This window comes from Schistocerca nitens, chromosome 2 (genome assembly GCF_023898315.1).
Source record: "Schistocerca nitens isolate TAMUIC-IGC-003100 chromosome 2, iqSchNite1.1, whole genome shotgun sequence".
Lineage (NCBI taxonomy): Eukaryota > Metazoa > Arthropoda > Insecta > Orthoptera > Acrididae > Schistocerca > Schistocerca nitens.
This window is the reverse complement of record NC_064615.1, coordinates 795604325-796757757: the sequence shown is the minus strand read 5'-3', so window position 1 is coordinate 796757757 and position 1153433 is coordinate 795604325. Positions and strand designations below refer to the sequence as shown.

Here is a 1153433-nt window from a genome sequence, read left to right as displayed (position 1 = left end):
ACCTCTCCGGACCGTTTGTGTCCAGTGCCCTCTGCCTTCGGCTCCGTCTGGATTACTGAAGATCTTCTCTAGTCATGTCTCTTAGCAGTAGAGGATGCGCTACAAAAACAAACTTGTGCCAAGACTAATGAAGACGCTGAGTAACGTTTACTTAAAAAAATGAAAAAAATGATATTAGCAAACCGAACTCTTATGCTTCTCCACCACAGAGACGCAACACCAGGACGCGTTGTGAATACTGGCCGGTATCAGGCGAGCCTAGAACGGATGTGAAACGTTATAACTATTTCACGACTCGCAGCTATTACGTCTGCAACTAACAATTCAAAATGCTTCGGCGTTCTAAAAGTCTCCAGTAGCGTAAAATTTCAGTGTGTGATATCAAGCCGGCCGGTGTGGCCGAGCGGTTCTAGGCGCTTCAGTCTGGAACCGTGCGACCGCTATAGTCGCAGGTTCGAATCCTGCCTCGGGCATGGATGTGTGTGATGTCCTTACGTTAGTTAGGTTTAAATAGTTCTAAGTTCTAGGGGACTGATGACCTTAGATGTTAAGTCCTATAGCGCTCAGAGCCATTTTTTTGTGATATCAAAAATAAAAATAAATAATTACAATAAAAAGCATATTTATTACTGCAGAGATATGACGGTAGTTTTGGAAGGTGGTGGTGTTTTCTCTAAATTTTCCTCTCTGATCTCAGTTCTCCCATTTAGAACCAAGTGTAACTGTCTCTTATTATTTAATTTTGCCTGTGTGTTATTAATTCTTGTTTTCAAACTTTGATTTTCTCTATCATTTTGCCAATAAATAAACATATACACACATTTCCTCAATTAATATTGCTACTAATACATATTTTTACGATTACTTATCATGCCGATTAGGCTGTTAATAGAATTATTAACTTGCTGGGCCACAATTTCGTTAACAAAAAGCACACATAACATATTCGTAAAACGTTAAATAGTGATAAAGAAATAAATAAATTTATCAGTACAGCATGCTAGAAGTTCGTAAATAAATTTGTCAAAAACAACTGAAAATATGAATATCGAAAGTATTATCATGTATCTGAAAGTTGCCTGCGAAGTTGTGCCAGGTAACCGAAAGTTGGTAGGTGTGTTTCTGCATCTGAAAGATGATGTCTATTTACTATTTTCGCCAGCCGCATAAGAGTGGCGTTAGTAGCGCCGCTGTGAGCAAGCAAATCAGGTTTGCTTTAAATACATGCTGTAACGGTCGTGAGCGTCAGTTAACTTTGAGATTGGACGTGAAAAGTTGATTTTAGTCAGGAAAGCCTTTAAGGCGACAAAGACACAGCTATCAACATCTAACTGAGTTTGAAAGAGGTCGAATAGGGCTATGAGAAGCTGCATGTTCTTTCTGCGATATTGCAGGAAGGCTTGGTAGGAATGTAGCCACTGTACATGATTGCTGGCAGCGGCGGTCACGAGAATGTACAGTCGGAAGAAGACCTGGCTACACACGACCACGTGGTACTGCCAAGAGAGAAAACCATCGTGTTCGGCATATGGCCCTACCTCATCGCACTGCATCTGCAGCAGCAATTTTAGCAGCAGTTGGCACCACAGTGACGCAATGAACTATTACAAATCTATTACTTCAAGGACGACTCTGAGCCAGAATCCCGATAGCGTGCATTCCACTGATCCCAAACTACTGCCAAGCGAGAGCACACTTGAGGGCAGGTTGAAGGTCTGATGAAAGCTGTTTCTTCCCCGGTGGCACGATAGCCATGCGTTGGTTAGGAGAAGACCAGTTAAGGGCTTGCAGCCGACCTGTCAGGGTGCTAGACATACTGGACCTACACCTCGCGATTTCTTATGACAGCAGGAGCACTCTCGAGGCTGTACCACACACCCTGATTGCAAATTTGTACGTCAGTCTGGCGATTCGATCTACTGTGCTGCCATTCATGAACAGCATTCCATGTTTTTGTTCCAACAGGATAAGGCTCGCCTACATACCACTGTTGTAGCTGAACGTGGCCTACGGAGTGTCGACATGATGCCTTGGACTGCTCCATCACCAGATCTGTCTCTGATCGAGCACGTGTGGCACACCATCGGAAGACAGCTCCCGCGTAATCCACGTCCAACAATAACCCTTCCTGCACTGATCGACGAAGTGCAACACGCATGGAATTCTACCCCACAAACTGACATCCATCAGCTGTACAGCACAATGCATTCACGTTTGCCTGCTTGCATTCAATATTCTGGCTGTTACACCAGTTATTAACATACCAGCATTTCATGTTTGCAGTGGCTGATCTCGCGCTTACATTAACATGTGATCTTGCAATGTTTGTCACTTCAATATGTTATTTAGACGAATGTATTCCCGAAATTTCAGTACTCTCTATTGAATAAGTTTTGGTGTTGCGATTTTTTTTTCCGTCCGTCTATGTACAAACATCATACAGACTTTACTCTCTCACTTAAGTGCACAGTAGGAGATGGGTACCTGTTATAAAGTGATAACATTAGCTTGTTTAGTTACCAAATGTATCTTTTATTGTTTAGTGGGGTGTGGTCTATTTTCACAGCACCTAGCAGATTAAAACTATGCTGCGTCCCTTTCATCTACGATAGATACGAAATAGTTCTTGCAGTTACCAAGTGAAGCCATTTGGTCACACCTAAGAAAGATGCGTCAACTGAACTTGACGACTCAGTTGCAGACATACAAAACGTGCGACTTCTCGTCGCTAAACGAAGCAATCAAACGAACACTTTCCTTAAAGATATGTGTGACTTGTACTTCTTAGGCTTCATTTGTGAAATTAAGGCTATGTATTCGAGGTGAACAATTTTTCCACACAATGAAACTTAATAATACAGCTACAGCAGCTCAGCGTCTCAACTCCAGTATAGAAAAAAAAATTCAAAACACTGCATATTTTACTCTCTGATAGTAAATGCATTATCGCAATAGATTTACTGACACTGAAATATCCAGTGAATGATCAGATATCCGGTGTCCTAAACGCAGTGTGGTTTGAAACAACTGGAAGTCATTCCACACACCCTCAAATACGCAGTCTCGAAGTAATCTACTTTTCTTACTTTTTTTGACTTTTACTTACTTTCTTTAACGGATTTCATTTTTAATTGCCATCGAGACTTATTAGTTCTCACGCAAGCAAGAGATGTAGATAAGGTTCATAACATTCTCAATTGGGTTTCTGTTTTTCTTTTAAGTAGCAAAGTTGAATGCGATTTTCACCACTTCAAAATTACAGAATATTTAACATTTCCAGTTATTTCTTACAGTATCCAACCTTTATATGCACTTGACACGCTATTTAACAGGTATTCATCACCACAGCGAAATTAAAACAGAAGTCAGATTACAGTTTCAATAACACACCAATTATTAAGAACAAATCCATGACATTCGACAAATCATTACATCCCCAGTGAGAAAAACTTGCACTTTAAAAATCGTACTAGATCGCTGACGCCGGTATGCTGTTCATTGTGGCCCTGGCGATAATTATTCCTTCTTGCTGGTTTCATTGGAATGTTAGGATATTACGCTTACGTAGGCTAGGAGTGCGATGCAGCTACTCTCGTTCAATAATTGTTATATAAACAACGAATCAAGAAAGGGAATTTTAGTTCGTTTTTTAAACATTTCCTGTTACTATTTAAATAAATATATTCTGTTTACCCAATAGTATTTATTTTACAGTGTTTCAATAACCACATAGGTAACATACATACTAAACATTTCCTGTTACTATTTAAATAAATATATTCTGTTTACCCAATAGTATTTATTTTACAGTGTTTCAATAACCACATAGGTAACATACATACTTAAAATTTTGTATTAAGCATTTGATTATTACTGACATAGAAAATATGTTTACAAATGCCATGTGTGTCTATGTCGGATTGCAGACCCGAAGATGACAGCAAAATGCTGCTTAAACCGGTCCTACATTCAAAATAAATACTTAATTGCGATCTTGGCTCTGAAGTATTTCTTAAAATATAAGCTTAGGCTTCTGTGGACATTGTCACAGTAAACGAAAACACCCTGAAGAAGGTCATTTGCAACAGTGACCGAAACGTCGGTAGCTTTATATATTGACAATCCGGTCACAAATGCAGAAAAATTTAATTGACTATTTCTTAAAATACTAGAATTTACAGATCGCCCCCTGATCTAGACGTCTGTAACATACAACAATTAAATTTACTTTAAAGAAATCCCGTATGATGACAAGCCGTAGTGTTAGTCGCCAGCTGTGTGCCAGACCGTAACCTAAACCCAAAACCTTGGCCTTCTTGTAAAATCTTATTTTCGACTGAGCTATCCAGATAACACACGAAACCTTATCGCCAAACATCTACTCTAGTTCTGTAACTTCACAAAGTTCTTTCCTCGTATGTTGCGAGACTAGTACTAGGGGGAGGAAGAATATTTCGAAGAGATGTCTTAGCCACAGTCTAGAAGATTTCTTCCAGAATAAATATTTTGCTCTGTAGCCAACTATGCGTTGTTTTGAAGCTTCATAGCAGAGATGTCTGATCCAGGATTGTGCGTCTCCCCTGATGGGCCGGTCGATAGGAGCATAACCCGCAGAAAGCGACATTCTGGGTTCGAGTTCTGGTGCGACAAAAAGTTTTCATCTGCTAGGAAGTTACAGTATGATTTAGTGGTGATTGATAAATATAGCTGTTCAATAGTGTTGTAAGATACTTTATTTCGTCACCCGCTCCCCCCCCCCCCCATTTCCCCTCTCATGACGTTAATAGAGGCTACCCCCCTCAACTCATAACCTGGTTACGCTGTTGTGTGAACGGTAACGTTAGGTGTGCTTCTACAATGCTTTCTTCCATGTAATAGCAACCTAACTCTCTCATCCCAAATACTTTAAAGAATCAAACTCTGTTTCAAGAGAAGCTTGTTTCTCACGTATTTCAATGTTTAAGATATATCTCCTGTACTGTGTGTCTTATGATGGTATAATTTTGCAGCTACGTTCAGTGGTACATGTGGATTTTGTCTGAAATGTGTGTTGCGTGTAGAAGCACTAATAAAGAAATAATTATGCCTGATCCTAAAGTTTTACTGCATTCATAGAGAAGGTGTAGCGAGTGATATTGTGGGCCATGACAGCGAGAATCTAAATTGTTTGAAATTATGTGTAAAGTTTGTTGGAAGTCACCAGGTGCTCTCTTTGTCAAATACTGGATGAATACAGTCGTGGTAATCTGTGTGCTGCGAATTACGGGCCGCGCGGTTTGACGCGCCATGTAAGGGATTTTCGAGTCCTCCCTCGGGCATGGGTATATGTGTTTTGTTCTTAGCGTAAGTTAGTTTAAGTAGTGTGTAGGGACCGATGACTAAAGCAGTTTGGTCCCTTAGGAATACACACACATTTGAATTTGCGAGTTATGCTGCTTCTACAAAATGCACAATTTTTAACTTTAATACCAGATTTGTCATGTTAAACCTTTAACTTGAGATTATACCTCTTAATCTGAGTGCTTCGGTTGTCATTTTTGAACACTTGAGCCACTTTTCGCATGACCTCTACTCTTTGTGATGTTGTCATCATTTTCTGTTGTTACCTATTTTTCTGCTTCCATCTGGTATCCCAGTGGGCGAATTTTAATTTAAGGATTTGTGTTTACTGTTTCTGGTTTTACAAAGGCGTTTTTTAAAAATTTATCAAGAATATCCTTTTATTTTTAAATATTTTAATTTGCTTGTTGCTATGAAGTGTTTTACCTGAGTTATTTTTTGGTGCCAGAAGGCATATTTCTTAAATATCTAGAGTGTAAGATTGCATTAGTAGTATTCGCTGACCTATGGATGGCCACTCATGCAGAGTGAAATGAGACGTCATGATGACATTACATCGGCTGGTCCCGGCGGAGGTTCGAGTCCTCCCTCGGGCATGGGTGTGCGTGTTTGTCGTTATGATAATTTAGTTTAAGTCGTGTGTAAGGTTAGGGACTGATGACCTTAGCAGTTAAGTCCCATAAGATTTCACACACATTTGAACATTCGAACATGACATTAGATCTGTTTATCTATTCCAGCCCTCGGCCATGTACATCAGGGACAGTTTGCCTCTCAAGCGAAACAATAGACGTCTGGCATTGCTGACAGCGCAAAGAGAGGGACCGAGCTTGGTGTCACTCGAATGCGCTATCAGCGACGTCTCCAGCCGCGACGGTGGTGACAGCGAGGCAGCGTCGGCCGTGGTCTCTCCAGCGAGCGGACAGCTCTCTGTCCGGCGGCAGCCCTCTCGTGACTCAGGACTCCCTATCCTGTCACGTGGTAAAAACAGTGAACCCCACTCTGCATTCTAGGATGTCGCTCCTGGTGTCACATGCTCATGGTGTAGGCTGTGATACTGAGGTGAGTATCTTTAGGTTCACGAATGGCTGAGTAATTGTATTTTGCAGACTATATTAGTTTAGGGCTTCAGGCAGATACTCTTAACACTTCTGTGGAGCCATATACTGCGCCCAGCTGGCTCTGCTTCCCAACACCTGTCGGTCGTGTTTTGTTTCGCAACACACAACACCCTTGCCTGCCTGTGGCTGTCTCTGTTGCAACTCATTTCCACTCTGATGTACTTTTTGACCGAATACGGTCGATGCGCTATAGTGGCATGTATTTGCTACTCCATTTTACTTGTTGTACATGGCCGTTGATGGCGGTTCCTTTTGGTTAAAGAAATTAAAATAAACCTTTACTAGTACCGTCATGAGATGGTTTTCAGGCTTCAACTTTTAACTGGCCGTTGACGGTGAATGTTTACTTGAAATTATTTTTCTTATCCTCAGCAGGCCTCGCCTATATTCCAATCTGGCATTTTGTCCGCAAATAGATTTTTCTAAATTATCTATCATTTGCCAGTAGTCTTGACCGTTTTTGAAAGATTGGAATTCTATGTTTTTTAATATTATCATGATGCATAAAGCTGTTATTAAGCTTGTATTTGTCTGTGCTGCTAAAACAACAGTAACCGACTGACCTTCTAAATTACTTTATGGGTGGTGAATAATATTTATTTATTCTATCTTACAAGGTGCTTCCACAAGAACCATACGATCTTACAAATTAGGTGTTGCTAAAATTTGATGTACTGTTTTGCCCCAGCATCTTACACCTCACCCTACAAGCTTCCTATCGCTTCAGTATGTAACATTCATAATAAATTCCATGTTGGCTCTGGAAGCCGTTAGATAGGCAAACTGCAACTGGAATCAATGACTGTTTCAGCAGTTTAGTAACGTAGATAATGCGACCGTTGAAAAATTGGTGCTATGAAAACAAAGGAGGAGGATTAGTTTAACATCCCGTCGATAGTGTCGTCATTAGAGACGGAAGTGGCTTTATGAATCGGCTCTAGGAGCGGTTTTACATAACTGTTCACATTTCCAGCTTTCCAAGCTGGACTTTTTAAATAGAAAACAGTAGTAGTGTATAATGAATTAGTACGATACAACGAGCTGACAGAGGTGTACAACTGTGGAGAGGACATCCCTGAAGAAGAGTGGGAGCGATACAGTGCGAAAGTTGTCTAGGTTGCCGGAGGGTTGGGGAGGAGCGGGGACGGAGGATTCGAGTGCCGAGAGACGATTTCATACAAAAATAAATAATGTAATTCCTTATGTTAATAAAACGTATTTAAAAACACGATTTAAAATAACCAAAACAGTAAGTACATCACAAATTCATCGGTTTCAAACATGCACATAAAACTTCAATTCAGACAGGTGAGGAGAAATGGCCTAAATATTGTTTACTGTTTTTGCATCACATAGATACGCTTGCAACGCATCAGGGTAATAGACCCTTCTAAAACAGTTCATTCAGTGCCTCGTCATCAAGTCAGAGTATGTTTCAGATCCAAAAAGTATGAGAACATTTATGTTAAGCGATTTTATTTTCTTCTGTTAGATATCATACAACGAAATAAAAGGAAACTGACTGAAAGCTGAAAAATTTCTACAGTAAATGTGAAACCAATTATAAAGCACAAGAAAGAAAAATGAAATTATATGAATGTACCTCTCTATCAATCAACAGATTTTAAAAGAGGACATAAGTGGAGTCAGGTGGCTATAGTAACGTCCTCTTACCGTAATGTTTCACAGTGTAGCTACAGATTATGGACTGCTAATGGGTAGCAATTCCACGACGGAAAACAAATCTGTGCCCACGACTCGTCACAAATTTAGAACATTGTAGCTGATGCTCGTCGCCACCGTTGCTACAGCATAGTAAAAAAATGACACTAACTGTTTCAGAGAATATTTTACGTTTCGTTGGGTCCGCAGTATAGTATACGTCATTATAACACATGATGAATATGAAATACCCGTAACTAGCTGCAGTATGGTGATATATTTAATATTTTACGCGACAGGCCTATTTTGGCTTAATTGTCATTATGAAGTAATCTGTGGAAAATAACACTGGTAAGATTATCTAGATGTAAATTGTGGCTGTTTTATGTTTACATTTGCATTAGTTCTTACATCTGGTTGGAAGTGACGACTATATTGCATCTGTAGTAATCTTTTTCTGTGAATCTGTGATAGGTACAATTTTTGTTTTGTTTTGCAGCTACAAAACTAAAAAAAAATGCGTTTTGACAGGAAGTTTGACAGTTCTTTACTACGTTACTCAGCATATACAGCTTACTAGGGACGACGTTACATTTTGTACTCCACATGACTATTTCTTTTCATATTGTATAGCATTCTATAGTATTTATGTTTAAAGTCTGTGTGTTTATTTAGAATTTCGTACAGATATTTTCTTGTGTGAATATATATTTTGAGCTCTTTTACAATGTTCGTAGTAAGTTCCTTGGTTTTGAGGTGTTGAGTTTTCAGATATAAATAGATGCTTGACATATTACCGTCACTGCTTCTATTTACATCTGAAAACTCAATACTAGAAAGCCGAAAAAAGTGAAACTGCATTAGAAATATCATACAGAATATCGAAAGTACTTACTATGAACATTCTCTAAGAACTGGAAATATACAGGGTGGACCATTTTAATCCATAACGGGGAATAACTGAACAGAGAAGAGATACAGAAAAATGTTTTACATAGAAGTTGTAGGTAGCAAAGAGGGTCACACACTGCTACTAATGTCTGTGGCATTGAACGCGATTTTCAAAGTGATTTTGAGGTTAAAGTGATTTTTTAAAAACTGGGAACCATAATATTTAAGATTTGAAAACAACGGAAACTTTTACATATAAAATGACCCATTATTCGGGATCATGGTATGGTTCAATGAAGGTCAAATAAGCAAATATGTTATTAGTTGTAAAAGAGGTTAACTCGGAATAGAGGAGGGATACAGCAAAATAGAAAGTTAGACACAAACTGGAAGCGGCATCATGAGGAATGAGAGGTGAGGGGACTCATTCACCGACTTTTAAATCAACGATCTACGTTTTCTAATGTTTTCTGTCTTCCATATGCCAAAATAACATTTAAACATTATGATGTATTTATTTTTGGCTATCAGCACGTTCATTAAAACTTAATGTTCAAATAGGTTTTCCGTCTTTCCAAATCTGAAGCCACATATAGGAGTTTCCTTGAAACAAAACTCAACCTTCGAATAACTTTCGATAATTACCTTAAAGATCGTGTTTATTGGTAATTATACGTGACCTCTTATGATCCAGTTTGTATCTAACATTGAATTTGCTGTATCTCTCCTCTATTCTGAGTTAATACCTACTACAGTTAAAAATATATTTGCTTATTTGACCGTCACTGAGACTTGCCACGACGCTAAATAATGTATCATTTTCCTAAAATTTGCCGCTCATTTCCAACACAAAATCAATTATTAGAGTTCCCTTCTAAGAAATCCCTTTAACCTCCAAATCACCTTGGAAAATCATGTTCATGTCACGCTCATTAGTAGCAATGCGTAACCTCCTTTAGCGCCTACAACTTCTATCCAAAACATTTTGCTGTATCTTATCTCTATACCGAGTTATTTCCCATTATGGAATAAAAAGGTGCACGCTGTATATCCATACAAGAAAACATTCACACGAAATTATAAATAAACATGCAGGCTTTGAACATAAATACCATCTCGAAAACTCTAATGACATAATAGAAGCCGGCCTGAGTGGCCGAGAAGTTCTAGGCGCTATAGTCTGGAACCGCGCGACCGCTACGGCGCAGGTTTGAATCCTGCCTCAGGCATGGATGTGTGTGATGTCCTTAGGTTAGTTAGGTTTAAGTAGTTCTACGTTCTAGGGGACTGATGACCTCAGAAGTTAAGTCCCATAGTGCTCATAGCCATTTGAACCATTTTGAACATAATGGAATACGAGAAGGAATAGCCATATGGAAAACAAAAGATACCCAGACCATGCACAAAATTCAAACGAAAATAGAAACAATGAAATGTAACACATTTGGTGAACTGTATATACACTGTAAACATATAGCATCGTATTAAATAATTGTCAAAATGTCTATCAAAATGTATTTTTTAAGTATTGTAGCTACAAAAAAAGTTTTATACTTACGATGAATTGACAGAAAAAATTACTATAGATGCATTATGGTCGTCAATTCAAACTAGGTTAACATAGAATAGCCACCATTTACATGTAGGTAATATTACCAGTAATATTTTTGTAGGTCATTTGGTAATGGCAATTAAGCTGATACATGTCTATCGTGTAAAATATTAACTGGATTACCTTATTACAGCTACTTTTGGAGCTTTCATTTTTCATCATGTCTTACGTTTCTGAGAACGTTGCAAATGGGACAATCAGCATTTTCTTTGCGTACTGTACGGTACACGGCTTTACATAGCCTCATTTCATGTAGAGATATATGCACTTTTAAACCAGGACAGTGCGGCACGTTCTGATGATCAGGAAGTGAACTACAGCAAATCTCCATTCCTTGATGACCAAATACTGTTTTTTCCAAATACTACAGGGTAATTCATAATAACCTCCAGAGTTTGAGAAGGCAACTACATGAAAACTTCAAGAGGTCCAAAAAATTATATACCAATTAATAACCTCTCACGTTTCAGTTCGTAATACGGGCGGTGATATAGGTGCACAGTCCCATGCCAAGAAAGTCTTAACTTGTAGACAGATCACCCGTTCCGTACTGTCGCATCGAATTAGTCCGTCCCTGCAGATAGGCAACACAGTGAACAGATTTCCAAAGTGGACTGCTGTCGCACCTTACCAGAAAATTCGTGTTAGCATTTTCAGTTCTTTGATGCACGTATCGATGTTCGCCCATCATAATCGGTGCCCGTATTGAGCACCTGTAACACGATCTTAAAACTTGGAGTGGTGCTGCTTCCTCTGGTATGTCTGTATGTCTTTTTTTTCATATAATCGTATTTTGAACTCCAGAGGTACTTGTACTTTTGAATAACTCTGTACTTTAGCCAACAGGTGGTTTCTAACTGGCTAGCGGTGTGAAGTAAGTATCGATAGGGCGCCTTGACTGAGAAGTTCCGCATATAATTGCCATTTGCACAACCACTTAACGATAGCCGCTACTTTTTGCAATCTCCTCACCGCATGCTACTCGCGCCAGATAAAAGTCGCGCAGAATGGCTCAGCTGTCTCGCATAAAACAGAATCTCTCGCATCGCCACATTACGAGAGCGCAGACACAGAGTCGGGTTTGCAGCCTGTTGCTGCTCATTTGCCGGCGGCGCTGCCCCCCGCTCCCTTCCGCCCCTGCCGTGCCGCCGCCACCGCCCCCGCTGCCACTCACTGGCGAGCCTCTCTTTCATCCTGCGACCGAGAGCAAAATCCCGGCGCGAGTTGGCGGACTGGGACAACGAGCTAACGGCAGGATTAGGCGGCGCCACGCTAGCGGCCACCGCCGCACTCGCCGCCGCCTGCCGCTAGGATTACGACCCGCGGCCCACACAGCCACAGCAGACGGCGCATCGGTTGAGTGCTCGGACTTTTCCTTTTTCCTCCTGCCGACTACGAGCTCTTAGCTCTGCTGCTTTGAGCTGCTTCCAACGAGTTGTTCAGACACTGTGCGCGTTTACGAGGACTTCCTGGCTCCACTGGGAGACTAAAATGTATCGTCTTTCGTCTACACTGCTACCAACTGTGATTGATGCGATGCGACGGAGAGAGATGTGTAATATAATTATAATTTATTGATGAAGCAAGGATCTACTTCTGTTCATAGATGGGTAGTCTTTTTTCCCTAAATGCCGTCACTTCAGTTTAAAATACAATTCTAGAATGGTTACTGACAACTAGTCAGAATACCAGTAACTGCTACGTTCAAGCATTAGTACAGGTTTTCAAATCACTAACACAATTACGGGTGATCTAAGTTTCCACAAAGCAAATTTATTGTCCACATTTGTTACAGTTTTCTGCTGACCAAATGTTCAAATGTGTGTGGATTCCTAAGGGACCAAACTGCTGAGGTCATCGGTCCCTAGAACTTACACACTACTTGAACTAACTTGCGCTGAGAACATCATACACACACATGCCCGAGAGAGGATTTGAACCTCAAACTGCGCGGCCACTCCGCGCGGCTTTCGCTGATCAACCCAAGCATTTTTGCAGCTATAAATGACAGGTCGCGAGCACCCAATGGTGAATAGGAACGCATCATAAATTTAATAAATTAATGACCTAGTTGGGAAACACCAGACTGTATTGACAGCTACAATTTACATTATAATACCCGTACTCAAGGCTAGATAACCAACACACCACTCTATTGTCCTGTAGGTCACTTATATAGGGAATTCAAATAACGATTCCACTGCTGAGGCACACACCGAAATAATCTGTCTAAGCTGAACCCGAATAATTTCAAGTTCAGTGACTGTGCCAGAAACTATGTCGAAAACTACACAAAATTTATGAGAGTCCACACGGAAGGCGAAATAGTTTTAAGCACTAAGTCGCGGCTAAGCCACCACTCTGTTGGACAGTTAGCCTGACTGAGACAGACTGACCACCACAGACAGACAACGAGAAATCTTGCCGCAGACCTTTTAAAGTCTCTGCCACCCCTTCCAAAAATTAATCTGTTCTCTAGCTCTCAGCGTCTACTACCCACGAAAAGTGCACCCAGTGACGTCACGAAGTCCCTCTTGTGGTCAAAAGCATAAATTTATAACTTTTTATAATGTAATGTAAATTCCAGTTATGCCATTAGCTGCGCCAAAATGCCACACGTGGTCCGCGCTTTGTCAGAAACCAAGCGGACGGTCCTGCTAGTGACCAAGTGGCCCTATGGCCATAACGGCATTCTACTTCAAAAACATAATTTCTAAGTATCATAGTTTCCTCATAAATTAGAGTTTAATTATTCACAGTTTGAGCCTTCAACGGCGAAAATTGTTTATGCTCTTGGCATCTTTGTGATACAGTCCAAACTAATGGTATATTATTTTCATTATGTGTTCTATGCTCTTTTCATTGCTGTATGTAGGATTTACGTATCATTAACTAATATAACCTATCGGAAAACTGCTAAATTAACATCAGACAATAAAAGGACTTAATAAAAGTAATACTCTTACAATCTAAATAATGTATGCTGAATTTAATCGATTTCCAGTTAGACTGATTACCTCATATTACTTATTGAGATATCGATCATATGGTTATCTCAGTCGATGCGGCTCATTGGAAGGCGCAATTTGATTGGTCAGCCTCTTTGGTGGCGTGATAACATTAAAAAAGCTATAAATTATCAAGTGCATATGCTAAAAGTAAATCATCCCTGTAACTTCATTTATATATCATACTCAAGTGATATCCCTTTATCGTTAGATGCGTAATTAAATCCTCTTCCATATTACACCTCTTCTGTTTCTGTACATAGCATCATTTGCGCTGCACATGAGCAGATGATTACAAAGCAAATAAGACTTTTCAACGGCCACTGAATGCTGACGCCACGGGATCGCCAAAAACCCACACGTGGTCCGCGCTTCGTCAGAAACCACGAGGACGGACCTGCTAGTGACCATGTGGCCCTGTGGTCATAACGCCAGAGCAGAAGACTCACTCAGCCAGTGGCCAGAAGTAGCAGAAGTAGCTTGCGTGCCCCCTTCCATCGCACGTCCCGTCGGTGTGTAACTCGAACGGCGTGCTTGACCAAATTGCGTTCCAGTAAGTCTACACAGACATGCCTTTGCCCTTTACATGGTGCAGTTACAGGATCACGGTAAAGACAAAACTGTAAAACATGTTCGTTTCTCATTATTTATTCATTAATCTGAAGAGCTCGGGTTGTAAGTACCACGGTATTCGTCGACGTAATCGACGTCCCGACCAAGCGCTAGTGCAGCAGCACTTGGCACTAGAAAAACTGATGTGAAGTGATAATTTGTGTAGTAATAGTGCCGTGACGAACACATACAGTCACAGGAGCGCCGGGATGGATTCGAATTTCCCATCTTCGGAGTCCAGCGACACGACTGGGTGACACACAGCGCGGTTGTTCCTGCACCGTCCGAGGCGGAAGGAGGCGCCCAGCTGCCGCGGAGTCTGGGGGCCCCGACTAGACAGAAAAGCAGATGCCAGGACGGCCGGCGTGCTCGTGGCTGCAGATGGGCGAGGGGCGAGCGGCACGGGTTTTACCTGATGGTTGGCTTCGAAGTATTCTCGAACGCGTGGGTCTCCAAAACGACATTTATGTACCGAGTGGCTGTAATTAAAGCGCAGTTTCTCATAAGGGACCAGCGAGTGCTGCAATTATTATATGGCAGCGAAACTCGACAGATATTCTAATGCGTTGATGCGGAACCGATTTACGGTGAAAAAGAAAAATAGTTCCAATTTTCGCCACCAGGTGCAAATCTGGTGCTGTGAAGGCACGAACGACATCCAAAAGTGTTTCCACTTATAATGAATAAGTAATGCGACGGGGGCAGGAAAGATCTAGGAAGTGAAAAAGGCATAATGTTAAATTTATTATTAACCGACGCTTACGTAATTTAATCAATATGAGTACCAGAGAGTCAACGAGGTACTGTACAGCGACAGATTTGAACTTAGCAGCCAAAATTGGAACTCATTTTCTCCAGAGTAAACTAGGTCTTCAGTAACCATTAACCTATCTACCAGGTTTCGCTGCCATATGAGAATTACAGCCCACACTGGTTCTCTGTGAGTAGCTGCACTTTAATTATAACCAGCCGGTACGTAGGCTGACCATTCCGGGTATTGTGGTGACAGTGTAGTGTAGTTACATGTTCACCGCTCGTTTCGAGAAATTTTAAGCAGTAAGTCATGTTACTTCGCACCGAGAGATATACACAAGTCAAAAATAGTTTGTCATAAAAAAAATGGTTCAGATGGCTCTGAGCACTATGGGACTTAACTTCTAAGGTCATAAGTCCCCTAGAACGTAGAACTACTTAAACCTAACTAACCTAAGGACATCACACACATCCATGCCCGAGGCAGGATTCGAACCTGCGACCGTAGCGGTCGCGCGGCTAGTTTGGCGTCATCCCAGTTCCCAGAACTCCTGAAGATAGACGTTGACTGTGGATATTGTATCACAGACACAGTCCCTTTGACAGTTCAGATATGTCACTAAACCCGCCCAAAGATGTAAACAACCATGCATGAGCAGCGCCTATTAAACGGAGGGGGTCCGATGGCCGGTCAGTTCCAGTCATTCCACCAGGAACGAGGTATATGGCTCGTGTTGTCTGTAGCACAACAATCCCTAGACGATCAATACCACGGTGTGATCGCGTCCGCATTCTCACTTTGTGCCAGGAAGGGCTCTCAAGAAGGGAAGTGTCAAGGCGTCTCGGAGTGTACCAAAGCGATGTTGTTCGGACATGGAGGAGAGACAGGAACTGTCGATGACATGAATCGCTCAGGCCGCGAAAGGGCTACTATTGCAGTGGATGACCGCTACCTATGGATTATGGCTCGGAGGAACCCTGACAGCAACACCACCATGTTGAATAATTCTTTTAGTTCAGCCACAGGACGTCGTGTTACGACTCAAACTGTGCGCTATAGGCTGAATGATGCGCAACTTCTCTCCCGACGTGCATGGCGAATTCCATGTTTGCAACCACGACACCATGCAGCGCTGTACAGATGGGCCCAACAACGTGCCGAATGGACCGCTCAGGATTGGCATCACGTTACTCATAAGGGTCCAGTGAGTACTGTAATTATTGTATTAACTCAACCAGACAATCGTCGGAGATGTGTTTGGAGGCAACCCTGTCAGTCTGAACGCCTTAGACATACTGTCCAGCGGGTGCAGCAAGGTGGAGGTTCCCTGCTGTTTTGGGGTGGCATTATGTGGGGCCGATGTACACCGCTGGTGGTCATGGAAGGCGTCGTAACGGCTGTACGATACGTGAATGACATCCTCCGACCGGTAGTGCAACCATATCGACAGATATTCGCGAGGCATTAGTCTTCATGGACGACAATTCGCACCCCCATCGTGCACATCTTGTGAATAACTTCCTTCCGAATAACGACAACGCTCGACTGGAGTGGCCAGCATATTCTCCAGACATGAACCCTATCGAACATGCCTGGGATAGATTGAAAAGGACCCACCAACCACTCTGAGGGATCTACGCCGAAGTGGAGTGGGACAATCTGAACCAACAGTACCTTGATGAACTTGTGGATAATATGCCACGACGAATACAGGCATACATCAGTGCAAGAGGATGTGCTACTGGGTATTAGAGGTACCGGTGTGTACAGCAATCTGGACCACCACCTCTGAAGGTCTCGCTTTATGGTGGTACAACATGCAATGTCTGGTTTTCATGAGCAATAAAAAGGGCGGAAATGATGTTTATGTTGATCTATATTCCAATTTTCTGTACAGGTTCTGGAACTCTCGGAACCGGGGTGAGGCAAAATTTTTTTGATGTGTGTATTATTGTCTGTTAACTGAACTGTAATCCAACGCCATCGAACCACAATCATACTATCTTCCTACCATTCCACTCCCGAACAGCGCGCGGGAGAAACGAACACCTAAACCTTTCTGTTCGAGCTCTGATTTCTCTTATTTTATTTTGATGATCATTCCTACCTATGTAGGTTGGGCTCAACAAAATATTTTCGCATTCGGAAGAGAAAGTTGGTGACTGAAATTTCGTAAATAGATCTCGCCGCGACGAAAAACGTCTTTGCTTTAATGACTTCCATCCCAACTCGCGTATCATATCTGCCACACTCTCTCCCCTATTACGTGATAATACAAAGCGAGCTGCCCTTTTTTGCACCCTTTCGATGTCCTCCGTCAATCCCACCTGGTAAGGATCCCACACCGCGCAGCAATATTCTAACGGAGGACGAACGAGTGTAGTGTAAGCTGTCTCTTTAGTGGACTCGTTGCATCTTCTAAGTGTCCTGCCAATGAAACGCAACCTTTGGCTCGCCTTCCCCACAATATTATCTATGTGGTATTTCCAACTGAAGTTGTTCGTAATTTTAACACCCAGGTACTTAGTTGAATTGACAGACTTGAGAATTGTACTAATTATCGAGTAATCGAATTCCAACGGATTTCTTTTGGAACTCATGTGGATCACCTCACACTTTTCGTTATTTAGCGTCAACTGCCACCTGCCACACCATACAACAATCTTTTCTAAATCGCTTTGCAACTGATACTGGTCTTCGGATGACCTTACTAGACGGTAAATTACAGCATCATCTGCGAACAACCTAAGAGAACTGCTCAGATTGTCACCCAGGTCGTTTATATAGATCAGGAACAGCAGAGGTCCCAGGACGCTTCCCTGGGGAACGCCTGATATCACTTCAGTTTTGCTCGATGATTTGCCGTCTATTACTACGAACTGCGACCTTCCTGACAGGAAATCACGAATCCAGTCGCACAACTGAGACGATACCCCATAGGCCCGCAGCTTGATTAGGAGTCGCTTGTGAGGAACGGTGTCAAAAGCTTTCCGGAAATCTAGAAATACGGAATCAACTTGAGATCCCCTGCCGATAGCGGCCATTACTTCGTGCGAATAAAGAGTTAGCTGCGTTGCACAAGAACGATGTTTTCTGAAACCATGCTGATTACGTATCAATAGATCGTTCCCTTCGAGGTGATTCATAATGTTTGAATGCAGTATATGCTCCAAAACCCTACTGCAAACCGACGTCAATGATATAGGTCTGTAGTTCGATGGATTACTCCTACTACCCATCTTAAACACTGGTGCGACCTGCGCAATTTTCCAATCTGTAGGTACAGATGAACCATGGACCTTGCCGTTGGTGGGGAGGCTTGCGTGCCTCAGCGATACAGATGGCCGTACCGTAGGTGCAACCACAACGGAGGGGTATCTGTTGAGAGGCCAGACAAACATGTGGTTCCTGAAGAGGGGCAGCAGCCTTTTCAGTAGTTGCAGGGGCAACAGTCTGGATGATGGACTGATCTGGCCTTGTAACATTAACCAAAACGACCTTGCTGTGCTGGTACTGCGAACGGCTGAAAGCAAGGGGAAACTACAGCCGTAATTTTTCCCGAGGAAATGCAGCTTCACTGTATGATTAAATGATGATGGCGTCCTCTTGGGTAAAATATTCCGGAGGTAAAATAGTCCCCCATTCGGATCTCCGGGCGGGGACTACTCAAGAGGACGTCGTTATCAGGAGAAAGAAAACTGGTGGAGCGTGGAATGTCGGATCCCTTAATCGGGCAGGTAGGTTAGAAAATTTAAAAAGGGAAATGGATAGGTTAAAGTTAGATATAGTGGGAATTAGTGAAGTCCCGTGGCAGGAGGAACAAGACTTTTGGTCAGGTGAATACAGGGTTATAAATACAAAATCAAATAGGGGTAATGCAGGAGTAGGTTTAATAATGAATAAAAAAATAGGAGTGCGGGTTAGCTACTACAAACAGCATAGTGAACGCATTATTGTGGCCAAGATAGACACAAGGCCCATGCCTACTACAGTAGTACAAGTTTATATGCCAACTAGCTCTGCATATGATGAAGAAATAGATGAAATGTATGACGAGATAAAAGAAATTATTCAGGTAGTGAAGGGAGACGAAAATTTAATAGTCATGGGTGACTGGAATTCGTCAGTAGGAAAAGGGAGAGAAGAAAACATAGTAGGGGAATATGGATTGGGGGGAAGAAATGAAAGAGGAAACCGCCTTGTAGAATTTTGCACAGAGCATGACTTAATCATAGCTAACACTTGGTTCAAGAATCATAAAAGAAGGTTGTATACCTGGAAGAATCCTGGAGATACTAAAAGGTATCAGATAGATTATATAATGGTAAGACAGAGATTTAGGAACCGGGTTTTAAATTGTAAGACATTTCCAGGGGCAGATGTGGATTCTGACCACAATCTATTGGTTATGAACTGCAGATTGAAACTGAAGAAACTGCAAAAAGGTGAGAATTTAAGGAGATGGGACCTGGATAAACTGAAAGAACCAGAGGTTGTAGAGAGTTTCAGGGAGAGCATAAGGGAACAATTCACAGGAATGGGGGAAAGAAATACAGTAGAAGAAGAATGGGTAGCTTTGAGGGATGAAGTAGTGAAGGCAGCAGAGGATCAAGTAGGTAAAAAGACGAGGGCTAATAGAAATCCTTGGGTAACAGAATATATATTGAATTTAATTGATGAAAGGAGAAAATATAAAAATGCAGTAAATGAAGCAGGCAATAGGGAATACAAACGTATCAAAAATGTGATCGACAGAAAGTGCAAAATGGCTAAGCAGGGATGGCTAGAGGACAAATGTAAGGATGTAGAGGCTTGTCTCACTAGGGGTATGATAGATACTGGCTACAGGAAAATTAAAGAGACCTTTGGAGAGAAGAGAACCACTTGTATTAATATCAAGAGCTCAGATGGCAACCCAGTTCTAAGCAAAGAAGGGAAGGCACAAAGGTGGAAGGAGTATATATAGGGTCTATACAAGGGCGATGTACTTGAGGACAACATTATGGAAATGGAAGAGGATGTAGATGAAGATGAAATGGGAGATAAAATACTGCGTGAAGAGTTTGACAGAGCACTGAAAGACCTGAGTCGAAACAAGGCCCCGGGAGTAGACAACATTCCATTAGAACTACTGATGGCCTTGGGAGAGCCAGTCCTGACAAAACTCTACCATCTGGTGAGCAAGATGTATGAGACAGGCGAAATACCCACAGACTTCAAGAAGAATATAATAATTCCAATACCAAAGAAAGCAGGTGTTGACAGATGTGAAAATTACCGAACTATCAGATTAATAAGTCACAGCTGCAAAATACTAACACGAATTCTTTACAGACGAATGGAAAAACTGGTAGAAGCGGACCTCGGGGAAGATCAGTTTGGATTCCGTAGAAATGTTGGAACACGTGAGGCAATACTAACCTTACGACTTATCTTAGAAGAAAGATTAAGAAAAGGCAAACCTACGTTTCTAGCATTTGTAGACTTAGAGAAAGCTTTTGACAACGTTAACTGGAATACTCTCTTTCAAATCCTGAAGGTGGCAGGGGTAAAATACAGGGAGCGAAAGGCTATTTACAATTTGTACAGAAACCAGATGGCAGTTATAAGAGTCGAGGGGCATGAAAGGGAAGCAGTGGTTGGGAAAGGAGTGAGACAGGGTTGTAGCCTCTCCCCAATGTTATTCAATCTGTATATTGAGCAAGCAGTAAAGGAAACAAAAGAAAAATTCGGAGTAGGTATTAAAATTCATGGAGAAGAAGTAAAAACTTTGAGTTTCGCCGATGACATTGTAATTCTGTCAGAGACAGCAAAGGACTTGGAAGAGCAGTTGAACGGAATGGACAGTGTCTTGAAAGGAGGATATAAGATGAACATCAACAAAAGCAAAACGAGGATAATGGAATGTAGTCAAATTAAGTCGGGTGATGCTGAGGGGATTAGATTATGAAATGAGACACTTAAAGTAGTAAAGGAGTTTTGCTATTTAGGGAGTAAAATAACTGATGATGATGGTCGAAGTAGAGAGGATATAAAATGTAGACTGGCAATGGCAAGGAAAGCGTTTCTGAAGAAGAGAAATTTGTTAACATCGAGTATAGATTTAAGTGTCAGGAAGTTGTTTCTGAAAGTATTTGTATGGAGTGTAGCCATGTATGGAAGTGAAACATGGACGATAACCAGTTTGGACAAGAAGAGAATAGAAGCTTTCGAAATGTGGTGCTACAGAAGAATGCTGAAGATAAGGTGGGTAGATCACGTAACTAATGAGGAGGTATTGAATAGGATTGGGGAGAAGAGAAGTTTGTGGCACAACTTGACTAGAAGAAGGGATCGGTTGGTAGGACATGTTTTGAGGCATCAAGGGATCACAAATTTAGCACTGGAATGCATCGTGGAGGGTAAAAATCGTAGAGGGAGACCAAGAGATGAATACACTAAGCAGATTCAGAAGGATGTAGGTTGCAGTAGGTACTGGGAGATGAAGAAGCTTGCACAGGATAGAGTAGCATGGAGAGCTGCATCAAACCAGTCTCAGGACTGAAGACCACAACAACAACAGGTACAGATCTATCGGTGAGCGAGCGGTTGTATATGATTGCTAAGTAGGGAGCTATTGTATCAGCTTAATCTGAAAGGAGCTTAATCGGTATACAATCTCGACCTGAAAAGTTGCCCGTATCAAGCGATTTGAGTTGCTTCGCTACCCCTAAGGTATCTACTTCTAAGAAACTCATGCTAGCAGCTGTTCGTGTCAAATTCTGGAATATTCCATTCGTCTTCCCTGGTGAAGGAATTTCGGAAAACTGCGTTCAACAACTCCGCTTTAGCGGCACAGTCGTCGGTAACAGTACCATCGGCACTGCGCAGCGAAGGTATTGACTGCGTCTTGCCGCTTGTGTACTTTACATACGACCAGAATTTCTTCGGATTTTCTACCAAATTTCGAGACAATGTTTCACTGCGGAACCGATTAAAGGCATCTCACATTGAAGTCCGTGCCAAATTTCGCACGTCTGTAAATTTTAGCCAATCTTCGGGATTTCGCGTTCTTCTGAACTTCGCATGCTTTTTCCGTTGCCTCTGCAACAGCGTTCGGACCTGTTTAGTGTACCATGGGGGATCAGTTCCATCTCTTACCAATTTATGAGGTATGAATCTCTCAGTTGCTGTTGCTACTATATCTTTGAATTTGAGCCACATCTCGTCTACATTTGCATAGTCAGTTCGGAAGGAATGGAGATTGTCTCTTAGGAAGGCTTCTAGTGACACTTTATCCGCTTTTTTTAAATAAAAAAATATTTTGCGTTTGTTTCTGGTGGATTTGGAAGAAACGCTATTGAGCCTAGCTACAACGACCATGTGATCACTAATCCCTGTATCAGTCATGATGCTCTCTATTAGCTCTGGATTGTTTGTGGCTAAGAGGTCAAGTGTGTTTTCGCAACCATTTACAATTCGCATAGGTTCGTGGACTAACTGCTCGAAATAATTTTCGGAGAAAGCATTTAGGACAATCTCGGAAGATGTTTTCTGCCTACCACCGGTTTTGAAAAGTATTTTTGCCAACATATCGATGGAAGGTTGAAGTCACCACCAACTATAACCGTATGAGTGTTTCTCTGAACTGTTCAGCAACTATATCATCGGAGTCTGGGGGTCAGCAGAAGGAGCCAATTATTAACTTAACTTAGTTCGGCTGTTAAGTATAACCTCCACCCATACCAATTCGCACAGAGTATCTACTTCGACTTCATTACAAGATAAACCACTACTGACAGACAGAAACACTCCACCACCAATTCTACCTAATCTCCACCGAGCGAGGTGGCGCAGTGGTTAGCACACTGGACTCGCATTCGGGAGGACGACGGTTCATTCCCGTCTCCGGCCATCCTGATTTAGGTTTTCCGTGATTTCCCTAAATCATTTCAGGCAAATGCCGGGACGGTTCCTTTGAAAGGGCACGGCCGATTTCCTTCCCAATCCTTCCCTAACCCGAGCTTGCGCTCCGTCTCTAATGACCTCGTTGTCGACGGGACGTTAAACACTAACCACCACCCATCTACCTAATCTATCTTTCCTGAACACCGCCTGATACTTCGTAACAAATTCTGCAGAACTTATTTCAGGCTTTAGCCAGCTTTTTGTACCTATAACGATTTCAGCTTCTGTGCTTTCTATTAGCGCTTTCCCAGCACAACTACAACAATTTACAACTACAATTCCGACTGTTCCTTGATCCAAGCACGCCCTGTATTTGCCATGCACGCTTTGAGATTGCAGCCCACCCCGTACTTTCCCGAGGGCTTCTAACCTAAAGAACCGCCTATTCCACGCCACACAGCCTCCGCTACCCGTGTAGCCGCCAGCTGAGTGTAGTGAACTCCTGACCTATTCAGCGGAACCCGAAACCCCACCACCCTATGGCGCAAGTCAAGGAATCTGCAGCCAACACGGTCGCAAAACCGTCTGAGCCTCTGATTCAGACCCTCCACCCGGCTCTGCACCAAAGGTCCGCAGTCGGTTCTGTCAAGGATGCTGCAGATGGTGAGCTCTGCCTTCATCTCGTAAGCAAGACCGGCAGACATCACGAAATCAGATAGCAGCTGGAATACAGAGAGAATTTCCTCAGATCCAAAGCGACACACGGCATTAGTGCCGACATGTGCCACCACCTGCAGCTGGCTGCACCCTGTGCTCTTCATGGCATCCGGAAGGACCCTTTCCACATCAGGAATGACTCCACCCGGAATGCACACAGAGTGCACGCTGGATTTCTTCCCCTCCTTAGCCGCCATATCCCTAAGGGGCCCCATTACGCGCCTAACATTGGAGCTCCCAACTACCAATAAGCCCACCCTCTGTGATTGCCCGGACCTTGAAGGCTGAGAATCATCCTCTGAAAAAGGGCAGGCAGCTGCATCTGGCTCAGCCAAAGACAGTACCTGAAACCTATTTGTCAGACGCACCAGGCAGGCTTTCTGATCAGCCTCCGGGGACGTCTTTCGCTGCCTGCCACGCCTTGGAACGACCTTCCAATTAACCACAGGCGAGGGTTCAGCCCCACTGCGGGCAGCAACCGGAGCAACCACAGTGGCAGACCGATCTGGGGACAGACGGGACGAGGTTGACATCCCCGTGATACCCAAGTCCGGCTCCCCACAGTGGTGCCCATTGGCAACAGCTTCAAGCTGCGCGACGGAAGTCAGTGCCGCCTGCAGCTGTGAGCGAAGGAATGCCAACTCAGCCCTCATCCGAACACAGCAATCACAGTCCCTGTTCATTCTAATCGATGTTGAACAACAGTTACTGAAACACGAGTCCGTGCCTAGATAACGCAAGGAAAACACGCAAAGAATGTATGAACAAACTTGTACAAATACCTAACGACTGCACTACAATCTGCCTGAATTTACGATTACAGTAACTAAAACTCGAAATTACACCTCCTATACGAAACTATGTGGCAACGGCCTTGCCGCAGTGGCTACACCGGTTCCCGTGAGATCACCGAAGTTAAGCGCTGTCGGGCGTGGCCGGCGCTTGGATGGGTCACCATCCCGCCGCCATGTGCTGTTGCCATTTTTCGGGGTGCACTCAGCCTCGTGATGCCAATTGAGGAGCTACTCGACCGATTAGTAGCGGCTTCGGTCAAAGAATACCGTCCTAACGGTCGGGAGTGCGGTGTGCTGACCACACGCCCCTCCTTATCCGCATCCTCCTCGGAAGATGACACGGCGGCCGGACGGTCCCGGAAGGGCCACTTGTGGCCTAAAGACGGAGCTTTTTTTTTTTTATACGAAACTATGTAACAAACAAGTGAGCTGGGAGTATACGACTTGCTGCCGGCAGCTGCTTATTCAACGGCGGCAGGGAGCACACTGGCTGTGACCAACCGACACTGGCCGTTCAAACCAAAAACAGAAGACAAACGACTACGTGAATTTACACTATTCAGGTACTAAAGCGCGATGCTACAACTCTCAAATACTATAATACGCAAGAAATTTATAAATTAAACAATGCAAGTACCCAAAAACACGCAAAGAAATTAAGAATTAAACTCTGTAACAAATAAGTGCGCTAGGAGTATACGACTTGCTGCTGGCAGCTGCTTATTCAACGGCGGCAGGGAGCACACATGAGACTTCAGGGACTTCGAAGCAGGACGTACAGACGTTCATGATGCAGGCAGTCAGGGAAGGAAGCGAGTGTCAACCAATGATCTCGTTAAGCAAATGTATCAGGTAATTCGAGAAGAAAACGGCAATTTAGAAACAGAAGATGAATGTTGTCGTCAGACGTTGTCCTTATGAGATCATCCGGTCGTACATCGCAGCTGCAACAAATACGCTCCTGCCGCGTTTACGATGGGAAGCTCTTGATCAGCCACCATACAGCCAGGACTTGGCTCCATCTGACTTTCATCTCATCGCTCATGCGAACCGCTGGCTATGAGGATAAAGAACGGGGTGCAACCAGTGTAGAGAAGTGGCGGAAAACACAGGCGGCTGTCCTTTATGAGGAGGCTATTGTTTTGTACAACGATACGACACATGTCTAAGTCGTAGTGGCGACTATGTAGAAAAGTACCTATCGGCTGCAGCTAAATGTGACAAATAATTCATTTTTTATTTACATTGTGGTTTCCATTTTGAACCGAATGCACCTTAAAAAAATATCCCTCATGTCTCATTGTCCCTATGTCATAATAAGCCTGCAGGGTACGTCTTGATATTTTCTGTAGAAAAAATGCTTAAAATCATAAGCAATGGCTCAACATGAGTGGTCCCGAATGTTCCAGTAAACTCTGTTAGCACAGGCTTTTGTACGTTGTAAAAGGTATTCCAGTATCTCACAAGCAAAACTAATATAAATAAGCTATAGGCGCGAAACATGTGATTGGATTCAGCAATTCCTAGCAGATAGAATTCATCGCGTTTTTCTTAACGGGACGAAATCCGTTGAGTTAGAAGTAATTTCGGGAGTGCCACAGGGGGTGGTGTTATAGGGGCGTTACAGTGTTAAATGTACATAAATAATGTAGTGGGTAAACTCAGAATCTCCAAGAGGATGTTAACAGACGATCCTGCTGTCTATAGGACGGCTGCAACAACAGAAGACGGCGACAAACTGAGAATCGCCGTGGAGGATCCATGATCGGTGCAGGCACCGGAACGTATTACGTAGGAGGCCCATTACTGTTTGATCACGCAATTTGCAATAAATTCCTGTGAACAGTAACGACCGTTAAGTAGATATAAGTAACCACCCAGAGCGACCATATAAAACTAGTTGTATGAGGAACCGATAGCAGGCTGGGATTAGTTTGAAGACACTTGCTCATCCACCCTTACCAGACTGGACTAATAGAAGAGACAGAAAAGTTCCAACAAAGAGCGACGCATTTCGTAAAGGTATCGTTTACTGACAGCAAGATCGTTACAGAGAACCTCAACAAACTCCAGTGGCACAAGCTACAAAATCCGCGTTATGTATTACGAGAAGATTTAATTTTGATGTTTCGAGAACGTACGTTCGAAGAACAGCCGGGCAACATACTACTTCCTTCCCCAAAGCTCTCGCGAAGTGACCACAACAAGACAATCAGAGCCATTTACGGAAGCTGATCTGCAGTCGTTCTAGCGACGAACCATTCGCGAATGTACCATGGCAGGGGATTGGTGATAGCGGTACGAGAAGTGTACTTCGCCACAAACTTAAGGTACATTTAGGAGTGTAGTTGTGGATCGCTGTGAATGTAGCAATGTGGTACTTTCTTCCCACACTCAGCGCAGCCTCTAGGTGACAGATTCTAACGTTATTAATCTGTGAATTATTTTACTTGCTTCAGAGGCTGAGTTGATAATACACTACTGAAAGATTAATCTTTCGTCTCGCTATCTCCTTGTTTAGCTACAGACTAGAGCAAAGGTTTCCAAATTTTTCCTGCGATGGAAATCTTTATGAATCCTGGTTCTTTGATGGGACATTTGTTTGTTTTAAAGGTTAATAAATTTTTTAAAAATGAGGTAAACTTGTTTTATTCAGTGATCAGTTTTTAAAAATAATTAGTAAAGTCAAAAGATCGAAAAAACCGCCATCTTATTAACAGTTTTTCGTGGAGCAGTTATTCGCTTCAAGCGGAACACGCAGTCTGGGAAACCCTGTACTAGGTTAAGGACCTCGAGTCCAGAAAAATCGCTGTCGGCTTATTTAACCACGATGGTCAACAATGAATGTATGTCAGGGGTCACAGTTGTCTAGCTTGAAGCATCAGGTACAACGATTCCAAACGAGTAAGCCACACGATAAGGTAGTACTGTAGCTGTGTTATAATGTACAACAGTGCGGGCTATCTAGGGGATCCAGTACAAATGGTAAACGGAGCAGTAACCATAGCATTTCGTAATTTATTTTATTTTCCTTCCACGACAACGAATACAGGTGAATAATGAATAAATTATATATAATGGAACTGTTCCACCTTTTGTTCGCACCTTTGATGTATGTATAGAGTTACAATTATGCAGTTCAACTGACTGTACTCGCTCAAACACTTAGTTTGCAAATGCACCGTCGTCGCTCGAGGCACATACCTTACTCAATCTGGCTGTACCCGGAGAACATCTGGGAGTCGTGTTCGGATGTGAAGGGTGCAAAAACCAGGGAGAATGACAGCCTGAGTCAGGCCTGAGTCAGGCATTTTTAGATAACTACTGGTAAGAAAGAAATCTTGGTTGAAGCCCCGGTCTGACTGATTTTCAGTTGTCACCACTTATTCAGTAACACTGCAGGTTTACCATATGTGAACTGTTTGCACTGATATGTCATGTCATTGCATATTCATTGATTTTACCCCTACTGATAAGATAATTTCATTTCAGTGCACGTAATTCATTTCAGTCTATCGACGCACTACAATACACCAAGGAACTTGCTAGACCATTGCTGTTAAGTTGCAACAAACTAACAATAGTTTTCAGTCCAGCAGGATAAATATAGCACCACCACTTGTTTTATGGCACAATTATTCTAGAATTTAAACTTCCACGGCAGGAAATGTCGCACTTATTAAAACGTTTGGGGCTGATATGTTGTTGTCAAACGAATTTCTTGTAGAAACTCAAACATTCATCCCTTCTGCGGAGGACCTCTTCAAGGATATTATACCTTTCAAGCAAGTCAGATTCACACCCTCGTTTTCTATCGACTGCAGTAAATTTTCGTTTTCGCACGCTCTTGCGCAGAGGCGCGACATCGAATGTTTTCAAACTTCAACCGCAGTCGGGAGTTGTTATTGCTGTCGTCCGTTATTGTTACTGCCCATCGAAGGGACTATTCATGTTGGTGTGTAGAATGTATGAGTCTGACGACATATCACCTGACTTTCGGAAAAGCATCATTCACACAATTCCGAAGACGGCAAGAGCTGACAAGTGCGAGAATTACCGCACAAAAAAATCAAGACACGTTCATAGATTTGTCGACCTGGAAAAAGCGTTCTACAATGTAAAATGGTGCAAGATGTTCCAAATTCTGAGAAAAGTAGAGGTAAGCTATAGGGAGAGACGGGTCATATACAATATGTACAACAGCCAAGAGGGAATAATAAGAGTGGACGACCAAGAACGAAGTGCTCGTATTGAAAAAAAAATGGCGTAACAAAAGGATGTAGGCTTTCGCCCCTACTGTTCAATTTGTACATCGAGGAATCAATGATGGAAATAAAAGAAAGGTTCAGGAGCGGAATTAAAATTCAAGGTGAAAGAATATCAATGATACGATTCGCTGATGACATTGCTAACCCGAGTGAAAGTGCAGAAGAATTACATAATCTGCTGAACGGAATGAATACTCTAATGAGTACAGAGTATAGATTGAGGGTAATGGGAAGTAGTGCAAATGAGAACAGCGAGAAACTTAACATCAGGATTGATGGTCACACAGCAGATGAAGTTAAGGAATTCTGCTACCTAGGCAGTAAAATAACCAATGACGGATGGAGCAAGGAGGACATCAAAAGCAGGCTAGCAATGGAAAAAAGGACATTCCCGGCCAAAAGAAGTCTGATAATGTCAAATGTCGGCCTTAATTTGAGGAAGAAATTTCTGAGAATGTACATCTGGGTACAGCATTGTATGGTAGTAAAACATGGACTGTGTGAAAACCGGAACAGAAGAGAATCGAAGCATTTGAGACGTGGTGCTACAGATGAATGTTGAAAATTAGATGGACTGATAAGGTAAGGAATGAGGGGGCTCCGCGCAGAATGGGAGAAGAAAGGAATATATGGAAAACACTGATAAGGAGCACAGGATGATAGGACATCCGTTAAGATATGAAGGAATGACTTCCATGGTACTGTAGAGGGCAAAAACTGTAGAGGAAGACAGAGATTGGAATACATCCAGCGAATAATTGAGGATGTAGGTTTCAATTGCTACTCTGAGATAAAGAGGTTAGCACAGGAGAGGAATTCGTGGCTGGCCGCATCAAATCAGTCAGGATAGTGAGGATAAAAAAAATTATTTCCAAGGATGCTTAAAAATTACAATATCCACATTACGGGTACTTGATTGCCATCTTCAGATATGATTCATCCGCTAACTTTAGACCAGCATATAGTTTAACTTCTTACGTGTGAACTCTGCGTATTCTCCTATTGGGATAGAATTATGCAATCATAGCACGCAAAGAATTGTCGTTACGAAGCGGTAGGGAAGTACTAGCACGATGTAGATTATGTACACTATTTTACAAAAATGTGCAGGGTGCGTCAAAAAAATGTATACACACTTTGAAGCGTCATAGAAAATTTATTTCCCGTTCTACAATGTTAAATTTCTGGAATTGGAAAGCTTAAAGTCCAATTGGAAAAATAAATGTACTTTGCAAATGTGATTAATGTTCAAACTGGTGGCCTTCAGCATCAATACATTTCTGAGTACGAGTCACCACTAATTCCGTACATTGTACCAAAGTGTCCAATGAGATTTCTGCGCACATCGCCTGAATCTCATTCCAAAGTGTGTCCAGGTTACTTGTTTTACGTTTGTACACCTCATCTTTTACTGTGCCCCATAAGAAGAAATCCAGTGGCGTGAGGTCTAGAGAGCGTGCAGGAAATTCGATTGGTCCCCTGCACCCTATCCACTGGCCCGGCACGTTGTGATCCAGGTATGCCCGTACGTCCCTATGGTAGTGCGGTGGGGCGCCATCTTGTTGGAAATATGGAAATAAAACTCATTATTACCGTATAATGCACGAATGGCAGGGAATATGGAGTCAGCAAGCATTGTTACGTACGTTTCTTCAGTAACAGTACCTTCAAAGCGGAAAGGCCCGAGTCCCCTTGCAGACAAACCACACCACACATCTACACCAGGCAAATTCACAACCTTTTCAACTGTAATGTGAAGATTATCTTCAGCCCAGTACACACAATTGTGCTTATTGACAGTTCCATTGAGTTTGAATTGGGCTTCATCTGACCAAATTATGCTACCCATAATTCTCGGTTCACGTCTCACCATCTCCTGAACCCATTCACAAAATTCTAACCTCCGATCTGGATCGTCGTCACTTAGCTGTTGCACCAGCCTTGGAATGTACACACGAAACTTGCCTTTCTTCAGAATGCGTAGCACACTACTAGCACTTACATTACTCTCACGTGCCGCTTGCCTTGAAGATTTTTGAGGCGAACGCTGAAACAGTTCCATGATCGCAGTTGTGGAATCATCACTTGTAGCTGTATGAGGTCGCCCTGATCGGCCTTTATGCACATCAAACACTGTTCCATGAATTCTGAATTTGTCTCGTAGACGTGTAATTGTTAACCTTGAAGGTGGTTCTGTACCATACTCACTTCTCCACTGTCTTCGAACCGCAGCTACATTCTCAAACTTCTAGTACCATTTAATTATCTGCTTCCGCGCTTCAAAGCTCAAACGCACGTCCGCCATGTTGCAGTTACTTCCTTGCCACTGCTGCCACCTGTTGAAGAAACATAACATTACTTTCTCACAGATATTTAACCTTGTAGAACGGGAAATAAATTGTCTATGGCAGTTCAAAGTGTGTATACATTTTTTTGCCGCACCCTTTATAGTATAAAAGCCATCTCTCAGGCTCCTAAGCCCTGAATCAGACATACTTCATAGACGAAGCTCTTGAACAGCATAAGTTTACAATATGGAACATATTAGGTATCGTTCACATTCTCGCCACTTTGCTCTCACACATGACAGTTATATTATGTGAGCTGGCTGAAATCAGGCTGTAGGCTGTAGAGCAGCGTAGTAAGCTGCTGCCAGCCCGCCCCATTCGGGGGGAATTGAAAATCAATAAAGAAAAAACAAAAAACAAAAAATAAATCAGGCGTAACTCCTTAGCATGAAGAAACCGATGACAGCTCACACTTCACACTTGGCAGGAGATTCTATTGTTCCAGGCACACTTTGCTCTCAGAACTAAGAAATGCGACCTGATGCGATCGAGGCCATACTAATGAAACTGCGAAACACATCTGTGCAAAGCTTCATCGGACTGTCACTGTCGTTTTAATTTCGCGATTGACATGACCTTAGCAGAAAATCGTCGTACAATGTTCAGGTATCAACCAATAACGGAACTGTTAGTAAAAGCAATGTGAGACCTGACAGGATGAACAGATGAAACTTTTAGTCCTACACATCCATGTTTTACTCACAAGGTATTTTAAATCATGTGGTGACTCTTCATCATTGCAGATGAAACAAATCACAATCCAGCAGACAGTCCACTGAGAGGTGAGCGAATTCTCGAACAAAGGAGCTCAGGGCGGCATTAGGCAAGACGTAGTTGTTTTGATATCTTGGAGCAGCCTTAAGCAATCGTCATTTCAAAACGCTACAAAGTGGCACTGACTAGGATGCAAGCTCAAATTTTTAGTCGGGCCAGATAAGGAGACAAACTTCTGTTTGCACCAGCAGACCTTCCAATAATTTTGCGACCGTGGAACTCATTGCCAGTTTCGGCTGAACTGTGCTACAAGCTCCACAGTACTCAGATTTGCACCTCTCTGAGCCTACGAGGTGTGGACTGCATGGCCATCACTTTCTAGGCTCGTGTGCCATCGTCAGAGCTCGACTACAGTGGTTATCCTTGACTGGTTCACAGAGCGGGACGGCGCAGTGGTCATGACAATGAACTCGCCTTCTAGAGGGTAACGATGAAAATCCGTGCCCGTCCTCTGGCCATCTAATTTTAGCTTTACGATCATTTCCCTGAATAGCCCCAGGCGAATTCCGAGATGGTTCCCTCGAAATGGCACATCTGATTTCGTTCCCCATCCTTGAAACGTTAAGTTTGTGCTCCGTCTTTAACGACCGCGATGTGGTTCAGGTTTAACAAGCGGGACACGCAGGCTCTTGTTCATCGTCGGCGAAAGTGCGTAACGAATGGTGCTGGTAATGTGTAACAGCAACAGTATGTAGCTGAAACAGTGCTCTATTTAATCTCGTTATTGTTTCTGTTCCCGTTATAGTTTCCATAAAAACATATGGCAGTTGTTAGTTTCGCTACAAACCTCGTTGTTTTACTTATTCAGAAAAATTAAGGTGTTAAGGTTTCATGTCATTTCCCGTTATTATAATAAGAGGTGTCTTGAATAAGTAATACAACACTTTTTTTCTGAAAGCAGGTTTATTTCATTACACCATATCATCCCCCCTTTTCTGGCCCTAATTTTTCAACATAATCTCCATTCAATGCAACGGCCTTACGCCACCATACTGGGAAGACAAGTATGCTCGCAAGGAACCATTCTACTGGCCGACGTCAGAGCCGACGCCTTGCTGCATCAATAACCTCTCGATCATCCACGAAGTGCTTCCTACGGAGTGCATCCTTCACTGGGCCAAACAGACGTCAGTCGGAAGGTGCGAGTATCTGGTTGTAGGGCAGATGAGGAAAAACGGTCCAATGAAGTATTGTGAGCTCCTCTCAGGTGTGAAAACTTATGTGAGGCCTTGTTTTGTCATGGAGAAGGAGAAGTTCGTTTGCATTTTTGTGGTGACGAACATGCTGAAGTTGTTTCTTGAATTTCTTGAGGGTAGCACAATACACTTCAGAATTGACGGCTTCACGTTGGACCATAAGGGAGAACATAAAACAGAATAACCCATTCAGAGTCTCAGAAGACAGTCGCCAGGACTTTACCGACTGTGGGTGAAGTTTCGAACAGTTTCTTCGGAGGAGAGGGCAGATTTCTTTTCACGCCCTCTCCTGCACCACGAACGCCGCTCCGACATATGGCTATCCTACCAACTATGAATCCATTGTACCCTATCCTGTCTCCCCCTCCTAAGGGCTCCCTTCTGCTCCTCTCACCATACTACATCTCCTCTTTTTCCCCTTCCCTGTCGCCCCGCCCACTTTTCCTTTCAGATCCATAGACCCCAAAACACCAACAAGCCCTCTCTTCGTGTCCCCACAGCCATCCCTGTCTCGTCACCAACTCTTAACAATCCTCAGTCTTCGTCACCACCACTATCCTAACTCCTTTCATACCCGTCCTTTTTATCTGCAATCTACCATCTCAGGGCAGATCCTTTTCCAGTTTTAGTGAAAGTGTACACTGCTCCATTTTTAATGGTCAGTGTATTTTCTGTCGTTTTCAGTGTTTTCAAGTGTTTTTTCAAGTGTTTAGTGTCTTTAAAGTGTTTTCTTGAGTGTTTTTAACTGTGATATCTGTTCACATTTTGGATAACTATTTTTAAACTATTTTTAATCTGTTTTTTGTTGTAGCATCTATCTTACTGGTTGAAGAATGGCTGGATTTTACCGCTGCCTGCCCAACCCCCGTCCACTCACAGGGGTGAGGGGAGAGGAAATAACAGTAAGAGATTAAAAAAAAAAAGAGAGAGATGATCTTTCGCAGATCTCTCTCAGTCATGGCGCTAACATCGTGTAAATCCGAAGGTTAAGGTACTTTACCTTTGCCTTCCACCATAAGATTCGTAGTTATTTTATTTTATGTCCATAATTCTAAAAATGTTTATGGTTTGCAAATATTGTTTCTATTTTTAAACTTAAAAACAAATAATAGTTGAATACGGTAGCTACCTTGTTTTTCCGGTTAAGGTAATTGTGTCACGTCTGTAAAATATCTGTGTCTGCAGATAATTTAAGACCACGAAACAATTTACAAAAGGAATAACTATAAACCACTTTATACAAAATAAGTTGTTCATGGAACCATCTAGAACTTTAACTAAGTAAAGCCAATAGCAATACACAGTGTATAATGCGCCTCTTATTTCAAACTCCTGGACGTAGGTGGTAACAAAAAATCACTTTATAGCCGAATACAACTTCCATTGAGGCTGTTCCTTTTCCCTCTTGGTAGCTCGCTGTTTCAATTGGTACACTTGACCTTCGGTCAAGATGACAAATTACAGCTCGTATTTTCGTGTCATTAGCAATTGAAGACATTGACCGAACACTGATACGCAGTTCTTTGAGCATCTAAAACATTTATAGCTCTTACTTGTAACATTTGTCATTGCGTCCAGCAATGTGATTGGCATCACAGGCACTTATAGTTCAAAGCAAGCGTCTCTCTCCTATTACCAGCTAATGACAAGACTCTTCCGAGACGGAACTGGACGTCAGAAGCATGTTGGAGACGCCTCACATTAAAACCAATACGCCAGAAAAGCGCAGTGTCAGATTCGATAAATGACCTAATCAGCATGCATTTCTAGAAATCGGCCTATTCAGAGGTAAATGGCACAATCTTGACAGGAATAGCCGTTAGGTAATGAAGGATAAACTGTCAGTCATTATGAAAGCGAGTTTGGAAGGCAAATATGCCTTCCTGCGACAATACATGTGTTTAGCCTTCATTTACCTTTTTTCATGTAGCGTAAGGAGAATCTTTAAAGTAGCTTTATTGATTTCTTCCATCTTATTCAATTACATAATTATTAGACAGGGTGTCTACACCTAAATCTCTTATTTTCAGTTTGGTCCCAACAAAAAATTTAAATTTCTTCCCGTAACAAAAAGAAGATTTATGTTACGTTAAAAACATATGAGCATCAGTACATATGATGACGCGAAGAATATGAATATCTGAATTCAGTTTCCATCCAGGTCCGCTGCAGCATGTCCGGAGGTATGGTACCGATGACTCCCACAATCCATGTAGGCAGGCATTGAAGTTCCCGCACTGTAGTGGTGAGCACGGTGTCCTTCATGCAGCCCCAACGGCGCGACGCCAGAAGAATGTAGAGGTCAATTCCCGGTTCCATCTCGTCCAGTCCAGTGTACTGGAAATGTTACATTCAGAGTTGTTTTGAACATCCAACGACTAGAGATCTGGAGCACCATTTTGTTGAAACCAAAGATTTGGTTGCAGATCTTCAGGCTGGGAAAAAGGAAACATCTCGGTGTGTAGCTACGCCTTTCCTGTGACAGTCTCCTCAACGAATTATCTTGTCACACATGAAGCTGCAGCAAACTTCACTTTCAGGCTGTCTGACACCTTTCTCCTGATACTGCTTGGGTTCTGTCATCCCCAAATGCGAACGTTATGCTTATGTACAGTTCCCGAGACATAGTATGTGGGCTCGTCAGAAAACGTTAAACTTCACAGGAAAGCACGGTTTTGATCGATTATGTTAAGCCAACAACATCGACGTTGCTTGTCAGCGGGGTTTATGGCCCGCAGTATGGCATCTTTTACGAATACAAACGCAACTGCATTTTGAGGATCTTACGAATAGTTGCATTTTGCATATGAAGTTCCCGTGAAGCCTGACGAATTGATTTGTGTGGACGTCGCTTGTACACCTGGCGGAGATTGTAGACTTGTTCTTCAGTATCCAGAAACTGCCTATGCCACGCTTTTATCCTCTTGGCGTCTGTTCCTACTTTCTTGTAAACAGAACGAAAATGCCTTTTCACCATAACAATGCATTCGAAATCTGCCCACCAAAGCACACTTTATGCCTTCTCTAGAACTGAAGTCATTTTCGCTGGAACGGACGACGATGAAATAATGAAAACCCGTTAAACCTTAAAAAAAAAGGAGCAGCTTCAGCTCTTTGTGCATTCAACGGAAATGTCGTACCTGCAGCAAAGTAAGACAGGGCAGTTTGGTGTAGACATTAAGTACTCAGTTTCAGTTGCCCTTTGCCATACAATTGAAAATCAATGTTCCGCGTTTAAGCGTGAAGAAATTTCTTCTGATTTTTAGTATTTTCCTCGTAAAACATTAAATGTTTTCGGCTATCTAACAAAATTTTATTGGTATTCATCGGAATACGTACTTTACCACTTTAGACAAGAAGCTTCTAAAGAGATCTGCGACCACAAATGGTAATACACTTGTCGTGACAGCCATAATAATTTTATTTATCACCTTACGACCTGTTTCTGGAGAGCCCCATCGTCAGGTCTGTTACAATCTGTACAAAGTACGTTGACGCTTTCTACATCCCTCCTTCCGTAACAGTGTTGGACACGGGCACTGATAATGTTCCAAAACGCAGTAGGAAGCATCAAGTTCCCTCGTATTTAATTTTAAAAATTTGAGGGCGGACTCTGCCGAAACATGTTATGAGAGATGAATAAAATTATTTTGGCGATCAAGAGAACTGTATTCCCATTTAGATTAATATTTATGTATATTCAAAGTCTAAGAAGATTCCATCGTAAAAAGCAGAAACCATAAATCTCATAATAAATGCAATCAAATTGGCTAACATAGACAACACGTAATAACACTGGGGATCACCTTAATAGAAGTTCATTCCTCTACTTGTATTCAGCGGACTAAATATTTTCTACACAAATAATTGCGTATCTAAACGCTAGCGTCGTAAATTATTACGAAGCTGACCCGGCTTCTCGGCACCTGCAGAGGTAGATGCAAAATATTTTGACGTGGCTATAGCCCGAGGTAGTTATTTTGTGTTGGCAATTTTTCGCAAGTTGCCTTAAGAGAGCATGACTTCAAACAGTTATGGAGAGAGTTATCTCACTTTTCCTCTTTCACCAACGTACACTTCGAACCATTCATCTTCTCTTCAAATTACTCGAAGTGAGGCAGTGTCTGTCACTTACTACGATGATAAAAATGCGAAAAAGTTAGGATAAATATATTCTAAAATGAATGTAATCGGCAAATACTAGAGTTATGTGTAGCTCGCATCTTATCTGTATCCTTTGTGCAAATCTCAAGTTATGGCTAAGTGAGGTCATTATGTTTTGCCAATTAAAATGCGATACATTTCATATATTGTAGACGACGTTTATACTGGCACGGCCAAAAAGGTTGTGCATCAATCAAAACAAATTATAATCTATTCTGAAATTGTACAAGTGTGTTTAAGATCTGTTTATGTAGACTCTTTAGTTACGGAATCGTCCAGATTCTGAGACGAAGTCATAAAATTTGCAAAAGCTGATTGTCTTTTTACTGTACGCTGACGGTTGCAGAGGTAGTCTTTTATTCATTCAGGACTGTAGTAATCGAAGACAGCTACAGTGAATAATCTACGTCGTTCTATGTGTCTATTTTAAAGTACTTTCATTAACACATGCTGTAAATTCCGTTCTAAGCTGTTGATTTTCAGGCTATAGTCTTCGCCGGAGTAAGATTCGTATTGGCACGGTTAAAAACTGGGTACTACAAGTGGTGATTAACTTGTAAATATCCAACCAGTTCACTGCTGTAGCTAAGTACTGATAAAATTTTGCAGTAATGTGCTTCTCCTTGAATTTGTGGAAACGCCAGAACAACCGTACCATTATGATATAGCAACTCTAGTAGAAATACCAAAGCTGCACCCTCCTCTCGACACTGCCCCCCCCCCCCCTTTTCCCTTAACTGAAATTTTTCTCCAAAGACTTAATGAATGTTGTAATGTTGTAAGTAGTATTGATAAACTCATAGGAACATGACTATAGGCACTGCGAAACTACTTAGATCTGATACAAAAACTTCATAAATTAACGTTAGTACAAAGAAGGAAACTGCGAGGAGGTCATGGGTCACAGAAGAAAAACTTCAGTTGATCGAGGGAAGAAAAAGTAAAAAAAAAAAAAAGTTAAGGGAAATTCAGGAATACAGAAAAACAAATCACTCATGAATGAAATAAATTGGAAGTCCAAGTAAGCTAAGACGAAACGGCTGCATGAAAAAGTGAAGAAATTAAAAAAGAAATGATTTTCGGAAGCAGTGGCTCAGCATATAGAAAAGCAAAACAACATTCGGTGAAATTAAAAGCAAGGGTGATAACATTAAGAGTGCAACAGTAATTCCACTGTTAAATGCAGAGGAGAGAGCGAACAGTTGGAAAGAGCAAACTGAAGGCCTCTATGAGGGGGAAGATTTGTCTGATGTGATAGCAGAAGACAGAAGAGAAGAAGAGGCGATATGTCGATGTAGAGGAGATGGGGGATCCAGTATTAGAATCAGAATTTTAGAGAGCTTTGGAGGACTTAAAATCAAATAAGACACAAGGGATACACAACATTCCTTCAGAATTTCTAAAATCATTGGGGGAAGTAATAACAAAACGACAGCTCACGTTGATGTGTAGAATGTATGAGTCTAGCGACATGCCATCTGACTTTCGAAAAAATATCATCCACACAATTCCGAAGACTGCAAGAGTCGACAAGTGCGAGAATTATAGCACAATAAGCTTAGTAGCATCCAAGTTTCTTACAAGAATAATATACAGAAGAATGGAAAAGAAAACGGAAACGTAGGCTTCCGCGGCCATTTTCACAGCCAATAAAGTTTTTCTGGTTCAAAACGGTTCAAATGGCTCTGAGAACTATGGGACTTAACATCTGTGGTCATCAGTCCCCTAGAACTTAGAACTACACTCCTGGAAATTGAAATAAGAACACCGTGAATTCATTGTCCCAGGAAGGGGAAACTTTATTGACACATTCCTGGGGTCAGATACATCACATGATCACACTGACAGAACCACAGGCACATAGACACAGGCAACAGAGCATGCACAATGTCGGCACTAGTACAGTGTATATCCACCTTTCGCAGCAATGCAGGCTGCTATTCTCCCATGGAGACGATCGTAGAGATGCTGGATGTAGTCCTGTGGAACGGCTTGCCATGCCATTTCCACCTGGCGCCTCAGTTGGACCAGCGTTCGTGCTGGACGTGCCGACCGCGTGAGACGACGCTTCATCCAGTCCCAAACATGCTCAATGGGGGACAGATCCGGAGATCTTGCTGGCCAGGGTAGTTGACTTACACCTTCTAGAGCACGTTGGGTGGCACGGGATACATGCGGACGTGCATTGTCCTGTTGGAACAGCAAGTTCCCTTGCCGGTCTAGGAATGGTAGAACGATGGGTTCGATGACGGTTTGGATGTACCGTGCACTATTCAGTGTCCCCTCGACGATCACCAGTGGTGTACGGCCAGTGTAGGAGATCGCTCCCCACACCATGATGCCGGGTGTTGGCCCTGTGTGCCTCGGTCGTATGCAGTCCTGATTGTGGCGCTCACCTGCACGGCGCCAAACACGCATACGACCATCATTGGCACCAAGGCAGAAGCGACTCTCATCGCTGAAGACGACACGTCTCCATTCGTCCCTCCATTCACGCCTGTCGCGACACCACTGGAGGCGGGCTGCACGATGTTGGGGCGTGAGCGGAAGACTGCCTAACGGTGTGCGGGACCGTAGCCCAGCTTCATGGAGACGGTTGCGAATGGTCCTCGCCGATACCCCAGGAGCAACAGTGTCCCTAATTTGCTGGGAAGTGGCGGTGCGGTCCCCTACGGCACTGCGTAGGATCCTACGGTCTTGGCGTGCATCCGTGCGTCGCTGCGGTCCGGTCCCAGGTCGACGGGCACGTGCACCTTCCGCCGACCACTGGCGACAACATCGATGTACTGTGGAGACCTCACGCCCCACGTGTTGAGCAATTCGGCGGTACGTCCACCCGGCCTCCCGCATGCCCACTATACGCCCTCGCTCAAAGTCCGTCAACTGCACATACGGTTCACGTCCACGCTGTCGCGGCATGCTACCAGTGTTAAAGACTGCGATGGAGCTCCGTATGCCACGGCAAACTGGCTGACACTGACGGCGGCGGTGCACAAATGCTGCGCAGCTAGCGCCATTCGACGGCCAACACCGCGGTTCCTGGTGTGTCCGCTGTGCCGTGCGTGTGATCATTGCTTGTACAGCCCTCTCGCAGTGTCCGGAGCAAGTATGGTGGGTCTGACACACCGGTGTCAATGTGTTCTTTTTTCCATTTCCAGGAGTGTACTTAAACCTAACTAACTTAAGGACATCACACACATCCATGCCCGAGGCAGGATTCGAACCTGCAACCGTAGCAGTCTCGCGGTTCCGGACTGAGCGCCTAGAACCGCTAGACCACCGCGGCCGGCAAAGTTTTTCTGGGTTTGTGGCCGCACTGTCAATATGTAAACCAGCCGACGTATCGGTCACTGTTGCAAATGACCTTCTTCAGGGTGTTTTTGTTTACTGCCGAATGAGAAAAATTTGTTCCTTATATAACTGCAGACATGGGTTCTATCTAATTCTGATAGGCTATTAAGAATGGAGGAGAGGGATGTTAGAAGTTCTTTATTTGTGTCTTTGTTATTTGTTTTCATTGGTGGAAACCCTACGTTTTGATTGGTGTTTGCATTACTGCTTGTTGTAGGTGTAAATCGCCTATCACAAGCAGTAAATCACCTGTCACATCTAGTAACGCAAACACCAATCAAAACGTCGGGTTTCCACCAAAGAAAACAAATAATAAAAACACCAGTAAAGGACTACTGACATCCCTCTCCTCCATCCGTAACAGCCTATCAGAATTAGACAACACCCAAGTCTGCAGGTACATAAGGAACAAAGTTTTCTCATTCAGCAGTAAACAAAAACACCCTGAAAAAGGTCACTTGCAACAGTGACCCAAACGTCGGTTCATTTACATATTGACAGTGCAGTCACAAACCCAGAAAAACTTTGACAATAGAAAAGAAAACTGAGGACGTGTTAGGTGACGATCAGTCTGGCTTTAGTAAAGGTGAAGGCACCAGAGATGCTGACGTGGCGGTTGATAATGAAAGTAAAGAAAATCGAGACACGTTCATAGGATTTGTTGACCTGGAAAAAGCGTTCGATAATGTAAAATGCTGCAAGATGTTCGAAATTCTTTGAAAAATACGGATAAGCTATAGGGAGAGACGGATAATATACAATATGTACAAGAGTAACAAGAATGGACGATCAAGAACGAGGTGCTCGTATTAAAAAGGATGTAAGACGGGGATGTAGTCTTTCGCCTTTATTGTTTAATCTGAACATCGAAGAAGCAATGATGGAAATACAAGCAAGGTTCAGGAGTGGAATTAAAATTCAAGATGAAAGCATGTCAGTGATACTTATCACTGATGACATTGCCATCCTGAGTCAAGAAGAATCACATGATCTGCTGAATGGAATCAAAGGTTTAATGAGTACAGAATGTGGACTGAGGGGAAATCGAAGAAAGACGAAAGTAAGTAGCAGAAATGCGAACAGCGAGAAACTTAACATCAGGATTGGTCGTCACGAAGTTTATGAAGTTAAGGGACTCTGCTATCCAGGCAGCGAAGTAACCAATGATGGATGGAGCAAGGAGGACATCAAAAGCAGGCTAACACTGGCGAAAAGGGTATTCCTGGAGCACAGCGTTTGGAGCACAGCATTGTGTGGTAGTGAAACATGGACTGTTGGAAAACCGGAACAGAATAGAATCTAAGCATTTGAGATGTTGTACTACAGACGAATGTTGAAAACTACGTGGACTGATAAAGTGAGGAATAAGGAGGTTCTGCGCAGAATCGGAGAGGAAAGGAATATGTGGAAAACACTGACAAGGAGAAGGGACAGGGTGGTAGGACATCTGTTAAGACATTAGGGAATGACTTCCTGCCATACCTTGATAGACGTGACGGCACCAGCAGTCGATCATATGTTCGCCCTGAAGGTGGCCCCTGCGATGGGCTGAAAGCGGTCGGCACTAAATAAATAAAAAACGCGATTAAGACTGTTTTCTTAATACTAAGTTAATTTATATTAATCGCTGTTAATCCATAACCATGTCGTCCAAACATATTAGAGGGAGCTGTAGAAAGCAAAAACTGTAGACGAACATGGAGGTTGGAATACATCTAGGTTGTAAGTGCTACTCTGGGATGAAGTAGTTGGCATGGGAGAGGAATTCGGGGCGGGCCGCATCAAACCAGTCAGAAGAATGTCGACTCAAAAAAAAAAAAAAAAAAAAAAAAAAAAAAAAAAAAAAAAAAAAGCAGTGATTAATCAAGAAAGGTGAGAAACAGACATAACGATTAACCTCCCGTAATATTACGAGTGTCGTTTCAATATTCCTGCAGACTGCGTATATGTCACCGTTGTGGCGTGATTAAGTTGAAATTCATGTTATTTCTGAGCGAGGCTTTTAGGGGTGACGGTCGTATATTTGTTTGCTGGTTCACCTGGCTATTTCGTGAGTAATGAAGTTTTAATGCTGAAGCGAAAGCCAAGTCAGGTCGGATTACAAGTAGTGACCAGCGTTCCTACGCCAAAATCGAATCCCTGCATGGAAAGAACCCAACGGAAATTTACAGTGATTTGAGAGAGGTATGTGGAAATAGTATAGGAGATCGTAGCACGGTATCTCGGTTGTCTGCTCATTTCCATGAAGTTCGGATAGGCACTGAGGACAACCCAAGAAATGGAAGGCCATCATTTGTAAAAGACTACACCTCTCAGATTATTGTTCATGACATTTTCAGAGAGGATCGACGAGAAACTTGAAGGGAAATTGTATATGAGGCCAGAATGTCCGTCACTTCATTTTACAGAATCATAACTGAAAAGTTAAAGATGAGAAAAGCTGTTGCCTGGCGAGGGAAGAGCAGAAAGCAAGTCGCAAAAGAATCGCTGAAGAATTGCTTCAACGTTATCGCAGAAGATCAGTTTCTGAAAAGGTTTGTTGCACTTGATGAAAGCCGGATACAAGATTTTGAGGCAGAACTGAAGTCTCAGTCATCACAATGGAAAAGTTCCGATTCTCCACGACCGAAAATATTCCGCTGCCAACAGACAAAGGTGAAACTGATGATCTTTGAGTAGGAGACGAACGGAGACATAACTACAAGCAGAGTGCACCAGGCAACGTCTGTAACAGGTGCGTACTTTAATCCCTTTTTGCAAAATGTTTCAGGGAATTCGTCACAGAAGGCGTGACATGCTTGCAACTGATGTCCCATTTTGCACGACGATGCAAGACCGCATATTGTCCTACCAGTGAGAGAAACATCCGACAACCCTACAGTCCTGATATGAGCACATCACTGATTTGTTTCGTTTTATTCCCATTGACCATTCCACAGATTACGTAAAAGGTAAGATATTGTACACAAATCCGTGGAAAACATTTCGATACAACTGATGAAGCATGCAGTATGGTTAGCCAAGTAAGCAGATGCCCTATCCGCAATACAGAGACTTCAATCTCGTCAGTTATTCCTAACCTCTTATTTTACGTCTGAACTTTCAAAGAACTGGAAATTTGTTTCAAACTAAGGTCGACGGGGCGGAGAAATGCTAAGCTTCTAAGTCAATGTAGTCAAAAATTCATTTACGTTGCTTTTTATGCGTTTTTTGGCCTTATGACAACTAAAAAGCGATGTCACTCTTGTTTGTTATGGTGTTTTTGGCCTTAGAACAATTAAACATCGTCTTCTCCTGTACGACGTGGACGGCCTTGGCCTGGTGGACGGGCTTACGAAAAAGTGCCACAACTGTTGAATGCCAAACTTGTGTGGTCATGCACAATGCACAGTACGCTTGATTTGACCTGCAATTCACACCATTCATCTGTCATTTGTAGTCGAACCTATTTTCGTTATGACGTTTACAAGGCCATCTAGTGGCAAAATTTTTGTTAATTTTTTTTCCAGAACGTTTCTTCCTTCTTTGATAATACTCCGTTCAAATTTGACGTCATTCTGAGCTGGGGTTTGCGGGCTTTCAAAACAACTAAGCTCCCTCCAACTCAGAGTTGCAATATTAAAAGTTTTGGCCGGTTTCATTGTCTAGGGGCTGGGAAACGTAGTTGCCGCATTACAGGCCAAATACTGCCGAGTCAACAATATACAATATGAATAGACACACGAATCGAATGGTCGAAGTTCCTATCACTCGGCAATAGCGAATTTTGAACGTAACATAGACGTTTACAAATGAAAGATTACAAAAAATAAAATCTGCAGGTACTATCTTAACATCTTTAAATGATGGGTACGACAGTATAAGTCCTTTTGAAAATGCGGTATATTTCTGCAAAACAGTTATTGGTGTCGATGGTCCAGGAATTAAATAAAATATAAGTTAATCAAAATATCCACGGGTGTGCTGCCGGTCTATAGTGTCCAACGGGCACAATATTTCGGCGATCATACATGTCGCCATCATCAGGTGAACTGACGGACTGAGCTCCTGTGAACGTGCCGGCACGGAGATCCGTACGCTAAGGCTGCTCAGAGGGAACTGGGTTCGGTCGCGGCGGCGGACGGTTTAAATACCCTCCGCCCACGGCGCGCTCCCTCCGCCGTCCGCGCCCCGCGCCACGGTCGCGCGGTGGAACAGATTGCGACGGCGTCTGAGATGACGTCGGTGTGATGGATCTGTCCGCCGTGGTCGTCACAACTACACGTTTGCTCGATGTACTCTTGATTAACCCGATCGCTGGTTCCCAAGCCTTGCTAAGATTATAGCCACAGTCGCGGTTTATGAGGTCGTCATTGGTGCGAATTTCGATGGCCTCTCTAACAACGCTGTCCCAGTATCTCGACGTCTGTACCAGAATCCTCGTGCGGTCATACTCCATGGCGTGATTTTCCGACAAACAATGTTCAGCGACCGCCGATTTGCTCGGATACATCAGTCGAGTGTGCCTCTGGTGTTCACGGCATCGATCCTCGACTGTACGCATCGTCTGACCAATATACGACTTGCCACATTGACACGGAATCTGGTACACGCCGGCCTTCCTCAAACCGAGGTCATCCTTGGCGCTCCCCACCAATGCACGAGTTTTATTTGGAGGACAAAACACAGTTCCGATCCGGTATTTCTTCAGAATGCGGGCGATTTTCCCCGAGAGTGCGCCTGTGTATGGAATAAATGCAGTGCCTACCTCCTCCCTCGTGACTTCATCCATCTCAACAGGTTGTGCTGCAGTGGTTGGGCGGAGAGCACGTTGAATCTGCCACTCTGAGTACCCATTTTTTCGAAAAACTGTTCTCAGATGTTCCAATTCCTGGGGTAAACTCTCTGCGTCAGAGATAGTGCGCGCCCTATGTACTAGAGTTTTAAGTACCCCATTCCTCTGTGAAGGGTGGTGGCAGCTGTCTGCGTGCAAATACAGATCAGTGTGCGTAGTCTTCCGATACACCCCATGACCTAGGGTGCCGTCAGCCCTTCTCTTGACCAAGACGTCAAGGAAAGGTAATTTACCCTCCGTTTCAGTCTCCATAGTGAATTTGATGTTGGGGTGTATGGAGTTTAGATGTGTAAGGAAGTCAAGGAGTTTATCCATACCATGTGGCCAGATGACGAACGTGTCGTCCACGTAACGGAAAAAGCAAGTAGGTTTCCATACGGATGACGACAGGGCTTCCTCCTCGAAGTTCTCCATGTACAAATTCGCTACCACCGGTGAGAGTGGGCTACCCATGGCGACTCCCTCCGTTTGTTCGTATGTCGGCAAGTCGGCGGTCGCTGAACATTGTTTGTCGGAAAATCACGCCATGGAGTATGACCGCACGAGGATTCTGGTACAGACGTCGAGATACTGGGACAGCGTTGTTAGAGAGGCCATCGAAATTCGCACCAATGACGACCTCATAAACCGCGACTGTGGCTATAATCTTAGCAAGGCTTGGGAACCAGCGATCGGGTTAATCAAGAGTACATCGAGCAAACGTGTAGTTGTGACGACCACGGCGGACAGAGCCATCACACCGACGTCATCTCAGACGCCGTCGCAATCTGTTCCACCGCGCGACCGTGGCGCGGGGCGCGGACGGCGGAGGGAGCGCACCGCGGGCGGAGGGTATTTAAATCGTCCGCCGCCGCGACCGAACCCAGTTCCCTCTGAGCAGCCTTAGCGTACGGATCTCCGTGCCGGCACGTTCACAGGAGCTCAGTCCGTCAGTTCACCTGATGATGGCGACATGTATGATCGCCGAAATATTGTGCCCGTTGGACACTATAGACCGGCAGCACACCCGTGGATATTTTGATTATCAAATACGCCGGGAGAAACTCAAGAATCACAAAATATAAGTTGAATAACAGGGAAACAAAAGATTCCTACAGCACGTAATTAGTTATGAACAACAACACAGCTCGCGAGATATTCACTTCAAATGCACACTACATCTTCACTGTAGAAGCCACGGGAGTCCCACAAGTGCACAAGTCTGCACTACGAAATATTTCTATCTCTCGCGACCACGCGTAAACTGCTCCACTCCAAGTCTCTCCAGCCAGTGTACGTCCGTCGCGGCGTCCAGCACCTCCCGTGTGTTCTGACCCGTACCGTCCCGAACTGCCTCCTGCTCAGAACTACCCCGTGTCCACTCCAGAAACTCGCTTCCATTCACGAGCGCTGTGATTGGCTAGAGCGCTCGCGCCATGTCTTCATTTCAACGCACAGTCACATAATGCAACATATTCGAAACACTGGATTTACATTTAAATACTTGAAATTAAATAAATATTCCTACGGCTGGACCATAAACACGCTCAACACACATTATTAAATACATAAACAATTAAATAAACATATATCAAAAGAAAAGAAGCAAAAGGGAGGCCAGGAGCCTAATGTCTCTGTGATTTCTAAAACACAGTAGATAATTGACCAGATTCTTTATGAATAGCATATATCGGCTATTAACAAAGACATAGATGAATCAATATATTTATAAGCATGATGCTACCGTTTTTTTAGTGTAACTGTGGAGTACTTATGGCCTGACGCGATCTATACTAATGGGCCACTTTGACCTCCAATAACTCATGTACTATTTAAGTTGCATGCCTGTAATTCATATCAATTTAGGTTTACACTAATAGCTGTCTAAAGGCATATAGATCGACGAAATCGGATGAACTGTTTAGATTTTGTAAATTCGTTGCTGTGTGTTAGTTGTATAATTTATCGTTAGATACTAAACTTTAAACTAATAAATATATTGAAAATCTGATTACGCCATCAGAATCGTGTGCAAACAATGGTAATGTACATGTTTCTTTTTGAGGTATCATGATTCATCTGGCTACTATTAATTTCTATACGAACTGTGAAATGTCTGCTATTATGGTTCACAAAGTCCGCCATCTTTGGCACTCCCGGCATAGACATCTCCTTCGATAAAAAGCGCCGTCCTCGTCACAATGTCGACATGGAATTCCCAGCCACGTGGCCGGTGAACCACGTACTCCAGCCACCTCTCTTGCTCAGCTAACGTTTGGCACCATGTGTTTGCTGCCGGGCCGCGGCTTTAACGAGCATCCTGTGCGACCACGCCAATTTATAATATTTTCTGGGCGCCACAATTCGCCTGTTACCTCACAGGTTCTTCTTTTAAAACGTTTTGGAACTGGAAATTTAATTATAATCACTCTGTTCTTGGAAAAGCTGGAGATGTATTCCAGCTAGATTTTATCATGATCAAACAGTGATTCAGAAATCTGGTATTGGATTGTAGGGCATACACTGGACAATATATAGACTCAGATCACAATTTAGTAAAGATGATGAGTATGCTGAAGTTTAAGAGAATTGTCTGAAAAAATCACTGTGGAAGGAAACGGGTGCTGCACTGCGAGAGTATCACCGACTGAAAAATCTGAGGAGAGGCCCGGTGTCATTAAATGGTTTAAAGAAGATGATAAGGAAATTCGAATACACGGGTGAGCTTGGTGTGGAAACTGGAAGAGAAAGGTGTGCTGTCGCAATGTAAGTTATTGAAGACCCTGCTGTTGCTGTAAGTGGACATGCAGTATGTGCCCTGTGTACTTCCAGTGCCCGTGCAGTGTCACGAGAATTATTTACCACATGGCCAACAGTAGGGAAACTTCTGCGGTCTATTTTACACTGGTACCAGTACGAGATCTAGACGGTGCAGCAACTGATACCTAATAATCCACAGCAACGATTTGAATTTGCTCTTCGGTTTCTAGAAGGGTGGAACGAGGCACGAGTGAATAAACAGAAATGTCGAATATGGCGTAGTGTTATAACGCGTCCTGAGCACGAAGAGCCATTCACTCACCGTCTGTGACTGTGGTGTGGATTCGTAGCACCTTCGTTCTTTGTCCGCTCTTCTTTGAGAGAACACACAAGGAGGGTCTGCCAGGTGTACGCTGCGCGTTATCGGGACCATTTTGTACAGCTGTGATTCCTGCTTTGGAAGAACGCAGCTGTGTAAAAACAGCACTGTTTTCATGCAAGATGGGGAAACACCTCAGGTCACTCCGCCAATGGAAGATCTGCTTAATGCAACCTTCCACGAACGTGTGATCTCAAGTTATGGTCTACAAGAATCCATGTGCCTTTTGGATCTGGTGATATCTAAAAGAATGCGTTTACCAAGAACACATTCGGTTTCTAACTAGTCTGAAGGCCAGGATACATGAAAACGTTGCTCAGGTTCCACCGGAAATGTTACCACCAGCTGTTGATCATGTCGTTTTAAGAATCAGTATCTCGTCTACGTCTTCGGTCCCCTTACTGAACAAACTGTGTGGGCGAAGGTTAATTATAAAATCAATACTATGTCTTTCTTACTCGTCTGACCTCTTCTGTCCAAGTCACGTTCATAATCCGCTACATGCGAAAACATTTCTTTACATCTTTCATGCATTCACAGCGCAACATTTGCTTCTGGTGGCCACAATTGGAACTAATAGCCGGCCGATGTGGCCGAGCGGTTCTAGGCGCCTCAGTCTGGAACCGAGCGACCGCTACGGTCGCAGGTTCGAATCCTGCCTCGGGCATGGATGTGTGTGATGTCCTTAGGTTACTTAGGTTTAATTAGTTCTAAGTTCTAGGCCACTGATGACCTCAGAAGTTAAGTCGCATAGTGCTCAGAGCCATTTGAACTATTTTTGGAACTAATATTTTTTTCCACCTTAAATCGGTTCCGTATTAATGCATTAGAATATCTACCAAATTTCGCTGCCATACGATAACCGCAGCCCACAATGGGTCTCTGTCACTAGCTGCACTTTGATTATAACTACCCTGTATATTCGTCACAAATTTGGTATTAATTTTTAAATGAAAATATTTTTCAGATTTTCGATTTATTTCACTTCATCCTGGAGAATATCAGTTAGGATATATGTCTGTAAGTAACATTAGCATGATTCTATTTCAGTAAATGTGTGCAATGTATTTTTGTTTTTATGACACGTTCTACATCCTTCGCTATACTCGTACAATGGGTTTACGGAACAGTAGGTACAATTATCTACATTATCTACCTTGATTATTTCACTATTTAAATTGATGCAAAGTTCTTACTTATTAACATCTACGTTGGCACAGACAGCCATTCCGACACGTGAATGAGAGAGATTGCCGGCCGCGGTGGTCTCGCGGTTCTAGGCGCGCAGTCAGGAACCGTGCGACTGCTACGGTCGCAGGTTCGAATCCTGCCTCGGGCATGGATGTGTGTGATGTCCTTAGGTTAGTTAGGTTTAAGTAGTTCTAAGTTCTAGGGGACTGATGACCACAGCAGTTGAGTCCCATAGTGCTCAGAGCCATTTGAACCATTTTTTTGAGAGAGATTAGAGCGTCGCTCAGACCGGAACTCGGAAACTGTGAGGCGGTTCGCGCAGCTAGCATCGCAGCTGGGTAGCGCGCAGTCTGCGCCGTTACGACCGCCGTAAAAACAAACGAATTAATAAAAGGTGTCTACAGCGTAACAGCATTGTCTTCAGGCGGCGCCACTTTCCACCCACACAAAGCTTTCTCCCCCACCCCTCACCTTCTCTCTCTCTCTCTCTCTCTCTCTCTCTCTTGCTTCCCTCAGCGCACTGCCTTTCTAACTTCCACTTCGCCAATTCCCGTGGCTGGAAAAAAAGGGACTGCAAAAACGAAGGGAAAAAAGAAGATTCCTAGGTCTGCGGCGAGCTGCGTTAAGCCCGCAATCTCCTGAGCTGCGGCCCGGCTAAACTTCCCTTATCTGGGAAGCTAGAGGTCATGTGGCGATGGGACGGTGTGGGTTGGGAGGGGAAAAGGGCGGGGAGGGGAGAGAGGTTGGAAGGGGGAGGCAAGACAGGGTTAGGAAGGGCAACAGAACGCTGAGGGAACGGTGGAAATGAGTAGGATGAAGAAACTTCGGGGAGAATATTCTCATTTGCTCTAAGAGTCGGCCATATGATGAACACAAAGCTGAGGGTTCCATTAGAGAACTAGGTAATATGAAGCAGTAATTATCTATTGGAGAGTCTTTCAAGAAAGAGCTCTTACGTTACCCTTAGATAATCGTTTTTGGTATGTAATTATTAAAACTGACATGTCCTAGCTACACTTCATCAACTGAAGTCACAATGCGCTACCTAAATTACGAAAGTACACTGTATTCTAAAAACCGTTGAGTATGCTTCATAAGTGCTCAGTATTTCAGGAAAATCTTGGGTATTAATAACCGCTTCAGCTGTATTTGGTCCTTTTTTACTGTATCAGTACCGGTTTCGTAGCTCTAAAAGCCACATCTTCAGGTGAATATATGATTAAAACATTAGATCGGAAAAGCACGGAATCTTTTTTCCCAACATTCGTCGTCCGTCCAAACAAAACACCGCTAAAAGACGGTATGTCATGGATTAAAAACTGCCAAATTCCAATATAATGGATGGTTCCAAATCAAATCGTACCGTAGTTATGGCTTCTCCGATCCATATGGAAACGCGCACAGGGACGCGGCCGCGTGCTCTGTCACACCGTATTGGAATCAAAACAGTTTCCAGAATGAATTGTCCAGGATGTTTCATATCAGCGAACACTCCGCTGCAGAGTGAAAATCTCATTCTGGAAATATCCCCCAGGCTGTGGCTAAGCCATGTCTCCGCAATATCCTTTCTTTCAGGAGTGCTAGTTCTACAAGGTTCGCAGGAGAGCTTCTGTAAAGTTTGGAAGGTAGGAGACGAGGTACTGACAGAAGTAAAGCTGTGAGGACGGGGCGTGAGTCGTGCTTGGGTAGCTCAGTTGGTAGAGCACTTGCCCGTGAAAGGCAAAGGCCCCGAGTTCGAGTCTCGGTCCGGCACACAGTTTTAATCTGCCAGGAAGTTTGTATCAAAACAGTTTGATTGCGGTAGTAAAGGACCAAGTACAGCTCAAGCGGTTATTTATATCCAAGATGAATACTCATAGCAGTGGTTGCTCCACCTACAAGGTTGCCTGTATTGGGAGAAAATACTTCAGGTACCTCATGGTAAAATTTTGTACATCATGGGTGCAGTGGCGGAGAATTACAGTTGTTTGAATATTAACTTATACCTGGAAGAAAATTACCAAAATGATAACCAACTCGAAAATAGGTCACTGAAATTATCTACTGACAAAAAGAAAAAAATAACCTAAAACATTCTGTATTAATTTTAAAAAAAGTCAGCAGTGGATTTCAACTCAGTTTTAGACTTTTTAGTGGCTGGTGGCAAGTTATGGGAATTGCGTGTTGCTGAATAATGGAAACAGTTCTGGTCCAAAGACTGACTTTAAATCATAGTGCAGATCGTTCTTATTCCCAGTAATGATTTCGTGTACTGAGCTCTTGGAATGAAGAAGACATATTATTTATGAAAACTTTCATTAAGGAATAATTAGATTGGGAAGCAGTTTCCTGATCATATCTCTATGGGACGTCCTTGAATTCAAGGCACAAAAAATTCAAATTACACGCTTTTGAACTCGGAAACTTTACATTGGCTTGATGTGCTACCACACGAAATAGCCCCGTTTGACATTATGGAATGAAAGGAAGCACGATAACCCACATTTCATTTTTATATATCAGCCATATCTAACAACGTCCGCAAGGGATGTTTGTATAGGTCGGTCAGCAGCTCCTCTCAACTATATTTAGTATCAGGTTACCTTCCATTAAGAACGTGGGTGCATTCGGTGACTGTGATCTAATTTATAAATGATAGAGCACAGGAAGCAGTTGTCCTTTTTTTAGGTTGTATTTGGCAAATCCAGATTTCGGCAAGTGCCTAGCCATTATCAATGCAGTATTTTCTAGTCTCGGTGCTTGTCCGTTTCCCCGTTGTTCGGCCGTCAGTCACAGCTCTTTGAATACTACTCAAGTAGTATTGCTTAAATTTTGAATAAAGTGTCATCAGAAATGACGGCATAAGAATTGGCGGCTTAAGAAATCACTCCTGTTCGGCCAAAGGCCTTGTCAAAGATGGCGGAGAAACGGTCAGAGGTTCAGAGCACTCACTTATCCTTGGGGTGGGAAAATGTCATCAAAATGCGGAATAACCAGCAATGAGCAACGGCATGAGCCAATGGAACGCAATGAAAATCATTGCATTAAAAACACATAGTGTGTATTCACTGGATATGTGACCTGTATTTGAAAAAGTATCATGACGGTCTCCCCATTAGTAAAAGATTACGGACTAGGCCTCCATTCGGCCTTCGGGAGAGGACAGCCAAGGGGGAGGTGACCATGAGAAAAAAACTGAATAACCAATAAAAGGGTAACGTTTAACGAGTCGGGTCGTGGAATATCAGAAGTTTTAAGAGAAAGGGAAGCTGGAAAATCTGAAAATGGAAATATTAATGCTCAATCTAGATATAGTGTGTGTCACTGAACTGAAATGGAAAAAAAGGCAAGAATTTCTGATCAGATGAGTAGAGAGTAATATCTACAGCAGCAGAAATGGTATAATGGGAGTAGAATAGCAAGATACGGTAGAGAATGAGTTGCTGTGAACAGTTCAGTGACAGCATCGACAGCAAACCAATACCAACAACAATAGTTCAGGTGCATATGCCGGCGTCCCAAGCAGAAGTTGAAGACCTAGGGAAAATATACGAGGATATTGAATGGGTAATTCAGTACATAAAGCGAGAGTAAGATTTAATAGTCAAGGGACATTCGAACGTGATTGTAGGAGAACGAGTAGAAGAAAGTGTTAAAGAAGGATATGGGCTTGGTAGCAGGAGTGAGAGAGGAGAAAGACTGAGTTCTGTAATAAATTTCAGCAAGTAACAGTGAAAACTCAGTTAAAGAATCACAAGAGGTATGAGTGTACCTGGAAAAGGTCGGGAGACATTGCAAGATTCTAGTTAGATTATATCATGGTCAAGCAGAGGTTCCGAAATAAAACGCTGGATTGTAAAGAATGCCTAGGAACAGGTACAGACTCCGACCACAATTTAATAATGATGAGGGGTAGAATGAAATTCAAGAGAATCTCTGAAAGAATCAGTGTGGAACGAAGCGGGACACTGAAGTACTGAGGAATGATGTGACTCGTTTGAAGTTCGCTAAGGATGTGAATACTGCGGCAATCTATGCGACAACAGGCACTTCAGTTAAGGAGAACGGCTATAAAAAAGGAAATCACAGATGGTGGACAGACAAACATAGATACAATGTACGTAACTGGGAAGGAACTAAGGGTAACAGGAGAAGTAGTACAGATGATAGATGGAAGAAGGAAGTACAAAAATGTTAAGATAATTCAGTAATACAGAAATACGAGGCACATAAGAATGAAACAAATAGGAAGTGCAGTGAAGCTAAGGATAAATGACTGCGCGAGAACTGTGAAGGAATCGGAAAAGATATGATTAACGGAATGACTGATTTAGCACATAGAAAAGTCCGAACAACCTTTGGCGAAATTATAAGCAAGGGTTGTAATATTAAGAGTGCAGTGAGAATTCCACTGTTAAATGCAGAGGAGATAGCGGATGGCTGGAAAGGGTATACTGAACGCCTCTGTCAGGAGGAAGACTTGTCTGATGACTTGACAGAAGAAGAAACAGGGGCGACATGGAAGAGATACACCATCTCCTCCCAGTATCAGAATCGAAATTTAAAAGAGCTTTGGAAGACTTAAGATCGAGTAAGTCAGAAGGGATAGAGAACATTCCATCGGAATATCTAAAATCATTGAGAAAAGTGGAAATAAAAGACTATTCATGCTGATGTGTAGAATGTATGACAATGGCGATATACCATCTGATTTTCGTAAAAACATCATCCACACAATTCCGATCATAGCAAGAACCGACGAGTGCGAGAATTATCGCAAAATCAGCTTAACAGAGCATGCATCCAAGTTACTGACGAGAATAATATAGAGAGGAAAGTAAAAGAAAATTGAGAATCTGTTAGATGACGATCACTTTGACTTTAGGAAAGGTAAAGGCACGAGAGAGGCAATTGTGACGTTGAGGTTAATAATGGAAGTAAGACTAAAGGAAAATTAAGACACGTTCATAGGATTTGTCGACCTGGAAAAAGCGTTCGACAATGTAAACTGATGCAAGATGTTCGAAATTCTGAAAAAGTAGGGCTAAGCTATACGGAGAGACGGGTCATATACAATATGTACAACAGCCAAGAGGGAATAATAAGAGTGGACGACCAAGAACGAAGTCCTCGTATTAAAAAGGGTGTAAGACAAGGATGTGGCCTTTCGCCCTTACTGTTCAATCTATACATTAAGGAATCAGTGATGGAAATAAAAGAAATCTTCAGGAGTGGGATTAAAATTCAATGTGAAAGGATACAATGATCCGATTCGTTGATGACATTGCTATCTTGAGCGAAAGTGAAGAAGAATTACTTCATCTGCTGAGCGGAATGAACTATCTAATGAGTACAGAATATGGACCGAAAGTAAATAAAGAAGAACGCTATAGCCACCGGACTGAAAGTAAATCGAAAAAATTAATGAGAAGTAGAAGAAACGAGAACAGCGAGAAACTTAATAACAACATTGTAGATCACAAAGTAGATGAACTTAAGGAATACTGCCACCTAAGTAGCAAAATAACCCTTGATGGACGGAGCAATGAAGATATACAAAGCAGACTATCACTGGAAAAAGGGTTTCTCTGCCCAAGAGATGTCTGTTAGTGTCAAACATAAGCCTTAATTTGAGGAAGAAATTTCTGAGAATATACGTCTGAAGCACAGCATTGTGTGGTCGGGAAAACGGAAGAGAAGCGAAGCGAAGAATTTAAGATGTTGTGCTACAGAAGCACATTGAAAATTAGTTGGAGTGATAAGGTAAAGAATGAGGAGGTTCTCCGCAGAATCGGCGAGAAAAGGAATAAACAGAAAACACGGAGAAGAATGAGGGGTAAAATGGTAGGACATCTGTTAAGACTTCAGGGAATAACTTCCATGGTACTAGACAGAGTTCTAGAGGGCGAAAACTGTAGAGGAAGGCAATATATCCAGCAAACAACTGAGCACTTAGGTTGCAATTGCTACTCCACCATGAAAACGCACGGAAGAAGAATTCGTGGCAGGTGGCATCATAACAGTCACATGACTGACAACTTAAAAAAAAAAAGAGGAAAAACAAAAACAGTGTCACATATGCAGAAAACATTGCTTATCTGCTGAATTATTCATTATTGTCGTATTTCCTATGGGAGACAATTATGAAGCAGTCAGTATGATCATCATATATAATACACTCCATCCCAAAATATGATAAAGTTGATTCCCAAAAGTGGTACCCTGTAGCCTGCGTCCCAGGCACCCGACACACAGTGATGTACTGCTGGTTGCCGCCCTTCCCATACGCCAGTAACCCAGATGCCAGAGACCAAACCTACAGCTGTAAACCCACTGCTGAGAAAGAAAAATCTGTAAACAAAAAAGTAATAGGCCAAACGCTAGAAAATCAGAAGGCTGTGCCTGTGACCAAAGTTGTGGCAAGTTCACAAAAAAGAAAGGAATTTGAGGAGACTGATTCGGATTCCGACATCTCTTTCATGAGTGAAGATAGTATGAATAATGTAAATCTCTTTGAAGAATTCACACTAAATCCTATTATAATGACAAATCCAGCAGATGTTGGAGAACGAGGTCCTATGTTGGCTAAATTTCCAGAAGGAAGTAGGAATTTATACAGCTACAGATATGTCTGCCCCATACGAAATGTACTGGAAAATGGCTTAGAAGTGATGTCTCTAAAGCCTGTATACATAAACAAAATAGTTTTTCAGTTAAATGAAAAAGACTTTTCGCTTATTAAAAGGTGTGATGTGGTAGGGAGACTGCAAAATCCTCAAGGTGTTACTGAGACGGGAACAATAAACGAGGAATCTGCTTTGTGCAGTCCTATTGATGTTCATGAAAAAAATATGACACTGGGGTTTTCCTTTGTGTATCTCTTCTTTGTGTGTTAATGTCATTATATTAAGTATAACTGTAAACGGTTTCTAGTCATAGCTAGGTGACTTAATAGTATTAAAAACAGGAAAAACTAATAATAAAATTTCTATAGTTCTTTCTGAAGTATGTTTCATGCCATATATTTCCTATTTTCCTAGAAATATCCCCTTCGCAGAAAAACCCCAGTTATACATATGTATTGTCTTCAAGGTACATAACAATATCACATGTATATCATATTCTGGACGAACCACATCATGTTTAAGAATATCAGTCTAAAAATGATACATTGTTTTTATTTTTTCTGTTCTACATTTGTAATTATAAAATATTACGTACAGTATAATTTCAAAGCAGCTTATATTCACCAACATTTAAAATTTTTTCCCCACAATTACTCTTTTTCTTTAAAAAATACAGACGAATTTTGTGATTTTGTAACATATTTAAGTTACCTGACAGTTGTTCAACGAAATGGAATACGGAACACCAAAGGAAGGCGAATGATTAATCTCAGGGCTTGCGGGTATGCAAAAATGGTTGTAGCCAACCAAATACACAGAAGGAACTACCAAACACCGCGGACAGAAAAAACAAACAAAACAACCACAAGATAATTATTAGATAGGCGGGTAGGTCCGAACGACAGCTAATAACAGATAATATGGATTTACTAGAATCAGCTGGCCAGCTGCCTTACAGAAAAAGATATCTTTTCCACAGATGCATGTTGAATTTATAAGGGGCAGTCAAATGAAAACCGAACACGTGGCGAAAAGAGACCATGGAATGGTTCTACTCAAAATTCATCACACGTTATGAAATTTATCCCACTGAGAGACAAAACTATCAACTCCTGTTTCGTGGAAAGCAATCAACTGCTGACGGATGTACAACAGCACCCACTCCTGCAATTCCTCGTGCTACTGAAACCGACGTCCACGCGCTTGTCTTTCTTCAGGTCCCCAAAGAAGTGAAACTCACTCCGTGAAATATCTAGGACGAACAGAGAATGCTGTAATGTTTCCCAACCAAATCTCTGAAGCGTAGACTTCGTCCGATTGTCAGTGCGCGGGCGGGCGTTATTGTGCTGCAGGATAATTACGTACGACAGCATTCCCAGACGTTTTGCCTGTATGGTGCGTCGCAGTTCCTGAAAAGTGTCTTCGTAAAGCTGCACACTGGTTGTGGTTGAACGCTGTCGGATGGAATCATCCTGTTGCACGATGGACAGCCCCCACTCTACCAAGCGGACGAAGGCTGCTTCAACGATTTGCTTCGGGAACACTGCAACACCCTCTGACCAACACGGATCTTTAATCGTGTAATTTTCACTTGTTTGGCGATATGAATAAATATATGCTTGCCCATCGGTTTCAGTCGGACGAGGAAGTGCAAGAAAGGGTGTGATTGTGATCCGTCAGCGGCCGACCACGTTCTAAGAAGCAGGAATTGATTGTCTCGTCTTCCAGTGAGATAAATGTCTTATCGCGTGTGGTGATTACTTTTTGAAAAGAACAGTTTCATGGTCCCACTGTAATAGGTATTCGGTTTTAATTTGACTGCCTCTTATAATCCCGAGACTAGACGTCAGTGGTACATCTCTCTCCGTTAGCACCTTTGGTTGCTGCCTGAGTGAATTTAAGAAAAATATACTGCAGTTCTAGTGACATAATGTAATAAAACACATTGTTCCTTCGTAAACCGAACACTACCTTTCTTACTTCCTTTCTTCCTTCTTTACATTCTTCTTTATACGGTGTTTTGCTTGTCCTTTTTGTCTAGGGTAAGGTGTCTCAAAACTGATACAGATAGAACTTTCCAAATAATGATACACGCAGTCTATGCATAAGAGAACCAAACCTATCACGAATGTTCCTGCTGCTAGTTATGGCTCGCATCTCGTGGTCGTGCGGTAGCGTTCTCGCTCCCCACGCCCGGGTTCCCGGGTTCGATTCCCGGCGGGGTCAGGGATTTTCTCTGCCTCGTGATGGCTGGGTGTTGTGTGCTGTCCTTAGGTTAGTTAGGTTTAAGTAGTTCTAAGTTCTAGGGGACTTATGACCACAGCAGTTGAGTCCCATAGTGCTCAGAGCCATTTGAACCATTTTTTGCTAGTTATGCTGAACGTTTAGGAATAGTTAGCCATAGTTTGTTTTTCCATCAGAAACGTCTTCATTTTGGCTGTAAAATATAATATTGAGAAACAACACTTCCAACCTGCAGATAAATGTGTGCACGGCTGTAGACAATTTGCCACACTTGCTGAAGTATTGACTTTGTACCCACCAAATCTGCGTTACACACACAGAAATCTTTGATGTATCTGCTGAATTATTCGTTATTTTCATATTTGTTGTATGGAGATAATTATTAAACAGTCAGTATAATCCTTAAATATGTTACACTCCATTCCGAAATATGATACAATACTGGTTGTGGTTGAACGCTGTCGGATGGAATCATCCTCTTGCACGATGGACAGCCCCCACACTACCAAGCGGACGAAGGTTGCTTCAACGATTTGCTTCGGGAACACTGCAACACCCTCTGTACAACACGGATCTTTAATCGTGTAATTTTCACTTGTTTGGCGATATGAATAAATATATGCTTACGTCTCAGGAACTGGACACTCAGCGATGTATCGCGGGTTGTCGCCCTTCCCATACCCTAGTTACCGAACCACCAGAGACCAAACCTCCAGCAATATATATGAAGATGGTATCTGTTCTTTCGGACCAGGCAGCTCGTTAGAATGAAATTACAATGAAATGAATACCCTTAGCTGCTAACAGGCGTTGATATAAGTCAACGGGGAAAGTTCAAAATGAGTGCCCCGGTCGGGACTCGAACCCGGGATCTCCTGCTTACGTGGAAGACGCTCTATCCATCTTATTTATTTTTTTTGTTTTTTCTACTTTATTTTTTTTTCGAACTGCGAAAAAATGACAGGAGTGAGGTTTTTTATTTATTTTTGAGGAAGGTAGGAGAAAGAGAAACCTTTATTATTCACAAAACAATCATGGTACATCCTTACACATTATAACTGTCCTGAAAGGAACCTCGCTGCCGTCCTACCATGCAGCATGAAACAACAACAAAGTTTGACCACCTCCGGCACCCCAAAGAAAAGTATTTATAGATATGAAAACAAAATATGAAGTACATCCCATTCTACATCTACATCTACATTTATACTCCGCAAGCCACCCAACGGTGTGTGGTGGAGGGCACTTTACGTGCCACTGTCATTACCTCCCTTTTCTGTTCCAGTCGCGTATGGTTCGCGGGAAGAACGACTGTCTGAAAGCCTCCGTGCGCGCTCGAATCTCTCTAATTTTACATTCATGATCTACTCGGGAGGTATAAGTAGGGGGAAGCAATATATTCGATACCTCATCCAGAAACGCATCCTCTCGAAACCTGGCGAGCAAGCTACACCGCGATGCAGAGCGCCTCTCTTGCAGAGTCTGCCACCTGAGTTTGCTAAACATCTCCGTAACGCTATCACGGTTACCAAATAACCCTGTGACGAAACGCGCCGCTCTTCTTTGGATCTTCTCTATCTCCTCCGTCAACCCGATCTGGTACGGATCCCACACTGTTGAGCAATACTCAAGTATAGGTCGCACGAGTGTTTTGTAAGCCACTTCCTTTGTTGATGGACTACATTTTCTAAGGACTCACCCAATGAATCTCAACCTGGTACCCGCCTTACCAACAATTAATTTTATATGATCGGTTATATGGTCAGTTGCCACTCCATGCACCAAGTGCCTATCCGCTGCAGATCCTCCTGCATTTCGCTACAATTTTCTAATGCTGCAACTTCTCTGTATACTACAGCATCATCCGCGAAAAGCCGCATGGAACTTCCGACACTATCTACTAGGTCATTTATATATATTGTGAAAATCGATGCTCCCATAACATTCCCCTGTGGCACGCCAGAGGTTACTTTAACGTTTGTAGACGTCTTTCCATTGATAACAACATGCTGTGTTCTGTTTGATAAAAACTCTTCAATCCAGCCACACAGCTGGTCTGATATTCCGTAGGCTCTTACTTTATTTATCAGGCGACAGTGCGGAACTGTATCGAACGCCTTCCGGAAGTCAAGGAAAATAGCATCTACCTGGGAGCTAACTGTGCAAGTGTTAGTTCTTCCTAGGTCGCATACTCGCATAGTTGTCCTTAGCTGATCACTTTACTCGGTCGATTTGACAACGACAGCACCGCCGCTCATCTTTGCGCACCCGGCCTACCACAAGTGTATGGCGGGTCCGCAAAAACCGTTCCTAGGAAATTGACATAACAATCCTTGTACTTTTGTAGCCGTAACAATTTCGTGTGTCCATCTTGCAAGTATTGCCAGTAATCGAGTACGTTCAGTAAGTTCAGACGTGTGTCTCTATAGATGTAATGGACCGTCATACCAGTGATCCACGCCACTGTTTTCGTCTTATGACGCAGAAAATACGTTTCCTCTGGAAAAAATACTATGTCAGAAGATACTGCTGTATAGATAGTGCGCCGCATGAACGCTATTATCTTCCTTGCGAGAGTCCAGACAGCCAGTGCCTCGCCGCAGACCAGCCGATGGTCGTCCGTATCCAGCACGCCACATTGATGACGCATGGGCGAATCCGCGAAATGTATTGCTTACTTTTTATCATTCGTATGCTATTTTCGGTTCACTACAATGTACCATGTTGATCTGACTTGTAGGTACGTGGGGGTGGTGTACCGTGCGCCACACCACGTGCCAATTAAGGGCTGGATGTTTCCGTTCCACCCTATTCCGGGCGATCTGTCGAAGAAGCAGATGGTACGCGTCCTTCGATGTCGACTGTCGGGACGTCGGTAAACGCTCTCGAACGCAACTGTTCCACGATGAACGTGCACACATACGTTAACGGGGGCGATATATGGCCACCACTGCCCGCATCTCGTGGTCGTGCGGTAGCGTTCTCGCTTCCCACGCCCGGGTTCCCGGGTTCGATTCCCGGCGGGGTCAGGGATTTTCTCTGCCTCGTGATGGCTGGGTGTTGTGTGCTGTCCTTAGGTTAGTTAGGTTTAAGTAGTTCTAAGTTCTAGGGGACTGATGACCATAGATGTTAAGTCCCATAGTGCTCAGAGCCATTTGGCCACCACTAACTGGAGGAAGATGCGATGTTGGTACTAGTTCTTCGATGATCGTCCTCGCAAGAGAGTAATTCCTGTTGCGCCACTGTTTGAGCATTGTATTAATATACATGTTATGCGCATTCTCGTGCGTGTTCACTAAACCAACACCCCCCTCTCGCCCTGGGAGGGTAAGCGTGTGGTACTGTACGTTAAAGAGCTGTCCCAGGCTTACATAGTACCCAAAAGCCGCCTGAGTCCTCATAGCCATCGTGCGCGTCACAGGGATAAGGTGTGTCAGGTGGCACATCGTGGGCGCGAGATAAAGGTCGACTAGTAACACTCGCTGCAGAATATCCATCGACCGTAGGGCTTTTAGTCGTACTGCCGTGCGGACTCTGAGTAACAGCCGTCGGTAGTTGCCGCAGCCGTTCCCGCCGTGTCCTTACGGAAAGTGGTAACCAAACAGCGGAGGGATTGCACCGCAGGTAAGGGTCCTTCCGTTCCTGGTTCTGGCCCACGCCCCACATGCATGAATTGTGATTTTCGGAAGTTGACCTCGCTGCTAGCTGCCATCCCATACGTCTGTAGCCAATCTAGTGCTGATTGAGTCTCCCCCTCATTCCGTACGAGGAACACAATGTCATCCGCGTATGCTCTGCATTTGAATGATAAATGCCGTAGGGAGATCCCGGTAAGACGGCGGCGAAGGCCTGCGAGGCACGGTTCTAAGGCAATCGCATATAGGAGGATCGACAAGGGGCAACCCTGTCTGACTGATCATAAGATCTTAAAATACTCTGTTCTTCCTCCGTTGATCACCATCGCTGATCTGGCGCCGTGCAAGACCCGCATCACAGCAGTGGTCAGTAATGGCGAGACACCCATCCTGTACATCACCGCCTCGAGGTACACATGATCCACGCGATCAAAAGCATGATCGAAATCTACGGCAACCATGGCCCCCCGGAGGCGGCATGCAGCCGCGAGGGCGACAACGTCACTATAGTCTCCCAAGGCTGTGTGGATATTACTGATGCCTCCAAGATAAGTCTGATCGGCATGTATTCGATTCTCCAGCGACGTGTTGGTACGACTGCCCAGTATGCGCATGAAGATCTTGTAGTCACTATTAAGGAGGGTCAAGGGGCGATAATCACAAGGCCGTTTGCCACCACGGGGCTTGGGTATCGGTATCATGAGCCCTTCCGTGAATTTAATGTGAACCGGTACTTCTTGCTGCATAGCCACATCGGTGTCATAATGGTCACAAAGGCACTGTAAAATTCCAACGGCAATTCGTCTGGACCTGGGGACTTGTTGCAGGCACCTCGTGTAATCGCTTCCTCCAGCTCTTCACACGTTATTTCAGATAACACATCCGCTTCCCCGTTCACACTCGTCGCGTCTGGGATCTCTTCCAGGACGTTACCTAGCTCCCTCTTACCCTCACCGTTCCTCGCATAGAATCTGCTAAAATGATCCGTAAACGCCTGTGCTATGCGCCTTTGTGTTGAACGTCTTCTTCGTCTTTCCTTTATCACACAATGCATCGAGGGAACCTCGTCGCGCAGGCAATCCTGCGACCTCGCGCGTATCATCGTGCCCACCATCCTCAGCGTCGCAAGTTGTACCAGGTTCGCCTTGACTCGGTGGACGGACGTCTGGAGTTCTGGTGTAGGTGGTTGAGCTAACAGTTCCCGGAGAACCGTAAAGTAAAACTCAGTGGTCGTGCGCTGCCACTGAGAAACCTCCTTCCCGTAACCTATTAACGTCCTCCGTAAAGCTGGCTTCGCGCACTCGATCCATCACTGTAGGACAGAACCGAAAGAATTTCTTCGACGGAGGCATCCATGCTACATGTCCTCCACCATGTGTCGGCATTCTGCATCACGCAGATGGGAGACGTTCATCTTCCAGTTACCCCTCCGTCTCCATACCTGCTGTCTATCAAGGTTAACCGTACAAATGTATGCCTCGTGGTCTGTAAACACTGTCGGTCATATTTCTACGTCCACCGTCGACATCGCTAACGCCCTTGAAACGTAGATCTGATCCAAACGGCGCGCGGAGTGGCTCGTGAAAAATGTATATCCTCGTTGGTTGCGATGCTTCAGGTCCCATGTATCAACTAATTCCATACCATTGACCAGCTTCCGAAGTTCTTGGCTAGGAGTATAGTTAGGATGTTGGTTCTCTCTGTCGAGCACACAATTAAAATCTCCGCCGAGTTGCAAGCATCGTATCGTCCCTGGAACAACGGTGTAACCTCACGGGCGTAAAATTCTGCTCTGTCCCTTCTCTTATCCGAGTCTGACGGTGCGTATACATTGATCAAACGTATTCCACCCATGGTCACGGCCATACCACAGGTAGAAGGCAAATACTCTACTTCGTCTGCACGTATCCCTTCCTTTAATAGTATCGCTGTGCCAACGCCTCTCTCGTCACACGGGGAACAGTAAATGTCGTAACCACAAAAGTCCAAGGGGGGAAGTAACCGAACTTCCTGTAATAGTGCTATGTCTAAATCTGCAGCCTTTATCATGTCACTGAGCGTCTTGATTTTTACCGGTGTCCCAATGCTATTGATGTTAACAAACCCTATCCGATAAGCTTGTTGCATGGCTGTCAACGCAGACAGGGCACCTTACGATCGCTAATTCTTCCGTACACGGGCTGCTTTCTTTCTTAAGTCTCCCGCCGTCCCCTCATATGGTCTGCCTTTTTTCCGTGCACTCTTCCGGTCTTACACCGGGAGAGTGTGTGGGAGCAGTTCCTCCGGCATCATCTGTTCCCCACGGGAGTGGGTTTTCTCACCAGTCCCCTAGCGTCCCATCGTTGTAGTGCGTTGTAGGCGCCGTAGCCTCCTCAGTAGCCTGTTCCCATGGATCGAACTCATTCGCTGTTTCTGGAGCATCGTCAGCGGAAGGTCGTGTCGCCTCCCGTTGGCCACCCTTGCATCCACGCTAGGCAGTTCTTCTGTATCCATGGTCGTCTGCTCTGTACCCTAAAACGTCTTAGAATTGCCTGCTAGATCAGATTGGTCATTCTCCACCATGAGGCGGCGTTTCTTCCGGCGTTTTGGTGATCGCTGTTTTCGTTGCCGGGCCTGGGAATCAGAGTTCAGCATGGTCTCCGGCTGTTCGTGGGGGACGTCGGAATCGTGCGCCGTCGTATTATCGACGTCTGCAAGTGCCTTATCTGAAGGGGCCGCAAGCGGCACCAAAGAGAGGGCGTCGTGTGACTGCTCCAGGCGGTCCAGCGCAACGTCGTCCTTCCGTGGCTCGTTACCATCTGTCTCTGTCTGTGTGTTCTGGTACACTTCTGTCTCGTGGCCCACGTCAACGCGTAATGCGGCGACATAAGTGGCTCTGAGCACTAAGGGACTTAACATCTGTGGTCATCAGTCCCCTAGAACTTAGAACTACTTAAACCTAACTAACCTAAGTACATCACACACATCCACGCTCAAGGCAGGATTCGAACCTGCGACCGGATCGGTCACGCGGTTCCAGACTGAAGCGCCTAGAACAGCACGGCCACACCGGCCGGCGGCGACATAAGTCATGGGGAGCACAGTCAGATGCTCGGATGCGATGTGAGGGGTGGATCATCCCGTGGTGGCAGCTCTAACAATCTTCGTTGAGCACACCCAGAACGGACGTGTCCCTCCTTCCCACACCCTGAGCAGTCCTTGGTTGTCCGTCGTAGACGACAATCGCCCTACAACCAGCGATGTACATGTATGACGGAACATGTTTTCGGAGTTCGATCTGTATTTGTCTGACGCCATTATGGACAGGATACGTCTTGAAACTCACCCATTTTTCAGCCACGTCGTATAGGACCGTTCCGTAAGGAAGCAGGCCGTCTGTCACCAATTCTTCTGCCACTTCGAATGGAAGCTCAAAGACGAGGATCGTTCGGAGTCCCATGCCGGCGTGTTTAACTGTTACCGCTCCAACATTCCCGTCCGAATGGCAGAAACGAAGTCCTTGTCGGTGTCGGAGTAGTAATCCGTCACATGCAGCTTCATTTATGAGCTTGACATAGACCACGCTGCTGACTATAGGTAAGTGTATTCCAACTAGAACGTCAGCTTCGATTTTCACCTCGTCCCGTAAATAACGTTCGATCTTGTAAACCTTCGGTCGAGCATATTCGCTGAAAAAACTAAATTTCAGTGTCGATTTGCGGAACGACAAGGCCATGATATATACCGCGGCACACCGATACACTCAACGTAAACACCTCTCGCGCAGACGTGCAGCAGGGACGTAAACACCGTCCGAACCGCTGCGTCGCTGAAGGCTGAGTTCGGACATGCCGAAAGAACAGCTACCATCTTCATATATACAGGGTGGTCCATTGATCGTGACCGGGCCAAATATCTCCGAAATAAGCGTCAAACGAAAAAAACTACAAAGAACGAAACTTGTCTAGCTTGAAGGGGGAAACCAGATGGCGCTATGGTTGGCCTGCAGGATGGCGCTGCCATAGGTCAAAGGGATATCAACAGCATTTCTTTGAATAGGAACCCCCATTTTTTATTACATATTCGTGCAGTACGTAAAGAAATATGAATGCTTTAGTTGGACCACTTTTTTCGCTTTGTGATAGATGGCGCTGTAATAGTCACAAACATATGGCTCACAATTTTAGACGAACTTTTGGTAACAGGTAGGTTTTTTAAATTAAAATACAGAACGTTTTTTTATTTCGGCTCTTCCAGTGTGATACATATACCTTGTGAACTTAACATTTCTGAGAACGCATGCTGTTACAGCGTGATTACCTGTAAATACCACATTAATGCAATAAATGCTCAAAATGATGTCCGTCAACCTCAATGCATTTGGCAATACGTGTAACGACATTCCTCTCAACAGCGAGTTGTTCACCTTCCGTAATGTTCGCACATGCATTGACAATGCGCTGACGCATGTTGTCAGACGTTGTCGGTGGATCAAGATAGCAAATATCCTTCAGCTTTCCCCACACAAAGAAATCGGGGGACGTCAGATCCGGTGAACGTGAAGGCCATAGTATGGTGCTTCGACGACCAGTCCACCAGACATGAAATATGCTATTAATACCGTTTCAACCGGCCGAGAGCTATGTGCCGGACATCCATCATGTTGGAAGTACATCGCCATTCTGTCATGCAGTGAAAAGTCGCTTATGTTCCACTTGTTGCAGCCATCGTGGATTTTCCGTTGCCCAATAGTGCATATTAGGCTGGTTTACGTTTACGCTGTTGGTGAATGACGCTTCGTCGCTAAATAGAACGCGTGCAAAATATCTGTCATCGTCCAGTTATCTCTCTTGTGCCCAGTGGCAGAACTGTACACGACGTTCAAAGTCGTCGCCATGCAATTCCTGATTCATAGAAATATGGTACGGGTGCAATCGATGTTGATGTAGCATTTCAACACCGACATTTTTGAGGTTCCCGATCTCGCGCAATTTGTCTGCTACTGATGTGCGGATTAGCCGAGACAGCAGCTAAAACATCTACTTGGGCATCATCATTTGTTGCAGGTCCTGGTTGACGTTTCACATGTGGCTGAACACTTCCTGTTTCCTTAAATAACGTAACTATACGGAGAACGGTCCGGATACTTGGATAATGTCCAGGATACCGAGCAGCATGCATAGCACACGCTCGTTGGGCATTTTGATCACAATAGCCATACATCAACACGATACCGACCTTTTCCGCAGTTGGTAAACGGTCCATTTTAGCACGGGTAATGTATCACGAAGCAAATACCGTCCGCACTGGCGGAATGTTACGTGATACCACGTAATTATACGTTTGTGACTATTACAGCGCCATCTATCATAAAACGAAAAAAGTGGTCCAACTAAGACATTCATATTTATTTACGTACTACACGAATTTGTAATAAAAATGGGGGTTCCTATTTTTTAAATACGCATTTTATATCCGTTTGACCTATGGCAGCGCCATCTAGCGAGCCAACCATAGCGCCATCTGGTTTCCCCCTTCAGGCTAGACGAGTTTCGTTCCTCGTAGTTTTTTCCTTTGACGCTTATTTCGTGAGATATTTGGCCCGGTCACTATCAATGGACCACTCTGCATATACAATACTGGCCATTAAAATTGCTACACCACGAAGATGACGTGTTACAGACGCGAAATTTAACCGACAGGAAGAAGATGTTGTGATATGCAAATGATTAGCTTTTCAGAGCATTCACACAAGGTTGGCACCCGTGGCGACACCTACAACGTGCTAACATGAAAGAAATTACCAACCGATTTCTGATACACAAACAGCAGTTGACCGGCGTTGCCTGATGAAACGTTGTTGTGATGCCTCGTGTAAGGAGGAGAAATGCGTACCATCACGTTTCCGACTTTGGGGGGAAAGTCGGATTGTAGCCTATCGCAATTGCTGTTTATCGTATCGCGACATTGGTGCTCGCGTTGCTCGAGATCCAATGACTGTTGGTAAAATATGGAATCGGTGTGTTCAGGAGGGTAATAAGGAATGCCGTGCTGCATCCCAACGGCCTCGTATAACTAGCAGTCGAGATGACAGGCATCTTATCCGCATGGCTGTAACCGTGTAACGGATCGTGCAGTCAGGTCTCGATCCCTGAGTCAACAGATGTGGACGTTAGCAAGACAACAACCATCTGCGCGAACTGTTCGACGACGTTTGCAGCAACATGGACTCTCAGCTCGGAGACCAGGGCTGCGGTTACCCTTGACGCTGCATCACAGACGGGAGCGCTTGCGATGGTGTACTCAACGACGAACCTGAGTGGACGAATGGCAAAACGTCATTTTTTCGGATGAATACAGGTTCTGTTTACAGCATCATGATGGTCGCATCCGTGTTTGGCGACATCGCGGTGAACGCACTTTGGAAGCGTGCATTCGTCATCGCCATACTGACGTATCACCCGCCGTGATGGTATCGGGTGCCATTGGTTACACGTCTCGGTCACCTCTTGTTCGCACTGACGGCACTTTGAACAGTGGACGTTACATTTCAGATGTGTTACGACCTGTGGCTCTACCCTTCACTCGATCCCTGCGAAACCCTACATTTCTGCAGGATAATGCACGACCACACATTGCAGGTCCTACACGGGCCTTTCTGTATACAGAAAATGTTCCAACGCTGCCCTGGCCAGCACATTCTCTAGATCTCTCACCAATTGAAAACGTCTGGTCAATGGTGGCCGAGTAGCTGGCTCGGCACAATACGCCAGTCACTACTCTTGATGAACTGTGGTATAGTGTTGAATCTGCATGGGCAGCTGTACCTATACACGCCATCCAAGCTCTGTTTGACTCAATGGCCAGTCTTAGCAAGGCCGTCATTACGGCCAGAGATGGTGGTTCTGGGTGCTGATTTCTCAGGTTCTATGCACCCAAATTGCGTGAAAGTGCAATCACATGTCAGTTCTGGTATAATATATTTCTCCAATGAATACCCGTTTATCATCTGCATTTCTTCTTGGTGTAGCAATTTTAATGGCCAGTAATGTAGTTAAGGCTCACCGGCCATTTGAACATCTTCTGTGCGGATGAACAAACAGTGCGAGAACTCTTACGGGAATCGGCAGTAAAGCAGCGGGTAATGAGTATGATGGGCAGGGGCACTATGGATGTAGTGCGGGACAATAAGTTGCGAATGTGAGTCTCACGGGAGGCGTGCCAGAGATACGTCCCTGCAGTCGCAATATCTTCTGTGTCCTCGGTAGCTCCGATGGATAGCCGGCACGGTAACTCAGTGTGTTCGGTCGGAGGATTAGCTGCCCTCTGTAATAAAAAAACTGAGTTAATGAATCACCGATGAACTGCAATGGGCGTCTTGCGACGTCTGTCCCGAGCAGACACAACGAACGAAAACGAACAAAATGAGATTTAAAAAAAAAGAAATAAAAAGAAAGATGGATAGAGCGTCTGCAATGTAAGCAGGAGTTCCTGGGTTCGAGTCCCGGTCGGGGCACACATTTTGAACTGTCCCCGTTGACTTATATTAGCGCCTGTGTGCAGTTAAGGATTTTCATTTCATTGTAACTTCTAGCAATAAACTCGTTGCTGTAAAAGAAACTCTTGTAGGCCAAATGTAGGAGAGTCAGAAGGCTGTATTTGTGTCCAATGCTGAGGTCAGTACACAAAAGAGAAAGGAAGCTGAGGAGACTAATCCTGATTCCGACGTCAGTTTCATGAGTGAAGATTTTATCAGGGAAACAAAAACAACATTGATCAAACCCGCTGCTGCCTACACCGAAAATGAATTTATTATGTGGTACGAGATAGTATGAATAATGTTAATTTCTTTGAAGAATTCACACTAAATCCTATTACAATGACAATTACAGCACATATTGGAGGACGAGTTCCTATGTTGGCTAAATTCGAGAAGGAAGGAGGAATTCATACAGCCATAGATATGTCTGCACCATACAAAAAATAGTGGTAAATGGCTTAGAAGTGATGTCTCTAAGGTCTGTACATATAAACAAAATAGTTTTTCAGTTAAATGAAAAACACTTTTCACTTATTAAAAGGTGTGATGTGATAGGGAGACTGCTAAATCCTCAAGGTATTACTGGGACGGGAAGCACTGAACGAGGAATCTGCTTTGTGCAGTCCTGTTGATGTTCATGAAAACATATGATACTGATTTTCCTTTGTGTATCCCTTCTTTGTGTAGTAATGCCATTATATTAAGTATAATTGCCTAGCCATAGCTAGGTGACTTAATAGTATTAAAAATAGGAAAAACTAATAACAAATATCTGTAGCTCTCGCTGACATACGTTTCATGCAAAAAATGTCTTAATTTTCTAGAAATATCCATCCACAGAGAAATCCACGTTACGCATATGCGTCGTTTTGTGTAATCTCCAACTAATTTTTAAGAAATCAATCTTCTATCATCATTGCACATAAAAATACCAGATGTGTGTCATATTTTGGACGAGTCGTATCGTAGTTAAGGATTTCACTACAAAAATCATACTTCTGTTTTTTATAGTCCACATTTGTAAATTAAAAAAATAAATACAACGTAATTCCAGAGCAATTTATACTCACTATCATTTACATTTTTTTTACTAACAGTTTCTCTTTTTCTTTCTAAATACAGACGCACCAATTAAGATTTTTTCCTAACAGTTACTCTTTTTCTCTTAAAAATACAGACGAATTTTGTGGTTTTGTGTCCTATTTGGGTTACTTTATCTTATTTTGTGTGTTCTTTTAATAGTTAAGTAGAGGGACTAAGTAATATACACCTTCTACGGAGACTTTACCGCCGCTCTGATGGCGAACTTTGTGGAGTGTTGTTATTGACATAGCCTCCGATAGACCTGTAATTTGACTTGATGGTGTATTGTGACTTACATCCCGGGTAGTCTTAGTTAAATACGTTCAGACTGCCAATATGCTTGCTTTCGTGCCTAATTAGCTGAATATTTTTAGCTGAGAGATATTTTTTTCCTCTACTTACAGGCCAGATCACGTTAGCCTCGGGCTGGTATGTTGCCTCATTTTGTGGTAACTGTTGATATTTGTCAGCTTCTTTGTTCGATCTCATAAGTGTATTTAAGCAAACCATATCGTTATCCAGCTTAATTGAGTCTTATCTCTATCGTGTGTCACGCATCGGGTATCAAAGCTGACACTTGCTGGCTGGCGCCCAACATACACATACTCGAAAAGTATTCATGTGGTGCATGACTTTATGTTTAGATTTATAGACTGTTGAATATTGTCGGAATGAAATACAGCAGGGACATGGCCGTGTTTGTTAATCAGTGAAATTAATCACAGAAAAGGAGAATACGGTAAAGAAACATAGATTTCTATTTACATAAACATAATTAAACACTCAGAAGGAAAGACAGATAGTTTAAGATTCGTTTGCAATACTGAAAATGAACATGGAATTTTATAGTTAGTATTTAGTAAGCCCTTCTTTCCTCTTTATGATCTCTTGCATCCTCATTGGGACTAATTTCACCAGAGATGCTGCCGTTTGCGTTGGAATTTTACGTCAGTCCTCTAGTAGATCGTTCATTAGATCATTTTTATTGGATATCCGATGATTTGTCGATTACATTCCACAAATTCTCTCTTGAATTAACGCCTGGGGTTTATGGTATCGGCATGCAGCCTTGACTATAGAGCTATATGTTTTGGTTCGTTAGCTAGAGTGCAAATTTAATCATCAAAATGACACATATTATTCACACATAGATATGTTTTTAGGATTTTTACGTAAACTTAGTGGTCCACAATGCCATCAATAAAACGAAAACCCCACACCATTCGCACTCAAGCTGTCCCAGAAAAGAACTGAGCTTCCTCCTTATTTACCTGAAGCTGTCATATTTCTCGTGAACTTTTTCTCTTTTATCCACACGGTTACTCGTCCATTTCACTTAAACAACTCAAATCGGTAAATAAAACCCTCTTTCAAAAATCAAACCTATCGGATTTGTGTTCTCTTTGCAAATGAACATGTTTGCTTTGATAATTTTACTGATGGTTTCTATGGGCTGTTAAGCCTCAATGCCCTACTGTATAAGGCACATCTCTTATAGTCTGTGCTGAAACACACTGGACTTTATGCATCTGAACTTCGGTAGCAAGTTTTGTAGCGTTTACGTTTAAATTCGCTTAACTTCTGTAACTGGCTGTCCTTTTCTCAATTGGGATGGAGCTGCAGGAGGATCAAAAAAATGGTTCAAACGGCTCTGAGCACTATGGGACTTAACATCTGAGGTCATCAGTCCCCTAGAACTTAGAACTACTTAAACCTAACTAACCTAAGGACAACACACACATTCATGCCCGAGGCAGGATTCGAACCTGCGACCGTAGCGGTCGCGCGGCTCCAGACTGTAGCGCCTAGAACCGCTCGGCCACTCCGGCCGGCTAACCTGTATATAAGTTTTCACTGTAGTGGTAAGTCTGCCAATGTTTCCTACGACTTCTTGATATGAATTTCCTTTTATAAACAACCTGACGAAGGTTTCTGTTGTAATTTTTTGACGTTTTCAACTGATACTCCTTAATACCGGGTAACAGCTTTGAAACCAGGGAGGGAGGTATCCACTATGGTGGAGGAAACATAACTGCATCATGAATGGGAGAGGGGCGTGCGCCAGTGCAACAGCACACCTAGAATCTTGTTTGCTACACGAATACTTGTCTGACGTCAGTTAGGGAATGATTTTAAACACAGTGGATTTGTTCACAATTTAAGCAACATAAGAACTCAAATAGCGTTTTATTTCTAAAAATAAATCTTGTTGTTGTTGTTGTGGTCTTCAGTCCTGAGACTGGTTTGATGCAGCTCTCCATGCTACTCTATCCTGTGCAAGCTTCTTCATCTCCCAGTACCTACTGCAGTCTACATCCCTCTGAATATGCTTAGTGTATTCATCTCTTGGTTTCCCTCTACGATTTTTACCCTTCACGCTGCCCTCCAATACTAAATTGGTGCAATAAGGGTCATTGCAAATTTTGGTGATAAACATCTTAGTAAATTAGCTTACTACGCCTATTTTCACTCATTGCTTTCATATGGCATCATATTTTGGGGTAATTCATCACTGAGGAATAAAGTATTTATTGCACAAAAGCGTGTAATCAGAATAATAGCTGGAGTCCACCCAAGATCATCCTGCAGACATTTATTTAAGGATCTAGGGATATTCACAGTAGCTTCTCAGTATATATACTCTCTTATGAAATTTGTTATTAACAACCAAACCCAATTCAAAAGTAATAGCAGTGTGCATAACTACAATACTAGGAGAAAGAATGATCTTCACTATTCAAGATTAAATCTAACTTTGGCACAGAAAGGGGTGAATTATACTGGCACTAAAGTCTTTGGCCACTTACCAAATAGTATCAAAAGTCTGACAGATAACCAAAAAGTATTTAAGAAGAAATTAAAAGAATTTCTGAATGACCTTCTACTCCATAGAGGAATTTTTAGATTTAAATTAAGGAAAAAAAAATAAAAAAATAAAAATAAAAAAATAAAGAAAAACAAAAAACACAAAAAATTAAGTTGTTATATTAACTTAAGTATGTTGTTAAATTAACCTAATTATGTCATGTATTGGAAAATTCGACTCGTTCCACATCATTACGAAATATCGTATTCATGATCCATGGAACTTGTATTAATCTAATCTAATCTAATCTAATCTAATACCTTGATGCCTCAGAACATGCCCTACCAACCGATTCCTTCTTCTAGTCAAGTTGTGCCACAAACTCCTCATCTCCCCAATCCTATTCAGTACCTCCTCAAGGTCAGCTTCTACCAGTTTTTCCATTCGTCTGTAAAGAATTCGCGTTAGTATTTTGCAGCCGTGACTTATTAAACTGATAGTTCGATAATTTTCACATCTGTCAACGCCTGGGATTGGAATTATTATATTCTTCTTGAAGTCTGAGGGTATTTCGCATGTCTGATACATTTTGCTCACCAGATGGTAGAGTTTTGTCTGGACCGGCTCTCCCAAGGCTGTCAGTCGTTCTAATGGAATGTTGTTTACTCCCGGGGCCTTGTTTCGACTTAGGTCTTTCAGTGCCCTATCAAACTCTTCACGCAGTATCATATCTCCCATTTCATCTTCATCTACATCCTCTTCCATTTCTATAACAATTCCCTCAAGTACATCTCCCTTGTATAGACCCTCTATAAACTCCTTCCACCTTTCTGCTTTCCCTTCTTTGGTTAGAACTGGGTTTCCATCTGAGCTCTTGATATTCATGCAAGTGGTTCTCTTTTCTCCAAAGGTCTCTTTAATTTTCATGTAGGCAGTATATATCTTACCCCTAGTGAGATAAGCCTCTACATCCTTACATTTGTCCTCTAGCCATGCCTGCTTAGCCATTTTGCACTTCCTCTCGATCTCATTTTTGAGACGTTTGTATTCCTTCTTGCCTGCTTCATTTACTGCATTTTTATATTTTCTCCTTTCATCAATTAAGTTCAATATTTCTTCTGTCACCCAAGGATTTCTACTAGCCCACGTCTTTTTACCTACTTGATCCTCTGCTGCCTTCACTACTTCATCCCTCAAAGCTACCCATTCTTCTTCTACAGTATTTCTTTCCCCCATTCTTGTCAATTGTTCCCTTCTGCTCTCCCTGAAACTGTGTACAACCTCTGGTTCTTTCAGTTTATCCAGGTCCCATCTCCTTAAATTCCCACCAGATGTTATTGTTCGTTTCTTGGCTATCTTGTATGGCTGTGCTTGTTATATTCTTTGTGCTGAGGTCGGACGAATAATTTTTGGGATCACAGTACGTCCCGTCTCGTTTCGGTTAACACTGTGGAGTATACAGACATACATGTCATTATATGGGAGGAATGTTTGAATATGCACCACATGTGAGGGCATTTACATATGTCAGCGTATTTAATTCAATAAATCTAGGATATGCGAATATCGGTAAACGTGAGTAGGTTCTAATGTATACTGACAACTGACCAATTATGGAAATATAATGACTTTACTTCATCACTCTGAATGACTGGACTAGGGTAGTTCACTGGCGTTAATAAGTCACTTTTTAGGAGGAAAAATTTATGGGTTCAAAACAACAGCAGTGATTTTTCTGCACCGTAGTTGATGAACATGATTTGATGTCACAAATTATTGAGAATGCGCAGTATTTCATGTTTTCAGGCAAAATAATTAAAATGTGTGCAATTTAAATCATACCCACTCAATTTGTTTTTCAGTACGATTCTTCTCGGGACTAGTGGGAAGACGCTTTTTTAATGTTTTTCTACGTACGTCCTGAAGTGATTGCCCATATGGTATGATACGCGATGGCAGCGTCTCCGACGCATGACGCAACGTTTGGAAACACTAAGGACATCATCTCGGTGTATTCGCAAAAATCGCGCGACACTACAACTGCAGAAAAATCGCAACAGGCGCTTGCCAAAAGTTCAGTGAAAGGATGCAATTGTGATATGGGCTTATACGACAGACGCCATCGGTGTGTTAAAAAAATTACAAATGTGGCGCTAGCGTCGCATCCTTGTAGCATCAGTATCAGCCCCAACATCGCGTCACGATGCCCTTCGACCGTTCGGATAATTTTTGAAATTATAAATTATTACGGCAATAAACAAACACGATCAAATTCCCTGGAGACCACAGTACTTCAATGATTCCTATTTTATTAGAAGAAAAAAGGGGATGGAAGGGAGTTCGATTTTGATTGAAGGACTCCCCCTCCCATCCCCCTTCCTCTCCCCTTCCTCTCCCCTCCCTCCCCCCTTCACACTCTTGGATCACTTCGCCACGTGTCGACAGTGGTATTCAATATGACGTGAAGAGCTCTAATATGACAATGGCCAAAAAGGGCCGATGGATGCTGAGTCAGCAATTATGGTCAGAAATGTCCTTGCCTTCTGCTACCTCGTGTAGGAGACTAGTATGACCCTTTCTTGACTACTCCTCGAGTGTTTGGGATACATACTAGGTGGGATTGAAAGAAGACGTTGAAACCAAAGACAGACTACTTTTTAACGCTGTTAAAAAAGCGTTGGAGTCTGTGGCTTCTAGACCCCTCTTGAAATGGTTCGTAGAATGTATTCAGTGAGTTGGCATCACCAAGTTCTTTCCTCATTCTATGCTACAGAACCTAAGATAAGGAAGTGTGACTATTCGCCAAAGTATAGGGAAAGAAACAGACAGCAACTTCACTGAAAAACGATTTCCTGTTGATGTTATTTTCTCTTTACTTGCGACCAAATTTGTGCACTGAGAGGGGACAACATTTTACACTTGAATACAGAAAAAAAGTTCATATTTTGTGTACTTTTAAAACAGTATTGGTACCACCTTCAAAAAGTATGAACGGAGAAGCACGGAAAATAACTTTCGGTGTCCATAGCCAGACGCACTATATGCAACGCACGCTTGTTTAAACAGACATGTTTCCCCAGACGCGTGTTGCTTCTCCAAGTCCTTCATAGAGAAATTCCATAAACACTTGTTTACGGATTATTCCGTTGCTTCTTGGTAGAGCAGTTCCATATTTAATTATGAATAACAAGTAAAAATTTTTGTTCTACTGATATGTGGTTATATGTAACTAGTTCTCAGGTTACTGCGCCACCTGCAGGAAACAACTGACTAGCGTACGCAAGAGACACTTGTTATTAGGTAATGAAACATTATAAGCAAAGATACAATCAAATGAAACGTCCGATTGAACAATTATACAGGACTGTGCTTAAACTGACACACAATATTTTTAGCGCAACGCAATCTGACTTTCAAAAATCCCACTAACATTAACCTATACCTTTCAAAGATCACTTACCTCACCAAAAATCTTCGTTACTCGAACTACTGCAATACAGCGAGCGCCACTACTGCCAGCTAAATAAAAGATTCAAACTACTGAAGGCACTAACTACTGATAGGCATAGTTAGCAAATGAAAGATTTTGATAGAGAACAAACAATGTATTTACCTTAATAGTCATCAAAAGTAATAATATATGTAAGAGTTCATAACATCCATTCTTACAAATATCAAAACTCCGCCATTTCTCTCCCCACATCCACCACTGCTGGCGGCTCACCTCCAACTGCGCAACGCTACGCGCTGTTCACATCCAGCTGCCGCTGCCCAACACTACAATGGCAGACAACAATGCAAACTAGCCACAGACTGCACACAGCACAGCCAGTGATTTTCATACAGAGCGCTACGTAGCGTTGCCAATAAGAAAACAGAAACAGCCTACTTACACAGCCCCCATGCTCCCCACAAAAAATTTTACAAATTGTTTTGGGCAGTGGCCAATAACGATTTGATAAATTTTTTCATAATTACAATAACAAAGAAATCAAAGGCACACACTTATTGATACAATGTTGGTCAAAAGCTAAAATTTTCTCACAGTCCATAAAGACAGTCCTGATCATTCATCACAGTAACATTGCAGTGTTTTTCTCAAAGCCTGAGCAGTAAAAGAAAATGCACACGGAAGTAGTGGATTTCCATGCAATCTTGAAGAAGTAGTGTTGTCCTTTCAACGGAAAGACAGTGCCGACTCTTGACATGCAGACAGGTATTGGTCCACAACAGAGCAAACCCACAGCAGAGTCAGTCGAAATTTTGAAGAGTATTGGTAGGTAGGTCATCACAGAGCAGACCCACTGCAGTCCTGGTAGACATTACAGTATTGGTGGGCCACCAGAGGTGCAGACCCACTGCAGTCCTTGTAGAAATAATGGTATTGGTGAGTCAGCAAAGGGGTAGACCCACTGTAGTCCTTGTAGAAATGGCCAGCAGCCATCTGTTGTGACTGTGCAGGTGCACAATCACCATTGAAGAGTCTTGCGGATAATATAGCAAGTCCATAACCACCACTTGTGCACTCACAAAGTTTTTGGAATTGTCCTTAGAACCAGAAATGCTGTCATCCAGTCCCTTGCTGAATTATTAACACACGTGCAAACACTAACAGTCCCTACTTGTCACATATTGTCCATATACTATGACCAACAGAAACGTGTGCAGTGAAATGTAACTTACAAGTTAATAATATGATGAACTGGTGTCAATTACAATTTTATAACATAAGAATACAATTACAGAGGTACAAAATACATCATTAAAGAACATAACAATACAGATAACATTTGTAGTACAGACTTTACAAAAGAATCGAAATAACATATACATCAGTGTTACAGGAATTATGACATGAGTACATACATAAAAGATCAGAATAACTTCCGAAACATCAACTTCACACATGAGCATTAAAACAGAACAGAGTAAGTAATGTTTAAACATCTTTACAAAGTAAATAACATAGTATTAGAAAAATTCTACAACATAACAACATCAGCTAAACACATAAAGACAGGAAAAACACAAATACACAAGGGAACACAAACACATAGTGGGATAACACAAGGAAATGACAGGGTTTCTTTTACTGCAGTATTTTGCAAACAAAACTTTCTTTACTTCTCGGAGATCTCCCTTCGTTCTTCATTATTCCCAAAAGGTCCTATCTATACCTGCTTTCTGTACTTTTGACGTATAACTTCTCAATGCATTTCTTCCAATTCATCGCAACTCATTCTCTTATATAGTCTACCCCATCTTAAGCTAACTTAAATCTACTGAGCTCAGATGCTAAACTAAGGGACGAGGCAATGCAGCAGTACAAAACAATTAACACAAACAGCAATGACAAAATATTCAAATTGGCCAAGCAAGCAGCAATATTACAAATAATATTACGCAATGAGCAGCAAACAAGAAAAATAAATCAGTAGTAAACTGGCTTAGCAGAGCAACACAAAGTCAAATTCAGTAACACTATGCCTGGCAAACAGCAGCAGCAGCAAATGAAATAACTTATATCTAAACATGACATAGCTCAAGCAGAAAAAAATATTACACTAAAGATGGCCATGTCTAATACCTATGTCACATCTTAATACTAGAGTGATGCATCACAATTTATTCTATAAAAGAAATTACCAAGTCATTAAAAAAAGTATTTATGCAATTCCTGTGAAGGGAAATTTCTACTTGTGCTCTCTTTTCTAAGAAAGTTTATCAGAAACGTATTCTTTACTGGGTCTGTAGACAGAAAATAGTGATATGAGTACATCTATTAAATTTTATAATAACCAATGCTGCAGTGCAGCTAGAAACTAGATATTAAAGAAAATGAGCAAATATGTACAAAGGAAGGCATGAAACATCATTCATTAGCCATATGGCATTTCATAAGGTAGTACAGAAAATCTCTCAACTAGAAAGACAGTAGTCATAATCAGGTGTATAGACATAAAATATTTCTCGTCATTTCATTAGACTTTTCAGTAAATATAATAAATTAAGAGCGCCACAGTGTTATCATATGTTTTCAAGTTTGAGCGTGTCGTATTTGCGATGCTTTCGACAAAGAAATGTCAATAGCGAGGATAATGGCCTCTTTTTTTTTTGCACCTAATGGCTTTCTTTTGTCAGACGACTACCTCTCAGCTGGGCGTCCAAAACGCATTACGTCGAGGTCACTTACCTTTCTTACTGAAATATTTACGACAGCAGTTTGCACTACAGTGACAGTCTCATATAAAAATTCCACAAGTCGAGAATTTGTGTTGCAAATCTCTAGAAACAAAATCCTATAAATATAAGCGTCCAAAAAAAATATTCGTCAGCATTGTGATACAGTCACGCATTTACACACATTTCATAACTCTTAAAGTACGATTCTTGGTTTCCAACATACTTCTTCACAAGTCAGAGTCCCTAACCACTACTCATTATTCCTTACCTTATTACACATATACATATTCGTCGACACTTCTTCAATCTTTCATCATAATAAATAAGTAGCATAATCAAATTCCTCATATAGCATCAGTTTATTCATCATAAACATACCTCAACAGCATAATACACATCGTCGTCGTAAAAATAACATCATAACACCTCAGTCAAATCTCAAAATCGTCGTAGCTTCCTCCAATAATTTCAAAACCTAAAAAAAATTCGCTGCTCATTTCAATAGTGTCATCTACCTCAAACGTACTTTAAAATCATGATCCCATACCAAATACATCATTCAAAGGTCTCATAGTATCACAGTGGTTCCGAAAAATATATGAACAGTTCACAAAGGACAGACAAAATACAATTTCATAAGTGTGAAGTTATCCATCTGTGTAATTACATAAACATCTGTCACTGATGTAGTAAAATAAATTTTTGTCTCTCCCAGTTAAATGATCAGATAGCTGTGTAATTTATGTGTTAGAGAAATATGGTACCGATGTGTAAAGTTGTATAAGCAAATACCATATTAGCTAGGGCTCCTTGTGCTTGCCAAACACATGGTACACAAAGTAGGCGTGTACCCCCCTGAGGATTAATGTAATTATACCCTCAGGTGTTACAGATTACAGCAGTGGAATGAAATGTATCACGGGAAACCTTTGTATCATTGTACTTGAAATATCTTTAAAAATAAATGATTTAAGTGCAAAATTAATCACTCAAATACGTGTCCTGTAGCGCTAAATGTGCGTCTTGTTGCAACATAATCTCTGTGGAAGTGTCGTAGTTATCGTCCTCTGAAAGCTAAGCTCTGCAGAAGTCAATGTACTTACCTCATGATAAACAAATGTGAAATGCTTTGCGTATAGATATCTTAGTTATTACGCTTATTGCCGTGATGAAGAATGTACTGTGCTGTAACGTATTGTTGTGCTACGGAAAAGGCTGTCTCATTGTAGCTATACCACAAAAGTTACTACTGAAACATGTTTTACTTTCCAGAATAATACAGAAAAACTGTGCAGAAATAAAACAGCAACACTGCAAAAGCAACATTGTATATTGTCACTCATTAGTAGCGTCGTGATAAAATCGTGTAGCTGTCACATAAACTAACCACTGTGTCATCTGGTATCTCACAGAAAGTACTTTAAATCCAGAATGTACTTTCAAGTAAACCAAAATGTTGCATTAAAATCTCGTTAGCAGTACTGGTATATGTTCTAAGTATGTAAGCCTTATAGTCGTTACGTAATCGTGCAACTAACAAGCAAGACTGTACACACACAATAACACTGTGACGTCTGTTCACTATAACAATGCATTCGTAATTTCTGTTTCAATAAGTTCTCTTGGTTCTTGACGGGATATTTAACTTCAAACATTGTTGCATGTTAACAGATTCTAAGTCTGACAAGCATACTAGTAATGTAAAGTGAAGTGTTTTATGGCAAAGACAGTTAAAAAGCAGATTACCTCTCAATAAGCGGTTTTACATGTGAAGTGTGGTGTAATCCTTTACTCTTCATAGTATTCAGAGTTTGAACTTGAATGCAATTATCATGCGGTATACGTCGTTAAAGAATACTGGAATTTTTCTCAAGGTTAGCGTCTATGTTATTTTTCTCTGAGCCAGCCGGCGCTCGTGGCTGCCTGCGGTGCGAGTCATTGTCTGTCTCTTTGTTGGCGCGCGTCGTTATTGGGATTAGGAGACCAAGCTTCTGCAAATTCACGTTGTCGAAAGTGCCCTGCTCTGTTTGAATCCCGCCACTTCTGATGAAATTCAGGTCTGTCGTTATGATTATCTCGTCTATCGTCATGTCGGTAGATTTCATAATTTCTTTCTTGTCGGTCATGTGGTGGAGAACTTATCCCTGAATCGTAACTGCGCGCTGGTCCGTTGCGTCTAAAGTTATTCTGTCTCCCTTGATAATAATTGTTTTTGTTCCCGTATTGTCTGTTTTTATGGTAATCTCTGTCATATTCACTACTACGGAAATGCGATCTTTCTCGGTAACTATTATTACTCTGCCAGTGGTTGTCATATGGGTTGTGTCTGTTTTGGTCACGATTTGCGTTGTAAGAATAGACTTGTCCGGTCCAGTTATTGTTTCTGTCGTCACGGGATTGTGACGGATGTGACCTGTAGTGATTGTTTTCCTGTTTTCGCATCCCGCGACTGTCTGTGTCAATTTCTAATTCTTGTAAGAGTCCCTGAAAAGCTTCAACGTCGTCTTTGCAACGTCCTGCCAAAATAATATTTCGTAAATGTTCAGGTAATTTGATTAAGCAAATGCGTATGAGTTCTGAGGGGCGTTATGGGTTTGACAGGTACTGATTCTTGTGCAACATGTCTTCATAATATTTCACGAGACTGGAAAATTCAGAATGTTCGAAATGTTTCATCATTATGATGCTATGTTTTACTCGGTCTTGTGTAGCTTGAGACCAATATGCTGAGAGGAAGGCATGATAAAAATCTCCTTCACTGTGACAATCGTGAATGACCGATCGCATTCTTACAGCTGGTTAATTCTCCAAGTAGCCACACATAAATTCTAACCTGTCCTCCAATGACCAGTTGGGAGGAAAACAATGAGAGAATTGATGGAGCCACGCTTGTGGATGTATGTCGTTGGCAGAATTCTTAAACGTTTTGAATTTACGTGTAGTAATGAACAGCTTATAGTCAAAATCATCATGTCGGCGATTCGCATGTCGGTCATTGTTACGTCGTTTCGGCGGTTCCATCTCAAAATTCGGTGTGCCTTGCCAATTTCTTTCATAATTTCCGAAGTGTCCTGTGTTATTATTTTATGGCTGTTCCGTATTTCTAAGTCCCTCTTCCCGTGTTGGAGCGCGAGTGTCCTCTGAAATACGTAATTCTTGTATTATCTGTGTCAGCTGATCTTGTACTTTCCGGATTTCTCTTTGGTGTTGCGTATTAATTTGATTCTGATTTTGTTTGAATTTCCTAGCTTGTTCGCACTCTTCTGTGTCATTAAAGACTACCGGTTTTGTGTCATTCAGATTATCATCTACCTTCGTAGATTCAGCTGATCCGAAAGTTCAACTACTTTCTCTGATAATGAACTAATTTCCTCCATGTGTCTTTCTACGGTGTCCTTTAAGTTTTCCTGAGTTTTTGCAAGTTGGGTAACCGAATCGGTAGATGCAACTGAGTCAATTTTAGCTTGCAAGGTCTCATGATTTTCATGAACAATAATTTGCAGTTCTTTTATGGCTGCTTCGTGATTCTGTAATGCATTTTCATGCCGCGAAAAAATAGGTTGAAAATGCTCACAAATTTGTGTTTTTACGTCGTTACAGACTTTTTGACATTTCGATTCGATTTTATGTAACTCAGTAGTTAAATCTTCACGTGTTTGTTCAAGCGTGGTGTGAAGATTTTGTTCCATTGCGTCTAACTGTTGCTGTGTTTGTCTCTGGTGTTGTTCCATTGTGTCTAACTTTTGAAGATTTTGTTCCATTGTGTCTAACTTTTGAAGATTTTGTTCCATTGTGTCTAACTGTTGCTGTGTTTGTCTCTGGTGTTGTTCCATTGTGTCTAACTTTTGAAGCTTTTGTCCCATTTGTTGCATTAATTGTAATAACAATGCACTGGTGTCTGAAACATGTTCCTCAGTGCTTTTCGGCAGTGAATTTGCACCGGCAACATTCACATTTCGACAAGCGGAAAATGTGTCTTGACTCATTTGAGAAAACGGTGAGAACCCAAAACCTGAGTCTACAGTATTTGCAATATTGTGTTCTGTCATTCCCGATTCCTGAGGCGAGCTGTTGCCGACCGATCGATCGATAATGCTTCCCTGTTCACTACCTGTTTCACTGTCTACACCATTATTTGACGCCCACTCCATTTCCCTATGCACAGTTACCAAATTACTACTTTGAATGTCTGTTAATTCATTACATGGTGGCGCTAACACACTGCTTTCGTCTTCACTGTCATTTCTCAGTTTACTTTGGAGCCTAGTATTACGTTTTTCACACGCCATTATTGTCACAATATTTCACACAACAACACAGATAAGCACAATTTGAAGAGCAAAAATAAGAGAACACATTAACATAGCATTGAAAATAATATCTAGTTAATTGCAGCTGCGAAATACTTGGTGCAAATCTACATGCGTGCCACACCTGCTTTACTGTACAACAATGAAAGACTGCAATTACAAAGGAAATTCTCTATAATTACGCGCTAGCAATAAACAAAAGCTACACTAATTACACAAACTACAAGAAAAAAATCAGAAGATTCCAGTGAGGTATCCTAGGCTAAGGATCGACATATGAAACGTCCGATTGAAGAATTATACAGGACTGTGCTTAAACTGACACACAATATTTTTAGCGCAACGCAATCTGACTTTCAAAAATCCCTACAAAAGAGTGGCCCTGACTAACATTAACCTATACCTTTCACAGATCACTTACCTCACCAAAAATCTTCGTTACTCGAACTACTGCAATACAGCGAGCGCCACTACTGCCAGCTAAATAAAAGATTCAAACTACTGAAGGCACTAACTACTGATAGGCATAGTTAGCAAATGAAAGATTTTGATAGAGAACAAACAATGTATTTACCTTAATAGTCATCAAAAGTCATAATATACACTCCTGGAAATTGAAATAAGAACACCGTGAATTCATTGTCCCAGGAAGGGAAAACATTATTGACACATTCCTGGGGTCAGATACATCACATGATCACACTGACAGAACCACAGGCACATAGATACAGGCAACAGAGCATGCACAATGTCGGCACTAGTACAGTGTATATCCACCTTTCGCAGCAATGCAGGCTGCTATTCTCCCATGGAGACGATCGTAGAGATGCTGGATGTAGTCCTGTGGAACGGCTTGCCATGCCATTTCCACCTGGCGCCTCAGTTGGACCAGCGTTCGTGCTGGACGTGCAGACCGCGTGAGACGACGCTTCATCCAGTCCCAAACATGCTCAATGGGGGACAGATCCGGAGATCTTGCTGGCCAGGGTAGTTGACTTACACCTTCTAGAGCACGTTGGGTGGCACGGGATACATGCGGACGTGCATTGTCCTGTTGGAACAGCAAGTTCCCTTGCCGGTCTAGGAATGGTAGAACGATGGGTTCGATGACGGTTTGGATGTACCGTGCACTATTCAGTGTCCCCTCGACGATCACCAGTGGTGTACGGCCAGTGTAGGAGATCGCTCCCCACACCATGATGCCGGGTGTTGGCCCTGTGTGCCTCGGTCGTATGCAGTCCTGATTGTGGCGCTCACCTGCACGGCGCCAAACACGCATACGACCATCATTGGCACCAAGGCAGAAGCGACTCTCATCGCTGAAGACGACACGTCTCCATTCGTCCCTCCATTCACGCCTGTCGCGACACCACTGGAGGCGGGCTGCACGATGTTGGGGCGTGAGCGGAAGACGGCCTAACGGTGTGCGGGACCGTAGCCCAGCTTCATGGAGACGGTTGCGAATGGTCCTCGCCGATACCCCAGGAGCAACAGTGTCCCTAATTTGCTGGGAAGTGGCGGTGCGGTCCCCTACGGCACTGCGTAGGATCCTACGGTCTTGGCGTGCATCCGTGCGTCGCTGCGGTCCGGTCCCAGGTCGACGGGCACGTGCACCTTCCGCCGACCACTGGCGACAACATCGATGTACTGTGGAGACCTCACGCCCCACGTGTTGAGCAATTCGGCGGTACGTCCACCCGGCCTCCCGCATGCCCACTATACGCCCTCGCTCAAAGTCCGTCAACTGCACATACGGTTCACGTCCACGCTGTCGCGGCATGCTACCAGTGTTGAAGACTGCGATGGAGCTCCTTATGCCACGGCAAACTGGCTGACACTGACGGCGGCGGTGCACAAATGCTGCGCAGCTAGCGCCATTCGACGGCCAACACCGCGGTTCCTGGTGTGTCCGCTGTGCCGTGCGTGTGATCATTGCTTGTACAGCCCTGTCGCAGTGTCCGGAGCAAGTATGGTGGGTCTGACACACCGGTGTCAATGTGTTCTTTTTTCCATTTCCAGGAGTGTATGTAAGAGTTCATAACATCCATTCTTACAAATATCAAAACTCCGCCATTTCACTCCCCACATCCACCACTGCTGGCGGCTCACCTCCAACTGCGCAACGCTACGCGCTGTTCACATCCAGCTGCCGCTGCCCAACACTACAATGGCAGACAACAATGGAAACTAGCCACAGACTGCACACAGCACAGCCAGTGATTTTCATACAGAGCGCTACGTAACGTTGCCAATAAGAAAACATAAACAGCCTACTTACAAAATTTGCATAATATGTTGTGCACCAAACTTGGTTTTTAATGTTGAAATTACGCTTTACACAATGGACATTACTAAGTGCGATAAATAATTAAACTACACAATATTACAGTAGTAGAGGTTGCATGGTTCTAATGCTAAAGTGCGTGAGATTTTGACAATGGCTAAGAATCTGTCAAACTGAGCACTAGTCAGTTAGTTGTGCAACAAACATGTTTTGTATTTTAAACTACAGTTTATGCGATGGGCACACAGTTCATGCTTCAAATACACAATATTATGGTATTGTAAGTTATACTGTTGTAATGTGGAAGTATCCGATGCGAAATTGTTATCAGAATGCGAGAAACCTGATGAAGCTTATCTAATACGTTACACGGATGCTGTCAATTGTGCTTAAACCGGTGAGATAGTTCGCATTATTACAGCACTGTTTTTCTAATTACGCTAAGCGCTTTTTAATTCGCCCGCGTGTGCAGAATCGCTGTTTTGAGCTAGGGACATTAGGTGAAAAATGATTGATTTAGCCTGGATCAGTGGCCACTTTTATAGCCATTCGAGCAATTGTCTTACTACAGCAATGTTTGGGAGGTTTCTAAAGCGCGTCTGTTCTATATTTTACACGTGTAAGAACCAGTTCAAAATTTGCAGCAGGGTAGAGAAATGGATAAAACTCTTTTTATCCAAAAACCTTCTTCCGTTGTCAGGAATCGATGGCTTAAGTTCGTGCTAAAGATAGCAAGCAAAATTCATCCTTACGTAAACTGAATGTGCGGAAACAGTTAAAGGTGATTAAAATAAAAAAAAGCATGTGCTACTACGATAAAATTGAAAACTCGCTTTCAAAACTCTAACTTCATTTGGATTTTACGTGTTTCTCTCTTCTTTTTTTACTTGCGCCACTTCTTTGTTTCAAATTACGTGCAAAAAACACGTTTTTATGGGAGGTTTTTGAAGCACGGCACTTATATGTTTCAGACATGTGCGAATCGGTTCAAATTTTGTAAGAAAGTAGACAAATACATGTAATTAATGGTCGCCTTGATGTTTTGTGAATGATATATCCGTTGCCACGATTTGAGCAACATGGTTTGTAAAACAGTTAAAAAACCTCTACCGTATCAGTCATCGCCAGTCGACAAAAATCTACGTCGGTTGCCAAGCTACGTCGATCTAATGTCACAATGATGGCAGGCTAAATGTTAGATCGGCCTCGTAAGCTGACATACGGCCGGCAGACCTGTGTGCTGACCACATGCCCCTCCATATCCCCATCAAGCGACGGCTGTGCGGTGAGGTTGACACGGCGGCCGGTCGGTACCGTTGGGACTTCATGGCCTGTCCGGGTGGAGTTTAGTTTTTAAACGCTGGGTAACAGAATTAAAAATGCTCCTGTCACAGCTCACAAAAACGATTGGACAGAGTTCGGTATTCAAATGTAGGGAACTAGCTTTTTGATTTATCTGGCAGCTTAAAAAACATTTAAATCAAAACATGTTGACATATTCGCGCTTTTTTACGAATTAACTCTACTTCCGCAGCACAGTGAGCCATCAGCCGCTAAGTGTTGGCAGACCTGCATCTTGGAATTTATTTATTTATTTTTTTTTCTTTTTGCTTCAGTCCCTTATCCTGTGCCAAAAAGAAAAGCCAGAAGATTCGCAAGCCACAGTAAACTCTGTACTGTATAATATCATATGGCTTACGAACATACATGTAATAGCTAAAAGAAGTTATAGGAGATAAAATTTATGGGGTGGATTTGTCCCTTGGGGGGGGGGGGCGTCGGATGACACCATGTATCATGATACTTCTCTTGACACGATGCTTTTTATTACATGACAAGTAAAAAAGTGCGAATATGTCAAGATTGAATATAACATTTCTGTGCTTCACGTTACTATTGTGTATGACATTTGCATAAGACACGAGTTCTAGATTGCGGTCAAGTACTCATAATACACCTGGAGCTGTAAACGTGTTATGGCTTCCGTGCTGAAGTGGTTGCGAAGTAGAACGCCTCTACACATGGCACTCCACCTCTCTTGTAAGTGTTACCGAAGGAACGAATACATTTCAACAGTGAGTTATTCACAAACGAGTGGAATAGTGAAAACTCGCTTTATTGATGACGAAAGCTACCCAACGAAAATTTTATAGAATCCTGAGAGGAACATATCTTTTTTTGCCTAATACATAGTATTCAGCAACGATGTCATTTTAATAGTTACTTTAAATACTGCCCATCATTAATTATACAGCTGCGAGGTAACATTCCTTATGAGTGGAACAATTTTATATTGATTGGTAATTAAATCATACACAATTATGTGACCACCTGTTAGAAACCTTAATAACCACCTTTTGCAACGCGGACTACTGCGAGACGTCCAAGACAAGTTCCATGACATTCTGGAAGGTACAGCAGAGGTGTGGAGGCATGCCACGGCCAGCTGCGCTAGATTTATCTGTCGTGGATCCATGGCGAGAACAGCTCAATCGATCTGCCTTTTCCTGGGCAGAGGGCTGCGATTCCTGTGTGGGCGATGAAAGGAACTTTTGTGATTCTAGAGGAACTCTACCTACGTTCTTTACTAACCGACGGCTGCATCTTTGTGGTTAAACGACCCATTATAGTGTACATGTTGCGTACAGGCAGTGCATTGAGTATATTGCTAAACTAAAAAATTACGCAAGGAGTATCCGTGGTTGTAGTGCGGCGTATTGTGGTTATTGTGTGATGGTTCACGGGGCGTGCGAATGCATTCTCTACAGGCGAGAACCATTATGATGGTGTTAACTACACACCGTGAAAAGGACTGATTTGTATATTCTATTTTTTGTACGTTTTATTTCAATTATTACGCCTTGAATGTGGCTGATTTGGTTTATGCGATATGCACAAAGAAAGTTACCTCGTTATTGAGTTCTGTGAGATCGATTCGGTATTTTATTTTAGAGTATATTGACTTGAGGTATATGCGTAGATAGATAGTAGGGGCGAGTCTATGATGGGAGCAGCCGTTGACCATATTTACATAAGTGCTATGTGAGTGATCTTAACTAAGTCTGAGAGTTGTCTTAATTTCCTGCCGATAGTTGCAGGAGCTATAACGCTATATTTTTTTTTCCTTTTCCTGTCTAAGGCCCAGGGCCAGGTATAGTAATTATTATCATGACTGCACAATTTTCATTGAATTCTGTTTCATTATGTTGAAGACATTTCAAGTTAAATTCTTTTTTGAGTCCTGCTTCACAGAAACAAATTAAGTTCTGTTTAGTTGTTAATGTTCTGTGTCAAGAAGGTTTTAAATTTATTAAAGTAGTTGCTAAACTGTGCCCATGCCTGCACAGTCCACAGCCTGAAACCCACTCCATCCAAATCTGCTCTGTAAAACAAATGCTCAATTTTCATCATGAACTTTATGGGGAAAAACATAGTGACAATACATAGTCATAGACGTACACTTCCATAACTTTGCATATAGTTATTCTGTTTTATTAAGAAGCGATATTCTTCAGGAATGTGAATTCCGTTAAAAACGAGCCCTTGTAGGAAATTGAATGACGTCTCGCTCACAGACATAGCAGAAGGGCGATTTAACCCGTAGTAGACGTCAGTGCCTGCCAAGCTGTCTGAGGAGTCTTCTCAAAGTTCTGAAACTGGGCACAGTTACGGTGACTGTAAAAAGTAGAGCTTCTCTTGGCAGTCGACTTCTTTTGAGTACCAACGTTTTAAATGACGTTCAAAGCAAGCACTCGAACTCGGTAGTTGGGTCTTCTACAGGCAATACATGTGTTCCATGATTAATATAATCACACTCAAGGCCACATGAAACTACAAGGGTGTGTTAAATACGTAATGTTTTTCGGAAAGTGGGTTGGCTTTATTAAGGATTCCAATTCTCCACTCTTTGGACTTCAAAAATCTGTTTTTCAACGCAATCTTCATTCAGTGCGACGACCTTACGCCACCTTACTGGGAGGGCCTGTATGTGCGCATCGTGTCTCTCTATTGGTCGACGTCGAAACCAACTTCTTACTGCATAGTTAACCTCCTGATCATCCACGGGCTGCTTTCCGCGGAATGCATCCTTAATTGAGACAGATGGGTGTCGGAAGGTGCAAAACCGAGCGGTAGTGTGGTTGAGGAAGATGAATCCATTGAAATGGTGCTCAGACTTGTGTGAGGCCTCGTGTTGTTATGGAGAAGGGGTAGTTCGTTTACATTTCTCTAGCGACTAACACGGTGAAGTCATTTCTTCAATTTCCTAGGGTAGCACAATACACTTCATAGTTGACCGTTACACCACGATGCAAGACATCAAAGAGAATAACCCCTTCACAGCCCCAGAAGAATGTCACCAAGACTATACCGGCTGAAGCTACGGCTTAGAACTTTCACTTCGGAGGAGAGGTCATGCGGCGCCACTCCATCATTTGCCGTTTTGTCTCCGATTCGGAAGTGATGAACCCATGTTTAATCACCTGAGACGATGTTCGCCAAATAATCAGCCTCAAAACGCGCAAGCAAATTCCTCACATGTGGTCCTTCGTTCCTCTTTATGGTCTTTTGTTAGGCAGCGATAAACGCAGCGGGCACAAAGCTTTTGTACCTCAAGTGGTGGACGAGTATTTCAGTACTACCTGAGGAGACGTCCAGTTGAGCTGCGAAGTGTTTTATTGTGATCTGTCGATCACATCGAATAAGAATTAAATGGCTCTGAGCACTATGGGACTTAACTTCTGAGGTCATCAGTCCCCTAGAACTTAGAACTACTTAAACCTAACTAACCTAAGGACATCACACACATCCATGCCCGAGGGAGGATTCGAACCTGCGGCCGTAGCGGTCGCGCGGTTCCAGACTGAAGCGGCTAGAACCGCTCGGCCACATTGGCCGGCTATCGAATAAGAGTGTCCACAAGTTCCAACATTGCAGGTGGCACAACTGTGAGCGCTAGCGGTATGCGGGAGATCGCACAGGTTCTGCGCGACCTTGTTGCGATGATGGTAGACGCCTCGCCCATCGGCTCACCGTGCTTTTGTTCATTTCTAATTCTCCGCAGACATTCTACAAGCGCCTATGAATATCTGCGATGATCTGGTTTTCGTCGAGAAAAAACTCGATGACAGCTTTCTGCTCGGAACGCTCCTCCGATACGGACGCCATTTTGAAGGCTGCGCATAGATCACAATTTGATAATGATGGAGAGCATGCTGAAGCCTTCAAGACTAGTCAGGAAGAATCAACGAGCAAAGAAGTGGGATACGAAAGTAATAAGGAATGAAGAGATACGCTCTATGTTCTCTGAGGCTTTAGAAACTTCGATAGTGATTAGCTCAGTAGACAGTACAGTTGAAGAAGAATGGACTTTTACGACGAAAGAAGGAAATACAAAAATGTTCAGAGAAATTCAGGAACACAAGTTACTTAGGAATGAAATAAATAGGAAGTGCAGGGACTAAGGCGACATGTGAATGTGAAAAATATGAAGAAACAGAAAAATAAATGGTTGCCGGAAGGACTGACTCAGTCAAAATAGCGTTCGGTGAAATTAAAACCAGGGATGGTAACATTAAGAGTGCAATCGGAATTTTACTATTAAATGATGAGAAAAGAGCGTGTAGATGGAAAGACTACATTGAGGACCTCTATGAGGTAGGGCACTCGTCTGATGACATGTTAGAAGAAGAAACAGAAGTCAATAGCGAAGGGATAGAGGATGCAGTATTAGAATCAGACTTTAGAAGAGTTTTGTAAGACTTACAATCAAATAAGGCAGAAGGGACAGATAACGTTCTATCAGAATTTCTAAAATCATTGGAAGAAGTGGCAACAAAATATTATTCACGTTAGTGTGTAGAATATATGAGACTGGCTGTGTACCATCTGACTTTCGGAAAAATATCGTTTGGCACAATTCTCAATACTGCAAGAGCCAACAAGCGCGAGACTTACCGTACAATCATTAACAGCTCATGCATCCGTGTTGGTGATAAGAATAATAAACAGAAAAATGAAAGCTGAGGATGTGTTACATGACGATCAGTTTGGCTTTAGGACAGGTAAAGATACCAGAAAGGCAGTTCCCACGTTTCGATTGATAATGGAAGCAAGATTGGAGAAAAATGAAGACACGATCATAGGATACCTGGAAAAAGCGTTCGACAATGTAAAATGGTTCAAGATGTTCGAAATCGTGAGAAGGACTAAGCACAGGGAAAGACGAGTAATATAAAAAATGTACAAGAATCAAGAGGGATCAAGTGGAAAATGAAGAACGAAATGCACGGATTAAAATTGTGGAAGACCTCCGGGGATATAATCTGTTGCCCCTAATTTTCGTGTCGAAGAAGCAGTGATGGAAAAGTTTCAAGAGTGGGATTAAAATTGAAGGTAAAAGTATATCAGTGTTAAGATTCGTTGGCGACAGTGCTATCTTCAGCGAATGAGACGAACAATTGCAGGATCTGTTGATGGAACGAACAGTCTAATAAGTATAGAATATGGATTGACGAAATTAATGAGTAGTAGTAGAAATGAGAACAGCGAGAATCTTCTCATCATAAATGCAGACCATGAAGTAGAAGAAATTGAGGAATTCCGCTCCCTAGGCAACAAAATATTCCATGACAGAAGGAGTAAGAAGGACATGAAAAGCAGACTATCACTATCAAAAAAGGGCATTCCTGGCCGAGAGAAGTCTGTTAGTATCAAAGATAGACCTTGACTTGAGGAAGAAATTTCTGAGAATATACGTTTGGGAGACAGAATTGTATGGTAATCGGACAGGGACTGTGGGAAACCCGGAACAGAAGAGAATCGAAGCATTTGAGATGTGGTGCTACAGAAGAATGTTAAAGATTGGGTGGACTGATGAGGTAAGGAATGAGGAGGTTCTCTGCAGAATCGGAGAGGAAAGGAATATATGGAAAACACTGACAAGAAGAAGGAACAGGAGAATGGGATATCTGTTAAGACATCATAGCATAGCTTCCAAGGCACTAGATGGAGCTGTAGAGGCTAAAAATTGTAGAGAAAGAGAGAGATTGGGACACATACAGCAAGAGAACGTAAGAGGAATTCATGGCGATGTGCATCGGGTGATACCGCCTGTCGGAACTTCGTGATATTATGGGGGCTGAAGCGGATGTATTCCACGATGTCCAACAATTAATTTCCGCATGTTTTCAACCGAAACTAGCAGAGAAAAAAATTTGTGGCATCACAAGGCACGCGACATGTTGCATTAGTTTACCTGAGTCCTTAACGCCTGAAAATTTCGTAAAGGGTTACCGCTTTTGTTGAACTAAACACGCTTGTTGTAAGTTAGTCACGACACTCAGATACGTCAGAATTAAGATGGTACTTACTACCGAATCCGAACCATAATCGCCACTAAGCCGCCTCTAATGTAATCTTCGACATTTCCCCGCCGAGTACCATTCATTAGACAGAACCTCACCTTTAATTTTCATGTTTGATTTCGATATTTATCTAAGGGCCATGATTTCTAGTGTGTGCTTTTACGGTATGGACGGGTGGATATCTACTGGCGTATTGATCATTGATTCTCTTCAGTAACAGTACTTTTGCCAATTATTTCAGTGGTTTCTAATTTCTTAAAAGTGTGAATCATTTTGTATATCATGGATCTCTATGACATGATATAACTATCTGTGTCTGTGCCTCATGTTCTGAAATCTAATATGATCACTGCGATCATGGGAGAGGCCATAGCTAAATAGGCCTGCAGTAGGAAAATAATTTGATGCCATAGACATCGGACAGGACCAACGGCGTTGCCGCGGTGGTAACGCCGGTTCCCGTCAGATCACCAAAGTTAATCGATGTCGGGTTTGGCTAGCACGGATGGATGACGGTCCGAGTCTGTCAAACGCTGTTGACAAGAGGGATGCACTCAACCGATGTGGGGCCAACTGAAGAGCTACTTGATCGAGAAGTAGCGGCTTCGGACACGAAAACTGACAACGCCCGGGAGAGCGGTGTGCTGATCACACTGTGTTCTGAGGGCTGAGGATGACACGGCGGTCTGTCGGTACTTTAAGCCTTCCGAGGGCTGTTCGGACGAGGGGAGAGAGAGAGAGAGAGAGAGAGAGAGAGAGGCAGTGATCATGGAAGCAAGACGTTTAAAGCCACGACTTGTCCGCAAGTCTTTTTTCAGAAGCTTATCACGACATTGGCTCATTGTGATGTGGACAGGATGCCTTTAGGAAACCCGTCAGGCGCGTTTTCGCTGAGGCGGCATTTCCAGTGGGCACCTCTGTAGAATTGGCTGTGAGGCCGGCGCCGAGTGGCGGCAGCGAGTGTGACCACGGCTTTAATGGCCGGCGGAACGAGTGGCCCAGTAATTAAATTGCGCCGCGCCACGCCACGCGGCGCTCCATTCGCGGATTAGCGGCAGGCTGGGCAGCGGGCAGCGGGCAGCAGGGCCAGGGATTTCATTAGAGCGCCCTTTAGGGCCGCCGCGAGCGTTCCACAGCCCACGCACCTCGGCGCCGTTATTGGTCGTTGACGTCGGGGCAACGTCCGCTCATGACTTCCCAGAATGCCTACAAAGCGGTATCATATTCTACGTAGACATTCTTCAAACGGCTCTGTCATTAGACCTATGTCTCTTTCTCACTCTCTCACATACACACAACCTACACCCTTACAGCTACGCACGTAATGTGGTTCCCTTGTACCTATCTGTCATGCTATCTATTTCTTACTCCGTGGTCTAGGGGTAACGTATCTGATTATTAATCATAACGTCCTCGGTCCCATGTTAGAAACCCGCCACCACTTAAATTTTGATTAATTGTCAAGGTTGGCGGCCGAAGACTTCCGGCTTAAGAAGTCAACCTCATTCTGCTAACGGCCTTGTCAAAGAGGGCGGAGGAGCGGCAGAGGTTCAGGGCATTCTCTTGTCCTTGGGGAGGGAGGAGGGGGGAATGCCCTCAAAGGCTGGAGAATTAGCAATTATCAACGGCATGAGGATGCAGAAGGCAATGGAAAGCCCTGCATTAAAGGAAATAACGTGTATCCACAGAATATTTCACCTGTAATTGAAAAAGAAGTGTCACGATAATCTCTCCATTGCCAAAAAAATTCCGGAATAATCCTCCGTTCGGATCTCCGGGAGGAAACTGCCTTGGGAGAGGTGACCAAGGGAAAAAGACGGAATAGCCAACGAAAGAATAACATTCTACGAGTCGGGGCGTGGAATGTCACAATCTTGAAAGTAATAGGGAAGCTAAAAAATATAAAGAGGGAAATGCAAAGGCTTAATCTAGATAAAGTAGGGGTAACAGAAGTGGAATGGCAGGAAAGCAAGGATTTCAGGTCAGATAAGTGTAGGGTAATACCAGAAGCAGCGGAAAATGGTAGGATTCGTTATGAACAGGAAGGTAGAGCAGCGAGTGTGTTGCTGTGAACAGTTCAGTGATAGGTTTGTTCTCATCTGAATCGACAGCAAACCAACACCGACAACGGTAGTTCAGGTATACATGACGTCGCAAGCTGAAGATGCTGAAGATGAAGAGACAGAGAAAGTATATGAGAGTAGTGAAAGGGTAATACAGTACGTAAAGAAAGATGAAAATCTCATAGTCGTGAAATGCAGTTGTAGAGGAAGTAGAAGAAAAGGTCATAGGAGAATATGGGCTAGGGACAAGGAATGAGAGAGGAGAAAGACTAATTGAGTACTGCAATAATTTCAGCTAGTAGTAGCGAATACTCTGTTCGAGATTCACAAGAGGGGGAAGAACTCTTGGAAAAGGCCGGGTGGTACAGGACAGAGATTCCAAAATCAGATACTAGACTGTAAAGCATACCCAGAAGCAGATATAGACTCAGATCACAATGGTAGTAGTGATGAAGAGTAGGCTGAAGTTTAAGAGATTAGTCAGAAAGAATCAATATCAAAGAAGTGGGATACGCAAGTACTAAGTAATAACGCGATACCCTTGAAGTTCGCTAATACTATAGATACAGCAATAAGGAATAACTCAGTATGCACTACATTTTAAGAGGAATGGACGTTCCTAAAAAGGACAGTCATAGAAGTTGAAAATAAATACTTAGGTGCAAAGAAGGTAACTGCGAAGAATCCATGCCTAACAGAATAAATACTTCAATTGATCGATGAAATAAGGAAGTACAAAAAAGTGTTTAGGGAAATTCAGGAATACAGAAATACAGTCACACAGGAACGAAATAAATATGAAGTGCATGGAAGCTTAGACGAAATGGCTGAATGAAAAACGTGAAGAAATCGAAAAAGAAATGATTGTCGGATGGACTGACTCAGCACATAAGAAAGTCAAAACAACCTCCGGTGAAATAAAAAGTAAGGGTGGTAACATAAAGAGTGAATCGGGAATTCCACTGTTAAATGCAGAGGAGAGATCGGGTAGGTAAAAGTACATTGAAGGCTGAAAGGTGGCTACACTGAGCCACAGCGACAGAGATCGCTAGAGAGCATTGTTCCGCCGCCTCCACGGGAAGTGATTATTGGGATGTCGTAGTGGGCAGTGCTTGTCGAGGACTCGTGGTAGTCAGTTCGTGTTCAGATGTGCTAGTAGGGAGTGCTTGCTGAGATGTGATGCTGAAAGGTTCTTGTTGAGATGTGGTAATAGCGAGTCGGTGTGGAGATATATTGTAATTATGAGAGTGATTTTGGTCAATATATGAAGGTAACGAAACTTGATTTATTTTTCATTATTTCCATGTTTTAAATAATGTGTCATTACAGGTTCAGTCAACAAAGCATCTGGCTTGTGTTCTTGGATTAGAGTGTAATTGTGGTTCTCTTGAGTAATTATGGTATTTGTATTTTCTTTAATTAATTCAGTATAAATGGTATTTGAAATTCTTGTCTTTTGAAGAAGAACCGTGCCAGATGTGTACGTTGAGTCACACTCCCACACACAGAACAGTGATACTTGTGCTTTGGTTTCGTAGGTTTTATAGTTGCTGGGGACTTAATTAATTAATTAATTAATTGTGTTAATGAAAATTTCCATTTCATTCCTTGTTGTTGTTCTAAGCAGTCAGATTGCGTAATAATAACAGTCAGGGCCAACCGTTACGAGACTTCGTAATCGGACAGACAGCTACTAAAGCAAAAATTAAAATTATTTGCATTTCATAGAATTAAGCCCCCATGCACGTGGCGACCACTGCTTCGGATCGTCCCTTGGAATCTTCTGATTGTAAAAATAGTAGACAGTAGCATTGTTGTAGTAACTTGTAGTTTAGTAATTATAGTCTGTTTTGCATGAGTAGATTTGGTAATTGTCATTCTTATAATGGTATTTTTTCTCTGAATTTGATTTGTTGTCTTGTATACGCGTTTGACGATTTAGTGCAATTATTTCAATTGTTCGTTAATCGTGTTTGAGGGAAACATTTCGAGTGAATGGTATTGTTGATGATAAAGAGTCATTGTGTGTAATTTTCGTACAGTGACGAGTTTTGTTTGTTTTGTAAATGATTACGCGATCAATGAAAAAGGCAAAAATGATGAATAGTGAGAATGATGAAATTGTTGACATGGCGAACTCGCCAACACAAGAGAACAGTATGTTGAATAATGAAGTGGAAAACAATGTAATAAGTCGGGAAAATAGTCCGGAACCAATTCAAAACTTTTCACAATTAGAAAATTTTCAGAATTCGAGACTAACGACAGAAGATTCTGGAATAGTATCGAACACAGATGGCTATACAGCTATGACGAAGGAAACTGGTTTTGCGAGAAATGATAGGGGCGAAAAGAATTTCGAACCAGATCAAATGGAGCAGTTGATGGGGATAATATTAAATTTGGGATCTGAATTAAAAACACAGATGGGAACAATGGAAACACGGATGGGAACTTTGGGATCTGAATTAAAAAATGATATGGGAACAATGGAAACACAGTTTAGATCTGAATTAAAAACACAGATGGAAACAATGGAAACACGGTTAGATTCACGAATAGGGACTTGCTTTAAAAATATGAAAGATGAATTAAAGAGAGAAATCAGAGAAGAAGTACAACCAATTTTGAATACTCACAATAGTAGATTAGTTGCAGTAGAGATTAGACAAAGGGAACAGGATAGAGAACAGGAAGAAAGAGATCGCGTGATAGTACAAAAATTTTCAGAGTTAAATTTACAACGTGCACACGATAAGGAAGAGATATTTGAGAGAATCGAGGAATCCGTACCAAATGACAGAATAAATAACCTAACACAACAATATGAACAGTTAACTACCAAATGTGTCAACACTGAAACCCGAGTCGCGACACTTACGGAAGACGTAGGTAAACAGAGAGAAAAAATAGGTGACTTATCGGAAAGAGTTGAGGAAATTTCAGATAAATTGACAAATCTTAGTTTACATGGGGACAGAGATTCGGATGATACAGCTCCATTACCATTTGCAGAAACCGAAGAGTCCCAGAACATAAATAAGCATGTTGAAAATCAGGGAAAGTTTAATGAACGCGTTAAAAGGGAAGTAGAGGCATTACGAAAGCAAGTCAAACAAATCGAAGGTGAAATTGTAGGAAAAGACAGCAAAAGAAATTTAGAATCACAGGTAGCAGAGGGGTTTGAAGAAAGTAATTTGTTTCATTTACGGGATGCAACAAGAGAGCGCCAGGCGCGCGAACTTGACAATAATCGACATTGGGACTGGGACAGACGCGGTAGGTCTTTGTCGCCACGAGGCGAAAACTTTGACTATAAACACTTTTTGACTGTTCGGAAATTTAAGATCTTCCGCAATTCTAAGAATGACATACATCCATGTGCATGGTTAGATCAATTTATGTATGCACTCCCACCAAATTGGCCACTAAGTCACAAACTGGAATTTATGTGTGGATATTTAGAAAACGAACCGGCGACGCGGATGCGTGCACTCATTAGAGATTGTAATAATCTGAATGATTTTTATCATGCATTTCTATCGGCATATTGGTCCGAAAACACGCAAGACAGAGTCAAACACAGTCTTATTATGCAGCGTAATTTCAAACAGTCTGAATTCCGCACGCCAGCAGAATATTTTGAAGACATGATTCGAAAGAATCAGTTCCTTTCCAACCCCTACAGCCCGACTGAATTAATTCGCATTTGTTTAACTAAGCTGCCACAATCCATAAGACAAATTGCTTTAGCCGGAAGATGTAAAGACGACATTGAGACTTTTAAGACTTTGCTACAAGAACTTGAGTATGACAACGACGACGGGACTTCTTGTAATTTCTTCAGTAGCAGTAATTACAATACATTTTCAGAGAAAAGGGATAGTGATCGGAACGGACGTTATTTGGGTAACTTTGAGAATGACAGACGTAACAGACAGGACAATAGATACCAGCCTTATGACAATAACAGACGTTCTAACAGAAATTACACAGACAATTATAATAACGGTAATTCCTACCGGAATGATCAACCATACGGAAACAGTAATCGGTATCATCAAGATAGAAATTATTCATACAATAACAGAAATTCTTACTACAGAAATAACCAGGGTAGTAGATCTAACAATAATTTCAGAAGTGACAGTCGAAATTATACAAGAAGTAGTTATGCAGACAGACAGGAAAACAGAAATTTTAATAACAGACACAACCAAGAATTTGCATCTAACAGACAGGAAGGACCTAATTGGCATCCTCCACGTGACAGAACTTCAGAGAGACAAATGCAATTAGTAGAAATTGATCCGCGAAATGACGCGAATAATCAAAGACGTGACGCAAGCAATCGACAATGACTAGCAGCTTCGGCTTCTGGCAGCAATATAGACGGTTCGGAAAGTAATGACACTACGACTTTACACTACGTACGCCTGGAAGACATGAGAGACATTTTGCTAGATGAAAAGGAAAATAATGTAGACGCATTTTTACATCCTGTTATTGAAGTATGTGTGGGTAAGAATAAGTTCACTGCAGTTTTAGATTCTGGGAGCCCATTGAACGTCATTAGTGAATCAGTTTTTCGTATATGTGAAAGAATTATTGCCTGTCCTGTGTTACCTATTTCTAAAACTACAATTCGAGGAGCGATTTCTGGAAAAGGTGTGGAAGTTAAACAACAGACCAACCTAAATTTTATTTGTCAAGGATACGAATTGTCTGCTAATTTTATTATTGTTCCATTACTCAGTACACAGATTATATTAGGTATGGAGTTTCTTAACACACATAAGGCAATTTTGAACTTTAAAGAAGGAAGTGTGAATTTGACTGTTGCCGGAATGCCGAAATGTTTGAAATTTTTCGAGTGTTTAGCAAGATCTGAATCAGATACAAAATGTTTAAGGTTTCTTACTTCTGATGCTTTCGTTGAGCATTATGACGACAGTGTGTTTATTCATGACAATGACAATAGATACAGAGACGCGATGGAGGATATAATTAGTAGCGAAGAATTAATTAATGAAAAGGTTAAGAAAGCTGAAGTGCCAGATGACGTTGCAAAAGAAGAGCTGCACCACATTTTGACTTCACATGCTACAGTGTTTAGTCATCACACAGGAACTATACAAGGCTTACAATATTTATTTAAAGTAAAAGAACACACACCATTTCGCGGGAAAACGTACGCTATTCCTTTGGCTTACAGAGACAAGGTTAAGAATGAACTTCAATACATGTTAGATCAGGGCATTATTGAGCCAGCAGTCAGCCCTTATACCAGCCCATTACATGTCGTGCTTAAAAAGGATGGGTCAATTCGTTTGGTTCTGGATTCCAGACAGATAAATAATATTATTATTCCTGAAACTGACCGTCCACAAAATTTAGATGAACTTCTTCAACATTTCCATGGAATTAAAGTTTTATCCACGATTGATATGCGCGCAAGTTTTTGGCAAATAGAACTCCACCCTGATTGTAGAAAATATACTGCTTTTTTAGCCTTTGGTAACTGTTACCAGTTTCGGAAATTACCGTTTGGACTTACTGTATCTTCAGCAGCATTCATTCGTAGTTTAAATGAAATTTTACCTGTTTATCTTCGTGACAATATTACTTCTTATGTTGACGACATTCTTATTGCTAAACGTTCTTGGAGTGAGCATAACAAAATTTTGGATTCATTATTACGTATTTTTGCACGAGTTGGCATGACAGTGAACTTGGAAAAATCAGAATTTGGTCGTTCTCAGGTGAAATTTCTCGGTCACATTATTTCTACAGAAGGTATTCTTCCCGATCCAGAGAAACTAGATGCTATTCGTAATTATGCTGTTCCTACCACAAAACGTGATGTTCGTAGTTTCCTTGGTGTTTGTAATTTTCTTAGACGTTTTGTTAGATTGGACAATTTGGCCACACCTCGTTTATGTGAACTATCTGGAAAAAATTCTAATTGGTGTTGGGATGAGGAAGCTCAGTCAGAATTTGAACAACTTCGTGATGCTTTAGTTGCTGCTCCACTTCTTTCACATCCGGATTTATCTAAAGATTTTTGTTTGGCGACGGACTCATCATACAAAGGCCTAGGTGCACATTTATTTCAAGAGATAGAAGAAGACGGCGTTGTAGTACAGAAAACTGTTGCCTTTGGAAGCCGTGTTCTCTCTAAATCAGAGAAGAATTATTCGATTACGGAACTTGAAGCTTTGGCTGTTGTATGGGCCTTCACAAAATTTCGCACATTTTTGTTTGGCAGACATACTAAGGTTTACACCGATCATCGAGCTCTGGAATTTCTTATGTCGACAAAATTAACTCACGGCAGATTGTCACGATGGGCGTTGTACCTACAGGAATTTGATTTTAGTATTGTTTACATACAGGGATCTTCAAATATTGTTGCTGATGCTTTATCACGTGCACCTATGGGTTTGAAACAAAGAGCTGAAGAGGACTGCAAAGAAAACCATTATTGTTTGATGTATATTCAAGGTGTTGCGTTTGAGAACTTTATTTCGTCTTCGCTCCAGGACATCGCTAAGGAGCAAAACAAGGATCCAATCTGGAAGGACATTAAGGAGAAGTGGAGGAGAAAGGAAAGCGTAGCGATCAGACAATATTATTTAGTTCGCAATGATATTCTTTTCAAACGAAAATCGGTCGACAACTCTGTTTGGTTAGTTTGTATTCCTGATGAGTGGGTCAATAAATTGATTTGGTACACACATTTTAGTTATGCGCACTTTGGTCCCAGAAAATGCTTTCATAAATTACGAGAAAATTGCTACTTCAGTAATATGGAAAAACGTATTCGATCCGTTCTGGCCAAATGCAAATTATGTCAAAAGGCTAAGCCGCCAACGATATCTCACAGAGCACCGTTGTTTCCTATCATTCCAGCGAAATTAAAGGACATAGCTGCAGTCGATTTGTTCGGTCCAGTGGTTCATTCTACTAATGGTTTTGCGTACATTTTCGTAGCAGTGGAATTGACATCAAAATGTGTGTGTTTTACACCTTTACGCAAAGCAACAGCTCGTTCAGTATCTAATGCTTTCATCAAACATTTTCTTAAAGAAGTTGGTCATGTTGATAAGGTTATATCAGATAATGGATCACAGTTTCGCTCTAAAATTTGGCTTCGTACTCTACGGCGTCGGAAAATTAAACCAATCTTCATTTCACTTTTTCACCCTCAGTCTAATGCTTCAGAGAGATGGATGAAGGAAATCAATAAATTGTGCCGTCTTTATTGTCATCAGAATCACAGAACTTGGGATCAGTATCTTCATATTTTTCAAAACATTCTGAATGAACTTCCTAATGACTCAACTTCTTTACCGCCTCTATTGATATTAAAAAATAAAGTACCAACAAATCGCATTTCTGAAATCGTTCCTTTTCCGCCTTCACGGAAACTGCGGCATTCTGAAGTTGTCAACCTGGCTCTACAAAATATTGCATCTGCAGCTGCTAGAAGAGAGAAATCAGCTAAGCGTCCTGGTCGTTTAAAAACTTTGTCAGTTGGTCAGAAGGTGTTAATTAAGTCTCATCGTTTGTCTCACAAAGGAAAAGGATTGTGTCGCAAATTTTTTCTGCTTTATAACGGTCCATATAGAGTTCGCAAAATTATTCATGATAACACTGTTGAAGTAGAAACTCTTAAATCACGACGCTCTAAAGGAATACATCATATATCGAACGTAAAAATTTTTGTGGAATGACATACTTTAGAGAAACTAACAGCTACATGTAAACATGCGGAGAATACAAGGATACCGCGCCGTGTTCCGGCGGCGGCGCGTACTCAAAGCAACAGTCAGTCTGCGCGCCGCACGGGGCAGTCGTTGACCGCAAACAATCACTTTCTACGTCACGCGCCTACAGCTGATCGAGCGCTCAGTGCGAATGCACTGACAGACGTAAACAAATACACAGTCTAATTTCTCGGATTAAATTCAGTATAAAGCTATGGTGACCTCATAAATTATGTTATTAACGTTCACTATTTTTCAGGATACGGTTGTATAAAGTATTTAAGACCTTCAGGTAAATTCTGTGCGTGTCCGACATTAAGACGACTTGCTTTGGAGAAAATTTTCAGGCAGAATGTCATTTCGAAGAAGAAAGTAATAGACAAAAAAAGGTAACGGTTAATTGAGTTTATTTTTCAGGTAACATAATTCCACTTAGGTACGTACTTTAGACGTAATTTGCTGCTCGCGATTACGTGATTCATACTTTGTGCTAATTTCATGTTCTATGAATTTACTAGTGAAGCGACGTGCTTGCGCACATTAACTCATTTCTAAAATGATTGACTAATGAACAGGGTTGTTATTTGTATATATTATGCATCGCTTGGCTGCTATGCTTTTTCACTGATGTCATATTTTTTAATTATGTGCCTGCTGTGCTTATTTATTTAAATTATAATTGTCACCTGATTAATTGTGCTGATGTGGTTAGATATGTAAGTTATACTTTGTGATTTATCTGCTTGCGCCTTCATGGGTACTTATTAAGATTACATATGAACATTTATTTGCTTATGTCGATGTGATGCTAATGACCTGTTTATTGTGTAAGGCATGTTTGCTGCTGTGCGTATGGATTGCATATTTACACGTTTCTGTTTTGTTGTCATAACTACTCTTCAATTTAGAATATAGAAATGCTGATATACTGTGTACGTACATAGAGTTTAGGTCACACTATTGTATTAATTATAGATTGTTCGCTTGGCCGAGCCTCGTTGTAAGAATTGTGCTGCATCCACTTGTTGACATTCTGTTCTCTACTGGTATATTTACTCGCTATTGCATGTTTTGCTTACGCTCAGTGCCTTATATTTTTAAGATAAGAAAATGAACTGCTAGAATTCGACGAACGACATTAGTACAAGAAACTTCATAGAAGTCACATGAGCTGAGGTTTAGGGAAGCTGTATAAATTTATGTTACTAGGAAGGAAGCTAACGACATGACATACCAAAACTAGGTTTAGACCATTGACAGTATTACACTGCATTTTCGTGAGCAATTGAAATAGGAAGTGCCACTTGACACAAAAAATACTCCACATGTTTGCTTCTGCTATGATTCTTGAAGTGGTGTACACACTGTGAAATATTATGATCATTCACAATCCGTAATCGTACTTAATTACTGAGAGTTATTCGAACTAAGTCTGTTAGAGGTCATGTATGCATTTCTTTTATTTAATGATGGACAAGGAACCAAGATGTATCTTATAATTTATAATGAGTAGAAAATTTGGGTCAGATGGATTACACAGAGGTTGTGTGTGGACACTGTGTCTTCGGATTGCATGGGATGCTGAATTGAAGTTGCACTAGGATTTTGTCTGTACTTGTTCGAGGAGACTGACTAGAGGAAAGAGTTGTTATGGAAGTGAAATGATATTGGTGCTGAGGTTTATATGTATAGACGTATTATTGAGGTATTGAGATTATGTGAAGTTGATGATTATTCGAGTTTTGTGGACAAGAGGTAAGGTAAATGAGGTATTATTGAAGTTAAGTGATGATTATTGGAGTTTTGGTGGATAAGAGGTAAAGTAAGTGAGGAGCATATTTTTTTTTTTTTTTTTGTTGGTCCATATGGAACAAGGAGGATGAAGATGGCAGACTAGAACACTCAAGTAGAAAGAAGATTGCCTACACACACACTTTGTCAAATCGCTAAGCAGTATATACTTTTTTTTTGAGAGAGGAAGTATTTGCATATATTGGCTCACTGACAGTTGTTCAGCAACAGTACATTTTGATCTGGCTTGGCAAACATTGGTCTTGACATGATGACTATGACATTGACTAACTATTATTGACTGTTATACATTGCTGCCACTACTACTTCATACACATGATGAACATAAAATTTTGACAGAATTGCATTTACACAGTTAACACTATTCAATTACACAGTAGCACTAATGTGGATGAAAGATGAGTGAGTGTGTTTTGTGTGTTTTCCTTTTATAATCCCAGAGAAGTGATCCCAACCTATCTCCTAAATATTATTTCACTTGTTTGTTGTGGCTTGCACTGACACCCATAAATATTATAGGTTAACTGTTATTGTGTGCTGTAATAGTTAATGTGACAATTACCTGATATCATTTGTGTGTTTATTATGATTTGTATGTTTAGTGTAAGAGCATTGATAATAATTTGTTAAAGAAATTGTATGTGCATTCAAACTATTATTCATGACTGAACTGTCTCAGTAGTTATGGTGAATAGTATGGACTGTTACTTGCACTTTTTCTACATGATTGGTGCTACAAGGATATGTTTAATTTCTGCTGATGAACTGTGTGATCAGTGATTGTAAAAAAATTATGGACTGTTACTTGTACTTTCTCTACATGATTGGTGCCACTAGGACATGTTTAATTTCTGCTTATAAACTCTGATGAACAGTGTGATCAGTGATACTAGATTTTATGGAACTGCTTCTGCTGAGAAATGTGACTTGTTGCTGTGTGTACCTGCTCAACATTGCTGGGTACCACTGATGGACTGCTCCTACTGAAATGATGTTGCTTCTTGCTGTCTGCACCTGATCAACATTGCTGGTGCCACTGATGGATTGCTTCTACTGAAATGAAGTCACCTCTTGCTGTGTGCACCTGATCAACATTGCTGGTGCCACTAATGGACTGCTTCTACTGAAATGGTGTTACTTGTTGGTGTCTGCACCTACTCAACATTGCTGGGTGCCACTGATGGATTGCTTCTACTGAAATGAAGTCACCTGTTGTTGTGTGCACCTGCTCAACATTGCGGGTGCCACTGATGGACTGCTTCTATTGAAAAAAATGTTACTTATTGGTATTTGCACCTGTTGACCATTGCTGGGTGCTACTGCTGGAACTGTCAACTGCTTATTCTTGGGCTATGGAAAGCGTTTATGTGAATATTTGTATAAACTGATTTTTTGTGTATTACTGTTTGTGGAAAGCTATGAGACTCTTACCTGCACATATTCGTCATTGCTGACGCTATTGATTGAATTGTTTAACCACATAATACTTGTGTAAACTATTATGTAAAGTCACATGTATGAAAGAATTTGTATTGCTTACTGTATTCTATATAATAGGTTATTGAAAGGTCAGTGCAAAGCCAAAATTTTATCTAGTTATATGATATTTACGTATTAATATTATCTTTTATTTTTGTCTATATTTTTTTGACGAATTTGGTGGTATTTTCACCACCAATGCTGGCAAAAATACCATCAAATTCTAGCCGTGGAGGAAGGGCATATGAAAGGTGGCTACACTGAGCCACAGTGACAGAGATCGCTAGAGAGCATTGTTCCGCCGCCTCCACGGGAAGTGATTATTGGGATGTCGTAGTGGGCAGTGCTTGTCGAGGACTCGTGGTAGTCAGTTCGTGTTCAGATGTGCTAGTAGGGAGTGCTTGCTGAGATGTGATGCTGAAAGGTTCTTGTTGAGATGTGGTAATAGCGAGTCGGTGTGGAGATATATTGTAATTATGAGAGTGATTTTGGTCAATATATGAAGGTAACGAAACTTGATTTATTTTTCATTATTTCCATGTTTTAAATAATGTGTCATTACAGGTTCAGTCAACAAAGCATCTGGCTTGTGTTCTTGGATTAGAGTGTAATTGTGGTTCTCTTGAGTAATTATGGTATTTGTATTTTCTTTAATTAATTCAGTATAAATGGTATTTGAAATTCTTGTCTTTTGAAGAAGAACCGTGCCAGATGTGTACGTTGAGTCACACTCCCACACACAGAACAGTGATACTTGTGCTTTGGTTTCGTAGGTTTTATAGTTGCTGGGGACTTAATTAATTAATTAATTAATTGTGTTAATGAAAATTTCCATTTCATTCCTTGTTGTTGTTCTAAGCAGTCAGATTGCGTAATAATAACAGTCAGGGCCAACCGTTACGAGACTTCGTAATCGGACAGACAGCTACTAAAGCAAAAATTAAAATTATTTGCATTTCATAGAATTAAGCCCCCATGCAAGGCTTCTGTGAGTGGGATTTGTCTGATCTGATAGAAGAAGAAACAGGAGTCTATTTAGAACAGATAGGGGATCCAGTATTAGAATCAGAATTTAGGAGAACTTTGAAGGACTTACGAATGAATAACGCAGAAGGGATACTACTTTTCAATTTATACTTCGAAGAAGTAGTGATGGAAAATAAAGTTTCAAGAGTGGGACTAAAACTCAAGGTGAAATTATATCAAAGTTTTGATTCTCTAATGACATTGCTATCCTCAGAGAATGTGAAGAACAATTACAGGATATGTTGAATGGAAAAAAACAGTATAATAAGTATATAATATGGATTGACGAAAGTAATGAGAAGTAGCAGGAATGAGAACAGCGAGGAGGTTAACATCAGGACTGATGGGCACGAAATAGGTGAATTTAAGAAATTCTGGTACCTAGGCAGCAAAATAACCCATGAAGGACGGAGCAAGGAGGACATCAAAAGCAGACTAGCACTGGCTAAAAGGGCATTCCTGGCCCAGAGAAGTCTACTAGTATCAAAATAGACCTTAACTTGAAGAAATTTCTGAGGATATATCTTTGGAGCACAGCACCGTATGGTAACGAAACACGGACTGTGGGAAAACCGGAAACGCAGAGAATCGAGGCATTTGAGATGTGGTGCTACAGAAGAATGATGAAAAATAGGTGGACTGGTGAGGTAAGGAATGAAGACCCTCTGCGCTGAATCGGAGAGGAAAGAAATATATGAAAACACTGACATGAAGAAGAGAAATGATGATGGGAAACCTGTTAAGAAATTTTGGGATTACTTCCTTGGTACTAGAGGGAGCTGTAGAAGGTAAAAATTGTAGAGGAAGACAGAGATTACAAGACAGGGATTAGAGTACATCCAGGACGTGGGCTGCAAGTGCTGCTCTGAGATGAAGAGGTTGGCACAGGAGAGGAATTCGTGGCGGCTTGCAGAAACCAGTCAGAAACATATTCCATCTTAAACTGTAGAACTGTACGCCAATTTTCCCTGGTTAGATAACGTCGGTAGATTAGGGTCACGCAATTCGCAGACGCGTCCAGTTGAAATATTTCCTCTCGGCCAATAAGCCAGGCAAAATGTCACAAATTAAAATCTGATCTTTGTGTCATGTTACTTTATTTGCCGTTGTTACAGCGAATCACCACCTAAATATAGCCTAAGGAGACAAAAACTGGATATGAACGATTACAAATCGTTTCAAAACACCTAAAAAGTGTTTTCACTTCGTTTTTATTCTTACTTTCTGCCACCAAACAACGGAGAAGCCTGCCAAAATTATAGTGACCCGGTTCTCACCTTACAAGACTATCGTGAAATAACATCTGAATCGGTCCAAAAAGTTTTCTTTTCCGGCGCTGGCACGTCGGCCTGGAACGTTACAGCAGGGCTGTGAGACGACGTCAGCCAATAGTACGCTAACTAGGACGACACCACGACAGGAGTGGCCCCGATACGAAGAGAATATGAGCGCCGCTCCGCGTAGCCGCGCCCGCACAAGACGAGCCGTCCTCCAAAAGCTTTAGCCGTAACTGATGAACAGTTGTGTTTTGCTTGCAATGAAGTTGTATATACCGAAGGACATTGATTATTTGCATGTCGCCAATTGCTTGCGACACCTCTTTGTGAAAAAGCAAGGGTAAGTATTGTCAATTTAACTTACTCTTATAAACTCCATTAATGAGATTTTCTTGAATTGTTGTGTAGCTGTCCGAGAAAACAGCTTCCTAGGTACCTTATATTAGAAGAGTGGACAGGATACGACACTTTTAGAGGGAAAGTTAAACAAACCTTGAAGTATACTTGATCTTCCGTTAGTCACTTTTTAGCAGTTTAAGGTTAGTGATACGTTTTTTCATTGGAGTGTGCAATAAGGATAAAATGTGGTGGCTTTATAACATCTTGTAGCTCTTTAATCGGTGAGCATGCTGAATATTATCTCACATGTACGTGTGAAATTTGTTGTTAACCATCAGTCACAATTCGGAAACAACGGATACATTCATAAATATAATTTAATAATAAAATTTAAAAAGGGAAACGGATAGGTTAAAGTTAGATATAGTGGGAATTAGTGAAGTTCTATGGCAGGAGGAACAAGACTTCTCGTCAGGTGAATACAGGGAGGATGTTTAATAATGAATAAAAAACAGGAGAGCTGGTAAGCTACAACGAACAGTGTAGTGAACGCATTATTGTAGCCAAGATACACACGAAGCCCACTCATACCACAGTAGTACGATTTTATATGCCAACTAGCTACGCAGATGATGAAGAAATCTATGATGCGGTAAAAGTAATCATTCCGATAGTGAAAGGAGACGAAAATTTAATAGTCACGGGGGACTGGAATTCGATAGTAGGAAGAGAAAGAGAAGGAAAAGTACTAGGAGAATATGGAAGGGGGATAAGGAATGAAAGAGGAAGCCGCCTGGTCAAATTTTGCACTGAGCGTAACTTAAACTTGGTTTAAGAATCATGAAAGAAGGTTGTATACATGGAAGAGGCCTGGAGAAACTGGAAGGTTTCAAATAGATTATATAATGGTAAAACGGAGAATTAGGAACCAGGATTTAAATTGTAAGACATTTTCAGATGCAGATGTGGACTCTGACCACAATTTATTGGTTACGAACTGTAGATCAAAACTGAAGAAACTGCAAAAAGGTGGGAATTTAAGGAGATGCGACCTGGATAAACTGAAAGACACAGAGGTTGTAGAGAGTTTCAGAGAGAGCATTAGGTAACGATTGACAAGAACGAAGGAAAGAAATACAGTAGAAGAAGAATGGGTAGCTTTGATAGACCTAAGACCTAAATCGAAACAAGGCCCCGGGAGTAGATAACATTCCATTATAACTAGTGATAGCCTTGGGAGAGCAAGCCATGATAAAACTCTTCCACCTGGTGAACAAGATGTATGAGACAGGCGAAATATCCTCAGACTTCAAGAAGAATGTAATAATTCGAGTCCAAAAGAAAGCAGGCGTTGACAGGTGTGAAAATTACCGAACTGTCAGTTTAATAAGTCACGGCTGCAAAATGATAACATGAATTCTTTACAGACGAATGGAAAAACTGGTAGAAGCCGACCTTGGGGAAGATCAGTTGAGATTCCGTAGAAATGTCGGAACACGCGAGTCAATATTGACCCTACGATATATCTTAGAAGGTAGATTAAGGAAAGGCAAACCTACGTGTCTAGCATTTGTAGATTTAGAGAAAGCTTTTGACAATGTTGACTGAATTACTCTCGTTCAAATTCTAAGGGGTAGGGATCAAATACAGGGAACTAAACGCTATTTACAATTTGTGGAGATACCAGACGGCAGTTATAAGAGTCCAGGGCCATGAAAGGGAAGCAGTGGTTGGGAATGGAGTGGGAGGGTTTTAGGCTATCCCCAATGTTATTCAATCTGTATATTGAGCAAATCAACGAAAGGATAATGTTCTACGAGTCGGGGCGTAGAATGTCAGAAGCTTGAACGTGGTAGGGAAACTAGAAAATCTGAAAAGGGAAATGCAAAGGCTCAATCTAGATATAGTAGGGGTCAGTGAAGTGAAGTGGAAGGAAGACAAGGATTTCTGGTCAGATGAGTATCGGGTAATATCAACAGCAGCAGAAAATGCTATAACAGTTGTAGGATTCGTTATGATTAGGAAGGTAGGGCAGAGAGTGTGTTACTGTGAACAGTTCAGTGACCAGGTTATTCTAATCAGAATCGACAGCAGACCAACACCGACAACGATAGTTCAGGTATACAAGCCGACGTCGCAAGCTGAAGATGAACAGATAGAGAACGTGTATGAGGATATTGAAAGGGTAATGTAGTATGTAAAGGGGGACGAAAATCTAATAGTCATGGGTGACTGGAATGCAGTTGTAGGGGAAGGAGTAGAAGAAAAGGTTACAGGAGAATATGGGCTTGGGACAAGGAATGAAAGAGGAGAAAGACTAATTGAGTTCTGTAACAAGTTTCAGCTAGTAATAGCGAATACCCTGTTCAAGAATCACAAGAGGAGGAGGTATACTTGGAAAAGGCCGGGAGATACGGGAAGATTTCAATTAGATTACATCATGGTCAGACAGAGATTCCGAAATCAGATACTGGACTGTAAGGCGTACCCAGGAGCAGATATAGACTCAGATCACAATATAGTAGTGATGAAGCGTAGGCTGAAGTTCAAGACATTAGTCAGGAAGTATCAATACGCAAAGAAGTGGGATACGGAAGTACTAAGGAATGACGAGATACGTTTGAAGTTCTCTAACGCTATAGATACAGCAATAAGGAATAGCGCAGAAGGCAGTACAGTTGAAGAGGAATGGACATCTCTAACAAGGGCTATTACAGAAGTTGGGAAGGAAAACATAGGTACAAAGAAGGTAGCTGCGAAGAAACCATGAGTAACAGAAGAAATAATTCAGTTGATTGATGAAATGAGGAAGTACAAACATGTTCCGGGAATATCAGGAATACAGAAATACAAGTCGCTGAGGAATGAAATAGATAGGAAGTGCAGGGAAGCTAAGACGAAATGGCTGCAGGAAAAATGTGAAGACATCGAAAGAGATATGATTGTCGGTAGGACAGACTCAGCATACAGGAAAGTCAAAACAACCTTTGGTGACATTAAAAGCAACGGTGGTAACATTAAGAGTGCAACGGGAATCCCACTGTTAAATGCCGAGGAGAGAGCAGATAGGTGGAAAGAATACATTGAAAGCCTCTATGAGGGTGAAGATTTGTCTGATGTGATAGAAGAAGAAACAGAAGTCGATTTAGAAGAGATAGGGGATCCAGTATTAGAATCGGAATTTAAAAGAGCTTTGGAGAACTTACGGTCCAATAAGGCAGAAGGGATAGATAACATTCCATCAGAGTTTCTAAAATCATTGGGGGAAGTGGCAACAAAACGACTATTCACGTTGGTGTGTAGAATATATGAGTCTGGCGACATACCATCTGACTTTCGGAAAAGCATTATCCACACAATTCCGAAGACGGAAAGAGCTGACAAGTGCGAGAATTATCGCACAATCAGCTTAACAGCTCATGCATCGAAGCTGCTTACAAGAATAATATACAGAAGAATGGAAAAGAAAATTGAGAATGCGCTAGGTGACGATCAGTTTGGCTTTAGGAAAGGTAAAGGGACGAGAGAGGCAATTCTGACGTTACGGCTAATAATGGAAGCAAGGCTAAAGAAAAATCAAGACACTTTCATAGGATTTGTCGACCTGGAAAAAGCGTTCGCCAATATAAAATGGTGCAAGCTGTTCGAGATTCTGAAAAAAGTAAGGGTAAGCTATAGGGAGAGACGGGTCATATACAATATGTACAACAACCAAGTGGGAATAATAAGGGTGGGCGATCAAGAACGAAGTGCTCGTATTAAGAAGGGTGTAAGACAAGGCTGTAGCCTTTCGCCCCTACTCTTCAATCTGTACATCGAGGAAGCAATGATGGAAATAAAAGAACGGTTCAGGAGTGGAATTAAAATACAAGGTGAAAGGATATCAATGATACGATTCGCTGATGACATTGCTATCCTGAGTGAAAGTGAAGAAGAATTAAATGATCTGCTGAACGGAATGATCAGTCTAATGAGTACACAGTATGATTTGAGAGTAAATCGGAGAAATACGAAGGTAATGAGAAGTAGTAGAAATGAGAACAGCGAGAAACTTAACATCAGGATTGATGGTCACGAAGTCAGTGAAGTTAAGGAATTCTGCTACCTAGGCAGTAAATGACGGACGCAGCAAGGAGGACATCAAAAGCAGACTCGCTATGGCAAAAAAGGCATTTCTGGCCAAGAGAAGTCTACTAATATCAAATACCGGCCTTAAATTGAGGAAGAAATTTCTGAGGATGTACGTCTGGAGTACAGCATTGTATGGTAGTGAAACATGGACTGTGGGAAAACCGGAACAGAAGAGAATCGAAGCATTTGAGATGTGGTGCTATAGACGAATGTTGAAAATTAGGTGGACTGATAAGGTAAGGAATGAGGAGGTTCTACGCAGAATCGGAGAGGAAAGGAATATGTGGAAAACACTGATAAGGAGAAGGGACAGGATGATAGGACATCTGCTAAGACATGAGGGAATGACTTCCATGGTACTAGAGGGAGCTGTAGAGGGCAAAAACTGTAGAGGAAGACAGAGATTGGAATACGTCAAGCAAATAATTGAGAACGTAGGTTGCAAGTGCTACTCTGAGATGAAGAGGTTGGCACAGGAGAGGAATTCGTGGCGGGCCGCATTAAACCAATGAGTAGACTGATGACAAAAAAAAAAAAAAAAAAAAAAAAAATATTGAGCTACCAGTAAAGGAAACAAAAGAAAAATTTGGAGTAGGAAAAAGAATCCATGGAGAAGAAAAAAAAAATTGAGGTTTGCCGATGACATTGTAATTCTGTTAGCAAAGGACCTGGAAGAGCAGTCGAACGGAATGGACAGTGTCTTAAAAGGAGGATATAAGATGAACATCAACAAAAGCAAAACGAGGATAATGAAATGTAGTCGAATTAAGTCAGTTGATGCTGAGGGAGTTAGATTAGGATCTGAGACACTTAAAGTAGGAGATGAGTTTTGATATTTAGAGAGGAAAATAACTGATGATGGCCGAAGTAGAGAAGTTTTAAGATGTAGACTGGCAATCGAAAGGAAAGCGTTTCTGAAGAAGAGAAATCTGTTAACATCGAGTATAGATTTAAGTGTCAGGAAGTCTTTTCTGAAAGTATTAGTATGGAGAGTGGTCATGTATGGAAGTGAAACATGGACGATAAATAGTTAGGACAAGAAGAGAATAGAAACTTTCGAAATGTGATGCTACAGAAGAATGCTGAAGATTAGATGGGTAGATCACGTAACTAATGAAGAGGTACTCAGTAGAGTTGAGGAGAAGAGGAATTGGGCCACAGCTTGATTAGAAGAAGGGATCGGTTGGTAGGACACGTTCTGAAGCATCAAGGGATCACGAATTTAGTATTGAAGGGACGAGTGGAGGGTAAAAATCATAGAGGGAGACCAAGTCATGAGTACACTAAGCAGATCTAGAAGGTTGTAGGTTGCAGTAGTTACTCGGAGATGAAGAAGCTTGCACAGGATAGAGTAGCATGGAGAGCTGCATTAAACCAGTCGCTGGACTGAAGACCACAACAACAACAACAACAACAACAACAACAACATGTTATCTGGTTGACAACTACGTTATACTTTTACATTGTAGTTTTCTGTTTGAGGAGAGCAAGACGATTTAAACCATGGTGTGATAACATGTATTCTATGTAATTTTTCATTCTGATGAAGATTGCCATAGCGAAATCGAAACTGTGGTCAATTGACAAAATTTTGTGAAACCGAAGTGGCTTTATATACGTCCTATAATTACATGCAGCCCTTTTTTTAACAGCCTATGTAATTAAAGGCTTTTGCAATCGCTATGTTCGTTTTTTGTTGCCCTGTGTACCTTCCGACATGTATCTTTCTTTTTTCTTTTTTTTTGAGTCATCCCGCCACACATGCTTCTCCTCTGCCAACCTCTTCATCTAGGCACTTGTAATCTGCGTCCTCAATTATTTGCAGAATGTATTAGGATATCTGTCTTCCTCTCCAGTTATTGCCCTCTACAGCTCCCTTTAGTACCCTGATGCCTTAACAGATGTCCTGTGAATTCTTCTTGTCAGTGTTTTCCATACTTCCTTTTCACATCCGATTCCACGAAGAGTATCCTCATTCCTTACATTACTTACTGACTCTGCTCATGTGCTATATCAGCTGTCGGTATGACTATTTATTGTACCGAACTGAATGTACTGTATTCTTTCAGAAGCTGGCTGCTGTGGCCGAGCGGTCCTTGGCGCTTCAATCCGGAACCGCGCGACCGCTACGGTCTTTAACGAAATTGATGAATTGAAATTTCGTTAAAGAATAATAATAAATTTTATTACTTTTCTTTTGCTTTTACTTTTAAGTTAATTTTCTTTACCTTACTTTCCTTTCGTGCGAACTTTGTTGTAGAACCTCTCTCTTATTTTCGTGTGGTAATAAAAAATTCACTTTCAAAAGAATTACGTACATTTAAACAAAATATTACGTGAACTCACATTAACTGGTTACGAATATTTAGTTGAGAATTGAGTCCTTTAGATCATTCGGCCTTGGCACACACTTTCTAGATGCAGTGGGTTTTTTGTTAAATATTTACTAAATTTTATCCCGGCACTAGCCATAGAACACAAGATTATCTCTATTAGCAGAAAATGGTTTAATTATTGCCAAGCCGAAATTTATCACTGATCAAACCTACTTCGCTACACATTTAAGTTATTTGAAAGAACCAAACTGTTTAAATTTCAATGTTAACTAACATAAACTATCCGCCTACGAATGCACAAACGTATAATTAATTCAAATTTTATCAGCCTCAGGATCACTGTAAAAGAAGAACAATTTCTTAATTCACTGTTGATTTTTATGTATCTTTTCCCGATTTACGGGTTTGGTAATTTTTTTAAATGTGCCGCCGCTGCTAATTGTTGGTCGCGGCACAGCCCAGCAACACCGCTAAAAAATGCTGAAAATTCTTTAAAGAAATTTTATAGATGACATGGGCAAGCTAATTTACATTAATAATTCACACTTTTGATAAATTCTGATATATTTAGATCAAACAATAATTCAACTTACATTAATTCGTAACGCCTCGTCTAATGGCGGCTAAGTCTAGACAGAGACAAAAGAAGTCTACCCACTCGTAAAAAACCTTTTCACAGTGTCCTACCGCATTGACTTCTACACAGAGAAGACCAAAGAATACATAGTGTATCGTGCTTATATAGTATTGCTGACTATTAACATTTCTTTGTAATTTGACGATATTATTCTCCTCTGGCAAAATTTCATATCTTTGTTATCGCAAATACTGACACATTTTACAATCACATAATAAATACAGAAAAATTACTATCCTAAATACAGAGAAATATTACAACAAAAAATATTACGATAACAACAAATGTCTTTTACACAAAATTCAGTAATATTTTTGTTCAATAATTGCGGTATATACAACTTGCCCAGAGCGGCGTATATGGTACAAATAAACTCTTGTTCTTTAATAACGTGAGTTTGCCAGGGAACGTTACATTGCCCCCTGGCAGCATTTGGCAAAGAGTTTTTATACTTTGACACAATGGTGCCAGTAACGTTCTTTACAATTCTGTATTTTTTACGGAATGGCTCTTTTATTTAGTCCCAGGGTTATATATGTTCATGGCTCCCCCATTTGGGCGTAGGCAGACAGGAAACCTGGGCAAAACTGTGCCGGAGCCCAGCCATCCCAGTTGGTTCATGGTCAATATTGTCTCTTTAACAGTTATTCATTTGAATTAAATTAGCAGTTTGTCACAAACGGTTACCCAATATCACAATCACATACAGTTCAACGGAAGTTTTTTGTGTGTGATATTATTATTCTTGTGATACACTACAAGGTCACTTGTCATAGGATATATCACTTAGGGTTGTTTTTTTTTCTTAAATCACTTTTCATGATGGTTCCACTACCTACGTGTTACAAACTCATCTCTTGTACATGTTAGTGTTCATTTCATCCTATCAGTTTACGGACACACATAGTAAATGTTCAATGTTTATCAAAATGGAGTCATTGACATGTTATTCAGTTTATGTGAACATTTCAAAAAAAAGGTCAATAATGCTGTATTTGGTGAGCGGTGCGGAGTGATTGTTGAGCGGCGCTCGGCGCGGCGTGTTGACTCCGTGTAGGTCACCGCCCCCGGCGTTGACAGCTACGGCGCGGTGGGGCGTGGCTGTCCGGTCTGCTACGGGCTGCTGCGGCCGCTGCATAGCTGATGTAGCCGGATGCGCGTTGGATATCAGCTCGCCCGTGCGACGTCTTCTTGCAGTGCTCCAGGAAACATGCAACAAGTTCACAAACAGTGTACTATCCTTATAGGCATTTTTCCTGCTGTGGGAAAGAACGCACACAGTTATTGGCAGTTATTATTCAGTAGGCCTTCACTAGTCTGGTTTGCACAATGTTTCGTTGTCACAGTAACACGTTTTATGGGCACACAATATTTTTCACCATGTCATGACTTGTCATTAGTCACACGCAAGTTTTCACCTTAGGACAAAATGTATCTCTGTAGTCAATGCGCTTTCCTAGCGTCCCTTGACACACAAAGAGTTAAAGTTTGACACTAACTTGATCCACCGTCCGTTATCGGCTCACTGTTCGTGTCGTGCTAGTTCCTTGTCCACTTGCACACACGGCGATGATACACAACTACTCCGTGACGTATTGCTGCAGGTTTAACAGTCACTGTCTGTCTCTGCCGCACAATACTGCACTTTTGTTTAAGTTCCTTTATCTTTATTTACAATGTCCGCTGTGCAATTTTTTGTAACAGCACATTCGTAACTCTTTACCAAAGTGTGTGATATTTGCGTACATGGTAACAAATATTAAAAATTTGTATTAGTTTGCCCAAAAGTCATCTATATTCGTGTTCAAGTAGATTTTATTTGTGCATTCCAGCCGGATTCAGGCATATTGTTCAATAACTCCTTTGAACTCATGTCACACTTTACTATCAACGTCCTACGTAACTACAGTGTAGTTTCTGTAGGCAAAAATTGACTTGGAGTGTATTAGGCTAGCTCCCTTTTTTTACTGATTGAATCTGCACATGCTTCAATTGAAGCTTCTTTGTGCGTAACTTTGCTTTACCTAAATTTGCAACAAGTTTGCCTCCCGTGGTGCCCTCGGGTCACTACTGGGTGCATTATTCTCTCTGATAACATTGGTGAGATAATAATGTTCTCAGGGCCTCATATTACTGATATTATTCTGGGTTCGAATCTGTCAATCTGACAGCTACACATATATACATACATACACATAATAGAAAAGATTGTGCCAAGAAATATTTGAAATTTGACACACATATAGAAAATTATGCAGTACACTAACTAATCATTACTAAAATGTCCTCTTCACTGAACTCTGTCACAGCTTAACACTACAAATAATTGCACTAATCAGATTATCTGTGCAGACATTTAGAGCATGTTTTAGATAACACAAATTAAAAGAGTACATAACACAAATATCCATACACATGAGAAAGGCAATCATATTCTTATAACTAAACACTTCTACACTAGTACATTATCTCTAGAGATCACACATCATTAATGTTCATTATTTACAAAAGAATGGTGTCCACATAGGACTATTAGTCTTTTACTGTAGGAATACTTTTACATCCTTACGCGGATACAGTCCCCGTACTCTCCCTGAGTGGGGATCTGCTAAGAGATAGCTACACTCATGTGGCACACTTACTACTCTAAAAGGTCCATTGTACACCAATTGCCACTTGCTATTCTGTTTCAAGGATGCCGAGGACTTAGGATGATTGCGTAAGAGTACCAAGTCCCCAACACTAAATTTTTGGTTATTCGTCACATGTCGATTATATTTTTCTTTCCTTTTCTGAGCGCACCTGGTAAGGTTGCACCCTGCTTTTCTTATCTTCTCTTCCTTAGGCTCAGGAATGACTGGGACCTTAGGCAAAGGTGCCAGCCACTCGTTCAGAATATTATTATTCATTATAATCTCGTTTGGTGGGTACCCCGTAGAAGCATGCGGGGTTGCGTTGTGAATTTCTACAAACTTAGGTATCAGATCTGGCCATCTTGTGTGCTTATATGCAATGTATAACCTGAAAAATTTATTTAACTCTCCAAATGTTCTCTCTACTAAACTTTCTTGTGGGTGAAAGCGGGAAATTAGTATATGCTTTATATCTTGTTCATGTAAATAGTTTTTCCAGGTATGGCCTGTAAAATAGGAAGCATTATCCGATATTATCGCTTCAGGCTTACCCACTTGTGTAAAATATTCTTTCCCTAACCACTTAACTATTCCACGAGCAGTGGCTGATTTAAGGCAGTATATTTTTAAGTATTTAGAGAAAAGGTCATACACCGCTAAAATGTACTTCAATCCACCCCTGGCTCGTGGGTAGGGTCCTGCTATGTCTATAGATACTAACTGAAGTGGCCGATGAGGCACTATAGGATGCAGTTCAAACCTTGTGGACTTATTTTGAAACTTAGCTTTTTGGCACAGAGGACAAGTCCTGATAATGGTGCGAGTCTGCTGGCTTATCCCCTTAAAATAACAGAATTTGGACAAAATCCTTATTGTTTTGCCTATCCCAGCGTGACCCCATGCTAAATGCGTGTGCCACACTACAGCTGGGATAGCCTGTTGCGGTATACACACGACTCCATGGTCATTTGACACACCTGTTTTATAATACAGAATATTATCTACTATTTTGAAATTCTGAACACTTTTAAGATTGGTTCCTTCTTTAATTTTGCTAATGATATCTCGCCATATCGGATCAGTTTCCTGCAATATAGACATATTCTTACACATATGTAAAAAGTCCCTCCTATGTACCTTATCTTGTACTAAGAGTATTCGATATTCCTCCGATTGTTCCAAAATATTTGACATTGAGGATTGTCCTAGTGGAAGCCTCGACAAGGCGTCTGCTACAACATTATCTTGTCCTTTTAGGTACATAATTTTAATTTTATATTCCTGTAATGCTAACCTCCATCTTAGCAAGCGGGTATGGTATAATTTGCAAGTCATTAAATAGCTCAGAGCCTGGTGGTCACTGAATACTTTGACCTCTTTACCACAGATGTAATAGTTAAATTTCTTTACCGCCCAAACCACTGCAAGAGCCTCTAATTCGGTAGCGGAATATGCTCTCTCGCAGCTGTTTAGTGTGCGGCTGGCAAATCCGATTACATTGATTGTTGTGGGGTCGTTGCTTCTGTCCCACTGAAATAAACACGCGCCCAGACCGTATGAACACGAATCTGTCGCTATACAAAAATCTTTTGTCATGTCTGGGTGTCGCAGTATGTTTGCATTCACCAAGGCATTTTTGATAGCGTCAAATGCGCGTTGACATTCTTCTGTCCACACCCAGTGCGCATTTTTGCGCAACAGGCTCAATAAAGATTCGTTATTCATTAATTGGTTTGGAACAAACCGTCTAAAAAAAGATGCTAGACCTATAAACGCTTTGAGTTGTCTCTTAGTTCTCGGACTAGGAAACCCACGAATTGCATCAAGTTTTTTGCTGTCAGGTTTGATGCCTTGTGGTGTTATTATGTGACCCAGAAATTTAATCTGATTACGTCCAAATTTGGATTTATCAAGATTCGCTGTTACTTCCGCTTGCTTAAACCTTTCTAAGACTTTACTCAGTAGTTCTACGTGCTCCTTCCAGGTGGCAGTGGCAATCACCAGATCGTCTACATACACTGTTACCCTTTGCAGCAAATCCGGACCCAAAACCGCGTCGAGGGCTGTTATGAAAATTCCTGCACTTACATTTAAGCCGAAAGGTAGTACCCTAAATTGGTAGCTCCTTCCCCCAAATATAAATGCAGTATATTTCCTCGACTCGGGTGTGAGCAGGATTTGCCAGAATGAACTTCTCATATCAATAGATGTCAAATATTGCACTCCATGGAATTTTTGAATTTGCTCATCAAGGTTTTCCGGATGAGTCCTGACAGGTACAATAATTTCGTTTATGTCTCTAGCATCTAGTACTAACCGTACCTGTCCGTCTGCTTTTGCTACCGCCACCAAAGGACTACTATAAGGGGACAAAGACGGTTCTATTATTCCCCACTCGATCAGTTTTCTTATTTCTTTAGCTACTACTTCCTTCTTGGACCAAGGAATGGAGTATGAAGCTCGACAGTAAGTTTTGTGAGGTTTCACCTCGATATTGTACTGATATCCCTTAACAATTCCTGGTCGTTCAGAAAATACATCTGCATAATTAAATAATAACTGTACCAAATCCTGCTGTTGCATAGAGTTCAAATTTTCGGACTGTGATACTTTGTTCACTAATGCGTCCACATTTGCTTTTAATTGATCACTTTGTACGTCAGGATAATAGAGATTCTGTCCTAGACAATGATTGTCTAAATGTAGTATCCACTGATTCCTACATTTTATGTTAATAGCATTACAATTAGGTACAGGTACCTCTTCAGATCTGAGCATGGACAATTCTATTCTCCTACCAGCATTCATCAAACTTAATTTTCCCCGAGAAAGGTCGATTATTGCGTCCCTTTCTCTCAAAAAATCTACCCCCAAAATGCAGGCTACCTTTAAACCATTTACTACCAGGAATGAGCTCGCTATGGCTTCTTCCCCTAAATACATCTCTACCCGCACTTGGAGTTTAATTATTTGTCGCTGTGCACTTATGGCTCCAGTGACTTTACAATTATTCACGGGAAAAGTCAGCATACGCCTTTCTTTCCCCAGTACTTTGAATAAGTCCATACTCATGACACTAACAGTAGAACCTGTATCTACGATTGCTTGCACATCAATATTGTTAATTTTGATCTCTATTATCGCTTGTACTTTGTCTTTGTGCTCCTTTATGCACGTGGATGGTTCAGTTATTAATTCATCTCCCATCTGTACCCCGTCATTATACCTAAGGATACAGATTCCCGATGTTTTGTTCTGTGTCGGGCTGCTCTCACTCCAAACCTCAGCCGACGATGGAGAGCGTATCTCGGCTGAATCTAGTTTGTTGGATTATTGCTGGTGGATGGGTGTGGCTGCTCTGTGTCACTGACCTCCACTATGTGTAAGTTGTGTTGCGCCGGCCGCCACGGTTGCGCAATTGGCGCATTTTGTGGTGGCGGTCGGTTATTGTCATATCTTTCACTGTTTTGCCGGTCCGGACTGGGCCTCTGGTTCTGTGGCCAAGTTCGGTTTGCATCATTATAAGTATTAGTGTTGCACGGCCCCCTGGCATTTTTCCATCTACTATTGCTTGGTGGGCCTGTTTCATACCGGTCATCGTACCTCCTTTTCCGGTCATTATTCACCGGCGGACTATTGCCGTTCCGGTCTCTACCTCTATTCCCGTTTTGTACATAATCTTGTCTCCTATTGTTACCTCCGCCGTTTCCATTACTTGGTGGAGGTGTGTTATTTCGACCATTTCTGTAACCGTTTCCGTTACTTCTAGCCTGTTCAGAGGCTGCCTTAACGTCCTCCTGAATCAGGTCAATTGAGTCCAGAACAGACAAGAAATGTTCCATATCGTTTTCGGGCACGTGTATAAGTTTTTCCTTTACGTGTATCGGCAAGTGTGATTTCAAAAGCCTGATCAAATCCCGGGATGAAATCTGCTCGTCCCAATAACGGGTCTTATTAATGTACTTCTCAAAATATTTTCGCAGATTGCCTAGTCGTGGAGAATACGGCTCTGGATTATATACCTCCTTCCGTAATCTCTCCTGAATACATGTTGACCAATATTTGGCCAAGAATGCCTTTTCAAATTGCTCATATGTATCACAACTGTCAGCTGCTTCGGTTGCCCATAATGCAGCGTCTCCTTGTATGTAAGACGTAACGAACTGTATTTTCTGTGTATGACTCCAAACGCTAGGCAAAATGTTTCTAAATCCCTTGATAAACACTACAGGGTGAACAGATTTCTTCTCCGTTGTAAAGATCTGAAACTGTCGGTTCCTAATCAGGCTTTCTTCAATCACTACTTTGGAATGACATTTATTTGTTTCGCTTACACTGGGTGCCTGTTCTGTCTCGCAGTCGCAATTTTTTACTGCTATATTTATGTGCCTATCATTGTTGGACCTGGCTGGCGTGACACACAGCTGCGCATCGTCATGCCGCAAGCTACCTTCCATCTCGGCAAGACGACGGTTGACACTCCGCTGCCACAGCGGAATGTCAGTGTGCACCGCCTTTTTAAGGTCCTGCACATCCGCACTCGAGCCCACATCCTTGGCTTCAATTGCGGCGTGCACCTTCTCGTCTATTTCCTTTATAAATTTACGTTCTACTTTGTGCACCTGTTCGGACACTTTGTTCTCAATTACTTGAGTTGTGTCAATTTCTAATTGTTCGACCCTGTTAGTCAGGACACTGATTTCCTCTACGATATTGGCGTTAGCCACTTGAATACTATCTACTCTTTCGCTTAATTCTTGCACCGTTGTGGGTATGGTTTCATATTTTTGTTTCAAACTAACAATCTCACTTTGCATAACTTCTAAAGTTCGCATCAACTGCAAGTCCCTCTCATGCAGGTGTCGGTCACGCTCTGCTTGTTTAGCATCACGTTCTTTATCGCGTTCTGCTTGCATACATGCAAATTCAGCTACCAATCTCTGGTCACGCTCTGCTTGCATATGTACAAATTCAGCTTGGAAATTGAGCATGCGCTCGAACATAACTCTTAATGATTGCACTTCTGACATCTCACCACTCTCTGGTCCGTGTCCAGTGCTTGCGGATGGCACAGTATTTCCGCTATCAACTGAATCACTGGGTGGCAGTGGCAACATTTCTTGCCCTTCTGCCCCCAGATTCTCACATTGTACTTCCTGAACTACGTCACTAACATTACTTTGTGTCCCACTTTCTAACTCGGTATCACTACTTACTAACTGTTGTTCATTATCCATGTTGATATCTTTCTTACTACGCAATCTAACCATAGTAAACAAAAGAAATAAAATCTGAACTAAATATCCTAACACTCAGGTTTCACTGACATAATCACACAAGAAATGGTCATTTATTGAGACATACTTACTATATACTACAATGACTAACTACTCAAATGTCCTGTTATTTTAAAACAAAGCACTAACAACAAGCACACCACTAATGATCCGAGAACACTGCACTGAGGCTACCTTACTACCCACAGGACAACTACACTGTAGCTTTACCTTTTGGTGATCTATCTTGGGTGCAGCTGCCCCCTGATATTGTGGTAGGTAATTAATTTTTCGCTATAATGAGCTCTCTTCTTCAGCTTGCCTCTGGGTATATAGTGTTCTCATGCAAAAAATCATACACAGGTATTACCACACAATATTGGTTATGCAATACATACAATACATGGAAAAATTATTAAATGTTCTCCAACAAAGTTCGACTATAATAATTCCCTAGTTATCTCATGGGTATTTAGTGGCCACTGCATATTCGAGCCCCACGTTGGGCGCCAATTTAACGAAATTGATGAATTGGAATTTCGTTAAAGAATAATAATAAATTTTATTACTTTTCTTTTGCTTTTACTTTTAAGTTAATTTTCTTTACCTTACTTTCCTTTCGTGCGAACTTTGTTGTAGAACCTCTCTCTTATTTTCGTGTGGTAATAAAAAATTCACTTTCAAAAGAATTACGTACATTTAAACAAAATATTACGTGAACTCACATTAACTGGTTACGAATATTTAGTTGAGAATTGAGTCCTTTAGATCATTCGGCCTTGGCACACACTTTCTAGATGCAGTGGGTTTTTTGTTAAATATTTACTAAATTTTATCCCGGCACTAGCCATAGAACACAAGATTATCTCTATTAGCAGAAAATGGTTTAATTATTGCCAAGCCGAAATTTATCACTGATCAAACCTACTTCGCTACACATTTAAGTTATTTGAAAGAACCAAACTGTTTAAATTTCAATGTTAACTAACATAAACTATCCGCCTACGAATGCACAAACGTATAATTAATTCAAATTTTATCAGCCTCAGGATCACTGTAAAAGAAGAACAATTTCTTAATTCACTGTTGATTTTTATGTATCTTTTCCCGATTTACGGGTTTGGTAATTTTTTTAAATGTGCCGCCGCTGCTAATTGTTGGTCGCGGCACAGCCCAGCAACACCGCTAAAAAATGCTGAAAATTCTTTAAAGAAATTTTATAGATGACATGGGCAAGCTAATTTACATTAATAATTCACACTTTTGATAAATTCTGATATATTTAGATCAAACAATAATTCAACTTACATTAATTCGTAACGCCTCGTCTAATGGCGGCTAAGTCTAGACAGAGACAAAAGAAGTCTACCCACTCGTAAAAAACCTTTTCACAGTGTCCTACCGCATTGACTTCTACACAGAGAAGACCAAAGAATACATAGTGTATCGTGCTTATATAGTATTGCTGACTATTAACATTTCTTTGTAATTTGACGATATTATTCTCCTCTGGCAAAATTTCATATCTTTGTTATCGCAAATACTGACACATTTTACAATCACATAATAAATACAGAAAAATTACTATCCTAAATACAGAGAAATATTACAACAAAAATATTACGATAACAACAAATGTCTTTTACACAAAATTCAGTAATATTTTTGTTCAATAATTACGGTATATACAACTTGCCCAGAGCGGCGTATATGGTACAAATAAACTCTTGTTCTTTAATAACGTGAGTTTGCCAGGGAACGTTACAGGTCGCAGGTTCGAATCCTACCTCGGGCATGGACGTGTGATGTCCTTAGGTTAGTTAGGTTTAAGTAGTTCTGTTCTAGGGGACTGATGACCTCAGATGTTAAGTCCCATAGTGCTCAGAGCCATTTGAACCATTTTCTCATTTTCTTCGTCTTTCTTCGATTTACCCTCAGTCCATATTCTGTACTCATTAGGCTGTTCATTCCCATTCAGAACATCATGTAATTCTTCACTTTCACTCAGGATATCAACATCATCAGCGAATCGTATCATTTATATATTTTCACCTTAAATTATAAATCCACCCAAGTTGAGAAGCCGAACAAAGAAATTAGCGTTGCTGACATGAAACACGGTTGCAAAATACCGCGCGTTAATAAATCTGAAAAGTCGGGTAATGTTTAATTACGCAAAGGCAGCGCCAACAATTATCTGACCATAATCCTGGACGATGTCACTTCAGTGTGTCCGTTTCAGTTATCACAACACAAAGCATGCATACCAACAGTTCGGCACGTCCACCCATGTGGTAGCAAGCAGGAAAGCAGAGCGTGTCCACCATTCATAAGGCAAGCGAGCCCTCTCCGATACACCACGCCAAGCAACACGATTGACTGGATAATCTCAGAACTTAAGCGATTTGCTTAAGACATGCATCACGGTTCTCAGCCGAAAATGAAGATACTCTAGACGACAGAAGAGTGATTATAGCTTCTTTGAGAACTGCAAGTGTTAAACGACACATGTATGAACAAACAGGAAAAGTGTCTATGCAAGAAAGTTCCCATGTGGTGCTTGATATCTGCGGTCATACACGTGTTTCATATTACATGAGATATTTGAAACACAAGCGGACTTTAGATTACACCATTGAGCTTAAGACCAACGTCTATAGCAGACTGCTTTCAGTAGATAATAGGTAACACAAGATTATTTAGTTTCACTTTTTAGCTTTTGTCTTGCGCCAAGCAGCCAACTTATATGTAGAGATAATTTAAAATTGTCATAATTATTATTACAGTATGTTGTTTGCAAAAATATTTTGGTATTGGATGTGGATACGTGCGTCGACAGTGCATCTGACGGGTGATTCTGTGATTCTGTGTCGTTGATAGAGCCGTCACAATGGGTGGTATCAGATGAACAATGTCCGCAAGTTCACATATGAGGACAGCCTTTAAGATAGTGTCGTCTCGGACGTCCAAAGAAAAAAATGTTCTACGTGCTCCTCCAGAAGCGCATGTAGGAGACTGGACGATATGCAGTGTGTGCAGATGTTTGCGAAAATGTCTCTTCTAGGTGCCTAGAGTCTGGATGCGGATGTGATTTTGTTAATCAACTAACTCTAGGATCCAAACTCTACCACTTGAAGAAAGATGTCGTACCACTAGGCACTGTTCTAAAATTCCGATTCTCAGTTGAATCTGCAAGAGATGTGGATACATCAACCTCATTAAACAGAAATTACGTGTCATGCGTAGTTGTGCATATCGCGATAAACAACTTGTATTTGACGAGTACCGCGTACCGATATCTGTTGTAGATCCACCTGAGAATGAGCAATGCTGAAAACTGGAAGTGTTTGATAAAATACTGTTTTACAATACAGTCTAGTAGAATGATACGTTTCTTCAAATTTACTTATGACGTGTTTCCCCTCATAAAATGTCGGTAGCAACTACTGCATTCCAAATTGTTAAACTGATGTTAAATAGAGATTTTATTCAAAAAGGAACTGACATTTTGAAGGATTTTTTTCTTTTTGCTCCATCTAACCGATTCTCAATTCCCTTTTTCATTCTTCTGTATATTATTATTGTTTCTAATGGTTTGATTATCTAATTGTCTCATACATCCGCAAATGAAGTGCAGCGTCGTTTATCACTTTATTACATCAATTTTTAATGTACATAAACAGGAGCGAACTAGGTAATTACACCATTTACTCCGCTTTTTTAATTAACAGTATGTTTCTTCTAAAAATTTTAAGTATCGTTACCACTGCACCGTTTAACTTTTCAGTCTACCCCACGTCATTATATCTGACGCAGGAACAATCAAGCGCCAAGCCGAAATCCGGTTAGTCAGCCAAGAAAAATTGCCAAATAATACATATATTTTCGTCCTCTTTTCACTAGTTGAAATTTATCTATCAGTTCTATTTATAAACTGGATCCTGGTTTGGCAACACGTCTCGTTCGGAAACTGTGGAGTCTGCTAAGTTCATGCAACGATTACGAAGTTAGCTCGTCTTTGCGCATATGCTACTAGGCATTACCAGCGGCTTTCTGACGAAACCCGCTGCCCCTCAGAGCGGACTTGGCTGCTCATTTAATCACTTTAACCGCGTTAGCGTTCGTCTGTTTGCTTCGATCCGCAGGCCTGCTGTTTGGCAAGCTACCCGCTGTGTGTGTTAAGAGAATTACGACTGAGGCCTTCCTCACAGTAGTAGATTTATCTGTTTGCACAGCGCGTAATGAAAATGGATGAAGTGCAACATTTACACTCCTCTGAATTTGGCCCGCAGCAAACAAAATGAGCATCAGAATGTTTATCAGTGTCCGAAGGTTTCAAGGCATTTATTTCATTACATGTTTGTTTTCTCATTCGTTGCGTTACATTTTTATTCAAAAAGAATACGACATTAAAAATAAATTTAAAGTGTTGTCGACAAACTGAAGGGTTATGCGACGAGAAAAATAGAGTAATTTTGACTATAAATGTATGCTATTCTATGCGACATTAAATCACTGCAGGTTTCACTATGTACTGTTCAAGACCTACGGTGTTTAACATTATTTTTGGCGCTTGAGACACTGGTAAATAGTTTGCTTTACAGAAGATGTTCACTCAGTGCCGTCTGAATAGAAAATCTAATTGCAGTACCACGAAGTACTTCGTATTTGAACCCCCTTTGTTTGGCACAGCAAGTTATGTACATTCTCCGGTCAACGTCTATAATTCTTCTGAGAAAATATACCTGTAAGGTATCAGATAGTACCGTCCGAAGCGGAAATGAAAGCATTCAGAGAATTTGTTAGGATATGACTTATTTTTTTTTTTTCAAATTGCTAATGTATTCGAGCAATAATGTAAAAGCTTCATTCGATGGTGCAATGGCTTCATTGATTATAATAACCATGCGAGAAACTCCCGTAAACCGAAGCACATATTTATATTCTGTGCATAATAAACTGACTTTAAACTGACACTAGTCATTGAAATGTAGGTGAATGAGTTAACTGGCTAGGTCCTACTAATCTACATAAACTACAGTCACAATAACGCTGTAGGACGTGTTCATTTAAGTTAATACAGAGTACCCAGCGAGAAAGAGACGAAGATGTATGTTGTAAGTGCAGGCTGGGAAAAAATTGTCCTTAAAGTACTATGTTTAGAGCAATGTTATTACATACAAATAATCATGACCTGAATCCATGTTGCTGCCTGCATAATGTAAATAACATGTACCACATATTTTTGTTGTTGTTGGGCACACACTCTTATTTATATGAAATTATTCTATCTTACTTCTATATATGTTTTTGTATATTGTAGTACAACACCTATGTGATCACAGGCCAAAAAAACAGAGTATGACTTGTGTCTATCTGCAGTAACGACAGTTCTATATGTGTATTGCTTGAATTGTGGTCCTTTCTTGTCTCACCAGGCTCACTACTTAATATCTGCTTTCTACGCCATTATAGATAGCTGTTTGTGAATAATTAGACCTCAAGGCTTCAGTATTCTGCTTGGGAGGGTTTGTGATTTGTTGGGTTCTACTGAACCTAAACACTACGAGTTTTGTTCTTTTTTATTGTCCCGGATGCATGTATCCCGGTGCCTCCCTCAAAACAGCAGCAGTGAGCCTGTGCGCCTGTCACGTCTGCTGCAGGTAAGCGTCACAACAAAAACCTAATAAACTATTACAGAGTAAACACCTACATTTTCGTATTATGCATGCAATAATAAGAGCGTGTAAAGGGGATTGAGATAATTAAATATATTTTTCAATTTTACTAAAGTTCAGTGTTTTGATCATTACTGTTCTTAAAGGTCACTCACTGATGTAGTTAATTTTAAGTATGAAAAGATAATTATTTACGATCTATTATATGGTTCCGACGTAAGAGTCATCTAGTGACTGTAACACACTATACAAATGTTATCTTTGCAGTAATACCTGTCAGTTGTACCTTATACGCCATTTAAAGTGGATTCTCACTCTTCAGAATATGTCCAGCATATGTAAACAGATGTGCTATTATGTATAGTGTTTGTGTTACGTAACAAGCATCTGTTTGCGATATGTATATGGACATGACCTTTTGCACAAGATGATTTATATTTTTAAATATTTTAGCGATGTTAATATATTTTATAATGTGCTGATTTTTATCCGCTTGGCATATTGTGCCTGAGTTTCAGTGTAAAATGAACATGTTTTACTAGAAACCTTTTAAGGTACGTAAAGGTGCAGGTTCACTTCCAGATTTTATATTACCAAACTAAAAAGTTTTCTCAAATGTTACATCTTAACTTATGAGACGTATTTCATATATACGCTCTTTCTTCCAGATCTGAAGACGACATCAAAGTCTGTTGAAACTGGTTGTCTTAAATTTTAAAAAAAATGCATATTTGCTGTTGAATTTTTTATTTAAATTAAAACTAATCGCCCTTCAGTACCCACAAAGTGACAAAATTCAATTAAACTGTTCACTTGCCTTACACCAATGATGCTTCTCGGATTGAGTCACCCGAGTACGTCCAACGAACTTACAGACAGAGCGAATTTTCCATTGATTATCGCAGTAATATTCAAGATTTTGTGATCAACTCTCCTTCATGTTATCGCTACCAAGAGCGATAGCTTGAAGGGTGAGACCTTCGGAATTCAGTTTCAGTAAAATGACGAGTCCAGTTATAAATAAGACAATAAGGATAAGATATTGTCCGTTTCTTTTCTTCTTCCTAGGATTTCGTCTGTCGTAGGTCGGAGGGGTGGTTCTGTTCGTCTGCCTTCGTACTTATAGAGCGGCGTTGTCGTTGATGACTCGCAAATAGCCAGAAACGACCTGTTGTCGGGTATCTGTTTTTAAATATGCTGTATGTACCCTGTCTAACTGAATCTTCTCAAATCCCACCTTATATCTAAGGCCAAACTTAAGACTTAGATTTTAAATTAAAACTGAAACAAAATCTTACTTTGATAACGTATTGCTGTTGTAGATACTTCTATGAAATGTTTTGTCATATATTCTCATAATGTCTGTAATGTTCTCTCCTTGTCCAGAAAGTTATTATTTTCTGTTCAGCTGTTTTGGTTTGTTCTTTTATCGTGCCGAAGTTTTATTTTCATTTTTTTCAGTGCTCTCCTACTGCCCTCTCGTTCAACGTGAGGTATTCCGTTCCAAGTAGCAGCTCAGGCAAAAATACAGTCGTAGGATGCTTGATTTGTTTTTGGAATCTCCGGGACTCCTTTTTGTTTTAAAAAAATTGTTTTATTGTGTTTGCCAAAACGAAAATGCTTAATCTTACTTCATTGGATGTGCTGTCCACTTCTTTTAACTATATCTTCTTTTAAGTGCTTTTCTTATCAAACTTCCACATGACGTTACTATGTATTATACTCCATTGTTTGAAATCACTTGTATACGAATTTTTCGCCAAATATCTGCAGATGATTTTCAGATTTTTTTCACGAAAGCTAGTTTTTCTTTCTTTCTTTTTTTTAACCAAATTGGATCATTCCTCATTTTTTCCAGACGTGCAACGTCTCCAGTAACCTCTTTGTTACTTAGATCCTAATTTTTCCTCGTTTTTCCTGAATCTTTATGTAACGATGTGTTATCTCACTTCACTTCTATATGAAAGCCTGACTAAACTTCAAATTCTATAAATTCCGGTCTTCTGTTTCATGCTGCTCGCTATGACATCCGTCTATCTTCCTTTCATTGCACTGCACTGACGTCTACTGTATCTAAACTGAGCCTTTGCAGTTCTATTTTCAGCATTTCTAGGTTCTTTACCATAGACATTTGGCATTTCACACTCTGACTCGCAGACTTTTACCCTCTTATGGATTATTTAATTTTTTTCACATACTCATCCTCCCCCCCTTTCACTCACCTCCAGAAGATACGAATGGAGGTTCCCCCCCCCCCCCCCGCCCCCCTGCACTTATGCAAAGACTTAAATTTTCCCAGAAAAAAGTTCAGTGGTTTCATATCAGGCGAACATGTTGATCAGCTGATAACGTCCTCACATCCTGTTCAGCGACCAGTAATTCAGGCTACAAGTTTCCCATGCATCGGTTACTTCATCGATAAAAACAATTCTATGAGAAAGAGATATAGTCATGATTCATTGTCTGAAACCAGTTACAGAATCCCATCTATCTTCTGCCATCTCGCTGGTTAACCTGCCAGAGAAATGACGACGTCTATGGAAGCAATTTACGTGAAAAATGCGAACCTTGTTAAAACGACTTATTTATTAGGCATCCGCTGTTCCTGTGAAGCTTACATGTGAGTTTTGAGCAAAAGGTAACAGAACATATATTTTGTTTGCCGCAGTCATTGCAGGATTCTCTCTTGCCTTTGGTGGATTATTACAATGCATTATAAAAGCAATGTTCGGCATATTCACCGATTTGTTAAGCTTGTTGGACACGGTTATTGAGGACATCTTGTACGTACAACAGATCTTCTCTCTTCACGTTCATTTTCCATTCTCGGTAAAGCAGTAAACTGATTTCTTTAGTTTACTGAAATAATTTCTTTTTTCAAAGTAGCTAGAACTTGATACGGGGGAACTTACGGATCGGACGAAGATACTGGAATGAATTGTCCTTGTTGCTTATGGTGAAACCATCGTATTATTAGTTTGCAGTAGTGTATGGAAGCTACGAAAACAAAATGCGATGTCCAAATTGATATTTGCACCTCCCTCTTGTTGCATATAAGTCTAGTGGTTAAAACATTGCGCTGCCATAGGAGAAGAGGAAATCGGTGGAAGCTTGTGACGGACGTGGAAGAATTATGGGCAAATGTTAAACACATTGTAAATCACGCATTGGACAAGTATGTGCCGAAAAAGTGGGTTACGGATGGAAAAGACCCACCGTGGTTTAACAGCGCAATTCGGAGAATGTTTAGGAAGCAAAGGCAGTTGCACTCGCGGTACAAGAAAGATCAGGAGAATGAGGACAGGCAAAAGTTAGTAGAGATTCGTGCTGCTGTAAAAAGAGCGATGCGCGAAGCATTCAACCACTACCACCGTCATACCTTAGCAAAAGATATTGCTGAAAACCCAAGGATATTCTGGTCTTAACGTAAAATCGGTAAGCGGGTCGAAGGCTTCCATCCAGTCACTCACTGTTCAGTCTGGCCTGGCAACGGAAGACAGCAAAACGAAAGCTGAAATTTTAAATTTAGCATTTGAGAAATCTTTCACGCAGGAGGATCGTACAAACATACCGACGTTTGAGTCTCGTACAGATTCCCGTATGGAGGACATAGTGATAGACATCCCTGGGGTTGTGAAGCAGCTGAATGGGTTGAAAATAAATAAATCGCCAGGTCCTGATGGGATTCCCATTAGGTTTTACAGAGAGTACTCTACTGCATTGGCTCCTTACTTAGCTCGCATTTATCGCGAATCTCTTGCACAACGTAAAGTCCCCAGCGACTGGAAAAAAGCGCAGGTGACGCCTGTATATAAGAAGGGTAGAAGGACGGATCCTCAAAATTACAGACCAGTATCCTTAACATCGGTTTGTTCCAGGATTCTCGAACATATTCTCAGTTCGAATATAATGAATTTCCTTGAGACAGAGAAGTTGCTGTCCATGCATCAGCACGGTTTTAGACAACATCGCTCCTGCGAAACGCAACTCGCCCTTTTTTCACATAATATCTTGCGAACCATGGATGAAGGGTATTAGACGGATGCCATATTCCTTGACTTCCGGAAAGCGTTTGACTCGGTGCCCGACTGCCGACTCCTAACTAAGGTATTAGCATATGGGATTGGTTCCCAAGTATGTGAGTGGCTCGAAGACTTCTTAAGTAATAGAACCCAGTACGTTGTCCTCGATGGTGAGTGTTCATCGGAGGTGAGGGTATCATCTGGAGTGCCCCAGGGAAGTGTGGTAGGTCCGCTGTTGTTTTCTATCTACATAAATGATCTTTTGGATAGGGTGGATAGCAATGTGCGGCTGTTTGCTGATGATGCTGTGGTGTACGGGAAGATGTCGTCGTTGAGTGACTGTAGGAGGATACAAGATGACTTGAACAGGATTTGTGATTGGTGTAAATAATGGCAGCTAACTCTAAATATAGATAAATGTAAATTAATGCAGATGAATAGGAAAAACAATCCTGTAATGTTTGAATACTCCATTAGCAGTGTAGCGCTTGACACAGTCACGTCGATTAAATATTTGGGCGTAACATTGCAGAGCGATATGAAGTGGGACAAGCATGTAATGGCAGTTGTGGGGTAGGCGGATAGTCGTCTTCGGTTCATTGGTAGAATTTTGGCAAGATGTGGTTCATCTGTAAAGGAGACCGCTTGTAAAACGCTAATACGACCTATTCTTGAGTACTGCTCAAGCGTTTGGGATCCCTATCAGGTCGGATTGAGGGAGGACAAGAGGCGGGCTGCTAGATTTGTTACTGGTAGGTTTGATCATCACGCGAGTGTTACGGAAATGCTTCCGGAACTCGGGTGGGAGTCTCTAGAGGAAAGGAGGCGTTCTTTTCGTGAATCGCTACTGAGGAAATTTAGAGAACCAACATTTGAGGCTGACTGCAGTACAATTTTACTGCCACCAACTTACATTTCGCGGAAAGACCACAAAGATAAGATAAGAGAGATTAGGGCTCGTGCAGAGGCATATAGGCAGTCATTTTTCCCTCGTTATGTTTGGGAGTGGAACAGGGAGAGAAGATGCTAGTTGTAGTACGAGGTACCCTCCGCCAGGCACCGTATGGTGCATTGCGGAGTATGTATGTAGATGTAGATGAACTACACAGGGAGACTAGAAATCTATATTTCTTCAGTATCGCTTTAATGTCTACTTTTCAGTGGTGCAACACTCTGTTTCCTCCCGACATAAAGTGATGCATTTGTTTTATTAAGGTACGAAATCCTGGACTCCCGACAAAATAGCCTTCGCTTTTATGTGAAAAAGAGATACATTCGAAGTTCTGAATACTGTAACTATTCCGGAACTACTAACCGAAGACTGAAACACGGTGGACTCTTTGAGATCTATGATACCTGTAACAGATTGAGTATTGTTATATTTTAAAAATAATAGTTAATGCCAGTATCTTTGTAACTAATTTAGGTATGAGAACAGTCTATACGTTTAATGAAAGCTAAAATGAAAATAACATTATGAAATCTTAAACTGTTCCGAAAATGTTTGAGGTGAACAGGTTAGTCGAGTTAGTGGGGGAGAGGTAAGGAGAGAGAGAGAGAGAGAGACAGAGAGAGAGAGAGAGAGAGAAGAAAATATCAAGAAGCCCGCCCTCCGGTGGGCGTGGACTGTTAGGTTACTACGAAAGTAGAAGAAAATTCCAACTTCCAGACAGAAGGGTAGTGATAATATCCTTTATTACAGGGAAGGTTAACGTCTAACATTGAGTCGACATCGAAGCTAGGAGTCGGAGCACCTTACGGATCGGACGAGGAAACTGGAATGAATTGTCCTTGTTTCTTATGGTGAAACCATCGTATTATTAGTTTGCAGTAGTTTATGGAAGCTACGAAAACAAAATGCGATGTCCAAATTGATATTTGCACCTCCTTCTTGCTGCATATAAGTCCAGTGGTTAAAACATTGCGCTGGGCACACCATAGGAGAAGAGGAAATCGGTGGAAGCTTGTGACGGACATCATTTGAAATGTAGAAACGATACGATTATATCTGACTAAACAACGTGCACAGATCATTCGTTTGTGGCAACAGAAAATGCAAAAAGTGAATAGGTTCCTGGCTTCAAAAACATTACAATAGTATCACGGAATATATGTGGAACTACAGTGGATAGACATGTGAACGCACATCATCTCATACATACAACATTTTGTAGACCAAAGCCAAGCCTGCATTTCCTTGAAGTCTTCGTCTTCGGTAGTATAATTCGATCGTAATGCTACTGGATGAGACGTGTAGTACTAAAACGCTATGCTATTTTTCTGTATGTCGTATGCTTTATTATTCCATTAGTCTTTCGCAGCTTGTTGCTCCTTTACACTGTATCTTTCTAGAAATATGGACAAATAGGGCATGCAGCTGCTTTAGTACAAATCCAGTATAAGAGAAGTTCCAACCGATGTATTTGTAATGAAATACTAACTGGAAGTTTCGTTTTCCTGGTATCTAAATAGTGTTGCAGAGTGACACAAAACTAAATGATATCTTTGGTTTCAATACAAAAGGTGCACCAACTAATGTGTTCGCCCCTAATATTTCATGAATAGCTCAAGATACGAAAAGAACTTCAGAGAAGTTATTTCACACGTATTTTTCTGTACAATTAATATTCTTAACTATTTTGTCTACCTCGAAACAACGACAGGTTACCACTCTTGCACTGCCCCCTTTTTTTATGAAATAACGTTCTTCTGTTAAGTATTTGCGAGATGCTTTGAAAACAGGACACTGTCTTTTATTTACAATAAAATTGCCAAAAAATAGTCGGTGAATGTTCTAGACGTTACAGAATATGCGCAGGTGCCAGGCACGGTATTCTATCTTTACTTTACACTGAAAATGAAAGTACACAATATTGGCAGAGTCAGCCCAAATATTTAGCAAAACTTTGCCTTTACTTTTGTTTCACTACAGGATTATCCAAGTGCTTGTTTCAGTATTTTCTCTCCATGATCGGTGCTTGTTTCAGTATTTTCTCTCCATGATCGGTCCAGTCTCGTGAAGAATTACATAGTTTTATCTATAAAAGGAAACATGGGTGTTTTACTGTCTATGTAGAACACAACTAGGAGGTTTAACTGTACCTCAAGACACTCGCCTCTTAGGGTAACGTTTGTCATAAAGCTTACTTTTTATGTATTTGAGGCATCAAACATATATACAAATATCTTCAGTTGAACACACAATTTAATTTGCAGAAACAGATGACAGTACAGGAAATGTCTTTATTGCAGTAAGATAACAGCATCTGTATAGTTATGATAAATTTATGAGGGTTCCGAATAAATGCTGTAAGAATATTCCAGTGTTTTTAATGTTCACACATCGCAGACGATGTCTCTGTGTTTCATTTCTTAAGGGACCCGCCCACAACACATTTGGCTTCTCGTACACCTAACAGTCGCATCACCGGCCTCCCTGGTGGCGTTATCTGCTTTATTTATAGGCGCCCTAACGACGTCGCGGGTGTTGATGATTCAGTTATTTGCCAAGCCAGCTGGAGGGTCGCGCCTTAAAAAGTCCCCCTGCCTACCCTCCGGAATGGTGGGGGAGCGTTCTGCGCCGTTGGTGGGTGAAGGATTGCTCTCTGCCTAAGGGAAGCACCGTTGCTTCCTCGTAACGACTGAAAATATTTTACGCATCCCCAGCAGGAGAGCTAGTTTTGAACGTGTTGTTTTATTCCCTGGTAATTGCGTTTGCTCTTTTTAAGAAACGTAACCATTACCCATTACACTTAAACAAATTATTTTTCTTGGAATATTAAAAGGACTTAGAGGAAAATATTTGCACATTCTTTGGTCTTAGTCGGGTTGCAATAAATATACCCTTGGCACTTCAGGTAGTTACACACAGAGGTGACGAAAGCTATGAGATATCTCCTAATATCGCGTCAGACGTCCTTTCTCCTGGCGTAATGCAGCAAATCGACTTGGCATGGACTCAAAATATCGTTGGAAGTCCCCTGCAGAAATATTGAGCCATGCTATCTCCACCACCTATAGCCCTCCATAATTGCGAAAGTGTATCCGGTGCACGAGTCTGTGCATAACTGACCTCTCGATTAGGTCCATAAATGTCCGATGAAATGTAGGAGATGTGGGTAGCCAAATCATTCGCTCGAATTGTGGAGAATGTTCTGCAAACCAACCGCGAACAATTCTGGTCCGCTGACATGGCGCATTGTCATACAGAAAAATTCCATGTTTGTCTGGGAACACGAAGTCCTTGAATGGCTGCAAAATGGTCTCCATGTAGTCGAACATAACCATTTCCAGTCAATCATCGTTTCAGCTGGTCCAGAGAACCCAGTCCATTCCATGTAAACACAGCTCACACAATTCTGAAGACACCACCAGCTTCCACAGTGCCCTGTTGACAACTTAGCTCCATGGGTGCGAAGGATCTGCGCCAAACTCGAACCCTACCATCAGCTCATACCAACAGAAATCGGGACAGACCTGACCAGGCAAAGGTATCTAACTGTCAAGGTTCCAACCAACATGGTCACGAACCCAGGAGAGGCGCTGTAGACAATGTCGTACTGGCACTCACATTGGTTGTCTGCTGCAAAAGCCCATTAATGCCAAATTTCAGCACCCTGTCCTAACGGACATGTTCTACGTCCGTCACCATGGAATATCTACCGTTATTTCATGCACTGTTGTTTATCAGCACTGACAACTCTACGCAAACGTCCCTGGTCTCGGTCGTTTTTTGAAGGCCGTCGGCCATCGCGTTGTCCTTAGCCAGAAGTAAAGAATAAAAAATGGTATTTTCGGTACACTCTCGACACTGTGGATCTGGGAAGGTTGAATTCCCTTACGATTTCCGAAATGGAATGTCCCGTGCGTCTAGCTCCAACTACCATTCGGTGTTGAAAGTCTGTTAATTCTCGTCGTGCGGCCATTATCACATCGGAAACCTTTTCACATGAGTCACCTGAGTACAGCGTATTGCCCCTTTATATCTCGTGTACGCGATACAAGCGCCATCTGTATTTGTGCATTCGCTATCCCATGACTTTTGTACTCAGTGTATGCAGCACTGGTTGTAACGAATAGAAGACGATCTTCGGGCTACACAGAAAGGTACCAAAGAGTGGAGTCGCTATTCAGAATCGAAGGGTAAGCACGCCACACACGAATTTAGCACCTTTCCTAGAGTTAAGCTTTAAACCAGTGTAGGGGCTATGTCGAGTACAGTACAAGGAATTAGCTAGGGGAAAAATTAAAGCGCTTCAGACTGCAACAATACAGTGATGAGCATTTAATTGACGTCTGAGACATCTTTCCTAATTAACTTTCCTCGAATACCCTACGAAATACATCGGAAATTGACAGTGATGTACAGTCGTGCTCAAAAGTATCCGAACGACCTGAATTGCATTTCGCATGACTCGCATGCAACCCGCATAACACAGCTGTCTAGCAGGTTCTCTAATCGCTCCTTGGTACAGTCGTTTGAATATTTAAAATGGTTCCAACAAGTCACCAGCAGAAAACACTGCTCTGTATCGCAATAACTCTAGATGTAAGGTAATAGCACGATACTAGAAATATCAGGGAACACCTTACCACAGATAAGACTGTGCTTAAGGCTTATAAGCTCACATTTATTGCAATAAATGATATACCTGAAATGTTACCACTCTCATTATTACGTCAGATAGGTAATGCACGTAGAAAGTTTGTCGTATTCATGATTTCCTCTTCAAAGTAACATACCGTACTTGTTATTTAACACAAAATGACATTAAAAATTTAAGTTATTCACGAGCAGGTAGTTGAGAATATGTATGAAATTCAAATGACACGACGAACCGTCTCGTTCTGCGTATGGATTCAAACCCAGGTCATGAAGACTAAGATTTCGTGACTGACGGAAACTAACAGTCATTCCTCACTAGGCATACAGAGAGTGATATACCTAGCTTTTAGACAGTATCAGTTAGCAAATATCAACTTTAAATACATAATGTAAACATTTTTAGCGGACGCGAATTCCTACGCAGTATCTATTGCCCTATTAACGAACTACGAGAGATGTTCTTCACAAGTAACTTACTTGAAATGCCGTAAGGTAAAGCTTTGTGTTGGACAGGGATTCGAACCCAGAACCTAATCGGATTGTTATCGAAGCACAATCAAGTGTGACATATCGGATTTTCTCGGCAGTAGGTAGATGTTTTAACTGCAATGACGAGACGAAACATTAGTTTTTTCCTTCATAGGACTCCAACCCGACACCTATCGCTGTTATATTCCCGCGAAAACGAACGTTAAATATGGTTTTGTTACACCAGTAGCGACATGTGAGCATTTCTGAACTAGAAATAATATGACGAAGAGTTCAGTGGTGACTGGGAGTCGAACTACACACATCGCGTTGTTGACTACACACAAAGAGACGTTAGCTAACGAATTTATCTCCACCAGCAGCTCGGAATAACACCCTTGAAATTACAGTGATCTCTCAAATAGTTCTGTATCTCACTGGGAGTCAAAAATGTCAGATATCGTTGGTGTTGGCAACGAATGAAAATGCATTAAAAATCAAAAATATTATCCACCAGCAGAAAGATGTTCTCATGCAAGAGCTTGATTATACATAATGAAAACTTTAGTGCCACACCAGGATTCGAACCCATTCACGCGCAATATGTGGAGATGTTGAGGAATCTGCAGTTTTGAAAAAACAACCAACTGTATTCGAGCTGTATTGTCACGAAGGGATGAAACTCCGCGTTAAGGGTGGTCTGAGTTGCATTCCCAGTTCAGAACCAATTTTATCGACATACAGAAGTTCAAATAAAAGATGGGATAAGTGTCCTGTGATCCTACATAGCGTTTGTTTCGTCACTAGAAGTAAGTAACTACTATAAGAAAGGTTACTGGTGATAAGAGTTCCCACATTTCCCCACTCCTGACTTTATTGTAGTTCAACCTAACATCTACTTGGATGATACCATGTTTAATGTGAATTTCAGATCACAATGCCATTACACCTTCCTCACTTGGCGTAGCCAGAAGAGAATAGAATCTGACTGTCCCTATTAAAAGTCAGCGGCAGAGGTTAGGATCGAACCCAGACCATTGTCATAGGAATCTATCATCAATCCATCAGACCAGCAAATCCTCTTCTGTAAGACTCATTTTTCTATCATAACACCACTGCGACACACTCGATGAGAATTCTGACACACAGGTTCCCTGTAGTCGTCTGCAGCATGTTCAGTACATTCATTTACTTGGTTGACCGAATCACCATGTTGCCAAATCTCAGTTACAGTGCCAGCAGGAAGAAAACGAGCCGATGTTATCCTACAGCGGGCTGGGAACTGACCATAGCTGGCGTCTCAAAGACGCGGCTGCTACGGCTTGGAATACGTAATGCGTCTGATTCGCATTTCTATAACTAGGTTTAGGGACTGGAGCGTAGTTACTAATAATACTCAGAACTGACTGCAAACTAAGAAACATAAATAAGTAACTCTCATAGTTGTTTTTATATTTATTTCTAACTGTACTCAAAACTAAGAAACTCATTCAAGGACGTTTTCGTGCCACGCCGGTAGTCGAGCACACTAAACAAATAAATATAAAAAAAGAATGTGTGTGTGTGTTTGTGTGTGTTTGTGTGTGTGTGTGTGTGTGTGTGTGTGTGTGTGTGTGTTTGAGAGAGAGAGAGAGAGAGAGAGGGAAGAGAGAGAGAGACAGAGATAAAAATAAAAGAGAATGAGAGAGAAGGTAATAAATTGTTCTAAAGAAATTGAATACCGGTATGTAAAGAAATCTTTGATTAAAATGACAGGTTCCACATAAATTCTAGCTCAGAGTGACACCAGTTTAAGTAACCAAATGTAGCGAAGAGTGTTTGCCAGTGCTCTTTCTCACCGGAAAATATGCAATTCACTCATTGGGCTCTATAAGTACACTGTAACAGTAATTTCTGTGTGTAATATTGAAGCTAGACTGTATATCCTTGTCTTCCTTGAGTGGGCATCGGAAGGCGTTTACACACGCGTATACGAGGGTAATCCCAAAAGTAAGGTCTCCTAAGGGACACGCAAGTGCCAACGCAGGCACAAACGAGAGATCCTTAATTTTAATGCCAAGCAGAAACCACAGTTGTAGCTGCATCGTAGCAAAGTGATAAAGAGCAAGACTACGCCTGCGAACGTCTCAGGTTCAATCCCTCGTCAGGCCCACGATTTTTATGTGTTATTTTACGCAAATTTCCCCTCGGGCAGTGTTTGTTGATGTGAAAAATGTCGTGTTGCACTGTGGTCCGAAAGCCACGTTAAACTGTAGGTTCCCCTATTAACTGGCTAGGAAAATCAACTCAAAAGTTGGAGGAAAGCAACGGCATACCACCTCCAACAAGACCGTGCCTATTAAAGCACTGTGGTGTTCAAACCACTCTTCCGACTGATGGCTGCTTTACATTCTGTGGCTTCCAAAGTTAATGATCTTCGGGTTATTAACATTTTTGTGCTTTCATGCTGTACCTTTGATACCAGTAAACGTGAGTAACCGGCCGAGCACTGTCACTGTTCAAGGTGTCTAGGTGGTAGACGACGATGCTGTCGACTCCAGTTATAATCTTGGTCATGGCTTTGTTTCAGTCGAATACCTGTTGAGACTTTCTGCTTATTTCAAGATATACTTTTATACACTTGCTACGCATCCAAATTGATATCTGATAGAGCTGTATTTAGCAACATGAATCAGATATGTTTTCCGTGCAATATATCGGGCAACACGTCAGTGCAGCGAGATTTTGTTTGTGTTGCGCATGGCGCAAGAAATATTTGTGTTTTGCGTGCGTCTGTGATAGGTTTCACCCCACTGAATGCGAGCAAGCTCACGCATAGACTGTCAGTAACTGGAATTACGCAATAATACACTTAAAAGGTAATTTTTGCATTATGTATCCCAATGAAAATAACTGTAAACAGGTTATATGCCTTCTTGCTTATTATTCGCGCTTCTCGATGCTTTCTTCAAAAATAAATATAAAAATAAAAAGAGAGTGAGAGAGAGAGAGACAGAGAGAAAAAACAGAAATGTATTTCAAATGTCAGCTCGGTGACGCCATGTTCGTCTCGTGATGTAAAGCAAGGATAGTTGATAGGTAATATGTCGTTGTAATAGTGATATGTATGGCTACAGGGTTCAAATGATTCAAATGGCTGTGAGCACTATGGGACTCAACATCTGAGGTCATCAGTCCCCTAGAACTTAGAACTACTTAAACCTAACTAACCTAAGGACGTCACACACATCCACGTCCGAGGCAGGATTCGAACCTGCGACCGTAGCGTTCGCGTGGTTCCAAACTGAAGCGCCTAGAACCGCTCGGCCACACCGGCCGGCATGGCTACAGGGTTCTTTCTTTTCTCTCTGCTAGTAGCCAGAACAGAATTCAGTAACAAAGTGGTAAGATCACCTATGCAGTGTGCCAATTAAACACTCAGCCTTTCTTGGTTATTTTGTTAATCGCCTGTAATACAGTAAACATCCTTGATTACTGATATGTTATTACTACCATTTTTATTGTTATTCGTCACCCCACAACAGCTTTCGTATCACTCACTGCTGCCGATGCACGTAACGAGTGGATCAGGATGAATGGAATGTGGGATGTTTCGTCACGGAGAATATACACATTTATCTCGGCGTCTTTTGTTTAGGGTAAAACGAAAATCTCAATAAGAGAAGACGACAACGGGATGCCGGTGATGCAGGCAATAACACCCAACTATTTCTGTCGACTTAACACCATGACGACAGACAAATTGGCGTCTCACTGTATTTTGATTATGATTCGTTAACCCTCTTGCGCCCTCGTTTTAATACCTCGTGGGAGCAGGCACAATATTTTGCTTTTTGAACACCGAACAATAACACACAAAGATAGTAAGATGGAAGGATACAAAGAAACAATCAGACTCATGGGTTTGGATCCAGTTTATCACTAGAAGACTAAACAAGAGGGAAACATTACGAAAGCACTGAATGTGCTGGTTAGTATACATTGTTTGTATAAATCTGAAGATGAAAAACCGCAGATCTGCACAGTGCCTGCAACTGCACTTTAGTTTCTTACATCTACATCTATATCTACATTTATACTCCGCAAGCCACCCAACGGTGTGTGGCGGAGGGCATTTTACGTGCCACTGTCATTGCCTCCCTTTTCTGTTCCAGTCGCGTATGGTTCGCGGGAAGAACGACTGTCTGAAAGCCTCCGTGCGTCCTCGAATCTCTCTAATTTTACATTCGTGATCTCCTCGGGAGGTATAAGTAGGGGGAAGCAATATATTCGATACCTCATCCAGAAACGCACCCTCTCGAAACCTGGCGAGCAAGCTACACCCCGATGCAGAGCGCCTCTCTTGCAGAGTCTGCCACTTCAGTTTATTAAACATCTCCGTAACGCTATCACGGTTACCAAATAACCCTGTGACGAAACGCGCCGCTCTTCTTTGGATCTTCTCTATCTCCTCCGTCAACCCGATCTGGTACGGATCCCACACTGATGAGCAATACTCAAGTATAGGTCGAACGAGTGTTTTGTAAGCCACCTCCTTTGTTGATGGACTACATTTTCTAAGCACTCTCCCAATTAATTTTATATGATAATTCCACTTCAAATCGTTCCGCACGCATACTCCCAGATATTTTACAGAAGTAACTGCTACCAGTGTTTGTTCCGCTATCATATAATCATACAATAAAGGATCCTTCTTTCTATGTATTCGCAATACATTACATTTGTCTATGTTAAGATCAGTTGCCACTCCCTGCACCAAGTGCCTATCCGCTGCAGATCTTCCTGCATTTCGCTACAATTTTCTAATGCTGCAACTTCTCTGTATACTACAGCATCATCCGCGAAAAGCCGCATGGAACTTCCGACACTATCTACTAGGTCATTTATATATATTGTGAAAAGCAAGGGTCCCATAACACTCCCCTGTGGCACGCCAGAGGTTACTTTAACATCTGTAGACGTCTCTCCATTGATAACAACATGCTGTGTTCTGTTTGCTAAAAACTCTTCAATCCAGCCACACAGCTGGTCTGATATTCCGTAGGCTCTTACTTTGTTTATCAGGCGACAGTGTGGAACTGTATCGAACGCCTTCCGGAAGCCGAGGAAAATAGCATCTACCTGGGAGCCTGTATCTAATATTTTCTGGGTCTCATGAACAAATAAAGCGAGTTGGGTCTCACACGATCGCTGTTTCCGGAATCCATGTTGATTCCTACGGAGTAGATTCTGTGTTTCCAAAAACGACATGATACGTGAGCAAAAAACATGTAATTGGCATAATTTTAGTTTCTTCTCTTCTGAATTTTCAAATGAATTGATTATTACGTGGTACGGAATAATTAGTTAACTGTGTTTCTTACAGCTTCCATTCACACCAAAATTTTTCTACATTCTCGTACAATTCATGTTCAACTTGTATGATCACAAGACTGCACATAGATGCAATCGATTTCGAGGTGCAAAGTGTTTGTTATCATACTTTTCGTGCCGGCTGTAGTGGCCGAGCGGTTCTAGGCGCTACAGTCTGGAGGTGCGCGACCGCTACGGTCGCAGGTTCGAATCCTGCCTCGGGCATGGATGTGTGTGACGTCCTTAGGTTAGTTAGGTTTAAGTAGTTCTAAGTTCTAGGGGACTGATGACCTCAGAAGATAAGTTCCATAGTGCTCAGAGCCATTTGAAGCATTTTTTACTTTTCTTGACAGGCGCGCAAAGTTGATTTCCAAAGACTTTATTGTACTGAAATAGTCTTTTGTAACAAAGTAACAAGTTAAGTGTTTTATTCGTTTATATTTTGGGGGAAACTGTAATCGTTTTGGAAGGTTACACACCTGAATGTTTCACACAACTGGTAGGAGAAAACACTGCATATTAACCAAGTCCCGTGCATAATCTCCTATCCTTCTATGACACGAGCACATGATTCTCCTCCCCTAACGCTACAGAGCTACTCCTAGCACAGCTGAGAATAGGCAACATCGTCACAAATATTTGGCAACACTGTGACAGTGCAGTCACTTCCGTGTATGGTACTGAATTGACTCGCTAAATTTACTTGATATTCCCTTTCCATTTAAATGATTTGTGCTATGTGATCCTCATGTATGTAAGACAACTTATTGGCTAAGGAAATGCTATTCTTCATATATGTGACAACTTTTATTATCTCTCACAATGTATTATGAAGCTGAGCGACCAACACCATGATGAGAGTGGCGTGCTGGCAGCAGTGTGTCCATAGCCCCGTGGTACCGCCCATGTCTTGTGACGCAACAGTTCAAGGAGTTGTCAGTTCTAACCGTGGTAGGGGCAGCATGTGCGAGCTTTTTTTCTGATTTATTTTATGGGGCTGCGAATTTCCAGAAAAAATTCTGTAACGAAATCAGGAGAAAACCCTTACACATCAAATCCTCTTGGTAGCTCGACACAGTAAGTTGTGTTAATGGTCATAGATCTCGGCTTTTTGACTGCCAAGCTGCTTCACAATACGAGCGTCTCTGAAGAAATTCGAATCGACCATCAACGATACGAAATTCAATACTGTTCTTCACTTAAGACACACATGCGAGGGCGATAAGTATGAAGAAAAGGAACCTCTTGCTTACTACAGGGCCTCTATGCTAAATTTCCACAGCAGAAATTATGCAGACATTTGCTAACATCGGCTCTAGCAACTTACTTTTTCTCTGGGTAGCTTCAAATATGGGCAACTTTGTCGCCTTAAATCAAATTGAATATTTTAAATATCACTTTTGAACAGCGTTCACTTCTCCATTATTTAATGTATGGACCTCAAAACAAGAAATTTACCTTAGTAGGTATAGAGCAGGTTCTGAAGGGTATTGGCACAATGTTTCGCATCCATTTACCACAGGGAATCAAAGAAAGAAACTAAACACATTACATTGCATTTGCTCTCTGTGCCTTGACTAACACATATGAATCCATGACAAAAACAAATTATTTGAAGAATCTCCTGTGAAAGGAAAAAGAACAGAATGTGTCACTTTAATCATAGCGCACTGAATCAGAAACAATGAAATTAATTCTGTGCCACATTGATGTATTGCATACTAGTGTAATAAAATATTCATCAAATAAAAACGGTTTTGTGCCTCCATTGCTATTGAGTGTGAAACACAAATCGTAGAAATTAAAGCTTTTACACCGTCGAGAGTGGGGAGTGTAGCAGGCATTGTCGGCAGAGGGCGAGGCAGTGCAGTGCCTCAGCCCCCGCCGGTAGGCTGTAGATGGGCCTAAAGAACTCAGATGCATGCTGTGTTCAGAGGCAGATGGTCGGACAAGAAATCTATCGCTAAAATATTGTTGAACCAAACTGTTATTACCAATGTGGCAGAAAGCGAAATATATTGTAGATTCGCTTGAATTATACTCATAGCTTCAGCACCGAGAGGAAAGGGGCGATAAAAACTTTGTCGACGTGTGATTTTAGTTAGCAGACGTTGTATTAGCTAGTCTCGCTTTTTACCTCAAGAATATGAGCGTAGACAAAAGTGATGTACTCTGACTGCAGTCAGGGGTTCCTCCGGGAAATGTAGCAGTCTACAATGTTGCCAGATCGAGCATATTGCTGAACATAGAATTCAGAGGGGAGCACGACTGTATAGTCAACCTTACGTGAACGACTCGGCAGTCAGTTTTTTTCTCTAAGACTGTATCTACAACACATATTGCACTCTTAAGAACCAGAAGAATTCAAAAAACAAAATTAGTTTATAAGAGCAAAAATTAACTATAACGTTCGAAGTATTCATAGTATTGTATACGTCTGTGTAAACGCCTTCCAATGCCCACTCAAGGAAGACAAGGATACACAGTCTAGCTTCAATATTATAAATACGCCTCAGTTTGTGAATGAACTAAGTCTTAGACTGATAATCATTTTGAATATTTATCAGTACTGTACCCATTGGTGTTAAACTAGTTTTCAACCAATGATTCCCACAGCTACAGGAACACAACTTGTGACACCTCTTAGACAAAATACTTATGCAGTGCTATCAGACGAAAAGATCAACCTGAAACAAACTGTGAGAAGTTTGTTTTACAACCTTCGTACCTGGATAAAGACCTATTCCTATTTGATATATCTGTGAACGTTGCTGTGTAAGACGATTTAAGAAGAAACTAAATTCCTTCATCTACACCAATGTTTAAAGAAATCGTCTTAACGGCACTAAATCGTGGTTTGTGAATCGTTTACCAGCCGTAATCTGCCGCATTTTGCTGGCTGGAAGGAAAAAAGCTTACTGACAAATTTCACAGAAGGAAATGGGGGACGAAATGTCTCCCATTGGAAGGGCATGATGTTTAATTTAAATGATAACAAAATCAGGTGAAACGAACAATGAGGTTGTCAGTATAAGCACATTACTGTTGTCAGTATGATGTTGCACCACCCAGGGCCTGTAATGATAAAGGGCCCGTTTCGGTTAGGCATATTGTTTACAGAAGTGGAAGAGAGAGTACCACTAAATTCTACAATCCGTATGCATTGCATACACACAGAAATTACTATTACAGTGTACTTATGGAGCCCAATGAGTGAATTGCATATTTTCCGGTGAAAATGAGCACTGGCAAACAGTCTTCGCTACATTAGGTTACTTAAACTGGTGTCACTCTGAGCTAGAATTTATGGTCAGCGACTAATTGTAAGCACAATCAGTCGGATGCGGGTTTTGCAACTGTGAAATACTTTCCTACATTATAGAAGCGAATATTAAATTTGAACTAATATTGCGATAATTTTGGACTTGGATAGCTTAGAAAGAAAACATTTTGTAAGTAGGCTGTTTAGGTTTTTTTATTAGTAACGCCACCTCTGTATGAAAATCACCGGCTGTGCCGTGTGCAGTCTGTGGCTGCTTTGCATTGTTGTAATACTCAACCATTGTAGTGTTAGGCAGCTGGCTGTGAACAGCGCGTAGCGTTGGGCAGTTGGAGGTGTGCCGCCAGCAGTGGTGGATGTGGGGAGAGAGATGGCGCAGTTTTGTAATTTGTCATGATATCAAGGTAAATACATTGTTTGTTCTCTATTAATATCTTTCATTTGCTAACTATCCCTATCAGTAGTTAGTGCCTTCCATAGTTTGAATCTTTTATTTAGCTGGCAGTAGTGGCGCTCGCTGTATTGCAGTAGCTTGAGCAGCGAAGATTTTTGTGAGGTAAGTGATTTGTGAAAGAGATAGTTTAATGTTAGTCAGGGCCATTCTCTTCTAGAGATTTTGAAAGTCAGATTGCGTTGCGCTAAAAAAAAAAATATTGTGTGTCAGGTTAAGCACAGTCGTGTAAAATTGTTAAAAGGGGACGTTTCATATGTCGACCCTTAGCCGAGGATACCTCACTGGAATCTTCTGACTTTTTCTTATAGTTTGTGTAATTAGTGTAGCTTTTGTTTATTGCTAGCGCGTAATTGTAGAGAGAATTTCCATTGTAGTTGTAGTTTTTCATTGTTGTACAGTAAAACAGTTGTGGCATGCATGTAGATTTGCACTAAGTATTTCGCAGCTGCAATTAACTAGATATTATTTTCAGTGTTATGTTAATGTGTTTTCTTATTTTTGCTCTTCAAATTGTGTTTTTCTGTGTTGTCGTGTGAAATACTGTGACAATAATGGCGTGTGAAAAACGTAACACTAGGCTCCAAAGCAAACTGAGAAATAATAGTGACGACGAGCGTAGTTTGCCAGCACCACTGTGTAATGAATTAACAGACGTTCAAAGTAGTAATTTGGTAATTGTGCATAGGGAAATGGAGCGGGTTGCAAACAATGGTGTAGACAGCGAAACAATTAGAGAACAGGGAAGCATTATCGATCGATCGGTCGGCAATAGCTCGGCTCAGGAATCCGAAATGACGCGACACGATCTCGCAAATACTGTAGATTCAGGTTTTGGATCCTCACCGTTTTCTCAAATAAGTCAAGACACATTTTCTGCTTGTCAAAATGTGAATGTTTCCGGTGCAAATTCACTGCCGAAAAGCACTGAGGAACATGTTCCAGACACCAGTGCATTGTTATTACAATTAATACAACAAATGGGACAAACACAACAAAAGCTTCAAAAGTTAGACACAATGGAACAAAATCTTCGAAAGTTAGACACAGTGGAACAAAATCTCAAAAAGTTAGACACCACACTTGAACAAACACGTGAGGATTTAACTAATGAGTTACATCACATTGAATCGAAATGTCAAAAAGTCTGTAATGACGTAAAAACACAAATTTGTGAGCATTTCCAACCTATTTTTTCGCGTCATGAAAATGCACTACAGAATCACGAAGCAGCCATAAAAGAACTGCAAACTACTGTTCATGAAAATCATGAGACCTTGCAAGCTAAATTTGACTCAGTTGCATCTACCGATTCGGTTATGCAACTTGCAAAAACTCAGGAAAACTTGAAGGACACAGTAGATTCGATTTCAACACAAATGGACACTCTGAAACTTGGTTCAGAAAAACACACTGAGGAAATGTGTTCACTATCGGAGAAAGTAGGCGAACTTTCGGATCAGGTCACTAACTTATCTACAAAGGTAGATGATGATCTGAATGGCACAAGACCTGTAGCCTTCACTGACACAGAAGAGTATGAACAAATTAGAAAATTCAAACAAAATCAAAATCAAATCAATACACAGTACAAAAGAGAAATCCGCGAAGTACAAGATCAGCTGACACAGGTAATACAAGAATTACGTATTTCAGAGGACACTCGCGCCCCAACACGGGAAGAGGGACTTAGAAATACGGAACAGCCACAAAATAATAACACAGGGCATTTCGGAAGTTATGAAAGAAACTGGCAATGCGCACCGAATTTTGAGATGGAACGGCCGACACGACCTAACAATGAGCGATATGCGACTCGCCGACATGATGACTTTGACTATAAGCTGTTCATTACTACACGTAAATTCAAAACGTTTAAGAATTCTGCCAACGACATTCATCCACAAGCGTGGCTCGATCAATTCTCTCATTGTTTTCCCCCCAACTGGTCATTAGAACACAGATTAGAATTTATGTGTGGCTATTTAGAGAATGAACCAGCTGTAAGAATGCGTTCGGTCATTCACGATTGTCATAGTGAAGGAGAATTTTACCATGCCTTCCTCTCAGCATATTGGTCTCAAACCACACAAGACCGAGTAAAACATGGCATCATAATGATGAAACATTTCGAACAATCTGAATTCTCCAGTCTTGTGAAATATTTTGAAGACATGTTGCACAAGAATCAGTACCTGTCAAACCCATACAGCCCCTCAGAACTCATCCGCATTTGCTTAATCAAACTGCCTGAACATTTGCGACACATTATTTTGGCAGGACGTTGCAAAGACGACATTGAAGCATTTCAAGGACTCTTACAAGAACTGGAAATTGACACTGACAATCGCGGAACGCACGAGCACAACAATTACAGATCACATCCGTCGCAATTCCGCGATGAAAGAAATAATAACTGGACGCGACAAGGCTATTCTCACAACACAAATCGTGACCGAAACAGACACCACCCGTATAACAACCGTTGGCAGAGTAGTAATAATTACAGGGAAAGATCACCTCTCCGCGGTAATGACTATCACAGAGACAATCAGAGAAACAGACAATATGGGAACCAAAACAATTATTATTACGAGGGACAGAATAACTTTAGACGCAACGGTCCAGCGCGCAGTTACGATTCAGGGAGAAATTCTCCACCACTTAACCGACAAGAAAGAAACCACAGAAACTACCGACATGACGACAGACGATGTGATCGTAACGACAGACCTGAATTGCATCAGAACTGGCGGGATTTAAGCAGGGCAGGGCCGTCTCGTCACGGTGAATTTGTAGAAGTTCGGTCTGCTAATCCGAATAACGACGCGCGCCAGCAAAGAAACAGACAATGACTCGCACAGCAGGCAGCCGCGTGCGCCCGCTGGCTCCGAGAAAAATAACACAGACGCTAACCTTGAGAAAAGATTTAGCATTCTTTACCGACGTATACCGCATGATAATTACGTTCAAGTTGAAACTCTGAGTACTAGGAAGAGTAAAGGTTTACACCACATTTCACATGTAAAACCGTTTATTGAAAGATAATCTGCTTTTTTTTTTAATGCAACATTTTGGTTTACTTGAAAATACATTCTGGATTTAAAGTACTTTCAGTGAGATACCAGACGACACAGTGGTTAGTTTATGTGACAACTACACGGTTTTATCACGACGCTACTAATGAGTGACAATTTACAATGTTGCTTTTGCGGTGTATATGTTTTATATCTGCACAGTTTTCTGAATTCTTCTGGAAAGTAAAACAGGTTTTAGTAGTAACTTTTGTGGTATAGCTACAATGAGACAGCCTTTTTCGTAGCACAACAATACGTTACAGTACAGTACTTTCTTTATCACTACAATAAGCGTAATAACTACGATATCTATACGCAAAGCATTTCACTTTTGTTTATCATGAGGTAAGTACATTGACTTTAGCAGAACTTTGCTTACAGAGGACGATAACTACGACAGTTTCATAGAATTATCTTACAACATGACGCACAGTTTAGCGCTACAGGACACGTATTTGAGTGATTAATTTTATACTTAAAACATTTATTTTTAAAGATTTTTTTTTTACAAAGAAAGTTTTCCGAGATACATTTCATTCCATTGCTGTAATTTGTAACACCTGAGGGTATAATTACATTTATCCTCAGGGGGGTACACGCTTACTTTGTGTACCATGTGTGTGGCAACCACAAGGAACCCTAGCTGATATGGTATTTGCTTATACAACTTTACACATCGGTACCATATTTCTCTAACACACAAATTACACAGCTATCTGATCATTTGACAGAGAAATAAACATTCTTTTTACTACGTCAGTGACAGATGTTTACGCAATTACACAGTTGGGTAACTTCACACTTATGAAATTGTATTTTGTATGTACCTTGTGAACTCTTCATATTTTTTTCAGAACCATTGTGATACTATGAGAGCTTTGAATGATGTATTTGGTAAGGGAGCATGATTTTTAAAGTACGTTTGAGGTAAATGGTACTACTGACATGAGCAGAGAATTTTTTTAGGTTTTGAAATTATTGCAGAAAGCTACGACGTTTTTGAGATTTGACTGAGGTGTTATGATGTTATTTTGACGACGACGATGTGTTTTGTGCTGCTGAGGTATGTTTATGGTCAAGAAGCTGATGCTATATGAGGAATTTGATTATGCTACGTATTTCATGTAATGAAATATTAAAGAAGCGTCGACGAATATATATATGTATAATAAGGTAAGGAGTAATGAGTAACGGTTAGGAACTCTGCCTTGTGAAGACGTATGTTGGAAACCGAGAATCGTACTTTTAGAATTATGAAATGTGTGTAAATGCGTGAATGTATCACAATGCCGACGAAAATTTTTTGGACACTGTTATATTCATAGGATTTTGTTTTTACAGATTTGCAACGCTAATTCTTGACCTGTGAAATATTTAAGACTGCCATTGTAGTGGAAACTGCTGTCGTAAATATTTCCGTACGAAAGTTAAGTGACCACCTGCACGTAATGCGTCGCGGGCACCCACCTGGGCGACAGCCGCCCGAACAAAAAAAAAAAAGGGGCCATTAGCCTTCCAGCGGCACAGGTAGAAGAAAAAGCCATTAGGGGAGGCCATTATAATTGCTATTGACGTTCCTTTGTAGAAAGCATCGCAAAAACGACACGGTCGAACTTGAAAACGATGAGAAACATTTCACGGCTATTGTCGTGTTAATTGAGAGAAATGCCATATGGCTAGTGAATGACGTTTCACGCCTTGCTTTGCCCATTTTGTTTAATATCTAGTTTCTAGCTGCACTGCAGCACTGGTTAAAATAAAATTTTATAGATGTACTAATTTAAATATTTTCTGTCTACAGATCTATTAAATAATAATTTTGTAATCCACATTCTAAAAAAAAAAAAAAAAAAAAAAGGAGCACTTGGAAAGGAAAGAACAATAAGAAGGGACTAGTAACAGTAACTGCACACATAATTTTCTTTTCAAGTATATGGTAATATTTTTTTTACAATACGTTGTTGTGGTGCACCACTTTAATTACTTAGACATTAAGATGTGATTATACATTTCCCTTATCTGCATTGTTATCTTTAGTCTACTATTTTTTCTGCTTGAGCTATGTCATGTTTAGGTATAAGTTGCTGCTGTTTGCCAGGCATAGTGTTATTGAATTTGACTTTGTATTATTCTGTTAAGCCAGTTTTACTAATGATTTCTTGTTATTATTTGTTGCACATTACCTTAGATTAGTTGTAATATTACAATTGCTTTGCTAATTTCTAAAATGCTGCTTCCTTTGCAAATCTGCAATTTTTGTCATTGCTGTTTGCGTTTATTGTTTTATGTGATGCTGCATTGCCTCGTCCCTTAGTTTAGCATCTGAGCTCAGTAGATTTAAGTTAGCGTAAGAGGGGTAGACTATATAAGAAACAGATTTGGCAAAAATGAGTATTGTGCACTTAGAACTAACTATTTTGAAAGAAATATGGTTGGAACACAGAAAAGAGGTACAGATAGGACTTTTTGGGAATAATGATGAATGAAGGGAGATCTCCAAGAACAAAAAAGGTTTTGTTCGCAAAATACTGCAGTACCAAAAGTTACACTGAAAACGAACCCTGTCCTTTCCTTTTGTGTTATCTCACTATGTGTTTGTGTACTCTTTTATATTTGTGTTTTTCCTGTCTTTATGTGTTTAGCTAATAAGATTTATGCTGTATAATTTTTCAAATACTATGTTATTTACTTTGTAAAGATGTTTAGACATTTATCTGTTCTGTTTTAATGCTCATGTGTGATGTTGATGTTCCAAAAGTTATTCTGATCTTTATGTATGTACTTATGTCATTATTTTTGTAACACTGATGTATATGTTTATTTCTATTCTTTTGTAAAGCCCCTATTACCGCAACTGTTATTTGTATTGTTATGTTCTTGAATGATGTGTTTTGTATCTTTGTTATTGTGTTCTTATGTTATAAAATTGTAATTGACACCAGGTCATCAAATTAAGCAACTTGTAAGTTACATTTCACTGCACACGTTTTTGTTGGTCATAGTATATGGACAATATGTGACAAGTAGGGACTGTTAGTGTTTGCACGTGTGTTAATAATTCAGCAAGGGACTGGATAACAGCATTGCTTGTTCTAAGGACAATTCCAACAACTTTGTGAGTGCACAAGTGGTGGTTATGGACTTGTTATATTATCCGCAAGACTCTTCAATGGTGATTGTGTACCTGCACAGTCACAACAGATGGCTGCTGGCCATCTCTACAAGGACTGCAGTGGGTCTGCACCTTTGATGACTCACCAATACCATTATTTCTACAAGGACTGCAGTGGGTCTGCACCTCTGGTGGCCCACCAATACCGTAATCTCTACCAGGACTACAGTGGGTCTGCTCTGTGATGACCTACCCACCAATACTCTTCAAAACTTCGACTGACTCCGCTGTGGGTTTGCTCTGTTGTGGCCCATTACCTGTCAGCATGTCAAGAGTCAGCACTCTTTCTGTTGGAAGGACAACACGACTTCTTCAAGACTGCATGGAAATCCACTACTTCTGTGTGCAATTTCTTTTACTAATGAGACTTTGTGAAAAAAAAACTGTAATTACTATTATGATGAATGATCAGAACTATCTTTATGGACTGTGAGAAAATTTTAGCTTTTGACCAATATTGTATCAATAAGTGTGTGCATTTGATTTCTTTGTTACTGTAATTACGATTATGAAAAATTTTAACAAATATGTATTGGCCAGTGCCCAACAAAATTTGTAAAATTTTTTGTGGGGAGCATGGGGGCTATGTAAGTAGGCTGTTTAGGTTTTTTTATTAGTAACGCCACCTCTGTATGAAAATCACCGGCTGTGCCGTGTGCAGTCTGTGGCTGCTTTGCATTGTTGTAATACTCAACCATTGTAGTGTTAGGCAGCTGGCTGTGAACAGCGCGTAGCGTTGGGCAGTTGGAGGTGTGCCGCCAGCAGTGGTGGATGTGGGGAGAGAGATGGCGCAGTTTTGTAATTTGTCATGATATCAAGGTAAATACATTGTTTGTTCTCTATTAATATCTTTCATTTGCTAACTATCCCTATCAGTAGTTAGTGCCTTCCATAGTTTGAATCTTTTATTTAGCTGGCAGTAGTGGCGCTCGCTGTATTGCAGTAGCTTGAGCAGCGAAGATTTTTGTGAGGTAAGTGATTTGTGAAAGAGATAGTTTAATGTTAGTCAGGGCCATTCTCTTCTAGAGATTTTGAAAGTCAGATTGCGTTGCGCTAAAAAAAAAAAAAATATTGTGTGTCAGGTTAAGCACAGTTGTAAAAAATTGTTAAAAGGGGAAGTTTCAATTTCTGTTTATTGCAAAGGAAAACAATTGATTTTCTAAAACATACTCTGTCGTACACAACTTGAAATAGGTCACGTCGACCAATTCATATGGAGGAACTGACAGCGACGTATATCGGAAGGCAGTAAGAGCCCTTGGCTTTTGGTTTGGCAGTATTCAACAGCCATTTCTAGGCGCAAGTAAATGAAGAAAGGCAGCGCGTTTTTGTTATCAAGTAACGTATTCATCAATTACTTTAGTTTTAATGAGAATCTACGAGTATTTGCTGATGTTTGATATTGACATGAAAAGAATTCCGTAAACAGGGAAAGAACCTGTTCTTCACCAACTGCTTCAATAATCACCAAATGGACTTAAATAATCTTGAAGCTCATGGGTTCCAGCAGCGGTATGAAGAAAATAATAGTAATAATGACGGTAATAATCGAATTATCCGGTAACTTCACACTTCACAGTAGATTTTCTGGAACTAAGAAATTTCCTGAATTAGTGAAAATTTTAAAATGGCTTCAGATCGAGGCTATGATGCCTAGAAGAGTCTTTACATCCTGCTGGCGTGAGAATAGCATAATCTCCGCTTCAGAAGATTGCTTCTACTTAACCACTTAATAGACTCGCAATTTTTTTACCGTGATTAATTTTGTAAGCTAAGCACATCATCAGTTACAGCACACTCTTGGGGCTGGGAAATGTGGCCACAATGGTCTGGTGGAACTAACTATCACAAGTGAAATGCATGGGTTCAGGCATTTACTTTTAAGAGGCACAAACAGATATACTTTACCTCGGGTAACCTCAACAGAAAGACGTTACAATCCAGAATCCGCATTAAACATCACGTTCCTTCATTCCCAACTGGATAAAGCCGGTTTACTTTGGGAAATGACATAGGCGGTGGTCATGGTAAACAGAAATACTGTCGCCAGTAAACTTACTTGGATTAGAAAATTTTTTTTTATGAACGGATAGCCAATTAAAGGAACAGAGCAACTATTTTACTAGTACTTGATTGAACTAGAGACGTTGAAAAATTTGGTGCTGGACTGTGATTCGAATTTGTATCTCCTCTTTCGAGGATCTGAATCTCTCGGAACAGTATAGATCAATCATTTCGTTCCTTTTTCCAAGACTGCAATTTCTGGTCAAGCACGCACACATCTTACTGTTGGTGAGTAAGCAACAGAAAATTAAGTTATATTCGTGGATGATAAAGAAGAACGATAGGAGTGAGGTTCGATTGTCACTCAGGCACAAAAATTTGTATCCTTATTTTAGATTCAAACATCTAGCAGCTGGTAAGAAAAACCGATGAGTAACATTTGATTTTACTAAGTTAACAATCATATTACTTGTTGGGTTCGTATCACCGTCACAGAACTTCACATCATGCGCTTCATCTTTAAATGCTTACAGACTTCGTTATTTCTGAATGGAGGTATGTCATACATCTTTCGTGGTTAGTTAACAGGGATGAAAGGGTTTTGATAGGCGTCCCGGTTTATTACAAAAACTGTCGTCTTTTATTTTCAAGTTTAGATTTGGTTACTGATATTGGCGAAAATTTCGGTAATTCATGACTCTTCACGGCTAGTCAGCAATATAATATTAGATTACATTAGATTAATACTTGTTCCATCGATCATGAACATGAAATTTCGTAATGATGTGGAACCTGTCATTTTAATCAAAGATTTCTTTACATACCGGTATTCAATTTCTTTAGAACAATTTATTACCTTCTCTCTCATTCTCTTTTATTTTTATCTCTGTCTCTCTCTCTCTTCCCTCTCCCTCTCTCTCTCTCTCTCTCTCTCTCTCTCTCTCTCTCTCTCTCACACACACACACACACACACACACATTCTTTTTTTATTTTTATTTGTTTAGTGTTGCTGGACTATCGGCGTGGCACGAAAACGTCCGTGAATGAGTTTCTTAGTTTTGTCTTGTGACAGCCAGAGCGAGAGCACCAGCAGCAGCGAGTACTGTTTGTATAAAGCGTTTATTTTGCATTTTGTTTACGACCTTCCACTAAGGAAGGGATTCTATTAGTGTTTATCTGCTCTGCATAGTAACTAACAGTTCTTGATAAAACTTTACGTAGTTTTCGTGTTAGATTTCTTAGTGTTTTCTTGATCGTTTAGAACAGAAAGCGCCCTAAAACCGTCTTTCGTTTGTTTCGCGGCCGTTAGCCACTAGTCACTTGAATCAGCAGTTGTCTTGTGACAGCCAGAGCGAGAGCACCAGCAGCAGCGAGTACTGTTTGTATAAAGCGTTTATTTTGCATTTTGTTTACGACCTTCCACTAAGGGAGGGATTCTATTTGTGTAATATAGCACCAGCAGCAGCGAGTACTGTTTGTATAAAGCGTTTATTTTGCATTTTGTTTACGACCTTCCACTAAGGAAGGGATTCTATTTGTGTTTATCTGCTCTGCATAGAAACTAACAGTTCTTGATCGTTAGGAGAGAAATTTATTTTGTACTTATTTGCTGCGCTTAGCTTTTAAATAGTTTTTCTGGGAAAACCTAGCGTAGTTTTCGCGTCTCGTATTTCAGTGAGTGTTTCTTGATTATCAGAGCAGCTCATCAAAAGATTATCTTGGGAATTTGTCACCGTATAGAGTAGGGTAAACATAGTCATGTGTAGGGACTGTGGTTGTTGTGAGCGGACGCAAGGAGAATTGGCCACTCTTCGGGGGCAGGTGGAGGCTTTGTCTGTTAGGCTCATCGAGCTCGAGGCGCAGGCGTCGGCTCGTAGTGGCGTTGGGGCAACTGTGGTGAGACCTATGCCTACTTCGGTGGCCTTGGAATCACATGGAACCCCTGATGTCGCTGCGTCTTCCGGCAGTGAGCATCTTACCGGTCAGCCATCACTCCAGGGTGAATGGCGGACAGTGGTGGGCTCGCGCGTGCCTGGCCGAAAGGCGAAGGTGGGATCTGGCCGCGTGGCAGCTGCCTTACCCCTTTCCAACAGGTACGGGGTGCTTCCTAGTGGTGATGACATCGTTTCCGAGCCACCACAGGATGCCTCGCCTGTTGGGCCAGTGGCCGATTCTCCGGCAAGGTCCCGACAGTCACAGAGGGCGGGCCTATTAGTTATAGGGAGCTCCAACGTTAGGCGGGTTATGGAGCCCCTCAGGAAAATAGCGGGTAGGTCGGGGAAGAATGCCAGTGTGCACTCGGTGTGCTTGCCGGGGGGTCTCGTCCGTAATGTGGAGGAGGCCCTTCCGACAGCTATTGAACGCACTGGGTGTGACCGGCTGCAGATAGTAGCACATGTCGGAACGAATGACGCCTGCCGCTTGGGTTCTGAGGCCATCCTTGGTTCCTTCCGGCGGCTGGCTGATTTGGTGAAGACAACCAGCATCGCACGCGGAGTGCAAGCTGAGCTTAATATCTGCAGCATAGTGCCCAGAGTCGATCGCGGTCCTCTGGTTTGGAGCCGTGTGGAGGGTCTAAACCAGAGGCTCAGACGACTCTGCGACTATAATGGTTGCAAATTCATCGACCTCCGTTATTGGGTGGAGAACTGTAGGGCCCCCCTAGACAGGTCAGGCGTGCACTACACACCGGAAGCAGCTACTAGGGTAGCAGAGTACGTGTGGCGTGCACACGGGGGTTTTTTAGGTTAGAGGGACCCCCCCTTGGGCGAAACGATAAAATACCTGACGGCTTAGCAGAGAGAACATCAGCATCGTTGATAAAGAACGTCCGTCCTCAGAGACCAAAAACAGGAAAAGTTAACGTAATATTGGTAAACTGCAGGAGTATCCAGGGCAAGGTTCCTGAATTAGTATCGCTTATTGAAGGAAATAGTGCGCATATAGTATTAGGAACGGAAAGTTGGTTAAAACCGGAAGTGAACAGTAACGAAATCCTAGACACAGAATGGAATATATACCGCAAGGATAGGATAAACGCCAATGGTGGAGGAGTATTTATAGCAGTAAAGAATTCAATAATATCCAGTGAAGTTATTAGCGAATGCGAATGTGAAATAATCTGGGTTAAGTAAAGTATCAAAGGTGGGTCAGATATGATAGTCGGATGCTTCTATAGACCACCTGCATCAGCAACCGTAGTAGTTGAGCGCCTCAGAGAGAACCTGCAGAACGTCGTGAAGAAGTTTCGTGATCATACTATTGTAATAGGGGGAGACTTCAATCTACCAGGTATAGAATGGGATAGTCACACAATCAGAACTGGAGCCAGGGACAGAGACTCTTGTGACATTATCCTGACTGCCTTGTCCGAGAATTACTTCGAGCAGATAGTTAGAGAACCAACTCGTGAAGCTAACGTTTTAGACCTCATAGCAACAAATAGACCGGAACTTTTCGACTCCGTGAATGTAGAAGAGGGTATCAGTGATCATAAGTCAGTGGTTGCATCAATGACTACAAGTGTAATAAGAAATGCCAAGAAAGGAAGGAAAATATATTTGCTTAACAAGAGTGATAGGGCACAAATCGCAGAATATCTGAGTGACCACCATCAAACGTTCATTTCTGAGGAAGAGGATGTGGAACAAAAATGGAAAAAATTCAGAAACATCGTCCAGTACGCCTTAGATAAGTTCGTACCGACTAAGGTCCAAAGCGAGGGGAAAGATCCACCGTGGTATAACAATCATGTACGAAAGGTACTACGGAAACAAAGAAAGCTTCATCATAGGTTTAAGAGTAGTCGAATCATAGCTGATAAGGAAAAGCTGAACGAAGCGAAAAAGAGCGTAAAGAGAGCAATGAGAGAAGCATTCAACGAATTCGAACATAAAACATTGGCAAACAATCTAAACAAGAACCCTAAAAAGTTTTGGTCATATGTAAAATCGGTAAGCGGATCTAAATCCCCTATTCAGTCACTCGTTGACCACGATGGCACCGAAACAGAGGACGACCGAAGAAAGGCAGAAATACTGAATTCAGTGTTCCGAAACTGTTTCACTGCGGAAAATCGTAACACGGTCCCTGACTTCAGCCGCCGCACGGACGCCAAAATGGAAAATATTGAAATAAACGATATCGGAATTGAAAAACAACTGCTATCACTTAGTAGCGGAAAAGCATCCGGACCAGACGAGATACCCGTAAGATTCTACAGTGATTATGCTAAAGAACTTGCCCCCTTTCTATCAGCAATTTATCGTAGATCTCTGGAAGAACGTAAAGTACCTAGCGACTGGAAGAAAGCGCAGGTCGTTCCCATTTTCAAGAAGGGTCATAAATCAGATGCGAATAATTATAGGCCTATTTCGCTTACGTCAATCTGTTGTAGAATAATGGAACATGTTTTATGTTCTCGTATTATGACGTTCTTAGATAATACAAATCTCCTTCATCATAACCAACATGGATTCCGCAAACAGAGATCATGTGAAACTCAGCTCGCCCTATTTGTCCAAGAAATTCACAGTGCCGTAGACACTGGCGAGCAGATTGATGCCGTATTCCTGGACTTCAGGAAGGCATTTGATACGGTTCCGCACTTACGTTTAGTGAAAAAAATACGAGCTTACGGAATATCGGACCAGGTTTGTGATTGGATTCAGGATTTCCTAGAAGAAAGAACACAACATGTCATTCTTAACGGTTCAAAATCTGCAGATGTAGAGGTAATTTCGGGAGTACCGCAAGGAAGCGTGATAGGACCTTTATTGTTTACAATATACATAAATGACTTAGTTGACAACATCGGTAGCTCCGTGAGGCTATTTGCAGATGACACGGTTGTCTACAAGAAAGTAGCAACATCAGAAGACTCGTACGTACTCCAGGAAGACCTGCAGAGGATTAATGAATGGTGCGACAGCTGGCAGCTTTCCCTAAACGTAGATAAATGTAATATAATGCGCATACATAGGGGCAGAAATCCATTCCAGTACGATTATGCCATAGGTGGTAAATCATTGGAAGCGGTAACGACCGTAAAATACTTAGGAGTTACTATCCGGAGCGATCTGAAGTGGAATGATCACATAAAACAAATAGTGGGAAAAGCAGGCGCCAGGTTGAGATTCATAGGAAGAATTCTAAGAAAATGTGACTCATCGACGAAAGAAGTAGCTTACAAAACGCTTGTTCGTCCGATTCTTGAGTATTGCTCATCAGTATGGGACCCTTACCAGGTTGGATTAATAGAAGAGATAGACATGATCCAGCGAAAAGCAGCGCGATTCGTCATGGGGACATTTAGTCAGCGCGAGAGCGTTACGGAGATGCTGAACAAGCTCCAGTGGCGGACACTTCAAGAAAGGCGTTACGCAATACGGAGAGGTTTATTATCGAAATTACGAGAGAGCACATTCCGGGAAGAGATGGGCAACATATTACTACCGCCCACATATATCTCGCGTAATGATCACAACGAAAAGATCCGAGAAATTAGAGCAAATACGGAGACTTACAAGCAGTCGTTCTTCCCACGCACAATTCGTGAATGGAACAGGGAAGGGGGGATCAGATAGTGGTACAATAAGTACCCTCCGCCACACACCGTAAGGTGGCTCGCGGAGTATAGATGTAGATGTAGATGTAGATGTATGAGAGTTACTGATTTATGTTCCTTAGTTTGCAGTCAGTTCTGAGTAATATTAGTAACTACGCTCCAGTCCCTAAACCTAGTTACAGAAATGCGAATCAGACGCATTACGTATTCCAAGCCGTAGCAGCCGCGTCTTTGAGACGCCAGCTGTGGTCAGTTCCCAGCCCGCTGTATGATGACATCGGCTCGTCTTCTTCCTGATGGTACTGTAACTGAGATTTGGCAACAAGGCAAGGTCTGTTTGGCAACTCTGTGATCGACAAGTTACTTCCTGGTGTGCACGGAATTAAGCCTCAAAGTTCACTTAATTTTTCCTGTAATTTCCATTGAATAATCTGAGTTATTATCGCTTGAGGTCTAAGAAAAGACTGTAAATTTACTGTTTTCAGCCCAGGAAAGTCGTTGCATGTGGAAATCGCAACTAATCTAGTCCTTTAATTAGCGGTTTACGAGTTCTAGCCACTATTGGCCTTGTAACTCAAAGACACAACACATACGCCTTCGCCAGCTGTGTGGGTACGTGCTGACCTGTGAAAAAGCGTCTGGTATGCTTCGCGGTTCCAATCTCGCAGACTGTTAGGTTTCTTTCCCCTCTGTGAAAGAGCTAAAAGCAGTCAGAACAAACATCGATAAGGAAATCGCAAGAAAATTCTTTCAGCTCATAGTGAAATCGTGAAAAACTTACAATGCTGCACGACAGGTAACGCCTCTTTCCGCTGCTGGCAAGCAAATTTTAGGGTCTAGGAATACGTAACTTTATTTATGAAATGCCACATTTGCATACCTGTTGAGTATGACACAGCATACCAATTAAACACAGACCCAATCGAAATCTAAGTGAGTAGTATTTTACTAATTCGTGCTGATAGAGACACGCTTGTGTATAGATACTCAGTTTTATTAAAACAGACTTTCGTCGTAAGGTTATCGTGGGTAGTTTTATTTCATTTCTTATTGTACAGTGCACAATTTTCCTAAGGTTTCTTTTAGTGTTGTTAAATCAATACTAAACATCAGAGAGAAATTAATCGTCATCGATATATGCGAATTCTCTGATGTTGTCTATAACAGTCTGACAATGCACATGCAGTTTATTGATTACATGCATGTAGAAAACTTGTTCTGAGTTAAAACTGTCAAACAAGGTTTGAAGAAGAATAAAATGCCACTACCAGACGACAGCTAATGTAGAAAATACTTTTCTGACTATTCTGGCATGACGAGCTCTCCCCACACATAATGCAAAAGCTTTGAGGAGCATGTGTTGCCTGGCCATCTATTAAACCTGAAAAGAACAAAATGTCGCAGAACGTTACACCTTTTACCACATGGGACTATTTTGGGTTGAGAAGTGAAGGGATTTATGTTCAAAGTACCATTAAATTGATAACTACAGCAGACAGCAGAATTGAGTTTTAAAAGATATAGAGCGAATGTAGTAGAACTCACGACACCTTATTTGCAGTGCGCGACACTTACCATTACGCTACTAGCTGTCATGTAGCTGCAGCACCTCAAGAAGAAAAGTTCCTCCACAACTTCCGCATTCCAAAGTGCTGTGAGATAATGCATATGGCCGGATCTAGACTTCTGAGAGACAGACAGTTGCAGCTTTGCTTTTGCACTGCACGACGGTTTTGACAAACTGATAGCGCAATAGAGTAGCTCAAGTGGAAATGAACACTTCCTATTTAAATTTCTGCATCCTACACTGTTGGCAGTTATGTTTACGTGGCAGTTACGAGATTTTATTTGCACTGGGTAGCCGAGGCAGCTAGTTCATGGCGATTCGGTCAAGCAAGTAAATGAATGTACTGAACATGCTGCAATCCACTACAGGGAACCTGTGTGAGCCGGCCGGAGTAGCCGAGCGGTTCTAGGCGCTGCAGTCTGGAGGTGCGCGACCGCTACGGTCGCAGGTTCGAATTCTGCCTCGGGCATGGATGTGTGTGATGTCCTTAGGTTAGTTAGGTTTAAGTAGTTCGAAGTTCTAGGGGACTGATGACCACAGAAGTTAAGTCCCATAGTGCTCAGAACCATTTTTTGAACCTGTGTGTCAGAATTCTCATCGAGTGTACCGCAGTGGTGTTATGGTAGAAAACTGTATCTCAGAGAAGATTCCTATGACAATGGTCTGGGTTCGATCCTAATTTCTGCCGCTGATTTTTAATAGGAACAGTCAGATTCTATTCTCTTCTGGCTACGCCAAGTGAAGAAGGTATAATGGCATTGGGGTCTGAAATTCACATTAGACATGGTATTCCTTCTCTACCAAGTAGACTTTAGGTTGAACTACAATAAAGTCAGGAGTGGCGAAATGTGGGAACTACTATCACCAATAACCTTTCTTATTTTTAATAGGAACAGTCAGATTCTATTCTCTTCTGGCTACGCCAAGTGAAGAAGGTATAATGGCATTGGGGTCTGAAATTCACATTAGACATGGTATTCCTTCTCTACCGTAGGATCACAGGACACTTATCCCATCTTTTATTTAAGCTTCTGTATGTCGATAAAACTGGTTCTGAACTGGGAATGCAACTCAGTCCGCCCTTAACGCGGAATTTCATCCCTTCGTGACAATACAGATCGACTACAAATTGTTGTTTTTTCAAAACTGCAGATTCCTCAACATCTCCACATATTGCGCGTGAATGGGTTCGAATCCTGGTGTGCCACTAAAGTTTTCATTATGTATAATCAAGCTCTTGCATGAGAACATCTTTGTGCTGGTGGATAATATTTTTGGTTTTTAATGCATTTTCATTCGTTGTCAACACCAACGATATCTGACGTTTTTGACTCCCAGTCAGACACAGAACTATTTGAGTGATCACTGAAATTTCAAGGGTGTTATTCCGAGCTGCTGGTGGAGAAAAATTCGTTAGCTAACGTCTCTTTGTGTGTAGTCAACAATGCGATGTGTGTAGTTCGATTCCCAGTCAGCACTGAACTCTTCGTCATATTATTTCTAGTTCAGAAATGCTCACATGTCGCTGCTGGTGTAACAAAATCATATTTAACGTTAGTTTTCTGTAGAATAAAACAGCGATAGGTGCCGGAATTGGAGTCATATGAAGGAAAAAATTAATGTTTCGTCTCGTCATTGCAGTTAAAAATCTAGCTACTTCCGAGAAAATCCGACATGTCACACTTGATTGTGCTTCGATGACATTCAGATTAGGTTCTGGGTTCGAATTCCTGTCCAACACAAATCTTTACCTTACGGCATTTCAAGTAAGTTACTTGTGAAGAACATCTCTCGTAGTTCGTTAATAGGGCAATAGATACTGGGTAGGAATTCGCGTCCGCTAAAAATGTTTACATTATGTAATTTAAAGTTGATATTTACTAACTGATACTGTCTAAAAGCTAGGTATATCTCTCTCTGTATGCCTAGTGAGGAATGACTGTTAGTTTCCGTCAGTCACGAAATCTTAGTCTTCATGACCTGGGTTTGAATCCATACGCAGAACGAGACGGTTCGTCGTGTCATTTGAAGTTCATACATATTCTCAACTACCTGCTCGTGAATAACTTAAATTTTTAATGTCATTTTGTGTTAAATAACAAGTACGGTATGTTACTTTGAAGAGGAAATCATGAATACGACAAACTTTCTACGTGCATTACCTATCTGACGTAATAATGAGAGTGGTAACATTTCAGGTACATCATTTATTGCAATAAATGTGAGCTAATAAGCCTTAAGCACAGTCTTATCTGTGATAAGGTGTTCCCTGATATTTCTAGTATCGTGCTATTACTTTACATCTAGAGTTATTGCGATACAGAGCAGTGTTTTCTAGTGGTGACTTGTTGGAACCATTTTAAATATTCAAACGACTGTACCAAGGAGCGATTAGAGGACCTGCTAGACAGCTGTGTTATGCGGGTTGCATGCGAGTCATGCGAAATGCAATTCTGGTCGTTCGGATACTTTTGAGCATGACTGTACCACTTGGATGGTATGCTACTTACCTGCACGAATTGATCTGGCACACATCAGGGAGACAGGCACGGTGATTGATTTGACGAAGATGAGTAGTATTAGGCAGCTGATTTCAGCTTACAGACACCTGTGATTACTACTGTTTAGCGTGTTTAGCGCCGCGAAGAGAGAGTGTGAACAACTTCTATTGGTATTTTCTCTGGTAATGACACTGAGTGAAGTCAAAACATCAGGAAACAAAGCTATATCACTTGGGAATAAGTGAAACATTTATAAGAAAATAACAAACATCGCCCGCGAAATTTGACTGTAGTTTTTCTCTCCCTCTCGTTGTTGATTGTTTTGTTGCGCTGAGTTAAAGTCTGGGAACAGAGTAGCTGGGAAGGAACGTGAGAAGCTTAAGGTAGGAAGTGTTTACAAAGTTTTATCGGAGGGTATATTATTAGATATTAAGCTTAATTAGAGTACGTGAAATATGTGAATTTGAGAAACATTCCCGTCGGCCAGTAATAAATTTACACGACCAGGTACGATCTAACGCGATTCACGTCAATATTCATTGTTTGTGTGGGTTACTACCTCAAAAAGGTGGATGAATCTTCAATGATCAATAGCATGAAGATGCAGAAGGCTACGTAAACCACCCCACTAAAGACACAAAACGTTTATCCACGGGCTTGTGATCTGACACAAAACGTTTATGCACGGGCTTGTGATCTGTAATTGAAAATGGTCTTAATGTGACACTGTTGATGGTGATCCGTCCTTCACATGGGGACCTCAAGCTCGGATTCGAGAAGAGTACGCCATAAAAAACCAAAATTAACTGGATTGCGTTCCTTCCGTGGCAATAACAAGCCTAGCATGGTCAGACGACAATTGATCATGCTGAGCTTGTTATTGACACGGAAGGTACGGTATCCACTTAATTTTGACCTGCTGCATGCGATCCTGTTCATTGCACGTGAAAACGGTTGTGACAGGCCTGAAGATGACGCCATTTGCTGTCGAAAGTGGTAGCTTGTTTTGAAAAGCATAAGTGTCGTTGGATTCAAATACAGCTGCTGGTATTTTATCATTATTCAAGTTGACTTACTTAAAATCAAAGGTACTGTAGAACTTGATCAACATATACTGTGCGATAAAGTCCTCCGATGAAGTCACAGGAGTGGTATATACAGTAGACTTCGTAGTAGCAAACAGAAAATCGTCAACATATGTACGATCTGATCACATTAGAGTCCATGGAATCAATTTGGGGGGGGGGGGGGGGGGGCTTATGGGCGCTCAACATCGAGGTCATCAGCGATCAATTTGGGAATTTGACGTTTAGTTGGTGCGATACATTTGTATCAGAATGTACTGGACTTGAATCGTTTTGCAGCCATGTTATCTGGTTAACCCGTAGTAACACCTTTTCTATAAGGTAGGAAGTACTTCTCTGAGAGAAATGAGTTGGGTCAGATCGGTCCTGATAGACTCCCAATGGTAAGATTAGAAATCAAACCAGTCAGTACGTTCACACTGAACCTGTGTTGGTTACTACTAACAACATTTTGCAAGAAGACTTCCGTATTCCCAAATGTGGATATTGTGCAGTTTCATAGTCCCGTGTCGAGTGAACGTTTATTCATCAGTAAACAGCACCAAAGTTGGCAACTGTTGCTACAGTATGAAGTGCTGCAAGTAACGTTGACCAACTGCACACGTCTTGGGTAGTCCTCCAAAGCTATTGACAGGACACACTGCTACTGGTACGAATGTAGATCTAGTTCACAAATAACTCTCGTTAACACTCACTGATGGCTAAATACTTTACGACCACCTGCTTAACATCGAGTTGGTCCGCGTTTGCAAGTGAGTACAGCAGCGATTCTCCATAACGCGGATTCGACAAGCTCTCGGTAGTTTTTCGAAGGTATGTCAAACCAAATTACTACGTACTTAGCACGAAATTATCCTAATTTACTGGCTGATGGTTTGTACGTGAAGAGCTTCCGGCCGATATCGTCCCACATGTGTTACTTCGGGTTCAGATTAGGCGAATCTGGTGACTAGGAGATCAATGTGAGTTCAGTGTCATGCTCCTCAAACAACTGTTGTACTATGCTGGAACTGTGACAGGGACATGTACCCTGTGTGATGGAAGGTAAATGATCCGCATTAATGTTTACGTAGTCCACAGCTGTCACTGTGCCGTCAGTTACTACCACAGTTCCAATGGAAGCCAAGGTAATTGTTCTCCACAGCATACTACTGCTCCCACAGGCCCGAGTTCATGTAGCAGTGCACGTTTCGTGCAGCCGTTGGACGGTATGACGGCGCATTCTCACCACTACCTTCGACTTCTTGTAACAAGAAACGTAAATCATCTGACCAGGCAACGCATGTCCATTGATCCACGGCCCAGTCGCGATGATCTCGTTACCACTGCAATCGTAGCTGACGCGATCGTTCATTGGAAATGAGAACACTTAGGGGTCGTCTTTTGCGGTGCTCCATGTTCAACAATGTACTGTGAACGGCGTGCTCTGAAACATTTGTGGCACCACCAGAACTTTAGTCTGTCATCATTTCTTTGACAGATTACTGCTTATTCTGTTTTACATAGAGGACAAACCTCCCACCCTCACCTCGACGACCAACACCTTGTTGTCCACTCTTGCTCTCACCGCTAATTAATCTCTTTATGTAAAGTTTAGAAGGTAAGAGACGAGGTACTGGCAGAAGTAAAGCTGTGAGGACGGGCCGTGAGTCGTGCTTGTGTAGCTCAGTTAGTAGAGCACTTGCCCGCGAAAGGCAAAGGTCCCGAGTTCGAGTCTCGGTCCGGCACACAGTTTTAATCTGCCAGGAAGTTTCCTATCCATACTTGGTCACGGGTGCAGCGTGCGAACAGCTGACTAGCTCCTCGGTTTACAAGACTTCCTTTCGCAGGAGCAGAACCGTAACAATCTGACCTTCGTCAAAGATGATTCTTTTAGTAGTAGTAGTACTAGTAGTGCTGGAATGGTTACCTATTCGTCACTGCTTCGCTTGTATACCTTTCTTACGCGTAAAGTGTCTGCAACGCCACTAGGAGGCCTTCAGCCTCGAGGTGGCCACTGTTTACAACGTTTTGGCTCCTCAGTGATATGGCCACGCTTGAACCAAATGACGGTTTCCTTATTCTCGGTAACCTAGTTTAACATTTTATTCTTTGAGGCACAGTTGAATGAAATACGTTGCTTTGGATGTTCAATCTTGTAGCATTTCCTAGCCAAAACGATAATGTACTCGTTCCATAAGTCCTCGAAGACGCCTAGTAATTACGTGACGTCCTTGGAAAGCGCTGGTGTTTAGAAAATGTTCTTGAAGACGTTACATTTAGGTCCTTTGCCAACCTCTTCTTCCGTAAAATTTTAATTGCTGATATGACAGCCCAAGCAGTAGTCGGATTAGAATGAATTACATGATGCTAAAGAATTGTATTACAAGTGTGTGTGACAGGGCGGCTTTCAACGCTTAATAATGATGGTATAACAGTTCGTTCTCTGCTTCACGGACGTTAATAGGACGGCAATGTAACAACATCCTTGCCGCCAGTGTCCGCAGTTGTCGTTGGTAGAATTCTCGCTTAGTCGTAAATCTTACGTACTTTTCCACAAGTAAATCTGCAGCACCAAAAATAAAACGACTTCAAATAAATTTCTCAGCAGAACTACATGAACTTGCTTTCCGCGTAGACGATCTGTATTTCAGTTCTATCTTTTCCTCAAGATGCAATGGAAATACATGGAATACAATTCGATAGCTTTTAGCGAAAAATTGGCTCCCAGAGAACCCAACGAGCGTAAAATCCAACACTTAAAACAGATGGATATAAATTACTGTAACTTAAGTCCCATCATTAATAAAATAAAGAAAAAACGACTGTCAATACTTTGTAGAAAGTGTTGCAACGACTCAAAGCTGCCAGCCTTTGTACGCTACAGTTGTAATTATTGCCCTGATTTTGATGAGAAAATGGCTGTACTTGTTAATTTGCAACCAGGAATGTTTGCAGTACACCCCTTTGATGTTGAAACAGAAGGGCAGTAGGAAAATTTAAGATTGCCATTTTATTCCATTTTTTACCGTTGTTCGTTGCCCTCTGAAATTATCAATGTTCTACACCAAAAATTGTTCTGTCTGCGGACAATCGCTATCCTTTCAGCGTAAATTCAGCTGGAAATACTAATTCAATACTAATGGATGGGTACCAAGGAACTATCAGTGAACGTTGACTAGCGGGAATTTCGGGATGGACTGGACCAGGGTTTACAAACCTTCATTCAGATTTTTGTTACAGTTTTATTGAACATCAAATTTAAAATTTTACTCGTTGTAAAAATGGTCCCCAAACGATTTTACAATATTAAGAAATCCAGACAGAGGTTTTGCGTGCCGTAAGTTAAGAAAAAATCAGTTAACATCCAAGGCACTTAAATCACAATGAAAACAAATGCAGGTGGTTAGTTAACCACCTGCATTTATAATATTACTTTAATTTTCGACAAGAACCAGGAAAAGAATTGCATCATAAAAGAACTGGCCTTAAGGCTTCATCCTGTTAAAGAACAAAGCAATACCTAAATATGCGATAGCAAGGCGGAGCAAATTCAAATTCACTAACAGTTACCAGTACATTAATAATGCATTGCCATTAATGAGCAGAATAATAAGATCGTCGATACAGCTCGAACAAAGAAGTTTTAACTGACTGGAAAAACAAGGTAAATAGTGGCGCCAACACAAGTACACAAACTATTGGCCAAGTTATTAATGGATCTCTTCATACATTAGGTTTAGCGGACTCTCGAGGCACTTGGACTCTAGTGGCTGATGCAAAAATACCTGAGAAATATGCGATACGTAACTTATCTTCTATCCCAGAACTGCCGGACGATATGGCGTATCTTAGCTACAGGTTCGCGACCAAATACAGGACCACGGAACCTCTAGCACGGCACAGCTCGTCCGCATCGTAGTCAAATTCTGTTCGGCCGGCCACGAAAGATCAAGCAGGAAAGGAAATGCATAAAGGTTGGTCATGCGATGCTTAGCCACTAGCCCGGGCTAGGACTAATGTAATTGTGAGGTGGCTACATGACACACAAACCACAGATCACTACATTGTAACAAAAAGGTTAAAGCTAACGAACAAGGATCATATATAACAAACAAGAACCGACTAGACAATTTATCATATAATTCAGCACTTTCGGCCACCTGACCCACTGACTTATAACTGATCACAAATACAAACCGAAACCTGAGAAGCAATATGTGCTTACATTGAGCAAAACCATATTATAATTAATAACAAAGCCTACTTCGGCGCTAAGGCGAACGGAATACATTAAATATAACGTCATGTGAGACGACTTGACCTGGTACAGTACAATACAAAAAAAAGATTCAAAACCAAACTTTAAAACACTTAAATGACCGGATTTTATTATTATCCTGACTAATTGCAGATCCTCACGAATGCCAAGATTTATGTACTTGGAGTAATTGATAGCATACAGCGCTTAATCTGTTATATTAAATGCTACACACGACAATTTCCCACAAGGGGAGAGACCAGAGTCGGATATTTTAAGCTTCTGAGAAGGAGGAACAGATTAACAATCATCCCGGTACACAAAATAGCCTGCAACAGACTAAAACAAGACTTTAGGAAAAAAGTTTAACAAACAAATTTGTAAACTATAGTATCTAAATGGCAGCATATGATAAGCAGAAATTTAATGTCGTGACAAATTGCTTGAAGTAATTGCTCGGAAACAGGCTAACGGAACAGTTATTTCATTTACCAATCGCAACATACAACTAACGGTCTATTAAAAATGGTGCTATTATGTTAGAGACAAGTCCACTGCGGTTGTACCTACTGATGCGAGAACATGTGTCACTAGAAACAGAAGCAGTCGCCATCACATAAAAGTGTGACTTCGGCTCCATATGTGGCAATCATATTGAAATCAACAGAAATCTTTCAGTGACGTAAAGTGCCAATCGCACAAACTACCCTGCTGGACTCGGGGACAAACCATGCACGTAAGAAAAGAATCAGTAACTACAGAGCCTCAATGGCTCAACTTCCCCTATCAAAACTTCTCTCGCCCCGCTCATTTGCGGGAGGGAGAAGCTAGGCGAATCAGTTTTTGACCTGGCTAATATGTACCTGAGTGGTTTTATCGATACCAAGGCTACGCACCAATAGGTTTACTTAACTGCATCAATATCCTACACTGCTTCACAAAACGCGGACGCAATTTAACGGAAGGTTGTGTTTTCCCTTTTATGCCAGAATCAAAGTTTAGGACGAAAACTAAATCACCTTCCTTAATTCTACAGGGATGCCTGCCCCGATTGCCTGCGCTGAGCTAGGTCAATATTTCGTTTAGCTCTACTCCAGTTGTGCTGGGAGAGTTTCTTCGAGAGACCATAAATTAGATAGTAGAGAGTTGAGAGGGTATGCCAGCATTAGGGACGCACGAGTCGCCTTATTCGCCTCACGCTGGGCCGAATTAAAAACAAAGTTAAGCCACGGTATTGAAGTATCCCACTATCTTTGTGCCTTGGCATGAAAAATGATTAACGCATACTTCAGATTCCTATTAACTCTCTCCGCGAACGAGGGCTGGGGACAATAGACGATGGTGTTGGTACACCGAACAGCATTGCGAAAACAAAATCTCCTAAATTTTCAAAATGTAATGGCACTCACCAAGGATGTATAGAGACTAAACACGGAGAAAATGCTCGTTAAATACCGGATAAGCAATGCAGCAGTAGCTCCGCGACGGGGAATCAAACAGGAAAAACGCGTGAACGTATCGACCACGATCACAGAGCTGTTCCCATTCTTGGTACAAGGCAGAGGACCGACAAAATCAAGCCGGCTGGTGTGGCCGAGCGGTTCTAGGCGCTACAGTCGGGAACCACGCTAACGCTACGGTCGCAGGTTCAAATCCTACCTTGGGCATAGATGTGTGTGATGTCCTTAGGTTGGTTAGGTTTAAGTAGTTCTAAGTTCTAGGGGACTGATGATCTCAGATGTTCAGTCCCATAGTGCCCAGAGCCATTTGAACCATTTTCGATATAATCTATGTAAAGCTCGTCCATGGGTGGACTGGAGTAAACCTTTTCATGAACTGGCATTAGGTTAGGCACATTTACACTCATCACACATCGCTGCTCACCTCTTAGTAGGAAAAATAGCTGGGTAATAATCTTGCGTCTGCTTTAGATCGGAGAATAACTCAGAGACCTCGCTTAGTACTGCTCCCACACACGCGCACTATTGGTATCATCCCCTTCCTCACGATGGCTACGCTCCCCAAACATGCGACAGAGGGCGTCGGCAATTTGGTTCTCGGTATCCTTAATGTGCCTGACGATAAACCTGAAGGCAGATGTTTGGACCGTCCCGCGGGAGATCCTCCCGGTCTTCCAAGGCCTCCACAAAACTCAGTACCAGATTATCGATGGCCAATTGGAACTCCTATGCTCAGCATAAAATTTAAATTTCTCTAATACGAATAGAACAGCGAGAGCTTTCCATTCGTAAACAGAGTATTTGGGTTCCGTGGGGGATAGCTAATCCTTTCGAAGCATAGGCTAAGGAACGACGCTGGCCCTAATCTTCTTGTAAGAGGACAGCAACAACACTCGAGTTGGATGCATCAGGCGGAATAGCTAAACTGGTGGACTGCTAGGCTTGCTGGTTCTCGCCCCAGACAAAAAACATCTCCCTTTTTACGTAAATTATTAAGGGGGCAGCCAATTAGGCGAAATTGGGAACAAATGTTCGAAAGAAAGCGTCCATGCCAATAAACCATACTACTCCTTTCTTGCTCCTGGGAGGAGGGAACCTGTGCAAATGGTGGGTACATTCCTGATCAAACCCTGAGTCCTTCGGTAGACAGTAAATGCCCAAAAAATGAAATCTGCGAACAAACTGAATCGACCTTAGACGAATTAACTGTGAGCCCTGCCTCCCTAAGGTGGTAAAAAAACTCTCAGAGATACTCCAGGCGTTCATCGAAGGTGGCACCATAAACATATATATCATCAAAGTACTTACAGATGCATTTAAATTGGGGAGGTCTTGTCCGATTTCTTACGATCACCACGCGCACGAGAATCTAAATCATTAAGTCTGTCACATTTCAGCAGCAAGTCTTAGCCCTTCGGTAGTGCCAACTAGCCCGTTTCATTCTTGCAAGGAAGCAGATTCTCTAAAACATTACGCGCCATCTTCCGGCTTCAGTCCCTCCAGGACATTCTGAATTACTTCCCCATCCGCGAGCTGAAATTTTGCGGGTCCACTGAAGTACCAACGCGTTCGATGTAATTATATAAATTTTCTTGCAGCGATTGTACCCGCCAAAGGTGCTTCTGATCTTGCTCACTCTTAATTCGAGATGTCACTTTAAGCTGAGTGACACGTCTCCTTAAATTTCATAGAGAATCCTGATTCTGGAAGCCTTCGGCAAACAGTCTACTCAACTAGCTCCGAGATAAGGCATACAGCAGCTGGATAACGAAACCTAATGCGTTAGCATGATATTCAAATGGCTCTCAGCACTATGGAACTTAGCATCTGAGGTCATCAGTCCCCCAAAACTTAGAACTACTTAAACCTAACTAACCTAAGGACATCACACACATCAATGCCCGAGGCAGGATTCGAACCTGCCACCGTTGCGGTCACGCGGTTCCAGACTGAAGCGCCTAGAACCGCTTGGCCACACCGGCCGGCCCATGATATTCAAAACGAACAGTTAGCCATAAGAAAAATCCTGCTTGACTCAGATGTTCAATAGAAAACTCAGTAATATCTTGCAAAAACTTCATGATGGGATTAAGTAACCTAGCGAATCTTCCAATAATCGGTGTCTTCCCAACCTCTTGTCCTTCCTTAGCAGTGCCTTGTGGGATATGCCCCCAGCAGGACTCTGACCATCTAACACACATAGCACTTCATCTAACTCCAGAACACTCACTCTGACTTGCATTTCTTGAACCTGCTTAAAAAAAACGTTCATTAAAAAAAGTGTATAATTTTTGTAAATGCTTTATATAATGTGTTAGTTCTACTGATATGAATCCTGTACTTTATACATGTAACGAGAGTGAATATTGCCGGAAAAAATAGGTAAGTTTTCTTTAAAAATAGGTACGTTTTCTTGAAAGTAAGGACAATACCACAAACCAGAGTCAACATAGGAATCTCACAATCTTGGTGTGATTGCAGTAAGCAGGTTTAAGTGGATGTCGGCTGCAACAATCCTGCTGAGATCAAGGGGCAACAATGTGATCAGGAGTTACTGGACAGCTTACTTTGATTAGTTGATGCTTTAATGCGTAGTACTTACTCCTCTTAGTGTTTATTGTATTCCAGGGGACAAAATATTCCTTCATTTTCGTCGATTGATACTCGTATTGATGTCTTTATTCTTATATTGTTTTTATTCAACTTCTGTTTGTTGACATTGCTTCGGTTTAGATTGAATCTTCGATGAAGCTCTCTTTGATTTCGCAAAACCCCCCTCCCATCCCTGTTGAAGCAATTTGCTTTCTCTTTTTTTGGGGATTATAAATCTTCTACTTGGTTACACGCTCCAGGATTTCCTTGCTTGTACCAAACTTTTCGTTTCAGATTTGTGCTTACACTCTCCTCCTATAATAAGTTTTATTACTGACATTCAGTAAATGGCCATAAAACCAGGTCAATAGAAATGTGAATCTGTTGGTCAAAGTTAATCCTTGCAGTGTATGTCCTTTTGACCTGCTTGTGTAGCATAATGTGCAGTACTCTATCTTACAAGACAGGGATGTGTGCCACACCACAACTAAAGAATGTTGGCTCAATGCGGGGATGGTTTTTAAGGTGGTTTCCCAAGATTGCGTAATTACATTCCGAACTGTTTCCCCATCGCTGCCTCATAAAATTTGATAATCAAAAGTGACAGATGAAGTGTACAGTCCGGAGCCGTTTGCAGCATTAAGAGTTTTAAAAGCTGTTGTTGTAATTGCTCGTTCAGATTCCATAACATACAGAATCAAGCGGTCGGAGATCTGGTACGTACTGTTCAAAAACGACGGACACCAGCCTATAGCTTCACCTCTATGCCCTGTCTCACACTTTTCATACAGCAAGTGCAACAACATCAGCAGGATTAATAAAAGGTCAAAATTGCCACTGGGTTTTGAACACAGAATAAAGAAAGCTGAATGTGTCACACCCCACCGATGATGTGTATTCACTAACATTTCGGAAGCACTGTTTATATTTTTCACTAATTGTTTATAGCAAAACATCTAGGCCACGCAGTGCTCTTGGATAGGGAATACTCGAAACTGGAGTAAGAAAACTGATATACAATACTTCACCAATGTTGTGTACGACTATACGCAAATCTACTTGTTTACTAAAGAGTGTCGATGAGGAAACAACGTCTAGAAATAACAAGGTGTCTCTCCTAAGAGACATCAGCCGCATTTTACCTTACCATTTAGATACTACTTAGAATTTCGTTTTTGCAGTATATAGTTGGAGTCAGGGCATACAAATACTGGAGGGAAATTCTTCCTTAAGCAACGCATCTGTGACTTGCATAAGCTGGAATTCCACTTACTAAACACGGAAATAAGAAGAATTATACCATTCACAAGATGGCAAACAAATACTACTCATCATGTCTTTAATGCTACGCCCTACATCAACGGAAAGCGTCGCTTTGTTTCCAGTTACAAACAAAATTATTTTTAAAGGGAAATTTTGCATGTCCATCTCATGGAGCGACGCCAAATTAGTCTAGGGTAGGGATCGGAAAGTAATTTTAGATGGGAGTCCGGATACTTCTGAAAATTTTTATCGAGGTCCAGACGGAAAACCTCATAATCGTTAGTATTTTTTTTATTTTCATTTTCACTCACAAAATAATATGAAATACGACAGATAGGTATACATGTATTCAAAAAATCCAGAAAAAAGTCCATACGGAAAACCTCATATTCGTTAGTATTTTTTAATTTTCATTTTCACTCACAAAATAATATGAAATACGACAGATAGGTATACTTGTATTCAAAAAAATCCAGAAAAAAGTCCATACTCTATTCTAATTTTTTTATTTTAATTTTCATTCTCAATCCAATACAAAATAAAATATATAGGCATATTGGTATTCAAAATCCAGAAAGAACGTATATGCATTACTATTTTTTATTTCAATTTTCCCTCACAAAATATGAAATACAATCGATAGGCATATTTGTATTGCAAATCAGTGGGAGACATTATATTTGCGGTCTTGTGCCAGTTTCTTAAAGTTAGGTTCACATGGGGAGCTGCTTATGCTAACAGTGTCTGCAAGGTGGTCGGCCATAAATCTTGAACGATACTTGTTCTTCAAATAATCCATTTTTGAAAATGAAATTTCACAAATATATGATGAGGAAGGCATATGGGTATTTTTTTGCAGTTTTCACATTTTTTCGGGACATATTTAATCCCAAAATTCTTCAGCGGATGCAGTTTTACATGTTCTCAATACAATCTTTCCTGCAAGTAAAGGCTTCGAAAAGACAAACTTCTCAGCCAAATACGTCCATTCTGCCGCCGGAGAATCTTCAAAAGGCGGTTTTAAGACTCGCGACAGTTTCTCTATCACTGAAAAGCCATGGAATCTTGCTGCAAATTCCTTCTTAAGATCCGACATGAAAATTTCTGAGATGTATTTTTCAGAATTCTTTCTAAATTCAAAATTTGCTGGAAAGTGAAAAATTCTTGACTTTCACTATCAGATTTATGGTTTTAAGGATCCTTCTCGGAACAAAAGTAAGTTATAAGCCTCGATGATTACGAAACGCTCCTTACGGGATCCCTAAAAGTACTGACGAAGTGGCGATAAAATTTGTGTACTTTATTTATGTTCGTTCTGTGTAAAAATACCGACGCCCGGCACACAGCACATGCTGGCGCACCACAAAGGAGCTACTTCCATGTCAAAGTGTATGATGTCGCTCACCACAGGAGCCGCTCCGCAAAGGAGCTGTACTGCAAAGGAGGCGCTTCGTTGTCACAGATCGCCGCCGCCGACTGCATTTGCCGGAAGAGCCACAGAGTAGCTGTAAGCTGTCGTTCGAGTTACGTGAATGAATATGCCTTCTCCGATTTAATAGAAGTTTTAGAAGCTGCCAGAGTCTGTAATCGATTTATAACATTTCCTTTTTTTATTAAATAAGAATCTCATGTTGCATTCGTGTATTCAGAGCCTTATTGTGGATCGGCATAACATGCTGCGCCGGCCGGCCAGCTTGCTCCCTTCCGTCTCCGATCTTCAGAGCACTCTTCTGCGCTGCACAGTATAGCAACTATGTACTTAATCTGCCTATAACTAACCATTTAGAATTCTAATTATTCAGAAGTTAATTGAGCGTTACTAGAAAAAATTATAAGGCTGACGCTCAAACGAATTGTTCTCTACAGAACAATACTTTTTTAAATAATCTGAGTACGTAATTTATACTTCGAAAATAATTTTGGCGGGCCATTTTTTGACCTTGCACTGTCCGGACATGGACCACGGTCCGTCAGTTGCCGACCGCTGGTCTAGGGTGACGTTTGTTTTATCGATCTCTATTAAGAGAGAAGAAAATGGTTCAAATGGCTCTGAGTACTATGGGACTTAACTGCTGAGGTCATCAGTCCCAGAAAACTTAGAACTGCTTAAACCTAACTAACCTAAGGACATCACACACATCCATGCCCGCGGCAGGATTCGAACCTGCTACCGTAGCGGTCGCGCGGCTCCAGACTGTAGCGCCTAGAACCGCTTGGCCACTTCGGTCGGCTAAGAGAGAAGGAAAATGAATAGTCCAGAGAAGACGGCACCGCCTTGGCCCACAATGACTGCTACCTCCATGCAGCAACGCTGCTCAGTCGCTGCTGGATTACTGGTTATTCTTCGTGTTTTACTGTCACTGTTGACACTTATCGATAAAAAAAATATCGCACTAAGCCAATTTGGGACTGCTCCATCGAAAAGGCACGCAAAATTCCGCTTTAAATCTCATTTTGTTTGTGAAGGGAAATAAACAGACGCTGTCTGTCAACATTGGGCGTCACATGAATCGTGTGATGAACTGTATTTGTTTGGACTGACCCAGCTGAACACCAGAGGAAATGTGCCTGACGACTCTTACGAGAGACACCCGCATATGCGGGGTAAACGTTAATAAAAACGACAAACTGCAGGGAGAGATTCCTTACTGAAAATAGAGGAAAAAAGTTCCGACGATTATGCGTCCGGAAATGCATCTTTGCCACGATAGATGACGCTGACGAATGAAAGTTCGTCTGACCACTTACCGTGAGTTCTTTGTGTGTTGCAGGCCATGTGATAGACGCAGCGTTTTATAAGTAGCTGAAAGTCTGGTATTCATTTCGAGAATAAGCCGAGATGGTACTCGTACGGCCAAGATGTTTGTGTACGGTCAAGCAGATGGAAACGGTCGAAAGGGAGCACGGCTATACCAATACAAGTACCCTCACAGACACCGACCGTATCACACATTTCAACCTCTTTTTGGGCGTTTGTATGATCATGGGTCCTTTCAGACAAACAAACGTGCAATGAAGTTGCGGAGTGCGCATGCAGCAGATCTGGAGGGCCGGATTCTACAGGATAAGGTGATGAATCCTAGTACAAGCTGCAGGCGAGTGGCCCGCCAACATGGTGTAAGCCGAAGTACGATTATGTGTATCCTGCAAGACAACTGCTGTATCCCTATCAGCTGCAACGAGTTGGAAATCTGTTGTGATGAGGATGAGGTGCAGATCTGTACTGTGTTCTGGGCCGATGTGTTCTCGTTGCATGCACACCGTGCATTTCTGGGACACATGTTCATAGGATCTTTCTTCCTCCATTTCCAGTCTGGGATCAGTCCCTGCAATTTGTCGGCTAGGCGAGAGGTGTTCAATGAATTCGAAAGTAAAGTTCTATGTACTGACTTGGCAGAAAATCCTAAGAAATTTTGGTCTTACGTCAAAGCGGTAGGTGGATCAAAACAAAATGTCCAGACACCGTGACCAAAATGGTACTGAAACAGAGGATGACAGACTAAAGGTCGAAATACTAAATGTCTTTTCCCAGAGCTGTTTCACAGAGGAAGACTGTACTGTAGTTCCTTCTCTAGACTGTCGCACAGATGACAAAATGGTAGATATCGAAAGAGATGACAGTGGGATGAAAAAATAAAATTGCTCAAAAGAGGAAAGGGGATACCAGTTCGATTTTACACAGAGTACGCGAAGGAACTTGCTCCCCTTCTTGCAGCGGTGTGCCGTAGGTATCTAGAGGAGTGCATAATTCCAAAAGATTGGAAACGGGCACAGGTAATCCCTGTTTTCAAGAAGGGACGTCGAACAGATGTGCAGAACTATAGACCTATATCTCTAACGTCGATCAGTTGTAGAATTTTGGAACACGTATTATGCTCGAGTATAATGACTTTTCTGGAGACTAGAAATCTACTCTGTATGAATAAGCATGGGTTTCGAAAAAGACGATCGTGTGAAACCCAGCTCGCGCTATTCGTCCACGAGACTCAGAGGGCCATAGACACGGGTTCCCTGGTAGATGCCGTGTTTCTTGACTTCCGCAAGGCGTTCGATACAGTTCCCTACAGTCGTTTAATGAACAAAGTAAGAGCATGTGGACTATCAGACCAATTATATGACTGGATTGAAGAGTTCCTAGATAACAGAACGCAGCATGTCATACTCCATGGAGAGAAGTCTTCCGAAGTAATAGTGATTTCAGGTGTGCCGCAGGGGAGTGTCGTAGGACCGTTGCTATTCACAGTATGTATAAATGACCTTGTGGATAACGTCAGAAGTTCGCTGAGGCTTTTTGCGGATGATGCTGTAGTATATCGAGAGGTTGTAACAATGGAAAATTGTACTGAAATGCAGGAGGATCTGCAACGAATTGACGCATGGTCCAGGGAATGGCAATTGAATCTCAATGTAAACAAGTGTAATGTGGGTACGAATACATAGAAAGAAAGATCCTTTTTTATTTAGCTACAATATAGCAGGTCAGCAACTAGAAGCAGTTAATTCCATAAATTATCTGGGAGTAGGCATTAGGAGTGATTTAAAATGGAATGACCATATAAAATTAATCGTCGGTAAAGCACATGCCAGACTGAGATTCATTGGAAGAAACCTAAGGAAATGCAATCCGAAAACAAAGGAAGTAGGTTACAGTACACTTGTTCACCCACTGCTTGAATACTGCTCACCGATGTGGGATCCATACGAGATAGGGTCGATAGAAGAGATAGAGAGGATCCAACGGAGAGCAGCGTGCTTCGTTACAGGATCATTTAGTAATCGCGAAAGCGTCGCGGAGATGATAGATAAACTCCAGTGGCAGACTCTGCAGGAGAGACGCTCAGTAGCTGGTACGGGCTTTTGTTGAAGTTTCGAGAACATACCTTCACCGAGGAGTCACGCAGTATATTGCTCCCTCCTACGTATATCACGCGAAGAGACCATGAGAATAAAATCAGAGAGATTAGAGCCCACACAGAGGCATACCGACAATCTTTCTTTCCACGAACAATACGAGACTGGAATAGAAGGGAGAACCGATAGAGGTACTCAAAGTACCGTCCGCCACACACCGTCAGGTGGCTTGTGGAGTATGGATGTAGAAGTAGATGTAGTTATTAACGTTCACTCTGCATAAATAAAATATTTAGCACACAATTGAAAAACACAGCACGTATGTGGACTGTAGAAAGCTTATACCAGACCTCAGCTGTCACTTTTCACGAATGACCTGAAAGACCCTTTTCAAAACTCCCCTGCTATGCCCGTAAAAATGTCGGACACCGAAATTAGGGGCAGAGCGAAAAGCGCCGTGAGGTGCTATATTGTTTTTTTTGCTTTCTGGGAATGGTGGTGAGGGTGGGTACAGCCGTATTAAGAGGCAGTGCTGGCCGCGGTGGCTGGCAGCTGCAAGTGGGGTGGCGCGGTGTGGTGCGCCGGGCTGCCTACCACAGAGCACATTAGGCGCGCGCCGCTGGACATCGGCCGCACAGCACGCTTGGCGGGGCAGCCGACCGGCTCACCGCAGGCGCAGAGGCACAGCGCGGGCTTTATTTTCGCTCCGCTCCGCGGACGCTTAAGGCCGTCCAGAGGCACAGCTTTATGGCCTTCTTTTAGCATTGGACTTCGTAGAATCTGTGTGCCGCTCTGAGCTAATGAAAAAGTTAAGTTACAAGGAATGAAAGCAATCGTGAAGGCTCTTTTCTCTGAGAAATGTAGGGAACGAAGCAGAAATGGAAGTTAACAAACCCCAGATGTGACTGAGGAATGAATGTGGAAGAGATCACTTTTTTAAAATTTTGATCAAGTGTTTAATTAACGATCATGTAAGTTAAGAGCTATCCACAGTGAAAGTGTGGAAGAATTGACAAACTGCCTATTGGCTTCTGCCTCGGGTTGTTCGGCCGACGTTCATCTAATGATTTTTCTGACGTACGTACGTCAGAAAAATCATTAGATGAACGTCGGCCGAACAACCCGAGACAGAAGCCAATAGGCAGTTTGTCAACAAGTGGCCACGAAACCCTTAACAATTTTGTGGAAGAATTGTAGGAAATGTCTAAAGAGGACACACTATGGATTGAGAGTAAGCTGACGAAAGATGAAAGCAATCTACGGGCTCGCAAAATAGATGATATTAAGGAATTCTACTACCCAGGAAGCAAAATAGCACTTGACAGGCGAAGTAAAAAGAACATAAAACAGACTAGCACAGGCAAAGAATGTATTCCTAGTGAAAATAAGTGTACTGGTATCAAACACGTGCTTCAGTTTGATGAGGAAAGTTCGAAGAATGTGTGTTCGGAGCATGTCATTGTGTGGAAGTGAACCATAGTCTGTTGGAAAAGCCGGCCGGGGTGGCCGAGAAGTTCTAGGCGCTACAGTCTGGAACCGCGCTACCGCCTCGGGCATGGATGTGTGTAATGTCCTTAGGTTAGTTAGGTTTAAGTAGTTCTAAGTTATAGGGGACTGATGACCTTAGAAGTTAAGTCCCATAGTGCTCAGAGCCATTTGAACCATCTGTTGGAAAACCAGAAAAGACAATCAAACAGTTTGAGATGCGGTGCTATAGAAGGATGTTTACTATTAGACGGGCTAATAAGAAACAAGGAGCTTCTCTCCAGAACCTGCGAAGAGACAAAATTATGGAAAACACTAGCAAGAAGAAGGGACAGGACAGCATCAAAGAAAAATTATAGTAATTATGAAAACTCATGCCTGCTCAGAAGAATGGTGCCCTAATTTGAAAAAATGACCATACATGTTTTATTTTTTATTTCTGACGCTGTCTCGTTTTCAGAAACATCTGTGTCGACGGAACTTGCTTCAGTTCAATTGCTTGAAACCTAAAATAGCAAATAGTGCAGTTAATCAAATGAAGGTTAAAAATTCAGCCTGTTGTGAAACTATGTATTTTCTACTGTGCGCTCTTAAGACAACACAGAGCTTTATGCTGCATAATAGCCGTGTGTTAGCAGCACCTGAATGTGTTACTGATTTTTGTTCCTCTTATTGCTGTACGTGCTGGGGGAACTGGTGGTGCGCATAAAGCATCTCTATAGCTGTCGTCACACAAAGCCTGAAATATCGAATAACCTCTGAATGTTTACTTCGGCCAGCATCTGTCGCAAAATGTACCGCGCTACTTCCCTGCTTTTATGCCTCCTACTGCCACTAGTAACACAAATAACTCAGAACTTTGTGCTCTGTAATGTATTCAGGGCAACAGGCGGCTGATACGCGTAACAAAGTGGCATAACAAGTAAGGGTCCCAGCGCACGCGCCGTCTGTGATAACGACCTGTTGCGTCCGACCGCTGCCCTGCCGGTCCACTTCCTGTTCCAAGGATCACAACTTTCCATGCTGCTCCAAATAGCAGAGTCCACTTCTCAAGTGGTATGTACGTATGTTCTGAATCCAGCAGGTGTCTTGAGCACCCAACCACCTTGAATTTGATGTATTTTTATTGTGCACATCTAAGCCATACCCGTTTTTTGGTGCTCCTCTCAATATGGTCTCGTAGACTGTCAAACTGCCTTGAATGGCCTCTAGGGATCCGTGACTGTGGCTCGTAGGCTTAGTGTGTATCTCATTGATCCTGAATTTAAACTGATGCTCAAAGAGTTAAATCCATGATCGCGTGACACAGTATTTCATACCGCTGGATTATATGAAAGATTTCAGGAAAGGCTAGGTGCTCTTCCTCAGCCTTTGGAGCAAGCTCTAATGAGCTAAGAGTGGTCAATAATCTTCTTGTCTGCTTCACTTCAACGGAAGCATATTGGTCGTCAGAAATCAGCACCAGTTTAAGAGAAACATGAACGACGAACTCTTGTAGTGACTACTTAAAAGCTTAGTTATACATGGTCATAATCTTCTGTATTATTCTAAATGGAGAATATTTGCAAAACCTTAGCCGAAAGAGTATTTGCTTTCGAAATGGAACTTCCACAGCTACATTATCTTATTTTAATTTTACTTCTTCACATCCTTTCTCTGTGACTGTCACGCTGTTAAATTACTGCTTGTCGTATGCTGTCACTTATAAGTCACATTTTACCGTCCGCAAGCGTTCGTTCTTGTGATCAGTCACGTAATGACTGACGTAATCACCTTTGCTCGTAGACAAAAATTTCCAGTACCGCAATGACTTTGCATTTTGACCATCAATTGGCCTTATGCGTGCAGGGCCTTGACAAAATGGCGACGAAGAAAGAAAAGAGTTTTGGGCGTTGGAATATGCTACGCGTGTATCTGTTACTACAGGAAGTGTTGACCCCCACTATGCGAGAGTATGAGGCACTGAAAATAATAATGAAATTGTGGCACATGAGTGAGCTTTACTGGAAATTGATGCTTTTTGTGTAGTATCAGACGAACATAAATAGGCCATTTTTCTTCTGTGAGAACGACAATTACCTCTTACTTTACATATTGAATTTGCGGTTGTTTTCACAACTAATGGCTGAGTCCAGGAATTTCATCTTTCAACAGAGGGCACACCTTCAATGGAGCATCGGTTTTCACCGCTACCGAAACAGTGAACTTCCGCATAGCTGGATTGAGTGCACTGGTGAAGATGATGATGTCGCTCTTTTCCCTTTTGCCCCAGGCCGGTTGACCTATTTTTTTTTTAATCTTATGGGACTTAACTGCTAAGGTCATCAGTCCCTAAGCCTACACACTACTTAACCTAAATTATCCTAAGGACAAACACACACCCATGCCCGAGGGAGGACTCGAACGTCAGTCGGCTAATCCCGCGCGGCGGCTGACCTAATGCCTTATGAACTTTTCGTTGGGAGGTATATTTAGTACCCTGTTAACTTACCTCCCCATCCCCCCCCCCCCATCCCCTGTCAATAACGCTGGAACAGATCAGAGAACGTACAAGTGCTGCTGTGATGCCCACTGACAGGATGTTGCTACTTGAGATGTGGAATGGTCGACCGCCTGGAGGTGTGCCGTGTGACCAGAGGGGCACTCATAAGACATTTGTAGAGTGCAAAATGCTAACTTGCGTTTACGGTCCAGTTCATGCGTCAGTCATATTTGCACATGCAATACTTTGGAAAATATAGAGCTTCGAAAACGAATGAATGTATATTCCGAACGTCACCACTATCAGTAGCGTGTAACATTATGCCGACAATTTTCACGTTAGATCCATATAATTACAACCGAATAAAATGACGTTTGTGTCATACGCGTTTCGCCTCTGTTTTTCGAAATAAATCGTCAGTGGCTCAGATTGGTGGTACTGTTCTACATGAGATCTTGTTCATTAGCACAGCAATAAGAAACATTCACTCATTGTCCCAGTTTTAGAGCTGTTTTTAAGTGTTGTTTCTGTTATTGCTTTTGATGTAAAGTAACTGTATTATGGAGCCTCGGACGTGTTTTCTAACATGAAAATAATCAACATCATAATATTCGCAGCCGAGGACGACATAACAACAACAGTTAAAGTCGTTACTACAGCTTTGTCTGGCGTTTCCTGTCGACTAGTACGACAATTCTAAATACTGTGTTTCTGGCCTAAGATAAAATCATAGAACAAAATCTCACATACGATAGTAAGTTTACTTCAGAAGCGATAGTACAAATAACTAGTAAGAACAGCTCTAAAATCTCAAAATCTGGGTTAATTTCTTAGTGCTATGCTAATTTTGAACACTATTTGTAAAGCAGCTTCTACAAACTTTGCGCTTAGGGTGTTTTTCAAAAAATAATGGCGAAGATCGTATCATCATCAGTGTTCTGCCAAAAGCCAGGTTTTAACATGGTAGTTCTCCAGGCTGTCCGGTCTTCTGCCATCCTCTTCAGGTCTGCATAATTTCCTCTTCCTTTTATGTCGTCTATCATCTTGTATCTCCTTCTTCCTCTCAGTCTTCTCCCACAAACCAATCCTTCCAAAGCATCTACTAGCAAGCACTCCCTTCTCAATGAATGTCCCAACCAGTTCTTTTTCCTTTGTCTTACAACCTTCAGCAGACATCTTCTCTCACCAACCCTTTCCAATACTCTTTCATTACTCACTCTTTCCATCCAGCTTATTCCCTCCATTCTCCTCCACATCCACATCTCAAATGCTTCTAAGCTTTTTTCATCCTCTCGTCTCAGCGTCCATGTTTCTGCCTCATACAGTGCCACACTCCAGACAAAACATTTGCCAAGCCTTTTCCTTAATCCTTTATCTAATTTGCCACATAAGAGTCTCCTCTTTCTGTTGAATGCCTCCTTCGCTATGGCAATTCGAGTTTTAACCTCCTGGTGACAACTCAAGCCAAGATCGTATGTAAAGGAAAAAAAAAACTCGCTTTATTCATTGGCATTAGACGGACCTAACGCGAAAATTATCAACATAATGTAATAGATGAACGTAAGAAGAAGTTGGAGGTTAGGTAGTTGGACACTTCAGTCTCCAAACCTAATTCGTAATCAGAATGGAACCAGAAGCTTTGCATTTTTCCTTGTTTTTGAGTATATATTTAACTTGCTATTCATAGTATATGTTCGGTAATTCAGTGTGTTAGTACCATAATACAAATCTAAAGGTGCATGTATCGGTGCTAGGATTCTTTTTTTCTTTCGGGTATTGGTTCTTTTATCTCTTGTAATGACTTCTTAATGTCATGATCCCAAGTTGCTCCGTGGGTCGGATTCCATGTTGAACCGTAGGTCGCCTCTTAACTAGTTAGTAAGTCAGCCGCAGTGTCGAAAGAATGCAACAGTACACTACCACGAATAAGACTATGCTAAAAATTTAAGCACTGGGATGTTCAAAGAAATGTTCAGGATGAGAAGAGTTTCGATTTTACTAAATCCATACTGCAAGCATTCTACCTGATATCACCAATATAAAGCTTTCGCGTTAAATAAACACGCTCTCTTACCATAAAATGGTACAAACAGAAATCTCAGCGCGACGAAATGATCAAAGTAAATCAAGAGTTGATTTTTTTATATTATGGAACTACCTTTACATTCTACTGCAGACCGTAGGCTGTTGTGGTATTTCCCAACGGATTACAACTTTGTTTAGAACCAGGAATCGTAATCGGGCAGCTGTTTTTCGCACAAAATACTGCTGTCCAAGTACGACTCACTGTCTCCTACTTTCTAAACTGACTTAAAGTTCTTCTGCATACCTTACTGAGTCAGCAACCCCAGGAAAAAAATAGTGAAAAATGTCTCAGAAAACGACCACACCTATTGTCCAAATATATGGTATACGCAGGGCTTTGCCGGGAATGAACGTGACAGAAGTGGGAACTCAAGATGGCATTTAGGGAAAAAAAGTGTTTTTGGCGCAGGTCGGGAGAGACATGAGCCTTTCTGTTAGTATAGTTCCCACATAGCGATTGCCTATGTTCCCGGAATGAATCATTCACTTCATGAATTTCTCACGAAAGGCAGGCGTCCAGTTTCTAACCCAACACACAGTTTTAATATATCAGTAAGAGTCAAGCCTGCGTACAAGCTGCTACAGAGTTAAGACTGTTTCTGGCACAAACTCCAGGCTATGGCTTAGCCGTTCTACTGCAAAACCTTCCTCCTGTGAGTACTACTCCAGCAAGAAGTGAGTGCGTGAAAAGTCCAAGAGCGGTACTCACAGGTTTTGCTACTAGATTAGCTTCGACACACAGATATGTTTTGACTGCAACTTCTTAAAGTTGCCCACGCACAAATTCACATAATTCAAATGCAACTTGCCTTTTTATGCAAAAATGAGGAAATAGTGAGTATATTTCCACGTTTTGTGTCCAGGTTTATCTTCTATGTCAGCGACGAAGCCCCCCTATGGTCAGATACTTCCAGTCCGCGATCCACAATCATAGAACAGAGCTCCTCCCATGTAATTTTTTTTTTAATCATCTGTCTTCTGACTGATTTTATGCGGCGTACCACCAATTCCTCTCGTATGCCAAACTCTTCATCTAAGAGTAGCACTTGTAATGTACGTCCTCAATTATTTGCTGGATGTATTCTAATTTTCCTCTGCAGTTTTTGCCCTCTACAGCTTCCTCTAGCTCTTTGGAAGTCATTCTATGGTGTCTTAACAGACGTCATCCTGTCCCTTCTTCTTGTCAGCGTTTCCCACATATCCCTTTCCTCCCCGATTCTGCAAAGACCTTTCTCACTCCTTACATTATCAGTTCACCTAATTTTCAACACTGGTCTGTAGCACCACATCTCAAATGTTTCGATTCTCTTTTGTTCCAATTTTCTCGTATCCCATGCTTTACTACCATACCAAGCTGTACTCCAAACGTACATTCTCAGAAATTTCTTCCTCAAATTAAGGTCTATGTTGGATACTAGTAGACTTCTCTTGGCCATGAATGCCCTTTTTTCCAGTACTAGTCTGCTTTCGATGTCCTCCTTGCTCCGTCCGACATTGGTTGTTTTGCTGCCTAGGTAGTAGAATTCCTTAACTTCATCTACTTCGTGACAATCATCCTAGTGTTAAGTCACTCACTGTTCTCATTTCTGCTACTTCTCACTTCTTTCGTGTTTCTTCAATTTACTTACAGTCCATACTCTGTACTCATTATACCGTTCATTTCATTCAGGAGATACAGTAATTCCTCTTCACTTTCACTCACGATAGCAATGACATCAGCGAATCGTATCATTGATTGTTTAATGTTGCATTTCAGAGGAATGAGTCTGTGTGTCCCTTTTTAATTACCTTTTATTACGTGAAACGCATCTGAAATTTTCCAAGAGTGTAAATAAATATGGGATTTTCTTGAGGCTCCTCAAAACATGAAACAGGTACTAAATTTTTAGTGCCCTAGGATTTAATAAATCTTAACAGCTTCACAGGATCGTTTTAGGAATCTCATTTTATACTCGTATATGCGTCGTTACTATTTAAATCGTATTTGTTAGATTCTGTTCACTAAAAAGGTATCTTGTGATAGATCTATTATAGTTAGAATGTTCCTCTTAGAATTTTAATCTAGAAAAAATTACAGCTGATGTGTTTCGTAAGATACGTAGTTCTTTGATACACGTCAGCTCTTTTATCACGAAATGTCTCAGAATTTTTACGTGTCATGCATTAACGGTGTCTGCTTCCGGCATAGATGCGCACGACAACAGCATATGATCAACCGACAACCTTCATCGTTTGGGAGATGCTCGTTCTCAGCTTCCTGACCATAACAATGTGCCCTTTGTCAAAGTCTATTTTGTCAATAGGTTTTCAACATATAACGTCATTACACTTCGCTTATGTACAGTCGTGCTCAAAAGTATCCGAACGACCTGAATTGCATTTCGCCTGATTCGCATGCAACCCACATAACCCAGCTGTGTAGCAGGTCCTCTAATCGCTCCTTGGTACAGTCGTTTGACTATTGAAAATGGTTCCAACAAGCCACCACTAGAAAACACTGCTCTGTATCGCAATTTCTCAAGATGTAAAGTAATACTACGATACTATAAATATCAGGGAACACCTTATCACAGATAAGAACTTTACTTAAGGCTTGTAAGCTCACATTTATTACAATAAATGACATACCTGAAATGTTACCACTCTCATTATTACGTCAGATAGGTAATTCACGTAGTAAGTTCGTCGTATTCATGATTTCAAAGTAACATACCGTACTTATTATTTAACACAAAATGACATTAAAAATTTAAGTTATTCACGAGCAGCTAGTTGAGAATATGTATGAATTTCAAATGACACGACGAACCGTCTCGTTCTGCATATGGATTCAAACCCAGGTCATGCAGACTAAGCAAAGATTTCGTGACTGACGGAAACTAACAGTCATTCCAGATTAGGCATACAGAGAGTGATATACCTCGATTTTAGACAGTATCAGTTAGCAAATATCAACTTTAAATTACATAACGTAAACATTTTTAACGTACGCGAATTCCTACCCAGCAACTATTGTCCCTGTTAACAAAGTAAGAGAGATGTTAAATATTGCTTCTTCACAAGTAACGTACTTGAAATGCCGTGAGGTAAAGCTTTGTGTTGATCAGGGATTCGAACCCAGAACCTACTCGGATAGATATCGAAGCACAATCAACTGTGACATATCGCATTTTATCAGCAGTAGCTAGATGTTTTAACCGAAATGACGAGACGAAACATTAATTTTTTCCTTCCCAGGACTGGAACCCATCACCTATCGCTGTTATATTCTAGAGAAAACGAACGTTAAATATGGGATTGTTGCACCAGCAACGACATGTGAGCATGTTTGAACTAGAAATAATATGACGAAGAGTTCAGCAGCAACTCAGAATAACATCTTGAACTTACAGTGATCTCGCAAATAGTTCTGTCTCACTGGGAGTCAAAAACGTCAAATATCGTTAGTGCTGACAACGATTGAAAATACATTAAAATCGAAAATATTATCCACCAGCAGATAGGTGTTCTCATGATAGATCTTGATAATACATAATGAAATCTTTAGTGCCGGGCCAGGATTCGAACCCATTCACGCGCAATATGTGGACATGTTGAGGAATCTGCAGTTTTGAACAAACAACAAATTGTAGACGAGCTGTTTTGTCACGAAGGGATCAAATTCCGCGTTAAGGGAGGTCTGAGTTGCATTCCCAGTTCAGAACCAATTTTATCGACATACAGAAGCTCAGAGAAAAGATGGAATATGTTTACTGTGAGCCTACGTAGCGTTTGTTTCGTCACTAGAAGTAAGTAACTAGTATAAGAAAGGTTACTGGTGATAGAGTTTCTACATGTCGGCACTCCAGACTTTATTGTGGCTCAACCTAACGTCTACTTGGTAGAGAAGGAATGTCATTTTTAATGTGAATTTCAGACAACCATGCCATTATATCTTCTTCACTTGGTGTAGCCAGAAGAGAATGGAATCTGTCTCTCCCCATCTAAAATCACTGACCGAAGTTGGAATCGAACCCAGACCATAGATATATGAACCTATCATCAGCCCAACAGACCACCAAATCCTCTTCTCAGTGGCTCATTTTTCTAACATAACGCCGTTGTGCCACACTGGCTGAGAATTCTGACACATAGGCTCCCTGTATCAATTTGCAGCATGTTCAGTAAATTCATTTACTTGGTTGACCGAATCACCATGAACTAGCTGCCTCGGCTACCCAGTGCATACATTCAACTTTATTTGTAATCACCAAAATAAAATCATATAACTGCCACCAACACAGAACTGCCAACAGTGTAGGATGCAGAAATTTAAATAGGAAGTGTTCCTTTCCACTTGAGCTACTCTATTGCGCTATTTGTTTGTTGAAAACGTCGTGCAGTGCAAAAGAACCACTGACTGTTTGTCTGAGTTTGTTTGTCTCTCATAAGTGTTGACCTGGCCATATGCATTATCCCACTGCGCTGTGGAATGCAAAAGTTCTGGACGAATTGTTGTTGACTTCTGGAGCTATTATAACTACGTGTCAGTTAGTTGCGCAATGGTAAGTATCGCGCACGGTAGGTAAGATGTCGCGAGTTCGAGTTCATTCACTACTATATTTTTTAAAACGCAATTCTGCTGTCTGCTAAAGTTATCAATCTAATGGAAATTGTAACATAATTCCCTTCACTTCTCAACCCAAAATAGTCGTACGTGGAAAAAGGACTAAGTTCTGCGACATTTTGTTCATTTCAGGTTTAACAAACAGCCAGACAGTAGATGCATCTCGAAACTTTTGTATTATGTATGCATCGTGCCAAAATACGTCGGAAAAGTATTTTCTACATTAGCTGTCGTCTGGTAGTGGCATTTTATTCTTCTTCAAACCTTGCTTGAGAGCTTTAACTCAGAACAAGTTTTCTACATGCATGTAATCAATAAACCGCATGTGCATTTTCAGACTGTTATAGATAAGATCAGAGAATTCGCATATATCGTTGATGGTTAATTTCTCTCTCATGTTTACCATTGTTTTAACAACACTGAAGGGAACCTTACGACAATTATGAACTGTATTATAAAAAATGAAATAAAACTACCCACGGTAACCTTACGACGAAAGTCTGTTTTAATAAAACTATCTGTACACAAGCGTGCCTCTATCGCCACGAATTGGTAAAATACTACTCACTTAGATTTTGATTGGGTCTGTGTTTAATTGGTATGCTGTGTCATACTCAAGATGTATGCAAATGTGGCATTTCATAAATAAAGTTATGTATTCCTAGAAACCCAACTTGTTCTGAGTTAAAGCTCTCAAACAAGGTTTGAAGAAGAATAAAATGCCACTACCAGTCAGCAGCGGAAAGGGCCGTTACCTGTTGTGCAGCATTGTAAGATTTTCACGATGAGCCGAAAGTATTTTCTTGAGATTTCCTTAGCGATGTTTGATCTGACTGCTTGTAGCTCTTTCACAGAAGGGATAAAAACGCTACACTCAGTGAGACTGGAAGCATAACAGAGGCTTTTTCACAGGTCAGCACGTTACCACAGAGCTGGCGAAGAAGTATGTGTCTTTGCTTCCTCTTGCGAGACCAATAGTGGCTAGAACTCGTAAACCGCTATTTGAAGGACGAGATTAGTTGCGATTTCCACGTGCAACGACTTTCCTGGGCTGAAAACCGTAAACTTACAATCTTTTGTTACACCTCAAGCGATAATAACTCAGATTATTCCATGGAAATGACAGGTAAAATCAAGTGAACTCGTCGATCACAGAGTTGCCAAACATACATTGCCTTGTTGCCAAATCTCAGTTACAATACCAGTAGGAAGAAGACGAACAATTGTGATCTTACTGCGGGCTGGGAAGTGACCATAGCTGTTGTCTCCAAGTCGCGGCTGCTACGGCCTGGAATACGTAATGCGTCTAATTCGCATTTCTGTAACTAGGTTTAGGGACTGGAGGGTAGTTACTAATAACACTCAGAACTGACTGCAAACTAAGCATCATAAATCAGTAACTCTCATGGTTGTTTTTATATTTCTTTCGTAAGTGTACCCAAAACTAAGAAACTCATTCACAGACGTTTTCGTGCCTCGCCGATAGTCGAGCACAACAAACAAATAAAAATAAAAGAGGAATGTGTATGTGTGTGTGTGTGTGTGTGTGTGTGTGTGTGTGTGACACAGAAAGAGAGAGAGAGAGATAAAAATCAAAAAGAATGGGAGAGAGTAAAAAATTGTAAAGAAATTTAATCATGGTGTGTAAAGAAATCCTTCACTAAAATGACACGTTCCACATCATTACGAAATATCGTATTCATGATCTATGAAACAAGAATTAATCTAATGTAATGTAATGTAATCATATCATATTGATGACTAGCCATGAAGAGTCATGAATTACCGAAGTTTTTGCCAATACCAGTAACCAAATCTAAACTTGAAAATAAAAGACGACAATTTTTGTAATAAACGGAGACTTCTGTCAAGATCCTTTCGTCCCTGTTAATTAACCACGAAAGATGTCTGATATACCTCTATTCTGAAGTAACAAAGTGTGCATGCATTTAAAGATGAAGTGCATGATGTGAAGTTCTGTGACGGAAATACGAACCCAACACGTAATCGGATTGTTAACTAAGTTAAATCAAATGTTTCGTATCTGTTTTTCTTACCAGCTGCTAGGTGTTTGACCTAAATAAGGATACAAACTTCTGTGCCTAATGACTGGGTGTTGTGTGATGTCCTTAGGTTAGTTAGGTTTAAGTAGTTCTAAGTTTTAGGGGACTGATGACCATAGATGTTAATTCCCATAGTGCTCAGAGCCATTTGAATCATTTTTTGTGCCTAAGCGACAATCGAACTGCACACCTACCGTGCATCCACGAATATAGCTTAAGTATCAGTTCCTTACTCACCAATAGTAAGATGTGTGCGTGTTTGACCAGAAATAACGACAGCTGTAGCGATTGTTGGCAACACATGAACAGACATGAAAAATGTTCGTTAATTTTCACTAACAGGCCGGTGTCCACGTGATAGGGCTTGAAATATTCATAATTTCATTATGGATCAGGATTCAGACCCACATACTTACCTTTGGAGGAGACCTAGAGAAGATTGCAATCTTGAGAAAAGGAACGAAATGATTGAACTATACTGTTCCGAGAGATTCAGATCCTCGAAAGAGAAGATACGAATTCGAATCACAGTCCAGCACCAAATTTTTCAACGTCTCTAGTTGAGTCAAGTACAAGTAAAATAAGAGCCCTGTTCCTCTAAATGGCTATCGGTTAATCAAATAAAATAAAATTTTCTAATGTAAGAATGTTTACTGGGGACTGTATTTCTGTTTACCATGACTTCCGATATGTCATTTCCCAACGTAAACCGGCTCTGCTCAGTTGGTAACGAAGGAACGTGATGTTTAATGCGGATTCTGGATTATAACGTCTTTCTCTTGATGTTACCAGGGGTAGCTAGTCTCGCGTTTTACCTCAAGACTACTGTCGTAGTCAAGAATAAAGTACTAAGACTGAAGTCAAGACTTCCTATGGGAATTGTCGCAGTCTACAATGTTGCCAGATCGAGCATATTGCCGGACATAGGATTCTGAGAGGAGCACGACTGTTTTGCCTACCTTACGTGAACGACTCGGCGGTCAATTTTTTGCTCTAAGACTATATCTACAACACATATTGCACACTGAAAACCCAAAAGAATTAAAAAACAGAAGTAGTTTATGAGAGCAACGTTAACTATAGCGTTCGAAGTATTCATAGTATTGTATACGTGTGTGTAAACGCCTTCCAATGCCCACTCAAGGAAGACAAGGACACACAGCCTAGCTTCAATATTATAAATTCGCCTCAGTTTGCGAATGAACTCAGACTTAGGTTAGTAATCATTTTGAATATTTAGCAGTACTCCACCCATTGGTGTTAAACCTGTGTTCAACCAATGATTCCCACAGCTACAGGAACACTACTTGTGATACCTCATAGACAAAATACTTACGCAGTGCTATCTGACGAAAAGATCAACCTGACAAAAACTGTGGGAAATTTGTTTTACAACCTTCGTACCTGGATAATGAGATTTTTCCTATTTGAGACGTCTGTGAACATTGCTGCTTGAGACGATTTAAGATGAAACTAAATTCCTTCAACTACGACAATGTTTAAAGAAATCGTCTTAACGGCACTAAATCGTGGTTTGTGAATCATTTACCGGCCGTACTCTCCCGCATTTCACTAGTTGGAAGGCAAAAAGCTGACTGACAAATTTCACAGAAGGAAAAGGGGGACGAAATGTCTCCAACTATAAGGTCATGTTGTTTTATTTAAATGATTACAAAATTAGGTAAAACGAACAGTCAGGTTGTCAGTATAAGCACATTGCCATTGTCAGAGTGATATTGCACTGCCCAGGGCCTGTAATGATAAAGGGCCCGTTCAGGTCAGGCATATTGTATACAAAAGTGGAAAAGAGAGCACCACTAAATTCTAATCCGTATATGCATGGCATGCACACAGAAATTACTGTTACACTGTACTTATGGAGCCCAATGAGTGAATTGCGTATTTAACGGTGAGAAAGAGCACTGGCAAAGTCTTTGCTACATTAGGTTACTTAAACTGGTGTCACTCTGAGCTAGGATTTATGGTCAGCGACTAAGTGTAAGATCAATGACTCGGATGCGAGTTTTCCAACTGTGAAATACTTTCCTACATTATAGAAGCGAATATTAAATTTGAACTAATATTGCGAAAATTTTGTACTTGGATAGCTTAGAATGAAATATTTCTGTTCATTGCAAAGGAAAACAATTGATTTTCTAAAACATTGTCTGTCATACACAACTTGAAACATGTCATGTCGACCAAATCATATGGAAGAACTGACAGCGGCGTATATCGGAAGGCAGTAAGATCTCTTGCCTTTTGGTTTGGCAGTACTCGATAGCCATTTCTAGGCGCAAGTAAACGAAGAAAGCCAGCGCGTTTTTTGTTATCAAGTAAACTCTTCATCAATTACTTTAGTTTTAACGTAATCTACGAGTAATTATGATGTTTTATATTAACATGAAAAGGATTTAATAGACCGGGACAGAACTTCACATCAAGCACTTCATCTTTAAATGCATGCACACTTCGTTACTTCAGAATAGAGGTATATCAGACATCTTTCGTGGTTAATTAACAGGGACGAAAGGATCTTGACAGAAGTCTCGATTTGTTACAAAAATTGTCGTTCTTTATTTTCAAGTTTAGATTTCGCTTCTATAATGTAGGAAAGCATTTCAAAGTTTCAAAACCCGCATCCGACTCATTGACCTTATACTTAGTCGCTGACCATAAATTCTAGCTCAGAGTGACACCAGTTGAAGTAACCTAATGTAGCGAAGACTGTTTGCCAGTGCTCTTTCTCACCGGAAAATACGCAATTCACTCATTGGGCTCCATAAGTACACTGTAAGAGTAATTTCTGTGTGTATGCAATGCATACTGATTAGAATTTAGTAGTGCTCTCTCTTCCACTTCTGTATGCATTATGGCTGACCTAAACGGACCCTTTATCATTACAGGCCCTGGGCAGTGCAACATCATACTGACAACAGTAATGAGCTTATACTGACAACCTGACTGTTCATTTTACCTGATTTTGTAATCATTTAAATAAAACAACATGACCTTCCAGTGGGAGACATTTTGTCCCCCTTTTCCTTCTGTGAAATTAGGCAGTAAGCTTTTTGCCTTCCAACCAGTGAAATGCGGGAGAGTACGGCCGGTAAATGATTCACAAACCACGATTTAGTGCCGTTAAGACGATTTATTTAAATGTCACAAGACTGCACATAGGTGCAGTTGATTTCGATGTGCAAAGTGTTTGTTATCTTACTTTTGTGACAGGTGGGCATAAGTGATTTCCAAAGACTTTTTATTGTACTGAAATAATCTTTTGTCACAAAGTAACAAGGTAAATGTTTTATTCGTAGATATTTTGTAGGAATCTGTAACTGTGATGGAAGATTATACACCTGAATGTTTGACACAACTGGTAGGAGAAAACGCTTCATATTAACCAAACCCCGCGCCTCCTCTACATATCCTCCTATGACACGAGCACGGGATTCTCCTCGCATGCCGCTACAGAGCTGTTCCTAGCACAGCTGAGAATTGGCAACATCGTCACAAACATTAGGTAACACTGTGACAGTGCAATCACTTCCGCGTATGGTACTGAATTGACTCGCTAAATTCAGTTGATATTCCCTTTCCATTTGAATGACTCGTGCTATAGAAGCCTCATGTAAACTAAGACTTGAGACAGAAAATTCAATTTTTTGCCTAAAGAAATGCTATTCTTCACATAAGTGATAACTTTTATTATCTTTCACGATGCGTTATGAGGCTGAGCGACCAATACCATGATGAGAGTGGCGTACAGGTAGCAGTGTGTCCGTAGCCCGGTGGTACCGCCGGTGTCTCGGGTCATAACGGCTCAATCAGTCGTCAGTTCTAACCGTGGTAGGTGCCAGCGTATGCGAGCTTTTTTTTTCTGATGTATTTTATAGAACTGCGAATTTCCAGAAAAGATTCTGTATCGAAATCGGAAGAAAACCTTTACACATCAAATCCTCTTGGTAGCTCGACTCAGTAAGTTGGGTTAATGGTCATAGATCTTGGCTTTCTGACAGCCAAGCTGCTTCGCAATACCAGCGTCTCTGAAGAAATTCGAATCGACCACCAGCGATACGAATTTCAATATTGTTCTTCACTTAAGACTCACATGCCAGGGTGACAAGTATGAAGGAAATAAACCTCTTGATTACTATAGCGCATCTATGCTAAATTTCCACAGTAGCAATTAGGAACTCCCTGCAGACATTTGCTAACAGCGGCTCTAGCAACGTACTTTTTCTCTGGGTAGCTTCAAATATGGGCAATTTTGTCGCCTTAGATCCAATTGAATATTTTAAATATCACTTGTGAACAGCGTTCACTTCTCCATTAATTAAGGTACAGATCTAAAAACAAGCAATTTGCCTGAATAGCTATAGAGCAGGTTATGATAGGTATTGAGACAATCTTTTGCATCCATTTACCATAGAGAATCAAAGAAAGAAATCAAACACATTACATTGCATTTACTCTCTGTGTCTTGACTAACACATATGAATCCATGACAATAATAAATTATTTGAGGAACCTCCCATGAAAGGAAAAAGAACAGAATGTGACGCTTTAATTGTAGTGCACTGAATCAGAAACAATGAAATTAATTCTGTGCCACATTGACGTATGGCATTCTAGTGTAATAAAATAATCATGAAACAAAAACGGTTTTGTGCCTCCTTTGCTGTCAAGAGTGAAACACAAATCGTAGACAGATTTTATGGGTCACCACTCAACAACATTAAAGCATTTTACATGGTCGAGAGTGCGGAGTGGAGCAGATGTTGTCGGCAGAAGGCGAGACAATGCATTGCCTCAGCCCCCTCCGGTAGGCAGTAAACGGGTCCCAGAGAACTCAGACGCATGCGGTGTTCAGAGGCAGATGGTCGGCAAAGAAATCTTTCGCTAAAACATTGTTGGACAAAACTGTTATTAACAGTGTCACAGAAAGCGAAATCTATTTTAGATTTGCTTGAATTACACTCATAGCTTCAGAGGAAAGGGGCGATAAAAACTTTGTCCACGTGTGCTTTTAGTTAGCAGACGTCGTATTAGCAAGTCTCGCGTTTTACCTCAAGACTACTGTCGTAGTCAAGAATAAAGTACTAAGACTGAAGTCAAGACTTCCTATGGGAATTGTCGCAGTCTACAATGTTGCCAGATCGAGCATATTGCCGGACATAGGATTCTGAGAGGAGCACGACTGTTTTGCCTACCTTACGTGAACGACTTGGCGGTCAATTTTTTGCTCTAAGACTATATCTACAACACATATTGCACACTGAAAACCCAGAAGAATTAAAAAACAGAAGTAGTTTATGAGAGCAACGTTAACTATAGCGTTCGAAGTATTCATAGTATTGTATACGTGTGTGTAAACGCCTTCCAATGCCCGCTCAAGGAAGACAAGGACACACAGCCTAGCTTCAATATTATAAATTCGCCTCAGTTTGCGAATGAACTCAGACTTAGGTTAGTAATCATTTTGAATATTTAGCAGTACTCCACCCATTGGTGTTAAACCTGTGTTCAACCAATGATTCCCACAGCTACAGGAACACTACTTGTGATACCTCATAGACAAAATACTTACGCAGTGCTATCTGACGAAAAGATCAACCTGACAAAAACTGTGGGAAATTTGTTTTACAACCTTCGTACCTGGATAATGAGATTTTTCCTATTTGAGACGTCTGTGAACATTGCTGCTTGAGACGATTTAAGATGAAACTAAATTCCTTCAACTACGACAATGTTTAAAGAAATCGTCTTAACGGCACTAAATCGTGGTTTGTGAATCATTTACCGGCCGTACTCTCCCGCATTTCACTAGTTGGAAGGCAAAAAGCTGACTGACAAATTTCACAGAAGGAAAAGGGGGACGAAATGTCTCCAACTATAAGGTCATGTTGTTTTATTTAAATGATTACAAAATTAGGTAAAACGAACAGTCAGGTTGTCAGTATAAGCACATTGCCATTGTCAGAGTGATATTGCACTGCCCAGGGCCTGTAATGATAAAGGGCCCGTTCAGGTCAGGCATATTGTATACAAAAGTGGAAAAGAGAGCACCACTAAATTCTAATCCGTATATGCATGGCATGCACACAGAAATTACTGTTACACTGTACTTATGGAGCCCAATGAGTGAATTGCGTATTTAACGGTGAGAAAGAGCACTGGCAAAGTCTTTGCTACATTAGGTTACTTAAACTGGTGTCACTCTGAGCTAGGATTTATGGTCAGCGACTAAGTGTAAGATCAATGACTCGGATGCGAGTTTTCCAACAGTGAAATACTTTCCTACATTATAGAAGCGAATATTAAATTTGAACTAATATTGCGAAAATTTTGTACTTGGATAGCTTAGAATGAAATATTTCTGTTCATTGCAAAGGAAAACAATTGATTTTCTAAAACATTGTCTGTCATACACAACTTGAAACATGTCATGTCGACCAAATCATATGGAAGAACTGACAGCGGCGTATATCGGAAGGCAATAAGATCTCTTGCCTTTTGGTTTGGCAGTACTCGATAGCCATTTCTAGGCGCAAGTAAACGAAGAAAGCCAGCGCGTTTTTTGTTATCAAGTAAACTCTTCATCAATTACTTTAGTTTTAACGTAATCTACGAGTAATTATGATGTTTTATATTAACATGAAAAGGATTTAATAGACCGGGACAGAACTTCACATCAAGCACTTCATCTTTAAATGCATGCACACTTCGTTACTTCAGAATAGAGGTATATCAGACATCTTTCGTGGTTAATTAACAGGGACGAAAGGATCTTGACAGAAGTCTCGATTTGTTACAAAAATTGTCGTTCTTTATTTTCAAGTTTAGATTTGGTTACTGGTATTGGCAAAAACTTCGGTAATTCATGACTCTTCATGGCTAGTCAACAATATGATCTGATTACATTACATTACATTAGATTAATTCTTGTTTCATAGATCATGAATACGATATTTCGTAATGATGTGGAACGTGTCATTTTAGTGAAGGATTTCTTTACACACCATGATTAAATTTCTTTACAATTTTTTACTCTCTCCCATTCTTTTTGATTTTTATCTCTCTCTCTCTCTTTCTGTGTCACACACACACACACACACACACACACACACACACATACACATTCCTCTTTTATTTTTATTTGTTTGTTGTGCTCGACTATCGGCGAGGCACGAAAACGTCTGTGAATGAGTTTCTTAGTTTTGGGTACACTTACGAAAGAAATATAAAAACAACCATGAGAGTTACTGATTTATGATGCTTAGTTTGCAGTCAGTTCTGAGTGTTATTAGTAACTACCCTCCAGTCCCTAAACCTAGTTACAGAAATGCGAATTAGACGCATTACGTATTCCAGGCCGTAGCAGCCGCGACTTGGAGACAACAGCTATGGTCACTTCCCAGCCCGCAGTAAGATCACAATTGTTCGTCTTCTTCCTACTGGTATTGTAACTGAGATTTGGCAACAAGGCAATGTATGTTTGGCAACTCTGTGATCGACGAGTTCACTTGATTTTACCTGTCATTTCCATGGAATAATCTGAGTTATTATCGCTTGAGGTGTAACAAAAGATTGTAAGTTTACGGTTTTCAGCCCAGGAAAGTCGTTGCACGTGGAAATCGCAACTAATCTCGTCCTTCAAATAGCGGTTTACGAGTTCTAGCCACTATTGGTCTCGCAAGAGGAAGCAAAGACACATACTTCTTCGCCAGCTCTGTGGTAACGTGCTGACCTGTGAAAAAGCCTCTGTTATGCTTCCAGTCTCACTGAGTGTAGCGTTTTTATCCCTTCTGTGAAAGAGCTACAAGCAGTCAGATCAAACATCGCTAAGGAAATCTCAAGAAAATACTTTCGGCTCATCGTGAAAATCTTACAATGCTGCACAACAGGTAACGGCCCTTTCCGCTGCTGACTGGTAGTGGCATTTTATTCTTCTTCAAACCTTGTTTGAGAGCTTTAACTCAGAACAAGTTGGGTTTCTAGGAATACATAACTTTATTTATGAAATGCCACATTTGCATACATCTTGAGTATGACACAGCATACCAATTAAACACAGACCCAATCAAAATCTAAGTGAGTAGTATTTTACCAATTCGTGGCGATAGAGGCACGCTTGTGTACAGATAGTTTTATTAAAACAGACTTTCGTCGTAAGGTTACCGTGGGTAGTTTTATTTCATTTTTTATAATACAGTTCATAATTGTCGTAAGGTTCCCTTCAGTGTTGTTAAAACAATGGTAAACATGAGAGAGAAATTAACCATCAACGATATATGCGAATTCTCTGATCTTATCTATAACAGTCTGAAAATGCACATGCGGTTTATTGATTACATGCATGTAGAAAACTTGTTCTGAGTTAAAGCTCTCAAGCAAGGTTTGAAGAAGAATAAAATGCCACTACCAGACGACAGCTAATGTAGAAAATACTTTTCCGACGTATTTTGGCACGATGCATACATAATACAAAAGTTTCGAGATGCATCTACTGTCTGGCTGTTTGTTAAACCTGAAATGAACAAAATGTCGCAGAACTTAGTCCTTTTTCCACGTACGACTATTTTGGGTTGAGAAGTGAAGGGAATTATGTTACAATTTCCATTAGATTGATAACTTTAGCAGACAGCAGAATTGCGTTTTAAAAAATATAGTAGTGAATGAACTCGAACTCGCGACATCTTACCTACCGTGCGCGATACTTACCATTGCGCAACTAACTGACACGTAGTTATAATAGCTCCAGAAGTCAACAACAATTCGTCCAGAACTTTTGCATTCCACAGCGCAGTGGGATAATGCATATGGCCAGGTCAACACTTATGAGAGACAAACAAACTCAGACAAACAGTCAGTGGTTCTTTTGCACTGCACGACGTTTTCAACAAACAAATAGCGCAATAGAGTAGCTCAAGTGGAAAGGAACACTTCCTATTTAAATTTCTGCATCCTACACTGTTGGCAGTTCTGTGTTGGTGGCAGTTATATGATTTTATTTTGGTGATTACAAATAAAGTTGAATGTATGCACTGGGTAGCCGAGGCAGCTAGTTCATGGTGATTCGGTCAACCAAGTAAATGAATTTACTGAACATGCTGCAAATTGATACAGGGAGCCTATGTGTCAGAATTCTCAGCCAGTGTGGCACAACGGCGTTATGTTAGAAAAATGAGCCACTGAGAAGAGGATTTGGTGGTCTGTTGGGCTGATGATAGGTTCATATATCTATGGTCTGGGTTCGATTCCAACTTCGGTCAGTGATTTTAGATGGGGAGAGACAGATTCCATTCTCTTCTGGCTACACCAAGTGAAGAAGATATAATGGCATGGTTGTCTGAAATTCACATTAAAAATGACATTCCTTCTCTACCAAGTAGACGTTAGGTTGAGCCACAATAAAGTCTGGAGTGCCGACATGTAGAAACTCTATCACCAGTAACCTTTCTTATACTAGTTACTTACTTCTAGTGACGAAACAAACGCTACGTAGGCTCACAGTAAACATATTCCATCTTTTCTCTGAGCTTCTGTATGTCGATAAAATTGGTTCTGAACTGGGAATGCAACTCAGACCTCCCTTAACGCGGAATTTGATCCCTTCGTGACAAAACAGCTCGTCTACAATTTGTTGTTTGTTCAAAACTGCAGATTCCTCAACATGTCCACATATTGCGCGTGAATGGGTTCGAATCCTGGCCCGGCACTAAAGATTTCATTATGTATTATCAAGATCTATCATGAGAACACCTATCTGCTGGTGGATAATATTTTCGATTTTAATGTATTTTCAATCGTTGTCAGCACTAACGATATTTGACGTTTTTGACTCCCAGTGAGACAGAACTATTTGCGAGATCACTGTAAGTTCAAGATGTTATTCTGAGTTGCTGCTGAACTCTTCGTCATATTATTTCTAGTTCAAACATGCTCACATGTCGTTGCTGGTGCAACAATCCCATATTTAACGTTCGTTTTCTCTAGAATATAACAGCGATAGGTGATGGGTTCCAGTCCTGGGAAGGAAAAAATTAATGTTTCGTCTCGTCATTTCGGTTAAAACATCTAGCTACTGCTGATAAAATGCGATATGTCACAGTTGATTGTGCTTCGATATCTATCCGAGTAGGTTCTGGGTTCGAATCCCTGATCAACACAAAGCTTTACCTCACGGCATTTCAAGTACGTTACTTGTGAAGAAGCAATATTTAACATCTCTCTTACTTTGTTAACAGGGACAATAGTTGCTGGGTAGGAATTCGCGTACGTTAAAAATGTTTACGTTATGTAATTTAAAGTTGATATTTGCTAACTGATACTGTCTAAAATCGAGGTATATCACTCTCTGTATGCCTAATCTGGAATGACTGTTAGTTTCCGTCAGTCACGAAATCTTTGCTTAGTCTGCATGACCTGGGTTTGAATCCATATGCAGAACGAGACGGTTCGTCGTGTCATTTGAAATTCATACATATTCTCAACTAGCTGCTCGTGAATAACTTAAATTTTTAATGTCATTTTGTGTTAAATAATAAGTACGGTATGTTACTTTGAAATCATGAATACGACGAACTTACTACGTGAATTACCTATCTGACGTAATAATGAGAGTGGTAACATTTCAGGTATGTCATTTATTGTAATAAATGTGAGCTTACAAGCCTTAAGTAAAGTTCTTATCTGTGATAAGGTGTTCCCTGATATTTATAGTATCGTAGTATTACTTTACATCTTGAGAAATTGCGATACAGAGCAGTGTTTTCTAGTGGTGGCTTGTTGGAACCATTTTCAATAGTCAAACGACTGTACCAAGGAGCGATTAGAGGACCTGCTACACAGCTGGGTTATGTGGGTTGCATGCGAATCAGGCGAAATGCAATTCAGGTCGTTCGGATACTTTTGAGCACGACTGTACATAAGCGAAGTGTAATGACGTTATATGTTGAAAACCTATTGACAAAATAGACTTTGACAAAGGGCACATTGTTATGGTCAGGAAGCTGAGAACGAGCATCTCCCAAACGATGAAGGTTGTCGGTTGATCATATGCTGTTGTCGTGCGCATCTATGCCGGAAGCAGACACCGTTAATGCATGACACGTAAAAATTCTGAGACATTTCGTGATAAAAGAGCTGACGTGTATCAAAGAACTACGTATCTTACGAAACACATCAGCTGTAATTTTTTCTAGATTAAAATTCTAAGAGGAACATTCTAACTATAATAGATCTATCACAAGATACCTTTTTAGTGAACAGAATCTAACAAATACGATTTAAATAGTAACGACGCATATACGAGTATAAAATGAGATTCCTAAAACGATCCTGTGAAGCTGTTAAGATTTATTAAATCCTAGGGCACTAAAAATTTAGTACCTGTTTCATGTTTTGAGGAGCCTCAAGAAAATCCCATATTTATTTACACTCTTGGAAAATTTCAGATGCGTTTCACGTAATAAAAGGTAATTAAAAAGGGACACACAGACTCATTCCTCTGAAATGCAACATTAAACAATCAATGATACGATTCGCTGATGTCATTGCTATCGTGAGTGAAAGTGAAGAGGAATTACTGTATCTCCTGAATGAAATGAACGGTATAATGAGTACAGAGTATGGACTGTAAGTAAATTGAAGAAACACGAAAGAAGTGAGAAGTAGCAGAAATGAGAACAGTGAGTGACTTAACACTAGGATGATTGTCACGAAGTAGATGAAGTTAAGGAATTCTACTACCTAGGCAGCAAAACAACCAATGTCGGACGGAGCAAGGAGGACATCGAAAGCAGACTAGTACTGGAAAAAAGGGCATTCATGGCCAAGAGAAGTCTACTAGTATCCAACATAGACCTTAATTTGAGGAAGAAATTTCTGAGAATGTACGTTTGGAGTACAGCTTGGTATGGTAGTAAAGCATGGGATACGAGAAAATTGGAACAAAAGAGAATCGAAACATTTGAGATGTGGTGCTACAGACCAGTGTTGAAAATTAGGTGAACTGATAATGTAAGGAGTGAGAAAGGTCTTTGCAGAATCGGGGAGGAAAGGGATATGTGGGAAACGCTGACAAGAAGAAGGGACAGGATGACGTCTGTTAAGACACCATAGAATGACTTCCAAAGAGCTAGAGGAAGCTGTAGAGGGCAAAAACTGCAGAGGAAAATTAGAATACATCCAGCAAATAATTGAGGACGTACATTACAAGTGCTACTCTTAGATGAAGAGTTTGGCATACGAGAGGAATTGGTGGTACGCCGCATAAAATCAGTCAGAAGACAGATGATTAAAAAAAAAATTACATGGGAGGAGCTCTGTTCTATGATTGTGGATCGCGGACTGGAAGTATCTGACCATAGGGGGGCTTCGTCGCTGACATAGAAGATAAACCTGGACACAAAACGTGGAAATATACTCACTATTTCCTCATTTTTGCATAAAAAGGCAAGTTGCATTTGAATTATGTGAATTTGTGCGTGGGCAACTTTAAGAAGTTGCAGTCAAAACATATCTGTGTGTCGAAGCTAATCTAGTAGCAAAACCTGTGAGTACCGCTCTTGGACTTTTCACGCACTCACTTCTTGCTGGAGTAGTACTCACAGGAGGAAGGTTTTGCAGTAGAACGGCTAAGCCATAGCCTGGAGTTTGTGCCAGAAACAGTCTTAACTCTGTAGCAGCTTGTACGCAGGCTTGACTCTTACTGATATATTAAAACTGTGTGTTGGGTTAGAAACTGGACGCCTGCCTTTCGTGAGAAATTCATGAAGTGAATGATTCATTCCGGGAACATAGGCAATCGCTATGTGGGAACTATACTAACAGAAAGGCTCATGTCTCTCCCGACCTGCGCCAAAAACACTTTTTTTCCCTAAATGCCATCTTGAGTTCCCACTTCTGTCACGTTCATTCCCGGCAAAGCCCTGCGTATACCATATATTTGGACAATAGGTGTGGTCGTTTTCTGAGACATTTTTCACTATTTTTTTCCTGGGGTTGCTGACTCAGTAAGGTATGCAGAAGAACTTTAAGTCAGTTTAGAAAGTAGGAGACAGTGAGTCGTACTTGGACAGCAGTATTTTGTGCGAAAAACAGCTGCCCGATTACGATTCCTGGTTCTAAACAAAGTTGTAATCCGTTGGGAAATACCACAACAGCCTACGGTCTGCAGTAGAATGTAAAGGTAGTTCCATAATATAAAAAAATCAACTCTTGATTTACTTTGATCATTTCGTCGCGCTGAGATTTCTGTTTGTACCATTTTATGGTAAGAGAGCGTGTTTATTTAACGCGAAAGCTTTATATTGGTGATATCAGGTAGAATGCTTGCAGTATGGATTTAGTAAAATCGAAACTCTTCTCATCCTGAACATTTCTTTGAACATCCCAGTGCTTAAATTTTTAGCATAGTCTTATTCGTGGTAGTGTACTGTTGCATTCTTTCGACACTGCGGCTGACTTACTAACTAGTTAAGAGGCGACCTACGGTTCAACATGGAATCCGACCCACGGAGCAACTTGGGATCATGACATTAAGAAGTCATTACAAGAGATAAAAGAACCAATACCCGAAAGAAAAAAAGAATCCTAGCACCGATACATGCACCTTTAGATTTGTATTATGGTACTAACACACTGAATTACCGAACATATACTATGAATAGCAAGTTAAATATATACTCAAAAACAAGGAAAAATGCAAAGCTTCTGGTTCCATTCTGATTACGAATTAGGTTTGGAGACTGAAGTGTCCAACTACCTAACCTCCAACTTCTTCTTACGTTCATCTATTACATTATGTTGATAATTTTCGCGTTAGGTCCGTCTAATGCCAATGAATAAAGCGAGTTTTTTTTTTTCCTTTACATACGATCTTGGCTTGAGTTGTCACCAGGAGGTTAAAACTCGAATTGCCATAGCGAAGGAGGCATTCAACAGAAAGAGGAGACTCTTATGTGGCAAATTAGATAAAGGATTAAGGAAAAGGCTTGGCAAATGTTTTGTCTGGAGTGTGGCACTGTATGAGGCAGAAACATGGACGCTGAGACGAGAGGATGAAAAAAGCTTAGAAGCATTTGAGATGTGGATGTGGAGGAGAATGGAGGGAATAAGCTGGATGGAAAGAGTGAGTAATGAAAGAGTATTGGAAAGGGTTGGTGAGAGAAGATGTCTGCTGAAGGTTGTAAGACAAAGGAAAAAGAACTGGTTGGGACATTCATTGAGAAGGGAGTGCTTGCTAGTAGATGCTTTGGAAGGATTGGTTTGTGGGAGAAGACTGAGAGGAAGAAGGAGATACAAGATGATAGACGACATAAAAGGAAGAGGAAATTATGCAGACCTGAAGAGGATGGCAGAAGACCGGACAGCCTGGAGAACTACCATGTTAAAACCTGGCTTTTGGCAGAACACTGATGATGATACGATCTTCGCCATTATTTTTTGAAAAACACCCTAAGCGCAAAGTTTGTAGAAGCTGCTTTACAAATAGTGTTCAAAATTAGCATAGCACTAAGAAATTAACCCAGATTTTGAGATTTTAGAGCTGTTCTTACTAGTTATTTGTACTATCGCTTCTGAAGTAAACTTACTATCGTATGTGAGATTTTGTTCTATCATTTTATCTTAGGCCAGAAACACAGTATTTAGAATTGTCGTACTAGTCGACAGGAAACGCCAGACAAAGCTGTAGTAACGACTTTAACTGTTGTTGTTATGTCGTCCTCGGCTGCGAATATTATGATGTTGATTATTTTCATGTTAGAAAACACGTCCGAGGCTCCATAATACGAAAGAATAGAACGAAAGTTCACATACCACAGTTACTTTACATCAAAAGCAATAACAGAAACAACACTTAAAAACAGCTCTAAAACTGGGACAATGAGTGAATGTTTCTTATTGCTGTGCTAATGAACAAGATCTCATGTAGAACAGTACCACCAATCTGAGCCACTGACGATTTATTTCGAAAAACAGAGGCGAAACGCGTATGACACAAACGTCATTTTATTCGGTTGTAATTATATGGATCTAACGTGAAAATTGTCGGCATAATGTTACACGCTACTGATAGTGGTGACGTTCGGAATATACATTCATTCGTTTTCGAAGCTCTATATTTTCCAAAGTATTGCATGTGCAAATATGACTTGTGAAGAAGCAATATTTAACATCTCTCTTACTTTGTTAACAGGGACAATAGTTGCTGGGTAGGAATTCGCGTACGTTAAAAATGTTTACGTTATGTAATTTAAAGTTGATATTTGCTAACTGATACTGTCTAAAATCGAGGTATATCACTCTCTGTATGCCTAATCTGGAATGACTGTTAGTTTCCGTCAGTCACGAAATCTTTGCTTAGTCTGCATGACCTGGGTTTGAATCCATATGCAGAACGAGACGGTTCGTCGTGTCATTTGAAATTCATACATATTCTCATCACTAACCACTTCACGTGGCTGCAACGTCACCAGGTGGCGCTCAGTCTTGCAATAGGGAATGGCCATAATGTTTTGTTGCATTTAAAATGCTACTGTCAAAGATTCTCTTGTCCTTTCTTATCAGTTGCAGACAGGCTGCAACCTCTCAGGTGCAACTTCTCAGTCCCCCGTTTGACTGTGGCGTCTATCACTGACCCTTCGCAGGCTAAGAATCGCAGTAATCTTTTCACTGTTCATTGTAAACTTGAGCACTGAGCGCGACACTTCGACAACACCTCTGACAAACGACTATCAGCTTCCAGAAGGGAGATGAGCCCAACTGCCATCTTAAGAAGATATGGTAATCAACAGCGGAAAACGCTCCAATTGGAGCAACAGAAACGCCAATATGGTCCTGTTTATTAAAAGACTGACTGAAAAGTTGGTTCAAAATGGCTCTGAGCACTATGGGACACAACATCTGAGGTCATCAGTCCCCTAGAACTTAGAACTACTTAAACCTAAACAACCTAATGACATAATACACATCCATGCCCGAGACAGGATTCGAACCTGCGACCGTAGCGGTATCACGGTTCCAGACTGTAGCGCATAGAACCGCTCGGCCACACCGGCCGGCTGAGAAGCTGGGTACCGACACCCCTCTTTCTATTTTCCTCAGCATCTTTAAGAATTATCCCAAAAATTTTGGCATGCGAACACATTCGCAGTCTTTTTAACATGCAATTCATTTCTACTCCCACAAGGTCCCTCAATTGTAACCCGCTTACACCCACTAGTCCATTGCTGTAAGTCGCTCGTACCCATCCATTACCAATTGCCCATTTTCGTTCGCTCATTCAGTGCAACTCATTGTCATCATCTCTTTGTGTGTCTCTTTCTGTCACTGTTCCCTGTCTTACAGCCACAGTCTTATTCGTTCTGTCCTACTACTACTATTCCTATTTTTATTGTCTCCTCTCACTATCACTGTCTCACTCTTTCTTTCTATTACTGCTACTATCTCATTCAGTCCTTTCCACTGCTGCTGTCTTTCCGTCATTGTCACTGTTATAGACTCTATCTTGTCTCTTCTTACCATTGGCTCTTATCCACTTTCACTTTCTCACCCTCTTTACTTATTATGAAATGGGACAGCCGGTACCCTATCTCTCTCAACGTCTTTTAAAGTGTGGTCTACGCTGTAAGGCGTGGGCTAGGGGTAGCGTCTTTGATTCATAACCAAAACGTCGTTGCTCCTGGGTTTTAAACCCACCACCGCTTAATTTTTGATTAATAATCAGCACTGGCGGCCGAAGACTACCGGCATAAGAAGTCAACCTCATTCTGCAAACGGCCTTGTCAAAGAGGGCGGAGGAGCGGACAGATGTTCAGAGTACTCTCTTGTCCTTGGGGTGCGAAACTGCCCCTAAAGGTGGAAGAACCAGCAATGATCAAAGGCATGAAAATGCAGAAGGCAACGGAAACCACTACATTAAAGACACATAACGTGTGTCCACAGGATGACTTCTCCATTGACAAAAGATTCCAGAATAGCCCCTCATTCGGATCTCCGGGAAGGGATCGGGAGGTGATAATGAGAAGAATATTCAATAACCAAAGAAAGGATAACGTTCTACGAGTCGGGGCGTGGAATGTCAGAAGTTCGAACGTGGTAAGGAAGCTAGAAAATGTAAAAAGGGAAATGAAAATGCTCAGTCGAGACACATTAGGTGTCAGTAAAGTGAAATAGAAAGAAGATAATGATTTTTGGTCAGATGAGTATAGGGTAATATCAACAGCAGCAGAAAATAGTACACTGCTGGCCACCGTAAATGCAACACCAAGAAAGACAAGAGGTAGCACAACACAATTTATTTTGTAGATAACATGTTGACCAAGTATCAAATGATTACGTTTACAGACGTCTGTGACATGTGGTTCCTGCCAGAATCAGTAGCCAGAGTAGCCGCCATTGTTGGAGATCACCGCTGCCACACGTCTCGGCATTGAGTCAAAGAGACGTTGGATGTGTTCCTGGGGTACAGCAGCCCAAGCAGCTTCCACACGTTGCCAAAGATCATCTGGTGTGGCAGCTGGGGATGTAATCTGGGTCACTCGTTGAGCAACCATGTTTTCTATCGGCGAAAGATCCGAAGAGCGAGCCGGCCAGGGAAGCAATTCAATCTGGTTATTAACGAAGAACCTTTGGACAATGCGTGCCACGTGTGGTCGCGCATTATCCTGTTGAAATATGGCTGTGGCCGAGCCCTGAAGGTAAGGAAGGACAACTGGCCCCAGCACCTCGGATATGTAGCGCCGGCTATTTAAAGTACCGGCAATGCGTACTAGAGGCGTGAGAGAGTAATATCCAATACCGCCCCATACCATAATACCCGGTGCAAGACCAGTGTGGCGGTGCATAATGCAGCTGTCCAGCATCCTCTCTCCACGCTGTCTCCACACTCGAATCCGACCATCGTGGTGCTGCAGACAGAAGCGTGCCTCGTCAGTAAAGACAACGTCATTCCATTCTGTCGTCCACATCCGTCTGTCATCACACCATTGGCGACGGAGACGTCTGTGGTTCTGCGTCAATGGTAGACGAAGCAATGGACGTCATGCGGACAGACCACTCTGCTGTAAACGGCGTCGAATGGTACGCGCAGACGCTGGATGATGCGTTACAGACGCAATGTGCTGTGCTATGGTTCGGGATGTCACTGAGCGATCCGTCACTGCCATGCGCACAATTTGCCTATCAGCACGCGCAGTGGTGCACCGAGGTGAATGCGATCGACCACGTCGGTCCGTCGTACCCTCCTGCATCCAACGGTCACATATCCGCATTACAATTGTTTGGTTTCGTCCAACACGACTAGCGATTTCTCTGTATGATAAACCACAATCTCGGTAAGCCACTATCCTTCCTCTGTCGAACTCGGATACTTGATCAAAAGATGTTCGCTGTTGTCTACGAGGCATAACTGATCGTCTTGTGAAACAACCACAAGGTAAACACACGTGCCGAACGTACACTCGTCGAAATCGCCAAGCCTTAAATGGCGCTATGAGGTGGCGCCACAGGCGCGCGTGATGTGCGTCTGCGCTGAAATTCTAATCAGTTGCATATCTCATCGCTGCAAACCCATGGTGTAAATTTTACTTGATTCGGATGCTTCCTTCAGGGTGTTGCATTTACGGTGGCCAGCAGTGTATAAGGGGAGTAGGATTCGTTGTGAATAGAAAGATAGGGCAAAGAGCTTGTTTCAGTGAACAGTTCAGTAATTGGGTTGTTCTTATCAGAATCGGCATCAAAACAACACGACAACGATAATTTAGGTACACATGTCGACGTCGAAAGCTGAATATGAAGAGATAGAGAAAGTATATGATGTAACTGAAAAGTACGAGAAGGGAGATGAAAATCTATATTGGTCATGACGGACTGGAAAGCGGCTGTAGGAGAAAGAGTAGAATAAAGGTTACAGGAGAATATGGGCTTGGGACAAGGAAGGAGAGAGGAGAAAGAGTAATTGAGTTCTGCAATAAATTTCAGCTACCAACAGCGATTACTCTTTTCAAGAATTACGAAGGAGGAGATAAACTTGGAAAATGCCGGGTGATACGGGGAGATTGCAGTTAAATTACGTCATAGTCAGACAGAGATTCAGAAATGGTGTACAGTAAGGCGTATCCAGGAAAAGATATATTCAGATCACAATGTAATAGTGATGAAGAGTATGCTGAAGTTTAAGAGATTAGTCAGTGAAAATCAATTCGGAAAGAAGTGGGTTACGGAAGTTCTAAAAAGCTATAGATACAGAAATAAGGAATAACATGGTAGGCAGTGCAGTTGAAGAGGAGTGGACATCTCTAAAAAGGGCAATCACAGAAGCTGGAAAGGAACACATTGGCACAAAGAATATAGTTGCAAAGAAGAAATACTTCGGTTGATCGATGGAAGAAGGAAGTACAAAATTTTTTAGAGAAATTCAGGACTACAAAAACACAAGTGGCTGAGGAATGAAATAAATACGAAGTGTACAGATTTTAAGACGAAATAGCTGCAAGAAAAATGTGAAGAAATATAAAAAGAAATGATACTCGGAAGAACTAACTCAGAAGATAGGAAAGTCAAAAAGTGAAATTAAAACCAAGGTTGGTAATATTAAGAGTGTAACCGGAATTCCTTTGTTAAATGCAGAGAAGAGAGCTGATAGGCGGAAAGAGTACATTGAAGGCCTCTAAGAGGCGGAAGACTTCTAATAGAAGAAGAAAGAGGAGTCGCTTTAGATGGGATAGGGGCCCATTATTATAATCGGAATTTAAGAGAGCTTTGGAGGACTTAAGATCAAGGCAGAAGGGATAGATGACATTCCATCAGAACGAGGACGTTGAGACATGTTACTTAGGCTCAGAGCAAAAGTAAATGTCGTACTGCAGAAGAAAGGTATGTGCCGATACCAAGGCAAGAGTAAAAAAACATGATGGGAAATAAATCCAGGAAACCCTAAGGTTGTCTTGAGAGGAGAAGTTGAGTTTCAGAGGGAGACTACGTCTCTAGTTAATGCAGTAGGCTCGCTTTTGAGAGGAGTAAGGTTCAAATCACGCCTGACCAAAACGCGCTTAAGACAAATCCTGGTACGGCCAGCGAGATCACCAGATCTCTCCCGTCTTCAAGACCCTCCACCCATCTCAGCATTTTGACGATATAATCCTCCAATTAGACACAATTTGGCGCGATATCTCTCTTACATGAGTGCTAGAGGTGAACCAGCGTGTTATTGAGTTGCTCAATTTGTGACGCTCTTTCTCTTGAATAAATCATCCAATTTTTCTGAAATTGCAGTGGTCTGTTTGTACAAAACGTCTATCGATTACCGTGCAATTCGGATTATTATTATTACTATTATTATAAATTTTGATTGCATACATGATGACAGGGTATAAGTGCAAACAGACATCATAAGCTTTATGACCTGATCTACATCTACATGGATACTCTGCAAATCACATTTAAGTGCCTGGCAGAGGGTTCATCGAACCGCCTTCACAATTCTCTATTGTTCCAATCTCGTATAGAACGAGCACCTATATCCTTCCGTACAAGCTCTGATTGCCCTTATTTTATCGTGCTGATCGTTTCTCCCTATGTAGGTCGGTGTCAAAATATTTTCGCATTCGGAGGAGAAAGTTGGTGATTGCAGTTTCATGAGAAGATTTCGCCCCAACGAAAAACACCTTTGTTTTAATGATGTCCACCCCAAATCCTGTATCATTTCAGTGACACGCTCTCACCTATTTCGCAATAATACAATATGCACAAGGAACAAGAAGGAATAATAAGAGTGTAAGACCTAGAACGAAGTGCTTGGATTAAATGATTTACGACAGGGAAATAGTATTTGCCCCTGCTGTTCAATCTATACATCGAAAAAGCAATGACGCAAATGAGAGAAAGGTTCAAGAGTTGGATCAAAATTCAAAGCGAAAGGATATCAATGATAAGATTCACTGATGACATTACTATCTTCAGTGAAAGTGAAGAAGAATTACAGAACCAGTTCAATGGAGTGAACAGTCTAAAGTGTACAAAAATCTACTATTATCAAACATAGGTCTTAACCTGAGGAAGAAATTTCCAAGAATGGACGTTTGGATCACCCTGCCCCAGGAAATCCTGGGCCTAATCTCAATGAGGAATCGCCTCAGGAGACAATGGCAGCGCACCAAGCGTCCGTACTTCAAACGGCACATTAACAGGCTACAGGGCATCATACACGATAAAATACAAACACATAGAACACAACAGTGGAACCAAAAACTCGAAGGGCTGGACACCACACGACCTGGCGTGTGGCAACTAGCCCGACACTTCACCAGGGAGAAAATATACACCCCAACGCTTCAAGGGCCTGACGGACCTGCATACTCAGCGGAAGAGAAAGCAGAATTAATGGCCCGAACACTCGCAGCGTCATTCACACTGAACCTGGTACCATCAGATCCAGTGTTCACACTTGCTACTGACCAAGAGGTTACACGCATTCTAGCCCAACCATCGCGCGACGACATCCCACATGCTAGCACAGCCGAAGTCTCCCGGGCTATAATTCATTCCGCTGCTAGGAAAGCCCCTGGTCATGATGGCATTCAAAACCGTGTCCTCCAGGAGTTCACGGATAAAGCAACTGAGTACCTAACACACATAACGAATGTCATACTAAAACACCAACACTTCCCCGCCTTTTGGAAGACGGCCAAGGTCCTGATGTTCAGGAAGCCGGGGAAAGACCACAGCCTCCCACAAAATTACCGACCCATCAGCCTTCTGAGCTCACTCAGTTGTTGAGAAGGTGATTCTCAAACGCATCACTAGGCTCTGCATAACAAATGACATCCTGAGACCGGAGCAATTCGGATTCAGGAATCACCACTCCACAACACAACAACTCCTACGGGTCGTTGAACATATAACATATGGCTTCAACATAAACAAAGCTACAGGGGCAGTGTTCCTGGACATCGAAAAGGCTTTCGACCGTCTATGGCACAACGGCCTCATCCGCAAACTCAGCGACGCGGGATTCCCCGACGGGCTGCTGCGTCTAATACACTCATACCTCACAGACAGGAGTTTCAACACTGACGTGCAGGGAAAACAATCAACACGACACGGTATACACGCGGGAGTACCCCAGGGAAGCATCCTAGGGCTCCTACTGTTTAACCTCTACATAAACGATCTCCCAACCACACACAACACAACGATGGCAATGTACGCGGATGACACAGCCATCCTTGCGCAAGATTGGAAACCATCAAACATTACGTCACGCCTACAGACTGCACTCAGAGTGGCTGAGCCTTGATTGGAGAAATGGCTTGTTAGAGTAAACGTCGACAAGTGCGAAGCCGTTCTGTTCACTAGAAGACCGAAGCAACTGCGCAAACACCGCCACTGCAGACCAATAACTCTACATGCACGTCCAATACGTTTCCCCGAGAAAGTCAAATACCTCGGTGTCTGGCTGGACCGGAAATTACTCTGGGGGGACCACATACAACACATGAGCAACCGAGCCAGCGCGAGGCTCAAACAGCTCTATCCTATGCTCAACAGGCGTAGCACACTGAACAGAAGGGTGTCGAGGTCCATGTACATGACACTTATCCGACCCCTGATGACGTACGCAGCTCCTGTCTGGGGATACGCTGCGCCTACACGCCTGCGCCGTCTGCAGCTCATACAAAACACTCAAACTCATAAGCAATGCTCCACGATACACACGCATCGCGGACCTTCACCGGGAATACCGACTTGAGACTCTCACGGAGGTAATCCACAAACTCACCACAAGACTATACAGAAACTCCAGACATTCGCAGAATCCGTTTATTCTGAATCTGGGGAACTACGACCACAACCATAGAGGGAAACATAAAAGACAAAAAGACATACTTGTAAGGACATAACATCGATGGCCAAGCATACGTAAACATAACGGTACAGGCGAGCCCCTGTTAATCAGACGCCCTTACTGGATATCCAGCTGAAATACACTGCCGAATAACTGGCACCACACAGGGACGCCGTACCGTACACTGCATGCAAACAAGCTCCACACATCCCCCACACAGTGAGATGATCTATGGCCGATCTCCCACTACTGTATAACGATCTTGATTGTTCCAGGAATGTAGCAGCTGCAGCAACTGGGACACATCGCCATCGCTTGCCACGGGACGCCGTACCGTACACTGCATGCAAACAAGCTCCACACATCCCCCACACAGTGAGATGATCTATGGCCGATCTCCCACTACTGTATAACGATCTTGATTGTTCCAGGAATGTAGCAGCTGCAGCAACTGGGACACATCGCCATCGCTTGCCACGGTAATGATGCATGATACCCATACTAACAAATCCAACCTTGCATGAACTATCGCAGCTAGTAAGCCACTACTACTCTTACTACCCATCCCACTGTCGCAGAGGTTTTTTTCCCACGGCACGAGCCATGGCACTTTTTTCCCTCTGCTCTTCAAATCGCTACCCTCACTCGCGTTTCGTCCACTATCTATCACCTGATGGACCGTGTTAATGCGTAGTCTTACCCAGACGCTCGGACAACATCACAGCCCAGCATCCTGTGATCCACTTACTAGATAACTAACATGTTTACGGAGGTGACAGTAGAACTTTTGGTTTGGTCACCACGTTGGTGCGGGCGTGGAGGGGCCCCATCTCTTAAAACAGTACTGTATGGCAGTGAAACATGGACAGTGGGAAAACCGGAACAGAATAAAATCGAAGTCTTTTAGACGTGGTGCTAGTGGAGACTGCTGAAAATTGGGTGGACGGATAAGGTAAGGAATGAGGAGGTTCTCCACAGAACCGGCGAGGAAAGGAGCTTAATAAACCACTAATATGAAAAGTTAAATAAAAGAGGGAACAGGAAATAAACCGATTAATATCAAAGATTGGGAGAAGGATTTATTGTCACTGCGCTCCCATGAAGGGAATCTCGTTTTTAGAAAGGTACCAGGAGCTATTTCGATTGGAGTTAGGCACGTAGCAAACGCTGCTAAAGATTGCGATGTAAATGAACACCAGAGGGATATGTCATATGGGGTGATATGCCCAACTGTTTCCCCTGTGACAGCAAAATCGACAACTTCAACATACATTCGATCTGGAGTGAAAAACCTTGCAGAATATGAAACTGAAGAACCAAAACGCCTGGCTTTACAGCAACTTACGAGGCGTGTACTATTGAAATAATGGTCATAACAGAACCTTTAAATAGAAAATGAAAAGAAAAAGCGAGAAAAAAATGCAGGGAAAAAATCTAGTCAAACAGATTATTGGTATCAAACATAAGTATCGTATCCTTTCCATTCCTTTCTCTTTTATCTGAAATAAATAAATAAAAACACAATTTGTGCATTTTTCTTGCTCTCTCGCAATTACGTAATTTTCAGTTACAATAACATGGCTTATACGACGCTTGGTGGATGTGAATAGCACACAGTTAAGCGAAGAAGAAAACACCTAAATAAATCTGACCATTTGATGCCGCATCTTTCAATGCTTTCCAGCTGTCTGTCTCATTTTCGTTGTCATCTTCTTCTGCATCTTTCCTGTCCTTCAAACAATAGTGAAACAAATCTTTGTGGTCCTTACATCTACACCTACAGCTACATGGGTACTCTGCAAATCACACTTAAGTGCTTGGGAGAGGGTTCATCGAACGACCTTCACAATTATCTATTATTCCAATCTCGTATAGCGCGCGGGAAGAATGAACAACTATATCTTTCCGTACGAGCTCTGATGTGCCTTATTTTTTCGTGGTGATCGTTCCTCCCTATGTAGGCCGGTGTCAACAAAATATTTCCGCATTCGGAGGAGAAAGTTGGTGATTGGAATTTCGTGAGAAAATTCCGTCGCAACGAAAAACGCCATTCTTTTAATGATGTCCACCCCAAATCCTGTATCATTTCTGTGACACCCTCTCCCATCTTTCGCGATAATACAAAACGTGCTGCATTTCTTTGAACTTATCCGATGTACTCCTTCAGTCCTATCTGGTAAGCATGCCACACTGCGCAGCAGTATTCTAAAAGAGGACGGACAAGCGTAGTGTAGGCAGTGTCCTTAATAGGTCTGTTACATTTTCTAAGTGTCCTGCCAATAAAACGCAGTCTTTGGTTAGCCTTCCCCACAACATTTCCTATGTGTTCCTTCCAATTTAAGTTGTTCGTAATTGTAACACCTAGGTATTTAGTTGAATTTAAAGCTTTTAGATTAGATTGATTTATCGTGTAACCGAAGTTTAGCGAGTTCCTTATAGCACTCATGTGGATGACATCACACTTTTCGTTATTTAGGGGCAACTGACAATTTTCGCGCCATTCAGATATATTTTCTAAACGGTTTTGCAGTTTGTTTTGATCTTCTGATGACTTTATTAGTCGATAAACGACAGCGTCATCAGCAAACAAGCGAAGACGGCTATTCAGATCGTCTCCCAAATCGTTTATATAGGTAAAGAACAGCAAAGGACCTGTAACACTATCTTGGTGAACGCCAGAAATCACTTCTGTTTTACTCGATGACTTTCTTTCAATTACTACGAACTGTGACCTCTCTGACACGAAATCACAAATCCGGTCACATAACTGAGACGATATTCCATAAGCACTCAATTTCACTGAAAGACGCTTGTGTGGTACAGTGTCAAAAGCCTTCCGGAAATGTAGAAATACGGCATCGATCTGAAATCCCTTGTCAATAGCACTCAGCACTTCATATGAACAAAGAGGTAGTTGTGTTTCACAGGAACGATGTTTTCTAAACCCATGTTGACTGTGTGCCAATAGACCTTTTTTTCTTCGAGGTAATTCATATTGTTAGAACACAACATATGTTCCAAAATCCTGTTGCATATCGACGTTAACGATGTTGTTGTTGTTGTGGTCTTCAGTCCTGAGACTGGTTTGATGCAGCTCTCCATGCTACTCTATCCTGTGCAAACTTCTTCATCTCCCAGTACCTACTGCAACCTACATCCTACTGAATCTGCTTAGTGTATTGATCTCTTGGTCTCCCTATACGATTTTTACCCTCCACACTGCCCTCCAATGCTAAATATGTGATCCCTTGATGCCTCAAAACATGTCCTACCAACCGATCCCTTCTTCTAGTCAAGTTGTGCCACAAACTTCTCTTCTCCCCAATCCTATTCAATACCTCCTCATTAGTTACGTGATCTACCCACCTTATCTTCAGCATTCTTCTGTAGCACCACATTTCGAAAGCTTCTATTCTCTTCTTGTCCAAACTGGTTATCGTCCATGTTTCACTTCCATACATGGCTACACTCCATACAAATACTTTCAGAAACGACTTCCTGACACTTAAATCTATACTCGATGTTAACAAATTTCTCTTCTTCAGAAACGATTTCCTTGCCATTGCAAGTCTACATTTTATATCCTCTCTACTTCGACCATCATCAGTTATTTTACTCCCTAAATAGCAAAACTCCTTTACTACTTTAAGTGTCTCATTTCCTAATCTAATCCCCTCAGCATTACCCGATTTAATTTGACTACATTCCATTATCCTCGTTTTGCTTTTGTTGATGTTCATCTTATATCCTCCTTTCAAGACACTGTCCATTCCGTTCAACTGCTCTTCCAAGTCCTTTGCTGTCTCTGACAGAATTACAATGTCATCGGCGAACCTCAAAGTCTTTACTTCTTCTCCATGAATTTTAATACCTACTCCGAATTTTTCTTTTGTTTCCTTTACTGCTTGCTCAATATACAGATGGAATAACATCGGGGAGAGGCTACAACCCTGTCTCACTCCTTTCCCAACCACTGCTTCCCTTTCATGCCCCTCGACTCTTATAACTGCCATCCGGTTTCTGTACAAATTGTAAATAGCCTTTCGCTCCCTGTATTTTACCCCTGCCACCTTCAGAATTTGAAAGAGAGTATTCCAGTTAACGTTGTCAAAAGCCTTCTCTAAGTCTACAAATGCTAGAAACGTAGGTTTGCCTTTTCTTAATCTTTCTTCTAAGATAAGTCGTAAGGTTAGTATTGCCTCACGTGTTCCAACATTTCTACGGAATCCAAACTGATCTTCCCCGAGGTCCGCTTCTACCAGTTTTTCCATTCGTCTGTAAAGAACTCGCGTTAGTATTTTACAGCTGTGACTTATTAAACTGACAGTTCGGTAATTTTCACATCTGTCAACACCTGCTTTCTTTGGGATTGGAATTATTATATTCTTCTTGAAGTCTGTGGGTATTTCGCCTGTCTCATACATCTTGCTCACCAGATGGTAGAGTTTTGTCATGACTGGCTCTCCCAAGGCCATCAGTAGTTCTAATGGAATGTTGTCTACTCCCGGGGCCTTGTTTCGACTCAGGTCTTTCAGTGCTCTGTCAAACTCTTCACGCAGTATCTTATCTCCCATTTCATCTTCATCTACATCCTCTTCCATTTCCATAATATTGTCCTCAAGTACATCGCCCTTGTATAAACCCTCTATATACTCCTTCCACCTTTCTGCCTTCCCTTCTTTGCTTAGAACTGGGTTGCCATCTGAGCTCTTGATATTCATACAAGTGGTTCTCTTCTCTCCAAAGGTCTCTTTAATTTTCCTGTAGGCAGTATCTATCTTACCCCTAGTGAGACAAGCCTCTACATCCTTACATTTGTCCTGTATCCATCCCTGCTTAGCCATTTTGCACTTCCTGTGGATCTCATTTTTGAGACGTTTGTATTCCCTTTTGCCTGCTTCATTTACTGCATTTTTATATTTTCTCCTTTCATCAATTAAATTCAATATTTCTTCTGTTACCCAAGGATTTCTATTAGCCCTCGTCTTTTTACCTACTTGATCCTCTGCTGCCTTCACTACTTCATCCCTCAGAGCTACCCATTCTTCTTCTACTGTATTTCTTTCCCCCATTCCTGACAATTGTTCCCTTATGCTCTCCCTGAAACTCTCTACAACCTCTGGTTCTTTCAGTTTATCCAGGTCCCATCTCCTTAAATTCCCACCTTTTCGCAGTTTCTTCAGTTTCAATCTGCAGTTCATAACCAATAGATTGTGGTCAGAATCCACATCTGCCCCTGGAAATGTCTTACAATTTAAAACCTGGTTCCTAAATCTCTGTCTTACCATTATATAATCTATCTGATACCCATTAGTATCTCCAGGATTCTTCCAGGTATACAACCTTCTTTTATGATTCTTGAACCAAGTGTTAGCTATGATTAAGTTATGCTCTGTGCAAAATTCTACAAGGCGGCTTCCTCTTTCATTTCTTCCCCCCAATCCATATTCACCTACTATGTTTCCTTCTCTCCCTTTTCCTACTGACGAATTCCAGTCACCCATGACTATTAAATTTTCGTTTCCCTTCACTACCTGAATAATTTCTTTTATCGCGTCATACATTTCATCTATTTCTTCATCATCTGCAGAGCTAGTTGGCATATAAACTTGTACTACTGTAGTAGGCATGGGCTTTGTGTCTATCTTGGCCACAATAATGCGTTCACTATACTGTTTGTAGTAGCTAACCCGCACTCCTATTTTTTATTCATTATTAAACCTACTCCTGCATTACCCCTATTTGATTTTGTATTTATAACCCTGTAATCACCTGACCAAAAGTCTTGTCCCTCCTGCCACCGAACTTCACTAATTCCCACTATATCTAACTTTAACCTATCCATTTCCATTTTTAAATTTTCTAACCTACCTGCCCGATTAAGGGATCTGACATTCCACTCTCCGATCCGTAGAATGCCAGTTTTCTTTCTCCTGATAACGACGTCCTCTTGAGTAGTCCCCGCCCGGAGATCCGAATGGGGGACTATTTTACCTCCGGAATATTTTACCCAAGAGGACGCCATCATCATTTAATCATACAGTAAAGATGCATGTCCTCGGGAAAAATTACGGCTGTAGTTTCCCCTTGCTTTCAGCCGTTCGCAGTACCAGCACAGCAAGGCCGTTTTGGTTAATGTTACAAGGCCAGATCAGTCAATCATCCAGACTGTTGCCCCTGCAACTACTGAAAAGGCTGCTGCCCCTCTTCAGGAACCACATGTTTGTCTGGCCTCTCAACAGATACCCCTCCGTTGTGGTTGCACCTACGGTACGGCCATCTGTATCGCTGAGGCACGCAAGCCTCCCCACCAACGGCAAGGTCCATGGTTCATGGGGGAAGACGTTAACGATATGGGGCTGTAATTTAGTGGATTACTCCTACTACCTTTATTGGTGTAACTTGTGCAACTTTCCAGTCTTTGGGTACGGATCTTTCGTCGAGCGAACGGCTGTGTCTGATTGTTAACTATGGAGCTAATGCATAAGCATACTCCTGAAGGAACCTAATTGGTATACAATCTGGACCAGAAGACTTGCCTTTATGAAGTGACTCAAGTTGCTTCACTACTCCGAGGATATTTGCTTCTACGTTACTCATGTTGGCAGCTGTTCTCGATTCGAATTCTGGAATATTTACTTCGTCTTCTTTTGTGAAGGCATTTCGGAAGGCTGTGTTCAGTAACTCTGTTTTGGCAGCACTGTCTTCGATAGTATCTCCACTGCTATCGCACAGAGAAGGCATTGATTGTTTCTTGCCGCTAACATACTTCACATACGACGAGAATCTCTTTCGATTTTCTGCCAGGTTTCGAGGAAAGTTTCGTTGTGGAAACTGTTATAAGTATCTCACACTGAAGTCCGCGCTAAATTTCGAGCGCCTGTAAAAGATCTCCAATCTTGGGGATTTTGCGTCTGTTTAAATTTGGTACGTCTGTTTCGTTGTTTCTGCAACAGTGTTCTAACCCGTTTTGTGTACAAAGGAGGATCAGCTCAGACGTTTTTTAATTTATTTGGTATAAATCTCTCAATTACTGCCAATACAATTTCTTTGAATCCAAGCCACATCTGGTCTACACTTATATTATTAATTTGGAATGAGTGGAGATTGTCTCTCAGGAAGGCGCAAGTGAATTTTTATCTGCTTTTTTGAATAGGTATTTTTTTCGCTTATTTTTCCAGGATTTGGGGATTACAATATTCAGTCTCGCTAATGCCACCTCTGTGTTCACTAATCCCTGAATCGGTTTAGATGCTCGTTATTAACTTAGGATTATTTGTTGCTAAGAGGTCAAGCGTGTTTTCACAACCGTTTTCTATTCGCGTGGGCTCATGAACTAACTGCTCGAAACAATTTTCAGAGAATGCGTTTAGCACAATTTTGGATGATATTTTCTGCGTACCTCCGGATATAAACATGTATTTTCGCCAACATATCGAGGGTAAATTAATTTCACCACCAACTATTATCGCATGAGTCGCGTACGTGTTTGAAATCGAACTCAAGTTTTCTTTGAATCTTTCAGCAACTGTATCATCTGAACTGGGAGGTCGGTAAAAGGATCCAATTATTATTTTATTGCGGTTGCCAACAATGACCTCTGCTCATACTAACTCACAGGAAGTATCTACTTCAATTTCGCGACAAGTTACTACTAACAGCAACAAACACGCCACCGCCAACCGTGTTAAGCCCATCCTTTCGGAACACCGTTAGGTTCTTCGCAAAAAATTCGGCTCAGCTTATATCCGGCTTTAGTCAGCTTTCAGTGTCTATAACGATTTGAGCATCAGTGCTTTCTACTGTATTTGCGCTTGGAGCCCTGGTACTGTCCCAACACAGCTACTACAATTTACAACTGTTATAACAATGGTTCCTGTATCTACGCTCTTCCTGTTTTCAGTCAGCACCCTTTGCGACTGAAGCCCTTCTTGTGTTTTCCCGAGATCCTCTAACCTAAAGAAACCGCGTAGTCCACGCCACACAGCCCCTGCTACCGGTGTAGCCGCCTCCTGCGTATAGTGGACACCTGACCTATTCAGCGGAACCCCAGACACAACCATCGTTTGGCGCAAGTCGAGGAATCTACAGCCATGATGGTTTATGTGTGGTTGTAACTGCGCCGTCAAGTGGACTACATTTTTCAGCATAGACAAACCGTTTTGTGTCAACATTTCGACGTCTGACCTGTTGCCAGGAGGGAAATGAGCTTTAGTGACTTGCCACGTGTACTTAGAGGTACTACCTACCCTAAAAACATACGACTTTTAACAGCTATGATTATTAGTGTGTAAAAGACGTAAATACCAATGTAATGTTGTTCAGTACACTATTCTCGGTCAAGAATAGGGATATCTGCACATATACCCTGTTAAAACGTGTATAAGGAAACTAGAGAACTGATGGTTTCAGAGGAAGATACTGAAACGGGCGAGTTTACGATTGACGACATAATTCTACAGAGCGGGTAGTTGACTGTTAACCTGTTCAAAATTTACTACGGGAGTCTCAGCCATTAGATACATCTGAACATTGGGTGCTTAAGGACCCAGCCACTACGCTTAATGTAATTTGTCAAAGAACTGAATCAGCATGGAATGACGTACTGATTTCTAAGTTTACTTCATCTGGATGTTCAGCTGACTTACAGCTGATGTTGCTCTCAGAAATAATAGCTGTGCACCCTGTTTACCTAAAAATCGCACACAAATTTGGTCATGTATTCTGCCTAAGGTACTGTATACGTGCAATAAGTAAATTTTCTATATTTTCCATCCTTCCTTGTGCTGCAGTTTTAATAGCTAGCAGGGTAGCTCTACACTATTGGCCATTAAAATTACTACACCAAGAAGAAATGCGGATGATAAACGGGTATTCATTGGACAAATATATTATACTAGAACCGACATGTGATTACATTTGCACAAAATTTGGGTGCATGCATCCTAGGAAATCAGTACCCAGACAACCACCACTGGCCGTAATAACGGCCTTGATACACCTGGTCATTGAATCAAACAGAGCTTGGATGGCGTGTACAGGTACAGCTGCCCATGCAGCTTCAACACGATACCACAGTTCATCAAGAGTAGTGAGTGGCGTATTGTGACGAGCCAGTTGCTCTGCCACCATTGACCAGGCGTTTTCAATTGGTGAGAGATCTGGAGAATGTGCTGGCCAGGCACCAGTCGAACATTTTCTGTATCCAGAAAGGCCCGTACAGGACCTGCAACATGCCGTCGTGCATTATCCTGCTGAAATGTAGGGTTACGCAGGGATCGAATGAAGAGTAGAGCTACGAGTCGTAACACATCTGAAATGTAACGTGCACTGTTCAAAGTGCCGTCAATGCAAATAAGAGGTGACCGAAACGTCTAACCACTGGCACCCTATACCATCAAGCCGGGTGATATCCTAGTATGGCGATGACAAATACACACTTGCAATGTGCGTTCACCGCGATGTCTCCAAACACGGATGCGACCATCATGACGCTGTAAACAGAAACTGGATTCATCCGAAAAAATGACGTTTTGCCATTCGTGCACCAAGGTTCGTCGTTGAGTACACCATCGCAGGCGCTCATGTCTGCGATGCAGCGTCAAGAGTAATCGCAGCCATGGTCTCCGAGCTGATAGTCCATGCTGCTGCTAACTTCGTCGAACTGTTCGTGCAGATGGTTGTTGTCTTGCAAACGTCCCCATCTGTTGAGTCAGGGATCGAGACGTGGCTGCACGATCAGTTACAGCCATGCGGATAAGATGCCTGTCACGATACGATAAACCGCAATCGCGATAGGCTACAATCCGACCTTTATCAAAGTCGGAAACGTGATGGTACGCATTTCTCCTTCTTACACGAGGCATCACAACAACGTTTCACCAGGCAACGCCGGTCAACTGCTGTTTGTGTATGAGAAATCGGTTGGTAACTTTCCTCATGTCAGCACGTTGTAGGTGTGTGAATGCTCTGAAACGCTAATGATTTGCATATCACAGCATGTTCTTCCTGTCGGTTAAATTTCGCGTCTGTAGCACGTCGTCTTAGTGGTCTAGCAATTTTAATGGCCAGTAGTGTAGTTTCTGTTGAATATGTCTTAATAAATTTCCTTCCACCTTTTCTCTGAAGGAGCGTAGTTGGTGATAAGTTATTCGAACGGGTGGAGCCTGTAAACCTCGCGGCTCGGTGGATCTGTAGGTGCAGCGACCGTCGCCTGGCCGTTTAACTTGGCTGCTGGCCACTGGCTCGGCAGGCAGGCGCCTACATCCGCCAGCCGCCAGCTGTGTGAGACGTCGCGAGGACGCGAGCCCGCGGCCATTGCCGACAGACTGCGCGAGATTGATCACCCGGCTCCGCCTTCCCTTCACTTGAGCCGCGGCACGGCGCGTTCACCCCGTCTTCCGTCCCTGTTGGCATCTGCTGCGTCAATACCTGGCTCGCCCTCCTCACAGCATGCATGAGGCTAGATTGCTCTTCACGCCCCGGCGCACACGGGACGGGATATTCACGTCGCGCTACCGCGCCACATTCTCAGGTACAGCGGCCCTCACGTTACGCGTTTCTCCACGGCAGACGTGGGGCAGCCACATGGCTTTCTCTATTCAGCGTAATAATTTGAAGGCGAGGAAGCTAAAAGCGACAAAAAACCTGTTTATTCACCTGACCAACCACAACACAGCAATAATAGACAAGACTTAAAAATTGAGCAAAATGATATGAATAGTTTAAAATGCCACATAAAGTCGCGTCGAAGACCTGCGACCATTACGAGGATAACCGAGCGCGTCCTTCTCATCTGGAATTGCCTTTTTGCCCTTCATCAGAACATCAGAGAAAAATGTTAAGTTATGCATCAGTGATACGATGGCTACCACTTGACGCAATAATATGCTTTATATTTTCTGTGATTATTATCAGAGCGTTCGCAACTCGTGGTCTCGAAAAGAGGTATAATGTCAAGTCACAGGCCCCTTATTAAATTCCACTAAAAGTTCCAATTTGTATTTGAAACTACATAATCAGTAAGCTAAACTATTTTAATTATTGTGTATTTGTTGAAAGTTCAGAGACTTCTGCAAGATATCTGCAAGCATACTGCATAACACCGCGTTGGTCTACACAAACTGTAATAACATATGACAATTTACAGTATGATTGTGCTATGTAGGCGCCGGCCGCGGTGGTCTAGCGGTTCTGGCGCTGCAGTCCGGAACCGCGGGACTGCTACGGTCGCAGGTTCGAATCCTGCCTCGGGCATGGGTGTGTGTGATGTCCTTAGGTTAGTTAGGTTTAAGTAGTTCTAAGTTCTAGGGGACTTATGACCTAAGATGTTGAGTCCCATAGTGCTCAGAGCCATTGGAATTGCTATGTAGGCCGTAGGTAAAACGTTCATATTGCTATCGTTATGTCCCCCTAAGGCGTTACGTAGATTACAAATAATTAATTCGCAACAACACAACTTCATCAGAAACGCATTTACAGGAGTGCTTAAAACATGGTCTCTTAGGCATACTTCAAAAGCCACTTTCCTGAAATACATGTAAATGTAATACTACGTCAGCATATGATTAAAATCGCAGCTAACGGTTAATGCTCTCAACCGAACTTCCGAGAAACCGCTAGGTAATTGGCGGCAGTCTATAACAGCCAACGACAAGTTAGAAAAATAAGTGCGTTAAGTTCATTTTAGAAGCACTCACATTACTTACCCGACGCACAGTGAAACTTTAACAGTGAATGAACTGTCAATGACCGTAAGTTATGGTGATCTTGAGAGTAGCCTAGGAACGAAAAGTTAGACTGTAATGTTTTCTGGGAAAATCGACCACTTCAGACTGCTACCAACAACATGTTTGTATATTTACTTGTCCAATCTTTATACTTCTTGATTACATGGTACTGGTAATTTAGCATCCTACGTAACTCAAGTTATCAAATTGTTCCACCAGCTTACAACAAAATTTTGTTATTTTCTTCCTTCATTGATTTATAAATATCATATTGGAGGAGGACGGGGATGAGAAGTATCCATAATCTTTGCAAAGGTACTACCTTATGTCTGTCTCAACTTATCTAACTTAAAAAAAAAAGAAAAAAAAAAGAAAAGTTAGCGTTCTCGCTTCCCGAGCACGGGGTTCCGGGTTCAATTCCCGGCGAAGTACGGGATTTTTCACCTGCCCCGAGATGACTGGGTGTATTGTTTCGTCTTCAAAATCATCATTCCTCCCCATCACGGTCGGAGGAAGGCAACGGCAAACCATCTCCATAAGGACCTTGTCTAATACGGCGGTGCGGGTCTCCCGCATCATTCCCCTACGCTCTGTCAAGAAGCATGTGACTTCATTTCATTATAAAACTACATAACATTATAATCCGAAGAATCGCCTTAAAAATTCTTACTCAGTGGACTCTTGTTTTTCTCAAAAGACTGGGTTAATGTGTCTTGCCACGAATTCCTCTAGCACTTACAACCTACGTCCTCAACTATTTGCTGGACGTGTTCCAATCTCGGCCTCCCTCTTACTCTCTACAGCTCCCTCTAGCACAATGGAAGTTATTTCCTGATGTCTTAACAGATATCCTACCATCCTTTTCCTTTTTCTTGTCAATGTTTTCCGTATATCCCTTTCCTCGCCGCTTCTCCGGAGAACCTTCTCATTCCCTACCTAATCAATCCATCTAATTTTCAACGTTTTCTGTAGCACCACACGTACTTCGATTCTTTTCCTTCCCGGTTTTTCTACTGCCCACGTTTCACTACTACAGAATGCTGGGCTCCAAACGTACATTCTCAGAAATTTCGTCCTCAAATAAAGGTCTTTGTTTGGTACTATTAGACTTCCTTGGCCAGCAATGTTCTCTTTTCCAGTGTTAGTCTGCTTTTTATGTCCACCTTGCTCCGTCCGCCCTGTGTTATTCTGATGCCTAGGTAGCAAAATTCCTTAACTTCAACGACTTCGTGATGACCTTCCCCGATGTTAAGTTTATTGCCGTTTTCATTTTTGCCACTTCTCTTTACTTTCGTCTTTCATCGATTTACTTTCGATCGTTATTCCATACTCATTAGACTGTTCATTCCATTCAACACATCCTGTAATTCTTCTTCACTTTCACTGGATATAGTGATGTCAACATTGATATTTTTTCACTTTTAATTTCAATCCCATTCTTGGAGATTTCTGTTGTTTCTGCCTTTGCTTCTTCGATGTATAGATTGAACACCTGAGGTAAAAGTACCGCTGAACTTATACCATCCGAATCCGATGGATTACCTTCAAAAGTGTCACATGCCATCATTCCATGAGACAAGACTGAGGGGTTTGGAATTTAATCCGGTGAGACGGTCCGTAGTCGATTGCAGAGAGTCTTGTCGCCAGCCAGCGATGCATTGCTCGCCGCGAGGTGGCGAACGTGCAGCGCCGAGGCTTGGAGGAATGGGCGGACTACTAGAGACAGTTGTGGAAGGGCGAGTAAATGTGGTGGTTTACCACCGAGCGAATAGTGGTGCTTAGTCGAAGGTGGATTTTCGGCTATCACGAGGTGGTGTGGCGCCGAAGTATACTTTAAAACTTCTAGTAAACAACAGTGGAAATCGAGGGACGTTGTAACGTGTTAGTAAGCCGGCCTGTACGGGCTTACATGGAGAGGCGGCACATGGCGTGAAGGAACTTCCTCGCTGGAGAGGGCCGAGTTCGACATTGTAAACCTACTCGGCGGAGGGATAGGTGACTCGCTAAAAGTGGAATACGGTCAGTACTAATTGAATTTTGTTGGTGTCACATTTGGAAGGCTTTGTGCGACGATGGAAAGTTACCCACTGTGAATGAACAGAATTCAGCTTTACTTCGGCATGTTATGGAAATTTCTTGTACCAACCTATAATCAGAGTGTTCGGGATACTGCAGAAGGTCACAGTTGGCGTAATGTGAGGTTTGGGGGCGTGTTGTGTTTTTTTATAACAGCCTTCGTAATTGACAATATGTTTCGGACATAGCTATTTATTTGATGTAAAATATTTTAATAAACTGTTGTGAATTTAAAATTGCTGCCTCTGAATCTTGTTCGTACGCACTCCCGAGTTTGAACGTAATTTTGTCCCTTTCTGTTGTGTTTGTTCCTGGGTTGTCTTAAATTTGTTCAAGTTTTCATGCCCTATTTTGTGCATCAAAAGAGGGACAGTCACCAGGACATTGGTGCTAAGTCTGGTGATCAGTAACTTTGCGTCACTGTCTCTCCTCCCTTCTCCGGCCGAATGCTGACGCTGAAAATTATTTTCACCATTAAGAGCTAAGTGAGACTGCACAGGCGTCCGTTAGCGACCTCGGCTACGGAGTCGGGCAAACAATTCACTTGTCTGCTACACGTTCCTATAAGATTTACCAAGTTTCACTGCGATACTATAATTACAGCCCCGGGCGAGTAGCTATACTTTAATTATAACAACTCGGTATGTCAATAATATTCTGACTGCTGACCTTAATAGCACACACAATATGTTAAGACAATCCTCAAACATCTCATTGCCGGTATTGTAACACCGATTATCATGCTCAAATTCTAAGTATATTGGAAAATTAAGACTATAGCAAATCCCACGTAAGACATAATACCACCTAGTAGCCGGCCGGTGTGACCGTGCGGTTCTAGACGCTACAGTCTGGAACCGAGCGACCGCTACGGTCGCAGGTTCGAATCCTGCCTCGGGCATGGATGTTTGTGATGTCCTTAGGTTAGTTAGGTTTAATTAGTTCTAAGTTCTAGGCGACTGATGACCTCAGAAGTTAAGTCGCATAGTGCTCAGAGCCATTTGAACCACCTAGTATCGTTTTTGGCACATCGCGTGGTAAGGAAAGTAAAGAAGCGGAACAGAGACTAATGACGAAACATTCTAGCTACGATACGGGCCGCAAATGGAGAACTCCACTTACATAAGCAAATTTAACAAAGGGCGGACTGTTAAGCCCTGGCGCCTGTGAACACAGAAGCTGGTCAGCTGTTTGCATGCCAATGTCGTGAGCATCTGTGAAATGTTGTACCGTGTCTAAAAGCAGTGTCGATTTTCCCTGCCTCCAGAGATTTCTTTCAAGTCCTGTGTCACGCTCGTCCAGCGAGAGGGGGGGACGGAGCGGGTCATGGACCCGAGCGGTGCCACGGCCGAGCTGGCGACAACTGTGGATGGCGCGCCGGTAGGAGTCAGCTGCAGCGATCGAAACTAGCACCACCTTCCGGAAGAAAGCGACATGACTGTGACGTCGCAAGCACAGCACAGCACCACAGGCGTCGTTAAGTCTACAGCCCACTGTAGAGACGACGTGTAGCCCAGCGACTGACGCTCCAAGTGGTTTGTGGGATTAAAGGGACCAGACTGCTAAGGTCATCGGTCGACGCTCCAAGAAATCGCAGCGGTGGCGTCGCCACAGAAGTGATATGTGCCGGCATCACAGCAGAGCGGCAGTTCCAAGACACCTCGATTACCGAGAAGATCGCCTTCTACTTCTATGCTTCGGGCCGCATCGTCTGCTTCTAGCGAGCTCACACCAGCCCGTCTTCAGTGGGACATTCTAGTGCGACAGGACCTGTTACTATCCAGCCTTAGCCTCTGGAATAGTAGTTGAGCTAGTCGATTTGTACAAAGTTGAGTGTTCGTGTGTCACAAATCATTATCAGTGTTTCAGTTTTCTCCTCGTTCTCGTCTTATAGTGTTTCCCTCACCACACTATAAATAACTGAGGGAGGCGACAGGTAAAGTCTCGTTCTATGGTTGTATCTTAAGTACGATACAACAATGTCCACCGTCGCTGCCAGCGGCGCAGTATGGGAAGCGGAGGGCTCTGGCGGTGGCCGAGGATGGAGGCACGGACTGCGCTCGGAGATGGGCATTTTGTGGTGGTACAGCACTTTTTTTTAGTTATTAGTCTTCAGACTGGTTTGATTCCGCCCGCCACGAATTCCTCCCCTGTGCCAACCTCTTCATCTCAGAGTAGCACTTGCAACCTAAGTACTCAATTTTTTCCCCCTCTAGTATCATGATGACTTAACAGATGTCCTATCATCCTGTCGATTATCCTAGTCAGTGTTTTGCACATATTCCTTTCCTCTCCGATTCTGCGAAGAACACCACCATTCGTTACCTTATCAGTCCATTTAATTTTCAACATTCGTCTGCAGCATCACATCTCAAATGCTTCGATTCTCTCCTGTTCAGGTTTTCCACAGTCCATGTTTCACTGCCATACAACACTGTACTCCAGACGTACATTCCCAGTAATTTATTCCTGAAATTAAGGCCTATGTTTCATACTAGTAGAGTTTCTTGGCCAAGAATGCCCTTTTTGCCAGTGCTGCTTTTTAGGTCCTCCTTGGTCCGTCCGTCATTGGTTATTTTGTTGCCCAGATAGCAGAAGTCATTAACTTCATCTACCTCGTGACCATCAATCACGATGTTAAGTTTCTCGCTGTTCCCATTTCTGCAACTTCTCATTACTTTCGTTGTGCTTCGATTTAATCTCAGTCCATAGTCTGTACTCTTTTGACTGTTCACTCCACTCAGGCGATCATGTAATTCTTCTTCAGTTTCACTCAGGATAGCAATATCATCAGCGAATCGTGTCATCGATATACTTTTACCTTGAATTTTAATTCCACTCCTGAACCTTTCTTTTCTTACCATCGTTACTTCTTCGATGTAGAGACTGAATAGTAGGGGTGAAAAACTACATCCCTGTCTTACACTTTTTTAAGCTGAGCACTTCATTCCCCGTCCACTCTTATTACTCCCTCCTGGCTCTTAAGTGTATTCTATATTACCCATCTCTCTGTGAACCTTACCAATATTTTTCTCAGAATTTCGAACATCTTGCACCATTTCATATTGTCGAAGCTATTTCCAGGTCGACAGATCCTATGAATGTGTCTTGATTTTTCCTTGGTCTTGCTTCCAGTATCAACCGCGACGTCAGAATTGATTGTTTGGTGCCTTTAACTTTCATAAAGCCAAACTGATCATCATCTAACACATCCTCAAATTTCTTTTCCATTTTTCTGTATATTATTCTTGTCAGCAACTTGGATGCATGAGCTGTTAAGCTGATTATGCGATAATTCTCGTATTTCTCATCTCTTGCAATCTTCGGAATTGTGTGGATGATATTTTTCCGAAAGTCAGATGGTATGTCGCCAGGCTCATATATTCAACACACCAAAGTGAATGGTCGTTTTGTTGCCACTTCCCCAATGATGTTATAAATTCTGATGGACTGTTATCTACCTCTTCTGCCTTATTTAATCTTAAGTCCACAAAAGCTCTATTAAATTCTGACCCTAATAATGAATCCTCTATCCCTTCTAAATCTATTCCTGTTTCTTTTTCTAACACATCAGACAAATCTTTCCCTTATAGAGGCCTTCAGTCTACTCTTTTCACCTACCTGCTCTTTCCTCTGCATTTAACAGTGAAATTTCCGTTGCACTCTTATTGCTACTAACCTTGCTTTTAATTTCACAGAAGGCTGTTTTGACTTTCCTACATGCTGAGTCAGTTCTTCCGAAAATTATTTGTTCTTCGACTTCTTCACATTTTTCATGCAGCCATTTAATCTTAGCTTCCCTGCACTTCCTATTTATTTATTTCCTCAGCGACTTGTTTTTCTGTAGTCCTGATTTTCTCTGAACATTTTTGTACTTCTTTCTATCGTCGATCAACTGAAGTATTTATTCTGCTACCCATGGTTTAGTTTCTTTGTACCTATGTTCTTCTTTCCTACTTTTGTGATGGCCCTTTTTAGAGATGTCCATTCCTCTTCAGCTGTACTGCCTACTGCTGTGTATAGAGAATTAGCATACTAGTCGGATAGATGGCAGATTTCAGTTGCTGGAGTGACACGAAACAGCGAGTAGCAGACTGTAGAGGAGGACACAGATTGGAATACATGCAGCAAATAACTGAGGAAGTAGGTAGCAAGTGCTTCTCTGAGATGAAGAGCTTAGCACAGAAGAGGAATTCGTGGCGGGCCGCATCAAACCAGTCAGAAGACTGATGGAAAAAAAAGCCTTCGATGTCGAGAGAGAACTCAGTTGTTGGAACTGGTTGCTAGTTGATTTACCGTACTCACGCTTCTCGCTGCTACTGATATTGCCATATATGTTAAATGATTATCATATCACATTCCTTAAGAGACCCCTCCGATAGCAAGATAGCAAGAGCATCCGAGTGACGTGTTGCTGAGAAATTCATCCTTAGAGGAATGTTTGCTACGTGTGGACGTACAAAATCACTACGTTCTATCCGTTCGGCCCCTCTATGTCTTTATTATCAACTTAACTAGAGTTGAATCCATAAATTTCATGCTGATTCAGTGCGACCCTTGCGCGTACGATGAGTGGCGATATTGGTTGCATAAAGGTAGTACATTTCATCACGATTGCCCCAATAATCTCACTAAGCAATCAAGATCCATTTACGGGGTCCCGGGTTCGATTCCCGCCGGGGTCAGGGATTTTAACCTGTCTCGAGACGACTAGGTGTTTGTGTTGTCCTGATCATTTTATCATCATTCAGGAAAGTGGCGAGATTGAACTGAGCAAAGGTTAGGAATTTGTACGGGCGCTGATAACCGCGCCGTTGAGCGCCCCACAAACCAATCATCATCATCAAGATCCATTTAATATGGTGAAAGGGGAAACTCCCTTGGAGGGGAGTAGAATCTATCAAAGAGTTGAAGCCACACTTTCGATCGCCAGCCTGGGTTTAAGCAGATGCTAGTAGCAGGAGTCGCTTTCTCCTCCGCTCCCATTAATGATATCAGCCGCGAAAAGGATGGGTCCCTTTTAGAATTTATTACTGGGAAGGTATCTGCGTTCAGTGTTTGTTCTGTGGAATAATTCTTCACATAGCTGCAGCGGGGGTAAACGTAATCGAAATGTGATCGTTAGCTTATACTTCTATCTTCGATGCTTAAGAGCAAACATCAGTCATCAGAGTAGGTTGCTCTCCTTATCGGTCCGTGATTCCCCCATTTAGATTCTGATGCTGCCATCAGAAACCCTTGTTACGATTTATGAACACGGTTTTAGAAAGCATCTCTCATGTTCATGCGAAATTCAGCTTGCTCTTTACTCACATGATATTCTGCGAACTGTGGATTAAGGGGAACAGGCAGGCATATTTCTTGACTTGTTGTTGTTGTTGTTGTTGTCTTCAGTCCTGAGACTGGTTTGATGCAGCTCTCCATGCTACTCTATCCTGTGCAAGCTTCTTCATCTCCCAGTACTTACTGCAACCTACATCCTTCTGAATCTGCTTAGTGTATTCATCTCTTGGTCTCCCTCAACGATTTTTACCCTCCATGCTGCCCTCCAATGCTAAATTTGTGATCCCTCGATGCCACAGAACATGTCCTACCAAATGGTCCCTTCTTCTTGTCAAGTTGTGCCACAAACTCCTCTTCTCCCCAATTCTATTCAATAGCTCCTCATTAATTATGTGATCTACCCATCTAATCTTCAGCATTCTTTTGTAGACCACATTTCGAAAGCTTCTATTCTGCTCTTGTCCTAACTATTTATCGTTCATGTTTCACTTCCATACATGGATATACTCCATACAAATACTTTCAGAAACGACTTCCTGACACTTAAATATATACTCGATGTTAACAAATTTCTCTTCTTCAGAAACGCTTTACTTGCCATTGCGACTCTACATTTTATATCCTCTCTACTTCGACCATCTTCAGTTAATTTGCTCCCCAAATAGCAAAACTCCTTTACTACTTTAAGTGTCTCATTTCCTAATCTAATTCCCTCAGCATCACCCGACTTAATTCGACTACATTCCATTATCCTCGTTTTGCTTTTGTTGATGTTCATCTTATATCCTCCTTTCAAGACACTGTCCATTCCGTTCAACTGCTCTTCCAAGTCCTTTGCTGTCTCTGACAGAAGAATTACAATGTCATCGGCGAACCTCAACGTTTTTATTTCTTCTCCATGGACTTAAATACTTACTCCGAATTCTTCTTTTGTTTCCTTTACTGCTTGCTCAATATACAGATTGAATAACTTCGGGGACAGGCTACAACCCTGTCTCACTCCTTTCCCAACCACTGCTTCCCTTTCATGCCCCTCGACTCTTATAACTGCCATCTGGTTTCTGTACAAATTGTAAATAGCCTTTCGCTCCCTGTATTTTACCCCTGCCACCTTTAGAATTTGAAAGAGAGTATTCCAGTCAACATTGTAAAAAAACTTTCTCTAAGTCTACAAATGCTAGAAATGTAGGTTTGCCTTTCCTTAATCTATTTTCTAAGATAAGTTGTAGGGTCAGTATTGCCTCACGTGTTCCAACATTTCTGCGGAATCCAAACTGATCTTCGCCGAGGTCGGCTTCTACCAGTTTTTCCATTCGTCTGTAAAGAATTCGCAATAGTATTTTGCAGCTGTGACTTATTAAACTGATAGTTCGGTAATTTTCACATCTGTCAACACCTGCTTTCTTTGAGATTGGAATTATTACATTCTTCTTGAAGTCTGAGGGTATTTCGCCTGTCTCATACATCTTGCTCACCAGATGGTAGAGTTTTGTCAGGACTTGCTCTCTTAAGGTCGTCAGTAGTTCCAATGGAATGTTGTCTACGCCCGGGACCTCGTTTCGACTCAGGTCTTTCAGTGCTCTGTCAAAATCTTCACGCAGTATAATATCTCCCATTTCATCTTCATCTACATCCTCTTCCATTTCCATAATATTGTCCTCAAGTACATCGTCCTTGTATAGACCCTCTATATACTCCTTCCGCCTTTCTGCTTTCTCTTCTTTGCTTAGAACTGGGTTTCCATATGAGTTCTTGATATTCATACAAGTGGCTCTCTTTTCTCCAAAGGTCTCTTTAATTTTCCTGTAGGCAGTATCTATCTTACCTCTAGTGATATAAGCCTCTAAATCCTTACATTTGTCCTGTATCCATCCCTGCTTAGCCATTTTTCACTTCCTGTGAATCTCATTTTTGAGACGTTTGTATTCCGTTTTGCCTGCTTCATTTACTGCGTTTTTATATTTTCTCCTTTCATCAAATCAGTTCAGAATTTCTTCTGTTACCCAAGGATTTCTACTAGCCCTCGTCTTTTTACCTACTTGATCGTCTGCTGCCTTCACTACTTCATCCCTCAGAGCTACCCATTCTTCTTCTACTGTATTTCTTTCCCCCATTCCTGTCAATTGTTCCCTTATGCTCCCCCTGAAACTCTGTATAACCTCTGGTGGCTCAAATGGCTCTGAGCGCTATGGGACTCAACTTCTGAGGTCATTAGTCCCCTAGAACTTAGAACTAGTTAAACATAACTAACCTAAGCACATCAGACACATCCATGCCCGAGGCAGGATTCGAACCTGCGATCGTAGCGGTCTCGCGGTTCCAGACTGCAGCACCTAGGACCGCAAGGCCACTTCGGCCGGCACAACATCTGGTTTAGTTTATCCAGGTATCATCTCCTTAAATTCCCACCTTTTTGCAGTTTCTTCAGTTTTAATCTACAGTTCATAACCAATGGATTGTGGTCAGAGTCCACATCTGCCCCTGGAAATGCCTTACAATTTAAAACCTGGTTCCTAAATCTCTGTCTTACCATTATATAATCTATCTGATACCTTCTAGTATCTCCAGGATTCTTCCGTGTATACAACCTTGTTTTATGATTCTTGAACCAGGTGTTAGCTACGATTAATTTATGCTCTGTGCAAAATTCTACCAGACGGCTTCCTCCTTCATTTCTCTCCCCCAATCAATATTCACCCACTATGTTTCCTTGTCTTCCTTTTCCTACTCTCGAATTCCAGTCACCCATGACTATTAAATTTTCGTCTCCCTTCACTACCTGAATAATTTCTTTTATCTCATCATACATTTCATCAATTTCTTCATCATCTGCAGAGCTAGTTGGCATATAAACTTGTACTACTGTAGTAGGCATGGGCTTCGTGTCTATCTTGGCCACAATAATGCGTCCACTATGCTGTTGGTAGTAGCTTACCCGCACTCCTATTTTTTTATGCATTATTAAACCTACTCCTCCATTACCCCTATTTGATTTTGTATTTATAACTCTGTATTCACCTGACCAAAAGTCTTGTTCCTCCTGCCACCGAACTTCACTAATTCCCACTATATCTAACTTTAAACTATCCATTCTCTTTTTAAGTTTTCTAGCCTACCTGCCCGATTAAGGGATCTGACATTCCACGCTCCGATCCGTAGAACGCCAGTTTTCTTTCTCCTGATAACGACATCCTCTTGAGTAGTCCCCGCCCGGAGATCTGAATGGGGGACTATTTTACCTCCGGAATATTTTACCCAAGAGGACGCCATCATCATTTAACCATACAGTAAAGCTGCATGCCCTCGGGAAATATTACGGCTGTAGTTTCCCCTTGCTTTCAGCCGTTCGCAGTACCAGCACAGCAAGGCCGTTTTGGTTAGTGTTACAAGGCCAGATCAGTCAATCGTCCAGACTGTTGCCCCTGCAACTACTGAAAAGGCTGCTGCCCCTCTTCAGGAACCACTCGTTTGTTGGCCTCTCAACAGATATCCCTCCGTTGTGGTTGCACCTACGGTACTGCCATCTGTATCGCTGAGGCACGCAAGCCTCCCCACCAACGGCAAGGTCCATGGTTCATTTCTTGACTTACGAAAAGCATTTTCCACCGTGCCCCATTGCAGAATGTTAAGGAAGGTATGGGGATATGGAATAGATTTCCACGTAAGTGAGCGGTTACATACTTCTTAAGTACTGAACCCAGTACGTTGTCCTCGATGGTAAATGTTCATCAGTGAGAAGGGTATCGTTAGGAGTGCCACAGCGAAGAGTGACAGGATCGCTATTATTTTCTTTGTACATAAATGATCTGGCGGACTCTTTGGGCAACAATCTGTGGCTGTTTGCTAGTGATGGTGTGCTGTAAGAGAAGGGGTTGTAAGAGGGTTCTGTAAGAGGGTACAAAATGACTTGCGCGAAATTTCCAGTTGGTTTGATGAATGCCAGCGAGCTCTAAATGTAGAAAAATGTTAGTTAATGCGATTGAGTAGTAAAAACAAATCCATAACATCATAAAACAGCATTAGTAAGTACTGCTTGGCACAGTCACGTCTATTAAATACCTAGATGTAACATTACAAAGCGATATGAAATGGAATGAGTGTGTGAGGATTGTGGTGGGGAAGGTTTAATGAGAGAATTTTGGGAAAGTGTGGTCTATCTGTAAAGGGGATCGCATGTAGTGCGATGAATTCTCGAGCACTACTCGAATGTTTGGAATCCGCACAAGATCGCACCAGAGGAAGGCATTAAAGAAACTCAGAGGATGGCTGTTATATTTGCATCGTTAGGTTCGAACGGCATGGAAATTTTATTAAGATACGTCCGGAACACAAATGGGAATCCCTGGAGGGCAAGCGACGTTCAAGGAATACTACTGAGAATATATAGAAAAGCGGAATTTCAAGCTGACTACAGATCGATTCTTCTGTTGCCAACATATATTTCGCGTAAGGACCAAGAAGATACAACAAATTAATGGTCATAGTTACAAATGTTGTTGGGGCGATCACTGTTTATATATTTTTTTGAGAAAGTCAAGATCGCTTGATTTTAAGACCGTTATACCAGTTACTAATTTCGACAGAATCGTGCTGTCGTCTTCATATTGGCATTACACTTTGCGTATATGTTCACATACCTGTGTCGTCGACATTTTGAGGACAAAGTGTAAATACATTTAAAAAAAAAAGCTCGACATTGTTTGTCATTTATAAAACAGAGTGCTCCGAGATTGATCGTCAAATGAATAAAAGGTAGAAGTACAACATCCATAGCACCAATAGAGTTAAAACTACACGCCATGTCGACGACCTCACGTGGATTCCACATATACCCAAAGTTAATGCCAATCTGAACATGACAGCACGATTCTGTCGAAACTAGTAATTGGAAAAAAGGTCTTAAAATCAAATGGTCTTGGCTTTCACAAAAAATGTATGCAAATCTTTCGGAAACACACAGATGTCTGCTTTTCCCTCGCTCTATTTACGACTGGAACAGCAAAGAAATTGACTAGTAGTGGTACAGATCACACTCCGCCACTCCCCGTATGGCAGTGGGTGGCTTGTGGAGTACGTACGTAGATGTAGATGCAAATGTAGAACCGAAGGGAGAACACTTGACCAGCTGAACATATCGAGCTGAGTGTGACATACTTCCAGTCTTACAGTGACCCTCCATCATAGGTCGTCCAGTAGACCAATCTCTAATGCCAATCCATGTTCGTTAACACAGCCATGTTCATCCACGTACGCAACAGCATCTATTCTGAAACACGTGTTCTTCTTATAGGTGTTACAGTCGGATTGCAGCACCTTTTCATTGTATACAATAGTTTTGTCCAACACTACTTATGTAACAAAAATATGAACTTTCGAGCCGATTTCTTTGCGTTTCCCAAGCTATTACTACATTATGGAACTGAATTTGTTCGACGCTACGTTTCTGCGGGCCTAGCAGTTAGTATCAACGCGATATCGGTTGGGAATGTTAAACTTACTAGCGCCATTGACTCTATTCTGGAAAAGTCATTTCCACAATGACCAGTAACAATGGAAAATCAATACTATACTGTACAAGAATTAGGTGCCGTCATGATCAGTGATATGAGGAACCCTATTTCACTGCTTCAGCGTATACCATAACATCCATTGCAATGGTTCACAACGCTGGGTTTCGAAATAATGGCTGGACGGAACACAGTACTCGCTGGCAAACATGTGAAGTTGTAGATGTCTTTTACGTCACGTCTGCTGAAATTCTTTGGGAATTTTATACCGACTTGTATTATTCGTAACATGACACTTCGTAAATATTTGCTGTCCATCTCACGTAAACATTTATAGAATGGTCAAAAGTACAAAAGTACACGTCATAATTCTACAAAAGTCCTTTAACAGCGGTTGCACTTTCAAACGTGACGTAAGAGTAATAAATAAAAAACTGAACTACGTCTCGGTTGCATAACGATGAGGAAGAAGGAAGGAAGGAAGGAAGGAAGGAAGGAAGAAATATCATTGTTTGACGTCCCGTCGAGGACGGGGAGCAAAATTTTGGGTCGGGGAAGGATGGCAAAGGAAATGAACCGATTGAAAAGAAAACCGGAAATCTGTCCTTTTGAAAGGAACCGTTCGGGCATTTGTCTTTGATGGTTTATGGAAACCACAAAGACACCGAAATCTAGAGGGCCGGTCAGGTATACGACTATAAACGCGGATGCTCCTACGCGGACGGTATGAGAAAGAAAATCATATCGGCATGTGCTTTAAACAATTTAGAGAATGCACACAAAACTTAAATTAGAACGGTCAGATAGGGATTTTAAACTCATTTTGCCGAGTACGAATCCACTGTTTCAGGTTGCTGCAGTCAGAGTAATATTTCTTCTAGAAGCTGACCGGAAGTTCACAAAGGTACAAAGGTACGTTACCACTGTGGACTGCATCATTAAAATGCCACAACTTCCCAATCCCACCACCCTGTACTTTCACCACACAAGCCAGTGTATGAAAACCATCTTGTCTATTTATTCCTTTTGATCAGAACAACAAACTTAATAAAAGAATATTATTTGCAGTGAATGATTTGAAACAATGGGCTCTGAATGCCTTTACGTGGCAGAAAACAGCCCGATGAACTTGTATTCTGCCCAATTTCTGTTCTCAGCTGAATGTTGATGTAACGATGGCAGTTGCGTTATGAGATTTTTTCTGAGAGGACACCACCAACGTGGGGAAAAACTACAGAATGTCTTACCGCGTAGTTAGACTTCTGGCTACTGACAATGAGTGCGTAAAGAGCACAGAAGATGTATCTGGTTCTGGGAAAGTATGAGTGTACCGTGAATTTGCATTACATTTGGTAATTAGAAACCTTAACAGGTAAAGTTGATGCAGTCCTTTTGGTTGAAGTTATATGTCGTACTGTGAGCCGAACTATCGAGTTTTGCAAACAATGCCCTTACCAACTGAACATCCTGACCCAGCTCAAAGCTAGTCCCTGCGAGGATTTCTTTCTGCTTCCCAAATTTTACAGCAGCACACCAGCATGACATTGTGAAAATGCACTGCTACGAGAAATGATTATAATATGGCCCAAACAGCAAAAGAGTGGTTTACAGATATAATCTATCACGTTAAAATAATACACAGTCGTTTTTCCGGGATGGCTAGTTCGGGGAAATGTGCACTAGGGCATCTATTGAAGTTTGGAAATGTAGCGTAGCTGTACCGGCAAAATGAAGCTTTGCATCGTGTAGTGGGGCGTAGGTGAGACTGTTGCTTGGGGCCGGGAAAGATTTGGTTGGGAGTCCCGATACAGCACACTGTTGAAGTTTCATTACACCATATGATTGGCTGTGAAGATTCATTCTGAACATCCAAAGACCTCAAACAGCATAAAGAAAACGTCTATAGCGATGGAGAAACGGCTGTGCAAGTTAACTGCATTGCGCCAGAAGCGCTCTATGTGAGTCTCTGGAGAGACTACTTTTAAACGAGGCTGCACGAAAGGAGATATTGAACGGCACACTGTTAATTACAAACGAGTTTCCTTTGATGTGCGGCGCCTCGTCCCAGTGCTGATCGCCTAGCATTAATTAAAGTGGCGAGCCATGTTGGAGTCACTAGGGCGGTTGGTGTGCAAATAGGTGCGACTCTGCAATTCCGGCCAAAGAGGTGAGGCGTCACACGGCAAACATCACACCAGTTTCATTAGCAAAGCTAACGCTAGCTTCTGCAGTAACGCCAGTGATCGCTAGATTCTAATAAACACAGTAAAAGCCAAAAAATTTGTTTGCCATATTCAGCAAGTTGAGATAAGTTCTATAGTCACTTATCAGCGACGGTAGTTGTAGACATACGAGAAGAATCAAAATAACTGTGAAACTCTCCATTAATGGTGGGAAACACTTGTGAAAGCAAAGAAAACTACTGGAATTCATACTCAGTCGTTCTATGAGTCTCTAGAAAGGTGGTTTCAATGTGCAAAATTGTTCATGAATGTAGAACGAGAACTGAGCATCACAAAAAAATGCTATATACTTATTTGGTCGCACCATAGAATAGATTTTGAATACTTTTCAGATACTAGCTTCTACATTGCCTGTTCAGATGATGAAGTGGTATCATAAAAGGTATGTAAAACTGTAGTCTCGATTTGAAGTCTTCAATTGTTTATCTCCCTTTAATTGCTTGTATAGTTTAAGGGTAGATGGAAGCAAGAGCAGACCACCCCAGTAACATCACGTCTTTGGTAGTCAGACGAAACGTCAGTTTGAGGACAATTTTTCGTATTTATCAAATGAAGACATAAGGTTTATATACGCAATCATCTTCGGCACTCTATTCTTAATTGTCTGTCTTGAACGTGCATTACTGTAAAAATTCAAAACATGACCGTTTTCAGTTAACTACCATCATCAGACCTGTTAAAATAAAGTGGATGAAACACTTATGTAACAATATTATTTTCAGCTGGATGAAGGTCAATACCACACAAAAAAATCTAAGAGTACATAAAAATTATAACATGGCTGACAGCCACAACATACCATTAAGAGTATTGTGATAGGATTACCGGCGTCAGATGTTTTGTGCACTACGTACATGAATAAGTGTTAACCATAACTAGAGGACGTCCTATTCTTATGTAAACTCGAGCCATAGCCGGTAGAGGGAGGTACTGATAGGATAACACACGTGCCCAGAAACATGGATTCAATAGTTTAAAAGAGGATATTCATTGTCATTAAATAAAATCGTTTCACATGCCTAAAATGTGTGTCTACAGTAAAACTTGGCAGAGAACGCATTTTGTAGCAGCAAAATTCGTACTACCAGAATAAAATCTGTAAAAGTGCTAGACCTTTCTTTTTCGGCGCTTGTGGGAGGTGATCCACTCTCGATGCCGCCGGTAGCCACCGAAACCACATTCTTAAACCTATTGTAGGAGATGGATATTCCCATACGTAATGGGCGGCAGCCGCATTTGTTGCTTAATGAAATGAGTGAATTTAACAGAATGCCTTTTTAGATTTATTGAGGATTTAGTAGTGTGAACAGTGTTGCACGGCGCAATAACTCGCTGTGGGCACAGATATCTTTGTCTGTGATATGGGGCTGCCTGCGTTCATTGACCACCGACCGCATCGAGAACAGGCCTCTTCTCGTAAGCACCGCCACAGGAAAACGAATCATTCCAGACAGAGGCAGCGAGGTGGCTCCTGCTAGATTGTCCTCTGATTGCCCTATCGACCTTCGATACTCTTAATGAAACTGTTACTGTTTCACCCAGTCGTTTTTTACTCAACAACTTGTATTATTTACTTTTTGATGCTAAAATGTTGTAATATGATTTCAAGTGTAGATTTTGTTGCTATATGTTGTACTATGTTTTACGTTTTGCTATTAGACACATACTTTAGGCATGTTAAACGATTTGTCTCGATAACGATCGATACCCTAAACTGCTGAATCTGTGATGCGGGACACTAGTGTTATCGCATCACTAGCGTTGTCTAAAGGCTATAGCCCGTTTTTACAAAAGGACATATTGAATTACAGCACATATTTTATGTAAGGCTCACACTTAAGCCATGTGAAACCATTTTAATTAATATCTTTGAACATCCTATTTAAACTGTCGAATGTGTGCTAGCCACTTACGTTATTCATCAGGAGCGCCCTCTACTGGCTATAGCTCGTGTTTGCGTAAGTATAGGACGCCCTCAGGCTATCGCTAGCACATGCTCATATCGTTCTGTGTGCCGAGCATTTGACCTTGGTAGCCGCATCAGAATACTCTTAATGGTACGTTGTGGCTGGGAGCCACATTTTAAATGTGTTCTTCGATTTTTTTGTGCAGACCTGGCCTACAGCTAGTCGAACCTGTTATTGTTACGTCACTGTTTTCCGTTTTGTTTTAACAGATCTGATGAGGGCATTAAGCAATAAAGGATCACACTGAATTGTGCAACGATGTGCTATCAAGACGGACAATTAAATAAAATTTTACATCTGCTTTACTCATGACCAGGTAAATGAGAAAGGTAGGAGCCTACGAACCGCCAGCTTTTTTCATGGATGATCTCTATTGGATGAACTTCATTAGAAAATGTGGCTACGTTATTCATTTTGAATCTAAATGTAACACATTTACAATATTGACTGTCAAACACAGTGATGTAAAGTGTATCGTCGATGGATTCTAGGACAGCGGAAGGCGTGGCGTTGAGTGACGAATCATGTCGGAGTATTTCCGTACCGTAAACATGTACAGATGTGGGGACTGCCAGGACAGCGTTACTTCCCATGGTTCTCACTCATCAAGACGAAGTGCCTTGGCAGGTGTCTGTCTTCACTGGTTTGGTACTACCTTAATTAATGAAATAACTTTTCAAAACACATTCACGCAAAAACTGCTCTAGTCCCCGTTATGTAGTTTGTGACAAATTTTAATACATTGCCCGAAAAAAAGTGACGGTACAAGAAGGCAGTCGGATGGCAATGTGACTTCGTATACATACATACACTCCACCAGCGGGTACATTAATGACTATATTTTCAAATTTTCTGTGTCGAGTAGAACGTCCACCAACGTTCCTTAGTGATATTTCTAATTTATCGCATGTCGCAGGCTATATAAGACGCACAAACATCTTCAGATGTGTGACCACTGCGAAGCAGATGTGGATGTCACGTACTTGTGTGAAACAGCGTTATCAGCACGTGACAGAGTTAGAAACTGGCCACAGTATGGTAATCCATTTGGACGGGTGGTCAAATCGTGCAGTATCCAGATCTGTGGGGCATTCAGATATCACAGTGGCCCGATTCTGGACTGCATGTGAACGTGTAGGACAGCCATACTCGTCAGGCTTCCGGTCGCCCACGTCTGACCACCACAATGGGGGATAGCCGTATGGTGCACCAAGCACATCGCAACCGTTTCACATACACGCCAGCCATCCGAACTTACTGCAGCATTCTGCGTCATCCCGCTCCATCGGTCGGAGACTAGCAGCAGCTGGACTAGGGAATTTACTGTCACATGCGTAGGTTGCCGTTAACACCGTAGCACAGACAGCTGCCTCTGGAGTGGTGCTGTGACTGTGGAGCGTTGCTGCAACGTCTTCCAATGAATCAACTATGTAACGATTGAATTCACGACATCCAGTGATTTATGGCGATTTTTATTGACCAATTACTTAACCAGCCGATGTCCCTTGGCCACGATAGATCAACAGAGACTGAACTGGCCCCTTCCCAATGCAATCAGTGCTTGCATGAAGGCCTGAGCGAGTGCAGCATCACGGTGATACGTGGGCTCAATCTGCCAAGACATTTGTAAATATGACTCGATTTTGTAATCACTGAAACAGCATCATCACACACCCTCTCAAACCGTGACGTTTGACATCGTATCCCCCTTCCCTTATGAGTGCTTCACCTTCTGTCAGATAGTGTGGATATATCTTTTCCCCCAGAATGTGACAGCTCTTATACTGGAAAATCGGACAAAACCGAATGACACAGTGTAAATAATCCAATTGTTGAGTACAACGAACTGAATCAGTACTACCACGAATCACGACGTCCGGTTGCAAACAAATGTGTGTCAGTACGAAATAGCTGTAAAGCTGTTCTTTGTCTCAGGTAGAAAAAGAAAAAAAGAGTACCTGCATCGAACAAAAAGCTAAGCGAGTGAAACTGACTGTGGCACTTCAGTTCAGAACCGCGCGACTGGTACGGTCGCAGGTTCGAATCCTGCCTTTGTTAGGTTTAAGTACTTCTAAGTTCTAGGGGACTGATGACCTCAGATGTTACGTACCATAGTGCTTAGACATTTGCACCATTTTTTGTTGACCCATGTCTGCTAACGCAGGAACACATCAAAACAAACAATTTCCCAAAGCGTTATATAAAAATGCAAAGTTATTATAATAACATTAACTGGGAAAGTTAGAGTGGTTGATAAGTCATGTAATTAGGAAAGTTTTCTTGCAACAGTCGCATTGGCACCGTACAGTTGTGTTATGTAAAGTTTGCAGGTGTATTCCTTTAGTGGCAATAACGGTAATCGCTCTATGTGCAGTATACTCTTGTATCTAACCTACTTTTATCGAATACAAGGAAAGTGTTGGATTACAAAAGCCTATTTCTAAATCATATGCTACTTTATTAAAATTTATTACCGTTTTCGGCTTTGCAGCTGTCATTAGTTGTAATAATTACCTAAGTGTATAGTCAATCACTATTTTACTAGGCTCTCATGACTGTGCAGAAACCCCGAGTATATTACTCTTTATTATCTTACACACGTGTTCTTTGCAAGGAATTCTAATAATACGTTGAAGCTGATAGCAGTATGACCTCACAATTGTCCAATGTGAAATCTGTTAAAGTTTTATTTTGTCTTTGACATACGGAAAGCATTTGCTTCATGACTGTTATTTCGAAAATTTATTTGTTAATTCCTTGTACTGGTTACAGAAATGTGCATATACAGGGTGAGTCACCTAACATTACCGCTGGATATATTTCGTAAACCACATCAAATACTGACGAATCGATTCCACAGACCGAACGTGAGGAGAGGGGCTAGTGTAATTGGTTAATACAAACCATAAAAAAATGCACGGAAGTATGTTTTTTAACACAAACCTACGTTTTTTTAAATGGAACCCCGTTAGTTTTGTTAGCACATCTGAACATATAAACAAATACGTAATCAGTGCCGTTTGTTGCATTGTAAAATGTTAATTACATCCGGAGATATTGTAACCTAAAGTTGACGCTTGAGTACCACTCCTCCGCTGTTCGATCGTGTGTATCGGAGAGCACCGAATTACGTAGGGATCCAAAGGGAACGGTGATGGACCTTAGGTACAGGAGAGACTGGAACAGCACATAACGTCCACATACTAACACCTTTTTATTGGTCTTTTTCACTGACGCACATGTACATTACCATGAGGGGTGAGGTACACGTACACACGTGGTTTCCATTTTCAATTAAGGAGTGGAATAGAATGTGTCCCGACATGTCAGGCCAATAGATGTTCAATGTGGTGGCCATCATTTGCTGCACACAATTGCAATCTCTGGCGTAATGAGTGTCGTACACGCCGCAGTACATCTGGTGTAATGTCGCCGCAGGCTGCCACAATACGTTGTTTCATATCCTCTGGGGTTGTAGGCACATCACGGTACACATTCTCCTTTAACGTACCCCACAGAAAGAAGTCCAGAGGTGTAAGATCAAGAGAACGGTCCAGACTGCAGCGCCTAGAACCGCACGGCCACTTCGGCCGGCCCAGGAGAACGGGCTGGCCAATTTATGCGTCCTCCACGTCCTATGAAACGCCCGTCGAACATCCTGTCAAGGGTCAGCCTATTGTTAATTGCGGAATGTGCAGGTGCACCATCATGCTGATACCACATACGTCGACGCGTTTCCAGTGGGACATTTTCGAGCAACGTTAGCAGATCATTCTGTAGAAACGCGATGTATGTTGCAGTGCTCTCCGATACACACGATCGAACAGCGGAGGAGTGGTACTCAAGCGCCAACTTTAGGTTACAATATCTCCAGATGTAATTAACATTTTACAATGCAAACAACGGCACTGACTACGTATTTGTTTATATGTTCACATGTGGTAATAAAACTAACGTGGTTCCATTTAAAAAACGTAGGTTTGTGTTAAAAAACGTGCATTTTTGTATGGTTTGTATTAAACAATTACACTGGCCCCTCTCCTCACGTTCGGTCTGTGGAATCGGATCGTCAGTATTTGATGTAGTTTACGAAATATATCCAGCGGTAACGTTAGGTGACTCACCCTGTATAATATCACCAAACAGTTGTCCCAGAAAAGCTTCAACGAAAGTAAGCCAGTGAAGTCGAAAGAGGGTGAACTGTTGACGAACAGCCAGAAGCAGCTAAAGCGATGGAAGAAATATTTTAGTGAGGTGTTCAACGACCCTGATCCATCAAGAAGAACAAGAGCAGGAGGAACTATCCAACAAGAAACGCCTGTACTGAAAATCAATACTCACCCTCCCAGCAAGAGCGAAATTATCAAGGCTCTTAAAAGCTGCAAGAATAACAAGGCACGTGGTGTAGATAGTGTGGTGGCGGAACTTTGAAAAATCCTTTGATAGGGTGCAGCGTGAAGCCATCTGGAAAGCAATGCAGAGTTACGGAGTACCTCCAAACATCATCAGCATCATGAAGATGATGTACAGAGAATATATTTGCCAGGTGAAACATGATGGAAATTTCTCAGAACCATTCATTTTAAATTCTAGAGTAATGCAGGATTGTTTGCTTTCACCAATGCTGTTTTTGCTGACATTGGATGATGTCATGAAGAAGGTAACCTGAGAGAAAGGGAGAGGTATACAGTAGACTCTATATGATCGCCTAGAGGACCTGGACTTTGCGGACGACATCTGCCTTCTGTCCCACACTTTCAAGGATACGAGTGAGAAGCTTAAGGAATTGGAAACAGAAGCTCAAAGAGTTGGATTAAAAATAAACATGGCTAAGACTGTGCTTAGGATGAACAGTAGGAACAAGAATGCACTAGCCGTGACACAAGAGGAGATTGAGCAAGTGGAGAGCTTTTGTTATCTTGGAAGTATCGTTTCCAAAAATTGAGGGCGACAGAAGACGTCGAAAGTAGGATCAAAGAAGCAAAAGGGGCCTTTGCCCAGCTGCGACCAGTGTGGACATCTCGTGAAATATTGTTGAGGGTAAAGCTAAAAATCTTTGACTCAAATGTAAACTCTGTTCTCTTTTACGGGTGTGAGACGTGGAAGGTGACAGCACAAATTAAAACAAGAGTACAAACTTTCACCAATAAATGTTTGAGGACTATACTCAGAGTACGCTGGCCGAATGTTATCTCAAACCGAGAACTATGGCAACGCATCCAACAACGGAAAGCCGAGATAACCGTAAAAGAAAGGAAATGGAGATGGATTGGACACACCCTGAGAAGAGGCGTGCAACATATTCCAAAGCAGGCTTTAGAATGGAACCGACTAGGTGCAAGGAGGAGAGGCAGACCGAGGTCGACCTGGCGCAGGACTGTTGAAGCTGAGGTGGCAGCCGTTGGCCACTCCTTGAGTAACATCAAGAAGATGGCAACGAACAGGGTCAGATGGAGAGATCTAATATGTGCCCTATGCTCCACGTCGGAGTAAAAGGAATTAAGTAAGTAAGTATAGAGAAGGCAGCAGAAGAGTTAGTAAATGATATTTTCCAAAGAATTTTAAGCGTTTCTCTGAAAATGGACTTTCCCTAAATTCTGGAAGATTACAGTACGTTCAGTTCTGTACGATAAATAGTCGCACCAACAACTGATATAGCACATGAGCAGGAGTTAGTAAGTAGAATGTTTCTTATTTTCGCATATACATGTTCCTTAAAACTTGAATTTAAAGAAAAATATTACTGAGCTTCTCAAATGGTTAATTTGAGTTACCTTTGTTCCTCGTATAATTGCTAATCTTCGAAATAATCCTACCAATCTCCTGGCATATTTTACATATTTCCACTCACTAATGCCATACGGAATAATTTTCTGGGATAATTCATCAATTACAAAGAAATTATTCATCGCAAAAAAGCGAACAGTAAGAACGATATGGGTGTTCAACCACGGACGTCAGGTAGGTACCTCTTCAAAGAGCTAGGCGTTTTATCTGCGCCGTATCAGAACATAGTTTCGCTGATGAAACTCGTCATAAGTAATCCATCACAATTTGAGAAGAACACTGATGTATATACCTAAAACACTGGAGGAAAAAGTGTTCTTTGTTAGCCATTGTTAAAGCTGTCACTGGCTAAGAAAAGAGTTCAATGCGCAGGAATAACAATTTTTAATCATTCGCCCAATAACATAAAATTGTCTGACGGGTAATGAAGTAAGGTTTTAGATCTAATGTAAAATCATTTCTTCTGTCCTCCTATTAAAAGCTGGTAGAAAGAAGAAAAGGAAAGAATAAAAGAACAACTAGTTTTTAAGTGTAGTTGCATCAGATCAAGAGGAATAAAATGATAATGTGTTCATTAAGGTTAACACTAATCATGCATACATTTCCTGTAAATTTACTCGTTCCGCATCATTTGGATAAAAGAATCGTTCAGATGACCTGTGGAACATGTAACTAACTAACTAACTGACAATGTGAGAGCACGTGAGCGCCACGACATCTGCAACAAGCCGACGCCTCGGGTTCACTGTTATTAGTCACACTGCATACAGTACCGACTTGGCTCCATCCATTTCCAAAACTTAAAGAACACCATCGAGGACTTTACTTTGATAACGAAGAAGCAGTGCAAGCAGAGGTGAGGTAGTGGCTCTGGCAACAAAGTCAAACATTCCATAGCGACGGTATCAACAAATTGTTCTCTAGCTGGGAGAAATGTGTTCGTCGCCAGTGTGACTAAGTTGAGGAATAAATAAACACGTACACATGAAGAATAAAGATGTAGAGCGTTAAAAAGTTTGTTTTATTTAAAAAAGCTTTAAGAGTTATAAAAAAATATCGGAGTACATCGTTGTACATAATACTTTGAGCACGCAAGGGTTTATGAAGTCCTCCAAAACTGTAGCCTCGATGAAAAAGATGCTGGGAGTTGCTGATATGATTGTGGCTGAGCTGGCTTTGATGGGCTGGGTGAGTTGGAACAACTGTCTGAAAGAGGAAAACAATAGAAGAATGAACTTGGTGATTTTGTGGAGGGGACAGAATTGACCGGAAATGACACTGAGGAATATGACAGTGACGTTACATTGTTGAGAGCGGACGGCCGAATAAGATACGCATTCTGATGTACGTTGCAGTGACACTTAAGTGAGCAGTGTCGCAGAAATGTCATTGCACCTACATGATTTTTGTGGTACTGTACGAAATTAACCTAATACGTTTATCACAATAATATTTTTGTTTAGTGCAAATGACAAAGTATCTAGTTGTTTTCACCTGTTACATGTATGTTACGGATTTCTGGCGAACGCTGAAGTCTACAATTCGCGCGACATGACTTAACTCGTCACCGGATACAATATCCAAACGGCCGAATTTCAGAGCAAAAAGAACTCTGGAGCAGGAGCATATTTACAGCGTCGATTTTGATCTCACAATAACATGAAAGAATCAATGTTCAGTGTTATGGATGCCTTTTAAAAGTGTTTTCTGTCTCTTCGTGGTCACTTTAGAATCAAATCTTTCTTTATGATCTCAGTTAAGACATTTTACTACAGTCTTATAATTCACAGTACTTGGTTGGTGAAATTAAGCCCAGCTGAATTGTTTGTAAAAAATTATTAATCACTGAATGACGCTCATTATCTTACAGATCTACGAAGATAATTACGTATTTCAGCTGTAACTATAATAGAATTTCAGTCAACTGATTATATGTATATGGAAAAGTTCTCTTTATAACTTTGAGAAATACTGAAAGTCAGAAGTATATCTTTGGATTTACAGTATTTCGACGAAGGGTATTTACAAATACATATGTTCGTGTTTCAAGGATCGTCAAGAGCGTGAACCTATACGCTGACGATATGCACACACTCTGAATAACTGGGAATTATCATATCATATCTTAATGTTGAAAATTATTAAGTACAATTGTAATAGCATAGACACCAACGATTCACCAATTTTTTTGAGTGCCTGTTTAAATAACACACGTAGAAATTTAATAACTGAGTTTTACGACAGTTTCTAACAGTGTCTATTTTACCACATCCTCCCTCAAATGTAGCGAACTTGCAGGTTTTGACGAAATCAATGACACAGAGTGGAATTGAATACTGGATTAGACGAATGTGGCGGATGTGGGACGGCATACGGTTGGAACATTCTGAACTACATTCCTTATAAAAGATCCATAAACAAAAAGGGACTAGTTTCAAGCCGGCCAGAGTGGCCGAGCTGTTCGAGGTGCTACAGTTTGGAACCGCGCGACCGGTACGGACGCAGGCTCGAATCCTGCCTCGGGCATGGATATGTGTGATGTCCTTAGGTTAGTTAGGTTTAAGTAGTTCTAAGTTCTAGGGGACTGATGACCTCATAAGTTAAGTCCCATAGTGCTCAGAGCCATTTGAACCATTTGACTAGTTTCACCACAACGTCAGATATCAAAATAAAAGAACAATAAGAACGTCTGTGTTCTTCTGTGCTTCCACACTGCATACAGTAACACCAAGTTCGTTCTTTGGTTTCCTAGTAAGATAGTGTATTAAGGGTCCGACATTTCTCTGTGATGTCCTGTGAGTTGTTTCATTAGTCTGTAGTTACACTTAGTACTTATTTGTCAACGCAGTAACTGCCCATTTGTAATACAATTGCATGTACCTTGTGAAATCACCCTCCTCATGTGCGCGCAAACGAAGCTTCAAGCGCCTTGTAACGTGCATGGATGAGCTCCTCTTTCCCTTTGATGTACCGACAGTGGACTGCGTCCCCCGATACTCGGTGGGCCGCAGTGGGGTGCAGTTAGCCGCCCACTGAGAGCGCACCACCCTCCTCTGAGCCGTTCAGCGGGTGGTGGCGCGACGGTTGCAGAGAGCAGCTTGCGAAGGTAAACAGTTTGTGTCACACTGTTCTTGCGCGTCTGGATTCCGCGACCTGTGGGAACCAGCGAACCGTGATCTACATCTACATATGCAGGGTATGGACAAAAACACTGTGAGAGATGTACGCGTGAATATAAATGCAGCTGCTAGCCAATCCTGCAGGTTGCGCTGTTGCTTGTGTTGCGCTGTTGCTTGTGTCATTCGTGGTCGGAACAGTGTTACGTGTAGTTATGAATGCATTATGTCAGAGCTAGGTGAATTTGAACGTTGGCAAATTGTTGGTGCTCGTATAGTGGATGTTTCCGTAACCAAGGGAGCCGAAGTGTTTGGTGTTGCAAGATGCACTGTATCGAGGATTTTTACCGCATACAGAGAAAGCGAACGAAAGTGTGTGTTGAGTAGTTGTGACGGACGGTCATTGAAGGGAATTGTGACGAAAAGTCACAGCAGAACTGAATGTCGCACAAGCGAACTCTGTCAGCACCAAAACAACACAAAGTGTGATCCATTGGCAGAGAACTGTAGGGTGAGCTGGAATTCCAAAACCGCTCATCAGTGATGCAAATGCCCGTAACAGGGGGACGTGGTGCCGAAGCTCTAAAACCTGGATTATGCCGCAAAGAAAGAATATCATTTGGTCGGACGAGCCTTGTTTCACACCGTTTCCAACCTCTGGCTGAGTTTACGTTGCATTAGTGAAAACTGACAAGGATTCAGTGACGATATGAGCACTCATATCAGGGTATTCCGTGGGCTTCATGAGTACTCTGCAGGCTCGCATTACTGACAAGGTTTATCTGACGATTTTGGTTTACCAGGTGCACAACGTGGTACAATGCTTAAGACAGAAGGGTCGCTGTTCACACAGCTCGCGAAGGGCTGGTTTTATGAGCGCAGAGCGTATACTGACACTAAACAAGTCAACTAGCAGCGTCAGTATACGCTCTGCTTCAAGACTGCTTGTATCGCAGTCAAATGATATTCGACACTTTCTCTGAGTTGTCAAGGCTGTGCGCCTGGTTGGTTAGAAAGGCGTTGGAGCTTGTGGTATGTAACTCATATGATCAGATCTCATTTTCTGTAACGCTGAGACGTGTTGAGTGTGCTGTTCACTTATGTTTTGTACTTTTTTGTAACAGATGTCTGAAGATGGCTGTAATCCTAAACGCATAACATGTTCTAATAAAAGAGTCAATTGAACATCTCATGACTTTATCGCGATTGTACAGCATTGGTTGCCAGTTATTAACATAAAAATGATCGCAGGCCTCAGACGGTATTTTATGTCCTTTATATCATTATTGAATTTATTCGCTCGCTTATGTAATTAATTTGTAAAGTAAGAAAACGTAAGTAAACATATTTAAAGGCCACACGAGGCAGTAAATAAACAAGCAGACCCAGAGAAATCAGCAGCGAGACTGACGCTGCACTGAGCGCCGTAGGAACCCAAACGGAGGTGTGTCGGGGCACATGTCCTCCAGTCCTTCGTCACAGGAAAGGGCATCTATTTACTTCGAGGCTCTATGCCCACTACTTACCCTAAGTGATCTTTCCATTTCATGTCTCTACTAATCGTTGCACCCAGTTATTGTTTAGATTTCTCCAATTCTATGATTCATTGGTATTCCTTTTGGGATGTTCAGAGTTTTACATTTGTGAACATTGAAAGCAAGTTACGAACCATTTCAACACTCTCAAATGCTACCAAGATCTGTCTAGGTATCTGAGCAACATTTTCAGACAGAACTGTATCATCTCTGAAAAGTCTGCTGTACTATTAATGTGTCCTGCAATGACATTATTATATAACATGAACCAGGAGAGCCTCAAAACACATCCCAAGGGCCTACCGAAGTTATTTCTAAAATTTTCGATCACTCCCCATCCAATATAACACACTGCATCCTCTCTATCAAGTAATCCTCAATCCCGTCTCAAACATCGAGCGTACTCTCAGTAATAATAGAGCAGGAATTGAGTTAAATGGTTTTCGGAAGTCATGAAGTACTGCATCTATCTGGGTTCCCTTGATCGATGGCTTTTAGAATCTCATGCAAGGCGCTAGTTGTGTTGCATGTGATAAACATTTTAGAATCCATTCTGGTTGGCACGAAGGAGGTCATTCCGTTCACGGTTTCTCATTACATTTGAGCACAGAATATGTTCTAAAATTTTACGAAAAATGGATGTCAAAAATATTGGATAGTAATTTTGTGGATCAGTTCTGTTGCTCTCCTTATAAACGAGTGTGAACTGTGCTTGCTTCTATCCACTGTGTACTGTCCTTTTATTCAAGGGCTCTACGATGTATTACAGTGAAAAGAGAGGCTAACTCGGCCGCAAATGCAATGCAGAATCTGGCTGGAATTCCATCGGTTCCTAGAGATTTGTTCAGTTTTAGAGATTTCGCCTGTTTCTCAGCATCACTGACACTAATATCTATTAAAACTGTCTTCATAGTGGGAAGAGAATCAAATTGGGACTGTATACGTGAATTTTACATTGTAATACTGCTCAGACACTATTCAGATCAATCTAGTCGTATTCCTTCACCTCATTGCCATGTCGTACAACAGACGTATGCCCCATATTGAGTGTGGAACAACAGCAGCTACTAACACCTTAAATTTGACACACTGTTCCCAACCAGAATAGCAATGCTGATTGAATAAAACGCTATTATTGAAGCTATCCTAGTTATGCTAAAATGCATTTCCTCATATAATTTCGCTGGATCATTATTCCTATCATAATTTATTGTGTACATAAAAACGACTAGGCCACAAATTGATTGTTTTACAAGGTCAACGGTTCACAAAATTTTGTGAAATATCTGGGTCAAAACTACCCTGCGTCCACCGGCTGCGAATCCGATTCAAAAAGTGTTCACCTGAGTCCACCAGCCGCGAGATTAGGTGTAGTGATACAGAGGATGCATAGTACCACAAAGAACTTTGCGTTTAAAACAAGGCAGCAAAGATTTCGGCTCGCGGACCGTGCCCGGGAACGGATGCCAAAGTGATCAGCCTCGCTGCAGAATTCCCCCACCGCCACTCCACGACGTCTGAGGGCATGGAGGGTGAAGAAAGTGCAGTCGCACTGCGTAAGACTTATATTTCACATTTATCAACAACATATGTCAAAAACAAAACAAATTTTCAGTATTATTTTTGATGCGCTGAAGACATAATATATGTAAAACTACCCGCTTACGGTTAGATGAGAACTATTTCACAGACTATGAACTTAGAACACTTAACCTAACTAACCTAAGGACATCACACGTATCCATACCCGATGCAGGATTCGAACCTGCGACCGTAGCGGTCGCGCGGTTCCAGGCTGAAGCGACTAGAAGCGCTCGGCCACAGGGCCGTCCTGGCGTACAAGAATTTGTCATTAAAATAGGAGTTAAATTGCAAGTCAACCAGTTACATCCAGACACGCATAGGGGTGCTTTCAGATGAAACGGCAAACTGTGTCAGAAACAGCTCGACAACAGGTGTAAGATTGACAGTGTCGTCGAAACGTTTATGAGACTGTCCTTGTAATTCATCGAGCCTCGTGATTTGATTAACTGTAGTGAGCTTAAGGAACAGGTCTGTGTTTGTCAGAATGGGTCCCTTCTATAACGCAATTTTCTTTTTAAATGAGCAGTGTGCATTCAAGTCTACTTAGAATGTGAGGTCTGGAATCCATTCTTGATGTTTTAATTGTCGTTCGTGCACTCCATTTTCTTTCATAAATTCTACAATAGTGAGTTTTAAACCGTTCTGTGCATGCTCCTTAACTTAACCAACGTACTTTGCAGTATTACATAAAGTCTTCATACTTTTCGTTCAGTGCCCGTCTGTCAATCGTTGTAATTTTTTGTTCTTTTATTGTCAACTAAATATTTATACTGTTTTTCCGTGGTATTGTAATATAGTTTAGTAGCAAATTTGCAGTATTCGTCGCTTATGCGATTGCGTAATAGATATTGAGAATTCTGAAAGTGGCTTTAGAAAAGAATTTGAAAATTGGTAAAACCCAAAGTCTACCCACGACCTACCGCTTGGACTGCCTCACACTGACTACCACGTCGCTATGCATTCAGAGAACACACACACTATGTCCAAACATACCAACATCTTACATAGCGACTACGCGGGCTGAATGGCACGAACAAATGTTGTAGTGGAAACTTTTTAAAATACCATATCTCCTAAACGACTCGCACTAGAATCCTGCATTAAACAACCTTGACATTCTAATTTACCCAATTTTTTTAATGTCAGTAGGCACTGTTTCATTTAAAAAAGTAAATGTTTGCAAAACATACTCTTTCTAAGTGTTATTACAATATTTTGATTGGCTAACTATACGAGCGCCTGACTACCAATGCATTGTGTGAAAACCGCACAGCAGTAGCCCTTTCCATTTCCGCAATATTTGCGGTACAAGCTTTAGACGAGTCACCATGTATGTGTATTATATGTATTAAAAATATATAGTCATTCCAATGTTCATTATGGTATTGCGTAAAAATGTGAAGTACGTCGGTCAAGTACTATTCGTGATATTTGGTAACAATTTTACCTCCTTAGATGGCTTTCTATGTATATTTATGGTGTTCTATATATATTTATATACCATATATACTTAAAAATATGTAACCTATGTCAGTCCGAATGTTTATTAGAGTATTGTGTAAACATGTGAGGTAAATTGGTTGAGAACGTTTGGGAATTTTGGTAACAGATTTAAACGACGACTTGTCTTCGTATAGTAATATACTGTAGATCATGGCTAAAATAGAAATTAAACTTTGGAGATGACTTGGACGGAGACATTCTCATTGCCTGAATGATTTGAGTTAATGTAATATCTTCTTTAAAAACTGTGACATGCGCGTTTAATGCAGGACCGTGATTCGTGGCCATTTTTTGGCGGACTCCGGTGGTTCTCAGAGGCGCTATGCCTGCTATAGCATTGACTGTCAGCGCGTCTCGCTGGGCAGCGTTCCAGCCAGCCACGTACAAACCTCTGTTATGGTCGGCGTTCGAAACCTTTTTGAGAATTACCACAACACCTGGCATTAATCTTGTTGTCCGCTTAGTTACGTTCCATTGTAACTTGAGCATAATTAGAGTCCACACACGTGACTCGAGAGTGCTTTATCACTTTTCCCATGAGTGTTAACCTGACGCTACGTAAACACCTCGCATTAAAGAAAAGGAACAATGATCGACTGTTTTGTTGCACACATTCTGTGAAGGCTTGACATTAAAACAGCTTAGAATAAAAGTTATAAAATGGCTAAGGAATACTCTTTATACCGATCCACTAAGTTTATGTGGTATAAGGGAGATGGTGGTGGTGGTGGGTAGTGTTTAACGTCCCGTCGACAACGAGGTCATTAGAGACGGAGCGCAAGCTCGGATTAGGGAAGGATTGGGAAGGAAATCGGCCGTGCCCTTTCAAAGGAACCATCCCGGCATTTGCCTGAAATGATTTAGGGAAATCACGGAAAACCTAAATCAGGATGGCCGGAGACGGGATTGAACCGTCGTCCTCCCGAATGCGAGTCCAGTGTGCTAACCACTGCGCCACCTCGCTCGGTATAAGGGAGAAAATGTAAGTAGCTTAACCTCGATTATTTTCACCTCGAGCTTGCACCGTCGTTCATGGCAAGGCTCTAGTGCAGGGGTTTGACTGCTTTCCTCCGATCTGTTATGCAGTGTCAAGTGTATATCTGTGTCGTGTTGATACAGTGAAGATTTGAGTGTGTGTTGTTATAGGTGAAGAGAGGGAGAGGTTGAAAAACGGTGCAGACACATAGTCCACTCCTCTCTAAAACCACCAAAGGGGACTACGAGCTTAAAGTCCCAATCCGATGGACGGATCACCGTGAACAGTGACATGATGTCACAACATGATACATTATGGATGGAGACATTTATGACTTAATCTAGGACAGTGACGCAAAGATTGACGATTAGGAACTATACGATACCACACCTCCTTCGCCAACAGTCAGTAACGGCCACGAACGTTCTTGTTTAACTTCAGTGATATGACGGCAACCGGTGTCTCCGATGCGGCGAGATCGTCAACCCTTCACTCACGAGGTGACTCTCCTGTAACGTATACGAAGAGGTCGGGTCTGCGGGACCCACATGATAAAAACTGAGATTTAAGGCCCAGATCGTTTGAAATTTTTAATTTCAGTTATTTAACATTTATTTTACAATTATTAAAGTGCTGTTTAAATATTCCTTGTTGATTTTTGTTGCATTAAATAAATTCTGCAGTATTTCACTTTTTATCAAACAAATTCACAAACTTTTATGAATTTTTTTGCGTAGTATTCGCAAAAAACTATTACAGAAATGAATTACATTGTGATATATATATATATATATATATATATATATAGCAGAAAATGTTCACATAAAACTAAATTCCAGGTTTAAACTTGCACACGAAAGTTGTATTCGATAGGTACGTAAAGAAAGTCTGCAAAATTGACATTCAATGCTGGGTCTACTTTCCTTTATTAGCACTTTGGCCACATTTTATTTTAACTAATACATTTACGTATTTAATTAGTGAAACAGAAAGGTCCCCATTACAACTGTCCTGGAGTTCTTCCTCTGAGTGATCCTCCACTAGCAGAACTATGATCAGTGGCTATTACGAAATCGTCTTTCTCGTCTATTTCTTGATCTATATCGATGACAAATTCACTCATCCACCGACTAACAATTCCACCAAATACAGAATCGTTACAACTGACATATCCCTGCGAACACATCTCGCACCATATTAGGAGGCCCTAACACATGTCAATAATACGTGTAAGCAGCATACAAACAAGACGATAATGCACTCGACAAGAAAACAGTGTAAGGTTGGTGATTTAAGGAGGGTAAGGGGGGAGAGGGTACGGGAGAATTCCGCCGGAACTGATCACGGAGAACGAATTCGAAAATTTTCGTGCGGTCTACGAGACCACACCGCGTGAGTTAAGGGTTGATCTCTACGATGTAGCACCAAATCGAAAAATGTGAAATGGTTGAAGATTGTTGTACTACAGTTAAAGTCATAAAATCTCTGCCTATCGCGAAGAAAATATTACTTGCTCACATTTTTGTTTTTGTCAGAGAACTGTAAAATTTGCAAAAAGTTTTTAAAATTATGAACATTAGGGTCCATGTACACTGCCATTCCATGTTTTTTAAATTTGGTTTGTATATCGACGTGTTCTTCGAATTGTCATACCTCTTGGCGGTTTGTCAAATATGGTTCGAGGGGGAGTTATCACACAGCTATTTGTAAATGCCATATCTTTGACAACAATATCGTCTTTTTATATTATATGTGGCGCTACGTTTACCGTACAACAGACGCACCAAAGCTTCAAACCTTGCTAAATCTGCAATGACCAAATATCAAATTATTTATTTACTATTTTCTAATGGAAGCGAGACTGAAGAAAAGTCAAGACACGTTCATAGGATTTGTCGAACTGGATAACTTTTGGACAATATAAAACAGCAGAAGATGTTCCAAATTCTGAGAAAAATAGGAATAAGCTACAGGGGAATACGGGTGACATACAATATGAACCAGGAAGGAACAATAAGACTGGAAGAAGTGCATGGAGGATGAAAATTCTGGTTGAAAGGATATCAGTGATAAGATTTGCTTATGACATTGCTATCCTGAGTGAAAGTGAAGAAGAGTTACAGGATATACTGAACAAAATGACCAATCTTATGAGTATAGCATACGGCTTGAGAGCTAAGAAAAACGAAATTAATAAGAAGTAGCAGAAATGTTAACAGCGAAAAACTTTTCATCATAGTTGGTTTACCAGGAAGTAGATGAAGTTAAGGAATTCTGATACCTAGGCAGAAAATTAACCGATGATGGTCGGAGCAATGAGGACATAAAAAGTAGACTATCACTGGCAAAAATTGCATTCCTGGCCAGGAGAATCTTCTGTTGTGAAACAGGGCTTAATTTGATGAAGAAATTTCTGAGAATGTAAGTTTGGAGCACAGCTTTGTATGGTAGTGAAACATGGACCGTGGAAATATCGGAAGAGAAGAGAATTGAAGCTTTTGAATGTGGTGCTACAGAAGAATGCTGAAAACTACACTCCTGGAAATGGCAAAAAGAACACATTGACACCGGTGTGTCAGACCCACCATACTTGCTCCGGACACTGCGAGAGGGCTGTACAAGCAATGATCACACGCACGGCACAGCGGACACACCAGGAACCGCGGTGTTGGCCGTCGAATGGCGCTAGCTGCGCAGCATTTGTGCACCGCCGCCGTCAGTGTCAGCAAGTTTGCCGTGGCATACGGAGCTCCATCGCAGTCTTTAACACTGGTAGCATGCCACGACAGCGTGGACGTGAACCGTATGTGCAGTTGACGGACTTTGAGCGAGGGCGTATAGTGGGCATGCGGGAGGCCGGGTGGACGTACCGCCGAATTGCTCAACACGTGGGGCGTGAGGTCTCCACAGTACATCGATGTTGTCGCCAGTGGTCGGCGGAAGGTGCACGTGCCCGTCGACCTGGGACCGGACCGCAGCGACGCACGGATGCACGCCAAGACCGTAGGATCCTACGCAGTGCCGTAGGGGACCGCACCGCCACTTCCCAGCAAATTAGGGACACTGTTGCTCCTGGGGTATCGGCGAGGACCATTCGCAACGGTCTCCATGAAGCTGGGCTACGGTCCCGCACACCGTTAGGCCGTCTTCCGCTCACGCCCCAACATCGTGCAGCCCGCCTCCAGTGGTGTCGCGACAGGCGTGAATGGAGGGACGAATGGAGACGTGTCGTCTTCAGCGATGAGAGTCGCTTCTGCCTTGGTGCCAATGATGGTCGTATGCGTGTTTGGCGCCGTGCAGGTGAGCGCCACAATCAGGACTGCATACGACCGAGGCACACAGGGCCAACACCCGGCATCATGGTGTGGGGAGCGATCTCCTACACTGGCCGTACACCACTGGTGATCGTTGAGGGGACACTGAATAGTGCACGGTACATCCAAACCGTCATCGAACCCATCGTTCTACCATTCCTAGACCGGCAAGGGAACTTGCTGTTCCAACAGGACAATGCACGTCCGCATGTATCTCGTGCCACCCAACGTGCTCTAGAAGGTGTAAGTCAACTACCCTGGCCAGCAAGATCTCCGGATCTGTCCCCCATTGAGCATGTTTGGGACTGGATGAAGCGTCGTCTCACGCGGTCTGCACGTCCAGCACGAACGCTGGTCCAACTGAGGCGCCAGGTGGAAATGGCATGGCAAGCCGTTCCACAGGACTACATCCAGCATCTCTACGATCGTCTCCATGGGAGAATAGCAGCCTGCATTGCTGCGAAAGCTGGATATACACTGTACTAGTGCCGACATTGTGCATGCTCTGTTGCCTGTGTCTATGTGCCTGTGGTTCTGTCAGTGTGATCATGTGATGTATCTGACCCCAGGAATGTGTCAATAAAGTTTCCCCTTCCTGGGACAACGAATTCACGGTGTTCTTATTTCAATTTCCAGGGGTGTAGGTGAGATAAGATAAGGAATGAGCAGATTCTCTTCAGAATCAGGGAGGAAAAGAATACATGGAAAACACTGACAAGAAGAAGGGGTAAAATAGTAGGGCATAAGTTAAGACATCAGGAAATAACTTCCATGGTACCAGAGGGTGCTATAAAAGATAAAAACTGTAGAGGGAAACATACACTGGAATACATCCATAAAATAATTGGGGACGTAGATTGCAAGTGTTACTCTGAGATGAAAACTTGGCACAGGATAGGAATTCGTGGCCAATCGCATCAAACCAGTCAGCAGACTGATAACTCAAAAAACAAAAATTTCGTAAATTTCAAATTTAATTCGCACAATGGAACAGATTACGAAAGTACCTGACGGGACTGAAAGTTTTAATCACAGTACTAACGTCCCAAGTTATTTTGTAATTAAACCTATAGAACACAGAAATAAATATTGCAGTGACCGTGAAAGTATTAATCAACATCTCCAAGCCATTGGGTGCAAAAGACTTCCATTTAACGTACTGAGCATATTCAAACTTTATGCTAGTTATCAACAGCCGTGACGTTAGAAATGAAAGTAGTTACACCGACCTTCAGTATTTACAGTTGTGACTGAAGATATCTATGCGTACATACGTACATACGTACATAAACCTTTCCGCACAAAATAATAATGTAAGGGATCTTATCATTCATTCAATTGACAGTGCCTACATGCCATACTTTGACGTAGCAAAATATCTCTCCGTCATATACGTTCATTGGGATTTTGATTAAGTATGCACTCAGATATTTGCCTCTAGGTGCCATGACCTGTCCCTATTAACATTTGCTATTTTTCGGATTCGAACATAAAAATTATTCAGGCAGTACTGCCCACAGGTATAGTACATCGGTCTCAGTCGAGACATAAAGTCAATAATCTTCATAGTATTACATCCCTTATTGTGATTCAAATTTCCATAATACTATAAAAGAAGTGCTGTCTTTTTGCTGTAAAATTCTAATAAAGTTCGTTCCTGGAAGTCAGCAAATGTATTGTTTCTTCCTACGTATATTTACATAGATTCGAGTTCACAAGGAGGCATATCAACAATCGTTCGTCTCCATGATACATCTCCAACGGAACAGAAATGGGGAGAAGAGCCAGTGGAACACAAAAAAATATCTTACACACCATAAAGTGGCTTGCGGAATGCGAATGTAGATATTACACTCCTGGAAATGGAAAAAAGAACACATTGACACCGGTGTGTCAGACCCACCATACTTGCTCCGGACACTGCGAGAGGGCTGTACAAGCAATGATCACACGCACGGCACAGCGGACACACCAGGAACCGCGGTGTTGGCCGTCGAATGGCGCTAGCTGCGCAGCATTTGTGCACCGCCGCCGTCAGTGTCAGCCAGTTTGCCGTGGCATACGGAGCTCCATCGCAGTCTTTAACACTGGTAGCATGCCGCGACAGCGTGGACGTGAACCGTATGTGCAGTTGACGGACTTTGAGCGAGGGCGTATAGTGGGCATGCGGGAGGCCGGGTGGACGTACCGCCGAATTGCTCAACACGTGGGGCGTGAGGTCTCCACAGTACATCGATGTTGTCGCCAGTGGTCGGCGGAAGGTGCACGTGCCCGTCGACCTGGGACCGGACCGCAGCGACGCACGGATGCACGCCAAGACCGTAGGATCCTACGCAGTGCCGTAGGGGACCGCACCGCCACTTCCCAGCAAATTAGGGACACTGTTGCTCCTGGGGTATCGGCGACGACCATTCGCAACCGTCTCCATGAAGCTGGGCTACGGTCCCGCACACCGTTAGGCCGTCTTCCGCTCACGCCCCAACATCGTGCAGCCCGCCTCCAGTGGTGTCGCGACAGGCGTGAATGGAGGGACGAATGGAGACGTGTCGTCTTCAGCGATGAGAGTCGCTTCTGCCTTGGTGCCAATGATGGTCGTATGCGTGTTTGGCGCCGTGCAGGTGAGCGCCACAATCAGGACTGCATACGCCCGAGGCACACAGGGCCAACACCCGGCATCATGGTGTGGGGAGCGATCTCCTACACTGGCCGTACACCACTGGTGATCGTCGAGGGGACACTGAATAGTGCACGGTACATCCAAACCGTCATCGAACCCATCGTTCTACCATTCCTAGACCGGCAAGGGAACTTGCTGTTCCAACAGGACAATGCACGTCCGCATGTATCCCGTGCCACCCAACGTGCTCTAGAAGGTGTAAGTCAACTACCCTGGCCAGCAAGATCTCCGGATCTGTCCCCCATTGAGCATGTTTGGGACTGGATGAAGCGTCGTCTCACGCGGTCTGCACGTCCAGCACGAACGCTGGTCCAACTGAGGCGCCAGGTGGAAATGGCATGGCAAGCCGTTCCACAGGACTACATCCAGCATCTCTACGATCGTCTCCATGGGAGAATAGCAGCCTGCATTGCTGTGAAAGGTGGATATACACTGTACTAGTGCCGACATTGTGCATGCTCTGTTGCCTGTGTCTATGTGCCTGTGGTTCTGTCAGTGTGATCATGTGATGTATCTGACCCCAGGAATGTGTCAATAAAGTTTCCCCTTCCTGGGACAATGAATTCACGGTGTTCTTATTTCAATTTCCAGGAGTGTATAATAGGGGAAGTACGGCTTGTCGTGTTTGTAAACACGGAGAGATAAGCGGTTGCGTAACGACCAAGGTCAACGCTCACACAGAGTATCTCCCATGTGGCTGATGCAATAGGCTAATTAATAATTTTTCTTTGTTTAATATATTTGTTTGGTAAGGATAAGGGAACGAAAATATTTTATTTAATTTCTACAACAACGAGTTTAATTTTCTTACAATTCTCAACACCTTTAACCCACGCTTCTCACGCATAAGTAATGAATCTGGTAAGAAGGCGTCAGTCTTCGCGCAGTCGCGAGAGCAACAGCATTGGACCGCTCACACAGAAGATGCCACGATATTATAGGAGAAGAAGGCGTACGCGCAATACAGTTTATAAAACAATAGACAATATTGCTATTAATACTGAAAACTATGTAGGTGCGCAAGTCGTCCTGCATGGTCCATCAGTCTTTTGTGGTGGAGTTCTTAACTTTACCCTTAGCAACAGTGATACCTTGCAGCATGGTAACGGCTGGGTAACTATAGCCCTCGTTGGTGGACCTAAAGTAGGTAAAGTTCCAGAGCTAGAGAGTTTTAACAGCCGGGACGTCATCGCTTATCGGACATTTCACATCGTAGAGGTCTACAGTAGAGATATGGGTGAATCATATTACCTGTCGACCACGCCTTTCGTTTTCAGGACCACGAATCATCGTAAAATAAATGAATCTGAATGTGTGTCAGTGTGGGTTAAAGGTGTTGAGAACAGTAAGAAAATTAAAATTGGTGATCTCACCCATTATGATAGAAATTAAATAAAAACTTTTCTTCCCCTTATCCTTACCAAAAAATATGTTAAACAAACAAAAAGAATTAATTAGCCACATGGGAGATACTCTGTGTGAGCGTTGGCCTTGGTCGTTACGCAACCGCTTATCTCTCCGTGTTTACAAACATGACAAGCCAAATGAGACGTCATGTTAGGCCGTACTGTTACGCGATATGAAGAGTAGCTTGACTGTAATAACAAATTAAACAGATCTATGTAGACTGCCTTCAAAGTTTTTTCCAGCAGTCTACTGACTATTTTGATGCGCCATATGTCCTCAATTATTTATTGGTTATATCAAAATCTCTGCTTTCTCCCACAGTTTTTATCATCTACAGCTTCCTCTAGTGTCATGAAAGTTGTTCTCTGATGTGTTACATGTCCTGTCATCCTGACCCTACTTCTTGTCAGTGTTTTGCACATATTCGTCTCCTCGTCTATTCTTCTGTAGTTTTTTATCAGGCGACTAATTTTTAACATCCCTCTGTAGCACCACGTCTCTCTTCTTTCCGGGATTCCCACAGTCCATGATTCTTAGTCGTACAGTACTGTGTTCCAAACGTGCATTCTGTGAAATTTCGTCCTCAAATAAATGCCGATATTTGATAGTAGAAGACTGCGTTTGGTCAGGAATGCCCACGTTTCTTATGTCATTCTTGCTTCGTCTGTCGTGTGTAATTTTGCTTCTAAGATAGCAGAATTCCTTCACATAACCTACTCCATGGTCTCCAGATTTGACGTCAAGTTTATACAGTAGCTATTCTCGTCTTTGCCACTCCTCGTTACTTTTGTATTCCTTCGGTTTACTGTCTGTATTCATCAGATATTAATTCCATTCAACAGTTCCTGTATAGCTTCTTCACATTCACTGTTGATAGCAATGTGAATAGTGAATCTTGTCCTTTCACCCTGATTTTTAATCCAGTTCTTGGACCCTTTTTTTTATTTCTGCCATTCCTTCTTCGATTTATGGATTAGACAGTAGGAATGGATGACCGTATCCCTGACACACCCATTTTAATATGATCGCTTAGTTCCTGGTCTTCCAACATTATTATTCCCTCTATATTCTTGTATATATTGTACATTATCTGTCATTCCTTATACCTTACACCTATTTTTCTCAAAGTTTCGAACATGTTGCACCATTTTTCGTCGTCGAACAATTTTTCTAGGTCGGCAAATCGTTGCTTCCATTACCACGTCTTGATTCCATCATCAAACTAATTGCCATTCAACAGATCCTCGATTTCTTTCCAATTATTTTGTATTTCATTCTTTCCAGCAACAGAGATGCATGAACTGCTAATTGATTGTGCAGTTGTTTTCTCACTTACCCGTCTTTGCCCTCTTCAGGACTGTGCGGATGATATTTTTCTGGAAGTCTGATTGTATGCCTAGAAATTTATAGCTCCTACAAACCATATGGGTTGCCACGTCTCCCATTTGATTTGACTGAATGCTCTATATCCCTTCTGCGTTATTTGATTGCAAGTCTGTCAAGGCTCTGCTAAACTATGGCTCTAATACTGTAAGTAAATCCTCTATTTCTTCAATAACGACTTCAATTTCTTCTTCTATCGCGTCATCAGTCCTCTTTTTTTATCAGTGGTATTCTCGCTGCACTCATAACGTTTCCGACCTTGCTTTTACGATCGTTGTAAGTTGTACATGCTGAATAGGTTCTTCCGGCGACCATTGCTTTCGATTACTTCACATTTTACTTGCAGCCATTTCGCCTTGGCTCCCCTGCGCTTCCTACTTACATCATTCATAAGGGATTTATACTGATGTATTTCTATCTCTCATACGATTTTTGGACTTTCTTCTTTCGCCGGTGAATTGAAGTATTTTTACTGTTACCTGACATTTTACTTTACTTGTACCTATGTTTGTCTGTTTAATTTACATAGTTGCCCTTTTTGGAGATGTCTATTTTTCTGCAACTGAACTGCCTACTGTGGTATCACAGTATCTATAGTTTTATAGAACTTCAAACCTATATCATCAGTCCTCAGTACACTACTACATTCCACATAGATTCTTCCAAAAGGTTCTGCTCTTCATCATTAATATATTGCAGTCTGGACCTGTTCTTGAGCACTCTTTGCAACCCAGTATCAGATTTCGAAATTCTTCCTGACCATGACATAATCCATCTGGAATCTTACCCTATCTCCAGGCCGTTCCCTTGTATGCTCCTTTCTGTTGCGATTTTTGAACAGTGTATTAGCTACTACTAGCTGAAATTTGTTGTAGTGGACCTCAAAGAGCCATTCTTTCTCATTCATACTACGAGGCCGATATTATACCACAATATTGTCTTCTGTTCCTTTCCGTACTACCACGTGCCAATCCCCGATGATTGTTAGATTACCATCTCTCTTTGCAGACCTACTTAGCCGCTCAAAGCCTCCAAACACTCTTTCTATAACTTCAACGTCATCTTGTGAAGTCAGCATATGTGCGTGAACTACTGTTGTTGGCGTTGGTTCGATGTAGATTCTGACGAGAAAAACCCCGTCACTGAACTATTCACAGCAAACTGAAACGGATATTTTAATTAACATGTAGGTATTGAAAGATGCACATGTATAGGGTGGAGAAAAATGGTATCACGAAATTTTAACCCTGGATAGCTGATGCCGGTAAGGAACCAAAATTATAAAAGTTGAGTACGTCGGTAACGCAAAATATTTAAACTACGGAAACTTGGCACCACCGCTCCGATTTGTCGTGGGATTGCCCTGTTGCCGCTAGTCGGTTGACGGACAGAGCTATGGTTCCCGCGGCTAATCGGAGCGCGTGGCGCCAGATTTCCTACTTTAAAAATTGTGCGTTGTCGACTTATACAACATTAGTAATTTTGATTTCTACTGGCATCAGCTCTCCAGGGCTATAATTTCGTGACACACTTTTTCTCCACCTTGTATAGGTGGATTGGACATTTATTTGTGGATAGTTTCAGAATGAGTGGAAATTTCATTTTACGAGAGCGAAGCAGTCGCATGTGACATCTGTGGAACAGTTGACTTATGGTAGAGGAAGTGGTATCTCTGAACTTGTGTATCTTTGGCTCATTTCTAGAGTGAAGAATAGTCGAGTGTTGAACATGGAGAAAGCTGGCAGAATTTTTAGCGTAGTGCATACCGGAGGAGGATTTGCTGAAGAAAATTGCTAGAAATTATTAATCTGATGGAATGTCTTACAGATGCAGCATTTATGGAACAGAGAGAATGGACTTATATAATACGTTTTGCAGGCGCGCACTGATAATGTTAGTTAGCCTTGCAACAGAACAGTCCACCTTCCCACCTCAGTTTAGGTCGTTTCAGTTCAACTCATTTCAATTTACATAATTGTAAAAGAATTACCTTGTAAGCTTTTTGTAAAGAACATAAAGTTTCTTCGTTTTCTGTGAGTTTTATGTTTTTGTAAAATAGGAGTTTAAAATACAGCATTGCCATTATAATGAACGAATTAGCGTTTTCATTTCAAGTAAGAATTTCTTTTAGTACGAGAAAATAATCCCCATTTTTCTCCCAATAGTTCAGTTTGCTGCTGATTAAGCTGTAATTTTTCAGGCGAGACTTGTTGGTATTTTCGTTTTTCATCTCACGTTTCCATTGCGCAAATTCTAATAATTTTCTTTATAATTCAGATTTTTAATTGATTTAGTGAAACGTGTGTTTCATAGTGGTGCTAAACAATGTCAGTGTTACAGTTTTTTACCATGGGCACTGCACAGTTTGATTTTGGTAGTAGTTTTTGAATAACAATTTTGGTTTAACTTCCTGCACAGTTCATGCCAGTTAGTTTTGTCTTTATGTAAATCTGTGCACTGAGACACGCTGTTCGCAATAGTAATTTCAGTTCAACCTTTTTATAACAGGGAAAGTACATTCAGTTTTGAGTAATAAGCAGGAAAGCATTTTAATGCTCATGAACAAACGAACGATCGAGTCAAAGCTAATAACTTTTATTATCAGTCTGCATGTACAATAATTTGTTCATTCCTTTTTTGTTGTCATAAAATCCATGCTTTACCTACGAAAGCGGTAGCATAGATGCAAGCTTTGTCACAAACTGTAGAACTGTATTCTGTTTTTAAATGTGTTAATTATAGTATGATCTGAAAACAACGATTAACATATTTTATCTACCTAAAATGTTGGCAAGATTGAAGAGATTTTGTTATTAAAAGAAGAGGATGTGAGTTGCTGTGGCGGGAGGAGACGCAAACGCGCATGAGTGTAGGACGCACTATGTACGGATATTTTAATCTGATTCTGAGTCATTTTGGTATCGAGTAGTATACGAACAGGTTCCGTAAAAACCCTTTTGACTGTATTTGGCTAAGTTTTAAGGACACAATTTTAAAAAACAGAGTTAAGTTTAATACGTATTAGTGTGGAATGAAATAAATGTGCACGCTCAGATGAAATACACTCGGAACGGGCGTGAACTTTCAGCATTTCCAAGACTGTCGAATTGTGATCTCCCAGCGCATAAATTTATATCGCTGAATTTTAAACTGCTGTTTACTGATATAAAACATTGGGCATGCGCTGTTACCACAGTGTAACATATACCGTCGTGACACTTCTGCTCATTTTTGTTACACTCTGCGACAGCAGCGCACCTAGCAACGCTTCTGAAAACGATATTTGATAAGTGCGTCTATTATCGTTTATATTTATTTTTAATTTTTTTTTTTTTTTACTATGGGACCAAACTGCTGAGGTCAATGGTCCCTAGGCTTACACACAACTTTAACTTAAACTTACTTACGCTAAGGACTGTACACACATCCATGCCCGAGGGAGCACTCGAACCTCCGACAGGGCGGAGCCACGCGAACCGTGACAAGTCGTCCAAGATCACGCGTCTTGATTTACAACATAATTCTTATAAAGCAGGGCGTACGTAGTACTATGAAAATCGACATACATAAAAAACGATACCACATTTGCCTTTCTTTAGTTTCCAAAGGACCCTGGAAGGTATGAAACGGTACATTACAGAACAGTTAATTTACAGTTCTCTTGTTGCTTAAAGATGTTTATTGAAGAATGTTATTTTCTTTCAAGAACAAAAAATAGTTATTAAAGAGCAAAAGACCTGACGTTTTGCAGAAATACTTCGTATATCTCCTCACTACACTTCCAGTCAAATCAGTGTATGTGGAACGCAGTAAACTTGTATGGAATGCGGTACCTGTATTATGTAATACACCAAGTAAGTCATCACAACTGTTTCTGATGGGAAAACCACACAGGCGCGATAATAAAACCTCAAAAGTCATAAAACTGTTTCCCAACAAAGAAGAAATCAGTTTCACTATTTTTGCTACATCTGAGCCGCAAACGTCAAAAATCTTCAACACTATCGCTTTTGAAGCAAAACTAGTTAAATTTACAAAAATATTCGTGTATTGGAAAGTCGAGTGAACAGAAAACAAAAAAATAAATTATTTTATCCATGTTGAATCTTGTGAACATCGCTACCGTTAATGATAGCTGGTGAATGACGCAATCAGCCACAAATACTTTTTGAATATTTTGTTTACAATATGTGTGTTGTGGTGAAATTCAAGAACGTAGACATCCAGCTAGAAAACCCCATGGACCATAAAAAACGAATCACCATCTACTGGAACATGCTGTGAAACAGACGACATGCTCATGACCGAAACATGTATGTAATGAAAAATATTAGCCATGTGAAGATGATTATGGTAGCCCAAAACCGATTAGGGCAGTAAAATAAAACATTCAAAAATTGTTCGTCACTGGTTGCGTCATTCACTAACAAAAATATATGTTTCTCAAGCATGAAATATGTGTTTATATTCTCTTGATTTCAGTGGTATGAGCTGCAATTATGCACATATTCGGAAGTATCTCTTCTACATCTACATCTATACTCCGCGAGCCACCTTACGGTGTGTGGCGGAGGGTACTTATTGTACCACTATCTGATCCCCCCTTCCCTGTTCCATTCACGAATTGTGCGTGGGAAGAACGACTGCTTGTAAGTCTCCGTATTTGCTCTAATTTCTCGGATCTTTTCGTTGTGATCATTACGCGAGATATATGTGGGCGGTAGTAATATGTTGCCCATCTCTTCCCGGAATGTGCTCTCTCGTAATTTCGATAATAAACCTCTCCGTATTGCGTAACGCCTTTCTTGAAGTGTTCGCCACTGGAGCTTGTTCAGCATCTCCGTAACGCTCTCGCGCTGACTAAATGTCCCCATGACGAATCGCGCTGCTTTTCGCTGGATCATGTCTATCTCTTCTACTAATCCAACCTGGTAAGGGTCCCATACTGATGAGCAATACTCAAGAATCGGACGAACAAGCGTTTTGTAAGCTACTTCTTTCGTCGATGAGTCACATTTTCTTAGAATTCTTCCTATGAATCTCAATCTGGCGCCTGCTTTTCCCACTATTTGTTTTATGTGATCATTCCACTTCAGATCGCTCCGGATAGTAACTCCTAAGTATTTTACGGTCGTTACCGCTTCCAATGATTTACCACCTATGGCATAATCGTACTGGAATGGATTTCTGCCCCTATGTATGCGCATTATATTACATTTATCTACGTTTAGGGAAAGCTGCCAGCTGTCGCACCATTCATTAATCCTCTGCAGGTCTTCCTGGAGTACGTACGAATCTTCTGATGTTGCTTCTTTCTTGTAGACAACCGTGTCATCTGCAAATAGCCTCACGGAGCTACCGATGTTGTCAACTAAGTCATTTATGTATATTGTAAACAATAAAGGTCCTATCACGCTTCCTTGCGGTACTCCCGAAATTACCTCTACATCTGCAGATTTTGAACCGTTAAGAATGACATGTTGTGTTCTTTCTTCTAGGAAATCCTGAATCCAATCACAAACCTGGTCCGATATTCCGTAAGCTCGTATTTTTTTCACTAAACGTAAGTGCGGAACCGTATCAAATGCCTTCCTGAAGTCCAGGAATACGGCATCAATCTGCTCGCCAGTGTCTACGGCACTGTGAATTTCTTGGACAAATAGGGCGAGCTGAGTTTCACATGATCTCTGTTTGCGGAATCCATGTTGGTTATGATGAAGGAGATTTGTATTATCTAAGAACGTCATAATACGAGAACATAAAACATGTTCCATTATTCTACAACAGATTGACGTAAGCGAAATAGGCCTATAATTATTCGCATCTGATTTATGACCCTTCTTGAAAATGGGAACGACCTGCGCTTTCTTCCAGTCGCTAGGTACTTTACGTTCTTCCAGAGATCTACGATAAATTGCTGATAGAAAGGGGGCAAGTTCTTTAGCATAATCACTGTAGAATCTTACGGGTATCTCGTCTGGTCCGGATGCTTTTCCGCTACTAAGTGATAGCAGTTGTTTTTCAATTCCGATATCGTTTATTTCAATATTTTCCATTTTGGCGTCCGTGCGACGGCTGAAGTCAGGGACCGTGTTACGATTTTCCGCAGTGAAACAGTTTCGGAACACTGAATTCAGTATTTCTGCCTTTCTTCGGTCGTCCTCTGTTTCGGTGCCATCGTGGTCAACGAGTGACTGAATAGGGGATTTAGATCCGCTTACCGATTTTACATATGACCAAAACTTTTTAGGGTTCTTGTTTAGATTGTTTGCCAATGTTTTATGTTCGAATTCGTTGAATGCTTCTCTCATTGCTCTCTTTACGCTCTTTTTCGCTTCGTTCAGCTTTTCCTTATCAGCTATGATTCGACTACTCTTAAACCTATGATGAAGCTTTCTTTGTTTCCGTAGTACCTTTCGTACATGATTGTTATACCACGGTGGATCTTTCCCCTCGCTTTGGACCTTAGTCGGTACGAACTTATCTAAGGCGTACTGGACGATGTTTCTGAATTTTTTCCATTTTTGTTCCACATCCTCTTCCTCAGAAATGAACGTTTGATGGTGGTCACTCAGATATTCTGCGATTTGTGCCCTATCACTCTTGTTAAGCAAATATATTTTCCTTCCTTTCTTGGCATTTCTTATTACACTTGTAGTCATTGATGCAACCACTGACTTATGATCACTGATACCCTCTTCTACATTCACGGAGTCGAAAAGTTCCGGTCTATTTGTTGCTATGAGGTCTAAAACGTTAGCTTCACGAGTTGGTTCTCTAACTATCTGCTCGAAGTAATTCTCGGACAAGGCAGTCAGGATAATGTCACAAGAGTCTCTGTCCCTGGCTCCAGTTCTGATTGTGTGACTATCCCATTCTATACCTGGTAGATTGAAGTCTCCCCCTATTACAATAGTATGATCACGAAACTTCTTCACGACGTTCTGCAGGTTCTCTCTGAGGCGCTCAACTACTACGGTTGCTGATGCAGGTGGTCTATAGAAGCATCCGACTATCATATCTGACCCACCTTTGATACTTAACTTAACCCAGATTATTTCACATTCGCATTCGCTAATAACTTCACTGGATATTATTGAATTCTTTACTGCTATAAATACTCCTCCACCATTGGCGTTTATCCTATCCTTGCGGTATATATTCCATTCTGTGTCTAGGATTTCGTTACTGTTCATTTCCGGTTTTAACCAACTTTCCGTTCCTAATACTATATGCGCACTATTTCCTTCAATAAGCGATACTAATTCAGGAACCTTGCCCTGGATACTCCTGCAGTTTACCAATATTACGTTAACTTTTCCTGTTTTTGGTCTCTGAGGACGGACGTTCTTTATCAACGATGCTGATGTTCTCTCTGGTAAGCCGTCAGGTATTTTATCGTTTCGCCCAAGGGGGGGTCCCTCTAACCTAAAAAACCCCCGTGTGCACGCCACACGTACTCTGCTACCCTAGTAGCTGCTTCCGGTGTGTAGTGCACGCCTGACCTGTCTAGGGGGGCCCTACAGTTCTCCACCCAATAACGGAGGTCGATGAATTTGCAACCATTATAGTCGCAGAGTCGTCTGAGCCTCTGGTTTAGACCCTCCACACGGCTCCAAACCAGAGGACCGCGATCGACTCTGGGCACTATGCTGCAGATATTAAGCTCAGCTTGCACTCCGCGTGCGATGCTGGTTGTCTTCACCAAATCAGCCAGCCGCCGGAAGGAACCAAGGATGGCCTCAGAACCCAAGCGGCAGGCGTCATTCGTTCCGACATGTGCTACTATCTGCAGCCGGTCACACCCAGTGCGTTCAATAGCTGCCGGAAGGGCCTCCTCCACATTACGGACGAGACCCCCCGGCAAGCACACCGAGTGCACACTGGCATTCTTCCCCGACCTACCCGCTATTTTCCTGAGGGGCTCCATAACCCGCCTAACGTTGGAGCTCCCTATAACTAATAGGCCCGCCCTCTGTGACTGTCGGGACCTTGCCGGAGAATCGGCCACTGGCCCAACAGGCGAGGCATCCTGTGGTGGCTCGGAAACGATGTCATCACCACTAGGAAGCACCCCGTACCTGTTGGAAAGGGGTAAGGCAGCTGCCACGCGGCCAGATCCCACCTTCGCCTTTCGGCCAGGCACGCGCGAGCCCACCACTGTCCGCCATTCACCCTGGAGTGATGGCTGACCGGTAAGATGCTCACTGCCGGAAGACGCAGCGACATCAGGGGTTCCATGTGATTCCAAGGCCACCGAAGTAGGCATAGGTCTCACCACAGTTGCCCCAACGCCACTACGAGCCGACGCCTGCGCCTCGAGCTCGATGAGCCTAACAGACAAAGCCTCCACCTGCCCCCGAAGAGTGGCCAATTCTCCTTGCGTCCGCTCACAACAACCACAGTCCCTACACATGACTATGTTTACCCTACTCTATACGGTGACAAATTCCCAAGATAATCTTCTGATGAGCTACTCTGATAATCAAGAAACACTCACTGAAATACGAGACGCGAAAACTACGCTAGGTTTTCCCAGAAAAACTATTTAAAAGCTAAGCGCAGCAAATAAGTACAAAATAAATTTCTCTCCTAACGATCAAGAACTGTTAGTTTCTATGCAGAGCAGATAAACACAAATAGAATCCCTTCCTTAGTGGAAGGTCGTAAACAAAATGCAAAATAAGCGCTTTATACAAACAGTACTCGCTGCTGCTGGTGCTCTCGCTCTGGCTGTCACAAGACAGCTCTTCATGAATAAGTTGTGTCTTGTGGCACTGAATCAGTGGGATTCGGCTGCTTTTAAATTTATTTCATGATAATTACGTATCTCGATAATTTACTGATGCTTCGGACACAAAAAATATATCAACGATTTCGTTAATTTAAACAAACTTTAGTATTGCGGCTGCTTTCTTGCCGCTAGTGACACTAGAGTTATTCCAACTGTCAGATGGTAACGATTTTCACAGCAGTGGGTGTCGTGACTATATATCTTAGACTGTGCCATTACCAAAACCGTCCATTTCATCTTGGTATAATGGTGGTCACAGGTGTTATTGCAACAACAGCGAGGATACGTAACCCCGGGAATGTCTTCTTTGACGCCACTCCTTTCTTTGGCGAGACTCAGAGGTGGCGAGAAAAGACGGTGCAGCTGTTGAGAACTTGGTGCGTCGATGTTTATTTATGAAAATGAATTTTACAGTTACTGCAATAGAATCAGAATAAAGAATTAAGTGAAAAATAACTTATTTATTATTTAACGTAAAAAATTATTTGAAACAAAGTAATGTAACACATTTATAAAACGAACTAAATAAAATAATGTGTAAAATAGTATACGAAATAATTTTTCCTAGTCCCATGTGGATAACTAACCCCATACAGATAGTCGTGAAAATTTGTGCTTGTGGATTTTTAATAGCTATGACAATATTGTAAAATTTAAAACGAAAAAGTTGGTGCGCATGCAGCAGATAACTGATGCAGCATTGGTTCACCTAAGTCACTACCAATTTTATTGCACTGCAGTTGGTATGAACTGTTGTATGACTTACTATTGACTAATGCATTCGCCCTACGCTTTGCGATTTAAATTTTATAAGTATTGTCATAGCTGTTAAAAACTTACAGGTGTAAATTGGTAGGACCGTCTCTATGGGGTTATAAATCTGTATGAAGTCAGGAGAAATTGTTTTATACTGCTTAGACCGTTGTGAAAACGTGTTATATTAAAATTCTTTTATTTAAGTAATTATTTTCTGCTTTTTAATTGTTTGCGTGAAATTTTCCAACCAATTGCAAACATCTTTTGTTGTCATAGAGACAGGCGGTAAATTTCGAGTGTATTTCAGTTTGTCTTAGCCTGAGACAACCAGAATGTTGCTTCTTCCTAAGTATCTCGCTAAAAGACCGTGGAGACAAGAATTAAAGAGATTCGAGTTCACACAGAGGCTTATCTGTAATTGTTTGGTTCTGCGAAACATTTGCAAGTGGAACAGGAAAAGCGGAAAACAGCAGTTGTATACGAAGTATCCTCCGGCACATACTAGACAAGAAAGCGAGTTAATACTGCATTGTCATCCAGTCCTAAGCTGTATGGAAAGTTTGAAGTCGCCAACTAATCGGGAAGTTAGTTTGAACAGACAAACACACAGAAAAAAAGAGTACGCTCGCTCGCACAGGACTCGAAAGCAAGTTAATGTCGCATTGTCACCCAGTTCTGAGCTAGGTAAAAAGTTCAAGTCTCTAACTCCTCGTGAAGTTAGTTTGAAATTAACTGCAAAATTTCTACCGAATAGACAGAAAGACAAGACAGCTACTTAATAAAAACCTGTTAAAAATAACTCATCTACCGTAGAAGGTTTATGTAACATAATCACTCAACTTTTGCGAAGAGCGGAGTATTTGACTGACAACTTGCAACAGCATTCGACACAATATTCAAACTAGATATCATTGCAATATCATTCATTATTTCACACAATGTAGAAAACAATGTTTAACAAGTATTTTTGCAGCACATACTGAATTTAACACATATCAATTCTCGTAGTCACCTCCTATCACGTTTCATTGTAGAAGCAAACATCACAATTATATTTTAATTTCTTGAATGAGATTTTCACTCTGCAGCGGAGTGTGACCTGATATGAAACTTCCTGGCAGATTAAAACTGTGAGCCCGACCGAGACTCGAACTCGGGACCTTTGCCTTTCGCGGGCAAGTGCTCTACCACCTGAGCTACCGAAATACGACTCACGCACGGTCCTCACAGCTTTACTTCTGCCAGTATCTCGTCTCCTACCTTCCAAACTTCACAGAAGCTCTCCTGCAAACCTTGCAGAACTAGCACTCCTGAAAGAAAGGATACTGCGGAGACATGGCTTAGCCACAGCCTGGGGGACGTTTCCAGAATGAGATTTTCACTCTGCAGCGGAGTGTGCGCTGATATGAAACTTCCTGGCAGATTAAAACTGTGTGCCCGACCGAGACTCGAACTCGGGACCTTTGCCTTTCGCGGGCAAGTGCTCTACCATCTGAGCTACCGAAGCACGACTCACGCCCGGTCCTCACAGCTTTACTTCTGCCAGTATCTCCCGAGTTCGAGTCTCGGTCGGGCACACAGTTTTAATCTGCCAGGAAGTTTCATATCAGCGCACACTCCGCTGCAGAGTGAAAATCTCATTCTGGAAACGTCCCCCAGGCTGTGGCTAAGCCATGTCTCCGCAGTATCCTTTCTTTCAGGAGTGCTAGTTCTGCGAGGTTTGCAGGAGAGCTTCTGTAAAGTTTGGAAGGTAGGAGACGAGATACTGGCAGAAGTAAAGCTGTGAGGACCGGGCCTGAGTCGTGCTTCGGTAGCTCAGATGGTAGAGCACTTGCCCGCGAAAGGCAAAGGTCCCGAGTTCGAGTCTCGGTCGGGCACACAGTTTTAATCTGCCAGGAAGTTTTAATTTCTTATTAGCTTTCATCTCTAATCCGTATTTCTCTGTAACTTTAGAATTGTGCCATATTATTTAGATATCTTATTTTGTACTGCGAGGCAAAACGTATGTGTAATGAGTGTGCCACTTGCGTGTATGTCTGTCAGAGAGGAAGTGAATCCAGGTTTTTGCTAGAAAATTTATTTAGCGGGGGACAACGGCATTTCTGACAGTCAGTAATGTACTGCTCTGTGCGATTAATTTCTTTACAAGAACTTCAGTTGCCATAAGAAACTGGATAACAAGTACATTCGGAGACGACCGTAAAACAGCGGACTTGCAAACTCACTCGCTGCCCCACCTACCTACTCATTCATACCGAATTCTACTCCCGTTGAAACATTTTCTGCAGCTGTTGATATTATCCTTTATTCATCTGACCAGAAATCATTATCTTATGTCCATTTCACTTAACTGACGTTTACTGTATCTAAATTGATCCTCTCCATCTCCCTTTTCAGATTTTCCAGTTACTGCATCACTTTCAAATTTCTGGCATCCCACGCTCTGCCTACTAGAATGTTACCCTATTGCTGGCTGTTTAAAATTTTTCTCTGCGTTACCTCTAACCTGGAGGTCGCCGACCCGAAAAAAGAATTGATACGGAATCTTTTCCCACTGGAGGAATCATCACGACACTTGTTTCATTTAAAGTTTACACGTGCTGTGGATACACAACATGTGTCTTAAAATCAGTGGTTTCCATTGGATTTTGCATCCTCATGGTGTTTATCAGTACTGATGATTTTTATTTAGAATTTGTGGGATGCCAACCCCAGACCCTAGACGCTAGACCGAATACTCGGTTACAGAACGATACATTAATAAGCTGTTATTTATTACTTCTATCCGCTAAAAGGTGAACATTAGCAAAAAGATAAAATGGTGATGAAATAATCGAAAGCTGTCTAGTTGGAAAAGAAGTATCATTTTATTATTTTCTAGGTCTGCTCTGTCGTTTGTAGCTTGTTGCATCCGCAGAATTTGTAATAAAACGACAAGAGTTACTACGCAGCGATTCCGAACGCCTGACAGTAGGGGAGGACAGAAGGTATGAGCCCCGTCTCATTAGAGTTACGTCAAAGGCACGATCCGATCCGCTGCTTCATAACTAACGGCGTTCGCTTTTTTCCCATCGACTACATTCGGCGACCTACTTGCGAATTAGGGCGTGAAACTCTCTTCCGTGTATCGCGACAAAGGGGGCACTAGACTAAGCAGAATATATAATCACCTGCTTTGCGAACCGGTGGCTGGCTATGAAGTCCAACTTCTGCAGTAATCACACAGTAAAGTCTTAATAGCACGGCAAGAGAATGAGGTTCTACAGTTCTTCTACCAGCCCAATCTAGGAGAAGGCTTATATAAAATTCTTAGCCTCGAGTGCTTAGTAATATATGGAAAACTATGCTGTACGTTAGTGGGTAGGAAAGACATGAAAGGTGTACCCACACATCAAGAACCTAGGGTTTCAAAAGGCAAAAAGTTCTTTCTCTAAACAAAAAATTCCGCTAGTAGCCCTAATTGCAATACACAGCATCAACATTTCCGCCTACAGTGTCACACCACGAAGAAAGACAGGTCAAATATACTGTTTTTGTACGTACTTGAACAAAGGTGAATAAGGAGGGGGAATTATGCTGATGGCCGAGCGGCTCTAGAAGCTACAGTGTGAAACAGCGCGACGGCTACCGTCGCAGGTTCGAATCCTGCCTCGGGCATGGGTGTGTGTGATGGCCTTAGGTTACTTAGGTTTAAGTGATTCTAAGTTCTAGGGGACTGATGACCTCAGAAGTTAAGTCCCATAGTACTCAGAGCCATTTGAACCAATTTAGCTGATTTTGGGGCCGTAAAAAGTCCAATATCTTCTTATCTACTTGCAGCTAGTTCCTGTTATAAGACTCGTCACTTTGCTACCTGGAACATCGGTTCACACGATTTGTTTACTTCTTCAGTTTTCTTAGTCACTGGTGTCCACAATACCTATCATCATTTCATAACTGCAATATCATTCTGTATAAGTCCAGCATCGTGGCTGTATCCTCGCAAAACACTGCACCTTTCTCCATCTCGTTCTGTCTTTCAGCCATACGAGTGTGAAACAAAATACCTCATAAGCTGTGTCTTATCCAAAATCTCTCTGCGCTATCAACAGAATATTTCTCGATTCAGCAAATTTCAGCTGTTTTCATTCTGTCCAAAAAGGATTCTGTACCTCTGTCTAAATGTAAACTATCTGTGATTTTGCCGTGCCTTTCTATTTCATTTTCTTCCTTCCACATCATATGCTACTCTTTCTCTTCTGATTCTTCCGCTGACCAGTCCATTTCTTCTGCGTACTGATTCTTTCTGAACTTCAGCCACACATTTTTTGTTGTTGTCCTTAGTTACGTTCAGCAAGAACATAAGAAGGAAATTCCTTAATACACTGTTATTAAAAAAAATTATAATTCATTACGTCGATTACTACGAGGGCGTGCTGAACAGTAGTACATGTCGGTGTGTAACGTAGCTAAGTCGGTGTGTGGGTGGTATAGCATGCTGCGAACGAGTTTCGAGTCTGGAGAGTTCGTCCACAAATGAGGCAGCTTCTACATTACCATGGCAAGCCAGACCACACACGAGGGCTGCGGCATCTGAAACATTCCTCCATACAGCCACGACTTGAGCCCATCCGATTTTCATCTGTTCCCAAAACTTAAGGAACACCTTCGAGAACTTGTTTTTTATGGCCATGTCGTGATATTCCATGGGCCCCACTCTTACCCTGCAACATCGTATTGCTGTCAAGCATTATGTGACCATTTTTGCTGATCAGGTCCATACCATTATACAATGTGTGTTCCACGATGGTATTGTTGTGTTCCGACGATGTGGCCCCTGTTCTCGCAGCTCACGTCATACAGGACAGGTTTTGGAGCACGAGGATGAATTGTTGCATCTCCTGTGGTGATCATAATCAGTATCATTGTGTCTTTGTGCTATACTTTCGACAACAGGGCGCTTGATAGCGGTCCACTTCCATCATCATTACAAGTACTTGTCTCTTGTTTCCGGGAAGGATGGTATAAGATTTCCTTGAAAACTGTACAGTACCTGTAATTATCCACTCAGAGACGACTGTTTTGATTGTTAAAAGTGTTTCCTACACCGCATTAGGCATGGGAATGTGGTAATGTGGTTTTGTTATTTCGATATTTTTTCCAACCTCTGTATTGCCTGTTGGGTTCTATTTTCGGGATCAGCAGTCAATGTACGTTTAAATAATTCTGGCGTTTCATGCGCACGAGTGGCTGGCGCTTTCGTGGGTTCACCCTACATTGCTGGTTGCGTATTGGAATCTAGTTCGCTGTGGCTTTCCCGTTGGTAACAAAATCGGAACAGACTATGTTTCATTACCATACACTGCTGTCTTCCAGATGTACATTCTCAGAAATTTCTTCCTCAAATTAAGTCCTAAGTTTGATACTGGTAGAGCTTCTCATGCCCAGAAACGCCCTTTCTACAAAGGCTAGTCAGCTTTTAGTGTCCTCCTTGCTCCGTCCGTCATTGGTTATTTTGCTACCCAGGTAGTAAAATTACTTAACTCCATCTACTACCTGATCATCAACTCTGATGTTTTCTCGCTGTTTTCATTTCTGCTACTTCACATTACTTTCGTCATTCTGCGACTTACTCTCAATTCATATGCTGTACTCATTAGACAGTTCATTCCATTCAGCATATCAGGTAATTTTTCTTCACTTTCACACAGGATGGCAATGTCATCAGCGAATATTATCATTGACATTCAGTGACCATAATTTTAATTCAACTCCTGACGCTTTCTTTTTATGTCCATCACTGCTTCTTCGATGTACAGATTCAACAGTAGGAGGAGGGGAGGGGGTCAGACTACATCCCTGTCTTACGCCTTTTTCAATCCGAGCACTTCATTCTTGGTCGTCCTATTATTCCTTCTTGGCTCTTGTACATATTGTATATTACCCGTCTCTTCCTATAGCTTATTCCTCGTTTTCTCGAAATTTCGGACATCTTGCACCATTTTACACCGTCAAACTTTTTTCCAGGTCGAGAAATCCTACAAAGGTGTTTGATTTTTCTTTGGTCTTGCTTCCACTATCAACCGCAACGTCGGAATTTACTCTCTCGTGCTTTTACATTTTCTAAAGACAAACTGATCGTCATCTAGCACATCCTCAATTATTCTTGTCAGCAACTTGGATTCATGAGCTGTTAAGACGATCGTGCGATAATTCTCGCACTTGTCACCTCTTGCAGTCTTCGGAACTGTGTGGATGATGCTTTTCCGAAAGTCAGATGCTATGTCCTCAGACTCATACATTCTACACACCAACGTGAATAGTCGTTTTGATGCCACTCATACCAATGATTTTAGAAATTCTGATGGAATGTTATCTATCCTTTCTACCTTATTTGATCTTAAGTCTTCCAAAGCTCATTTAATTTCGGATTCTAATATTGGATCCCCTATCTCTTAGCCGGCCGCGGTGGTCTAGCGGTTCTGGCGCTACAGTCCGGAACCGCGGGACTGCTACGGTCGCAGGTTCGAATCCTGCCTTGGGCATGGGTGTGTGTGATGTCCTTAGGTTAGTTAGGTTTAAGTAGTTCTAAGTTCTAGGGGACTTATGACCTAAGATGTTGAGTCCCATAGTGCTCAGAGCCATTTGAACCATTTTTGAACCCTATCTCTTATAAATCGACTAGTGCTTCTTCTTCTGTCACGCCTGAGAAATCTTCCCCGTCAGAGAGGCCTTTAATGCACTCTTTCCATTTGACCGCTCTCTCGTCTGCATTTAACAGTGAAATTCGCGTTGCACTCTTAATGTTACCACACTTGCTTTTAATGTCACCGAAGGTTGTTTTGACTTTCCTGTATGATGAGTCAGTCCTCCCGACAATCATTTCTTTTTCTATTTATTCTCGTTTTTATGCAGCAATTTCGTCTTCCCTTCCCTTCACTTCTTATTTATTTCCTTCGTCAGCGACTTGTATTTCCGTATTCCTGAATCACCCTGTACATTTTCATGCTTCCTCCTGTCATCGATCAACTGAAGTATTACTTCTGTTACCCAAGGTTTCTTCGCAGTTAACTTCTTTTTACCTACGCTTTCCATCACTGCTACATTGTGATCTGAATCTACACTCCTGGAAATGGAAAAAAGAACACATTGACACCGGTGTGTCAGACCCACCATACTTGCTCCGGACACTGCGAGAGGGCTGTACAAGCAATGATCACACGCACGCCACAGCGGACACACCAGGAACCGCGGTGTTGGCCGTCGAATGGCGCTAGCTGCGCAGCATTTGTGCACCGCCGCCGTCAATGTCAGCCAGTTTGCCGTGGCATACGGAGCTCCATCGCAGTCTTTAACACTGGTAGCATGCCGCGACAGCGTGGACGTGAACCGTATGTGCAGTTGACGGACTTTGAGCGAGGGCGTATAGTGGGCTTGCGGGAGGCCGGGTGGACGTACCGCCGAATTGCTCAACACGTGGGGCGTGAGTCTCCACAGTACATCGATGTTGTCGCCAGTGGTCGGCGGAAGGTGCACGTGCCCGTCGACCTGGGACCGGACCGCAGCGACGCACGGATGCACGCCAAGACCGTAGGATCCTACGCAGTGCCGTAGGGGACCGCACCGCCACTTCCCAGCAAATTAGGGACACTGTTGCTCCTGGGGTATCGGCGAGGACCATTCGCAACCGTCTCCATGAAGCTGGGCTACGGTCCCGCACACCGTTAGGCCGTCTTCCGCTCACGCCCCAACATCGTGCAGCCCGCCTCCAGTGGTGTCGCGACAGGCGTGAATGGAGGGACGAATGGAGACGTGTCGTCTTCAGCGATGAGAGTCGCTTCTGCCTTGGTGCCAATGATGGTCGTATGCGTGTTTGGCGCCGTGCAGGTGAGCGCCACAATCAGGACTGCATACGACCGAGGCACACAGGGCCAACACCCGGCATCATGGTGTGGGGAGCGATCTCCTACACTGGCCGTATACCACTGGTGATCGTCGAGGGGACACTGAATAGTACACGGTACATCCAAACCGTCATCGAACCCATCGTTTTACCATTCCTAGACCGGCAAGGGAACTTGCTGTTCCAACAGGACAATGCACGTCCGCATGTATCCCGTGCCACCCAACGTGCTCTAGAAGGTGTAAGTCAACTACCCTGGCCAGCAAGATCTCCGGATCTGTCCCCCATTGAGCATGTCTGGGACTGGATGAAGCGTCGTCTCACGCGGTCTGCACGTCCAGCACGAACGCTGGTCCAACTGAGGCGCCAGGTGGAAATGGCATGGCAAGCCGTTCCACAGGACTACATCCAGCATCTCTACGATCGTCTCCATGGGAGAATAGCAGCTTGCATTGCTGCGAAAGGTGGATATACACTGTACTAGTGCCGACATTGTGCATGCTCTGTTGCCTGTGTCTATGTGCCTGTGGTTCTGTCAGTGTGATCATGTGATGTATCTGACCCCAGGAATGTGTCAATAAAGTTTCCCCTTCCTGGGACATTGAATTCACGGTGTTCTTATTTCAATTTCCAGGAGTGTATATCTGCTTCTGTTTACGACTTACAATCCAGTATCTGATATCGGAATCTCTGTCTCATCATGATGTAATCTAACTGAAATATTCCGGCATCACCCGGTATTTTCCACATATACCTCTTCCTCCTGTGATTCTTGAACAGAGTATTCGGTATTACTAGCTGAAAATTATAGCGGAACTCAATTAGTCCTTACCCTCTCTCATTCCTTGTCCCAAACCCTTATTTTCCTGTAACCACTTCTTCTACTCCTCCACCTACAACTGCAATCCAGTCTCCTATGACTATTAGATTTTCATCTTCCTACTGTATTACCCTTTCAGTATCCTCATATACTTCCCCTATCTCTTCATCTTCAGCTTGCGACGTCAGCATGAATACCTGAACTATCGTTCTCGATGTTGGTTTGCTGTAGATTCTGACAATAACAATCCTATCACTGAACTGTTCACTGTAACTCACTCTCTGCCCTACCTTCCTATTCATAACGAATTCTACTCCAGTTATAACATTTTCTGCTGCTGTTGATATTACCCTATACTTATCTTAACAGAAATCATTGTCTTCTTTCCATTTAAGTTCACTGATCCCTACTAAACCTCTATGAGTCTTTTCATTTCCCTTTTCTGATATTTTAGCTCCATACCACGTTCAAGATTCTGACATTCCACGCCACGACTCGCAGAACGTTATCCTTTCGTTGATTATTCAGCCTTTTTCTCACGGTCACCTCCCACTTGGCAGTTCTCTCCCGAAGATCCGAATGGGGTACCATGGAGAAATCACTGTCTCAATTACAGGCCACGTGCCCTGCGGATACACGTTATGTGTCTTTAATGCAGTGGTTTCCATTGCCTTCTACATCCTCATGCCGTTGATTATTGCTGATTCTTCCGCCTTTTGGGGGCAGTTTTTCACCCCAAGGGCAAGAGACTGCCCTGAACCTCTGTCCACTCCTCCGCCCTCTTTGACAAGGCCGTTGGCATAATAAGGGTGACTTCTTATGCCGGAAGTCTTCGGCCGCCGATGTTGATTATTAATCAAAATTTAAGAAGTGACTCCGGACCGAGTACGTTTTGATTACTTGGTTCAAATGGCTCTGAGCACTATGGGACTCAACTGCTGTGGTCATAAGTCCCCTAGAACTTAGAACTACTTAAACCTAACTAACCTAAGGACATCACACACATCCATGTCCGAGGTAGGATTCGAACCTGCGACCATAGTGGTCGTGCGGTTCCAGACTGTAGCGCCTTTAACCGCTCGGCCACTCCGGCCGGCGAAATATCAGAAAGGTCAAGTTGATAGTAACTGACGGAAAGCCGTCGAGTAAAACAGAACTGATATCTGGCGTTTTGGCCCTTGCTGCCCCTAATCTTTATAAATGATTTAGGAGACAATCTGAGCAGTCATCTTAGATGTTTGCAGATGATGCTTTCTGTTGTGGCGTAACAAGACAGCCACGCTACTCGGAAGTAGCCGAAAGGCACGCGTTTAGCTCACGCAGATGGGCGTGAGGTCTGAAACAGGATACGTAATGAATGCTATAAAGAGAAGTACGTAGCTGCTGGAATACTTAACTTTAATCCATCATTGTTGTACATCGCTCTTGACGATACATGCAATGTTACTAATGGCGCCTTGCTAGGTCGTAGCCATTGACTTAGCTGAAGGCTATTCTAACTATCTGCTCTGCAAATGAGCGAGGCTTCGTCAGTGTGCATCGCTAGCTAAGTCGTCCGTACAACTGGGGCGAGTGCTCGTACGTCTCTCTAGACCTGCCGTGTGGTGGCGCTCGGTCTGCGATCACTGACAGTGGCGACACGCGGGTCCGACATGTACTAATGGACCGCGGCCAATTTAAAGCTACCACCTAGCAAGTGTGGTATCTGGCGGTGACACCACACTTTCGTTTATCATCTAGTACAATAATCAGATGGTCATAGCCAATTGCAAAATGATTTACAAAGATATCCGTATGACACTAAAAGTATTTACACCGATAATCCTCATGAGTACTAAAAGGAATCCGTTAAATATCAGTTACATGACAGATCATACAAATCGAAAGTCTGTCAATTCAACTAAAAACCTAGGGACGACAATTACGAACAACTAAAACTGGAACGATCATATAGACTATGTGATCAAAAGTATCCGGACACCCCCGAAGACATACGCTTTTCGTATTATGTGCGTCGTGCTGCCATCTACTGCCAGGTACTCCACATCAGCGGCCTCAGTAGTCATTAGACATTTGAGAGAGCAGAATGGGGCGCTCCGCGGAACTCACGGACTTCGAACGTGGTCAGGTGACTGGGTGTCACTTGCGTCGTACGTCTGTACGCGAGATTTCCGCACTCCTAACATCCCTAGGTCCACTGTATCCGATGTGATAGTGAAGTGGAAACGTGAAGGGACACGTACAGCACAAAAGCGTACAGGCTGACCTCGTCTGTTGACTGACAGATACCGCCGACTGTTGAAGAGGGCCGTAATGTGTAATAGGCAATCTATCCAGACCATCACACAGGAATTCCAAACTGCAACAGGACACACTGCAAGTACTATATAAAAGTTACGTGGTAGGTGAGAAAACTTGGATTTGATGGTCGAGAGAATACTCATAAGCCACACATCACGCCGGTAAATGCCAAACGACGCCTCGTTTGGTGTAAGGAGCTTAAACATTGAACGATTGAACAGTGGAAAACGTTGTCTGGAGTGACGAATCACGATATACAATGTGGCGATCCGATGTCAGGGTGTGGGTATGGCGAATGACCGGTGAACGTCATCTGCCTGCGTGTGTGGTGCCAACAGTAAAATTCGGAGGCCGTGGTGTTATGGTGTGATCGTGTTTTTCATGGAGGGGGCTTGCACCTCTTGTTGTTTCGCGTGGAACTATCACAGCACGGGCCTACACTGATGTCATAAGCACCTTTTGCTTCCCATTGTTGAAGAGCAATTCGGGGTATGGCGACTGCATGTTTCAACACGATCGAGCACCTGTTCATAATGCACGGCCTGTGGCGGAGTGGTTACACAACAATAACATCCCTGTAATGCACTGTAAGCACTGACCTGAATCCTACAGAACATCTTTAGGATGTTTTGGAACGCCGACTTCGTGCCAGGCCTCACCGGCCGACATCGATATCTCTCCTCAGTGCAGCACTTTGTGAAGAATGGGCTGCTACTCCTCAAGAAACCTTCCAGCACCTGATTGAACGTATGCCTGCGAGAGTGGGAGCTGGGCCATCATGGACCAACACCATATTGAATTCCAGCATTACCGCTGGAAGGCACCACGGACTTGTAATTCATTTTCGGCCAGGTGTCCGGATACTTTTGATCACATGGTATAGGTAATGTTACGGGGAATGCGTACCAGAGACTGAGTTTTATTGGCAGAACACTTAGAAGACGCAACAAATCCACTAAAGAGACGGCCTACATTGCGCTTGTACGTCCTCTACTAGATTACTATTGTGCAGTATTTGACTGACGGTGAAAATCGGAACAGTTCGAATAAGAGCAGCTCGAAGTAAGGTAGAGAGTGTCATGGATATCATAAGCGATTTAGTGTGGAAATCATTACAATAAAGGCGTTTTTCGATGTGGCTAGACCTTTCCACGAAATTACAATCACCAAATTTCTCCTCCGAATGCGAAAATATATCGTTAGAAAAGAAAGCAGAACGTTGTTAGGTTCGCTCGCCTAGGACCATTATAGTGCCGTGTAACTGCTTTGGTTATTGCACTAGATTAGTAATTTTATTCTCAATTCGTAAATTGTATATATTTTACCTTATTAATTTTTGTTAGATTAGATACGCTCACATTATCCAGTCCAGTTATTTTTGTAGTACACAGTTCTTTATTTCCTTTATCAAACAAGTCACGTTTACTGTACCGCAAGAATAATAAGGATGTCCTTGCATGTTGTCTAAAGAGATTACGTTGACTGGTATTTCCGGCGGACGGTGGGCACTTATGGCGTGTACTGGTGTACCAACTGTCCCGTGGTTCCCTTTGTTACATTTTTGTAACTTCGTGCAGCTGACTGTGCGTTTTTAGTGCTCTAATAAAGGAACTGTTCATATCCTGACTTTCCGTCATGACAAGTTTCCATGAATTACCATTTCCTTTTATTCTGCTCGTCTGGTAATACTGCTGTATCTGCATGTTATGTTCAGTGAGGAACAAATTCCGATAATAATATTGGGTGTAACAGGTAGAAAATGATATTCAAATGACAGAAATAAACAAACTGCTTTAAAGGCTGCTTGCAATGTAAAAATAAACTATGTAAAATGAATGGGAGCTGAAGCTTAATTTGTTTGTAACGAAGCGACCAAGTAAGTTGACCACCTCAAGTACCGGAGTGAACAGGGGCACCTGTCGGACTTATCAACATAGAGAAAACCACTAAACCAAATAGTCACTGAAATCACTCCAATTTTTATATTATAAATTCACTACTGTAGATGTAGGACTAGGTGTAAACGGCTTCACCGTCGTTAGGACATACTCTGCTGGTTCGGTCTTGCCACAGACGTCCTTACAACGTCCGTTTCCCCGTCACCTTTCAGTGCCGACGGACCATTCGAAACAATTTACCTCTTAACACGTCCTAATGGGCATCGCGAGGGCTGTCGCGGACTGACGAGTTAAGTGATGTAGCACTGGGCAGAGTCGGCGTGGGCAGGGCTCCAGTGTAGGACCATTACTCCTGATGGGCGTGTGGTGGCCTTTCTCTAAGGACAGTACTTCTGTCTCCCGTCATACGAACGGAAAATAAGTTCCTCTTGAAAATATCTCATCATATACAAGGGTGGTTTGAAAACTTCTCTGAATCACCACGAAACGTCAATGCTAGGGCAACGAGTTGTTCGCGTGATATTCATTGTGCTGTTGACTGTAAACATGTGCCACGAGAGTGCTCTTGGAAGAAAGCTGTGGCGGTGTCGTGGCTCTGTTGTTGTTCCCTCGTAGTGATTTGCGAAGATGGAAAAAAATCGAGATTCGAGCAGTAATTAAGTACTTCGTACAGAAAGGTATGTAAGCAAACGACATTCATGCCGATTTCCAGAATACACTGGGGGACTCTGTTCCTTCATATTCAACTGTTTCCAAGTAGACAAATGATTTTAAACTTGGTCGGGAGAGCTTAGATGATGATCCATGCAGTGGTCGGCCAAGATGTGTCACTACTCGAGAAATCATTTCAAAAGCGCACAAAATTGTCATGGAGGATCGCCAGTTGAAAGTGCGTGAAATTGCTTACGCTTGCCAGATATCATCTGAAAGGGTATATCACATTTTAAGTGAAGAATTAGAAATGTAAAAATTATCTGCAATATGGGTGCCGCGCCCTCATACATGTGCAGTAGCCACGGCAAAATTACACTAACTAAGGTATGAAACTTCCTGGCAGATTAAAACTGTGTGCCGGACCGAAACTTGAACTCGGGACCTTTACTTTTCGCGGGCAAGTTCTCTACCATCTGAGCTACCCAAGCACGACTCACGCCCCGTCCTCATAGCTTCAGTTCTGCCAGTACCTCGTCTCCTACCTTCCAAACTTCACAGAAGCTCTCCTGCGAAACTTGCAGAACTAGCACTCCTGGAAGAAACGATATTGCGGAGACATGGCTTAACCACAGCCTGGGGAATGTTGCCAGAATCTGCCAGGAAATTTCATATCAGCGTACACTCCGCTGCAGAGTGAAAATCTCGTTCTGGAAACATCCCCCAGGTGTGGCTAAACCATGTTTCCGCAATTTCCTTTCTTACAGAAGTGGTAGTTCTGCAAGGTTCGCAGGAGAGCTTCAGTGAAGTTTGGAATTTAGGAGACAAAGTACTGGCAGAACTGAAGCTGTGAGGACAGGGCGTGAGTCGTGCTTGGGTAGCTCAGATGGAAGAGCACTTGTACTCGAAAGGCATAATTCCAGAATTCGAGTCTCGGTCCGTCATTGATGCATGACTGTATTCGTAGTGGCAAGCTATCCAAAACTTCATCAAGGTACTGCTGGTCCAGATTGTCCCACACCACAACGGCGATTCGGCGTAGATGTGTCGGAATGGTTGGTGGGTGACGTCGTCCGTAAACAGCCATTTTCAATCTCTCCCAGACATGTTCGATAAGGTTCATGTCTGGAGAACACGCTGGCCACTCTAGCCGGGCGATGACGTTATTCTGAAGGAAGTCATGCACAAGATGTGCACGATGGGGAGCGAACTGTCGTCCGTGAAGACGAATGCCTTTGCCAATATGCTGCCGATATTATTGCACTATCGGTCGAAGTGTGGCATTCACGTATCGTACGACCGTTACGGCGCCTTTCATGACCACCAGTGGCGTACGTCAGCCCCACATAATGCCACGTCAAAACAGCGGGGAACCTCCACCTCGCTGCTCTCGTTGGACAGTGTGTCTAAGGCGTTCAGCCTGACCAGGTTGCCTCCAGACACGACTTCGAAGATTGTCTTCTTGAAGGCATATGTGACACACATCGGTGAAGAGAACGTGATGCCAATCATGAGCGGTCCATTTGGCATGTTGTTGGGCACATATGTACGGCGCTGCACAGTGCCATGCACGTCGGAAGGGAAGTTGCGCATCATGCAGACTATTCACACAGTTTGAGTCGTAACACGACGTCTTGTGGCTGCACGAAAAGCATTATTCAATATGGTGGCGTTGCTGTCATGGTTACTCCGAGCCATAATCCATAGGTAGCCGTTGGGCGACCTAAGCGAGGCTTGTCCCCGACAGTTCCTGTCTCTCTGTATCACCTCCATGTTCAAACAACCTCACTTTGGTTCACTCCGAGACGCCTGGACAAAGTAACAATGCGGACGCGATCGAAGCGCGGTATTGACGTCTAGGCATGGTTGAACTACAGATAAGTCGAGACGTATACCTCCTTCCCGGTGGAATGACTGGAACTGATCGGCTGTCGGATCCTCTCCATCTGTTAGGCGCTGCTCATGCATGGTTGATTACGTTTTTGGATGGGTTTAGTGACATCTCTAAACAGTCAAATGGGCTGTATTTGTGGTCCAATATCCACAGTCAAGACTATCTTCAGGAGTTCTGGGAACCGGGGTGATGCAAAACTTTTTTTGGTGTGCTTATATTTGTACTCGTTTGAAATTTACACCAACTTTAACTCCGACTCTACAGAATCTACGTATTACCAAAGCTATGTCCACAAAAACTGTTATCCAACTTAAACTCGTATGCTAAACTTTGACTAAACAGAACCTAAAATGAACTGTAACTGATCTGAATGCAACATATCTTTAGGTTAAATGCGTAAGTGACGTAAAACATAAAATATAAGAAACGTAAAACATAATTATGTGACCATAACCAAAATTTCCACTTACACTACTAGCCATTAAAATTGCTACACTAAGATGAAATGCAGAAGATAAACGGGTATTCATTGGACTAATAAACTCCTGGAAATTGAAATAAAAACACCGTGAATTCATTGTCCCAGGAAGGGGAAACTTTATTGACACATTCCTGGGGTCAGATACATCACATGATCACACTGACAGAACCACAGGCACATAGACACAGGCAACAGAGCATGCACAATGTCGGCACTAGTACAGTGTATATCCACCTTTCGCAGCAATGCAGGCTGCTATTCTCCCATGGAGACGATCGGAGAGATGCTGGATGTAGTCCTGTGGAACGGCTTGCCATGCCATTTCCACCTGCCGCCTCAGTTGGACCAGCGTTCGTGCTGGACGTGCAGACCGCGTGAGACGACGCTTCATCCAGTCCCAAACATGCTCAATGGGGGACAGATCCGGAGATCTTGCTGGCCAGGGTAGTTGACTTACACCTTCTAGAGCACGTTGGGTGGCACGGGATACATGCGGACGTGCATTGTCCTGTTGGAACAGCAAGTTCCCTTGCCGGTCTAGGAATGGTAGAACGATGGGTTCGATGACGGTTTGGATGTACCGTGCACTATTCAGTGTCCCCTCGACGATCACCAGTGGTGTACGGCCAGTGTAGGAGATCGCTCCCCACACCATGATGCCGGGTGTTGGCCCTGTGTGCCTCGGTCGTATTCAGTCCTGATTGTGGCGCTCACCTGCACGGCGCCAAACACGCATACGACCATCATTGGCACCAAGGCAGAAGCGACTCTCATCGCTGAAGACGACACGTCTCCATTCGTCCCTCCATTCACGCCTGTCGCGACACCACTGGAGGCGGGCTGCACGATGTTGGGGCGTGAGCGGACGACGGCCTAACGGTGTGCGGGACCGTAGCCCAGCTTCATGGAGACGGTTGCGAATGGTGCTCGCCGATACCCCAGGAGCAACAGTGTCCCTAATTTGCTGGGAAGTGGCGGTGCGGTCCCCTACGGCACTGCGTAGGATCCTACGGTCTTGGCGTGCATCCGTGCGTCGCTGCGGTCCGGTCCCAGGTCGACGGGCACGTGCACCTTCCGCCGACCACTGGCGACAACATCGATGTACTGTGGAGACCTCACGCCCCACGTGTTGTGCAATTCGGCGGTACGTCCACCCGGCCTCCCGCATGCCCACTATACGCCCTCGCTCAAAGTCCGTCAACTGCACATACGGTTCACGTCCACGCTGTCGCGGCATGCTACCAGTGTTAAAGACTGCGATGGAGCTCCGTATGCCACGGCAAACTGGCTGACACTGACGGCGGCGGTGCACAAATGCTGCGCAGCTAGCGCCATTCGACGGCCAACACCGCGGTTCCTGGTGTGTCCGCTGTGCCGTGCGTGTGATCATTGCTTGTACAGCCCTCTCGCAGTGTCCGGAGCAAGTATGGTGGGTCTGACACACCGGTGTCAATGTGTTCTTTTTTCCATTTCCAGGGGTGTATATTATACTGGAAATCAAATGTGATTACATTTTCACGCAGTTTGGGTGCATAGATCCTGATAAATCAGTACCCAGAACAACCACATCTGGCCGTAATAACGGCCTTGATACGCCTGGGCATTGAGTCAAAAAGAGCTTGGATGGCGTGTACAGGTACAGCTGCCCACGCAGCTTAAACACGATACCACAGTTCATCAAGAGTAGTGACTGGCGTATTGTGACGAGAGAGTTGCTCGGCCACCATTGACCAGACGTTTCCAGTTGGTGAGAGATCTGGAGAATGTGCTGGCCAGGGCAGCAGTCGAGCATTTTCTATATCCAGAAAGGCCCCTACGGGACCTGCAACATAGGTCGTGCATTATCCTGCTGAAATGTAGGGTTTCGCAGGGATCGAATGAAGGGTAGAGCCACGGGTCGTAACACATCTGAAATGTAACGTCGACTGTTCAAAGTGCCGTCAATGCGAACAAGAGGTGACCGAGACGTGTAACCGATGCCACCCCATACCATCACGCCGGGTTATACGCCAGTATGGCGATGACGAATACACGCTTCCAATGTGCGTTCACCGCGATGTCGCCAAAAACGGATGCGACCATCATGACGCTGTAAACAGAACCTGCATTAATCCGAAAAAATGACGTTTTGCCATTCGTGCACCCAGGTTCGTCGTTGAGTACACCATCGCAGGCGCTCCTGTCTGTGATGCACCGTCAAGGGTAACCGCAGCCATGGTCTCCGAGCTGATAATTCATGCTGCTGCATACGTCGTCGAACTGTTCGTGCAGATGGGTGTTGTCTTGCAAACGTCCTCATCGTTGACTCAAGGATCGAGACTTTGCTGCACGATCCGTTACAGCCATGCGGATAAGATGCCTGTCATCTCGATTGCTAGTGATACGAGGCCTTTGGGATCCAGAACGGCGTTCCCTATTACCCTCCTGAACCCACCGATTCCATATTCTGCAAACAGTCATTGGATCTCGACCAACGCGAGCAGCAATGTTGCGATACGATAAACCGCAATCGCGATAGGCTACAATCCGACCTCTATTAAAGTCGGAAAAGTGACGGTACGCATTTCTCCTCCTTACACGAGGCATCACAACAACGTTTCACCAGGCAACGCCGGTCAACTGCTGTTTGTATGTGAGAAATCGGTTGGAAACTTTCCTCATGTCAGCACGTTGTAGGTGTCGCCACCGGTGCCAACCTTGTGTGAATGCTCTGAAAAGCTAATCATTTGCATATCACAGCATCTTCTTCCTGTCGGTTAAATTTCGCGTCTGTAGCACGTCATCTTCGTGGCATAGCAATTTTAAAGGCCAGTAGTGTATCTCGCGTCTTGACAACTTTCTGTCAGATTTCTCGAAAGTACAACAGCAAACTGCAAGCAGGTAGCGGTTAAGCTAGATTTCTGTTTGTAGATACATATTTGAGCTGTGGTAATGCGTATGGGGAGAGTAACTATTCCTATCAAATGATATGCCAAGACAACGATTTTAGAATGAAGTATATATTCAAAAAGACTGAGTAATACGGCGCGTGATCTTCACACATAACACAGGTCTGAATAATACTATGCTAAAAAAGTGAACAATGATTTAAAAAGGATATAACGTTAACAGAGAATTTCTATAAAAGTCATACAGCTTAATCAATTAATACGTAAATGCATCAGTAAGGGAAGTGGAGTGGAAATTCTCGCAGCTGTGAGCAAGTTAAAGCTGACAATAATCATTCCTACCTGCGCAGTGCTGTAGTCTTACCTCAAAATTCTTCTCTTCAAAAATAATATATGTTCTCTTCACTTTCTAATGTATTCATCTTACTCGTTCTTGACATATCTAACAGATACAATTACAAGCCAACACAGACCAACTGAATACGTTGATCACCTACCACACTGCAACTATGAATGTATCAAACGGTTCAAATGGCTCTGAGCACTATGGGACTTAACATCTGAGGTCATCAGTCCCCTAGAACTTAGAACTACTTAAACCTAACTGACCTAAGGACGACACACACATCCATGCCCGAGGCAGGATTCGAACCTGCCACCGTAGCGGTCGCGCGGTTCCAGACTGAAGCGCCTAGAACCGCTCGGCCACCCCGGCCGGCTATGAATGTATCAGACTGCGCGGGGGCAACGACTGTGCCACGACAAGACTAGAGGTTATTTAACAGTAACGTACTTGTTCTCTCTCTGACGTGCATATCGATGACATAGAAAAATCAAAGTGACATCACCTTACAATATAAGTCAAAGAACTATCACACATTCAGCTTAATACCTCATCCGTCGAAGTTTCTGACAAGAATAATACACAGAAGAATGGAAAATAAAATTGAAGGTCTGTTAGACGACGATCAGTTTCACTTTTGGAAAGTCAAAGGCACTAGTGAAGCAGTTCTGACTTACGCTTTATAATGGACTTAGTAAAAACAAGACACCTTCATAGGATTTGTCGAACTGGATCTGAACCTATTACTATTCAACAATGTAAAGTGATGAAAGATTTTGGAAAGTCTCAGCAAATAAATATAAGCCATAGGCAAGGACAAGCAATTCATAATTACAATACATACAATAACCAAAAGGTAGAAATAAGAACGTAAGTACAAGATCGAAGTGTTCTGATTAGAAGTGTTTAAAATGGATGCAGTCTTTCACCCCTACTGTTGAATATATACATCGAAAAAGCAATGACGGTAGTAACGAAAACGTTCAAGAGTGATACTAAGATTCAAAGTGACAGGATATCACCACGCTTGGACAAGCCAGTCCAAGAGGTTTCCATACCATGGATGTAGATAAGATTTGTTGATGACATTGGTATTCTCAGTAAAAGCGGGGAAGTGTTTCAGGCCCTGTTGAATGAATAAATTGTCTAATGAGCACACACAAAACGGACTAAGTGTAAACCGGAGAAACACGGAAGTGATGAGGAGTAGCAAAATGAGGTTAGCGAAAAATGTAACATCAAAATTGAGGGCTATGAAAGAGAGAAGTATTTCCATACTGTGGAAGAAAAATAACAGATGACGGACGAAGCAGAGCAACACTGGGAAGAGAGCATTCCTTTACAGAAAAAGTCTATTAGTACTAGTTTCTACTAGTATGCAACTTCTGAGAATGTACATTAGGAGAACGTTATTGTATCGAAGTGAATCATGGACTCTGGGTAAACTATACTAGAAGAGGATAGGAACGATTGCGATGTTATGCTATAGAAGGATATTGAATATTAAGAAGACTCATAAGAAGTGAGTTGGTTCTCCGCAGAATTGGCGAGGAGACGAACATGTTGAAAACAGTGACAAGAAGAAGGGAAAGGGTGATAGGACAGCAGGGAAGGAGGGCAGAAATTGTAATACATCCAATAAAGAATTGGGGACGTATGATGCAAGTGCTACCCTGAGATGATGAAGGTGGGACAAGAGAAGAATTCAATTTTCCCTCTGTCAGGCAACCACAGTGAGTACCTCAACCTTGTAGAAGCATCTCCGTTAGGGTTAGAGGAGGTGCCGAACTACAAATGGATACTACCAGACTACTTCGCTGTGCAAAAGCCTGCACAAGTCGTCTGGCGACAGCGCAGAAATTCTCTTGTCGGTATATTGCTAAGCGACAACGTGTGAATATGTCAACAAACACACGATACGGAATCACAACTACATTCCCCCACCCCGAACCCCGCGAGGCACAGAAGCCAAAAGACTGCATGGCCTCCTCTGGTAATTGACCGCCGCAGTCCGGAGCCGTTATTGTTGTTATTATTATTACAATTATCACCGTTGCTTAGGAAACGTTGGAAGCGGTAGGTGTCTGGAGAGTATGTAGGCGTAAATACTCGTAAACTTCAAAATTATTTATTTAAGATCATCCAACTAATCACAATTCATCATCATAAATAGCAGAATAAGACAATACACTGAGGTGACAAAAGTCAAGGGATAGCGATAAGCACAGACGAGTATAGAGATGGCGCTAATATTGCATACGCAACGTGTAAAAGTGTAGTGCATTGACGGAGCTGTCATTTGTACTCAGATGATTCGTATAAAAAGGTGTCCGACGTGATTATGGCGGCACGATGGGAATTAACTGACTTTGAACGCTGAGTGGTAGTTGGAGCTAGACGCATGGGACATTCCGTTCGGAAATCGTTAAGGAATTCAATAACCGCCGGCCGGTGTGGCCGAGCGGTTGTAGGCGCTTCAGTCTGGAAGCGCGCGACCGCTACGGTCGCAGGTTCGAATCCTGCCTCGGGGATGGATGTGTCTGATGTCCTTAGGTTAGTTAGGTTTAAGTAGTTCTAATTTATAGGGGACTGCTGACCTCACATGTTAAGTCCCATAGTGCTCAGAGCTATTTGAATTGAATAATCCGAGATCCACAGTGTCAAGAGAGGGCCAAGAAAATCAAATTTGAGGCATTACCTTTCACCAGGGACAACACAGTGGCCGATGGCCGTCGCTTAACGACTGAAAGCAGCGGCGCTTGCGTAGATTTGTCAGTGCTAACAGACAAGCAACACTGAGTGAAACAGCCAAAGAAATGAATGTGGCACGTACGACGGACGTATTTGTTAGGACAGTGTGACGAAATCTGGCGTTAATGGGCTACAGCAGCAGTCGACCGACGCGAGTGCCTTCGCTGACAGGAAGACGTAGCGTGCAGCGCCTTTTCTGGGTTCGTGGTAAAATCGATTCGACCTTAGATGACTGGATGTCCTGGATTCAATTCCAGACCTCTATCCAGAGTCTCGTAAATTGAGGGCATCGACACGTCGATGGCGATCCGTCCGTCGGATGTGGGCGTTCAGCTCGGAGGGCTCCCTTGGTTCTACCTGACAGGAACAGGCAGCCTTTTCTCATCACTTCCCCCACGGTCACCACAGTACCTTTCCGAGAGCCCTGAGAGCTATGACGGCATAATTGGCAGCACACTTCCGGGGGAAGGATGTGATTCCAGTTCATGTCCGGTATGGCGTAGCTGTTCTGTGCAACCAGAATAGTTACGTAAATGCAGAGAGATAGAGGCACCAATGTAAATATTTGCCAGACACAAATCGCTAAACATTAACGTCACCCTGTACGAAGTCGTGATTTACACCGCTGTAATATTTCGTGGGTAATAATGGTTGTAGACAACGAGAGGGCTACTATTCGAGGCGTGGTACTGAGACAACCCAATTCAAAATGATGCGCTGTTTATCTACATATATACATCACAAGACACTGAATGGTGGAGGCTACCTTTTATTACTGTTAGTCATGTCCTTTTCTGTTCCACTCGCTAAAGGAGCAAAGGAGAAGCTACTATCTATCGCCTCCTATAAGAGCCCTAATTTCTGTTATCTTGTCTTCGCGGTCTTCATGTACGTTGGCGGCAGTCGGATCATTCTACAGTCAGCTCCAAATGCCTACTGTATTTTGCGAAAAGAACGTTGTCTTCCCTCCAGGGATTCCCATAAGATGCATCTCCGTAACACTCGTGTTAATCGAACCTACTCATAAGAAATCCTGGTGCACACCTCTGAATTTCTTCGATGTCTTCCTTTAATCCGAGCTTGTGAGGATCTCGAACACCGAGCAGTACTCAAGAATATGTAACACCATAGATATAATGCTCTACTGATTTATTTTGCCTTTCGTTTTGTTTAAAGTTATAACATTCAGTTTCTGTAAGTGTTGTTTGATTGAATCGATAACACAAAATTGTATACTCCTTTCTTTGTAAAAAACTTGGTTTGATTCTATGAAATGTAGTGTACCTGTCATTTAAATTCTTTGTCTCATTTGGAGGGAAAAAACTTACTGTATATAATTGTAATTTCTGTGTGAAGAGTTTTTTGTAGAAATGTCAATATACGCAAATGTTCTATTTTGTTTAATATGTTTGGTTACTGTTATGTAAACTGCTGACCTTCATTTAGGGTTCTCAGTTATTTTGTATGTAAAAGGCGGTGTGGTTTCCCTTGGGAACAGAACTGTGTAGCGCGCGCGGAATGTGGTGAGCATGGATAGAAAGGTGGAACCAAGAGTCAGTCGGGGACAAATTACCAAACTATCAACAGCTAATGTAAGAATTGTGTATTGTGCTGGTTCCGAGAGAAGCTTTTCCTGACGCTTTCCAATGCCTCGGATGGATGGATAAAGAGCTGGAACTATTCTGAAATTGGTATCTATCATCGCCACCAAGAAATGACAGAGTCCTGCATTTCTGCCTGCAAATCCACCCACTGACATGCACTCGCCACCACGTTGGGAAATCACTGAAAAGGAACCAAGGAATTGTAGAAATGTACAGTGAAGGATCAGCTCATGTGGATGATTTATTTGTTTTCAATAATAAGGTAAACAAAAAGACTATTTATGAAAACTTACCTTGATTTATCCTCTGTCACATTTCCACTTAGGATCCTTCCTATGCTAAAGTGATTACCGAGTGTCCTTTTTGAAAGAAGCTCAGTGTTTTACTAATTAATGCCACTTGAAGATAGTAAGAAGAAACTAAGTTAAAGTGAATGTAGCAGAACTGAGTAATATAGTAAATGATGCTTACTGAAAATAATTTTTCTATTAAAATTGCTTATTAATATTTTGTTGCCAACTTCTAAAGTGAATGTTCTCAAAACTGTGGCATATAGAGTTTTGCAAATTAAATGACCACAGTGCAGTCTGTTGAAAATCACCCAAAGGTGAGCTATTGTCTTATAACCACATCAAATTGTCTTCTACAGCAGTAAAAATTGAGTACTATTACTGTTGAAAGTTACATGTTCATGCTTGTTAATGGCTTGTTTCTTTAGTGTACTGAAAGTGTGTTTAGTTTGATCTGCTACAGTGGTGAAGATTAAGGGCCCCCCTCCATTGAAAGTAGTTAAAATGCACAAAGTTACTTAATTATAGAAAGCTTCAATTATTCTTGCTATTCAAGTGAAATTCTGTACAATATTGGGTTTCTCTAGCGTATTAAAAGTGCATATTAATAGCTTAACAGGATCTACAGTTTGTACATTGCGCTCATGATAAATAACAATTAATAGAAAGACCACTATCTACGAAAACAGTAACTTCTTTTATTCAAAGGTCAGTGAGAAATTGTTTGTTAGTGAAATACGTTTAACTTTCATTCTAAATAGAAAAGTATTTAGCTGAGAGAGACTTAACCTATGACCAGTTCATAATTTTGCAGTGAACTACATTTACGATTTTTTGTCAGGTAGGAAAATGTTTGAAAAGTAATGTTGGATCTATGTCCAATTTATGATTCTACAGTGAATATTAATAGTAGTGTTATAGAGATCATTCAGTTTGACTAAGTCCAGAAGGTAATAGCATGTATCGTTATCTGTTATATTTATGCAAATAGTTTGTTCTGCTCTAACTCTCAGCTATAACCTTAACGTTAACATATGCAGGTGCCAGAGTTCATTGCACTCTCGTGTGACAAAGTATAGGCTGTGTTTGCCCATTGAAGGAAGTTACTTATTTTCAGTTTCTTGAACAAGAATGTTACTCATCCTTATGCCTAATTAGGCTGGCGACCGTTTTTATTATCATTTGGACACTACGGATAGGTAAATTATTATTTGTCACTGTTTAAATATCTACGTAATTCTGACTCTCACTTCCGATAAGCCACCTCCGTTAGGTACATCACGGTCAACACAACAAAATTCCTTTTCAGAGGGTAACACTGCTCTGCATCTTTATACTGTAATTGCTTTAATAAAAATAATGTCATTATACAAACTGCCTCCAGCTTTGAGGTTACAGTATAGCAATAGCACACGTTAGTGTTATAAATAGGTCGTAAAATTGTTTTATACGTGGTATCTTTTATAGATTCACTACACTTTCCTACTGTTCTTCCAATTAACCAAAGTCGACCAATTGCATTCCGTACGTGCTCGTTTCATTTCATAGCATTTTGCAACGTTAAACTTAGATATTTAATCGACGTTACTGTGTAAAGCAGCACACCACTAATACTGAAGTAGAACTCACACTTTTGCATTAACTTACGTTTTTCTACATTTAGAGCAAGCTGCCATTCATCACACCAAACAGAAATTGTAAGTCATCTTTTATCATCCTACAACCATTCAGTGAAAATACTTTCCCATATACTACAGCACAATCAGATAATTTATATAGGCCTACATAGAGAAAAAGAGATGTCCTATCACATTTCCCTGGGGTACTCCTGTCTCTGTACCTGATGATCACTCGCTACGGAGGATAACGTAGTGAGTTGTATTACCTAAGAAGTCCTCAAGAAACTCGCATATGTGGGACTCTGTATCATCTGCTCGGAGCTTCGTTAACAGTTTGCAGTAAGGTGCCGTGTCACGCGCCCTCCGGAAATCTAGGAATGCAGAATCTACCTCAGGTTACCTTCCATTAGGAACATGGGTGCACTCAGCGACTGTGATATGATTTACAACTGATAGAGCACAGTAGTCAGTCGTTGTTTTTTTGCAGATTGCATTTGGTAAATCTAGATTTCGGCTAGTGCCTAGGCATTATCAATGCACTACTTCACACCATCAATGCATGCCAGTTCCCTGTTGTTCGGTCGTCTGTTACAGCTCTTTCAAGACTACTGTTTAGTGAAGGTAGGCTTTGATGAGAACACTTCGATTGACTGTATGGCCATAGGTCCAGTACAGCCAAAACAGCCATACAGCCAATCGAAGTGTTCACCAGAAAGCCTACCTTCATTATACACTAGTCTTGAAAGAACAGTGACAGACGCCCGAACAACAGGGAACTGACATTCATTGATACTATGAAACAGTGTATTAATAATGGCTAGACACTAGACGAAATCTAGATTTGCCAAATAAAATCTGCAAACAAATGACGACTGATTGCTGTGTTCTGTCACTTGTAAATGGTATCTAAATGTTGCCCTTCATCCATTAGTCTCAGTATATCATGTATTTTACGTTCAGGCCTTAGTTTCCGAGCATGGAGTTCTTGTTAAGGCTTTATGTACCAAGTACTCTTTAAAGCTCCTAGGATCTTGTAATAGGAAATATGAGACACCATGTGTATTTATACGGATTGACTCTGGATGGATGTAGTTGTGGATGGACAAAGAACAAATAAGATATTGTAAAAACATGTGTGAAAACGAACTGTTTCTTGTGCTGGAGGTAATTTTATTCATACCACTCGGGAGACTACAATGTACAGTTTGTTCCACAGGCAGTGCAGACACTCGTCATCTCTAAGGAGGGTGGAAGAGCGATCTCTTCTAACATGTAGTAACTAGTAATTTCCAAATACACGTAGAGACTTAACCGGCTGTGCTCACTATCTACACCAAGGTTCCTGCCGGTGTGTGGCCGAGGGTACTTCTAGAAGCATTATCATTTTCCCAGTTCCCTGTTCCATTCGCGAATGGTGCTTGGGAAGAATCACTGTCGGTAAAACATCTGAGCCCTACTTCCTCCGATTTTCTCGTTGTGATCATTTCGGGAGACACTTGGGAGGACGTTCGTTACAATTACCCAAAGCTGTTATGTTTTCTAACCGATCCCGTGACGGAAAGTGCTGCTCTTCGATCTTCTCCGTGTGTTTTATTAATCCAACCTTCTACCGGCCCCATACTGATGTCACTAAAATCACCCGTATAGGTGCCAGATTTTCGAATTGCAGAATTTTCTTTTCTTATTCATGCGTCGTCCACAAATGGAAAATAATTTGAAATATATTGTTAAACAAACCCATGGTGAAAGTTCTTGCCACATTAATACTATGTATCGGAACGGCAGGCATACCTGGGACCTTCGCCTTTCACAAGCAATAGCTCTATTAACTGAATCTGTCCGAGCACGACCGCTGGCCCTCTCACAGCTTTACTTTCTGCTGTACCTGTGAAGGCGGGTTGTGAATCATACTCGAGTAGCTCAATTGACGAAACAAAGCTCCCGGTCCGGTACACGCTTTTAGTCTGCCAGGAAGTTTCATATGAGCGCGCAATTCCACTATAGAGTGAAAATTCGTTCTGAAGTCCCATGCTGTTTACACGTGCAAAGTTATAGACGCAGAATTTTCGCTCCACTATTGTTACGACAATAACAGAGCAACGAGCCAGTTTTACATTTTGTAGTCAGCCGACTGTGGCGTTTCCTATTATTTTTCCAACAACGTACATAAATGTTACTAACATGTAATTCAGTTTTTAAAATTAATTAAGAGGAAAACTGATAGTGATCATTATTTTTTCATCTGAGGTAATTGCATGTGTCGTCCACCAGATACAGCATATTTCTGTTGCTATTGGCTGACAGTAGCAGAAGCCGCTATATTCAGTTTAGATAGCTACGGCGCTTTTATTTTCCCGGTGTGTTTATTTATTTAGTTTCTTTGGATGTGTCGAAGTACCGGCTTCTTGTACGTAGACGCAAATAATAGTAAATACAGCGCATAACACTGAAATACATCTATATCTCAAATTAATTAATATACATGCTTATTTGTGGTGACGGTGACTATGATAGAAGTGTAGTTATTTAACTGATGGTGTCAAACGACACAACCTTAAGTTCCCTTCTGAGTATGATTACGCACTCTGCTGTACGTCATTTGTTTCAAGGTCCGCTTTACCAGGAAACCGTAGGTAGTGTTATATCTTGGAATCCAGTTCTATGAATGAAAAGGTGTAGCCCTCCATGAGATGGAGTTGGCATTTGCTAGTACTGTAGAAAGGACAAATAGCTGCGTGTCAGAACAGTTATGTACATCGCCAACAAATTTAAACCGATAAAGTTACAAATTGCTCCACCAGTGCATTGTATCCTGTGAATTACTAAATAGTAGATTATGAAAAAATGATCTATCTTTTGCACTTAACAGTCTCCCCTCTGTTGCTCTGTTCGTCGTTCAGCTGCATCAAATCTTTTAAGTACGCATGAAACGAAGCTTGAAGCATTTCTGTTTCTCTAAGATTGTGGCAGCTTGACCAGTGGTGCACTTGCATGCTAATTTCTTTATTGTCATCCTTGGCCGGATGCACTTCTTGCCGTCAGCGTTTCTTTGTAGCGTGATGTGCGAGCTTTGTCCAGTTCGATTCTAGTGTTCGATGAGGTTGTAGAAATGGAAATGCAGAGCCACAAACTTTCATAGACTGGCAAGCATCCGACAGAAATCTTATTTGTTTGTTCATTTCGTTGGTTCCAGTCACGTAATACTGGAATCGCTGCAGCCGAAATTTCTGAAATTGTTTAAATTGACATACAACTTTCATAGAGTTTATCCTGGCAATTGGGTACGGTCTTTCATCAGTTTTGTGTTGCTGTTGGCTGACAGTATTCTCCTCGGACCGATACCTAAATGAAGTGATCTGTGGGGTACCCTTTATGATCAGCAATCTCTATTTCATGAACGTTCCCTATTTCGCATGAAATACGTTTTGTTCACTTGGTTGATGGATAAGGCGAATTTTTTGCGCTCTCCGAGCTTAAAATCGGAGGGCTGAACAGTTGGAGTACACATTACAACAGCAGAAGAGGGGGGGGGGGGGGGGATGCGGAATCGAAGGATAGAAATGGTGGCAGAGGGTGCCAGCACTCTCTGTCTTGGTGTAGTGCGTAGGTGCAACGATCTTCCCGTCGAATTCGGGATCGAGTGTTTCCATTGGTTGCTGGAAATTTGCGGTAGATGCTTCGAATTCTTTCTAGAAAATCTATCTTTTAAATAGGTCGAAGAAGGGATCCGTATGGTGCCCTGCGTGACGCGAGCCGGCTGGGCAGTTGTGTTGCGCCCGGAAGCTAGGCCCTTCAGTGTCCTGTCGGGAGTGTTGGGGAGCGAAGGGTGGGCGGAAGGAGACGGCGCCACCTACGGTCTTGACGTGTTGGAGACGCTTTGGACCGGTGGGGACACGCTGTGCAGCTGTACCACGAGGTAGTGACGGAGAGACGCAATGCCGGCGTGCAACTAATTAGGTCGCGGTGAGAGCTTGCTCGTAGTCACAGTTCTTTGTACCAAAATCTTTCTGAATTGCTGAAATCTTTGTCACGTGTGTCGTAAGGTAAATTACATACACCTCCCCGTGTTAGATTGGCCAGTATGTTCGTTCTCTTGCTTCTATAATTGTTAATCATATCCATTTTTCTCTCGCACGGCTCTTGTCCTGTGCAAATTGTTTAATGTAATTGTGAGTTTATCAGCCCCACGAATCTCTGCGATTGAGTAATGACAACTTTCTTTCTTTGCTCTTAGCAACGCTCATCCCTTTTGTAGTACGTTGGACTACGCATAAGCTTATAAAGTCGTTTCCCTTGTCCGCATAGAGGAACCCCCACGTTGATCGTTTTGCCTCCTAAGATCTTGTCATGTTCTCATTTCGTAAGGGACAGTACCATTTAATGAAATGTCAGAACATAGCATACAACTGATGACTAGTAGAATAACAAAGCAAGAATATAATCAGTAAAAAAAAATAGACAGCAACAGAAGTAACAAATTTGCTCAACATCTGTCGCAACTGCTGTCACTAAACGTCAACTGCAGACTAAGATTTATTTCTGACCACTACTAAAAGAAAAATCATAACTTACTAAAAAACTGATTAACGTTGCTACATTAACGTAAAATATATTCAGTAACAAATAGACAGCAACAGGAATAACGATATTGCATGGAAGTCAGGACTTGATAAAGTATGTAAAAGCATATTGTTGATAAGCAACTCATATGTAATACAACAAATGTACCACAATTTATAAGATGGACTATTACAGATAACCTGACGATGACTGTACACCTAAAAGAGGCTTATAAACTCTAAACTCCGCCCGAACAGGCCTTGAAAGGCTCAACGGTACCGAGCGGCCGCCGTGCCATCCTTAGCTGGATGCGGGTATGGAAGGGCATGTGGTCAGCACACCGTTCACCCGGCGTATGTCAGTTTACGAGACCGGAGTTTACGAGACAAGTAGGTCTTCAGCTTGTCTCACAAGGGATGAGTGCATCCCGCTTGCCAACAGCGCTCGGCAGACAAAATAGGCTTATAGTTCAAATAAAAGTAATATTCGTAGCAGCGTAGCTGATTACATAAATTTATTACGTTCTTGAAAGACATTTATTACGCAGCAGGCCCGTAAGATTACAAACTGTAAAAGTAGCTGTTAATAAATGTAACTGTTAATATATCCAAAGGTCTGAATTCAGCCTTTTACTAGGACCCGCCCAAGTCATTTACAGATGCGTCAGTAAAAAGTGTTCAAAACATATGAAGTTCGGCTAAACGTCGTGTTTATCTCCATAAGGCCACAGCTTGTTTCAGTTGCGTTAGGTTAAAGAAATTGCTTTACGTGTTCTCAGGCCAGAAATTCCCCATAATTTAATTAACCACAGTGTAGCCATAGCACTTATAAGGTACGACACAATTATCAGTTACTATGTTAAAAGAACAATAGGGATCAATGATTAAGGGATTACTGTCACCTTTTGTCCAATTTCAGCTATAAATACACATAAATATTACTAGTTTACCTTCACATCACTCCATGCCACGAAACACTTAAATCATAGCCGACACATTATACCTCGATGAGCCAAACCATTGCCCATAGTGAGATTGAGTGCCATCTAATGGTGCTACGGGGGCCTGACGTACCGAGGGAAGTATTTAAGTGGAGCAGAGGCAAATGGGAAATCATTCTAGATACAGGACATACTGCAGATTTGGAAGTTCATTGGCGTAAACGACTTTATCAGACGGCTAATTGCTGTGGACAGGCACCTGGGAACGAGCATCTCGGAAACGGCGAGGCTGGTCGACCGTTTGCAAGTTAATGCGTGATCATGTATGGAAAGCAGTTGACACGTGATGAACCTGCGGGTAGACGACAAGGTGCTAGACGTCTACGCCTAATCTATAACGTAGGATAGGCGGCGATCCGTGGCAGAACTGACGACGGATGGTTGCAAGCACAAATGTCGAGCATGATGCCCCGCAGCGTATGGTCCCTGCGTATTCCCATGTTGAGCCGTCTGCATCGTCAGTTACGATTGCAGTGGGCACGACATCATCGAGACTGGACTTTTGATCAGTGGAAACGCATCACCTGGTCGGATGAATCACGTTTCTTGTCACAACAGTCCGCTGGTTGCTACAAGATACGCCGTCATCCTGGCGAACGTCTGCTTGAAACATGCGCCGTGCCACGACGCAGACCTTGTTAGTAGAATATATGCTACGGGTGACAGTGACCTGCGATTCTATGTTACCTGTGGTAGTAATCGAAGGAACCATGACAACTCCGGATTACGAGAACATAATTACGGATCACCTGCATCCCGTGCGCACTTGGTGTCTTACCCGACGACGATGACGTGGTTCAGTAGGAAAGGTGGTTCAGTAGGACAGGTGTGCGTCGCAGTTTTCCGAGGACCACGCTGAGGCCTTGGTTACCAGATTCACCTAATCTGAACCCGACGGAACACATCAGGGATACTATCGGGCGTCAGCTCCGCGCTGACAGACCACTGGCCGTAACTTAAGGAAATTGCGTGATCTGTGTGTAGTTATCTTGTCCCATATACCTCCAGAAGCTTACCAGCAACTTGTAGAATCCATGCCATGCAGAACTGCTGCTGTTCTATCTCTTTTTTTTCCGGTTTTCCCGCATTCCATGTTACATTACTATCTAGTGCTGTGCTCCAAACGTACATCCTCAGAAATTTCTTTCTCAAATTAAGGCAGTGTTTCATACTAGTAGACTTCTCTTGGACAGGAATGCCCTTTTTGGCCAGTGCTAGTCTACTTTTGATGTTCTCCTTGCTGCCCGTCATTCGTTATTTTGCTGCCTAAGTAGTAGACTCCCTTAACTTTATCTACTTCGTGACCATCAATCCTGATGATATATTTCTCGCAGTTCTCATTACCTTTGTCTCTCTTCAATTTACTCTCAAACCATATTATATTCTTATTAAACTGTTCATCCCATTCAAACGATCTTGTAATTCTCCTTCACTTTCACTGAGGATAGCAATGTCATCAGCCAAATATGTCAGTGATATCCTTTTACTCGAATTTAATTCCACTCCTGCACCTTCTCTTTATTTCTATCCTTGTTTTCTCGATGTACAGATTGAACAATAGATGAGGAAGACTACATCCCAGTGTCACACACTTTCTATTCCGAGCACGTCATTCTTGGTCGTCCACTCTCATTATTCCCTCTTGGCACTGGTACGTATTGTATATTACCCGTCTCCCCTTATAGGTTACCCCTATTTTTCTCAAAATTTCGTATATCTTGCACGAACGCTTTTTCCATGTCGACAAATCCTACGAACGTGTCTTGATTTTTCTTTAAACTTACTTGCATTATCAACCACAACGTCAGAATTGCCTCTCTGGTGCCTTTACTTTTCCTAAAGCCAAACAGATCGCCATCTAACATATCCTGAGTTTTCCTTTCCATTATTTAGTATATTATTCTTGTAAGTAACTTTGAAGCATGAGCTGTTAAGCGGACAGTGCGATAATTCTCGCACTTGTCAGCTCCTGAAGGCCTCGGAATTGTGTGAATGATATTTTTCCGAAAGTCAGATATGTCGCCAGATTCATACATTCTACTCACCAACGTGAATAGTCGTTTTCTTGCCACTTCTCGCAATGATTTTAGAAATTCTGATGGAATATTATCGATCCCTTCTGCCTTATTTCACCAAGTCCTCCAAAGTTCTCTTAAATTCTGGATCCCCTATGTCTTCTTAGTCGAATACTGTTTCTTCTTCTATCACATTAGACAAATATTCCCCCTCATAGAAGCCTCCAGTGCACTATTTCCACCTGTCCGCTCTCTCCTCTGCATTTAATGGTGGATTTCTCGTCACACTCTTAATGTTACCAACCTTGCTTTTAATTTCACTGAAGGTTGTTTTGGCTTTCCTATATGCTGAGTCAGTCCTTGCGACTGTCATTTTTTTGTCGATTCCTTCATATTTTTCGTGCAGCCATTTCGTCTTAGCTCCCACACACTTCCTGTTTATTTCATTCCCCAGCGACTTGTATTTCTGTATTCCTGAATCCACATTTTTGTACTTCCATCTTTCATCAATCAACTGAAGTATTTATTCTGTTACACATGGTTTCTTCGCTGTTATCTTCTTTGTACTTATATCTTTCCAACTTCTGCGATTGCCCTTTTTAGAGATGTCCACTCCTCTTAAACAGCACTGCCTACTGAGCTATTAGTGAATACTATATCTATAGCCTTAGAGAAGTTCCAGCGTACCTCGTCATTCCTTAGTAGTTCTGTATCCCACTTCTTTGGGGGTTGATTGTTCCTGATTAATCTCCTAATATTCAGTCTACTCTTCATCACTGCTACATTGTAATCTGAGCCTATATCTGCTCCTGGGTACGCCTTACAACCTAGTATCTGATTTCGTAATCTGTCCACGTGGTAATCTAATTGCCATCTCCCCTCTTCCAAGTATACCTCCTCCTCTTGTGATTCTTAAACAAAGATTATAAAGAATCCGCATCGATTGCAAACAGAAACTGGATGTTGACCTAGGATTCGGCGCCCAAAAGGGCGTTCTGTATTAATGTTGGACCCTGCCTCTTTAGGCAGTTTGTAGTTTTAGTGCGTTCCGAAGAAGGCGTGGTTATTCGCGCCCAAACCTAGATCAACATCCGGTTTCTATTTGCAATCGAGGCGGATTCTTTATCATCATTAAATTATGATTGCTGACGCACTGAAATGTTAAAAGTTCTCAAATTCTTAAACAAATTACTCGCTATTACTAGCTGAAATATATTACAGAGGTCAATTAGTCTTCCTCCTCTCTCTCATTCCTTGTCCCAAACCCATATTCTCCTGTATTTTCCTGCTGCTGTATCGCGTTCCAAAGGTGAACTAGTGTTTTGGTACATCAGGGTGTCTTGACTTGGTAACAATCAGGGCCTAATACTGTAAGAGAGAGAACTCTGCGCGGATCGGCATATCCTGAGGTTAATGGTTAATCTATTCACATTTGATGATTGGTGTTGAACTACAGTATGTGCCTCACGACACTTTGGAAGAGATTACATTTTTACTGCCGTTACTTAATTGGTCAGGTCCAAACGGCCGGTGGCCTGGACTCCAGATTTCAAGCTAAACTTATATCAGCTTTTATTCATAATTAGTACATGTGCGTTTTAAACATTCTGATATATGGCTCTCCTACTTGCAAATTTGTTTACTTGATTTCTTGTTTTAACCGTGGGTTATTTTCAACTTGAAGACAAATTATAACTATAATAGATTACTTGCTAGTCTGATTCAATCTCGTAATATGTTTCTTATGGTCTTCAGCTAGCCATTACGCTCCTATTTATACCCTCATTCTACGTTCCAGGCCGTCCATGTGGTTTAAGTATAGAACAGCAGAGGCAAATAAAGAAAGATCTAGTGTTATAGAAAACGATTTACATTTGTAGTTTTGTCTTCAGGTTGAACTCATTCTTAGCTCTCAAACGCACTTTATCATAAACTTCAGTTATTTAGCAATAAGTATTTAAATTTCCTAAATATCTTGCAATCAAAAAAAGAAATTTTCAAAGCAATTTACTTGAACTTATAGGGATTAGTAGAGAAATATGAAATAGGGTTTCAGGAATGCAAATAATCATGAATATTGGAGAGCAAACATATTTTACATACACAAAATACAATTCTGAGATTGTTCTAATTTAAACTCCTAAAACAAATACTTTTATGCAATTGAAAAATCACTGACTGGATAGCAAATCTGTTGCGTTTATCAACTTCAACAGAATGTTCTTAAACAATTATTTGTTCATGTACTAGAGGTGATTCGTTTTGCACTCATTCATCTGGAGAAGTCACAAATTTTATTTCATTCTCAGCACCTGTTCTGAGAATGTTGGTTTTATGGAATAAAAAGAGTTCCAATTTGCCCAACATGCCATCTTGAACTTAACAATATAATAAACAGAACCAGCTGTACCCATAGGCAAAAATGGAGCAATACATTACGGTCTACAGCTGTTTAAATTAATATATTATATGTTTTTTTAATCTTTTTTGTAAATTTTCAGTAATTACTGCATGGGTTTCCAAACCTACTTACAAAAATTTTGTCAAGCTACAGAAACTATTTTTCTGTGCCGTAATTCACACGATGTCTGGAGACGAACTGAACCCACTACAGAGCCTCAAAAGAGAGACGTCTCTTGTTTGGTAGCACACCACTCGACGGATGAGGAACGGTGGTATTCCATATTTCCCGACCATTCCTTAATACCTGATCTACACTAGGACAGTAAAGCCTACAGTCCAAAATAAATACAACTGCATGAAACGCGTAATGCAAGTGTAGTGAACTTTGTAGTTTAAAGTTCAAAATCGAACACTTTGTCGTTATCGCTTACTGTGTGATTACTACAAAGTAACGGCGCACACCCCTTTGTACCTAAAACGCGCTGTACGTCGCCAGTAACCAGCCTCCGTTCCTGCACTGTAAGCATTGCACTCTGTTTTGCCGAAAAATAAAAACGGAGCACATGCTCAAAACGTTCGAGGAAATCCGATGAGTACTTTTGAAAGGAATCGTCTCAGTATTTGCTTTAAGCTGTTTACGGAAACTACAGAAAATTTAAGTCTGGCTAGTTGAACGTGGATGCGGACCCTGCTGCTTCCAAATGCAAGCGCAGTACCGTAACCATTGCGATACGAAGTCCACCAGCACTGCGGTGCGTACGCCAGTTTGCACATGCAACTCGCAGGCGCCGGTGTTTGTTTTACGCCATTTGCATTCGCATCTGTTTATGAGCTGTACACGTAACGGTAACAAGTGTTTATGAAAATGAGTGTGGTCAGAGTCGGCTAGTGATTCGTGAATGTGCGAAACAGGACGGCACCAGGCATGCATAATGTGTGAGGCCAACAGGTATCACACAATGAATGAATCCACGATTCATTGGTGGTTGTGGATGTTTAATTCAAGACATTAGAATATTCGCTATGATGAGTGGAGTTTGCAGCCGTCAAATTTGGCTGAGACATTAGTGGAACTTGTCAATACCGCAGTTATAGAACAGACGTTGTGGCACAGTAACGCCTCTTCCATGAAGAGGCTTGATCGAATGAAACTATGACGAACGGATTGTCGCGACACATGGAAAGTTGTGTGCAAAAATTGATGACACACTACAATGTCGCTGAAGTGGACATAGTCAAATTATGTAGAAGAAAGTAGATGGTTGAGTCCTGTGTTACTGATGCTCTCATTTTGTTAGGTAATAAAATCCTCCGAAAGCTACCAGTTTAATTTAAACTTTATTCACAGATCTGTTTCTAAATCTTTTATTTTCCTTATCAGTATTGTTTCATACGCCAGAGCAACTTCATACTCATACTACCACCATAATTATATGCAATATGAAGACGTTCTGGTGCGTCATACAGCTCTGATTATGGCTTCCGAAAACGGTCTGCGAATAATACGAGTATAATCGATATATAATACTGTTTCTGTTCGGTGGATCTTCCTACCCTACAAAATGGATTACACAACTGCGGACCAAACACAGCAACCATCATGTGGAAATGTACCACGATGGTTATTTTCCTTTGGATATTTCTCTTTTGTAATTTATTTTTCTCTTTACCATGGGTCTTACCAGTGACCAATGACAGCTCACTGAGTACTCTTTCGTAGCGTATTTATGACTACACGTAATGCATAAAATGCTACGAAAACAAGAGCGGTGGGGTTGTGACAAGTCTAAAGAATGCGGCACTCAAGAAAAACTTTACAGAAAGTACATGTGGCTGGATGAGCGGTTAAATGTCAAGGGTACCGCCCTCATTTGAAATCCCTCAGACAGTCGTCTGTAAAGTGTATGTCATCTAATCGGAAATGTGGATGAAAGGTCTGTTTCCTCACGGGAGAGACTCATTTCGTCGTTCACCGCCGTGTTTACAGAGTTCGCTAATCGACCACTGTGCATGTCTTCGGAATTCACAGCAAAATCACTGGTTATCATAGGTACTTCCCACCATTATTTATTGATGAACTAATGTGTCGGCCTAACATGTCACGATAAATTTTTTTCTGTTTTTAACAGCTGCCTGTCAGTCAAAAACATTTTGAAGAAAATGACCGTAATAACCACAAATGATAATATGAGACATTGATTCAACGATCCCCGTTGATCTGGCAGTGGCATTTTATTTCACATTGGAAGAGTGAAGTTTGCTAAATGACTCTCGAAATGATCTTAAAAATTATTTGCGTGTAGTACGTCATAATTCTTTTTGAATCACCATAAAATTCTGCTCCATTTTATATGCGAAATTTGACACAAACCGGTATACATTACTTTGGGCAATCCAGTTACTTCTAAATGCTTACAGCTACAGTTTAAAGAAAACACAGCAACCAATCACACTTTTTTGAATGAAATATTTATGTCATCAAACCATAAAGGATAAAATAAGTCCTTGTACTTGTAATTGTTCCCTTGGGCTTGGTAGTTTGATGAAATAGCTAGCAAGTGAGAAGACAGCCGCTCGAATTGATAGTTTGTAGGGTCACATCACGGACTTTTCTACCGCGTCAAGAACTGAGAACAGTAATGGTATTAATAGGCACTTGTTGTTTGAAGACTAAATGAAGTTTGGCCAGCCACTCGCCATAGCTTCAAAACACTGACGTGCCGTGTCCAAATAGTATCTCTGCTAGGTGACATTACTTCTGTTACATAATATATGAATGAAAATCTGGCGTAACTCATATCAAGTGCACTAATAGCCATTTCTTATCAAGAGGATGAATACAAGATGAAGGGCTTCGTTCTACAAACTGTTTTTATTCTTATGTTAAAACTGTAATCAAAAAATCGCCAACAATAATATCTACATTTTTTGTACTGATCTTACGATCAGAAGGTGAAAAAAATATGCAGGATAAAGCTGTGGTAGTAGCGTCACTTGTAAAATGTGCTGGAAAATATGCTACAGGAACTATTAGAATGAAAGAGATGAAAAGAACGCAGTGTTGTGGAAACTACGGGACCATTTATAGTAAATGAAAATCCATTTATTTTTGCCAAAACATAGTTCTGCCTCAATCAACAACGACGGAAACGTACCAAAATTATTGCTAATTTGAAAATATACTTCAAGGTGCAGCGTGTTGTACATGCAGTTCATGAATATAACTGAGAAGTAATCTTCCAAAGATAAAGGAATAATAAAGTCGATAAAAAGAAAATACATAACATTCGACGTGGAAGTGTTCCCTCACTCCATCAGTGCTACAGCTGAAGGTACACTTGATCTAGGCTGCAGCAATTATATACAAAAACGTGATTATGTGGTGCAGCTGCAATGAATGGTGATGCTGCTGTATCAGAAACCTGCAGACCTATGAATTTTATGTCTTAATTCCGATAATCAGATTTAACAGAAAATGAAAAGACCAGTACACCACATTTGTGAATAAGTAACATGTAAAAAGATTTGAAAGTTGTTTCTCACGATGACAACTTTCAGAACCATTCTTCAATCCACATATTCCGAAACGCAAGCTTACTGTGTAGATTATTATTTACCAACCACTCGAGTTCTGAAGATATCGCACTCTTTGAGGAGCTGGGGAGGGATATCGAAAGTGGGACACTTAGCGAGTTGTAGCGCTAACTAATAGCTAGCGAGTGCGGTTACATGTTTCTCTATGTGCCGGGCATTTGAACCACACAAAGCATTCTAATTCTGAGTTTTTCTGTCGGCGATTCTGTCTGCTGTGACTCTGCTATTTATGAGTAATCTATTAATTTGAAATTGGTTTCTTTGATAATTTTCAGACCATGGGTTACAAATGTATGGTGAGATTCCAGCTTGCATCATACATCTTGGCATAACATTGTTTGCAGCATTTCCAGATTTTTAAAGTGCAATTCCGTGTATTCAGATTTAAAATTCTTTGTTCTGTGGGGTGGTTAGCTTTCGAGGCACATTGAAAGTCGCCTCTTCCTTCGCAGTTTTTGTTTTTGCTCATTACATTTTGATTTCCGTAAATCGCGATATTTATCCTTCCAATACTTCGTTAATTTCTGCCATACTCAGCTTCGATTGATCGAAATAAGCACTTTGAGCAATACCTCTGCATCCCCATCGAAGAATTTCGCATCTGTGGGAGGTCGCTTTGGTCACCAGTCAACGGGTAACCTTCACGTTTTTATCAGAACGTGGTGTTCCATGTTCGAGCGAGGATTCACCATCCACCTCTGTTCACTGATGCTGTCGATTTTTGTTTTGTTTGAGCGTTGTTGTACCTTTGTCTGATATCAGTGCAAGCTGCTTCGGAGTTCTACAATGATGAAGAAAATGGGTGAGGTCTTCTTAATTGCTTGTTGTCGTGAACGTCAGGTGAATGCATAGTGTGTTCAGACTTGTGGTAATATTCTTCCATGTGTTGAAATGGAAACTCATAGCTTGCTCACTTCCTATCAGATGGAAACTGATAGGAGCGAACATAAGCATTTCAATGCGTCGTGCTATAGATTCAAAATTATCATTCTCTCCTGAACTTTAAAAGAGCTGCTGTCTTGTTTACAATTGTGTATTGGGAACGTATTACTCCAATTGTTGGATTTACCTTCGTATTTGCCACTTTGAGATACCGTATAGGCTAGTAAATCTTTCGCTAACAATATATACATATTAATGCTATTATTCTCTGAATTGTTTTCATCCAAAATCAAGTCATTTAATTCCTGCTCCACGTATTGTTGCGGCACATTGCAATATTGCTACACTTGTTGATGTTGAATGCGGCACTTAAACACTTGAATGTATTAGAAACAATTAACTGCAATAAGTGTGAAATTGCAAACCATTAGCAATAAATACGTTATTTGCATGACATTAGGTTTCAGGTTTTCGATAGTAGAACTTCGGCTGCTATTATAGGCGAGCTCGAATTTCTGAATGCACTGCAGAGTGGTTTGGCATATTAGCAAGATATATTGCGGCACACTAGATAGCGAGGACCTTTTTCACTGTGGTGTTAGGTGGAAATTATATTCTAAACTCGTTGTACTAGCTTACCCATCCTCAGCAGCTGTAGTCGAATATAACGAAATAATAAGTAACCAGTTGCATAAAAGAAATTTAATTTCTTTAACGGTTTCGGGCACTTAGTGCCCTTCTTCAGTAGGTTATACCTATCGCATTATTTGCGAATTTCAACAGTAAGATGCACACAGCAAAATGTCATGATCCTAAAAAAAATATACAGGGTGTTACAAAAAGGTACGGCCAAACTTTCAGGAAACATTCCTCACACACACAAATAAAGAAAATATGTTATGTGGACATGTGTCCTGAAACTCTTAATTTCCATGTTAGAGCTCGTTTTAGTTTCGACAGTATGTACTGTACTCGCTCGATTCACCGACATGATTTCATACGGGATACTCTACCTGTGCTGCTAGAACATGTGCCTTTACAAGTACGACACAACATGTGGTTCATGCACGATGGAGCTCCTGCACATTTCAGTCGAAGTGTTCGTTCGCTTATCAACAACAGATTCGGTGACCGATGGATTGGTAGAGGCGGACCAATTCCATGGCATCCACGCTCTCCTGACCTCAACCCTCTTGACTTTCATTTATGGGGGCATTTGAAAGCTCTTGTCTACGTAACCCCGGTACCAAATGTAGAGACTCTTCGTGCTCGTATTGTGGACGGCTGTGATACAATACGCCATTCTGCATCAGCGCATCAGGGATTCCATGCGATGGAGGGTGGATGCATCTATCCTCGCTAACGGAGGACATTTTGAACATTTCCTGTAACAAAGTGTTTGAAGTCACGTTGGTACGTTCTGTTGCTGTGTGTTTCCATTCCATGATTAATGTGATTTGAAGAGTAATAAAATGAGCTCTAACATGGAAAGTAAGCGTTTCCGGACACATGTCCACATAACATATTTTCTTTCTTTGTGTGTGAGGAATGTTTCCTGAAAGTTTGGCCTTACCTTTTTGTAACACCCTGTATAGGAGCAATAAATAATACAATACTGAATCCATTAATACAATAAGAGCTCGCGGATGCTTATATGTGGTTCAGAGTGTTTTAGTGTCGAACTTCGTACAGTTTGTATTGTTCATGGGCCTCCTTCACCTGTGACGGTGTTTACAACAACAGCAACACCTAAGTCTGGAGAGTGAGGACAATACCCACGCCACTCACACCGGTGGCCACCAGCAGTGATCCTCTGTGAACGTATGGGCGAGTACTGTCCAAGATCACCTAATAACACCTTACTTGTTGCCTCTCCGTTTTACAGGTCCACGTTACAGGTGTTCCTGCGAGATGTGCTTCCACAGTTCTTGGAAACTGTACCCGTTGCTATCTGCGAAAGCATGTGGTTTGTACACGACTTTGCACCAGCTTCGATGTTAATGTCCGCCGTACGTGAACAGCACTTACCGTCATCGTTGGAATGGGGGGTCCAGTTCCACGGCGTGCGCGATCGCCGGATCTCACAACAATGGATTGTTTCCTCTTCGGTTATGTCAAGACTTTGGTATATGAAACCCCGTATAGAAACGGATGAAGACCTGCTTGGTAGCGTCTAAGCTGCCTGTCTCCTGGTACAAAAGAGACCAGTGTTGTTTAAGAGAGTGCGACAGAATGTCATGCGCCGTTGCCATGCATGCACTGAGATTGGCGGTCGCCACTTTGAACAATTACTATGAGCTACGTTTCTGTGCGCTGTGTATGTGCATAACACAATAAATATACATTTCCGACAGTTGGTTTCCTATTTCAATGTAATCGGTTGTAGACCCACTATTTTTTAACCTAAGACGTTTGAGACACCCTGTATATGTTTTAAGCACTCATATACTACAGCATATAAGTTCAACATACAAATCTTACCTCCTCAAAGACCATCTAGACTCTCTGGATCACTGTAGATTCTTTGGAGCACTTACCATTTGGCAATGTGTCCCTCTACCGCTGATGTAAGTCGTGTTAGTGAAGTCTTGTGTATAAACTAGTTGGTTGTGTGGAATCGGTGCAGTGACATGGGTCGATGTGGAGGCGATAAGAAGGCACAATAGGAGCCACTGTATTTAGACGAAACATAACCACACTTACAAGTTGTGAGGTTTGTTGACGTATCAGCACAGCCTATGCAACCTGTCTACAAGGAATGGTGTACCACGCGCAGCCATGAAATGCGGCGTTCGAACAGTGCTCGTAAAAACGTCCTAAACGACGACCAGAGACAAGTGTAGTGTATTGTCAATGGCAATCGATTTTCAAACCGGGGCCGCACAGCATTGAAACTGGGCAATGATGGACCCAAGGCGCGTAGCGTGGTTCAACGAGTCGTGAAGCTGCGTCTTCTCAAACGATCCAAGACGTCGAGTGCGCCGACTGCTCAATAAGGCGTTTAACCCTCAGTGCGTGGAGGCTGCATTTCAGACCGAAGGCTCATACTTGATTTGGGCCCAATAATTCAAGTTACAACGAACGTGAAACAGGATAAAAATTCTATTTTTTTCGGCGTGCATGTGTTGCCCATTCATCTTCCTCATGATGAGTATGCTGAGCACACTCTCGCTTTCCAGAATGATGACAACCATATTCTCGAGACAGCGTTTATAGATACCTGATCTGATGAACACTCACGCTCCCTCCACACCTCAAGCAGCTCCTTAAGTCACCCGTTTTTAGTCCTACAGGAAAGGTTTGGTGTAACGTCCGCGAAAAAAATTCATTGCGTATAACATTAATAAACATATAATGATACACATAGTTAGTTCAGTCATTAAGCAGTACTAATGAAAAGCGTTGTATCTCTAACCTCATATTGTAGAAACTGCAATTCTAAAACTACAGCTGTTCTCTGCACTTAAAACTTCCGGGCTGATAGGCCGTGGTCGAAGTATAAAACTGTCTCCTGACGTTTCGTCTCCGACTGCGGGAGACATCCTCGTAGGTAAAGCGGCGAACTGCCAGACAAAGGTTCGCCGCTTTACCTCCGAGGATGTCTCCCGCAGTCGGAGACGAAACGTCAGGAGACAGTTTTATACTTCGACCACGGCCTATCAGCCCGGAAGTTTTAAGTGAAGACAATACCGGCCGTGAAAGTTTACATTGTATAATCATACAGCTGTTCTGTGAGAATGGAAATGCTTGCGCACTAATTACTTACTATACCAGACATGTTTTACAAGTTTTAATGGAATGCCGTATATGCTAAATACACCTTTTGTGCGTAGTGCAGGAACATATAAAATTATTAATAATAATAATCAGTGAACAGCGCAACAGAATTAAAGTATCACTTTTCCAAACCTCGTAACTGCCACCCTTTACGACGCACAGCTTTGAAATTTGGCTCAGAGGTGCCTACAACCTTTGTCTGTAATGGAGCAAAATCGTACCGCCCTGTGACGTCACTTGCCGGCTCGACGTTGCTTCGAACAGCAAGGTGTCGACATGTGCGAAAAAAGGTCTACAGCAAAAAGTCCTTGTGACGTTTAATACGTGTTAATGATGTCACATTGGCACCAAATTTCAGCAAAATTCTAGCCAACGCTACCGTGGACGTGTCACACAATGGGAGAGTCGTCACATCCCCTCTTACATTTCAACCCTTTTTATGACGCCTCTGCGATGGAGGTCAGATCCGCGACGTCCTGTTTTGAAACCACGCGGTTTGGCTTATGAGTGGCCGAGGAAAACATTCCAGACACACCGCCGCTCATAGACGGCACAGAAGGGCCTGTTGGGGAAGTATAAAGGACCTCAATGAACACATCCATTTCCATGAGGCGTTGATTCCCACACATTTCGCGCTTGGAAACGAGCGGTGAGGAGCAACAAGACTTTCTTGACAACGTTTCATTCTGCTGACGCCCTCAGATGTTTCAACCATTCTATAAGGCTATTGTGGCTGGAAAAGCGTAAGCACTCTTTGCTGCTTCGGATCGCGTTCAGATTTCCTCGAATGATTTTGAACAGTCGCTGGTGGTTCCAGTCTGTACACGAGGGCCAAAATTGGGGTAGCGCTGCACTCCAAATGGCTGCAGTCACGTTGAATGGAGATACTGGAGATACTGTCCAGAGAAGGACTGATACGTCCAAGGGAGTCAGAAGTGTCAAAGATTGTCAGGAACGTCTTCCTTTTGCTCGTCGCATTGCAAACGGAGAAGTGTATGGCAATCAACGTCCCAGGGAAAGGGGTGATTTCATCGATGTTCTTTATGCCTCCGTCCCCCGCCCCCGTCCCGTAGGACTTTCCGCGCCGTTTCTGGGCGGCGATGAGCCTAGAATATTTCTATCGGCTACTCATGACGAAACAGCGTGATTTCAACGCTGTAAATCGCGCTTCTGACCTCCATCGCAAAGATTTCAAGAAAAAAAAGGTGAAACGTCGGTAAGAGGGGCTTTGATGACGTTCTCTTCGTTTGGCACGTCCACGGGGGCGCGGGGCAGAATTGTGATGAATTTTGGTGGCGACGTAAGAGCAGTATTCAACTTAATATCAACTGAACTTCTGAAGTTTGGCCTTTTTTTTTGCACGTGGCGACACCTCGCTGTTTGAAGCATCGTCGAGCCCGAGGATGGCGTCACAAAGGGCGCCACGCTTTTGCACCATTACAGACGAAGTTTGTAGGGAACTTTGAGCCAAATTTCAAAGCTGTGCGTCGCAAAGTGTGGCAGTTATGGGCCTTAGAAAAGTGATCCTCTAATTATTTGCGCAGTGTACAACAAATGTATGTTCGACACACTGATTATTTACTTTGTTTAATTAATCTTCTCAAGGGTCATAATGATATATGAAAGACTCATTTCAGAGTCAATGCCTTAACTTACGATGTGCTTTTGTGGGAGCTGGCGAATTCTGCGTCCTGCTCGTACGAAGACCCAGGCCAGAAAAGCGATAACCGAATGCGAAACAGCCTCGCATCCGTAAAAGACGGAAGACAAACGCTAGGCGACGAACTCGCGACACTAATACAATATTTACAATATTTCTTTTGGATCTTTCACGATCAGTTACTGAGCAAAAAGTACACACACTTACATTAAAAATAATAATGGACACGGTTCCCCTAATGACGACATGAACCATGCAAAGTATGATTACTGGAACCATTAAACAGCTCAGTACTATTTTTGTCACGAAACAAGTATGTCCGATTGTGGACATTAGTAGTAATGTTGACAAGAATCGTAGTCAAGGTTTACGAATTCCTTTTAGTTTCAGAGCTGACGAAGTAGGACAGTTTTATTCGATTTGAGAGAAATTAGTATAATATATTTATCTGTTGCAAACGTTGACCAGGAACGTTTTTGAAATATCTGAAAATCTCATTCGTACTGAAATGGATTTATTAGAGACTACATTAAAACTTTTCACTTCAACGGCCATTAAATTTTCGTTAAAAATAGCAAAATGGCTCTGAGCACTATGGGACTCAATTGCTGAGGTTATTAGTCCCCTAGAAATTAGAACTAGTTAAACCTAAGGACATCACAAACATCCATGCCCGAGGCAGGAGTCGAACCTGCGACCGTAGCGGTCTTGCGGTTCTAGACTGCAGCGCCTTTAACCACACGGCCACTTCGGCCGGCTTAAAAATAGCACCCTTCGAAAAACTGGTATGGAAATTAATGCAGGTGCCCCAAGTACGTCTTCCCAGGATGTCGCTAGTCTTATGTTCAGAAACTTTGGCACGTTCTGCATTGTGTTGCCCAAGATACAGCTCATCAATATGAAAAAAGTTCTTCTAGAACTCTTTCATTGCACTCATGCGATTTGAGTGTTAATGTCAGAGTATGACTTCACCCAGGGAACTTGCCTAAATAATAAAATTCTATGGATGTTAGTAAACATTGTTTCAGACTCTTGAAGTGAATGACATAACATATTTTGTCACGTAGGGTTGAAACTATGTTCCTTGGTTTCTTGCTGTCGGATGGCGGCGCCAGCTCTTTTTTTTTTTTCTTTTTGTTTAAAGCGCTCATCAAGAAGGAATGATGTACAATGAGCACAAATGGCTTGTCTGTTAACCTAATACTTTCTTTCTAAAAACATGAAATTTAAAGACGCATAGCAGTCACCTTCAACATATGGTATGCAGCCTTGTCTCTCGGTATCTCCGCGCCGAATTACTTTCTAACCTGTGAAGCATGCAAATAAATGATGAACATATCCTGTTAATTGCAGTTCTTAAAATGCGAACACTGAGTGTAATAGTGCCTATTGTGTATTGAGCCGCGGACCTAGAAACGACGGAGAAGCTTCGTCTCGCCTTAGCCCTCAGTGGTTCACAACCCCACAGCAGGAACAGTCCACAGCAGTCCACCAAGCCCACCGCCACCCCACACCGAACCCATGATTATGGTGCGGTTCGGCCCCCAGTGGATCTCACCCCCCCCCCCCCTTTCCCTCCTCGGGAACGTCTCACACCAGACGAGTTTAACCCCAGATGTTTGTGTGGTAGAGTAATTATGGTGTATGCGTACGTGGAGACACTGTGTGCGCAGCAATCGCCAACATAGTGTGTAACTGAGCTGGAATAAGGAGAACCAGTCCGCATTCGCCGAGGCAGATCTAAAACCGCCTTAACAACCATTCACAGGCAGGTCAGCACACCAGACCTCGATACTAATCCGCCTGGGCGGATTCGTGCCAGGGACTGGTATACCTTCTCGCTCGTTAGACCGCGCGGCTAGCCGGGCGGACAATAGTGCGTAACTTTCACTGTTATTCCTGCTAAAGGCAGATAAGGTGCAATGGTTCCTGCTGCAGTGAAGCGCAGATTACAGTGCGCACACAATACTACGAAGCTTGTAGTCTTTAAGCAATCTCAAGGGAATAATTCTCATGAGTTACCCTCGCGAGCTACTCTCACGATCTTCGATTCATTTGATAATTATTTAATTTAAAACACAATAATTTATAGAAGAATGAATAGAGTCATTCGTGTGTAGAACATGTGGCATTCGACCGTTACAACAGAAAGAATTAAAAAACAAAACTTCTGACTAAACGAGTGTGTGATGATGAGTTCAAGGTTTCGGACGAATTAAATGAAAATCCGATTCGCGCGCGCGCGAGCGTGTGTGTGTGTGTGTGTGTGTGTGTGTGTGTGTGTGTGCGGTGAAGGTCCCATGAGCGTGACAGCAAATCCGTAAATTATTAAGCTAATAAGGGTAATAGGGGCACCACATCCCGCTGCACCGTATATTAAATGTATGTCTGCGAACTTACGTGACGAGTAGCGTTTCATCTCTGACCACAAATTATGCACTGTACAACGTAAAACACCTCACAATGGTCACATCACAAGCTGCCCGATGCAGTTGAGAAGTGACGCCAGAATAGCGGCGTGCGTGTGGCACAGGTTACTGCGCCAGTGCGATGCATGCGTTCGTCACATGACACATGTGCTGTGAGCTAAGATGTGTACAGCATGTCTGCTCGTCAGAGGTGTTCGCTGTTTATCACCCACTGCCTGTTTCAGTGTAAGACACCTGGTATCTTTGTGAGAGTGCGGTAGAACTGCATGCGTCGTTGCAATACAAGCGTTGAGACTAGCGGTCGTCGCTTTAAACAGTTGTTATGAGCTACGTTGTTGTTAGTATTGTACGCTGTGCATGTCCATAACATAATAAATATGCATTCCTGACTATTGGTTCCCTGTCTCAATATAACTGGTCGTAGACCCAGTATAACCTGTTTCAATTTGACCCAAAAGTTTGAGATACCCTATATAATTTAAATCGCCCAAATTAAAAGAAAAGTTCAAATGTGTGTGAAATCTTATGGAACTGCTAAGGTCATCAGTCCCTAAGCCTACACATTACTTAACCTAAATTATCGTAAGGACAAACACACACACCCATGCCCGAGGGAGGACTCGAACCTCCGCCGGGACCAGCCGCACAGTCCATGACTGCAGCGCCTTAGACCGCTCGGCAAATCGCGTGCGGCCCCCGAAATTACTTTTTGTGTATTAATTGCAGAAAACTGCTTTGTGATGCCGCTTTTTTGTTACCGTAAGGAGTAAGCTACATCCATTAATAAGGTTTCTTTTATCCGTTAGCCTGTATGACAGAAACTTTGTCTTGTGCAGAATGTGTAGCTACATAGCGAATCACATTGCTTTGGGAACGATAGGACTGATCTAACAAATCACATAACAGCGAAGGCTTTGCCATCTAAAGAGTAGTGGGGTCATCCCGTGTGACTGGAGTGCGTGAGACAGGATGACATTATGAGCCCACGAACAGAGGCAGTGTTGGCGGCGTGACGAGTTAGAGCCCGTGGCGGCCGCGTCTGGCCGAGACGGCAGGGCCAGAGCCGCCCTTGACCGCCGCGAACTCGTCCCCGCCGGAAGGGCCGGCTGGCCGCACTGAATTGGCTGGTTACACGACACGTACCGTACTGCTGATGGGCCGCCAGGGTCACTGGCCGCCGAGGCCGCTGCCGCTGCCGCTGCCGCCGCCGCTGCCGCCTCCACCTGACGTCGACGTCTCTAGGGCGCACCCCGGCGGCCCCGCGACCCGTAATTCTCGTCCCTCAGAGCTGATCGCTTCCAATGCCAGCTGAATTAACTACTTCACGGAAGAACCCCCTTGAAGAGTAAGTAGCTCTGGTTCCCTCCAGCATAGATGAAGTAATGCACTATAGCCAACGTTCCGTCGAGTGTACGGTTTATTTAGTAGCTCTTCAAGCTCTTCAATTTTATGAACACTACTATCGCCGACATTGAAATTACTTCAAACACATCACTCTAAATTGTACCTCGCACAAATACCTCGAGTAAGTTCGTAAAGTACAATCTGAAATGTATAACATCCTATATAACGACCACTAGTTTACGCCAAATATCTATATTTAATGTTTATCTAAAAAAGACAATTGGCGTAACGAAACCAGTGTCACAGACAAAGCTAATCATGAATTTTAAAATTTTTTCAGGCGAACTGAATGTTCCATGTTATTTTCGGTCTTGCAGCCGGTCTTCGTTTAACACGTCCCATAATATTCCAACTGGGCACCTGCCAGTCATCTTTCAGTGAGCCATCGAAGGCTAAGGAAGACTTTTTTTCTTTCCTTGGTCATTTTCATCCTCCTCGCCCCGTATGGGCGGAGATGGGTGTCAGTAGATACAAGTAGCTGCTATTCAGCCACATAAAAGTAAAAATTTTAAAACATATTATAAAATTGGGCACAGTGTTTGACAAGTGAATGCTAGACGCAGTAAAAAGACAGACTGTCAGTTGCACACATTAAATATAAAAGGCTGATTTACTGATAAATTGCCGGCCGGGGTGGCCTAGCGCTTCTAGGCGCTACAGTCTGGAACCGCGCGACCGCTACGGTCGCAGGTTCGAATCCTGCCTCGGGCATGGATGTGTGTGATGTCCTTAGGTTAGTTAGGTTTAAGTAGTTCTAAGTTCTAGGGGACTGATGACCTCAGAAGTTTAGTCCCGTAGTGCTCAGAGCCATTTGAACCATTTTATTGATTAATTAAAATATTCAGACAGATGTAATGGCAAACGAGTGTTTCACAAAATATAAAAGACAGAAGGACAGCTGCATTAGTTACAAGGTAAAAGCCGATGTGTTGACTGATTAAGATATAGACGAGCGAAGTGATGAGAGAACGTACACTGCCAGGGAGAGGGGCATTATGGGAACGTAGCAGTCGGAATAACTTAGTGCCTAGGAGGAAGTTCGTGGGGGAGCATGTTTGGAGGAGGAATTTGCCCTTAGGTTAGTTAGGTTCTAAGTTCTAGGTTCTAGGGGACTGATGCCCTCAGATGTTAAGTCCCATAGTGCCCAGAGCCATTTTTTAACCTCGACACCCAATGTTCAAATAACGCTGCTCAAAATCGTCATGAAAAGGCGTCAGGATATGTCATATAAAGTGGAATGAAACCACGCCTTCCCTTGAGGCGTCTATTTTCACATATTTCGCCGTCAAAAACGACAGTGTGATGTATAAGAGGACGACATTCATGATAACCTTTGTTACTGCTGATATCCCCCAGACGATTCAACCCTTCTCTAAGGACATCAGAGGGCTGAAACTCCACTGAACGTGATCTGACCCCTTTCGATTGTAGCGTGACCAAAATTTTTTCTGTGACAGATGAAGGGGGAAGTACTTGCTGCTTGGATTAAATTATGTACAGTAGAGTAATTTGTACTTTCGAATTCATACAATCACAACATTATTGTGACATAACGCACATATACAGCACCAAAGTCTGATTAATATCATACTATGATACAGCGTTCTGTGCGCTGAAGTACCGTTACAAGATCCAAAGGTATGGTGGCACACGTCCTGATATTTATCAGCAGTGCCAAGAAAACAGCAAAAATTCCGATCCCTAACTATTTTGCCATTATTCTTGCGTATGTTTGGAGAGGCAGGAAGCTGTTCAAGCCATCGACCGTCAACAAGAACATAAAGTTCAGTCAACTGAATGTTGGGTAGTGAGAGTGTGCCCAACTTCCTGGCAGTAGATCAGCAGTATATTATGCATGGAACAGACTAAATCGTAAACCCCAGATGAGACCGAGCGAGGTGGCGCAGTGGCTACCACACTGGACTCACATTCGGGAGGGCGACGGTTCAATCCCGCGTTCGACCATCCTCATTTAGGTTTTCCGTGATTTCCGGAAATCGCTCCAGGCAAATGCCGGGATGGTTCCTGCGAAAGGGCACGGCCGACTTCCTTCCCCACCCATCCCTAATCCGATGAGACCGATGACCTCGCTGTCTGGTCTCCTTCCCCAACCAACCCAACCCAGATAAGACTTAAAGAACATATTATTTTTCCTGGAAGAGGATTTACCGTTATTACGTGACTTCGTAAGGCCAGAGGTGTGCGAAAGAAAAATAACGCTGCGCTGATTAATTTATCAGAGCAGTTTAATTCTCTCGGTTAATTCTCTCAATATGTAGAGGGAAGAATGTGCTATCCCTTGAAGATGTCTTTGTTCAATCATCTTCAGTCATCTTTACTTCACACCTGTCAATCAAGAGGCTGGCACGTTTCACATAGGAACAAAAACACGTTCGTAACTGTCTCAGTTTACTACACTTCAAATTTTGCAGTACGTCATATGTTTTAGCACTATCTGCTGTTTACATTCAACATTACTAGTTCACAGAACGTTCACTTGTCACTATGGTGTTGGCAGTGCGCCTCATTCAAATCACGACAAGTGAGTCACCGTTCTCCCGGCGCTCGTACGCAGTGTTTGTTTAAGAGATTGTGTGACACTTCAAGATAGGAGAGTGTTCATCTCGGATAACCACACAGACATGGGTTCCGCATAGCCTCCTTACGAACATGGAGCATTGGAGTTGGTTTTACATTTCGCGAAGTGGAACTTGCTCATATTTCGTCGTTGAATCAGTTTAACCAATATCTCTCATTGTCCATACTTCACTACCGTAAAACATTTCTAACTTCATACCACCTTACTTCTGATACGTTTATGATCCACTAATATCGCGAGTTAACAAACTGCACTTCCTACTTATAATTTCATTTGAAACTAAGAGAATGAGCAAGGAACGAATTTGGAAACGATGAAATTATCTACACTGAAATGAGCGCTCTGAAACAAAGTTATCATTCCGCACTGTAGCCGACTGCAGCTAAGCGTACATTCAGCACGTACTATGGATCACTGATAAGATACTATTTTCCTTTCCATCAATACGTTGTACTCTCTGTAGAGAGATAATAAGCATCTTTCAGAATACATACGTGCGGAAGAACAGAAAGAATCGCGTGACTTTTGAAACACGAGAGTGACCTTGTATGCACATTTCATAGAATTAAATAACCTAGCCTCTCCCCGATGTTATTCAATCTGTATATTGAGCAAGCAGTAAAGGAAACAAAAGAAAAATTCGGAGTAGGTATTAAAATACATGGAGAAGAAATAAAAACTTTGAGGTTAGCCGATGACATTGTAATTCTGTCAGAGACAGCAAAGGACTTGGAAGAGCAGTTGAATGGAATGGACAGTATCTTGAAAGGAGGATATAAGATGAACATCAACGAAAGCAAAACGAGGATAATGGAAAGTAGTCGAATTAAGTCGGGTGATGCTGAGGGAATTAGATTTGGAAATGAGACACTTAAAGTAGCAAAGGAGTTTTGCTATTTGGGAAGCAAAATAACTGATGATGGTCGAAGTAGAGAAGATATAAAATGTAGACTGGCAATGGCAAGGAAAGCGTTTCTGAAGAAGAGAAATTCGTTAACATCGAGTATAGATTTAAGTGTCAGGAAGTCGTTTCTGAAAGTATTTGTATGGAGTGTAGCCGTGTATGGAAGTGAAACATGGATGATAAATAGTTTGGACAAGAAGAGAATAGAAGCTTCCGAAATGTGGTGCTACAGAAGAATTCTGAAGATTAGATGGGTGGATCACATAACTAATGAGAATAGAATTGGGGAGAAGAGGAGTTTGTGGCACAACTTGACAAGAAGAAGGGTCCTGTTGGTAGGACATGTTCTGAGGGATGAAGGAAACACAAATTTAGCATTGGAGGGCAGTGTGGAGGGTAAAAATCATAGAGGGAGACCAAGAGAAGAATACACTAGGCAGATTCAGAAGGACGTAGGTTGCAGTAAGTTCTGGGAGATGAAGAAGCTTGCACTGGATAGAGTAGCATGGAGAGCTGCATCAAACCACTCAGGACTGAAGACCACAACAACAACATTAAAAAATAGAAAAAAAATATAAATATCCACAACTCATCCTGAAACATCAAAGGATACAGAATTTTGCATTATAATGCCCAACAAATCTTCAAACTAAACTGTGAGTGTCATTATGTCATTGGAGTTGACGCATTACGCAGAACATAAAATCTTACAGCTAACACAGAATGGAACATACTGACATACATTTTACACCAAAAATGTATGTTTACTCTTTCTCTACAGTTCGAATATGTGTTCTCTAGCCGGCCGGGGTGGCCGAGCTGTTCTAGGCGCTACAGTCTGGAACCGCGTGACCACTACGGTCGCAGGTTCGAATCCTGCATCGAGCATGGATGTGTGTGATGTCCTTAGGTTAGTTAGGTTTAAGTAGTTCTAAGTTCTAGGGGACTGATAACCTCAGAAGTTAAGTCCCATAGTGCTCAGAGCCATTTGAACCATTTTTTGTGTTCTCTATAGTAATTTACGCTCCTCGCATGTACATTGCCGTACAGTGTTTATACATCATCAGTAAGACCACTATTCGTCGAATTTTTTAAAATCTTAGTAGGTTTACAGCACCTTAACCCTACCAGCTTCTCGATACACCAACAACTAACATCCAGGACTAGGTATTTTCGCTATCATGTACAGATCAGAATACATTAGCTGAGAGTTCTTTATACGGTTACTTAGGAGATAATCTGGAACGACACTGTATGAGTACATTATCACTCAGCTCATATAGTGTGCTGCAGAAAAGTGACAACGGTCGTCGGATACATCCTAATAGCATGTCGGACCTCCTTTCTCCCGGCACAGTGCAGTGACTCGACGTGGCATGGACTCAAAAAGTCGTTCTACCTGTTCAAATGGTTCAAATGGCTCTGAGCACTATGTGACTCAACTGCTGTGGTCATAAGTCCCCTAGAACTTAGAACTACTTAAACCTAACTAACCTAAGGACAGCACACAACACCCAGCCATCACGAGGCAGAGAAAATCCCTGACCCCGCCGGGAATCGAACCCGGGAACCCGGGCGTGGGAAGCGAGAACGCTACCGCACGACCACGAGATGCGGGCGTTTTTAACTGTCCAGAATGTTCTTCAAACCAGTCGCGAACCATTGTGACTGGGTTACAGGGCACATTGTCATCCATAAAAATGAAGTTCACGAATGGATGCAAATGGTTTTCAAGTAGCCGAACTTACCCATTCCCAGACAGCTCACACAGTGCCTTGTTGACAACCTGGGTCCATGGTTTCGTGAGGTCTGTCGAACTGAAATCGGGACTCATCTGACAAAGCCACACTTTCCCAGTCGTCTAGGGTCCAGAACACATGTTTACGAGCCCAGGAGAGGCGCTGCAGGCGATGTAGTGCTGTCAGCAAAGGCAAGCGCGTCGGCCGCCTACTGCCGCATCCCACTAACGCCACATTTTGCCACATAATCCTAACGGATACGTTCGTCGTACGTCCCACAGTGATTTGTGCAGTTAAGTCACGCAATGTTGCTTGTCTGTTAGCACTCACAACTCTGCGCAAACGCAGCTGCTCTCAGTCGTTAAGTCAAGGCCGTTGGCTACTGCATTGACTGCGGCGAGGGGTATACCTGGAGTTTGGTATTCTGGGCACGCTCTTGACCCTGTGGATTGAATTACCTAACGATTTCCGCGCTCAAAGTCTTTTAATTCCCGTCATGCGCCTATAATCACGTCGGACACCTTTTAACATGTATCACCTGAGTACAAATGACAGACGCTCAGTGCACAGACAGCACAGCGACCCAGTGACTTAACTTTCCATTCTGCGTGCCACGATCCTGACCTTATTGTCATTGCGCAATACTGGGGGTGCCGTTGTTATTGATTTGAACTATATATTCAAAATGATACAAAATTCTCAAAAGAGACACTTACACAGTCCACGTTGTGGACATTAATGAAAAAAACTGATTTCGGCTCTATGAGCGCTTTCAACACAAACCATGGTGGTGTAAATCACTGTGCACTGGTTGCTGAGCGATGCTCCATAGGTGAAATATACGAAAAGGATTACCCCACGATAACACGGTTGTATTTAATTTATTTGATTTATCCTCGGTCATTTCTATTTGAGTAAAAATTTCACTATTATGTTAACAAAGAATTTTCTTCCAGTAGAACCGTAGTAATAATTCTGTTTTAAAACTGTTGCTTGTAACTTGATAACGATGGAATATCCAATGGCATCATAAATTACAGCCCGTACTACAATGACATGATCTTCCTGCTGTCTGACCATTAACCTCTATCCGGATACCGACTACAGAGGTGAGTCCCCAAGATGACTGACGTCACTTACACCATGTCCATGAGTCCACCATACCCTGTCATCGTCAGCAAAACCATTCAGCCATCACCACCATCAGCTTCTCCTGATCTTTGACACTGTAATAAAGCAGAAACTGTTACAGTTAGCTCACTACATTCAGCCTGCGTCTTATATGTTGTTCGAATGACGATATCTGTAAAAAACAATGGAAAAGATACAATAATGATGAGGACAATAATTAAAAGTTTATATGTGTATATCTGTTAGTTACATTCAATGAAAGTTTTTCTGACGAATTTGAAAGGTGCAAACCGAATCTATAAAATGCGTACTAAATGATGATTCTGCTGAACAGTACATTATAATGATCTGTTTTGTCGAGAACTATACTCAACAGAATTAGCATCTGTAATCTGTTCTGCATCACATCTCTAACTCTGTTAGCATCTGAAGCCACCATCGCAGTTTTCGCAGGTTTTTAGTTGACTATGCCCAAATGGAGCGGGAGATGGGGGGGAGGGGGGGGGAGTAATCACCTAAGTACTCCTGAGCATAGCAATAATTCCAGACTTTAATACTATGTCGTGACATCTAACATTTTATTGGAAAACTATACGTAATTTATTGCTATAAAATAGCTTACCTAAGTGACATGACAGACACATTAATTCTTTCGTATTAATGAACTGTAACTTATTTATTGATTATCTAAAACAAACAAATTATCTAGCAAAGCTACTTTATATTCAATTAACTGCAAGTATATAATTGCTAATGTTGTTATACTTTGTAAAACATTGAGCCCCTAAATGATGGGATTAGACGACGCAGGTGAAGCTGATTTTCACGACTTGAGTATCCCCTTGCTTTCGTTGAAGTGATGCGGCTTTGTTTTGTGAACATTTTACTTCAATTACCTTTAAAAAATCCATACAAGTCGAAACAAAGTGAGCTTTACTTCACCAACAATTGCCCCATGCTCGAATTCCCTTAGCTCCGACATAATGCACTGACAACTACATAGAACACTATTCTGGGCATGACCGACACTTGCAACATATTGGGTTCAAATGGTTCAAATGGCTCTGAGCACTATGGGACTTAACATCTATGGTCATCAGTCCCCTAGAACTTAGAACTACTTAAACCTAACTAACCTAAGGACAGCACACAACACCCAGCCATCACGAGGCAGAGAAAATCCCTGACCCCGCCGGGAATCGAACCCGGGAACCCGGGCGTGGGAAGCGAGAACGCAACATATTGGGGGCATTGCTGAGGTGTCATACGTATGTTTGGTTAGTATCTACATTTGTGTTCAAATATGCATTTGTCATGCTGTTTCCAAATTTTTGTCCAAACTTTGTATTAAGTAGGATTAAATTCATTGCTATTCGCATTGCTATTCGCTGAGACCTGCCCAGCAGGGCATCTTCCAGCCTCATCTAAGTTTCCAATGTTTCGTGAGACGAGTTGGAGCGGACTTCGATTCTATTTACTCCGGGCTCACAGCCCCAATGACAAACGTAGAATCTACTCTATATTTGTTAGCGGGGCCGTTCATAAATGCTGTCCTCCCGCTTCATGAAGCTCTGCTGTGTATCTGTTCCTACCTTATGCGGCATCCTTTACGCACGACAACGAGTAAGGAACCCCGTTGAGACCCTTTGAGGGTTTTCAACTTTTTGATATCCCAGTCGAATTTTGCAGATGTATTCGTATCATGTAATCATTTTACTGACGGCGTGCGCCGTAACTATTTTCTGTAACGCGTCATTGAAATTTGAAAATAAATCCTTCGCAACCAAGACTGCATTTTTCTCTCAAATTTTACACTGGTTGCTACATCAGCTGAGATGATGGAATGGACGATTTTTATGTTGTATAATGTTCTCTTCAGTGATCGTATTTGCAGTCAGTGAATTAGTTCCTATTCCGTACACAGCCTTATTGTGTTTTGATCTGATGCATCATTACTGCCATCTTTTTCTGATGACGTATCAGCTTTCGTTACTTGATTTAATTTATCTGCATCTTTTCTTATGCTCATGATTCCTTTTACTATAGATTCATGACACTCCTTGAAATCAGGAACTAAGCCGTGTAAGATATTTTTGAGGTTTTTTACCTGTACATCGTGTTTTTTTTTTTTTTTCACTTGACTGTTTGGCTGCAATATTGCCTAATACATCTGTCTGTCTCCTCCTTATATTCTATGAGTGTTTTTGGCTTTTGCCTTTCTGTGATTATTCTTCTCAGTGGGAAAACTTTCTGTCAATTAAACTGGTTATTTGCCTATCTTTTTCTTCTAGGCATTTGGCCATTGCTTCTTCCACATTCTCTGATGATGTTTGAAGTGTAATAATGTTATTCATTCCTGGCATTTAGTAACATTTCCTATTTTACTTTGGCATTAGCGATATGTAATTGTTCCTGTGGACAGGAAGATTCTGCTTGTACACGTGCAAGTTGTTCAAGTTTAGTAAACATATTCGCACGTTCCTTCCAGTACACGAGAAATTTCTTATTAAGTACGAAAAAGTTTCTCACTTCTAGTTAATAATTTATAGAATAAAAATCGACTTTAGTTGCCAATAATTTTCTTAATTTATTCCACGGCCGGTTTCGAACCTTGAAGTTTCATCTACAGGTGCCACTTCCACGTTGTGCTGTCCAGACGGGTGGTGATGTTATCCTCCCATGCATTTGTTTGACGTGGGTGTGATCCCCCATGACTGACTGACGAACCCCCATGACTGACTGACCTGACCACCACACATCTATGTTCCTATAACTATTTGGTGGCACCTGAAGATGAAGCTTTAAGCTTCGAAACAGGTTGTGGAAAAAATTAAGAAATTTATTGGCAACTAAAGCGGATTTTTATTCTATACACTACGTTCCTCGGTTAAGATCATTCATCTAATCAAATGTCTAGTTAATAATTCCATTTCTGTCTCAGCTTGGGTTGTGTGGTATCTCAGTTGCATTTTCCACCTCCAGCACAGCAAATTCGTATTATTACGATATAATTTAAAGAGTTGTTCTCTGCGATCCGTAATAACACAGTGATAGTTTTTCTCTTTGCATGTTCAATTGGTTTCCTCTGTAGGGAGATGAAGACAACGGCAAAGAGCTCAGGTTCATATTACGATATAATTTAAAGATGTTCTCTTCGATCTGTAACAACACAACGATATTTTTTTTCTCTTTGCACGTTCAATTGCCTTCCTCTGTATGAAGATGAAGAAAACGGCAAAGAGATCAGATTGCGTTCATTGGTTCATTGAATTACACGCTTTTCTGTCGAGGTTTGCTATATGTAATTAGCAACCATTGCGATGCGCGTAATTATTATCTGAATAATACTGCGGAAAAGTTTTTAAGTCAAACTTGTTTAGTATTGCGTATGAACGAATGTCTGGGACTCCGATAATTTACGTACTAAAAATGAAACACAAGGTAAAATTTTTCTCTGTGTGAACTAATCAACCCAGAGTTTTATGTTGCTAGAGTACTCTTCTTCGTGGAATTGGATGCAAGGAATTATTTTCCTCATATAACAAATTTCTCTCCATGACAAGAGGCTAAAGGGCAAAAAGAATAATTAAATATGGAGGAGAAATTATTCAGTTATTATACTTATTTATTTGTTATGAAATTTCAGATTGCTCAAAAAAGTTTTCATGGCAATAGTTAAAGTTTTAAGTTTCCCCAGTATTATGTTCTGGCTTTTCTGGAGTTAGATTTACGGCTGACTCATCTTACTGGTTCATCTCCATTTCTTAAATTTATTAATAATAAAATACACAAATGAAGAAATGAATAACAACTACGCTGCAAAATTACTGAAGCAATACTACCGTCAGTAAAGCGTCTCCTGTTAAAAGTGGCACAGAGCACATAATGATTGCCAATGAACATGAAACAACTTCCGAAAACTTTACCTTCTAGAAGCTCACCAAGCTGTCCTACCGCCATTACGCGTAATGCTGAACCTGATAATAATGGAATTTTGTCTGAAAGAATTTTTACTACAATCTGCAAGTGATATTTTTGAAATACCACTATTTCTTGCAGAAACGAAAATACATGATAAAAGGAAAAGAGCTGATTTGCGGTATTCCAGCGGCGGAAGTCATGTTCATCAATACTGGCTTAAATTCTAAAAGTCAGTACTCGGTTTTCTTCCTTTTCTGTCGCTATTACCAATCTTGTATCGTGAGGAAGAGAATAACACATGTGTTAGATAACAATAATATTGACCTCCAAAGCAGTCGCCAGTGTAGTGTCCGCGAAAAATAAAATATGAAATATTGTTTTTAACGTGTATTATGATAATCATTCACTGGTATAGACAGTTTAATTATTAAATAATGGTAATGAAATGCGTTGTATCTCTAACCCTGTACTGCAGCATCTTTATTTACCAGCAATCCATCTGTCCCTCGAGGATAGAAATATTTGCAGACTAAACTCTCGGGCTATTCTGCTGGAATAGAGGAATTTGCACACGAATTACATACTTTCTGTCGCGGTAGCTTAACATTATGATTTCGCAGAAAACCACGTTCGGAGAACGACTTTTGTGTTTGACACTTGAACAACTAGGATGTTTGACAATGAATGAACAAAGGTTTGCCTCGGGCATGGATGTGTGTGATGTTCTTAAATTAGTTAGCTTTAAGTAGTTTTACGTTCTACGGGACTGGTGACCTCAGAAGTTAAGTCCCATAGTGCTCAGAGCCATTTGAACCATTTTGAACAAAGGTATTTGACTACAACTGAATGTTGGATGCACTGATAATTTACCTTGTTTTATTAATCTTCTCAAGAGTCACGATGATACATGAAAGAATGTTCCTGAGTCAATACCTCAGCGCAGGTGACATATGCTGTTAGAGGGGCAGTCGAATTTTGCGTCCTGATCGTACGAAGACTCAGCCCAGAATAGTGAATATTGAATGCTAAGTAACCTCGTATCGATAAAAGACAAATGCTAGGTGACGGACGTGCTCTGGATCGTCAGCGAACAACTATACTGAGCAAAAATTACGTACACTCACATTAAAAATATAGCGTGATGCAGATAAAAGCAACCCATGTAAGTATAAAGGAAACGCAGTGAAATTACAGAAACGAAGAGCTAAAATGAACTTATACTTTATTTACAATGAAAAACCTATTTATAGAAGATGTTGAAAGTTACCTCCTACAACATCAATTAACAGCTGTGCGCTTTTAAGCATATACAGATCCGCCGGGCGTAAGGTTCAGATATCGATGGCAACAACTTCACGGCTGATGTTATCTTTCAGTCCCTGTATTATGTGTTGATTTTCACAGGAAAAAAATCACACGTTGTTAGATCCGACGAACGTGGTGGCCATGAACCTTTGTTGACAGTTCGCTCCTCAGTGAAGAGATCATGGAATCGTTCCAGGGATACCTTAGACATGTGGCATGTTGCCCCATATTCCCGGAAGAAGCAGTATTGTCTTTCATATTCGTGAGGTGAGCGCAAACGGTATCAAAAATTTCCATATATGCAACAGTGTGGACCTTGTTGAAGATAATGTCAAAAAATATAGGTCCAATAACGCGCGTCCCTGTAATACCAAACCAAACGTGAATTCTATCATGGAGTGATTGCTGACAATCAGTGTTACGGTTCACCGTTGTCTAGTACCTCGTGTTCTGTGAATTCACTGACCATAAACATGAAGCCATGCTCCATCACTCATGATGTAATGGAAAGGGTCTATCAAACCATCTTTCATATTACACTACTGGCTATTAAAACTGCTACACCACGAAGATGACGTGCTACAGACCTCGAAATTTAAACGACAGGAAGACGATGCTGTGATATGCAAATGATTAGCTTCTCAGAGCATTCACACAAGGTTGGCGCCGGTGGCGACACCTACAACGTGCTGACATGGGGAACGTTTCCAACCGATTTCTCATACACAAACAGCAGTTGACCGGCGTTGGCTGCTGAAACGTTGTTGTGGTGCCTCGTGTAAGGAGGAGAAATGCGTACAATCACGTTTCCGACTTTGTTAAAGGTCAGATTGTAGCCTATCGCGATTGCGGTTTATCGTATCGCGACATTGCTGCTCGCGTTGGTCGAGATCCAATGACTGTTAGCAGAATATGGAATCTGTGGGTTCAGGAGGGTGATACGGAACGCCGTGCTGGATTCCAACGGCCTCGTATCACTAGCAGTCGAGATGACATGGCTGTAACGGATCGTGCAGCCACGTCTCGATCCCTGAGTCAACAGATGGGGACGTTTGCAAAACAACAACCATCTGCACGAACAGTTCGACGACGGTTGCAGCAGCATGGACAATCAGCTCGGAGACCGCGGCTGCGGTTACCCTTGACGCTGCATCACAGACAGGAGCGCCTGCGATGGTGTACTCAACGACGAACCAGGGTGCACCAATGGCAAAACGTCATTTTTTCGGATGAATCCAAGTTCTGTTTACAGCATCATGATGGTCACATCCGTGTTGGGCGACATCGCGGTGAACGCACCTTGGAAGCGTGTATTCGTCATCGCCATACTGGCGTATCACCCGGCGTAATGGTATAGGGTGCCATTGGTTACACGTCTCGGTCACCTCTTGTTCGCATTGACGGCACTTTCAACAGTGGACGTTACATTTCAGATGAGTTACGACCCGTGGCTCTACTCTTCATTCGATCCCTGCGAAACTCTACATTTCAGCAGGATAATGCACGACCGCATGTTGCAGGTCCTGTACGGGCCTTCCTGGCTACAGAAAATGTTCGACTGCTGCCCTGGCCATCACATTCTGCAGATCTCTCACTAATTGAAAACGTCTGGTCAATGGTGGCCGAGCAACTGACTCACCACAATACGCCAGTCACTACTCTTGATGAACTGTGGTATCGTGTTGAAGCTGCATGGGCAGCTGTATCTGTACACGCCATCCAAGCTCTGTTTGACTCAATGACCAGGCGTATCAAGGCCGTTAGTACGGCCAGAGGTGGTTGTTCTGGGTACTGATTTCTCAGGATCTATGCACCCAAATTGCGTGGAAATGTAATCACATGTCAGTTCTAGTATAATATATCTGTCCAATGAATGCCCGTTTTTATCATCTGCATGTCTTCTTGGTGTAGCAATTTTAATGGCCAGTAGTGTATTCAAAACCTACGCGCAGCAATCTACACGATATGGCTCGATAGTAAGTATAATATCTGCTGGCAGCTCCTCCGTCCTACATGTGCCTGTTGGGCCAATTTACGTGTAGAGTTCTCTGGGCTTTGAAGAATTCTTCGGTAATGTCTGCAATAACTTCTGGTGTGCGAGCTGAAGGGATTCTTTGTCGTTTTATATTTTGCAGAGATACGTAAGCGCGCCAATTTTTTTACAGACTCTGCTATCTTTGCTGGTAATCCTCTATCCGGTTACTTGACCCCGAAAATTTTGCAAGTTTCTGTAATCGAACCTGTTTTCACAAATGCTTCCACAATTTTAATTCTTTCTTCTATCGAGAAAATCATTTCGCAGACCGCAAAGAGAAACGTCTAACTTCAGTGATGAAAGAAACTGAAATGCTGACAGAAGAATGCTAATAGTCGATTATTGCGTAAAGCTGTTCGTAGTTGTAGCTGTAGCTGTTTACTCTCTTTAAGAACTTGAAATATTGCTTTCACATTTAAAGGGGAGGCGTCCTATTTATAACTAGGCCACCTTGTAATAGTGGATAGTACAGTGGGACTATTTGGAACAGCGCGTGAAATGTAAGAATCGATATGTCGACAATTTTTCAGATTTACAGATCTGATCATCAAAAACCTTCTGCTAGATATGCCACTCCTGACGATAACGAGTCTCTTCCTCGCGGAGTTGATGTCATCAAGACTAGATGCGTTGTCACCAGTTTTAGCATACTGTCTCCCGGGAGTGACTGACTGTTCGTCCTTTGCAGTTTCTAGTACAATCAAAATTGGCACTCCTCACTATAAGAATTCTATTAATATCAACCAGAGATCTTAATCTGAGGAACGAATTTCTTCTATGTTTGCCAGCGCCCAGCACTGCATGGGAGTGAATCATCGACAGTGGGATAGCTGGAAAATAATAGAACTAAAGTGTCTGATATGTGGTATTACGAGGGAGACTGAAAATTAAATGGGATTGTGTTAAGAAATGAGGAGTTTCAACGCAGAATCAGCTAGGAAAGGAATATGCCGAATTTACTGTCTACAAGATAGAAGAGGAGAGTCGTAGAAGACAAAATTGTAGGAAGAAAAAGTAATTGCAATACTTCAACAAATAATTAAAGAAGTTGCTTTAAATGTGTAGTATGTTACCATAAGGGCAATGAATACCTGAGAAAGCTGGCGTCCGATGAGGGAAAGTAGTGAAACAAATCAAATAACAAGCAGTCTGTGGCGGTTTATTTTTACGTGAACTACAACAGTTACTGAGTTCCCTGCAGTATATGCCTGCGTTTGTGATTGCTGGACAGACGTTCCGTGACACCTACCCTTTCAGAAGCTGTGCTGTGCATAATGTCCTTGCATACGTTTTCTTACGGCTAGTGGTTTCTCAGTCGGGTACAAAGCTCCCGTCGATCGATACAATAATTACGACTGACTACAGTACAGCTGCTACATTTTCAGTGTGCTGAAGAGCACTTAGAAATGAGGCCTTTTTTATTTAGTTGTTTTCAGTTTTGATTTCTCTTGTTTGTAATTAACGCTATTGTTGTGTTTAACTAATAAAGGAAAGGCAATCTTGAAATTAGAGATTAACTATTGCTTCACAGTTCATTCAGTGGTACAGGACTGGGGTAGCAAACGTGGACTGGCTGTCTAACTACAGAATACACTGATGGAAGTGGAAATTAATCATGTTACAGAACGCTTGTTCGCCCACTGCTTGAATACTGCTCAGCAGTGTGGGATCCGTACCAGATAGGGTTGATAGAAGAGATAGAGAAGATCGAACGGAGAGCAGCGCGCTTCGTTACAGGATCATTTAGTAATCGCGAAAGCGTTACGGAGATGACAGATAAACTCCAGTGGAAGACTCTGCAGGAGAGACGCTCAGTAGCTCGGTACGGGCTTTTGTTGAAGTTTCGAGAACATACCTTCACCGAGGAGTCAAGCAGTATATTGCTCCCTCCTACGTATATCTCGCGAAGAGACTATGAGGATAAAATCAGAGAGATTAGAGCGCACACAGAGGCATACCGACAATCCTCCTTTCCACGAACAATACGGGACTGGAATTGAAGGGGGAACCGATTGAGGCGCTCAAGTTACCCTCCGCCACACACCGTCAGGTGGCTTGCGGAGTATGGATGTAGATATGTAGTTGGTGTTCCTGAGACATATTAAGTCCCGCCTTTATCTACGGTAATGATGTAGGCTGAAGGAATGAATTACAGTTGGTACCAGTGCTGAGATTTGAGCTCGCGTCTCCGCTTACTAGGCAAATGCGCCAGCCATTACGCCACACTGGCATTGTGGCTACCCTACCACGTGTCGCTCCCCCATACAAATTCCAACTCACGCCTCAGCCCATTGCCACTGCCTTTCTAAACTCACATCAGTATTGCCATAAAGGCTAACGCATCTACTTAGGAAGGAGGTGATCTGGTTGGTTGGTTGGTTGTTTTTGGGGAAGGAGACCAGACAGCGAGGTCATCGGTCTCATCGGATTAGGGAAGGACGGGGAAGGAAGTCGGCCGTGCCCTTTGAAAGGAACCATTCCGGCATTTGCCTGGAGCGATTTAGGGAAATCACGGAAAACCTAAATCAGGATGGCCGGACGCGGGATTGAACCGTCGTCCTCCCGAATGCGAGTCCAGTGTCTAACCACTGCGCCACCTCGCTCGGTGGTGATCTGGGTAGGAGTCCTAATGCTGGTACAAATTTTAATTCATTGCTTCAGCCAGCATCATTTCCGGAAATGGAAATGGTACACAATGAAGTGCCAGTCGAATTCTGTGGACATTTCCATCATATAAAGTGTAACTAATTGGCTGGACTTCCATTCCATTCGGAACTGAAGTCCATCAACAATATCAGTATGAGGTGTGATGCTCACGGGCACGACAACAGACTTCTACTCGTTCTGGCGTAGAAGCAAACAGCCTCCCATTATCTTCTTGAGGAATTTCTTCATTTCTTCCCATGACTGGAACAGGTACTGCGTATGTGACTTCCCATCGCATTCCTGGCAACTCAGGAGACGGGACAGCCAAGTCAACAATCTGTACATTCTAGAAGCTGTTTGTGCGTGGAGTACTGCATTATCCTGCTGCAATATGCCAGTTGAAACTCTGGTAATGAAGGTGTATGACAAAGGGGTTTACCATGACTGCACAAACAGGTGAGCATTCAGCCTCCCTTCAGCAATTACGAGATCAGTCCTATTATTTTAGCCTATAGCTCCCCATACCATGCCTCCAGGACCTGGAAAGGCAGCACCCTCTAAAATCTTTCCTTCCTGTCACTTTTCGCCTTGGTAAACAAACCTGGGATCTTCTCATAGTGTAGTCCTTCCGGAAGGACCCGGAATCTATGTTGTCATCACTCCATTCTATTGTCATTATACTAGTACATCCAAATGCCTGCACGAACTGTCGGTATTATGCTCCCAAACCTCTTCTACCATTCCCAAATTCCAAAAAATGGCGATAAGCTGCATGTGCATCTCGTCTGGGAATGCTGTGTCGTGGTTTCTGCTGAGGAGATGCACTACTGTTACAGACACCCACATCGACACATGGTCGACGTGAGTTTTTACGGATTAGCATGATTAATTTAACAGTTGGCCAGATGCCCTCCCTGTCATCACCCTGTTACCCCCATTGGTGGAATACTTTTATGTAAAGTGAGCGAGGACTTGGGTACCGGCCCAGCAATCGCTTAGTGATACATGGGAAACCTCCTAAAAACCACATCTTGGCAGGCCGGCACGACGACGCTCGTCGTTAATCCACCAGGCGGATTCCATCCAGGTCCGGTGCATGTAGCGTTCCGTGTTAAAAAGTATAATTAAATGAAAAAATTGAACATATTTTAATGGTAGATGGTGAGGTAAAACGTCTCTGGGTAAATAATAAATATCTTAAATCAGTTAGCTGTTTGGGCTTAAATACTATACTTTAATTTGTGATCCATATAGGGGACTTTCTGTAAAAACTAATTTCAGGCCTCTCGAACAATATCTAAATGACAGTAGTGTTGTTGTTGTTTCTTAACAATATCGTGCTCCGCCTCAGTGTGAATATACGGTGCTAGATACCATACTTTAAAGAACATTCCACCAGAATGAAAATGAGTGGATGCTTAAATAATGATCGATGTTACTACGACTAAGAAATGAGTGCACTGAAACAGTGGATAATTTCTTTACCTTAGCGTCACTACTTCTTTGTAAACCAATAAATTTCATCAGCCTGCGCCATCTGTCCTCATCTGTCATATTACCACTTTGAGTACAATAATAGGAAGTGGCCTATTCTAGGCCTTATTTTAGATCTATATGACGATGCTGTGTTGAGTATACTTATATGTTTTGACGATGCCATTATGGCCTTATCACTTTAGAACATGGTGTAGAAAAGATCTGAGGATGGTCATTACTGACTGAAACCGATCATCGTCGAAAGAACTGATATTGTGATCAAAGACTGGAATAAAAAACATTTATAATAATAGTATAAAGACACCTAGGCGAGCAAAGGTGTCTAAGTGTCTAACTGCATCTTGTTTACTCAATGGCTGACGAGAGAAGTGCAGACGAACAAGAAAAGGACTGATGGTCGCCCAAAACATTTGATGGACGAAATTCAACCTCCCAAAACATTTGATGGACGAAATTCAATCTGGGTGTCTCTCTGTAAGTCTTTACTGTCACTCCTAATAACTAGAGTGATCGATGTTAACATTAGCTGTATTTAATCAAAACACTACACGCATCTCACCCTCCCGGAAGTGACGCTTTAACATGCACGGCTGTTGTGTGTGTGTGTGGGGGGGGGGGGGGGGGCGGCCGGTGTGGCCGAGGGTTTCTAGGCGCCATTATTTTGTGTGTGTGTGGGGGGGGGGGGGGGGTCGGGCTGCATGGTACCTAATAACCATTATGTATTCAGACGCTGAAATTTGTCGGCGTTCGTTCAAGATGTACATGGTACCACACTGCCCATTTCCGTCAGTGTATCGGTGGTCTGTAATCAGTGACACTAACTAGTACGTCAAGAATGTGTTACAAGATATTTTTAAACTGAACGACAATTCTGTGAAGGAAGAATTCACCAAAGTCCAAAATCCTCTGATTTGAGGGAATGTTCTGGAGTTCAGTGCGAATCTGGCGCTGTGTGTGTGGTGTGCTCAGGTGAGGGCCGGCGTGCCCCTGGCGAGGCCGGAGCGTCTCGGCGTGGCCCGCCGCCCGCGACGCGCGTCGATGGGGATTACTGCGTCGGAGCGCGCGGCTTTGGGGGCCACCGGTATCCAAGCAACGCGGCGTCGACTCACACTCCGCCGTCGATACGCCCCCGCCGCTCGTGTCCTTCCCACTGGGATAAATTTCCAATTTATATGCTTACCGCCCGGAGGTGATAGCCCGCGCCGAGAATTCAATTTCAAGCCCGCCTGTTATTAGAGCTCCGAGAGCGTGTCAAGCCGGCGGCGGTAACGAGAGCGAAACGGCACGGATTACTTCGCTACCTATTGCGTTTACCTTGAATCGTCACACTGTAAAACATTTTCGTTTCGTAATGACTGAGTCTTGTAACGGAAACCCTCCAGTTCGCATTTTCGCTTCTTAACACACCCTTTAACAAAGTCATGATTGCTTGTAACACCAATAGAAATCGATTTCTATTTTTCTCCATTACGTACAACAGAATAACAGTTTTCTCATGCATTTACGTAATATTATGAATGAAACTATGATAGTAAGATAATTGAAATAGACAATCTGAAGGGGCCATGATTTTCTTATGGAAGTAGCTTACTGTCACTTGTGCTAAGTTTTAAAATTTAACAAACCGACACGTTGGTTATCACGCGAATATACGAATATGATTTCTAACAGATTACTTACCTCAAAACTCCACAGTAAATTCCTCCCCATCTGTGACTTAAATGTAGTTTCCCTTCTGTCGCCCTTTACTAAAAAGTTATATGCGAAAGACCTTGTAATGTTACTCTTATGTTCAACGAATGTGAAATAATTTTTACCTGGCTGCTAGTCTGCTCTCGAGCTGTGACTTCATCATAGACGAATTATGATTTATAAGGCGTCTAATATCATGACCATGAATAAATAGTTCTAGCCGGCCGGGGTGGCCGAGCGGTTCTAGGCGCTACAGTCTGGAACCGCGCGACCGCTACGGTCGCAGGTTCGAATCCTGCCTCAAGCATGGATGTGTGGGATGTCGTTAGGTTAGTTAGGTTATGTAGTTCTAAGTTCTATGGGACTGGTGACCTCAGAAGTTAAGTCCCACAGTGCTCAGAGCCATTTTAACCACTTTTGAAATAGTTCTAATGCTCCATCATTGCTGGAGGGAGATTTTTTTGTGTTTAAATTTATCCCAATTTTTCTCACATGTGCTGTTTGGTATAGGTACCAACTATCAGCTACTTTAGGACAAAGCATAGGCATTGGATTGTGATCCGAAGAACTTTCGAGAAACCAAACAGCACAGACAGCTTTTTTCATGACCTCAACATATGAGTCATAAGCCCTGATTTCCTTGCCAAAACAATTCGTTGGTATTGCTATGATATAGTCTGTCGGGCGACCCTTCCCCACAGTCCCTTTTTCCATTCGATAATGTGATTATTACTTTACAGTTAAAGTTTAACAAAAATTTGTGGAACTGCACTTATCTGCCACAATAAAACGAACAGATCTCTTTTACCACCTTAAACTTTGAAGCTATATTACCAACTACTTTTCCACAGCTTGATATAGATTCAGTACGACTGAAACTGTTTTCACTTTTTTCATCGAAGAATTTGGTGTGTGGCTATGATTATTAACATTCCCCAGCAAATTAATATGGATACTTCCACGAAAGCGTGCATTTCTGTTCTTTAAACTCCTTCGCGCTGTTCCATTTCTAAATCAAAAAGCATACCCTCAAAAATAGCACTAACATAGCTACAGAAAGTCGTCTACCGTTCAGTAATACAATACAGTTAAAGTAGAAAACAGTTCACTGGTTTAGAGTATAAAGTCTGTACATTGCCTAATAAGTTGGAGAAATTTCCAGTACTGTCCTGCGGTACAATGGTATAAGAAATACATCAGGAAGTGCGAGGGAGATTCAATAAGTAATGCAGCACATTTTTTTCTCGGCTAATCTCGGTTGAAAGAAATGCGAAATGTGTTGTGGGACATCGTGGAATAATCCCGCTTCAGCCCCTGTGGTTTCATAAAGTTCCTACTGAGCCTTCAAAATGGCGTCTGTGGCGGAAGTGTGTTACAAGTAGAGAGCTGCCACTGATTTTCTTTTGACGGAAAGCCAGAGCATCGCAGACATTCATAGGTGCTTGCAGAATGTCTACGGAGATCTGGCAGTGAACAAAAGCACGGTGAATCGTGGGGGCGGCGTCCTTCATCATCGTAACAGCGTCGCTCAAACCCGTCTGATCTTCCTTTTGTATGCCGGCAGCACATAGTTGTGAATCCTGCAGTGTTGGAACGTGCGGACATTTTCATTCGAAGTCATCGATGGATCACAAACACCTCGCTGCACAACTAGACGCCTCTGTTCGTCGGCTGATACACTTGTCCACCAGTTGTGGCACTCAAATATTTGTGCCCGTTGGGTTCCTCACCGCTTAACAGAAGACTATGAAGAAGAACGAAGGATCGTCTGTGTGGAATTTCTTGCGCCTTACAGGGTTGATTCTAACATTTTTTTGTGAACATCGTCACAGACGACGAAAGATGGGTTCATCACTTTGAACCGTAAAGTAGAAGGCAATCCATGGACGGCGACATACCACTTCTCCTCGGAGATAGAGTTCTATGCCGCAGATTCAACTGGTAAAGTCATGGCGACGGCCTTCTGGGACTATGAAGTAGGTGTTCTGTTTGATGTCGACTCTCGTGGTGTAACGAAGAACTACGAAGTGTGTTGTGCTACCCTCAGGAAATCGAAGAAACGACTTCGTTTCGTCGTCAGAAAAATGCAAATGAACTTCTCCTTCCCATGACAACGCAGGGCCTCTCTCAAGTCTGCGCACCCGAGTGGAGCTCACAAAACTTCGTGTACTGTTCTTCCTCATCCACCCTACAGCCCGCGTCTCGCATCTTCTAACTTCCATCTTCTTGGCCCAATGCTGGATTCACTCTTCGGGAAGCACCCTACATGGATGATGGGGAGGAGATAGCTGCTGCAAGACGTTGGCTCCGACATCGACCAGTGAACAGGTACAGTGCTGGCTTACAGGCCCTCCCAGTAGGATGGCGTAAGGTCGTCGCATTGAACCGAGATTATGTTGAAAAATAGCGTTTTGTAACCAAAAGGTCGTGAAACAATTTGGTTTACTGGAATCCTGAATAAGACCAATCTGCTTTCACGAAAAAATGTGTTACATTGTCTACTGAACGCCCCAGGTGAAACTAACAGTTAGAAAATTGACGGTTAACTGCTAATGGATGAAGTGGGAATGGAATTTTCAAATGTCTTATGCACACCAACACACACATATTCCTCTATAACTCTGCCACCAGTAAGATTTTGTGTTGAAATCTTCACGAATGTAAAGCTAAAGGAATGAAGGATATCATGGAATAAATTTAAAAAAAAATCATTTTTTGAACTCAGGTAACTGCTTAGACCCCCATTAACTACAAACGGTGTAGTCCAAATTGGGAATTTCAGAGCAACAGCATGTCCTGTCATGTGACTTCGAATCTTCCCTTTCCAATGATCACTGCATTAGCACGTTGAAAGCCTTGCTGCATTCGGTTATTGGTTACGTGGGACCAAACATTTAAATCCTTTTTTTTTCATTTGAGACGATATCCATTGTTATTCTGACCTTGTTACTTTATATTTTTATGTGTTTTAAGTACGTGCCACCACCTGTGGTCACTTGGTCCACGGAAGTAATTTTGGATCGTGGAACCAAATGACCACTCGTGGGCATCTTGTTTTTTCGTTTAACACATTTATTTCATTTTAGATTTCGAACCGAAATGGCTAGCAGAGGCCTCTCAGATGGAGAAATCGCTGAAATACTAGCTAATCTTTCTGAAGCTGATGACACAGTCTTTCCGATGACCCCTTTAAAGAGCAAATATTTCACCTGATGACAGTTCCATTTCGAGTTCTGAGGATGACGATGATGATGAACATAACGCAGGATCAACCGATTCTCAGCCTAATGATGACGTTCCTCTTATGAGTATTTCAAACTGATACAAATGGGAACCTCTGGAAGGGAACAGAATTAATTTTACCTTCTCCTCTCCAAAAATTGGTATTCATCCAGATGTAGTCAAAAAGCTTCACGGAATACCTCCTATCTCTTATTTTGAACACTTCATAGAGGATAATATCATATTGCTATTAATTTGAAAAGACCAGTAGGTGTGCTGCACAAAACATTGTTGCAACCGAAACTCCAAATAAAAGGCTGTCAAAATGGTTTGACACCAATGTTGTCGAAATGTGAAAGGTTTTTATGGGATCATACACTGGACGGGACTTACGGAGTTCGCCAAATTGAGACACTAATGGTACACAAAAAGAATATGTGAAAATGTGATTCCAAAACAGTGTAAATGATTTGATTGTTACTTCTGAGGGAGCATTTATCAAATAATGAGCAAGAAAGAGATCCAGAAGACAGGCTCTTCAAAATCTCATAATTTTTTGATATTCTGGGGAAGAAATTCAAGAAATCCTACACTCCAGAAGAAATGGTTTGTAAAAGCAACTTATCATTTCATGGACGCATTTACTTTCGACATTACATCCCTAACAAACACATAGATATGGGACTCAAGTTTTCAAGCTTTGTGTTAACGGAGGTTATACTTCGTTATTCAAAGTCTACTCGGGCAAAGAATTAACAGGCGACGTATCTGTTGCCGAGAGGGTGGTAACAGAAGTAATGATGGGCCGTTAGATAGTAGGAGAACACTGTATACCGGCAACTGGTACATTAGTGTTTCACTATCTAAAAGGGTTATCCAGCGAGAGACTCACTTGATAGGAACGTTACGTGCAAATCGAAAGAATTTTACTCTTGATGTGGTCAAGGAAAATTGAAAAAAAGAGATATTATAGTCCGACAATATGAAGACAAAATTGTAGTCCTGCCTGAAATGAAGGATAAACATGGAGTGCGAATGCTTAGTGCGAAACACAATGATTCAATGGTCCAAGTTACCCAAAAAGGAAACGAAACAAGCAAGCCCGTTATGGTCATCGAAAATAACAAAGGTCTTTATCGACCTCTCCGACCTGATGACCACGGGACTGATGACCTCAGAAGTTAAGTTCCATAGTTCCCAGAGCCTGATGACCACATATGCCCTACACGTAAGAAGAACTGTCAAATGGTACAAGAGCCTTATATTCCATTACATAACTACTACGTCTACTGTAAATTCCCTGCATTTGTACAATAAAGTACACAGCAAGAAAAAGGACATAGCGCTTTCAAAGAAACTATTCTCGAAGAACTCGCATATCCTACATTGGATCCACACTTGCCAAGACCTTCCAGCTGCAAGCCTAAATACTTGCTGGAGGAATATAAGGGGCAGAAAAGGCTTAGTGGGAATAGCTGCAGCCCATGCCACAAAAACATGACCCATGGTAGAGGGCTGCTCATGCTCGCAAAAATACGAAAAAAATTAACACATTTTGTGAGACATGTAACTTACCAATGTGCCTTGAAATATTTCCAAAAACATCACTAAATGTACATGTACCAGAAGTTCGTTTCACATTTCCAGGGGTTTTCCTTTCACCAAAGAAAATGCTAAATTGCAGCATTAGTTTAATTCTTGTTTCACAATTCAACTGCATTTCGTTTATATACTTATTTTCTACAACATTACAAAGGCAAATCTCATTTTCCCTTAAACATTAGGATAAATAATGTTACTAGTTTTAAGGTGTAGTTCACGGATTATATTTTATTTAATGAGCATTTTTGTAACTTTCTATGTAGCATTCAAGAAAACAAAACAATATATAATTAGGTAACATATCAGAATACGTTTCATATTCTTAATCATCAGTAAGAGTAAATAAATTCTGCCCAATCCGCATATGATTTTGTTATTCACTAGGACCTCTGTTGTACGCTTATAACATACAAAATATGCCCACAGGTATGCACACGGGCTTGAAGTAAGACACGCCGAATCACCACGGGACCACGGGTGAGTTCCCCGGCTGACAGGGATATTTCAAAATGCCCACCAGTGGCCATATTCTGTTCAATGTGTTTGGCTTATTTTGAAAAGTTATCTTAATATACATAAAAATGATGCCCAACAGATGATTTGTATTATTTTATCCCCGACAAGCAATGTCCTGCAATTAAAAACGATTAAATGAAAACTGACAATTGTGGCAGTCGGGAGTTCATAGATAATGTTATCAACGCATGCGACCGTTACACTTCATGTTGGTAGGGCAGCATTTAGTAGCTACACGCCTTCAATGGACGGAGACCCTTGCCACGTAAAGCTGGTAGCACGTCATATTAATCTCGCAACTAATTCATACAGAATGAATCTCCACACCCATAACAATAATTTAAATGATATGTTAGTTCCAGGCACAAGGTATTGTGATGTCTGTAACACTACTTCTTGGTATCTGTTCAGCTAAACCTCGGGTTTTTTGGTTCAGATTACGATAATTAGATGCCTGGCAAATTAAGCAATGTTGATTTTTTCTTGCAAGACGAAAAGGTTTCAGCTTATGGTGAAATGTAGTGAAAGAAATCGAAAACAAACCAATTAATGAAAATATTACATTTACACCAAAAGCAGGATTGAATATAATCATATTTCCATGATTGTTGTATCCCAACCCTTTTGTTCTCACTGGCATTTTATCATTTTTTACATTACTTTGGAGATTAGGTTTTATTGCATATGTTTCTATTAAACTTTATGAGTTATCATTCGCAGTTTATAATTTTATAGCAATTGTCCTTTACGTTACACATCGTAATACACAAGGTTTGATTATATGCACTGAGAGCCTATAATTGACTCATATAATGTAAAATTAATTATACTATGTAACAGATGAACAAAAGAAAATTATAATAGGTAATGCTTAGTATATTCATTAATTGTAGTTTAGGATATCAAAAATTATGATATTTCTTAATCGCCACACCAGTGATGCCACATTCCGGCTCTCTTCACTTCATTCTATCACTGAACTGTAAAATCAGTTTGCAGTTGCCTCTCATCGCTGACGGTTGACTTTTTGTACGCATATTGGAAGATCAATTTTGCTTATTTCACACGAATGATATTCTGTTTCTGCTGAGCGCTTTGTTGCAATGTGTAATGTACACCTTATGGTATTATCGCAATATTCCTTCACTGACACCATGTTACGTATTTTGTCAAAACTCGAAAGTCAAAACTCGTAGTGTAGTGATAAATACTGTGGTAAAGACATAGAAAAGAGTTTTAATACAATCAATGGCCGCGCAATCTCATAGTGTATTTATCCAATTTATGGCTGAAACCAAAACTCACACAAGGTTACGCCGTCGTGGAACTGCATTTTTCTTCGGGACCTGACCACGAGGAATGCGTTTGTCTATGGGCAGAGGACGTGCGGGTGACGCGAACTCTGGTAGCAGTACGTGCAGTAGGAGAGCGGCTTACTTATGTGTTTTGAAGCCATAGGACAACTGTCTACTAAGTACCGAGAATGTTACGCACCAGATGTCGAACGTGCGATGTATTTACCACAACATGTTTCGGGACTACTTTATACAATTATCAAGTACTATAAAATAAGGAAACATAGCAATATGTCGCAATACTACACATACTGCTAAGTATGAAAATATTTATGCCATCCTGTAGTATAAAATACCTTACAGTTTTATGTTACTAGGCGCCACAAAAAGTAAAAACCCAGCTACAAAAATGTGAAATTCTTCCTAGAACATCTCATGTTATACTCAAAAGGTACACTAAGTTGACAAAACTCATGGGATAGCTTCTAATATCGTGTCGGACTTCCTTTAGCCCGGCAAAGTGCACCAACTCGATATTCCATGGACTCAAAAAGTCGTTGGAAACCCCCTGCAGAAATACTGAGTCATGCTGCCCCTATTACCGTTCATAATTGCGAAAGTGTTGCCGGTGCAAGATTTTGTGCACGAGTTGACCTCTCGATGATTTCCCACAGATGTTCGATGGGATTCGTGTCGGGCGATCTGGGTGGCCAAATCATCACACGAATTGTCCAGATTGTTCTTCAAACCAGTTGCAAACAATTGTGGCACATGTTTGGGAACAAGAAGCCCATCACTGGCTGAAAGTGGTCTCCAAGTAGCTGAACATAAGTATTTCCTGTCAATTATCGGACCACAGGACCCGGTTCATTCTATCTAAACAGACCGCATCATTAGGGGCTACCACCAGTACGTACAGGGCCTTGTTGACAGTTTGGGTACATGGTTTCCTAGGATCTGCTCAAAACTTGAACCTACCATCAGCTCTTACCAACTGAAATCGGCACTCATCTGACGAGCCCTCGGTTTTCCAGTCATCCAGCTTTCAACCGATACGGTCACGAGCTCACGAGAGGTGCAGCAGGCAACGTCGTGCTGTTACCAAGCGCACACGCGTCGGTCGGCTGCTGCCGTAGCCCATTAACGCCATATTTCGCCGCACTGTCGTACGTCCGACATTGATTTGTGTTGTTATTTCACGTGGTGTTGCTTGTCTATTAGTACTGACAGCTCTAAGCAAACGCCGCTGCCCTCGGTCGTTCAGTGAAGGCAGTCGACCACTGCGTTGTTCGTGGTGAGAATTAATGCCTGGAATTTCGTATCCTCAGCACACTATCGGAACGTCGAATTCCCTAACGATTTCTGAAATGGAATGTCCCATACATCTAGCTCTAAATACCACTCCGCGTTCGAAGTCCATCAATTTCCCTCGTGCGACGACTATCACGTCGGTAACCTTTTCACGTGAATCACCTGAATACAAATGATATTGTCCTTTTACAACTTGTATACGCGATATTACCGCCATCTGTATATGTACGTATTACTCTTTTGTCACCGCAGTGTACAGTTGTAAACTAGAGGCAGGCGCTTGTACCTGTGTCACCTTGTAGTAAAGTACTATCGGTAATAGATGCAAGCGGTTTCCGTTCGTTTACAACTACACCTTGTGGGTATAACACGTCAACATGAGGGATGTTCCAGGAACAGTTTTATATTCGACAACTCATGTTTGCTGCTGCCTTTTCTACCTTCTAATGGGATAAAAGCTTTAAGGTATGTTGTACTATAGGGCAATATAAGTATTTTTATATCGGAAAAGTCAAGACTTTGAAATTAGAAATCTTATAGTGTACGCATTGGTGAATCAGCCCCTTTTCTATTTCTGTCTCAAGTGTTTCAGAAATACAGGGTGTTTCAAAAAGGATATACGTATTACAAAGTATTATTTTGCCCAAACTATCGATCGCTGAGCCTCGGATCGACTATTGGGGAAACAAATACATAGTCTAGTTTATATTAATACACGCTAGGTGTCAGTTTTGCTTGGTAACCGTCATATGTTTAAAATGGCTACTCCGCAGCAGAAATGATTTAGTGTTCTCGAGTTTGCGAAGTGTAATTCCGTGATTACAGTGCAAAGACGTTTCAGGTTGGGGCACAAAATTGATCCTCCGAATGAGTGGAAAATTCGCAGGTGGTATCGAAATTTCTAGATACAGGATACTATGTAAAGGAAAGAGTCCTGGCCGCCCACGTGTTCCTGAAGAAAATGTTGCACGAATTCAAACTGCTTTCCAACGTAGTCCTTCTTAACTGGTTGTTTCCGAGGCTGCACGAAGACAACGTCATTTTTCAACAAGACGGGGCACCCTTTCACTGGAGTCGATAAGTGCGTGAATATCTGAATGAAACTCTACCGAACCGTTGGAATGGTCGTCAAGGAGCTGGCGACTTAACATGTCTCAGCTGGGTTCCACGGTCACCGGATTTGACACCCTCTGACTTCTTCCTGTTCGGTTTCGTTAAAGACAACTTTTATGTACCACCACTCCCACAGAACCTGGAAGAATTGAAGAACCGGATCCGTACTGCCATAACATCAGTGCCAAAGGACATGCTTGCCTGAGTATGGGAGGAATTTGAGTATCGATGTGACATTGTTCGTGTCGCTGATGGAGAACATATTGAACATCTGTAATCTTAAATTGACAGGTTCGTAAATATGTGTGTAAACTTTCATATTGGTTTGTCTTAAAGTTTAATAAATATATGCATTCGAAATACGTAAATTCTTTTTGAAACACCCTGTACTTCGATCTGACTACACAACAACGTTACTGTGAAAGAGCACAGCCCACATGAGGGGTTCAAAAGCAATCCACGGATTTAGAAGTCAAATTCACTGACGCGTCTCCTTCTTCCGGACTTACAACACTTTATCGGTTTCGAGTCTTATCAGCCATCATTAGAACTAAAAACAAAGTGATCACATAATCAATGAAGTTGATCATTTTAGATATTAGAATTGAATATAAACTGCAGAAATGTCGTTTTGGAGCCGTTGCTTATCTGCAAATGTGTGTACACTTGTATTCAAGGCGACCATTGGCTAAAAGAGGATAATGGCGTCATGTGTTTGTGAGGCAGCGTGAAAATGCCTTGAAGGGCGAGATGTATCGGTACACAATGTGGCACTCAGGTCAGAATGTACAGACATGGCGTTAACCAACTAGTGGACTTGGCCTGAGTGTTTGACGTTCGTTGAATCTTATGAGATGCTGCTGGGTTGTTTTTCCGATTAGGATTTTTCAGTAACGCAAGCAATGAAAATGCTGGTGAATAATTTCATACAAAAGCAAGACTCCAGTTATGCCAGTAGTTTCAAAATTCACGTTTTCAGGATAAGGAAGGACTAGGGTCTTGCAGTTGTGCTTTAGTCGTCCACCGTTCGACAGTCAGCGATATGCTAAAAGTCCCAACAATCACGGGTGGATGACAGGTTAGGAATTTATGTCCCATTAGCGCAAAACGCGGTTAATACTGTCAACAATACACGCTCGTTCAATTTCATTTGGTCAGAGCTTGAATATTTATTTTACTCCTCGCACACACAACAAGTAAATTGCTCGAGTGGCCAGTACAATCGGTCAGCTTCTGTCTGTTTAAAACTGACAGGTTCCTGTTAGCTGGCTCTTTCATTTTCTTGCAGTATATTTTATCTTTTTGTGAACTGTAAAATTCATTGACTTCTTTGTTTGAGACTGGCACTTACAAATTCCAATACATATGGATACAAGCTTTTCGCAAGCTCTTTGCTGAGTCACTGCATCAGTGTTAAGTCTTAGGTCAGTCGTTTTGCTCTCGGTCAATATCATTCGTTGACATGTTTCAAGCCATTACATTGCATTACTATGTCTAGTCTGGTAACTGTTGTAAGCTGGAGAGGTACTTCAGTTGTCGCATGCTGTTCTGATACAGTCACCTTTGTTTGATGGAGGGCCTTGTTGCTGAACAGTCATTACTACGCACAAAATGTCTCTTAAGACTACTCCGATTTACATTCAGCGCTGAAGTAAAGTTTTCCGTGAGAGGTTAGTTGGCTTTGTTTAATGGTGTCGTTCCACCTGCAAGCACCGTGCATTGGTGTAAGTCCAAAGAGGTGAATTCAGAATTCTACATCTACATCTACGTTTATACTCCGCAAGCCACCCAACGGTGTGTGGCGGAGGGCACTTTACGTGCCACTGTCATTACCTCCCTTTCATGTTCCAGTCGCGTATGGTTCGCGGGAAGAACGACTGCCGGAAAGCCTCCGTGCGCGCTCTAATCTCTCTAATTTTACATTCGTGATCTCCTCGGGAGGTATAAGTAGGGGGAAGCAATATATTCGATACCTCATCCAGAAACGCACCCTCTCGAAACCTGGCGAACAAGCTACACCGCGATGCAGAGCGCCTCTCTTGCAGAGTCTGCCACTTGAGTGTATTAAACATCTCCGTAACGCTATCACGCTTACCAAATAACCCTGTGACGAAACGCGCCGCTCTTCTTTGGATCTTCTCTATCTCCTCCGTCAACCCGATCTGGTACGGATCCCACACTGATGAGCAGTACTCAAGTATAGGTCGAACGAGTGTTTTGTAAGCCACCTCCTTTGTTGATGGACTACATTTTCTAAGCACTCTCCCAATGAATCTCAACCTGGTACCAGCCTTACCAACAATTAATTTTATATGATCATTCCACTTCAAATCGTTCCGCACGCATACTCCCAGATATTTTACAGAAGTAACTGCTACCAGTGTTTGTTCCGCTATCATATAATCATACAATAAAGGATCCTTCTTTCGATGTATTCGCAATACATTACATTTGTCTATGTTAAGGGACAGTTGCCACTCCCTGCACCAAGTGCCTATCCGCTGCAGATCCTCCAGTATTTCGCTACAATTTTCTAATGCTGCAACTTCTCTGTATACTACAGCATCATCCGCGAAAAGCCGCATGGAACTTCCGACACTATCTACTAGGTCATTTATATATATTGTGAAAAGCAATGGTCCCATAACACTCCCCTGTGGCACGCCAGAGGTTACTTTAACGTCTGTAGACGTCTCTCCATTGATAACAACATGCTGTGTTCTGTTTGCTAAAAACTCTTCAATCCAGCCACACAGCTGGTCTGATATTCCGTAGGCTCTTACTTTGTTTATCAGGCGACAGTGCGGAACTGTATCGAACGCCTTCCGGAAGTCAAGAAAAATAGCATCTACCTGGGAGCCTGTATCTAATATTTTCTGGGTCTCATGAACAAATAACGCGAGTTGGGTCTCACACGATCGCTGTTTCCGGAATCCATGTTGATTCCTACATAGTAGATTCTGGGTTTCCAAAAACGACATGATACTCGAGCAAAAAACATGTTCTAAAATTCTACAACAGATCGATGTCAGAGATATAGGTCTATAGTTTTGCGCATCTGCTCGACGACCCTTCTTGAAGACTGGGACTACCTGTGCTCTTTTCCAATCATTTGGAACCCTCCGTTCCTCTAGAGACTTGCGGTACACGGCTGTTAGAAGGGGGGGGGGGGGGGGGCAAGTTCTTTCGCGTACTCTGTGTAGAATCGAATTGGTATCCCGTCAGGTCCAGTGGACTTTCCTCTGTTGAGTGATTCCAGTTGCTTTTCTATTCCTTGGACACTTATTTCGATGTCAGCCATTTTTTCGTTTGTGCGAGGATTTAGAGAAGGAACTGCAGTGCGGTCTTCCTCTGTGAAACAGCTTTGGTGTTTGGTGTTGTTTCGAAGCTGGTCATTGCATCACTTATAACTTCATTTTGTTCCATAGTATCTTAAATTTGCCGACGTTAGCTGTTCGTGGAGTATAACATTACCTCTTGTATTGATGAGTCTGGATTACACATCCGATGAGACTTTCTCGGTTTGTAGGAGGAGGGGTAAGTTCGATTATCACCACAAGGTCGTAAGCTATTTCAGTTGTCTTTAAATCTATCCACCAGTAAAATGACTTTTGCGATTATATTTGCCAGAAAGTAATTGTTCTGTGCTGTTGTTGTGGTCTTCAGTCCAGAGACTGGTTTGATACAACTCTTCATGCTACTATAATCTGTGCAAGTCTCTTCATCTCCGAGTAACTACTGCAACCTATATCCTTTTGAATCTGCTTAGTGTATTCATCTCTTGGTCTCCCTCTACGATTTTTATCCCCACGCTTCTCTCCTTTACTAAACTTGTGATCCATTGATGCCTCAGAACACGTCATACCAACCGATCCCTTCTTTTAGTCAAGTTGTGCAACAAATTCCTCTTCTCCCCAATTCTGTTCAGTACCTCCTCATCGGTTACGTGATCTACCCACCTAATCTTCAGCATTGTTCTGTAGCAACACATTTCGAAAGCTTCTGTTCTCGTCTTGTCTGAACTATTTATCATGCATGTTTCACTTCCATACATGACAACACTCGATACAAATACATCCATAAGGGATTTACTGACACTTAAATATATACTCTGTGCTACAAATCATCAGTGATTTTACCTCACAAATAGCAAAACTCATCTACTACCGAGAGTGTCACATTTCCTAAACAATTCCCTCAGCATCACTTGATTTTATTTGACTACATTCCATTATCCTCGTTTTGCTTTTGTTGATGTTCATCTTATATCCTCCTTTCAACATACTGTCCATTCCGTTCAACTGCTCTTTCAGGTACTTTACTGTCTCTGTCAGAACTACAATGTCATCGGCAAACATCAAAGCTTTTATTTTTTCTCCAAAGTTTTCTTTTGATTCCTTAACTGCTTGCTCAATATACAGATTGAATAACATTCGGGATAGCCTACGACCCTGTCTCACTCCTTTCTCAACCACTACTTCCCTTTCGAGGTCCTCGACTATTATAATTTCCATATGGTTCCTGTACAAACTGTAGACAGTCTTTCACTCCCTGCATTTTACACTTGCCACCTTCAAAATTTGAAAGAAAATATTCCTCTCAACATTGTCAAAACTTTCTCTAAGTCTACAAATGGTAGAAACGTAGGTTTGTCTTTCCTTAACGTATGTTCTAAGATAAATCGTAGAGTCAGTATTGCCTCGCGTGTTCCAACATTTCTTTGGAATCCAAAGTGACCTTCCCAGAGGTCGGCTTCTATCATTTTTTCCATTCTTCTGAAAAGAATTCGTTTTGCTATTTTGCAACAATGACGTATTAAACTGATAGTTCGGTAATTTTCACACCTATCAACACTAGCTTTTATTTTTATTTATTTATTTATTTTTTTACTCGAGTTATTACATTCTTCTTGAAGTCTGAATTTATTTCGCCTGTCTCATACATCTTGCTGGCTCTCCCACGGCTATTAGTAGTTCCAATGGAATTTTGTCTACTCCCGGGGCATTGCTTAGACTTTGGTCTTTCAGCGCTCTGTCAAATTCTTCAAGCAATATCATATCTCCCGTTTCATTTTCATCTGCGTCCTCTTCCATTTCCATTATATTGCCCTCGAGTACATCGCCCATGTTTAGATCCTCTATATACTCCTTCCACCTTTCTGCTTTCCCTTCTTTGCTTAGTAGTAGTTTTCCGTCTGAGCTCTTGATATTCATACAGTTGGTTCTCTTTTCCGAAGGTTTCTTTAATTTTCCTGTAGGCAGTGTCTATCCTACCCCTAGTGAGATAAGCCTCTACATCCTTACATTTGTCCTCTAGCCATCCCTGCTTAGCCATTTTGCACTTCCTGTCGATCTCATTTTTGAGACTTTTTATTCCTTTTCGCCAGATTCATTTACTGCGTTTTTATATTTTCTCGTTTCATCAGTTAAATTCAGCATCTCTTTCGTTACCCAAGGACTTCTTCTAGCCCTCGTCTTTTTACCTACTTGATCCTCTGCTGCCTTTACTATTTAATTTCTCAAGGCTACCCATTCTTCTTCTACTGTATTTCTTTCCGCTCTTCTCGTGAATCGTTCCCTAACGGTGTCTCTGAAACTCTTTACTACCTCTGGTTCTTTCAGTTTATCCAGGTCCCACCTCCTTAAATTCCTACGTTTTTGCGGTTTCTTCAGCTTTAATCTACATTTCATAACCAATAAATTGTGGTCAGAGTCCACATCTCCCCCTGGAAATGTCTTGCAATTTAAAACTTGGTACCTAAATCTCTATTTTACCAATATAATCTATCTGAAACCTTCCAATGTCTCCAGGCCCCTTCCACGTATACGACCTCCTTTCGTGATTCTTGAACCAAGTGTTACGTATGATTAAGTTATGCTCTGTGCAAGCCAGACGCTGTGGCCGAGCGGTTCTAGGCGCTTCAGTCCGGAAACGTGCAACTGCTACGGTCGCAGGTTCGAATCCTGCCTCGGGCATGGATGTGTGTGATGTCCTTAGGTTTGTTAGGTTTAGGTAGTTCTAAGTTTTAGGGGACTGATGACCTCAGATGTTAAGTTCCATAGTGCTCAGAACCATTTGAACCATTATTATGCTTTTCACAGTCACTTTAATAAATCGCTACTCAACGGCAGAGAAGGCACTGAGAATCAAAAATAATAAGCTGTATGCATACTAGTTAGCTTTCAGTCACTGAGTAAGGAAAGGCTGCATATCACACCGTGGTAAGAAAGTGACAGAAGCCAAAAAACGGTAATTTTTCTTTTTTGTCACTGAAACATACGAGTTATGTGCCACAACGTGCATCAAAAACGTCACGTCCTTATCTCGCGATTTGTAGTCTTCAGGACAGTTGTTCCAGTTTTGATGCAGGCTACTTCATGATCCGTCGCGGCAAGAACAGTATCACTTCAGCTTTGCTGCTGGCAGGTATGCTGTGAAACTTTTCATGTATAATGTAAGTTGAAGGTAATTTTTAATACCACTGATTATTACAATGTCTGTGTTTATACGGTGTCTGTAACTTACATTACAATGTCCTTCAGACATGCATGCATGTGTGAAGGAACAGACGCTGTTTTGACGATTACAGCTGTTCTAAATATTACGAAATTTCGTGCGTTGCAGCATACAAGGAAAAAGAATCGAAATTTCTGCTATAAAGAAAGTTCATACTGAATCCCTTTTCTCGTCGAATAGTACTTCTACATTATAGAAGCTCATTTATGATACTGTGTTTTCTTAAATTGTGTTCCCTAAATTGTTCCTAATTAATATTCCGTATTAAATTATATTAATTTGCGTAAATAACAATTTTACAATTCTGTATTTTTCTAATACAACAATTTCAAATTGTTTTCCATTTTTTATTTTAACGAAGTACCAATTTTGCCTGATGGCGGCCCGAATGTCGTATTATATTACAGTAATTTAAACAATTAATATATTATTAGTGGTGAGAAAGCGGCAAAATTTTGTAATGATGGGTCTTAAAAAAACAAAAAAGTGTTTAGAAAATCACGAAAAGTGACACAACTCAGAATTAATTAATAATTACCTGATGAAACATGCATTCGACGAGTTTTACTGTTGTACAGACTGAATGGAATTTACAGCCAAAATTACTAACTTGAAATTTAAAGGACGCTTATACTAGTTCTATATAAGTTTCATAGAATTAAGTAGATTTTTCTCATGTATTTTTGAGTTGTGTCATTGTTCTTTCTGGGGTGCAATATGATGTTCTGCTGGACGCTCATATGAGACGTGTGTCTGCTCTGCTACACTGAAATATTACGATTACATGTCCGATAACAGGTTAATTATTATCAAACGATCTTACAGCTAATTAACTGTTTTTGCGTTCTGTATTTACTCTCCCAAAGCCGACGAGACTACCACATAGCACAGTTGTACACTGTAACCGGAAAGTTAACACACGTATTCAAAGCACTTTCTTTCACGTAACTACTCATTCGCGTAATACTACGATATTGCCATACCCTTGCCCTTGTCTTCTTTCCGCTGCGCCGAAGTTATGTAAGTGTGTTGTGTGACTATTTTTTATGTATATTCAAGTGATATCAGGGCTTATCACTTATCATTACCAATGAATTAGTCTACGCATTTCAAACACACACACACACACACACACACACACACACACACACACACACACACACACACACACTACAAATTTGAGTCGATTGCTTAAAATCGTAGTCTTTCTTGAATTCAGCCTAAAGAACAGAATATAGTTCGGTACACTTCAGCATCTAATTAACACGATTCACCATTCTTATAAGAAATTTTCACTCATTAAACTTCCACCTGCCACAAGGTTCAAACCCACAGCACAATCTTATAATAACCTCAGCAGTAACCTCCATTTTCACAATAAAGTGGCGTTCAGAATTTATTTGAAGTTTTGTTCTCTTTGTTTTTAAATTTAAAGTTCGTGTTTATGCAAACAACTGCAATTTTCTGCGAATACCTAACTTTAAGTTATTGCTGGGCATTAATGACAATGATCTGTTTCGCCTAAGGTATCTGTCCATAAACGGACTGTTTTATATGTCAATGTAAGAACAGAAATAAATCATTTGAAGTTTGTTCTTGTAGTAATTTATTTACTTATTTTATTCGCGGGTGTTCATGTTAACGCTAGTTTTGATTAAATTATTTGCCCATATATCGATTTTATTGCATGCAAACAAAAACAGATAATGTCTATGTGCAAAGTAGGGCTATGATCTTTGTAGCTAACAACAGTTGTTCAACACATGCTGAATGGTGGCAAAGTTTTGCTACTACGGTGTATACGTACATATCCTGTGAAAAGTGAGTGATGTTTTACCAACTGTCTATCACAATGGAAGCTGATAGACGGATATTAACAACAAATATGCCCATACTGTCGCAACAAGTACAGAAATTATTTTTGGATCCAGATTGCTCTATCTTCCTGTCAAAGAGCCAGCACCCAGCATTACGCTTTCAGGTAGACATGTAACCTCCTGTGTACCATCTGAAGATGAGCCTGAAAAGGTCCGAAAATAACTATTCCAAAATAGTGATTGGTTGCAATTTTCTGTATATATATTGAATAAACTGTCACGGGTTCTTAACCATCCATAATGGATAATCTTAGTCTGTTATTCCACTGCATCCACGTCCTCTTCTCTCAGACAACTACAACCAAGAGGTCTCTGCGGAAACACTTCCGAAACCACTTACAGTCCAAGCTCAAACCCGTTACCAAAATGTCTATCAACCAAATGAAAAGGTCCACATACCGCGTCTGAACCGCTGGCGCGTCCTTCTCCCTACACAGCAGTTCATAATCTCTTGCTTTAAAAGCCAAATCTCCGCAATCTCGACAATATTTTACGTAAATAAAACATACCACTATTTGGGCCATTGTGTGTGTGTGTGTGTGTGTGTGTGTGTGTGTGTGTGTGTGTGTGTGTGTGTGGTTGTGGTGTGTGTGTTTTGTCTTACGTACAATACAATATTTTCGGAGCGTATTGTAAGTAAAACCTACAAAATATTTTACATCTATGAAAACAGATTACAGTTCTACAGTTTGTTATAAGACGTACATTGACAACACAAGGTACTTTTTACATAATAAAATTGAAGAATGACAGATGACTTCATATACAGATCAATGTTAATAAACAAGAATGTCCGTTTCACTCCGCTTGTGTCATAGTCTGACCTAAACTGTGTTCCAGTCGATAGCAGGTAGAGGGCACATTTAACGTGGATTCTGGACAACGTAGCAGCCTGATCTTCTTCACTTGCCGTTGCCAGAGGTGAAGGAAGTCTATTCGTACCCGTTAAAAATGGTGCCTGATGTGATAATCGGGCCCACACCTTCGGGATGCTAAGCAATCATGAAACCCCTAGGCAACTGAAGCCCATATATCTTAGAGGAAGAAACAGTACACAAGAATTCTGACTCGTTGAAACTAGAATGCAGCTTATTCGATACAGTAATCTCTTAGCTGTGAAGCAGTATTGCACGATCAGACCATCATCCAAAAGGGGCTACATTACTGATTGTGTACTTTCGACATGTCTCATGCATTCGCTCATCCAATAATTCACTGCAGTTTCTGAGACATTCTTCATTATATCTTGTATCATAAGGAATTAAACCCCAAGACGGTCGATATGCGGTTTATAACTGATAATCGGTTAAGATTACGATTAAAACCCGCTTACAAATTAACCACAGTGAAAAAGAACCAAATATCTATCAACCGGTTATTGGTGAGAGAGCTGTTAATTTATCAGCTCTAATTCAGATGTGGAATGTACTCTATCTTCGTCCCTTTTCAGTGAGATATGAGGATGCTTCTTGCCATCGTAGCTCTGATGATCATTGCGCCTATCAGTACGAAGCCGTTTTGGAAATATTCATTTTTCCATCAATTTTTTTTTAGCGGATAAACACCATTGTAGAGTGTGAAGTTACCAAATAGTTTGACAATTAATGTGTTTATTGGGATACTGTTACAAGGCATGCTTGCGAAAGCATTTAGTATCGTTTGGTAATTTCTGAGGCAGTTGCCCAAAATCAGGTAATTATACCGTACTTACGTCAATTAGTGTTGTACTTAATATCAGACATCTCCAACAATTAATTAAATTAAAATCAAAGTCACTCATGAACGCAACACTTGGCAAATGCAAGTTACGCATTTCCGTTTAGTAAAGATGTCTGAAAAACAGTAAAACTGAAGGTAAATGCCATGTCAAAAGTCAGGTGATGTGAATTCCAAGTCAAAAGTCAAATGATGTGGGTGTCTTTTCTCATATATTATAGTCATTCTTCCCAGATCAGTTGCAAGTGAGTTCTGCTTCACGAATTACAGTAGATTGAGGTAACTATCATAGCATTTACGGTTTGGATGGCTGTGCGCAGATTTGCTGGGTTTGCATTTAGGTATAGCTGAAGGTCATCAGCGTATAAATGATATGTGCAATGGGAGATAATGATCAACACATCATTAACATATAAAAAGAAAAGGAGTGGGCCCAGTGCTGATCCTTGTGGGAGCCCTGATGCTACATTCTTCTCCCGATCATTACACACTGTTGACGGTACGAAGGTATGAGTGGAACTATTGTGCACCACTTCAAGAAAAGTTTTGGCTTTTGAATTTAGCAAATAGAATATCAATGTCGACAGTGTCAAAAGCTTTGCTGAAATGCAAAAAGCACATAATAGTTGCTTGTTCACAACTTATTTCAGCTCGTCAGTCACTTTTATAAGAGTTGTCGTCCTGCTGCGATTTTTTCGAAAGTCAGATTGGTATTCATACAGAAGGTTATTTGAGGTTACGTAACCGGTAAGCTGATCGTGAGCTATGTATTCTAAAGCCTTAGATAATGCGAGTAGATTGCAAATGGGTCTATAGTCAGAAGGATCTTTGGCCGATTCCTTTTTTTCTAGATGTTTATAATGAGTCCCTTTTCCAGACATGGTGGAGATCAGAGGATTGTCGGCAGTAACGGATCGACGATGGAATTATCATTTGTTTCGTAATATTGTCGCGTCCTGTAGCTGAAGAACGAATTCGTGCAATTGACTTCCTGACTGTGTAAATGCTAACCGACTGCAGAAAAAAATTTTTCATTTGCACAGACCGCAGATACTTCAAGGGATTCGATGGTTTCCGTCCTTATGCGTCGATCAAGTAGAAATGCAAGCGTGGTGAAATACTCACTTAGATCCTCATTAGGAACTAGTGGTTAAGCTCCAAATCGAGTGGGTGCACCTAAGTTTTGCATTTCTTAGTGACTGGCTAGCTCTGTTGCGTCGTCGCTTGTAGGAGAGATGATTTTCGGAGGTCGTGTGCTGTTTATATTTCGTGTGTGCAGCGTCTCTGATGCTCATAAGGTGTTTGAATGATAGGTAAGCCATGGTGTAAGTTTCTTCCAGGTTCTTAAAGTTTTTCTCTGATATTGCTTATCGTACGAATTATTGAGCATCTCAGTGAAATTAGATACTTCATAATTTATATCATAGTTATTTCTGACATTCCCTGCCAAGAGTTACCAAAGAAGACAGTTGTAAAATTAGACATAGCCAAGCGCTTAAAATCTCTAAAATTAGCCACCTGTGGTTTGTTCTTTGGACATTGCAACGAATAATTCATGAACATTATATCATGAGCAGATAAGCCTGGTGCAGAAATTTTGTCCCTGTGAATTAATCTGTTTGGGAACTTGGTTACGAATGTATCGATTGAGGTATTACTGTCTGCAGTCTGGTGAGTTGGCCCATGTGCAAAAGATATGAGTCGAAATGTATTCACTTGCTTATAAAATTTACGTTCACATCTCAGACTACAACTATGTGTTATACAAATATTCAAGACCTGAGAGTGCGGATTCATAGTTAGAGAGTTGTCCAAGTTTGGGTGGATTGTATATTACGCAGATAAGAAAGTTTCTGTTCAAATATTTAATTTCAATGAATACGCATTCGGTTTTTTTCTTGTTTTTCGACGTGATTACGACATTGTGGAGTGAGTTTTCACGTAGATATGCAGCCACACCACCAATTGTTATCCTGTTACACCTGGCATATTCAGAACCACGTAGCCATCGAGGCTTACAGAGCTGCAAGGGAGGATACTCAGGTCCTGAAATATGCATTTGCACTGAGTCAAGTGTGCCGGTAACGACTGCACGTTTGCATGAACTAGTTGTAGTGTGCAGTCATCGCGAATCGCTTCCACTATAACGCTGCACGTAGGAACAGGGGCTGACCTTGACTCTGTCGTGGCCTGTGCTTTGCACTATACGATGGGTTGGGAGGGAAGGGGAGTAGCCGCACTGGCGGGTGGGGAGTTGGAGAAAGGGAGATGTTCAAGGTCGGTTACACTGCCCTCGCACAAAGTGCTGAGGTCGGCGCAAATACACAGGGTTGGGGCGCAGAGAATATTCGTTGTGAGGAAATAGGACCGAGAACAGTGACGACTGTAAAAGGAATTTACCCTCTGTATTAAAGGATGAAAAGTAGTTAGTGTACTGTAGAGTTCAGGATGGGAGAAGAGAAGCTGATGATTTACAAGGCTGGTGCTGGCAGGCGAGGGGAATAGATTCAATAACTAAAAGATTAACTCAGAAAGCTAAAAATTAAAATTAGAAATTACGAAATTGACATTCACTGCGACTTTGTTCTTCGATGTTTAAACCAAGAAGATGCACTGAAGAGCCAAAGAAACTGGTACACCTGCCTAATATCATGTAGGGGCCCCGCGAGCATGTAGAAGTGGAGCACAACGTGGGATGGATTCGATTAATGTCTGAAGTAGTGCTGGAGCCAACTGACACTATGAATCCTGTAGAGCTGTCCATAAATCCATTAGTGGATAACGGGGTGGAAATCTCTTACGAACAGCACGTTGCAAGGTGTCCCAGATATGCTCATTAATGTTCATGTCTCGGGAGTCTGTTGGCCAGCGTGTCTAAACTCAGAAGAGTGTTCCTGGAGCCACCCTGTAGCAATTCTGGACGTGTGACGTGTCGCGTTGTCCTGCTGGAATTGCCAAAGTCCGTCGGAATGCACAATGGACATGAATAGATGTAAGTAATCAGACAGGATGCTTATGTACGTGTTACCTGTCTGAATCGGATCTAGACGTATCAGGAGTCCCTTATCACGCCAACTGCATACGCCCCACACCATTACAGAGGCTGCACAAGCTTGAAGAGTCCCCTGCTGACATGCAGGGTCAATGGACTCATGAGGTTGTCTCCGTACCCGTACACGTCCATCCGCTCGATACAATTTTAAACGAGACTCGTCCGACCAGGCAACATGTTTCCTGTCCTCAACAGTCCAATATCGATGTTGACGGGCCCAGGCGAGGCGTAAACCTTTGTGTCGTGCCGTCATCAAGGGTACACGAGTTGGCCTTCGGCTCCGAAAGCCCATATCGATGATGTTTCGTTGAATGGTTCGTACGCTGACACTAACTGATGGCCCATTATTGAAATCTGCAGAAATTTCCTGAAGAGCTGCCCTTTTATTACGTTGAACGATTTTCTTCAGTCGTCGTTGGCCCCGTTTTTTCAGGATCTTTTTCCGGCCGCACCGGCGTCCGAGATTTGATGTTTTGCCGGAATCCTGATATTAACAGTACCCTCGTCAAATGTACGGGAAAATCCCCATTTCATCGCTACCTCGGAGATGCTGTGTCCCATCGCTCGTGCGCCGACTGTAACACCACGTTCAAACTCACTTAAATCTTGATAACCTGCCATTGTAGCAGCAGTAACAGATGCCGCAGACACTTGTTGTCTTTTATAGGCGTTGCCGACCGCAGCGCCGTATTGTGCCTGTTTACATGCCTATACCAGTTTCTTTGGCGCTTCAGTGTAAAATAACTAGGAAAAGAGTAATAATTACAGTGCTACTCTTACATACAAGATAGAAAAAGTACAAAAATAATTACCGAGTTACAGTTACGAGAACAATAGGTGAAGGCAGGCACAGATACAAAGTTCTACACTTGATACGATTCCAAGATAGTATTTAGAGTACAATGGATGTTACACTAGATTAATATTGAACCAAGGCGAGAGATAATAAATTTTTACTTTGTCTCGTGTAGTTTTACTCAATGCTTCTCAGTTCTGTCATGTTCGTAACTGCCTTCTTTCCAGCTGCGGTCTTCGTAATTACTCTGCCAACCTGAGTCCACACATCCTGAAGGCCGAAATGGGATATGGCATTGTTCAAAATCTTTAGACGCTCCTGTGTAAAGTCTTCTCTTATTGTAAGCCCTGTTCTTGCTAATTTTTTCTTGTGGATAAAGATCTCCCTCCTTTTTCGGTACGAGACAGTTATTGGACGAGGCTTCGTAGCAGCTGTTAATCTTCGTTCTACCCTATGGCTCCCGTCAATGTCCGCCTTATTGACTTCAGTGCCTAAATTTCTCACGTGCGACCTGTATAAGCAGGTAGTCTGTGTCTTCCACCTCATCTTCTGCTACGGCAAACAGCAGCAGATTGTTTTACCTTTGGTACTGTTCTAACTCAGCAGACACTTTTTCTTTCAAATCTTCTGCCTTTTTCTCCTAATCAGCTACAGACTTTTTTAAAGTGGTACTTTGAGCAGTACTTCTCTCAACGATGTCACGACTTCTTCTTAGTGCAGCAATCAAATGGAGATTATGTTTACCGTGAAGAGCCGCCCCTACCTCGTAACGGAACAGTTCCTCTCCACGGGGAACCGCAGCCTCACCTCCCTCCACGGGTGGGGCCGCCGCCGCTCCTCCCGCCGCCCCGTTGCTGGATACACTGTCGTTCTGTCCCCTGTCTCCCATTTTCCAGCGTAGGTATTGATGGGGCGCAGAAAAAATGGCACTACTGCGAAGAACACTGCTGTTTACACGAGTTCCATTTGTAATGGAAAACAACACTAGAGAGAAGATCTTCCATTTTGACTGAGATATGCGAGCCAAACTTAACACATGTTACACTTCAGCCGCCGTCTCGCTTGTGCATGGAAAAATTTTATACCGTTGCCGATAAAAGAAATTTATGTAAGTCTGCAGGCTTTCGTGGCCGTTGTCACTGAAGTTAAAATCTTCTGGGTTATTAGGCCGCGGCCGGCCGCGGTGGTCTAGCGGTTCTAGGCGCACAATCCGGAACCGCGCGACTGCTACGGTCGCAGGTTCGAATCCTGCCTCGGGCATGGATGTGTGTGATGTCCTTGGGTTAGTTAGGTTTAAGTAGTTCTAAGTTCTAGGGGACTGATGACCACAGATGTTAAGTCCCATAGTGCTCAGAACCATTTGAACCATTTTATTAGGCCGCGTCATGTTTCTTCTAAAATGTTCGACGTTTCGACCCCTCTGCTGGGATCTTCCTCAGTATCTTTTGGTGTCCACTACTGCTAGAACACTGCACTTGCATGTGAAATAATGTTATATTGTGATATGTGTGATTAAAAATATCATTTTTAAACATCTTTGGAAGGTGACTATCAACGGCTATAATGTACTATATAAAATGCGTATTTGAACCATGAGGTACTTTTATTTTAAACCCAAGTACCTACTTGTTTCGGTTTTGGGCCATCTTCACGGATCAGGACTCCTGATCTTCTCTTCAGTACTGCTCTGTATTCATTTAGTATTCGTATGTTTGCTTCTAAAGTCCTGTGTCATATAATTACATTCATAGCATGCACTACGTATTTTAAGTAATGACTAATGCAATATGGAGCTTAAACCATTTTAACCCTTATCGGTGAAGATGGTCCAAGACCGAAACTGGCAGATGTTTGGGTTTAAATAAAAAGCTGCATTATATAATTGCCACTCTGTGCAAAGTGAGTCAGGGAAGTTATTTGAATTTAATTTGAGACTGGTTTATCCCCCTGCAATGGCAGGAAAAATCATGTGCAGTCTTATGAACTTACCAAAGCCTCCCACAAAATATGGTATTTACAATAAAACATTAGGGTCTGTAGTAGAAGATATTGAACAAGGAACTATGCAGGAAGCACTTGAAGACTCTGTTAGTGTCAATGACACTGTCAACAAAATGGACCTTACTGTAGGCTTAGACGGTTCCTGGAAAAAGAGAGGCCATCAGCCACTCAGTGGTGTGGTAATGGCGACTACTGCAGACAATGCAAAGGTGACTTATGTAATTTTATCAAAATATTGTAGTTGCCCTGATATAATTAAAAATAAACATTCTGAAAGCTGTCAAGCTAATTGTAGTGGAAGCAGTGGTAGTATGGAAGTTGAAGGAGTAAACAAAATTTTTTAAAGGTCTATCTCGTGGTACAATGTGAATTTCCTGGGTGATGGTGACTGTAATAGTTTCAAAAAATTGAAGAATTGAAACCCTATGGTAATGACATCCAAGTAAAAAGCTGGAATGTATTGGTCACATTCAAAAGAGAATGGAGTCAACCTGAGGCAGCTCAAGACAAAATTAGGAAGATAGCAACTTTCTGATGGAAATCCTATTGGAGGTAGGAACAGGCTGACGAATGATGTCACAGACCGATTGCAGAGATATGGGTTTTGTGTGAGGTAGAATACAAAATGTGCAAGTTATATGAGGAAGGTAATTTGGGCATTATTTCTTGATATGATGTCGACAGATGCAAAACGTGAACACAGTTTAGTCCACCTGGTCCATCGTCTTGGTGTATGTACAATAAATTGGAAAATACAGGAGAAATCTGTACGTCAAACGCAATTACCTGCAGCAGTTATGGAAGAAATTAAGCCAATATTTAAAGAGTTATCAAATGGTACATTCTTGGAAAAATGTCTACATGGAAAAACACAAAATTGCAATGAAAATGTGGATAATTCAATTGCTGAAATTAGTGCTCTGCATTTTGGAATCTGTGATATAGTAGCTGTTTAAAATAAAGGAAATGTGATTAAGTATGAAGTTCTGAAGAGGTTAGGACTAAAACTGGGCTGCAAGATAAGATTGAAGACACTGACAATCCATCCTATGCATTTGGGATTTTCTAAACAGGTAACAGTTTTTAAATCTTCATATCTCAAATTTACATTTTTTTTAAATTATAAATACCACTTTCAGTAATTCATATATGGATAAAATGTTTACTAGCTGTTGTAATATGTATGTTTACTATTTTAAAATGTTTCTGCTGAATTTCATTTTACAGAAAAAAATGTTATGAGATATTCTATGGGAAATTTTTGGTTAAAATAGTAGTACTCAGTTTAAAAAAATATTAATTTTTGGTGTTACAGTCCACTCGCACGCTTTCAGTCAGCGCTGGTCTTACAAAAGAGAACGTTAGCAGCTGAACGTTGCATTTAGGCGCACGTTTGTGTGACTTCTTAGTGGCTGGTTTCACGTACAGTGTTGTTTCAAAGTATTATGCAGTTTGACGTGCGTAAAAATAAAAAAAAAAGTCTTTTCGTGATGTCTCGGACGGATTTATGAATTTTGGAGGCCGCAGGACTATTAAATCTATAAGCCAGACTGAGAATCGAGTCTGGAGCTGATCTATGCCGGCGAGCCCTGAGCATGTGCCTGGATAGCTGAATCTGATTTCAAAAATGGCTCACACTCTGCAACACAGTAAAATATACATTCTGGACGTTTGTTAATGAACAAATAAATACCCTTATTTCCCATGCACTCCCTACAATGAGACTAGCAACGACCTGGACATGAAACATAGTGGAACAGTCGAGGTGCCTGGGGACATGATTCTAATCGGGGATCAATGTAAGTGAGAAAATTATCTACTGCGTACTACAACACCACCAGAAAGCGTCTCTTCGAGTATAGTCTCTTAAATAAGTGTGAGAGACTGTGATTGTAAAAACTTTTGTTTTATGCTATCTTGGTTGGGAAATCATTTATCTGCTTAGCAGATAGAATCGGAAGTGTTTTCAGTGTTCACACATCAGCATTCATTTTTCCTTTGAAAACTGTGTATGCTGTATCTCGAATGTAAGTATACTGCTACCGATCAAAAATTCAACACCATGAAGGTGGCTTACAACAAATGTCAAATTGGTTTGAAGTGTTCTTCACTTAAAACTTCCGGGCTGATAGGCCGTGGTCGAAGTATAAAACTGTCTCCTAACGTTTCGTCTCCGACTGCGGGAGACATCATCGGAGGTAAAGCGGCGAACTGCGAAGAGGACTCGAGGAGGCGCTGATTATATAGGCAGTACAGAGGGCGCCACTGTCGATCACGTGGCGTCGGCTATGAGATTGTCTCTGGTAATGCCAACATTCTCGATTGAAAGTAATCGATCGTCACGCTTGCGGTGCAACGCTGACATCCAAATTTTATCCAGTTTAACACCTTCGTCTTTCCTGTTAAAATTATTACGATGTTTATCAATCTCGATAGCCTCTCTATACAAGCGTGCATAATAATGCGAGGTTTTTGATATGACGCTCGTCTCGCTGAATTTTATTTCATGATCACCTTCCTGGTAAACATGTTCCGCTACGGCCGATTTATCCGTGTGACCTAGGCGGCAATTCCTCTTATGTTCGACAAGACGGGTGTTCACACTTCTCTTTGTGGTACCGATGTAAACCTGTCCACAACTACAAGGAATTTTATATACCCCCGGTGTAGCCAAAGGGTGCCGTGCATCTTTTGCCGACCTTAAGAATTCTTTTATTTTCCTAGTAGGTCTGAAAATAGTTTCTACCCCATACTTGCCTAAAACTTTCCCAATGCGATCTGTGACCTTGCTAATGAACGGAAGAAAAACTTTGCCCATGGACGACTGTTGTTCGTCGTTACTCCTGATTCTCTGCCTAGAGCGAAGTGCTCGACCTATATCCTTGCTAGAAAAGCCATTCTTCACGAAAGCTGACCGTAGATGTTCAATCTCATCTTTTAAATAAACAGGTTCACAAAGTTTGTGCGCCCTGTCTACCAAAGTTTTCATTACACCTCTTTTTTGTCTAGGGTGGTGGTTTGAATCTTTGTGTAGATAACGATCAGTATGTGTGGGCTTTCTATACACCTTATGGCCCAACGTTCCGTCCGGTCGTTTAATCACAGACACATCCAGGAAGTTCAATTGCCCATTCCTTTCTGTCTCCATAGTGAACTGGATTTTCGGATTAATGCTGTTTAAATGTGTCAGGAAGTGTAATGTATACTGGGTTATGTTCTGCAAGCATTTAATCTCAAGCATACAAAGAAGGTAAGAGTAATTCCCTCTATATTCTGTATGTAATAAAAGATTACACTGATAGTTTCGTCTGTTTCTTATTGAGACTGTCGTAGTATGCCCGTTATACGAAGGAGAATGGTCTACCAAAGCGTACCAGAATTCTAAAGTAGCTGGGTCATGGACTATTGGGACTGCAGTTTCACGTTCTGTAGTATTTCTGCTTCCCTTTCATGACATATGAATATGGAATCGCTGGATTCAGGACGACCATACTCAATATCATGCAAGATTTCAGTGGTCTCTTGCTACTGGCGCCTGGAAGGAAAGACATATTGTTCACTCAGCTGTGCACAGTCTTACAGCCATGTTACTTATCTTGAGTCAGTAAATAAGCTTATTTGCTGCAAGGCAAGTATCTACAAGGGCGCCACGTAGACATGTGGAACACCACACAAACAATTATAGAGGTCATTGTCCTGACTTCCCTTGATATGAAAATAGAGAAATGGGTGCAAAGTAACAGATTACAGTAGTGCCATGTCGTCCTTCTAGGCCGGTATCTGTTCTGTGTCAGTCACGAAAACCGACAACGGAGGAAGACCGCTATGCTGACCACAAGCCCCACCGTATCCACATTCAGTGATGCCTATACGCTGAGGATCACATTGCAGAACAGTAACGTTAGAGTCTTATGGAACCTGTTCGGACAGAATTTAGTTTTCGTCTGTTTTGTGTGCAACATCACCGTGTATGCATCTGTTTGTGGAGGCTCTGATAATGAAGGTTAGATTGCATTTCTCAGTGTCATATGGTCCACCAACTGCTGTCTTTGTAGAGCGTGTCAAGGGGTTACACAACACAATCACACGTAATTCGCATGACCATTGATTTAAAAAGCATTCGCTACATTTCTGACGTGTCAACTCCAATAGCTGTGACCTGTTTTTGTAGTTTTCAGCCGGCCACGGTGGCCGAGCGGTTCTAGGTGCTTCAGTCCGGAACTGCCTAACTGCTACGGTCGCAGGTTCGTATCCTGCCTCGGGCATGGATGTGTGTGATGTCCTTAGGTTCGTTAGGTTTAAGTAGATCTAAGTTCTAGGGGACTGATGACCTCAGACGTTAAGTCCCATAGTGCTCAGAGGCATTTGAACCATTTGTAGTTTTCAACAAGATAACACAAGACTGCGTAATTCCGATGCTATCCTGACCTACCTCGACACAGACTGTTACCTGGCAAGCATGTTCTCCAGATCTCACATCCACTGAAAACATATTGTTATTGGTTGGCAAGAGTCTATCAAACCACCACCATTACATCTGACATAAGTGAAGCAGGATTCAAGTTTGGTTGAACTCTTTGCCCAGCGGGTTTAGAGCCATTGCTACCTGGGACTGCAGCTTAGTGTATAAAATTTTGCACTGTAAACAAACTATGAGTAATTTTTTTTATTTGCTATACCTTCTATAGTTGCAAATTCGAGAACCAGCGGTTACTGTCATATGTGTGGCATAGTGACCAATTTCTACTGTCGATGACGATAAGAGAGAGTAGTATGGTATAAAGCAACAGCCAGCAGGGCATTTTGTGTAGGATACTATGATGAGTGTGACATAGTGACGCGTTTTGTGTTTGATGACGGTGAGACATCGAACTGAGGGAGTAAAACATGACTCTGACAATTAGGCCGTACCTGTCAAATGGCAACCAAGAAGTAAGTACACTACTGGGCGTTAAAATTGCCACACCACGAAGATGACGTGCTTCAGACGCGAAATTTAATCGACAGGAAGAAGATACTGTGATATGCACATGATTAGCTATTCAGAGCACTCACACAAGGTTGGCACCGGTGGCGACACCTACAACGTGCTGACATCGGGAACGTTTCCAACCGATTTCTCATACACAAACAGAAGTTGACCGGCGTTGCCTGGTGAAATGTTGTTGTGATGCCTTATGTAAGGAGGAGAAATGCGTACCATCACGTTTCCGCCTTTGATAAAGGTCAGATTGTAGCCTTCCGCGATTGCGGTTTATCGTATAGCGAAATTGCTGCTCGCGTTGGTCGAGATCCAATGACTGTTAGCAGAATATGGAATCGGTGGGTTCAGGACTGTAATGCGGAACGCCGTGCTGGATCCCAACGGCCTCGAATCACTAGAAGTCGAGATGACAAGCATCTTATCCGCATGGCTGTAACGGATCGTGCAGCCACGTCTCGATCCCGGAGTCAACAGATGGGGACGTTTGCAAGACAACTACCATCTGCACGAACAGTTCGACGACGTTTGTAGCAGTATGGACTATCAGCTCCGAGACCATGGCTGCGGTTACCCTTGACGCTACATCACAGACAGGAGCGCGTGCGATGGTGTACTCAACGACGAACCTGGATGCACGAATGGCAAAACGTCGTTTTTCCGGATGAATCCAGGTTCTGTTTACAGCATCATGATGGTCACATCCGTGTTTGGCGACATCGCGGTGAACGCACAATGGAAGCGTGTATACGTCATCGCCATACTGGCGTATCACCCGGCGTGATGGTATGGGGTGCCATTGTTTACACGTCTCGGTCACCTCTTGTTCGCATTGACGGTACTTTCAACAGTGGACGTTACATTTCAGGTGTGTTACGACCCGTGGATCTACCCTTCATTCGATCCCTGCGAAACCCTACATTTCAGCAGGATAATGCACGACCGCATGTTGCAGGTCCTGTAGGGGCCTGTCTGGATACAGAAAATGTTCGACTGCTGCCCTGGCCAGCACATTCTCCAGATCTCTCACCAATTGAAAACGTGTGGTCAATGGCGGCCGAGCAACTGTCTCGTCACAATACGCCAGTCACTACTCTTGATGAACTGTGGTATCGTGTTGAGGCTGCATGGGCAGCTGTAGCTGTACACGCCATCCAAGCTCTGTTTGACTCAATGCACAGGCGTATCAATGCCTTTATTAGTGCCAGAGGTGGTTGTTCTGGCTACTGATTTCTCAGGATGTAAGCACCCTAATTTGGTGCAAATGTAATCACATGTGAGTTCTAGTATAATATATTTGTCCAATGAATACCCGTTTATCTGCATTTCTTCTTGGTGTAGCAATTATAATGGCCAGTAGTGTACTGTGCTGAGTGAGTCATGATAACAACAGTGCGACGTGAGGTACGCACATCGTTGATTTTTTCATGCTCATGTTTTCGTGATTAGCACGAGCTCTTGATGTTGGCAGAGTTGCGATACTGCAGATGCTACCGTGGAGGTGTGACAGCAGTGGCCAGCGCTGCTGGCGTGCAGAGCGGCGTGCCTGTCAGGCGCGAGGAGCGAGGAGCGAGCAGCGCGGAGAGGTCCCTGGGCAGTGCGCAGTGCGGCGGGCAGGCCTGGTGGCCAGGCGAGGCGCCCGCAGCGGCCGCGGCCGGCCATCGATCTGCGCGGTGCGCACTGCGCATGCGCGGCGTCGCCGTCGCCCAGGCGGCAGCATCCGGCAGCTCTCAGCTGACGCAGCCAGTGTCCGCCAGGCGAGCGACCGCGCCGCCTCGATCTGCCAGCCGACCGCCGCAGCCGCTGCCGGCAACTCGGTGAGTACCACGTGCTCGCGCGCAGCTACGCCCCCTCCTACGTCTGTCACTACCTGGAGACCACGCGTTCCGCAAGTAAATTGAGTGTGTCACAAACAGTTGTTTTTGTGATTCTACCTCTGCATGATTTACGCAATAAACATTGTCCAATAACAACAGTTCAGTCCACTCAATAAGGCGATGCCAAGCATTTATAATTTATTCGTAGATACTTAAATCCATGTCATGTGATGAAGGGATTGCTTTCGTCAAGCGCTTAACATTCCTCAGAAACTTGAGGATACCATACGTGTTTCACGATTCGCACTCCAATGATTTTGAAATGCTTATGCTTTCTCTCTCTCTCTCTCTGTGTGTGTGTGTGTGTGTGGGGGGGGGGGGGGGGGTTCGAGCGAATGCGCGCCTGAACTTATGTTCATGTGTACAATGACAATGAAAAAAGTGTTTGAAGACAAATGCTGTACGCCGTATACTGTGGTGTTTTATGTACGTCATTGTACTTGAATCGCCTTCTGTGTACAATGCATTTCATATGATATTGTGACTTTTGTTTTTATTATTGTAATTTCCTGGGAAGAATTTAGCAACGGACTGTTTTTGGTAGAGGAATGCGACCACATGCAGAGTGATGTCTACAGTCAGATGGGAATCATTTGGTGAGGCATTTCCCTCGAAACAGATGCGAATCTGTCAGAGGAAAACCAACCGTCCAGTCGCATCGCACAGAAAAAAATATAGTTACAGATTTACAGCCGAATAACTTGCTAATATTTATGGGTACTTGAAATTTTCTAGCTTATGTGTTACTAGTAAAACAGTTTTTCTCTGGTGCATTAGAGCAGATGCTGGAGTTAAAACAACTGTGTTACTTCTGCATATGTTGCATAGTTTATTGCAAATGTAACAGAAACTTTCTAAGTTAAATATTTATACAGAGTATTGCAAATATTTCACATCAAAAGAAAACTTCTTACGTAGTTTTACCTACACAATTACTGTTATTGCTCTATTAAATGCTCTGCACGTACATTGGTATAATTCACTGATACTTTATTTCCAAGAAGCTTGATGAGCAAGAAGATAACGTCCTCTTATCTGGTTAACTTGGCTGACGCTGATGAAACTTCAACGTTTTTTTACATGGCACTCTAGTGCTGGGAGTTTCCAAGGTATTCCACAATTTTTCAACCTAGCTCAGATGACTTGTCGTCCGTATACTCTTATAAACATAAGCGAAACTAATTTCGTACTACATCCCGAGAAATACAGCAATATGGTGTACCTCAGAGTATCGTCAAAGGCTATGAAAAGTTGTTGCCATTCACGTGACACAATATTAGCGCCGTAAATTTTACGTTAGTCCTCGGGAAGTTAATGAAACGAAATTGGTCAAGAAGTGATGCTGTTAAATGACTTCGAAGAGATGGCATTCTGCAAATATGGGAATGCAGATTCACATATAAACAAAAGTAATTTCACTTTTCAAGCAGAGAATCTGATGTTTTATATGTTACCGATCACGACAATGTACAGTGGATAGCTTAAAACACAGCATGAGGAGAAATGCTACACATTAAACTTACCCGAATCATTTTTGGTGGACTAAGCACAACATATGTCATATGACAATGGGGATTCGAAGACAACATGCTCTTTGACAAAAACTGGGATTCTGAACATAGGGATGTACTGTATGAACCTCGTTGTCCACAGACGAGTGTTTGACTCATGCTGAATTCTGAAACCTGGCCTTTTTTAACTGTAAATTCAATTCGGAAGCAAAAATAGTATTTTGTAGCATACTTGTGAGGTACGTATAGGTTGTATTGTTTCTGACGTTCAAGCATACACAGTAATAGTATGAGATATTTACATTACTTTTACAAATCTGCTGTACTTCTGTTTCATTAAGAAACATCTGCACAAAGTGAAAACTGTCTTCCCATACGCAATTCAATACGTTGATGCTTGCTGTGTTGATCGACTTGTATCAAGTGTGACTGGAGGTTTTATACCTATTCTGATAACGTTATGAAGTAACATTTCAGTCATAGAGCGGCGCGGTTTCTTATTGCTAGCACAGTGATTTACAGTGTCTCACCACATACAACAGCTGTGTATTGGCGTTGTCAGGCTACCTAATCTCGAAATTTATCTGACAGTATATCACAATTAGCAACCTTGGAGTAACATTTTACTGCATGAACGAAACTGCTCTCATAATTTCTGTTTAGTAGAGAGAAAAACGATTTGCATATGAATCGTATATTTTTCCCAAACACAGCGTCAACCACATACAAATATTCCGTTTGTTTTTTTCTTATGATGAATATTTTTCGGTCCAAGGTTTGCAAGACACTTCAGCAAACTTTTCAGATAAATATTTAATCCTTGGGAAAATTCATCGTGTTATCACTTAGGCACCGCCATTGTCGTCTACAGCGTAAGATACTGGTTGTTGACTGCCTTCATAAAATTGACAATTCTAAATATAAGCGATTCAAATAAGAAAATATGTTATAGTAATTGCCATCTCATTTCCTCAAGAGATTGTGTGATGTAGTAAAATTCATTGAGCGTGGGATTTGAAACGTAGTTATTTTGTGGCTTACTACTTCCTTACTTCACTGTGTCTTTGACATTGTTTCAACCGTAGTAATTAGAATAAAACAGTAAGTAGTTCACTTATTAATAAACAGTACACGAGCACTTAATTCCTTAGCGTTAAATGATGTGGCTAATGATATCAGTAACTCATCCTAAGCGAAGAACAGCTAACCCAGAACAAATAAGCTGTCCTTGGGAATGAAAAAATTCCTAATTTTAGCTTGTCTGTTTCTATTATGAGTGGATCTTTCTATATTGTTAATCTCTTTTTGCATGTCAGCCACAATGAAGCAATATCGTCAAAAAACCGGTAGAATTCAGAAAATTCAAGAAATTTCCTAGAAAATTACAACGAAACCTATGCTTTTGACTGGTTCAGTACTAAACGACAGCAGGTTTTTCATTTCCTGCGTCAGTCCTCACTTTTAAAATTACTTTTGCTTACAGGTCAAAGCGACAAACTAAAACAAACTTGTTTTAATGTTCCTGTCAGAAATTGAGGCTAAGATTCATCCTGGCAGTAGTCGAAATCTGTAAATCGTTTCATCATAGTCAATCGTCTGCATTTTATGAACACAGAATGGCTGACACTTAGTTACATCCGTTCCTATTTCTTCTATGTTTTATAAGTTTGTTATGTAATATTTAACCTAAACTATCCGATTGTAAAGAATGATAATTTTATGTAAGCTGTTAAATCTGCCTGCGAACAAAATAAATGATACATCAGAAGCGTCAGAAACGTTACCGGGTGCGAAAGAGTGCGGGATGTCACGCCACTCGGTCTTTCCGTCACGTAACTGGACGCTAAGTTGCGCTGTGGCGAAAGGATGACTTTTGTGAGTGGTTCGTGCGCGCGTGTAATGTTTTCCTCAGAATGGAAACAAAATATAAACACTCAACTAAACATTGGTTGTATTTACTTTTTATGAATGTACATAATTTTTCCCAAGATTCGGCATATTCTGAAGACTATGTAGGTGTTGGAGATCGTTCGATCTGTGTGACATATTAAGAGGCTTTTGAGTTACATGGAATTGCACATGAGACAAAGACTAAAAATAGAAGCATAAGCTGCTGATGCAGACATATTTTATGTACGCGCTAGAGCTGTGGATTTTCCTCATATCAGGTTGTAAGCATTTATTGTTAAGCCACAGATTGAAAGGACTTTGTCAGAGAAATCCACGGTTTAACTTAGATATCGGAGATGAACATTTCTTCCGAGTCTTATTAGTTTTGTATCACCGAAGACCAACGCCATGCTTCAAATTGACGTCAGTGTTCCACCCATGAATACAGCGTCATTGGAATTACGTTCTTGAAATCTAGATTACGTTTAGACCACGTTATTCTGCTGTTCTCAACGCTGTATACCTTAGACTGATAATAGATTATTATTACGTTGATGCTAGGTTTCTATCCTGATTTCTGGCTACGTTATTCCCCGTTCACCGACCAATGTAAGTTTCGTATCGCCAACGTAGTTTCCTGTTGTCTGCACAACATACTGTTGCGTATACGCTGCTATTCTGTTCTTTACGTACGACATCCGTTACGTTGAGGCAATGTCCTGCTTTTGTCTATATCATATACTTTAGGTTGTAGTTCGGTAGCTCCTTCCACCATATCTTTTCACTGAGGGGTATCAGTCCTTAATATTTAACAAAAGAGTCTCCGAGAAATTACAAGAGGTCGAGAGACCTAGGCAAACCTTCGAATTACGGACTGTAACAAAATGATTACAGTTTTCAAAATTATCAAACGTTTAGCCAATATTCTTCCTAAGGCAAATTCTGTGCACTAAGGGCCATTAATTCAGACTTCCGTTGTTAATTAAAACATTAATTTCTCTTTCTGCTATTGCCTAAACATTTCTGTATACTTCTGTTATTATTACATTGTTAGTGGAATAATTGTTGACTTTCGTGATGTAATTCTGCACTGCGGCAAAAATCTGATATTACCATGGACATCTGAATGGGGCATATGCAAAGCGAAACGGCCGATGTATTTTATTTTTTTTAAATCTTTTGGGACTTAACTGCTAACGTCATCAGTCCCTAAGCTTACACACTACTTAACCTAAACTATCCTAAGGACAAACACACATACCCATGCCCGAGGGAGGACTCGAAACTCCGCCGGGACCAGCCGCACAGTCCATGACTGCAGCGCCTTAGAACGCTCGGCTAATCCCGCGCGGCATATTTTAATTGCACCTGCTTTGTTACCGATATTGGAAGCATACTAAAACTGGAGCCACGCAGTTTTTTTATAGTCGTTTCTGTGTTTGACGCATTTTTCTCAGATTTCTGAGAAAGAAGGTACGAGGGCATGCTGACAAAATAATTCCTCACTTTTTATGTGAAAACGCTTAAAGCTTTTTAAATGAAACAAAACTAGTTAACATTCTACATCTCTATTCTTCACGTCTACATATTTATTTTTCAACAAAGTCTCTCAACAAGATGGCAGTTTGTTGATACCATCACTGTAGAATGCTTCAGTTTGTTGACGAAACCACAACCTCACCTCTGCTTACACCGCTTCATCACTAACAAAGTGAAGTCGTCAACGGTGTACCTCAAGTTTTGGAAACAGATGAAATTCGGATGCGACTAAGTCGGAACTGCATGAAGGATGATCGATCCAACGCATCGTATTGTAGAAGATGTCGCAGCGGTGTGTGGTGTGGCATTGTCCTGCTGAAGGAGAGGGTGCTCCTTGTGTGGACGAGCTCTTTCAACTCGAAACTAGATTACTGCTCGCTGTTTCTCGCATTCCGACACAGTTAGGCTACACACCGCCGTGTTACACGCTACAATTTGGAACCGTCTAGCGGCAGAGGATTGCAACTCGCATCACTGAAGCAGGAAAGTCGACCGAGTAATATCCATGACATGTGAAACCTCAACCGATACTGTGAACAGAATAAAAAATTCGGAGCGTTACCTTTCAGCACGTTCGCGTATGTTTCCCACAATACGAATTGCCAGTTAAGAAGCTATAACTACCTATTCTGGTAATACAGTGCAAACTTCTCTCTGAAGAAACGGACCCTCCTGGAGGCTTATTTTTAACGGGGACAAAAACGCAGACCTTTAATCTTCTCCGTTATATTATTTCTCTTTGAACACTATTCCAACAGAGTACACAGCACGACCTCTTTGGTGGTGGTGTTTAGTGTTTAACGTCCCATCGACAACGAGGTCATTAGAGACGGGACCTCTTTGGAGTATACAAAAAGTAGGGACCAACAACTGACAAATGTGAGATTATTAATCCATGTTAGTGATGCAGACGAGTGAGTCAGCTGACGGAGCGGTCTTCAAAAAAGGAAAACGTCCAGCCTCAAAATCCAAATAGACACACAGTTTAAGCTAGGAACTTTTGATGAAAGCGTAGCCGCCGCATAAAACCCCCACATGTGTTATATTGAAATTAAATGTTGATTTTGAATAACATTTGAAACTAATAAAGCCGAGAAGGTGGTAGGCCCAGCAGTATTTCAATTAAATTTTGCATACAATACGTCACGGGATTATTTCTTCCCAGTTCACGTCCCTCAAGAATCTCTAACATAGGGGGCATTTACAGGTAGACTGTAAAAGGGCTCTTGTTGCAACACATGAATAGCAGGAGTCCTGGTTGAGTCGCGACCCCGAAAACAATTTCAATGAAAGACATCCTGCAGAGTAGATGTCCACCAAGGTAACATTCTAAATTTCAATGAAATTTAATAAATACGAATAAAATTATGAAGCTAGGCATGGTAGCCATCTAATCCATGGTACCGTCCTCCATATTTTACAGCTGCTACCACTAAAAGTGACAAATTACTTTCACATAATATTAATCTATTAAGATTCGTAGATCATATACTTACATCCATCAGTCAATAATCTAGGACGATTTAGTTGAAAGGATTCTATGATTTTTCTCGTACCTTTCAACGAAATTGTATTCACCACACCAGTATAATCAATAATTGTAGACTCCTTCTGCGTGGTGTTTGGCCCTTACAGCTCGTCCTGTACAATGACAAGATTGTAACACTTAGATATAGCCAACTAAGTATAGCAGCAACGTTCATTGAATTAAAACTGAGTTCGGTCGACTAAACGCGGGATTGTTCACGGGAAATCTTATTGAAGTAATGAACAGTTTACTCAGAACTGCCTATTCAGCATTCTTCTACCTCCATATCTCGCGTTCAGATTATGAAAGTTCATTAAGGACTAGGGCCTACGGGGACATACACAGGCTTCTTCTATCTGGAAAGTGCGTGGTTGCTATCGGTAATATCTACCCTTCGCCTTATGCTGTACGGAGGATATTTCTGACCTACCGTTGAGCTGCATTTTTCGGAATCGGGGCGTCCGAACTTCCTTGTGTAAACTGCCATTCAGTCAAACTGACAAGGGGAAAAAGGATGGTGAAACATAGATTGCGTGGATGAGGCTGGCAAGTGAAGATACACCGTCAACTTCAGAATTTAAGTTGGTAAAAATGGAAAAATTAATAAGATAAAAAGGGACCTCAAAATTAATTCTTTGTGTAAAAAGGTTATTTTAATTTTGTAAAAAAAAACCATCATGTATAAGTAACTTTCTATAATTTACGTTCTTCAGCTATATGCAGAAGTCCCATTGTTCCTCAAATTATTATTGTTCTAGTAAGCATTAACAGCTACGTGCTTCTTACGGCTTTTTGTTGCGGTATGTTAACTGACCCATGATTCTATTTCTCTTTAAAACGAAAGCCTAGTATTGCTACGTTTGCATTTTTCGCTTGAGTGTTGCTAGTAAGCAACTTGACTTTGAGCTACCGTACGATACCGTTGTAAGACTTCCTCTCACGGTGTTGTTTGGGTGTTTTGACGTTCTGAGTCAAAGTCCGTAATTGCTCCTCAGTTTTTCAGTGTTCCTTTCATGTAGATTAAGAGATTTATTTACGGTTATTGCAAGTACTAGGTATAGATTGTACCTTCACTGGCCATTTTTATGATCATGAGCGATACCATACGGTGTCGTTGCCTCAGGACAGGAGGTGGGAATAACCGCTCCTGTGTTCAGCTCATACAGTGGCTGTCAGGTAGAGTGGGGTAGAATGGGATGTGCGAACATTTGTCACCACTTTCATTGGCTATTAGGTAACGGGTACTGGGAACAGTTCCCGGCGAGAATGGTAGGAAAATACTCTGAAAATATTAACTTTCATTTGTCTTTCTTATTTGTTATAATTTCATTTTTTTATTCAGTATTTGTAAAATTACACAATGCTCCTTTTATTCACGATTGTGACTACCGTAATTTGAACCATGGACACCCCAGACTAGAATGCCGTCACACTACACGTGTGGGTTTCCCACGTCATGTTACTACTTGCATATAATACAATTTTCGCTCATTTTTGTGCAATATGTGACATATCTTATAAAGGACTGCTTTTCCATCATAATAAACGTGTTTTAGTCATTTTAGACATTTTCAAGAAATTAATCTTGCTAGTGAATGCTTTCGAATATTATTAGCGACAGCTGAATTGGTCTATAGTAGGTGATTGAACAGTCAGACATTGATTTCAAAGGGCTCTTATGAGACCTGTGTATTCACAAACCAATGCCGACTGTTACAAGTTAAATTGAAACTGAATATCGTATTTGTTAAATCTATAATTGGTTAGATACTATGCGATGGCACATATGTCTTCTCCGTGACATTTAACTACAGAATGTTAGTTAACAGTGCTAATCTGAAATCTGCTCGTGTCCAAGCCGCTAGAAAACTGTACGGTTTTGTCCCGTTTATTTAACTATCAGTAATTTACTTTTTGATCTATGGAGAAGATGAGAATGGGTACGTGTTCTTAAATAAAAAGGTAAAATCATTTGATGTTAATGACTGGGAGACAGAGGTCTAGGGTCAACTGTCTGGTTGGAGAGATTTGCTTCATTTGCATGCACTGGCGCCTTACCTTCACGAAAAGCGAGAGTTATGCCTTTGGCTGATATCACTTTGACGACTGGTCACAGTGTCGTTAGTATTCTTTGCGTTCGTTTCTCTCCTTTGTTAACAATAGCTTTGTGATACCCCGAGACTAGGGGAGACGGTAAACTCCTGGCGTGGGGCGTAAGACCATGTTGATGGCCTGTACTTGGCAGTCGGCGCTAATGAGTCGTTACGGTAACTGTCGGGCTACACGCTCACCCCGCAAATTTGCACCTGGCCTTATGGCTCCACAGCGCCTGTTTCACGCGATGGTTGGTTTCATAACAGAGTACTCGACCTACCTATTATCAGCATCTGTATTTCATGGATCCGCCGCCTCTGGCTGTGAGGTCAATCCGTCCCGTCCAGACTGATCTCACTTTCAGGACAGTGCGAGATCACTTGTTCGTGCTGTGTCTTTCCTTTGACTCTCTTTATGCTCGACATCTCTGCTGCACACTCATAGCCTGGAAGCCGGAACTATCTCGTCCTTGCATGAGCTGACTTGCAAATGTATTCCGTGGTGGAAAGTCCGTAAATATTCTGTTGGAGATCTGCGTTGTCCTTGAAGCCTGGGTTCCTATGGAGTCAGGGACGTTAATAGCAGACTGTGTTCTTGTAGTACAGAGAATCCATTATTCCCTCGGTATTTACATGCAAGTGGATGTAAATACTACATCTACATTATTCTCCTGTACCACTAGTGCGTACTGAGAAGGGATTAATTTGTTTGCACGTGGTTGTAGAATCCGACTTTTTTTATTTTTCTGGCATATTTAATAGACTATAAATAACTTGGCTCTAAAAATGATGTTTCTTGTTATGGAACAAAGAAGATGAAATATACATATATTTGCCTTCAAAGTCATCTAGAAAAAAATTGCCCATAATCCATTTTTAAATACAGATTTATGAAGTTACTTCAAACTGGCATTAAAGATTTCCTTTGGAATCCAGCGAAGCAATGGTGTCACAAGTCTATGTTCGTGACCTTGATGGCAACCGACCTACACCTTATCGAACTGAAAATAAGAAATCTGAGGTCCTGTGATGTCAGTTCACAGAATAGATACATGTCGCTCACACATACCAGTGAAACATTGAAGTTCGCATACGAGATGCCTGTCTATTTTGTGCGACACAAAACTGGAATAAAAGTCTCTGCACGCACATGCACACGGTTGGAACACAAGTCGCCAGTACATTTATTACTTTTTATCCGTAACTTGTATACTACTACTAGCAGTTTGTCATTTGCTAGCTAAGTAGCTAAAGTGGCTAGTGCGTGCTTGTGCGTGTGCGTTTAGCTGCAAGCTAATGCAATTTTCCTGCTCTTTATTTTTGATTAAAGACCTAAGACTCTTTGTCAGGTACTAGATGCTTCGATAACATCCAGTTCTTCACAGATTTAGACTCTTGATGCCAGCTATCTGCTTCGATGTCCGTCTCGGTATCTACGCGGTCAACGTAGCTATATACCAACCAAAGGGGCCGGGGTTCGATTCCTGGACGGGTCGGAGATTTCCTCGACTAGGGCAGTGGGTTTTGCGTTGTTGTCATCTACATTTCATCATCACTGACGCCCAAGTCGCGTAAATAACGTCGCAAAAATAGACGCACCCGGCGGCCGTCCGTTACACAGACACAGACAGAGAGAGAGAGAGAGAGAGAGAGAGAGAGAGAGAGAGACGTCCTCCGATGTGTATTTGTTAATCAACAATTGCCTTTGTATTGATAAAACGTACGTCAACACCTATCCATAATAATTTCCCCCCTTCCAGCTACATTCGCCGAAGATACGCACACCGGAAGATTATCGTCTGCTACTATACACGCCCGAATTCAGTAATTATTCCTTTGAGATCATTAAGGGAAATATCATTCGAAGTAACGTTTCTTGACACTGACTGAATTTTGAGAGTAGTGGGGTCAATGACACACAGCTTCCTTGTAGCGTAGCCAATTGGCTTTCTGTTACATTTCCGTATTGACAAGGTGGCCGGATATTGTCGTGTCGTATTCCGAGCCAGAAAATTCAGTAAAATAAAATGTCAATAGCATTACAGAGTAATTTTTCAGCGACATATTTCTAGATCGCACAGCTTACCACAGTAAAATTAAACACATTCATTACATTTACATTCGGTAATTCCTTGCCACACATGGCGAGATCCTCATACTTCCACGGTTATACATTAAAAAGTGAAGCATGTAGGAGGATACCGAATAACCATATTTTACTTAGTGTGTGTATTTTCCAGACCGTAAAGGTCCCTCCTTTCAGAAGTTTTCGCCATACACGCCAACAGACATCTTCGTATGGAGAATAATACGTGATTCTCTTGGAAAGGTCACCTTTCGCCACTCAGTGGACGTCCAGTTACGGTATTGGCGTCCAAATGCCAACCTTCGTCTCTGACGAACTGTAGTCAGCATGGGTGCATGAACCAGGAGCCTGCTTTGGAGGCGGATACACTGCCACTTTCAGTGAACAATCAATGGGAAGACGGTAGCCACATGGTTCATCTGAGCGGTCAGCTGCTGAACAGCTGCTCGTTTATTCGCTTTTACATATTTCCGAAGCAGTCGTTCGCCGCTGCCATCTATGGCCCGTGGTGCACCACAGTTGCAATGGTTTTGGATAGCGCCATTTTGCTGTGCACGGTATACATCCAGATGTCGTGGGGTTGGGCGGCCACCCCTCATTACAGATGTCGGACGTCGTAAGCAGGGCAGCCTGGTAAAACAGGATAGGGCGAACTGTGTCGGAACTAACATCAGATATTAAAGCTGGGCAGAATACAAGTGTGTCTGAACACACGGTGCACCGAACGCTCATAACGATGACGACCCATGCATGTGCCAATGTTAACACCACGAAATCGGCAAATACGACTGAAATGGGCACGTGATCCTCGACGCTGGACGCTGGTGCAGTGGCAGAGCGTTGTATGGTCTGATAAGTTCCTATACCCCCTCCATCATGCCGATGGGAGTGCGCGAATCCGCCGTCTTCCAGGAGAGCTGCTCCTTCACGCATGTAGCGCGGTTCGGAGACAAGCTTCCGGTGCCTCCATTACTCTCTGTGGATCATTCATTTGGGTACCCATGCGTCCAGTGGAGCTCGTGCAAGGCCCCGTGACGGAAAAGGAGTATTGCACACTGGTTGCAGACCACGTACACCCCTTCTGGTGATTATGTTACCCGATAGCAGTGGTAATTTTTAACAAGATAATGCGTCATGTCACAAGGCCAGGAGCTTGATGTAGTGTTTTGAGGAACACACACTCTCGAGCTCCAGTTGATGTTCTGGCCCCTTTAATCGCTAGATCTGAACCCGATCGAACACATCAGGGATGTGATTGAAATTGGCGTCAAAGCTCAACACCCTCCTCCGCGGAATTTTCCGGAGTTAGGTAACTTGTGTGCAGACTTGGTGCCAGCTCCCTCCAGCGACCTACCAAGGCGTCATTGCTTCCATACCACGACACGTCGCCGTTGTTATGCTTACCAAAGGGGGACACGCCGGCTGTTAGGTAGATGGTCATAATGTTCTGGCTGATCAGCGTATACCCTCCACTGTTAGTGCTGTCACCCGCCGTCTACGAGTTATTGCACGTCGACGTTGAACATAAACGATGGTCACATTAATATGACCCGACTGTGTAACATGGCTGTACGTGAGGGGCCGTTGAGATCCTGCAGGGTATCTAGTGTGACCCCTCTTGAACCCATCGATTACATATTGGCATGTTCGCCGTGAGATGTCAACCAATGCGAGCAGCAGTACTGCGGGACGAGGAACTGCCGCCTCGATATTCCACGATCCCGCTGCTGTCGCATTCCGACACTTGTTAATAGACGTTTCTCTGCTTTTATGAGGCAGAATACGATAGTCTCAGTAAATAATAGCGTTTTAGTGCTATTTCTTTTTCTTTGTTCATTTTCTTGTGCGGGACCTGGTTATCAGCTCGATTTTTACCTAGTTGGATGTGGGAAACCGCCTATAAACCAATCCAGGCTTGTCGGCAGACCGACCTTCGTCGTTAATCCCCCGGGCGGGTTCGATCCGAAGCCGGCGCACCTCCCCATCCAGGAAGCGGCCCGTTTAACACGCACTGCTATCCAGGCGGATAGCATTTAAATGCGACTAAGATGAGAAATCCACTACCTAATTTTTCCTTGCATAGAGAATGCAGACGATGTTACTCCTACAACTTTGTGCGGTTGCACTGAAACGCTGGTCGTTTGCATTTCCAAGCACGCCAGTTTGACGTTTATTGCATACCAACTTCAGAGTTTTCAAATTTTAATTGTCTGCAGTGTACGATCAAACACTCCCCACAAATTGTACACTGTTAGTATTTTTAATAAAATAATTGTAAAAATACGGAATAACAGAACAGAAATAATGCAAACACGTGCCGAGGATTGCAGTCTGGCTACAATCTCAGTGCTGTCCCTAGAGTGTGTCGGCGTAGCAGCCTGATCGATGCAGCTTTGCGTTTGTTGTAGTTGCGGCAACAAATACGGAAGTGTAAGACTGGCACCAGAACTACCAGTTGAGGATAAAGCTTTAGGTACTGCACTCTGCGTAACTTAAAAAGTAAGTTTCGAAGACAAGAGCTCCATATGTAAAGTGTCCCTGAAGCAATCAAGGCTCTGAATCAGTTACATGAAAGTGCTGTCATAAAACAGTTAAATCTTAACTGATTCTGTAGAAGATACAACAATTCAGATAAATCTCCTGCAAGAGAGAGGTTCAAAATCAGGTCTATATATATTTCTCGCTAAAAAAAGAGAAACAAAAAAACAGTATAGGCCAAATGCAAGGGAGCCACCGATGTACATGGAAACTGATTATAGAAGAATAAAAAAGGCTACAAAATTTAAATATGTAGATGAAGTAAGACAATTAAATGCTTTGGGCAAAGAAGCTAACTTACCAAAGACATGAAAAAAGTAGGTGACATTTCGAGTAACAAAAAATCTGTATAACAAGAAAGTCAGTTCGCATAAATACAAAACTATCATTACACCAGAATATGTCTTTATGCTTCAGAATGTCTCTCCTTGTGTATAATCATACAATTACGTTAAATAAAATAAAAAGAAATGAAAACAATCAGAAAAATATTAGGATCACAATAATTATGACAACGGGATATGGAAATTAAGAAGTAATAATGAAGCTTATGAAGAAACAGAACGGATATTAGACAGAATGCGGAAGGGACGACTTTTATTCCATGGGCACCTAAAAAGGACAGATAAAAAAAGAATAACAAAACAATTTTTAACTTTGACAAAAACATCATTGACATGAATCAATGAATCAAAGAAGCTGAGCAGATCTGAGGGAAATGGAAATAACGGAAGAAGAAATAGAAACGTTCTGAGCAAAAGTAAACGGTCTCCAGCACTTCCGCAATATAAACGGAAGAAAGAAGAGAAAAACATAGGGAAAGAATGAGAAACTTCTGGACAGAAAGGAGAAAAGAAAGAAGACTTAAGTTGTTTTATGTGTTGCCTAGTAGACCAAAACAATAATGAAAGAATGTGAATGATTATCAGCTTAGCGGAAATGGAATTTTAAGACAGCAAAACTACTTCAAGTACTACAGCGACCTTGAACACTAAAACGTTTCATTAGAAGAGCGAGTTGGTAAATGGTGGAGACGTACGTCCAAGTTGTTAGTGACGAAAATTGTATAAAATTGCTGTACGTTTGACTTTTTCATAGTTGAGAGCTAAAGTGCGCAGAGTTTGTCCTCTCAGGTCATCACGCTCGGACGAACTTTCCGAATCGATTATCGGAATATTAACGACACGACCGTCTCTGATGAAGCTCCGAGGAACCCAGCGTAGGCCGTCAGACGCGAGTAATATGGTATTTTTCCCCAAAGCTACTCGAAGCCGCACCATGAATATGGCCAGGTCTGCTTACTGGAAAGTAATTGATGTGCAACCAAAAAAGAAATTCGCATGAGCTCAGCAGATCTCCACCCCGCATTCCATCTGCTTACGTTCACAGGACGCACAAAATTAATTCTTTACTTTAACATATCCTTTGTCAAGCCATTTCATTTACCTCCTCTCTCCCCCCCCCCCCCCTCTCACGATCTCTCACTCAGTGACTCACTCACTCACTCAGTCGCGCGCACGCGCGCGCACACACACACATCTTTTTTCTTTTTTTTAGGTTCAGTCACTTCACATTATCATACATACTTTTATATTTTTTCACTATTATTAGCTGGTTTAAATTTTCGCAATTCATGCCCTTGATCATATTTTGTAGTAGTAATGTACCGAGGGTTTCACTGACAGTTATTATAAGCAATTGCAATAAAATACGCTTTGAAACTATCTAATGACTTGAAATTTAACCATACACATCGAAACATGAAACCCACAGAAAAACGTTACATGCTTCACGTTGTTCTGCATGGAAGTTTACTGTAGTTTTTAGTTCACTTCTAGATTTTATACAATAAATTAAAACCATTAGTCTCTAGATAAAAGCAAGGCGGAACGGTTTTTTTTCTGTGGAAGTCGGTATATACGAAACTCACTGACCTGTATTTCTTTTGCAACGTTTTATTCAATACATATTCACAATGGCCCGATTTCTAACAGGTCATTTTCATGTGTGATAGATATGTAGATACATTCTTGTCGGTATGAAAGTGAAGATGACCAGCGTTAAGTGCTAATAACCTGGGTGAAGATCGCTAATGTATCCAAATAAACATTGAGACCGCTCGTCCAACCATATTCCACTGTGGATATGGACAGCCAGTAGTTTTAACGTGGTTACACTATCTCAGTGGTTCTATTGTTCATCTAAATTACCAATTAGATTATGACTTCTATCTTTAAATACATGCATGATCCACCTCATGTCTTTTAACTACAAAAGCTTGATCATCGCCATTGGGTATTCACCGGACAGAGTACTAGACACCCGATTACAAGTGCACACTGATCACTTTGAAGTGCTGAAGATGGTTCGGAATTAGTACCTGTCAGCCATTTGACCTAACACTAAAGTCGTCGTCACACGGAAACGAGACTGCAATAACCTTGACGTGCACGCAGCCGGGATATCCCATGTCCCAAGATATGGCTGTGAGGACTATGGGACTTAACATCTGAGGTCATCAGTCCCCTAGAACTTACAACTACTTAAACCTAACTAACCTAATGACATCACACACATCCATGCCCGAGGCAGGATTCGAACCTGCGACCGTAGTGGTAGCGCGGTTCCAGACTGTAGCGCCTAGAACCGCTCGGTTATTCCGCCCGGCAAGACAAGGGGTTGTCAGCACACGGGACGAGCTGGTTAACGTGATTTTGCGCTCTCAGCGCTCTCCAGCAGCAGTTGGCTATGTTTGGCTCACAAACAACACAGTTTGTACACGGAGATGGACAAGCGTAAAATTCCTTTGCTAGCTCTATTAAGACGGATTTTCCACCATTGTCCACATGCTAATCATGTTATGTCTGAGGTATACTTAACTGAAAACTTTAATATCCGTGAACATATAATAAGACAAAAGTGAAAGGTAGATGTCCAGTCGATAAGGACATCAGCTCAGCAAATCGAACGAACTCGCCCATGACATAGAGCGCACTTACATTTACATTACATCAAATAATAAAGAAATCACTTCTATTTCTTTTGTAACAAAGTCCTACAAGCTTTTTAGGGAACATTAAGGTGAAAAAAAATTGTACACTGCAAAACGCGAACCCTCTACGGCCTATCCTCTTTTTCATAACGTTGCGCATGTATTAACTACGTGTGCTGAGTGTCTACATTGAGCGACCTTGTGTTAATATCTTCTAAAGGCTTTAATCGCCGAATTATTATTAACCGACTTTTAATTATACCAAATCCTAACAAGAGCGACACGTTTTTCATGAATCTTCACTTTGCCGCTGCCTCAGAACGGCTTAGTTTATAAAGCGAGAATAACTAAATACGAAAATTTCTTAACTACCAATATGACCCTTCCCGTCATTATATTACTACACATCGTACCAATAACGATTCGGTCTCGAGAAATTCGTTATACTGGTGCTTAGAAACACATACATTCACAGGGTATATGGTATAACATAAAAAACAACGAATGTTGGCTCCTACTTAACACGAAAAATACAATATTACGTCTCGCATGTACTGCTTGTGACATAGGGAGCGTTCTCACTTCCTATTGGTTCTGCGTTACGTGGTGCATTGCCGAAATATTGCAGAACTTATTTTGAGTTTAGCGTGAGGAAATGGCTACTCAACGAGAAATAGCACGAAGTGATATCACAAAAGTCGTAGAGTGCCACGTCAACGTTAGCAAATTGGTCTAGTTAGCTTAATGTAACTCAGTTCAGTGAAGTAATGACTTGTGTCTGTGCTGGTTGGTTGTACGGAATCAACGAATAAGCTGGGTCGACGTGAACAAGTGACTGAACGGCAGAAAAGAACCATCATGTTTGGACGGGCCCATGACCACATCGTGAATGAATTTGCCCCGAGTGTTTATGTATCGATGCGGACTGTCCAACGTGTCTACAATAAATGTGTACCGCTGACAGCTTTGTACACGAACTAAGAACACCGGTCGTTAAAAGATGCCAAACGACAATGACTGGAGAGAGGTGTTACGCCCCATCAAAAACAATCGGTTCAAAATCAAAATGGCTCTGAGCACTGTGGGACTCAACTGCTGTGGTCGTAAGTCCCCTAGAACTTAGAACTACTTAAACCTAACTAACCTAAGGACAGCACACAACACCCAGCCATCACGAGGCAGAGAAAATCCCTAACCCCGCCGGGAATCGAACCCGGGCGTGGGAAGTGAGAACGCTACCGCACGACCACGAGATGCGGGCAACAATCGGTTCCAAAACCACCAGAAAATGGTGCTGTTAGCGAATTCAAGTCTGTCTCAACCGGTTCCCGAGCGAAAATGGCGAAGAGAATTGCGTGAAAAGATAGCTAATATTAAACTGCTAAGGAAACAGCATGCAGTGGATATTTGGAAGTGTAATTCGCAAAAGTCTCTTGCTCATGCGGCTCATGAAACTGCACTTTGATTGTGGTCCGAAAAAACAGAAGCTGGACACTAGCTCGCTGTAAATGCGTAGTGTGGTCCGAAGAACGTGATTTTGCCTCTTTTTGAAAGATGCTTGGCGGTGAGTAGAACGAAGGCTCATTGAGACGTTCCACTCGCAACGCGTGGAGGCTACAGTTCAGGTCGGAGGCAGTTCTGTGATGCCTTTGAGATGTTTTCGTATCGTGGGTAGTGTCCCCTAATTTAGTTTACTGTCAGTGTGAATCTTGATGTTTGCTTTATCTTTCTCGGTAGCCTTTCTCTACATCTCCGTGATGAATACGCTGTGGGCACTGCCGTCTTCCAAGATGACAACAGCCGTGCTCACAGGTCCGTATGCATACTTTTTGACGAACACTCAGGGGTCTTGTTGCACCTTGAATGATCCGCTAACCCATCCGGACTTAATCTCATAGAAAATGAGACTATTTGAAACAACGGGTGAAACGTAGCAATCAACATGCTAGAAATTTAATGCTCTAAAGGGATACAGCCATCAGCCAGTATCTTCACATGGATATAGTACATCTGTAGAAACTCGTGGGCAATCGTCTTCACTGAACTGATACCATTGTCAAGGCTAGAGGCGGTCCTGCAACCTGTTAGCCTGATGGTTCATGAGGATGACTACCTTTTGTAAGACGTAAATTCCATTTATTACGAAAACTCTCTTGGACAAGGTTAGGAAAGGAAACAGGCGTTGGCCTACTCAAAGAAATTATTCTGTAGGCCGGGGTGGCCGAGCGGTTCTAGGCGCTGCAGTCTCGAACCGCGCGACCGCTACGGTCGCAGGTTCGAATCCTGCCTCGGGCATGGATGTGTGTGGTGTTCTTAGGTTATATAGGCTTAAGTAGTTCTAAGTTCTAGGGGACTGATGACCTCAGAAATTAAGTCCCATAGTGCTCAGAGGCATTTGATTTGAAATTATTCTGTTATTCACCTGGAGCTATTTTGGGAAACAAAGTAAAAGCTGTATTTGACATCTGGACAGGTACTTTAAAGGTTCGAATCCTGCCTCGGGCATGGATGTGTGTGGTGTTCTTAGGTTATATAGGCTTAAGTAGTTCTAAGTTCTAGGGGACTGATGACCTCAGAAATTAAGTCCCATAGTGCTCAGAGGCATTTGATTTGAAATTATTCTGTTATTCACCTGGAGCTATTTTGGGAAACAAAGTAAAAGCTGTATTTGACATCTGGACAGGTACTTTAAAGGTAGAAAGGAAGATTCGGTTAACGCCCCGTCGATATCGAGGTCATTAGAGACGGAATACAAGCTGGGATTGTGTCAAACACGGGGTAGGAAATAAGCCGTGCTCTTTCAAAGGAAATGCCACGGCATTTGGCTGGAACGATTTACGGAAATCACGGCAAGCCTAAATCGGGATGGCCGTACGCTGGTTTAATCGCGAGTCCAGTGTGCTAACCACTGCGGCGCCTCGCTCGGTGACGCGGACTTAATTGTAGCTGTTTGGCAGCTGGACCGCCTTACGTACTCTGATCTCGATCTTTTTAGCCGGATTCTGCTTTCCTCTATCTTCGGCGGAGATTTATGCCTGCGGGATTTTCCTTCCGACTTTCAAATGTCAGTAGCTAGCTTATTTTCTTCTTTGGCGGTCCTTTGCTGTAGTCTTTCTGGGCTAGCACTTGGATGGGTGACCATCCGGTCTGCCGAGCGCTGTTGGCAAGCGGGGTGCACTCAGACCTTCCGAGGCAAACTGAGCAGCTATTTGATTGAGAAGTAGCGACTCCGGTCTCGTAAACTTACATACGGCCGGGAGAGCGGTGTGTTGACCAACCCTCCATATCCGCATACAGTGACGCCTGTCGGCTGAGGATGACGCGGAGGCCGGTCAGCACCGTTGGACCTCCCTGGCTTGTTCGGACAGAGTTTCGTTTTTAGTAGGTCTCTGGGACGTTGTGATTTTCTCAAGACGTCTTGACGCGTCGTCTGTTAGTGCACATCACGCACGCGAGCTTATCATCTGGCTTCACAATGCGATGCTTTCTGCCTGTTGAGCTGTTTAGGTAAATGAGGGACCGTGAGCTGCTTACTTTTACAAAATCCCATAGACGGTCATATACGGTCGGTTTCTGATCGCTTTCTGATCACTTTTCGGTATAAGGGGGCCCGTCAGATTACCAGATACTGGTACTCACGTCACGGGAGCGTTCTACCTCATTTTACGCTACTTTATAACTGACGTCCGCTACTTAGAGAATACTTCCGGACTATGAAAGCTTGGTCGTTCCAGTCTCTTTTCTTGAGCGGAACATGATTAGATTTTATTGCACCTGATGATGCAGCTAAAATTTTACGAAACCAGTCGTGCTCGTAAATAGAGTACTTACAGCTGAACGGTCTTATCTTGAAAACTTGCTACATTTCTCATAGAAGTCATCAGCGGGTCGTCTAAACCAGAGATCACCAATTTTTTTTTCACAGCGATCCGGATAGCTGACATAATGACGAGCGCCGTCCGAATCATCATTCTATAAAGTTCTTGCAATATCAAAAAGAAAGCTCTAGGGAAAAAGACGAAAAACAAAGTTCACCATTCCATGTTAATAATGGGTGAATGGGTGAGTGGCACGCAGCCAACATGTTTATTTAGTAAAATGTTACCAAAAAAGGCGATGTTAGCAAAAAGACAGTTACGTCAGACATAGGGAGCACTTACATGTCTCGCACAAACTAAGCAGCAAGAAAACGTTAGCGAGATTTGTGAAACTGAAGTGTGGAGGTCATCGGTGTTTGTTTTGATATTGCTGCACCCAGTCAAAACAACTGCTGTTAAATGTTCGTCAGTCAGTCCCGTTCGATGTGCAAACTTAACATACCTCACTTACGAAAACGTTTGCTCATAGACGTAAGTTAGTTCGAATACTGATGCCCTATCAGAGGCACATTACTTCTTTAGTTTCGGAAACTCAGCATGAGGTAAGCAGCGATAAAATTCAACAAGTTTGCTTGTCTGTGCTTCTCTTTCAACGAGTAATTTACTTGCGTATCAATGAGATCTACTGTTGTTCAGTCGGCACATCATCAAAGGGACAATTAAACGAATTCTGGAATAGAAGAATGTGACAGTCAGTTCTCAAAGACCTGAAAATCTCTCCAAAAAATGCTTCAAGTCACGAATCTTTTTTCGGGATATTGAGACTTTCTTCTGGGATTATAGCATAAAATCCCAAAAAATAGTAAAAATTAGACAAAATTTCTCCTTACAGTTGTGCTTAGAACAGTAGCAGCTTTCTGTAGAGACCACAGACGATGTTATCCTTTCCCTGAAGTTTCAAGTTCAGTTCATTCATGTAAGGTGTCACGTCTACTAAAAATGACAATTTTGATAGCCAGATAGGATCTAGATCAAGTCCATAACAACATCTACACACTTCGTTTCGGAGCTCGTAGAAACGAAACAGAACTTTACAGCAATTTGGCCACCTCACTGGAGTGTCGTTAGGCAACCCACAAAATTCAGAATCAATTTATTAAATACAAATCTGGAACTGACGGTGGTTAACTGTATGTCAACGAACGAAGTTCACAGAAGAAAAGACTGGTTTCACTGCACAAGGAATATCCAAGTCTTTCCCACAGAGTGCTTCTGATGTTGGATGCAGCATGTGAACGGAGATCCTGGAATCTGCAAATCTTCCATTCGACTCTTGTTCATTGAACATATGTCTATATTCAAGGCACATAGCAGCCAGGAGATCTAATATCCCAAAATAATGTTTAAATTTAACTCATATCACAATGTCTCGTGTTCTGTACGTTTTATCAAGCTAATTCAAGTCTTGTTTACCTGCTTTGGACTGTCTTAACAGATAGACATAATACACTGTACTTGCCCACAACATAAAAGCCTAAAACTAGATAGTATAGAAGACAAATATAGCAATACATCCAAATGGTGGTTTACATTTTTCAAGAGTAGTTCAAGTACTGTCGGCGGATCGGATGAACTGACGTCAAGGGCAGGATCCGTCCGCGGGCCGTAGTTCGATGAACCCTTGTCTAAACCTCTCCCGAAGGTAAAGTTTTCTATCTGTCTGCCAGAGTTCCGCTATCAGAAAATCCTGAGATAGGCGCAAAGCGGTAAGTATTATTTGCTTTTGCCTATAGTCGCACTTTTACTTCGTCAAAATTTTTTTCTGATTGTTTTCGTTCCAACCGACAGTATGACGCAAAGTGAATTTGAGTGCTCCCTTTTCCCGTCTCTGTAGACGATAGTAGACGATAAATAAATGTATCGGCCGCTTTTCCCCAGAAGACAACTGCGACCTCCAGAACTAGTCGCAGTTGTATTCTGTGAGAAAACGGACGCTGAGTTTAGCAGCGGCTGGAGCTGGCTCTGCCACACCACAGTTTCAGTTCTTCGACATGTTGGCGCTATATTAGACGCCTGTGGAGACTGACAGCTCACTGTACAGTTCCGCCCGGGCTATCTTTCTGGTAAAGTCCGCGAGGACTGGGTGTCTCACTACGACGAGTGCTCGGGTCTTCGTTGCGTTGAAGACCAGCCAGCACTTCGCCGTCCATGACACCAGGTTGTCTCAGGCGGAATGGATTCTGCGCTGCATAAGCTGGACTCACAGCCTGCGTGCGTGGTCTGTCAATTCCTTTTAATACAGAGCTTATTGGGAAAAGGAAGAAAGATTTTGTTTTAAGGTCGACGACGAGATCATTAGAGACAGAGCATTGCAAGGAAGTTCACGTGTATTTATCAGTTTAACTATGATGGAATTTCGGGAAATCGTAGAAGAGCCGGAGGGGTATTTGAACCGCTGTGATTCCCGTGCCTTAACCAGTGCGCCAAGTCGCCGCGTGAGCCCGCTCGTGGACCGGACCGGCTCACCTTGCTCTGACAGACGGCGCGCGCCGCCGGGAGGCCACTCCTAGCGCCACCTGCAGCCGCCGTCAAGGTCCGCGCCCCAACACGGGCGCTCGTCTTCTCAACACTAGGAGCCCTCCCAGCGCGTGTACTCTCACGGCGTGCAACAGTCGACGCGCAACCCGCGCACCTGTCGCAGCAGCGTGCAGAACTCGACAAGTTCGCTACAGAAACAGATACCGCACAACCAGTCATAAATTTTCTGATCTGTGTACGGCAGGGAAAGTGTTTTGTGTCCAGCTTCTTCCCGTAACTGTGGCCGCTGACCAGTACGGCCTGATTCATCATTCCGAAGCATAACGTTTTATTCGTTATCTTGAAAAAATAAAGTTATGTAATGAACGTGGAACAAGTCTGCAGTCTTGGTACACATTGGAATACCTGTTCCTCCGAATTCTTGCACGCTTGATAGAGAGACCATAAACAAAGTAGACTGTCGTGAAGTAGTTCTGTTACTCCATTAGAAGGGGGCAGTGCTGGAACAATCCTTCCTGAACCAGTGTAAGTGGAAGGCAACAATGCTCCTTCATAAGACATATTGGTTAGGTGCTGAGTATGCTTTGAGCGTTGTCAGACTAATCTGAATGACCAAGAACCAAGCGGCAGACAGCCTCTCTGTGAAGAGCGGCCGGCGTGCAAAACATCTTGAGTAGGCTCCATTTACTGTTTTTCTGTTTATTTCTTATCCTCTTGGAAAAATAAGTGGACTGCCTGCAGTAGCGTACATGATGGCGATACAATGAAATCGCAGAAGGACCTTGCTATTATTGTTGAACGAATATGACGAACGAGATCTACCTCGTCTGAAAGGGACAATTACGGCCTTTTGATAAACAGAAGTTCTCTAACATTGACCCGCAAGACATGACAAATCAAACTAGAACCAGACTGTGAAAAATTCTTTTTTACGCATCTATGTTTAAAGATATCGATTATTGAAAAACGATATGCCGTAATTGCTGGGCGAATAACAGAATCAATGAAACTGGTCTGACAAAGAGCGACAGGATTACTTCCTCTTCCTGGGCAGCAGGGAAAGACTGGTGTTACCCCATGTGAACCGCAGCTGGAGAACTAGGAAACTCGTATCCCATGGTTGGCTTGTAGTCCGTGAGGAAGGATGCTCAGCCACCTTTTTTCAAGTTCTCTCAATTGGACGCCACTTCCGCAAATAGCGAGCCCTTAACCCACTTCAATAATCGTATTGGGGAAAGAATACCTACAGCTTAACGTTTCGTTCCTGGCAAATCTTCGCATCATTGGGAACTGAAGGCTAACGTAAATAAAGACTGAAAAATTCCGGTGACTCACCAGGATTGAATTCTGCAATCTTACCGTCATCACCACTACATCGTCAAGGCCGTCAGCTACAGATATGTCAATATATCTACAGAACACGTCACCCCTATTACAACTCTCTAAGGTCGACGAGTTAAGAACCGTCTATAAATGCGTATGTAATGAACTCTACAACACGTGGTCTTCCATTGCTCATTGTGACACAATTTTCTTCATATATCGATTTTTTTTTTTTTTTTTTTTTTTTGGTCATCAGTCTACTGGCTGGTTTGATGCGGCCCGCCACGAATTCCTTCCCTGTGCTAACCTCTTCATCTCAGAGTAGCCCTTGTAACCTACGTCCTCAATTATTTGCTTGAAGTATTCCAATCTCTGTCTTCCTCTACAGTTTTTGCCCTCTACAGCTCCCTCTACTACCATAGAAGTCATTCCCTCATGTCTTAGCAGATGTCCTATCATCCTGTCCCTTCTCCTTATCAGTGTTATCCACATATTCCTTTCCTCTCCGATTCTGCGTAGAAGCTCCTCATTCCTTACATTATCAGTCCACCTAATTTTCAACATTCGTCTATAGCACCACATCTCAAATGCTTTGATTCTCTTCTGTTCCGGTTTTCCCACAGTCCATGTTTCACTACCATACAATGCTGTACTCCAGACGTACATCCTCAGAAATTTCTTCCTCAAATTAAGATCGGTATTTGATATTAGTAGACTTCTCTTGGCCAGAAATGCCTTTTTTGCCATAGCGAGTCTGCTTTTGATGTCCTCCTTGCTCCGTCCGTCATTGGTTATTTTACTGCCTAGGTAGCAGAATTCCTTAACTTCATTGACTTCGTGACCGTCAATCCTGATGTTAAGTTTCTCGCTGTTCTCATTTCTACTACTTCTCATTACCTTCGTCTTTCTCCGATTTACTCTCAAACCATACTGTGTACTCATTAGACGGCCGGCCGCTGTAGCCGTGCGGTTCTAGGCGCTCCAGTCCGGAGCCGCGCTGCTGCTACGGTCGCAGGTTCGAATCCTGCCTCGGGCATGGGTGTGTGTGATGTCCTTAGGTTAGTTAGGTTTAATTAGTTCTCAGTTCTAGGGGACTGATGACTACAGCAGTTGAGTCCCATAGTGCTCAGAGCCATTTGAACCATTTTGAACTCATTAGACTGTTCATTCCGTTCAGCAGATCATTTAATTCTTCTTCACTTAGGATAGCAATGTCATCAGCGAATCGTATCATTGATATCCTTTCACCTTGTATTTTAATTCCACTCCTGAACCTTTCTTTTATTTCCATCATTGCTTCCTCGATTTACAGATTGAAGAGTAGGGGCGAAAGGCTACAGCCTTGTCTTACACTCTTCTTAATACGAGCACTTCGTTCTTGATCGTCCACTCTTATTATTCCCTCTTGGTTGTTGTACATATTGTATACGACCCGTCTCTCCCTATAGCTTACCCCTACTTTTTTCGGAATCTCGAACAGCTTGCACCATTTTATATTGTCGAACGCTTTTTCCAGGCCGACAAATCCTATGAAAGTGTCTTGATTTTTCTTTAGCCTTGCTTCCATTATTAGCCGTAACGTCAGAATTGCCTCTCTCGTCCCTTTACTTTTCCTAAAGCCAAACTGATCGTCACCTAGCGCATTCTCAATTTTCTTTTCCATTCTTCTGTATATTATTCTCGTAAGCAGCTTCGATGCATGAGCTGTTTAGCTGATTGTGCGATAATTCTCGCACTTGTCAGCTCTTGCCGTCTTCGGAATTGTGTAGATGATGCTTTTCCGAAAGTCTGATGGTATGTCGCCAGACTCATATATTCTACACACCAACGTGAATAGTCGTTTTGTTGCCACTTCCCCCAATGATTTTAGAAATTCTGATGGAATGTTATCTATCCCTTCTGCCTTATTTGACCGTAAGTCCTCCAAAGCTCTTTTAAATTCCGATTCTAATATTGGATCCCCTATCTCTTCTAAATCGACTCCTGTTTCTTCTTCTATCACATCAGACAAATCTTCACCCTCATAGAGGCTATCAATGTATTCTTTCCACCTATCTGCTCTCTCCTCTGCATTTAACAGTGGAATTCCCGTTGCACTCTTAATGTTACCACCATTGCTTTTAATGTCACCAAAGATTGTTTTGACTTTCCTGTATGCTGAGTCTGTCCTTCCGACAATCATATCTTTTTCGATGTCTTCACATTTTCCTGCAGCCATTTCGTCTTAGGTTCCCTGCACTTCCTATTTATTTTATTCCTCAGCGACTTGTATTTCTGTATTCCTGATATTCCCGGAACATGTTTGTACTTCCTCCTTTCATCAATCAACTAAAGTATTTCTTCTGTTACCCATGGTTTCTTCGCAGCTACCTTCTTTGTACCTATGTTTTCCTCCCCAACTTCTGTGATGGCACTTTTTAGAGATGTCCATTCCTCTTCAACTGTACTGCCTACTGCGCTATTCCTTATTGCTGTATCTATAGCGTTAGAGAACTTCAAACGTATCTCGTCATTCCTTAGTACTTCCGTATCCCACTTCTTTGCATATTGATTCTTCTTGGCTAATGTCTTGAACTTCAGCCTACTCTTCATCACTACTATATTGTGTTCTGAGTCTATATCTGCTCCTGGGTACGCCTTACAATCCAGTATCTGATTTCGGAATCTCTGACCATGATGTAATCTAATTGAAATCTTCCCGTATCACCCGGCCTTTTCCAAGTATACCTCCTCCTCTTGTGATTCTTGAACACGGTATTCGCTATTACTAGCTGAAACTTGTTACAGAACTCAATTAGTCTTTCTCCTCTTGCATTCCTCGTCCCAAGCCCATATTCTCCTGTAACCTTTTCTTCTACTCCTTCCCCTACAACTGCATTCCAGTCGCCCATGACTATTAGATTTTCGTCCCCCTTTACATACTGCATTACCCTTTCAATATCCTCATACACTTTCTCTATCTGTTCATCTTCAGCTTGCGACGTCGGCTTGTATACCCGAACTATCGTTGTCGGTGTTGGTCTGCTGTCGATTCTGATTAGAACAACCCGGTCACTGAACTGTTCACAGTAACACGCCCTCTGCCCTTCCTTCCTATTCATAACGAATCCTACACCTGTTACACCATTTTCTGCTGCTGTTGATATTACCCGATACTCATCTGACCAGAAATCCTTGTCTTCCTTCCACTTCACTTCACTGACCCCTACTATATCTAGATTGAGCCTTTGCATTTCCCTTTTCAGATTTTCTAGTTTCCCTACCACGTTCAAGCTTCTGACATTCCACGCCCCGACTCGTAGAACGTTATCCTTTCGTTGATTATTCAATCTTTTTCTCAAGGTAACCTCCCCCTTGACAGTCCCCTCCCGGAGATCCGAATGAGGGACTATTCCGGAATCTTTTGCCAATGGAGAGATCATCATGACACTTCAATTACAGGTCACATGTCCTGTGGATACACGTTACGTGTCTTTAATGCAGTGGTTTCCATTGCCTTCTGCATCCTCATGTCATTGATCATTGCTGATTCTTCCGCCTTTAGGGGCAATTTCCCACCCCTAGGACAAGAGAGTGCCCTGAACCTCTATCCGCTCCTCCGCCCTCTTTGACAAGGCCGTTGGCAGAATGGGGCTGACTTCTTATGCCGGAAGTCTTCGGCCGCCAATGCTGATTATTTATCAAAATTTAGGCAGTGGGGGGGGGGGGGGGGGAATCGAACCCGGGACCGAAGGCGTTTTGATTATGAATCAAAGACGCTACCCCTTTTTTTATCTCATTTTGTTCGCTTGTGTTCGTTTCATCTGCTCGGGGCGGACGTCGTAAGACATCCGGTTAAGTTCTTTGTTGATCGATTAACTCAGTTTTTTTATTGTAGAGGGCACCTAACCCTCTGACCGAACACGCTGAGCTACCGTGCCGGCCCCCTAGACCACGGGTCTTTCCATATATATATCGATCTATACACCGCTATAAAAGGCTGTCAGGCGTGGTGCACATAACTTACTGAACAGGGCTTGCAACACATTGTCAGCAAAGGATAAGGAAATGTGCCGCGAAGACCTTCTCATGGTGCGACAGTAGCAAAATAGGAACAAGACTCTGCAACTAAATTGGATGTAGCGTCAGACATTCAAAGTGTGAATGTTCTGTGGCGACAGTACGCGTGTGGCGTTCGGGTAGCCAAGTTCGGTGCACACATCATCAACATTCAGGCTAATAAAGTTATCACATTGGCAAGAAGCGTTAGCTATGAAACTTTTTTTAATTTATTGGCTTTTGGAGCGTGTTCATATAGCTGTCTCCACAGTGGGATGTCATCTATGACGATACGAACATAAGCACAACAACCAGTCCCTGAGAGAGGACAATCTCCGAACCGGCCGAGAATCGAACTCGAGCCCCTTCGCTTAGCAATCCACCGTTCTGACCGCCCATCTACTAAGGCGGAATTCTTTAAAACTTGTCGACGAAACTTGGACTCGTTGCCAGAACCCTGAATTCTCGGCAAATACTCTTGCAGCCTAATCTATGCAGGCCGACTCACGACCCGCAGGAATTTTTTTTTATTTTTTATTTTTTTATTCATTGCCAAATTATAGACCTGTTATCTGATGTTTAAAACAGGTCGTACATCTTATAATTTTCGTTTTTCAGGAATACAGAAGAGCTAATGTAAAGTTTGGTAAGTAAAAGATAGGGAGTACCAGAGGTAAACCTGTGTAAGCTCAATAGGTGAGATCACTGCCCCAGCAAAGGGAGATTCCAGGTTCGCGTTCCGTTTTTGTACACTATTTTACTGCCAGGAACTTCAAAACAGCGCAATCTCCACTGGAAAACGGAAGATGTATTGTATTCTGAGGAAGTAACTTTGAACTCATACCCGGTGACCACCAGTTTACGGCTAGCGTAAATGCAGATTGAGAAAATTTAGAGAACCAGCATTTGAAGGTGACGGCAGAAAGATTGTATTGCCACCAACACACATTTCGCATTAAGGGCCGCGAATGTAAGATACGAGAAATTAGAGCTCAACGCAGACACATAGACTGTGACTTTTGATATTTTTGAGAATGTCGGGAATCCTTCATATCGATATTTAAAGATTATAAATATCTGCTCCCGATATATCGAGAAAAAATATCATAAGTCGGCGGAAAAAGTATTGACGTATTGTATTGCAGTGTATGAAACTGGGGAGCTGGAAATGAAGGAGAAGCTTCGTCCCCGCCGTTGCCCTCAGTGTTACACAACCCCACAACAGGCTACAGCCGTCCACTTCGCTCCTCCGCCACCCCACACAGAACCCAGGGTTATTGTACGGTTCAGCCCACAGTGGACCCCCCGGGAACGTCTCACACCAGACGAGTGTGACCCCAATGTTTGCGTGGGAGAGTAATTATGGTGTACGCGTACGTGGAGAAAGTGTTTGCGCAACAATCGCCGACATTTGTAACTGAGGCGGAACCAGTCCGCATTCACCGAGGCAGGTGGAAAACCGCCTTAAAAACCATCCACAGACTGGCCAGCACACCAGACCTCGACACTAATCCGCCTGGCGGATTCGTGCCGGGGACCGGCATGCCTTCCTTCCCGCCTGGAAAGCAGCGCGTTAGACCGCACGGCTGACAGGGAGCGACAAGTACTGACATACTGGCCTATAAAAATATCGGCTGCACATTGTAAATATACCGCCAGTTTTAGAGCTATATATTCAAGTACTGATTTATTATTAGGTATTTATAAATAGATCAATAACCTACCAGCCAACATAGAGCTCGAATTGGAAGGAAAACGACGCTCTTTCACGGCTGGCGACAACCATTTTGCTAACAATGATAACTGCATGGAAGTGGCACAATGAAAAGTATTTAGTGGGTCTGGTGTTTGGTTTCATCGGATTTGTCCAGAACACTTCATGTCGACTTCCCTGTTTTTTCGTTTCTGCAAACGCCATAGAACTAGCAGTTACAGTGTCAAAATTTCGTGGTGAAGTTAAACGTTGCAGTTTCTGTTGGTAGCGCCGAAAACGTCAGCATTTCCACACGCACATCTCTGCTCACCGCAAAGAACAATCCTGTCATCTAGGCTTTTGTTCATCATTTTCAGCAACTGTTTTTGAAGAATGCCGATGTGAAGGAACAGCACACTAGTTGCGTCACAAATGTTTTTAGCGCAATTAGTGAGCTATTTCTTCTCTTTGAAATCTTGTTATTCGAGTCATACCGCCCCCGGTCCTTGCCCCCCTCCCCTTAGGGCAATCGGACTCCTACTTTGTGTCGCCTATATTTGCTTCACACAGTCAAAAAGAGACACTGGACGAGATAAAAGCTCAAAAAGTAGTAAGACTCCTTCACACAGTGAGAGTAAAATTATGTTCTACTTCACTTTCAAAAGAACAGTTTCAAATACTTACCGAAAATTTCGAAAAAGTAATGTAAAATAAAAATATCGGCTCTTGATATTGCCATTTCACTATCGATATATCGGTGAGAAAGATATCGCAGACATATATAGACATCTTTTGAAGAAGTTTCGAAATATAGTTGTTTTTCCCTCTCACTATTTGTGAGTGGAACAGGAAAGGCAATCATAAGTAATGGTATACGACACCCTCTATCATGTACTGTATGGTGGTTTTCGGAGTATGTATGTAGATGTAGACCGTCGATGGAAAATAATCCAAAAAAGTTTAATCGTTTGTGAATAAAATCGGCTAGATCGCTTATTAATTTTGATTTGTTTATTTATTTTCTTTGAGTTGAAGCCATGATTAGGCAAAGGTTTTAGTACGAACAAGGACGTTGGGATCAGTGATTTACTTCAAATTTTGTACACATTTAGTAGGCTATTAAATCAACATAATGTGGAAGTAATAAGATGCACTACTTCGGCAATTCCGAGAAAATCGCAAGAGAAAATTTTACACTTCTATTACGTAACTGATGTATCTGTGCGTAAGGGCCGGGTGTTACAGTTCACGGTGGTCAAGTGGTTAGCGTTCGAGCAATAGAAGCAAACGTATACGAGGCCATGATTCGACTCCCACTCAAACTTAACTTTTAATCTATATTTTTTCGTAACTGTTCGTATTATTTAATTTATATGACGTTTGAGAGGTAATATAATATCAAACAACAACATATATTTGGATGTTTTAGTGAATTTCAAGACTACTTAATACTTTTAATTAAATTTAATTGTTAGAACTAACAACTTATAACTATCGAGAAGTAAATGGAGAAACGCATAGAGTTTTCTGACAATGTACGCCTGTCATGATTTGCGAAATCCTTTATATATGCAATGTGATAAGGTACTCGAATCTACTTTGTACCTGGACGGTTCGAGCTGCAGACACGCAGGCAGGCCCCATTTGACAGTTAACGTGCCTAAAGGTGACATGTTGCTAATGTAGCAAGAACGGGTAGTGTAGGTGCAAATTTCTTGAATATTACAGAATTTACACTTACACTACAAAAAACGAAGGCTTGAGCCTCATACACGTTCGTCTTACGAAACTTTAATGCTAATCTCTTGACCACCATGAACTATAATGGCCGGTACCTACAGACAGATACATCAGTTACATAATAGACGCGTAAAACTTCTCTTGCAATTTTCTCGGAATTGCCAGAGTACTGCACCTTATTACTTGCACATACATTGTTTTAACGGCCTATTAAAGGTGCACAGAGTTTGAAGTAAATCCCTGATCCTAACGTCATGGGTTCCCCTTGTGAGACAGACTTGAGCTGTGGGGGCTTCCTTCTTTCAATTCTCCCGCCTTGCGGACGAGAGAATTAGCGATTCCGCTCTACAGAGAGCGCTTTGCAACCGGGGAGAGTGGCCTTGCCACCATGCGTAAAGCTCTGTATAGGGAAAGTACGGCTAACTGTCAGTGGCCGCCATTTTGGGCCCACTGCGCCGCTGGTGATACATGAATCACCAGCGGCGCAGTGGGCCTAAAATGGCGGCTGCTGCAAAGTTGGCCATACTTTCCTTATACAGAGCTTTAACCGTGAGCTGCCGGGCTGCAGGTGCCAGTGGCAGAGCGGTTTGCGGCACTGAAATGGACTCCGCTCCGCAGGGAGTTGTGCGCTGTGTGGGGCCACAAGTTGGTCACGTTGGCTGCTAGGATTTGGTACAAGGAGTATTAACAGGACAGTTCTCAGACATTATTCACGAGTGTGCATTATTATACGCGATATTGACCCTGTTTGTTCCTTAAGCGTCAAAATTTACTTCATTTGTACGTTCAAGTAATTTTCCTCTCATATGGGGATTCAGTCTGTATGACTATTTTATCGTCAGTCTCAGAAGTTGCTTTCAAAATTTATGATATCAAAAAATCCCCCCCCCCAGAGTATTAGATACACGCTATATCTAATACGCTTCTACACTCTGTAACATTTACATTATTTTTAAAATAAAAATTTGCGAGCATCCCTGCTGTTATGTAGCATCGGTGTTCATTCAAAGTTGTTGGATGCAGATGCACATAGTTGGAGTATTTCACGAAAGCCAAAAATAAAAAAAAAAGAATGTTTCTACTACCTTGAGATAGGCGACCCTGCACGCCAAAGGCCAAAGGTGCAACACAACATCCGTACCTCCCCTCCCCTCCCCCCCTGTGGCAAAATGATCAAAAAATGTTCAGATGTGTGTGAAATCTTATGGGACTTAACTGCTAAGATCATCAGTCCCTAAGCTTACACACTACTTAACCTAAATCATCCTAAGGACAAACACACACACCTATGCCCGAGGGAGGACTCGAATCTCCGCCGGGACCAGCCGTACAGTCCATGACTGCAGCGCCGAGACCGCTCGGCTAATCCCGCGTGGCGCAAAATGATCACTGAGGCAGCTCATTGTTAAGAACAGTTCTTACATGCAGGCACTCCATACTGTTGAAAAATGAGCTTTTCAGTATGTTCACACAACTGGATAATGAACAAGTGAACAAGCCAGTTGTACCAGAGGTTCTCCTAGTGGCAAACACAAGAATCGGCAACTTACGAGATGCATTCAGTAAGTACTGAAACACCTTCTTCTCTGGACCAGTTTCAGTTGGGAAAATGAAGATTTTTTTGCGGGACATCGTAGAATATTCCTCCTTCATCTCCTACAGTTTCATGAAGTTCCGACTGTTAGTGGAGCTATCTGTAGTCTCTAAAATGGCGTCTCCAACCCAGGTGCGTTCCAAGCAGAGAGTTGTCACTGGGTTTCTTTTTGAGGAAAACCAGTATGTCTACGGAAACCTAGCATTGAACAAAAGCACGACGAGTCGTTGGGCGAGGAGTGTTATCATCGCAACAAGGTTGCCCAAATTTCTCCGATATCAAGCGTGCTGTGTGCCTGTACATAGCCATGATTCCCGCAATGTTGGAACGTGCGGACACTCTCATTCGAGGTCAATCAAACACCTCGCTGCTCAGCTATACGTCTCTGTTGATTTACGCATCCGAGAGCATCTTACGAAACTTCACTGGACTGTTCTTCATCAGTCCTGCAGCCCGGATCTCGCACCTTCCGACTTCTATCCGTTTGGCCCAATGATAGATGCCCGCAGCGGGAAACAGTAAGTGAGTGATGGGGAGTTTATTTATTGACGCAGCAAGACGATGGCTCCGTCGACTAGCAGAGTGGTACCCTGCTGACATACAGGTTCACCCAGTAATGTGGCGTACGGTCGTCCTATTGAACAGGGATTATGTTCAAAGATATGGTTCTGTAGCGTAAAGGGTGGGAAATAATGTGCTACATTGGAATACTGAATAAAACGAACTCGCTTTAAAAAAAAGTGTGGCTTTACTTACTGAACGCCCTAGTGTAACTGGTGCCGAGATAAACTGAAGGGCTTATTTCAATAGTGGTACAAGTCCATTTTTGTTCATTGTGAGATACAGAGTCCTAAAGTTAAATGAGCGCTGAAAAATCTGCAGTTGAGATACCTGAAATATCCAAGCATATGGCTTCTTGCTAGAGATGAACCTTTCGCTCTGTTTGTTTGGACCATTAATTTCAGAAGCATTATAGGCAGAAAAGTGGAGGTAGTGGACTTGTACCACTATTGAAATAAGCCCTTCAACTTTTAGCTTCAGTATGTAAGTTAAATATTACGCTAAGTTCAAAATGGTTCAAATGGCTCTGAGCACTATGGGACTTAACTTCTGAGGTCATCAGTCCCCTAGAACTTAGAACTACTTAAACCTAACTAACCTAAGGATATCACACACATCCGTGCCCCAGGCAGGATTCGAACCTCCGACCGTAGCGGTCGTGCGGTTCCAGACTGAAGCGCCTAGAACCGCTTGACCACACCGGCCGGCTATTACGCTAAGTTTCCATCTTCATGTAAGTAGAAGAAATAAACTTGCGAAAACAATTTAATCCTTTGGTAACACACTTTACTGTTGTATGTCTAGCTCATTAATGCCGCCACAGTTACTAGACCGTTGATTATATAAATTAGCAACAGTGATTGATTAACCTACAAAAACGTAAAAGCTCTTTTCGTTCAGTCGGAGGATGATGATCGATTGCACTGAAAGTAATATTTCTCACTGTAGATGAAAGACGAAAGCTTTTAAACGGAGACTCTGTCAACCGTTCGAGTATATTGCGTCACAAAAAAGGGATTACGCACAAAACACTTACCGGCGCAGAAACAATCCATTATTCAAAGTAGCGATTGAGTAGGAGCATTCTATCGACTTTAGTGCGGAGAAAAAAGGCGGCGAAGAAATGTAGTGTTCCATTGATCCACGAACGAGACCTAGTCCTGGTATTAGGGAGAAAATCGCTTTGGCACGGCATTAAAGGATAATCTCCACTCATTTTACCCTATTACGTTCCCGTGAAAAGGTCGTCGCATTTCTGGTGAATCAACCAACAGCTTAAGGGATTCTGTGAATTGATTTATAACTGAATGAGATTTAATTTTATAGAAACACGCTTGCGTTCTCTCAGAGCGTATTTGCGAAACGACAGGCTGTTGAGAAAATTTAGGATTTTCTGTTAAATAGTCTTTCTTCCTAGATGTAATAATAAGCAGATACTGTTCTGAAAATGTTCTGAGGACATTATCATACAATGTGATTTAGCACCAACTAGAAAATTTGGTGAGCGCCAACAACTTATTGATACGCTAAGTGGTGTAATACTGCAAACAAAAACCAAAACTACTGTATGATCATCGCAGAAAATTGAAAAAAATCTACTAAAAATGAAGTCGCAATGAGTATGAATAATACAATGAATTAGCATTATCTACAGCGATTTGCTCCGTAATTTTGAAGGAATAATATTTTAATTTTTCCCTAATCTGGATATGTTGAGGACTTTTTCTTGCAAAACATACGTTTGACACTGTGCTCTTTGTAGAAGTGTCTCAAACTATTAACAGACCACATTTTTTAGTTAATGAATAGCAATATGATACATTGTGGGAAATTACGTATTATGTTCTAGGGAAAATTCAGAAAACCAACAATAAACGTCAAAAAATATTAGAACGCATTTAAACCTCGTTTGAAAAAATAAACTCTATGAAAATATGGTCAGTCTAACTCAGGAAGGTTTTAACTTAACCGTACAATCCCTTAACCTATCGTATGACATACTTTACAAACACCTGTTACAAGGTAACATGGTTATAAATACTGGCGCGTTGTGTAAACTGAAGCGAAGTATCGAAGAGGGAATAAAAAACATACACCAGGGGAGTATCGATATAAGTCAATCATTCATTTTATTGATTTCTTAATACATTTTACATCAACTGTAATGCTTTTCCTTGATATCGTAACTTTTATCATTAATGATGGTATTTGTAGTTCTCTTACGGGCACTTTTTCTCCAGATCACGAACCGTTAGGAAGGTACAACACTGAGAACATTACACAAAATTTGATTTAAAGAATTAACTCACATTCCACTTTCCCAACAAAGATACAATACACACACTGTGCTCATCTGCACTTATCAAATGAAATAAGTAGTATAAGAGGCGCTGGTAACAAAAGAGAAGCTGCGTTCTACTAAATAAAAAGGCTGAAAGAAAATACTTGCAACAAATAAAACTAAGCCTCTAGTGACAGTTGAAAATTTAGGCAGACAGGGACAATGTAACAAATGTTGTGTGTTAGTCGTACAAAATGACATTTTTCTCTCAAAGCACATATCTAACGGAAGTCATACGTTGACGCCAGGAGTGTTCAGATATTTTCGTATTTCTGGAAAATAATGTCATTTGTAGCCAGAAACATCACAAATAAGCTAGAGAGTATTGTGTGGAAGGAGATTGCAGATATCGTGTGACTGATGAGGGCATTGCATTTTGGGTCTAGAATGTTGGTCAGCTAACGGGAAACTATTCAAAATCCTATAGTCTGATTTACGTGAGTTGGCATCTGACTTTCAGGGCTCAAGATTGCAATATTTTCGTAAAGGAAATCGGCTGTGTCTTTGAAAAGACACGAATAAATCTGAAATGCACGTGTTCTATAGATCTTTATTCTGCTTCTCTGTAGAAAACGCTGTTCTTAACGCTAATTGGGGTCGTTGATATGTTAATTTCTTTCGAAAGGGGTTAGCTTTCCCCATCATGGGAACAGCTTTACATCTATTGAGTCACATCTCTGAAACCGCTGAGCTCTCAGAGATAAGTTTCGTTTATTGTTGAATAAAATAACTAGCTCAGCAACAGATCTCTCAAAAGTTTCGTACCGCATTGAGTTTCCATGTATAAACTTCTGAAAACGGTGCTTTTTCGCATTTTTTTAAATATTTAACTCGTAACAATTTTAAAAGGTGTCATAAACTGTTTTAAATTTCAATTAAGCTGGAGTTACGTCGTTTCTTGAAATATGCGAAATTTTCGCTGCAAGAAACGTTTCCTACTTCACTAGCAGACACAATGCTTCGCTTAGTGGATGTGGCAACACAGTGGGAGCCGAAAATGCCAGGCTGCCATTAGAGTATTGCTGCAACCAGCAATACAGCCGTCTAGCTGTCAAGTGTCAATTACTTTAAACTGGACTATTCGAGAAATTCATTATGTAGAGGCGGTATGTACGAACAGTAACTGGAACTTTGCGAATGTAGATGGTCATAAAAGAAACAGGATGCTGTTATTACGGTAAGACACGAGAAAAAACTATTGTGCTACACAGAGCGCGTATTTACAGTGAACGGTTGTGTAGGGTAGTAGCTGAATGTTTTCCAAGGCTACACCATCCATGCCTTTGTTGAGACTCTCTCTCTTTCACCAGATGGTTCGCCACAAGTACTTATACTGTTTGTCTCTTTGATGAACGGCATGAATAATTCGGTATTCCCTGATGAAACTTTCATGCGACGACAATATCGGCGGTCGAGATTAAAGGACCAGTATTGCTAACTCCTGTTGTACAAACGACAGATCCGTCACAGATGGCGCCTTTGCGGGACAAATTCTCCATCAGCATAGAACAAATTGGTTCCTCCGATTCAACACAGAAGCTAGAACAAAATCATGTACCCTTATCACCATCAAAAGGAAGAACGGAGATTAGAACTAACTGTCACGCTAATTGTGAGGTTAATAGAGACTTAGCATTAGCATGATATGGTAATTGATTGTTGTTGTTGTTGTGGTCTTCAGTCCAGAGACTGGTTTGATGCATCTCTCCAAGCTACTCTATCCTGTGCAAGCTGCTTCTTCTCCGAGTAACTACTGCAACCTGCAACTTTCTGAATACCTTTAGTGTATTCGTGCCTTGGTCTCCCTCTACGATTTTTACCCTCCGCGCTTTCCTCCAATAGTAAACTGATGATCCCTTGATGCCTCAGAAAGTGTCCTACCAACTGATCGCTTCTTCTAGCCAAGTTATGCCACAAATTCCTCTTCTCCCCAACTCTACTGAGTAGCTCCTCATTAGTTACGTAATCTACCCACCTAATCTTCAGCATTCTTCTGTAGCACCACATTTCGATACTTTCTATTCTCTTCTTGTCTAAACTATTTATCGTCCATGTTTCCCTTCTATACATGGCTGCACTCCTTACAAATACTTTTAGGAAAGACTACCTGACACTTAAATCTATATTCGATGTTAACGAATTTCTCTTCTTCAGAAACGCTTTCCTTGCCATTGCCAGTCTTCATTTTATGTCCTCCGTACTTTGACAGTCATCAGTTACTTTGCTTCCAAAATAGAAAAAGGCACTTACTACTTTAAGTGTCTCATTACCTAATCTAATTCCTTTAGCGTCACCTGATTTAATTTGATTTCATTCCATTATCCTCGTTTTGCTTTTGTTGATGTTCATCTTGTATCCTCCTTTGAAGACACCGTCCATTCCATTCATCTGCTCTTCCAGGTCCTTTGCTGTCTCTGACAGAATTGCAGTGTCGTCGGCAAACCTCAAAGTTTTTATTTCTGCTCCATGGATTTTAATTCCTACTCCGAATTTTTCTTTTGTTTCCTTTACTGCTTGCTCAATATACAGATTGAATAACATCGGAGATAGGCTACAGTCCTGTCTTACTCTCTTCTCAACCACTGCCTCCCTTTCATGCCCCCTCGACTCTTAAAATTGCCATGTGGTTTCTGTGCAAATTGTAAATAGCCTTTCGCTTCCTGTATTTGACCCTTGCCACCTGCAGAATTTGAAAGAGAGTTTTCCATCAACATTATCAAAAGCTTTCTCTAAGTCTACAAATGCTAAAAACGTAGGTTTTCCTTTCCTTAATCTATCTTCTAAGATAAGTCGTAGGGTCAGTATTGCTTCACGTGTTCCAGCATTTCTAGGGAATCCAAACTGATCTTCCCCGAGGTCGGCTTCTACCAGTCTTCCTATTCGTTTGTAAGGAATTCGTGTTAGTAATTTGCAGTCGTGACACATTAAACTGGATAATTAATTACTGTAGCATTACTGAAATTTCAAGAAATGTGACTCAAATATTTCAAGACAGCCACGAAAAACTTAGGATGGCTTAACTGTTACCCATTAATGTAGCAAACTCCGACGTGTTTACGTTGTTGCGTCAGACGGAACTTAAAATCGATTTTTGGTGTAAGTCTTTCAGTCTTCGCATAAGAATTTTATCTCCTGACAACTAGCATGACGATAAATAGTTTAGACAAGAAGAGAATAGAAGGTTTCGAAATGTTGTGCTACAGAAGAATGCTGAAGATTAGATGGGTAGATTACGTAACTAATGAGGAGCTACTCAGTAGAGTTGAGGAGAAGAAGAATTTGTGGCACAACTTGACTAGAACCGGGAAATTTATCTGTGACCTCCAGTAAAACATTAACCGAGATGTTCGGAGTTCATGGAGTACTTCTGAAGATTTACGTTCAACAACAAAAATGAAAACTCTGAATGCGTGATAGCTTTTGGTGTAAAAAGTGTCACCGTAACCGAGTTCGCTAATAGATGCCAGTCTGGTGGTGATCGATTCAGGCGAACGGTTCGAATTCTGGTGTTGGAGAAATTTTCGCCGACAATATTCGGCCTGGAAGAGGAAGGGAGGTGGTGGCGTAAAGACTCTGATCACAAAACTTCGCATCGATCTCGTGGACTGAATTCTAAACATCTGCGAGGTGTATGTGGTGGCACCGGATTTCACCTTCTAGCTTCTCTCATAATAACACAACACGAACATGGCGTCATACGGAACACACATCAATTAAAGTCACCTACAGTCAGGAGGTATACACAACTGTTCCACACCACGAGGAAACGGGTCACTGAACGCGCAGAGAGAGAGAAACTATTTTGCAGCTGTACGGCCGGCCGCGGTGGTCTCGCGGTTCTAGGCGCGCAGTCCGGAACCGTGCGACTGCTACGGTCGCAGGTTCGAATCCTGCCTCGGGCATGACTGTGTGTGATGTCCTTAGGTTAGTTAGGTTTAAGTAGTTCTAAGATCTAGGGGACTGATGACCACAGCAGTTGAGTCCCATAGTGCTCAGAGCCATTTGAACCATTTTGCAGCTGTACCTCACATTCAGAAATGCCTTACAACTCTTTCTGACTCTTGCAAACACAACGTCCAGCAAAGAATCGAAGTGAATATTCACAGGAATATAACTGTTTTAGGGGATGATCATTACAGCGTCCTTCGAACTGCGTTCTTCCTTAATCTGCATGTGGTTTCTATGTTTGTTTGATTAAATCAAAAGATCTTTGTAATATAAAATCCTTATCGCACAACCGCTTTTGAAAACGTCTATCTGACAAGAGTCGTCCTCCACAGTCGAGTTGTCAGTGCTTCCGACTAATGTGGAGAGGCCGCGTTCAGTCTCGACACTACCAGACATTTCTCGTTGGTGAGAGGATTGGAAGGGGGTGCACCCAGCCACGCGATGCCAGTTGGGGCGCTTCTCGAATGAGCAGCAGTGGCTCCGTTTGGAAGTCTACAACACAGGGGAGTATGGTGTGCTGATCCCACAGCTTCCACGGCTCATCCTCATGATGCCAAATGGTAGAGGATGAAACGGCGACAGGTAGACATCGTGTGTCCTTGAGGGTCTGATCGCGGACTTTATTTTTTTTATGTATTTGAACAAGAGCGACGTAGATAGCCCCTGCAGGCCGGACTTGTAGGGAAAGCTAACCCTCCTAAAATCTAACAACACATCTTTCTCCCTCTCCCTCTCCGTTTCTCCTGCAGCCGTCACGGGTTGGAATAGGTCCACAATACTCCACAGTTGGAGGCGTAAATTGACGTGTATTATAAATAAATGCAAAAGTAACAAAACTATGGGCATAGAGCATATAACTTTTAATACAAACGATATGCTGTTTCAATAGTATTACAGTTTTTATTCTCTAGGAGTCTTATTATAATGTCACGTGATGAACGATTATGTCATTACATGAAGCGAATAAAACTGTTGTTATGTGACAGTTTAAGATAGTAATCGCAAATAAGCGATAATGGAAAAGAAGTGAGGAAATTTAGAAATCATCTCTATATTCGTCTGGAATTAGTTGGGAAATTCATAGGGCAACTAAATTTGGTTGACTGGATATATCGCAACACCCGTTAATTTCAGCAACACTCGTACCAAAAATACGCATTTCCGCAGACGTTTATGTAAGTTTTCCAAGAGAAAAGCCTATTACTTCGTGAAAATATGACATTTATTGCTAAGTACTTTTAATTCATGCGGAAGAACGTTGTCAGTATGTTTCGAGCACATTTGCTCGTGGGAAAAACGGTGCTTGCCACACACAGGTACTTCCTCCACTTTATGTTAGCTTAAGGGATGCAGCTCATCCTTTCAGACAAGAGCCTCTTAACCTAACAGAGCTGGAAGTACAGCTATGTCACTTGATGAACTCAATGCTTTTAATAGTGGCCTCACTTTGCGAAAACGTCTTCTGATGGTTTTTAACTAAAAATTGCATGTTTCTGAAGAGTGGAACGCCAAAATATTATTTCAGTTTGCATCCAGGAATGGAAAGGCACACAGTGAGACGGGTATTGACGTTGATAGTTGACACAGTTGCGTTAAAATTCTACTGGGAATCAGGAACAATTGTTCATTAAGAGTGATTCCTTATTCTCAGTGCAATATACTCTGCCTGACAAAGCGCAGCACTTCTAATGGGGAAAGGGAGCGAAACTTCTCGGGTTGGGAGGATACGTGGTGTTATTGCAGTTATTATAGATTTGAGCTAAACTGACACTGAGCCCACTAATCAGTATGATGTAGCGCCCAGTCTGGGCTGGACGTGTGCGCTGGTCAGGTTGGAAAGGGTGTCAAAGTTGTTCCTTCCTGTCCTGATGCAAGCTAGCCACAACTGTTGGACTGAGATCTTGTTATCCTGGCTACGGTACTGAGACGGAGCTGACGTCCGAGCTGGTTCAACATACGTTCCACTTGCGACAGTTTGGGGGATCTTGCTGGCCACAGCAGCACCATGATGAGGCAGTTAGTACAAAGACATTCCATGTGTAGACGAGCATTCTCCAGTTGAAAAATAGCATCACAATACTCTCACATGAGGACAATGCATGTCCGTGACGTGCCGTTGTGCCGTCAGAGTTCTGTGAGTCATTATCAGCGGCGACCTAAAGTCTTAAATCACAGATCCCCACACCATGGCCGCGCGGGGTAGCCGCACCGTCTGGGGCGCCTTGTCACGGATCGAGTGGCTGCCCCCGTCGGAGGTTCGAGACCTTCCTCGCTCATGGGTGTGTGTTTTGTCCTTAGTGTAAGTTAGTTTAAGTTGGATTAAGTAGTGTGTTAGCTTAGGGACCGATGACCTCAGCAGTTTGGTCCCCTAGGACTTACCACAAATTTCCCATTTTTCCCCACACCATGACGCCACGAGTAATTCCGTTGTGCTTCTCTAGGGCACTGCCGTACTCACCGAAGATGGTCACACGGGATAGTGCAGAACCGTATTCATCGCTGAACACAATGCACATTTATCAGCAGTCCTTGCTCCCACTCCAAACGCAACCGTTTGTGTCGTAAGTTAATGGCAGACTATACAGTAGGACGATAATTCCCTAGTACTGCTGCTGCTAGTCTCTGGCCAATAATTTGGGATGTCACAAAATGTTACAGGGGTCCATTACTTGTCCTCGTATGACAGGTGCAGGTGTGCTTGGTGTACAAACAACACAATGGTCCTCCCATGTGATGGTCGACAGCACCTTGCAGTCTAACATTGAGTCGCTGTCACCCCAGAACGCACCGTAAATCTGGATATTGGACGATTCGACCAGCCCACTAGTTGACTATTTTACATTTTAAGATACCCATAGTGAGGCCTCTTCCAAATTCTCCGTGACTTTTATCTGACGCTGTTCATGCCCCTTATATAACCTAACAGACCTGGCAAACGAGACACAAACAACACTAACGCATTGTGGTAGCTGTTGTACTTGTCGGAGAGCACTACGAATCTAATCATTTACCAACCCGCGAATGATGTCAAAGTGTACAAAGTTACATCGACATCCAGACATACCTCATGTAATAGTCGGTAACTGATGAACCAGTTTACAAGAAGTAGGATATGTGACGATCGTTTTACGGTAGTGGACGTACTTCCGAGATCAGTGGGAAGTGAAGGCCTCTCTTGATGTTGTACAGGAACAGCCCGATTTGCATGCTGAGGGTTGACATTTTGAAGCAATTCCGACATACTTTTAGGTCCATTTATCTGGAGAAAATAAGAAAAAAATGACGAGACTCCCGCTGCGAGGGCAGACTTCAGGTACTCTGCATTAGTCGTTTGTGCTCACGCCGTCACTCGATGGCTTGCGCTCTCGTGTGGAATTCAGCTGGCTCGCGACAACGTCGAACTCTCGCAAATACTTGAGGAGCGCACTTCCTCGTCCGACTGAAACCGATGTCCACGCATGTCTTTTTTCACGTCGCCAAAGACGTGATCCGGGCTGTAAGAAGGATGGTGCAGTGTTTCCCAACCAAAGCGCTGACGTGTAGCCTTTGTCAGTTTGGCAGTGTGGGGCTGGGATTATCGTGCAACAGGATGATTCAGTCCGACAGCCCGATGGCAGAGCCAGCAGTGGAAACACGCCCCATCTCCCCCGCTAAAATCCAATGTTTCTCACAAGTTCCGGTGAGGTCGTGATGTCCTCCTTCGACTGCAGGGGCCCTCTTCTCGTTGAGTTCCTCGAGCGTGGAACCACAGTCGATGCGCAGCGCTATGGAGACACTTTGCAGAAACGTAAAGCCCAGAAATGCCGTCGTACGGAAGCAACCTGTTGCACGATAACGCCCGCCCCCAAACTGCCAGTGGGACGAAGGCTACGCTTCAGCGACTTTGGTGGGAAACACTGCAACATCCTACGTACAGCCCTGATCTTTCACCGTCCGATTTTCACGTCATGGCCCGTATCTTCCACCGTATGATTTTCACATCTTTGCCGACCTGAAGAAAGACGTGCGGGGACGTCGGTTTCAGTCGGACGATGGAGTGTAAGAGTGGATGCGGTTGTGGATCTGTCAGCGGCCGAAACAGGAACTGATCGTCTCGTCTCCCAGTGGGATAAATGTTTGAACGCGTGTGACAATTAGTTTTGAATGGAAACCTTAAATGGTCCCGTTGTGGCGTGTGTTCGGTTTTCGTTTGACAGCCCGTCATACGTGTAATCGAAACCTGTACTACAGTCGTTTGAGAGGTGGGCAGACTCTGTGACCCGCTGTAATTTATGCCTCCAGTGTGAGTCACAAACAGTGCTGGAAAACGTGAACGTGTAGCCGGTGGAGCTGTGCGTTGCCAGCCAGTTTGGATGGCGACCTCTGGGGAAGCGGCGCGCTCCTCCGCGGGAGTAAGCGTGTGTCACTAGCAGCACGTGCTGCCGCGGCGACAGCAGAGGCCGGCCGGTGAGCTACGGAGCGCCGCTGCGGCCAGCCGTAAACGCCTGCGTGACTCACAGCGGCCGCCGAGGATTTCGCGGGTAAACGAGTCGTGATCATTTCCTAGACTGTAGCGGGCGCGCTCTCAGGCACGCTACCACTGAGCCAACAGCTCACTGCCACCACAACAGGTGTTTCGCCACGCGTTCAGAAGGTCGATACCGCTAATCCGCCTAACTGCCTCACAGAAGCTTATCCACCTGTACCTCTTTGAAGATCAGTTCCTATAAAGAGTTGAGAAGGAATTAGAGAGGAGAGGCATCGAGATTTTACTTTTGTGGGGCCATCTGATATTACCCACTTAACTAACCTTCGCTCCAAGATATTTTACAGATTATAATGAGCAACACTTACATTCGTAAATAAAAGATGTCTAATCATGTCTTACCCCCCTTCCAAACAAACACAGACACACACACACACACACACACACACACACACACACACACACACACAACACAACACATTGACTCACACTCCAATGATATGATTGATTTCTTAGGCTGGGATATAAACATGTAGAGGTAGAATGAGATTTTCCTTCTGCAGCGGAGTGTGCCCTGATATGAAACTTCGTGGCAGATTAAAACTGTGTGCCGCAACGAGACTCGAACTCGGGACCTTTGCCTTTCGCGGGCACGAGCCCGCTAATGGCAAAGGTCCCGAGTTCGAGTCTCGGTCCGGCACATACTTTTAATATGCCAGAAAGTTTCATGTCGAGGTAGTTAGAACGTAATTTGTACAAACGCAAAAAGAGCCAAATACGTGGTGCAGTCACAGACATTTAATTACCACACCGGGGAAATAAAGTTACGTATTTTTTTTTAATTTGCTGCCACATATCTGCAGTCCTGGTACACACTGAAATCACCGCACGACAGTATCACAGCACACTGCTAGAGAAGACAGTTGATAAAGATGAGTGTCGTACGGTAATTTGTTTTCAGTACGAACGAAAATATTGCTGTTGTATCAGGCCAATACAGACAGATAACTAGTTCATCCAGATTCACCTGTTACAATTGCAGCACTTACGCAGGTACCGAAAACGAAATACCGTGCGGTACTCCACAAACAACAGTTGTATGACTTTATTCTTTCGAGGTGATAGGTAACCTACCCGAGTATATGATCGTACAGTTGGTATGCATAACGTAAGGACGAAGGTAACTAAATATGATGTCCCACTACCATGTAACATAGCTCGATAAAACTCGGACGTATAAGCTCTCTGTTGAAGAGAGTCTCCAAAACCGTCTGAAACTGTGTAACTCTATTTGAATGAACTTCTACCAAACTACTTAGAAAAAGAAAAACTATATACTAAATGAGCTTTCCTATGAAACTGAATTCTGAAGTGCAGAGCACAGTGCTACGATGCATGTCGTCAAAGTATGTGAATTGCAGTTTCAGCACTCAAAGCTAACAGAGTAAAAATGCTACATAAAATTACAAATAGTATTTTGAAAGAGTAACTAAAAGAAAGTTTTTGTGCAAATGCCTTGACTAAATGAATTTCAGTCACTAAGTGATACACACCCAAATGTAACACTGTACTGTAAAAATAAGTCTGTCTGTATAAGAAATGAAATCTGAAACGACTTTACCCAAATTTAATCTGATAACAGTTTTGAAATTCAAAGCTAACTGTAAATGATCCTGCTGTATTCTGACTGTGATTTTAAACTGGCCCTAACTAATTTTTGAATGGCTTACCTGCGGCAACGGACACTGGTACAGCTCGAAAGAGATGAACATAAAAGTACAGCGAAGCAGCAGACTTGCTAACGGGAAAAAAAGCCACGCCTAGTGTAACGTAAGGAAGTGCAGCTATTCTAAGCATATTAAGCTTCAGTTTTTGCCGCTGTCTTTCGTAGAGTGCAGTGCGGGAACACGCAATTAAAAATTCAATTCTTTTGTGAGGAGTCGATGGAGAAAATTGCATTTACTAAATGATGTAGAAGAGACAATGATTCAAAAACTACACTAAAACTCTGATACCTCGCTCAACAATTATAACCATCTTCACAAAACTTACTTCTTACAAATATGACTCTGCCATGAGATTAATTATTGAAATGATAAAGCAGTGTTATCTGTGACTTCTGAGCACAAGTCATGTCTTAATAATCGAACTAATTAACCCGAACCAGTAAAGGAAAATCCTCCTAAAACTTTCCGTTTTCCAAACACATCATAAATTACAAGCAGGCAAGCAAAGCAGCGTCATTACCTGAAAATCCTCACTTCTCAAATTAATCTTTACCACATCGTATTCCCAAAATTCAGCACTCTCTACATTAGTATCTATTTGCTCTGTTAGCAATTTCCTGTCCGTTTAGCAGCTTGACCAACGTCAAACTCACTCAATTCTCACAGAATGCTACAGAAATGACAATGGTACTGGCAACCGAAGATCACAGTGCTTGTACACTGAACCTCTATGGCGTAACATATCGACTATCGAGCCGGTCGGTGTGGCCGAGCGGTTCTAGCCGCTTCAGTCTCGAACAACGTGGCTGCTACGATCGCAGGTTCGAATCCTGCCTCGGGCATGGATGTGTGTGATGTCCTTAGAAGTTCTAGGGGACTGATGACCACAGATCTTAAGTCCCATAGTGCTCAGAGTCATTTGAACCATTTTTCGACTATAGGAAATTGCTGTTTTAAAATATGCAGAGTGCACATGCGGAATGAGTGCGCATGCGGAATGAGTGCGCATGCGGAATGAGTGCACATGCGGAATGAGTGCAGATATGGAATGAAAACAGACCTTACATCACTCTCACTGCAAATCAGAAATAGACTAGGAATCTTACTACTTTAAATGCGAACATTTTAGGTTAGGCTTTACCGTGGCTGTTATTGACATTAAATGAAATAACAAGTTTACTGTTACCCGTCACCGTTTTATTTATTTGCGCGACGCGTTTCAAAGGTTTAAACCTCCATCATCGGGTGGATTTACATTAGTTAGTATGACATTTGTGTGTGTGTTGTGTTACGATTTTTTAGGAGGAACTTGTGGCACCGTCTCGTGGAGAAACAAGACACTATTTCAGAACATGGTTTTGGGTTCAAATGGCTCGGAGCACTATGCGACTGAACTTCTGAGGTCATCAGTCGCCTAGAACTTAGAACTAATTGAACCTAACTAACCTAAGGACATCACACACATCCATGCCTGATGCAGGATTCGAACCTGCGACCGTAGCGGTCGCTCGGCTCCAGACTGTAGCGCCTAGAACCGCACGGCCACTCCGGCCGGCCATGGTTTTGGGTTTCTTCTGACAAAAATTAAACTGATATCTAACGGTAAACATAAAATAAATAAAACAGAGTACCTCCAGTGGTCACAGGTTCCTTTCGCTGTCGGTACATATCACATGTATAATGTCATATTTGTAAACAAATATGGCGTCTGGAATCTGCTGGGTGCAAGGTTCGTATAACAGAAGAGAAGACATAATCGCAAAGTACAAAGAATATGCTGCGTAACAACATTATTACAGAATAATTATTTAAAGGATTTGGAGGTGTTTCTTTTGACGTGTCGAATACATGTGTGTACTTCAGGTGGCACATAAATCCGAATTTGACAAGTTAAAACAGCTTAAACTTCATACTCGTTTATACAATCAGATGAAATGTTAAAATGGCTTAAGCTTCATACTTGTTAATGACAATCAGGTGAAATGTTACAGACTTTGAGTACAATAATCATATTGGTTACAGCAGTAAAATTATACATAAATGACAATATTTGATTGGGATTAATAGACAGATGTGGCAGGCTGGAGGCAGAAGGAGAGGAAGAGGGAGAGAAATTGTGTGTGTGTGTGTGTGTGTGTGTGAGAGAGAGAGAGAGAGAGAGAGAGAGAGAGAGGGAGAGGGTGGAAAGAGTGATTGTATGAGAGCAAACTTTACATGGCAAGGGGTCTTACGATTACATTCTACATATATTAGCTGCCTAAAGGTTGGGGTAGTACATTGATTAATGCGGTTAATGCTTTAAAATATGCAGATAGATATACAATTACTACCAGTAGTTGATGTACGTATAGTTTCAAGCTGACAAGGGGTACAAGCTGGTGGTGTGATGAATTATCTGTAAATGAAATCAATCTCTTGTACTCTTGGCGGCAGTCAATATTTATTGTAAATATTAAGGTGTGTGTGTGTGTGTGTGTGTGTGTGTGTGTGTGTGTGTGTGTGTATTTTTAATGATGTAGGCAGTTGCTGAAAACAGAGGTGATACTATTGTAAATATTGTGATTTTTGTGATTTAAGATGGATTCAGGTTGTTTTATTTGGTGTTTGTATATTTGGAGTGTTTCAAGGATGTCTAGTTTTCTGCTTTTTGGTTGGATGTATAGGATGCTGATACTTGTGTTGTTAACATGGTGTTTTGTTTCATGCAGGTAGGTGGCTATTGCTGATGTGTGGTATTTCTTGTTTTTTTAGTGCTGCCTGAAACAAACAAAAAATGGTTCAAATGGGTCTGAGCACTATGGGACTTAACAGCTATGGTCATCAGTCCCCTAGAACTTAGAACTACTTAAACCTAACTAACCTAAGGACATCACACAACACCCAGTCAACACGAGGCAGAGAAAATCCCTGACCCTGCCGGGAATCGAATCCGGGAAACCGGGCGCGGGAACCGCTGAAACAAAACACCATGTTAACAACACAAGTATCAGCATCCTACACAACCAAAGCAGAAAACTAGACATCCTTGAAACACTCCAAATATACAAACACCAAATAAAACAACCAGAATCCATCTTAAATGTCAAAAATGACTTGCTACCGCAAGACCACGAGCCGCGGACGTCCAAGCGGTAATTCCAGACGTGCGTTCTTGTAGTATAGACCTGCTGCGCTTTAAATTTAAGAATACATGTATTTGAGACAGCATGAACCAACGATGCTTAATTCATCAATAAGGTTTTACTGTAGACAACTAAACTATTTTTATCGGCAGAAATGTAATTAACTACATTTGACTTCTCGATCTGTAGGAAAAATCAAACGACGTACAGATAATGTTCAAAGAAACGTAGAACTTTTCGTGCAAACATTTGCGGAGTTATCCTTATTTTATTCTAACTCACAAACAGCAAGTTAGATGAACGTAAAATTAATGCTTATTTAACATTATAAAGGATTTTTATATAGCTGTTTCACCTAAATGTGTTTATAAGTAGGTCGCAAAATGAGCGAAAAATTTCAGTCGTCAATTACGAGTCTACAAACTTCAGGAATCCATTACTTCGTCTGAGTTTGTCTAGCAGCGCAGTCCATGTGTGACACGATGGTTTGTGACTAAAAAATATCTTAAATGGACTAGCCTGCCTTGTATCGTCCGCAGCTCGTAGTGCAGGCCTAGTGTTGCTGCCTCTGGATCACGGGTTCCCGGGTACAATTAGCTCTCCGCAGTTTTCAACATATTCTCGAAACTTTCTCTATAAATCGATTGATACGAGATCCCTAACACATACTTGTACTGTGGCGCTCGACCTGTGGTAAGTCGCTTCGAATGCTGGCGATGGAAAAAAATTTCACTGCCATTATTTGGCCGGTAAGAAGAGGAGAGGTGATGGCGTAAGGTTTCTGATCCTGGTTTAAATACCAAACCTCTCCGCAATGATTATGAGAGCAGGGCATGTGACACTGTTGATGGTGATCCGTCCGTCGGATGGGGACATCATGCTTGGTGGCCCCCCCTGGTGCCATTCACGAGAAGAAGGCTATGTACTGGCACCGGGTTTCACACTCTCCGTTCTCATATCATTATCATCATCTTCATCATACGACACAAACGTTACACTACACACCTCCCCCCCTCCCACTCTACTCCCCCTCTCTACTCTCTCTCTCTCCCTCTCTCTCCCTCTCTCTCCCTCTCTCTCCCTCTCTCTCCCTCTCTCTCCCTCTCTCCCTCTCTCTCTCTCTCTCTCTCTCTCTCTCTCTCTCTCTCTCTCTCTCACACACACACACACACACACACAATACATACATGTGGTACTACATTACGAAGGTTGTAGTGGAGTATGTTAAAAAATAAACAAAAACAAAATCTATGTGATCTGAGGCTTTCCCGGCGAATGTGTTGTGTCCAAGGTTCTCGGGTGTCCAGCCGGATCCGATCGACGAAGTTCCACGATATTTCGGCGAATAACCGTTCCGCCATCATCAGGTGGTGCTGATGGAATTCCATAGAAGGCGAACGAGGGTATCTCAGGGAGGGACGAAACGTTCTTTATCACTTACCTGTTAGTTTTGTTTCACCTTCACTCTATATGTGTGGAGTCAAAACCGTTGATGTATGTTCCTTAAAGCCATAGTTAATTTTTACACTGATACCTGTTAAAGTGACACCTTTGGAAAAAAACTATAATTTGATGGAAATCTGGAGATCATTATATCGGTAACCTTTCAGAAATTACTGTTGCATAATGGCTGAAACAATTCTGAACTGCACTGATTAAAATATTCGAATTGGTATTAAGTGTATTAAAAATGTAAACTAAAAGTTTTCCAGAGAAAGAATCGTAGTAAATATTCAAAAAACGTTGAAATAAAGGAAATCAAGGCTTACATAACGAGCAACTTCATAATAGGATGTACTGCAGACATTTCAACATGTGAACTCTGTGATGGTGATACATATTGCATAAAACACGAATGCGCTCTGAAACTTTCATAAATTAATCTCCGTCAAAGGTTCATAAATGATATTTGTGTTTAATTAATCAGTTTACATTTTCCTCTCATTAACAGCTTGCCTTATTTGATGCCGTTTCAGCTAGCGACAGAAACTCACCAAAAGAAAATGCAAATATATTTCTGGGACGTATGTAGATACCATATTGAAAGTGGAACGGAAGTACACATGCTGGATATTTGATTTTTACATTTTTGGCTCTAATACTGTACTATTTTAGAACACTGTAGAGAAAGGGTTTTCACCTTGCAATAACTAGACTTTTTCTGTCTGTCATCACAGTTTCTTTTCAGAGTACGCAGTAAATTTTTTATTGTCAATTCAACCACGATACATAGTTACTGAACTGTAATTATTTTGTAATTCTATTATTGATGAATTTGTATTGACGTCCCCGCGAATGTTTTTTTTTCTTTTTTTGCATGTCATAGGGACATTTTGTCAGCTTCCTGAGATGTGTGTGATACGATCATACGACAGAATTAAAATAATTTTAATACGCTAGAAACTTCGTAAGACACGTCATCTTCACCATCATCATCATCATCATTATCTTCTTCTTCGTCTTCTTCCTGAAACGTTTCTGCTTATACTGGTCGTTCACAGAGCTTCTTCGAAGCTTTTCTTTTCTATCACAGTCAATCATACAGCAGTTCGCTGTCTTCCAATTGGTCTTCGTCCAGATTCTGTCCAATCTAAGGCTCTTCTTGGAAGTCTTTCCGGTGCCTTTCTTTTAATGTGGCCAAAGGATTTAAAATTATTTCTCTCCACGGTTGCACCTAGGAGGCTTGAATTTCAGGGTCTTTCCTATTTTTCATTCCTTATCATGTCCCGTCTGGTCTTACCCAAGATTCCTCGTAGAAAGACCATCTCTGTTGCTCGTATTCTTTTCAGTTATTTCTATACCCAAGTTCAACATTCTGATCCATAGGTCAAAATTGGAAGATAGTGACTTGTTTATATTGATCTTTGCTTTGGTAGGTATTTATCAATTTATGCTTGTCTGATACACAGTTATAAAATTTCGAAAAAAATTCTGTTCCATACCAAATTTTGATGTTTCCTTTATTGGCTAATTTGCTTCCTAGATACCTGAAACGATCCACTTCTGTAATTGTTTTTGCATTAAAACTTATATCTTTAATTTTTTTACATTTTTCCTGCTTCACTTGCAAGATCAAGTAGTACAGCCATAAGATCGCCTGTGATGTTTGCTACTTCCTTCTCAAAACTACTAGTAATCACAACCGTAAGCAGTTTAATTTCTTCAAAACGTCGATTTCAGACGAATATTGAGACTTCGGGTATAAGTCCCAATTCAAAATGGAAATATTTGAACTGGAGAAGGTAAGATATAAAATGACTAGACTTTATTCTTGGAATACAATGATCTGTTAATTATCTTCATGTTCTTCTTCTCTTTAGTGACTATGTTACGATAAATCCTATCCAGGTGCCCATTTCGCTAATGTCAGTCCCATACCCCTATTTTTAAGAAGAATTACTGTTGAATACTAACAGAAATCTAAAACTATGCGTCTTCAGCAGATGTTCATATAATCTTCTCTTTCAGTTTTCTATTTTGCTCAAATGTGGTTCTACCTTAGGGTTTTTTTCTTTTTATCAGAGAGTTCCTCTCAAAAAGTCGATTGCTATTTTTTGGATTTGGACCTCAACTGTTCGTAAAAACTAAAGCTGCATCTACAATGAACTTTTATGTAGTTGTATGTGTTAGTCTGAGTTTTGGGTTTCAATGCATGTATCTTACTGTGCTTCCGAATATACTTCCAAATTTTCAAAGTTTGTTCCTTGTTCATATCCTCGTTACACGAAACAATAGCAAGTAACTAACATCTTTATTTTCTCTATAATAAACGATAAAGAAGCACTTACGGTTCCCGCGGCTTTTCCGTTGCGTGCTGCTGTTGGTAACGGTTTCCGAGCTGAATTATGTGAAGTGAATACCATGAATCATAGGATACGGGTAGCGAATTACATTGCTCATTCGTAATTTCCTATGCTTCGTAAAAGAAGGTAGCTGGTGTTTTATTTCATTCGCAGGAATTTAGGCTGAGAAATGAGGTCACAGGCTGGTTACGACCTCAAAAACAGCGAGGGCTTTGTGGTGACAGTGGTTGTAAGGATCTTTTCAGTTGCAGCAGTTTAAACTGTGGCTCAGGTCCCACACCACTATCTTGGTTATCGCGAGACATTCAGAAAAAAGAGTAAAATAAATGTGAGAAACAGATTATAAATTTCATTGCTGCCAGTTTCACCCACAGTAATTTAAGCTGTGCTTAGATCCTTACTTAAAAACTACCTCGGAAACCTTGACATAGACGAAAGAAACATGTTTATCGGTGATTTTCATAGGCTCTCGTATTCAAACACCGAACTGATTACGATCAACAGTAATGCAATGGCAGCCGTAGCACGCAACGGAAGAGCCGGAAACAGTAAGTGGACTTACTCAAAAAAACTATTGTATTATCGTATAAAATATTGGTATTGCGACTAATCTTCAATATTCGGTGTGATGAATAGATCATCAGCATAGACATCGCAGTTACTGAAATTCTTTTTGCCTCATGAATCAAATGAATCCCTAGATGAACCTTATATTTCCAAGTTATAAAATAAATATTAGACGCTGTTGCCGATAGACAGTGAATCCTCCATTTATGAAGAGACACTATTCTATTAATGATTGATTTGCATTACATAAAGTAATTTTTTTTTACTACAGGGGTATTACAACACTAATGGACAACGTTATCAGGACATAGTTACTGCAGAAAGTTTAAAGAAAAACTCTAAGAAAGGCTATTATTTCATTCAGAAGGTCTTTTAATTTTCATTACTTCGAATTACAAGAGCCACGACGCCTGCAAAACGTAGCACTGGTTTATATTTTTGCATGTTAATTTATCTAAGAACAAGTGCCTGTTTGAAAATCAGTAAATGGTAAACACATTTTACGCAGAACTTTCTTCTTTCTTAGAAACACTTGGAAACACTGATCTCGTAATGTGCTTCAAACCAAATATTTGGACCGTCAAACCGCATATGCTAAACAGATGTAATTCAGTGGGTACTTTTTAGGAGATCGTGTGACTAGCATGTAGTTCCTTACGGCTTACGAAGCTTGTAAAGCACGGAAGACACTAAATAATAGCCAGGACGGTGTACTGGCGCGCTGCAAGAGCATCCCCAGAGGCCCGTTGGCTTGTTTACGAGGGAATGTAGGTCAACCGCTACAGTAAAACATAGCACCACCATTCACCAGGCATCACAGTAAAAGACTACACTGGGGAGCCCAAATGAAGTGGTCCGCACTCGCTACGGCTGGTGGGAGGAGGGTGCTTCGCCGAGCGCCTTCTCCCTCTTCCCCAGCCGCCCTCCTCTGACCATACCCCCTCTCCCTCCTCCATCCCCCGCCTACCATCTGCCGCAGGCGCTCACCCTTTCTTGGCTGGATGTTTGCTCCTTGCTCCGCTCTGGAGGAGAACGATCCAATCCGCTCCCTCCACCCCGCCACTGCAATTCACTTAATGTCGGCGGCGGCCTTCTGCATAGCCTTTCAGAGGTCAAGGTTCCACCAGATTTGGCCCGAGTCCGTTGCATGAATAATACACGCCTCGCCTCGCCTGCTATCGTGTTCCCGCAGTGAGTGTTCTTTGCTATACGGCTAATAATTTCCTGTACAAACTGTTGACTTTAATTTCACTCGATTAGCTGAATGTAAACAGCATATTATCAGCTCAAAGCTACAGCCGAATGATAGAAAGAGCTTGAAAAACGTCATATTTCTATTGTCAAGAATTGTTGATTGATAATTCTTGATTTTTCACTACTCTCACTCTACAGGTCATCTTCTGGTGTTAATTGCAACCCTCTATGTGGCAACATAGTAACTTTGCTACGACATGAAATAAAACATGAATCCTTAAACACATATATATATATATATATATATATATATATATATATATATATATATATATATATATATATATATATATATATATTCGCTTGCGTGCACGCGGTCGAAAATAATCTGAAAAGCTTGTAAAGGCGTGCTAAGAAATAACTGTTAAGAAAAAATTTCGATTCGTTGCGCCGTTTTCGATTTAATTAGCAATGAAGTTAGCCGATCGAGTTGCTGCGCGTGCAAATTCAAATAGCCAACCAACGACAGTGTAGCCATACAAGTTCTGCGTTTTGTTTTCCACAAACCGAACAAACGTAGCTTTTGCTCACCTTCCTTAAATTTATCAGTTTCGAAAAAAGGCACATTTCAACTGGTGATGAGCATTTCAGAAGCAGCAGAAAATGATATAACAGGAGTAGGATTCGTTATGAACAGGAAGGTACCGCACAAGTGTGTTACTGTGAGAGCTCATCAGAATCCACGACAAACCAATACAGACAACGAGAGTTCAGGTATACATGCCGACGTCGCAAGCTGAAGATGAAGAGATAGAGAAACTACATGAGGATGTTGAACGGGTAATTCAGTACGTAAATCTAGTAGTCATGGGGCCTGGAATGCACTTGGAGGGGAAGGAGCTGAAGGGACCTCTTGTCGACCCCTATTCAATAGTCTGGGAATTTTGACATTGCCCTCACAGTATGTATTTTCTTTAATGTCGTTTGTTGTTAGCAATATTAGCTTATTCCCAAGAGTTAGCAGCTTTCACTCAGTTAATACTAGGCAGAAATCAAATCTGCATGTGGAATGCACTTCCTTGACTCTTGTGCAGAAAGGAGTGCAGTATTCTGCTGCATCCATTTTCAATAAGCTACCACAAGAACTCAAAAATCTTAGCAGTAGCCCAAACAGTTTTAAGTCTAAACTGAAGAGTTTCCTCATGGCTCACTCCTTCTATTCTGTCGAGGAGCTCCTGGAAGAGCTAAAAAATTAAGCAAATTCCAGTGTTACATTCTTGATTTTCTTTCTTTAAACTAACGACTTGTTGCCTGAATATGTTTCTTATATTTCATTTTATCTGTTTCTACAATCGTGTTATAATTTCATGTATTGACTCGTTCCATGACCATGGAGACTTCTCCTAAATGTGGTCCCACGGAACAATAAATAAATAAATAAATAAATAAATAAATAAATAAAAGGCTATAGGATAATATGAGCTTGGTACTAGGAATGAGAGAGGAGAAAGACTAATTGAGTTCTGCAATAAATTTCAGCTGGTAATAGCGAGTACTCTGTTCACGTATCATAAGAGGAAGAGGTATACTTGGGAAAGGCTTGGAAATATGGGAAGATTTCAGATTACATCGTGGTTAGGCAGAGATTCCGAACCCTGATACTAGATCGTAGGGATCACCCAGGAGCAGATTTAGCCTCAGATCGCAGTCTAGTAATGACAAAGAGTAGGATGAAGTTTAACAGACATTACTCAGAAAAAATAAGTGCGAAAAGACGTGGGATACGAAAGTATTAAGTGATGAGGAGAATGAGGAGATACGCCTGAAGTTCTCTAAGGCTATAGATACTGCGATAATGAATAATTCAGTAGGCAGTTCATTTGAAGAGAAATGGGCATCTCTAAAAAGGGCAATCAAAGAAATTGGAAAGAATAACATAGCAACAAAGGAGGTAACTGCGAAGAAACCAAGTGTAAAACAATAAATAATTCAGTTGATCGATGAAAGAACTGTTCAGGAAAATTCAGGAATACAAAAATACACGTCACTTAAAAATGAAATAAATAATAACTGCACGAAAGCTAAGGTGAAATGGCTGCAGGAAAAATGTGAAGGAATCGAAAATGAAACGACTCTCACAAGGACTGACTTAGCAAATAGTCAGAACAATCTTCGGTGGCATTAAAAGTTAGGGTGGTAACATTAAGAGTGCAATGGGAATTCTGCTGTTAAGAGTGAACAGATGGAAAGAGTACGTTGTGGCCTCTATGAGGGGGAAGTCTTGTCCGATGACGTGATTGAAGAAATAAGACGTTATAGAAGAGATATAGGATCCAGTATTAGTATCAGAATTTAAAACAGCTTTGGTAGACGTAAAATCGAGTAAGGCAGAAGGGATAGACAACATTCCATCAGAATTTCTAAAATTTTGGGAGAAATGGCATCAAAACGACTTCTCACGTTGGTGAATAGAATGTATGAGTCTGCGATATACCATCTGACTTTCGAAAAACATGCACACAACTCCGAAGACCGTAAGAGCCCAGAATGCGAGGATTATCACACAACCAGTTTAACAGTTCATGTAACCAAGCTGCTGACAAGAATATTATGCAGAAGAATGGAGAAGAAGATTGAGAATGTCTTTATTTGGCTTTATAAAGGCAAAGGCACCAGAGAGGCAGTTATCACAAACTACTGTGACAGTGTTGTTGTGGTCTTCAGTCCTGAGACTGGTTTGATGCAGCTCTCCATGCTACTCTATCCTGTGCAAGCTTCTTCATCTCCCAGTACCTACTGCAACCTACATCCTTCTGAATCTGCTTAGTGTATTGATCTCTTGGTCTCCCTCTACGATTTTTACCCTCCACGCTGCCCTCCAATGCTAAATTTGTGATCCCTTGATGCCTCAAAACATGTCCTACCAACCGATCCCTTCTTTTAGTCAAGTTGTGCCACAAACTTCTCTTCTCCCCAATCCTATTCAATACCTCCTCATTAGTTACGTGATCTACCCACCTTATCTTCAGCATTCTTCTGTAGCACCACATTTCGAAAGCTTCTATTCTCTTCTTGTCCAAACTAGTTATCGTCCATGTCTCACTTCCATACATGGCTACACTCCATACAAATACTTTCAGAAACGACTTCCTGACACCTAAATCTATACTCGATGTTAACAAATTTCTCTTCTTGAGAAACGCTTTCCTTGCCATTGCCAGTCTGCATTTTATATCCTCTCTACTTCGACCATCATCGGTTATTTTACTCCCTAAATAGCAAAACTCCTTTACTACTTTAAGTGTCTCATTTCCTAATCTAATTCCCTCAGCATCACCCGACTTAATTTGGCTGCATTCCATTATCCTCGTTTTGCTTTTGTTGATGTTCATCTTATATCCTCCTTTCAAGACATTGTCCATTCCGTTCAACTGCTCTTCCAAGTCCTTTGCTGTCTCTGACAGAATTACAATGTCATCGGCGAACCTCAAAGTTTTTACTTCTTCTCCATGAATTTTAATACCTACTCCGAACTTTTCTTTTGTTTCCTTTACTGCTTGCTCAATATACAGATTGAATAACATCGGGGAGAGGCTACAACCCTGTCTCACTCCTTTCCCAACCACTGCTTCCCTTTCATGCCCCTCGACTCTTATAACTGCTATCTGGTTTCTGTACAAATTGTAAATAGCCTTTCGCTCCCTGTATTTTACCCCTGCCACCTTCAGAATTTGAAAGAGAGTATTCCAGTCAACATTGTCAAAAGCTTTCTCTAAGTCTACAAATGCTAGAAACGTAGGTTTGCCTTTTCTTAATCTTTCTTCCAAGATAAGTCGTAGGGTCAGTATTGCCTCACGTGTTCCAACATTTCTACGGAATCCAAACTGATCTTCCCCGAGGTCGGCTTCTACCAGTTTTTCCATTCGTCTGTAAAGAATTCGCGTAAGTATTTTGCAGCTGTGACTTATTAAACTGATAGTTCGGTAATTTTCACATCTGTCAACACCTGCTTTCTTTGGGATTGGAATTATTATATTCTTCTTGAAGTCTGAGGGTATTTCACCTGTCTCATACATCGTGCTCACTAGATGGTAGAGTTTTGTCAGGACTGGGTCTCCCAAGGCCGTCAGCAGTTCCAATGGAATGTTGTCTACTCCGGGGGCCTTGTTTCGACTCAGGTCTTTCAGTGCTCTGTCAAACTCTTCACGCAGTATCTTATCTCCCATTTCGTCTTCATCTACATCCTCTTCCATTTCCATAATATTGTCCTCGAGTACATCTCCCTTGTATAGACCCTCTATATACTCCTTCCACCTTTCTGCCTTCCCTTCTTTGCTTAGAACTGGGTTTCCATCTGAGCTCTTGATATTCATACAAGTGGTTCTCTTCTCTCCAAAGGTCTCTTTAATTTTCCTGTAGGCAGTATCTATCTTACCCCTAGTGAGACAAGCCTCTACATCCTTACATTTGTCCTCTAGCCATCCCTGCTTAGCCATTTTGCACTTCCTGTCGATTTCATTTTTGAGACGTTTGTATTCCTTTTTGCCTGCTTCATTTACTGCATTTTTATATTTTCTCCTTTCATCAATTAAATTCAATATTTCTTCTGTTACCCAAGGATTTCTATTAGCCCTCGTCTTTATACCTACTTGATCGTCTGCTGCCTTCACCACTTCATCCCTCAGAGCTACCCATTCTTCTTCTACTGTATTTCTTTCCCCCATTCCTGTCAATTGTCCCCTTATGCTCTCCCTGAAACTCTCTACAACCTCTGGTTCTTTCAGTTTATCCAGGTCCCATCTCCTTAAATTCCCACCTTTTTGCAGTTTCTTCAGTTTCAATCTGCAGTTCATAACCAATAGATTGTGGTCAGAATCCACATCTGCCCCAGGAAATGTCTTACAATTTAAAACCTGGTTCCTAAATCTCTGTCTTACCATTATATAATCTATCTGAAACCTGTCAGTATCTCCTGGCTTCTTCCATGTATACAGCCTCCTTTCATGATTCTTGAACCAAGTGTTAGCCACGATTAAGTTATGCTCTGTGCAAAATTCTACAAGGCGGCTTCCTCTTTCATTTCTTCCCGCCAATCCATATTCACCTACTATGTTTCCTTCTCTCCCTTTTCCTACTGACGAATTCCAGTCGCCCATGACTATTAAATTTTCGTCTCCCTTCACTACCTGAATAATTTCTTTTATCTCGTCATACATTTCATCTATTTCTTCATCATCTGCAGAGCTAGTTGGCATATAAACTTGTACTACTGTAGTAGGCATGGGCTTTGTGTCTATCTTGGCCACAATAATGCGTTCACTATGCTGTTTGTAGTAGCTAACCCGCACTCCTATTTTTTTATTCATTATTAAACCTACTCCTGCATTACCCCTATTTGATTTTGTATTTATAACCCTGTATTCACCTGACCAAAAGTCGTGTTCCTCCTGCCACCGAACTTCACTAATTCCCACTATATCTAACTTTAACCTATCCATTTCCCTTTTCAAATTTTCTAACCTACCTGCCCGATGAAGTGATCTGACATTCCACGCTCCGATCCGTAGAACGCCAGTTTTCTTTCTCCTGATAACGACGTCCTCTTGAGTAGTCCCCGCCCGGAGATCCGAATGGGGGACTATTTTACCTCCGGAATATTTTACCCAAGAGGACGCCATCATCATTTAATCATACAGTAGAGCTGCATGTCCTCGGGAAAAATTACGGCTGTAGTTTCCCCTTGCTTTCAGCCGTTCGCAGTACCAGCACAGCAAGGCCGTTTTGGTTAATGTTACAAGGCCAGATCAGTCAATCATCCAGACTGTTGCCCCTGCAACTACTGAAAAGGCTGCTGCCCCTCTTCAGGAACCACATGTTTGTCTGGCCTCTCAACAGATACCCCTCCGTTGTGGTTGCACCTACGGTACGGCCATCTGTATCGCTGAGGCACGCAAGCCTCCCCACCAACGGCAAGGTCCATGGTTCATGGGGGGGACTGTGACAGTATACATTTTTTAAGTAATGGATGTGTATGTGTTGCTGTATGTTAGGAACTTAACAGGCATCAAGACGACAGCATGTAATGTTCTTAGCAAAACCACTCGTAAAGATTAGAACAGTCAACTGTGTGTTTCTCGTAATTAATAAAAGGACTGCAGACTTCTTAACATATTTTTGCTTTTCAGAAAAGCCATTCTTAAATGAACGGTCTGATTAACAGCAAACAAAATTGTAGCTCGGCATACTACAATGTTTCCCAGATCTGCGATGCCTGAAGTTGCGTCTTTCACATCTACTGGAGGAAGAGCTTTGCACATCATTAGCAAGCATGCAGTTCTTACGTTATTTTCTAGGCTGACATTGCCATGTACTGCGTTAAGATTCTCAACAATCTCAGCTGCTTTAGTGACATATGCATGCGTTGCTATAAAGCGCTGAACTAATGTCCGAAAGCAACTGGCTACCGGTTTGACTGTCCAGAGTAAGGTTTTTGTTGTTTCCACGTCACAGTAGCGATGACAACCGTAGAAATGATTCGAATTTGCTTACACTACAATAGCAAGACTCCAAGATTGTTAAGAGGATATCTTATTTGCAGACGAAAGCTAATTTAATGTTTACAAATAGTCTAGAAAGCCCAGCGGCGGCGGTCTATAGTTATGTAAGTATTTATCTTTGGCTGGGCAGGATTATGCTCTCTTATTAGTGACATTATTTTAAAAACTTTAAAGACTCTTTTGAAAGACACAAAATTGATGACGAAGTAGGCGGCAAGTTGATGTTAAAATTAAATATGAGACGCTCAAAATATTTCGGGAACTTATAAACACGTTAAAGTTATCAAAGAATTCTTATAGTCTCCACGTACCAACGCCGATGGGAACGTATGGAGAATCTTAGACACTCACTGACCCTCTTGAGCAGCCCCACACCCCCACAACATGTCATACACATCATTCTCACAGGTCTTACTAAAATTTATTTTTTATATGCAGTTCCTATTTTTTAATAAAGGTCGTAGTGTAACAACATGGCACTAGCAGTTTCTCTACATAAGCGTCTACATCGACATCTATACTCCGTAAGACACCATACGGTGTGCGACCGGGAGTACATTGTGTACCACTGCTATCTCCTCCTTTCCTCTTCTAGCCAGAAATGGTTCGAGGGAAGAAAGATTGTTGGCAAGCCTCCGTGTAAGCCCAAATCTCTTACGTTCATTGACTTTTCTCGAGATACACGTAGTAAGGAAAAATATATTGGTTGAATCATCTATCGAATTTTCACAGTAAACTGCACAATGATGCAGAACGCCTCTCTTGCTGCGTGATGCTCTTCTTTCGATCTTTTATTTTTCCTTTTCAATCCTTTCTGATACAGATCCCAGTCGGATGAAGTTTTGGACGAAGCTATCTCCTTTGTGGATGGACTACTGTTCGCATTCTTCCAATGAATCTGTCTGCAATATGCCTCATCTGTGATTAGTTTTATGTGGTTGCTCCACTTCAAAACGCTCCGTAAGCAACGTCCAAGATATTTTGTGGATGTAACAGTTTCCACTGATTGATCTGCAATCGTGTAATCGTAACACAATGGGATTTTCTGCCTGTTTATCCACAATATGTTATATTTGTGTATTTTGAGGGTCAACTGCAAATCCGTACACTATGCGTCACTCCTCTGCTGGTCTTCCGGAATATCGCTACAATTTTCTAGTGTTGATACTTCTCTGCATACAAGGACATCACTCCACTCTTCTTCAAAACGTGAAAGATCTGCATTTTTTCCCAGTTACTGGCAGCGCTTCGTTCCTCCAGCGATATTGCTCCTAGAAAAGGAGCAATTTGTTGCGCATGCCCTATGTGGAATCGTATTCGTATCCCATTATGTCCAATGGTCAGTGCTTACCGATATGGATGCGACAGTATGCGTACCTAATATGTTCCCAAAAGCCGTCACAAAAACGGGATTTTCTGGTACTCATACCTCGGGTTCTATTGGTGATTAAAAATGGTAAGGTCATGTGTTTGGACTGGCCTTGGGGTAGAGACAATTTATGTACCCAGAAGAAGGACTGTCTTAATGTTAGTTCTTTTTGCATTTGATGTGATCTGTGGTGGACTTCATGGGCCTTATTGAGGCACCAATAGTTCATGGGCGGTTCCTCAGAAAGACCCCACAAAAAGGTATTTTATATGTTTTCGCCTCACTAGCGGACCGAAACCCCCTACCTAAGATTCCAAGTTGGCTGGTCACAGCAAATGGCTGTAATTTTTACAATATGTTCCTAAGATCCCGATCTCTAACAGTCTTGAAAATTATCTTCATATCTTTATCCGTTTCTAGGACACAGAGGTTCAAAATTACCATACTAGTAAACGTCAAACACACACGTTAAATCTGGTGTGAGGCGAAAACGTTGTTTATAAAATGACATAGCACCGTTATCTGGTATCTCCACGTTATAGTACTGAAGCACATGCCAACTTTTCTGCGCGTTAACTCCGTACTGAGGCGTGAAATTATTTTTGCGTTATTTCAAGTTCACATATGCGAAGTATCTAAACTTTACTGACCAATGCAGTTCTCTTCTTATAAGATACATTCCTTGGTGCAGCAACGAACGGAAGGGAACCAGCTGAAAAATACTCCTATCGGAGCACAAGATGTGAATATATTTCTGTTTATTTAAAATACTCTGACCGATAAGTGGCTAGCAGCGGCCTCATTCTATTCTCCTCAGACCCTTGAAAATTTTTCTCAAAAATTTTGGCTTGTGAATATATTCTCAGTTTTTTATGCAGAGAGAGAAGAACGCAGTGGCAGCGGCACAGAGACGGAAAAGTTATAAACACTGGAAGATAGTAGACGGTGGTAGCCTTATCGAAAGAGCGAAGGAGACAATGGTAATGTGTGTATGAGAGAGAGAGAGAGAGAGAGAGAGAGAGAGAGAGGGGGGGGGGGGACAGGGACACAGTGACAATGGAACATAGTTAACAGAGGCAGAACATTACAATGAAAAGAGAGAAGAAGAGAGGGGGGAGAATAAAGAGAAAGTGGAAGTGAGTGAGAGCTAAAGAGTGACAGAGTATATGACAATGACGGAGAGAGAGAGAGAGAGAGAGGGAGAGAGAGGGGGGGGGGAGAAACAGCGAGTAGAGACGGCAGCAGTAATTAGGAAGGAATTGGATATTCGCGGTAAGAGGAAGAAAGAGGGAGGCAGTGACAGTGGACGAAGACTATAGTAGTAGGACAGAACAAAGGGGACTGTGACTGTGATACAGGAGGTAATAAAAGAGAGATACAAAGAAATAGTGTCAATGGTTGTACCGAATGCGTGAGTGAGAAAGGTCAACTAAAAGTGAACGGGTATGAGCGACTTATAGCGATGGAGTGGTAGGTGTGAGTGAGTTACGGGAGTCTGAGGTGAGCTGCTTGTTAAAAGAAGCGCGAAAATGCTCGCATGCCAAATTTTTTGGGAAAATTTTTAAAGATGCTGAGGTAGGTAGCACTTTAGATTCAGTCTTTCAAATAAATAAGAACATATTCGCATTTTTTATCTTTTTTTTTTTGCTCCATTTTTTATAGTAAATATGTAAACGATCCTTGAAACGCTCCTAAGCTACTACAACAAACTCTTTTGCAAACCAAGAGAAGTATGTTTCAATAAATTTTTTCGACTTAGATTTTAACATTTGTGTCTTTTTCATATACATCTTCCCGTTTTACTGGCAGCATGTTGATAATGGAACATCCAGAACTGCGCACACCGTTATTTTTTTTTTTTTTTACCAAAAAGGAAACGTTAGGCGGTTACAAACTGTTTCACAGTTTAGTATTCTCTGAATGAAATCTGCAGTATCTTCTAAGTAGGTTCACGCTGCATACAGGGACGGCAGGGCGAAGAATTCTGAGACTCCTGAATAACGACTTACGTGAATTTCAAATTAAGACACCTTGAGGTTATGGTAAATCATCCCAGGTGAAGAAGACATTCTCCACATCAACATGATGTTAGAAAGTACTTCCTTAAAGTACTCCAATTCACATCATTTTCCTATCCGTTGCGTTTTTACCATAGAATCGTGTTGACATTCTTTGTCATATGATCTTACAGACACAACATGTTTGTAAAAGATGCTCTTCGCCACCTGAGAATACATAAATGGAAGCCAATAGCGCCTTATCGGGCACGCCTGTGCCGTAGATTCGATCGCCAACCTCTTAATAATGTGTTGTGGTTTGAGGGTATAAGGCGCTGTTAATGGAGGCATTAAGCCTTGTGATCCGCTAACTGCCCATCGGCAGGGGCAAGTTATAATTCCGCACTAGATTTCGCCCTTTCCCTCTCCTATGTCTATTACAAGCAACAACACTGGACTTAACAGCCTTCTCTGTCGAACATTTAGGTTTAACGTACACGTTTCCTTATAACCATCCAAGAAAACTGCAAAGAGGAAACAAGTCAACGACACACAATCACTGGACAGCTGAAATACCACTCATACCGTACCAGCCATTTTTGTCATTCCAGCTCCGTGTTTTTTTTTTTTTTTTTTTTTTTTTTGTTTCACAGCGATAAGCAGTAATGCTTGCATCAACCACCAGAAGTGACTTCAACGCTTGATGTGCCTGTGATGCAATCAGTACATTATTCATGCACAGTTATCTATTCAACTTCCAGTGGCAGCTCATTCAGAAAATCTGGCTGCTTCCTATTTCCTTAGAGTTTAGAGGCTATGTACCACAGAAGTACGGGAAAACTACAGAGCCTCGTGAGGCTTTGCAAAGTCTACATTGGCGGCCAGTAGAGTGGTGTATTTATTAGTCACATACCACTCCAATACTGCCAGCCAGTAACGCATACGCCAGGTGTAAAGCTATTGTGGAGCGGTAAATCAGTTTACAAAATTCTGGTTTAAGCTGTTCACTAATACGGCGCAGTGTCAGAATTATGAGTTCCTTTATGCGAACCTCTGGTTTCCAGTTCTTGAACAGATGCTTCACGGAGCTCTTGCCGTGTCAGGTACGTCTGCTTCGAGCTTTCGATGGAAGGAAGGGACACTAGGGTTTAAAGTCCCATTGACGTGGAGGTCGTCAGAGACGGAATTGACGCTCGGAATGTTTCAACGATTTCAAGAAATCGTACGTGCCCTTCCAAAAGAACCATCTCGCCATTTGCCTCGAGTGATTTAAGGAAACCACGGGAAATCGAAATCTGGATGACCTGACGCGGATTCGAGGCGGCGTCCTCCGGAATACGATTCCAGTGTGCTAACAACTATGTAATGTTGTTAAAAACAAATGGTGACCAACTACATGGTTGTCCACTGATTCGTGGATTCCTGACCTGACTATGGAGAACACGTTGTCTATATCTAGTCTAAGCTCGAACGTTAAAATATATCATTATTGAACGACTGGTGGTTCTGTAACTTTGGTTTCGCCTACGCGAGCATCGTTTTGAGACAGGAGATATTCACACTATACTATCTTCGCTGCAGTTTAAAGCAATACTAACAGTCGACCTAGGAGAACGATAGATAGTGGTCATTGCCTTCGTCTGTTTCAGTACCTGTTGCTTCTTTTATCCTAACAGTCAACAGAGCTTAGCATATTGCCCGAATCAACTAAGACATCAAATTACAACTACCTGTTGTGAATGACCAAGCGTTCCAAAAAGTAGCGATTTGAAATCCTGAAACAGTTCTTAAAAATGTCGAAGGCCGTCGAAGAATAGGCAAAAGAAAAATACCACGCTTTAGGAACGTCTTAGACCAGACTGACCCCAAAACGTTGGGCAATCTAACACTGTCGCTCAAGAGAGACGAGACTGTCCATGGTGCATAGTACAGGGGAATTGGCGAGATGCCTAGGAATAAAATATGAAGAGAGAGAAGGCTATACTAATGTCGAGCGGGAAGTGTTTACGGAATGGACATGGTATGCAGACGAAGAGTAAGACGTAGACCGCATAAAGGTCAAGTGGGCAGCTACTAGTAGTAACCAGTCGTCGAAAAATCGTTTTGTACCTGATACAACGTTTAGTAACATACGCAGTAAGGACAGAAAACACAGTGAGCTTGTACCTTACTGACACACTGTCATACTGCGAAATTTTCCGGACTTCCGATATACCATCACTGACAATGAGCTGCATACCTTTTCCGACAATATTGTGACGAGAAGCTACGTCTTAGTTGCCTATTTGTCGCCTCCCCTTGCTCTCTTCACTGCTAAAATTACGTCTGCATTTCCACCTGTGCAAGCTGGGTATGATGTGTGGCGGCTGATACTTCTGGTACCAGTATCATTGCCACTGTCCCCTGTCCCATTCGCGAATGGTGCGTGCGAAGAACGAGTGTCGGTAAGTCTTCGCATGAATTCAAATTTCACCGATTTTCTCTTCGTGGCCATTTCACGAGGCTCGTGCGGGAGTAAGTAATACACTAGCCGGTCAAAAGTATCCGGATACTTGTTAGTAGACATTAATATAGGGCAGACCAGTCCATTTTATTCTCCTCAAATCACTGCCTCATAGATGCTGCTTTATGACAGGGTGCATTGTGATGATGATACAATCAGTCATTGTCTCCGAGCTGTTCCCCTACTGCATACAGTACACAATGCTGCAGGATATATGTTCATGTCCTTCCGCCTTAGCATTTTCTAAAGCGAATAGTGGACCACACCCTAACCACGAAAAACACACCCACATCGTAACACCACTTCTTCCATACTTCACCTGTGGCACTATAGAAGATGGCTGGTGACATTCTCTAGGGATTAGCCAAACCCAAATCCTTCCATTGGACTCCCACAGGGTGTAGCTTGATTCATCACTCCAAATCATTCGTATGCAGTCATCCACCGTCAAGTGGCATCGCTCTTTCCAGGAGCTCAAGCGTCGTTTAGCATTGACTCCAAAAATACGTGGCTTTTGAGGGGCTGCTCGAGCATGGTACCCCATTCTTTTTAACTCCTTACGCATTATGATAGCTGGCCAGCTTTGCAGTTCACGAGTGATTCCTTCCAAATACTTCACGCGATTTTTTACAACCGCCCTCAGCAATGCTCGGTGGTCTCTGTCCGTCTCTACGTAAGGGCTGCCTGGTTTTGGTTTAGCTGTAGCAGTTTCCTCGCATTTCCTTTTCACAGTCATATCACTAACAGTCTACTTGGGCTGGAAGGGTTGAAATGTCGGTGACGGATTTGTTACCCAGATGTCGAAGTCCATGTTCGTAGGCACTGAACTCTCCTGAGCGACTCCTACTCCCAGCCTCCTTTTACACTGGAAGTCCGCCTTTTGTGACATACCGTGATCGATTCCGCATTACATAGGGGTGCCCGGATACTTTTGATCAGATATTATATGTTTCTTGGAACTGGCGCTCTCGGAATTTAAACAGTAAACCTATCCTCGATGCACAGCGCCTATGTTGTAGTATATAACATGAGAGCGTTTCCATAACACTCTTGCCCTTACTATAAAAACTTTTAAAGAAATACGCCGCTCTTCTGTCTCTTAAGCTGCCCTGTCTGATACCTGTCTCAGATTGACGAACAAGTCTCAAGAATCGTTCGGACAACTGCTTCGTGAAACACTTCGCTTTCGATCGCAAGAGGGGCATGATACATACACTGCAGAGTATCTGAGAAGCCGACGAAGCGAAAGTGACCGTGAGGTAAGCAATAAGAGGAGTCTTCAATGAACTGGAAAGTAAAACGTTGCAAACTGATTAAAAACCGTAAGAAGCTCTGGTGCTACCTAAAGTCAATAAGTGGATCAAAATAATCCTTCCAGTCGCTCAGTGACAGGGTGGCTTCGAAACGAAAGGTAAAAGAGAAAACGCCGAAATACTAAATTCGGTCTTTCAAAAGTATTTCTCCATGGAAAGTCATAGTACGGTCCCTCCTACCAATCATCACATAAACACTAAAATGGCTGTGGTATTGGAGCAAGAGACTCAAGTAAAAGACACCTCGTCCGGATGAAATAACTTGTAAGACTCTACAAAATATTATACTAAATAACTTGCTGAACATCTAGCAGTAGTTTATCGCTCCAATAGGAGAATTTTTTATAGTAAATATGTAAACGATCCTTGAAACGCTCCTAAGCTACTACAACAAACTCTTTTGCCGAGTCCAGGAAGCAGCGCGTTAGCGCTCTCGGCTATCCTGGCCGGTATTACTGTTACATTTCTATCTGAATTAATAGTGTGAGAGACATGTGTCTAATTCTAAATGAGTAGTTTCATAAATTCTTACGAGTTACTGAGAGGCCAGTTGTTGTTGTGTGTTCAAATAGTTTGAAACTGATTCTATTAATGAAAGTACAAGAATTCCTTCTATGACACTGTGTGCATATTGTAATGCTGGTTTTATCACAAATTTAAGTGTGGCTAGAACAGATCAAGCTGGCTTTCTCAAGATCTCTGTGAAATTCTATTTTATTTTTATAGATTTTCTATCCGCCGGGCGGATTCGTGCCGGGGACCGGCGCTCCTTCCCGCCCGGAAAGCCGTGCGTTAGACCGAACGGCTAACCGGGCGGGCTGTTGATACTTACGACCGTAAAATAACGTAATAGTAATCATTCAGGGAGAACTTAACTGGAATGACTACATGAAGGCTATTGCAGTAAAAGTTTATGCCAGGCTGAAATTCGTTGGAAGAATCGTTGTGGATTGTAATTCGTGCACAAAAGAGGTGATTTACGTGTTCGAAAGTTTTTTACTGTTGTTGTGGAATCCTTACCAGATTGAATTAAAAGATGCAGTGCAGATTCTACAAAGAGCGGCGATTTTTTTTTTTTTTTTTTTTTTTGTGGTACCGTTTAGCCAGATGGGGAGCGCTAAGATGATGCCCAATAAACTACGGTAACAGACGCTACAAGAGAGGCTGTACACACGGAGAGGTTTCCTACTGAAATTCCGACAGAGTGCGTTTCGAGAAGAGTCGGGCAACGTATTACTCTTCTCTCTTCAGACCCGCTATACCCCCCCCCCCCAACACACACACACACACACACACACACACACACACACACACACACACACACACACACACACACACCTCACTAAGTAACGAGTACGTCAGAGAAATTACACCCAATACGGAGATTTACGGCAATCATCCTTTCCACGTGGTGGTGTCAGTCTCCAACGGAACAACTAAGGGGGAAGAAAGACAGTGGTAACGGAAGTACACGCCACTCACCCACCGTAAGGTGGCTTGCGGACTGTAGATGTGGATGTAACTGAATTCTATTTACTTAAGATTCTTCCAACGAATCTCAGGCTGGCAAATGCTTTACCTACATTTAATTTTATGAGGTCCGGACGGTCATTGCCGCACCATATACTGTCAGCCGGAAACTTCCCTCTGAGAAACGACACATTCCCGAGTATTGTCCCTGCAACGAGCATTCCCGGACGGGCGGGAGATGTGGAGAGGGACACAGCCGCGGGACGAGTCGTGTATAGCCGGCGGTGGCGGGCCAATTGTGAAAGCGTTACGATAATGGACCTGCCGCAAACGACGTGGACGCGGCCTGTTGTCCTCCGGTCAGCGCGCTCTGCGCAGACCACCAGCGTGCGGAGAAAGCGCCATTCATTTCGCGTCGTGTCGATTTCCTTTCACCCAGTGAGAACTGCACTATGGCTTTTATGTTTTCCCTTCTTCGAAAATTACTGGCCACGTGCATTACGAGTGCTATAAGTACTTGTCGCAAGCAACGTTTCGAAACTCAATGGCCTCAGTTAAAGATCAGTTTTGTTCCCCTAATGATACAGATCTCACGATAAAAACTCTAAATTATATGCAAATTGCAGTACCAATGAAGGAAATAAAATTTATGGTTCAAATGGTTCAAATGGCTCTGAGCGCTATGGGACTCAACTGCTGTGGTCATAAGTCCCCTAGAACTTAGAACTACTTAAACCTAACTAACCTAAGGACAGCACACAACACCCAGCCATCACGAGGCAGAGAAAATCCCTGACCCCGCCGGGAATCGAACCCGGGAACCCGGGCGTGGGAAGCGAGAACGCTACCGCACGACCACGAGATGCGGGCTAAAATTTATGCCTCAGACCAGATTCACAGTGTGTGGCTATATGACGCTTAGTACAGATAAAGCAAATAAGTTTCAATTTATTGCTACGCTATGAGAAAACAAGTTTGCTACGAACGAGAACAAAACCCATTGTTTCGCCCGTACTGGGGTACTGCTGAAGATCGAGAATATTCCAGGCATACATAGCGTGGCAGAGCAAATTTTCACATGCATATTTATTATTATTATTATTATTATTATTATTATTATTTATTCATTTCAACTTTGGGCTGCAACGAACATACAGCCAACAGTAGTTACAGAAGTGTCACATCAACATAACTGGAATATCCACAGTAGAACAAGGAGATTTCGGTACACAAACATAAGCTCTTAATGTGGAATAGAAACAGTAAAAGACCAACACCATACAGCGATCAGATGTTACAATAGTGCAACGTCAACATTTGTACGATTTTTGCAATAGAACAATGAAAACAATGTGAAGTACAAAGATAAGTTCGTTAAAAAACACCAAATTACGACGCAGGGTTCGATGTAGTTCGGTTTCCATGGGAGAATGGCATCCACAGAAACTTGAGCCGCACAACTCATATGTCAAAGTTGTATCACTTCTTCTGCTGCAATGTATTTTATTTGTTCCAGACGCGTTTCACCTTTCACTTTGAGGAATCTTCGTCACTGAAGACGCCTTAAAGCGAAAGGCGAAATGCATGTGAAACAAATAACATACACTGCAGGAAGGAGAAGGCGTTTTTTTTATTTAAAAAACCAGTATTTTTGTGCCTGCCGCGAATGATAGCCGCGCAAACCTACTTGTTGTAGAAGTTATACTTGTAGGGAGGACGTTGCCCTCAGCAACCAATTTCTTGTACAAGACAGCCTGTGCGGCCTAGTTTTTAGCAGGCCTACATGCCAACATGACATGATTCAGATCCGCCACCGCCATTGTCCTGATCAGTGTTCAGATGCGATGATTTTCACCCGGTATAGATGCGCGATGTAAAACCCGTGTCACTAGCCTCGTGCTGACGGGAGAGGTCAAATGACGTCTACTAAGCTTTACCGAGGTCAACGATGACCGCGAAGAGACGTTCGGTTGTATGGCCGCCAGGTGGCCGCCCTTATAGTGCTGACAGTCGCGCCGTGATAAGCAGCTTTCTTGACCGCCGAGTTGCAATCCGTATCGGGGAATCGTGCTGGACGAAATTCCGTAATGCTCCCCTTGGCGAGGGATCAACAGTTTCATTATGTAGAATGCCCTTTTATCCAAAGTAAGCTGACGTCAATAACTAACACATGTATGCTTGACAGATAAGAGTGTGTGTCAGATTTGCTGAAAAATTTCAAATTCCCGACTCTCGAATAAAAATGCCCAATATTTCGCAAAAACTCATTTAAAAAGTTCCAGAAACCTGTTGCCTAGGTCTATATCTGCACTCTGCTTACTACTGCGATGCGCATGGCAGATATACTACCCATTCTACCAGTCATTTGGGCTTTCTCCCGGACCATTCACTTATGAAACTTGGGAAGAATGATTGCTGTAACGCACCCGTGTGCGCTGTATTTAGTGAAACCTCGTCCTACGGGAGCGATATGTTGGGGGTTGTAGTATATCGCTAGATTCACGACTTTAATAGATTCTTGAAAGATTGTAAGTAAGCTTTCACAGAATAGTTTGAGTCACCTTAGAGCGTTTCCCAGTTCAGTTTTTTCAACACCTCCGTAACACTCTAGCGCGGGTCAAACAAATCTGTGAACACGCGCGCTGTCCTCTTTTGTATATGTTCCATATCTCCTGTTAGTCCCAATTGGTGCGGATGCCACACACCAGTGGTATTTCAGGATGTGTCGGGAAACTGTTTTTAAACTAACTGATTTGTAGGCCGATACCATTTCCCCAGTGTTCTAATAATAAAACGAAATCTACCAAATGCTTTACATACGAGTGCGACAATGTCCACTTCATATCCCTACAAACCGTAAAATGTAAACTTTCACGGCCGGAAATGACACAATTAATAAAATTATTAATGCCATGGTCGAACTGATTTTACCTTATGGCATAATAGCCCGGAACATTTTGAGTTGAGCTATTCTGACTGTGAGTAAACTACGTTGTAGTCATAGGATAGTAATTGTTACTATCATTACTGTTACTAATATTATTATTACTATCATTATCAGGTGTCACCTTCCGGGTCATATGTAACTAGGAAGTTGTTTGTTTCGTGGCCTCGTCTGTGTTCGGGAAGAAATTTCAGTGATTTCTGGAAGCTAGAGCAACTCAAGTTTTATTTTTAATAGGGCTACAAGGGCGCTTTACACGTCACCAAATCCAGACAGCAAGATGTCGAATTTCTTAATAATGAAACCAGTTAACTGTTTCTCCTTTATGTCGTATGACGCCTTGCAGAGAGAAATGTTACCAAACTCAGTCTAATTGTTATGGAAGTGAGAACATTATGCGCACTTTGTGCCGTCATACGTGAACATCATATTAAATATAAAGCAGGGGAAAAATGGAAGCGTTACGTATGGCCAATTATGGAAATTTTCTTCAGTGGCGGTTTTGTTTCGTCGCCACAAAGAATGCGAACAATAACATTAACCATCGCAATACCAAGAAGGGTGCTTTATGCCCTTTCGGAAATACTGGAATCTAGTTAGGTACTTTGTATTTTAAAATTTTTGTGAAAAAAGTATTTAGTGTTTTTAATTATTTGTTCTACCAGATTCGATAACCGTGTTAACTTCTCCAGTTAAATTAAAATCGTAGTAGTAGATGTGACTTTCCACAATGAATGTCATATTCAATAGCCTCAGGTTCAGGACCCTAATCAAACATCAGTTTGTTGTTAAAAAGTATGTTGTGAGTAAAGTCAACAAGTAACGAAATTTGTATTTTTTAATTTTTTGTGGTAGTCATTAAATACTCCCTTGCCCTTCGATAGTACACGTAAGTGCGTTGGTATGGCCAAAAGTGTGATGAATGATATTGTCAGGTCCTTACCCATCAGTACCTTTTTAAATACAAAATTTTGAAAAACACAGCCATCAGTCGCGAACACAATTCGTAACTTAGGTTTCGGTGTCACAAGGGACACCTTCTTCGGACAAAATTAAAACTAAATGTTACAGCATAATGTACCAAAAATTACGAAAGCTGCGGTCATAGCTGACAGCGTCAGATAGTCAGGTGCAAGCCACTAGGGGCTGCCATGTGTCCTCTGCTACAGTCAACACAAAACTACCTAGGTTACAAATTAATTGCGTTCGCGACTGAGGGCTGTGTTTTTCAAAATTTTGTATTATACAACAGTCGCTGATTGACAGCCATGTTAAAAACCTTAACCTTTTTAAATCGCAGAGACATGCAAGTAAACATTTTTTTCGAATATCTGTCATTGTAATAGAACAGATACAATATTCACTTGCAAACTGACGTAGCATTCTTACCGATTTACGTAAAGGTAACATTTTTTGGATGTTTTTCTTTCTTTCTTTAAAATGTTTAGTCTATTTACTGTATGAAACAATAACGTTGCTCCTCGGTTTCTGTAACACCCGTTTGCTGTCAACGCTGGTGTGCGTAACTGTATTCCTGTCTTCCTCTTGATCATAATATTCTACGAATAGCAAACCCTACTTCTTTATATTCAAAGAGCCACTACGTATTTTCTACCGTAAGTGCAGATCTTTTCGAGAACATGGGCGATCAGAATGGTGCAACGTCTCAAGCACCAGCCCGGAGCCTGCAGCGAGAGTTCCGTGCAGGTGAGTGTGTGCAGCGAGAATCGCTCGGCGCGGGACAATGGGCGCATCCCGCGGCAAGCGGGCGCCGAGCCGCTGAGTCACGGCACGCACAAGCGGTGACCCCGGACACGCGGAAGCGGCACGGAAAGGCGCGGCGAGGCGCCGCAGACTGCGCGAGCGCTGCTGGCCCGCTACCGGCGGCCCGCGCCGGCCGGCCTTGGCTCCCCAAGGCGGCGGCCGGCTCCCGGCAGCCCGGCTGCGCGCCGAACATACTCGGCTCTGCCGCAGGCTTTGTCTCACCGCATAGAACCCGCAGCGCCGACGGCCGAGCCAGTCGCTATGCCCTACTTTCCGCGCTACTTCCCAAAACAATACCACCTGACATTTACGTCGATCCACATCGGTCGTGACGGAACGCCAGGTCACGAAACAATATCCCATCAAATGACAACACGTCCACGTTAAACGAATCCTCACTCTCACGTCTCATCAAGACACGTCACGTCGCATCGCGACGCAGGGCCAAGTACTGCACACGAATGTCAGTTTACGATGTGTCCGTCTACGTAAATAGACATCGGGATTTAGCATCCTCTATGTAACACCCCAAGAAACCCGAAAACCCAAATAAAAATGCCATGATAATTTAAAGTAGGGAACAGTGTTATCCTGACAGGTACGACAACTTTGACAATAATATAACACGTTAAAGATTTGATGAACACCAATAATTACTGAGTATGTCCTGATATAAAGCTAGAAAGAAAGAGGTTGCCGCGCAGGATTAGCCGAGCGGTCTCGGGCGCTGCAGTCATGGACTGTGCGGCTGATCCCGCCGGAGGTTCTCCTCCCTCGGGCATGGGTGTCTGCGTTTGTTCTTAGGATAATTTAGATTAAGTAGTGTGTAAGCTTAGGGACTGATGACCTTAGCAGTTAAGTCCCTTAAGATTTCACACACTTCAACATTTTTCTTTGAAAGAAAGGTTATTTTAATTAGCTATCAAACATCTTAGTAATAACTACAAATTAGCACGGCGAAAGTTAAGTCGAAAGTAATATTTCGGTCAGAGACAACATTTATTGTGAAAGAGAGTTGTAAACGTGGCGAAAAGGAAATTAAATGCGTCTACAATGCTCGATCATGAAAACGTTAGTGGCTTGCTAGCTTGCTTGCTATCAAGTCGAGACAGAGCACCGTTTGTTATAGTACTACAAACGGAACGCTACGAGATTGTTTCTATTCAAAAAAAGTAATATTGTGTGACAGAGATGCGCGGACTTTGTTCTCAGTTATTCCGACTTCAGAACTTGAACTGCAGTGGTATTCTGATACTGAACAACGAATTAATCAACTTTAATTATTGGAGATAATATTTTTGGACTCAACCTTCATCAAAGTGAACAGTTACAACGAAGAATGGACATAGTATCGAAGACTGCAATACCTGATTAGCCTGGAGTAGGTAACATTAATACGACCACACGAAGATAATAGAAATACGCCGATTGTAAAAGTTGTAATTGTCACGATCACCGAACTGAAAATAATCGTAATTGATCTGATCCATCGGTGTGCGTGTGGTGTCACGATTATAAGCTAACTGCTAAGAAGGAACAATAAAATTGCTCGGCAGTAATAGTAATCTCATGTGTTGGCTCCATCATTAATTGAACTGTGTAATAGTTGATGATCAAAATTAATTCACTACGAACATTGTAATTGAATGAGTGACCTGATGAACATTGAGCATTGAAAGGAGTGTTTTGCCGAAATAATATCACGACGCACCAAATCAAGATAGCATTATAGATTATCTCTGTATTTACGTCTTGCCGTGCCGGCCGAAGTGGCCGTGCGGTTAAAGGCGCTGCAGTCTGGAACCGCAAGACCGCTACGGTCGCAGGTTCGAATCCTGCCTCGGGCATGGATGTTTGTGATGTCCTTAGGTTAGTTAGGTTTAACTAGTTCTAGGGGACTAATGACCTCAGAAGTTGAGTCCCATAGTGCTCAGAGCCATTTTTCGTCTTGCCGTAATGAACAATTCTGCCTAGCAACGTAATAATAACTACTGATATTGAACCGCAAAAGAATTTTTCCTCGCTTCAGTGATGTGAAACGACACCGGTGATGAATGATTCACTCAATACTGCAATAACTAACTACCCGGGCGTAGCAAATCATCATAAAACCATAACAGACAATTAAAAACAGCAGTTCGCATCGCTGAGAAGACTGTGCGGACTAGCAAACGGACTTTTATACATTCCTCGAGGAACAATTTTCTTTACAGATTTTCTGGTGCAGTTCCACGTTATCCGACGTGGACAACCATCACTGCGCGTTGCGTCTCCATTCCACCGACCGACCTGTAGCAGTAGCGGCTCAACATCAACAGCGACAACAAAAGGGGAGGGGGGACGTCACATCTACATTAAGCGATTACCAAATGTAGTAGATGTAGCTGCTTCTTCAAGACTTCGCCTGCTGCCACTGCCGGTTCCGTCTTCAAAGTTTCCCTCCACCTTCTCCTTTCTGTTCCCATATCGCAAAACGTCACTCCTGTCGCGCCTATGTGCTCGCCCTGTTCGTGATCGTGGACACCAGGCTCAGGTTCCGGTTGCCAGGCGGATTTGTTCAGTCTGAAGATTTGTTCAGTCTGAAGATAACGGACAGTTCTTTCCCTTTTTTTATCAGTCTTGTGACTGGATTGACGTAACTTGTCACTATTTCCTCTGCTGCGCTATCCTATTCATCTCAGAGTATCACTGGCTCCAAATCTGATCAAAAGTGTCTGGACACACCTTTACAATACGGAATTCACGATAGGCGGACCCGCCACTATAAAAGGAGACGAGGAGTGTCGTGTTGATCGTGTTGAACAGAATGGGTCACTCAGGAGAGCTCAGTAACTTTGAATATGGACTAGTAATTAGGTGTCACTTCAACAACAAATCCATCAGGGCTATTTCAACCCTTCTAAAGCTAACGAAGTCGACTGCCCGTGATGTGATCTCTTTGACATTACTAATTTTACCCGCTAATTGATTGGATGACTAGATTTATTCTTCGTCTGCTTATCTTAAGGCTTAAAAGTACAAAACATGTTTCTTACAAAGACAGGGTAAATTAGACGTACCACAAGAACTGAAAAAAAGGAAAAATGCTTATAATCAAACGTAATACAGCGCCATGCGGAATATATACATCGGTGCAACACCTGCGAAAGCCTTTCATTGTGATTTTGCCAATTAATCAGTTTCAGCCACCATGGCCAATCAGAAATGACATGAAAATAGCAATAACACAATGAATTTACCGTAGCATACCAACTGCACTACAGCTTTGCGTTATACCTAAAACTTATTTCGTTATATACCACCTAACATAGCGATTCTGCCAAAAGTTTCTAATAAATAAATCTGTCACGTTATTTCACTTCATAGAAACTTTGCTTCTTCCTGAGGATCAAAAGTACCGTACATTCCAAGCTTCATTTGCTCTAAACATATTTAAAAATAAGTAGAAAAAATAACAATTTCTTTGCTTGTCCTTTGTTTACTGCAGACTAACGTTAAAAGCTTCATTCCTCCCTCTCTCTCGCGTTCAGTTACAGTAGTTCTCAGTACTTATATTTATGAACTTAATTGGGTGAGAAAATTAATATTTAACGTCCCAACATCAACGATATAATTGGAGACGGTCACAAGCTTATTTTGTGAAAGTAATCGAAAGGAAATACGCCTTCTCTTTTTACAGGGAACCATTCCAGTATTTACCCCAACTGATGATGTTGCGAAACCACGAGAAACCTAAATTTGGATAGCCTCCCGGATTTGTACCGCTCTCCTCCCGAATGGAGCTCACACGCCACCTCGGTCGGCATTTATATCCTTGTTTACCCGCAGTGTAGATTATTCCATTGCACTTGTATTCTAAGACATCGCGTCTCTTTCGCGACAGACGGTAACATAGACATAGTGTGTATTGTGACACATAAATACCGTGTAAATACAAAAAACCGTCAAGTGAGTATCCACTAACCAGCATCGAGAAGTATAATACGCTCGTAAAACTGTTTTCCCTTTTTTCCTGTAGCTCGAGGACTGTTTGCTTTCAGACACGGTTTCATGCTCAGATGGATTTAATATATCATATTTCTAGGGACTGATGCCTGCCTTCCTTTACTTTACGATGGAATGGAAAGGTGTTTCTTTTTCTGCAAATGGTTTGAATTATAAATCTGTTTTTCAATGTTTTAGTTCTTTGCATATTTTGCTTTTAAGGTAGAAAAGGGAAACTAATTAGGAAAGACATTACAGAGTCCTTGTCCTTGATACTAGTTGATGAAGCAGGAACAGTTGAACACGTTTTTATGTTTCTGTACCCATCTTTAACACGATTACTATAATGGATCCCCCCCTCTCACCCCCAGCTCCCCCCCCCCCCACCATGCTGCACACTGAGTCAAGGAGGGGAGGAGGGCGGGGAAGGGGGCGTGGAGGGGGAGGAAGCGAGAAGGGAGATATTATCGATTGCGCCCTCCCACCTGCGGACTTCATTATTTCTCTGGCCTTACTTTACTACTGTCTGTCCTGTTTATGTTGATCACATCTTTAGGCTTTCTAATTTTACTACTACGGGTCTCCTGGCCACATTACTAGAAAGAATTATTTATTCCATTTGTGTCTTACCCTACATCAGGAAGAGACGGGTGGGAGGTGCCTCTCGCCATAGATGAGTCGTGGTTGAGCCTTTATCTGCTCTCTGACCTGCAGTCCGGTCTGCCTGATACAGCTCCCATTCAACATTGCTTTCACTGCCTCGATTTTACCACTTCAACACCACAGTTGCAAAATGGCTAAAACACATTGGTTGGTGCGTGTTCCAGAAAGATGCTCTTTTTTCCAGCATACACTATGATTATGCTACACAATCAGATCTGATTGTGCAATGTTGGTATCAGGCATTCACTTAGCTCTGCGTAGCAATATCCAAAAATTCGGATTTACAGCGTCGCTTCCTGGTGAGTTGCACAATCGTACAAGGTGCTTTAGTTGCTTAAGAGATGGCAGCTCCTTCCATCAGTTCACCACTCCAAATACAGTACCTTAGAATGTCTCCAGTTTTCCTTGGACGCATGACCTCCAGAACAGTTGTTAGATGCTTTTCCCGACTGCTCTACTGAATTCCACGTAGTAGGTTCCTAGAATACAGTGTACGCTTGCTCAGTGGCCAACAGACGCACCGGCTAAGATAGTGACCTCAGAGGGAGCGATGCGCCGTGTAAGACGAAGAGGCGGCCTCCCGAGCAGCTGTGGAGGCGGGTGCGAGGCCGGCCCGGCCATTAGGCCACTGACGATAAAGGCGACCTGACAAAGGGGCGGCCTTGACCACCGCGTCCGCGCCTGGCGACTCGCAGTTCGTGCAACGCCCGTAAGCAGGAACTCTGTCAAGGCACAGGCACTTCTTTATAAAAGATTCTAGCGTACGCTGACAACACAAAATCCGTAGAGTACTAGTGCTTTAGGCGGAGAAATGTAATACCAATAGCGTTCGAAGCTACATCAACCCACAAACCTCTTTGGAGTGTTTGTTTACACCCAGTGAACATATGGGTGGGATATACATGTTACAACAGAGTGATGCAGAAGTACGTCATTTCTGTCACAACGATACGTAGAAGGCGGGTGGTGGGGAGATTAGCACTGGCAAGTAGCAGTGTACCAGGTGACACTTCAGCCTATAGTGTCATTCCGCTGCAGCTGTCTCTTGTGTGCACTTCGGGACGCGTAAAATAGTATCGTTGATTTTCACGCTATTTTCAGCATGGGTACGTCACTTTGCCACTGCAGTACACATTATGGTTAACATAAAGAAATTATGAAACTTCCTGGCAGATTAAAACTGTATGCCAGACCGAGACTCGAACTCGGGACCTTTGCCTTTCGCGGGCAAGTGCTCTACCATCTGAGCTACCCAAGCACGACTCACGCCCCGTCCTCACAGATTTACTTCTGTCAGTACCTCGTCCCCTACCTTCCAAACTTTACAGAAGCTCTCCTGCGAACCTTGCAGAAATAGCACTCCTGAAAGAAAGGATATTGCGGAGACATGGCTTAGCCACAGCCTGGGGGACGTTTCCAGAATGAGATTTTCACTCTGCAGCGGAGTGTGAGCTGATATGAAACTTCCTGGCAGATTAAAACAGTGTGCCGGACCGAGACTCGAACTCGGGACCTTTGCCTTGGAAGGTAGGGGCGAGGTACTGGCAGAAGTAAATCTGTGAGGACGGGGCGTGAGTCGTGCTTGGGTAGCTCAGGTGGTAGAGCACTTGCCCGCGAAAGGCAAAGGTCCCGAGTTCAAGTCTCGGTCGGGCACAGAGTTTTAATCTGGCATGAAGTTTCATATCCGCGCACACTCCGCTGCAGAGTGAAAATCTCATTCTGGATAAAGCAAGTATGTCAAGTATTACGTTTACAAGGGGCAGTGGCAGTTTTTCCAATAACATATTTTTGTCTATAGAGTCAGTAGCACATAAAAAGTGGCCCAATGTGGTGCTTGCCAGAGCGCTGCCGTTTACCAGGCAACAGCTGAAACTATGAGTGTGCGACTGAGAGATACAGCACCATGGTGACGTCGCAAAGTACTGAAGTACTGGTTATAATTAAAGTGCAGCTACTCAAGGAGGTCGAATTTGGGCTAAATTATTGTATGGTAGCGAAACTTGGTAGATGTGCTAATGCGTTAATGCGGAGCCGATTTACGCTGAAAAAAAGTAGCAGTGCCAATTTAGGCCACCAGGTGCAAATCTGGCACTGTACAGCACCAGTACTCATATAGAGCAAATTGTGTAAGTGGCGGTTAATAATAAAATTAGCATTATGCCTTGATCACTTGTTCGACCTTTTCTGCTCACATACCGTTCCTAATCTATTACATATGGAAACTTTTCTATACATATTTTTTGCATTCACAGATGCAGCTTTATATCTGCTGGCCAAAATTGGGACTAATTTTTTCAGCTTAAATCGGTTCCGCGTTAATGCCTTATAATATCAACAAACTTTCGCTGCCATATGATAATTACAGCCCACAATGGACTTAGGTGAGTAGCTGCGCTTTAGTTAAGACAGCCCCAGTATTCGCCGTCTCTAAATTCGCAGAACACCCCCAAGCACCCACCTTCTTACAGGTACACCACTTCGGGTGTATGGTATTGTTGCACAGACAATCACGACTCCACCGTTGACGCTTATCAGATGCATACTAAAACGGAGAAATTTCAGGGACGGGTTCCTGACTGGAAATGGAGAAAAAATGTCCTATGAACACGTGTCCAGAAATGCATCGTTGACACGGTAGATGGCGCTGACGAAGGACAGTTTCTTTGACCACGTGCGGCGTGTTCCTTGTGTGTTGCACGCTGTGTGAATGACGCGGCTTACTGTAAGCAGCATATTGCTCCGGTATGCATGTCGGTGTTTGTGTACGGCCACGCAGATGGAAAAGGTCGAGAGACAGCACGGCTATACCAAAACAAATACCCTCACAGATACCAACCACATCGCATAACTTTTCAAACGCTTTTTGGGTGTTTGTGTGATCATGGGTCCTTTCAGATAGACGAAAGTGCAAGGAGGTGGTGAATTGTGCGTGCACCAGATTTGGAGGACCGTGTTCTACAGGATACCTTAGTACAAACTCCAAGCAAGTGGCCCGCCAATATGGTGTAAGCCAAAGTTCGATTATGTGTATCTTGCATGAAACCGCTACTATGTATATCACCTGCAGTCGCACAGAGTCCACTTTGAACAGCTGTTGTGAGGTGGATACGATGCAGTTCTGCGCAGTGTTCCGGGACGATTTGTTGTCGCTGGACGAGCACCGCCCGTTTCCGGACACATGTTCATAGGATCTTTTTCCCTCCATATTCAATGAGGAATCCGTCCCTACAGCTCGTCGGTTTTATTAAAGTTCACCCCGTATTTTTCGTTTACTTTTCACCTTCGTCGCAGTACACATTCAGCCAGCTCAGCCATGCTTCCTGCAACACGAACATATTTGTTTTAGCTACTACTGAGGCAAGGCAAACAGTAGTAGCACATCTGAAAGCCACGCCAAAGGGCGTTGTGGAATACGAATCAAAGAACTTCACTTTAGAGGAACAGAGCCATCCCGGGACGAGTGTGGTCAGCTGATTATTCATCGTAAAAGAAAGAACGATCATTCGCCGTTACTTGATGACTGCAGCCAATAGCGACCGACGAAAACTCTACGAAAAGATCTAAATGTCATAATGGCATACTTAAATGAGTTTTTAATTCAGGAGCTACTTTTGTGGCACTCGAGCTGTAGGTAGTTGATTCAGAGCCAGTGATAGGCTTTTCTTCCGTCACTATTTGGTCAGCAACCACAGGAGTCAGGCTGGCATCCAGTTTCATACCTCCAGACTTCGCCCTGCATACAGTGTAAAAATACGATGTTACTCCTAGTTCTTAATGAAATGACGGCATGCGACGCTATACGCGGTGATTCGTTCGTCGATGGAAGGGACATTAAGTTCGGAGGCCAACTTGGTCTTCTTCAACGTGTGCAATGTGGAGTAAGAGGAACGGGAGAAAACTCTCTTCATGTCACTTAACACTCGTCACCAGTAGAACTTATAACCGTCGGCCACATGATACAGATACGAACACTGCCGTTCATAACGGGTCCAAGGGAGACAATAAGAAACAATTTCCACGGAAACTGCAAGCAAAAGACAGAAAAGGAAGTAAATGTCACAGCAGTGATACAGATATCTGTGCTGTGGTACGCTGGTGAAATAAACATTCCGGATTAAAGTTAATAAGACTTAAAAAAGCAGTGCACCGGAGAGGATGGGTACCTTTGCACAGAATTCAGATTAAGGGTAAACAAAACAAAGACGAAGGGATGTCGTAGTGAAAGCGACTCACTAGGTATCGAAACCTGAAGAGACAAGAGAACAAGTCTGCTGCCTAGGAAGCAAGGTTAGAGAGGTGACCGACGAATCACATATGTAAGCGGCAGATGGAAGCAGGCAAAGAAAAGTTTTTCCAATATATGAAACGGTAGTATGCAATATTGGCATGGAAACGAGGGATAGGATTCTGGAATTATACTCCTGAAATTTAACGTTGTGTGAAAATGAAAGATGTGCCATGCGAAAAGAGGATAAGATGAAGTAAGCACACTGATGTGTAACATGAGTAAGTTCGAAAATAAGTTCACAAAGAAATTATGAAGGGTCGAGATGCTGCAAACAATAGAAAAACGGTGCCAGGAAGACAAGTTGTAATGTACCAATGGATGGTTTGTAGAATGCGGATTTGAAAAGCCAGACGCCAGAACATGGAAAGATGATTATGCAGACCACTAAATATGAAGAGATGAAATGATGAGAATAAAAAAAAAATTTCTTAGGTGTTATTGAACCAGTAAAAAGAAGAAAACATTCGGTAGGGTAGAACAACGCCCCTCTGCGTTAGGTTAGCGAGATGGGAATGGCGATACTTCATATCGTCTTTCTGATGCTAGTAGTCACTGATGGATTGGAGTATGGTAATGGAAACACGATATGTTGCATTCTACTTGCAAACGAGGTTCTGTGCGACTTGACGATTACTCTATAGGCCAGCACGTTTTGAGTGTGTCTCGATGCTTGCATAGCGTCTACCGTTTATCAGCAAGCGTCGAATGATACCAACTGTTACCAACTGCTGCCTGAAAATCATTTGCATACCTTCATCGGATTCACTTACCGTCAAATGACACATACTCTGCCAGAATAATGCTTTAGATCACAGGGCAAGGACAGTATAAACTGCTGGGATGAACCCAGAGCATCTTTCGTGCTACTTGTTGAAGAGACTTGTCTGTACTCAAGATCCTTCATACACAAACATCTGAGAACTTCTGAAGCCATTGTAAAGGCATGGCTCAGGATATTGTAAAATTTCTTATTTTATCGTTGTTGTAGTAATGCTATTTTAAACAGTTGTAGTAAATAATTACATTCAGCTGATGCCGTAGTTCTAAAAATGCAAGTGTGTGATCATTTTTCATCGTAGAAGCAGCTAGCACAACCAACGTTTGTGACTAGAGAGATAGGTAGCGAAGCCAATTTATGATTTCTTTATTAGTTATACGTTTTGCTAGCCTTTTTATTTTATAATAAATATTTCTGAATTACTTGTGTGGTAGACAAGTAGACGTATCGTAAAATGTGTTATTCGCAATTGTGTGACAGCATAATAAAACTTTTGGATCACAAGGCAGCCAAATGTTAAAGTGGAACATTGGAGATTGTACATAAGCGGCAAATCAGTGCGAACAATTGATGCTAGCCTTCCTTGTATCTGTTCAGACGTCGGTAACTGAGTAACTACGTTCACCACCTTCCCATCGCTTTCAAACTCCTTCACAGCCTCCCGGTGTCCACCGATACCTTGCCATATGTAGGTAAGCGCCGCCACTATCCACATCGGGATTCGTGTAGTCGCGCAACGGAGTAGTGCAGGCCATTCACAAGGGGCTGAAAGCTAAATATATCTGAACCTGCAGTACATGCTGCCAAATTAAGCCAGGGACATGGCCCATAAGCTGGAGTCTGTGCACATCAAATTCAATATGCTACATGCTTCACCATTCCATTAGACGGCCTTCCAGATCAATACCGAACGTAAAAACTAAAAAAAAATCTCAGTAGCCAGTGCCGCGGAAGCTAAAGCGAGGCCATATGCGCTGAATACTGGCCAGCTAGTCCGATAATGTCCGGCTCTGTGTCTGGCAAGTTTTGATGTCAGGTTTCGTTAAAATTCCCGAGCGTGTTAAGCGCACAATTCTACACAATCCTCGGTTAAAATCTCCTTTCTTCTGATCTGGTTGCGGAATTGGTATTGATTCCTAGATATGTTCAGTCTAACATTTATCATTTTAATCAAGCTTCGGGTTTTTTAAACTATTCCTTAAGAAAAACGCAATTTATTTCTTCTTATTCACCCAGACATGTTTCGATGGCTATATGTCACCTTTCGTGGGTCAAATTTATTTCTGAAAATATAATACAAAGTTCATGGTCTTTTATCCAGCTTAGGCATAAAAATTATAACATGTGGGTTCTGTCTGGTTTGTTTCGATTGCTCATCTAAAATTACATTGGTAATTAAAAAATTTTCTACAGATAGACTTTTGTGCTCTTTTTGACAGCACGTCATCTGTCAAATGCACAGATCACTTCGTGACTACTTTGCAGATGATATGTTGTCAAAACGACAGAAATGGACACAAAAAAGCCGATATGTAAAAATACGTTTTCACTAGCAGTGCAATTATCAGGTGACCAATCAAAGTAACGAAAAGAAAATGCACCAGTTAGGCCTAAACTACATAAGCGACAACAACTTTCATTTAAATTTTACAGAAACAAATTTGGCCCACATAGGCATCGAAGCATGCCTGGAGGAATAAAAAGAAATAAACTGTGTTTTGCATTAGGTGAAGTTTAAGAAACAAAACAAAATATAAAAAAATTAAACTGCAAACACGTTAACAGGAGATTTCAACCAGAGCAAAACGATTTTGAACAGGTTTATTTATAATTTCTAATGTGATTCACTTTTTAACAAAATAGTACATTTTTCCAACGAAACTAACTCACAATATGAAACTTTCCTTTCCTCCACTCCCGTGGAGTCACGGTTGCGACCGCGGTGGGGAACCACGCACTCTTTCGTGATGCCCGGCGCGCGAGACTAATTACGGGGCATAATGCTCCCCAAATTCAACCACAAACATTTGTTAGCGGACATAGTGATTCTCTGAGCTGCCACACTAGTAATTCTACATAAGGCTCGCCATTCGCGCTTAGACCCTCACTTCTCACAACTCCAAAGTCAATCATTAAGAGCCCTGTAGCTGTATAACTACTTAAAGTAACATTCCGGGACGCGACCACTAAACCGGAATACGTCAACCGCTAACAGCTCATACACCATCTCCAGCTGGTGGCTAACAACTCCCGCTGATAATCTTCATAAAAACAAAGCAGGAAGAAGCTGCAAAGTCAAGAAGCAAAAAACCTCACACATAAATGCCACAGAAATTTGCACGGAAACAAATGAAATTTACTGGTATCAGTTAACCCAAGCCAAGTACAGTACTTATATCCAATACCACCTCCGTCTAGCTGATAGCCACACGCTCTACTCTGAGGCCTCTTTTTACTGAAAAAGTCCACACTCTCTGATAGAAGACACTCGCAGAGAAAATTGGTAAACAGCCTAAGCAGAATTCGAAGCCCATACACAGCAACGCTATTTAGAATGCTTTGTAAACTTCCTGTAGTAGAAAAGAAACGTCGTTGTGCACAAGGGATAACTCACGCCGGACATCCAAAGTGACAACCACATCAACATACGAACTCGGCCACAGAGGGCTCATCTCACCACTTGCCACCGCATCCCTACGGTGCTGCCGGCTAAGATCTCGCTACAACAGAGCTCCACACCACTCTACATCATTCTACGTTTAGTTCTTCGAACCAGTCTAGTTCAGGAGCAGAATGTAGGCATTGTCACCGGCCATCTCTTGCTGCTGGTTACAGCGTTCCTGTAAGGTGCTGCATTCCGGCAGGACGTTCAAAAATTTTTCTGCAACGAATGCTGCACACACTGGCCGTCATTGGGAACATTACTCTTCCTGTAAGCCAGCCATCTTGGCTCCAGCAGCAACCCGTTTAGTAATATTAGGGAAACACGGCCTTCTCTCTCATGATGGAGTACTGAAATGAGCAATAACAGAAAAAGGTTACTGTTTTTCTTCGAAATATCTTAAGATCAGGAAATACGTGTAACGCATTCAACTTATACCGTGAAAATCTGAACGAGCAGTTGATATGTGGTGCGTAAATTTACTTTTCACTAAAGTCTGCGCTGCTATCATAAGATACTCGTAAATCAAGAATAGGTTAATACCGTTTGTGATAGGTTGAGGCACCTCCAATCACCTTCCTCCATCATTGTCAAGAATAGCTGACGGTTTCTTTACATTTATTTGTTTATTTAGCGTATGGCTCATAACATCACAGTAAAAATTACAGAAACAACACGATTAAAAAAAATCACATATGTAGAAACAGAACAATAAATAACAGTTTGTATATAAGGACACCACCAATTGTAAATTTGCAATCACAGAAGAGCAACCACAAACAAACGTCCAGCTTAGATAATAATATAGTCGATTGCCTCTTAGGTCGCCATTAGGAAATCCTGTGGGTCACCCTCATATGCCCTTAGTGGGCATTCCTGCACGATGTGTTTGACCGTCTGTCTCTCAGCGCCACAGTCGCAAGCGGCCGAAGGAAGTTTACCCCATCTGTGTAAGGAGTCGGCGCATCTCCCACAGTTGGTTCTGATGCGATTAAGAGTTTAGCATCTGTTCAACTCATTACAAAGCAACGACAAATCCTCTCCACTTGGCTTCGCTGTGAGAGCGGAAAGTGGCGTGATTATCAACATCAGTCAGAATGTTGCGTGAAAGACGTCTATTTCGTAACCATTTTTCAGTTTCAAAATAATAAATCAACGGAGGTAGACGGGCTGATGTACGTACACAGCTTTTAAAAATACAATTGCGTAGAGTATCAATGAAATTAAAGCTGGTCACATTGCTGTTAATGTCCTAGAAGAGACAATACATCACTGACAATCCTATGCTTTTATTATGGGCTGAAACAACCGTTTCGCAAGCGTGCTAAATGCTTAGTGAAGATCACTTATGAAAATACGAAATGGAGTCATCTGGCGCAGGAGCCTGTCTGTTTGTTTCGCTCTAGAATCTCACAGCTGGTGGACTAATCTGATTCAACACATTGACGAAATTCTAAAATTACCTCTACAAAAATGGGCATGTAGTTAGAAAAAGGCTGCTCTATATTATCTGTCCAGAAGTATCCGGACACCCCCATGGAACGCAGAAGTGACAACTAAATGTCACAGAGGCGGGCCCGCAGTATAAAAGGAGGCGGGAAGTATTGTACTGTAAGTACGGAAGCAATAAAGGCAGAATGGATCAGTCAGCGGAGCTCACCGACTTCGAACATGGGCTAGTTAGTGATTGAATGTTACCTGAGGCGACTCCCACGGCGACACTATAGCAGTTCTAAATCTCTCCAACTCCTCTGTAGCTATTGCGATTGTGGAATGGGCACAGCTTATCCTATATCAGGAAGACCTCATTCACTGACGGACAGCGACTGTCGAGCACTGCGAAGGTTGGTTTCAAAAAATAGCATGAAATAAGCGAAAGGAACCGCTCGTGAGTTCCAAAGTGCCGCCAGCAGTCCAGCTAGCACAAAGATGTTGCGTATGAAGTTAAGAAGAATGGGGTAGAATGGTCGAGCAGCTCCTCATAAGTAACTCACTTCTATAGCCAATGCTAAGTGTTGCTTGAAGTGGTTTAAAAGGCTACGCCACTGGACCGTGGATGACTGGGAACGAGTTATTTGGGTTAACCGAGGTGTGCCTGTAGCAATCCGATGGAAGGGTTGCAAGTTGGCTGTTCAGGTTTTTCTGTTGGTAACGCCACGTAGCGCTCTGTATGAAAATCACTGACTGTACTGTGTACAGTCTGTGACTGGTTTGCATTGTTGGAATATTCGCTATTGTAGTGTTGAGCAGTTGGATGTGAACAGCGCGTAGCGTTGCGCAGTTGGAGATGAGCCGCCAGCCGTGGTGGATGTGGGGAGAGAGATGGCGGATTTTTAAGAGCGGACGATCTCGACGTGTGTCCACCAGAAATACTGATTATCATGAACTGATATATATATATATATATATATATATATATATATATATATATATATATATATATATATATATATAATGACTTTTGAACATTATTAAGGTAAATACATTGTTTGTTCTCTATTAAAATATTTCATTTGCTGACTGTGCCTATCAGTAGTTAGTGCCTTTAGTAGTTAGAATCTTTTATTTAGCTGGCAGTATTGGCGCTCGCTGTATTGCAGTAGTTCGAGTAACGAAGATTTTTGTAAGTGGTTCATGAAAGGTATAGGTTATTGTTAGTCAGGGCCATTCTTTTGTAGGGATTATTGAAAGTCAGATTGCGTTGCGCTAAAAATATTGTGTGTTAGTTTAATGTTGATCAGAATAAGTAAAGAGCGAAATGTCTGAGTACGTTCAGTTCTGCTCAGCTGTTTGAAAATTAAATAACGTAAGGGGTTTATCAGCACAGTCATTCTTAAATTTTCCTAAGGGGATGTTTCAGGGGTTAGGTTTGGTACTGGCTAGACAAATGGGTCTGAGCACTATGGGACTTAACATCTATGGTCATCTAGAACTTAGAACTACTTAAACCTAACTAACCTAAGGACATCACACAACACCCAGTCATCACGGGCTAGACAACGATCGCTGCCTGTCATCATGTGTAGTGCCAGCAGTGAAGTACGGAGGAGGTGGAGTTACAGTGTGGGTGCATTATTCGTGGTTAGGGGTTATTATAGTGAAGGATTTTTTTTTTTTTTAGTCATCAGTATTCTGGTTTGATGAGGCCCGCCACGAATTCCTCTCCTCTGCCAATCTCTTTATCCCATAGCAGCTCTTGCAACTCACGTCCTCAGTTATTTTCTGGGTGTATTCCAACCTCTGTCTTCCTCTACAGTTTTTGCCTTCTGCACCTCCCTCAAGTACCACAAGTCTTAACAGATGTCCTATCATCTTGTCCCTCCTCCTTGTTTTCTGCATATTCCTTTCCTATCCGGTTCTGTACAGAACCTCCTCATTCCTCACCTTATCAGGCCACCTAATTTTCAACATTCGTCTGTAGCACCACATCTCAAATGCTTCGATTTTCTTCTGTTCCGGTTTTTCCACAGTTCACGTTTCCACAATGCCGTGCTCCAGACGAACTTTCTCAGAAATTTGTTCCTCAAATTAAGGCCTACATTTGATACTAGTAGATTTCTCTTGGCCAGGAATGCCTTTTTTGTCAATGCTATCCTGCTTTTTATGTCCTGCTTGTTCCATCCGTCATTGGTTATTTTGCTGCATGGGTAGCAGAATTCCTTAACTTCTTCTACTTCGTGACCATCAATCCTGATGTTAACTTTCTCGCTGTTATCATTTCTGCTACTTCTCATTACTTTCGTCTTTCTGCGATTTATTCTCAATCCATATTCTGTGCTTATTACATTGTTCGTTCCATTCAGCATATCATGTAATTCTTCTTCACTTTCACTCAAGGTAGCAATGTCATCAGCGAATCGTCTCATTGATATCCTTTCATCTTGAATTTTAATTTCACTCCTGAATATTTATTTTATTTCCATCATTGCTTCTTCGATGTACAGATTGAATATTATGGGGGAAAGTCTACATCCCTGCCTTACACTCTTTTTACTCCCAGCATTTCGTTCTTGGTCGTCCACTCTTATTATTCCCTCTTGGTTCTTGTATATATTGTATATTACCCGTCTCTCCCTATAGCTTATCACTATTCTTCTCAGAATATCGAACATCTTGCATCAGTTTACTTTGTCAACGCTTTTTCCAGGTCGACAAATCCTATGAACGCGTCTTGATTTTTCTTTAGTTTTGCTTCCATTATCAATCGCTACATCAGAATTACCTCTCTGGTGCTTTACGTTTCATAAAGCGAAACTGGTCGTCATCTAACACCTCTTCAATTTTCTTCTCCATTCTTCTGTATATTATTCTCGTCAGGAACTTGGATGTATGAACTGTTAAGCTGATTATGCTATAATCCTCGCACCTGTCAGCCCTTGCAGTCTTCGGAATTGTGTGGATGATATTTTTCCGAAAGTCAGAAGGTATGTCGCCAGACTCATACATTTTACACACCAACGTGAATAGTCGTTTTGTTGCCACTTCCCTCAGTGACCTTAGAAATTCTTAAGGAATGTTGTCTATCCCCTCTGCCCTATTTGTTCTTAAGTCCTCTAAATCTTTCTAAAATTTTAATTGTAGTACTGGATCCCCTGTCTCCTCAAAATCGACTACTATATCTTCTTCTATCATATCAGACACTTCTTCTCCCTCATAGAGGCCTTCAATGTACTCTTTCCGCCTATCCGCTCTCTCCTCTGTATTTAACGGTGGAATTTTCGTTGCGCTCTTAATGTTACCACGCTTGATTTTAATTTCACCGAAGGTTGCTTTGACTTTCCTATATGCTGAGTCAGTCCTTCCACCAATCATTTCTTTTTCGGTTGCTTCACATTTTACAGCATTCTGTACTGCGTACAGTAGACGAACAGTTCTGAGACAATGGCTGTATTAGCTTGTCAGTGGACCCTGTCATAAAGCGCATGCCTGAGGCAGTGAGGCAGTAGCATTCGTGACTTGCCCAGAGTCTCAGTCTGAACCCAAAAGAGCATCTTTGGGATGTGTTAGAAAGTAGACTTTGCTCCAGCTCACAACATCACTACCTCCTCTGGTTTCTGCTCTTGGGGAAGAAGGAGCAGCCATTCTTCCACAGACATTCATACACCTCATTAAAAGCGTCCCCAGCAGAGTTAAAGCCAAAAAAGCCCAAGAGTGGACACACTCCATATTAATGTCGACTAACATGTGTCCGGATACTTACGATCAGATAATGTAATTAATGTTCTGACTGAACGTCGACGCTGCTACATCAGAAGCTGTGAATGGCTAATAATGGATCAGTGGACGGCGCATTAACTCGTGTACTAACCCACTCGCCGCCAGCGGCTAGCGGCAGCGTTCAACGGTATCCACCTCACGTGTCCAGCCATGACTGACTGTTTGTCGAGTGTGCTTATTGCGCTGATGTGGACCTATGTTTTACACTATATCTACCGATATTTTCAATTCCGTCAAACTTCAGATGAATTCGACAACAAACGTCAGTGCGTAACGTGTTTAACGGTAAAGGCCGGTCACTCTAGTTTAAGGTTACTCTTTAACGTTTATCAGTTTTCACCACACTCCTGGCGCAAAGCGTGTATCACGGAACGGTGCCTGCCAGAGTCAGGCTAATTTCTTAAACGAAGCGGTCGTCGGATGCCCGGCATAGCTGGGCAGGGACGGACAGAGAGGGGCGCGCCTTTGGCCTTTGAGCTGGCTCTGCGCCCACACCGCAGCAGACCTCACCGCGGCTCGGCCTCTCGGCTTCATTCCGCTCCAAGTGGACTTCCTCCCGACAGCGGCAGCACAGGTCCGCTCTCAAGGACTCAGCCGCGAGCCGCAGCAGCGCCAGACGTGCGTCAGGCGAATAGCCGCGCCGCGCCGCGCCGGGCCAGCACAGCTGTCACGCGGCTCACGCAATCTGTCGGTAATTTACGTCTTCCCCGTTTCGGTCGCCGCGGGTTAGTAGAAAAACACAACAAGGACAAACAGCTACTAAAAGTATACTAGTTTCCGGCAGATAGTGTCTATCACAACAGGCAACTCAAAACGTAGGTTGCAAACAGTGCGCCAGTATCGTGTTCTCTGCTAACAACGATACAGAGTGTATGTCAATTATAAGCATAAACAGTAGCTGTAAGGACAAATATACAGTCAAAAAATCGTAATAAACATGGCCCCGGAAACCAATGGTTTTCACGTAACGACGTGCACTGCAAGGGGGGGGGGGGGGAGGGGAGTATAGTACACCTAGAAAGACGACGTCGATTTTGATCCGATGACTGTATATGCGACCTGGGAGATAGAAGCTGAACTGATAATGGTTTTAATGTCACCCACCAACACATAGATTAGTAGTACAACTAATGGCTCAAATGGTTCAAATGGCTCTGAGCACCATGGGACTCAAGTCCCCTAGAACATAGAACTACTTAAACCTAACTAACCTAAGGACATCACACACACCCATGCCCGAGGCAGGAGTCGAACCTGCGACCGTAGCAGTCCCGCGGTTCCGGACTGCAGCGCCAGAACCGCACGGCCACCGCGGCCGGCTTAGTACAACTAACAGGGCGCCATTTGTGCCTACCCTTTAACACGGAATGCTCACACCCAGAAGGCTCAGTGTGGTACAGATGTGTGAAACAAGCAGGCAACCATGCCACAGAGACGTTCTCTTGCCTTCTACAGCCAAGTGGGCGAATTTGAAAGGGATCAAATTGTGGCATTCCAAATGGTGGGTTAGTCCTTTCGGAGAATTGCCACACGAGTTGGACGTGTAGCGTCAGTTGTGCAGCGATGCTGGTATGAGTAGTCATGTGAATATTCGAACCGGTAGTCCAGGTTCTGGACGCCCACCAGGATCGACTTATCGTAAGGGCAGTAGTGGCAGACTGTACAGCTGCCGCAGCACAGAAGAGCGGGCTTGTGAGCCCGGACGTGTCAACACGAACTGTTGCGAGCCGGATATTAGCAGTGGGAGTACGGGCACGCACAGCTCTAGCCCGTCTTCCAGTCACACTACAGCACACCACAGCTCGACTCGAGCTGTCAAAGCATCATTTGAAAGATGAGATGGCGAGCCGTGGTCTTTAGCGGTGAACGCAAATTCTGCCTGCACGCTAATGGTGGTCGTTTGCGCGTACGATATAGACCTGTTAAGCGCCGCATTCATCTAACAAGGGAACCTCCCCATCGCACCCCCCTCAGATTTAGTTATAAGTTGGCACAGTGGATAGGCCTTGAAAAACTGAACACAGATCAATTGAGAAAACAGGAAGAAGTTGTGTGGAACTGTGAAAAAATAAGCAAAATGTACAAACTGAGTAGTTCAAGGGAAGATAAGCAACATTAAGGACGATTGGAACGCAGGGGCGCCGTGGTCTCGTGGTAACGTGAGCAGCTGCGGAACGAAAGGTCCTTGGTTCAAATCTTCCATCAAGCGAAAAGTTTAATTTTTTTATTTTCAGTTTATGTGACAAACTCTTATGTTTTCATCACTTTTTTGGGAGTGATTATCACATCCACAAGAAAACCTAAATCGGGCAAGGTAGAAGAATCTTTTTACCCATTCGCCAAGTGTACAAGTTAGGTGGGTCGACAACATATTCCTGTCATGTGACGCACATGCCGTCACCAGTGTCGTATAGAATATATCAGATGTGTTTTCCTGTGGAGGAATCGGTTGACATATGACCTTGCGATCAAATGTTTTCTGTTCCCGTTGGAGAGGCACGTCCTTTCGTCTACTAATCGCACGGTTTTGCGATGCGGTCGCAAAACACAGACACTAAACTCATTACAGTGAACAGAGATGTCAATGAACGAACGGACAGATAATAACTATGCAAAAATAAAGAAAGTAAAATTTTCAGTCGAGGGAAGACTTGAACCAAGGACCTCTCATTCAGCAGCTGCTCACGCTACCACGGGACCACGGCGCTCCTAATCTCTCATTCTCCATTATGTTGCTTATGTGGCCCATGGACTACTCAGTTTGTATATTTTGCTTATTTTTTCAAAGTTCCACACAACTTCTTCCTGTTTTCTCAATTGATCTGTGTTCAGTTTATTAAGGCCTATCCACTGTGCCAACTTATAACTAAATCTGAGGGGTGTGCGATGAGGAGGTTCCCTTGTAAGATGTACTGCCCCCATCCCAAGGCTTGCGATCTGAGGTGCGCTAAGCTACAACTATGGTTCACCTTTGGTGTTTCTGGAAGGACGCTAACCAGCGCTCGGTACGCGCAGAATGTTGTTAGAGTCGTTCTTCGCCATTCTTACAACAGGAAGGTTATGTGCTGTTCTGACAGGGCACTGCTCGCCCCGCATTGCCCTTGAAACTCAATGTGCTGTCTAAGACGTGCAGCGACTTCCCTGGCAAGCACGATCTCCAGACTCGTCTCCAATCGAACACGCGTCGTGTAGGATATGATGGTACGAGAAGTGGCTCTTGCCGTTCGTCAACCAACAATTCTTACAGAACTACGTGAACAGGTCGAGCAGCTGTGGCACAACGTATCCCAGAACATTATTCTCTATGTGTACGATCGACTGAATGCATGAATAAGTGTCTGCATTTCCATCCGTGGAGGATACTCCACATACTAAAATGGATATATTTCAGCATGGGTCGATAACTAATACCTCAGAACTGCTTGTTCTGTTGATTTGTAAATGAATTTTTTTCATGTACTCCGCATTCACTGTTGCAACAATAAATTTTGAGAGAACTGAAAACATCTAAAAAAAGTATTAACTTCTTTCCGGCGATATATACGCAAACACAGCCATGCAACCGTCACAACACTGCTATTGTCTAACGCTACCTTTATTTCGAAACATCGCAAGTGATAAATTGCCCTCGTTTGATTTCGTCATCATTTCGGGTACTTAAATACTAGTACATGGCTTTTCGGCAACAACTGAATCGGTCGTAGCTCGCCAGTAACAATATTCCCCCAAACTAAAATCCATTGGATTGTTTGGGAGGGGATATTCTAAAGTTTTGACGTATTCTAGAACTGTTGGTAGTATCAATCACTCCGGGAACACGTCGTAGACGGTCGTCAGTGAATTCAAAACACACCTAAAATTTTTGAACTTACTTCGGCATCGACGAGGTCTCATGCTGAAACCTGTCTCCACGTGAACGGTGGCCATGTTGTAATGTGTTTGTCATCAAGTGCATGTCTCCTCGAGAACTCGTGTTATAAGCTGTTCATGTACTTAGTCGTAATGCACCTTATCGAGAATCCGTTGGTTTTTGGACCAACTTTTATTTAGTTTATATCGTCCTGCGGATTATATTGTCCTCCACCCGCCCCTTTCGTTTGTAAGTATAATACACTGCCAGAAATAAATCACAACACCGAGGAGGAGCTGTGCTAAAAAAAAAAACGAAAGTTGCTGGGCATGTTTGTGCATTTGAAAGATGATGTCTATTCAAATTTCATGCCAGTCGCTTAAGAGTGGCGCCAGTACCGCCTCTATTAGCATTCAAACCACGTTTGCTTTAAATACACGCTGTAACGGTCGTCAGCGTCTGTTGGCTTTGAGATTTGACGTAGTGAGTTGATGTTTCTCCAAGAGGATAACGCTCGCCAACTTACCGCTGTTGTAAGCCAACGTGTTCTACAGAGTCGTCTAGTTTTGGTCTGCTCGATCACCAGGTCTCCAATGAAGCAGAAGTGGGCCATTATCGGACGACAAGTCCAGTGTCTTCCACAACGAGCATTAATCAACCGTCGCTATATTGACCGACCAAGTGCAACAGTCGTGGTACTCCATCCCATAAACTGACATCGGGAATCTGTAAAACCAGTGCATGCGCCTTTGCAAGCTTGCATTCGACATTCCGGCTGTTACACCGGTGATTAATGTACCAGCACTTGACATTTGTAATGGATTATCTCGCTTTACGTCAGCCTGTGCTCTTACAATGTTATTCATTTAAAAATATTATCGAAATAAAATATATTCACAAAATTTTTCAGTGCTGCGATTTTTTTCCGTCGGTGTAGCCAAACACATTGTATATTTACGCAAATAAGTTCTGCGTTGAGCGAACACAAATTCTTCTTCATTAACAGCCAAACATATTGCTGTGAAGTTTCGTAATCGTCGGTCGTACTGGCTGTAAATCGACACTCACATCTGCAAATGGCATGCTGCACTGCCATATTAAAATAAAGGTATCGATTGCGAAACAAAAAGAGTTAGAAAATGAAAAAGCTCCATTGTGAGAAAAACTAGAAATGAAAACAATCATAATTTGTTTGTTAACGAAAAACTCCCCCCCCATGAACCATGGACCTTGCCGTTGGTGGGGAGGCTTGCGTGCCTCAGCGATACAGATAGCCGTACCGTAGGTACAACCACAACGGAGGGGTATCTGTTGAGAGGCCAGACAAACGTGTGGTTCCTGAAGAGGGGCAGCAGCCTTTTCAGTAGTTGCAAGGGCAACAGTCTGGATGATTGACTGATCTGGCCTTGTAACAGTAACCAAAACGGCCTTGCTGTGCTGGTACTGCGAACGGCTGAAAGCAAGGGGAAACTACGGCCGTAATTTTTCCCGAGGGCATGCAGCTTTACTGTATGATTAAATGATGATGGCATCCTCTTGGGTAAAATATTCCGGAGGTAAAATAGTCCCCCATTCGGATCTCCGGGCGGGGACTACTCAAGAGGATGTCGTTATCAGGAGAAAGAAAACTGGCGTTCTACGGATCGGAGCGTGGAATGTCAGGTCCCTTAATCGGGCAGGTAGGTTAGAAAATTTGAAAAGGGAAATGGATAGGTTAAAGTTAGATATAGTGGGAATTAGTGAAGTTCGGTGGCAGGAGGAACAAGACTTCTGGTCAGGTGATTACAGGGTTATAAACACAAAGTCAAATAGGGGTAATGCAGGAGTAGGTTTAATAATGAATAGGAAAATAGGAACGCGGGTAAGCTACTACAAACAGCTTAGTGAACGCATTATTGTGGCCAAGATAGATACGAAGCCCACACCTACTACAGTAGTACAAGTTTATATGCCAACTAGCTCTGCAGATGACGAAGAAATTGAAGAAATGTATGATGAAATAAAAGAAATTATTCAGATAGTGAAGGGAGACGAAAATTTAATAGTCATGGGTGACTGGAATTCGAGTGTAGGGAAAGGGAGAGAAGGAAACGTAGTAGGTGAATATGGATTGGGGCTAAGAAATGAAAGAGGAAGCCGCCTGGTAGAATTTTGCACAGAGCACAACTTAATCATAGCTAATACTTGGTTTAAGAATCATGATAGAAGGTTGTATACATGGAAGAACCCTGGAGATACTAAAAGGTATCAGATAGATTATATAATGGTAAGACAGAGATTTAGGAACCAGGTTTTAAATTGTAAGACATTTCCAGGGGCAGATGTGGACTCTGACCACAATCTATTGGTTATGACCTGTAGATTAAAACTGAAGAAACTGCAAAAAGGTGGGAATTTAAGGAGATGGGACCTGGATAAACTGAAAGAACCAGAGGTTGTACAGAGTTTCAGGGAGAGCATAAGGGAACAATTGACGGGAATGGGGGAAAGAAATACAGTAGAAGAAGAATGGGTAGCTTTGAGGGAGGAAGTAGTGAAGGCAGCAGAGGATCAAGTAGGTAAAAAGACGAGGGCTAGTAGAAATCCTTGGGTAACAGAAGAAATATTGAATTTAATTGATGAAAGGAGAAAATATAAAAATGCAGTAAATGAAGCAGGCAAAAAGGAATACAAACGTCTCAAAAATGAGATCGACAGGAAGTGCAAAATGGCTAAGCAGGGATGGCTAGAGGACAAATGTAAGGATGTAGAGGCTTATCTCACTAGGGGTAAGATAGATACTGCCTACAGGAAAATTAAAGAGACCTTTGGAGATAAGAGAACCACTTGTATGAACATCAAGAGCTCAGATGGAAACCCAGTTCTAAGCAAAGAAGGGAAAGCAGAAAGGTGGAAGGAGTATATAGAGGGTCTATACAAGGGCCATGTACTTGAGGACAATATTATGGAAATGGAAGAGGATGTAGATGAAGATGAAATGGGAGATACGATACTGCGTGAAGAATTTGACAGAGCACTGAAAGACCTGAGTCGAAACAAGGCCCCCGGAGTAGACAACATTCCATTGGAACTACTGACGGCTTTGGGAGAGCCAGCCCTGACGAAACTCTACCATCTGGTAAGCAAGATGTATGAAACAGGCGAAATACCCTCAGACTTCAAGAAGAATATAATAATTCCAATTCCAAAGAAAGCAGGTGTTGACAGATGTGAGAATTACCGGACAATCAGTTTAATAAGCCACAGCTGCAAAATACTAACACGAATTCTTTACAGACGAATGGAAAAACTAGTAGAAGCCGACCTCGGGGAAGATCAGTTTGGATTCCGTAGAAATACTGGAACACGTGAGGCAATACTGACCTTACGACTTATCTTAGAAGAAAGATTAAGGAAAGGCAAACCTACGTTTCTAGCATTTGTAGACTTAGAGAAAGCTTTTGACAATGTTGACTGGAATACTCTCTTTCAAATTCTAAAGGTGGCAGGGGTAAAATACAGGGAGCGAAAGGCTATTTACAATTTGTACAGAAACCAGATGGCGGTTATAAGAGTCGAGGGGCATGAAAGGGAAGCAGTGGTTGGGAAGGGAGTAAGACAGGGTTGTAGCCTCTCCCCGATGTTATTCAATCTGTATATTGAGCAAGCAGTAAAGGAAACAAAAGAAAAATTCGGAGTAGGTATTAAAATCCATGGAGAAGAAATAAAAACTTTGAGGTTCGCCGATGACATTGTAATTCTGTCAGAGACAGCAAAGGACTTGGAAGAGCAGTTGAACGGAATGGACAGTGTCTTGAAAGGAGGGTATAAGATGAACATCAACAAAAGCAAAACGAGGATAATGGAATGTAGTCGAATTAAGTCGGGTGATGTTGAAGGTATTAGATTAGGAAATGAGACACTTAAAGTAGTAAAGGAGTTTTGCTATTTGGGGAGCAAAATAGCTGATGATGGACGAAGTAGAGAGGATATAAAATGTAGACTGGCAATGGCAAGGAAAGCGTTTCTGAAGAAGAGAAATTTGTTAACATCGAGTATAGATTTAAGTGTCAGGAAGTCTTTTCTGAAAGTATTTGTATGGAGTGTAGCCATGTATGGAAGTGAAACATGGACGATAAATAGTTTGGACAAGAAGAGAATAGAAGCTTTCGAAATGTGGTGCTACAGAAGAATGCTGAAGATTAGATGGGTAGATCACATAACTAATGAGGAGGTACTGAATAGGATTGGGGAGAAGAGGAGTTTGTGGCACAACTTGACCAGAAGAAGGGATCGGTTGGTAGGACATGTTCTGAGGCATCAAGGGATCACCAATTTAGTATTGGAGGGCAGCGTGGAGGGTAAAAATCGTAGGGGGAGACCAAGAGATGAATACACTAAGCAGATTCAGAAGGATGTAGGTTGCAGTAGGTACTGGGAGATGAAGAAGCTTGCACAGGATAGAGTAGCATGGAGAGCTGCATCAAACCAGTCTCAGGACTGAAGACCACAACAACAACAACAACGAAAAACTTAAGAAATAACTGTACTCCACTTCAGTATCTTCACTTTACTGGTTTCAGAAACAGCAACCGGCTCAGCCGAAACTGGTTTGGACGAAAATAAGTTTTTGCGCCAAAAACTTCATTTCTACATGATGTGGGCGAACCAAGAGTCTAACGAATATTGTATCATCCTCGTACGACACTTTGTGGAAATTTGCTTATGATGGGCTCCAGACCAGCGCCTAGACACAACCGTTAATCCGCGCTGTATCCGTCGGTGAACAATGGGAGCAGCAACACGCATCGAGAAAAGCAGCCGTTAATGAGAGCTGCTGGCGGGCGGAAGTGTGGGCCGGCAGTAATCACTGTGCCCTCCGCCTCTGTCGCTCCGGAGCCGGCGCTGATTGCACTCCGTGCTGAGTCGCAAAGATTACTCTGCCAGCTCACAGACACGGCGAGGTCTTCCTAGCACTGTCGGTGGCAAGAAAATTTCATTCCGCACTACCAAGGGCACAGGACAGATCAAATAATACAGACCAGTTGCCACGATGAGTAGATTTGTGCGGTTGTGACATCTGCGTCGCGGCCATGTCTTACGCGACATGGCACCTCTTGTTGTGACACAGAATTCCTGGCCACCCTCTTGCTATTTTATACGCCAGAGTCAATTTCAGGTATTTGGGAAAGGAGGTTGGGGGAGGGTCTATGTCCAGACTAGAGCCCAGGCTCTGAGCACTATGGGACTCAACTGCTGTGGTCATAAGTCCCCTAGAACTTAGAACTACTTAAACCTAACTAACCTAAGGACAGCACACAACACCCAGCCATCACGAGGCAGAGAAAATCCCTGACCCCGCCGGGAATCGAACCCGGGAACCCGGGCGTGGGAAGCGAGAACGCTACCGCACGACCACGAGATGCGGGCTCTAGAGCCAATGGGTCTGTCTTTCAGCAGTCCTTCCGAATAGTTCGTGGTTGAGGCGTACATCTACATCTACATTTATACTCCGGAAGGCACTTCACGTGCCACTGTCATTACCTCCCTTTCCTGTTTCAGTCGCGTATGGTTCGCGGGAAGAACGACTGCCCGAAAGCCTTCGTGCACCCTCGAATCTCTCTAATTTTACATTCGTGATCTCCTCGGGAGGTATAAGTAGGGGGAAGCAATATATTCGTTACCTCATCCAGAAATGCACCCTCTCGAAACCTGGACAGCAAGCTAACCGCGACGCAGAGCGCCTCTCTTGCAGAGTCTGCCACTTGAGTTTGCTAAACATATCCGTAACGCTAACACGCTTACCAAATAACCCTGTGACGAAACGCGCCGCTCTTCTTTGGATCTTCTCTATCTCTTCTGTCAACCTGACCTGGTACGGATCCCACACTGATGAGCAATACTCAGGTATAGGTCAAACGAGTGTTTTGTAAGCCACCTCCTTTGTTCAAAATGGTTCAAATGGCTCTGAGCACTATGGGACTCAACTGCTGTGGTCATAAGTCCCCTAGAACTTAGAACTACTGAAACCTAACTAACCTAAGGACAGCACACAACACCCAGCCATCACGAGGCAGAGAAAATCCCTGACCCCGCCGGGAATCGAACCCGGGAACCCGGGCGTGGGAAGCGAGAACGCTACCGCACGACCACGAGATGCGGGCTCCTCCTTTGTTGCTGGACTACATTTTCTAAGGACTCTCCCAATAAATCTCAACCTGGCACCCGCCTTACCAACAATTAATTTTATATGATCATTCCACTTCAAATCGTTCCGTACGCATACTCCCAGATATTTTACAGAAGTAACAGCTACCAGTGTTTGTTCCGCTATCATATAATCATGCAATAAAGGATCCTTCTTTCTATGTATTCGCAATACTTTACATTTGTGTATGTTAAGGGTCAGTTGCCACTCCCTGCACCAAGTGCCTATCCGCTGCAGATTAACAATTTCGCTACGGTAATAATAGGAGCAGCACCAGGCGGGTGCGGACCGCGAACGGAACGCCCGACGCAGGCCGGGCCTCAGAGAGCTGCCACAGATGGCGACCAAGTCGGGCGCGGACGTCTGAGGGAGCACCGGGGAAGAGACACACATTACAAGTAGCGCCAGGCGGGTGGGGACGGCAAAGAGAGCACGCAGCACCCTCTGGGCATAAATACTGGACAAGATCCTCCAATACGACAGTCTCAGGTAGCACCTGAAGAAGGCAACGAGTTACGTGGCCGAAATATTGTGCCAGGGCGACACAAACACCCGGCAGTAGACCCGATTATTCCACATCTCATAGTCAAAAATACTTTGTAGACTAAGCCAGTTTATTTAGCATGCGTTTTGTCGCGGAGAAATGCAAACCATTTGCAAGGAACTGAGAGTTGTTACCGAATCAGTTTCTGCATAATATGTTATATTCAGTTGTACCATTGTTTGTGAAAGCCACGTGCTGTGATGATTCAGATGTGTCAGTATGAATAACAGCAGATGCTGAACGTTGTAATCGAAAATTCGTTATTTTTTGACCATAGCGCACGCAGGTTAATATTACGTGATCGCTGATCAGATTGGGCTACTTAGCTGATATCGAATCCAGTTTGTTGTTATGCAATAAGATGTAACAAAAAATGTGTGTGAAATCGTATGGGACTTAACTGCTAAGGTCATCAGTCCCTAAGCTTACACACTACTTAACCTAAATTATCCTAAGGACAAACACACACACACCCATGCCCGAGGTAGGACTCGAACCTCCACCGGGACCAGCCGCACAGTACAAGACTGCAGCGCCTGAGACCACTCGGCTAATCCCGCGTGGCCCAAGATGTAACCACTAAGTAATAATATGTATTAATAATTTCAGTTTGCATCGAGACCTCTTCACTATTAACAACGTTTATAATCCCTTATAGCTACATGTAATAACAACAGCTTGCTAACTGCTATCTCCAGTAACATTATAGAAATTTTCTTTACACAGAGGCTTCTCATACAGTTCTTGAGTTTATTTATCCTTGTGGTGGGAATATAATGTATAATCGCCTGTCACCAGCTTCAGAATTCACACGTCCTGTAGAACAATGCAGCACACCATATGAGCGTCCCCACTGGTCAAAGATAAATTAGTGCGAGTGGTTATGTAGGGTCATAATTAGCTTCAACGAATCCAATTTAACTGTAATAATGCGAATCTCGATTCGCCACTTGATTGCGAAATTACCGAACACACTTCTGATTAACCTGCTTGCCCAAGACAAATAATAAAATAAGTTTCATATGAAAGTAGTGCTCCCTCTGAAACTTGGACTCAGCAGAAAAGCTCTTGCACATAATACGTGAGTGGAACGGGAAGAAACCTTACTAAGTGGTGTGACCTACCCTCTGCCATCCACTTCAGAGGGGTTTTCAGGGTACAGATCTCGACGTAAATGTAGTTCGCGAACAGCACTAATCATAATTTCAGACATTATAACTTGAAACATGACAAAAAGGGAAGTTTCAGTGTTAGGCTGACGGAGATGTCGCCACTGCACTTGTGTGCCGCGCATCTGAAGTATGGCTGGACGTGGACAGCAACTCGTACTCATGTCAGACGGTGGGATCAAACAAAACAAGTGTCTGATTTTAAAACGCTGATCAGATTACAATCGTATTCACTCTACGACAAAACCCGAGATATTTTAGTCAACTGGCTGTGGCAGATTGTGAACAATAACTATCTACTCAGTAACAGCTGACCTCATCTCGCCATTGAGGTTCGTTTATTACACCGCCATTTTCAGACTCAAAAATTAAAAACAGGAAAAAAATCCAACACCCAGATCTTTGTTACTATGTAAGTTACTCCATATGGTACTTCCGGGTACTCATCACTCGGTACAGCAAATTGTTTGCATGATAAAATTAACACTAACAAAAGAATCTAATCGGTTCTACAATTTGACAATGTTTATTTCTCTGTATACTTACTGTACATAACCCTTTCGATGAAATATTTCATTCCGGGTGGTTATAATTAAAGTGCATCTACTCAGAGACACTGTAATTATCGTATGGCAGCGAAACCAATGCACTGATGCGGAACCGACCTACGCTGGAAAAAGAAAATAGTCCCAATTTTGGCCACAAGATGCAAATCTGGCCCTGCAAATGCTAGAAAGACATACAGAAATGTTTCCAGATGTAATGAATTATGAATGGGACGTGGCAAGAAAGTCAAACAAATGAGAGTGGCATAATGTTGATTTTATTATGAACTGACACACAATTTGTTCAATATGAGCGCTTGAGACGTCGACGAGATAGTATACAGCACTAGACTTGCACCTGGTGACCAAAATTTCAACTTTCTTATTTTTTGCGTAAATCGTTTCCACATTAACGCATTACCATACATACGAAATTCGCTGCCATACGACAATTACGGCCCACACTGGAGCTCCATGAGTATTGCACTTTAATTATAACCACCCGCTAAATTCAGGTGGCTGTGTGTGTCCCTTCTAATGGTCTCCTCCCCTGTCACTTTCAGTCCTTACAACACCCTGCTGGAAAAATACAAATCAGACGCTTCCTGCTAATCCTTCTCTGGTTTTGCCGCACTTCCATAAACACTATGCTCCCGAGGAAAAGTTCGAGAAACATCTTTCTAAGTTGCATCTGGATATTTAATGCTAGTGGTGTTCTTCGTTAGAGGGAGCTGTCTGCGCCTGTGTCAATCAAACTCAGATGTGTCTCTTGCTTCCATTACGGTTTTTAATTTTGTGTAATAGGTACCGCATTCTTGACTCCTTGTGCTATCTTCCCCACTTCTGAGGTTCAACAAGTTGCTATTCCTCTTTTTACTACTCATAATCACTTTCGTTATACCTTTCTTTATTCATAAAACTTATGTTATCTTGTTACACATATACTGTCCATACTATTCAATATCTATTACATCTGATTTGCTTTGGCTAATATCTCTTACTGATAATCTGTAAATTTGTATTCGCGATCAAAAATTTTTCTTTTCTTCCTCATAGCGGTAGCGGTAAACTGTAATCCTGTGTTATGCCCACTTAATACTAACTTGTCCTACATAATTTTCTGGGTTTACCACTTCCAATCTGATCAATCTAAAACAATCATGCTACACTGTAGGGCACGTCCCATTAAAGTAGCTCTATATATTACTCTACAAAAATTACTGAAAGAATTGCAACAAATGGCTCTGAGCACTATGGGACTTAACAGCTATGGTCATTAGTCCCCTAGAACTTAGAACTACTTAAACCTAACTAACCTAAGAACATCACACAACACCCAGTGGTCACGAGGCAGAGAACATCCCTGACCCCGCCGGGAATCGAACCCGGGAACCCGGGCGCGGGATGCGAGAACGCTACCACACGACCACGAGCTGCGGACAAAGAATTGCAACAACTATCTCCAGTCTTCCCAGCAATGTTTATTTTCTTCAGACCATGCCACCTGTGTATCACATTTCAGAAATTCCAAAAATTCCTTTGGAAAAGTTCTAGCATGAATTTTAAGGCTTCTGGTATTATGCCTTGCCGGAAAGAAAATCGACAATACAGATTTCTTTCAAAAGTTATCTCTCACTGCTGTTTGTTTGGGAAAGTGAAAAAGAGTGACTTGTTTTTGTTATTGATTGGCGACTCCATGTTGTCCTGTGCACCACGACCAGATAACAGGTTTACTTGAAAAAAAGAGACAGCATTGGTCGTATATTTTTTAGTATTGCAAAATCGATTTTCTGTCACTGAGTGACCATCTTCAGTGCTATATTGTATAACTTAAATTGGGATGCACTGTTGTCACTAAGCTTACGGCGATCACATAGACTCTATGTGATCGCCGTAAGCTTAGTGACAACAGTGCATCCCAATTTAAGTTATACAATATAGCACTGAAGATGGTCACTCAGTGACAGAAAATCGATTTTGCAATACTAAAAAATATACGACCAATGCTGTCTCTTTTTTTCAAGTAAACCTGTTTTTGTTATGTCTATGCAACATTTGCATGGTAAGCCGAATCAAGAGTGACTACATTATTTTGCAGACAAACGCTCTCTTATCAGAATGAATCTGTCACTAATGGCGTCGTTGTGACCTCTTTTCCTTCCATCGAGACTCTACTCCTGTTTGCAAGAGGACGGTTTCGTTGCCAAACGTGTATGAGCTGTAACTGGAGAAAATCGCGCTGAGTACCCAGAGTTGAACCCACCCTGTGTCTTTCTGATTCTTAACCTCAAATCGCAGGAAATAAATTTCATCAAACAAATGGGTTATCTTTGATGTGAAGTCTATTCTCCAGAAACATTTTTCCTTTCTGGAAAGGTAACAAGATTAGAATGTCAATGAATGAAGAGGCTCAATGAGGATGATGCTGAATTACATCTTTTGATAGAAAGAGGAAATTGTTTTTTTAGGTAGCATAGCAGTCGCAATATAAGCAGAATGGAAGAGAAACTTTAGGATGAATTAGGAAACGATCAGTTCGGTTTTAGGAAACGTAAGGCTCGAGAGAGACACTTCTCAAGTCGTTGTTGATAATGGAATGAAGAATAAAGAAGAATCAAGACACTTTCGTAGGGTCTGTCGACCTGGAAACAACGTTGACAATGTAAAATGGTGCAAGATGTTCGAAATGCTGAGAAAAATATGGGTAAGCTGGAGGGAAAGACGGGTAATATAAAATATGTACAAGAGCCAAGAGGAAGGCCAAGAACTAAATACACGGATCAGAAAGAGTATAAGACAGAGATGTCCTCTTTAGCCTCTACTGTTTAATGTATAGATCGAAGACGCAGTGACAGAAGTAAAAGAAAAGCTCCAGAGTGAGATTAAAATTCAAGGTGGAAGGATATCAGTCATAATATTCGCTGATGACATTGCTATTCCCATTGAAAGAGAAGAAGAATTACAGAAGGTCTTGAACAGAATGGACAGTCCAAGGAGTATGAATATAGACTGGGAGTAAATCGAAGAAAGACGAAAGTAACGAGAAGTAGCAAAAATAACAGCGAGAAACTAACATCATAACTGATAATCAGGAAGTACACGAAGTTACGGAATTCTGCTACCTAGGCAGTAAAATATTGCACGATGGACGGAGCGAGGTGAACATAAAAAGCAGACTAGCACTGGCAAAAAGGCATTCCTGGTGAAGAGAAGTCTACTAGTATCAAATATAGGCCTTAATTTGAGGAAGAAATTTCTAAAAATGTTCTTTTGGAGCACAGCATTGTATGGTAGAGAAACATGGGCAGTGAGTAAACAGGAACAGAAGAGAATCAAAGCATTTCGAGATACGGCGCTACAGAAGAATGTCGAAAATTAGGTGAACTGATAAGGTAAAGAATGACGCGGTTCTCTGGACAACTGCTGAGTAAAAGAATATATGGGCAACACTGAGGAGGAGAAGAAGAAGAAGAAGAAGAAGAAGAAGGGACAAATAGGACATCAGCTAAGACATCAGGAAATAACTTCCAGGATGCTAGAGGTAGCTCTAGATGGTAGAAATTGTAGGGGAAGACAGAGACTGAATTCATGCAGCATGTAACTGAGGACCTAGGGTACAAATGCTTCTCTGAGATGATAAGATTGGCTCAGGAGTGGAATACGTGAAGGCGGGGGGAGGGGGGGGGAAAGGCGGGGGCACGTCAAACCAGTCAGAAGACTGGTGACTAAAAAAAAAGAGCAGTTTGCCTCCATAGTTTGACAACTAGTCGGCGGCCCCTGTGGAGCAGAGGGAGAGCGCGATGCGGCGGTAAGAGGTGTGTGTGTGGAGAGACGGCACTCGCTTTCATTAGCGAAGTCGGGCCGTGTCGGCTGGTAAGTTGCTCTGTCCTCCCCGCAGGCGTATGCCGGCCTCATATCCGCAATGCCCTCTCTCATACACGCGGACCGTACACAAACGGCGGCTGCCGCATTTGTGCCTGAAACGTTTACGAGACAGTCTCATTACTTTCAGGCATATGTAATGCAATGAAAAGGTCTCGGCTAGTATTACAAACATCTCACTTCTACCGTGTGGACGAACTAAGTGTTAACGCTTTTGCAATCAGCCATTTTTGAGTCGCGTATGCTAAAAATATGTGTATTTTACTGTTATGCAGCGTTCTACCTAAATTGTCATACATCTTACTGTATCCAATGTAAAAATATGGAAAAACATCACGTACCCCTAAATGTATGTAGTCTATTAAGAGCTTAAAGAGATTGTCCTAATTTTTTACTTTAAGTTGATAGACCAAACTGTAAAAGATCTTTAAAATTTTTATTAACACCGTACTTTAAGAAGGCTCACTGCTATCCACAGAATCCACACACAGTTCTGTGTAAAATGACATAAGGGAAATGAATTTTTTATTATAATTTAGAAAGATAATAATTATTTAGTTGAAGTCAACGTTACAGTACTCTGTGCAATTGCTTCAGTGTACTGTGCTTCTTCCGTTTTTCTTCACGCCGTTTACAGTACCACCTAGAACATCGTCACTTTCTGAAACGTTGCTGCTTTCGCTAAGACACTCTGAATCATTAGTACATTCCAGAAGTTTACGAAGTCCTCTACGTGCCCATTGTAGGATGAATTTTTAACAAAAATCACAAAAGTGAAAAAATAAACTGAAACTAACTAACTAAAAGACAAATTACACCGAAACAACATTAAATCATGGTATTGTATAAAAACAAGAATGCAGAAGAACAGAATATAAGGAAGTACTGCGAAATATGATGCCAACAAACGAACAACGCATAGCAGAATAATCGAATGCCGATATTTACCTGCAACGAAACTCAGTCGATGATAGTTATCGACCTACACATAGATCGAAACGTTGAATATCTATAATCGACTTACCAACACTATGTAGTGGCGAAATCTATAAGCTAAGCGAGATAAAACAGAGCACCAATGAATCGGAACGCTAACATTATTAGCATTGGTAAGGGAACGATGATAGATCATTTCCTGACATTCAAAGTGTTAAAAAAGAAATATACGTTATTTTTTGCTGAATTTGCAATTTCCCGTCTGTCACTTACACTGATTATCCAAAACATTATGACTATCGGCTTAACAGCGCATTGTTCCATTTTCGGAACGTAATAGAGCAGCGATGTTGGTTGATTCGAAAAGTCCCTGACATGTTACTGGAAGCGTGTCACACCAGATGTCTACACACAGGTCACGCAATCACTATAAATTATGGCCTGTGGTTTGTGGCCGCGGAACTGGCGCCAGACCACGCACCAGATGCGTTCCATCGGATTCACAACTGGTGAATTTGATGCTCAAGGCATTAACGTGAAATCATACTCTCCAAACCACTGTAGCACGACTCTGGACACGCTGCAGAAAGGTGCCACTGCCGTCGGGGAATACCTCAGGCATAAAACTAATGGCACTAAAGCAAAAACAGAAATTCTCAACTCCCTTTCCAAATGGTACTTTACAAAGAAGAACACAGGAGAATTGTCCCAGTTTCATCCTCGTAGCACTGAAAATATGAGTGAAATAAGTATTCCTGTCAGTGATGTTGAGAAACAGATAAAATTGTTAAAATGTAACAAAGCTTCAGGGCCCGATGGAATTCCTATCCGGTTACACTGAATATGCAGCTGTGTTGGTACTTGATCCGTCGAACAAAAGCCCTTGATACCGATTTGTTGAAGACTCTTATAATGGAATGACTTCAATCGTGCTAACCAGGATGGTTCCGAAAACATATATCACGTGAAACACAAATCGCACTTTTCTCACATGGTATACTGAAAGCCATGGGTCAAGTCTGCGAGGCAGATGCAGTATTTCCCAATTTCCGAAAGGCATTTGACTCTGTATGTGAGGCGGCGGGTTAATTATAATATTGATAATCAGTCATATGTAATAAGAGGAAATATTTAGAATATTGTTCGCCGTCTTTTACGGGAGCCCGGAAACTACTTCTATGGTCATCCAGAAAGCGATGGATAACATACTGACCATAGCGGTTCAGAGGCGACCTCTACGGTAAGTTCCTATTAAATCGTCTTTCACCCTGACTTCTGATAATCAAAATAATTGCTCGCCACAAAAGTGGAAAATAATTGTGACCACTTGCCACGCGGATTTTTTAACATTACAGGCGGCAAACTAACAGTTACTTCCGCGAAATCTAGGCGATCCAGAACGGTGTACATTCCTCGCGATTTCACTTCCTATTTGAAGCGAAAACATTGGTTTAGTTGCAGTCTGTCTGTGTTGCCAGCCGAGACATCGCGTACTCCGGCGTTTGACTGACATGGATGGTATGGTGGCTGGGTGCGAAGTGAAGAGAGTCTTGCCTCTCAGGCCGTATTTATATACGGGCGCAGCGGAGGACCAAGAGAACATCTGATGTTATCCGCTCTATGCCCACGGAAGCAGCCTGTAAACGGCTGCTTTCTCGGACACACAATATTTTATAACAAGGTTGTGTATTAATTTAGAATCTCTTTAATTTTTGTATGACTGTACTTAAGTTGGTTAAAATCAGAGAAAAAGCATTTAAACTTTGCCGTCTAGAATTTTCAGAACGGAACTGACAGTAGAACATGACCTCTGAATTATAACTTTAAGAGAACCTGTATTTGTTACTATTTACATCCAGGACTTGAAACCTTTTATAGCTTTATTATTTAATAGGTATCATCATGTGCTTTAACCAAAACTTTCTGGCATTAATATAATAGATACTTAATCTACTACAAATAAGGACGTTTTTGTGCCAGATTTAATTTTCAGCAAACTACTCGAAAACTACTAGAGGTAGCTCAGTGGGGTTACATAATTAGTGTTCCTATACTAAACTGAAGCTTCATACAAATTTTCATATTTCTAAGTCTAATATCAAGTACTTTCAAATTTTATTAAAAGGGTGGATTCTGACCAAAATATTGCTTTAATCACGATGAGCCTTGTACCAGTTCATTTTACCGGACCTGCACATTACGACCTGTTTCTGGGTTCCTACCTTTATCATTTAGCGCCACTTTTTCATAAAACGATGTATTTAGGGAAAAATATTCATCTGATCAATCTGAGATTTGACAGTTTAAACATTAATATACTAAAGCACATGCTGACAAAGTTTGGAAAAGCAACTTTAACTTTTAATTCCATTCTTAAATTATGGTGCAATACATGTGTGCTACACACAGACGCGTTGTGGTGACTTGGTGCTGCTAGCAGTGAACAGGGGTAAGTTCCGGCGCACTGGCTCGCCTCTGTATCTCTCAAACGACACAGCGCTTGTTTCGCTACCTGTACCACAGCTATGTTTATTATCAAAAGTACGATCACGTAGGGTTATCTAACAAAATATGTGACTGGGCAGAGAAATTTGTGCTAGGGACAGCTGCAGAGCATCGGCACTTCGTGCTGGGAGTGCGAATTGGCCCTCGATGTAAACAAATGCTACGTATTGCGAATACATAGACAGAAAGATTCTTCACTGTGTGATTAGACAATTGTAAAACAATCACCGGAGCAGTCACATCCGTAAAATATCTAGGAGTATACCCATGTAACTATTTGAAATGGAACAACCACATAAAATGCATCGCGAGTAAGACAGATGCCAGACTGAGATTAACTGGAAGAATCCATCAACAAAGGGTGTAGTTCACAAAACACTCGTTTGACCAGCAGCTGCGTATTGCTTGTCAGTATGGGATCCATAGCAGGTGAGACAGTTGAGGGAACAGAGAAGATCCAAAGTAATGCAGCACTTTCCGTTACACATCCATATAGTAAGCGCGAAAGCGTTACATAGATGCTCAGTGAATACCAGTGGCAGAAGCTGCAAGAAAAGCGTTCTGCGTTACGATATAGTCTATTAGAGTATCAAGAATTGGTTTTAAAGGGTGGCTCTTCGGATATACTAATACCCCATATGTATCGCTCCTGTAGGGACCGTAAGGATAGAATCAGATTAAGTACTTCACGCACGAAGACATTTAAACACTCACTCTTCCCGCGCTCAATACGTGAATGGAACGGGGAAAAATCCTAACAGGTACAATGGGACGATCCTTCTACCATAGACTTCACAGTGGTCTGCAGAGAATAGATGTAAATGTAAAGGATGCAGGTGGTCCGCAATAATATTCACATAGTCCACAGCTGTCGTAGTGACTACGATTACTGCCACAAGCTCAACGAAGGTCAGGTGAACGTCTGCCATTCCAAAATACTGCCGCACTAGCCAGCGTCAGTGGAACAGTCGAGCAGTCATTTGCTTGGATGACGGCGTATCTGGATGAAGCAAGAAATATGATTCATTCCAGGTGACGGTTTCCATTGATCCACGGTCCTACTTAGATTATCCCGACGATGTCGTTGTGTCGACATGGGAACAAGTGGGCGCCGTATGCTTCGTAGTCCCACTTTAAGCAATGCCCGCTGAGCGGTGTGCTGCCAAACACTTGCGCCTGCACACAGGATTTTCCTCTGTCGTCAGATCTACCACAGATCGCCACATGTCCTGCTTTACAGAATGGCCAAGCCTTCGATCTCCACGTTATGTGATGAGGCGTGGACGTACAACACATTGACGTCTTCTCGTGGTTTCACCGTCCTTCAAAACTTCTTCCAGTAGCTGCTCACGACAGCTATACGCGAAAAGCCGTCCATCTTCGCCGTTTCCGGGATAATCACATCCTGGTTCCGGGCCATAACCATTTACCCGTAGTCAAAGTCACACACGCCGGTGTATTTTTCCGTTTGTGTCTCGTATTGTTGCTAGAATGATCGTACACTTGGCTCTGTTCCGCTTTTATGGTTTCTGAGCTGTGTGGCTCGATCAGCGATATTCCCGCCGCCGGTATGGGTCATCTGTCCAGTGGTGTGCTCAGAGCGCGCCACCTACCGGGCCGATCGGGGAGCGAGCGGTAAGCTCTAGCAAATAAGAGTGGAATTTTGCTTTGGGACGCCTAGCAATAACGTCGTTTGCCAACTCTGGCGGACAGTACAGGTGCCGTGCAAGGCAGCCGAAAGAGCATATCTAAAAGGGGCTGTTTACTCGGGTGACGGCGCCGTAGGAAATATCGCCTGCGTGGAAACAGTCACGTTACTGGGAAGCCGTTGGTGTATTTCGCTTCCTGCATGTCTCCTGGCACCGGGATCTGCGGCGGCTGGCTTCGTCGAACAAGCAAGAGGGTAAGGGCCTTGCTTGTGCTGTAAATTGTGGCCGGAATCGACTACTGGGTTCTGTGCTGTTGACTTCATTTCCTTGGCCGGCCGGTGCTACTCCTACAGAGTCTGTCCTCGAATGTGTTAATTTCAACTTGCTTAGCACGCAAGGTTCTAGTGAGAGCTGTATGTGATGTGATGATTAACATTTACTATGGCCTGGAGTGCTGATACATTCTGTTTATAGATTGATACTGTCAGTTTAATCGTTGAAAACACTTTGGCTGGTCCTTGGTTAAGTGCCGCATGGTTATTGTATTTATATCACACGACGGAGTTAAGCTGGCCAATTGCTATAGATATACATGGATAAAATTGGTTCAAATGGCTCTGAGCACTATGAGACTTAACATCTGAGGTCATCAGTCCCCTATAACTTAGAACTACTTAAACCTAACTAACCTAAGTACATCACACACATCCATGCCCAAGGCAGGATTCGAACCTGCGACCGTAGTGGTCGCGCGGTTCCAGACTGAAGCGCCTAGAACCGCTCGGCCACACTGGCCGGCATGGATAAAGTTTTCCCTGGATATATTTTGCCGTGAATTGCAATAATATTACTGTTAAGTTTCTTTCTTTCTTTCTTTCGCTACTGCCTTATCTCGCATTGCGTCCAGGGTCGGCAGGGTTAAGTACGGATTTGGCATGGTTAAGTTAAGGGAAGGCCGGATGCCCTTCCTGCCGCCACCCCATACCCTCCGGGACTGAATTAGTGTACACCAGCTGTCTGCGTCTAGTGTAAATCGTGAAATAGCGTGAATGTGTTTCAAATGTCTGCCAGTCGTGTAACTGGGGCGGCACGTGGGGACCAGTCCGGTATTCACCTAGGAGGATGTGGGAAACTGCCTAAAAACCACAGCCAGGCTGGCCGGCACACCGGCCGCCGTCGTTAATCCCCTGGGCGGATTCGATCCGGGGCCGGCGCGCCTACCCGAGTCCAGGAAGCAGCGCGTTAGCGCTCTCGGCTATCCTCGCCGGTATTACTGTTACATTTCTATCTGAATTAATAGTGTGAGAGACATGTGTCTAATTCTAAATGAGTAGTTTCATAAATTCTTACGAGTTACTGAGAGGCCAGTTGTTGTTGTGTGTTCAAATAGTTTGAAACTGATTCTATTAATGAAAGTACAAGAATTCCTTCTATGACACTATGTGCATATTGTAATGCTGGTTTTATCACAAATTTAAGTGTGGCTATTTGCTGTAAGTCGCTTTGTGCATTGCGTCGGGGGAGGGGGGGGGGGGACTCGATATACCGGTAGCCTGCACGATAGTTATTTGCATTTTGAGTTCGTTTTATCGAAAGAAAATGGTTCAAATGGCTCTGAGCACTATGGTACTTAACATCTATGGTCATCAGTCCCCTAGAACTAGTTAAACCTAACTAACCTAAAGACATCACACAACACCCAGTCATCACGAGGTAGAGAAAATCCCTGACCCCGCCGGGAATCGAACCCGGGAACCCGGGCGCGGGAAGCGAGAACGCTACCGCACGACCACGAGCTACGGATTCGTTTTATAGACGCTTCTGCTGTTTGTCCTGGTAGCGGGTGCGGGGTGCTGGTTGTGTCCTGCTTGTGCTGTTGTGTATTTTCCGTCCCCTTTGCCCGCGCGTGCCGGCTGGCCGTGTATCTAGTTCACTCGCGGCTTCATGTATAATTGGCCTTACGCATATAAGATAAGATTTGTACTGCTTAACTGATGTTCATTAATAGGTAGATTACTTCTACAGATTATGTGCTGTAATGAATTGTTAGGTTTCTAGTTACTTAAGGCAGATGTCAGTCTGTTGTAGATACCCACAAGTTCTGGGATTTTTCCGACCTATTCGTGACCGTTGCTGTTCCCGTTTGGGGGTCCATGCTGAGCCTGTATTGGAAACAGCTGAGTGAGCGAGCGTCCGCTTCTGGGTGCAGTTTGTTGAATCCCACGAGGTTGCTTGGTCACATGAAATTTTATATTTTATATCCTACATTGTAGGGTGCCTGCCTTTTAAGTAACGTGGTTGTGTGCCATGGTATCTGATTTGTTGTTGCCTGTGCTCTGAATTACAATTGCTAATACCAGTCACTGCAGTAACGAAAAACTACATTTCCTTGTTAAATTTTAGTAAATTATTCTTCAGGTTAATCATAGTTTTTGAGTAAATATTTTTAACTCATGTGTAATAGGCTATAAGTGCCGTGATTTATGAATGTTTATATTTTGAAGTAACTTGCTCCCACCTAAAGGGTAATTTCAAAAATGTGTTGATGGTTTTATTTGTTATTTGTCTTGTTTAAATGCGCCAAATAAATGTTCAGTGCTACTGTCGATGGTGATTGCCTGATGTGACCCTTGGTCCAGTCCTACCACCCCGCAGCCTATTGTGCTGAGCTAGTGTCGTTATGTAAAATGTTGAATGCCATGCTGTGCTGTCATTACCACGTCACCTGCCAGCAGCGCTATGAAGCTAACTTCTGATTGCATTGTCATCAAATAAGAAATGTCTACTTTCATACAGAGTGTTCTGAAATTCCCGTTAGAAACTTCTAGGACTTGTAGAGAAGAGTGAGTACATAACATTCTGAACATGAACCCATCTCCATATCGTTTCCTTTCTATGACCGTTTCAATCCATATGTTTAGCTCATTCACGTCTGCTTGAGAAAATGAATTAGGCGTGACGCACCACAGTTATTAGGTAACAATTTAAAAGAAAACATAATGAGACGCCCATTTACCATTTAAGCACATTTGTTTGTATTAACACTTAAACATTACGTGTTTGCTTTGTTCCGAAACAAAAAGTAACTCAACATATTGTACGTACAAGAACAGTACTGATACATTAGAATAGCGGCTCGATATGGCGACCACCAACATTGTTACAGACGTACCTACGAAGCATGTTCCGGTATACATCTTCCATCCCGCCTGGTGTCTCTTCAGTTCTTAGAGGGCTAGAATTCATGCCAGTGGATCTTCCTCTGTCTATACAGGAGTCTCGTAAATTAAACTTTACATACGACACAACAAGCAGTAATCCAGAGTTAAATCCGGCGATCGCGGCGGCGAAGCGGTTGGACCACCTCCGCCTATCCATCTTTCACCATATAGTCTCCCGAGATGTCTCCAAATCGGATCTGGGAAGTGGTGCACTATTATCCTGAAATCACGTTTCCTAACGGACACTCAGTGACACAGCCTCCAAGAACGGGTCCATTACGTTTTGTAGGAAGATCAGGTATGCAGGACAAGCAACTCTGAACTTTTCTCGTACCCTACGCAGACTTAGAAGCGTTACACATCTGAATGGAAACCGTTGTCGAACAGAAATGTTACGTTTTTGGACATGAATTACTATTCAATGTATTATGTACTCACTCTCCTTTAAAAATGCTAAAACTTTGTAATGGGAATTTCCGAATATCCAGTATGTGTGTTTTATGTTCTTTCGGATATTCGGCTACCCGAACGTGGCCAGCCCAAATTCCCGACTTGTCGTGCACTACGTACTTAGCGCCTCCTGTCTAGTACCTACATTGCTCACAGACTCACGCTGATTCCCGGAAGAAGTCGGACGAAGAGTGCATCTGCACTGAATGATCTTTAATTGCCGTCAAGCCGCATATTTTTGTATGTGTACGCACATTTTTGTGTCTCTCTTCTTTCGTTATTGTCGTAGAATATAGAGGCGATAACAACCGATTCTAGAGCACGGGCATAGATTGTTTAACGCGCATAGTGTTTATGCGGTCGTTACTGATTACTCCTGTTACGTTTGTCCCAGTAAATACGTAATTTGGCACAAACGTTGCACCCTGCAAAATCCTCCATTTTCCTCCAAGACACATTAGCACATTAATATCTAGCGACATTTAAAACAATTAATGTTCGGTCGCTGGATAAGCCGATAAGCAGCCTACGTAAGTATTGAAGTAGTTTTAAAAGAAACTTCCTTTTTCAGTCTCTGTTGGTTATTTCAAGGTTTCCAGTTTAAGGCACTGTCGCACATCTTTGTCTGTTAATACTGAGTACTAATCCTGAGTTACAGTTATTAAAAGAAAAAAAAATTATCTGTTTACAAAAGCAAAAATATTCGTAGCTACAGAGTAACCTGTCTTACGGAAATACTAGGATTCATTGTCATTTACTGAAAACGAAGTTGTACGTAATCCCTTTATCTTACAAATGAGAAGAATTTTGGCTGGCGCAAAATGTCTGTGTTATATAAGCCCTCTACGCATACTAATTGATTTTTTAAACATACACTTGAAATAAGTTATACACAAAACAATACAGAGCATGTTCTTAACCCCAGACCTTTTTCGCTTCTCATCACTATCGATATAATCGTCTTGAGAGATTCAGCAACTGTTTATACACGCAAGACAATCCAGATTTATTGTTCCGTCTCAGATGCAGACGTTTAATTAGATTACATGTTTCAATCAGTCTGAATCATCTTCAGATCTAAGTAGTTGCATCAGCAGCTCGTCTTGTCTACTCACAACGACAGAGTCCAATAATCTGATCTGTGGTTCTGAGTAGCCAAGATGGGTTGCTGACACAGCTAATTTGATCTGAAGATATCCAGAGTGATCTAAACATGTAATCTAATTAAAAATGTGCAACTGAGACAGAACAATAAACCAGTAAATGTGAATTATCTTAATTCAAAATGCTTCTTCATATATATAAATGGAAGTGAAACTAGTAGTATTTCTACCGTATAACGTAGTTTAGTGTTTAGTTTACTGTGCAACTACGAGTATGGTATGCAATACAATTTTTTCTGTGAACAGATGAATTTTCTGTTAGCTTTGTAATAATAAACTTAGTATTAGGAGTCTAGTTGTCGTTGACTTTTTCATTTCTTACTCGAGTTGAAGTTGGGCGATAGTACATGAAACCAGTTATATTGAAATAATAAACAGCGACCGACAACTGAAGAACGTATTTCTTCTACAAGCTATAACCGCCGATCATTCTTTATTGACAAGTGTGTACTGTTTTGAGAAAGAACATTGGTTTAAACTCTTGGGGAGGAGGGAGATGGTTTCCTTCCGACCGTGCAGAAATTGTTTTCTGAGGTTTCCCTAATGTACTTTACACCGTTGTAAGTTGATTCCCCTGCCTTTGTCGAATCCGTCTCTAAAAGACTTGATAGTGGCGGCACGATGAACTAACCTTATCTGTATCAGCATTTATTCTCATACTCCCTCTCTCCCCGGTGTTGGCCCTTCACTTCAATGTAACATACGAGTATTCCCTGCCAGCACTAGCAGCTTCCCAGCTACACACCAAGAACAACGGCCTTGTACATCACGAAACAGGTGCATCATCCTAATACATTCATCATTGTCGTAATTTAAGTCTAAGTAGATCTTTCGTGTACTTCTTAAAACATTTAATCCATTTTTAATTTATGGATGTCTTTGTCACGCTGATGGCCTGTGCGCGTAGAGATGATGAAGATGTACAGAGAAAGAAGAGTTTTGCTTTAGCAGTAACAAAAAAATAGCCGATGCAACCTAGCGCTTAAGAATAAATTCTCTTACACTGTATTACGTTGATTGTACTGGTATGGTGCGTGCGAGGCGGGAATTCGAACAGGGACCTGTGAATAACAGCTCATTATGAAAAGAAGGAAACAGAGAAGAGTCCGTGGCAAGGTGAAGGTTTCAGGAGGCCCGTAAGTCACCCTTATATGATGTATTTGATAGCACCCTGCCCACGAATGGCAGGATTCGAATCCGGTCTAGCACACAGTTTCAAATTTTGACATGTAATCACCGTTAAAACTTACTTTCAATCACCCGTACTTTCGTCCAAATCATTACTTTCAATAGTGCATAAGTTTATATGTCGCAGGAGGTTAACGTAAGTCAGGTTAACGGAGTATGATTTGAGAAATCAGATTGGTAGCTAACTTAACCGTGGTATGAAAGCTTCAATTACCGTATAATATCAGTCCGTTAGCACATAGCATATTACATCTCCGGTTTTAATGCCCTGTAAATAATGAAATTTGACCTACGAATGAACAACTACGTATTTTGAATAATGTTAGTGAAATGTGAGGTAGTGGACCATAGCATTAACGAAAAATTAAAATTCTCAGTGGCTCATACGCGAGTTCAATATATAGAAACAAGACGTTTTGATCGTTTACCTAATAACATTCAGTGTGTGACAGGTAGCACAGAAATTTTCAATTTAGCGTAAAATCGTTTCTCCAGGACAATTCCTTTTATTCCACTTACAAACTGGTAGTAATCGTTCGTAGACATCCTGTAAACTGATTCGTTGCACAGCATTTCCGTAAAAGAATCATTCAAATGATCTGTAAAACATTTAACTAATCTCTAAAGGACTATTAACGTAAGTTAAATCGAGATAAATAGCAACCGACATTTTCATCTGTTCTAATACCAGCTATTAGTGTTTATCACTCCTTTTAGGAAAGATACGTGCAATGCAGATAAAACTGGTAATGGAAAATAACTTATTTGAAAGTAATTTATTGAAGTATTCTTTGCTGCAATAAGTGGCTGTATAGAACCACTCCATATTCTTGATAATCCCCAAAATATTACTTACAGAGTGGAAAAGTAATGTGCAAAGCGACTGATGTACTCGTGTACTCGGATGACACAATGCAAAATAGATATTGATCTTTACATGTTCTACCACAGACGCTAATCAAATGGCTCTGAGCACTATGGGACTTAAAATCTGTGGTCATCAGTCCCCTAGGACTTAGAACTACTTAAACCTAACTAACCTAAGGACATCACACACATCCATGCCCGAGGCAGGATTCGAACCTGCGACCGTAGCGGTCACGCGGTTCCAGACTGAAGCGCCTAGAACCGCACGGCCACACCGGCAGGCAGACGCTAATCGAACGAAGAGCTACCATCACTTACGCGAATACACAGCTGCAAAGCACGTCCAGTGAATGAACCTGAAACATTATGTAGTGTAAAATTATGCCAGTGCAATATGAGCAAGCATTAGTCTTACCACCAGTCTCGGATAATATACATTAAAATGCCCGTCTCAGTATCACAAGACAAATGTCTGAAATTTACAAGACGTCGGCAAACAGAACGATGTTCACAGCTTCAGGCGAAAATTAAAAAGTACTTTACCTGCCCATCCTCGCTGCCCAACCGAACTGTACACTCAGCGTCAAGCAATATTACTGGCCAGCTAGATTCCACGTTCAAAATACTGGATAAAGACATACCTTGTACTACTGAACCGAAGATAAGGCTATTCGAGCAGACGAAAACAAAGGGTTTGAGTCATATGAGTGATGTACAACTCGCTTGGTGTTACATAACATGAAAGACCTTTATGAAAGACGGCTTTCAGGTGTTACAAGAAAGAGTGTATTAACAAAAGCAGTAGTCCCGTAAGGAGCGGATTGCAGTGACTTCAGTGGGCAGACGGCAGCAGTTGTTCACTGGCTGCCACACGGGCTTCCGTCCCCCGGTAAGGGCCTTGTTCGCAAGAGCGCCAGGAGATCCGCCGTGTGAGGACGGCGAAGAGTGTGAGTGACCTTGTTTCCAAGTTCCGACCGGGCAACTTGCCACAGTGTCAATGCCGCTACGGCAACTGAACTTGGTTTCGGCCTTGTCTGTCGCAATACGTGTTTTTGTCCCACTTTTACGCTCAAGTACACACATGAGACACACAGCGTCCTTTTACGTGTATATAAATACTTTTAAAGCCACAATATTTCATACAGTTATTTGTCTTCCCCATTCCCTTAAAAGCTACGAGAAGAGTGCTGGGAAAATCAGTCTGTGTAAATCTGTATCAACCCTCCGTTGTTCTTACGGTCGTTCCGCGTGATATGTAGTGAAGGCAGTATAATTATTTTTCAGTCAATCTCCAATATAATCGTTTTTTAAACTTACTAACATTTTAAACATTTCCTTTCACAATGCACGATCACCTCCTTAACACTTCCTCTAGCTGAACCCCCAAACGACACTGATATTCTTTCAACACTTCTTGAAGTCCTGATCCTGATACTCGGGCAGTAATCAAAAAATGTCCTGAAGCTTCTCATACATAGATACCTTTGCATCTGAACTATATTTTTCCTCTACTCTTCTAATAAAAGAGAGCGTTTATTTTTTGTTCCTACTACTTATTTTATGCATTCGTCCCAATTTGCATCTCTTGATAACAACATATCTACATATTTTATCGATTCCAGTGACATACCAGTAAAATAGTTAGCTCAATAGCAAACTCTGTCTCATATACATGCTCGTTTCCTTGCACTCATACGCATTTACGGCGAGCTACCATTACATATAATCAATATTTTATCTAAGGTTTTCTCTAACGTTATAAAACGTTGTATCACATAAGTCTGCTGCCCATGGCACCTGACAGGTCGTATATTTTTATTTGTTTCTGATGAGCACCCATCATCCAAAACTACGTACTGCGTTTCTTAAATCAAAATGTCTACTTTTCGATTCATTCAACATAGTGAAAAGAATTATTACTTTTCGATTCAGTCAACGCAGTGAAAAGAATTATTACTTTTCGATTCAGTCAACGTAGTGAAAAGAATTATTAATCAGAAGGCAAGTCGAAGTACGTGTTAAAGAAGCCATCAAAAAACTTTCTACAGTAGGGAGGTAATATCTTACGTCCCATCCAGAACAGTGGTAGAGAGGAAAGAGCCATCACAGTTGAATAGCAATCTCATAAGATAATCAAATATTTGGAACCTAAAATGTAGGCTCACTATCACTTATTTTGTTGTATTTCGAAGGTTCATCCGTTCATCATAAACAACTTAACACAGGAATCTGAATTCCGTGGAAAGTGTAAACAAAAGTTCGTCCGGGCAAAGAACCCACAGTAGTCTGATTATCTTATAAAAGTGAAAAATGTTAAAACACAACGATTAAAAAGTCAATAAAATGATAGTGGTCACTTTTTCCGTAAAGATATCGTGCTCAAAACGTAGCCTTCCAGTAAAGGTACTTCAGCAAAACTGATTCAGCATGTGTGTTGACATTCCGATGTCTTTTGCTTGTCACTGCGACACAACCAACTTTCAAGTCAACACAGTATAATCTGTTTTTGCAGAAGTATATCTGATGATGGGCTACTGTTAAAGAGGAGCACGTTCTTACTGTATAAGGGAAATTGACTTTGATACCGATGTGTTGTACCGTTTTTACCTACAGGCAATGAAGACACTATTGCGGTAATTTTACGAGGGCTATCCACAAAGTACATTACGTCTTGGAATTAAAAATAAGTAAAGTATTAGAATTTTTTTTATTATATACGGATGAAATCCACACTTAAATACTACTTTTCTACATAGTTGCCATTTAAATTAAGGCACTTATCGTAGCGATGGACGAGCTTGGAAATTTCTTCGTCGTATAATTCGGCCGCCTGCGATTTCAACCATGTGGTTACCTCTTTTGGGACAGAAAGGGTGTGATTTTTGTGGATTTCCTGGAAAGAGGCACTACAATAAACTCTCAAAGGTATTGCCAAACTCTGCACAACCTCAGAAGAGCAATACAAAACAAGCGCAGGGAAAGTTGGGCTCAAAGATCTTGCTGATTCACGACAACGCCAGGGCCCACACGACAAATGCCACTCGTGAAGTTCTCGAATCTTTTAAGGGGCTCCGGAACGCCCTATACTTGCAATGTTAAAATAACGCTTATAAATTACATCTTTCCTCACAAAGTATTTGAGGTAGGAAGTTGAACTTTTTACAGATAATTTATTGGAATATGGGCTACAACTTAACACAGGGATTTTACAAAATTTTCGTTCAGTTATTAAAGATGATTTTTTTTCAAATTTAATGAAAATTCACAACATTTTTTGCAATTTTTTATTTATATATTCAAAAATATACAGTTTTTTGGAAAGAGGCTGTGTTAAATTATGCAGAAGGTACTGTGTAACATCTACTGAAAGTTTGAAACAAATATGTTTGGAAGATCCTTAGAAAACATGTAATTAGTATGAGAAAATAAAAGTTTTGGGAATCGAGCGACAAAGATTGGATTAACTTTTTAGTGCATTCCAGGTCCATAGGATGGATTATCTTCATCCTCTGCAAACTCCTCCTCCAGCTTCCTCTTGTTCCTCCTCCTGTTTACTCTTGCTTGTATTTCTAGACTCTTTACAGCCCTGTCTGCAGCCCGAAGGCGTTCCTTGTCTAAAGCAAGCATCGCTCGTACCATGTTAGAACCTATCTTCATTCCCATATTTCTAAATACCTTGCACCTTACAATGTTGCCATCATTGAAAGTCGCAACAGCATCATACACACCAAAGTGAAGTGTTTCTATTCCAACAAATACAGTCTTGGGGATTCTCGACCATATAACACTATTTACACTTTCACTGGGGTTTTGAGTTTTTCCGTGAATACACTTTTTCAACAGTTCAGGTGCTGCTAAGTCTCTGAAAATAGGTTTTATCACCTCCATTATTGCATTAGACAGACTATGCTTATGAGTGCACACTTCACCAGTTAGCAATCCTTTGTTATATTTACACCAACTGTCTTCTTCTTTGGGACACAAGCTATGTTGGGGATTTTCATCGTCTTTATTGTTTACAGTAATAACACATACCTTTGGCTTTCCAACATTTCTCCTTTTCTTAAAAGCCTTCAGAGGATTTCTAATAACTTTACTTTTACTCATTATTATACTTCAACAAAACAGAGACTCAAGAAACAGAATTAATTACGAATATTTTCAAGATAACGACATAGTAAATAAACATGAAACAATCGACAATCACACCAGCGATATATATTGAACCATCACAGGTTAGCCACAACACATACTTTATCTCACATCACTAAAATGTACCTGATGAACACGGACGTTAATAATAACACCATTTGACAGCAGTTTAGCAGCGCCACAGTAGGTCACGCCCATGTAGAACACATTTAAAAAAAAAATAGTTGTAGTCTTCGGAATTGAATAAATTATATATCTATTAAAAGGTAATAGTCTGCAGATCAGAAAACGCAAAAAAGTAAAAATTGAACTTTTCATGATTTTGAGCCTTTCCGGAGCCCCTTAAGTGGGAGTTGTTTCCTAATCCGCCGTACAGTCCCGACCTGGCACCGAGCGACTTACACTTATTCCCAGCAATGAAGAAGTGGTTGGCTATGCAGCGTTTTGATGACGACACACAGCTTCAAGAAGAGGTAACCACATGGTTGAAGGCGCAGGCGGCCGAATTTTACGACGAAGGAATTTCCAAGCTCGTCCATCGCTACGATAAGTGCCTTAATTTAAATGGCAACTATGTAGAAAAGTAGTATTTAAGTGTGGCTTTCATCTGTATATAATAAAAAAAATTCCAATACTTTATTTATTTTTCATTCCAAAACGTAATGTACTTTGTGGATAGCCCTCGTATACTGATGATCGCCTATAACTGCTTTCCGTGCAGTGCAGAGTCTCGTATTTATATATTATTGACAATGAAGGCATGTACCATCAAAACGAGTAATAATTACTGTCTTGCATTACGGATGTTTGAGACTAGATTTTAGCTTTTAGGTTTATTACAGCCGAAACCTTGCATCCAATCACGAATAAAATCAACAACTGCACTGCAGGCCCACAGATAGAGCGAAAGGCTTACAAAAACGTGCTGAATGATTTTAAAAGGAACGTAAGGAAAGCTATTCGAGAATTGGAAAGTGAAATTTGAGGTACAATGTTATCTTCTGATTGCTTCCAAATGTTTACCAATTCTGCATCTATCTAGCTGATCGTTGATTATACTAGTAGTGAAACCGAAGATGAAACGAAGTCAATCGGTCAGTCCTCTAAAGTTACGCCGAAGAACTTCGGACTACCGTTCATTCTTCTGAATGTGACACTGTCGCAGAAGTAACTGTTTAGAGGTAATGATAATGGAGTCATGAAGCAATTTAAATCTTCCATTAGATGGAGGTAATTTGTGACGGTACGGTATCTGTTAATGGTATATCATATCGATTACGACTCTCCTTCCAGTACCAACTTGTAGAGGGACTCTGGGCCAGAGAGCAGTTAACAGGTGCAGGTCGTTTCATATTTTAAAATTTGAGAGTAAATGCGAGGAACTACAGACATATGTCACCGACGTTAGTTGTAAAATTAAATAGTACATGTTGCCTTTGCGTACGATTACTTTTTTCTTTTTTTTTGCCGAAAATCTCATCCCCAAGGATTAATACCTCAGTACGGGCTTTGTAAATACCTAATTAAATACTCAGCTTGTGAGTTTCCTTTAGTAAAGCCAGAGAGTTGTTGATAGCAACCCTCAAGCACATGCAATTGTTCTCGCGTCCAGCAGCAGTCACATTAATTTTCGCGCTGCTTTCTAGAAGCAAATAGTTCGTGCTTAAAACTTTATCAAGCCAAGTATGCGACTATACTGAGAATGTGTTAGCAAACGTAACTCAGTTCTCAGTTGCGATGTAAAGTAAGAGTCGAAAACAAAGGCCGACGATAACTCTTCACGACCTGTTAAGAACTTTGGTCTTTCTCTGAAGTTGTTCGCAGTCTACGTATTTAGAATTTCGTCGCGAAATGCAGAAAGACAGCATTATAAAGACTGATGCAAAGATTAGCATATGAATTCCACCCTAATTGAATGTAATATAATCCGAGTAAATAGGCGATACGACTAATGTTATTACACTTCCGTCGAACAATTACTGAAGTAAGTCAAAACCAGCAAAAATAAGGTAGTGCCAAACAGGAGCGGGCTAACGTACAACTATCACATAAATAAAGTGATAGGGAAGGGAGATCCCATTACAAAATACATTGGAGTAGGAGGAGGTAAGTGAACTTCATCCACGAAGAAGGTAAAATAGCCTACAAAATTGTTGTTCGATCTATGTTTGATTGTTAGTCGTCAGTCGGGAATCTCTGTCATGTTTAAGGGAGAATGTAGAGAAGAACAGAGAAGCGCCAGGTTATTTGTCAAGGATTTTGTGGAAATACTCAGTATACTCTAGTCGAAGTTGTTGAAAGACTGTTTGCATTGCAGAAATTTTACTCTTAAAACGGCAATTCCAGGAAAAGTCGGGACACAGAGCTTCCCTTCCCACATGTTTGTCACAATCGTGATAATGGTATACTTTGAGAATTTCGGGCATACTGACACTCTTTCTTCCGCGCATCATGAGTGTACAGGATATAAAGTGGGGGAAAATGGAACTAGCACATAGCGTACATTTCGCCGAACACTGACTTTCAGAGAGCTATTTTACAGGAGGGGAGTTGTTCCACGCAATACAAAATAAAATAGTTGTAATTGCGCTGTAACTGGACTGAGTTGCATGGGTCACACCCCGCGAGTAGTTGTCCCACTGTTCGCTGTTTTATCCACCAATACAGTTTCTGTAGGTTGCCACTTGTATTGATATGAGCCACAGTAGGATGAGGGAAGACTAACGTCACAAACGAAGTGATGTTTTCGTGCCTTGCTTTTTGATTTCGGCGGCGAAAGAACACAAAATAAAACATAAATCCCTCTTGCTGAGCCGGCCGCTGTGGCCGAGCGGCTCTAGGCGCTTCAGTCCGGAACCGCGCTGCTGCTACGGTCGCAGGTTCGAATCCTGTCTCGGGCATGGATGTTTGTGATGTCCTTAGTTAGGTTTAAGTAGTTGTAAGTCTAGGGGACTGATGACCACAGATGTTAAGTCCCGTAGTGCTTAGAGCCATATGAACCATTTGAACCTCTTGCTGAAACGTTAATAGCAAAGAGGGAAAAAATGAAATAGTAACAAAATTAAATGGTGCACCATTCAGAGAGGAGAGTGACAGTATTTCTGATTGTGCCGACAGTGTTCACAATTATTTTCATGAGTATTTTGAGAACACAGAATTATAAAATAATTAATTTAAAAACGGAAGGATTCCGAAACAGACGAAAGCACTCATCCCTAACGTTGACCTTGAATATATAGATAATACCAACAGCAGTGGCTGAAAGTGCCAATAGACGTACAATAAACCCCTGCCGGAACAACGAGCGAAAACCGATTTGAACAAGGTTAGTGATTCACACACACTATGCTATGACTGCATCAGGAAGGATATTCTCTTATGATAATTAAATGGATACCCTAGCTGCAAGCAGGCGTTGATACACTTCATTGGGGACATGTTTAAAATGTGTGCCCCGACCGGGACTCGAACCCGGTATCTCCTGCTTACATGGCAAACGCTCTATCCATCTGAGCCACCGCGGGCACAGAGGACAGTGCGTCTGCAGGGACATATCCCTTGCACGCTCCCAGTGAGATCCACATTCCCAACATGCCCACAACACTACATTCTCTTATGTTTTGATAGCTATTCGCGAACCATTTGATCGGACAGATCAAGAAAAGTTGACGAGATGAGTTATAAGTTAAAGAAAATGTAACTGAGAGCTGCATGAAATCAGGGGAGTACAAAAAAATGCTTTACGACGAGTTTTTAATATGTGTCATTCTCGCGAAATTGAGGCAAGAAAAATTTTTATTAGTCATTCGTGCGGAGGGTATGCCGATCAGACACTTCACGATGAAATTTTTATATATGAAAGAAAACCATGCACCTGAACTGTAAAAATTATTACACCCAAATGTACTCTCCTTCTCCAACCCTGTGGTGTTTATTTTACAGCTAAGCTAAAACGTTCACTAGAAGAATTCAAGCCGGCCGCGGTGGTCTCGCGGTTCTAGGCGCGCAGTCCGGAACCGTGCGACTGCTACGGTCGCAGGTTCGAATCCTGCCTCGGGCATGGATGTGTGTGATGTCCTTAGGTTAGTTAGGTTTAATTAGTTCTAAGTTCTAGGGGACTTATGACCACAGCAGTTGAGTCCCATAGTGCTCAGAGCCATTTGAACCATTTTTAGAAGAATTCAAAATACTCCCTGTTTGCTATGGACACATAGGAAAATCGCCTCGAGGAAAGATTGCATAAAAATACATTCCATAATTCAGCACCAACTAAGAGCACCTGCTTACACAGAAATAATCAAATAAGCGACGTTCGCATCGAAGTTGCTGGATGAGATAACAATAGTTTCGAATCCAAACAAACTGTGCTTTCGGGTAGCGATTCTGAAAAATCCGTGTGCCTGGAAGGCAATAGCTTCCATTAAACATGCGTGCTTCGGTTGCTTCACCGACAAATATCAACCGGAATACTGTTCTAGCACAGCAAGCGATGCAAGCGATTGAGACTAAAACGATTCTGTATTGTATTCTGTAACGGAGTACACATTTGTAGAAAGTTTCCTGTAATGATTGATTTGTTAACGAAATTACACTACTGGCCATTACAGTTGCTACACCACGAAGATGACGTGCTACAGACGCGAAATTTAACAGGAAGAAGATGCTGTGATATGCAATTGATTAGCTTTTCAGAGCATTCACACAAGGTTGGCGACGGTGGCGACACCTACAATGTGCTGACACGAGGAAAGTTTCCAACCGATTTCTCACACACAAACAGCAGTTGACCGGCGTTGCCTGGTGAAACGTTGTTGTGATGCCTCGTGTAAGGAGGAGAAATGCGTACCATCACGTTTCCAACTTTGATAAAGGTCAGATTGTAACCTATGGCTATTGCGGTTTATCGTATCGCGACGTTGCTGCTCGCGTTGGTCGAGATCCAATGACTGTTAGCAGAATATGGAATCGGTGGGTTCAGGAGGGTAATACGGAACGCCGTGCTGGATCCCAACGGCCTCGTATCACTAGCACTCGAGATGACAGACATCTTATCCGCATGGCTGTAACGAATCATGCAGCCACGTCTCGATCCCTGAGTCAACAGATGGGGACGTTTGCAAGACAACAACCATCTGCGCGAACAGTTCGACGACGTTTGCAGAAGCATGGACTATCAGCTCGGAGACCATGGCTGCGGTTACCCTTGACGCTGCGCCTGCGATGGTGTACTCAACGACGAACCTGGGTGCACGAATGGCAAAACGTCAAGTTTTAGGATGAATCCAGGTTCTGTTTACAGGATCATGATGGTCGCATCCGTGTTTGGCGACATTGCGGCGAACGCACATTGGAAGCGTGTATTCGTCATCGCCATACTGGTGTATCACCCAGGGTGATGGTATGGGGTGCCATTGGTTACACCTCTCGGTCACCTCTTGTTCGCATTGACAGCACTTTGAACAGTGAACGTTACATTTCAGATGTGTTACGACCCGTGGCTCTACCCTTCATTCGATCCCTGCGAAACCCTACATTTCAGCAGGATAATGCACGACCGCATGTTGCAGGTCCTGTACGGGCCTTTCTGGATACAGGAAATGTTCGACTGCTGCACGTCCTCCAGATCTCTCACCAATTGAAAACGTCTGGTCAATGGTGGCCGAGCAACTGACTCGTCACACTACGCCAGTCACTACTCTTGATGAACTGTGGTATCGTGTTGTAGCTGCATGGGCAGCTGTACCTGTACACGCCATCCAAGCTCTGTTTGACTCAATGCCCAGGCGTATCAGGGCCGTTATTATGGCCAGAGGTGGTTGTTCTGGGTACTGATTTCTCAGGAACTATGCACCAAAATTGCGTGAAAATGTAGTAGCATGTCAGTTCTAGTATAATATATTTGTCCGATGAATACCCGTTTATCATCTGCATTTCTTCGTGGTGTAGCAATTTTAATGACCAGTAGTGTACTACGGCGAAAATGACTATTTTCGAATAATTTTGCCTTACATATACAGTTTAATAAAATTCCGTACGATGATATTTAAAAAAAAAAAAAGGCAAATGAGCAGCATCTGATCCAGTTCCGCCAGCGTCGTAGCAGTGTACCGCAGCTTGTGCTCTACGCTCGCTTGGTTCAAACATGTAACGTTACCGGATACGAGAGGTACGCATAAATCTTCAACATCGATTTTCTCGGAAACTAGGAGCCGTCACTCGAAAAGGTCCCAGCCAGGTACAGAGGACAGGTCCCTCTACTACATAACTACGTAATACTCACATAAATCCGTAATTACAAGTTCTGATGGTCCTATTGCAAAGCTACTGACATGCAATCATTTCTTCGACGATCTGAACTTTGTCGAGATGCTGGAGGCACGAATTTAAAGAATTTATCACAAAAAATGAGTCACTATTTGAACATACACTGACGGATAAAATCGCAACATCAAAAAATAATTAATGTAGTGTAATGTAATTTCGGGAATACTTTTGTTGAAATGGCTCTGAGCACTATCGGAGGTCATCAGTCTCCTGGAACTTAGAACTACTTAAACCTAACGAACCTAAGAACATTACACACATCCATGCCCGAGGCAGGATTCGAACCTGCCATCGTAGCGGTCCCGCGGTTCCAGACAGAAGCGCCTAGAACCGCTCAGCCACAATGGCCGGCCGGGACTGATGACTTCAGATGTTAATTCCCATAGTGCTCAGAGCTATTTAAACCATTTTGAAGCACAACAGGTCGAATCATCAGACTGACGTACAAATTTGCAGTCAGGGTGCGTAGAATAACGACGATAGTGCTCCTGCTGTCAGACTAAATCGCACACCAGACCATAACTCCAGGTGTAGGTCTTGAGTGTCTGGCATGCAAACTGGCTGATTGCAGGTCCTCATCTGGACTACTCCTAGCTAATACACGGCCGTCACCAGCACCGAGGTTGAACCAGTATTCATCATAAAACACTACAAATCTCTACCCTGCCCTCTATTGAGCTATTTCTGGACGCCACTGAAGTCGCAAATGGCAGGGTCTTTGCGTACAGTGGAATGCACGCTACAGGGCGTCTGACTCGGAACTGTCCTTTGAAGTAACCGATTTGTAACAGTTCTTCGTCACTGTGGTGCCAACTGCTGCTCAAATTACTGCTGCAGATGCAGTATGACACGCCAAACCCGTACGCCGAATAAGATGGTATTCCCTCTCAGTAGTGCCACAGGGCCGTCCGGAGTCCGTTCATCTTGCAACCGCACATTCTCGTGACCATCGCTGCCAGCAATCATATACAGTGGCTACATTCGTGCCAAGTCCTTCTACAGTATCACAGAAGGAACATCCAGCTTCTCGTAGACCTATTACACGTTCTCGTTCAAACTCAGTGAGCTGTTAACATTTGGTCGCATAAGATCTTAACACAAGTTTCCTAACTGCTGACGTCATTGGTCCCTAAGCCTGCGCACTACTTAATCTAACTTAAACTATCTTACACTATGGACAACACACACACCCATGCCCGAGGGAGGTCTCGAACCTCCGACGGGTGGAGCCGCACGGACCGTGACAAAGCGCCGAAGACCGCGCGGCTACTCCGAGCGGAAGCTGTTAACAATGGAATCTTTCAAGACTTGAAGGTGTTCTTGACTAACAGCAACTCACCATGTCCAATCTCAAAGGTAAGTAACCCTCGCGGCTGCTACAACGTGCATTTAAAGCAAACCTGATTTGCATCCTCGAAGTGGCGCTACTAGCTCCATTATTATACGATTGGCAAGAAATTTGAATATAAATCACTTTTCAGAAAGCACGCCTACCGACTTTATGTCGCTTAACTCCTTCTTGGTGTTGCGATTGTTTTTCTGTCAGAGTATGTTAGCAAACTGAAGGTTTATGCAGAGCAAACAGCTTACATTAGATTTCATCAGCTCATTGAGGAATTCATATCAGAAGCGTCACGCTTTTTATTTATTTATTTTTTTTTTTTTGGAGAAAATGGCACAATTTAAGAATTAAGTCCTTGAATCAATTGACTTTTTATGTGAAGTAATTACAAAATAAAGGAGTTTTCAATAAACAATGGAATTACATTTTGGAAATTAATAAGAGAGACAGGAAAACGAGTAAATGGATCAAGAAACAAGCTGGAGTAGATGCAATTAGGACAGAGGACGTAATTATGACTAATGAAAAAGGAAACAGAAGCGTGCGGTATATGCAGTCAGCCAACTGTATGGTATATGGACAGAAGACGTTGGCCACTGGGCTCCAGGAGATAAAACCAAGAGGATACGATGGAAAATGGGTAGATGACATGAGAAAACATGCAGGATCGTCTTGGAAACGTTCTGTAGAGGCCATGTAGTACGTAAGTCCAGAGATAGTCTTCGTTCTCATTGGATGTCAACCGTATCATGGTGATTGTATATATTTATCACACCAGTATTATTATTATTATTATTATTATTATTATTATTATTATTATTATTGTAAAAGCTATACGCCAGGACTACGAGTGTTGAATATCGGGTGCCGAACTATTATCGTGGCATACAGGGACAGTAGTGTGAATGGCGTTTGTGGCACCAATTTCTCACGCCGACATTTTTCCCTGCAGGAAATTTAAATAACGGATACGATTGCCGTCATAAACTGCACGTCTCAGACAATTCCGACTCTCTATCTATAGACGCGTGCTCCAGGCTGTTAGTTTTACAACGTGGCGTCGAGTACACGAAATACCAGTCAGAAATGTTACTCCGGTTGCTGTAGCATGGCAAACGAACGTTACGGTAAACAGCCGATAAATATTTCGGCAACTGAAACTCTATATTCAATATTTCATCCAACGACGTCGTCAGGAGTTGGACTACTGGGTAACGGCATGTTAGTTGTGAAAGTAATAATTTCCAGATCGTCCATAATATGGTAACTTTTCCTGAAATAATCTTCTCGTGATACTTTTACAAAGTTATGTCGTTATCTCGGCGTCTATATAGTTAAAACAGAAAACACTTTTTCTCCTAGAAGACTTCCTTTTACAACTACATAATCGGTAAACTGTTTAACGCTGAACTCGGAGGTTAAGCAACCGGGAAAAGGGGTCAAGGTGGCCAATGCCACCTTGAATACACGGTCGTTCGCCTGAAGCTGAGAAGGCCAGAGAGTAAAATTCACAAAATACACATCTGTCTCGAGTCTTGTTCAAGCATCTATATCAAACAAAGACACACACATATTACTCCACACGTACAGTATAATCCCAATCTGCATGCAGTAATCATGCGTGACTTCGATACAGAACTCAGTTATCCGGAATGAACATAAATTTTCCTTCCAGTTAGCTGATTATTTGGTTGTTTAGCTGCGATAGCTATCAATTAATGACAAACGCGATTCTCGCATGGCCAGCGCAACAGACGGATCACAGACCGATGATCACAAAACTGTGGAGACAACATAGCTGTAATCACACTGTGACGTTTCATATTAAAACTGATAAAGCTTAGTCCGTCGATTAACGGTGAAATTATTTCTGTGTTCAGCTTTACTGTGGCCCATCCTCCTGTGATCAGCAATTGGATAATGGAGTACATAGCCTTGTAGATGTCATTCGATAGTTTGACTTTTAACTGCCTGAGCGAAAGTGGTTCCCGACTTTTCTGCATGTCCGGCTGTTCGCTTGACCGCTTTTACAACACTAAAACAAATTTAATTCTTCATGTACGTGATTCTATCAATACCGTTATTACAAAGACGATTGTGAAACATATTTGATGAGGATAATAGACGTTTCGTCCAAATGTGTTTTCTTTAAAATTAGGAAGAACATATTACATTAATTTTGTACTATTAAAAATATATCATCGCCCTTTAACTGTCATTATTGGAGGAAGAACTTTTTGATGTAACAATAGCTACTGCACCTTCGTAATATAAATACTTAATTACAGTCTCGTAAAACTACTATCGAACATTATGACCAATTACAGTGGCATGATTAAGCTGTGAACAGCAGCAGATCCTGAAGAAGATCCCAACAGAGGCGTCGAAACGTCGACCGTGTAGAAGAAAAGCCGCGACCTAACATCGTAGAAAAGTTTACTTCAATCGTCAGAAATATATGCACAGCATAAGAAGCATTGTACAGCAGAAACAATAAATACTCTCAATCATGCCACTGATAATTGGTGTAACAACCAATGCTAGTTCGGCATATATTCTTCTTGCGTAGCTTCAACCGAAACTGTTTCATCAATACATTCAAGATACTAAATGCCAATGCTTTCAAAATATTTTTGACCTCACAAATTCCTTTGATTTTGTAGATGATATACAGAGCCGACAACAGACAATGAAAGTCGAGTACTAAGAGGGAAATAGTATAAACTTGTCAGATGTTGAAAATTACCTCGGTGCTAAGCATGGTATTCCAAAGATTCTTTGCTTGACCCTGTTTTGTTCCTGCGGTTAAAAGATTTATCATTCATCTAACCCCAATAATGTATTAAGTTGACAGATAATACGAACATACTAATAACTGGGAAGCCTGTAGAAGGAGTGGAGAATGAAATTAAAATTATTTTGAACATCTTTTGCAGGACAGTTAACAGCACATACGTGATGTCCCAGGAGTAGTGGTTAATATTCAGGGAGATGAGAGATAACGCCCATATGATGTAACAAATTTCATATGGAAATATACCCGGTTTCGAATGATCTCCGAAATAGAACATATTTAATGTACATTCGCTTTTGGCTAGTTGTGCCCACATATGTGTCTTACCCGGCCAACCTCTTTGACGTTTAATTCTGACACAATGTATCTCGATGCTTTCAACTTCTTTGATCGGTATCTCTTCCCGCCATTTAATTATTTCGATGAACGCACAGTTGTCCATGACGTGTTGTGAGTGAAGTAGTGGAAGGGATTGAGAATGCATCAGAGGAACATCGGTTAACTGTGTCACAAACCTTCATTAATGAAGAATATTCATATATGGTCTATGTTTACGGCTTCTGCGATGCTAGTGCTGTCGCTGCTGTCAGAGAATACTACCGTCGGTGCTTTCCGACACGCGAATTCCTAATCGTAGAGCATTTACCAGAGTTTTCAGTACAGTGACTAAAACTGGTATTCTTCCAAGTTCCCATTTTTCTTCGGAACATTTAGTTCAACACCCCATTGCTGAAATGGTTCAATGTAGTCCTACAATCAGCAGACGACTACTTCCTGCAGGTATCAACGTCCCACGAACGCGTGAATGGCGAATATCACATGCGGAGAGGTTGTACCTATTTCACGTACAGCGTCTCCACAATCTTCACATTGGCGACAATGCTACACGATTTGAATTTTGCTACTGGTTGAATGACAACCGTTATTTTCTTCCACTAATATCACTTACTGATGAAGCCACATTTATGCAAATGGGATCAACCACACACGTAATAATCATCTATGGTCGCAGGAAGATCCACACGTTACAGTGGGCACCACGTTTGAAGTTTGTTTTTCGACCAGTGTTTGGTGCGGAATGATTGGTAACATGTTGATAGGCCCAGTCATCTTAGAGCAGCGAATGGCTGGAGAGAATAATTGCATTTTGTGGAAGATTCGTTTATTTAACACCTGGAGGACGTTCCTTTGGCCAGGCGGATTGCAATGTACTTCCAGCATGACGGTTCCCCCTCCAAATTTTACCAGACGTGTGAAGAAATATCTCAACTCAAATCCTGGATTGATCATGGTAGTACAATTAACTGGACACCGAGATTACCAGACATTACGCCATTAGATTTTTGTTTATGGGTAGGATGAAGTCTGAGGTGTACAAACGAAAGGTGAATAACGAGATGAACTCCTTGATCATATCATGTATGCTGCTGCCCTCATTACGGAGCATGCAGACACACTCACATGAACAACCCTACATTTTCTCCCAAGACTACACAAGTGCATTGAAACTGATGTGGGATATTTGAGTATTTATTGCGAACTGAAGGAGAGTTGTAATGTGACATGTACGATGATGCTTAGAGGTGAATATGTTCAAAAGTTTGCTAACTGTTGTACATGTGTAAACCTGATAATGAATTGAATAACACAAAGAATAAATAATAATGTACGAGGGCCTTCTGAAAAGTGATGCCGCCGCATTTTTTATGCGAAAACTCTTAAAGCTTTTTAAATATAACAAACTTCATAATTATTCTGCATCTTTATTCTTCATGTCTACACATTTATTTCTAAATAAAATCACCCTGGCAACTAACATTAATTTTCCTCCAACAAGAGACCGGTTTGTTGATATCGTCGCTGTAGAATGAGCCACAACCTCAGTTCTGTTTGCACCACTTCGTCACTATCAAAGTGAAGTTCTCTAAGGTGTTCTTAAAGTTCTGAAAACAGGTGAAAATAGGATGGGGCTAAGTCGGAATTGCATAGCTGACAATCGATGACAGTAAACCCAAGAGATGGAATTGCTGCAGATGTCGCAGGGCTCTAATGTGGTCTAGCATTGTCTTGCTGAAGGAGAAGGCGCTCCATGCGTGGACGAACTCTTCGAATTGATGCTTTTTTTCTGAGGGTCTCTCAAACACCGATATAATTACGTTAGGCCCCTTAATGTTACACGCCACAACTCGGAGACCTCTAGCGGTAGATGGTTGCAACCTGCGTCAGCGAAGTGGGAAAGTTGACGGAATAAGAAGTATGATATGTAATACCTCAACCGATATTGAGAACAGAGTAAAAGATTCTGAGACATTACTTTTCAGCACGCCCCCGTGCATTAATGTGTTCCATCTCGGAAATCGTTCGGAATAGGGCTTATGTCCATATGAAGATTTTTGCTTCAAACCCTTGTACAGACTTGGAGAAATGCGTGACACAGTACTGTGTTACAACTCTTATTCATTAATAAGTACTACAAGACAACATTACGTCATATATTTTTCTGGGTAGAATGTATCTTCAGAGAGTGGATCTCTAATAACAGACTTATCAAGAAAGAAAGAAAGAAAGACAGTTGCCATGGTTCCGCACTCTGCGCAAAAGAAGTTCCGTTAAACAATTGGCTTACTCCTATTTGATACAAGGCAGGAGCAGCAAATGTAACAATTTCTTAGACAGAGGGTACTGAAAATGCCTATAAATTAAATAAGCAAACAAGTACTGTGACGTATTCCTACTGGATAATGACACAGCAAATAATATTCTGTGCACAAGTGGAATCATTGTTGAGATACGGTGTAATGTTTTGCGAAAACTCACTTTCCAGCTGAAACTCGAAAGAAATATTTATAAGTGCCTTAGGAAATATTACGGGTAGCAGCCACTGTTAGCCAATTTTTAAAACGCTAATATTCTGCCTTATTTATATATTTTGCAAGTAGCGTCGTTCATGTAGATAATGATAAAACCGGGAAGTACGTAAGAACAAAATTGTCCACACATATATAACAAAGCAAATATTGAAGCGACATATTTAGTATTATCGTAAAAAATCGGCAAAATTGACCTATAGTACAAAGAAAGTCTCTGTTAGCTTTGCTCTAGGACAAGTAATTCGGGGTCGATAATATGAAGAAAAAATAGTCCATAAACAAATGGCATTTGTTATTTGTTTAGTCACTTATTCGGGTCAACAGCTTATCACAGAGACTTTTTGTTTCGTAACTCTTTGTTTTAAAAATGTGAAGTGTAAATTGTCAATTTCTATTTGATATATAATGGTAAGGATGTCGAGAAAGAAATGAGTAAATACTAATTACAGGAAGTACCTCGGCCTTGGCTGCAATAATTTAGGAAACACACGAAAAACCAAAGTGAGGATGGCTAGTAAAATTCTAATACCAAACTTCGAATTTAAACGTTGATACTTACTTAGTCAGTCACCTTCTATAATCTTGAAATATTTGAACATCTTACCTCTAGACTGTAAACGAAAATGATAACCTACAACACTTTTGTCATTCCCAGAGATATAAGAAACTGAACATGACTCTCAAAAATACTGCAGTAGAATGCTTCGTCGACTGCTTTCAGCGGGTCAGTTATAAGGATACAAAGAACTCTAAAATTTAAGTTCTCATCGGCGCCAAAGTCGCGAGACATGTAGCACAAGATTCGATTTATAAAGAATGGAGCAATAAGCGGGTCGTAGAGTTTTGAAAGCAGCCATTCCGCCGTTCGCTTTAACTGGCTCAGGGAAATCACAGAAAACTCGCATGGCCGGACGAGCATTTGAAAACAGTTCCTCCCAAGAATCAGTCCATTGCTCTTACAACTGACCTACCTAAATCATCGATTGGTAAGCTTTGGATGAGGCAAGCACATTAAATTACAGACCTAATCTTTCTTCTGATATAATTTCAGCAGTCTAGCTGTCTCATAATTATTATTACAGTGCAAAGGAAAGGGAACAGATAAGTTTTATGAAACTGGTATGAGTGTGCAGGTATTTCTATTGGTAACTGAGGACAACATAAGATCAGAATTTACGTCATTTGCACATTAATAATTATAGCGGATACAAGTCATGTTTTTAGTTTTAGTTGGTATTTCCAAGTACATGTGTCAAGAGAAAACAGTTAGTACTACACTCCTGGAAATGGAAAAAAGAACACATTGACACCGGTGTGTCAGACCCACCATACTTGCTCCGGACACTGCGAGAGGGCTGTACAAGCAATGATCACACGCACGGCACAGCGGACACACCAGGAACCGCGGTGTTGGCCGTCGAATGGCGCTAGCTGCGCAGCATTTGTGCACCGCCGCCGTCAGTGTCAGCCAGTTTGCCGTGGCATACGGAGCTCCATCGCAGTCTTTAACACTGGTAGCATGCCGCGACAGCGTGGACGTGAACCGTATGTGCAGTTGACGGACTTTGAGCGAGGGCGTATAGTGGGCATGCGGGAGGCCGGGTGGACGTACCGCCGAATTGCTCAACACGTGGGGCGTGAGGTCTCCACAGTACATCGATGTTGTCGCCAGTGGTCGGCGGAAGGTGCACGTGCCCGTCAACCTGGGACCGGACCGCAGCGACGCACGGATGCACGCCAAGACCGTAGGATCCTACGCAGTGCCGTAGGGGACCGCACCGCCACTTCCCAGCAAATTAGGGACACTGTTGCTCCTGGGGTATCGGCGAGGACCATTCGCAACCGTCTCCATGAAGCTGGGCTACGGTCCCGCACACCGTTAGGCCGTCTTCCGCTCACGCCCCAACATCGTGCAGCCCGCCTCCAGTGGTGTCGCGACAGGCGTGAATGGAGGGACGAATGGAGACGTGTCGTCTTCAGCGATGAGAGTCGCTTCTGCCTTGGTGCCAATGATGGTCTTATGCGTGTTTGGCGCCGTGCAGGTGAGCGCCACAATCAGGACTGCATACGACCGAGGCACACAGGGCCAACACCCGGCATCATGGTGTGGGGAGCGATCTCCTACACTGGCCGTACACCACTGGTGATCGTCGAGGGGACACTGAATAGTGCACGGTACATCCAAACCGTCATCGAACCCATCGTTCTACCATTCCTAGACCGGCAAGGGAACTTGCTGTTCCAACAGGACAATGCACGTCCGCATGTATCCCGTGCCACCCAACGTGCTCTAGAAGGTGTAAGTCAACTACGCTGGCCAGCAAGATCTCCGGATCTGTCCCCCATTGAGCATGTTTGGGACTGGATGAAGCGTCGTCTCACGCGGTCTGCACGTCCAGCACGAACGCTGGTCCAACTGAGGCGCCAGGTGGAAATGGCATGGCAAGCCGTTCCACAGGACTACATCCAGCATCTCTACGATCGTCTCCATGGGAGAATAGCAGCCTGCATTGCTGCGAAAGGTGGATATACACTGTACTAGTGCCGACATTGTGCATGCTCTGTTGCCTGTGTCTATGTGCCTGTGGATCTGTCAGTGTGATCATGTGATGTATCTGACCCCAGGAATGTGTCAATAAAGTTTCCCCTTCCTGGGACAATGAATTCACGGTGTTCTTATTTCAATTTCCAGGAGTGTATTTTCCCCTGGGCAGTAGGCCATGTGTTGAAGTGTGAACGTGTGGGTTTTGCACCCGTAGTTAGTCTATACTGACTGACGTAATCCAATTAGTGGTGCAGTTATGGCCGTACAGAGGACATAAGGTCTTTACGTTTGTGAGGAGTTTATGGGAAGACTCTTTGACGGAAAGAAAAAAGAACCAACGCACTGATATTTGAACACATTTAGATACCACATGCAAAAAATAACTGCCCGCCCCCCGATCTTCCCACTCACTAAGCAGGATTGTGCAAGATTATAAAATGTATTCATCATGTTTTAACTAGAACCTAGAAAAGATCCCCATGCGTTAGTAGCGTAATATGTTGCAAAAGAAGTCGAAACAGAATGGTACATCCTACGTCCACATCATCAATGGTGTGCGGCAGTTTGGTTTGGCTTCTTTAGTGGCGTGCTGCGGTACTGTGACATGAGGATTTCAACGCATACGTGGTCTGCAAACGTGTGCTTGTGAGACAAAACCGCGTAACTCTATTTTCTAGGCGAGAAAACTTGATGATTACCCATCGTAGAAATAACACTTTTATTTCCTATCTCTAAAATCGCCTGAATGAAAATTACGAAATATTACAAGAGGTGTTTTAAAAATAAACTGATGGAAAAAAATCTCAAAAAAAAATTAATGTAGAGTAATGAAATTAATGGAATACATTTGTCTAGGTAACATATTTAAGTGATTAACACTGCAAGGTAACAGGTTAATAGAAGCGCAAGATAAACCGTTACAAATGTGAATCGTAAGTACATCAGTAACCGGTGTAACCGCAAGACTGTTGAATCCAAGTATACAAACGTGGATTCATTGTGTTACACATGTGGCGAATGTCAGTTTGTAGGATGGAGTTTCATGCCTGTTGCACTTGGTCGGTCGATACAGGTGTGGTGTGGATGACGCTGAGTTGTCAGATCATGTCCCATATGTGCTCGATCACAGACAGATGTGGTGATCGAGCACATTAAGGTAACACCCAGTAGAGTATGTAGACTCTTACGACAGTGGTATGTGTACCAGCGTTGTCCTGTTGAAAACCGCCTTGGAATGCTGTTCATGAATGGCAGCACAACAGGTCGAATCATCAGTTTGGCCTACAGATTTGCAGTCAGGGTTCGTGGGATAGTCACGAGAGTTCGCCTGCTGTCACAAGAAATCGCACCCCAAACCACAACACGAGCTGTAGGTACCTTGTGTCTAGCAAGCAGACAGGTTGATTGCAGGTCCTCAACTGGCTTCCTTCTAACACACGGCCACCACTGGCATCGAGGCAGAACCCACATTCATCAGAAAATACAAAACACCTACACCCTGAACTCCAGTGAGCTCTCGTTTGACACCACTGCAGTCGAAAATGGCGGTGGTTTTGGGGTCAGTGGAATGCACGCTACAGGGCCTCTGACTCGCAGTTGTTCTTGAAATAATCGATTTATAACAGTTCGTTGCCACTGTGATGCCAACTGTTGCTCAGATTGCTGCCACAGACGCTGTTAAGAAGCTCCAGAGTCATACACCACACACGATGGACTTCCCTCTCGGTAATGCTGTTATGGTTCTCGTCGTCAGTTGTTATGATGACAGGTGGCCCAAGCTAAATAGAAACATATATTGCAGGTTTGACAGTGAAGTCAGTAACGAACTGGCTGCGTAGTACGTATCTGCAACAGCTGAAATAATTAGTAGTCGTTGGTAAAAATATATATTGTACTTTTGTGTTACAGGCTTCTTCATATGCTGCATACATATAATAAATGGCTCTGAGCACTATGGGACTCAACATCTGTGGTCATTAGTCCCCTAGAACTTAGAACTACGTAAACCTAACTAACCGAAGAACATCAAACACATCCATGCCCGAGGCAGGATTCGAACCTGCGACCGTAGCGGTCGCGCGGCTCCGGACTGAGCGCCTAGAACCGCTAGACCACCGCGGCCGGCATACATATAATAACAAACAGGTATCTTGAGAGGCATTATTTATGCAATACTTGATTAATCGCCTTGTTATAGGTTGCTTGCTATCAGCTGAAGGCTATGCTACATTCCTAGTTGACGTCCCGAGCAAGAGTGGACGAGAGCTCGCTAGATACTTGTCACAAGCCGCGGAGCGGCGCTAGTCGTGACACGCGGGTCCAGCTATATCTATAACGGACCGCGCGTCCAGCGATATCTATGACGGACCGCAGTCGATATCTGCAACTCCTAACAAGTGTGGTATGGAGCGTTGATACCACAAATTCTACGTGGTCAGCAGAAGCCCGGTCTTCTTGCGACCTTATATTCTTATGACCACCGCTACCAGCAGTCATTTACAGAGGCCACATTCCTGCCAAGTATTTCCGCAATCTCGCAGAAGAAATATCCAGTTTCTCATAACCCTATTACACGACCTGGTTCAAACTCAATGATGTGTTCGTAACGGCATCTTTGTCGCCATCAACTCACCATGGCCGGTCTCAACAGTTACAGCTTCTATTTAAAGCAAACATGTTTGTATCGTCATAGTGGGGCTACTAGCGTCAGTCTTATGCGACTGGTTTGAAATCTGAATAGATACCACCTTTCAGGTGCAGACACACGCCTATGAATTTTCATTTATGTTGAACGACACCTTCTTGGTGTTGCCATTTTATTTCGTCGATGCAGTTAAAGGTACCATTTCACCGTTCAACAAGTCTGAGAATTATGTACAGTTTTTTTACCAATAATGATAAATGCTTTATTTAGCAAGATGAATTAACACTTACCTGAAGGCGATAAGCTATCGGGTACCACACTGGATTGTTTTGTCCAATCACTGTACGTGAGTCTCCAACAGTTTCCTGAATGTGTGTGTGTGTGTGTGTGTGTGTGTGTGTGTGTGTGTGTGTGTGTGTGTAGTATATGCGGTCGAACTATCAGTGCTATGCGAAACACGATAATGCCAGACAAGCAGCACAGCGACATCCGACCGCCATTACGGCAACGCCCTTTCGTTTGTAAGGCGAGACGAAAGGAAGCTGGATGTTGGTTAGTGGACTGGACGTGTGCTGCGCCTCCCCCGGGGAGCGTTAAACGGCGCCGGCAGACAGCAGCGGCAGCGACAGTCGGCGGCCGGTGACAGCTCGGGCCCAGGCGCCCGGCGGCGGCAGCCACAGAAAAACGGCGAAGCTGCACGTGGCTGGTGTCGGGTGTCGCTCCCACACGGAGCCACACCTGCTGCCGAGGCACTCACTCGCTGGTGGTCCACACATCCGTGTCTCTGCTCTGCAAATCACCGCGACAGCCACGGCTGAAGCTTTGTGAACAGACTGATGAAACGTCACATTGTCACATCTGTATACATTACAGATTAAATAGCACTGATTACAGCCTTAATGTACTTAACCAGACAAGCAGCCAATAGCATACACATCTGTCTTCACAAAGTTGAAAATAAAACATAAAAAAGCTTTCGTCCAAGATTTATGAACGTGTTTTTCTGAGACCGCTACCAGTCAAAATTTTTTGTTAATTTGTTTAAATTATTTAATACGCAACCTGTTTCGAGATACAAGCTCATGGTCAGCCAAATACACTGAAGCGCCAAAGAGACTGGTATAGGCATGCGTATTCAAATACAGAGATATGTAAAAAGGCAGAACACGGCGCTGTTGTCAACAACGCCTATATAAGACAACAAGTGTTTGGAGCAGTTGTTAGATCGGTTACTGCTTCTATAATGGCAGATTATAAAGACTTAAGCGAGTCTGCACGTGGTGTTATAGTCTGCGCACAAGGGATGGGGTAGAGCATCTCCGAGGTAGCGATGAAGTCAGGATTTTCCCGTACGACCATTTCACGAGTGTACCTTGATTATCACGAATCCGGTAAAACATCAAATCTCTGACATCGCTTCAGCCACAAAAAGATCCTAAGCGAAAGAGACGAACGACCACTGACAAGAATCGTTCAACGTGACTGAAGTGCAACGCTTTGAAAGGTGGCTACACTGAGCCACAGCGCCAGAGATCGCTAGGGAGCATTGTTCCGCCGCCTCCACGGGCTGTCATTATTGAGATGTGCTAGAGGTCACTGCTTGGGGAGAGCTCGTAGTAGTCAGTTCGTGTTCAGATGTGCTAGTAGGGAGTGCTTGCTGAGATGTGATACTGAAAAGTTCTTGTTGAGATGTGGTAATAGCGAGGCGGTGTGGAGCTATATTGTAATTATGAGAGTGATTTTGGTCAATATATGAAGGTAACGAAACTTGATTTATTTTTCATTATTTCCATGTTTTAAATAATGTGTCATTACAGGTTCAGTCAACAAAGCATCTGGCTTGGGTTCTTGGATTAGAGTGTAATTGTGGTTCTCTTGAGTAATTATGGTACCTTTTCTACAATATTGGTGCCACTAGGACATGTTTAATTTCTGCTTATAAACTCTGATGAACAGTGTGATCAGTGACAGTGTATTTTATTGAACTGCTTCTACTGAAATGGTGTTACTTGTTGATGTCTGCACCTGCTCAACATTGCTGGGTGCCACTGATGGACTGCTTCTACTGAAAAGATGTCACCTGTTGATGTCTGCACCTGCTCAACATTGCTGGGTGCCACTGATGGATTGCTTCTACTGAAATGAAGTCACCTGTTGCTGTGTGCACCTGCTCAACATTGCTGGGTGCCACTGATGGACTGCTTCTACTGAAATGAAGTCACCTGTCGCTGTGTGCACCTGATCAACATTGCTGGTGCCACTAATGGACTGCTTCTACTGAAATGGTGTTACTTGTTGATGTCTGCACCTGCTCAACATTGCGGGGTACCACTGATGGACTGCTTCTACTGAAATGAAGTCACCTGTTGCTGTGTGCACCTGATCAACATTGCTGGGTGCCACTAATGGACTGCTTCTACTGAAATGGTGTTACTTGTTGGTGTCTGCACCTGCTCAACATTGCTGGGTGCCACTGATGGACTGCTTCTACTGAAAGGATGTCACCTGTTGATGTCTGCACCTGCTCAACATTGCTGGGTGCCACTGATGGATTGCTTCTACTGAAATGAAGTCACCTGTTGCTGTGTGCACCTGCTCAACATTGCTGGGTGCCACTGATGGACTGCTTCTACTGAAATGAAGTCACCTGTCGCTGTGTGCACCTGATCAACATTGCTGGTGCCACTAATGGACTGCTTCTACTGAAATGGTGTTACTTGTTGGTGTCTGCACCTATTCAACAGTACTGGGTGCCACTGATGGACTGTTTCTATTGAAAAAATGTTACTTGTGGTATTTGCACCTGTTGACCATTGCTGGGTGCTACTGCTGGAACTGTCAACTGCTTATTCTTGGGCTATGGAAAGCGTTTATGTGAATATTTGTATAAACTGATTTATTGTGTATTACTGTTTGTGGAAAGTTATGAGACTCTTACCTGCACATATTCGTCATTGCTGACGCTATTGATTGAACTGTTTAACCACATAATACTTGTATAAACTGTTATGTAAAGTCACATGTATGAAAGAATTTGCATTGCTTACTGTATTCTATATAATAGGTTATTGAAAGGTCAGTGCAAAGCCAAAATTTTATCTGGTTATATGATATTTACGTATTAATATTATCTTTTATTTTTGTCTGTATTTTTTTGACGAATTTGGTGGTATTTTCACCACCAATGCTGGCAAAAATACCATCAAATTCTAGCCGTGGAGGAAGGGCATATGAAAGGTGGCTACACTGAGCCACAGCGCCAGAGATCGCTAGGGAGCATTGTTCCGCCGCCTCCACGGGCTGTCATTATTGAGATGTGCTAGAGGTCACTGCTTGGGGAGAGCTCGTAGTAGTCAGTTCGTGTTCAGATGTGCTAGTAGGGAGTGCTTGCTGAGATGTGATACTGAAAAGTTCTTGTTGAGATGTGGTAATAGCGAGGCGGTGTGGAGCTATATTGTAATTATGAGAGTGATTTTGGTCAATATATGAAGGTAACGAAACTTGATTTATTTTTCATTATTTCCATGTTTTAAATAATGTGTCATTACAGGTTCAGTCAACAAAGCATCTGGCTTGTGTTCTTGGATTAGAGTGTAATTGTGGATCTCTTGAGTAATTATGGTATTTGTATTTTCTTTAATTAATTCAGTATAAATGTTATTTAAAAATTCTTGTGTTGTTGAAGAAGAACCGTGCCAGATGCGTACGTTGAGTCACACTCCCACACACAGAACAGTTACTCTTGTGCTTGTTGTTGCGTTGGTTTTATAGTTGCTGGGGACTTAATTAATTAATTGTGTTAATGAAAATTTTCATTTCATTCTTTGTTGTTGTTCTATGCAGTCAGATAGCGTAATAATAACAGTCAGGGCCAACCGTTACGAGACTTCGTAATCGGACAGACAGCTACTAAAGCAAAAAAAAAAAAAATTAAAATTATTTGCATTAATATATTTATTAAGCCCCCATGCAGCTTCCGCAAAGTACTGCAAATGTCAGTGCTGGGCCATCAACAAGAGTCAGCGTGGAAAACATTCAACGAAAAATCACCGGTATGGGCTTCCGGAGACGAAGGCCCACTTGTGTGCCCTTCATGACTGCACGATGCAAAGCTTTGCGCCTCACCTGGGCCCATAAGCATCGAGCCGGCCGGAGTGGCCGTGCGGATCTAGGCGCTACAGTCTGGAACCGCGAGACCGCTACGGTCGCAGGTTCGAATCCTGCCTCTGGCATGGATGTGTGTGATTTCCTTAGGTTAGTTACGTTTAAGTAGTTCTAAGTTCTAGGGGACTTATGACCTCAGAAGTTGAGTCCCATAGTGCTCAGAGCCCATAAGCATCGACGCTGGACTGTTGCCTGGTCGGACGAGTCTCGTTTCAAATTGTATCGAACGGATGGACGTGTACGGCTGTAAAGACAACCTCATGAATCCATGAACGATGCATATCAGCAGGGGACTGTTGAAGCTGATGGAGCCTCTGTAATGGTGTGGGGCGTGTGCAGTTGGATATGGGATCCCTGATGCGTATAGATACGAATCTGACAGGTGACACGTATGTAAGTATCCTGTCTGATCACCTGCATCCATTCATGTTCATTGTGCATTCCGACGGACTTGGGCAATTCGAGCAGGACAATGCGACACACCACACGTGCAGTATTGCTACAGAGTGGCTCCAAGAAAACTCTTCTGAGTTTAAACACTTCCGCTGGCCATTAAACTCCCCAGGCGTGAACATTATTGAACATATGTGGGATGCCTTGCAACATGCTGCTCAGAAGAGAACTCTTACCGATTTGTGGGCAGCCCTGTAGGATTCATGGTCTCAGTTCCCCGCAGCACTACTTCAGACATTAGTCGAGTCCATGCCAGGTCGTCTTGTGGGACTTCTGCGCGTTATTAGGCAGACATACCATTTTATTTGGTTCTTCATTGCATAAAATTACAAATTGTAGCATAATTGCAAATAAATCTTGAAGTAGTTGTATTTTGCCTTGGCATGTGCCGTTTAAGATTAACAGAGTAGGTCAACGCACATGCCCACGCAGATACCTTAAAAGCTGTGTGTACTTGCTTCAAATGTTTCTGTATTGCCATTTATCCCTGATGATGAAATTATACCCCCAAAGAGTTGGCCAATTTAATAAGTTAAGAAAGTTAATAAATAATTATGACTGTTAAAATTCACGAACAGATTTTTAGGGACCTCAAGAAAACTTTCTCGACCAAATAATAACCACTACAGCTTTAAATAGCTTAGCAGAAGGGCTTGCTTACTCTCACTTATACCGAGGCTACGTCGCGTCCTACTCATAGGTAGAGAAAAATAATATCTCATCATTCATTCACAGTGCTTATAGTAGCCTACGAATGGGGATTATAGTAACTGCAATGGGACACACTAGAAACTCTATAATAATAAAAATATAAAAAACGAAATAGCGCACGTGATCTTTGAAATCAAGGTATCGGTTGAAGTGGTTTTTTTTTTAAATTTAGATCACCTGCAGACTGCGATTGGATACACAGTAAGATGAACAATTTAAAAAATGAGTTTCCTTCGATAAACAAAACAGTTTTCAAAGCCGGGATTCTGACGTGCACGAAACAGGAACTATGCAATTTGTTTTGGCTTTTGAGACAGAGAGATGAGCTTCTTGATGTGTAAAAATGAAAAGAAAAGAAAACAGAGCGTCTCAATGGGCAATGGAGAGTTCCACCTTAGGAATTACTACGAGAAACAGAAGAAAGAATTGGATCAGGAAACACTCAAGTGGGAGACGTAATTGTGACTGTCATGGAAATGAGATGGGTGTCAGCAGAGCGTGTACTCAGGCAAACTGATGGCAGATATGCCAAGGATGTTCTTTTCTGGATCCCACGAACGACGAGAAAAGACCGATACAATTTCGTAATGGAAGGAAGGCAGATGACATGAGAAAACAAACAGTAGAAACCCGAAAGCGAAGCTATGGAGACCAAAACACACAGAAAAGTCTAGCGGGAGCCCTCTTCCAGCAGTGCATTGCAAATGGCTGATGATAATGCAAATGACGCCCTGGACACAGAACTCCTTCGATACACTTGTCTTCACATACCTCTCTCATTCCTAATTTCTGTTCGAAAAAATTTCGTATTCTACACTAGCAGCTAAATACACGACTCCCTTCCTCATCTCTCTACCGGCATCGTTATCACCATGAATCCTATGCAATTCTAACCACCGTTGTATTATCACGCGTCTTCTGTTTCTATTTCTATCTGAAATATTCTGAATTTTATGATTTTAGAAACCTCGGATGTGGCAACGCCTCATCGAAAGCACCTTCAGTGCTAGGATGAAGGCGAGGGCTATGCTGGCGGCAGCGTAGCCACCGGCAGCGCCGCCCAAGCCGAACAAAGGAGTCCTACGAAATGTGTCCCACAGCGTTGTGAAGCCAGCTTCTCTAGGGAGTAAAACCAAAAGAAAGTCCTACTGACTCAGAAGCAGTAAAGTGGTAGCTCCCATGCGCAGCGGTCATAACGCTGCCAGGGGAAAAAAGTGGAAGCTCCATTAATGGGCTACCCATGCGCAGCGCACATAACGCTGCCAGGGGAAAACTAACATTACTGGTAAACTTCTGAATATCCCCGGAAACCAGACGAATGAAATGATAATGATATCCGCAAAGTTAAAGGACAAACGATTTGGTGGATAAAAACATGAAAATATAGAAACTTGGAATGTATACGACCTTGCCTATAAAAAAAATATGAATTACTAAGAGAAGCTAAAAAGGGTAAGGAGGACTTGGTTATACTGTCGAAGAGTAAGGAAAGTAGAAAGGAACATGTGATCTGAGAAATTACACATTAATTTATAGCAGTGAGAACGGAGCAGCAGCAGGAGCAGCTGTTCCAGTTAATAAGAAACGGAGGAGCAGAATAACATTTCATAGTTGGACAGTTGGGTAAATGAAAGTACAGTAACAGGCAGATTTAAATTGAAAAAGGATGTATGAGTATTGCATCAATGTATGCTCCTGTAGAAGGAAGAACGCCTATAGAGCAATAGGAGGCGATATGAATGTTACATGAGCCCATTCCAAGAACCCAATCGCAATAAATGAAGAAGGAGCAATTAGTCAAAAAGAAAAAATGTTACGAGTCTTTGTGAACTTCCGAGTAGAAAATACCTTTCTTAAACATAGATTCACAAATTTATCTGCGGGTTCTACGGTTGTGCGTCAATAATGAAGAGGTATGGATATAAACTCTGATCATTTCCTTGTATGGTGCAAAGTAACACTTAAAACTAAATGGGCAAGAATATTACACAAAAACAAAGCCTCACAGGGAACAGTATGAAAAACTAACTTATTAGAAGATACTAAGATCAGAAATTTATATCAATCACGTGCAAGTTTATACATGGTAATGGAGCGTATGAGTACTGTCATCAAATTAGAATGGCAGAAACTAATTCAGCTGATTGAAAGGATGGCCCTCGAAACCTTGGGGGAAAGAAACGAACACAAAACTAAAAAGTTACTTACTATTTGGAATGAAGAATTAAAGCATGCTGTTCAACGGAGATAGAAGTTATACCTACAAAGGGTCATAGATGAAATTCTTCAGACATTGGAGCACTACGAAACACAAAGAAAACAAAGAAGATACTAATAGCTGCACAAAACGAAAGCTGAAAAAAATGAATATCTGGACCAAAGACGTGTTCACAGTCCAAAATCTACCGAATTCAATGTAATGAAAGACCTAAACAAAAATGAAAAGGATGTGGCAAATTTAGACATTCTAAATAGAAAAGGGTCGGTGAAGTTCTGCAAAATCTATGATTGGAAGAAGAAGAATAATAATAATAAGAGGAGAATAAGGAAGCAGAAGAAATGAACAGAAGTCTTCCAGAAAATGATAAAATAGAAATTAAGGAACGTCAAGAGACCTTAAAAAGCTATAAAAACCGAAAAGCTTCTGGAATGAAAAATCTAAATGTTGAAATTTTGAAGCGCCTACCAGAAGAAGCTAAGTATGGAATTTTAGATTTTTTAAATCAGTGCTGGCGGCAAAGAAAAATACTAATGAAATGATCAAGGACAAATTGTCGAAATTTTAGAGGACCAAGTCTCTGAAATATGGCACACAAAATATATGCGAAGCTATCTGCAAATCGAACGAGAAAAATCGTAGACAATATATTAATAGAAGAACAAACAGGTTTTCGGAAAGGATTATCCTCCTCAAATAACATTTTCGTATTAAAACAAATAATAGAAAAAAGAAGAGAATACAATATAAAAGCATACATAATCTTTATAGACTATAATAAAGCTTTTGATAAAGTGCACAGATGAAATCTAAGGAATATTACGAATTAAAGAGGAATATCACTAAATCTGATTGAAGTTACACGAAATGTATACAGTGTAAAGTACCTAAAACTTCCATCGCAAATATTGCTGAAAAGTGCTATAGATATGTGGCTTTCACAGAATGAATTGGTAGTCAGGATCTCCTATTGTTAGACAGTAAAGAAATTGTAATAATATCTAGAAAGTGTATTTTTTGTGTAAATATCCACTTTTTTAACTGTAACAATGCCTATTGACGCCAACAAACAAAAAATAGGGTAAATCAGAATTTTATTGGTGTTTGTTGTAGGATTCTAATGTGAGTCGTTTCTAAAAAGTGTGTTTGCGCAAAAAAATACTTTCTAAGTATTATTACAATCTGTTGATTAGTTAAAAATACGAATCCCTGACTACTAATCCATTAGGAAACTTCCTGGCAGATTAAAACTGAGTGCAGGACCGAGTGCTCTACCATCTGAGCTACTCAAGCACGCCTCACGCCCCGTCCTCACAGCTTCTTCTACTAATCCATTTTAGGCGTTTCACCCTGTATACAAGAACACGTATTACTATAAAGCTAGAATCTTGAAATGTCGTCCAAGGAAATATTAATAAAGAAGTCAGATAAGGGTGCTGCACTTTCTAGTTTACATTTGTACGAAGTTTTTAGGGAACAGAAACAACTGATTATGAAATTTAATAAAAAGTACAGCTTCAAAGGAAGAAATTTTATCAAATCTCCCCAGAGGTCTTTCAAAGTTGTGAAAACCGAAAAGCTTCTGGAATGGGCAACATAAATATAGAACTTTTGAAGTACCTATCACAAGAAGCTACCTATACGATTTTAGATTTTTTAAATCAGTGCTGGCAGCAAAGACGACCAGATTCCAGTTGCGGATAACGAAGATAACTTACACTTTACAGGGTATGCTGTATGAACCGTATGAAAGAGCCAGGCACCACATTTTAAGCATATCGACAAATAAAACCAAGTCCGCGACATACCAAAGCTCCCAACCAAGATGTTAATCCATATTAGTAAACAAAACTATTGAGCAAGCTACCACGTTCAGGTCCTTAGGTTATGACATATCATATCCCGACGAAGTGGATGCTAATAAAAAGATTGAGAGATTCATTATGGTGCGTGGCACCATGAAAAGAAAGGTAAGGGGAAAAGCACGTAAAGACACCATGCTTAATTTTAAAGTTACGGAAATTCCCTGGGGACTAGGAAGTGGAAGCTGGGCATGAAATCTAAAGCACATAGTAGACTCCAAGCAACCGAGTTGAGATTTTTTATCATGACAACTGATTATGAAATTTAATAAAAAGTATAGATTCAAAGGAAGAAATTTTACCAAAGCTCCCCAGAGGTCTTTCAAAGCTGTGAAAACCGAAAAGCTTGTTTTGTGTGCCTGTATGATGGTCTGTCACGAATTGTTGCTACCATGTATTTGTATCACATGACTGACTCTGGTTGTGGCTCATTTAGCACGCGAACAAAGGTTACTGCGTTTATTACGTCTCGTAAAGCGCACAACTTTACACTTCCCTATGGTTAACTGCCATTCTTTGCACCAGACTTTTATTCTTCCAAGAGTTAAATGGCTATTATTACATAGTTTCTGCCACACTTGCTTCCTCTAAGGTAACAGCTTCATCTTCTCAATGCCTTTGATGCAACTAATTATTCCCTACGTCGTCCTGTTAACATGTCTCCTTTTCCCCCTTGTCAGTCCTCCCTCTGACACATTTAAGTCACTTATGTTTCACTGATTACTTGCCCGTCAGTGCCAAGTGTAGTATGTTTACCGAGGAGTCATTAGTCACTAAGCTGACTACTGTCTCTTACGGTGTATTACTAAATCCAAAACCTTTCGAAAATCTCGCAACGTTCAACGCATCTGGTTACACTTATCCAACGCTTTCGGAATACCGTGTTTTAAGAACTTCATATGGGTATATGTTTTCAAAATGCATACTGTTCGTCACCGATTACATAGTTTTATTGCAGCTAGGTCTTCGTATTTCAACGCTTTTCTAAATGTAGGAGATAGTTTTCAGTACGAATAAACTGAGATAAATTCTGGGTAAACGTAGAGAATTCTATATAATACGTGACTAGTACTTCATTAGGTTTCGGGGCATAAGTTGCAGCGAATTCAAATACTTACAAAACCCAGCTTTTCAGTGGGACAGGAAATGAATTGTAGCAGTGGTATTTTATTTTCCTTGCCACAAGAACATTTACAAACAGAATCGATTCTTTATTGAAAATGGAAATGAGGGTTTGGCGTCATTGGCCGGGAGGCCCCTTACGGGGCAGGTCCGGCCGCCTTGGTGCAGGTCTTATTACATTTTACGCTACATTGGGCGACCTTCGCACCGGATGGGGATGAAATGATGATGAAGACAACACCCAGTCTCTGAGCGGAGAAAATCACCGACCCAGCCTGGAATCGAACCCGGGCCAGAGGATGGCAATCCGGCACGCTGACCACTCAGCTATCGGGGCGGACAATTCTTTGTCTATTTCGAACCTAGGTGGAGATCTCTTCTAAACAGCACGTTGCAAGGCATCCCAGATACGCTCAATAATGTTCATGTCTGGGGAGTTGGGAAGCCAGAGGAAGTGCTTAAACAGAGAAGAGTGTTCCTGGAGCCACTCTGTAGCAATCATGGACGTGTGAGGTGTCGCATTGTCCTGCTCGAATTTCCCAAGTGCATCGAATGCACAATGGACATGAATGGATGCAGGTGATCAGACAGGATGCTCACGTACGTGTCACCTGTCACAGTCGTATCTACATGTACCAGGGTTCCCATATCACTCCAATGGATACGTCCCACACCATTACAGAGCATCCACCAGCTTGAACAGTCCCCTGTTGACATGCAGAGTCCATGAGGTTGTCTCCATACCCATACATGTCCATCCACTCGATACAATTTGAAACAAGACTTGTCCGAACAGGCAACACGTTTCTAGCCATCAACAGTCCAATGTCGGTGTTGACGGACCCAGGCGAGGCGAAAAGTTTTGTGTTGTGCAGTCATCAAGGGTTCAGGAGTGGGCCTTCGGTCCCGAAAGCCCGTATCAAAGATGTTTCGCACGCTGACACATGTTGATGGCCCAGCATTGAAGTCTGCAGCAATTTACAGAAGGGTTGCGCTTCTGTGACGTTGAACGATTCTTGTCAGTCGTCGTTCGTCTCGTTCTCTTAGGATCTTTTTCCAGCCGCAGCGATGTCGGAGATTTTGTTTTACCGGATTCGTGATACTCAAGGTACACTCGTGAAATGGTCGTACGAGAAAATTCTCACTTCATCGCTACCTCAGAGATGCTGTGCCTCATCCCTCGCGCGCAAACTATAACACTACGTTCAGACTCACTTAAATCTTTATAATCTGCCTTTGTAGTAGCAGTAACCGATCTAACAACTGCACCAGACACTTGTTGTCTTATATAAGCATTGTTGACCGCAGCGCCGTATTCTGCCTGTTTACAATCTCTCTATATTAATACGCATGCCTATACCAGTTTCCTTGGCGCTTCAGTGTACAGCAGTTTTGAGAGTGCTTGAATTGGAATTTTGGTATGATAGTTACAGCGTTAGAGGCTTCACTTCAGGTTGACCATGTTTATTTATGCAGCCTATGAGCCGCGCGGGATTAGCCGAGCGGTATCAGGCGCTACAGTCATGGACTGTGCGGCTGGTCCCAGCGGAGGTTCGAGTCCTCCCTCGGGCATGGGTGTGTGTGTATGTGTTTGTCCTTAGGATAATTTAGGTTAAGTAGTGTGCAAGCTTAGGGACTGATGACCTTATCAGTTAAGTCCCATAAGATTTCACACACATTTGAACATTTTTTTTTTTTTTTTTTTTTGCAGCGTATGGCGAAAAACAAGGCAGTATTATACAGATATAAAACGATCGTAGTAATGGAAAATACAGCATAGAGTGAAAATACTTTATACATACAGAATAATAGCTTACAATGTTAAATTCAGTTTCTCAGTCCAGTCAACAGCAACTGCGGTCAATATCAACAAGCCCTTGGCATTGCCATAAAATGATGTTAAGTGTGTTGGAGGGTCTCCCCGCTGTGTTGACCGCAACTGTACTATAGTTTGGGCCATTTTTCCGTTTTGAAAGGAAGTCCCTGCATACACCATGCCACGTGTGGATTCTATCTCCTGTTTTCAACCCTGATGGTTTATTATGGGTGTTTAAATCGGTTTGAATTCATGGTGGTGCATGCTGGATTAATACTTGCTCCCATGTATGATGTATTTCAAATACGTCAGGAACTTCTGCATAAGCTTTTACAGCCGGATATCAGCCTAGCAGACGTAGCTCTTGTAATGTAGCCATGAATGAAAAGATCGGTTTGTCCAACATCTACTTCTGTAGCAGAGCTTCCCACCTCTTGAGTTCAGGTTTGCTGGTCAGCTTTCTGGCATAGTTGCGCTCCCGGTTGGCAAGCGTAAATGGTTCAAATGGCTCTGAGCACTATGGGACTTAACATCTGAGGTCATTAGTCCCCTAGAACTTAGAACTGCTTAAACCTAACAAACCTAAGGACATCACAAACATCCATGCCCGAGGCAGGATTCGAACCTGCGACCGTAGCGGTCTCGCGGTTCCAGACTGCAGCGCCTTTAACCGCACGGCCACTTCGGCCGGCTATCATGAACTGGAACATGTAATTGCGACTAACCTGTGACGTGAATGAAGATGAAACGTGTTACATAGGCGATTAAATACAGTGTGAGAGCGTACTTCATGATGCGTACTCAGCCATTTTTAGACTTGTTGGACGCCATAAATCTGAACTTCATGATAACTCTCCATCTCATCCCGCCGCCTTTGCGGGAGTGTGAAACAGGCGGACAAACCAGGCACTCCGTCTTGGCGTCCTCCATTTAACGCCCAGTCCGTAATTCTCTGCCACGGCTCGTTCGCATCAGTTAGCATCCCATTTGCAGCGACGAGAACTTGCTGTTGCTTCGAATGCTGTTACACCAGGCGTGCGGTACAGTTAGCTACTGATGTTCATGACAGGCCTTCCTTTTAGCAGTAATCAGTAAACAAGGGCAGCGAGTTAACATAATGAGTCCCACGAAAATTTACGCACTAGGTAAAGAGTTTGAGAGAAAAGCAAATCCACCAGTGCATTTCCGTAAAATCCGTTCTATATAAAGGATACTGACTTTTTGGTGCTCACTCACATTTTGCCCAGTGCTCGAAAGTTGACAGGGGTTATAAACAAAGAAAAATGATTTGTTCTGATTTCATTTCAGTTGGACCAATGCAAATCTCTGTTAACTGTTCTTTAAGATGGTACTGTATAACATCTACATCTGCGTGATTACTCTGCTGTTCACAATAAAGTGCCTGGCAGAGGATTCAATGAACCACCTTCAAGCTGTCTCTCTACCATTCCACTCTCGAACGGCACGTGGGTAAACGAGCACTTAAATTTTTCTGTGCGAGCCCTGATTTCTCTTATTTTATCGTGATGATCATTTCTCCCTATGTAGGTGAGTGCCAACAATGTTTTCGCAATCGGAGGGGAAAACTGGTGATTGAAATTTCATGGGAAGATCCCGTCACAAGGAAAAACGCCTTTGTTTTAATGATTGCCACTCCAATTCACATATCATGTCTGTGACACTATCTCCTCTATTTCGCGATAACACAAAACGAGCTGCCCTTCTTTGTACTTTTTCGATGCCATCCGTTAGTCCCACCTGATACGGATCCCATACCGCACAGCAACACTCCAGAATAGGGCGTACAAGCGTAGTGTAAGCAGTCTCTTCAGTAGACCTGTTGCACCTTCTAAGTGTTCCACCAAAGACTCGCAGTCTTTGGTTTGCTCTACCCACAATATTATCTATGTGATCGTTCCAATTTAGGTTATTTGTAATTGTAATCCCTAAGTATTTAGTTGAATTTACAGCCTTCAGATTTGTGTGACGTATAGCGTAATCGAAACATAGCTGATTTCTTTCGGTACTTCTTTTCCTAATTCAGGGTCAGTTACCACTTTTCGCACCACAAAGATATCTAAATCAGTCGTTTTGATCATCTGATGACTTTACAAGACGGTAAATGACAGCACCATCTGCAAACAATCTAAAACAGCTACTCAGATTGTCTCCTATGTCGTTAATATAGATCAGGAACAATATAGGGCCTATAACACTTCCTTGGGGAACTCCGGATACTACTTCCGTTTTACTCGATGACTTTCCGTCTATTACTACGAACTGAGACCATTCTGACAGGAAATCACGAATCCAGTCGCACAACTGACGTGGAGTCTCAATTAATTCTTCTCGTTAGATATTTTTTTATCATAACTATAGATAACTGTAGTAAAAGAGCGGGCAGAGACAAAACAGCGAAATGCTAATCTTTCGCAGTCTAAACCAGTTCTCAAAAGCATGCTTCGTGGAAATCCACTCACAATTGACAATATTATTGCACCGCAAATTATCGAGAAAGCACCAAACTTCCTAAAAGCGTAATGAAAAAGTATTCATTGAAGATTTGAAACACTGACCGATGCAGAGACGTTATTATCACAACTGGCAATAAAGCAGAAGTGGAAACCGTAATTAGTCTGATTTTAACTCTTTTAACGCCTCACAATGCGTTTAAATGTGTGTACTTCATCATAAGGTAAGCACTTTCACCTGTTTCGTTTTCACCGTCACAACTTATATGTTTCCGTGTTAGTGACTAGAAAGCTTTAGCTTTTAGAAACTGTTACAGTTATATATGTCATATTAAATTCACCACGCAAAATATATACATAAAAATATATCCTCTTTCAGAGGGGCGCGAACGTCAACAAAATATATGTCGAATTTCTGAAAAGTGAAGCATGAGTATCGTCATTATGAAACATCGCTTCCCTTGAATCGCCAGTTTTCTACAGATTCTTTTAAACTCGTTGATTATTGTGAACGTTCACACATTTTCAAACATACAGTCATACCAACCTATGAGCCGTTTACCTATCCCTGTTCATTTTGCAGAATTGAATTTGAATGTATGTTGTCTTATTGCAAGCACGCAGAAACGCTGATGTGTGAAGTAGCAGTTACACAGAAACGAAGTTGCTATCTGCCAAGCGAAAGGAAATAATAACCGCATCAGACCCGCCTTAGAGTTGAAACACAAACCGCACCGAAACAACCACTAGAATACTGCTTTTATTCGTTTGGGGAACTCTTTGACGGATGACTTATCGTACATGACAAGATAAAATATCTCCGCCCGTCAATGGAAACCGTGCTTTTAAACGAAAATTACAATTATTCTTCGAACTAGCCTCATAAAACATAGTCGGATTAGTGGAACAAAATAGAAGCAATTCAGAGGCGTGCTGCTAGATTTGTTACTGGTAGGTTCGATCAACACGCGAGTATTTCAGAGATATTTCCTAAATTCAAACAACTGTCTCTGGAGGGAAGACTACGTCCTTTTCGAGAAATATTGTTCAGAAAATTTAGAGAAACCGCGTTTGCAGCTGAGTGTAGAACGAGTCTACTGCCGCTAACGTACATTTCACTTAAGGACCGCGGAAATAGGAGAAATTATGGCTAATACGTAGGTGTATAGATAGTCGCTTTTCCCTCGCTATATTTGCGAGTGAAACAGGAAGAAAAGACTAAGAGTTATAAAACGTATCCTCAGTCATGAACCATATGTTGGCTTGCGGAGTATGTACGTAGACGTTGATGTAGTACAGCTCTTTGGTAGTGATTTCCACGGAAAGGATTCTTTCCGTGAAGTGCAGTACTTGAAGATCTATCATACAACAAATCTAAGATGCCATAAACCTCTCACTGGCTTTTCCAGACTTAAACGTGACTGGGTGTTTGTGTTGTCCTCAGCATTTTATCATCATTCATGAAAGTGGCGAGATTGGACTGAGTAAATATTGGGAGTTTGTACGGGCGCTGATAACCGCGCAGTTGAGCGCCCCCCAAACCAAACATCATCAGGCATAAACGTAATTAGATTCTGGAATAGGTTGAAGCCTTAGAATGACTAATCTGGAGAACAGGATGAATGTCCAAAATCTACCTACCAGTTCTTCTGCTTCTCGATGGGAAGACTCTGACTCCGTAACGAATCAAAACTTGAACACACTAATGTTTAGCTGAAAAAAAAAGAAAAACTGAGGGTAGGTGCAAGACTCACTACAAGCAACTCATGGATCTAACTTTTTTAATTGTTAAAATGTAATTAGACGCATACTAAATCTTCATATGTCTGTCTGGTATGTATTGGCCTAGAAATAAATTGGAAATCCACCAATTCCGCTCAGTGTTTTCGGGGGATCTTCATTGGTTTGTAATGCAGATACCGCGGTATATTATCCCCACTAGCTTAATACCGCGTAGGCCCATCTTTGGAACGCAATAAAGCGGCAGTTGTGCGCGGCATTGGTTCGACAACTGCTTTGCAGATTTCCATATGTATGTGGCTCCACATGTCTACGTACAGGTCACGCAATTTCAGCAAATTACGGGCTGGTGGTTTTTGGGTGCGTAGCTGGCGCCCGATAGAAATGCAGATGTACTCCATGGAGTTCATTTCAGACGAATTTCATGATTAAGACATTAAAATGACTTCATTACAGTGTTCCTCAAACTACTGCAGTACAATTCTGACTCTTTTATACGAAGGCGAAGAAGCTTGCGCAGGACAGAGTAGCTTGGAGGGCTGCACCAAACCAGTCAATGTACAACAACATCCAGGAAGGCATCATCGCCATCGTCATCGGGGAAGACAGTGTGAAGGGTCCGCAATAATGTTCCACAACTTTCGATAACCAGCACAGGTCCCACGTGAAGCCCACATGAGTGTCTCTCATAGCTTAACACTGCCGCTCCCCTCATCCGCGACCTGCGTACATGGCGCGGTGCGTGTTTCGCTCTGCGGTTCACGTGGATGACGACTTATGAGGACACGGCTGTCGACAAAACACTTGTGGATCCATCAGCATTTACTCTGACAGAATTTCTAAAGATCGTCAGCTATCCTGCTTTAGTGTGAGCAAGCCTCCAACCGCCACGTTTGTGATTTTTTTTTATTTATTTATTGCCAAATTATAGACCTGTTACCTGATGTTTAAAACAGGTCGTACATCTTACAATTTTCGTTTTTCATCTTTTTACAGTTTTCTTTCCTTTTGTTTTATCTACAACATTTACAAAGAATGATTCAAAATAACAATAATTTGAGGTTGAAATATAAATAAAATTTTGTTGTTTTTAAGAAGAATATAAAAAGAAGATAGGATAGATGAGAGATATGTTAGTACCATCACCGAGTGTGATTGACGGTGAATACCTCGAAATGGTTTCATCGAGCCGTTGACCGCCAGTCACACACACACACACACACAAATGGTTATTAGTAGAGAAATAATGTTTCTTATCCATTTGTTACTAATCCTATGTATTAACTACATTAGGTGCGCATCCTTGAACAGCATTTGGTGTTTTCTTGGCTAGATTGCCAGCAATTTGCTTATTTACTGTCACATCTCAGCTTCCTCCTCATTTTCACTATTTTCGCTGTCACTGTGGATATCGCTGTCCATCCTCTGGAGATTTCTGTTACGCTGCACATAGGCATGTCTGTGATGTCGTGTCCGCATATACTCTTCATGTGTTGTTTTTGAAATACTGTTTGTCAGTGCGTTTAATTGTGACCATTGTTCTTCGTCTCTTATTGCTGTGTATATATCTATGTCTGTATCTGTGTAATGTAAGTGTAGTGTATGTCTATTGTTCGTGTATTGCCCGCAGAAAAAGACAGTGTGTTCTGGGGAACCTTCTTCCCCGCATGTGCATGTAGGTGTCTGCCTCAGACTCACGCGGTTTAAGTGCGTGGGGTAAGGTCCGTGCCCGGTTAAGAAGTGTACCATACCGCGGCTGGGATCGATATGTCTCATTCTCAACCGCTCCCTTATGTCAGGGAGGAAGTCGTGCAGCCTACGTCCCTTATCACTTACATCCCACTCACCTTGCCATGTATCCAAACGCCAACTTTTAAGGTGACGTATCGTCTCTATTGGCACACCGGTTATTGTGTGTACCTTATCTAGTCTCCCCACCTTTAACCAGTACCTCGCAGCTCTGTATTTGATCGTGATATCTATGGGGCATCTTCCGAGCACCACACACACAGTGCATCCGCTGAGGTGGTACCGATGGAGCGTGGACGTTCAATGCCTTCTCGTAGTTTTACCACCTTTCAGCCACTTTCCATTGGTGTTCACGAGAGTAACTGGGAAACGGCCGCCAACTTTTCCGTTTTCAAAATGCTGATTTCCATGGAAGACCCCTAACAATTTACCCTTTGGCAAAGTCTTTTACGTCAAGAGATGTCTCCATTCGTGGACCGTACTGCTGCCAGAATGATTCGTCTGTCGCGCTTATGATTAGCACTACAATATTTTTGTGGTCACAGGGGCCATATACTGAACAAACGAAAACATATTACATTACAACTACCCGCCGTCAATGTCTATTCAATTTTTCCATCGGTCTGGCAACATCCGTATTTGGGCATCAAACAATTCTTAAGGGGTATCCCGCTGCCACTGGTAGACAACTGCATGAAGTTCGTCATTGGTTGTGAACTTCTAACCCCAATGAACTCTTTTATTGCATCAAATAGGGCACAGCCGATAGGGGCCAGATACGGTGTATATGGAGGATGCGGCAGCACAGTAAACCGTAGTTCTTGCACGGTGGCAGTGGTCTGGTGACTGACAAGTGGCCACGTTTCCTCATATTGGAGCAGAAAGCCACGATCCCTTTTCCCGTGGCGATTTTGTTTAATGCTTCATCGGAGTCAGTGCCATGAACTACAGTACAGATCACTGTCAAGGGTCGTACTGAGAGGGAACCAATCCACCAGCAGTATCCCTTCCTGATCCCAGAAAACAGTCGCCATTTGTTTCTCCGCGAATAGTCCCGGCCGTGGCTTGTTGTGACGAGGGCTCCCGCTATACTTCTACTCCAGCATTTCTTTCCTTGAGTCTCGTAGGACAACCATGACTCGTCGGCCGTGACCACGCGCTCAAAGAACTCCACGGGACTCCACTATACTGTTGCACCAACTGTTGATATATCTCCACATGTTCCTCTCTCTGCCCGTTGCTGAAGGAAGGGGGCACCCTACTGTGCACACACCTTCTTCATCTCCAAATCCTCATAGATGGTGGTGTGGAAGGCTACCGTGATGTGTTGCCAGGCGTTATTCGCCCATGCCCCATTGACACGGTGTGCATTGTTTGGTTTGCTTGCAGTTGCTGGACGCCCAGTGCTTTCGCGTTTCTCAGCGCTGTCCCTGCCGTCTCTGAACTGTGATATCCAACGAAACACGGGTCTGCGACATGGTGCAGTTTCCCAACATATGGGTAGTAACCGCTCATGGATATGTGAAGCAGTCACTCCTTCCCTCAAGAGAAATCACGCTTTTCAACATTGCCCATGCTTGTCTGCATCCATGTTGTCTTTTCGATATCCACCAGCGTACTCGCAAGCCGGAACAAGTACTGCTGCAACGCGCCACCTACGGGAAGCAGGAAGACCATCCGGTAACTGTAGACAGTACTATAGTCTATCTTATCGCTTACAACAACACATATTTCATTTGCAGACTTATAGGAGGAGTGCCAAACAATACTGAATGAACTATCCATCATCTTAAAAAGTACTTAAAATTCTAAGATACTAATCTGATGTTCTGATGTGTTGCAGCCGCCTTCCCCAGTGCATGGACAAATTAGGTGGGGTGTTGGTGCTTCAGTATATTGCGTTTCTAACGCTATCACAAGATCATTGACTTCACAGTTCGTAGAATTTTTACTTGCCATAAAATACCATCGGAACCGTTGGCTATTTAAGTGTTTTAAGCATCTTATAAGACGGCGCAGCAGTACACTCAGAAGAGTTTTAACAAATAGTCATAATGTTCTGGGTCATCAGTGTATCTTCATTTGCAATCCCCTCCGTCCCACGCACAGCTTGCCTGGCGTTTGGTTGAAAAGAACAAGGTTCTACAGTGGTTCGGATCCTGAAAAATCCATTCTCTTGTCAGTACAATTTCGATTTTTTCCTTCTCAAAAGTATTCGCAGTTACAAATACGTTTGTCCATGTACCTTATTGCTGCGATATTGGCGGAGAAACATGTGGACTTACAGTGGGTCGTATCTCAAAAAAGCTGCTCTGATTACTCAGTGAGGAGTGAAAAGAAAAATACTTTCGTGATTTACTCTTCAGCGGTAATGTCTCTTTATTTGAATGCTTTAGCTATAGCACTTCCGTGAGAGGAAAAAAAAAGAACGATAATAATTTTCAAATACTTCATTTGTTTCGTACTTCGTGCATATTCCTCATACCCAACATCATTGTATCGTTGACGTTTTCTGCATGCCGTTTCTTCTGCTATCCCTTGCCTTTTTGTGGCCATGGCCTGACGTATCGAGCGGTGCTCCCACACATTTTATAAAAACAAGATTACTTGCATGTTGCGTATGAACACAGTTTCTTTTCTTTGTTAATACTTCATTCAACTGTATGCACAACTTGCATTAATGGTTTCAAATGAAGTGGCATCGCATTAGTCTCTATATATTCCCTGAATCCATTTATGTATTTCCCCTTTTGTGTTAACTGGAAAAACTCAAACAGATAGCTTATATTTCTGTCATCTTCAGCAATGTATGTTTCTTCGGGCCAGTGGACTGTGGTCACAATTTTCAAGTCTTCAAATAGCATTTCAAATTGCTCATCTAGTTTGGCTTTTAAAGAAGTAAGGTGTGAAACTTTGCTTACATTTTGCACTAATCGCTGCTTGAGATTTTCTGCCAGGCTCCTCAAAAATTGTCAGCGTTGAATTTCTTTCACTTTACTGTTACTTTGTAGAGTTGTGTCTATGACTCAGTAAGATTTCACTGCGCCAATGTCTTACTTTAAACATGGATCTGGACCGTTTGTCATTAACTCTACAGCGAGGGCTGTGCACTTAATCGCCCTGCCAACAGCTGATAGTGTGATCTCTCTTTCATGTAGGCGCAAGGAACAGTCGAAAAGCTCTGTTAGAGCATCATACAATAGACCAAAATTTTTAATGAATTCATTACTATTCATAACTTTGCATACAAACATTGTACTCGCCTCTTTCTTTGCCATCTCTTTTAGGATCATTTGCAAGCTGTATGAAGTGCTTTTATAAGAGCCCGTAACTAGCTACGGCCAGTTTAATAATGCTTTATCGTTATTAACAAATGTATTCTCACGTTGAATCGAAAATTTAATATCTTACAATTTCTCGTACTACCACTAAGACGTAACGAAGCAAATGTTTTCTTGGTACGGGAAGAGGAAATTCATTTCATACCGGTACGTAGTACCGGTGCGTACCGATCAATCTACAGCAGTGTGTATGTTTCACAGATTTAGTCAGGCATAAGCGCCACCGAACTGGCTTAACTGTAGGTACCAGGTGCCTGGTAGCAGTGGGTTAAAGCTTACGCGTAGTCGGTGATCGTACTCAGCAACGTGTTTCGTTAAACGGGAAGCCCGCCTGAAACGCTGTGTACAGTAGTAGGAAGCTAACTGGGCGACAGGAGGCCGTGAGCGGCCAATTCTCGCCCTGTGAGGCAGTGATTCACCCTGGAGCGGTACATCAGCACGCCGCCGCTCTCTTTACTGCGCTCAAGCTAAGACAGTAACCCGATCCGTTGTTTACCATCCTTGTTGTGGAAAACAGTCTGAGGATGAATCGAGGGCACAGTTAAGGAAATCCATTTTCTCTTCACACTTTCCAGGAAGCAAGAAACATGATGATTGTAAGTGATTGATCGGTTTCTTTTGTTATTTGCCTGACACTGAACATTAAGGGAAGATTAAAGTTACGTATGTGGTTTCACATACCATCTAGGGGAAATAATTTTACAGTGTTTTTGATTACAAAATACCAGCGTTACAGAACGGTAGTAGTTGGTTCGTAACGATTACGCGCAAAGAAACCGACTTGTGGTTCCGCGGGCATTTAGATGGAAATATGGACACAGTAAGGACACTCTCTCACATGCATCTACAAGTATAGCTGTCTGTTATATTTATGACAATTTTGAGGGATTGTAGTTCTCGACATAGTGCTTAACTGGTTACGTTCGGCCTACTGTCGTCCTTCACTGATTCATGACACACTTGAGGAACAATCGACCCATTCTTTCCGCTTATCTGACGAATTGTTAATTGCGTCATTTATTCACAGACAAAGAATATTCGGTCCCGTCCACGTCGCAAGATAAATGTCGTGATTTAACATACCTAACTTGATGATGTGGTTTCTAAAATACGAAACCAGTCGTTAAATAAATTATTTACAAAAGAACAGCCAGGCGATTATTGTTCAAATGAAAATATGGATATCATGATCTCATAGCAGTCAGAAGGTGGCTCCAAATGCTTTGCTACGCGAGACGCACTGCCAACAAGTAAGAGGTCTGGCTGGAAAGACGAGGATACAGTTGTTACAATACTGGACAGGACATAACGTCCTACGAACGAAAGTGTATTTTGAAGTTCTCGAACAGTGTGTTTTTGGCAGATATTTTCATTTCAAAACTATCACATTGCAGGTGTATTATACATGCTGTATGTAACAAGTTACTCTGGAGGAGAAAGAACAGGCTTTACGTGAAACCCGCCTACCTAAAGCGCATAGAACATTAAAATGACTTACGAGAGTGCAGCCAGGTACCATCTCCGACAACCGCTTGTCAAAGATGTCACCTGGATGCATTCCCTATTTCAATAACAGACTTTATTTCGGACGTTACTGGGCCCTTCCAATTTGCCACGAGGATTAACGAGTTTGGCTGCAGACACTTGCACATGGATACCTCGCACGCCCAGATCTCTCGCTGCGTGTTTTCTCCTTCTAGGGGAGTTCACTCCTCCCCCTAGCACCGTTGTTGAAAATGAAAGCTTGCATTATCACAGGCATCGGCTTCATCACACCAGACGCGATCAAGGGGGCCTCACGAAAATCGGGTTACCATCCGGCCCCCTGACATACACGCTGGTCTGTTACATAATGCGTTTACAAGTTGTCTCAAACATTTTGGGTAAAATTGAAACAGGTGATAGTGGGACGATAACTGATCAATGCATCGTGGTCTAGGGGTAGCGTCTTTGATTAGTAATCAAAATGTCATCTGTCCCGGGTTCGAAATCAGTCACCACTTAAACTATGATTAATAATCAGCATTGGCGGCCGAAGACTTCCGACATAAGAAGATGGCCAAAGAGGCGGAGGAGCGGACAGAGGTTCAGGGCAGAGGTCTGTCCCAGAGGACATGTGACCTGTAATTGAAAAAGTGTCATGATGATACCTCCATTGGCAAAAGATTGCGGAATAGTCCCCCATTCGGATCTCCGGGAACGGACGGCCAACTGGCAGGTGACCATGAGAAAAAGATTGAATAGCCAAAGAAAAGACAACTTTCTGTGAGTCGGGACGCCGAATGTCAGAAGCTTGAACGTCGTAGGAAAACTAGAAAATCTGAAAAGAGGAATGTAAAGGCTCAATCTAGATATCGCAGTGCCAGTGAAGTGAAATGGAAAGAAGACAAACATTTCTGGTCAGATGAATATATGGTGATATCAACAGCAGCAGAAAATGTAATCAACAGCGGCAGTAGGATTCACTATGAATAGGAAGGTAGGACAGAGTGTGTTACTGAGAATAGTTCAGCGATAGGGTTGTTCTTATCGGAATCGACAGCAAACCAGCACCGACAACGATAGTTCACGTGTGCATGCCGACGTCACAAGCTGAAGATGAAGAGATAGAGAAAGTATGTGAGGATAAAATGGTTCAAATGGCTCTGAGCACTATGGGACTCAACTGCTGAGGTCATTAGTCCCCTAGAACTTAGAACTAGTTAAACCTAACTAACCTAAGGACATCACAAACATCCATGCCCGAGGCAGGATTCGAACCTGCGACCGTAGCGGTCTTGCGGTTCCAGACTGCAGCGCCTTTAACCGCACGGCCACTTCGGCCGGCTTATGTGAGGATATAGGACAGACAATACAGTACGTAAAGGGAGATGAAAATCTAATAGACGTGGGGGACTGGAATGCAATTGTAGGAAAAAGAATACAGAAAAAGGTTACAGGAGAATATGGGCTTGGGACAAGGAATTCGAGTGGAGAAAGACTAATTGAGGTCTGTAATAAATTTCAGCTAGTAATAGCGAACACCCTGTTCAAGAATTACAAGAGGAGGAGGTATACTTGGAAAAGACCTGGTGATAAGGTAAGGGCTGGTGAAAAGGCAAGGGATGAAAAGGTTCTGCGCAGAATCAGAGAGGAAAGGAATATGTGGAAAACACTGCCAAGGAGAAGGGTCAGGATGTTAGGACAAGTGTTAAGACATCAGGGAAGAGGAAAAAAACTGTACAGGAAGACAGAGATTGGAACACATCCAGCAAATAATTGAGGACGTAGGTTGCAAGTGCTACTCTGAGATGAACAGGTTGGCAGAGAAGAGGAATTCGTGACGGACAGCGTCAAACCAATCATAGGACTGATGAGTCACACAAAAAAGAAAAGAAAAATACATTATATTGAGACAGGGAAACAATAGACGGAAGTGCATATTCATTGTGTTGCGGACATTAACAGCGTACACCACATAGCAACTACATAGCCCAAAGTAATTGTTCAAAGTGAGGATCACCAGTCTCAGTGCAATAGTTGCAACGGAATTTTCGAAATTTGCGGTAAGGGCTATGGGACCAAACTGCTGAGGTCATCGGTCCCTAGGCTTACTCACAAATTAATCTAACTTAAACTAACGTAAGACTGCACGGCTAAGACTGCACGGCTACCCCGCGCGGCGTGGCAACGGAGCATCAAGTTCTGATATACTCGCTCAAAGATCCCTGGTGTCTGTTGTACCAAGAGAGAGTTAGTTCGGAACCTAGCAATCAGAGCTTCATCCTTTTCTACGGGGTTTGATATACGAACATCTTTACCCAGCCTCAGAGGAGTGATAGCGGTTGCAATGGGACAGGAGCCATCCCCTCTCTCTTAACAGCGATGAGGGTATGTATTATTCAGGTGCTCGCTGGTATTAGCATCGCAGTGGCCTATGTCCATAGCACATCAAATATTCATTTTCGACCATTGGTTCTCTATCTCAAAGTAATCGGTTGTTCACTCACTGTCAGCTTGACCCAAAGGTTAGAGGTACCCTGCAAAAGCTGGGTAATAATGTCAAGTACAAGAAGCGAAGGTGTTATAGGTGTCTGAAGAGAGGTGGGTTTCGTAACGAGCAGATAAAGTATAGGAGTGGGAGAAGGTGGTGGGACACAAAAAGCGAAGCTTAATTAGCATTCCTGTTGAAACGTCCCCTTTGAACAACTATACATAACTGTACTTAAACTGATACACAATATTTTTTTTAGCGCAACGCAATCTGACTTTCAGAAATCCCTACAAAAGAATGGCCCTGACTAACATTAACCTATACCTTTCACAAATCACTTACCATACATAAATCTTCGTTACTCAAGCTACTGCAATACAGCGAGCGCCACTACTGCCAGCTAAATAAAAGATTCAAACTACTGAAGGCACTAACTACTGATAGGCATAGTTAGCAAATGAAAGATTTTGATAGAGAAGAAACAATGTATTTACCTTAATAGTGTTCAAAGGTCATAATATATATAGCAGTTCATGACATCCTGTCTTACAAATTTCAAAACTCCGCCATTTCTCTCCCCACATCCACCACTTCTGGCGGCTCACCTCCAACTGCGCAACGCTACGCGCTGTTAACAGCCAACAGCCCAACACTACAATGGCAGACAACAATGCAAACTAGCCACAGACTGCACACAGCACAGCCAGTGATTTTTCATACAGAGCGCTACGTGGCGTTACCAATAAGAAAACCTAAACAGCCTATTTACATAGCCCCCATGCTCCCCACAAAAAATTTTACAAATTGTTTTGGGCACTGGCCAATACAGTTTTGAAAAAAATTTTTCATAAATACAGTAAGAAAGATATCAAATGCACACACTTATTAATACAATGTTGGTCAAAAGCTAAAATTTTCTCACAGTCCATAAAGACAGTCCTGATCGTTCATCACAGTAAAATAGCAGTGTTTTTCTCAAAGTCTGGGCAGTAGAAGAAAATGCACACAGAAGTAATGGATTTCCATGCAGTCTTGAAGAAGTAGTGTTGTCCTTCCAACGGAAAGACAGTGCTGACTCTTGACATGCAGACAGGTAATGGGCCACAACAGAGCAAACCCACCACAGAGTCAGTCGAAGTTTTGAAGAATATTGGTAGGTAGGTCATCACAGAACAGACCACTGCAGTCTTGTTACAGATTACGGTATTGGTGGGCCACCAGAGGTGCAGACCCACTGCAGTCCTTGTAGAAATAATGGTGTTGGTGAGTCATCAAAGGTGTAGACCCACTGTTGTCCTTGTAGAGCTAGCTAGCAGCCATCCGTTGCGACTGTGCAGGTGCACAATCACCATCGAAGAGTCTTGTGGAGAATATAGCAAGTCCATAAACCACCACTTGTGCACTCACAAAGTTTTTGAATTGTCCTTAGAACCAGCAATGCTGTTATCCAGTCCCTTTCTGAATTATTAACACACGTGCAAACACTAACAGTCCCTACTTCTCACATATTGTTCATATACTATGACCAACAGAAACGTGTGCAGTGAAATGTAACTTACAAGTTACTTAATTTGATGAACTGGTGTCAATTACAATTTTATAACATAAGAATACAATAACAAAGGTACAAAATACATCATTAAAAACATAATAATACAGATTACATTTGTAGTAATACAGGCTTTAGAAAACAATAGAAATAAACATATACATCAGTGTTACAGAAATTATGACATAAGTAAATACATAAAATAATGAGAATAGTTTTCGAAACATTAATTTCACACATGAGCATTGAAACAAAACAGAATTAATAATGTCAATACATCTTTACAAAGAAAATAACATATTATTAGAAAAATTCCACAACATAACTCATATCAGCTAAATACATAAAGACAGGAGAAACACAAATATACAAGAGTACACAAACAAATAGCAGAATAACACAAGAGGAAAGGGCAGGGTTTGTTTTCAGTGTAACATTTGGTACTACAGTCCAACCCAAAACTTCATTCTGTAGATCTTTCCTCATATTTCAACATTTGATTCCACCAAAAAAAAATCCTATCCAAGCATGCTTTCTGTATTCTGTTCACATCCTCTTTCAAAATTCATTTTGGCCAAATCATTTTCTTGTAGCTCCCCAATGCATTTCTTCCAATTCATCACAACTCGTTCTCACATATAGCCTACCCCATCTTAAGCTAACTTAAATCTACTGAGCTCAGATGCTAAACTAAGGAACGAGGCAATGCAGCAGCACAAAACAATTAACACAAACAGCAATGATAAAAAAATACAAAAGGCAAAGCAAGCAGCATAAATTAGCAAAGCAAATGAAATATTACAACTAATAGAAGGCAATGCACAGCAAACAAGAAAAATAAATTCTTAGTAAAACTGGCTTAACAGAGTAATACAAAGTGAAATTTAGTAGCACTATGCCTGGCAAACAGCAGCAGCAAATTCAATAACTTATATCTAAACATGATAAAGCTCAAGCAAAAAAAAAAAAAATACACTAAAGACAACAATGCAGAAAAGGGAAATGTCTACTCACATCTTAATATCTCTGTCATTAAAGTGGTGCACCACAAGAAGTTATTCTACCAAAAAAATTACCAAGCAGTTGAAAAGAAAATTATGTATGCAAGTCCAGTGAAGGGAAATGTCTTTTTGTGCTCCTTTGTTGTTTTTTTTTAAGTGGATCATAAATTTTATAATTTACTGGATCTGTAGGCATAAAGTATCTATATTAGTACATCTATAAAATTTTATTTTAACCAATGCTGCACTGCAGCTATAAACTAGATATTAAACAAAATGAGCAACCTCTCAACTACAAAGACAATAGATATAAAATGTTTCTCATAATTTCATTAGACATTTTAGTAAATATCATAAATTAAAAGCTCCACAGTATAATCATATGTTTTCAAGTTTGAGCCTGTCGTATTTGCGATGTTTCCTACAAATAAATGTCAATAGCGAGGATAATGGCCTCTTTTTTCCTTTTTTTTCCAGCTGTGCCTCTGAAAGGCACACACTAATGGCTTTCTTTTGTCAGATGACTATCTCTCAGCTGGGCGCCCAAAACGCATTATGTCAAGGTCACTTACCTTTCTTACTGAAATATTTACGACAGCAGTTTCCGCTACAGTGACAGTCTCATATAAAAATATTTTCACAGGTTGAGAATTTGCGTTACAAATGTGTAGAAACAAAATCCTATAAATGTAACAGTGTCCAAAAAGTTTTCGTCGGCATTGTGATACATTCACGCATTTACACACATTTCATAACTCTTAAAGTACGATTCTTGGTTTCCAGCATCCTTTTTCACAAGTCAGAGTCCCTAACCACTACTCATTAGTCCTTACCTTATTACGCATATACATATTCGTCGACACGTCAATCTTGCGACAACACTTCAATATTTCATCACAATAAATACATAGCATAATCAAATTCCTCATATGGCATCAGCTTATTGATCATAAACATACCTCAACAGCATAATACACATTGTCATCGTAATAATAACATCATAAAAACTCAGCCAAATCTGAAAAACGTCGTAGCTTTCTGCAATAATTTCAAAACCTAAAAAAATTCTCTGTTCATTTCAATAGTGTCATCTACTTCAATCGTACTTTAAAAATCGTGATCCCATACCAAATATATCATTCAAAGCTCTCATAGTATCACAATGGTTCTGAAAAAATATGAACAGTTCACAAAGTACAGACAAAATACAATTTCATAAGTGTGAAGTTACCCAAGTTACCCAACTGTGTAACTGCGTAAACATGTGTCACTGATGTAGTAAAAAAAGTTTATCTCTCAGTTAAATGATCAGATATCTTTGTAATTTGTGTGTTAGAGAAATATGGTACCGATGTGTGAAGTTGTACAAGCAAATACCATATTAGCTAGGGCTCCTTGTGCTTGCCAAACACATGGTACACAAAGTAAGCGTATACCCCCCTGAGGATTAATCTAATTATACCCTCAGGTCTTACAGATTACAGCAATGGAATGAAATGTATCACGGAAAACTTTCTTTGTAATTCAAAATTCTTTAAACATAAATGTTTCAAGTATAAAATTAATCACTCAAAAACGTGTACTGTAGCGCTAAACTGTGCGTCTTGTTGCAACATAATCTCTTGGAAGTGTCGTAGTTATCGTCCTCCGAAAGCTAAGTTCTGCAGAAGTCAATGTACTTACCTCGTGATAAACAAAAGTGAAATGCTTTGCGTATAGATATCGTAGTTATTATCCTTATTGGCGTGATGAAGAAAGTACTGTACAGTAACGTATTGTTGTGCCACGAAAAAGGCTGTCTCATTCTTGCTATACCACAAAAGTTACTACTAAAACATGTTTTACTTTCCAGAATAATGCAGAAAAACTGTGCAGATATAAAACAGAAACACCACAAAAGCAACATTGTAAATTGTCACTCATTAGTAGCGTCGTGATAAAACCGTGTAGTTGTCACATAAACTAACCACTGTGTCGTCTGGTATCTCACAGAAAGTATTTTAAATCCAGAATGTATTTTCAAGTAAACGAAAATGTTGCATTAAAATCTCATTAGCAGTACCAGTATATGTTCTAAGTATGTAAGCCTTATAGTCGTTACGTAATCGTGCAACTAACAAGCAAGAATATACCCACACAATAACACTGTGACGTCTGTTCACTATAACAATGCATTCGTAATTTCTGTTTAAATATGTTCTCTTGGTTCTTGACTGGATATTTAACTTCAAACATTGTTGCATGTTAACAGATTCTAAGTCTGACAAGCATACTAGTAATGTAAAGTGAAAAGTTACATGGCAAAGACAAAGTTAAAAAGCAGATTATCTTTCAATAAACGGTTTTACATGTGAAATGTGGTGCAATCCTTTACTCTTCCTAGTACGCAGAGTTTCAACTTCAACGCAATTATCATGTGGTATACGTCGGTAAAGAATACTGGAATTTTTCTCAAGGTTAGCGTCTATGTTATTTTTCTCTGAGCCAGCCGGTGCACGCGGCTGCCTGCAGTGCGTGTCATTGTCTGTCTCTTTGTTGGCGCGCGTCGTTATTGGGATTAGGAGACCTAACTTCTACAAATTCACCTTGCCGAGAAGGCCCTGCCCTGTTTAAATCCCGCCAGTTCTGATGGAGTTCAGGTCTGTCGTTTTGTCGGTAGTTAACATAGTTTCTTGTTTGTCGGTCATGTGGTGGAGAATTTCTCCCTGAATCGTAACTGCGCGCTGGACCATTGCATCTAAAGTTATTCTTTCTCCCTTGATAATAATTATTTTGGTTCCCATATTGTCTGTTTCTCTGATTGTCTCTGTGATAGTCATTACTGCGGAGAGGTGATCTTTCCCTGTAATTATTACTACTCTGCCAATGGTTGTCATACGGGTGGTGTCTGTTTTGGTCACGATTTACGTTGTAAGAATAGCCTTGTCGCGTATTATTTCTGTCATCGCGGAATTGTGACAGATGTGACCTGTAATTGTTGTGCTCCTGTTTTCGCGTTCCGCGATTGTCAGTGTCAATTTCCAGTTCTTGTAACAGTCCCTGAAAAGATTCAATGTCTTCTTTGCAACGTCCTGCTAAAATAATATTTCGTAAATGTTCAGGCAATTTGATTAAGCAAATGCGGATGATTTCTGAGGGGCTGTATGGGTTTGAAAGATACTGATTCTTATGCAACATGTCTTCAAAATATTTCATACGACTGGAAAATTCAGATTGTTCGAAACGTTTCATCATTATGATGCTATGTTTTACTCGGTCTTGTGTAGCTTGAGACCAATACGCTGAGAGGAAGGCATGATAAAATTCTCCTTCACTGTGGCAATCGTGAAAGACCGATCGCATTCTTACAGCTGGTTCATTCTCTAAGTAGCCACACATAAATTCTAACCTGTGCACCCACGACCAGTTGGGAGGAAAACAACGAGAGAATTGATGAAGCCATGCTTGTGCATGAATGTCGTTGTCAGAATTCTTAAATGTTTTGAATTTACGTGTAGTAATGAACTGCTTATAGTCAAAATCATCATGTCGGCGAGTCGCATGTCGGTCATTGTTGCGTCGTTTCCATTTCAGAATTCGGTGCACCTTGCCAATTTCTTTCATAATTTCCGAAATGCGCTGTGTTATTATTTTGTGACTGTTCCGTATTTCTATGTCCCTCTTCCCGTGTTGGAGCGCGAGTGTCCTCTGAAATATGTAATTTTTGTATTACTTGTGCCAACTGATCTTGTACTTCCCGGATTTCTCTTTTGTGTTGCGTATTAATTTGATTCTGATTTTGTATGAATTTCTTAATTTGTTCATACTCTTCTGTGTCAGTGATGGCTACAGGTCTTGTGTCATTCAGATCATCATCTACCTTTGTAGATAAGTTAGTGAACTGATCCGAAAGTTCGGCTACTTTCTCCGATAGTGTACTTATTTCCTCAGTGTGTTTTTCTGAACCAAGTTTCAGAGTATCTACTGTGTCCTTTAAGTTTTCCTGAGTTTTTGCAAGTTGCGTAACCGAATCGTTAGATGCAACTGAGTCAATTTTAGCTTGCAAGGTGTCGTGATTTTCATGAACAATGGTTTGCAGTTCTTTTATGGCTGCTTCGTGATTCTGTAATGCATTTTCATGCCGCGAAAAAATAGGTTGAAAATGCTCACAAATTTGTGTTTTTACTTCATTACAGACTTTTTGACATTTCTATGCAATGTTATGTAACTCAGTAGTTAAATATTCACGTGTTTGTTCAAGTGTGATGTCTAACTTTTGAAGCTTTTGCTGTGTTTGTCTCTGATTTTGTTCCATTGTGTCTAACTTTTGAAGAGTTTGTTCCATTGTGTCTAACTTTTGAAGCTTTTGTCCCATTTGTTGCATTAATTGTAATAACAATGCACTGGTGTCTGAAACATGTTCCTCAGTGCTTTTCGGCAGTGAATTTGCACCGGAAACATTCACATTTTGACAAGCGGAAAACGTGTCTTGACTCATTTGAGAAAACGGTGAGAACCCAAAAGCTGAGTCTACAGTATTTGCAATATTGTGTTCTGTCATTCCCGATTCCTGAGGCGAGCTGTTGCCGACCGATCGATCGATAATGCTTCCATGTTTCACTGTCTACAGCATTATTTGACGCCCGCTCCATTTCCCTATGCACAGTTACCAAATTACTACTTTGAATGTCTGTTAATTCATTACACAGGTGCTGGTAAGCTACGCTCGTCGCCACTATTATATCTCAGTTTACTTTGGAGTCTAGTGTTACGTTTTTCACACGCCATTATTGTCACAATATTTCACACGATAACACAGAAAAGCACAATTTCAAGAGCAAAAATAAGAGAACACATTAACATAGCACTGAAAATATTATCTAGTTAATTGCACGCACAGTTGAGAAATACTTGGTGCAAATCTACATGCATGCCACAACTGTTTTACTGTACAACAGTGAAAGACTGCAACTACAAAGGAGATTCTCTCTACAATTACGCGCTAGCAATAAACAAAAGCTACACTAATTACACAAACTACAAGAAAAAATCAGAAGATTCCAGTGAGGTATCCTCGGCTAAGGGTCGACTTACGAAATATCCCCTTAGAAAAATTATACATGACTGTGTTTAAACTGATACACAATATTTTTTTTAGCGCAATGCAATCTGACTTTCAGAAATCCCTACAAAAGAATGGCCCTGACTAACATTAACCTATACCTTTCACAAATCACTTACCTCACAAAAATCTTCGTTACTCAAGCTGCTGCAATACAGCGAGCGCCACTACTGCCAGCTAAATAAAAGATTCAAACTACTGAAGGCACTAACTACTGATAGGTATAGTTAGCAAATGAAAGATTTTGATAGAGAAGAAACAATGTATTTACCTTAATAGTGTTCAAAGGTCATAATATACATAGCAGTGCATGACATCCAGTCTTACAAATTTCAAAACTCCGCCATTTCTCTCCCCACATCTACAACTGCTGGCGGCTCACCTCCAACTGCGCAACGCTACGCGCTGTTAACAGCCAACAGCCCAACACTACAATGGCAGACAACAATGCAAACTAGCCACAGACTGCACACAGCACAGCAAGTGATTTTTCATACAGAGCGCTACGTGGCGTTACCAATAAGAAAACCTAAACAGCCTACTTACACTGTATTATACAGTACATAGTAGGGACACAGAGATATGTGATCACGCTGAACGACGCTTTATACACGTAGTGTTCTGAATTTGACGCCGCGAAGTTGACTGCCGCGCAGTTTTGCAGTGGCGCCGCCGCCTTGTGAGGTGCGCTGTAATTTGTGCCGCTGCAACACCTGGCGTGCCGTGTCGTGCACTCCAGTTGCCAGCAGCCTGCAGCTGCAAGGCCGCCCCGGCGCGGCGGCAGCCGAGGACGCGCATCCGCGAGGTCGCCGCAGGGACGCTCGTGACGCGGCCGTCTCCTCACATCGCTGGCCTGTGCGGCGTTCCACAGCTGCTGGATGAATACCCTCGTGTACCACAGAATGGAAAAGAAAGCTGAGGAACTATTAGACGATGATCACCAAACGAGGTGGAGCAGAGGTTAGCACACTGGAATTTCGTTCGGGAGGACGAAGGTTCAATTCCCAGTCCGGCCATCCATGTGTAGGTTTACCGTGATTACCCTAAATCACTCCAGGGAAATGAGAGAGTGAGGTGATGGAGATCGCTACTACTGTCATTACAAACCTGTTCAGTTTTTTTCCTTTTTTTAAGTTAAGGGAAGCTGCACCTTATACGTAGATACTGTTTTAAATAAGGTGAACGTATCTGGCGATATGATACAATCAAGCTTCTGAAATTTCATTAATCAATGTTATGATAACGATATCTAATCAGTTTTCTTGAGGGTCATTTAATATCCCATCAAACGTTCCACGAGACACTTTTAACCACAAAACTATACGTTTTTTGTTTGATAACGAGTTAAGTGCTAACGTCACCGTGTTAAAGAGATAGACTGCGCCGGCCAGAGTGGCCGTGCGGTTCTAGGCGCTGCATTCTGGAGCTGAGCGACCGCTACGATCGCAGATTCGAATCCTGCCTCGGGCATGGATGTGTGTGATGCCCTTAGGTAGTTAGGTTTAATTAGTTCTAAGTTCTAGGCGACTGGTGACCTCGGAAGTGAAGTCGCGTAGTGCTCAGAGCCTCATGACCACACCTAGTAGTTTCTCACTTGCCTGTTCAGGCAGCATGTCCGTCTGAGATCGGCAACCTCCGCCGACATTCTTCACGTAAATTTCAGTTATTTGTGCATCTTCCAAAAGTTCTTTTTAATGAGTAATGTTGCAAATAGGAAACATCATTGTAAGGATTAAAGTACGATCAGCCTGGTTTTTAATAAGTTATTTATTAATTATTTTGACTAGAAGTTATGCAAACTGCAGCGAATTATTAAAGGAGCTCTTACAATACGCCGTAGCTCAAAGATAAATTATCCTACAGAATGAAACTTTCCCACATACTGGATCCAAATGGCTCGACTTTTGTCGTAGTAGTGGAGTGAATAACTTACCTATTCTGGCACGCACAGCCATAATTGTAAACGTAACTGTGTCATAATGCCACAGCCTGTCCTGATTTACGCTTCCCACGGTTTCCCTACATCGCTAAAGGTCAGTTGGACGGTTCCTTTGAAATGGTAAATTTCTTTTTCCATCCTTTCCCCGAATCCAAATTTGAGCTTCGTCTCCAATGACGACATCTTCGGCAGGACGTTAAATCCTAAACCTCCTCCTCCAGCTCGAGACATTACGCCGTTTTTCCCACTGCAAGTTCCGCCAGCAAGGCCTGTGCTTGCATCGCCAGTGACGCGGTCACGTACGGTGCGTCAAGCAACTTAACTAGCACATCAACTGAGTGAGGTCAGGACCAAGGCCATCGAAGACACGGGATCGCTTAGTTCACTCTACCAGCGCACTTGTCAACAAGCGACAGGAGACGCAGCTGTCTTCCTGACAGGGCAGTCAGTACGCAGCAATACTGCTACTGTGAAATCCTTAACCTCCATACTCCCAGTCATCAGCTATGAGTGAACCAATGAATGACCACTAATCAATTACATTCATACCTTGATGCTCATTAAGCTCAAACACAAAAGCTCTGTTCACACTAGAGGACGCTTATTCGTCAGCACAGAGTATCGGACACAGCTTTATCTATTTGCTTACATCAGCTTCCTTAACTGTTTTTCAGTATCAATAAACTACACCAACAGCCGTATGCTTTAAGATATTTTATTTTATTCTGAAAGCAACCAGTTTCGGCATTTTATTTTACCATCTATGGCCCCATATGATTTTATCCAAATAAACGAACTTGACGTACAGCGCCATAAATCACTGGATCTCGTGAATTACAATCGTTATACAGTTGCCTCATACGAAGACGTGACAGCAACTGATGGTGAAGGTTGTTAGGATAATTCAACAATGGAATATTGGTGTAGATGAACAAACACGCATTTGAATGGTAGCTTCAATACCAGGCCTTTTTCATTGTAATCATCTGAGTTTTCAAATTGGGAAAGTTATTGACACTTTTTTCATCCATTTGGTCAGCGACATAATACTCAGCGTAAACGGCAACGTATTTGTGTTTAAAGGCCTAAGAAGTCCGTATGACAATAACGGCGCACCTGCAGTGTTAGGCTCTAAAAACTGGGTAAAAACATACAAAAAGAAGTGTGTGAAATCTTATGGGACTTAACTGCTAAAGCCTTCAGTCCCTAACCCTACACACTACTTAACCTAAATTATCCTAAGGATAAATACACACACACACACACACACACACACACACACACACACACACACATGCCCGACTGAGGACTCGAAGCTCCGCCGGGACCAGCCGAAAAACATACACCACAGTTATTCAGAACCCCTGCTTCTTGTCATGAAGGACATGTTACAGAATGAAGAACGGAGAGAATGTTGCAACGAGTTGTTGCAAAGTTCAGTTTTGTTCTCTTCCCCCTCCTGTATAACAATTGTGTTACTTACCTGCGCGCCGGCCGCGGTGGCCGTGCGGTTCTGGCGCTGCAGTACGGAACCACGGGGCTGCTACGGTCGCAGGTTCGAATCATGCCTCGGGCATGGGTGTGTGTGATGTCCTTAGGTTAGTTAGGTTTAAGTAGTTCTAAGTTCTAGGGGACTTATGACCTAAGATGTTGAGTCCCATAGTGCTCAGAGCCATTTGAACCATTTTGAACTTACCTGCGCAGTATAATCACGGAGAACATAACATTTATGTAACGTGTATCCGGTGGCTTTATCTTATGGGTAAGCTTATCAGGCGAGAGCTTACAGGCGCAATTCACAACGAGTGTTCAAAAAAATGGCTCAAATGGCTCTGAGCACTATGGGACTTAACAGCTGAGCTCATCAGTCCCCTAGAACTTAGAACTACTTAAACCTAACTAAACTAAGGACATCACACACATCCATGCCAGAGGCAGGATTCGAACCTGCGACCATAGCGGTCGTGCGGTTCCAGAGGTTAGACTGAAGCGCCTAGAACCGCTTGGCCACATCGGCCGGCTCTTGTGTTCAGATAATGGATTACGTGATATGAGTTGGAAACATTAGCTACAAAATCTTATGGTTTGAAACAGTCGTGCTCGTCTCCTACCAATTGCCTCTTGAGGCTGTTGTCCCATATCTGCAACTACGAGAGGTATTCAGAAAATAAGATCCCGTCGGTAGCGAAATGTAAACCTCAGTGAAAACCAAAAGCGTTTTATTTGCAACAGTTTGCTGCACCTTCCAGTTACTTCTCTACATAGTCACCACTCTGAGTTATACATTTCTCGTAGCGTTGTACCAACTTTCCAATACCCTCGTTATAGAAGGCAGCCGCCTGTGCTTTCGGTCACTTCTCAACGGTGGTCTGCAGGTCGTTGACCTTGCCAAAATTTTGTCTTCATAGCCAGCAGTCCATAGGAGCAGAGATGAACCAAGGGAGCCAAGTCCGGCCTATATGGCAGGTGATGAAACACTTCCCATCGAAAACGCTGCAGGGGTGTCCTCATTTCTCCTGCAGCGTGGGGCCGACAATTGTCATGAAGAGGGAAATGCATGAGATCAGGCGAAGCCTGCAAGCGGGCACCCATACCAGGTGGGAGACGCTACTATTCTAGGTATCTTTACGTGCTCACTGTGTGCTCAGAACTGAAAAAGGCAACGTGACGCGATCGACAAGCATACCAGAGACGCTGCCCAACACGTCTTTGCAAAGCTTCATCAGATTTTCACTGTCGTTTCTCGTACTTACGCGCCGAAAATTAACTAGGACGTGGTACACAAAATATGCTGCTCAGAATATGAGATTTTGGTGACGTCAAATGTCAGCGAAGTTCTAACGCTTCGCCGGCCAATTTTATGTCTTTGATTAAGAGGGTGGCTGCTGAAAATCTGCCACGACAGGTTATTTGATGTAGTAAATACTCGAGGAATGGCTTTCATATCTGTAACGGTCAACTGTTAAGAACCCGAGGACGTAACTTTAGAGTCACGATACTAATTGTGAACCGTTAGGAGATCAATAAACTTTTTCGCACCACCTGTTGTGGTTATTTATTTACTCTTAATAAACCCCATTACGAATTACCGAAAGTGTGTTAGGAGATGATCCAAATGACTTAGAGCCGAATGCTTGAAACTTGATCATAAAGTGATTAGTCGGAATTATTCTGAAATTGCTAAAACTCTTCTTCCATTCGTACAAGCTATGGTGTTTCCGTGGTAATGTTGAGATCCGCAGACTGACTGGAGTTTGGGATAAGCATTCTGACTTGTAATGCTTGAGTGTGATTAGATTCTATTAAACTGTGATGTGCTCATGTTACGGTTACTCCTGAGGCTAAAAGAATAGCTGTATTAAGTAATGGAATTTGTATAGGATTAAAAGGTGGAACTCCTATTGGAGGTCATAATATTCCTAGTTCAATCAAACGCTCATTTTATACATCTCCGTTTCCTTACGGCTCAGGCGCAGTGTGCTTCCGGTATCACTGTCACTACCACCATTTACTTCTTTGTATTCTATACTATAGTTGCGATCGTGTCAAACTATCATAGATTGTCGCATCGATACATAATGTAACCTAATAAAATCTCTCCTGTACCGTACAGCACTGCTTTGCGTGGTATTTTCATATTTTATTTCGAAGTCTTGCAGCTTTCAGCACTTTCACCGGTCCGGACGTCGCCTTGGACTACATTCTGGAGATCTCTAGGCCGTATTGAGCGCTCCGTCCGTGCTGGAGCCTTACCAAGTGTGCTTATGTGTTCAACGGATTTGCATACTAATTACAATTATTTCAGGTGAAGGTAATTACTTTTACTTATTTCTAGCATGATACCCGCTTAAACAGTAAAATTTGGGCTCAATTTTTAAGACAGCTTCCCGAAGCAATCCTTAACCGCACCGACGGCACTAAAACCGCTGTTTTTGTCGAAAGCGCCCTCTTCATTCAAAGTTTGCGGAACGATTTACTTAAAATTGCCGAGGCAAGCATCATGAACTCGCGACCGTACTAGAAGCGCTACTTTTTTCTCGCGATAAAATCTACTCAGTTGATTATACTCAGTAATTTACTGTTTCGACCATTCTGAAAAACTTTATTCCTAGCCTAAAGGATCGTTGCACTGTTGACAACGATGAAAAATGTTATCTTCTTGTGGGTGGCGGCACATACTGAGATTAATGAAGTCGTTCTTCGCTTAGTCAAATAGGATGATACAGTAAAAGAGATAAAAAGTAAAATTTAAATTCCAGCTATAACTTGAACGCCGTGACACCAGAACAGAGAGAAGTGTTCGCGGAATACTAATACAATTAAACTCGATCGACAATGGACAGGCATCTGGGCCGGATGAGATGCGCGTGAGTGTTTACAGAGATTATGCGAAGTAATTTGTTCTCAGAAAAATGGTTCAAATGGCTCTGAGCACTATGGGACTTAACATCTGAGGTCATCAGTCCCCTAGACTTAGAACTACTTAAACCTAACTAACCTAAGGACATCATACACGTCCATGTCCGAGGCGGGATTCGAACCTGTGACCGTAGCAGCAGCGCAGTTCCGCACTGAAGCGCCTAGAACCGCTCGGCCACTGCGGCCGGCTAATTTGTTCTCCCTCTATCATAAATTTACTACAATCACTGGAGCCACGATGGATACCAAGCGATTGGGGAAATGTCCATATCTTTTCCGTTTTTTAAAACACGGTTGTCGAACGGATCCACATAATTACAGGCCAGTGTCACGACGTCAGTCTGCTGTAGAGTTGTGAACCATATTTTCTGATCATACTTTATGATATTTTTGGAGAACGAAAACCTCAACTACAAAAATCAACATTGGTAAATGAAATAGATATTGCAAAAAACAGTTCGCCCATATAATTGCTTGGTCTTCCATGGCCAGAGCCTGTTAAAACGGAAGTTTCCTGGGTATGGTATCGCGTCATACTGTAAAAAACAATCATTGACGAAATCAACGTTTCGGCCACGGTTACACTGGCCTCATTCTGGGTCTATTTGTTCAACAGTCGACCCAGAAGTAGTACACTGTTAATGTAACAGTGGCTGGAGCATTGGTGCCATCAGTGATAGTTTTTTACAGTATGACGCGATACAATACCTAGGAAACTTTCACGTTATCAGCTCTCTCAGTTCGTCCATAAAATCTAGAGCGGCGTAGACAAAAGAACACAGATTGACGCTGTGGTCATTGACTTCCGGGAGGCACGCAATACAGTTCTGCGCTATCGTTTGTTAAACAGAATACGAGCTCACCAGCACAGGGCCATTTTTGTGATGGAGATCAGGACTTAACGGTGGTAAATCAACATACGTAAAGGTAATTGCGAAAGTACCCTATGGAAGAGTTATAGTGCCGTTATGCTTGCAATTGTACCACATGGGAATGTGGAAGGATGTCTGGGTGAATAACATGCAGAATGACAATTAGCTACATTTATTAATAACAACACATACATTAAAACAAGAAATAAGTGTTTTACAGTGAAGAGTCAAGCTTGACCAATCAACTTTACAACTCGTCAGGATACGATATTAGAAAACTAAAACCTAGATTTACTTCGCTAAGAGATAACTTTACGAAAACTGAGATATGATAACAGATTTTCTTCAAAGACCATCAGCTTATACTGAATTTAAATGTGACCACATATCAGGTTACTGCTTTAACACAGTACAAACACACAAGTCTTTAAGAATAAACTACAATATGAAATAGTAACTTGAATTTAAATTTAAAAAATTGTAACTTAGTGATTTAGGTTTAAAGCAAACATAGTGCACCACCATTCAATAAATGACTAAGTTCAAATAGCAGGTACTCCAACTGTATTTGTAGGTTACAATGCACGACTGATTCAGAAATAAATTCCAGCAACCAGATTGTTTATTCCTCCAGTGGAGCGTACATCTGGTCAACCGTTACAGTGCCATCTAATATTATCTATCATAGGCCACACGGTACACTGTACAACTGGCACGGCTACGTAACGGTGTACATAATCAAGGGCTCAGATAATCTGAAAATAAATCTGAGCTAGTGCCCACCATGCCGCACAGGGTAGCCGCGCGGTCTGGGGCCTTGCCATGGTTCGCGCGGCTCAACCCGTCGGAGTCGAGTCGTCCTTCGGGCGCGCGCGCGCGCGCGTGTGTGTGTGTGTGTGTGTGTGTGTGTGTGTGTGTGTGTGTGTGTGTGTGTGTGTGTGTGTGTGTGTTTTGTACTAAGCGTAAGTTAGTTTGTTAGATTAAGAAGTGTGTAAGCCAAGGGAACGATAAATCAGCAGTTTGGTCCCATAGGAACTCACCACGAATTTCCAAAAAATTTTGTGCTCACCAATAACCGTTATAATTTCACTGTACTTATCTGGACTAGATTTATTATGTTCACCCTGAAAGAGTCACAACGGGTAGCGTTGCCAACGAGGGAAGATAGTCGTTCGTATATTTGGCTGGGGAAATAGCAGGAAAATTAAAGGGGGGAGGCACTGTCATGAGTGCTAAAATACCAGTGGTTATAGGGTTCAGAAAAGACCCTTTTTTAGGGTAGGGAGGACAGAAAGAAAGCAAATTTTAAGAGAGGTTAGAACTGAGACAAACCCTCAAGTTTGAGAAAGAAATCAAAAATCATAATCCCAGCTTATTACATCAGCATAAACAGCTATTGGTTAAGAATTTTCAACAGTCAGCAGATATTATAACTCTACCAAATTTTAACTCAGTCAATGTGAAATGTCAGCTATCTTTATTGCATCAAAATATTCGAGGACTGAGAAATAAAATTAATGAATTAACTATCTGCATAGATGAATTAGAGTCTTCAAACCCAGCTACATAATCTGCCTCTCTGAACATCATGTGACCACTGGTATAGAACTTTTAAGTGTTACAGGGTTTAGGTTAGCATCTCACTTTTGTAGATCAGAAATGGAGAAAGGAGGAGATGCCACATTCATTAGGAACTGTCATAAATTTAAGAACATAGACATTCACAAATTTTGCCTAGAACAGCATATGGAAGTATGTGCAACAGAATTAGAATTTCACAAAAAATCCTTCATAATATTAAGTGTATATCGAGCACCTGCAGGTAACTTTAATCTGTTTGTAAACCACCTTGAAGCTGTTCTGGCCCATTTAACAAACAAAAACAAAGAAATAGTGGTTGCTGGTGATTTCAATGTAATTTCCTTAAAGACTCTCCCAATAAGAACTTATTTGAGTTAGTAACACTATCATTCAACTTAATTCCCACTGTAAAGTTCCCCACTAGGGTAGCGAGTTGCTCACAAACAGTCATTGATAATATTTTTATAGAAAAGTCCAATGAACAAAATTATATTACAGAACCAATAGTCACTGACCTCTCAGACCATGACATGCAGTTCCTTCTGTTAAATGTTAATACTGAACAGGCTATAAAATCTGTTAAATCTGAGCTCAAGAGGGTAATCAATAAGCCAAAAATTGATTACTTTAGGACACTCCTCAGAGACATTCACTGGACTGATGTTTACAGTGCTCATGGCATGAATGAAAAATATAACACTTCTGCTAATAAAGTGCTTACCTTATTCGAATACTGTTTTCCCCCAAAACTTACCAAGGTTAGAACAAAGTCTACAAAAAAGCCATGGATTACTCGAGGAATAGCGGTATCTTGTAAAACAAAAAGAAAACTGTATCTGTCAATCCGAAACAGTTCCGATGTTGATGCTATAGCACATTACAATAAATACTGAAAAATATTAAAGACTGTATTACAACGAAAAGATAGTCATATCAAATAACAAAATAAAGACAATATGGGATATAGTGAAGGAGGAGACTGGTAGAACCAGACCTGAAGAGGAACAAATAGCATTAAGAGTAAATGAGACATTGGTGACAGATGTGTATAGTGTTGCAGAACTTTTTAATAAACATTTTATAACTGTCACCGAAAAGATGGGGTTGTCAGGTTCGGTAGATGCTGCTATGGAATACCTCAGACCAGAAATTTCAAGCAACGTCCATAATATGAATTTGACCCTCACTACCCCAACAGAAATAATGTCCATCATAAAATCTTTAAAATCAAAAACATCTAGTGAGTATGATGAAATATCAACAAAGTTAATTGAAGAAACATATTAAGCTATCTGTGTAACCAGTCATTTATCAGTGGAATATTTCCTGAATGGCTGAAGTATGCTGAAGTTAAGCCACTGTTTAAGAAGGGAGATAAAGAAATAGCATCAAATTTCCGTCCAATTTCACTGTTGCCAGCATTCTCAAAAATTTTCGAAAAAGTAATGTACAGTCGGCTTTATAACCATCTTATCTCAATTAACATACTGTCAAAGTGACAGTTTGGATTCCTAAAATGTTCTGATATTGAGAAGGCTATCTACACTTACAGTGAAAATGTGCTTAATTCATGAGACAAAAAATTGCAGGCAACTGGTATATTTTGTGATCTGTCAAAGGCATTTGACTGTGTAAATCACAATATCCTTTTAAGTAAATTAGAGTATTATAGTGTAACAGGAAATGCTGCGAAATGGTTCAAATCTTATATCTCTGGCAGGAAACGATGTTATTAGGAAAGAGACATGTATCAAGCTATCAGGCATCATCCAACTGGGAACTAATTACATATGGGGTCCCACAAGGTTCCATTTTGGGGCCCTTACTTTTTCTTGTGTATATCAATGACCTTTCATCAGTAACATTACCAGATGCCAAGTTCGTTTTGTTCGCCGATGATACAAACATTACAATAATAAGCAAATCAAGCGTAGTCTTAGAAAGATCAGCTAATAAAATATTTGTGGACATTAATCACTGGTTCCTAGCCAATTCTTTGTCACTAAACTTTGAAAAAACACACTACATGCAGTTCAGAACTTGTAAGGGGTGTCCCACGAGTATATGTCTAACATACGATGACAAGAAGATAGAAGAAGTGGACATTGTTAAATTCTTGGGATTACAGCTTGATAATAAATTCAACTGGGAGGAGCACACCACAGAACTGTTGAAGCGTCTTAACAAACCTCTGTTTGCAATGCGAATTTTGTCAGACATAGGTGATATAAAAATGAAAAAGCTTGCATACTATGCTTACTTTCATTCCATAATGTCATATGGGATTATTTTTTGGGGTAATCCATCAAGCCAAGCTAAAGTTTTCCGGGCACAAAAACGTGCAGTAAAAGTTATATGTGGTGTGAACTCAAGAACATCCTGCAGAAGCCTGTTTAGGGAACTAGGGATACTAACTACTGCTTCCCAATATATTTATTCCTTAATGAAATTTGTCATTAAAAATATCACTTTTTCAAACCAACAGCTCAATTCATGGAATCAATACTAGAAACAAGAATAATCTTCACAAGGATTTAAAGTCACTTAGTCTTGTACAAAAAGGTGTGCATTATTCAGGAACACACATTTTCAATAACTTGCCAGCAGCCATAAAAAGCTTAACAACCAATGAAATTCAGTTTAAGAGAAGCCTAAAGGATTTATTGGTGGCCAACACCTTCTACTCCATTGATGAATTTCTCAGTAAAACCAACTGATTTGTGTATATATATGTAAGTACAATATAACTTTTGCGCAATTTCAGTGCAGTAATGTGTTCATTGTAAATAAGTATTATAGTAGTTGTATTACATGTTTATTACCTTATAAATAAATTAAAAACTTTTTTATTTTAAATTCAGTGCATTAGTATTTGTAAAAGACTTCCATATAGTGTTCATTAAAAAATAACGATCATTCCACTTGGGACCTGTGGAATGGTACATTAGCATATTTGTTTTAGTTGTAAATATTTGTCATGTATTGTTGTTTTTCTGACATGTTCCACATCCTGGAGGACCTCCTCACTACGGATCAATTGGAATGAAAGTAAATCTAATCTAATATAATCTAATCTATTAAAAGGCAAAGTCCACTTAACTTCTCGTGAATTACCGTAGCGTATAGCATACACTAGGCAACAAACACTGAGCAGGTAAGTTAAACAGTTCGAAGAACCACCAGCCAACTCTATTAAAAAAAGCGCTTTAGTAGTAGTTGCCGGTAAACTCACTGAGCCTTATCTCACTTACTTATAAATAAATGATAAACTAGTCTTGGTCACTTGCACGTAATTTCGCTTGTACTTACAACAATGTAAGCAAAATAAAAGTGCCAATACTAATAATCACACAAACCGCACAAGGATTAAACGGAGGCCCCGCCTGTAAGCAGAGTAGGATTCGTTTAAAATAACGGTCAAATTAGTCACACATCTCAAATACCACTAATGCAGCTACTAAGCGGGCGGAAAGTACTGCAGAATTACTTAGCCCGTCCTACGCTTTAAAAGAATCGTACCCTTTGGTTTCAGAGTCCTTGGTATTGCCATAGGCTATATACGATTATAACTCCCCTTAAAGAAGTTTAGCTGTGAGTGAATCAGCTATCGCCCCGCAGCAATTTCCACATCCGTCAATAGTAGCCAGGAACGCTAAGTGACATCCAACAAAGGACTGCGACCAAGAGGCCAGACTGTATAACGGGTCGAATACGACATACTTTTCCTGTTGCCAGCTCGGAAACCCATGTCCCACATCGAAGTGCTTGCCGAACTACCTCGAACCACCACCGACTGCCTCCCTCCGGGCTCCCGCCTCCCCAGCACGGCCCACAGGTTGCGCCACCGTTGCAACCAAAAATCTTACAGTACCACAGATGTGCCACCAGTCGGCACACAATATGTATAGATTTATTTATAGGTAACTCTTGCATTTCACAAGAAAGACTGTGCAGAAATTATAAGACATAAAAAAAGATACAACGTATCAGTGAATGGACCATCTCTTCACGTTTTTAAGCTACGTTACAGATGTTCAAAAACAAGACAGTTTGCGGTAAATGTCAACACGTATGTGCGATTCAATGAATTCGCTGACATTAATTGCCCATGAAGACGCGACAGGGACGTGCTTTGGAAATCTATTCATTGGGTAGCGCGAACTAATACGATGCGACATTACGGAGCGAATGGTTTATCTCTGTGTTCTGACACGCATGTCTCGTAACGCAACCGTGTATATTACTAATAGAAACTTTGAGAACTGCTCTAAGTGTTCTTTTCCTTTATGTCTTGTACTTTTAGTGCAATCGTCTTCTGAGACCCAGGACATGCCTATGAATAACCTTGTATTAATGACCTAGTAGCAAACATTGGCTGCTACATGTGGCTATTCGCAGACGATGCTGTTGTCTGTAAAAAGGTTACACCTCCAGAATACCGTAGCGAAATGCAGGAAGTTCTTCAGAGAGTCGATGCGCAGTAACTTACAGTTGAGCCATAGTTAAATGCGTGTAACGCATTAAGCATAAATGGGAAGTAAAGAAAGTGGTATTATTAAGTACTCCTCGACACTCATCCTAAGATGGTTTTCAGAGTGTGTATGCATACGAGCTTCCCCCATGAACCATGGACCTTGCCGTTGGTGGGGAGGCTAGCGTGCTTCAGCGATACAGATGGCCGTACCGTAGGTGCAACCACAACGGAGGGGTATCTGTTGAGAGGCCAGACAAACATGTGGTTCCTGAAGAGGGGCAGCAGCCTTTTCAGTAGTTGCAGGGGCAACAGTCTAGATGATTGACTGATCTGGCCTTGTAACATTAACCAAAACGGCCTTGCTGTGCTGGTACTGCGAACGGCTGAAAGCAAGGGGAAACTACAGCCGTAATTTTTCCCGAGGACATGCAGCTTTACTGTATGATTAAATGATGGCGTCCTCTTGGGTAAAATATTCCGGAGGTAAAATAGTCCCCCATTCGGATCTCCGGGCGGGGACTACTCAAGAGGACGTCGTTATCAGGAGAAAGAAAACTGGCATTCTACGGATCGGAGCGTGGAATGTCAGATCCCTTAATCGGGCAGGTAGGTTAGAAAATTTAAAAAGGGAAATGGATAGGTTAAAGTTAGATATAGTGGGAATTAGTGAAGTTCGGTGGCAGGAGGAACAAGACTTTTGGTCAGGTGATTACAGGGTTATAAATACAAAATCAAATAGGGGTAATGCAGGAGTAGGTTTAATAATGAATAAAAAATAGGAGTGCGGGTTAGCTACTACAAACAGTACAGTGAACGCATTATTGTGGCCAGGATAGACACAAAGCCCATGCCTACTACAGTAGTACAAGTTTATATGCCAACTAGCTCTGCAGATGATGAAGAAATTGATGAAATGTATGACGAGATAAAAGAAATTATTCAGGTAGTGAAGGGAGACGAAAATTTAATAGTCATGGGTGACTGGAATTCGTCAGTAGGAAAAGGGAGAGAAGGAAACATAGTAGGTGAATATGGATTGGGGGGAAGAAATGAAAGAGGAAGCCGCCTTGTAGAATTTTACACAGAGCATAACTTAATCATAGCTAACACTTGGTTCAAGAATCATAAAAGAAGGTTGTATACCTGGAAGAATCCTGCAGATACTAATAGGTATCAGATAGATTATATAATGGTAAGACAGAGATTTAGGAACCAGGTTTTAAATTGTAAGACATTTCCAGGGGCAGATGTGGATTCTGACCACAATCTGTTGGTTATGAACTGCAGATTGAAACTGAAGAAACTGCAAAAAGGTGAGAATTTAAGGAGATGGGACCTGGATAAACTGAAAGAACCAGAGGTTATAGAGAGTTTCAGGGAGAGCATAAGGGAACAATTGACAGGAATGGGGGAAAGAAATACAGTAGAAGAAGAATGGGTAGCTCTGAGGGATGAAGTAGTGAAGGCAGCAGAGGATCAAGTAGGTAAAAAGACGAGGGCTAATAGAAATCCTTGGGTAACAGAAGAAATATTGAATTTAATTGATGAAAGGAGAAAATATAAAAATGCAGTAAATGAAGCAGGAAAAAGGGAATACAAACGTCTCAAAAATGAGATCGACAGAAAGTGCAAAATGGCTAAGCAGGGATGGCTAGAGGACAAATGTAAGGATGTAGAGGCTTGTCTCACTAGGGGTAAGATAGATACTGCCTACAGGAAAATTAAAGAGACCTTCGGAGAGAAGAGAACCACTTGTATGAATATCAAGAGCTCAGATGGCAACCCAGTTCTAAGCAAAGAAGGGAAGGCAGAAAGGTGGAAGGAGTATATAGACGGTTTATACAAGGGCGATGTACTTGAGGACAGTATTATGGAAATGGAAGAGGATGTAGATGAAGATGAAATGGGAGATAAGATACTCTCTTTCAAATTCTGAAGGTGGCAGGGGTAAAATACAGGGAGCGAAAGGCTATTTACAATTTGTACAGAAACCAGATGGCAGTCATAAGAGTCGAGGGGCATGAAAGGGAAGCAGTGGTTGGGAAAGGAGTGAGACAGGGTTGTAGCCTCTCCCCGATGTTATTCAATCTGTATATTGAGCAAGCAGTAAAGGAAATAAAAGAAAAATTCGGAGTAGGTATTAAAATTCATGGAGAAGAAGTAAAAACGTTGAGGTTCGCCGATGACATTGTAATTCTGTCAGAGACAGCAAAGGACTTGGAAGAGCAGTTGAACGGAATGGACAGTTTCTTGAAAGGAGGATATAAGATGAACATCAACAAAAGCAAAACGAGGATAATGGAATGTAGTCGAATTAAGTCGGGTGATGCTGAGGGAATTAGATTAGGAAATGAGACACTTAAAGTAGTAAAGGAGTTTTGCTACTTGGGGAGCAAAATAACTGATGATGGTCGAAGTAGAGAGGATATAAAATGTAGACCGGCAATGGCAAGGAAAGCGTTTCTGAAGAAGAGAAATTTGTTAACATCGAGTATAGATTTAAGTGTCAGGAAGTCATTTCTGAAAGTATTTGTATGGAGTGTAGCCATGTATGGAAGTGAAACATGGACGATAAGCAGTTTGGACAAGAAGAGAATAGAAGCTTTCGAAATGTGGTGCTACAGAAGAATGCCGAAGATAAGGTGGGTAGATCATGTAAATAATGAGGAGGTATTGAATAGGATTGGGGAGAAGAGAAGTTTGTGGCACAACTTGACTACAAGAAGGGATCGGTTGGTAGGACATGTTTTGAGGCATCAAGGGATCACAAATTTAGCATTGGAGGACAGCGTGGAGGGTAAAAATCGTAGAGGGAGACCAAGAGATCAATACACTAAGCAGATTCAGAAGGATGTAGGTTGCAGTAGGTACTGGGAGGTGAAGAAGCTTGCACAGGATAGAGTAGCATGGAGAGCTGCATCAAACCAGTCTCAGGACTGAAGACCACAACAACATGCATACGCGAAGCGGGTGGGGGTGGGGGGGGGGTGTTAAATAAGTAATGCAACAAATTAGGAGGTTGGTTTTCTTCAGAATTACTTTGTATCATCTCATTCCCAACTCTTTTGGCTACTACAGAACCGTATTTTTTATAATAATCTCCGTTCACTGCAACGGCCCCACACGCCCTTACTGGGAGGCCCCGTATACCCGCATGGTACTACTATACTGGTCGACGTCTGGCTCCCGCAGAGTGTATCCTTCCCCGTCGCCCTCCCCTGTGACGATCTTCGACAAAAAATTGTCTCCATCAACCTCGTAACGCGCAAGCACTTCCACAGTGATGGTCTTTCGTCGCTTTTTATGGTCTTCTGTCAAGCGGCGAGGAAAACGATCGGGCACACACCATTGAGTATCCAAAATGGTGGTCTCTCAGCAATACCAAAAGAGCCGGACAGTTGTGCTGCGAGGTGTTTGAGAGCGATCCGTGGATCTCCTCGAATGAGAGTGTCCGCACGTTTCAACATCGCATGAGTCACAGCTGTGTGTGTCCGGCCGTCTTGTGGGAGATCCGACAGGTTTGCGCGATCAAGTGGCGACGATGAAGGATGCTTCGTCCAAAGACTCACCGTGATTTTGTTCACTGCCAGGTCTCTGTAGACATTCTCCAAGCACCTATGAATATTTGCGATGCCCTATTTTTCCGCCAAAAGAAACTCAGTGACAGCTCTCTGCTTGGAACGCACCTCTGTTGCAGACGCCATTTTGTAGGCTACGTATAGCGTCATCACCTATCAGAACCATTAAACTATTGAAGCTGAAGCAGGAATATATCACGATGTCCAGCAACAAATTCCGCACTTTTCATCCGAAATTGGACGAAAAAATGTATTACATTATTTATTGAACGCCTCTTGTAAGTAAAAATCTCAAATACGAATTACAGACACGTATTATTTATGAGCATTATAGAAGACCAGAACCGAGGATGCGATCAGGTCACAATACACGAAGACAAGAACTTTGCAACAATTCACTCCATATTTCCAAAGTCAAAGTAGTCCAGGTTATCTATTGTGAAGCCATAGTACAACTATATCACATATCAGTCTGGAGATTATGATCCATCATTTGTCCAAATGGAGCGTTTTCATCTTATAATCAAGTTCCATAGAACGTGGAAAACCCAAACAATGATTTCGCGTTGTTAGATATACTAACCTACAATTACTGTCGGTTGGATTTCCTTTCCTCATTAATATAACAATGATGGTGATGAACTAAGTCCGGACCTCCAATTTCGAAAATTCATTGAAATCAGCCAATTTATTAAACGCTTTGATTGTTGCGCATACCTCTGCTTGTGTGATATCACCTGTTTTTACCAGTGCCTCTGGAATTTTTGGCTCAGTGAGCGTTACTTGATTAGCCTCGTTTAAGGTTTCTTTGGAGTACTCTAGTCATTGGGCAGCTTGTTCAGCTTTTATGAGCAGAAGTATGCCACTTTTATCCTTTATGTGGCCGTTTGAAACAGAATGCCCTCCAATAAGTTCTCAAACTATGCGGTATAATGTCCTGGTGTCGTTCAGAGGGGCAGCATTTTGCACCTGTCCATCTTACTATTTAAACTGTACTATTCTCTAGCTCTAGAACCGCATTTTGACTCGGCGGTCTAATTCTGCATATTTTCGTCTAGCTGCCTGATACTCTTCCTGATCTTTAGCTTGCTCACGCTGTTGCTTTGCCATCTTTCTTTCACCTATCATATAACAAGTTCGGCCTCGAATCCATCAGTCTTTCTCTGCGTTCTTCTTCGTCATTCAATTCTCTTCAGCGCATGTACTCACAGAATCACTACAGAACCACTATAGGATAATCTGAAACGTTCACTATTACCATTCTTGCGCTGTGCTGTAGCGAATGATCCAACAACATGCTAAAAGCCATTGCAGTTATTGCTTATTAATTCACTTGCATCACCCATAATACGTGCAAAATAATGACTGGGTAGTTCATCAAAAACATTCTGCAACTGCTCATAAAAAGCATCCATCTTCATCGTTTTAATCTTCCGTTGATGCATAGTCCTGCACAGCAGTTGTCCTGGTGTGAATAGAATGAAAGCGTGCAGCTAGACTCAGGTTTAACAACCAGAGTCTTCGCAAACATTGTGGTGACACCTTTCCGTTCTAATGGAGAAAAAGAGGACGTACACCATCTCTGTTTTGGGGGATTCAGACGATCCGAAATTATGGCAGCGGTTTTTACAAATTTTTATAGATGGGTCTTCTGCTGCCAAGCTGTGACCCTCTGCTAATAGCATAGGATCACAGTGATTTTTACGCACTTTTCAGACATACTGTCGCCACAGACGTTCGCATATAACACGTGAACAATGATGCTCTTTGTGTAGAACTTAACGAGTAGAAGTAATGTGTAAATTAATTATCAATTTCCGGAATCTGTAAAAATGTATTTGGATGTTTAGCGCTGAAGGGCTACACATAAAATAGAGACAGATTTTCATATTTTATCTAGTAGGCCTACAAAACGTACCAAGTAGCTGACCAACATGGTAAGAGTATGATAACTAAAGGGGGGCTCCCTTTACAGGAATGTAGCCTGTCCCAACTACAAGCTCAGGCTTTTTTATGTTTATATCTTAGTTGTCACAAGACAATAAAATAATAATAATAAGTTCTTGCACTCATAGTAACACGTAATGCTGGAATAATTACATGTCAATATTAAAATTTTCTAGACGTTTTCTTTTTATTTTCTACGTTTGGCTTCATAAAATAGAAAAGAAAAAGCGATTGTATACATTGTTATTGTGTCAACGGTAATAACCGTTTTACCATGGACATTCGCCAGTATGTTATCAAGAACACCAGAAACCTTTCCAGCAATAGTGTTAGTTATCATGTCCAACGACCTACGAGTCTTATTTCTTTGCGCTGTAATCAGGAGAGGCCATACAACCGAATGCTACAATCCTAGGCTGAATCTCGTCAAAATTACTTCAGTCGCGGAATTCGCATACGATCGGACGATTTAAGACAAGCAACCTTTAGAAAGCAGCAAGACATTCAGCCACCACCTTTGATCCCATCAAGACCAGTGACCTTTTCAGCCAATAACTGTTGGGAAAAAACGTTCTAAAGAGTACAAAAATCTTCGTACTTCAGCTATATCCAAAATCATTAATGTACCCTTCACGTTCCAAGGCTTTCTTCCCCAAGGAATTATTTTCAGTGGCATCCTCCATCGTCGTGTTTGCCACAGCCAGATGGTCAGATGGTTTAATATATGTCCATACGCCTATCCTTCTTCTTGGTAGGTTTTGTCACAGACTTTCTCATATTTCATAATGTCTATTGATTACTTTATCCACGTAATTCTTAGCCACCCCTCGAACGTTTCCTTCATCTCTCAGATTTCCTCGATGTTCAGACTCACTTCTCTCCGATAGTGAGCTCGAAGCGTATATTTTCATATTATTTTGCTCAATTCTATAGTAATAAATAAGAATGATGTTCTCTTTCGTCGTAAATACAGTCCTCGTATGTCTCACTCTCCGCGTTTGCTTGCTCATTTCACTCATGTTCTTTGTGTCTGCTTCGTAGCAAGCTAATATATTTCAGTTTCTCCCATTTGCACCCGTTTTCTTGTTCAGAAACTTTTTAATGCCTCCTTCTTGCTATTCGTATTGGTTTTATTCTTAAAATTTTTATTTTTGTTTTCTTTATTCTGATAGTACAATCATCAAACATCCCTTAAAAAAACATGTTTCAGCTGAGGCCATTTTTTGCTTAAATGAAATGTTTCATTCGTCATCATTGGCCAGTTTAGACCACATGATCAGGATCAAGTGCCCAGTAACATAGTGCCATCTTTTTTATATTATTGCGTTCAAATAGAGTTCTATCTTTAGAAATTATTCCTCTTCTTCTGTTTCCCCTCTTCATGACACATTTATACACAATTAGGAGTGAAATCTGCTTTAAATCGTTTATAACTCTTAATTTTTCTGTATAAACTTCTCCTTTTTTATTGGTCTAATAAAAATTTTTAGACATTAATCAAAATTTCCTGTTAGTTACACATTTCTCTGTCATTGCATCACCAGCGGTTTGAATTACAACATGTGAACCGAAAAGAATTCGTGGGATCGCTTTTCTAATATTCGTACAACGGGGATAATTAACATCACTACGTAAAAGGTTTCCCGCTAACTGTGCTGTCCTGCGAGAGTCTGGACGAAACGCCCTCTACGGGCAGTTAACTTCCTCTACCGCTGCGGTAGCCCTACTGCTGCCCACAGCAGTACAACATCTGTTGTTAGTGCTCCGCATGTCGACAGCACGTACCTGTGGCTACGTAGCACAAGTTTGTAAAGCTCTTGTGTCCTGTTGTTTCACTCTGGAGCTACATATTCAACCGAAAACTGGAAACCAGCCAACTACGATTATAGAACTGTCACGCTGAAAGTTATAAAATTTCATTTGTCCTAACGAGTGTGTTTGCTTTCAACATGTGCTTTTGAAATGGACTGCGAAATGTGTTACCCCCTACTACGGACGTCCCTGGCCAACTGCGCCAGAGTATTGCTAGCGTGGTGTGACCTCCTTTATGTTGCAGAATACAGCAGCAGATCTCTGTTGTAGAAACGCTGTGTATCGTGACGCCAGTTAACAGACACATTGGTGTATCGCAGATGTAAATAGTATGAAAATGGTCTGAGAATGACTTCTTAAGAATAGAAACTGCCCAGGACCTAAAAATTCAAGAGCAGACGGGGAAGTCAGATATATGTAATGTAAAATGTGTAGAATGCCAGAATTTTACGTTGGTCAAATGCGCAGGTCTGTTAATTTCTGCTATAGAACATAATAGCATAGGTGGTAACAAAACAACTTTTGATTCTCATTTGAAACAAATGCGGACATTAAGTATGAAACATTGATCAAAATCTTGATACTTCATTATATTTCACAAAAAACTCATTTGGATACATTTCAAGATTTTAAAATTTTTCAAAAAAAAAAGTTAAATAAGCAAGCCGATATGAATGAAGTAGACATACATTTTAATTTGTATGTCTGTTTTTTGTGACTCCTTTGTGTTTGGTTTGCATTTGTTCAAGTAGTGGCTTGACACAAAAGGTCTCCAATAGGATTTTTTGTTCACACCTGCGACCACCAAGGACTGGTTTGCCAATCGTGGATGGCGCCCGTCGCTGACGTCTAACCGGCTTGATGCACGCCTATCTTACCCTCATCAGCGCTTGCGTAATTCGTTACTGCTTTTCGCTTTGGTAAGGGTATGTTTTAGAATAATTTTTATGCTATACTGGGAATATTTTCAATTTTATATTTGCGAATTAAGCGTTATAAGCTTTATATCCATCACTCACCTTTAGTATGCGACATAAAGGAGTGATGTATTGAGTCAAAAAGATCTTTGACCACTAACTTCAAACACGAACTGATTGACAACTCATTCTACTCCGTACAAGAATTTATGTATGTGTGATAATATGGTGTGTGTGTGTGTGTGTGTGTGTGTGTGTGTGTGTGTGTGTGAGAGAGAGAGAGAGAGAGAGAGAGAGAGAGAGAGAGATATAGATAGATAGATAGATAGATAGATAGATAGATAGATAGAGAGAGAGAGAGAGAGAATCAAAGAGCAAACGTCTTTACAATATGAGCGCCTTTTCTGGCCTGTTCCGTTCTACTTTTAGTGATATTCGTGCAGCTGTAAACAGTAGTTTGTCTTTTTTTTAATTTTCAAACAATTTGGATGAAAAGCTGTTACCATAAAATTTGTTTGACCCGAGGAAAGAAAAACACAACAACATAATTTTGTTTACAAGACGGTCTCCTTATTGCCCTTAGGCACAGCTCTCAATTTCTGTAAGGATGTGTTTCAAACGAGTCGTAAGTCTGGGGGAAAGAGCAGGTTGTATGAATCCACATATTGCTAAACATAGAGCCTGTGGCGCAGTTGCGAGAACGTGGATTGAAAAATCGAGCGAATATTGTGATTGATAATGTAAAAAATCTCACATTTTGTTGAGACAAATGAAAATTATGAGACAACTGATGTTTCTCGTAAGGATTAAACGTAGAAGCTCTAACGCACGGCTTTCCGGAGCGGGAAGGAGCGCGCCTGGTCCCCGGCACGAATCCGCCCTGCGGACTCGTGTCGAGGTCCGGTGAGCCGACCAGCCTGTGGATGGTTTTTAGGCGGTTTTCCATCTGCCCCGGCGAATTCGGGCTGTTCCCCTTATTCCGCCTCAGCTACACTATGTCGACGACTGCTGCGCAAACAAGTTCTCCACGTACGCGTACACCACCATTACTCTACCACGCAAACATAGGGGTTACACTTGTCTGGTGTGAGACGTTACCTGGGGAGTCCACTGGGGGCCGAACCGCACAATAACCCTGGGTTCGGTGTGGTGCGGCGGAAGGGTGAAATGGATTGCGGGAAGGAACGGAGCCTCTCCGTCGTTTCTAAGTCCCCGGTTAACAAACAACATACAACCAGTAAGATTAGGGACGCTCTCTTTAAGAGGATGGTTAAAAAAATACGTGCCCCCAAAAGGTCCGAGTCGTGGTTGAGAATAGAATCAACTGATTTTAATCATCGCATTTTAAACATCTCAGTTTAAGTGCCACTGAAAGTAACGTCGAGGGAAAACTAAGAGACAAGAGCAATTGAAAATATAAACCACCCAGTATCATGTAATAAAGATTTGAACTGATGGAATTAAAGCACAATTTGACCACTTAATATGACAGAGGCCCCAGAGAGGTGAACAATGGCGAGGATGAGGCAAGAGTACTTCTCGGACAGACCTGACCATTCCTTATGAGGACTGAGGCTAAGCAGTATGTTCTGAACACGTCTGATGGAGAGAGACACGTCTAATGGAGAGACTCAGTCAAGCATATCTGTTTAGGACATTTAAAGCCGACACACTACAAACCTCGTCGGCCGCGGTGGCCGTGCGGTTCTAGGCGCTGCAGTCCGGAACCGCGGGACTGCCACGGTCGCAGGTTCGAATCCTGCCTCGGGCATGGATGTGTGTGATGTCCGTAGGCTAGTTAGGTTTAAGTAGTTCTAAGTTCTAGGGGACTGATGACCTAAGATGTTAAGTCCCATAGTGCTCAGAGCCACACTACAAACCTCCTGCCACCACACGTGCTCACCCTGTGGCCTGCAGCCACGGGTAACCATCCTTCAATGTACGGGAGTCACGCCACGAGATGTTAATAAGTTATCCTCCACTGCTATGAAAGTAATTCCGAAAACACCTCTGATTTAACTGTAGTACAGGCCATTTAGTCAGACATTAGTTAATTTTCAGACCAATGTCATTTTTCTTGTCGTGTTTTGACGTTCTGTGCTCACTTTCGGCCTGCTTTTGCCGAGGTTACTTAGAAGATGGTAGACGTGGTCCAAGGTCGAATGGACAGAGCAGGTGTAAGATGAGATAGAGCATTTTGACAGTTGAGTGCCGTACTTAAAACCGAAGCATGCACCCAACGGGTCACCGCTTTCGTTCCACGATCGTATTTCATACTTTATTTCCTAAGATTGAAAATAGAGGGACGTCTATTTCGGCTAGTTTTCGAGAAAAACTTTCGATCTCATCAGTCCTCTCGCCTATCACATGCTCAAGTTAGTCAGGTAGCCCAGTGACTAAGGGCAGAGTTCCGAAATTTCGCGCCTCGTGATAAAAATCCGCTCTTATGTTTTGTTTTTCTTTTGTTGTCGCATAAGTATGTCACCTCAATATTTTCTGCGAAATTATAAAACGCAATGAAATTACTGACAATAGAAATCAGCTTTTCAAATGTTATTACAAATAGATTGTGTGATCACAAACCTCATATAATCTTATACAATTAACAGTACTTGAAATAAAAACGTAAATATTACACTATTTCAGTTTTTGCTTTGTTTTTAAATTTACCCTTCGGGAGAACCAGTACATTCATAGAAACATTCAAAACATAAAAATTCGGAGCACCAGAGCCACATCCTAAGGCACGTGTACTACAGTCACATGTTTTTGTCTAAATATCTTAAGGAAAACAGTTTTCCAACTGGCTGTATGGTTTACGTAACAATATACGCTTCTTCGGACAAAAAGGACAAAAAGCCCATAATCATTTTCTCACCCCACAAGTTAATAATGTACTGAAACCCATTTCCACGCAAGGTTGCAATACTTTGTCCAGCAACGCACGATAGGTTTCTTCCGTGACCTTATCAGATTTTGTGGCCGTTGCGTGCACATTCTGAGATTGTTCCATAAAACAGTTAACGTCATGATGGATTCGAGGACCAAATTTGCCACGAACTTCTTCGAGAGAAACTAAAACTATTGGTAGTAGTTTTCTGAAAGGTATTAACCCGTGATAAAACCCATTTGTAATAAGATCTGAAATCGTTATTTCTAGATGTCATAAAATACCGATGTCACATTCTTTCACGAGAACGAAAGAAAAAAAAGACATCAGATTGGATTTTACTACGTAGCGCAAAATTTAGAAAGTGTGCTCTTAGCCACTGCGCTACCATGGTACTTGGTTTCACACCACGCGGGTAGCCTGATGAAGACGCGACGAAACTTTGACCGTTATTTTCTCGGAAATGCGAGTTGGGCCCGTTATTTTCATCGTACTGTCCTGCAAGCTTTGACCGTATCATAGAGCCACCCATGGGAGGGTTCACCTTGTTAGATATGTAACACATGCTTCTCTAGTACGAACGTTTTATAGTAACTGACATTTTTTTGCCGTCAGGTTTGTAGTTTGCCACCTTGGCCGCGTGCGGTAACGCACTGATCGTCGGTTAGCGATCCCATTTGTGTTCAACCTCCCATTTGTATTGAACCTCGATTTATCGATTGCATGGTACTAGAAAATGAGGAATGGAAGTGTTGATTTCATTGCGATTAGCTGTATTTAATGTCGCTACAGAAATTCTGCGTACATCAAAAAACGAAGTATTCGGTTTAATGGGAAGAACTTATTGAGAGTTTGCAGCTGCTGTTTTTCCAACAGAAACACTGAAAGTTCTGGCTTCTGTTCTGTTCATAAAATGAATAAAAAAAATTTGTGTGAAACCTTATGGGACTTAACTGCTAATGTCATCAGTCCCTAAGCTTACACACAACCTAAATTATCCTAAGGACAAACACACACACCCATGCCCGAGGGAGGACTCTAACCTTCGCCGGGACCAGGCGCACAGTCCATGACTGCAGTGCCTAAGACCGCTCGGTTAATACCGCGCGGCATAAAATGAATATCTTCATTAAAACCTGACTACGCACAAAAGGGTATAGCTTCGTCGGCAGCCGACATACCAAACGAAATGAAAATGATACTATGATGCTTTTTTAAAATCTATCTTCCTCTACAGTTTTTGTCCTCTACAGCATCCTCTAGTATCATAGAAGTTTTTCCCTGATACCTTAACAGATGTCCTATCGCCCTGTCCCTTCTCCTTGTTAACGTGTTCCACATATACCTCTCCTCCCCGATTCCGCAAAGAACTTCCTCATTCCTTACTTTATCAGTCCACCTAATTTTCAACGTTCGTCTGTAGCACCACATCTCAAATGCTTCGATTCTCTTTTGTTCAGGTTTTCCCGCAGTTCATGTTTCACTACCATACAATGCTGTACTCCAACCATACATTCTCAGAAATTTCTTCCTCAAATGAAGACCTATGTTTGATACTAGTAGACTTCCCTTGGCCAGGAATGCCTTTTTTGCCAATGCTAGTCTGCTTTTAACGTCATCATTGATCTCTCCGTCACTGGTTATTTTGCTGCCTAGGTTGCTGAATTCCTTAACTTCATCTACTTCGTGATTATCGATTATGATGTTAAATTTCTCGCTGTTCTCATTTCTGTTACTTTTCGGTTTACTCTCAATCCATATTTTGTACTCGTGAGACTGTTAATTTCATTCAGCAGATCATGTAATTCTTCTTCCTCTTGGCTGAGGATAGCAATGTCATCAGCGAATCTTATCATTGATATCCTTTCACCTTGAATTTTAATTCCAATCCTGAACCTTTCTTTTGTTTCCATCATTGCTTCTTCGATGTACAGACTGAACTGTAAGGGCGAAAGACTGCATCCCTGTCTCACACTCTTTTTAATCCGAGCACTTCGTTCTTAGTCGTCCACTCTCATTATTTCCTCTTGGCTCTTGTACAAATTCTATATTACCTATCTCTCCCAGTAGCTTACCCCCATTTTTTACAGTATTTGGGACATCTTACACCATTTTACATTGTTCAACGTTTTCTCCAGGTCAACAGATCCTGTGAAAGTGTCTTGCTTTTTCTTTACTCTTGATTCCATTATCAACCGCGACGTCAAAATTGCCTCTCTGGTATCTTTACCTTCCCTAAAATCAAACTGATCGTCATATAACACATGCTCAATTTACTTTTCCACTCTTGCGTCAACAACTCGGACACTTGAGCTGTTAAGCTGATTGTGCGATAATTCTCGCACATGGCTCAACTCTTGCAGTCTTCAGAACTGTGTGGACGATACTTTTTCGAAAGTTAGATTGTATACCGCGAGACTCATATATGTTCCATAACGGAATAAATAATCGTTCGTTGTCACTTTCCCCAACGAGTTTAGAAATTCTGATGGAATGTTATCCATCCCTTCTGCCTTATTTGATCTTAAGTATCCCAAAGATCTCTTAAATTCTGATTCTAATACTGGATCCTCTATCTGTTCTAAATAAACTCCTGTTTCTTCTTCTATAATATAGCACAAATCTTCCCCCTGACAGGCTTTCAATGTAGTCTTTCCACCTATCGGCTCTCTTCTCTGCATTTAACAGTGGAATTCACAGTGCACTGTTAATGTTACCACCCTTGCTGTTGATTTCACGAAGGTTATTTTGACTTTCCAATATTCTGAGTCAGTCCTTTCGGCAACCATTTCTTTTTTGATTTCTTCACATTTTTCATGCAGCTATTTCGTCTCCTATTTACTTCATTCCTCAGCAATTTGTATCTCTGTATTCCTGAATTTCCCTGAACATTTTTGTACTTCTTTCTGCCATCGATTAACTGAAGTATTTCTTCTATTACCCGTGGTTTCTTCGCAGGTACGTTCTTTGTACCCATGTTTATCTTTCAAACTTCTGTGATGGCCCTTTTGAGAGATGTCTATTCCTCTTTAACTGACCTGCCTACTGAGCTACTCCTTATTGCTGTATAAGTAGCCTTCGAGAACTTTATGCTTATCTCGTCATTCCTTTGTACTTGCGTATCCCACTTCTTTGCGTACTGACTCTTCCTAACTTGAACTTCAGCCTACTCTTCATCACTACTATATTGTGATCTGAGTCTATATCTTCCCCTGGGTACGCCTTACAATCCAGTATCTGATTTTGGAATCTCTGTCTGATCATGATGTAATCTAACTGAAATCTTCCCTTATCACCAGGGTATTTCCAAATATACCTCCTTCTCTTGTGATTCTTGAACAGCGTATACGCTATTACTAGCTGAAATTCATTGAAGAATTCAATTAGTCTTTCTCTTCTCTCATTCCTTGTTCCATACCCATATTCTCCTATAATCCTTTCTTCTACATTTTCCCCAGAAGTATTCCAGTCCCCCATGACTATTAGATTCTCATTTCCCTTTCAATATCCTCATATACTTTCTCTATCTCTTCATCTTCAGCTTGCTCCGTCGGTATCTATACTTGGGCTGTCGCTGTCGGTGTAGGTTTGCTGTTGATTCTGATAAGAACTACCCTGTCACTAAACTCCTCACAGCAACACAAACTCTGCCCTACCTTCCTATTGATAACGAATCCTGGTCCCGTTACACCATTATCTCTACTTTGTTATTACTTTATACTCATCCGACCAGAAATCCTTGTCTTCTTCCCATTTCATTTTACTTACCCCTACTACATTGAGCCTTTGTATTTCCCTTTTTATATTTTCTAGCCTCCCTACCACGTTAAAACTTCTGATTCGTAGAACGTTATCCTTTCGTTGATTATTCAATCTTTTTTCTCTTGGTCACTTCCCTTTTGGCACTCCACTCCTTGAGATCCGAATGTGGGACTGTTCCTAAAGCTTTTGCCAATGGAGAGATCATGATGTTACTTTTTCAATTACGGGCCACATGTCCTGTGGTTACACGCTACGTGTCTCTAATGCCGTGGTTTTCATTTCCTTCTGCATCCTCACGCCGTTGTTCATTGCTGATTCTTCCGTTTTTAAGAGCAATTTCCCATCCCTGGGAGAAGAGAGTGCCCTGAAGCTTTGGCCGCTCCTCCGCGCTCTTTGACGAGGCCGTTGGCAGAATGAGAGTGACTTCTTATGCCGGAAGTCTTCGGCCGACAGTGTTGATTATTAATCAAAATGTAAGTAGTGGCAGGTTTCCAATCTGGAACCGAGGACGTTTTGATTGTTAATTAAAGACGTTATCCCTAGGCCACAGCCATAGGAACTTAAACGTTATGCTTTACAGTGGTGTAAAGCCAAAATCGCAATATCATAGTAAAACTCCTATAGCCATAAGCGGAATATGACGTCCTTGCAAGCAATTTCGAGGTGATGATAGATTTGGATTTCATTTGAAAAGGCAGTGAAACCAGAACTCAACAACTGGTACATATACACGTAATGTGACGACAGCTCTGGTTAATCCCACAATACTCCTCTCTTCGTACATCCCACAGATTTAGCTATGAGATCTATTTACTCCCGATTTCTTTATTTAATTAAAGTAGCGAAATGTAATAATCTGTTTGTTCCATTAAAAGGAGCGCATCAAAATGGGTTAAGTTCGTGTTTTTATTGATGTGCTGAGAATATGTTTTAGCCTCGCATTTTTAATTTTAGTAACCAAACTATAAAACCTTTATTGCTAAGTGATCAAAGTGACCAGAGCAAAAAGGTAGTTCCTTAGTTAGAAGAGCTCCCGAACGGAACATGAGCCCTAACTAACGTAGATTTCATGTCAAATGATGAAAAGATAAGTGTCAATTAGAATAATATGAACGGCAACAGGAATGTGAGAAACAAAGCATGTACAGGGTGGACAGAAACAGTCTTGTAAGGTTCTTGCAAGGAGATTATGCAGTGAAATTATTGTTACGAAAAAAATTTGATACGTCACCCTGTCACCGATTTAATTATGATTAAAATTATCAATCAGGTACTTCCGCGCTCAAATTCAAGCAGCCTGCCACAGACTGTGCCGCCAAACGTTCATTGTTTGGTTTCCTCAGACCGGAAAAAGGCACATTTTAATTGGTAATGGGCATTTGAAGAATCTGTGTATTACCACATTTTTGCGCATGCAAGTGCTTGAATTTGCGCGCCCAACGATCTGATTGGCTAAGCTCAATGCTAATTAAATCGGTAACGGATCAACGTTTCGAATTTTTTCTTAAAAACAGCTTCTCAGTACAATCTATCCTAAAACACCCACACAAGCTTTCAGACTATTTCTGACCATCCTGCGTACATCGGTTTGAGGGAGGGTGATGTTACGAGCTGACTGGTTTGGACGAGAGACAGTTTTCTTCAGCGACTAAAATCTCGTATTTTGATATGTAAGGAAGATAATATTTCTGAAACATTACGGGCAGGAACATCATATGGAAGTGCAACATAGTCCGTGAATAAATCGGGCGAAGTAAAGTTAAAAGAATTTGAAACATAACACAACAGAAAGTCTGCTGGAAAGTAAGTAGCCAGGGAACTGTGCAAGTCAGACATAGTTGAAAGAACAGGCGACGAAAGAAATCTTTTTTGTTTTCTGTCATGTAGTAGCTTTTGATTCGTGACTGAACTCTCAACTATAATTTATTTAATTAATGTATTTATTTTTATTTAATAGTATGGCTAGGGCCCCCGTCGGGCAGACCGTTCGCCGGGTGCCGGTCTCTCAATTTGACGCCACTTCGGCGACCTGCAGTCGATGAGGCTGACAGGATGATGATGACAGCACAACACCCAGCTCCTGGGAGGAGAAAATTCATCGACCCAGCCGGGAATCGAACCCCGGCCCAGAGAATTGACAATCCGTCACGCTGACCATTCAGCTACCGGGGGCGGACAACTATAATTTATAGGTACTACTGATAACAAATGTCAGTTTTGACTATTATTTACTGTATGTACAATATCCATTTTTAACAAAGAGGTACAGTTCTTATAACTTAGTATGTACGCACTACGCTTAATTAAGCACTGAAATTGAAATTCAGTTACAACAAAATAGTATTATTATCAACTGAATAAGGTTGTAAAAATACACTACACTTTGTGTCCAGCTTGTCTTCTGACGTATTGGGTAGTTGGGGTCCGTCGTCTTACAGTTCGATTCTTCGTTTCAGCTCAGCTACCTAGGGATCGCGCCTCTCGTATTTGGCCTCGTGTTTCCGGTCTCCTTTGGGGCCCCCATCCCCCACCCAAAAGAAAAGAGAAAAACTCTTGCCTTACTCGCAGGATACAGATCTTGCCGTGGATGATAATATGGGGATTCTAGACCCCTTAAGAGATATGTATACCATTGTTCTCAAAAGAGTGATAACACAGTGACAGCCTTTATACCCTATAACATTTGATATCCGATCAGTGATGTCTGTCTTTTCGGGCCATAGCAATATCATATGCTTCATATGTTTTTGTTTTTTCTCCTCCTTCTCCTTCTTCTTCTTCTTCTTCTTCTTCTTCTTATTCTCCACTAACGCAAACAGTGCTGTCGATCAATCTCGAAATATGTAAACATTTTTAAAATGACCGTGACTGAATTTTATTCGACGCGACGAACGATGTCTGTGGTTCGTTCACTGCACTACAGGACAAGAAGAACACAACATGTAAAACTTATTGTCGTGAATGCAAGATGTAACAAATATGCAGGCATGACGAGATTAGAACAAAATACAGATCGATGTTACCAAACCATTGAAAAACTCCTGAAGAGACAGGTTGATCGAGAAATCTTCTCTCAGATACAGAGCGATTCAAAAACCGGTATTGGTTTCCCCCTCATCCCGCTATTATTTAGTCTCATAGGATTGTCACACGTCTTAAAACAGAACTAACGCGGTTATAAAGTAGTACGTACAGAATCATAGAATTTTCCATTGTTCAGCAATGTCTCCCGCAAAGTCCGTACATCATTTCAGAAATAGGTTGGGGTCATTCCCTAACGAGCACCAGCACTGAGTCTTCTCAGAATTCTTCTCCGTTCGTGGAAGAGAAATCTGTCGCTAATGATATCGCTGGCAAAGAGGTATACAAGACTTGAAGGAAGGTAATACCAGAAAACGAAAAGACGACCTAATTCGTTCCGAGCGTAGCAGAAAGCAAAATGTTTGTACAGAGCTTTTAACAGTGTATGAGAGAGTAATTGTTTAATGTCATTAACTTTCGTCTCGTAATTGGGTCGAGGTGTGACGTTCATATTTCGTATATATTTTCATCGTACTAGCAAGATACCGCCTCAGGTATATTCAGTAGATATCAGTAAAAAGTGACCTAACTTAGATGTACGACGTATGTGAGAAAGTAATAAGACTGATTTTTATCTGCCAGAGTTTTTTTTTTTCAGACAGCAATACTGTCCACTTCAAAGTAGATCATTCATCCCTTCAGCAACTACACACTAGCGGAGTCGTTGCTCCCTGTCTTAGTAGCAGCGCTGAAACGCAGGGCTTTTAACATGTCGGTCAAATTATTTTGAACGTTCTTTAGAGTACCAAAATGAAGCCCTTTTAAAACATTTTTCATTTTGGGAAAAGAAAAAATTCATAAAGACTCAGACCAGGTGAATAGGAGTGCTGTGGATCAACAGGAATGCCTAATGCCTTTTGAGGTCAAAAAGTTCGTGGTGGAAGTGGCCGTGTGATGTGGGGGGTTGTCATGACGCTGCGACCACTTGTCTGTAGTGTCTGGTATCACTCGATTCACCTTGTTCCTTAACCTCTCAAGGTCATCTTTATGAAACACATAGTTGACAATTCCTCCTGGAGGAGCAAATTCCTTACGCACGATACCCCTTCTGTCAAAAAAGCAAATCAGCATTGTTTTGATCTTTGATTTGCTCATTCGAGCTTTCTTTGGTCGAGGAGATGTCTTGGTGAGCCGAACCTCACTATATCGCTTTCTTTCGCGGGATTCAACACCTGTGCTCGTACGACTGAACCATTGGTGGTCATTGGCGATACTCTCAGGAAGGTCGTCACACACGTTTCTTCGATTGTCCTTTTCCCCAGTTGGGAGATTTTTCGGTACCATGTTGGCAAAAATCTTTCACATGTGCAAAATTTAGGTCAAAATTTGATGTATGGTGAAAGTGTCTATCTCTTCAACCATCCTTCTTATTGTAAAACGTCGGTCTGATCTCACTGGAGTACACACACGTTCGACGTTTCAGTCAGTTTTGAAATTGAAGGTCTCGCTGAATGAGTTTACCTTTAACTTGTTCTCGGCCTTCCAGAAATGATTTGTGCCAGTGAAAAACTTGTGCTCTTTTTAAGAAATCTTTCAAAGGTCACACTCACGGATTCCCCACGTTTAACACGAAACTTGATGGCATAATGCTGCTCTAAAGTCTGCTGTTCCATGTTCACAACAGACAACAAAACACTTCACTGATGGCGCTCTCAAAAACCACATGATAGCTGTACGAAACTGAAAGTCGGACTGAGCATCTGGAATGGATGAACACAAGTAGAACAACACAACGTTGACAGATCACTCGCAGTGTTCTCAGTATTATTTCTCTTCCACACCTCATACAACTAAACATACAATCCTTCTGTTACTTACTGACAATTCATATTCACGTCATTTCCTTAGTTTTTCGTCCTGGACTAACGTATAATAACTGCAAACACATCATTTCCCTGCGATTGTCGTTGTTATTAATATGGATACGAGTTACCGGTTTGTGCTGCTATGGTCTTCAGTCCGAAGACTGAGTTGATTCAACTCTCCACATTAATGTACCCTGTGCAAGCCTCTTCATCTCCGCATAACTTAGCAGCTTTAATTTCTCGCCAAGTGCAGTGCAATGGTTTCGCTATTACATGACCTCTCGCCAGCAATGCGTCATGGCCGTCACCATAAAGTCACCATGGAGGCAGGTACTATCAGCGTCCCTCAGGAACCTGCTTCCTGGTCTTCCCGGCATTTTTTGTCATGGACGCACCTTGCTGCCTCCAAACTGAAGATTCCTTAACGCCTGTCCTCATGCTTGTTGACAATCGTTTGACACCTGGCACATCAAAACAGATTCCTTTCCGCCCCAGACTGCTGGGAGAGTACGAGTTCGTCATCTTATACGGGCTGTGGCAGTGGTAGGGACAGTTGGTGCCGGATGACCTTTCTGATGCCGGAATTTGTGTGCCCCATCCGTCTGTGTCCAGAGTAAATCTAGGTCAGCCGGCCAGTGTGACCGTGCGGTTCTAGGCGCTTTAGTCTGAAACCGCGTGATCGCTACGGCCGCAGGTTCGACTCCTGCCTCGGGCATGGATGTGTGTGGTGTCCTTAGGTTAGTTAGGTTTAAGTAGTTCTAAGTTCTAGGTGACTGATGACCACAGATGTTGAGTCCCATAGTGCTCAGAGCCATTTGAACCATTTTTTTAAAAATCTAGGTCAGGCTCACCTCCTGTAACCCGGGGAGTGGCGCGTTAACGCTCTCGGCTGTCTGGGCGGATCCTGAAAGCACCACAACTCGTCATAAACATATTTTCTGCTCATAGTTTCTGTTCCCCTTCATCAACATCGTATGCATATACGTTGTGGTGTTCTCCCTGTAGCGAGGTGATTAAATAATGGAATAATAACTGTCCATCTGATACCACACTCCATAAACTATGAAAGTCCTTGGCTCAAGTGATAACGCCCGTATCAGGGGCCCATCATTAATATCACCTTAAAAGCGCAATAGTTTATTAGATTAATGGCCCGTTTTATCAGGCTGAGTAGCAACTAGTGATCCTTCCAGCACGCGACCTCAAAGTATCAATTTTCCATGAGTTTTTAGACTTTCCAAAGAATAAACTTTCCGCACTATTTCACGAAATTATTTTCACACCAGAGTAAAATGTTTTACTGCAAATCACTTCTCATTCAGACTCGTAGTCAGATTAAAAGGCCCGTAAATCTAATGATGCATAGTGGTTTTAAGGGGGATGCGTATTTCAACCAGCAATAATCGCTAATGGATCGGATCTAGAACAGCTCACTCCACTCATATGAGTGGAAAATGAAAAAAAGTTAATAGGCTATTAATTTTAGGTCTCCACATAAATAATCTTCGAGCTACAAATGATAGCCATTAAAGTGCAATAAGGTACGTTGAGTATATTCTTGAAATAAATATTACAGGCAGTGAGACGTTTGTTCCCTCACTATCTTTTAAATATTTCAATTCATGGTCAATTCAGAGTTAAAGAGAACTAAATTTTGACCTGGCTTTGTGTGAGGTACGTCGTAAGTCAATCAAGAATAACAGATGGCCCCAATATTATAGCATCTGAGACTAAGGCCGCTTCGATAGGCTTATCGTGAGACTGCACGCTGCAGCGCGCAGTGACCGCGCGGTTTGAGGCGTCATGTCACGGATTACGCGGCCCCTTCCGCCGGAGGTTCCAGTCCACCCTCGGGCATGGGTGTGTGTATGTTGTTCTTAGCATAAGTTAAAGTAGTGAGTAAGTCTAGGGACCGATGACCTCAGCAGTTTGGTCCCTTAGGAACTCACATACATCATTTGAGGACACGCTGGAACACTTGACAGGATATGCACGAATCTTTTGAAATCTTTCACAGTGCAATGCGCTTTCCTTAGTCACCGCTGTACTGTTTACTGTGTTTCCGATAACCGCCACACGAGGCCAAGCGCTGTAATAACGCGGTAGGATAATACGTTGCAACGATTGATAGAACATAATTAAATCTGTTCGCTCAATTTGGTGTTCTCTGTTAGAACAACTATAATTTACATTCGCAAGACTCAGCCGATTACACGAAATATAAACTCCTGTGTACCAGGAGTAAATTACCAATATATATATATTCACCAAAGGTACTTCATAATAGTTGAGATTAGATAGCGCTAGAATAGAGTTTGACAAGAACTGTCTATCGCTGCTAATAAACTAACGTTCTAAGTAACGTTCATGGAATGTCGCACCGAATACACAGAACAAACCAAAACCCAGCGCCTCTAGCGGCTGGATTGCGAAGTAATTGACAGCTCACGTAAACAGAGTGGACGACGGTACCTGACCGTCCTCTTCGCTACAGATTTTTATGTTTCTTATTCAGCAGCAGTGGCGCCCAAATACACCATGGCTGCCAGAGTATTGTGGGCCGGCTATCGTTGCTCACACTGACCACGTCAGGTAATTTCATTTTCCCCAGCACCTCCGTATAATGCGTGGCGTCGTTACAAAAAATGGTTCAAATGGCTCTGAGCACTATGGGACTCAACTGCTGAGGTCATTAGTCCCCTAGAACTTAGAACTAGTTAAACCTAACTAACCTAAGGACATCACAAACATCCATGCCCGAGGCAGGATTCGAACCTGCGACCGTAGCGGTCTTGCGGTTCCAGACTGCAGCGGCTTTAACCGCACGGCCACTTCGGCCGGCACGTCGTTACAAAACCTTCTTCTATAACAATTTAACGCACGTTAGTACAAGGTAAATGACCTGCTTGTGGTTTCTTCTGGTCGCTCAGAAATGTTGTTTAACTTATTCTTCTATTTGAACATTCCGTACGAGGATTAAAACTTCATATTTAACGTTGTCAACGGCAATGCGTTACTACATTGCACCTTTTTTTTGTTTCCGCTCAACAGTAACAATTTGATCACTGTACTTTTCCTCCACTGCAGTACTACACACCGTCATTCTATGTTCGACTGGTCGAAACAGAGAAATAATCGTAAGGTAAAAAAAAAAAAAAAAAAAAAAAAGGTTCAAATGGCTCTGAGCACTATAGGACTTAACATCAATGGTCATCAGTCCCCTAGAACTTAGAACTACTTAAACCTTACTAACCTAAGGACATCACACAGTCATTACGAGGCAGAGAAAATCCCTGACCCCGCCGGGAATCCAACCCGGGAACCCGGGCGTGGGAAGCGAGAACGCTACCGCACGACCACGAGCTGCGGACCGTAAGGTAAATTTCTAGAGCTTCTCTCCTAGTGTATGCTAACCTACACAGCTTTTAACATAGAATGACATCAATACGTGGTGTCATATACCGAGCTCCCCACACGCAACTTGCTTTCATCACCTTACCACAATACAGGAGCCAAACAGTTGAACAAAACAGAGGACCCCAGCGGCAATGAACCTCCTCGCTGTCTTCTTCCCTCAGTCGCTCCATTCCTGAGTCTACTTACCATGTCTCACAACTCACGATCGGAAGTGTTGTCGTACAGGCAGGTTTAACCGAATAAAAACGGGGACACACAATTGCCGCTTTCAGAACGGCCTTCGGATCCGATAGTCCGTCTCCGACCAGTGGTGTCCTTTCCCTTTAAATCCTTGTGCTTTTCCTCTCCATCTTACTTGAGGAATCTCACTCAGCAGCCAGCAATTGCAAGTTCTTGGTATATCTGTGCGCTCATAACTTCATCGTCACAATTACGTCTAGGCCAGAGTCTGAACTTTTCTCTACCTCTGTGTAAACCTTCCGATGTAGAACAGAGTTTCTCGCCCCGTAACTGTTACAAACAATATCTATAAATATAAATGTGAATGCAAGTAACGTTGATAATGCGATACGAATTAGCAGAAAAAAACGAAAAAAATTATGGGTGAAGTGGAACTCCGAAGCGTTTCTCTAAACAAATTGCATCTTGTCGTATATTACGCGGTGGAATAATGAGAAAAGGTATGAGAGATTAGAACACGTCCGCAGCATGCACAAATTTTTTCTCTACCTCTACTGCATACTCGTAAGGATTTGGAAAAAAACTCGCTTATATGGACACGAGGCACCGTCCGCCATGTACATATATTCCTATGTCCATTAAAACTAACGTAGTGATTATGAGGAAAATTAATCATTTCATCTGTTTCGTTACTGTTTACTGTTCAGAGTAGAGCATCGGTGAAGTCAAGAGTGAGTGCTTCCGTTGAGTGCTACCGCCGACTTCAGCGTCTCTGACGTTGCAGCACAGTAGACATCCCACGATGAACTTAACAGGGTTGACTCTGGAATTCGTCTAACTGCACTCACAAGTGACTATTCTGGAAATAACTTTAAATCCACGCTCTTCTTGCGGGAACCAGTTTAAAGTGGTATCGCTTCACCTGTCTCCTCTGCGTCGCTTACGTAATTCGTGGAAATGGAGAGGTGTGTATTTATCAGCTGGTGGTGTGGAATGAGCGGCCTAAGGTGGGTCGACATCGAAATTTAATAGAAACACACAAAGTAACTTCCATGTTTGCACTTTCCTATGAATGCAGTTGCCAAAATGTTTTGGCGTATGGACCCGAACTATAAGACGTGAGTACAAAGAGTGCCATGCAACACGATGTAACAAAAGCAGCCGTAAGAAGATCATAACTGACAGGGACGGGAGAAAGGTATCACGTCTTGTCGGTGACGGTTGTAGGAATTTGCTTCGTGTCTACAGGTCATTCTCAGCCAGTTTCCGAGAGAATATTGCTGAACTCTGCCTCCTCCCTCGCTCCTGGCTGAATAATAAAATTTTAAGACTTCTTTGCGACTACTAAGCTGTATATTTCTCTCAGTTTAGCATAAAACTTCAAACTATTACAATACAGCATAAGGGTAATCGTAAACACAAGAGGAAGCACAAGTTACGTGCAAGGACCATAATCCAAAGGCAACAAAGTTTTAAATTCACAACACTTTATTACAAAGGCTGTAACTGAAAAGATCATTAATTACAAAACTGTTCATCTACCTGTTATAGGAGACGGGCATAACACGTCCCATGTCGGCTGGTCCCGGCGGAGGTTCGAGTCCTCCCTCGGACATGGGTGTGTGTGTTTGTCCTTAGGTTAAGTAGTGTGTAAGCTTAGGGACTGATGACCTTAGCAGTTACGGCCCATAAGATTTCACACACATTATTTTTTGAAACGCCCCATGTCCCATATCATACGGACAGTGACCGCCTGCAGTAACATGAACAGTCTGGTTACAGAGTTGAATGGGTGACTTCTAAAACTAGAAATGAACATACATATAACAACTAAAACACAATTACTTTAAAGCCCATACTATCATCGATTAAAAAACACTCTGAGCGCAGGAATCGGCGTGAACAAATGTTGAACCTAAAATCTAGCAGAATATATTGTGTAGAACAAGGAGCTTCACGTTTTGTTAAAACAAAGCTCTAATTAAAATACACAGCATGCACTAAATGGTGACACAATAACTACTCAGCCGTTCATTTGCTTTTAAAAAACTCGAACAATAGCGGTAATAGCCCAGGACCTACGATCACAGCCGGGAATTAATGAGCCGATTATTACCACTTGCAGTAATTATTTGACAGTCTCTTTCAATAAACCAAGGCACAATTTAAAATCACTTTGTAAAATCAAAATCTCTAAAAGGCAATCCAAACAAACTCCAAAACCAAAATATTTATAGCAAGATGCTGTTCTTTTAAATTCAGTCAGCACACAGGCTAATAAACGTCCCATACAAGAAGAGATATTGAAGTAAAACTAATACAGATCATTGCAGTTGGACACAGGACGAGAACCCATTCAAACAATCAAACCTCATACAATAACTATCCACCAGGAAAAACACTTTCCAGCGTGAAACCAACTAAGGGCGCGTAGCATTCACAATACACATCACTTTGCGAGCAACAGATTGCCACAGCACAGTGCGCTTACAAAGACCAGCTCAACTCGATGCAACGTGAAAGACCGGTAAATATAACTTCACATTGAAAAAAGTACCCTTCCACTGATATACATTCCAGACATCACATTGCCAAATCAGCTGCCGTTACATTTTCTTCCATACACATTGCTCGCCCTCGACTGCTGTTTGCCACAACCATCAGAGCACTCTTCCGCGCCACTCCACCTAGTGCCCGTCCAGAAATCAACAGTCGAGCGGAGCACAGCAGGCCCTCGGTCTCCGAACCGTGATAGTCGCTTGCCCGTCCAATACTGCACTCCCCCTCCAACCCCCCCCCCCCCCACCTCCCCCTAGATGGTCCGTATCTGGGTCCTTCGTGATTTCGGAGCTCAACCCCTGCCACCTGGCGGCGAGCAAAATATCGCGCGAGGGAAACAAAACAATTTGTGGGATAGATTACACACCGTCTCAAACGAGAAGGGATTTGTATGTAATGGACATATGGAGTCGGTACTTCGCAAAAGGCCGTTTCTGACAGCTGCACGTAAAGTTGCACATGTACAGTGGGGGCTGAAAACACAGATACTGAACAGTAGGTGGCTACAGGTGTGTAGTGTAATTCGACCAGTCGCGGTTTTTCCTCTTTCCATATGGAGCAGGGCGTCGAATGCGACAATGGCCGAATGAGGATTACGATGGGTGTAAGGTGAAGTTAAGGCCGTAAGCAGTTCTTTCATGTTTTGAGGGTGCCTTCGGAAGCGTGAATTGGACCCGATCATTCAGGTTACCGTGAATGTGAACTACAAGTTTACTTCAATGTCACCATGACGAGTACCCTGTGGACACACCAGTCTTCCAAGATAACAACACTTTGTTCACAGTGCTGCACGCATATTTTCCTCCTTGACCAACACTCAGGTACCCTATAGCACCTCGAATGGTCCACTAAACCATCCAGTCTTAATCTCGCAAAAAGAATGTCTCGGACTATTTGGAACACAAGTGGAACAATGCAATCACTATACCCGAACCTTGCCGACTCTCGTGGACGCAATCAATCAGTGAGTGACTACGGCCTCACTTCGCATAATTGAAGACTATGGACACTCTTCCTCGCTGAATCGATGCCCTACAAACAGCCTACTGCACGAATACCAATCAGATTTTAAAGATACAAGTACAATATCTGTGTTATGAAGGTGACAGATGACCTGAAGCTTGCCATGCATGCACAATAGGAATTATTGCATCTTAAGCCGTTGTTAATCCCGGTGTTTTTGTTCTCATACTGCTTGTGTGTGTGTGTTTGTTTGTTTGTGTGTGTGTGTGTGTGTGTGTGTGTGTGTGTGTGTGTGTGTGTGTGTGTGTGTGTGTGTGGAGTCTAATGTTGTGTCCGTGACACTAAGAAGCTTCTGATAAATACTAATTCACGTATTTCAATTTCTAAATTCAAATAATGCTTTCCTGTGTGACCATGTCCACCCGACCCGAAGATGGTCGGTTTAAATACTAGTGGAGGAATAAATCTTCACCATCAACATTTAGTCACTAAAGAAATAGGACATAGTGGAGTACGGTTAGTGAATGCACCAAAGTAGCTGGGTTAAAGGGGTGAGGGCAGGTTATATATTTGATGACGATCCATTCGTTGAATGCTAGGGGCAATTCAATGTCACTCGATAAGCGTAGTCTACATACTTATATTGTCGTTCACCATGTCCCTTTGTTTCATTTCCGTATCTTTCCAAACCAGTGAAGACATATACTAAATAGACTAGACAATCATCTGAAATATCCATGAACCAATGACCAACCATACAACCTCAAAACATTACCCATTAATCGAACAATTTTATGTTCTTTTTGTTACCTTGCATAACTAAGCATCATCTAACTTCGCAGGCATTTATTCATGCCTCTAATGGTTTCCCCACCTCTTCCATAGTGATCTTTTACAACAGTAAAAGCCAGTTTACATGAAACTATAATGTAGATAAGTATTTGGTACGGACTTACACACGCCTTTGTTGAGTTGCGGCTATCATGTTTACATCGGTGTTGCAAACAACAGAGGGGTCTGAAATAGGCATAGACGAGAAGACACAATAAAAACCATTTCCTACGAATATTTAACAGATTGTAGTATTTCTTAAACGTAGTCGCTGCAGTTGTTCTAATATCTACTTCAACAACTCAAAATTTCAGTTCTGTACTTTATTTCTATATTTCGTTTTAGTCATTTTTCTTCGTCACAATGCGTAGAACAAAATATATGTACACTACTGGCCATTAAAATTTCTGCACCCGAAGATGACGTGCTACAGAAGCGAACTTTAACCGACAGGAAGAAGGTGCTGTGATATGCACACGATTAGCTTTTCAGAGCATTCACACAAGGTTGGCGCCGGTGGCGACACCTACAACGTACTGACATGAGGAAAGTTTCCAACCGATTTCTCATACACAAACAGCAGTTGACCGGCGTTGCCTGGTGAAACGTTGTTGTGATGCCTCGTGTAAGGAGGAGAAATGCGTACCATCACGTTTCCGACTTTGATAAAGGTCGGATTTTAGCCTATCACTATTGCGGTTTATCGAATCGCGACATTGCTGCTCGCGTTGGTCGAGATCCAGTGACTGTTAGCAGAATAAGGAATCGGTGGGTTCAGGAGGGTGATACGGAACGCCGTGCTGGATCCCAACGACCTCGTATCACTAGCAGTCGAGATGACAGGCTATCTGCATGGCTGTAACGTATCGTGCAGCTACGTCTCGATCCCTGAGTCAACAGATGGAGACATTTGCAAGGCAACAACCATCTGAACGAACAGTTCGACGACGTTTGCAGCAGCATGGACTATCAGCTCGGAGACCATGGCTGCGGTTACCCTTGATGCTGCATCACAGACAGGAGCGCCTGCATTGGTGTACTCAACGACGAATCTGGGTGCACGAATGGCAAAACGACTTTTTTTCGGTTGAATCCAGGTTCTGTTTACAGCATCATGATGGTCGCATCCGTGTGTGGCGACATCGCGGTGAACGCACATTGGAAGCGTGTATTCGTCATCGCCAGACTGGCGTATCACCCGGCGTGATGGTATGGGGCACCATTGGTTACACGTCTCGGTCACCTCTTGTTCGCATTGACGGCACTTTGAACAGTGGACGTAACATTTCAGGTGTGTTACGACCCGTGGCTCTACCCTTCATTCGATCCCTGCGAAACCCTACATTCCAGCAGGATAATGCACGACTGCATGTTGGAGGTCCTGTATGGGCCTTTCTGGATACAGAAAAGGTTCGATTGCTGCCCTGGCCAGCACATTCTCCACATCTCTCACCAATTGAAAACGTCTGGTCAATGGTGGCCGAGCAACTGGCTCGTCACAATACGCCAGTCAGTACTCTTGATGAACTGTGGTATCGTGTTGAAGCTGCATGGGCAGCTGTACCTGTACACGAAATCCAAGCTGTGTTTGACTCAATGCCCAGGCGTGTCAAGGCCGTTATTACGGCCAGAGGTGGTTGTTCTGGGTACTGATTTCGCAGGACCTATGCACCCAAATTGCGCGAAAATGTAATCACATGTCAGTTCTAGTATAATATATTTGTCCAATGAATATCCGTTTGTCATCTGCATTTCTTCTTGGTATAGCAACTTTAATGGCCAGTAGTGTAGGTCGTACCTTGGATCAGTAGTGTTAATTCTGACCAGTAATATGAATTCGTGGAAGCAATGAAGACTATTTGTATGAATGAACAACGTCATTGATATAACTAATTCGCTTGGATGGGAAATGGATCCGCCTTCTTCAGTGCGGATGCACAAGTACGTCGGAGCTCCTGCGGGAATCTCAGAGTAGCGTGCCTGGAGGAAATGGACAGGGACTGCAGATAGGTGGCTCTCGGTGGGAGTGTGCATCGACTGCGAGGCGTGCCGAGATTGTCCGTGCACGTGTGCTAACATTCTGTCCGGGATGGCGCACTGGTTAACGCATTTTCCTCCTAAGCAGGTCATCCCGGGTTCGAATCCCCGTAGGGTACACATTTTCACTCGTCGACGCTGATTCCGAGTAATGTCCCAATGCATCGGGCATCAATGATCCGTCCGCAGCTCGTGGTCTCGCGGTAGCGTTCTTGCTTCCCGAGCACGGGGTCCCGGGTTCGATTCCCGGCGGGGTCAGGGATTTTCTCTACCTCGTGATGACTGGGTGTTGTGTGATGTCCTTAGGTTAGTTAGGTTTAAGGAGTTCTAAGTTCTAGGGGACTGATGACCATAGATGTTAAGTCCCATAGTGCTCAGAGCCATTTGAACCATTTGAATCAATGATCCCTTCCCTTTCGTTTCCTTTCTCCTGCCCTGCACTTTCAATTTACATAAAAAGAGGACTATTAAAGCTTAGTATTACTCACAGAATAAATGATTTTCTATAATTTTCATACAATGTGCCTAAAAAATCGCCTTTCGAAAGTTTATCTCCTACACAAAAGTGGTTGTTGAGAAGCTTTGTGACGCAGTGCTTCAACAGAATTAGACAACTCAAAACATAATTAGCGTTAGTTTTAATACAACAGACAAAACATTCAAGAGTGTCTTGATTTGCATGACGAATGAAAGTGGAAGATTGTAAAGTAAGCCTTTTATCATCGAACTGTCCTTCTCCCATGTCAGATCGTTTATCGTACTGGACTCCTTTACGACACAGCTTGTCATGTGTGTCATCGTCATTACGGGATATTTTATAGGAACTTGCAGTGTTTTCTGAACGTCTGGTTTCACCACTAGCACTACATTTCGATGGCGCAACGCATAAATCTTGGCCTCCCACTATAAACCTACATTGTCCGAAGTGCTTATTTGATGTGAGAATCCGAAACATGGCCAAAAGCAAAGTCTGAGTCATCTATGTTACCGTCTGTTAAGTACGTGTGTGGTCGGCATTACACACGGATCGTTCTTTATAAACCCAACAGAGGGAACCTTTGTCCTTCGTGCAATGTCCATAAAGCATCAGTTTTCTTTGAATTCTTGAGTGAGATTAACAAAAAGAGATATGAGTGCAGCTTACGCGTCGAGTTTATCAAAGACGTTTGATGCCGACTGCCAAACGTTGGTTCATCGACAAAAATGAAGATTAGATACTGCAGGACATTGACTGAAGCACCGCAGCAGGCTTTGCAGTGACTGGAAAAAGGAGAACCGTGTACAAGTATGGATAGCGGTCTCAGTCGCCTGGCACTAATACTATTCAAAAACAACTTGCAAGGAAAATATCTTTACTTTGAAACAGATGTCAATGCAAATTAGACGCATTTGGAGAAGTTTTTCGCGTGAATACATGGAAAACTTGATCTCAGTTATGTTAGTCAGATGCCAAGCAGTTGTAGACGCTACGGGTGACGCGGTGTATTATTAATTTTAATTGAAATTTTCTTTCGTTCACATATGATGTATGTATATATTTTAGTTTGTTATCAAATACATTTTTCTAATGATTAACTCGTCCACGATCTTACTTAACAGACTGTACCAAGAAGTTCTTCATGACAAGTATAGTACTTATAAAAGCGTACAAATGATGATTAACATGTCTCATTTTCAATAATTTAACTTTTTGACGCACTCCGTGAAGGAAGAATCTGTAAAAACATGCTATTACATCTTTTTCGTGTAATTACTAAGATTTTCATTTTCTTTCGTCGTACTGCTGTCTATTGTAGCGTACACATCTGAGAACTCTTTACGAATCGTGCTGCTGGTATATGCTTCCATCGTGGGTGACCCTTCCTTTACCACAACATCTTTCATCAAAGTTGAGCCGTGAACTTCAACAGATGTATAATCTCAACCAGACAAATATGACAAATAACTGATCAGCCCCATAACCCGGACTCGGTGAATAGCACAGTATTCTGATCCATTGCGGAGGCCTGTAAAACTTCCACTTCTATCATCCCCCTGTGCGCGGGACTGCTACGGTCGCAGGTTCGAATCCTGCCTCGGGCATGGGTGTGTGTGATGTTCTTAGGTTAGTTAGGTTTAAGTAGTTCTAAGTTCTAGGGGACTTATGACCTAAGATGTTGAGTCCCATAGTGCTCAGAGCCATTTTTGAGGCATCCCCCTGTGGCATGGAGACTCGTTCACTATACAACTGGTTTTAACCTTTACATTTCCCCATCAATCACGGGCTTCGTTGTATTGTACCCCTGTGTATTAGGGAACGTATTCCACATATTACTGGTGGTCAAGTAATGAAGTTTTGATGATTATGAAACGTTGAAACGTCCCTGAAATCTGGTTTCGCAGGACAGAGCGGATCAGGTTGTGGAAAGAGGCCAAGGTCAATTACTGTTAGTTGTACAGGAACACATACAACTTTATTGCTTAAGCCAATGCACAGTTTCCTCATTAAAACAACAAGATCAATTCACGGCTAAGAGCCCAAGTAACTACTCCAGAATAAGTTTAAATGATTGCTTTTAAAACACCAGGATTTAGAGTAACGGCTGAAGGCCTTACGTAAGTAAAATTACAGTATCTTCTCGGCTAAAGGCCGAAATAATATTTCAGATCAGACAAGGAAATTTTTTAAGAGCCTAGCATTTACAAATCCCGGCTAAAGGCCATATTAAGGAAAATTCTAGATAATTCTTAGGCTGAAAGCCCAGTTAAAAAAATTTTCTTTACGTAATAAAAGAGAGATCTTAAAGATAAGCCTTTACACAGTACGACAGAAAAACGTCTCAAGAAAACTTGAAGTATCTTGTCGGCTGAGGCCCAAGCAATTACTCAAGAATAATTAAAGACAACCTTAAGATAAACATTTTCAAGAATTCAAGATAATTGAAGAGAAACCTTACGGACAAGGATTTACATATTAAAGCCACAGATTCTGAAACAAACACGACTGAAGGCCTAAATACAGAGCAACAAGAATTTTAAACGAAATACGGCTGAAGGCCTAATCTTAAAGTTGTCATGAAGTTCGGCTGACGGTCATATATTAAATTTAAAACAGACAATATTAATACACAGCTGATGGCCTGGCACAGTACCTGCGACCAAATAAAATGCAATCACAAACAACGAACAGTGGCGCTCAGAAGTGTTCCAAGGGTCGTCCTGGGGAGGAAACTCTAACCACAGTTTAGGTGAGACAGGCAGCCAAGGGTAACACTAAATTATCGGGTTGCAGTACGACCTACGGACGGCTGACGAACCAACCAACTGCCTAATCAATTCCCTTCCACCCGACCAACAGCACGACAACCAAAAGTACCAGCCAAGACGAGGATCGCAGCAGGATTATGTCTTAATAATAGGCGTATAAACACAGTCAAGGCACAATAAACGCTCAAAGAAAAAAAAGGGAACAACATCAAGCTGTCGAACCACACGCCGTGCTGAACAGCATCAACACGGTGAGGAAAACACACTGCCACAAAACTACGCTAGCAACCAGGGCAGGTAACCGGAACGTTAACGGCCACAAGGCAGAAGATACCGCTGGTGCACTTCACTAACAAATTATAATCATTTCAAACGTTAAACACCATACAATGGAGATGGCTGCAAAATTTTGCCGACATCAACACACCATCACGTTGCTGCTTGTGGAAACAGCGGTGGGCGACGAACTTAGCAGTTCTCGCAGCTAGTGCCACACAACTCCGACCGCGTGTGCACGTCGCCAGCGGCCCCGGCCTGATCACACACTGCAGCTACTTCCTCGCTGCTCCGCCACAACCGACCAACTGCCACATACCCACACCATGACACGGAAATATAACTGCCACACCAAAGAATTTAGGGCAGTACTAGTATCGATAAACGCTGCTGCTGCCACTGACAGAGGCAAGTGAGCAACTCGTTCAGATCGTAACTGAGGGAGGAATAAGACGCCACTTGGTGACAAAACACCCAAAAGGAAAAATGACATTAGCGCGAGCTGACCACGGCTCAGTCCGTACCTCCTCTATAGTCTCATAACTTCCGTAGCGTCTTTTGAAGATCCACTGGCAGCCGCGGCCATAAACCATGCACTATTAGCAGCCTGTGGTGCGCGAGACAAATCATGCGACGTACTCTCCCGTACATTTCCAAAGACTCGTTTAATTCTAGGCATTGTTAAACACATACTGTTACGCTAAATAAGAGTCGCCGGCCTTGCTTTGATCCGCCAGACAGGGTGAAAATAGGGCACCCTGCAGCAATCAAACATCTTTTCAAAAGACACCCAAATCCGACTACTGGATTGGAAAACGATCATCGCGAATGGTAGCTACAACGTCTTCAATCAGTTTATAGTATGTCATCCACACACAAAACAGGATAACAAGCTAAAGTTAAAAGGGGAAATGGCATACACAGAGACATGAAAAGTCACCATTGTAACCAACGGAATTTATTGAATTCTATAAGCCTATCCAAGGTAGCCGCGTTATCCAACTCTGCTTCCAGCTAGCTGATGTTTCTACGTTCTAAGCCTTCTATCCTTCTAATAAATTTTCGCTAATTAAGTCATTCTCTTTCTCCCAAAATCGAAAAATAAATACTGTACATTGATCACTTAGAATCATGGTCGTCAATGGATACAACGTCGGAATAAGTATTCATTGTATGGGTAGTATTATAGTTCGTAATTATTCCGACATTGTGCCCACTGACAATCATAGCACTTGTTACTGTGCACGGGAAGTGATTTTTGTTAAATACAAGGACGATGAGTCGACGTAACTTTGTGTATCTGAAAATGAGCACAGGCTCGACACTGACAAGTGCAGCATAATAACTTACCCATTAAACATGAAATCTAGGGGTAAATAATATTCTTTGAATTTACTGAAGCTACAGTTTCTACCCATTGGAATTCCTAAAGTTTGTCCTCGTCACCAATTTCCGCCAAGATCAAATCTGAGAAGGCAGATGAAGCTGTGTTGAGGTAAACACCACTCACAGATTAGGCCTTAGGCCTGTTCCGACTGGCTGATGCTGTGGGGGACGGGGCATTACGAGGGAGGGCCTATGGTCGTGGGACATGTGATTACCATGTCGCCAATCCCCCAGCCGTTACTGCCAGTAGATGAATTCTGGTCATGCTGCTGCTTCTTTATTCGAGAAGTCACTTATTTTGTCTCGCCTCTTGAGGCGGAGTAGACCTCGTACCAAACTCCTCAACTAAAAAAAGAATCTAACCCGGATCCATCCGCCCCGAAGGCACCGGCGCTTTCTATTTTACTATTCGGCTATGCAGGCGATCCATAATGAAGTTTTAGAACACAAACGTTCTGCCTAGATATTCTTTGACAGCAGTCATACAAAAACGGTAAGTGTGATTATATAGTCATCAGTTCGATAGGGAAAAACCGATGGATCTGACCTATATTACCATAAAGTGAAAAAGTAATTAAGAATCAACTGAAAATCTTGTCAAGTTTTGCAATTTTGTGGTAATAATTATTTACGATTCGCAAAACTACCGGCAAATCTGTAATCTGTGAATGGTGAAGCAATGTTCAGTGCATCGCGAGTTCTATCTACATTTCCTTCTAAGAAAAGAAAGTTATCGATCCACTGAAAGGGTACATACATCTGACAACAAATGCTTCCTCTGCGTCACTACTCTCCTTAGCGGCACTTGTTTCTCTCACAACCTGCACTCCCATGCCGGCCGCGGTGGTCTAGCGGTTCTGGCGCTGCAGTCCGGAACCGCGGGACTGCTACGGTCGCAGGTTCGAATCCTGCCTCGGGCATGGGTGTGTGTGATGTCCTTAGGTTAGTTAGATTTAAGTAGTTCTAAGTTCTAGGGGACTTATGACCTAAGATGTTGAGTCCCATAGTGCTCAGAGCCATTTGAACCACTCCCATTTAGAAAAAAACTAAATTAAAATCTGTGCAATATACTTAGAATTACTGTTTGTAAATCGCTTGGTTGTTGAGCTCCTTACTTCTGAACTGGCGGTAATTGGAAGACTTCAGGCTGCTAATCCTTTGTTTGTTACCACTTACATTAATAATGATTAGGCCCTAAAGCACTGTAGCGCCGTTGCGTAGTTAGCATTCTCTTGTGCTGCCAGTTAGTTCGTTTATTGTTGCATAGCGAATAATGAAGCAATATCCAATCTATTGGGGGAACTTCATACAACTTGAAGCCACACTTTCGTAGTATAGTAATGGAAATATTTATTTTTATTTGATTTGAGTTATTTAGATGAGTTATTACGTCAATTTTTGTTTCAAATTTATAAGTTTATTAATATAATAAAGTAATTTAGATTTTTCAGCGAAGCTACAGGCTTCAGAATAACAAGCAGGTGTTACATTGATCAATGTTTTGTTTTTAGTGGTGTAAGTATATGTTTTAGACCGTAGCGATATCTTCTGCTCCGTTAGCTCTCTCTCAGTTTTAGATTTTTCAGCGAAGCTACAGGCTTCAGAATAACAAGCAGGTGTTACATTGATCAATGTTTTGTTTTTAGTGGTGTAAATATATGTTTTAGACCGTAGCGATATCTTCTGCTCCGTTAGCTCTCTCTCAGTTAGAATCTCGTTTACATTAATGTTAGTTATCGAAAAGTGTTATTTGTGCAAGTTTCGTTTCGTACGAGTTACAATTAAAACAGAATCAAAAGTAATCTCTGGTTGAGCTTCGTTATTTGTGGAGTTTAATATGTGCAATTATTGAAGTGTTACGATATTAATCTGAGGCTGATTGGTTTAAAATACTAGAGTGCACTTAGTATAATTTTGAAGTCAGTCTCAATTCAAAAGCAGCTAAACAATTTTCATGAAAAAGTTAACTTTCGATCGCAGCACAGAGCGATCGGCTGTCATTTATTTGAAGAATTTCACTGACTACATTGCAGTAATCTCTCCGACTTTCAGCGTGTAATCTCACGTGAAAACTTAATTACGACGAATATAAGGTGTTAAGACATTTATTTTCGATTGTGAATGCTTGAAATTAATTCTAATTAGAAACAAATAGTGTTTGTTCACTGAATTAGACTGAGCTTACTTAATAACAGGGCTTGTGAGCCGACCGTTGTGGACGAGCGGTTCTAGGCGCTTTAGTCTGGAACCGCGCGACCGCTGCGGTCGCAGGTTAGAATCCTGCCTCGGGCATGGATGTGTGTGATGTCCTTACGTTAGTTAGGTTTGAGTAGTTCTTGTTCTAGGGGACTGATGACCTCAGAAGTTAAGTAGCATAGTGCTCAGAGCCATTTGAACCATTTGAAGGGCTTGTAAATAAACAATGTACGAATATGTCAAGCTACGTTACGTCCGCTATTACTCTTACAAGAGATTTTAATGAAGTTTGTGATTCGTCCTTCCAGCTGTAAATAAAAATATACTAAACATGGCCCTGAAGATCGAAGACATCGTCACCCGCCAACTTGATAAACTAACATATAGCATCTGCGAAAGACTACTAAAAGGAGGAGGAGCCACAAACTCAGCTGTTTGGTTGAGATGCTTCAGCATATGTGACGTGTCTCAATTTCTCTGTCATAGATACATATGTGTAGTGGGTGGGCTTATGTGAGGAAGCCGTTGTTCATATATTCTTTTAACGAGTTGTAATTTCCACCACATTGTGTCACGCATTAATGCTGCTATTTGAAAAAGAATGTCATTATTGGTAACTTTGGTAAACAGCATTACAGTCATACGAAATAGTGGCAACAGTAACAATCTTTTAAAAATAATTTAGTTTCGTGACCGAAACGCAGTTCAACCTTTTAGGTCTTAACACTAAGAAGATCACATTCTACGCTACAGAGGGTAATTACTTCCAGTTTGGGAAACACTGCACTAGAGCTTATAGTAGTACTAACAGCTTGGTGTCACTATTGCTTTTTATTGCTTGGAAGGAGAGAACGAGCGGAGCACCTGGAAGCCACGCGAGTGTTCCGCTGCGCTGCGTGACGGTGGGCTCCGCGGCCAGAAGACGTCTGACCACAGCTGCAGCTGCTTGTCGTGAGATGAGCCGCGCGCATGCGCAGACGGCGGCCGCTCCTACAGCACGTGTGCAAGTGTAATGGCAGGATGTCCACCCACTTATTCATCAATTACAGGCCGCGTCACCAGCTGTGACAAACTGTGCGGTGTGCACACCTTGTTCTGCAATTGCCGATCATGGGATTTGGCTGACTTCTGGCCAGGTCATTCACTTCTAAGTCGCTCGCGTACTATATCATGTACACCGTTCTGTCGCCCTTTGTCAGATAGGCTGTCAAAACCGGAGAAACTGTGTGGCTCCAGCCGAGAGATAACTGGATTATTATTCAGTGTGAAGTGTCCTTGTGTAAGCATGAAGGCGGGTTCATTTAAGTGGACTGAAATGAGACTTTTTCCGTTTTCAACTGTAACCATTGTTCATTTTCCGCTATTGACCAGTTTCTGCTGTTATGCCATTTTCACGTGCTCGTTAAAGTGCATGATCTACCAGTGGGTAAACATAATACTGAGGGCAGGTAGTCATCTGCACAATTGGTATTGAATCACTTTGAAAATAGTAACAGAAAAGAGAATACTGCTTATGCGAGCCAGTTATAAGATCGTTAGTCATCGAACACATAATATCAGCAACTAAGTGCACGTTGCAGCGTTGTTGTCGTTCGTTTTAACACAACACAAGTATCTGAACCCGGTTTCAAACACGAGCAGTATGTTTAGATATTTCGTCACCTAAATCGCTTGTGAGGTCTAGCCCAGGTAATATACCAGGGAAAGTGTATATTTGTAGCGATGGAAGAAATGGAAATTAACTGTTCACTTTGTCTATACGCAGAGTGCTCATAATTCATGGACAGCCATGTCCCTGAAATGCGTACGCTGTGTGTTTGGTGTTTGTATTGATAATACGGTATTCCTAGAACACTTACTCTGGATTAACATTTTTGTGTCAGTTTTATCTGCAAGTACGTACATCGAATTTCGTTTATTTTTTAAGAACCTATAGTGATATAGTTTCATTATTTATGTTGTTGTACAGGAGACCTGATGATGCTATGCTGATCGAACTTGGTAAAATATTTGTTCAGTCTACCACTTACATTAGTGAAAATGACGTTATAAAAATACTTACAAATTATGAGCCACAATCTTCATCAAATATGCTAATTTAAAAAATCATACACTTGGCTCTTGCTGGCGGTATAAACGACAGGGAGTTTCTCATTGCCACGCGCATTCTAACAGTTCCCGGTGATTCACACAGCCCCCCAACGCGTTTATTCACTTCGTGTCTTAAGTTGAATGTTGACTTTATGTTTGTATGTCATCCGAGCGGTTCGGTATTTCAGAACAGAACTCATATTATCGAGCGATGTGTCGCGGTAGTAAGAACGGTTCAGTATTTCAGAATCATTACTGGGCAATGTGTCGCGGTGGTAAGAAATTGGATTCGAATTCGGGAGTAGCAGGATTCAAATTCTCTTTCGTCCACCAAGATTTAGTTTTTAGATGAGTTCCCTAAATTGCTTAAGGCAAAGGCCAGGATAGTTTCTTTGAAAGGGAACAGCAGAATCCATTCCCCATCCTACAACGACCCGACTTGTGCTTCGTCTGTAATGAGATCGTATCGACAGTAAGTTAATCACTAATCTTCCTACATGGGGAAGCGTAATTTGCACACGAAAGAGATGATTAATAATATCCTCAAACAACATATTCTTGGGTATTGTTCGTTAGTCGGGGCCATTTAGAAAGCTGGATTAATGGAAGAGAAAGAAAAGATCAAAAGTAGAACTGCACGATTCATCACGAGTTTATTTAGCACAAATATTTAGCAAAAAGTTACATATTGCATTTTTCGTATAAAAGTCTCAAGAGCAACTCGTCTAATTCATCAGAAAATTCTCATGGTAATACAACAGTGTCGGACAAGTCAGTCTTATAACCAGCGTAGTCAAATCTGAAGATGGCTGTGTAGAACCGAAACCGTTCACAAATAACATAGATGGACAATAAAATCCATTGGGGAAGAAATGTTAAATGAAATGCAGAGGAAGACGTTACAAATCTATAACGTCTTCATTCATCTCTCAAAGATGAATATCAATTTATCGTATTCCCGTTGAAACCAAACTCCCAGGATTTATACTCAATCGGGAATCTGTGGGACCACTTCGATCGGGCTGTTCGTGCCACGGATCCTCAACCGAGGGACTTAGAGCAACTGGCCACGACACAGGAGTCGCCTCTGCTCCATATCCCTGTCTCTACCTTCCACTGACTCTCTTGTTGCACGTTCGAAGCAGTCCCCGTTGCAGAACACGATCATTCGTGTTTGACAGATGATCACATAGATGTGACCGGACAATGTAATTTTCAACAAGAAAATCTTAAGAATGAGTGTAATAATACTGTACAAACAGCCATTAAGTTGATATAATTTTATTGGACAACCAGTTCAGACGTTCCCATCATGTCCTCTTCAGGCCTGTTGCATGAATGAATGACACCAAGTAGCATCCGTGCATGTGTGAGACGCCGCCAATACTTGTATCTGGTTCCGTAGATATCCGAATTTCATGACCTTGTGAAGAGCACACATGCTCAAGAAGTTCGGATATTTACGGAACCAGATACAAGTATTGGTACCTTGCCGCGCGGGATTAGCCGAGCGGTCTCAGGCGCTGCAGTCATGGACTGTGCGGCTGGTCCCGGCGGAGGTTCGAGTCCTCCCTAGGGCATGGGTGTGTTTGTTTGTCCTTGGGATGATTTAGGTTAATTAGTGTGTAAGCTTACGGACTGATGACCTTAGCAGTTAAGTCCCATAAGATTACACACACATTTGAACATTTTTTTGGTGCCTTGTTTTGTGCATCCACGACTGGTATTTGGTGTCGTTCATGTAACAGGCCAGAAAATGACGTGACTGGAACGTCGAACTAGTTGCCTAATAAAACAATTTCAACATAAAGGCTGTTGGTATACTACTATTACATTTCATCGACCAGTCGCTGTCCCAAGCTCCTGGACCCAGGATAGAGGTACGTTTATTTAAGAATGAGTGTCTGTAAGCGACAAAGATATTTAAGAAGCTTGGAATGCCTCCTTTCATGCACAGCAGACGACTGGTTTATAAGCAGCATGCATTGCGTGATAACGCCACAAAGTGCCTACGCCCTTCCACCTATCAGAGGCATAAGACATTTTAAAAGAAGCCTAGCTTCGTTGGATGCAGCAGCGAACATTTTGTGCGTAACGTAAGTTCTACATCTACATACATACTCCGCAATCCTCCATACGGTGCGTGGCGGAAGATACCTCGCACCACAACTAGCATCTTCTCTCCCTGTTCCACTCCCAAACAGAACGAGGGAAAAATGACTGTCTATATGCCTCTGTACGAGCCCTAATCTCTCTTATCTTATCTTTGTGGTCTTTTCGCGAAATATAAGTTGGCAGCAGTAAAACTGTACTGCAGTCAGCCTCAAATGCTGGTTCTCTAAATTTCCTCAGTAGCGATTCACGAAAAGAACGCCCCCTTTCCTCCAGAGACTCCCACCCGAGTTCCTGAAGCATTTCCGTAACATTCGCGTAATGATCAAACCTACCAGTAACAAATCTAGCAGCCCGCCTCTGAATTGATTCTACGTCCTCCCTCAATCCGACCTGATAAGGATCGCAGACGCTCGAGCAGTACTCAAGAATAGGTCGTATTAGTGTTTTATAAGCGGTCTCCTTTACAGATGAACCACATCTTCCCAAAATTCTACCAATGAACCGAAGACGACTATCCGCCTTCCCCACAACTGCCATTACATGCTTGTCCCATTTCATATCGCTCTGCAATGTTACGCCCTAATATTTAATCGATGTGACTGTGTCAAGCGCTACACTACTAATGGAGTATTCAAATATTACGGGATTCTTTTTCCTATTCATCCGCATTAATTTACATTTATCTATATTTAGAGTTGGCTGACATTCTTTACACCAATCACAAATCCTGTCCAAGTCATCCTGTAACCTCCTACAGTCACTCAACGACGACACCTTCCCGTACACCACAGCATCATCAGCAAACAGCCGCACATTGCTATCCACCCTATCCAAAAGATCATTTATGTAGATAGAAAACAACAGTGGACCTACCACACTTCCCTGGGGCACTCCAGATGATACCCTCACCTCCGATGAACACTCACCATCGAGGACAACGTACTGGGTTCTATTACTAAAGAAGTCTTCGAGCCACTCACATATTTGGGAACCAATCCCATATGCTCGTACCTTAGGAGTCTGCAGTGGGGCACCGAGTCAAACGCTTTCCGGAAGTCAAGGAATATGGCATCCGTCAGACACCCTTCATCCACCCTTCATCCATGGTTCGCAAGATATCATGTGAAAAAAGGGCGAGTTGCGTTTCGCAGGAGCGATGCTTTCTAAAGCCGTGGAGAATATATTCGAGAATCCTGCAACAAACCGATGTTAAGGATATTGGTCTGTAATTTTGAGGATCAGTCCTTCTACCCTTGTTATATACATCCCACTCTATACGAGGTACGTTGAAGTCGCCTCCGACTAATATAGCATGACCCGGGTACTTCTGCGATACAGAGTGTAGACTCCCTTTGAATGATTCTAGAACTGTCACGGTGGAACCTGGTGGCCTGTAATAACACCCAACAATTAACTTTATTTCTCCTAGCCCTGTTAAACGTGTCCAGATAACTTCACAATCGTGATCTATCACCCCTAGACATTTGACGTGTGAAACACATCTCAAGTTGGTAACCGCCTTATTAAAATACCACAGAAAAACGAAAGGTTCTGAAACCCACATTTAAGAACTAGCGTAAAAAAGCCCAACACAAAACACGAGCCTAAGCATTAAAAGTGTGCATCGTTGGAGGACACGGGCGCACCGTACACCGTGCGCTGCAGACAGTGACGGGGCGGGCGGCGCAGGCGTGTTTGCCATGCAGATGAAGTCGTTGCTTAGGCGCCGTGTTAGCGGCCGCCCCAGTAATTGCAGCCATCCACTCAGGCCATCCGCCGCTGCCGAGTTGGCGCCAACTTGCCGTGGCCGCCGGCAGCGCTACCTGTATCCGGCCCGCGCCAACTCCCGCGCAAGTCCTGTGGGACGTTAAGGTAAACAGCCTCCGCCCGCTTATCTCGCTCTGCAACAAACTCCATCTTGACCTTTCACAGTGTAGCGCACGTTTATTGCCAACAGAAACTCGTCCAGAGAATATGGAGGTTTTATGAGGGTCCTGTTTCTTCGTTTTCAACAGCTAAAAATGACTTTTAAAATAGAGGTGAATATGATGCAACCATTTTGACCACCATAGGCTGTTAGTTTTATTTCTTTAATGCACCATGCATATACACCGAGGTGACAAGTCATGGGATAGCGAGGTGGTGGTAATTTCACGTGCGCAACGTATAAAAGTGTAGTGCATTTTCGGAGCTGTCACATGTACTCACGTGATACATGTGAAAATGTTTCATACGCGATTAGGACCGCATGACGGGAATTAACAGACTTTGAACACAGAATGGTAATTGCAGCTAGATGCATGGGGCATTCAATTTCGGAAATCGTTAGGGAATTCACTATTCCGAGATTCACAGTGTCAAGAGTGTGCCGAAAATATCAGTTTTCAGGCATTACAACGCAGTGACCGATGGCCTTCACTTGACGACCGAAAGCCGCTGCGTTTGCATCGAGTTCTCTTCGATAATAGGCAAGCAACACTGCTTCAAAATAACAGCAGAAATCAATGTGGGACGTACGGGGAAAGTAAGCGTTCTGACAGTGCGGCGGAATTTGGCGTTAATGGGCTACGGCAGCAGATGACGGACACAAGTGCCTTCGCTAACAGGACTACATCGCCTGCAGCGCATTTCGTGCGCTCGTGCCCATATTGGTCGGACCCTAGACGACTGGAAAACCGTGGCCTGGTCAGATGTGTGCCGGCTGCAGTTGGTAAGAGCTGATGATACGGTTCGGATGTGCCGCAGACCCCACGGAGCCGTGGACCCAAATTGGCAAAAAGGCACTGTGCAAGCTGGCGGTGGCTTGGTAATGGTGTGAACTGTGTTTATATGGATTTGGTTGGGTCCTCTTGCAGCCAGTCATGGACGTCATATGCCCAAACATCAATGGACTTTTTGCAGATGACAGTGTCACTGGGCCACTATTGTTGATATCTCTGAAGAACATTCTGTACAATTCGAGTGGAACGATTTGGTCACCCAGATCGCCCGACATGAACCTCGTCGAAAATTTTTAGGACGTAATCGAGACGTCATTTTGTGCACAAAATCGTGCACCGGCAACACTTTCACAATTCTGGACGACTGCAGAGGGCAGCATGGCTCAATACTTCTTCCAATGATTTGTTACTACACTAAGCCGGCAAAAAGTAGGCCCAACACGATTATGCTAGGTTATGTTAACCGGGGACCTAGAAATGACGGAGAAGCTCCGTCCCCGCCGCAGCCGCAGTGGTCCGCAACCCCACGACGACTACCGCAGTCCACTTCACCCCTCCGCCGCACCACACCGAACCCAGGGTTAATGTGCGGTTCGGTCCCAGATAGACCCCCCAGGGAACGTGTCACACCAGACAAGTGTAACCCCTATGTTTGCGTGGTAGAGTAATGGTGGTGTACGCGTACGTGGAGAACTTGTTTGCGCAGCAATCGCCGACATAGTGTAGCTGAGGCGTAATAAGGGGAACCAGCCCGCATTTGCCGATGCAGATGGAAAACCACCTAAAAACCATCCACAGACTGGCCTGCTCACCGGACCTCGACACAAATCATCCGGATGGATTCGTGCCGGGGACCGGCGCTCCTTCCCGCCCGGAAAACCGTGCGTTAAACCGCACGGTCAACCGGGCGGGTGGTCCAACACGGTATTAGGATGTGTCCCATGGCTTTAGACACCTTAGTGTAAATTGAATCATTGCCCAGTTTGCGCCTTAACCCATTTTTAACACAACACGAAACAGCTTTTTTTAAAATGTGACACAAAAAACACCAACAAGTTGAAAATGTGATGAGTGGCAGGTAGCTCTGAATGTAGAGAAATGTAAGTCAATGCGGATGATTAGGAAAAACGACCACAATATTCCGATAGAGCACTAGCAGAGTCCTGCTTGATACAGTCACGTCGTTTAAATACCTGAGCGTAACACTGCAAAGCAATATGAAATAGAACGAGCATTTGTAGATTGTGGTGGGAAGGAGCATGGTCGAGTTCGGTTTACTGTGAGAATTTTCGGAAAGTGTGGTTCATGTGTAAAGGAGACCGCTCATAGGACGCTAGTGCGACGTATTCTTGAGTACTGATAGAGTGTTTGAGATCCACACCAGGTCGGATTAAAGGAAGAAACGAAATTCGGAGGCGGGCTGCTAAATTTGTTACCGGTAGGTTCGCACAACTTGGAAATATTATGAAGATACTTCCAGAACTCAAATGGGAGCCCTTGATCTAAAGTGACTATTGACGAAACTTGGAGAATCGGCATTTGAAGCTGACTGCAGAAAGATTCTACAGCCCCCAAGATACATTTCGCCTACGGACAACCAAGACAAGATACGAGAAATTAGGGCTCTTATGGAGACATAAAGACAGCAGTTTTCATGTGGCTCTACTTGCGACTGGAACAACAAAGAAAATGACTAGTAGCGGTACAAGGTACCCTCCGCTATGCACCGCACTGTGACTTGCGGAATATGTATGCAGGTGCAGATGCAGATTAGCACAGTGCGTTAAAGTAATAAAACTGTCACGCTACAGAGGTTAAAATGATTCCACCATTCAGAAGATATTTGAAAAATGACATTAATGGTTCAAATGGCTCTGAGCACTATGGGACTCAACTGCTGTGGTCATCAGTCCCCTAGAACTTAGAACTACTTAAACCTAACTAACCTAAGGACATCACACACATCCATGCCCGAGGCAGGGTTCGAACCTGCGACCGTAGCAGTCGCACGGTTCCGGACTGCGAGCCTAGAACCGCGAGACCACCGCGGCCGGCAAAAATGACATTATTCCACCAGGAATAAATAATAAGACTTAAAGTACACTTTACGTGAGTAGTTAACCACAAGATAGTTTTGTGCTATGGATGTCTCCATTTTTTCAGATCTGACTTGTAACAAACGTTATCATTCTCTCTGCATTGTTCATAGCGATTAGCGGTTCAAAAGGAATCTGGCTGGTGTCTGCTGCTGGATTTATACTGCGGATGAGACATGTGTTCCCAATTTCGTCAGAAACGTAGTAGGTTTCAGTGCAGTGGGCCTTGACCAATAAAGGCGAAGACGTTTTCATCTCTTAATCTTATTGATTACCATTCAAACGGTAAAACAATAACTGGCGTATTTCACGCATCTTCTCTATGCCGACTGGATATAAAAATGCATAAGATGAAGAGAGGCTAGCAAAAGTCACCACAAAGCCAGCTACGGAAAATCAAAGATTTATAGCAAAAATTATTGGTACACCCTCCCTAACTGTCATATTTAGTATCCTGTATCATTCAACTAATCCATTATCTAAAGAAGCTTGGGTGGCAAACTGTATGTATTTAGTGAATAGAGATCGACTGATTTCGCGCAGTGCTAACAAGATGACCGCTCCCACTGATCATCACCGGTTTCGTCCAGATTTATGGAACAGGCGGGGTTTGTACAGAAATGAAAGTGACAGAAGTGGGAACTCCAGATGGCCAAACGCTTAAAAAAAATAGCGTTTTTGGAGCTAGTAGCGCGATGCATGTTCGCGTAGTTTCCCGGAAGCGATTTGCGCAGCGGAATGAGTACAGAATGGTAACCGAGGGTCGTGGTGTCGAGTCTCAATGCGGAAACTTTAACTTCATATATGTTACTTACACTGCAAATAAAGCGAAACAGTGCACAATTTATTGTGTTTAATATTTTCATAAAGGGCATCAAGAGGAAAATAAAAGAAAGGAAAATTTCGATTTCCAAATAAATTTGCGTTAAGTGATTTCAAGGTGTACACGAGAACTTCGGACATAAAATTAGATACCTTTATTGTATTACTGAGAGTAAATTACGAGTGCTTGGTTGGTATTCATCGGTGAAACGGGGAAGTACCAATTCTATCAGCGTCTTGCAGACGTTATGAAGGCCCCATGTTTTTGCAATTACGTTGTTGTTTACATAGTTGGTTTACATTGATAAAAGGATCTCTCGCATAGGACAATTTGCCAGCAAACCACGTACAACGCATCATTTAGCCAAATATTTGTGAGGGTTGCTGGTGGTATACAAAGGAATGTATTTTGATTCAGTCTTCTCGGGATGTGATTTCTTCATTTCTCGCGATGAGATAACAGCAGTTTTAAAGGTTTTTGATCAAATTCTTACCTCATGATAAAAGTATACCTGGCTGGTTTACGCTAGCAGAGTGCATTAGAGGGGCAGCCACTTTAACACTGCACGATGGCAATAATTATTCATCTTGAAAAATCTTATTGTATAATTTTGGATTTGTCCTCCTGAATAAATTCGTTCTCCTGTGCTTAGGACTTCATCACATCAGGCAAAATATTCCTTTTCAAGGCTTTTATGAAAATATTAATAAATGCAATATGTGGAGCATTATTTCCATTTATTTGTAGTGTAAGTAATGTAAAAACAGAAACTAAAAGAAGTTTCCACATAGGGACTTGACCGTGTGACTCTCTGTACTCTTCGTGCTGGACCAACACCTGCCTGGGAACTACGCTAACATAAATGGCTCAAGCCTCGCCACGCCCATGCCAAAAATGTTTTTTTTTTTTTTCTAAACTCTTCGTCATCTGGAGCTCCCACTTCCATCACTTTCATTTATGCCCACGCCCTTCATATACCATAAATTTGGACGAAATCTAGGATGACGAGTAGGCGCACTCCCTTTGTAAGACAATGGATGACGGTTCGTATCTCTGCCTGGCCATCCAAAATTATGTTTTCCGCAGTTCCTATAGATCACTTAAGGCAAATTGGCAAATTTCAGATTTTTTTTTAGCTGTAGACTATCGTTTGATACACCTTCTACAACCGCAGTTCAAGTTTGGAATCTGATTGCTGCCGAAACGAATCGCTGTGGATTGTGCTAAAAGAAGATAATATCGAAAAAAACATTTTTTGTCTTTGAAAACTAAGTATTTCACTACCAGCTCGGGAACTTTCTACCTAATCTTCTTATAAATATCTATTCTCGTATACGTACTAAATTCGCTTGCTGCATCAAAATACATTGTGAAGCAAAACCTGATCGAGGCTCTGTCTATGTGGCAAGATTCATTGCGTCACTTTAGTCACTGAAATATGCAGGCTAATTGTAAATCACTGTTACTGACTTCTAGGTTTTGTGGTAGCAAAAATCTTCGAACCAGACACAAGTGCGAAAAACCTTTTTTCCTAAAAGTGAAATAGACTATACTAATACGCCAGAATGAGACTTTTACTCTACAGCTTGAGTGCTCACATAAACCATATGAACCAACTTGTCAAAAAACTGTGTACCTTGTCACAACTCGGTAGGCAGGTTAGTCAGGTGCTTACTCCTACGGATGTCTGGTAACCGACCCACCGAGCTGTCTGCCGCAGTGGTTAGCTCAATGGACTTGCCTACGGAAGGACAACGGATCGAAGTACCATCCACCGAGATTTAAGTTTTCCATAATATCCTTAAACCGTTCCAAGTAATAACTGGGATCGTTCCTTTGAAAAGGATACGATTGATTTCCTTCCCCATCTTTTCCTAATCAGAGCTTGTGCTCCGTCTCTAATGACCTCGCTGTCGACGGAACGTCAAATTGTCTTCCTTCGTAACCGTTCACCTTATTGTTTCTGCCCTTTCTGCAGTAACAGAGGAGTAATTTCATTTTTTTTTCTGAAGTTCCAATTTTAGCGTCTTCTCCCATTCATGGTTTCCCAGTCGATATGATCCGTTAGGACACTGGTTATGTCATGTTGTTAAGCTATCGTGAAGCACGTATTTGTCGAATATTCAGTGGCGGCTGCCTCCACTGGTACAGTACGTCTTGTAGAATGTACAGTAATTCAACGAAATGATCATGAACAATGCTGCCCTTTTCGTAGGTGGGACATTCGTTGACTCATAACATGACTCCTGTTGAGATTAGTAACTGACCACTTGATAATGGTCTATGAGCCATTATAGATTAATTTCATGGAAAGCTCTGAATAAAAAGTATGTATGCCTTTTCGTCTTCCTCCTGCTCCACTATCTACGATTGCAAATACGTATGACTAGTCGAGCTATACCGAAAATAATGGTTAGAAACTTACTGTGTGTTTCCAGCGGCAACCGGTGGTAAATATGCGGTAAACATCGAACATCGTTGAGAGTAATATTCGAAGGCACTTCTTTCAATTTTTTTTGGTTGAAAATGATAATCTTCAGATTCTCGAGTTTACAGGTGACTTAATGTCATCTTACACGAAATTCTGACAGCTACTATAAATATATGCTCTTTGTGTCCCAAATATAAGTTGTTTACTGTTTCGTCGATAAACAAACTATGAAACAGACAAGCAGAGAGTGAAAAAACAGATTCTCGGTTTGGATAAAGTCCAGACAACGAGCAAACGAGTTATGCACCTCATATGCTGACGAATACAGATGTGTAAACTATCAAAATATCATCTAAAATGACCTCAACTCAATGCAGAATTGAAATTGTGGAGGTTATTTCTAAACATATTCGATTCAGATTACCACATCTGTACCTTCAGCGAATGAAAGAAACTGCGAAAACTTCGAACTGGACGGTTGTTTGAACTGCTGTCCTTCAGAATATGTTCAAGTGTCTTAACCACCGAACAACCACGCTACGAATGTGATGATGTGCTAGTGGTATTCATGTATACTGTGAACGTATTTTTGCAATCAGTTTTCTGTGAAACTGTCTCCCTCCACTTTTCATTATTCTGGCATTTGTTATTTACTTGCTTTCAGCGAAATGCTGATGTACTCTTGCGAAAGACGTTAATTGTCAATGTACAGATGTATGAGAGTTGTGCTTACTTTGCAACAAGGGTCCCTCATAACCTTAGACGAACTTTGCGTTATCAATTTGGCAACTTTCTGTGTTACTTCCACCACTCCTTTACTAAATGTTGAGCTCATAGCCCCTAACGATGCCGTGCCTCCGCCTTGAATATCTCCAAGAATGAGCTTCTCCTGTTCGGTGCCATTACACTTAAGTTGCGGGCACCTGCTACCGAGGAATTTATCTGCCCTACGTGCAGGGAATGAGGTAGCCAGAGCGTGCCGCAGATTAAATTAATTCCGCGCCTTTCTGGCGGCGTCAGCACGAGGATTACGAGAATTTATTAGCCGGCTCTTCTCGCCAGAAGTTCCCTCAACTGCTTTAATTTCCTTGCTTAGGACGTTGCCAGTTTCCTTCGTTCCGCGCCTTAACTCCACGTTTTACGTTGCAAAGGGTAAATCTCAGGAGGACAAGCTCTGCCTAGGCAAATATAATAAAAAGCCGTTCCAAAAGGTAACTTCAGTACTTCGACTGAAGCATGAAATAGTCCTAGTGATAGCTGTTTTCTAATTCGGAAGAGTGTTTCTGTGCGTTTTCTGACATCAACTGCTGGCTTCTACGAATCCTAAACAGAAAACGAAAGCGTCAAGCACTACAACAATGGTCGTGTGAAAACCAGATGCGTTGATGGTAGCATTCTGTTTCCCAACAGCGATAACAGAGTATTTTTCTACTACGCACGAAGATGTCTTGTAAGCACATTTTGCACTTTCTCCTAGGTCAGATTAATTATTTTGCATGGAAAAGCTACATGCTGTAAAGAATTATAAACGGAAACGGTTTTCCATACCACTTTTGTCGCCTTAGGTGTTCTGTATGTAGATTATAGTCATTGTCATTAGGCTTGAACAAATAGAATCATCCTTTTACTATCTCTGGTGCAGAATAACACCATTTCAAAAAATTTCGAGTGGAGCAGGAACAGTCGACTTCTCATTCGAAACACATGAAGTACTACGTTTGCTGAAGATAAATCCTTTGGTTTGAAACTGCTAAGGGTCCTACAGTGAATAAGAAAATAAAATAACAGTAGCTGGTGGCTGTTTGAATTTGAGTAAGACATATGTTGTATTTCTTATATATCCACAGTTTCATGGAGATATCCAACGGAACTAACTTTTATTACACGAAACTTTAAGTTATGACGAATAAAGACACTTTCTTCTGAAGCAGATTGTTATGAATAGATGGAGTCGTCACACTAGATCTGTGATATACGCAAAAAGAGGAGAATTCATTAGAATTGTACCACGACTCCATGACTCTAACCAAAACACTGGCACTTTGCGTGCGGTACTCTACGCCAACGTGTCAAGGAGCGGTTCAGAGAGTCTACTTACTCTTATTTGTACTCTCCAGCCTTCCATATCCCGTACCCCAAGGCTTGTTCCAGAGCCTCAATTCTGTTATAGCCCTGGGCGTGAAGGGCACTTGTAGTTTAGCGCACAGTTTTAAAATGACACGTGTTATCATCCCATATTTATTATTTTGTGTGTGTGTGTGTGTGTGTGTGTGTGTGTGTGTGTGTGTGTGTGTGTGTGTGTGTGTATTTGTTACCCCTTCACGCTGAAACGAATGGACAGGTTTTGAAGAAATTAGGAATGCAATTATCTTATACCCGGAATTAACACATATACTATTAGAAAAAATGTGTAGTGCAAGATGTTTATTAACTTCAAGAATATAACGCGTAATGTGGAACAGTAATTACTCTTTAAAAAAAGCTATTTAATCTTTGACTTTTGAACTGCATTGTATTTATGAAAATGCTTTTATTGGTTCAAATGGCTCTGAGCACTATGGGACTTAACATCTATGGTCATCAGTCCCCTAGAACTTAGAACTACTTAAACCTAACTAACCTAAGGACAGCACACAACACCCAGCCATCACGAGGCAGAGAAAATCCCTGACCCCGCCGGGAATCGAACCCGGGAACCCGGGCGTGGGAAGCGAGAACGCTACCGCACGACCACGAGATGCGGGCTAAAATGCTTTTATTGTTTAATGTCTCATACATAATACGATTCAACGTAATAAATACAAAGTTTATGCAATCTTCAAAGCGTTGAATCCATTCTTTCATACAAGCCCATTGTATTTTAACAGCTATGTTTCAGGTGTATTTTATAGCTTCTGAGACGCTTGCAGACTCACAACGCTGGTAGCACTTACATGCTGTAAGACAGAGAGACGTCATGCTTTTACACGTAGTGCGAGGCAGATTTCCAGTGAGGCTAAATTTAATTATGATATGCGAGTGCATCCGCTGGTAACAGGCACAAACGTGAGGCCAAATGATATTGTTGCAAGTACAAATATTATAAATATTGCGCTTCACCGAAACTAGATGTTGCTTACTTTCTTCCTTCGTCAAGTTAGTATGTTTCTTACTTTTTCACGCTGAATTAGCGGAACGGATTTGGGTGGACTTTGGAACTGAAATAGCCTATGCGCTGAATTGACACACATAATACCTTTTATTCGCAAAGAAAGTCACAGTTCCCGTGGGATGGTCAACGGGACTACTGTTCCTGTGGGATGGATAACGTGACTAGAATGTCGTCCGTGCAACTTAAATATGTAATGAATTCATTAAGTTTAACGTAGATATTAGTTTTTTTTCCTTAAATAAAAAAAAAGTGAGTTGTGAGAGACGTATATCCTGTTAAATTCTCCCATGGTCTTAAAGTTCGTTTTTTTCTCGGATGCCGTGCGGTCTGCTGGACCGCAAGTGGTTGGCGCCTCAGCACCTCTAAGAAATAACTTTTTTATTTTACATACGCTTGGATAGTGAGTTTCAGCATTAAAATTTCTTTATAAATAACTGTTTATCCGCTTGTAAAACAGCGTGATACAGCTAGTATAACATATACTCAGTTGCAAAAAAAAAAAAAAATCCACTGTTGATTTTGCTCCAGTAAAAGGTACGCATGCAAGACTACAGGATAACTTGAATGTGGTCGGAAAAGAGAAATGAGCAGCTTCAGCAATATAAAGGTATTAAGAAAATTTTTCCAACATGCTGTAAACACGTAAATCGTAAAAGAGAGATATATCTCGGCAAGAATTTAAAAAATATACGTTTAGAACTGTTACATTAAAGGGGATGGATATTATGTAAAGGCTCCAGGTGCGCGGAACAAACAAGGGATGAAACTTCCTGGCAGATTAAAACTGTGTGCCCGACCGAGACTCGAACTCGGGACCTTTGCCTTTCGCGGGCAAGTGCTCTACCATCTGAGCTACCGAAGCACGACTCACGCCCGGTACTCACAGCTTTACTTCTGCCAGGATCTCGTCTCCTACCTTCCAAACGAGACGAGATACTGGCAGAAGTAAAGCTGTGAGTACCGGGCGTGAGTCGTGCTTCGTTAGCTCAGATGGTAGAGCACTTGCCCGCGAAAGGCAAAGGTCCCGAGTTCGAGTCTCGGTCGGGCACACAGTTTTAATCTGCCAGGAAGTTTCATTTCAGCGCACACTCCGCTGCAGAGTGAAAATCTCATTCTGCAAACAAGGGATGATATCAATATCGAAAGTTCTCCTTTTCACATTTACAGCTGATTGCTAACGCTGAGAAACGTAAAAGGTGGCACCAGTCCGGCAGTCAGATCATCGCCCAACGATCAATACTAATGTTTCCCGTAATCGAATAAGGCGAATACTCGGATGTTTCCTTTGGAATGCTTCCGTATCCTTATTCCATCACAACTTGTGCCATGTGTCTAGTGACGTCATCGTCGACGGGATGCTAAGTACTCTTCCTTTCTTCAGGTGTGAATATGTGGTTTTGCCCCTTACCTGCGATAACTCATGATCATTTAGAAGAATACTGTGTATCATCTCACCTCTAAATGATGAAAATGTGCCTGAACACATTAAAACAAAGACTTCTTTCAAGTGACAGTCAACAGCTGAAATATATAAGCTTGGCACTGTGCTGTTTTTTAATTTACTATTTATTCAGATATGTTTCTGTCCAGGGAAAAATGAATGTAAAAAAACCCTTACATCTCATATAAGAGTATGATATAACAACAGTACCGTCTTTACTGCAGTTACAAATATTGTGCACAACGTAATATCGCAGTATCCTGCAAAATGCTATAGCCCATTCAGTGGGAAGAGACAAAATGAGCCTATAAAAAGCTGAGGCCTATTCAGTGGACAGTGACAAATTATCAGTGAATGAGCCACGGCATTTAAGACGCTTCGATATTATGACGCGCACGATATTTGTGACTGCAGTTAAGATGGTAATTTGCGTTGTACCACGTATGACATGTAAGACCTTTTAAGTTATTTTATTTTTTATTTTTATCTTTTTTCGTTTTCGATGATGATTGAGACTCATGGATTCAGCAGTAGAGGGTAGGAGGAGTCGGCGTAGACCAAGGAGAAGGCACCTGGATTCGGTTAAGAATGATTTTGAAGTAATAGGCTTAACATCAGAAGACGCATCAATAGGGGATCATGGAGGAATTTTACAAGGGGGACTATGCTCCAGACTGAACGCTGAAAGGCATAATCAGTCTTAAATGATGATGATGATGATGATGATGATGATTCAAGATCGAAACCTGGTGGAATAAATAGGAAATTAAAAAATAGTACTGTGCTATGCATTTTATACGAGACATTTGAAAGATCTAGTTGAGGGTACAGTCGGCACGGTCCTCTATCTTTTTGACAGGTGTCATGAAGTTCTGCCACATTTATGATGAAGTTAAATCGAAACCGGAACGTGAATTGAGAATAAGTGACTTTACTTGGATACGGGACATAAATACCAACACGCATTTCCTAAATGATTTGTCTGGAAAAGCTAACGTACTTTATTGGGAAAGTGTTTGTTAACTTTATTCGCCGCAAGCTACAAGTAATCGTTCTCATATGGTCTTGTTTCTGTCTTTCCAGGAGTGCTTCGCAGGGACTGCTCATCCCTGTACAAGAGACTCCGTGCTAAAGCAGCTGCCGACCCCTCATTACAAGAACGCCGACGCTCTAGGTAAGTAACTGAACCATTCTCTCTTTCTGTCTCTTTCGCATGTGTTACCCCAACAGCAGTGAAAGATGTCGTGGTCTCAGCATAAAGAAATCCTGAACACTCTGCTGAGTGCCCTCACGGCTGGAGGATATAATGAAGCTCGAAAAAACTTCATTCCATTTGGAACGGAAATTCACTCCACTGTGATCGGCACTCTATTCTATAGCTCTCTTAGAAACCAGTGCGAATCCACGTTAAATTAAAATGTAGAGGAGTGAAATCTCTATGCTGCTGAACATACAAAAGCTCCCAGAAGGTTAAAATTCTGTTTCATTTTTTATTCCTTTTGGAGACACAAGGTTACTGAAACATTACTTAATGAGGCAAAATATCAAATGTAAATGCAAATCCTGCTTCTAGTACTTGTGACCACTTCAAATCTCTATATGTGAATGGCAATGTCCCGACTGACTTATCATCGGCTAGCCCAAACCACTACGGATAAAAACCTGAAATTTGCGGAGGGTGTTGATCTTATACTTTATGTGTCGTTTAAGAAGGGTTTTTTCGATATTCCAGCCCCAAGGGGGCCAAACAGAGGGATGAAAGGCTTTGTGAATAATATGTCGTTATTAAGGCAATTGTGAAGTTATAAGTACGAAAATTGGTATTTGGTTTCTTGGTCAGAAATAAAAAATATATACCTCCGTTTTCTTGGAAATTCAACCACAAAGAGGGTGAAATAGTGTGTGAAATTGTTTTTGGAAATAAATCGTTATTAAAGAACAACTAAAGCATTTTTAAAGCTACATCTATCAAAATTATATTTGACTTCTCCGTTATAAATAAAAATACAAGTGCCTCCCTATTTTTTGAAATTCAACCCTGTAAGGGAGTGAAAATTGAATGAGAAGTTTTATGAAAGTATTTCGTTATGAAAGAATTTTCAAAGCTAAATCTACGAAAATTTGCATTTGGATTCTCTGTTAGAAATTTAAAAAAGTGATTTACTGCTTTTGGAAATTCAACCCCTTAGAGGGTGAAACAGGGATGAAACTTTTTAAGAAAACTTTTCGATGTATTAAAAACTTTTTAAAGCTAAATGTATGAAAACTGTTATTTCACTTCTCGGTTAGATATAAAGAAATACGTGTTAGGGGACGAAAGTTTCTGTGGAAATATAGCAAAAGGAATGCAAAAGGGATGATTAACAAAAACCTTGGACTCCAGCTACCGGAATAGCTTCTTGGTCAGAAGTACATTTGGAAGAGACTGCTTCTATAGCCTTAATTCGCGTGAAGAGTTGCAGTTTATGAACAACCTGAAAATACCAGTAGATAAAAATGAAAGAAAAGAATCTGTGCGTATCACATAGCTTACGTGAACGAAGCAGTGGGCGCTAAGCGAGTGAGTACTAATGAATTCCCGAAGTTATTAATTTTACCCATCAGAGAATGCAATAGATTCAGCGATTCGTGCAAATTAATCATCAAAGATAATATTTTAGTTCGCAGTAAATCCTCCACACAGTCGAAGTATCACAAACTGTGTTCCCGAAATAAAGACATTTGTTTGCTGCCATTCGGACCAAGCTAGGGCATCCCGTTTCTTAACTGCATCGTCAGAAATTTGTTTGCTTAAGGATAATTTCTAAGAGGGTCGGGCTAATCGGATACATCTGGAGCAAGTTCGGGTGTACGTAGAGAAAGAAATATTTCCATTAGCAATTACTTATCTTCCCATTTATATTCTCGATGGTGCGAGGAGATGGAAGAAAAACAATGTATTGAACTCCTAGTCGCTTCCGGTGCATGTCCTTACTGACATGTACTGCTTTCATCTAATTCTGCATTAAATAAATCTTTCAGTGATGATGTAATATTTGTGGAAACGCAAACGAGCTATGGTTGTATTCCAATCACCCAATGTGAAAAGGAACGGAATGAAAAACCACAGGCCCTTCAACAAGTACGTGTCTTTGATATCTGATACTCATTCGAGACGTTCTACGCTTCGTATTGAGAGACGTCGTATTTAATCTCCTATACTCTAGATTCCAAGTAATGTGAAACACATTGGACCAGGCATGCGATGATCTACGTACGCTATCCGATTTCTATTGGATTTAACCCGCTCTTTGTAACATAACACGAGGCTCGTCTGCCGGTGTCCTTCTTTCATTGTTTTCCACTTCCACAAACAGCATGTGAGCGTTGTTCGTCTTTCGTTCACACTCTTATCGAAGAACTCGTTTTCTGATGCGTGACTGATGTATACTTTCCACTATAGCTGATTTTGTGTGTCTGCTTACTCTTGTAGGTCGTACAAATGGTTCTACGATCACGAATAAGTAGAACTGAGGAAACCTTGTTCGTGTGTGTGTTCTATTTCATATTTTCATATTTCTCTCTCTCTCTCTCTCTCTCTCTCTCTCTCTCTCTCTCTCTCCTCCTCTCTCTCTTCCCCTCCCCCTCCCTCCCTCCCCCCTCTCTCTCTCTCTCTCCCCCATCCTCCCACTCCCTCTCCCCCTCTCCCTCTCCCCCACCCCTCCCTCTCCCTCCCCCACTCTCCCTCTGTGTGTGTGTGTGTGTGTGTGTGTGTGTGTGTGTGTGTGTGTGATTGTGCTTATCTGTATCATTTGTTGACCAATCCATTATTTGCGAATGAGAATTCAAAATGGAAAGGAGACGCGTGTAGCAGCCTGTTCAGAGGAACCATCGCTACACTGATTTTGCGGTGGGAAACAATGCAGAAGCTAATCGTGACTTCAGGACGAGGATTTGAAGCTCGCTTCTCCTGGATATGAGTCCAATGTGCTAACTCCTGTATCACCGCACTGCATAAAATAATACTGGAACCACTCACGGGCCAGCAGAGGAACAGTAAATTTATTTTTTCCTACAGATGGTTTTTGGGTCGAAAGTGGATGTCATCCGTGTAGCAACGAAAAGTTTAATCGATATGACATACTTTACTCGAACCGTGGAAGTGGGAAGATTTCCATGGTCATCTTTTGGGCCGGTGGGTGTGAAGAATGTGTAGAGTTTCTTCCTTACCAATGTTCTAGGTTAAATAGCAAAACCACTCCAAGTAATACTCAATACAATACATTGTTGACTGTGATCTGTTCAAGGCAACCGTTAGGCTGAACAGTTAAGCTGCACCGCCCCTTACGGGGTTCCATAGAGGACCGGATTATATGGCAGCACCGATTTTCTTTTTCTTCTTTTTTCCATCTTCATCAGCAATGACACTGATAATGTTCTGTAGTACCAGTATTCATCACAGTCGTCACTGCTACTAATCTGCACCTCTGGGAATGGACACTTATACTGTCGCACTGGTGTCCAATAGAAACACAACAGAATTTTCGGCAAGAGAAGATTCTTGAGAATTAAAGTAGACTTCACGTGGCTGCTTTACGCGTCTGCTACGTCAAGTTACGTATTTTATTGTATACGACGTCCACGAAAGAATGTTCCGGTTATAAATTTTAATATCATCAACTGTAAGTCTTTGAGAGTGTTGGTTCAAGGTCGTGATTGAAGAGTAACACGAAGAATTTTAAATAAGCGTATCCACAAGTATTGTTTTGTTTTTTCCCAGCTTGTAGCGCCACATATGGAAATCACTACTCTTAAATGTATAGAGTTTTGCGTTCTGCTGTTTTCTAAGAGTGATTCTATAATTTAAGCTCAACATGCGTTTAGTGTAAAGTTTAATTGTGATCCCCGACGTGACAAAAATATCCGCCGAATGTACAGTCATTTCGAAACTACCAGAAGTGTCTTTCGTTCGTAGTCCTAAGAAGTCCGTTCGGAGAGCAAGTCTTGAAGTTCAGTTACCAATGACGACAGCATGGAAGTTTTAAGACACCCATACCGGTTACAGGTGATACATGCTTTCAGGCTAGATGACTACAGCGTTTGTTATAACTTTGCAAGTGTGTAGTGTTGCAGCAGAAGGATAATGCAATTTTTCATCTAAGTGAGGCAACTTTTCACCTAAGGGGGGTGGTAAATACCAGTAGTTTTCGTACCTAGGTGTCACAACATGCTCATAGACCTGTACAATACGAAGGAGATGCCCCAAAATTAAATTTTTTCTGCGCTTTGTCCCGAAGTAAAGCTTACGGGTCGTCTTTTTCCCACTGAAGCTACTTAATAGATGTGAGTTGTCTGGATACGTTGCAAAAGAATTATAAGGTGAACCTGAAGACATTATTTGGCGAGAAGATGGAACCTTTCCCCATTGACATCCCTATGGACGGAAGTGGTTGAACGTGGAATAGTCTGGCCTTCGGATTGGTTGTAATAATGATAAAAGATCGAATCTACATTCCGCCACTAGGTAATGATTCGACAGTGTTGATACACAGAACTGACGAGGATATTGCTTCCTTGTTAACCAGGGCGCGGAAAGAATTGCATGTTTGGTTGGATGTGCACCGAATAACTAAAGGTGCGTATATTGGTATATTGAACATTTGTAACAAACACTTGGTTGGTTTGTCTTCAATTTGATGTACGGTCTAAACTAAAATTTTGTAACATACCACCGAAACTGGGATGTCCTTTTTAGGGCACCCTTTATTTTGTAGGGTAGAAAATCCAGAGAACAAGTGCAAGGTTTTTTTCTTTCTTAACTCAAAGTTCATTTGTCGACCCCTAAAATAAAATAAAAAGTGTTATATCAGAAATTGAAAGGAAAGGATACACATATAATTGACTTTGCAGCGATATTTCCCTGATATCGTGTATAAGTGTGTATGAATCTCATTATACGCCAAGTCCTAAAATAACTTACGCCACTGGAATCGTGATACGTTTTAGATTTTGAACTCGTCACAGTTAAAATATTCAAAATGTTAAAATGCGTACCCCCAATACACTTTTTACCTTATTTTATTGACATAACTTTTCTGTGCATATACAGCTTTGATAATGCAAATTTAACTTTCCGAAACCGGTCTCCGAACCAATTTCATAGGAAATTGTAGCTGTTCTCTGGATCTCCTTCCTTTACAAAATGGATCACACATCTGCGGACCTAATTAAAGCATCCACCCCGTGGAAATGCATCAAGATAATGCTATTTTATTTACGTGTGCGCTGTAACACCTCAGTCTAGCCTTTGATGTAGGACACTATAGCTTTCAGTTAGTGTTTCCGGCTACACAAATTCAAACAACTGAGGGTATCAGAGAGAGAGTTTATGTGGAGATACAACACAATTGTATTGACTGCGTCCGTCTCTGCTAAGAGTTGGCTCTTTTTGTGTTATACAACACAAAAGAGGACCGATGTGGGTGCCTTTTACATAGACTTCTCGATCATTACCACGTGGAACTGCATCACAAAGACTGAACTTCTGCGAATGGTGCGTCCGCTAGATTCCATTTCGCTAGTATGATATCACAGAAAGCGACGAATGAACAGTATCCCAAAAGAAGTATTATTTGAAGGAGAGTGGTGACTTTTTAAACAAATCGTAGATTCAGATGGGGACAGGGGTGGCGCAAATAACCTCTGAAACAAAGTGAAAGTCTTTGGGTGCATTCCCTAAACCAGTTGTGACCACTCGGAAGCTCGTATGTATTGTGGCTTCGTTTGGGGAAGATAAGACATGTGGTTGATGACATTACATGTAAATTGTGTCGAACAGTTTGAAACGGCAGCCGCAATACAATTACACGTTATGGACTTTCACCTTCTCTCCTACAGATGTCTCGCGGTTATTAACGTCGGCATCTTGTTTGACTTAATATACCCCACTGCTGGCAAGAGATGCCAAAATTATGACGATGGTACTGTCAAACAGTCAGTTACCTCTTATTATTATATCTTGCATTGATCTTCGATATGAAACATGCTACCTCATTATGACAAGTGTCCCAACACAGATATCAATTATTTTGTAACGCACCTGATGGTCTGAACTCGAGTTAGCAGCTGTTTCCTTCTACTACAAGTTTGCTGACTTGTCTAGCCGACCTTACTGTATCGAAATTCAAATGGTTCAAATGGCTCTGAGCATTATGGGACTTAACATCTGACGTCATCTGTCCCCTAGACTTAGAGTTACTTAAACCTAACTAACCTAAGGACATCACACACATCCATGCCCGAGGCAGGATTCGAACCTGCGACCGTAGCAGCAGCGCGGTTCCGGACTGAAGCTCCTAGAACCGCTCGGCCACAACAGCCAGCGTATCGAAATTCCTTGTTAGTACCAATGTACTTATAAGAGACGTCCTGTATGTCCATCTTAGAACTGTTCCTTGTCTATGTCACGATACTATAGACAAAGCCAACGTTGCTTCACCCTCTCACATTTCAACACTAACTCCTCTGAAGAAACATTTTTAACCCAGACCGGTTAGCGTGGAGTCTAGAGTTCATAAAATGAATGCTGACTCTTTTCCTCGTATATACCGAAATCCTTATTTAAAATACTTGCTGCTCGAATCAGCTTCATTCAAGTTGTTTGCCACTAAATCATAGCGCTTCAGAGGATAACTAGCCTTTTCCCTGCGGCTTCGCTCGCACACGTGTATTGAACACACCTTCTCCTCCCCCATGTCCACCTCTTCCTTTTTCTTTGTGTCCAACTCATCCTCCCACTTCCATCCATCTATCTCCTCCTCCTTATCCTCTCTGTCACTACACCTTCTCCTCCCCCTCTCTCTGTCCATTTCTCCACTCCCTCTCTCTGACCATATCTTCCTTCCCTTCCTCTGACTATACCCGACTTCTTCCTTTCTCTTCCTCTGCCTCCACCTCTTTCTTTTCCACTTGCCCACCACCCCTCTACACGTTTTACCCCTCATTCGTCACCCCCTCCCTCTCTCTGTCCATTTCCTCCAGCCCCTCACTCTATCCACCCCCTTCTATATCCATCTCAATCTGTCCCCAACCATGATCATCAGCACATGCAGCTTCTGTAATATAGTTCAATCAAGCAGACAAATACTACTTCCACAGCGTACCTGTCATGCACGGCAGTCTACACATCAGGGTTTTGAAAATCATTTATTTTCCCCTGACATACAGGTTGCCACGTGAAGCATCGATAAGGCAAACTGTAGCTATTAACTTTAAATGCTATAAATGCAAATGTTTTAGGTTAGACTTTGGTGCGAGAGGGATCAAAGCACATTTCATCGCCGTAATTTAACCAGAAGTGTAGGAGAGCTGGTGGCTGGTGGTGTACAAATCCCAGACGACATACCTATTAAGCTGCATTCTAAACTTCTGTGCAGTGTATCAGGGGAATTCAGTCATATGTGAATGTTGAGCCTGCTATCTCCCTAGGTGCTGTACGAGAGGAGTATGCGCTATGTCAGAATAGCTTTACCTTCCCCCTTAATTTTGCGACACAAGGTAAAAGCACCTTGCAATAAATTTTCTACTATCAAAAAAATAATAATCAGGAAACAGCCTCGTTAGCTGTGACAAACCCAGCTCCCCACAGTATTCTTTCTTCTATGCGTACTAGTTCGGCACGTTATGTAGAACTTCTGTGTAGTTTGGAAAGTGCGAGAGAGGCACTGTCAGAAATGAAGTTGAGGGCAGGCAGTCAGTCGTGCATGGATGACCTAGTCGGTAAGGGGTTACAGCTCCTGTGAGGAAGTATAAAAAATTAATTAAATTCTGAAGTTGTACATTTCAGCACAAGTAGGAACATGAAGTTTAGGAAAATATCATAAATAAATGCATTGGTAAGATACTCATGTCCAGTTTACGTGAGCTGGAAGAAGTAGCGCAGGGATGACAGAATCTGGAATTTATAGTACATATAATTGTGTCTAATGTGCACTGGTGATGAATTCAGACTAAGAGTTTAAAAAATTCGGAAGACTGTGACATAAACTCAATAATTTAGCGAAACTTTTTTCTAAAGTGAAATAGAAGAATCAACAAACCGTTGACAGGGAAATTTCGCTGCTACTTCCTCCTTCATTTTGCTACAATTCGTGGAAAATATACAAACATTACGAAGTTTCGTCCCACATATGTAAAGTATTATTCACGAACTGTACAGTATTTGACCATAATAACAGAGTCAGACATCTGAGAGAGATTTTCCAGGATAACAGTTTCAATGTTTTTGATGTATCCACGGGACACAGAGGCTCCACGCAGTGCAGCAGAGTCAGGGAGGTTGTCTTTGTAGCAGGCGTCTGCGGCGAGACGACACTACAGTTCCGGCCTGGCTTAGTGCACACACCAAAAACAAGTTCTGTGGATCTTGTATCATAGACACAGTCCCTTCGACTGTTCATAGGTGTTACTAAACCCTCCCAAAGATGTAAACAACCATGCATGAGTAGCGCCTATTAGACGGGGGATCCGACAGAAGATCAGTTGCAGTCACTCCACGAGGAAGGAGGTACACGGCTTGTGTTGTCTGTAGTTCAACCATACCTAGACGGTCGAAACCGCTGTTCGACCGCGTGCGCATTGTTACTTTGTCCCAGGAAGGGCTCCCAACAAGGGAAGTGTCCAGGCGTCTCGCAGTGAACCAACGCGATGTTGTTCGCACATGGAGGAGATACAGAGAGACAGGAACTGACGATGACATACGTCGCTCAGGCCGTCCAAGGGCTACTACTGCAGTGGATGCCCGCTACCTATGGATTATGGCTCGGAGGAACCCTGACAGCAACGCCACCATGTTGAATAATGCTTTTCGTGCAGCCACAGGACGTCGTGTTACGACTCAAACTGTGCGCAATGGGCTGCATGATTCGCAACTTTACTCTCGGCGTCCCCGACGTCCATGGCGAGGTCCATCTTTGCAACCACCACATCATGCTGCGCGGTACAGATACACATATATATACACGGATATTCACCAACGAGTGTCGTATATGCCTTCAACCAGGCAATCGTCTGAGACTTGTTTGGAGGCAACCTGGTCAGGATTAACGCCTTAAACACATTGTCCAGCGAGTGCAGCCCTGCTGTTTTTGGGTGGCAGTATGTGGGGCCGATGTACGCCCATGGTGCTCATGGAAGGCGCCGTAACGGCTGTACGATACGTGAATGCCATCCTCCGACCGATAATGCAACCATATCGGCAGCATTACTGGCGAGGTATTCATCGTCATGGACGGTAATTTGCACCCCCATCGTGAGCAGCTTGTGAGTGACTTCCTTCAGGATAACGACATCGCTCGACTAGAGTGGCCAGCATGTTCTCTAGATGTGAACCCTATCGAACATGCCTGGGATAAATTGAAAAGGACTGTTTCTGTACGACGTGACCCACCAACCACTCTGAGGTACCACGCCGAATCGCCGTTGAGGAGTGGGACAATCTGGACCAACAGTGCCTTGATGAACTTGTGGATGGTATGCCATGACGAATACAGGCATGTATCAATGCAAGAGGACTTTCTACTGGGTGTTAGAGGAATCAGTGTGTACAGCAATCAGGACCACCACCTTTGAAGGTCTCGCTATCTAGTGGTACAACATGCAATGTGTGGTTTTCATGAGCAATAAAAAGGGCGGAAATGATGTTTATGTTGATCTCTATTCCAATTTTCTGTACAGTTTCCGAAACTCTAAGAACCGAGGTGATGCAAAACTTCTGTTGATATGTGTATATTTCTGCACCGGTCACATCGCTCTTAGCCCAGTATCGTTCCTTCCCCCCAGCATTTATAGGACTGCACGGTTTGACGACAGAAGAATGAGCTGGAGTTCAACTGGAGAGTCAGCGGATCTGTTTACTGCCAGATAGTACGACATGTGTCACTTCTCCCTTTCCCTGTTCCAGTCGAGTATGGTTCGTGGGAAGAACGACGGCCGCCTCTCGTCTACAACACTCCTCACTCAGCGAATGGAGATGGAAGTGTCTGTTAATCTGATTAAGATTCTAATACTAACTTATTACTAGTTAGTAGTGCCTAATAGCTGTTGTGAACTTTTACTCAGAGTTGCTTCAATATTTTATGCCCTTTCAATACAGCAGTATTGCTTATTTTTCCTTAGCTGTAAGATACACTGGAGAAAAATGTCTCACCTCACTTCCATCCAATGTCACAAATGCTCAAGGTATGTTTCCGCTAACACAGTCCAAGTTGGACAACTCCCACAGTGCCCCATCACTTCAGAGACAGGGTTGTGGTAGTGCTGGACAGTGGAGATCGTAAATTTCTAGAAGAGTGCGGTGATTAACGCGAGAAGTGTGAGAACAGGCATTTTGCTGATGGAAAATTACGTCTCCATGGCGATGTAGGAACAGCAGCAGAATGGACTGGAGGCTTACGTCTCCATGGCGATGTAGGAACAGCAGCAGAATGGACTGGAGGCTGATCTGAATATCTTCTGTACTGTAGGTGCACAGGCAGTTAAGAGTATAGCACTGCACGTCATGAAACTCAGTGTTGTTCACTTACGATATATGAACTGCATACACTACAAACACCTAGAAACGCCAGCACGGAATCTACTGTCACCAACCGACACAAATTTGCCCCACTATTTTGTACAGTTGCGTTTTCGGGGGACGGTCAGATTTTGGTTGTTCGGTGACGAGGTGTGAGAGGAAGCTTGGCGAAAGACCTGGACGAGGAACTCGTATTTTAAAGTTTCTAACATAGTGCTGCGTTCAAAAACATTCAAGTAATTGTGAGACGGCATCTGCAAACACAGTTCACACAGTTAACTGAGATTTTATTGCGGAGAAATGGGGGGCTGGAAGGTCCTCTAGAGGCACTGCCTAGTAAACTATTCGTAAGTGCATCCTATGTCGGGGCCGCTTGTCCATGGAAGGTACCAACGCTGATTATCGTAGTTCTGGAGGGTGGTTGCGTTCACATTCAAGTCTTGACTACTGAGTTGAACGAACGTCTTGAGCTGACAGCATAGCAATCGTAGCACAGTCAACGTCGCATCCAGCATTACTGGAAGCTGAATTACGACAAGCGGTGTCTTTCATCTAGCTTCCTGTCACAACTCTCGGCAGAGAATTTTTATACGCCCATTACTTTCTAAAATGTATATAAATGACCTAGCAGACAACGTCGGAAGTTCCATTAGGTTTTTCACACAGTATGCTATTGTGTATAGAGAAGTCGCAATGCTGGAAAATTTTAGTGAAATGCAGAAAGACCTGCAAAGGATCGACGCTTGTTGCAGGGAGTGCAGTTGACCCGCAACATAAAAAAATGTAACCTAGTGCGCATACATAGACAGAAAGAACCATTATTGTATGATTACACAATTACTAGAAGCAGTTACTTCCGTAAAACGTCTGGAAGTATGCGTACGGAGCGATTTGAAGAGGAACGACATCATAAAATTAATCTCGGGTAACGCATGTGCGGGACTGATACCGTTTGGAAGAATCTTCATGAAATTTAGTCCATAGACAAACGGAGTAGCTTACAAAACACTCATTCGACCTGTGCTTCAGTACTGCTCGCCATTCTGAAATGGCTCTGAGCACTATGGGACTCAACTTCTGAGGTCATTAGTCCCCTAGAACTTAGAACTAGTTAAACCTAACTAACCTAAGTACATCACAAACATCCATGCCCGAGGCAGGATTCGAACCTGCGACCGTAGCGGTCTTGCGGTTCCAGACTGCAGCGCCTTTAACCGCACGGCCACTTCGGCCGGCCTCGCCATTCTGAGATGGGTGCAAAATAGGATTGGTAAAGGAAGTAGAGACGTTCCAAAGAAGAGCATTATTTTTCTTTACAGATTCATTTAGTAAGCGCGAAAGCGTTATGGGAATGCTTATCCATCTCCAATTCCAGATGTTGGTAGAGAGCCGTTCTCCGTAATGCTGTGGTCTACTGTTAATGTTTCGAGAGCGTACGTTCCTCGATGAATCAACGAATATATTGCGTCATCCTAAATATACGTCGCATAAAGACGATGAAGATAAAATCAGAGGAACTCGAGCCCACATGGAGGCTTACCATCAATCGTTCTTCCCACGCACCATACTCGACTGGAATAGGGAAAGGGAGAAATGACACTGATAAACAAAGGACCCTCCGCCACACACCGTAATGTGACTTGTGGAGTGTAGATATAGGTTATTAGTGGAGTAGGTTGTTAGTGGAGTGGGGTGTTGGGTGAGCAGGGTGTTGCGTGTGATCGCTGCGGCAGTGGAGGCACTGGTGTTATGTTCGTGTGTGTGTTTGTGTGTGTGTGTGTTTGTTTGTATGCTTGTGTGTCCGTGTCTATCTGTCTGTCACATTAAGTCCATTTACTTTGACTTCAAGTTGGGCAGAGGCGTCGATACATTTGAAGAAAGACATATATCCACTAGGCTCTATTTAGAAAAGTACTGTTTTGAAATAGTCTGGTGCAGCTACGTCTTACTCCCACTTACCTTTGTTTTTCAGGTGGCTGTAATACAGGCTGTTTATAAATTAGTTACACAAAAGAAACCTTTAATGTGAAAAAGGCAAATAACTTACAGAAATAATTAATACAGCACTGAATGCATTGGGGTAAATGAGGTGACCGTGGTGGCCAGCGTATTGCTCCACCACATCCAATACAAGTCGGGACATTCCTACGGAGATACACGACAACTTCACGATGATAATGGGGTCGGCGCGCCATCTTGCTGGAAAATAAATTCTGCTCCCATATCCTGTTGTAACTGAGACATTATGTAAGTTCAAGCATAGGCAGGTACGATAGGCCAGTTACAATCGACTCGGCAAAAAGAAAGGACTGTAAATCTTGTTGCAGCTTAAGTGCAAAAAGCATTCGCCTTAGGCCAGTAGCGTAAATGTCAAATTGATTCCATATTTTTAGATTTCCAGAAGGCTTTCGACACCGTTCCTCACAAGCGTCTTCTAACCAAACTGCGTGCCTACGGAGTATGGCCTCAGTTGTGCGACTGGATTCGTGATTTCCTGCCAGAAAGGTCACAGATTGTAGTAATAGACGGAAAGTCATCGAGTAAAACAGAAGTAATACCTGGCGTTCCCCAAGGAAGTGTTATAGGCCCTCTATTGTTCCTGATCTACGTTAACGACATAGGAGACAATCTGAGTAGCCGTCTTAGGTTGTTTGCAGATGATGCTGTCTTTTACCGTCTTGTAAAGTCATCAGATGATCAAAACGACTTGCGAAATGATTTAGATAAGATATCTGTATGGTGCGAAAAGTAGCATTGACCCTGAATAAGGAAAAGTGTGAAGTTATTCACCTGAGTACTAAAAGAAATCAGCTAAATTTCGATTACGCGGTAAGTCACACAAATCTGAAGGCTGTAACTTCAACTAAATACTTAGGGATTACATTTAGAAATAACCTAAATTGGAACGATAACGTAGATAATATTGTGGGTAGAGCAAACCAAAGACTGCGATTCATTGGCAGAACACTACTAAAGAGACTACCTACACCACGCTTGTCCGCCCTATTCTGGAGTATTGCTGTGCGGTGTGGGATCCTCATCAGGTGGGACTGACGGATGACATCGAAAAAGTACGAAGAAGGACAACTCGTTTTGTATTAACGTGAAATAGGGGAGATAGTGTCACAGACATGATACGTGAATTGGAGTGGCAATCATTAAAACAAAGGCGTTTTTCGTTGCGATGGGATCTTCTCATGAAATTTCAATCAGCAGTTTTCTCCTCCGATTGCGAAAACATTCTGTTGGCACCCACCTACATAGGGAGAAATGATCATCACGATAAAATAAGAGAAATCAGGGCTCGCACAGAAAAATGTAGGTGCTCGTTTTTCTCGCGTGCAGTTCGAAAGTGAAACGGTAGAGAGACAACTTGAAGGTGGTTCATTGAACCCTCTGCCAGGCACTTTATTGTGAATAGCAGAGTAATCACGTAGATATAGATGTAGATATGGCGTGGTTTCTTAACATTTCATATCCGAATATTATGTCGAGTCACTTCAGCGCGGGTATGGAATGCGGATTCACGAAAACATAAACAACATTGAGCACGGTCTGCACTGTTATGCGATTCCATGATGACTGTTGGAATAACTCATTCACGTAGCCGGAACGTCGGGAACTGTCAGTATTAGATGGAAATAAAATATACCGCATTCAATGCTGTATCAAACATTTATGCAAGTAATTTACCCTTCTCGCAACTAAAATTTCCTTTTATATCGCCATTCTAGAAGCACCGTGTATATGCTGTTATAGAAGAAAAACACGAGTAATCCATAAAAATTTATGGAAAAGGAGACACGCACGAAAACTACCGCGGTACCCACTTACAGAGCCCGTTACCCGTGCGATATTTGGACGTATCACCGACGGAATGAGAGGATTCCTTGGTGGCGGACGCGTGTATTTTGTGGTGGGAGTGCGACGCCGGGCAGCTGGGAGAGGACGCCGCGTAGCCCCGCGTGCGGCGTGGAGTATGGAGTGCTCTCGTGCCGCAGCCCCACGCAGCTCGCGGCTCGCAGCTAGCGGTACCCCGCGGCTGTCAGGTGCTTGCCGCCCCACGCACGCCTCTACTTCACGTCTCGCTCCGACATCCACTCCCTTGTTTGGCACGTAACAACGCGTGCAGCGACTACAAACAGCCTGTGTGCTTCCCACAAGTACAGCCTGCCCCTCTTGTACGATACAAGATTCTTTTCCCCCCTGAGAATATCGTCTAATTAGTCTGGCAATCAATACTGATATAGAAAGCAAGAACGTGATGGTTTAACGTGTCGTCGACGGTCAAGTCAGTACAGGAGGAGCACAAGCTCAGATTGGCAAGGAAATCCAATAGCTCTTCCAAATGAAACATTGTGGAATTCGATTTGGAGATTAAGAGGTTTCATGGAAAAGTTAATTATTGACGGTAGCATGAAAACTTCAACCGCCACCCTCCGTAACGCTATCCTAGGGCTGTGGCATCTCCCTCTGTAATACCGAAATGGATCAGTAATCATCTACGTGGGTATCTACATGGGTACTCTGCAATTCACACTTAAGTGCCTGGCAGAGGGTTCATCCAAACACCTTCACAATAATTCTCTATTATCCCACTCTCGAACACCGCGCGGAAAAAAGAACACCCGTATTTTTCCGTGTGAGCTCTGATTTCCCTTATTTTATTATGATTATCGTTTCTCCCTATGTAGGTCGCCGTCAATAAAATATTTTCTCATTCGGAGAAGAAAGTTGGTGATTGAAATCTCGTGAGAAGATTCCGCCGCAACGGAAAACGCCTTTGTTTTAATGGTGTCCATCCCAGATCTTGTATCATGTCCGTGAGACTCTCTCCCCTACTTCGCGATAACACAAAACGTGCTGATCTTCTTTGAACTTTCTCGATGTACTCCATAAATCCTATCTGGTAAGGATCCCAGATCGCGCAGCAGTACTCCAAAAAGAGCAAGGACAAGCGTAGTGTAGGCAGTCTCTTTAGTAGATCTGTTACATTTTCTTAGTGTAGTGCCAATAAAACTCAGTCTGTGGTTTGCCTTCCCTACAACATTTTCTATGTTTTCTTTCCAGTTGTTCGTAATTGTAATTCCTACGTATTTACTTGAACTTACGGCCTTTAAAGTAGACTGATTTATCGTGTAACCGAAGTTTTACGGATTCCTTTTAGCACTCTAGTGGATGACCTCACAGTTTTCATTATTTAGGGTCGATTGCCAATTTTCGCAACATTCATAAATCTTTTCTAAATCAGATTTCATATAAAATACCATACTTTGATTTCTTCTGTTTGAAGGGTGCCCACGGAAAATATTCAAACTTTAAAGGACAGCTAAAGAGTGATTATGTCAAATATTCTAAGTATTAGGTCTACAACTTTGCTTCCGCCGTTTTGCGATGGATAACCGTAGCGGGAAGTTGTGTGCAGGTGGTAGGACCTAAGTGTCATACAATAAGTTTAAAAATTTGTAAACCTAACGCCATCAAAATATTAGTCACTTTGTGATGGAATCATAAAATTATTCTCGACTGAATATTTATTTATTCGTTGCTCATCAGCCTAACCAGATTAGAGCCTTAAGCCCTCTTTACATCTGACCAGCACCAAGACATAAAAAAATTACATAACTAAACAACAATAATAATAATTTCCATTATTAAGAAAAGTATAATTGGGAACAATAATACCAGTAATGAAACAATTAAGAATATGTCAACTTACGTACAAAATTCTTGTCATTACTTGGAAATTTTCATTTTCTATTTTAACATGAATAAATCTGTGGTTGAGGCTCGTAAAATACTGGGTAAGACTTATGATGAGTCACCTTTTAGTGAAAAAACGTGCAAACAACGGTTTCTACGCTTCAAAAACGGTGATTTTGATGTCGAAGAGCGGTCTGGCGCTGGAGGAGATGTTTTTGGAGCTGCTGAAACCGACGGATCAATCACAGGAGATCTCTATGGAATGCAATTGATGCTTTTGATGACAAACGGCCACAGTACGTTGAGAGATGTGAAAAAATTGATTTTGCAGCATGACAGTGCTCGACCCCAAGTCGTAAAACACGTCAAAACATACTTGAAGACGTTGAAATGGTAAAACCTGTCCCCGTCGCCGTATTTTTCAGACTCCGCTCTCTGTGACTGCCACATTTTTCCTACCAATGGCACACGACATCGCTGACTGGCAATTCCGGTAATATGAACAAGTGTATAATTAGATCTATTCACATATCTCCTCAAAATCGCTCAGTTCTTCCACCGCAAGATTGGTATGCTGCCCGAAAGAAGGGAGAAAGTATTGGCCAGTGAAGACCAGTGCATTAAATCGTAAATGTTTCGTAAGTTTTTCACAATAAAGTCACGAAATTCGAGAAAAAGAGGGAGAAGCAGATTTGTAGAACTAATACCATTTTTTCCCCAAAACGCATTTTCAGCGCTCTTGTGCTCCCAGTATTCTGTTGCATGTCCATAGACCTGTTCGAAGTGCCAAATCATGGGAAAGTGTTTCAAATATTCACTACTAGATGGCGCATGTACTTTGTGCTAAAATTGCTTCCGTCTGGAGTTTCAAGTGGCATGCGTCAAAGTCTCCTCCGTTTAACCGATGCACGTCTATTTGGATTTGTTTGGATTTGGTTTTATCAGTAAACCAGCTACGTAATGGAAGGACACAATCTGTATTTCAATACTAGCAACAATAAAAAAACCTGGAGAAGAAAGGCAAGCAAGGTCTTTCTCCGAAAGACATACACAACGTGGTTGAAGCTGTGAACCCATTCCAAGTAATTCGAATGCGTAAAACCGTTTTTACAGATACTCCCGACACATTTTTGTCAATCTAGACGTGTAACATTTCCAAACACAGTATGGTCAAAATGGCTCGCGCTCCGTTCATCCCAAATGTTTGTTAAAAATTCTTACTCTTAAACAGAAGAAGGGAAAAAGTCAGCTAATTCAAAAAATATTTTGTTTATTTATTGAGCGAATCACATTCTTATGACACAGTCATAACCGATTTCGGCCATACAATGACCATATTCCGATTCTAAAACAATACAAGAGCGTGATCAAAATCTAACAAAATTTTTATATCTATACAAGACCGGTGTTTTACATTCTATAGCTAGTTTGACAACGCATGAACCTGTGTTCAGTGTATGCCGCCTTATGAACCTGTGTTCAGTGTATGCCGCCTTTAGGCATGAATTCAGTTATATTATTCATAAACCTGGTTAAATATTGCATTTATTTTTAGGTTTTAATATAAATTTTCTTTTGTATTGTTTTAGAATCTGAAGATAGTCGTTTTATCACACTACATGACAACATCGGCGGTGTATGACGCCCTGGGCGGCTAATGTGATGGCGAGAAGTGTCGACCTCCATGCGAGTAGGCGTGTTGTCGCGTGGCCATTGATTGACAGCAGTCAGCCGTTATCTCCATATTTTAAAGTATCCACGCGTTTTTGGGCTATGATGGAGAAAGGAAGACTGGGTTTAAGGTCCCTTCGACATAGAGGTCATTAGAGACGGAGCACAAGCTCAGATTGCGTCAAGGATGGGGAAGGAAATCGGCCCAGACCTTTCAAAGGAACCATCGTGGCATTTGCCCGAGCGATTATGGAAACCACGAAAAACCTAAATCGGGATGGCCGAACGAAGGTTTGAACCGTCGTCCTTCCGAATGCGAGTCCAGTGAGCTAACCACTGCGCCATCTCGTTCGATGTGGGTAATGATGACAGCAACTTAACTCGTGTCATGTTCTTCGCTTCCCGCTTAATCGGTCCTCAGGTAACACCACACCCAATGGTCGACGCAACTGCGTTGTATTCGACAGAGCGGCAACTCTCCGGCTCCCATAGCACATTCGGCGTCTGTTGTCTGCAAGAGTTTGACTGCAGAGGCGGCGTGCACATTGTATTTGGTGGTGTGTGTTTGGGGGGGGGGGGGGGGGGGGTGAGATGGTGGGAACACAGGCAAATGCTTATATATTTTTGTACAAAACCGACAGAAAGACTACACAGTAGGAAATGAAAACAATGCTATAAAGTGACACCAGGCTTCGGGATGAATGCAGGGATCAGACTCACATGGGGACATCTCCTACTCGTCCTGAACGGTTATGTCCAAATTTATGGCATATGCACCGTACGGCTAGAAATAAAAATGATAGAAGTGGGAGCTCCACATGGTCTGCTGATTCGAAATAATGGCATTTTTACCGCCAGTCGGGTGAGGCATCGGCTATTTATGTCAGCGTAATTTCCAAGTAGCGTTTAGCGAAATAGAAAGAATGCATACTGGTAATCTGAGGGTAATAGGATCGAGCCCCTACGGAGAAATATTTTTTCCATTTTCAATTTTTATGACACATACAATCCAAATAAACAAAAATAAAGCTCAACAATGTATTGTATCGATTAATATTTTCACTAAAGGTATGAAACGGAAAGACAAAGAAATTTGTGATTGCAAATAAATTGCGAAAAAAGGATTGTAAAGCATACTCAAGAACTTGGTACATAAAAGTAACTACTATTATTATTTTACAGGTGAGGATTTTCGCGTGCTGAGCTAATATTCTTCGTAAAATCAGGGGAAGCAGTAATTTTCTCGACATTTACAACGCGAATCTATTGTGGTGTCCGAAGGTCAAAATTAAACTAACAGAATACAGTGTCTTCGTGGACGCTATAGGTACAGCCCTTTCTCGGAAATTTATTTGCCATCCCAAATTTTCTTTTGCCTTTCCTGTTAATCGTTTTTTGAAAATATTAATAAATACGATGCATTCAGCATTATTTGGGATTATTTGCAGCGTAAGTAACGTAAAATATGAAAAGAGGCAAAAGAAAAAAAAATTCGATGGAGGACTCAGCCCTACGACTCTTGGATTACCGCTCTGTTAATTTTCCCCTACGCTAACGGCTACCTGCAAACTATGAAAAAATGGCTCCTATCTCAACCTACTCGCACCTAAAACGCTACTTTCTCGAAACGCTAGGCCATGTGGAGCTCCTACTTCGGTCATTTCTGACCAAGCCATGCATACAGGGATACCATAAATTTGGACGATATCGGTGATGACGAGTAGGTGCGGCACCTTGTCATCCTAAAAACTGTGTAGAAAGAGGCTGAAATGCCTTTAGTATGTAAAGTTATAGCACTTTACGCGAAACAGCAGGCACCTCATATGGGAACTTTCAAAACGGATGTCCAGTGTGACTTTCAGAATGATCACATAATGAATCCAAATAAACTCTGTACGAACTCACAATGAGTTCTACCTCCACTCTTGCCCTTCATGGTGCTAAATGTGCCATATGCTTGTCATTGACGAGCTCAATTTGCAATGTCACCCAGTAAATGATCGACGTTGCAGGTTCTTACGCCGTCCGCCGTTACGGCGCCAATTCCCTGGCGGCTTACATTCAGGATTTTCTTTGCAAAACTTCTGAGAATGCCTTCTCTATATTCCTGAGTTTCCAATAAGGCTGCAGCTTAGCAACAGACCCATTTCTTTGTAATGAGGATGTCTTTATCTCTGCCTTCCCCACCTCATGTGTTACAAGTACGTCATCGAGAACTTGGTAGGATACCTCAGCTGTGAGCCACTCTTTAAACGAGACACCAATTTCTGAGCGAAATGCAGCATGTTTAAGCTACAGCTGTTCTCCTCCTGCGGCTTTCAGAATCGTATTGTCCAGAGCGTTCAGCTGCGAGATATTAGAAACTTCAGTGTACACGCTGTTATGCAGGAAGAAAGCATGTATGCACCCATTAAATATACAGCACAAATAGTGTACCGCTTCCAGATATTTGAGAGAAGACAACATGGCCGCCAAGAATCAGCAATATGATCTTTTTTATTCAATGACTAGATTCGATGCCTTTATTTATAGCCTTCTGATCAATGTAATCAAGTCATACTGTACTGCAATGCCCTCTTAGAAATTCACTGCGCACATGTGTTGATGTCTTTTTCTCCACGGCGTATGTTTCATTATTACGCCTATTGACTATCCCGTCTCTGGAAAAATAGGTTTCAGCTGGGTAAATCAAATGCATAGAAACTGGAGGATTGTCTACACAGTGCTGCAGCACCTGTTTCCTAAACACAATGCTAAGCCCAAAGTTAGTAGGAGTTACATCTTGCACTTTCTATGAAATGAAATGCTGTTCTCGCTAAACTCTAAAATATATTGTTCAGCAGATGTATGAAATGAAACTATGGTCGCTAATGAGGCTATAGTAAATTCCCCTATTAACTTCCTTTTAACACATGTTAAAATATACATGCAATTACTGTCAAGTATTACTTAGGGTTTTGTCGAACTTGCTTACTGTGCCACACTTACCAAACACATTTTCCGCAAAATTCAAAATGAAATATTCAGTTGCTTCCATCGAGCTTCTATATTTCCAATCTCTTCTATGTAGTATTAACGTCTCCAATCATACAAATCTGAATGTAATTTAAATTTCTGGAGCATGTTTTCGACCTTACTCTAAATTAGTTACCTAAAAGTAGCATTATGTAACGCTAGAGATTTTCCTACTTGAAATAATTTAATATCATTTCTGAAATCTACAAATTTTTCATGTGGCTTCCTCTTGTCACTTTTTTTTTCTTTATTGAGTTTCGATTCCCCCCCCCCCCCCCAAAGGTGGCGGGCTGACAGCAGCTTAGTGTGCCGCTCTTCAGCCTACAGAATTTGTTTTAAAAAGATGAAGATAATAAATAATAAAAACTGGCGATAAAATCGCGGAACTTAAAACATAGAACAAAGGGTTGACGATGGTAATAAAATACATATGAAGCAGACAGGTAAAATAATAGACAGACACTTAAAAAACACGGCGACAGTCTGGTTTCTGTTAGCAAGAGACATAAAATTCACACCCAGCGACAGCATGATATCTGTTCACAACACTTTGGAAAGACGAACAACACTGAACATTCACTTGAACACTGCACTAAAAAGTTAGCAGACGGAGGGAACCTGGACAGATAATGGGAAAGAAAAGGGGGGGGAAGGAGAGGAAAAACGAAGGGGGGGGAGGGGGAAAGGAGCCGATGGAGAACGAGGACCCATAAGAGAGGGGGGGGGGATTGCTGGGCAGACGTGACATGGAGTGGGGAAAGGCAGATGAGGGGAATACAAAAGGACTTGGGGGGGGGGGGGGAGAAGGGAGGCAGGGAGAGGTTAGGTGGGGAGAAAACAGGATGGAAGGGGGGGGAGGAGAGGGCCCAGGAAAAGGACGGAGGAAAGGAGGGGGGTGAGGATCAGAGTTGATAGGAGGGATAAATGGAGGGAGAGAGGGCATCATCCAGGAGGGGAAGTTGACAGAAGCCATCAAGGCGGCGGGAGGTGTAGAGTATGCGGATATGTTCGAGGAATAGGAGCAGATGGGGGAAAGGAATGAGGTCGTAGAGGATTCGTGGGGGGACAGGAGGCGTATACAGAAGGCGAGGCGGAGTGCATGGCGCTCGAGGATCTGGAGGGACTTACAGAAATGGGGAGGGGGACGACAGATATCCAGGCGGGACTGGCATAACAGAAGATCTTGTCACATGGCAGATGTCCAATCTATAGGAAATTTCTTCCCACATACTGTAGAGTATGCCAGGGACGACTTTCATCTTTCTCCGTATGTGCCACACAATCTGTTTCCATAAATCGAACATACCATGTTTTTATAGTCTGCCTAAAGTGGAGCTTTGAGAACCGTTCTGAAGCGTCTCTTTACAATAGTATTGGCGACGGTGTTTCGTGGTCCAGCTAGCCACAATTATTGTTAGCACGTTACGCAAACCTGCTCGTCTATGTTGTCTACTTAATGGTGCGACATCTGCCGGCAAAGATGTGAAACTTGAGGACACGGTGTAAGGTCTGAAGAGCTCCCGGAGACTAATCAATCAGTCAGTCAGTAGTTTCGAAATTATTTAGTGTCACTTTCAGGTAACTAATTTAAAATAACCCGAGGCACTGAAAGACTACAGTCAGTGTTCCAAATGTTCTTCTGTTATTGGGCTTGTTGTAAATTAACATTGCTACGTTTACTGCATTACATTTATGTGACTCATTATCGCCACCTATGCTCTTTTTACAAACTTATTCACCCTGTCATTTATTGTTTTATAACGAATAAACTAAGAAGTCAGCATCGTTTGTTATACCTCTGGATTGGTTTCATGTATTACGAAAGCAAAGTCGTTTAGCTTCGACGCACCCATCAATTTCCTAAGAAGGTTTACTTGAAACAGCTGTCCAAGGAAACGGCGCTGGAGGGGCGGGTAACTAGTAAAGATCGAATCGTCGGGTCACGTCAAAACATTTCGAAATATGTATCTAATGTTGGCATCAACACTACCCATAGACGAAATCGAACTGAATGAGACGTTAACTTTACGTCATGTCAAAGATACTGTGCAAGGATGTTAGGACATAGCCTCTGCCAGGAAGATGGCTTCAGGTAAACATTTTGTGTGGTATAGGTTTCTAGCCTGCTGATGTTTGCTGTTTACCTCTGCCTCACGCGATTGCTCTTGTTCGTATATTTTGTGATTTTCACATTTTTATTTAGTTACACGACTTTTGTACGAGAGTCTGTGTATGAATGAGAAGCAGTGTCTCATGCACAAAAATTATCATTTAGTGGTGAAGGAAAAATCCGTATTGTTCTTAAAAGGAGAATGTAAATAACCTGTCGGGAAGTCATTTTCAGTTAATGACTCGACAGTGTAACAGTCACAGCCAAGGGGTGAAGGCTATTTCAGGTCTTTTTATGCGCATGACTATGAAATGTAAAAGAAACAATCCGATAAGGACATGGCAAAATGGCGGTATGATCTACCTCCTTATAACATATTTCTCCGTACTGTCGTCACGTTTTTATTAGGTCGCTTTCTAAGTGTCTTTTCGGTACAAATTTTGCAGTTGATTTCAAACTAACTTCCCTATGAGCTAGTGTCTTGAAACATTCAACATAGTTAGGAAATGGATGACAGGGCATTATTAACTCCCTTTGCTGGGCGGTGTGCGCATGAGAGTACCTTTTTTACCATTGTCATTTCACAACGAGCTAGAGACCCGAAATGTAACACAGCTGTCAACAGGATGAAAATGCAATATTAACTCGCTTTCTTGTCTGGTACGTGGCGGAGGGTACTTTGTGCACCACTGTCATTTTCCCCCTTTTCTCCTGAACCGATCCTTTTAAGTCTCTAATTTTTACCTTCACGAGATGTGCATACGAGGAAGCAATGTATCGGTTGATTCAGACGAAGAGGAACTAATACATCTGAAATTTAGCACATGTCTCTTACAGCCTCATAAAAATGTTTAAAGTTCATTGAGAAATTTGGCATACACGACTAAAAAGCAGAAAATAGTTATTTATGTAGAAATCATTTCTTAATGTAACACGTTTTTAGCTCGGACTAAAAAGTATAAAGTAATTTAACTAGTCCCGTGGAGAAGTTTGTATACTATAAAAAATTATTTTATGCATTTCAGTGCGATTTAAGAACGTTTTATATTAAAAACTGATTTTTGTTTAAATTATTGTTAGATATTTTATGGAACAAACGTAAGTTGGTGTTTGATGTATTTTAGTGTTTATATGACGCTTTTCCTTTAGTTGCATTGTCCAAAGCATACAGTATGAACTTTGTTTTGAAGCTGAAGAAATATATCTGATACGATTGCCAGATATGTAATGTATTGCTAATTCCGTAACTTCTTGAATGACGGACAGTCCCAAAAGACACCATTTTCATCATTCAGCAGACTACTCGGCAATGTGACGTGATATCGGCCGTCAGTCAACTGTTGTGTGAAGTAATCGTCGTTTCAGAGTTCGCTGACCTGACGTTTTCGCTGGCGTCCTGTGTGAATCGAACTCTACCAGGACAGGGCAGGAGCGAGTCGGCAACCAGTGACGCAGCGAGCACGCCGCCTCACAGCCGGCGCTGCGTGGCAATTAGAGGGCAGGGCATTCCGGCGAGCTGCGGCCCTTGTCTGACACACCTGCTGCTCTCGCAGCCACCGACTGCTGCAGACGGGCGGCGTCGCATTCGCCCCTGTCGCAGGCCGGCTCGTAACGACGCCGACGTCGCTGCGTAATTAAACTGTTACACCTGCACAGCTGCGAGCAACGGCCGGCGCTCTGGCGCAGTTTCTATCCGTCCTTCCTATCCCGGCCTTTTTTTTCCGTTAACTTTTGCCTGACGGAAATACATTTTAATGCTCAAAGAGCCTGTAGGCTATAGCGGAGCTCTTTCCACTCATTTCAACTGTGAGCCCCATACAGGGTGAACGTTAATAAAACCGACAAAGTGTAGGGACAGATTCCTGACAGGAAACGGAGGAAAAAAAGGTCCCGCGAACAAGTGTCCGGAAATGGACGGTGTGCGTGCGACGAGGACAAATCTTCTCGGAACACAGTACAGAGCTGTACCTCGCCCACGTCACTACAGATCTTCTATTTGGTAGCCATGGAATGCAATGCACGCGTTCACACATCGCATCATGAACTGCCGTACTCCTTCACACATACCAGCCTCTCTCCGAATAGAATCACACATAAAGAAATGGTTCACCATACGCAACGCTTATCAAATGCGCCCAACGATAAATATCCCCGGGGGGGGGGGAGTGGAGGGGGGTTGAGTTCAGTGATCCAGCAGGCCATCGTACAAGGCCTCCGCGTCCTAGCCAACACCCGCGGAAGATGATGTTGGGGTGTTGGCGAACAGTAATGAGGAAGTGGGATGGTGCTTTGTAATGCAGAAACCACACAATCTGCCGTATTGCCAAAAGCACATTCTCAGGCAGTCGAGGCAGACTATTCCGCAGGACGTCCATGTACTTTCCTCCGCCGAGATTTTGTGGAATAATAACCACCCCAAGTATGTGGTCACTAAGAATCTCCGCCCACACATTGATGCTGAACCGATGGTGAAGAAACGCGTCACTAATTCCCTGAGAAAAAAATGGTTCAAAAGGCTCTGAGCACTATGGGACTTGACATCCGAGGTCATCAGTCCCCTAGAACTTAGAACTACTTAAACCTAACTAACCTAAGGACATCACAAACATCCATGCCCGAGGCAGGAATCGAACCTGCTACCGTAGCAGCCGCGCGGTTCCGGACGGAAGCTCCTAGAACCTCTCGGCCACCGTGGCCGGCAATTCTCTGAGAATTGTCTGTAGCCCACAGATGACGATTATGCAGATTGATGATGCCAGTTCTGTAAAAGGTTGGTGAAGAGGACTAATGACAAAAACCTCATAATTTTGATGGTATGATACGAAAATAATCTACAAAATGGTTCCTGTAGAGAGAAATGCGCTGCTGATAACCCTTGCACTAGTGGCAGGTGGTAGGGGTGGTAACGATTTTCATGCAGGATACATGTACTTTGGCTTACACCATGTTGGCGGGCCATTTGCCTGGAGTTTGTACTGGGGTTCGTCTCAATATCCTATAGAACACAGTCCTTCAAACGAAGTGTACGCGAAGTCCGCCGCCTCCGTGCACGTTCGTCTGTGCAAAGACCCTTGGTCGCACGAAAGTCCAAAAAGGGCTTGAAATGTTGTGTGATGCGGTTGATGTCTGTGAGGGTACTTTTTGTATAGCCGTGCTGTCTCTCAACCGTTTCCACCTGTCTGGTCATACAAAAACACCATCTCGGTTTGCTCCCCACATTAATACCGGACCATTCTGCTGCTTATTGTACGCAGCGTCAATCACACAGCTTACGACACACGAGGAACACATTGCGTGCGTTCGGAGGAAGTTTCACGCTTCAGCGCCATCTTCCGTGGCAATGATGCATTTCTGGACATACATTCATAGGACCTTTTTACCTCCATCTCGTCAGGAATCCGTCCTGCACTTTGTCGGGTTTATTAATGTTCAACCTGTATGGCATGACACAAAACTTTTAAAAAACTCTGACGATGTGGTACAATTTTAATCGTGAAAACATTCTAGGTCAGAATTCCTTTACACGAACAAAGTATTAAACAAAGATGTGAAGCAGGCAGAAATCACAGTACATAAAAATGGTGGGGCTGTTCCATCGAAAGACTGTTCCGCCTAGTTTATTTCAGTGTCAAAACCACAAGCATTTAACACAAGTAAACATTTTGCACCCACACACACTCGTAAAACCATGTAGACACATTTCCAGAGGAGCTGCCTGTAACACTTGTTACTGCTGATCCCGGTGGAGTCTCGAGTCCTCCCTCGGGCATGGGTGTGTGTGTTTTCCCTTAGCATACTTTAGGTTAAGTAGTGTGTAAGCTTAGGGACTGATGACCTTAGCAGTTAAAAAGTCCCATAAGATTTCACACACGTTTGAACATTTTTTTGTTACTGCTTGTTTCACATTTTCCTCGTACCATGAAGCACTAGGCTTATTCCTTTTGTATGTACAGACCGCCTCTAGAATTTCGCAGTAAAACATCAATTACGTAAATAATTTGACTGAACAGAAATTGCCCCACGTGCACGGGACAAAATAGCCGCTTGTGCAGGCATTTCGAAGACGCGGCAAATTAGACTTTTGTGGAAAAAGCCAGCAATGTTTGTTGACACACACGCACATAACCTGCGTTATTATACAAGTAACAATAAGAGTTTAAAATTTCATTTTGTTGTGCACGGTACTTCTTAATTTGTTACGCTGTATTCCTTAACTATGGCAATAATCCATCACAATTGGCTAATCTGTACAATTCGTTCTGCCGTCCTATCAATGACGTAATAGGAAACACCCTTACTACAGCAGCATGCGACGACACTGAGGTACTGGCTCACACTGAAGGCATAACGACCTTGACTCTGTGAGGAACTAACACAATGTTGCAGTATTTCTTATTTCACGCGGATTAGCCCCGTAAGCAGAACAGCCTCGCTGCACCCTATACCGTTCTACCATGACAGCGGATCCATCCGTACCGAACTTGTGGCGTTGTTTCCAATGTGAGGATGTTGTTAATGTTGTAGATGAAACGGGTAAAGCCACAGCGCATTTAATGCTCCGTCATATTCGTATTTTGGAACGATAAAATGACAGAAAATTATCGTTTGCTAAATCTTAGTGTTCCCACATATTTTGTTCAGGTCAGCATTGAGGTTTAATGAATGTATTACGTAACAGCAGCGTCGCATAAATCCCAAATACACTATAAATGTTATGAATTAGTGAACACCTATGGCGCATTTAACAGCCTTTTGTACCATGTGGCAATCACCCGGTGCTTCACTCTGAAGCACTCGGTCTCTTACACAGCCGTAACAAAGTGTAATTAACTGACACATCAATCGACACTTTAATGGCGCAGTTCCATGACAGCAGATAGGTTCAATGCACGACTTTCGAATCAGAAACGATCGGAGGGCACTACAGAAACAGTATATCAGTATGTCATAAGTGAAAAATAATATGGGCCTGTTTATAAAATGACTTCTCTTCTACCACCTACGATTTTATTTTTACTTGTACAGTGACTGAAAAATAATAGTAACACCAAAGAATGATTAATGTAGAGTAATGAAATTGCGGGAATACATTTGTCTAGGTAACATATTTAAGTGATTAACCCGCAAGTTCACAGCTTAATGACAGCACGAGATAAACCACTGCAAAGGTGAAATGCTGGTACATTAATAACTGATGTAATTGCCAGAAGGTTGAACTTAAGCATACAAACGTGCTTGCATTTTGTTATACAGGTGCCTGATGTCAGTTTGTGGGGTGGAGCTCCATCTCTGTTGCACTTGGTCAGTCAATGCAGGTACGTTTATTGCTGTTTGTGGATGACGCTGGAGTTGTCCATTGCAGACAGATGTAGTGATTGAGTAGGCCAAGGCAACATGTCGACAATCTTTTACTCTCAAAGATAACCAACGCTCATAACCACTGCAGCTTGTATTTGAAGCAAACACGATTTCTCCTAGTAGTGGCACTGCTAGGGCCACTCTTATGCTACGGTTACTAAGGATGCGAGTTCTGACGAACGTGTGTTATCATGAATACGTCTGAAATGCTCGTCCGAAAAGGCGACTGCACTGTGCGCGTTTTCCGATATTCTGATAGTTAGTACGTTGCTGCCGCCCAGGAAATATGGGCGAACTTGGCGAATTTTACTTTCCTGAAAGTCGTTTAATGAAGTTATTGTTGTTAAATGGTGGAAAAACAGTGCATGTCGACCAGTTTATTTTCCAGAAGAGACGACAAAGCAGAGTTTAGAACGTTGTTTCAAGAGTTGTGGGACCACCCGGAAAAGTTGTTCGATTATTTTAGGATGAGACCAGCAACATTTGAATACATACTGGAGTGAATAGAAGAAAGCAGCAAAACGTTCTCCAATTTTTGTGAATGTATTTCGGCAAAACAAAGACTGGCTGTAAATTTAAGGTAAAAAAAGTTTTTAACAATGTATTCGTTTCTCTGTTCCATCGGAAATTCGAAATATTTTAAAAATTGATTTTTATTATTATTATTGTTATTATTTTTAATTGTTCGAAATATAAATCAAAATACAAACAAGTGAGATAAAACACGCAGCTAAATTGTCCTAATGCCACTTGCATTTTCAGTTTATATCATTAGCCGTTTCACTTGAAAAGATCTCTGAACCTCCCCCCTCCCCCCTCCCCCCTGCCCCCTCCCCCCACCCAAAAAAAAATCCTCTTCGCGAAACAGTTGTTGGAGTTTAGTCCTCGCAACCGCTTTTCTTTCTTCCGGTACTTTCCTCAAATATGACAGTAAAATCATCAGAAAGAGATACTCTGGATCTTCGTTTCGAGAAGCTTAATTCCTTTCCTTGAACATTTGTAGTTTTTGTTCTTCAAGCATCATCAATTTTTTAATCGCAGTAGCATTATCCATCTTGGCAAAATTTTTCTCAGGAGCAGCAGAGTTTCGTGGTGGCGTAGTTTCATTCGTTGTGTTCGGAGGTGATTCGACAGTATGTGTTTGTGGTTCTGGTTCGTTTTCGTGGGGATCAGGGGAAAAGTAGTAGTTGAATTCTGGGCGTCTGCATCACATTTGTCTCGCTCGGGATATTACCTTGTAATTGCCTTTTTGGAAATTTGTCCTACAAAACTCCATGCTTCCGAAGTGGGCCCACTTAGACGCTTTGATGATTCCTCTTTCGTCCCCACTTCGTTGTTTAGTACTGTTGCTCAGTCCCTTGCGAAACATGTCCCTGAAATCTCGTCACTTAGTTTTGGGTGCTTCACCTGAAATTAGTGAAGAGAAACACAGTGATCAATGTTTTTAATTGTAACCTAGTGTTATGTTAGTGTCTTGAATTATTGCTTTAATTGATACATTGATTTAGTGTACAGCAGTTGTTTCTTATCACAGATTACTATCAACTTGGATGTCATTTAAGCACTGAGCTTTTCCTACCGAATTTCATACTGCGCTGTTGGAAACATAGTCCACGAAACATGCCGAGCTATATGGGAGGGGTTCTGCGGTATTCATTTGTCTTTGCCAACTACAGAGGAATGGGACACCATCACACGTGACTTCTACAACAAACGGAATTTCCGCAACAGCATCAGTTCCATAGAAGTGAAAAATATTCGTATGAAATGCCCAAACAGACAGGGTCGATATATTTCAACTATAAGGGTTATTTTTCTGTTGCGTTGCAGGGAATACCTGATGCAAATTACAAGTTTATTGCTATCGAAGTTGGGGCTTACTGTAAGCAAAGTGTCGGGCGAACCTTTTCAGATTCAAATGTTTATCAGCTGTTTGAAGCAAACACTTTAAACATACCACAGAATGAAAATATTCCGTCAACTGACATTTCAGCACCCTTTGTTCTGTTGGGTGATGATGCCTATCAAATGGTTCAAATTGCTCTGAGCACTATGGGACTCAACTGCTGTGGTCATAAGTCCCCTAGAACTTAGAACTACTTAAACCTAACTAACCTAAGGACATCACACACACCCATGCCCGAGGCAGGATTCGAACCTGCGACCGTAGCGGTCGTGCGGTTCCAGACTGTAGCGCCTTTAACCGCTCGGCGATGATGCCTATCCTCTAAAAACATATTTATTGAAAACATAAAACAAAAACTTACAATCGAAAAAACGATTTTCAGTTACAAAACAGGTCTAGTCGATGCGTAAAATATGCTTTTGTTATTCTGATAGCCAAGTGAAAGGTTTCAAAAACTGAACTGCAAATCGATCAACATAAAGCAGACGTCGTAGTTAAATGCGTTTGTTTTTTTGCATAATATAATCATCGATGAGGAAGGTCTTCCTACTCTTGATATTCCTAAGGTGGTCTTCGAGCCCCTACACAATCTTCCAGACACGGTGATATAATCACTGCGGAAGATGCGCAAATGAGGCTAGAGAAACCCAGAAGAATTATTTTGCTAATCCAACAGGTGAAATTCCGTTTCAGTACAACCTACTGTAATAACCTATAGCTATACAAGTCATAGTCCTGGCGGACTGATAAAAAAATTAATTCTAATTGCTTGTATACCTAATTAATGTAAACCCCATATCAGAATAGGAAAAATTGAGCTTACTGCTAGTGTTGAGTTCTGTAGAAACTTTCTCTTACTTTTGTCGTGAAATATCTCTCAGACCCCACAAGCACCTGTTTTCGTATACAAGACTGATCAGTTTATAGTAATCCATGGTGAAAACTCACTCGAAATTCAAAGTACGAAAAAACCCAAAACAGACGCACGTAACACGAAAAAATCAAACTTGTTAGAACGCTGAACTGGTTCTTACAACGTCGTGCATGTTCTGACGCGTTCGTCGCTGCCTATGTAGACACTCTCATTGGAAAACAGGCGTTTGTTTGTTAGGACGAATTCGTCAGAACTTGTCAGAATACATTTTCGCCAGAGCTCGCATCCCTAGTAACCGTAGCCTTCTGCGACTGATGCGAAATTTGAGGAGATATCAACTTTCAGATGTAAAAACACACATACCAATTTTCGTTTATGTCACGTAACTCCTTCTTGGTGTTGCGACTTTTTTTCCTTCGCTGCATTTCGTTCAGCTTCTCACTGAGATTTAATACAGCTACTATTTAACAGCAGCGTAACAGCATCTGTAAACACACTCTAAATGTTCTGATTTAGTGAAAGTTTGTGGCGTATCTAACAGCCTCCTGTACAGTATAACAATTACCTGATGCTTGACTCTGATGCATTCACTGTCTCTTACACAGCCGCAAGAAACTGAAATCAACTGACACTTCAACGGCACTATTCCACGACAGCAAAGAGATTCAATGCACGACATTCGGTTCAGAGAGGGCTTGGTTCAAATGGCTCTGAGCACTATGGGACTTAACTGCTGAGGTCATCAGTCCCCTAGAACATAGAACTACTTAAACCTAACTAACCTAAGGAAATCACGTACATCCATGCCCGAGGCAGGATTCGAACCTGCGGTCGTAGCAGTCGCGCGGCTCCAGACTGCAGCGCCTAGAACCGCTCGGCCACTCCGGCCGGCGGATCGGAGAGGAATGGTGGCCAATATAGAAACGGTTTGTCAGTAAATCATAATTGAAATAACTTTTCTGCTTCCACCCAAGATATTCTTTTTATTTATGTTTTTCACGGCGCGTTTCTGGAAAGGATTCCTATTTTTAATTGCGTTTTCTGTGTGGGATGCTTTTTATTCCTGATGTTCTCCATGTATAAGGTGCTGCATTGTTCTGGGTGTTTTTACTGTGATGTATAGAAAAGCCCTCAAGTTTTAATTAAAGATCGATCTTTGTGTAGAGCTAGTAACGAAATATGGAAAGAACTTCTACTTCTCGTTTCCTTGTGATGCACTTGCGCAGAAATTCAGACCTTAAGCAGCACACCCAGTTTTCTTAGGGCAGTACGCAATGAACTTAGAACACGTACATAAAAACATAGATAGATGTTTTAACATGTAGTCACCGCTGGTAATGTCATAGGTCATCCAGAGTATGTACATGTGCAGAGGGTATTTATCTTGATAATTTGGATGATTATTGGTCATATACACAACATAAGAAAAAAGAGCGACGCAGAACGAAGGAATTATTCGAATGGGACGGAAATCTGTAGATGTGGTGTCCATGTAAAAACAAACAAATGATTGCTGTTTCAGAAAAATTGGATGATTTATTCAGGAGAAAGAGCTTCTAAAACTGAGCAAGTCAATAACGCGTTGGTCTATCTCTTGCCCTTATGCAAGCTGTTTTTCGGCTTGTCATTTACTTATAGAGAAGTTGGATGTTCTCCTGAGCGATATAGTGACAAATTCTTTCAAACTGGCACGTTAAATCGTCACAAACCTTAGCTGGTTGACGGGCTCTACCCATAATGCTCCAAGCATCCTGAATTTGGGAAAGATCCGGCGATCTTGCTGTCCAAGGTATGGTTTGACAAGCACGACAGCAAGCTGTAGAAGCTCTCGCAGAGTGCGGGCGGGCATTGTCTTGCTGAAATGTAAGCCCAGGATGGTTTGCCTTGAGCAGCAACAAAACGGGGCGTAGAATATCATCGATGTAACTGCCGTGCTGTAGGGGTGCGGCGGATGGAAATCAAAGGAGTCCTGCTATGGAGTGAAATGGCACACCAGGGACTCACTCCTGTACGTCGGGCCGTATGGCGGGTGGCAGGCTGGTGTCCCTCCGCTGTCGGGGGCATCTCCAAACATGTCTTCGCTCGTCGTCGAGTCTTGGAATCTTATTGACTGGCGTATAATCGCCTTCAGTGATGAGTCCCGCTTTGAAGTGAGCCACGATGACCAGCGAAAACGTTACTTTACGTTGTAAAATTTTTAAAGACGCTACTCACAATGGCAGACCGAACGCAGCCTGTATACTTTGGGTCCAATGCACTACTCATCGGTATCGTGACAAAAAACACTTACAGCCACCCTTATGTTTTGATTTTATTTTGTCGCTACCAGTTTCGACGCGTTATTGCGTCATCTTCAGGCTGTTTTGATGCGATACAGGCTGATACTATCCCCATGCATAACCCATCAGTTGCCAGCATTACTGGATTCGCAGATAAGCTGAAACTTACGTGTCAGCACTGGTAGCGACAAAATAAAATGAAATCATAAGGACGGCTGTAGGTGTTTTATTTTTTGTCACGATAGTAAACGGCCGTCGTCCCAGAGACGTCCTGCTAAAATGATGGACATACAAAAAAACTCATCGGTATGTTTGAATCGCTTCCCTAGTCGAAGCAAAGCGTACTGATTTCCTATACAGGTTATACAATTCTAGGTAACGGGGAAATTTTGACGGTCACTTTCTCTTTTCTCGATTGTGGTTAACTTTTTGACACTGATGTTGGTATCTTCTGGCATACAGTCCGGTTTGTACAATCTATGCGTAGATACAAATACTTCTCAATTACATTGAAATTTGAAGCCTTTGGTTTATACTGCTTGCACAACGAACTGTCAGAAGCCTTAATGAGAGTAAGGATTCGTGCTGGAACCCCTTCCTCTGCGTGGGTTGCAACACCCACATCGCTGAAATGTTTAATTATGTCTGCTAATTATTGTTGGTACTGTAACGTTCGGCTTTTCAGTTACTTGGAAAATCCCCACGTATCATTTCAGAGTAAATGCGAGGTCGTTAACGAGCACTAATTCTATAGCCGCCCACCCACACAGTTTGTAATAATATTGACGTCATCGCTCGCTGTTTTCAGTGCCCGTTATAGCCGGTAAGGAGCATGTACGAGTCCCTCTCCGCATCCAGAACTCTGGAGAATGATTTCATTCGCCTTGATAGACTTATTTTATTGCTCTCTTTGCATGTACCTGCCTTATGTTTACGCACACTACTTGATAATATTCGCTTTAACTCAGTTATATACAAACATCAGCAAAAATAGCTAAGCAAATGGTTACACAAAGCTAGAAATGTCAACTAAGAAAGTAACACAAACATCTTACATATCAACAAAAAGACGAGATAAACCCCCGAAAAACTTACATTCCGTAGATATTAATCAATGTACATACAGAGGGGTCCAAAAAAATGCATCCACTGTTTAAAAGTCCATAACTGGCAAACTAATTGACGGAGTTGTCTCATCTTTGGTAGCGTAGTAGTTTGTAGTTCCAGCAAACGCCACACAAGCCTCGTATTGCGTTGTTTTGTTTTGTCAGATGACACTTGCCAGACAGTCAGTTTTTGGTTCTTAGTTGCACCTAGTTACTCGAGTAAACATGCCTGGCACAAGGCTTACATTTGATGAAAGGAAGTCAGTTTTGGAGTGGTATTTTAAGTATGAAAACATTAATGAGGCTTAACGGCAATGGATAAATGAGTATCAAACAGAGCTACGACACATTTAATAATTCGTCCCATTCGAGACAAATTTGAAGCCGAAGGCTGTGTTAAAGATGTACACAAACAACGATCTGGACGACCTGTAACAGTAACAAGTCCAGCGAACTCCCATTGTGTATTACAATTCACTCGCTTACCACAGAAGTCTGTGAGACCGTGTGCCCGTGAAACTGGAGTGAGTCGCTCAAGTGTTCGGCGAATTTTGAAGACAGCAAAGTGGAAGTGCTACATCAACGATTGCTACACGCAATGAACAAGGACAACCCATATCATAGAATGGAGTACTGCGAGTGGTTTACTAACATGGTGCGCAACGATGAAGAGTTTGCAGAGATGATTGTGTGGTCTGATGAGGCACAGTTCCAAGTCAGTGGTACAGTAAATGGCCACAATTGCATCTAGTGGGCCGCTGAAAATCCGAACGTCCATGTGGACAAAGCCGTGAATTTGCCAGGAGTAAATGTCTGGTGTGGGTTGTCTTACCGGGGCTTGATTGGACCATTCTTCTTTGACCGCACAGTTACCGGTGAGGTGTACCTTCAGAAGCTTCAGACATCCATTTTACCTGCCATCCGAGACTTGTATGGAGACGGAAGCGTTTACGTTCAACAAGATGGTGCCCCAGCCCACTACCAAAATCGTGTTAGGGCGTATCTCGACGAAAATCTACCAGGAAGATGGATAGGCCATAGAGGTGGAGTATCCACCACGTTCTCCAGACCTAACTCCTCTGGATTTTTATCTGTGGGGAACACTAAAGGACGTCGTTTATCGACAAAAGCCACGCACATTGCATGAACTTCGAGAATCCATCGTACATTCATGTGCAAATATCCAACTGAACACGTTGCAGTCAGTAGTTCGTGCTGCAGTTCGGCGGCATCGTTTGTGTGTGGATGTTAATGGTGACCATTTCGAACACCTACAGTGATATGTTTAAGTTGGATTCAAGCTACACTTTCACCAAAAATGAGACAACTCCGTCAATTAGTTTGCAAGTTATGGACTTTTAAACAGTGGATACATTTTTTTGGACCCCTCTGACGGAGAAAAAAATCACAGTAATAAAAAATAATTAAAGTAATGAAATTTATAGGTAACATACGAGGGCAGTTCAATAAGTAATGCAACACATTTTTTTTCTGAAACAGGGGTTGTTTTATTCAGCATTGAAATACACCAGGTTATTCCCCAATCTTTTAGCTACACAACACTATTTTTCAACGTAATCTCCATTCAGTGCTACGGCCTTACGCCACCTTGAAATGAGGGCCTGTATGCCTGCACGGTACCATTCCACTGGTCGATGTCGGAGCCAACGTCGTACTGCATCAATATCTTCTTCATCATCCGCGTAGTGCCTCCCACGGATTGCCGGCCGGTGTGGCCGTGCGGTTAAAGGCGCTTCAGTCTGGAGCCGCGTGACCGCTACGGTCGCAGGTTCGAATCCTGCCTCGGGCATGGATGTGTGTGATGTCCTTAGGTTAGTTAGGTTTAATTAGTTCTAAGTTTTAGGCGACTGATGACCTCAGAAGTTGAGTCGCATAGTGCTCAGAGCCATTTGAACCTCCCACGGATTGCGTCCTTCATTGGGCCAAACATATGGAAATCCGACGGTGCGAGATCGGGGCTGTAGGGTGCATGAGGAAGAACAGTCCACTGAAGTTTTGTGAGCTCCTCTCGGGTGCGAAGACTTGTGTGAGGTCTTGCGTTGTCATGAAGAAGGAGAAGTCCGTTCAGATTTTTGTGCCTACGAACACGCTGAAGTCGTTTCTTCAATTTCTTAAGAGTAGCACAATACACTTCAGAGTTGATTGTTTGACCATGGGGAAGGACATCGAACAGAATAACCCCTTCAGCGTCCCAGAAGACTGTAACCATGACTTTACCGGCTGAGGGTATGGCTTTAAACTTTTTCTTGGTAGGGGAGTGGGTGTGGCGCCACTCCATTGATTGCCGTTTTGTTTCAGGTTCGAAGTGATGAACCCACGTTTCATCGCCTGTAACAATCTTTGACAAGAAATTGTCACCCTCAGCCACATGACGAGCAAGCAATTCCGCACAGATGGTTCTCCTTTGCTCTTTATGGTGTTCGGTTAGACAAAGAGGGACCCAGCGGGAACAAACCTTTGAATATCCCAACTGGTGAACAATTGTGACAGCACTACCAACAGAGATGTCAAGTTGAGCACTGAGTTGTTTGATGGTGATCCGTCGATCATCTCGAACGAGTGTGTTCGCACGCTCCGCCATTGCAGGAGTCACAGCTGTGCACGGCCGGCCCGCACGCGGGAGATCAGACAGTCTTGCTTGACCTTGTGGCGATGATGACACACGCTTTGCCCAACGACTCACCGTGCTTTTGTCCACTGCCAGATCACCGTAGACATTCTGCAAGCGCCTATGAATATCTGAGATGCCCTGGTTTTCCGCCAAAAGAAACTCGATCACTGCCCGTTGTTTGCAACGCACATCCGTTACAAACGCCATTTTAACAGCTCCGTACAGCGCTGCCACCTGTCGGAAGTCAATGAAACTATACGAGACGAAGCGGGAATGTTTGAAAATATTCCACAAGAAATCTCCGGTTTTTTCAACCAAAATCGGCCGAGAAAAAAAATGTGTTGCATTACTTATTGAACTGCCCTCGTATTTAAGTGACTGTCAATGCAGAAGCACAGGCTAATGTAAGCACGAGCTAAGCCATTGCAAATCTGAAATGCTGATTCGTTAATAACCGGTGTAATTGCCAGAATGTTGACTTCAAGCGTGCAAGCGTCTTTGCATTGTGTCGTACACGTGCAGGATGTTAGTTTGTGGGATGGATTCTCAGGCCTGTTGCACCTAGTCGGTGAGTAAAGTTAATGCTGGTTGTGGATGACGCTGGAGTTGTCGTCCGATGATGTCTCATATGTACTCGATTGTAGACGGATCTGGTGATCGAGCAGGCCAAGGTAAAATGTCGACACTCTGTAGAGCATGCTGCGTTAGGATAACGGTGTGTGAGAGGGTGTTATCCTGTTAGAAAACACACCCTGTTATTCAGTGGCAGCACAGCAGGTCGGATCACCATATTGACATACAAATTTCCAGTCAGGGTGAGTGGGATAACCACGAGAGTGCTCCTGCTGTCATACTAAATATCACCGTACACCTTAATTCCAGGTGAAGGTGCTGTGTGGCTAGCAGGCAGACTGCTGGTGTTGGTTAGAGCGAGGCGTTCAACTGACCTCTTTCTAACCAACAGAATTCGCGTACAAGTATGTTTGCAATATCGCAGAAGGAACATCCAGCTTCTCGTAGCCCTATTATACGCCCTTGTTTAAAATCAGTGAGGTGTTCATAATGGCGAGGCGTTCAACTGACCTCGTTCTAACCAACACACAGCCATGTCTGACACCGAGACAGAGCCAGCTTCATCAGAAAACATAACAGCCCTCCACCCTGCCCTCCAGTGAGCTCTCGCTTGACACTATTGACGTCCCATATGGCGGTGGTGTCTGTAGAATGCACGCTATAGGACGTCACGTTTGAAGCTGTCCTAGAAGTCAACGATTTGTAAAATTGCTGTGTCACTGTGGTGCCAGCTGCTTATAAGACTGCTAAGATGCCCCAGACCCATTCGCCGAACACGATGGTCTTCCCTCTGGGTAGTGCCAGGTGGCTGTCCGGAACTCGATCTTCTTACGATCGTACGCTGTCGTGACCACCGTTGGCAGCATTCAAGTACAAGTATGTTTGCAATATCGCAGAAGGAACATCCAGCTTCTCGTAGCCCTATTATACGCCCTTGTTTAAAATCAGTGAGGTGTTCATAATGGCGAGGCGTTCAACTGACCTCGTTCTAACCAACACACAGCCATGTCTGACACCGAGACAGAGCCAGCTTCATCAGAAAACATAACAGCCCTCCACCCTGCCCTCCAGTGAGCTCTCGCTTGACACTATTGACGTCCCATATGGCGGTGGTGTGGTCTGTAGAATGCACGCTATAGGACGTCACGTTTGAAGCTGTCCTAGAAGTCAACGGTTTGCAAAATTGCTGTGTCACTGTGGTGCCAGCTGCTTATAAGACTGCTACGATGCCCCAGACCCATTCGCCGAACACGATGGTCTTCCCTCTGGGTAGTGACAGGTGGCTGTCCGGAACTCGATCTTCTTACGATCGTACGCTGTCGTGACCACCGTAGGCAGCATTCAAGTACAAGTATGTTTGCAATATCGCAGAAGGAACATCCAGCTTCTCGTAGTCTGTTATAAGCCCTCGTTTAAAGTCAGTGACGTGTTCATAAATGTACCTTTGTCGAATTATTGGCTTTGTTGACTAATATCAATTCATAACGTCGAGTATCAAAGGGAAATAATGCCCACGACCGTTAAAGCGTGTGTCTAAAGCAAACGTCATTTGTATGGTCAGAGACTGGCGCAAAATTTGAACAGAGATCATCTTTCTGATGCAGAAACACGCTTACCACCTTTCGTTTATGTCGTACAATTCCTTCTTGGTGTTAAGATTATTTTCCGGTAGTGTACATATGGCTATATACATGTGAAATATATGTATGGAATTACACGTAGGTGAATTTTGGTGCTTCTGGCTTTGTGCATATGTGGTTATGGTAGTCACAAATAAAATCCCCATCGTAGATTTTCTTTTAGGCCTCAATATAAATCAGGATGATGCATTACTAGTCATGATCTGCAACTCGAGAGAAAAGGTTAATGAAAGTGGTGAGTAGGATTTAGCACTGTATAAACTATCATATCAAATGCATCCGGACAGCAGTTAGTGGGCACTGATAACGATTGTGTCTACGTTCACCATTATGAACTCTTCTGGGACACTTTCAGTGTCTGAATGTCTGTGGAGGAATGGCTGCCCATTAGTCCTCAATAGCTGAAATCAGAGAAGGTAAGTGATGCTGGACGCTAGGACCCTGAGTAAAATCGACGTTCTAACTTATCCTAAAGGTGTTCCATTGCATTGATGTCGGGACTCTTGGCAGCCCAGTCCATTTCATGAATGTTATTGTCCACAAATCATTGCCGCACAGATGCTGCTTTATGAAAGTTACCTCGACGTCCATTGGACGCTAAGCCGAGATCTTCTTTCCTTTTATGACAGAGTGCTTTGGCAAGCCGATGCAGTCATCGCCTCCGAACTGTTCTTCTACTGTAAGCAGTACACAATACTGTGAAAAATATTTATATCATTCCGCATTAACGTTTTCTTAACCGCAATAAGGGGGCCACACCCTAATCACGAAAAACGTTCACGTTCCGTAACACCGCCTATTCCGTACTTCACCATTGACGCTACACATATGCCAGGTAAAGTTAGACACAAAACCTTCCAACGGATTGCCACAGGGTATAGCGTGATCCACCACTCCATATTACTCGGAGTGGCCGCGCGGTCAGAGGCACCGTGTCACGGATTGCACGGCCCCTCCCGCAGGAGGTTCGACTCCTCCCTCGGGCATCGGTATGTATATTGTTCTGAGTATGTTTAAGTAGTGTGTAAGTCTAGGGACCGGTGACCTCAGCAGTTTGGTCCCTTAGGAATTCACACACATTTGAACATTTTTCCAGTCATCAGCTGTTCAACGATGTCCATACGTACACCACATCAAGTGTCGCTTAGCAATGCCTACAGACATCTGTAACTTACGAGTAGCTGCTCGACCATTGCACCCCATTTTTTTAACTCCTTACACACAGCCATTTTTCTACCTGAGTTGTTGCTAGCACTTTGGGCCCAGGCGTTATTCCTTCCGCTAGTTTCATGCGATTTTTTATAACCACATTTCGTAATGCTCGACAGTCCCTGGCAGTCAGCACATGAGGTCCGGCTGGTCCTCATTTAGCTGTGATTGTTCCTCACGTTCCCGCTACACAATCGCCTCACCAACAGCCACTGTGGGCTGCCTTAGATGGGTTGAAATGTCCCTGATGGATTTGTTACTCAGTTGACATCCGATGAGGAGTCCCAGTTCTAAGTCACAACGCTCTCCTGACCAACTATATTCTGATGTTACTCTTTCCCTACTATCAACAAAATACACTCAGTCTACGTTTATATTGACCTCTCGTAACATCTTGTGGCCAACCCTACTTAGGGTGTCCCGATTCTTTTCATTACATGGGTTTCGTACGCTATTGTTGCAAATAATGAAGCATGACACGTCTGAAACAAAGATTACCTTCAGGATTTTATAAGTACGATTTAATGCATTTTAATGTATAAGGAAAGAAGGGAATCGATGATCGGCGACATTTAGCAAAGCTGGGTACTACAGTATTCCTGCTAAATAAAGTTAAAGCTTGAGAACGAGGCGGGTGAACACTCTACAGACACAATACGTACCTTCACTATGCATTGGACACAACATATTGATGCGAGACTGAATTCCTTAACCTATACAAAGAGTAATAGGTAGAATTAATGTGGGATCACTGGGTCGGCTTCTGGCGTCCCAGCTGCTCTTCAGGAAATGACGATTGGCGGATTATGCGAAAGAAGTACGTTAGTACATTCTTCTGTGTCTGTTTCCAACGACAATTTCCTAGCAATAAATTTAACTCTCGACGGGGCGTGCCTCTCTATAAAGTGCGCAAACCACAAATAACGTTATCGTGCGCAGTTCCATTGTTGTTTCACAATAGCAAACCCCTGCCTATTCCTGCATTATTGTTTCAGCTAGCACAGTGAGAAGTTGTGTTGCCATAGATTCACGTGAGCTACAGTAATTTAACATAAAGTGTGAGTGCGTCATGTTAGTGTACAAAGCACGCCACGCGCCCGATCATGTTAGTAATTTTTCCTTCACTTTGATTTCGTTCCTTTTTAAAAGAATCAAAACATAACACGTAACAAGCGGGTATATGACTGTGCAGGGCGAGATCATAGCTGACAGACAACTAGCTTGATTGTTTACTAAACGGGGATCCAGAGTTCAACTCTGTACCAGACAACGAAAACGATGACGACTCTGAAGAAGAGGAGGAATTTATCACACGAAGTGACCACGGTTCACATTTTGATCAAGTCCACGATTCAGTTGATGACTGAGAAGAGCCACTCTCCACTGGTGGTACTTTTATTGGGAGGGACAAAGCATGTCAATGGAATAGAATATGTCCTAATGTGGCTTCGAAAACAAAAAGGAAAAATATTGTGAAAATATTCCCTGGGACAACAGGTGTGCTAGATGGGTCACAAATGAAACGGAGGCTTTATGTCAATACTTAGCCTGGAAATTATTGATGAAATTGTAAAATACACCAACATATACATTCAATCTAAGAAAGTATGTGTACAATATTCCAGAGAAAGGGACGCTAAGGGAACTAAAAGGTTTGAAATGATGGCCTTGTTGGGGTAGCTGTATCTCATCGGGACTAAGAAAGCAAACCACACAAATGTCGTTGAAGGGTGGACAGCAGATGGTACTGGTATGGAGATTACGAGAGCTGTCATGTGCTACAGAAGATTTCTGTTCCTTTAAGATGTGTCCGTTTTGACGACAAGAGTACAAGGGAAGAAGGAAGAGTAACCGATAAACTTGTTGCAATAAGGCAAATATTGGACGCCTTTGTAGTGAACTGCAAGAACGCTTATAGTGTAGGACAGTTTATGACAGCAGACGAAAAGTTGCAAGCTTTCCGCGGTCGCTGTTCTTTTTTTTCAGTATATCCCGAACAAACCAAGTAAGTACGTGATAAAGGTGATAAAGATTTTTGTCTTAGCAGATGCTAAAACATTCTTCACTAGTAATACTACTAATAAAGGAGGAGTCGACACAGTCGATCGACTGGAAGGTGCGTATTCCATCGCACGTGTGACAAGAAGATGGCCATTGGCTGTATTGTATGCTCTAATGGTTATGGCAGGAATCAATGGTCAAATAATTTTTCATGGAAATGAGGCAAATCCAAAAAAGAAGAGAAGAATTTTGTTGAAAGATTTTGCACTGTCTCTTATGAATCAACTAGTGTAAAGAGCTAATATTCCTTCACTTGCTGCAGACATTGCAACTTTCCTCGTGAGATACAAAGACCAACATGTTGCAAGAACTGAGGAGCTACCAGCAAGAAAAGAGGTCGATGTGCTACATGTGGCCGACCTAGAAACACATCTGCTATCTTAATGTGTAACTGATGCCCTAGCTTTGCTCACAGTTCCCGAAAATGTGCAAGACAAAAAATGGGTCAAATGGCTCTGAGCACTATGGGACTCAACTTCTGAGGTCATCAGTCCCCTAGAACTTAGAACTACGTAAACCTAACTAACCTAAGGACATCACACACATCCATGCCCGAGGCAGGATTCGAACCTGCGACCGTAGTGGTCTCGCAGTTCCAGACTGTAGCGCCTAGAACCACTCGGCCACTCCGGCCGGCTGTGCAAGACAATTAACTGTGTAGATGGAAGGAACTTTTTGATAACTGATACTTCTTCAACATATAAAACCTTTGTCCTTTTATGTAGCAATGAAAGAGTGTTTTTGTTCAGTATGTGCTTAAAAAGTGTTGGAATGGATTGATATGTCAGATGCGGCAGTAGAATGATAAGAAAGTTTCTTATTTGTTTGATCAAATAGTAAATTAGCGATGTAATATAAGTTTCTTGTATTGTTGTTTAAATAATCTAAAATTTAACTGTGATTTAGCTCATACGTGTTTCCCTTGGTAGCGTAATGACAGCTTCTGTCTACACGTGTACAAAGTGAGCCACGCACCCGTTTGTGTTACGAAAAACGGCACGCGCGCTCGAGGGTTAAAAAAAATGAAGAAAAAGAAAACAATCTATGTTGACATTTGCAGTTACTCAGTTGGGTGATGATGGCCTTTATTTAAAAGGCCATCATCACCCAATTGACATCGTCTTCAAAAAAGACAATGCAGGCTGTTTGGAAATTCCCGTTACAAAATTCTAGGACTTGTAGAGGGGTGTGAGTACACAATATTTTGAACAGGAACCTATGTCCGGAAAATAACCATTTCCGTTCTACGATGTTTTCATTTCAGATGTTTAACTCATCCACTTCTCCCTCAGAAAATGAATTAGGCGTGACGCAATACACTTATTAGGTAATTAATCGAAGGAAACATAAAGAAACATCCATTTATCACTTACGCACATTTGTACCTTATTACAGACATCGTCCATACGAAGCATGTTCTGCTACACACCAGGGAGATCCCACAAGGTCTCTCTTCACTTTCTAGTGCAGCGGCCAGAACTTGTACCAACAAATCTTACTCTGTCTCTAAACTTTGCATATGACCCCATAAGAAGTAGCCCACAGGAGTTAAATCCGGCGATCACGGCGGCCACGTGGTTGCACCACCTCGCCCTATCCATCTTTCACCGTAATGTCTTTCAAGCTGTCTCCAAACCGCACGTGAGAAGTGAGGTGGTGCATCATCATGCTGAAACCACAGGTCCTGACGGACATTCAGTGACACAGTTCCAAGAACGGGTTCAATACATTTTGTAGCAAGATCAAGTATGCAATACCAGATACATTGAGTGCGAGGAGGTATGGCTCCAAACAAATGACCGTCCAGAATACCTGCCCATACGTTAACACCAAACCGGTGCTGAAATGTGGATGGCACGAGGATCATCGTCTGCCCAGAAATTGCTGTTTCACGAATTCAGGACACAGTCGCTACTAAACTTATATTCACCTGTGAATAGGACCTGATATGGAAACAGGGCTGTGTTGATTCAACAGAGCGGGAACCACGTGCAGGAGGTGACACGTTGTGTAAACAGCTGAACCCACAGCGTGCATCCTTTGTAAGTTGTACGGATGTAGTTGTTGCTCGCGCAGAACGTCCCAGACGATACTTTGCCTAACACCCACTGCACGCGTAATTATTCGAGTACTCGTAGGCGGGTTCTCTTCAACGCGATGCAGTACATTTTCAAATTCGGGCGTGCAACGTTGACGTGGAGCACCATAGTCCTGCACCCCACGGTGAACGTACCTGTGTACCTGTTTCTCGGAGCCAGTGTATAACTCGGGCAAAAAGTTTATGCGATGGCGTTTTACGTTGCGGAAAACGTTCGTGATACAGCCGAATAGCAGCTCTTCCGTTACCTCGAGTTTCGCCATACACAAGGAGCGTGTCTGTGAATTCCGAAAACGTGTACCGAACCGTATTTGCTGTATCGGAGACTCACAGATATTGGATATGTTTCCCAGCAAGGCAGAAGTTAAGTGACATCAGGTGACCGTCTGACGTAGTACACGTCTTTCTGTCTACCTTATTGCATACCAGGACAAGCAACTCTCAGACTTATTTCGTTTCCTTAGCAGACGGGAAGTGTTACAGATCTGAACTGCAACCGTCGGAGAACAGAAACAGTACCTACTCAAAATATTATATACTCACTCCCCTCTCCAAGTCCTAGAACTCTGTAACGGGAATTTCCGAACTCACCATATACCAGTGAAGAAAATGGAAATCATACGAGGGTTGGAACCTTAATAGTGGCAACGATTTATTTACTGCCCGTACAAAATAGATAAGTGTTTCAAAGTTTCACTGAACTTCTAAGTAGTTACCATCATTGTGTATAACCCGTTGCCAGCCACGTAGAAGTCGAAGAATACTCTTAGCACTGCCACTTGCGTTGACAGTTCGAGCGGCGCGGTCTATTACCAGACGAATTTGTATCATTCTGAAGCGAATGCGGTGAAGTGTTCCCTTCAGTTTAGAAATCGAGTTGAACTCACTAGGGCTTAAGTCAGGGGAGTGCAGTAGGTGGTATAGCACTTAGCAGCCCCATCAGTCAAAAAATCAGTAACAGCTTGCACTGTACTTGCTTGACATTTTCCTGCAAAATGATAGTCAGGACCTGCAGAAAGTGTCATCACTTCTGTCTCTAAGCTGGTCGTAGGTTGTGTTCCAAAAATGAAGAGCTTACAGTAGACCGCGCCGCTCTAACTATTTACACAACAGCCACTGCTAAGAGGATCCTACGACTTCCACATCGCTGGCAACGGGTTATACACAATGCTGGTGACTACTCTGAAGGTCAGTAAGACTTCGAAACACACATCTATTTTGTTCGAGCTCTAAATAAATAGTTGCCACTATTAAAGCTCCAGCCCTCATTTTTTACGTCCAAAATTCGTACTGAAATTATTGCGCAGCAAAACTTATCTCTGAGAGTGCAGTCATTACAACGGCACAAATATTAAACACCGAAGTACCAATAGTGCAATGGAAGGGTGAGAAAATTTATATTATTCGTTACAAACTGGTAATAAAATTGAAATTAAGAGCTAAGTAGTTATGTATTGTTACAAGCAACAGCTACTCCGACAGCTTTATATTCACAGAGAGAACAGTACGTAACTACAACAGAAATACGCGTACCTCTGTAAATATTGAAAACATCGAAAACACAAATAAAAATAATTTCAAAACAAAGTAAACAACAGATTGGAGAGTATTAATATTTGCTTGGGAGTATTAGGTGAAGGTTAGGAGCAAACAGATGCTAAGGTTTGTTTGATTATTTAAAAATAATTTGATTCACAATTTGCATTTTTCTCCCGTCCGTGATTAAAGAAGAGACAGATGCTGATCTTGTGCAACTAACACAGAACATCAGTGACGGACAGAATAGAGGGAACAGAAACAGGAGCACTAATTTGGGCTGCAGTATGAGTAACAATGGACGGTAGTCATCATACAGCAAAACACTTTCCAGTGGCTTGAACAATTTTTGTAATAGAAGTAGTGTCAGTGGCAACATTTAATATAAGTTGATGAACGCTTTTCCACAGCATGAATAAAAGTCTATTCTACGATGACTGTCACAGGTAGGTGCCGAAATAGTACTATGCACGAGGTAATTTGATCAAGACATGGAGTAAGTGTGTAGTTTGTATCTCAGTTTCAATAAATTAAGTAAAAATACCTTCATATAAATATCTTCACCAGCCATTGAAAAGCCCACTGGGAAGCTAATTTTTTGTTTTTGGTTTTAAACCTAGTTCATAATTACCTCTCGGTTGGTTCAGCAAGTTACAATTTAAAAATAAGTAAATTATGTTGGGCAGGTTGAGCACGAAAGTTTCAGTTTATATTCCCATGTAGATCAGCTATAAAAACACTTTCTACACGCAAGAATGACGCAAAATAAATTGCTGGTTATTCTGGCACTGAATATTTCAGTCACGAACGCCGCCTGCCATCAACATGATTATCTTTACAATTTCATAGATTAGCCGATTCCATAAATAGAGCACTCGAATGTAATTAGGTCTGCTAAAGTTTACTGCATGTTGTGCACCGTTGTAATACAGTGGTGCGTTTGCATTGCCGTAATACAACGGCTACTCTCATTCTAAAAATACTGATATTTTCCGCCTGGAATGAAGCACAATGAAAGATTTAAAGTGTTTCTGTCTTCACTATATATTAAAAATTCATACAAAACAATGAATTTTATGTACTGCGTTCTATATCTCCCTGTGAGAAACAAACAGCGAGCTCAACCTGTGTTCCAATTTGTTAGTTTTTTTTCTATAAATTATACTAATAGGGGACATCGTCAGAGGCTATGAAGAGGCAAGTGATATAAAATATTACCTTTAACTTGTTCCTACGATGACAGCCTGCTAATTAGGAGCGTCCATTCGCAATATTTTATTTGCAGTTACATTAAGACATGTTGTTGTTGTGGTTTTCAGTCCGAAGACTAATTTGAAGCATCTCTCCATGCTGCTCTATCCTGTGCAAGCCTCTTCATCTCCGAGTAACTACTGCAACCTAAATCCCTCTGAATCTGTTTACTGTATTCACTTATTAGTCTCCCTCTATGATTGTTACCCCACACGCTCCCCTCCAGTACTAAATTTGTGATCCCTTGATGTCTCAGAATGTATCCCACCAAACGATCCCTTCTTTTGGTCACGCTGTACCACAAATTTTTCTTCTCCCCAGTTGTACTCAGTACCTCCTCATTAGTTACGTGATCTACCCATCTAATCTTCAGCATTCTTCTGTAGCACCACATTTCAAAAGCCTCTGATCTCTTCTTGTCCAAACTATTTATAGTCCGTCTTTCACTTCTGTCCGTGGCTACACTTCATACAAATACTTCCAGAAAGGACTTCCTGGCACTTAACCCTATCCTCGACGTTAACAAACTTCTCTTCTTCAGAAACGCTTTTCTTGCCATTTCCAGTCTGTATTTTACATGTTCCCTACTTCGACCATTATCAGTTACTTTGCTTCCCAAAACAGCAAAATTCATTTACTACTTTCTCATATCCGAATCTCATTCTCTCAACATCACCTGGTTTAATTCGACTACATTCACTTATCCTCGTTTTGCATTTGTTGATGTTCATCTTATGTCCTCCTTCAAGATACTGTCCATTCCGTTCAAGTGTTCTTCCAAGTCCTTTGCTCTCTCTGCCAAAATTGCAATGACATCGGCAAACCTCAAAGTTTTTATTTCTTCTCCATGGATTTTAATTCCTACTCCACATTTTTCGTTTGATTCCCTTACTGCTTGCTCAATATTGAAGAACATCGGGGAGAGGCTACAACCCTGTCTCACTCCTTTCCCAACCACTGCTTCCCTTTCATGCCCCTCGACTCTAATTACCGCCCTCTGATTTCTGTACAATTTGTAAATAACCTTTCGCTCCCTGCATTTTACCCCTGCCACCTTTAGAAGTTGAAGGAGAATATTCCAGTCAACATTGTCAAGAGCTTTCTCTATACAAATGCTATAAACGTAGGTTTTCCTTTCCTTAACCTAAGTTTTATGAGAAGTCGTAAGGTCAGTATTGCCTCGCGTATTCCTTCATTTCTACGGAACCGAAGCTGATCTTCTCAGAGGTCGGTTTCTTTTGTAAATGATTCGTGTTAGTATTTTGCATCCGTGACTTATTAAACTGATGGTTGGGTAATTTTCACACCTGTCAGCACCTGCTTTCTTTGGAACTGGAATTATTATATTCTTCTTGAAGTCTGAGGGTATTTCGCCTGCCTAGTACACCTTGCTCGCCAGACGGAATGGTTTTGTCTTTGGAGGCTCTCCCAAGGCTATCAGTAGCTCTAACGGAATGTTGTCTATTCCCGGGGCCTTGTTTCCACGTAGGTAATTCAGTGCTTTGTCATATAACTTAGTTATTACTGGTAATCGTCTATAGGTTATTTCTGGTACAGCAAACAATGACGCAGTGATACGTGTGTCGAACCATTCTATAGATGAGGGTTAAACAGGGTGACGAACATATATTGGAGCACGAAATGTTACCACAGCAAGTCATACTCGCCATCTTGTCCTCATGGTCGTACAGCTTCGCCAATAAGTGTCGTCTCACCAGTAGAGCCCTAACCTGGTGTGAACCTGTTCGCTTAGATGGCCTGATGCAGTTTGTTGCTGCCTGTATTGATGGGACATTTGTCACTGGATGAGTTTCCATTAACCAGAAACTATTAACCTTTAGATCGCAAAAGGCGCCTCAACCACTGACATGCCGACATGTCGGACATGTCTTGCTACAATTTGTTCTACAGTGTTGGCGGCATGCGTGTTGAACGTTACCAGGCCGACTGTACTAGCAGCCTGCATTGCTGGGCGATGTAGCGGACAACCACCAAGTGACGATTGGGCCACAATTGAATAGAACTTGCCATCGCCAGTCCCACGTATTAACTGCAAGGAGATACGGGGCACCATACCATCGAGGCTTTAGATCAGATGCGCTGTCCCTGTTTCAGTTGAACTCAACAATTTCCAAGTGCCCGCAGAGATTTTATAGACTTTTCAGAGGTAAAACGTCCGAAAACTCTTTGTAAAATGTCTGTGACTTAGTGACAGCGGTACCGTCAGTTCTTTTTCGCTACTTGCAACACTTAGCTATTTAGCGCAGCTAGTGAAAATCAGGAAACATGTAAGGAATCGCTTGTTCCAAAAGAGGAGAAAGGATAGCACTGTGGACGACGGACGAAGTGAAGATGTATTCCTTACTCTGTTAATGAAATGAGGAAACATACTGTTAAAGAGGTCATGAAATCGATTAACGCATACGTAAACATCAATTGTTCATCGTTATTGAATAAAATGCGAATGAAACTGGCATTATGTTTGAGAGAAAACTGGTACTGAACGTTAGACGTAGACATAGGTTTACTTCAGATGAGACGCACAGTTATCACAATTTGAAATGACAAGACATGGAGAAATATGATATTTTTTTTACACCAATGGAACACACGAAAAGTTAAATTCATAAACGAATTTCTGAGTTGTTGTGTACCTACTAAAGCCCTCAGTTATCCTGATTTAGGTTTTCCGTAGTTTCCCTAAACTATTACAGGCAAATACAGGGATAGGTCCCCTTTTAAGACCACAGCCGACTGCCTATCCCATCTTTGTCATTCCAGACCTGTACGTCGGTGAATGTTTTCATATACGAATTACTTTATTTTTGTTTATCTTAAATTGTAATACCAACACATGTGCAATACCATTACAAGAGAGATCTACGGATCAATAAAACTACTACTACTAGTAGTAGTAGTAGTAGTAGTAGTAGTAGTACTAGTAGTAGTAATTAGAGTAGGTTATACCGTTGTAACTCACGTCAAAAGTCTTATAATCCAGAAAATCATGACACAGGTTCAAGTGACATGCGGGGAAGTAATTACAATCCGTCAATAAAGTGTTGTAGAGGAAAAAATGCAATTTTTAAGCACAAAAGTCACAAATGAAGAGCTAATATAAATTACTGTTACTTATGTCGATTACTCTCTTGTTTTCAAAATTTTCTGCCCTTTTTGTACGTGATGACACTAATGAAGAACTGGAAGTGCAAGGAAATTAAAACAACGAAAGACAAACGAACATTAATAGTCTAAAGTAAACCGGTGGATAAGAAACACACAGTGTCTATCTCTGTTGACGTTACTGCATTATAGAATTCAGTTATACATGGTCGTAGGAAATGGAGTTTATCGTCACCCAGATCTCTATGAGAACCAACATAAAAGTACTCTAGGCGATAGAATAATTGCTAGAGAAGAAGGCACTTTGTATCAAAACATAAGTATAAATACAGTAAAAAATTGCAATAGGATCAATATAGAAAACCTGGAGATATTGTGTCACGGTATAGTGTGTTCTGTTAACTACGTAACGTATACAAATACTTCTAAAGTTGTTAAAATGTTACAAAAATGTCATGAACTCTTCTTAGACACATAAGTCACACTGTATGTCTCAGTCGTGCTCAGATAACCCAGACTGCTCGCGATAAGGAGGAGGTCAGGTATAAGGCTCATTTTCATTTGTCACCGCATATTCATTTTTAAAAAAGGAGAATATAAAATTTGCAGCATTAATGTGCATTAAGTCAAGTAATTAAACTGTTGAATTTACATACGGGGTGAGCGATAACTCTGCCAACAAACATTCTAACGTTCTTCAGACATATCTTTCGTATATTTTGATATGAGACACCCATGGCGTCCGGCGGCTCGTCATTGCATTTCGTTTGGTCTCTCGTCCCCATTCGTTATGTCTGTACCGCACTGAAACTATCAGCACTAAAGTGCAAATGTAGACGGTGTGTGCTGAGTGTCTTGTTTCTCGGCACCTGCTCTCGACAACAGTCGTGCCCTATCTAACTCGTTGTCCTCAATTTTGCGTTCAGTACTACTCGATTCTATCTTAGGATCTCTTTTCCGCCAGTTGGGCGCGAAGAGTGATACACAACATTGCTGTGGATTGGTTTACCGATGAAAAATCGGAGGATATAAACCTACGGGTTCACATTGAATCTACGCCGACGTGTTCCCCCTTCGACAGTAGCTGCATCAAAACACTTTTGCAAGTGAGAGTTGTTGGATTACTATATGTTGTGTGTTATACGCTTTGGTTATTACGTACTACAAGCTTCTTCACTACTTTGAAAGTATTATTACTATGTAACGAGCCACCGAGACAGTGGTGGATCTCCTATACCAAAATACTCAGAAGGTATTCCTGAACGACCTGTGAAAGTATGTCGATAGATTTCTGGTTCGTCCGTATATTAAGCATACGTAGTATAACTTGAACGGAATGGTTAGTGCCTTGAAAGCAGATGGTAATAAGAATATCAACAAGAATAAAACGACAGTAATAGATTGTAGTGAAATAAGATCAGACGATGCGGAAGGAATTAGATAAGGAAATGAGGCGTTAAAAGTAGTAGATGAGTTGTGCTATTTTAACTGCAAACTAACTGACAAACGGCGAATTACAGAGTATATGAAATACAGATGGCAATAACAAGAAAAGCATTTTTTGAAAAAGTGAAGTACAAAACTGAATACAAGTGTTAGGAAGGCTTTTCTGCAGGTGAAGGAAATGTATTCACATTTGTGAATGAGAACCAGCATCAGCTGTATATTGAAATGACGATAGTGAAAATTTGTGCCAGAGTGGGACTCAAATCCGGATTTCCCGCTTTACGCGAGTAGTCGCCTTATCCGCTTCGGCTGTCCATGCACGTATCACTGCCAGGCCCAAATTTCCAGATGTCGTCAGCGATGTATCGCAACTTCCACTCGTACATTACGTGTATTACCGTCCATGAAGGACATATCTATTGAGTATCGAGACTGTGGTATTGGTGAATAAATACGATGCGCACGCACGCAAGCATTGTGCGGAGGTGACACCTGGACCATAACAAGTACAAGAAGGGAAGACTACTGAAGATTAAAGGGGTAGATCAGATAGCTATTCAGGAGGTACCAAACCAAAATGGAGGGAAAGTAAATTTATGGCTTAGTTGGTAGGACGCATCGTAGAGCGTCAAGAAATCATCCCTTTAGTAATGGAGAGAACTCTGTGATGGAGGAGAGGGGGCGGGGAGGGGTAAAAATTCAGTACTTAGGTTGCTCCACAATAAGCAGGTTTAAATGGTCGTATGTTTCAATAGCTATGCAATGCAGAGATGCAAAGGCTTGCACGGGATAGACTAGTATGGAGAATTTCAGCAGCCCAGCCTTTTGACTGAAGTCCACACAACATCAATGACGTAATAGTTTCTAAAGTAGATAATTCAAGTTTTGTATGTCTTTAATCCGTTACTCAGTATGATGGAGGCTGTGATACTGTGAACAAAGTCCTTCTCAGACCTGATGAGGTAAATTAATCAGCTAACTACAGAGTACATATTTAGGACAAGGTGCGAGTGATTTATGAATAGCTGTTGATATAACAGATGAGCGGGACCAAACACTTCCACACATTTGTGAAAGGGGGTGGGGGGATAGTTTAGAATAGTGCGCATCTACTGCGACCGATGTGGACAGTTGACAGTGGCATTGTGTGATCGCGTGGGCGCGTGACAGCTGAGTGACGGGTGTCCGGCGTTAATTGGAGGCCTGCCCACGCGGCAGGCGCCGCGGTTTGACGACACGGCAGCCGAACGCAGAGGCCGGGGCCGGGCGCCGCCAGATAAATCCCACCATTTGCGGTCTGCCCGGCTGCGGCTGCCACTGCGGCTTTTCGACGCCGGGCATCGTGGACATGCGTTGCACATAGCCTGCCGGCTAACACGGGGCGCGTGCTGTTAACAACTTCACCGCCTCACTGAGCGGTGCTTCTTTCATAAGCACATGCAGCGCACTCCTTTCTTTCTACATCTGCATTCACATCTGCACCTATGATCATGTTGGTTCAACTCTGGAACGCAATATATCAATGATTCTGCGTCGTATAGATTCAACAAGTCCGTGGCAGGTTTCTGAAGTTATGTGGCACCAGAAGCCTTCGCACATGTCACGCACTTCATTTAAAAAGCTGGCCAGTGGTTTATGGGTGCGGCGATGGGGCACGATAGCGTCCCAGATGTGTTCAGTCTCGTTCAGATCAGGAAAGTCTCTTCTTTCGGCGGAAAAACAGAGCACCTAATAGGAGCTTGCAGAATGTCTACGGAGACCAGGCAGTCAACAAAAGCACGGTGAGTGGTTGCATGAGGTCTGTCATCGCAATAAGTTCACGCAATCCTGTCGTATCTCCCTCGCGCTGGTCGGCTGCACGCAGCTGTGTCTCCTGCAATGCTGGAACGAGCGGACAACCCCATCCGAGGTGGTTTACAGATCACATTGGGACACCTCGGTGCTCAACTGGACGTCTCTGTTAGTAGCGCTAACGCATTAGTCCGTCAGTTGTGGTACTCAAAGCTGCATGCCCACTGGGTTCGTTACTGCCTAACAGTAGACCATAAAGAGCAACGAAGTACCATCTGAGCGGAATTGCTTGCACGTTAAGACTCTGATCGCGACAATTTTGTGTCGAACATCGTCACAGACGATGAAACACGGATTCATCATTTCGAACCGGAACCAAAATGACAGTCTATGGAGTGGCGTCACATCACCTCTCCTCCTGAGAAAAAGTTCAAAGCCGCGTGCTCAGCCGGTGAAGTCATGGCGACTGTCTTCTGGGACTCTGAATGTACGAGGGCAGTTCAATAAGTAACGCAACACATTTTTTTTCTGAAACAGGGGTTGAAATACACCCCAATCTTTTAGCTACACAACACTATTTTTCAACGTAATCTCCATTCAGTGCTACGGCCTTACGCCACCTTGAAATGAGGGCCTGTATGCCTGCGCGGTACCATTCCACTGGTCGATGTCGGAGCCAACGTCGTACTGCATCAATAACTTCTTCATCATCCGCGTAGTGCGTCCCACGGATTGCGTCCTTCATTGGGCCAAACATATGGAAATCCGACGGTGCGAGATCGGGGCTGTAGGGTGCATGAGGAAGAACAGTCCACTGAAGTTTTGTGAGCTCCTCTCGGGTGCGAAGACTTGTGTGAGGTCTTGCGTTGTCATGAAGAAGGAGAAGTCCGTTCTGATTTTTGTGCCTACGAACACGCTGAAGTCGTTTCTTCAATTTCTGAAGAGTAGCACAGTACACTTCAGAGTTGATCGTTTGACCATGGGGAAGGACATCGAACAGAATAACCCCTTCAGCGTCCCAGAAGACTGTAACCATGACTTTACCGGCTGAGGGTATGGCTTTAAACTTTTTCTTGGTAGGGGAGTGGGTGTGGCGCCACTCCATTGATTGCCGTTTTGTTTCAGGTTCGAAGTGATGAACCCATGTTTCATCGCCTGTAACAATCTTTGACAAGAAATTGTCACCCTCAGCCACATGACGAGCAAGCAATTCCGCACAGATGGTTCTCCTTTGCTCTTTATGGTGTTCGGTTAGACAACGAGGGACCCAGCGGGAACAAACCTTTGAATATCCCAACTGGTGAACAATTGTGACAGCACTACCAACAGAGATGTCAAGTTGAGCACTGAGTTATTTGATGGTGATCCGTCGATCATCTCGAACGAGTGTGTTCGCACACTCCGCCATTGCAGGAGTCACAGCTGTGCACGGCCGGCCCGCACGCGGGAGATCAGACAGTCTTGCTTGACCTTGCGGCGATGATGACACACGCTTTGCCCAACGACTCACCGTGCTTTTGTCCACTGCCAGATCACCATAGACATTCTGCAAGCGCCTATGAATATCTGAGATGCCCTGGTTTTCCGCCAAAAGAAACTCGATCACTGCCCGTTGTTTGCAACGCACATCCGTTACAGACGCCATTTTAACAGCTCCGTACAGCGCTGCCACCTGTCGGAAGTCAATGAAACTATACGAGACGAAGCGGGAATGTTTGAAAATATTCCACAAGAAATTTCCGGTTTTTTCAACCAAAATTGGCCGAGAAAAAAAAATGTGTTGCATTACTTATTGAACTGCCCTCGTATTATTCTGCTTGATATCTTTCCTCATGTTGCAACGATCAATTCTGAAGTTTATTGTGCTAACCCTGGAAACTGAAGAAACGGCTTCAGAGTATTGATCACAACAAAAATGCAAACGAACTTCTTCTACATGACAGCGCAAGGCTTCTCAAAAGGCTGCGTACCCTAGAGGAGCTCACAAAGCTTTATTAATCCAGTCTTACCCATCCATCCCGCAACCCGGATCTCATGCCTTTGAACTTCCATCTGTTTGCCCCAACGAACGGTGCACTCCGTGGAAGGCAGTGCATGGATCATGGGGACGTTATTGACGCTGTAAGCCGTTGGCTCCGACGTCGACAGTAGAGTGCTACTACTGGCCATCCCAGTAATAAGGCTGTCACATTGCACGGAAATTACGTTGAAAAAATGATTTTGTAGTAAAAGAGTGAGGAAGAATATGGTGTATTGGAATCCTGAATAAAACGAACCCGCTTCCAGAAAAAAAAATGTTTTCCGTTACTTATTGAATGCCCTTCGTACTAACCACGAAAGGGCGCCAGTTTATGCAGGCCGCAACTGTCATGGTGCCTTCCATTACTACTACATACCCGTTAAGGCCCAGATGCATGTCCCCCACAGCGTAATACTACACCCTTCAGCGTGGGTCCATGGTGCTGTTCATGTGGATTCAGACGTTCTAGTGGACACTCCGTATTCGGGCAAGACTGTCGACCTGGAGTAACAAAAAAAGCGATTCATCCAGCCAACACTGCAATCTTAATCGATTGTTGGAACAACGGATGACGATAATCCTGTGACCACTGCAATCTTAATCGATTATGTCGTTGGAACAACTGGGGACACGTAGTGGTGTCTGCTTAGGTGCCTCACGTTCAATAATGTATGGTAAATCGTATTCCCCGAAACACCTGTGTTGCACGCTGTCGTCATATAGGCCCGAATCGCCACCTATCCTGCTTTACAGAGCAGGCAAGCCGTGGACCTCCACATTCTGTAATGAGGTGAGGACGTCCAACAACTTGTCGCCTGCTTGTGATTTCACTGTCCTTCAACCTCTTTCCATAGATGCTCACGACATTAGCACGCGAAGAGGTGGTCGTTCCGATCTGCCAGACCATAGCAAAATCTAACCCTTTTACAAACTCTTCTGTCAGTAAACTTCTATATTTGCGGCCCGTATCGTCGTTATAATGATTCCCTATTGCCTCTGCTCTGTTATGCACTTTCTTCACCACCGCACATACCTGTAACGCCACCCCGTGGCACTCAGTCGCTCGGTAGGTAGTGGTCATATTGCATTATTGTTCAAAAGAACATAGCATCGAACTTACAGGCACTGTCAAATACAAACATTGGCCTAATATATTTCACGCCAATGTCAAGGTAACATGGCGAGAAAACTAAAGAAGTCTCTCTCTGTGGGTTTATCACATAAGAGTTTGAGCACAATGGGCACCAGACACTGGGACATGAATGTTTAGGTATGTCCGTTCTAACCCCGGTCCGGCACAAATTTTCATTTCTTTCCAATACACTGTATTCAGAATTGGCGAATACATTTCATGACTTAATGTTTTGGTTCATGAGTGCATACTCCATAAGCCACCTTATAGTGTGTGGTGAAAGGCGCTGGCGGAAGTAAAGCTGTCAGGACGGATCGTGGTTCAAATGGTTCAAATGGCTCTGAGCACTATGCGACAACTTCTGAGGTCATCAGTCGCCTAGAACTTAGAACTACACTCCTGGAAATGGAAAAAAGAACACATTGACACCGGTGTGTCAGACCCACCATACTTGCTCCGGACACTGCGAGAGGGCTGTACAAGCAATGATCACACGCACGGCACAGCGGACACACCAGGAACCGCGGTGTTGGCCGTCGAATGGCGCTAGCTGCGCAGCATTTGTGCACCGCCGCCGTCAGTGTCAGCCAGTTTGCCGTGGCATACGGAGCTCCATCGCAGTCTTTAACACTGGCAGCATGCCGCGACAGCGTGGACGTGAACCGTATGTGCAGTTGACGGACTTTGAGCGAGGGCGTATAGTGGGCATGCGGGAGGCCGGGTGGACGTACCGCCGAATTGCTCAACACGTGGGGCGTGAGGTCTCCACAGTACATCGATGTTGTCGCCAGTGGTCGGCGGAAGGTGCACGTGCCCGTCGACCTGGGACCGGACCGCAGCGACGCACGGATGCACGCCAAGACCGTAGGATCCTACGCAGTGCCGTAGGGGACCGCACCGCCACTTCCCAGCAAATTAGGGACACTGTTGCTCCTGGGGTATCGGCGAGGACCATTCGCAACCGTCTCCATGAAGCTGGGCTACGGTCCCGCACACCGTTAGGCCGTCTTCCGCTCACGCCCCAACATCGTGCAGTCCGCCTCCAGTGGTGTCGCGACAGGCGTGAATGGAGGGACGAATGGAGACGTGTCGTCTTCAGCGATGAGAGTCGCTTCTGCCTTGGTGCCAATGATGGTCGTATGCGTGTTTGGCGCCGTGCAGGTGAGCGCCACAATCAGGACTGCATACGACCGAGGCACACAGGGCCAACACCCGGCATCATGGTGTGGGGAGCGATCTCCTACACTGGCCGTACACCACTGGTGATCGTCGAGGGGACACTGAATAGTGCACGGTACATCCAAATCGTCATCGAACCCATCGTTCTACCATTCCTAGACCGGCAAGGGAACTTGCTATTCCAACAGGACAATGCACGTCCGCATGTATCCCGTGCCACCCAACGTGCTCTAGAAGGTGTAAGTCAACTACCCTGGCCAGCAAGATCTGCGGATCTGTCCCCCATTGAGCATGTTTGGGACTGGATGAAGCGTCGTCTCACGCGGTCTGCACGTCCAGCACGAACGCTGGTCCAACTGAGGCGCCAGGTGGAAATGGCATGGCAAGCCGTTCCACAGGACTACATCCAGCATCTCTACGATCGTCTCCATGGGAGAATAGCAGCCTGCATTGCTGCGAAAGGTGGATATACACTGTACTAGTGCCGACATTGTGCATGCTCTGTTGCCTGTGTCTATGTGCCTGTGGTTCTGTCAGTGTGATCATGACCCCAGGAATGTGTCAATAAAGTTTCCCCTTCCTGGGACAATGCATTCACGGTGTTCTTATTTCAATTTCCAGGAGTGTAATTAAACCTAACTAACCTAAGGACATCACACACATCCATGCCCGAAGCAGGATTCGAACCTGCGACCGTAGCGGTCGCTCGGCTCCAGACTGCAGCACCTAGAACCGCACGGCCGGCCGAAGGATCGTGAGTCGTGCTTGGGCAGCTCAATCGGTAGAGCACTTTCCGGTGAAAGGCAAAAGTCCCGAGTTTGAGTCTCGGTCCCGCACGCAGTTTTAATCTGTAACGAAGTTTCAAGGGTGCTTTGCTTACCACTGCCAGTTCGCTGTTCCACTGGGTAATAACTTGAGGGAAGAACGGTCGTTGGTACAACAACATGAAACTTCGAATGTCTCTTATATTACCCTCAAGTATTTTCGCAAGGTATACGTAAGAGAAAGCAATCTATTGGTTCACATTTCTAGCAACGTACGCTCCCGCGATCTTGACAGTAAGACATACGGCGACGCTCAGCGCCTCTATTGCAGTGGCTGCTGCCGCAGTTGGATAAGCATCGCCGTGAAGCTTCCCCACGCACTGAATACAACTGTGTCGAAACATAGGAACTACTCTGGCTCTTCCTATTTTCTCTATCGATCCATCTGGTGAGGGATCCATACTGACGAGTAACGACGAACCAAGGGTTTTGCATGCTGCCTCCTTCGTGGAGCATTCTTGCAATAGGTCTGTCTCGTAGTCACTTATCCGACTTTTCTAGGATTAGTTTCACATTCTAAGACAAAAAAAAAGACTTGCCGTGGGAACTTTCGCGGCGGATGGATTAACGTGTGACGCTGCAGCGCGATTTCACCGCGCAGCTGTCAAGGATAGTAAACAGGTAACGTGTCGATACCAGGACATTAAGTCCTTGCGAATTTCATTCCATGGATTCTTACGATGGCTCGCAGACAGGCGAGTGAACAGTATACGCAGACATCAGTATTTGAGAGAGGACGTGTAGCTGAACTCAAAGAATCCAGTTGGAGTAATTAGCGAATCGTTCCACATTTAAATAGGAGCAATGACACTATTCGACGATGTTGGCACGAATGGGTGAACCATGGCCGGACACAGCGACAAAAAGGAAACGGTCGATCTAGAGAGACGACAGAAATTGAGGACCGAGTGATAGTCTGAGAGGCACTAAGAGCCACGAATTCAGCATTTTCATCGATCCGACTCGCAACTGTTGCTTCAGTGATCACAAGGAGCATTAATATACGACTCGTAGAAAGGGTATGAGGTCACAGCGCCCCTTGCGCATACCACTATTGACCTCTGTACAGTAACATTCCCGTTAGCTGTGGTGTCGGTCACATTCGGCCTGGAATCTCATTGAATGAAGTACAATTACCTGCAGTGAGGAGTCCCGCTTCGAACTGAGCCCCGATGACCTGCGAGGACTTGCGTTGAGACAGGCTGGTCAGCGGTGGGATACTAACGTGTCTATCACTCCCCATAAGGACCGACAACCGTAGTGACGGTATGGGATGTCACTGCGTTTCATAGCAGGATCATTTTGGTAGTCATCTGAAGCGCCCTTACGGTACAGCGGTATGTCGACGATATTCTACGCACCGTTTTTTTTGCCCTTCATGGCAAGCCATCCTGGACTTACATTTCAGCAAGATAATGACCGCTCGCACACGGCAAGAGTGTCTACTGCCTGCCTTCGTGCTTGTCACACCCTCCCTTGGCTGGCAAGGACGCATCTCACCTACTGAGAACGTTCGGAGCATTGTGAGCAGCGCCCTCCAACCAGCACGGGAATTTGTCGATCTAATGCACCAGTTAGACAGAATTTGACACGATAACACTGAGTATGACATACAACTACTCTTTCAATCAAGCCGAGGCAAATAACTGCTTTAATAAGGGCTAGAGGTGGACCAACGCGTTACTGACAGGCTCACGTTGTGAGGATCTTTCTCTTGAACGTATCATTCAGTTTTCCTGAAATTACTTTCGTGTCCAGGACGTCAGATTTTCGACTTTTTATGAACACATTCTTACGTAGCATCTCAGTTGCACTGTTGGCTGGGTTTTGGTTTGCTTGTTATTTGTAGTAACCCCAGGATGACTTTTTTTAGTCATCCGTCTTTCAAATGGCTCGGTGTTGTTTACTATGTTTACCTACCTGGTGCTAATCTTTTCATCTGTGTCTAGCTAGTACATCCAACATGCTCCGTAATCTTATTCAGATATTGCAGCAATGCTGTTTTCTCCCTGAACAGCTCCTGCCAGAGCCAATCTAAACACTGCTTTCGCCCTAGTACTTGTCCCACTCGCCTGTCCCTTCCGGCAAGCCGGCCGCTGGTGGCCGAGCGGTTCTGGCGCTACAGTCTGGAACCGCGCGACCGCTACGGTCGCAGGTTCGAATCCTGCCTCGGGCATGGATGTGTGTGTTGTCCTTAGGTTAGTTAGGTTTAAGTAGTTCTAAGTTCTAGGGGACTTATGACCTCAGCAGTTGAGTCCCATAGTGCTCAGAGCCATTTGAACCTTCCGGCAACGGACTCCCATACACTTCTCTCTTCACTTAGTCCTTTTTCTAATTTTCTTATTTCGAGCTTTACATGCCCATTAATTTTTAACATTCCTGCATAGCATTTATTTCAAATGCTTCCAGTACCTTATTCTCAAAGTTCCGATCGTCCACGTTTCACTTCCGCATAGTGTGGTGCTCCGTATGTCCACTTACAGAAAGTTTTGTTTCTTCGCATTTGCCAGTTTTATTTTAGGTATCTTCTTTACTTCAACCTTTCCTAATGCCTTACTTCCTAAATAAGAGAATTTTTTTACTTCTTCCGTTATTTCCTATTTTGATATTCAAAATCGTTATTCTCTTTCCAAATATTCTTCATCACCTTCGTCTTTGCGTTGTTATCTTTGAGATTTAGGCTTACATCTGCGTTACATGGTCTCAAATAATATCAGCAAATTCGAAAGCCATCTAATGGGAAAACATGGATGCAGGTATTGAACTAGCTAATCATTTAGGACAGCTAGCCACTTCGGAAGATTTATCTACGACATTAGTAGATATAAATACTGAACAGAGGCTGACATATCCTACTCTTGAGTTGTCACATGAAACTACAGTGTTTAAAGTAATAGTAGGTATACAATGTTGCCGAAAAAATTAGTTTTTATTTCTGGTGGAAGTCTTAATATTGACTTTTATGTTCCGTAAACGTTCTTCATACGATCGAACATTCCCTTTCTCACTTAGTACATCTGTCCGACACAAAGAGAACGTTAGTAGGTAATGAATGTCTCAATTTTTACATAAATGTTACCGATTTTCATAGAAGGGGTTGCGAATATAAGTGCTGTTGTTCTTCTTCTTTGCACATTTTCTGCCGTAAGCATCATGAAGTGCCTGATATCTGCTACTCTTCTCTGATACTCTCCGCTAATGCTTTCGCCATAAAAGCCTGCGTTTGCTCGAAGGCTGTCACAGATTTAAATTGATGTTTGAAGCGAGCACACCAGGAACGGCTAGTCCCGTAGCATGGTCATGACTCACACGCCTCTCTCATTCTCATCAGGAGTTTGTTAGGGCTCTTTCACGTTCGCAGCGAACTCGCCAAAACCAGTAAAAGGACTCCCACCGCTAACTAGACTTCATTAGCCATATTCGTGGTGCGCAAATTGCGGGTGGAGTTGCGCATTCGCTGAAAGCTTTCTAACGAGTGAAGAGACAACTGTACCATTTAGATTCCTTACTCTTCCGCGTGATTCCACAAAATGAAGTTATTACGCCTCGCTGGAGAGGTTCTCCGTGCTAAATCCTCCTGCCTGCGGGCGTATTCCGCCTGCAGCAGTAGCGGTGATCCTCCGCTGCCTCCCACGCAGTAGTCGCAATCTGGCAGCCGGCCTTCTGTGGACGCTAATTTCCCAGCGGAGCTTGCAAACGCTTCCCCCCCTCCCCCTACCCCCCCCCCCCCCTCAGACAATCAGACTTGTCACCGAAACGAAAACAACATCTCATGTGGATAATCTTTCCCGTGTATCTGCGCAATACAAATGAGCTACCACTAAGTAATTCTGACTTGATAGTTCATTATTCCTTCACATATAGGTATAATTACTTACAGTAAATAATTTCCAGATTCCATCTCGTCAAAATTACGCTACTGGCCATTAAAATTGCTACACCAAGAAGAAATGCAGATGATAAACTGGTATTCATTGGACAAATATATTATACTAGAACTGACATGTGATTACATTTGCACCAAATTAGGGTGCTTACATCCTGAGAAATCAGTAGCCAGAACAACCACCTCTGGCACTAATAAAGGCATTGATACGCCTGTGCATTGAGTCAAACAGAGCTTGGATGGCGTGTACAGCTACAGCTGCCCATGCAGCCTCAACACGATACCACAGTTCATCAAGAGTACTGACTGGCGCATTGTGACGAGCCAGTTGCTCGGCCACCATTGACCAGATGTTTTCAATTGGTGAGAAATCTGGAGAATGTGCTGGCCAGGGCAGCAGTCGGACATTTTCTGTATCCAGAAAGGCCCGTACAGGACCTGCAACATGCGGTCGTGCATTATCCTGCTGAAATGTAGGATTTCGCAGGGATCGAATGAAGGGCCGTAACACATCTGTCCACTGTACAAAGTGCCGTCAATGCGAACAAGAGGTGACCGAGACGTGTAACCAATGGCCCCCATTCCATCACGCCGTGTGATACGCCAGTATGGTGATGACGAATACACGCTTCCAATGTGCGTTCACCGCGATGTCGCCAAACACGGATGCGACCATCATGATGCTGTAAACAGAACCTGAATTCATCCGAAAAAATGACATTTTGCCATCCGTGCACCCAGGTTCCTCGTTGACTACACCATCGCAGGCGCTCCTGTCAGTGATGCAGCACCAAGGTTAACCGCAGCCATGGTCTCCGAGCTGATAGTCCATGCTGCTGCAAACGTCGTCGAACTGTTCGTGCAGATGGTTGTTGTCTTGCAAACGTCCCTGTCTGTTGACTCAGGGATCGAGACGTGGCTGCACGATACGTTACAGCAATGCGGATAAGATGCCTCTCATCTCGACTGCTAGTGATACGAGGCCGTTGGGATCCAGCACGGCGTTCCATATTACCCTCCTAAACCCACCGATTCCATATTCTGCTAACAGTCACTGGATCTCGACCAACGCGACTACAAATGTCGCGATACGATAAACCGCAATCGCGATAGGCTACCATCCGACCTTTAACAAAGTCGGAAACGTGATGGTACGCATTTCTCCTCCTTATACGAGGCATCACAACAACGTTTCGCCAGGCAACGCCGGCCAACTGCTGTTTGTGTATGAGAAATCGGTTGGAAACTTTCCTCGTCAGCACGTTGTAGGTGTCACCACCGGCGCTTTCCTTGTGTGAATGTCTGAAAAGCTAATCATTTGCATATCACAGCATCATCTTCTTGTCGGTTAAATTTAGCGTCTGTAGCAGGGCATTTTCGTGGTGCAGCAATTTTAACGGCCAGTAGTGTATCATTGTGATTTGACAGTTAAACTTCTTGGTCAAATTCGCTCAGCATCGCCGGATTTCATTCGACTACATTTCATTCCACTTGCCTGTTTTTTTATGTCCATGTTATAGATTGTTTCCAAAACACCATCCATTCCGTTTAACTTCTGTTCAAAGTCCTGTGCTGTCTCTGAAAGAATTACGATATCATCCGTAAACCTTAGTTTCTAGCTCTTCTTCCTGAACTTTACTTCCCTTTCGAAATTCCTCCTTGGTCTGCTTTACTGCTTCTTAATGTATAGGTTGAATAACGTCGGGGATAGGCTACAACCCTGTCCGCTACCTTCCCTAACTCTGCTTCCGTTTCATGACCTTCGACTCTCCATTCTGGTTTTTGTTAAAGTTTCAGATAACATTTCGCTCCATGTGTTTTATCTCTGCGATCTTCAGTACTGCAGAGAGCCTATTGTCAAAAGCTTTCTTTTGCATGCTTCAAAGAAACATCGGTAATTATAAATCATTTTGGGTTTTCCGGTATTTGAACATAGGGAAATCAAACATGACACACAACGCAACCTCTCACGGTACTTGTAACTTCGTGTCACACACACACACACACACACACACACACACACACACACACACACACACAAAGAAAAATAAGAAACGTGTAAAAAAGTTTTGACATGACGTATTCTCCGAAGGAAATTAGTAATTCTGAAGGATTGTCGTCTACTCCACTGGCTTTGTTTTGACTTTGAGTGCTCAATCAAAACTTCATATCATATCATCCTTCTCACCTTCATTTACTTCTTGTTCCCCTTCCAGAACATTGGCGTCAAATTCATTTTCCTTTTACTGCTTTCTACATATTTCTTCTACCTTTCATCTTTCCATCTTTGCTTAGTACTGGCTTGTCATCTGAGCTCTTTATATTCAGATATGTGCATCTCTCTTCTCCGAAGTTCTCTCTGATTTGTCTATAGGCGTCGTCTGTCTTTCCCCTAGCTATGAATGCTTTCTACGGTCTTGCATTTGTCGTCTAGCTACTACTTGGGCCAATCGTTAATCAAACGCTGCTAAAAGTAGTAAATAAATTTTTATTTATATTACGTTTATACGTATTCATGAATAGATGACAGTACACCACCTACAATGGCACTGAACTGTATGTTTGTGGTATGTAACTCACGTGTTTTGAAAAATATTCTTCTAAATGCACGTTGGCCATTAGAATGTACGTAACAGTTTAAAATATAAAATATTCTTCCATATTTGAAGTTCAATTAAAGTTTGCCGAAATTAGTTGATCACGTTTGTAACTCATTTGATTTGGGCAAATAAAACTTCAACCAGAAGATCATTTTTATTTTTTTTAGTTTGAAAAATATTCCTTGCATGGATGGGGAAACATGCGTCAAAATATATGTCCTAATACAATGAACCCAAAGTAGCATCGTCAAGAAATACACACAAAATTTGCTCTGCTTCACTACACATTTTAAGAATATAATGTAAACTAAACCACAGTGCCGGCAGACTTACCCTGTCAAAGGTACTACTGTTCAAGACAAACTGAGGTACAGTAATAAAATATTCTCGGGTTTCAAGCAGTTTCTAGTCACATGAAGTGTAATTAAAAATCAACATTTTGCACCATTGTTCTGTAAGGAATGCCCTACAAGTGGCAGCCTACTACAGATATTCGAAACGCGGCTACAATATTAGTTCAAAATGGTTGCCCCGCTTATGATAGACACCAAGGAGGAATGGCGTTCTGTCATATGTTATCTGAGCAGTGAAGGTACAAAGCTATTGAAATCCATCGGCGAATGGAGGTCCAGTGTGATGATGCATGTCTACCACAGCAGCTAGTGTATGAGTGGAGTAGAAAGCTCGGAAATGGCGTGACTTTTGTGATAGACGCTCAGGGCCTGGGTCAGGCACACCGCATTGTGAAACCAGAGACTGCTGCAGCTGGAGCCACTGTGATGGAAAATTGTCGTGTGACGGTGGATGAAATAGCCCCAAATGTGAACAGTAGTCATGGCTCTGTACATCACACTATTCACGGAATGTCTGCAAGATGTGTGCCGCAGCAGCTCACTCCAACACACTTTGCTATACTCACCAGACCTCGCACCAAGTGATTACCATATGTTCTGGCCACTCAGAGAGGCGGAGGAAAAAAATTTCTTTCCGATGAAGAGGCGCAGCAGGTGGCGCACACGACCAAAAGTTGTTTTTTTTTTCCACAAGGATCCATAGACTACCTACGTGCTGGAGGAAGTGTGTTGAACAACAGGGGGACCACACTGAAAAATGATACACTTGTGTTCTACATTTGTTCAGTAGTTTTTTAAATGTTTAAGGTTTTCATTTAACTCCCTCTCGTATAAACTAAATAAATTTCTTAACAATAAACTCAAATCCGTTTACACGTTCACTACCTGTGTAGGGGTCAACAAGAGTTCTGAGCTGGAAAATGCGATCAAGGATTACATATACAAAGTAATGCAACACTAGCAACCCTGACTGTAAAATAAAAAGTCTTTGCAGTATCTCCCAATAAAAGAAACAGTTGAAATTATCAGAAGCAAACTGCTAACACATAACTAGATCAGTACTATAGGATGTACAGAACTAATTGAATTTTAAGAGTTTGCTTCAGCTTACAATTTTTTTCACCTTCAATTGAAAAATATATCATCAAAAATGTGGTCTGGGGTTGGTAATAGTGTGGCTGGCACTTTAGCGATAATTTTGTGAATGATTTGGAATGTAATTTCTTTGCCAAGTTTTCACGCCTAAAAGAATAATCTGTTTACTATAAACGTTATGTCGATGATATTTTATTACTGACCATGAGGTTAACGCATTTGCCCAAGCAATATGCAGCGTGCACTCAACAATAACTTTTACTACGGATCTACACTCCTGGAAATTGAAATAAGAACACCGTGAATTCATTGTCCCAGGAAGGGGAAACTTTATTGACACATTCCTGGGGTCAGATACATCACATGATCACACTGACAGAACAACAGGCACATAGACACAGGCAACAGAGCATGCACAATGTCGGCACTAGTACAGTGTATATCCACCTTTCGCAGCAATGCAGGCTGCTATTCTCCCATGGAGACGATCGTAGAGATGCTGGATGTAGTCCTGTGGAACGGCTTGCCATGCCATTTCCACCTGGCGCCTCAGTTGGACCAGCGTTCGTGCTGGACGTGCAGACCGCGTGAGACGACGCTTCATCCAGTCCCAAACATGCTCAATGGGGGACAGATCCGGAGATCTTGCTGGCCAGGGTAGTTGACTTACACCTTCTAGAGCACGTTGGGTGGCACGGGATACATGCTTACGTGCATTGTCCTGTTGGAACAGCAAGTTCCCTTGCCGGTCTAGGAATGGTAGAACGATGGGTTCGATGACGGTTTGGATGTACCGTGCACTATTCAGTGTCCCCTCGACGATCACCAGTGGTGTACGGCCAGTGTAGGAGATCGCTCCCCACACCATGATGCCGGGTGTTGGCCCTGTGTGCCTCGGTCGTATGCAGTCCTGATTGTGGCGCTCACCTGCACGGCGCCAAACACGCATACGACCATCATTGGCACCAAGGCAGAAGCGACTCTCATCGCTGAAGACGACACGTCTCCATTCGTCCCTCCATTCACGCCTGTCGCGACACCACTGGAGGCGGGCTGCACGATGTTGGGGCGTGAGCGGAAGACGGCCTAACGGTGTGCGGGACCGTAGCCCAGCTTCATGGAGACGGTTGCGAATGGTCCTCGCCGATACCCCAGGAGCAACAGTGTCCCTAATTTGCTGGGAAGTGGCGGTGCGGTCCCCTACGGCACTGCGTAGGATCCTACGGTCTTGGCGTGCATCCGTGCGTCGCTGCGGTCCGGTCCCAGGTCGACGGGCACGTGCACCTTCCGCCGACCACTGGCGACAACATCGATGTACTGTGGAGACCTCACGCCCCACGTGTTGAGCAATTCGGCGGTACGTCCACCCGGCCTCCCGCATGCCCACTATTCGCCCTCGCTCAAAGTCCGTCAACTGCACATACGGTTCACGTCCACGCTGTCGCGGCATGCTACCAGTGTTAAAGACTGCGATGGAGCTCCGTATGCCACGGCAAACTGGCTGACACTGACGGCGGCGGTGCACAAATGCTGCGCAGCTAGCGCCATTCGACGGCCAACACCGCGGTTCCTGGTGTGTCCGCTGTGCCGTGCGTGTGATCATTGCTTGTACAGCCCTCTCGCAGTGTCCGGAGCAAGTATGGTGGGTCTGACACAGCGGTGTCAATGTGTTCTTTTTTCCATTTCCAGGAGTGTAGAAGAAGAGAACTTCATTAACTACCTAGACCTCACTATTAAGAAAGTTCAAAAAAAATTTTTATTTTTTCAAAAGGCACATGCACAGTCACAGCGATATAAAAGAGTCATTTCCACTGCAGTGATTCACCGGCTGCATCGTTTCCCTTTGGTCCACGATGAAATATCTATGGAATTCAGCATTTTAAAGCAAACTCCAATAGCCAATGGCTTTTTATAAGTGATGTCATGCACCCCTACAATAGGCTAAAGAAATGGTAGACAGACGCACACTCACTCAGAAAATAGTACTACTAAATAAAGAATGAAGACTATCCACATGCAATTTCATGACAGTACGTCCCAGCAAATAGAGAACTGTTTCAGAAAACCCAAAGCTAGAGGTGGTTTCCAAGTTTACTCACTAAAATTTCACGTCAAACATAAGTTGAGAAGTGAACGTGTCAATTTTCATAGCTCTGGTGTATAAAGGGTTGATTGCAATAATTATAATAAATATTATATCGACCAAACCGGTCGCTCTTTTAATGTAAGGTTTAAGGATCATTTATAGCCAAGTAAAAAAACTGCCTTTAGGATGCACTTAACAGAAACCGGCCATACTATAGGGAGCATGAAGAGTATTCTCCACAGGGCGCAAAAAGGCGGTGCCCTCGATGTTTTGGAGGAGCGTACAAAGCCAAAAAGAAGGTGCAAGGAAGTGTGCCCCATGGGCAGCGCAGTTTAGTAGCCAATCTCTACTTTGTTTTCTTTGATAATATTTTACATTCATCATTGAACGCCTCTCGTGTGTATATCTTACCCAGTCGTTACCTAATACTTGTATATAGTATATCACATACTCGTTTCTTCTTCTTGCGTTGATCGCATTACTCTCGTGTTTGACAGTCCCTTCTTTGTTAATGTAAAGTCTTTTATTGAATGTGTAATCATATAACTTGACAGATCGTTGTTTGTGCCCTTTTTTTGTCGTTTCTCATTATGTTATTTGCAAAGTAATGATGAAGAACGTTTGTGCACTTTTAATTACTTCTTCGTGGGTAGTGGTTATTATGTTACTGTACTTACATTTTCCATCCTGTTGTGTGTCTCTTGCGCATATCTCTTTCTGCTACTGCAGTGTACATTGTTCGCATATACTTTTTTTTACGGAATTTCACTCTGACGTTTACTTCGTACGTGTTTTCCACAAAACGTGACTTCTACAGACACTTCTGCCTCCGTTCTCATTGACAGGTGCAGTGTCGTTATCGCTGCACACTTGTTCATCGTTTGCCTTATGTTTAGTGTGGGTGGTAATTCTGAACGTTCCGTGAGGACTACTGTGGTCTCTTTGCAAGGATTGAACTTGTGTGTGTGTGTGTGTGTGTGTGTGTGTGTGTGTGTGTGTGTGTGTGTGTGTGCAGAATGAGAGAGACAGCCAGATGGAGGAAGAGACAAAGGGAGAGACAGATGGAGGTGGAGGGAGATGGAGAGGCAGAGAAAGAGACACAGGGAGAGACAGAGACAGAGGGAGATATTTGAGGGTGTTTGACTATTACGGTTTAGGTGGGGAAGTGTCTTTGTATAATTCATTGAGTATTTCAGTGTCTTTTTGCACACTGTTGTATTTTCATTCAAGACTTCGTTTCCTTGTATCGTCGCTTATTGAATGTGACAGTTCTCTACTGTGAGGTTTTCATAGAGACTGTTGCTTTCTCTGAGGATTTTTACATCAGTCTGTGTTGTCAGTATTGTGATTTTCTTGTATGAGATGATCTGAAAAAAGTGAAATGTGTACTGTTCACTTTTTAAGGCTCTAAGGTGTTGAGAATAACTCGTTTGGCAATTTCTGTATGTCTGTCATATGTAGACAGATTGGCATCAACTACAAGTTAAGTTACAGCTTTGGAGAATTTGTCTTAGTGTTTACATTTTTCGGAACTGTGTTATTTCTGTGGAATGATCTTCGTAGTTCTTATTTCTTCAGGGTGTTCTACACCGTGTAGACTGTTTTCTTGCTTCTTAGTGCGTACCATGCTGCGTCCTTTACAAAGCATTTGGTTCCCTGTGTTTATCAAGTGTCTGTGTTCCTGATTCTCTTTTGTGACTGGTGATTTGTTAATGGTTTGTTCTTTTCAATTTGCTTTTTTTTATTTTGTTGTTCAGTTTGTTTATTATTTCTGTGTTGTACCCATTATCTCTGGCTATCCTTCGTATTGTGTTTAGTTCTTTTGTGTAGTTGAGTTTATCCATTGGAATTCTATTGAGCCTGCAGAATAAGTATCTGAGAATTGAGAGTTTGTGAGCCTGGCGTGATTACAATGGCTGTTCTTGTGGCTATAAGTTTTTTGAATGTTGCAAACTTATGTTTCTTCTTGATTCTGCTTATAGTGATGTGAAATAAATTAAGTTTCATGCCTGCTTCTGTCTCAGTGGTGAATTTTATTAATGATAATTCGAAAGGTTGTGGATAAAAATGCACTCGTCAACCCGAACAGACACTTTAAAATGCACCCTGTGTCAGCGCCGCGCCGAAATCATCAAAAATAGTTTTCCGTTCAGTTACCGGAAAACCAGTAAAATATTAATGCCGCTCAAAGAAGCACGTATCCTCTTCTTTATACTTATTTTTTGCAGCGTATCGTGGGCCTCAGTACCGCTTTAATAGCACTGCACATAAATCCTGCCCTAATCGTAAATTTCGTTGATGCGTGAAGCTACAACCATGTTACGAGGCCGCACTATTATGGGAGTTGTTACCAGACGCCGAAAAGTGCAGTAAACTCTCCTGTGGAACTGCAGATCAAATAACAGAACACTCTCGTAATTTTATAACGACGTGAATCTACAAACTGTTCATATTTACTTAAACACGAAATCAGCACTTTAGGCACAGCGACGTTGAGGCTATTTTCTCAGATTCGAGTTTTGCAGTAGAGTTTAAGAGTCATTCGTTGCGTTAAATGGAGAGGGATGTACGCTGATAAAAGAATACCATTTACCGAAAATGACGTTCTTTGGTAACGCAAGGCCTCAGATATCATTAGTTTTATCCCCAGTCTTTTCATGCTGTCTCGTACATCGGGAGTATGGAAGAATATTAAAGGTGATACATAGTACTAGGACATCAAGCTAAACTAGCTGTTGATACTACTCCAGAGGAGTTACAGGGGGTCGGTCTCTCTCTCTCTCTCTCTCTCTCTCTCTCTCTCTCTCTCTCTCTCACACACACACACACACACACACACACACACTAACAACACAGGTTTGCCCAGCGATTTGAACGTCTCGGATTCGATTTCTAGTGATCAAAGTACTTGTAAATATATGCAGCGGCAATGACAAGTTGACGAAAACACGACGTAACGCTCCATATGTACTAATTCCTGTCATATAGAAATAACATTATGAGGAAGAGTTCACATTTTGAAACGGAAACGTTGATGGCGAAAACATTAGATCACTGGATATTGTGAAACTGAATGCAGCCTAATGGCTTTGTGGGCTCTTGTCTTGGAAAGGTATATATATAAGTGAAGCGTAGACAAATGGAGAATGATACTATAGACGATGTAGGCGGCAGTAGGAGAACTCCACTGACGAAAACGACTTGAACAAAGGACGGATTGCTATGGCCCGGCGCCTGGAAACAGGCGTCTCCGAAACGGCAGGTTCTGTGTTCTCGTGCTTATATCGTTAACATCTGTAAAATGTAGTTGCCTGACGGTGAAACCAAGAGTACACGAAAAGGTATCGGACGTAGTCTGCTTACCATAGGACGTGGAAGTTGGAGGATTGTCTACTGTGTGAAACAGAATAGGCGGCTATCTGTGCCAGATCTGAAGCCAGTACAATACTGGTGCAGGCGAAAAACTTTTCAGGGCACACCATTCGGCGCACGTAGTTCAATATGGAGCTCCGCAACAGAGAACACCTACGTTTCCCGACGTTGTCTCAAAGACGTCGATAATTAAGATTGCAGTGGACATGGGATCGTAAAGATTGGACCGTGTACCAATATAAAAATGTCGTCCTCTCGGATGAGTCACGTTTCTTGTTACACCGGGTCGATGATCGTGTCCCTATAAGCTGTCATACTTGGGAGTTGTTGCTCAAAACATGCACCGTCCCACGGGCGTAGGTTGCCGGTGGCAGTACTCGGGACTGTTGCCTTTCACGAGAAAGTGCTCTCCCAACTGAGTCACAGAGCTGTGAGTTGTGCTTGGGTAGCTTAGATGGTAGAGCACTTGCCCGCGAATGGTAAAGGTCCCTTGTTCGACTCTCGGTCCGGCATACAGTTTTAATCTTCTAGGAAATTTCGTATTGTTAGTTGGCATAACAGACAAAATAGTTACGTTTAAAGCAATTTGTTGTCTCTTCCCTTTCGGCCGATGTCAAGATTTCCTTAAAAATCACCAGCAACAAACACTTAAGGACATTGGTCTTTCCGTGCTGGGAGATTTAAGTTTGCAGCGATTTTGTAATACACGATATACGACTCTCAATAGATCGCGTCCTATGGGTTTGGGACCAGTTTCGTTTCGCTAATCAATTCTGCCACATCCGCTACATCGCTAACTTCGTCTCTGCTCGCCAGATTACGAAGTTTGTTAGGCAACCCACGATACGCACCACTGCTGCGGGAGACTGCCTTTGTGCATCGCTGTAAATGGACGCTGTTATAATGTGGTTAAGTGCAACAAATGTTGGCTGTGTCAGAGTATCTGTTTTCCTGTTACCATTTAACTACGGATGATAAATCCGCTTTAGGTGACCTGGAACAGCTTTTCATTTATTCACGTAATAGCACTAGTTGGACTGAACGTATATACAGAATAATGTTTTAAGGCTAATCTGCTTGCAGCGATAATGTAAGCTTCAAACGACTCTTAATGCTAGAGTTGTTCAGACAATAGTAAAACACAGTATCTTGTTCTGTCTGTATTTACGTTTATCAACGTGTTCCGTCATACAGGGTGCGGCAGCGTTCATATTAGGATATTAAAAACACACCATCAGGCAGTAACTGTAATTTATTCATTACTTCTTATGTCAATTAATAGTTTAAGGTGTGCCATTTACTAATGTGTAAGTCACTGTCCATTGCAACATATCGCAACTACACTCGTGCAACATTTTGAAATGACACATAACACAGCAAGTAAGACAAGGAATCTCTACAGTTATAAAGAGGCGGTAGGCAAAGCAATTTCTATGCAACAAACGCTAAAAATACAGAACAGTCTTCGAGTAAGCGTTGTAATTATTTGATGTTTTAGACTATGAAAAACAAAAGCGTTTATTGTGCTATTTACGCTATCGATGTCGAAGCTAGATACCTTAGTTTTCAGACGGCCAGACAGGACATTTTGATCTGTCGAAATGCGCAAACATGTCCTGTCTTATAGAAAGCCGGGGTTTAGACAGCGGTTTAGACAGCCGATCACGCGTATGCCAACGTTAGTTGAATATACGATGTAACTATAAAACTGGTGGACAGCTCTCATAATCTGATAAACGGTTATTGATAAGTAGCTCCGGGATTTCTGAGGAAGTGTGTCATGTCTTTTAACAAATGAAATCTGGACTCATGTGACCAGCTCACGATTATTGAGTCGTCTAGTGTGCAACCGATACGGTTACAAGGAAGGCGCTGCAGCTGATGTGCTGTTAGCAAAGGCACTCACGTCGATCGTCTGCTGCCACAGCCCATTAATGCCAAATTTGGCCGCACTGTCCTAATGGATACGTTTCTGTACGTCCCACATCGATTACTACGGCTATTTCACGCATCGTTGCTTGCCTGTTTGCTCTGACACCTCTACGCCAACACCGCTGGTCGTGGTCGTTAAGGTTGTCGGTCAGTGCTTTGTCCGTAGTAAGAGGTAACGCCTGAAATTTGGTTTTCTTGGCATATTCTTGACACTGGAGCTCTCTGAATACTGAATTACCTAACGACTTCCGAAATAGAATGTCCCATGCGTCTAGCTCCAACTACCATTCCGCCTATAAAACTCTGTTAATTCTCGTTGGGTGCCCATAATAATGTCGGCAATCTTTTCACATGAATCCAAATGAGTACAATTGACAGCTCTTCTAATGCACTGTCCTATATATTCTGTACACGATACTTCCGCCTTCTGCATGTGTATCTATCCACATACCATGACATTTTTCATTACAGAGTGTTACATTATGAAGGGTGGTCCATTGATAGTGACCGGGCTAAATATCTCACGAAATAAACATCAAACGAAAAAACTACAAAGAACGAAACTCGTCTAGCTTGAAGGGGGAAACCAGATAGCGCTATGGTTGGCCCGCTAGATGGCGCTGCCATAGGTCAATAGGATATCAACTGTGTTTCTTTAAATAGGAACACCCATTATTATTACATATTCTTGTAGTACGTAAAGAAATACGAATGTTTTAGTTGGACCACTTTTTTCGCTTTATGATAGATGGCGTTGTAATAGTCACAAACATATAAGTACGTGGTATCATATAACATTCGGCCAGTGCGGACGGTATTTGCTTCGTGATACATTACCCGTGTTAAAACGGCCCGTTTACCAATTGATGTATGGCTATCGTGATCAAAATGCCCGACGGGCGTGTGCTATGTGTGCTACTCCGTATCCTGGACGACATCATCCAAGTGTCCGGACTGTTCGCCTTATTGTTACGTTATTTAAGGAAACAGGAAGTGTTCAGACACATGTGAAACGCCAACCACGATCTGCAACTAATGATGATGCCCAAGTAGGGGTTTTAGCTGCTGTCGCGGCTAATCCGCACATCAGTAGCAGACAAACTGCGCGAGAATCGGGGATCTCAAAAAACGTCGGTGTTGAGAATGCTACATCAACATCGATTGCAACCGTGCCACATTTCTATGCACCAGGAATTGCATGGCGACGACTTTGGACGTCGTGTACAGTTCTGCCACTGGGCACAAGAGAAATTACGGGACAATGACAGATGTTTTGCACGCGTTCTGTTTAGCGGCGAAGCGTCATTCACCAACAGCGGTAACGTAAACTGGCATAATATGCACTATTGGGCAACGGAAAATCCACAATGGATGCGACAAGTGGAACATCAGCGACCTTGGCGGGTTAATGTATGGTGCGGCATTACGGGAGGAAGGATAATTGGCCCCCATTTTATCGATGGCAATCTAAATGGTGCAATGTATGCTGATTTCCTACGTAATTATCCACCGATGTTACTACAAGATGTTTCACTGCATGACAGAATGGCCATGTACTTCGAACATGATGGATGTCCGGCACATAGCTCGCGTGCGGTTGAAGCGGTATTGAATAGCATATTTCATGACAGGTGGGTTGGTCGTCGAAGCACCATACCACGGCCCGCACGTTCACCGAATCTGACGTCCCCGGATTTCTTTCTGTGGGGAAAGTTGAAGGATATTTGCCATCGTGATCCACCGATAACGCCTGACAACATGCGTCAGCGCATTTTCAATGCATGTGCGAACATTACGGAAGGCGAACTATTCGCTGTTGAGAGGAATGTCGTTACACGTATTGCCAAATGCATTGAGGTTGACGGACATCATTTTGAGCATTTATTGTATTAATGTGGTATTTACAGGTAAGCACGCTTAACAGCATGCGTTCTCAGAAATGATAAGTACACAAAGGTACATGTATCACATTGGAACAACCGAAATAAAATGTTCAAACGTACCTACGTTCTGTATTTTAATTTAAAAAACCTATCTGTTACGAAGTGTTCGTCTAAAATTGTGAGCCATATGTTTGTGACTATTACAGCGTCATCTGTCACAAAGCGAAAAAAGTGGTTCAACTAAAACATTCATATTTCTTTACGTACTACACGAATATGCAATAAAAATGGGGATTCCTATTTTAAAAAACGCAGTTGATATCCGTTTGACCTATGGCAGCGCTATCTAACGGGCCAACCATAGCGCCATCTGGTTTCCTCCTTCAAGCTAGACAAGTTTCGTTCTTTGTAGTTTTTTCGTTTGACGCTTATTTCGTGAGATATTTGGCCCGGTCACGATCAGTGGACCACCCTTAACAGGACATTCACCTGAGCTTCAGCTATACCTGCGGTAGGGACAAAAGGCACCATGACACCTGTGGACTACGTGATTATTGTTGCGGATCACCTGCATCCCTTCGTGCAGGATGTATTCCCCAACAGCGATGGCTCTTGAACTTCAAGCTAATCTTTATTACTATTGTCACGAATTAATTTTATTTTATTGGGAGCGTTAATTTAATTTTAATTGTTATGTAGGCACTGTTTTTAGAGTTTAGTGTTAATGTTTTCCCTGATTTGCTCTTATTATATTTACGGCTCAAATTTTACAGTTTTTCATTGCATGCCACTGCACTTTCAAAGATGACATTTACTATGTGTTCGTTATAGATGAGTAAATGCAATGTTTAAAAAATATTGAAATTTCTTTGACGACGATAGTCAGTTAAGGTCTGATAATGACTAAGTCAAAACCGGCCAACTAAATAAACTGATCCCGTAGACCAAACACAATATTATCCTTTTCATTTATAATTATGTTGCCCTGCCAACAAGCGACGATAGAATCAGTTTATATTACGTCATTAGGTAAGTGAAACAGCAGCTCGTTGCGACATCTGTAGGTTAGCCGTGCTTTTCGGCGTCGTTTATGTTTCAAACCACAAAAGATTTTAGCAAGACCTTCTATATACGTGGTTCTCAATTATTCTGCGACCGTTACCCCGAGCGTAAGCAGATTTTTAGCTGGTTCCTTCCCTCCTTCCCATTTCCCGTAACCTAACCCCTGCATCGTAATTAATTTTTACAAAGAAAAACAATTTCCTCTGAAGACTTTCACATCTTTAAAATGGCGGAAGATAAATTATATTTAATTTTTGTAGATGTCTTACTAAACCACGAACTAATCAATCAATGATGCAACTGGTACTGTTTATTTCTATCATCCTTTTTCTTATGTAATGATGAAGCAATTCTTTGTGCATCACGAGTGCCACGTACAACTCCTTCTCAGAATATCAAGTTATTCACGCTGAGAGTAGACACTAATAAGGAAACGTCACTTTTCTTCTTGTCGAAATTTGTTTCATCACACTCTATATCCCATTTGAAATAAACCAATTGCCATTTGCTAGCAATAATTACGCCTACTGTCTGTAAATCATTTGATCGTCGGACACCTACCTTCTGAACTGGCGGAGATTGGAAAACTTTTCGCTACCAGAACTTTGCGTCTGACCACTGATGCTAAAAATAACAACAAAAATAATAATATTAATAATACTGTGTAGGGTCTACAGCAGTGTATAAAATATTCAAAACTTACCGATATGTTGCGCTGTTAATTAGTTCGTTTATTGTTGCGAAATGAATAATGAAGCCATTGATAAACTGTGGGAACTATGTACAACTTGGAACAGGCATTTTCGTGAGATATTTAAACATAGGTCATCTACACATCGCTAATTTACTGTTACCGATGCGAAGTACAAAATAGGATGTATGTGCACAGGGAGTGTACTACATGAGAAAATGTTGTTCATTTGTTACACAAACTGTAACTACCATCAGACTGTGCCACACATTAATGCTACTATTTGAAAAATGTAGTTATTGGTAACTTTGGTGATCAGCATTATAGCCTTATCAAGTAGTGATGATAGTTATAATCTATTCAAAATAATTTAGTTTCATGACTGAAATATAGTTGAACCCGTTTGCTTTCTTAGGGGGTAATAACCACCCGTTTGGGAACCACTGTTCTATATGATGACAAACAACCGTGATTGAACTTAATTCACAGTGCGCATGGAGATAGAAGATAATTTCCTTTCATGTTCAGCGTTAAATGACAAAACTAAGTTCCATTTACGTGGAGGAATGATCCGCTACAACGTAAGAATATGAGGAACGCAGCAGTCACGTGCTGAAGTCGAAGAAAGCTTCTTGAATTTTTCGATGTTTCCCTAGAAATGATTTGTCGTTCGTTTTTTTTTTCGGAAAAGTCACATACAAAAATTTAGTACCTGCGTATGTCGAAGATCTGGCTGTTTCCACAACGGTGAGAACGTACGGAAAATTTCGTTTCTCAACATGCAGTGCTCCGCCACACAGCCACCCGCGTGAATGGCATTTCTTAACAATGAGCTGCATCGGTTTAAAGAAGATGGTAATGAAATTTGAAAACACGGTTGAGCTTGATGTAGCACCTGGAAGAAGAATGCATGAAATTTGAAAACACGGGTGAGCTTGATGTAGCACGTGGAAGAGGAATGCATCCTGTCCAGATGGAGGTTATTGAAAACTCTGCTGTTGCTGTAACTGACGATGCAGCAGTGCCCTGCGTAGTGCTAGTGCTCCGTCAGTGTCACGAGAATTGTCTACCACATGGTCAACAATACGGAAAGTTCTGCGGTCCATTTTACACTGGTACCTGTACAAGATCCAGACGGTGTAGCAACTGAAACCTCACGACCCGCAGCAACGTTTTGAACTTGCCCTTCAGTTTCTGGCACGTATCGAAGTTGAGGACATGTGACAGGCCCATATTCTATGGAGTGACGAGGCATATTTTACACTACAGGGTGCACTTAATAAACAGAACTGCCCAATTCGGGGTACTATTAAACCGTGTGTTGTTTACGAAGAGCCTTTGCACTTGCCATAAGTGAGTTTAAGTTTGCACGTTATCGAAGCCTCCTTGTACAGCATGCGGTTCCTGCTTTGAAGAGCGCAAATGCGTGGAAATCACTGTTTTCAAGCAAGACGGCGCAACACTTCATGTTGCTCACCCAGTGAAAAAAGTGCTTACTGCAATGTTCCACGAAAGTGTTATCTGTACGCAGGTTTCCCAGATGCATAGCCGGCAAGATCATCAGAACACATGTGACTTTTGGCTCTGGAGATATCTAAAAGAATGTGTGTACCAGGGACACGTTCGATCTCTACCTGCTCCCCTGCTCTGAAGGCCAGTATACAGGAAAACGTTGCTCCGATTCCACCAGAACTTCTGCGAGCAGCTGTTGATCACGTAGTTTTACGGATGTAGCGTCTCGTCGACGCCTCCGCTGCCCTTATTGTAAGTGGCAGATAATAATAAAATCAACTTTATGCATCTCTCCCTTGTTTGACCTTTTATGCCCACGTTTCTAATCCATTACTTACGAAGACATTTCTATACGTTTTTCTTACGTTCACAGCACTAGATTTGCACCTGGCGCCCGAAACTGGAACAACTTCTTTTCATTAAGAATCGGTTTAAAATTTCTAACCAAGCTTCACTGCCATACGATAATTGCAGCCCATACTCGATCTCTGTGACTAACTGCCCATTAATTGTAATTTCCCAATATGTTAAAATGAGAGTGAAACTATACTTTTTCGGCAGAGTTCGAGTTTACTTCTAGCATTTTCATTGGAAATTTTTACGAAAATATAAACACTAAAGTGTATTATAATACTGCTATTTGTTTTTCGCAGATTGTTTTAGAACATTACATCGTCTTTAATTTCGAGATGGATGAAAGAGTTTGTCGGACAAAATAGTAGTCACCCCATTAAAAGAGCAGCCTGCTCGCTTCCGAGGTGGTTCCAGGAGGTCGACCTGACCCTCGACCACTGACACTAAATCGTGGCTGCGGAGTGGTGGGTACGTGCCAGTCGATTATATGGGATCAGCGCAGTAAGATGGATCAAACTGCAGACGTGACACACGACACAATGGCGAAAATCAGCTATCGTATTTGGACGTGCCCATGACAATACGCTGAATGAAGATGCCCGATTTCTTGGTGTATCGACGATGACTGTACAACCTGTCTACAAGGAATGGTGTGCCACTTTCAGCCATTTAATACAGCAAAAAGCAGTGGCCGTATAAAAGATCCTAACCCATGGAAACGCGACACGAATGTCGAGGATATAGGTTTCAAATCCAACAGGAATGGCTGCTATCAGCGAGTAGAGGTCCATTTCAACTTGCTTCCGAACGAAGACAGCGGAGGGAAATGTATACAATGATTTAGAATCCTATACCTCAAATGACGTCATTCTTCTCATTGGGACATAAAATTACACGTTACCGCTGGACCAGACAGCGTAGAAAAACGTTGTCTCGAGAGTCACAACAGCACCTCTTTTCAACTCGTGCAAGACGTCGTATCCACCGACAACGCAATGAAGGTTTCAATTTGCAATGTGAGGAGGGTGTGGTTCAGACCGCAGATGGTTCACTGATGTTTTGGTGGTGATTTTAGTTACCATGACTCGGGAGCAGTCACTCAGGTTACCGTAAACATGAACCTAGATGTTCTTTTTAGCGTGTCAATGACAACCATTTAAATGAAGAGCAGTGGCTTAGCAGGGTGCACTGTTTTTTGAATTTGTGATGCTAGACCCTCTTCCGTCACGATGCCTAAGGAGACGGCATAAACAGGGCAGCGACGGAAATGGATTGGATCATAGTGTGCACATCAGTCACATCTTGGTTATCGTAGAGTTCCCATTTAATATGGTAGTTTTACTTCGGGTAATGCCCACGCGAAGACCATTAAGCGATCTCCATATTGGCTGTGACAGGCTGCTTGCAAGGGATAGGTCCTCTATTGGTGGCTCCAGTGACTTTTAGCTAGTACCTGCCAGCGTTGAAGCCTCTCTTCCGTCTTTGATTTCACTAAGATATAGGAACTACTGCTGCGAAGAGGTCGAGCAGCACGTTCATGCCCATGAAGTGGGTGTCTGTCGTCGGTGCTGACTTAACTCTTTTCAGGTTTCGCTGTCACTACCCGTCTGATATCGGATGGAGCAATTCCGGCCGGAAACTGGATCTTCTCGACTGGGGTTCGTGTCAAGCATCCTGTCACCTGGCGCCAAGTTTTGTGAAGAGCAATATCAACCTGTTTCGACCGACGGGATTGGTACCACACAGGGGAAGCATATTTCTTGCCGATAGCACAAGCCTGGAACCGACACCGGAAGTACATGTGGGCGTGCTCCCCAAATTGTGCCTTTGAGTTTTTTAAGATATTGTTTCGTGCTACGACCTTCATTCTGACACTGTCACAATGTTCCTTTGAATATCAGATTCCTATCACGAATAACGGCGTGGTATATCGAGGTAGAGCTGTTACTGACAGGAGTTCTCAACCATGACACTTTTAATCTGTAGTCAGCATATTTCACATGCTGCGACATCGTTTTTATGAAACAGATCTGATGATGGTCGTTAACGACCGAAACCGGTAATCTGTTAACAAAAAGTTTGTGACCACAGACGTAAATTAAAGGAAACTTGTCAGCATATTTGTTACGCAGAGAAAAATCGCTGACATAAGTTGTTCAGTATGAGCACCGAAGACGTCGACGAGATGCTGCATCCGTAAAACGACGTGATGAAAAGTTGCTCGCAACAGTACCGGTGGAATCTGGGAATGTTTTCCTGTATACTGGCCTTCAGAGCAGGTAGAAATCGAACATGTTCCTGGTAAACACATTTCTTTAGATACCCCAAAGCCAAAGTCACAAGATTTCAGATCAGGTGATCTTGCCGGCTATGCATCTCTCAAACCTGTGTAGATAACATTTTCGTGGAAGGTTGCAGAAGCACGTTTTTCACTGGTCGAGTAACATGAAGTGTTGCGACGTCTTTCTTGAAAACAGTCATTTTAACACAGTTGCGGTCTTTCAAAGCAGGAACCACATACTGTACAAGAGGTGCAAACGTATCAAACTCACAAATGGCAAGTGCAATGGCACTTCGTGAACAACTCGCAGTTTAATAGTACCCCAAATTGGATAGTTCTGTTGAAAGGTCTCTGTTGGGTTCCTTTCATGTTAATTTCTTAAATCTGTTGTCATTTACGGCATAAATTCCTCTTCTAAATTTACTGTGGTGTTTCTATCTGGGAGGAGACTGAGCAGTCAAACGTGTTACTTTTACACATAAACAAGAACGATCTGTCACACTACTACACTTTAAAACACAGTTTATATGTAATTCATGTCACACAGTCTCATACGGAACCTACATCCGCTTTCTTTTATATACTGTATATGATAAGATACTGTCATCCCCATTCCCTTCTGTGTGAGAGGATGAATGAGCAAATGTATTTCTAGTTGCATGCTTGAGGGTAGCAGACAAGCCTGTCTGCTAGAGAACAGTAGGACCAATGTCGGAACAGGTAGCTACGCTTTCTAAAAGCAGAGAGGTTTCTATTCTTAGTATGGTCCTGTCCGTCCCTTGTCATGTTGGTATAGGAAGCGGCCTCTGTGGCCACTTCCGTTTGTATTTGTGAGCCACCCTCAGAAGGGACCAGGGCGAGCGTCTGAAGTGGTAAGATCTCCGGCTAAGCACGTGTGTGCTAAGTCCGTAGGACAATGGATTTCTTAAGTTCAGCCTAACTGAAAATTTAATCACCTTTATTTCAGGTTTAGCTCTAAAATATCTAATGTTATCTTAAATTGCAACGCAGTGTAATTCGAGTGTGAAGTTCAGAATATATTCCGGTAGTTGCTTTGTCACTACTTTGTGAGTAAAGTGGAACCACGTGTTGATCAGTAACTATAACTAAGTTCATCAATCTTAAATGCGAATGTGCGTGAGATTAAAACGTCTCGTCTTGACAATATTTTTCAATATAGCAACTTTTCCTTATGTTCAACCCACGTGGGGTGTACTTTGTGAGACCAGTACCACGTGCTTATACAATTGTTTGACCCATCAGGTTAATAGTAAGACGATAGTAACCAGTTCGAGGTTTTTCTTTTGTAAATTGCTTTTCGATCTAATTTATTTTAATTATCAAAATTATTGTGGAGTTACGCTCTTTGTGTAAACCAAGTTGACCACGTGAAGCATGTGGTGTAATCATCAAAGTAGCCCTCAGCTATTCTTTTCGGGAAGATTTCATAGAGAGTTAGTATGAATTTAGTATACCAGTGTGTGGTAATTACATGACGGACAGGATTGTGCTATGAACGTAACTTCTTTGGGTGAAAATTGAATCGGTTGGTTGTGGTTAATTTCCTCTTGCATATGTTTCAACATTCTTCGTGTGTTATTTTATGAATGCAGTGTTGTATGCGGTCTCCCAATCTTGGCTCCATATTTGATGTGTTCCGTAAGATTACAATCTCACATTTTCACAATCCTAAATAAGGCACTAGTTTAGTTATGAATCAAGTTTAATATGCTGAAATTTGAATGATCAATGTTAAAATAAATTTCCAAATATAAACTGATTTATTTCTTTTTATTTTAATTCTCTCAGATATATATATATATATATATATATATATATATATATATATATATATATATATATCACCGGTTTTCGTATGACTATTAAAAGATTATAATTAATGTTAGTCTGGTTGGGAATTTGGTAAGATAGACTGGATACCTGGTGAAACAGTTGCGCAGTAATGGAAGGTTAACTTCCCCACAAAGCTCACAGCTTTTAAACCGCTTTTATTGTTTATCAGTACCGCTTTCATAGCAAAATAAAGCAACAACGTTACACTGTGCATCGTCTCTCCATATATTATGGGCCTGTCACATGTCATCAACTTCGATCCGTACCAGAAGCTTTTGCTTGGATTTGGCTTCAGGCTGTTAGCTTCGTAATGCTTTTCCATTTCATCAAGAGCCTCTCAGTGCCTTCAGATGTCTTATACTGGGAACAGAATGCCAGATCGTCGACATGAACAAATGAGGTGCACGCCTTGTTACGTGGTTGATCGTTCGTGCACTAGTTAAATAGTGTCAGAGCAAGAACGCTACCTTGGGAAGGCCGCTTTTTGTCTCGCGCCACCGACTTTTATGTGTTGAAAACTAACATAGTTTCTGTTGCCGAGCAGCTCTGCGAAGATCTTCACTAAGCCGTAATCTTTGGTTGTGTTGCACACTTTCGGGAGAATTTTCCTGATGTGTCGGAGGCCGCTCTCAAGTCAACAAAGGCAACACTGGTGACAAGATCATTCTCGAAGCAGCCGTGCTCGATACGCCTCCGGATGTTTATTTTTCTCGGAGGGCAAGTCCTGCCATTTCTTCCACACCTTATTTATGAGTCCGCTAAATACGGAATGAGAGTAGAGACAGTTAAAGCAAAAGTGATGATATTTTAAGGATTGGAACCCATAAGACACACAATTGTTAGAGACGGACCGTTAATTGAACAACTAAGATGATTTATATATTTAGGGTGGAATTTTAAATTTCTCTAATCAGATGATGCAGAGCTCAAATGGGCCAGATTCAGGCACTTCTGTTGAATCATGGAATGTATATTAAAACATAACGTACGGAAATAAACATTAATTAAACTTTCCAAGAGATAGCGTTGCTAGTGAATGACGGGCCGTAACATCTGACGAATCGAATCATCAGAGATGAAGCTCCTCCACGTTGTAGCAGGATATTGATTATTGCACTATAAAAGGAACATCGATATTAGACAAGAACTAAATGTTGAACCGATTACAAACATATTTAAGAAATACCGACTGAACTGGCAAGACAATATCCACTGTAGGTCTAATAATAGAACTAAATCTGGAAGACGATGATGAAATTATTGTGGAATGCGCTGGTTATTGCTTTATCAGTCCTTTGACTCTTCCGGACATCTTTCAGAAAAGCTCCTGTGGGCAAACGTCTGTCGACATGGATCTTTTATTCAATCTTTTATGTTCATTCATCAGTGGCTATGTCAAACTTTCCATTACTGCTTTATGGAGACCACCATGTCGACCTCATGAAATATACGACTGTTTCTAGTTACACTTCCTAAGAACCATAAAAATTTTATCTTAAACAAAAATAAGTATCGGTAATCATTTCCCCATTTACGAGCAGGCAACCCTATTCTTGCAACACAAAAATATCAATACTGAAATCTAATGGCCTGGAATGTGAACGTACGCAAATACGGAGAAGACTGTGCTTCCGTTTGTGAAAGCAAATATTTTCTTCCCTTTGACTTACGTATTTATCCAGACGCTCCTCCAACAATGTCTACGTTTTCTGATACAAGAAGCAGCTAGACACATCTTTACTATTAACAGTTCATCAACCAGGAATTATTAAATACTGAACATCTGCCTTAGACTCTGGTGTTGGCCAATAGGTGTCTCATTCCGAACGTAATATGAGAATATAGACGAAAAATAAAAACGTAAACATAATTAAAAACTGAATACACAAAGGGAAAGAAGGTAGTCGAGCATCAATAAATTGGTTATAGCTATATGATGCCGATAGTTGGATCTGAGAAGTGTTGCTGTCCAACAAAAACACTGTTCATCCTTAATGCTGTTAATTCACAATATCTCCAAGTAGTAAGTGAAATTCCTATGGATATTGTGTGATTTAAAATAGTGACTATATGACAATCAATTTTAAAATTATGAAAATGAAGAGGACAGTACGATTTAAAGTTCAGTATTATATTTCATAAATAAAACCGTTTGTAGATTAGGATACATAAATAGATAGTAGAGTAAATTCTATTAGCTGATGGCCGGCTAGTACTGGATAGCGAATTGTATCAGAAAATAACTATTTCTAAGCTCTAGCCCAAGTGTCAGCAACTGGCGCGCCACTGCAATGTGAACTATGGGGGAACAACACGACTCATGTGATTTTCAATCAAAACAACAGTGCGTTTTGGAATGGGAACAAGTTATCTGTTCCTAGCGAGTTTTTCGATGCACGAACTCAACCTTGGAGCACTGTGCATTTATTACATTTTTACAGTGTCTGTAGATGCAACAGACATTATTTCGTGTACCACAGGCTGACAATATCTAGCACAAGTAATAATCGGAATGTTTTTGTGGGTTTTTCTTTAACAGGCAAAGACTGAAAAATGAGGACTTAAATGGGATGAAAATAACGTTAAGGAAGCCGTAGAAAATGTCAGCTTTCTTGAAATGACTATGAGGGAAGAAAGTGAGAAATGTTCGCTTAACGTACTACGTGGTAGACTTAATCCTTTACTGGGGAACCACGAGATGGCCATGAAACCTGTTTTATTAAATAATAAGTATTTTTTGTAAAACATTCACTGACGAACAAGAAACAGTTTTGTACGGTCATGTTAAACCTTTAAATAGCCAGATTATACCTTTGACGAAGATGAATTCTTAAATTTGGTGCACAAATGTGCAGAACAACTGAAAACAAAGCATCAGTTCGATCAGACAAAAATAGAAGCAGGTAAAGCCTTTTTCTGTTATTTCATGAAGATGCATGAGAACTTAAAACCTAGGTTTCAGCAAGGATTCATTGACAGACCTGGTGATCTGATGAGTAAGTTAAAGTTCATAATTGTTTAAGATCCAATTAAAACTTCTGGCAACAGAAATGACTTTTTTACAAATTACAGTTTCATGTCGGATACAATCCTCCAAAAATTTAAACGACCAAAACTGCAAAGGGTGGAAACATATAATAAAAACGCTTGTATGTTGTTATGACATCGAGATTTATAATTCTATTAAGCATCGTATCATAGTACTATTGAGTGTGAAGTATGAACTCCACAACATATTATAATTTTGAAAAAACTTCCATGTGCAGTACTATGCAACCATCCTCGAGTTGAAATTTTAGTTTCTTCCCGTAGTTAAAATTGGTACAGGTCCCTTCGGTAGATGAAATATGACAGTATCAGGTCGTAGTACGCGATCTATTTTCGTAAATTTTACTGACAGTTGTCTTGTTTGCACTGCCAAAACTACAACAGTTTACCGGTTTCGAATCGTATGAATCATCGACAGAACTAAAACATACAGAAAAGACAAAACGCGAAGTTTATATTTAATATAATAATGTGTTTTCCAAATTTTCACATCAGAAGAAAACGTCTAAACTTTTACGTAAGTCCCTCATACGCGATGAAGACTATTATAGTAAAAAATACTCTTCAGTTAAGTCGGACACATTTAGTGATAAGAGTATATGTCACTAACTGGCACTGATTTGGACAATGCAAAAATATATAAAGAAATTTTATCAACTCCCTAGATAAGGTCATCAAGACCAGCTATGCAAAAAAATTTCCGTTCGACACTCGATGTGAACAGAAATAAATAATACAAACACTACTGCCTTTCAGAACAGCTCGTCAAAGGTTGAGGCAAAAACAAAAAGAGCTTCGTAAGTCATTAGCTTCACAAAAAAGTATAGATTTCTTTAAATATACGCCAGACGTGGAAAAGTCCATATGGCATAAGGAAATATGTTTCTCTTCATTTCATACTGACAAAGGCACATGTAAAGTGGGTGAACACTTAAAACACCGTTATTTATATTTACTTGTAAATATTATTTATTATTTTTACTTGTAAATATAAATAATGGTTTTTCGTGTTCATCCACTTTACGTGTGCCTTAGTAAATCATTCAAAAAAATACTACTTTTAATTCGTTGTTACATCACACAATATACTTTCACATGATACGTAGACGAGAAAATCAAGCCGACTGATTCCTGATGACTGTGTGATGCGGGAGGATGTTCTAGTGTCAGGCAGAGTGGGCGCTGTTTGAAGTCGTCAGCGCTGGATAAGCAACATTTATCCAATTGGTATCCACGCCACCGATCAGGTCAGCAGTGGAACGGTTTGCTCTGCAGACAGCTGACGTATCGATTCTGGCAGACAGCAAGATGGATACGCCTGTCCAGCGCAGAACCGCGGTATCAGTCAAGTAACGCACAGTTACCGCCAAGATTCGTCCGAACATAGACTTTCACAAATAAGTATCAGGTTTCACCTACCAAAGAACGGTCACGAAACATTTCTTGTGTCTTTTAACACACGCCAGCTTCAATATCGTTGTGTACATTATGCTTTTTGTTGTTGTACTGTTACCAAATATATGAGCGTTACCTCCGTAACACGTCTGCAGTGTAAGGATAAAATTTGCATGCGGTAAGTTCTCTGATTATTGTGATACCAGCACCCCTGGGGAAGATGTAAGGCAGTTCAGATTAGTGTCAAGTCAGTGACGCCGCTGCAACTTTGTGCTGTTTCACTCGATTAACTAGCCCTATTGATCTTTATTTGTGTAGATAACTACTGTCAAAGACCATAAAATACACTCTAAAAAAAACAAAGATAAAAAACATGACACACCACGGAGGAGTTATCCGAATGGGGCCGGCCGCTGTGGCCGAGCGTTTCTAGGCGCTTCAGTCCGGAACCGCGCCCCTGCTACGGTCGCAGGCTCGAATCCTGCCTCGGGCATGGATGTGTGTGATGTCCTTAGGTTAGTTAGGTTTAAGTAGTTCTAAGTCTAGGGGACTGATGACTTCCGATGTTAAGTCCCATTTGACCCATTTTTCCGAATGGGGTGGAAATAAGCATAAGTGATGTGCACGCACAGACAAAGAAATAGTTATAATTTCAGAAAAATTGGATGACTTATCCAAGAGAAAGAGCTTCAGAAGTTCAGGAATTCAGTAACGCGTTGGTCCACCTCTAGCCCTTATACAAGTAGTTATTTTGCTTGGAATTGATTGGCAGAGTTGTTGGACGTCCTCCTGAGAGATATCGTGCCAAATTCTGTCCGACTGGCGCGTCAGACCGTCAAAATCCCTAGCTGGTTGAAAGCCCTGAAATCTCGTCGACTGGAGTAGAATTGTCTTCAGTGATGAATTCTGCTTCGAACTGAGCTCCGATGATCAGCGAGAACGTGTCTGGAGACGCCCCAGACAACGGTGGAATACCAACCCGACTGTCGCCGCCATACAGCCAGACATCAAGGAGTGATAGTCTGGTGTGGTACTTCATTTCATAGCAGGACGTCTCTGTTATCATCCGTGGCACCCTTATAGCACAGCGGTACGGCGAAAATATTCCACGACCCGTTTTGTTGCCTATCAAAGAAAGCCATGCTGGCTTCCATTTCAGCAAGATAATGCGAGAGTTTCTACTACTTCGTGCTTGTCAAACCCTTCCTTGTCTAGCAAGGTCGCCGGATCTTTCCCAAATTTGTAACTTATGGGCAGGGCCCTCCAACCTGGTCTGGATTTTCACACTCTAACGCGCCAATTGTACAGAATTTGACGCGATATCTCTCAGGACAATTCGAATAGTGGCTTGCATAAGGACCAGAGATGGACCATCTTCTTATTAACTTGCTCAATCTTGTGATGCTCTTTCTCTTGAATAAATCATCCAATTTTTCTGAAATTTTAAGCATTTGTTTGGCAGTGCACGTACACTACATCTAGTTATTATCATCCCATTTGGATAATTCCTTCGTTGTGCGTCTTTCCTTTCTTGGAGAGTACTTCGATAGCAAAAACTTAATCCCAGAATTATTCACTACCCGCGTTGTTGCTTGTATGCTCACAGTACACAAAACACGGCACTTCTGTACCTAGAAGAAAAAAACAATTTTGATGAGCTATATAACTGACGTGGCTGATTCGGCTGAAATTTCATTACTTTAGTATCCCTATTTAAGGAGTTTGAAGCTGTCGTTCATATCTATAGGATTTTTAACATATCTCGACTATTAAGGACTGGTGTAGGGCTTTTACACTGAAAAGCCTAAGAAACTGGTGCACCTGCCTAATATCGCGCAAGGGCCTCCGCGAGCAGGCAGAAGTGCCGCAACACGACGTGTCATGGACGGTCTGAAGTAGTGCTGGAAGGAACTGACGCCATGAATCCTGCAGGGCTGTCCACAAATCCGTAAGAATACTTAGGGGTGATCTCTTCTGAACTGCCCTTCGCAAGGCATCCCGGATTAGATCAATAATGTTCATCTCTGGTGAGTTCGTTGGCTAGCGGAAGCGTTTAAACTCAGAGGAGTGTTCCTGGAGCCATTCTGTGGCAATTCTGGACGTGTGGCGTGTCACATTGTCCTGCTCGAGTAGCCCAAGTCCGTCGGAATGCACAACGGACATGAATAGATACAAGTGATCAGACAGAATGCTTACGTGTGTGTCACATGTCAGAGTCGTATCTAGACGTACCAGGGGGCCCATATCACTCCAACTGAACACGCCCCACACCGCTACGGAGCCTCCACCAGCTTGAAAAGTTCCCTAATGAAATGCAGGATCCATGGATTCATGTCTCCATACCCCTACACCCCGTGCACCTGTGATCTACGGGTAGCGTCTTGGATCCGTAAGATAGCACCCGCGGTCTAGGGGACGCCGACACGGTAGCTCAGCATGTTCAGTCAGAGGGTTTAGCTAACCTCTGTAATAAAAAAAGTGAATGAACGGATCAACGGAGAACCTGAACTAGTGTCATCGGACGTCCACCACGAACAAATTCAACGAACAATATAAAACAAAATGAGATAAAAACCGGGTACCGTCTTTGATTAAATTTTGATTAATAATCACCTTTGGCGGCCGAAGACTTCCGGCATAAGAACTCACCCTCATTGTGCCAACGGCCTTGTCAAAGAGGGTGGAGCAGCAGACAGAGGTTCAGGGCGCTCTCTTGTCCTCGACGTGGGAAACTGCCCCTAAAGGCGAAAGAATCAGCAATGATCAACGGCATGAGGATGCAGAAGGCAATGGAAATCACTGCATTAAAGACACGTAACGTGTATCCACAGGAATGTGGCCTGTAAATAAAGAAGTCTCATGATGATCTCTCTGTTGGCAAAAGATTCCGGAATAGTTGCACACTTGGATCTCCGAGAGGAAACCGCCAAGGGGGAGGTTACCATGAGGAAAAGGACTGAATAGTCAACGAAAGGATCACGTCCTACGAGTCGGGGCGTGGACTGTCAGAAGCTTGAACCTGTTAGCGAAACTAGAAAATCTGAAAAGGGAAATGCAAAGGCTCGATATAGATATAGTAGGGGTCAGTAAAGTTAAGTGGAAAGAAGACAAGGGTTTCTGGTCAGATGAGTATAGGGTAATATCAACAGCAGCAGAAAATGGTAGCGGGAATGAATAGAAAGGAAGGGCAAAGAGTGTGTTACAGTGAACAATTCAGTGACAGGGCTGTTCTTATCAGAATCGACAGTAAAGCAACACCGACAACGATAGTTCAGGGATACATGCCGACGTCGCAAGCTGAAGATGAAGATATAAAGAAAGTATATGAGGATATTGAAAGGGTAATGCACATGTAAAGGGGGATGAAAATCTAATAGTCATGGGGGACTGGAATGCAGATGTAGGGGAAGGAGTAGAAGAAAAGGTCACAGGAGAATATGGGCTTGTGACAAGGAATGAGAGAGGAGAAAGACTAATTGAGTTCTGTAACAAGTTTCAGCTAGTAATAGCGAATACTCTGTTTAAGAATCACAAGAGGAGGTGGTATACTTGGAAAAGGCCGGGTGATACGGGAAGACTTCAGTTAGATTACATCATGGTCACACACACACTCCGAAATCAGATACTGGATTGTAAGGCGTACCCAGGAGCAGATATAGACTCAGATCACAATATAGTAGTAATGAAGAGTACGCTGAAGTTTAAGACGTTAGTCAGGAAGAATCAATACGCAAAGAAGTGGGATACGACGAGATACGGTTGAAGTTCTCTAAGGCTATAGATACAGCAATAAGGAATAGCTCGGTAGGCAGTTCAGGTAAAGAGGAATGGACATCTCTAAAAAGGGCCATTACAGAAACTGGAAAGGAAAATATAGGTACAAAGAACGTAAATGCGAAGAAACTATGGGTAAGAGAAGGAATACTTTAACTGATCGATGAAGCGAGGAAGTACAAAAATGTTCCGGGAAACTCAGGAATACAGAAATACAAGTCGCTGAGGAATGAAATAAATAGGAACTGCAGGGAAGGTAAAAGGAAATGGCTGCAGGAAAAATGTGAAGAAATTGAAAAAGAAATAATTGTCGGAAGGACAGACTCAGCGTACAGGAAAGTCAAAACTACCTTCGGTGACATTAAAAAGAAGGGTGATAACATTAAAAGTGCAACGGGAATTCCACTGTTAAATGCAGAGGAGAGAGCAGATAGGTGGAAAGAATGCATTGAAAGTCGATTTAGAAGAGATAGGGGATCCAGTATTAGAATCAGAATTTAAAACAGCTGTGGAGGACTTAAGGTCAAATAAGGCAGAAGGTATAGATAACATTCCATCAGAATTTCTAAAATCATTGCGGGAAGAGGCAACAAAACGACTATTTACGTTGGTGTGCAGAATGTATGAGTATGGCGACATACCATCTGACTTTCGGAAAAGCATCATCCACACAATTCCGAAGACGGCAAGAGCTGACAAGTGCGAGAATTATCGCACAATCACAGAATAATATACAGAAGAATAGAAAAGGAAATTGAAGATAAGCTATATGACGATGAGTTTGGCTTTATGAATGGTAAACGCACGAGAGAGGCAATTCTGACTTTGCGGTTAATAATGGAAGCAAGACTAAGAAAAATCAAGGCACGTTCATAGAATTTGTTGCCCTGGAAAAAGCGTTCAACAATGTAAAATCGTGCAACATGTTAGAAATTATGAAAGAAACAATATATACACTAGCCAAGACCGAGCGAGGTGGCGCAGTGGTAAGACACTGGACTCGCATTCGGGAGGACGACGGTTCAATCCCGCGTCCGTTCATCCTGATTTAGGTTTTCCGTGATTTCCCTAAATCGTTCCAGGCAAATGCCGGGATGGTTCCTTTGAAAGGGCACGGCCGACTTCCTTCCCTAATCCGATGAGGCCGATGACCTCGCTGTTTGTGCTTTCTATCGCTTATGCGCTAACTATAATACCACGTTCAAATTCACTCAAATCTTGATAAGCTGCCACCCTAGCACCAGTAACCGATCTAACAACTGCGCCAGACACTTGTCTCATATAGCCGTTGGCGACGGCAGCGCCGTATTCCTCCTGATTACATATCGCTGTATTTGAATATGCATGCCTGTACCAGTTTATTTAGTTCTTCAGTGTATACTGGCTTGGCGTGGCGATCGGGGAATGGCATTATCCTAGTCAAAAATATAAGAGGTATGTTGTGGGAGAGCATTTTCAATTTCGAGATGATTTTTCACACTTTGCGCTAAGTATGAACTTAGAGCATTAACAGCTATGAATGGATGACAACTGAGTAGGCTGCGAAGAGCGTATTATCAAGAAACTGTGTTACAGATCTGGACCATTCCAGCACGAAACCAACTACAAGCAGCGATAATAATCTTATATGATGATATTAACGTTCCCAATATTAAAACTGTAGAATTTGTCCAGCTTATAAATATGCTTGTTAGTTCGACTGCCCCCGAACGATCCATGATACTGTTTATTATTAATTCACTGTACACTCGTTCTAGTCATCGGAATTTCGATTTAGTGCCTGACGTCCTAAACCCCTGAACATCTCGTGCTCGTATCATCATGACTCATTTGAAATCTGTAGCTGTATAAGGATTTTTCTTAGTTTTTTCCGTTAATATGGTCTACTGTCATGTTGGTTCTGTGTGTTTTCTATAGGCATTTGCCAATGTTCTAATAGTCTCCCTCTAATTCATTTTTAGGCTTTCTTTTCCTACTGATATATTTTTCCACACTATATTTTCGACCCCTTCTGATGTCTCTGAAACCAGAAGAAAAGAACTTCTGACTACTTGGTTGATAACAAAATGTGTGTATTGAAATAATGCTATATGACCCAAATTTTAGCTTTAGGAAAATCAAAATCTTTGGAACTAGGAAAGTTTTTCGACCTAGGAAAAGGGACTGACGATGCAAAATGGTTCAATATGTTCGAAATTCCCACGAAAATGGGTGTAAGATGATATAGAATGTGTACAAGAAACAAAAAAGAAACAAGAGGAGCGGAAGGCCAAGAAGTAAGTGTGCTCGAATCAAAAAGGGTGGAGGAGTATTAGGCAGCACATTAGCGATAAATTTAACATCAAAACTGAGGACTAAAATGTAAACAAAGCGAAGAAATTCTGCTACCTTTGAAACAAAGTAACACATGATGGATGAAGCAAGGAGGACATCAAACCAGCTCAGACAAAGAGAATATTCCTGGTCAAAAGAAGTGTACTTAGCATCCGACACCGATCATAGTTTGAGGGAGAATTTCCTGAGAATACACTTTTTGAGCACAACATTACATGGAAGTATATAATGGACTGTGGGAAAACCGGAAAGAGAATCGAAGCACTTGAGACGTGGTGCGTAAGAAGGATTAGTGGTCTGAAGAAATGAGCATTTTTCCGGAGAAATGACGAGGAGAAAACCCTAACAAGAATAAGGTACAGTACTGTAGGACGTGATGGAATAAATTTCCTGGTATTTGAGTGACCTATAGACGGTAAAATCTGTAGGGGTAGGCAGAATATGTTCATAACAATTACTAAGGGCATAGCGTGCAAGAGCTACTCTAAGGTGAAGAGGTTGGTGCAGGAGAGGAATACGTGGCAAGCCGCACCAACTCATTCGAAAGACTTGATAATCCATCCCCCCCTACCCCCCTCTCCACGCTCTACACACACTCACACACTCCTTCCCCCGCATTGTGCAGTGACTGCCTTAGGTTGGTAGTTTCTAGGCTAAGTAAGAAAGCGACTTGTAGTTGCAATTACTATACGCAGACACTCACGTGAAGACTTACGTGAACTCATCCAGCATCAAGCTCATCTGCTACAGAGTCGACCTTATATGAATATGACCCTCAGGCACTGACTGTTACTCATCATCTTCTTCAGTCTGCAAATCCCTTCACGACCAGAAAACTATGCACACACAAATTATACGTTAAGAGTGAGCGATTATAAAGGTAACATACATTCCTGTGATAACTACGAGTAACTAATAAAATGTTTCAGACTTATTGAAACTCGCAGGTATCTATTTAGATTTTTGACGTTCACACTTGAAGCCAAAAATATTTCTAACTCATACACTCAACAATAACTCTTTGTTCGCCATGTCTGGCTCGTAGTTTTCTACAATACCTGTAGTCTCTTCTATCAACACGTGTCGTATCAGTTAACTAGAGGATCATGGACTCATATCTTTCACAGTTCACGATTATTGGCCATCACGAATATCGAAACAAAAAGAAAGTTTAGTTCTTTCTTTCAAACTAAAGGCCAATGTGCTGACTTTTTGTAATTTTTTGGAAGAAATGTTCTGTAAACGAAACCTTGATCGGTTCTACAATGGAGTATTTTGAAAAGTAGTGACTTCCTCATCTGAGATAATCGATAGAAATTACCTCAGCATACTGCTTGGCCTTCTAGGGAAATTTTATAGAGTAATATAGTTATTGCACACCGGTCTTGACCCTTACTGCAACAGAAACACATGCGAACATTGATACTACACATACACACAATGAACTTCAAGAAACGACGCACATTCGTTTACTGCTGCTTAAGACACGTCCAAACGCTACCTCCCTCCTCATTCTAAAGTGCAGTCGCAAAGGAACAAAACTGCATCTATCAATCTAAAATCATACAATTAACCCACATATGCTATAACGCTGTTGCAATCCACATCAGATACTACAGCAAAACTTCGGTATTTTGCTTAGAAAACTGATAGTGCTTACCTGTTGGTAAGACACCGTTATTCGAAAGGCAATTTTTTTGAGATAAGATTGTACTAAGATTATAGACCTCCAGCGTGGTTTCTTTAATGTCGACATACGTCTCGGAAAGAAATACTTTGCAAAATACGTGTGCACTTGGTAAAGAGTCTGATCAAATTTGTTGTCGTCTGCTTAATAACGCAGGAGACATCCTCCAAAAACAAGAAACCTCGCTCTTTTTAATGTGTGTTATCTATTTTCGAGGAATGACGCATTCTCGATGTGCATGCCCTCCTTGGCTGTTGAAAGCCTGAAGCGCATGTGGAAAATTAAAATCTATATGACAACGGCTTCAGAGTTAAAAAGTTCAATTAATTGTTGATCCCCTAGTGGACCTTGCTAGATGTGTCACAAAGAGCGAATACAAAAGAGAGAAAGTCTTGAAAGAAGTCAACGATACGGGCACGAGCACAAAGAAAACCCTGTATCGTTCTTCCTTTATTCACATCACCTGTAAATTGTGCGTTTCGGCAGACTGCTATCATCAGATTCAAGAAGAAGAAATAATCAATACAGAATTGAGTGCGCGCAAGGATTTGCCTGCAGTGGAAGAGTGGCCGTTAGAAATTAAAACTGTAGACTAGCCACAAGTCGCGTCTAATTTTTCATTATTTTTGCACGTTTCTGTTGACCAACGCATCTTCAGAAATTACGAGTCCGAGAGCCACACGTTATAAATATCGGACTGTTAACAGCTACATGCAGCACCAAATTTGTAACGTATCGATCTCGGCTGCGTAATTTCAGGAGATCGTAGCGTTGGTCGAGAGAAACCTGTAAAAATAATCAAAAATTACATGTGACTTGGGGCTGCTCTACATTTTCAATACAGAATAATCAAATTTTGTAACGAATCTGACCATCCACAGGTTGGCACTTGCACAAATTAGCAGTTGCACATGGCATGATTCACTGCTAAATTTGACATATTCTTTATTGGCTAAGTTTTTCTTCTTGAATCTGATGATGGTACTCTGAAGAAATGGCTAATTTACAGTTGATGTTGAAAACTAACATACCATCGAAGACAAAAAAAATGACCCACCACAAAGCAATTATCCGAATGGTACGAACATCGGGAGATGTGATGTACGTGTGCAGACAAACAAATTATTACAATTACATACAAATTGGATGATTTAATTAAGAGAAAGAACTTCACAAATTGAGAAAATCAATAAAGCATTGGTTCACCTATGGCCCTTACGCAATCAGTTATTTGGTTTAGCATTGACTGGTAGAATTGTTGAATGTACCACTGAGGGACGTCGGGTTCAGTTCAGTTCAATTGACGCGTCAGATAGTTGAAAACCCGAGCTGGTCCGAGGGCCTTGCCCATAATGCTCCAAACGCTCTCAGCTGGAGAGAGATCCGGCCTGTTACTGGTCAAGGTAAGGCTTGGCAAGCACGAAGTTTCTGGAGACGCCCTGAATGCCGGTGAGATATCAACCTGACTGTCGCCCGCCTTATGGCCAGACATCCAGAAGTGATGGTATGGAGTGCCGTTGCGTTTCATAACAGGACCCCTTTGGTTGTGATCCGTAGAATCAATATAGCACAGCGGTACGTCGGCGATATTCTACAACTCATTTTGTTACACTTCACGGCTAGCCAAGCTGGGCTTACATTTCAGCTAGATAACGCCTTCTCGCCCACGGCGAAAGTTTCTACTGCTTATCTTCGTGCTTGCCACACCCCATCTTGGCCACCAAGGTCGCCAGATCTCTCCCCAATTGAGAACGTTTGGAACATTATGGGCAGGGCCCTCCAACCAGTTCGGAATTTGGATGATCTAACGCGTCATTTGGACAGAATTTGGCACGATATCCCTCAGAAGGACATCCAACAACTTCATCAATTAATGCCAAGTCGAATATCTGTCTGCATACGGGCCAGAAGTGGACCAACTTCTTACTGACTTACATGTACCGATTACCCTCCCATTCGGATAATCCCCCGTGGTGTGTCGTTTATTGGTCTTAGAGTGTACATTAGAGAGAGTGGTGTTTTGCCAGATATATATACTACCACAGGTTTATGCCATACGTCACTATTCTAAAAAAAAAAAAAAAAAAAGGGAAACAGCCAACATCTGTATCAAATGGGAATTATATGAGGGTCACTCCAAAAGAAATGCACACTATTTTTTTAATCCATCTTTTATTCTACGTGTTTGAAAGTTTTACAGTGTGTAGATACATCCTTTAGGAACAATATTTTCATTTCTCGACATAATTTCCATCCCTCTCAACGGCCTTACGTCATCTTGGAGCTAGCGCCTGTATACCCACATGGTAAAATTCTGGACCAACCTGTTGGAGTCACTGTTTGGCAGCGTGCACAAGGGAGTCATCATCTTCAAACCTTGTTCCACGAAGAGTATTTCAGTTTCCCAAAGAGATGACAGTCATGTGGAGCCAGGTCAGGACTGTAAGGCGAGTGTTTCAGTGTTGTCCATTCGAGTTTTGTGATCGCTTCCATGCTTTTTCGACTGACATGTGGCCGTGCATTGCCGTGCAACAGCAAAACATCCTGCTTTTGCCGATGTGGTCGAACACAACTCGGTCGAGCTTGAAGTTTCTTCAGTGTCGTCACATATGCATCAGAATTTATGGTGGTTCCACTTGGCATGATGTCCACAAGCAAGAGTCCTTCGGAATCGACAAATACCGTAGCCATAACCTTTCGAGCAGAATGGGTGGTTTTGAATTTTTTTTCCTTGGGTGAATTTGCGTGATGCCACTCCATTGATTGCCTCTTCGTCTCTCGTGAAAAATGATGGAGCCATGTTTCATCACCTGTCACAATTCTCCCAAGAAATTCATCTCCACCATTCTCGTACTGTTCCAAAAGTTCGCTGCATACCGTTTTTCTTGTTTCTTTGTGAGCCACTGTTAACATCCTGGGATCCCACCTGCCACAAACCTTTTTAAAGCCAACATGTTCAGTATTCTTCAAACACTTCCTTCCCCTATCCCAACGTAGCGTGAAAATTCGTTCACTGTGATGCGTCTAGCAGCAGTCACCAATTCGTTAACACATTGTCTGGAGTGTGTGCAGTACGAGGCCTGCCGCTGCGAGGACAATCCTCAATATTGCTGTGCCCGCTTTCATCACGTACCCTGCTTGCCCACCGATTAACTGTACTGAGATCGATAGCAGCGTCTCCATACACCTTTTTCAACCACTTGTGGATGTTTCCCACTGTCTCGTTTTCACGGCACAGTAATTCTATGACAGCACGTTGCTTCTGACGAATGTCAAGTGTAGCAGCCATCTTGAAGACATGCTGTGACGGCGCCACTCACGGGAACAGGTTTTACTAAGTTTGAAAACAAGCAGGAAGGATGTATCTACACTGTAAAACTTTCACACATGCAGAATGAAAACTGTATTTTTACAAAAATAGTGTGCGTTTCTTTTGGAGTGACCCTTGTAAATTGACTATTTCTAATGAGACAATATATTACAATTTATCTGCTGTTAGAGACTGTTACGAACTTTCTGGGCTCACCGTGACATTTCAAGCGCGCGTAGTGGCAGAGGCAGTACAAAATGAGTTGTCGGGCATTTCCGTGGCTTTTTCTGCAGGGCGACCACGTAATCAGTGGGAACGGCCTCGGGGGGCAGTGTGTCAGCAGCAGCTGCAGCAGCAACAGCGCTCTGAGGTGCAGCGGCCGGGCTGCTGGTTAGTTACTGGCCTCTGGGTGCGCGGGGGTCGGGGGTCAGTTTACGGAGGCCGCTGCTGGTTGGGCGGCTGTTACATTTTCATCAGGCGCCGCGGGATTTGCTACACGCCCTCTGAGCGACGGCCGCCGTATTTCTGCGCAGTTTCCCGTCGTGGCCGGCGGTTCTGCGGCCGTCGGAGGGCCACTGTTTCCATCGCGGTATCCGGGCGTCTACTCCGCAGGTGGCATTCATCACGTGGGGCGTGACACGTCCCGTGTATTTTCAGCACATGGCGCAAGCGTAATTTGTAGTTGTGTTTCAACCATGGTCCAACGCTCTACAAAAATATCGTAGTATTCAAAAACCAGAGAAATTTTTGTCCTGTACCTTTCCAACATTTCATCTGTTTTTTTCTAATATTGTTCTTTTCATCTGCTTTCGAGCATTACATTTCACATTAATCAAGAATTTCCTCATTCATCCGCTCTGTAATATACTGTTGTACAACATAGCCTCACGGAATTACGTGTACTACTTTCGCAGGCTCGCCCTGTAGCAACGAAACACGAGTTACATATTCATACCTTCCATTGCTAAAATTCTTATTTTACTAACATAAGCTGCAATGAAAAACTTCAGTACTGGTATCACTTTCATCACAAATCATCATGAGTCACAGGAAGCTTCCTATTAACAGTAATTGTTTATGTACAAACTGGGTGTTTACAAGGAAAGTAGAGCTACTCACAGAGGTCCAGTGTGGACTGTAACTACCGATTTACGCTGGAAAAAATTAGTTCCAATTTTGACCACCTGGTGCAAAGCTGACACTGTATGGCATCTTGTCGATGTCTCCGGTGCTCATATTGAACAAACTATGTGAACGGTGGTTAATAACAAAATCAACGATATACCTTTCCCAGGTGTTTGATCTTTCCTGCAAACGTCCCGTTCTTAATCCGTTACGTACAGAAACATTTCTGTATGTCTTTCTTGCATCTTGCATTCGCCGCTTTGCTCGTGGTGGCCAAAATTGGAACTGATTTCTTGACAGCGTTAGTAAGTTCCGGTTTAACGCATTAGAGTACATACAGAGCTCCGTTGCCATACAACAATTACAGGCTACACTGGACCTCTGTGAGTAGCTGCGCTTTAGTTGTAACCAGTCAGTACATAAAATTCAGTCCCACTCTGAAGAAAGTCAGAAACTTAGACTGCACAACACAATTGGAGACAGAAGATCTATTGAGATGACTGCGTGGCCTCTCCCGCCGCGGGTTCGTGTCCTCCCACAGGCGTGGGTGAGTGTGTTTTTCTTAGCATAAGCTAGTTTAAGTAGTGTGTAATGACCTCAGCAGTTTGGTCCATTAGGAATTCACATAAATTTGAATATTTGAACTCAGATGAATTAGAAGGCAGGCGTCTTCCACGTTAAGTAGGCCCATAGTGAGCAGGTCCCCAAGGATGTAGAACATGTGATAACAACAAAAATACGTAACAGATATTTATAAAATAATAAATGTGAAGATATGCCTCTCCCAATTTTTAAGGGGAATGGTGTCTAAGAAATGGAGTAATTTCTAGTTCGAAACATTCTCACTTATAAGTTTGGTACTAACTTAGCACATGAAGTGCATTAAATATTTTTACAACACTTACTCACAGGTGTCTTATTAATGGACTGAAGATGTGCAGAAGTCAGATTTTACTTAACACATTATTGCATATTATTAATTATATGCCGGCCGCGGTGGTCTCGCGGTTCTAGGCGCGCAGTCCGGAACCGTGCGACTGCTACGGTCGCAGGTTCGAATCCTGCCTCGGGCATGGATGTGTGTGATGTCCTTAGGTTAGTTAGGTTTAAGTAGTTCTAAGTTCTAGGGGACTGATGACGACAGCAGTTGAGTCCCATAGTGCTCAGAGCCATTTGAACCATTAATTATATATGCAACAACTTGAAATATTAATAAATTCATCAGTGGACCTTTAGGCTTCTTTTCATTTGTATTTGATTACTCAGTAGCCAAAGTTTTTATGGCTGTTGACATGTTATCGAAGATCAATATTACTGAATAATAAATTTTCTCTGGACGAAAAAGATAGTATAAATTTTTGTGTGAATGGATAGTTTGAAGAAGATGTATTTCACTTATGACAAAATTACGCACAGAAATTACATAAAAATTAAATAAAGAAATAAATATGCTGGGAAGAAGTGGTTAGTGTTCCCAGAATCTGAAACACTTTTCTGCAAGATCTTGAATCCGCACTAAAAATACACTAAAGAGACGAAACATTGTGACCACCTGCTTGCTACCACATATATCCACCTTTAGAGCGCAATACGGAAGTGATCGAAAACCTTCATCAAGTTACCTTCTATTACGAACGTGGGTGCACTCAACAACTGTGATATGACTTTGAGATATGGAGCACAGCAATCAGTCTTCCTTTTTTCAGGTTTCATTAGGCAAATATAGATTTCAGCTAGTGCCTAGCCATTATCGATGCACTATTTCATGGTATCAGTGATTGTCCTTAGTACGTCACCCCTCCTGTTCGGACTTCCGTCTAGCAGAAAAGGGGACTCACGTACTAGGACACGCATTGATATCATGAAATAGTGCATTGATAATGGCTAGGCACTAGCCTAAAACTATATTTGCATTATAAAACCTGAAAGAAAAGGACGACTGATTGCTGTGCTCTGTCATGTGAAAGTGGTCGAAAAAATTGTAGTAGGTTTTCTGAGATACGAGGCACCATATTTCTACGCAAAGATCACGCAATTTCCGTAAACTAAGCATCAGTGGCTCATGGACGTAGAGCAAGTGCCCAGTGGATTCTGGCCTTCTAACACGAACAGTTATCCATCCGGTAGGCGTCATCGCCGTCGGTGAAGACGTCGAGCTTGAAGAGGTCCGCGTAGTCCGAAATATTGTCGTACTGTTCACGTAGTCCACAATTGTCGCGGAGCCCTCCACTGCTACTACAGGTCCCGTGGGGGGCCCAAGATAATATCCTACGTTGCATAACACTGTCCCCAGCAGCCGGCCGGTGTGGCCGAGCGGTTCTAGGCGCGTCAGTCTGGAACCGCGCGACCGCTACGGTCGTAGGTTCTAATCCTGCCTCGGGCATGGATGTGTGTGATGTCCTTAGGTTAGTTAGGCTTAAGTAGTTCTAAGTTCTGGGGGACTGATGACCACAGATGTTAAGTCCCATAGAGCTCAGAGTCATTTGAACCATTTGAACCAACTACACACACAACCTGGCAAACACTTGCACGAAGACCTGAATGATACCCAACAATAAGTAAGCACACTCGAAGACAAATCGGGAGTCGCCGGCCGGAGTGGCCGTGCGGTTCTAGACGCTACAGTCTGGAGCCGAGCGACCGCTACGGTCGCAGGTTCGAATCCTGCCTCGGGCATGGATGTGTGTGATGTCCTTAAGTTAGTTAGGTTTAATTAGTTCTAAGTTCTATGCGACTGATGACCTCAGAAGTTAAGTCGCATAGTGCTCAGAGCCATTTGAACCATTTGAACAAATCGGGAGTCGATGCACACACATACAATCGACTCATGAGCGATCTGTGAGCCAAAACGCGTCGTCCGGTAGGACGACCGACCGACAATCCACCAAGACCGTGGCCCGGCTCAAGTGATGCGTGGCGGCAATGGTCGGGCGAGCCATGTCGACGCAGACCTCACTGCTGCTCCAACCCGACTGCACCAGTGCCGCATTGCAACTCCCCGACTGCGCTCCAGACACGTTCCAGCTCACTGGCAGCCCGAACTCGCGATCCGAACTCCCGATGCGAACTGAACTACGAGAGACAACGACCGGGAAGTAATAGCAGTCGAGCAAAGATACTACGAGAGCGGTTATATCGATACGCGCTGCTAGCGCCGGTCACGGTCAGGCAAAGCAGCAACTCGGTGACAGCGTTAATTTAAATTAACGTATTGAGGTAGAAATACGTTAACAGCGTGTAAAATACACGATGGTGGGAACACGAGCCACGCACGGCTTAAGTACCTTTAACAAACTTTGAGTTAAGGAATCCCACTCAATCAAAGCTCCTGTTGCACATTTTTCTTCTTCTTCTATTTCTTCTACAATAAGTTTGCCACTATTTTTGTAGACGAATTTACATGATTAATCTTTAATGCTTCGTTTCATTATGGTTACCATAATAGCAAGAAAATTATAGAATATTCGACAGAAATCTTGTTTGCCTAACGTGTATCTCTGTGTAATAACACTGTTTCAAGTTAGTATTTTTGAAACTGCAGAGCTCATGTGACCAATGGTTCCACAGGGTAGTTCGTTGTGACTATCAGTTTATGACATCAAGCTACGTAGAGGTATTTCATCACAAACAAATAGTGAAGTATATTTAACAAAAATTAATGAGTTTTATAGCGCTGTACTTCATTTTTTTCCAGTCGGGTTCCTAAGCCTTTTTCGTTTACTTAACAGCACTATCACCTTCACGTGTGACACGTTCATCAGACCACGACTGAAAATTTATAGAAGATCAAGCTTTCCCTCTTAAGCTTCGCATGAGCACCCTTTTGATCTACATCTACATACACTCCTGGAAATGGAAAAAAGAACACATTGACACCGGTGTGTCAGACCCACCATACTTGCTCCAGACACTGCGAGAGGGCTGTACAAGCAATGATCACACGCACGGCACAGCGGACACACCAGGAACCGCGGTGTTGGCCGTCGAATGGCGCTAGCTGCGCAGCATTTGTGCACCGCCGCCGTCAGTGTCAGCCAGTTTGCCGTGGCATACGGAGCTCCATCGCAGTCTTTAACACTGGTAGCATGCCGCGACAGCGTGGACGTGAACCGTATGTGCAGTTGACGGACTTTGAGCGAGGGCGTATAGTGGGCATGCGGGAGGCCGGGTGGACGTACCGCCGAATTGCTCAACACGTGGGGCGTGAGGTCTCCACAGTACATCGATGTTGTCGCCAGTGGTCGGCGGAAGGTGCACGTGCCCGTCGACCTGGGACCGGACCGCAGCGACGCACGGATGCACGCCAAGACCGTAGGATCCTACGCAGTGCCGTAGGGGACCGCACCGCCACTTCCCAGCAAATTAGGGACACTGTTGCTCCTGGGGTATCGGCGAGGACCATTCGCAACCGTCTCCATGAAGCTGGGCTACGGTCCCGCACACCGTTAGGCCGTCTTCCGCTCACGCCCCAACATCGTGCAGCCCGCCTCCAGTGGTGTCGCGACAGGCGTGATTGGAGGGACGAATGGAGACGTGTCGTCTTCAGCGATGAGAGTCGCTTCTGCCTTGGTGCCAATGATGGTCGTATGCGTGTTTGGCGCCGTGCAGGTGAGCGCCACAATCAGGACTGCATACGACCGAGGCACACAGGGCCAACACCCGGCATCATGGTGTGGGGAGCGATCTCCTACACTGGCCGTACACCACTGGTGATCGTCGAGGGGACACTGAATAGTGCACGGTACATCCAAACCGTCATCGAACCCATCGTTCTACCATTCCTAGACCGGCAAGGGAACTTGCTGTTCCAACAGGACAATGCACGTCCGCATGTATCCCGTGCCACCCAACGTGCTCTAGAAGGTGTAAGTCAACTACCCTGGCCAGCAAGATCTCCGGATCTGTCCCCCATTGAGCATGTTTGGGACTGGATGAAGCGTCGTCTCACGCGGTCTGCACGTCCAGCTCGAACGCTGGTCCAACTGAGGCGCCAGGTGGAAATGGCATGGCAAGCCGTTCCACAGGACTACATCCAGCATCTCTACGATCGTCTCCATGGGAGAATAGCAGCCTGCATTGCTGCGAAAGGTGGATATACACTGTACTAGTGCCGACATTGTGCATGCTCTGTTGCCTGTGTCTATGTGCCTGTGGTTCTGTCAGTGTGATCATGTGATGTATCTGACCCCAGGAATGTGTCAATAAAGTTTCCCCTTCCTGGGACAATGAATTCACGGTGTTCTTATTTCAATTTCCAGGGGTGTACATACTCCACAAGCCACCATACATTTCTCTTATTTTATATTCGTGGTCACTTCACGAAATGTACGTCGGCGACAATAGGATCGTTCTGGAGTTCAAATGCCGATTGTCTAAATTTTACCAGTAGCGTTGCTTAGAAAGAACGTCGCCTTCCCTTCAAGGATGCCCATTTGAGCTCCCGAGGCATATCCGTAATGCAAAGTTGGTTGATTTGAGGGAGGGTACGAAACGTGAGGTCATCGGTTCCACCGGGTTAGGGAATGATGGTAAAGGAAGTCGCCAGTGCCCTTTCAAAGGAACCATCCCAGCGTTTGCCTGAATCGATGTAAGGAAATCACGGGAAACCTAAATCAGAATGACCGGACGCAGATTTGAACCATCGTCCTGCCAAATGCGAGTACAATATACTAACCACTGCGCCACCTCGCTCGGTGGTAATGACGTACTTTCGCGTTGTTGTGTTGTTCGAGCCTACCGGTCACAAATCTAGGGACCCGCCTCTGAATTCCTTCAATGTGTTCCTTTAACCCAACCTCGTGAGGACCCCAAACACTTGAGCAGTAGTCAAGAATGTGTCGCACTAGTGTTCTATATGCGGTCTCATTACACATGACCCACGGTCTTCCAATAAATCTAAGTCGATCATTTGCCTTCCCCACCATTCTTTTTGCCATATTTGGACACGTTATTGCTTCCGAAACCAGATAGCTTCATTTTCAGTTACCTTGATAGGACACATAAATGAATCGAGGTCCACAAACTTGCGCTGTCTCATACAAATGCCGAGTTTTTCACAGGTACCTCCAGGGCGTCAGAAGAGGACTGCATGAAAACTGGGAGACATACACAAAACAGCCACATATCAGTAGATAGAAAATTTCTCCAAGTTTGTAACTTGCATTGTATGTGCTCAGTATGGTCACGTTTGTGATGAGGCAAACGTCAGTTGATGGTTGAGGGACATCATCACGGTTACGGGTCGTCTACGAAAACCAATTATAGATGCTGGCCACTGATGCAGCGTCTATACGCATGGTGTTGACCACCTGAACAACAGCTAAGGCCTGAAGATCGTGCACTGAAGCAGCGAAACTGGTAGCAATACAATAAATGCCATCACAAGGACGGCTGAAGGTGTACCATTTACTTAGATAACGTTAATATGAGTGAACATTTCCTTGAAGCCCCTTCTGCTGCTGCCCAAGAAGGTGAAGCAATAGCAGTCCGTTTTGGATAAATCTGTTCATTAGGTTGTCTGTCTGCAGAGGCGAACTAATTCGATGCGACAATATGGAGTGGGTGGTTTGTCTACATGCTGATACGCCTGCCGCCAGGTGGTGTGCTCTGCAACAACGTCACTGTGCGTATTTTGCATCGAAGCTTAGAGAGATGCGCTATCCACTGATACTTCTTGGATTCTTCACGCGGTCCACTTCTGAAACACCGGAGGTACTAATGAATAACCATTTTTCTGGTTGGGAGTGTTCTCCAGCAGGTTTTTTGGTCATACAGTATGTTAATATAAAGTAACTTTGGTGTATGTAGGCTCGAATGTGTCTCATAAGACGGAACAAGTTCTGTCCAGCAACTTGAAGACGAAAATATATATCTTCGCAATCGATAGCGTGCGTAACACAATAAACAAAGAATATTTTGTTTTTTATCGACTACAGCCGCTAAGCCAGTGCGTTTTTAGTGTGTATTCCATAGACAATTGCTTTGTCTACCTCCTCCATATAACTATGGAGAATTCAAACCTTACTTGCTGCGTAGCGTATCATTTTAAACTGTTGCAAGAATGTTATTGAGATAATATTCTGTAATGATTTAAAACTTTTATCATTGTGTTCCTTTCTAAAAATAAACAGAACCATATTCTGGGGTCACAACTGTGTGAAAAATTGTAGCATTGTATTATGACTGCAGGCAGATTAACCTTAAAACACAATTTCGTACATGTGTTAAGTCCAACTACTGATACTACGTGAATAAGCGAAAAACTGTTCTAGGTCACACAAATTAGAATTATCATTTGTAGTTAAATGACAATAGGAAAACAGATATATTGACATAGCCAACATTTATTGCACTTAATCGCATTGCAACAGCATACATTCACTGCGACGGACAAGGGCAGCTTCCTGCAGCAGTTGTGCGTGTAGTGAGTTGCCTAACAAACTTCGTAATCAAGGGTGCAAAGACGAAGCTAGCGAGGCAGCGGATGTGGTTGCACTGGTTAGGGAAACGAAACTGATTCCAAACACGTAGGGTGCGATGTATTGACACCTTTTAGTAAGTATTACAAAATCGTCACAAACGCCGGTCGCCAAGTACAGATATACCAATGAGCTTCTGTGTTCGTTGTTGGGCGATTTTCTAAGGAAATATTGAATGGTAAGAAAACAAACAGATTAAAGATTGATTTAAGAAGAACTAGGAAGTTTAAATTGTTCTGTAATGCCACCTAAGAATCCTGATCATACAAAGAAATCTGTGAACAGTATGAAAGGATTATTTTTACGAGCAGCACTGAGCAGTGTAATGTTAATGGAATAACCTCATGGTGGGACAAACCTATGCTTTTTAATGAACACACAGCTACTTTCACCCATTAGACGAGGAAGAGCGGAACATACGCTTTTATGTTCTTGTTTCTTTTCAAAGCTAGTGTTCGTTGCCGGATGTTGTTTCACACGCCGGGCATTACTGGCTGGCTCTGAGCACTATGGGACTTAACATCTGTGGTCATCAGTCCCCTAGAACTTAGAACTACTTAAACCTAACTAACCTAAGGACATCACACACATCAATGCTCGAGGCAGGATTCGAACCTGCGACCGTAGCGGTCACGCGGTTCCGGACTGAAGCGCCTAGAACCGGACGGCCACACCGGCCGGCTGTGCATTACTCTGCCTGCAATCTAGATGACCTCAAACAATTTCTTCGCTGTACAGTTTTGAAACTCTCGGAAAAGAACTGATGGTAATAGACATATATATTTGAGTAACTATTCATGTGTACTGAATCCACCAGAATTTTGCGAAATGCTATTATAAGTAAGTGACTAAAATCTGCGTCCAGGTTTAGAACGTTGAATTATTATTATAGTTATAATTATTATTATTACATACATATTTTTACGTTAAGATTCCATATACAAGATTCGGATTCAGCTAATATTCGCATTAATTACATCAGTCTTATCTGCGTCTTGAGAGACATACGAAGCTGTACCAAAAGAATATGTTAAAATTATTGAGTTCCTACGCTTATTATAACAGGGGAAAAACAGTGGCACATCTAAGCCTTTTATGAGGACGTAGCAAGATTCATTCGTACAATGATTATAAGGAATGTGAGTAGAAGCCCCTGCAACAATTGTCAGTATCCGCTAGGTTTACTGGAATTCTCCCACATACCTTACCTGATGCACACCATAATTCCAACACAGGGCTTATTTTCCGGTTTACGAATGCTTAATCCGATTTAAAACTTTATGTATTCTTTTGAATATGACACTACCAAGATTTCAATTTCTTCCAACTGTTCATTGAGAAATATTTTTCCAATAACTACGTATGCATACTGGTCTGAATAAAAACTCGCCTGACCCTTACCGAGGTAAAAGTACTACAAAGATAATCATATAGGTTTGGAGCCTTGCTCTAGCTTATATGTGAATCATTTCAAGAAACAGAATTTCAGCGTAATAGTTACATTCATTTTACATACTCGTAGTTAAATAAGCACGTATTGTTGATTCGTTTCTGGGAGTTGATATTGGCAGAACAAACTAAACAATTTTAGTACTTTAGGAATTATTAGCAGTCTGTCCCTGTCATCGGTTTGATGATTTCTTGTAGAACTGATTAATGTATGTTGCAGACTGCTGCAGACTTTTTATTCATTATTTAAGCTAGTGCCTGTAACACACAGTTCCTATGTCTCGTTTTTCTTTTTTTGAAAAGAAAATGATGCTGTTGTTTTTCTTGAAAGACTTCGTACCGGCAACCAAAAGTCTCATCAGCTAATATCTGCAGGGAGATGTCAGTTTAGGAGTACCCAGATGCTCCATTTCGATAACTGTAACAAAATTCCAGAAGATAAAGGCATAAAAGACATTGAAATGGAGTGCAAACAAGGTAAACAGCACTGGTGAGTCTAAATACGTTAGTACACAACTGTGTTTCTTGTAAAATATTCACCTGTTCTGACTAGATGGTTCTCGCAGGACATACAAATAACCTTTCATTGATGATTTAGATAAATAGTTATTAATATGGCCTGAATTGGGAATATCCCAAATGTGTACCAACGAAGGCTTGTGCCACTAGTACTAGTTTTTAGTTTATTGCCTTTGTGTATTCTGTGTTCCATTTTCATCTTGTTGACTCGTTTTAGTATACTCTGATTGCAAATCTTGTTTTCTGTCGATTATATCCTTTGTTAATCTTATGTAGCCTGCCCGGTTAGCCGTGCGGCCTAACGCACGGCTTGCCGGATTGGGAAGGAGCGCTTGGTCCCCGGCACGAATGCGCCCGGCAGACTTGTGTCGAGGTCCGGTGAGCCAGCCAGTCTGTGGATGGTTTTTAGGCGGTTTTTCATCTGCCTCGGCAAATGCGGGCTGGTTCCTCTTATTCCGCCTCAGCTACCGTATGTCGGCGATTTCTGCGCAAACAAGTCCTCCGCGTACGCGTACACCACCATTACTCTACCACGCAAACATAGAGGTTACACTCGTCTGCTTTGAGACGTTCCCTGGAGGGGGACGGGGGGGGGGGGGGGGGGGGGGGGTCCACCGGGGGCCGAACCGCACAATAACCCTGAAAGAGTGGTTCGGTGTGGGGCGGCGGAGGGGTGAAGTGGACTGCGGTAGTCGTCGTGGGGTTGTGGACCTCTGCAGCTGCGGCGGGGACGAAACCTCTCCGTCGTTAATAGGCCCCCGATTAATATAGAATACAATACAATGATATTATGTAACTTTGTACCAGGATACGACTTAAAATAATATCTGCCGAGACTGTCAAATGAAATTGTTATATAACATTTCCTGTGCTGAGATGGCTGTATGGGCACCTTCGAAAGACAATAAATAAATAAAAAAAGTGAACAACAAACACTGCAAAGCGGAAAATTAGTATGAAACTACCTGGGCGCTCCAAAATAAAATAATTTAGAGGTGAACTGCCTGTTATCCAGGGTCCTGGAAACAGCACGATTCCCATCCCTGTTCCTCGGATGTAAAAATAACGGTGCTGTCGCCCCTGGAAGGTCTTCACTTTACCTAGTAATACTTGTACGTCTTAAGTTGGCGGAAGTCAGCTGAAACTGATCATGGCAGTAAAATACGGCACGTAGACTGAGCTTGTGTTGTAAGATAACGAAACATAGATTGTGTTCCTCTTGGAGACTCTGGCTATACAGCGATGTGACAAAAGTCATGGAATACCTCCTAATATCGCATTTTACCTCATTTTTCCCGGCGTAGTGCAGCACCTCGACGTGGCATGGACTCAGCAAGTCGCTGGAAGTCCCCTGCAGAAATACTGAGCCACGGTCCCTCTATAGCCATCCATAAATGCGAAAGCGTTGCCGGTGCATGATTTTGTATACAAACCGACCTCTCGATTGGGTCCCGGTTTCGGGTGATGTGTGGAAAAATCATTCGCTTGAATTGTCCAGAACGTTCATCAAACTGTGGCCCGGTAACATGGCGCATTGTCGTGGGGATATGAAGACCGTGAATGGCTGCAAATGGTCTCCAATTTGCCGAACATTACCATTTTACGTAAATGATCGAGTGAGCAGGACCCGAGAATCCAGTCCATTCTATACAAACAGAGCCCACACCGTTATGGAGCCACCACCAGCCTACACAATGCCTTATTGACAACTTGGGACCATGGCTTCGTGACGTCTGGCCCCATTCGAATTCTACCATCAGCTCTTACTAGCTATAAACGGGACTCACGTGACCAGGCCACGGTTTTCTAGTGGTGTAGGGCCCAACCTACATGGTGATGAGCCCACGAGGGGCGCTGCATGCGATGTCGTGCTGTTAGCAAAGGTACTCGCGGTCGGTTGTCAGCTGCCATAGCACATTAAGACCACATTTCGCCGCGCTATCCTAACGGATACGTTCGTCGTATGTCCCACATCGATTTGTGCGGCTATTTCACGCTGTGTTGCTTGTCTGTTAACACTGACAACGCTACACAAACGCCGCTGCTCTCGGTCGTTACGTGAAGGCCGTAGGCCACTGCGTTGTCCGTGGTGAAAGGTATTCTAGTCACTCTTTTGAAACAGTGGAGCTCGGGGTACTGAATTTCCCAACTATTTCCGAAATACAGAGGGGTCCAAAAAATGTATCCACTGTTTAAAAGTCCATAACTTGCAAACTAATTGACGGAGTTGTCTCATTTTTGGTGAAAGTGTAGCTTAAAGTTCAACTTAAAGATACCACTGTAGGTGTTCGAAATGGTAATCATTAAAATCCACATACAAATGATGCCACCGAACTGCAGCACGAACTACTGACTGCAACGTGTTCAGTTGGATATTTGCACATGAATGTACGATGGATTCTCGAAATTCATCCAATGTGAGTGGCTTTTGTCTATAAACGACGTCCTTTATTGTTCCCCACAGGTAAAAGTCCAGAGTAGTTAGATCTGGGGAACGTGGTGGATACTCCACAGTACCTCTACGGCCTATCCATCTTCCTGGTAGATTTTCGTCGAGATACGCCCTAACACGATTTTGGTAGTGGGCGGGGCACCATCTTGTTGAAAGTAAACTCTTCCGTCTCCATACGACTCTCGGATGGCAGGTAAAATGAATGTCTGAAGGTTCTGAAGGTACACCTCACCGGTAACTGTGCCGTCAAAGAAGAATGGCCCAATCAAGCCCCGGTAGGACAACTCACACCACACATTTACTCCTGGTAAATTTACCGCTTTGTCTACATGGACGTTCAGATTTTCGGCGGCTCAGTAGATGCAATTGTGGTGATTTACTGTACCATTGAGTTTGAACTGTGCCTCATCAGACCACACAATCATATCTGCAAACTCTTCATCGTTGCGCACCATGTTAGTAAACCACTCGCAGTACTCCATTGCACGATCTAGGCCATCCTCGTTCATTGCGTGTAGCAATCGTGGGATGTAGCACTTCCACTTTGCTGTCTTCAAAATTGGCCGAACACTTGAGGGACTCACTCCAGTTTCACGGGCACACTGTCTCACAGACTTCTGTAGTGAGTGAGTGAATTGTTGTAACACACGACGGGAGTTAGCTGGAGTTGTTACTGTTACAGGTCGTCCAGATCGTTGTTTTTGTACATCTTTAACACAGCCTTCGCCTTCAAATTTGTCTCGCATGCGACGAATCGTTAAACGTGTCGGTGGCTCTGTTTGATACTCATTTCGCCATTCCCGTTGAACCTCGTTAATGTTTTCGTACTTAAAATACCACTCCAAAACTGACTTCCTTTCATCGAATGTAAGCCTTGCGCCAGCCATGTTTACTCGAGTAACTAGGTGCAACTAAGAACAAAAGACTGACTATCTGGCGACTGTCATCTGACAAAACAAAACAACGCAATACAACGCTTGTGTGGCGATTTCCGGAACTAAAACAGTTACACTACCAAAGCTGAGACAACTCCGTCATTTAGTTTGCCAGTTATGGACTTTTAAACAGTGGATACATTTTTTTTGGACACCTCTGTATAATGTCCGCTGCGTCTAGCTCAAACTACCATCCCGCGTTCAAAGTTTGTTAAATCTCTTCATGCGGCCATAATCATGTGGAAACTTTTCTCATGAATCACCTGAGTTAATGACAGCTTCGGCAATGTACTGTCCTATTATACCTCGTGTACGCGCTAGTAACGCCATCTGTGTATGTGCAAATAGCTATCCCACGACTTTCGTCATCTCAGTATTATCGCGGACGGCGTGAAATACCTCTGTCATAATGTGTTACTGGAATCGGGGGCGCCGAGCGATACAAGCCGAGGAAGGTCGGGATCGGGATGCGGTTCGCGTAGGGTCCGATACTGGGACGGCAGACTGGTGCCGCAGTAGGGGCCGGGCTGTCGGCTGGCAGATTTGCGAGCTGGCGCCAGCAGCGGGCGAGCGGTGTTGCATTGCGGCACGCGCCGCACCACACCACACCACGCCCTGCGGACCCTGGCCAGACACGTGTTCGCCACACAGCCTACTACACACCCCACCAGTCTCCTCTCCTACGATTGCGAGCCACTTGACCACACAACGTCCTCTCTAAAAGCATTAGCAGCCTACAAATAAGCTTTCGTTCTACAGTCCATGTTGATACGCTGCTGGCCATTAAAACTGCAAGAAAAGGAAGAATAGCAAATAACGGAATTTCACTTATCTTAAGTATATAGTATGGGAAGGAGAATACATTCAGGAATTTGTATATGATGTCGGGCGTACAGAGAGCGAAATTTAACACGAGGGGCGTTCAAAAAGTAGTACAACACATATTATTTGAAAGCATGTTGGCTTTATTCGGGATTCCGATTAACCATATTATTCCCCTTTCTTTTCGCTACAATATCCTACTTTTCAACATAATCTTCGTTCAATCCGACGACCTTAAGCCACCTTTTGGGAGGGCCTATATGCCCTCTTCGTACCACTCTACTGGTCGATGTAGCAGCCAACACCTCGCTGCATCAGTAATCTCCCCCTCATTTACCTACTGCTTCCCGCGGGGTGCACCCTTCAATGGACCAAACGGATGTAAGTCGGAAGGTGCCGAGATCCAGGCTACAATATAAATGGGGAAGAACAGTCCAATGAAGTTTTGTGAGCTCCTCTCGGTTGCGGAGAAGTGTGTGAAGCCTTGCGTTTCGTGGAGAAGGAAAAGTTTGTTCTCATTTTTGTAGCGACGAACACGCTGAAGTCGTTTCTTCAGTTTCCTGAGGGTAGTAAAATACACTACAGGGTTGATCATTGCACCACTGCGGCGGACATCAAACAGAATAACCTCTTCAGCGACCCAGAAGTGCGTCGCCATGACTTCACCGGATGAGCGTGCGGCTTTGAATTTTGGCTTCGAAGTCATGAATCTATATTTCATCGCCTGTGACAATACTTGACAAAAAGTTGTCACGATTAGCCTCTTCACGCCCAAGCATTTCCTCACATGTGGTCCTTCGTTGCTCTTTATGGTTTTCGGTTAGACGTTGAGGAACCCAGTACCTCAGCTGTTGGATGAGTGTCAGCACTGCCAACGGAGACGTCCGGTTGAGCAGCGGAGTGTCCGATCGTGATCTGTCGATCACCTCGAATGAGAATGTCCGCACGTTCCAGCATTGCAAGAGACACTTGTGACGCCAGCGTGCGGTCGACCGACATCCGGGAGCACGGTTTGCACGACCTTATTTTGGTGATGGCAGACGCCCACGTTCACTTTCAGGTCCCCCTAGACGTCGTGCAGGCGCTTATGAGCAGCTGCGTTGTTCTGGTTTTCCGCCATAAGAAACTCAATGACAGCATTCTGCTTGGAACTCAGCTCCGCTGCAGACACCTTTTTGAAGGCTACGTATAGCGGCACTAATCGGAACTTGATGAAACTACAGCGGCTGAGGCGGGAATGTTCCACTATGTCCCGCAACAAGTTCCCCATTTTTTCAACCGAGGGAAAAATATGTTGCACTGATTATAGAACGCCCTTCGTACATTAGAAGATCAAACAGCTGGACGAGATAGCATTGAGGTAACCAGGTAAAAACTTCTTCGTTCTGCACTTCTTTTGCACAAGACGTTTTGATGTACACCAGAAAGAATTGCTAAAAAATTTAGTTTTCTGCATGGCGTTAAAGTCCTCGTCTGGCCGACATCCAGTTCTTCAAGGCTACCTATATTCACAGAAACAAATAAATATTTAATATATTTTAAAATTGTACACATGTGACATACGTAATAGAAGGGTCTAAGGTCTGCCAGTTAAGGACTTTAAGGATGAAACCCGTTGCAGAATAATGAACGTTTTTAGCGGCTTGCAGCGTTTTAATACGCAAATCACTTAATCACATGCTCATTAATCTACACTATCTGGAGACAAGATGTCTTTAACGTTTGCTGCTTGTGCGACATAGTATTCACACAACGAATACGACGATCAATGTAGTTATATGGATGGTCAGTAGTTAGGTACTCAGGCCTAATATCGTGTACGGTCGCCGCCAGCACGCAGAAGTACCGCAACACTGTCAGGGACTCGACTAATATCTGAAGTAGTGCTGGAGGGAAATACTTTGAATCCTCCAGGGCTGTCCATAAATCCGTAAGAGTACGAAGGGGTTGAGATCTCTTCTGAATACCACGCTGAAAAGTATCCGAGATATGTTAAATAATGTTCATTTCTGGGGAGTCTGGTGCCTAGCGGAAGTGTTTAAACTCAGAAGAGTGTTCCTGGAGCCACTCTGTAGCAATTCTGAACGTGTTGGGTGTCGCATTGTCCTGCTGCAATTGCCCGAGTCGGTCGGAATGCACAATGAACATGAATGGATGCAGGTGATCAGACAGGATGCTTACGTACGTGTCATCTGTCAGAGTCGTACCTAGACGTATCAGGGATCCATGTCACTACAATTGCACACGCCCCACACCATTACATAGCCTCCAGGAGCTTGAACAGTCCCTTTCTGACATGCAGCGTCCGTGGACACATGAGGTTGTCTCCGTACCCATACACGTCCATCCGCTCGATACAATTTGAAACAAGACTTGTCCGACCAGGCAACATGTTTCCAGTTATCAACAGTCCAGTGTCGGTGTTGACAGGACCAGGCGAGGCGGAAGGCTTTTTATCGTGCAGTCATCAAGGGTACACGAGTGGGCCTTCGGCTCCGAAAGCCTATATCGATGATATTTCGTTGAATGTTTTGCACGCTCATACTTGTTGACACCCAGCATTGAAATCTGCTGCAATCTGGGGAAGGATTGCGCTTCTGTCACGTTGAACGATTCTCTTGAGCCGTCGTTGGTCCTGTTCTTGCAGGATCTTTCTCAGGCCTCAGCGACGTCGGAGATTTGATGTTTTACCGGATTCCTGATATTCAAGGTAAACTCGTGAAATGGTTGGACTGGAAAATCCCCACTTCATCGCTACCTTGGAGATGCTCTGTCCCACCGCTCGTGCGCCGACTATAACACCACTCTATGACTCACTTAAATCTTGATAACCTGTTACTGTAGCATCAGTAACAGATCTAACACCTGCGCCAGGCACTTGTTGTCTTAATTGGTGTTGCCAACAGCAGCGCCGTATTCTGCCTGTTTATATATCTCCATACTTGAATACGCATGCCTATACCATTTTCTTCGGCTCTTCTGTGAGTATATGATGAAGGTACTGATTGTGGCCAACCAACCACACTTTTATCTGCGTGGCAAGTTGCAGTGTCACATTGAAAAATGTTGTGGGGTACTACGACACAACAGACATTGCTGTAGGACGGAGCGGGGGAAGACACTTGTGGTCGCCAGTGGCACAGCGCTGCGGAGAGTTGCAGGGGCGGGCCTTTGTGTAGTGCGGATGTCGGGCGCCGGATAGCGCCATCTCGTCTCCTCCCGGCCCGCGCCGCGCCGCGCTGCGCTGTGTTTCGCTCAGATGTTTGCTGGCACCACGTCTTTTGTCTCCGTCGGCGGGCTTTCTTGCCCCGCGGAATCTCTCCGCCCCCAGCGACGCGATGCGACACAACAGCTGCCGTTAACGAGTCTCTGCCTCTCTGTCTCCCTCTTTCTGCTACGCCTATCTGCCAGGGGCTCCTGAAAAACTCGGGCTCTAAGCGAAACTTGTTGTGGGAGCACTGCCGAAAGAGCGCAGTTTGGTAAGGCGAGCCCTCGGGAAGAGGGAAGAACTTGTTTGAGATGAGGCCCGATCTCCACGGGCAGGCACTTAGCGGATGGTCTGTACTCTCCCGTGGACACATTTGGCAACTTTATCTCTCATGTACTGCGTAGTAATGGTTTCCAGAGGCTGCTCTAAGTGCTCACTCCTCAAACATTCACTTAATCTTACGACTGTAGGTTTTTGCGATACAGAGACTACCTCGTGAGTGTTTCGCATGAATTCGCTTCTGTAATCGAGACTGGTCCCCCTAGTATTGTACCGTGTGATCTGGCGCTGGCAGACTCGAAAATCCTGGTGTGTGACATAAATCCAGCACCAGTATGACGCGATATCCGTGGCATCAATGCATCTCTGAATCAGCGAAAAACCGTGATCTTCAGTATGTGATCTCTAATTACTAGCTGACAAACCCGGCATCGCTGTGGTATCTTTTTGTCGATATTCTATCAGAAACGGAAACAAAAATGAACTATTTTGTAGTGTAATATCGGAAAAAGGTCATTTCGATGCATTCGTGAAAATGCTTTTGAAATAGGTGTACAAATGATTTTTCATATTGTATAAATGTATAAATACAATATCCAAATTAAGAAACACGATTCCGGACATTTTCTGTACGCTGGGCGTAGCTGTTTTGCGTGCCTACAACGCGATTTTGTAAACGTCTCTCTGGCAACATCTCTCTATAGCTCTGTATACCGCCGTCATTTTCGTCTACAGCCCTTTGCGCTTCGCAGTTGAGAGCTGTCAAAAGCGCTGCCAGGTGTCAGGGATGTCCTAAGTTAGCTCCAATGTAGGAGTGTCTCAGCGGTAAAGAATAAATGTATTAAAACCTCATACGTGATGCGGTATCTTCCAACTACCACAGTGTTTATGACGTAATATCTCTTTAACTATGTGTCGTAAAATGACATAATTGCACGGGTGCATTCAGCGGCTTATGTGCATACCGTCAGCGAAATTTGTTGCGAATAGGGTTACTAGAAAATAAGTAATAAATTTAAACTTCATACACAATACAGCTGAGTTTCGCGGATCTCATTTTTATATGTCGTAATAACTCTTGAACTGTGTGTGGTACCATGATATACGAGGGTAAGTCAATCATTATCCGCAAAGTAGCTATAAAATTTTATTATAATCAAATAGGAAACCTACAAGAACAGCATTTTTCGACATAGTCTCCTTGCGTGTAACGCACCTGGTCCATCGTTGTACAAGCATCCTGATCCCCTCATAAAAGAAGGTTCTCGTTTGAGCTGCGAGCCAGAAATGCACCACTTCTTTCATTGCTTCGTCCGAGGCAAATCGACGGCACCTTAAAGCCTGTTTGAGCAGACCAAACAAGTGATAGAAGGGGAAAGATCGGGATTATAGGGAGGATGATCCAGTACTACAAATTTGAGTTTCTGGAGCGTTTCAGCAGTGTGGGCAGCAGTATGCGGACGGGCATTGTCGCGCAACAACACAACACCTTTTGCCAGCAGCCGCGCGGGATTAGCCGAGCGGTCTTGGGCGCTGCAGTCATGGACTGTGCGGCTGGTCCCGGCGGAGGTTCGAGTCCTCCCTCGGGCATGGGTGTGTGTGTGTGTTTGTAGTTAGGATAATTTAGGTTAAGTAGCGTGTAAGCTTAGGGACTGATGACCATAGCAGTTAAGTCCCATAAGATTTCACACACGTCTGAACGTTTTTTTTGCCAGCAACCCTCGGCGTTTGCTTCGAATTGCAGGCTTTAGCCTGGCAGTATGCATCTCACTGTAACGTACACTGTTTATTGTTGTGCCACTTTCCCCATAATATTCCAGTACTGGACCTTATGCATCCCCCCCCCCCCAAAAAAAAAAAAAAAACCGTAAGCATCAGTTTTCCTGCGGACGGTTGTGCCTTGAACTTTTTCTTGCACGGCGAATTTGGATGTTTCCATTCCATACTCTGCCGTTTACTCTCCGGCACGCAATGATGGATCCATGTTTCGTCACCAGTAATGATCCTGTCTAAGAAGTTGTCCCCTTCGTCACCTTCGCCACCATAACGATCCAAATGGTTTTTGCAGATGTCCAAGTGCGTTTGTTTATGCAAATGTGTGAGTTGTTTTGGGACCCATCTTGCACAAACTTTATGCAATCCAAGTCTGTTGTGGATGTTTTCGTAGGTAAACCGTGACTACTTAGCGGACGATGTGCCACTTAGTCATAGTTAATCGTCTATCTAAGAGAATAATTTCACGTGAACACTCAATGGTTTCGTGCGTAACACTTGTGTGATCATTTCGGAATTTTTCAATCTAATCGTAGACACTCCGTTGTGGAAAAACACTGTTCCCGTACTGTACCGAAAATCTTCGATGAATTTCGGTCCCTGTTACGCCTTCCGACCACAAAAAACGGATCCTTGAACGTTGCTCTTCTTTGGTGCAAATAGACAGCGGAGCAGCCACGATTAACACCACGGCAGCGATAACGAAACTAACCTAGCAGCTTGAAAATTGCAAACAAATAAATAAAGCATGCGTCATCAATGTAAAACGACAGTACTACTAAAATATACAAAAATATAACTAAAATGAGGATAATAATTGACTTACCCTCGTAATTTTATAGGTGCATTTAGTGCCATATGTGATTACTGCTGAGAAATTTATTGCGAATACAGTTAGTGGCACAGAAGTAATAAATTTAAACCTCATGCATGATGCGGGCAGCATACATACCGGGCATGTATGTGTGTGATTTCCTTAGGTTAGTTAGGTTTAAGTAGTTCTAAGTCCCAGGGGACTGATGACCTCAGAAGTTAAGTCCCATAGTGCTCAGAACCATTTGAACCATTTGTGATAATCTGAAAGGCGAGCAGCTTGGTTTTATACTAAATTATTGAGGTTCCTTTCTTTCTTTTAATTCAACTTTCATTGGCAGCTATGTTTACGGAGGCACTGTGTAATGACCACCCTCAGAATTTGGCAAGATTTCTACTTAGTATCCCCAACTACATCAATTTCCGGATAGCCATTACTAAACCTTTCAAAACATTGTTATAAAATCTTTTGCCTTGATAACTAAAATACATTGCATTGCAGTTGATTAGCAGTTTCGGTTGCTAAACAACTGTTTTCAGATCATTCACGATAAAAACTCTGAGTCTAAGAACGTTGTAGGCTAGAACACCATCGTCTGATAGTATATCTCGGAACATGCTCATTAATGAGCCAGGTTTCAATACATTGTTGGTTATACCAACGAAGTTACAGTGTGTTCTGATAAATAGTATTAAATAAGCTTGATCAAATTTTCTTACTTTTATATTTTCCATTTTTAATATTGACGAATAAAAGTTCGTATCGAGAATGTGTAAACTTTGTACTCAGATATACTTCTTAATAAGCATGGTTCAGAACTGCACTCTGCAACTTCGTCGGTATAATCAACAATGTATTGAAACCTGGCTCATTAGTGTGCATCTTCCGGAATATACTACCACAGAATGGCGTTCTAACATGCAGTGTACGTAGACACGTATTCCTTACCATGAGTGGTCTGATCATCTTGTTTAGGAACCGAAACTAGTAATCCACTGAATGTGATTGTGCTTTTGAGATCAAGACAATTAAAAATTCTCATTTCTTGTTCCACCTCAGCTGCACATTTTTAATTACATTACATGTTTCGATCACCCTGGATCATCTTCAGATCACGGTACACAAGTTCAGAAAAGAGAACACCTTGAACGACCAGAGACAAGACGATCATATTCACAGGTTATCTACATTAGTATGTTAAGCAGAACCATGTCGCGGCCGTTGTGGCCGAGCGGTTTTAGGCGCTTCAGTCCGGAACCGAGCTGCTGCTACGGTCGCAGGTTCGCGTCCTACCTCGCGTCCTTTGGTTAGTTAGGTTTAAGTAGTCGAGGGGACTGATGAGCTCAGATGTTAAGTCCCATAGTGCTCAGAGCAATTATAACCATGATTTGAACCATGTCGGCCCGCTGGTTCAACGTCATCAATATCGTGGTGCAGTACCACCTGACGGTAAAATGTGCCTGCAGCTGTAGTTGTCACTATAAACCGTAGGTAATGGACCAGTGTTACTTGAACAGACGTGCAGGTCGTCTCGTGACGTATGCGCGAACCATAGCATCGGATCAGTGAGTCTGGAAGAGGGCACATTATTGGCATGATAGAAGGTGATACATACATCCGGGAAATTGTGCTCATATGGGACGAAGGGTTTCGGCAATGCAACGGTTATGTGCAGAATGGTTCACGGAAGACCGTAAAACACAACGAGATGGGTCAGGTCGCACCAGTCAGATCACCCTACGAGAAGATCGACACGTCATCCGAATGGCACGGCAGGCCCCCACTCTGGGGCAACAGTGTAACAATGTAACACATCGTACACTATCAGGATTGACAGTCCATCTCAGTTTATTAAGGCATGGGTTACGTGCGCGTTGTCCACGTCTCCCCCTATATTTGACGAATGTGCAGAAACATGCTAAACTGCAATGATTTATGGAACGACATCAGTGGGGACAGGAATGGCATCAGATGGTTTTTTTTCGGACGAATCCAGGTTCTGTTTGTTTAAGAATGGTGGCTGCATTTTGATTCGCTGCAGAGAGGGGGAGCGGTATCGCAGCGACTGCATTCGCACAAGACATACAACTCCAACTCAAGACCTTATGGTCTGGCGTGCTATTGGATACAACCACAAATCACAGTTGGTACGTGTCCAGAGCAGTGCGACCAGTGTTACCTACGTGAATGATATCCTGCCATCCGTAGCCATATCCTTTCTGCACAACACACCAGACGCCACTTTTCAGCAAGACAATGCACGACCACATGTTGCTGCACGAACACGTGCCTTTTTGGTGTCAGAGGATGTCACCCTTTTCCCTTTCCCGTCAGATCACCAGACTTGACGCCTATCGAAAATGTATGGGCTTTGGAACCAGGTGGCTGCAGCATGGATGACTATACGACAGGACGCCATTCGCGCCTTATAAGCATAAGCACCGATGCCATCACGATGGAACAAGTTATCAGGGTCCATGGAGGGTCCTGTGCCTACTAGGCAACAGCACACATGCTGAACCGACGTAACTGAAATGTTAATCATGTCTTGTGAATATGAACGCCGCCCGCCCCACACACCCCCACTCCCAGGAACCATGGACCTTGCCGTTGGTGGGGAGGCTTGCGTGCCTCAGCGAAACAGACAGCCGTACCGTAGGTGCAACCACAACGGAGGGGTATCTGTTGAGAGGCCAGACAAACGTGTGGTTCCTGAAGAGGGGCAGCAGCCATTTCAGTAGTTTCAGGGGCAACACTCTGGATGACTGACTGATCTGGCCTCGTAACACTAACTAAAAGGGCCTTGCTGTGCTAGTACTGCGAACGGCTGAAAGCAAAGTGAAACTACAGCCGTAATTTTTCCATAGGGCATGCAGCTTTACTGTATCGTTAAAATATGATGGCATCCTCTTGGGTAAAATATTCCGGAGGTAAAATAGTCCGCCATTCGGATCTCCGGGAGGGGACTACTCAGGAGGACGTCGTTATCAGGAGAAAGAAAACTGGCGTTCTAGGGATCAGAGTGTGGAATGTCAAATCCCTTAATCGGGCACGTAAGTTAGAAAATTTAAAAAGGGAAATGGATAGGTTAAAGCTAGATATAGTAGGAATTAATGAATTTCGGTGGCAGGAGGAACAAGACGTCTGGCCAGGTGAATACAGGGTCGTAAATACAAAATCAAATAGAGCTAATGCAGGAGTAGGTTTAGTAATGAATAAAAAAAATAGGAGCGCGGGTAAGCTACTACAAACAGCATAGTGAACGCATTATTGTGGCCAAGATAGACACGAAGCCCACTCCCACCACGGTAGTATAAGTTTATATTCCAGCCAGCTTCCAAGGGGACGAAGAGATTGATGAAATGTATGATGAGATAAAAGATTCATTCAGATAGTAAAAGGAGACGAAAATTTAATAGTCATGGGTGGCTGGAATTCGATAGTAAGAAAAAGGAAGAGAAATATGGAATGGAGGTAAGGAATGAAAGAGGAAGCCGCCTGGCAGAATTTTGCACAGAGCGTAACATAATCATAGCTAACACTCGATTCAAGAATCATGAAAGAAGGTTGTATACATGGAAGAGGCCTGGAGACACTGGAATGTTTCAGATTATATAATGGTAAGACAGAGATTTAGGAACCAGGTTTTAAATCGTAAGACATTTCCATGGGCAGATATGGACTCTGACCACAATTTATTGGTTATGAACTGTAGATTAAAACTGAAAAAACTGAAAAAAAGTGGGAATTTAAGGAGATGGGATCTGGATAAACAGACAGAACCAGAGGTTGTAGAGAGTTTCAGAGAGAGCATTAGGGAACGACTGACAAGAACAGGGGAAAGAAATACAGTAGAAAGGGTACTTTTGAGAGATGAAATAGTGAAGGCAGCACAGTATCAAATAGGTAAAAAGACAAGGGCTTTTAGAAATCCTTGGATAACAGAAGAAATATTGAATTTAATTCATGAAAGGAGAAAATATAAAAAATGAAGTAAATGAAGCAGGCAAATGGAATACACACGTCTCAAAAATGAGATCGACGGGAAGTGCAAAATGGCTAAGCAGGGATGGCTAGAGGACAAATGTAAGGATGTAGAGGCATACATTACTAGGGGTAAGATAGATACTGCCCACAGGAAAATTATAGAGACTTTTGGAGAAACCATTTCCATGAATATCAAGAGCTCAGAGGGAAACCCAGTTCTAAGCAAATAAGGGAAAGCAAAAAGGTGGAAGGAGTATATGGAGGGTCTATACAATGGCGATGTACTTGACGACAATATTATGGAAATGGAATAGGACGTAGATGAAGATGAAATGAGAGATATGATACTGCGTGAAGAGTTTGACAGAGCACTGAAAGACCTAAGGGGAAAAAGGATCCGGGAGTAGACAACATTCCATTAGAACTAGTGACAGCCTTGGGAGAGCCAGCCTTGACAAAACTCTAGCATCTGCTGAGTAAGATGTACCACATAAGCCTAATAACCTGAGACTATATTATAATTCCAATCTCAAAGAAAGCAGGTGTTGACAGATGTGAAAATTACCGAACTATCAGTTTAATCAGTCACGGCTGCAAAATACTAACACGAATTCTTTACGGGCGAATGGAAAAACTGGTAGAAGCCAACCTCGGGGAAGATAAGTATGGAGTCCGTACAAATGCAGGAACACGTCTGACAATACTAACCCTATAACGTATGTTGTAAGATAGATTAAGGAAAGGAAAACCTACGTTTCTAGCATTTGTAGACTTAGAGAAAGCTTTTGACAATGCTGACTGTAAAACTCTATTTCAAATTCTGAAGGTGGCAGGGGTCAAATACAGGGAGCGAAAGGCTGTTTACAATTTGTACAGAAACCAGATGGCAGTTATAAGAGTCGAGGGGCATGAAAGGGAAGCAGTGGTTGGGAAGGGAGTGAGACAGGGTTGTAGCCTCTCCCCGATGTTATTCAATCTGTATATTGAGCAAGCAATAAAGAAAATAAAAGAAAAATTCGGAGTAGGAATTAAAATACATGGAGCAGAAATAAAAACTTTGAGGTTTGCCGATGACATTGTAATTCTGTCAGAGACAGCAAAGGACCTGGAAGAGCAGTTGAACAGAATGGACAGTGTCTTGAAAGGAGGATATAAGATGAACATCAACAAAAGCAAATCGAGGATAATGGAATGTAGTCGATTTAAATCGGTTGATGCTAAGAGAATTAGATTAGAAAATGAGTAGTAGATGAGTTTTGTTATTTGGGGAGCAAAATAACTGATGATGGTCGAAGTAGAGAGGATATAAAATGTAGACTGGCAATGGCAAGGAAAGCGTTTCTGAAGAAGAAAAATGTGTTAACATCGAGTATAGATTTGTCAGGAAGTCGTTTCTGAAAGTATTTGTGTGGAGTGTAGCCATGTATGGAAGTGAAGCATGGACGATAAGAGAACAGAAGCTTTCGAAATGTGACGCTACAGAAGAATGCTGAAGATTAGATGGGTAGATCACATACAGGAGGTACTGAATAGAATTTGGGAGAAGAGAAATTTGTGGCACTACTTGACTAGAATAATGGATCGTTTTGTAGGATATGTTCTGAGGCATCAAGGAATTACCAGTTTAATATTGGAGGGCAGCGTGGAGGGTAAAAATTGTAGAGACCAAGAGATGAATACACTAAGCAGATTCAGAAGGATGTAGTTTGCAATAGGTACTGGGAGATGAAGAAGCTTGCACAGGATGGAGTAGCATGGAGAGCTGCATCAAACCAGTCTCTGAAGTGAAGACCACAACAACAACACCTCTAGTCGTTCAAGGTGTTCTGTTTTTTTTATTTCTGAACATGATTATAGTTGCTACAGAATTCCGTCTTATCTATTCAGAACCACATATCAGAGTCTTCTGATACGCGGTTTTGAACAGACAAGAACGATTGCTAATATTACTTCTATCTTAAGACGACCAATGTGATCGAAACATGTAATCTAATTAAAAATGTGTATCTGAGACGGAACAATAAACGAAAATTATCTTAAATTTCAGTACAGTTGCTGAATATCTCAAGACGATTATGTCGGCCATAGTGACAATTAAAACAAGGTTTTGGAAATGTGTAGGATTGCTTAGCTATAGCACCTGATTATGCCATTTCTTACTGTTAACTGTTACTGTTGTTGTTTTTGTTGTTGTGTTCAGTCTGGAGACCGGTTTGATACAGCCGTCAAAGCTAATCTATCCTGCGTAAACCTTTTCTTTTCTGAGTAACTACAACAACCAAATTCCATTTGAATCTGCTTGATATATTCGTACATTTGCCTCCTCCTACAGCTTCCAACCATTATTAAAATGACGATTCATTGGTTGCACACCGGTAACGTAATTACGTTGAAAGCTGTTTCAAGCATCAAAATGAAATAGGAAATAACTTGTGTTTCGCAAAAGATATACCACCAATACTTCGTATGTAGCGAGAACGGAACTTGAGCAAAGAGCTAATTATCCTCACAATGACTGATAGAAGTAACAAACAAAAATTAAAAATCTTCCTCCGTAATGCCGGTTCTCTATGGGAAGACTGATTGAATATATCTGATTATAAAATAAGGACGAGTGCGAACCTGACAAGGCGAAGAAACGCATAGAATTTATTGTAAATGTAAAAGAGCAATTATTGTATAATTGCGAGTTGGGAGCACGATGGCCACAGCTGACGCTTCAGCAGCCCTATAAAACGCGGCAGACTGAATGGAACAGAGGTATCTGCAGCGCTCGCACCCAGACTCCCGGCAGTGCAGTGAATGGACAGCGCGGGTGTTCGCTTATCCCGGCGCGGCCGGTTTTGCGCAGTAAATATTTTAGCGCTCGCTATAATCCCGTTATCCTGGCGAGCTCAGTGCCGGCGCCGAACGAGTGAACGCATTTTTTCAGCTGTGCTGCCACCCTCCACCACCGCCCAATTCCCTGTTCCGCTGCCTCCGGCAGATGAAAGCTCTGCACTCGTGGAGTCCTTGAAGCTCCACAACGTTAAAAAGTCACGTGGGTTTACACGGATGACGTTACTGCCTGCATCATCGATACCAAAAACATTTACATCCGAAAAGATGCTGTGGGGAGGAAGGGGAAGGGTTAAGCAAATACTCGCTCTTTGGTAGCCAGTTTCATTTAAATTAAATTTCTTGTACCTGCTTATCATTCTTGTGTTATTGTCGAGATATTACCGGTGTTTGAAGTGGATATACAATGGATACTGATGTTTTAATTGTCACCTTGAAAAATCAAGGCCACAAATTTGTGTGATAGTGTCAGCACTTCTCTTCATATTCACTTTCCAATTCTAACGTTTTGACGGAGATCTAGATTGTAAAAGTGCATTTTGGCTTTTCAGGAAACGCTCCAACTCGAAAGTTAAATCAACATTCTTGAAATTACTGCCGTACAATGGTTTCTCCGTTCGAGTCGAGGAGAAACGTGCCATTTCTGGAAAATAGGACGGGGCGGGGTTGAATGGGGAGGGGGTAGCCAAACTACCATAATTTGCTAACCGCGCAAGCAACGTGTTTGACTTATTTGCGCAGAATCAGCTGGGGCTTTGTTGGGTAGTAAATGGTACACCCAGCAATATACGATGTTTCTGCTGCTCCCTCGATTTAGAGAGGTTTTTTTGAATGAGTGTAAACGGCCGCAGAACCCTATGGGCGGCGATCTCCTGTCACGGTCAAAACAAGAAACTGTTGCAAGATGTGATTTTTCACTGTTATCAATATCGACTCGATCGAGAAATGTAAGTCTTCGAATATCAAGGACTCCGTTTCTCGCGATCCCCCTTTTTGCTTCTATATCAGAGTTGCTCTTCCTGGTAGTTAAAATTTCATGACTATCTATCGTACAAGGTCGACGCTGCCGACACCTAAGGAAAATACGCTTGACAACGCCCGGGGCAGCGGTTGCACACGCTGTTTCTGTTCTTTCCGGTGAGGCCTTCTGTGTAACTGGTTTTTGTCGACAACAGATTTGTGCGAGACTGCAGTCGACATATTCTTCGAGAGAGAACAACATGTATCGACATTTGAAACTATTCTAATATAACTTTTCAGTTTTAGCTCCACATTTTTAAATATATGACACCTATCTATTTGGACCATCTTATTTTTCCTGCACGGGGTCGACATTTTAATCTGAATATGGTAATGTTAGAGTGTTCCACATTTTTTGACGATTTCAAATTTGAATAACACGCACACTCTAAACGCGAAACGAACTTGAACATTTTGCACAAATTACAACATTTACTCACGATTACTTAGGAAATACTACACGGACAAATGACGATCAATCGCGGCTGCACAATACTAGAGGCGTTTCACCCAGTTTTTTAACACACATATCGTAGCTTCCTGACACGCAGGTGATCCGCCCGGAGAGCCGTACGCGTTAGCTCGCCGCTTCGGGATTCGCGGAGACACGTAGGCTACGTATCGAAGCCGTATGGCGGATTAGTTAAAAGGACTGACGTGCTGGCCATCCAATATGTTCTTTTTAGGCGTTTTTCTTCATCCAACTAGGGGTATACCTCTGTACCAAATCCCAGCAAACATTTAGAAAATGCTCCCATTCTCTCAAGGGATAAAGTTAGATGCAGACAATTAGTCTACACAAATTCTGACCGCGATGAAAGGGAGTGAGAGGGGGGCGGGGGCGGGAGAGAGAAACAGGTAGTCCACCTCCTAGGATTAACATAGCCACATCCACATTAAAATGCTGACCCCATTCAGGAAAAAGAAGAAGATACCTGATAGGAAGATATGCTTACGGAGCGACGTAAGGCAGCTGACAAGACACTGTGCTCGTAGAAGTAGGCGCAGAGTTCAACCGCATATCTTGCCACTCATATTTTAAATTAACTAAGTAAAGTGCGTAAGACAGGGATTTAGTCTTTCGCCCCTACTGGTCAATTCATACGTCGGAAGGTCAATGACGGAAATAAAAGATAGGTTAAAAGTGAGATTAACATTAAGAGTGAAAGGATATCAATGAGAAGACTCGCTTATGACATTGCTATCCTCAGTGAAATTGAAGAACAGTTACAGGATCTGGTGAATGGAATGATTCGTCTAATGAGTACATAATGTGGACTGAGAGTAAATCTAAGAAAGACGAAAGTTATGGGAAGTAGCAGAAAAGAGAACAGCGAGAAACTTAACAGAACGATTGACGGTCACGGAGTAGATGAAGTTAAGGAATTCTGCTACGTAGGCGGCAGAATAACCAGTGACGGATGGAACAAGGAGGGCATCGAAAGCAGACTAGCAATGGTAGAAAAGGCATTACTGTCCCAGAAAACACTACTAGTATCGAACACAGGCCTCAATTTGAGGAAGAAATTTCTGAGATTGTACGTCTGGAGCACAGAATTGTATAGTAGTCAAACACGGACTGTGGGACCGAAGAGAAAAGAAGCGTTTGGTAGTTGATGCTACAGTATAATGTCGAAAATTAAGTGGACTGGTAATATAAGGAATGAAGAGGTTCTCCATAGAATCGACAACGAGAGGAATATATGGAAAACACGGACAAGAAGAAGGAGCAGGATGACAGGACATCTATTAGGACATCTGGAATAACTTCCATAGCACTACAAGAAGTTGTAAAGGGTAGAAGCCGTAGAGAAAGACAGACAGTGGAATACATTAATCAAATAATTGAGGACGTATGTTGCAACTGCTTTTCTGAGGTGAAAACGATGGCACAGGAGAGGAATTAAGAGCGAGACGCAAAAAAACCCTTCAGAAGACTGATGAATCAAAACCAAAACAAAAAAAAAACTAAGAGGAATCAAATGCCGGGATGCTTCTTTTGAGATGGGCACGACCGATATCCTTTCATAGTTAGTTTCTGCTCCGTCTCTATTACTTTCACGTGAATGGCACGTTTAGCTTAATCTATCTTTACTTCTTATTTCGAAAGCTGTTATGTCTGATGACAGAAAACTGAGCGCATAGTAGTACGCTTGCGATAAAGATGCACAATTTTTTAACCGTGACAGTGTAAGATCTTGCAACAGTGCAGCATAGGAAATTTGGCTTGTTATCACTTTGGAGGTTCTAGACAGGATGCATCAGAAATAATTTTACGAATTCATAAAGCAAAGTAAGTCAGCATAAACCAATTCATAATTACTCTTCCATTCTCCGGTGCAATATAAGCTCCTTTGGAGCTTTATGGTAAGGTACAACTGAATGTCATACCAGAGTTTGAACTTCTAACTTTGCTTCTCCCAACACCAGCTATCCTGTCGGTTGCGATTTGAGTCCCGATGCGGTACACATTTTTAGTACGCCATGAATTTTAGAAATAGACCCACACTCCACTACAGAGTGGAGTAATCATTCCGGGGTGATCTCTATGCTGTGTGTAAGGCATTTCTTGCCGACATGTCCTCTTCGACGATTGCTAATCCGCAAAGTGATCAAAGAGGCCTGTACATAGTTTGAAAAGCAGGGGAACGGATGCTCACACCATGAAAGCTGTCAGGAAAGTTCATAAGTCGTACCTGGATATCTCATTCGGTAGCACTGTCCAAAGTAGTGACGGTTCCGGATTAGATCTCAGTTTCAGTCTAGCAGGAATTTTACATATATTAAAAATACAGGGTGGCTATAATTAAACGTTCACTACTTGAGAGTGCCCCACGAAAAACGTGTGATCGTAGAACAATTAAACTTTGTGGAAACTTTTAGACGGACATGAGGAACAGAAATAACGAATTGACCATTGAAAGAAACACATTTTGAATTCCACATAAGAGGGTAACATTTATCAATTTCTTGTCATGTTTACGTTCTAGGTTAGAAACGTTGCTCCATGTGACGACCATCTGCGTCCACGACACCTTGGAATCGCACTAGAGATACCCTTTCACAACTGTTCGCAGCACTTTTCGAGCGGTGAACAGTGGAATGTTCAGCTGTCGTGGGACTGCTTGAAGATCGCATATTGCGTCCAGAATTCTCAGCCAATGGAACAGTAATATCTTCAACAATTCGTGGCGCATTTAACCATCGGAATCTCCCAGGAGCAATTTCCGGATCGCCAGTTAATTCGAACTTTCGAATCATGTTCTTCAAACCAGTTGCGGAAAGAGGGTCTCTCCGTATTCCTTTACTTTGCCGATACTCTCGAAGAGCAGCAGCACTGTTGCTACTGTTTCGATGAAACATCATTACGAGTGAAGCCTTGCTCAGGTTGCACAGATCCGTGTTGACTGTCTGCAGCTGGAATGCGCACTGGTGATTGTGTTTCGGCCCTACGTCGCTGTAACAGTGCCAGCCCCTAACTCCAAGATATGACAGTGACACCATAAAGCTGAGAACCCTCTTCACTGGCTCACGCAGCAAAAGTTTGATTATAGCCTTCTGTAAATATACACTCCTGGAAATTGAAATAAGAACACCGTGAATTCATTGTCCCAGGAAGGGGAAACTTTATTGACACATTCCTGGGGTCAGATACATCACATGATCACACTGACAGAACCACAGGCACATAGACACAGGCAACAGAGCATGCACAATGTCGGCACTAGTACAGTGTATATCCACCTTTCGCAGCAATGCAGGCTGCTATTCTCCCATGGAGACGATCGTAGAGATGCTGGATGTAGTCCTGTGGAACGGCTTGCCATGCCATTTCCACCTGGCGCCTCAGTTGGACCAGCGTTCGTGCTGGACGTGCAGACCGCGTGAGACGACGCTTCATTCAGTCCCAAACATGCTCAATTGGGGACAGATCCGGAGATCTTGCTGGCCAGGGTAGTTGACTTACACCTTCTAGAGCACGTTGGATGGCACGGGATACATGCGGACGTGCATTGTCCTGTTGGAACAGCAAGTTCCCTTGCCGGTCTAGGAATGGTAGAACGATGGGTTCGATGACAGTTTGGATGTACCGTGCACTATTCAGTGTCCCCTCGACGATCACCAGTGGTGTACGGCCAGTGTAGGAGATCGCTCCCCACACCATGATGCCGGGTGTTGGCCCTGTGTGCCTCGGTCGTATGCAGTCCTGATTGTGGCGCTCACCTGCACGGCGCCAAACACGCATACGACCATCATTGGCACCAAGGCAGAAGCAACTCTCATAGCTGAAGACGACACGTCTCCATTCGTCCCTCCATTCACGCCTGTCGCGACACCACTGGAGGCGGGCTGCACGATGTTGGGGCGTGAGCGGAAGACGGCCTAACGGTGTGCGGGACCGTAGCCCAGCTTCATGCAGACGGTTGCGAATGGTCCTCGCCGATACCCCAGGAGCAACAGTGTCCCTAATTTGCTGGGAAGTGGCGGTGCGGTCCCCTACGGCACTGCGTAGGATCCTACGGTCTTGGCGTGCATCCGTGCGTCGCTGCGGTCCGGTCCCAGGTCGACGGGCACGTGCACCTTCCGCCGACCACTGGCGACAACATCGATGTACTGTGGAGACCTCACGCCCCACGTGTTGAGCAATTCGGCGGTACGTCCACCCGGCCTCCTGCATGCCCACTATACGCCCTCGCTCAAAGTCCGTCAACTGCACATACGGTTCACGTCCACGCTGTCGCGGCATGCTACCAGTGTTAAAGACTGCGATGGAGCTCCGTATTCCACGGCAAACTGGCTGACACTGACGGCGGCGGTGCACAAATGCTGCGCAGCTAGCGCCATTCGACGGCCAACACCGCGGTTCCTGGTGTGTCCGCTGTGACGTGCGTGTGATCATTGCTTGTACAGCCCTCTCGCAGTGTCCGGAGCAAGTATGGTGGGTCTGACACACCGGTGTCAATGTGTTCTTTTTTCCATTTCCAGGAGTGTATATCCGAATTTTTAAGTTCTCTACTTACTTAAGAAGAAAAATCCAATAATTCAAACTTAAAACTAAGCTACTAATTAAAATTCATTTTTATATAGGGTCATTCAGCTACCCCTACCACTGTCGTTTCGTGCAACCTGAAATGTTATAGCTGGCCCTCATAAACTAAGCGCAAGATTTTAATTTTCCCTCGCTCCCTATGCGCAAACTGTTAGTTCTACAAAAAAAAAAAAAAAAAAAAAAAAAAAAAAAAAAAAAAAAAAAAACGAGTGAGCAGAACCTATATGTTGGAAATATAATATAGTTACGTTTCATACTGGAATACGTTTTCGCTAGAGGTCGTAGTTTTCGAGTTATTCAAAAAAAGTACAAATGTGACCTGAAAACTCACCCCCACTCCCACACTCAACCCCCATCAGTCAGGATTTTTAGAATGTTGTTTGGCACTCCCTCTTACCACTGTACAAACATTTTAGACTGCATCAATCGGTTCTATCATTCGATCTGCTTCGGTCATTGACCGGCCTTCTTACGCCACTGGTTAATTGTATACTGACGTTTGTGTAAATTTTACCTAACAAGTTTGCAAATTTTTACAACATGAAATAAATAATTACATCGTTGTATTCGTCAGGCATTCTGACTACGAAACTACTGTGCTCGTAAGGGTTAAGTATAGATCAAACTCCAAACGTAATTACTTTTAGTGTAACGTTTACAAAATCTTGTTTTTTCGTTCATTTCCCTGACGGGCACGTTTAATTAATAATGTTAACGACGTTGCGGGCTATGCAGGTGGCTTAATAGACAAATCAGTAGAGACCAAAAATAAGGTCGAGTATCGGGAATAGTTCGTGTAATAAGAAATTATTGTGCAGTGGTGGGAGGTAGTGCCACGAGCAACATACCAGAAATCTCGACTGGTGATCGATGAGTGTGGGAAGGAGGTTCGCTTGAAGGTCAATTTTGTACGTTTTTCTTGAATAACTCGAAAACCTTGGCCTTCACTGGAAACGTATTCAAGTACAATATTTAAGTACATTAAATTTGATACAAAAAGGTCTACTCATTTTCTTCTGTAGCAGTAATAATTTTCGCACAACGTGCGAGAGAATATGAAAATTTCGTACGTGGTTTGTAAAGGCCAGTTGTAACATTGCCGGTTGCATAAAACGACAGTGGTAGGAGTTGCAGAATCACCCTGTGTAACTGAGTAATACTATCCATATAAACCAATCAGCTGACGCACACATGTCTTCCACGGTGATTTGTTGCTGTGGAGGCGGGTTTACATTTGACATTCATGTCCCTGTTAGGTTAGTGTTTTATGACCTTTCCGCATTCAGGATGTTTCGCAAATTAAACTTAAGTGACGTCAGGTGACCGTCTGACGCAGTACACGTCATCCATTCTACTCTATTGCATACCAGGAGAAGCAGCTCTGAGACTTTTCTCTTTCCCTCAGCAGATTTGGACGTGTTACACATCGGAATTGAAATCTTCGTAGAACGGAAACGGTGCGCTTCCGGACATGGGTTCCTATTTAAAATATTATGTACTCACTTTCCTCTACAAATCCTACACGTTTGTAACGGAAATTTCCGAACACCCTGTCATTATCATCATCATCATCATCTTCGTCGTCGTCATCATCCATCATCGTTTTCCAACTTCAGTTTCCCGGGTGTGGTGTACAAGATTTCGCCATCTCCTTCTGTCTTCATACATCTTCTGTTCCACGACAGCTTCCCATTTGTGTCCTTTCTCCTTCACATTTGATCTGACAGTCTCTATCCACCGTTTTCTTGTTCTTCCCAGTGGTCTCCTTCCTATGAAGTTCAAGTTGAAATACTTTTTTTGGCAGGTCTTTCACTGATCATTTTCGTGATGTGCCCATACCACTGAGGCCTGAGTTTCTTTATGACACTGGAACAGGAACCTCAATACCAGCTACTTTCCTGTTAACCTCACTCCTGAATTTGCTTTTTCTAGTTGTTTGATTCATGGTTCTAATTAATCTAATTTTTGTTGCCTGAATTGTGCTGAGGTCTTTGTTTAGTAGGGTTAGTTTCTTAAGCATATGTAAGGATTGGTACAAAATAGGGGTATTACATGGTCGCTTTTGCTTTTCGTGGCATTTTATCGTCCTAGGAAATCTTTCTAATTCGACTGTAAAAATTTAATGCTTTCTGTGTCCTGCCGAGTACTTTCTGCTCAATAGTGTTGCCTTTCGAGATCATGCTTCCTAGGTACTTGAAATGGGAAACATATTCTACATTGACTCCTTCTAGAAATATGTTTGAGGGTGTTCCTTGCCTGTTGATGGACATTTCTACTGTCTTTGTTTCATTTATTTTTAGTCCAAAATTTTTGATTATGTTGTTCCAATCATTAAGTTTCTTCTGTGCTTCAGATTCTGTCTCCCCTGTACTATCAAATCATTAGCAAAAACCAGGGCACTTGGTTCGCTGTCTATTTTCTTGATATATTTTGCCTCGTCCATTACTACTACAAACAGGAGTGGTGATAGGGCACTTCCTTGTTGGACACCTCTCTTTGTTTCAAACCATTCTTATCATCCGTTAGGCAACGGAAAATCTGAATGGCTTGAAAAAAAAAAAAAAAAAAAAAAAAAAAAAGTGTCCACTACCTGGACACATCTGTAGCACGTTTGGTATATCGTCTTTACTTCATGAATTAGATAATTTGGCACCCCTAGTTCTTCCAAATATTCCATATCTTATTTCGACGAACACTGTCATACGCTTTTTCAATGTCCACAAACACAATAACAAGTTTCTTCCATACTCCCAGTACTTTTCTGTCAGCATTCTTACTGCCAAAATAAGCTCCATAGTACCTCAGTCTTCACTGAATCCATGTTGTTCTTCCTCAAGTAAAGGTTCTACTATCTTTCTAAGTCTCATTTCTATGATATTTTCTAACAGCTTCAGGGTGTGTCGGAGCAGCATGATGCCTCTGTAATCTCCACATTTTCGTCGACTGCCCTTTTTGAACGCCTTTGCTCCAATCTTCTGGGATTTTGTTTTCTTCCCACATCACTAACAACTCTCCATATAGCTGCCTTTATCACGTCTGAGCTATCATCAAAGCATGGACTTTCTATTCCACATGATCTTTAATGCTGTTTCTACTTCACGCCATGGTAATGGGTGTCCATTGTTTTGGACTTCAATAATTACTTTACAGTGTTTGATAGTTGTGTTGCCCCCATCTCCATTTGGCAGCGTGTTGAACTACTTTTTCATTTCATTCCTCATCCATTCCTGTGTTCGTATTGAGTTACGGTCATCTGCTTCCGGCGCAAAGATATTTCATATTCACTTCGTTTACTCTTCAGTTGTTTGAATAGTAATTTCCTACTTTCTTTATAGTCTTCCCCTATCCTCTCAGTAAAGTCTTTTTCTTCCTGGATCAGTCTTTTTACAGCTAGTTTCTTTCTCCGGTTTTTCTGTGCTAGATGTCCTTTTGCTAATTCATTTCGTCTATCATCTCTTTTCTGTTTTTCATGGTGTAATTTTCTTTTCAGCACGTTCCTGTATTTTACTGCTCTCTTCACCCGATCATTCCACCATTTCCTTCTCTTTTAGTGAATCATTCGCTTTTCCTTAAATGTCCGCGGCTTCTTTAACAAGCGTTTCTTTGAATAAAGACCCATTCTTCTTCTACTCCCCCTTTCTGAGTTTTAGGTAATTTGACTGGTTTTCATACTTCGTGGTTTCTTTTCATATTCTTCAACAGCCAAATTGAACTTGGCATTCTCTTTTGTTTAAATATTGACACTTGAACATATTTTACGTCAGTTAACAGTCACTGGTCGCTATCTAGGCACTCACTGGGCATGCCTGTAACATTTGTAACATACTGACCGCTTTCCATACCAGTTGTATCTCGTTATTTTATAACTTTCCCTCTTCTGATACCACGTGTTCTGTATGGTTAAGTTATTACGCACGCAGAAGTCAATTACGTTCTCTCCTTTCGCATTTCTGTTCCCATAACCATGAGGACCGATGATGTTTTCACGTCCTAGTCTTTCTTTACCAACTTGAACATTCAGATCGCCCATAATGATGGTATTCCTCTGTGATTCGTTCTTCAGTTTCATTAAGGAAATGCTCTTTCTTTTTTCGTGGTACATCCTGTCTGTGGTGCGTATTCTTGCAAAACAGTATGCTAGGTATTACCAGCCCTTAGTCTCATCTGGATGATTCTGTCACTCACGTATTTGACGTCTGTCTGTCTTTATGGAGGACGAGGCCAGCTCCATTTTTGGATTCACTGTTGTTACCACTCCAGTATAAAATATATTCATTTGTCAGTGATTTCTTCCCACAGCTTTTCCACCTTGTCTCACTCAACCCCAATATCCTGAGCTGACGCCTGTCCATAAGATCTACTAGTCCTTCAAGTTTGTTGATGAGTGTGAGGATACTGAATGTACCAATTTTCAGTCGTTACTTTTTGGGAGGGTCTTGTGTCTTCCGGTATCTTCCATGAGCATCAGACATTTGCCCGTCGTTACTTCGAGCGGTACTAGATGAACTGTCGGTCTTGTGTTTCTCATTCTTCCATCCAAGGCCTGGTTTAGATTTGAAAACAGTAAATATTTAAATATTTATTGTGCTGCTGACATGCTATGCCTTCTTTCAGGGTTTTCTCCCTTAGACTTTGGATATCATTCTTCTCCACAAGGCAGTGCCGCGTGGGGTAGCCGCACGGTCTGAGGCGCCTTGTACGGCCCGCAAGGCTCCCTCCGTCGGAGGTTCGAGTCCTCCCTCGGGCATGGGTGTGTGTGTTGTCCTTAGTGTATGTTAGTTTAAGTAAGATTAAGTAGTGCGTAAGCTTAGGGACCGATGACCTCAGCAGTTTGGTTCCATAAGACCTTACCACAAATTTCCAAAAATTTTCCACAAGGCAGTGGTGTCCTCTTCTACTTATTCCCAGGGAGGACAGTTTGCCTCATCCGAAATCTCCGCCATTTTGAAGGTCTCCTTCTACGCCGAAGGTTCAGCTCTGGTCTTCGCCCGTAACCTTAGGCGTGGGTTCCACGTTATACCCTCTGAAACTGCATCCCTGGCTGAACTTAGGCATATTTTCACACCGGCCTACTGAAGTGGAGGATGCCCACCCCTGCAGCGTGAGTGCGTCAGGAAAGAATTACTCAAGTGGATGGTAGGGAAGGTGCCCCTATCTCCCATAAGCCAGATTAGTGGTTGTGTATGATGTCACATCCTGTACGTAGTTCAAGTAGTCAGCTTTAAGATTGGCAGGATATTCATTTCGGAAGCTGTCAAGTGAGGCTGTTAAGCATGGCAACGCGGATGGTAATGCTCGCGCACCTTATCAGCTGTTATAAAAAGCGCTTTTAGACAAAAGCCTTTTGTCTAATATAGTAATCATCGAATACTCTCTATCCATGGAACATGGATTATTATACTAGAAACAAATTAAGCAATTACTCGTTACGTTATAGTGACAGTAATATCATATGTCAGGCCAGATAACCTCGATTTACGAAACGTTATATGGCTAATGGAACAACTGTTCAGCAAATCAAGAACACACTTTTTCTTGCTGTGTGCAACGGTGCGGACCGAACACGATTCTCTGCTACTGCGTAAAACCGCAGTGAGTTTTAATGAACAGCTCGGCACGCGGCGTCACCAAGTGTAAACGCCGGCGAACCGTGTGACGCAGATTCGGATGGACTTTTGCCACGTCAATAAATTTTTTGCATGTCGTATTTAATGTAGCCTCTCATTTGGCATAAAATAAACCACCTCCGCCACAACAGAAGGCCCATTCTGCCAAAACAAACACGGTGGCGCACACAGTTCAGTTGACAAATTAAAGGCCGAAATCGTTGAATTTCGTTTGGAAATCGGATGATGTGCAGTTCGTTAAATACTCATACAAACTGGATTCGGTGTGCAGAAAAGGAGGAAAGTAACTTTCGCATGATGTGTTACTACCAAGAAGTATATCTCGATGATGCTTGGGCCATACATATGAAGAGGTGCTACGGGTAATGCAAAAGATATCTAGAATAGGCAATGAGACGAACAGAAATGACACTTTTATTTAAAGACAATAATTTACCTGAAGCCACAGTCATTCATTATGGTCTCCTTGAAATTACGAAAGGCAAGACATGGTTGTTGATAGGGTATCTGATTATCACGGACGGCAGAGCATTCTCTGCAACACGCTCTCATGCCGGCCACGAGGTTGATAAATAGTTCTAGAGGTAGGGCGGCCCCTTCCTCCACCAGCGCTGTTGACAATGCTATATGGTCGTTGGTGCACGTGAATGTGGTGCAGTACATCTCGGCATCGCATTCCACAAGTGCTCGATGAGATTTAGGTCGGGGTCACAGGCGAGCCAGTGTATTCGCTTAACATACTCTCGTTCTAAAGAAGCGTTTACACCCGTGCAGCTTGCAAGTAGAGGGACTTGTCTCCGTGTCTGGTATGAGGAGAATACTGCGTCCCTGTGCGCTCCGGACTTTGCACTGGTGGATGCGCCTCCTTGCCTCTTCGTACAACGGCTGCATGCGGCTATTGCGCACGGAAAGTTTCACAGGTGTAAACGCATCTTAGGAGCTCTTCCAACTGCATTGTTATCCGTAAACGTAGTGAGGGTCCAATGCATCGCTGAAAAATCGCATGTGGGGGTGGAATACAATGTCACAATAACATGTACCGGCGTGAGTACCATGTCAAAAGATTTGTATGTCGTTACGCCCATACAACATTACGCCTCCGTATAGGACAACGAACGAACCACCGATAATGTTCGACTCTCACAAGGGTCCTCTAATAAGTAATACTCCACATTAAAAAAAAAAAAAAAGCCATTAATATACACACACAAACGTCCTTGTTGGTGCTTCATATTTGGTGTTTGTTCTGTGCGCCGGCGAAGTTTCCAACCGTTCTGGCATATTGCAGAGCCCTAGTACAGCGTCAAATTGATGTCTATATACGACTCACGTTATAAGCAGCATGTTCTTTTTGAATTCTCGTGTGCAGAAAAAGAAACCTTGGTGAACGTGCAGAAACATTCGTGTGCTATGTTTGGCGATGCTGCAGTTGGTGGGAGTACAGTTCGGCAACGGGTAAAGAAAGTTACAGCCTCAGGAAATGCAGAAACAGCGCACCATGATCAGCCACGCTCGGGACGGCCTGTCACAGCCACTGTTCCAGACGTGCTGAGTCGTGTGGATGCCATTATTCGAGGCAACCGACGCATCACAACTCGACGTTTGGCTCTACAGTTGTCGGTCAGCATTGGAAGAGCATCTGTAATGATCGAGACTGTATGATATTCGCCGGCCGGAGTGGCCGAGCGGTTCTAGGCGCTACAGTCTGGTACCGCGCTACCGCTAGGGTCGCAGGTTCGAATCCTGCCTCGGGCATGGATGTGTGTGATGTCCTTAGGTTAGTTAGGTCTGAGTAGTTCTGAGTTCTCGGGGACTGATGACCTCAGAAGTTGAGTCCCATAGTGCTCGGAGCCATTTGATTTTTTGTAGGATATTCAAATATTGCAAAATGAAGAGCTAGCGGGCGTTTCTCTACCACAGCACGTCACAAAACGCAACTGTGGCGTAGTTCATAAAGTTATGCCCTCCCTTCCGCAGTTCGCCGTATGAATCACTGCCGACGCAGTGTGCACACACACACCCGGCGGAGGCAGAAGTTGAACTGGCAGTCAGACAGTGTTGTAGTCTACCCACAATGTTATTCAATCTGTACTGTGAGAAAGCAGTAAAGAAAAAGAAAAAGAAATCTGCGAACACAGGTTCAAATGGCTCTGAGCACTATGGGACTCTACTTCTGAGGTTATCAGTCACCTAGAACTTAGAACTATTTAAACCTAACTAATCTAAGGACATCACACACATCCATGCCCGAGGCAGCATTCGAACCTGCGACCGTAGCGGTCACGCGGTTCCAGACTGTAGCGCCTAGAACCGCTCGGCCACCCCGGCCGCGCGAACACAGGTAAAGAGGAGGGGGAAGAAATCAATTTTTTTTATGTTTGCCGATGACGTAGTTCTGTGAGAGACAGCAAAGAGCTTAGAATGTCATGAGAACTGAATGGATAGGGTCTTGAACAAATGTTATAAGATGAACATCAGCAACAGTAAATTACACTAGAACATGCCGAAGCAATCAGAGTACAAAATGAGACTGTGAAGTAAATGACAAGTTTCGATATTTGAAGAGCAAACTAACTGGCGATGTTACAAGTAGAGTCAGTATAAAATGCAGACAGACAATAGCAAGAAAAACTTTTCTGAAAAGAAAGACTTCTTAACAATTAAGATAAATTTAAGTGTCTGTAAGACTTTTCTCCAAGTGTTTGGAAGACTTTTGTCTTGTAAAGGAGTGAAGTGTACAGACAAGAAGCAAATAGCTTTTGAAATGTGATGCTACAGAATAGTGCCGAACATTAGGTGAATAGATAGACTGGCTATTGAGGAGGTACTGGGTCGAATGAGGAAAAAAAAATTATGGCTAACTTGACTGAAAGAAGAAATAGGTTAACTGGACATATTTTGAGGCCTCAAGGACTCGTCAGTTTGGTAACGGAGCTAAGTTTGGGACAGGGAAGCTGCATTAAACCAGCCTTTGAAATGAAGCCTAAAAAGACAACATCTCGGAAGAAAATCTACTTTGTTCCTAATATTATCATGGATTAATGTGTAATTCCCTCTACAAATAAACAAATTACAAATTAGAATATTACTATAAACTACCTGAGCAAAGGTGGTGAAAATTGCAAATGCCAAATTCAGAGTACGGGATTCCGCCTCCTCCGCACAGATGTTTGATGGTGTAGCAGCTCCAACTGTTGGGTCTGAGCCCTTGCCGCCCCTCGCTGGACCCCTCGCTAGCGGCGTCGCATCGCAAGGCGGCAATTAACAGATCCCTCGTTTTATTGACTTCCCCCCTTATGCTGCCCCCTCCTCCTACTCTCGAAACGTCCCCTCTGCGGGACTTTCGTCCGGTCGATAGCGACAGGCGGTTATCTAAATCGTCCCCAGTTAACGACGATCGTACAACTGCGTCCACTGTCGTAATTAGTGTTATCAACAAGCAATAGAGAGCATTACGGTATTCCACGGATAAGACGTTCTTGTCGACTGTAGCGTATCGATAGTTTGTTATAGTAATTATTTGAGTTTGCATTGTTTGTCTGTTTTCGAAGCATTTACTGCCGCCGTTATAAATCATTAAAATGAGGGAATAGTACTTACGGACTGCCATTTATGGATTTGTTCATCAAGTAAGGAAATGATGTCACTTCCAAGTACTTAAAATGATGTACAAAAATTGTTTGTGAACTGATGCAGCGATGTCTCTTAATACTGGTTACTGTTTCACACAGGCACAGTGCAGTCACCGAAGCACACAAACAGCAACCTCTTGTGACATTTCGGCGACTCATTTCTGGATATTGTAATTACAGTACTTTCTCAAAAGGTTAAATTTTCCTTTTCGTCAGATCAAAAGGTTTTCGGATACACAAAGACATTCAAATTTCGTCGTGTGGACTGTCGGTATCCTGTGTACTGTTATATTTTCACCATTATCCAGTATAAATTGTGTAACGTAACAATAGCAGCAAACTATCTATTTGAATCTGATTTTTTAGATTAAAAATGAATCGTGAAAGCCTTCAGCTGTGAAAACAGTTGGTTCGTTTATGAATAACTTTCCTGCAACCACTTATGATTTCCTTTAATTTTTGTTTTACACAACGCGCTTCACGAAATGATTCCCATTTTCAAGTGCATTTTTGTCTGCGCGTTATGCCATTTTAACGTAAGGTTTTTGATGTGTGCAGTTCTATTTCGTTGTGTTGCCTTTACTGAAATATATAAACAACGCGCAATTTTTAGTTTAACCTCTACCATTAAATGTAATTGGTGGCGAATTTTGAAAGAACTTGTCCTTACAGTGCCTCACACATGTTAAACATCACATACTATTTTCTGTTCACAGTATACATCGAGAATAACTTAAATAAGCAAAAAGTTACAAGAATGTTTTTAGATGTTGTTGACAGACATAATGTTATCGGTCTTCCACAGAGTATGGTACCTTTTGTACAAAGGTTATTTATCTTAACAATCTGTTTCATAATTTGCTTATATCTATCTTATAATGGTGCTATTTCTACGTGTTACTATTTTTATTTAAGTATACTGCCAAATCATATGAAATGAAATGAAATGAAATGCTCATGTGGCATTGTTGACCGGGAGGCCCCGACCGTGGAAGTTCGGCCGCCGGATGCAATTCTTATTTCAGGTAACTCACATTGTACGACTTGCACGTCGATGATGATGAGATGGTGATGAGAACAACACAACACCCAGTCCACGGGCGGAGAAAATCTCCAACACAGATGGGAATCGAACCCGGGCTCGCGGCATGGGCTGCAAGCACGTTACCACTGAGCTAAGCAGGCGGCCGAAGTATCTGAAGAAATTCTTGGATTCACTTTCAAGTTTTCCGTTTAATATTTTATCTTCTTATTTACTGTAATGTGAATATATTGTCGCAGTAGACGCTAAGTAGCACAGTCGCCGTGGTCATCACACTAGACTGTTGCGTGGCGAGTGGTGAGTTAAAAACTCATCTAAACTGTAAAATTTTAATTTCTATATTCGGTTCGAGTACATTCTAGAAGTATCTACAAATGGCAAGAATCATTGTACTGGAATGTTCTGTAGCTGTATATAAACCGTATGTGATCTGGCCGGAGGCATTTCGCTCCGCGCTCTTGTATGTGCAAATGCTGAATAAACCTTCGTTAAGTGAAGTTAGTGTTCGTCATTAATCTACTTACACCTTCTTCAACGTGACAATATCTACAGTTCTTCTAACATATCCACTTTATGCTCTTTATTTAGTAGGCGGAGTACTTTGACATTTTGCTCTGCGTTTCCAAATCAGTGTACTGTATTATGTACGTGTGCAGCTACTGCTGATGATGTGTGTCTGTTGTGTGTATAGGCTTTAATGTTCTCTGTGAACCTGATGTTGAAATTTCGTCACGTGTATTCTAGGTAGAACAGCACTCCTGGCATGTTCCTTTGTACATTCCGAAGTCTGAGTATGGATCATGATTACACTTTATATTATGTATTAGTTTTTGTTGTAGTTTATTAGCTGTAGGAAATCGAATTTTTACTTTGTCCTTTTTTGAAAATATATGTGATCTTCTGTAATATACTGCCAATGTTTGGGATGCTAGATATATGTATATAGCTGTTTTCTTTTTCCTTTTTCTTCTGTGTCTGGATCTCTCTTCACTGTGTGAATGACTGTGTCAACTATGGAAACAATGTAATCATTGGCAACTACAATTTGTTTCAGTATGTTGATTAAAAGATATTTTAGTTTCCCTCTGTAGTACGGATCTTAGAATGACTGTTATGTGTTTGGAATCCCCTCTCACTAACAGCAGAATGTATGTACATATCTTGTATAAAACTGGTTTTCTTTAGGCAGGGTTCATGGCTGCTAAACAGTTTTTATTCTAAGTGATTTATGCACATGACAGCTATGGTACCAGATATACATGCTCCCCCTGCTAGTCCATCTGGTTACTTATAAATGTTGTCATTAAAAGTAAAGTAGTTTTATCTTAGAGTCAGCTGGAGGAGCACCATAAATTCAACGCCCTCTGTGTTTGCAAGTTTCTTTTCATGAGGTTCTTTCGGATTATTATTAAAGCTTCTTGTATAGGTATGTTTGAGTAACGGCTGGTAATGTCAAGTGATAAGAACTGAGCTTCTTGTGGGAGGTTTTTGGCTTCTAGCTCTTCAGTTAGTATCACGCTATTTTTTATAGAGCATGTCATTCATAAGTATACCTTTTCATCAGTATTTTAGTCAGTTTCTGTGACTCTTTGTACGCTGGGCTGTTTATAGAGTTTACCATGAGGTATTTCAGATTACTTCTTTCTGAATTTTTGGCTATGCTCTTAGGCTTGGCGCCTTTGGATTCATGCATGTAAGTCATTTCGTTTCAGTTTCTGTCATTAGGAAATGTTTATTCTTCAAGTTCCTTGATAATGAAATGAAGAAAATTACATATATGAAACAGTATAGTATATAAAAAAAGCATGATACTAGCTGAAGAACTAAAAGTCACAAAATTCCCCAAGATGCTCAGTTTCTATCACTCGACATTACCAGCTTTTACTCAAACGTACCTATACAAGAAGCTGTAACAGTAATCCAAATGAACCTCATGAAACATAAGAAACTTGAATACACAGGTATTGTTGAATTTATGGAACTCCTTCAGCTAACCCTAAGTTACAACCTTTACATTTAATGGCAACATTTATAAGCAACCAGAAGGCCTAGCCGTGGAATCATGTATATCTGGTACCATACTTCTCATGTACGTAAAAACTTTGAACAATTTAGGCAGCAATGGACTCTGCCTAAAGAAAATGGAATTTTATAGAAGATATGTACGTGAGGTTCAAACGGCTCTGAGCTCTATGGGACTCAACTGCTGTGGTCATCAATCCCCTAGAACTTAGAACTACTTAAACCTAACTAACCTAAGGACATCACACACATCCATGCCCGAGGCAGGATTCGAACCTGCGACCGTAGCAGTCGCACAGTTCCGGACTAAGCGCCTAGAACCACGAGACCACCGCGGCCGGCTAAGATATGTACGTGACACACTGCTGTTAGTGAAAAACATAAGACATACTAACTTCCTTGAATAATCTACATGAGAAAATTATATTTATAGTGGAACACAAACAAGACAAAAGCACTGATTACCTGGACCTAAATATTACATGACACAGCAACACACGCAAATTCAAAATTCATAGGAAAAATACAATGACCAACACCACAATCCCTGCAACCTCATGTCACCCAGACATCCATAAGTCAATGCTGCATAGGGACACTAAAATACTTTTGAACCAAAAAAAAAATAGGTAATAAGAAATAAACATTGTTGAGATTACATCTAAAACTTCTTTGCTTTGTAACTGTATATGTGAGTTATTTTCGATTTATACTGTGTACGGAAAATTGCGTGTGATGTTTAACAGGTGTAAGGTTATCCACAAATGGACCCTAAAAACACCATATGTGCAAGTTCTTCCTAATTTCGCCACTAACTGCGTATAAAGAGTGGTAACAAATTAAAAATTGAGCGTTGTTTTTATATTGGAGTAAAGTCAACAGAACAATGGACACCTCATACATCAAGAACATTACGTAAAAGCAGCATAATACGCAAACAAAAACGTACTTGAAAATGGGAATCATCCCTCGAAAAGCTTGGAGTGAAATATAAATAAAATCGTGTCTGGTATCAGAAACGTTATAAACAAACTCATTATACTATTTAAAGTATCTGTTGTTCATTCCTTGCATATCGAGTGTCTTTTGCTTTTAAAAAATCCTATGATCTATACACTGGAACACATGGAACAAAATGTGTACATAATACGGAGGAAAGTCCGCAGCTCGGGGTCGTGCGGTAGCGTTCTCGCTTCCCGCGCCCGGGGTCCCGGGTTCGATTCCCGGCGGGGTCAGGGATTTTCTTTGCTTCGTGATGACTGGGTGTTGTGTGATGTCCTTAGGTTAGTTACGTTTAAGTAGTTCTAAGTTCTAGGGGCTGATGACCATAGATGTTAAGTCCCATAGTGCTCAGAGCCAATACGGAGGAAGCAATGAGGCCTTTTAGAAGCAGGAAAGAGTGGAATCTGAAAAAACTACATTATTAATAGCGGTGGAATGGCTTTCAGGTCTGACAAATTTACAGTAATAATATCAGCTTACATACTGTCTTTGTACTTCAGGGTGCAAGTTATGCTACACACGTTTTAGGGACACTCTGTTCCAAGCACAATGACGATTAGTTTCACTAGGAGCAATGTGTTAATAAATTGCCTTTAAACAGTCGTATGTTTTCATTGATAATCGGCAGAAAGGATAGGTAAAACAGTGACAAGGAAATGAATTAGACACGCCTCTCACAACGAGGGGACTTTAAAAAGACTGTTATGCCAGACGAAGAATTTTTATTGAGTGCTGCATTAGACATGAAAGTAACATAGACCAGTGACACTATTTTTTACCGTAGTCACCAACTGAAAAGAACCTTCGGCAATTTCTACTAATCGCTCGTTCCTCGACGACCCCTTGGTCATGGAACCATTCGAGAAACTTTATATGGACGTCATCGTTAAAAAACCTGCGATTGTTGTGAATCAGTTCCTCGATTACCTTGACATTGTAAATTACACTGATCAGCTAAACATTATGACCACCGATCTATTATCGATATAAACCCGTCCAGGTGATAGCAACGTCACCTGCGATGAATGACACCTAGTTAGACACACGTACGCTGCATGTGGTAACAGTGAGACCTGTCCGTGTGTAGAATTGGGGAGGCGCACGATCTATCTGAGTTTGACCGAAGGCAGCTTATGATGGCGCAGAGGCGCGGCAAAAGCATTTCGGACACTGCACAACTTGTTGTGTGTTCGAGGAATGATGAGGTGAGTGTCTTCAACTCTTGGTGAAACCAAGGTGAAATCACGTCGCGACGTAGTGGGGTTGGGCGACGACCCCTCATACAGATGTAAGACGTCGTAGGCTGAACAGACTGGTAAAACAAGAGAGGCGGCGAACTGAAGCAGAACTAACATCAGATTTTAAGGCTCGACTGAATAAAAGTGCGTCTGAACACACGGAGAACCGGACACTCCTAATGATGGGCCTCCACAGCCGACGACTCATGCATGTGCCATGGTTAACACCACGACATCCGCAAATACGAATGAAGCAGACGACGTGACCGTTGACAGTGGAAATTGGCGCTATGACAAAGCGTTGTATGGTCTGATGACTCCGTGCATCTTCTTCATCATGCCAATGGGAGAGCGCGAATCCGTCGTCTTTGAGGGGAACAGCCCTTTGACACCTGTACTTAGGGACGGAGACGAGCTGGCAGCGGCTCCTTGGTGCTCTTTGGAAAATTCGTGTGGGCACCCATGGGTCCAGTGGAGCTCGTGTAAGGCACCGTGACGGCCAGGGAGTATCGCACACTGCTTGCAGATCGTGCACACCTTCACGACGATCATGTCTCCCGATGGCAGTAGCATTTTCAATAAGATAATGCGTCATGTCACAAGGCCAGAAATATGGTGATTTACTGGTTCGAGGAACATATTGGCGAGCTGCAATTGATACGCTAGCCTCCCAACTCGCCAGATCTGAACTAGATGGAACACATCTGGGATGTGATTGAACGTGGCGTCAGAGCTCATCGCACCCTACCTTGAATTAACATGTGTGTGCGGATGTGGTGTCATCTCCCTCCAGCTACTTACCGAGAGTGGTGGTGCAGTGGTTAGCATTGGGAGGACGATAGTTCAGATTCGCGTCCGGTCCTCCAGGTTTAGATTTTCCGAGATTTCCGTAAATCGCTTCAGGCAAATGACGGGATGGTCCCTTTGAAAGAGCACGCCCGACTTCCTTCCCCCTCCTCCCCTAATCCGAGCTTGTGCTCCGTCTCTAATGACCTCGTTGTTAATCTTCTCCTCCTCTTCCTCCTCCGATTTACCAAGGCCTCATTGCTTCTGTGCTAAGACACATCGCAGTTGTTAGCGGCACCAAAGGTGGAAATACCGACTATTACGTAGGTAGTCATGATGTTCTGGTTGATCAGTGTACGGTAGATGTCGATGGTCTTCCTTCCAGATCAGCATTAGCCACATTTGTGTGCCTTTTATCAAATTTTCGGCACCATTTCACCACGGCTGGATGAGAAATTGCGTTTGGTCCACATCCACCAGAATTTCAATGTGAATCTGTGGGTAAGTTAGACGTTCTGCCCACAAGAACTGTTCAGCCTCGCGTACTTCAACTCTGGAGTACGTTTCCAGCAGCCGTGACATTTCACTCGCATCCTGTGATTCACATGTTAACGGCACTGTAGCAGAAATATTTCTGCAGGAGAAAGATGACGTACTCTCTTTGGACGATGCGCTTTTCGTGTCGCACAATGGTCTTGGTGTGCAATAACATTTGTGGATTACTTTTTGAAGCCCTAAGTAGTTTGTAGCTTTCCCCTCCGGAAAAGTATGAAGCCATCAGACTAAGCTTTCTTGTGTTACACGGTATTTGTCATGCATTAAAAATAACAGCAATGTTTCGTCGCGCCAGGTTTATAGAGTTTTCAGGCACAGTTTATAGACATGAAGATCGCCACACATTTTATATTATTTTTTTCTGATGTGTGTACTATTATTCCAGCCATGAACAACTTATTGTGCTGTTCTGCAGATGCAACTCCTCTTGGGGAGAAGTGCCGTGCATCTGTCGTTAAATTCAAGTACGTTTCTTCTTCGGTTCGTGTCCAGTAGCAGGACCTCACCAACCATAACCTCAAGTTTATCTAAGACTGTTTTAAACAGGTTTTACTTTTTTTGGAGCAGTTCTCTGAGTAGATATAACCACACCACCGTATCTCCATATACTCCTTCCTGCCTGTACCCCCCTCCGCACGCTACTGTACCTAACATCAGCAGCAGCTAAAGACGCTACAGTGCTGCCCAGCTGCTCGTACTGCACAGATTTCTCCACGGCACTGGCCTCTAGAGTAGCTTGCATAAGTTGCCCAAGTGACTGGAAAAAAGCGCCAGATGACTTCCGTACGTAACGACAGACCCGCAGAATTACAGACCAATTACCTCAACATCGTATTACTGTAGAATTGATGATCCTAATCTCAGTTCGTGTACAAAAAATTTCCTTGAGACGCAAAAGCTTCAATCCAGAAATCTGCACGGATTCAGCAAGCATCGCTCATGCGAATCTCAGCTTACTTCTTCCTCTCATAATACCCTGTGAACCGTGGATGTAGGGCAAGAGGCAGATTGCATATTTCTAGATGTTCGGATAGCGTTTCACTCAGTGCCACACTGCGTGCTGTTAACGAGAATACGAGCTTACTGAATAGGTTCGCAGATAAGTGAGTGGCTGGGAGTCTTTTCAGGCACTGTTCGCCGTAGACATGGATATCGTCAGGAGCGCACCGGGCAAGCGTGATAGGACTGCTATTGTTCTATGTATCTGGTACACACACACGATCTGATGGACGGGGTGAGTAGCAATCTGCGGCTGTTTGCTGATGACGCCTAGAGGTGTGGGAAGGCGTCGTCATTGACCGACTGTAGGAGGATACGACTCAGACAAAATTTGTAGTTGGTAGCTCTAAATGGAGAAAAATGTAAGTTAAGCAAATGAGTAGGAGAAACAAATCGGTAAAGTTAGAATACATCATTAGTAGTGTGTTGCTTGACACAGTCGTGTCGATCGAGTGTATAGTAATAATGTCGTAGAGCAGGTAAGGATGGTAGTAGGGAAGGAGAATGACCGACTTTCGTTTATTGGGATAATTTTAAGAAAGCGTGTTTTATTTGTAAAGGGACCGCATATAGAACACCACTGCGACCCATTCTTGAGTACTGCTCGAGTGTTTGGGATCCCCACCACATCAGATGAAATGGAGACATCGAGCAAGAAGGCGGGCTGCTAGATTCGTTATCTGTAGTTTCGATCAACATATTAGTATTACTGAGATATGGAGATGTTTCACGAACCCAGGTGGGAATCTCTGGAGGAAAGACGACGTTCTTTCGAGAAACACTATTGAGATAATATAGAGAAGTGGCATTTGAAGCTGATGGATGAACGATTCTGCTGCCGACGACGAACGTTTCGCTTAAGCACCTCAAAGATAAGGAAAATTAGAGCTCGTACGTAGGCGTCTAGACGGTCTTTTTTTCCCTCGCTCTATTTGCGAGTGGGACAAAATACTAAACTTTGGAATTGTATTTCCTCCCACCATAATTCCAATTTTTATTGTTTTATTATTGTCACAAATTCTGCGCTAATGAATCTCTGTATTGGATTTAATAATTAACCTGGGGATCTAATAGTTAACCTACCTTCTTTGGATTAGATCATAAACATGTAAGAACTTTAGCCGCTTCCTTCCACTTTTGCGGATTTCTTCCTGTTTGAAACTAATCTTTCACTTGCTTTACTGCCTGCTCGGTATTCTCGAGAATTCTATGCCGTTTTAACTAGCACTTCGTTTCGTTAGTTTTCATATTTGTTAACTCTGTGTATCCGAAGACATTTTATATTATCTGTCTGCAACTGTATCTCGCTCTAACAGTTCTCCGCGTTCAGATCACCGTCCTACAGTTCACTTAAATTTAGAAGGAGTCATGGTTTATGCCCCAAAATTTACGCAGTTTGTGATGTAATTATATACTTTACGAGTTCAGTAACGCAGGTAGTTAAGGAATATCTGTTTCAGGATTCCGCAATGGATCCTCTTTGCCCGCGGCCATACTCTGCGGCGTTAAGACCTCACGTGACCTTTCTAGTGCACATGAATATGCGGCCATTATTATGCTAAACTGGCGCTTATGGGAGAACATAAATTCCGCAATCGCCGTCTCCCCTTTGAACTCCCCAGCGAGGGGACTATACATTGCGGGTCTGAGGCTGGCACGTTCTCTTTATCAAGTGTCGCGGGGGAGGGAGGGCGGGGGTGAACTCTGGCGAGGCGCCCAGTGCATACCAAACAGGGCGCCGGGCTGGAGATGACACGCACTGTCTCCTGCACGACGCCACCAATACGTGCACTACGCCCGATCTGCATGACTCTATGGGGAGTTCATGACGGATCTGGAAGGTTATCCGCAGAACAGTATAAAATATAAAACCGTCCATAGAGTTCAATTTACGGAAACTAAAGTCACATGACGTAGTAATATATATATATATATATATATATATATATATATATATATATATATATATATATATAAAACACAGTAAAGAACAATAAGGAAAGGAGGACACTCGGCCAGCGTGGGCGAATAAGCAGGAAATAGAGAATCCAGCGCGATACTCAAAATCACGTCTCTCCGTCTACCATCTGACTGAAGGTCAGCAATGTTCGAAGGTCCGCAATGTAGCCACAGGCTCCATGAGTTCGGAAAGCGTAATTACTGTATTATCCGACGCCAGTGTCGCTCCAAATAGCAGCAGAACATGGTATCATTATAGCGACCACACGCCCCTCCAGCAGATGTTATGCATATGTCACTATACCACCACACGGGCCCCTAACGACGTGATTACTGGACAGATTGTCTGTCGTAGAAAGCGACTTTCCTGCAATGATGCTAATCCAGCTCCAGGTTGACGTTAACGACGTTGACATCGAAGACACACGTCCTTTTCCGTATGTCCCTCTGGCGGTACTTTTTTTCGCCGATGGGGCACAATAGGTTTAAATGACATTTTTATGCCTTTATCTCACATTCTCTTCATTTTCTATTGCAAAACTTCGGCATTAGGCCATTTTCAGGTCTCTAAAACGGAAGCACTAAACAATGGATGCATTAGTATCACTAACGAATTTAACACAAGAACAGGTCACACAGGGAATCGCCAAAGAAACTGGTATAGGCACACGTATTCAAATACAGAGATATTAAACAGGCAGAATATGGCACTGCGTTCGGCAACGCCTATATAAGGTAACAAGTGTCTGGCGCAGTTGTTACATCGGTTACTGTTGCTACAAGGGCACGTTATCAAGATTTGAGTTTCAATGTGCTGTTATAGTTGGCACACGAGCGATGGGACACATCATCTCCGAGGTAGCGATGAAGTGGGATTTTTCCCGTACGACATTTCGTGACTGTACCGTGAATACCAGGAAGCCGGTAAAACATCAAATTTCCGACATCGCTGCGGCCGGAAAAAGATCCTGCAAGAACGGTATCAACGACGACTGAAGGGAATCGTTCAACGTGACAGAAGTGCAGCCCTTCCGCAAATTGTTGAAGATTTCAATGATGGGCATCAACAAGTGTCAACGTGCGAACCATTCGACGAAACATCTGTGAGACGTGCTTTGGGGGCCGAAGGCCCACTCGTGTACCCTTGATGACAGCACGACACAAAGCTTTACGCTTCGACTGGGCCTGTCAACACCGACATTGGACTGCTGATGACTGGAAACATATTGCCTGGTCGGACGAGTCTCATATCAGATTGTATCGAGCGGATGGACTTGTTCGGTATGGAGACAACTTCATGAATCCATGGATCCTGCAGGTCGGCAGTGGACTGTTCAAGCTGGTGGAGGCTCTGTAATGGTGTGGAGCGTTTGCAGTTGGAGTGATACGGGACTCCTGATTCGTCTAGACACGACTCTGACAGGTGACACGTACGTAAGCATCCCGTCTAATCACTTGCATTCGTTCATTGTGCATTCCGATGAACTTGGGAAATTCTAGCAAAAGTATGCGACAGCACACACGTCAATAATTGCTACAGAGTGGCTCTTCTGAGTTTAGATACTTCCGCTGTCCACCAGACTCCCCAGACATGAACATTATTTAGCATATCTCGGGTGCCTTGCAACGTGCTGTTCAGAACAGATCTCTATCCCCTCGTACTCTTACGGATTTATGGACTGCCCTGCACGATTCATGATGTCAGTTCCCTCCAGCACTGCTTCAGACATTAGTCGAGTCCATGCCACGTGCATTAAGTTTCCTATCGTTTTCTTATTTCTGTATTTTCTATTTATGAAGGCTCAGGAGCACGTTTCTACTGACCTAGGGAGCTCAAATTTCGAACAGATCATTTTTAAGTGGAAAGGAGCCTCATTATAGTGTAGCTGAAGAAGAATTATAGAGAATTTTTTAAAAAATACCATTTAAATCCATCTTAATATACAACATACACTTTCTCTCATGACTAAAAACTAACATGACCGTCTGGGTGCAGGTAAACTATGTGATCAAAAATATCCGAACACCTAGCTGAAAATGACTTACAAGTTCGTGACGCCCTCCACCGGTAATGCTGGAATTCAATATGGTGTTGGCCCACCCTTAGCCGTGATGACAGCTTTCGCTTTTGCAGCCTTACGTTCAATCAGGTACTGGAAGGTTTCTTGGGGAATGGCAGCCCATTCACCACGGAGTGCTGCACTGAGGGAAGGTATCGATGTCGGTCGGTGAGGCCTGGCACGAATCGACGTTCCAAAACATGCCAAAGGTGTTCTATAGGATTCAGGTCAGGGCTCCGTGCAGGCCAGTCCATTATAGGGATGTTATTGTCGTGTAATCATTCCGCCATAGGCCGTGCATTATTAACATGTGCTCGATCGTGTTGAAAGATGCAATCGCCATCCCCGAATTGCTCTTCAGCAGTGAGAAGCAAGAAGGTGCTTAAAACATCAACGTAGGTTTGAGTTGTGATGGCTCTAAATGGTTCAAATGGCTCTGAGCACTATGGGACTTAACATCTATGGTCATCAGTCCCCTAGAACTTAGAACTACTTAAACCTAACTAACCTAAGGACAGCACACAACACCCAGCCATCACGAGGCAGAGAAAATCCCTGACCCCGCCGGGAATCGAACCCGGGAACCCGGGCGTGGGAAGCGAGAACGCTACCGCACGACCACGAGATGCGGGCTGAGTTGTGATAGTGCCACGCATAACAACAAGGGGTGCAAGCCCCCTCCATGAAAAACATCACCACACCATAACACCACCGCCTCCGAATTTTACTGTGGGCATTACACACGCTGGCAGATAACGTTCACCGGGCATTCGCCATACCCACACCCTGCCATCGGATCGCCAGACTGTGTACTGTGATTCGTCACTCCACACAACGTTTTTCCTCGGTTCAATCGTCCAATGTTTACGCTCCTTACAACAAGCGAGGCGTCGTTTGGCATTTCCTGGCGTGATGTGTGGCGTATGAGCAGCCGCTCGACGATGAAATCCAAGTTTTCTCACCTCCCGCCTAACTGTCATAGTACATGCAGTGGATCCTGATGCAGTTTGGAATTCCTGTGTGATGGTCTGGGTAGATGTCTATTACACATTACGATCCTCTTCAACTGTTGCCGGTTTCTGTCAGTCGACAGACGAGGTCGGCTTGTACACTGTGTAGTGTAACGACGTAAGTTTCTTATAAATGATTTTCTTTCGACATATGACCATGTGTAGACTTCGTCACCTACGTCAGTTACAACCCACTTCAAAATTATTTATATTCCTTTTAAATTGTCTCAGAATGGTTCTTGAACGAAACTGTAAAACATCATTTGAGTCGTATGCACAGAATTACGTCACTCGGGCCAATTAGTTTGCGTAAACTTTTTCAATTTTAGATGTCGTTTGTTTCTCCTCAGAAATTATATTGATACACGTTATCTGATTTAATCGATATTAGAACCACATTGAATAAACTTTTTGAGATTCAAAGTCGCGATGAACGCTGTCAAAATTCAATAATCTTGTCAAATATATTATTAATTCATTCACATAATTCTTCATAAATAAATCCTCGGAACACGTATTTCAACTTTAATAGCATCCACTAGTTTATTATCTTCCTACATACAGACGTGAACCTGAGCCTTGACGAGACAAAACTAACATTTTTCAATAAGATTAAACTTCCTATGATATCACTGTAGTACAAAACATTACAAATTCTCAATTATTTGATTTTTAGAAGCACGACGCAACAACTCGGTTTCAGGATCTTCTGTTGCTCTTTGGCTGTCGACCCGCGACGTATAGTGGCCAGCAATTTTCTCTCTGGTCCCGGCAGCGAAGATGCTGTCTCCGTTCGTTGCGCCGCCCTCTCCGTACATGAAACATAAAAAATAAATACAAAAACTTCAGACAATTCACAACCATTACAAATATTACAAAAATACATAAATAAAACTAAATTAAACTTATATTCACCTGCAAACAGGGCTGACACTGGTGGATGGGTGACGCTTCAATTTCGCGTCCCACTACAACTGCTGTACGTGTCTCTTCACGTTTCCAATTCACTATCACATCGAAAACAGTGGACCTAGGGATGTTTAGGAGTGTGGAAACCTCGCGTACAGACGTATGACACAAGTGGCACCCAATCACCCGACCACGTTCGAAGCCCTTGAGTTCCGCGGAGCGCCCCGTTCTACTCTCTCACGATGTCTAATGACTATTGAGGTCACTGATATGGAGTATTTGGCAGTAGGTGGGAGCACAATGCACCTAATGTGAAACACGTATGTTTTTTGGAGTGTCCGGATACTTCTGATCACATAGTGTAGGTAGAATGATCGATTTGTTTCATGCCTGATTTATTTTCTGTCGAAAACGTTCGTTCACAAGATAAGAAAAGTCCTGTGTGATCCAGTGTAGTTTTTTTGGAGGCTCATTTACTCTCTTGTTTCGACATGCATAAGTACCTTTATGTGTAGCAAATTTCTGAACAGTCGGCAGGTGATGATTCAAGTGATCGCTGTCTCAAAAGTATACGTATTCCAGTCATTGAATGCTATTTTGATCGGAGCTGGAAATCTTCCTACAGGTCAGACCTACAGATGGCGTAAATATCGGCGAAAATGGATGCTCAATAAAATAACAATTTGGGAATTTAGACGGCTAAAGGTGGTCTGATTTCACATGCTGCGTTATGGTAGCGAGTAGAATAGTAGATTTAATTTCCTTTACTTCACATCTATGGTCACATATTTTTATGTCCTTAGACTACCGGTTTCGGTCAGCAATGATCTTCAGATCTGTTTTATAAAAGCATGTTCTAACATATTGGAGCCATAGTGACATCGTCAAATGCTGAACACAAGCCACTATGGCTCTAGTATATTAGTACATGTTTTTATAAAACAGATCTGAAGATGGTCATTGCTGTCTGAAACCGGTAGCCTAAGGACATAAAAATATGTGACCATAGATGTGAAGTAAAGGAAATTTAGTGTTTTGATTGGACGTTCTGTACTGAACGGCCGAGATCCCGCAACCATCTGTATAAAGATGGACATACAGAGACTACGTTATAAGAGTTGGAGTCGAGTAGGATTATCGATCTCCTGTAAATGTGTTGATCATACCCTGTTTAGTCTCATACAACGTATGAGACAAGGTATGACTCTACGACAGTAGTATAAGTGTGTAATCCGTGAATCATTGCATAGAAGAGGTTCGTACTCAGGGGCAAGCTACTATTGAACCATGCAATGTGACAAAGCATGTGCTGACCTCCGTGTGGCCGACATGGACTGACTGTGTGTGTGTGTGTGTGTGTGTGTGTGTGTGTGTGTGTGTGTGTGTGTAAGGATAACGGTCTTTCAAGGGCGAAACTGTGCAGTCGTACAGCGAATCAACAAACAAAAAATTGACGCAGTTCGGTCCGGGCTGTGGATATTTCCGAAAATGTTTTCTTATCAATATGTGATTTAATTATCAATCTCTTTAATAAAATGGTTACATAGAATTGTGTAACACACGCTACTCAATAACATTAAAGGACCACTTTTTTGAAACCCTGTCATTTTCTCCTATTCTGACGCGGAAGTTCTCCCCTCATGGTGCAAAAGCGTGGCGCCCTGTGACGTCACCCTCGGGCTCGGCGATGCGGACACAAGCGAAAAAGAAGCAAGGCTCAGAAGGTCTTGCGAGGTGTAAGGTGAGTCGCACTGTCAGTAATTTCACCATATTTCTGTCTAACACCAAGACGGGCGTGTCACGTCATGGGAAAGGCGTCACATCTCGTACCTGAGGAAACACAGATGCTCAAAATCGAAACGAAAAGTTGCCAGGAGCACCCCTTGTCTTAGGTAGTCCATTATCACACATCACGCTCTTGAAAATGACAGTTTTCAGTGCGATGTGCAACAAGACGACGCTCTTGATAACCTTTGACACTGTTCAAACGCTTTCAAAAATTTCAACAATGTTTACGAGACATACGAAGCATCATTTATTATTTTGTAATTTTCACATATATTCTGGCGAATCGTTTTATTGCTTTACTTTATGTTCTAGCAGTGTTCCGCAGGCTCTTCACAACGGCAGCCGAATCAATATCTTGGCTAAATGTGTTTCCACACTACACCAATGTACAGCTTTAAGCAATTCTAATTCATAACATACACCAGTATGTTGATATCACAGGCAAAACAAATACTGCGCAACAAACACGTACAGACATGATCTATCCGTTGTAGGATCAAACATTACTTATACATTATTATCTCGCAGTTATTAGTGATTCATATCTGACAACAATTTGTCACACAAGAAAGTTGGATCAACGAGTGAATACACATCAAAAACTAGCTGCTACAGGCGGCATTAAATCATTTAAACATATAAAGTGTCTTGGGAATTGTTCTTCACCAATCACAGTTAATGTTTTGTGGACGCGTGTGCAAACAAAGCCATGTGACATTCTCAGGAATGTGCCCAAACTGACGCTGATTCCATGTCAAGACCATTAAAAGCTCTGGTTGCAAAACATCACAGATTCACAACAAAAAGCCTTGTCAGAGTCAGAGGTCCTGTGCAATTCCATAATGATAATCATTTGTGCAGCGTCATGTAGCTATTGGCAACGGCCTTGCCGCAGTGGCTACACCGGTTCCCGTGAGATCACCGAAGTTAAGCGCTGTCGGGCGTGGCCGGCGCTTGGATGGGTCACCATCCTGCCGCCATGTGCTGTTGCCATTTTTCGGGGTGCACTCAGCCTCGTGATGCCAATTGAGGAGCTACTCGACCGATTAGTAGCGGCTTCGGTCAAAGAATACCGTCCTAACGGTCGGGAGTGCGGTGTGCTGACCACACGCCCCTCCTTATCCGCATCCTCCTCGGAAGATGACACGGCGGCCGGACGGTCCCGGAAGGGCCACTTGTGGCCTAAAGACGGAGCTTTCTTTCTTTCTTTCATGTAGCTATTATGTTGTGTAAAAATCATTTTATTGACAAGTATCTTCTGACTTTTTGGTATTGTAATTTCACAAGGGTTGTGTACACTGCATTCGAAACTCGACACTGAAGAATAGCTAGATGCAATGAACTGCTGCCTGTTTTCATGTTGTAGATTTTGCAGTATTAGTATATAGCAGACGCGTACTTCACATTCGACAAACTTGCTTTTGTTTTCCTCAATAAATTCCATGTCCGTGAGTTATTTCAGATTTGTTTAATTCTATGCGTACAGATCTGTACTGATCTGAGTCTGTCAGATTAACAGAATGCAAAACTGGATGTTTAAACGTCCAGTGAGTACTACTTGGTGGACGTACCGCGAAATGAAATGAACTCCGAAGTGATTTACAGGGAGACTTGGGAAGGAGCGGTGCTTATCAGCGCCATAAAATACGCAGATAGCTAAATCGGATGCTGCGATAGGCCACCATCCGCCCCTTCCCGTACTTATCGGCCTATAATGGAGCTCGTGGTGGAACGGCGCTTGCTTTTACACTCGTGGAGAACGACGCTATTCAACTCAAAATACCCTACGAGATACCGACAGTAAAACTTCAACTGAATTTTTTGTCGCATCTAAGGTTCGTTGCTGTCATTTCATTAACTCGAGTACAAAAAGTGGTATTTTTAGGCGTTAAATTTCCTAATATAATGGTTATAGTGTGGAAGACCCAAGGCAGGGAACACTCGGTAAACACTTCCACACAAATATGCAGTGTTGTTTACAAAAGACTTCAGCTTTTACTCGAATAGGAGTGTGCCAACGTGCTTACTAATGGTTGTAAAAGTTCACGACTCTGTGACGAATCTAGACGGGAAGAGCAGAATGACCGTTTCTCTAGCGAGCAACGCATGTTAAAGTAAACGGATTGCTACCGCATGTAACATGCAGAAAAACGTTGTTAAAACATTTTCGCAGCTACTACTGGAAATCAGCTAATGCAAGAATATTGTTGAAAAACGTTTGAATACTGGAATTAAGCCTGAGGCAGGTCAGTTACTATATCTCAACGCAATAATCTGCTACGCGTGGGAAGTGGTGACAGGTCAACCAGACAGAAAAATCCACAACAGTGTAATCATTGTACAGGGTGAGTCGGTGCTGACGTCAGTTTTTCAGTCACGGTGGAGAAGGGTAAACGCATCATTTTGCGGTAAGGGAACCTGGTCCGGAACCGACCGATTCGAAAGTTATAAGCAAAAACAGTTCTGGTATATCTGGCAGTGTTGTTGCTAAGATTGTAGGATTGTGTAGCGTACCTTGTACAAAGAAGAAAATATATACAGGGTGTATCGTCTAAAACTTGCACTGCTGATATTGCGGAAATGGAAAGTTTTATTGATGTGCGGTTTTGACAGAACGGATTGGTAGTTGGATCTCTTATTGTTACCCACTAAATAGATTCTAGTAATACTTACAAAGTGTATTTTTTTAAATGGGGCCATGTCTATTGAAATTAAAAAATTACAGTAGAGTAAATTAGAACGTCAGTGGCGTTGGTTGCAGGATTCTAGTGCGGGTCGTATACGAGATATCGTATTTTGAAAAGTTTCCACACCGATACTTGTGCAATACCTGTGATAGCACGTGCTAAAGCGCATACATTAGTTACGAGGACCAGTAAAGAGACAATCGACCATCAAAGGTTGCGTTCAAAATGACCACCGGCAGCGGCAGTACACGCTTCCGGTCTAGTATGGAACGAATGCTGCGCACGTGCTAGTATTTCAGCGGAAATGTTCGAGCAGGTCGCACTAATACGTCGTTGCATATCATCGGGTGTAGTTGGTGTGTCTTCCAGCTTTCCCCACAGGAAAAAGAGGACAGGCGTCAAATTTGAGAACGGTCTGGCCAAGGTACAGGTCCTCTGTATATAATGCAACTATTTATAAGCAATTCGTGAAGACAGGCTGTAAGTACTACGTGCACTATGGGTTGGACAGCTATCATGTTGGTGCCACAGCTTCCTCCTAATCTGCAGATTAACGTCTTCTAGCATCCGTGGCTGATGATCTGTTAGCAGGCTGCGCTTTCAGTGATCCGTCTATTAAAGAACGGGCCTGTGAGCTGATGTTTAAGTATCCCAGACCACACTTTTACACTCCAAGGACGCTGACGTTCCATCTGACGAAGCCAACGGGGATTGTCAACAGGCCTATAGTGCGGTTTACCTGGCCATGACTGGTAAATGTGGCTTCACCACTAAACAAGTGGAGTACTCTGTCGTAATGCCCTTGTACAAAAATTAACACAATTCTCACAATCGTTTCCATGCAGCTCTTGATGGATAGAGATGTTATAGGGATGGAACCTATGTTCATGGAGATGCATAGAACACTTGTCTGACACATGCCACTTCCTCATGAGATTCCGCGGGAGTTAACGTGTGGAACAACTGGAACAATAGCAAGATCATTAATTCCCCTTGTTCTACCGTCACTTTTATCCTTATGTTACGTTGTCTGGGTGTTACACTACCACTTTCACGTAACTGGTTGCAGAAATTGATAAATAACTGCCGAGATGGTTGACGTCCATTGGGATATCGCCGCACACACCGTACAAGAACGAACTGCATTCTTCCCACACTCTCCTTACACCAAGAGCACGTCGGCTTTTTCTGCATAGGTAAATCTGTAGTACACTCACGACCTACTGCTTGGACTGCCACGTCACAGAACACTCAATGAACACGTAAGTACACTGTAAGCAAATATAACATCATACCTAGCAACTACGTAGGTTGAATGGCACAAACATGCGTCGGCGTGGAAACTTTTCAAAATACGATATCTCGTAAACGACTCGCACTAGAATCTTGCAACATATATCACTGACATTATAATGTACCCAACTTTAAGATTTTTTTAAAGTTTCAATAGAAATTATTCCATTTAAAAAGTGTACGTTTGCACAAAAAATACTTTCTAAGTATTATTACAATCTCTTTATTTGCTAACAGTACGAGCCGCTGATTACCAATCCATTCTGTGAATACGGCACATCAATAGCACTTTCCATTTCCATAATATTTGCAGTGCAAGTTTTAGGTGATTCACCCTGTATAGTGATATGATTAAATAAATACCTCCACTTCAACAGTAATCTTTCAGTTTGTGATCCGTGCAGAGGACTTCATGAAAAAACAAGCCCAGGTCCTCTCGAACATTACACAAATACCAATACCTTTGCTGAGAGGCGTGCTTCCTTAACAAATGTCTGCTTCACCGTGCGAGTACACGGTGCTACATAACATACTGTAAAGAACATTTTTACAGGTCCAAAGAATGATTGAGAGCTTAGATAATGATCAAGGTTGCTACGAATAATAAATGAGACCACTGCAATAGTAAATTTCTTTACCTTGGAGTTGCTATTTCTTTTCAAAATAACGGACTACATCAGCCTGTGTCATTTGTTGTGCTAATATATTACTATATTCAGTGTGACAATAACATTAAGTGAGCTAGTCGAGCAAAAGTAATTGCGTTCAATTCGCTCAATGGCTGACGAGAGAAGTAGTACAGAGGTACAAGAAAAAGAAAGTCGCCTAAAACTCTCTCTGCTAATAACTAGAGCGCTCAATATAAATATCAGTTGTACTTAAGCATTTTAGAGCCCATGATTACTGGGATTTTTTTCTCAATTTGGTCCTCTGTAAGTTACCTACTACAGCGTTTTGATTGCCTTAGGAGTTACGACCACCTGTTCATCTTCGCTACTGTGAAACACATTACTTCTACTGAACAAGTTCTCTTAGCTCTTTATGCATTATAGAGCCCATGATTACTACACTTTTTACCTCTTTTGGTCCCTGAAAGTCGTCTATCTTACAGTCTTAGCAACAACAGTACCAGTACGTTCCACTGTCAGTGGTATTGGAATGACTTCCGCTTATAACTTTCGGCTCGGTCGTTTCCGGAGCAGGTTCCCTTACCGTTCTCCATCGCTGAAAGTTTATAACATCATCACGGAATCACCCTACATAGAGGTAAAACACATCCATGTATGTCAGTAAAAGTCCCCCGCTTCCTTCCTCGTAACCCAGTGCTTTAGCAATTGTACTTCAGCAGAATGAAGTACAGAACATCAGTATTGATAATTTTCTAACAAATTATTGTTTGGGACTTGTACACGGAGAACTGGATTAGAAAGATAGAAGATGACATTTGAAAAGAATGAAAAACACCGAAAAGTTTAAATGTAAAATAAAAATTCTGTATCTGGTAACTAGGTCAATTCTTCACACTGAAGCCAGTGAAGAAATTAACCCGGAAACGGCTCGTTTTTGGAGCCATATTTACTGGAACGTTTTTTCATCTATTATCGAATACTTCCACACGTGTATGTTTTACGCTGTTAATTATGATATTCTCTGTATTCACATCGTAGCAACATACGAGATACGCGAAAGCATAAACAACATTCTAAAGAGCCTACTACGCTGAACTGTAACACTTTTATGTCCATAAAAAGTAATATTAAATGTGGTTCATTAGTACGAACTATAAAGTAACTAAATTTTTGTATAATTAGTAACTATTTAACCGAATGTGACACAATGGCGATTAGGGTGACAGAGTAGAGAAGTCCGTCAGTCGCGTCACCTGAAATACCTACCTTTGCCGGCAACATTTTATTTCGCCGTTAAAAGGCAGTAACATGGAAACCTAATCAAAAGCGAGTCTAATTTATGAAACGTGACAGCTACATAAACAGAAATGCAGCAGTGCTGGAAAATCAATACGTGCCATCATTATAATGCATGTTTTATATGATTTATTTGGTTGTTTTGAGCTGATTACTGTTTTCGTAGTTAAAGTCTCCCATAATTTAAATTCTATTGTAATTATGAGAGAACTTATTACACCAGATTGAAGGTGAGTTAAGAATGATACGGGACTTTGATTATTAATAAAATAAATTGTGCACTATTAATGAAATAGTAAAAATATGTAGTCATGATATTACCTTTTTATTAATTCCAGACGAACCGGCCATCGTATAACTTACTGTACTTACATTTGCCCGCAGTGGACGGCAGTGGACGGACCTGTGATCGTTTTTGCAGCCCAAAACCCGATTGTATCGGTTCCCATTTAGAGAATTTTCTCGTATGTACCCTCAGCACTTGTAAAACATTTCAGTGTTACATCGTAGTTTGGGTTTTCATTTCGTGGTTCCTCGGAATTGCCGATTAGTTGAACTTGTAACGTTTCCAATAGTATTTAACGATCAGATGTTCGAATTTCTCCTGTGTTATAATTTGTGACTTGAACGGTTGGAAACTGTATTTATTTGCAGTTGGCGGATCAGTCAGAACTTGTACCTGTGTTTGCCACAGTGGGGTATAGAGCGGCTGCAATTACAGAATTTGGCACGGAAGGCTACTCCAGCGACATAAAATTGTCGAGTTTGTTTCCGCATGGAAATCCAAGCATAATTTAATTGCACAACTATTGAAAATCAGGTTTGTAGAATTAAACTATTTTTCCTGTTTGTATCCATATAATTGTCATTTCGGGCTTTGTTGAGCAGCGACTTTTGTCTTGTTAAAATATGACTACATAATATTTGTAAAGAAATCTGAAAATTACTACGTTTATTCTTGACTACTGAATCCCAATGTTCTCATGTCTGTGTTTTTATCTGACCTCTACGACCGAAGCAAAGGTTTATGGAGCATGCTCAATTTTACCTGTATCATAGTGGCGAACCCTGTGTGCGTCACTCCCATCACAGTGCTATCGCTGTAAATTTTGGACGTGATATTCGTGAGAAGATAATTGAGTTAAACAAGAAGCCGATAACTGTATTCGTTTTTGAGCTACGAAATTATTATTAAGCACAGTTTTTCGGCACCAATTGATAATGTACAGAGCTAGTAGCGATTGCACTGCCTTTTTCAGTTATAAACATTAAACACTTCGGCGAACATTGAAGTGCTCGTAGTACTTCCCACTGTTCAATCATGTAACTCGCAGCTTTTTTACACACTTAATATGATTTTTAAAATCATTAATTTTTGTCAGTTCTGCGGACATACACCCGACCGTGACCGCAGACCATTCACTGTCGTCTTTCGGATCTACGTATCTCCCTCTTCTCAGAGAGAGGTGGCGAAGTGGTGCAGTGGCTAGCACACTGGACTCGCATTCGGGAGGACGATGGTTCAACCTCGCGACCGGCCATCCTGATTTAGATTATCCGTGATTTCCCTAAATCGCTCCAGGCAAATGTCGGGATGGTTCCTTTGAAACGGGACGGCCGACTTCTTTCCCTAATCCGATGAGACCCATGACCTCGCTGTCTGGTCTCCTCCTCCAAACAACACAACACAACCCTCTCCCTTTTCAGTTCCTCTGTTACCGACGCAACACTTGGACTGCCACCTGTTACCGTTGACACCCTTTGATTCCTTTGGTACTGTGTGTCCACCTGACTGCCATGCTGTCGTCACGCCAAGACCACGCAATTGTTCACAGTGGCAAAACCCATGTTTCTTCTATGACAGCCTGATGAACACAATAGGTTTTCGAACTATTCCTTTCCTCGTAGTACTTTCGCAACCAAAGAGTTAAATCAAACGGGCTCTGAGCCCAGGCTCAAATTCAGATTTAGTATGTCTGTTAAGATTAGTGAATTGTGTGTTAATAAAAACGTGAGGTGACAGCTGATGTGTCTAAAGATATGGTCACCTTATGTCGGACGTTATGATTTAACGAACACTTAGGACTTGTATTTATTCTTTGAACAATAAATTACTTGGAACAATAAATTACTTTGTTCAGGATGCAGAAATTTTACGGTATTGTTTTCACTGTAAGGGGGCTCTCTAGTCAATCGATGGACTAATATTTTTTAAGCACACTTGGAGCAGGACTGTACTGATAATACCGAGATAGTGCCTAGGTCACGCTCACAGTTTGCATTTGTGAATAATACCTGCGATATTTGTTGAAATAAGCAGTTACTTTATTACAACCGTGTCAGCTACAAGATCTGTAGTAGCTTGTCGCATTATGACCCTAGCTTTCACTTATTACGCATTTCCGAGGTATGATGCAGTCATTTTGTGTAGTGAACTCTGGTTATATACGACCACCCTCCAACACAACTAAGCGCTAAAATTAGTTTGTATGGTTAAATTTTAGCTAAATTGGCGATATTCGAGCCGTATTTTTAAAACATTTTACCATATTCACAACAGCAGTGACGCCGTCCCCCTCTTCTTCTATATACTTCAAATTTTTTGTGGCAAATTTCGAGAAAGAAAGCTCTGATGTTGACCATTCTCTGTGTGTGCAGGTGTCATGAGATCGAGCTGAGCCGCTGGCAGGTGGACGGGTTCCGCTACACTGCTACTGTGCTGACAGATCGGTGAGTGCCCTGAGCATGATTTATGCAGCATATGTTGAAAGGTTACTATAATGTTTGCATTGTGATTATTCAATTTATGTCTGCTAAATGAAATATCCAATGTGCAACTGAGTAGTTCAACGAAGCTGGATTCTACTAAGTAATAATTCGTACAATGCACAAATAAGGACACATCACCGACGGCAAATTATAAGCATATTAATTCAACATTTGAACAGAGGTGACTTGAAAAAATGTGCTTCCTGCGATCACTGGACGCACTGCTCGTCGAGTTCCCTTATGAAACTGAAAATCACAGTTGATGAAAAGAAATTAGGTACTAGTGCAAGAGATCAAGAGAGTAAAGCACAGTTACATAGTCAGATTGATAGTACCGCCTGTTGTAGGCTTATGAAAGCCTGCAACAGATGGTAAGTGCGGAAAATGAGAATAAATTTGCAGGAAAAATTATTCATTATTGGACGAGATCTGTTTTAGTTTCCTGTATTTAGTCATTTTATTTACTTATTTTATTTATTTATTTATTTATTTGTAGAGTCATAAATCTTCTTACTGGTTCGATGTGGTTCGCCACCAAGTCCCACTGTTTGTTGGATGAATTTCAATCTCTGTCTTTCCCTGCAGTTTTTACCCACTACAGCTCCCTCTAGTACCAATGACGTTATTTCCTCATTTCTTATCCAATGTCCTATCATCCTGTTCCTTCGTCATTTCTGTGTTTTCCGTACTTTCCTTTTTTTTACCGATTCTGCAGAGAACCGTCTCATTCTTTTCAGTCTGATAATTTTCAAATTTATAGTGTAGCACCGCATCTCAAACGTTTCGATTCTCTTCTATTCCAATTATCCAATTTCCGTGATTCACTATTATACAATGCTGCGCTCCAAACGCAGTTCCTTTTCAAATACAGGCCTAAGTTTACCATCAGTAGACTTCTCTAGCACAGGAATGCCCTGTTTGCCCGGCTAGTCTGCATTTTACGTTCCACTTGCTTTGTCTGTCATGGGTTATTTTGCTTCCAATGTAGAAGAATTCCTTAACTTCCTCTACCTCGTGATCACCAATATTAATGTTAAGCTTCTACCTATTCTCATTTCTGCTGCTTCCTGTACTTTTGTCTTTAGCAGTTTACTCGCAAACTATATTCTGTACTCATTACACTGTTCATTCTATTCAACAGATATGATAACTCACTTCAACTTCATTGGAGATTACAACGCCACCAGCAAATCTTATCGCTAACATCCTTTCACTGCGAATTTTAATCACACTCATCAGCTTCTCTTTTATTTCCGCCAATGTTTCTTAGATGTGTAGATTAAACAGTAGGGGCGAAAGACTGTATCCCTGCATTGTACCTTTTTTTTCGTCTTTAACGATTTGTAAACAAGACTGACTCATAAGGTACACTCGCTAATTAATAATATACTAAATTCATCAAGAGAATGCGAAAGTCCACTAGTAATGGAGGTAACAGTGCATTATTCAAGCAAGGGGATCAAGGACATAATTGTAACGGCTATTTATATATATATGGACTTCACGCCCACAGAGAAAGACGATTATCCAATATTTTCATAACACAACCAAGATATAACAACTAACTTGCTTTCAGCTGAGTGGGGCTACATAAGTATGAAGGAGTAACGGATGACAAAGACTGTGAGAATGTCCTCGCCCACTTGGGTTCGAAACTCAAACCATTCTGAAAACACTGAGTTCCTATCCACACGAACCGTCCATGAAATGAATCAACTGACTATGCATGAAAGAAACATTGAAAGCAGAGTGAAGTTAACGTAGAAAATTATGAAAGCAGTACATCCTCTATACCCAATAGCATCGTGTGATCTCTCCAATTAAAGTTTTTCTGTGCAACTTCCCTTCTCCCACCCCCACCCCCCTCCCATGAAATACTATCAGCTTCGCTAAATGCTAAATAAAAACACACCCTTTCGAACTTTCGTTGCCAAAGCAATGACTCGTTGTCCCTTCAGGGAACTCAGTGATATATTACTGTCATCCTGCCGTGTGTCAGTCCAAAGAATGTCGCGCAAAGTTTTCAACCGATTGACACAGGCACACATCTTTGGACATGTTGTCGCCTATATCAAATTGCGCTAAGCAATTAAAGGAGACAAAATAGGAACCAAGTTTCAGTTTCATTTGAGATGAAGATTGCTGTCTGCCGAGCAAGTTTCTCCTTCCTTTTCTTTCCTACTGCTCACAAAGTCCTTGTTAGTGTTGTTAAATCCTAATTCGCCTTCTTTATTAAGTTTAGCATAAGAATAACACAAAACCAGTAAACAAATCCTTTACTTTTTGCTATAACCTGCTGCATATTAACCGCTCTCCAGAAAACTGCAGCAGCTGAAAATCTGCTAAACTGCAGGTAATGGTATTCGAATAAAAACAACTGCGTCGTAAAACTCACAAAGATGATGTATTCTTACATGTTAGTCCTGGCAAAATTTTAATCATTTATGCATTTTTGGTGAGGGATTGTTTTCTATACTGCAAGCGCATGTTTGTTTTTACATAGAAGTAGGCTCACAGTCCAACCAGGAATATAACTTTTGTTTCTTGTTTCTTCAGTTTTCCCGATCGACTGGCAAAAAATACGAAATTTTATAGAGCTGCCCCATCGACTGGAGCAGCAAAACAGTAGAAAAGTGCAGACACGTCACTGAATCGAATCTAGACTCACCCCGCACCCCACCCTTCCCCACTTATCACTGAGACCGTGATCTCATAGGAATATGCTGTCCATTTCACTCAAGAAATCTTACTTTCCCCTTTGAGTTATTCTGCTGTGAACCTTTGCAACAACAACAGTTTCAGGTAACGCCACACCTCCTTGCTTCCTCCCGCCCCAGCCACCATCTCTAAAAAGCTCTATAAAAGGTAGTTGAATGTGTTATCTATCTCTTTGTTGTTATCGGTGTACTCACTTTTCGGTCGATAACTATAACTATTATTGAGGAAGTAACATAATAAATGCAGGCTATAATGTAGTTGGTTGCCATAGCAGACGGCAGATTTCATTTGAGGTTAGTCACAGTTTACCACAAGCAGCACACAGTGGTGTGTTAGTAGAGGCGTGCCTCTATGTATCAGAGATGGAAATATGCCAGTTTCCTTTAACTTTCGAGATAAAAGGTCAAATTATATTATGTAGATAAATATGGAATAAAATCCGTACCATAGATGTCACAGTAATCGCACTTATTAACTTTCTGGATAGGTCCACCATGGTTCATTTTAATCTTAGAGATTATGTGTTTATTGTAATGGATAAAAGCGAAATGGAAGGAGGGAAGACAGCGACTCAGACTGAAGCAGCCTGGTAACCCGGAGAATACTTCTTATGTTACTGGGAATCTATATCCTGTAAATGCTATTGACCAAGCGATGTGGCGCAGTGGTGGAACACTAGAATCGTATTCAGTTTGACCGCAGACACCCAGATTTAGATTTTTCCGGGATTTCCCCAATTCGCTTAAACTACACGATCGTATGGTTCCTTTTAAAACGCCGCAGCCTTGACTAACCCGAGCTTGTGATCAGTCACCAAAGATCTCGCCGTCGACCGGAAGTGAAACCCACAACTTCCTCTGTTTTCTGTAGATACTTTTACTGTAACAGGCAACGGTTTCATAATTACTAGTTATTTCCGTAATATGGATCCTCTGGTACTAATGGTTTTGTTTTCTCACGCCGGCCTGGGTGGCCGAGCGGTTCTAGGCGCTACAGTCTGGAACCGCGCGACCGCTACGATCGCAGGTTCGAATCCTGCCTCCGTCATGGATGTGTGTGATGTCCTTAGGTTAGTTAGGTTTAAGTAGTTCTTAGTTCTAGGGGACTGATGACCTCAGAAGTTAAGTCCCATAGTGCTCGGAGTCATTTGTTTTCTCACTATTAGCGTCACACACTGTATCGCAGCTTTCAATCTATTCTCGTTAGCCGTTACGAAGGTTGCATTTCTTCTGAATGCTTCTACATCTACATCTATACAGAGCAAGGCACCTTAAGGTGTGTAGCGGAGGGTACTTTGTATACCACTGGTACTGCCGCCTCCCCCCCCACCCCACCCCTCCCCGTTTTCCTGTTCAAATCGTGGATGGTGTGTGGTAAAACCGATCGTCGCTAAAAATCTGTGAAACTTTCTGATTTTATATTCGTGATCTTTTAGTGAGGTATTGTAATATCACATTTTATAATGGAAATGACTGTGTCAGATACTGTCCTGTGTGTAGAAACCAAAGACGTTACTCCATGCATAGGAAAAGCGAACATTATCAGTGCATGCAATATCGCTGATTTTTATTATCTCTGTTGTTGAATGTTATATTAAAGACTCCAATTTTGGTTTTTCTCTGATAAAGTCTTATATTTGTGAGTATTACGTGTCACAACTCGATAGTAAGATTAATAGTTGTATCCAAGTAAGAAATAAACGAGTGCTCATCGCTGATAAGCGGGTGAGCCTCGAACGTAAATATTACTCTTTCTAGTCATTCTAATTAGCACAGAAATTTTCAGCTACTCTGTGTCGACGTGGAGTTGGGGAGACGCTGGGGAGATTGGCGTACAAACCTACAAATAAACAAGGCGACTTTCAATGGACCCAAGAGCACGCAACAAGAAATCTGCCACAGCTTTTTACCAACATATTACCACACGACAAAACACACAGACACACAAGTGAGTTTACTTTGAATGGACATTTCAGTACACCATTTGAAAACCAAGACTATATGCTAATCTTCTCTGTAAAACCATAAAATACAGTAAAAATAACAATGTAATATATTGGTTGATTCTTCTAGCAATGTACTCTCATTGAATTTTAACAGCAAACTACACTGTAGTTAACAGAATCTATTGTGACGTCTGCTATTTTAGTTACATGAGCGTCTCAAAGGCGCTTTCTCGCTTTCTAAAAACGCGCTGCTGTTCTTTGGACGTTCCCAGTTTTCTCTATCAGTCCTTTTTAGTACAACTCCCAAACTTACGATCAATAGTGATGCGTCGTAAGAACAAATGTTTTCTGAAAGTTTCTTTAAAGTCAGTACCGTCATTAGACCAGTCTATACTATAGACAATGTGTCTAATAGTATATTTTAAATACGACAGTATGCAATCTTAGGCACTGTATAACATTAAAACACTTGATAATGGCAACTTAAAGCCGAAATCATGATCGTGTAAACGTAACAATGCAAAAAAAGAAATATGACTGTGACCTCACATTATGAAAAAAATATTTTCTGGAAGTATTTCCCGTAACAACCTGGAAGACAAAATAAAAGAAATTAAGGCTCTTGCGTTAGCTTATAGACCGAAGTTTTTCCCTCGCTTCATTTGCGAGTGGAACGGGAAAGTGAATGATACGGTACTCAAGGCCAAACACTATATGGTGCCTTACGGGTGGAGTACGTATGGAGAATATATGTATCTAAAACAAAGAACAGGGCTATACGTGGAGAGGCGCTGAATGAAACGTGTTGGCTGTCAAGAGGACAATGATGGAAGTCGTCAATGACTACTGTAACGTAGAACTGTCGAAAGACTCTTCACAATACCCATAGAAAAGAGCTGTTAGTTGCACTAAACTTAGTGTCCAGTCAGTCACGGGAGAGACAGGAACTGAAACTGAGAGTAGCAAAGCAAAGGCAGAAAAGCTTAATTCTTTTTTCAAATGCACCGTTACAAAGAAACCCCCACGAGTATTGCCCCAATGTAATTCTCGTATCACATAAATAATGAGTGAAATAGATATAAGTGTCAGTGGCATTGAGAAGCAGCTGAAATCGTTAAACTGAACGAACTCCCAGGGCCCGATGGAATCCATATCAGATTCTACACCCAATCTGCGAATGAGTTACTCCCTCTGTTAACTGTAATCTACCAGAGATCACTCGAACACAGAACCGTGGTCGGTAGCTGGAATGAAACCACACGTCACACTCGTTTAAAGCAAGGGCAGCAGAAATGATCCACAAAACAATAGTCAATAGCCTGTGAAACGATGATCTGAGTCCAAACGTAATGAAGTATCTCAAACAGAATGAGGTCCTCCGTGCCAGCCAGCATGGATTTCTAAAACATGAATCATGTGAAATCCAGCTCTCACTTTTCTCACATGACGCATTGAAGGCCATGAATCGAGACAGTCAGGCAGGTGCAGTATTTCTCGCTTTCTGAAAATAATTTTATTCAATATTTCACTTACGCTGGTTAGCAGTAGTACGATCGTATAGGGTATCAAAGAGAAATTTGTGATTGGACTGAGAATTTTTTGGTATGGAGCAGGCAGCAAGTTAGCCTCGATGGAGACTCATTAACAGATGCAGAAGTAACTTCAGATGTGCCCCAAGAAAGTGTTTTGGGTCCCTTGAAGTTTTATATTAATGACGTTGTGTACAATATTAATCCTAACCTCAGAATTTTCACGAAGGATACAGTTATGTGTAATGAAGTGCATTCTGAAAGAAGCTGCAAAAATATTCAGTTAGATCTTGATAAGATTCCAAAGTGGTGCAAAGATTAACAGCTTGATTTAAACTTTCATTAGAGTAACTTCGTGCACTTTACAATGAGGAAAAACGTAGTACCCTCTGATATACATCAGCGAGCCATAGTTGCAATCTTAAACATTCAGATACCTGTGTGTAACACTTAGCAGGGACCTGAAGTGGAACCATCACACAGGCTCAGTTATGGGTAAAGCAAGTAGCAGGATTCGGTTTATTGGTAGAAATTGGGCAAAGGCAATGTCTGCAGAAGAGATTGCTTACAAATCACTTGTCCGACCCTTCCTAGAATATTGCTCAAGCGTTTGCGATCCATATCAAGTAGGACTAACAGGGGATATTGAATGTACACGAAGAACGGCAGCACGAATTGTCACGTGTTTGTTAGACCCTCGGGAGAGTGTTACAGAGATGTTGAAAGAAAACAGACGTAAACTATTCCGAAAAAGCCTACTTATAAAGTTTCACGGACTGACTTTAAATAATAAATCTAGAATATACTACGGATTCCTGCATATCACATCAGTTAAACGGCATTCTTCCCACGCTTCATATGTGAATCGAAGAGGAAAAGCCCTAATAACTGGTACGATAGGACTTACTCTCTGCATTGCACTTCACTGTGGTTTGCAGAGTGTGGGTGAAGTGTAGACGTAGATACATATCTTCCCTACGAAAGTGGATTTCAACTGGAGTCAAATTTTTCTTCCTTTACGACGAACATCAGTTGTCAATTACTGAAATACTATATAGTTTTTAATACTATATTCGCGGACGTGTGAAAGCATTTATTCAATGTTTCTGTGAGTTCTAATGTGGAAGCTCTGGTTGCTCTGAAGAGTGCATCGTTCTTCACAAGGAAGTACTGATGCTGAGCGGTATAAATGTACAGAACGCAGATCTCTCCTGAATTACTGCAGTCTGCCTAATCAAATGAGCCTGGCTACTTTAAGAGTTCTCTCGGAATCACTGGCGAGAACCTGGGTGCAGAGCTAATTTAAAACGTAACTACTCTAACAAAATTCACTCGCTGTGAATAATATGCTAGACTGAGCAACGTAATTGCTGCGCCGCTCCGAAAAGGAATACTTTAATTGTACAATTCTGCCGAGTATTTCGGGCTACGGACTTCCATTTGCTGCGCAACATCACACAGTTCTTATTATGTTGTTATAAAGCTCACAATAATTACTTTCTGCCACTCTCTTTCGTAGTTTATCTTTTGACCCCTAGCTGTGCATGGAAGACCTGCATCATAAAACATCAAATTTAACACTAGTTCACGGTCTACAGATCATAAATGTACAACAGTTACCGACTTTTACTACGAAGTAGGTATCTGGATCATGACATTCTATTTTTCGAAATAAAAAGAAATATTTCTCCTTAATTGAGCTTCATATTTATCCTCAATGCAACTTCCACGAGATTTTCCCTTTTTTTTATTTAAATGTTGCTATTTAGTATAAACATATATCTAGCGAATAAAACACGTCTATAATAATACTAAAAGAAAAATAACCAGAGATAACTTAGTGCGGGATAGAAAACTTAAAACTACGCAATTACCTGGGGAACTGGAAAAGAAGCGTAATAGCTAGAACAATTGTCCTGTCGCATCTGACACCAAGCGGCGACTCAGAATTTAAGAGATGCACCAAATGACATCTTAGTTCTATTCTAAATTGTAGCAATTAAATTTTCTTGTTTGTGGCCGAGCGGTTCTAGGCGCTTCAGTCCGGAACCGCGCTGCTGCTACGGTCGCAGGTTCGAATCCTGCCTCGGGTATGGGTGTGTGTGATGTCCTTAGATTAGTTCGGTTTAAGTAGTTCTAAGTCTAGGGGACTGATGACCTCAGATCTTAAGTCCCATAGTGCTTAGAGCCATTTGAACCATCAATTTTCTTCGGTACCCTTTTCAACATTTTCCATAACCAACAGATGAGTGAACATTAAAGTACAATTTGGCAGTAGCAGTCCATTCTTCGTACCAGATTACGGTAATCTATGATCACAAGGCAGTCTGCAGCGATGTATCGAGAGAGAGGCGGAGACTTCGTGTCATAGGTTTTCTTTCAGGCGACAACGGAAATGGTGAAAAAGTTGAGAACGCAACTACAGATTCCTATGTGCGTCAATTAGCTAATTTAGTCATTTTCCTACAGTCGCATCTCAAGCTACATTCTGGCGATGGTTGCGAGCAGATTTTGAAAAACGATTTCGTCCGTAATGGATTGCATTGTGTGCGCTGCTACTTAGACTCAAATATTACGAAATGGATTCCCATTTCGTGAGTCTGTATTGAAGTCACCTGTTTGTGACACATGACACACGGACCGGGGCTCGAACAAGTATTTCCCGCTTATTGCGAGGGATCGCACTAACCACTTCGGCTATCCTACTACACCTCCAGGAGCGATGCAAACTCCCACTTCCGCTCGCACATTTCGTGATTCCCGCGTTCTGGAGGCGTGTTCGGGTAGCCAAAGTTGTTAAGGCGACCACTCGCGATAAGCGGCAAATCCGGATTCGAGTCCCGAACTGGCATAAATTTTCCAGGTGCCAATCCAAATTCGCGGAATGCGAATTCATTTCATAATACTTACCACAGCTGTAATCATCATAGCAGTGTCTGCTCCTTGATATGTGCACGCATGTGTGAACGACATTGTGATTTGAAGATAACAGAAACTGTATAAACACAGATATTGTAACCATCAATCATATTACAGTACAAATCTTGAACAAATAGCTTTGGACATCGGCACAGATTTAGTACAACCTCTACGCGCTTCACTACTCATTTCAACGTCATCAGGTAAAAAGTTAGGTTCATTACAATCTTTTTGTGATTACTGAACTGCACATCAAGTGACAACATATATGTATATACACATTAGAAGAATATTGAACAGACAGAAAAATTATGACACTCATACAATTGACTCTTACAGACACCAAATCCAAAATAAAACTTATGGGGAAATCTCAGCCCCATTCGACATGTATACAGGGGTCAGACAAGGAGATGGACTCTCACTGCTTTTATTTAACTTTGTCTTGGTGAATTATCAAACAATGCGAAGAAAAAGTAAAAACAATTCAGTTAGGAAAAACGTTTGCAAACAAGACGATTATAAAATGCATGGCGTCTGCAAATGACATTGCACTACTCAGCAACGATAGATAAGAAGCACAAGAAGCACTGGAATACTTACATGAAGTCTCTGAGAAAATAGGTCTGCAGATATCGTATGAGAAACGCAATACAAAGAAGGAAAGAACAACGAAACCAAGCCACGTACACAAAATGCGGAAAGGTTAACAAAGTGGAAAAATTCAAATACCTCGAGGAATGTATACAGATACAAGGATTAAACAAGGCATCCAACATACGAAGAACAGGAAAGCTTCAGAAAGTCTACTGACATGGGCGCACTATAATAAAAGAAGTATTTCAAGACAGGCTGAACTCAGCCACTATAGTACAGTTATACTATCAGAAGCACTCTACGCATCAGAAACGACCAGAATCTGACCGTCAGACATCACAAAGACAGAAAAAATAATTCGTAAAATCCTCGGAATAATTTTGGAGCAGTACACAGAGATTTTATATGGATGAAGATATCAGTCAAAGAATTATATGAACGCCGACTAACATTCTATGGACACATGCATAGAATGAACAACAACAGACTCACCAACAGGATTTTTGATGTAGTAAACAGTTGAATCAAAAATCCAACTTGATTCAAGTAATAGAAGAAGACAGATTCAGAAACAAAATCATGAAAACGAAATATGAAGTAAAAGAAACGAAGGAAACAAGCAAAATTTGGACAGAGCAAAGGAAACAGGAGCACAGCCAAAGAATGAAGAGGTTTTGGGAAGATAAAACGAAGAAAAAAGGAAAAAATGGATAATCATGTGACGTTCAAGAAACCGAAATGTGTAATAATAATAAGAAGAAGAAGAAGAAGAAGAAGAAGAAGAAGAAGAAAATACAGTAATGGACTCAAACATCCCAGAGCAAACAAACAAAAAACAACACGCACCAATTAAACAATCAGAGGAAAACGAAATCTTAAGACAGCCACCAGAACAAGCACAAATAGAACACGAAGTGACACACATGTTAGATATAGAAGAAAAATTTCAGCTGACATATATAGAATACAAAGACACAAATACAGACATTAGACCATTCTTGCATAGACCACCAAATAACCCACAAGTCGAAACAACAATAAAAACTATCAACACAATCATACACAACAAAATAAATGAAAACACAACTATGGAAGAGTTACAACTACTGGTTTATATAGGAGCACTCACTACACTAAATATACACACTAGACAGAGATCAGAACCAACCAACACACAGAAGAAACCCACAAAACCAGCATGGCAACACAGGCTACAGATCAGAATAGAAAAACTGAGAAAAGACATCGGACAGCTAACACAATTTATAAGAAATGAAATCTCGGAAAAAAAACGAAAAAGGTTAGGTAAAATCTCACAACAAGAAGCGACAGAGCAATTAGACGAAAAGAAGCAGAAATTACAAGCATTAGCCAAACGACTCAGAAGATACAAAAAAAGTGAAAATAGAAGGAAACAAAACCAAACATTCAACACAAACCAAAAGAAATTTTACCAGACAATAGATAACACACACATTAAAATAAACAATCCACCAAACATAACAGACATGGAACACTTCTGGAGCAGCATATGGTCTAACCCGGTACAACATAACAGGCATGCACGGTGGATACAAGCAGAAACAGACACATACAAGATGATACCACAAATGCCTGAAGTGATAATTTTGCAACATGAAGTCACCCAAGCAATTAATTCTACTCACAATTGGAAAGCCGCTGGAAATGATAAAATAGCAAATTTCTGGTTAAAGAAGTTCACCTCAACACATTCACATCTAACTAAATTATTTAACAGTTACATTGCAGACCCATACACATTCCCTGATACACTTACACATGGAATAACTTATCTGAAACCTAAAGATCAAGCAGACACAGCGAACCCAGCTAAATATCGCCCCATAACATGCCTACCAACAATATACAAAATATTAACTTCAATCATTAAACAGAAATTAATTACACATACAACACAGAACAAAATTATAAATGAAGAACAAAAAGGCTGTTGCAAAGGAGCACGAGGATGTAAAGAGCAACTGATAATAGATGCAGAGGTGACATATCAAGCTAAAACTAAACAAAGGTCGCTACACTACGCATACATTGATTACCAAAAAGCTTTTGATAGTGTACCCCACTCATGGTTACTACAAATATTGGAAATATACAAAGTAGATCCTAAATTGATACAGTTCCTAAACATAGTAATGAAAAATTGGAAAACCACACTTAATATCCAAACAAATTCAAATAATATCACATCACAGCCAATACAGATTAAGCGTGGAATATACCAAGGAGACTCATTAAGACCTTTCTGGTTCTGCCTTGCTCTGAACCCACTATCCAACATGCTAAATAATACAAATTATGGATACAATATTACTGGAACATACCCACACAAAATCACACATTTGCTATACATGGATGATCTAAAACTACTGGCAGCAACAAATCAACAACTCAACCAATTACTAAAGATAACAGAAGTATTCAGCAATGATATAAGTATGGCTTTTGGAACAGACAAATGTAAGAAAAATAGCATAGTCAAGGGAAAACACACTAAACAAGAAGATTACATATTGGATAACCACAGCGACTGCATAGAAGCGATGGAAAAAACGGATGCCTATAAATATCTAGGATACAGACAAAAAATAGGAATAGATAATACAAATATTAAAGAAGAACTAAAAGAAAAATATAGACAAAGACTAACAAAAATACTGAAAACAGAATTGACAGCAAGAAACAAGACCAAAGCTATAAATACTTATGCCATACCAATATTGACCTACTCATTTGGAGTAGTGAAATGGAGTAACACAGACCTAGAAGCACTCAATACACTTACACGATCACAATGCCATAAATATAGAATACATCACATACATTCAGCAACAGAAAGATTCACATTAAGCAGAAAGGAAGGAGGAAGGGGATTTATCGATATAAAAAACCTACATTATGGACAGGTAGACAATTTAAGAAAATTCTTTATAGAACGAGCAGAAACTAGCAAAATACACAAAGCAATCACTCATATAAATACATCGGCTACACCACTACAATTTCATAACCACCTCTACAACCCTTTAGACCACATAACATCAACAGATATGAAGAAAGTAAATTGGAAAAAGAAAACACTTCATGGCAAGCACCCGTATCATCTAACACAGCCACACATCGATCAAGACGCATCCAACACATGGTTAAGAAAAGGCAATATATACAGTGAGACAGAAGGATTCATGATTGCAATACAGGATCAAACAATAAACACCAGGTATTACAGCAAGCATATTATTAAAGATCCCAATACCACAACAGATAAATGCAGACTTTGTAAACAACAAATAGAAACAGTAGATCACATCACAAGCGGATGTACAATACTAGCAAATACAGAATACCCCAGAAGACATGACAATGTAGCAAAAATAATACATCAACAGCTTGCCTTACAACATAAACTTTTAAAACAACAAGTTCCTACATACAAGTATGCACCACAAAATGTACTGGAGAATGATGAATACAAATTATACTGGAACAGAACCATTATAACAGATAAAACAACGCCACATAACAAACCTGACATCATACTCACCAATAAAAAGAAGAAATTAACACAACTAATCGAAATATCCATACCCAATACAACAAATATACAAAAGAAAACAGGAGAAAAAATTGAAAAATACATCCAACTGGCTGAGGAAGTCAAAGACATGTGGCATCAGGATAAAGTTGACATCATACCAATTATAGTATCAACTACAGGAGTCATACCACACAATATCCACCAGTACATCAATGCAATACAGCTACATCCAAACACATATATACAACTACAGAAATCCGTAATTATTGATACATGTTCAATTACCCGAAAGTTCCTAAATGCAATATAACACATACCGTACAGTTAATAGGAAGTGACGCTTGATCAAGGTCCGCGTCACTTTCCATTCTCAACCAGACTTAACGTCTGAGAAAGTAAAGAAATAATAATAATAATATATGTGTATGTGTGCGCGGCACAATTTTATTTATTTTAATATTGTATTTCTATGTCAGTCACCACTGTAAGATGACATATGACCTCGAGAACGAATTTCTAATTTTGCAGCCCACAGTGCGCGCTGTTTTGAAATTTCCTGGCGGATTAAAACTTTGTGCCGTTCCGAGATTCCCTGTGCGGGAAATTTTCTTTCCAGTCAGCTACAAAGGCAGGATTTATAATCCGCTGTTGCAGTTTTGCAGCATCTCTCATCTGTGCTCCAAACTCACAGCAGCTCCCAGGGACACCTTAACAGGATTCGCATCCATGGAAGAATGTTGAGAGCGCAGCGTGCGGAAGTTAAGGTTACGGATTCGAGTCGAGTTGCGGCACACAATGTACTCTGTCGTTAGGTTTCGATACGTAAAAATTTTTTTGTGCATTTATAACAGTATTGTATTGTGTGCGACTTTCCGGTTGATGATATTGTCGTGATCATCGAAACGCGTAGTCGGTGTAAAACAGTCGTGACAGACGCAAAATTCTTGCTTTGAACATCCTGAAATCAAGTGTAGTGGCAGGCTTAAGAAGTTTAAATAGATCTTACACTATTGTTTTCTGGGAGAAAAAGTCCTGGGAGAAAAAGTCCTGGAGCATGTTCAGATTGTGTCACAAAACTGGTGCCGCTATCATTTCCTCAAGATAAATCAGTTGCCACAGATTTTGATCGACAGCTTTGGTTTACATATATAACTCATCAGTCACATAGCCTATAGAAATGTGAGCACCACTATCCACTATGTCCCCAGTCCTTGCCCACCGCAACCACAAACCCGGCCCCCTGCGCCGAAGTGGAAGCGGCCACTGAGTGTAAGCACCCCGGCCGTGTCGTCTTGGCACGCCAGGGTCGCTGACCCAGTAACCCGCCCACCACGACATGTGTGCCTCCTCGTCGCTTAACGCCCTCATTTAGTAACCTCTACGCGTCCCCACTCGTTCATTCATCTACTGCCATTTCGTAACACCAGACCCAGCGCGTGCGGTAGCCATGTGTGTGCCTGGGGAGGGGGCAGGAATTCGTGCCCATTGTCTCTCCTCGTAATGGATCCTAGTTCTTGGTAATCTACAGTTGCAAGGACGAACTTAAACGGCCTTGATATCTATTTCCTTGCGTAACTGGTTCTTAAGAGCAAATGTGATAATAACAATAATATTCAAAGAATTCCCAGGTGTGCAGCGGATCGTCTAAGATGGTCCATAATTCGTCGTTCGGGCCGCCCTTGTTTCTGGAAGAATGTGCTGCAAGAGCAGTAGTTCTACACGAATTAAACCCACAGGGGTGAGGGGTGGTAACAAATCTAGAAAAAAGCAAGCGCGATGAGGCAACGCCTGTGAAACACGTACATTTACTGTGTCTGCTAACGCGCTCAAGGTTTGTTATTAGCGTGTGGTACCTTGAATGTGCGACATGTTCACAACATAGGGAAACATGAGAATAAACCTTGTAGTCTGCATTTATCATGATCTGTTGGCTTTCCTGTATTGTTCTTGTTCTACTTCGCATGAAACAAGTGAGGCTGAATTACGAAACGAAAATTACATATAACGGGAGGAAGAAGCTTATAAAATGGGTGTAAACCACACACGTACTGACCGATGACATTTATCACTTGGCCATGGAATACTGGGGGATAGATCATGGTTGCGACAAGACGAAACAAAAATAAAAGAAATTATATCAGCGAATTACATAAAGCTGTATCAAAGTATTGTATTTCAAAACGAGTGGTGTTTAACTATGCTCAGCATATAGGCCGGAAGACCAGACAATGTCTTGCACTATCACGGAGATACAAAGTACATGATCTATAATGCAGCGTGTTCGGTCAGAGGGTTAGGTACCCTCTGTAATAATAAAACTGAATGAATGGATCAACGAAGAGCCTAAATGGGTGTCATCCGACATCCACCTCGAACAAATTCAACGAACAATATAGAACAAAAAAAAGAAAAAACAACAGTGCTTGGTCAGAGGCTGGCTGTTCTCTGTAATTTAAAAAAAAAACTGAGTGTAAGGCTAAACGATGAACTTGAACGGGTGTCTTGTGACGTCCGCTGCGACCAAACGGAACGAACGAAAACGGACAAAATGATCAATTTAACAAAAATGAAGTGTTAGTATAATTTGAGTACTTGTAGTGATACATGAACAGATAGGAACTTAGCCCAGGAAACGATGATGCACACAGATCGCGAGCAAAATAGATTAGCTTTCTGTTCAGTACGTGCCAATTTGACTCTGTATGCTACAGAATTTTGACGCCGTCGGAAACAGGAACAGAATGCCCTATAAGTGTTCCGCTGGACCAAGAAGAAGCAACAGCTGAATGAGGCCACAGCGTAGCACTGTCTCTTCAACAGACAGTGTTCTGTGTGCCCATGCTCAGGGAGGAAGAAACTATGAACTGCAGACTATTACAATATGTGGATGTGACAGATGAAATGGACTACTTGCAGCAGTGAGTAGTTAAAGAAGTGATAGAGCCAGACCCTAAGCAGTGTCTACACCAAAGCCTGTATCCCTTCTTAGACCAACGTTTAACAGAATCTAAATAGATTCTGTCGGTGCAGCACCTAAATACTGTAGTTTACAACCAGAATCAAAAACTAGGTTTTGGACTATCATCGAATGATAGTGAGACATGACTTACTTAGCAACTGCATACTATTCCTTTTGATCTTTGCAGCGATACTCTAAGTTCCTGGTAGTCAAATACAGCCAAAAGCGCAACTTACTATCAGCATTTAGTGAATGCTGAAGATTTCCCGTAACAGCATAGATTTCCTATTCTGCCTAATGGTACCATTTCCTCGTCAAATGATTAATAATACTTCTTGATGTAGAAGATCGCTAGAGATATGCGATCTTTCCTTGAGACATAATTATTTTATCTAATATTTTGCGCTTTTAGCTTTTTAAAAAAATTTGTCTTCTAACTCATTTGACGCTGCTCACCACGAATTTCTTTTAGATATACAGAACCACATTTCGGTGGTTGTTCTGTTGGTTTGTGGTTTTGATACAGAATTGAAGCACCATTTTTGTGAAGGTAAGGGAACAGCGACCGAGAGATATCCGTTATCACTCCGAATATTATTATTCAATTGTTTTAACCGTAGCCATACATAACGCTGTCCTTAGGCTGGTGTAGAATTTTTCAGAGTAAATCATCACATGGCAGTATACATGTAACACTGAAAACACTTGACAAAGGCATTACAATATTGGCTCTTTACACTGAAGTGGATCAACCAAGTAATCGAATTTCTGAAAAGATTCAACTTTTAATTGTTTTCCATTCTTTCACTTTGTTTAGAGTGGATCACCAAACAGATGATCACTCTTCTGGCAATGAAGAAAGGAACTATTGGTTTGAATGTTTCGTAGACACCGAGATCATTAGAGACCAAACACGAGCTCTTATTGGAACTTGATGTCTTCCACAGCCACTTTATGGGAACCAACCGGGCAGTCACCTGAAGTGGTTTAAAGTAAATGCGGAAAATGTAAATCAAAGTTGAAAACAATGATTTAAACCTCTCTCCTAGTAAAAAATTGTTCCAGTGTCTTACTGAGTACAGCATCTGTTTCTTATTACTCCGTCCACACGGCCCGTCTATTACACCAAAACAAAGAAATACGTTTCAATTACTCCGATTCAGAGTATCATCCCTCAATCTTTACGTAGCGTATATATCGTGATAAGCGTGCAAAGTTAGAATTTATAGCTCCCAAATCCATATTCTAGGCCATTTATGTTGTAAAAGTCAGTTGAACGAACCCCTCGCGTTCTGTTTTTGAACTGGGAGGTAGAGAAAGTTTGCAGACACGAAAGGAGATGGATATTCAGCGGCACGGGTCACCTTTGATGTTTAAAAAAAGCTTCTCGGGCGAAGCGCTGTCCGGGTTGAAAGAGGAAGGGGGCAGCGGTCGTTATGCAACGGTAAGCAGTTTTTAGCGGAATGCGTCACATTTCAGTGTTGTTGGTAGTAATATTTTCGTAATGGGTCACTCCAAAAACACTGAAATAGTCGTCTTCCGTCAATTGAGTTTCATACTGGGACCCTCAAAACGGTTGCAATCAGTAAATGATATCGCTGCAGACCTATATCATTGATTAGTTCAATGCAAATGGATTTTTCTCTGTAATATACAAAAAACGTAAATATCGGTTATACTAAATCAGACAGCTCCACAGAAATAACTTTTAGGTTGGACAGGCCACTTGGATATTGCCGAATAGCTCAGTTCGTCATTCACTCTTCCCACCGGATGTACACCTTTGACGAGAAACGTGGCAACACTATACTGAATGGCCGGAAACGTCATGCAAGACTCCAGCTAAGAAAACATTCTTTTCGTCACTAGCGTAATCAAGTCTTCGCAATGTCGTAGGCGTTGTTCGGCAACTCCATCGTCTTAACAGTGATACACGGGTGTGGGACTGATTTATCCTGCTAAATTGGCTTGACTATCTTATCATCTCGATGAAATATTCTGAATAATTCCTACTTAAGATATCATATCGAATTAGTAAAGTTTTTTGATTTCAAGAAGGTCGTTGCATGCTTAAGCTACCCCTGCTCTCATGTTTCACGTTGTAAACTACCTACCTCAGCTAAGATTATGCTAATAAGAGTTTTTACTGTAGTAATGCCTTGTCCACATAGTTGTAAAGTGCTCACTCTCTAAAACAGTAGTTGCTTTCAATATCAGTTCTAAATTTGCGCCAGCCGCTGTGGCCGAGCGTTTCTAGGCGCTTCAGTTCGGAACCGCGCTGCTGCTATGGTCGCAGGTTCGAATCCTGCCTCGGGCACGGATGTGTGTGATGTCCTTAGGTTAGTTAGATTTAAGTAGTTCTAAGTCTAGGGGACTGATGACCTCAGACGTTATGTCCCATAGTGCTCAGAGCCATTTGAATCATTTTTCTAAATTTGCTGCAAAAGCTGTTATCATTTCCTTTCGCAAATCTTTAACTCAGCGGATAATTGTCCCAAGTAAGTGACGAATCTTAACCCTAGGCGTCATACAGCTGGAAACCTCTCAGGAGTAGCCATAGTCGTTCACCAATAAAACAAGAAATAATCTCTTAACAGATTCGAAACAACTGTCAGTGACATGAATCTGCATTTCCTTCATAATCGCGTTATCAAACAAGACGAAATAAAATATGAAACCAATGAACAAGCTGGTTGTATGCGTGAACTATGATAGATATGAAGGTGAAAAACTTATGAAAGTGCACAACTGCACATTCGCCTATTTCTTCTGTTTCGTTTCTTTTCCAGTAGTCATACATTCAATTTTTTGCATTCTGAACCCACAGTTTGATTTATTACTCCGTGATATTGATGCGTTAGTCTATTATCCATAATATCTCTCCATTTTGGTTATATTCCTGATATTCTAGTTGTATATGACCCAAGGCCGCTCGTAGATACAGCCTGTTTAATATCAACAGTGCGTCGTATCTTACTGTTTTTTGACGTTTTGGATAAGGCTGTCTTGCCTACATTTTTAGTTTTCTTAAAATAAACTTTTGCCATAAGCCGGACAGGGTAAGTGTGCAACTCGTCTCTATATTTCAATGGCGTAATCTGCCGTCGGTTTGAAGCTATCCCTTAATTTGATGTCTGGCAGGGGAGCTCCACTGATTATTGGCTGGAGCAGGCTGTGAATTGGATTGAGCACGTTGTTAGCTGTTCTTCACAGTCCTAGTGCAGCTGAGACTGCACAATACTGCTGACGGTGTTGGGCAGCTTTTGATGCTCACTCGTATTCGGGATTGGTACTGACTGATCTTGGTAAATTCTCGTAAAATTCCTTTTTCATACCGATGAAGCCACTTGAATAGTCATTGCGTTTATATGACACCAGAATCGTAAATTTTTTATTTTACAACCCTATCAAGATCATTTCTCGCTTAAATTTCAACTGGTTTTATATTTATAGCTGTGAACTTCTGAATGAACTATCACTAGAGCAGTGGTAAAGGCCTTAACGAAGCAGAGTCATGTTTACTCCGTGGCACAGGAAGGTTATACAAGGCAACGCCAGTTGCTGGTCCAGATCTCATTGGACTATCGATGTGTATCGCTTCAGCAGCCAGTATGGAATTCAGTGGCGAAGTACTAAGAAACATTTTGCATTGCGTCATCTGAACGATCAGCTTATTTTTATTTTTAATAGTAGATATTTTTGTGTAATGCAATAAATTTAATTCATTATTAGTTATTGTTACTACTATTGTTGTTATTCGTCCACTCACAAGAGTTTTCCCATTCGTATTTGGTACCCACGCAAATGACCAATGAATCTGGAAGAATGGAATGTTCGACGTTACGCCAGAAAGAATATACATATTTACCTCAGCGTCTTATTTTCAGGGTAATAGGAAAAACCTAACAAAGAAAGACGACAGTGAGAGGCCGATGACGTAGGCAGTATTCTGCAGCAATTTATGTTGATTTAACACCATGACGGCAGATGCATTCGTGTCGCAGTATATTACTCAGCATTCAGCTACCTAGTATAGAAACATGCTACAGGTAGCTACGATCATGGTTTACCACTGGTTCAGCTGCTTATTTCAGTGTTAAAAATGGAAATGGAAGACCATATTTTGTACTGCTGCTGCTGGAATGAGTCATGCCAACCAATAAAACAGGGTTTCGTCTTGCTTTCATTTACACAGCTACATAAATTAACACGGAAATTCCGGGTAATCAAGTCATTGTTTCACTCGTGACATTTGATTTCCAAAAACACTCGTAAACCTTCTGGCAACATTGATCCAATGCCTCGTGGAGGCAAGCATAGTGGTGTGCTTTACGAGTATAAAACGATAATACACACAAAAATTGCTAAAAAGGTCAGTGACGTGGATTTGGTGTCTTTAGATCTTTTAGGGACCAAACAAGATGGGAACATTATGCAACGAGTTAACAGGTTAGTTAGAATTCAGTATATGGATAGATCTCAAGGTGAAAAACTTACGAAGGCACATAATTACACATCGCTCACATCTGCAGTTTAGTTTCTCTGTTAATGAACGTAATTTTGTTTCTTGTCTTCTGAATCCTCAAATGAATTGATTACTGCGTGACAATGAATAATTTCTTCTTGCTTCCACCACCACCAATAGACTTATGGGTTCTCGCGGTAATCGTGGAATTGTATTTGTATGTGGCACTAGATTGCACATAGGCACTGCCGAGGTGCAAAGTAATTAACATCTTAGTGTCTCAAAACATATGGAACAAGGTTGGTTTCCAATTCTTTCTTTATTCCACTGAAGTAAGATTTCTTTGCAAACTATAAAATTGTTTTATTAGTTTGTATTTTGAGAAAATGTTTATCGTTATGGAAAATAATATATCTCAATACTACACATGAAGCATGCTGCTTGAAGAGAAACTAATTTCACTGGCTTTGCTACCCTGCGCTGAAATTATAAAACATCGGAGTTAACAGCCTCCTTCCACGCCGGAAAGCTTCAAATTTGAATGTAACTGTAGACTATTCCTTAATATCGATAGCCTGAAAGGCAACGTTAGAAAGTTGCTGCATAAAAACCAAACACACTCCCGCGTCCACTCTGAGAGCCCATATAAGACGAGCATGCCAAGCATTTCACTACGTAGCTGCACCCAGCACTGCTAAGAATTGGCTAGATCGTTGCAAATATTTGACTACGTTGTGATAGCGCAATTACTTCTGCCTGTGGTCCTGAATTGTTGCGTCATTTGGCACTCTGTTTGTACTCCGATAACTTTTGCTACATAATCTTCTCACAAGATGCTCACTCAACATCAACATACTTTATTAATCGTTGCTTCCGTACAGAAGGACGGTGACTGTAGCCCAGGAGCTAATCATGGCTGACTGGCAGCGAGTGAATTGGCTGAGGCAGCGGAATGCTGTGACAGCGTAAGAGCGACTGCTGATGATGGTTGCCTTACTGATGCGAGTCGGGTGTTTGCCCTTCAGTAAGCGAGTTAGAGGGCTGGGCGAGGGCACAATGCCTGTGTTTCAAAGCGCCTGGAGGCGTGTACAGATCCTGAAACGAACGCAAGACTCTCGGTGATTGCCTGGAGGGTCAGGTGATGGCATCTAATGGGTGTCCTCGCATCATATTCATTCCGAAGCCTGGAACCATCAGGGCTAACATTCGCTCGTAGACCAGCACCTTCGCCTTAAAAAAACTACTCCCGCACAGGCCATGAAGGCCCAAAGGTACCGACTGGCCGCCATGTCATCCTCGTACCACAGGCGTCACCGGATGCGGATACGGAGGGGCATATGGTCAGCACACCGCTCTCCCGACCGTTGTCAGTTTTCGTGACCGGAGCTGCTACTTCTCAATCAAGTAGCTCCTCAGTTTGCCTCACAAGGACCGAACGCACCCCGCTTGTCAACAGCGCCCAGCAGACCGGATGGTCACCCACCCAAGTGCTAGCCTAGCCCGACAGCGCTTATCTTCGGTGATCTGACAGGAACCGGCGTTATCACTGCGGCCTAGCTGATGACATTATCCAAGGAGGCTTCAACTGCTTGGTCACATATTCAACCGGTGACTTGTGCGGAGGCTACAGCCGGCGAATGCACGGCGCCGATAGGTTGTTGTTGATGACTGACTGAGGAGCGGTTATATCACTCTAGCCGTGTGTGTTATGACAAAAGCTAGGCTCCCGTCACGTAGCCAGCTGGAGAAATGCAGCTTTGTGCTACAGTAAGTAGCAATCTACACTCAGACGACAAAAAACATGGGATACCTCCTAATATTGTGTCGGACCTCCTTTTGCCCAGCGTAGTCCAGCAGCTCGACTTGTCATGGACTCAACAAGTCGGTGGAAGTCCCCTGCAGAGCCATGCTGCCTCTATAGCCGTCAATAATTACCGGTGCAGGATTTTGCGCACGAACTCACCAGTCGAGTATGTCTCATAAATGTTCGATAGGATTCACGTCGGGCGATCTGGTGGCCAACTCATTCGCACGAATGATGTTCTTCATACCAATCGCATGGCGCGTAGTCGTCCATAAAAATTCCATCATTGTTTCAGAACATGAAGTACATGAATGATCTCCAAGCAACCGAACATAACCATTTCCAGCCAATGGCCAGTACAGTTGGACCATAGGACCCAGTCCATGCTGCGTAAACACAGCCTACCCGTTATGGAGTCGTCACTAGCTTCTACAGTGATTTGTTGACCACTTGGTCCATAGCTTCGTGGTGTCTACACAACACTCGAACGCTACAATCAGCTCTTACCAGCTGAAATCAGGACTCAACTGACCAGGGCACGGTTTTCCAGTAGTCCAATCGGTACGGTCTTGACGCCAGTGTTGTGCTACAGGCGATGCTGTGTTATTAGCAAAGGCACTCGCTTTGGTCGTCTGCTGCCCAACCAAGTAACTCCAGGTTCCACCGCACTGACCTAACGGACACGTTCGTCGTACGTTCCACATTTATTCCTGCGGTTATTTCACGCGCGTTGCTTGCCTGTAAGCACTGACAACTGTATGCAAACGCCGCTGCTCTCGGCCGTTAAGTAAAGGGCGTCGGCCACGTCGTTGTCCGCGGGGAGAGGCAATGCCTCAAATTTGGTATTCTCGACACACTCTTGAGACTGTGTATCTCGGAATATTGAATTTCCTAACGATTTCCGAAGTGAAATCTCTCATGCGTCTAGCTCCAATTACCATTCCGAGTTCATAGTCTGTTAGTTCCCGTCGTGCGGCAGTAATCTCGCCGGAAACGTTTTCATACGAACCGCCTGAGTACAAATGACTGGTTCGCCAATGCACTGCTCTTTTTTACCCTGAGTACACGATACTACCGCCATCTATATACGTGCATATCGCTGTCCCACGACTTTTGACACCTCAGTGTATACTCCCTCTGACTGGGCATGTTATGACAAGAGCTAGGCTCCCGTCGAGGCCAGCTGCAGAAACGCAGCGTTGTGCTACAGCACATAGCGGTCCAGTCCGCCTCTGACGGCAGCACGCTGTGTTGCAGAGCATGACGGCCTGCCTGAGGCTGACGCCGCAACAAGAGGGATAGAGGTTGCAGTACGTCTACAGAAATTAAGAGACTTACACAGGAATGTGGACTACTGCATCAAGCCAGTCTTCGGGCTGTCCTTCATCAAAGCAGCTATTTGTCTGTGAAAACCACAGCAACATTCCCACAATTGGAGATGATTTTTGAAGGCAATGACGTACATTTTTTGCATGGGTCATCCATCTTTTTACACGATCGTTGTAGACACAGCTCAAAAACTAGTAGCTGTTCGTAATTGTGGTTGGCTGTTTGGGAGCGTCAGGCACGCAGCGACAGGTCCTGACCGCTGCGGTCCACTTTGCCGCCAGCGGGCAGCGGGCACCTGTGACAGCGGCTGCAGCCCGCGCGTCCCGCCACCACCAGCCACGCCGGCCGCCTCCGTTCGGATGCTGTATTGATCGCTGGGAGGCGGCGTCGCGGCGGCCGCGTGGTCCCCAACACCCTCCGCCACGCACCACGCGCTGGCCGCCATTCGCCACGGGAACAATGCGCGCCACCCCACTCTGGAAACGCATGCCACACAGATACGTACTACAGTATTTCGGGGCCGGAGGCTTTCAGCCGGTAAAGGCAAACGCCTTTCTGCCAATGCGCAAACTGTCTACTTCATGAAACTCTCATTCAGTCTATGGCTCCACATGGGCAAGATGAGCGACTGTAGGAGCGTTCTGGATCATAGCGTTCACATGAAGTTCGGCCTACATCCACGTACTTCTACATTCTGTACGCTAGCATATGGTGGAGAGTACTTCATCTACGAGGGTCACTCCAAAAGAAATGCACACTATTTTTGTAAAAATACAGTTTTAATTCTGCACCTGTGAAAGTTTTACAGTGTGTAGATACATCCTTCCCGCTTGTTTTCAAACTTAGTTCAACCTGTTCCCGTGAGTGGCGCCGTCACAGCATGTCTTCAAGATGGCTGCTACACTTCACGTTCGGCAGAAGCAACGTGCTGTCATAGAATTCCTGTGCTGTGAAAACGAGAGAGTGGGAAACATCCACAAGAGGTTGAAAAAGGTGTATGGAGATGCTGCTGTCGATCGCAGTACAGTTAATCGGTGGGCAAGCAGGTTACGTGATGAAAGCGGGCACGGCATTATTGAGGATTGTCCTGCAGCCTGCCTGTCCTCGTACTTCACACACTCCAGACAATGTGCAGAGAGTTAATGAATTGACGACTGCTGACAGACGCATCACAGTGAACGAATTGTCACCCGACGTTGGGACAGGGGAAGGAAGTGTTTGCAGAATACTGAAAGTGTTCGTGTTAAAAAAGGTTTGTGCCAGGTGGGTTCCCAGGATGTTGAGAGTGGCTGACAAAGAAACAAGAAAAACGGTATGCAGCGAACTTTTGGAACAGTACGAGAATGGTGGAGATGAATTTCTTGGAAGGATTGTGACAGGTGATGAAACATGGCTCCATCAGTTTTCACCAGAGACGAATAGGCAATCACTGGAGTGGCATCATGCAAATTCACCCAAGAAATAAAATTCAAAACCACAGCTTCTGCTGGAAAAGTTATGGCTACGGTATTTTTAGATTCCGAAGGACTCTTGCTTGTGGACATCATGCCAAGTGGAACCACCATAAATTCTGATGCGTATGTGACGACACTGAAGAAACTTCACGCTCGACTGAGTCGTGTTCGACCACATCGGCAAAAGCAGGATGTTTTGCTGTTGCATGACAATGTACGGCCACATGTCAGTCGAAAAATCATGGAAGCGATCACATAACTCGGATGAACAACACCGAAACACCTGCCTTACAGTCCTGACCTGGCTTCATGTGACTATGATCTCTTTGGGAAACTGAAAGACTCTCTCCGTGGGACAAGGTTTGAAGATGACGACTCCCTTGTGCACGCTGCCAAACAATGGCTCCAACAGGTTGGTCCAGAATTTTACCGTGCGGGTATACAGGCGCTGGTTCCAAAACGGCGTAAGGCAGTTGAGAGGGATGGAAATTATGTGGAGAAATGAAAATATTGTTCCTAAAGGATGTATCTACACACTGCAAAAAGCCGAGCGGTCTCAGGCGCTGCAGTCATGGACTGTGCGGCTGCTCCCGGCGGAGGTTAGAGTCCTCCGTCGGGCATGGGTGTCGTGTGTTTGTCCTTAGGATAATTTAGGTTAAGTAGTGTGTAAGCTTAGGGACTGATGACCTTAGCAGTTGAGTCCCATACGATTTCACACACATTTGAACGTTTTTACACACTGTAATACTTTCAAACACGTAGAATGAAAGATGGATTTTAAAAAAATGTGCATTTCTTTTGGAGTGACCCTCGTACCATTATCAGTTCCCTCTTTCTTTACCATTCCTGACGGGTGCGCAAGAGACTCTCGTAAGTCTCCGTTTGAAATCAATAATCTCTGATATTATGTAAGTCTCCTGGCTTTCGCGTCCGTTGTCACTAAAACTGAAATCTTCTTGGTTGTTAGGCCGCGTCATATTTCCTCTAAAATAATCGACGTTTCGACGCCTCTGCTAGGATCTTCTTCAGGATCTTCCGGTGTCGAATTCTGCTAGAACACTGTCAGAGACCAGTGTCGGGTTCTCTTATACTGGGGAGTTTTACCGCGCTTCTGTTGGAAAAGTTGGAGGATTGTTTAAAATTCTTTGGCTACCATTGGCGGCCTTCGTCATAGGCTCTGATTTTACCATCCTGATTATTTAGCGAATGTGGGAGGAAAAAATATGTTGACTTAAACGTTTTCGAGGACGCGTTCTCAACCTACTCCTATAGCTTGGAGAGCCAGCTAGAAACACAAGTCAGACACGATTCGAATCCGCGCTAAGGATAAATGACCTTTGGTCTTCTTCGCCAAAAGCATGAGCGTTGCTTTCTGGCGGGTTTTCATGCTCTTTTAGGGAAATTTTCGACTGGTCTCCAATGCCTGCATCAGAAAATACGATTGTCTAACTGTGAAAATACGATAAAACGCAGTGCAGAGTTTAAAAGTTTCACAGATAGAAAGCACACAAGACCTCCCTGTAGTTTCCCTGCTATGACGCAAGAGGAAGGGCATCCGGCTATAAAGTCATATAAAAATAAGTTTGTCAGATATTGAAAACGTGTGACCCCGTACGCCAAGATAAACGCAATGAAACAGGTGAAAACACACTATCAGAATTTTAGCCGTAAAGATCTAGATGACTCGCAGCACCATTGCAAATTAAAAAGAAGTCCTGTGACGCTGTTGCGCATAATAGACGAATTCTTAACAAAAATCACTGCTCTGCTTTGAATGTTCCCTATCTCCTCTATTAATCCTATCCGGCAAGGGTGAGAAACTATCGAGTAATAGCCAAGAATCAGTCGAAAAACTGTTAGCCATTTCTTTCGTGGATGAACAGCGTTTCTTTAAGATTCTTCCAAAACACTGCAGCCCGGCATGTGCATTACCTACAACCACTTTTATGTCGTCACCACCCTTTAAGTCACTCCGGGCTTATACTCCTACATACACTATCTGATCAAAAGTATCCTAACACCAATTAGTAGATATTAATATTGGGTGTGTCCAACCTTTGCCTTTATGAGGCTTTGTTGGAAACACTTTGTCACGTGTCGGAAAGTATGTGAAGGAACGGAATGGCATTGTCCCTCAAGGGCGCAAACCACAAATGGTAGTGGTATTGAACTCCAGGGTCTCATCCCGAAGGAGTTCCATTGGGATCAGCTCCTGACTCCGTCAGGACTGTCCATTTCAGGAATGTTCTTTCAAACAGTCCATTGGTTCAAATACGCTGCTTTATGACAGGAGGCACTGTATGCTGGTACAAACAATAATATCTCCAAACTGTAGCCGCGTGGTCTCGGGCGCTATGCCACGGTTCACGCGGCTCCCCCAGTCAGAGGTTCGAGTCCTCCCTCGGGCATGGGTGTGTGTGTGTTGTCCTTAGCGTAAGTTTGTTAGATTAAGTAGTGCGTAAGCCCAGGGGCCGATGACATCGGCAGTCTGGTCCCATTAGGAACTTACCACAAACAAATCTCCGAACTGTTCCTCTACTGTATGCACTATACACTGCTGTAAAATGCGATCATATTCTTCTGGATTTAGCCGAAATGCTGGTGGAAAAGTAGATCACCTGAGGCAGTTCCATTCTCGCACAGCTTAAAAGGCCAGATCGCTACAGGTATAAAATAATTACCCGTATGACTGGCACTGAAAGTTCAAAAATGGTTCAAATGGCTCTGAGCACTATGGGACTTAACATCTATGGTCATCAGTCCCCTAGAACTTAGAACTACTTAAACCTAACTAACCTAAGGACATCACACAACACCCAGTCATCAAGAGGCAGAGAAAATCCCTGACCCCGCCGGGAATCGAACCCGGGACCCCGGGCGCGGGAAGCGAGAACGCTACCGCACGACCACGAGCTGCGGACGGCACTGAAAGTAATCGCATCTTATAACATTACAAGGTTTTTTTTGAGTGGTATACTTTGCATCGACCGAAGTGCCATCTCCACACTGCGCCGGTGGTCATTAGGGACAGCGCATTGTCCCCATGAAATGTGTCCGTTACGATACACTTTCTCATTCCAGTTGCATCATTCATTCATAAGCAACAGCGCGAAGTAATTAAGTTGAGGCTCCAGCGGTAACAGCACGGCTGCGAAATGTCAGCGGGTCGCGGGAGCGATGAGCGGAGCGGCACTCCGGCGCGAGCAGCGGGGCGAGGTGCGTCGGGCGCTGCGGCGCCGCCCGCCATCCGTCAGCTGTCCGGCACAGCTGGGCCCATTGTCGGTGCCTGTCACCCACCTGCCCACACTCTGCCCTCACGCCACGCGCCACGTCACAGTGCTGTCTCCAGTCTCCGCCCGGTAGGCCGACAGGCTGTTTGCGGGCATCGTTCCAGAGCAAAGTTTCAGAACGTGGAAGGCCAGTAACATGTAACGGGACATCCTCCTCTAGAATTGCTTTCCTCAACAGCAGTTGTCGATACCAGCATTATTTTTCGAATTTTGGACAGGTCAGTACTATCTCAGCTGCTTTCCTGAAAGCATTCATATAATTTTATACACAATATGTTATATTTCAAACTAAAATTTATGGAAAGGAATTATCTTATTTTCGATGATACAATCGATAGACATTAGCTAGTTACAAAGTTCAGAATATATGCAGGAAATAATTTGCGGTGAAAAATAATGTTCATTACTCACAGTGTTTTTGAGATTTGGTTCAAATGGCTCTGAGCACCATGGGGCTCAACTTCTGAGGTCATTAGTCCCCTAGAACTTAGAACTAGTTAAACCTAACTAACCTAAGGACATCACACACATCCATGCCGGAGGCAGGATTCGAACCTGCGACCGTAGCAGTCGCGCGGTTCCGGACTGAGCGCCTAGAACCGCTAGACCACCGCGGCCGGCCTTTTGAGATTTAATTAAATGATATTTATTCACTTTTTCAATATATAATACAGCTTAATAATTGTTCATCAGTCAATTAATGGAAATATGTGCCAGATCTTAAACTGAAGAGATAAATGCTTGTTATTCCTACCACGAAAACTGGAAAATCGTCAAGTCAAACGTAATTTAAAGGACCAACTGCAGCATGTGTTCCAAGTGCCATGTTGGACAGACAGAACTAGCGTTCAACACACGTTTTAAAGAATACATCGAACTGATAACAGTTCCTCCTGTGGCTCTCATCTAACAGAAATAAGTAATACTGTCAATAACATCGAAACATTACCACTAATGCTATATAAGAGCAACAATGGAAATATCATGAACGTCGTTGAAGAAATGGGGATATATAATGAATGCAAAAGACGACCAAAAAATTTACTAAACGGAAAACGGACTTGCACGATCCCTAAAATGCTTTTAGACAACTCGTATCTTGCATTTCGCACTCCTCATAACGAAGGATAGGCAGTAAAAATGGTTCAAATGGCTCTGAGCACTATGGGACTCAACTGCTGTGGTCATAAGTCCCCTAGAACTACTTAAACCTAACTAACCTAAGGACAGCACACAACACCCAGCCATCACGAGGCAGAGAAAATCCCTGACCCCGCCGGGAATCGAACCCGGGAACCCGGGCGTGGGAAGCGAGAACGCTACCGCACGACCACGAGATGCGGGCCAGGATAGGCAGACTAAAAGTTTGTTGTTTGTATATACGTTCATTTCAGTACATGCATTTGACATGTATTCAGTAGATGTAAACAGTTTCGCCAAGCCCATTGTGATTGTAAACATCATGATACTATGTTACTGATCTCACCAGCATTTTGGACACATATCCTTATTTGGTGTACATGGAGAGCTTCCCATGATCTCACAGGAAGTATAATCTTCGTTCGATACGACAGAAACGTGATTCGCTACGACCTTTGAACAATCACCTTTCATTCTTGCAGAGCAATCCGTGTTGACACAAACGAGAACGGCGCCTTAGCGTACACTATCAGCGACGAATATATTGTATGTTGCATAATTGTCGTGTTTTTAGACGTTATTTTAGGCAATACTGACTCACTTCGAGCGATGTTCATATTGCTGCTATGATTTTAAAGTGTAGTTATGTCGAATGTGAGTGTGATTGCTAGTCGTTTTATACGTATTTTCCTGTCGTGTGCCCCCAAGCGCTAATAGAAAGCACAGAAACTCACATCGTTATAGGTGCTGAAAGCTAGCTAAAGCAGGAAATAAGTTTAGCCAAAACTTTCGCAAAGGACCTAACCCTGTTCAGAAGAGACAGATTAAATACTGTTGGTCGTCGAGTGGTTATTGTTGTCTGAAGTAGTTTACCTTGTAGTGATATTGAAATGGATAGTTCCTGTGAGTTAAGTTAGTATGGGTAGAGATTATACTTGACAGCCGAAGTAAATTACGAGTAATTGATACCGTTTACCGCCCCCCCCCCCCCCGACCCATGATATAGTTGTTGAATACATGAGTCTCATTCCAAATAGGTGCCCCACTCACACAATTATACACCAGTGTCCAAAATTAAGCCAACAAACCGCTATTTCCCCTTCTCGTGTCTAAGTACCGATATACTCATACAAACTGTAAATAGGTGTCCGTATGATTGTGTTCCGCAATGAAGATGGCATTCCGGTCAACGTACAACCACGCCAGCGGTGACTTCACGGCATCGATCAAACGGGGTAATAACTGTCGGGTAGTCCCACATCCACAATCGCTGTACACATAATCACAGACGGTGCGGTATGGCACAGAGAAGACGCCTACCAGACTCTCTGCAGTAGAGCCATAGGAAGAACGGAAGCAGAACAGTTGCAAACTGATGAGGCCCGATGGCTTAAATTGACTCTTTCTGTTGTTTCTCGGATGTGGCGAAAGTTGATAGAGACCGAAACTGTATCCCAAAGGTCAGTACAGCGCCCACCATGTGTGATATCAGAAAGAGCAGACCGTTATTTGCTGTATGGGCACAACGGAACCGCCTTAGTACTGCACAGCAACTGGCATCTGACCTCGAAGGCATCCACTGGGCGTTTTTTACCGAGGCAAACCGTGTACAGAAGGCTACATCAGTGGCCTTTATTGTCGGAGACTTGCTGTATGTGTACCTCTGACGCGTCTTCACAGCCGGGAACGTCTAGAGTGGAATCGTCAGCATGCCACCTAGGCGCTCGAACAGTGGACCAATGTTCTTCTCACAAACGAGCCCCGAAGGGGTCTGGAGGGAACATGGAACACGATTTCGGGACACAAGGAGTCTGATATAGAGGAGGATCCCTAACGGTGTGGACGGGGATCATGTTGACCATTCGAACAGCTCTTAGTGAAATTGTACGGGTGAATCGACAAGCTTCTACTGCTGTCAGGTGTCGTGACGATATCTCGAGACCTCATGTGCGGTTGTTGCGAGGTGTTGTGGGCCCGGACTTCGTTTTAAAGGACAACAGTGCTCGACTACATGCAGCACAGGTGGTTGTTGTTTTCTTGGAACCATAAGATATTGCACGCATGACGTGGCCTGCTCCCTCTTCTGGTTTCAATCCCATAGAGCATGTCTGAGATCATTACGGAGATGCGTTGCATCACGTCAGCATCCTCCAATCACTCCTCAAGATTGCGAGCAGCACTCCAGGAAGAATGGGCGTTATTGCCTCAACATGAGATTGATGACTTCTTTTACTGCATGCCCCGCCGTTGTCCGGCCTGCATTGCTACCAGAGGTGGTCACATTCCACGCTAGCACAATAATAAGTTGTTCGAATGTGTTTGCAAATTCGTTAAGTTGGAAAAAAGCGAAAAACATTTTTGTCTGCCATTATGCATTTTGCAGTTTTTTATGTTCTGCGTTCTTTACATTGTTTCTATTTCACTATCATCTGTTTATAGTGTTTTGTTCAAAATAAACGCAGCCTTGCAAAATTTCTCTTTGTTCCTTTAATTTAGGACACCAATGCAGTTGGTAGTAACTTCAATCTATCCTCGAGATGTTGACAATAATAAATGTTTAAAGCCGGTGGTAGGCACAAAAGTCTTCCGAAATGGTACTGAATGCTTTCTCAGAAAATTATTTTGAACAAATATTTCACGACCCCACTCGAAGTATAAATGTTTGGGAAAACATACTCGACCTCTTAGCAACAAATCATACAGAGCAACTCATGACGGATGCTGGGATCTATGACCACAAGGTCGTTATAGCGAGGCTGAATATTGTAACTTCCAAACCCACCAAAAATAAAGGCAAAATGCGTCTATTTAAAAAATCAAAAATTCGCTTAACGGCTTCCTAAGAGACAGTCTCCACTCCTTCCAATAAGACTGTATGCGTAGACCAGATGTTGTTCGGCAGCCAGCTGTATATTATCGTGAAATAAGGGAGAGATTGGCACAGATATGATACGTGAGTTGGGCGGCAATCATTGAAGCAAAGGCGCTTTCGGTGCGGCAGGAACTTCTCATGGAATCTCCATTACCAATTTTCTCCTCATAGTGTGAAAATATGTTATTGGCACCCACCTACATAGGGAGAAATTATGATCACAATGAAATAAGAGAACTCAGACCTCGCATGGAAAGATTTGTGTGTTTGTTCTTCCTGCACGCTTTTCTAAAGTGAAACAGCTTGAAGGTGAGTCGATGAACCCTGCTCCGAGTACTTAATTGTGAATTGCAGAGTAATCATGTAGACGTAGATTTCAGTTTCTGGCTGAGAGGTATAAAGGACCAAGCTGCGCAACGGAAATACACAAATCATTTACAATCGTCGGCGAAATCTTGTCATCTCCTTTATCAACACTCCTGGAAATTGAAATAAGAACACCGTGAATTCATTGTCCCAGGAAGGGGAAACTTTATTGACACATTCCTGGGGTCAGATACATCACATGATCACACTGACAGAACCACAGGCACATAGACACAGGCAACAGAGCATGCACAATGTCGGCACTAGTACAGTGTATATCCACCTTTCGCAGCAATGCAGGCTGCTATTCTCCCATGGAGACGGTCGTAGAGATGCTGGATGTAGTCCTGTGGAACGGCTTGCCATGCCATTTCCACCTGGTGCCTCAGCTGGACCAGCGTTCGTGCTCGACGTGCAGACCGCGTGAGACGACGCTTCATCCAGTCCCAAACATGCTCAATGGGGGACAGATCCGGACATCTTGCTGGCCAGGGTAGTTGACTTACACCTTCTAGAGCACGTTGGGTGGCACGGGATACATGCGGACGTGCATTGTCCTGTTGGAACAGCAAGTTCCCTTGCCGGTCTAGGAATGGTAGAACGATGGGTTCGATGACGGTTTGGATGTACCGTGCACTATTCAGTGTCCCCTCGACGATCACCAGTGGTGTACGGCCAGTGTAAGAGATCGCTCCCCACACCATGATGCCGGGTGTTGGCCCTGTGTGCCTCGGTCGTATGCAGTCCTGATTGTGGCGCTCACCTGCACGGCGCCAAACACGCATACGACCATCATTGGCACCAAGGCAGAAGCGACTCTCATCGCTGAAGACGACACGTCTCCATTCGTCCCTCCATTCACGCCTGTCGCGACACCACTGGAGGCGGGCTGCACGATGTTGGGGCGTGAGCGGAAGACGGCCTAACGGTGTGCGGGACCGTAGCCCAGCTTCATGGAGACGGTTGCGAATGGTCCTCGCCGATACCCCAGGAGAAACAGTGTCCCTAATTTGCTGGGAAGTGGCGGTGCGGTCCCCTACGGCACTGCGTAGGATCCTACGGTCTTGGCGTGCATCCGTGCGTCGCTGCGGTCCGGTCCCAGGTCGACGGGCACATGCACCTTCCGCCGACCACTGGCGACAACATCGATGTACTGTGGAGACCTCACGCCCCACGTGTTTAGCAATTCGGCGGTACGTCCACCCGGCCTCCCGCATGCCCACTATACGCCCTCGCTCAAAGTCCGTCAACTGCACATACGGTTCACGTCCACGCTGTCGCGGCATGCTACCAGTGTTAAAGACTGCCATGGAGCTCCGTATGCCACGGCAAACTGGCTGACACTGACGGCGGCGGTGCACAAATGCTGCGCAGCTAGCGCCATTCGACGGCCAACACCGCGGTTCCTGGTGTGTCCGCTGTGCCGTGCGTGTGATCATTGCTTGTACAGCCCTCTCGCAGTGTCCGGAGCAAGTATGGTGGGTCTGACACACCGGTGTCAATGTGTTCTTTTTTCCATTTCCAGGAGTGTATATAGCTTAGTAACACGCCAGAGAACGAGCAAAACACGAATATGCCGATGTAAAAAGAAACAAGGCATTGTAGAATGTAGATAAATAGAACAGTATTCAGCAAATCGGACGCTGTGACATCGTGGAGGTGACTATGACGGCAACTGTGACTCCAACCTGGCGTCGGTCCCTCGATATAAATAAGAGATACGCCGCCCAGCGGTACCACGAGACTCCTGCTGGCCACTGGTGCGAGAACACGTACAGCGCCACAGCACGGCACGGCAAGGCTGGCCTTGTATACCGCTGCAATCTTACAGCCCTCATTACAGAAACTTTATTGACGCAGATGGGAAAGAAAACGTACTGATAACACGTTTTAACCCTCTCGATGCATTAGCGGCGTGGATCGCTCTGAAAATTAGCAGAAGGTTTCATTATCTCCGCCACACAAATAATTTCAACATTTTGGAGACTTTTGGAAAACATTTTATGCTTCAGTATTATGTCACTTCCGGAGACCCAAAATCTCCTCTGTAGAAATCAACGACGATCGTGTGAATCCAATTAGCTCGGTTCGTCTATGAGGCCAAGGAGGCAATAGGCACTGGCGCTCATGATTAGGCCATATTAGCCAAGTCGGTTCAGTGATGAAGTAGATACGAGCGTCTTGAATATCAGACATGCTTTGTGAATGTATTGAGGAGTACCTAGCAAGCGGAACACAAAATCTCATTCTTGTTGTTGTTGTGGTCTTCAGTCCTGAGACTGGTTTGATGCAGCTCTCCATGCTACTCTATCCTGTGCAAGCTTCTTCATCTCCCAGTAGCTACTGCAACCTACATCCTTCTGAATCTGCTTAGTGTATTCATCTCTTGGTCTCCCTCTACGATTTTTACCCTCCACGCTGCCCTCCAATGCTAAATTTGTGATCCCTTGATGCCTCAAAACATGTCCTACCAACCGATCCCTTCTTCTAGTCAAGTTGTGCCACAAACTTCTCTTCACCCCAATCCTATTCAATACCTCCTCATTAGTTACGTGATCTACCCACCTTATCTTCAGCATTCTTCTGTAGCACCACATTTCGAAAGCTTCTATTCTCTTCTTGTCCAAACTAGTTATCGTCCATGTCTCACTTCCATACATGGCTACACTCCATACAAATACTTTCAGAAACGCCTTCCTGACACCTAAATCTATACTCGATGTTAACAAATTTCTCTTCTTCAGAAACGCTTTCCTTGCCATTGCCAGTCTACATTTTATATCCTCTCTACTTCGACCATCATCGGTTATTTTACTCCCTAAATAGCAAAACTCCTTTACTACTTTAAGTGTCTCATTACCTAATCTAATTCCCTCAGCATCACCCGACTTAATTCGACCACATTCCATTATCCTTGTTTTGCTTTTGTTGATGTTCATCTTATATCCTCCTTTCAAGACACTGTCCATTCCGTTCAACTGCTCTTCCAAGTCCTTTGCTGTCTCTGACAGAATTACAATGTCATCGGCGAACCTCAAAGTTTTTACTTCTTCTCCATGAATTTTAATACCTACTCCGAATTTTTCTTTTGTTTCCTTTACTGCTTGCTCAATATACAGATTGAATAACATCGGGGAGAGGCTACAACCCTGTCTCACTCCTTTCCCAACCACTGCTTCCCTTTCATGCCCCTCGACTCTTATAACTGCCATCTGGTTTCTGTACAAATTGTAAATAGCCTTTCGCTCCCTGTATTTTACCCCTGCCACCTTCAGAATTTGAAAGAGAGTATTCCAGTCAACATTGTCAACATTCTTAACGGAGAGAAATTTTTCGTCGTAAAAGTAACTTCGGGCATACCGCTAGTGACTATCATAGGACCTTTACTTTCCGCAAAATATACTGAGAACCTAGTGGATAACTTCGGAAATTCAATAACGCAATTCGAAGTTGTCGCAACGCTTGAAAAGTGCAGAGAAATGCAGGAAGATCTGCAGAGTATTGAAGTTCGGTGCAGGGATGTTCAGTTGACCCTCAACAGACACAAATGTACAGCATTGCTCACGAATAGGCAGAAAGCCGTATTACCAAATAATTACAAGATTGGCCAAGAGGCACTAGAATCAGTCGTATCCATTAATTATCTGGGAGTATATGTGCGGAGCCATTTAAAGTTGACCGACCACGTAAAACTGATCGCGGGTAAGACAGTACGAGCCACTCATTACAGGACGCAGCATATAAAACTGCCGTTCGACCAGTATTTATATATTGCTCCTCAGGCTGAGATCCTCACTGGATGGGACTGATAGACGAAATCGAGAACATTCCAAGAAGAACAGCGCCTTTCGTCATTGGTTAATTTAGCAAGAGCGAAAGCGTCGCTAAGATACTCAAAATCAAGTTACAGACGCTACAGGAGCGGCGTTGTGCGTCACGGTGTGATTAAAATTTCGAAGACGTCAAATCCTAGAACACTCTACCAATATACTGCTTCCTCCTAGGTACATCCAGCAAGAAGACCGTTAGCATAAGAGACTTTCGAAATCACGCACAGGCTTACCAACAAACGCTACTGCATTGGACCGTTCGGGAGTGGAACAGGAAATGGGTGGGGATGGGTGAGATTCGGCAACAACAGTGATATACACAGTACCCTACATTATGCTCCATAAACTGGCATGCGCAGTGTTAATGTAGATCTAGTAATGTATCTCCAGGCTTTTATTGTTTCATAGCCGTCGTCATCATCAAATAATTTCCTTCTTGCTGCAAGCCGAAATGCCGTTGAATTTATTACGTTCTCAGATGTTACAGAAATGGCTGTAGGAGATGCTGAGTTCGTGACGTGTTTCCACAATTAAATGGAGTTATAAAAAATTTCACAGCTTAAAAAAGGGTATCAACGCTTAGAAATCATTTTCATCGCCATTATTTTTAAGCAGTGCCTCAGTTTCTACAACTTTTATTTTCCGACATCGGTAGCACTCTGTTTGGCAGATACGCTTTCCCAGCATTTGCGTCTCCGACACTTAAATGTAACTTCAGGGCAAAGAGAAAATTATAAAGACAACGGCCTTTTTTGGAGAGCTTAGTATTCACGCTAGTGGTTATGTTGATGCCGCATGTTACCACTTCTATATCAAAGGGCTCAGCAGTAATAGTTTCAGTTGCGTTATTTCGTTGTACTCGATTAAAGGACGTGAAGTGCGTGATATGACGAGTAATCGACTAATTTCCTCAGAGTAACTGCTAAGAAAAAAGAACAACAGACATCTACAGTAAAACGTTACTATCAAAAGTATGAGACTCATGACATTTGCGTTATATACGTAGCAATGCGTAATTTGGCACCATAAACAGCACTGCAGAGAGAAACTGTTGTAGGGACGTAATATAAATGAGATTGTCAGGATGTTTTCTGTTATAGGCATACAGAGATGAAACGTTTAGTGCAAAATAGTTATGGATGGAGGTAATAACTTTTAAAACTGATGTTATCGTGACTGTTTCTAATTAGCATAAAAAGTCGCTTTTGGAAATTTCCTGCCACAGAAAGTACTTCGGCAGGTTTCGTATGTCTCGAAAGAAGACTATTCCCTAAATTGCGAATATTTATTGTAGGATGTTCCACATCTGACGTCAACAGGTGTTTGATTTTTGAAAAACACAGTATAATTATTGTCAACAGCATAACTCTTTGTAATCTAACTCTAAGTTTACATCTACATGACTATTCTGCAATTCACAATTAAGAGCGTAGCAGAGGGTTAATCGATCCACGTTCAGACAATTTCTTTACATTTCCACTCTCGAGCAGTAGCGGGAAATCTAACACTTATATCTTTTCATGCAGGCTTGAGTAAAAACAATACTAAATTGATCTCCAAGCCTCCAAATTCGGCAGACAGCGCCCCATGTGAATGTTTCCTGTTCCATTGAGATGTCCGTGTTCTTTTTGAGAGGAACCATCCAGAATTGGTAGTAAACATTGTAGAAAATCACTGAAAACCTGAATCTCGATGGCCATATCGGAATTTAAAACTTGTTTCTCACGAAGGCTAATCCAGTGTCTGGACTGCTGTGACATCACACTGTCTTGTTGGCAAACGCGATGGTTCTATACTGCAACATGTGTGACGTGAGTAATACGGGTCTGGGGAGACAATTTCATCGCCCACGCTCCAGAATGGGAGGTCCCACATCTGTCGCCTTGATGCACTGCCCGCCGCTAACGGCCGTGTGTCGCGATGCCTCGCAGCGCTATCATTTCTCACTTGCGAGGCTGCTCGCTGGCGCGGTTCAGAGCTAGTCTGGTGTATGACTCACAGCTGCTGTTCAGCCACCTGGACGTCTCCTTATCTCTCTTTCAGGTTCTCTTATCGTGTGTGACAAAGGCATTCGTAAGAAAACAAGAAATGTCCACAAGCAATATATATTACAAATTATAATCTAGAAACTGCGCAAAACAGCAGCAAAGGCTTGAATATCTGAGTATCTCGGAGGAAAATCGTATACAGATACATTTTTACTCTTAGACAAACAAAAAAAAGCAATGATATCAAAACATTAAAGAAACATTAAAGCATTTACAGACACAGATGGGAGATAAAACGCCGTACATGGCTCAAATGTGAATGTTTTTACATTTGTATAACTATTCTGCAATTCACAATTAAGTGGCAAATACACTTCTCAGTTTTTCCGTTGGATCGGACAAAGTACTGCATAAATCTCACAATATTTCATCGATGAAATGAAATTGAACATCGTGTGGTTAGGTTCTCCCGTCAGGTAGACCGGTCGCCTGGTGCAAGTCTTTTGAGTTGACGCCACTTCGGCGACTTACGCGTCGCTGGAAATGATATGATAAAGATGAAGACAACACAATATCCAGTCTCTGAGCGGAGAAAATCTCTAACCCAGCCGAGAATCACCCGGGCCCCTTTGCACAGCATTCGACCGCGCTAACCACTCGGCTATCGAGGCGGACGTTTCATCTATGCAACTGCTCGACTTCTTCAGGTAGCGGTAGTTGCTGCAGTCACTGAGCAAGATGCGACAACTAAGTGCCTGGCAGAAGGTTCATCGAACCATCTTCAAGCCATTTCTCTACCTTTCCAATCTCGAATGTCGCGCGGGGAGAACGAACACTTAAATCCTTCCGTGCTAGCTCTGATTTCTCTTATTTTCTTACTTTGATAATTTCTCCCAATGTAGGTGAGCGATAAAAAAAATTATAATAATTTTGCATTCAGAGGAGAGAGTTGTTGATTAGAATTCCGTGAGCACATCGTGCCGAACGAAGAGCGCCTTTGTTGTAATGATTACTATCCCGATTCGTATATCATATCCGTGGTAATCTCTCCTCTATTTCGCTATTTCGCGATAAAACAAAACAAGTTGCCTTTCTTTGAACTTTTTTAACCTGCTCCGACAATCTTATCCGATATGAGTCTCATACCGTGAAGCAAAACTCCAGCAGAGGTCGGACAAGGGTAGTCTAGGCAGTCTCTTTAGTTGAGCTGTTGCTTCTTCTAAGTTTTCTGCCAATAAAACGCAGACTTCGGTTCGCTTTCCTCACATTACAAATGTGGTCGTTGCAGTTTAAATTATTCGTGATTGTAGTCGCCAAGTGTTTAGTTGAACTGACAGCCTTTAGATTTGTGTGATTTATCGTGTAACCATAATTTAACGATACCTTTTAGTCCTCATGTGGTTACCTCACTCTTTTCATTATTGAGAGGCAATTGCCGCTTTCCGCACCATACAGATATATTGTCTAAATAATTTTTCATTGGTTTTGGTCTTCTGGTGACGGTAAATTACAGCATCATCTATAAACAGTCTGTTAGAGTCGTTCAGATTGTCTCCTAAATCGTCTATAAAGATTAGGAACAGCAGAGGAGCTATAACATTTCCTTGAGGAACGCCACATCTCAGTTTTACTCGATGACTTTTCGTCAGTTACTTCGAACTGTGACCTTTCTGAGAGGAAATTACGGATCCAGTCGTACAACTGAAACACTAATCTATAGTAACGTAATTTGTTTGGAAGTCGCTTGTGCGGAACGGTGTCAAAAGCATTCTGGAAACATGGAATCAATCTGAGATCCTCTATCGATAGCACTCATTTCGTGCGAATAAATAGCTAGTGGTGTTTCACAAGAACGACATTTTCTGAATAAGAGTGACTATCTGTTGAGTTAGAGGTAATACATAATGTTCGAAGATGGTATATGTTCCCGAATCCTACCACAAATCGACGTCAGTGATAGAGGTCTGTAATTCAGTAGCTTATTTCCTTTGTCTGGTATCGGCGTGACATGTGCAGTTTTCCAGTCTTTAGGTACGGATCTTTTGTGAGCGAGCAGTTGTATGTACTGCTAGGTATGGAGCTATCGTATCAGTATGCTCTTGAAGAAACCTAACTGGTATACAATCTGGATCGAAAGACTTGCCTTAATTGATTCAAAATGATTTTAAACGCAGTGGACATCTACTCTACTAATATTGTATTATCGGTATATTTCGCTGCGAAAGGAGACAAAAAATGAAATTTCTCTAATCCCTTGCTATTGTATCTCACATCTTGTTGCACAGCGTAACCTCTTTTCACCTTAATTCCTATTTGAGATAAGTATTCTAATATAAAGTCGATATTTTACAAGACAAAAAATGAGATAAGACGTGACACAATCAAGGTATAACATAAGTGAGTTGTAAGTTGATGACGACATTATAACCTGTACTTTCAGTCATTGTACTAACGCTGCTTTGCTACAGACCAAATTGAAAATGCATTACACAGCTATATCAGCTATGTCATTGGAGTTGCAAGAAAATGAACAAATAACGATGTTTACTTTTTGTCGGTGAGTTGACACGATTGCCCCAATAGTTTATCTCCTCTTTCCTGATAAGTATACTAGTATACCTGTCTGTAAACACGATTCTCCGTGTATCGAAAATTAACATTCAACCGAAGAAAAAAGTGTATATCTTTTTTCTTCGGTTGAATGTTAATTTTCGATACATGGTGTTTATAATTTTGTCTTTATTTCTACATTTGTTTATCCTTTTCCCTTACTTATTCATTTTTCTTTTCAGAATCTTAGTCGTTGTCTGTGATCTTTCTCTTTCACTTCTGTCATAACTGATGATCACTTTCAACCAGAAAAGTAGGATTAGCTACGGTTTCCTTAATTTTCTTGTAGCTTCTCTCTTCATTTTTTTAAAATCCGCTGTTAACTTAAGAGAAACATCCGTGTTTTTTTCTTTTACGGAGAATGTTTACACTAATAAGCTCAGGGTCAATTTTAAGCCATGAAGTACCTTTATTATTTACTTTTAATTATTATGTAACTGTTAATACATCCAACAATAAAAGGTCAGGTATAGATTCGTACTCAACGTAAAGGTTACACATTGAGGTGCAGATAGCCAGAACGAAAAGACTGTTACACGTTTAGCTTTTGGTCGAAATCTTCTTCAGAAAAGGAAACCCAAACACACATTCATTCACACATACAAGTACAGTCATCATCTCTGGCAGCTCGGACCGGAATGACGGAGATGGCAGTCATGTGTGTGTGATAGAGATGTGCTTGGTATTGTGGATGAATTTGTGTGTGTGTGTGTGTGTGTGTGTGTGTGTGTGTGTGTTTCCTTTTCTGAAGAAGGTTTCGGTCGGAAGTTAAACGCGTAACAGTCATTTTGTTTTGCATGTAGGCAAATCAATGCGTAGTCTTTACAGTGAGTAGCGATATATCCTTTTCTGTTTATTGTTGATATTCCAACCTGGAGGTTCCATTGTTTGATTTTTCTTAACATATGCAGCTCCTCTAAATAGTGTGGTTGTAGTTGTGTTGGCCGTAATACGAATACTGTGCACTGTAGCTACCAAATGGAGTTCATTAGCAGCTCTTTCAAAGATTCCTCACTAAAAGCAGTTATTACAAGCAATAACCAAACAAAATAGTTATTATGTGTGTGTAGTTCTTACTCTTCTGGATCCAGCCAATTAAAAATCGTGGTTCCAATAAACATGAAAATGTACTGAGATCGTACTGCACCCTAGTCATTTTTTTACTAATGGATTTATTGAAACCTCTGTGGATACCTTTCGTTACTTTTCTGCAGAATAATCAACGATTTTTTGCTGCCAGTGTCATCAGACTGAAAAATTTTTTATATCATTGCCTTTTTTTTGTTTGTCTAAGAGTAAAAATGTATCTGTATACGATTTTCCTCCGAGATACTCAGACATTCAAGCCTTTGCTGCTGTTTTGCGCAGTTTCTAGATTATAATTTGTAATATATATTGCTTGTGGACATTTCTTGTTTTCTTACGAATGCCTTTGTCACACACGATAAGAGAACCTGAAAGAGAGATAAGGAGACGTCCAGGTGGCTGAACAGCAGCTGTGAGTCATACACCAGACTAGCTGTGAACCGCGCCAGCGAGCAGCCTCGCAAGTGAGAAATGATAGCGCTGCGAGGCATCGCGACACACGGCCGTTAGCGGCGGGCAGTGCATCAAGGCGACAGATGTGGGACCTCCCATTCTGGAGCGTGGGCGATGAAATTGTCTCCCCAGACCCGTATTACTCACGTCACACATGTTGCAGTATAGAACCATCGCGTTTGCCAACAAGACAGAGTGTGATGTCACAGCAGTCCAGACACTGGATTAGCCTTCGTGAGAAACAAGTTTTAAATTCCGATATGGCCATCGAGATTCAGGTTTTCAGTGATTTTCTACAATGTTTACTACCAGTTCGGGATGGTTCCTCTCAAAAAGAACACGGACATCTCAACGACCTTTCGACGAAACGTTAAATGCTAACCTTTCTACCTCTCAAAAAAACCAGAGAGGAAGACAACAGATCAAGCTAAAATGTGGATGATACCTGTAGCTTCACCCGTAAAGGAAGGTGAATATTAACAAAACTCCACAGGTGCGTCAGTACTTCAATTCAGGACGAGAATGTCTTCCACTATCTCGGTCGCCGTGAATATGAATCTTAGCTTTATCAGAAATACCTGGTTCTTCTGTTCAACTGGAACAGTAAAAATAAGCCTATACTTACAAGCTGTGCTGCCGGCCGGAGTGGCCGAGCGGTTCTAGGCCCTACAGTCTAGAATCGCGCGACCGCTACGGTCGCAGGTTCGAATCCTGCCTCGGGCATGGATGTGTGTGATGTCCTTAGTTAGGTTTAAGTAGTTCTAAGTCCTAGGGGACTGATGACCACAGCAGTTAAGTCCCATAGTGCTCAGAGCCATTTGAACCATTTTTTTTACAAGTTGTGCTAATGACCCTATACACCTCCCTGGATTTTTCTGTGCCAATATCGCCTTCTGTCTGACGAAAGATTTAGCTTCCTGTTTTCCATCATGACAATCATTGACTGGAAAAACTCTAGTTTGGGGCACTCTCTCAATGAAATGTTCCCAATTAATTTTAATGGATCCTTCTGTTAACATATTATTTTAAACTCCTAAATTGACACAAAATTTGTACTATAATAATTAATCTAAACATGTTTTAGGTTTACAAGACCATTTTTTCGTGATAGCCTATTACTGTACTTGAGAAAAGTAGTCGTCAACTGGTACAAAAAGTAAATAAATAAATGCTGTAGAACAAAGTTTGTATTTTGATTCAAGAGTTCTAGTTTTTAAATACGTTCCATCAACGTGGCACTTCTCCAAGTGAATGTCTTTTTAGAGAGTTGTTTGGTCTGATATCACTTCTTTGTACGTTTCTCAATTAATTTTGTAACATTCTCCTGCAGCACCATTAGAAATAGCCGGCCGAAGTGGCCGTGCGGCTAAAGGCGCTGCAGCCTGGAACCGCAAGACCGCTACGGTCGCAGGTTCGAATCCTGCCTCGGGCATGGATGTTTGTGATGTCCTTAGGTTAGTTAGGTTTAACTAGTTCTAAGTTCTAGGGGACTAATGACCTCAGCAGTTGAGTCCCATAGTGCTCAGAGCCATTTGAACCATTTTGAACCATTTGAACCATTTTGAACCAAGAGAAATGTCTGGTGTTCCTTCTTTTCTACTTTCTCCATTGTCCACCTTTCATTTCGTAAGCTCATTGCTTGAGGTGTAAATTTCCGTGACTTTCTTTTTTCAGTTATAGTCCTTTATTCGTCTGGTTTTATTTTACTTATCTAGTTCTTCTCATATTGCGGCGTGATCGTAAACAGCAGATTTGTTACTTTTTATCTTGCCCACCTCTTATCGTCAGCTGATTATTGCTCTAGCGTTCGTCATCGACTTTGTCTTAGGTCCCTTTTCATTTTCGTTTTGGTCAACAGTGAACGCAGGAAAGATACAAACAGTTACATAACCAGGTCGTGTCCAAGAGCCTTAATTCTGATTTTCCCGATCTTTCTCTTGTTCTCAAGCTTCCAGTCGATCACAAGTATGACGACGTCATCTTCTGCTTTTCTGAGCACCATTTATGATCTAACACTTTGACATCGACTCATCTGGTCTGTTATCGGAGGGCTTTCTTTGTTGTAAGGACTGGATATTTAACAGCATCGACGGATAGGAGTCCTTTCTTTGGTAACAATAATTGATAAGAGAGAAATGCCGTCCACAGAGTACAGATTTTAGAGACTGTGCGCTCCATTTTATATATCTTCTTACATCTCAAGGTCCTCTCCATGACATTGTCGATTATGAGAAGAAACCTCAGTGAAGAGATAATGATATATCAACCGTGCCTTACTTCTAAGTTTAACTTACTTCTACAAATAACTAAAATTTCTTGATGTTTTCGGTAAAAAGGAATTTAATTCTAGCTCAACAGTCGGTAGAGGATATCAGAGTCCTCATTCAAAGAACGGAAGAGAATTCGACGATCATGCTAAACTTCTAAAATACCGTATATAGCTCCAATACTTCCTGCCCATTACAGCTATCGTAACAAAACAGCATTAGCGGTTGGGAACGAGTAAACGCTGCTCGGCATTACGTCACGAAAATAAATATGTGAGTTTAGCTTGCTCCACCTGAAAATGAAACTTAAATAGCTCGAACATTTTTTATGGAAGTAAACAAATATTTGATTAGTAACTTGGCCATACTTAGTTGTATCTATTTTCAGTTAATACACAGTTACGGGTTTTACAATATCCATAATGGATAAGTTTAAGCGGCTCAGCTACCCAAATTGAATGTATTTTATTGGTTACGATGGCGGATGCGGTATTTAATCTCCGTACACACAAGACAAACGAGACCAATGATATAAATTCACTGAAGCGAAAACAATGTAATCAATGAGAATGAAATCAACGAAAATAAAAGACGGGAAAAAATATTAGATAAATTCATCCAGAAGCGCGGAACGTGCAATGTGATGAATTTGCCGTGATAAAAGAAGGTTTGTACCAGGACAAGATATGAAAACAGATCTGCTTAACTCAGCAGTAGTCTTAAACACATAAGCCACCCGCGCATGTCTCCAGGACGGACTCAAATTTTCAGTGTAGCTTATGCCTGAGCCACAAATTTTCATTTACAACAGCATACTCATTAAGAGACTTAAGTTAAACTATAGCTGCAAGCCACTATTGTGTTCTACTAGTGTTTGACGTTATTAAGGAATCTATTTCTTTTTTACTGCGCTTTAACGAATAAAGAGTTACCTCAGTTTAGTGTAGGATTGTACCTAACAGAGTTTATGAAATAATGCAAGAAGTAATAAGTAAAAAACTGAAACCCATAATTACGTTACAAAAGCCAAATGAAACATCAAAAATTAATGACAAGTATGGTTATCAGGAAAAACTTAACAAATGTTATTTGTTGTTTCATTTCCATCACTTAACTGAATACGAAAGTAATATAAACAAAAAGAACAATTTATGAGGAGTTGGAATAATTTCTAAAAAGGATAGGAAACGACATATAAGGGTGATCGTTAATATAAACAGACAAATTATGAAAGTCTGCGCCATAACACCTGCCGTCGTGCATTGCCGTACATATTTCTATGGAGTGTGTTACCAACCAACGACTAGAAGTTGTCAACTAAACTAAACTCCGTCCGAACAGGCCTTGAAAGGCCCAACGGTACCGATCCGTCGCCGTGTCATCCTCTCAGCCCAGGAGTGTCACCGGATGCGGATACGGAGGGGCATGTGGTCAGCACACCGCTCTCCTGACCGTTGTCAGTTTTCGTGACCGGAGCCGCTACTTGTCAGTCAAGCAGCTCCTCAGTTTGCCTCACAAGGGCTGAGTGCATCCCGCTTGCCAACATTTCTCGGCAGACCGGACAGTCACCCATCCATGTGCTATCCCAGCCCGATAGTGCTGAACTTCAGTGATCTGACGGGAACAATTGCGGCAAGGCCATTGACCCTAGAAGCTGCAAAGTCACGTTAATAATCGAACTTTTATCCAGTGACACACGGCGTTGTTTTGTTGCAAACAGACTGATAGTATCTGTCCACGACGATTTAAGGTGGTACAGTGGCATAAAACTAGCAGGCGGAGGCCGAAGTCAAACTGAAATTCATCGCAACCCTATAGGAGTGTAATTCACCCGTGAAGCAACTGTTTGTTCATTTGCGACCATTACGAAGTTGACTTATCGAAAGACATAGAGAATATCGAAAGAACTACAAACACGGGTTTATTTTGTTAGTATGGGACCGCCATAGACGGTCAGCGAACTTCAATGGGAGCCGTTATGTGACAGTCTCTGTGCGTCGCGGTGAGCTTCACTCTCAAAATTGCTAGATTCCATGTTTCGATATGAGTCAAGAACTGATCTTCCACTTTTCCCAGGGTAATTCGTGACGATATATTTCATGGCTGAACAGCCGGATGGCAGTGTACAACGGACACGTATTTCAGTAAGCGACCATGTTGCCATTATCAGCTGCGCTGATGATCTAGGTGCTGGCGAAGGGTTTATATCTCCTCCCCGCCCTCCCTCCCTCCCTCCAACCAGGCACTCTGTGTGCAGTCCATGCCCAGGTCTGGGTGCGCGTACAGTATTTACTCTCGCCCTCCTCAGGCCTACACGTCGCTCTGTCCATGGTTCGCACCCAGGGAAGCGTTCTGGTGGTGTCTCCACCGTTGTTGTTATTGCGCCACCACCTAAGTAAGTCCGTTGTGGGTTGTTTCCTTCATCTCCGCCGGTCGCTGTGGCCGAGCGGCTCTAGGCGCTTCAGTCTGGAACCGCGCGACCGCTATGGTCGCAGGTTCGAATCCTGCCTCGAGCAGGTTAGTTAGGTTTAAGTAGTTCTAAGTTCTAGGGGACTGATGACCTCAGATGTTAAGTCCCATAGTGCTCAGAGCCATTTGAACCATTTGAACCTTCGTCTCCTTCCTCTTCGAAAACAGACTTAGTGTGAGTACCTAAGCGTTATTAAGGATGTAGCTACTGTCACGAGTGAGCGGCGCTTCCTTTACTCAAATATCGACGTACACTTTAACTCTTAACGGACTTTTTCACAGTGAAACTGTACACCTCAACGATTTACTGTGTTGGTCGTTGTATCGTTTGCGGTTCCACATACCTTGTTGGCAGTTGATAACAGATTCGCGGACAAACTACACGGATTGTCGTGTCGAACGCTGCGTCTGTGTACAGCTGTAAAATTTCAGTGGTGCCATTATTGACCCCCGACATCGTGTTTCTGTTTGCTGTATGGTTAAAAATTACTTATCAGCTGAATATGATTTTATCTTCAAGCTTAATTAGTGTTTCTATTTATTTTAAGTGCTGCTATGGCTTTGAGCTCTCATTCACGTAAGTCAGTACTTGATTCAAATTTTCCGGCCTTTGTGAGAAAACGTTAGGAGAAGCTGAAGGTAGCGATGCAAATCATCTCGAAGATGAAAATAACACTTCTTACGATACTGAACATGTAACTGCTTCAGAACAAAGCTGTGACTCTAGTGAATCAGATAATGAAGAAAGAAGCGAATACGGAGAGGAGTCATCTTGTTTCTGTGGCAGAAATAGATATATGTCGAATCCCAAAGGAGTGTGAGAAACACAAGCCCACAACTTGATAGTCAAAGTTCTTCAGTTAAAGGCTCTGCAAAAAGATTGGGAAACTCGTGAAGTCCACTGGAAATGCGGAAGTGTTTATTTGCGAGAGATACGTCAGAATAAATTTGCCAGACCTTATCCTTCAGTGATGTGCAAAGAGCGGAGAAGAGAAATTGGGTGAATATTATTTGTGAAAAATTGTGTATCGATTCATATGTGGTGTTCATTTGCTAATTTTTAGCACTCTATATGTTCATCTTACAGCAATCTATGACTGTTTAATGTTATTTCTATCCCGGCGGAGGTTCGAGTCCTCCCTCGGGCATGGATGTGTGTGTTTGTTCTTAGGATAATTTAGGTTAAGTAGCGTGTAAGCTTAGGGACTGATGACCTTAGCAGTTAAGTCCCATAAGACTTCACACACATTTGAACTTTTTTTTTGTTATTTCTAATACAATAAATTACTTTGAGTTTTTATGTTTTATTTCACTTCACTCTTTTCTTCGTTTTGTGATTTATTTTGAATTGTTTGTGTCTAACTGATGTATTGTATTCTAATACATATAAATATGAAAATCATGAATAACTATTTTTGATGAATGTAAAATAAATTATTTTTCGTGGTTAAAACAAACTGGTATTCTTTTTGACGCCACAATACCATTTATGATACAAATAAGTCATAACACCGTTTGAAGGTTAATGAAACAGTCCTACAAGATAGACGTCTGTGTCAGATGCTGTACGCGCGCTCATGCCTGGGCGCAGACCGCGACAGAGCTCCAGATCTGAGGAAGGGGGAGGAGATGTATGTCCTGCGCCAGCAGTTCATCAGTGCACCTGAGGACGGAAACGTAGTCCCTTGCTGAAATGTTGTGCTGGTTGGAAACCATGAACTATTTCGCCTATATATTACTTACTTGAATATGTATATCATATAATGCTACGAATAAAAAATTAGAAAAATTCGGGTGCATAGAGGGCGGTGTCGATACTCGCACTTCAGGTGCACCATCACCAAAAGGAGCACAGTGCGGCAGCATGCGAAATACCGGTAGACGTAGCTAACTCGGTATACATTCTTCGATCATCTTTAAGCTGTGGTACAAGATTCATTTGAAGCAAGTGGTTCGAACTGAGGAGAAGAAGTACTTAAATACCATTGTATTTAGGTGGCGTATGGTTTCACCTAATTACTTAACGTAAATGCTGAAGTGAGACGGGGCTGGTTACCTATCCCTTCCTTAAGCATTCTTTACTTGTGCTCCGTATTTAATTATCTCTACTTCAATAAAACGCTGCATATCAAGTATCCCTCTTTGCTTCCTCTGTCTCGGTATTGGGGTAACTCATCAAGCCAAGCTAAAGTCTCGCCATCCCGAAATCATGTAAAACGAACTCTTGTAGAGGCATGTTCAAGGAACAGATAATGCTTCCCATTATATTTATACTTTAACGAAAGTTGTCTCTAATACCTCACTTTGCTTGTTGGCTTTACTCCCGGGATCTTCGGTCGGGTAATTAACGATTTTCCTCACGTTTTGCCAGATGAGTGGCCAGCGTCGTCAGAGATTCACCTTTCATTGTTGGTGGCGGACTGGGCAACGGACAGTGAATCTTTGACTATGCTAGACACTCGTGTTAGCCAAACGTCAGAAAAAAAGTGAAACAATCGTCCGCTGAAGATCTAGAGATGAAGGCCAACGGGAAATACGTGAGCAAGTGTCCACAGAAGCCTCAACAATTTAATAACAAACCTCTTCTAAAAACCAAAGGTTTCGGTAGGTGGAATAAATATTACAGTTGAGAGTAAACTGGATAAACAAATAAAGGCCACTTATTTGGACTTCAAACGTGCCTATTACTAAGGAGCACACATTTTCGACTTCACAGCAGCTGTAAAAATTTTAACTACTAATAAATTTCAGTTTGAGAAGCGCCTAATTGGCAGCCAGTTCCTTCTACTACATTGATGAATTTCTTAGCAGAACTAAATGACATATATCATTAATAATTTCAAACAAACTGAGTGTTCCGTAAAATATTATTTCTGCACATGTCCAGCGTAGTAATATGATCAATGCAAATATTGTAAACTGATTATCTGTTTGATGATGTGTCGCTACAATAGCATATGAATTATCATCAACACCTCAAAGTATACTCTAAGACAAAAAAAGGACTCACTACAAGGAATTATCCGAATCGGATGGAAATCCGTAGATGCGATGTATATGTACAGACAAACAAACGATTAAAATTTCAAAAAAATTGGATGATTTATTCAAGAGAAAGAGCTTCACAAATTGAGGAAGCCAATAACGAGTTGGTCCAAATATTCAAATGTGTATGAATTCCTAAGGGACCAAACTGCTAAGATCATCGGTCCCCGGACTTACATACTACTTAAACAAACTTCAACTAACTTGTACTAAGAACACACACCCATGTCCGAGGAAGGACTCGAACCCCCGGTGGGAGGGGCCGCGCAGTCCGTAACAGGACGCTTCAAACCGCGCGGCTACTCCGCGCGGCCGCGTTGGTCCATCTCTGGCCTTATGCAAGTAGTTATTCGGTTTGGCTTTGCTTTCCAAACTTATGCCTGCGCGACGAAATAAGCAGCTGTGACATTGGGTGTCAACAAAATATCAGGAAAAAGTTTTCGAAAAGTCTATTTCAGTTTGTCCTATTCGTCACAACGGACCATTGGCAACGACTGCCCACTTTAGAAGACGTGATTGTTACGCGGGCCTGCCTACACATGTGGCTGAAGGCGCCGGCGCTCCGGGAGCGTGGCGTCGGATAACGGCGGCGACGATGGCGGTGACGCGTACATTGCTCAGGTCGATAGAAGTGACGTCATACGACGCCCAGGGCGCAGATCGCTCGTCTGTGTCCCAGTTGCTGCGGAGCGTTATACGGAGCAAACACATGACTACGTATGGTTTCTAAAACAAGTGGTGCTACACACTCGAAACGTTACATTCGCAGAGACAGTCGCTCACGTACCACGCAACACACACAATATCGATATATGACGACCATCCAGTGCTCTACAGTAACTCTGTTGTGTTCACAATGTGCTGTAAATTAATACAGAAATCGAACATTCTAAAAATGGAACAATTATCTTTACATCACCTTTGTGAAGAGGAAGTAACTGACTGAAGCTATATACATAGATTCTTACCTCATTAGGAATAGATAGTGTCGTTTGGAATGCCAGATTGTGACACGAATAAGGAATTCCTTAATAAGGAATAAGAAATTCCTGTTTCGAGCTCGCCGTAACAAGACCTAGGATTTCCAAAGATTCTCCCGCAATGTACTGAGTAACAGCACGGAACAGGCGAAGGACCGTTTCTTGCCCTGGTATAAGAAAATGGTTCAAATGGCTCTGAGCACTATGGAACTTAACATCTGAGGTCATCAGTCCCCTAGACTTACAACTACTTAAACCTTACTAACCACAGGACATGACACACCCATGCACGAGGCAGGATTCGAACCTGCGACCGTAGCAGCAGCGCAGTTCCGGACTTAAGCGCCTAGAACCGTTCGGCCACAACGGCCGCCCCTGGTATAAGAGACGTTATGTAAATTGATTAAATGCACTGAAATTATTTGGAAAAATCTTAAAACAGCCAGAAACTGTTAGGTTGATAATTATTGTTTTCTTTTGATGCATATTATCATCATTTCAACAAATTTTATGACGAGGAATGTTCTTTTACATCCAAAATACAGGCGCAACACCAGAATCCGCTGCACTAAGCTTCATGGTATTACAGCATGGTTCAGTCTGTTAACATGAGGTGAACAAGTTGAGTGTCCATTGTACAGCGCAAAAGTTGATACGAATAAACGTCGGAAATATACAAAATTGTAAATCGTTAAAGACATTAAAGTAGGTGAGTACAGTCCAAAAATCTTCATTTTAATTCATTACAAGCTTCAGTATTGTTAGACAAGTGGATATAAAAGGATAAATGGGCACTCATAACTTGTTCATTTGATATCAACATCTGAACAGAGTTGTAAAACAGTGATACCTTACACAGTGGATGATGATTTAAGATCGTTAATAAGAAATATTAGGCTGTTATCAGTTTTAACATATCTTTTCTAATTAATTTATAGCTAAAAACCCTGAAATGAAATGATTAGATCAGTAGGAATGGGATTGCAATTGTATTTCAGAATGTCACTGAATACCGATATCTACCCACTCATGTCCGACGTTATCGCAATTCTATACGTGCAACTATGACAAAGAGATCCCCTATCGCGATGCAACTTGCGCCTGAAACTTGTATTGGTTTAACGTTTCAAATAATCTTAAGAACTGACATCCAGCAGCTCGTTTGCTCATTTGTCGACCATGCACTCTACACTTGCTCCTTCGGCCACAGCCGAGACCCGCTTAAACACCGATCGCATTTTTATGAAATAGAGAATGAGGAATGAAAGGGAAGGGATGGATGGGTATTCGTGACTTCCAGACGCACGTGGCGCTGTTGTAAAGCAGTGACGAAAGTTGAAAATGTATGCCGGACCGGAAGTCGAGCCTGGATTTACTGCTTCTCATGACCGGTTGCGTCAGCCGCTTAGACCATTACAGCGTGGGAAAGTTGGAAATTTGAGTGGGTCAGGGACCGCGCCCTCATGGCTAAAGCGATTACGGCAACCGGTCAGGAGAAGCGGTAAATTAGGGTTCGAATCCCGGTCCGACACCGATTTTCTACTTTCGTCACAGCATTACTTCAATACCGTGTGCGGCTGGAAGTCATGAGTTCACACCCATGCTTCCCTTTCTTTCTCCATTGTCTGTTTCATATAAATATATGCACCAGCCGTGTCATGTCAGACATGTCCGGCAGAACAGACACCACTCACATATTCATTCGTTGTAATGGAACAAACATGCTAAATAATGTGTCCAGGTACCACTCTCCCAACTGTACCTGATGAAACAGCGACAGTTTTAGTACCGTAATGAGTAGCGGTTGTGCAGCCAGACACATTCAGACTGTTCGTTTGGCGCGTACTTCACCAATGGGCATTTCTACCATTTTAGCTAATTTATCTTAATAGCAGTACATTCTTGTCATGGAATTGTAGAGGCGCGGAACAAAATTTTCCGTGAAGAGGGCCTTCGCCACGAAATAATCGGGAAGAGAGGTAGAGAGAAGCAATGAAGAAAGACGAGCGGTACGTCAATACGATCGGTAATATGTATATGTGAGAGGCGTCTGTTCTGCCGGACATGTCCGACGTGACACGGCTGCTGCATATATTTACATGAAACAGACTGTGGGGAAAGAAATGGAAGGGTTGGGTGGGAATTCGTGACTTCCAGCCGCACACGGTATTGAGGTAATGCAGTGGCGAAGTTGAAAATCGGTGTCGGACCGGGACTCGAACTCGGATTTGCCGCTTCAGCTTCTCCTAAGCGGTTGCCGTAACCGCTTCGGCCATGAGGACGCGGTTCCTAACCGACTCAAATTCCCAACTCATCCACGCTGCATTGGCATAAGCTGTCGAGGTAACCGCTCATGAGAAGGAGTAAATCCGGGCTCGAGTTTCGGTGCGGCATAAATTTTCAACTTTCGTTATTACATTACAACAGCGCCCTGTGCGGCTGGAAGTCACGAATTCCCATCTATCCCTTCCCTTTCATTCCTCATTCTCTATTTCATAAAAATACGATCGGTGTTCAAGAGGGTCTCGGCTGTTGCCAAAGGAGCAAATGTCGAGTGCATGGTCGACAAATGAGCAAATGAGCTGCTGGATGATAGTTCTCCAGATTATTTGAAACGTTAAACTAATACAAGTTTCAGGCGCAAGTTGCATCGCGATAGGGGATCTCTTTGTCATGGTAACACTCGTGGAACTGCGATGACTTCGGACATGAGTGGGTAGATGTTTGTATCCAGTGAAATTCTGAAATACCATTTTCTTTTTATTCTCAGTACTGCTTACAACCGTGGCACTAAAATTTTTGATACTGGTAACTGAAATGAATGTATGCCCTCATACCAACAGCATTAGCATCTGTAGAGTTGACGGAAACGATGGCAAAAAAAATATCTGGCCAAGATTGTACCCTCGCACCCTCCCCCTCTCCCCCCCCCCCAAACTCCTAGAACCCTGTGGTCTATTGCTATACGCCGCGTTCTTTACTACAGAGAGACACAGGGTGATGTAATTTATGCACATTACAGCTCTAAACGGTGCACCTCACTCCAGGACAGAAAAACCATAATTTTATAGAAAAATTGGAGGCACAAGGCCAATAGAGAGACCAAATAAACCTCAGCTAAAAGCAGTGGAGACAGAATTTGGAGGATAGAGGAAGACAAGGACCGATAAATATATGACGACAAGAAGGCGTGACCCGGGTTGCACATCGCATACGGTAATCTTGATTTGATGGCGGTGATCATTATGCTAATAACCAGAGCAGTGTGTATTTTATGACGTAGTCGTGATCCTTAACCCATTGGGAATAACCCAATAAGCCACTTTAAAACTCACGGATAAAAATCAGTTTATCTCCAGTACGACCTAACATAAAATTACGGTACGTGTATTTAAACGATAACGACACAATTTTCAGCATCTCGTTGAAATAGAGATGATTAAGGCACAGAGAACCGACTTGGTCGAACAAAGATGGGAAAGGAAATCTGACGTTATCAGACTATTTTCTTCTCGAGTCACTTGCGAAAATCGACAAGAACCTGGATTAGTATAACCCGTCGGAGTTTTCATACCCGCTGCCGCAAAATACATCGGATTCGTATCAGTAAGAAGCTTGTTTCAAATCTCCGTCAAATAATCCTGATTTACCTTTTCCGTAATGTCTTTAATTCCCTTAATGCAAATGTAGGGTTAATTTCTTTCAAGAATACAATGCTTGTTAACTTCCCCATTCCGAGCTTGTACGCTATCCTTAATGATATTGACCATTAAACTTAATCGTCGTCCCTTCTTTTACTGTGTCTTAAAATTTTATAGTACGATGAGTATAATTGTGCTTCTGTACTAGTCTATTTCAGAGAAGGAAAACCAGTGACTACAGGATACATCAAATTTAGGGGAGTTTACGGACCGACGAGATTAGGACAAATCCAAGAACATTATATAATTTTTGTAAATCCCTAAAATGTAGGACTTCACACAATAAGTGCATAACATTATTTTTGAACCGAAGACTATTACTTCACACGTCTATTTTACAAGAAATAAAAAAAGGACAGAAGGAAATTTGGCCATCCACAAAAAATATCATTGATGTGACAGACAGGTGAGTGCTTCTACATTATCTGAAAGGTGGTGATTTCTACTGTTGATGATGATGATGATGATGATGATGATGATGATAATGATGACTGCAATACTGCGATGAAAATTTCTGTAACGGATATTTCTTATAATCCAGGGCAGTAAGTAACAAAATTAACAGAACATAGGAATCATTGTGACGGGCCTTGAAATACATTTTGTCGACCTTGCACCTGCTTCGTATACTTCGTTTGAAACAACCAACTGCTACTTTTTCCTATGACACACACACACCAATATATACAGGGTGGTCCATTGATCGTGACCAGGCCAAATATCTCACGAAGTAAGCGTCAAACGAAAAAAACCACAAAGAACGAAACTTGTCTAACTTTAAGGGGGAAACCAGATGGCGCTATGGTTGGCCCGCTAGGTGGCGCTGCCATAGGTCAAACGGATATCAACTGCGTTTTTTAAAATAGGAACCCCCATTTTCTATTACATATTCGTGTAGAACGTAAAGAAATATGAATGTTTTAGTTGGACCACTTTTTTCGTTTTGTGATAGATTGCGCTGTAATAGTCACAAACACATGGCTCACATTTTTAGACGAACAGTTGGTAACAGGTAGGTTTTTTAAATTAAAATACAGAACGTAGGTACTTTTGAACATTTTATTTCGGTTGTTCCAATGCGATACACGTACCTTTGTGAACTTATCATTTCTGACAACCACATTAAAGCAATAAATGCTCAAAATGATGTCCGACAACCTCAATGCATTTGGCAATACGTGTAACGACATTCCTCTCAACAGCGAGTAGTTCGCCTTCCGTAATGTTCGCACATGTATTGACAATGTGCTGACGCATGTTGTCAGGCGTTGTAGGTGGATCACAATAGCAAATATCCTTCAACTTTCCCCACAGAAAGAAATCCGGGGACGTCAGATCCGGTGTACGTGCGGGCCATGGTATGGTGCTTCGACGACCAATCCACCTGTCATGAAATATGCTATTCAATACCGCTTCAACCGCACGCGAGCTATGTGCCGGACATCCATCATATTGGAAGTACATCGCCATTCTGCCATGCAATGAAACATCTTGTAATAACATCGGTAGAACATTACGTAGGATATCAGCATACCATTTAGATCGCCATCGATAAAATGGAGGCCAATTATCCTTCCTCCCATAATGCCGCATCATACATTAACCCACGAAGGTCGATGATGTTCCACTTGAGGCAGTCACCGTGGATTTTCCGTTGCCCAATAGTGCATATTATGCCGGCTTACGTTACCGTTGTTGGTGAATGACGCTTTGTCGCTAAATAGAACGTGTGCAAACAATCTGTCATCGTCCCGTAATTTCTCTTGTGCCCAGTGGCAGAAATGTACACGACGTTCAAAGTCGTCGCCACGCAATTACTGGTGCATAGAAATATGGTACGGGTGCAATCGATGTTGATGTAGCATTCTCAACACCGATGTTTTTGAGATTCCCGATTCTCACGCAATTGGGCACCATCATTTGTTGCAGGTCGTGGTTGAAGTTTCACATGTGGCTGAACACTTCCTGTTTCCTTAAATAATATAACTATCCGGCGAACGATCCGGACACTTGGATGATGTCGCCCAGGAAACCGAGCAGCATACATAGCACACGCCCGTTGGACATTTTGATCACAATAGCCATACATCAACACGATATCGACCTTTTCCGCAATTGGTAAACGGTCCATTTTAACACTGGTAATGTATCACGAATCAAATACCGTCTGCACTGGCGGAATGTTACGTGATACCACGTACTTATACGTTTGTGACTATTACAGCGCCATCTGTCACAAAGCGAAAAAAGTGGTCCAACTAAAACATTCATATTTCTTTAAGTACTACACGAATATGTAATAAAAAGTGGGGGTACCTATTTTAAAAAACGCAGTTGATATCCGTTTGACCTATGGCAGCGCCATCTAGCGGGCCAACCATAGCGCCATCTGGTTTCCCCCTGCAAGCTAGACGAGTTTCGTACTTTGTGGTTTTTTAGTTTCAAGCTTATTTCGTGAGATGTTTGGCCCGGTCACTATCAATGGACCACCCAACATTAAATTTTCAGATATCATCGCCACATGACTCCCACACGTATACGTTCCCGTCTCTTAATATCTGTAATAATCGCCGACAGTATCCATCGACAGCAGCAGGAGCACAACCAATGCAGAGGCCGTAAACATGCACCATATCGGCATATTCTTCATTAGTGTAGATGTGTGGCACTTAAGCTGGCGCGTGCACAAACACAGTTAACCGATGCCTTTCTCTCTCCTGTACACTCTGTTCGTGGCATTACTTCACTCAGACACACCACGGTCAACTGAGTGTTCATCGAGCTTGTTTAATGGCAGAGAGATATCCAGAGCAAAGAGATAGACAGCAACGAGGTAAGATGGGCTACAATAAAACATCAAAGAAGTTGGGTGGGTAAGATACACATGTGTCTGCCACTAGCCCAAAACCACTTGTTCATTAAATGTGTTCTATCTCGGAAACTATTCGGAATATGACATGTCCGTATGAAGGTTTTTGCGTCAAATGAGCGCTCCTGTCGTATCCCTGAATATTGACCAATCCTCTTTGAACAATCTGTACCTTCTAAGTTATCTTGTTCAGGTGATTGTGTATGTGAAAGTTGTCATTCCATGAAAACAGGATACTCTGTTTGCCATATTCCAGACCCATATGCTTCCTCAGTTTTAAATAGCTGCTTGATGTCGCTTTTTGTTGCTGCAGTCTTCAGTCCGAAGTCTGGTTTTCTCTGTAATCTATCCAGTACAAGCTCCTCATCTCTACATAGCAACTGTAACCAACATCCATTAGAGACTGTATACAGTGCTCAAGCCCTGGCTCCCTCTACAATTTTTATCCCCCAAACTTTGCTCGATTATTGAATTCATTTCCTGATGCCCTAGGATGTGCTCTATCCCTTTTTTAGTCAAGCTGTCCCCCTAATTCCTTTTTAATCGATTCCATTCAGAACTCTTCATTAGTTATACGAATTACCTGTATAATATTCAGCATGTTTCAGTAGCACCACAGTTCAAAAGCTTCAATTCTCTTGTTGTCTGGACTGTTTATTGTACACGGTTCACTTCCGTACTAGGCTGCATTCAAGACAAATATATTCAGAAAATGCTCTCTAATATTTAAATTATTTTCGATGTCAACATTATTTTTTTCAGAAAAGCTTTCCTTGCAATTGCCTGTCTGCATTTTATATCCTCTCTACTACGGCCACCATCAGCTATTTTGATCCCCAAATAACAATACTCACCTACTACCTTCAGTTTCTTATTTCCTAATTTAATCCCTTCAGCACTGACCTGATTTAATTCCATTCCATTCCCCTCTTTTACTTCTGTTGATCCAGTAACCAACTTTTCAAAATGGTTCAAATGGCTCTGAGCACTATGGGACTAAACATCTGAGGTCATCAGTACCCTACAAGAACTTAGAACTACTTAAACCTAACTAACCTAAGGACATCGCACACATACATGCCCGAGGCAGGATTCGAACCTGCGACAGAAGCGGTCGCGCGGTTCCAGACTGAAGCGCCTAGAACCGCTCGGCCACACGGTCGGCTCTTGTAATTTCAGTCTAGTTTCTGTGTGCGTTGTAGATAGCGTTTTGCTGCCTGCATTTTATTCCAGTTATCTTCGGAATTTCCAGGGTTGTATTACAGTTAACATTTTCAAAGTCTTTCGCTAAATCTACAAGTGCTATAATTGAAGGCTGCCTTCTTTCAAAAGAAGAATCGCAGTGTTAGTATTGCCTCGCGTGTTTACACTGTAATCATGGATATGTCGTTTATATCACTTTAAGCTGTGTAAGTATATGAAGTGCAGTTACGTCGAAACTAATTGCAGAGTAATGTTTCGTATAATAGCAGCTTTTTGCTGGTGTAACTATATCTTTGATACACGGTAGACCTCCTAGACTATTATAAGATACGGAATCAGTGGTCAGAAACTAATATTTTAGGCGGTATGTGACCTCGAATGAGCAATGTATATCTTTAGGAAAGGTGAGGTGTGTCATTATCCCTCCCCCCCCCCCTCCGCCCTTCCCACTCCACAAAGGAAATTAAATCGTGAAAAAACAATGACTTTCTGAACGTAAGCAGGAACGACCGAAGAACCAATATTATCCTCATTTACACATTCGCATGTATCCATCGTCGGCAGACTCTTTCTCAATCGTAGCAGCAAGCGGAGTACTGATACAGGGGAGTTCACAATAAGAGTTTATATGATGTAAATTTTGCTGTTACCAAAGTTTTGATAGTTTGTTGTGATTGTAATTTTTAAATAAATTGCATGACACGTGAAGGAAAATTTTCTTATCGGCGCTTTTCTGAAATGCAGTTGCCTTAGCATGACAGAGATGTACTAAGTAGTGACGTAAACAAATTTTTATTATTATAATTAAAATATTTTATTCTTTTATTGTTGTTATTATTAAAACCTAGGCACTTTAAAACTGTGGGTGATGGCAAGCTGTAGTGGAGATGACAGGAGACAATAATAAACAATAAGCCGTGACAGCTCCCCCCACCCCCCCACCCCCACCACCCCCCACTCCCCAACCCCCACCCCCACACCTTTCCCTCACGAACCCGAGCATAGAATCGCGCCTTCTATACTCTTGCACATGGTTCAAATGGCTCTAAGCACTAAACATCTGAGGTCATCAGCCCCCTAGACTTAGAACTACGTAAACCTAACTAACCTAAGGACATCACACACATCTATGCCCGAGGCAGGATTCGAACCTGCGACCGTAGCAGCCGCGTGGTTCCGTACTGAAGCGCCTAGAACCCCCTCGGCCACAGCGGCCGGCCTCTTGCAGATGACTTACCTATGAAAGCACAGTACGGACTGAAGAGAAATAGGTTTGCTTAGTCCTAGGCCAAATCAGACTGGGTCCGTCAGGAGTATTCTTTAGACAATCATCGAAGTTCGACCGACTCTCAGCAACGTCACGACAAGAAGATGTTTTTCGACGCTCTGTGGTAAATTTCACGGATAAGGATTTAGACAACGTCAGGCCTCTATCCAGTGAAGCTGCAGAAGAAATCAGGCTGGAAACATGTCGCTCCCTTACGAGAACTCGGCCTCACAAGAGTAACATTTCTTCAATGGAAAGGGCTGCGCTGCGCAATTTACGGGAAGATCCTCAGACGGTGGTCCTTCCGGCGGATAAGGGGAATGCCACTGTGCTGTTGCCACGTGATATGTATGTTCAGAAGATATATAGTTTGCTGAGAGAGACAATGTACATGAAGCTTGATAAAGACCCTACTCGGAAAGTAGAAAGGAAAACGTCAGAGTTGCCAAACTCCTCTTCTCTGCCGCAAGATGATGTGAAAAGATTGAGACCTCACAGTTCTGTTCCACCGAGGTTATATGGTCTTCCAAAGATCCATAAGGATAACGTGCCCTTACGCCCCATAGTGAGCAATGTCGGTGCTCCAACATATGATTTATCTAGTCATTTGGCTTCGCTACTGAGACCTTTTGTTGGCAAATGTACGCACCATATTCGCAACTCTGCGGACTTTATCAATAGACTGAGAACACTACAGCTGAAGGATGCGGACTTGTTAGTAAGTTTCGATGTCGTTTCACTCTTCACGAGGGTCCCTCTTTTGGATTCATTGTCACTTATCGGCAATAAGTTTACGGCCGATATAACGGCGCTGTTTCACCATGCCCTGTCCTCTACTTACTTTCTATTTAATAATGAATATTTTGAGCAACTTGACGGTGTTGCCATGGGCAGTCCTCCGTCCCCTCTGGTAGCAAACTTTTATAAGGAAGACTTTGAGGAGAGGGCTCTCGATTCGGCGATGTTGAAACCAACAGTCTTCTGGCGGTACGTGGACGATACCTTTGTAGTGTGGCCTCACGGTGAAAAAGAGCTTTCACGGTTTTTACAACATCTGAATTCCATCCACACAAACATTCAGTTTACGATGGAAGTTGAAAAGGATGGTTGCCTACCATTTCTGGACGTCATGGTTAAACGCAGGGTGGATGGGTCATTGGGGCATTCTGTCTATCGAAAACCCACGCATACAGACCTGTACCTGCAGGCGTCAAGCTGTCATCACCCGTCACAAACTATGGGCGTCCTTCGAACGTTGGTGCATAGGGCACATGTCCTGTCTGATAAAGACAGCCTTGCAGACGAATTAGAGCACTTGAAGTCGGTATTTCAACATAATGGATATTCTGCACATCAGGTCAGTACTGCTTTAAGGAGGAAAAAACGTGACCACCCACGAGATCAAGAGGATAAGGAGGTGTTTAAGTCCAGAGCATTTCTCCCATATGTCGGGAACATTTCATCGAAAGTGGGCAGAATTTTAAAGAAACATCGTGTGAAAGCAATCTTCCGGCCACCTACAAAGACACGTGCTCTTCGAGGCTCAGCCAATGATGATCTGGGATTACGGAAGGCTGGAATTTATAAAATACCTTGCAAGTGTGGGAAAGCCTACATTGGTCAAACCACACGCACAGTACACGACCGCTGCGTTGAACATGAGCGCCACACTCGCCTTTTACAGCCCAGTAAGTCGGCCATAGCCGAACATTGTATTTCCACAGGACATAGTATGGATTATTTGGCCACGAAAATTTTGGCCCCATCGAGATCCTTCTGGGATTCAGTTGTGAAGGAATCCGTGGAAATACGTTTAGCGGAAAATCTCATTAATCGTGATGGCGGCTTTTTATTGAATAAGGCCTGGGACCCGTTGATTTCTTTAATTTCAACCAAAAGAAAACTTTTTATGGCTTCTGACATGTCGAGCGACAAGTAATTTTAATTTTAATATTGAAATTTTGCATTTTATTGTTTTGGACACGTCTGCGTGCATGTTTTACTTTTTTCACGCACTCTTTTGCGCTCCATAGATGCAGTAATATTGTAGAGGGCCTTGGAATCGACAGGTGGCGCGCATGCTACGGTAACTTGCGCATGCGCGCCTGCGGCACTTTTACGTATAAGTAGAGCGACTTGCACTAGCAATCTCCAGTGTCAAACACTCGCCTGAAGATGGCTGTAAGGTTGTCAGCCGAAATATCGTGGAAAGAAGTCGATGAGATCCGGCTGCAATCCCGAAATCTTGTAGAATAAGAAAATACCTTAGCTTCTTATGCAATAGGCAGAGGACCTCTACTACGTTCATAATCTTGATCTAAGTTTTTGGGACAATTTCTAGGGAACAAAACAACAAAACGAGACCAAGGAAATTTAGACCCTGTTAAGTAATGATTTATTTTTTATTTTATGTTTTTGTTTCTCTACTGATAAAGCCAGAGAGGCATGTTCAGGTAAATGTCTCATGGAGAGTCAGGGACTATCCAGGTGAATACCAGATAGGCTTGTAGTGAGGAAAAAGGAGTTGCAATGGTTCCAGAATTTGCCTTGCATCCAATTGAAATCTCCCGAAATCCTTGGCAAAACTGGTATAAGTGTGTGTGTGTGTGTGTGTGGTGTGTGTGTGTTTATATGTATACTTAATAAAGTCAATGACTTACTCGACATAGGCAGTGTAACTGTTGCGTGCAATATCTACTATCCTTGATTACCTGAAAAATTTTGTTTTTTCGACCGGCATTGATAAACGCTAATTAAGAGAACTGAAGCTCGAACCAGGTATTTAAAGTGTGTGTAAACATAGGAGTATCGAGAAAATCCTGGCCTGGCCGGATTACTTCGCGTGGCGCAACAGCGCGCGGAAAACTGCGGCCGGAGTTGTGCGGGTGATGGATGCCCGCCACCTGTTTGCGGCACTGATGTGTTTATAACGCGGCGGCGCAAAGGAAATGGACCGACCGGGCGCCGTGCCGGCAGAACACTGCACATCTCGCTACACATCAATCACTGTCGCCGCGTCCGCATTTCACCGACGCATTAGAAACCGCATTGCTCTTCTTCAACTAGGTTAACCTTCCATAAGTCATCCTACAGCAGCGGCACAATGCATTAGTTGGCATCTGCAGTGGCGTGCACTCGAGTTATGGAAGGTAAGCGCCGGTCAGCCGAGAGACTGAGAGGAGGAAAAGTCCCTTCCCTCCGCCTTTCTTCCCATCCCCTTCGTTCGGAGCCCAACCTCTCAGCACATGGGATTTCGTAGTCATTGTTTAGGCGGAGTAGAGTGTAGTTGCGTTCTAAATTTATAGAGAATTCGTGGATGTTTAAGATCGTTTACTACGCATCTGACTTCACTTGATCCTAGCTAATTGCCTTTCACTAAGAGGAGCCACCGAAGACCCTTTTGATCGACATACCTCGCCTTGTATTGTGACTGCTCTGCTCTCAATTTACTACATACATCAATGATTACATATTTCAGCTATATAACATGGAAATGAAACCTTCAACTTAACTGGATTCTTCCTTATAGGAATCATCTGTGCAATGCACTAGTTTTGCAGTCTATATGACGTGCAAATCTATAAGGAAATATCGAAGAGCAAACAAAGGAGAATATGCCGTTGACTGCAAATTATAAGCATATGAACGCAGCACCTGAAGACAGCGGACTTGAATTTCGATCGAAGAAATGTACTACAGGTCGTCTCTGCATGTACTGTTCGCCGACTAATCTCTTGAAGCTGAAACTTACAGATAATATGAAGACTTAGTTAAGCAGTTATCAGTGCAAGACATCTGGAGAGGAAATTACAGTCAAAAAGAGTCATGCGTATAGCACCGCCTGCTGTAGACTTATAGAGGCCTGGGATAGATGATAAATGAGGAACACGGAAATAAATATCGGGAGAATCTTTTACATCTGGACGAGGTCTGTTCTACTTTCCCTGTATGTAGTCAGTAGTACTTTACAGACCGTGTGGACTCGCCAAACGAAAGTGTACAAAAACAACCGAGAGAACGATAAAGTTCACTGGCAGTGGTAACAGCGTATATTATTTACGAAAGATTTGTGCAAGGGCAAGTAAATAATTGTTCCCATTATTCATACAAGTACGGTTCAGTTCCACGAAGAAAAACAACTCTTCAGTATCATGCTTCGAAATTCTCGAAGATAATGCGTGACGAAAAAGCTTTTAAAACATTCATTTGCTTGCAGCTGAGTTAATCCACGCAATCATCATACAAGAATGGATTATGAAACATGGGGCGGATATACTCGCCTACATGGATAAGAAGCTTAAGCCTAATCGCAAATCAGAATTCCAGTTTACCAACAGTACTCTATAAAATGAAGTAATTAGGGGTCCGTGAAAGAGACATTGTGAATGAATGCGAGAGCTTGGTGAAAAGAAATGCCTCTGAATTCTTTAATCTGTCCTGAGGTACGACGTGTCATGCCTATTACTCGATGGACTTTGTGCTTCGCTGTCGCAAGTTGCATCCCTCTGCCCCTAGAGAGCTCTGAATTGTAGCGTGCAACATGTCAATGTGTATCGTAACTATGTCGGTGTTTGAGAAACAGCGTGCTGTAATCGAGTTTGTAACCGCGGAAAAGTACCTGAATTTGAAATCCATAGACCTTACCTGCTGCTCGCATAGTCTTGATTTTTTTTTTCAGTGATCCTTTTTGGTGGAACTCCATTAATGGTCTATTGCTTTCGGGGTCAAAATGATGAAGCCAGCTTTCATCACCTGTCACAATGTTGTTAAGGAAACCATCACCCTCACGGTCAAAACGCATTGAGCAAACTTGTCAGCATTCGAGGCACCCACTGTGCACACAGTTCTATGTACCACACAGTTCTTCGATGATAGCGTGCCAAATGGCAACCGTGGAGCCCGTGCAGAACGCGGGCCACCATCTGCACAGTCATTCAGCCTTTTTTTCCAGCGACTGGCAGACTCTGGCTTCGTAGCTCCAACGGCTCACCGTGGCAATCCTCGCAACATTCGTACCTGCTCTTACTGAAGAGCAAGTACTGCAATGAGTGGAAGAAGATCCTGGAACTAGTGTACGTAGAATTTGAGCTACTACCGGGGTTGGCCGTTCTCTTGTCTGTACGATCCTGCATGAATAATAGCTGTACCCATATCGTATATAACGCTTCCAAGCCCTTCGACTACAAGGTCAGCCTGTCAGTAAACAGTTCTGCCCATGTCTGTTGTAAAAATGTGGCATGATCCACTTTTTACAACAAAGACATTGTTCACTGACGAGGCTGGTTTCACGCGAGTCGGAATTGTCAATTTTCATACGTAAAATGTGTGGGGTGATGCAGATCACCACGCAGTTGAAGAAGCGAGGCATCAGCACCTATTTTCAACTAATGTATGGGTAGGAATTACTGGCGATAGAGCTGTGGGCCGTTACATACTGCCAAGCAGGTCAACTCGTTCAAAGTATCGTCACCTCTTATCAAATGATTTGGCTGCCATGCTAGAGAAAGTACCATTCCGATGACGGCTCGAGCACCAGCACCAGCCCATTTTTGCCAAGATGTCGGAGGAAACCTCATAGAGACATCTAATAGGGAAGACATTGGTCAAATACGTGCAGTATGTTGGCCAGCTATTTCCACCGATTTTAATTCCTTGGACTTATTCGAGACCCTTTAATGGTGTAGAAACGAACGCTTCACCCGTTGTTTCCAGTGCGTCTGGTACCAATCTGGAGTTTTTTTAAAGAGTTTGTGAGTCCGTAAGACATCAAACAGACTCATGTCTTACTATAAACGGATACCATATTGTGCACCTCCTTTAGCGTCGTATGTAATGGCAAGCAGATTACATTAGAAGCTCTGCTATTTCCCAGTAACAGATTAACTTGGTCTCACTTGTTTACTCATTTTTTACTCCAGTCTGTGCGTCATTCGTAATAGCAAAGAGCTTACCGTTAAAAGATGTATTCCACAGTAAGGAAGATGAACAAATGCTCATAGCTCTTAAGGTATGAGTTTTACAGCTCATGTTTTCTGTACTTTTCTTGAAATATGGAATAGCTTCTTAACATCCCGTATTTTAATGCTTTATAATTGTAACAGTAATTAAAACATAATAGGAAATTTTTAAAACAAAAGCATGTTCACATAAGTACTTTTGAGCATAAAATTCACTGTACATAAGCAGTAATATTTATTTTTTATATTTTTTGTTCTTTTATTATAACGTTTTAGCACTCGACATCTTGCTTCCCAGTAACATGTCCTTAAATCTGGGTTACAATCACTTACTTTTGTGCTTGTTTTAAATGTTCTTCGTTTATGATCGAATCAATCTTGTGGCACAGAACACATTCTGGAGACGGCAGGACGGAGATCTTGTGCGATAGGTAGCCAAACAGTCATCACCAGTAGCCAAGCAGAATATGCTTACTCCACCTCTTATTGGTTCATCAGGCACTAATGTGTCGTCCGTGAGGTCTTTTCAGATCTTTCCCTCGCATGAAATTTTATTGGATCGTTTTAATTCTTCTTGAAATGTCTATCTATTAACGTGTTTCACTGCAAAATATGTGCTAGTTTTTCCAGTCTGTTTTTTATCCCGTTTTGGATAGAGAATCTGCATTTTCATTACCATGTAGGCCGCAGTGAGATATTACTCATCGAACTGTTTTTCTGTTGTAGACATTTAATTACTTCTTGGGCTTCTTTGACTTGAATGATTTTTGGATCTTGTGTGTTGTTAAATGCCGATATTGTTGCTTTGGAATCAAACAATATAACTGCTTTGTCGAATTTATGTAAATAGTTGTTCAGCCGACTTCTGATCAATTCTGATGGCTTTAATTTCACCTTAAAAATTGCGGTCTTAAGGATTGATAGAAAGAGAGAATTTTGCTGTATGTTTCTACGGCAACTCTTCCTTCTTTTCCCATTAATGAACCATCTGTGTAGATGTGGAGCCACTGATCTTGAGAGCAATATTAAACGTGGAAGAAACGCGAGACTTAACTTGTACGGCTGCTGTCCAGCCAAAAAAATGGTTCAAATGGCTCTGAGCACTATGGGACTTAACATCTGAGGTCATCAGTCCCCTGGAACTTAGAACTACTTAAACCTAACTAACCTAAGCACATCACACACATCCATGCCCGAGGGAGGATTCGAACCTGCGACCGTAGCGGTCGCGCGGTTCCAGACTGAAGCGCCTAGAACCGCTCGGCCACACCGGCCGGCGCTGTCCAGCCATTTCAGAATTTTGATATCTGTTCCTCCCATTCGAATATGTGAAGCTAAAGAGGAACCAGCGCTTGTAAAGAGAGCTCATTCCAATATGTCTTAAAACCTTTGCGGCCCAGTCACATTAATGCGACGACTGCCTATGTTCGACGTCAACGTTCAGGGAGGACATAGAATCAATTCAGAGGCGGGCTGCTAGAATTGTTACTGGTAGGTTTGATCATCACGCGAGTGTTACGGAAATGCTTCAAGAACTCGGGTGGGAGTCTCTAGAGGAAAGGAGACGTTCTTTTCGTGAATCGCTACTGAGGAAATTTAGAGAACCAGCATTTGAGGCTGACTGCAGTACAATCATACTGCCGCCAACTTACATTTCGCGGAAAGACCAAAAAGATAAGAGAGATTAGGGCTCGTACAGAGGCATATAGGCAGTCATTTTTCCCTCGTTCTGTTTGGGAGTGGAACAGTAGAGAAGATGCTAGTTGTGGTACGAGGTATCCTCCGCCACGCACCGTATGGTGGATTGCGGAGTATGTATGTAGATGTAGATGTAGAAACAGTCACAGATGGCTCGTGGCAGCACTAGAAGTGGAGGGTACATAAAACGTGTGTGGTTGTTGTCTTAATGCCAAAACGGATAAGTTTGTAAACAGATCGCGTGCCTCCGTGGTTAAAGCTTACCGTGCATGGCAAAATGGACTATCCAAAACCGGCACCGAGGCAGCTGTGTGCACCACGGGTCATAGAAGACCGGGGTGAACGACGGCTGCAGAGATGTGTACGGGCGAATAGGCGTCCAACTGTTGAGCAAATGTCCGCCTGGGCGAAACAAGGTGCAACCAACCGTTCAGCGAACGCAGCTACGTATGGGCCTCCGTGCGAGGCGCCTTGTTCATCCGCCTATGTTTATTGCTCTTCATCGGCTACCAAGGCGGAATTTACAGGCCAGTACTGCAACTGGGCGTCCACTATCTGGCGACAAGTGGCCCACTCAGGTGAACCACGTTTTATGCTCCATCGGACAGACGGCCCTTGACGTGTACGACGTGAAACGTCTGAAAGCAAACAAGGAGGGAGCATTATGGCGTGGGAAATATTTTCTTGACATTCCCTGGACGATTTTGTTGTTCTGGGATGCACAATGCATCAGCAGAAGTACGCATCTATCCTTGGGGATCATGTTCACTCCTACATCTAGTCTATTTTTCCCCGGTACGGTGACACCTACCAGCAGTAGAATGCAACATGTCACACAGCTTGCAGTTATGTACGTGGTTCGACGAACTCCAGGATGAGTTTACTATATCCCCCTGGCCACCAGATTCCCCGGATTTAAACCTAATCGAAACTCTGTGGGACCACCTCGATCGATCGATTCGCGCCATGGATCCTGAACCGAGACATTTATCGCAGATAGCCACGGAACTGGAGCTGGCATGGCTCCACATCGCTGTTGGTATCTGCCAGAACCTCAATGAGTCTCCGGCTGCAAAAGTTGCTTACACCGGCTTTTGACAGGTGGTCATATTAATGTGACTGGACAATATATTGTTACAAGTAAATGAAAATTTAGACCGTTTGCAGTTTGTGGCTCTAGTATATACCTCCGTAAAGGAACATCACTCATGGATATAATGTGTGTATCATAAGGTGTTCGTACAACACAGTAAAGAGGACTACAGTAATACGAACAGAAGGTACACTGAGAAACCTATCATGGGCAGTGAGGTGATGATTCGTATTTACTATAAGTGATGTCCCTGCTCCAGTGGCATACAGATCCTCAGACTGTTAGCCGGTCCATCTAATTCGTGCCTCTCCTTGCAAATGCCAATATACTCCTTTCAAGGATTCTGCTGTGGTGGGAAAACTAGAATTGGCTGCACCAAAGTCTCGAAAGCTGGCAACCGCTGGGAGGGCAGTGTGCTGACACCGCTCCTTTCATACCGTCCCCAGATGACGTTATTGGCAAACGTGGATACGTTGGCCAGTAGACATCTCGTTGTCTTCAAAGCTGTAATGCGCAGTTGGTAATAAAAGTACACGTAGCAAAAACATTACTCACTCGCAGGAGATATCAAATTAACTACATGCAACACCGTCTCTAGCCTTGAGAATTCCCTCAGTTCAGCAAAGGAGAAATCCACAATATTCTTCAGGTATTACGAAACTGATTCGTAAATTGTGAATCTGAACTGACGTCAGCTATTTGCGATAGCTACAAATTTGTGGCCGACCCGGACTCGATCGTGGATTACCCACTTATCGCCTGGAGGCGTGCACGGATAGTCGATGTTGTTAAGATGTCCGCTCGCAATAAATGGAAAAATCCAGGTTCAAGTCTCGGTGAGGCACAAATTTTTATGCTGTTCTCAGTCCGGATTCGCAAAATGTGAATCAATTTAATTACATTTACTACAGCTCTAATTGTCAGCATTGCCTCTTCCTTCAAAGATCCAAGCGTGACTGAAGAACATTCTAACGTGAATACACAGACACTGTATAAACACAGACATTGTAACCATCAGTGATTCTTCAGGTATGCTACATCCAGCTGGAGCCACTTATTGACTGTCCAATCCTGCGGAACTAACAAATTGCGCGCATGTTGACTGTTACATTTCTCCCGCTGTTCCAAACAGTCACAGACTTGTTCGGTGGGGTTAAGATGGGTGATTTAGCAGGTGAGTCGAGGTGGGAGATAGCGCCTGAGTGTTCATCAGGCCAGGAAGGTAATCGTGGAAGCCGGCCGGAGTGGCCGAGCGGTTCTAGGCGCTACAGTATGGAACCGAGCGACCGCTCCGCTCTCAGGTTCGAATCCTGCCTCGGGCATGGATGTGTGTGATGTCCTTAGGTTAGTTAGCTTTAAGTAGTTCTAAGTTCTAGGGGACTGATGACCTCAGAAGTTAAGTCCCATAGTGCTCAGTGACATTTGATTTTTTGCAAACGTGCTGCTCTGTGAGCACGGCTGTAGTCATCTCGGAAGACGAGAGTGACCACGGCATACACATTGTGATGCACATAACAGATTGGCACTCGGTCACCGAAAATAATGAAACCGGTGCAAAAACCCCACTAAAAACATCACAGAACCACCTCTAGCCTCAACTACACATATTGCAGGTTAAATGCCCAAAACTGTCGTCGGTGTACACGGCGCCTTGTATCTGATGCCAGTTTCTGTGTTGTTGTTGTTGTGTGTGTGTGTGTGTGTGTGTTGTTCTTAGCGTAAGTTAGTTTAACTAGTCTAGGGACCGATGACCTCAGCAGTTTGGTCCCTTAGGAATTTACACAAATTTGAACATTTTGTGGGGTTGTCTTCCGAAGTGTTATTACAATGTAATGTAATTTTCTGAGCTGATACCAAATAGATAATAAATTAAAATGTCAGTTGGATTTTATTTATAGAAGTGTGAAACATGCGTCAAATGATCCAAGTTTTCTGAATTATAACTGTCTGCAGCAGAGCGAAGACAGCATTGCTGGAGCGCATCAGTCAGCAGCCGTTAAGCGACGTATTTAAAACTTACATTATTGCCTTACAGATGCATTCTTTAATCTTTTTTCTTCTACCAAAGCTGGAGGCCTAGACCAGGCAGCTTTATTAACGAATTTGCCAGTCATTTTATTGTGTGGAGTTACGCCCTGGCGTGTACTGCGTCTAAAGGACGACGACTTTCCTTACAGAGAGAGACCGTTTGACCTAGCACGTTGAAAAGTCAAATGATAGCTAAAAAAAAAATTATTTTCACCAATAATTATCAAGGAGCGTTTGGTTGCGCCTTAATGTGTTCGTAATACATCGATTGTATGAGGCTCAGAATTTGCATGGAGTTACTAGATTGTTTTTACTGTTTTACCAATTGCAGCAGTATTACGCCACATACAGACAATTTCACAGAAATAGTAATATTTAATTAACATAATTATAAAATTTTCAAATAATTTAATCAGAGTAAGCGCACATTAAAGTAGTATCAGCAACATAAAAAGGTGAAGGGTCACATTATGGCCTGGTTCTAGTTCAACATCATCTACAGCGATCCAAACCAACCAGTGCACTCTTCTAAGGAGGCGACTAAAATTTTGCTCAGTCGGTAAAAAATAGCAGAAATTTTGGTTTGTTGGAAACAATTTTAATTATTCGTCTACAACAGCGTTTGCCTCTTCAAAATAGCCCTCATTAAACACATTTATTTCAGCGCTTTTCCAGTCCCCGAAACACCTCTCGAATTTGGTCCTTTAGCTCTCTCGGCAGTGCGATTTTAAGTCAAATGGTGCAAATGGCTCTGAGCACTATGGGACTCAACTGCTGAGGTCATTAGTCCCCTAGAACTTAGAACTAGTTAAACCTAACTAACCTAAGGACATCACAAACATCCATGCCCGAGGCAGGATTCGAACCTGCGACCGTAGCGGTCTTGCGGTTCCAGACTGCAGCGCCTTTAACCGCACGGCCACTTCGGCCGGCTATTTTAAGTCACCTATGTTTGTAAATCTACGGTATTTTAAGATTCCTTTCAGTTTTTGGAACAGAAAACATTCGCATTCGGCCACATTCTCGAAAATGGCGTTTTAAATCTAATCTATGCCTGCAAATATATTGAGGTTACTTTCATTTTGTGGACCAGAAGAAGTAAACATAGCACCATGTATGACGAATATGGAGGCTGTAACATCATTGTAATATTGTTTTTATTCAAAAAATTCATGAAGAAGCAGCGAAGTGAGAGCCGGTGCACTGTAGTGTGGTGCAAAAGTAACGATCTCTTCTTCACAAATCCGGACATCTCTCCAATTACTTCGTACAAACAGCATTGAACTTATAAGTAGTATTATTTTTAGATCCTTTTACCTGGTCGAAAAAATTCATGGTTCACTTAACCATTAAAATCGAAGAACAGGGACAGCACAACCCTCACGTTTCGCCGCACTTGTATCCTCTTTTTTTGGTCTTGACAATCCAGAATTTTTCCTCTGGCGTGATTGTGCCTCGCCTTTGACGTCATATCCGTAAAACCATTTTTCATCACCCGTACATCGTTATTAATTTCGTCTAGCGACTCCTGACCATCATTCATTCGCCGCTGATTTTGTTCAGAATTCACTTATTATACCGAATAGTTTGAAAAAAATGGCAATATCCAACTCAAATCTAACGTCATAAGTGACATCTCTGACTGTCATTCGACAATTGTTCATGATTATCTCTTTCACATTTTCCTCCATTTAATCGGTTGATGACGAGCTAGAGAGTCCAGGGCGATCGTTATCTTCAATTCATTCATTGCCTTTTTTGTAAACCTTATGCTAAAGGTAAGTCCTTGTTTTACACATGGCGAACTCATGTGAAGCAACATTTAAGGAGGAGGAGGATATTAGTGTTTAACGTCCCGTCGACAACGAGGTCATTAGAGACGGAGCTCAAGCTCGGGTGAGGGAAGGATGGGGAAGGAAATCGGCCGTGCCCTTTTAAAGGAACCATCTCGGCATTTGCCTGAAGCGATTTAGGGAAATCACGGAAAACCTAAATCAGGATGGCCGGAGACGGGATCGAACCGTCGTCCTCCCGAATGCGAGTCCAGTGTGCTAACCACTGCGCCACCTCGCTCGGTGAAGCAACATTTAAATTTCTAAAAATCTGCTGCACTTTATTCCTTTCTTACGTAATAGTTTAATTAATATCGTCTGAACCATTTATACAAAATAAATAATCGCCGATACTACGAAAACTTTTTTTGAGAGCTGGCAACAAACTAAATATTCGATATGATTACATTGCAAAAATATTTTTGTGACGATGTAGTGTGTGTTGGTTGGGTGTATAGCTGTAGCTGTGGGTGGAATCTCTGTCGTCTTTCATCTTGAATTTCTGAATTAATGCACGTTACTTAAAGAGGGGATAAATGACCTTCAGAGATGCAACATCTATCATTGTCCCTTAACACATCACTCCTTGCTGATCTTCTATCCCACAAATCGAACTTAGTTTCTTACAGTAGGTCTTAAGTCGCCTACTGAAGAACTGAGATCAGGGAAACTACAGACCAATGAAAATCAGTATAGTCTGGCAATGCATCTATTTAAAAATCTCTGTCGTTAAATGAAAGTTATCCCTATCACGAGGTTACTTAAGTGTCACTCACAGTAACGCAGCCGTAGGGCGGACAATGGAATTGCTGTAGGTCAAGTAAAAGAAGAAAAGTTCACAAAAGCATTAACGTTTTCAGAACAAACACCACTCTCTAGAGACAGCGCAAAATGAATTAACTTGAAGTAGTAAAACGAAAGAGACTAGCCAGAGGTCAAGAGTGCGAGCACAGTAACAAGGGTCGGGCAATAGAGGTTATCACGCTACACGTCGATTTTCAGCGACAGCATCTCGCGGTGCAAACGTGCTGTGCAACAGCACAGCCAAAACCATCGAAGTTGCGGCGTGTTTCGTAGCTATGAGCATCACAAGTAGATGGCGGGTGGCTAACGCGCCTGCTCCCAAGGTAATGGCAACGACACTTGCCAAAAAACGGTGATAGCTGCTGCACGACTAACCTTTCGATGTCGACGATTTCAGAAACTGTAAAGGAATGGCCGAGGAGAGCGGCTCTCTGGAGTACTTAAATACTCGGTCGACGAACTACAGTGCGCCTCCGTGTTATACGAAAAGGTCTTAGTATCCTGCCTAACAGAAGCAACCGTTCCTGCCTTCATGATGGGTGGCTCAATCTGGCGCCTATTCCCAGAACGCGAAAGAACCGTGTGTGTTAGCTAATCGACAGGTCTCAGTTTGGCTGGCTCTGAGCACTATGGGACTCAACATCTGAGGTCGTTAGTCCCCTAGAACTTAGAACTAGTTAAACCTAACTAAGGACATCACACACATCCATGCTCGAGGCAGGATTCGAACCTGCGATCGTAGCGGTCTGTTTGGTATCAATTTACTCAGAATTTTATTGGGAGTTCAAATCTGTCTGATCTGGACTGGTCTGGGCAGACACTGTGGCCTCGCTACGTGCATTGTGCGCTATATGAATTCACTGCGTTAGAACATTTTTACACACAAAATAGAAAAATCGCGCCATTTGGACTGTTCCGAGCCCGCATCTCGTGGTCGTGCGGTAGCGTTCTCGCTTCCCATGCTCGGGTTCCCGGGTTCGATTCCCGGCGGGGTCAGGGATTTTCTCTGCCTCGTGATGGCTGGGTGTTGTGTGATGTCCTTAGGTTAGTTAGGTTTAAGTAGTTCTAAGTTCTAGGGGACTGATGACCATAGATGTTAAGTCCCATAGTTCTCAGAGCCATTTGACCCATTTTTGGACTGTTCCAAGACGCACAGTCGAAGAACGCCCGCTACATTTAGATCACAATCCTGTACGATGCACTTTGCTTTTTGCAGCTGGGTGTGATCATGAGAAGGAAATTAGTAATTATTGCAGGTCCGAAACAGATGACTGACACAGCTGAAATGGGCGTCACGAGTCTACCGTGCAAACGGATGTGGCTTGGTGGCGTCGGCCAGGACAACGAGCAAGTGCGCGCGCTTTGGACGGCGTCTCCGCGCCTCGCGCCTGCTGCGGGCTGTGCGTGAATTATTGAACCGCAGTCGCACGCTCCGCGCCACGCCAAGCCACGTCGCCTTGCCGCGCCGGCCGGCCGTCCTAGTGCTTAGCGGCCGGTGCTTGCCGGCTGGCGCCGCTCCTCACTTATTCACCAACGCCTGCCACCGCCGCCAACAGCACGCCCTCTTCTTCTGAGCTGGGAGACAGCTGCGAGCTAGCCTTAAGTGCTAGCTTCTTCAGACTCACATGGATGTACAAGTTCGTCTCTTCTACGTGGTGATTAGAACATGACAGGTCGGCCTCTGTGACCGGTGAGCGGTTCTAGGCGCTTGTTTGGAACAGCGCTGCTGCTACGGTCGTAGGTTCGAATCCTGTCTCGGGCATGGATGTGTGTGATGTCCTTAGGTTTGTTAGGTTTAAGTAGTTCTAAGTCTAGGAGACTGATGGCCTCAGATGTTAAGTCCCCTAGTGCTTAGAGCCATTTGAACCATTTTTGAGCATGACAACGTGCTGCATCGCTACATTATTTGGCTCTCATGTCTGTAGTTCGTCCATCTGGCAAAGGGAGGGTCTGACATGTGGGTCACCGATTTTGATAAAGTTTTGCAAGGACGTTCTGCACTGAAGAGCCAAATAAACTGGCATCACCTGCCTAACATCGTGTACGGTGCCCGCGAGCACGCAGAAGTGCCGCAACACGGCTTGGCATGGGCTCGACTAATGTCGGAAGTAGTGCTGTGGGGAACGGACACCATGAATCCTGCAGGACTGTCCATAATTCCGAAAGAGTACCAGCGGGTGCAGATCTCTTCTGAACAGCATGTTGCAAGACATCCCAGATATGCTTCATAATGTTCATGTCTGGGTAGTTTGATGGGTAGCGGAAGTGTTTAAACTCAGAACAGTGTTCCTGAAGCCACTCTGTAGCAATTCTGGGCGTGTGGGGTGTTGCATTGTCCTGCTGAAATTGGCCAAATCCATCGGAAGCACAATGTACATGATTGGATGCAAGTTACCAGACAGGATGCTTACGCAGTGTCGTCTGTCAAAGCCGTATCTACACGTATCAGGGGTCCCACATCCTTCCAACTGCACAATACACACGCCATTACAGAGCCTCCACCAGCTTGAACAGTCCCCTGCTGACATACAGGGTCGATGGATTCATGAAGTTTTCTCCACACCCGTACACGCCCATCTGCTCGATACAATTTGAAACGAGACTCGTCTGACCAGTCAACATGTTTCCAATCAGTAGTCCAATGTCAGTGTTGACGGGCCCAGGCGAGGCGTACAGCTTTTTGTCATGTACTCATAAAGGGAACACGAATGGGCCATCGCCTCCGGAAGCCCATGTCGATGATGTTTCGTTGAATGGTTCGCAGGCTGACACTTGTTGATGGCCCAGCACTGAAATCTGCAGGAATTTGCGGAAGGGTTGCACTTCTGTCACATTGGTCCCTTCCTTGCAGGATCTTTTCCGGGCCGCAGCGATGTAGGAGATTTGACATTTTACCGGATTTCTGATATTGCCGGTACACTTGTGAAATGGTCGTACGGAAAAATCCCCACTTCATCGCTACCTCGGAGATGCTGTGTCCCATTACTCGTGTGCCGACTATAACACCACGTTCAAACTCACTTACATGTTGATAATCTGCCGTTGTAGCAGCAGTAACTGATCTAACAACTGCGCCAGACACTTATTCTGCCTGTTTATATATCTCTGTATCTGAATAAACATGCCATTATCAATTTCCTTAGCGCTACTGTACATATTGAAAATAAAGAGACACGTGTTTCGGCTTTTTGCTGGACACCACTGAGCTTTTGAAAAAATGGAGCAAAAAGCCGAAAAACGCCTCTCTTTATCTTCAACAAAGAACGTTCTAGGAGAACTTGCTCAAAATCGGTGACCCACATGTCAAACCCTCTGCTTGTGAACGACTGTGGAATTCATGTAGAAGGATGAAATCTCCTACTGTTTCAACAACTACAGGGGTGGACAAAAACACCACGAACATAACTCATTACCATGCCCAGTACGGTATGGAGAAACCGTTCGCATTCGAAACACCTTCCAGTCGTCTCGGAATGGATAAAAGCAGGTCCGTTCTGCCTGTAAGATAGTGGCAAGTACAGGTAAACGTGATTCAGATGGTTAGTGATCACGCACCTCCCTCTCCAAAGTAGACTAGAAACGCTCAACAACACCGAGATTTGGTGACTGTGATTGCCAGGGGAGACGCGACGATGCATCCTAATTCTCTCAAAAGTCCTCGACAGTGCTGCGTGAACAGGAGACCTGTCGTCTTGGAACACAGCAGCAACACTGATGAACAAACATTCTACCAAGGGATGGACCCGGTCAGCCAAAATGGTCACATAATCCTTGGCAGGGATGCGACTTTGCAGCCCATGGAACACCACGACATGCTTGCCTAAATCATCACCGAATCTGCTACGGTCGCAGGTTCGAATCCTGCCTCGGGCATGAATGTGTGTGATGTCCTTAGGTTAGTTAGGTTTAAGTAGTTCTAAGTTCTAGGGGACTAATGACCTCAGAAGTTGAGTCCCATTGTGCTCAGAGCCATCACCGAATCACTGGGAAGTTTCAGTCTTGGGACGTAAGGGCGTAATCTTGGTCAGAAATTGCAAACATTGTGAAATAAGGTCTGTCCGACCAAATGACTTTCTTTCATTGCTCCATTGTCCAGGTTTTAAGGCTTCGGCACCATGGTTTCCTGTTACGCGGGCATCTGCATTACTGTTGTTTGGTTTTGGACCTCCAGCTCGCCCTGCAAACGTTCTTTTTTTTCCTTTTTGAAACACCAAACGCTTCGACTACTTTGGTAACAGAAGGATCAATTATACGAGCACCAACAAGTCGCTCACGTTGAATTCACTTGGCTCCATATTACACTCACATCTGTTCTCTCCACGGCGGACGCTTGCAAAGAATTGAGGACATTGCAGAGGTGTTGTTCATGGTCAAATGCAGCAACACAACCTGCAGGCTTCGCTAAAATCTCCATTTATGTCCAAGCATGCACTTCCCGCGTTTTTTCATATTTTTATCTAATCCTACATGTTATTGTTGACATTTAGTGTTGGGTTTAGTACAAAGACTGGTTTGATGCAGCTCTCTATGCTACTCTGCCTTGTCCAAGCCTCTTTATCTCTGCACAGCTACTGCATCCTAAGGCCTTCTGAAATTGCATACTGTGTTCGAGCCTTGATCTCCCTCTACAATTTTCCCACTCCGCAGCCCAACCCAACACCCCTCCCTCTCTCTCCCTTTCAATTGTTCCCTATCCCCCTCCTCAGTTCAACCGCAACACCCCTCCCTTCCTCCCTCCTCCTCCTCCTCTCTCTCTCTCTCTCTCTCTCTCTCTCTCTCTCTCTCTGTCTCTCTCCCTCTCTCTCTCACTCACACACTCCCTCTCTCTTTCACACACACACACACACACACACACACATACTTCCCTCCATTAGCATATTGACGATTTATTGCTGTCATAGGATATTTCCTTTGTTCAGTGTACCCATCTAATCTCTAGCATCCTTTTGTAGCACCGTATTTCAAATATTTGTTCTCTTCTTGCATGAACTGTTTATTGTTCATGTTTCACTTCTGTACAGAGCTACATTTCCGAAAAATATCTTTACAAATGATTTCCTACACTTAATTTTATGCTCCATAATCACAAATTCATCTCCTGCAGAAGTACTTTTCATGCTATAGCCGGTCTGCCCATTTACCCTCTCTACAGTTATTTTATTGTCCATATACAAAAATTAATCTACTACTTTTAGTGCCTCATTTCCTAATCTGAATCCTTCAGCATTGTCGGATTTTGTTAGACCATATCCCATTACCCTTGTTCTATTTTTGTTGGCGTTATAGCCTGTTTCCAAGGCACTATCCATTATGTTCAACTGCTGTTGCAAGTCGTTCGCCGACACTAATAGAATGTTATCGACAAATCTCAAAGTTTCCTTTTTAATCCCTGAATTTTAATTCCCTTTTCAAGTTTCTTCTTGATTTCCTTCATAGCTTGATCCGTGTACAACCCTAACCCATTCCCTTATCAACTATTACTTTCCTTTCCCGTTCTTCGTCTGTAATAGCCACAGTCCGGTTTCTGTATAGTTGCACATAACTTTTCGGTTTCCAAATTTTAGTACTGCTACCTTCCGAATTTCAATAAGTACAGTCCAGTGAACGTTGTCAGAAACTTTCTTCATATCTGCGAATGCTATAAACGTAGGTTTACATTTGTTTAACCTCTATACTAAGATAAGTGTCAACATTGCCTCGGGTGTTCCTCACATGCCTCTGGAACCCTAACTGACCTTCCCCAAGGTTGTCCTATACTAGTTTTTCCTTTATTCTGCGACAATTAGTGTATGGTGATTTAAATTTGTTGCCATCTGACGTTTAAGGATCAGACGTGCCGCGTTGTCGCTATATGTTCTTTCTGCAGATAGTCACTACGTCGCTCCACTCACCACGGCGATATAAAATCAGTCAAAATCACGTAAAAATCTAAAATTAAGTGTAGATCTCTGCAGTATCTCTAAGCAAGTCACAAAATCAGTTCTTTCAATGAGGCTTTAGTGCAACTTAAGTTTTTTTTATCGGGTGAAATTGTATGTCCGACTAGCAGCTTCAAAGTAGCACGTCATATGCAAAATTATTGAACTCTCTGAAACTTGTTTTCGTTGATTACCAAAACATATTACTTTCCAACGGATCTATGCCAGGTTGTGTATCTCATTGCATTTGATATTTATAGCCTTCGGTGACAGCATTTTATCTTTTTGTAATTTTGTTATTACTCAGTTTGTAACAAGTAGGAAGTTTAAAGCCTCCTAAAAAGAAATAATGGTGTCTCCTATACGCTCCTCTTTCGACTACTTTCACATCATATCATAAGGCAAATGAAATTATATGTTAAGAAAGAAACTGGTGGTCAGTGGTCGCAGACATTACCGGTTGAGTTCCCCTTGCTGCACTGGTGATGATAGCAGTCCAGCCTGCTAGCTGTCAGGCGCCAGCGATTTTACATCGCAGTGTGTCCCAAATTATGCTCACACTAGAGGGTCCTAGACTATTTGGAGATAAGGAAATAACTTTTCCACGAGCTGCCGGGATTGCAACCGGATTACATCGACGACCTGCCACGATATTTCGGCTGACAGCCAGAGAGCAATCTTCAGGCAGTTTTAGAATCGAGATTGCTGTTGCACGTAGATAATTTCACTTCAAAAGCTGTCGCGCTGGAACTTGATTATTGACGTTACTGGATGAACCACACCTTTCGAATTATGGGCCACAGGAGCTGAAACTTAGTGCTAAAACTGATAAAATTAGTTCAGTTACGTCCTGTACCATAGCTTAGGTTTTTTTTTTTTTTGGGGGGGGGGGGGGAAGAGACCAGACAGCGAGGTCATCGGTCTCATCGGATTAGGGAAGGACGGGGAAGGAAGTCGGCCGTGCCCTTTGAAAGGAACCATCCCGGCATTTGCCTGGAGCGATTTAGGGAAATCACGGAAAACCTAAATCAGGATGGCCGGACGCGGGATTGAACCGTCGTCCTCCCGAATGCGAGTCCAGTGTCTAACCACTGCGCCACCTCGCTAGGTTCATGGCTTAGTACTGAGTAGTTTTACGCTCTGTTACTGTCCGCATGAGGCGTTTTGCCAATGAGTGTATGTTTCGTTACCATTTCTCTTCTGTGTTGTACTTCTTCCATACATCTGTGAGCCATCTAAAGTATAGGAACGGACGTCTTATGTCGCCTTGGTTGCCAGAGACGATGTATGATTGTCGTTACATTGTCTCATTGTCTTCGTACCACAGAGTCCTACTTTTATGGCGTAAGTTGCGGGTTTGAATCTTTAATCTGGAAGGCATTCTAATTTGGATGCGTGTGGGGGAAGTCGGGGTTTGTCACGTGGACCTACACATTACGAATTTCTTATATGAATAGGCTTTCACCATATTTCTTCACTATACACAGAGTAGACGTTATCTTTATATACGTTGCATTTCCTGCTCAATAAAGGCTCCTGTTATTCCGTTTTTTGCCGCAGCACGCTATGAGAATATTTTTGTTTCTATCGCGAAATTAAATCAGGCGTACTGTCACTCTGTGTTGCCTTTTATTGCTAGAGATATTTACTCATCAATGCGTACTTAGCTACCAATGCTGTTTTTAGTATGTGCCCTCTGACGGTACAGGTAGAAGTCATTAAATGTCAGTACTATTTATGTTAAATGCTTTACACATGTTACGTAGATGGCCACATACAGATACATAGTTGGCCGCGTATTGCCTGGGTGCTAGTGGAATCGTACTGTCCTCGGAGTCTTTCGCGGTGGCATCTCTAAAATTTTCTCGGCTTAAAAAACGAGAAGATTAGAATAGTACTGTTGCGTGGTAACATGCGGATCTGGCTCTTGATGTCAGTGCAATTGTTTTCGTAGTCAGCCGCGGGGCTGCCACTACGATAAGCATTCAAGATGTTGGTTTGGCACGGGTTATTGTCCAGGATACCTCTATTTCATTTTCCTATATTTTGTTTTGTTTGTAGGTTTCTTCCCATTTTTTATGATGGAAGGGTACGCGCTATTCACCCCCAATTTTTTAATGATTATCTGCAATTGGCGGATAAAGCCATTTCACCAGCAAAGCTTGAGTCCCCCTTCCGTCCTAATGGCTACCAGTAAAGTGAATATGTTTAGTAATTCTCAGTATTAGGTTTTATGATTACAATGCCATGACCTGGGTCCGCTGGATCATTTGAATTGTCAATTAAGTTTTTATTGTGTTCTCTTTAGATTTACACCTGAGGATGTGGCTACAGGCTATGAAACCAGTCGTGTCCCGCTAAAGAATATTGTACAATTGTAAGCGGTGTTTTTATAGCAATATGTTTTACCACAGCAGCGGGTACCCAACACAGTAGTTTGCAACATAACGTTGATTCATAGTAATTACTGTTGACATTATGCTTTTTCATTTTTTTAGATACTTGGGTTGATGCTAATGCTATATAGGGGCATGGTGACGGTAGAGTTGGCTACCGAACCCATCGTAATTAAATAAATAATAAATACACAAACACAGCTGATTCATTGGTTCACATAAATTTATCAGTTTCTGTCTCACAATCCATTTGAAGATACATGTACGAAACATGGCAATAAAATTATAAATCACCGTGTCTCGTGTTTTTTTTTTTTTTTCAGTTGAAAGCCGCCATTTATACCTCACTCTTGAAGAAATTCAAACCGTGAGTTCTGTAAGGTTTCGACCTAGTAGTTTAGTAAAACTAACTAAATGTTTTGGAAACATGTTTCAAGAATATCTCCATTTGCATTTGTTTATGTTAGACAGTAAACTGTTTCAGCAATAATATTAGCAGTGTTTATTTAGAACTTTGTTCCGCAACGAATGTTATCATTTATGGGTCACTCAGAGCTCAGATGTGCGCAGGGCATCAACAACAGTGGAAATATTGTGTGGCAGAGCAACAAGAAATTTTTGTGCGGAACACTCAGGTCTCTCTACCAAGTTTCCGTCGAACATTTAAATAGCTGCGTATTTCCTATTTCGTAAATGTTTCAGGGGTCGAAAGGAGCTACAAACAATTTCACCACCTTCTTCGTGCTTATTAAGCAATACATTATTCCCTGCAAACACGCAGTAACCTTGATAACACTATCGTACTTTAGATCAATGGCCTGATTCACAATCGCCGCTTCACTCTCTGAGCAAAGAGTCACACGCTTCAGTAGTGCAGAAAATTGTCTCCTTACAAAACCAGAGCAGGTATTACTTCATCAAGTAGCCCCTCTGTTTTCATAACGTCGCCGAGTGCGTTCCAGCACCTGAGATCTCGTCCACAAGCGTCATGTAGCAGTCTCAAACGTTTATACAAGGCCACCTAAGCAGTTAGCATAAAAGAGTGATCGGATTTCAGACGCACAGTGACGTCTTCATAATGTCTTTCTTCACATAATAATTACGATGGACTGATCTGTCTTGCTTATCAATACCAATAGATTCCCTTGAAGCCAAGAAAACGTTACATCAGTTACTTTATGAGAAATATATAACAGGTAAACAACAATTTAGCTGAGAAAATTGTAGCCGAAAACGTTTAGATAAACGCGTACAAAGATTTCGGCAATCAAGTCTGAACATATATGGTGATAAAGACATAACATATTAAAACTGAAAATACGTACATTACGCACACGTGACGCACAAAAATGTAAACTTCTGTACCAAATATGAATGTACGAATTCCATGTGATCTCTGTGGAACAGCAATCATCAAATATCGTTTTGCTTACTTTATGTGGGGCAGGTGATGTCACCAGTCATCTAACTGCTCTGATGCTGTCTGCTACAAACTCCCTCTTCATTTCAGAGTAGCAAATACACACTATTAATTGTTGGACATGACTCCGTCTATAGTTTTTAATCTCTATATCTCCCGCAAGTACCATAGAGGTTATTCCTTGATGCCTTAACACATTCTCTCCTCGCCAATTCAGTGGAGAACCTCATTTCCTATCAGTCCACTTAATTTTCAACATTCTTCCGTAGCACCACATCTCAAACGGTTATATTCACTTCCTCTCCAATTCCCCTACAGTCCATGATACACTTGCATACAATGCTGCGTCCCAGATGTACACTCTCAAAACTTTCTTGCTCGAACATCACATTATTACTGTATTTCTCGTCTATCCCTGGTTGTTGCTAGTGATCTGCTAAAGCCACAGAGACGCCAAAGTTCACAATGTGAAGTAGGGATACGCTGTACAATAACTATTTTCATAAACACGTAAATGTAAATACGTCGATGAAATGACTGATGCTTTGGACGACAGTGAACAAGATACTGCTTCTCTCCTCTGTCATACTATCATCCAAGAATGGTTTACTTAATAAAGCGTACGACACGCGTGAAAGCAAAGTTTTATGAATAATTTTGCACTTGGGGAAATAACAAGCGAAAAGTTTCCGGAATGCACAACCACGTAGTACTTCGCATGCATCTTAAAATTTCTTAGGCTACCTGCACTCTTGTTCCAGCATATTTTGCGCCATTGCAGGAATAGAGTAGTATTACCGGGACCAACCTCGAGCAGCGAAGCCGAACGTTAGAAATAGAAACGGTAATGACGACATTCTACGGTACCCTAACGAGTTTTAACACACACTCCTCATTTACGTTTGTCGTTTCCATCTAGCGCCCATGAGCTGAAGTTCTCAAGCGCTTACTTTCCTCTCCAAATGTTCTGCAACGTTCACGATTTATTTTTTTTTCAAAGAAGCTTATTTCCTAAGCATTGCGGAGCGAAAACTGACACGATTGAAAGTATGCAATAACAGAAGCAAAAACGTTGCAGTAAACATGAGTCCACCAGCAGACCGTTTGCGGGAAAACTACGTCTGTATAGCTACGAGCCAACACTGGTTTCAGTATGACGTCTTGTCCTGGTTAATAAAAAGGTACCTGACATGTTAACTTATCGGTTGTGTCCACATCTACACTGCGCAAAACATTAGAGGATCACTTTTTCGAAACCCCGTAACTGTTTCTGACTGCGAAGTTTAACATTCAATAAAATTTTCTGGGTTTGTGACCGCATTGTCAATGTAAAGAAGAAAAACACCCTGAAGAAGTCGCTTGCAACAGGGACTGAAACCCAGAAATTTTTTATTGAATGTGACAATGGCCGCTGAAGCCTACGTTTATATGCGACGTTTAAGTTTGTAATTTCCATTAAAGGTTCCTACGGCCTCTGTAAAGGTGCAAAAGCTCGGCACCCTGTGACGTCACCGTCGAGCTCGGTGACCATTCAAACAGAAAACTGTCCACACATGCCAAAAAAAAGACCAGAGCTCAAAAGTTCATTTGAGTAGTAAGGTGGGTTAATGATGTTTCATTGCGCCAAATTTCACGACAGTTGTGTCCAGCGACACCGTGGTCGTGTCACATGATGGGAGGGTCGTCGCACCCTCTCTTACCGAGATTTAAACCCCTTCTTTTGAGGTCTCCTCGATGAATGTTAGAACAGCGACGCCTAGGGTTGAAACCACGCTTTGTTCTTATGCGTTGCCAGGGAAGATGTTCGAGACGCATCGCCTCTCAGAATCGACATGAGGAGCCTGAGGGGGCATAAAGGGAGCCAATGAAACCATCTCTTCACATGTGCGTTGATTCCCACACATTCTTGGTCGAAGAAGACACTCCGCAGTGCGGTGAGGAGCAGGATGACGTTCAAGAAAATCTTTGACACTCACGACATACACGGTTGTTTCAACGCTTTTCTAAGGACATCATGGGCTATCAAATCGCATCCCTTTGTAGTGCAAAATGTTTACAATTTTTGCTCTGGTATAGAGTATGGAGCCATGGGGTACCGTTCTTAATCATTGGATGAACTTCGAACGCGATCCGAAGTAGCAGAGGGTACCTACGCTTTTCAGCCCTCCTATTCTGCGCCCTCCAGTGTCGTGATCACGGAGGAGTGCTACATTGACAAATGCGTTAATAAAACAGCAAATGAGCCCCCTATAACCCCTCACTTTGGCAATACTCCCAGTGATACCAGTCGAGCACTTTAATAATGTACTTGCATGGAGATGACCTTGAGAGTCCCAGCCACCTGCTAGTAGGCATGCCGCACTGTAGAGGTGTCATGTCATTGCTTATCTGCAGGCGAGGACTCTCAGCTCTGGACTGAATCCAATGTTTACATTCCAAATACGTTTGTACTGACTGGGACAATATTTTATTCTGAAGCTAGTCGCGGCTAGTAACCATACATTTGTACTAAGACAATATTTTATACTGAAGCCAGTGCCGGCTGGTAACCACACATTCATGATTATCTAATAAGCTGGGTCTTTTGTAGTGCCATCGTTATTGGAAGTATTTTACTTCTGCTATCGCACACTTTCACACGTACCAGTTTTTTCTATTAATTATGATGAAAACAAAGTCATATACCATAGTTGGCTGGAAGACTCCTAGGGGCACGTTCTATCGCCTAACTGGAAAGGTTTTTTTCTATTCCTTACGTGCACACACACCTTTCCTTCGCGAAGAGTGACAGGTGATTTATGTGTGATACGTGTAAATGATTGCAACCATGACTGTAGTGTTAGGTCATGTTCGTATTTTATGATAATGACAGAAGGGAGAGAATGAAATCGAGTGCCGGAAAGTATCCTATTCCTCTCGAAAAGCACCAAAGGAACCGCCGAACTTAACATACCCCTCCGACGGACCGATTACCGTCAACAGTGTCACGTAACGTCACTCTATGAGACACTACTGAGAGTTTTGGAATTTAATGCACGACAATGGCGTGATAGAGATCAGGAACTTCACATCACCACCCCTCCTTCCCTTTGCCGGAAATGTAGAGCTCCAATCAGCGCATCCAAGCTCCAGGCACGCCAGACGTTGCTTAACTTCGGTAATCTGATGGGAAGTGCTGTATTCAATGAGACACACACTCTTACAATAGTTCCTGAGCGGACGTTCTATGGTTTACACTTTCTGTGTAATGATAATACAGTACTCGCTTTGATTTCTTTTAGCGTTTTCAACGAATACGCTTGATCGCGGTTCCATTGCTCTCAAAAGAACTGTGTGGGCACAACGGGAACTAACGCAGAACGCGCTCGCCTGGTGCCGGTGCTGCTGCCGCGTGACAGCAGCAGTTTTGTTCTACGCCGGGGGAGCGCTGCGCTGTAGCATTCGATTTGTCGGCCGTTATGTGAGCGGAGAGCCGCCTGTCGTTTTGTCCGACTCGCGCTCACCCCCGCCACCTCACTCTTGTCAGTGGCGTGGTGACAGGCGCAGGTACAGCTGCCGTCCCACCTGATGCCTCTCTGAGTGGCCAGCTGCTCTGGAAGCTCCATTCAGCATGGGTGAGGGATATAGGAGTGGTCGATGAGTGTATTCTCCTCCCCTCTCCAGTAGCTTAGTCGATGCCGGATTATTACGTTATTCTACTGATGCAAATTTAAAATTATTGACGTTGAATCAATGGTGTCACACGGATGAAGATTTTGTCACCATGCTAGAACCACTGCACAGTATATATCACGTAGGAATCTTTAGAATAAGGTACGATAGATTATGGCACATGCAGAACCGTACTCAACATATTCTCTCGCTCAGTACGATGGGAAATCGGTAATACGGGTACGATTTACGCTCCGTCATGCTCTGTTCGATGGCCTACAGAGTACATATGTAGATTTAGGTGAAGTTGTGTTTACATTTGAAGACCTGCCAGTTTCGATCATCACAGAGCCTGTTTATCAACAGAGGGAACGCGTGAATATGACGTAACTACACTGATGCTTAATAGCGAACTGATACACCTTTGGAAATTAAGGCAGCAGATATTCTGCGTATATGGATTCGAATCCTTTGGTAGGTTTCCGGAGGTATGCAATACACGCAGAATGTCTACACGCAATTTCCGTACGTTACAGGCACTGCTGACGTCCCATAGTGTCTCAGATGTGTTCCATCGGTTTCATGTCAGGCGAATTTTGTGGCCAAGATAACAGTGTAAGTTCACTATTGCTCGATTCTGCCACAGACTTTCATCCTCCTGGAATAGGCCATAGCTATCGAGGAAGAAATGAACCGTGAAGGCATCCAGATGGCCCTAAAAATGCTCACGAAGTCCACCTGTCCTGGTTTCTTCAGTTAGTATCCTAAGTATGGGGGAAACCGTGATCCATGTACCCTACAAAATAGCGCTACCCCCCTCCGCCGCCCTCCCCCAAGGGAATGAATCTCTATTATGGTGAACATCTCAAGGAACTCAATGATGGCATATCAAACATAATCAGTGGCATTTTTCCACTGATTCACAGTCAGTTCTCAGTAATCCCATTCCCACCATAGTCGTATTTGATGATGCTGTTGGGCCAACACCGGTACACACAGGGGTCGACTGTTGCTGAGTCTCTCGTCGAGAATGTGGTCTTGAAAGCATCCTCGGAAACAGTTGTTCCTGCACGAGCATCGTACTCAGTATCAGGGGTGTGGTGGTTTCTGTCGCACAGTTCAAGTGGCCACTGCCGGTTGGCGTTGCTGTCACCGATATCCAAGATGGCAGAGGTGGGAAACTCGAAAATGCAAGATGGCAGAACTAGCCCAGTTGTTCCTCGTAACCCATCAGATATTGCAATCTAGGGACGATGTTCAAAAGTATCCACATAACCTGAATTATTTCGCAAAACGGCACTGGTGTTCGAAACTTAAGAACGAAAGTAAGTTTTGAATGTTGATTCACTGCCAAGTAACATAGCTCCATGAAACTTGTACCATACATAGAAATAGCTGCTACAGTATACTACAAGAGGTAGCTGAAATAAATACCCAATTTGACCGACAAAAATGGAACTTTAATTCAAAGACAGTAATTATACTGAAGTCACCGCGATTCATGATGGTCCCTGTACATTACAAAAGATGGATACGGTTCTTAGTAGCGTATGTGATCAAGTATGTGATGACCACAGACAGAAATCCATGCTCAGCAAAGTGGTCACACGTTGGCCATAAGGTTGGTAAGGAGTTCTTGTGGTTAGTCACTCCATTCCTCCAACAACGCGGTTGACACCTGCTAGATGGTCGTTCATGCATGAGGACACATCCCTCAAGTTTTCGATGGGATTTAAGTCGAGGGAACGAGTGGGCCAGTCCAGTCACCGAATATCCTCTCGTCCCAAGAGCTTCTTCTGTTCCTTGCGATCGTGCATTGCCACATATAAAAATGGTCTGGCACCGCTGAAAAGATGCATGTGGGAAGGGGTACGGTGTCGCAGTAAAGTTGACCGGTAATTGTCCTGTACTCAAAGATTTGGAGATCAATACGACCATAGCACCTGGACCACCGAAACGATCAAGTTCGACAATGTTCCTGGACGTTCCTACGTCTCTCCATATAAGGGTACTTCCAGTATAGTCCAAAATAATCGTTTTCGTGATCCAGGTTATATTGTGGGAGGGCTCAATGTTGTATGGCGTACTGATGTCCATATCCTAAAACTTCTGGGAAGACTGCAAAAAAATAAAAAAATAAAAACTCAATTTCAGCAAGAAATTAATGCTGCCATTTGAGAATGCACTTAAGGAAGAGCTAGCCACGGAGAGGATTTTCTAGATCTGGAGCTCTTGCACCATTTCGTTTCTTAACTCCAGTTTGACACGAAGCGCGGAAAATTAGAATAGGTAGATCGAACTGCCTGCTTTCTATATTCAACACATGTTTTTGACATAATTGTATAATTGTAAGCGATAATCTTCAGAAATTATTGTATTTCTGTATGCTTTAGAGGAAATATAAATGCGAAGAAGAACTTTGTTGTTTAAATGTACTACTAGCTTTTGAATTTTGTTGTTGTTGTTGTTGTTGTTGTTGTTGTTGTGGTCTTCAGTCCGGAGACAGGTTTGATGTAGCTCTGATCGCTTCTCTGTCCTGTGCGAACCTCTCCATCTCTGCATAGCTACTGCAACCTACATCCATTTGAACCTTGATTATTGTACTGAAGCTTCGGTATTACTCTGTAATTTTTATCCAACTCGCTACGCCCCTACACACACACATCACACTTTCTTCCTTTACCAAACTGACGATACTTGATTCCTCAGGATGTATCCTATAAATAGATCTTTTAGTCAAGTTATGCCATAAATTTATTTTTTAATTCACTTTGACGCATCTCCTAATTAGTTATCTCTTCTGGTCTGAACAGCTTATCGTCCACGTTTCACTTCCGTAAACGACTACACTGCATACAAACACTTTCAGAAAAATCTTGTCAACACTTAAATTTGTATTCGGCGTTTTTTTTTTCTTTTTTGACATTTTTAACACGAAAATATCATCGCAGGAGGTGAAAGAAACCATAAGTGACAGATAGAAGTGTCACATCAACGACTTGGGATCGGTTTTAAGAAGCCTGATATCTTACCTATGAATTTACATCATGCTGAACATGCTGTATTTCGCGACTACGTACCCAAAATCATTCTCAGGGAAGAAGATGTTCTATGTAATACATAAAGTTTATCACAATACACAGTTTGTGCGCCCAATCGCTCTTTTTCGAGAAATGATCTCAACCATTTTTACTTTGTTATGGATACGCGTTACGAGAGAACTACTCGGTACCTCTTCATCCCCTGTTCGGGTCTGTTCCAGCCAAATGGCCGCCTGCTCAGGTTTCTCCGGTCGTGCTCCGACATCCATATCTATACTCCTTAAGATACCACCGCCACTTCCCCCTTTACCGTCGCGAATTATCCGCGGGTAGAATGGGTTGTTGGTAAGCCTCCGTGTGAGGTGGACATCCATTCATTTTACGTTCATTGTCTTCTCGCGAGAAATATATAGCAGGAAGCAATATATCGATTGACTCCTCTATGAATGTGCTCTCTCGGAACTTTAGCAGGAAACAACACCGTGACAGCTGAACGTCTCTCTTATAACGTATACCACTGAAATTGGCTGATCATTTCCGTGACGCTTCCGCTATATTAGATAAACCTGAAACGAAATGTGCTGCCCTTGTTTGGATCTTCTCTACTTCCTGTATCGATCATAAAGGGTGTTTAAAAGTTACACGGACAAACTTCGAGGGGACGTAGAAGCTGTCTTGAGGAACAAAATGAGGAAAGGATCCGTGTTCGGAAATGTCATCCAACGACGCTACAGAGCGTGAAGTTATAGGAGCCGGCGCTTGTATGTGTATGTATGTACATGTTGACCGCATAATGATGATACAGACTTTCGGGGATGATGGAGAAGGGTAAATGTATCAATTTAAATTAACTGGCCCCCTACCAGAAACGAACGAGTCGAACGTTTTATGCGAAAATCGTTCTGATACCTCTGACACTGGAATACAGGACCGTTACGTTGTTGCTAAGTTTGCAGGGTGGACAACTTTTAGAGGTGGTAGTACGGACCGAAACAAGAAAAAACGTCCGGTAAACATGGGCTTTAAATGCATACCTGAGGAGCTATGGGCATTTGGTCATGTTCGCTACGGTGAAAAACATCTCATCTCTAGAACAAACGCTCACAGCTCTTAAGGTACGCATTTTAGAGTCCATGTTTACTAGACATTTTTCTTGCCTTGGTCCATGCTACCAAATGGTTCAAATGGCTCTGAGGACTACGGGACTTAACTTCTGAGGTCATCAGTCCCCTAGAACTTAGAACTACTTAAACCTAACTATTCTAAGGACATCACACACATCCATGCCCGAGGCAGGATTCAAACCTGCGACAGTAGCGGTCGCGCGGTTCCAGACCGTAGCGCATAGAACCGCTCGGCCACAACAGCCGGCGGTCCATACTACCACCTCTGAAAGTTGCCTATCCTACAATCTTGGTAACAACAGCACCGGTGCTGTGTTCCATTGTCGGAGGTATCACAATGATTCTCGCTTATGATTTGCAAATCGTTCGTTTCTGGATCAGTGGACTTTACCTCAGGCTGATGCATTTGTCCTTCTCCACCACCCCTGAAAGTTTGTAACATCATTCCGGAATCACCCCGTATATACATACATACATACATACATACATACACAGGCGCCGGCGCCCGTAGCTTCGACACAGTTGCATGACGTTCCCGGTCACGGACTTCCATCCTCATTTTGTTCTTCAAGATATCTTCTACATCCCTCCGAGGTTTGTCAGCGTAATTTTGAAGCATCGTATAGAAGATACTGGTGCCAGACTGCCGTGCAATATGCGAGTATTGGTTGAACGAGTGTTTTGAAGTTACCTCCTTTGTTGGTGGCCCAAACTACCTGAGGATTCTTCCAGTGGACGTCAGTGTAGCATCTGCTTTACCTGCGATTCTTTTTATGTGCTCATTACATTTTAAATCGCTCTCCTTGCCCGCACTTCCAGATATTTGATGGATGTGACTGCTTTTTTCACTGTTCTGCAATGGTCTAATCAAACAATACTGGGTCTCTGTGCTATGTATCAGCGCTAACTCACATTTTTTATGACGGGTGTCAACAGTCAGGCAGTGACTCGGAGGATCAACTATGAATATTATGATGGAAGGGAGCCACAGCGAACAATGTCCGCGCACCTACCGCTTCCTTTGAAAGAGCACTGAAAATGTGGATAGGAACCAGCACATCATACAGACAAATTATATTTCCGTTCCTGGTAGTAGGTGACACAATCACTCTGGATTATACGAGGGTGATTTGAAAAGTTCTCGGAATCACCACGAGAAGTCTGCGCTAGCGCAACAAAGTTGTTCACGTGATACTCATTGGACTGTTGCCTGTAAACACGTGCCATTTCAGTGCTCTTGGAAGAGATCTGTGGTGATGACGTGGCTCTGTTGTTCCCGCATAGTGATTTGCGAGGATGGATAAAATCGAGATTCGAGCAGTGATTAAGTACTTAGTAAAGAAAGGTATGAAAGCAAAGGACATTTTTGCCGATTTCCAGAATACACTGCGGGACTCTGCGCCTTCATTTTCAACTGTTTCCAAGAGGACAAATGAATTTAAATTTGGTCGGGAGAGCTTAGATAACGATCCACGCTGTGGTCGCACAAGATGTGTCACTACTCCAGAAATCATTGCAAAAGCGCATAAAATGGTCATGGAGGATCGCCGATTGAAAGTGCATGAAATTGCTCACGCTTGTCAGATGTACCCTGCAAGGGTATATCACATTTTAACTGAAGAATTAGAAACGAGAAAATTATCTGCAAGACGGGTGCCGCGACTCTTGACGCAGGATCAAAAACGCATGAGAATGGACATATCATAACAATGTTTGGCCCTTTTTAGGAGAAACGAACAAGATTTTTTGCTCCGGTTCGTGACCACCGTTGAAACTTGGGTGCACTACTATACCCCAGAGGTAAAACAACAGTCCAAGCAGTGGAAACACGTTGATTCCCCGCCACCAAAGAAAGCAAAAACAATTCCTTCGGCTGGAAATGGCATGGCATCAGTGTTCTGGGATGCGAAGGGGATTTTGTTAGTAGATTATCTCCCCTCTGGGCAAACAATTACTGGAGAATACTACGCTAACCTCCTGGATAAATTGCAACAAAAGACACGCGAAAAAAGATCAGGTTTAGCAAGTAAGAAAGTCATCTTCCATCAAGACAATGCGCGCTCGCACTCATGTGCCGTCGCGATGATAAAATTACACGAACTAAGGTATTGATTGTTGCCACACCCGCCATATTCACCTGATACGGCTCCGTCTGACTTCCATCTATTCCCAAAACTGAAAATTCTTCTTGGTGGACGAAGATTCACTTCAAACGAAGAACTGATAGCCGGAGTTGACAACTATTTCACAGACCTGGAGGAAACTCATTTTTGAGATGGGATCAAGGCACTGGAACATCGTTGGACCAAGTGCATTAATCTACAAAGCTTCAGTGATGTAAGTACTTTTTTTCTATTCCGTTCCGAGAACTTTTCAAACCACCCTCGTAATTAACGTTAAGCAAGATTGATCAATTCCAGGAAAATAAAGGAGAAGCAAAATGAAAAGTTTAAAAGGAAGCAGAACGTTAAAACGTGTCTAAGAAATGACAAAAAACAATGAGAGGTTGAATTTCGTGATGTACAGAATTGTTACAAGTCAAGGCTAAGTACTGTTACCATACCTTAACAAATATCAGTTAGGTAATTTTTTAAAGTTGGGAGAAAAATTATTTGATATCACGTGGTAGGCTATTTCATAGACAAAATAGAAGGACCCACCATAATCACTTGTGGTATGAGAGGAGGGGGACGGGGAAGGCAGAGATGATGTAGTGTCTTCTGAGTGGTGTTTAAGTAGGAACGCTGTATTTGAAATGACTTGTTTATAATGGAGACCGTGCTGTGTGGTAATACCTTCGTACAGTACACAGCCATTGTAGTCCCCTGTGAAATATTGTATCTATTTTTGGCTGGTGGTTCCCGAGAGGTACATCCAGCTTGCTGATCGGAAATTTTTTCGTTCTTCGCGAATAATGGCAGCTTTTCTTGGCAAGGTGAGAAAAACTTACGTTTTCTAGTACATGTGTCTAATTGACTATGATGATTATGTGTATAGTGTAATGTCATGTTCGTGTTGTTAATTAGACGAAACACCGAAGCTACCACACAGTTTACTCACTTGAATAACACTACGGGGGTCGATGGGCTCAACGCACGCACCGTATACAATGCAACACATCCTCACAGTATGACACATCTACATCTACATCTACATCCATACTCCGCAAGCCACCTGACGGTGTGTGGCGGAGGGTACCTTGAGTACCTCTATCGGTTCTCCCTTTTATTCCAGTCTCGTATTGTTCGTGGAAAGAAGGATTGTCGGTATGCCTCTGTGTGCGCTCTAATCCCTCTGATTTTATCCTAATGGTCTCTTCGCGAGATATACGTAGGAGGGAGCTATACACTGCTTGACTCCTCGGTGAAGGTATGTTCTCGAAACTTCAACAAAAGCCCGTCCGAGCTACTGAGCGTCTCTCCTGCAGAGTCTTCCACTCGAGTTTATCTATCATCTCGGTAACGCTTTCGCGATTACTAAATGATCCTGTAACGAAGCGCGCTGCTGTCCGTTGGATCTTCTCTATCTCTTCTATCAACCCTATCTGGTGCGGATCCCACACTGCTGAGCAGTATTCAAGCAGTGGGCGAACAAGCGTACTGTAACCTACTTCCTTTGTTTTCAGATTGCATTTCCTTAACATTCTTCCAATGAATCTGCTTTACCGACGATCAACTTTATATGATCATGCCATTTTAAATCACTCCTAATGCGTACTCCCAGATAATTTATGGAATTAACTGCTTCCAGTTTCTGACCTGCTATATTGTAGGTAAATGATAAGGGATCTTTCTTTCTATGTATTCGCAGCACATTACACTTGTCTACATTGAGATTCAATTGCCATTCCCTGCACCATGCGTCAATTCGCTGCAGATCCTCCTGCATTTCAGTACAATTTTCCATTGTTACAACCTCTCGATACACCACAGTATCATCCGCAAAAAGCCTCAGTGAACTTCCGATGTCATCCGCAAGGTCATTTATGTATATTGTGAATAGCAACGCTCCTGCGACACTCCCCTGCGGCACACCTGAAATCACTCTTACTTCGGAAGACTTCTCTCCATTGAGAATGACATGCTGCGTTCTGTTATCTAGGAACTCTTCAATCCAATCACACAATTGGTCTGATAGTCCATATGCTCTTACTTTGTTCATTAAACGACTGTGGGGAACTGTATCGAACGCTTTGCGGAAGTCAAGAAACACGGCATCTACCTGGGAACCCGTGTCTATGGCCCTCTGAGTCTCGTGGACGAATAGCGCGAGCTGGGTTTCACACGACCGTCTTTTTCGAAACCCGTGCTGATTCCTACAGAGTATATTTCCAGTCACCAGAAAAGTCATAATACTCGAACATAATACGTGTTCCAGAATTCTACAACTGATCGACGTTAGAGGTATAGGTCTATAGTTCTGCACATCTGTTCGACGTCCCTTCTTGAAAACGGGGATGACCTGTGCCCTTTTCCAATCCTTTGGAATGCTACGCTCTTCTAGAGACCTACGGTACACCGCTGCAAGAAGGGGGGCAACTTTCTTCGCATACTCTGTGTAAAATCGAACTGGTATCCCATCACGTCCAGCGGCCTTTCCTCTTTTGAGCGATTTTAATTGTTTCTCTATCCCTCTGTCGTCTATTTCGATACCTACCATTTTGTCATCTGTGCGACAATCTAGAGAAAGAACTACAGTGCAGTCTTCCTCTGTGAAACAGCTTTGGAAAAAGACATTTAGTATTTCGGCCTTTAGTCTGTCATCCTCTGTTTCAGTAGCATTTTGGTCACAGAGTGTCTGGACATTTTGTTTTGATCCACCTACCGCTTTGACATAAGACCAAAATTTCTTAGGATTTTCTGCCAAGTCAGTACATAGAGCTTTACTTACGAATTCATTGAACGCCTCTCGCATAGCCCTCCTCCCACTACATTTCGCTTCGCGTAATTTTTATTTGTCTGCAAGGCTTTGGCTATGTTTACGTTTGCTGTGAAGTTCCCTTTGCTTCCGCAGCAGTTTTCTAACTCGGTTGTTGTACCAGGGTGGCTCTTTTCCATCTCTTACGATCTTGCTTGGCACATACTCATCTAACACATATTGTACGATGGTTTTGAACTTTGTCCACTGATTCTCAACACTATCTGTGCTTGAGACAAAACTTTTGTACTGAGCCATCAGGTACTCTGAAATCTGATTTTTATCACTTTTGCTATCCTACCTTTTTTAATATTTCTATTTACGGCTGAAATCATCGATGCAGTAACCGCTTTATGATCGCTGATTCCCTGTTCTGCGTTAACTGTTTCAAATAGTTCGGGTCTGTTTGTCACCACAAGGTCTAATATGTAATCGCCACGAGTCGGTTCTTTATGAACGTTTGAGTCTCCCAGTCTATATCCGGCAAATTACAAAAAAATGGTTCAAATGGCTCTGAGCACTATGGGACTTAACATCTATGGTCATCAGTCCCCTAGAACTTAGAACTACTTTAACCTAACTAACCTAAGGACATCACACAACACCCAGCCATCACGAGGCAGAGAAAATCCCTGACCCTGCCGGGAATCGAACCCGGGAACCCGGGCGTGGGAAGCGAGAATGCTACCGCACGACCACGAGATGCGGGCGGCAAATTACAATCTCCACCCAGAACTATAACATGTGGGGAAATCTACTCGAAATATTTTCCAAATTATCCTTCAGGTGCTCAGCCACAACAGCTGCTGAGCCAGGGGGCCTATAGAGACATCCAATTATCATGTCTGAGCCTGCTTTAACCGTGACCTTCACCCAAATTATTTCACATTTCGGATCTCCGTCAATTTCCTTCGATACTATTTCACTTCTTATCGCTATAAACACGCCTCCCCCTTCACTGTCCAGCCTGTCTCTGCGGTATACATTCCAATCTGAGTTTAGAATTTAATTGCTGTTTACATCTGGTTCCGGCCAACTTTCTGTCCCTAGTACTATGTGAGCATTGTGACCGTTTATTAATGAGAGCTGTTCTGGGACCTTTCTATAGACGCTCCTGCAGTTTACTATTAGCAGATTAATATTGTTATTCCCTGTTGCATTTTGCCTACTCCTACCTTGCCGCGTCTCAGGAGGCGTCTTGTCGGGCCTAGAGAGGGAATTCTCTAACCTAAAAAACCCACATGTGCACTCCACACGCACTCCGCTACCCTTGTAGCCGCTTCCTGCCTGTAGTGCACGCCTGACCTATTCAGGGGGACCCTACATTTCTCCAACCGATAGCGGAGGTCGAGAAATTTGCACCCCAGATCTCCGCAGAATCGTCTGAGCCTCTGGTTTAAGCCTTCCACTCGGCTCCAAACCAGAGGACCGCGATCGGTTCTGAGAACGATACTACATATAGTTAGTTACCTCAGATTCCACCCCGCGAGCGAGTCTTTCCGCCTTCAAAGAAATGGTTCAAATGGCTCTGAGCACTATGGAACTAAACATCTGTGGTCATCAGTCCGCTAGAACTTAGAACTACTTAAACCTAACTAACCTAAGGACATCACACACATCCATGCCCGAGGCAGGATTCGAACCTGCGACCGTAGCGGTCGCGCGGTTCCAGACTGAAGCGCCTAGAAACGCTCGGCCACTTCGGCCGGCTTTCCGCCTTCACCAACTCTGTCAACCACCTGTATGAACTGAGGATGACCTCTGAACCCAGATGGAAGGAGTCATTTGTGCTGACATTAGCAACAATTTGCAGTCGGGTGCACCCAGTGCTCTCTATCGCCGCCGGCAGGGCCTCCTCCACATCTCGGATGAGACCCCCCGGCAAGCAGACAGATTGAACACTGGTCTTCTTCCCCGATCTTTCCGCTATTTCCCTAAGGGGCTCCATCACCCGCCTAACGTTGGAGCTCCCAATCACTAATAAACCCCTCCCCCCGTGTGCCTACTCGGACCTCGCTGAAGGAGCGGCCACATGTCCACTCACAGGCAGAGCGGGCGAGGCCAGACGGTCAGCCTCCACATTGACCCTCCGCCTCGCGCGCCGCGAACGCCGCTGAACCCGCCACTCCCCTTGGGGAGAGGGTGGCCCAACCGCGCCCGGTACCCGCGAAGATGTCTCGACAGCAGGGACAGTGGGTGAAGCATGTAACACTTGGGGTGTACCATACGACACACCAGACTCCCCACTGCCGCTACACTCCGAGGCAGCAGCCTGAAGACGGCTGACCGCGGCCATCAACACGTTCAGCTGTTCGCGAACAGTGGCCAGCTCCTCCTGCGTCCGTACACAGCAGTCACACATCCTATCCATCCTAAGAAATCAATTTACTGTAGAGAGGTAATCAACTTTTAACTAGACTGCTAATTTAATAAAGGCGGCTGGTAGTTGACTAAACTGTGGTTACTAGACATTTCTTGTAGAAAACAATGAAAATAGCACTACCTGTCTCTGGACTGTATTCAAAACAAACACTAGCACTACTGGCACTGTGGCTGACTAAAGGGACTCTCTCTGACTGTATTCAAAACAAACACGAAATCTATGGAACACTATTACTAGCACTCGACAATTAAAGCTTCCTAAAAGCAAAAACACACGGAAGAAGAAGTGACAAGTAAGAAAAATACAGTTAATACTTGAATTAACGTAGCTCGCTGCACAGCAGACGTGACACAGAAGGCAGTTACGACGACACTGACACTATTGGCACAAGTGATTTGAGATTTAACCCAGGTAATTCTCACATATCTGGTAATCCAAAAATTTTTGACACCCCTTAGCAGAAAAACACTTGGGATGAAAGATTATGCCAGCCACCTGTTGTGTGCCAGCTATCTCATCTATAGCGGCGGATAACGAGGAAATATGACCATACATTATCTGTCGGTTATGTATCTTGCAGGAGACTATAGTCATGTAGAACTTTCTGAATGAAATTTCCGCCATTTGACTGAATATTCTGATATTAATTTCTTTCGCATTATGGTGATCTCAGCCTTGTAGCCAATATCAAGTGCAAATGTGAAATACCACAAAATGTACGACACATCTGAATGATGTTCGCTGCACATTTTTGACAACGTCGGAAATGCCATTTTCGACTTTGTTATGGTGATTTGAAAATTGATTTAGGCCCGAAACATGTTCTCGAATGAAGGAAAAGTAAAATATTTGCACTTGGACTGGTTTTCTGTTCTACATCCGAATGACATGACGTCGTGAACTATTATAAACTAATTGTCGCATTACAGAAAATGAGTACAAAATAAAGTACACCTCCAGTTGTGCACAGCAACCAAACTTTAACATACGAGATATTACGTCAACTAGTTGATGCAGGGATGTGACACAGCACTCACAACTAGTTCATAAATCAACTATTTGTTGTGTGGACGTGATGTGTACATGCCATATCACTGTATCAACTGTCGTATACATAACACAATACATTAACGTTTGCTTGCTGTGGACAATGCCAGCTAATTATGTATGTTTAATGAGTACTAATAATTTTAATTTGATTTCTGAATGATAAGACCAGATATATGTTGCAATATTTCGGCAATAATATGTCATTCAGACATGTCGAACATTTTGTGATATTGCACATTTATTAATAATATGCAGTGAAATGGTGGATATTTCATAGAAAAAGTGTTTAAGGCCCGTAGAGTTGACAGCAGGACGTCACAACAGCTCCGTATGGACAGATTCTGGAGCATTTTCCTTTTCATGTCTGCAGATAAGGTTTCTGGTCCTTATGTTTTCGAAAACGGAGAATCTTTCTATTGAGTACAAATGTAGCTCTCATGCCGCATTACTCCAACGCATATTACTGTGGAACCGTAAATGATTCTACATTAGACAGTTTTAAGCTCCAGATCTGAAATACAATCTCGAACATTCATTTCATAGTATTGTTAATTAGAGCACAATAACGTCCCTATTTCCTTTTGATATTGTACTCTTGTGGCCTGCGTTTAATGCGTGGTGCATGACACGGGCGCTTCTTTCAGACAAAAGTGAACCCAATATCGCTGGATTACTTTCCCGCAGATATCGGCTGTCACGTCAAGTTCCAGTAATCCATGAAAAGCGGCTCTCGGCGCGGCACACATTATCTGCACAGAGAGCATTAGGCAGGCATAATGGAGGCACAGGAGATGACAGGAGGCTGGGTGACAAACCGTTATTGGATGTCGGGAGGGCTCACAGCCTGTCTAACCGCGGCTACCTACACATCACTCGTGAATGAGGGCAACAGAAACATGATAGTTGAAAGAGTGTCATCCTTTGTGGGTTATATGTTAAAGACCGATCCTAACCTACAGGAAAGTATCAGTATAAAACTGCGACTTTGTTTCATTAATGCCGGCCTGGTTGGCCGAGCGGTTCTAGGCGCTACAGTCTGGAACCGCGCGGCTGCTACGGTCTCAGGTTCGAATCCTGCCACGGGCATGTATGTGTGTGATGTCCTTAGGTTAGTTAGGTTTAAGTAGTTCTAAGTTCTAGGGGACTGATGACCTCAGAAGTTAAGTCCCATAGTGCTCAGAGCCATTTGAACCATTTTTTTGTTTCATTATTATTTTACTGAACACAAAATGTTCGAAGATCGTTATGGGAACACAACCAGTCACAAAAATTGGTATTGTAAGGAGTTTTAGGTTATTGCTATGGGTAGAATCGAGCCATTATGAAAATTTTACTATATCTACACATATCAGTTGCAATCGACATCAGCATGCAGTCCCCTGTTGATTACTCTGACAGTGCACTAAGACAAGAGTAGAAATCTGAGGATGGGCGTGATGGCGCGATTCCCCTCCAATAGCTCCTTAAGATATTTGCGGCTGATTGTCGTTTCCCTCTAAAATTTCTAACTGAGTAAAAGCCATGGATTTCAACAGTGTTAAAAAAATGGCTGTGTGACTCTACTGTATTATGTTGTAGGTAATTAAATTTACATTTTAAGCTCGTCGCACAAAGCAAACACAAATATGGCTGACTCCAACTACACACCGCAACCACGAAATTGCAAATATCTCCCGAATCACCAGAGAAAATTTTCCTGGCGGCTCTTGGGAGGGGGGGGGGGGGGGGCAGAGGGGGGCACCTTCCATACATAAATGATTTAACGGAGAATATGGGCAGTAATATACGACAGTTTGCTGATGACGCCGAAACATGCGGAAGGATGACGCCGTTGAGTAACTGTGCAGTATACAGCATGACTTAGACAGAATTTCTAAAGGGCACATTTTTACGAACCATTAGGAAAGAGGCTGCATATAGAACACTAGAGCATCCCACTCTTAACTACTTCTCTAGAGTTGGGCTCCCCACCACATCGTATTTAAGAAAGGCATCGAAGCGATTCGGAGGCGTGCTGCTAGATATCTTACCGGTAGGTCCTATCAATACGCGAGTATGACCTCAAAAATGGGATTCCCTGGAGGGAAGACGACGCTCTTTTCGCGAAATACTATTAAGAAAATTAGAGATGCTGCGTTTGTAACTGACTGAAAAACGACCCTAACGCCTCCAACTTACATTTCGGGTGAGGAACGAGAGGAAAAGATAAGAGAAAATATGGCTCGTGCGGAGGCATATAGACTGTCGTTTTTCCCCCTGTCCATTTGTGAGTGAAACACGAAAGGAAATGACTAGCAGTAGTACAAGTAACCCTCTGCCATGCATCGTCTGGTTGCTCGCGAAGTATGTACGTAGATGTAGATATAGATTTTGTTATGCACATAGTCTCGTTCTCACCGACTACGAACACATTCCTTCAGTTAATGTAAATGTAATAGTGGCATGTATGCATCCATATAACTATAAAAATGGATGTACATATGTATGTAAATATGTTCCACATCTTCTAAACCACTCGACCGATTTCAATTGTATGTCATACACACATCATTTATCGTCTAGAAAGAACCACTGGTGGGATAAGAACAATCCACCTATAAAACTGGTGGGGGTGAAAAAGCAATGTAGCTCACAACGCCAACATATCCAAACTTATGTCACACAGTATTTGAAACTGAGAGGAATTAAAGACTTGCAACAAACTTTAAACCTAATTCCAAACTCTTACGAGACTTTTTTTTCGTTGACGACGCCCATAAAATTCGAAACGAGAGAAGTTTACCGCTCAATAAATTTTCCTGTTCATGCAGTTAAACGGTCACATGAAGGATGGTGCTCTAATTTTTACTTCTTTCTGCTAGCTATATTCTTGACAAATATGGCAGAGAGCATTCCTATATAACACTGAATGTACCAGAAAAACTTACATCGTTGTACGACACTTATTTCAGGAGATACGACGCCATAAACACTGACATGAGTGAAAAACTACCGCATCATACAAGACGTTTAAATGTATTACTTCGTGATTACTATATTCAAAACACATTTCGCAGACAGTAGGCACATATACTACTAGATGTACCTACAAAATTATATCGATGTACAGCATATAGTTCACGCAATAGGTCGTAAACATTGAGCTACGTGAAAATTAAACTGCAAGGTGAAATTCGCTAGAGGTACAGGTGGAATATGAGTACAAATACGCGTGAAATATGTTAAATATGTATGGAATATACACTAAAGCACCAGCGAATCTGGTGTAGGCATGCGTATTCAAGTACAAAGATATGTAAACAGGCAGAGTACGGCGCTGCGGTCGGTAACGCCTTTATAAGACAACAAGTGTCTGGCGCAGTTGTTAGACCGGTTACTGCCGCTACAATGACATGTTAAATTGGAAATTTGTGTAAGTTCCTACGGGATCAAACTGCTGAGGTCATCGGTCTCCCTAGGCTTACACACTACTTAATCTAACTTAAACTAACTTACGCTAAGGACAACACTCACCCACGCACGAGGGAGGATTCGAACCTCCGAGGGGGCGGAGTGGGGGGGGGGGCGGGAGGAGGGTAGCCGTGCGAACCATGGTAAGGCGTCCTAGACCGCGCGGGTACCACTCGCGGCAATAGGAAATTGTCAAGATTTAAGTGAGTTTGAACGTGGTGTTACAGTCGGCGCACGTTCGACGGCACAGAGCATCTCCGAGGTGGCGATGAAGCGGGGATTTTCCCTTATGACCATTTCACAAGTGTACCTTGAATATCAGGAATTCGATAAAACTTCTAGTTTCCCACATCGCTGCGGCCGGAAAAACATCCTGCAAGAACGGGACCAAAGACGACTGAAGAGAACCATTCAACGTGACACAAGTGCAACCCTTCCGGAAATTGCTGCCGATTTCAATGCTGGACCGTCAACAAGTGTCAGCGTGCTAACCATTGAATGAAACGTCATCGATATGGGCTTTCACAGCCGAAGGCCCACTCGTGTACCGTTGATGACTGCGTGACACAAAGTTTTACGCCTCGCCTGGCCCGTCAACACCGACATTGGACTGTAGATGTCTGGAAACGTGTTGTCTGGTCGGACGAGTCTCGTTTCAAATTGTATCGAGCGGATGGACGTGTACGCGTTTGGAGACAAGCTCACGAATCCATGGACACTGCATGTCAGCAGGGGACTGTTCAAGCTGGTGGAGGCTCTGTAATTGTGTGGGGCGTTTGCAGTTGGAGTGATATGGGACCCCTGATACATCTAGAGTCGACTCTGACTGATGACACGTACGTAAACATTCTGTCTGATCACCTGCATCTATTCATGTCCGTTGTGCATTCCGACGGACATGGGCAATTGCAACAGAACAATGCGACCCCCCCCCCCCCCACCACCACCACCACACACACACACACACACACACACACACACACACACAAGTCCAGAATTCAAATGGCTCTGAGCACTATGGGACTCAACATCTTAGGTCATAAGTACCCTAGAACTTAGAACTACTTAAACCTAACTAACCTAAGGACATCACACACACCCATGCCCGAGGCAGGATTCGAACCTGCGACCGTAGCAGTCCCGCGGTTCCGGACTGCAGCGCCAGAACCGCTAGACCACCACGGCCGGCAAGTCCAGAATTGCTACAGAGTGGCTCCTGGAACACTCTACTGAGTTTAAACGCTTCCGCTGGCTAACAAACTCCCCAGACATGAACATTATTGAGCATATCTGGGATACCCTGCCCATGTGCTGTTCAGAAGAGATCTCCAACCCCTCGTACCCTTACGGATTTATGGACAGCCCTGCAGGATTCGTGGTGTCAGTTCACTCCAACACTATTTAAGATACTGGTCGAGTCCATGTCACGTCGTGTTGCGCCACTTTTGCGTGCTCGGAGGGGCCCTACTCGACAATAGGCAGATGTATCAGTCTTCTGGCTGTTCAGTGCATATTCAAAGCACATTTAGCAGACAGTAGGGACATATACTACTGGATGTACCTGGAAAATTATATCAGTGTCCAGCTTATCGTTCAGGAGATGCGAGGTCGTAAACATTGAGCTGGGTGAAAATGAAACTACAGGGTGAAATTTGCTAGACATACAGGTGGAATATGTGTACAAATACCAGTGAAATATGTCAAATATGTGTGAAATATATTTCACGTGTGCATATGCGGGCAAAGCCACAGGTAAAAAGCTCGTGCTAAACACCTGGAGTGGCCGAGCGGTTCTAGGCGCCACAGTCTGGAACATCGCGACCGCTACGGTCGCAGGTTCGAATCCTGCCTTGGGCATGGATGTGTGTGATGTCCTTAGGTTAGTTAGGTTTAAGTAGTTCTGAGTTCTAGGGGACTGATGACCTTAGAAGTTAAGTCCCATAGTGCTCAGAGCCATTTGAACCAAACACCTGGAGGGGTACCAACCAAATTTGGTACACTTATTAGTTACAATCTGGAAAGAAATGCTATAGGGGTAAGAAGCAATTAGAGTGAGTGTGATAATGTGGACAGAGGAGGGAGGACGAGGAGATGGACAGACTTTGAGGGGGAGGGGGAAATGGACTAATAGAAGATTCGAATAAATACATATCTGGTCAACGCCGGGTTCTCTGCTGGTGTCATGCGCATGGCAGAAGGTAAATGATGTGTTGGCCCCGATTTCTAGCAGTTTCTTGAATTCCATTTGAAAATGGCCAATCGACCGAAATTGCGATAGTGGATTTCTTTCTTTTTTAATTTGTAGCAAGTGGAGGCGAAGGTGATACCAATCGAAAATAACTGTAATGAGATGAGATCGGTGTTCGACTATCGACGTGCAGTGCATTGCCACCGCGGCTCTTTTGCTGTGGCGTCGCGTCGCGTCGCATCACGTCGCGTCCCGCTTTGACGCGGCCGCATCAATCAGCAGCTGGGCGGCCGCGCTCATCTGCCCGGCCTGGCGTCACTAATGCGCCCTTCACGTCGCGCTGCTCACCCACGCGCCCTCTGACCTTACCACTGCGCCCTTGGCACCTCGTCTCCCTGTCCAAGTGTAAGTAGGCTGTTTAGGTTTTTTTATTGGTAACGCCACCTCTGTATGAAAATCACTGGCTGTGCTGTGTGCAGTCTGTGGCTGCTTTGCATTGTTGTAATACTCGCCATTGTACTGTTAGGCAGCTGGCTGTGAACAGCGCGTAGCGTTGCGCAGTTGGAGGTGAGCCGCCAGCAGTGGTGGATGTGGGGAGAGAGATGGCGGAGTTTTGAAATTTGTCATGAACTGCTATATATATTATGACTATTGAGGTAAATACGTTGGTTGTTCTCTATCAAAATCTTTCATTTGCTAACTATGCCTATCAGTAGTTAGTGCCTTCAGTAGTTTGAATCTTTTATTTACCTGGCAGTAGTGGCGCTCGCTTTATTGCAGTAGCTCGAGTAACCAAGATTTTTGTGAGGTAAGTGATTTGTGAAAGGTATAGTTTAATGTTAGTCAGGGCCCATTCTTTTTTAGGGATTATTGAAAGTCAGATTGCGTTGCGCTAACAAAATACTGTGTGTCAGTTTAAGGACAGTCCTGTACAATTTTTCAAAGGGGACGTTTCACAAGCCGTGCCGGCCGAAGTGGCCGTACGGATCTAGGCGCTGCAGTCTGGAACCGCGAGACCGCTACGGTCGCAGGTTCGAATCCTGCCTCGGGCATGGATGTGTGTGATGTCCTTAGGTTAGTTAGGTTTAACTAGTTCTAAGTTCTATGGGACTAATGACCTCAGAAGTTGAGTCCCATAGTGCTCAGAGCCATTTTGTCCAAGCCGTGTCCCACATACATGTGTCCCATACCTTACGCAGACGGTAGAGGGTCTAACACTGGTTACATTGAGATTAAGAGCTAATGGTTGTTAATATTTAGTTACTTATTCGCATAAACATTCTACACCTCACAGCAACATTTTGGTTTGCAGTGGCTGTCCAAAGCGAAGACCTCCTTAAAATACCTCCCCCCCACCCCCCTCCGCGCTGTGTAGGCGTGCGGTCTAGGATGCTTTGCCATGGTTCGCGCGACTATCCCCGTCGGAGGTTCGAGTCGTCCCTTGGGCATGGGTGTGTGTGTTGTCCTAAGCGTAAGTTAGTTTTAAGTTAGATTAAGTAGTGAGTAAGCATAGGGACCGATAACCTTAGCAGTTTGATCCCATAGCACTTACCACAAACTACCAAAAAAAATTAAAAAATTTAAAAAAAAGTTCTTTAAATCCTTGTAGTTTGTTTTGCAATAAAACAAGCAGCGAGCCTACTATCAACGACACTAATGGAAAAAAATTCCAGTACCAGGAAGGAGCTTTGCGAGGGAAACTAAAGTTGGTAGGCGTGTTTCTACATCAGAAAGTTCACGTCTATTCAGATTTTGCGCCAGCCGCATAAGACAGCCGCTAGTAGCGCCGTTTTTTTTTTTTTTTTTTTTTTTTTTTTGGTCATCAGTCTACTGACTGGTTTGATGCGGCCCACCACGAATTCCTTTCCTGTGCTAACCTCTTCATCTCAGAGTAGCACTTGCAACCTACGTCCTCAATTATTTGCTTGACGTATTCCAATCTCTGTCTTCCCCTACAATTTTTGCCCTCTACAGCTCCCTCTAGTACCATGGAAGTCATTCTCTCATGTCTTAGCAGATGTCCTATCATCTTGTCCCTTCTCCTTATCAGTGTTTTCCACATATTTCTTTCGTCTCCGATTCTGCGTAGAACCTCCTCATTCCTTACCTTATCAGTCCACCTAATTTTCAACATTCGTCTATAGCACCACATCTCAAACGCTTTGATTCTCTTCTGTTCCGGTTTTCCCACAGTCCATGTTTCACTACCATACAATGCTGTACTCCAGATGTACATCCTCAGAAATTTCTTCCTCAAATTAAGGCCGGTATTTGATATTAGTAGACTTCTCTTGGCCAGAAATGCCTTTTTTGCCATAGCGAGTCTGCTTTTGATGTCCTCCTTGCTCCGTCCGTCATTGGTTATTTTACTGCCTAGGTAGCAGAATTCCTTAACTTCATTGGCTTTGTGACCATCAATCCTGATGTTAAGTTTCTCGCTGTTCTCATTTCTACTACTTCTCATTACCTTCGTCTTTCTCCGATTTACTCTCAAACCATACTGTGTACTCATTAGACTGTTCATTCCGTTCAGCAGATCATTTAATTCTTCTTCACTTTCACTCAGGATAGCAATGTCAACAGCGAATCGTATCATTGATATCCTTTCACCCTGTATTTTAATTCCACTCCTGAGCCTTTCTTTTATTTCCATCATTGCTTCCTCGATGTACAGATTGAAGAGTAGGGGCGAAAGGCTACAGCCTTGTCTTACACCCTTCTTAATACGAGCACTTCGTTCTTGATCGTCCACTCTTATTATTCCCTCTTAGTTGTTGTACATATTGTATACTACCCGTCTCTCCCTATAAGCTTACCCCTACCTTTTTCAGAATCTCGAACAGCTTGCACCATTTTATATTGTCGAACGCTTTTTCCAGTTCGACAAATCCTATGAAAGTGTCTTGATTTTTCTTTAGCCTTGCTTCCATTATTAGCCGTAACGTCAGAATTGCCTCTCTCGTCCCTTTACTTTTCCTAAAGCCAAACTGATCGTCACCTAGCGCATTCTCAATTTTCTTTTCCATTCTTCTGTATATTATTCTTGTAAGCAGCTTCGATGCATGAGCTGTTAAGCTGATTGTGCGATAATTCTCGCACTTGTCAGCTCTTGCCGTCTTCGGAATTGTGTGGATGATGCTTTTCCGAAAGTCAGATGGTATGTCGCCAGACTCATATATTCTACACACCAACGTGAATAGTCGTTTTGTTGCCACTTCTCCCAATGATTTTAGAAATTCTGATGGAATGTTATCTATCCCTTCTGCCTTATTTGACCGTAAGTCCTCCAAAGCTCTTTTAAATTCCGATTCTAATACTGGATCCCCTATCTCTTCTAAATCGACTCCTGTTTCTTCTTCTATCACATCAGACAAATCTTCACCCTCATAGAGGCTTTCAATGTATTCTTTCCACCTATCTGCTCTCTCCTCTGCATTTAGCAGTGGAATTCCCGTTGCACTCTTAATGTCACCACCGTTGCTTTTAATGTCACCAAAGGTTGTTTTGACTTTCCTGTATGCTGAGTCTGTCCTTCCGACATTTTTCCTGCAGCCATTTCGTCTTAGATTCCCTGCACTTCCTATTTATTTCATTCCTCAGCGACTTGTATTTCTGTATTCCTGATTTTCCCGGAACATGTTTGTACTTCCTCCTTTCATCAATCAACTGAAGTATTTCTTCTGTTACCCATTGTTTCTTCGCAGCTACCTTCTTTGTACCTATGTTTTCCTTCCCAACTTCTGTGATGGCCTTTGTTAGAGATGTCCATTCCTCTTCAACTGTACTGCCTACTGCGCTATTCCTTATTGCTGTATCTATAGCGTTAGAGAACTTCAAACGTATCTCGTCATTCCTTAGTACTTCCGTATCCCACTTCTTTGCGTATTGATTCTTCCTGACTAATGTCTTGAACTTCAGCCTACTCTCATCACGACTATATTGTGATCTGAGTCTATATCTGCTCCTGGGTACGCCTTACAATCCAGTATCTGATTTCGGAATCTCTGTCTGACCATAATGTAATCTAATTGAAATCTTCCCGTATCTCCCGGCCTTTTCCAAGTATACCTCCTCCTCTTGTGATTCTTGAACAGCTGAAACTTGTTACAGAACTCAATTAGTCTTTCTCCTCTTTCATTCCTTGTCCCAAGCCCATATTCTCCTGTAACCTTTTCTTCTACTCCTTCCCCTACAACTGCATTCCAGTCGCCCATGACTATTAGATTTTCGTCCCCCTTTACATACTGCATTACCCTTTCAATATCCTCATACACTTTCTCTATCTGTTCATCTTCAGCTTGCGACGTCGGCATGTATACCTGAACTATCGTCGCCGGTGTTGGTCTGCTGTCGATTCTGATTAGAACAACCCGGTCACTGAACTGTTCACAGTAACACACCCTCTGCCCTACCTTCCTATTCATAACGAATCCTACACCTGTTATACCATTTTCTGCTGCTGTTGTTATTACCCGATACTCATCTGACCAGTAATCCTTGTCTTCCTTCCACTTCACTTCACTGACCCCTACTATATCTAGATCGAGCCTTTGCATTTCCCTTTTCAGATTTTCTAGTTTCTAAGTTCTACGGGACTGATGACCATAGATGTTAAGTCCCATAGTGCTCAGAGCCATTTGAACCATTTCAAACCACCCTCAGGCTGAAAGAAGCGTCGTCTGTGAACAATACAAACTGTAGGAAATTAGGTTATGAATACTGAGCTGGATAATCTCCTGACGGAACTGAATCCCAGGTCCGATATCATTTCGTTGTCATGCTTCGTTTATGAGAAGGATGTAACTGCTCCGCCACTTTTGCGAAATATACGGGCCATCTATCCAAAAGTATCTCACCAAATCCTGCTGGGCGGTCTACTTTTTGACGAGAATCTGGAGCAGCTTTCTGCAGCTTGAATGGTCGAGTTTTCCTTCGTAGTGATAATTTTTTCCAGTCAGGACGATAAGTCTTCTTAGTGCATCAGCGTGGCTTTTCGTGCGCTATACGCACTGCGCTATATATTAAATGTACGCGTGGATGTTCCCATAACGAGCAATGGTCTGTCTTCAGCAACCATTCATGAATAATTGTAAACAGAGGTCAACTCCACTATAGACATATCGCAGATGTTGAACTACAGTTTCTTAATGCCAATTTCAATGGGGCAGGCAGTGGCATCTCATGAAATGTCAACAGTTCACAAACACGGCTTCCAACGAATATCCCATTCAAGGCCTCATAAAGCATGAAATATTCGTTTCCTACCATTGTTTGTTTAACTGAAAATAGTTCAGTATTATCTTCTTTGTAATCAGTCTTCAGATTGGTTCGATGCGGCCCGCCACGAATTCCTCTCCTTTGCTAACCTCTTCATCTCAGAGCAGCACTTGCAACTTACGCCCTCTATTATTTGCTGGATGTATTCCAATCTCTGTCTTTCTCTACAGTTTTTGCCCTCTACAGCTCCCTCTAATATCATGTAATCTCTACCACCTGTATAGCTTCGACCCTAAAGATTTATAACACGGTGCGTGCGAAGAAGGTAATCGGAAAGTAACTTCCTTTTATGTAGGAAGATATTAAGTACTAAACGAAGTTTAAGATCGAGTAGACAAAGAGGTAATTAGAGATAGAACGCTAACTCGGTTAGCACAAATTTGGTGAATGAAATACGCAGTGTCTTTTTATAAAGGAATCACGTGTCACCCACATTAACCAGTGTGGGGAAACTACGAGAAAGCCAAACCAAGTTTGGCGGACGAGGTTTTGAAGTTATCTTCAAACTAATTCGATTCCAAGGACTTGGCTACTGCGCCACTTCGTTCCATAAGTTAACTAACATCTACTTCATGGCAATACGTAGCGTGGACCAGCAGACATCTGACAGTCCGAGCTGCGAAATTGTCCTTCGTGTGACAAATAGTCACTGCAATCGCTTATCACGCCAGTTGTCAATTACGTGAGGTGATTACTTTTCCGTATGCAAAAAAGATAAAATAACTTACTGATGCTGACTGTGAAATTTGGGGGGGGGGGGGGAGGATGTTATGAATGATAATACTGTGATACAAACGTGCGGCATGTTCCAGGACAGGCTAAGTGCAGTGTAAGGTTATGCGGGGAGGGACGAGCGTCTGTAGTCACCGATGCACTTAAGCATATTTGGATACCATACAGAGAAATGGCTGTTCACAATTTTAGACTTGTCGAGCTCTTATCCTTTTGTTTAACAAAAAGCTTTATACTACGAGCTAACTCACACACATAAGAATGAAAGTTCTCTCGATCACATTGTTACAGTCGCTGACATAGTTTCCACACACTACCGTCCAGACAGAAAGGCAGTCTGCGGGGACGGCTTACTCCAGTTCCCCACGAATACCAGTCGAATCCTGTAGTCGATGTCAGATGGCGAAGGAAAGTTATATTGTTGCTTCGGTTATTGAAGGGAAAGCATAACATTCAACGCAAGAGTTCACAGCAAAGTGCGAAAACAGATACGAAAACAAAACAAAGAAAATGGCTCTGAGCACCATGGGGCTTAACATCTGAGGTCATCAGTCCCCTAGAACTTAGAACTACTTAAACCTAACTAACCTAAGGACATCACACACATCCATGCCCGAGGCAGGATTCGAACCTGCGACCGTAGCGGTCGCGCGGTTCCAGACTGAAGCGCCTAGAAACCTCTCGGCAACACCGGCCGGCGATACGAAAACAGTTCAAAACAAATAATGCTACATGTTGCATTCCGGCGTTCTTGTTTTGCTACACGACCATTCGCATCCACTCATTGCCATCAAAGTATGGGATCTTTTGCTCAATAAACTTTGTGTCACTGTATTTTGCATATACATGAAGCTCATGTTATTACTTACATTACTTACTTGGGCCACAACTCATTGAATTATTCGTCTGAAACGCTACACTGACGCCGTGAGGCGGGAGTATATAAAATCAAGCTCGCGTCCTGTAATGCAAAGTACACTTGACAGCCGGGCATAATATTTTCGGTCATATACAACGAACACTAAGATGCTTCAGGAGAGAGGAATTAAAAGTTAGGTCTTAAAGGGAATAGAAGACGATCTAGAAATCTTGCACACGGAAAAGAAAGGAAGGATGTTCGATTTAATGGAGTAATTAGAAACTGCTATTCACAAAAAAAATTACAAAGTTCTTTTCATTCAAGTGGAACGCAATGGAACGAGACATTGTAGCATATTTTTGGATTTATTTTAATGCAGATGCACAGGGATATTAAGTACTTTATTGGTGTAGTAGATTGATGTCATGGAAATGGTATCTCTGGAAATAAAGGAAGGGTGACTGACAAAGGGAATGACATTGTCGTTCAGTCAGCGATTGCGAATGCGCAGGGGCACTACAATTGCAGCAGCTCACAATTGCGCCAGAACGACAGCAGAATCGTCTAGTGGACACCACTGATGCTCACAGCCGGGACACTGGCTGGTGCGTGGTTGCGGTGTGTGATGGGGCCGACAGGCACAGAAGTGAACGATTTTGCTGTAAGATGTGGATCTAGAGATAAATGTCTTCCATTTTATTTTAAAAACGCCATAGACGCGTTTTTAGATTTTTTGGTGTTCTAATCATGTGAGCTGAGTGTCGACAACCTGATGGTTAGAGCACTGTCACTCGAAAATGCGTTATTGTATAGCGTGAACTACAGTCAAATTGTAACAACTGCTACCTCACATTCAACAAACGGCAGATATTTAAAGCCATTCTTACCATACAATATCTGCAAGGTGAATAAGAACCGGATGGAGATGATTTGGAGGGGAGGAGAGACTCTGACTTGGCAGCGGTGTAATGTGTACAGCCCGACAAACACAGTGCTGTTGTTTACAAAGTGCTCACCTAGCAGTGGCGGCCTTTGGGTAAGATGTTTCTGATGCAGCGACGCACCCTCAAGCCAGTTGTCCCTTCCAAGTATCTCCTGTCTCAGAGTGTTCTTCCGTTTATTCCACGGAGCTTTCGTAGCGGCGGACAAAGATCCACTCGCGGCCGCGGTCAGGAAGAAAGGAAGGAAGATTAGGGTTTAACATACTGTCGACACTGAGGTCATTAGAGATGGGCTGCGGCCAGAATCTACCCACTACCGCGAAGCACGAGACAAATTACGCAACATATTGCCCCGCAGGCATCTTGGGCAACATTTGTTGGCCGACATGGAGTAATTGTCTGCGCTGCTACACCATCAAGTGTGTCTAAGTGAGGGCCCCCAACATCATTTTGTCCCTCAAGATAGGGTTGAAACTGTCACTCAGTGAATGAGCATGCTCAGTGTTACCCCGGGTGTAGCAGCTCACAGCTATGCCGGACGGCAAGAGAAGCATCAGCTGCATTCAAAAGAAGCTCAGATTCGGCCACCGAATTGGGAAACCAACAGCCACGATCATTCTCTACGCCGGTTTCCAGTATCTCCACTATTAAAACCAAAAAGAATAAATGTAAAAATAAAAGTATTAAGATAAAAAGGAGGAGGACACACTCAAAAACACCGGAGGTTTTCACTGTAAAAAATGAAAATTAATGGCTTCTATAAGACCTCGTCAATCCCGCCTTGTTGGTATCACAAACCTCCAGCTACCTAATGTTTCCACGTTGTGATATGAAACCTCTGTCCACTTAGCAAGTGTTTGCTCATTACATTACACCTTTTCTCACAAAATCCAGAAAACTGCTGACCATTTCACAACCATAAAAGCATTTGCCAACTCTTTGAGATTTCCACGTCAGAACAGCAACTTTATTGATTACTGAAGATCACTCATTCCAGACTGTATACAAGAAACGCTTTTAAAACCACAGCTCCACCACACGTGGCTCACGACTCCCGTCCTACCCTTGCAAGGCCTGGAGGCTGACTCCCGATTCCGCAAGCTACAAAATCGCTCCGCGAAGTTATTTCAACATTTGGACCTTTCGGCTCGTCACATTCAGGAACAGAATTCAGACATTGTAACTGGCCATATCTTGCTAAAGCTCATAGTACGTGGGAGGGTGGGGGGGGGGGGGGGGACGCTTCAATAAGTAACGCAGCACATTTTTCTAACGCGGGTAAGTATTATTCAGGATTCCAGTACACCATGTTATCCCCACCACCACCCCCTTTTGGCTACAAAAGCCTATTTTATCAAAATATTTGTTCAATGTGACGGCCTTACGCCACTTAACTGGGAGAGTCTGGTACGTCCGCGTGGCCGGCCGCTGTGGCCTGCTGGTTCTAGGCTCTTCAGTCCGGGTGCGGTTAAAGGCGCTGCAGTCTGGAACCGCAAGACCGCTACGGTCGCAGGTTCGAATCCTGCCTCGGGCATGGATGTTTGTGATGTCCTTAGGTTAGTTAGGTTTAACTAGTTCTAAGTTCTAGGGGACTAATGACCTCAGAAGTTGAGTCCCATCGTGCTCAGAGCCATTTGAACCATTCTTCAGTCCGGAACCCCGCCCTGCTGCTCCGGTCGCAGGTTCGAATCCTGCCTCGGGCGTGGATGTATGTGACGTCCTTAGGTTAGTTAGGTTTAAGTAGTTGTAAGTCTAGGGGACTGATGACCTCAGATGTTAAGTCCCATAGTGCTCAGAGCCTTTTTTTTTTTTTTTTTTTTTTTTTTTTTTTTTTTTTTTTTTTTTTAAGGCCGCGTGTTACCTCTCTACTGGTCGACGTCGGAGCAAACGTCTTGCTCCATCAATACCCCCGAATCATCCACGTACTGCTTCCCGCACAGTATGTCCTTCACTGGGCCAAATAAATGGCAGATGCGAGATTCGGGCTGTAGGGTGGATGAGGAAGAACAGTCCAATGAAGTTTTGTAAGCTCCTCTCGATGTGCAGACTTGTGTGAGGCCTTGCGTTGTCAGCGAGAAGGACAAGTTCGTTTGCATTTTTGTCCCGACGAACACGCTGGAGTCGTTTCTTCCATTGCTTGAGGGTAGCACAATACTCTTCAGAATTCGTTGTAGCATGAGGGAGAACATTAAACAGAATAACTCCTCCAGAGTCCCAGAAGACTGTCACCATGACTTTACCAGCAGAGGGTGCGTCTCTTTATTATCTTCTGTTACGCAGCGAGGAATCCAGGACGCACACACACCTCTGAGCATCCCATCTAGAGGACGAGTGTGTCAGCACCACAAACAGAGACGGCCAACTGAGCAGCAAGGTGTTTGATTGAGATCTGTAAATGACCTCGAATGAAAGTGGCCGTGCGTTCCAACATTGTAGGAGTCATTGCTTTGTGCGGCCTGCCGGCACTCAGGAGATCGAATAGGTATGCGCGACCTTGTTTCGATGCTGACAGACGCCTCGTCCAACGACTCACCGTGCTTTTGCTCACTGCCAGGTCTCCGTAGACATTCTGCAAGCACCTGTGAGTATCTGCAATGCTCTGGTTTTCCGCCAAAAGAAACTCAATGACAGCTTGGAACGCACCTCGCTACAACCGCCATTTTGAAGGCTACGCACGAGATAGCGCCGCCACCATTGGAATTTCGTGAAACTATAGGGACTGAAGCGGGAATATTCCACGAAGTCCCACGAGGAATTCCGCATTTTTTAAACGGAAACTGATCGAGAAAAAAAATTTTATTGCATTATTTAGTGAACGCCACTCGTACTTGTTGTATGGTGCAGTTCCCAGTGTTAGGAGAGACCTGCCGTCTTGTGGAAATCAGTAGCTTTTGAAACAGCGTGGTCGACCCAGGCCACCCCCCTTTTTGCCAGATTACGGAAAGACCGGCACATTCATTATCTCCGGGCTCGAGAAAGGTCCCCGTCCTCAGGAAACCGAGAAGCCGGGGCTAGCGCTCAAAATAGCGACCGGCACTAGCCGACTGGCACAGCTAGGAAATATGTTACATATTTAAGGCGTAACTTCGTAAATTATTGTGGTAACAATCATTGAAATGGAAGAAACTGAATAGCTTTTGAAAGGCAGTCAGATACAGCGTCTGTCGGGCTTGTACAACGCGCGGCAGAAGGGAACAAGCGTCCGCCCCCGCAACAGTGCACGACGAGCGGCTAACGAGTTTGTGGAGTGGGGGGGGGAGGGGGGGCTCCAGTCCGTGTAATATTAAGCGGCTTTTCCTGCGCACCAAAGTTTGTGCTCGCTCGGTGAGCGCGTGATCGATACCTGAGCTGCCTACGAGGCGAGCGGCCGTTTAATGGAGTTCCCTTCCCTTCCCTTCGCTGCCCTGATGAGATGGGAAGGGGCGGACATGCCGAACAAGCAATTACTGGCTGCCGCTGTCATGCAGCAGGTAGCCGCACGCCGCCGCCGCCGCTGCCTCTACTCGCCAACCATTTGCAACTCTACAAAATTAAACGCCCGCCCAGTTGCAAGCGCTCGTAGAGACGCGCTGTCAGTAACAAAAACATCGTGCCTCCTGTTCCGCTTTTTGCCTCATCCCATATGTAGATACACAGCTCAAAAGAATTACGGAAACATTACTTTGGGCGTCTACCAGTCTCTGTTGAGCAATAATTGAGGCCCGGATACTTTACCAAATTATACCTGTATCTTTCACAAATTAAGTACACCCTCGATCGTTTACATAAAACGGACTCAAATGTTCGACGGGAGTGGAAAAAAAAATTGGAAACATTCATCCCGTATCCTGCGTGCTTTTTATTGGACTTTGAAAGCTTCAATAACTTGCATGACCTCCACGAGGATTTATCACTGCCTGACACCTACACGGCATGCTCCATGTAAGTCTCTCATGGCATGCTACGTAAAAGTCTCTGGAAATATCCGTTCCCATTCTTCAATGAGAGCCCGTGAAAGTTCCTGGAGAGTCTCTGGTGGAACAGGACGATCACGGACATGCCTGTCAAGCGTGTCCCACACATGCATGATGGGGCTTAGATCTTGACTCTCCACCCGCCATCCCATTAATTCAATGTCCAGGCTTCGCCCGCCTCGTAGACCCTGGGGTTAGAAGGAATTCAGGACCACCTTTGTATGCAGCAATCACCGGATGGTCCAACAGGACCTGCTTACCTGTTCGGTGTACTGCATAAAGGTAAAGTGACCACGGACAACGACAAGATCCGTATTACTGACAACTCATAGCCTCCCCACAACATCACAGAACCTTAGAAATCTGTCGATATCCTGGACAACATTTTGCAGGTACCGGTCACCACGTGTCTAAGCACGCAAACACTGCCATCACCGTGCGTCAGAGGATATCTGGACTCATGTGTGAATAACACGCTTCGCCAGTGACGAAGTTGCTAGTTGACATGGGGAAGGCAGAACTGAAGGCGTGTTGCTAGATGTTAACATGTTAAGCGTGGTACTAGAACAGGAGGTCTGGCTCGTAAGGTTCTTTCTCGTAAACTCGTAAACAGTCCATTACAGTCTGGTCGGACACTGGTTCCAGTGCCCCCTCTGTGATCGTCTTGCAATGCTCTGGCGGTATCCGTACGACGCCACAATGCAAAGATGGCCAGATATCTGTCATCACGTGGGGTTGGAATGCGCCGGCGGCCTTGTCCAACTCGCCTTGCGTACTGACCTGTCTACTTCTAGCGTGCCCACAATGTATAGAGGACACATAGAGAGGACATGGGCCTCTGCTGCAACACGACAGAGTTCATCCTTTCTAGACCAAATAGATCATCATCGCAACTTTCATTGCATTAAGATGTCGAATTGCAGCTGCTTGGTTGAATACATCGTCCACAAATAACTGCAATCTGTGTACTTCGCAAGAAAACAATGGGACACCGATACTCACTTCCTTCTGAGGGGTCACCTGACACTGTGTCTGCCCCGATAACTGAGTGGTCAGCGTGACGGAGTGCTGTCCTACGGGCCCGGGTTCGATTCCCGGCTGGGTCAGAGATTTTCTCCGCTCCGGGACTGGGTGTTGTGTTGTCTTCATCATTATTCATCCCCATCCGGCGTGCAGGTCGCCCAGTGTGGCGTCGAATGTAATAAGACATGTACCAGGGCGGCCGGACCTGCCCCGCAAGAGGCCTTTCGGCTAATGACGCCAAACGCTCATTTCCATTTACGTGACACCGTAATGCTTAACGTAGCCAATAGGCGACGAATCATTTTAATTGTTGCCTACAGTGAAAGCGAAGAACTCAAGCCGTGCAATAAGATCAAAGGTACCGCCTGTACCAAAGCAGACTTAACAATCCGGCCGTTGAAACATGTGTCACCCTATTTCTTTTGAACAATGTAAAAATGACAGCCCGCACCTCGTGGTCGTGCGGTAGCGTTCTCGCTTCCCACGCCCGGGTTCCCGGGTTCGATTCCCGGCGGGGTCAGGGATTTTCTCTGCCTCGTGATGGCTGGGTGTTGTGTGCTGTCCTTAGTTAGGTTTAAGTAGTTCTAAGTTCTAGGGGACTTATGACCACAGCAGTTGAGTCCCATAGTGCTCAGAGCCATTTGAACCATTTTGAGCCAAAAATGACATATTCCCTTCATCATGTAGTTCCCTAGGCGAGCATGATATGTGTTCAGGCGACCATGCATACCTATTTGTCGGTTTTCATTACAGTACCAAATTTATCACGACAGGTATAGAAAAAATCTATGTCAATGATGTTCATCTATGACGAGATTTTGTGACGTAATGAAAAATCTAAGCATATGTGTAATAAAATTATACTACTTTTTGCACACTGTATTGTACTGACCACTCGTAATAAGATGAAATTATATTCTAAACGGGATATCAACCTTCAATCAAAACTAAAGTAGCGAAATATGTGCCACAGGGAAGCCTAACAGGTCCTCTAACGTTCTCGTATATACACTGATAAGCGAAGACATGATCACCCGCTTAATAGTGTGTTGGAAACGCTTTAGGATCTTGCGCGTCGTGGATTTGAGAAGTTTTTGGTATGTTGAAGGAGGAATGAAACATCAGATATCCACGCACAGATCACACAACTCCCATAAGAATGGCTCTGAGCACTATGGGACTTAACATCTGTGGTCATCAGTCCCCTAGAACTTAGAACTACTTAAACCTAACTAACCTAAGGACATCACACACATCCATGCCCGAGGCAGGATTCGAACCTGCGACCGTAGCAGTCGCGCGGTTCCGGACTGCGCGCCTAGAACCGCTAGACCACCGCGGCCGGCTAACTCCCATAAGATGCGTGCCGTTAGTCTACGGGCTGGCGCCAGATAACAGTTCAAATGTGTGCCGCTGGGTTCAGATCAGGGGAACTTGATGACAAACACGTCAACGTAAGTTCATTATCGTGATTCTCAAACCACTATAGCACGATTCTGGCCTTCTGGGACTGACAGCTACCCTACTGGAATATACTATCAATGTTGGGGACGAAATCTGTCGTGAAGGATTGCAGGTGGTCCGCAATAATATTCCCGTAGTTCACAGTTGTCATGATGCTCCCGAAAACAACCGCAGGTCCCATGGGAGCTCAGACCAGTGTTCCCTGTAGTATAATAGTACTCCCACTAGCTAGTGTTCATGGCGGTGCGGGTCTGTAGCGTCCGCTCTCCGGATGACCTATCAGGACACACTAGCGTGACCAGAAATGTGATTCGTCCAAAAGGTCGACACTTCTCTGTTGTTCCACTGTCCAATCTCCACGAAAACGTGCCCCACCAGTCGTAGTTGATGATATCGTTGGGTCAAAATGGGAACATGTAGCAGTCGTCTGCTGTTGTGCTCCATGTTAAACAATGTGTGCTAAACGGTGCGTGCAGAAACACTTGTGCCTGCACCAGCGTTGCACTCTTTCGCCTGACCTGCCACAGACAGTCGCCTACCCTGCTTTACACAGTAGACAAGATTCTGAACTCCACATTCCATGATGAACTCTGGACGGCCAATACCTTATTGCCCACTCGTAGTTTCACCGTCGACCACTTTCCGTAGACGCTCAAGACAGAAGGACACCAACAGCCGACCACCTTGATCGATTCCGATATGTTTGTTCCCAGCTCAGGGCCATAGCAATCTCCTCTTCCCCGAAGTAACTTTCGACAGTCGATTTTACTATTTGTGGACCTTATATTCATTAGAATGATTCTCGATATATTTTTTACTTTATTGTTATTTCATCCGTCTCGTCACATATGGCCAGGGGTGGGCTACCAGTGATGCAATATCCAGCTCTTGTGTCAAAAGCCTTTCCGATGTAAATAAAGAAATTACTATCAGATATAAGAAAGCAATTTTTAAAACTATTTTAAAAACTATAAGAGTGTGATTTACGATACTATTTACATAAAATACGGTGCTTTCTTCTTCGCTTTCTTTATTTAAAATTAAAATCAGAGAGCCTGACAGGTAAAGATAAAAATAAAAAATAATTAAAACACGCTAAGAACGGACGGCGACGTTCATTAACGAGGAGCAATTCACTTTCACCAAAAAGCTGAAGGAGCTGCACTGTGGAAAATATTGTTGTGTAGAAAGGAAACGTTGGCTGATTTGTAAGCGGGGAAGGGCGCTGTATAATATATAGGTCGTTGGATTGTATGTATTGAAATGAAAGGAGTTGTTAGGGTGTCAGGAAAGACGGAAAGGAGGAAGTAGTTTGTGAGGTGGGCAGAGCCGTGATACCAGAGGGTAAGGGATGAGGAAAGGTAGAGACGGCAAAGGAAGGGAGATGAATGATGTGGAGTGGGATACGTGGGGAGTTATTGTTGGTAGGGCGGATAAATATCGGATGGATTTCTCTGTCTTTGAGACGGTTCCCCATTCCCGTCAGCTCCGCTTATAACGCCTTTTTTTACTGCGTCAGGTGCCCGCAGTGCCATCAGCCGGCATTCTGCCTCGTGGTGGGTGGTGGCCGTAATGGTTCGGCTAATCGGCGTATAAAAAAATTTGTCAACAGGGTCAGCAGCACTGCCGTGTTGTTCGCATAGGATGCTGTTGTTTATAGAAAAGAATTATTGCTGCGTATAGCCTTGCGAATATCAATGCGCTAAGTTAGAAGCATACGATATCAAGCAGAATAAGTGCGTAAAACTTGTGATCAAGAAACTAAGAAAAACGCAGCATGAAAAATAGTAAAACCTTTGATCCAGTCTGCTATTAGTAATTGAACTATCAGAATGACTTACCATGGCCAATAAAAGACCAGATTTTAATGACAAATTCGTGTTGTCCTTCTAGAGCGCTTAGATTAGTGAGACAGCTTTGGTGATGTACACTCACTAAGTATTTTTTTATTTTAAATAAAGGCAGAATGTTTATGCTCATTATGTCTAGCTCTGTTTAACGTGCTAATAAACTAATTTATTCCAAACAATGACGATTTAATGCTAAGAGGGTGGTTGTAGAAATGATTAAGCAAAACCCTCAAACACTAATCTCCCTGTGTTATGAAAATGTTGCACTTGCTGAATCACCTTTATTAAAAACTGATTTAACGTGGGAATAAAAAGGTTCACACTTGTTTCACCTAAAACCGCAAAATATTCGTCAGTCATCTGGCAGGCAGATGATGTAGGAAAGTACTGGTCGACGTCTCCTTTTGTAATAGCTACAAAAGCCACGCCTGCGGAAATATCCAAAGTTCTTTTCCAACTTTGAAAGAGAGAGCACAATGAGGAAACGGGTGAAAATTCAACGGCAAAAGAAAGTAGAGAACAAAGAAAGAAACCTACTGAGGTGACAGAATGGGGAAAAGTACACAATGTAGGAAGTTTGTCTTTATGGAACGGATAAGGGTGGGGTCGGGCAGTCGTCTCATTGACCAGAAACTTTCAGAAACCACAAAGCTCACTGTATTCGAGGACAAAAGGCTAACACCGAGCAGCTGCCCACAGCTTCCAGTTTTCTGTGAATTAAAGGAAATATTTACAACCGATTACGGAGCGCCGCAGCTCAAAGTAAACGCCGCCACGAGAGAGAAGCTGTTCCGGTTCTTACGAGTGCATTGCAGTGGTAAATGTGAAAAGAATAACGGCGAGAGACAGACGCTGCATGTATCAGAAGAATTGTTCCACTGTATTATGATGCGCGGTAATGCTATATTCCTGTTTATACAGAGAATTAGAGACCAAAATCGTTGATGTCAGAATGTTGCAGGAGCCTATGGCTTATTCTAAACTTCTCGTGCAAATTTACGCTGTATCCAGGACTTGGTCAGAAACAAAAGTGAGAGAAGTCGGAGCTCCAGAATGTGTTTAGGGAAGCTGCCTACGGAGGTATTAATTATCGCAGTATCTCTAGCCTCGAAGAAGCTCAAGCGCATCTATTAATTTCTTAGTACTTCGATATCCATTTACTTTTCGCATTGATTCTACCTGACTAGTCACTTAAACTTCAACCTACTGTTCATCGTTAGTAAATTTTGTGCTCCTGTCTACACATGGTTGCACTGTCGGTCGGGGGATGGCATTCACGTATCGTACAGCCGTTACAGCGCCTCCCATGACCACCAGCGGCGTACGTCGGCCCCCCATAACGCCACCCTAAAACAGCAGGGAACCTTCACCTTGCTGCACTCGCTGGACAGTGTGTCTAAGGCGTGCAGCCTGATCAGGTTGCCTCCAAACACGTCTCCGACGATTGTCTGGTTGAAGGCAAATGCGACACCCAGAGGTGAAGAGAACGTTATGTCAATCCTCAGCGGTCCATTCGGCATGTTATTGTGTCCATCTGTACGGCGCTGCACGGTATCGTGGTTGCAAAGATGAACCTCGCCATGGACATATGAAGTTGCGCATTGTGCAGCCTATTGCGCACAGTTTGAGCCGTAATGCGGCGTCCTGTGGCTGCACGAGAAGCATAATTCAACATGGTGGCGTTGCTGTCAGGTAGCGGTCAACCGCTGCAATAGTAGCCCTTGGGCGGGCTGAGCGAGGCATGTCATCGACAGCTCCTGTCTCTCTGTATCTCCTCCATATCCGAACAACATCGCTTTGGTTCACTCCGAGACGACGGCCGGGGTGGCCGAGCGGTTCTAGGCGCTACAGTCTGGAACCGCGCGACCACTATGGTCGCAGGTTCGAATCCTGCCTCGGGCATGGATGTGTGTGATGTCCTTAGGTTAGTTAGGTTTAAGTAGTTCTAAGTCTAGGGAACTCATGACCTCAACAGTTAAGCCCCTTAGTGCTCAGAACCATTTGAACCATTTGAACCACTCGGAGACGCCTGGACACTTCCCTTTTTGAGAGCCCTTCCTAGCACAAAATACCAATGCCGACACGATTGAACCGTGGTATTGACCTCTGGGCATGGTTGAACTACAGACAACACGAGCTGTGTACCTCCTTCCTGGTGGAATGACTGGACCTGCCGGCTGTCAGACCCCCTCCGTCTAACAGGAACGGCTCGTGCATGGTTGTTTACATCTTTGGGCTCGTTTAGTGACATCTCTGAAGACTCAAAGAGACTATGTCTATGACACAATATCCACAGTCAACGTCTATCTTCAGGAGTTCTGGGAACCGTGGTGATGCAAAATATATAATCACACATTTCAGTAAGGTTGATTTAATAACTGAAATGGCATCCATTACTTGCCTAATGACAATAAAAAATTTCAACACAACTTACAGGACGGTCGAAATAATGATATATCTTAATGAGCAAGCAATAAATGCGGCAAGAGGTACAAAAAAAATGGTTCAAATGGCTCTGAGCACTATGCGACTTAACATCTGAGGTCATCAGTTCCCTAGAACTTAGAACTACTTAAACCTAACTAACCTAAGGACATCACACACACCCATGTTCAAGGCAGGATTCGAACCTGCGACCGTAGCGGTCGCGCGGTTCCAGACTGAAGCGCCTAGAACCGCTCGGCCACACCGGCCGGCCAAGAGGTGAAAAGGCAGGGAAATGGATGGGAAGCGGGAAAAAATGACAAAATTCTCTTTTTTTGAGCAAAAATGAGAACTAAAAGAAATTAAGTTAGAAACGTAAATATTAATAAAATTTTACCACATTCGTAGAACTGCCTAAAAGGCTTAGAAATCACGTAATAGGAGGCAAAACATTTTTCTAACAAATTTAGAACGTCTATAAATTACGATTTGTATGTGTATGTGGGGGGAGGGGTCGGGGTAGCAAGCAAACGATGGTGTACCACATTGCACACCAGTAAACAACGTCAATCTGCTGTGTCTGTCTGTGACGGGCTTGGTGTCTTTGTAGTGTGTTGAACTGATGTTTGAGTAGAACATTTAGTGCAGATTTTCATGTTACAGCATTTATGATGAATATTTTTTTGATACTGTTTTGTACATTATGTATGACATAGAGCAAACGCAGCAGATTGTATGTTAACAATGGATAGCGTTTGTGTTCTGTAAGTTTAATGTTTTCGTGAAGGGCGGAGGGGCATCAGAAGAAATAACAATATCCCACATGGTGCATACCGGAGCATTGGCGCTTATTGGGAAAAAGAACAGTAGATCCCGTGGTATTACGCAGAGACAGACAGCAAGATAACGAAGTCCCGAAGTTTCCTTTTTATAATAGTGGTAAATGGTTTCGAAAGCAAATAGGAATCAAGATTGTGAGAAACACGGTATCATCTCACTTGCGTTTACTGTTTAACATTCCCTTTCTTAATGTAACTATCACAAGATCCTATGTTTCTGAAGTTAAAGTAAGGTACACAAATTTGAACTGAAGTGACCAATACGTCTTTAGTGACGCACTAATCGAGTATGGCCGTGCGGTTAAAGGCGCTGCAGTCTGGAACCGCAAGACCGCTACGGTCGCAGGTTCGAATCCTGCCTCGGGCATGGATGTTTGTGATGTCCTTAGGTTAGTTAGGTTTAACTAGTTCTAAGTTCTAGGGGACTAATGACCTCGGCAGTTGAGTCCCATAGTGCTCAGAGCCATTTGAACCAACTAATCGAGTAAAAGGTGCTCTGCTTGAACGTCAAATCAAAATTAGACGACAATTCGAACTTCCAAAAATTTACTTTACATTGTTGTCCCGAAAACTGAATTTAAATATATTTCCAATAATTTCCTGTTCTAGTAAAGATAAATCAGGATGAGAGACAGAAAATGTTCTATTTTTTTCTACACTATATTAAGATTCTGGTGCAGTAACAGGGCACTGCGAGCAGGCTATGAAGGAACAGGAATCAACACGTCAGTTCTCGAGAACTGCTTGCTCTACACATCGCACTGAGACACTGATACGGAACTAGTTGTGGCAGACAAGGGGCTGGCGTCTCTGGTAAGCTCGTCTCATTCTGTGTTTTTCTATGTCGCTCCCTTTGTGACTGCCTTTCTGCTCTATTGGCCTGAAAGAAACCCTCGGCCCAGTTTCTGTAGAGATAAATGCAGTGCTCTTGCTGGAGAGGACTCATGAAAGAATGAAGTCCCCTCTTGGCGCTAAGAGAAGCTTTTGTGAGGGAAACACGGGGACCTGCTTTCAAGGTGTTTTGGCCGTAGCACTGCGGAGGTCAATGAAAGCGCTGCAACGAAACGCTGTCGGTAGACAAGTATGATACCTCACTCTACGTCTAGCCTCATCATGGCACCCACTGTTGAAGAAGAAACAGAGATAATGAAAAAAGAGAACGGACTGTTAAACATACAGAGCAGCTAACGCCATTGGTTCGCACTTACAGACCAATGTGACACACGGCCGAGATCCAGGAACTAAGAAAAGTTTCTTCGTTCAGTCCAGCTGTGATGCTCTGAAACATGTACAAATAAGACAAAGTATTTCTACAAATCCCATTCACAAATGAACGTGCAGCCAACCAATATTCTTATAAATGGACTATGTAGAATTACGTTCACATTCGCTGCATCCTTCGATTACGGTAACACTACGAAAATTGCTTTTTTTATGTTAGAGGCGAGTAAAATATTTTTCAAATCGTAAGAGGTGATAAAAATCTCGAAAGAAAAATACTTTTCTCGTATTCGACAACACTGTTTTATTTATTCGTGAACCGTTTCGACTCCATAGGGCAGCATCATATTATATTTAGGGCAGATCAGTCAAAAAAAGTGACAAAAAATAAACAGTCGATTATTTTAAGGAAGTGGTCGCACTTTAGAACATAACTTTAAAATTTTTCACAAAATTAACCTTTATTATTATAGTAAGCAACGGATACAAGAAAGAATTGGCGAAAAGTAAACTATCGATTGTTTTAAGGATATGGTTTCACTTCAAAATCACTGGGCAAGCAGTTCGCAATCACCCTTAATTTAGTGAGATATATTTGAAAGCAATTTCGCGTTTTTCTTGACACAATCCCACATCTTCAAACTTTACCGATCTCATAATGCCTACAACAAATTAGATTGCAAAACAACAAACAAAATTTAGCCAAAAATTTAATAAATTTATATAAAAAATATCGGATGGCTATAATTAAAATGCAGCCACTCAAGGAGGCATAGTATAGACTATAATTATCGTATGACAGCGAAACTTGGTAGACATGCTAAAGCGTTAATTCGGAACAGATTTACGCTGGGAAAAACATTAGTTCCAATTGTGGCTACATGGTGCAAATCTGGCGCTATACACTATTTCTATGACGGCATGACAGCCACGTTCTCGTTGACAAGCCATAACGTGAGTGAACAGTATGGTTATCGATAACAGAGACCGTGCGCGGTTGGTGACGGTGTTTTATCTGAACGGCAGCAGTTCCAGTATTGCATTGAGACATTATCGCCGACTCAAAGGTCTGAGGAGAGGCCTGAGGTCGTTACATGGTTTAAATATGATCATGAAATTAGAAAACACAGATGAGCATGGCTTGGCATCTGGAAGACGAAGGCGTCCTAACCCGGTGGAAGTAACTGACGAGGTTGCTGTTGCTACAACTGACCATGGATCACATGTGTTGGGTTGAGCTAGTGCTCGTGCAGTGTCACGGGAAATGCTCGTTCCATGGTCAGCACAAGGAAAGTTTTTCGGTCTACTTTACACTGGTACCCGTACAAGATCGAGACGACGCAGCATCTGGAACCTCATGATCCACAGCAACGTTCTGAACTTGCTCTTCGGTTTCTGGCACGGACTGAAGTTTATGAGATGTGGCCAGGCAATATTCTGTAGACTGACGAGGCACGCTTTGCACTACAGGTTGTAGTGAATACACGGAACTGCCGAATTTGGGGTACTGTTAAACCGCGTGTTGTGCACGAACAGTCACTCCAGTCGCAGTATGTGATTGTGTCGTGTAGATTCACAAGCACCTTTGTTCTCGGTCCGTCCTTCTTTGAAGAGAACACACCCAGAGTGCCTGCCAAGTGTACCACGACGTCCGCACTCTATCGAGATCTCCTTGTACAGCATGTGATCCCTGCTTCGTAAAAGAACAAATGTGTGGAAACCAGTGTTTCCGTGCAAGATGGGGCAACACCTCATGTCGCTCGCCCAGTGAAAGTTATGCTTAATGTAACCTTCCACGAACGTGTTACCTCCAGAGATTTTCCAGGTGTATGGCCTTCAAAGTCACCTGATCCAAATCTAAGTGACTTTTTGCTGTATGAATATCAAAAAGAAAGCGTTTACGAGGCACAAATTTGTTCTCTACCTGATCTGAAGGTCGTAGACAGGAACACGTTGCTCAGATTCCACCGGAACTGCGGCGAGCAGCTGTTGATCACGTCGTTTTGACAAATTGTGTAAGCAGCTGTTTATAATAAAATCATCATTATTCCTTTGTCACTTGTCTGACCCTTTCTGCCCACAACCCGTTCGTAATCCATTACAAATGAAAATAATTCTATACATCTTTCTTGCATTCACAGTGCCGGATGTGCACCTGGTAGCCAAATTTGGAACTAATTGTTTTCACCGTAAATCGGTTCCGCATTATCGCACTAGAATATCTACCAAGTTTCGCTACCATACGGAAATTACAGCCTACGCTGGAACTCTGTGAGTAACTGCACTTTGAATGTAGCCACTTCGGTGGTTTCATTTCGAAACCACTCGTAACAGAAGTAGTGTAAACTCAAATTTACATTACAGCAACTTTAAATATACTTGCTTTCACTGTCAGTGATCTCCAAAATATAATCACAATGCAAAAAAAAAAAAAAAGAAAAAACCACATGTTGCCATCTCCAACAATCATATAGCTCAATCTCCGCTTCGTCCATTGCTCTGAACGCTGCTACATTACAGTACTTGCGTAGAAGTACCTCAGCGCTTCATTAGATGTCTCTGTTTTACAGTAGCATCGGCTGTTTTGTCTGAAAGGCACTGGTAGTTCAAAACAAATTGATAGAATGGTGGTTCAAAATGGCTGTGAGCACTGTGGGCCTTAACATCTGAGGTCATCAGTCCCCTAGAACTTAGGACTACTTAAACCTAACTAACCTAAGGACATCACATACATCCATGCCCGAGGCAGGATTCGAACCTGCGACCGTGAACGAAGATGGGGTCTGTATCAAAATGATTAATGGGTTTTAACTGAAAAATACCTTGTGAGGTGACTTTTATGTACAATATACAGCCAAAAATGTTATAAACATGGCGTTAATAGAACTACTAGAGACCGATAGATTTATGACACGGAACATCAGCTTAATTTTCCATGAACACTCACTGTCTCATTTTTCCTCTTGGTTACAAGTAAATTCATTTTTTGCATGTATGAGAAATACACGAAACTGCAACTTTAGAATTAACTGTATCCGTCAAAAATATAACAATTTTGGTTCAAATCGCTCTGAGCACTATGGGACTTAACTTCTGAGGTCAGCAGTCCCCTAGAACTTAGAACTACTTAAACCTAACTAACCTAAGGACATCACACACATCCATGCCCGAGGCAGGATTCGAACCTGCGACCGTAGCGGTCGCGCGGTACCAGACTGTAGCCCCTAGAACCGCACGGCCATAACAATTTTCTTTATGTATAAAACTTCTACATCTCTGATAACTGAAGATAACTTCAAAAGCCAAGATCGTTAAAAAAACGCATTTTGTTGAATTAAGTTTCGACAGAGCTATGATATCATCGTACCTTATGCTTTAAAAATTTTACAACATGTTGTTCGTCAGCATACGATCTGATGATGACGGCATAGCTCTGTCAAAACCGGTCATCCAGTAAAATGCTTTTTACCGGTGTTGGCTTGGGAAGTTTTCTTCTGTTACCATACATTGTAGATCGCCCCCAGACTGACCATGGAAGGAATATGTAACTCTATATTGCTGTTTTAAAAAGAAACCATCATTTCTGCATTTTCAAATATCTCTGTCTCTGTTATTTGCATTAACCACTTATCACTTGGCGATAAACTAAGAAACCGAAAATATTCTCTAGAACAGGTAAAAAATTGTTCCAGTGCATAAGAAAAGTGCTTTTTTCTGATAGTATATCAAATTCTATTTCATAATTAAGTAATTTTTCTTATCATAAACATCTTATTCTTATTCTTATTCTTCTTCTTCTTCTTCTTCTTCTTCTTATTCCTCTTCTTCTTCCCGGCCTCGTCCCACGTCTCGACGTGGTCAGCGTGTTATTATTGATTTGGTATTGTTACTGGTAATGGATAGCCGGTTGCTATTCCTGACGCCACCACTTGCCCCGCAGGATGGAGTGTGTGTACCTCACGTATATGCGTCGTGTGCATTGGTATCGTTTTCTCATGTGCAAGTGTGAGAACTTTTTCTCACTGGCTAGTGAAAATGATTGAATTAGCCAGATGGCTTCTTTTGGCCTTTTGTGATTCAAGACATTACATCGGTGTCTTCCAGTTCATTAGAGCAGATGCGAGGAGACTAATGATCTCTGACTCAAAATCATCACACACGAATTCGAGGCTCAAGTGAATCAAGAATTTGTGACACAGTGAATTCTACTTGTCTGATTTCTTTGCGTCGTCCACTTGCTCTTAACAGGCGCCGAGAAACTCATGTCACTCGATTTTTGAGATACATTTGGTACCTGATGATGATGATGATATAGAGAACGAATTTCCCAATCATACAGGAAGGTCACCCGCGGCATGTACATATATTTATAGATGAAAAACCTCATCGATTTTGTTACGTTGCCGATGGTTTAATCACAAACGAACATGAAAGCTGTTTGTGTATGGGAATGACATTCGGAAACGGCATGTTTAGGCGAGTGCTGACGATGCAACAGGCAACAATGCGAGAAACTTCTGGGCTTGTGTTGACAAAAACACATAGTTGGCAGGCCACATTTACCCGCCGATGATAGCCTAGTAGCTCTGCTGGCCCACTCCAGAGGAAATATGGTATTTCAAAAGCTTTTTTTTATTAGCAACACATCACCATAGACATAAGATTTCACACATTGTCGAGCAACGAACGCGAAGGCTTTAACATATTTTTCTTGAAGAATCAAGTTTGTCAAGATCACATATTATTAGTATTACGGGTTTCGACAGATCTACTTTGCCATCATCAGATTTTGTAACATTATTAGATGTACATGCTTTTCGCAACACTGAAAGCCACAAGGTGATGTTGCGACAGATTGTAGTAAAATGTGCCAGGGAACATCAGCACGTCACAAATAAAATAGTGCACAATTAAAACATATAATACGACGTGCTGATGTCCCAGGATACACTAATATATTGTATAACACAATCAACATAAAATTAAAGTAGAATGGTATTTAAAGCTGACTCGCCTTCTAACAAAAAGTCACATAAAAAGGCGATATTTTATCAATTCTTTCAAGCAGTACGCCAGACAGCATCCGATGGTGACCAGGCGTTATAGCATGTGACTTGTATCTCCTCAGGTAGCCAAGAAAGATATGGTTGACATCATCTTCTTTACAGCACTCAAACTGAGGAAAAACCAGTTCAGTACGGATTACACGCCTCAGCCGTGGCTGAAGGTGAGGCACCTCTATGTTGTTCTCGAAGTCTTCTGGAGCATAGATTTTTCACTTTAGGACTCTCTATTTCGCTTGGTTTACTATTGAAACCTATGGATGTAATACCGAAACGGACTTCGTGAAAATAAATTACTACGATCCTAATCTGAGAATGTTCTGAAAAGGAATCGACGTTTGATGGCTGGAGATTACTCGACAAATCTGACTGGCGAAACCAATATGAAATCTGACCGGCATCAGGAGTTACACCACTCACATACTATTCCCTATTATACCTTGACAAACTAATTGCGGTGGCTGTTTGTAACTTAGCATTCAATAAATATCTCTGTGACCAACAATGACCAGCGAGCATTTAGGGGCAATTAGCTTTTAACCTCTAACACGATTCGTGCCTGCCGTCCTTCCCTAAGTTCTACACGGTTTCCCTAGAGCACTTCCAGTAAAAACAAGGGTGATCTCTTCGACAGAGCACGCCATTCGCTCTACCATTGTCCATCAGATATCGACGGCTCGTTAAATTCTAATTTGCTTTCTTCACTTCTTCTGATGTCGTTTCGACAATCCTACTTCACGTTCCCAACGGTTTATATTAAATGGTAGAAGAGTCTTGGGAAATGTCAGGGTAGATTTCTTCTGCAAGCTCCATCAAGAATACCTGATGCCCTGTATTCCATCAGCTCCTGTGGGTGGGACAAAAATGCCAACAGAAAATTCAAGAAATGAAGCCCAATCTAGCTATTATTTACATTTAAATGCACTTGAAAACGTTAGGCAGTTATTTTGTCAAAGTATAATTTTATTTCCTTCTTAAGAAGGGAACCTGATAATGGCTTTCTAATGCGTCTAAACCAGTTATGATTCTGTTTGTGTGATCCAAGGCTAGAAAACAAAATCAAAGACTTTTATTTATAAAACGGGGACCGTGTTGCGCTTTAAGCAGCATGTCTAGTCTATGTAACCCAGAAAATTGTGATGTGCCTATGAATGTCATGCGTTGAACAAGTTTGACGTAGCTGAAGTTGAAGGTGTCTCAACTACATGAATTTTTTATGTATTACACGAAATAACTAACGTAAAAATCTTTATCTGCGATTGCTCATTTTTGAGCGAGAACGAATGCGGAAGAACTTCAGTACCAAATGGGGCCATTCATCAAGGTACGTGAAACTTGCACCCATTATCACACTCCAGACTTCAATAAAAACAGAGTCCATAAGCTGGGAAAACAACGCCTTGAAAAACCCTGGCCGTTTAGGTGGCTAGGAAGACGACAACTCGGAGTATATTCCCGACTTGAAAACTTTGTAACGATGAATAACCTCTGTTAATTCATCACTGGATGCTTTGTCATCTTAGGCAATTTGTCAATGGCTCAAAATGGTTCAAATGGCTCTGAGCACTATGGGACTCAACTGCTGAGGTCATTAGTCCCCTAGAACTTAGAACTAGTTAAACCTAACTAACCTAAGGACATCACAAACATCCATGCCCGAGGCAGGATTCGAACCTGCGACCGTAGCGGTCTTGCGGTTCCAGAATTTGTCAATGGATAGTTGTTTCAGACACGAAAGTTTTATAATCAACATCTCGTTCTAGTTCACAGCCGGAATAAGCATCGTTTGGCACTCAAATCGATTTCTCACAAACTGTTTTCTGCCATTGCAAGCCCATCGATCTATTCCTATTGTCTAACTTTAAAACTTGGAGGACCACCATTTCGTACAATTCGGAACAAAAGATCGTCACCTTGACAGAGAATTTTTTGGTTTTCGACAAAACCAAAAATAATTTCTGCAGTCAATAATTAGATAACTGACACAGTTGTCTTCGCTTCGTGATGCGAGTCGAAATATATTCGTTAGCCCGACTGTTGTTGTTGTGGTCTTCAGTCCGAAGACTGGTTTGTTGCAGCTCTCCACGAAAATCTATCTCGCGCGAGTGTCTTCATCTCTGCACAGCTACTGCACGTCGACGACGACGACGACGATGATGATTAGTGGTTTAGGACACTAAACGGCGAAGTCATCAGCTCCCTAGTTAATGTAACCTACATCCATTTGAACCTGCTTATTGAGTTCAAGATTTTGTCTTCCCCTATAATTTTTACTCCCCACGCTTCCTTCCATTACTAAATTGAAGATTCCTTGAGGCGGCCTTCTTTTAATCGAGTTGTGAGTAAATTTCATTGTTTCCCCCAATTATATTCAGTACTTTCTCATCTGTTATTCGTTCTACACATCTAATTTTCAATACCGTTCTTTTAGAAACGTTGAAGAAGCTTCCATCCTCTTTTTCTCTGAACTGCCCGTCCACAATTTACTCCCGTACAAGGCCACACTCCATACAAATACCTTCAGAGTAAACCTACTAGCACTTAAATTTATATTCAATGTTAACAAGTTATGTTTTTCAGAAATTATTTTATTCCTATTTTCAGCCAACATTTTATATGCTCTCCATTTCGTCCATCGTCAGTTATTTTGCGGCCCAAATAGCAAAACTCATCGACTATGTTTGGCGTCTCATTCCTAATCATATGTGCTTTACCTGATTTTATTTATCTACATTCCGTCATTCTTCTTTTATTTTTGTTTATATTCGTCTTACACTTACTCTTAAAGACACTATCCATTCCAATCAGCTCCTCTTCTAAGTCCGTTTGCCGTCTCTACCAGAATTACGATGTCATCAACAAACCTCGAAGTTTGTTTCTTCTTCCTGAATTTTAATTCCCTTTTCCAAATGTCTCCTTGGTTTCCTTCACTGCTTGATCAACGTACTGGCTGAATAACATCAGATTGACTACCCCCTGTCTCATTCCCTCCTCCACTACTGCTTCCCTTTCATACACTTCGACTCTTAAAACTGCAGTCTAGTTTCTGTACAAGTTGTACATAACCTTTTGAGCCCTATATTTTACCCGTGCTGCCTTCAGAATTTCAAAAAGTGTATTTAAATGAAGATTGTCATCATCTGAGAACGTATAACCCAATAACCAGGCCGGGAAAAGATCGCTAATCTCCATATTGTAAACTTGCTAGATCAAATGAATAGAAGTCGAAGGAGACTATTTTTTAGAAATAATCTACTTTTCAGGTAATAAACTGAATTACTGTCTTATTATGCATGTATTGTCGCGACAGCAGAGGTAAATTGATAGCTCTGGCCCCCCTCGTTCGAGGAACGTAACCGCTGTTGGCTCGGGACCGGACACAGTCGTACCTTGGGTGCAGTTACCTGCATCGCGTATGCCCCACGTTGATCGTCGGATGCGTTGCTAGGCAACGAGGAAATGTCCGTCGGCGACGCGGCGGCGTGTGCAGCAGCGTGCAGCGGCGCCGCCGCTTGGGTGGCGGTATGGCTCCACTACTCACCGCTATAGCCTCACACTACAACTCACTCAGTAAGTGCTTCGGTCCTTTAGGGCCTTCGACATCGAAGTGTTCAGTAGTCTCCTATATTATACAGTAAGAGACAAAGGAATTCAAGGTATTAGCTGTCAGTGGACGCTGATTAATACCAATGTGACAAGTTGAAAATTTGTGCCTGACTAGGTTTCGAACCCGGGTCTCTTGCTTACTAGGCAGGTGCGCTGACCACTGCGCCATCCAGATACAGTGATCATCGGAACTGCACGGACAACCCTATGCCGCCTCCTGTCAGACCTTAAGTTGTCAACTTACACCACACGTTTCTGATGTACTGCCCCTGTTCATTAGTCTCATTACTCGCGGCGTCTCGCTGATTCCCATAAGAGTTAGAGCTTGGTGTGCATCGGCGCTGGAGGAAGGCAAGGAGTGTTTTAGGGGAGTGCTAGGGTAGTCCATGCAGTTGCAGTGACCACTGTGTCCGGATGGCGTAGTGGTAAGCGCATCTGCCCAGTAAGCAGGAGACACGGGCTCGAATCCCGGTTCAGTACAAATTTTCAAATTGCCCCATTAATATAAATCGGTGCCTACTGGTGGATAATGTTTTGAATTCCTTTGTATCTTGATTCGTAGTGGCTGAAGGATTAAAATGGTGACCAAAAGAACAGACAACACGTATAAAATTAAGGTGATGATGGCCAATGATCCCTTCAGTGCAAGTGTACACTAAGCTCGAACTGTTACAGGAAATGGCGAAAAGTCGCAAGTGATGTAGCTAATGAATAGGGCACTACCTCAGTAGCATGTGATATAAACTGAGAATTTGGGTCTGACAGGAGCGGTGGTTGGGTAGTTTGCGCAGTTGAGTTGAACACTGTGTCCGGACAGCGTAGTGGTCAGTGCATCTGGCTAGTAAACAGGAGACACAGGTTTGAATCCTGGTCCAGCACAAATTTTCAGCTTTCCCCATTTACATAAATCAGTGCCCACTGGCAGCTAATATCTTCAGTTCCTTTGTGTCTCGATTCATAGAGGCTGCCGAATCAAAATGGTATCTGTTCTTTTGGACATGTCTGAAAGAGCAGACACCACATATATATATAACATAGTATGTGCGAGATATAAGTCTTCCGCGCCAATAACAGGCTTATTCATAACAAAATCTCATTTTATTGGCTGAACTTTTGTGCGAACTGAAGGAAAGTTGGCAACGATAAACAAGGGCTATTGTGGTAGTTCTTCTGGACAATCTACGGACTAATTTCGAATAGTCGCAGATGTAGCATCTCTTATGATAAAAGTAAGAGCTACTGTAGATGTGATCTGTTGCTGTATTAACTGAAAAAATTCAATTATTTTGATTTACATTTAGATGTTGTTACGTGATGGATGACATAAGATTTTCTCGTAATCTGCAGTGATTTCCTTGTTGATCAAAAGTGATTCAAATGGCTCTAAGAATTATGGGACTTAACATCTGAGATCATCAGCCCCCTAGACTTAGAACTAATTAAACCTAACTAACCTAAGGACATGAAACACACCCATGCCCGAGGCAGGATTCGAACCTGCGGCCGTAGCAGCAGCGCGGTTCTGGACTGAAGCGCCTAGAACCGCTCGGCCACAGCGGCGGGCCTTTCCTTGTTGACGTCCAGGTTGTACATGAGAGCAGATCCTAACAGGTGCTTCTTTTGGAACAAGTCGTGATTTCCGGGGTGGCGATTTGATTGGACTTAAGAGCATGGCTTAAATTTATTTGAACATTCCGCTCTGCATTATGTCGTGCATATTCATATTTCACTGTGGCACCTTTTATCTGTCTACCTTTAACATCCTGATGACGTTTATCGAAAGCAATGCTGTCATTTGTTCGCCCCTCTCATGTAATCAGTCAACGCCTCTCGAAGCCATCTGCTATCCTGGATTCTGCATTGTGTTCTTAACATATCATTTTCAGTTGACGGTATCTCAAGTTTTATCAGTTGTACTAGTCTATATTCATTTAAAAACGGAAAATTCTTTTAGATAGTACACGAATTTGAAAATCAGAACATCTACATGCGTTTTCTTGCTCGTAAAATCACATTCTACTCTGTTAAAACAGGATTGCAAAATCAACTGCTTCAGTACTCCTCATTGCTTTCCTTCAGTTAGTTAAAGTACAAACTTGTACACTACATTTAGTTTTTAAACAAGACTTTGAAGAGTTTTTTGACGAGTATCGAAAAGTGACAGTAATTTACAGTTATGAGTCTAACGCCTGCCGTACTAACGGCGGCACAGTTGTTTCCCCAGTCAGTGCCTTTTGATTCGACCTCCAGACGAATTTATGGTCTTTCATGCGGAACTCTATGCTATCCTAAAGGCACTGAAGCAAGTGATGTACAATGTTGCGATAATATTCTCGTCTTCTCTGCTGTTCTCGTAATGCACACTGCTGCTTGTGTTTCAGCCCTACGTCGCAAACTAGTACTGGCGCCTAACCGCACGTCGTGACACTAACACTGCTAACAACGCAAACCCTGCAGCGCATATTGTGAACATCATTCCTGTAAAGTTGGGTACCCATACGGTAAATAGGTTTCCCTTTACGCTGGTTCGGATAACGGAAGTTTAACTGTAACCATCCTGTATATCCAACAGGCAAAAGAGGAAGACAGACACTGGAGTACATCCAAAAATAACTGAGGACATACGTTGCAATTGCTACTCTGAGACGAAAAGGTTCGCACAGGAGAGTAATTCGTGGCCAGCCAAACCAATCCAGGTAGAAGACTGACGACTCAAAAAAAACCTATGGTGAATTAAAATCCATCTAATAAAACAGCTCCAGTTCGTATTATCAGCGACCTATCTAAGGCATCTGACTGTGTGAATCACAGTATTCTCCTAGATCAATCGAAGTTTTATGGGATTGATGGTATTGTCAACCAATGAATAATGTCATTCTTAAACAAAAGAATCCTGAAAGTTGTACTTCGTTATTCAATCAGTATAGTCTTGTGACATAATGCTGGCTGGGGAGAAATCACGTTTGAGGTTCCCCAAGCCTCAATCTTAGGTTCACTACTGTTGCTCGTATATGTAAACGATCTTCATTTCACTATACAACAAGCAGAATTAGTTCTTTTTGCTCATGACGCAAGTATTGTAATCACATCAAGCATATATACAGAAATAGAACAAATGGTAAACAAATTTCTCAAATGTACAGTTGATTGGTTTTCTACGAATGGTCTGATCCTTAATTTTTAAGACACAACTTATTCAGTTCTGCACATCTAAGGGTGCTGCACCAATCATAACACAGGACAAGGAAATAATTAATAGGGTGGAAACAGGGGTGTCTATATCAATGAGAATTGAAACTGGAAGAAGTGAGTTTTGAAACTTTCTAAAACAATTTAGTTCAACCACATTTGCACCTAGAATCATCGCAAATCTTTGGGAAAGACAAATCACTAAGTTGACATAATTTGCTTATTTTCATTCAATAACGTGATATGGAATATTATTCTGGAGTAACTAATCTTTAAGAAAGAAGTCTTCATTGCTCAAAAACGTGCTGCAAGAACAATTTGTGGTGTTCACCCACGATCTTCTTGTGGACATCTGTTTAAGGAGTTGTGCATTCTGACTACTGCTTCATAGTATATTCATTGCCTCGCGAAGTTCGTCGTAAATAATCCACTACAGTTAAAAAGGAATACCGATGTACATTATTGCAATACCAGAAGGAAAAATTATGTTCACCGCTCCACATTAATTGTGTCTTTACCACAAAAAGGGGAGCACAATGCTGCAAAAACAAATTTTTGATCACTTACCCAGTAATATTGAAAGCCTGTCAGAAAGCAGAGCAAGACCTGAAAACAAACTGAGAAAGTTTCTCCTTGACAACTCTTTCTGCTGTGCAGAGTTTCTGTTATTGTAATATGTTAAAGGGGAACTACTAACACATGTCTATATATCATTTCCTCTGAAAAAATCAAATTTAAAAATGTTCAGCATGTAACCAAATGTACAAATTAATTTGCGATGTGAATCTAAAATGACTCGTTCCATATTATTACGATTTATCGTGCGAAATGATCCATTTAACATGAAACTAACTATCTAACAACACTACAGATAGATGATCATGGTATTAAAAATGCTACCGGTAGATTGAAGTTGCACTTCTAAATACAGATTCAGGATAGAGGCGTGGGTGGGTAAATGGTGAATAATCGAAGTGTGGAGCGTGTTAACGTTTTTGCTTTTAGAGAAGCCTCACTAGCTACACTTCATCTCTGTTTACTAAAAGTTCACAGATGTAGTTTTGGTGCCAGGAATTTGATAAAGGCAGGACAGTTGTGCGGTGGAGAGCAAAGATCAGGGCGACGAAGTACGTCTGTCCCAGACAACAACGTGTTTAATGGCGAAAGGGTAGATTCGAGCCTATAGTCGACTTTCTATACTCCAGATTCCACACGAACGCAACGCTGGACTACCATAAGACGTGTGCTTGCTGAGCACCGCAGCAACTCTCAGACGAGAATAAAGCCAAATGCTGTCGTCTCTAAACCGCTTAGCACGGTAGGTGGTGGAGGGTGTTCCATCTCTTCACCGTGTCGTGATAGGTGACGAAACGTGCGTTCATCATGAGACACACGAGAGGAAGAAGAAAGTAACAGTGTGACGGAGACATCTCTCGTCTCCTTCCACACACTCCTCCCAAATCATGAGACGTCCGAAACAAAGGTATACGCGAAAAACTTATGGCAGCAGTCTGTCTGAGACACGCAGACTTTGATGCTGGCTGATTTCTCCATCAATATTGCCACTTGTTATGCCATGCTGAAATGGTAGCAGAATGCGATTCGGAGGAAAATTTGAGCTTGCTTTGGACAGCAGCGACAGCACCAGACCACATAGGTCCCGGATACGCGTTATGTGGTCCGCTGTTTCCGATGGACTGTAAAGGCAGTACCTAGCCAGTCCCCACTTCAAAACCGATGCCGACGTTCAGCAGGCATTAAGGGGCACATAAACCTTGATCCTGATTCGTTTCAGGCCGGTTTCGACCGACAGATTTCCCGATGGAGCAGATGCTTAAACAATCAAAGGTGACTGCGAGGAAAAGCAGGATGTAACAGTGCCTTAATAATGTGTATCTCTTTGTTCTCCTAAATATAACTTTCTTTAGCAGAGAAATTGTAACTTTTCTTCCTGAAACATCCTCACACATATAGTCAAAATTGCCCGGGGGGTATGTAGCCCTCTTTGATGCACGATGTTAAGAGATGTAGGTGAGTAGTGCGTACTTCAGCTACTCGTTTGATGGGTTTCAAATAGCTCTTGCCATCCAGATTTACACTTAAATCTAATGTCAAGATAGTTGTCTGAAATGGACGCGACAGATTACCCTTTCTTGTTCATTCCAATTTTGTGATCCATCTCTAATAACCCTTTCATTGATAGAACGCAGAAAAGTCATATTCATTTTTTTTTTCTTTTACATAATACCTTATTTCCGAAGTTTGCGAGCGCTCATGGGTCTGTAATCCTCTTCATTTCTGTACTACAGTGTACTTAATGTATAGTAAAAAGTTAATCCAGTCGACAGGGCGTTAGGAGTGTGAGTGCAGATATTTTTGTGGATGACTGAAGACAGTGTACTGAACAACATTACATCAGTACATACTTTATTTGCAGACTAATAATTACAGATATTACCAACAATAGGTTGGTTAACACCTGCAAGTACGAGTGCTGACAGGCTTAGTGCAATTCGTAGCGCAATGACAACAGTGCACAAAACGTCACATAGTTGGTTATGTAGTGTATTTGCGGGAAAACTGTTAGACGCGGAGAAAAACAAGTAATACATATTAAGTACCAATTATCACAACATCTGTAGCTATACCCCTAACATCATGTAACTGTCATATTGTTAGCGTAACGTTAAATTCAGTTGTTTTTCCAAGCAGTAAAGGGTACATCAGTGAGTCGCAAATACTGTTTATTGCAAATCTATATTAGGTTCACTTAGTGGCCATCTTCAGTGCAGTAAATGTAAGTTCAAAGATTAAAAGTACCTACGTATACACATAGTCCCAACTGGACTATTCTAATCAAAGGCTGAGTTGACGCTCAAGGGGTGTGAAGCCAAGGAGTGTGAACTCAACCTTTGATATGAGTAACTTACGTTTATTGCACTGAAGATGGCCACTCAGTGAACGAAATCTAGATTTACAATAAACATTGTTGGCGACTGTTTGCTGTACTCTTCACTACTTTCTACTAATCGTTTAATAATCCGACTGTTTAAAATTTCCGTCGGTGTTGTAGTTTCATTTGTATAAATTTTATTCACTACACATCTACGTGACAAGCTCCGTAATTTCGTGTTGATACCTGTCCCCGTAAAAAGACATTTTAGAGTTTACAGCTTCCCATCCAGACAACTACGTTAAGCCATGTAGCTTTCATCTTCACATAAATATCTGCTCATTACCCTTTCGACTTTCGTCCAGAAGGAGAAATGTAGAAGTACATCATTCTAGCTGAAAGGCTGATGACTTCACGCAACAAGTAAAGAAGAAACCTTTAGATGTTTAAGCGTGGCACAAATAAACGTTACACTTACGTTCAAGAAGTGTTCTTCTCAGGGAGCAATTTCCAGCAGTGAAGTGAAATCTAGCCATTGTCTGTTGCAAAGTAGCACACTAAAAACCTGACCGATGTAATAGCATGTGACCTTAGTCGTCAGATGTTGACATTAATACAAAATCTTCTATATGACTGATCTAAATGACTAAACTGCTATTTCTATCAGTCCGTATAAATCTCCGAAATTTGAATCACCAATGCTAAAAATAGATGTTCTAGATGTTCTGTTGGAGATAAAGGATATTCAAGACTGCCAGCTAGATTTCGCATTCAATGGACTTCAGTCCAAATTATACCATTATTATTTCTGTGCGCCACTGTTCTCCAAAATTCCTTATCTGCTCTTCTGGCCATATGATGTCAGAACTGCACAGGTAGTCGGTCTCTTAATTACCTTACTATCGACGACACAGTGAACATTAAGCTTCTCTGGAAATTAACCCGAGGAAAAATACACGGATTCCGCAAGCTGTTTGTCAACTACCTGCCCCTAATGAGACTGTAATTAATAACTGTTAGACAGTGAAGCTTATGAGTCATACCTATCGCAAATATTTGTCCGCGACTCGGTGCTAACGACACCGGCCAGCTCCAGCATCGCTGCTGCTGTGGAAAACACTGGAAATTTGAAAGCCAGGCTGCATCGCGGCAGTGCGATACGAGCGCACCCGCGCGCTGCTTTCTCTTTTTTGTTATCGGCTCGAAGCTATTTTCGGAACGCGACACCCAGTTGTCGCGATTTATCCCTGCACAGACGAGTGCTCGCTTGACTGAACAAGTTTCATATGTCATTGATCGGGCGTTCCTGCAAACAATATTACGGTACCGGAATTAGATTTTGTTATGAACGGATACGTCCCACTGTGAAAAGGGTATTCCACGCCGATAGGTTAAAGTGTCTATTTCTTGTCATTCAGAATGACGCAGGGTCGTAACATAACCAGTTCTTATAGCATCGCTATTAATTTTTAGTGTCGAATGAATTGATGCGTGGCCGTGCGGTTCTAGGCGCTACAGTCTGGAACCGCGCGACCGCTACGGTCGCAGGTTCAAATCCTGCCCCGGGCATGGATGTGTGTGATGTCCTTAGATTAGTTAGGATTAAGTAGTTCTAAGTTCTAGGGGACTGATGACCTTAGAAGTGAAGTCCCATAGTGCTCAGAGGCATTTGAACCATTTTTGAATTGGTGCGGAAAAGATGAGGATAGTTAATAAACAACTTCACGTGACAGACTAAAAAAACCAAATATGGGAATGCTAGGACTGTGATGATGGAAAATGTTCCGAATTTTGCCATATTTTTACGAAAATATCAATACTTTGTTAGTAACCGTAACACACAGATAGAACGGTACGAAAGAATCAGCTGAGTGAGGTGGCACAATGGTTAGCGTATTGGACCAGCACTCTGTATGGAAGCGGTTCGAATTCCACGCCCGGTTATCCAGATTCAGGTTTCCCCTGGTTTCCCTATTTCCCCATGTCGCTTAAGGCAAATTCCAGATAATTCCTTTGAAGACAACACTTCCGATTCCCTTTCCCGTCCTTCCAAGCAATAGTATTTGTGTTCCCTGTCTAATGATCTCAATGTCAGATTAATCCGAATGAACAAACAGGTGTAGAATAGTTTACTACAAATTAAGATAATAAGAATATGGCATGCTCGTTGTGCTACCAATAGCCTCTCTCATATGAAGTGAATATTAATGTCGATGTGTGTCCACGCGATACCATTTTTTCTCGTGCCCTGGAGCTCACAAAGGGCAACAGAATCCTATGAATTACGGTTGAATCCCAATGGCTTTTTTGCATTGAATACACCTGTTTTCCGCCAGATCACCGAAGTTAAGCAATGTCGGGCGTGGCCAGTACTTGAACGGGTAACTGCCTAGGTACACGTACATGACACCCCGCCCCCCCCCCCCCCCCACACACACACACATCACAGTCATCTACATTTAACAGCCACACTTTAACACGCAACTCTCACACATCGCAAAGGGAAGGTACCATTGTGAGAAAAAGAAGCAGAAGCATTTGCAGCTCGGCTGCTGAACTGCTCTTAGGTGTCTCCTAGCCAACAATGTCACAAGAATTTAATTTTTTACAAATGGATAAACGGATAATACGAGGAGTATTCCAAAACTAAGGTCCGGTGACGGATATTTAACTTATGGTAGGCCTGAATGAAGTTTGACGCATACAGCGCTGCCTACCGACTCTTTAGGAAACTACTGCAGTGTTGGTTTGATTTAGCAGTAGTTTGCCAGTCGATGATGATGATGATGATGATGATGGTTTGGTTTGTGGGGCGCTCAACTGCGCGGTCATCAGCGCCCGTATAAAGTAACAATTGTTAGACAGTCCAATTTTTTCACAGTTCACACTAGCCACTGCCACAAATGATGATGATGATGAAATCATGAGGACAACACAAATACCCAGTCCCCGGGCAGAGAAAATACCCAGGCAGGCCGGGACTCGAACCCGTACCCCGTGATCCAGAGGCAGCCACGCTATCCACTAGACCACGAGCTGCGGACTTTGCCAGCCGATAAGAGCAGATCGCAGTAGGCGAGACAGTCGTAGATCCCATAAACTGTAAAGTGTGCCTGTGATTAGATTTCTGCTGGTAAAAGGATCTTCAGTTCCTGAAATCAATTGGGAGTTAGGCCTAGTGTAGGGACCTAAAGTAGTTAGTGACAAATAAGCTCTAAAGTGGTGTCAAGACTTTCAGAATGGTCGCATAAAAGTTGACGGTGAATAGCGGAGTGGCAGATCCAGTATTCAGACCGACGACATCGTTGATTAAGTGAACCAAAAACTTCGAATTGATGGCCAGTGACGATTAGTTGTCTGGGTAATTACAGAATGTTGCACGAACCTCAACACGATTGTCATTTGACGGCTTGGATATCACAAACTGTGTGCGAGGTGGGTTCCAAAAATTATCACTGATCGACACAAAGGACAAAGAATACGTAGTGCACGACAGTTTTTGGAGAGCTATGGATAAGATGGAGATGATTTGTTCTCCTACATTGCTACGGACGACAAGAAGTGGTTATCGTACATCAATGCAGAATCGAAACAACAATCAATGCAGTGGCACCATTCAAGTTCACCCAAACGAAAAAAGTATAGCAGTCTCCCTTCTCGAATCGAAAACTGATGGCTAGCGTTTCTTTAGGACGACAATGGCGTCCTTTTGGTTGATTTCATGGACCGTGATTCAATAATTACAGCTGACGTATAGTGTGAAACGGTAACCAAACTGAGACGTGCGATTCAAAATCGACGCTGCGGTAAACTGTCGTCTGGTATAACCACCCTTCTCGATAACGCACGCCCGCATGTCGCTGCTAAAACCAAGGTGAAAAGTCAAGATTTTCGTTGGGAACAACCTTGCACCAAGCAACTATTTCCTTTTCTTGCATTTAAAAAAAATTGGCTGTGTGGACATCGATTTCAAAACGACAATGACGTCAAAACTGGCATTACCAACTGCTTCAACTCTCAGATGGAAGATTTTTACATAGAGGGGTTAAAGAAGCAGGTGCAGCATTACAGAAAGTGTATGGATGTTAACGCCGACCACGTAGAAAAGTAAAATTGATACGCAGTAAAATATTGTCAATAAAAACTTTTTCTCATTACCTTAGGTTTTTGTGGCCAAACGAACCTCATTTTTCTAATACACACCGTATTATATTATAATGAACGAACATTCGCTGTAGCGGTCACACATTCACTCAGTATCTTTGCAGTCAAATTCCCCTCCAAGTTAAATACAGAAACTTGATAATGCGGATCTTGTGGAACGATAACGTTCTGCGTTATGCATTTGCTGCAGATAGCAGATATTGTGGGAAGCAAAAACGCTTCGTTGCCTGGAAACAGATAATTCGTTTCCTAGTTGAAGCTACTAGTTTCATGTTTGAAAACAAAATATTTCTGAGACTTTTTTTGAAACTACTTACTGAGGTTCTCAGTAAGTATGAAGCTTAGCTGCACTTTGTAATACTTTTCGAGTAATGAAACTGTTTCACTATAGTATATTCAGATGTACAAAGATAATAGAATAGCGTCGGCCGCTGGTGGCCGAGCGGTTCTAGGTGCTTCAGTCTGGAACCGCGCGACCGCTACGGTCGCAGGTTCGAATCCTGCCTCGGGCATGGTTGTGTGTGATGTCCTTAGGTTAGTTAGGTTTAAGTAGCTCTAAGTTCTAGGTGACTGATGACCTGAGATGTTAAGTCCCATAGTGCTCAGAGCCATCTTTTTTTAAATAGAATACACATGTTATGAACCATTGGGAATTGTTCGGAAATTGTGGAAATTGTGACTCTGTCCGGAAAAACGTACCATGGAATTCATTGTCAATGTTGCCCAGTCGAAGATTTATTTGAAAATTAAATTTACGGAAGCTTTTTCAGGTTGTTACGTGTAAAATTTAATAGTTTGTGAGTTATTCAGTCGTATGCCTTTTTTATTATTAGAAGGATCTTCTGAAATGGCCTGAGAACGAACTTATAATAGCCTAGAATACGCTTCTAAATGCACAAACACTTCGTAAACAGGTTCCTTACACTTCGCAACTTTTGTTCAAACAGAGAACGAGATTTCCACCGAGGGTGTGAAGCTACACGCTTTGACGTCTTCCATTTCCAAGAAAAGGCATTCGCCTTATGCATGCCTTCGTTGCGCAGTTGAAGATGAAAACAAGTGCATTCGCAAAGTCTAAGAAGAAAGGTACCTTGTAGACACGCCATTACGCCGATCACAAGCAGTAAAGAGTCATCAGACGAAGTGGAAACAGGGTAACTGGTATCTACAGTTCTCAACGTTATCAGCAGGAAAGTGAGCTAGGACCAGGATAACCATTCGGCTTCCGGGACCGCTCTATCGAATGGGCACGTAAAATTTAGCTTTAAACATAATTTTCTTTCTAACAGGAAACAAACCACGGCATTCCATCGACATTGTCGTCACATGAACGACGTGATCAGCAATATTTGTTTGGGCTGCCTTCAGATACACATTGCAAAAGCGAAACTGCAGGTATATTCCGAAACAAGAGAAGCGTAGAGCCTGACAACTCTTAGGCGAAACACCTGCCATAAGAGGGAAAAGTTGTTACTAGTTTCGCGAAAAATTCTTGGTCTAATTACTTCAGATTGTTATGTTACTCTGACAGACATTCCGATGGACCAATCTCAAATATATGTGTAATATACAAAAGGGAAATGTTTCTACAATAAACTGCGGAAAATTCTTCACCAATTTACGTCAAGTATCACTCAATAAGTAGTATATTTATGCCGATTCTGGACCAAAGAACATATTGATTAAAACCTCCAGGCTATAAATCAAGATTTCAATTTCGCCGTATTCCCCAGCCAAAAATTTATCTGCACTCACAGAACGAAAATTTCATTTAACTAAAAAATAAATTGTTCATTTAAAACTTAATATTCTAAAAACTAAATTAAAAAAATAAAATAAAAATTCTAAAATTTATTTAAATTCAATAACATGAATCAGGCGATCTTTATTTTGTTTTTTTATCTCCATATATAAAATTCAGTCCAATAGTTTTCTCTAATTTTTCATTTTATTCTAAAAAGATTTTAGTATAACGATCTGGAAGCGTAACTTTAAATTTATCATCTAAAAGTAATAATGCTTTTTCACCCTTTTTAGCTGACAAAATTTGAGCTTTTCAAACACTGTAAGATTTATATGTTTTCATCTCTGATAATTCAGTGAACACTTCTCCAAAACCATTACTATAACTGTTAAGTTCACTTACTAGATTTTCAATGCTCTAAATTTTTGTAATTTGGTTGATTTTTTTATACAAAAAAATTTGAGTTTTCAAAAATAAAAACGTTTGGAAAACTTTTAATTTTTGAAAATGTAAATTTTCCATATAGGTAAAAAAATCACACCAGTATGCTTTCAGCTACCTAGTTTTGGCTACATTTTAATTTTTGTATTTCTTACCCTTTTTAAAATGGAGACTGAAAGGACAGCAAAAAATGGACAACATATGTGAAAGAAATGAAAGGAATGAAAAATGGAAGTAAATGGAGATTGGTGAAAATTGAGGACACCAAAAGTGGACAGCAATTTATATTTTTTATATGTGTTAAACGAATAACATAGAGTAGACAGTAAAGAAATGTACTAAATGTTGAGTATTGAAAGACATTACTGAATATGGGATAAAGTTAGATAAATCCAGATTTATTTGTAAAAAGTGTATAAATAAGTATCTACTTAGTAGATATCATTCAAAAAAACCAATAACAACAATAACATATTGATTAGTACTGGTGATATGGGGCAGATATTAAAAAATGCACTAAATGTGAGATAGTAAAAAGTGTAACAGAATATGGGAAGAAATTAAGTAAACCTACATCAGTTTGCAAAAAATGTATAAATAATGATTGTATGAGTAGATACTATATGTTAAAGTGACCAACATCCAGAATAGTATGGAGAACATGCAGAAGGGTATAGACAACAAGCAAGCTAATAACCCACAGTAGTATGGACAACAACAGTAATAGTGAATATGTAAGCCATGACATATTATAAAGAATTTCGAGTGTTTTGCAAAAAATTATGGAAAAATACTATCAGCTTGTAGAAATTGTAAAAAATTAAGAAGGTAGGAAAACAAAAAAAAATACTACTCCAACTCAAATATATTTTATAAGTTACTAAAAATCTGTAGTAATAAATGGAAGAAGACAGAAACAGTAAAATTATAGATCTGTCTAACAAGAATAAAACGCATTACCAGGATATGAGAGATAAATTAAGTAGTCTGTTAGACGAAGAATACCAAGTCGAATGTTTGGATTCAATTTTACTTGAAAATGGTTGTGTAAAAATTACAGTTTACGATAGAGAAAAAGACGCATTTGTAGAATTAAAATACCTTAAAAAGTAGTGAAAAGAAATGGATAAAAAGATTCTTAAGGTAATTAACAAACGTTATATGGAAGAAAAAGATTCAGATTCTAGCGAAGCAAGCGAAACAGATAGTAATAAATATTATATATCCATTTCCACAAGAAGAAATTGTAAAAGACCGCAATGGTGGACGAATTTACAGAAAACGGACTTAATTTTTGTTTGTTGTTAATTTTATCATCGTGTCGAATTTGTGAAACATAAACAATATATTATTTAATAAAAATTGTTAAGCTAAATAGTTGGTAAATATGATCAATTTAACAATCAAATTAACGATCAACAGTAGTTAACCTAGGATCAATGTTAACGATCAACAGTAATTAACATACAATCAACGTTAACGATCAACGAGAAAGAAAACGCTGTGCTGTGCTGTGAAAATCTGTGACTTCGTTTTCTTTCATGTGCACAGTTTCAACTGCGAGAGCAAGGTATGTAAGCCATAAGACAAACAGTTTTTCACGAATGTATTCTTTCTCCTTATAACAATTTCAAACAAAAATCATTCACAAAACAATCAAATTTTTTGTTTTCTTCCTTGCCAGCAGCTTTACAAAAAATCAGGAAATGTGTATTTATGGTTAATTGGTTTATGATTAGAATACTACTAAGAAATATGAATCGTTCGAAATTTGGTAATGCTCCCTATTGGCAGATTAAGAATATGCGAAATTTTATCATTGAAGTGGCTATCCACACAGATTCATCAGCTGGAAAGGTCTCTCTCATACCTCGATTTACAATGATCCCAATCGACCTGCCCACTCATTATAATCTACTTCAGTTTTAAATCATGGTTTCATTTGCAATAACAATAAACAAAGCTCAAGGTCAGAGACAAGAGTAAGATGACAGATGAGGAGTGGGGGAGGAAATGGACATGGACATGGAGAAGGAGAAGAAGGTGATGCACAGGGAGGAGGAGAAAAAGAAGAGACGACAAGGGGAGACGAGCAGAGAGAGGGGAGGAAGGAGTTTTGGATGTCTGCCCAATTTCCGGATATATTTAGCAGTTGTGAAGCACTGCCGGATTCACTAATTTAAATATAAAAGTCATCTTATACATCTTCTAGTTATAATTACATGCCACACATGAGATTCCAGTTTTCATTAAAATTATAAATTATTAGTTACCAACCAAGATTGTTAATAAAAATTATGTGAATCAAAAAACGTTACAAATTAAATTTATGGAGAAAAAAATGAAAAGTCAAATACTATTATTTTGGAATGTGTCCATTGTTTTATATCACCGATGTGGTCTCACATGAGCCAGAATGATAAGAATCGTACAGCAAGCAAAACAATAATTTTCATGGCATCGATGACACTGTACAAATGCAGTATTTTTATCGCATTTTCTCTTAACTCACGTGCAATTTTCATTGAAACGATAATTAGGTACATGTTAATTAGCATTTTTCATCTTTATGTATTTTATGCTTCACGGAAAAGCTCGTAAAACATGCGCCTTTGTTTGCATAGACCAGAAATCGAACCCAGGCTGTCTCCTTGGTGGACAAGTATTGCACTGCATAACCACCCTAAATTATTGTTATTTTTCTGAATTAAAGAAGCTCTGAAAATTTCAAAGTCGATTTTCTCGAAAATTTTTGTGAGTTACATAACTGATTTAACTGATATTTGAGTTTTGAACTTCACGTACCCTAAACACGAGAGCGTGCTGAAAAGTAATGCCTCCAATTTTTTCATTCTGTTCTTAGCATCGGATGAGGTATTACATGTCATACGTATTACTCCATCGAGTTTCCCGCTTTACTGACGCAAGCTGCAAGCCGCTGTCGCTAGAGGGATCCGAGTTGTATCTTGTAACATGGCGGAGAGTAACGTAACTATGTCGGTGCTTGAGAGACCCTCAGAAAACTGAAAGTAAGAATTCGGAGAGTTCGTGCACATATGGAGCACCCTTCCTTCAGCATGACAATGTCCTTACACACATGAGCGTTGCGACATCTGCAACAATGCGCCAGCTTGGGTTCACTGTCATATATCATCCTCCATACAGTCCCTATGTGGCCACATAAAATTTTCACCTGTTCCAAAACTTAAAGAACATCTTCGTGGACTTCACTTTGATAGTGATTAAGAGGTGCAAGCAGAACTGAGGCTGTGGCTCCGTTAAAAAGGCGAAACATTCTATCTCCCGTTGGGAGAAATGTGTTCGTCGACAGGGTGACTATGTTGAGAAATAAGTATGTAGACATGAAAAATAAAGATGTAGAATGTTAACAACGTTTGTTTTACGTAAAAAGGATTAAGATTATTCACATAAAGTTCAGAGACATTAGTTTTCAGCATGTCTACGTATAAAAAATTACAAAAATCCGACTTCTGTGTGGTCTCCTTGTGAGACACTCTGTTGTGTGGCACCTTCTGAAGACTACCGCTGTGAACCGCGACTAGTGGAGATATAACAATATTTGTTTACTCTTCATTTAAATTTTATTATTTCTGTTTTTTCTTTAATATATTGACATATTGGTCCTATATTTCTGTATATGTAACGTAAGGTGTACTATACTGGAAGTTGAAGTTCTTTGCTTTGTATGTGAGTAATGTTTGTTAAACATATGTAAATTGTATATTACATTAAATAATTTTCTGGTAACGTTTTGCGTTTAAAATATTTGTGTATGTAAACTGTTCATGTTGATGTAAATTTGACAAATGTAAGAAATGGTCACGCTTAGGAACAACGTACGAAATAGGTGTTATGCAAAAGCCAGTGTGCTTATGTTTGAAACGAAAGTGACTCTGGGGAGTGGAAAAGGTGGCAAGGGCGAATTGGCGCGCTACCTAGAGCTAGCGCGGGAGGTAAGTCACACAGTCTGTAGGCAGCAGTGATTGAGGCAACACCCTTGTGGAGCAGGAGAAGCTTTTCCTGCAAGTTTGCACAAAAATGCCTCGGATGAAGACTGCAGACGGCTTACGACATAGCTGCAAGTTGTTGGGCTACTGTATGCAAAATTGAACGACGCCAAGAAAATAAATTGAGCCCATACAGTAAGATACTTGCAGGCCGTACTGTGGGAGTGTAGACGCTATAATTGTTCGCCACTCTCAAGCCTACAGCCACCAGATAAGATTTTTTTGTATTCTGCTTCTGTACAGCGTGAATCATTAACTTAAACTGTGGATAATCATTCTTGAACTTTAAAGAAACTGGTTCACCCTGCTACTTCATCCTAACCATACATCTGTATATGGTTCCTTCCTGAGGTTCGATTAATCCGAGTATCCTGTTTCACAGCCTTATGAAGTGCCAAGTTAATTTCAAGAGACACCATTTAAATTGGTTTTCTTTGTTTAAGTAATCAAAACATTTTCCTAACTATTGCGAAGTGTTATAGTACAAGTTTGCTTACGTAAAATTCAATCAGAGTGGAGACTAGTCAGTAGAATCTGTTAAATGACTGTACAGAGTTAGTTCGAAGAATAATAGCTTTTGAAAGTAAATTCTAGTAGGAAAGAAATTTTCTTGAAGTGAATGTTCAGTATAAAAAGTGTGTTATTTAGTATCTAAGTATTTTAGTATTTAAGTTTGTTGATTATGGAAAGTGTTTTACTGAAGGTCCCCCCTGACCAAATTTTTTTAGCTTCGTTGAAGGTATCTACTTGGATTTTTCTCTTTTAAAAACGTGATGTATAAGGATTTAGTCCAACATGGTTTGCGTGGAGTAATATTGATTTGAAAAAGCAACTTAAACACTAGCCAGAAAAAAGCAAAATTCGTACTTCTGCTTTTCCAATACTTCACTGTTACATTGCCTAGATAGGCTGGCGACCGTTATTACATATTTTAAACCACTAAATGAACTTGGAACTGAGTTGTTTAGCTTCAGTCTGGAAATCTGTGGTAAGTTCCTATGGGACCAAACTGCTGAGATCATTGGTCCCTAGGCTCACACACTACTTAATCTACCTTAAACTAACTTACGCTAAGGACAACACACACACCCATGCCCGACGGATGACTCGAACCTCCGACGGGGGCAGCCGTTTGGCTTCAATATGGTACTAGTCATACTGCGTTTCTTTCGAACCGCTGGGTAAAATCTTAGGAAAAGAAGTGAATAGTCTTATTTACTTATCCGTTAGGCAGAACACACCATCATATGCCGTAAAAAGGGTAACTCTATTGATTAGCTTTTTGTATTAATAGGATTAAGTTTATTTTATTTGGAAACTAAACTAAATTAAACTGTAGTAAGAGGATTATACGTGGCAACACAGAGACAGAGTTTTCTGTTATTGAGGTAAGACCATACTAAATTACAGTAGTAGTGGCAGGCTTATAAGTGGCTTTTCCCGTGACTGGACTATTTGTTCTGTTGTGGTATAGTATAGAGAGTCTATAACAATTTGAAGAGGAGTTAAATAATGGTGCTATTTTCTGATCTGCATTAAGTGGTAAATTCGTCAGGCCCTTAGTTAACTTAAGGCGAACGTTTTTACAGGACAAATGTATCGCTTGCAGCTAAACAGCTCTTTACGTGCTGGCTGCCAGAGCCCACCTAGTGAGTGGTCCTGTGCGTCGTGTTGCAGGCTGACAACCATGTCGTCGCGCTCTAAGGAAAAGATGGCGGCCGCGTTCCGGCGGCTGTTCCGGCCCAAGCTGGCGTCGTCAGGTGCGGGGGAGGCGGCCGGAGACGCTGCGTCCGGAAGCGGATCCCCGGCCGTGGCGGGCGCCGCCGCCTCCAGCTCCTCCTCCGCAGCGGGCGCGGCCGCTGCTGGCGCCAGCGGCGGCGGCGGCAGCAACTCCAACTCTCCCGTGGCAGCCGCGAGGCGGCTCCTCAGCAGGTCAGGGGGCGCCAAGCGCAGCACTTTCTCTCAACCTCTTTTTTTTTTCATTTCTTTTTTACACCTCAGGTTCCTCTGTTTTGGTGCCGTCCTCCATCCTACATTATGAGCTGATTTTTTCCATCTCTACATTTCTAATTTCAACTTGTGGTCATTGAAACTGCAACACCGAGGAGTACAGTAAACTAAATAGGTTCTTTTATTGTGCCTATACAGTAACTCTCGTGGTTATCGCTGAAGAAAACGTTTTTTCGATTACAGTGGTTTCTTTCGTTTCCAGTTTAACCTGACTGTTAAAACCGCTCAACATAAAAGGTTTCTGAAATAACCGGTTTTCGGTTTTTGCATTCCTGTTATTTCCAGTAATAAACGTAGACTTCGAACAAAGAACGAAAAAACATGTTGACGGAGAAGAGCAGATCTCGATAGATATTGAGTTCATGCTATGGCAGAAACTGGTCTCATTGTCTCCAGCAAGGATGGAAAAAGTGAAGGAGGCAGGCGCGGCGACAGCGTGAACGAAATGACATAAGCTGATGACTTCCCTGTATCGTCACTACTTTCCGAACTTCACAGAAGCTCTCCTACGAACCTTACAGAACTAACACTCCTGCAAGAAAGGGTATTGCGAAGACATGGCTTAGCCACGACCTTCCAAATTTCACACAAGCTTTCCTGTAAAGTTTGGAAGGTAGGAGACGAGGTGCTGGCGGATGTAAACCTGTGAGCAGGGATCGTGAGTCGTGGTTCTGTATCTCAGCCGGTAGAACACTTGCCGGTGAAAAGCAAAGGTCCCGAGATCAAGTCTCAATCCGGCACACAGTTTTAATGTCCTAGGGATATTCATGTCAGCGCTGTCGAATTCCAACACATGTTGGTAGATGTTCCTTCTCCTTACAAGCTGCAAAGCTCGATCTTTTCACAGAGAACATTCAAATGCTATGGGGACCTTACAGCATAATCTTTACTTATACACTGCTGTGCAAAACTTAAGGACGAAAGTCATTTTCCATATGTGTCACTGCCAAGTAGCATAGCTCGATGAAACTTCGACCATACAAAGAAAGAATTGCCACAGTATACTGTAGAAGATAACTGGAAGACATACACAGAAAGACGAACAGAAATGACACTTTTATTCAAAGACAGTAACTGCACTGAAGTCATCGCAATTAATGATGGCCCCTGGACATTACAAAAGGCGGAGCATGATTATTGGCACCATAAGGACCAGATAGTTCTGTTCCAGCTTACCACAGTGGGCATGTATTGTGTCTGCCTGACTTGCATGTAGCTTGCACAACATAGCTGCCTTGCAGGTCCTCTAATCTCCTATCGGTAGTCTATGTTGTTTCTACCCAACAGTATTTTTTCAGCTAGCTGCTATGTTTTTGCATCTGCCCGTAAACCAATTTACGTCCCATCAGTTCTGCATCTTTTTATTTTGCAGTGTTGTTGTTTGAACAGAAAATGTTTCTGTGCATTAAGAAACAATAATTTTTAATGTATGCATAAAATAACCACCTTTATAAACTATAACTGTGATATACTTATAAACAGTATTTGAGAGTGTAATTACTATCCTATTCTATTGATCATATTACGTTCAAACTTGGAATTCGTACACACCACATGTTCTAGTAGTTCTTCAGTGTGCAGTACTTCTCGCAGCACACTCCCTTGTGAATGGGTCCCTTGCAGAACAAGCAGATGTGACGGGTTCCCTTCCCAACTTGTGTATACTACGAACTTTGCAGGACATGGAAGGGTATTTTCTGGTCCCTGATCCAACCATTTCCTCCAAGTTGTGTTTCCTCATATTCCATGATAGTCGTTGAGGATGGTCTTGTTGAGGTTTCCGAGACGTGGGAGTTTTTCTGGCGTCTTCGTCTTCTTCACCATTATCCCCTTCAGCATTCACTTCACACTGCAGTATCAGGCTGTCTCCAAGAGGAATGACTTGTATTCATCTTCCTTCAAGTATTTATCGCACTGAACGATACAGTCATAATTCTTCACAACACCACTCATGCTTTCTACACTCTTCATCGTAGCTGGATGTACAGTGCTAACTATTCGCACCACTTCCTTGTACTTCCAAGCTTGTAAAACCACACTCCCTTCCGACAGTGCACGATTTCCCTTTTCTAGAGATTGTTTACAGCAGTTGAAAAGTCTGTTCGAAGTCCCCTATTGGCCCTTATTGCCCCACGGACCCCACGCTTCTGTGCAAGCGGATTATCTGCAGTTGTCACACTGTTATAATAGTTGTCCTGATAGACATATGTTAGACGTCCAGATGTTGTGCCAATATGGAAAAAAAGTGGCTTCATCCAGTATGTTACATACCGGTATGCAACCTGTTGTGGCCTCACATACCATTAGCACAAGTAGGCCATATTTCACCAGGTTTCCAGAATGTACATCATAAATCCAAGGTATCCCTCATCAAATGATATCTCTTGGGTTGGTTTATACACAGTCTGAAAACGATCCACAAAATGCAGGAGAATCGGTCGGACGTTATAGACCCTGTCTGCTGGATCATCCTGTCGTGAATTGTCGGAAAGGTGACGTGCGTTCCATATCTGTTCCCATCGATTGCGACTCATTAGCTGTCCGACGACAGGAGTTTCAAACAAAGGGTCTGTGCTCCATTAGTACCGATAACTGTCCATTCTAACTTGTCCCATCACAAGTATAGCCCCAAAAATCTCATTTCATTTCAACAACTGAAATGTCGGTCCACTTTATTGTCTTGTGTGATGCTATATATTAAAGTAAATTCTGACCGCGATGTAGATTAGGTTGTGTTCCGAAAACATCAAATAATTCGTCACCAAAAGAGCGAGGTACAACCTCTGAAGTACAACATGGATTATCGGGAACCTCCAAAGGATCCAAATGTGTGACTGGATTGTCATTCGTATAGCCACTGCTTGTATCCATTCCACGTAAACAAATATCTACCTCGTCGTCAGTACTAGCATTACTGTCCCTCACCTACACACGTGGCTCTTTTGAGTGTTTTCGACGTTTAGTTGGCGTATAGGGCCCAAACTCCCTGCCAATATCATTACTATTATCACAGTTGTCATTCTCTGTATCCATTGGTGCATCCAGTGAGGAATCTGAATATAAATCATGAAACAGTCACAGTCACAGAAAGTACGTTGCCAATGACGCGCTATCTTGTGCGATGACTGCTGGAGCGTAAGATCATCTTTGTATCCATGCAGATTTCATTGCTATCATGATCGGACAAGTGGTCAAATAAAACAGCACTTATATCTGCACTCTCCCTACTACATGCCTTGTCCGCAAATGGTACAAAATTTATCCAACGGAGAGTACAACAAGCGGAGATTTCTATTCCCTGTCAGCCTCCGCTGGCCTCTATAATACGGGGGTCTGAGGGTCCTGTCATCAGTGTGTCAATAGGATGTGTGATCACCCGGGACAGCAAAGTAAGCTCTGCAGCGTACTCCCACGCTGGCCACAAGGTTGGTGAGGAGATCTTATGGTGGGGCGTTCCACTCGTTCACAGGCGCTGTAGGCAACTGCTGGGTAGTCAATGGTTCATGTGGACGTGGTGCAATAGTGTCTCCAGCGCATCCCACACGTGTTTGATAGGATTTAAGTCGGAGAACAAGGCAGGCCATCCCATCAGCCGAATATCAACTCGTACCAACGGCTCCTTCAACTGCGCTGTTCGATAGGGACACGCACCGTCATCCATCAAAATGAAATCATTGGTCTGTGCACCGCTGAAAAACACATATGGGAAAGGAGTACGATGTCCCACTAACGTTGACGGGCGAGAGTAGCGTCTTCAAAGACTTGGAGCTCAGTAACTCTATGCTACATTATGTCTCCCCACACTATAATACAGGATCTGCAAAACGATGATGTTCCTAAACCCTCCTGAGTGGTTACGTGTTCCCGCTTCTCGACATACGTGGGAAAGTCTAGAATCGCTACTTAGACGGGACCTGCTGTCATCCGAGAGGAGAGCGCGGCCGCGCTCGTCGTTTGTTCAGTCACTACGCTGTTGGCCCCATCGCAAACAGTGCCGCCAATGTGCAGATCTCACAACGTACTGGTAATCGGGAAAAGAAACCATGCAGTCGCCGTGCCAGTGTGAATCGTGAGATGCGTGTCTTCCAGTGATGTTAAATGTAGTTGTAGTTGCACCTGCTATTTTAGCTGGTTCCCTTCTTGCTTATTGCACAGCTTGGCTGCCATCTGCTGCTATAGTTGAGCGTGGTCGACCACCTTCTCTCCTTGATGCAGCATTGCTTGTGGTTTGGAACGCTCCCTATGCACGTGAAACAATTCTGTAAGCAGTATCAAGCTCCTGGCCTACACTTATCCCGTTTCGTTCTTCTTCCTGCACCCCGCTGATTCTTCCCCGTATGAAGAAGCCCAGATTTTGTCTCAAGGCTATGTTCTAATGAAGAAAATCAACACAGTGCACCTTGTACTACTCTTTTCCCTATCTTCAACTGCCGCATTTGGCACTATAGTCACGCTGATCTAACGCTGTGTCACGTTCAACTTTCCGAGCTCGACTGGGAGACGTCCCATACTTTCATTTATTCCCGCCGAGTAGTTAATAAAAAAAGTGTTAGGATAATTTATCTAACTTTTCCTATGTTTTTAAGATCAGTGTATATAGGCCCGCTTAGTGCAGTTCTACTGGAATGTTAATTTCCTGATAGTATGCATGTCCAAGAATGTAGAAACGTCATGCCAATTTTACATTTGCCGCAGGCTGGCTTCAAAAAGTTCCCATTTTAATATCCAGCGATGTGCTTTTAAGCCCACCTTACTTTAAAAAAATGGTTCAAATGGCACAATGGGACTCAACATCTGAGGTCATCAGTCCCCTAGAACTCAGAACTACTTAAACCTAACTAACCTAAGAACTTCAAACACATCCACGCCCGAGGCAGGGTTCGAACCTGCGACCGTAGCGGTCGCGCGGTTCCATACTGAAGTGCCTAGAACCGCTCGGCCACACCGGCAGGCCCATCTTACTTACGTACACTACCATAATATTCTCTCTCTCTCTCTCTCTCTCTCTCTCTCTCTCTCTCTCTGTGTGTGTGTGTGTGTGTGTGTGTGTGTGTGTGTGTGTGAGATTTTTTCCAGACAGTTTAGTGAGATATAGTAAACTGTTGTTTTTCCAGACAGTTTAGTGAGATATAGTAAACTGTTGAATGTACGTCTTCGGAATTTTATCACGTTCAAGTCAGCTAGATCCTCCCATCGGACGGCATGGACCACTGGTGGCTCACGCTCGACTCTAGCAATTATGCTACCAGCAACACACTATCGCATGATGTATTACCTATCAGCCAGGCGCAACAAACAGCTATGAATACAATTACGTGTGAGCCAACGGCGAGAGAACTTTCTGAACAAATGAGATAACATTTGTGATTAATCTAGTGTAGAATTATTTTATGGTACGTGATCTCTTGTTTCTTTAAAATAATGGAATTCTGCCACGTTCCAAATACATAAAAAAAGTTTTGCAATACCACAGTTCCCAGAACTCCTGAAGATAGATGTTGTCTTTGGATATTGTGTCACACACAGTCCCTTTGACTGTTCAGAGATGCCACTAAACCCGCCCAAAGATGTAAGCTTCCATGCATGAGCGGCACCTATTAGACGGAGAGGGTCCGACAGCCGATCACTTCCAGTCATTTTATCAGGAAGGAGGCACACGCCTCGTGTTGTCTGAAGTTCAACCGTGCCTAGACTGTCAATACCGCGGTTCGATCGCGTCCGCATTGTTACTTTGTGCCAGGAAGGACTCTCAACAACGGAAGTGTCCAGGCGTCTCGGAGTGAACCATAGCGATGTTGTTCGGACATTGAGAAGATACAGAAACACAGGAACTGTCGATGACATGCCTCGCTCAGGCCGCCCAAGGGCAACTACTGCAATGGATGACCGCTACCTACGGATTATGGCTCGGAGGTATCCTGACAGCAACAACACCATGTTGAATAATGCTCTTCGTGCAGCCATAGGACGTCGTGTTATGACTCAAACTGTGCACAATAGGCTGCATGATGCGCAACTTCACTCCCGACGTCCAAGGCGACGTCCATCTTTGCAACCACGACACCGTGCAGCGCGGTACAGATAGGCCCAACAACATGCCGAATGGACCGCTCAGGATTGGCATCACGTTCTCTTCACCAATGAGTGTCGCATGTGCTTTCAACCATACAATCGTCGGAGACGTGTTTGGAGGCAACCCAGTCAGGCTGTACGCCTTAGACACACTGTCCAGCGAGTGCAGCAAGGTGGTGGTTCCCTGCTGTTTTGGGGTGGCATTATGTGGGACTGACGTACGCCGCTGGCGATAATGGAAGGCGCCGTAACGGCTGTACGATACGTGCATGCCATCCTCCGACCGATAGTGCAACCAAATCGGCAGCATATTAGCGAGTCATTCGTCTTCATGGACGACAATTCGCGCCCCCCATCGTGCACATCCTGTGAATGACTTCCTTCAAGATAACGACATCGCTCAACTAGAGTGACCAGCATGTTCTACACACATGAACCTTATCTAACATGCCTGGGATAGATTGAAAAGGGTCGTTTAGGGACGACGTGACCCACCAACCACTCTGAAGGATCTACGCCGAATCGCCGTTGAGGAGTGGGAGAATCTGGACCAACAGTGCCTTTGTGAACTTGCGGATAGTATTCCACGACGAATACAGGCATGCATCAATGCAAGAGGACGTGCTACAGGGTATTAGAGGTACCGGTGTGTACAGCCGTCTGGACCACCACCTCTGAAGGTCTCGCTGTGTGGTGGTACAACATGCAGTGTGCGGTTTTCATGAGCAATAAAAGGGCGGAAATGATGTTTATGTTGATCTCTATTGCAATTTTCTGTACAGGTTTCGGGACTCTAGGAACCGAGGTGATGCAAAACTTTTTTGTGATGCGAGTAAAAGGTCAATATATTAAAATAGTAGCCTAGGCCAATTGAATACGACCATCACCCTGTGGCAAGAAACGGGATAATCAGCTGCGTCAGATGAATGGAAGCATGAATACGCGTGTCTCTCCTCAGTGAGAGAAACAGTTCTCAGCGCTGGCGTGAACGCGTTCAAGTCTACCCTGTCACGTCCTGACACGCCATCTGCTTCTGCTACCAGTGGACTTTAAGCTCCTCAGTGTGTTGTTTGTCTTTTACCCAGCTACTTATATGTGGCTGTTCCAATTTCCATCGTTCCTCTCTCTTACGCTTTTTTCACGGTTATTATTGTTGTTATTGTTTCCAGGGATCGATCACCAATGATATGATCAGACAACACACTACATTTCTACTAGTTTACATCCAGCACGTTTCGTCTTTTTACGTTGCCAGTCAGCTACTAATTTCCCTGCCGCCGATTCTCTTCAGGATGTCTTGCATAGCGTTAGATTTTTATGATGTTGACATTTCCCATACGTACGACAGCATCGTCTTTAAATTGCCTCATGGGATCGTCAGCGTAAATCGTCACTTCATTTATAAAAAATGTCGTTAAAACTACCAGTACCGAAGCATTTTCTTGAGCTACACTCTGAATCACTTCGCATCAAATTTTTCCCTCCTCTTGAGAATGACGTAATGAGTTTATGTACTGAGGAGCCTACAGTGCAGACAGAAAGAGGTTCACAACTTCCCTTTTGTATTTTATTCATTGGGGTACAGTGTAGAGAGTTCGCTTTCTGGCAGTCAAGAAACACAGTATTAAACTACTATTTTTTGCCTTCTGGATATCATCGTCAAACATAACGAGTTGACTTTTACGCAAACTCTGCTTGCGGAATCCATATTGGCTTCTGTGTAGGTTTTCTGCCCCTGAAGGTCGTAATACGAGGCCATAAAACGTATTCAGTAGTTCTACAACAAACTAATGTCATCAATACAGATCTGTAGTTACGTGCATCTACTCAACGACACTTCTTGAAAATGAGTATGACCTGAATCTTTTTCTATTCCTTTGTAGCACTTCGTTACTCTAGCGTCCTACGATGAAAATCTAATAGCAAAAAACCCAGCTTTTTCACATAATATGTATAGAGTGCAAGCTATATCCCACTTAACTCATCCGAAATTTTCCTTTAAACTGCTTCATTTATTCAGATCTTTGACACGGCCTATTACTTTTATTTTTACAGACCCTTATAGAAATAATAGGTAACTGTTCTTATTTTTCCCTCCACGATTGTCCCGCAATGCTACCGAGTATTGTGACAAGCGTTTTCTGCAGTTTCATTTTTAACTAGTCACTATTCTTCTTTTTCTACTCTTCAAGGCTTTGAGCTTTTCTTAGCCCTTGATAGAAATTCTGCGCTACTCCGTACCAGTCAATAGATGTATGTTTACATTATTTTACTTTTCCGAACCTTATCAACTAGCAAGGTGGTAGAGTGTGAAGACGCTGATCTTAAATTCGGGAGGATGGCAGTTCAAGTCCTTGTCCGACCCTAGAGATTTTTTTTCCTTGATTTCTCTAGATCGCTTACAGCAAATTCTTATAAGGATCCTTTGAAAATGACACGGTTGATTTTCTTTCTTAACCTCTCACCTTCCCCTGGACCTCCATCCGAGATTGTGTTCTAATGGCTTCTCTGTCGACAGAACCATAAATTCTAAACTTGCTTCATTCCTTCATTCGAGCTTCTGCATGGATTTCTTATCCCCTTTCACTTTTATTCCGTTTTGAAATCGTCTATACTTAATGCATTTCTCCATCAAAAAGGAATCTGAACAACGCTTCTAATAAGCTCCTACTCTCCATTAAATCTTCCTTTACATAATTCTGTCTTTCTTGAGTTTCGTATTTTGTTCTCACATACAGGTATTGTAAATTATTAATCTGTCGCTTTTCTAACACAATTATTTTCTGTATTTTGAACATTTGTTTGTCTCGAAACATTGACGAAAACTTTTTTTGCGTCCAAGTATGTATGATTTTTCTTATTTGCCCTCCCATCACTTATGAAAATGGAAGAAATGGTCCTCTCTTACTTTTTTTATTTTCTAAAATCAGACTAATCTTCATCCAGTAATCCTTTCGTTTCTATAATTTCTGTATATTGTCCTCGTCAGAAATTTGCGAGTGTGACATATTATAAGACGATTCGGTAGACCTCACCATTATCGAATAGTATATCTTTGATACCGTAATTCTTGTGGTAAGTCTCCTATTCATTAGCGTCTTGACACTAATTAAAATAGTCTTCTACTTCCCACATTTCATTTCAATTACTTCGGAGTTATGTCATCAGTCACTTCTGACCCATCTGAGCAAAACTTATTCCAATCTCTGGAGACGTTCTCCCTGCATTGCTGGATCGCATTTTATACTGTATCAAGCGGCTCGTCTTATTCTGATTCAGGGCGTGCACAGAGTTATTCCTGCCCTCCACCATCCCTTTGCTGTGCTCTTAAAAGGAAGTTTATTCTGTATATTGTACATTACTACTTTTACTTCTCACTTAGCTGAAATTATGTTCAGATTTATCTAGACAGCCGTATTTTTTTCTACAATCTTCTCTGTTATTGAAAATTTTATAATCTTTCTTATTAGAACAATTTAGAAAGCTCTCACTCTACTGAAACTTAGTCCGTTCTGCCGGCGGAGAAAAACTTTAGCCTCATTGGGTATAAATGCCAGTCCTTCCATTCTGAAGATACCTACTGGTACTTCACTAATACAGTCGAAAGAAACGTAAAGGTGTATATAACAAAAACTGCAGGATATAAGGAAATTATAACGCTCTGTCTGCTTCAGATTACTGCGATACGGTTTAAGTCGACCACGGTGTTATTGCACCTGGGTGTGAGGGCGCTTCGGTCGACTCATCGCGAGTCAGCGCGTAGTCGGAGTCGATAGTAAACGCACAAATCATCTGAAAGTATTGACAGTGCGGTGCGTTGCTCTTAGTCACCAACATGCTTGTTTACTGTAAGGTCACTGTGTGTTTCCGATAACGCGCAACTGAAATAATATTGTGGGTGTGTAGTACTAGCGTGGAAGCAAACTATAAACTATTCACAACAGTATACACACTAGCTCAACACCAAGTTCAGACTGGTTCAAGTCTACGATCAATCACCTGAATTTATTTTTGAAACCTCTCTATACAACAGTGGAGGTGTCTATTTCAATAATTATGCTCCTGGTCTTTACCTAGTTCTTGTCAGCATCAAACTGACCCATCTTTTGAAATGTTGACGGCAGAGAGATATTACTTCCAGCTGAAAGCAGCTAGAGAATGCCAGAACTATTTCAGAAACAGAGAAGCTACACTCAGGAGGCAACATATTAGTTACCCTCTTAAGAGATCAGACTGAGAGCAACTGTAGATGATGATGAGCTGATCCACGCGGTCACGGACTCACCAAATATGCCGCACGTTATGGGGATGTAGTGGTGCGTTTGTGTGTGTGTGTGTGTGTGTGTGTGTGTGTGTGTGTGTGTGTGTGTGTGTCTGTGTGTGATAGTCGCCTGTATGGCACCAGCCCATTAAGACGGGTCGATGTGGATACGTGACAGAATTGCATAAACCATCGTATTTGGACGTGCTTATGATCACACCTGGAGTAAGTTCCCAATTTGTTGGTGTATCAAAGTGGACTGTCCAACGTCTTTACAAGGAATATTGCACCACTCACAGCCAAATACGAAGGGTTTGTAGGAACATGTTATGCGACAGTGACCGGAGAAGAATGTCACGTTGTGTCAAAGGCTGTTGGTATCAAAGCCAACAAGAATTACTAGTACTGTCAGTGAATATAGGTCCCTCTCAACAAGGTTCAGAGCTCACATTCTAAGGAAAGAGCACGTAATGGTCATTTGAAGTCCGGTATCTCGCAAAAGGCCATTTCTCACAGCGTCACATGTAGCTGTACTTCAACTACCCAGACAACACAGGAACTGGGCAGCAGCTGAATGAAAACGCACGTTGTGGTCGACGAGTCGTGGCTTCGCCTCTTTTCAAATGGTGCGAGGCGTCGAGTGCACCGTCGTCCTAATGAGGCACTTAACCCACAACGTGTGGGGGCTGTGGTTTAGCCAGGAGGTGTTTTTGTGAGGTTTTCGGGGCGATTTTCACACCATAACTTGCACCCATTCATTTAGTTTATCGTGGACAGGAACCAGTGTGTTTATTTTAACATTCTCCGTGACTACATGTTGCCCTTCATTCTACATCTTCATGACCAGTATGCTATGGTCATTTTCGCCCTTCAGTACAACAACCGTGTTCACAGGCCTGCACACACAAGTCCCTGGTTTGACGATCACCCGGGCATCCTATCTCACCTCGACTGGTCTGTTAAATCAGCTGGTCTTTATCCCATAAAAATGTTAGGGATTATTTGGAACGGCGGGTGAAATGTAACAACCATGATCCCCAAAATTTGAAAGCACTGCAGGATTTAATGAGTGCCCCAGCCGCATATTAAATACCTGAACAACTTATGGACTCACTTTCTCGCCGAACTGAGGCCAATATCAGGGCTACTGGCAGTGTTACGTAGAATCTGCATGACGTCTCCTGAGAATAACGAAATTCTTTTTTCCGGTGCAGACTCGAATCCAGGATTTAGCTAAAGGAAGGGGGGTGGGGGCTTAGCTCATAAATGTTATGTCTCAAAATTCTCTAGAGTAAACCGAACCGTTTTCTTAATGCTTACATATTGTAAAAGCAGATGTATGTGTGTATGTATTTATATTCCACATCTCTTCCAAAACCACCTGTTCGATTTCAACGAAACTTATTACGCATATCACTTACTGCCTGGAAAGAAGCGCTATGGCTGTATGAATCACCTATCTCTCAAAGGGATGGGGATGGAAGTGAGGCGTACTCACGACGCACAAACAGCAAGACTATACTCATCCAGTACTTGAAAATGAGAGCATTTTGTGGACTGCGACAAACATTACACATAATTTCAAACCTTTGCCGAACTTTCCCACGCGCTCAAAAAATGTTCGATTATTATATTTTCGCTACTCATGCAGTAAAACTGCCGCATGCAGCATGACCTTTTAATTTAGAGAAGGAGATGATCAGAGAGATGGGGAAGAAGGACACGAACTAGAACGGGAAGGAGGAGATGGCTGAGGCAGGGGGAGAGGAAATGGACAGAGAAAGGGAAGAAGAGGAGATGAGCAGAAATAGGAGGAGGAGATGGACAGAGAAAGGAGGAGAAGCAAATGGACTATCAGAATTGTAATAAACGCATCCCTCGGCAAAGCCAGGAATTCAGTTTGTTGTAATACTAGCTGCAGTAGCGAGAGTTTCCTTTTTTTTACTTATGAAATTATGAAGAAACAGTTGCAGCTCTGGGAGGGGCGGGAGGTGCCTGTGGCCCCATGTACTCTCCTCCCCCTCCCCTCCTCCCCCGGGGGATTCGCCTCTAGTTCGGTGTGCTTAGACACTCTCTCTGTGGGAACCTGCGCGGTAGATAAGCACCAAATCGCAATATCTTACTTTAAAGATCGTCAGCAAAGAACATTGTTTTATGATGAATGTAGTCCTAAAATGTTAATTCTGTTCCACATTAACGAAGATATTGCGCCTTTAAATTCGAGGTTCATGTTCCGTGTACAGAAGTCTACCGCAGTTGATATTGTGAACATACTAATATGAACCCGCATTGTGTAAAACAAATTTCGCCGGCGCCGAACAGTCCAACCTGAGCCGCGGCTTTATCTTGCCGACGAACTGCTTGCTGTGGTGGAGACCCACAGGTTTTTGGGGGTGGTTTTCGATGCCCGGTTGACTTGGCTGCCTCATATCCGGCAGCTCAAACAGGCGTGTTGGCGGCATCTCAATGCTCTGCGATGTTTGAGCCACACCCGCTGGGGCGCCGACCGCTCTACCCTTTTACGGCTCTACCAGGCGTTAATCCAGTCCCGCCTGGATTATGGGAGCCTGGCTTATGGCTCAGCATCCCCATCTGCGTTACGGGTGCTGGATCCAATTCTCCACAGCGGGATACGCCTTGCCACTGGTGCTTTCCGCACCAGCCCTGTGGACAGCGTACTAGTGGAGGCAGGTGTACCTCCACTGCGGTTCCGACGCCAACGTTTGCTGGCCGCTTATGCTGCCCATGTTCTAAGCTCGCCCGGGCATCCTAACTATCGTCTCCTGTTCCCACGATCGGTCGTCCGTCTGCCAGAACGTCGGCCCCGCTCTGGTTGTACAATAGCGGTCCGCGTCAAAGAGCTTCTCTCTGGGCTTCAGGTTTTCACTGTTCCACCTCCTTTCCGGGCTACTTTGCATACACCCCCATGGTGTGTTCGTCGCCCTTGCCTTCGGCTCGACTTGGCACAGTGCCCGAAGGACTCAGTCCCTCCAGAGGCCTTCCGCCGCCGCTTTCATTCCATCCTGGCCACGTATCAGGGCTCTGGCATTGTTTACACCGACGGCTCGATGGTTGCTGGTCGAGTCGGTTATGCGCTCACTCTAGGGGACCATTCCGAACAACGTTCCTTGCCGGCTGGCTGCAGCGTTTACACTGCGGAGCTGGTCGCCATCTTTCGAGCCCTAGAGTATATCCGCTCCTGCTCAGGTGAGTCCTTCGTTATCTGTAGCGATTCCCTGAGCGGTTTACGAGCTCTCGACCAGTGTTTTCCTCGTTCTCGTCTGGTGATGGCTATCCATGAGTCCCTGCATACTCTTGCGCGTTGCGGCCGCTCTGTGGTCTTTGTGTGGACCCCCGGTCATGTCGGTATCCCGGGTAACGAACATGTTGACCGCCTGGCGAAAGAGGCCACCAGTAAGCCATCTCTGGACGTTGGCCTCCCAGAGACTGATTTGCGGGCAGTCTTCCGCCGCAAAATCTTGGCGCTATGGGACGATGAATGGCGCGAACTGACAACGCGCAATAAGCTCCGTGATGTCAAGGAGACGATGGCTGTGTGGCGGTCATCCCTGCGAGCCACTCGCAGGGACTCAGTAGTTCTTTGCCGGCTCCGCATTGGCCACTCCCGGCTGACACACGGTTACTTACTGCGCCGGGAAGACCCTCCTCTATGTCGCTGTGGGGCGGCTTTGACGGTGGCCCACATTTTGATGGCCTGCCCCCTTTTAGCTGTGGTCAGGCAGACATTTAGGCTGCCTGATACGCTCCCTGCCCTTTTAACAGACGACTCCGCAATGGCTGACTTAGTTTTACGTTTTATTCGGGCAGGGGGCTTTTATCATTTAATCTGAGTGTTTCTATTTTCTGTTCTTGTTTTGTGTTGATTCTGGCCTTTGGCCTATGCTTTTAAACTGATTTTTTAACGTGTTTCTAAGTGGTTGGCTTTTCCTTTTTTTTATTTCTATGGTCGGCCAACCACCGTCACACTCTGTGTGGTTTTAGTTCGTTTTGTCGTGTCTTTGTCTCAGTTTCTCTTGTTTTGTATCGTCTGTGTTCTATTCTGTTCCTCGTTTTTATTCTCTGTGGGTGTTCTTTGTCTTTGGAAAAAGGGACCGATGACCGTAGCAGTCTGGTCCCTTTGATCCCCCAAACCAACCAACCAACCAAAACAAATTTCGTTTATTGCGTGTGTCCAAAACAGTGCACCATTGACTTACATTAATAGCTGATGCATGTTTCTGAAGCAATTTGTATCTCACTAATGACTTGTTCTAATGCATTGTTCAGTTCATTTGCGTTGAAACGTGACAGTTTTTCTGGCTGAAATGTGCATGTGATAAAACAGTAGTCGAGTTTTCGTGGAAATGCGTTCGCACACAGTTTGTGAATAGCAATCCAGCGTAGTTTGTTGTCGAACCCTGCATAATACTGGTACGAGTTTAATGATTTGTTGTGTGCATACGGCTTTAATCGTTTCAGGGTCCGTGAATAACACGCCGATGGCATGTATCTGACTTGTTTCATTGTGATATCGAATGTACTGTGCTCACAGCAGTTGTTGTATGCCGTCCCTCGTGGCTAATATCCGCTGCTGACTGGCTTTGTTCGTCGTGCCTTGTTTATCGAAGCTACGCCTTAATGAGCCACTACGGACATCAGACCCACTGGATTTTATCTGGCACCAATCATGCTCTCATATGTCGGTATCTTTATAGTTGGTTTATGTTAGTGACAATTTGGTTTTAGCAGCTGCCTAGTTTGCAAATACCTTCTGAGAAAAAATATTTGGACATCAAAAGCAATCTTCTAATTTTTGTATTACGAATTACTCGCTACTGCGAATATCGGCAACTTACGATGCATTCATTATAGATTACTGTATGACGCCACGAAATGAGACTACTGGTCTTTTCATCGCCCTCCATAATCTCAAAGGGCACCCACTTTATGGCGTCATAGTTGTGAAAACAGGTTGCAGCATCACTTTCTCTTTGTTTTTTGTTTTCTATTTTCATTTATTATTATTATTATTGAATATTAATCCGTGACGCAGAAACTCGAACGTTCTTCAGTACTGCTACAATTTTGCAGTCTTCAGTTTTACTTCTCCAGCTATTAGTTAACATCTACAACCAGTAGTTCTGCAACAGCTAAATACCAAACAATACGCATTCATCCTGGAATGTAAACTTTCGCGGCCGGTATTAGCGACAGTGCTGATATCTGTATTATGAGCATTAGGCCGTGGTCTAATCTATAATTCTCTGCCTAACATTTTAGGAGACATCATTAAAGACGGCTCAGAAAGCAGTTACAGACCCAAATAAAACAATTCTGACTGTTGGGCTTGTTTGAGTCTGTAACTGCTTTCCGAACCGTTAAAACCTCTGATGATGATTCCAGAATTTGAAGACGAAACGTTAGGTAGAGAATATTGCCTTGGAACACGGCATAATGCCTATAATACAAATATCAGCACTGTCTCTAATAAGTATTCGATCCTGGTGATACTAAATATTGAACAATATGTAACAACTAGATGCCACACGTTCAGTCCAATGTCTGCTCTCTTAACAAGCTGTATCTGTGTAACAATCTTTACTATCTCCATGGAGGACTTTATTCAATATTTTCTACTGTTCGACTCGAAGTCCTTAGCTCATAATACATATTTAAATCATTAACGCCATGTAATTTGTGTAAGTATCTATTTTATCCGGTATCAAGAGGTTTAAATGTTTATTTCATAATATGTTTAAAATATTATAGATGACTTCCGTCCGAAGAAGATACGCCTAGGGGTAATGAAACTTGGTCAAGGTTTTACATTAAACTTATGCAACCGGTTGGCAGTATACTTCATGTGCTGAAAATATGTATGCAATCGCGATTATCCTCTAACTAGTTTCAAATTATTCGTTACGTGTCACTTTCTTACTGATCATCATTGCGTATAGTGTGTCAGGTAAGCCACAGACACTAAGCGGTGACTCACAACTCATTACTCACACACAGAACTTGCTACAGGTGAGCAAAGGAGGACTGTAGATTAACGCGGTTTAAAACCGTTATTGATGAAGTGGGAAACATCAGTATGCGTGTTGTACGTACGGAAGTTACTCATTCATTCATGATTCATTCATTCATCGTGTTCCATAGATCCTAACAAGCAGAAGAAACTTCAGGAATATAGAATGAATCAATGCGTAAATTCACAAAGGATAATTACCTTTTAAAACTTTAATCTGTGTGGAGCAATCAACAGTTAACTATCGCTACGGTTGTAAAATTAAAATTATTTTCTTGGCTGCCGAAGGACAAACCCCAGTAGACATTCATCGGAGAATGAAGAATATGTATGGGGCAGCACCTCTATCGAGAACCACCGTTGTGGAATGTTGCGCTAAGAGATGCTGCTACTTCATAACAACGCACTTTCCCATATCGCAAAGGAGAAGTTACGCCAACACGAGTGGGAGACACTCGAGCACCAACCTACAGTCTCGATCTCTCCAAATTCAAACGATTCAAATGGCTCTGAGCACTATGGGACTTAACTTCTGAGGTCATCAGTCCCCTAGAACTTAGAACTACTTGAACCTAACTAACCTAAGGACATCACACACATCAATGCCCGAGGCAGGATTCGAACCTGTGACCGTAGCGGTCGCGCGGTTCCAGACTGAAGCGCCTAGAACCGCTCAGCCACTGCGGCCGGCTTCGATTTCTCCCCACGCGATTATCACACTATCGGTCCCTTAAAAAAGACCTTAAAGGGACGACGATTCCTGCTGAACGAGGATGTGCTGCAGGCGGTTGCGGACTTCTTGATGCAGTAGGACACGGTTTTTTACCAAACGAGTCTCTGCAACCTGGTGCGCCGGTGATTTTATCTGATTGGCATATCGATTCTGGACTGTGCAGCCTTCGAACGGAAACATTTTGATCGCCTCTTAGAATAAAGTTAAACTGGTAAGGAAATTAGGTCGCAAAGAAAACAAATTATGAAAGGAGTAAAACATGGAAAAAATTAGGTTTATTATTACATCATCGATACAAACATAAATCTCTCAAGACCAATTTGACTGAGTATAGACACGACTCAGTAATGCGACAAGTGGGGATGGGGGTGAGAGGGGGGGTGAGAATGGAGTATCTTATCTCACCACTCAACGAAATCAATTTTGCATGAAGGCTTGGGTAGCAGATGCGAGGTCGACAGGACGAGTCGTTCATGCCTCGTTTGTTTGTGTGGATGCGGATTGACAGCCACCAACTGTTATCTTCCGTCTTCTGTAGCTTTACAGTGATCCTCTGCGTGGCTTAACTCGTTCATTCTTCCGCACTGGCTGACTTAATCCCTTAGGCATAGCTCGAACTCGGAAGCTGACACAGTGTTCTTGTGCTTGCGCTCTTAGTGATTATTGTCCGAGTTGATTACTTCACTGAGGTGGCATTAACGTAATATTTGGAGCCTAAGGTCAGACGAGGAAGTGTAGTCAGATGCTCAAAGATTCGGGAACTGGAGTACAAGCGGTAGCTGCACGGCATGGAGCGTAAAATGAGTATGTCACAAAGTGACTCTAGACTCTGGAATGACTGCAGGGATCTGACTAAAACTCTGAATAAACAATAGGTTTACATGCCCGCAGAACACAAACTAACTGTTTCTCTCGTCGTGTCCGATTTTCCATCTCTGCATTGTTAACTCTCTGATTGACTGATTGCTCGCTGTCCCATGAAATTCCCCTGACAGCTTGCTGAACGTCGAATCTGATTCCTCCGACTGCCTGCTCACCGTCTGATCAGGTTCCTCTGATTGCCTGCTCACTGGCGGATCTCTTTGACTGACTGTCTGCTCACCCTCTGATATCATTGACTCACTGTCTGATTTTTCATTGTCTTCCTCTTCCCATTGACTGTCTGATCACTATTTTCTCTGGTTCCTCTAAGGAGCTGGATTTTCCATTGTATCGTCTTTGTCATTGGTTGACTCAATTTGCGATCCTAGCCAATAACCGATCGACGCTGTGTAAGTACACTGCTCGATTCTCATACAGGATGAAAATTTCTAATCTTGCCGTGACTGGTATGTAACCCAGGAACTCCTGTTTCGTAGTCAAGCGTTCTTCATCGTGGTACTTCACGCTGTGGGGTGCAGCTCCCTTGAGTATTGCTTCAAGTATTTGTCTGCATATCTGAATTGTCAAAAACACGTACCCAACTACAAATGCACTTTTTTGTAACAAGAATCCCTGCGTTTTGTTCAAGCGTCTCCTGCCGTCTTTTTTTACATACGGAAGGCGTACGATACGACATGGTGATATCACATCCTCTCCACGCTTCATGGGTGGGGCCTTCGGGGTCCGCTCCCGATTTTCATACGAAATTTTCTGTCGCTTCGTTCCTTCCGCGTGCAAGCTGCGGCCTCCCATAGTTTCTCCCGAGTTAGAATGGGGTCCCGTAAGGATCTGTCTTGAGTTTCTGTCTCCTTTAAGTCGCAATTAATGGGCTCGCTGAGGCGGTGGGAACGTCTGTCTCAGCTTCCTAGTATGCTGATGACTTCTGCCTATACTATAGCTCCACTGGCATTGCAGCTGCTGAACGGCAGCTGCAGGGCGCCATCCGCAAGGTGCAGTCTTGGGCTGTAGCGCATGGCTGCCAGTTTTCGGTTGCCAAGACTTGCGTTATGCGTTTCTGCTGGTGTCGCCCTGTTCACCCTGAGCCACGGCTTATCTTGACGGCGGACCTCTTGCTGTGGGGGAGACGAATCGGTTTTTGGAATTGCTTTTTGATACCCAGTTGACTTGTCTCCCTCATATTCAAGATGATTCATATGATATCAGAGACACAAACGTGCTGGTGGCATTTTAACACTCTTCGTTACTTGAGTCACACCAGCTGGGGTGCCGATCGGTCTACCCTTCTACGGTTGTAGCAGTCCCGTCTAGATTATGGGAGCCTGACTTACGGTTCGTCATCTTCCGCGTTGCGGTTGCTTGACCCCGTCCTTCACAGCGGGATCCGACTCGCCACTGAAGCTTTCCACACAAGCCCTGTCAACAGCATACTTGTGAAGGATGGTGTCCCTCCATTTCGGATCCGGTGCCAACGATTACTGGCCGCTTATGCTGCACACGTTTGTAGCTTGCCGGGCATCCCAATTACAGTCTGCTGTTCCCCAACTCGGTCGTTCATCTGCCAGAACGGCGGCCCCGGTCAGAGTGCACGATCTCCGTTCGTGTCCGGGCTCTTCTCTCTGGGCTTGACTTTTTTCCCTCTCCCGCCTGTTTTCCGGGCCCATATACGTCTACCTCCGTGGTGTGTGCCGCGCCCATACCTTCGGCTCGATTTGGCACAGGGCCCGAAGTACTCAGTCCCTCCTCTAAGGCCTTCTACCGCCACTTTAATTCACTTCTTGCCGCGTTTCAATGCTCTGACGTGGTCTATACCGATGGTTCGATGGTTTCTGGTCGTGTTGGGTATGCTCTTACTCTAGGGGATCATTCTGAACAACGCTCATTGCTGGCTGGCTCCAGGGTTTTCACTGCCGAGCTGGTAGCGATCTCTCGCGCCCTAGACTATATCCGCTCCTGCTCCGGTGAGTCCTTCGTTATTTGTAGTGACTCCCTGAGCGGTTTACGAGCTATCGACCAGTGTTTTCCTCTCTCTCGTCTGGTTATGGCTATCGAAGAGTCTCTCCATGCTCTTGCCCGTTGCGGCCGCTCCGTGGTCTTTGCGTGGACCCCAGGTCATGTCGGCATCCCGGGAAATGAACGAGTGGACACGCTGTCCAAACAGGCTGTCAGTGCCCCGGCCTTGGAGATTGGCCTTTACGAGTGTGATTTCAGGTCATTTTTGCGGCGGAAGGTACTTGGTGCCTGGTATGATGAATGGCGCATCCTGCCTTCATCCAACAAACTTCGAGTCGTCAAGAGACTACAGGTGTGTGGCGCTCCTCCTTGCGTGCCTCCCGCAAGGACTCATTTTTTCTCTGCCGGCTACGCATTGGCCACACCTGGCTGACGCACGGTCGTCTCTTGCGCCATGAGGACCCACCTCTCTGTCGCTGCGGATCAGTGTTGACAGTGGTCCACATCTTGTGGCCTGTCCGTTTTTAACTGCGCTCAGGCAGACGTTTGCGCTGCCTGATACGCTCCCTGCACTTTTATCGGATGACGCTGCAATGACAGACTTAGTTTTGCGTTTTATTCGGGCAGGGAGCTTTTATCACTCAATCTGAGGGTTTGTTTCTTTTGTGTGTTGCGTCTGTCCTTTGGCCTCCGGTTTTAGATTGGGGCTTTTAGTGTGTCTCTTGGTGGTTGGCTTTTCCTTTTTATATCCATGGTTGGCCAACCACTGTGCCACTCTGTGATTTTGTTTCCTACTTTTCTGGTCTTTGTGTCTTTCTTGTTCTGTGTCGTCCCTTGTTACCTCTTTTACTTGTTTTTATTCCTTGTAGGTTTTTATGGTCGTTGAACAAGGGACCGGTGGCCTTTGTAGTCTGGTCCCTTCAACCCCCACAAACCAACCAACCAACCAAGTGTCTCCAGCTGTTTGTTACTTGGCGGAGTCATTCACATTGTCCGTCAGATTTTAAATGGGGAAAACTTTTCTGATTGAGGCAAATACTTCAGTCAAATTCTACCTGCTTGACTTTTTGAAAATTCTTGGAATAGGGAACTGACAGAGTAGCAAGACACAAGTCAGAAGCGCAAGGAGGGATTACTATCACCCACTAAGGAGAGACTAAAGATAAAAAGCTAGATATATACGGGCATCTTAAACAAACATACAGAACAAGATACGAGACACTATCAAGGTGCGCTGGTAGTGCTTCCTGAATGAACATGTGGAACAAGACTTTTAGTGCCAGTGGTACAAGCTTCTTACCGAAAAAAATAAGGTTTCCACTGTCCTCTCCACCCTTAGCTGTTGGAACGGCTAGAAGGGACTGATAAAGTGAATGGAGTTGTGACTTACGCTGATCACATCTTGGTGGTGGTCTCTGGAGATTCTAGGTGGAAGCTCGAAGAAAATGCAAACCACGTGTTTTCAAAGATGCAGCGGTGGTGTAAGAGCAACAAATTAACAAAAACTCCAAATAATGCAACATGCTTGCTGCTTAAGGGCAAATTCTCCATAAAAAGGGATCCAAGCTTTGGTTTAAATAACAGCTCAATTGCACGAAGCGCTTTATGCAGGTATTTAGTTTTCTTCGACGAGAGAAGAAAGTTTTCACCACATGTAGATACAATCTGTCTAAAGGCTGCTAAAATCATTCACAAAATTGCCAGCGTCGGCACTGCCAGCTACAGCTTAACCCTTGACCCTGATAAACTGTACCAGAATGCAAAACTGATTGTCACTGTGCGCATTCCATAAAGTGTTTGGCTCACTGGCTCCGTCTTGTACGACACAGAGCCACCCGAAGACTTACGCAGCGAGAGGTTCTTCTAAGGATGGCGGGAGCATAGAGTACTACACGACCAGAAGGTCTTCTCGTTATCTGGGAATTCGTCCTGCTGACAATGCAGTACGATATCTTGCCGCAGCATTTTGTTTGTGGCGAAATAATATAAACCATAAGAAATTACAGGTTCCACAATAATTAATACCTTAGAACTTAGAGACTGGACACTTGGCGGATGTCAGAAGGATCGGGAAAGTGGAAATACAGGACATCGCGTATATAGTGTCGTTTTGTACTTTAGAGAGGGACCGAAAATGAATCATATCATTCAAGCAGATGCATAGTCTATTTCATGACGGCCGTCAGCATTTTGTGGCTATGACGATTTAATACCCGTTTAACATGTAGTGTTAACATGTCCACTCCTTGTGGAAGCTGGGAGACATGATCCTCCTCAGAGTGAAATTACGTTACAAATTAGGAATAGTGAAACATTCAAGTTCCTTGAACATTGTCGCAAACAATATCTCTAGGAATGAACTAAAGAAGTTTATAGTTTATATTGGAGAAAGGAGTACACTTACAACAGACGTTAACAGAAGATGGGTGATTGAGAGGTACTGCTCGAATGTTGAGGAGATGTGAAAGGATGGCGGTTTTGCCCCTGGTGAAGAAATTATGAACTCACAAGTAGAGTAAAAACGCTGCGAGATGAGTGAAGTGTTGTGCTGGTTATAAATAGCGTACCTAACGGTGGTTTAGTAAAACATAAATACATTAGTTATTAATAATAATACGACACAGTCATTTACAAATAATTGTGATGGCTCGATGTTTTTGCCTAGTCGCTCAACAACTGGACAATAAATTATAAATACAATTTCAAATCTTTCAAATTAGCTGTGTAGGTTTAATATACCCCGAGGTGGCAGAAGTCATGGGATGCCACCTCGTTTCGCGTCGGACCTTCTTTTACCCGGCGTAGTGCAGCAACTCCACGTGGCACGGTTTCAACGAATCGCTGGAAGTTCCTTACAGAAATACTCAGGCATGCTGCCTCTATAGACGTCCATAATTGCGAAAGTGTTTGAGGTGTAGGATCTTATGCACGAACTGACTTTTCTTTTATGCCCCAAGTTCAGGGGGATTCATGTCGGTCAATGTGGGTGGCCAAATCATACGCTCGAACCGTGCAGAATGTTATTCAAACCAATCGCGAACGATCGTGGTCCGGTGACATGGCGCATTGTCATTCGTAAAAATTTCATCCTTGTTTGGGAACATGAAGTCCATGATAGGTTGCAAATGGTTTCTAAGCAGCCGAATATAATCATTTGCAATGTTCGCTTCACTTGGACCAGAGGATCCAATCCATACCATTAAGGAGCCACCGCCAGCTTTCACCGTGCCTTGTTGGCAACTTGTGTCGATAGATTCCTGGGGTCTGAGCCATATTCGCAATTACCAACGCTCTTACCAGCTGAAATCGGGGCTCGTCTGAACAGGCCATGGTCTTCCAGTCGTCTATCTTCCAACCAATATGGTTATGAGCCCAGGACAGGCGCTGTAGGCGATGTCGTGCTGTTAACAAAGGCACTCGCGTCGGTCGTTTGCTGCCATAGGCCATTAAAGCCATATTTCGTCTCACTGTCCTAATGGATACATTCGTCGTACATCCCATAGTGATTTCTGCAGTTCTTTCATTCAGTGTTGTTTGTCTGTTAGCATTGACAACTCAACGCGAACGCCGCTGTTCTCGGTCGTTAAATGAAGGCCGTCAGCTACTGCGTTGTCAGTAGTGAGAGGTAATGCCTGAAGTTTGGTATTCTCAGCACACTCTTGACACTGTGGATCTCGGAATATTGAATTCCCTAACGATTTCCGAAATAGAATGTCTCATGCGTCTACCCCCAACTACCATTCCGCGTTCGAAGTCTGTCCATTCCCGTCGTGCGGTCATAATCACGTCAGGAGCCTTTTTACAAGAATCACTTGAGTACAAATGACAGCTCCACCAATGCACTGCCCTATTGTACACTCCTGGAAATTGAAATAAGAACACCGTGAATTCATTGTCCCAGGAAGGGGAAACTTTATTGACACATTCCTGGGGTCAGATACATCACATGATCACACTGACAGAACCACAGGCACATAGACACAGGCAACAGAGCATGCACAATGTCGGCACTAGTACAGTGTATATCCACCTTTCGCAGCAATGCAGGCTGCTATTCTCCCATGCAGACGATCGTAGAGATGCTGGATGTAGTCCTGTGGAACGGCTTGCCATGCCATTTCCACCTGGCGCCTCAGTTGGACCAGCGTTCGTGCTGGACGTGCAGACCGCGTGAGACGACGCTTCATCCAGTCCCAAACATGCTCAATGGGGGACAGATCCGGAGATCTTGCTGGCCAGGGTAGTTGACTTACACCTTCTAGAGCACGTTGGGTGGCACGGGATACATGCGGACGTGCATTGTCCTGTTGGAACAGCAAGTTCCCTTGCCGGTCTAGGAATAGTAGAACGATGGGTTCGATGACGGTTTGGATGTACCGTGCACTATTCAGTGTCCCCTCGACGATCACCAGTGGTGTACGGCCAGTGTAGGAGATCGCTCCCCACACCATGATGCCGGGTGTTGGCCCTGTGTGCCTCGGTCGTATGCAGTCCTGATTGTGGCGCTCACCTGCACGGCGCCAAACACGCATACGACCATCATTGGCACCAAGGCAGAAGCGACTCTCATCGCTGAAGACGACACGTCTCCATTCGTCCCTCCATTCACGCCTGTCGCGACGCCACTGGAGGCGGGCTGCACGACGTTGGGGCGTGAGCGGAAGACGGCCTAACGGTGTGCGGGACCGTAGCCCAGCTTCATGGAGACGGTTGCGAATGGTCCTCGCCGATACCCCAGGAGCAACAGTGTCCCTAATTTGCTGGGAAGTGGCGGTGCGGTCCCCTACGGCACTGCGTAGGATCCTACGGTCTTGGCGTGCATCCGTGCGTCGCTGCGGTCCGGTCCGGTCCCAGGTCGACGGGCACGTGCACCTTCCGCCGACCACTGGCGACAACATCGATGTACTGTGGAGACCTCACGCCCCACGTGTTGAGCAATTCGGCGGTACGTCCACCCGGCCTCCCGCATGCCCACTATACGCCCTCGCTCAAAGTCCGTCAACTGCACATACGGTTCACGTCCACGCTGTTGCGGCATGCTACCAGTGTTAAAGACTGCGATGGAGCTCCGTACGCCACGGCAAACTGGCTGACACTGACGGCGGCGGTGCACAAATGCTGCGCAGCTAGCGCCATTCGACGGCCAACACCGCGGTTCCTGGTGTGTCCGCTGTGCCGTGCGTGTGATCATTGCTTGTACAGCCCTCTCGCAGTGTCCGGAGCAAGTATGGTGGGTCTGACACACCGGTGTCAATGTGTTCTTTTTTCCATTTCCAGGAGTGTATTTTGTATACGCGATGCTATCGCCATCTGTGTATGTGCATATTGCTATCCCAAGACTTTTGTCACATCAATGCATGTACGAAATGAACAGTTTGCTGAGATGTAGGCTGTTTTCCCATTCAGCGCAGGCAAAACTGGAAGACGTACTAAGGTAGCCAAAAGATCAGCTATATAAATTTGCATATGACGAAACGTAATACATTTATTTCTTTCGTTTTGTTTCTTCACTTACTTTCGTTTTGTATTCTTTCTACCTAATTATGCTTCCTTCATATATATTCATGTAAACATCAAGTTAATAGTAGCAGATAAACAGCATATATATATATATATATATATATATATATATATATATATGTGTGTGTGTGTGTGTGTGTGTGTGTGTGTGTGTGTGTGTGTGTGTGTGTGTGTGAGAGAGAGAAAACGCTTACCCTACGAAAACTACTGCTTTCTAAGTTACATTTAACACTTGCTGTTTAACTGCTACTATTAACTTGATGTTTACATGAATATGTTGTTATTTTTCGAAGAAAATAGTTAGCTATATTTTTAGCAACAGAGATTTGTTTACAGCACACTACGTCTTGTTATTCAGCTTTAAAATGAACAATGTTCATCTTCTCAGTTTTCAAAACAAGTCATTTCGAATAAAATTATCGAGGAGTTGACAGCTGTCTCTGCCATGGTCATGTACAGCGCCAGGAAATTGCCAAATGAGTACTTGAGTGACACATGCTCGCGAAGGCGTGTTGGACAGCTTCAGGCAGCTATGGTACACCAGGGACTGGGACAATAGAGATATACAGGCCCTACAACGAACTTGTGACGTCACACTAATCGGCTTGTCCCCACAATCCGCGAACGCTCAACTCCGTGCAGGGCCCACGGTAAATAGATATTTAATTGAAATGTTACTACTAAAGGTCTTAAATCTGTCGCGTGCTATCTAGAATTTGCATGCATTTAAACACATAAACTCCTCTGAAATAATTATTCGCTTCTGGCTGGAGACGCCTGCTAGCAGTCGTAAGACCTGCAGTGTCACGTGCTCTGACGTAGCTGCTAAGGCCTATCTTCCTCGTGGCCTCGGCGAGACCGAGTGACGTGCAAGAGACCGGCGCCACGTTCGAAACTTCCACCTCCGCGCATGCGTCATTTTCACCTTACGCCCGAAGGTTTTCCTTTCGCGTCGCCTATATAAGGATTACACCGTGTCAACCATAACAATGAGTAGTTTTTACCATGGTAACAATGGTGGAGACCCATGAAAAGTACGAAGATTTAATTCGAAGGAGGTACTTTGAAAACATTGATTTTACGCATGCATGCATGCGAGACACACAACAATATTAGTACCATGCTGCTATCAGGAATGGAACTAATGCATTACTTACCAGAAATCACTCTAATTGAAAATTACACACAGTCTTCAATTATTCACCAACAGTAATCCTTTCGGAATTGTACTTATAATGCACCATACCTATCTCTGTAATATATACCTTTCACTCTAGGAACGTGGCTACCACACTTTATAGCTTCCTTTGTTCGGTTCTACTGCTGTCTCCGATAGATCTTCTACACACGAGTTAGATGTTTTATCCAAAGTTTGTTTATACACATAACACGTAATATTTGTGAAAACAACTAATACCCTATATACACAAGCATCAACACTGTCACTATTTACTGAATGTGTATCAAAAATAATATTAAGTTACAACCGCTTCCTTTCCTTAATAAATGCACACATTAAATCGTATTACGACCCCTATATTCGATGTACAAGTTCGCGCGTAGGAAAAAATCATTTCTCGCGAATAACGACACTTATTTGTCAGCAAGAAACTGGAATACCAAAACTAATGGCTGGGCTCGGGTTGAGCACAAACTGCATGCGGGAGAAAGTATATGCACAAACCGAAACGTATTAGAGAGCATTGACGCAATACTTGATGTGGTGTGGAATATTCATCACTCAATAATGCAATAGATCTAATGGCCACTCCATCCCTCTTAAAGCTCTGCCACTGGGGTTCTCTGCTGTTAGGTCTTACCACGATATTTTACGTACTATATTATTTAATCCACTGATCTACTGCAAATGTCTGCTTACTATTCTAGAATATTCCAACCAAGATACATTATGCAAGAAGCAGTACCTAACGTTTGTAAATTTTTAAAGAACTTCGCATTCGCTTAGATAAGCTGCTGCCTGAAAAAAAATTTGGTCTACAACTTCGCTTCTGCCGTTTTGCAATAGACGGCATAAGCGGCACGTGGGGTTCGGGTGGTTGGTCATAGGTGTAATACAATAAGCTTAGGCATCTGTAAACATAGCGCCATAAAAATATTAGTCGATTTGATTGTTCTCGATTAAGTACGTCAGCTTACGTACCCATTTCTCGCCATTTGCGGGAAGTTTTAATTTTCTGCTTTAAGATAAAGAAATCTGCGGCTGTGGCTCTTAAAATGCTGGATAACTATTAGTGGAAGAACGTGCAGAGAATGTTTTCAACGCCTTAAGAACGGTGATTTTGATGTCGAAGACCGGCATGGCGGTGGAAGACATAACGTTTTCGTAGCTACTGAAACAGATGAAGACAGTCACAGGACATCATATCGAAAGCAATTGAGGCGTTCGAACCAAGCACTGAAACACAAACCGGTGTTCGCTGGAGGAGCACTTGCGTCGTTATCCGGTGTGGTCTAGTGGCTAGGATACCTGGCTCTCACCCAGGAGGCCCGGGTTCGATTCCCGGTACCGGAAACGCGCATTTTGTTGCTCCTCTTATGCGACTTGGCCCGACTTAGCTCGAGTAATTTTGCAGCAGGTCAGTGCTCGACCCCATGTCGCAAAACCCGTCAAAATATACATGGAAACGTTGAAATGAGAATTCCTATCCCTCCCGCCGTATTCTCCATACGTTGCTCTCTCTGACTACCACTTTTTTCGATCAGTGATGCATCTGGCTGACCAGCACTTCCGATCAAATTGAATCAAGTAATGGATCCCCACGAAAGACGCCCAGTTCTTCCTCCATGGGATTCGTATGCTATCCGAAAGTTGACAGTGTAGTGGCCAGCGATGAGCAATACTATGAATCATAAATTTTTTGTAAGTTTTTCACAATAAAGCCCAAAACTTCGAGAAAAAACGGCCGAAGCAAAGTTGTAGACCTAGTACTTTTACTTACCATCAGTTTCGATCGTGCAGATTATCATTAAATAACATAAAAGGCCACTCCGGCACATCTAGCATAAACAGTACCATATTGTCAATAGTATAAGATTTACTTTCTATTGTAGTCACAACGACTGGTAAAAAAATCAGGTGCCATCAAAACTGTGATAGTGGTTAGAGAGAATTCTAAAGTTCTGCCATATGTTTTAAATGGAAATAATGACAAAATTTGAACAGGGAGGCTCTCTACAATTCATGCTCATTACTCGCTTCAAAGATTCATAACTGACAACGATTATGAGTACTCTGCGTACTCTGTTAATGCTGTGTGTTCATAATTTAATGCCTGATGGTAGTAATCGACATTTTTTGTGCTGAGCTACACTGTTCACGAGCTGTGATAGATGTCATATGACAATCGTAGTTGTGATGCCTTACGATCAATTAGCAATGTTTATGGCGATAACGAACTTCACAATCTGTGTTTTATTTTTGTCGACTTGCTGTAATCTATTATGGGTATGCTGGACTGACATTTTATAATACCTGATCTTTGTGAATATGAGTTCTTTAAGAAAAACACATCGCTCTAGATCCCCTGCACATTACCAGCTGTCGGATTTGTCTATATGTTGCGGATGTAGACTGCCGTTTGGGCCTTTCCACTGACTAATCTTATACACCTACCGGACGACATGTTGCCACCACTCAAATTCTTAGATATCCCATCAGCTTTGGGATGAGGACACGGCTTGTGTAGAGCAATGGAACAGTTAAGGAAAAAAATAAAATATCTTAAATTAAGAAGAGGGTCTGAAGACCAGTGTGTTTGTAGTGCATGAATATCACAAATATGTTAGTTTTAACCATACGTACTGAGTGTTGATAACATTTTGATGAGAGCATTGTCTGTCGCAACGCGTTGTTGGTAAGTGTTAAGAATGAATAAAGTGGAAGAACGCTACAAGTTGTGACTGGTATAACGTGCTGGTTTTTTCCTGTTGAACTATTGCTTCAGCTTGGTCAGTTTCCAATTTCGGTATCGCGTCTTGTGATAGTCCGTTAAAATTTTTTCAGTAATTCATGAACATCTTGTCACTTTATCATGATATATAAATTTTGTAAATACTTCACCCATTTATTATATCAGTGACAAGTAGCGTTAAATCTTCCGCGACGTGTGTGCAGTAACGGTGAAGGAGTGAGATGTGCGGGCCAGTCTGTATGCCAGGAGCCCTTTCCTCGCATCGCTCCTCTTTACTACGTGGTTCCTGTTTGTCTCCCTACTTCCCAGTCTACCCTCAATGTTTCCTCCATGCATAGCAAGTGTGTGTGTGTGTGTGTGTGTGTGTGTGTGTGTGTGTGTGTGAGAGAGAGGAGGGGAGGGATGTTTATGTGTGAAGTGTTCGGTGCGTATCTAAGTGGATGTGTAATCTTTTACAAGAAATTCACCATGAAATTTCGTAACTGGACAAAAACATAAAAGTAAATCCAAAACAATTGCATGACTGAAGACCTTGCACTTCGTCCACCGAGCTTGGAGGTGTGAACTGTTGCAACTCCTTTTCTAATTCATATCCTGATTGCTCATAAACACGATTCAATCACTATCAGTCAGCTCAGATTCCGTGTTGCATTCTCATACGATTTGGGGTAGCGTATACAGCCCATTCCGAGGGGCAACAACGTATTGTCTGCTTGTTGCTTTGGGTTTTCGACTGTTTTCTTATCCACGCTACTATTCTATTGTTGATTTTTGCCCCTGAGTTTGGAGCACTTGATCAAACACGTACCCACAGCACTTGCAACAACCTTGCATCCTTCTATCACGTAATCAGTTGTATAGACTCCTTTCTCATTCATTAAATATTATGTACTATTTTAAATAATTAAATAATTTCGCACAAATCTCTCGCCTGTACGAAAATATTGCAACTTCTACTACGATCTGCTCTTTACTTTGCAATCTTCTGTGAACCTACTCATCTGCAGCTGAACACTTTGAATCGTGAAAGTTGACCAGTCGCCAGCTAACGTTACTGAGGGCAATTAGCAGCTTTTTCTAATAGAGTTATCCTCAATTTGAAATGATATCTACCTTTACTTATAACTATCAGATTTCTCGAATTTCTTGTGAAGAATATTTGCTGTTACTCATTTTTATCTCTTTTTTTTATTTTTAGTGCAACTTAGTTACTTTACAGAGGCCAACTTCGTTTTAAAAATAAATAAATATTACATGCTCATATGAATAACGTAACAAATCACTCTTTCTTGCAGCATAGCAACTAAATTAATTGACAATATTTAAAAAGCATTTCTTCTCCTTTCAAAGAGTAGGTAATTCGCCTTTCCCGGTCAGAGAGAAAAGTATCACCAACGATTCCTCCGTCTCCCAATGTCTCCTGTCATTATTCTTTATGGCATTCAGTTCAGGCCTGAGACCAATCTTTCTTTATTTTACAGTGCAGTTTCTCACAGTCGGTATTTACAGACTAGGTGATTTCTGTTTTATGTTTGTTAGACTAAGGCAATTTCTGTTTCTGTCATTTCGTCTCCTAATGCAGCAGATATCTTCCGAAGCTATAAACAAGCATGTTAACTCTCTGAGCTTGTGAAGTTTGCGAATTATCTAACTACGTCTTTGTAGAATCTGAGGACGTCTCCAGTGTTCAGGGAAAAAGTTTAGGCACAAAAATGTTTTCGATGGCGGCCTATTTTAAAAATTTTCTGTTATGTCAACAAATCGTCATTTTTACGTCTCTCCAGTCAGCCTTTGATTGTTCTTACGAATATCCGTATGTTACCAAGCCATTTAGTATTCGTTACCCATGTCATTAAGCGGTACATAAAAACTGGTACTTTATAAAACGTCATTCTTGTTTTTTCTCGTTTTTCTATATAACATTTTTTTGATCGTCTCACATATGAATTTGTACTTACTCCGTTTATGATCGACAGCCTGATCAGTGTCGTAAGTTATGTCGTAGCCAAGGTATTGGAAGTCAGATCTATTGTCTAAAGTTATTTCTGTTCAAATTGCGTGTTTTCTTCTAAAAGGCACTGTCTTGGCTTCTTATCCAGAGATTTTCGTATTGTATTCCGAGAAGGACAGTTGGAGATAAATCGACGTATTTAAATTTTAATTTTGAATGTTATGCAAATTTTTCATCTTTCTTTGACAGAATGTAATGTACTAAAATTTTCCTTCTCCGGAGCACGTTTTTCAAGTCGTGTGATGCTTTACAGAAATGTGCAGACCAGAGAGCTGCGCAATTTATTTCAGGATTTGCTTTCAGGCAGAGGCAATTAGTACAGTACATAATGGGTTAATACTGTATTTTGCGCTATATGCAAACTCTGTCGTTTGATTAACGTCCAGGGATATTGTCAGGCGTAAAGGGATTACGGCAGCGTCACGTGGGCACTTTTCAGCGGTAAATTGGTTTGTGCAGAATACGATTTTAGTTTTAAAACGTGTCGTGCGAATTTAAGCTGTTCTCTTTCCATTAAATGTTTATGCATTGTTTTTCGTCGTATTTTGTTTTCCAGAAGTCGATTTAATTTTTCTCGAATCAGCAAAAATAGTGCCCAAGTTATACTGATCTCAGTGGGATGTTGTAAAACATATTAACCTCTAATTTACTAATTTCTTTTTACTCTCAAGTAAGCTGAAAGGACAAGTAGTTTCTTACCCATTCTTGTTCTTGTGCTGAAACTGAAAAACATAAAACTCACTAAGCTTCTTTATTTCAATATAAATTATAAATCGTGTTTTTGAAGTAAGTACCGTTTTAAAATATGGCTGCTGCATTGCTGTGGGCGGCAATTCTTGCATGCCGGATGAGTATCTTGTTATATTGACTATCCACAAACACCATAATCGATGCATTAATCCGTGCTTACGATCGTTTCTGTTTATTTAAAAGACCTCAGTTAATTGAAAATCCTGCCATGTGTGAAATATGCAGAGAGATTCGTTTTCTGTGTGCAAAAGACATGAAAGCGGTCGAAATTAATAGGCAGATTAGTGAAATTTACATTTAAAGCACTATGAGCGATAGAATGCTAAGACAACAGGTTAAAACGTTACAAATGGCCATATTATTGTTCATGATGACGTGCGAATGGGTCATTATGTTTCACCATTGAAGAATTACTGAATACTTGACGCAGAAAGTTAATGCAAACGTTGAAGGAAGCAGACACTTTACGATCTATTTCTTATCTAATAAGTTGTGTCCTTTAAAAAAGTTTTACAGAACATTTAAATTACCGGAAGTTTGGCTCGCTCTGGTTACCGAAAATATCTACTGAGTTGTACAATGCTAATTTAGTAGCAAGTAATTTGAATTACCTTGAGAGACACAGGCATGAAATGTTAAGCCTAACTGTCACTGGGGACGAAATAAGATGATGTACCGTGTAATACTCCAATTGAAACAATAATACATAGACTGGATTCACTCAACACCACGAAAGAAAGGTGAACATCATGCAAACAACTTCAATCTGAGACATCATGTGCACTGTGTTTAGGGCTTGTTAGGTGATGATGGGATTTCTTTCACCTCAGGGGAACTCAATCAAACCTAAGATGTTTAACTAAACAAAAGTTCGAGGCAATTCGGCAAGACGTCTTTCTCTTCTTCTTCATGTTTATGCCTGTCCACATGCAGCTCAATTATCACAAAATCCGATCGCTTTACATGGTAGGTACCGACTTGACCTCATTCCGTGTAGTCCTGGTCTAACAGAGAAACCAACATCCATTTAAGGGTGTTTGTGACACGGCTATGGCAATGACCTCAAAAAGGTCGTTTTGCAGTGGTTTGAAAATTAGACGTCAGATTCATATGGGGATTGAATTCAATAGTTGGTTATTCGCTATAGCAGTTGTCTTAATACTGGTAGAAATTATGGTGAAAAGGAGAGTAAAGTACAGAGTTTTGTCCAACAATAAAATTGTTTAAAAATTTACGCATGCTTGTTTCACTAAATATTTAAAAAAAACCAGCAGCAACATATCAATCACAAAGCAAAACCTAGTTTGATTTCTTGGTAACATTATATGAAAGTTTGTCATCCAGTTATCAATAGGGGAGTAATAAAATTTTTCTGAAAATGCAGGGTAAGATCACACTGGCCTGAAGTACTTGGTGCATACTTTAACACTCACCTGAATAAAATAACAAAGATTATAAATAAATACATAGAAAAACAAATTAGGAACTAACTATTTTTCGGCGAATTCAAAAAGTAAATGTCGTAATGATCTAATAGCAAGGACGAAAAACCGTTTTTCGAGGGAAATGCAGAATGGCAGTATTGCTCGTTCTTCTTCCAATGAAGAAACTTTGTGAATCGGCCGAGGTGCTTACTTAATTTTGCCTGTTTTGAGATGTTTTCTTAAGGCAGCCTCTGAAAACACGGTAGCTTTTGATGCCTGCCATCTATTGAGCTCTCATTTTCAACAACTTCAAAAGCTTGATGGTAGAGAGGCTCTATTAATGGCCGTCGAGTTGATGTTCTCGGTCGCTTTCTGAAAAGAAAATGCCACTGTGGAATATGTGATTATACTCGAAGTGTGTTTATGAGGTAGGTACATGTATGTTTGGAAAAATCACTACCCAATGAGAGAAAAAATACAGAAAAGAAAACTTAAGTTGCCTAAGAAGACATGTGGGGTAAATAAACACCAACAATCAATGCATGAATACGCTAGAAAGAACGAGGGAGGTGGAGCAGTGGTTAGCACATTGGACTCACTTTCTGGAGAACGATGGTTCGAATCCGCGTCGGCCATCCCGATTTAAGTTTCCCGTGATTTCCCTAAGTCGCTCCTGGAAAATGCTGGGCAGGTTCCCTTGAAAGGGCACTGTCGATTTTCCTCCCCAACATTGAAATATTCGAGCTCAGTCCCTAATGACCTCGATGTCAACGGGACGTTGAACCCTAATCTTCCTTGTTTCCTTTTTTTACGCTAGAAGGGACTACAAAAATCAAAATACAGGTTACAGGCTGAAAGATCGCTAATAGTTTCTTGATGGAATAAAACTACGCCCGAGAACTCCTACCCCATGAGACCTGCGTACTTTTATCAAATTCCTCTATTTGCTTTTTCAGCACTCTACATATAACATACACAACTGAAGTCTTGGAGATAAAAGAAGATATTGGTAGGTTATAGCTGCCAGTTCCGGTAGCGAGAAACCGATCGATCTGACGCAGTGGTTAGCACACTGGACTAGTAGTCGGTCGGACGATGGTTCAAATCCGCGTCCGACCACCAAGATTTAGGATTTCCGTGATTTCCCTAAATCGTTCCGTGTAAATGCCGGAATCGTTCCTTGGAAAGGGCATGGCCGATTTCCTTCCCTATCCTTGACGCAAACCGAGCTTGTGCTCCGTCTCTAATGTCGTCTTTGTCGACGGGATGTTAAACCCTATCTACCTTCCTTCCTTTCTTCCAGTGGTGAGTTTATCAATTTTTAAGTAGTTTTATGTTTACCTTACACTCAGTCAAAACTGAACAAGGTTTAAATCGAAAACGAACAAAAGTCACTTAACGCATTCTTTCCAGCTGCAAGCGTTCCGCTGCCATAAGGTTCCCGAACAGAGCTCACGAGGATAACACGGCAAGTGCCACAATCCGATTTCCGAGAAACTTCACTCAGTGTCTTGGCTTATCCGTAGGTACTCGACTGTTTCTGGAAAAAAGATGGTCAAAGTTTTGTAAATATTTTCGAGGTAATTTGTGTTCATCTATCACGTGATATCCTCGGACGATAGGCTGGCACAGCGGTTAGCATCGCTGCCAGTTAACTTTCAGCCCCGGGTTCGAAACCCGGCTAATTCCTTTATTTTTTATCTTCATTTACATTCCCATATCTGTAGAAGATCACTACATGAATATTTTGCAGTGTATACTGATATAACGTTGTCCTTATTCGTCTACCAATTGTATGTAGGATGAATGAATTAAAAAAAAATATTATTATTTGAAATTCTTTTCGGTGAAATTCCTGTAGTGTATCTTGATTTCTTCCCCCCATGAACCATGGACCTTGCCGTTGGTGGGGAAGCTTGAGTGCCTCAGCGATACAGATGGCCGTAGGTGCAACCACAACGGAGGGGTATCTGTTGAGAGGCCAGACAAACGTGTGGTTCCTGAAGAGGGGCAGCAGCCTTTTCAGTAGTTGCAAGGGCAACAGTCTGGATGATTGACTGATCTGGCCTTGTAACAATAACCAAAACGGCCTTGCTGTGCTGGTACTGCGAACGGCTGAAAGCAAGGGGAAACTACGGCCGTAATTTTTCCCGAGGGCATGCAGCTTTACTGTATGATTAAATGATGATGGCGAACTCTTGGGTAAAATATTCCGGAGGTAAAATAGTCCCCCATTCGGATCTCCGGGCGGGGACTACTCAAGAGGACGTCGTTATCAGGAGAAAGAAAACTGGCGTTCTACGGATCGGAGCGTGGAATGTCAGATCCCTTAATCGGGCAGGTAGGTTAGAAAATTTAAAAAGGGAAATGCATAGGTTAAAGTTAGATATAGTGGGAATTAGTGAAGTTCGGTGGCAGGAAGAACAAGACTTCTGGTCAGGTGACTACAGGGTTATCAACACAAAGTCAAATAGGGGTAATGCAGGAGTAGGTTTAATAATGAATAGGAAAATAGGAATGCGGGTAAGCTACTACAAACAGCATAGTGAACGCATTATTGTGGCCAAGATAGATACGAAGCCCACACCTACTACAGTAGTACAAGTTTATATGCCAACTAGCTCTGCAGATGACGAAGAAATTGAAGAAATGTATGATGAAATAAAAGAAATTATTCAGATGGTGAAGGGAGACGAAAATTTAATAGTCATGGGTGACTGGAATTCGTCAGTAGGAAAAGGGAGAGAAGGAAACGTAGTAGGTGAATATGGATTGGGGCTAAGAAATGAAAGAGGAAGCCGCCTGGTAGAATTTTGCACAGAGCACAACTTAATCATAGCTAACACTTGGTTTAAGAATCATGATAGAAGGTTGTATACATGGAAGAACCCTGGAGATACTAAAAGGTATCAGATAGATTATATAATGGTAAGACAGAGATTTAGGAACCAGGTTTTAAATTGTAAGACATTTCCAGGGGCAAATGTGGACTCTGACCACAATCTATTGGTTATGACCTGTAGATTAAAACTGAAGAAACTGCAAAAAGGTGGGAATTTAAGGAGATGGGACCTGGATAAACTGAAAGAACCAGAGGTTGTACTGAGTTTCAGGGAGAGCATAAGGGAACAATTGACAGGAATGGGGGAAAGAAATGCAGTATAAGAGGAATGGGTAGCTTTGAGGGATGAAGTAGTGAAGACAGCAGAGGATCAAATCGGTAAAAAGACGAGGGCTAGTAGAAATCCTTGAGTAACAGAAGAAATATTGAATTTAGTTGATGAAAGGAGAAAATATAAAAATGCAGTAAATGAAGCAGGCAAAAAGGAATACAAACGTCTCAAAAATGAGATCGACAGGAAGTGCAAAATGGCTAAGCAGGGATGGCTAGAGGACAAATGTAAGGATGTAGAGGCTTATCTCACTAGGGGCAAGATAGATACTGCCTACAGGAAAATTAAAGATACCTTTGGAGATAAGAGAACCGCTTGTATGAACATCAAGAGCTCAGATGGCAACCCAGTTCTAAGCAAAGAAGGGAAAGCAGAAAGGTGGAAGGAGTATATAGAGGGTCTATACAAAGGCGATGTACTTGAGGACAATATTATGGAAATGGAGGAGTATGTAGATGAGGATGAAATGAGAGATACGATACTGCGTGAAGAGTTTGACAGAGCACTGAAAGACCTGAGTCGAAACAAGGCCCCCGGAGTAGACAACATTCCATTGGAACTACTGACGGCCTTGGGAGAGCCAGTCCTGACAAAACTCTACCATCTGGTGAGCAAGATGTATGAAACAGGTGAAATACCTTCAGACTTCAAGAAGAATATAATAATTCCAATCCCAAAGAAAGCAGGTGTTGACAGATGTGAAAATTACCGGACAATCAGTTTAATAAGCCACAGCTGCAAAATACTAACACGAAGTCTTTACAGACGAATGGAAAAACTAGTAGAAGCCGGCCTCGGGGAAGATCAGTTTGGATTCCGTAGAAATACTGGAACACGTGAGGCAATACTGACCTTACGACTTATCTTAGAAGAAAGATTAAGGAAAGGCAAACCTACGTTTCTAGCATTTGTAGACTTAGAGAAAGCTTTTGACAAAGTTGACTGGAATACTCTTTCAAATTCGAAAGGTGGCAGGGGTAAAATACAGGGAGCGAAAGGCTATTTACAATTTGTACAGAAACCAGATGGCACTTATAAGAGTCGAGGGACATGAAAGGGAAGCAGCGGTTGGGAAGGGAGTAAGACAGGGTTGTAGCCTCTCCCCGATGTTATTCAATCTGTATATTGAGCAAGCAGTAAAGGAAACAAAAGAAAAATTCGGAGTAGGTATTAAAATCCATGGAGAAGAAATAAAAACTTTGAGGTTCGCCGATGACATTGTAATTCTGTCAGAGACAGCAAAGGACTTGGAAGAGCAGTTGAACGGAATGGATGGTGTCTTGAAGGGAGGATATAAGATGAACATCAACAAAAGCAAAACGAGGATAATGGAATGTAGTCGAATTAAGTCGGGTGATGTTGAGGTTATTAGATTAGGAAATGTGACACTTAAAGTAGTAAAGGAGTTTTGCTATTTGGGGATGGTCGAAGTAGAGAGGATATAAAATGTAGACTGGCAATGGCAAGGAAAGCGTTTCTGAAGAAGAGAAATTTGTTAACATCGAGTATAGATTTAAGTGTCAGGAAGTCATTTCTGAAAGTATTTGTATGGAGTGTAGCCATGTATGGAAGTGAAACATGGACGGTAAATAGTTTGGACAAGAAGAGAATAGAAGCTTTCGAAATGTGGTGCTACAGAAGAATGCTGAAGATTAGATGGGTAGATCACATAACTAATGAGGAAGTATTGAATAGGATTGGGGAGAAGAGAAGTTTGTGGCAAAACTTGACCAGAAGAAGGGATCGGTTGGTAGGACATGTTCTGAGGCATCAAGGGATCACCAATTTAGTATTGGAGGGCATCGTGGAGGGTAAAAATCGTAGGGGGAGACCAAAAGATGAATACACTAAGCAGATTCAGAAGGATGTAGGTTGCAGTTGGTACTGGGAGAGCTGCATCAAACCAGTCTCAGGACTGAAGACCACAACAACAACAACATCTTGATTTAGTAATCGAGTGCAAGCACCAGTTTTCACGAAAGTGATCCGTTATGCATGGTTTGCCACGAAATTATTGTCAACGTGCAAAATCTTCACCAATGTTAACGACGTTTCTTTCCCAAATGACATTCATTAGAAGAAATGTCACCGTGGCAACCCTGCGATCGCGCGATGCTCGTGGTATTCGCAATATCTGTGTTTCAAATGTTTCTACCATCGGTAACATCCAAGGGAATTCACCAAATTTCTTTGAGAATAAACATCAGAACAAAATATAAGAATAAGAATTTATATGAGAATGAAATATCAGAATATTAGAATTTAAAGAGATTGTAACCCCTCAACATAACATAAACACATATATTATATAACAAATGTAAGACACTTATTGTGGAATCCAGTTGTCACTTTACAATTAATATAACCCTCTTCTATCCCCAAATTTGATGAGAAACTTTCATGTAGTAACATTCTACGGAAATGAGTAGATAACTGAAAACAATAAAAGTAAAAATAAAATAAATAAAAACACTAGTCGGATTTCGAACACAGTACCCAAAATTAAAAGGCCGTGACGCTAACCACTGAGCCACTACTTCGTTTGAGCTGATCGTGTGGTAAAAGGCACATAAAGTTCCTTGAAAATACCTAGAAAACTTCGACTGTCCTTTTATTTGGAACGGTCGAGTATCTTCTGATAAGCCGAGACCTGTATTCGCTTATTTTCACTCATTTTGCACTGAGCGAAGTTGCTGGAGAATCAGGGAACGTCACTTGCCGTGTTTACCCCGTGAGGAGATGGTGGTGTATGCGCTGTTTGGTGGGAGAATGGCGAATTTCTGCCTTAGGGAGCTAAAACTTCATGCACCCCTTGTCCTATGCGTACTTTTACACCACCTATCCTACTTATTTGTAATTCCGTCAGAGACAGCAAAGGACTTGGAAGAGCAGTTGAACGGAATGGAGAGTGTCTTGAAAGGAGAATATAAGATGAACATTAAAAAAAGCAAAACGAGGGTAATGGAATGTTAACTAATTATATCAGGTGATGCTGAGGGAATTAGATCAGGAAATGAGACACTTGAAGTAGTAAATGAGTTCTGCTGTTTGGGAAGCATATTAACGGATGATGGTCGAAGCAGGGAAGACATAAAATAAAGACTGGCAATGGCAAGGAAAGCGTTTCTGAAGAAGAGAGATTTGTTAACGTCGAGTATAGATTTAAATGTCAGGAAGTTCTTTCCAAAACTGTTTGTATAGAGTGTAGTCATGTATGGAAGTGAAATATGGACGATAAACAGTTTAGACAATAAGAGAATAGAAGCTTTTAAAATGTGGTGCTACAGAAGAATGCTGAAGATTAGATGGGTAGATCACGTAGCTAATGAGGAGGTACTGAATAGAATTGGGGAGAAGACAAATTTGTGATACCACTTGACTAAAAGGAGAGATCGATTAGTAGGTCACATTCTGAGTCATCAAGGGATCACCAATTTAGTAGTGGAGGGAAATGTGGAGAATAAAAATCGTAGAGGGACACCAAGGGATGGATACAATAAGCAGATTCAGAGGGATATAGGTTGCAGTAGTTACTCCAAGGTGTAGAGGCCTGCACAGGATATAGTAGCATGGACAGCTGCATCAAACCAGTCTTTGGTCTGAAGACAACAACAACAACGACCCTACTTACTTAAAAAAAACCTGAATTGTAGAACACAGTGAAACTATATTATCATTAACCAAGGAATACGGAAGCCCGTGATCAGGATGGCCGGAGTGCCCGAACGGTTCTAGGCGCTAGTCTGGAACCACGCGACCGCTACGATTTAAGTAGTTCTAAGTTCTAGGGGACTGATGACCTCAGAAGTTAAGTCCCATAGTGCTCAGAGCCATTTGAACCATTTTTTGAAACCGTGATCAGACATTGAAGACCACGTGAAACCGACCGGCTGCCGCGTCATACACTGCCACAATATGGCGCCATGTGGGTGTGGTACGGAGGGGCATGGAGTCAGCACACTGCTCTCCCAGCCGTTATCAACTTTCCGAACCTTGCGACCGTTATTTCTCTTTCAAGTAAATCCTCAATTGGCATCACGAGGCTGCGTGCATAGCATTCCAGTCCCCCCACCAAATAAAAATCTCCGGGAGTGTTGGGATTGAAACCTGGGTCCTCCGGATGACAATGAGACACACTGTCTTCTCAGCTACGGAGACGGACACTTTCGCTGGCAGAGACAGAAAACTAAGAAACACTTCCTTTTACAATGTTAATCACATTTCCCGTTCTTGTCTTATTCGACGGTCTTGTTAGAGTCGCCTGTCCATCTGATTGAGCAGTAGGGTGGTAGAGTCTGCGCAACCAGCGTTAATTTGTTTATAGGTCATAGCTTGCTAATGTGCCTACTGCGTGGAATGCCCACTAAAATAAATTATCAAACTGATCAACATATTTCCTTATGCTTAGCGTATTTACGCTTTTAAATCACAGTGACAGTTTCACCTGTCGTCGCATGCAGCAGCTTACGAATGATTCACACAGTGTCTGTAGTTGTGCACCCAAAGGTAATACACACTGTACAAACACATACATGGTGTAAATCATTGGTATTTACGCCTCGGCGAGCTAATGTAACTGTTATAAAAAAATTCTCTCTCCCTGTGCGAGATTCACAAAGTGTAACCGTAGGGGATACAGATAATACATGACATACAGAAGTTTGGGTCGGCCCGTGGCCCGTGCACGGATAGCCGAAGATTTTAAGGTGACGACTTGCGATAAGCAGAAAATCCTGGTTCGTGTCCCCGTCCGGCACTAAGTTTCGTGACAGCTGACGTCAAACCATATCAGCAATTTTGGACTCCGTTTCGTAGTAACATCTTAATGAACCTAATCATTAAATATCGAGCATTTTCAAAGCTATTGACGGTTGGGCTGCATTAAAAATGGAGTGTTTTATTATTATAACTCTTTTTTAAAAAAATCTGGATACTGAATCTTTCGTTGGACGTTAGTGCCACTTTATTAATTAGCAGCTATGAGTTCTGTTCGTGTCAATCATTTCAAAATTGCAACTGAATAATTAAAGCTGTTATTTCATATTTAATCGTTGGATTCAGACTGTAAGTATTATTATCCATTAAGATTCTTTCCAGTCCTAAAACAAAGACAAATACTTAATTTCCGTGCCAAGGTGTTTTATAGTTGGAAATTTTCCGTATTGACAAGCAAAGTGACAAACAAGTACTTTATCCAAAGTTTCGTCATGTACAGTGTTCACTTTGTTCAAGATAGTACATGTGCTTATTTGGACTGGCGACTGTAATTTCCACCTTACACTCCTCCACTTAAACAACATACACAACACAAACATTTACTCGTTTGTGATGTAGCTATTTTATGTTTCGGATTCCATTTGACAGTTTGTTGCCATGAAATCAGATTGTGTCCAAAAGCACACTGGACTCGAATTCGGGAGGACGACGCTTAAAATGCCCGTCTGTCCATCCAACCTTACATTTTTCGTGATTTTCCTGAATCCCTTAAGGCAAGTGGCATGGAGGTTCCTTTTAATAGACCATTGCCGAATTCCCTTCCGTTCCTTCCTTAATGCGAGCTTATGCTGTGTGTCTAATGACTGTGTCGTCGAGGGGGCCGTAAGCTCTAATTTTCTTTCTTCCAGACTTCAAGATTACATGATCACGGACAAATTTCCTTTTTTCTGGGACAAGTCTTTGAGAACAGTCTCAACATTCACAAAAAGAATTAATTTTGCTGTTAGTTCCTCGTATTCGTTTAGCTGCACAAAATCGGCAAACGTATATAAAGCAGTGTTACACGTTTTTGCACCTCGTGTTATTGATGCAGGGGTCCCATCTATACTACGAGTACTAAACAACTAAAGCAGCCATCCCATCTTTCGTCCCAGTTACAGGTTGTCTATCTTCCTCCAAGAACAACAAAAATTTGATTTTTCATTTTTCCTAATAATAACTAACAAAATTTAAAAATTTAAAATCGTGTCATAACCTACTCATAAAGAGATATAATCTAACTTTAAAAGTTAACACAATAACACAGGTATTAAAGCTAGAAACTGTGTGTATGTCTTGAAGCAGCGTAACGCATGGCGTGCAATTGTCACATTATATTCATCCAGAATTTGAGAATGTCAGCACTTAGCGACTTCTAACAAACTTTACACATATTTTCAAAGCGATTTGAAACTTTTTCTCGGATACAACACCCACAAAATAATGAAATGCAAAAAATTTATGGCTTACTACATTTCCGCTGTTTATGCACTCAAACTTAAGCATTAGATGTGACGTTTTAATTTATTACCTGTTTATTGGTTGCTCTATTCGCAATATATTTTTCAGACAGTATCCACATACACTCTCCACAGTGTCCGAAGAGGAATTGTCAATATTCAGGGATATAACAGGAACGGTCATTCGAAGTCATGAAGTCTAGTAAAGATGGGAACCGAAATGCATACCTTAACTGTTATTAGCACATCATCTTCGATAGTAAGCAACAAATCTCCTCTACTGCAAGTTTGTAATTTTCCATGTTTTGGAAGGAAGTGATTGGACTAAACAAGAAAAAATAAGCTAGTAAACGTGGGTTTTAAAATGCATACGTTAAGAACTGAGAGCACTTATACAGCACAAGAGGTGTGTTTCGTACTAGCGAAGAAGAAGAAGCCTTCATAGCTCTGAAGCGATGCACTTCAGCGTCCTCAAGGAAAGCAAAGAGCTTGCAATAGAAGAGATTTGTTTCATGGTATCAACGATGAAAAAGTGCTCATAGCTCTTAAGATACGCGTTTTAGAGCCCATGTTTGTTAGACTCTTTTGCTTCGATTGATCATATCGTGAATCTGATTACGGCCCATTTCTCCTGAGAAACACTGTATAACGTACCTGCAAAATCATGTCATTGTACGGCACATAGTTCAATAAATAGGCCATCATAGTTATTGAGATTATCCAGGCTATACCGACCCAGTGTTTGATAATGTGAGCAGTTAACACAAAATTTAAACATTTTGAAGATGTTTTATACGAGGGAGTTTGATTCTGTAAAGAATAGGGGATTTGCGATTACGGTTGACAACTCAATAAGATAAAATAAATGCCTCATTTATGTGTGGGCAATAATAGTTCTCAAAGATAGGACTAAGTCGATAGGTCTCTACTGAGTGATAGAGAGTTACAGTGATTGGCAACTTAACTCTTGCTCTTCCACTACACACTTTTGTAAAATAGGAAGTCATGACACACATTAAACTTAAACATTTTTAGTTTAGGCTTTACCGTGACTGACATTGATATCGAATGAAACAACAAGTTTACTGCTACCAGTAACTGGTCGTAATACATCACAAATAACCTGTTACATTTTGTAGTATCAAGACACCATCGTTATTTACAGAATGTTAACATTTTATTTGTAATGTATTAACACTTTGCCGTCCGGACGTCTCGTACAAATGTATTCGCTAGGTGCCGGCAGCGCTAATGCGGATTAGTTGGCTTGTCGCCGGCCGTTCTTGACACTATCGGGAGATTATAAATTGTTACTTTTACTAATCTCATCGTTAGTTCTCATACGTTCTCAACCCTGTTTCCCTACTGTCATGAAATTTCGAAGATATAGATACGTAAATAAATACAATTTTTTTTGTTTCATGTATTTGTTTATTTGCATTGTCTTTGGTACTTTATTTTGCTGCATATCACATGAAAAATAAATACTGTCTCCAAGATGTAACGCAGCTCCACAAGACTTGCACATTAAGTTTGTTGTTCTTTTTTTGTTTTTGGAACATACATGGCAGTTTCTTCGTTTTCGTTTATTCGTTTCGGAAATACGTAGGCCTATTACTTGGTGTTGCTTTATGTGACCGGAAAGTCTGTTAATCGGATCATGATGAGACATACACGATGTAGTGGCAACCTCCATTATACTCATTACTCGCGGCGCGTTGCCGATCCCGTAAGAGTTCGGGCACTTGTTGTGCACCCGCACAGAAGAAGAAGATGGTCAGTGCGGGGGGCACTACGAATGTTGTGCGGGACAATACGTTGAGAATGTGGGTGTCGCGGGAGGCGTGCCAGAGATAAGTCCCTGCAGTCGCACTATTCTCTGTGTCTTCGGTGGCTCAGATAGATAGAGTTTCTGCCATGTAAGCAGGAGATCCCGGGTTCGAGTCCCGGTCAGGGCACATATTTTCATCTGTCCCCGTTGACGTATGTCAACGCCTGTAAGCCGCTAAGGTTGTCATTTCATTGTAATTTCATTCTAACAAGCTGCTTGGTCACTGATGGTATCTGTTCTTTCGGACATGTCCGCAAGAACAGATACCATCTTAGTATATATATATATATATATATATATATATATATATATATATATATATATATATATATATATATATATATAATCGTAACGTCTCTTTCGTCTGCCATGAAGAAAGGGCACAAGTACGTATAAAAACAAAAAAGTTGTTGACGTGTGTAACTTACTGTTACCTAAACAAAACACCAACAGAATGCAGAAGGTACTAAAGTTCTGTCGTCGGCCACTGTGCGATACCGTACCCATGACACCACTGTGGTGTCGCCGGCAACTGAGCGATACCATGCCCACGACACCACTGTGGTGTTGCCGGTCGTTGACCGCTATTTCGCGCACGACACCAGTGCAGTGTCGGCAGAGTGTTAATACAGGAAAAGCAGCCCGTGACCACTGGAGACAGTACCAGAGGTTACCCCAAAGTCGTAACAAAACACACACATGTCGTATTAACACAGATAAGTCCACGTGCTGACGAAGGTTTCAACCTTTGAAACTCTCTGTGGATATAAATAAACAGATATCGGTAGTAGCAGATATGATAAAGTAAAATGATTGCTTTGAATGACGTAGTCTCATGCACGCAGTGGAATTTTTACTTATACAGGTTGAGCACTGACAAAACAGGAAATGCGGGAGTGGTGGTGCTAATGACTGGTTCCGTTTGTCGACAGGCACGGCTACCACCACAGGGACGCGGTGACGCCGGCGGAAAGCGCCGAGGCCAGAGGCGGGGGTGGAGTGGCGGGGGCGGCGGCGCCGGTGCGGAAGTCGGCGCTGAGCCTGCTGCGGCCCAAGAAGAGCTCCGCCGCGGCTGCGGGGGCGGGCGCCGGAGCCGCCGCCGCGGGGCACTCGGCCGACAAGGGCGCCTGCGGCTCCCAGGCCGGCGCCATCGCAGCCCACAAGACGGTAAGGGCCAGCGCCTCTCAGCGAAACGCTGCAAATAAAGGGTTTCCCGCCAGTAGTGGGATTTGACAGCAACGATCATTCAAAGCAAAATCTACATCTACAGCGATACTCTGCAGTCTACCTTACATCGCATGGCGCAGGGTGCCCCGTACCATTACTAGCCATTTACTGTCCTGTTTCACTCGAGTACGAGTACGAGTGAAAAACAACTGTCTGTATGCCTCCGTATGAGACCTAATTTCTGGTATCTTATCTTAGTGGTCCTTACGTGCAGTATATGTTGGCGGCAGTAGAACTGTTCTGCAGGCAGCTTCAAATACTGGTTCTCTACATTTTCTCGATAGTGTTCCTCGAAAAGAACGACTTGCCTCCAGGGATCCCCATTTGTGTTCCTAAAGCATCTCCGTAACACCTGCGTGGTGTTCGAACATACCAGTAATAAACCTAGCACGCCGCCTCTGAGTTGCTCCGATGTCTTCCTTATCTGGCCTGCAACGTCTTCCACACACTCAAGCAGTACTCAAGAATAGGCCGCACTAGCGTACTGTGTGCGGTCTCCTTTACAGATGAACGACGCTTCCCTAGAATTTCTCCCAATAAACCAGAGTCGACCATTCGCCTTTCCTACCACGATCTTCATGTGCTCGTTCCATTCCATATCGCTTTGCAGCGAGACGCCCAGACATTTAAAATACTTGACTGTGTCAAGCAGGACACTGCTATTGCTGTATCCGAACATTGCGGGTTTGTTTTTCCTACTATTCCGCATTGATCTACATTTTTCTACACTTAGAGCAAGCTGCCATTCACCAGAGGAATTGGAAATTTTTTCTAAGTGACCTTGTATCCTCCTACAGCACCTACGACATCTTACCGTACATCACAGCATCATCGGCAAACAACAGCAGACTGCTGCTCACCCTGTCCGCCAAATCATTTATGTATACAGAGAACAACAGCGGTCCTATCACACTTTCCTGAGGCGCTCCTGACGATATCCTTGTGTCTGATGAACACTCGCCTTCCATAAATTAAGAAGTCTGAGAGCCATTCATAAAGCTGTGAACGTACTGCATATGCTCGTACCTTCTTTAACAGCCTGCAGTGAGGCACCGTGTCAAACGCTTTCCGGAAAACTACAAATATTGAATCTGCTTGATGCCCTCCTTCGATAGTTCGTAGTATATCATGTGAGAAAAGGGCAAGCTGCGTTTCGCACCAGTGATGCTTTCTAAAACCATGCCGATTCGTAGACGAAAATTTCTCGGTCTCAAGAAAATTTTCTATATTCGAACTGAGGAAATGTCCAAGGATTCTGCAGCAAACCGATGTTAGGGATATTGGTCTGTAATTATGCAGGTCCGTTCCTTAGTCCTTTTACGAACAGGAGCCACCTGCGCCTTTTTCCAGTCTCCTCGGATTTAGTGCTGGGTGAGATATTCGCGATAAATGCAAGCTAAATGAGTGGTCATTGCCGTAGAGTACTCTTTGAAAAATGGAATTGGGTTTCCATCCGGACCTAGTGACTTATTTGTTTTCATCTCCTTAAATTGTTTCTGTACGCCAGGAATGCTTATTAGTACGTCGTACATATCGGTGTCTGTTTCATGGTCTAACGACGGTATGTCTATACAATCCTCCTGCGTGAATGATTTTTTAAATTCGAAATTTAAACCTTCGGCTTTCACTTTATCTTCAATTGCCAAGTTGCCACACCAGACTGGCCAATAAGTGATAGGCTGGAAGCCTTAGATCCACTTGGCTATTATACAAATTACCAGAATTTTTCCGGATTCTCTGCCTGATATTTTGCTAAGGTATGACGGCGGTAGTAACTGTATGCTTCGTGCACTGACCTTTTCATATACGCACGAGTCTCTATGAACCTTTGCTTGTCGTCATTTGCGCGTTTTCTTTTGAACCGCATACCTTAAGAGCTACGAACACTTTTTCAGTGCTCATGGCTCTTAAGTTATGTATTTTAGAGCTCATGTTTAATAGACTTTCTTGCATCGAATGATCGTTCCTGTCACATATAAACAGCGGCCTGTGTTTGAATGTAAACATGTGCGGCCACATGGACATGGACGTCGTTACGTGCCACGCAGCATACAACACCATCAGTTGTCCTTTTCTCGGGTGGTATCTTGCAAGACATGGATGAAGGGCAACAGGCAGACTCCATATTCCAAAATTTCCGCTGAGAGTTCGTCACAGCGACACAATGCAAACTGTAAGCAAAGGTTAGGACATAGGAGACAGTTTCCCAGATTACGTTTTAAGTAATACGACCCAGTACCTTGTCCTGGACGGAGAGCGTTCATCAGAGACAAGGATATCATCATGAGTGCCCCAGTAAGTTGTGAAAGTTCCGCTCTTGTTCTCTATACAAACTGTAACGGGTTTAAGTGCAGATGTTTCTATTGGTGACTGAGGACAGATGATGAAAAACATTACAACAGTATTTACTTCATTTGAAGACTAATAGTTATAGATATTGCAAGTAGTCTCTTCTTAGGTTGGTTAATTCCTCCAAGTACATGTGAGAAGAGCAAACCATTAATGCTTATTCTCCACTGAACAGCAGGTCAGGTGTTAAAGTGTGGATGCGTTGACGCAAAACAATTAGTCTATGCTGACAGACGTACTCCGCCAAGTGGTGCAGTACCACTCTAAGAAAACTTCAGGTCGTAAAGTTTGTGACGTGTTTGAGGGAAGACTGTTCGACGTAGAGAAAAAAGAACCAGTGCACATACATATTAAGGTACCACTATAAAAATACCTGCACTTGTACCCATTAGAGCCTGTATGCATAAGAGATTTGTCGGATAGCGTGAGCAGTAATCGACGGATATTTGCGATGATGCTGTAGTGTACGGAAAGTTGTCGTTGTTAAGTGGCTGTAGGAAGATACATGATAACTGGGACAGATCTTCTGTATGGTTTTAAGAATTTCAGCTTGCGCTAAATGTAAAAAAAAAAGTAAGTTACTACACATATGTAGGAAACACAACCCTGTGATGTTCAAATACAGTACTAGTAAAGAGCTGATTGACAGAGTCACATCTATTGTATTTCTAGATGAAACGAGACACAGTGACCGAAATATAACGAACACTAATGGATGGCTACAGGACAGTTGAATGCCGCTTTGTATTGGGCTAGGTGATAGGACGTAAATTTACATCTACGCGACTACTCTTCGATTCACACATAAGTGCCTGGCAGAATATTCATCGAACCACTTTCATCCTATTTCTCTATCGCCTCTTATTTTATTGCGATGATGATTTCTCCCTGTGTGGGTGGACGCCAACAGAATGTTTTCGCATTGGTGAAGAAAGTCGGCCGGCCAGTGTGGCCGAGCGGTTCTAGGCGCTTCAGTCTGGAACCGCGCGACCGCTACGGTCGCAGGTTCGAATCCTGCCTCGGGCAGGATGTGTGTGGTGTCCTTAGGTTGGTTAGGTTCAAGTAGTTCTAAGTTCTAGGGGACTGATGACCTTAGAAGTTAAGTCCCATCATAGTGCTCAGAGCAATTTGAACCATTTGAAGAAAGTCGGAGGTTGAAATTTCGTGAAAATATCTTGCAGCAACGAGAAATGCCTCTTTGTTTAAATGATTGCCACCTCAAATCTCTTATCATATCCATGGCACTCTCTCCCCCATTTCACGATAATACAAAGCGAGCTGCCTAACTTTAAACTTTTTCGGTGTCCTCCGTGAGTTCTGCCTCGAAAGAATCCCATACGCAGTAACACTCTAGCAGAGGACGGACAGTCGTAATGTTGGCCGTTTCTTTAGTAGATTCGTTGCATCTTCGAAGTGTTCTACCAATAAAATGCAGTATTTGTATTTGTTTCACCTTGCCCACAACATTATCTATGTGACCGTTGGCATTTAAGTTGGTCATAACTGTTTATCCCTAGCTATATTATTGAACTGACAGCCTTCAAATTAGCGTGATTTATCGTGTAACCGAAATTTAACGGATTCCTCTTCGTACTCATGTGGATGATGTCACATTTTTCATTATTTAGAGTCAATTGCCACATTTCACACCGCACAGATGACTTCGATGAGGATAGAAGTTGAAGTAATTAATCAAAATTTGTATCAAGTCTGGGACTTCAACTCAGGTCTCCTCCTTACTAGGCAGATGGGCTGAGCTGTGAAATAAAGTTTGTGTTAGAGTACTACGTGCAGCTGTGTTAACCTCAATTCCAGGGTGCAAGCACTGTACCTCAGCGTGTTCGGTCAAAGGGCTGGCTGACGTCTGTAATAAAAAGAAGCTGGGTGGGCTATTCACCGACGAACGTGAAGGGGTGTCATGTGACGTCCGCCCAGATCACATAACAAGAACAACGAGGAACAAATGAAATGAAAAAAATCCTTGAAATGGCCGTACTAAAAAAAAAAAAATACGGTGTATCTGATCTGCCCAGTAAGCAGAACAACCTTGTTGTGTCACAGATTTTGATTCATTGCTACAGCTCTTATCCTTACCTAAAGTAAAGTTCAGACTCAGTATGTCTCCAGGAACACGTAATTACATAATTACATCTGATCCACACAGATATATTGTCTAAATCATTTTGCAATCGGTTTTCATCTTATGGTGACATCACAAGACGGTAAATGAGAGCCTCATCTGCAAGCAATCAAAGATGGCTGCTCAGATTGTCTGCTAAATCATTTAGATAGATTAGGAACAGAAGAGTGTCTATAACATTTCCGTGGGCAACGTCAAATATTACTTCTGTTTTACTGGATGACTTTCCGTAAATTACTACGAATTGTGACCTTTATGGCAGTATATTATGAATCCAGTCGCACAACTGAGACGGTACTCCACTGGCACACAATTTAATTAGAAGCCACTTGTGAGGAACGGAACCAAATCTAGAAATGTGTAATCAAATCTAGATCCCTGTTGATACTTGATCCATCATTTCTTCATGAGAATAAAAGGCTAGTTGTGTTGCACAAGAACGACATTTTTTGAATTCGTGCTCACTATGTCTTAACAGATTGTTTTCTTAGAGGTAATTCATAATATTGGATCACAGTATACGTTCCAAAATCTTGCTAGAGATCGATGTCATTGATATGAGTCTGTAATGCAGCGGATTACTCCTATTTCCTTTCTTGAGGATTGGTGTGACCTGCGCAAATTTCCAGTGTTTAGTTACGAATCTTCCTTCGTGCGAACGGCTGTATACCATTGCTAAGTACGGAGCTATTAAAGCAGATTATAGCAGCTTACACTGAAACGAATCTAATTGGTATACAGTCTGGATCGGAAGACTTTCCTTTCTTAAGTGATTTGAGTTGCTCCGCTACTCGATGATATGTACTTGTAAGGTACTCACGTTGGCATCAGTTCTTGATTGGAATTCTGTAATTTTTAATCCCTCTCATTTGGTGAAAAACTTTCGGAAACCGTATGTAGTGGCACTGTCATAGGTAACATTACCATTGTTACCACGCAGTGGAGAAATTGATTTTCTTTTGGCGCTGATGTACGTTAGATACGACCACAATCTGTTTCATTTTCAATCATATTTCGAAACAGTTTCGTTTTGGAAACTATTAAAACCATCTCGCACTGAAATGCGGCCAAATTTTGAGCTGCTGTAAGACTTCGCCACTGCTGAGGATTTTGTGTTCTGTTAAATTTGAAATGATTTTTTCGTTGCTTCTCCAACAATCTTCTGGTCTGTTTTGTGTACCTTGAGCGACCCGTCCTGCCTCTTATTAATATAATTGGTATAATCTTTCAAATTTTGTTGATATTGTTTCTTTGAATTTAAGTCACGTGTGGTTTACATTCACATAGTTAGATATGAGGGAATGGAGACTGAGTCTTAGGAAGGAGAAAAGCGAATTTTTTATCTACTTTTTCTAATGATATATTTTGACTTTACTTTTAGTAGGTTTTGATGTTACAGTATTTAGTCTCGTTACAACGATCTCGTGTCACTGACCCCTGTATTGGTCGTGATGCTCCCTACTCTTTCAGGATCATTTGTTCCTAAGAGATTAAGTTCTCCATACAATATCTTGCACAGTATATACGGTGGTTTTAGAAGATTACGTGCACCCATACACGATGGTCATCTTTTCCGTGAATGATACGTTCTTTCAGCGATTTCATGTGTCCTGCCACAGCGCTACAAAGTCGGGAAGACCGTGATGCAGGATTCTTAGAACTTCCAGGACTCCACTGCGTACCATTCTACAGTCATTAGAACCACACGATAGACAGCAGTTCCACATTCAGTGGAAACCTATCAGCGTCCAACTAAGTCACACCCATGGGACGTTGGTGGAATATGTACAGCAAGCAGTGCCTACTCTCGATGGCAGGAGTGATCATAATAATGAGTATTGACAGTGTAATCGAGAGATATGGGATTTTCATCTGGAGTGTAATGTGAGTTAATATATCGAGTATCAGCTGAATATAGACATCCGTTGAAATGGGAATCCAGCGAAACATGTACCCTAATGGCTAAGTCTGTTACCGTCCCTATCTAGTTAGACTAAACGCCCTCCGCGTGCCAGTATCGAGGATATAAAGGACCAATGGGCTGGCTTGCTCCAGGAGAGGATGCAACGGCTTTATGACACGCTCCCCAGCAGAATCAGTGTATACATCCAAGCCAGAGCGGGTGCAGCGTCATACTGATAAGTGGGCTCTTACTGCCAAGTTATATGTAAATTTGACTCGATATTTTAATAACTAAAATAATATTATATAACCTGTCAACCCGCGAAATTTCATTTCTTTCCTTCTTCCCCCAATGGGTGCTTCACCTTTATTTGTCAGAGTATGTGGGATACTTCATTTCGGAACTTCTCAACGAGTCAGTGAGCATCGCCTTGATCGGTCCTCAGGGCAGTGAGACAAAGTCAGGAGGACTGTGTTCGATTACGGGTGACCACTCCAGTCCTTCTGCAGCATAATGCACTGAACGGGGTTCTCACAGTCTGGGCAGACCAGCTGGACAACGTATTGAACACACGAACAGTGACACTGACACGCAAATCAATGAGGCGCCGTCGAAACAAAAAGCTTGCAACGGGGTAGCATACATTGTTAAACAAATGGAACGAGCTTATATTCTTTGTCATTTTCTGCTGTGCCTGATTGATTAGAGTATATTAATTTGGGAAGGAATAGTGTCCCTTAACTGTTGCTCGTAGGTAAGATGTTTAGTGTAGAGACCTTGTTGAAGCTCCGATTTAATACGGGTGGGACCAGGATTAGTGCTAGGAATGGAGTTAGGAGTTGATGCAGCGAATAAAACATTGGAAGCGTATTATGGAGATGGAGTGTTCAAAAATTTTGGATTTTTCACGGTTTTGATAAATTATTTCTGACAAATGTCAGGAAGGATACTTTCAACACAGTGCGAGGTGTCTCTTCCTCATAGTTTTCTAACTAAGAAACTGCTGCTCCGATGATGACCTCCGTGTTGACAGAGTGTTAACTTAACATTTTCTCTGTCTTTCTTTCTCTCACGTGTATATCATATTTACTCGGTTGGGCTCCTCCAAATTATCCATTCTAAGAATCCTCCAGGACGGACGAACGGCTTCAGGCTTTAAACTTAACGCCGACTGAATTTCTTTCAAATTCTGGATATGTCCTACGACTTTTTCCGTCAATGAGGTGAACTTCGTTTGACCTAACCTCGTCTTATAGTTTGACATTACTAGCTACTGCTCCACTAGCATATGAATGTCCTCCCTAAAGCCATACACAATCAGTGTTACGAGGAAATTCACTGAAGTCCTATTATATTTCTAGTGGTACTCTAATCCGCGTACAAGTACAAATACTGTCTCGTCAGCAGGAATATCATTCACGGAAGTTGATTTCTGGGCATGAAAATCGTGTTACCTCTTACTCTGCGAAACAATCCGGGGCTCCTCCGAGCAGAGGACGGCTTTCTATTACTTGCTGTTCCCTACACATGTGAGTGTTCCCACTGCAAACGCCTCAACCACTTCCATTGAAACTTCTAGGCATTCAACATTGTCACCCTCCCGGTAGCCACAGAAATGTCTGCCGGTATTTTGGATTACTTCACGCTCCTATTCCTTCAAGTGGACCACATTAAATATCAGTCATCGCACTTGGCCTTTATCTCCACGTAGTTGAACTTGTAGAACAACGAACCAGTAGTAGAAATTGATTCCACTGTTTAGGAACAACAAGATGATCAATGTATAAAAAAAGCGTAGCTACTTCAGTATCTAGCCACATTTACATATGTACCAATATCATTTCCACGTTGCATTTGGGAATGATGCGTGGGAAGAACGCCTGTAGATAAACCTTCTTATGAGCTCTAATGTCTCTGATTTTTCTCGTCGTGGTGATTTTGCGAGATTTTCATGGGAAGAATGAATATGTCACCCGATTCTTTTTTGGAACGTCCGCTGTTGGAATTTAAACAGTAAACCCATCCCTGACACCCGCTAACTCAGTCTACATCGAACCCATTTCGCACTAGCCAACAGCGATCCATCGAGGATCGTGCTTTAGCTGACATCCAGAGTGCTTCAGAATGGCTACACTAGCTACTTCGTCTCTCTCTCTCTCTCTCTCTCTCTCTCTCTCTCTCTGACACACACACAGCAACAAATGCCATTCTACCTTCAAACATGCAACTGTGTACTGTGAAGAGATGCCTCAAGCGAATGACAATGTCCTGGGTTGCGACTAGCATTTTTGTGTACCTTTAATGTGTTAAAACTTACTCGACCTTATTGTTAGCTCGTTGATGTTTCCCCAAATTATTACAACTGTTTATTTTTCTTAGTATATGGGGATCATCTTCAGGAAACAATCCCAGAGATAATACGAAGCAAAAGTGGCCTTTGAATATATGGCCGGAAATGTGGTCTAAGAGACTTATACCCATTTCAAAGTGCAGATAAAAGATAGTTGAAAGTGACCCCAGCATCAGCAACCGGCAGCTGACCCGACTGTATGGAAGAAACCAGGCGACCGGGTAGAACACTCTCCAAAACTGTCACTATCCGCATCACTTACAACGCATGCAGGCCTTATTAGACTTGCCCCCGCGGCGATGGTTCCATCGTTGGTTCCTTGAATGTCGCCACGGTGCTGGGATTTGCCATACATCCTGTTCACAGATGTGGTTGCCTTTACGAGGTGCGGTATGTTCAACATTCGCGTCACCCACCTGTGGGATGCAGAGAATGGCATTGGTTTGGTGGCAGCGAGCCATTAGCACAGGTACAGCCTCACCTTGATAGCGGGTATTATCTGCGACCGCCTTGTTTTAGAAGCGAGGAATATCTGCACTTCCTGAGAGTGACCCTGCCTTCTGGTAGACGTGCGTTAGTAATACTAAGGGTAACGTCGCTGCTACGTGATAATGTTTCATCCCACTGCCCTCTTCAGTTTGAGTTAAAAGATTTTTTTTATCTTCACCTTCAAGTAGGTGTACCTCGCTTAGAATGCATTCCCGGTCATATCTTCATTTGCCCTTTGCTCCTAATCCTCTCAGGAGTCATTTCCTGCAGTTTGTGCCCGTATAGCAAAATCGCCCTGTATATGAGAGACGTTCAGTAAGTAATTCAATATATTTTTTTCTGAAAGCGGGTTGGTTTTATTCAGATTTCAAAACACTATATTATTCCATACTCTTTTGGTTATGAAACACTATTTTTCGACATAATCACCGTTCAATTCGAAGGCATTACGCCATCTTACTGGGGAGGCCACTATGCCTGCATGGTACCACTCTATTAGCCGGCGTCGGAGCCAACGCCTTGCTGCGTCAATAACCTCCTCATCATCCATGTACTGCTCCGTGTGGTGTGCATCCATAATTGGGCCAAGCAGATGAAGTCGGTAGGCGAGGAACCAAAGTAGGGGACAAACGTGTCAACACTACCAACATAGACATCCAGATGCGAGGTGTTTGATTGTGATCAGTCGATCACCTCGAATGAGAGTGTCTGCACGATCTAACATTGCAAGATACACAGCTGTGTACGGCCGGAAACCACACAGGAGATCGGACTGGTTGGTGCAACCTTGTTGCGATGATGATAGATGCCTCACCCAATGACTTACCGTGCTTTTCTTCACTGTCAGGTCTCCGTACACATTCTGCAAGTGCCTATAAATTTCTGTGATGCTCTGGTTTCCGCCAAAAGAAACTCAATCACAGCTCTCTTCTTCGAACGCACTTCCGTTAAAAATGACATTTCGAAGGCTTCGTATAGCTCCGACACCTATCGCAATTTCATGAAACTATTGGAGCTGAAACGGGAATGTTCCACGATGCCCCACGACAAATTCCGCTTCTTTCCAGCCGAAACTAGCCGAGCAAAAGCGAGTGCGGCATTCCTCATTGAACGCCCCTAGTGCGCTACGGTAGTTTCGCCAGTAACTTCGCAAAAGTGGAGAAGAATCGAAGTTATGAGAAATCAATCCTCCGTTAACTAAACTACTTTCAATGTTACGCCCTTTGCTAACCTCAGTTTCGACCATAAATCACCGAGCCACATGTTGCTCCATCTATAAGAAATACGCCTTCAATGGTAAATGGAGCTCCTCGCAAGCGGAGACGGAAATAGGTTGCAGAGCCGCCAGGGCGAAATGCTCGATCACGCGAAAGAGGCTGCCGTTCGTGTGACCTCCCATCGACCACAGCAGTTCTCCTGGAGTACGGCCGCCTTCCTTTCTTTTACACCCGCCATAAATCAGCCGTTCTGCGCCATTTATACCGTGTCCTCCAAAGTTGTACGGGAGGAGGAGGTTTCAATTTCATATAGACGCCTCAGAGTCAAGGTCTGCTGCCAAAATTCTCCATAGAATCAACATCACTGGCAAGGACACTCGCAAAGGCTTTCTGAGTGCCTAAGGACGTCATCCCTGAATACTTCATATTACAAAACATGCTCTATGCTGCCTCATCCCTCCCGCATGAATCCTTTTATAGATGTATACACACATGATAGGAAGGGAGGAAAGGCGGGTGTAGGAGGCAAAAAGGGGAAGGTTAAAGAGTGAATGAGGAAGTTTGTCAGAATTGAGCACCATCGCTCTAGTGCTTGCTGCTTAATATACGTATAACACAAAATGGTATACATTAAATATAGTGGATCACAGTCAAAGTGTAAAACCCATAGCATCGTACCAACAAAGTAGAAATAAGTCTCAAAGAATTTACGTTCATATTAAGAGCCTTTTTCAAACGCACAGAGTGGATGTGTCAGTTTCGTACGGCAGAAGTAACGCCATACGCAGTGTGACTGCCCCAAGCAGCAAATTTCGGGACGTATGGTGACGTCTTGCTCTTCGTAGTTACATCTTCACATGATGCAAATTCCCTTTTTTTGCGACGTTTCTTATAAAGAAATGTTCCTTAACTCATTACACAGCGTAAATACGATGACTAAATAATTACCTTTATCTGAAGCTCACATATAGCTCTAGTCGTGGAATGTTGTGACTTAGCAAGACAGCCAAGTCACAACGAGAGGAAGCCGAAAGGCACGCGTTAAGCTCACGCAGATTGGCGTGAGGTCTGGAACAGTTAAAGGAATTAATAGTAGCAAATAAAGTACGTAGTTGATGTAATACTTATCTTTAATCCACAATTGTAGAACATCTCTCTTGACGGTACATGTTATAACCACAAGATAAAATAATATCAAATGCTATGGCGCCTTGCTAGGTCGTAGCAAATGACGTAGCTGAAGGCTATGCTAACTATCGTCTCGGCAATTGAGAGTGTAGTTGTCAGTGATCCATCTCTGGCTAAGTCGGCTGTACAACTGGGGCGAGTGCCAGGACGTCTCTATAGACCTGCCGTGTGGTGGCGCTCGGTCTGCTATCACTGACAGTGGCGACACGTGGGTCCGACGTATACTAATGGACCGCGGCCGATTTAAAGGCTACCACCTAGCAAGTGTGGTGTCTGGCGGTGACACCACATGGAATAATGGAAACAAATCCGAAATAGGAAACTTCATTAAATGAAGAATTTGGTTTTCCAACTGAAGCTGTCATCCATTTGTAGTTTCAACGCCATAAAGCTACCTATTTCTTGAATTTTTCTGTTCAAACAGATTATTATACTTTTAGGATGTAGGATTTTGTGAGATTTGTTGAACAGTATGTATTTATTCCCGTAAAAATTCAACATGGTTTCGTCTTGTCGTGGAGAATGATGCCTATTCTCTGATTACTTTTTCCCACTCAACTGTGCTTATGGTTTTAATCTTTTTGGTGCCTATTTTGAAACAACTACTGATTCACCTTACAGAAACTTATGCACGATGATGGATGTGATTTACCACTGCAAGTATACTCTGTTAATGTACCATTGCAAACTGTGGTCTGGTAACTGTAAGATTTATAGTCTTACAGTTATCACACTAGAAGAAGAAGAAGAAGAAGAAGAAGAAGACGAAGAAGGGTATATTTGTGGTGCTGTATGATGTATTACATCAGTCACAGTGCTAAAGTGCTCTAAGACGAATCAGTAATTGGTTCCATACAAACAGCAAATAAATGAAAAAAATATACGCCGCTGAGCGAAAGAAAAGTAGTCAGAGTGTGTGCCTCATTCTCCATAACAAAATATTTCACGATAGACGTCCCCACTTTCCAGCGGTATGGATACAAAAAGGTTAATTAGTTCGAGGTAGACGTAGTGGCTATTCTTTGCACATCGACACAATGGAAATAATGGAATAGCTAACAAAAAAATACAACTTTCTTTATGGAATTTTTACCATTCCAATGCACATTTAGAAGCCACTGCATCATCATCCAGTCTTCTTAGTTAGGTAAGATATTTGAACTAGTCTCTTTCTCAAAATGACGTGAAACGAGTCAATTTACAGGCTATGTATAAGAGTACATTGAAGGCGTCTATGTGGGGGAGGACTTGCCTGATGACGTGACAGAAGATGAAATAGAAGTCAATAATGAAAAGTTAAGGGATACAATATTAGAATCAGAATTTAAAAGAAGAAGGAGTAGATAACATTCCATTATAATTTCAAAATCATTGGGGGAAGTGGCAACAAAACGATTGTTCACGTTGTTGTGTGGAATGTACGAGACTGGCGACATACCATCAGACTTTAGGAAAAACAGCATCCACCCTATTCCGAAGACAGCAAGAGTCGACAAGTGGGTGAATTATCGCACAGCCAGTTAGACACTTGACAGCTCATGCATGGAGGTTGCTCACAAAAATAATACACAGAAGAAAAGGACAAGAAAATTGAGAATCTGTTCGATGACGATTCGTTTGGCTTTAGAAAAGATAAAAGCGCCAGAGATGCAGTTCTGACGTTGCGATTCATAATGGAAGCAAGACTGAAGCACAGTCAAGATTCGTTCCTAGGATCTGTCGAACTATAAAAAACAGGAAACAGAAAAAAAGTGGATTTGTCATACTGGCATAATTTTAACATTAGCCCAACTCCAATGGTAATGTTTTTTAATGGATTTCATTTGAGTTTACTGTTGGTCACATATACCACGTTACTTGGCGTGATCTTCTTTTCTCTGAAATTTGAAGTCGGCTATATGTGATTTTAGTTGTAAGCCATTTTTTTGCTGATTATATTTTTATCCACTGGTTTCGTACATCCTTTACACTTGATATTTTTTTTAACTACAATGTGAAAAACTTCCTCAATAGGTCCATATACTTCTGAAGAAAGCAATTTTACAATTGTTCAAATCATGGTCAAGGGCTATTAACAAACCTTTATACCTGCAACTGGTTTGCTGATTTCCTCTAATCATTTATCAATATCCATATTATTTTTCAGCCCTACTCATGCAGCTACACTTAAAATGAGGGTGACCACCTTTTAAATAATAATTAGAATATGGGATGGATGGCGTTGTCCATAAGAAATGATTTTAGTTTGGATTTAAAACTTGTTTAATACCTGTCAGACATTTAATGTTACTATGGAAAGTTTGAATGGTGCATTTTGAACTTAACTTCTTTTTGAGCCACTGACAGTGTGTTTGGGCTTGTGGCAGACCTGGAGGGGTGTAACTCGTTGAAAAGGTATCTAGCTACCCACAAGATGACTGTTGTTATGGAAGACGTTACATAACAACAGAAGACAAGACCCGACGATGCAACTTTGACTTCTTAATGTACCTTGGCAGAGTAAAGAATGCCATAAAAACAGTTTCCATTAATTTCTTTGCTTGAACCAAAGTTGATATTTTAAACCATTTCATTCATGTGCAATTTTATATTAGTATAATTCTATCATTCTAAATACAACAAAATCAGTGTACAAAGTAAACAAGAACTCTGGACCCAAGATATAGCCGCGTGGTAGCCCGTTCTCTGCGCTGCCGACAGGTGCGCGCGCGGCGGCTGATGAAGGAGTTACGAGAGATCCAGCGACTGCAGGCGCAGCAGCGGCACGACCCCGTGTTCACGGTGGAGCTGGTCAACGACAACCTGTTCGAGTGGCACGTGCGGCTGTTCCGCGTGGACGCGGAGAGCGAGCTGGCGGGCGACATGCGCGAACTGGGCGTGCCCTGCATCCTGCTGCACCTCGCCTTCCCCGACAACTTCCCGTTCGCGCCGCCCTTCATGCGCGTCATCTCGCCGCGCATCGAGAAGGGCTTCGTCATGGAGGGCGGCGCCATCTGCATGGAGCTGCTCACGCCGCGCGGCTGGGCGTCCGCCTACACCGTCGAAGCCGTCGTCATGCAGTTCGCCGCCAGCATAGTGAAGGGCCAGGTGCGTCTCCTCCTCTTTTTCGGTAATCATTCTACATAGAAAACACTACGCTTATAGCATACTCAAAACCAGCATTTTGCCCGCATCTTCATCCGCATACGCATGTGTCACATATATATCCCAAACTGAAAGATGTTATGGTGGAGCCAACAGCAGACATATTTCGTTAAGCAACCAGGTATTGGAAACTCAAGAAACACCAACGGAGAAATGATCCCACCAGAACACAAAAAAGCGAACGTGTTTCTGTTTAAAAGACTCTGTCTAAAAGTGGGATACCAGCTGCCTCATTCTACCTTCCTCAGCTCCTTTACAAATTTTCACAAAAGGATTCGTGCTCTTTTTTTAACACGCAACTCACTTCCCACTCCCACAAGATCCTCTAACTATAACTCACACCCACTAGTATATCACTGTAAATCGCTCATACCTATAACTGCTACTCGCCCATACTCACTCACTCACTCATTCAGCCCAACTCATTGTCATTACCGCCTTGTGTCTCTCTGTCACTGTCTCCTGTCTCACAGCTGCAATCTCCTTCGTTGTGTCCGACTGCTACCGTCTACTCTCTCTCTCTGTCACTCTCTCCCTCAGGCCCTCTCTTACTGCTACTATCTCTTTCGTTCATCCCCACTGCTGCTGTCTCTTCTCACTGTCACTACCTCTGTCTTTCTCGTTGTCACTGCCATGGACTATTGTCTCTCATCATCACTGGCTCTCACCCACTTCCACTTTCTCCTTCTCTTTATTCCTCTCCCACTTGCACCGTCCTCTTCACTCTTTTCCTGTCATTGTTCTGTCACTGTCAACTATGTTCCACCTTCACTGTGTTCCTCTCTCTCTCTCTCTCTCTCTCTCTCTCTCTCTCTCTCTCTCTCTTTTACTGCCACTGTCTCCTTCATTCTTTCTATACCACAACCACTGTCTACTGTCTTCCAGCATTTATTACATTTACGTCGCTTTCCCACTGCCATTGTCTCCTTCTCTCTCAGCACAAAGAGAGCTAATATTCGCATACCAAAATTTTTGGGAAAGTTTTTGAAGGTGCTGAGGATAGCAGAATGAGGCAGCTCGTGCCCCACTTTTCAGTCAGAGTCTTTTAAAGAGGAACATATTCGCCTTCTTTGTGCACCGATAGGAGCATTTTTCCGCTGGCTCCCTTCCTTTCACTGCTAGAGCAGGGCACGTCACTCGTACGAAAAGAACTTTGTGTGTCAGAAAAGTCTGATAGTTTTCTTAGGTGAAATTGAAATAACGCAAAATTAATTTTGCGGCTCAGACCGGCATTTACGTGCACAAAAATTCTGCATGAGCTTCAGTACTACAACATTAGATTCCTAGAACCCTTGTGTTCATGACAGAAACACTTTACAGCATGTTTCTCCGTGCTACGTCACTTATAAATACGTTTTCGCCTAACACTGGGTTTTACGTGCGTATTTTACGTTTACAAGTAGGTTAATTTTGAACCTTTCTATCTCGAAAACGGATAAAAATATCAAGAAAATTGTCAAGGTTTTTCGAGATCAGGATCTTAGGAATATATTGTTAAAATCATAGCCATTTGTTGTCCATAGCCGTCTTGGAAGCCGCAGCTCGGTTTTGGTACAGAAAATCCACGTTTTTGGGGTGTTTCTCGATGAAGGATAGATATTTTTTAAAATGGGAAGAGGGCACTTCTAGATATCTTCCTGGAAAATATACCATTAAAATCTGAGCAATTTACTGCTGTTAGTAATTTAGATATCCACTGCTGACGGTGAAAAGCCGTGAAAACGCTTTTTTCGGATTTTCTCAGAAACTGGCGAGGAACGAAATGGTGTCTCCGTAAACCCCCTAAGGCGCACCGTAGACTATATGTAATTCAAAAAGAACCAACCGATTGCTCCATTTTCCTAAGGGGAGGAAGTTTGTAATGTTCAAACATTGACCCTGTTCTGTTTGGTATACAAATACTTCGTAGCCCAAGGACTATCCAAAACACTCTACCTTACTATCACCAATAGCTAACAGAATCTGAGGTACGAGCCCAGAAAAAAATCCCGATTGTATGTGCGGCGTTTTGGAACCCTAGTGGTAGCGCATGTTGCTCTCGCCAGCGTACTGATGTCTGAGACCACCCGTGGCGAAAGAGATAAACAAAAAGTACTTTATTTAAACATCGTTATTCCAGAGTTGATTAAGGCACATACCGTTGTGACAACCTGATGTCCAAAATGAGCCAGTAAACTGCATGTAGCGCTGTAGTACCTGCTTGACTGTTGCAGTATATAATATGGAGTGCTACACATGGAGAGAACTTTGTTTACGTTGCAGCTGAATGCAGTGGTCAAAGAGCTCATCCAATGTACGACGAAAGTTTCTCTTCACGAAGATGTCCCAATTATTTCACACTTACTGAAATCCACGACCGCGTGGGCATTGTCGGCACACTGATAAAATACAAGTTTAGTGCAGGCAGCCTATGAATGGTGCATACACCAGCCTGTGTGCGAGTCATTCTACTGCGCTTTGACAACAGACCCGAAGCAACTGCACAAGCAATTGCCACTCCGTTCGGTGTTCACTATTGTTTAGTATCGAATGTGTTGCGTGAACAGCTGCTTCATCCTTTTCGTCATACTAGAGTACAAGCCTGGGGTCAGATTGACCGTCCCCCCGGCTTATGTTTGTATAGTGGTTTCTGGAATAGGGTAAGGAAGACTCTCTTTCCTGAAAGTGTGCTGTTTGTGAATGAGGCTCAATTTACTCGGAAAATAAGCTATAATTATCATAAATCACATGTATAGTTATGGGAGGTTATAAGAGACTATTTTCATTAAACATATGGTCCGATGTCGTGTGCCATTTCCTGTTTGGGTCCTACATCATGCCTCCTTACATCAGATGCCAACATACAGACTGTTCTCGCAAGAGCACCTGCCGACGTTACTAGAGGGGTTACTCCTACGTAACAGTGTGAGGACGTGGTTCAGCATGGTAGGGCTCCGGCGCACTTTGTAAAAACATATGCGCAGCATTAAGACGTAAATTCGGCAATCGGTTGGTCGGCCGGTAAGACCCTCGGACCTCACCCATTAGACTTATTTATCAGGGACCACGTGGAACATAAAGTGTATTCTACGCCTTTGGACTCAGAGGAGGAATTACTTGCAAGAATACGTCACGCACTTTCCACTGAACGCAAGACACCCTGTCACGTCGACACAGGCTCTGTGCTGAAGGTAAGTTTTAAGTTTTCAATATTTATTATAACGCTGCTCATAACGATAAATGAGTGAAACACATTTAACTTTGCTTTATTCATAGCCAGACCTCATGACCTCCTGGATACTCCGTGCTCGTTCAGTATCCATTTGCGGCATGTTGTTGCATATGGAGTTGTCTCCATCATAACATCTGTCAGTTTGGGCATTGAATTTTTGAACACCCTGTGTAAATTTCACGTTATATGACATACACAAAACATATTTCATTAGTATCAGTAGCCTGTGATGAGTTCGCTCGTTTCCGCAATCTTTGTAAGAGATATTCAAGTTGATCTTTAGATTTAGCAACATGCGTTATAGTGAAACTTTGCTGTATAGCCTGAACCCTTAGGGTTCGTTCATACTCTGCTTCGTTTCTTCGCAGTACTTTAGCTTTTTCCTTTCCACTGAATCTTACCGACAACCTTCTGTTTCGTTTCACGCATACTGACAATAGTTAACTGATTATAATTATCGTTACAAGGAAAAGAACTGACGCTGGCAACTGCCCGTTTTACACCTTGTGGCTCCGCAGAGGACATCAAATGTATCTGTGATATTTAGCCATATGCCATAATCCATGGATCCTAAACACGCTGATAAAATTATATGTTGGCTGTCGTCTCCATTTTTGCGACTTAGCTTAACACTACAAATAAGTGATAAAGTGCACGTCTTACTTTTAAAGTATTCCAAATCAACTAAATACGGGAAACAAATCATTTGCGAAAAATTTTTATGCCAACCCCTGTTGTGTTCTCCCACAATCTGTTTTTACAAATAATGAGTATACTCCATATTTGGTCGAAATTGTTCCCAGCATTCCTTACTTACGCTTTTAAGGAATCCTGTTTCACCCTCACCAACAGTCACAGGGGGTGCTAGGCATGTCTCACTGTCACAGTAATTTTTTTCCATATAGCAAATACTACCTGTGGCAGTTTCGATAGAAATTACATCAGCCAGTTCAGAGATTTGCTCATACGTCACTGTCTATGTATCCTCACCCGCACTCTCAATCCTAGCCACCCCAAAACAATGAATTTGATATCGGTCGTTATCGGATACTTTTAAATGTCACAACTTCCTGCTTCCACCCCTAACCCTATGGGTTGGAGAGCTATACTACCCCATAATATTTTTACACAAATAACTCTAATTGTATAAATAATGAGCTACACATATACAAAATTTTACTGAAATTGCTTCAGACGTTCCTGAGTTCTGCTACTAGGTTGTCCCATTTCCTGCTTCCGCCCACACCCTTTTTTATGTGAGGTAGGAGGTTCTTATCCCACAACGGCTATATCCAGGTAGCGACTGATAAGTTTATTCGGTTTGACTGAAATCGATCCAGTGGCTTAGGAGATATGCAATATGCGTACATACATATTAACAACGGAGGATCAAAATGTTTCCGTTCGAAGGCCGTACAGTCCAGAATCTGTATTCCAAACATGCGCCGGCCGCTGGTGGCCGAGCGGTTCTGGCGCTACAGTCTGGAACCGCGCGACCGCTACGGTCGCAGGTTCGAATCCTGCCTCGGGCATGGATGTGTGTGTTGTCCTTAGGTTAGTTAGGTTTAAGTAGTTCTAAGTTCTAGGGGACTTATGACCTCAGCAGTTGAGTCCCATAGTGCTCAGAGCCATTTGAACAATTTTTTTTCCAAACATGCAAAATCGCCGTGAGCACAGAGGCAATAATCCCATCAACGCACCAGGTTGAAGATATGCGTTTGGTGAAACACTGTATCTTGCTGCCAGAAGAAGTCCGTAGCGGCCTACTGCACATTCTCGTCCGACAGGAATCGTCAGTCCTTCAATGCCTTTATTAACGGCTCGAAAACGTGATAATCTCGTGGAGAGAGATCAAGACTATAAGACGGGTTCTAGAGTGTCACCCACTTGAGTCGATATAACTTCTGCGTTACGACATCTGCGATATGGAGACGTTAGTTATCTTGATTCAGCAGCATCCTTTGTCGCATACTTTACTGCAAGCACGTCGGAAAGACACGAATGCCACACTAATCCCTTCCCTTTACATACGCTGCAGCAGCACCATCAAAAGGAAACTCCTTGATCGCCCCTTACGTATAGAAAAATATAAAGAAAAATCCTTAGAAAAGAGAAATTCCTGTATGAACAATAAGAACTCCGGTGGAAGGCCAGTGCAAACAACAGACATACGAAGGAAACCACCTTGTAGACAACATTTAAAAAAGTGGGAACAGGAAATGGATGAAGATGAGACTGAAGACAAGATGCTGCGCTAAGAACTTGACGGAGCTCTGAAAGAACTAAATCGAAACAGGGACTCTCGAGTAGACGACATCCCTGAGAACTGCTGAGATCCTTGGGAGAGGCAGCCACGACAAAACTGTGTCAGTGGTATGCAATATATACGAAACAGACGAAATACCCACGACAAATCTGTGTCAGTGGTATGCAATATATACTAAACAGACGAAACACGCCCAAACTTCAAGAACAAATTCATAATTTCAACGCGAAGGCAGGTGTTGACAGATGTGCACATTACCGAAACATCAGTTTTACAAATCATGGGTGCAAAACACCAACACGAATCATTTACAGAAGAATGGAAACTCTGAAACCTCTGTTATCCTTAGAACAGTGGAAAACAATTGTATGAACTTTGTAACAACGTTAAGTATCCTAGTGTTGCCCGCCCAGCTAGCCGCGCGGTCTAACGCGCTGCTTCCCGAGCGGGAAGGTGTGCCGGTCCCCGGCACGAATCCGCCCGGCGGATTTGTGTCGAGGTCCGATTTGCCGGCCAAACTGTGGATGGTTTTCAGGCGGTTTTCCATCGGCCTCGGCTGGTTCCCCTTATTCCGCCTCAGTTACACTATGTCGGCAATTGCTGCACAAACACTGTCTTCTCGTCCACCTACGCATACATCATCATTACTCTACCACACAAACATTTGGGGTTACACTCGTCTGGTTTTGTGACGTTCCCGGGGTGGGGTGGGGTGGGGGGGTGGGGAGGGGAATGTAGGGTGTCCCACTGGGGGCCGAACTGCACAATAATGCACAATAACCCTGGGGTGGGTGGACTGCTGAGGCCTGTTGTGGAGTTGTGGACCACTGAGGCTACGGTGGGACGAAGCCTCTCCGTCGTTTCTAGGGCCCCCGTTCAATACACACAATCCTAGTGTTTAAATATATTTGTATATTCTTGGCAGATACCGTGTAGAGCCTTCTTTAACTGGAGTGCACTGTTGTGTAAACATGCACTGAAATGTGCAGACAGAAGACTATCATGAGATGAAGCACTGCCACCGACGTAGTGTCTGAGGCAGACGCTGTACGTCCGTTCGAAACATTTAGCTGTGTAATTATGGGTTCATCTTTGGACGTAGAGTGGGAAACGAAGAGATCCAAAGACTACAGATACCTCTATTACAGTCTTACAGAGGAAAGGTATTCCATTCTGACATTTAACGAATATGAACGAAATATTTCTCCTGTTACTGCAGTAATCTGCCACAGTACTCTGGCTTATCAAGAGCACAGAAATCAAGATGAGTGATATCCCTGTGTTCCTGTATTATTTTCATTTATATACGGGCCGATAGTAATAAAATCATTATTCAATTGTCTCTAATAATATACCTTGCTGCTGCAGTAACTTATTGATGGTGTGGGGTCCCTTAGCAGTTGGATGCACTAAATGTGTTATTCATATCAGTCGTTCGGTTGTTAACATCTGGTATGTGCGTCAGTAGGAAAAGATAAATATGAAGCGAGGGATACCAGAGAACAAAATTCGCTGGGATGGTTAACATACCCAAAACAAACTTACTAAATTCATATATGAACGAAATGCGACTCTCTATATATGTACTATAAAATGACAAAAATCATTTCAATTGTGAAGTCTCCAGAGTATTAGTGTCTCCACTTCAGATACCGCTTAATGAGAATTAAAATGGTTCTGGCAAAATTGATTACCATAAGGCAAATATTTCTAGGGTGGAGCAACGTCGTCGTAAACCAATGTTCTCCTTCGTGAAATATATCTTTATAGTGAAATGCTTCTGTATCTCTAGACACCGTGTTGCTCTCATTAGTTAGGTGTTGCTCTCATTAGTTAGTCCAACTCATGGACGATCTGAATCTTGACATGAATTTTATCGAAGCCACATCCGCTCTCTGTTTTGTATCTGATACCCCAAATTCATTCGTAAATCTGTCAATTACTTCACTAAAAGCTTGTGCTGATTACTGGGTGCCAGCTATTGGCGCATAAGTATCCCTTTCAAGATCAAAGCACTTGCTCAGCTTAATGAGAGGAACATTCCCTCAGGGAACTCGCGATCTAACCGATATAAATCATAGCTAGTTGATATAAGGCTGTAACCTTACGTGAAATTCTAATTAATAATGAAACTAGGAAAGCGGTGACGTGTGATTAGAGAGTGAGACAGAGTGAGTCAAACACAGAGAGAGAGAGAGAGAGAGAGAGAGAGAGAGAGAGAAGAGAGGAACCGAGGCTACGTCAATCCGTACAAATTGAGTAATTAAAAGCAGTGCTTAATTTCAAAACTTTTAGGTGCCGTAACACGCCTCTTCAACCCCATACAAACTACCTCCCCGCCCCCTCCCCCCCCCCCCCTCAGCCATAAATATTACAAGCTTTGATTTTTGAAAATTTGTGACAAAACGTACAATGAGAAATTATTTTTTTTTACAATATTCTGTTCCGAAATTGAGATTTATAAAGCGTAATTTCTCATAATCAAAACAATAATACCACAGGATTGAGTGTAAACAACAGCTGCTACCATCATTCCCTGTAGCAATGTCACTTAGCTTCCTATTTCCGCTCGTTACATATTGATAGAAGTCGTTGCACTTTTCGACTATGAACTCCTGTTTTCAGCTGCTGCCAGCCGCAACGTTCAAACAGTTCACTGTAGGTGCTCATTGAATGTATGTCCAGTATTAATTAATAAATTATTTAAAATAGCGATCAGGATATTCCTGGTCCATAAGGGCTCATGTACAATTTCGAATTCCCCATAACCATGCCGATCACATTACTTTGGCCTCCCATTGACACGTTTACTGATGCCGGCGCAAAGGCAAATTGTAGTTATGCTGCTATCTGACACACGTGCACTGTTTTAAATCTCCTGTGTCGACTTGTTCCACGGAACCCAAAAAAATTCACTAGCGAGTGCCGGAACGCTGTTTCGGCACATTCCTATCGAAATTAGGCCCTGATTGAAAGGAATTTTCTTTCTTCAAAACCTAGTAAATTTTATTGATACTTTCTAATTCTTTCTACTTTTTTCAGAAGTTCTCTTACGCTTTTTTTTTCCTTTTTAATGAAACTTCGCAATTTGGTCAGCCTATCATGATTTTGTTTGTGGAATTATTCTGTTACATTTCGTAAGTCTGATACAGTTCGAGGTGATGCATTGGATAACATATTACATGCTGGAGCGGTTTGGGTGGATTCACCATCTAGATTTAAGTTTCCCCTAAATCATCCGAGGTAAATGCTGCGATAATACAGACATGGCCGATTTCCTTCTCTAACCTTCGCCCAAGTGTATAATCTTCCTTCCTTCGAAATTTTCGTGTCGGTAATTGAACTTCGTTATTGTCGTCATAAGCAACAAATGGACAAAAATATAGGTGCCCATTCCTATCGAGTAATTATATCATTATAGAGGACACACACAATATATATATATATATATATATATGAGCGCGCATGCGATCGAAGCTTCAGCGCCATTTCCTGACGGGCGCCTGCAACGCGACAGCCCGCGACACAGCGCCACACCAACCTTTAACAGAAGGCAGCGCCTACTAACATCAGGTACTGCCTACTGCTGCAAGATGCAATGGAGTATATCATAATTATAGCAGAAAATTAGGATGGTGAAAGTACACGATAGAGAAATAAAAAAGTTCCAGTGAACGTAGGTCCGCAAAAAAGCCGTTTGCGAGGTAATTGCGAATGTGTGTTTGCGGTCAGTATGAAATACGGTACTCATTAGTACAAATGTATATATGTATCCTTTTCGATTAAGTCCTCATATGAATACATTCAGTTTCTCCCATGGCTTATATAAGGGCCGTTGAAAAAGAAACGAGCCGGAGTCTGGAATGCGCAAACCGATACAGGATGGTAATATCGTGGCGTGTGTAACGAGGTGTGGTTCCGATCAGAGGGTGGAAGTTCACAGCCCGTCGCTAGAGGGCACGCGTGCACGTCACGTGACTATACAGAGCCTGCATCAATGCAGTCGCATTGCAAACAGTGACATGGAGGCGTCAACAGAAGAGCAAAGAGGTGTTGTTCGTTGTCTGACAGCGAAAGGAGTAGGAGGAACGGACTTTCATCGACGACTGTCACAAGTGTACGTCGAACACTGCATGTCTCTTGTAGGGGTCAAGGCGTGGCACAAGCGTTTCAGGGAAGGACGGGTGTCGTTAGCCGATGATGCACAGTCTGGAGCAACACACTACATTACCGATGATTTCGTCCAACTGGTGGATGCGCTCATTACCCACGACCGCCGAGTGACAGTGAAAGCCATAGCCGCCGTGGTCGGATTGAGCGTCGGAAGTGTTCACACCATCATGAAGGAACGACTGCACATGCGCAAAGTGTGTCCTAGTCTTCAACCACACCAGGAAGCATGTCGAATGGCACACTGTCTTACTCAACTGCAGCGCTATGCTCGCCAAACGATTCACCTCGGACGACGACGTCCATCTGTACGTGCGGAACTGGTTAACATTGCAGCCCCAGGAATTTTATGAGACAGCCATTCACCGCCTTGTGTCACAGTGGGACCAGTGCCTCAATAGCCAGGGTCAATACTTCTAACATACAGGTACTGGTTTCTGTAATTATGCCTCCGGCTAGTTTCTTTTTGAACGACCCTTATAGTTGGGCGATATATTACATGTATGACTGGCCAGATGGATAGGACGAACAGGGACTGTACTTTGATCTGCAATATCTTCCTGACATCAGTCCCATGGAATTTCTGTCTGGAGTCATCTCTAATGGAGATTTACAGCACTCCTGTTGATACAGTTAACAAACTTGGAGAGCGAATTATACAGTCTTGCAAAGACTTATGAGGTGATCCGGGGTGTTTGCAAGAATGTGTAATTCACTGCAGAGACTAGTGCACTGTTCTATCCTAGTGAGAGAACGACGCGTGGAACACCACCTTACACAGCTGCGGGTGTAAGTAAACAGTGATACGTAACGTGCTGAAGCAATTTGTATTTCTTGTTAAGTTAGGCCAGTTACTGAGGCCAATTACATGGAGAATGAGTCGAAAAGTCTACATTTGAAACACATTTTTACTAATTGGGACACTATTTCATACTGAGCTCCTCGGCGACTCCAAACTATACTCTTTCTACTCTTTCACTCCTGACATCATTTTTCAAAATTTTTAAGAAGGTGATGTATTCTGGAATACTATCACCACTTAGCAACAATAACGTTCGCAGCAAATCACTGATTTTGTTTCAGGAGAGTTGCTCTACTGAGAATTCCATCTACATGTTTATTCACAAAATTATACAGCCATCATATAACCAGTGTTAAAATCCTCCTTTGGTGCCCAGAGAAGGCGAATATGCTCCTCTTTATTAAAAGACTCGGACTGTCAAGTGGAGTACCAGCTGCCACACTCTACCTTCCTCAGCATCTTTAAAAATTTTCGCAAAAATGTTGGCTTCCGAACACATTAGCGCTCTTTTTAACATCCAACTCACCTCTCATTCACACAAGCTGCCCTAACTGTAACTCGCACACACCTACGAGTACATCGCTGTAGGTCTTTCATACCTATTCACTCCCATTCGGTCCAACTCGTTGTCTTTATTTCCTTGTGGCCCTCTGTCACTGTCTCCTGTCTCAAAGCAACAGTCACCTTCGTTCTGTCCTACTACTACTGCCCATTCTCACTGTCACGGTCCCTCTCTTGTTCTCTCTTACTGCTACTATCTCGTTAATTCCTCAAAGTGCTTCTGTCTCTTGTCACTGTCACTGCCTCTCTCTTCCTCGTTGTCGTTGTCATTGTCATAGACGCTGTCTCTCTTTATCATTGGCTCTCACCAATTTCAACTTTGTCCTTCTTTCTTACTCCTCTCCCACATGGACTGACTCCTCCACTCTTTTCCTAACGTAGTTTCTCATTGTCGACTCTGTTCTACTGCCACAGTGTCTCTCTCTTTCTCTCAGGTTGCCATTGTCTCCTTCACTCTTTCTGTATCGCAGCCACTGTCAAAACCTTCCAGTATTTATTACTTCTCCGTCTTTTTCCCGCTGCTACTGTCTCCTTCTCTCTGAACAAAAAAAAAAGAACGAATATGTTCGCATGCCAACATTTTTGTGAAAAATGTTAAAGGTGCGGTGAGAGGTAGAATGAGATAGCTGGTACTCCACTTTTCAGTCAGAGAAAAAGAAGAGCATATTCGCCTTTTCTGTGCTCCTATAGGAGCATTTTTCCTGCCACAACATGGCATATCACTCATGTGAAAAGAACCTAAAGGGTCAGTGTAACTTTGATAGTTTACTTACATGAAACTGAAATAACACAAAACTAATTTTACATCTCAGACCACATTTTACGTACACAAAAATTTGTCATGTGCTTCAGTACTCTGACGTGGAGTTCCCAGAAACCTTCTCATGATAATGGAATCACTTTATACCACATCTGTCCATGCTAAATCACTTTATACACTACGTTTCCGCCTCACACCGCATTTTACATACGTATTTTACATGCACAAGTAAGATAAATTTGAATTTCAGTATCTCGGATAAAGATATCTAGAAAATTTTCAAGGTCGTTCGAGATCAGAACCTTAGGAATATATCGTAAAAATTACGGCTGTGCGTAGCCATGTTGGAATCCTCGGCTGGGTTTTGGTCCACTAGTGACGGTGAAAGTATAGGAAAAAACACTTTTTTGGGGTTCCCGAGGAACCACTCATGAACTAACTGTGCCTCCACAAGTCCCATCAAGGCCAGCGCAGACCACATCAAATTAAAAAAGAGCTATCCGATTTCCCCCATTGCTTACGCACGCAGAACTGTTTAATATTCATACTTTGACCCTGTATTGTAGTATTTTAACACCAAGACGGTCCTTCTGTTGTGTCTACAAATGGTCCCTTGCCCAAAGACTATCCAGGACACTTGACTTCACCTTTTATCGCCAAGATTAAACGAGGTATGAGCACCATAAAATCCCGCTTTTATGCTTTGCGTTTAGGAACATATTGATATGCATGCTGTCGCATGGTATTTTCTGTAACCTATCTAAGACATTTGACAGTGAACCACAGTATTCTCATTGGTAAGTGAGGTTTTTGGGATTGATGGTATAGCCAACCAATGGATAATGTCATACCTAACCAAAAGGTATCATTGACTGGTTTTCTGCGAATGGTCTCACCCTCAGTTTTAAAAAGACATAACATATTCAGTTGTGCACACCTAAGTCTACGACACCAATGATAAGTGTGAAACATGCTGAGAAAATAATAAATAGATTGGAAACTTCAAAATTTATAAGAGGTCATATTGATGAGAACTTAAACTGGGAAAATAACATTTTTGAACTCCTAAAACAACTTAGTTCAGTCACATTTGGACATAGCAAATCTTGGGGAGTGACAAATCGGTAAGCTCACGTATTTTGCATATTTTCATTCAATTATGTCATACGGAATAATGTGCTGGGGTAACTGATCTTTAAGAAAACAAGTATTCATTGCTAACAAACCTGCTAAAAGAATAAGATGTTATACTCATCCACGACTATCTTGTAGACGTGTGTTTAAGGAACTCGTCATTCTGACTGCTGCTTCACCGTTTATTTATTTAATCATGAAGTTTGTTGTAAATAATGCACTGTAGTTCAAAAGGAACAATTATGTACGTAATTATTATAACAGAAGGAAAAATGACATTCATTACTCCATATTCAGATTGTCTTTAACAAACAAAAGGAGCTGTTCAATGCTGCAACAAAATGTTTGATAACTTACTCAGTGATGTAAAATGTTTGACAGATAGCAAAGTAAAATTTGAATACAAACTAAAAAAGTTTCTCCTTTAAAACCCCGTCTATCCTCTAGTAGAATTTCTATTATTATAATGTATGAAAGGTGGTGGGTAGGAATTACTAACCCGCATTTGCAGAAAATTTTAAAAAATACTTTATAAATGTTCAGCACGTAGCCATATTTAAAAATTAATTTGCGATGTGCATTTAAAATGACTCGTTCCATTCCATTACTATTTATCATGCAAATGATCAATGGAAGATGAAACTAACTAGCTAACTAAATTCACCCATACACCGAGAGAGGTAACGCACTGACTAGCATACTCGACTCGTATTCTGGAGGATGCCATTTTAAATCCTCCGCCGGACATCCAGATTTAGGTTTCCCGTCGCTCCAGGTAAATGCAAGAATGGTTCTTTTGAAAGGGCATGGTCAATTACCTTCACCGTACTTAACAAAACAACTCCAGTTTGTGTACCATCTTTAATGACCTCGTTGTCAACGGGACGTTAAACCCTAACATTCTTTTCTTCCTTCACCCAAGTCAGTTTTAGCAATTAATTATGATCTGCAATAGCTACTGGAGTGGGATGGTTGCACCACTACCCAATGAGACCATTATGGTCTACTTTCTGCCTGACAGCTTCCATCGCTCAGTCTGTTCATTTTATGTTGTGGCGGACTCGAGTGTTAATATTTGTAAATTAGATCTCTGAACTTTGTTTACATTCTTATTACTTATAAACTGTCATCATCTCTAATCTTGTTCACGTCTACAATTATTTTGTGTTCATAAAACGTATAAATACACCATTTCTTGTCTTTTATGGTCCTTCTACCATAAACGATAAGCCACAATGTCAATAGTCGGAAACGATAACTGTTCGACAGATTCCTTCTATTAAACAATTTAATGAAATTGTCAGAATTAGAAAGTAATCTTTGGAGCAAAATGTGACCTAGTAGATTATATAACAAGACGTTTAATTCTTTGTGCGACATTTCTTTTATTAGTATTTTTATATACTTCACAGAAATTTGTGTTACCTGCAAGATTGTGTTCATTAACAAATGTCAACGAAGTTTATACTTACATTTCACTTTTTTCAGTTCAGTATTCGAAATAGGCCTTATAAGTAAGCTACGCACATGATGCTGCTCTCGATCTTTTGGTTCGAAGTAACAGAGGGAATATTGGGTTTTCACCTACTGCCCCGACATTGTTGTTAGAGACGGAGCGTGAGTTCGGATAACACAAAAATGGAGGATGTAATCGCCTTAATAGATCTAGGAGGAGCAACAGAAGAAACCCAAATCGCTAACAAAATGGCTAAATCGTTTCATTTGTGTGTCTTAAGTATGTTTTCTCCAGTAGAAATTATTTTTATTTCCTTTCACTTGGATATACTTATAAAGGGTACATTTGTATTTCAGAGGATTGGCGGCATCCTTAGACGGTACATTTTAAATTTTAGCTCTCCCACATAGGACCCAGGAAGATAAAGTCATTAGAAGCTCTGCAGTTTTTCTTCATTTGCCACTCTTCATTTATCCTCAAGAGATCTCCATTTAAACTTTATACTATATTCCGCTATAACTGATTAAATAGATTAACCATTTTTAATTGAAAACATTACTTACTATTCCCAATGATCAGTGCCATTAATCATATGCTGTTGAAGAAAAATTGACGTTCGTAAATGGAATTCTCCTGAACAAAACACCGCATAATGGATTAAACTAAAGAACTCGAAAGGTGCTACGTTCCTATGAGAAGGCTGTTATATGAAGATGGACCTAAGACCCTGAAACACAAACTCTGTGGCTCTTTCTGGAATGTTTTGTTGCCTTCACTGTTAACTTTAATTTCTTTCTCTCTCTCTCTCTCTCTCTCTCTCTCTCTCTCTCTCGCTCTCGCTCTCTATTTTTTCTTCCTTTTTTTCCTTAACCATTTTCCTTTCACTCCACCTGCGTAACACCGAAAATCAAGTTCTTTCCATGACTGATAGTTTTAATCACCCTACAGACGAACGTACGCACTTTAGAAAGCAATCATAGGTTCTTTGTAGATTATTCGAACTCCAGTCGCACTGACGTCGACATTTCCTTGTATTACCAACAGAAAAAATACTTTCGTTATATTCTATTATTTGTCATTATGTTACAAGTAGTTCTCAGAATCTTATAATCATAATCTCAAGAGAACAGGTACTTTACCTGTTAAGTGACTGACTGCAGTATTCGACTGCTGCACGCCTTCTTCTCCAGTGTCCAGCTTACTACTAGGAGGAACTGGTGTTCTGAAATCTACGAATCGCAGCGCATGCAGCGTCATCTTAGCGATAGAGTGCATCTCATATTCATTTTTGCTGATGAACATAATACGCAATTAATTATTTTTCCTCTTTTACTTTATTGCTGTAGTATACTCAGTTATTTTTCCTATCCAGAAATTTTCTTGTTTAATATATCCATATCGTGATGTGCTTATGAACCACCACCCCCTCTCAACCGTCCCTTCTCCCCCTTTTTTTCTTTGAGATAATGTGTTTTTAAAAATTGTTTAATTCGTCATGTTTTATTACTGTAATGAATTTAACTATAAAACTATTTAACTAGCTATTCTTTTTTGGGAACAGGGAGCTATTTAAATTGACGAAGAGGACTTCTCTCTGCCTGTAAAACCTCTACCTCAACATCGACCTCTACCTTTACCTTTAGTTGCCTTTAATATTGTTGACAACGCAAAGAGAAAGTTACATCTCCATTTGCAGCATGTGCCTTTAGGTCTAGTTTTATCCTCTAAGTTTCCGTACCTTAATCGATAAAAACGGAACCCCCACAGCGCCACTGTCTGTCTGTCTGTCTGTCCTTCTTCTAAAACTCCATTTTCTCAGGAACTGGTAGAGGTTTTAAGTTGAAATTTATATCAAATACTAAGGTCTTTGGTCCCTTGACGATGTAGCAACTTAAAGCTTCTAAGTCTGTGTAATCAAAAATTACGACCATTTATGTCATAATGTTGATAATCCCTGACTCAATCATCAAAAGCTATAGGTTAACTGTCTACATACGTGACTAGCGACCCTCACAGCTTCGCACAAGTAGCATTAAGTATTTACTGCCAGACAACTTGTGTGGCGTGGCGTATTTTGTTTGCGAACAGCTGTAGAGAGTTATGAATAAATTTCAGACAGCAACATGAATTGAATGAATATCATCACTTTCATATAACTTACGCGATGTAAGCAGCACATACCAGGAAAGTTGTCTGGAGGCATGAATGTTATTTGTGCCATATTCAACTGGCGTTTAGAGTGACATCTAATGGCAGTGACTGGAGATCATCGTGATTTAAGCGATATGTTTACAACCAATATAAGTATTGGACGCGAATCAGGGGTAAATGTATGTGTGAATGATTCAGTATCTATTGGGGACTGGCTAACGTGGCACAAATAAAAGAAAAAAATGAGGAGAAAACACACATGATGTACATGTTTAGCACATGTTACAGCATTCCTCTTGTGAAGCTTAGTACGCAATGTGATACATTGTTCACACTCATTGCCACAATTGTTCTTCAAGCACTCTTTAAGTCTAACTTCTTGACTGTGCCACGCGGACAATCCTGTACACATCTAGGTTTGACTATCCCAAGACATAAAGCTGAACGTTGAGACATCTGTTGCGCTGCTGAAAGAACGTAGCGTATGTAAACACAGCAAAGTTGTTGAAGTAGTTTTTCGGAAAACGTTCCATTTGTAGCATAAAAAATAAAACTATTCTGGATTCGCATGTATCTTGTCTATGAAACTGTTGGTTAAAAATATTTGCTCATTTGTAGTTATAAGCCTCACATCACATCCTGATGATGAGGCCGTTATCTTTTCGTTATTGGTCATATTTATTACGAGAATTCAAAGTTGAATAACTCATGCCCGTTGTTCGAAGAATGTGCAACGAATTAAGTGAGCGAATTGCGATTCCTAACCTGAGGAAAGCACAAATGGGCAGTCTGGAACTGCCATTTTTCGAAATGCTTATAGCCACATGATTAACAGATGAATGCTAGGTTAAAAGGTAGAGTGAAAAGAAGGATTCAGCCATGATTGGACCCCACAACCTATCATTTTCCACTCACTCACATTACGGCTAGACTACCAGACAAGATGTGAATTGATGAAATCTTCTCGGGCTTCCATCCGGGTAGCTGCGTCGAAAATCCGCGACGTTTCTATGAATGTCATTCTCATCATTTTATGGCGAAGATGTGCAATCAATCATAATACAGACACTTCGACAGAAGATGATGAGAATGACACTCATCGAAACGTCGCGGATTTTTGACGCAGCTACCCGGATGGAAACCCGAGAAGATTTCATTAACAGTATACACTGGGAAACCTACATTCACATAAGATGTGAATTAGATCCCTCCTTCTGTGTCCTCGAGCCACTGCTGCTCTCTCGTGTAATGGCAAATGTTAACTAGGTGGCAAGGGCATCGGTTTCAAAACTTAACTTCAATCAATCATAATACAGACAATTTGTAATAAACATTTATAAATTATATAACAAAATCTTCCTCATGAATCAGTGTATCTGGATCAAAACCTCTACAGCAGTTTCTGAGATTAGCTAGCATATACAGACGAACGTGAGCAAACAAGAGATCGTGGAAGACCTTCTAAAATCGTCTGCTCTTCACCAACGCTTTCTCATTGAGCAGATGGACGCCTGATGACTTTAGACGGCAGTATACCTCCATTTGTTCTAGGAGGTCCTTGAAATTGCCTTTCTCGGCCTTGTGCAATAACTTGACATTCAATGTAAAAGAGGTGATGGTGTGTCCAATTTCAATCAGGTGGGCAGCGAAGTTGGATCTCTCAACTACATTCCCCCTACCCAAAGTTATATGCTCATTAAACCTGATTTCAAGCCTTCCACCTGTCAGTTCCATGAACAGGCGTCACAGTCTGGATATCCCAGTCTGTACACACCTGATTCGTAGTGTATATTTCTTTTATGAACCCCATTAGCCAAAATACACTCAAGGCTGTTTGTAGTTGAGAAGGAAACCTTTGAGTTTTGTTTTTTGAAAACCGATGCCACTTTTGTACTAAAGGTCCAAGGTATGGCGAGCAAACGTATTTGTTACCTTCATTTTTCATTTTGTTTGCTAGCTATAATTTCTTAGAATTTGGGACATTTTTCACAATTTTTTTGTAAATTTTATCTACGTAAGGGGGGAGGGGTAGCTGTTCGCCCTGGAAATGTCTTGAATAGAGCCTAATTCTTTTTCATGTTCAGCTGGAGAGAGTGGGGGCTTAAGAAGACGGTTAATAGAAAAATAAAAGAAGGTATTCTTATGCTGATCTGGGTGACTTGAGTAGTAGTAGTAGCATTTATCGCCGAAATACAGATTCGCAAGAGTAACAAAGACTAATTGGATTGCGACTGATTGCTGTTTGCCTCTCCTTCCTTATAGTTTATTTATGGTTGCCGTGCACAACAGTTCCATTTGGTATCACCTTAGAATCTGCTTCTCTGAGCTTAGGGAGTCATCTACCACGTTCTCTACAGACGGTAGTAGCGTTTCAATTACAAAATACTTTCGCAATTACCACACATGTGCGACATCTTTGAACGATGCGATAGAATTGGCCTACAAATTAAAATCTCATTTGGAAAATTCAGTTATGTGAACTTAACCACAGCTTCACAACTTGAATTACAAAATAAAAATCACAAGCGATAAACAAATCCGTAGCATCTGGAGTATCAACTGGCGAAATGGAAGCTTATCTGGGTAATCAGCTGTCTCTCTGTAACCAATAAAAACTGGATACATGTTGTTGGAATGTTTTGCTAATTAGTATAGAGATCATCAGCAAAACATTTGCTGTTCCTTCCGAAATATCCTATATTTTACTGACCGATTATTAGGAAGAATTCGAAACAATACTAACTACTTCAGCAATTAATTGACGTATATGTAGATTCTGTGAATCGTTCAACCATTGTCATGCCAGCTGAGCGTTAAGGTGATGGCGTCTTGTGTCGGCAGGGGCGCATCGCAAGGAAGCACAAGGGCAGCAAGGACTTCAGCCGGCGCTCGGCCGAGGAGTCGTTCCGCAGCCTGGTGAAGACGCACGACAAGTACGGCTGGGTGACGCCGCCGCTCGCCGACGGCTAGCCGCCAGCACGTGACAGGTGCGTGTGTCTGCGAGCCGTAACGAGCTCCTGCTCACAGCTGCGCTATCTGAGATAAGCCGAGCCAATAGCCGGCCAGTGGCTACGCGCTGAGAGTTAGCGTGCGGCAACGACGACGTCTTTTCCATTCAGTAATATAAGAAAACAAGAAGCACTAAAATAAATTTACATCTACTCGTGACCGATTTCATGTTTTTTTTTTTTTCATACAATATTTTGTTCATGCAAACTGCTGACTGAGAACTACAGCCTCTGTAAGTGTAAAGAACGTCCGTCATCACTTTCACCCGGATGGTAGTTTAAACCAACAACACCAAGCCATTCCCGATTCTTTAAAGAATCGAATTCCCGTGTATCAAACGAGTCGCTATTTCACGAATTATTTAATCTGTTAAGAATTTGGCGGTGAACATACAATATGTGTATGGTTCTAGATGCCAAACCCTAATCATATTGGTTTTATTACTTTACAATTATTCACGCGTAGGCTAACGAAAGAGTTTCGAAAAGATTTGAAATTATGTGTACACTTTGTTGAAGTCGCAAAGTGCTCTCATTCTCAAATACTGGACGAACACAGTCTGCTTAATTTGCACGCCATGAGTTACAACTGCCCCAAAATATACACACATTTTTTAAGTTTAATTCTTGCGTTATTATCTTAAACCTTTAAACTCTTAACGAGTAGATTAAGATAATACTTTGAATTTTAAATTTGGTCAGTATTTATATGAAATATTAATAAAAATTTGCGTTGCCCCTGTAAGCCATTAGACTGTCAACCGGTAACTGGTTCCGTGCACCATGAACCATTATAGCCATTTAGTAACGTAAATTAATGCTTTATTGAGCACCAATAGCGAGTTTCGAGCGATTTAATTAACACAATTGGACCAGAGGTTTGTGGCTATTTTAAGTGGCGACCTTCTCTTTGTTTTAGCCAACGAGTATTAATCTGAGATGGGAATTTTACTGTGTTGTACATCACTCCATCCACTTTCGTTTAGTGACCAGTCAGCCACACATATCTGATATAGCATTTTCATTACTTCTGTGTCATATCTGTATCCCTTTGTGGTGTGTGTGTGTGTGTGTGTGTGTGTGTGTGTGTGTGTGTGTACGTGTCTGTGACACAGCCGGCCGGAGTGGCCGTGCGGTTCTACGCGCTACGGTCTGGAGCCTAGCGACCGCTCCGGTCGCAGGTTCGAATCCTGCCTCGGACATGGATGTGTGTGATGTCCTTAAGTTAGTTAGGTTTAATTAGTTATAAGTTCTAGGCGACTGATGACCTCAGAAGTTAAGTCGCATAGTGCTCAGAGCAATTTGAACCATTTTTTTTCTGACACAGCAAGAGAGATAGAGAGAGAGAGAAAGTAAATCTACATGAAAAAAATACGAAGAAACTATTTCATTCTGTACTGCGCAAGCAACCGTACGGTGTGAGGCAGAGGGTACTTTGCGTTCCACTGTCATTTCCCCGTTTCTGTTCCAGTCGCGAATGGGCCGCAGGTAGAACAATTGTTGATATGCCTCTGTATGAGCTCGAGATCTCTAACTTTACCTTCATGTTCATGTAAGCTGACACGTTCGGGTTTGTTCGTTGTCTCCTTTTTTCAATGGTGACTAAAAATGTACATATGGCCAACACCTGCTGCATATACTCTTGTCTCATCCTACAAATAAGGTTCGTAACTCACTGTGAACTATCAGACCAACACCCACGCAAACTTATCTCTCCGTTTTTCCACCACGTCGCTCACAAATTTTAGACTAGAATTATCTGTTGTCTCGCATTTCTGCCACTTCGCATCCTCAGTAACATGTAGTTGAGGGGTGGGGTTTCTCACCAAAGACACAAAAGTTGACACTTTAGAAGGATTTTAATATCTGCTTGGCTGCACTGTTCACATAAATTTGAAAAAAATTAAAAACGCAATTCATACACATTATAAAAGCAAGAACGTTCCACCCACTTTCACCTCTTTTCCGCTGTTCGCCCACGCACCGCTACCTTTGTTTGCCTATGCACTGCACACTCCTGCATCGTCCAGTGCCACAAAACTATTCGTGCATGCTCTCGACTTACTGGGGGTGGCGTTTATGAAGGACGCTTACAGATTTAACGGGATATGTGTAGGAGGACGTAATGTGTTCGTTAACTTTTCTAGGAACGTACGCTCTCTGAATTTTAGCTGCAAACACCTCTCTTGCTGCATCTACCACTATTGTTTGCTGAGCATCTCCGTGATGCTTTTGCGCTTACAAAATGAACCTGTAACAAACCCCGTTGCTCTTCTTTTGATTTTATCCACTTCCTCTACCCATACTTTCTGGTATGGATCCCGGACTGACGAGCAATATTAAAGTAAGCATAACGACTCATGACATGTGATTTGTTATAAACATATGAGGATGGTACGACCATATCCATTTGTGCATTTCAGAACGAGCACAAACTCGAAACTAGCTAGTAGTGGTTAATTTTGTTGTGGTCTTGTAACTTCCCCGCAATAAAGCTTGTCTACTTTAATGGAATAATAAAATGAGCCAAGCGTAACCTCCTTGCAAAATTAAAGAATAAAAATTGCGCAAATGTAAACTCCCCACAAAATATCGTTAAGGGATGAAGACTGATCACAAACCCACACAATAATATTAATCAAATAATGAACCATCAACTGAATGTAACATCTTAACACAAATAATTAAACCTGATAAATTTTATAAGGACAGCAGCGCTGACCTACGGCCCTGTGAAATAATTAAACCAAAATTCTTACCTCAGTAAAACTGCGTCTATATCTGCTCTTATTTTTCGGCACAGCTCCGTACAATGCTGGCCCATATTTAATTCTGATTCTTGGAGGAAATGCATAGGAAGTATTCTTTAAATTGAAATGTGTGGTGTCACCGCCAGACACCACACTTGCTAGGTGGTAGCTTAAATCGGCCGCGGTCCATTAGTACATGTCGGACCCGCGTGTCGCCACTGTCAGGATCGCAGACCGAGCGCCACCACAAGGCAGGTCTCGAGAGACGTACTAGCACTCGCCCCAGTTGTACGACGACATTGCTAGCGACTACACTGATCGAAGCCTTTCTCTCATTTGCCGAGAGACAGTTAGAATAGCCTTCAGCTAAGTTAATGGCTACGACCTAGCAAGGCGCCATTTGTACCATTGCATGTATCTCAAGATAGTCTCACTTGTATCATCAAGAATGCTGTATACCAAAGGACGATATAAAAGTTAAGTGTTCTAGTAGCTACGTTCTTTTCTTTATCACATTCATTACGAATCCTGTTCCAGACTTCGCGCCAGTCGGCGTGTGTGTACGTGTGCCCTCTCGGCTACCCGTCACTGTGGACTGGCTGCCTTGTCAGTCCACTACAAAATGAATCTTTTTCTTTAAATTAGTTACTTTATACAAAGTTTTTATTGGGGCATCATTTTGAACAAATTAATTACAATTAACATACGTTATTAGCTGAGCGCAATGCTGCTTCATTACCTTCTACAATAATATACATATCGTCCACCACATTCCTGACCAGACTCGTGGGCAGAGCACACCGCGGACGCATGCCGACGCCCGCTCAGTACAACCGTCCACTCGCTACACGCAACTGCCGACTGACTACTACAGACAGAGTACAACTCGCAACTGACTACTCCCTCTGCCGACTCGCCACACACAACTGTATCGGACTTCTACTACAGACAGAGTGCAACTCGCAACTGAACTCTCGCGCGGTCAAGCGCAGACTAGCAACGATAAATAACTCACTGGTCAGAGATTCTGTCATGCCTCGCCATCGCTGGTAATGAATACATACGTGTTTCAGTCTTCAGTCCTGAGACTGGTTTGATGCAGCTCTCCATGCTACTCTATCCTGTGCAAGCTTCTTCATATCCCAGTACCTACTGCAACCTACATCCTTCTGAATTTGCTTAGTGTATTCATCTCTTGGTCTCCCTCTACGATTTTTACCCTCCACGCTGCCCTCCAATACTAAATTGGTGATCCCTTGATGCCTCAGAACATGTCCTACCAACCGATCCCTTCTTCTGGTCAAGTTGTGCCACAAACGTCTCTTCTACCCAAACCTATTCAATACTTCCTCATTAGTTATGTGATCTACCCATCTAATCTTCAGCATTCTTCTGTTGCACCACATTTCGAAAGCTTCTATTCTCTTCTTGTCCAAACTATTTATCGTCCATGTTTCACTTCCATACATGGCTACACTCCATACAAATACTTTCAGAAACGACTTCCTGACACTTAAATCTATACTCGATGTTAACAAATTTCTCTTCTTCAGAAACGCTTTCCTTGCCATTGCCAGTCTACATTTTATATCCTCTCTACTTCGACCATCATCAGTTATTTTGCTCCCCAAATAGCAAAACTCCTTGACTACTTTAAGTGTCTCATTCCCTAATCTAATTCCCTCCGCATCACCCGACTTAATTCGACTACATTCCATTATCCTCGTTTTGCTTTTGTTGATGTTCATCTTATATCCTCCTTTCAAGACACTATCCATTCCGTTCAACTGCTCTCCCAAGTCCATTGCTGTCTCTGACAGAATTACAATGTCATCGGCGAACCTCAAAGTTTTTATTTCTACTCCATGGATTTTAATACCTACTCCGAATTTTTCTTTTGTTTCTTTCACTGCTTGCTCAATATACAGAGTGAATAACATCGGGGAGAGACTACAACCCTGTCTCACTCCCTTCCCAACCACTGCTTCCCTTTCATGTCCCTCGACTCTTATAACTGCCATCTGGTTTCTGTACAAACTGTAAATAGCCTTTCGCTCCCTGTATTTTACCCCTGCCACCTTCAGAATTTGAAAGAGAGTATTCCAGTCAACATTGTCAAAAGCTTTCTCTAAGTCTACAAATGCTAGAAACATAGGTTTGCCCTTCCTTAATCTAGCTTCTAAGATAAGTCGTAGGGTCAGTATTGCCTCACGTGTTCCAACATTTCTACGGAATCCAAATTGATCTTCCCCGAGGACGGCTTCTCCTAGTTTTTCCGTTCGTCTGTAAAGAATTCGCGTTAGTATTTTGCAGCCGTGACTTATTAAACTGATAGTTCGGTAATTTTCACATCTGTCAACACCTGCTTTCTTTGGGATTGGAATTATTATATTCTTCTTGAAGTATGAGGGTATTTCGGCAGTCTCATACATCTTGCTCACCAGATGGTAGAGTTTTGTCAGAACTGTCTCTCCCAAGGCCGTCAGTAGTTCGAATGGAATGTTGTCTACTCCGGGGGCCTTGTTTCGACACAGGTCTTTCAGTGCTCTGTCAAACTCTTCACGCAGTATCGTATCTCCCATTTCATCTTCATCTACATCCTCTTCCATTTCCATAATATTGTCCTCAAGTACATCGCCCTTGTATAGACCCTCTATATACTCCTTCCACCTTTCTGCTTTCCCTTCTTTGCTTAGAACTGGGTTTCCATCTGAGCTCTTGATGTTCATACAAGTGGTTCTCTTATCTCCAAAGGTCTCTTTAATTTTCCTGTAGGCAGTATCTATCTTACCCCTTGTGAGATAAGCCTCTACATCCTTACATTTGTCCTCTAGCCATCCCTGCTTAGCCATTTTGCACTTCCTGTCGATCTCATTTTTGAGACGTTTGTATTCCTCTTTTCCTGCTTCATTTACTGCATTTTTATGTTTACTCCTTTCATCAATTAAATTCAATATTTCTTCTGTTACCCAAGGATTTCTACTAGCCCTCGTCTTTTTACCTACTAGATCCTCTGCTGCCTTCACTACTTCATCCCTCAAAGCTACCCATTCTTCTTCTACTGTATTTCTTTCCCCCATTCCTGTCAATTGTTCCCTTATGCTCTCCCTGAAACTCTGTACAACCTCTGGTTCTTTCAGTTTGTCTAGGTCCCATCTCCTTACATTCCCACCTTTTTGCAGTTTCTTCAGTTTTAATCTACAGGTCATAACCAATAGATTGTGGTCAGAGTCCACATCTGCCCCTGGAAATGTCTTACAATTTAAAACTTGGTTCCTAAATCTCTGTCTTACCATTATATAATCTGTCTGAAACCTGTCAGTATCTCCAGGCTTCTTCCATATATACAGCCTTCTTTTATAATTCTTGAACCAAGTGTTAGCTATAATTAAGTTGTGGTCTGTGCAAAATTCTACCAGACGGCTTCCTCTTTCATTTCTTAGCCCCAATCCATATTCACCTACTACGTTTCCTTCTCTCCCTTCTCCTACTACCGAATTCCAGTCACCCATGACTATTAAATTTTCGTCACCCTTCACTATCTGAATAATTTCTTTTATTTCATCATGCGTTTCCTCAATTTCTTCGTCATCTGCAGAGCTAGTTGGCATATAAACTTGTACTACTGTAGTAGGTGTGGGCTTCGTATCTATCTTGGTCACTATAATGCGTTCACTATGCTGTTTGTAGTAGCTTACCCGCATTCCTATTTTCCTATTCATTACTGAACCTACTCCTGCATTACCCCTATTTGATTTTGTGTTTATAACCCTGTAGTCACCTGACCAGAAGTCTTGTTCCTCCTGCCACCGAACTTCACTAATTCCCACTATATCTAACTTTAACCTATCCATTTCCCTTTTTAAATTTTCTAATCTACTTGCCCGATTAAGGGATCTGACATTCCACGCTCCGCTGTGGTTAATACAATACCATTTAAACTAACTGCTTGGTGGAAATTATGTCGTTCTTTGTAACTATACCAACTGTTTCAAGTACCAGGAGTTCCAAATGGAACAGAAAAGAAAGAATAATTTCGACAGCGAAAAGTTCTTCATAGAAAAAAAAATTAGGGCAAAAAGAAAATTTATCAACCTGCACAGAGATGACGTACGTACACTGTGCAATAATGTAACTCAAATATCAGCATGATTTACGAATAGTTTTATTGACACAGCTTCTTACAGCACTCATTTCGTAAGGAGTTTGTCAAATGAATCAACTAGTATATCGTGCCTTACCAATAAATTCCTTGGATGGTTTATCGACAACGAAAATCCATCCAAAATTTATAATGTTTACGAGGTGGCGGTTCTTACATATTCAATAATTAAGAACTGTTCTGTTAGGCTGAAGGTTTTGTTGCACATGTACAGTCTGAAGACTATCCAAAAACTGCAGGTGTAGACGAAAGTGTGGCGCTTCATTCTTTCCCGGCGGATACGTTCAACATACGGCTATCGAGTGTACCACCAGATCATATTCTGTGTAGCCCACTGTATTTGATCGAGGCAACTGCTACTAGGCAACAGCAACGGGCAGTCACCATATCATAACGTCAAGCAGCTGCCTTGATAAAATGTTGTGGAACCCACAAAACGTTTTCCGGCGGCACTCCCGTTAGCTATGTATTGAACAGATGAAGGTGTCGAGACAGTGCACGGTATGATATTGCAAGACCGAGTACCGAAGGCGTCCCTGGAGAATTTGGAAAATGCAAAAAGAAAAAAGAAAAATAGAACTGTACAGATAAGTGAACCGTTAATCTTCCTTTGAAATAAAAACACTTATCTGTGCAAGTCTATTTTTTATGTATTTTCCAAATTGTGCGTATTGGTTCGGAAGCCTGAAGTTTGCAGTTTTCGCTTCGTCTCTCTTTTCTGTTTGTTTTGTTTTACTATTACTCGCGTAACAACTCATATATGAAATAAAATATGTTACTACGAAAAGAGCCCCGAAATACCTTTTAGTGATGCTGTGCCGTGACTTTCTTGGGATCATTAATTTTCAACAAAAAAAATATTATGTTCTTATTCTTCGGGATCTGGCTTTCTATTAAAGGAACATTTTTTCGTTACTGTAACTCACTATGAAGTTCAACATATCTTCCCTACGTTATAGTTATTGAAAAGGTTAATGAAAATTACTTTGTTATGAATACTGATGTTACAGTTCGCAATGATTGTTCAACATCACAATTTTGCAGTGGATTTTGTTAACAGTAAAACACCAATAAGTACCACGACTAGCACAAGAACATGAGACTATTATCGGAGAAAAAGACGTTTTTACTATAAGGTTTGCCAGACCAGAACTAAGCACAGCAAGATTTCTTTTATGTTATGAAGGTAAATTATCTTTTTTGTACTGTTAGTAATATATTATCAGCAGCCCGCGTCAACCTGCAAAACACATCATAAAATCTGCTGCTCTGCTCTGCAAGTCCGAAAGCTGAAAGAAATAATTTTATTTCACTATTACCTTCCCGCTTCTTTGCGGTATGATAGATTTCATTTAATGCAGTTTGAATGCGCCGCGGCAGCGGCTCGTTCGTTCGTAGCGCAGCTCTGCACCACGAATAATATTTAAATAACTGAAAATGTCTTAAAGGGATGGGATAATATACCAGGCAAGCTTATTACAAATAATAATGCAAGGTTTCACTAAGTAACTCTATTCAAAACATTTAAATATATTAATTACTACACACCTTTACAATGAGTACGTAATGGCGTACGTCTCTCAATCTTGACAAAAGAATGCTACGCTAGCGTACAATATATCGTCACAGGCTATCCTACTCACGTAACTCCAAGAAGACGACAGAGAAATTAATGTTCGTTCTGTATTATTTATACTAGTCACATATTCTCATCTTTGTTTGATATTTATCGTCTGTGGCGGTTTCAGTACTCGCCGACACAGATATTATCTAAAATAAATAAGAAAAACAGTACATAATTTTATACAAGAACAAAACATGACACACAATGTATTTTTCTTTATTACATAATATATCTTTTGCTAAGAGACGTTACACAGTGAAAATTCCGATATCATCTATCTTTCTCTCTCTCTGTGTCAGATGCTCACTTACTCAATCTCTTTTGCTCCACTTCCCCTTTCGTTCCCCAATCTCTCTCTCTCTCTCTCTCTCTCTCTCTCTCTCTCTCTCTCTCTCTCTCCCTCCTGTCTATGTCATATACACCACACTGTCTGTATTTTTTTCGTTTAATCTATAATTCGATGTTGTCCGTACGTATAGCGATAACGTCTGCTTCAAGCAACACCTGTGGACGGCTGTCTCATGAAACTCTACGTTGCAGAACTGTTTTTGTCACGCCTCCACGGCTGGCTCTGCGATATTGGCTAAGAGACGAATTTGTTTCTCAAACATAGGAAATTTTTATCTGCGAATATCTTGGTAATCGGATTAACCAGATTAGGAATACTATTTGTATGTTTCCTTTACACACTGAGAGTCTAAGTCAGGCAAATTGTGTTTATAAATGGTTATTAACGCGTGAATGGTTTCTGGAAAGTGATTTGCAAACGAAAACTGGGGGAAGTTAGTTAATGTGGAACTCTGCTATCTACTACATGTTTCGTGTGCCACAAAATTTTGATGGGTCGCCATCATCTCACTCAGCAAAGGTTCAGTCCCGAGTGACGAGAGCAGTTTCTCCCCGTAATGAACTTCCGACACGTAGCAGGAAGAGACCAGAGGGCTCCTTTCCGCCACCAACTTGTCGAATTATTACCGAAAAATCACAAATATTTTTGCCTTCTACGTTGATTACAGTCTTGCTACCACAGCAGACAGCCAGATGCTGTACTGCTACCATGTAAAATACAAATTCTATAGCCGGCCAGAGTGGCCGAGCGGTTCTAGGCGCTTCAGTCTGGAACCACGCGACCGCTGCCGTCACAGGTTCGAATCCTGCCTCGGGCATGGATGTGTCTGATGTCCTTAGGTTAGTTAGGTTTAAGTAGTTCTAAGTTCTAGGGGACTGATGACCTCAGAAGTTAAGTCCCACAGTTCTCAGAGCCATTTGAACCCATTTTTTGAACAAATTCTATACACACACTCACTCATTCATATGGAGGATAAAGAGAGACAGGAAATTTGGAAGCACAAAGTGTAGGTAATATACACAGGGTAAGGTGCTTACTGGAAAAACTGATACTTACGTAATTCTCTACCACTGATTGGGGACACACAGTACAAAACTAAATTACAAATTACTGGAGATGGCAAACGGAAATAAAAGTTCAATAATATGAAAAGAATCTAACAAAGGCGTTTCAATGCACAATTTACAAAATGCATAAAAATTGAATTGCACAGATAAATATATCGTTTAACTTCTCTTGAAATAAAATTAAATGAAGTAAATTATCCAACGTGCATGCTAATCACAAATCGTTAGGTGTTACATATCGAAAACGACATTGCTCAAACAGTCCTCAAGTAGCATGTGGCACTTCATTAGTGTTCTTATTCACTTGGAGCAATTTAAGCAAAAATATTCCATGTCCACCAAGCCACTATTCCCTACACTGGACTAGTAATTTAGTTTTAACAAACACCTTATTGATAAAATTCTTTCGGGCTTCCAGCAGTATCAAGAGGTTTAACACCCACAAGCTTTCGCTGAAGTGCTCCTCAGCCATTGTCAAGCTGTGGCCGTCGGTGATTGCTGCTGCCACCTTTATATAGTCGCGCTGCCTTTAGTGCAGTCATTGTGCTCACACTAACTCCTTAAATGGTACTGTCTTAGTTGCGCACCTAACACAAACACTTCAACCTTTCGATAGCCGAGTTCCAAGACGTGCTTACCTGCAGTCTGCCGTCATTAATGATGTTTTCGTCACGAATTTTTTTTATCTCGATCGCCGCTTTTGTGACGTTATCCCACAAACTATTGGTCAATTTAATAACAGATGACTTGTCGAATGCAATATGGCGTTCGTTTTCTAGGGCACGTTCTACTACCGCCAGTTTTTCAGGTTAATATAGGCGAAAAATTCTCTCCTGTACCACTCGGCGCCATTCAGTAGTACGTACAGTCTGTCCAACGTAAAATTGCCCACACCCATATATTTTATGTGCTCCTGGTGTACTGAAGCATTCATCGTCTTCCACAGGCCACATTAGTTGTTGAATTTTTGCTGGAGCCCTGACGAGTGAATCGATTTTATGATTTTATGCCTCTTTAGGAGCCGGGTAATTTTTCCCGTCAGTGAGCCTCAGAGCGGAAAAAACGCAAGCTTCTTCGTGCTCTCCTCGCGGGCCTTCTGCTTACATTTCTTCGGCAAGACGGCTTGCGAAATCTGGTGATTGTGTAGCCGGGTCAGTGGTTGAATTCCATCGCAAGGTTGTCATCGTATGAATCGGTTTCCGCTCAATGCACAAAGATCTTCAGAACGTTGCGAAGTTTGTTGATAACTGACTGCATGCAGACATCAGTCCGTGTGGGCTGGTATCCGGTGAACACTGTGGATGAGGCACCCATTTGCTTTACGCCTGAAGAGGACGGCAAGGCTAATGCCAGGATGGTTCATTTGAAAAAGGCAGTCCTGTTCCCTTCACATATCTTGTACGGTACAAGCATTTCTTCTATCTCTAATGAGATCGTTGTCGATAGGCAATTGATCCTTATCGGTGCGCTACGTATTCGAAGTTTCGCTTCTGTCTCTTTTTTATTTGTTTTGTTTTACTATTACTCGCGTAACAACTCATATATGAAATAAAATATGTTACTACGAAAAGAGCCCCGAAATACCTTTTAGTGATGCTGTGCCGTGACTTTCTTGGGATCATTAATTTTCAACAAAAAGAAATAAATATTATGTTCTTATTCTTCTGGATCTGGCTTTCTATTAAAGGAACATTTTTTCGTTACTGTAACTCACTATGAAGTTCAACATATCTTCCCTACGTTATAGTTATTGAAAAGGTTAATGAAAATTACTTTGTTATGAATACTGATGTTACAGTTCGCAATGATTGTTCAACATCACAATTTTGCAGTGGATTTTGTTAACAGTAAAACACCAATAAGTACCACGACTAGCACAAGAACATGAGACTATTATCGGAGAAAAAGACGTTTTTACTATAAGGTTTGCCAGACCAGAACTAAGCACAGCAAGATTTCTTTTATGTTATGAAGGTAAATTATCTTTTTTGTACTGTTAGTAATACATTATCAGCAGCCAGCGTCAACCTGCAAAACACATCATAAAATCTGCTGCTCTGCTCTGCAAGTCCGAAAGCTGAAAGAAATAATTTTATTTCACTATTACCTTCCCGCTTCTTTGCGGTATGATAGATTTCATTTAATGCAGTTTGAATGCGCCGCGGCAGCGGCTCGTTCGTTCGTAGCGCAGCTCTGCACCACGAATAATATTTAAATAACTGAAAATGTCTTAAAGGGATGGGATAATATACCAGGCAAGCTTATTACAAATCATAATGCAAGGTTTCACTAAGTAACTCTATTCAAAACATTTAAATATATTAATTATTACACACCTTTACAATGAGTACGTAATGGCGTACGTCTCTCAATCTTGGCAAAAGAATGCTACGCTAGCGTACCATATATCGTCACAGGCTATCCTACTCACGTAACTCCAAGAATACGACAGAGAAATTAATGTTCGTTCTGTATTATTTATACTAGTCACATATACTCATCTTTGTTTGTTATTTATCGTCTGTGGCGGTTTCAGTACTCGCCGACACAGATATTATCTAAAATAAATAAAAAAACAGTACATAATTTTATACAAGAACAAAACATGACACAGAATGTTTTTTTCTTTATTACATAATATATCTTTTGCTAAGAGACGTTACAGAAGTAATCGAAGTCGGTCAGGCTGGCCGTTGTGACAGAGCGGTTCTAGACGCTTCAGTCCGGAACCGCGCGACCGCTACGGTCATAGGTTCGAATCATGCCGACATGGATGTGTTCGATGTCCTTAGGTTAGTTAGGTTTACGTAGTTCTAAGTCTATGGGACTAATGACCTCAGATGTTAAGTCCCATAGTGCTCATGGGCATTTGAATCATTTTTTTGAAGTCGGGCCGCGCGGGATTAGCCGAGCGGTCTCAGGCGCTGCAGTCATGGACTGTGCGGCTGATCCCGGCGGAGGTTCGAGTCCTCCCTCGGGCATGGGTGCGTGTGTTTGTCCTTAGGATAATTTAGGTTAAGTAGTGTGTAAGCTTAGGGACTGATGACCTTAACAGTTAAGTCCCATAAGATTTCACACACATTTGAACATTTTTTTTTTTTAAGTCGGTCAGAGATGATAGCTATCCAGTGGGCGTCATCATTACTCGCTGCGTTTGTATCACGTTTCTACGAACTATTATAGGACACTTCGTACAGCAGACGGTTGTTTTCTGCTTTAAACCGATTAATATTAGTTAATTTACTTTATCACATGCTAACAACTTTGGCCCAGGCTATACATTCAAAATGAGTTTTCATTGTTTATTACAAGATGTACAGGGTGACAATTATTATATTAAATAAAATCGTCATAAGTTCTGAACGGTTTGCGTTAGGACGTTCAAACTGCACGGTTGCCCGCGGGGCATGATGGGAATCAGTATGCACATGATGGTTTGGTTTAGCAACGAAGCCAACTGTCATTTGGGTGGGTTCAGCAATAAGCAAAATTCGCGCTTTCGGACGTCTGAGAATCCTCATTTCGCGATCGAGAAGTCTCTTCATCCTCAACTGGTGATTGTGTGGTGTGCAACGTCCAGTCACAGAATAATCAGTGCGATATTCCTTGATGACACAGTGACTACCGAACGGTACATGAAGGTTTTGGAAGACGATTTCATCCCCATTATCCAAAATGACCCTGATGTGGACAATATGTGGTTCGTGCAAGACGGAGCTCGACCCCATCGAAGCAGGAGAGTGTTTGATGTCCTAGAGGAGCACAGCATTCCGGCTCTGCGGTAAACAGAGGCCACTGGTATGGGCTTCGATTGGGCGCCATATTCTCCGGATCTGAAAACAAGCGACTCCTTTTTTGGGGCTATATTAAAGACGTAGTGTACAGAAATAACCATAAAAGAACTGATGACCTGAAAACAGCCATTCAGGAGGTCATCGACAGCATCGATATACCGACACTTGTGTTACTCAGAATTTCGCCATTCGTCTGCGCCACTTCATCGCCAATGTTGGCAGCCATATCGAACATGTCATAACCTAAATCCGGGAACATCTGCAGTGACGTTTACGTTTTGAATAAAATGTGTGCACGCAGTAGTTTGTAACTAATTTACTTTTTTTTATATAGTTCAATAACTGTCACCCTGTGTCATTGTTGTTTGAATCAGTTAATTCTGACGTCATTTACAGTTATTGTGGGTGGGTCTGTACATGTCTATAGCTTTTATGATAGGAATATTTATGTTAGTAGTACGCCGTTATGGAACTACAACACCAATTTCCAGACCTACATAGACGTTTTTGAGCGCCACAGCTGCTTCCGTTCTTGGATATGTGTGTGTGTGCAGCAATAAGTTGGAGTTAAACAGTGCTTATCGAAACAACGCAATTTTCAATCGTACTGGGAATTCTTTCACACATCTAGCTTAATTAACCCTGAAATATTTTGTTTTGGCTACTTAAAATGAGAAAAAAGAGAAATAGTTCACCATTGAACAAAATTGTAAAAACAAGCTGCTATAACATACATACTAACCCTTATAAATAGTTGTATGCGCTGTATTGCAAAACACGGAAGTGAATATGGTGAGGCAGGAAAGCAACCATGTCATCTGACTGTGAAGAAAAAACGAGGTAAAACTATCTACTTTTTACCTTCAACTAGAGGGTAGTTTAATATCATTTATTATATAGTCAGTTTTACAGAGAGTTTAGTAAAAAATGCGGTTAACCCTAGTTCTAATGTCGTATATTTCGTTTTAGCTACAGTAGCAAAAGCTCACAGACCCCTTCGTCATTACGGGATTGGTAGTAGGGAAGGCAAATGCTCGACTACGTTTTATTGGGAGTATTTTGGGAAAATGAGCTCATCTATAAAGGAGACGGCGAGTAGAACGCTACTACGACTCTTTCTTGAGTACTGCTGCTCGAGTGTTTAGGATGTGCACCAGGTCCGAATAAAGGACGTCGAAGAATTTGAGAGGCGTGCTACTAGGTTTGTTACCAGTAGGTTCGATCAACACGCAGGTATCACGGCGATGCTTCGTAAAATCATATGCGATTCTCTGGAGAAAACATGACGCTCTTTCTGCGAAATACTATTGGGTAAATTTAGAAGACCGGCATTCGAGCCCGACTGCAGGATGATACCACTGCCACCAGCTTACATTTCGCGTAAGGACCGCCAAGATAAGAGAAATTATGGCTCCTACAGAGATTCTTTTTGCGAATGGAACAGAAAGGAAATGACTAATAATGGCATGTTCTACCCTCCGGCATGGACCATGCTATGACTTAGGGAGTATGTACGTAGATGTAGATTTGTGTTCGGTTTTTAGGTCGCAACCAGCATTATAGAGAAGGCAGCACATTAAAATAAGACAGCCGGTAAATTATAGGGCAGCCGTTACGGTGAATTAATAGAAAAGTATGCCTCTGCTATGATTAGATAGGCAGTAGAGAGAAACTGCACTCTCCAGTTTACATATTACGTAGCATAATGTCGGAAGAACTGAGATTTCTTTCTGGTGGTGTAAAGCAATATTTTAGTAACAAGCGAAAAATTTTTTACGTTCTCTGTCTACAAAAAAGACAATACTGATTTTTCATAACGAAAGAAAGAAACGTCGTTTTTTGGGAGAATAGCATCGACTCTACATGTAAACGGACGTTTATAATGTTTAGTAAAACATCTATCAATTAAGTATTGAAGTAAATAAAATAAACAGCGGCAGAGAAAATAACACCTGCTACCAGATTGGATTTGTAAGTGCATGAGAGTATTTATGTGACTGAGAAACTGAATCCGAACATTCAGATTTAATGATGCTGCAGATTTTCGTAAGACTTTTCTGTAGAAGTGATGGGACTTCAGGCAAAGGTGTCATTTGAAATTAAGTGCGAGAGGAGAAAGAATTTTATAAAAAACAAAAAAAGTTCCTTAGGTCACTGGTATTTAGAAACTCTGAGCTCTTTTATGCAGCTTTTTTGATTTAATACAAATCTCCTTGTCACTCGAGGTGTGTCCAGAATTCTGCTGTTATTGCACTGAATTCCAAATTTTACCAGAACCGATTTGAACAGGTTTAGTTTTTTTACAAATTATGGTACTGCCTATAATTCTTTCATGTAACTCTCTTTGTTTGACCTTTGTAAACGTCTCACAGAACATTAATAAAATTGATAGCAGCACGCATTATGACGTCTGCTTTCGATCAAGTACAGAATCCAACAAATACTGTTTCAGGTAGCTTTCACACGTATTTTTGTGCGTCTCGAATGACAGCTGACGTTGAGTGGGCAGCACAGACATAAACGCTCAGATGAGCAGCTAATCGATTGCAGCCATACACATAAACAAACAACACAAACGCCACCGTGAGACACGTAGCTGAACTGATTAATTTACGCTGCAGCGGGGGGTGGTGTAATACAGCAACACCCAATAAGATTAAAGTAATAGAAAACCAGCAAACGTTGTTCTCAGTCTCGCAGAAGACAGAGGATCGAAAAACTTTAAATAAATGCGATATACTTTTCAACAGTAATATCTGTTATATTGTATATCTGTTTGATGGGTAAAACTGTTGCATGTTTGATGTTTAAACCATTCAGAAATGGTCAGTTATTGGTAGATCAATAATTATTTTTCTAGTTGAGCAGTAGTAATGCTTGGTTTCCAAGCGTCTGTGATCAGTGGTACAGAGCGCAAAAGTAATGAAGAAAGCAAGAGAGGTACTTCGACCGTTCCCTGATTTCGTTCTGTGTGAACAAGCTTCTTTCTGCTGTATCATCAATGAGATTCAAAACAAGAAACTCAGAGTTAAGTGATGCAGATTAATATACTCGTTTCTTTTGTAAGTCAAGATCAATATCAAAGGAATGAGTTTCACAATTTTAAATGACTTTAACAAAAGTTTGAAGAGTTATTATCTTATATTCTTCGTGTCTTTTATTGTGCTGATGTATTATACTCCGATACTTTTCATAACTTTCAGTAAATGAATCAAATAAATAATCGGCTAAGTACTTAATTCCGATTAAGTGTACCGTAAGTCTATTGAAAGCTATATTTTCCAAAAGAAATATTTTGCTTTTGGAAACTTGATAAAGATAAAAAATCTCATTTGATATTCTTCCGCACTTGTATTTTTTCTTCTTAAAACTTTTTACCGACATCGTCTATCATGTGAACAAGGAAACAATGGACAATGTACTGATCCAGTACAGTTAACCACCTACAGTTTGCAAGATAACAGTTTTCACAGATTGGCTGGGAGTCGAGGCGTACTCCTGCAATCCACTACTGGAAGGTCTTTGTGTGAGAGAGGATTGTCAACTAACTTAGTTTCAGCCGCTTCGTGAGCTTCGAGAGTCTGCGGCTCGTCTATCATCTTCTGGAGGCAGGCAGAAGACTCTCGGCGAGCGGTGCCCGAGATGGTGCGATGAAACGAATCGATGGGAAGCCAAATAATAAATAATGAAATATTAAAATCTGAGATAAAAATACAGTGTTGGTTGCGAAGGATTTTACTTTCAAATCTAAGTGACGTGTTTCACCTGTGGTACGCATCTTCAGATTACAGTAAGTATTCACAGCACACGCCGTCCATAAAAGTGATTACATGATGCGAATACATCGACCAAATCTTACACTGATTTCCGTATCAGCCGAGACGATGGACTGGAAGAGCTTTTGCAATTAAAATCCTATATATACACTGACGCAACACCAAGAGATAATAAATGTAGAATAATGAAATTTCGAAAATCCATTTACCGAGGTAACATATTTGAGTGACTGACATTGGAGGATCACAGGTAAGCCATTATGAATGTGAAATGCTGGTACACTAATACCTGGTGTGAGCGACACAATATTGAATGCAAGCATGCAGACGTGCATGCCTCATGTTGAACAGGTGCCAGATGTCAGTCTGTGGGTTGGAGTTCCATATCTGTCGTACTTCGTCGGTAAATACAGGGACGATTATTGCTGGTTGTGGATGACACCGGAGTAGTTGTCTGATGATTTCTCATATGTCGTCGCTTGGAGACAGAGCTGATGATCGAGCAGCACGAGGCTACAAGTCGACACTCTGTGGAGCATGTGGGGTTACGACAGCGGTATGTGGCCGAGGGTTAACCTGTTGGAAAACTCCCCCTGGAATGCTGTCCATTAATGGCAGCACAAGAAGTCGATGAGTGGGATAACCACCGGAGTGCTCGTGCTACCATATGAAATCGCACCCCAGACCTAACTCCAGGTGTAGTTTCAGTGTGTCTGGCACGAAGGCTGGTTGGTTGTAGGCTCTCAAATGGCGTCCTTCTAACCAGCACACGGCCATCACTACCACCGAGGTTGAACCAGCTTTCATCAGAAAACACAGCAGTTTTCCACCCTGCCCTCCAATGAGCTTTCGCTGAAGTCGCAAATGGCATTGGTTTGGGGCCAGTTGAATGCACGCTAAAGGAAATCTGGCTCGGTGAATTCCTTAAAGTAACCCATTTGTAACAGTTCGTAGTGTCACTGTGGTGCCAACTGCTGCTGCAGATGCAGTGCGATGCGCCAGAGCCATATGCCGAACACGATGGTCTTCCCTCTCCGTAGTGCCACGTTATCGTCCGAAGTCTGCTGTTCTACTGAACGTACATTTCCCTGAACACCGCTGCCAGCAATCACCTACAGTGGCTACATTCCTGCAAAGTGTTTCTAAAATATCTCAGATGGAACATCCAGCTTCTCGTGGCTATATTACACTACCTAGTTCAAACTCAGTGAGATCTTGGTAATGGCGTTTTTGCCACCTTAAACGTATTCTTGACTAATGCCAACTCACCATGTCCAATGCCAAAGGTAACTAACAGCGAAAAATCGGTGCAGCATGTTGTTACAGCAAACCTGATTTGCATCCTCCAAGTGAAGCTAGTAGCGCCACCCTAGTGCGCGCAATATGTGTAGACTGGCGCGTAACATGTGTAGACATCAAGATGTAGAAACACGCCTACCAACTTCCGTTTATGTTGTACAACTCCTTCTTGGTGTGGCGATTTTTTTCCGTCAGTGTGCTCGTATGTTATAAATGCGAAAATATGTGTGTATGTTTGTTATTCCTTCACGCCAAAACGGCTTGGATTGATCTGGAAGAAATCTCGAATGAAATCATCTTATATCACGAAATAATACAGAGCCTACTTTAAAAAGTGTGTAGTACATGATATCCATTGATCTGAGGAACATAACGCAAAATGTGGAAGAATAATTACTCTTAGAAAAACCTATTTAGTCTTTGACTTTTTGAATTGCATCGTATTTGTGAAAATGCTTTTATTGTTTACTATATCCTACTTAATACGATTCAACGTAATGGATGCAAAGCTTATACAAGCCTCAAAGTGTTTAATTCGTGGCTCCTTATCAGCCGGTTGCATTTTAGCCGCTGAGCGTCAGGCGTACATATCTTACAGTTCCTGAGACGTTTGGGGACTCACAACGACGATGCCATTTAAATGCTGTACGGCAGAGGGACGTCGTGCCTTTACATGTGGAACGCGATAGACTTAGTGCGGCTGGCTGTGGTTATGGTTTATGGTATGCCAGCCTAGACGCTGGTAACAGTCACACACGTGACGTTGGTTGGTTGGTTTGGAGGAGGGGACCAAACAGCGAGGTCATGGGTCCCATCGGATTAGGGAAGGGTATCGGCCGTGCAGTTTCAAAGGAACCATCCCTGAATTTTCCTGGAGTGGTTTAGGGAAACCACGCAAAACCTAAATCAGTATGGCCGGACGCGGGTTTGAACCGTCGTCCTTCCGAATGCGAGTCCAGTGTCTAACCACAGCGCCATCTCGCTCGGTGATCACACCGGAGGGCAGATGAAGTCTTGCACGCACAAATATTACACAATTTGCGCCTCACCGAAGTAGGACTCGCTTATTTTCTTTCCTCGGCGAGTTTGTTTGTTACTCCTTCATGCTGAATCGGCTGGACGGATTTAGATGTATTTCGGAAATTAACTGAATTAACACATAGGCTACCTTCTATTCCGAAAAATTCACTGCTCCCGTGTGATGGTCTACCTGACTTCCTGTTCCCGTGGAATAGATAACGCGACTAAAAAGTCAGTCATGACGGTCAACTATCAAATGACTTGCGCCTCAGTACCCCCACCAGATTATTTTTGTGATGGTGCATAAGCGTGGATAGTGAGTTTCAGCATTAACATTTCTTTATAAGTAACTCCCCTAGTAATGTATAAGTGGTCATATTACTTGTTGAGAGACTGAGTTCACTGCACGAAGGGACTTGAGAGATCAGGTACAGTCTATTGCTTAATTTGCAACAGATACCATGAGCTATAAAATCTTGGGGAGGAGAGGAGGGACATTTCTCGTTTCAGGATGAAATTCAGGAATGTAGTATCAGCCACAAGTAGTTAGTGGAGACCGAGAGCGCCCAACAAGAATTTCAGCTTCTAGTCTGAAATTTTCCTATTGTTGCCAAAGAGATCACAAGAATGGGAACTGGTGCTCTCTATGAAGATGTCAAGTAACATCAAAGAAACGTAAGACCTTCTGGTAGATTAAGAGTGCGATTTATCTCTTGTTCCTCCATGGTCTGTTGGTTGCCAACACCCGCTACTGACGTGGTAGTCCCTGATTTGATTTCCAGTGACCACGTCGAATGTTCCCAGTGTGGCAAGACCTGGAACAGGGTGAAATTTTGCCTCGTGAGACTAAATAAAAGTTGTCTGACTATGTAAACAGTGCCATTGGCACCAATACTGGCGAAGTGACGTAAAATCGCAAGTCGTGCAGTTTGGTAAGAGGAACAGGACATAGAATTTGTTTCATTTGGTACTGGAAACAACAATGATTGGTTAAAATTGTCAATTTTACAACTCCTTCATTGTATCACTGTAAACTGCGAGCTGTATCAAGGGAAAACACGTGGAAATCATAATGCTTTACATTAGGAGCTGTATATAAAAGGTGTTTCACAAATCCAATCAGGTTTCTACGGATTGTAGCGAGGATTTAGTACGCAAAGTTAGTAAGGAAACCACGGAACCCATGACCGGAAATGTATCATTTGGAAATAAAATAAGTTTGAAGATCGGATCACTTTAAAATCTCCTGCAACCGGTAGGCACACAATCTGAGAACAGGGCGCCCTCGTCTATATCTGTTATTACGATACGACATATGATTTTGCCTACACCGTGGGCTCTTGTAGAACACATTCATTGACTCCGTTGTGGGTGGCTCGTGAAGTGAAAGATCTGAAAGTGATCCGATCTTCAAACTTGTTTTGCATCCAAACAGTACGTTGCTGGACATGGGTGCATTGTTGAAACTTCATCTACTAAGTCGCCTATCTAGAAGACGGTAACATGAATTGTGAAACACCCTATATATACGAAGTCTTTGCATCAAACACCTAGCAGTGATATAACAAGTCATAGGGAAGAACCTTTGTTAGCGAAAAAATGTTCGCTGATACTTCTTGGCGATGCTAGATGTCCTTTAGTATCGTGCATAAGAGGCCTCAAGGAGTAGGAGCATACACAGTGCGTCCCAGTTCCTTTAGGACTGTTCGCGTGATACTCCAAATTGCAATGCTGTTTCGTGGCGAGCTGCGGCGTTGTGGTCCCTAAAGTTTCAAAAACAGCTGTATAGAAAGTCAAAGCGTCAGCATTCTTGCAGCAAGCATACTGGCCACGAATGCACGTAAGAGTAGCCTACGTGTCTGACACTCGCCGAAAATGGCAGTGGAACAGAGAGTCGACATCAAGTTTTTTGAATCCTCCAGCGTCTGTGGGCGAGAATTGATGGAATTCGGCCCGATTACCGAGAGGCAGGTACCTGGTTGCTGTCCCATGACGACACCCCAGTCCATAGAACGAAGATTTTGCAAGAGTTTTTGGTCAGCAAATGGGTCATAGTCATCGATCGCCCACCGTATTCGCCGGATTTGGCCCTCGCCGTCTTCCTTTTCTTCCCCAAATTGAAGTTGCAAAGAAACCACGCAGCTATGAAGCAGTTAAGAGCATTTACGGTAACTGTACTGCAAAACTACATGCAATTGCAGTAAAGGACTACAGTGACAGTTCCAAAACATTTTTGAAACGATTTCAGTTGTGTTGTGACTCAGGGGGAGACTATTTTCAATAAATACAGCGATTTTTTGAACATAATCGTGATTTTTATTTTTTATAACCACAGGGGTAAGCTATAGAGAGAGACGGGTAATATACAATATTTACAAAAGCCAAGAGGGAGTAATAACAGTGGACGATCAAAAACGAAGAGCTTGGATTATAAAAGGTGTAAGACAGGGATGTAGTCTTTCGCCCGTACTGTTCAATGTGTACATCGAAGAAGCAATGATGGAAATAAAAGAAAGGTTCAGGGGTGGAATTAAAATTCAAAGCGAAAGGATATTAATGATACGATTCGCTGATGACATGACTATTCTGAGTGAAAGTGAAGAAGAATCACGTGATCCTCTGAATCAAATGTACAACGTAATGAGTACAGAATATGGACTGAGAGTAAATCGAAGAAAGAAGAAAGTAATGAGAAGTAGTAGAAATGAGAATAGCGAGAAACTTAACAGCAAGATTGATGGTCACGGAGTAGATGAAGAAATTCTACTACCTAGGCAGCAAAATAACCAATGACTGACGGAGCAAGGGAGACGTTAGAAGCAGACTAGCACTGGTAAAAAGGGCATTCCAGTACCAAACATAGGCCTTAATTTGAGGCTGAAATTTTGGAGAATGTACATCTGGAGTACAGTATTGTATGGTAGTGAAACATGGACTAGGGAAAACCGGAACACAAGAGAGTCGAAGTATTTGAGATGTGCAAAAGCTGAAGAGGAAGAGAGAGATTGGAATACCTCCAGCAAATAATTGAGGAAATAGGTTGCAAGTGCTACTCTGAGATGAAGAGGTTCGCACAGGAGAGGATTTCGTGGCGGGCCGCGTCCCTGATACGCTTCTAAAATATCTTTCTCTTCCCAGAGACACACATTCTGAAGTTTGTCTTGTCACTCTATCAGTGTAGGCCTACTGGGGTAGGTAACATCCAGCACACATGATTAGCAGACCTTGCTATTTCGATGAAATCTCGTTGTCCCAGGTCTGGGGAATAAAATAAAAATACCTAGCATCACCCGGAAGAGTCTGTGAACATTTTGTCTGTAACAAAAGTTGTTCCCCATGACTTGATGTATCACCACTACAAATATGGTGCAAAGACACTGAAACACCCCGTACATGTACCAGAGAGCGTGTACCCGCTGATCTTACATATCAGAGATCGACTGTGAAGACTCGTCGCTTGCATGTACGCCATTCTCTTCACCACTGGTTTCCACGTCTCTCAGTCTTTGCGTGTCATAATTTGACAATTCATGTGTGAGAAATGAAGATAAGGAACAATGAGCTCTGCTCATGAGTAACGTGCTAAAGGAGTGAATATCAAGATGACGATATCACATCAGTTCACCATACTTTTTTTCTGGGGAAACACTGCGTGCTCTAACTTCACACTCCTCTGTTAGCATTTTCTGGCCATCCGCACGCGATGCTGACTTTTTAAACTAGCGGACAGCAGACACGCGAGTGGGAGGGCACGCAATTAGCATCAACAAAACCGATAAGACTTCATAAGTATTTATCTGTTCCCTTGTCCTTGGATGTAGCGTACATTCTCACCAATGGAGCACGCGAACATTACTCGTTCCATCTAGATACCCATAATTTCGCACAACATTATTAGTAGATGAGATTATTCAGTGACATTTATTAGAGTCAAATTGAGGAAAACTGTTGAATTATGAGTGAGAAGAGCGCAACAGTTTCTTATTCAAGTAGTGGCTCCTCTGCTAGAAAAAAATTTCGGTCGACAGGAAAGCAACGGTTTATGCATTTCAAAGGTACAACCTTCTTAATGTAAGCTTCTTATTCAGCCAGCTGTGCGTATCTGAGACAACGGACCTATTCAGATCACGAGTGGAGATCGCATTTCGCTTGCATCCGACGATAATTCAACGATTACAGACAGAGTCTTGTCCGCTCTCGTTGTCCGAATGTGGGTATCACATTTGTAGGGTATCAAGCACATACTGTTATTTAATCACCTCAAGCGGTTGCGTCGATTTTTTCGTTGCTATCTCAATCCAGAGACCATGCTTAACTGTATTCTTACAACCTGTTTGCTCGGTTAGTCACAATATCTTTGTTTTCTAAATAAATAAGAAAGACCTAACATAGCATATTGTCAGTTTCTTTAAGAACACTGAATATTTGATATAAAATATTCCTCACTTACATAAAATAGATGGGGCTATAATTTCATGAAATTTCAAACATTTGCCATTTTGGCTAATAATTCGCGGAAACTGGTCTTCATCAAGATAATAACTACCTCTGTGCAGTTGAATGATAGTCTCTGGTACATGATACCCATTTTTCAAATTAAAGGCAAATTGTCCTTGAAATTACCAACTCAATTGACTAAAGTATTTAGAATGTTCTGAATAACAAATATTTCAGTATCATTATCACTCTGATCCGCTATCGTATCACAAATAAGATTAATAAAGTTACAGTGCCCACTTGCGTGTTTTTTTTACCAGTTAAAGATAACATTTACTTGTTCGTTAGCTTCAGTATGAATCTTGTCTTTAATTATTTATTTAACTCTTAAAATGGCATTACTCTTCTCAGAATCCACTTTTTCAAATATTCACTTCTCAAAATAATCAAGATAAATCAGAAAACTAAAATCTTCAGATTAATTCTAACACAGACGAAAGTTTCATTGCAATACTGTGCATACAGCGTCTTGCCACGTCACAACTTGTTAATGTCTATGTAAACCAGATTACAGCTCATGGAATTTCGGGATCACAGAACAGACTGAATGTTTTACAACACAAATTATATGTTTTTTTCTTTATTCCTTGCTAACAAATTAGGTGTAGCAAGAACTTGACGCTCTTGGCATTTTCCTCATCCCTCCGGCCGCCGACTTGAGGGCGTATTCGTCCGTTAGCGTTAACTGCCCTCTCGGAATTGAAGAGTGCCGTCACTGCCAATTTCTTACTGTGTTGCTCATAGAATAGAATAAAACACTGCCTTTTGTGTTTACATACAAACATTACATTATCATAAAGTCCGTATTAGCCCGCATCTCGTGGTCGTGCGGTAGCGTTCTCGCTTCCCACGCCCGGGTTCCCGGGTTCGATTCCCGGCGGGGTCAGGGATTTTCTCTGCCTCGTGATGGCTGGGTGTTGTGTGCTGTCCTTAGGTTAGTTAGGTTTAAGTAGTTCTAAGTTCTAGGGGACTGATGACCATAGCTGTTAAGTCCCATAGTGCTCAGAGCCATTTGAACCATTTTTAAAGTCCTTATTACATTAAAACGAGAATTCGAATTACCATGTATCGATGCTGCCGAAAAACCGGTAATGACATGACTGAATAGTTAGTTTTACTACAACATTCACATCAAGTATTATCTCCGAAAAATTTCTTAGCAGTCATTTTCACCAAATTGTGTCGTAGCTTCATACCATACAAAAGAAAGGAGGTGCAGTTTGACACTGCCAAAACTTGCAGAATAGAGCTATACAGAATCAGTCGGCTTTGTAATGGTCAACAGAGTATTAATCGCGCAAATAAAGTTGACACTCGGCGAGGTGGCTGCTGGGAGCGAATGTAAATGAGAAATGCCTTTACGGTTGCTCCCATCAGCGGCAGCGCCGAGTGTCAACTTTGAATGCGCGTGTAGTACTTGAATGCCCTCTGCCTTTCTTATGTACTCTGTATTCTGTATATGTATTTCATTCTTTTATTTTCAGTCTTGTATGTTTTACCGGCAAACTGTGTAGAATTCCAAAATCATTGGGCACGGTATCTAAAGCACCTGATTAATACTTTGCCTAGGTATTTAAAATAATATCAGTTGTGCTTGAGACAAAGTATGAAAGACAGATAATTCAAATATTGTGACAGCTACAAGATCCACATACGTTATTGTTGTAATAATTTCAGTCCAGATCCGTTGAAGTTCAGTTGTTTCAGAACGTCCTTTTGCTAAAATGGAGGCTGCAAGCGATAATTGTGAAAATGTTGTGGTTGATTGTCGTGCAAATGCAATGAAACAAAAGTTTTTGTACAGAGTTACAAGTAACAAGGATTAAGTCTTCAACATAAAGTGTTTTTCTTGAAGTTTAGAAAGGTGAATACAGAAAAAACGTACCGTATTACTTGAAAAAATGGTCTACAGTTAATACGCTTGTTCTTGAAATTGCTAAAGGTCGTGGGGACGCTCGCAACATTTTGGCTGTCGCTTTTGATGTGACAAATGATGGTTTTTTACAAACTGGGTACCAAAGAAGGTATCGTAAAGCACTTGTACACAAGGTCGTAGTCATGCAAGTCTGATGGACGGAGAAATATCTCTCAGGTCAACTGCAACTCAGCAATCTACCGCGACTAGACAAGGATCTGTCAAATCCATGTGCAAAGGTAAACGCCAGGACCTAAGGTATTTGTGTGTAAAAAGTAAAGTTCTTTGCAATTGAAAGTATCATTTCGGTTCTGCTTGCCGCAATGAATAAATCATAAAAGTACAGCACTGAAGTATATAAAAATTGAAAGTTTAGATTCAGTTATTGTTTATTATAAATTTGCAATAATTGTTAAGAACTGTTTTTCAGTTGTTTTTAAATGTTAGGAATTGTTGAAAAACGATTAAAACACATCTTCTTCACGATAAACCATTTAACAGAAACATACTGCAACGGCACGATTGTTTGTGCTCGTCCTACAGAAATAATGCTCACTCACCTTGCGGTGATTTCTTCTTCTGCAGTCCAGTCCACAAGCCTTTCCTGTTAGAAAAATGCGTGGTGTTCGTCGGCTAGAAAAAGCTGTAACTGAAACTAGCCACACTACATGTCTCTACAGGGCGCATCAAAATCCTTCTCAGTATCAGCTTAGCTGAGCAATTAATTAAAAGATAGTTTACAAGTAAAAACTTCAAAACATTGTGGCTTGTTTGACTAGAACACTGCCAAGCTCGTGCTGATCATAAGTTACAGTTTCAGCACCCGCATGCAATTATCGTCACTCGTAATAGCCAGCTTATGGTAATTAATCAAGTCCGTTATCAAAAGGATTAACAAGCAGATTGTCTGCAACAGAATGCTCGCTTAAATATTATACAGTTTGCCGCTACGACTGTTGAGTTTGCGGTCGGTCATGTTTTAACTATTATTTCGTAAAATTTTCATATCTTTTCAGAGCTTCATATATCCACGTCCAAACGTGATCACGGCTAAGATCCGAATTGCCCTCAGCTTCACAAAGCAGTTCTCTTGGCCCACAAAATACGCGCAAACGTACTGGCCTCTGATTGGCTGATATACATCATAATCAATCTGATATTTAGTATTAAACCGTGCAACCCCGCATCTTTTACTTTTGAACAATCAGAATTTAATAGCTTTTATGAACAATTTATTGAATGAACAAATTTATAAAATCCATAAACATCAAAGTAAGTCCTTTAAATAATAAAATTATCGTAAAATGTATCATGTTTCCTCAGTCCCATAAACTGGATAGCTGCACTTCATAATTTCCCCTTAGTATGAGCCACTCTCTCAGTAAGCAGTTCGCACGCTGACGTATACTTAGTTAATAGAAATAACAATATCCATTTATTTAATACTTTACATTCACACCAATAATCAATCAAATTAGCAATAATTAATCAACGTCGCAATAAATACAGTACTTTCCCCAAGCGTATAGTTTTAACTATTCGATAATTTCATAGCCCGTAAGACGCTGACACCTTTTGCCACGGCCGAAACTACTTGCAGCTAACTACTGACTCCGAGCCGAGCCCGTCTATCATTCGAGACAATTTGACTTTTATTAAACATATAAATTTCTAGTTTGAACATGTTATTTCACTTAAATTTCATACTTAGCCTGTGTCCACTTCATAAAATACCTAGGCATTTCACACATTTTCTAGGACAAGTAATAAATTAAAATGAACTTAAATACCTTTACAAAAAGTTGTAGGAATTCTGCATCTCGTCTACGCATTCTATACAGTGCCTTGATTAGGCACTTTGTAGGAAACGTATGTACTTGGATCAATGTGCCAATTTTCAAGAAGGAATATCTTCTCTTTACCGATCGATGAGACAATAATGCTCAGGCAAGGCGTTGTTAAATAACTTGTGGAGCAGCAAACGACTGAAATAAATATGCAAGTAAGCATATTTACTATGTAACTGCATCGCGAGAAACATGTCTCTTACATAACAAAGCAGTAGTGGGTCCAGGGTTCAGTACGTTCCATGAAAATTTTGGAAAAGCTTTACATTTTTGTAGTATTATATTTCACAAACATTTCATACGTTCATCTTTCGTTGTGCGACTGAAATCTATTGGAAAAGTCCTTTCTATCTTAAACACTTCACATAACGCTATAATGTCGGAACCAAAGGATACAAACGGAAGATGGAGGAGAAATATGGACACTGCCGAAACAAGTTCCACGCGACGAGTTTAATTCAGGGATACCATTCGGCCTCTGCGTTAGTGCGGCGTCTGCCTGTTCTCCGCATCCTGTCCAGCTCTGAGGCAAATTACGAATTAAATACTGCCCTCTGCTGAGAAGAATGCGCATGACAGCAATGCGGCGCCTAGTCAAGTGTGCATTGTGACGGCGCCTATTGCGGAATACTACGTACCGTTCCAAAAACTTGATGGTGCAGTTATGCCGACATTCTGCGACTGACTTGGTGAATTCAAACTACGCAAATATATTTCAGTACTACTCCTTTTCGGGCATACTAATACTTCTGAAACAACAACAGTCCAAATCTGATTCGTTTGACCATGGTATCGGTTGTGGATGGATAACTAGTTTGTTAACGTTAGTACTATGCAATACTCAAATGCATTTTCTAGTCACGACACACGGCCCCCTTGTTCAGTTAAGAAGTCGCGATTGTTGGGCAGTTTCTCGACTGAATTTTGTTTACATTGAGGCTTTGATGAATGCATACACGACTCAGGAGAATCCTCGCCTTTGAATGATTTCCCTGACTGCTGTGAGAAGCTTAGGTACAGTAAAGCATCTACTCTATACTATGTAAAAATGTATGGTAGTACTTCACATCCCTATCACAACTGTCATAGTGAAACTTGTATTTCTCATATATTAGGCGCTTTTCCTCAGGGGAGGAAAGAGAACATGCACCTGCAAAAATTCCGTCTTTTTGTATTTTTCTAATAGCTCAGTTTCACCTTACCTCCTGCTATATGAATTTATATTTCCCTATCTGCACTATGAATCATATGTGTCTTCTTGCGATGGGAAGACGTTTGGTGGAAGCTGAAGAAATAACATTAGTGACAATTGATTCTAATATAAACGAGAAATAACAACGAAACAGAAAAGTACAACAATAAATACATAGAAATGGAGAGATTAGATGGCGAAAAATTAAGCTGAACACACGATTCTACTAACAGGACAATATTTTCTAGACGGTCCATGACAATGATACAAAAAGGGAAAGAAATATCACCTCCGTGTTAATTTCTAGATTAATCTGCATATGAACTTTGATCTCTGGGCGTAACACATGCTGTAGTGGTAGACCGCAAGATGACAAAGAAAGAGAGTGGACTTTTTAACTGTTGAAACACTGCTAAGAAAATTACTTTTAGACAGCAATAAATGGGACATCAATCGAATGCAACGTCTTCTCTCAGTTAATTCTTGATATGGTTATACTACCGTTTTTCCCAAACTGTCCTTTAACTGATATAAAACCATTACGAAAAATTTGGATCAAATCGGAATAGATTAATCTCTATCAGTAAATGAAAAATGAATCAGTACCAATGATTTTCAGTATTTGAAAGCATAGATTACAATTTTCTTTACTGAACTGCACGTGCACCTGAATAAGAAGCCTCTATGAAAACAAGTTGTTCTTGGCTGCAGGCGAGGGTACGAGCCATGGATCTTAAATTAAATAACAGGAGGGAACAGCCCCAGCAGCGAGGAAAGTGCGCACACACACACACACACACGCGCGCACACACACACACACACACACACACACACACACACACACACGCACACACACGCACGCACACGCACAAGCCACCGTGCCAGGGGGTGAGACTGTATAGTGGTTTAAAAGAAGCTGTCTTGCCAACGGACGCACCAAAGCCATGCGGGAACAAAGAAGACACTTTTTAGTGACTTCTGTGTGGTCGGAGGAGGTTGTGGGCTGTTTCGACAGAGCCCTGGAAGACCGGCTACTGTGGACTAAACTGCAGGCAGTCAGAATTCGTCGAAACACCCGCGCTGCTAAGATAATATCATAGAAAGTGGAATGGGACAGAAAAGTCTAGGGCTACTTTAAAAACCGTGAGACGCACACACTGCCTCCAGGTCCTGCAAGTCAGAATGTGTAATGAAATGTAAAAACAGCTACCATTGGTTAACCTAAATACACACATCAAAAAAGTTTTGCGTCACCTCCGTTCCGAGACCTCCGGAACCTGTACAGAAAACTGGAATGGAGATCAACATAAACATCATTTCCGCCCTTTTTATTGCTAATTAAAGGCACACGTTGCATATTGTACCACCATACAGCGAGACCTTCAGAGATGGTGGTCCAGATTGCTGTACACACCGGTACCTCTTGCGTTGATGCATGCCTGTATTCTTCGTGGCATACTATCCACAATTCCATCATGGCACTGTTGGTCCAGATTGTCCCACACCTAAACGGTGATTCGGCGTAGATCCCTTTGAGTGGTTGTTGGGTCACGTCGTCCATAAACAGCACTTTTCAATCTATCCCAGGCATGTTCGATAGGGTTCATGTCTGGAGAACATGCTGGCCACTCTAGTCGAGCGATGTCCTTATGCAGAAGGAAGTCATTCACAAGATGTGCACGACGGGGGCGCGAATTGTCGTCCATGAAGACGAGTGCCTCGCCAATATGCTTCCGATATGGTTGCACTATCCGTCAGAGGATGGCATCCACGTATCGTACAGGCGTTACGGCGCCTTCCATGACAACCAGCGGCGTACGTCGGCCCCACGTAATGCCAACCCAAAACAGAAGGGAACCTCCACCTTGCTGCACTTGCTGGACAGTATGTCTAGGGCGTTCTGCCTGACCGGGTTTCCTCCAGACACGCCTGGTTGAAGGTGAAGAGAACGTGATGTCAATCCTGAGCGATCCATTCGGCATGTTGTTGGGCCCATCTGTACCAGGCTGCATGGTGTCGTGACTGCAAAGATTGACCTCGCCATGGACATCGGGAGTGAAGTTGCGCATCATGCAGCCTACTGCGCACAGTTTTAGTCGTAACACGACGTCCTGTGACTGCATGGAAAGCATTATTCAACATGGTGGCGTTGCTGTCAGGGTTCCTCCGAGCCATAATCCGTAAGTAGCGGTCCATCCACTGCAGTAGTAGCTCTTGGACGGCCTGAGCGAGGCATGTCATCGATAGTTCCTGTCTCTCTGTATCTCCTCCATGTCCGAACAACGTCGCTTTGGTTCACTCCGAGACACCCGGACACTTCCCTTGTTGAGAGCCCTCCCTGGGAAAAAGTAACAATGCAGACGCGATCGAACCGCGATATTGACCGTCTAGGCATGGTTGAACTACAGGCCACACGAACCGTGTACCTCCTTCCTGGTAGACTGACTGGAACTGTTCGGCTGTCGGATCCCCTCCGTCTAATAGGCGCTGCTCATGCATGTTTGTCTACATCTTTGGTCGCGTTTAGTGGCATCTCTGAACAGTCAAAGGGACTGTGTGATACAATATCCACCGTCAACGTCTATCTTCAGGAGTTCTGGGGGCTGGGATGATGCAAAACTTTCTTTGATGTGTGTAATTTAGAAGTGGAAATAAGAAATAAAGCAGTGCGTACAGAGGGCTACCCTGATTGGCCAGCCCTCGAATGTAGACAGCGAGAGGGAGAGAGCAAGAGACAGTATCGAGCGCCAAATATGAAGAATTTTGTAACTGGTTAACCACCTGTAATCAGAGTGAGGAAGGGGGACCAGCGTCTTTTAAGCCAATTTTGTCTGGTACTTGCAAAGTTTATCATTCAGCAAATCATAACTACGTGACACTATAAAAAAAAAAACAGAGAACCGAGTCCTGCATGTAGAAAGTGCACTGCAGAAACATACTTCTCAGACAGGCGCCCTCTCGGGCCGTCCTCTGATTTCAGCGTCTTGATGGACAGATTTCACTTCTAGACGACTTCTCTAGGCTCTTCTTGGATTAAAGACTCTCATCCAGCTGGAATGAACTTAGTTGAAGACACAAGTTGTTTGTGCAGAGTCAGTGACTGATTTTGCAGTCGCTTTAGCCGCCACATGCAGATCATGACTATGACGAGATCCAGCCGCAACAACAAGGCAAACTGTTGCTAAAGTCGAGTCGTCTTTAACGACATTCAGTAATTTCAATCTTTATTCTGAAGACTAGTTTGCAGTTAGATGTTCAATATGCTGTCAACTTTGGCCCTAGATGCAAATGCGTACCTTCCGTAGTCTTTTTACCCTTTTCCATTAAACTTCGGTAATCACGGTACATTTTCAGCGAATGTAGGCCTAAATGTTTATCTATATGTGCGTTCATTTGAATCACATTCCAGATCCCTTGTCCAGGTTTACCACGGCATTAGGTTATTATTATCAATTAATTTTCACTTCTTTTGTATTTACATGTAATAAACTGAGTTGATTGAGGTCCTTGTTTAATTTCACAACGAAATGAATTCCTTTATTATTGTTTTGGTGGTAACGATTTAATTGTGTCATATACACAGAGCCCCATTAAAACAGCCAATCAAACATTTAATTTAAAAGCACCTTCTATACACGACCAATTTAGAATGTAAAGCATACTGTGCGCTTTCTTCTGATACGTCTCTAACGTTAGGTGTTCCATATGCTATTTGTAATCGGCGATCACCCATTTATCACTGTGGACTTTCTCGTTGCTTCATGCTGTGGGTGCTGTTTCTGGATGTCCCTCACGTGGATCTACTTCTAGGCATGTATGGTCATGTATGAATTTTGCTGACTATTTCTAAATCGTTGAAAATTAAGGAAAAATCTGCTCACAAACCTTCACCGACTATGAATGAATCTCGCTTGTTGATAAAGCACCTAAAAGAAAAACAAATTATTACAATACTGTACAGCATTTTATCGATTTGAACGAAAGACACGCAAAACGATTGCTTTACAACAGTTGTATGAGCCAACCAATTCTTGGATCACATTGACCTGACTTACGTCATCGTGCAGTATGGTAACATGGTTGTTGTTTTTGTTGTTGTCGCCGGCCGAAGTGGCCGTGCGGTTAAAGGCGCTGCAGTCTGGAACCGCAAGACCGCTACGGTCGCAGGTTCGAATCCTGCCTCGGGCATGGATGTTTGTGATGTCTTTAGGTTAGTTAGGTTTAACTAGTTCTAAGTTCTAGGGGACTAATGACCTCAGCAGTTGAGTCCCATAGTGCTCAGAGCCATTTGAACCATTTTTTTTTTTTTTTTTTTTGTGGTCTTCAGACCGAAGACTTGTTTGATGCAGCTCTCCATGCTACTCTATCCTGTGCAAGCTTCTTCATCTACGAGTAACTACTGCAATCTACATCCTGAATCTGCTTATTGTATTCATCTCTTGGCCTTCCTCTACAGTTTTTACTCTCCACGCATCCCTCCAATACTAAATTTGTGACCTCTTGATGCCTCAAAACGTGTCCTACCAACCCATCGCTTCTTCTAGTCAAGTTGTGCCACAAACTCATCTTCTCCCCAATTCTGTTCAGTATCTGTCTATTAGTTACGTGATCTACGCATCTAACCATCAGCATTCTTCTGTAGCACCACATGTCAAAAGCTTCTATTCTCTTCTTGTCTAAATTGTTTATCGTCCATGTTTCACTTCCATACCTGGCTACGCTCCCTACAAACACTTTCAGGAAAGACTTACTGACACTTAAATCTATACTCGATGTTAACAAATTTCTCTTCTTCAGGAACGCTTTCCTTCACATCGCCAGTCTACATTTTATGTCCTCCCTTCTTCGACCATCATCAGTTATTTTGCTGCCCAAATAGCAAAGCTCATCTACTACTTTAAGTGTCTCATTTCCTAATCCAATTCCCTCAGCATCACCCGACTAAATTCGACTACATTCCATTATCCTCGTTTTACTTTGGTTTATGTTTGTCTTACATCGTCCTTTCAGGACACAGTCCATTCCGTTCAGCTGTTCTTCCAAGTCTTTTGCTGTCTCTGACAGAATTACAACGTCATGGGCAAACCTCAAGGTTTTTATTTCTTAATGGCTCTGAGCACTATGGGACTTAACTGCTGAGGTCATCAGTCCACTAGAACTTAGAACTAATTGAACCTAAGTAACCTAAGGACATCACACACATCCATGCCCGAGGCAGGATTCGAACCTTCGGCGCGATCGTGCGGTTCCAGACTGTAGCGCCTAGAACCGCTAGGCCACCCAGGCCGGCTTTTATTTCTTACCTCTGGATTTTAATTCCTACTCCAAATTTTTCTTTTGTTTCTTTTACTGCTTGCTCAAAATACATACTGTATAACACTGAACGACATTAGAAAATAAAATTCCATCTCATTGTCAGTATCAGGCCGACAGCTTTTCGCTTCAGCCTCGTATTATTAAGATCAGAAATTTGATCTTTATTGTGAGCAATTACCGTAAATTGATGTAATTGAATTTACTTCCATATTTTGAGTACAGGAGGTGCAAATTATCATCTGGTCTGCAAAATAGGTCATGGTTTGTTCTGTTTTCATCTGGTTATACCCTGTTAATTGTCTTGAATCTTTTGGCCAGTGCTCCTCTCATTTTTGCAACACAATGATTTTTATTTCTTCTCAGATGCTATTTCAAGCAATAATTTGAAGTATTTGGTTCAGCTAAGTAAGTTAATTTGAATTGTACAACCTTCTGAAACAAACGCTGATCAATGAAATATACTTCGTGTGTGAGAAACAACTGACCTTATTCCTTAACTGTTATTACTTCAGATGCTAAATTTTTTTATTGGTGTCAGCTATGAAAATGCATCTAAGTTTGCTTGTAATAAAAAGTGATTACTACTCTTTTGTCACGTCTTATGTCACAGGATTTGTAGCCAAACTAAATTATTAGTTTACAGCAATATTACACAACTGAACAAACAATCTGGAACAGTATGTCACAAGAGAATAAAGATTAGACACACAGGAGTGCTTCAGTTCTGTAATTAAGAATGGACACTGCGCGATGATGAACTTTGCCTCTTAATGCTGGTAGTGACACAAAAATATTTATTTAATTATACTTACTTCTACATTTATTAACTAAATATCTTATTCACTACATCCACAGAATTACTTGTAACGTTAAATATAAGTAAAATCCTTTACCTAACAGATCCTATGTGACTCGAATACAACGTGTAGTAAGCTCTCTACTACGAAAAGGCATCACTTCAGTGAGGCCTCCTGGGTTAACTCCTGATTTTAGGAGGCCATGAATAGTCCATTGCGTAGTGACGTTGTCTTGCAGATTTCCGACTGGCTTCGCATGGCACCGACAAGCAGACCACGATCTACAAAAATCTTTCTTATTCCTAGGGGGGGGGGGGGGGGGTTGACATAAAGTGTGCTGAAGATAAGATACGATTGTTTTCTCTGCATCTCCTCAAGTGGAGGACTGTTGCTCAGAACATCCGCCATCGTCATGATCGACGAAGATATTCGAGGAATACCTTATCAAGAGGAATGGCGTTCGTCAAGTACGACTTTCCAACGGTGGTTAACTACCGCGACTTAGAGCGCGACTTCCATGATGCTCCAAGACGTAAGCATAATTGCGCACTCGTATGATCGCTTTGTCGTCGTTATTGTAATTCAGTGTAAACAAAACTTTTCCTAGAAAACAAACGTGTAAGACACACACTATTCCTTAAATACAAAAGTTCATTGTTCCTTGTCGCATTGACACTGCAGACCGACAGAGGAAGCAGGAAGTGCAGATATGCCTCGCGTGTGAGGCATTGTTGAAGAATGTCTGGCCCCACAAGGCGGTCGCCAATAACAACTGGCCACACTTTGAGACTGAACGGGTACCGATGGTTCGCTGCTCTGTAGTCCACATGTGGATGTCGTGAAGGTTAAAGACGTTGCACTGCGTAAAGGAAGCTTCATTTGTGAGTAGGATGCATGATATAAATGCTAGCCCTGTGATGGCCTGTGCGAGAAACTATCGAAGAAACCGTCGCCACAGATACAAGTCCGTGGGTAACAAGGCCTGCATGCATTGTAACTGTCGCGGTGGAGAATGTTCCACATAGTCGTCTTGATTATCCCACGGTGCCGGACCACTTGCCTGATGCTGGTCCCAGGGCCACATTGTACACTGTTAAACATCTTTTTCTGCAAGGCGTTTCTACATACCGGGTACACATGCCTTTGATCGTTACACATTCCCGCAAGTGAGCCTGTCTCACACAAACGATGGAACACTGTTGCAAACAGATTATGGTGCAGCTGCTGCCGGCTAGGATACTTTTCTCGGTATACTCGTCCTGCCGCCCACTTATTCTCATTTCTATATCCATATGTGAAGATCATGTCTGCCTGCGTAGCTGAGTGGTCAGTGTGGCTGGCTGCCATGCGGAGGATCCACGTTGAATTCCCGGTATCGCCAGGAGTTTTACCTGAATTGGAGCTCTGGAAGATGGTGCACTCGGCCTCGTGAACCCAACTAAGCAGGTACTTGACCGAATAGTAGCGGTTATACAGGATCAAGAAACTCGACATCGACCGCGAGAGCGGTAGGCTGACCAAATGCAACTCCATACTGCATCCAGTGACGCCATTGTCAGAGGATGACATGGCGGTCGGTCGGACCAGATTGGCCAGTCTGGGGCCAGGACGCGGAACTTTACTTTTATGTAAAGACCATGACGGACTGTTCCTGTTTGGTATACCGGGCCATCGTCTCTCAACACTGCACTACACGACATACGTCCACACCATGGTGAGTCGGCAACAGCAATGGATCGGATGCCCCTTACTGATAGGTGAGCGCACTGTCGTCACACACAACATAAGTCATTTTGCGTGTGTAGCTAAAACGCTAGTACAGACAGAACATTCTCATTTCCCTGGTGTGTTCTCATATGTGCTTCCAGTCATTGAAACCTATACTGTCACAGATCTTTTATTTCACGGTCAAGCGCGTGTACTCCACTTGGGCAGCATTTCCGTCCATATGACCTTTCTTGCTCCTATCTTCTCGGGGTCGTTTCCTGCAGTTTGTCACCATCTACCGACGTCATCCTATACAGGGTGTAACGGGTGTAAGTGCAGGTATTTTTGTATGTGGTACGTTAATATGCACATACGTGAGAGGGTTGGTTGTTTCTTGTCTGCATCGAACAGTCTTCTCACAAACACGACACAATCTTTTCGACCTGATGTTTTCTGCACCCTTAAGTGAACTACGCTTGTCAGTATAAACTAACTATTTTGCGTCCACGCGTGCACACTTCGGCACCTGACCTGCTGACCAAGGGAAAATAAGCATTAATAGCTTTCCCTTGTCACATGTGCTTGAAGGTACTAAACAACCTAAAAACATAGGATTTGTAATGGTCATGACTATTAGTCCACAAATGACGTAAACACTGATGTAATGTTGTTCAGTACACCTTCCTCACCCGTTACATCTGTTATGTACAGAGTTTTTTTACAAATGAAATGTTCGTATGGCATTGTTGGCCGGGAGGCCCCATCCAGGGAAAGTTCGGTCGACAGGTTCCAAGTCTTATTTCAGGTGACGCCACACTGAGCGACCTGCTTGTCGGTGATGATGATGATGATAAGAACAACACAACACCCAGTCGACAGCCGGAGGAAATCGCCGACCCGGCGGGAAACGAAACCAGACCACTTTTGATGATGCAAAATTAATTCTTTTGATGATGTACTGCAAAATAGATTATGGTGGTATGGTTGGTGCTATGGCAATGTTGGCGATAATGGTAAAAACTACGATGACGACGACGACGACGACGACGACGACAACGATGATGGCGGTGGCGATGGGTCGCTTTGTCTTGCGATTGGTGGGTTGCTGATCTGGGAAGTGGGATGTAATAATGGAGGCTGAAGCGAGGGTGTGTCAGAAGTCTGGGAGAGCAAACACAGCTTTCATCTAAGGAAAGAGACGGGAAGTTTTCCCTTGGTCAGCAGGTCAGGTGCCGAAGTGTGCACGCGTGGACGCAAAATAGTTAGTTTATACTGACAAGCGTAGTTCACTTAAGGGTGCAGAAAACATCAGGTCGAAAAGATTGTGTCGTGTTTGTGAGAAGACTGTTCGATGCAGACAAGAAACAACCAACCCTCTCACGTATGTGCATATTAACGTACCACATATTGCTGGTATGATAAGTAGATTCCAGTGCGGATTTCTGAGTCAGGTAGAGGGATCCTGTTGTAGATAGCTTGGGATAGGCTACAGAGGGTGTGGGAATGGGGGAAGCGTGTGGGATGTGTCAGCAGTGTAAGTGCGGCAGTGCCATGAATTGCTTAGGATTGGGGCAGCAACTGGGTTGCGACCGTTGAGTTTGCTGCACGTACAGAAGTTATGAAGATGTTCGAGAGTTGCGTTGACTTTAGGGAAGAGACCAAACAGCGAGGTCATCGGTCTCATCGGATTAGGGAGGATGGGAAGCAAGTCCACCGTGCCCTGTCAAAGGAACCATCCCGGCATTTGCCTAAAGCGATTGAGGGAAATCGCAGACAACCTAAATCAGGATGGCCGGACGCGGGACTGAACCGTCGTCCTCCCAAGTGCAAGTCCAGTGTGCTAACCACTGCTCCACCTCGCTCGGTGATGTTCGAGGAATTTGTGGCAGAGGGAAGTCAAAAACCGAGTGATTTATGTTTCTCGCGTGGGCACGTGAGCTGCTGTGCACTAGGCAGAAACACCCTCCACCGCTACTGATACATGTCACTCAAAAAGCTATTTTATTCAAGCTATTTCAGCTCTAATGTCCCTCTGCATAGTTTATAAAGGGCACATATGAACTAGAGAGAAAAGATTGAGTAAAGAGTAGAAACTTGTCACTGCCCCTTGCTACCTCGCTACAACCGTGCCGGCGGCCGTGTGTTGCAGGTGGTGCTGCCGCCGCTGCTACCGCCCTCGCCGCCGCCGCCACCGCCTCCGCCGCCTCCGCCGCCCCCGCAGTGTTGAGCTGCGCCTCCCGCCACTGCGGAGTAGACAGCCGGCGCTCTCCTCCACGCAGCCCCCTTCTCGACGAGCCTCTATCCTCAAAACATCTCATCGTCACTCTTACTTTCCATTCTCTAGACTCTAGATCAAGCTGTTAGTTCATAGCTACCTGTAGCTTTATTAAGAGACATTTTCTCCGGCTATAGGACTAGTGTTTATAGTTCACCCAACCCAAAAGAGAACGTCAGCATATTCAAACCCGAGTACGTGACCGCCCTCTACAAGTGGCTAGCTACAAGTAAACATTACACGTATCGTGTACCTCGACAGACTCAATCCCCGAGATAACCTCGTCGTGTTTGATCCCAGTGCTTTGATGTCCGCTTTAATCGTTTGGAAGCTGTAACAGCTTCTCTCTTCGCAGTCTGGACTGGCTGTGTACTAAAAGTGTCTACGAAGATACCAAGGAAAAACTTAAATTCGAAGGTGCCGACATACTACTAAATTTAATAACCTATGTTTATCAGACATAAATTACCTGTGATGCTTCGTATGACATGTGGATAATTGTGCTTCTGACGAATGCTTGTTATAGTGTGACGTTTACTCTTATTGAAATGACATGTCTACTTGTGCCTCATAACAAAGATTAACATTTTACCATCCAGATAAGTTACGGTGGACTTTACGGTCAATTACACGAGATCTTCCTGAACTATACTGCGGCAAATGACAATAGAAAAACATTGCGGTAAATCTCTAAACACATAATGCACAGCAAAAAATGTCATTTTAATGACTCCAAGTTTCTCTTATGAACACCACTGCTGCCGTTTCAATCTATCCAACTGGTTCTGCAAACACTATCAAGATTTACATTCATACCGTATATATATTACCGACGCTTAAACTACAAAATGTTATCTAAACAAATGACATGGAATAGAATTTACTAGTATTACAAACCGAGAGATATGCGGAAATTAATGTTTATTAATATTTGCCCGAAAACTTACTGACGTAAGACTAAAAATACACTTTCGGGATGTCTCTACGCGTAGAAACAGTAACATATTTCGGTCTAAAGCTTGGTGAGTTCTTTCTTTATGTTCGTGTGTTTCGGTTCTCATATGTTGCCACGCCTCTAGTACCAAACCAAATTAAAAACTGACTATAAAGAGATCAATTAAGTCCAACTACAACGGCGAGAGTTCAGAATGAAGAAAAATAGTAGCAGCTAAATATTATTCCATCCCCTTGAAATGTCTGACGTACTATTAAGCCCGTGCAATAGTATTGTGGTAGTAATCCATTCCCAATAATCATCCTATAAATCATTTTCACTATTAATATAATTAAGAACGAACTGACGTTCAATGTGAAACCAGAAATTTCAAGCATCTTGACTTACGGTAAATTCGGTTGAGAATTTGCGAGTCCCATTAGGCTTCCTCCCTTAGATCCGTCCCGTATCCGTCAAAGAAAATAAATTTGCGAAGGCCGTCCACTCGTAAGTTATACTGAAACCGTGGAGGTCTCAAGCTGCGGTTCACTATTCTCCCTGCCTTCCACCGAGATAAACTAAACCTCCGTCGATAACGTCCCACGCCGAATTTCCATGAACACCAAAACGGCCATTGGATACTGTACTTTCCCCAAAGAGAACTTTACATTTCTGATTGAATCTTACACAGCATAATTTCTATACGGGTTCACTTCCTCAGTATTAAAGTAGCAAGGATTGTAGGTGTCGTAATTGTAAAGTATTTACTAAGAGATTGGATATGATGCTTTGTAGTAATAAAGTTTAAATATTACACACAAAAACATATACCATATGCGCATTGTATTACTTTTGAGCATAAAATGTGAAAGACTTTGTAATTTTTCATTATTCTACATGTGGGAAATGTTTTTGATATGCATCTGTAGCACACATAGCTGCTGGAGCTAATTGATATGTTGGTACATGACCTGTTTGGTCTCATGCCATCCAGTCCATAAATATTTTTACTGGTCTCATTGTCACAGAAATGACGTCTCCAACTGCCTTCTAACATTTTATTTAAAAAAAGAACGCCCATCAACAGAAGGAAGCATTCATCATTAATTAGCTTTTAAAATGATAGTAAATTCTGCGATATTTTTTACCTGAAGTTGGAAACATATTTCCCTACACAACTATTGAAACGTATCTTTGTCTATTCTTTATTTATAATAATTATTTTCTGATTTCACTTGCGAATTTCAGCATATCATAATATAAAATAGAAATCAAACGCTAAAATATAGTTATTTCTCGCTCTCTCTCTCTCTCTCTCTCTCTCTCTCTCTCTCTCTCTCGCTCGCTTACTTTACTTCGTCGTAACACGTTCCATATGATTATCCTGTCATTCTATCAATTTTTCTCTATTTAATCCGTATGCCTGTTGGTACATCTATGCTCCCCAATATCCACATCACTAAAATACTGTTCTCTATGAGAGTCCACATTTATTTATAACAGAACCATTAGATCACACGTGATTAAGACTTAACGAAATTAACGTATCAAGAGCAAATTGCGCTCGTTGTATGGCGAGAATCGTATCAGTTATGTTTCTGACAATCGATATGCTCAACTGCAAAGTCTACAGCAAATAGTAACAAACTTAATAGGCGCCGCATTAGATTCAAAAAAAATTTTCTTTTTTTTTCCTCCTCGCCTTGAATACCGATCACTTATGTTCCTACAGTTCCGGGCCTACTGTCAGATTAGCCACTTCTCAATATAGAAGTAATCTAAAAAATAGCTGCTATTTTTTCTTATAACCTAGGATGTGTGATTACTTTTAAATTAACTTAAACCTCGTGCCACAACGCTCAGCCTTTATTGGTAGTCGTTTTCTTTTCTCTGATGCTGGTGTCCTCTTTACGTCCAACTCTATAGCCATAAATTCATCACCTCTAAAGGTTTCAGGTTGATTTTCAGTATTGCATTATAAAATTTAATGCAAGCTGTGGAGATGTAGCTTGTATCTATAGCATCATCTTCATCTTAAAGACAAAACGTTTTTGATAAACAACGCTATAACATCCAATTTCTGGATTTCTATGCTACTGTCTTTCAGTCCTCTGTATTGAGAACTTTCGTAACATTGTGGTCTTATTTCCAGTCTACAGGTGCAAAGACGAAATTGGCTAATAACGCAAGGTCGTATTGTGCCAGTACGATCTATCGATTTAAGAAAATTTTTGTTGGATTGCTATGGAACATGAAATTTAATCATTACTCCTTTAACAGTAAATAATTTTTAATGTTTGAACGTCCCAACGACGTCTTGTGGTTCTGACAGTGCTCACTATAATTCAATTGAAACAACCGTTATGTAATTTACAGAAAAATTGTGTGTAATGTACATTAGTTTAGCAGCTGCCAAAAAAAGATAAAAAACGAACACACAAGCAAAACAATAATGTAGACCAACTTGACAACAAAGAAAAAAATATTACTTTAGCTCATCTGCTTTTATTAAGAAGCTGAGGTGGTGTATCACAGGCTCTTAGATTCTTCGTGTGTTCCGTTAATTCAGATATCCCAATGGACAATCTACAGCCATCTGTAGAATTTTGTGCTGTTTAGTAAGTCGTTTATTGCTGAATAAAGCACCTCTCCTTTGCACGACGTAGAAATTACCAACTTTGAGGGCCCTACAGGACACGCAACCACTAAATAGTATTTCCCAAGATCTCATTACCCACCTGTCAAACATAGACTACATTGCTCAAAATTAGCACCGATAATTGTGTCTGCTTCATTGTACGATGTGAATATATTCGATGTATAGTGCATTGTGTCGTTAAGCTTCTTTCTGTCGACTAATGAAACCATGGGAATGCAATGTTCCACTTTTAGGATGTACATTTTAATTGTTAAATGATTACTTGTTCATTTAATACACTGCTGCATTACGTGGAAGGGAGCGACTGAGAAAATAGTTCAAATTAGATGTGCTCGTTGACTGGTGTGATGATACTTATTGTGATGTAATGTTGTGTTTTAGATAACATATTACCTTGTCATTGATGGTACAGTGAAAAATATGTGATTTGCTAAAGATAAGTATTAAATAAATCCTACATTTTATTTTAATGAATACGAATTGTTATAAGACTGTTGGTAGACTTAATTCTAATAAAAAAGACATAAAATATTTTATTCGAGTGACTTTTAGTTTTTTCATACTGTATTACCTTTCACTCAGCCTACGTGAGATTCTACGCCGTCAGCAAACTCTGGGTAAGTTGCTTGACTGCAATCGTCATACATAACCACTGTTTTAACCGCGCAGTCAGTCTGGCAAGCAGTTGTGCCACATGCACATTTCGTGAACAGAGTCGGCGTACATATGTGGACACACTCGTTACATTGTAGCTGATGCAATCGCTGCTTACTGGCTAAAATAGTATTGTAATTCAGTGCTTTTGTATCCAGCATCACCTTCGTGCGAAAAGAATTCTGAAATGGTTCAAATGGCTCTGAACACTATGGGACTTAACTTCTGAGGTCATCAGTCCCCTAGAACTTAGAACTAATTAAACCTAACTAACCTAAGGACATCACACACATCCATGTCCGAGGCAGGATTCGAACCTGCGACCGTAGCAGTCGCACGGTTCCGGACTGCGCGCCTAGAACCGAGAGACCACCGCGGCCTAGAATTCTGAATGTGTCAGCGCAGTTGACATATGTTTCCAATCAGGGGGCAAATATTAGTAGGCTACTTTGGTGTGCAAAGGACGAGAGTAACGTTCGCATGATATGTCACGCCCATGTAAAATAGCTCGATGAAACTTGGACCGTACTTTCACAGAATTGCCACAGTATAGATAGAAAGTAACTGTTATAAATTGTCGTAGCTGTATTGGGAATGAACCAGAGCTCCAAGAGCTAATAGCAGGCACTGAGGCTCAAATCGTTTTATGTTAAAGCCAGAGATAAGTTCAGCCGAAATTTTACAAAGAATCTATCAGTATTCAGAAAAAATTCAAATTCAGTTGGTGATGACGTGTTTGTTGCTATTTGAAGTACTTTATATTGTAGTGAAATTGAAGTAGATAGTTCTGGTCAGTTAATATGGGTAGAGGCTAAACTTGAAAACTGGAATAAATTAATAATTGATTCCCTTTACCGACACCCTGACTCAGAGGATACGGTTTCTAAAAGATCTGAAGAAAACTTGAGTATCGTCTCAAATAAGTATTCATGTAGTTATAGTTGGTGGTGACTTCAGTCTAACCTTAATATGTAGCCGAAAATACATGTTCACAGCCGGTGGTAGGCATGAAAATTGGAAACTGTAATTAGTGCGTCTCTCCCAAAATTATTTTGAGCCGTTAATTCAGGAGCTCACTCGAAGTTTAAATTGTCACGAAAGATTACTTGGCCTCTTAATAACAAATAACCCTGAGCAGATACAGAGCATCATGACAAAAATGGTTCAAATGGCTCTGAGCACTATGGGACTTAACTTCTGAGGTCATCAGTCCCCTATAACTTAGAACTACTTAAACCTAACTAACCTAAGGACATCACACACATCCATGCCCGAAGCAGGATTCTAACTCCGACCGTAGTGGTCGCGCGGTTCCAGACTGAAGCGGCTAGAACCTCTCTGCCCCACCGGCCGACTTCATCGTGACATAAAAGGATCAGTGACAACAAGGCCGTTGTAGCGAGTCTGAATACCATATTATCAAAACCCATCATCAGTAAATGTGAAATATACCTATCTAAAAAAGCAGATGAGTATTCGCATGATGTCCTCCTAAGACACAATCTCCATTGTTCCCGAACTAACTATATGGAGCTGCACCAGATATGGCTCGAATTCAAGGAAATAGAATCTACAGCAATTGACAGACTTTTACCACATAAATTGATAAGACGTGGAACTAATCCCCATGGTACACAAAACAGGTCAAGCAACAGTTGCAGAAGCAACGAAAAAAGTATGCCACATTTAAAAGAATGCAAAATCCCCAAGATTGGCAGAGTTTTAAGGAAATCGAAATTTAACGTGGAGTTCAATGACAGACGCTTTTAATAATTTCCACGAAGAAACTCTGTCTCAAAATCTGTCAGAAAATCCAAAAAAGATTCTGGTCGTATGCAAAGTACACCAGCAGCAAGACACAATCAATGTCACCGATGATAGTACCTTAAAGGCAGAATTACTAAATATTATTTTCCGACATTACTGCACAATAGAAGAAGAAGTACATACTGCATAATTCGAATCAAGAACAGCTGGCAACATCAGGAACTTACAGACAGATATCCTAGGTGTACCGAAGCTAATCACATTACTCAATGAAGGTAAGTCTTCCTGTCCAGATTATATTCTAATTAAATTTCATTCTAAGTGATAGCTTAGTATTTAACAGTTATATACGAGTACAACCGCACTTTCGATAAAAGATCCGTACATAAAGACTGGGAAGTTGTACAGTCCCTACCAATATTCAGAAAGGAAACAGCAGTAATCCACTGAATAACAGACCCATATCATTGACGTCTATAAGATTTTGGAACATATACCGTGTTGGAACGTTATGAATTACCGCAAAGAAAACTATATAGTGACACCAAGTCAGCACGGACTCAGAAAATATCACTCCTGTGCATCATACCTAGGCCTTCGTTCTCTTGAAGTAATGAGTGATTTCGACAAGGTGTCTCAAATCGATTTAATATCTCTAAATTTCCAAGAGGCTTTTGACACAGTTCCTGACAAGCGACTTCTAATGAAATTGCGTGCCTGTGGAGTGTAAGCTCAGTTGTGTGACTGGATTTGGGATTTCCTGCCAGAAAGGTCACAATTCATAGTAACTGATGGAAAGTCATAAATTAAAATACAAGTGATGTCTGGTGTTCCCCATGAAAGTGTTACAGACTCTCTGCTGTTTCTAATCTATGTAAATGATTTAGGAGATAACCTGAGCAGTCAGCTTGGACTGTTTACAGATGATACTGCCATGTGCCTTCTACTAAAGTCATCTGAAGATCAAAATTAATTGCAAAATGATTTAAACAAGATATCTGTGTGGTGCAAAAAGTGGCAGTTGACCCTAAATAATGAAAAGTGTGGTGTAATCCACATTATACTAAAAGGAATACATATAATTTTTGGTTACACAATAAATCGCACATATCTAAAGGCTGTCAATTCAACTAAATGTCGACGGATTACAGTTACGAACATCTTAAATTGCAACGATCCCATAATAATTTAGCGGATTAAGAAAATAAAAGACCTCGTTTTATTGGCAGAACACTGAAGAGATGCAACAAATCCACTACATAGATTGCCTACACTATACTTGTCCGTATTCTGCTAGGTATTACTGTGTCGTATGGGATCCTTACCAGATAGGATTCACAGAGTACATCGAAAAAGTTTCAAGAAGTGTAGCTTGTGTCGTATTGTTGTAAAAAAGGGGAACGAGTGTCACGCATATACGAGTTGGGTTGGCAGTTATTAAAACAAAGGCGTTTTTTGCTGTAACGAGATCTTTTAACGAAATTTCAGTCACAACTTTCTCTTGAAAATGTGAAGATGTTATGCTGACACCCATCTATAGAGGGAGAAATGATCATAATAATAAAATAAGACATATCAGACTGACGCGGAAAGATTTAATTATTCGTTTTACTCATGCACTCTATGAAAGCAGAGCGGTAGAGAAACAGTATCAAAGTTGTTCAGTGAACCCTCTGCCAGGCACTTAAGTGTGAATTGCAGAGTAGTCATGTAGATGACTACGAACATCATGTAGATGACGGACAGGTTGGCAACACTGCGCCGACGCGGACTCTTCGAGTATTTGCTGCAATAAATAACTATAAAAAGCGTTGTTATTAAGCTATTTTTAAACGTGTACAGGTGTTATAAATATAAGTGTTGTTGAATTAGTGGAAGTGTTAGTGAAGTATAAAATAAGAGTAAACGGGGTAAGAAGTGTATTTTTCTTCTCGCGCCTGTAGCACGAATCCTAGGCCTAATTTCACGCGCGCGAATCGTAAGTAAGCAGTGAATTAAACTTATAGATAAACGTTTCCAGTTGGTATAAATATAAGTGTTGTTACATTAGTTGAAGTGTTAGTGAAGTGTTAAAGAAGATTAAACGGGGGTAAGAAGTTTATTTTCCTTCTCGCGCCTATAGCACGGATTTTAGGCTTAATTTCACGCGCGCGTATCGTAAGTAAACAGTGAGTTATATGTAATCACCAGTTTTTTTATTCAGTACTCTTTCAATTTATTTATATCTGCCTGAATAGTTTCTAGGGTCCTTTGTTTACGTTTTAGTCGCTACTTAAATCAGCTTATATGATTTCTGTTTTTACCATGAGTGAGAAGTGTGTGACATGCCGTAGGATCGTTAGTTCCGGGGTATGGTGTGATGGGTGCTGTAGTTTCTTTCATTGGGGCGAATGTAGTGGCGTGGGAAATGGGGACATATATGAGGCTCACCAGTGGTATTGTAGGATCTGTAGTAGAGATAGGAAAATACTGGAACAGGAAGGGAAAATTGCAGCTCTTCAAGCTGACCTAGACAAGGCAAGGGAGGATCTGGACAGGTTAAAGAGGGAGAAGGGTGAACAGAGGTGGGAAGTGGCAACAGGTAATAGGGGGAACAGGCAAAGGAGAGCATCAGGCAGCTTTGTCATAAATCTTGAAAATAGATATGACCTGTTGCCTCAGTCAGAATCGGATGAGCCTCATGTAGCTGAAGCTGTAGAAAGGGCACAACAAGCTTTCAAGGACTTGAAAAAGGTAGGGAAATTTGTAAAGAGAAAGAAAGTTCTGTTGTTAGGTAGTTCCCATGGTAGAGGTGTTGGCCAACTACTGCAGGAAAATCTAGGTACAGAGTACCAGGTCACAAACTTTTTCAAGCCTAGTGCATATCTGGGTCAGGTAACAGAGGATGTAGGTGCTTTATGCAAGGATTTCACATAGGAGGATGCCGTGGTTATAGTGGGTGGTCCGGGAAATAGCATTGGCAGAGACTCTGAATATTCCATAGAGAGTGACCTGGTGAAGATAGCATCAGCAACGAAGCATACGAGTGTGGGATTTGTGTCTGTGTTGAGACGCCATAATCGGCCTCATTTGAACTCTTCCGTAGGGAGGGTGAACTTGGAGTTGGAGTGGCTGCTTAGGACAGATATAGGGTCCCATATTGGTTTGATTCCTGTGGGTGCTATCGATAGGTGGGACTACACTAGGCATGGCCTTCACCTCAATAGGAAAGGGAACGGAAAACTGTCTGGGTTGATTGCAGAAAACTTAAGGGGGGACACTGGCACAAGTGGTAAAATACCAGTGGTCACAGGTGTCAGAGGGATGCCTTTTTTTAGGATAGGGAAGGGGGAAAGAAAACGAGTTTTAAGAGAGATTGGCAGACACACTCAGTTTGAGAAAACAGATGAACAGGAGTCAGATTTTATCATACAGCCTCCATTTAAACAGTGTTTAACAGAAAGTAATCAGAAACTGCCAGTTCATCTTCGCCAAAGCAGTTAAAATCCCATTAGTATGCAGTATCAATTATCTTTATTACACCAGAACATTCCGGGACTTAGAAATAAAGTTGATGAACTACTCATTTGTATCGATGAAATGAATTCACCTAACCAAATTGACATAACCTGCCTCTCTGAACATCAAGTGACCACTGATATAGATATGTTAGACATTTCAGGATTTAAGCTAGCTTCCTACTTCTGCAGAGTGGCTATGTATGGAGGAGGAGTTGCCACATTTATCAAAAGCTGCCATAAATTCAAGAACATTGATATTAATAAATTCTGTTTAGAGCAGCATCTAGAAGCATGTGCAACAGAAGTAGAGTTCCATAACAGATCCTATATAATAATAACTATTTACCGAGCCGCTGCAGGAAATTATAATCTATTCTTAGATCATCTAGAAGCTCTTGTGGGTTATTTAACAGGAAGAAACAAAGAAATTTTGATTTCTGGTGACTTAAATACAGATTTTCTAATGCAATCTTCCAGTAAACATTCACTGCAGTTAGTAATGTTGTCTTTCAATCTAACTCACACTGTAAACTTTCCAACTAGGATCACTAAATCCTCAAGGACAGCCATTGATAACATTTTTATAGACAAATCAAAGGAACAAAATCATATCATAAAACCTGTTATAAATGGACTATCAGATCATGACATGCAGCTCCTTGTTTTAGATGTAAATTCTAAGCAGATTATCAAGACTCCTAAATCTGAGTACAGGAGAGCAGTCAATCAACCAAATATTGAGTGTTTTAGAAAACTGCTCAAAGATATGAACTGGAAAGATGTTTATAGTGCTCATGACATGAATGAAAAATATAACACATTCATGAACAATGTCAGTACCATGTTTGAAAACTGTTTTCCTCTAAAAGTTACTTAAATTAAACAGAAGTCTATAATAAAACCATGGATTACACAAAGAATAAAGATTTCCTGTAAGACAAAAAGGAAAATGTATCTGTCGACCAAGAATAGCTCCAATGCTGATGATTTAGCTAAATACAAGGAATACTGTAAAACATTAAAAAAAGTAATTCAGACGTATAAACAAATGCACTACGAGAAGAAGATAGCAATGTCAGGGAACAAAATAAAAACAATATGGGATATAGTGAAAGAGCAGACTGGTAGAATCAGAAAGGAACAGCAGCAAATAGCACTAAGGGTAGACGACACATTAGTAACTGATGGGCATAGTGTGGCAAATCTATTTAACAAGTACTTTATATCCGTTACTGATAGAATGGGACTTTCAGGATCAGTAAATAATGCCCTTGATTATCTGAAAGTAGCCTTCACAAATAGCTTCAAGTACATGAATATATCACTCACTTCACCAAAAGAAATAACGTCCATAATAAAATCTTTAAAAACAAAGCATTCTAGTGGGTACGATGAAATATCAACAAGGTTAATTAAGGCATGTTCTTGTGAGTTTAGCACAATTCTAAGTTACTTGTGTAACCAGTCAATTATAACTGGGACATTTCCTGACTGGCTAAAATATGCAGATGTTAAGCCTCTATTCAAGAAAGGGGATAAAGAGATACCATCAAACTACAGACCGATTTCACGTTTGCCAGAATTCTCAAAAATTTTAGAAAAAGTAATGTACAGGCAGCTGCTCAACCATCTGACCACAAGTAACATATTATCAAGAACACAGTTTGGATTTCTGAAGGGTTCTGATATCGAGAAGGCTATTTACACCTACAGTGAAAATGTACTTAATTCATTAAATAACAAATTACAAGCAGCAGGTATTTTCTGTGATTTGTCAAAGGCATTTGATTGTGTGAACCACAACATCCTTTTAAGTAAATTAGAATTCTATGGTGTCACGGGCAGTGCTGCAAAATGGTTCAAGTCATACCTCACTAACAGGAAACAAAGGGTGTCAGTGCAAGGGACTAGTGAATTAAGTCATCAGTCATCATCAGAATGGCAAGAAATTACACGTGGTGTCCCACAGGGATCCATCTTAGGGCCATTGCTTTTTCTTGTGTACATTTATGATCTCTCATCAGTTACACTGCCAGAAGCAGAGTTCGTTTTGTTTGCAGATGACACAAGTATTGCAATAAATAGTATGTCAAGTGTAATTCTAGAAAGATCTGCTAATGATATTTTCATGGATATTAATAAATGGTTTAAAGCCAACTCACTGACATTAAACTTCGAAAAGACTCACTATATGCAATTCAGAACCTGTAAGAGGTTTCCACCCAGCATATGCATAAAATACAAAGAAGAGCAGATAGAAGAGGTTGACAGTCTTAAATTCCTGGCATTACAACTTGATAATAAATTCAGTTGGGAAGAGCACACCACAGAACGGCAGAAACGCCTTAACAAATCTGTATTTGCAATTCGAGTGTTATCAGACATAGGCGACATAAAAATGAAAAAGCTTGCTTACTTTGCCTACTTTCATTCCGTAATGTCATATGGTATAATATTTTGGGGTAACTCTTCAAGTCAAACAAAAGTTTTCAGAGTCCAAAAGCGTGTAATACGTATTATTTGTGGAGTAAATTCACGGACGTCCTGTAGAAACCTCTTCAAAGAACTGGTTATACTAACTACTGCCTCTCAGTATATTTACTCATTAATGAAATTTGTTCTAAATAATATACCTCTTTTTCCAACAAACAGCTCAGTTCATACATACAATACCAGGAACAAAAATGATCTGCACAAGGACTTAAAAGCATTTACTTTAGTTCAAAAAGGGGTCCACTACTCAGGAACACTCATCTTCAATAATTTGCCTGTACACATAAAAAATTTAGTTACAAATAAAGATCAGTTTAAAAGGAGCCTGAAAGACTTACTAGTGGCCAACTCCTTCTACTCCATTGACGAATTTTTTAATAGAAACAAATGATGTATTGTATATATTCATACTATTAGTATTGTTATTTCAGCTTTAAAAAAATTGACATGTTCCACATCCACGAGGATCTCCTCAGCACGGATCTATGGAACGAAAACTAATCTAATCTAATCTGCAGATGTTGAACAGAGTCCTTCACTCTCTCTCCGTAATTCTCCGATACCCCATCGAGTCACTATACCCCAAGTAACTCTATTTTATCAATGGAAGGCGTGGCCGTGCGGACCAATAGTCCCTATATATTCATCTACAGCTTCACCTACATGATAACTCTGTAATTATCAATTACGTGCCTGGCAGAGGATACATAGAAACACCTTCAAGCTGTTTCTCTAGCGTACCAGTCTCGAACGGAGCGAGGGAAAAGCGAGCACTTAAATCTTTCTGTGCGAGTCTGATTTTTCTTATTTTATCACAATGGTCATTTCTCTCTACACTGGTAGGCGTCAGCGGAATGTTTTCGCACCAGGAGGTAAAAGTTGGTGATTGAAATTTCACGATAAAATCCTGCCGCAACTATTAACGCCTTTATTTTAATGATTGCCACCCCAATTCCGTATCATGCATGTCCGTGCCACTCTCTCACCCATTTCGCGATAACACAAAACGAACTGCATTTCTTTAAACTTTGTCGATGTCCTCCGTCAGTCCCATCTGATGCGAATCGTACACCGCACAGCAATGCTCCAGAAGAAGGCGGATAATAGTGGTGTAGCCACTCTCTTTAGTAGACCTATTACACTTCATAAGTGTTCTGCCAATAAATCGTAGTCTTTAGTTTACTTTTCAACACAACATTATCTATGTGGTCATTCCAGTTTAAGTTCTTCGTAATTGTAATCTGTAAGTATTTCGTTGAATGTACAGCATTTAGATTTGTGTAATTTATCGTGTAACAGAAATTTAGTGGACTTCTTTTAGTACTTACCATTATTTAGAATCAATTGCCAGTTTTCGCGTCATACAGATATCGTGGCTAAATCATGTTGCAATCGATTTTGATCATCCGATGACTTTACAATACGATAAATGGCTGCATAATCTGCAAATAATGTAAGATGACTGCTCAGATTGTCTCCTATATCGTTTATGTAGATCAGGAACAACAGAAGGCTTACAACACTTCCTCGGCGAACATCAATATTTCTTTGTACTCGATGACTTTCCGTTAATTATTACGAACTGTGACCTTTCTGACAGGAAATCACGAAACCGGTCACACAAGTGAGACAGTACACAGACAAGCAATTTGATTAGTAGACTCTTGTGAGGGACGGTTTGGAAACCCTTCCGTAAATCTAAAAACATGGGCTCAATTTGATATTCCCTGTCGATAGCACTCATTACTTCGTGAGAATAAAGGGTTAATTTAAATCCGTGCTGGCTATTTGTCAATAAATCGATTTATTTGAGGTAATTCATAATGTTCGAACAGATTATATTTTCCAAAATCCTACTGAAAACTGACATTAGTGATATGTGTTTCTAATTAATCTGATTACTCCTGTTTCCCTTCTTGGGTATTAGTGTGACTTGTGTGACCCTCCAGCCTTTTGGTACAGATCTTCCGAAGTGCGAGCGGTCGTATATGATTGCTAAGTATGGAGCTAATGTATCAGCACTCTTTGAAAGGAACCTGATTGCCATACAGTCTGAACCGTAGGTCCTGCCTTTACTAAGTGATTGAGCTGCTTCGCTACACCGAGGATATCTATTTCCAAGTTACTCATCACGTTGGCGGTTGTTGTAGATTCAAATTCTGGAATATTTACTTCGTCTTCTTTGGCGAAGGAGTTACGGTAAACAGTGATTAGTGACTCTGCTTTAGTGACACTGTCATCAGTGAGCACCATTGTTTTCGCACCTAAATTTCGAAAAGGATCATTTATTCCGTATCGCCTCCTTCAAAGATTGTTCCAAACGCCCAGTGACCATTGGACACAAAAACTGGTAAAACTGCTCGCCAGTCAGACCGAATATTTCACCCGATTCCGTAAGGCCAAAGAGAAAGTTAAGTGACTATCGATCTCCTCATTGCTTGTCATAGGCAAATAGACAATACTTCCTTTTCCAGAAACAATCCTCCCTAGAGCAGAGGTGGGCAAAGAGCAGCCTGCAGGCAACATTCGGAAAGCTAATGGCTTTTGTACATCCCACGAAGACTTTCAGAAAAATCTGCCTTGAACCGAGATTTCCTACCAGTGCGCAACCCAAAATTTTCACTATAGCGGCCACGTCATTACACAAGCGCGGTGTATATACTATTCGCTCAGTGTTTTTTCCGTTTTATCTGGTTGGTTTCCATTCTGTCTGTGCAACATTAAATAAATAAATTTCCAGCTTTATTCGACCCATGAAACGTCTGAAAAAAAGTAAAATCACCAGAATGAATATCGCGTGTTTAATGAACAGACAAACATATATTTCTTTGTTGATACAGGGAATAAAGCAGTGTGTTTATTGTGTCATGAAACGATAGCCGAGTTTAAGGAGTACAATCTGAAACGACATTACGAAATAAAACATAGTGAATTTGGGCTGCAAACTTTTCAAGGAAGAACGTTAAATAAAAGCTGTCGAGTGTGAGAAAAGTATGAAGAAGTGAAAAACATTATTTGCAAAGCAATGAACACTTCAAAAGTAACGCTACAGAACCATGTTTCAGGGTAGCCTATAACTCTGCTAAACGCAACAAGCCTTTTTCGGATGGCGAGTTTATTAAACAATGTATTGTAGATTGTGCAAGCACATCGTATCTTCGTGACGAACTCACAGAACAGCTGAAGACTGCGAGCAAAGATTCTATTTGGCTTTCCTTGGCGAACAGATAACGAAAGTACTGCATAACTATTAATCCTTATCCGTAGAATTAATGAGAATTTCATCATCACAGAGGAATCACTTGGCTAGGATCAAGTAAAGATAGAACCACTGGTCAGGAATTGCCTGAGTGTGCTACGAATTGTCAGGAGAAAAGTGGGTTGTCCTGGAACAAAATAGTAAGCATTACAACCGATGGCGCCAGAGCTTAGAGTGGGAAAAATGTAGTTATGGTAAAGCTTTGAAGAAACAAGTCACGAGCACAAGACGCATACAGTGATATTTTGTCTTTTCATTGCACTTTGCATCGCGATAGCCTTTGTAAACCTGTAGACCTATTGAACTTAAAGCCTGTGGCAGATCCTGTTGTTGGTGATATGAACACAATGAGAGCAAGGGCACTCCACTATCGACAGTTCAAATCCCTTTTCCACGATGAAGGCGTAATTTACCAAAATAGTATTATGTGGTTGAGCCTGTACAAAGTAATGAAAAAGAGTCTGGGCGCTGCAGAATGAAATCCTCTTATTTACGTACACGAAGGAGATATATCACGATTTAGTTACAAAAACAAAATGTGAGCAGTGGAGAAGTGAGATGAAGTTTTCAGTTGATATGTTTGAGAAACTGAATGAACTGAAAGTCACATTGCAGGAAACGGATTGTTTGCATATGAAATCTGGCCACATGTAAAATCGTTCAAAACAAAACTAGGTCTGTCTTCAAGGCATTTCACTCTATTAGGAAAACAGAGAGTGTTCCTACTAAGATGAGGGATCAAGTATAGAGTTTGAAAGACGAGTTCACAAGAAGATTTCAGGACTTTTAAGAAAACTGAGTCTCAATTAAATTTGCTATATACTCCCATCGCTGCTGAAATTCACACAGCATTTGAGGATCTGCCGCTTGAACTTACAGATATGCAACCAAATCACGCTGTGAAATAAATATTTAGCGCTGCGACATTAGTTGACTTTTACAGATCTTCATCAGCTGAAATAATTCCATGTATGAAGTATTTTGCTGGGTAAATGTTCTTAATAGTTGGGCCTACATATTTTTGTGAGCAAAGTTTTTCTTGTTTTAAGATCAACATAAATAAATATCTTTGACAGTCATTAACTTGCAGACTGTGATGAGAATCTCAACAAGTAATCTCAATCCTGATTTTAAAAAGCTGTAAACAACTGTGATAGGTTACAGCTGACTCATTAGACTAATTCTAAAATTAAATGTACTTGCAGACGTAGATGACATGAAAAACCAAAACAAATATTTTTAATAATACTACGCTTATTTTATTTATATTGATTCACTTTTGTGGTGCAATTTATATCTTTTTTGAAATGCAAAATTAACTAAAGGATGCAACCATCTTAAAATGTGTGCCCCTCCGATCACCTCCGCTTCCACAAAGTGGCCCTATTTCCCACCCCTGCCCTAGCGAATTAGGCAGTTTGGTATTTATCCCAGTAAAACCCTTACACAATTCTTGGCTAGTTTTCTCATTACACATCGACCACATAGATAAAGTTGCTTCCTCCGCCACGGGTTACGTCGTATAACTGTTCAACCTCTGTGTTATCCCAAACAATGCGGCAACTTGCTCCTTTAGTTACTGACAGCACCTATCCGTCAAATTTACGCTACGCACCACTCCTGTTCCGATTTTGCTAATTTTTGAGCGCGGTGGGCAGTAGTTTCGAAAAAAGACAATACGATATAAGCTTCACTATCGCCCTCTGAATGGTGGTGACAGCGTCACTCACCTCAGCCAGGTCAAAGAATGGCGGAGCCATAATGCGGTCAGTAGCCACCCGTCAGCCGGCGCACAAACTCGGCCTCGTTCCTGTAAATGTCATAACCGCTAATAGACAGTTTGTATACGATCTCTTTCTTCCACAGCTATTCGAAACCGAGCACCTCCCTTACAGACATTGTGAAACGCAATTATCCAATATTAGTGTCCGCTAGACTAGACAAAGACAAAATAAAACTTCCTTAGTGTAACTCTGAATATTTCCAATTTTGAAAATTCGCTCCCCCGCATCTACTAATTTCCAGTTGCACACACCACTCATCGCACCCGCAGTCACTGTCTGCTACCAATTTTTGGTGACAGTTAGGAGCAGTGGTTCTTGGTTGAGAGATGTGCAACAACATTTAAGTAACATCATTATTAAGAGTCTCAAATAACAGATCAAAATTACGAGGTGGAACCCCAGTTTACACTTACGATTCACTTACTATATACTGGGATTGAAAAAGTCATGGGATAACTCCCAATATCGTGTCGCATCTCCTTATGCCCGGCGTAGTGCAGCCACTCGACGTGGCATGGACTCCACAAGTCGTTGGAAGTTCCCTGCAGAAATATTGAGCAACGCTGCCTCTACAGCCGTCCATAACCGCGAAAGTCTCGACGGTGCTACGTTTTGTGAACGAACTGATCTCTCATTATTTCCCATAAATGTTAGATGGGATTTATGTCGGGCCGGCCGGAGTGGCCGAGTGGTTCTAGGCGCTACAGTCTGGATCCGCGCGACCGCTACGGTCGCAGGTTCGAATCCTGCCTCGGGCATGGATGTGTGTGATGTCCTTAGGTTAGTTGGGTTTAAGTAGTTCTAAGTTCTAGGGGACTGATGACCTCAGAAGTTAAGTCCCATAGTGCTCATAGCCATTTGAACCATTTTTTGGGATTTATGTCGAGCGATCTGAATGGCCAACTCATTCGGTCGAATTGTCCAGGATATTCTTCAAAGCAATCACAAAAAAATGTGGGGTGACATTGAGCCTTGTCAGGGATTAAAAAAACGTTTTCTGCGAACATGAAGTCCATGAATGGCTCCAAAGGTCTCTAAGTAGCCGAATGTAACCATTTCGTTTCCATGATCTGTCCAGCTGGACCAGAGTACCCAGTCCATTATATGTAAACACAGCCCACACCATTATGGAGTCATCATCAGTTTACAAAATGCCTTCTTGGCAACTTGGGTCCATGGCTTCGTTGGTCTGCGCCACACTCGAATCCTACCATCAGCTATTACCAACTGAAATCTGGACTCGTCTAATCACTCTAATGTTTTCCGGTTGTCTAGGGTCCAACCGGTATGGTCACGAGCCCAGGAGAGGTGCTGGAGGCAATGTCGTGCTGTTAGCACAGGTACTCGCGTGGATGATCTGATGCCGTGTCCTATTAATGCCAAATTTTGCACCAATTACTTAACAGATACGTTCGTCATACGTCCCACATTGATTTCTTTGGCTATTTGTCTGTTAGCACTGACAGAGCACTGACAATTCTATGAAAACGCCGCTGTTCTCGGTCGTTAAGTGAAGGCCGTCAACTACTACGTTGTCCATTGTGAGAGGTGAAGGCTGACACGTTGTATTCTAGACACACTCATGACATTGTGGATCTCGGAATATTGAAGTCCCTAACTACTTCCGAAGTGGAATGTCCCATGCGTCTAGCTTCAACTACCATTTCACGTTCAAACTTTCTTAATTCCTGTCGTGCAGCCGTAATTACGTTGGGAACCCTTTCATATGGATCACCTGAGTGCAAATGACAGCTCCGCCAATACACTGCATTTTTATACGCCATCTGTAGAGGTTCACGTCCTTAACCCATGAATTTTGTTCCCTCAGTGTATATTAAGATCAACTTTCCCAGCAAACTGACAATGTAACTTGAAACCACCCACTGTTGATTTACCGATATGTGTTTTACTAGTAACACCGTAAAGAGTTGTTTTTCTCTAATAATACACCGAGCGAGGTGGCGCAGTGGTTAGCACACTGGACTCGCATTCGGGACGACGACGGTTCAATCCCGCGTCCGGCCTTCCTGATTTAGGTTTTCCGTGATTTCCCTAAATCGCTCCAGGCAAAATGCCGGGATGGTTCCTCTGAAAGGGCACGGCCGACTTCCTTCCCCGTCCTTCTATAATCCGATGAGACCGATGACCTCGCTGTTTTGTCTCTTCCCCCAAACAACCCAACTCTCTAATAATATGCACTGGTGCTCTTCAAACTAATATCCATTCTGTTCCTATAATATAGCTTTCCCCAAAATAGTAATGCACGGAGGCCGCCTTATCTTGAGTACCAGTACTGCTTTCTGGATTAATTGCATCATGCCATTTTTCTTCGTATTTGACCTTTCATAACATTGACATGCAATATGATCCACCTTCTGACAGTTGTAGAACTTGATTGGTTTCTTACTTTTCTTCTTAGAATAAAGTGCTGTAGTTGTTTCCTTCTCTGAATTGTGGTTCGCTGATGTACTGTCCACTTCCAGAAAGATTTTCACTTTTACACTGTCTCCCATAATCGGTATGCCTGTGCTTTGTAACACCATAATCGTGGGTACACATTTTTCAGGCAGTCGTGCTAGCAATTGTGCTTATACATTCATCGGCAATCTCGAACTCAATGTACCTCAGTTGATTCTATGTACGTATTTACACTACTGGCCATTAAAATTGCTACACCACGAAGATGACGTGCTACACACGCGAAATTTAACCGACAGGAAGAAGGTGCTGTGATATGCAAATGATTAGCTTTTCAGAGCATTCACACAAGGTTGGGGCCGGTGGCGACACCTACAACATGCCGTCATGAGGAAAGTTTCCAACCGAAAAAATTGTTCAAATGGCTCTGAGCACTATAGGACTTAACTTCTAACGTCATCAGTCCCCTAGAACTTAGAACTAATTAAACCTAACTAACCTAAGGACATCACACACATCCATGCCCGAGGCAGGATTCGAACCTGCGACCGTAGCGGTCGCGCGGTTCCAGACTGTAGCGCCTAGAACCGCTGGGCCACCCCGGCCGGCTTTCCAACCGATTTCTCATACACAAACATCAGTTGATCGGCGCTGCCTGGTTAAAGGTTGTTGTGATGCCTCGTGTAAGGAGGAGAAACGCGTACCATTAAGTTTCCGACTTTGATAAAGGTCGGATTGTAGCCTATCGCGATTGCGGTTTATCGTTCCGCGACTTCAGCTCGGAGACCATGGCTGCGGTTACCCTTGACGCCTGCTGCAGTCTGGAACCGCAAGACCGCTACGGTCGCAGGTTCGAATCCTGCCTCGGGCATGGATGTTTGTGATGTCCTTAGGTTAGTTAGGTTTAACTAGTTCTAAGTTCTAGGGGACTAATGACCTCAGCAGTTGAGTCCCATAGTGCTCAGAGCCATTTGAACCATTTGAACCCTTGACGCCTGCGATGGTGTACTCAACGACGAACCTGGGTGCACGAATAGTAAAACGTCATTTTTTCGGATGAATCCAGGTTCTGTTTACAGCATCATGATCGTCGCATCCGCGTTTGGCGACATCGCGGTGAACGCACATTGGAAACGTGTATTCGCCATCGCCATACTGGCGTATCACCCGACGTGATGGCATAGGGTGCCATTGGTTACACGTCTCGGTCACCTCTTGTTCGCATTGACGGCACTTTGCACAGTGGACGTTACATTTCAGATGTGTTACGACCCGTGGCTCTAGCCTTCATTCAATCCCTGCGAAACCCTATATTTCCGCAGGATAATGCACGACCGAATGTTGCAGGTCCTGTAAAGACCTTTCTGCACACAAAAAATGTTCGACTGCTGCTCTGGCCAGCATATTCTCCAGATCTCTCACCAACTGAAAACGTCTAGTCAATGGTGGCCGAGCAACTGGCTCGTCACAATACGCCAATCGCTACTCCTCATGAACTGTGGTTTCGTGTTGAAGCTGCATGGGCAGCTGTACCTGTAACGCCATCCAAGCTCTGTTTGACTAAACATTCTGCGTGGTGTCTGTTTGTTCTATATCGTGTCTCCCTACCACTTTCGCGCAACGACACTCTGAGCGTGTTTTTTAGGGAATTGAATAGTTTGAACCTGGGACCTGTTGCTGGTAAGGAGACGCCATACCACACATGACATGTAGAATTCAGAAGAGTTCAGTGAGACTAGCGATGATATAACCAAATGCTTAATGATTTCAGCGTCAGCTCCACTGCACTCCCTGTAAAAGAATCTTAATACTAACTAAATTTAGTGGAAGGGGTTCAAGGCTTTCCTATTTTTAGTTAGCTGGTAAAATAACGTCGAAAAAGCATAAGTTTACCACTGGAAATTTTATTCTACTCACGAAACATCGTTTATAAAGTGCACTATTGATAAAAGGAAATGTTTTAATACAGGATGGTGAAAACCAACTGCGTTCAACAAAAATGTGAACGAATATTCCCTGAATGGGTTTCCAAGTTCTACAATGGATCGAAGGATGACCTATGCCATATCACATCTATAATCTAGGTTTAAATTAAGTTTCACAAGAGAGAAAACTATCAAAATGGTCTACAGTGACCCTCAATTATCTTTAATTAGCTATCTAACTTGTCGTAAATTACAGTGGCTGATGTGGCTTCTCAATAACTATATAAAAGAAAAAAATCATCGAGTTTCAGATTTTTACTTCAAGTGGCAAATGTGAACACCATGAGCTTTAATTGACGATCGACACTAGTATTACGTAAAGGGCATGTAACAGATGAGACTTCTGCAGTTCTGAGTGAAGCCTTATGCGCTCAAAAATGCGGCATCGCGTGCGTTCATTACCTTGTCGGTGTTCGTCAGGGGGCGGCGGCCGGCGCAGCTCCGTCCAGCTCGCCCTCTCGGAAGTAACTCTCTCATAACTTATCCTTACTACAATTTACTGAAGTTGGTTTAAAAAAAAACTATCTGGCTGTGTTTTCATCTGACCAATCAGGGTCTCAATGTTAACCTTAAGCTCCGCCTACAAAAATTCTGTCCATCCAATAAGAAACATTATACTTTTCGTGGTGGGGCAATGTTTTTAAAGTTTGCAATGTAACAGAGACGTGAAAAAGTCTCACGCTAAAACTTGCAGCTGGTGTGGTCCTTTTAGCGTTATCGTAAGATCTATACTGTTCTTCTGGAGGGCTCTATCTTTTAACATGGGCTGGGGGGTGGTCCTAACGTAACAGAGACGCGAAAAAGTCTCACGCTAAAACTTGCGGGTGGTGTAGCCCTTTTTGTGTTATCGTAAGATCTATACTGTTCTTCTGGAGGGATCTATCTTTTAACATGGGCTGGGGGGTGGTCCTAACGTAACAGAGACGCGAAAAAGTCTCACGCTAAAACTTGCGGGTGGTGTGGTCCTAGCAGTTAGCTGGCGACGTGGGTGTCCGTCCGTCCCTTATCGTAGGGTCTTCCAGCTTAACAAGGGTTCTGCTCTCGGCTTCTGTTCTCGTTTCTCCCCTCGGAACTGCGTCTGTCTCACGGTGGGAAGGTATGACATGCATTTAGGCACTCTTGTGTTAGTCTGTGGTATTCCATTTGCTCACTCATTACTCGTATTACTTTGGTTAATTTAATGTCACGATTTATTCAGAGCTATGTGACATACTACTGGATTTGCTTATCATGTCAGGGTTTTCATGGAAGGTGTTGGATTTGCTTGACACCTTACATATCACCACCCTTCGAAATTAATTTTTGCACTGAAGTTAGGCAATGATTGAATCGTTGTCTAAGTCAGTCAAAAATTATTGCTTTATCTAAATTTTATTGCCTACTGTTCAGCCATGTTATTTTGGTTCTATGCTAGTTTGTATTACTAATTTATATTTTTATATTCTTCCACATTATTCTTAAAAATGACAAGAGAAGAATATTTTTATGCCATTATTAATTCTTAATTATTTTCTTTCTTTATTTAAGTGTGAAGTTTGTTTTTTTAAGAAGTTTGTTATCGAAAGTGAGGAGTCTTTCACATCGATTTTCTTAGAAATATTTTTTTTATAAATGTAGTAATTAATTAAAATCTATTCCTTACACATTTTCTAAATATCATGTACAAGTAAAATGTTTTTGTTTCTAGACACTCATTTCAACATTGTTACACTAACAAATAAGAATTATTTCCAAGAATTGCTTTGACAAAGAAATATACATACACAAGTATTGAGGTATTATCCTAACAAATGGTACAAATGTTAAAAAAAGGGAAAACATCCAACAAGATAATTTTTTATTCTTTGTTTTTATAAGGAGAAAATAAGTAAAATATAGTTATTCTTTTATTTTTATGAGGAGAAAATAAGTGGCATATAGTTTTAGTGTTTATTATACCTTACTTTTGTTCTTTATATACTGTCCATTTCAGAACTAATGACTTATTTTTATCGATAGTCTATTTTTTATTTAAGTCCATAGTCAATGATTGTTATTTTGTAGTTTATTAGCTGTCTGGTGTGCTTAACTTATTTAGTTTTTCACACATTTCTTTTGCACAATTCCTACATCACATAATTTGATTTCACACATTCACACAATCCTATGAATGTTTAAGCATGAGGTTGGCGAATGTTTTTGCACGAAGGTGGTGGACTTGAGCGAGATGGATGTGGGCAAGTATTTGATGTACAGCTTTGATCGTCGTTCCTTGTTGGCTTTGCAAGTGTGTGTTGCTGTTGCGGAGGTCCCATAATGGAATGGAGCTGTGAGTGCAGCATCTCGTGGTATACTGGCTTTGTATGCGTGAAAGTCATCGTCATGTGTCGCTGAAAGCGGTCGTTTTTCGTTGTAATACTTCGCAGACGACTAGTTTACAATAGGATAGGGATTTGGGAAGGTATGTCGTCTATTCTTCACCCATCTTCTTTCTTGGTCTCAATCTTGCGAATCTTCAACTTCTGTTCTTCCTGCTTTTTCTCTGTTTCTTACTTGATTCTTGGTTCTTCTCTGGGCAGGATATGGAAATATTTATTGATAACTAGTCGCTTTGAAGTTCTACTCTTAGTAACAGTTTGATAAATGGTTTTGACATGTCATTTCTACTTTGTGGACGTTTTCTTCAGTTTCATGCATTAGCGTGCTATATAATAGCGGTAGTGTGACTTTTACACATAGTTTTTGCCAGTGGTGATTTGCCAAAGCGGTCTTCTCGTCGGGCCGTTTTTTTGTTCGCTTCGCTGAGTGGGGGCACTCGGAGACCTTTCCAGCGTTCGGCATCCTGTCTCTGCAGGGCTCCATCACTGTGCGGCTCCGTGTTCGTTCCAGCAGGGTTCCGCCTAATGGTCAAATTTATTGCCCACTTCAGTTACAAGGGCCTTTTGTTGGTCTCACTGTCCTTTCCCTTCTCTCGACGCTTCTGCCTTGTAGGAATCGTGTCGTTGATACTTCTCGCGTTGCAACTTGTGGGTCGTTGCATCTGGTCTTTGCTGGAGTTTTTACAATGGTTCTTACAAAAAGTTTTACTTATAGTCATCTAACATATGTCTAGTACCTACATTATTTTGCGCCTTTTTAAAAAGCTTTGCAAATTTCGGCGCCCTTTCCATGTTACAATTCTAAGATATTTTTGAATCTTAACTTCTACAAAAATCCTTAAATTCGTTTTTTTTATTTTTGTGTAGTGTCGTGGTGTATAGCATTTTAGTATTTCATGCTGTTAGACTATCTACATTTTATCCCTTCACCCTAATCTATGGTACTATTGGTGTTATTATTGAAACTACTTTCTTTCTCCCACCTTCCTCTCTCTTCATTCTTCTTTCTCCTGACGATCTTTTCTGCAACATAATCTTGAAATATTGTGCTGATTATTTACCAGTAATAAAAATAATCTTCAAACTTGTACTGAAAGTGTTTAATACTGCCAGTCTTAGGTAAAAGTACCTCTGCTTTATCTCGTAAAATACCCTCTAATTCTCTTTTACTGTGTTCCGAAATACCTTGAACTTCTTGCAATTTTTCGTCGATTTCTTTATGGACTTCTAACATGAGTTGAGGTGATTCCCCCTTTTGTGCATACCATTCTAATTCTTCATCCTCTTTATCTCGCATCATTCTTAATTGTTTGCTTATAACCGGTATTTCTTCTAATTTTAGCTTTTGCTCAAAGAGAAGTGTGACATTCCCGAATGTTACGCTACCTTTCCCTATATCTATTATCGCTCGTCTCTCATTTAAAAATCTGCACCTATAATCAAATCTACAGTTAGTTTAGGTATAATCACGAAGTTGGCTTCGATCTTTTGACCTTGGCACGAAAGAGGTAACCTTGTTTGTCTCGTAACTTCCGCAGCATTGTTTCTAATAGGACCTCTTACTTCAATCTTACATGTTTTCAGAACTGGCAATTCCTCATTGGCATTACACTGCATGAATAAATTTTCTGAGATCGCAGTCAGTTCACTTCCGCTATCAATTACAATATTGACTGGGATATGCTTTACCATGGCCTTCACAATTGGTTGAATTTGAAAGGGTTGGGTCTGTTCTTCTTCTTCTTGCATCAACGAATCCTCCACTGAATCATACATGAGTCTTTTTAGGAATTTCCCTTGTGAATTCGAACTTTCTGTAGGATAAGCTTCGACTGCTACTTCTCTTTTATTTCCTCTTCTCTATTTCTTCCTTCATTTACGCTTTCTTCAGCATCCTCTACTTTTTCCTCATCCTCGTCTATCTTCTCCTTCTTCGTCGCTACTTCCACATAATCGCATCTAAATGCTCTAATTATCGCTTCATAACTTCCTTCATTATATACGTTGGGTTGTGTGCCCAGTCGTAACTTATTTTCAACTTCTGTCGATTGCGCATTATCCTCATTGAATTCGCTTTCCCTGGTTTCCATCTCAAATAGCTCTGCAATACTCATTACTTCGTCAATTCGAACGTTTATCGGGGTTTGGTGGTCTTACCTCCACCTCTTCTATCTTTATTCTCTTTTCTTGTTCAGCTTGTTGATAGTGGTTTCTTTGTTGATAATTTGTCGGTCTATTGGTTCTCCAGTACCCGTTCCGGTTGTCGTTATTCCCTCTGTAATAGTTGTTGCCGTTCCTGGGTGAATTATAGTTATTGCCATATTCTCTTCTAAATCCATAGCCGGTTCTTTGTTGAAATCTGTTGTCGTTTCTTGGTGCGAAGTTATCACATGGTTCGTAATTATTGTTTCTTCGTACTGTGTCTTGTGGATTCCACTGCTTTTTGCTTTCGTTTTCACGTGCGCTTCGTCTTTCTCTTGCGTCATCTTCTGAAAATATGAACTCTAGTTCCCTTAGAATACCTTTAAATGCTTCGACGTCATTGCCTCCGCGACCTACTAATGATTGCTGGTATTTCAATGGTAGCTTCATCGCGCATAATTTAATCAACTCTCCATCACTGTATGGCACATCTAAGTATTGATTTTTCTTTGCCATTAATTCGAAAAATTTCATGGGACTCTTCTCTCCTGAATTTTCAAAACATGGATTCTGTAATAATTCGTACTTCACTCTGTTCTGTGCTTCGCTGGACCAATATCGTGAGAGAAACTTCTCTCTGAAATCTTCGTACGATCGGCATGTCGCTGCAACATTCTGCATGGTTTCTGCGACTGTTCCTGACATGTGTGCACATATAAAGTCTAATTTGTGTGCTAGCGTCCAATGTTCTGGTAATCCTACTCGGAATTGATCAATGAAAGTTCGTGGATGTAATGAGTTTCCTTCTCGAATGTGTTGAAATTTTCTGACTGTGAGGAAATGATCGTTGTCGTACTTCGTCATAGTTCCATATGAAATTCACGATTCTTCGCCACTTTTGTTTCTGATCATTTCTCCCGTCGTTCTTTCCGGTTGTGGTAGATCCATTGGATATTGTCCACTGTAACTTTCGCCTACCCTTGAGTAGTATCGTTGGAGTGGTACGCAATAATTTTCTTCCATCGGTTGTGAACGTGTAGCTGAATGCATTGCACTGTACTCTTCGCAACCTGGCTTTCCATTGTCACGTATGTTACTTTCCGCCTGTGATTGGAATCGCAAATGCGTAATATCTTCGTTAATTGCTTGTTTTTCCGGTGCTGTTACAGATACGGATGTGGTTCCAGACTCTGTGCTTGTTCGATCCTGTTCACTACGCTCTTCAATGGTTTGCAACAACTCTGTTCGCAATATCTGAAATTGTCGCTTCGTTTGCGCTTCTATTTTGACTATGCGGTTACATATCTTTTCAGCGCTGCTTTTGTGATACGTTTGTGTAACACACTGTTTTCAACAACTTTACGCGCTGTACCGGCTGCTTGTCTAGTAATTACGTTTATCCATTTCTCTAGTTTCTTGACTTCTCCCTGGGTGTTGTTACGTAATGTTTGATCTCGTCCTGAATGTCATTACGCAATGTTTGTACGTCCGCTTGTACCTTGTCAATGTCTGTTCTCAATTGATTGTGACCTGTTATTAAGTTTCCTATCACTTCTCGAGATTCTTTTGCCTCGTCTTCAATACGACTTGGGTGTAACTGATTTTTTTTTAATTTGTTCTTTAATCTCACGCATTTGTCTCGTGGTTTCTGCATTCTGAATTTGAATTTGGTTGGCTATGTCTTTATTTTGCCTTGTCATGGTTTCCGTAATTTGTTGTAATAATTCTGCCAGATTGGTGGGTCCTATTGCGTTTTCTTCCGACGTCCTACGCTCTGTGTTTTCGCCCAAATGTTGGTTTGCAACCGATTGCATTGAACTGTGCGGTGACACGTTTCTGCTCGAATTCCTTGTACTCTGTGGTGAGGGAGCTCTGATTACTTGTACTATGGGCTCTGCGTATTCAAGATGCAAGTTAGAATCCTCATCGACTGTCTCTCTACTTTCCTGCTCCTCTGTCGTATGCTGACTTACGTTTTCTATGCCTTGACGTACATTATCCTCGTTATGGTGCGTTATGTGTCCTATTTCTCGCGATACTGCATCGTCTGTTGTACTGTCTTCTATTCTCTCTCCATTTTCATGCTGGGTCTCTACCTCAATTCGGTCAAGGTCTCGATCTGCCATTGCTAATCTTTCCGAATCCCTTATTTTCTGTTTTAAAAGCAATTCACGCGCCCTACTTCGAGTCAACATGCGCTCATACGATCTCACGCGTTTCATAAACTTTTTGTTCACACGACTTGACACTACCAAGACTGACAATCCATTCACTTACTTGTTGGGTCAGAACCAACTTGTCAACGATGTATCCGCCACCTGTGCACTTGCATTGAGGAGAAAACTTAATTCTAACGATTTTTAAAATTCATAACTTAATTATGCTATTTTCTCTGCTAGAATGTATCTATTGAATACCTTCTTACTATCTATCGCCGCAGCTACTGTTTTCGACTATGTATAACTTAAGGAAAAAATTTTTTACTACGAAAATTTTTCAGCAGGATATTTTTCTGAACTAGTTAGGCATGTGGTCGATCTTCAATCATGGTATTTTACCATCCTGGCAGGGTCGCCATTTTCTAAACATTCTGCGTTGTGTCTGTTTGTTCCATATCGTGTATCCCTACCACTTTCGCGCAACGACGCTCTGAGCATGTTTTTTAGGGAATTGAATAGTTTGAACCTGGCACCTGTTGCTGGTAAGGAGACGCCATACCACACATGACATGTAGAATTCAGAAGAGTTCAGTGAGACTAGCAATGATATAACCAAATGCTTAATGATTTCAGCGTCAGATCCACTGCACTCCCTGTAAAAGAATCTTAATACTAACTAAATTTAGTGGAAGGGGTTCAAGGCTTTCCTATTTTTAGTTAGCTGGTAAAATAACGTCGAAAAAGCAGTTAAGTTTATCACTGGAAATTTTATTCTACTCACGAAACATCGTTTATAAAGTGCACTATTGATAAAAGGAAATGTTTTAATACAGGATGGTGAAAACCAACTGCGTTCAACAAAAATGTGAACGAATATTCCCTGAATGGGTTTCCAAGTTCTACAATGGATAGAAGGATGACCTACGCCATATCACATCTATAATCTAGGTTTAAATTAAGTTTCACAAGAGAGAAAACTATCAAAATGGTCTACAGTGACCCTCAATTATCTATAATTAGTTATCTAACTTGTCGTAAATTACAGTGGCTGATGTGGCTTATCAATAACTATATAAAAGAAAAAATCATCGAGTTTCAGATTTTTACTTCAAGTGGCAAATGTGAACACCATGAGCTTTAATTGACGATCGACACTAATATTACGTAAAGGGCATGTAACAGATGAGACTTCTGCAGTTCTGAGTGAAGCCTTATGCGCTCAAAAATGCGGCATCGCGTGCGTTCATTACCTTGTCGGTGTTCGTCAGGGGGCGGCGGCCGGCGCAGCTCCGTCCAGCTCGCCCTCTCGGAAGCAACTCTCTCATAACTTATCCTTACTACAATTTACCGAAGTAGGTTTAAAAAAAAACTATCTGGCTGTGTTTTCATCTGACCAATCAGGGTCTCAATGTTAACCTTAAGCTCCGCCTACAAAAATTCTGTCTATCCAATGAGAAACGTTATACTTTTCGTGGTGGGGCAATGTTTTTAAAGTTTGCAACGTAACAGAGACGTGAAAAAGTCTCACGCTAAAACTTGCTGGTGGTGTAGCCCTTTTTGTGTTATCGTAAGATCTATACTGTTCTTCTGGAGGGCTCTATCTTTTAATATGGGCTGGGGGGTGGTCCTAACGTAACAGAGACGCGAAAAAGTCTCACGCTAAAACTTGCGGGTGGTGTGGTCCTAGCAGTTAGCTGGCGACGTGGGTGTCCGTCCGTCCCTTATCGTAGGGCCTTCCAGCTTAACACGGTTCTGCTCTCGGCTTCTGTTCTCGTTTCTCCCCTCGGGACTGCTTCTGTCTCACGGTGGGAAGGTATGACATGCATTTAGGCATTCTTGTGTTAGTCTGTGGTATTCCATTTGCTCACTCGTTACTCGTATTACTTTGGTTAATTTAATGTCACGATTTATTCGGAGATATGTATCATACTACTGGATTTGCTTATCATGTCAGGGTTTTCTTGGAAGGTGTTGGATTTGCTTGACACCTTACAACTGTATGTATCGCTCCCTTTATTACGGAAAAAATGTAATAAATAACGAACCTTACAATCAACAACTAGAATTGACCTATATATGAGTGCGTCGTGAATAGTAATCCCTTTGAATTTTTGTGTGAAAACCCTTAAAGATTTTAAATAAAACAAACGTTATTAACGCTCTACATATTTATTCCTCATGTCTACAAACCTGCACTGCAGCCCTCTGCCGCTAGACGGCTGCGAATTGTAGCGTCTAACATGGCTGTGTGTAACGTAATTATACCGATGCGTGAGATACAGAGTGCTGTAATCGAATTTCGAATTCAGTGAGGTCGTCCAGTCATGGAATACCCTTTCCTCCAGCATGATAATGCCCGACCAAACACGAGCGTCGCTACATGTGAAACAATCCGACGCCTTGATTTCACTGTCATCGATCATCCTCCATAGAGTCCCACCCTGGCCTCATCTGATTTTCAACTGTTTCCAAAACTTAAAGAACACCTTCGAGAACTTCGCTTTGATAGTGATGAGGCGGTGCAAGCAGAGTTTAGGTTGTGGCTCGTTCGGTAAAGTCAATCTTTCTACAGTGACAGTATAAACAAACTGAGCTCTCGTTAGGATAAATGTGTTTGTCGCCAGAGTGATTATGTTGAGAAATAAATATGTAGACACGAAGAATAAAGACGTAAAATGTCAATAAAATATGTTTATTTAAAAAGCTTTAAGAGTGTCCATATAAAAAATTCGGAGGCATTACTTTTCAGCACGCCCTCGTGTAATTACAGATTCTTAATGACCAACTCGCTGATGAACTTACTATCGGCTTATCAGTTTTATTTCGAGGTTCCGTCTGAAGAACACTGTAGTGTGAACACAGAGACACTGTATAAACACAGACATTACCACCATTACTAATGTATCCCGGCCTCGACCAGTAAAAATGACGATAAAATATTTGTCTCTCTCTATACGGGAATCACGAAGTGTGGAAGCGTAAGGGTTGTAGATTCTGTGGCATATGGAAGTTTGGGTCGGTCTTGGAGGCGTGCCCAACTTGTTAAGACGACCGCTCGCGACAAGTGGGAAATCCGAGTTCGAGCCCCGGTGTGCCACAAACTTTCATCTCTCACAAACAACTGTCGGAATTCGTAAAATACGAATCAGTTTTGGAACTTCCAACTGGTAGCCCAGCATTTAGAACACAGCTGGGAGGGATTTGTAACTTCTTCATGACCATACCAGACTATGCAAAGTACTAAAATTATTGTCTATGTCAATCTGCTGGTTGGATTATGACCCTACCATCAAATACATGTACAATGTTTGTATGATGCACAATGTGTGTATAATATCTGTTATTTAGATGTGCAGTAACAGTTGTTATACTACTTTATCAGTAATAATAAATTATTGCGTTGAACCACTTTAATTACACAAATCAGTAACGCATTACGTGAAAAATCCTCTTATCATCTGGTAGTCTGTACCGAACGCATACAGTTAAAACACACTAGTAGTCTTCATTAAACAAAGTAAATTAAAAACACATTGTAGTATAGGTCCTCATCTTATTTTAATATCCTCCTCTTCTGTGCTTAACACTCCCACCACACTTTTTCACCATGTACAAGACCATGGACAATGTTGACTACTTGACGATAAGAGCATTATCTCTCATAATGCTTATTAATTTGTATTAAGTATGATTCTTTGGACTGTTGCTTCAGAGTGTTAAATTTTCATTTCCAACTAGTGTACCTTGTATTAACCTAATAAAATTTTGGCACTAATCTATGAACATCTTGTCACTTGAACAAATTATATAAATTTCGCGAACACTTTAGTCATTTACAACATCATTTGTATGTTAAACGGTTCTACCGTGATGTGTGTGGAGTCAGACAATGCATGCATGAACAACTGAGATGCGTGAGCCAGCCTATATGCCAGGGGCTCTTCCCTTATATCGCTCGTCTTGGCTACACGGAACCCGATTCTCCCTCTCTGCTCTATCGCACTATTAACTTTATGAACATGTAGGTATGTTTTTATTTGAGTGGGTGGATGTCTGGGTATCAGCGTGGATGGGTTAGCCATGTAAGTTTGTAGCTAGACAAAATATCAACGTAACTCCAGATCACTGAATGACTAAACGCCTCCGTCTGTCCAATTAACTCATTAGTTCTCATTTTCTACATTATCTTATGAGTGCCAGTACGCACATTTGAATCATTATCAATCAGCTCACATTTCATGTTGCATTCTCATGCGGTTTGGGATACTGTACACCAGGGTCGGCGATTGCATGGCAAACTGCACGCGACCACGATGTGTGGGCTGCGTACATGCCGAGTCTCAGCTTGTCGCATCTTTGTTGAGTACTTCTAGGAAGTGGCCTACTCGCTACAGCGCAACAATTCTTTTATCACTGCGGTGCGGCATTTTCCTGTATCGTGACTTGCTTCAGTTCGACAGAATCGTGGTGACGGCACTGTCTATCCTTCGCTTTGTATTCTTGGTATGAAAGAAGTTCCCAGTTCAGTGGCTGTGTGCACAAATAGATGTAGTCTAGCGATCTATCGCCATGAACCTCTAAAACGAATGCCAATGACAGAACAGAAGGATAAGAACTGTAAATATCTGTTATGCGATATGCAGTCGCATAACCTACGGATACCGCAAATTTTCTCTGGAACAACAACAGCATGCAGAGAGAATTTTACGATTCAGTTGTAGATGAAAGAGCTAAATATTACAACGATTCACAAACGGTAGTCATTTTTCTGTACATTAAGAAGCACTTTATGCTAAATTTGCAAGTAAGGAGCACATGATAAAACTGTTGGTCAGAACAGTAAATTTTCCGAAGTCGCAGGCATTATTCCACTGTTAGTTGCAAGAGTTTTCGATAAACCTGTTGACGAGTATGGAAATTTTAGATATTACTGCAAATTGCGTTAGTTAGGGGGCATGCGTGGAACGATTTTATCGATTTAAAACCCGCTTTTTCGAACTTCAACATGGAAAAAGAGAGCTGGAACGAAAGTAGAATACCCGAAATGGATTGCAAAAAAATGGTTCAAATGGCTCTGAGCACTACGCGACTTAACTTCTGAGGTCATCGCTCGCCTAGATCTTAGAACTAATTAAACCTAACTAACCTAAGGACATAACACACACCCATGCTCGAGGCAGGATTCGAACCTGGGAATGTAGCAGCCACGTGGTTCCGAATTGAAGCTCCTGGAACCGCTCGGCCACCGAAAATGGATTGCAGATCGACCATTTTAAGACGACTACCCACAGACAGACATCATAAGGGGAGAAATAGCTTATTTCTGATTTGATGGGGACACATTTAAGAAGAAAATTGCATCGTGGAAAGAACATGTCCTGACAAAGACATCATACATTTTCCTAAGCTCACTGTCGTTAAAGAAATCGCAACGTTTGAAGACTTCATCGTGGCCTTGAAAGTATTACAAGGACAGTTTCCTAAACGCTTAGAGTACTACCAATCTTGTGCCTGTTTTCGAGTTGTTTTGGAAACTATTTCCTGTTTCAGTTGAAAGCGCCCCTGTGCAGGTGCACTTGAGGCTGATTGATCTGCAGAACAATTCCCATTTTAAATACAAATTCTCTTATGTCAAAACTATCCAGAAGGTCTACAATGGCCGGCCGCTGTAGCCCAGCGGTTCTAGGGGCTTCAGTCTGGAACCACGCGACCGCTACTGTATCAGGTTCGAATCCTGCCTCGGGCTTGGATGTGTGTGATGTTCTTAGGTTACTTAGGTTTAAGTAGTTATACGTTCTAGGGGACTGATGACCTTAGATGTTAAGTCCAATAGTGCTCAGAGCCATTTGAACCATTTGAAGGTCCTCAATGTTTTCCTCGGGAAGAGTTTCAGTTTCTCCGTCATAAGTTTTCAAATGTGATAAATTAATCGATCAACGAACGCTGATGAGCCAAAACATTATGACAACTTCCTCCTGGTGGTTTTTGGGCACGTGAAGCAGTAAGGGAAGAATGCAGGTGGAAGAGAGGCGTTTAAGCAGTCGTCATACCGAAGATAGGGCCGTAAATGCGGAAATCCATTGGTATAAGCGATTGTCAAAGGGCACAATCTTATGGCCCTGCAGCTGCAAAGTAGAATCTCCGAAACGGCTAAGTTGGTCGACTGTTGGCATAATACTGTCGTGATCACCTGTGGAAAGAGGTTGAAGGATGGTGAAATAACGAGTAGGCCGTATCGTATCGGATGACTACGTCTCACCACAGAACGTAGAGGTCTGAGGATCCTCCACTGTGTAATTTAGAATAAGCAGCGATCTGTGGCAGATCTGACGGCACAGTACAATGCTGGTGCAGGCACAAGTGTGTCAGAGCACAGCGTCCAAAGGCTATTGTTGAACATGGAGCTCCACATCACACGACCCCTACCCGTTCCTGTGTTGACCGAACGACATCGCCAGTTGTGATGGCAGTGGACACACCGTCACCCACTTTTCACTGTGGATCAGTTTCTTGCTACACCATGTCGATGGCTGGGTCTTACACGCCTTCATCCAGGCGAATGGCTGCACGAATATGCACCATGCCACAGATGCAGGCAGAATTATGGTATGGGGTACAGTGAGTTGGGCTTCCATGGGAACTGTGGTGGTAATCGAAGGCGTCATGACAGCAGTGAATTACGTGAACATTACTGCGGACCACCTGCATCGCTTCATGCTTGAAGTCTCCTCCTGTGGCGATGACATCTTCCAGTAGGATAACTGCCCGTGCTGCAAGGTCAGAATTGTGATACAGCCGTTTGAGGAGCATTATAGTGATCTCACATTGATGTCTTGGCCAGAAAATGTGCCTGATCTATACCCACTGGAAAGCATATCGAGCGCCTGCTGCGTGTCCGTAAACAACCATTCCTTAATTTGCGGAAATTGCTTGAGCCGTACGTAGAAATCTGGTGCCACATACTCCTGGAATCCTGTCACTGACTTGTAGAATCCACGCCAAGCATAATCTCTGTCGTACTATGTTTGAAAACACATTATTAAACAGGTAGTCACAATGTTTTGGCTCATCGGTGTATGTGTGTGAAAGACTTTTATCGATTATTGTATTAAATGAGTCACGAATATGTGACAACCTGAGTACGAAAATCTGTGAAATCGCCTGCGTCTGTACGAATGCCGACAGTTTGTACCAGATAAAAATTATGTTATGTGTTCAGCGCCCCAAAAATAATTAAATAATACTCAGACTCAGAATATAATTCCAATCCCAAAGAAAGCAGGTGTCGACAGATGTGAAAATTACCGAACTATCAGTTTAATAAGTCACGGCTGCAAAATACTAACACGAATTCTTTACAGACGAATGGAAAAACTGGTAGAAGCCGACCTGGGAAGATCAGTTTGAATTCCGTAGAAATATTGGAACACATGAGGCAATACTGACCTTACGACTTATCTTAGAAGAAAGATTAAGGAAAGGCAAACCTACGTTTCTAGCATTTGTAGACTTAGAGAAAGCTTTTGACAATGTTGACTGGAATACTCTCTTTCAAATTCTAAAGGTGGCAGGGGTAAAATACAGGGAGCGAAAGGCTATTTACAATTTGTACAGAAACCAGATGGCAGTTATAAGAGTCGAGGGGCATGAAAGGGAAGCAGTGATTGGGAAGGCAGTGAGACAGGGTTGTAGCCTCTGCCCGATGTTATTCAATCTGTATATTGAGCAGGCAGTAAAGGAAACGAAAGAAAAATTCGGAATAGGTATTAAAATCCATGGAGAAGAAATAAAAACTTTGAGGTTCGCCAATGACATTGTAATTCTGTCAGAAACAGCAAAGGACTTGGAAGAACAGTTGAACGGAATGGACAGTGTCTTGAAAGGAGGGTATAAGATGAACATCAACAAAAGCAAAACGAGGATAATGGAATGTAGTCGAATTAAGTCGGGTGATGCTGAGGGACTTAGATTAGGAAATGAGACACTTAAAGTAGTAAAGGAGTTTTGCTATTTGGGGAGCAAAATAACTGATGATGGTCGAAGTAGAGAGGATATAAAATGTAGACTGGCAATGGCAAGGAAAGCGTTTCTGAAGGAGAGAATTTTGTTAACATCGAGTATAGATTTAAGTGTCAGGAAGTCGTTTCTGAAAGTATTTGTATGGAGTGTAGCCATGTATGGAAGTGAGACATGGACGATAACTAGTTTGGACAAGAAGAGAATAGAAGCTTTCGAAATGTGGTGCTACAGAAGAATGCTGAAGATTAGATGGGTAGATCACATAACTAATGAGGAAGTATTGAATAGAATTGGGGAGAAGAGGATTTTGTGGTACAACTTTACAAAAAGAAGGTACCGGTTAGTAGGACATATTCTGAGGCATCAAGGGATCACAAATTTAGCATTGGAGGGCAGCGTGGAGGGTAAAAATCGTAGAGGGAGACCAAGAGATAAATACACTAAGCAGATTCAGGAGGATGTAGGTTGCAGTAGGTACTGGGAGATGAAGAAGCTTGCACAGGATAGAGTAGCATGGAGAGCTGCATCAAACCAGTCTCTGAAGACCACAACAACAACAACTGAAAAAAAATTTTTTTTGAACGATGTTGTTGAGAAATATGAAATCAGATTTATGCATTGTGGTTCCATTGTGATTTAAATGAGGCACTTTCGCAGTTTTCCCTCTTCCTCTTCCTCTTTCTCACATTCAGACAGCGTGGTGTGGTGGTGGGGGAAGTGCGCAGTCACGCGAGAGTTGCGGTATGCTAGCAATAGCACTGCTTGTGAGCGTCCCTGCCGTACACAGCCATACTCCAAGTAGTAAGAATGTCTTTTCGTGTGCCTTTGCTTCCGCTACTATTTTCTGTACTAGCCCTTCTCGATGAGCCCTCTGCTCTGCTGTGAGTTTTTGCCACGGAGATTTGAGCACTCAGTCAAGCACCGGCCCCACAGCACTCCTAACAACCATTTAATCTTGCAGCATTTAATAATTTTTTTATACTTCCTCACTCACGAAAATTGATTAGAATTTCATACAACCTTCTGCTTCTATGATAATAATACAGCTTCGACAACGATCTGCTCTTTGCACTCCAATCTTCCCAGAACCTTGTCATCTCATGTTGAACACTCTCAGGCGTCAAAATTGGTCAATGGACAGATTATTTAAAGGCAATTAGCTGATTCTTTAATAGCGTTATCCTCAATTTTAAGCGATGTCTGCTTTAATTATAACTGTCACATTTCTCGAATTTCTTGCAAAAAATATACTTCCATTTATTTTTATTTTTTTAGGATTTCGTATCTTAATATGTAAAAACAGAACCCTTATAGGATCACTTTGTCACCGGTCTGTTATCTGTCCGTCTGTCCGACTCTTCAAACCCTTTTGCTCTGGAACAGGTAAAAGTATCAAGATAAAATTTATGTCACATACTATGATCTACGGTGCATTGACGATCTAAAAACGTGAAGCTTATAAGTTAATGGAATCAAAAAATATGGCCATTTAAACAACATTTTGATACTCGCAAACTCACTCATAAAAACCTGTACGCCGGCCGCTGTGACCGAGCAGTTCTAAGCGCTTCAGTCCGAAACCGCGCTACTGCTACGGTCGCAGGTTCGAATCCTGCCTCGGGCATAGATGTGTGTGATGTCCTTAGGTTAGTTAGGTTTAAGTAGTTCTAAGTCTATGGGAATGATGACCTCAGATGTTAAATGCCATAGTGCTCAAAGCCATTTAAAAACCTGTACCGCACTTCCCCTCGACGTAGAATCATGAAATTTGCCAAGAAGAAAGGTTTTACAGTATAAATACAGGATAATATTCAGAAAATGGTTAGTTAAGAATTTTGTCATTTGCTAGTCGACTTCAAATTCGAAACTAAAATATCCTCGAAAGTCTTGCAATTTCTGGGACCGATATCTGCCAGTATCGATGACGATGAGAGACAAAAATCGTCGAAATCCTCGATTCCTGGACTCGATTAACTGTCTATGTACATACACTGAAGCTCCAAAGAAACTGGTATAGGAATGGGTTTTCAAATACAGAGATCTGTAAACAGGCAGAATACGGCGCTGCGGTCGGCAACTCCTATGTAAGACAACAAGTGACTGGCGCACTAGCAATGGGACACAGCGTCTCCGAGGTAGCCATTTCACGACCATTTCACGAGTGTACCGTGAATATCAGGGATCCGGTAAAACATCAAATCTCCGACATCGCTGCGGCTGGAAGAAGATCCTGCAAGAACGGGACCAACGACGACTGAAGAGAATCGTTCAACATGAGGCACAAGTGCAACCCTTCTGCAAATTGCTGCAGATTTCAATGCTGGGCCATCAATAACTGTCAGCGTGCGAATCAATGAACGAAACGTCATCGATATGGGCTTTCGAAGCCGAAGGCCCATTCGTGTACACTTGATGACTGCACGACAGAAAGCTTTAGCCTCGCCTGGTCCCTCAGTACTGACATTTGACTGTTGATGGCTGGAAACATGTTGCCTGGACGGTCGAGTCCCGATTCAAATTGTATCGACCAGATGGACATGTACGGGTATGGAGACAACCTCATGAATCCATGGACACTGCATGTCAGCAGGCGAGTGTTCAAGCTGGTGGAGGATCTGTAATGGTGTGGGGCGTATGCAGTTGGAGTGAAATGGGACCCCTGATACGTCTAAATACGACTCTGACACGTAAGTACGCATCCTGTCTGAACATCTTCATCCATTCATGTCCATTGTGCATTCCGATAGACTTTGGCGATTCTAGCAGGACAATGCGACACCCCACACGTACAAAATTGCTCCAGGAACACTTCCTCTGGCCAACAGACTCCCCAGACATGACCATTATTGAACATATCTGGGATGCCTTGCAACGAGCTGTTTAGAAGAGATCTCCACCCCTCGTACTCTTACGGATTTATGGACAGCCCTGCAGGGTCCATGGCGTCAGTTCCCTCCAGCACTACTTCAGACGTTATTCGAGTCCATGCCACGCTGCTAGCGGGGGCCCTGCACGATAATAGGCAGGTGTACTAGTTTCTTTGGCTGTTCAGTGTAATTAATTTTGTACGAAACCCTGAGTGCGCGAGTCATGCTCGCACCTGGCCAATGTTATTTAGTTTTTGCGTAAGTGATTTATGTTACTGGGGCCAATTTCGTGTCCAGAATGCTTTTAACATTAAATAAATATTACAGATTGACAAATCCGACCAATAGTGCGATGAAATTCGAATGAATAACATAACCAATGACTCTTGGTCACAGCATAGCAATTAAACAACTTAGACAATGCAGCAATGTAAAAACAGAAATAAAGAAAGGAAACACGAAAAAAATCTTCTCCTTTCATTGAGTAGGTAATTTACCTGTTCCGCTCACAGAGTAAGTTGCTGCTAATGTTTCCCTGATGTTCCAGTATCTCCCGTGCCATACAGTCTATATGTTAAAACGTATCTCGGTACTGTTCCTTACTGCAGTCTGTTTAGGCGCGAGACTAATCTTTCGTTATTTCACAGTGCAAGTTTTCACAGCCGATATTTACATACTAAGTGATTTGTGTTTTACTCGTGTTACGATGTAACCTACTGCCTTAGGTTTTCCGTGACACTTTCATCTCATAAAGCTGTAGACATTCAGAAGATATGAAGAAGTAGGTCAGCTTGCTGAACTTTTCAAGTTCGCAAATGGCCTTTTTTTCAGACTCTGAGATCTTTTCCAGTATCATGGGACAAATGTTAGGCACTTAAATATGCCACAGATCACGGCCTAATACCCACAAAATATAAACCTTTGAAGATTTCTTTATTTAGTTATTTCTTCTTTAAAAATCAGCTATCTCTGGACATTGTCATCTTCACATCTATCCGGTCTCGTGCAGCCTTTTTGATCTTAGGAATCTAATTTACGATCTCCGTATATTGCTAAGACATATAGTAATCATCGTCTATGTATCGTACTTCAAAACTGCAATAGCCATCACTTTATAAAATGCTATTATTGTTTCTTTTCTCTTTCACTAGAATTGTCTCACATTTGGCCTGGCACTTAGTCTGTTTATGATCGATATCGTTAACATTATAGTAAGTTCTGTCACAGCCAAGATATTGGAAGTGAGACACTTGTTCAGTACATCTAGAGTTATTTTTGTGCAGACTGTATATTTTCCTCTAAAAGTCACAGTTTTGGTTTATTGTGCAGAGTTTTCACGTTATATCACGAGAAGATATGCAAAAGATAAAAAAAATACGTCTGTAAATTAGAATTTTGAAAGTTATGCAGTATTTTCATCTTTCTTCTGCAGGATATAATGCAGTAAAATTATCATTTTCCGGTACATATTTCGTAAATATGCGAAGTGTGACAGAAATGTGCGAACCAGAGAGCTGCACAATTTATTTCCGGATCAGCTTTCAGGCAGAGGGCAGTCATTAGGATAAATAGTGGGTTAATACTGTGTTTTGCATTGTATGAAAACTCTGCTGGCATTTGATTAACGTCCAGGGACGCTGTCATACGTAACGAGATTATGGCAGCGTCACGTGGACGTTGTTTAGCGGTAAATCGATTTGCGTAGAACAGGATTTACGTTTTAAAACTCGTCGTACGGATTTAGGTTGTCCTCCCTCCATTCTACGTTTCTGCATAGTTTTTCGCCGTGCTTTTGGGGAATTTCTTTTGTAGCTCTCATTTTAATTATTGTCTAATCAGCAAAGATTGCGTCCTGTTGCAAGACGTTGACCACAGCGGAATGTGGGAGGGTATGCTCTTATTCACTGATTTCTTTCAAATAGTCTGAAGTGTCGCGTATTTTCTTCCCCTATACACTTCCTGTGTTGAAACTGAAAAATATGAACCTCGCTAAGCACTCCGATGTTAATACAAGGTACGAATTATGTTTTTTAAACAAGCACCATTTTTAATATGTCCGTTGCGGGCGGTGATTTGTACATGCACGATAATTACCTACATCTATTGGCTACAGACAAACAACATAACGGAAGCATTAGTCCGCGTTTATGTTGTGTGTGAAATACGTGGATTGATTCTTTTTCTTGTGTGCAAAAGACATCAAAGTGGTCGAAATTAATTGACAGGTTAGTTACACTTTAAAGGAACACACTAAGAACGATGGAATGGAAATAAAATGCGTTATAATGTTAAAAATAGACGTCTATGATGAAGTGTAAAATGAGCTACCATCTTTCACCACTGAAGAATCACTGATAACTTATCGCACAATGTTGATACTGATTTGCAAGAAAGCCGGCGCCTTGCGATTTGGCCTCTATCAAATGCGTCTTGTTAAACTTGAAGGAGGGTTCATTAAGAAAGTTATTCAGAATTGTTAAACTACGATAAATTATTCCCATGCTGGGTTCCCAAAATGCTGACTGAAGTGCACAAAACCAGTAACAAGTGCTTTGAATTATCTTGAGAGGACCAGGAACGAAATATCAAGCATCATTTCGACTGGAGACGAAATCAGGGTGGGTCATGTAATAGTAGAGTAGAAACATAAACATGGAATGGATGTATTCAACGTCAGCAAAGAAAGTGAACTTCAAGCTAAAAATGTCGGTCTGAAACATCGTGGTGTTTTGGGCTAATCGGGTAGTGTTGATGTTGGAGTTTTTGCCCCAGTATAAAACAGAAAATTCTGAGACCTTTGATTAAACAGCATCGAACAATCCAAACAAATGGTCTGCCTCGTTCAGTAACGTGATTTTTTCAACAACTGGATCCCCTTGCCCGATCTAGTGCCCACTTGTTCCTAAAGTAGAAAAAAAAATGACCAGCTGCGAAAAGGCCTTGCACAATGAGGGTCCCTTACAAATTTAATTGTATAGTTCACGTATCCTAGGACTCGAGAATCTCAGGATTTTTGCTTCTTATCGATATCGATACTGCCAAGATATTGCTCCCGGGAATCCCAAGACCGCATAAAAATCTCTACAGCAGTTCCTCAAACTAGCTCATACATACCAAAAGAAACGAACAAGTGACATCAGTTTCTGTATGTAGACAGAGAAGATTTAATTTTTTATTTACTTACTAAAACCCCTTTCTACGGATAATGACTGCTTTGTATGTTTAAATGGCAAAAGCTACTTTTATGTGATAAAATTACAGTTAAACAAGTTCCAGATTTTTTACTTTACTTGTACTGTGAAAACTTACTTCTTACCGAATTCCATGATACTAGGTCAAAGGGAAGCACCTTATAGTTTTTTATGAATGAGTTTTCGAGTATCATGTCCGTATTTTTTGACTGAAGTAACTTAGAAGCGTAACATATTTACAATTCCAACGGTCCATAGACCAAAATATGTGACATAAATTTGAACTCTATGCGTCTACCTGTTCCTGAGAAAAACTGTTCTTAACAACTGGACAGAGAGACAGGCAGATGGACGGGAGACAAGGGATCCTATTAGGGTTCCGTTTTTACAGATTGAGGCACGGAACCCTAAAGATCAATAAGAACATATTTAGAGGGTCAGGGACACGGCAGCGGCAATTCAAAGCGGCCGTTCACAAGTGAATGGAAAATTAGGTGGCAAATTTGTACTGGAACAGAAGTCAGAAGTCAGTTGTTTGTTATAGTGCGTGCCTTACAATAGGTGAAAATTATGTTGAAAAGTGGATTAATGTGTAGGCTTTCGTGTCACAATAAAATTGTTTTAAAAATGAACTTGTGTTTGTTTAATATACAAATACACTGCAGCGCCAAAGAAATCGGTATAGGGATGCGTATTCTAATACAGAGATATGTAAACAGGCAGAATACGGCGCTGCGGTCGGCAGCGCCTATATAAAACATCAACTGTATGGCACCGTTGTTAGATCAGTTACTGCTGCTGCAATGGCAGGTTATAAATATTTAAGTGAGTCTGAACGTGGTGTTATAGTCGGTGCACGAGCGATGGGACACAGCATCTCCGGGGTAGCGATGAAGTGGGGATTTTCCCGATCGACCATTTCACGAGTGTACGGTGAACATCAAGAATCCGGCAAAACATCAAATCTCCGTCATCGCTGTGGCCGGAAAAAGATCCTGCAAGAAAGGGACCAACGACGACTGAAGAGAATCACTCAACGTGACAGAAGTGCAACCCTTCTGCAAATCGCCGCAGATTTCAATGCTAGGCCATCAAGTGTTAGCGTGCTTACTATTAAATGAAACATCATCGATATGGGCTTTCGGAGCTGAAGGCTCATTCGTGTACCCTTGATGACCGTACGACACAAACCTTTACGCTTCGCCTGAGCCCTCAACACCGACATTGGATTGCTGATGACTGGAAACATGTTGCCTGGTGGGACGAGTCTTGCTTCAAATTGTATCGATCGGATGGACGTGTACGTGTGTGGAGACAATTTCATGAATCCATGGACCCTGAATGCCAGCAGGTCCATGGACCAAAATATGTGACATAAATTTGAATTCTATGCGTCTACCTGTTTCTGAGAAAAACTTTTCTTAAAAACTGGACAGAGAGACAGCTGGTGGAAGCTCTGTAAAGGTGTGGGGCGTGTGCAGTTGGAGTGATATGGGACCCCTGATACGACTCTGTTATTGTGACCCACATGTCGCCACACTGGCGACTATTGACTCATGCCTCTTAATGCAACTCTCCACAGTAACTTCCATACTACTTCTCATTGCTTCTAGTAAAGACTTACAATTTCTGCTCAAAGACTGTGTAGGCGCACTACACGACCAGTATGCTAACATCTGTTGAACGAATTAGACGCAAATTGGAAGTACATCGAAAAATAATTCAACAGTTTATGACATTTAAATACATTGGCACTGAATTGTTAAGCTGCGGAAATGTCGGAAAGGAGGTTGTAAGACCATTAGCTCTCGCAAGAACTTAACTCCAAGTCGTCATATTCACATGCATTGGAGGCCGACTTCTTACACTTTACAGAAGCATATCGCCATCGGTTACAACTCTTCTCAGGAGAACTGTCGCAAATAGGTCTATGCTGGCAAGTGGAACTCATCGACTGACTCTCTTCGATTTTCATCATTCTTCTAAGAAGGTAACTGCGAAGAAACCATGCTTAACAGAAGAAATACTTCGGTTGATCGATGAAAGAAGGAAGTACAAAAACACAGAATACAGAAATACAAGCAGCTGAGGAATGAAATAAACAGGAAGTGCAGGGAGGTTAAGAAGAAATGGATGCATGAAAAATGTGAAGAAACTGAAAAAGAAATGATTGTCGGAAGAACTGACTCAGCATATAGGAAAGTCAAAATAACCTTCGGTGAAATTAAAAGCAAGGGTGGTAGCATTAAGAGTACAACAAGAATTCCACTGCTAAATGCAGAGGAGAGAGCGGATGGGTGGAAAGAGTACATTGAAGGCCTCTATGAGGGGGAAAATTTGGCCGATGTGATAGAAGGGGAAACATGAGTCTATTTACAACACATGGGGTATTCAGTTTTAGAATCAGAATTTAAGAGAGCTTTGGAGGACTTCAGATCAAATAAAGCAGAAGGGATACATAACACTCCATCAGAATTTCTAAAATCATTGGAGGAAGTGGCAACAAAAGGACTATTCACCTTGGTGTATAGTGTGTATGAGTCTGGCGACATACCATATGACTTTCATATGACATCTACACAATTCCGAAGACTGCAAGAGTTGACAAGTGCTAGAATTATCACACAATAAACTTAATAGCACAGGAATCCAAGTTGCTGACAAAAATAATATACAGAAGAATGGAAAAGAAAATTGAGGATGTGCTAGATGACGATCAGTTTGGCTTAATAAAAGTAAAGGGATGAGAGGGGCAATTCTGACGTTGCAGTTGATAATGGAAGCAAGACGAAAGAAAAATCAAGACACGTACATAGGATTTGTCGATCTGGAAAAAGCGTTCGAGAATGTACAATGGCGCAAGATGTTCGAAATTCCGAGAAAAATAGGGGTAAGATATAGGGAGAGACGGGAAATATACAATATGTACAAGAGCCAGGAGGGAACAGTAAGAGAGGACAACCAAGAACGAAGACCTCGGATTAAAAAGGGCGTAAGACAGGGATGTAGTCTTTCTCCCCTATTGTTCAATCTGTACATCGGAGAAGCAATGATGGAAACAAAAGAAAGGTTCAGGAATGGAATTAAAATTCAAGGTGAAAGGATATCAAAGATACGATTCACTAATGACATTGCTGAGTGAAAGCCAAGAAGAATTACATGATTTAATGAATGGAATGAACATTCTGATGAGTACAGAATATGGACTGAAAGTAAATCGAAGAAAGATGAAAGTAATGAGGAGTAGCAGAAATGAGAACAGCGAGAAACTTAACATCAGGATAGATGGTCACGAAGTAGATGAAGTTAAGGAATTCTGCTACCTAAGCAGGAAAATAACCAGTAATGAACGGAGCAAGGAGGACATCAAAAGCAGACTAGCACGGGAAAAAAGATCATTCCTTGCCAAGAGTAGTCTACTCGTACTACTCATAGGCCTTAATTTGAGAAAGAAATTTCTGAGATTGCACGTTCGGAGCACAGCATTTTGTGGAAGTGAAACGTGGACTATGGGAAATGGGAACAGAAGAGAACCGAAGCATTTGAGATGTGGTGCAACAGAGATATGTTAAAAATTAGGTCGACTGATAAGGTAAGAAATGAGGAGATTCTGCGCAGAATAGGAGAGGAAAGGAATATGTGCAAAACACTGACACGGAGAAGGGAGGGATGCTAAGACATCTGTTAAGACATCAGGGAATGGCTTGCATGGTACTAAACGGATAAGTAGAAGGCAAAAACTGTAGAGGAAGACACAGATTGGAGTACATCCAGCAAATACATTTGAGGACGTTGGTTGAGAGTGCTGCTCTGAGTGAAGAGGTTGGAACAGGAAAGGAATTCGTGGCGGGTGGCATCAAACCAGTCAGAAGACTGTTGAGAGAAAAAGTGGGCTTTGAAAGTAACGACGTAGCCATTAATTTAAAAAAAATTCTCAAATACAAAAAACATGAAGCTCAGAAATATTACATTTGCAGATTAGAAGATTTTCTAGCGCTGTTACGAACAAAACGTTATACATATTTGAATTAAATCACTGATAGCTGAATGGACTGAGTCCAACTCCAGGAACAAACAAAATGGCTCTGAGCACTATGGGACTTAACTTCTGAGGTCATCAGTCCCCCAGAACTTAGAACTACTTAAACCTAACTAACCTAAGGACATCATACACATCCATGCCCGATGCAGAATTCGAACCTGCGACCGTAGCGGTCGCGCGGTTCCAGAGTGTAGCGCCTAGAACCGCTCGGCCACTCTGGCCGGCCTCCAGGAACAGCCAGGTCACTGATTCAGTTCTACATCTACATCTACATCCATACTCCGCAAGCCCCTGACGGTGTGTGGCAGAGGGTACCCTGAGTACCTCTATCGGTTCTCCCTTCTATTCCAGTCTCGTATCGTTCGTGGAAAGAAGGATTGTCGGTATGCTTCTGTGTGGGCTCTAATCTCTCTGATTTTATGCTCATGGTCTCTTCGCGAGATATACGTAGGAGGGAGCAATGTACTGCTTGACTCTTCGGTAAAGGTATGTTCTCGAAACTTTAACAAAAGCCCGTACCGAACTACTGAGCGTCTCTCCCGCAGAGTCTTCCACTGGAGTTTATCTATCATCTCCGTAACGCTTTCGCGATTACTAAATGATCCTGTAACGAAGCGCGCTGCTCTCCGTTGGATCTTCTCTATCTCTTCTATCAACCCTATCTGGTACGGATCCCACACTGCTGAGCAGTATTCAAGCAGAGGGCGAACAAGCGTACTGTAACCTACTTCCTTTGTTTTCGGATTGCATTTCCTTAGGATTCTTCCAATGAATCTCAGTCTGGCATCTGCTTTACCGACGATCAACTTTATATGATCATTCCATTTTAAATCACTCCTAATGCCTACTCCCAGATAATTTATGGAATTAACTGCTTCCAGTTGCTGACCTGCTATTTTGTAGCTAAATGATAAGGGATCTATCTTTCTGTGTATTCGCAGCACATTACACTTGTCTACATTGAGATTCAATTGCCATTCCCTGCACCATGCGTCAATTCGCTGCAGATCCTCCTGCATTTCAGTACAATTTTCCATTGTTACAACCTCTCGATACACCACAGCATCATCTGAAAAAAGCCTCAGTGAACTTCCGATTTCATCCACAAGATCATTTATGTATATTGTGAATAGCAACGGTCCTATGACACTACCCTGCGGCACACCTGAAATCACTCTTACTTCGGAAGACTTCTCTCCATTGAGAATGACATGCTGCGTTCTGTTATCTAGGAACTCTTCAATCCAATCACACAATTGGTCTGATAGTCCATATGCTCTTACTTTGTCCATTAAACGACTGTGGGGAACTGTATCGAACGCCTTGCGGAAGTCAAGAAACACAGCATCTACCTGTGAACCCGTGTCTATGGCCCTCTGAGTCTCGTAGACGAATAGCGTGAGCTGGGTTCCGCACGACCGTCTTTTTCGAAACCCATGCTGATTCCTACAGAGTAGATTTCTAGTCTCCAGAAAAGTCATTATACTCGAACATAATACGTGTTCCAAAATTCTACAACTGATCAACGTTAGAGATATAGGTCTATAGTTCTGCACATCTGTTCGACGTCCCTTCTTGAAAACGGGGATGACCTGTGCCCTTTTCCAATCCTTTGGAACACTACGCTCTTCTAGAGACCTACGGTACACCGCTGCAAGAAGGGGGGCAAGTTCCTTCGCGTACTCTGTGTAAAATCGAACTGGTATCCCATCAGGTCCAGCGGCCTTTCCTCTTTTGAGCGATTTTAATTGTTGCTCTATCCCTCTGTCGTCTATTTCGATATCTACCATTTTGTCATCTGTGTGACAATCTAGAGAAGGAACTACAGTGCAGTCTTCCTCTGTGAAACAGCTTTGGAAAAAGACATTTAGTATTTCGGCCTTTAGTCTGTCATCCTCTGTTTCAGTACCATTTTGGTCACAGAGTGTCTGGACATTTTGTTTTGATCCACCTACCGCTTTGACATAAGACCAAAATTTCTTAGGATTTTCTGCCAAGTCAGTACATAGAACTTTACTTTCGAAGTCATTGAACGCCTCTCGCATAGCCCTCCTCACACTACATTTCGCTTCGCGTAATTTTTGTTTGTCTGCAAGGCTTATTGTTAGTGTCGTTGTTTCCTTGTATCTGAATTCCGCATCTACTTGCAAGTGAAAATGTTAAGTAAAAATATATTCAGTCACATTTTTTTTTCAATTAATATATTTCTTTACTTTTATTACTAACTGCATTACGAAATTAATATTTTATTTATTCGCCATTGTTGCATGAAAATATTGTATACATCAATTACTGTAGCTGTCGCCACTCACACAATCTTGGCTGTATACTTTCATCTTTTTTCAGCGTAACTGGATACTGTGTTGCGTTACAATACAATTAATAGCTTTCTGCAACTTATTTTTCACAAACGTTAGTATAAATACATGTCTCCACTTGTGGTTCGCTTGGCTGTTGGGCAGTATTGCTCATTAAAAATCTCCTATCTTGACGATAATGAACCACTGATGGTCATTCTACACGATAAGTCACAATTTTCAAGGCATTAGTAATTAAAAGTAAACAAGATGTTACATTCATTTAAAAAAATATTATATAATTGTTGTTAACTAATATTTCCATTAAATAATAAATGTAGAACTTAAATAAAAACAAAAAAGTTGCTTCTAGTAAAAAAAGAAGCAACCATTTCGTGATTAGTAGACTAATATGTTGCCCACTCAGCTACTCGGGATTTCGTTCAAATGTCTGAAATACTTTCTCCTTAACAGCACTGAGCATCAAATCTATATAGGGAGAAAACCAGAGAAGGCAGTCCTTGAATTCCCCTTGTGAGATTACAGTAGCTTCAGTTACAATTTGTCTGGCTGTTTGATTCTGCAAAATTGTACAATATTGTGAAAATGTAGCTGAATCGCCGTGAGACGGGTAGACCGGTGGAAGTAATAGCAAAACGTTTCGAGCGTTATTATGTACTACGAATGTGTCGAAACCATGATTCAGTTGAATAATTCATAAGTTACACAATTTTCAGTTCCCTGTGGATAATTTATTTATTTATTCATCCAAGAATCATCTCACAATGGTAGCAGTATAAAACATCCCAATGAAAATAAATAATTCAAAATAGGCATACACGCAGAATGTATAAGCATGCTTTCATGAGGCTAGCAATGGTGGTCGGCAGTGGCCTTGATGAAAGAACAATCCCAGCATTTGCCTGAAATGATTTTGGAAAACTACTGAAATCAGCATGGCCGGACAGAGCAAACTCCATCAGCCCAAATATGAGGCCAGTATCTTAACAACTTACCTGCCTCATTCCCTTGGCTCCTATTGTACAATTTTCCATGACTTATACACAAATTGCTCAAAACAGTTTATAAAAGATACGTTTGCACTTCGTCGTTGCACACACCACGGGCACCTGCTGGTGACTTGGAACCATGAAAGTGCTGCTTTGCCCTTTGCACTAATTCCACTCTCTTCTGAAAACTGACTCCAGGCCCTCAGACTTGCAGCTATGGCCCATGCACGTTTTCATGTCCCCTCAATCTGGCTGAAAAACTGAGTCATCGCACCCCCATGATGAATGAGATGTTTAGCTCAGGAGGATGACAAAACATAACTATCATACATTTCAAAACTTATATTTTCATTATTTATTTTCTTATTTTATTATTTTCTTGTAAAAGCATCACCTTGTAATTATACATCGTAACTTAATTGGGTGTTTTATTAACCGGTACTCTTAGTCGTCTAAGTAATGTTTGATTGGGCAGTACGCATTACTTATTAAGTATATTTTATCTGACCTATTAAGCAGATGTATTTTAGAAATCTTTTCCGTCTCCTTGGGAAATTTATTGTACGGCTTTGTTCGCTGATATTAAATGTTGTTTTCAATTTTAAGCGTGAAAACTCGTCAAGTCCAACGCACAGCTCTATCAACGTGCCTTTGATAGCTTGCCTTGCCGTTTGATATTTGCAGACAGCTTCTTAGTCAGAAATACTACAATACTACAATAAAACGGACATCTGTACACTTCACATCAAAAATTATATTCTGGGCCTCACATCTTAACGTTGCGTCGTTTCTGTGGATATGTATCACACGAACAAGCTATAAACAAACTCTCGTAACTCAAAAATAACTCTTTTTCATTTAGTTTTAATTACAGCTCGTCACGGTGTGGATTCTCCGGAGTCGGAAGTTTCCCGCCATTTAACTCGGAAGACAGGAGGCGCGGGAAGTTCATATAGGTGGATCGAGCTGACTGTCTTCGGTTGCAGTCAGAACTTCCTGATGCATTTTTGTATAAAAATCTTCTGAGAGCATTAAGTTTGTGTGTGCTCCAGAGGAATTATAAATTCTTAAGGAAAGACAGTTATTTAAAATATGCTGCTACTTTTTGTAATAATGGGAATAAAACCTCCAATTTCAAAACTGGGCTTATGTTTAGGAAAATACAAGTATAATTGGTTTGCTAAGAGGATAAAATAGAAGATTACAGAAATGTCTGAGGATCGCTACTGAATTTAAAATAACGGATGTACTGTTGGTTTTAACTTGCTGTAATTTGCACACTAAGTAATCATCATTTTCATGTAGGAAAAAAAACATTTTTGCTCTCTGCTGGGAAAAAATTTTGCTCTCTGCTTTTTAAACTAGTGCTACACAGTTAATCTTCGTCTTGACCTAAAAATGTAAACCTGTCCTCATTCTGAAGGTTGGTTTGAACACTGCAAAGCTTTAATAGGCATGGCCTTGTTGCTTCTCTTACGGCTTGTCTTCTTCAGAACTAAGAAATGTCTTACCCAGTTTGACACTGACTCCGTACCATGGCTCGGTTTGTCATTTTTCACATTAGCGGACCAATGCTATAGGCGAAAGAAGCTATAAGTGACACAAAAACTAAGGCCAGTTTGACTTGGTGTTTTTTAGGCGCAAATGTGTAAATGGAAAGCACAACTTCCGCCACATTGTCGTTGACTTTGAACCGATTTTTAAATATATTGTCTCATAACGTTATAGTTATTTGCACTATTGATCAATCTGCTTGCTGCAGACATGTTTGCTAGTATGTTTCTAAACGCTGACTCATGATTCAAGAGGATCTAGGGGCGGTCATTAGACAAAACTCGTCTGCAGTCTGAAGCATTCCGACTGCCTTTTTAATGATACATCACAAAACAATTAGGTTAAGCAACTATGTTGACAATAGTTGGGCTCATGGTCTTCCCTTCTAGTGGTGCCTGATTTGTAATGAACTAATTAATAACTGTAAACGTTCTTTACCTTTGCGAATTAGAGGTGGATCCCTGATTTATCAGACATGCAGGAAGAACAGTTTCACAAGATATCGCTTCATCCTTTGCACTGCCAGCCGAAGGACACGCGACACACTCACTTCAGAATGAGCAACGTCCACTAGCCTCAGGTCTCAAAGTCGCCCAGCTATGGTACATAAGAGCTGAGGGGCTAGAAATGTTGTTGTGTGTAGCAGTGCTAAACACAGCATTTCTCACAGGTGTTGCAGGATGCCTCGCACAGAATTCACAGAGGAAACTTGACTTTAGATCACCAATTTGGAAATTTGTGGTAACGTCTTATGGGACCAAACTGCTGAGGTCATCGGTTCCTAACCTTACACACTATTTAATCTAACTTAAACTAAATTACGCTAAGGATGAGACACACACACACATACACCCATGTCCAAGGGAGGACTCGAACCTCCGACGGGGGAGCTGCGCGGACCGTGACAAGACGCCACAGACAACACGGCTATCCCGCGCGGCTGTAGTGCACCAACCACACTTAGTCAGAAAGTACAGAGTGGGAAACAGATTACAGTGGTCCCAGCGGCCAGCAAACACAGGTGTTATGCCTTACAAAATACAACACAGCTGTCGCAGCGTTGCGAGGCGAGCCTGCCAGGTGAGGTGTGGTAACAATTAATTTAGCATTATCCAAGCGGAAGTAGGTGGATGCCTTTCCAAACCAGCAGCCGCGGACGTGTTTTGCATACCTGCCACTAGGCACAGAAAAGTCCAACGAAGTGCTGCCCGAAAGAGTATAAATACCTAGCCATTTGGTACAAAGACACTAGTATTAGTATCGCAGTTCTTCAACCATAGGACTTTAACACTTGGGACGCCTTCCGGAAAGCTGTTCGTGGAGCACAGTTCGACTCCGCAACAGGAAGTCTGCCCTGAAACCGCTGGAGCTGGAGTCGCCATCTCACCAAGGCACTAGTGGCCCTGGAAAGCAACTCGCTGGCCGTCATCGGGGAGCAGTAGGTCACGGCCGTTACGTCACCTGCCCACTGCCTGCTGGACAGTGCTGAGGGTACCAGTCAAACAAAAACACTCGGGGCCGCAGCTGGACAACAGGACCAGTGGTCGCTGACAGAGGCAGTTGCGTCACGCTCACGCACCAGCACTCGACCAACGGCGCGCTCTGTCAGAATTACTGGATGACATACACAAAAAGCTACTGGACCCCTCAGCCACGCTGCTGATGCTTGTATTTAATCATTAGAGAGAGATGTAATAAAGATATTTTTATACCTCTGGCTGTTTGTCTGGCTCCATACGGCATTCCCCTGCACCCCTTGGTTCTAGATCACTTCATCACAGTCGAGATGGATCCACAGTTGTTTAATCAGGTTTACCTCTGGGAAATTCATGAATCGGAATTGCTGTAAGAGATTATGTATCCCAGAAGATACCATCAGCTTCTTAGGCTCTGCATGACATGCAAGAATAAATTCATAATGAGACCATTCAAGAATTTGTTCTTTATAGATGAAAAATTTTTAGATAGTAGAACTACCTACTGCGCGGTAAATTTCCATTTATTATTGTATGAAAGTAAATTTCATGGGATAAATAAAAAGAACAATGTAAGTATATTGTTATGGTCTTCAGTCCTAAGACGTGTTTGATACTGCTCTCCACGTAGATCTAGCCTGTGAAAATCTCTTGCTCTCTGCATAGCTCTTGCAACCAACATCCACTTGAACCCGTTTACCGTAATCAAGCCTTAGTGTCTCTGTAAAATTGTTACCTCTTCTCTTCCCTCAATTTCCACATTAATTTTTCTTTAACGACTCAGGAAGTAAGAAAGGAACATTGGGTTTCACGTGTCGTCGACATCGAGGTCATTAGAGACAGAGCACAAGCTCAGACGGTGTCAAGGATGAGGAAGGAAATCAACCGTGCCCTTTTACAGGAATCATCCCGGCATTTGGCTGGAGCTGTTTACGGAAATCACGGAAAACCTAAATCTGGATGGCCAGATGCGATGTGAACCATCGTCCTCCCGAATGCGAGTCCAGTGTGCTCCCTTGGTTTTGATGACTTGGGATGTGGCCGGTCAACTTATCCCTTCTTGCCCCTAAAATTCGTTTCGCCCCAATTCTATTTAGTAATTCTTCACCAGTTATCTGATACACCCATATAATCTTCAGCATCCTTCACATTTCACAGCTTCTCTCTTCAGAGCTTCTCTCCTTTTCTTGGTAATACAAATTCTCTTATCCATTTTTACATAAAATAAGTAATCGCCGATACTACCGAAACACATGTAACCTTGTTCGCCGTTGACGGGAGACTAAATATCCTCTTTGGCTAACACTGTACAGTCACTTTACAGACATGTTTATCAACTCAACGGCGAAAAAATCGGGCGCGTCAGAGTAATATAACACTTGAAATTACAAAAGTCCCGTTAATTTTTTTACACACCTCGTAAACAGTTATTTTTCCTTCACCAATTTGCGAACATAACAGAGCAGTAATTCGTGGATTTTGGCACGCGGTACCTTCCGCCACTCACTGTACAGTGCTACACATTAATAGCATTAAGTTTGTCATATTATTGCTCGCCACCCTGTGACTATATAATTCGATTGATTCCGTGATTTACATGGCTTTTGATTTTTCGTATCGGCGGATTTTGCAATCTATTAAGGCCTCTCTTGATCAATTATATCTCTGCTGCCGCCTCCGTTTTATTTGCAATCAAGGGACGAATAGGAAGACAATGGAAAGCGATGAGTTCATTACGGCTAGCGTCCACGTTGAGTAGAAATCAGTCTCCATTGTCGGGGATGAGAATAATTTGTTCAGTATTTGTCAGGAAATTACGGATAAGTCAATAAAGGTGCGTTGATGAAAAATTTAACTCTGTTACATTATTTAGCACAAGCATTTGACCACCCCCCATAAGTTTCAATAAAAACGAATCAGCTTACAATACAACAGCATACGATGTATATCTCTTAATGATACTTTGGTGTCCACAAAAAAGAAAAAAAAAAAGAAACAGAATGGAATTGAAAGAGTCAGCCGAAAGTCTTCAAGAGTGGAAGAGGTGAAAACTCAATTATTTGAGAAAATCATACAATATGTACAGCAGGTTTTTGTGTTGCTTGGCCGGCCGTGGGGGCCGAGTGGTTCTAGGCGCATCAGTCCGGAACCACGTGGCTACTACGGTCGTAGCTTCGAATCCTACCTCGGACATGGATGTGTGTGATGTCCTTAGGTTAGGTAGGTTTAAGTAGTTCTAAGTCTAGGGAGCTGATGACCTCAGATGTTAAGTGCCATAGTGCTTAGAGCCATTTGAGTTTTTGTGTTGCTTGATTTCTAAATTATTGCACGTTATAAATGTAAGCTCTGAGTTAACTGCAAGCTTTAGCATTTTCTATGAAGACAGCTTATTTTCTTCTCTTATTTGAATTCTGCTTCCTAAATCGTCGTACAAAGCTCTAAATAATTACAGGATGAGAATGAATGTCATCAATCCATCGTTGACACACACTGATAATCAAACTTAACAGTAGTAATCACATAGTCTTTACAGTAATTATTTATTCGACTGTCTTCTTCGATTCGTCTTTACTTCTCGGTGAGCAGTGGACAGCACAGCAACTCCCCCGCAGTCGGCGATAATAAATAAATGTGATAAGGTCTTATGGGACCAAACTGCTGACGTCATCGGTCCCTAAGCTTACACACTACTTAATCTAGCTTAAACTAACTTACGCTAAGGACGGCACACATACCCATGCCCGAGGGAGGCCTCGAACCTCCGACGGGGGAAACTGCGCGGACCGCGACAAAACGCCTCAGACCCAGGCGATAATAATTTGCGGTGTCCAGTGACGCCGGCCGGTTTGGCCGAGCGCTTCTAGGCGCAACAGTCTGGAACCGCGCGACCGCTACGGTCGCAGGTTCGAATCCTGCCTCGGGCATGAATGTGTGTGATGTCCTTAGGTTAGTTAGGTTTAAGTAGTTCTAAGTTCTAGGGGACTGATGACATTAGAAGTTAAGTCCCATAGTGCTCAGAGCCATTTTTGTCCAGTGACATAAACCTGACCACCTTCCAAAAGCCTTAACAGCCATCTTTTGCAGCTCGGAGGTGAAGGAAAGGAGGTTTTGAGAGGTACTGACAGGAATGGGGAGCCATGTCGACTCCAGTGCCGTGGTTGTCGGTTGAGGGACCCATGGCGCGAACAGCCTGATAGAAGTGGTGCACAGATTCTCGATTGGGTGTCAATCCGGTGAAGTTGGTGGCCAGGGACGTACGAGAATCTCATTATGATGCTCTTCGAACTACGCTCTTACACTGCGTGCTGTCTGACACATTGCATTGTCCTGTTGGTAGACGCCATTATGCTAAGGAGAAACGAACTGCATGTAGAGGTGGACATGATCCCCAGGATTAGATGCATATCTGTGGTTATCCATTGTGCCTTCCAGAATGACGAAATAACTCAGGGAATACCTCGAAAACATTCCCCATACCATAACGCTTCCTCCTTATATGCTTTCAGACGTTTCACGTCGTACACGCTGTAAGACGTGTATATTTCTATTGTCTATTGTCAAACCACAATTTGTGAAAGATGTTTATATTTTATTCATAGGATTAAGTAGGAATAATTAATATTTGTCGTGTTGGAAATAATTGTGGTAGCAGGGAATGTCTGCACCAAAGTATTGTTGGCAAGAGAGACCGCACATTGATATAATTTTAAAAAGGGCGGAAGAGGCCGCGTATGGATACATTTTAAGAAAAGAGCGGGAAAGACAGACCATTGATACATTTTTAAACGTTAGCAGGGATTGTCTGCACCAGAAAGCATTGTTGGCAGGAGAGACCCCACTTTAGCGTTCGTAGGAAGTCAGTAGTAAGCGAGATGTGAAGCAAGTCGGTAGCAGGTCTGAAGCGAGAGGTTGAGAGGAGCGGTGTGTCTGCCAGTCACCAGCTATGATTTACAAGAGATTATAAACAGATGTACAGAGACATCAGCTAACTATTATCATAAGAGGAACTAATATTACTGAATTATTTTTTTGAGAAACTCAAGACTACTGAAGGTATGTTTGCGCAATGCTAGTTGTAAGATTATTGTAAAAAGTAAGTCCCATTTGAACGTTTGTAAAATCATTTCGTTCAGAATATAATTAATTTTTGCCAGCAATATTGCATTACTGATTATAATCCATCCCAAAAACCATCAACGTAAAACTGCAGAATTTTGTTGTTGTCAAGAAAAAGTTTAACTATGAATTAAGTAACTTCAGTCAAATTAATTAAAGAATAACGTCAGCTTTGCTATTAAAGAATAACGTCAGCTTTGGTAATAAATACAGCCACTTATTATGACAGCCCACCAGCAGCTAATAGAGTATAGTGAAACAGAGTAAGTATATTCATGTCGCAGTTCGATGTAGCAGTCAGATGGCGATCCAGTAACAGTAAAAAAGGTAAGGAACAGTTTTGGGTTATTGCAGGGAACGACTGAGGGCCACGGCGACGACACATTCTATGTTTCGTTGAAATAATCAGAAAATCACTTTTAATAAGCAGCATTTAAATTTGTATGCGAAGATTGAGAAAGAGAATTAATTTCAAAGGGAAGATTTCATTTGTTATTATTAAGCAAGAGTTAGAAATCCTAATGGAAGGTTTTATAGGTTGTTGTAAAAGGGAAGGTTGCGCAAAAAAAGAGATATAGAGGAGACGGGAAGGTTTCAACCCCAACGGCCATCTGTCTGATGGACAGATTCTTCTGCTTCATCTTAAAAGTCCACCTGTCACCACTCAGTGGACGTCCAGCTGGGGTAGTGACGTGCAAATTACAGCCTATCTCGCCGATGAACAACAGTCAGCATGGGTGCATCAACAAGGCACCTGCTGCGGATGCCCATACGCACCAACGTTCGCTGAACGGTCGTTGAAGAGACATTGTTGCTAGGCCCTTGGTTCATCTGGATGGTCAGCTACTCAACAGTTGAACGTCTATTGATCCATACACATCTTCGCAGCCGTTGTTTGCCCCTGTCATATACGGCTCGTGATGTGCAACAGTTGCCTCGGCGCCGGTTTTTTCATGTACGGTATACTGTCACCGTGGTGGCATGCGAACAGTTTATGAAGTTAACCGGTCCGGAAATGCTTCCACTCTTGACACGAAAGCCTGTGACCACGCCCTTTTGGACGTCAGATAAATCGTTCTGTTTCCACATTACGACAAAGACCGCACTGTTGTCCACATCCCCTGATGTGCTTTATATACCCTCCACTGCCAATGCTGCCACCTTCCACCTGTCGTCTGTGAGTGGTTATTGCATACTGACGTCGAACATACATGGTTGTCTCACTAAAGTGACTGGACAGTCTATTTACAAGGTTATCCCTCATGGAATGCCCACAAACAGATAATATCAAACGAGTTGTTAGTAGACATAATACTATCCGGATAGGAATACTGTGTTGGTAAGAACCAGAAACATCCTGCTGGATTAGGGGTGATAATGTGGACGGAGAAAGGGGGAGGAAGAGATGGACAGAGTGGGAGAAAGAGGAGATAGATACGGAGGAGGAGAAGGAGGACAGAGAGGGGGGAAGGGAAATGTAAAAAAGGGGAGATGGACAGAGAGAGATGAGAGGGATATGGACAGAGGAAGGAAAGAGATGGGTGGAGAAGGAGGGAAGGAGGCAATAGACAGATAGATGGGGAAGAGTTAATGGAGAGGGAGGGGGAAGAGTAGATGGATAGAGAGAGGTGGAGGAAGAGGTAGAAGGCGCAGGAGGAGATGGACAGAACGAGAAGGAACAGATGGAGAGAGAGGGAGGAGTACGTGGACAGAGAGCAGAGGAGGTGAATAGGGAGGGAGGAGAAGGAGGAGATGGACAGAGAGGAGGGAGGAGGAGATGCACAGAGACAAGGGGAAGGAAGAGATGAACTGATAAAATTGGAATAAATAAATATCCGAAATGCTTCATTCGGGGTCGGTCAATAATAGTTCTCCAAGATGAGACTATGTTGAAAGACGTCTGCTGAGTGATTGAGATTTGCAGTGAAAGATAACTTACCTCTTGCTCCTCAAATAGGTGTCTTCCGTAAAAAAGGGAGACATGACGCAGTAAAATCATTGTACTGGATGATGTAGCCACATGTTTGCGATGGTCTTAAATCCATGGCTTGCGCACTGATGATACAGGAATCTGAGAGTGGCGGTACTAATGACTGTCAGCCGCGGTGGCCGAGCGGTTCTAGGCGCTTCAGTCCGGAACTGCACTACTGCTATGGTCGCAGGTTTGAATCCTGCCTCAGGCATGGATGTGTGTGATGTCCTTAGGTTAGTTAGGTTTAAGTAGTTCTAAGTTCTAGAGGACTCATGACCTCAGATGTTAAGTCCCTTAGTGCTAAGAGCCATTTGAACCATTTATTACTAAAGACTGTTCCCGTTTGTAACAGGTCCTGTGTGTAGTGATGCCTGAGGAAAACGCCAAGGCCAGAGGCGGCGCGGCATGGCGGGGGTGGCGGCATCGGCGCTCAAGTCGGCGTTGAGTCCGCTGTAGCCCAACACTGTGGGGGGAGGGAGAGGGGCAGGAGATAGGGCGAAGAGGAGAGAGGGGGAGGAGGAGAGGGTGGAGGAGGAGAGAGGGGGAGGAGGAGAGGGGGTGAGGAGGAGAGAGGGGGAGGAGGAGAGAGGGGGAGGAGAGAGGGGGAGGAGAGAGAGGGGAGGAGAGAGGGGGAGGAGAGAGGGGGAGGAGAGAGGGGGTGAGGGAGAGGGGGAGGGAGAGGGGGAGGGATCTGCCATCAAATGCAAACGTGCTGAACTCTACTCCCACAAAGTTGTCTTTCTTCATGACAATGGTTGGCTTCGTACAGCTTGTTCCCCCGACTCAAAGGTCATCTTGGAGATAAGCAGGTCAACACAGATGATGAAGTTACATCAACAGTGAACAGCTGGTTACGGGTACAGGACCCAGGCTTGTACAAATCTGCTTTCGAAAAAGTTGATTCACGTTACCAAAACTACTTAGAAAAACATAGCGATTATGTAGAAAAGTAACAGAAGCACTGCGCAGTGCCAATAGAATAATTTCAACATCATAAATTGTGTTTAATATTTTTTTATAAAATTAGAAAATTGGAAATTTGTGGTAAGGTCTTATGGACCCAAACTGCTGAGGTCATTGGTCCCTAAGCTTACACACTATTTAATCTAACTTAAACTAACTTACGCTAAGGACGACACACACACCCTTGCCCGAGGAAGGACTCGAACCTCCGCCGGGGGGTAGGGGGGGGGGGCGGAGCGCGGACCGTGACAAGACGCCCCAAGCCGCGCGGCTACCCCACACGACTATAAAATAGGAAAACTTACTAATTGGATGCCCCTTGTATCATGATTTTATTTTCATATATTATTCTGTTGCCGAGGCGAGACAATTGTTAACATATAGTAATAATATATGGGTCAGGGTGGGGGCGGAGCTGGAGTGCGATTCCTGCAATTCCCCATCCAGATCTAAATTTTCCGCAGTCTTCGTAAATCAGTTGAGGTAAATTCTGGTATTAGACTGATGCAATGATACTGGTATAGACATGCGTATTCAAATACAGCGATTGACAACCAGTGTCTGGCGCAGGTGTTAGAGCGGTTACTGCTGCTACAATGGCAGGTTATCAAGATTTAATTGAGTTCGAAGGTGGTGTTAAAGTCGGCGCACGAACGGTGGGACAGTGTCTCCGAGGTATCGATGAAGTGAGGATTTTCCCGGTCGACCATTTCACGGGTGGACTGGAAGGAGACCCAGGTCATAGCAATCTATAAAAAGGGTAGAAAATCGGATGCACATAATTACCGGTCAATTTCACTGACATCGATTTGTTGTATAATCATGGAACATAATTTGTGTTCAGATATAATGACCTTTCTAGACTCTGAGAAAATATGGCTCTGAGCACTATGGGACTTAACTGGTGGTGGTGGTTAGTGTTTAACGTCCCGTCGACAACGTGGTCATTAGAGACTGAGCGCAAGCTCGGGTTAGGGAAGGATTGGGAAGGAAATCGGCCGTGCCCTTTCAAAGGAACCATCCCGGCATTTGCCTGAAACGTGGGGCTTAACTTCTAAGGTCATCAGTCCCCTAGAACTTAGAACTAAGTAAACCTAACTAACCTAAGGACATCACACACATCCATTCCCGAGGCAGGATTCGAATCTGCGACCGTATCGGTCGTGCGGTTCCAGACTGTAGCGCCTAGAACCGCTCGGCCATCTCGGCCGGCCAGACTCTGAGAAGCTCATCTGCAGAAACCAGCACGGTTTTATGAAACAGCGGTCATGCGAGACACAGCTGGCCGTCTTTGTGCATGACATACAACAGGCTCTAGATACCGGCTCCCAGGTTAATTCCATATTTCTCGACTTTCGAAAGGCGTTCGACTCAGTTCCGCACTGTCGCTTGCTACAAAAGTGCGCGCTCACGATCAATCCGATGACATATGCGGCTGGATAGAAAGTTTTCTAACAGACAGGAAGCAGTATGTCGTCCTGAACGGGGTGACTTCAACAGAAATAAGCGTAACTTCGGGTGTGCCCCAGGGCAGCGCAATAGGTCCTCTGCTTTTTACGATTTACGTAAATGATCTGGTTGATGATATTGACAACGGCCCTAGACTGTTTGCCGATGATGCTGTAGTCTACAGGAAAGTAGCATCACACGAAAGTTGTGAACAAATCAATGAGGATTTGCAGAAAATAAATGCGTGGTGTAATGACTGGCAGTTATCTCTCAATATTAGTAAGTGTAACCTACTGCGTACAACAAGGCGAAAATCCCCATTAATGTTCGAGTACAAAATAAATGCCCAGTCTTTGAAAGAGGTAACGTCCGTCAAGTATCTGGGTGTGACTATTCGAAATGATTTCAAATGGAATGATCAGATTACACAAGTAACGGGTAAGGCGAACTCTAGATTGTTGTTCATTGGTAGAATCCTGAAGCGATGCAGTCCTTCAACAAAGGAAATAGCTTACAATACGTTAGTTCGTCCAGTCTTGTTCGTCTGTATGGGACCCTTACCAGTTGGGTCTGAGTCAAGAGACTAAAAAGGTCCAAAGAAGAGCGGCAAGATTCGTGACTGATACGTTTGGCCATCGCGAGAGCGTTACAAATCTTATAGAAAGTTTGAAGTGGGACACACTTGCAGATAGACGGCGCGCTAAAAAGAAGTGGTTGCTGACTAAATTCCGAAATCCGATCTTCACCGAGGATGTAGAGCATATATTATTACCACGAACTTTCAAATCGCGCACTGATCACCATTCAAAGATAAGGGAAATAAGAGCTCGTACTGAGGCGTTCAGAAAGTCGTTTTTCCCTCGCGCGATCCGCGAGTGGAACAGAGGGGGGGAGGGGGAGGGGGGGAATATGACTCTGGCGCGAATTGTGCCCTCCACCACACAACGCGTGGTGGCTAGCGAAGTATATATGTAGATGTAGAGTGTATCATGAATATCAGGAATCCGGGAATACATCAAATCTCCGACATCGCTGCGGCCGGAAAAAGATCCTGTAAGAACGGGACCCACGACGACTGAAGAGAATCGTTCAACGTGACAGAAGTGCAACCCTTCCGCAAATTGCTGCAGATTTCAGTGCAGAGCCATCAATAAGTGTCAGCCTGCGAACCATTCAACGGAACATAATCGATATGGGCTTTCTGACCTAAAGGCCCATTCATGTACCCTTGATGAGTGCGCCACACACAGCCTTACGCCTAGCCTGGGCCCGTCAAAACCGACATTGGACTGTTGATGACTGGAAATATGTTGCCTGGTCGGCTGAGTCTCGTTTCAAATTGTATCGATCGGATGGACGTGTACGGGCATGGAGACAACCTCATGAATCCATGTAGCCTGCATGTCAGCAGGGCACTGTTCAAGCTGGTGGAGGCTCCGTAATGGTGTGGGGCGTGTGCAGTTGGAGCGATCTGGACCTTTGATACGTCTAGATACGACTGTGACTGGTGACACGCACCTAAGCATCCTTTCTGATCACCTGCATGCATTCATGTCCATTCCAACGGACTTGGGCAATTCCAGCAGGACAAAGCGACACCTCACACCTCCAGAACTCCTTCTGAGTAGCTCCAGGAACACTCTTCTGATTTTAAGTACTTCCGCTGGCCTCGAACCCCCAGACACGAACATTATTGAGCATATCTGGGATGCCTTGCAACTTGCTGTTTAGAAGAGATCCCCAGTCCCTCGTTCTTTTACGGATTTATGGACATACCTGCAGGATTCATGGTGTCAGTTCCCTCCAGCTCAACTTCAGACATTAGTCGAGTCCATGCCGCGTTGTGTTGCGGCACTTCTGCGTGTTCCAGTTTCTTTCGCTCTTCATTGTATAACGACACGGCCTGTTTCCTTCTCTGTCCTTCCGCAGTTGACCTGTCCGTCCCCAATGACATAACCGTCGACGGGACATAAAATAATAGTCTTCCATTCTTCGAAATTGTGGTGTTGAAGATTAAGCTTAGTTACTGTCGTCATAAAAAGCAAGTAGACAAAAAACAGGCACCCATTCCTATTGCCTAATTACATCAATATAGAGGACACACATACACAGAGAGAGAGAACAAACTATTTAGGAACCAAACGTATGTCTGAAGACAGAGTCGAAGATCCGAGTATAGGTGCACTTGGTCTTGATCCATGTCGCCACTTCACGACTGGCGCCTGCAAAGCGACAACCCGCGACACGACGTCGCACCAACCTGTGAACGCCGGCACAGTCTACGAGCAGCAGACATTGCCTTCCACTCCAGAACGTATCGGGATATACAGATTACATAAATAATAACGTTCCAGTAAATATATGTCCGCAAACAGGGCATTTGCAGGTAATTTCAAACAAGTCATTTGCGAGGTAATAGCGAATGTGTGGTTGCCAGCAATACGAAATATTGCCCTATTTCGTACAAATGTATGTACGTATCCTTTTCGATTAAGTCCCCATCTGATTACATTCAAATTCTACCCATGGCCTATTTTTGGGGGCGATGTGGTACATCCATGGCTGGGCTTCCGCAAACTTCGATGGTGATGTAAGGCGATATCTAACGCACCATGATTTTTGAAGTGCATAGGTCGAGCGGGGTCTGTATCTTGGCCTCCGAGATCCTTATTTTAGTCCCTGGTTTTTTCTGCTTGGAGTCATCTGAAACGTAAATATACAGCACACCTGTTGATACGGGTGGAGCAGCAAACTGTACAGTCTTGTTAAGACTTACGAGATTATCAGGGAGAATTTGTAACTCACTGCAGAGGCAAGCTCAGTATTAAATCCAAGTGAGATGACGACGCATGGAACAGCTCCTTAAACAGGTACGGGTGTGCAGTAAATTGTGAGATCTAATGTGCTGAAATGGTATTGTATTTCTTTTTGAGGTAAGCCACTGGTGAAACTGGGGTCCAATTATATGGGGACTTAATCGAAATGTACACATTTCAAATGCATTTGTTCTAACTGGGACAATATTTCATCCTGAAGTCAGTGGTGACTAATAAATACACTTTCACCCACCACAGTATTTCCAGTTAACTAAGTTACACCCTGGCTATTCAAGTGAAACGGTTATGGTGTTACCCAATCAGATTATTATGGTCTACTTTCCAAGTGAAAACTTCCATCCATCAAACAATTCACTTTCTGTCAATAATCAAAAATGATAAAGCTTCTCAGCAGGTGCGTTCTATTCCACAATTTAACTATATTATAAGTACGAGCAAGTTATCTTAGGAGAAAATTGTGGCGTGCTATATACTGCCACATTTCTCTTTGAAATATATCTGCTTGCTTCAAAAAAATAATTTTTGTCTGCAAGACTATATTTATTGACCGTTATCAATAATGTTGAAACCCTCAGTTCACTTTTTTCAGTTTAGTGTTTGAAACAGTGCATATAAATAATCTCCGCACATGATGCAGCTCTTGATCTTTTGTGAAGTAACAGAAGGAATATTAGGCTTTAACCTACCGTCCACGACAGGGTCGTCGATGACGAAACGCAAATTTGGATAAAACAAGAATGACAGATGCCTTAAAAGATGCACAGAGAGTGATAGGAAACGTAAATCCCTTCCGAAATAGTTCACCCGTTTCATTTTCGTGTATAAAATAGCTGTTTTCTCCAGTAGAAATTAGTTTTATTTCCTGTGTCTGTATTTGTAAATAGCGAATTTACATTTCGAAGCATTGGCGACATCTTTGGGTAATATATCTTCAATTTTAGCTTGCCCACATAACTCAGTAGCATAATACTATTAGAAGTTCTGCAGTTTTGCTCTATTTGAAACACCGAGCGAGGTGGCGCAGTGGTTAGCACACTGGACTCGCATTCGGGAGGACGACGGTTCAATCCCGTCTCCAGCCATCCTGATTTAGGTTTTCCGTGATTTCCCTAAATCGTTTCAGGCAAATGCCGGGATGGTTCCTTTGAAAGGGCACGGCCGATTTCCTTCCCCATCATTCCCTAACCCGAGCTTGCGCTCCGTCTCTAATGACCTCGTTGTCGACGGGACGTTAAAACAACACTAACCTAACCTCTATTTGAAACAGTTTATTTATTCTGTTGAGATCTGTATACTAAATCTTAAACCATTTCCAACCAGCACTGATTAATTAGACTAACCTTCTTATTTGAAAACGTTACTTATTATTTCTAATTACTAGCACCATTGATCATAAGAAGTTGAAGAAAGAATGGAATTCATAAATAGAGCTGTCCTAGACAAAATACGCCGCATGCTGTACTAAGGTAAAGAACATCTAAGAGCTTTACGTTGCTAAAAGACAGTCTGGCATGCTAAATTTGAAGCCTTTTTTTTATGAAGGTGGACTAAGGTTCCTAAACACGTCGTGAACAATTCATCTCAAACTGAGTGACTCTAGAATATATTTGTTGCCTTCACTGTTGGCTTTATTTGTTTATGAAATCATGAGCCTTCCACTCCACCTGTGTAGCACTGGAAATCAAATAATTTCTCCGGTCGATAATTGTAATCGTAATACCAATTTACGTAAGCACTGTAAAATGCTCTATAGGTTCGTTGTAGATTACTCGTACTCCAATTACATTACCGTCAACGGTTGATTACGTTAGCAACAGAGCAAAAACTTTCTTTACATTCTCTGTTTTATCATGTTCAGGTCAATGCAGAACCTTTTCGTCAGAATCTCAAGAGAACAGATATTTGCCTGTTACTTGCTAACACTCTTTGGAAAAAGTGACATGTAGCCCATGGAGATTAAGGGTTTAATTGCTGTATACGTCTGCTGTGCACCATCTTCTCCAATGCATCATACTACGAGGAAACAGTGTCCTAAAAGCCGCGGATCCCGACAAATATAACGCCACCTGAACGCCAGAGTGCATCTCAGTCATTTTTACTTACGAACTTAATACGCAACTAATTATTTTCCCTTAGTCATTCTGAAAGGTGTCTTTATTATTAAGTGGTATCTTTACAATTAATCTGAATACGGAGGGTAAAATATGGCCTCAATGCAACTGTCGCGCAAACAGAATGTCGTAGGATGCACCGTACATCAGAGCTGGATCAAGCATGGAATGGAATTTTAGCAATGAGTGTAAACAAAAATTCTGGCAAAAGTACATTTATTAGATCGGTAAATTTAATTACGCACATGAATATGTATAGTGAGCAATGTGATGGTTGCTGTTGCCTGCAATCTATTACGTCGCATATTAATTAAACCTACAACTTTATTTCGGTGGTCGGTCGGGGTGGCCGTGAGGTTCTAGGCGCTACAGTCTGGATCCACGTGACCGCTACGGTCGCAGGTTCGAATCCTGCCTCGGGAATAGATGTGTGTGATGTCCTTAGGTTAGTTAGGTTTAAGTAGTTCTAAGTTCTAGGGGACTGATGACCTCAGAAGTTAAGTCCCATAGTGCTCAGAGCCATTTGAACCATTTTTTTACTTCGGTGTCGCCTGCAAGGTCTATGATCTATGGAAGAGGAATGATCAAAGGATGGTTTAATCACGAACAATTACATTCGCACGCACTTGAGAAACTAACAGGAAGGAAAAGAACTAAAAACCTTCACCATAGCACATGTGGGTAGCAAGAGGGGCTGTTCCCTTGATTTTAACATGTGGGGTAAATGAATAAAATTTCTATAAAAGTGAATTGCTTTAAAATTGAAGCATAAATAAGAATTATAATTAATTCAGATATTCTACAGCGGAAGATCGCTGTGGCCTTGGCACTGTAGACTTTATCATAACGAAAGTTCTCGAGTGAGACGAATTGCACAGAATTCAGTCATAAAATCATGGAAATCATACGCAATACATACGCTCTAGCGAAAGGGATAATAAACAAAATGAACTGAATCACAATAAACTCAACACAGCTCCACGCGCTTGATTAAGAATTCAACGGAACAATAGCCTACACCGTCCCTGGATTTTAACGGATTTAACACTCGCGAATTAGCAAGCAAGTAAAATTTGTCACACACGATAATAAATTATGAATGATGAAAGGAATCATTTATTTTGACTAGCTTTGAAAAACTTACATAAAACACAACATTAACTTCTCAGCGAAAAGGCACACTTACCGCAGTAGGTCTCACCCATCTCGCGTCCCACGGAACACTTTACGGGCCTTTGCTCTCCAACCAAAATCGCTCCCCGTATCTACGGAAGTGGCCAGAGGAACCTCTATTGTAGTGCCAACCTGTACAAAAGGTTCGTCCAAGGCAAACAGAAAACTCTTTGCCAGATGGTACGTGTTTCCTACAGTTGGCTGTTCTGACACAGTGGCAAACTCCTACACTCCCACGGATCTACGCACTGAAATCCTTGCACACTCTCATTCATACATTCAACAGATCGGACAATAAGAGGAAAGAATAGATACATTGAAATATGTCAGTTAAATATACAAAACATGTGTGTGGGGCTCTGATAAGTACCAATAACTAATGAAGTGTTAAAAGGAAATATGGATAGTATACTGTGACTACCACAAACACACTCAGCTGCTCAGTATTTTCCCTTTTCTTCTTTACATCTAGGGTAATAGACCATTTTCACCAACAACTGAGGTGCCAGAGGCAAACAAATGAAGCTGTGTGGTATGGCAAAATCATGAAGAGGATCATCCAGAGACCCTTCAATTCCTTTTGTATATTTAATTATTTTTCCTATCAAGTAAATTTCTTGTTTAATGCATGCATATCATAATGTGATAATGAGCCACTCCTCCAAACTCACCATCCCCTCCCAGTTTTATAAATACTGAACGTTAAAAATTATTTAAAATTTTTTAGAGCTTTTAAAACTTGTTTACAAATCATGTCATATTACTCCAATGAATTTAACTATAGAATCTACCAAATTAGCTGTTCTTTCTGCGAATTTAGAGATGCTTAAATAGATAAACAGAGGATTTCTCTCTGCCTATAAAACCACCTGCGTACCTCTGCGTACTGCTGCCTTTAGTATTGTTGACAACGCAATGGGAATTTTAGATCTCCTTTTGCAGCATGTGCCTTTAGGTATAGTTTTATTATTTTTATGATTATCTACATAGATTTTATGGACTCTAGATTCTTTGTCTCCTCATTCTATTGACCGTCTGAAATGACTTCTTGTTGGTTGCAGCCACTTACGGAGTTGTGAGGAGGTCATGTGATTGTGTCGTATAAAATGTTAAAAAAAGTCATATTCTTCTTCTTACACTGTCAGCCAGCTAAGGTTCACGTTTAAGCCACAAAGTTAGTTTTACGCTTTCTCCGATACTCTCTGATCTGTCCAGTTATTTCTTTCTTCTCGTCTGTTGTCTGTTTTCTTCCCATGTTTTCATAAATTATTTTTTTCTTGGAAATCTTCCTAGCTCTTAATTTTGTTTCCGTATTCTCTTTGTCTTCAATTTCATGCTTATTTATGCCAATTTCTTCTAGGTTTTCATTTATTTTTCTTAGGCTTGCTTTCAGTTTTTCAACACTCTTTCTCTCGTCAGTCTCCTTGGGAGCTTTCATAGAAAATTAGTCGTTTTTTTCCTTTTTTCTTAGTGTCTATCTATTTCTTGGTATTTATAAATTTCGATATTTCTACTGGTGTTCTGTTTCCTAATATCTTTCTCACAGTCTTGCTTTGGTTTTTTCTGATCCCTCAATTTCTTTTACTGATCCTGTGTTTCTGATGCATATGGGCGTTCTAGCCTAATTATTGTCTTGCGATAATTAATATTTGTTTATTGGTGCCTAAAAAACCATCAGCCTGTGTGTCTAAAGCAGATCGTAAAATTCATTCAATATTTTGAATACATTCAAGATACTAGTGCTCTTTCTGTTCTTAATTCTGCTTTACTAAACATATTACTTTATACAATATAACTTAACAGTAGACATACACTAGATGTTTCATGAGAAACAGTTAATATTTTATGAGGTAGTAATACAGACTAATTCTAAAAAAACACTCCATATAATGTGTCCAATTTTTATCGGACTCATCGATATTGCTGTTGGAATGTAAACGAAATAAGGCAGACGATTAAGTTCAGAGTAGATTTTTCTTAAAATCAACCTGTGACTTCAATGTACTTTCGAATTCTCTTGACACCACCACGAGGAACTCTTCTGAGTCGCTGTGGCGTTATTTTATGACGGCAGCACTATTCATAAGCCGAACGATCAATTCATCTATTGTGTTAACTTTTTCCTTGCAGACTCCGCTTTTCAACCATCCCACAGGAAAAAATCCGAAACATTAAGGTCTGGTGTCTATGGTGGCCAAGAAACGTGACCATTATTACCGAGCAGTGTTATGGGAAATGTTAGTTTTAAATTATATGTCACCTAGTGTCTAGAGCTTGCAGCAGCCTCATCATGCTGGAAGAATATATCCATCCCTGAAGACAAAGGAGCCTCTTCCAGTAACGCTGGAAACTCGTTTTCAAGAATAGATAATAGAGTTTTGCGGGACGATCCGGTAACACAACAGACACAGACCTAATAAACTGATTAGCTGTTTACCACACAACGTACACTCCTGGAAATGGAAAAAAGAACACATTGACACCGGTGTGTCAGACCCACCATACTTGCTCCGGACACTGCGAGAGGGCTGTACAAGCAATGATCACACGCACGGCACAGCGGACACACCAGGAACCGCGGTGTTGGCCGTCGAATGGCGCTAGCTGCGCAGCATCTGTGCACCGCCACCGTCAGTGTCAGCCAGTTTGCCGTGGCATACGGAGCTCCATCGCAGTCTTTAACACTGGTAGCATGCCGCGACAGCGTGGACGTGAACCGTATGTGCAGTTGACGGACTTTGAGCGAGGGCGTATAGTGGGCATGCGGGAGGCCGGGTGGACGTACCGCCGAATTGCTCAACACGTGGGGCGTGAGGTCTCCACAGTACATCGATGTTGTCGCCAGTGGTCGCCGGAAGGTGCACGTGCCCGTCGACCTGGGACCGGACCGCAGCGACGCACGGATGCACGCCAAGACCGTAGGATCCTACGCAGTGCCGTAGGGGACCGCACCGCCACTTCCCAGCAAATTAGGGACACTGTTGCTCCTGGGGTATCGGCGAGGACCATTCGCAACCGTCTCCATGAAGCTGGGCTACGGTCCCGCACACCGTTAGGCCGTCTTCCGCTCACGCCCCAACATCGTGCAGCCCGCCTCCAGTGGTGTCGCGACAGGCGTGAATGGAGGGACGAATGGAGATGTGTCGTCTTCAGCGATGAGAGTCGCTTCTGCCTTGGTGCCAATGATGGTCGTATGCGTGTTTGGCGCCGTGCAGGTGAGCGCCACAATCTGGAATGCATACGACCGAGGCACACAGGGCCAACACCCGGCATCATGGTGTGGGGAGCGATCTCCTACACTGGCCGTACACCACTGGTGATCGTCGAGGGGACACTGAATAGTACACGGTACATCCAAACCGTCATCGAACCCATCGTTCTACCATTCCTAGATCGGCAAGGGAACTTGCTGTTCCAACAGGACAATGCACGTCCGCATGTATCCCGTGCCACCCAACGTGCTCTAGAAGGTGTAAGTCAACTACCCTGGCCAGCAAGATCTCCGGATCTGTCCCCCATTGAGCATGTTTGGGACTGGATGAAGCGTCGTCTCACGCGGTCTGCACGTCCAGCACGAACGCTGGTCCAACTGAGGCGCCAGGTGGAAATGGCATGGCAAGCCGTTCCACAGGACTACATCCAGCATCTCTACGATCGTCTCCATGGGAGAATAGCAGCCTGCATTGCTGCGAAAGGTGGATATACACTGTACTAGTGCCGACATTGTGCATGCTCTGTTGCCTGTGTCTATGTGCCTGTGGTTCTGTCAGTGTGATCATGTGATGTATCTGACCCCAGGAATGTGTCAATAAAGTTTCCCCTTCCTGGGACAATGAAGTCACGGTGTTCTTATTTCAATTTCCAGGAGTGTATTTATATAGAAGCATTATGTAAGCCGTCATGAGTGAAAGTTGCTTAATCAGTAAACAGTACTAATGGGATTACTCGCCGATTTGCAATTAGCCAATGACAATATTGCAATCGTCTACAATTACCTGCTTCCCGGCGGTGCTGAACTCGCTCTAAAAAAAAAGAATAGAAGTCGTGCTTATTTAATGTTTATTTAAAGTATGCGCCTGCTTATTGAAGGATTACGTTCTACCAAGTCAATAACGCCGATTACTTCATCCACACACTGTACTTTTGCATACTGGACACTGCAACAATCTCATGAAGTTCAATGGAACCATGAGTAAACATTCATAAATCTGGCACTCTGCGGTTAGGATAACGTTTACAGTCGTCTCTCCAAGCAACAACAGCGTTTCTATTACAGAATACGTAGGCAAGTACAATGTAGCATAATCAGTCCAGTAGAATTGGTCAATAAATCTGAATCACATTTGCAAAATTCAGTTTAGTGAACTTAAGGCCAAATTCACAGCTTAAACTTGAAAAAAAAAAATGGCCAACGATCAATGAACCCTTAGCTTCTGGAATATCAACACGCGAAATGAAAACTTATCTGGGTAACCGGCTGTATCTCTGTAGCCAACAAAACCCGCACACATGTTGTATGGAATGTTTTATCTATATAGTCTATAAACCACATCCTAAAATATTTACTGTTCGTCCAAAAATGCTTTGTATTTTACTACTCAAACAAAAATTGATGACCGAGCGAGGTGGCGCAGTGGTTAGCACACTGGACTCGCATTCGGAAGGATGACGGTTCAATCCCGCGTCCGGCCATCCTGATTTAGGTTTTCCGTGATTTCCCTAAATCGCTCCAGGCAAATGCCGGGATGGTTCCTTTGAAATGGCACGGCCGACTTCCTTCCCCATCCTTCCCTAACCCTATGAGACCGATAACCTCGCTGTTTGGTCTCTTCCCCCAAACAACCAACCAACCAACCAAAAATTGATGTATTCGTAGATTCTGTGGAATGTTCGTGCCTTATCATATCAGTTGAGCACTGAACGGTTAGCATCTCGTGTCGACAGGAATGTGTTTCAGAAAGCACAACAGCACCAAGGACTTCAGTCAGCCCTCGGCCGAGGCATCGTTACGCAGCATATCTGGACGCGCAACAAGTAGGGCTGGATAACACATCCGCTCGCTGAAGGCTGGCTCCGAATAAGGGACAGGTGTGAATGTGAGCATCGCCCGACGCTGCCAAGTGAGCCGTAGTGAGCTCCCACTGACTGCTGAGCGGGCTTGAGACAAGCCAGGAAAATACTAGGCCGGTGACTACGGGTTGAAATATCGTGTGGCAAGGACGACGTGTTTTCCGTGGCAATAATATAAAAAGTCGTGTGGCAGTAAATTAAATTTAGGTCTGTTCATGATCGATGTAATTTATTTACTTTTGTTTGTTGTTGATACAAAGCGCTAGTATCTTCTTAGATTACCACTGACTGGTCACCACAGCCTACATTTAAAGGGTGATATGATTTCTACCAGGACACTGGTTTAAACAAGGAGCACTACCACACACCATACCCAATTCTTTGAAAGACATAACTCCCATGTATAAAACAGCTTCAGAACTCTTATTACTTCGGCATGCTGGTTTTATTAGCTTCGGGTTTCTCATCCATAGACTAACGAAAACTCTTAGAAAAGGTTTGAATTTACTTGTAAATTTCCTTGGATGTCGCTAAGCGCTGCCTTTATAAAACACTGTATTAGTCTAGTCTGCATGATATGCACTGTGTTTTCATAAAATTTAGTTTTTCACGCATCTCTATGTTGATGACGACATATCTACTGAACTATGCAACCTACAATGACAATTTCACAGATACATTATGCGGTATATGTGGATGCTGTCTGCAAGATGTGTTGCGAATAGACTCAGTAACTAATACGTCACGCCTGAGATTGAAATTTTAGTGCATGAACAGCGAAAATTTAGAAACCGATAAACTGTTTTTCATTTCATCATTTTGTGGTTGGTGTACGCAAGATTCGTGATACAATAACCACCATGGAGGAGAAAAGAGCTAAATCGAGACACATTGACAATCATCAACAAACCAAAATGCAAAGTGTTTTGACAAATTACAGTGACATTTCTCAGGAAAAGCACGAAGGAATCAACAGCTGCCAGAGTAAACTTGATTTCATACCTCATAAACCTTTTAATCTGCCATGCCACTGAAACCCCTGGAAAAAGCGAAGTACAGTAATCCTTAGGGGATTACTGAACTATCGAACAGCCATATGACAGCCCACTTTTGGCATGTCGAGAAGTACTATTTCACCTCGATGGCAGAGGTATCAATAAAATCTTGGCAGCAGTCAGAAACAGCCTGAAAATTTAGAAGAGCAATTACAAAAGTTGACTGGCACCGAGTATCTTAGTAACATCAACTTGAGGGCGTCCAACTGGCGAATTCCTTTAGACAGGAAACAAAAGAGATACATTTCCTTTGTTTATGCTGATAGGATTTACCAGCTTACAGATCTTGCCATTTGGTTTATCAGTCAGCTCAGGTATATTCATTGTAACTTTGGATAAATTACTTTTCTAGTCGCTCAGTCCGGAACCGCGCGACTGCTACGGTCGCAGGTTCGAATCCCGCCTCGGGCATGGATGTGTGTGATGTCCTTAGGTTAGTTAGGTTCAAGTAGTTCTAAGTTCTAGGGGACTGATGACCACAGATGTTAAGTCCCATAGTGCTCAGAGCCATTTGAACCATTTGATAAATTACTTAGTCCAGAACTTCTGGAACAAGTACCACTATGTGGGCAATCTGTTGATTCCCACTGTCGGCTGGACAGTGCATATTATTCTTGTCTTTAAGATGCAGGCATTCTTAGTAATCTAGATAAGTCTAAATTTGGGCAGTCCTAACTGAAATTCCTGGGGTATATTGTCTGGCAATGAGAAACTTAAATACATCAATCTGCTGATTCCCACTGTCGGCTGGATAGTGCATGTTATTCTTGTCTTTAAGAAGCAGGCATTATTGGTAATCTAGAGAAGTCTAAATCTGGGCAGTCCTAACTTAAATTCCTGGGGTATATTGTCTGGCAATGAGAAACTTAAATACATCACTAATTTTCCACATCCTCAGGAAAGGAACAACCTCAAACCTCTTTTAGACCATTGTTCTTTTTGTATATGTTCCATCTTTGACCAGGCTGTGTATAGTGTTGTTATTTACAAACCTACTAAAGAAGGATGTTCACTGGCATTTGTCGCCTGGGTGCCAAGCAGCTTTTGACAAGATCAACACAAGTCTGCCTGAAGGACAGATGCTACTTCACCCACATATGAACCTAAATTTTTGTCTAACGACTGATGCTTCGAAAATTGGAAGAATATGTTGCTTATTTCAGACTAAACAGGGTGGAGGACAAAACGATTGTGCAGACAATCAATTTTGCAAGCCGTATGTTTAACCATTTTGAGCGCGCTTACTCCATGACCAAATTAGAACCCGTCTTATAAATAATTCACTTAATGGCCTGTTTTGTGGCCTAGAAACCACATCATAAGGTTAAATATGGTGAATGACATTTAAATTGCAATATGGACAGGACCAAACATTCCTTGTCCATGCATAATGAACCATGGACCCATACTTTCCGCTTACCTGACAATCTGTTAATGAGTCATTTATTCATAGACAAGGAATGTTCGGTCCTGTCCATATTGCAACTTTAATGTCATGGTTCACCATATTTAAGCTGATGATGTTGCTTCTGGGCTACAAAACTGGTCGTTAAATAAGTTACTTGCAAGAGCAGCCAAGCAGTTATTCTTCAAGATGTCTACTTATGGCTGCAGTTGTTCGTCATACAAGATAGTGTGTAACAAATTTGAACCCTTAGCAGTGGTGTGGGCTTATTTAGCTGGACACCACACAAATGTCTACAGTGAACACAAAGCCTTAAGGTTTCTGGTTAGCTGCAGGCTGCTACATCCACATTTAGACTGGTGGCCATTGTCACTTCAAGAGTATGACTTTGAGCTTATGTATGTAGAGGGGACTGACAATGTGATCGCTGATGCATTGTTGCAGCTACTGCAAGGACTGAAAAATATCATTTGAACATAGATAATGGACACAATATCCAGGTGTTAGTTATGAAAGATGCCACATACCAACGTATTTCCTTGGAATTTGCAAAAGTATGTCAGATCCGCAAGATGCTGATCTTAACTGGTATGACATGAAACAAAATCTTTTAGTTTCTGGAGTGTTAAAATGTGTGAACAAACCCATTGTGTAATGTTACTTCAGCAAGATGTGACACGGACAGGCGATCAAGATGCGCTTGATTTATCAAAATACAAAAAGCTGGTAACTTCTGCTGGAATGTTCCGAACACATCTATGCATCTCATCTCCACTGATACCTACAGAATTCTTCCAAATTTAAAAGCTGATGTACAGTACTTAGTATTGTTGTATGATGTGTTCACTAAGTATTTTTGGCTATATGTAATACAGACTGCAACAAGTATGTCAGTATTTGGCACATGCAGAGACCGACTAATTTGTGAGAGTAGGCAAGTCTGAAGCGCTACTCTGACAGTGGCACAATATTTCCGAGCGACAACTGGAAGGAACTTCTCTGGAACAACGGAATTAGGCAAACATTGAATTTGAGGTACCACTACAAAAAGGAATCCTGTGGAGAGATGGTGTTGCGAATTGTCGTGGTTCACACATACGTATATGGTGCAAAACTACACATAGACTATATGGGTAGAGTTCCTGGAGATCTTCGAACAGGCAGTGACTTATAAAAAAGAAAATGAATGTTTTGCCTCAGCGTCGACCCATTCCCATGATAGTGTAAGACAGACAATCTCATGTAGAAAAAGTATGACCAATATTACGGCCATATACGGATATATGGAAGATACTTAGGTTATCGCCTATGTCAGGGATGGAGTGCTTGTGTGCTTCTAAGTGATTAGTTAAGGCAGATCTCGAATTACTTAACTCCTGGTGTTCTCTGAACCGAATTGCGAAAGTACGTTTGGTTTCTCCAACAAAAAGGCATTGGCAGTCATTACAGTTAATCTGATAGACACCTGACAGTATGTGTGGTTTGTGGTTACGGGTTCCATGTCGTCTAAACTATAGGCCCACTTTCTCCAGGTTATGGGTTCCATGCCGTCTAAACCGTAGACCCACGTTCTCCGGGTCTGACACAAACCGAGGTACAACATAAAAAACCATTCGTTTCGTTTCCTTTCAATGACCAGGTCTCATACAGGCTAAGTAACTTGTTTAAAAAATATAATGTAAAAATCGCATATAAATCTCAACCGTCACTTTTAGGCCTTATATAACAAGACATTAACACTGCACATGAAGTATAACAAAACAGTAGCATACACAAAATTCACTGCTATGACTGAGGCCAGCTATATCGGGCAAACTGAAAGAAATTTCAAAAGGCGATATAAGGAACATAAGGAATTAAAAAGAAAAAACATAGGTAGCAAATCTACATTGGCAGCTCACCTTGTGCAAGATACTCCCAGTGCGCAACATCGAAAACAACCTTGTAATCCTTCATATAATGAAGAAGGGCTGCTTTATGGACACTTATGAAGAGACAGGAATTTACATTCACCAAGAAAAAGTCGCAAAGTGAGCAATGCACAGTCAGGAGCACCAATCTGTTAGATCCCTACCGCCCAGCTACTGACACCACCCTTTAAAGATTTTCCGACTTTTGTAAGCAGTTGACCATGCGTTTATGTAATGCCGGCACAGCCCTCAACAGTTACCAGTGGTTCAAATTTTATTTGGTAGAGGTCATACCTTTCCGCTGAACTTGGACACGTCGTACATTGCAACTATTTTGCACTTTTCGTTAATTGAAACAATCGCATTCAGATTGTATTTGAAAAATAAGCAACTATAATTCTGAAACACGTCAGAATATACCTCGTACTCTTTTAAGCCTAGCATGTTACCAGGTTTTCGCATTGTACATTTTTATAATTATGACACTCCCATTTTCCTCATGACAACGTTGGCCGCAAAACTTTTTTAAAGCTACTTGACTTTTGCTGTTTTTTCGTGTACTATAAGATTTTATTTGAAAAACACGTAATGTAATTTTGAAACACATCAGATAACTCTTTTTAAGCTAAACCATGTTAACAGTCCTAAAGTACCAAACTACACAGTTTTTATAACTAAGACACGCCGATTCTTCTCATCACGTCATTGTGCGTTGCTTCTTGTAATTTACCGTTAAGAAAAAGGGAGAGAAATGGATGGAAGTTAAAATGTTTTTCATCTTCTTTTAAGAATCGAGAAATTTGCTGATGTACTATTCTTCGGAAACCATAGTTTTTCGGAAGCCGGGATGAGTCACAGTAACCACCGCTGGAGTTGAACAAGAAACTCATAATTGAACAAAGTAAATTACGAAGTACCACAGTTTCTACTGTGGATGGTACGTCACGATAAATTCTGTTACCAGCTTCGCTGGTTGTCAGGTTATCAATCGTTGTTGGCGACCAGATTTATCAATCGTTGTTGGCGAGCAGTTAAGTTCGGTGACGGCTGCCCATTTTTATATTAAATACAATGCAACAAATAATTTTACATTACATTGAATAACACAGACCAGAGTTCATATAGTAAATTTAGATTACAGAGGTTCGACTTTTTTGTGGTGCGCAAATCTGCACGTAATGACACTTGGTTTGCGCTCTAATCGGCACATCACCAAGCTGATCTTCCAACTCCAATAACATGAAATACAAAAACTTTTATGTCATTAGTGACAAGGGGCAACAACAATCGCCTAATGGACAAATATTGAGACTGCTATTATTACTGCTACTTTTATTATTACTACCCAACTTCTTGATGTAACTACACTAATGCTTACAAGCTAAGCTGCTGCAAGACAGAAGGCCAGGGGAGAAAGATAGAAGGCGACTAGTGTCCCTCTTATTCACAAAACATTATTGTAATTCACACCAGCGCCTGGTACTGGAATGTAATGGCAACTTTTGAGGTTTACTTTGCTATCGAAGTATTTACTTACATTCTCTACAGCAAAACATTATTTGCACAATATTTATGCACTATACGTCCATCATATTATGTATGAACGTTTAGCAGTTTCAGATACACTTGATAAAGAAAGACGGAAACCGGTCATGTGAACTTAATAAAGTTTCAAAAAAACTGGAGCAAATTCTCATCAATGAAGAAAACAGAGTGTTACCGACTGCGCACCAAATTCCTCTTCACCGATGCCTTTTGATTTACAGCCATTCTTAATTGAGATGGCATTAGAAAACAAGAAACAGTGTAACAGAACGTTCTAAAAGACAGAACAGCTGCAGAAAAAGGCATATGTGCGTTATAAAAAGAAATAACAAGTAACTAATTTCTGATGGGCATTACAAGAAGACTGGAAGAATTTTAAGACAGACGAACGTTTCAAAAGCATGACGAGAAGAATTATACGCTTTTCAAAAATATTTAAGAACAGTTCAAAGAAACACAGCAGTAATTTTAAAAGGTTAGAACAGCAATCAACAGGCCACATACATGGTTGAGGCTACATGATGATCAAATTAGACAAAAATATCGGGAAAGAAAATAAGAAATCCGAAGACAAGACGAAACAATTAACTGAGGATTAAGTCAGCATTTGCGAAACTAAATTAGTTATGGTAACTCAACAAATAAAGGGCACAACCAACGAATTGCGCAAGGATGTAGATGTGATTAAAGAGTGGAAAGACGGGTCACGGACGATGTATCACAAGACAAGAAATAGGTAGAGGAGTTATTACGTAATGAAGCGGGTTTGGTTAGGACCATTCGGGTAAACTTAAGGGATCAGGAGAAAATAAAGAAGCACAGGCAGACATCAACCGTTACAGTCGTAAACCGGTGGCAGAACTGTTTCAGGAGAGATAACGTAATAGTGGGTCAGCAAACAGTACGAGGATCAGAGGGACGTTAATTAGTGAAGAAAGTAGGCAGAAGGGATAGGAGGGATAATCTGTATTAACAGTCAGACTCTGCCTTATTCTCGGCGATCCTGTACCGCCACCCGTGCAAGTACAGTCAGCTATGCCGGTAGGAATAAGTTACCAGGACGTCGAAGAGGACGAAATTCGAAAACATTTTGTTTCCGCGCAAACGTATGCGCTGTTCCCGGGCAGAGCGAACAGATTTCGTCACAAATTTCGGGTCTAACAGTTCCAGGACGGATTTCTGAGTGCATGGTCTACCGGTTATAAAATCAGTATCACTCGCACGCATCTTGGGGAAGATACAGTGGCAATCGTGCAAGTGATCGCAGCAAAATGCAGCACGAGGAGTTACGACGGGCGTTCCTCCACGACGCGAGAGAAGCAGGAACGTGTGAAACTAGGCATTTTGATGGTGGAGTCTTGTGCAGGAAACCAGCTCTCGGATGCGCCCTTTGAACACAAGGAACTAATACGGTTCTGTCAAGAGCTAATACGGTTCCATTGCCAGTTGAGGGAATCAGTGTGCAAATGACGGACAGAGAAGTATGAGCGGTATAAGCCAACGGGCGAGGCCCCAAATTTGCAATTAAATGGGATTAAACCCCAAAGCCTTCATTGTAAATTGAGAGTGGTGATTAATGGTAACTAAGTAGCAGTTAACGCTTATAGTATTCCACTTAAAAGAGGCCCTATCTGTCAGCAATTTATTCTAAGTGAATATTGTTGTTGAAATGCATATATTGGTGTGAAATGGGTGAAGTAACGTTTGTATTGTTGGTGCGACTGGAGTTGGAATGGGAGGCCGCTTGCCTGCACATTTAAGTTGCACTAGTCACTGTTGGGCGTTGACTTTTGAACAAGGTTGTGTAATCGTGTCTTGTTTGTTAATATACGCTTAATTGCTGTCGAACGTGTATTCGTCATTGAACTCATTTTGTGACGAAAAATGGTTCAAATGGCTCTGAGCACTATGGGACTTAACATCTTAGGTCATCAGTCCCCTAGAACTTAGAACTATTTAAACCTAACTAACCTAAGGACATCACACACATCCATGCCCGGGGCAGGATTCGAACCTGCGACCGTAGCAGTCCCGAGGTGCCGGACTAAAGCGCCTAGAACCGCACGGCCACCGCGGCCGGCCTTGTGATGAAATCTCATGATGTCTGTCGACGATAGATCATGGAGAAATCTGAAAAGGAAGCACTAGTGAAAAGCGTTATTCAGAAGTCTGTCAAAAAATTTTATGAAACAGGTTCAGTTTTAGACAATAGGCGTGCCACACAACGATCATTCAGGACATTAAAGCAGCAGTTACAACACCTCTCCATAAGTCTTTGTGTAGGTTAAGCCAGGAAAAGAACATTTCACTTGGTTCAGTCTACACAGCAATGAGGAGAATAGTGAAATTTTATCCGTACCGTATGCTGGCTTTCCATGAGCTGAATAATGCTGATTATGTCATAAGGGTTCACTACTGTCAATGGTTCAAGACCTTCTTTTCAGGCAACATTGGCATTTCAGTTCAAGTGTTTTCCACAGATGAAGCTTAGTTCCATCTTGGTAGCTATGTTAATAGGCGGTACTCCTGGACCTGAGGTACTGACAGCCCGCACACTTTCATTGAGTCTCCCCTACACTCACTCAAAATTGACGTACGGTGTGCCGTTTCAAGTCCACGAATAAATGGACCTTCGTTTTTGAATCAAATGTGGACGCTGCCATCTACCGATTCATCCAACAGTTCATAGCCTTACTGCAAGAGTGAAATTACAATTAAATTAATACAATGAAATGAATACCCTTAGCTGCATACAGGCGTTGATATAAGTCAACGGGGACAGTTGAAAATGTGTGCCCCGACCGGGACTCGAACCCAGGATCTCTTGCTTACATGGCAGACGCTCTATCCATCTGAGTCACCGAGGACACAGAGGATAGCGCGACTGCAGGGACTTATCTCTGGCACGCTTCCTGTGAGACCCACATTCCCAACTTAGTGTGCCGCACTGTATTTGTAGTGCCTCTGCCTTTTACATTCATTACTCGCGGCATTACCGATTCCCGTAAGAGTTCGGGCAATGTTTGTGCATCCGCACAGCAGATGGTCAAATGGCCGGTAAGCCTTAACTGGCATCTGTTCTTTCGGACTTGTTCGAAAGAACAGATAGCATCTTCATATATATCACTGCAAGAGGGTGAGCGTGACTGCTGGTTGCAACAGGATGGCGCCACTTGCCCTACAGCTCGCTCTACTATGGAGATGCTACAGGAGGTTTTTGGTGAAAGAATCATTTGGACAGGAGTGTGATCTTAATAATCTGGACTCTTTTCCGTGGATCCAATTAATAGATATTGTTTACAAGAGCCGGCCGGTGTGACCGATAGGTTCTAGGCGCTACAGTCTGGAACCGCGCGACCGCTACGGTCGCAGGTTCGAATCCTGCCTCGGGCATGAATGTGTCTGATGTCCTTAGGTTAGTTAGGTTTAAGTAGTTATAAGTTTTAGGGGACTGATGACCTCAGATGTTAAGTCCCATAGTGCTCAGAGCCATTTGAACCATTCTTTTGTTTACAAGAGCAATAAACGCACCTTGCAGGAACTGAATACATCACCGAAATAGATACAGTAAAGGTAACAAAAGAAGCCAGGAGCATTCAAAAACGTATCGAAAAGTGCATAGAAATGAATGAACAACATATACAACACCTGCTGCAATTTATAATAATTTACGATGTAAGTTTCCCAATTAAATATAACTCACAGAATATACTAAGTGATGGGGCCTCTTTTAAGTTGAACACCTTGTAGTTCTAGGAATTAAGTAATCACGAAGTATTTTAGGCACTGGATTACGATAGCACAGGTCATAAGTTAGTGAGAAATAGGAGCTCGGCCAAGTGTGTGTGCAAAAGATAAACGTTTGCTTTGTACTGCTCAATAAGACACCGTGAGAACTGTAGAGTGCAATTAAACGAAGAGAATTTGCCGAAAACTATGAAATTACATTGATGGTAAGAAAGAGATCACACAAGAGTAAGTTTATAAGTTATAAATAATTTTATGTATGTTGTAGACCATACAGAATGAGAAAAATTGTACTTTATAACGTTGTTGTGACAGATCCTCATGAGACGCAAATCATATGGTAGGCGACAGATCTTGTACCTCAAGAGATTCACTGAACGGGCAATGTTAGTGAACAAACAAGCAGTCTCACAGCTCTGGGCGAGTGTACGAGGGAGAATAAAGGAGAATGATATGGAGGAATTTTATTGTGGGTTGCATGTGGAAGACGTCCCGGCATGGTTTAAACCATTTAGGCAGTATCGGAAGGTGACAATAGTGCAAGCATCCGACGAGCCATTGGATAAGTTTACTCTATAAGGATGGTACGATACGTGACGCCAGCACCGAGCAGTACTGAGCTCTAACTGCCGGTAGCGATGGACATCGATCCTGTTGTATTTTTCCAGATGCGATGGGGAACCGAGCTTGTTATGTTTTGCCAGATCCGATGGAGTGCTGAAGTTATAAGGATTTTTCTATTATGTTTAACTACGCCAGCAGCGTGTGACGCTGAGCGATGATGTAGTGAAGGACAGATTAAGATACAAAAAAATTAATGACATTAGTTGCCAGAGGGTATGAGCTTAAATCATTGGAGAAAGTTGAAAATTTGTGCCGGATTGGGATTCGAACCCGGATCTCCTGCTTCTCACGGCATTTACCCGATTCCTGTAAGACTTAGTGCGTGGTGTGCATCCGCACTGAAGTGATCATTGGCCGTCCTCGCCGTAATAATATGTATGATATGTATGGTGTCTGTTTTTTCGGACATGTCCGAACATCTTGGACCATTTTACATTGTCGAACGCTTTTTCCAGGTCGACAAATCCACTGAACGTGTCTTGATTTTTCTTCAATCTTGCTTCCATTATCAACCGCAACCTCAAAGTTGCCTCTCTGGTGTCCCTACTTTTCCCTAAGCCAAACTGATTGTCATGTAAGAGATCCTCAATTTTCTTTTCCATTGTTTTGTAAATTGTTCTTGTCAGCAGCTTGGATGCATGAGTTGTTAAGCTGATTGTGTGAGAATTCTCGCGCTTGTAGGCCCTTGATAACTTCAGAATTGTGTAGATGATGTTCTTCCGAAATTCTGAAGGTTTATCGCCTGTCTAATACGTTCTATCCACCGACGTGAATAGTCGTTTTGTTGCCACTTCCCCCAATGATTTTAGAAATTCCTATTGGATGTTACCCATCTCTTCTGCCTTATTTGAGTCATCCAAAGCTCTTTTCAATTCTGATTCTAATACTGAATCTTCTATCTCTTCCCTGTCGAGTCCTGTTTCTTCTATCATCTCATCAGACAAGTCTACTTCGTCACAGAAATTTTCAGTGCAATCTTTAAACCTACCCGCTCTCTCCTCTGCATTTAACAGGGTAATTCTCAGTGCACTCTTAATGTTACTAATCTTATTCTTAATTTCACCGAAGGTTGTTTTGACTTTTCTATATGCTGAGTTCGTCTTTCTGACAATAATATTTTTTCGATTTTTTCATATTTTTCAAGCCACTCCTTCGCCTTACCTTCCCTGCACTTTCTGTTTCTTCTGTCCTAAGTGATTTGCATTTCTGTATTCTTGAATTTTACTGAATATTTTTATACGTCCTTCTTTCGTCGGTCCACTGATGTAGCTCCTGCCCTGCTTACAGACAGACATCCATTCCTCTTCAAATGAACTGCCTACTGAGCCATTCATTATCGCAGTATCTATAGCCCCAGAGAACTTCAAGTGGATCTCCCATTCCTTAGTACTTCCGTATCCCACTTCCTTGGACACTTGTTCTTCCTAATTAGTCTCTTAAACTTTAGCCTACTCTTCATCATCACTAAATTGTGATCTGAATGTATATCTGCTCCTGGGTAAGATCTTACCCGTTTAGTATCCCCATATACTGTCTCTATCTCTTCATCCTCTGCTTGCGACCTTGGCATGTATACCTGAACTACTGTTTTCAATGTTAGTTTACCTTCGATTCTGATTTCAAGTGCCTTTCGCTGAACAGTTAACAGTAAATCACTCTCTGCCCTAGCACTCTATTCATGACGAATCCTACACCCGTTATACTATTTTCTGCTGCTGTTGATACTAACTACCCTATACTTGCCTGGCCAGAAATCCTTGTCTTCGTTCCAAATGAATTGTACAGAAAGCAAATATAACAAACTGATTTTTTAGATGACAGAGATATATTGTGAACTGTTAGTGACTTCTGGAGAATGATTACACACAGTTGGAAAAATACGCAATACTCAAGTGTATGGTTTCACACCCTTCATGGGTAAAGGTGGGAACACTCCCTTGCACATCCTTTGCATTATTACAGAGGTACAGTGCACCAGCTCAACGTGGCACTGACTCAAAGAGACGTCGGATGACATCCTTTGCATTATTACAGAGGTATAGTGCACCAGCTCAACGTGGCACTGACTCAAAGAGACGTCGGATGACCCCTAAAGAAATATAGACCCATACTTCCTCTATAGCCGTCCATAATTGCGAAAGTGTTCCTGGTGCAGGATTTTGCGCACTTACTGGCCTCTCGAATATGTCCCATAAATGTTCAACAATATACACGTCGGGCGATTTGGGTGGCCAAATCATTAGCTCAAATTGTCCAGAAGGTTCTTCAAACATAGAGAAGAAATGGAAAAATATAAAAACTGCGGTTCAGATAGCTGTTGAAGGAACCTTAGGAAACCAGAAAACGATAACGAGGAAGAAATGGTTAAGAATTCGGACCCCAGATTAGATAAATTTATAAGAAAAAAAACAACACAATTAAGTATCTCAATGAGGGAACAGAGGAGCGTCATCAAATTTAAAAACAAGAGAGAAATTATGCAAATCTAGCAGTAAAACGTGCTCATCAAGAATCTTGGGACAGGTTTATAAGCGTAATGGACGGCGACATTCACGGAAGGCAAAGGATAGCTTATAAAACAATGAGAATGCTGTTGCTCAAATAAATAACATCCAGCAAGCAAAATAGATAGAACGTTACAAGAACTTGTGGTATGAAGAAAACTGCTCCACAGAGGATATAGTGGATGAAGTTGAAACAGGATGTGCAGACGATTTATATATGGATGAATTAAGAGGAGCCCTCAACTCAACAAAAAACAGAAAATCGCCGGTATGGTTGATATAAACGCGGAGCTGCTAAGATATGGAGGCACCCTATTACAAAAGAGATTACTAAATTTATTTAATATGTGCTGGTGCAGCTATTCCAGAGGCATGGTCCCTAGCAAAGGTGATATCACTGTTTAAAAATGGAGACCACAATAGCTGCGAGAACTGTACAGCACTCAGGTTACTTGAAACGCATACAAAGTTCAATGCAAGAATAGTGGACAAAGGGTTAACGGTCATAGCTGAGAGTTTATTAGGCGAAGAACAAATGGGCTTTCAGAGGGGCAGATCGACGACAGATTTAGTATTTATAATAAAACAAATAATCGAAAAACAGAGAGAGTATAATAAGGAAACCCGCCTAGCGTTCTCTGATTTTATTATAGCATTCGATGATGTTGAGAGAATTATGAGGAGAAGAGGATGTCCACAATAACTAATAAACGTTTTAAGAAGTCTGTACAAACACACGACTGTAATTTTAGATATAAATAGCACTCTAACACAACATATAGTCACAAACAAAGGAGTAACACAAGGTGCAGTATTTCACCCTCACTTTGTAATATTTATTTAGATGATGCAATTCGGAGGTGGAAGGAAAGTGTTTTAACGGGGAATTACGATTAACTGTAATTCCTGCTTGAATAGTCTTTTATATGCAGACGACGCCACGTTGCTGGCGGATAATGAAGATGACCTGTAAGAGGGAATACATTTATTAGGCAAGGCTTGGGAAGAGTATTATTTGACAGTTTTAGAAAAGAAGAAAAATACAATGACTTTCAAAAAGAAATATCCTGTACAGACAGAAATTGTGATCAACAACAGAATAGGTCAAAAGTTTTACTTATTTAGGTTGTGACGTCAGATATGAGTATGACTGTGACATATAGAAGAAATTAAAAAAGTTCGCGAGTATACGTGGAACAATAAACAGATGTCTTAAAAATAAAACGGGGAAAGAAACTAGATTGAAATTTTATGAGACAATGGCAGTTCCAATGCTTCTTCACGGATGTGAATCGTGGGTTATAAGTAAATGTCAAGAAAGCCACATACAAGCAACGGAGATGTGGTTTCTAAGAGCAAAAAGGGGACGCGCAAGAGCCGACAGATTTAGAAATTCGGAAATTAGGGAAAGCTGAATATATTTAACATCCTCAATGAAATACAAGAAAAGAGAAGAAATTGGAAAGAACATTTCGAAAAAATTAGTGGAGGAAGATTACCTTTCCAGACAAGAAAACTTAAGCCAGTTACCAGAAATCCAGGAAGATTGAGGAAGTGATATGCGTCGTAATAGGCAAAGCAAAAAACGGCTTATTGCTTGACGTGAAGATGATGATGATGATGATGATGATGATGATGATGATGTTCTTCAAACCAATCGCGAACAATTGTGGTCTGGTGACATGCTGCATTGTCAGCCAGAAAGATTCCGTCGTTGTTCGGGAACACGAGGCCCATGAACGGCTACAAATGGATTCCATGTAGTCGAACATAACCATTTCCACTCAATAATCGACTCAGTTGGATCAGAGATCCCAGCTCATTCCACTGTGGGATGTCCACACCATTATGGGGCCACCATCAGCTTGCACAGTGCCTTGTTAACAACCTGGGTCCACGGCTTCGTGGTGTCTGCGCAACACTCGAACCCTTCCATCAGCGGCAGTCATCTGACCAGTACACGGTTTCCAACTCTTCTACGGTCCAACCGACATGGTCACGAGCCCAGGAGAGGTGCTGCAGGCGATATCGTGCTGTTAGCAAAGACATTTGCGTTGTTCGTCTAGTGCCATGGCCCATTAACGACAAATTTCGACGCACTATCATAACGGGTACTTCCGTTGCAAAGTCCACATTGATTTCTGCGATTATTCCACGCAGTGCTGCTTGTCTGTTAACACTGACAACTCTACGCCAATGTCTCTTTTCTCGGTCGTTAAGCGAAGGCTGTCGGCCACTGCGTTGTCCGTGTGGGGAACTGGAGTAGCGAGCCATTGTTATGTGTGACTCATTTAAAATTAGTATTGGATGCTACAATTTATGTAATGTGCAATGAGAAGTTGCGGGACGTTCAGTCCTTTACAGGCTTTCAGGGAAGTTAGAAGGTCGTTGCAGAAGAAACAGTACTTCTAGGGGTAGTACAAAACAAGGAAAATCAGTACAAAGTTTTATAGAGCGTATCAGAAAAATCAATATTAATATTAACTGACGGATGAGGATCGTGTCAATAAGGTCATTCTGCGGGAAGCAGAGCAACGGGGCTTGATACGTTTGTACAGGGTCTACCAGCTGAGATGTTCAGATGTGCGCATGGAAAACCTCTGACGAAGCAGTAGCAATTGCGGCAGTTTGGTCTAAAACTGACTCAGTGACCAGACCAAGGGAGAAGCGAGTAGTTTCTAATACAGATGCCATATGTTATCGATGTGGCTCTCCAGGCCACATTCAGCAGTTTTGTTGCAAGCCACAGTATTTCAAAAGTGCAAACAGGTTGGACAGTGCTTTCCAAAATGTCCGCATGGAATCAGCGTAACACACACACACCTCTGTTAAATGGAATAGGAGATGATGTGACCTCTGCACAACGCTCCTAGTACGTTTGACCATGGGACACCTCTGTGCGAAATCAGTGGCACACATTTATCTATCCGGCTACGTAAAGGGAAGGTTGTGTAGGTTTTTGTCAGAAACAGGATCACAGGTATCCATGACTAGCCAGACTATATCTAGTGCCGTTAATTATAACCACCAAGTAGTATATTAATGGTGTGGCTGCTAATAGAGTTCACTCGCTTTGTTCGGCATTGTTGGGCATATGAACCAGGAGGAGTAATTTCCAGATGTGTATGGGACTTCTCCGTAGCATAGTCATAAGCTACAATGCCATTCTTTGGCTGGGCTTCCTCGTTAAACATCATACCAGCATCAATCTACTAGTGTACATAGAGGAGTTATACAGGACACCACATTATCTCGGTTTTACTGCTGACAGAGCTGAACTATCACAAGAGACACCCAAGATGTCGGGTAAACCGATTATGTACACAGTCTCTTAAACTCGACTTGCAGGACTGGATGAACTTAGGAACTGATCTGCTGGTTAACAATAGTAATAGTAGAGCAGACTATGTTCTAGTACATTTTTAGTGCGGGTTGCATACATTCAGGGGCAAGCAAAACGCATACATTCAGTGCATCCTCCCCCTCCTCATCCTCCCTCCACCCCTCTGGGAACTCCTCTCACTGATGCAAGTACTGTTCCAGGCCTAACTTATTCGAGTACTCCCCTCCCACTCTATCAGTTTGATTGACAAATGAATTAATTCGATAAATTAACTAACCCTCCCCCTCTGGAAAATCCCCCAGCCCTCTATCTTCCCCCCTCCCGCCCACCTGCAGCTGATTGGCCATTTGGCGGGAAATCAATTACAGTGTATGAAATATTGTTTATACAACTTCTGGCTGACAGGACAACGTGTGAAAGATGTTTATTTAAACAGTTTATAGAATACAACGCAGTGCATGGAATGTAGTTCCTTTATTTATTTAGAGACTTTGGCAGGAAATCGATTACATTCTATGGAATATTGTTTAAGCAGTTACTGGTTAACAAGGCAATGTCAGTAATATTGTTTAATTAAACAGTTTATGGGAAACAAAACAGAGTGTGGAACACA

The 1153433-nt window shown here is 42.3% G+C and overlaps 1 protein-coding gene and 2 non-coding genes across 3 annotated transcripts; all 3 read left to right on the top strand.

Annotated features, from left to right (window-relative positions):
• The first annotated feature begins 51320 nt into the window (after positions 1-51320).
• On the top strand, positions 51321-51395 carry Trnas-uga (transfer RNA serine (anticodon UGA)). The gene has a single exon. It is a non-coding gene; the product is annotated as a tRNA-Ser (tRNA).
• Positions 51396-380272: 328877 nt separating this feature from the next.
• On the top strand, positions 380273-1025133 carry LOC126237051 (ubiquitin-conjugating enzyme E2Q-like protein CG4502). The gene is made up of 7 exons (XM_049946826.1): positions 380273-380331; positions 624767-624857; positions 791222-791293; positions 944403-944657; positions 990450-990684; positions 1005081-1005467; positions 1024877-1025133. Exons 4-7 carry the CDS (start codon positions 944413-944415, stop codon positions 1025003-1025005), a joined length of 996 nt encoding a protein of 331 aa, XP_049802783.1. The 5' UTR covers positions 380273-380331; positions 624767-624857; positions 791222-791293; positions 944403-944412; the 3' UTR covers positions 1025006-1025133.
• Positions 972643-972714, top strand: Trnae-cuc (transfer RNA glutamic acid (anticodon CUC)). The gene has a single exon. It is a non-coding gene; the product is annotated as a tRNA-Glu (tRNA).
• Positions 1025134-1153433: the final 128300 nt, after the last annotated feature.

What these genes read in the sequence shown, in the direction of transcription:
- LOC126237051 (XM_049946826.1), top strand. Translation starts at nt 944,413, where the DNA reads ATGTCGTCGCGCTCTAAGGAAAAGATGGCGGCCGCGTTCCGGCGGCTG. An exon ending in GCGAGGCGGCTCCTCAGCAG is followed by an intron (nt 944,658 to 990,449) that starts GTCAGGGGGCGC and finishes GTTTGTCGACAG; the next exon opens with GCACGGCTACCACCACAGGG. An exon ending in CCATCGCAGCCCACAAGACG is followed by an intron (nt 990,685 to 1,005,080) that starts GTAAGGGCCAGC and finishes CGCTGCCGACAG; the next exon opens with GTGCGCGCGCGGCGGCTGAT.